At 39.9% G+C, this 1,153,433-nt stretch overlaps 10 protein-coding genes, 4 long non-coding RNA genes, 5 other non-coding genes and 1 pseudogene across 52 annotated transcripts; 10 read left to right on the forward strand and 10 right to left on the reverse strand.

Moving 5' to 3' along the window:
* The first annotated feature begins 5,872 nt into the window (after positions 1-5,872).
* On the forward strand, positions 5,873-75,839 carry ASXL3 (ASXL transcriptional regulator 3). Of its 6 annotated transcripts, none has more exons than XM_014874345.2 (10): positions 5,873-5,981; positions 7,340-7,451; positions 17,008-17,129; positions 29,543-29,660; positions 30,571-30,690; positions 35,117-35,280; positions 56,158-56,254; positions 56,730-56,835; positions 62,668-64,609; positions 66,930-75,839. In XM_014874345.2, the coding sequence occupies exons 1-10, from the start codon at positions 5,904-5,906 to the stop codon at positions 70,608-70,610; spliced, it is 6,540 nt and encodes a 2,179-aa protein (XP_014729831.2). In that variant the 5' UTR covers positions 5,873-5,903; the 3' UTR covers positions 70,611-75,839. The 6 variants fall into 6 exon arrangements, with proteins under 6 accessions (XP_014729831.2, XP_088030654.1, XP_088030634.1 ...); XM_088174528.1 differs by lacking the exon at positions 5,873-5,981 and adding an exon at positions 7,758-7,855 and having other exon boundaries at positions 7,389-7,451; XM_088174508.1 differs by lacking the exon at positions 5,873-5,981 and adding an exon at positions 21,819-25,710 and having other exon boundaries at positions 7,435-7,451.
* A 45,227-nt stretch (positions 75,840-121,066) lies between these two features.
* NOL4 (nucleolar protein 4) lies at positions 121,067-310,525 on the reverse strand. 7 transcript variants are annotated; one of them, XM_014874349.2, is made up of 12 exons: positions 309,975-310,525; positions 275,443-275,592; positions 264,931-265,042; positions 264,310-264,422; positions 259,635-259,767; positions 200,262-200,545; positions 169,119-169,298; positions 168,180-168,371; positions 155,601-155,714; positions 133,126-133,306; positions 129,155-129,235; positions 121,067-123,017 (listed from the first exon to the last, which is right to left on the reverse strand). In XM_014874349.2, the coding sequence occupies exons 1-12, from the start codon at positions 310,239-310,241 to the stop codon at positions 122,824-122,826; spliced, it is 2,001 nt and encodes a 666-aa protein (XP_014729835.1). In that variant the 5' UTR covers positions 310,242-310,525; the 3' UTR covers positions 121,067-122,823. The 7 variants fall into 7 exon arrangements, with proteins under 7 accessions (XP_014729835.1, XP_014729836.1, XP_088030777.1 ...); XM_014874350.2 differs by having other exon boundaries at positions 310,032-310,420; XM_088174651.1 differs by lacking the exon at positions 309,975-310,525 and adding an exon at positions 309,124-309,142.
* Positions 189,122-199,818, reverse strand: LOC148225420 (uncharacterized). Its single transcript, XR_015807282.1, has 2 exons — positions 189,426-199,818; positions 189,122-189,198 (listed from the first exon to the last, which is right to left on the reverse strand). It is a non-coding gene; the product is annotated as an uncharacterized LOC148225420 (long non-coding RNA).
* LOC148225421 (uncharacterized) lies at positions 309,647-375,129 on the forward strand. Of its 4 annotated transcripts, none has more exons than XR_015807277.1 (5): positions 309,654-310,181; positions 310,616-311,556; positions 314,513-314,698; positions 315,153-316,247; positions 334,784-335,866. It is a non-coding gene; the product is annotated as an uncharacterized LOC148225421 (long non-coding RNA). The 4 variants fall into 4 exon arrangements; XR_015807276.1 differs by lacking the exon at positions 334,784-335,866 and adding an exon at positions 322,654-322,718; XR_015807274.1 differs by lacking the exons at positions 315,153-316,247; positions 334,784-335,866 and adding an exon at positions 374,479-375,129 and having other exon boundaries at positions 309,647-310,181.
* Positions 314,605-390,935, reverse strand: LOC148225422 (uncharacterized). Its single transcript, XR_015807278.1, has 6 exons — positions 390,883-390,935; positions 366,028-366,142; positions 358,089-358,582; positions 333,201-333,283; positions 329,622-329,812; positions 314,605-319,452 (listed from the first exon to the last, which is right to left on the reverse strand). It is a non-coding gene; the product is annotated as an uncharacterized LOC148225422 (long non-coding RNA).
* Positions 390,711-611,905, forward strand: DTNA (dystrobrevin alpha). Of its 12 annotated transcripts, none has more exons than XM_088174556.1 (24): positions 390,765-390,889; positions 443,555-443,628; positions 515,382-515,449; positions 521,206-521,286; positions 544,387-544,600; positions 551,623-551,708; positions 553,203-553,357; positions 557,556-557,661; positions 559,607-559,773; positions 562,207-562,331; positions 566,844-566,924; positions 568,754-568,843; positions 574,322-574,399; positions 575,031-575,123; positions 581,779-581,866; positions 584,346-584,443; positions 585,794-585,907; positions 589,135-589,231; positions 594,579-594,738; positions 597,510-597,599; positions 598,100-598,268; positions 599,001-599,133; positions 602,380-602,424; positions 608,363-611,905. In XM_088174556.1, the coding sequence occupies exons 3-23, from the start codon at positions 515,383-515,385 to the stop codon at positions 602,395-602,397; spliced, it is 2,310 nt and encodes a 769-aa protein (XP_088030682.1). In that variant the 5' UTR covers positions 390,765-390,889; positions 443,555-443,628; position 515,382; the 3' UTR covers positions 602,398-602,424; positions 608,363-611,905. The 12 variants fall into 12 exon arrangements, with proteins under 12 accessions (XP_088030696.1, XP_088030682.1, XP_088030674.1 ...); XM_088174564.1 differs by lacking the exon at positions 390,765-390,889 and adding an exon at positions 432,654-432,860; XM_088174570.1 differs by lacking the exon at positions 443,555-443,628 and having other exon boundaries at positions 390,711-390,889.
* Positions 611,906-641,288: 29,383 nt separating this feature from the next.
* MAPRE2 (microtubule associated protein RP/EB family member 2) lies at positions 641,289-740,208 on the forward strand. Of its 4 annotated transcripts, none has more exons than XM_088174721.1 (8): positions 641,289-641,309; positions 668,205-668,266; positions 703,183-703,310; positions 715,006-715,151; positions 717,100-717,313; positions 728,232-728,371; positions 732,808-732,966; positions 738,068-740,208. In XM_088174721.1, the coding sequence occupies exons 3-8, from the start codon at positions 703,190-703,192 to the stop codon at positions 738,137-738,139; spliced, it is 852 nt and encodes a 283-aa protein (XP_088030847.1). In that variant the 5' UTR covers positions 641,289-641,309; positions 668,205-668,266; positions 703,183-703,189; the 3' UTR covers positions 738,140-740,208. The 4 variants fall into 4 exon arrangements, with proteins under 4 accessions (XP_088030847.1, XP_088030832.1, XP_014729814.2 ...); XM_088174706.1 differs by lacking the exons at positions 641,289-641,309; positions 668,205-668,266 and adding exons at positions 681,938-682,156; positions 682,754-682,927; XM_014874328.2 differs by lacking the exons at positions 641,289-641,309; positions 668,205-668,266 and adding exons at positions 681,938-682,156; positions 682,757-682,927.
* A 3,533-nt stretch (positions 740,209-743,741) lies between these two features.
* On the reverse strand, positions 743,742-797,954 carry LOC106851966 (ethanolaminephosphotransferase 1-like). 2 transcript variants are annotated; one of them, XM_014874337.2, is made up of 10 exons: positions 797,853-797,954; positions 784,827-784,895; positions 779,581-779,689; positions 777,447-777,521; positions 770,470-770,738; positions 761,755-761,863; positions 751,666-751,714; positions 748,838-749,018; positions 745,717-745,899; positions 743,742-744,597 (listed from the first exon to the last, which is right to left on the reverse strand). In XM_014874337.2, exons 1-10 carry the CDS (start codon positions 797,907-797,909, stop codon positions 744,532-744,534), a joined length of 1,167 nt encoding a protein of 388 aa, XP_014729823.2. In that variant the 5' UTR covers positions 797,910-797,954; the 3' UTR covers positions 743,742-744,531. The 2 variants fall into 2 exon arrangements, with proteins under 2 accessions (XP_014729823.2, XP_088030822.1); XM_088174696.1 differs by lacking the exons at positions 743,742-744,597; positions 745,717-745,899 and adding an exon at positions 745,907-746,075.
* A 6,762-nt stretch (positions 797,955-804,716) lies between these two features.
* On the forward strand, positions 804,717-998,568 carry SPIDR (scaffold protein involved in DNA repair). Of its 3 annotated transcripts, none has more exons than XR_015807293.1 (20): positions 804,717-804,760; positions 811,629-811,784; positions 812,688-812,766; positions 814,228-814,413; positions 817,069-817,226; positions 856,380-856,636; positions 865,709-865,809; positions 878,722-878,941; positions 930,363-930,573; positions 932,378-932,628; positions 971,525-971,683; positions 980,886-980,973; positions 983,329-983,472; positions 983,567-983,626; positions 986,847-987,042; positions 988,004-988,152; positions 993,485-993,578; positions 995,033-995,147; positions 995,636-995,689; positions 998,065-998,568. XR_015807293.1 is itself a non-coding variant. In XM_014874307.2 (20 exons), the coding sequence occupies exons 1-20, from the start codon at positions 804,746-804,748 to the stop codon at positions 998,194-998,196; spliced, it is 2,829 nt and encodes a 942-aa protein (XP_014729793.2). In that variant the 5' UTR covers positions 804,717-804,745; the 3' UTR covers positions 998,197-998,568. The 3 variants fall into 3 exon arrangements, 2 of the variants coding, with proteins under 2 accessions (XP_014729793.2, XP_088030884.1); XM_014874307.2 differs by having other exon boundaries at positions 988,000-988,152; XM_088174758.1 differs by lacking the exons at positions 930,363-930,573; positions 932,378-932,628 and having other exon boundaries at positions 988,000-988,152.
* Positions 993,137-997,404, reverse strand: LOC148225423 (uncharacterized). Its single transcript, XR_015807299.1, has 2 exons — positions 997,146-997,404; positions 993,137-993,732 (listed from the first exon to the last, which is right to left on the reverse strand). It is a non-coding gene; the product is annotated as an uncharacterized LOC148225423 (long non-coding RNA).
* Positions 998,569-1,000,109: 1,541 nt separating the features above from the next.
* Positions 1,000,110-1,001,896, reverse strand: CEBPD (CCAAT enhancer binding protein delta). Its single transcript, XM_014874289.2, has one exon. It carries the CDS (start codon positions 1,001,599-1,001,601, stop codon positions 1,000,570-1,000,572), a length of 1,032 nt encoding a protein of 343 aa, XP_014729775.2. The 5' UTR covers positions 1,001,602-1,001,896; the 3' UTR covers positions 1,000,110-1,000,569.
* Positions 1,001,897-1,002,010: 114 nt separating this feature from the next.
* LOC148225424 (uncharacterized) lies at positions 1,002,011-1,008,344 on the forward strand (annotated as a pseudogene).
* Positions 1,008,345-1,009,888: 1,544 nt separating this feature from the next.
* PRKDC (protein kinase, DNA-activated, catalytic subunit) lies at positions 1,009,889-1,091,036 on the reverse strand. 2 transcript variants are annotated; one of them, XM_014874316.2, is made up of 86 exons: positions 1,090,878-1,091,036; positions 1,090,343-1,090,419; positions 1,090,154-1,090,246; positions 1,089,255-1,089,329; positions 1,087,908-1,088,016; positions 1,086,626-1,086,738; positions 1,085,851-1,085,950; positions 1,085,268-1,085,323; positions 1,085,147-1,085,177; positions 1,083,990-1,084,147; positions 1,083,646-1,083,792; positions 1,081,419-1,081,583; positions 1,080,427-1,080,595; positions 1,079,336-1,079,385; positions 1,078,035-1,078,172; positions 1,077,584-1,077,733; positions 1,077,019-1,077,134; positions 1,076,198-1,076,357; positions 1,075,034-1,075,120; positions 1,074,550-1,074,669; positions 1,074,025-1,074,184; positions 1,073,486-1,073,592; positions 1,071,521-1,071,611; positions 1,070,094-1,070,257; positions 1,069,277-1,069,429; positions 1,067,973-1,068,080; positions 1,066,964-1,067,190; positions 1,066,467-1,066,561; positions 1,065,427-1,065,526; positions 1,064,372-1,064,505; positions 1,063,635-1,063,889; positions 1,062,709-1,062,935; positions 1,061,819-1,062,027; positions 1,061,564-1,061,696; positions 1,060,361-1,060,519; positions 1,059,993-1,060,196; positions 1,058,397-1,058,582; positions 1,057,455-1,057,559; positions 1,056,308-1,056,475; positions 1,055,891-1,056,018; positions 1,054,688-1,054,895; positions 1,053,527-1,053,705; positions 1,052,335-1,052,503; positions 1,051,772-1,051,837; positions 1,051,237-1,051,309; positions 1,050,867-1,051,015; positions 1,049,555-1,049,692; positions 1,049,237-1,049,356; positions 1,048,144-1,048,287; positions 1,047,766-1,047,917; positions 1,047,060-1,047,191; positions 1,046,498-1,046,609; positions 1,044,991-1,045,115; positions 1,044,748-1,044,897; positions 1,044,164-1,044,337; positions 1,043,241-1,043,339; positions 1,042,338-1,042,548; positions 1,041,590-1,041,779; positions 1,041,023-1,041,238; positions 1,039,630-1,039,742; positions 1,038,494-1,038,625; positions 1,037,138-1,037,317; positions 1,033,568-1,033,776; positions 1,032,971-1,033,109; positions 1,032,350-1,032,538; positions 1,031,676-1,031,900; positions 1,030,961-1,031,069; positions 1,030,172-1,030,283; positions 1,028,420-1,028,609; positions 1,027,163-1,027,337; positions 1,026,888-1,027,078; positions 1,024,800-1,024,980; positions 1,024,129-1,024,289; positions 1,022,559-1,022,770; positions 1,021,456-1,021,543; positions 1,020,613-1,020,756; positions 1,017,685-1,017,889; positions 1,017,040-1,017,107; positions 1,016,554-1,016,774; positions 1,016,149-1,016,241; positions 1,014,193-1,014,282; positions 1,012,902-1,012,973; positions 1,012,618-1,012,819; positions 1,011,992-1,012,180; positions 1,011,278-1,011,417; positions 1,009,889-1,010,257 (listed from the first exon to the last, which is right to left on the reverse strand). In XM_014874316.2, the coding sequence occupies exons 1-86, from the start codon at positions 1,091,017-1,091,019 to the stop codon at positions 1,010,053-1,010,055; spliced, it is 12,411 nt and encodes a 4,136-aa protein (XP_014729802.2). In that variant the 5' UTR covers positions 1,091,020-1,091,036; the 3' UTR covers positions 1,009,889-1,010,052. The 2 variants fall into 2 exon arrangements, with proteins under 2 accessions (XP_014729802.2, XP_088030871.1); XM_088174745.1 differs by having other exon boundaries at positions 1,026,888-1,027,081.
* A 971-nt stretch (positions 1,091,037-1,092,007) lies between these two features.
* Positions 1,092,008-1,102,448, forward strand: MCM4 (minichromosome maintenance complex component 4). The gene is made up of 17 exons (XM_014874343.2): positions 1,092,008-1,092,091; positions 1,092,222-1,092,322; positions 1,092,439-1,092,597; positions 1,093,300-1,093,463; positions 1,093,549-1,093,647; positions 1,093,791-1,093,886; positions 1,093,975-1,094,070; positions 1,094,482-1,094,620; positions 1,095,050-1,095,270; positions 1,095,761-1,095,881; positions 1,097,278-1,097,537; positions 1,098,470-1,098,835; positions 1,099,012-1,099,139; positions 1,100,321-1,100,528; positions 1,101,056-1,101,284; positions 1,101,403-1,101,536; positions 1,101,896-1,102,448. The coding sequence occupies exons 2-17, from the start codon at positions 1,092,253-1,092,255 to the stop codon at positions 1,101,986-1,101,988; spliced, it is 2,583 nt and encodes an 860-aa protein (XP_014729829.1). The 5' UTR covers positions 1,092,008-1,092,091; positions 1,092,222-1,092,252; the 3' UTR covers positions 1,101,989-1,102,448.
* A 2,415-nt stretch (positions 1,102,449-1,104,863) lies between these two features.
* Positions 1,104,864-1,104,936, reverse strand: TRNAA-AGC (transfer RNA alanine (anticodon AGC)). The gene has a single exon. It is a non-coding gene; the product is annotated as a tRNA-Ala (tRNA).
* Positions 1,104,937-1,105,283: 347 nt separating this feature from the next.
* On the reverse strand, positions 1,105,284-1,105,356 carry TRNAA-AGC (transfer RNA alanine (anticodon AGC)). The gene has a single exon. It is a non-coding gene; the product is annotated as a tRNA-Ala (tRNA).
* A 2,106-nt stretch (positions 1,105,357-1,107,462) lies between these two features.
* TRNAA-AGC (transfer RNA alanine (anticodon AGC)) lies at positions 1,107,463-1,107,535 on the forward strand. Its single transcript has one exon. It is a non-coding gene; the product is annotated as a tRNA-Ala (tRNA).
* A 608-nt stretch (positions 1,107,536-1,108,143) lies between these two features.
* TRNAA-AGC (transfer RNA alanine (anticodon AGC)) lies at positions 1,108,144-1,108,216 on the reverse strand. The gene has a single exon. It is a non-coding gene; the product is annotated as a tRNA-Ala (tRNA).
* An 8,898-nt stretch (positions 1,108,217-1,117,114) lies between these two features.
* On the forward strand, positions 1,117,115-1,117,187 carry TRNAA-AGC (transfer RNA alanine (anticodon AGC)). The gene has a single exon. It is a non-coding gene; the product is annotated as a tRNA-Ala (tRNA).
* Positions 1,117,188-1,122,211: 5,024 nt separating this feature from the next.
* Positions 1,122,212-1,148,805, forward strand: UBE2V2 (ubiquitin conjugating enzyme E2 V2). 2 transcript variants are annotated; one of them, XM_014874330.2, is made up of 4 exons: positions 1,122,212-1,122,333; positions 1,138,736-1,138,881; positions 1,142,192-1,142,317; positions 1,147,941-1,148,805. In XM_014874330.2, the coding sequence occupies exons 1-4, from the start codon at positions 1,122,318-1,122,320 to the stop codon at positions 1,148,085-1,148,087; spliced, it is 435 nt and encodes a 144-aa protein (XP_014729816.1). In that variant the 5' UTR covers positions 1,122,212-1,122,317; the 3' UTR covers positions 1,148,088-1,148,805. The 2 variants fall into 2 exon arrangements, with proteins under 2 accessions (XP_014729816.1, XP_088030905.1); XM_088174779.1 differs by lacking the exon at positions 1,122,212-1,122,333 and adding an exon at positions 1,136,081-1,136,193.
* Positions 1,148,806-1,153,433: the final 4,628 nt, after the last annotated feature.

A 1,153,433-nucleotide genomic window follows, 5' to 3' on the forward strand; every position in this document is an offset into this window, starting at 1 on the left:
AGCAGAGATTGCCCTGCAGCCCGTGGTGAGGACCTGAAGGACTGTGCCCCATGGAAGGGACCCACCCCAGGGCAGGGGGAGAGTGTGAGGGGTCCACACCCTAAAGGACGAGCAGCAGAGACAGTGTGTCATGAAATGACTGCAACTCCCATTCCCTGTTCCCCTATGGTGCTGGGGAGGAGATAGAGAAAACCATGACTGAAATTAAGCCCAGAAAGGAGGGAAGGGAGGAGGGAAGGAAGGTATTTTTAGGTTTGGTTTTATTTCTCATTTTCCACTGTGATTTAATTGGTAATAAACTCGATTCTTATTTCCCCAAGTTGAGTCTGTTTTGCCCGTCATTATTGCTGAGTGATCTTTCCCTGTCCTTACCTCATGAGCCTTTCCTTACATTTTCTCTCCACAGCCCAGCTGAGAAGGGGCGTGATAAAGCAGCTTTGGTGGGCAAGTGATGTCCAGCCAGGGACAACTGGTTGGTTTGTTTAGATTAATTTGATGCATTTATTGCTGAAAAAGTTGTAGATGGTTGGCAGGAAATCCTTCACTCACCAACAGCTTTGTTTTCCACCATTTACCTGTGCTCTCCGCTTCCCTCTGTGCCAAGGGAAGGATCCTGTGCCATTTGAATATATCAAAATATCTAGCTCTTTTATTCAGTCTTCAATTCACTGGGCCTCTCCTGGTCTTTCCTGAGCCCAGGCTGGTGGAATGTGCCTTGGCCCCAGCACTCACTGCTGCTGCACCACTGCCAGCTCAGCCAAGCGTGGCTGTGGGAGGAGAATGGCTCTAGAGTGGTCAGCAGCAGTTTGCCTGCCATCTTCATAAATAGCACAGCTATCTTCTCATCTTGGTATAGCTGCTTAGGTTCCTGGCGGTTTTCTGTGTCACTCCTGAGCTAGGTCACAGCCACAGTCTTGTGAGGCAGGTTGGGACATTTTGCTGACACTTGACGGCAGGACTCTGGGAACAGGGCTCCTTGAAGATTGGGGGAGAGCTTTTAAGAGGAGGGCAAAAGGCTTCATCACACCAGGCATGCAGTGCTGTGTGGAACACTTCAGCAAACAATGCATGTCTAGACATCGAGGCAGTTTTCCAGAATTTCTAGCTGCTATATATGTTGGAACAAGTATACTTGGGGCACATGATTAACCTCAGCCTTAACCAAAATTTCGATTTATTGAAGAGATAAAGAATCACAGGTTACAGTGCTGGATAGGTGTTCAAGAGATCATTCAATATAAACACTGGGACATGTTCCAGTCTGTGTATCAGCCAGGACTGGTGTGTATTGTATTCTGAAGAAGGTCATTTTGCAAACTCCCCTGCTCTCTTCTGGTGTTGATTAAAACATCAGCAGCTACATTCACACTTCTAGGCTATCCATGGACTTTCTTTTTCTTCCCCCAGTGGCCATGAAGAACATTCATCTCCATTGACTTCAACAGCTTTTTACATATTTCTGGAGAATTACAATCATGCCTTCTTTTCTGTTTACCACACAAGTGGGTTTTCTGCAGCCTTCCTTGATAAGTTTTATTTTCTTTATCCATTGTCATTCTAAAACTGGTGTAAATTATATGCATTATGAACATATTGTATTCTGTGTGTCTTCAAATCATGCCTAGAAATTAGTTCTTAAGCCTTTTGATTTTACTTTTTTTCTAGCAGTGAGAAAAAATTGTTGCTCCCTTGTGACTATATATGGATGTGTATAAAAAGAGTAGAGATGATTTCAAATAAATACTGAACAAATTTCTGACACCTAGGTGCTCCTCTCACAGCAGTCATCATTAGATTTGGGGACATGTCAGGAAGAGGAGGGCGTTACACACACACAGTGGGGCTGAAATGCTGCCTGCTGCAGGACCCAAGGTGCCTTGTCTGCAAAGTGTCAGGGAACTTTCTCTGTCTGCCACACTATATTGCCTGGACAAGGCAGCTTTAGTCAATTTATTTTCCATATTTAAGACATCTTTTTTTCTTTGCCAAGATCATAATTTTTGTCTCTTGGCAAGAAGTCTAGAAAAGACCATTAGAATTATATGTATAACCACAGAAGTTTTCTGGGTTTTTTGACAGAAACATGTGTTTAAGAAGTTTGCAATATAAAAAGAAGTAATGTTTTTACTGATTTTTTTTACAGATTTTTAATAGGGTTTTGGGAAGGGTGGCAGAAGAGGAAGTAGCTGAAATCTGTACTTCCCCTACATGTTTTAGCAGAGATTGGTGTGTGGAAAGTCTGGCATTTCTATTTAGGTAACACTGGCTGCGTGACCAGTAGAGGGAGCCCAGAATCACAAAATGTTGGAGATATTTTTGACTGGGGGAGTTTGGGGTGCAAAGTTTGATTCGATAATGTACAGGAATTTTGAAGGGCTGCACTGCGTACTACCAGCTTATAGTGATTTTGAGAAAGAGAGTTTATAAAACATTGAAATTCCTGATGTCTTTTAAATGATCAAGTTTTATTAGCAACCTTTATATTGGAAGGTTAATGAGTGTTTTGTTTTCTTTTCTTTCCTATGTTGCTGGTTGGTAACATCATAACATCACTTTTACAGAAAGTAAGTAACTTTTCATCTTTTAAACCTTTTTGAAAGTGTATGTGGGTGTAATACTGCTTGTATTTGTGTATAGATGTATATGTATATTAAAAAAACAGACAAGCAGAAAAATACCAATCTTAAAGACATACTGCTAGAGATTGTATCTTTTATATATGAATGACTTCTAGAATACCACAGTGGTTTAAAGCAGTCTCACCCAAATGATGATAAATAGTATGGAAGTTCTGCATCTGAAGACTGTAAATGGTAAACATATTTCTTGTGTGCAGACTGTGGCAATAAAACTTGCAGCATATCAATTTAAAATATATTGTGGCTCTAAAAATTCACAGATATCGAGTTACAAAGTAGAATATTATTGTATCCAATTTCATTTAACTGAATCAAAGTTGAACTTACTTGAAGTGTTTCAAGAACTTAGGTCAAGCTGTGCCATTTTTGATATTCAGTGATACTCAGCCTTATATTGGCAGGCCTTGACTGCTGTATTAATACATGCCAGGAGCTCTGTGCAGAAGGAACATGTCCTCAGGCAATAGGAGAATTTAGAAAACATGCAATAAGTAGTACAGATCCCTGAGAAAGTGCTCTGTGATTCAGACATCAGTCTGCATCATGGAATCTTTCATTGCTGGCTTTTTGAACCACAGTTCCATGTGTTGTGATAGCATGTGTTGCAAGCATTTCCAGCGTCAGTTGTGTGTAACATTTGGGATTTTTAATTCCGAGTTTTAAGGATGCCAGTGCTGACAGAAGAATAGGCAAGTCATTGGTTGACATGGGTCAAAGCAGCACTGACAAAGGACACCATGGAACTTCAGTTTGATCTGTTACCTCAAAATTAATCCCACCCTTCAGTGTTCCCAGATTATTTTGATTTGCAACTTAAGTGTGTTCTATGTGGTTTGTTTTGTGCTTCTTATGGACATACCCAACTCCAGTTTTCAAGAAGGGTGGATATGGCTCTTTGGTTGCATGCCATTAGGAGTTGCAGATATCTGTAAGAAACAAGCATAGCAGTAGTTAAAGTGCTTCTTGGCTCAGTAGCTGATAAGGGTTTCTTTCTAAGTCAGAGAGTAGTTTCTTTTGTCCACTTGCCAGTTGTCTAGACTTTGAAGATTAAGATATCTGCTGTGAGCACAGTAGTGATCATGAGATGTTGCCAAAGCCTCTATTTTGGGTTCATTCATCCTTCATCGTTTTAATTGGTTAACGATATCTAAAAATAAGTGTGGAGTCCGGAGTATCTCCATCAGAACAGGAGGAGAATACAAATTGTGCATACCTGCACACAGTTTTGTTTCTTGTTGACATACCAAGTTTGTGTTCTGCTGCAGAGTCAGCAAGTTCTTTCTGTCTTGCAGAGAAAGCCTTAATCGGTGATAATGTTTCACTAAAAAGATCCAAGTCTGAGAGAGTGAAATTGCCTCACGTTATGTATGTTAACATATGGAAGAAATTACACAACCATAACTGCTGTATTAAATGCTTTGTGCTTTTGCTTGTCAAGCATTAATACAGTAAGAAAAATGTGTAAAGAGAAGTATCCTACAAATTACAAAAGTGTTTAAGTAATCATTAAACTCAATGAACTCTCTTAATGTCTTCTGTCCCACTGCTATCAGTATCATTTTATTTCCAAATATATCAGTTTGTATTTTGTTGAAGTATTATATCAAAACCAAATGTGGAACTAGTTTTATTTGCAGGGAAGCAAAAGAAACAGCAAAAACTTGTCAGAATTTTCATATTGCGTGATCATATTTAGAATACCCATAAAATAAATGCCTATTACATATCTGATGTGCTTATCAACAAGCAGCATTTTTACCTGCAATTTTTTATTTTAGATGTAGTGATATGATACATTAGGGGACCTGTAGCAAATAAATTATAATAGACAGGACTTCCTGGCCTGAGGGCACTTTATAGTTTAATTTTTACCGGAAGAGCAATTACCACACTATCGATCTTGCCATTAAAATAATGATACATGTACAGTAAGGATGAATTTTGTTGTAACAGAGCCATGGAAATCAACAGAAAGCATAACCATATGAAATACAACAATTTCAATCCAGTTTCACATATTAAAAAAAAATCAGACGTGCAATTTTCAGCCAAGATTGGATGTTGTGTTTTAATACTGCAGAATAAAGAGGAGTAGTTTCTGATGAACTTTGAAGCTCTGTTCCTGGTTTATAGTTGAGTATATAATTAATCCTGAAATACTTCACAACACACTTAATTTAATGCGCAGGCATTGTTCCACTTAACCAAGTGGAATATATTTACGTGGCTAAAGATAAGTGTGCGTGCAGACTGGGGACCCCAGGGAAGAAGCACAGTTTCAGATTCAGTCCCCGAGTACACAGTGTACAGTAGCCAGGAAATGGGGACAAAGATGTGATAGTACATCTATAAATCTTGTACTTCAGTTTTTTAATAAAAATTAAATAAAATAATTTATGACAGCCTTCTTCCCCACCATTTTTTAGATCAACTGTTCACAACAGTATACATCTAGCTAGGGTAGAAATATTTGCTTTCTTTTTCTGATGTAAACATGTATATACTACAAAGATATCCCTGTCAAATACCCTTTTTTTTTCTTAATCTGTAGTGTTTCTTTTTAAATAATCCTTTAACATGCATTCCACAGTGGTATTAAAATTATTACCTTGAGAAGGTCAGTCTCATAATCTCTAAAACAATTCTAATTAGAAAGGGTAGTGCTTCATATAAGGCACAAATGTACTTATATTTGTGTGTAATACTGCATGCTGACCATGTTGAGCCAGAAGAAGGCTTTACTATATATCACTTTTAATTTTAAATGTGTTCTTTCTGGGCTCTTTATTATTCTTTTGTTGCCTTTCATCCTATGGGATGCAGCTGCCCTTGAACTTGGTACTGTTTTGATCATTCATGTGCAGCAGCCACATTGTCTGTAACATTTTAAAAATGAGGCTTCATGGTGTTATTTATGAAGTAATTTCACATAAATATTTGGACTTTGGTTCTTTCAGAATGTGGAGCTGTTTGCTGTATGAAGAAAAGCGTAATTATAATTCACAGACTTTTTGCCTCAAGCCTAAGGGACAGATGCATATGATTAAGTTTGAAACTGGCCTGTTATTGTAATGTAGATGTTTTCAGGGTTGAGAGAATTAAAAAAAAAGGGGGGGGGGGAGCAAAAAAAAAAAAAAAAGACGCCGGGCAAGCATGAGTTTTTAAAAAAATAGACCGAGGGAATAGTTTTACAAGAGGCACTCAATCTTAGACTGCACAATTTTATTTTTCAGTGGAACCTCTCCATTAGCTTGCCTGAATGCAATGCTTCATACTAACACTCGTGTAGGTGATGGAACATTCTTCAAAATCCCTGGGAAATCAGGACTCTATGCTCTCAAAGTAAGTTTAAATTTTGTGTATGGATTGTACATACAGCTATTAATCCATTTTATGAATGTCTCAATAGATATAAAGGTAAACAGATTAGATTCTTTGGCGAGGAAATGACCTGATAGTCCTTCTAACTGCTTTCAGATGTCTTTTAAAAGGATTTATAATGAAAGTAAACATTGAATGTTTTATCCTAGAAAGCATATATATGTTCTTGAATTTGTCACATGGTATAAAAAAACACGCAGCTTAGTTAAAATGCTGCTTTTTTGGAGTTGTTCACAGTAAGGCCTTTGTTTTATGAGTAGTGATCTCAAGAGGATCACTGACTTTCTAATTAAGTAATTGTATTAATATTTGATTTTTGAATAGTGAAAAATTATTTGCAAGTCTAACATAAATCAGCTTTTAATTCAAAGGTTGCATCATTGCTTCTGAGAAGAAATGCAGTTATAGTGTTAGAATTTTGCCTTTATTCTGTTCATATTCCTTTTTATTTTTTTTTTGTTTTTATATGAACATGATGTTTACTGTGGGTGGAAATTTTTTCTTGTGGTACATGATCAAACTTAGAGGGGTTACACGATAGAAGTGGAATAATGTGAGGCAGAGATGAGAAAAAGAAAGTGAGATTATCTGCTTGGCAGTGTAAACGTAGTCAACTAAAATTTTGGGCTGAGGGGAAGGATCTTTTGTAATTTATGACAGATGTATTTGATGTAAGGGTATAAAAATATAAAAGTCTATAGATTTGTCTGCTCCTGCTAACTAAAAATCCTGGACTTGAAGCTGAATTAATAGTTTTCAGAAGCTGTCTTTCCTAATTTACTAGAACAAATGCTGTTGTTTTTCTTTAAATCGGGAGATATTCTTGGCACAATTCCAGGAATTCACAATCACTCCCATGCTTGTGAGCTCCAGGTTGCTTCAGCTATTTGAATTCAGGAAACAGGCAAAGGCAGAAAAGAAACATTAAAGGATTTGTGTTTTGCTGCAGTGTTGTAGACACTCAACTGGAAAACTAGGATTTTTAACAGCCATACAAGTCTGTTTCTGTTAAAAAAAAAAAAAAGAAGAAAAAGTGGAAGATCTTGCATTTTATGTGACTTTTTCGGTTTTAAAAAGAGCATGTTATGACCTCACAAAACAGCTTTTTTCTTTTAGTTTGCAAGTTTTTTCAAAAAAATCTGGTTTTTATGGCTCTCTCTAGAGTAACTCACAAGCATATTTTATTTTATTCTTGTTTTTTTTTTGAAATGTAAGAATGAGAGTACACTGCAGTAATCTATTTTCGGAGATGCAGCAAGAACATGATTGATTTTTTTTTTCTTGTTAATTTTATTTTTATTTTTATTTTTTAACTGTAGAAAGAAGAATCAACATGCCCTACTGATGGAACATTGGATTTAGGATGTGAATCTGAGTTAGATGGCACTGAAATGGCTGAGACAAACAATAATAATGGAGAAGAAAATGGTGGTAGGTGATTTAATCTCAATATTAGAGGGCATATTTTGGGAAAAGAAAAAATATTATTTTCTTCACATTTTCGTGGTGTGATTTCTTAGCAGTATAAATAATATTTTGTACTCAGTGGAACTATTTTGAGTGACTCCCTCTCTTTTTGGCCTTATGAAGGAATCAGGAACACTAAGTGCCTTTATTTGACTTAGGGTTTTAAAAGACAAACAATAGTGCTGTTGGGTGTGTTTTCGGTAGGTAATTTTTTGGCTTACAATTTTTTTGTTTAGGGCCCAGAGCTAAAGAATAATTTGCCTTTACCAGGCTTCAGATTTGGCATTTGTCAGATTCAGACATCTCATTGATTTCAGTGTGGACATGCGGGGTTGGTCCCTCAGTGGAGTTCTGGGCAGAGGACAAAGGTTTGTATTTCTTTTTTTCTTTCAGGCAGAGATATTCCTGTTTGCCATTGTGGCATAATGACCTCTTGAAGTATCAAATACTGTGCTGTTTTTTTCCTCTAAGATAATGGCAAACTGAAACATTTAAATAACTTAGAAATGGCAACCTTAGAAATTTTTTTTTTCCTTTTTTTGAGAGTTAATAGTCAGTCATGGAGAGAACATAAGTCACCTAAAATGACTTTGCAAGTAACAGAAGTGAATATTATTATAACTACGCTCATGTAAAGATTGTAAAGTGAATGCTTTATTAAAAAAAACAACAAACAAACCTGACACCTGACTGTCCAGGACTTCTGAAATAAACCTTTCCTTGGCCAGTTCTCTTCTACTGCCCATTCACAACCTGTCCCACTGCTGGACTGAACCTGCTGTTCTGGCATACTTGGTATATGGTGAGAGGGTGTCCTGTTTACAACTAGGACATGAAAAGGCTCAGCTTATGTTGTTGTTCTGCTACAGACTTCCTTTTTTAACTTGAGCAACTTACTTAGTTCCCAAGCTGTACCTTTACAGGACTGATACTGCAGTTTTTGTATTGCTCTCTAGCCACACTGAAAAATCATGAAGTGTTCAGTGATAGGAGTAACAGAACTATCCAAGACACACTGTGGAGCTGTGTAGGACTGAAGTTTTGAAGCTCTGTGCAGACAAAAGTCCTGAGTTATTTAATGTCTCTCCTTCTTCATTTTCTTTGAAATATTATGTCTGTAAGTTAACAGACTCTGCACGTGCAGTGGTCTGATCCTTATGTAATTTGTGCTATGTATGTAAGTGAACTTACATGCTTGTAGTTCTTAAACAATTCCTGTTTGATGCTCAGAAAATTTGTTGATGCACAGTTCCTGAAATTGCAGGAAGTATAGAGCAGTAAAAAGCAGTGTAAATACAGTTGCAAATACAATGCAAAAGTTGATGTTAGTTGTTATAAACAAATAAAAATCATGGCAAAAAACCAGGGCAATTATTTAGGAGTGTTAGAATGTAAATAGGATGTTATAGAATGTAAATAGGATGTCATAATTCCAGAAGTAGAAAATTGCTGGGTTTTGACTAGGAGCAGACTATGTACTATTTTCACAGTAATAAAAATAATTATAGCGCTTGTGATGACATAAAAGAGAAACTACGAAAATTTAACATTTTGAAATAGAGCATTAAATTACACCTAGATTGGTTTTAAAACTGAGAATTTTCCATCATTTGTCATCTTTAACAAATCTCGGAAAACTGCAATATATTTAACATTTTGAGAACAAGACATTTTAAATTTTTTTGTCCTGCAATGAATATCAATGGATATATTAAAAAAAGTAAATGGGAGGGCAATAGTGATATTGCATATAGAAAGGCCAGTGCTGGATGTGATCAATTAAGAATTAAATGCAGCATGTGTTTCATAAATAGCGTATTAATCAGCTAATACAGAATATAATTTTGCCAAAGATGTTTCATAATAGCTTTTCTTGAGACTGCAAGTTTGTTGTTAAAGATATCATCTATATACACTTAGAATTCTGATTTCGTTTGCCATAACGAAGGCTTGGCTTAAAAATAAGGCCATGCCCAAAAAACGCATCCAGTATTTGGTGGATTGAAATTGCAAATTATTTAATCTGCAAAGGCATAGGAATCACCATCCATGGCAGGCATTTCGCTCTGGAGAGTGTGATTTGACCACTCTTCATTCAATATTTTTTTATGTCAATACTTTTTGAAAACTATGAAATCTTTAAAGCTTAAATTTACTGATAATAAATAATGATTATGAGACTTCTTTTGATTGCCTTGTAAATTATTGAGTTGAACAGCATGTATTTTTTTAGACTTTCAAGCAAAGAAAAAAGGTCATATTTATACAGCAGAAATATGTATTCAATAAATCAATATATCTTAAAAGCATTTAAAGATCACAACAGAAAATAAATTGAACATGAATGAGATGGTTTTGCTAATTAGTCCAATGCAGTTCTTAGACTATAATTCTGATAGTACTGATTAAAGAATATAGGCACAGATTTTCCTTTGGGTATAGCACTAGTTAAATGATTACCAGTGTATTGCATTCATTATAGCTGTAAGAAGGAATTAAGGTAAACAGGAATGGATTTAGAAAAGACAGACAAGAAGTCCTGAGTGAACAAATACCTCCTTTGTTCTGGGGGATTTAATAGAGATGGTCTCATTAGTTTATGAAAGGTGAGGTGGTGACTTGATCGGTTTGTAAATATTTGAGAAAATTTATTTCTGTAGAAAATATTTGGTCTAACAGACCAATTACACTTTTCACACTAAAGCTGGAGGTATTTTTTCTTTCCAGGAAACCATTCTGTGGCATGAAAGTAGCATTTAGTTCAGTGCAAAAAAGACTTCATTAAATTCTCTGACTTGTGTTTTAGAATATGTGTGATACATATGAGGATGGGCATTGCTTGCACATTGAATTCCTAATTGCCCAATTGATTGCATTTTTATTTGCTCTTTTCCACTCTGATAGAATCCAGAAGCTGCAGAAATTGTTTAGCAAGAGTTTAAAAAATGCCTCTTTAAATGTAGCTGGAAGCAAAAGGATGAAACTGTAAGCAACAGCCTCAGCCCATTTGTAGGCTTTTAGACCATAGTCTTTGGGAATAAAAAGTACCAGCTGACACTCAGACAGAGAAGAATCACATCATTCCTCAGCAGGCACATTTTTCGCAGTATAAATGCAGGCTACTGAACAATTTTATTAGCATAATAATATAAAAATTCCTAACCATTATATTCACATGGCTTGGCAAAAGCTGTTACAAAATATCAGTATTGCTAAGTGGACAAGTGGAATAGACACACCTCGGGATTTTGCAGATGCTATGGAGAATTTTTCTTTCCCCACTTTCTCCAAAGGCATATGTTAAAGAAACTCTTTATGCTACAGTTGATTTTGTTTGGAATGGGATTTCTAATAGAAGCTCTATAGCAGTCCTATATCTTTAAAATTCCATTTTCCTCAAATACAGGGGTAGCATGTAAAGATGCTGTGGGTAAAAGAATTAAAATCCCAATTACTGTTGCCTGGGAAAATGATGACTGTAATATCCTTTTGCCCATCAATAGGATGTTCAGTTCTCAAAAAGCATTTGTCCCTAGGGTTTCTGAAGCCAGGGCTAATCCATCAGCCACGGAGTGCAGTTGATTAAAAATGGTCTTCACACGAGCCAGTGGAATGCACAATGATGTAAGTGTGGAGGAGACAGCAATTCCTGCAGTGTGACTTCCCTCCCCACCTCAGCCCAAAGAGGGCTTCTGATGTGTGCCCAAATACGAGCAACGTCTGTCTCCTCTTGAGGCACTTTGGTTTTCAGCACTTTCTAGAAGCGTATGTTCTTCAACTATGAGCATGAAATGGCAGAGTTAATTCCTTAGGCAGTTTTCTTAGACATAGTTGACAAACTGATGGACAGCAGAGGATCACATTCGTGCTGAATCCTAAAATTTTGCTTTGTAGCTACTGTCTTTTTGATCACCTTGTGCTTTTTAGACTAGGAAACCCTAGGATAACTCTGTAGCAAGGAATGTTCACCACTGTTTGAAACCTGAGTCTCCATTTGGATATTCAATTCCTTTCCAGGAATGGAATTCCTGGCAATTCAGTGAAACTTGTTGCTATTAGCATCTTGTCTCTTGGGAATAATATTGGATGATTCTACTGAAAATGTTTGTGACACGTGGCAACATCTGGATGTGAGACAGACTCTTCTAAAAGCGGAAGAGCAGCAATGAAGTAGCAACTAAAATATAAAGTTTTGGGCTACACGTCGGCAAGAGGCAGTTTTTCACTTTGCTTAGATTTTTTTTGTGTGTTTTTCCTTCATCTTTCTGCAACTATAAAATAAAAATATAATACCCGGGATTGAGCTTAACTGCTTTTGTTTCAAGTGATAACTTGAAGGGAGTCATAAGAGAAGATACTATAAGGCTTGAGGATGTTTCTCATCTGTTTTTTTCCCTGTACAGTAGTTAATGAGGTCAAAGAAATTGGTGGCTTAGTGATGACAGGCTGTATATTTTGGTGGAAAATGTTGACTTGCTTTGGAATAAGAATTCACAGTTTTCTAAGCTTTGTGAAATGCTGGGCTCAAAAACATGCTGTTAATATAATGGGATTCAGTGCAAGCTAAGAAGCTGATGTGATATTTGATGTATTTTTCTAAAAAATACTATTCAATACTATTTATTAATTCACAGTGCTAGTATTGGTTTTCAGAAAGAATATTGCAGTCACTGTAGTACCCTTGATGTATACATCTGTTTTTGCTTGCTTTGGCAAACTCATACAATTAACTAACTCCCAAACTGGTTTTCATTTTCAAGAGCTGATGGCAACAGCCGAGTTCTGAATTGTTCAGTTTTGGCAAGTTGGGCTCTAGAGATCAAAGAGTGACGGAGGTGAATTAGTCGATACATCTGTGCTGGCAAAGTGCAACTATTTATGTCACTACAAGTATAGATCTGTGTCACCCAAAGAAAATATTGAATTTTATGGATATTTTAGAGAGAGAGATTGTGTGTATGTTTTCCTGAGGGAGTTCTCTCTGAAATTTCATATCTCCAGAGTGTGTGCATACATTTCATGCTTGAGATAGACTCTAGTCTTTAGCATATGGTAACAATATTAATTTATGCTTTGTAATGTCCATTAGTAAACAATCCTTCTCATCTGCTGTGGTTACTTTAATAAAAAGGGAGGTGGATTGCTGTTGATTTTGCTGGTTTGATTTTAAATCAGTATGATCTGAACAGAAATCAAAATTAATTATTCTGTTGATTTTGGGAAAATAAGCCCTTTGCTGGACAGGAATTTTTCTGTCCATCTAGTTACATAAATCTGTTTGCAGTTATTCCTAATGACTTTCAGTGGCAACTAGACAGAATAATTTTTTGTTGTATTCCTCAAAAAATTGTTTCTTTGAAGAAACACGTTTGCCGATATGTTTTACATAGGTTTCATTTCTTGGGTGGGGAAGGTAAAAGATAATAAAAAATATCAGAGATACCCTGTAAAATTTGAAATTCAAGGACAGCATTGCTGATTTTTATAAATTACAGCCTTTCATAATAATTAACAAAAATAATCTTGGAAAAATGGAAGAAAGGAAGTTATTTTAAATGGAGTTTTCTGAAAACATTTTTAACATACTCTTTTTCCTAAGTAATTCTAATTCTATCGTTCGTGTTAACAGTCTCTGAACACTCACTAAGGAGGTCTTATCTTCAGAAACCCAGCTGCTCTTCCAGCTCATAACCTAACAGTTTACAGCTTAATAGTTGCTTTTTCTTTATTCCTTCACTTGGTCCTGGCCCTTGAGGAAGCCGATTTAAAGAATGGAGCCTAATTATTCTCCACTAAATAGAAATGCCTCCTGTAGGCTTAAAACCACTCTTTTCCTTTTTCTACTGTAGCAATAATGGTGAATCCTCTTTATTTGCTACCCAAATATTTTCCCTTTATCTGTCACATTCTCTCAGGGTTGTTTTTTTTTCCCTCCCCAGCACCCAGTTTATTTTTAGCATTCTTTTCTGGTATATATTTTCAAATCAACATGAATGTGATAATATTCATGGATCTTCAGCACTTATGGAAAAAGTGGTTGCAGCTTTCCAAAGTTATATATATGTACAAAGAACACTTTAAATTGTCTTTTCTTTTACTGTGATCTTTGGTTTCCATAGGAGAAATGCCTCTTTTGTTCTTAAGGCATTGTTTTTTTCACTAGGATCATCAATGGTGACTTCACTTATATATCTTTCTGTCATATTTTTCCCTTTCTTTATGTCTGACTCATTCAGAGAAAAGCAGCTGGGCTTTATCCGTAGAAATTAAGAAATAAATAATGACAATTTTATGTGGTCGCAGGCGTTTTAATACAGTCACACTTTGGCACACATTGATTTAAATTACTAAGTAGCAGAACATGTTTTAAAGATTAAATTTATTAATGGTTACATATTTGTATTTAATTTCCTATAGAAAAGACAATTCATATTGTTTTTAAACAATATCTTGATTATCCTCTAAATTAAGCCTGTATGTCAATTTTAGTATTACTTTTGAAGTAATGAAGTGAGTAGATTGTATAAATTATTAAGCAATCATGTAATTGAACACAATGTATTTAGATTTTTAATGCTTGTGTCTTCTACTTTTCAAAAATAGGCAGTGACATCTTTTATTTACTACATGGTTGGGTTCCTACCCATGTTTTGTATCAAGCTGGTTTTAAATGGAAATGGCAGTTTGATTAAATAATAAAAAGTAACATTTAAAATAGTTTCTTATTATCTTACTGTTTTAAGCTACAAGGTATATGAAAAAAATACAATGTACGTAATAAGTTTTAGAAAGAAAGTGTCATTTGTTCTAAATAAATTGGAATGAGTTTCTCTAGTTGCAGTGTCATTTTAAATATTTTAAGCAGAAGATTTCAACCTCATGTATCTATTTCTTTAATCATGAACTACAGGAAAATTCAGAGGTTTTTTTCAAAACTCTGAACAAACTTGGTTTAGGTTGTGCTGAAGAACCAGCCGGAAATGAGGTGTTCTTTCTGTATCTGCAGGAGAGATTACAGTGATGGAAAGCTATTTATTGTTTCAGTGGGGTTCAGTTCCAATTGTTTCACCCACTAGAACAGTCCTTGTTTCTTGGTTTAACTTTGTTGTAAAAGATTCAAAGAACAGAAACAAAATAAACCAATACACTGATTATATTTTATGCAAAATTGAAGTAATGATAGAAATAAAAAGTGTGGCCTCCTATAAATTCTGTCACAACTCCAGGTTTATTGTTAAAAGAGAAAGAAATAAAAGTACAAAATTAATATAGAACTATGTTTATTTTTATTCCTGCTGTTGTCATGCTAATGGTTGTAGTGTTGAGTATCATCAGATAGCTGTCAAACCACTTCAGGATGAACTTTATCACCAAAATAAATTGGGGAGGTTCCTGGACATCAAACCTCTTCAGGATTTATCACCAGGGGAGATTCCTGGACAATATCCTAGATCACCATAATGAAAATCTGAATTTCCCATCTCAGCAAGAAGATAATAGAAGTTGCAGTCATTCTAGGGAACAGGAATAGGTTTATCATGACAGGTCATGTTGTATCTATCCTGTTTCAGAAGGGACACTTAAGTTTACCAGTTTCCATTCTTCAGGGATTTTTGAATGTGTTCTCCTTGTGTTAACGTTGGGATCTGTGTGCACATGCTATTTCTGGGTTTTTTCTTCAATTCTTTGACTCTCAAAATTTGCCGGAACACAGCAAAAATAAAGTTTCTTTGAAGGAGAAGACAAAATCTGGGCAATTTGAAATGTCATGTTTTTATTTTTGTGTAGGTGTCATTTGTCTGAGGAGCTTAGCTGTTGCAGTGATTTGGATTATATAAACCAGCTGTTGTTTGTTTTCTGCGGACACTTTGCAGTTCCTTTACATTGTCTTATTTGATAGTAATCTTTGCTCATCATGTGGAAAAGAGTGATCCAAACCAGGTGATTCTGTAAACTCAGAACCTGCTTTGTGTTGCAACTTCTTTGCATATTTTGACAAATCCTGCAAGTATACGGGGTGGGGGGGGAAGACAAAAATCAGTTACAAATCTTGTGGCAAAATAGCTTTTCTCTTACCTAGTAATGAAAAATTTTAATCTAGTATGACAGTTATCTTGGCATGACAGCCGTGCCATAGACTCTATTCTCTCTTACTGAGGTATTAATTACTTTTTCTTTCAGTGTGAAAAAAAAGTTCAATATCACATGCATCTTATGATGGAAGTAATTATTGATAGCTAAATTGTCTGTATCTTTTTTGCTTGCAAATACAAGTCAAAAAACATTACAATGTTTCATCTAAGAAGCATTAGTAAAGGCGTGGGACTCAGCTACTTTGAGTGTCTGCTCATCCCAGTGAAGGCTGGGCAGAGAAAATAGATTAACACTGGGCTACATTATTTCTGGCACATGTCTATGCACCTTCCTTGAGTGTCTTCAGACTATTCTGGTGGTGTGCAAAGTATGGCAAATCTTGGAAAACCACTTACTGCCCCAAAACATTATTAAGAAGGTATGTCAACACACAAACCAGCTTTGAACACTGCTGGAAGGCAGACTTGAATTGAGTCAGCAGAAGAGAATGAAAGAAAAGCTGCTTCATTTCTGGATCCATGCTAATGCTGGTTTAGCTGGGCAGCCTTATGTTACTAGCAATAGTAGTAGTAGTGCAAGGCATTAAGAGTGTAAAGGTTTCTACAGCCCTTTTAGTTCAGTTTGCTGACCATCAAGACTAATAGGATGATCCAGCTATTCTCACAGCTTTCATATTTATTTAATAAAGCTCATTTAAAAAAACAAAATAAATCATATTTTCATTTGTTTTTAACTAGGAGACTTTTTCTGTGTCACACAAATTTATTTCAGAGGCTGCTGAGTGCAAGTACTGTAGTATTTGTTCATTAAAGCATGTATTATTTAGAAAGCTGACAAGTATAGCAGCATGTATTACCTGAGATACCAGAATTTGTCTTGCAGGATATTCCAATTGACCCATTAAACAGCAAAGTGTGTTCTTAGCTTTACCAAGAAGTACTTGCAAAATAGGTGAGTCTGGCTCCTAAGAAGACATTACAATGTGGTATGAAGTTACATATCTATGAATCTTTCTAGATCCAGGGGTCATCAATATCTCTAGTATAAATGCTCATTTAGATATCTTATAATCCACTAAAATGTGCTGATGAGGAAGGTAGTTTTTATCTAGGTTCTACATGAAGTCTATTGTTAAACTATTTCAGTTACCTTTCAGGACCTGAAGGGCAAAATATGCAAGGCCTCCTGAACTGCACAGAAAGGGTACGATGAGGTACAAATATCTGTGAAGCAGTGCAGTTACTTAGAATATTGCTGGATTTTCAGCTGATGTGGACCTCAAGATCAGCTGAATTTTCTACAGCACGCTTTTTGGTTTGGAGGCATTTGCTTGTATTGGTTTATTTTTCCATCCTTACGACTCTTCGAGAAATAGGGAGGATAACCCCCATAACAGTATTCTGATTTTTTATTTCTTTTTATAAAGTTTGCCCAAAGCAGACATCTGAGGAAATGTCTTCCAATCGTGATTCAAGCCTTACTAGTGCACCGGTGCAAAGCAAGCTAGTATCTTCCTTCCAGCAGCACACAAAGAAAGCACTTAAACAGGTAAGCTTGTATTGACTGATCATCAGTTGGCTTCCCTTTAGCATCTCTGTCATTCCTGTGTGAATGGGATGTCAGCAGAACTTAAAGAGTCTTCTAAAGATTTTTAGTGCTGTGTTCAGTGGCGTTTTGTTGGGGGTTTTGCTATGGTTTTAGCGAGGGTGCAATCCTAATTGTTACGCGTTTAAGTGCAGTAAGCACTTAAAGTCAAGTCAATTTCAAGTAAGCAGAATTCTTTATATTATCACACCTCTGCTTTTCTTGTGTAAGAATTCGTGTTGAAAATTTTATGTGAAGTTAAAAATAAATTTAAAAAAACATTTTGAAAGAAGTGCTGCAGATAGGAAAGACTCTAGGTATACTTGTTTAGTTTTTCTTTATGATCTGTTAAATAATTTTTTGTCATACTGTATTTACTATGACAGGGTATAAAAGTGGGGTAGGGTTATTTTTATAAAAAAACAGGATTTGGATGATTTAGGTTCTATGATAAGTATTAAAGCTTGCAAAAGCAGATGATTATTCCAAGTCACCTATTAGCTGAAAACACGATAATGTGAAAATTATTTTCCGGCATTGCCAAATTAATTCAACTTGCATCCAGAAAAATGAAAAACTAAACAACTAGAATTCATAAAACTCCCTATCATTACCTCTTGTCCGTTCTGAGTTGTGATTTTTCTAAAGTGTTAGGATAATGAGATGATGTTGTAATTTTTCTCACATCTGCTCTCCTAGTTATGGTTAATGGAGATCTTGTATTTCATAGGGGAGTTTATTGCTGAGTTGTTTGTTTAGGCTTTAGTTAAGCCAAGCCTGTCCACATCTCTAAACATTTTAGTTTTTCGTGCAGGCTGAGTTTAAATCCAGTAAAATTAATAGATGTTTATCATTCACGTAAGGTTATGTTGTATTTAGAGGCTCTGAGGACTGAAAAGGATTATTATATCAAGGTTTTACATATGTTTGTTCAGGACAATTGAACAGTGGGCACAAAACAGCTCACTAACCATTAGGATAGTTGTGAAAAATTTACACTTTTTGGAAACTTTTCTATACAGATCTTTTGTGATCTGTGAACTTCCTTAGGGGTGGAGGGAGTAGGCGAAGAGAAAGGCAAAGGGGAAAGAAGGGGGAAAAAAAGAGCAAAGCCACAAATGTTTGAACTTCTGTAATTGTTTAAACTCTACCATTTGTCACTTAGTAGATATATAGCATTGCGAATAATTTTAAAGGGCAAATTAATCAGAATAGCTTAATTAATATAAAAAGTCATAACATTGATGTGAATCTTTGAAAACATTCCCTAAGGCAGTAGGCTTAAAGCAACATCAGAAAGTTAAGTAATCGATAAAAAGAAATTAGTTTTAATTAAGTTGATGGTAATTAGATCCTGTACTTCAGAGTATGAGACTAGCATTACAGCTATCAGCAAAATGTTTTCTCTGTGCACAATGTGAGACAAATGGGCATTTGTATGGTGGAATAGTAGCTTTTTGCTTTGTTTTCTCTTAAATTTTCAGGCATTGGCTATTGCCATATATACATATTGCAGATTTGATTTGTAGCAGAGGTGAATAAGCCTTAATAGTGATTTTATTTATAAAATTGCTGTTGGAAATTTATTCTTTCACTTTCCCATGTCTCAATTGCTTTTATGGACGCATAGTACCTAAAATTCATACAAAGAACCCGTCAGACCCTTGAATACAGAAGAAACCTTTAGACACACTATGCAACACTTAAAACTGATACAAACTTACTGATTCCATGCTAAAGTGACAGAGGATAAGCCATCATCATACTCTCAGCAAGTGCTGATAGTATATGAATGTATATATACTCTATATAATATATTGTAATGAGGTCTTCCTTAGCTATTGCTCTTTATCTATTGTGAAACAGTATTGAAAGAATTAAAACCTACAAGATAGTTTCCAGTTTCCTACTCAATTTATTTAAAACAGTGTGTTCTTCACATTACTTTGATCTTGTGTGTATTTGTTTTGTAACCTCTAAAAATAAAGCGAGAGGGAAGTTGATAATGTGCAATTCTCCTTGAAGATCTGAGCTGGAAATAGAAGATTTTCTCTACTGTTTATCTACTTATTAACCACTCATATGTAATTCTCTTTAAATTATTATGTGCTGGATTTACATATGATTTGCTTTTTAATGAAATTTGGAGATACATTTCTGGGTTCAGATTGCAAAGAGCAATCTCATTTTTGGCTTGTAACAGCCTGCATTTTAGGATGTTCTCATGAATCAAATTAGTTACAATGCTGCATTTCGTGAGCTCTGCACGGAGCGTGGAGGAAAGGGCATTTTTTGAGCCCTGGCTCTTGGTTTTGATTTCTCTCAGGGAGCAGTGGATTTGGGGTACTTTCCAGGGACTAAGGAGGTTTGCAGTTGCAGTGGAGTTTCATAAGGTCTGTGTCACAGATCACCCCTTATGTCTTCGCCTTTCAAAGGCTGGACTGCCATTTTGGTCTGGAGACTTTCTAGCTTCACCACCTTCCACGGTGTCCTTGTTGGGAAAGAGATTCTGAGTATTTTACCATTGAGTGTGTTTCGTGCTTCCCTTTGGTTTCTGAGGGAGTTTCAGTTTTGCTCTTGTAAAATGCTTACACTTTGCTCTGAGTGTAATGTCCCACAAACCAGTTCCTGTTCATGAGGGTATAGACAAAAGAGCCTATGGTGTAGAGCTGCCTTTCATGCTTGGCTTTCTGATGGCAGATTTTACAGATTTCTGTTTCCCTTGTGCTGTTGGAAGTGCTTGGGCATGTGCTCCCAGCTGTTGCTGATCTTGTACCTTTGAAAAGAAGGCTTGTCACACGCTGTCACACGCTGATTTCCTATCAGTACTGATCAGTTCCTTACTGGTTTACCTCATTTTCACACTCGAGAGTTTTGGCATGCAGACCCATTTAAGGACCTCTTCCTGGGAAAGTACTGAACTACACCTGCATCTGCTAGCAGTGGTACATGGTCACACTACTGTGTGCATTATTCTTGCTCTGGACAAGGCTAACTCCAGTATGGACATCAAGTCATGGCGTAGTATCCACATGCTTCTGTCTGGTCCAGTTTCTGTTCCATTGACTTGAGGTGATACTTTTTTGTGGAAGTCTTCGCTGTATACAGATTTATCTGTATCTACCAAGATGTTCTTGGAACATTTCTCAGAAGAAACAATCATACCTGCAAACTGGCCTCACATAGGTAACACTGAGAATGTGTGAATATCCAGGACATTGAGGTGGTGTTAGTGTCTATTGGACTCTGATAGCCAAGTATAAGAGCACCTTGCCCATCAGGGTACCAGGTGTTCCCTGGGTCAGTACCAAGAGAGGAGAAAGAACTCGAAGATGCGCTATAATGGTGTCTGGGATGATAGTAGACCTCCCAGACATGGAAGAAAATCCTGCCTCCCTTTTGGCACTTTGGAATCAGCATCAAGAAGGGTTCCCATAAATTTTCTGTTGGGAGAAGAGAAGGATACTCCATTCAGACTCAGGATCTGAATACAGAACCAGGACATGTCTGAGACTGTGCTGGGCATCCAGATCTCTTTGTAGAGACAGAAACTCCAGAGACAGCAGCCAAGTGGGTTTGGGAGGAGAGAAGCTCAGGAAATAAGGGAATCAACACAAGGTATGTCACTGCCATGGTTTGTTTTGTTTTCCTTAACTTTGGGCTTTATCTGCATGCTTGGTGGCTGGGTTCATATATGTGCCACTATTTGATTCATAAAGTGGGTAGATGCAGTTTTTTAATGAGAAGGAAGGCACCCATTTGTAGGATTTGTTCTTATAGTAGAAATGGCAACTCCACCCCCTTTTCTTTTTTTTTTTTTCCAGTGGATGCTGTCACACCCCAAGCAGTAATAGAGCTATGGGGAAGTTAGGGTTTAGATCATGTGTTGCTTCTGAATTGTAGGACATTAGACCTGTACAGCTCCAAATAACATTTCAGGCTGACATTTCTTTTCTACCACAACTGTAATTCCTATTAGAAACCAACCTTCAAGAGACTAAATTTCAGGATGGTTAACACTGTAATTTAGCTTTGACTTACCCAAATTCATAGAAACAGTTTCAGTTTATCAAGATCTCTTTGTTTCTTTTTTTTTTTTTTTTTTTTTTGGACACAAGTGTCCAAGTGCCTACGTTGGCACTGAAGGTAGAATCCTGATCTCCCATGATGCTGGTGTGAATTTGCTTTCCTGTCTTCAGCTCACACTGCTCAGATTTCTTTCAGAGAAGAGCAAACTCACCAGTCTTGCTCCCTCCACACTCATTCTGTTAGGACTTCTTTCCTTGACTACAGCCAGATGCAGGTTATCTTGAAGCATTTTGCTGTCCATAGGAAGTAATCCAGTGTCCAGTGTGAGTCTCTCTGTGGTATCTCTCCTTTGACTCGTTTGAGCAACTGCTCCCTCACGTGCTCTGATATAAGCCTGATATATTTGCCTGCCCTGCTTTCCCTTCCTCACCCCAAAGAAGCAAAGATGACAGATGAGATCATTATGATTTTGTCCTAATCATTTAGAATTTAAGTGCAGGGTGTCTTCCTGAAAGGCTCTGAAAATCCACTGTGAACTGAGAGGTATTTTTTGTACTGAATTCCTCGTTATAGAGAGTTTGTTGCAGTTGTCTCTGTTAACCACCTTCTTATGTTTCATTTCAGATGCAACAAATGTACCAATGCTACAACTGGAGAATTTTGGCTCCCTAGCTGAAGCATTTGATCAGATGTCTGGCAACATAAGTGATGATTCTTGACAAATTTTCCTGACAACAAATGGAAAAGAAGGAAAACATGTTGCTTTTTGACTTCTAGAGAGATGTGGGAAGGGACACGGGAGTTTACAAAATGCCTTCCGGAAAATGGAAGTTCGAAGATGATAAACTAAACTGATTTTCTGATTGCCAAGACAAGTCTAGGGAAGAGGACAGAGAAACTATGGCAGGGAGACTGCATAATGGGGAAAAGAAGCTGGGAGAGCAAGAGTTCCAGCAGAAGCTGTTCAGGGAGTGCATGCATTGCCCGAAGGCTGGCTGCACGGTACGTCCCTCTAAAGGTCCCTATGCATGGGCAGCATGTACCAGCTGCTCAACACAGTCTTTGGTAAGGTGCAAGACAATGTTTATGAGACTCTTCTCTGGGTCATCTCCGTGGTCCTCAGCCCTTACATGTGGTGGAAGGAAGGGGACAGGAATCCACACAATCCCCGCTTTCTTTTTGTACTGCTTTTTAATAACTACCTCCCAGTTGCTGGAGCATTCTGCTTGTTTCTCCTCTGGGGTTGTTTGCACAGCATGCTTTTTACAGTTGCTCCTGCATCTTTTCTGTTTTAATAAATGTATTTTGCAGAATTTCTTAGTCTGAGAAATAACTGAAGAATTTTAAAGCAATTTTAAGTGTTGAAGCACAGTTGCCCCTCTGCCTCACTGTAGGACAGTATCCTTCACTTAAAATATGTCCTAGCATGAGCGTTACCTTTATTTAAACCTACCTCTGCAACATAATGAAATCTTCTTCTCAAATATAGGTTGAAAGTGTTGTCTTTCTTCTGTTCTGTAGATGCAGTTGCTTTTTCCAAGTCTCGGGTAATCAAGCTGAAGATAGCAGCCTAGTTCTAAGCATTGCGTTTATCTGATAATGTGCTTCTTTAAATAGCCTGGGGAATTCCCTTAAGTAGCCTGGGGAACTACTTCAGGTGGATTGGTCATTGCTATTGTATTAATGTAAATATAATCACTAGAGACTGAAGTCCCAGTTAAGCTTTTCCAGTAGAGTTATGTGATTTTTCCTTATAGTGGCAGTGAACATCTAAGTGAGTATCTTCTTTTGGGCCATGTGAAAAGAACAGCTTTTGATTTGAATAGTTTGTAACATGAAATTATAACCAGGTGACAATGAATCATGCCGTGATTTTGAAGTGCATCCTAGAAATTGTTGGCCTTTTCAGGAAAAGGCAGGAATTGGAACAGCTCACAACTCTTCAGAGCTCTAGGAAGTCTCCTACAAAATCTTGAGAAGCAGTTATCTACAAATGGTGTTCCAGGAGCTGTTGGGTAGGTCCCCAGAAGGATGTGTGCTCAGGATGTGTGGGCAAGCCAGAATACCCAGGCTGAAGCAGGATGTCAGGCAGAAAGACATTACACTGCTTACTTTGGTGCAATGTAAATGTCTGAGTGGAAATATGAAAAGATTTTTTTATCTGGGAAGTCTAGCCATGAAGCCTCTGCTGCATGCTTTGGCCCCTGTGCAGAGTATTTTTGAGAATTTAACCTCATGGAAAGTGTTGATTACTGTTTTAAGATTTTGTATTGACACTGCTATCTTTATTTTAATATGTTTTTCAACTGCTTTCTACAAACTGTTTCCTTACCTATATGTGCTTTGATGTGCCAAAGAGCAGATTTCCCCATAAAACACAGCTGATGAATGTTGTTAATACTGCACAAACGATTAAAAAAACCCCAACTCTTCTCTTTGTAAAAAAGCTTTCACTGTGTTGATGCATATGCCATCATCATTCCTATTTCACATGCAAGTCAAAAAGACATTGGACACATCACATGTGTTTTTTGTCCTTTTTTCTGTAGTTGAGAAAGCACCAAAAACATTTACTTTGCAGTCTGTTGTGGTCTGCAGCAACTGTAGCTGTGACTGCATTATTGTAATCCCATAAAAAGCAGTGCTGGCTTGCAGGTGTACAGACACAGATGTGAACAGACAGATCTTGTCTCTGCCCCACAAAGGTCCAAGCACTTCAGTTCAGTGTTAGCTGGTACACAGGTAATATTCAGTATTAATGTATACTGTAGTCCTACAGAAAGACCCTGAGCCCTACTGAGACCTAAAGAAAAAACAAGCAGCAAGACATTATTTTTATTCCAAATACAGATGTAACTATCACGAGGCAGAATGATGGCATGGGACAAGAATAGATGCTTATTTGAGAAGGTATTAGCATTTGCTTGAAAATAAACCCCAGTTTTCCAAATTTCCATCCTGCTGATTCTGACACTACTCTTCATCTCCAGATGACCAGTTGTGTACACTTGCACCATACCGACATGTTTAGAGTACTAGTCTGGTTGGAAGTAAATTAATTTGCTTTGGAATTGAAACTTTGTGCTTTGTAGTTGTTTCCATAGGATATGTTTATTGTGTTTAAATCTTACGGTTGCATGCTTATAACTTAGCGCTTTGTTTATGTTTACTATAAGAATTAGTGGCATCCAGGAAATAATAATGGGTTTGCTCTTCATGATTTCTGGTGCTTACTGTTTTGGTTTAACTGCTCTGTCTATCCATGAAACAGGTTGCCACTGAGAAATTTGAATTTAACCGAGACATGGGAATTAAAGGCTCTTAACTTTACTAACAAAATGAGGGTGAGAGAGAAGACAAAGACTGAATTTTATGGTGGTGTTAAGTGAATCGGTGATAAACCATAAACCTGTTTCATCTTTGTCAGTTTGGGATCCATAACCATGATGTAGAGTTGTTATTTATTTTGTGCAAGAGACGTTGCTCAGTGTATCATAGCTTGTGTTTTCACATGGCAGAATGGAGGAATTCCATAGCTTTACATTTCTGATCCATAATGTGTGAAATTTCAAAGGTTATGTTTCATTACATGAGTTTTAGAATGTAGAGTTGACATTTATGGAACAAGTAGAAATCTGGGACGATGTTGCTTAATGCAGCCAAGTGTTACATGTCTTTGTTGATAATAACTTTAATTTTTAACATTCTCAGCATGTCACACATTTAAGCTCAAATGAAAGCGGTTTTATGCATTAATGGTTTATCTGTGTGCTCCATTTTTTCATTCTGAGTTGAAAAGATGTGGGAAAGGAAAAATAATAATAAAAATTGCCGAGCAGCAGTAAAATCAGAGTGCAGAGGCTGACATTTTGCTTCTGGTGCTCTTTTGGGGAGGTATTTTGCCCCCATCTCCAGTTACCTTTTAGTTTATATTGTTTCCTTTCATTCCTGCCTGAAAGATGATTTTATGAGTTTTTACTGAAGACAGCCAACCATTGTGTCACATGGGTGAAGAAGTCTTTCCTGTGTTAAGTTCAACTAAACATGAAATTATTATTCTTAAGAGCATATAATGGCAGTCATGAAACCTGAAAAATACTGCTATACTCCAGTAGGGATAGAAACTCCCTGAAATAAAAGAAGGAACCTTGCTCTTGTCACCTCTTTATTAAAAGAAATAAAAAGCTTGTAATTAGAAGTTCACTGTTAATTTCATGGTGTTTTTCTTTTGCCATCTATCTTCAGAGTTTATGTTTTCTTAATTCTCATATTTTTATTTTATTTTGAATTCTTTGGATAAAAATGGATTGATAGTTTACTTAAAGGTTTTGGCAATAAAAATAACTTCATTAAACCAAATAATTTTGCCAAGCACAGTATAATGACCATGGCAGTGTTATTCAACAGATGGTCACAGGTTCATTTTTATGAATGGGAATACTGGGAATTCTCCATACTCATTATGTGCGAGAGATTCACAGATGTCCTTTGCAAATCTGCTTGTGAAAGGCTGGATGTAAGTATTATATTTTGGTGGTAATTTTAAGCGAGCTTGTAATGTTTTAACTTATATATTACATGAACTTTAATTTCCTTTCATTTTTAAAATTTATTTGTTGTACAAATAGGATGATGATAGTGTCTTACAGAATACTTCAGTGATGATCAGTTCTAGGTATTTAAAACGTGCAGCTTTTTAAACTCAGGCATTTAGCATGAAGTGATTGAATACATTTGAAATGTAAACATGGAGTCTCATTAAAGAAAAATATTCTTTATGTAAGCTATCATATGCACTACATGTGTTTTTCTCTAATTTTCCATAGTGAAATTGACACCTTACCATTTGGTAAAATCATAATCTGTTTCTTGTAGTTCTGTAGAAAGTCCAGCTTGGAGGTTATATATCTCTAAATATGGGTGAGATGCAAAAGGCTGTGTCATAAAAGATGACAATGTAGTATGTGTTAGTTACTGTTTCCGTATCTACAGTGAATCTGGAACCATTTTCCGTGGAATAAGTTACAACATTTCTCATTTTCTTCAGTGCTAGTTATAAATTTGATTTATTTGGTTGTGGTGACTAGGAAAGCACTAAATTAGCTTGGCTCACTAAAAGCTCAGTATAGCAGGCATTTGGTGCATGTTTCACTTGGAGTAATCTCATTGACTTCCTAGCTAAGTAGAATTAATCTTCAGTTACAAGATTCTTGTCTTATCCTACAGTAGTCTTGTATCCTAAAATGAATATCCCTCAGGCTGGGTCTAGAGAAGTTATATATTTGTCCTCAGCAGAGACTACAGAGATTGTCCTTCATTTATACTTAACTCCTTCTGATGTTTGACTTCGCTTGTAACTGGATGTCAGTCAGCAATTTCTCCCACTGCTGGGTTGCTCCTAGTGTTGTCTTGCAAAGATTTGTCTGTCTAAAATTTCAGATCCTGCAGCTTCAAATTCAGAGGAGAATTTAACAAAAAACTGTGTTTAGTTGGGCATATCACAGCAAGAATGTCTGTGCAGAATCTCAGCTATCTCTTTACCTTGCAAATCATATGTTAAATTATTTACTTGATATCTTTGTGCCCTCTTCCCCTGTCTCATATCTTTCATTGACAAATGAAAAGACAGAGAGGCATGGGGAAAGTTATGTGTCTATTCTCTGTACACAGGGTAATTCATTGGTAATTTGTTAACTTTGTGTTAAAAGTTTTACTTAGATTTAATGTCCACATTTTTTTGGGGGGGGTGTTTTTTGGGGGGGGGGGGGGTTGGTTTGATGTTTTGGTTTGGTTTTGGTTTTTTGGTTTTTTGGTTTTTTGTTCTTCAGCCTGTCCTTCAGGTGTATGTAGCTTTACTCTCAGCTTGATTTTCACACTTAACTTGGGCCCTTTTTGGTGAAACTGTGAGACTGGAGAAGCTGGGGAAGGGGCTGGCAGTGAATCAATGTATGTTAGGGGAAAAGTAACCTTGAAAAACAAATGTTTGTCAAAGGTACATGGCGTCTTTAAGGTTTGTGCTTGGCCCTCACATATAGAGGTGCTTAGGCTGTAGCTTGAGAAGTGTGCTATGCCTTGAAGTAAATAGTTCTGGTAGCTTTGTCTGCTCCCAGCTGTATTTCCTCATCTAACTGTCCAGGGAGTGTCTTGCATTAGTGCTCCATGGGCATGAATTGGCCTGTGCTTCTTGCAAATGCCAGATCAGTTGCATAAATACATGCTTAAAGACCACAGGGGGCTTGCCAGTAACAGGAAAGAAGGTAAGTGGTGCTCCTGACAAGCACTGGGTACTGCTGCCCTCGCTCCAGCAGCAGGTGTGCCACCTGAGGTGTAGGAACACTGCGTGCCTGTCACTGGTGCTGGATACACTGCTGGTTCCTTTCTCTCCTTCTGGGAATTCAGTCTAAGCATTGAGAATCAACTGCGAGGCTCCACAAAGAATCTCCCTTTGCCACAGTGGCTGTATAAATCATTAAAATGGTATTTCCATATGGATGCTGGCAGCAAAGCTGTGGACCCTTGGCAGAGGTGGAAATTTTCTTGGAAAGTCAGGAGGAGGCTGGAGGAGAACGTGGAGCATTGTTTGGGCTCTAACCATTTGCCTTGGGTGGAGGAAATGAGGATGACATGAGGCAAATCAGGCTGTGGGGCACCATGATAAAAAGTTTGAGTTGTGTTTATATTGGTGTACTGGTAGTGCAGACATTACCAGTCTTGTCAGTTAATTTTTAGTGAACTGTTTCCCATTGTGTCTGTGGTGTTACTGTTCATTAAGGATCATCTGATTTGACACTTAGGTTTGCGGGGTCATTTTTGAAATTTTGAGGAATTTTTGAGACATGTTAATGCTTTAGAAATTTCTGTCCAGAAGTCTGGCTGTGCTTGCTCGATACCAGTATGAATTTTCTGTCTTAAAAATGTTTGCAGTGTAGGGTGTTCTTTATGGCTTTCTGGTGCTTCTTTGGTTCAGCGCAGATCTGACCAGCTTCCTCTCTTTGTTTGATTTCAAGTCTTCTAATTTGCTTTTTATTGCACAGTGCTTACGTGTCTTTTAAGAAGTACAATAAAATGGGTTAATCCATGAAATAGCTTCTATGTGGCCTGGTGTATTTTACGTTGTGTAGAGTGTTATTTAGAGGAATAGACCAATATCGATTTCTTTCTTCTCAGAGGTTTTTTTTCCTATTATTTAGCTATGTGAACAATTTGGAAAGGTATTACAGTCCATTAAAGTTACAGACTTAAACCTCATAGGGCATCAGTCATTCATGCTCATAAACCTGTAGGGATAATTCATTTCAAATATGTTCCATGTTGACATGGTATTACTTTAATAAATCCCCCAAATTCATAACACAAATCACAATTGTAAAAATAGAGTGTACAGTAAGAATGGAGAAAAATAGACAGGAGGCTAGGAGAAATCTGTATTAAGCCCAGCCTGTTCTGATTAATTCCAGAATTTTAATGCTTGCAGATGTATTAATTGGCAGGTATTCATATTTGTATGTTTTAAGACTTTTTGAATGAGATATCATTTTCCATATAAAATAGTCTGATGGGTATTTGCTATTTCTAATCTGTACATATTTTATATTACATTATCAGCCCTGTATTCAATACATTTAAGAAGCACAAAGCACTACCATATGTAGAGATTTATTCGTGTATCATTTTTCCCCAGATTTGCCAGAACACCATCATGTTCGTGTTCTGAAGGTTAATGCCCAAAGTCAAACAGACAGAAGCCAAATGCTGCAAGGTTTCCAAGATTAGGACTGATTCCCCTCACGAAAATAAATGATTCCTGCCATGTTCAGTGATTTTGTGCAGCACTACTCACGGCTGAGTGAGTGCATCAATACTGTAGTCCTTACATGCTGTACATACTGATGACACTCTGTGTTAACTTGATTGACTGAGCAGTATACTGGAGAGGATGCACCTGCGAGAGATGTGCAGACATATATATTTTTATTCTGATTTTGAAACATTTTGGGTTTACTCTTTTTTTTTTTTTGAAGTCTTAGTTTCACATTTCATGGGCTATCATGTTGTGCTGTTAAGGTAGAGCAAATAGTTACGTGTTTCTTTGTTGTCAAAACTGGATTGGAAAATGATCTAAGGTGCATCTTCTTTCTCTATTAAAAAAAAAGGAAAAAAAAGCCTGATTTTGTATTTTAAAAGAAAATGACATAAAGAGGACGAGTGTGAAGTCTGGCAAGTCAGTAGCTGTGTAAATTATGCTTATTTTAAGGGATTCATTTTAATGGTAGAGAAATGTCATGTGTAATTCACTTACAAGCATTATTTTTTTGCTACAGTTTTATGTTTTGTTATCGTTTTTGTAGGCTTTGAGACAACAGCAGAAAAGAAGAAATGGAGTCTCAATGATGGTAAACAAGACTGTTCCTCGTGTTGTTTTGACACCATTAAAGGTGTCCGATGAGCAGTCGGATTCACCTTCAGGTAAATAGCTAAAGGACCGTTTGCAAGATCAGCTCTAGTCACAGAGCCTTCCTCTGAATCAGATGTGTAGCATACAGAATTTGGAATTGCTGAAATAATATTTCCACTGGGTGGCTTTGTTTAATGTCTTTATTTCCTTATCAAGACTCATGTCTCAAGGATGGAGATTTTTCTTTAATAAAGAACTGAAGACACACAGTAAAAAGACAATTGGTAATAGCAGCAGCTTTGAAGGAATGCAAAATAACATTTTGTTTGGCTCTGGAGCTCTAATGGAGGACCACATGCTGGTATTCAATGCCATAAAAAGAGAAGGGGGGGAAGGCATGCTTCTCTGTGAATCTGAATTCGTGTCTCAGTTCTGCATTGCAATACTCAAATCCTTTTGTTAGCTTTTCTTCTTCTTATACCATGCTTATCACTGCAGCATAACCTTGACCTTTAACTATGGTGGTTAAGTTGCTTCATTTTAAGAGATTTCTGTGTCTATGTTTAACACAATTTGACAATTTTATTTCCAAACATATCTTTTCTTTAAATGTTTCTTCAAAAAGAAATTATCTTTTTTCAGCCTTAGATTGGTTTACTGCCCCATAACTTAAGGTTAAAATATTTTTTAAAATATCTCCTGGGCATTATAGAACTGTGTTATTTTTATTAGATCACTGAACATTTTTATTGACTGCAGCGTTCAGTAAACTTTAGTTTTCAGCTCTCAATTGATTTATTGAGCTTTTACTTCCAATTCCTCTGATGTATTGTGACCAGAAAAGTATATTGCCTTTCAGCAAGAAGATGTCAATTTTTAAAAAATTCTATTTTTATTTTGTTTACGGTGTAGGGGGTGCTGAGGGGATCGTTAGTAAAAGTGCAAAAGCATCATATTTGAGGGATTTTACTTTTTCCAAAGGATCGGAATCTAAAAATGGTGAAGCAGATGGTTCTGATAAAGAGATGAAACATGGGCAGAAGTCTCCAACTGGAAAGCAAACAAGCCAGCACTTAAAGAGGTTAAAAAAATCTGGTTTAGGTGAGTAGGAGTAAAATAGATATCTTATGTGTAATAGTGATATTTTTCTAAACTCCGTGTTCTCTTGAAAAGTTTTATTTTTCTGCTTACCTGTCCCTTTTTCAAACTCAGCCACTGACAATTTCTCAAGAAGATATCTGTCTACCTGGAAAATCCATGGTCAATTTTTTTTTCCATCCTCACTGATTGCTTTTTAAAGTTTGACAGACCTAAGCAACTGCAGGCAGAGAGGTGATTTAGCAATTAGATTCTGATTGTTATGTAATGATTTTCTGGTGGGTAGGGGTGGTGTGTAACAGATATTCTTTCTTCATGGTGAATTTGCTTGCCTAATGTGCATTTATTCCCAGAGATAGTAGCATATTTGCTTACATGCTTTCCCTATTAGAAGTTAACATTCTCTTTTCTTCATTTGCATTATTGCATGTCATATAGAGATTTGGCATGGAAGTTTTGGTTGGTTCTCCTTCTTTGGCTGATTTAGTTCTTCAGCTGGATGTGTAACTATTTTGCAGCTACATCTCTTGAGGTGGTAGATACAGTTTCTGGTTTTATTTTCTGGGGGCTTTTAAATGAGGTTCATGGATCATGTTCTGTAATTAACAAAGAATTTTCTCTAAAGAGATGCTAAAAGTAAATTCTCGATCTCCATGTGATAGGCAGATTTTCCTGCTCTGCATGAAATTTAATTGGAAAAATTCCCTAGGGGGCAAAAAATGTAGTGTTCACTAAGACTTTTGTCTCTGTTTAAGTGAAGTCAAATAATGACATAACTGTTTCTTTATCTTTACAAAGTACTTTTTGCATTCAGCAGAGTACTGAATCATTTAGAGAAGTATTTTGCAGTGTGGCCATGTTGAAAAGATAACAAACAAGCTTTTTGTAGTGGCTGAATCCTAGAAGTTATTTTATGTCTATATTTGTGGAGATAAGATTGTTCTTCTTTATTAATCATCCAGCCTAGTCCTATTTTTATATATAATGATCCTGTGAAATAGCTCCAAGGCACTTTACTTCCTAAAGGCCATAGGAGAGTTGTTAAATGTGCTGTTGCCTGTTCCTGGCAGTGTAAACTATAAGCCTTATTGTATCACAGCCTTCCATGAAAATGTACTTTGGTTTCATATACGATCTTTCTGCAGATTATCAATCAATCCCATGTGGATAGCTAGTTCTCTATCTTGATCCAACATCTCTATTCAAAATAGACAATACTCCTTCAGTATTACAGCTTTTGCTGTGCAAAGTAATGTTCAATGTTAGACGATTTTCTGTAACTTTTCTCTACATTTAAGACTGAGATACATAATTTCAAGATACATTCCTCCCCATCTTCAGATATGACATCAACTGTTGGCTGATGATATCAAATGAATTCATTAGGGTTTTTTTGGTGGATTTTGGAAAATAAATCTACTGGCCTTTTGGAACACCACACATGAAATGCAGGGAACTTTGTATAAGGTGTAAGGGTTTCTGCTCTTGTACCTGCTGAAATGTTTCTCTCATGACACAGCATTTCTTGGGATGCTAAATGTGCAGTTGTAGAGCGGCTTTGAGAATGTGTCCAGGGTCCTGTATAGTGCACAGTTCAGCTCCAGATACTGTTTGATTGTCTGAAACTCTGCTGATCTGCCCAACATTCCCTATATGTCATACTTGGTAGACCTTCTGAGCTCTGATTAAATATTATTACTTTTTTTCCCTTTTAGTTAAGAGATTCTGTCAGCTGTGTGATTTCTGTACTTTTTCTGTTTTCATTTTTATACCTTAATGTAGAACCATGGTGCTCCCATTTCCTTATGCTTAATTCTCTGTGTTGAAGGCTAAACTCATCTTTTCCAAGGCTGCAAGCGTGAGTTTCTCTCTTGTCTTACAGCTTCTATTTCTGATCTGGACAGTGATACCCCTGAACTATATAAGGATTCAAAATGTCTTTCTCTGTGGAAAACAACATAAAAAACATTTGAACATGCTTTGTCATAAACTCTTCTCAGAGTTATGATTAGTGATGCATAGTGTCTGACTTTCGTGCTGCTCCCAAATACTTCACTAAATCTTATTACAAACTTGGGATCTGCTATATAGATCCTAAATTAGCCATAGGTGTGCAGGAGAGAGAATTTGTTGTTCTTCTGAACAGATTTTGAGTTTTTTTTTTTTTTAAGTAGAACCGTGGTGGGTATCCACAGTTTGCTACTGGCCTAGAAGCAATACACACATTTCTTCCAGAAGATGATAAAACCTCCATAGTGTTCTGTAAGTGATAGCAGGTGAAATAAATCAGAAAATGTAGGTTTGACTCTTTGTCTAGGGCTTTTCATGCTATGAGAATATCTGCCACTGGAGGATGTTACTGATTTTGCAGTCATGCATCTTATTTCAGTTTGGATTATCTCTGTGTATATGCCTTCCCATAAGGTATGAAGAGCTAGCTGGGGAAAATGTTGCTCTAATTTGGAGTCATTTAGAAGATGTAGATATGTATTTTGTATTGATTAAAGAAGAGAATATACATACAAGCATTAAAATTCAATACATCATACAACTTGTGTTATGCTCAGGGACTGTGTTCTTTTTACATTTATATTTAGTGGGTGGAACAGATGGTGAGGATAGTTTATTGTGATGCATTCATGAAAATGGGCACTTCTTCCATGCAATTGTCCTGTATAACAGGGCATTCATTTGTTGGTAATGAACTCTTTGCTGTACTGAAATGGAGTATGTCAGAAATATGTGTTGGAAAAGGTTATCCTATGCTGAGTGCAAAGTAGTCCTTGTCTCATTCAGTTACTATTGGCTGCTGAAAAATAAAATAAAATTGCAAGAATGTTTACAGGAGGCTGTGACTGAAATAGAGCTTTTAGAATTTACAAATCTTCATTTTCTTGCATATGTGTATTTTGTAGTTACAGACTTTCAGGGAAGAGACCACTGTGGGTCCTCTAATAAATCTAAAGCATAATTGCCTTCCCTTCTATTAATGTTACTGTTAAGTAGCTTGTAGCATTTGAGACATTCCTAATAATCAGTATGCCCAAATTTTCTCATTTCTAAAACACATCTTAACATGTCAGTTTTAATTGTTGCTAAGAAATCCTATGTAAATGCCAAATGCCATCATTCATCATAGCGGTGGAATAATTTTTTAATCACTTTTTTAGAGATTCTGGTGGAGTTTGTGTTTTATATAGTTCAGGCCCCTCTTATACTATTTTTAAAATATTTTAAAGTGCAACAGACTGAAACCTGAAGAAGTTTCCTGGGAGGAGTTAGAAGCTTTTGAGTTTTTTCAGCCACGTGGACTTTGATATGTTAACATTTAGAGGAAAAAAAAAGGATTGTAGCAGTATATAAATACCTTGAAGCAGTTAGCTCTTTAAGAAGCTTTAAAAAGAGTCTTCTAAATATTGTCCTAGAAAAGCTAACAAAATCATACCAGGTAGCATCTCCAATGATCATCTAATTTGTTCATCAGTCATAGGTCAAAATCAGGTATGCATCTGTCATGATTGACAGGTATTTTCTAACATATTCTTAAAAGATTTTCACTGATGGAGACTGTAATACCTACCTATGAATCTAATCCAGCATCTCCTTGTTCTTGATGGTTGAAAGCTTTCTTTTCCCAGTATTTAACAGATATATTTCTTACTGTGCAAGAGTTTAAGCTGATATCCTTCCTGTCCACTGTGTAAAGTAAGAAGACCTTATTTTGTAGTGCTGTGCATGAGCCATATGTGTATTTCCCTTTCCCTCTGCTGAATCTTTGTCTTACTCCTGGGTTTGTATCGTTCCTCACATACCCTGTTTACTAATCTCACAATTCCTGCTGCTGCCTTCTGTGTGTTGATCATTTTAGATCATCAGTTCTAAGAAAACTTCTGAAAAATGCTTTTGTTTTTATGGTTAATGTTTTCAGACATTAACATATTAAATATTCTCATCTCTTTGATCACTCTCTATTCACTCAGGTAGTTTTAGCAGGTGCAATGGGACAAGTTGTGTAGTCCACAGGGCTCTGCTGATGGCAAAAGAGAAGCTGTCCATAATGATTGATTCACATCAGCCTCATCAAGCAGCCTTTTGCTTGAAAATAGGTGCTTATATAATTATTGTTGATGACATGACAGGATTATTTCTGCAGCTGTTGAGTTGAGCTGATCTCGAGCTGGAAGTAAGAATATGTCAGCTGTGATGTTGACTGGAACATAAGAGGTCAAGAGACAAATATAAAATATTTGTTATTATACAAATATAAAAGCTGTTAAGAAACCTTGAAAAGGCTGTGTTACCTTTCTCAGAGTACCATTTCTCTAGAGCTTATTGTATTATACAATAAAACTAAAAACTTAAACAGAAGACTTGTTCCTACTCTCTTCCTTTATTTATGTTTAAAGTTATTTCTGTTTATTTACTCCAGGACATTTGAAATGGACCAAAGCTGAGGATATTGACATAGAAACACCGGGATCTATTCTAGTGAACACTAACCTGAGGGCTTTAATAAATAAACACACCTTTGCTTCTTTACCTCAGCATTTTCAACAATACCTCCTGCTTTTGCTTCCAGAAGTAGACAGGCAGGTAAGTAGCATCATAAAATATTTCTATTTTTAATGGGACATTTTTACAGTGTGTTTGCATAGGCTGATTTGACTGACTAGGAATCGTTCCAGGAAAGAATTAGAAAATCTCCATACTTTCTTAGGTAAAACCATTAGATGTAGAATGACTGTAAAGTTTATCTATGAAAACCATCTCCTGCTTCTTTGCGTCCTCAAAACTCAGCAGCTCTCTGATTTGTCTGAATGGAAACTGGGCAGCAAATCTTTCAAACTTGCCAAATCACTTAATTAGTTTTTCTACCTATGGTGTTGAAGATACACTTCTCATTCTCAAGACTTTCTTTATTTTGAGTCTCTTTTCACCTGTGATCTTCCTTGGTGCTCTGCCAGCAATGTCCAGGTCAATATTAGCTCTATTCATTCTCCTGCTCTTCACCTTTGACACATACCTGCATATGATCTCTCTGCTCCAGTGCACTGAATCCACTCATTCACAACTTTTATAAAGAATATCTTCTCCAGAGCTTATGTCAGTGTGCTTGGATGTGTTGAGGAGAATGATTTGGACAGTAACAGGCTGGAAATAAAATTTCAGTTTCATGATTTTTTTCTACAATGTCCAGTCCTTCCTGCATTTGTTGATCAGATTGCAGAGTTTCTTAGAGTGAGGAAAAAAATCTTTCCCGCATGTCTAGGAGTTAAAATAGAAAAGAGATTTCATTTACTCACTTGTCTCACTTAGGGATTCAAACAGTCTTACCAGTTTCAATGAGGAATATTCATGAACTTAATTCAGACTCATTGACTTACCCAAATAGGGCATTATATTTTTTGCAGATGGTCAGTATCCCTCTTTTAATATAGTAACTAGAGAATGCAGATCACTTAAATGAGTAATTAAAACCTGCATCTGCAGTCAGTTTTTCATTTCAGTATTGCAGGTTTTATTTCTTAAACTGTTAGTAGTTAGTCTACCACTAAAGCAGGGCGAAGACATTGAATACAACACAAAAAGAGAAAGAAAAATTGTATTGATGTATGTTTACTCAGCCTCTTATCAAATTAGATACTGTATGTTGTGGACTGTAATTCTACATTTAATAACAGAATACTTGAGAAAGAACATCGGAACAAGATCCATAGGAGAAACAATATAAATGTATTTATTCTCAAACTCCCACAATGCAGTCAAAGTCAATATTGACAAGTTTTAAGAAAACTTTTTTCCCTGCTGCCAAACAGATTAACTCAGTGCCCAGCAAATATTTTTCTGATCGTTTTGATTTTTTGTCCTCTATCTAGTTAATCTATCAGAAAAATGTACTCAGTAAAATCATGTTTTCTCTCCAACCATCAAAGACCCAATGTTCATAAATTGCATTTCAAGTATGGGGCCTTTTTTTAGAAGATTTTACTTTCAAATTTATTTTTGGTAGTGGAGTATCTACGACTGACAAGCCACTTACCTTCTTATCAGTGTTCTTACAGCAGAGTTTTTTGGCAAGAAAATCAAGAGAATATTTGTTGAATTTAAACATGCCTCACTACTAGTTAAAAGTAGTGCATTTTTTTGAACTTGTATTTCAAAAAGCATTCACATAATGCATATAAGATGTTATTTCAGAAATAATTGGACACTGTTACTTCACAAGCAAATGTTATGATAAGACATTTGCAGGTGTCCTTCTGTCTGTCATCTTCTCACAGCATTCTGTGGGTTTGTGCAGCATACCAGGTTTTCATCTGCATTTGGAAGGCGGGAGTCACCAGTCATCTCTGGAAGTTTAATGGAAATGCTTGGCCTCTAAGTGTGAAAGTTTGAAAATTGTTTTCCAGTGGAGAGTGGAATAGACCTGAACCCTCACTTTGCAGAAATCTTAGCAGAGAAATAAATGCATCTCTCTTCTTGATATCTGAGAATATTTCCTCGGCTATGCCTGAAGTGTGCCATCCCAGATAGACTGATGAAAGCAATTGAACTGATGTTCTTTTCCTTCCTGTGGCAAGTGGAAAGGGCCCATGTAGTGCTCAAGGATTAAGTAAAAGGAGAAAGAATTTTAACCAGGGAGCTCTGGTGGGAATCTCTGCTGTTGGTCACTCTGACTGAACAAGGCAATGATATTCAGTTTTCCTCTTTTATTTCTGCTTTCTAAATCAAATGGTGCATCAGGCAAGCAAAAATGGTGCAACACTATTCTTTGAGTTAGCTGCACATCTCTGGGGGTTCCGTTTTATTGTTTTATATTGTCCTTTCTTTGATTAGTCTGAAAATTCTTATTTCTGCTCTTCTGGCTTAGAAGTGTTCCTTCCCTGTGTGCTTCTCTGCAGTTGGCTGCTGTTGTCTTCCCCAGAGAAAGCTGCATTTCAGTGTTGCCATGTGGATATAGTATGTGAAGTACTGTAATAAATGGCACTATAAAAATGTAATAGAGTTATGCTATTTGTGTATATATAGTGATCTGTGAAATAAATTGCTAATGAAGTGCAGTTTCATTTAGGCTTTATTACTGCTTCACATAGAAAACCCCATGATGAATGATTCTTTGTCATTTCTGTCATAAACACCATTTTTCTGGGTGGTATAACTCCTCCTCCTTAAATCGTACTCAGCCAAAACTTGTCATGCATGTGTCAGTTTGAATAAGCATTTTTAGAAACCATTAGTTAAAGGAGTTGAGGTTTTCTGGTTTTTATATGCAAGTGTTTATTATAAATAAATGGCTTCTCTCTCAACCTTGGTTAGTCTAATGTGTTCAAAAGAAGTTCAGGGACAAGTTAGGAGCTTGTTGGGATATGTTTTCTGATTTTTCTTTTGTTTTCAAGCTTGGTGGTTGCTACCAGGGAGCTATTGGAGTCCTTGGAACAGAAAGCCTTAAGAAAGATGTCCCAGAAGGGAAGAAGTTGAGAACAATTCTTCTGATGTTCATGTTGTCATTTTTCCTTCTTCAGTTAGATTTTTGACAAAGTGGAAGAATAGGGTCATTGCCTTTTTTCTCCCTTGGGAAAAGATAAACTGTATCATGAGTTATGATTACAATTTAAATTGATTTCAGCTTGCATATTAGTTCAAATTTTATTTCAGTAGCAATGAGACCATGTGTAATTTTCTATATCCAAAATGACTATAAAAGAAATTGGATCAAGTTGGCAGTTATGGTAGATGCATTTTATCAAGGATTTTATTTGTTTTGAATTGGGCTCAGAGGGAATAAGTATGTAGACATTGTTCAAATCACAGAAACAAAGAATGTCCTGAGTTGGAAGGGACCCATGAGGATTCATCCAGTCAGGCTTCTCACCCTGCACAGGACAGCCTCAATCACAGCGTGAGCAAAAATCAGGCTTGGTTCTGTGACCTCTTCTCGGGGGACTCTGTTCCAATGCTCAGCCACCCTCTGGGTGAAAAACCTTTTCCTAATATCCAACCTAAACCTCCCCTGACACAACTTCAGGGCATTCCCTTGGGTCCTGTCACTGGTCACCACAGAAAAGAGGTCAGTCCCAGTCATGGCTGAGAAGAACCATGAGGAAACCTCATGAGCGAAATTTGAACATCCAGATTTTCAGCTCTTCATTAATCTGTATGGATTCAAAGACTTAAAATCCTTGAAGCTCAGTTGATACAGAAGCTTATTGGGTGATTCCCTGGGAGACCTATATGACTGAGCTGGAAATATAGAAAACATGCAGGTATAGAATTGCATGGAAAGAAAAGTCTCTGCACAAGATATTTCAGTTATCACAAATTCCAGCAAAGTATTTTTCTTTGCAGCTCTAATTAGAACATTCTACAGCTAAATAGCAATGGATTTTTCATCAAATACCTACTTCTGACATTGATACCTCAAGATGACAATTACATTTAACAGAAGCCTTCTTGATCTCTCAGCAAATACTCACTTTCAAAGCAGGAAGTTTCTCTCCATATCTAGATTGCTGTATGGCATTGAGTTGTTAAATATTAATTAAACAATGTATATTGTGCAAGGATGTGCAAGAGGTCTTTACAAGAGGTTGCTGAAAATGAATGGCAGTTGGCCATGTTGTGTCTACACCAGCTTTCCTTGTTGGTGTTTCTGGGTAGTCAAATTCCTCCTCTTAACACTGGGGAATAGACAAAAGGAAGGGGAACACACCCACCTGCTTGGCTTCCAAGAAGAGAACATTATCTGAAAAGTAGCAGAAAGCTGAAGTGATTTTACTAATCCTTAGAGAGCTAAATAAAATGTTCTTTCCTGAATGCTCTGAAAAAAGTGTGTCTTTTCAGACTCTGTGACTGCTTAACACCTTCCTGATCTTTGAGAATTTCACTCCATCTTGCATTTTCTCTTCTGGTAATACTGGGCTTTTTTGAGTCTCTTGTGATTTGCAACTGCCCTGCTCTTTCACATAGATGCGAACCTCTTCCTACAAAAATACTTCAAAGCCACGTCAGATGTGTGTCAGGTAGCACTGTCATTTTATCAGACCAAATCTAGTCAGGAAGAACATTCAAAACAGTAGAGGAAATCCCAGTAGTAGTTATATCATCTTTTCTCAGCTTTACTTGTTTCATGAAAGAAATTTAGCAATTATCTATCTTTTATATACAGTTTATAGATAGTCAAGTCAGTTACTTAAATTAGAAACTTCAGTATTCCTAAAGAATTACTTGAGTTGTATAGTATTGCAGAAAGGCCTATGAATATTTCAGGTTGGTAGCAGGTCAGTTTATTAAAAAGAAAAACATGATGTACAAATCAAAAGATTCTTGAATGTGTCAAAACCCACCTTATTCTCTTTATTTTGATATCTAAATCAGCGAATCCCAAAATAATTGGTCTCTTGGGTCAGTGCTAGTATGGCTATGCAATCACGTCACAGCATCCTTTTATTTTAAGGTCAGTTCAGGTTCTGTGTATCTGTCTTGGCCTGTTCTTTTAGGTTGGTGCAGTTTGAATCTGTCACCTTGCAAAGATTCCTTCCCACCTTGCATTGAGAAAAGGCACAGGGTGATGTCAGCTAGTGATTTACTCTGTTCCGTTTAAAATAATAAGAAGTAATTTTGGGGAAGATTATCTACAGAATTCCAATTCAAACCTCTTTGTTTTCATGCAGTATGAATCAGCTTAGTATCTGTTCCTACAATCTGAGCAATGATAGCAAAAGGTAACCATTGTTTTTGATGTGCACAAATTACTCCTACTCCCAAGCACATCAGTTGGAATTCTGTGGTGGAGAGTGGGTAATGAATAATACAAAATATTCTTTTACTTGTAAAAATCAAGAAGTCAAGTCTGCTATCTGACATTCTGAACACTTAGTATTTAGTATGTATCTTACTGTATATTAGTTTTTTTTATTCGAAGACAGTAAGTGAAGCTGGATTTTCACAGTTTGTTTCTTGTAGCAATGTAACCATCTCCCTGCTTGTTTTATTAACTTCATCAGTACTCGAGGATTATATTTGCCATTGGATTTTTGCAGAATTGCTTTTATAAAAAGAATAACTGCAGAAATTAGTGCTCTGTGTATTATTTGCTTCCAGGTTTATTTTATGTTTCTCGACATGGAATTATTATGTAGTTGTAGTTAAATGGTTACCTTATCTTAGCTGCCTTTTTTGCTGATACTACAACCTTTTAGCTATGTCCTTTTCCATTCTCTATCATCAGTAGCTTTCAAATATTTATTATTATGTTCCGGTAAATGTTTGAGTTTTACACTGAAATAGTTTTAGGGTTATGACAAAAGCATTTAGTTCAGAGGAGAACATTTGCAACTGAAGGTTAAATGTAACATATGTCATCTGCACCTAAGCAGATTTAAAAAGCTGTTAAATTGGCACCCCTGTGTGTGCAGTAATTGAAGGTCATTTTATGTCACATTTCTCCCTTTAGCTGACATTTTTTCTTCGGTTTTACTGGTTGATGTGAACAGCATGGCGTTGTTATAATGTGCTTTATTTGTACAGCTTTATTAGAGTAGTTTTAATGCAGGTATCTTACAGGCTAGATATATGGAGAAATTCCAAAGATTTAATCTTTTCAATAAGATTCTGGGTCTGCCTTTTCAGTAAGATTCTGGTTCTGATTCCTGAGCTGAGCTAGCCAAGGGTTTTCAGACAGGTTAATACCCCGAGCTGGCCTTCTGTCCTTATACAGGAAGTTAATACTTATTTTACCTAACACACCTATACGGATGGTGTATGTGTGTATTTCACAGTCACGTATTAACAACAACCATCAGTTTCACTTTACGTGAGTTGAAAGCTGAAGCATTTTACTTCAAAATCCCAGTTGTCTTTAGCTGCAAGAAAGCTACTCTTTCAGAAAGCTACTCTTTCCCTAGGCAGTCCAGAAAGGCTCACTGCAATTGCATTGCAATCTGGCTGCTCTGATTGATGTGGTAATGGAATTCTTGTTTGCTTGTTTGCAGTAATCCCTGGAGGTCCTCCTCAGTATCAGTACGTCTACATATGTGAATAGGAAGCTTTACATTTTTGATTAAGTGTCAAGGCTTCATATTTCTGCAGGCTTGGTCACTGTAGTTCAGAAGTGTGAATCAATGTTTTTCACCCTGCCGCATCCATGTTGTGGAAGTTCTTTTTTGATTTCGAAAGCCTAGTTACAAGCTCTTGTCACACTTAAAACATGTCTCACCTTTAAGAACACGTTTTGCAGAGGTGTTAGCAGAACTATTGCATTTGCTTTTGTCTGTAGCAAGGCTAAACTCAGTTGGAACATCTAGTAGGACACAGCAATGGTGCTATGCCCCCTGAAAGCTAAAAATGCAAGATCCACAGCTGTCTCTGCAGCATCCTTTCCCATAACTCCTTCTGATGTGTGAGAGGCCCTTCACTCAAGGTTGTTCTTCTGATGCAGACTAGTGAAGCTTTTGTTCCCCTCTTGTTCCCTTCAAGCAAGTTTTCTAATGTACAGTGCACAGCTGTTAGTGCTTAAAAAAAGAAGACTTTGTATGCAATACAAGTTCCATTTACATTTGACAGAATTATTAGTACTTTAAAAAGAGAAGTGATAAAGCAGCTCCCTTCCAGTGGGAAAGTAAGTGCCTCACATAAGTGCCTTTTTAAAAGACTGCACTAGGAGCTGTGTTATGAGAGTATAACTAATGTGTGGACATAAGGGGTAACGTGCATGGGCACAAGAGACTGGTATGCTCCAAGTTATGTAGCTGTTAAGGATGCACTGCAGCACTGCAGTGTGTAGTGTTCAAACTGCTCCTCCCTTGCAAAGTGCTAATAATTAAGTGATATGAGTCGGTCTGCAGTGCCTCCAGTGTTGCCACTGTAGGGTCGTGCTGGAATTAGATGCAGAACAGAACATTCCTTACCGTTCTGAATCTGAGGACAGAGGGGGACTTGGAAACAGGATGTTGGATGCAGGTGCGGCAAAAGGAAGAGCAAGCAGAAGCGATCCATCCATGCTTCTGCAGCACTCTCCCCCTCTTCACCCTTATTCCCACCCTCTCTCTGCTTCTCCCCTCGCCTTTCGCTCCCCTCACCCTTTTCCAGTATATTTGTTTGGCTTAAATGCTAAAGAGAAAAAAAAGGTTGAGACTTTTTTCCTAATTATTTCAGAACATTACTATTCTTTGAATTATTTAATCTCAGATTTAGCTTGTTCTCTCTTGTGTTAAGAACATGCGGCCATTTTTTTTTGCATAGAAAGGCAGTGTTTTCTAATGCCTAGAGGAAAGGGATTAGATGCAGGATTTTTATTTTGGACAGCCATCAAAAATGACTGACTAATTTTAGATGCTTACATGTAACTTCCCCTCACCTTCTGCTTCTTGGGCTCAAAGGTATATATCTATAATTTTATTATTAAAAACTAAGTGAATAGACCCTGGTTGTTTATATCCCTTTTTCTGCACTCTCCACAAAATATGAACATTCTTGGATAATTTAATAATGTTTAACTTTCTCAGAGTCATCTTTCCTTAAACAAGTTCCATACATGCTTGCCTTGATCACAATCCATATATGTTTTTCTGCCTATTTTCCCCCCAGGCTTATGTGCCTTTTCTAGTACCTTTATAAATACTTGCTTTTTTCTATGTGTTCTGACATGCTTGGGTTCACTAATTATGTGAAATCTATGTATTAGAAAAAATGAGTTTTAATTGTTACTTCTAGAATTTGAATGCAGTTAGACAGTACTGTTTGCTGCATGTTCTATTTTTTTATTTTTTTGCATGGGTTTTGTTTCATTTTAAAACATGCTTTATCTTTTCATTTTGTCAGATTTATTACTCTCCTAAAATTCTTCATCTAATTTCTTGCATCTGAGCTCAAACAGATTGGATTCTATTGTCTTTTTTGACACTACAGTGTATTGGAATGAATATAGCTATCCCACTTGTCTTCTTGATTTAGACAAGGTCTAAATTAACAAGTCACATTTCATTTCGAAAACATATGTTTGCAATTCTTCAGTCTTACTCGGCATATTTCCCACTTTAGTGAAGATGGAAAAGGTCTTTGTTTCTTTCTCTAAAAGATGCTTCTTGCTTTTCTCCTCATGTCTGAAGCAATTATTCCTATACAGTAGTAGATAATTTCTTTTTCATCCTTTGATGTTTTACTTCTAAGTTTAATCTGGTTATTTTTTATAGGACTAAAGTAATACTCAGAATCACTTTCACCATCTGTCTTCAAAATCTGTCTTTTCATTTTGTATTTGAAGGCAGACTGTTCATGTTATGTCAGTGATCAGGTGGGAATGACAAAGAGCTTTACTTGTAAAGATTGATAACTTCATAATCAGAACTAAAGAAAATTAGCCATATTCTGGATCATGTTATCCTTTACTGTGAAAACGTGAGACCCATGGAAGAGAGCTTATACAGAGTGAACATGTACACCCAGGCTGAGGTACATCAGTATTGCTGAGAGAACCATAGGATGGATTGGTACCTGTCCATGTCACCTCTCCAGACCTGAACTTGTGGTGGCTGACTTTGTTCTGGCAGCAGCTCTTGAGTCAGACTCTGTATTTCTGTTTGCTGTATTTACATATGTATATAGTGTTGGATGTATCTCTTACCATTCATCTATTTATCAGTGTTACTGTAGGTATTTTGTAGTCACAACAGCAAAAAGGCCCTGGTAGTTGCATCTTGTCAGAAGTATTTCCTTTATATTCCTGTTTATATACTTCATACTCAGAAGCTCCTCCACTGTTGACTTTAAATACATGGTAACTGGTTTAAGAAAGGATAGATTTTTCATCAGTCATGGCACTGTGTAAATGTGTTCATTTTTCTGTTTGAGATGAGCCTCTGAGTATTCCTTATCTTCAGGCAAAGAAGCAGTTGCTATCCTCTTGTGTCTATGGGTTTTTGCAAGGCCTGTCTATTTTTTAAAAATGTTCTATGTTTTCATCTGCATTACTTCTTCCACTTTCCAACCATCTGTGTCCCCAGGACCTGAAATCATCAATGTTTTGTACTAAACTTGGTAATTACTGACTCCTTAACTATTCACTCCCCTCCTTTTTTTGCTTCTTTCCAATATTACATCTTTCTCTGCATGTTTCCCTTTCCCTTTTTTATGTGTATCAGAACTGTTGACAATCTTTTGCTTCCCTTGGAACAAAAGACAGGCAGAGAAGAAAAGGAGCAGTGATTGTTGCCCTCAAGGGGATCAGCATGTGTGTGAACCTCTTCTATAGGGTCGATTAAGTCCGGTTCAGGTTTTAGGGGTTTGGGTCAGAGAAGAGGCAGTGGCATGAATGCCATTGTGATGTGAGTTTAACAGACCATCCCATCTAACTCAGCATTTGTAAGGCCACAATTAGAGTACCTTGTCCCATTGTAGGACTTTGTCTAGGTAAGAACAGGGCCAGGGGCATTTTTACCAATGTGTATGAAAGGATGTGGGCACTGCCAGAGGCAGTAAGTACAAACCAAAAAGCAGGAGCTTTCGAAAGGACATGAAGTAAAAGTTTTTTTAGTGCAGGTGCAGGCTGTTGAGGGCACTGTTAAAGGGGTTGTGAGTTCTCCATCTTTGGACATATTAAAAACTAACTGATTTTTATTTCTAGCTGAAGTGTGCTATTATAGTTCAATAGCACAAACATGTTAATACTTTGAGTGTGCTTCTCTCAGGTCTGGGAATGAATGAAAGGCTTGTGCCTTAACTTGATAGGTTATCTATCACATGTACAGGTGTTTCCTGGGGATGGGGTTTTGTGCAACCTGGCCTAGTGGAAGGTGTCTCAGGCCATGCAGGGGGTTGGAACTAGGTGATCTTTTAAGGTCTCTTCTAACCCAAACCATTCTTTGATTTAGTGTAGGAAAGCATACACCATTTTGTACCGGAAATTATGTGGGTTATTCCATTTCTAGTTTCTAAATCAAACTTGAAAAGAAAATATGGTCATGATTATGGACCGCTCAGCAGAAACATCTGTTCAGTCAACCTTTAAGCAACAACAACACCAGGGAGGCAACACAAAACAAAATACCCTTTTCATTAAATAAATACTATTAAGTCATCATCTTCAATATTAAGTGTGGCCAGTTCAGTTCAGAAGCTGTGGAAAGAGCTCAGAGGAGAGCACTAAAGTTTGCACAAGCCATAAAAATGTCCAAAGAAAAATTACTGGACTTCAGCTTTTTAATCTACCAGAACAAAATTAAAAGTGAAGAGCATCAAATTTAATAAAATCAACTGCTGTATTTCATACAATAGACAACCAAGCCATGGAAATCTTTTGCATGCTAAAAGTTAGTATTGATTGCTGCCACAGTTCAACTGATATAAATAAAAGATGGTGGATGCATATATATGAGTAGTAGCCACAGTTATATCAAACAGACTAAAATATTTATGGACATTAAAATTCCCTTTTTCAGTCTTATGCCAGGTAAACTAAATAGAAGTAGAAAACTTTTATTTGACAGCTTTCCTAGTAATTGGCTATTATGTGATCTTTCACAAGCTTTATCTACATGATGTGTTCCTTGCAATTATCAAGGGTTAGTTCAACCTCTGCTTTGATCTGATATTGTTACCATATGGTACCACTCAGATATGACTAAATGCTGTAAAATACAGCATCTTTGCTTAGCATTGAGTTGTGTAGCAGAAACACTACCATCAGAAATGAAGCCATTGTTTAACAGAACTTACAGATTTTTTGTGACAACTACAGCTGCTTTTCCTTTTGACCCAAGTGCATTCACATTCATTCTCTATTATAGACTTGCCAACTGTTAGAGCATTATTTTAGTTTGGTCCCATTTATCACAGTCTCTTTTGAATAGTAGTTGTATAAGTGGAAAAATTACTTTTAGATAGGTAATGGTGTACTTGAATAGTCAGCAGTATTTTATAGGAAATGGAGAAACTTACTCAATTATTTTCTTACTATAAATACATGCGAGTTCACTTAAAAGTATTTTGCAGATGGATAGAAGTTAAGTTTTATAATTGCCATTATTTAACAAGAGCGCTCTAGCTGTGGATAACTCCTTGACATAATTGATTCCCAGGTCATTAGCCAAAGTAGTGAACAGGATAATGATTGTTTTGCATTATTGCAGAGAATTTAGGCTTTTATAAGTGCAAGTAGATCTTATTAATTTCTGAAGAATGTGTCGGTCACAATATGAACAGTCCAGAGACTAACAGGAGCACATATAGAAGTAAGTTCTGTTTCACTTTTTAGTACCTTGTACTACAATATCGATATGGACAAAGTGTATGGCTTTATAATACTAGTCTCTGCAGCCATTCAGTATTTCCCAGTGAGAATTTCTGTCTCTTGGGCTTAATGAGAAATCTCTTGCACGGGGTTGCCACACTCAGCCTCAAGGAAGAAAGTATCTACCTTGACTTTTAACATAGCTCAAGCTATCAACTGTGAGTACAAAAGTCATTCATGAATGAGGAAGGATCATGAAACGTAACTGGTAGCAGATACAATGGGTTTGTGTTTGAGAATGATGATTCCAGAAGCTGAGTGTAATTGAAGGTTTTAATTGCATGCAGGCAAGCTAAGGCATTATCTTATGAAATCACAGTGTTCCTGAAGGTCACACTGTCCAGATGAGGGGCTCTTTCAGATACAAATCACGAGCTGTGGTCAATTATATTTGACTGCATAGAGTGACTCCACTGGAAGGGCATTAAGAGGTTAGAAGCCTGGAAGTCATAATGCAAGGACTGACTCTTAAGCACCTTTCTTTGAAATTGGAGGTTGGCAATTGGTCAGAAGTTAAATATATGCAAGAGCACTTCTATTTTTCTTTTTAATGATGTTTTAATAGATGGAATTTTGTTATACCATGTTGACATACAAAACATGGCAAAAAAAGGAAAATTTATCTCGTCTTCTCTATACAAAGGCAAAATCAACAATGCCTGCTTTTCTTTATATTGGCTAAAACTTTTTTTTTGGCTGTTCAGTGGTGGAGAATTCACAGCCTGTCCAAAGAAATCTAGTGTTTCATTGTTTTCACCAATAGAAAGCTTTTTACTTGGGGTCTGATCTGCATATTTCTTGCTGCAATTCTGAACTGTTAATCTTTGTTCTTTTTGTCATCTACATGTAGAGTATGGAGATTGCTGTGCCCCTGTTTCTTTTTCTTGAGAAAAAGCCAATAATAATGCAGTTTTGGTAGATTTAGGACCTTAAATCTGTTCGTAGCCTCATTTATCTCCTTTGCATTTTGCATGGGTTCTGAGTTGCATCTGTCAGAATTGAATGTAAAGCTCAACTGGTAAGTAACACCAAGGAGAGCAAAACTCATTTATCTGCTTTTACACAGTAGTCTTTGTAACTTAGAGTGTTGTGCTCACCTTCTTTGCAATTGCAAGGTTGACTTACATTCAGTTTGTGAACTGTCCATCAATACAAGTACTTTTCTACAGAACCATTACATAGCCACTGTTTCCTTATTTTGCATTTCTCTAGTTTTGTATTATACAAGAGTGTCAAACTTCCCATTTGCCACTATTGCAATGCCCTGCTTTATCCCTGTTGTTTCCAAAGTAATTCACAAAACCATCAAGAGAATTCTGATGCTCTCTTTACATGCTCTCTGTCTGATAGTATTTCCAAATTACTTCCATCTTTTTATAATGTCTCTGAATACACAGACTCCCAGTTGATAATAAATAAACAATAGTTTCCTAACTAAAGAGTTCTGAGTAGTTCTTTGGCGACCTAATTGCAATTTATATATCCTGGCTTTGCTTAAGAAAATATTAAGCAACGCTGCATTGTTGTGATCAAGATACACAACTTGTGCTGCTGCTCTTCTATCACAAGGCCTTTTATGCTATCAGAGAGAAAATAGACTGATCTGACATAACCTGCTCTTGACAAATCTGTGTTGGCTGTTGCTCAACTCCTGGTTAATTTTCAGGCAGTTGTGTATGGTGTGATACCTTACATGGTTCAGAGGTGGGCTTGGCAGTGCTGGGTTAATGGTTGGACTTGATGGTATTAAAGGTTTTTTCCAACCTAAATGATCCTATGATTCAATCTTGTGCCTTAACCATTGCACATATTTTCCAGAGCATGAAGACGGGGAAGAAGCCAGATATTTAAACACTGATTTCTTGTGTCAGCTGAGAGGCTAGCACCTGACTTCTTCAAAATATTAAAGATCCCATGTAGATTCTGGGTTGTATCCGTTTAGAATGTGTCCCTACCAGTATCTTAGTACAGCCTAGAGTATCACAAAAAAGAATGGGTTGTCTATGCATAGGCCATGTAGTTCTGAAGCTGGCTAGGTCTGTAAGTCCTTAGCTGTTCCTATTCCCTTCTTTAGACACAGGTAATTCATATGTGCTATATATGTATAACCAGCATGTATAATTTTGCATTTGTGTTCATAATTTCTTCAAAATCCATCTTTTAACAGTTCTGAAATAGATTTGTATCTAAGCATTTAACAGGCTAGACTATCAAATCCAGATGATTTGAATGCATTTAAGTAATATTTGTTGAGCTGCTTGCCTATTTAAGGTCAGTCCTGACCCTTTTGCCTTTTGTTGCTGATGTTAATTGTATTAAGCACCTCAACCCAGTAGATTTGTGGTGAGGATTCATAGAAAAAAAAGAAGGAAGTTTTAACATTAGCTTTGTCTCTGTATTCCTCTAGTATTCCCCAGTGTTGCACAACAGTCTTTTTCTTTCATCATCTTCTTGCTTTTAATGTACTTACAGAATTATTTCTTCTGGAGTTTGATGTGTCCCTTTCCAACTGTGTCTAATTTTGGCCCATTATACCATGTTCTGCTGTGGTATTCTTACTTAGTAAGTTGACCTCGTTTTCATTCCCTACATGCTGTGAGATCAACAGCGAGATCCTAACTAAGACAATGTGGTCTTATTGTACAATCCCATTACTCCTTTGCAGGAGGCTTTGCACTCCATGTGGTCAGCATTGTTTATTTAAAGAACTGTGACAGTTTTTTTGACTCCTTTTTCACTAGCATTATGTTCTTCTGGATTCTTCCAACTAATTCTGCTAATTTATGAAAGTATGCCTACTTAAATCACATTTTTAAAATTCTTTTGTCTTTCTTTCTTTTCTTCTTTTTTCACAAACAAGCCTAATCTATTATATTACTATCAGTCATGAATTATCAGATCGTCATTTTGCCAGTTAAGTCAGAAATGCCGATTGTCAGCTGAATCTTCCAAGTCCTCCTACGTACCATTTGCAGTTCTTGCATTGGTGTTCAACCATCAAAGACGGAAATAAATGTACCACTTCCATCACATTATCTTCTTCTTTAACCCCTTCTTTTATAAATAAACTTATTTTGGCAGTGGATCACAGAACAGGATTTATTTGAATTTGATTTGCCCATACTATTGAGCTGTGCATATAAATACAGCATTCAAATTTTGAAGAATAAGCAAGTCTGTCTATAGAGCATGTTCCTTTTCTCCACAAGAGCTGTTTTCAATCTCTGTTTGCCTACTGCCATATCTCTAAACCTTCTTGGGGCATCACCACGTGTTGAAAATGACAAAGCCATTCTGCTATAGCATCTGTTAAACCACCACTTCATTCATTATCAGTATATGTCTATCACTGCTGATAAAAGTATCAACAGATCCCTAGGTTCCATGATGATTCCTACAGCCTCCTTGTCACTTCTGATCCACTCAGTCTCATGTCTGGCAATATTCTTAGGGTGAAGGTGGAGGGACATCATGAACAGTGAAAAAGGTAGGTTTTGCAGGTATAATACCTACCAACACCTTCCTGAGGTTCATTACACAGTCTCTGTTGTCCTCCTTACAGATGATGTAGATCAAGTCAATACTTGAGCATAAAGCTCTCTAAAGTATCTGCCTTCAGAATGTCAGTCACTAAAGTTACTGCATCTTCGGATGTTCCACCTGCACTGTACAATAATCACAGGTCAGTGGAATTCTGGTGCCCAGCGCTGGAGAATTGAATTTGTTACAAATTCATGTTACAAAACAGCAGTGGTGTCTCTCTGCACACATAAATAAAATGTAATGTTTCCTGTGTGTGATATAAATGCTCCTAAATTTTTCATTTTAATATTTTGGAAGCTTTAATGCAAAAGCATCAAAATGTATTTTCTCATCTCCTCCATCTTTTGTACATAATTTCTTTTACACACCTTTGGGAAAGTATGTGAATTATAGGATTGTTCTTCCCCCAAGATAAAATATAGAGTTACTAGCAATTTTTAGAAAAGGTATAAAAAATTAGTAGTACTGGACCCTTCATTTGGATGAATCTTCATTTCCTTTGCTGATTTTTTGATTACTTTTGTGTTTGTATTTTTTGATTGGTTGGTTTTGATTTTGTTTGGTATTTTTGTTGTAAGGCTGAGAGAATTGGGATGGCTGGGCCTTTTAAAAAAATGGGGAAAAAACTTCTTTACAGGGCCTGTTGCTGTAGGACTGAGGGGTAATGGTTTTAAACTGAAGGAGCATTGATTCAGATTAAATAGAAGGAAAAAAGGTTTTTATGAAGATGGTGATAAAACAGTGAAAGAGGTTGCCCATGGAGGTGGCAGCTGCCTCATGTTGAAAACTTTCAAGGTCAGTTTGGATGAGGATCTGAGGCACCTGATGATGAATGTGTCCCTCTGATAGTTCAGTGTATCCCTGCTCATTGCAGAAGGGTTGGTCTAGATGACCTTTAAAAGGTCCCTTCCAACTCAAACTATTCTCTGATTCTAGTCAAATGACATGATATTCACACATAAGCTTTCATGTAAGAAATACAGTATACTACACGAGAACAGTGTACAATGGATCATTAGAAATTTTATAAATACATTAGGAGAAATTTGAATTATTTGAAAGAGATATAGAAATAATAGATTGACTAATCCCTTGTCTTTCCAGATTCTAGCCAAAGTCAGATAACCTACCAGTACAGATCTATGCCGTAATTACTGTATACTTACTAAACACCAAAGTGCATCTTCAGGTTGAGCTAAAAAAATAATCCCTGCCTTATTTTCAGAAGAGAATTTTCAGTGAAACTTGGAAGAAAATAATTGAAGTAGTTGTTCTAGAAAGGTTACTCAGTTTGTTCTGATAAGAGTGTTTGATATTTGCTTTGTAATGCAAATAGATGCTGGGTTTTAAGAGATATGTTTTGGGGTTGCATGGTTTTTTGTTTGCTTCCAATAAAAAGAGGAATTTTCAAAAGCCATTGTGAATTCTGCATGGAAGTATTAATTAGAAAACATAATTCTAACATTGTGCTTAATCAGAAAAACCCAGAAATTTAAAGCCTGACAGAATAAAACATAAACTTTCCCAGAAATGTTTATTGTTCCAGCTCATTAACACACTGTCTCTGTTGGACAGCATTTTTAAATACCATAAAAATTAACAGTGTATTTAAGAACGGCTTTATTGGCATGTTTCTCCAAATTCTAATTTAAAGCTGGTGGTTAATTGTGCTGTCTCTATCATCAGAGCTTAGAGAAGTGAATACACTCCATGGCTTCAAAATTTCCACTTTAACTTGTTGATTCGGGTGAAAATGCATTCTCCAGGTGAAGTAAGAAAGTATTCCAGTAGAGATTGTTAGCTAACATTGTAGAAGGATGACCTCTTAATCCTTTGAAGTTTAACAGAGCATAAAAAATGTTAGCCTGATTTCACATGACTAGGGTATTGAGAAAAAACATAAAACATCTTTTTTAGTTTTGTTGCTTCTGATGGACTCTTTCAAAACAACTAGATGTAAAATTACTTGGGTTTTTTCTGTTCCAACTTGTTCAAACTGTTTTTCACTGTGTAGAAATGTGTAAATGGACTGAAAATGGCTAAAAGATTGAACTTCTTGTTAATTTAGTTTGAGTAGTGGTATCCACTTATTCCTTCTATAATATTTTCAGAATTTCTGTTTTATTTGCTTTGTCTCTTTGGCCATTATGACTTTCTTTAGCGTTCTTGTCCTCATCCTTTTCTTTGAGCTTTTTCTGGTTGAATAAATCCTTCCTGTTCCATTCCCAGCAAATGTTTTCTTTGATCTCAATTTCCTAAGCAAGTTGGGCGAAGTCACTGGGGCTGCACAACTCTATTTCTTCCATTTTTAACATTAGTATCCATATGTGTACCAAGTCTAGATAATGATGTCTGCTTTCATACATCCCTTTATAATGTTTAAGCCTGAAATGATTCTTTCACTAGTGTCAAAACAGATCGTTGTAAGCTTCTCCTCTAATTAATTAGTGCATTTCCACCTTCTGTATCATCAGATGCTCTTGTGTTTAGATTTTGGTTGTTCTAGGTACATAAATCTTCCATCAATTATGTGGACCCATGTACACAGGTCTCTGGAAAGGCCCTTCTCTGCTGGTTCATCAGTGGCAATGACTATCATGCAGTCAGTCAATGACTTCATATTTACTTCATTGCTCTTATATATCTTAACCTAAGCATCTTTAACATCATCTTTTCAGTCTTGTGGACTTAGTTCCCCAGTATTTGTAAACTGCTGCAGTTCATACCTAAAGTGGTCAGTGAAGTATGTATCAGTTTTTTTATGCAGTTCACAAATGGACTTCCATTGTTAATTGGCCTATACTATTTTTTCTTCTTAGGTAACCAAAATAATTCCCCCTTTTTGCTATTCTTTTGGGAGTTTGTTTCCCCTTCCTTTTATTTCTTTTACAGATACTTACTATTTGGCGTTTTTTTCTGGTCCACAAGAACTAATGTCCTTTACCCATGACCTTGCTAACATTTGCTTTCTGTTCTGAAGGTCCAGCCTGTGCTTTTTTCTCAGGTGAACTAGATCACATTTGAATTTGTTTGGACCTTTTCCTAGCATTTAGCTTGGGGTTCACAGTTTCCTTTTGAAACTTTTTTAAGAAATTAGCACCCAAAAACTTGGCACTTTTTTCTGAAGTATATTAGCCAACAAAAATAAAAGGTGCAGTAACTCTTCCTGCAAAACTTGCTTTTCTCCTGGTCCTTACAACAATGGGGCTAAAATGAAGCTAATACTGTTCTTCTTGTATTCACATGGTAATATAACTTGGCAGTCTTTATAATGCTCTTCATTTATGCAGTCTGGTGAAATAGCTCAATCACACTTGGCTGCAGTTTCAAATTATGTTTAATGCAATCTGATAGTGGATTGCTGCTGACAAGTGGCAATCTCTTTCCACCTATTGTGGTACATTCCAGCTTTGCATGAAATCTAATAGAGGTGTGACCTTAGAATAAGTTGGATAATTTTGCTCATTTAACAGAAAATTATTGTCTCCAAATCATTACTTTCTATGAGATCTTTTGATCTGGTTGGCAATATGGCTACACTGTTTGTCATCAGCTGAGCCATGGAGTTTCAGGAGGTCCATACCTTTCAGACACAGCCTGCAGTTAAATGTGGTTAAATATTATTATAATTTAATGTCTGTATGACTCTTTTTTGCAAAACACTGTCAGGCTGAGAGAAAAAATCTTGAATTGAATAAAGATTGGAGTAGAACATATGTTGGCAAGTGAGTCTTTCCATTTAATCTCCTTTTATGTTGAAACTTAGGGTAGCTTCAACACCTTTCTTAGCGGAACAAAAAGTCGTTTGTTTAGTAATTTGTGATTCTTTTCTTTGTGACTTTGCATCTGACCTTTCTGGAAAATTGTCTAAGTGCTGGTTTTGACCATATACTGGTTTGTTTGTTCAGGCACAAGAGGGGCTGGTATTTAAAAATCCCTCTTTAATGTATTAATTGTGGAATTTAAGTATTTCTGGCAAAATTCCTTTGTGCAGGAAGAAGATAATGTGTCACGGTAGTATGATTTATACAATAAGTACACGTTTGTTATCACCTGTCTCACCTCACTGGTTTTATTGTCTTGCTGCTTCTCCTGCATGTCTCACTGTTTCTTTCCAGTGTTCCTCTAGTTTCAGCATTAGTCATAGCCTACCTGTAATTAGTATGCATATGTTCCATAACCCACATCGTGAGATGTACAGAAACGTTACATATCCAACCCACTTAAATCCAACTTCTGTGACATGTTGGCAAAACAATGCCATATAGCAGGAAAGCACAGGCAGCAGTTCTGTAGGTTCATATCCTGCTGAGGAGCTCTGTACATGCACACTTTATTTTCTTACTGTAATCAAATGCCTTTAGCAATGCCTGTTTTTCAGAGTCCATGCTAATTGCTATTTCTCTGGTTACTACTTCACATCTTTCTGGTTTACTCCTCTGAGGTAGCTGTGGGACAGGATGCCAACAAGGCAACGAGTAAATTAGCAAATTTTTCTCGGAATAGGGCCTGTATTATCAGTGAAATATAGAGCTCCATGAGGTAACTACATCAGAGTATCATTCAATGTTTCTGGCATGCCTGTAACTTTCTGGCTCTTGTTTGAAACAGGCACTGAGAACTAGGGGATATTACTTAGCTAAAACATCTGTTAATATGCTGGAAAATGTGCTGGATTTTAGTGCTAGATACAAATAGTTTTGTCAAACATTTATCTCTTACTTACCTGGAAGGATGTAAAACAGTGAGAGTATTTGTTCTAGCTACATTACCTTTACTACTGTTTCCTCTCCTTTTAATTTGCTAATTTCTTTCTTTTTTTTTTACTGTCTATTTATTATGCTACAGGTGATACCCACTGCTAATTTATTTAATACAATTACATTTTTCAATTATTAGAATTCTTTTGGAAACAGAAATATCCTCAAAAACCTGAAAATATACATAAAGTTTTGTGGTAAAAGACAGCTCAATAGTTGGATTGCTTTTAAAAATTATTGTAGAAAAATACTATGATTAAGACTTTTAATGTTGTCTTAAAATTGAATATTTGACAGATGTAGAAAATACGAATAATTCTAATGTTCTTCCACAGATTTCGCTTTTGATGCCTGTAAAATTATTAGTAGAGCTGTTTTCAGTTTCAGTGCTGAGTTTACATCAGTTCTTTTGTTAAGGATGCCTGTCATCCACTCTTTGGCCAATACAGCTTATTAGCTAGTATGAGTATTAGGTTTATTTAGAAACAGCAAAGTTACTTGTCTTCATTGAATTTAATTAATTTGGTTTGTATCATATTATAGGCAGATGCACAAGTACGATAATGATCTTGATTTTTGATTGCATACAATGCCTCTAGACATAGTCTCAAGGCAGGGCTGTGATTAAAGCACATCAATCAGTTGTAAACTGTGTTATCATCAGTAACACTTCTGACTGAAGAGAGCGCATTGATGCTGGATTAGCTCACTTCCATTTACAGCAACGACTGTCATGAAAATGCTGCTTTAGTAGTAGTCATTTTGTGTTCTTCCCACTGCCTACACTTCCCCCATCTCCCCTAATTGAAACTCTGCTTTGATGTGATCTTGGCTGACGCTGTTTCTGACACTATCTTCTGCTGCCATCGCCTTATTTTCTAGATGGGGAGCGATGGAGTTTTGCGCCTCAGTAGCTCCGCTCTAAATAACGAGTTCTTCGCATATGCAGCGCAAGGGTGGAAACAGCGGCTGGCAGAAGGTAACTCTCTGCTTGCTCCCAGGTTTGCCCAAGGTTAATTGTTTTTATGAGCAATGTCTCTTTCTCTACATTTGAGGAACACTTTTCGAATAGCCACTGTAATAGACCGGTAATTCAGCAAAAGAGAAATTGCTGATTCCATTTTGAATTTAGAGTACATTTTTGCAGCTTGCTGTGACAGCTTATTTTGACAGTTAAAAAAAAAACCAACAAGTATTTTCATCACTGTCAGCCTTGGAAACATGAATGCATGCAACTAAACCGTGCCAATATACCTTTGAAATACTGATGGTATATGGTAAATTAAATCCTTCTATGTCACTCTCCCTTTTCTTTTCCATTATTTTCATTTGGCATTGTTGGATGACTGTATCAGAAATCACTGTACGTCATCATTGTATCCACAATTTATAATTACCCGTATTGAATTAATCCTTGACAACTTTTGTTCAATATGTTAGTATTTGTTTTTTAGGAGAATTTACACCAGAAATGCAGTTGCGCATCAGACAAGAGATTGAAAAGGAAAAGAAAACAGAACCTTGGAAAGAAAAATTCTTTGAAAGGTTTTATGGTGAAAAGTAAGTACTGAAGCAAATAAAAGGATTTTTTTATATTTTCGTTTAGGAGGAAATGAAAATATAATTCTATGCTTCACATAGCACAGTCCTATGCTGTAAAACTTAATAAAGCAGTTATCAAGAGCAGTCATTCCCCAATAGAAGAAGTTGTGGGTAGAATTACAGTCATGTGTCTGCACTTGCATTGCAATTGCATTTTTAAAGAGTCATAACTCATCCATAAAAATTCATTCCAAAGAGAGCTTAAGACACAAGCATATGAATATTTTTAATTATCTTTTAAAAGATAGTATTAGGGCAATTCCTCCCTCCTGCAAAATATAAATACAGCTTCTACAGACAAGAAGACAAATAACAATATTTCTGTAATATGTTTTAATTTGTTTTATTTTTGTCTAAGCTAGTTGCAAGGTTACTAAAATGAAATAGAACTTTTTATTTTTTGACTGAGATGGCCCATTCGCCTGAGAACAATATATGACATAGAACAAATATTAGCTTGAGACAAATAAAAGTGACGATGACTAACCTAATTTAGAAGTGAGATACAAAGAATAAATAAATACCTTTAACTGAGTAAAATTAAATATTGTATCACTCCAGGCGCACAACTGGGGTGAGTCAGCACAATTTCAATTTGATGATGATGATACAGAGATGGCATTCTTCAGCAGCTGAAGATTCACTGCTTATCATCATTTTTTTAAAAACAAAATTTAAGGAGACTCACATCTTAAAATCCTTGAATTTTCCTTTTAGAAATTATTTTTAAAAACTAATTCATCAGTACTTACAATTATATCTCTGTTTATAAAAATGCTAAGAATTTATTATAAAGTATAAACTAGCTATTTAAAAATTACTGATTCTTTCTTTTTATTAAAGTGTTTTTTAATTATATCACTGAACCACAGAATGGGTCAGGTTGGAAGGGACCGCAGTCGCTCATCTGGTCCAAGCTTCCTGCTCAAACAGGATCATCTTTGAGCACATGGCACAAAATTGCATTCAGGCAGTTTTCCAGTGAGGAAGACTCCACAGCCTCTCTGGGCAATCTGTTCCACTGCTCACTGCATAGAGAAGTTCTTTGTCATATTCAGGTGGGATCTCCTGTGCCTCAGTTTCTGCCCATTATCTCTTGTCCTATTGTTTGGCACCACTGAGAAGAGCCTGGCTCCATCCTCTTGACATTCTCCCTTTAGGTACTTTTTGATGAGGTCTCCTTTCAGTTGCCTCTTCTCAAGGCAGAGCAGGCCCAGCTCCCTCAGCCTGTCCTCATCAGAGATATGCTCCAGACCCTTAATCATCTTTGTTGCCCTCCACTGGACCATCTCTAGAAGCTCCATGTCTCTCTTGTACCAAGGAGCCAGAACTGGACACAGCACTCCACAGGTGGCCTCATCACCAGGGTACAGCAGAGAGGCAGGAGCATCTCCCTCAACCTGCTGGAATGCTCTTCCTACTCTTCCTAAATGCTTCCAGGATACCATTGACCATCTTGGCCACAAGGGCACTGCTGGCTCACAGACAGCTCGTTGTCCACCAGGACCCTCAGCTCCTTCTTGGCAGAGCTGCTTCCCAGCAGGTCAGCCCCCAGCCTGTGCTGGTGCCTGGAATTATTCCTCCCCAGGTGCAGGACCCTGCACTTGCCTTTGCTGAATTTCAGGCAGTTCTCTGCCCTCCTTTCCCACCTGTCAAGGTCCTTCTGAAGGGCCGCACAGGCCCTGGTGTATTGCCCACTCATCCCAGCTTTGTGTTGTCAGTGAACATTCTGAGGAGGCATCTACCCCTTCATCTGGGTCATTGATGAGTAAGTTAAACAATATTGGGCCCAGTATTGAGCCTTGGGGGACACCACTAGTGACAGGCCTCCAAATACACCCTGTGCCACTGATTACAACCATCTGGAATCTGCCATTCAGTCAGTTCTCAATCTACCTCACTGTCTACTCTATCAAATGTATGCATAATACTTAACAGAAAAACTGATCAATGGGAACAATCATTACTTAAGTTGTCTTAGTTTTGCTGTTAGTGGTTTTTCACTTAAGAAATCCAGGGCACAGAGAACCCTTCATATAACTGATTATCTTAAAGATTAACTAAAATGTTTCTATAATAACAGTACTACTTCTCACAATCCACTGCCTTTGGCTACTGGGAAATGTAGTGAAAATGAGGCAAGAAATGAACAGATCCATTTTAGTATTTTATTTTGTGCACCTTCGCTAGATGCTTTTCCCCAGTGTATTATTTTTATACAGCACCTTATCTTTACATATAACGAAAATTCTTGGCTCTTAATGTGTCAGATTTTCTTATTGTAAAGTGCTTAATTTCTTCGTAAACAGCTTTGAGACTTCAGCTTAGTCCAGGTGTTGATCCTTTCAGTATCAAAAAAATACTTGTTAGGTTTTCAGATAAAGAATATAATGGCTTCTCATTATGCAAGTCAAGAGAAGAATCAGTGACTAACCTTCCATGTAGGAAAGGGCTGTGTAAGACACTGGTGTAGGGACTTCCACAAGAAGTTTATTACCAGCAATGCAGGAGTTCTTCATTCCAGTCAGAAATGGCTGTCACAGGCACAGAGAATGATGCTCATAGTTCTGCAGAGCCAGCAGTCCTGCTGGGCTGGCTGAATGCTGGATGCCTTAGTGGTTGGCAGATGATCGCTCAGTCTGTGATGATACGTGTCATTTGGTTTCATAGGTTTCTGACATCAACATTGTTATGCAAAATGTCATATTCCACATAATTTCCATTTTGACTGAAGTATTGAATCTAGTACCCCCTGCCCTTTCCCCTGCTTGCATTGTTTCACTTACATTCTTCTGCTTGGCTGTTATATAGACAGATGTACTTTGCTGACTTTAAGTATTTTTCCTCATTGTTTACTGACTGAGTGGTAGTGTTTGCTGTAGCTTCCACCTTGTGTTGGTTCATGGGGCAGTCCTGTGCAGAGGCAGGAGTTGGACTCGGTGATCTTGTGGATCCTTTTCAACTCAGGATGTCCTGTGACTCCGTGAATCTCTTACCTTTCTTCACTTCGGTTTTTAAACTAGCTTTCAGTATGATAAGACTTTGTCTCTTTTCAGCTATGTTGATTTGACTGAACTAGCAGAATTTGTAAGCTTTCCTGAGCTGTTTCTCACATGCACTGTCTGCAAAATGAATCTGTCTTGCAGTCTAACTTGCTCACTTTACAATCAGAGTAGTATCTTTCCTCTGACTTAAGCGAATTTGATCTTCTAATATTCCTTAAGTAAATTTAAGTTTCACCTTCTACTTAGAGAAGGACTATTACTAGATGGAGAATCTCTGTAAACATTTTCATACACTCCACAGTTGATGGCAATCAAAGACTTGAGAGTGCTTTTTCCCTGTTAGCTCTAAGCATTGCATCTTGTGTTTGCTCTTATCTGTACGCAGGCTGTTTATCATGGCACTGTCAGTTGCAGTTTACTTCCATCCATTTTTGTTCTTTTTCCACTGCCTCATGTTTGTTCATTTTTCCTCTCTCTGGCTTTCTTAAAAATACAAAATCTTATTCTGCAGTCATTTATCTAGGATCTGCTGATGCATGTTGTTAGAAATCCACATTCTTCTGGCTTGTTGCCCCAAGATTGCAAGGGTTATATTATGTCAATGTATTATTTCTTTTCTCACTTTTGATAGTTACATGAAAGGATAGTACTATCAGCTAGATTAAAGCTCTAATTTTGGGTAGACCTCCTCCAAATTTTATTGCTGATTTAATAATTTTCTTACTTTGTTTTTTGTTCCTCACAGTACTACCTATCACAGTACTAGAATATCAGCATTCATATATCCTTGAGTAGCTTTTTGGGTGTTTTTATTGGATGACTGGGTCCCTTTCTTTACCAGTTGAATCCTGTCCTTAGCACTTTTATTGAAATCTGCTTTCTGCTGCACTCTTATTTTTGTGCTGTTTTGCAAACTTTGAGTGTCTTTTTCTCTAAGGGAGAAGACAGATCAGCTATTTATTTTGCAATCTGAGATTGCCTTAAACATGCTGATCTTGAGTCTTCTACTTTAGAAAGCCTTTTGCTTCAGTTTCTTCTTCAACATAGTAGTATTTCCAATATTGAAAAAAGTATTAAGATTCAGCACATGTTATACTGGCCTTAATCTGCTTTATCTTAATTCCCTTACAGTTCTTTATCTTCAATATGTTACTAGAATGTGTGTTTTTGTGTAGTGTCTGTGTGACAGTTTCATTCACCTTTATCCTGTCCTTCATTCCTTTGCTGATTTTCAATCCATAAAGATAACCATCAAGCAGTATCTTTTCATGATGTAACTCAGCTAGAGAAAATATACCATTCATTCAGTTTTCAGTAGTGGAGTGGATTTGTTTTCGCTTCTCATTTTCCCGAGATAACTTTGGCTCCTTAACACAAGGAATTTTAGAGGAAGTTACTCACCAGAATCTTGGTAAACTAAATTTTACTCACCTAAACTTATAACCTAAACTTAGACCATATGGGGGACTTTTACTCAGAAAGACACATCTCCTGAAATGCATTCAGTGTGGGAATTGTGAATTTGCTGCTCTGAATTGCTCTCTAGAGGATCCTTCCTTAGCGTATTGATGGCATAGAGAGACTTTGTTCATGATTAGTGTCTAGTAGTAGGCAATACTAATAATTAAGTGTGCTTTTTGGGATGCCGGTTCCAGGCTGGGTTGATTTGGGGTTTTTTTTTTTGTGTTTACAGCTCTCACTGTAATGCATCTGTTCAGTATTTTTAAAGTGCACAACCACAGATTTTGGTTTTTCACATGTTCTGTACGTTCATCTGAATAGGCCTTTGTATCTCTGTCCTCTGGGTACACACTGACAAGCGATTTTGCTTCTATAGCCTCTGAATATCTTTTATGCTTGCTTGTTTCCATTTTATTCTTTATTTTCTGATTAAAATGATAACAGAGATCTGTTTAGTAGATTAGAAGATCCTTAAGACCATGAAATTTCTTTTAAGGCCTCCCACCAAGCTTTTGTGTATTTTCTACTATTATGGAATTGCTGAGGCATAAAGTCTGCTTGGCAAATCTTACTAAAGATGCTGAACGTCTGTACTCCCACTGGCCTTAGAAGGACGTCAGAGCACATACACTTTTTAAAATAACCTTTTTTTTTTTTTTAATCTCCTGGCCTTAGTTTTGTTTGGGGGTTTTTTGTAGATTTTTAAATTCTGCTGAAGTAATAAAACTTTATGTAAACTAGTATTTTCGGGATGAAAGGTAAGAAAATCTTCAGGAACATGCATAGTATACATGGTTCCTTTGCACTCATCCCTGAGAATGAATGCTTAGATTGCAAATATGTATTTTTTAGCTCCTTTAGAATGTTAAACTTGTGTCATATCACTGGCTGTGTTGACCCTAAAAGCAGGCGAGGGAGGGGAAAAAGGGATTTCCTTTACAACTATTCCTGCTGGAAGAAGTTGCAGTTGTACATTTCTTCTGTAACAAATGCTGTACCGGTCTTGCAATATTGTGCTGGTATTTAAAAACAAACAAAAACAACTGAAGTAAAAATAAACAAACAAAAGCCAGGATTGTAATCAGAGAGATTACTTATATTAAAAATATTCATGGTTTTTAACACTTGTAAGAAAATCTCAGTAGTTAGGTTTCCAAAATACATAAAACTATATAAATTAGTTAGCCACCACTTAAGCAAGCCACTATTTTAAACTAGAAAATATGTGTTTTTTGGAAATAAAAGATGTGGATGAGAAAGGTTAGCCTATTCTCTTATCCTTAATGTGATGGAAATACCTATTTTAATTTCTGTTTTTCTTTAGGTTGGGAATGTCAAGAGGAGAATCAACGAAGCTCACTGCAGTGCAGAGCAATGATGAAGATGAAAGCAATTCTTTGTGTGGATCTTCTGGCACACCTGGTCCTTCTAAGCAACCCACCTTTGAGGATCAAGAGGAGAAAGGTGCTAAAGTTCCACCTTTACAAGAAAGAGATTGTAGTCCATCTCACTGTAGTATGGAACAGGTTCCTGTCAAGGATCTAACAGCAGATTCTGAGGATATACTGATACCTGAAGAATCAGTCATTCAGGAGGAAATTGCTGAAGAAGTCGAGACAAGTATTTGTGAATGCCAAGAGGAGAACCATAAGCCAGAACATGAGTTTTCTGAGGAGTCTGTAAGTCCAGCTGGCACAAATGAGGAAACAGAGGCAGTACAACTTGCAGACAGCACTGAGTCTTGTGTCATGATGAATGATATAACTGATACTGTATCTCGCATTGAAATTAAAGTAGAGTTGAAGTCAGAATGCCCTCAGGAGGAGATGTCAGTTGTGATAGATCAGCTGGAGGATTGCATATCACCAGCACAATCAGCTTCATCCACAAACTCTGTCAGCGGTACAGCTGAGAAGGATTCTGAGTCTGCAAAAGAGCTAATTGTGCCAGAAATGCAAAGTGCTGCTCTGGAAGGCTCCTTGTTCACTGGTGGAGGCATTGCAGTGGATATGGAGCTTCATAGCGACCCTGAGGAACAGTTGTCTGAGAATGCTTGTATTTCTGAAACTTCCTTTTCCTCTGGAAGTCCAGAAGTTTGTATTGCCTCTCCTGGAGGAGACACTCAGTCGACTTCAGAGGAACCCTGTACTCCAGCATCTCTTGAAACAGCTTGCTCATCTGAAGTGTCCAGTTCTGAAAACACTGAAGGTGATATTCAGCAAAAGGCCAGTGACGAAAACTTGCACACACCCTTAATGTCAGAAATCTCTCCAATGTCCACCTCACCTGTAACCTCAGAAGCATCTTTGATGTCAAATTTACCTTTAACATCAGAGGCATCACCAGCTTCTAATTTACCTTTAACATCAGAAACATCTCCAGTGTCTGACTTGCCTTTAACATCAGAGACATCTTCAGTATCTTCTGTTCTTCTAACTTCTGAAACATTTGTGACAAATAGTTTGCCTCTTCCATCAGAGATCTCTCCAGTTTCTAATTCCCCAAGCAGTGAAAGACTTACTCTGCAACAAAGGAAATCACCATGTTTGTTGGAAGACTCCCTTCCTATTCCAAAAGAAGAAATCTCTGTCATTCCTAAAGTGGTTCAAGAAGAGAATCTTGTTCAGCCAAAACAACTTCAGAGTGCCCCTGAAAATATGAAAGTTTGTCCACTAACAATTACACCTGAATCTTCAGTATTGGAAGAGTCCCAAAGCAAAAACCTCAGTCATCAGCCATGTAAGTCGCATTCTGAAATTGAGAAATCCTACATTGCATCCATCCCAGAACACACTCCTCCAGAGGTGATCAAAATTAAAAATCACAGTGTTCAGCAAAGAGGGGACAAGAAAGGTACACTCTTGCCCTCAGAGGTAACTGTCTTATCAGAAGGATCACTTGGCAAAAATATCGAATTGCTTCCATCAAAGCCACATGATAAACTATATACCTCATCTCTAGAGAAAGCTACGTTCTCTGAAGTGTGCAGAAGTAAATCTCACAAGCTAACAGGCAGCACCCAAAGTCGTCTAGAGAGTTCACATTCTTCCAAGTCTTTAGAACCCACAAAATCACCGGAAGCAAGAAATGAAAGTAGAGACCCAGAGATCCCAAAGAGGAAAACAGCAGAACAGCACGGTTTTGGAATCTGTAAAGAGAAGAGAGCTAGAATAGATGATGACCTGCCTAATCGTAATGCTTCATCAACAAGTCCATCTGATAAAGAACAGCCACCCAGAGAGGAACCCCGAGTTCCACCCCTTAAGGTAATGGATAAACAGGGTGGCTTGGAAACAAAAGGTTTATTATGTCCCTCTATGAACTGCATACAGGCACAGTGCATGGTGTATTTTTTGGGGATGTATAAGGGCTGTTAGTACTGATGGTTTTGCCTTCCTGTTACATTTCCACCATGCCAAATTACTTCTGATACAGATATATCTACAGTTGTTCAGAAGGGGTCTTTGCTAAAAAATTGAATTTGTGTGTGGGAGGGCTCTCCAGGATCCATGGCTTAATCTAATTCAAGATCTTCCCCATCAGTCTCATGCAGGACTTGTTTTTTTTAACTGTACATCTGTATTTTGTGCTTGTTCTTCTGTGGATGTCTTCTCCAGCAAGCATGACTAATAAATGTTGTCATAGGCAGTACTTAGAAAAACAGCCAGCACCTTAATCCAGCCAGAGAACCAAGAGTCACAATAGCCAAAGATCCTTTTGCAAGCCCAAGGCTTGGGGTGGGCTCAAATACAAGATTTCCCTGTAGAATTAACTGGAAACAGAGACGTATAAGGAGGAAGTGTCTTATTTATATATATAGATACCTTTGTTAATGGCAAAGCAAAAGGTAAAAAGAAATACGCCACCTAAGCAAACACTTTTATGTGTATTATTCTGCTATGTAAGAAAGTATATTTCAGTTGAAAAGGTTTTTTTTTTAATAACAGAGAGTTCTGTAGATTCAGTTATATATAGGCTCAATGTTTTGACCCTTTTAATTTCGTACTTGATGACATCAGCCAAGTTTAAGATCCAATTTACTGCATTTAAGCCATTGACTTTGCAATACTAGTTCCTGATTATTCAGAAATGCCCTTTTCTGCATTTATTTTTAACTGCTGCAGTCACTGAACATTTTTTATATGGCCAGGAGGGCAAATAGACTAACTGCTTTAATCACTAATGCAGAAGCATATTTCAGCTAATTTATTTTTAAGAGCAGTGATACAATTAGAAGTTATACCCCATTCTGAGTTTAGTGATATTCTTTCATATTTGGAAGGTGTCTATCCAGTCTAATAAATTCTAATGACTCTCTAAGCATAAAGGAAAATAGATTACTAGAGAATAAAAAAAGGTCATGACTATAATAATAATAAAAAAATAACCAAACACTTAGAGCTCTAGAAGTTCTGGTAATAAAAAGTAGAAACTGAAAAGAGTTGTTTCTGAAACCAAAAGCAGAATGTTTTGAATAATTGTGGGCAATAAATTCTAGTATGCTTTATGTGTAACAGATATTTGGCACTTGTATCATCTCACCAACAAACCCCTATCCTTTGTAATTAAAGGAAGAAAAAAGAACCACAGTTCTTCTAAGTCATTCTGCGATGTGGCTGTCACATCCCATCATATCTTATGACTACTTTTTCTACAAATACTACCTAGTTTTCCTCTCAGCTCCTTTCAGAAGATGAGTCATAGCATTAACCACTGAGTCCTATTGCTAGGGAGAGCCAGTAGACATATGTCCATTTTAAGAAATGGAATTTTTTTTTGCTAACCTTGGCGTGTGCTGAGAGAGTGTATGAGTTACAAAGTGATTCCAAGATTCTTAACCTTGAAAAGCTATATGCCTAATTGGAAACATCCTAATAATTCCAGTGATTTTACGGGTTATTATTTTGCTTAAGGTGGTAGGTATTTAAATTTTTAATATTTGTGGGTTTATTATTTATAGTCTTGAGGATTTAATTTTTGAAGAGCAGTAATGTAGAAGTTATCCAGGGATGTACTAAAGCAAGTCTCTTAAAAATGCAAGTGAGAAAAGGAAAGGCATATCCTTTAGTGACTCACTTCTTTTATACCCCTTAAATCCTCCATTGCGGAAGTTGGAAAACAACTTTATACGCAAAACACAGGCTGTTTCTGATGTCTTAATCACTGGTGACCAAGGAGAAAGGCACTACATGATCATTACTTTTGCATGTGTTTGCAGGAAGGGGTTGCTTGCAGGTTCTTGTGCTGCACAAGGCTTGCAGATCATCTCAGGTAGATGCACTGAATATAAAACAGGTCTGACAAATTGTATCTGATAAGCATCATGTTGTTGTCCAGTTCAATCTTCCTTCCTGTCAGAAGGATCAGCGTGAGTAGGCTAATACTGGTGTCAGTTATTCACACTGGAGGATGATGAAATATTGAAGCATAAATATCATTAAGTTTTAGCAGTTTTCTGTCCACCTGCATTGAACAGTAATTCCTTTCACTACCTTTCTCTGGCCCTTAAAGAGACAGCTGGTTATTTTAGCGAGTTGATGATCTCATTAAAATTTACTGGGTTTTTTTTCTTTTTTCTTTCTTTAGATTCAGCTTTCAAAAATTGGACCACCTTTTATCATCAAGAGCCAACCTGTTTCTAAACCAGAACCTCGAGTTTCCCCAAGTACATCAGTCAGCAGTGGGAGAAACACTGGGGCTAGAACTCTGGCAGATATCAAAGCAAGAGCTCAGCAAGCAAGAGCCCAAAGAGAAGCTGCAGCTGCAGCAGCCGTGGCAGCAGCTGCCAGCATCGTCTCTGGTGCAATGGGGACCCCATGCGAAGGTGGAAAGACAAGAACGCTGGCACACATCAAGGAGCAAACAAAGGCCAAGCTATTTGCAAAGCATCAAGCCAGAGCTCATTTACTCCAGACTAATAAAGAATCAAAGTCACAGTTCAGCTCAAAGGAAAGTAGTACCTCATCTTTGGAGATACCAACGACTGCTGACACAAAGATTGAAGGTTCTACTGGTGTCATTATAGTTAATCCTAACTGCAGGTCCCCTAGCAACAAGTCTTCTCATCACCGTGAGACTACCACTTTATTGCAGCAGTCCCTTAACACAGCTACATTACCAGAAACTGCTACTGAGATATCTGTGCACAGTTCTGATGAAAATATACCTGTGCCACAATTGTGTGAGAAAATTATTTCATCTACCTCTACTGAAAGTAACAGTGTGCCAGTGCTTTATAATAAAAGTTCAGTCTCTGTGTGTGTTTGCAGCACTGCTATGTCTGGAGCAATTAAAGAACTTTCTTTTGCAAGTTCTGTTGATAAATCCTCTGTGTTAATGTCTGTTGACAGCGCAAACACAGCAATTTCAGCCTGTAATATAAATATGCTGAAAACCATCCAAGGGGCTGATACTCCATGCATAACTGTTGGACCAAAATGTATTGATAACAGTAATGTACCAGTCTCCATAGACAACACAGTCTTATCAAATGCCATCGATGACAAAAGGTTGCCAGTACCCAGTAGCAATGTGAATAACGCAGTCTCCGGTCATTATGCCACTGTGCCAGCTTCATCTATTGCAAGTAACTTGCCAAATCATCTCTCTGGTAGTTCTGTACTGATTCCCCCAGTGGGGACTACCAACAGATTTCCTTCTGATAAGATAGCCATAAGTGAGCAGAGCACTGTCTCCATCCACACTACCGTCAGGTCAGCTTTAAGTTGCAGTGAGGCTCTTGCAGCAGCAGATTCTGTTGCAAGGCCACCCATTTCAATGTTTACTGGTAACATGGTGACAATAAGCTCTTACGATAACACTACTAAATTGAATGCTGATATCTTAGAAAAAAGCTCTGGAGCACGAAACCGGATGGATCTCTCTGGTAAATCTCATCCACTGAGCTTTACGCAAACTGCCATGAATAGATCTATACCTTGTAAAGTCATTGTTGACCACACTACAAACCAGAATTCCAGTCTGTCACTTTCTTCTTCTATTGAAAATGCAGAGAACAGCATTGACCTGCAGAGCAGACCTGTAAGGACAGAAGCTGCCTTACAAAGTATAGGCTGTCCTCAGGTGTCTGTCATAAGCAGGCCTGAAGTGGTCGCTAATGAAAACCTTGAGCACAGCTCCAGCTTTATCACCATTACAGCAAAGCAAGACAGTAAAAACTTGCAGGCAGGTTGTTCAAGTCTTCGAGAAGTGCCTCTTGCTCCTCAAGATAAATTAATTGAGGTGGTTACTGCCAGCCAAGGCTTTGCTGAGCAACTAAGAGGTCCTTCAGCACTGAAAAATGAAGCCAATGCTGCCTGTGCCAATCAGTACAGCACTAACAATAGAATTTGTTGGCGTGATGAGGAGGCAATGAATACAGACCAGCCAGTGGTCAGCCATCTTACCTCTGGTAAGCATAAGGAATACGCAGAGCAAAACTGCTTGAAAAATGTCAAAAGCGAACCTTCCAGTTACACACAAATGTCAGAACTGCAATCCAGGAGTCTTTTGACGAGCATTGCTGTTCCTGTTAAATCAGAAACTAATGAGTCTGACAAGTGCTTCAGGATGGACACCGAGGATTTTACAGGACCTGAAATGCCTGCCCAGACTGCAGAAATAGCCACGAGTGTGCAGCCACCGCAGACCTCCAAGACATCCATCGCAGACTCCATGGAAGACTCCCTGTCCCTGGCAACAGAAACCCTGAAGAGAGTTACGAGTGCCGGGGGCTCTAGCTGTCGCTTGTCGTCAGTGGAGGCCAACAATCCCTTAGTGACACAGTTACTGCAAGGCAATCTGCCTTTAGAAAAAGTGCTGCCGCAGCCCAGATCAGGAGCCAAACTAGAAATTAACAGGCTTCCCTTGCCTTTGCAAACTACCTCAGTATGTAAAACAGTAGTGGCTGAGAGAAATATTGTTGAACATGCTTCCAACTCTCCTAATCCAGATGGTAAAGGATTTACAGCAGGCAGCATAGCCCCGCTACAAATCAGAAAGCGTGAAAACCATCCGAAAAAGAGGATGGCCAGGACTATAGGGGAACATGCTCAAATTAAATGTGAGCCTGGGAAGGTGTCAATGGACACAGATGTTAAAGTGGCTCCTTGTGTAATTAGTTCCAGCATGAATCAGTTAGGGCATGGACAGCCATTTAAGCAGGAGTGGCTTAACAAACACGCCATTCAGAGCCGGATCGCTCACAGCCCAGAGATCAAGCAGCAGAAGAGACCGTTGCCTTCATGCAGTTTCCAGCAGAGCTTATTTCACATTGATAAAAATGGCAGCTTTCATGCAGAAGCCAGTACCTCACATAGACAGCATTTTTACCAAATGTCCATGGCTGCAAGAGGCCCCATTCCTACGGCAGCTTTGTTGCAAACTACTTCAAAAGGCCCACCTGGCTGCAACGCATTTGCTTTTAGCAGACACCTGGAACAGAAGGGTTTGGGAGACGTGAATATTTCTACAGCAGCTCACCAGCTGAGGCTAGGAAGTGTGTTTTCCCCTAATACTCAAATTAAGGAAGGTGATGACATTGCCAGTGCCTCTCAAACTCTGCAGAGTAAAACATTAGTCCATCCCCCTGCTCCCCCTCCACCCCTGCCACCTCCTCCCCCTCCTCACCCAAATGCAGAAGTCCCCTCTGATCAAAAACAACCGACAGTTACTATGGAAACCACTAAAAGACTTAGTTGGCCTCAGCCAGCAAGCATCTGTAGCAATATAAAATCTGAACCTATTTCTTTTGAGGAAGGTTTAAGCAGCAGCTGCGAACTGGGCATGAAACAAGCTTCCTATGATCAAAACGAAGTGAAAGAACAGTTAAAAGCGTTTGCATTAAAAAATGCAGATTTCTCTTCCTATTTACTTTCTGAGCCACAGAAGCCTTTTACCCAACTTGCTGCTCAGAAAATACAGACGCAGCACCCACAGCAGCAGCAGCAGCAGCAGCAGCAGCAGCAGCTCTGTGGAAATTATCCAACAATACACTTTGGTAGCACAAGTTTCAAAAGGGCAGCATCTGCAATTGAGAAATCGATTGGGATTTTAGGAAGTGGTTCAAACACTGCCACAGGCCTGTCAAACCAGAACGCGCAGATCCCGGTTCAGAAATTTGCTGACAGCAGCAACGCCGATGAGCTGGAACTGAAATGCTCCTGCAGGCTGAAAGCCATGATCGTGTGCAAGGGCTGCGGAGCCTTCTGTCATGATGACTGCATAGGGCCTTCCAAACTGTGTGTAGCTTGCCTGGTGGTGCGGTAGGAGCTGAGTCAAAGATGCAGTATCCCTTATCAGCGGGGGAGAGCAGGACAAAGGAACAGAGAAATTGGAACAGTTTAGGCCACTAATGGTTTGCAATTAGTGGATTGATTTTTTTTTTAACTGTTTTTTTGGGTTTTTTTCCTTCTACGTGGTGCTTTCAGAACTTAGTTATTCTGCCCGAGTGCCATTTTCTGGGAAGAAGAGGAAACCTGTAGAAGTAGTTTAAAAAAAAAAAAAAAGATAGCCTTGTTACTGAAGCATCTATGAGCTCTCTTGCTGTGCTAAAAAAAAAAAAAGAGAAATGCATTAATGCATGTCATTCGTAGTTTCTATTTATTTGCACAAAGTGCAGCACATTTTTTTCTCCACTGTTTGATAGTTGATACGAGCTGCAGGTTAAAGATCAGTGGAAGAATAGCACTGTAAGAAGTGGAGTAACTATGCAGAATGAATAACACACTGAATAGCAACTGGTGTGAGTGGGATAGTGGCAAGGTGCAGGGTGCCGACCATCGTAGTTTCTAAGTCAGTTTGCAGTTTTTCTGCTGACAAAATTGTTTTCTTCAATTGACTTTCACTATGTACAGCTAAAATATAGTCACTTCAGCTAACAAAAGAAATTCAAAAGAGGAATTTAGATGGTTAAAGAAGTTTCTTTATGTGCCTGCCAGGGACTGTGGAACTCAAATCTTACTCATCATCTCTTCTTTGTTGATTCCTTGAGAAGGATTTGTATATGTGATGAGTTAGCAGGACCAACACTGGAAACACATTGGCTTCAGCCAGTGAGTCTGGAGAAGGTAACTTCTCTGCTGGAGATCAGAAACCTCTTTTCTCTTCCTGTTTCTCACTCAAATGGTTTTTATTTGTATTTGTCTCTCTAATCTGTCCTCTAGGTTTGTCAGTCTCAAATATATATAAAAATAAGGTCAGACATAGGTCATTGGTCTCGAGGTTGTAGCCTTTCTGTGGCCTAAAATGATGCATTCTTCTGATGAATGAATAAGGCAAGATTTTAATTGCATATTGATTGAATGTTGGCTTATAATTTCTTTTTCCTCTTGTGTGAGTTACTCTATTTAAATAATATCTGAGAGTTTTTCCATTTAAACTAATTCTTAGAAGTACTTACAACACTGACTTTTTTTTTTCTCTCAAAGGAAGTCAGACCCCTTTTAGAAATTTGGAAGCAAAATGTATTTTTAAAAGGGATACTGCATCTTTAAAGTAACCTTGGGTAGTTATCCAGTACTGTATTTACATTCAGGACTATAGCTGCATTCCAGATGTGCTAGCCACCATAAAAGTAAAAAAGAAAAACAGTGATTTTGGAGTCCTATTCACCTAAAAGGAAAATATTATAAAGGGATAAAGCACATGCAGTTGCTGGGGAGATGAAAACACCTTGGGGTTTTTTTTACTCCCACTTCAAGAACACAACACGTGGAGTTCAAGTCATCCATCTGCCAATATGTGGTTGGGTCTGCCCAAATGTCAGCATCAAGAGAAACATTTTTTTTTACCATCGCAGTAGAACCTCACTAATCCAAGGACCATTACAGTCTGCCCAAGAAAACTGACTTTCCTTGCACAGTTTTAAGAGAGCAGTGTAGTAAGAATGTGTGAGATGTAAGACTGCTTGGTTTCATCATGCAGTGAACTGTTGCATTCTAAAGTACTAATGTGAATGATAGAGCTCCATTTAGGAAATGAAAAGTATGCTATATTTTAGAACCTACTTTTTAAAATCTGATCTTTGTTTGTGTACTTTTCATCAGCTGTAACTGGTCTCCCTGACTCGGGGGCATATTAGTGAGGTTCTGCTGAATGAAGGAACCATATTTATTTTCTTGTGGGACCATTTTCACAAACATGATAAATGCCGTTTGTTGTCTTAAAAGTGAGCTGGAATATCTACAACATACATTCCTGTCATAGGAAGCTCTATGGTGCACCTTGACGTTTTCTTTTATTGTAATTAGCAACATATCAATATTATTTTTGACACTGTGTGGTACAAAGGCCATTTGTAATAACTAACAAATTTGTTGCTGATACAATAATACATTTTTTTTTCTATACAAAAGTGCTCCTTAATATGACATGTGAACTAAGAACCGGCTTCTCAGCACTTTCAGGTCTTCTGGTAGGAAAATAAGCCAGCCAAGCAAAATCCTAAAAGTAACCAAGTGAAAATTAGCATCCACTGCTATGCCAGCAGCTGGCAAAACAGCGACTGGGCAATACTCATAAGTAAGCACGAGTGTAGTCAGTTAATGTATATCAGATTCATAGTTGAGGAGCCTTTGTTTTGGAACTGTATTGCGTTGTATTTATACTTGGTAGAGCTAGGATCGTCTATTTAAAAAAAAAAAAAAAAAAGAGAGAGCAACCAGTCTTAGACTTCTATTTACCTATGTTTATATAAGCCTGCTGGGAATCCTTATTTCTAGCTCAGGTTCTCCTGTCCACAGCACATAAGTCAATATTTGTTTGTACTTGCATCTTGAAATAGTTCTTGTATTGACTGACATAATACAGAAATAAATTCCAGCCACAACATAGTTTTCCTTTGTTCAAAGGGTAAGAGTGTGACTGATGTGATAGGCCACTCATTCATGACATTGTCATTTTTGTATCAGGATTGCAACTTGCATGTGTGAGGTCATGATAACATGTATTTAAAATGGCATTAGACTGGATGGTGCTATGTTACATTACACAACTGACCAAACTCTTCCATAGTGCAGTTCCACTCCTTTCATTTTTGAGTCATTGGAGTTGCACCAGGATTAAATTGGAGCAATTAGTTAGCAACAGTGGTGAAGTGTTGTTACAGATTACGTTTAGGGTATGAAAATACTCAAAAGCAACCGCGGTGATGTGAGAGCCTGATTGAATCCTAGCGTGACTGAAAACCTTACATGGATTTTGGTATCACACAAATGCTTAGGGGAGAGTCACCCTAGGCCTGTGGTAAGAACCCAGTCACATTTAGATGTTAATTTTGAATTACTCCTTTTGTTGTTGTTCTTTGATTGTTCAGGTTTCAGGCTCAATGTCATCGTGTTTTCTAATGACCATGCCGTTTGCACCGTGGGTTGTTAATAGTTTATGCACTGAAAAGTGGTGAAAGAATTACTTAAGAACACACTGCTCTGTGTTTGTGTGTACGTACGTATGTCTCCCAGTGTCCAGCATGTATAATTTACCTTTTCTTTTTTTTTTAATCTCCAAAATTGTCCCCCTACTCCTACCCCTGGAGCAGCACTTTTGGGTGAGAGGGAGAAACATTTTTTTCTTTCCTCCCTCTTTATTGTTTTAATTGCATACCTGTGAGATATGCAGATAACGTTAGGGCATTTGCAGTGAGTATGTTTGTATGTTTCTGTTCTGAAATAGTTTTCCAAGCAGAAACTCCCTTTGAAATAATGTTAAAAAAATAATTAAGAAATGGTGAACTGGATGCTCCCTGTTTGCATTTTATTTATCTGCTGAGATCTAGTACATGAAATAGCATTTAAAAGACAAAAATAAAGGTTGAGCCATAAAGCGAAAGGTATATTCTCTGTACTATAGACTTTCTTCTTGAGGGTGGTGCATGTTGTCAGGGTAAGCTACAGAACGTGCAGGTGGTTTTTCAGGGCCCTGCAATTCCTTGCACAGTTTTTAAGCTGGTGCATATGGTGCTTTATAATGCAATTTCTGAAGTAAAATTACCTTATGCTGCACCCCCTTCCCCTTATGAACACACGCACAATTTTCAGAATCGTTATTGTAGCCTCTGGTTTAGCAGTTTCTCCAAGGTGTGGTGAAGTACCAGGATAAACACTCGGGATGAGCTGAGAAGTGTCACCAAAAGGGATCATTTTAGCTGACGCACATGAAGGGCCCTGCTCTGAACCCTGAATGACTTCTGCAGTCTCCTGGCAGCGCCTCGTCTTCCGTAGCTCTGCGGAACACCGCGGGGGAAGCAGCGAAATATTCAGTGGCTTTATCACGGACCTGTGTAGCTAAATGTTTCTGAGTCTATGGAATCCTGTTGTCTTCGGTCATCATGCTTTGTCACTGTAAAACCAACGAAAAGAAAAAAAAAAAAAAAGCATTTTTTAGTCTAATTTAAGGAGCTGCTTCTTTTATAGCACATAATATTTCGCTTTGTACTATATTTGATAGTTAAAGAATAATTTAGTCCGTAGAATAACTTTGTTGTATTTGTACTGTTCATGAATGTTACAAGAAAAGTGCTTTACTTTGTTGCCATAATTCTCTTGTACTGCTGTAAAATATTTTTTCTGCTTTATGGAAACTTAACTTGGTTCACATTTTCAGTACAGGGTTTTTTGTGTGTATGTATTTTTTTTTTTGTCAGTATTCTGAATGTTTACATCTGTTCAACATTAGCCATTCTATGCCTTTATAGGGCAGTATTACTCCTGCAGTGTAACAGCAATGTGAAATCCACTCGTACCTAACATGCATGAGAAATACAGATTTATTGGGGAGATCCCTAACGTGCATAGATACTTTTTCTATCCGCATTCAGTGAAGTAAATACCCTCCTTCAGTCCTCTACCAAAGAAAATGTTATTCCCACAGGACAAGCTCGGAAAGTGGTTCTCTGAATTTTCAGAAGGGGGTGTAGTTGGTTTCAGCAAGATTGCTACAGTTTAATGCTGTTATGCTTTGCTTTGTTACCCCACCAGATGTGACAGGGTGAAACAAGCATTTTAGCAATTTTTTGTGTTTCAAGACAGTGTTTTGTTTAGAATTCAGGGATCATGCTTTCTTTAATGGTGCTGTTTGTTTTATTATTTTTTTTAAGAAAACAACCTTTTGTTGCCTACAGAAATGACCATTCACAAAACCATAAATTAAATAAAATAATTTGTCTTCATAATGTTTCTCCCTTTCCTTTCCCCCTTCCCTGTCCCTTGAAAATAACAACTTGGGCTTCAATATTAAAATATTCTGGAAAAAAAATAAAAGAAATAAAATAATATTTGTCATTTGTTTATTTATTTTAAGTTCAGTGCCTTAGGCAGGAGATCCTCCTTGTGCATGTCTGTTGTATGTACAGGTTGGTGAACTAGAAATGTGAGAGAAATCAGCCCTTGGTAAAGGATTTTTCAATTACTATGATGTAAGGCACAGTTTGAATGACTTCTGATGTAATTCGAGTATTAATCATCTTATACTAATAAAATAAAACTAGGTGTTGTATAATAAGTTGTTTAAGTAGAACAGTTTGTGGATGAAAGTATTTATATTACTTTGGGTATTTTATGCTGGGTGCATTTTAGTGCTTTGCACTCCCTGTCTGCAACCCCTTCCAGAACATCCTTAACAGCAACCATCCCAGCATGCACTTCCCTGATTTCCCATTCCTACAGCAGAAGAAATTAAATGTCCATGGTGCATGAAAGGCAACCAGTCCAAGCTGTATTCCTCAAAGCATTTATTTCTTGAGGTCTGGAAGGTCTTCCTGAAATGGAAATTCAATAGCCATTATATTAAAATGTAAAAAACCACACTGTTTTCATCATGTTCATCTGCAAAAAGAGCTTTGAGTACTGATGGTGATGGTGCAAAATGTTGCAGGATGAACAACAAACAGCTTTTTCACAAGATTGCTTGGAAATCTCGGAACTAAACACCATCTTTTGTCCAGCCTCCTGTCATTATTATTTCAGATGTGATACCATCTGAGGGTCTTGTTAGCAGCAGATGACAGCCCTGTCTGCCAAAATCTGTCCAAATGCAGAAAGAAGGCAATACCAACCTCTGTAATTTATAATTCAGTGACCTTTTTTTTCATATCCAATACCCATCTAGCAAACCCCCTCAACACCTACTGTCATGCAGATAATTTTTTTTTCTTAATGGGCCTGTGCCAAAGCAGGGACCAGCTCTGTTTCTGCCACTAACAGCTTTTTTAATAATTATTTTATTTTTCATCTAAGCCATGTAATGTAAATAATTTTGTTAAAGCTGCACTAGCTAAATACTAACTTCTGCCCTTTCCCTAATTCTAGACCTGTAAAATAATTTTGTGCATTTTTATTACATCTTAAAAAATAAGTATTCTGTTTTTCTGAGGGGTTTGCCTTGTAAGTGTTGCTAAGCGAAGCCTTGTGATGGTTTTTCTGTGGGTGTGCTGTCTCTGCCTGGGTGAGCCCAGCCTCATCCAGCAGATGGCATCAGGAGCAAACAGGCTGCTGTGCTCTCCAAGCATTCCTGTCCCCCGGCAAGAGTCACAGCACGGAGAAATCCAGCCTGCCACGAATACTGAGGGTTTCTGGGTTCCTGTTCCTTTCGTGCAGCGCTTTAGTTGCAGTGAAAACAAGCCTTCCTTCCCCCTCCCCAGTCCTTGGCTTTCAGTAGAAATGATGCCCTGAAGCTCACATCATCCTTTCCTGCTCTTGGCACTGTCTGAGCCGTGCAGTCTGGAATTGAAGTACTGATACACTGGAAAAAATTCTTCCCCAGGCCAGAGCCAGAGCTTTTTTTTTTTCCCCTCCCCAGTTTTCTTTGTCACTCGTGGATGGAAAGCAGCAGAACAAAGCTCTTTGTATTGAGGTGCTCCACAGAATATAATCTGAAGGTATTACCACAGCTTGGTGTGCAGAGAGTGTGATGTTACCAAGCCTGGCCTTTGTTGAATGGCAGGACTTGCAGTGGAAGGACCATCAACATGCAGTCATAAAATAGTTTAGGTTGGAAGGAATCTTAAATACCACCTAGTTCCAACCCCCCTGCCACAGGCAGGAACACCTTCCACTGGACCAGGTTGCTCAAAGTCCTATCAGCCTGACCTTGAACACTCCAAGAGCAGGGCATCCACAGCTTTTCTGGGCAATCTGGGCAACGTTCCGGTATCCCACCACCTTCACAGTAGGTAATTTCTTGTTAATATCTAATCTAAACCTACCTATCTCTAATTTAAACCTATTCAGTTAGAATACCTTGGAGCACCACCACTGGGGACAGCTTTCCATGCTAAGGAAGGTAGACAGTCACAGGATACCTGCAGTAATTGCTTGTGGAGGCAGATTACATTATTTGAACAGCTGGGTTTTTATAGGAAGTGAGCTAGACGTAGAAATAAAGCCACATTCATTGAGATAATTCAGGAACCTGGACATTGGCACTCTGCAAATACATAGGAGGCACTGATAAGAGAAGCTTGTATCTCAGTTAAATGTCAGGCACTTGCTTTTAAGTATTGAAGGTTCATGCTCAGATCTTTGGAGATGCCTCTTGATTCACCATCAGTGATGATATCAACAGTTGTTCCACATAGTCAAGGGAGCAAAATACCTGGATTGTACTTTTTGGAAGCTGATGACACTGGATAAATGTGAGTTTCTATGTGTAGCTCACCCTTCTGTTCTGTGTCTTTTGTCCTGATCTTGTACAATTTAGTTTGTCCATCAGTTTTATCTCCATGTCTTTCCAACAAAAATTGAGCTTTCTTCCCGTATCTCTGGCATCCTCATGTGTCTGCCAGCAGGGCAGAGAATAGTTTAATATCCCACATAAAAAAAACCCCAGGTTTGGAAATACACTGATTATACTGGATAGTTGGCTTTATTAATAAGAAATCATTGCTATATTGAGAAAATAAATGATTGTTGATATCAGTATAAAGGGGGAGATGTGAGGGTTTTTGTAAATATTGGTCCTTGCTGTAGTCTTACTTACTTCTGATTCCCAACTGCTCAAATCTATTCAGCAAATCATTTTTTCATTCCCCTTGATTGAGAATTCTCAGCCCAACATCTATTGTGCAGAATCTTTGCTACTGCTGTGTGCATTTCTGGCATTTAAAGGAGCAAATCTGGACAATGGTGAAGAGACGTGTGTGCAGTGCCTCGATCTTCACTCATTTACCTCTGCATTGTGCAGAATAAGATGGAGTCTTTGGGAAAAATAATAGAACTAGATGTGGAAATGCAGTAACAACAAATATTCCTTGACTTCCTTTAGATTATTGAGTGGAAAAGTCCACACTTCAGCTTTTTTAATGAGAGTGAGCAGGAACTCAGAACACACCACAGTCCTAAGTTCCATCCAGAAGTGAGCCTGTACAGTTCAGCAAGCCCAAAGTATCCTCAGATTATTAGGAAAACAGAACCAACGAAGACAAAATCATAGAAGTCTTAAGGTTAGAAAAATTCTCTAAGGTCATCCATTCTAACACTCTTAGAATGTGTGTCAGCCGAGTCTGTCACAGGAAAGAAGCATGGATAAGGAGATAGCTTGAGACTAGAGAAAAAGAATCTTAGCTGCATTTTTGGAACAAGTGATCCTGCCAATTGTTTTAATTTTTCAGTATCTGTAGAATTGCAAGCATTAAGAATATATTTTGTAGCTCTAAATTCAGAAAGAAATTGAAATATTTAAGGAACAGATCCACAGCTAGTTGATAGGATAAAATTATGAAAATTCATAGCTCATTTCTTAAAAACTGTGTTTGAAGGTATTTTTCTGGTTATAAGATTTAAGTTACTGTATGATCAACATTTTTCACATTAATGGTCTTCATTTTGATTTCCTAAAATAGGAATTTCAGAACATTAGTTTCCTGTTTATAAAATTACTTGCTTGCACTGCCACACAAGTCCTAATTATGTTCTTCATTGTATAGGACAGCTCAAAAAGTAATCCAGAAATACATTCAGTGTCACCTATTTCAGATAAATAAGTTATGTTGCCTAGAACTAACTAAGTTGGAGGGGAAATCTGCATTTGTCTTTTCAGTTCCTTCAAAATCAAGTGAAAGGGCAGTGAAGATAGCCATGAGATTCAAGGGAATTTGAGGAGTATTACTGGATTTGAGGAAGGTACCTTCTCCATTCTGCATTCTTCTAAATTTTATGAGAAATAATGTCAAGACCTTTATGAAGTGTGTAGGTGACAGCAAAGAGGAATTATATGTACAGTGGTGGCAGTGGTACTTGAATACTTAATAAAAAAGGATTTAGGAAAACTTTGGCAGAAAATGAAATAACGCTTGTGAGCAATAGAAAGAAATATGTGTTAGGTGTCAGTCACAAGGGCTCCTCTCTGGCATCTGATGCTTGTGACATGGTTACAAAAATAAAAATATTAAGGATAACAAGAGCAGAACAAAGCATTAGAAAAGTGGGCTATGATGAAGTACATTTAAATCTGGATCGGTATTACAGAATTTCTTCTGCTGCAAAAAGAAGGCTGATTTTATTCACATCATTTAGAACCTAAAAATAAGATTGCCAGAACTCCGAAGGCCAGCTTGTCTCTGGTGCTCCTCAGTAGTCACACTGCTGAGGGTGGTGCTGGTAGTGGTGGTGAAAGTTTGCTTCACCCACCCTGCATGGCCTTCAGTCATGGACACAGCTTGTTTCAGTGCTTCACTGTTCTTACAATTAGAGGGCTTATCCTAATGTTTAACCCAGATCTTCCTTGCTGCTGTTTAAGCCCATTCAGTCTTATCTACTCCTCACAGGCATGGAACATAACTTCTTCCTATACTCTTTCCAGCAGTCTATTAGATATCTAGGCTGTTCATTTTTCTCTCTTGCTTTTCCATTGTTTAATTTAAATAATCCTGATAATCAGCCTTTCTTGATAGATTATATTTTCCAAACTCCTGTAATTTTCATTGATGTTCTGTGGACTCCCTCCAGTTAGCTCAGATTCTTTCTATTTTCAGATCCCAAGAGTGAACACATTATCTCAGTCTGAAGCCAAGCAGAAAGGTGGGAATGGTCTGCATGGCCTAGAGGCTAAAATTGTACTCTGTGTCCCAGATCAGTGTTTGGTTTGTCAATGACCTTTCTGACTTGGCCCAGTAAAGCTCTGCATCCTTTACAGTAAAGCTGCTTTTAGCTGCTTCTTCCCCATATTTGAAGAATTATTTCTAAGTTAGAATATTCTGTTTATTGGTACTTAGTGGTATCATAAGCTTTTAAACCATAACTTATATTTATCCAAGTAATTTTAAAATCCAGTCCTATGTCTCAAGGAGGTTATAGTATTTCCCAGGTAGGTATTATGTGCAAATTTAGAAAAAGAGGACCATGCTGTCACAGGATAACTCCTGTTGAAGAGCCCTCAGTAAGTCATCAGGCCCAATCTTCTGCTCGGAACTTGGTATCCCATCATTCACCTCATTGACTAAAATGTTGCAAGGAACTGGAGCCAAGCCAGAACTGGCTCTGATGCAGTTGCTGCTATGACTGTGTAAGAATGGTTTTCTCCCCATTTTTGATTAATTGATTAACAGTCTTGCTTAGACCTTATTTTTCTGGTTTACCTATGAAAATGTCATGGAAACAATGACAAAATCTTTACTGAAGTTTAAATGTGAGATCTAGTGCTCTTAAGCCCACAGAGCCTGTTATTCTATCAGGGAGGGAGATTAGACTGGGTTGGCTCAACTTCTTCTTGATCAATTCATATTGACCATAGCTGGTTTATTTTTTTATCTCTGAGGGTGCTTATGTACCACTGAGTTGTGCTAACACTCTTCTAGAGAATGAAATGAAGCTGATGATACTAACTCCCTGTCACTCCCTTTGTTTTTTTAAATCTAGGTAGTTATTGTGTTCATCTTCCCCAGTTTTCCCTGCATCATCTGATTTCACAGGTTCTGCAAGGTAAGTCCTGGTGGCCCTGTGGCAGAATCAGCCCTGCTTCAAGGGCTACCCAGTGGCAGTCCTGATGCTCCCATCAGTACAAAACATAGAGCTCATAGATGTTCTCTCTAACTTATTTAAGACTGAGATGTGCCCTTGTCTCTCTGGTGCCAATTATGTTAATTATCTGATGATAATCCCTATTTTTAAGGATGGTTTTCCCTCTCCTTTAAGTAGCTGACCAGCTGGCACTTTGCTGTTTCTCTTAACTGCTGATGTCCACCAAAAATGCCCTTTTTTGTTGTTTTTTTAATGTCCTTTCCTGATCAAACATAATTTTTGGTTTAGCACTTCTGATTTCACCATTACAGGCTTGTACTATAGGTTATCAATTTTTGTGTACTATTTTCCTCAGGGAAAGAAGTGCTCCAGAAGAGGAAACGTTAAAAGTTGTCCTCTGGCTACCATTTACATTTCTCTGCAGTAAAAATTGACATACTTCTTCAAAACCTTGTTTGAACTGAAAAAGAAACACGAAAAACTTTGTGACAATCCAAATCCATCAAGTAATTTTAAGCTGAATATTAAAATACTTCCCAACCATTATTGAAAATTTCTAAAATTTAAAAGGTAAAATCGATTTCAAGGTGTTCAAGATCAATAATATACAAAACACAAGAGAGGAACTATGATGTTCAGATCACAAAGACAAACTAGGAACAAAATAGTACCTTGAAATAGCATATGTTTTTATCAAGATAAAGCTAGTCCTGGAACAAAATGAAGGGTCCATACTGAATATCAGAAAATGAACTGTAATGCTATCTACAGAAAAATGGTAAAGAAATAGTGAGCAAAATGTCTGTTTGGTATAAAACATGAGGAGCCTAAGGGCTCCCTTTTATACACTACACAAAAATAGTTTCAAAATACTAATTCACCTGTCATAAACACTAAATTAAAATTAGCTGCACTTCCTCACTTTCTTACACATTTTGCAGAATTTAGTATTTTTGACTGGTTTTCTGTGGCTGTACAGCCAGTAGTTATTTGCTCCAGTGTTAGGAAGTGTAAATGGGTACCAGCTCACTATTACAGGATTCTAAATGAACTCAATGTTCATTTTATTTGTGAATAGATCTCTGTCACTTGTCAAGAAGAAATAATCTATTTCCTCTAATATTAATATATGGTTTGGGGCCGCCTCATGCAGAAGCATTACATGTAGATGAAGTACAGACTGGTTCAAAGCATGCATACTGAAAATTAAGAAAACCACTGGCATTATTTATGTTTTGATCTTTTTTTTCCTTGGAATAGGCTGAGATTTGTTTGGAACTGGAATGCACATATAGAAGGACCCCAAAGTTGAACATCCAACCAACCAAAGTGCAGTAAAACCCCCACTGCAGCTGCCACTATCAGCCCTCTGCAGTGATGCCTCCTCTGTCACTTTGCCAAGAAGGAGTTGTTGCAGAAAATAAATAACTTCTCTATCATTTGACCAAACAGGAGAGGTCTTAGCTTTGACAGATGCAGGAGTGTGAAAAAAAATAAATGCTAATCAGACATTTAGAAAGGTAAACATTCCTTGTTAGTGCCTCAAAAATAATCTTTCTTCTGCTTGAGGCAAAATGTTATTAAAGAGTATGGGGTTCATATACACAGAATTTCTCCTATCAAAAATCGATGGCATAGAGAAGTGGGTTTATTATTTCTTAAATGATAGGGTTTTATTTAAAAAGTACTCGGTATTACACAATAACCTTACCCTATATTTCAAAATTATTATTCTTTAGTTGTCTGTCTATGCACACACTAGAACTTAGTAATGTACTTTATACTCATCCTCCTACTAAGAGTGGCACGAATTCACAGTACTCACCCTGGAGCAGCTGGCAATGAAGCAGAGTTTGGTAGCACAAGCACATAAAGTGTCCCGAAGTACATGGGTGGGGTAATCACAGTTGCTTCTTAATTACGCATGCATTTGTGTGCATCACACATGTAAGTTTCATTGTAGTTACAGAGTGTATCTGCCAAAGATTTTTTTCTGCAGAAATTATGGTCCTGGTAGGCAAGAGGACCTTGCCCTGCAGTCAGTGTGGACAGCAGGCCATACTGACTAAACTGGAATGTTTGTATCTTTGTCTGGAAATGTTTGTGAGCTCCAAGGCCAACTGGCAGAGCCGGCCCTGGGACTTTCCTGGAATGGTGCTTCTTGGCACAGGCCAGAACCTCAGCAGAAGTTCTTCCTACAGTGTATTAGTAGGCATGACTGTGTTTAAGTGCTGAAAAAAGTCCTGGACACTTCTTAATTTACAGTCATAGAAGAAGCCAAGATGTCTGCTAAGATGTACAGGGTTTATTTCGTGTACGTGAGTGGCTTAGGTCACGTCTGAAGGCACAAGCAGACGAGGAGTCTGAGATGGATCACTTTTACAGGCATACCTCAGTCATCAGGGAATGTGGGCATATCAGAACTGCTGCATATGCTCTAGAGACAGACCTTTAGCCTGAAAATTTCAGGCAGTAATATGGTAACCATAAATGGGGGCTGAGTCTGTGTAGAGAATTGTTTTAACTTTTGATGTAACTCTCCCTTCTATTGTTTGCTGCTGTGCTTTGCTGGAAAGCTGTTTAGTGTAAGATTAACGTGGTTGCAGATTTTACTCATGATCTCTTCATTGTTGTGTTTCTCAGTTTTTTCGCATCCAGTAGCTTAACAAGCTTATGTTCTCAAGAGGAAATTACAGATGTAGCTTATACTGTTGGGCTCAGCATTACACATCTATCACCTCAACTCCATTTCAGTATAATCCGGTTCTTTTCTTCTCTCTAAACATGCTGTCTTAGTCAACTGTACTTCTGAAAGCCAGAATTTACTCCACAGAAGACAGGTCTCTAATGGAGGCAAGAATTCCTTTCAGTATTTACAAGACATTTTGGAATTTTCGTTGTCCTTCGCAAAGGCTCAGTATTGCATTTTTCCTCAGGCAAGAACATTCACAATGTCAACACTCTCTGTTTTTCATGATCTCTCCTCTGCCTCAGAAATATAACCTTTCTCCAGCTCCTCTGATTGTATCTCTTCCATACCTACTTTCCTTCTCATTTTATTGTTATGACTTGTCCAGTGGTGCTGTGTCTCCAGTATCTGCTGTCTTTGCTCTAATTTTTTTAGTTTCTTGGAGTTGTACTTGTTCAACACTTGTTGGCTACCAACACTGAGACAAGCCTTCGAGGCAAGTCCTCATTTCCCAGTGATGCTTATCTACAAAGTGTAGTGGAGGTACAGTTGGATGCATTTAAGATGGAGGGTGATTCTTTTATACATCCACAAGTCCAAAGATCTTCTTGGGAGAACCCCATGGGATACAACTCTGGAGAAAACAAGGGCCAGGAGAACTGGTTGATTTTCAAGAATGATTTATCTGAACTCAAGAATGGCCCATCCCTACAAAAACATAATCAAGCAAAGCCAACAGCAGGAGGGCTGCATGAATGAATGAGGAACTCCTATCTTTGGAAATAAGGGTGGTTTTTTTTCTTTCTAATTTCATCTTTCTAAAACAAGGACTCTCCTTTTCTCTTATATTTATTTTGGACTTTTTGCCCTGTTTTGGTCTGTGAATGTAACTCCTCAGGGTATGGCAGTGTGTAAAAACCACATACCAGCTGTTGCTGAAATTTTGTGTCTCAGAGCTGTCATATGGAAAAATACTTAGAAAAATGGGGAGAAATTTCCTTCTAAAACTAAACTAAAACTTTATTATAATAAAGGAAATATTATTATCATAATTTTATAATGATAATTTTAATTATTAGTTATAATTTATATATAGTAATACTGCTAGTTATTTATTATTGTCTTGTCCTTTTTTTCACTATTATTTTTCACTATTATTATTCACTATTTTTCACTATTATTATTTTTTCACTATTTAGTTTTTGAATATCCTTCTTCTCTTTGCTTCTCAATTACAAACTAATGGGCAAAAAAACCCACAAAAACTGTTTATCCAGTCTCACAAATCCCAGCAAAACCTCTCTTAATATTGGTTTATGTGAGCTGTGTGGAAGGATGGTCTCAACCAATTTCTGCTGAAGGAGCACTCAGTGAAGAAAGGAAAAGGAAGGTTCTGTTGGTGACCATCCTGTTCATACCATCTCTGCCTTTCCTCAGAACTTTGCTATTCAGGTTACATCAGGCAATGGAGTTCCTGTCATGGGTTCTAACTGATCTATCAATCTTGATGACCAGGACTTACAACTAAATTACTGATTCCCAAAACACCTGATGAAGACATTTGGTGAGCAGAATTCCAAGGTGTGATTGGTATGCTGAAGAGGTAACTATGGGTAGAGCCCAGATGACATTTCAAGTAAAAATCATCCTTTTGAACACACTGTATACTATATTCAAGAGAAGTAGCCTGAATAATACTTGTTAAAAAAAAAAAAAGGTTTGTATAGGATTTCAAGTGTCTGCAATAATTTCTTTCTCTTTTCACTCCCTTGTCATTGTTTTGGGAGAGGTGACTGGACTCAAGGAATTTATTTAAGTGGAAGGGAACATATATAAAACATGTATAAAATAACCTTTTGTTGGGTTAATCACCCATGTTTCTGCTAAGGAATGTAACTCTGGCCTCTCAAATCTGTTAAAGCATTTAGATTTAGGATTTCAAGATAAAATAAACTTCTCAAAATCACAAGCTGGAGTTCTGACCCCATTTAGAAATATCCAAAAGGAGAAATAGTCTATCATACTATTAGATTTATGCATTCTTTTTCATTATTTTAGTGATCTATACATACCTAATATAGCTAGTTTAATTAAAAATAAAAGTAGACAGATTATTCCAGGAAAAAAATGCTAATTCTTTCCCTTTTGTTTGAAACATTTGACTAAATGTACTTTCCCATTATTTAACTTTAAATGCAAATTGCACTTCGATATGTAATTAACCTTATCTTTATTTTAGTCTTCCTAAGAACCATACTGTACTTTCAAAAATGTAATTTGACTTTCAGGAAACTATCGTTGCACCACTGTTTTTGTGCCCTTAATATGAACAGAAATCCATATTTTTCTCATGAAAATGAGCAACAGCTTATTGAATTAACACAGCAAATATTGGTCCAAGTTAAAATTCACAAAACACAGGCTGAGTTAAAAATTTCTTACTCTTACATAGATAATAATCAAATTTAATAGGCTGAGTTAACAAATTAGTATTTTTTTTTTTTTTTGCAATAGACAATCCTGATTTGATTTAAATCGGAGTGTAGAGATGGTATTAACACTTTCTTTAGCTTTTGTGCACCTGCCACTAAACTCCACCAATTCAGGTGTCCAAAACTAATGAATAACTTTGAAAACTTGGTAGGAATTTGCCAAATAGTGGTAAAAAAACAAAGGTGGGAGATGAAAGACTTGGAAGTTCCATAGTATCTAAATACTGAAGGCAATTAAAGAAGTTATTTGAACATGGATTTTTTAATAGATAACTCTATTTGTTGAAGGTGTAAAAAACATGTTGGATAGAAGCTAAACTGAGTAATTTAAAGTTATATTTTTAACAATGACAGGAAACTGATAAACCTCTGCAAAGCCAATTCTCCATCATCCATTGTGTATTTATAAGTCAAACATTTCACTAGTTCTTGTCTATTTCAACCATTAAAACTGAAAACAGATATCATGGGTGAAACAGTCTCAAATTTTTATTTGATTTAATATCAATTATCATCATCTTCTGATGTAGGTATTTGGTGGGGGGATGTCATAAATGGGAAAGTAACTCTTTCCTTCCTGTTTCCCAGGCTTAAGGCAAACATAGCATCATTACTAGCATCACCCTGCCTCGGGTTTGCTGTGGATTCCCCTCAGCCCTCCCTGTTCATTCCATGGGTGCATGGGCAGGTCCTGCACCTGGTGGTTTCTTTCTGCTGTTCCTTGCTCATTTTCCCCCTGCTCCATGGCCACAGTCCCTCAGGGATGCTCCCAGGCTGCAGTCCCTTGAGCTGTCCCCACTGTGACGTGCAGAGTGCCCCATCTCTGTGCCCCAAAATGTCTGGCTCCTTCCCTGTGGCTCCTTCCCTGTGGCTCCTTGACACATCTGTCCAAGATCCTCTCCCCATGTGTCCTGACCTTTGTGGCTGCCACCTTTTCCCAGGTGCACTGGAGCAGAAGCTCCAGCACTGAAGATTTGCAGGCTATGAGTTGCCCACCCCAGTTCCAGAGCTGGCTGGACCTGCCTGTTTCCTGCCCAGGGCAGCTCATGACCTTCTCCCATGCAGCCCCCAGGTACCCAAATGCTGCCTGTTGTGCTCAACACAGCAGCTAAGCTTTTCTTTTCCATATCTCAGTGTACCTCGGGCTCTATAATCAAAACATTGTCCAGCCTGTGCCTAAAGCCAGGCAGAGCAAATGTCATTTTCAGGGTTCCAAACCAGCTGGTGTTATGTGACTTATTTTGCCTAATATTTCCTGTTACCACAGAATAAAGTCATGTTTGGGAGTACCGTGTTCTTCTGATCTTATGAGAATTATTTTCAGCTACTTTGTCATCTTGTTCTGTAATGACAAGAAAGCATATTCCATTATGTCAAAAAAAATAGGATGTAAAAATGTGTATTTTCTCTGAAACTAAAGGCAACATTTCCATTTGCCTTCCATCATTTCCTATTTGGCCTGATTTCAGTAATTCAGGAGCTCTTTGCTCAGTCTATAAAACTTCAGCGATAAAGTCACACACTTAAAAAAGGTCCCATTTCAACAAGGCAGTTATGTCAGTATACAACTGTAAACACATGCACTTAACTCAGTCCTTTTTATCGGAAATGCCCTTTTAAATGCCTAAAAAATAAAGCAGAAATTGCGTTCTCTAAGTGCATGGAATAGGCTCTTCTTTGAAACTCAAAGGCTGCTTTTGCAATCTTTTTGCTACTCTTTTGCAATCAACACTCCCATTGAGTACCATTAGGTGTCAAGATTTCACCTTGAAACATAATCTCTCACTGGACTTTAGCAAACAAACCATGAGGGCAGACTGAACACGGGAAAATGAAACCTACCAGTGACATTTGTTACTGATGATGTGGGGCCCTGATAGATGGTTCAATTTGAGAGTGCAAATTCAATTTCTGACCCACATGTCACTATACAGAAGGTTTATGTAATTATCATTAGTGTGTTGTTATTTATCTGTGTGTAGATCCTGCTGACTTTTTATTACTTGCTGCTAATGTTGTCATTAAAAATGCATACCAATTAACATAATTTTAAAAGGCAACATGAAAAATATCTAATTTAGCCTTAAATTTCAATTATTCCCTTTATTTATTTAATATTTATTAATTTCTCTTCAGCAATTTCAAAATAAAAGTCTGGGTAGGCAATACATAGGTAAATACTGGCCAAGTTTTGTAATTCTTTTACCTCTGTAGGTAAAGATGATAAGCTTATCATTTTGTGCTAGGCAAATCACAAGCTACCACCAGTCTTTGGCCAGTCATTTCTTTTCATTTAAAAAAACCCAAACCCTAGCACAAATGTCAAATCTTGTTGCAGCATTGCAGTTCCAAGCCCTTCATGAATCACTTGAGTAGATAAAATAGCATCTGTCAATTTTATTATATTGGATTTATTGAAATCAGGAAATTAGGAGAATATAAGTATATATTAGTGTCTACTTGGCATTTTATTGCAGTACTCGGTGACCCAGGATGGCAAATTCAGATCTGTTTATTGAAACCTTCAGAAATCATTTTCTTTCTTGCTTTACTTACTGAGGAGGCTTAATGATCACAATTTTATGAGGCTCTGTTTCTTATAACAGTAAAAACCTTGACATTTCTTTTTAGATCAGCTTCTCAGAGCCTTATACAGAACACAGGTTTCACATAAGCTTCAAGATGAAGAGGAAAGTGGGGAGGGATCTTAGCAGGGAGCTAAAATCAACAATTTCAGCACAAGAAAATGATTGCTCTACTCAGGAGAAACCCATTCCCTGGAACTGCTGCCTCCTGTTCTGCCAGGAGGGCTAAGTCCCCAGGGCCTCCCAGATGTCAGAGAGAGTTAAGGACCAAATGTCAAAAATGTTGAAATGAACCTGTGGCTGGTGATTGGGTCCCTCAGGCAAGACAGTAGGTTACCTAAGTTTAAGTTTCTTGCTGAAGAGCTGTATCTACACACAGCTCTTTCAGTAATAATAGTCACTTGCACTCCACATGTATAACACTTTTAGTTTGTTATCTTCTCCATTTTGCCTTTGTTTTTGAGCAGATGGGAAATCAGAGCAAGCAAGGTCACAAAGTGTTTTTCCATCACGCACACTCTTGATTCATTAACAAGAAAATGAATTGAATTTGAAAGTAATAATCTTTATGCTCTTTCCTTCGATTTTTTTGATTATTTGTATAAACTATGGTGAGTTGGCAGGCACTCATCAGGATCATGGAGTCTGACTTTATAGTTACAATGAGTTTGAAATACCTTTTGTGATTTTCCATTTGAACAGAGCAAAACAGTGAAGACTGCTAATGCCAAAACATGCACCTTGTCACTCAGATCCAGTGCCCCACCAAAATCTAATATTTTATCTGGCCACTTGGATCTGGTAAAGTCCTGATATTTCACCTGATATTGCTGTCTGGTGAAATTGGTCAAGTTGCAGCTTTGATTACTGTTCCATCTGTCTGGTAGATAAAATACATAGTGTATTTTAGAGGAAGAGAGAGACTTGGAAGTTGGATCTTCCATCTGAAACCTATCTAGCCTTTTATTTCTTTCAGGATACATTCCAGCAGTTCCATCTGAAAAATCTTCCAGCATTTCCAGTTTCTTTCCTGGTTTCCACAGTGAATATCCCAGAACTGAAGCCATACCTATCTCTGCCCTGATGGGGAGTAAGATCCTGAAACACGAGCTCAGCCCTATGGAACAGAAGTGAAACATGATATTGATGGAGGTCACTTGTGCAATGGAGGAAGGAAAGTGCTGACACAGTGAATATTTTTTGTTTGTTTTTATTCATGCTAAGCTCTTGAATGGCTCGATAGGAAGATTTGTGGTGTATTTTAGTGCAAAAAGACACATGGTGTTGAAAATTGGCTTTTACAAATGTCACTGGAAAAAGAACATTCTGCTCATTAAGTGTATGCATAACAAGATTCTGCTCTAAGTGGAAGTTCCCATACTGTTCTGTTTTCCTGCTTTCTCCCTTTTTCTTTCTCCTTTTTTATTTTTTAACTAATATTTTTAATATGTGTTGTCCTGGCAGGACTTAGCAGATCAAGTGAGGTTTACTAGCACTAGACCAATAATGTTAGCTGAAACAAATGTATAATATCCTGCAGTACATTATCTTGTACTAGAGGTTTTAGTTCCTGTCATAGCACCATACTTGGGCCTTTGCATCATTAGTCTCCCCAGTATGAAGAATGGTGATGAGAAGGAAAGTGCTCTATTACAGCAGTATCAGAATATCCAAAGGTAGTGGTGTGTGGCTGGTGGGTTTACAGTGAGGTGTTCAGGGGAAAGGGTGTAAGAGCAGGATGCTGAGACCCTGAATCAAGAGAGAGAAACTGAAATAAGGTGAGGACTGTCAAAAGTTCAACCATTTTTAACATTCCTTTTGTGTTATTTCTCATGATGGGGATCAAGTGACTTCAAAAAGTCATATTGAGTAAAATTTATTTGGGCATATTTATCTTGGAATAAGGAGCATTTTTCAGAAATGGGAAAATTATAAGTATATACAGCAATCAATCAAATGCTAGTTATAGCTGTGTTAGCTTCCTATTTCAGAGGTCAAATATTGGGAAAAACCCTGTAACATGTATGAAACACATTCACTGATAGAAAAGTGTGTGAGTTTTAGTAGTTCATACTATGCTTTGTTTTAATTCACAATTTTAAATAAAGATCAGAAATAGCAGCTTCATAAGAGAGCTCTATGGGAGTAGCTTTACATGTTAATATACAAAATTATCCAAGAATAATTTAGAACAAACATTAGATTAGAGAAATGGCATTCCATCTTCTAATAATAAAATTAAAGAAAAATTAAGAAACAGGTAAGTTTATTTCTTGAACCAGCAAAGCAATATTTGCCTGATGGATTAGTCCTATTTAATCAGGACAATGAGCAGCTGGATAAATCCTAGCTACGAGAATATTAGGTCATTTGTTAGCCCTTCAGCCAATTACAGCTGCAGCTGCTCTGTGCTATCTTTTTCTTCTCATCACTGAGCTGATTTTTTCCTGGAAAACACTAGATGATGAGCCCTCAATAGATAAGAATGTAGGGCAGAGGATCTTACAGCATCAGGGTGCTGGTGGATAAAATATGGTTCCTCCATCACCAACACAGAGTGTCAGTGAAACTTGTTTGTGGAACTGGAGAGCTGCAGGACCAGTCTAGTCCTGACTTGGCAAGAAGACAGCTGGAGTGCCTTTTACTCTTCTACCTAAGGAACTTTTTTTTTTCCCTTTAACAAACTACTTAGTTCTTGTTTTGTTTTTTTTATTTTTTTTTATCATTTTCATTTTGGCTGTCATTGTAATGGGAATGTTTATGCTGAGCAGTTTGCTTTTGGGTTTGGGGGATTTTTAATGGGTTTTATTTTGTTAAAAAGCAAGCAAACCCAGGTGAGAAAATAGCTGAAAAGTTTTGTGAGTGCTCCTGAAATCAAGGGTAAGTGGGGTCTTCATCCCACATTACTGAAAGATATAATGATGTCATGCCAGTATAGAACCTCTCTCCATTATTTTTCAGCAGTCCCAGGAGTCTGGAGAAGTCTCATTTGCCTGGAAGCTGGCAAATGTTGCCCCAGTTTTCAAGAAGAGTAAGGAAAAAGGCCTTGGTAATTGCAGGCCTGTCCATCTCACTTCAGTGATTAGTAAAATTATGGAAAAGGTTATTCTGGGAGTTACTGAATAACACTTGAGAGACAACACAGTCCTTAGTCATGGCCAGCACAGATTCACAAGGGTAAAGTCCTGCTTAATTAATTCCCCTTTATGACAAGGTCATCTATCTCATTGACCAAATGGAGATGTGGGGGCTTGCGGTTTTAGCAAAGCTTTTGATACTGTCTCTCACAGTATCCTTCTGGATAATCTATCCAGCACACAGCTGGATAAACACAGCATGCAATTCGTGAGCAACTGGCTCACAGATCGGGCACGAGGGATTATAGTATATGAAGTCACAACAGACTTCATAGTGGCATTCCCCCAGGCTCCATTTCAGGGCCAGTGCTCTTTAGTGTTTTTATAAATGATCTGGGTACAAGCATCCAATGTACATTAAGTAAGTTTGCTGATGCTGCTGAATTAGGAGGAGCTGTGGTATAGAGGCCTTGCAAAGAGATCTGGAGAGATTCAAGAGCTGAGCAGTCACCAGCTGCATGGAATTTAACAAGAGCAAGTGCTGTATTGTCCAGCTGGGACAAGGTAACCCTGGTTACACCTACAGACTGGGGGGCAAGAAGTTAAAGAGCAGCACTGCAGAAAGGGACCTGGGGGTTCTGGTCCATGGCAAGTTGAACATGAGCCAGCAGTGCCCTGGCAGCCAGGAGGGCCAACCCTGTCCTGGGGAGCATCAGGCACAGCATCGCAAGGGAGGGGATTGTCCTGCTCTGCTCTGCACTGGGGCAGCCTCACCTCCAGTGCTGGGGGCACTGTCAGGAGCCACAATACAAAATAGACATAAAGTTGTTAGACCATGTCCAGAGAAGGGTGACCAAGATAGCAAAATGTCTTGAGGATAAGACAGAACCACAGAATCAACTAGGTTAGAAAAGACCTCAGATCTCTGAGTCCAACCTGTGAAAAAACATCACCTTGTTAACTAGACTATGGCAAAAAGTGCCACATCCAGGCTTTTCTTAAACACCTCCAGGGATGGTGACTCCACTACAGTCCACTCCACTGCCCAGGCACTCTTTCTGTGAAGAACTTCTTACTAAAAATATAATACCAGTGGCTGAGGCTTCTTGTTTTGTTCCACTTGGAGAAGGCAGAAAAGTGGCCTCCTTCTAGTCTACAACTTCTCTAAGGAGGACAGCAGAGGCAGAGGTACTGATCTGCTTTCTGGTGAGCAGCAATAGGACACAAGGAAATGGAAAAATGCATGTGGAGAAGTTCAGGTTGGACTTTATCTAAAGTTTCTTCACTGAGGGGGTGATCAGTGACTGGAACTGGCCCTCAAGGGAAGAGGTCACGGCACCCAGCCTGTCAGAGTGCAAGGAGCATGCCACTGATGCTCTTAGCCATGTGCTTTAGCTCTAGTTGGTCCTGCTTAGAGAAGGGAGCTAATGCTCCTTATGGCTCTCTTTCAACTGGAGATATTCTGTGACTCTGTGAGATATTTGGACCGTGTCACGTGAGCTAAGTTTTGGGTTTTAATCAGTTGTGCAAGGTGGGGTTCTGTTTCTTTAGTGTGCTGTAGAGGAAAGAGAGAGGTATTTTGGTAGCCAGCTTGGTCAGATGTGGTTTGTACCCTCTCTGCCTTACCTGGGGCTTGCAGGGAGCTACTGGTGGTAACACAAGACTGGACTACAGCTTTGTAGCAGCCAGCAACATTTAGAGTTCATGGGATATTCAGTGGCAAATTACACCTTGCATTTTATTGACTAGTTCCATCTCAAACATCAGCTTTGTGCTGCAGTGCACCCCCAGGTTACTCCACATGCTAATAACAGTATGTGCTCTCTCTTGTACACCTTAATTTTAAATTATATTTACACAATGCATGAATGTGAATCAATTGACGCTTGGCATTCCTATTTCAGGGTAGGAATAGCTGGTCAATATGAGCTGATACTATTGACTGGCCTGTTTATGTGTCTGTCATGCAAACTATACAGGTAATGAATATCAATATACAAGAGTCTGCTGAAATGCTTTACAGTCAAAATCGTGGAGGCTGATCGTGGAAGGCAGTCTTCCATGTTGGAAAGCAGTTGCCCGTATTTTGGTACAATAGATTCATCTGTAATCTAAAGTATACATAAAAGAAGAAATGTGAAATACTCTATCTTAAAGGGAAAACATGAACATATGTTTCACAGTACACTTCTGACATGTGGTGTCTCACACTCCAGGGAGACTTTTTTTTAACATCAGATGCAGAGCTGGTGTTACAGATACGGAGCTTCCACATGGAAGCACAGTGGAGCCTCTTTTCTAGCTAAACTCTACTGCCTTGCTATGCTACCTCCTCCAAATTTAACAGACAGACCTTCTCCTGCCTGTCCTCAGTGGCCTGAGATCCTAAGCACTTGCTCTGATTCTTGTCTTTAAATCTTGATTTAATCAGGTATGTGTTTCAAGGAGACAATTAGGATTGAATAGCAATTAGGAATGGATAATATGCCATTATTGTAAATCAGGATTACTAAGCATTTACATCATTGTAATGACAATATTTGTAGGAGAAGAGACCAAACCAATGACTAGTAAGGGAAAATTAAGATTAATCATAAGCCAATTGTTGGCTTTGTAATATGGCCCCTGCAGCAGTCATGGGTCCATCTGGGCTGTCTCAGGAGCAGAACAGGGACAGAGCTGTGACTCTGGGAGCTGTGATATGCTCTCTGGGACATGACATAGAAGGATTAGTTGATGCTTCCTGACTAACAGCAGATTGACTGTGCTGACTGGTGTGCTGCAGATGACTGCAGCACAGGCACCAAGTCGATTGTTTGTAATCTAAAAACCCTTCTGTTTCTTTTCTCTTATTTTGTTAATAGTCTGTAAATATGTCTATACTTGCCCCGAGCAGATGTGAGCTTACTTCATTGATGACAGCTAGAGCCTTACTTGAAGCTACATAACCGTGCTAATGAGTCAACAACGTATAGGAATAACAAAAAAACCTATTGGTTCTCAGCAAGGCTTGTTAGCTTGGGCCCAGCTTTATGCAGGCATGGCTGTTTAGCTTTCATTCAGAGCTCTCTTGTTCTAGCTAACTCCAAGTGTGGGCAGAATATGATAATAACAGTACACAAAATGCCATGCAGGCATATCTCAGCTCCTCATGATATTCTTTTAACACTTCAATTTGAGAGTGGGTGACAAAGTTAAAAGGAAGCAAACAGATGAATCAACTCTCCCTGTTTAGAATGGGATTCCTCCTAGAAAAGCTCTGTGGTTTGTATTTTAGGGTTCTTTATATGAGATCAGTCATCCATATGCTGTCACTTCTGTGGAACCTGGGATGGCATTTTATGGTCAAGATGAACTTCCCATTGCTTGCAAATAGAGAGGTTAATATGGTTCCAGGCACAGGGTACCATGAGACCAATTTTTATGTCTTGGTGGCAATATGGGAAGAATAATAATGAAGTGTTATATACACACTAAGCTACAAGTGGCTCTAGCACAGTTTACACTGGAAAATAAGATCTACCTCCTTGGGAATGAAAAGCTTTTGCTTCCATACACAAGGGGATAGAAACCATCCTCTGTGAAGCTTAGCTGGGGATACTGACATAAGGGCTACCAGCCTTTAATTCTGTCTCTCATAAATAAATTAAGTTAGAAATGCAGAATGGTGGTGTGAATATTTAAATTAATAGACATGAGCACTAATATTGTTCCACATTGCTTATGTTGCTTATTAATCATTTCTGGAAGATTAAGGAACAGGCATTGTGGGTTTTAATCAATGTGCTATGATGAACCTGAAGAATGTTGAAAAATATTTTGAATTCTCCTTTGGCACTATTTCATCTAACTGAATCCAAATGATTTTTTTATTTAAAATATGAACTCCACTTTCTTTTCTACTTTCAACTTGCCTCATCAATGCCATTCATTTTATGTATGCTGTGACTTTCTGGAATGATCATGTTGTACAATTACTAATTATACCTCTACCTTATCTGGCTTACCAAAAATTATTGAATGTTGAGTTTTTTATCTTTCTTGAGGAAAAAGGAATTGCTGATTTTCAAGCTGGGTAGTTTAGGGTTAAATTTGTTTGGTTTAGAGTGAGGTAGTATTCCAATTAGTGGAAGACCATTACAGTGATTAGGTACCCTGTGCCAAATACATTCCTTTGTTTACCACAACCAAATTCTTTATCTGTATGTAAAAACAAATCATCTGGAGTGATCCCATATGACAGATGCTGACAGTCGTGACAAAAACTTCCTATGGGCTCTATGCAGTTGGTCCATATTACACCCAGGATCATCTCATTAGATAGCCCACAAATATTACAGCAGTCTGGGGTATTTTCTCCTTCCAAGAGGTATCCCTATAATATTTTAGATGACATTTCATTAGAAAACAGTGCGAAGTTTTAAATCATGACCTTCTCAAAGCACCAAACCAATAAGGAAGTTGCTAGCAAAATTTTTCTAACCTTCCACCTTCTCTTCCCTCTCCTTCACCTTCTCCTTCTCCTACACCTTCTCCTTGCTCTTCTCCTTCTCTTTCTTTTTGTCACCCAAGTTTGCAAGTGACAATTTGGAAGCCTCTATTTGTGTGTTTCAAATAATTTGCCATTTGTTGTGCAGAGTGGTGTCACCCAAGAACCTAACAAGACAGAAAAAAAGGTGGCTGATGGCCTTTGGTAAAAAAGAAAATGTCAATTGCTAGGTTAAATTCAGACTTGTATGCATCAGTTATGTCACTGGCCCAACAGAAAGGAATATTCTACACAGCACTTACTCAGATGGCAGCCTATTTGGACAAAGAATCATAGTAAGTCATTCAATCTTGCCATGCATAAAGTCACAGCCACAAGGCAAATTTTAGTTTTGATCATTTGCCTTAAAAAAGATAAGAGGTATGCCACTGTACACCAATTAATGCTCCTATACTTTGCAGGCAATTCAGAGTTACAGTTGTCTAAAACCTGTATTTCCACCAGTCCCACTGCTCGGATATTCAAGGAATATGAGCTGCCTTCTTCAAACTGGCAGTTCTCCAAGAGTCAGCAGTTGGCTCTGAAGAGAAGAAACAGACTTGGATTTTTCTTGGTATACTCATGTGTTTAGCTCATCTTTGTCGTGTTTACCTCGTGCAGATTGTGGTGAAGACAGTTGCCGCTCACGTATGTGTTACTTTTTCCCCCCATGTATGCAATGTGTGCATGGGAAGAGTTTTGGAGAGCAGGTGGGGATGACACAGCCATGTGTTGCAAGTATATTCATAGATTATGGAGCCAAGAGGGAGGGCTGAGACAGTCAAATGTGACTTCTCACATCACGTTCTCCTGTACATGTGTAAAACTGAGAGGAAACATCCTATTTTGATTGAAGCATTTATTTCATTAGCTATGTTATTCAGCAGTCCTCAATAGCAAGGACCTCATTTCTCCTGAGACAATAAAACCCTTAACCCAATAAAACCTTTGTTGAAGCAAGAGGGAGGTGTTGGGGTGTTGAATCATAAAAAAATGTGCACACCACCAATGACTGGATTCCTCTCCAGGCCCATACATGTGCCCTTGAACTCTTTGTAATCTGTGCAACTGAAAGCCTTTCCTTCAAGTTTCTTGACATTTTGCTTTATTTTTTTCAGCTCTCTTGTAGCAGACCCCTTTCATTTTACTTGCTGTCACATTTTCTTTCACTCTGTGAGCTGACAATCCAGTCTTTGTTCCTCCAATGATTTGGCTTTTGCTTCTAATTTTCAGCTGCAATTCTGTTTCCTCTCTGTCTGTTCTTTGTGCCCAACCCCTATTTCACTCCCCCCCTCCAGCCTCGGTCTTGTACATCAGAGGGGTAAAAATTGTCTTCTATATTTGCACTTCTTTAAATAATTCACAACTTTGGTCATTTTCATGTGTCTCTCTTTCTCAGTGATGCAGGTGAGTCACTGTTTTCCTGCCATAATTTCTAATTATTTTTCTTTTAATTACTTTCCTTGCATTTCTAGATAATTGTTTTAGGATCCAGCTCTGCTGATAATCCTACAAGTAACATGGGCCAACAATCCAACCATATCAAGCCCATTAGGAGTATTTTGTTGAAGCAGCCATGGCTTTTCAAGTGTAACTGCTTCTGATGGAATTGGTTTTTCAGGCAGATTGTGGAAGAGATAAAAAGACCTTTGGTTAACTGCATCACTGGTGTATTCTTCCTCTACCAAGTCTGGGAAGGAGACTGCCCCATCTGACTTTGCCATTTCTCTTTCTCTCCTGCTTTCTGTTTCCCTGAATCTGCTGACCTAAGTATTTCCCCAACAAATGTGTGCTTTTCAGCAGTACCTATTTTTCTCCCACTTGCTAGGATGGAGACCATCCTGCTTCTCAGAGTCCAATCAGCAAAACTTGTCCCTGAGTTCTCCTTCAGCTCCAGTTTTTGTGATTGTTGTGCAAACGATATTTTTAATTAAATTACTTCACCTTTTATTTATTTTTTTCATTTTGTTTCTTTCTCTGGCCTTATGTGGGCGAGACAAGCCTGTCTAGCACCCCGAATTGATAAGTTTCTATTCTTTTGTCTTGCTACAGGTTGTGGAGAGCTTAAAACACATCTAAAATTTATCCTAGAAGAGACTCAAACAGTAATGTGTATAAAAAAGAAAAGTTTTCTTGATAAACTTTTTCTTGCCTCTGAAGAAATACAGAGCATGACTCATGTCTGACAGTTGTTTCTCTCCTAGAAGGAATCTAGAAAATATCCTGCACTCCTGCAGGATATATATATATATATCTATACATATATATATATGTGGAAGAGTATCCCAAAACCTTTCTGCAATAGGGAGCTGGGGCCAGCCACTAGAAGGCAACATGATCCCACAAACAGCCAAAGACAGTATTCCCTCAGAGCTACTTTAAGCCAAACCCTGCACTGCTGCTCAATGAAATCACTTTTACTACTTGTCTGTGTCATGAGTAGGGGATCTATTAAAAACACAGGGCTTTCCTTGGGCAGTGGTTGCAGCACTGCAGCAATTGAGAGGCACAGCACAAGAAGGGGCAGTGGCCACTGGTGGCACACAGGTGCTCAGTCTTGTGCTTTAACAACATTTACTGTATTTATAATCACCTGTGCTTGCAATGCAGGCTGACCACAATTTATTGGAAAAAAACCAATTACATGCCAATAATAGTCTCTTGATGACCACTGACACCTGAAGCCCTCTAGGACTGTGTGAAGGGGGTTTTGCTGTGCCAACTTGCTTTTGTGAGCTATCAGTAGGAAATAACTTGTCCCTGTCAGGGATTTAATGCTCCCAAAGCACAGTTAATATATCCCTGTGTCTGGGTGAGTATACAACTACAAAGTAGATGTGGTGCTCCTGCTTCACCTTTTCCTTTTCATCTCTCTTGTAGCTGAGAGACCTGACAGATGGTCCTTTATATGCCCGTGTGTTAAAACTGCAGTGTAAGAAATGCCAGCAAGTATTTTCTGCCTTTTAATTTTAAAGAAAACATGTAAATGGAGGAAATCTTGCTCTGCAGATCAGAATAAGAGAGCCTAATTAACTCTGGTCTTGGAGTGCTGCCCCTAACCAAGCCCCTTAAAGCTCCCGAAGGGACTATCTTGATCTTTGTCACATTTTTGAGGGTTCTGGTGACATATTTTCTTGCTTCTTTCTAGCATTCACCTGGAATTCTACTCTCTTTGCTGTAATAACTTGGTCTCTGTCAGCGGCTTTTGTCTTGTGTGTAAATAACAAGGACCTCTCTCTGCATTTACTCCTTTTTACACATTTGGGCCTCATGTGCAGCCTCCTCAGGTACCTGCCACTGGCTGGAGGCTGGAAGAGATGCTGTGGTGTCCCTCAGAGCACATCTTCTTCAACAGTATGGAGGGGAGAAAAAACACCCGAGGGGAAATATCCTTGCAGCAGGTAACTCCTTCTCCTCACTATTCCTCCTGATTTGGTAAGTTTGTGGATCCAGGCAAGTGTATTTATTGTAGAATCTAATAAGAGGCCAAGATTTAATTAAATCAGACAAGAGAGTGATCAAATGATCATGTATGGCTTTAAGAGTACCAGCTCACCTGTTACAGTCAGGATACATAGTTCTCCTATCTTTGATGTCTATACGTGACAAAAATCAGGCTATTTGCACGGCTTCACTCCTTGGAGAACAAAAAGTCCTATCTTGTGCCAAGCCTCCAGATTCCCAGAAATAACTCAGAATTCTTTTGTACTGTATCAAAGCACTCTAGAAGGCACAGGCATTTAGTTATTGTTCCACAGTACGTTTTTTCATTATCATTGATCCTGTACGTCTGTGAGGCTGTGTGTGTGTGTGTGTGTGTGTGTATGATGAGAATTATCCATAAACTAGAAATCTAATTAGGGAGATTTTCATGTCTCATGGCTCAGTAAAATACTCCCCAGACAAGGGCAGGGCAAAGCTGTGTTGCTGAAGGACAAATCAATACTGATAGAGTCTGACTAATCCCTGAGGCTGCTGTGCAGGGGGAGGGCAGGGCTCCCTGTGTGCCCACTGGCTGGCTGTGACACGGGTCAGGGTTTTGTTCAGGCAGGTGCAGAACCTGTTGTTTATTTAACAAGGTTGGCGTCAGCTGCTGCCACTGCTTCGGAGCAATTAAAGAATGTGTTGTTGGGTGTGAGGTTGCCAGGTGCTGGCTGTCCTATATGCTATGACAAGCAGGGCAAAATTTCATGTAAACACCTGCCAGCATCCCAGGCAGACCTGAACTAATGGGCTATTATGTACCTGCCATTAAGCAGTTTGTGGCTTTAGCTGACAGCAACACGTGCACACCAGCTACAGCAGCAAGGGCTTGGAGAGATAAGATATGCCCTTGTTTCCTTGCCTCCAACAGATGCCAGGCCAGGGTGTTTGAGAAACACCAACAACCACTTCAGACTTTATCCTCTTCAGTACACGGGGTGAATCTGTGCTGTGCTGGATGCTCCTGCTGACAGCAGGAGGAAGGTGTGCTGCACATTCTGGAGCTCTGACAGGCATCAAACCTACCAGCCACAGCCTGCTGTTTCAGTGTGGGGTCATTTTGCCTCATGGATCCTAGATTTAGGTGGCCTTTCCTGCCTCCAAAAACGTGGCATGGCAGGTTAGCCCCTTAGCTGATTCTCAAGCATGGATGTGATCTCTGCTCCATTAACTGAAACTGATGCAACAAGTCAGTAATCACAAATTTCCCAATGAAAAGAACAGATGCTACTACTGAAAAAAAAGAATAATGTCTGTGAAATATTTAAAAACATATCTTACAATGATTACTACACTTCTGAGAATGCATTGTGCTTCTGTTACTTCAGTGTATGAGACACCCAGGTATTCTGCTGCAGTTGTCCCCTGAGAGCATAACTCAGGAAAGGAGGCCAGAAATGGTTACAGGCTGCACCTTCTTTGAGGTGATGCAGCCAGAGATCAGGAATAGTCTCTCAGAGCTCCTCTCCAGAGTTCTGTGGCTAATGGCCCTCAAGAGACCATTGACCAGGCAGAAATGGCTGAATGACAGTAGAGATGTAGCCCCTGCCTGTTGGAACCCAGAAACCTGGGATTTTTGAGCTTTCTGTGCTTTCTGGCACTGACACCCAGGAGAACACTACTTTTTGGCCTTGAAGAAGGCTTCCAAATTTGAGTGATGGAGTTCAAGTCATTGGTGTGTAGTTAAATAGAAGTGTGAGATTTCATATGGTGGAGGGTTTTGAATTTGAAGGTTTTAGAATATAGTAATAGGTATGGGACAAGATGGAGGATTTTGGGTGTTGATTCCGTTCTGTCTTCTTCTTCCTTCTTCTTCATGATTTCAGGTAGTAGTTTCTGTGTTGCACTGCGGGTCACAGGAGTTTGGTTATTGGGTGAAAAGTATAAATAATATAGGTGTTAGTTCTTTATTGGACCATTCAGCCTTAAAAGACCTTGTTACTAGCTGGGTTCACCTCTATTTTGCTGGCTTTTAGCTGGTAGGTAGAAGTGTTGTAGAACTCTCTGTATTTTAGATAAGATTTAATAAATAACCAAGCCCGAACACAAGAAAATTCGTCTCCTTTGTGTTTTTAATCCTGACTCTGAATGAAGACAGAAGAAAATGAAGACAATCCTCTAATTAAGTGGTGCAGATACCACATTTACACCTGCCCTCCCATCCTGAGTGATGCTGGAGGAGCAGACAGGAGGGCTGGCTCTGGCACAGAAGTTTTCTATCTGGGAAGAGGGTCCTGCAGCTTACAGACTTACAAGTGATAGCAGCCATAATATGAGGAGGCAGAACCAGTAAATTTTCAATTTATTGCTATAAATTAGACCATCAAAGTTTATTTTTCCTAAGTGCTTTAGCATGAAAATGGGTGCTCTGCTTTATGAAGTTTGAGAGTCAATGGATTGCTGTTCAGAACTGTGTTTTGTTTCAAAAGGAAAAGTGAAAAAGCTTACTCAGAAACTAGTTGTGGCAACAGCTGCTAAAATCACTGACCTTGCTGAATAAATGGGTCCAGCAGCAGTGACAGAGACCTACTCCTCTTCTTGCAAACTCCATCCAACCACTCCTGTTCCTAACTCTGTTTGCACTCTGTGACCTCTTCCATGTTCAGTGAAATGGACTGTGTGCACATGGACAGGTAACTGTGCCTTTTGGACTGTTCACTGAACTACAGAAATTCACAGATTAAAAAGATAATGGTAGAGATTTCTTTTGTTTTGTAACAAGACAATCTTGATAATAGTAGTAGATTAGTGACCCAGGAGTAATTTATATGTTCTGTCCTGGGGAAGTGAATTACTCTAATCCAGACTCAGTTTCTGTGCACTGTGTATGTTTGCAACAGCAATTATTATATATGCATTTTTCTTCCTTATTAAAAGGAAAACCGGCAGTCTCTTGCCCCCTGCAGTTTTTAGTGAATACTGTACATAAATGATTTATTCTTTTCTTTTAGAGAGGGCTTTGCTCTACACGGCATCTGTCATCTGGGATTTCCCCCTCCCCCTCTTTCAGAAATGTAGCTGGAAGCTGTTTGACTCAATCTGAGAACAAATCAAAGTTGGTTGTATTAAACCCATCAAGCTTCAACTACTCTTTAACATTCTCTTTCATCTGGTGAGGACCTTCATTTATATGCACCATTTGTGATTAAGGTAGCACTTGCAGGACCATCACATGATTATGTGCAGATTACTACACATGTCCATGAAATTCTGATTTCTAGGGTATAAAAAAGAATATTTAAAACCTTCAAAAGTTTTTTTAATCACTTTTCTTAAAATTATTGATAAAGCGAAGTCATGCCTACAATTGCCCTCTAAGACATGATCTCTTCATTTGCTGTATATTGGAGAGGGGCAGTGAACAGGATTTCAGCTGAAAGATGTGTTGCCCAACACCTATACTAAGATGGATCAAGAAAGCTAACCTATGAAAGTCTCAACTTAGTGGGATGCTGGGGTCCATTTCTGGTAGCTCTTCTTCAGAGGGGAAATAAGTGTGTTACATTAGGTACCACACAGTAGTAAATGCTGTTAGCAAATGCTGTATATCATGACTTTTTATCTTTAAACAAAGTTCAAAGTAGCATTCTGAAATGGAGCTGTCAGGTGAACTCCTGTGTAAAGGCCAAGGAAATGTAGTTGCTGGCATGAGATAAAAGACAAAAATGGAACGGGTGACAGGACAGAAAACTTTGGAAGTTTTGTATCAAAGCAAATCATGACAGAGGTCGATGGGGAAGAAGATTAAAGTAGAATAGGAAAAGTAATCAAAGGATATCTTGAGTGAAAGCTGTTGGAGGGTAAACTAGATATTGCTGAGAGGGAAATGCTTGAATCAGTAAATACACCTAGTGTAGTTATCCATTTTCTGCTGGTCAAAACTGCTCCCACTGAAATGAGTTCAAAAACTCCAAGAGATGCTAAACTGAGTCTGCAAAGAGCCTCAGCAATACCACCACTGGGAATGGCATGCTGGGGCTTTCTGATCACAAAGAAGAGCTGGAAAATCTCGACCAAGATGAACAACATGCAGCTCAGCCAGGCATGGCTTATTGTAAGCCTTTTTTTCAGGCAAGCCTTTATCAGAGGACCTGGAGCTGGTTACAGGGTGTTGGGACTTCAGTGGGGAGATGAGGAGGTACCTAGGGCAGGTCATCACAGGCATGCAAAAAGCTTCATTGCACAATCATCATAGAATCATGGAGTCATAGAACAGCTGGGGCTGAAAGGGACCCCGAGGATTATCCAGCTCCAGTATCAAGGACACCTTTCAGCAGACCACATTGCTTAGAGGTCTATCCAACCTGGCTTGAACACTCCCAGGAACAGGGCATTTGAACCAAGAAACCAAGGAAGATGGAGCTCCATATGAGGAGGAGTGCCCTTGAATACAGGATTATTTATTTTTCTGTGAAAGGATAAGTCTGTCTTCACAGAATGGCCCATCTGTTCTGCTGGAAGGTGGAAGCAAGTGGTAGCTCAGAACTCCCAAGAAAGTTGAGACACAGCCTTTTTACCTGCTCAGCAGAGGTGTTACAACATGGCTGGTTAAATGAGAAATTCAAATTAAACCAAGACAATGGAGCAGTTCCAAGTTACTGCCCTGGAGTAGAAAGGAGAACAAAAAAAAAAAAGACTAAGAGGATGAGATTATCTGTAAACCACAGACAGAATTGGGGTCAAATGGGACCCTACAGTTCCATGCTGAACTACAGACCAAATGCCTGCTCCTGCACAGGGACAGGCACAGGGAGCCTGGCCTCCCTCACTGATGGTTTTTGGGCTGTGTGCTTTGTGCTCTGTGTGTGCATTGAGCTGGAGATCATCTACAGGGGCCTTGGTGGATGTTGGCTAGGAGAAAGCAGGGAAACTGAGACAGACGGGACATGAGGAGCAGGGGAAAAAAGGATGTTGAAAATTAGAGGAGAAGAAAAGGTGAGGTGGGAGCTCATGGCTGCAGCTGCACTTTTCAGACCACACGGGTCACATGGAACTGGGAATTACTTTCTCTCTCCTTAACCACAAACTCCTGCATTTCTGCAAAGTATAATTTATGGGGAAATTCCATCATTTTTCTAAAGATAGTACAATTTACATATCACATTTGCATTTTGTGACTTATTTGCATACCGATCCCACTTACTTGCTCCTCCTGCATTTAAAAATTTCAGCTATGTTACATCTATAAGCAAATATTGAACATGTAGTAACAACTACTAAAATCACCATTTAATCGTTGGAACATGTACTATTTGTTCATGGCAGGAATTTTCAGTAGCAAAGGCTTGCAGAATGTGCATAAATAATAGTGGCGTCAGGAAAAGTTTTCAGAGTGAAAACTAGGTACTATTTTTATGGTCTTCAAAAGAGTGTTTGTTGTGAGAGGAGATTGCTATGACATCTCAAGGCCCTTGGCTTCAGAAGATACTGGCTGTGGGCACTGAAGGAACAGGGAAGTAAGCAGATTTAAGGAACTGTTTTCTGCAGGAAAAGAGAGCTCTAGTTTGGAGAACTGTGGAGTGGAGTAGGGTAATGTAGACTATTTCTTCTTCTAAATATGATGGCTAGCCCAAGGAGGGGATTTCTGTGGGGGGGAGTCTTCCACTGGCCTGAGGGGAGGAAGGGCCCCCAGGGAGCTCTAGGCAAAAGGTAGGACTCCATCAAGAAGTGTGAACCACCAATTTCATATTGATGGTGGTAGAAGAACTGTGTATTTGAACTAATTTTTTAATTAAAGTCTTACAGTACTGCTGAAAGCAGTATCCACTCTTGGGGTTGCTGCCTACCTCAGAAAAGAGAGCAGGTTGTAGAATGGAAGAAACATGGTTGTCTCAGGGGGGACTGGGCAGCCCCTCCATGAACGGTGCTATTTCCCACTTGGAACTGGGGTGCATGATAGCAAAGGATGCTCTGATGAAAAATGAAAAGAGATACCTTCACTTTTTTACTTCATCGATGCACTCTCATCAACCTTCCCTTCCCCTGTCTTCTCTGGCAGTTACTCTCTCATCTGTTTCACCTCCTCTGTTGTCCCTATCTCAGGTTTCACACACAAAGCCTGAGCTTCTTCAGTACAGCAATAAGAGACCAGAGTAACAAGGGGTTTGAAGAAGAAAATACAAGCCAGAGAAAAAAATTTTCAATTGAAGAAGGAATGCCATATTGTTTGTCTTATGTAGTGTTCTTGTTCAATGAAATTATCTCTACAGTCCATAATTAATTCCTTTTTCTTGCAATTACATCAATTAGCATACAACACAGATAAATTGAAGAGGCAGCATTTTGCCTCCAGCAGCCAGCAGTGCAATGTGTTAAGCCATCGAATCATCTATGGTGCTGCAGAACATTTCTCCCTTTGAAAAAAAATTGCCCACCATTAAAGCACTAGCAAAGAAAAATGAGCCAGAAGTTTATGGCAAAGAGGCAGTGCTTCAAATGTACATTTTATGCTGCTAAAGAGAGCCAGAGTACTGTGACCAAAATCCCATTAAATGGAACACTTTCTATTTAAATCTTCCCATGACATGATTCTGGTATTACTGCACCGGGGAGGCACATAACTGCCAGGCTTAAAGGCTGCTCTTCTCTCCTTCCTTGAAAGGCTCTGCAGACTCAGGCTGTCACTTCCAGTTCAGGATCTCAGGCTAAGTGCCAAACTTCAGCTCAGAACAACACTGAGCTCACCTCTGACTGTTGCTGAGGCTCTTGGCTTGTGAACCTTACCCAGCGAGGCATCAGCAGCTTAGTACTCAGGTGAGAAAGCTCAAGACTTCTCAAGGAAAACTGTGATGTTCTAACCCCTTCCCTGGGCCATCAGCTTTGCTGTGTCCCTCATGGGATGAGCTCCATGTGTTATTTGTGGGTGCTTGTTATGGATAGAGTGATGCACTTCACTCATAAGAAAGAAGTAACTTTTTTTAATTGATATAAACCAGCAATTTAATGAAGTTTGATAGCAAATGCAACAGTGGCTTAACAAGATTTGTTGGTAAGGTACACTTGGTTATTTACTGCATGGAGGGCAGGGCCAGACAAAATTTTCAGGGAGAGCCTCTCATTGGGTCATGAGGTTCAAAAAAGACCCCCTTTTATTCTAAACTCCTTTTCATAAGGGAGTTTAGGTGCAGCTGGAGCCAGACTTAGACCTAGACTTGACCAATGGCTTATAGTTAAATTATTATATGGATTCAATCCATCCTTTATATCACTTAGCCAAGATTTAAAATTTGAGTAACCTGAGAATTACTACTGAGAATCCATTGTGGCAAGAAATCTCTCAGTCTTGAGGAGTAACCTTGAGAAGTGTCCCTGCTGAAGGGGAGATCCTGGAGTGCAGCCCACAGCTGTGCAGGAGAGCACAAGAGGTCCCTGGCTGTCCAGTTTATGGAGTAGGGTAATGACTTACAGTCCTATCTCACATCAACTACTGAAATTAGTTTCTGCCAAACCTGGCTTTGGTCAAACCTTGACCAGGTCTATGCTGAGGGAGTGGGGGTATTTTTCTCATGTTAGCCCTTGGCTATTGCATTGTTTTCCACCTGTTTTGAATCTATTAGGAGGCAGATGCAGCCATCAGGACCAGATTCATCTGTTGACACAACTGCTGGTAGTTATCCCTTGAGCTGGTGTGCAAGAAATAAAGGTCAGTTTTGGGAGATGGAGGAGCACACCCTCACAGTGCCTTGCCTGTATTTTTCCACTGGTGGATAGGCCTCTGACAGTGTTAACCTGGCCAGCACTGAATGGAGAGCAGTGACTCAAACTAGAAGTTTTGGTTGCTGGTTTTGATCCACCCTTTGGGCACTCAGGGTATGCTGTGGTTTCTGGCCTGCACAGAGAAGAGTTTCTCATCGTGAAGGGCAGCAAAGTGTGCTCTAAGTGTCTGGCATTATCTGAAATGTCACACTTAGCTTTCTGTCAAGGAGCTGGTCCCAGCATCTTGGATACATTTAATGCTGGCTTACATTAAGCACCTGTTAAAAGCTTGCAGTAATCCCAAATGCACTGTATACAGAGTAGAGTATGGGAGCTGGTTCAGAGGAAAAATATGATTAAATGAATCTTCACAGGTTGTCATCCCAAGCTCTCCAAATACTGGTGATGTTACACAATACTAGAAGAAAAAAAATAAATGCATGAAATGAATGAAATATATAAATTAAATTATAAACTAAAGTCTCAGAAACTTGCTCTGTCCACTGAAAGGCTAAAATATGCCCCCATTTTATCGTTCTGTATTGGAAGGTCAGCCTTTTTTGCTCCCAGTTGAAGAGCTTCAGTGTAGTCATAATTTCTATGAAGCAGACAGCTATAGTTATATTTTCATATTTACCTAGTTTGTAAAGCATACAGAAAACTCATCAGATTTGGGATTCCTCATAGAAACAACTAGTAATGGCCAGTAGATCAACTGGATTGTTGTTTTAGTTAGGATGTTAGGTTTGTTTTTTCATGTCTTGTCCCTAAATATTGAACTTTTTATCATCGCTTATCAGTTGCCTTAGCGTTGGTTTTCTTCCTTCATCCCAGTATATTAGCAATACTGAAACAGGGAATTGCTTCAGTGCTAACTCTTCAGTGTCTGTCTAGCTAAAATGATTTTATACCCTTCTTGCAGTTCACAGTGGGCATGGTCTCAGAAAGGACACAAAGATCTGAACATATCAGTCCTTAGCAACACTGGGCAATGCAGAAGTATGAATTAATTTTCATCTCTTCTTTGGGTCAACAGGACTCTACTATCCTTCCTAATGCTCACTATGTGAGAATTAAACTCTGCTAACCACCCCCTCAACCCCACACTGCCAAATAAGCTAAGAGAGGTAATATATTCAAAGGGGTAGGCAGGTTAAAATATGGTGTCTGTCAAGTAACTGAGCCCATACTTTGTTGCAAATATTTTAAAATCATTTTCCTGGCCACTATTGCTATTTATCAAAGCTCTCTTTTGTGTAAGTAGGGACTTACTGTCTCACAGCCTGTCTGCTTGGTCCTGCAGTGCAGCCATTTAGCTGAATGCATGACACAACAGTAATTACTGTGCCAAGCCCAACCAGCTGCTGTTTAAAAAAGAAACCTCCCGAAAATCAAAGAAACAAAACCACTGGATTGTGCCTAACAATGCAGAATTAGACAGTGAAGGAAGCTTTATTCCAGCATTAATGTTCGGCAAAGTAGCAGGGACACTGGAAATGAATGGCAGTGTAAGTGGCACGTTGAAGAAATGTCTCCTCCAAGTTTATTCCATTGTAAGACCCCTTCTCAGTGTAGGGTGTTGCCACAGTGTAAGGCACACAGAGAGCCAAACACTCACTTGGAGTGAACAAAGGCCTGTCTCCCGCTGTTGCTTAATGCTGTAACTTTTATTAGCAGCAAGTGACAGCGGTTTAGCCTCCCTTCCTTTTTCCAGATGATTACATTCTTAAGCCGATTGACTGCGGTGACTAAAGGCAGCTGTTGATCCACACTCCTTCCTCTCACACACACAATGGCACACGAAGAAAAGAAACACCAGATTTCATATGTTCAGGATAAGCTTAAGGTTTTCATTGCCTGAACAGAGGTGAAAAATTTGTTGCGGTATCAGGAGCCAGGGATCCCTAAGGGTAGTTTCCATATGCCTAGCAAAAGTGGGTGGGCATGCTCTGAGTTTGGGAGCACAGAACTGAGCCTTCTCCTAAATTCCCTTCCCTCTTGCCCCAGACACGGGGGAAAGGGTGGGAAAGGGGATCTCAGTAATAGGTCCCTTTTTATTTGGCATTTATTTGTATTTGGCTGGATTTGGGCTACTAAGTCATCAACCTGGGAAAACTCTGACAGAAAAAGGGAGAATTAATGAATCAAGTATAAATGCAGCCTACAGTCTTTACACAGAGTTAGATGTAGATGTGTACAAGTAATTAGTTTCCTTCTTTTTTTTTTCCCCCCTTCATATTTGTTTATACCTAGATTGGTTTCCATGCCTAAATCCAGGTAGGTGCTTTGCTCCATGCTCAGAAGACCTTCAGGACATCCAAAGTGGCAGCTGTCTGTTCTGTTAAGGCTGAGGAGTGCAATGCCAGTGCATGGGGGTGTGGATGGTGTTGAACGGGCAGTTCACTGAACTTGCAAGCCATCCTTTGAGGCTGTAAATAGCACTATTATAGGGGATGGTATTGGAAAAGGATTCCTCATAACCACAAAACAGCTGCTAAGCTGGCTCTTCAAGAGGTTCTGCCTTTTAACTAACTTGTCTATGTGAACTGGCACAAAATTTTACCCAGGAGAAAAGATGACAGTGGAGTGGAGTTGCAGCTATAATTAGCCAATTAAGCTTTTTTTCCAAGGAAAAACATGTCTTATATATCACCTTATCTGCTGTAAATTAATGGGAAAAAACCCAATCTCTTTCTGCAAAGATTTAGGTGACAAATTTCCTGCTTCAGCCTCTGTTGGCTGCAATGCACAGTAAATACATCAGTTACAGGTCTCAGGAGAGGTTGATCTAACAAGGCTCCTGCTGCTGTCTTATCTCAGGTGAGAGGTAATTTACTGTTTAAAGGAACATCCAAGAGCAAGGCCTCATTTGCAAAAAGAAAATACAAGTGAAGGAAGTTGTAGGTATGATTTTTCTTGTGCACAAGCTAGTGAGGCAATGCGGCTCTAGTGAAAAGGGATTTAACCAAAAAATTCAGATCTGCACTTTCTTCTCTGGTAAAGCTATGGGGTATATGCTTAAGAGCCTTTCTAGTTAATGCAAAAACACACCAAAAAATTCTTCCAAGTGAAATCCAACTAATGTGTCCAGATAAAACTGCAGCTTTTAAAGGGAGAGTAGTGTGGAAGAAAAAACACCTTAGATATGTCAAAATGAAGTTTTCAAAAACGATTAAAGCAAAAGGTACTTTTTCCACTTGGAACCCGTGCCATCTGTTTAACTGCTTTGGAAACTGCAATAGTGAAAAAGGTTCCTTTTGTGTGCTAAGAATATATAAGAAATGCTTATCCTTACTACCTTTTGCTTCTCTCTCTCTCCATATACCTAAGCTCTCATTCATATTTGAGTGACATAAAACGATTTATGAAGTATTGGCCAGACATACAGCTTGCAAACGGATGTAAAAACTTCTTGATTCTGCTTTGTGCAGTGTGAAATGGATTTATGCACAGTGGAAAAACTTAACAGGGATGACAATTTGATAAGTGACATTGTTGAGGTAATTTATTTAGAAGAGAAAACCTAGACTGGATCTCAAAAGCTTGAGTAGAGTTAGATAATAGCTCACTGGTAAACCATATCCTGAGACATGAAACTGCTGCTGTTGTGGTGTCAAATAGGTAAAATCTCTTCAATAATGAAACAGGACACACTAGGGAAGCAAGTGGTAATGGAAGTACAAGTGTGGGTCTGAGCTGAGAAGGTCACAGTCCAGTGGAGTTAGCACTGACGAGTGGAAAGATCCTGCTTTTTGTGGAAAAAGCCAGGAAGTTGCTTGGTTTAGAAACACCTTGAAAATTCTGCACCCTTTGATGGAGTGATGTGGTAAAATATGTTACTTTAATTTCAACCCACAAGTACCTGATTATAGTTCCTACAAATATGTTTTGTGTGTGAGACAGATAATATAAGGCGAGAAAGTGTGTAAGTCACAAAACCCCCTGATGATGATACCCATAGGGTTAAAAGGGTTAAAAGTGTGGTTCTACTGCTTCTCTTCACATCACCTTCATTCCATCCCTGGTGTCTTCAGAAAACTCCATCAACTGTCACATTGCCTCAAATGAAAGAAACTCAGGCTTAACTTCAGCAGCCCTTGTAGGATACAACTGTGGAAGCTGCTTGTCTGTGATGAGCTCTCCAGAGCCTTAGGCTAAATCAGCAGCTCCACCTTTCAGGTAGGGGTGGTGCCCTTTACACAATCCCTTCAGCCAAAGCTGCAATGAAGTGGCTTGTCTGGAGTGCAGGGCACAGGAGCCAAGGATGCTGCAGCTGCTCCTTGCAGTCACTGTTGTGTCTGAACACACCCCATCCTTTGCTGGCTGCAGTGATTGTCCTGCCCCTGTGCATGGACATACATCAATAATCACATCAATGGGAAACAAAAATCCCATTCTTGGCAAATGCATCTATTCCATCATTCAGAAGGGGCTGCATCTATTTATTTTGGTTATCTCTACCAGTAGGTGTCATGATACAGCAACCTGTGAAAATTCTTGCTGGAGCAGGAGATAAAGTGTTTAAATAAAAACTAATAATTACAGAATTTTATTTAAATCAGTGGATGCCAGTGGTTAAAAGGGTGGTTAATTTTGCTAGATGCTGCCACACAGACATTACTCTCCTTGTTTTGGATGGGCTGCAATTGAAAACCTCTGTCATTGCCCCCAAAAATTTCTTTCTGATGCCTATGGAATTCACCAGTTTCTCTCATGCCAAGAATGGTACCTGCCCTTCAGTGGGACACACTAATGATGGAGTGGGCAAGTGACTGACAAGTGACATTCTCTAAAGAAATTAATGATAACCTCTCCTTTGAAGAAAGAGATTCAAAACGAATGCCACACACATTTGCCATGTCTAAGAGCAGTCCACTTAGATATTTTTGTCAAACACATCAAAGGACAGCTCTCAGCCATGTCCATTTATGTGATGGCTTTGGTTTCATCCTCCCGGGGGGGGAAAGAAAAAAAAAGTCTGTCTAGTCTGGGAAATCAATTAGAAGGAACTGTGATATCCCAGATAGTCAATCAGGTGCCTGTGCTAACGAGGATCAGATCCATTCAGAACTGCTGCAAATTACAGCATGACATGAGTTCTCTCTCACCTTACCAACAGCAAGCCTGGTGCTAATGCCAGACAGGGTGCTTAGTTTTCAAGCTTTTGCCTGCACAGGCATGATGCATTTTAAGAGTAAAGTAGTAGTGTTTTAAAGTTTGATCTGATTGCTGGCCTGATGACTTCTCCTAAGCACTTCTCCTGCTCCCAATGAAGGCATCTGTTAAAAGTTTTGAGGAGTTTTTTTGTTTTGGTTTGGGTTTTTTTGGTTGGTTTGTGTTGTTTCGTTTTTTTAAAAATTTATTTATCTTAGCCCTTTAAAGGTTCCAAAAAAACCCCCAAACCCACCCCCATCACATCACATGAAAGGGCCTATTGCTATTCAGTGAGAGAATAAAATCTGAAGTTCAAAGTCTTATTAACTAAAATGTCTAAACCTTCCTTTGTCTACCTTTGCTTCATGTTCTCAGCAAAGCTCTTACTTTAAGCCTCAGGGATCAGGTAAATCTATTCTGGGTGGTTTTAATGATTTTTGCAATCCAATACTTTGAAGCTACTCTTCTGTTTTTAAAACATATATGTTTACAACTGAATTTCTAGATTCTTAAAGGGTTAATATGAAAAAATAAATGGAGGCTCATTAAAAGGATTCCTCAGCACAGATGGAAGCAAAAAATACTTAAGAATATGCACTTCATTTTAGTGAAAACTCCAACCCTGCAAATTCAGTAAAGAGGGAGTGTAAGAACAAACACAGCGTGGAGGTTAGGAAGGTACCATGGTACAGGGTTAACCACAAGGAGCCTGTGTGTGACTTCTAGTCAGGCAAGACTTGATGGAACTTTTTAGTCAGACTCACCAACACCCACAGAAAAGCCCTTCTGGACCTCTGAACCGGAGTAGCTGATCACCCAAGCCTTACTTGAGCGTTGGCTGATAAGCACTGCCATCTGCAGAACAGAACCAAAACTTCTTAATTGGTAATAGAACCTCTTTGACAAGTGTGGGTTTTACACAACACACCTCCAGCATGTCATACTGTCACTCTTGAAGGAAATGAGACGAGATCACTACATTATTTTGGTTTCTCAAAATTCTTTGGGAAGAAGTCTGGTCTCTGTTGAATTCAACAACAGTGAAATATTCATGAAGCAAAGCTACCACAGTGAGCCTGCTTGTCACAACTAGCCCACTTCAGAATGGTTTACCATTTCTTAGCATTCAAGCTGAATCTACTACTTGGCAACTGAACTTTACAAGTGAACATACCAAATTAGCTAGCAGGTTTCAGTGGATGAACACAGAGTCTGTTGCACCCAAACCAAATGCTTATGCTTTTTTGAATTGGAGGAATCTCAATCAGTAATGAATGAGCTTTTTTCCTTCATCCTAGAGCTGTCAGCCTTCTAGAAAGCAACTTATGGTCAGAGTACTTGGTGCAAGCCTCCCAGCTCAGCTGTGATTGCTGGAAGAGCTATTATAATCAAAGATGTGTTATCAGCTGTCCTGCTTTTGGCTGGGATAGTGTTTGTTTCCTTCCCAGTAGCTGGTACAGTGCTGTGGTTGGATTTAGAATGAGAACAATTTGATAACACACTGCTGTTCTAGTTGTTGCTCTGTAGTGGCGAGGGATCCTTCAGCCTCTCATCCCACCCCACCAGGGAGCAGATGAGGGGCACAAGAAGCAGGGCAGCTGACCTGAGGGGTAGCACACACCCTCTTATATAACCTGAGCTCCATGGCTCCATATATAACCTGAGGGAGGGAGAACAGGGACAGCCGTCCAGGACCACTGCTCAGGAACTTGACCAGGTGGTAAATAATTGCACCCTCTTTGTGATGTTTGTCAAATCCTGAAGCTATGACTGAGGTGAATGCTGCTCATTTTTATAAAGATTTTTAACGGTCTTAGCCTGAGATCTTCTCTCTGTTAAATGGGTTCCATCCCTTTTCCCATTCAGGAGTGGACCCCATAACTTTTATTCACAGCCTGGGAAAAGAGCTACATAATTTGTAAGTAGCTGTTTCTGATAGTTCATGAATATAAATTTAGTGAAAAAAGTGTGCACTCTCAAAACTTGTCAAGTTGAGTCTTTACTCAAGTAACTTCAGACAAACAGATCTGGGTCTGGAGAGTCCTTTCAGGGCCTGGTGCTCATCCAGGCGCCCAACACCTATTGATTTCTGTCATCATATTTTGCCATTCTTACTCTATTACCATAACAATGACATCCTCTTATTGGTGGGGAGCAAGAGAAGCCTAATAAAAAGTCAGTATCCTTGTTAGTATTCTCATTTTCCCCTACAGAAGAAAATAAAAAGTGTCCTTTTATAGTGACAAGGATGGGCAGATGGCCCTTTTTAAGCAAAGAAGATCAATTTTCACTGCTTTACATCCTAAAAATGTATTATCTTAGCATGATGTACAGAGAGACAGCTAGTAACCACATTTCTCTCTCAGTTTCTTGGCAGTGGAGTTCTCTTTCAAGTTCTAAAATATCAGCCTGAAGTCTCAGCGACTGGGACAAGCTGCAACAGGAAGAGTTTTTGAACTGCCACTGAAACATCCCCAGGCTGCCCACAATACCTTATCTATATCATTCCACAGAGATTTTCCAAAGACTTCTCAGCCCAAAAATATAAGGAATGCAGTGCCCAGCCAAAAGGCTACTGGGAATGAGAGCTTTTCTGTAGCATCATGCAGAACTCATAACAGCTCTCTCCTAGGCTAGTAATGAGCCAAGAGATTGGATCCTCTGGGATGCCATCCAGAAGGAACTTAGCAGGCTTGGAGTGGACCAAAGTGAACCTCATCATGCTTAACAGGGTCAAGTGCAATGTTCTGCACCTGGGTCAGGGCAACCCTCAATATCAATACAGACTGTAGAATGGATTACTTGGGACTGGAGAAGGACTTGGGAATACAGGTGGATGAAAAACTGGACACAAGGCAGCAATGTGTGCTTGCAGGCCAGAAAGACAGAAACATCCTTGCCTGCCTAATGAAAATTGTGGCCTCCTCTGGAGTTGCCCACACAAAGTACACAAGGATCTGCTGGAGCAGATCCAGAGGAAGGCCACAAAAATGATCAGAGGGCTGGAACTCCCCCCTTATGAGGAAATGCCAGGAGAGTTGGGTTGTTCAGCCTGGAGAAAAGAAGGCTCTGGAGCAGACAGAGTAGCCTTTTGATACCTAAGAAAGACAGAAAGTGATTTTGCACCAAGGTCTGCAGTGACAGGACAAGGGGCAATGAGGACAACGATTTTAAACTGAAATAGGGTAAATTTATATGGAATGTAAGGAAGATATTTTTTGCAATGAAGATAGTGAGGCACTGGAACAGGTTACCGTGAGAAGCTGTGGATTCCCCATCTCTGGAAATGTTCAAGGCCAAAGTTGGATAGGGCTTTGAAAGTTGTCCCTGCCCATGGAGAGAGGTGGGACTAGATGAGCTTTGAAGGTCCCCCCTCAACCCAAACCATTATTTGTTTATATGACTCTACTGGAATGCAAATGATTTAATGTTTGAACCATTAAATTTTAGTCAATAACCACATGGTAATTTTTTAATTGACCACGATTTCAAGCTCTTTATCATCATTGTTTGTAAGGCAGTAGAATGATGAATGGCAGGGAGACTAAATGGGGTATGCTGCCTTCTTGACACCCAAGTCCAAACAAGAGAGTGGATTTACACCATAGAGATCTCTCCCCAATAGCAGAAGAAATATGGACTCCATATACTATAAACAAAACATACCAATAGTAATTTTTCAAAAGGAGAAACCATGATTTTATACTTTAGCACTGAGACAAATTTTCCAACTCTATGCTAGATATTAACGATATATATTAAATCTCTAATTTTATTTCTGTTGTTATTTATACTTTAAATCAATTAATATATGGTTTAATATAGTATAATTAGATTAGACAGAGACATTAAAAAAAAATCCCATGCCTCTAATTATTAGAGAATGGCGCTGTGAGTTAAGCATGCCTTGTAGCTTGCAATTTTCAAATATCAGGTGCAGCAAATGAACATTGTTACGGCTGCCTGCTGGCTAGGGCAGCAAGAGCTTTTCTCAGCTAGAAGCTATTTCTCCACAGAGCAAATCCTTCTCTTCCTATTGCGAAATATGAGAGGAAATAAATAGGTCAAGCTCGTGGTGCTACAGCACTGTGAGCTGGGAACCACAAATAAAATTAATTCAAAGCAGTTAAACAGAGACGTTTGAAATATTAATAATACGTATTCTTCCTATTTTTCCATTTTTTCCTGCTGTTTTTCCTGCTACGAATACTTCACTGTGCTGAGAGGGAGCGTGAAAAGAAACAGCACCAAGAACTGATTAGCAACCCTACAATGACAAAACAGCAGCCTCACAGGAAAAAACAAAATATTATCTGATATTAGTTTCCATGGGAGCATTAAGAAAAACTTTAAGTTTTTTTCTTATAAACTCGAAAATTCAGTAACACTATTCCTTTTTAATTAGCTAGTGTAATTTACCTCCCTGCTGAGTCAAGAAAAGGAAGACAAATCTATCTGTGTGCTGGATCCTTTTCCCAGCTCTCCTTGCACCATAGTTGGCTAACTACAGCAAAGACGTACTTACAAAAGTTTTATATATGTAGTCACAATAATTAGAACTCTTACACTGTGTTTCCAGACATCATTAGAAAAAGGAGCAAAAAATTTTGCATAGAATATCTTTATCCAGACTCGGGGAAATTAACTGAATTATGTGGCACAACATAAAGTTTCTATTCACAAAGCAGTTAGTAATTTTTCAGCCTTTACAGCTCCTTTGTGCTCCTTTGTTCAGTGGTGAAAAAGAGATTTAAGCAGGTAATTTGAGTGGAGGTAAAAAAACATTTCTGCACCCTGTTGTAAAACATTTGATTTAGTCCTGACAATGGAAAGGGGTCAACAGACCCAGGCATTCACAGGTTGCATGGCCTCAAGCAATTAATTTCTCCTCTTGCCTGATATTTTTTAATGATATATCATGCCACATACATCATTCTTTGCCAAAAAGAAGTAAAGGGAATGGGGGGAGAGGTGGGGGGGGGGGGTACATATCCTAAGTAGCCATTGCCTGGGAATCAGCTGGGAGTCACATCTCCTGGTGGGAAGTGATGAGGGATTACCTCTGCACCCCTTTTTCCTTTTCATTCTTCACTTACTCAGCTTGACCCAGTTTTTTATCCTTGCTTTTGCTCTTTGGATTTTTTCCCTGTGCCACTGTGGGGAGGGAGTGTGAGGATGGGTGGGGACTCACCTGCCAGGCAGGGACAACCCACCACAGCCTCAAGCTGTTGTGGGCCATGGACATGCATTTAGAAATCCTTGCTATAGGCTTGCTCTATTCTTGTGGCTTGCTATATCTGGTACATCTTTATCTGTTTTGCACATTATTCAGAGACAGACTACAAGGCTGTGAACAGCTGATCTTGTCCAGCACAGACATTTTATATTCTTATATATTTAATCCAGTAACCCACCTGTATGACATTGCTTGATTTCTCTCATTATTTCACAATTCTTTTTCACATGCTGGTGTTTTTCAATAGCGGGTGAAGCCTGGACTAGATCCCGACTTCAGGATCTATCAAGATCAGCTTTTCTTTATATAGAAAAACATGTCTTCCTTATGAATGCCTCACAAGCCCTTCAAAGCCAGATTCAGACGAGCTTCAACAAATTTATGGGGAGTCTTTTAACACAGTGCTAGGCACTTCGAAGAAATGAAATTGCTCCTCATTTTCAATGGAGTTTTACCAACGAAACCTACCTCCACCTACACTGTATTCAGCAGGGACTCAGGCCATTACTGCAAGAATATCCAGTCACTTTAGTATAACTCTGCTTTCCAATTAGTTTTATAGACACAGTCACGCACATGTTCACTTGCTTTCCCTCATTCAGAAAATTTCTTCTCTGCAGAGGATGGGCAGCTTCAGAATTGTCAAATATTTGCTTACCTCTGTATACTCTTTCTGTAGCTTCTGATACCATGGCTGGTATGGTGGCGTTATCCTTCAGTGACAGGCAGCAAGGTGCCAATCTGCATAAAAACATTTGACTCCAAATCTCTTTTAGTGTGTTCTGACTCCAGTTTCCCAGCAGGCATTGAGAGCAGTAAACCAACCTGATTAGTTGATAAGCTAGCTGGATTGTCCACTCTCACAACCCAAAGTTGCATCTATTATCCACAGCTGTCCATGAAAACTACCCTGTAAATCAGGGAGAGAAGAATGGATGACTGACTTGTCCTCCCAGTGTGTATGTGAGACTAAAGAGACTCTACAGACTCAGACCATGGTCAGGTTTGGTACTTAACTCTGCAGGGAAGTTCTTGGACATTATGACATTTTCCCACCATCCCTCCCTGCCCAGCAACCCCTTGAAGACTAAAGGTCTGACAGGAACACTCACAAAGAAACTCCAGGAGAGCTGGGAAGATGTGAGGCTGTCTCAAGAAGGACCAGCACCTGCCTGTCTGCACTGATGAAGGTCTGTACTGAGACATCCACCAAACTTGAAGCACTAGTTTAACAAAGATATTGGATGTAAGGGTAATGCATTTCTGAAGGCAGCCTTAAGCAGTCATACTCAGTGGACACACACATGCTGGTAGAAACTGGCCTTATCCTAACAGCAGTATTAAAACTGAGATAATCAGGCCTTTGTTAGAGAAGATGTGGATGAGAGAAAGAAATAACCCTGAGGTTGTTGCTGGGTACCTGAGCAAGATGTTTTCCCTTGTGCTTATACTGCCTAAGAAGGTTCAAAGCAGACACAAAGTAGGTGGCTCTGAGACCTGGATTCAAGAGGACAAATTTAGTTGCAATGCTTGGATCTAGATTTGCACACAGAAAAATGGACAGAGGTTTATGGTCTCTCCTTCACAGGATGTGTCTGAATTTCAGTACCTTCTTAGAAGAGGAACTTAAAACTCCAATTGAATCTGTGATTATTCCAAAAATGGAATTAATAAACCCAGAACTTAGGGGTGGAAACAGATCTAGAACAAAAACTCTCATCTGTCTGATGGAATTGGTATAGACAAACCACTTGAGGACACAGTTACTGTTAAGTATCTGTATGAGACTTCAGAGGACATCAATTGCTCCTATGATTGAAGATGATAAATATTCCAGAGGAGGCACCCAGAAGAAGAGGATGCATGTAGAAGACATATTGTAAAAGACATGGAGAACTATCAAAGTAGGCTGGGAATGGAGCTGGAGAAAGGGGAAACTAGTCATGGGCATTACAGGTTGCATGGTGATCCCAAACTTCCCTACTTCTCCCTCAAAAGGAGTAATTGAGGGAGAAGAAAGAGGAGTCAGAGGATAGAACAACGAATTAAATTTCTTACCTCCTTGTCCTTTAACTTCTTGTCCTTACCTGGATATAGCAAAAGAGCTTGAAAAGTGGTGAGGCTGCTCAGCTGAGAAGGATTCCTGGCTGGCAAACAGCCTCTTGGACAAACTGCTGGTTGCTGCTTAGTTGGCAGTGTGAGGCACAGTGCCCTGCACAACAAGACCAAGGAAACTTGGAAACCTAGGCATACCTGCCACTGTTTGTGGCAGATGTATGCCAGAGCTTTTTTTGGGTGAGCACAACACCGTGACCTGGCACGAGGTACCTGCTTCATCCCCTCCTGGCATGTAGGAGACAGGAGCGTAGATATTTGAAAGTGGAAGAGAGGAGAAAGGCTCCTGGGTCTGAAGGGGATTTTGAATTCCTGATGAGAGAAAATCTAAAGCAACCCCACATCTAGGGCAGAGATGAGCTGCAAACTTTCAGGGGCTTGGGGAGATGATATTAGAAACAAACATACCTCCCAAGTGATGGGAAAGAACGGGTAAGGATTTGCTACAATATTCTCATATCCGAGAATAGGGGCCTCTGAAAAGGCATCCAATAATTTTTAAAGAACAAATGTAGAGTGGCAAAATGATGTTCCCTCCAGCCAACTTCAAATTATATATGCTAGTTACTCAATCCTACTGGATTACTTAGTAATATTGAGAAATTATGTTTGAGGGGCTGCATGAATTGGACTGGGAAGCCCTTTTCCATGTTTGAAGACCATAATTGTTATAGCTTTAAATGCTATTCAATTTAAATGTTATAATGTTTCACAATCATGTATTTAAACACAGAAATCTGTTTATTTACCCAAACAAAACAGAGGAAATGATTCCAGCCCTCAGGTTTTGAATTCTCATTTAAATATGTGAACATCAGTCCACAACTTAGAGATGTTTGTGTATCTATGTACCTCCAAAATACTCATATTTCATAGGCTTTTTCACATTAATATTCACCAACAGTATCACAAAAGTTCTTTTTCTTTTACATAACTGTAAGCAACAGTAATTCTAGAAACACTAGAGAAAAAAAAAGCATAGCAATGTCCACAGTTACAAGAAAAAGTGCACATTACTTGGTCACAATCACAGTCATTACTTGGAAAACTATATGTAACAAGTAGATATAAAATATCACTGATGCCTTAAACTCATCGTCAAAAACGGAATTACATAAAATTTTGTACATGAAATAAGGCAAATTTAGGAATGCACAAGAAACTTGTTATTCAACAAAAGCTAAACAACAGAACAGATAGTACAATAAGCATAAACTAAAGTACCTTTTTCTATATATTTAAAAAGAAGCCTGCCATAGTGCACAAAGAAAACACCATTAATGTGTAATCAATATTATAAAATAAGAAATAGAGGGGTTGGGAAGAGTGGGGAAGGGGAGAGAAGAGTTTTTTTATAGTTGCAGCTGCATCCACTTACAGTCTTGTACAGGTTTTAGCTAGGCCTGGGAATTATACAAATTATATCAGAAGTGTCAATAACCTTCCTTGGTAAGAATTTTGCTTAAATTAAGGAAAAAAATAAATACACACAAGAGTGCAAATTTTCAGATTGTCACTTGCAACCTCTTAACATTCATCATCTACATCCAATCACAACTAGAGGGACTTGTATAAGACAGCAGCAGTGATCATGGAGTCAGATGAGCTCACTGTAAGAAATCAAATCATCTTTTTTTTTTCTCAACGATATGTCTTTTTTAAAAAACGCTCAACTCTTTATTAATTGCTAATAAAGCTGCAATATATTACAGAATGGAGTTGAGAATGGCATGAATGCAGGAAATGCATACTTCCTTTGGAAGGTATTCCATAGATGACAATTTACAGTACACAGGGGAGGAAATTATCCAGCATCAAGAGTTACTCGTTGTAGAAAGAATATGAAGTTGGGGAGAAGGGCACAGCCAGGGATTCAAGAGAGGAAGGGGGGACTTAAAATAGCTCCTCAAAACATTTTCAGGACCAGTGAAAAAGTTTACCAAAGTAAAAATGAAAAATCTTGAATGAAAACAAAAATCTTTTGTTTCGTTTTTTATAAAAATTACATTTTTTTTTAAAATACAAGATCCTTTTCATTGCAATTGTGCCCTGTAGCAACAGGACATTTGGCAATGTTTTGCCATATACTGCAGCTTTAAGTCCAATGAGTCAGTATCACATTCCACTAATATTGCACTTGGATCTTGAACCACTTGTTTTAAAAAACCATCACAGCATCTTCTGTTTCCTCCACTTGTTAGAATGAGTTAATTTCTAGCCACTTTTTCGATATTTATGCTGACACACTAAAACAAAAGCAATAGGCTGGACACAGTAAAGTACCTCGGAAATACCAGAGGTCGAAGTTCACTTGAAGCACCTTAACACATCACTTTATGGATCAAGAACAGTGTGGCATTATGGTAATTAACTCTCCTAAAAGACTGTGCAGTAACTGAAGTGTGTGCTCTGGGAAATCAAAATGTCATTAGTGGAAATTCTGAGATAAGACCAGGCCGGTGTGAAGGTCACATGACTCAGTTCTGCTGCAAAATAAGGTTTTCCAGTTCATCTGCAGAGCGCAATAAAAACGCGGCTGATTCTCGGTACCCTGCCACAAGCTGCCTCACTGCATTTATTTCAGTCGGACTCAGCTGGGGTCTGGAGCTGGAACTACTGGAGGATCCAGAGCTGGTTGCTAACTGCCTCTTCATACTGAGATCTGTTGGACCTGCAGACAGCAAAGGGAAAGAAAAGAAGCTTCAGATCTGCTGCCAGAGACATTTCACATTGCAAATACAAATGCAGAGTAGTAGGATCTGCTCTCACATGAGTGCAAATAGCAGAAATAAACAGAAATAAACAATAAACAATAAACAATAATTGTTCTGTCGCCTTGATAGGAATCACAGCAATTTGTATTTATGTATCACAGACCCCACTTACAGAACATGAGGGGCAAGTCCACTGCCAGCAGAAAATTACCCTCCAGGGGCATATTCCAACATGTGTGAGCCCCTTGCACCCCAAACCCTGCCCTGGGATCTGACAATGGTGATCAGACAGAAGGATCATCTCCTGTGCCTCCCCCCCAGCTCCACCTGCCATCGTAGACTTCATGGCAATATGCACACTTGCAATTTCTATCACAGAAAATCCAACTTATATTCTCTAGACAGCTATTTTCACATTTTATGCTTCAATCAGCATGTGGCCAGATTGAATCCCTTGCAGACGCAGATAAATGGTCATCCACATGACTTGCCTGACGCTGTCTGATCACTTACATAAATAGCTGCTCATGAATGAGATTAGGCTGGTGACAATCTGGCTGCCACAGTGAGGAGCACACTGTCATCTGTGAGGGCTGCATACAGCTGGCAACACATTGCAAGGATCTTGTAAGGCCAGAACACTGACAAGAGATTCTGCAGCAATCACCATGCTGTTGTATTGGCAGCTCACAGCAATATGCTTAGCACTTTTCTTCAAAAAATATTCTCAGGACTGTGAACAGTTCATATAGAAGACAGCATTCCTGAGGGCAGCCTGAAGGTTACTGTGATTGGCAAAACATCTGCCATCATGAATTTTGGCTTTGTGTGGAATTTCTCTGGTTGTTTGATCAGTTATTAACCAGCTAAGACACATGGTGCTTTAATTAAGTGTTTGGAATTTCCACTCAACACATTTTTCTTCCTAGAGTGTAAACTTGAACAGGTAGAATGGGACTGAGGACTTTTTTGGATATATATAGAAGGATGCAGATGGCCACTATACCTGTTAAACAGTATATTCTGTGCAAATCTGGGACAGACTGTTCTCTCATTTTGGCAATGTAAAAAATCTATACTTTCTGCAGAAGATCAGAGTAGCCTGACCCTAATCTTAACACTCTCCTGGAAACTGGGATCAAGCTATCCAAAGCAATGTATCTTACTTTCCTATGAGAAAAATGTCACTCTTCAATTTGATCAGGACAATATATGTCAATACCAAGGTTTTCCAGCAAAGAATGGAATAATTTTAAAATTTAGCATATTCAACTGTAGAACACAGAACACACTAATTCATACTCTGGAGGTTCTCCTAAATAATCCCGCAAAATGTTTAAGATTCAAAGACACAGACTCGCAATAGTAAGTACTAATGGAAAGAGATGCCTGATTTCCAGAAGCTGAAGATCTGATCATAAATCTTATTTAATTTTTCTTTCTTATATGTCTGTGTAGAGGTACAGGTGAGACCACAAAAAATGCCATATCCCCACAAAAATTGAAGTTAACGAAAAATCTCCCCTTCAGTGAATAAAAGCAAAGTTTGGGCTATGAACAGAAACTACTCAAACTGAAAGGGTCCTATTAGATCTGATTTCCTACTACACAACTAGCACTTAGCCTCACAACTTGTATTATCTGGTTTTACACTGGTATAAATGAACTGACTCTTAAATGTCTTCCAGTGTACAAAGGATAAATTAAGCACAATTAGCTCCTCGAATTTGTTTCAGTGTGACCACACACTTCAGGAAAATTATGACTGTGAAGAAGCTCAGAGGATATTTTAAAATAAAATCTTAACCTAGCACAGGGAAGAATGGTATACCAATCATAATGCAAGTTGGGCTGAATGGTTGTAAGAAGCCATTAAAGACTTCTGTATTTATTGAGGCAATAGTGAAAACGCTGCCACTGACATATTGAAGGCATTGTGCTCCATATGAACCTACCTTAACTTTTATGTTCTCTCTTTGACTTTCATTCATGTGACTGCCAAACACACACACACACACACACACACACACACAATATCTGGCAGAATATTCTGCAGCAGAGCACCTCATTTTATGAAATGTAACTGAAGGGTTTTTCTCATTGGTAATCCAGATTTTAAGTGACAGAATAGGGTATCAGTTTATGTCACTCATAAGTAAATTATACATGGAAATGTGCTTGCTCATACCTCTCAGGTTTTCCTTGCACAAACTGATGGAACTTACACAAACTGATTTCCTTTCACTGCTCTGAAAGGAAAATTAGAAGACCAGATGTCCATCATGCACAAATCAGTGTAAGTCCTCACAAGTCTATAGGGTCACAGTTATTTACATAGTCTGAAGATCTGGCTGGCTCTGTATTCCTAGATGTCTGGATGAACTTTCACAAAGAAAGTTCTTTAATTCTTCAGAATATTTATCTTTGCATTCTAACGGTACTGGAAAAAGCTGGATGGCAGTCTGCATAAACAGGTGACAATGACATCCCAAAAATCTTGGTCTGGGAGATTTCTGTTGTGTCAGAGCTTTTGTATGCAAAGAAAATAAGATATCTCAAATTTTAACATACCCAGCTTCTTCACACTGCTTGGTGGGTTCATTTATTTTTTTTTCTATTTACTAGTAAAATGGGATTTTACTTCATTCCCCAACTCCTGCCTTGTACTAAACAAGTCACAGTGCTGTCCTCCTTCCTCCTTAAAGAAAACTCCCCTGAGGAAAAAACCAAAGGAATATACACACTGAGAAAATTTTCATAGCTGTGATTTTGGGACAGTGAGAATACCCATGCCTATTCAGGAAGGGAAGCTGGCAGAGAACTGAATAGAAAAAAACAAACAAACAAACCATGTTTCATGTGGAGGTAAAGATTTTAGCTCTTTTAATCATGTTATGTGACCCCTACATCTCACCTCTAAAGCTTACCTATGACAGCCCAAGCTTTATATCTGGGAAAACACCTCACTCCGAGATTAGTTCCAGGATGTGTTATATTGGCCTCAGCTTTTAATAGCTATGACAGACACTCACTGGCAGTAATAGAGATTCTCAAATATTGGCCAGGCTGCTAAATACTAAAATACTATAATTTATTTGTAGCTTCATCAGTCATACCTGGTCATCTGAAAACTAAGGAATAAGTGTAACCTATAAGTGCATTCTTGTACTGTAGATTTTTCCTGTGTAATTTTATGCAAATCAGCTATTGAAACATGGAAACCTAAACCTTACTCATACCTACCATATCTCTTTAATCAGAAAAATAAATCACAGCATTCTGAAGGCTGATAATTGCTGTTTAAGGACACTTCATGTACATCTGTCTCCAGAAGCCATCACTGCAGGTTACTAGATCTGGGAAAAGCTGAACAGTTCACCATCATGTCTTTTAATAACTATCATTACTATTCTTTAGTGTATTTAACATTATTTATTAAACTGCCAGTCCTCACAGGAACAAGAAAGTGTATACTTGTTTAAAGGGAAATCTGAATATTTTTGCAATGAATTTTGCAGTGTCAGGTTGCTCCAAGATGTTACTGCACATTTTAGCATACTGCTTCCTATTCTGGATTGCTTCAGGACTATTAAAAATCTTGATTGCAAACATTATCAGGTTCCACAATGTCTGTTGAGTAAGCAAAGACTAAGCATATATCACAGAGATTAAGACAGGAGACTTATTTCCAGTTTTTTCTTTCTCTTAGTGCATATTGCCATAACACAAAATTGTCACCTTACATGTTTTTATATCAGCACAACATTCTCACAAGCAGTGCATTAAACGAATTGCTGAGACAGACCCTTTCTTTTATACTCTTTCAGAAGACTAAAGTACTGCTCCTCTGCCTCTTGTTTAGGCCATCTGATCTACACTTTAAGATGGGAATATTTTTGATTTACTATCTCTGTCCAGTTACATTGACCTAATTTCCCCTGTGAGATGCAATTGTTCTTGTTGGAACCACATCAGGCTGAATATGAAAACTCTAAAAACCTGCTCTTCATGTGCTAGACAAACATTTATCAAATTAGCTGCTAGAAATGTCTGCCACTAAATACACTAAGGAACAAATGGCTTTTTCTGTAAATTACAAGACTTTATTGGAACTAGTTATTGCCTCATGCACTGCTCATTACCAATGTAATTTATATAAAATTCCAAAATATGGGTCAGATGCAGATGTGTTGATACTGATTGCTTAGACACTATCAACTGTCTCAGCAAAATTCCCTTAAGAATTGTATGTTGTCACTGGGTAGCTACCAATCTAATAATTAACAACTACTGAAAGAATAATAAATGTGTCAGTGACTCTCAGAATGATTATCACTATTGTAGATAATAATGTAAATAAAAAATAATTTTTAAAAGCTTTATGTGCTTAAGCATCTACATGTTCATTAATAGTTAAGCAACCTTTTTCATCAGTGATAATGCAAAAAGCAGGGACACTTATTTAGAGAAAAATACACTTGCCGATGCTTTGAAATCTCTTGTGTGTATTATCTTTTCTATTGCACCTATTCTCCTCTCCCATTTTTTCCTCATGAGTGGCTTTAGAAGACAGGTTGGACTACATTCTTATATACTCCAATAAAAATAAACAGAAAAAACCACATCAAGGAATGCTACCTTTTATTTCCAAATCAGATGTATTTATTGTAAAAAGAATGCTTTGTTGTGATATTATGTATCTGTCAATGCTTCTTTTTCTCCTGCCTTCAAACATAGAGCAGATGTGCCTAAAAGTATTATTTCAAGTGCCAGGAGAAATCAAGAAAACATGGACTAATGAATTGGGCCTTTTAAGCTTCTTTCTCCCTTCTACACCTCTCCCTCTGGAAGACACATCTTTGCTACTTTAGACAGCAGGAAAATATGCTGTCTTGCCTGAGGAAAGTGATATGAAAAACACAGAAATGCCTACAGCCATCATTTATTTTCAGTGATCAGGAAACAGTGGTCTGTGATTCAGTGATTATGTGAGATCCTTTCTATCCACCACAGGTGATTAATTATGTGGTATATACTGTGTTGCCTTAACAGTTGTCACCTCAGCTTTGCACAGAGGCAGGAAAGTAGGATACTGCCCAGTACATCCACAGACATTCCATTTCCATCCCTGTGGTGGGAATGGAGTAGTACTTGCCTGTGCCACATATCTGACAATCTGAAGAGGATGAGGAAGGAGGAAGAGGAATGTGGGGAAGGTCTTAACAGAAAATTCAGCCAGCATTTTTCAGCAAAAAATTCCCCTTTGCTGAAATATAGGTCAAACCATTTAACTTCTGCCAACTCCACCTTTTGGGTTTCTAAACGGGATTAAGCATACTGTCCCAGGTTCCTAACTCTATCACTCTTGATTTGTTTCTTCATGCTCCAGGCTCTGTGTTAGAGACAAACTATGTTCTCTTTCCCTTCTCTCCACTTTGATGTCATCAGGGTAGCGCTGTGAATACAAAAGACTGTGCAAGAGTAGAAGTATAAAGAACACCTGGAGGGAGGAATCACAGCAAAAACCCCATTCAACCCCTACATCCTGGCTAGCCAACCTGTGTGTAACCCACTCAGCATTTTAAAAACTAGCTACATATTGGATATTCTCATCTGCTGGGTTTTTCCCCCCAGTTTGTCACCAAGAATATCACCAAGTTTATCACCAAGTTCATCACCAAGTCTATCAATCATGCAAGTGCCAAGATTTTACAGAAGGCTATAGCTTGACCAAATTTTTGGATGGGGAAAGGAGGCACCTTCCCTGCTGCCTCATGAACAACTGGACAGGAGTGCTCAGTACTCCTCTCCCTGCTGATCATGCTGCTCCATGTCCTCTCCATGGTCCTGCTGATCCTTGGAGCACTCGCTCTGGGAGATTCCCCAGTTACTCTGCTGCCTTCAGCAGGGTTGCATCACCTGGAGGACCAGAACCAGAAGGACCAGGAAGGCTGACTGGCACATGGGTAAGAGCCTGGCTAAAGCAGGGAACAGGTGGGAGAGTATAGCGTCTGGAAGGGAGCAGCAGGGAGGGGTGAGCAGGACCAGGATTTGCCGTGGTGGGAACATGATGGGATTCAGCCCAAGAACTCACCTGAGCTGGAAGGGGACTGGACGTTCGTGGTGCCTGGGATGCAGTGCTGAGTTGTGGCTGTGGTGGAGGTAGGCTGTAGATCTGTGGAGAGAAATGGAGACACAACATTTTGTCTTACTATGACATGAGGGCATATGCTTCATGGCCGGCCCAACACTGGGTCTGAAACATTCTCTTTCTACACGCACAGTAGGAATTGATTGACATTTCTGGCTAGAAAAATCAAACAATGATGCAGAAGAAGCAGCCCCAAATCACCTCCAAGCAACCCAGCTATGGTAGAAGAAACACATTCCATAACCCTTAGAGAAAATGGACTTCAGGAAATGAAGCAGCTGTGAAGACCACGACTCCAAGGAGCCCAACATGACTTCAGAGAGTGCTGACAGTCATCAGGAGAGGCCAGACAGCAACCCACTGGACTGAAGTACACGGGGAGACAAGTCAACCCCACTCTGTCAGGAGATGCTCAGCATACATGCAGGAGCTTCAACAGCTCCTGGTGGTATGAAGAGATTTTGCTCCCAACATTATCTCCTGTCCTCACCCTCGTGCCCTCAAGCTGGACATTTTCCATGCTCAGTCCAGGAATGATAGAGCTGAAGCCTTTGTGGCTGGCTAAGAGCTGGCAGGCAAATTTGTTTACATTCATTGAGCTACTGCACCTTGGAGGTTCTCTATTCAGTTCTGTAACTGGAACTGCATTAGCCTTAAAGAAAGAGAGCTGTGGAAACCCACCCTTCTCAAAGAGTAGCTCTCCTTTACCACCTAAATGAATCAAACACAACATGACCAAAGGCTTCTCCCCAGCCCATGTACAGGCTGACAGGGACTCTGTCAACCCACAGATTGGTTGGTGGACGTTTCCAGACAAGCTGGATTGGCCTAAAAAGTTTAAAAGAAGGGAGAAAGATGCTTTGGTGCTGTAAGACCAAGCCTTTTCCTCCTGTGTTTTTTTGCCAGTCCCTAATTAAAGGAGGGGTCATTGCACAAGCTGCTACATTCTGTTTGCTCACATTGAGCTGTTTCATGAAGGCTTGCCCCATGCAGTTGTGTGAGGAGCTAATTATGGCTCTGTAATTAGCCATGTGGAAGGACAGACCTCCCCATGTGGAGGAAAGCCCTACAACAGCAGGCAGAGAGAGGTCCCTGAGCCAGAGCCACCAAACAGTTGGGCGAACAGATAGCTAAGTCTGTAAGGTCAGAGTAAGGATTAACTTTATATGGAGGAAATAGCCAAATCAAATGAGTCACAGAATACAAACTACATACATCAGCTGGACTACTAGACAGAGAGTTAATTGGGCATTAATTATTATATTACTGTGGGGGAAGGTCTAGAAATAGGTAATCAAGCAGTGAGTTTTAGATAGCTATCACAGCTACTGCAGCTTCTTTTTTTCTTTCTGTTTTAGCAGATACAAAAAAACACACCGTATTTGTTTGTACACACATTCCGACTGAGGTGCATATTTGTTTTTACACTAGGAGAACATCTGTAAACGTGACAAGAACATTTGATAGGTTTCTATGTTGAAAACAAACTGCATTTTAAAACTAGTTCTTAGCTCCTGAAAACAATTCCCAAGTAAATATCCTGTTCTCCAGAGAAGTGTCTCATTAACCATTTTAACTACCTTGCATATGTTTGGAACAAGAGCCCTTGAAGCAGGGTAATGACTGCAAACAAGGGTCCCATAAGGTCTGTCAGGAGGGCAATGGTTACCCCTGCCAACTGCAACTCCAACCACTCCTCTTGGATCATCAATGGACACATCAGCGAGGACTGACAGATCTCACTGGCCTCCGAGTCCTCCCACTTCTCCTGTGGGGAATCAGCCACCAGAGCCAGAGCAATTTATCCTTAATATCCAAGAGATAATGAGGTTGGCTCCTGGTTGGTTTTGTGTCAATGAGACTAAGGAATGGACAGAGTCACCTTTCCACAACTTTCCTAATGATTTTCCTGAAATGGCAAGTGGATCACAAATCACCAACCTAACTAGACTGTCAGCAACAACAACTGGTTTCCAATTCCTGGCATACAAAGACTTTTGGTTCCCAGAGTTATGGACTTTGGCTCGTGTAGGATCCCTACAGAGAAGGACACCTTTGCACAGCCTTCCAACTGTGCACGACCATATGGGAGAAGTGCAATGCCTTACTGGTCTTTCAGAGTAAAAAGGCATACAGACAAAATTGTCCAGTGCAAGTAGGGAAGGGCAAGGAAGAAGAAATGGTTGAGCATATGTCTGTATACAAACCTGTCTTGAGCTTTAATTGTGAAAAAAAACCACTGGAGTCCTCTATGTTAAAGGCACAAAGAAGATGTGGCTGCTAATCAGAAGGCAAGACAAATTGATGGCATTTAATTTGTACATCGTGTTTTAAAATTGCACGCTGAAGCAACCTAGAATATTTTTGCCTTAACTCCACATTTCACTGCAAAATGGGAGTTATGAAAATGTATCCTATTACAAGAGGTTTGAAGGGAAAAACAGGTACACAAAACAGTTGTGATTCCTCACAGTTTAGGATTATATAAACCAGGACAATATTGATGGCTTTTGCTGACAAATAACACATGGGGAGCTTAATCCTAGTCTTAGTTGGGTAAAAGGGCAAATGCCAACTGTTTTCAGTGAGAATGGGTTCAGCTCCTCTCTGGACATAATGTAAAAGACAATTTTAAAGTTCTTGTGCCTTTTCACAAAAAAAAACAAGATTTCCATGGCTTGTCTTACTCTTATGAAAATATTTGATCAGAGACCATATTCAGAGCTTCAGATGTGCTCTTCATGTGTATGGAAACAATTATAATCATCATTCACTCTGAGTCAAAGACTTTTGACAACTAAGGTATTATCTATTTAAAGACTTTTGAAAACTTAGCACAAACCATCCACAGACATTTGAGAATTTTACAGGCAGGGTGTGAGGAAGAAGATGTGACTGAAAGTCTCCAGCACACCACATTCCAATAACTCTTTGCAGGCTGCAGCCCTGATAGCATTTTGAAAATTGCTGAGTATGCCGAATGTAAAGGCTGTAGCTGAGCAATTATCATCCAGCCTAAATCACCTCTCTACCTCAACTGGCACTCTCGTCAGACAGAGAGGGATCAGCCAGGGTAAAACCACAGGGGTTTCTCCATCCTCTGTGACATTTCTTTAAATACAGTCCTAGGAGTCAATAAAACCTCAGGCTTCCAGAGTAATCACATTTCTCTGACAGAGAGACAATACCCTTTTTATCAGAAGGGTATTACTCTGCATTTGTAGAAAATAAATACAAGGGATATTTCCAAACAAATACTACAATTTGCTTACTTTTTTTTTGTTATAAAAGCATGCCAATGTAAAAGAAAGGAATGTTGTCTAAATAAATGACACCACTTGTTTTTTTCAGAGGGACATACAACCTCATGGTGACACATATTTACCTTATCATTTTTAGTGTAGGGTATAAATTAATATGCTGATTTCTCATTTAACACTTTGTATGCCAGATCCTTATCTGCAGTAAATTAAAGTAGCTGGTAAGAACATGTGACCAATCTATGTCAATTCATTTGTATTACGAAATATGGAGTTAAGTGTTTTGAAACTTGAGACAAAAAATATACTAATGGCCTTATTTTGTGATCAGTGTAGGAGAGGACAGTAATGATAAGGCCCTACAAAGTTATGCAAACCTACTGAATATCTAACTCGGCTTTTTTTTTCACTCAGCTTTGTTAGAGGCTTATGGTTCAGTCTTGCCCTATTGTGTGTTAGTCCCTTGATACTGAAAAGAGACTAGCATGCAGGGAACAAGTATTTTGCTCAGCAGTAGCTGCTTGCAGGATTGTGCTCCTGCTCATTATATGATAATAGCCTATGGATATTGAACCCCACAGACTGGCTTTCTATACGGCAGGGGGAAATACATCCACACGTACACACACAGGCACAGTTTGTAAGGAAACTCACCACTGCTAGAAGCATCATTGAGATTGAGCAGCCCACCTCCGAGCCCTCTGTAACTATGGTAACTGTAGGTCCCATTGCCGTTGATGTACAACACCTCCTGCGTGCTGGAAACAGCTGATGTTGAGTAAGTGACCTGGGCTGGCTCCTGTTTGCACTGCTTGTCAGCTGGAGCAGCCTCATCCTGCACAAAAACAAGAAAAGGTTTGGAATTATAGTTACATTTCACCTTGCATGTGAAAGTCTTTTCCATCATTAAGATTCTACATCTATTGTTTTCACAAACATGTTAAAGGAATGCATGTTAAACAAGCACAGAAGTTTCTGATTGACCAAATATTAGCACAAAAGAAACAATGGAAACAAGCAAGAATACAGGTTTCTTAAAAATCTGAGAATATTCATTTATTTGTGCTCCGCAAACCAACCATACTGTTTCTCAAAGGAGAACATATACCCTCTCACCCTGAAGAGCTCACAGACGTCTTCAAAACCCAACTCTGTCCAGAAATAGTGGGAAAGGATAGGAAATAGCCATTTCCTGAGTACCAGAGCGACTCTTACAAGTCAGAGAATCATATATTTCTTGATAAAATAAGCCAATACAGAATGCACCATCAACTTATTTTGATGTATCAGTCTCAGAAGTGACAGAAGGAATAGAGGAATGGAATAAAACTGCATTCCTACGTTTGGAGAAGTCTGAGTGTCCTTCCACATAAAGGCCATAAAGTAGGGATGCCTCCACAAAATACTGTTATCTGTGTAAGAGCAATGCTTGTTTGTACACCATGAGTTTTCCCCAAAGCTTCCTATTTGCCTCTTTGATGATTGTATAATATTTAACAGAATTTAGCACAACAGCCCTTCAATTTTCCCTGAAAGGAGATGTTTCAGGTGAAAGTGTATTGTTCCTCATCTGTACTTACTGTATCTACTGCTTAGAATACCTCACCTCCACTCATGATCACAGAATGCCACGGTAGCAACTGTATTAATGACAGAGATGAAATAATAAAAAGAATTAAGAGAAGATTTAATGCATTTTAGTAATTGGACACAAGGAAAACTATCAGTGTGTGACTGCTCAGCTTGCCACAGAGACCTCAGTGACACAAAATCTGATTTAGTCTGTATGTATTTGAACATTTTATTTGTTTCTTGACTTTTTAATGGGTTTGATTTTGCACTCTCATCTGATGAAAACATATATCAGTGTTTTCACATAAAATGGATCTATGGAAGTTTTGTTTTTAAATAACTTTTTCAGAGTAGTCAACTAAAAAAAGATCTGCTAAAATTACCTCCCGTTTGTGTAAGATTTTTGTCTATTTTATGCATCTCTCCTCTGCACAACCCTTTTATGGTTCAGAAATATATCAAACTTATTAAGAATTCTAGAAAATATCTGAAACCTTACCGTTTTTACCTAGAGAGATCAAATAATTCAGTGTCCAGTCTCTGTGTTGAAGTAAAAAAGGCTGTGAATCTTGCATGCATTAGGAGCAGTCAAAAAGCTGCTATCAACTTTTCTTAGATGAAGACATCTGTGTCTTGCAGGTATTTATTGGTGAAAGAGACTTCCACTGAAGCACAACTGAGATAACTCAGGAGAAGGGATATATATACTATTAACAGAAGTTTTAATATTTAATAGGGAACACTGAACCATCAGACAATTAATTCCATAAACAATAAGAATGGGGCCTCTTGGGCAGTAATACGAGCTAAGGCAAAACTACGTTTTTAAGAGAGTTGGCCAAAGTGGTCTCCTAAGCATTTTCTTAAGTAATAATAATCTTAAACAAACGGCCAGAATTGCAATGTATTTTTTGCCAGGAATTCAACTTTAATATAATTTACCTTTTATCTCCAAAAAATCATTGATGTCTCTCATGAGAGAAAATATATTATTTTCTCAGAGAATATTCATAAGCTACACAGTAAAGTTCTATCTTGGCAACACAGCTTAACTCATCGTCCAAAATTTTAACACTCTTAAGACTCAGATGTTCAGCCTCCTTATGTCTAAAACTAAATGATACTTCCTGCCATAGACTCACTCACTCAGAGCATCTTTTTTTTTCACAGAGCAGAACTTCTGCAAAACTATCAAGGACTACACTGTGTTCAAGGGGCACAGTGCAAACAGAACTAACTCTAGAGCTAAGCAGAGTGTCTCGGGATTGGTCTCCTTATCCTCGCTGTCTGGAAGGCACAGATTTGCCGTCCCTGGATTTACATGTCCTCCAGAGCCCCTCTAGTCAGGGCACGGAAGCCCTGACTGGAAGCCTCTTGCAGAGCAGATGCACTGAGCTCCTGGCAAAGCCCAGGATGCAGAGCCTGGCTGGAGGATGCAGCAGGGGTGCTCGGTGCACCTTGGTGCACACCAGCCCACGTGTTCTGGAGCGCACACCCAAAAAGTGGGAGACCAGAGTTCTGGCTACTTGTCACAGTACATGGTGAAGAGGCGGAAAAATTGGGATGCAGGGTCTCTGCTGGCTGTGGTGAGGAGGGGACCTGAACTCAGAGCTGCCATCTCCTAGCAACCAGGCTCCAAGCAAAACTGTGGTGGGAGTCGTCTCTGAAGCTGTGCCACTGTGGGGAAGGAATGTACAATTCACAGGGCTACAGAGACAGCACACGAAAAGGGAGAGTGACTCAGTTCCCTCTCAGCAGTGCTGCCCTGGGAGGCTCCTTTCCAGCTACTCCCTAATACAGGCAGCTCTGAGGTCAGAAATCCAAGTTTGGAGCTGTGCTACTGAAGGGGGATCTTTGTACAGAACTAATCATAGCCCTATAAAACAGTGTGACATGCCATGGGATGGGGCTTGATGTGGAGTCTGGGTACTCCAGTGGGGAAGGCATTCTCAGGGAGGCTACAGAAGTTGATGATGATGCTGAGACCAGGACTCCTGGTTCTGCATATGAACTCTCTTGGCCACTATGCAAAAGGAGGCTTCCTCTAAATATTATACATCTCTTTAAAGACCACACTGATCACCTGTCCCTAAATTATTAATAAGTTGCCATACAGTTCAGATATTAAATCTGATCCTTAATTGTTTACCTCAGTCTTCATGATAACTACACAGAAATAGGGCAGGATTTTTGTCAAGCTTTTTCTGAGCAGGCTCAGGTGTCAGCCCTACTGGTAGGATTATGAACCATTAGCCTGGTCCCAGGGGCTTAGATATTGCCGTTCATACATTCCCCTGGGATTTAAGCATTTTTTTGCAAATGTTTTGTACTTCAAAAGGCAAAGTTGTGCCAGTTTTCCTTGCCACCATACCAAGAATAAAGAAGCCAGTCTCTTTTTTCTTGGGAACAGAGAATATGAATATCCTATTTACTTTTGTATAACTAAGATTTATTCTTCATAGATTCATTCTCTTTATTTTTTTCACCTGAAATACCTTTGATTCGAAAGTAATGTAAAAATTAAATGTATTGTTGTTCCACTGAGAACTGAGGTCTTTGAAATATTCTTTGTTATTCAGCATCTCCTGGTTTTCCCTATATAATGTTTACATTGAAAAGGCTTATTTATTTAAAATTTTATTTTATTAAATAATTTCAAGGCAATCCCTAGCAATTAACTATTTTGTGACATGTTTGACCCAACTACCTGGAACATACACTGTTGTCATCATAACAATATCCTAAACTTCTGAAGTATTAACTAACCATTTTTTAAGTATTTATAATTTACCTTTAATAAGAAGTATGACCAAGGTCAGATAAAACATTTGTTCACCTAGAATTTGACTCATACTATCTTAATTTAGTATATGGCAAAGGAAATAAATCATCCCTCTAACAATATTTCTCTTCTTTTGGAGAGAAATTTATTTTGGAGGAGAAGCCATTTAAGTCTTGAGCACATTATCTGCAAAATGATTAAAATCAGAATAGGAAAAATACTTCTTAGGTACAAAAGCATGCTAAAATAAGAACTTATCTGTTGGCTTGAAAAGAGGGAGTATGAAGTCTCCTTACCGTGATCCTCAACTTGATATATTTATGCTTCAGTCTTATGTCAAGCAAGGTCTGTACTGGGAGAACACATTTTTTCTCCACAAAAGAGTAGATAAAAAAATTTATTTGATTTTATTTTTAATCGGGGAAGCAATTTACTAACCCTCTAAGGACAGTACATCCTAAGAAAATTTTCCATGAGCTGTTGCATAACCTGTATATTTAAGAAACCCTTCTTTGCTCTGACCGATGCTCTGAGCAGCAAATGAATGGTTTACAGAGGAATCATCATCCACAGCAAGATGAGGTTGGTGCAGATTTTCAGGACTGTGGTACAAAGAGCAAGGCTCACTGGCAGTTCCCAGCCTCTTGCTCCCCTGCCAGCAGAGGCACAGCACACACAACTCTTTTCAAACAGTCTTCATGGAAGCATCTTAGCAGTGTCACTGATCCCTTCTGTTCCCAATCTCCTTTACCACCTCCAAAATAACACAAAAAAGCAATAGTTTGTTGAAATAGAAAGCCCTGGGAAATCTGTGCTACATTGAGTTTTGATCCCTTATACACACAGTGTCAAAAATTCAGTGTGCTCCAATTAAGAGAGAGCAGTACTATTGCCTTGGCTTCTCTATTAGCAACAGGCATTGCTAACAGGCAAATGTAAATCCCGACAGATTGTGTGCAGATCAACTCACATGGCCAGTGCTAGCTCACCACAGAGCTAACAAAACTCCTGAAAAAAGAGTAGAAATGATAATGTTCCAAAGCACAAAGATGGTGACACACAGAGAGCTCCTGCTTTCAATAATGCAGTGCTTCCCAGACTGACAAATCAATGACTCTGAGAAGAACAGGTTTTAACTGCCCCTATGTCAGCGTGTTTTTTGACCCATGAATTAGAAGAGACAGAAAGGCAAACATATTTTTGCCTCATATTTCTTGATACTGCCTTTTTTAATAAGCTAAACTGAAAAATATGGTTTGATTGTTGTTCTTGTCAATAAACACTTCTTTTAGAATACCACTTTGAGGATAGGAAAACTCAAATGCAGATAAGTATTCAAACAAACAGGCAAGCCTATTTGCATAGCGTTTTCCACTTTTTCAGCATAGGAAAAAAAATTCATTCACTTGAAAAAACAAAGCAGGCTTTCAATTTTTTTTTAGGTCTCAGTAGCTTCTAATATGGCTTTAGAAGAGGCAGATAATGTTTCATATCTTTTTCTCATTTGAATCCCACTAATTTAATTCTACAATTTTTGAATCTAAAGTAAAATAAATAGAAACATATGATAAAACCACATAACACTTTTCAAAGCATACCCAATTAATCCTTACAATACTCCTGATAGATAGGACTTCTATCAGTGCTTTTCAGATGGTGAGATTCTGGTAACAAAGGCAACCTTACACTAGAGTTACCTAATACATAAAGTACTTGAGTTCTGCAGCCATAAAACATAATGAGCTTCTCTTTGTGTAAATTAATTTTTAAAAACTCTGAAGTTTTTAACTGAGAACAAACTCAGAAGTTATGCCACGAGACACCCTGCTATATCCACAGAGGATTGTGGGGCTGGGAGTTCTCTGTCCATCCCAGCTTTGGCACAGAGAAGTGGCTGCAGCCATCATCATCTGCATGGAGCAAGGTATTTAAAGGAGGATAAGTCACATGAGACCTGGGTCCCACTGAAGGGCCCAGAATCTGGCCCCTTCTTAGACACCCATCTGCTGTTGCCAGGACCAAATGGTGTACACCTTGTGCTCTGTCTTTGCAAAATCCCTAAGACTTCACCCCATCCTCTTTGCTTCTCCAGTCTCATCTTCTACCCTGCATCTCAGTTTCAATCTTCTTGCCTAGCAAATCCTAATCTCTCCTTTCCAAACAAGTCTCTTGATGCCAGATACCTGAGCAGCTTCAACAGCTCAAGACCTTTTGTTTCCATGTTTGTATTCAATCAGTGTTACACTCAGTGATGGCTCCATTTGAGATTTTTCTCTGCATGCTCAGATGCCTATTAGTATCCAAATCTCAAAAATCTTGTCCCATAGGGAGCAAAGCCAGGTTCCATAATTAGCCAAAGCAGCTCCTGGTTTCAACACACATTATTTCTCATTAGTAGTATCTGATCCTCTTTCACCACTAGTTCTTTAAGCCACCTGGCCAGTTTCCATCACATGCCAGCCTCAGCTCACTCAATTTCCTCATCCAACCCCATCTCATAATGCCACTTTCCCTTTGTCCCTTGTTTTCACTGCTCCTGTCAACCCTCACCAGGCTCCAGCCCCAACACTTTTCCCCTCCTTTCTGCACTAAGATCACAATTTAGCAACTAAAATACTTTGATTGCATATGCATGTGCATCCAGTGTCACATCCTTGGTATAAATGACATCACTATATTGCCAAGAGCAAACAGAGAGCCTTTTTTTTTTTTTCTCTAAGGAATGGTGAATATACTTAAGGATCAAACTACCCTTACAGGATAAAATTTTCCTCTCTTGAAAATGACTGTAATTATCTCTGAAAGAGTTCAACAGATGGATGACATAGAGAACAGTAAATGCAATCCCTGTGGGCTGAAGGTCATGAAGTTATCATTGAACTGCACACCTAGTATTGTAATGGGAAATGCCAGGTAATCTTAATAAGTGACGATTCTCCCAACTGCTTGGATAATACACATTGTTCTGACAGAACACTGGATCTTTTATTAGCTTTAATTACATTAAAGTAATTCTCTAGTGTTTAACCCAGCTTTTAATTTTATGACCAATATCCTGGAAGCATGGACACCTAAACATTACTTTGGCATGTCACAGTGGGCTAAATTTTCCCTTAATTCTGCAGTAAGGCTGTTGATTCAGTGTGCTTAGCAATAGTGGAAATGGTATTTCTGAAAATTATGGATGTGAGTTTTCACTTCAGTTTTGGTTTCCATTGCACATTCTTTCTCCCCTCTCCAGTTGCTAAGGTCTGTGTTGGGATTACTACTAAATAAACTACACTAAATAAAGCCTGTTCAAGACTAGTGAAGCTTGAACAAAAAGAAAATGTGCTTACATAATTCATAGTTTCACAGATCTACATAATTTCCTAAGTTTGAAATACAAATGAAGGTACACAATAGTCCTTTGCATTAACTGACCTTCATATCTAAAGAACTGAATATTTATAGTCCTGTAAAAGGACTCCTTTTAATATTGTAGGATGTGCTCTTACAGCTGTAAGTTCAGCAAGGAGGCAATGTGAGACAAGACCAGGAGAACTTCTCTGCCCAAAAGCTGATCTAAGAAAAGATATTACCTTCCCCAGAAAGCCTTATTTCTCTTACAATGGAATGAACAAAAGCCAAATTTTCAGGTAAGTCAGCAGAGTTTCAGTACTCACAATAAGAAAAGCAAAGCATTTGCTAAAGCCTCTGGATATGCACATGTGACCTATTTGCCATGTAGCATCAACCTCAAAACTATTTTGAATAAAGTTCTACAAAATTTCCAGTCCTTATGTTGAGGGATAATTAATAAAAAATTAACATCTACTTGAAATTTCAACTTGCTGTACCAGACTCGTAGCTGAAACCTGAAAAAATGAGTGCTAGAATGTCATAATCTCCTTAGGAAAATACTTGAAATATAATGCAGCAATATTTTATTTAACAGGAAGGTTCTTCTCCGCTAACCTTTCCAGACTTTTACATATATTTATATTTATCATATAATATCTCTCCATGGGTATTTCTCCACCTCTCAGACTATTCACAGTATTCCTTAAAATGATGCATCTATTGACAGTCCCACAACCTGGTGTCCAAAACCATTAGTAGAGATAGACATAAAAAAATAATTGCACCTTTAGACAATTCCTTCCCCTTTGAGCTTAGTTGTCCTCCAAAACAGCATTGCAGGAAAAGGCACTAGATTTATGGATGAGGTCTACTTACAGCCAGCAGAAAGTCCCCTGAGATTTTATCCAGAAGTACTTAATGCAAATTTGAGCAAGCTGGCTAAAATAAAACATGAAGTAAAGTTTAAATAATATCACAGAGCTCATGCCAGATATTCCTTAGACTGGAAATGTTTTGACAATTTAGGAGTGGACTTAGCAGTGAAATCAAGAGGGACGTCATTGCTGTTCTTGGGTTTGCACACTATTTCTCCTCTTGTAAGGAGCAGCTGAGGGATTGCAAAGTTGTTTTCCACTCTCTGTTATCAGATGTAGACTGTTTTTCTCTGCCACTCTCTCTGCATTATTTTCTTCACTTTTACTTACTTAAATCAAGTGTGTATAAAAAATGAGAAAGCCCATTCTTGTGTGACATACCACTCAATTTGTAGCTCAGTTGGAGCTGGGTATTCCAGCCAAGCTGAACACTCAGCTTTAACTGTGAGTCTATCATCTCATCATTACACGGAGAGCACATCAGTCTCAGAGTAGAATTTTCTGGCCTGAAAACCTGAGATTACATGAAAAAGTGCTCCTAGCCTGCAGAGACAACTGTAATGAACATGTCACTGCCAGAAGTCTAGGTATTAATGATGATTTTGCTTTGAAGTCCAGTACAAATTTTTTTTCATACTTCTGATAAAAAACTATAAATAGAATATTTTAGATGGTGGTGAAATATTGATAGAGTCTAATTGAGTTAAATTGAGTGCAATATGGAGTCCAGTTAGGCATCTAAACTGCCTAGAATGCCAATAGTGATGAGGAAAGTTGAAGAGTGCCTATCAAAATATTAAGTTAGCTGCCAGCACTTAAAGGATCTCCAAACTGTCCTCTTGACAGAGGGTACAGAGTCAAGAAAGGAAAGCCATGCTTCAGTTTCAGTTTAGAATGGCAGTAGGTTCGTTTTGCTTTCAGATTATTAACACTGAAATGAACTGTCACCATCAGCGTTGTCACCAGGCATCAAAAATGACATCAGCCAATGTTCAACAAGAAATGAAAGCCTGAGACTGACATGGAAAAAGAAGATCAAAATAAAAAGGTGTTATTGTGTAGAAGAGAAATAAATCAACCCCAGACTTCTGCATTTCTGATAGAATGACAGATGATCTATAAACTGGAATGGGTATGTTAACCTTAAATAAAAGGTTGCTGTTTTCACATTGCAGCATTTGAGTCTTGTTTTTTCACTACTGCCACATCACCTGCAATACAGAAAACATTTTTTTGGGAAAAGGTATTGTATGGCTGTTCCAAGGGGCTGTTGGAGAACCACTTTTGCTGGAGCAGTACCTAAGCAGAAGGCTCACTGTTCATAGTCTGTCAGCTTTTCAGTGCATTATCCACTGTGGTAGCAGAAGTGCAACGTGAGCTTTCAGAGGCCACCAGTGCTGATGGCTGAGCATGGATGAGCTACTCCTAAAGTTTAGTTAATTGTGATGCACAGTCTCTGAGAAAGAAAAACTGTGTTCTACTAAGAGACTGTTTCTCTGCCCTAACGGAAAGAGATAGCATTTATCTTTTCCTGTGGCCCTTAAGATAAACTTATTGTTCTTTAGTAAGATTCTGGATAGTTGATTTTTGAATGTGCTCTCCTTGGTGTGTTTTTTTGTCCTATCAGGAATAAAGGAATGTTAAAAAGCATAACTCAATGGAGAAATCCCATTTTAGGTGGATTAATAGTAGAAAGTGTCCTTGCAAGTTAATTTTCTCTATAGCTCCTGCTGTTCTTGTCTTAGGTTGCACCATAACTTGCATATCACCATTCACAAACTATTTCATAAGTTGTACTGGTCATGCTATTTATTTTTGTAGGGACTTTTAATACATGAAATAATTTAGCTAGTTAGATATTCCACCACTAGTAATTGAAAGTTGTCTCAATATACAAGACAGATGCACAGTGCAAGACTGCACAGTGCACCACAGTGTGTGCACAGCAGTGACTTCCTCAGTGCAAATTTAAATCACATGTCCAACAATGGCTGGCACCAGGTTACAAGCAGCTTCAGACATGTAAGAGGCAGGATTAGGCCTGGTTGAATATGGGAACTTTGCCAATGTCTTTGAGTTTTGGCAAAACTCCTGTGGGTGGTAGTGTATTCCACAAAAAATACATGACATTTCCTATGGAGAAAGCAGCACAAATTCAGACAAAGGTGTCATGTGAAAAACAAAAAAGTCTTCAGCAACCATTTTCTGCCTTGCAGAGGAACACAAGGGGAGAGAGGGTAGGTGGAACTTTTTTCTTCCCTGTTGTACCAGCAGAGGGACGAGATTTATTAGAGCCCAGGCTTCATACAGAATTTCTTTCTCTCAGGATAGACAGACAACAAAGACAGACTTTGACCTAAAGAACAGCTCAGCATAACCCTTGCCTTGGGCCTTATGACAAATTATCAGTTGAGGCTTTGTTTTTTAGCAGTCAGTCTTGAGAATCCCCACCTCCTCTATTTATACATCCCCACCCACTGCCAGCTCCCATTTTCATTTAAAGGAAAGGAAGTTTCCTTCAGCCTCTGACACAGAGGAAGGGACCAGAGAATATGAAGGGATCCTTTCCTTCCCTCTATCACCTCCACAGAGCTCTCAGCCTAAGATTACTCAGGACACAGGACCACGGGCACAGGTTTGCTAAATCTACTCTTTCCTAAGAGACTTCATTTGGTACACGCCTGATCCCAAAAGTGAAGCACTGCATAAAGAACTGCAGGGCCTAGGATGCCCCTGCCAGAATCAGAGCAACTAAAAATCTAAAGAAAATAAAGATAAAACTTCAGGGGAAATGAAGTAGAGGTTATGTCATGTTTATTCTTATCTTGCTACATAAACCCTCTCAAAGATTTTTTTGCAGAAGATTATAGCTACTGATCATTTTTGCTGCTTCTTTATTGACAAGCAGCACTATGGAGGAGTCTGAATATCTGACTTTTCTTCCAAAAGAGAAACAACATAAACTGCAAGAAAACAATGTCCTCTTTTGCCATCCCAAGAGTGGTTTTGCCTGCAGGTAATGGTGGTGAATGAATCAATGTATTACTGAAACTGATGCGTGATGACAGAGGCATAGCAGTACTTACTGCTGAACCAGAAATATGCAAAACAAGAGAAATTCTTCCTTTGCGGTGTATTCCTCTCATTCAGAACAAGCCATGCTATGCCTCAGGCAGCTCTGCTTTTATGATCACAATCAACTATTTTTCTCTGTACTTTTCATGCCTATGTGTACTGTCCTAAAGAAATTGTCTCAGTGAGGAACTCCTGCAGGAGTTTCTTTCCCCCCTTGCCAAAATGCCATTTTCCAGTGACTGTGATGGGCAACATTTTCAGCTGGGCTAGATCAGCATTACTCCATTCAGTGCAGAAGGACTGTAGCACCAGAGCACCAACAGAAAAATATCTTTAAACATATGAATCAAATGTTTAGGAAGTGCACAAGGAAGAGTGTGTGGGAGTACTGGAGCAAGGCTTGTGCCAGCTTTGCAGATTTATTACTACAATGTCATCATGGTCAACATAATTAAACCTCCCACTATAGGTCTCTCGTCTACTGCATAAGTGGTATCACTCCCACCACTGCCAGCCTATTTTGTTGACACAAAACAGTTTTCCATACTCCTGCAAGATCTGGGATATTGAGATGCAACCACTGAGAAAGTCTTTTTGGAAAATTATGGGGTACATTTTGGATTTTGAGTGATTCTTCCTATTTCTCTGCTGCTCCAGACTTTCTTTTAATATTACACATATTGGAGTGTGTGGCAGGTGGAATGGACCAAAGCACTTTATGTTAGATTCCAAATTAAATTCTTCTTCATTTAGAAACAGATGACAGCCAAGACATGAAGTATTTGAGGTCAGTGCTGAATTAACTTCCTCAGTTTCAACTAATTAAAAATGTCTGTTGTGTTCCACTTTGAAAAGAAAAACAAGTAAGCCTGCTGTAGATTCCATCCTTTTGCTTCCACAGGTAAATCATAGTGGAAGTTATAGATCTAAAAAAAAACTCAAAAAAGCCCCAATTTGCTTGTCTGTTAGAGAGTATGCAATTACTTTTTTGCATTCACTTAATGATTGGCTCTTCTTTTCAAAGGTAGCTTCGGATATTTTACCCTGTGTTTGATACATTTTAATGCTAATTATTTTATTTCAAATCTGCATTAAAACTTGAACAGCATGTTTGTGGAAAACAAAATTCTTTCTGTGAGTTCAATGCAGGATGTCTGTTTATGAACACTGTCTCAGGTAAACTTAACTTCTAGAGTTTAAAAAAATCTTTAAAAAATAACTGGCATTTTAAAAACCCAAACAAACCTGACCTCCACACTCTGTCTCAAACTATTTAGTAGAAAGAGAATATTTTGCTACTTAAGAAGACTTGCTCTAATTTTCTTATAGAACTTGGTACTTATCCTTTAGTACTGTGAGTGTTCTGTATTTTAAAAGATTAAGTAAATAAGAAGTGATGTTTGGGGCATGGCCTTTTGACTCCATAATCATCAAACCAAAGTAGCATATGCCATTGGTGGAAACAAAGAAATGAACTTTGACTGGCCTTTGCAGGATGCACTTACTGATTTGCTTTATTAATGGAGACAGTAAAACTGAAGCTTAATATGAAATACCATGAGTAATAAGCATGAAATATGTGTACTGCAGTGCAAATCTGTTCCCCAAATATTCTCATTTCAGGGGAGAATTCTTTTGGCACAATGCCTGGGCTGCTGGCCACAGCCTGCTTGGCTGCCTTGTCCTGTGCCTAGCCTCTTTAGCAGCTGGTGCTGCTCTCAGGCACTGCATTCAGCTCCTGTTCCCACAGCTTATTATAGGTTTAATTTTTTTCTTAGAAAAATATGTTTCTAAATTTAGTTTAGGACATCAAGCCAGTTGTTGAATCACAAACATGTTCCTGCTACCAAACATAAGCAGTCTGTGCATACACTTGTACATGTATTTTCTGTAGGCAGAACTGCATTTTCTAATTGAGGAATATTCCTGAACCCATTCTGCAACTGATTGGGATTTAGGAGTAATTTATGTCTCTCCAAAGTCTTCTAAATCTTACTAATTCAATAACCAGAACCAGAATTTGCCTCTCTTGTAAAATAAGGTTTTGCCCATGCACACTGGCTTTCCATTGATTTCATTAAACTGGCCCAAACTCTGCAAGATAATAGGGATTTACTCCCCAGAAAAATTATTCTCCGCCTGTGCTGTGGGCATTCCTGGCTTTTAAGGCTGGAGCAGGAAGAACAGAAGTCCTAACTCTAAAACCTCCATCTTCAGACCTGAATACAGAACTCTTATATCTACATTTCCACTGGCCTTTCCTTTTCTGCCTCCGTGACATAAAATGGATGTTAAAGACATCTGAAAGAAAGAGCCTGTTCCCAACACTGTTCATTTTCATTCAACTTATGGTAGGAAGGGAGATAGGGTTGCTCAAAAGTTCCTGTCCAAGAAACAACACAATAATCTGGTTTTAAGCCTTCAGGTTTATCAAACACCAGAACAGAAAACTTAGATTGACATCAAATTTACTTCACATTCAAGATCTTATTGCAGCTCAGGGTGCCTTAAAGTATATTCTGAAACCAGCAGCTTGAAATTCAACTACACATGCTCAGCACAAAGAGCCTGGAAAAACACAGCATTTTCTAATTTAATGATCTCTGTGTTAAGGTGAAAAATTAGCTGTTCACCTTGGGGCCTCACTGAAAATCTAAGGCATGAAATTATTTGCAATTGCGTGCCTTGCACATTATTCCTTTCCATTGCATGTAGCAAATTTAATGTAGGTTGGTCTGGAGTGTGGAGGGAGGGGGGCTGCCCTGTGATACTCAGCATCCTCTCCAGCTGCATCTGCTAATGACAGAGCCCTATCCAACACTGCTGAAACCAGGAATTTTGCCACTGACTTGAAAGGCAGCGGGATTTAAAATTACAATGCACACCACTTATTTTCTTCCCCTTGACAATATGGCCTGTGCATTCTGAGTAGGAAGCTAAGCTTCCCCATACTTGTACATAATTTGATCTCCTGACAATAATCCACATGCAGTTAAACGGTGCCTACATAACATTTTTTGCCTCAGTGGTTAGGGCGTATCATTTGGAACTACAAAAACAAACCAAAGACCAACCTAGAAGTAAAATAATCGCTAGCTGGGGAAATGATGGAAGTGAACAAGGCCTGAAATGCAAACTGGAGTGTGGGTATCCAAGGACACTACAGTCATCTTAGATAAAACGCAGATAAAAAAGGATAAAGTACTGAAGTACGGAAGTAGTTCTCATCCCTGTTAAATACCAAATCACAAAGAGATGTCTGAACACAAAAAGATATTATTAATAAAGCTTCTGTAGTATGAGAGGCATTGAGCTCTTTATAAGTTAAGTGACATTCGCCTCTTGTGGATTTTGGGATTCCAATTTCTATTTGTTTGGTTTATGTTAAGTGAACCATCTGCTTCCTTTTGGTCTTTTCTAAGACCCCACAAGCCTCCCATTCTGAAGCAAAAATCACTTTGAGCTGGTATTTTTCAGGTCTTTTGTAAATATATAGCAGAGGTAGGACATGGCCCTATCCCTCTGCACAGCTGCCACTCGGATGAAGTGCCTTTTTCCTTCCATCCTCTAGACCAAATTAGGCTCTGTGAAACCCGAAAGGAAGGGAACTCCTGATGCTTTCTCCTCCACCTCTTACAAGGATGTACAGTGGATGTGCTCTTCCTGCATACTGAATAGCTGTGACAAGGACTCCATCACCCTGACACAAAACCACTTCTTTGTGCTCCCTCTGCATTTGCAGCTTTCTGCCACAGCAGCACTGCCTCAGCAGGGCATCCTCCAGCATCAGCTGGGAGGTATTTTTGCATAACACCCTTTTCTGCAACCAGTGGTGTCCAAATCTGTCCTGTACAATATATTGTTCTATATTGCCACTAGAAAATATAAATAACAGAATATAGAGAATATTTTAAAACTGTACCATTTTTTTCTTCCTCCTGGGAGCTGTATTGATCACAAAAGAGAACAACATACAATCAGGGACACAAATGTATATCTTTCTTCTTTCTTTCCTGCTCTCTGAAGAGTAACATGTGAAAAAGCTCCTCAATGTCAAGATTTAGAAGCTGAGCATTAATTGCAAAATTCTTTCTGTCCTCCAAATATGAAGGTTTAAAAGTCTCTTACCCATCACTGCTGAAAGCCAGATACAGTGATCTTGCAATAGAGGTCCATGCCCTCACTGCAATTTAGATTTTTAATTAGTTTCTCCCAAAGCAGTTTCACAATTACCTGTAATTTGTCCACCAGTAATTTCCTTCCTTCTTAATCAAAACACAAACTGCTCCTGCTCTGCAACAGCCAGACATTATTTTTGTTGATAAAATGGTGCTTGAAGAGTCTTTCTTTCTGTAAACCTCCCTATTACATGCAGCAAAACAGCACCAGAAATTGTATGGAGGCAGATCAGTAATATCTCCTCACAAACCTCAATTTCTTTAAAATTTAGGAATTGGATATAAATAGAAAGAAATACCATAGCGGTGATTTCCTAGTGGCAGTACATGCTCACTTTTATTAATATTCAGATGTATTGCATTAGCACAGAACCTGTATCCAGTTCTGCAATCAGCATTTGCACCAATCTGCTCTATTCAGGTTGCTGCTATGACAACAATCCAGAGTCAAATGTTAGGTCAGCTCCCAGCATATGTGTCTAGGACATAATTAATTTGTCAGAAACCTAATAGCTACCTATTCCTACTCCTCTAAGAGATAAAAGCAATATTGTTAAATTTCCTAAATGTTACAATATCCTTAACAGCCTGTTCACTGAAAAATTTAGATTTTCCTTGCTTTTATCCCCCCCCCCAAAAAAAAATGGCTGAGAAGGTTCTGTTTAAAGTGCCTATTTGCAAATTTATCACAGAATCACAGAATAAGCTGAGTTGCAAAAGACCTATCAGGATAATTGAGTTCAGCTCCTGGTCCTGCACAGTCTCTAAGGGTCCAAGAGTCTCACCACATTCCCAGGAGCATTGTCCAAACATTTCTTTAACTCAGACAGGCTTGGTGCTTTAACCACTTCCCTGGGGAGCCTGTTCCAATGCCCAACCACCCTCTGGGTGAAGAATCTTTTTCTAATATCCAGTCTAAACATCCACTGACAAAACTTCAGGCCATTCCTTCGGGTTCTGTAGTGTCACCACAGAGAAGAAATCAGTGCCTGCCCCTCTTGTTCCTGTAAGGAGGTTGTAACTGCAATGAGGTCTCCCCTCAGTCTCTTCTTCCGGGCTGAACAGACCTCAGCTTCTCCTCATATAGTTTGGGATCATTAAAGTTTTTCTTCCTTGGGAGTTAGTTGTTATCTCTTCCTCCATCACAATTATTACTGATATTTAATTTGCCTGGTTACAAGTCACAGCATAGAAAAAAATTACAGCTCTCATCTCGATGAGAGATTTCCTTAAAAATGCATTTTGTTTATTGCAAAGAACTGCTTCACAGCATCATAGTGCATAATACTCTGTGAACATAGACCCGCCCTTGTCAACTTGAGAAGCTCAAATAAACAAAGTTTTTTTTTTTAAACTGCAGTTAGCACATCAAGTGAGCTGTATTGTGATGTCCGTACAGTGAATGTATGAGGACAACACCTTTATCAGACTATAAAGTTGTCCTGCTATTTTCATGTAATCTCTGGAATGAAAGAAAACTTTTAAACTCATATATATTTAAAAATGAAATGCAGAATAACTTTTTCTTATAATATTTAGTCTATAAAATATTGACAGACAAGCATTCTATGAAGATATTAATAATTTTAAAGAGCAGCAGCTCTGACTAAGAAATGCCTTTGTTAGGATGGGAAATATGTAAGATAAAAATAACTTTCATTTTCCTCTAAGCTTAAGTTTTTCTTGGGCTCAACTTGTCATTTGCTGTGTATCTACAATAGAATCACACATTGAATGTCCAAATATTAGGGGCACAAGGATGAAAGAAGTGTATGTGGCTCCCTCCTTTGACTGATCAAAAAATTGTGCATACTATTGCAGCCTTTCCATGACATTAGTCACTGAAGTGGAGTCAAATGGCTAAAATGACATGGATTGAATCCAGGATAGCATCCAGGCCACTGGCTTTGCAGTCATATGGGACCACTATTCTCCTATCTGCAAATATAACCATGTATTCTCAAAGGACCAGATTCCTAACTGGTACAAATCAACATGTTGTGAAGGAAGCAACATCAGTTTTCTAAATTATCTGGCTAACTATACATGACACGTCCATAAAAAGGTTCATATACTTCTATAGTGATATTACTCTATGATTCAGTTATTCTTCTGCTTTTCCATATTTATCCTCCCTCCTCATTCCCAAGTGCTGACATTTTGTCTTGATTGCCAAAAACTACTTATTTCAATTAGGAAAAATGTTCATTCATAAATTTTGCAACATGACAGCACACAAAAAGTATATATTCTACAAAAAAAAAAAAAAAAAAAATTAACAAAATGCAAAAAAACCTTGTGTCCAAATGAAGGGGAGGGCATTTTTTCCTATTATCATTCTTATGTGCTTTTCCACAGATAGATTCCACCAGTTCATCTTCTTTAGGGAAAATAAAAAGGCAGGCCCTCTCGCATACTAATGTATATAAATTACTATTTACCCTTACATCTTCCCTTGAAGAATTTTCATTATTTTTTGGTTATTTTTTATTTCAAACAGAACAGTAGCAACACTAATCCAGCTCCACTTTCTCCAGAGTCCCATTGCCCAGCCCTGATCCACACTGTTTAACATTAAGGTTTACAAAATCTACAGCACACTTATATCTGTTTGGAAGAAGCAGAGACTGACAATGGTTCAGCTCTTAGAACGAAACTTCTATTTCTGTGATCAACAGCAAATTGAACCACATGACCAAAGTCTCTGGAGTGCATAAAGAATGCATCCTTCCCCTCTGCTCACTGCCCAGGACATAATGACAGGATGACTTCTCCCAGATTATTCTCCTTATTTAACCATTCTTCTTTTGCCCAATCAAGACACAGTTTGGTTTGTAAAGTGAGGAGCATGGCAAAAGAATGGTTATATTGTTCACCATATGCAATGAATACAAGTGGATAGGGTTGTATTTTAGCTCTACTTCTTTTGTTTCATTATTCCCTTGTTCATTGTAGTTCAGAATCTCCACGTAATGCAACTGCTTCTTACTAAATATTGTTAGGGATGTAATAAGGATCTTGAAAGATTATCCCAGGAGAACATCCAAAGCAGCACAGAAAATCTTAAGTATTCAGGTAATGTCTCTTCTATCTCTAACTGAAGCAAAATCATGTAAGGTGGATTCAGTTATTGTTTCTAAATTTTTCATCAACTGTGATCAAAAAAGTCTTTAAAATTCAAAAGAGTTACTCTTTTTCTGTATTCAGACTCAACAGAGGTGATTTGAAGAGAGACACAAAATCTCTGCATTGCTTCTCTACCATCTTCCTGATCTTTACTGTGAAAGATCAACCAAATTTAGCCCAGTGTCACAAGCATTTCACTGTTCAGTAGTACTACCAGTAAACCTAGACAATTTCAACATATAAATCTATAAAAGAGAATAAATTATTTTTGGTACCAGGCAGAATTTAAAAGTGGAAGTGACAGGATTCTTCAGTTGGGTAATAGGTATCAAATATGTAACTTCTCAACGCTAAAGCTTCTGGCCAACCAAACAGTGCTTGATCTCAAGATAATGAAAATGCACTGGAGCTTGAGAGCACTTGAGTAACATTTAACATGGTCAGACAGCCAAAGCATTACAGTCTGAGCTACCAAGCCCTAGTAAATACATTTTTTTTTTTTGAGAAGTCTCACAAACTGACAATGCTTTTATTGTTGCAGTTCCCAACAACTATGGAAAATTACTAGTTTCCTGAAAGAGAAGAAAACATTCATTTTCCCATTAAGACATAAATTCCTGGCATGAAAAAGAACAATACTGAAAATAAGTCAGTGTCGCCAATGAGACCAGATTTCATTAACTCATTTTTTAAATTGGATTTTTGCTGGCAGAAATTTTCAGCTTTGAATTAGGAAATACAAAGATCATATAGGTGGAATTTAAGACATAGGTTGAAGGATGGTTTCTTTGTTACTCTGACTTAACTTTAGCACACTTAACACTGTCCCCAGAGCTATATTAACCACTGCAGCTATCAGGAATACTTGTAGAAAGTAATCAATAAGATGAAGTATTTGTGTGTGCAGAGTCACATACACATAAGGAGAGGTTTCTTCCAAAGAGAAAAAAAATGGGCACATGTGATTGTAGGTATATAAAGCCAGCCCTTCACATTTAATACTTGTGAAAGAAACAGCAAATACTCATGAGCGTGGCCAACACTGAAAAAAAAAAGGTGTTAAAAGCATCCCTAGTTTTAACTTTTAAGTTGCTTCTTTTTGCTGAGCAATAATTGAGATGGTTTTTCATCAAATCACGATAAAATTAACACTGTAGGCCAAAATCCTATTTAATTTTGAAATTCATATCATTTTAATAAACAGAGACTTCCATAAGGGACATACATGCAAGATATTCAGAATTTCCTGCTCAAGGCATGTGTTGTGTCAGGGAGAGAAAGAAAACTGGAGAAGAAAAGGATAGAGCATAAGCAAGACAAGGAGTTCAGGAGGCTGCAAAGTTTTATCTTAGCTTCAGGACTGGTCATAACGGCCACTGTGCTCTTAATTCATTTATTGTTTATGGGCAATATTCTGAAAAAGGTGGGGATGTGGATACAAATTACAGAATCACAGAACCCATGGAATCAATTAGGTTGGAAGAGCCTTCTGATACCATCAAGTCAAACCTATCACAAGAACATCACCACATCAATTACAGCATGGCACTGATGAGTGCCACATCTCACTTTGAGACAGATCTCCTGTCTGGAAGACAAAAGTCAGAACTTCACAGTACTACATGCAAGAATAAAGCAGCCTTAATGCAATGCTTCCATTCAGCTCTGAGGGGAAGTGCTGAGTGAGTGCTCTTGCCAGATCCTCTTGACAATCTACTTTCCCGGACTGTCTAATGCTTGTCTTCAATTAAAAAATATCTTTATATAATTTATGAAGTGGTAATTTTCATCATCAAAATCTTATTTATCTTATTTTCCCTTTCTCCTTCCCAAATTTTTACTGGCATCCTCAAAGTTTGAGTCTACCCAGTGATATAACATCCACTTTTGGAAAACAAGGCACTTTTTTATTTTGTTTTGTTTTGTTTTTTTTTTTTGAGTTATGAGCTGTGGAACAACAAAACAACATGATGAACTGAGCTTTTCCAACTTTTCTCTGTTAAAAAAAATATCTAATGAAAATATAACATTTTAGATATGTCTAAGAAAAATGAAGGTAATTTAATAGGAAGTTAAGAGCAAAAAATAGGAAGAGGAGCAAAATAGAACCCTCTTACCTATTAGTCACACTCTCTGGATGTGAGGATACAGATCCAGTTCCCATCTCAGCATATGAGCTGAGCATACTATTGTCCATTAAATACCACACTCAGAAATATTCTGGAATGCTGTGCGCTCAGTCTACTTTGTTCATTTCATATCCTCAGAATAAATAATAAAATTTCAGTGGAACTGGAGCTAAACACAAGGTTTTTTACTTCTCTAATAACTTGTCTATTCCACCCTGAAGGGTGAATTTCTCACTAAGTTTTATGAAGCTACCTAACACACACTGCTGTATTTTTTTCCAGCATGTTCAGCATATCCATCAGCATATCTGTCCTGAATTCACAAGTAGTTTTGCAAGCACCAAAGCTGCATCAGCTCAGCTAATTTACTGCTTGCTGAATCAAATGGCTGGTGCTATTTGCAACTCCACTGTGTTCCCATAACTCACTGGCAAAAAGGGGGAAGAGCTGAAGGAAGCAGAACCCAATACCCGTTGTTCATAGGCAGCTTTGCTACTTTAACATCACAGTTGCAATTAAGGTGCTCAGCTGGGAGATATTCTGACGACAGATTTTTAATTCTGTAATGAAAAGTAAAGAAATGCCTCTCCCCCCAAAGATGTTACCAGATTCTTCTGTGATAGTAATACTACAAATAAAAGGAAAAAAATAAAATCCTATTAATATGATTTTTTGAGTTCTGACTAGAGTTTAAATATTAATTTTTGTTTCAACAGGTCTCTGGCTCCCTGAAAAGCATTATGGGACTCTCACTTAAATCACTTGAAAACTCTGCCTCATCCTGGCTGGACCAAGGAATTGAGCCATTAGCTGTGTGCAATGAAAGTAACTGATGTTTGTGCAAGTCATTTCTAGTTTCCCTTGGGATAAGAGCCCATTGACTTTGTAGCTTTTCTTTTCATTATTACTGAAAAATCAGAGAGCAAATGAGAGAATATAAAACTTGCACAATCTGAATGAGCACTGCTTCTAAACTAAATTATATTTAATATTACAGTGCTTTGACATCCCCTGTGATTTGTAAATCTTAAGGCATATGTAGCACAATAATGAAAATACTAGCAAAAAATATCACCCCATAAAGAAATAGCAACATACACTCTCAGATCCTAAAATATCAATTTTATAAGTATAACAGTAGTAATCCTTTATACAGTTGGGGCATGACCTGAAAGAACTCAATGGACTATGCATAAAAGGAAAATGTTCTTTTAAAAACTGTTCTATTCCACAAAATAAAAGTTCATCTGCCATGACAGAAGGACATTTTGGAACACATGAGATATCACTAAGATTTTTACTTTGTTACAATCATGAAGAGAAATAAAGCATAATAGTCTTTATAATAAATGTTAGAGATTCACTGTCTCTGTGTAAATAATCAAAGCCTGGAATGAACTACCAGCTGGATTTTAAAAAAACTAAAAGAAAACATGCAATTTCCAGAAAATTAAAGGTAATAAAATTGTAGCATGCACTACAAAAGGTGAATAATCACACAAGGAAAAAAACATATGAGCTTTAAAAACTTACTAGTAAGTTATTTGACATCATTTTGCTATAGAGCACAGTAACTTCTCTGTTTCAGGCAAATAGGTATTTCAGTCACTAACACTATTTCACCATATATTTAAAATGCATACACTTTTTGAAAGATAATATATGCACAAGTAAATACACAGATTCATGGACACATGCACCAGTTCTATTATTTATGTACATTATATCCACTCTATGTTCTGCTCTTTTTAATACCAGTTTAGAGATTACACATTATGCTCTGAAAATCTACAGCCATCAAAAAGTAAATATACAGCTTTATTTAGCTGGACATTACAAATATACTAGACACCCTCACACAGCTTATGTAAATATAGACAAAGACATGCTTGTGTATTCATTAAAAAAAACTACAGCTTTTTTATTTTAATTAATCTTGGTAGCAAGAAGCTTATAAGGCACTGCACCACCCTTCTGCATGGCATCCTATGTAAATGAGTCCAGTGCATTTATAAATATGGATGTGGTAGACCCCCAAACAACACAGTACCTGCTGTCTATCCAACCGCATCCTTTTTGCAGCATTTCTGCTTTCACTCTCACAGGCGGAAGCCAGGATACTCTCTGCAACTGCTGAAGTAAGGTGTGAGGGAATAGGTCGTGACTATGAAAGAGAAAAAGAAACACAGAAATTATTCCTAGCATAATCCACAACATCCTTTTTCAAAGCACACCATACCATCACCTAGGCAGGAAAGTCCGCTCATTGAAATGCAGTTTATACCAACAAAACAGGGAAATGGAACTTGCAAAGATGAAAAATGAAACTAGTTAGATGTTAAAGCTGCAGCTGATCCACAGAGCCACGAGAAGCCCTTTCCCCCCACAGCTCTATTGTCCAGTGTGTTTAGTCTGGCTCATTAAGCTGTACTTTGAACAGACAGTGGCATATTCTCTGCGTTCCAGCAGCACCCTGGCCGTCTGATTCTTGTTAAGAAAACTGAAAGGCTTTTTATCCTGTGCAGCATGTGACAGAGATGAGTAGTGTTTTTTATAGTCATACAGAAAAAAAACAAAAAACAGAAAACCAAACCAAACAAAAAAACCCAAGTGATAGGGTTGAAACATCACTCAAAACCTAACAGATTGTCAGAACATTTCAGAGCAGCCTCAATCTGTAGTATATGAATATTTGCATTCCTTGCTGCAATATGACTGATGTGATTAAAACGACTTAAAAAAAAAATCTGTTTTTCTTTCGATAATGCCAGCCTTCCAACACTCCAGATATTTTGTGGTCCAACTAGATAAGGTTCATTTTTCTGATTCAAAACCTGTCATTACTAATTTCATAGCATTTACAATTTTAAGGTTAAAGGTGCAGTGAGCCCCCCCCAAAAAAGGAATGATAGAATCTTTTTAGTGTCGTTGTTGATTATGAACTCCAGTATGATCTTGCCTACCATTTCATTAGGAAGAATATTTATGCAGCTTTTTTTTCCCTGATTATATACAAAATAATCTTCCTCAAAGATGAACCTCATAATATTCTTCATTAATATACAAAGCCATATCAGAACTACCAAGAAAATAAACAAAGTGGGGATAACAACAGAGATACTGATGTACATATAAGCCCATTACAGAGACTGCAATTTACTGAGCCCAGTTCTGAACTTCCACAGATTTTCAGAGCTTCATTTAACTCAAATTTACATTTACCATGTAAATTTTTACCTAGTGAGGATGTAGCCACGTGTGAGGGGGTTTGGGTGTGGTTTTTTGCTTGTTGGGTGAGGGTTTTTGTTGTTGTTGTTGTTTTTTGGTTTTTAGGGGGTTTTTTTGTTTGTTTTTTTGAAGAGTTTTACTTTCTTACTTCCAAAACCGTGGATATGAACCTGCTATGAAAGGTCAGTTAATTTTGGAAGAAAATTTTGAAGATATTCCCATTCCATTCCTAGACAACAACCTTAAAACAGATTAATTACATAGGCTCAACTGATTTTATGGTTTTCATAACATTCCAGAAACTGAGGAGCCAGCCATTATCAGTATTAGACTTTTACCTTTAAAAATTAAAGTCCATCTATTGACTTTGGATATCCTCTGCAGAATGCCAATTTTTAATCTGCCATTCTTCTTTCTCTGAAGCATGGGACCAGAAGATGAACTAGCTTTGAGAAACAGATGGATTTATGGGTCTTCCTCATTAGTGCAATAGGCTTATTTCTCCCCACTTAGATGAGAACAAGCTCTCTGGCATCAGCATAGCAGCAGTGCAAGAAAGGCAAGCAGAGGCTGCAATACTGCAATAGATTATACTTGGATTAATTTGACAGAACAAACTATTGAACTTGTTTCCAGTTTGAAAAAAATTCAGTCTAAGAGATGAGGGACACTGATGCAAACCCTGGTGTCAGGACAGAAGTTAACATTTCATGCAGTACAAGCAGATGCCCTACTCAGAGCTCCAGAGGATGAAGTAAAGTTTTTGTGGAAGGTTTTCACTGACAAAGCATTATATTTAATAAACTGCCTCCCTAGAATGGTGATGTTACTCTGAATTTTTTATGCATCACACTAGATCCCTCTCTGTATTTGCTGGCCAAATACCACTGTATATGCCACTTCATATTTATATATGTTCATATTTATATATGTTCATATTTATATATGTTCAAGATGCACTTATGCTGTTGGCTGCATGGAAGTCTCATGGAAGTGATGTTCACATAATAATATTCTTGAAAAATGGTGAGCAATCACCTGTTTAATTCCTCCAGCTCAGATCTTTAGCTAAACTTGTAGCTATGCCTACACATCAGTGGATTTTTAGAAAGTGATATATGAGCCAAAAAACTTAATGTTCTGACCAAAAAGTAAATGGAACACCAGTTCTCCTAGTTTATTTGTTTATGGCAGAGAATAAGTTTATTGAAGTGTTTTATAAAACAAAAAATAAAGTGTTAGCAGTTATCTTTTCTCTGAAAAGGAGTTTAGTGGTCATGTGCTCACTGTTGAAATATTAACTCAAGTTAGCACCTGCAAAAAAGAGGAAATCTCTGGGTACTGGAGTACATTCCTCTTGAAATACATGTTAACCCATAATTTCTCCCAATCATCACTGCAGCTGGCTGTTGATAGGTTCATGTCAAGAACTACCTAGACTGAGCCTTAGGAAAAAAGGTGATGAATACATGGCCCAGTCACCTGGGAAGTAAAGTACTGTAACAAAGAAAAATCATCTGCTCAGGGTTCAGGCTTTATCAACAGAGCTCTAGTGTGGCATTGGCTGAGAAGATGAACACAGTCTCCTGTCACTAGGAGCAGAGCTGTTAAAAAGGAGATTTTCTGCTTCACAAAATTCCATATCTGTAGTGTCAAAAAGATAATTTTGAAAAGCCTTGCCTAAGAGGAAAAATTGCTTTGAAATAACCACTTCAAAAAAATTGTTTTTAAATAAACTGGATTAATATCTTCATCTTCTAAGCTCAGAAGCCCTTTCTGGTTTAACTCAGCTTCCTTTTCCTCTCTACTTCTGATTATTCATGATCTCTCTCATAACTACAGCTGTAACACCAATTCTGTAAGAAGCTCAAACATCCCTGTTGGCTTCTGAACATCTCTCAATTCCCGAGCTGAGGGTGAGATTTAAAGGCCTTGGAAAATGTGGAAAAGGGATACTGTTCAATTTTGCAGAAGGAAGCCTGCAGATCTCAGCCAAAAGGACATTTTGCAGGTTCCCAGGCTGCCCTCTGCAGAGCTGAGAGCTGAGTGCTGTTTCCTACATGTTTGGAACTACAGCAGGAAATGTGGGAGCCAAGGAGAACTTTTTCCAAGGGCCCCCAGGCCACCCCCACAATTCCGGGATCCAAACCTGCCCACTGAGCTAGCAGAAAACCAGGTTTTATTTTATTTCAAAATAGAAAACCCTTGACAAACTAACATTTCTTAAAGGGGGAAAAAAAAAAAAATTATTACAAAAAAATTCCCAACCAGTTTTAGCTGGTTTAGAATGTGCCTAGTGTTGTATGAGGCATGACTTTCATAGCCCCAGTCTAGTATTTCTCTCACTTCATAGTGATGTAAAGCAGGAAATAACTATACTGTAACTACCCATGTGTAAAACAGAAGAAAAGAAGAAATCCTGTAAGTGTATTCTACCAAAAGTAGCAAATCACAAGGCAGGATAACATTTTTGTCATTTTGAACCAAGGAGAGATAGAAAAGACCCGTGTGAAAATTGTATAGTAACTCTCAGGTGAAGAGATGAATAAAACTTAGAAGGAATCTGGTGAACAGTGTAATAGAGACCTTCTGAGCAGGCTGTATGTCCATCACACAAAAGCAGTATACAGAATTGCTTTGTATTTACTTGGAAAGATGATACTGCTCGTGACTGCACTAAAGCAGGAGTCACATTTTGAACACACATCCTGTTTTGGTTTTTACATCTCCTCAGCTGACACACAACTGACATCCAGCCTCTAACACAACATAGGTGAGGAGCATTTTGATAAATGATGTAAGGAAAGCCTGCTAGATTGCATGTGCACATGGATGCCTTTGTTTATAGCAGCTTCTGAAGTGACTGACATTTAGGAAGTGGTTGGAATTCCCTCAGTAACCCATGGGAAATGACCAACCACTTCAGTCCTCTCACATTTGAAACTATTTTGAGACCACCACAGAGCCTGTAGATGACAGCAATGACAACAAATCAGCATGCACACTTAACCACCTTATCGGATATGCACTTTTGCATACTTTTATGATAAATATTTTTTGTTCAAATTTGTTTGAACTTTTTATACACTCATCCCTTTTTCTCTTGCTGAAGAGTTTATAAATCATTGACAGATATACTTTTGCAAGCTAACAGAAAATCAGATCAGTCAACGCTTCTTTCTAGTCTAATAAGTGCTGTTTTGCCTTAAAGTACGTTAAACCTAATGAAGACCTTTTCATGACTTTGATGCTCCTTGGATCTGGGTATCAACAATCAAAGCATCTTACAACAAGCCTTTCTGGAGTTACAGAGTAGTCCTGCAAGGCTGCTGATTTTTAGTAGTTGAAATCAGAAATCCTTGGCCCAGTTCACATAAAAATTAGCTCTCTTGGTGTAATCTCTGACTCTTTAAAAAAGGAGAGACTAGCATGTTCAATATGCTTTAAAATAGGAATTTTCACTATAACAACTCTGTGCAGCATCATCAAGTCTGCTCTTTAAAGTGAGGCACTTTTGCAGTATCTTCATGTGAAACACCAAATACCTTTTCTGGTATAGTCACATAATTCCTGTATTTCTACACAGAGTCTAAAAACACTTTTATGTTTTAATTTCTTATGTACATTTTTTGCATCAATTTACCAATTATTGACATACTAGATAGCTGATTATATTTCAGTCTAAACCACTAGGAGCAGTATAGTCACTAAAAAGAATTCTGCAATTTACTGTGCAATTTACTGTCCACCCGTGGCTAGAGATCCATTGTCTCTAAAGTTACTACCTTGGCATGTTTTTTTAGATCCAGTATAAATAAAAGCCAAAGTTGTCATACAAAAGTTTGGTCTACATACTTTTATATGTTGCATCCATCTGATTCTGTTCTGAAAAAACACAGCTATCTGTTTAGTCAGTTAATGGGCTTACATGCACACCTGCTGAAATGCCAAACATCATAAGCTGACGTGTGCATAAATACTACCTTCTAGTTTAGGTAAATTAACACTAAACATTACATCTCTCAGTATAAGGCAGTTGCAAATACATAAATATGCAAGTTACTTCTTTTTGTTCATAGACACCTTAATATAAATCATAGAATCACAGAATCATTTAGGTTGGAAAAGGCCTGTAAGAACATTGAGTCCAACCATTAAAACAACATTCCCAACTCTACCACTAAACCATGTCCCCAAGTACTGTATCCACACTTCTTTTAAACATCTCCAGGGACAGTAACTCCACCACTTCCCTGGACAGTCTATACGTCATCTTTGGATGAAGATTTTTTTTTTCCCTAATAGCCAATGTAAATCTGCCCTGGCACAAGTTGAGACCATTTCCCCTACTCCTATTGCTTGCTACTTGGGACATTAATACAAATGTGAGAATGAGGAAGTATTCTAACTATTACTTAAACTTTGAAAAAAAGGGCTTAAAATTTTCCAAAGTGATTTGGCATCCAAATTTGAAGATGGATGTCTACGATGCCTCATTGACAGTAACTGAAATTTTCCAAAGTTACCACTAAAGACTTCTTTGCATATTGGGCTCGCAAAAACTAGATAGTCCCTAGTGTTCTCCTGTCAGTTTTTTCTCAGGTTTTGCAAGACCAATTAATTTCCAAAATTAAATACTACAAATATGCCACAAGTCTTTCATAATAACTTAAGATCTAACACAATGTCCTAAAATGCCCAACATATTTGTAACAGTGTGCAATATCTAAATAGCACTTTTTCATAGAAAACTTGCAAAATACATTACAAGACAGGCAATACATGATCTCCAAATAAGAATGTTTAATCAGAATAGTGCAGTGAAATGTATAACAGAATTGTCCTACACAGCACAATAGCAAAGGACTCAGAAAACGTTCTACAGAGTATTTTTGAATTTAAAGACTGAATGAAGGACATTACTGCACTATATTGGATGTACTTTTATAGTGGTTACAAACTGGGGTAGATTAGATTAGATTAGATAAAATATTGGGAAGAAATTCCTTACTGTGAGGGTGGTGAGGCACTGGATTTAGCTGCCTAGAAGAGCTGTGGATGCTCCATTCCTGGAAGTTCTCAAGGCCAGGTTGGGTGGGATTTTGAGCAACCTCGTCTAATGAAAGATGCTCCTGCCCATGGAAGAGAGGCTGGAACTGGATGAACTTTAAAGTCACTTCCAACCCAAACCATTTTGTAATTCTATGAATTGTTAGTACAGAATAGTGGAATACGAACAACAGGACTGGCATTTTGATGCCTGTAGCACTTCATTGCAGTATGGGATTTAAGATATTTTGCTCAGTCTTATAGTTTTGTGATAAATACCCAATTGTAACACCTGCTAAAGAATTCAATGAAATAACTAGAAATATTTTCTAGTAGAAAGCAGAAAGGCTTTTTGAAACATCTAGTGATGTTCAAATCACTTTTTACATTTTCAGCTTCGAAATACATTGAATTGAAACATTGTGTGTTGCATGTTGATTATGATGGCACCTAAATAAATCCATTTATATCTTAACATATCCATATTCCTGTCTAAAAGTAAAGCAAATGAGTCATTCCCATCAACCACCATGTTGCTGTTGCAGCTGCTATGCTTACATATGGGACCAAGTCCTGTTCTGTTTATTTAGGTAAGCAATTTCAGCAGAGCTAGCGGAGACTTTAAATTACTTATGTGAACAACAGCAAGAATATCTATCTGACTTTATTTACATAAAAATGAAGCATTTTTTTCTAAAGCAGTCACCTAGGGGCTTTTTTTTTTGTTTCATTGTTGACTCATGAGACAGCTGGGGATGAACCTCTCCAGACTGGTTCATTGAAGTGCTTCACTGACTGCTGAGGGAGCCAAAGTCACCTAATTTCTCTAATAAACAAGGAACAACTGTCTCTATCCAAGATTTATCTGGTATTTGGCAGTGACAGAGAACTCCAGGAATCATCATGCTGACCAAATTCCAGGTGAGGGTTGTATTGAACACTGATAGCACTTTACTAGAAAAACTCCAGTGGACTTAGGAAAACTGAGTATGATTTAACATTATTTACTCTAATTGTAAATAGTAGTTTATTATTACCTAGAATAATACACTGAATTGGTTTCCTATCCTTAAACCTTTGGCATAAGCCAGTTAATCAAGTAACATTGCAGCAAGAGCTCTCAATCTAAGTCAGAATCACAGTATCAAAAACCACTGAAATACTTACTATTTTTTTTCTGATTTCAAGCTTACAGGTAAACAGAATGAACATTCTTTTAACCTATTTTTTTTTGGTTTTTTTTAATAAAAAAGGGATTTTGTTCTACATCAGAATTTACTGCCATTTCAGAGGGGATTACTTTTATTCTAAATTCAACAAAAAATTGAAACTAATGTCAAAATTGCATTCCTATATTTTCCTCTCTTGCAGGATGTAGAAGACTAAGTCCAGGTTGGTAGGTATTTTAAACTTTTAGTTTTAATTCTTTCTCCAAATACCATACCTTTTTTAAAGCTAGCTTCTTCACATTTTACAAGGTTAATGAAAGAAGTGTTACTTCTTCCACTACTCACTTTTCCAAAATTGCCTATACTTTGAAAAGTTATTAAAAAAGCAAAAGCTTCCTCAGAGAGGAAGATTTAGGAGGAAGTTCTTAAGAATCACATGAGTACTTAATCACACTTAACTGTTCTATGGTGAAAGAAAGAAAGAACAACATATTTAAGAGCCTTGGAAAAACTGTTTCTAGAATAATTTTTCAAGACTATACGATAAAAGTCAAAGTTTATCAGAGAGTAGCTTTGGTCTTTTTCAACCAAGTTGCCCATCAGACTTAAAGAAGTTAATCACTATCAAAAAAGGGCAAGATGCTTAGAAAGTGCCCCACTGACAGAGTTTGGGGTATAATACAAAGCAACAACTCTATTAGTATTTGTAGATCTTCATGTAACTGTTCTTGTGATAATTTTCTTAATGCTTCCCAGCTTATTAATCAAATATGCATCCCTGAATCCACAGATCCTCATTTTCCTGAAAATGCTTATGACCTTTCCAGACATAAAAGCCTGGAGGACTAAAAACCCATGTGACTGTAAGGGCAGCTGGACTTTTCAGCAGTAAATTCAGTAAATATTGAAAGACTCCTCTTTCTAAAACTTAAAAGCAGAACCTAGATACCTATCCCAAGTAACCTTAATGAGGCAGATTTCAGAAAAAATCCCACTTCTGGAAACCCAATCCCAACACAGACGCATGACAAGCCATGAGACACATTCAAAACACCTTGATCAACATGAGCACAGTTGCAAATCGTGAAAACACCTTCCTCAGCCAACTGGCACAACCAAGTGACAGCAGCAGTGAAAGATACAGAGCTTAGTTATTTGTTCTTGAGGCTGGCAATAGGAATGAAGGAGCTGGGATGAACAACACTGGGACCTGAATCAGGAACTGTCTTTAGGCGCAGTGTGACTCTTCTCTAACACATCCAAACTTGTCTTTGGATAATGAAAAGCATTTAAGTTTAGCCTTTTCTCTCCAACACAGAACACTTTGCTCCTTGATACTGTTGTTTTGTATTACAGTAGTATTTAGAAGGAGGGTTTCCATTTGTTTAAAAAAAAAGGGAAGTGAACTCTTAGTGAACAAGAGTTTAAAATCTTGCTCTTGCCTTGGGATGCTCACAGAAAAAATGTCACATCTGTGAAAAAGATACTGTAAGATGCAATTTCAAGTTGAATGCAGTGAGATTGATCATAGGAGATCATGAAGATGGGAGGAAGCAGAGAGTAGTAAGAAAATGTAACTATTAAGACAATTAAATTTCATTTGATTATTTCTAGCATCTAAAGTTTTCTGGACTATAACTAAATAAATGCATACCACATATCTCCAGCATTCATCTACTAAGTCTCTTTAATTGGCAGTTCTCTATCACAGAGGCTAGGACAAGTATAAACAAAGGATTTGAAAACATTAGTGAAACAGGCGATCTGACTATTTCTGGGAGAAAATTCCTCTTGCATTGCCTATAGAGGTCACAAACCACCTAACATATATACAGGAATTCTCATTGATGTCAGTCCTTAAAAATAAGGAAGTAATTTTGTCCTTTTGTTTTTGGGCTAATGAAGAGAAAAAGAAATAATTTCTTTAAGAATATAAAAAACTTTTAGGTTCTCAAAACATAAAAGAAACACAGGCAGAAACACAGCCTAGAAATGCATTCCAAAAGCCAGTGATTTCAGTATTTGACAGACTTCTCTCCCAATGAAAGAATCTGAGCAAGATCATAGAATTTAGTAAGAGAACATTCTCGACAGTCTATTAGCAAGAGACAATGGGAGGAGAAGAACAATCTTACGATTCATGAGAAAAACTGAGAGCCTTATCGAGGCACTTGTGTCAGAATGAAAACTGCACAGCTACAAGCTGCACAGGAAAATGGGCAGAGCATTTCCAATGTAGAAAGGGAGCTGCTCAAAGGCATATTTGTAACAAGAAGCTATGCAAGCTGCCTCAGAGCCCACAGACAACTATCTGTCACAAGTAAAAGCAGAATAACTGTAAGTGATCGCTTAAACATAATAATACTAAGAATCATGTTAATTAATAATATGAACACTCATGAGACTGAGCCTTTTTTATTGCCTCAAAGCTAGAACTGGCCTGTTATGCAGTAAGAACTGTCGTTGGAATTATAGATGGCAAATAACTGACAGAATCAGGCTCCAGGCATGCTTTTTCATCTTTACCATGCAGTTTTACACTAATTTAACATAGTGTTTAGATTTTCTCTTCACTTTGCAGTATGATGCTGTAGATAGCTGCACAGTTCCACACACAGTCTGAATTGTCACATGCCACAAAAGAGAATATTCTCTTTTTCTCATACAACGACCTGCTCAAAATGTAGCATTTTGAACCTGAACAAATATTAAAAAATTGTATTTAACATGCATATAGAAAAAGACATCTCCTGTGGAAATTATGATCTAGCATTCTATTTAAAGGAACAATGGTACTGGTACTGCTGCTGAGCAGATCATTATTCTTGTTTGCTGTATTTGAGAGTAGCCCCTTATTCAAAACAACACCATCATGTCCCATCATGATTGTTTTGAATAAATGTTATTATCCAGAAAAGGTGGTTCTTCTCCACTACCAAAATGGCAAGGACATCTAAATCAAGTAGTTAAATGCCTCTGTCCATGATAGAAAATGCCTATAATCAAGAGATGATGATACAATAACTTAGGAATCAAAAAATAATTAAAAAACCCAAAGGGATACACATTAAATTTCAGAATTATGCAAGACATACACATAAAATGCTACTTATTCTCTTAGGAAGTTGATGGGAGCGCCTCCAGAGACTTTGGATAATCTTTGGCTTGTATTCCTACCTGCAAACAGGGACACAGGACAGATATCCCTTTAGGCCCAAGAGGCCTGCAGTCTTTGGCATGAATTCCAGTGCCTTGTCACTTCCATTCATGGGCAAAAAGTCAATGCTTTAGAGGGTGATTCGTTTGTTTAAAAAGAAATAAAGCCCATCATAAACTGTCATGAAACATTATAAAACCAGGAAATCTTTCTGAACTATAAAGATTGCCTATTTGGATCATATTCCTGGTAATGTCTGCTCTTTTTCCCCTCCCAGGAATAAATTTGATCCCATAACCTTTATTCATATGAAAGTAACATTTGCAAATGTGCACTGAAGTCAAGCCACCCAGCTCTTATGGGCTGTAGCCCCTTGTTCACATTGCAAAACAGTTGCACAAGTCTTTCAGAAAACAAAAACGAGCCAGTTTACATAACTGCTCATCAGCATGAACAATGATAGTAATAAAGCCATAAATTGGAACTGTGAGACTTGCTAGCATTGGCTAATTTTGTAAGTATTTTCAATTGAAAGTACAGCAAAATAAATTTTTTGGCTTCTTGAAAGCTGAACTTGATGTTGATGAATTATTGTCAGATAGAGTGCATAGATGCAATTTAATGCTACTTAGTATATTGTAGGAAATATTTATTTTCTATTTGTCCTTTTTTTTTTGTTGTTTTGGAGGGCTAAACACTCTGCCATGTACACCACCATTCAATCTTTGGTACTTCTGTCTGTGCAGATGTCCTTTATTCTACCTGTCTTTCCTCATCTGAGCTTCCATTGTTCAGAAACAGTGTTATCCCAATGTTTTGGATAATAAAACCATGCAGTTGATTAGAATCCCAAACATACACAAAAATTTAGTTTCTGTCTTTGCTTTTTGTGTCATCAAATAGTGGTCTTACCCTACAAATAAGCCTGATATTTTGTTCTTTTAACTGTCAGCTACCATGTTAAACAACATATGGTACTCATAAATATTCTGCAAAAACTGCAGGAAAGAGAAAGACAGAGAGAAAGAGAGAAACAGTAAAATGCAATCATCTCCAATAATTTTTAATGTAATCCATGGGTTTGCAGATGATCCATTAAAAAAAATGGTATGTTTAATCACTACATGATATCTATTTGTAACAATGAGGTGTTTTTGTTGTCATCTAAAGGCCAGAGATAGCTAAGACATTAAACACAAGGTGTGTAGCTATCTAGCTTCTTCTGAATTTCCTCCATTTTGGAATACAAACGATTTCTAGAGATAATGAAGCTTCCAATTAATGAGAAGACTTTATTTACCCATGTTTCTACTACTGAGTAATATTAAAATAACTGTGTCTGAAAACACTGTCAGTTGTATACCATGATAATCTTCATGAGTTTTGGTTCAATTATAAACACTAAACCATTGGGATGCTCAGGTTGTAAGTTTGATGTCTGTGTTTTACAGCCATTAAACAAGTTTTGCACACCTATATATTAACTGAAAGATTTCAAAGGAGTAACTTTCACTGATAAGTAATTGGCTAAGGCATACAAGGAAACACCCAAAGCCAAAGCCACTGCCACTATGACATTACTACACCAGGTATTTTCTTGAGTATAGCCTTTCTCTAGCAGGATCAATTTTACAGAGCTCTCTGGAATCCAGCTAGCAGAGGCATTTTAGAAAAAATCCATCCTACAGCAAGACTTTTCCAGGCAAAAATCTGTAACTGTAACTTAAAGTAAGAAATAAGTCACTATAAAGTCCATAGTTCAGTTTCCCTCCTTATGCCTTGCTTTGTTCTTCCTTTCCTATAGATCTGCATTAGTTCATTTTGTGAACTCTAATGTCTTTTTAAATCGAGGGGAATAAATTCAGGAAGAATGAAGGAGGGGAAAAAGAAATCTCTGACCTGGTATTACCAAAAAAAATTAAACAAACAAAAAAATAAAGACGCTAAGATGAAAACAAAATAGTGCCATGGATTTACATATGGGGTTTTGATGGAAACTAGGGCTGGGTTTTAAGTCAAAACTCACCATCTCAAAACCACTTCTTTTCATCCGCCTGCAGGACTTGAGGTAAGTACGTATGCGTTTTCTGGCACGCTCTTGATACTCAGGGAATTGTCGCCTGCATGAGTCAATGATAGCCTGGATCTTTTCTTTGGGCTGCTTAGAGATTGGGACCATTCGGTCCAAGTTTTCATCTACAAACAGCCTGACAAACATCTGTTGGCAAGAGGGAGACAGAGGAGATGGGTTTGGAGGGCAGCTCTCTTCTCTTCCTAGCTTCCTGGCTTGAATACTGATAGGAAGACATTTTTTTTTTTTCTATCCACTGAAGAGCTTTGTAACGGGAAGCCAGAAATATAAAGCAAACAGTTCTTTAAAGGGTTATTTGGGGTGGGGGTGGGTTGGGTTTAAAAAAATAGACAAGAAAAGAATAGTCTAGAGGATACAGAACTTGTGAGATAAACCAGAACAGACTGTGAAAATAGGGACTACTTAAGTTTCATTATTAACAATAAGCTGTGATTGCTAATCATTTTATTGAACTGACTCACATTTTTTCTTTGTTTGAACAATTGCTTGTGTTTTCATGCATAATTATATACATTGGGAAAGCAATAGAGAACAGCTGACCACCAGAATGGTCTCCTGACAAAACTAGCTACAGCCTCTATCCATTCAATGGGTGAACATGCACATCCACACAGCCACACACACAGTCACACATGCACACATACAGAACAAAGCTTTGTTTTCCTCACTGGTAAAGATGGCACTCTGCCCCAAAATTCTAAATGAAACACAGCAAATCTGTTGTCTGTTGGCAAGAGTTTAATGTGCATTAAAATAATGATGATTGAAATAAGTCCCGCAAATTAACGTGCATTTAATATTGTCAAACTTACCCACAAACAACAATGCAAAAGGAATAGAAGAAGCAAACAAGGTGAGTGCAAGAGGGCTTACGTTAAAAGCTTTCAGTCGCTCAGCTTCTACCCCATCTGATTCATTAACCTTCTCAGGATCTTCTTGCTCATCATGGTCATCCTCATCCTCATCTCCTCGATTCAGAGACAGATCTTCAGCACCTCTGCCCACACTCTCATTCTTGCCAGAGTCATAGCTTGAATAGCTATGTGCAGGGGACTGAAAATAGAGAAAAAAGAGCATGCTTGTAAAAATTCTTAGCAAAAATAAGGTCTCACTTATCAAAAATACTTGGTAAATATTTCAAGAATTCCATGAATTCTTTTTATACTTTGTTCAACATAAAGTGCTCCTAATCTTTCCAAGAGCAAACAATGCACAATTATATTAATTTCAATGCTTTAAAAACATGTGACCAACTGCAAATTCAGTAAATCTATTAACAAAATAATTACCTATGACTACAGTTAACATGAAATCTTTGCCATACAGCCTGGTGTAAGTACTACCTACAGAAGTTTCTTATAAATAATAACTTCTTTGTATTAATCAAGATGTAAATAAAGGATAGCTGATTTGAACAAAACTCCAAAGAATTAAAATTTAAACATTTCAAGGCAAGGAGGATTCAAGTAGGAAACACTGCTATTCATCCAATGAATATTAAATGTTATCAAGAGATGCAAAAATTTATTCAAAATAAGGAGATGATTATGTTCTAGTTTCACTTGCAAAACCCCAGAATGAATTAGAGATGTGTAGGTTTACATTTTGTATGCTCTCTGAGAATCATATAGTAAAACCATTTTCTCTTTGAAAATCAGCATTCAGAACTTTCCCCTAAGCAGAAATTCATTTTGTTGGATGAAACAGATGACCATCTCAGTACAGTATATCCACAATAGGACCAAAACTTTCCAATTACCAAAAGTTAATACAGTGCATTTTCCCTTGCAATATTAAGTCCTCAGTTTACTGTTCCCAGTGCATACACTTCAAACTGCAGAGCATAAAAAGGCATCAATAACAAAAAGCCTTCTACAATTCAACATTCTACAACATAAAACTTAAAGATCAAACTCGTTCCCCAGCCACACAAAAATATCAGAGAATATCTCCTCTAGTCATCAGATTCACATTTAGGTCAATCAGAGCAAAATTTTATTTCTATATCTTAATGCTGTAATATTTCACTATTTTTCTCTCTGGCTTCAAAGCATTCTGTAGTCTGAATCAGGTGCTACATGACAAATTTCACACATTTTTTTTAGTTGCCTCCTCCCTTAATGTCACCAGAAGTCAGGAGCATAATTCCTCAAACGAAAATACATTTCAAATGGCATGCTTTGTACCACATCCTGAGCTTCCTAAAATTGTCTTTACTTCAGGGTATTTCACCAGCCACAGAATGAATCTTGACAGTGAAGTAGAAAGGAAATACAAACAAAACCATTCTTTCATGAGGTATATTTTTTTGCTTTATATTTTTACTTCAGCTTCTCTTTTTTCCTTTTCCTATTTTCATTTTCATCTTACTTTGGTCTTCTATACACAATAAATTTTAGTCACTTGCCTTGCCTTAACAGCACTCATATTCCAAGCCTTCCTTTTTTATATATCCTCCCCAGACTATATTCTCACTGTACTAATCCCCTGGAGTTCCAGTTTTTAATCCCTAATGCTCCTGATATCAGAACTTGCAGTCTCTCTCATCCCCTTCCCTGAGTCTCTTCATTCTCTAGACCACTCTTCATTCCCTAGACCCTTACAGCAGATATAGGAAGAGTAAGAAAACATCAGAACAAAATAGAAGTGCCAGCCTCTGGATAAAAGCAGCTTCAACAAGTAGCAAGCTCAGCACCACCTCTTCTGGGGCAAGAAATTAGCCAGGGTTCAAGATGGCAGATGTGAGATGGCATGAGAAGATAAGGCTTGCAAGAGCAGAAAAAACAAAACTCCAGTTCTTGATACCCTGATAGCTTGTCTTATGAAGATGATGAGTATCTACATTGCTGCCCAGTCAGATAAGTTCAGGTTCCGTCCTAAAGGAGGTGATGACTGTATCTTATCAGAGTCTCTAGCATATTTAAGCAAAAGCGTTTAATCTGGCCAACAGCTGCTGCAGGGTAGCCTGTTATGAAGGAAGGAGAGATTTCCCTTCAACCTGAAGAGATTGTCAGAAGACATTTTTAAAAAAAGAAAGTTACAATGAATTAATTGCTACTTTTGTTCAGTGCTGTGCAGTAGAAGATCTGACCTATGCTGCAGGATTTGTTCTTCTGTAGTTCTTTGTTTCACCCATCACTACAGCTATATAGCATGCAGAAGGCTTTGAGATAATCAAAAAGCCATTTCATGTGCTAGGCACCACGTAAAGCATAGAAGCTGCTGCCCTAAAGAAACCTACTGACTGAAATCCTTGTTGTGCAGACACTTGATCTTGCATGTGTCATTTCATCAGACTAAATCCAATTAGACTACTCATGTGCACACAGTTAAACAGATGCAAAACTGATTTCAGTATGTACATATGTTTCGGCTGGATGCCAAGACCATAAATTATGCACCAAGGTTGAGATTTCCTTTTGTGAAGGAAACAAATTCAGGCCAAAATGGCTCAAGTATTTCTATCAAAAACGCAATAGTCAGGGTGGTTTTTTGGATTTTGGTTCTGTTCTGTTTTGTTTTGTTTTCTAAATAAAGCGTTGCATATAGAGTCTTGTCCAACATCTTCTCTATAGTTTTTATTTAAACAACAACTTTAGCATCTTAAATGGATTGTGGGAAATAGCAGTCTGAGAAAGTTGCATGGCACGAATCCATATTTATTCACTGTGAATTTGAAGACTATGTACAGTACTAGGAAAAAGAAGTGTTTTTCTCCTAGCTGTTTCATTAGCAAACTGAGGAAGAAAAAAGCTCACTTTGAGTTTGCAAAAGCTCAGTTAAGAGCAAAATTTCTACCTTTCTGTATTTCTACACAGGTGAATATTGATTCAGAGAAGGAAGACACATCTCTCACTTGTGTTGATCCTGCAGCTGTGGAAAAGCCAATAAGGATTTCCTTTTGCTACTCTATTAAGCAGCTGCAATGCTAAACAAGGGGGTGGGAGAGCAGAGGACAACTCGTACTTTGTACATGATATCCAATTTTAGGTCTTGCACTGTCCTTTCAAAAGGACACCTCCCACCTTTGACAGACAGAAACATGCTCATTCCGATTCCTGAACAGACCTTGACACATACATTTTATGTTTTATTTTTCTGCAGTAAACTAGACAGAAGAAGTGAACCTGGTTAAAATGTTTTGGTTTTGTTTGTGGATTTGTTTTTTTCCTAATATTTGCCAGTTTGCTTAAGACACGAATCAGTTCTTGGCTCCAGTTCACCACCTGAAAGCAAAAACCTTTGTGCTGACAGGAAAATATGAGCATGGAGGGGAGCATACACATCTCTGTTGATAGCAATGAAAGATTAAATCTTGGTGGAGTGGAAGCATTAGTAGATGGAAGATGTTTCACAGGTGAGTGTTTTGTGTTTAAAAACTCAGGGTTGGAGAAAAAAGTGACAGCAATGAGAAATTATTCAGTGAGAACAAATGAGGCCAAGGCTAAGGGCAAGATTATTTCCTTCCCCAAACATTTAGATGATTATCAAGCTGTCTTAAAAGTACTGAGATGCTGATATTTATATTCTGACCACTTTGTCCTTGCCCTTTCTTGAAGGTTCTGAGTTCATTATTTTAATCTCTTCCTTGCAATAATGACTAGGCAAATCCATCAAAATGAAAGTAAAGGTTCATGCCTAACAACCTGTTTTTAGGAGGTTGTGACATGAAATACCAACCTCTTTCTGAAACATTACAAGTCAGCAACAACATTCACCTGAAGTCAAATCATACAACAGAAGACCTGGGAGTTCATCACAGTATTATCTACTTTATCTTGCTGCCCCAGAACCAGGTCAGATGGTCAGTATTGACCACTGTCTTTTCGAGTTTTTATCTTAAGACTTCCAGTGACAGAGATGCCATGCATCCCTCAGACAACTCGCACCACTGTTTCATTGTCTTCAGAACTATTAAAATATTTTTAAGACCAACCTCTCACTTTCATAAATGTACTAAGCCTGTTTCTTTATCATGTATCTACCATGGATTGCAATGGAGGAAAGGTGTGGTCATCATGTCCCCTCCCCTCAATCTTCTCTTCCCAAGAAATTAATTTATGCTGTGAAACCCATGTTTTCCTGACTCCTAATAATTCTTACTGATCTGTTCTGGATGTTTTCCATCTGATTTGAAACCTTCTCAAAGAGCAACTCTCAAAACTCCAAAATGTATTTCATTTGCAGCCTTTCTACGAAAATATATTACTTTATTGTTTGATCAATTTCTAGCATGCTTACAGCAGAAAAACCTTACCCTTGTATTTGCAGAAGAATACCCCAAAAATGCAAAGGACAGCAGTGGAGAAACCCCCCAGCTGCCAACAGAAATCATGCTGTTATTTTAGGAGGACTAAAGCAGAAGTAATCCATAACATTTAAAAATATGAAGTCTACCACAGTGCTTCACTGGTGTATGGCCATCAAATAGGGTTTGGAGGACGGTGCCACATGTACTCATTGCAGGAAGCTTGGCCCAGTAGAGACTCCTGGCTGCCCCAGTGAGTGTACAAAGATGGTGCTTAATCACCCAACCAAAACTTATTCAGCGATAGAAAGCTAATTACTGAGGGTATTTGAAATGAAAAAAACTGGAAAAATCATATTTTTGTGACTATACAAATGCCAACATGGAACAAGAGACCCCACCTTTTCAGGGAAAGGTGCCTCTGATAGAAGTATGGCAATTATCTTTTTTTGAACGAAGCTTCATTTTTCACATCCACATTACATTTTACATTTACATTTAGTTAAGAGAGTTTGACATCTATTTGAGTAGTGTATGATTCTTTCAGTTGTTACATTAGACACTCATAAAACCACTGAACTCCTGTGAGCAAGAGAGATTTGAATGTTTGGAGAGCGGGCAAGACAGGAGCACAGGTCTCCATGCTGAAAGGAAAGGGGAAAGGAAAGGGAAAAGGAAAGGGAAAAGGAAAGGGAAAAGGAAAGGGAAAAGGAAAGGGAAAAGGGGTTAGGAGGCAGGCAGAGATGAAAACACTCCACTGGCTATACATGATTCTCTTCTAGAAATCTGCCTCCATGTCTTTAAAAGTTACATATTTAAATATTTTAAATGCATAAAACCATATTCTAGAGCTGACAGAATTCTGCTTGCCTCCAGTTGCACACCCAGACCTTTCTTCCTTTTCCTGCATTTCAGTATTTCCCTCTCTGCCACTGAATACACAAAAGTCTACAATTTCAGCAATTACTCTTGCAAATTATGTGCTTTTCTGTAAATTTTCCCATGTGCTATTGTGTACACATATTTTTATAGCAACTTTCCTATGACACAGAAAGCAATTAGAATATTCTGATAACAGGTTTGATTGCTTTGAAGATCCTTTTTCCCCCAAAATTATCAATTAAATTAGAACATTATTTTAATTTTTTTTCACATTTACAGTTTTAACTGACTCTACATGTGATGAAGTTTTTGAAAAATGCGTAAAAAATAGCTTTTGGTAAACTGGGATGAGTGAAAAGCATGCCTTTTATTTGACATATTAAAAAAATCTAAAAGTTAAGCCTGAAAGGTTAAGGGAAAATTCATGTCATAACTCTTTCCCTTAAAAATATATTCAAAATTAATATTGCATTTTTAGAGTTCCACTTCATTCCTGTGCAAACTGTGAGTTCTCCATATAGCAGGGAACTTGTTTACAGGAGGTAGTTGTGTTTGGCTTTGGTTTTATTTTTTCCATTAAATCTATAATACATGTAATATAAATAACACAAACAAAACATAAAATTCTTTTGGCATATGCACGCCCTTTTGTTATTGAAATACTTGAAACCATAAATAAAAACATTCCTAATTTCTTCTCCTCAATTCAAATAGAAGGCAGGAAGCATAACTGAATACTCAGGTTCAGCTATTATCCTAAGGAATTCGCTATCAGGTTTTATAGATAGAAATCCGACTCTCTATTATTTTGTATTAATAAGCCATTTTCTTTCCACAACCTCTCTTAAATCCTATGCTTTCTATCTTCCAGACTTTACTGTTATTATCCTTTTTCATGGCCCCTTTAAATCTTCATAACGTCACATGTGTGGAACTTTACTGTCCATCTCTTCTCATTACAGAGAAGACTGAATTCCCAAATACAATTCCAGCATCTCACTATTTATTTCAAGATCCAATTAACCTCATTTTTATAAACTCCTCACATATTTGTTCATCTTACCCATATCTTTGCATCTGACTATGACTAGTTTGCTCCCTTTGTTACACCATAATTGGCCTTTCCAGCTCCTTTATAAAATTTCACCCTTGATAATGGGAAGGCATCATTGTGTGCAATTCTGCTATTTGGAGCATGAGGACAACAGCATTTTTATGGGAAGAATGGAGCACTGAAAGTTAGAATTTCATAGATTTGACTCTTAAAAAGCGTTATCTAACATATTAAGTGTTAAATTTTAAAGGATTTTTTTACACAAAACTTGTATTACACTGAAATATTAAAAGATCTTTTTCGTTTGCTCTGTGTTAACGATGTGACTTCCAGAAACAAACTGTTCAGTTATTTACAACAGGAACTAAGAAATAAAAATATTTTTCTCCTGAATTATCTTTGACATGGTCTTCTCTCCAGCTTGATTGTTTTTACAGCCCTGAGAGAACACCGACTCTTTCTAATCTGCTCGTTCTTTCTCAGTAATTTTCCAATCTATGCCATATTATGTTTGCTTATAATATTCCTTTCAACAGAAGCACATTTCTTAGCCATAAGGAAAGTATAAATTACCCAGACACTTTCATTCCATTGGGTTTATCTGGATAAATAGAAGTTTGGATAATTGAAAGATAAGAAATAATTGAAAGACCCCCTGAAACACATATCTTCCTGTGCTATTTTCTCCTTTTAGCTAAAATACAGTCTGGCCTAGGTCTACCCCCACTGGTATTGATGAACATCAAAATACCCTAATAGAAATAACCTCAAAAATTAAGTAGAGAGTAAAAACAGAGAGGCAACTGAGAATTCTCAGTCAAGTAGAAGAATAAAGTATATTTATAGGCTATAGTTTAAAGAGCTTCTTTCTAATTTTTCCACAACCAATCTCTTATTACCTGATTGGGCATCTTCAGGAAAGCTCTTGCTCCTTCCCCAGCCATTCTAGAGGAGGACAATTCTTGAGGGAATCAGAATAAGTATCTCCAAATCACCCTAGTAGACCAGTATTGAGAGTACCAGAGCAGAGCTGATTTAACAGAGCAGGAGTCTTGCCTACTTCTTAGCTGCTAAATAGCTTTTTTTTTACAAAGTCGTCTTATTAATGAACTTCTAGAACTCCTGTCACTGATGTAGGAAGACAGACTTTTTCAACTAAATACTAAAAGAAATTAGTTATATAACCACCAATAACTAGTCATATTGCAAAATGTGGCTGCTGTGTCTTTGGAAAAAATACAATGTCCTTTGTGGGAGTTGAAAAGTCAAACCGAAATGGTGACAGACTCAAATAAAAGATTAAATTATTTTTGGAAATATACACTGCTACTTTAAAGCTCTAAAAGGATCTGACAGAGTTTCTGAGAATTTGAGAAACACAGGTTGCCACATAGGAAAGCTCCATCACACATTTCTGGATTTCTGCAAACTGTGTGCCAACAGAGTATTTAAACATTTTCTATAGTATACCCATAATCAAACCAGAAGATTTGAATTAATTTATACTCTTTTAGGAGCTTACATTGAAAAAAAAAGAAAAAAAAAGAAAAAAGACCTTGCTTTATTATCAAAGTTAGGACCACTTCATCAGTGAGTTTCTAAGGATAATAATAGCATATTTTGCAGGTAGTATCATAGCTCAGCAAAGCCAAGAGCCTGAGGGACCTCCACATAGTTCTTGTGCCTTTGGCAAAATCCATCAACCTAAAACTTCTAATGGAAAACTATCATTTCCAATTTTTGGTGAAATTTTGCCAAAACTCTTTACAGTTTCCACCCAGATTCTACACCCTTCCCTTTTTAAGGGTTTGGGGGCTTTCATTTTCCTTTTTAAATGAAAAAGCAGCAGTTTATATGAGGATTAGTGAATATTTTTCTTAGGGGATATATTTCAGTGATTACTAAGGTTCACATTACAGGCAGGTAATGGGTAATGAGCATTTTTAATCAGCAATTCTTTGGTTAATTGTTGGACAATTGGCTGGTAAGAGTTACAAAATATTTTGCAAAAACACTGGATTATTAATTTCTTCTCATTCTATTTAAATTGAGAATGAAACCTCTAATGCAGGCAAAACATTTCTAAGACCTGAATATCACAATGACAATTACAATGTAGGTCCCAAGACTCTCACTCCCCTCTTAGCAGCCTGTCCTTGTCTAACTGACAGAGGTTTAAGATATAAACATGTCAACAAGGATAAAACAGACGAGATCTAACTCTCCATCAAGGGAACAGCAGAATCCCTGACAAAACCCAGTCTATCCATTAAAGATCCCACTTACTGACCAACAGTGCTACCTGTACTGTTTGAAAATAATTCAAACTGCTGCCAGCTGTCAAAACAGAGGTAGCTACTGAATATTGCAATGGCCTCTGAAGTCTGACTTAGGTAAGAAGCCAATGTCAGCAAAAACCAGAAGTAAGATACAGGAGTGATATAATTTCTTGAGCAGTAGTTTAAATGTGCTAAGCTTACTGTTTTATTTCTATGATTTTAATTTATTGCGAGTATCTGTATGTAAGGAAATAATGTCATAAATACAGAAGAGCAGGGTTTCTTGTCAACACAGCTTCACTGGATGCTCTGTTTTAATCTTGAGTATATTGCTGCTGGAAAACCTAAGAAGAATCCTTTTCCTCACTTTAGCAGTGAGGAATAAAAGCAGGGAATACAGAGCACATGCAATTCACTGGTTTGGTCATAGGTGACTTGTCAGACATCTACAATTAACTAGAAAACTGGTGTAATGTTTTTTTTCCTTCTGTGCTATTCTTTATGTTCGTGCCCTTTGGTTCAGGTTCAGCCATTTTTTTCCACACTGCTTTCTCCTAAATCTTTTCATTCTTTATCTTTGACTCATCATGACTTTAGTTCTTTTTTTGCTTCAATCTCTTCTTGATTTCTTCTCTAGTCTCTGATACTATTCCCTTCATTTCTTCCTCCCTAAATTTCTCTCTCCTTCCTCTTACCATAAATTTAAGCTATGATATCAAGAGTTCAATAACCTGTTTTCTTCTTCAGTCACAAAAGGACATAGACCTATTGGAGTGAATCCAGAAGAGGGACACCAAGTTGATCACAGGATGGAGCACCTCTCATATGGAGAAAGACTGAGAAAATTGGGTTTTTTCAGCCTGGAAAAGAGAAGGCTTTGAGGTGACCCAGTTGCAACCTTCCAGTACCTGAAGGGAGCCTACAGGAAAGATTGAAATACTATTTACAAGGGCATGTAGTGGCAGGACAAGAGGGAATGGCTTCAAACTAAAAGAAAGTAGCTTTAGATTAGGTATTAAGAAAAAATTCTGTGAGGATGGTGAGGCACTGAAAAATGTTTCCCAAAGAAGTTGTGGATGCCCCATCCCTGGAAATGCTCAAGGCCAGGTACAATGGAGTTCTGACTGGTCAAGTGAAAGGTGCTCATGTCCACAGCAGGGGGGTTGAAGACCTTCAAGGTTCCTTCCAAGTCAAATCATTCCACAGTTCTACAAAACATAAGGCTATCTCCTCAAGTCCCAAAGTAAGAGCCTACACTTGGAAACTATGTGTTTATTTATAAACAACACCCCTTGAAGCTATGACTACAGGTGAAATCTTGCTATGAGAACTATGACCACAGAGAATGTAGGCTTTGTACCTGCCCCTTTAATTCACTGGTTTTTTTCTTCCTCACATTCCTTACCATGGCAGTTTTCTACTCCTTGAAAGCAACAGAGCATTCCCAGAGAGCAAACACATATGCAAATGAAAGAGTTTGAGTTATATCAGGAATCCAGAAGAAAATACTTATTTTTGGTTTTTGACATTCACCTTGTTCTCCTGTCCATCTTGTATCCTAGAAAACCTAGAGATGGAAATTACACAAGAGGCTTCCAGGTTGTACAAAGTTTCAAAAGACACTTCCAGAGACCGACAGCATTGGCAGATGCAGGAATAATAACACAAGATCATTGAAGGGTTTGTGTGCCATAAGAATAGCAAACAGCAAGGGCAGCACTTGTTTTCACTAGCTAAAGAGAAAGAAGGCAACAAAGGGTGCCTCTTTCCCCTCCTTGTTAAGACTCTGGCAAAAGAGTCCTGTTTGATGTCCAGGAGCTCAGCAACTCCCTGTAGTGTCTGTCTCAGGCCACACAGCAGCTGGACTTATTAAACACATAGTTATATGCTGAGCTGTGCACCTGTATTTTCTAATACAGAAGGAAATGCAGCATTTTGTATCCTAACTCATATGAGAAGGAAGAACATAGTAAACATAGCAAAAGTTAGAAGCAATGATTGGGATGAGAGAGGAAAATGGTTTAACAATGGGCCTTGGTGTACTCTTTCTGAATTCATCATAAGTTTTTCCCCATGCTGATTTCCTCTTCCTAGTTCATTCCTACACAACAGCATTTCATAATTTCTCACACCTTTCTCCTTTCCAGTCTGAGCATAACATAAGTACAAATAATTGGGAGGGAGATTAAAATCAATCAATGGAAGCAGTGGAAGAGGCAATTCCAACTCGTCTGTCTCCATCATTTATGAGAATTTTAGGTCCTCCTTCCTACAGTTTGTGTTGCTCACTCCTGACAGTCCTATGCCAGAATAGGTGAGAGGAGACAGTCCTATCACTGTTTCTCTCCTTACCAATCATTTACATCTTCAGAAGCACAGTTTAAAGGAAAAACAACAACAACAACAAAACCAGTAACAGTAATATACTGAGAGATGGACTCAGGAAAAAAAGCAAACCAATTGATTAATGACAGGAATGTAACCCAAAAGAATCTGCACAGTAATGAACAGCCATTTACAACTGATCATAGTAATAAGATGACATATTAAAGACTGATTTTTCTAAGGGGAAACTAGGAACACAGCAGAGCCACAATACAATTCTTTTGCACATGAGGGAGAGGAGCAGCATACTGCCTAGTGAGAAGTATAGGGTACGATTTGAGAATGCTTGTTCTTGCTTTTCCTTTTGGCCTTTTACTTCTATCTGCTTATAAGAGCAATCTTTAGAAAGCTTTAAAAACCTCACTGGAGGTAAATCAGCTGGATTGTCCCAGTAAATAGCCCTGGGAGACAGAGGTTAATGGCCCTAATTATTGCTTAAGGACCAGGTGGGAAGATTTAGAACTTGAGACCAATCAGAAAGGGACAGATGAAGACAGGGGAGGCCTGTTCCTAGTCTGTAATAGTCTGAGTAAGAGAGGAGCAGCTGAGATGTCTGTAGCTGAAACTGATGGAATAAATTACTGATTAGTTCCCTACTTATCTACCAAAAATAAATCTTAAAGAAATGTATCTCGTAAATCAAGTAAATCTTGTAAGAAATGCATCTAATTTGACCCTCTTTATTTAGGCAAGGATAAATAAAACATTTATCATAAGAGTAAGCCATAGGCATTGCTTGAGATTATCACAGGACAGAAATCATGAGAATGTTGCAGGAGAATTCCTCATAAAGGCAGTTTCTACCTATTAGTTCTCCAGTTCAATGTACCCTTAGGACTACACAAAAAGACCAGGAAGAAACAGAAACAACAAAAGAATCTTTCCATTCTAAATCTACATTGACTGTGCTTCTGTTAGACATGGTCTGACATTTTGGGGGTGGGGAATGGAGGACAATATTATGAAAAGCATTAAACCTGACTACTGAGGCAGCCAATTCTAGCAAACAACTCAGTTTTGTTGAAGAGCATTGCTCTTCCCCAGAGGAGTCAGGTCATGGTAGCTCCCTAAACTCCTACCAATATCATTAAATACCTCTATTGGGTGGTAGCTTTTATAATATCATCCTGAAGAAATCAGAAAATGTCCTTCTAAGCCATAATCTTACCTGCCCAAGATGGTACAGGACTTTCCAGCTTGTAAAAACATTAGTATATATTTGATACAAAAGTGAGCTGTTTCAGTTGGCCTGGTCATAAATGAGCCCTGAGGTTTTATATGCTGCCTGTTAAACTCTCAGGCTTGTGAGAAGAGAATCAGCTAGGTTCCTCTAGGACAGCATGGCATACTGTAAGCTCTTAGAACAGCAGCTGTTTAGAAAGGAAATTGCACTTAATGAGCTTGATTCCATGCCTCAGTACTCTCTGTGACTTCTTGTAGTTGAATAAACTTTGTTTACTGCAAAATGGTTCTGTCACTTGGTACTTGGAGCTCAGTTATAGGGAACCATACAGCCATCAAGCAGCACTGAAATTTCGAAGGTGATCTAATAGACTTGGTCTATAAAGGCTCAAACTCATTTACAATAAACAATATTTACCTTCTATTAGGAAAGATATTTTGAGTTGTAAATACTGGGACCACTTAGTTACATGCATTCACTTTAGCTAACTAAAACACTGCCCTGCAATGGAGAATTCCCCTAGCAGAGTATAAAGCTGAGTAAAAAAAATCCTATTTGGTAAAACTCCACCTTTGCCAAAGACCACATTCAATCCAACTTCTTGTAGAGGAAGAATTCTGTGAGGAAAACCAGCTAGAATTATGCCAGAAAAATTGAATAAATCAGAGCATACAGTGCATTTTCTCATATTGATATTGTAACTCAATACCTGACTATGGAGAACTATTGTTATAGTTTTATAGTTACAGCTATAGAAACTGCTTTGTATCATTCTTCAACCCAAATTATTTAATCTTCCACATCCTGCCACTAAATTCAGGGAAAAGGGATTTGATCTTAAGATTAGTCAGCTTATCACATGAAGAGAACTAGCTGAAAACTTTAAATCTGGATCTGAGCTAGACTAATATTTTATAGGTTGTTGTCAATTTCTATTTGCTTTCTTATTTTGCATGACTACTGTTGTATCCTTAGCTTCCATAGATGAAATTTAAAGAACAAAGAGGAAGCCAAAATAGAATACATTTTTAAAAATTAGAGGAACTCATCTATGTATCTCTTTTTAGAAAGTGGCCCCCCTCTCGTGGTGCAACTGCCTACACTGTGTGCTCATGAGTCTCCTATTTCAAAGAGCCCTACCTGAGCTCAGGACATGCAGTGCTGTGATCTGCGGGCTGAGATCCTTATAGAGCATGAATACAGAATGTTACTCTCACTTGTTGCATTTTACTAAGCTCAAATACAAGAGGCACAGAAGAGTTTTCTGTGAACATTCCCCCATCGCTGTCACTGGAACTGACATTGGTTCTGCTCTGTTGTGCAGCCAGGTCACGGACCAGAAAACCTGAGCAGGCTTTATAAATTTCTGAGCAGGAAGGAATTTTAAAAACTGAAAGGCAAGGATAACTTAATAAAGTTCCTTTCCCTAGTGTATACCTGTGATAGGCCTCTATTGGAGCACAAGGATGTGTTCACATGTGGCATAGGATGCTAATAGCTTTGTTTTCCATTATTAATAAGTAACACAACACAAGCAGTGGAAGAATTTAGAAACTGGTTTTCTCTGGCAAACACGACCTCTTTGGCTTTGTCAAGAAATTTTGCAACTCCAGTAGTAGTGTTTTTAGATGAATGTGATGATAGGAGTTCAAGACACTGAATTTTTCTGTGTATTATATGCTTTCAACAGTACCATAAGAAACAAACAAAATACAGAGACATGACTGATGCTGGCAGTCACAGCTTACCTCTACAAGTCCTGTAAAGGAGTAGCTTTAATACTTGCTCACTGATTCCTACACAGAGATATCCAGTATATATATAAAACAGTTTATCTTCAAAAAGTAGAACTGAAGAAACCTGACATCCTAAAGATGTATGTCCTAGATCCCCAAGTCCCTCCAGCCTGCATTCTCCATTTCACTCCACATCTCTCTCACTCTTAGAGGGCAGGAGTTTGTTGCTTGTGGCAAGCTGGGAGATCACTCATTGCCCAAGCAGTATCTGCGTCTCAAAAGTCCAATTCCCTCATGAAAACAGCAATCTGTCTTTCTACTTGAGCTAAATGCAGATTTTCACAGCTCATAGCACCTCCACATTGTCAAGATAACTACCTTGTGAAATTAGTTTCAAAGGTTATTCAGGGACAGAAAAACTGACAGAGCATAAAACACTCCCTTTGGAAAAAAAATCAAGACAACAAATAGCAACAAACACCTCACATTGATAGAATAAACTGCACCATATGGATAGCAAATCAGGACTTTTTTTGCATAAAATTTTCCTGGCAGACAAAATTTTAAAAAATATTTTTTACCTGGGACATAAGTAAAACAGGAACTGTCTGGCATAAAATCTCTAAATAACACTCTGCATCTAAATGTATTTTTATGGAAAGCTATATTTTGAAAAGATCTAACAAATTATGGCTCTAGGTAGAATGAATTTCAAAGTGGTGTGTAGGAGGTATCCATACAGAGAAGAATTCCATATTTATTAGCCACTTCCATAGCATTATGTGCTCTAATACACTATTAATTTTCTGGATATGTGTACAAATGGCATTATTAAGAAGTTCAAAGTATTGAATAAGTATGGAGATCATATTTTTTATTTATTTAACATAATTTAACCTTACAACTTGACTGAAGGCAAAAAATATAAATTGATGATTATACAAAATCTGCTAAAAGCATGAAATCACTTTCACAGAAGACTTTTGAAAAGATTATGTTCTTTAAAAGATTCAACTTTCCAAGTAGGTGCTTCTGTTTAATAAACCTATGAGAGTGATAGGTTAACTAATGTAAGAACAGAATGTCTGTGCACAGACATATTTCTTTTAATGCACTGCCTTCCAAGGCCTTGTTCTATGACATGGGTGACAAATGGACCATCCAGTAGTTTTTAATTGCTAATAAATTTGGCATTACATGTTTAATCAAAGTTCCCCATGAGTTTCAGGACAATCTTAGCTGTTATTAAAACTGCAAACCCCCACGTTTGTAAACTGAAATTAAAAAAATTTACTATTTAACATTCAGGCTTTCAAAATCCTGGGGAAAGATAAACAACCCATCAAAGGACCCAAATTTAAGCTTCTGCCTTACGTTTTTCAGAGATCACGTTTCATAGGCTTTACATAATTGGAGCTATGGAAACACTACACGTTCACTTTTGCAGACCAAAAATGGTTGGTCCTTCACTTGATCTCATTGCTGGAAACTGCACTGCCCTCAATTAACTAATTCAAGGTAAGATGTTGTCTGCTTTTTTTTTTTCCTGGTAGGATGAAAGGCTTTAGGGTAGGATTAGTGAGGCACATTAATTTTGGAAATTAAATGCTATCCTTTTCCTTACCCATATCTGCCCTTCCACCAAAGTCAAAAAAACATCTCTAGTTTGTAAGATATGCAGCTGTGGCCTGAGCACAGCCCATGGAAATTTGCCCTTGCAGAGTAAATACAAGTTCTCCCACGTGAGAGAGGAATGGGCTCTGTAATTAATAGTGCCAAGGCCACTTAAAACGCTCTTACACTTTCTGTCATTAACACATACCCTCATCAGGACCTTGCACTATTGCACTTTATTTTTCCTGACCACTTCTCCTGGGACCCCCACTTCTGTGCCCCTTCCCAGGAGCCCCATTGAAGCTGAGCTGTACCATGAGAATGTACCAGGCTGCTCCTGGCTTGCTCCCTGCCCTGAGCTGTGACCTGCACATCCCCTCTTGCTTGTCTGCTGGTCATTGGGACCTGCTGCTGCCAGCAGCCCTGCCTTGCCATTGGCTACATCAAGTCTCCATAACCTTGTATGTTTTTTTTTCCTCAGTTTCAGAATTTTTCCTCCCTCTGATACTTTATCAAAAGTAAAGCAGTGACCTGTAACGCATGCTCACAATATCAGATAGGAAATGTCTTCTACTCTTGCCAATCTCACCACTTGTTCTAGTCAATAAATTATCTTTCTGAGTGGTTTGGGGGTTTTTTCTGAAATGAGCAACTACAAGAAAAAGTCACTGAACTAAGGCGAGACCATGAACTAAGTTTTGAATGGGCAACTTTTCTGACTCCTCTGTTAGTTGTTGCTTTCATATACTGTAGCAGAGGTAACAGTAAACTTCCACCTCTGGCAGAAGTATAAGAAGAGATATTGGAAATCATGAGATCATCTGTTGGGATAATCCCGTACAAAGACAATATCACCATACAGAGTGGATCCCTTTTTGAGCTTAATTTTCTCAATAAGTAATTACATAGCAAAGCACAATACACTTGATTTGGATTAACTTGCAAGGGTGATTAAGATGGAGTTCACAATGCTACAGGAGACAGAGGTAATAATATTAAGTAATTTGTGCCAATTAGGAGGAACAGGCAGATGAAGTGGAGGCCTAAAATGGCTGCATGGCAGTGAAAATGTCATGTCCTGGTGACAAAGCCCTTTCAAAGAAGAAGGAAGGAAGGAGTCTATTGCACACTCCACCTCTGACCTGCAGCTGAAGGACTTTGCAGAGCACTGTAAGAGTCAGAGCACTAAGAAATGTTCATTTTGGCCCTCACCTCTGTATATTGCTTGCTTTTTAAAGTAAAGAGGCTCTTAATTTTTAAATCTGTGTTTTCTGTTACACATTCCAGTTAACACTTACCCAAAACACAGGGAATGGCAAACACTGTGCCCAGCTGCTGTAACACCAGCAATGGTGTGTGTATGTTACTGCAGGTTCTCTTGGTGTACACATGGCTTTGATGGGTGAAGCATATGAGTTTTAGAAATTGGGCTGCTGGAAAGAGAGCTTGTAATTTGAAGGCATTGTATTAAGGCACACTATCAAAAGCATTTGCCAGAAACACAAGAAAAGTACGCAAGTCTATTAAGTAGGACATAAATTTAGCAACCAGGAGAGCTCTCAGCAAAGCAAGCTTTATGAAGTACAGCATTGTGGAATAAAGATTGTATGGTAAGAATCAACATTTAAGGAGGAAGTGAAACAATTTGCTTTATAGAGGTACACAAATGCACAGACATACTCTTATTTCATGCAATAAATTGAAACTCCAGATTTGAAGTCCCATGCTTCAGTGATTTTAATTATTATTATTTTGACTCTTTTTTTTTCCATAATTAAAATTATTTTAAAAAAACACTAAATAGCTACAGACAATTATATTCTACCACTTCTGCAGGCTCATCCTCCTGCAGTTCTCCCACTCTGGGCTGCATACTCAGTAGTAAGTTATATCAACAAATTAATGGCTGTATCCATTAATGGCTGTATTTCAACTCTGCGAGGCCAGAATCATGTTCTGAAACACATTTAGAGAAGTTCAGAGGCTAAATGTTTGTCTTCTATCCTGAGGCATATAAAAGAAACTACAGCGTTAATGCAGGTGGAATTAACTGCAGTTTGTACCAACGTACTCCAAACTTACTCGAGTGTCGAGATCAGAGCCTGCATGAATGCACAAGGCTGCCTGAAATGGAACAAGAGGATGAGATGAAAGGCAACTGAGCCCCCTTGCCATCTTAGGATGCTCCAGGAGCACTGTACAGTACTGGCAAAGCTCACACAAGGCCAGTGTGAGACACACATCCTTCCAGAGAGGTTATGTTGAGCACAGATTACCCTGGTCTCCCTACAAGGGTACCAAATGCCATCTCTATGCAACTGAATCTCATTCTGCTGCCTAAAGCCAAGATGAATTGCCACAGCTGCCAACTTCTGTATTATATAAATGCACTATACAAGTAAGCTGTATGACTGAATCTAAGTAAAGCATTCAACTTTAGGTCAATTAAGGTTTAATCACACAAATACTAATAATGTAGTCCATAAGCTCTCTTGGGTATACATAAAAGTGTTTTCATGATGAGGCCTGGAAAGATTTATCAGGACCATCAGTGAAAATGTATTCCTCACAGTTCCAGCAAAGCCCCAGTTAAAACAACCATTTAAAAACACTGATTTGAATTTTAGCTATGCTAATAAAACCAGAGGAAAGTTTCCAATGGCTACTCAGTTGAAGTTGACTCTGCCTCTTTACCTTAACTGAACAGGAATATCTGGAGATAAGGATTCGTACTGTGATTAACGCTCAGCTATAACACACAAGAAACAAATGGCTTCTCCAGCTTTTCTGGAGAAATTGATTGATTTGCTTTGAGAAAGTAAAGGAATTATTTACTAATGTATTTACTAATCAGTAGACAGTGGTAGAACATGTTTGCCTCACAGGACCAATGTAATATTAAGCTGATTTACTTTTATTGGTATTTTCAGAATCCCAAGTGTGCTATGTAACTCCATAGAATTAAGATAAAGGAACCTCCAGCAATTCAAATATTGATGAAGGTATAAACAACTTATTCATATTGTATAAAGTTATTATGCAGAATTATCTGATTAGAGACAGAATAACCTAAAACTTGTATTACCTATATGAATTATAGATGTTAAATGACAAATGTAAAAATTAACATGGCAGTATCCTACATATTTCAAGGACAAAAACTTGAACCAGGAAAAAAATAGTAAAGAGTGGAGCAAAAGTTCAGAAAATGCTGCCATGACTGACACTGCCTACATTACATGGATAGAAAAGTACTACTATCTCACAGTGAACAGTAGACTTACACAATCTATTTTTATTTATTTGCTATTTCACATTAATAGCCCAACTATAAGTTCTAGGTACTGTAAACATCATCATAATATAAGCATTAAATATGAAAAAATCCAGTAAAATCAAAATCTAAACACAGAAATGGAGACACAGGCTAAAAGCAAAACAGCATACTCCCTGCCAATTTAATATTAAAAAAAAAAAAAAGGAATGAAGATAAAGAATCATCTCCACAGAGCTTAGATATGGTCTTAAAAACTACTTACCTCTTATACTAAATAGAATGATCTTGAATTGTCATAGTGAGTGCAGTAAAAATATTGTCCTGGAGTTTATATCTCAAACCATCTGTATGCAGGGCTAAGTACTTAAGACTGTGAAATACAGACCAGATTTCTCAAAAGCTTAGGCCAGGCAACTGGCAGTCTGAGATGCTAAAAGCCCTTTTGGCTTTTTAAGCATTCTAGACGCTTCTACCGATTCACAGAACCAGAGAACGTAACCACTCAACTTTTGAACAGAAGGGAATAGTTGTCACCATTCTCTTAAATGACACAATCATGCCTCATGTACTTTCAGATTCATTAGTATATATATTTATGAAAAGAACACCTACCTTATATAGACATTTTTGTGTAATGATTTACTAGTTTCGTATGAATGGTTTGTTACAATCATTGTAAAAAGGTTTTATCTCAGTTCCAACCTAACCCATAAAAAGAAGCTTCATCTGCTGAGTCATTTGATACATTTGCCTTCCAGAGACAGCAATCTATTAGTTGGCAATAACCACTGAGATCTGTGATGAAGTCATGGCTGCTTTATCTCCAACAAGGTAATTCCATCTTCATGCAGCAAATTTTTCTGCTCTTCAGTGTTTTGTCACTCATTTAGATCTGTTAGGAATTCCAATATCTTCTTCCAGTATTACATAAACCTGAATATTACATATTTCCTGAAGGCAGGGTGGACACTTAGCTGAATGTATAGAGGTGGATTTTATAAAGCTTCTAATGAGCCACAGAGAAGCATCTGCCTTGTGAGACTGTTGTCTTCAAGGTGCAACTGACACAAGCAGCATGCTCCAAAACATGCCTGTATGTCATTCCTTCATGCCTCCATCTCCCAGCTGAGCCAAAAGGGTGTGAGATGGCACACATACCACACATCTAACTTCTTTTCCACTAAACACAGCAATTCTTGCAAAGCAACACACTAGGGGAAACTGGAATTTTCAAAAACTTTATTTTAGTCATTTAATACAGCTTTTGAAGCAGGTCCAGACCCACGAGGCTCCATCTGCAAAAGATTTTTTAAGAGCATATGACTAACTGTACAAAGTGAGACAAAGATAAATTCATTCAGAGGGGGTCCAAAAAAACATGTATCACTGATTCAGTAAAACGGCCCAAAGAATATCCATGTGTCCTTTTGAGAGCCAATACACAGCTCACACTATAACATTGTGGACTGAGGACGGGCCATAATGGGGCCATTCATGGTAACCCCAAAGGAAATCAACTCACCTTTCCCTGGTTTTCATGCAGATTCTTTTTTTAAAGAGAGGGTGCAGTCCAGGAGCTCAGGGAGGAGGTAGAGGGAAGAAATTCTGAATAGTTCTGCAAGGGTTCTTCCTGGTGGAGTCAGACAATTCCCAAATGCCATGGGAACACAAGAGGAGGAAACACATTACTTCATGACCTCTACCAAAATATAAAATGGAGTCAGAAGCAAGATACAAGATTTCATCCCAATATTAATTAAAACCCACATGAAAAACAATCACATTCTTGTCTGCTAGAGCACCTGTACACAAAGGTTATGTTTGTATCATTTAAGGTGCCTTAACACGAGCTCTTTGTATGCTCCTGGTTCATCTGTATGATTCCATACTTTGGTTCATGGCTACTGGATATGACTGCTCTCATCAGACAAAGAGAAAAAAATATATATGTGTATATATATATATAGTGTGTGTGTATGCATGTATATGAAGAGAACAACATGTACCATTTTGCATCAGATCTGGGGGTAGCTCATGGCACATTCATGATGAGAAGAGTTAGAGAACACAGACTGAATAGGTGTGAAGGGACACTGAGAATGGCAGTCTGACCAAAGCAGCTTATGAGAAGAAGCATCGATATGGAAAATATTCAGTTGTACCACGCCAAGATCCAAGCAACAGCTGCAGTATTTCATAGAAACACTGTGAGCTCCAAGAAGCAGCAGCTTAGGGAAAACTCTAGAGATGCATATGGAATTCATCCAGTATTAAAATGTTTCATGGCATGCCACACTTACATGGGTGAAATGCAAACTCACATCAGTTACAGACTCCTACCTTTGGCTGTATATTTTTATATCCTTTCATCAGTTCCCAGTGAAACACAAATGTTGACTGTTTACACAACTCTCAAATACCAGTTTCCAGGATCTTTTTGCATTGATTGTGCAAGAATACCATTCTGTAATATTTGTAACCATCAGTGGCTTATTCCTTCATTTTTCAAAATTGTTTGATCAACTGTCTTTTGATGTTTAATAAACATAACAAACATTTCGCAACTTTCAATGCCTACCTACACCACTGTCCCCTCCCTGCCTCAATAGCTAACTGTTTTTTTAATTGTTTCTTTGAAGTATTCAAAATAAGTCACTGTCAAAGATGAAATACAAAGCAGGATGTTTTGATGAAACATATGGCAGACAAAATCTCAAGCAGACTGATAGGGATTATTGGCAGTTGTTCTTTTTCACTCCCCATTCTGCGGGGAATAAGATACTGCTAGAGACCATCTGGGAAATCCATCTAGCAAATCCCTTGTTGTTGTGGGGATCTAGGACATCAACCACGATTCCAGTTCCTCACTGTTTTCCATGGCATATTACAGCTGCACCACTGTTGTTTTCTAAAAGGTTGAAAGTTATTAACCAGAACTCTGTGGATATTGTGAATTGAACTTTTGCACATCCTCTTGCAGTAAATGTCTATCATCTAAGTTCCCCTTTACAGAGGGCTAGACTCAGTAATTAAATTAATTCCTTACAGTCCTATTTTCTTGTAAGTAATACAGTTATCTCTATCTTTTATTTTGTTCATGAAATCCAAAATTTAAGATAGGTCTTCCTATGAGTATTTAGAAGCAGATAGAGAACAGAGGAAAATTACCAGAAGAAGCTGAAGGAGCAAAAGGCAAGCAACAAAAGGAAAGATGAAAGAGAGCAAAATAGTTAAATATTTTTGAAGTTGAATTCTACTCCTCTTTCCCATATTAAAAATTTGATCTATTCACTTCTTTCACATCACCCAGCAAATCCAAATGCATGAATAAGTAAGTATCCAAAAAAAGCATTCAGGGTTTTAATGTAATTAATTATTCCCGTAAATTGCTATGGAGAGAACAGAAAAGCACAGCTTGAAGGTATATCAAGCATTCAGCAAGACATTTGACTACTGGCATTCATTCAACAAGGAAAAAAGTTCAGAAAATGAGATATCTGTAAGACAACTAATAGAAATTATATTTATTTTAAAATCTCATCATTATATTGTTATAGATGTTATTAAAGAAGCAAAACCTTTTACTTCTTTCCTCTCTTTCCTCAGGACTTGTCTTGGCATGTAGAAAAGCATGCAATACCAGAAAGAAAAAATTAGGAATAACATTCATGATTATGATCAATGTCTTGAATAACAATATAGTTTTGAAGGAGTCAAATGGGTAGAAAGTAGCCAAATAAGAAGCCATTCATCACAGATTAGTTTTTAGAATCAGCTCTTCAACGTCAGCATCTGAAAAATAAAAAAAGACAGTTCATTAAGTATAAATAACATTTAGACTAAAAACACTCACAGTAGGTAGCAATAATGCTGCCCCGTTATATCTTGCTCAATTTACCATCAAATAATGTTTAATCTTCCAAGAGCAAGATTTGCTCTCAGTCTTTTTCTAGGTGGCAGAGGAGCTCCATGTGTGATAAAGAAGAAGATAAAGGAGCTGCAAATCATTTCATTTGGTAGGACTTCAACACAAATTAAATTTCCTTCCTAATGGAAAAAAAAACCCAACAAACCACAACAAAGAAAAAAACACAAAAAAATAGTTAGTTAGAGTTAGGGATTGTAACAAGGCCCAGCCTTGAAAGTGTCTATCAGGAGCAAATCTAGGCTGAAGTGAACAAGAATTTGCCTGATGTGCTCCCAGACTCATGAGTTATAAAACGTTATAAAAATCTTTTGGCTGTAAACAAGGAGGGGAAGTAGTAATTTCAGACCTTACCTCTTTGATTGCAGAGGCACTTGATAGCTTTCTCTCTTGTCTGAACAGATGTCCAGCCACTAAAATCAAGTTGGAGAAAGTCCTACATCTCCTTCAGGTAAAAGTGCTTCTTTTTCAATATGAGTGACCAAAGACTCCAAGGGTAAAAGTAGATGAGGATAGACAGCTGGATCTGTGAGTAACACACATGCAATCTGGAATCAAAAGCACCACTTTCTGGTACTTGACCCATGTGCTCTTTCTTCTTTAAAAAAAAACTTCTGAGAAAATGCAGAAAAGGTCACATCAAAACTTATTCTCTTCCATGCCAGTTTAACATTAGTTGGGATTTCATACACATATGGAGTCAGTTCTTCAGTACAGATGTGTAAATCTGGAGTAGCATCATCAACTTCTGTTTAATTGACCTGGAGCTACCTCATTGTTATGAATGCCCTGCAGGAAATCAGTTTCACTTTCAAGAGCTTTGACTGAACATGAAAACCTGCTACTAAATGTACTTCCAATGGAAAGAATTAGATACAGAACTGATGGTACCATAGACAAAGGACTTTGATGAATGTGACTGTTAGAGAACACTACAGAATTAATATTTTCTGACAAATACAAAACTGATTTTTTTTTTTTAATGCAGCTGTAATGGCATGAAAAACATGCTCTTCAAAACAATGATGTATTTAGCTATTTATTATGGGTAACTCCCAAAATCATAAGATTCAAGTCTGGAAAAAACAGTGCTCTATAAAACCATAGTTGTTACATTTGAATAGTAATTAAACAGTGCTTATTGAACCACTAAACTAACATCAAATTTTTTTGGTACCAAAGAGCTTCTGAGTGGCCTCTAGCAACTTCCCTACAAAAGAGCAGGAAAAAAGAACATATTTTTTTCTTCATAGAACAAACGTGTTTTATCCAAGCAACAAATAATTTACTTTTAGAGTCAGAAAACTGTGATTTTCTCAGCTTGCTTGTTTTCTAAAAGTAGGGAAAAGGAAAATCAAGATGTCAGATAAAATAGTAAAATAAAACATAAAGGACTCAGACTTTATGAGAGCAACTTCTAAAACCCCTATGCATGAAGCAGGAATTCATTGGGTAAGAGAAAAAAACAGGCTAATTTGTAGGTGAGTGAGCAGAAAAAAATTAGGAAGTCACAAAACTGCTTGCATACACTTTTTGTTCTCCTTTCATTGAATACCCCATGAATAGGAGAAGAGAACAGGCTTATCTTCTATTGTAGTGTATCTATCTCCCAAGAAGAGAAAAGCACTGGCATGCCAGTTACCTTTGCACAAATTTAAGCGCATTTAAAAAGATACATACTTAACAGAACACTTGAGCCTGCCTTCATACACCAAAAATGTGAGATGCAAGACTAAAGATGTAGCCTTCTATCACCTACACATGGTGGCCAGGGTGGATTCTGCCTTCACTTCTTTTATCATCTTTACTTTTAAATCTCAGTACAAACTACTTCCATGGATTAGTGTAAAGCAGCAGTGATGGAACCATTGGGTAACAATTAAGGCAAAGCTGGAAGGTGTCACCATCCTCTCCTCAGTGCTACAATTGGAATGATGAAAGCAGAGTGGACCCTAGTGGAGCTGCAGACTCATTTTGTGCTGGTATCTTGTAGCTCCAGAGTGTTTATAGGGCTGGTTTTGCCTTCTGCCCCACTCCTGTTGTTGTTTGCCCAAAATCTAGTATGCCACTACTTGTAGTAACATGTCCTGCCTAAACCTTTCAACAGACTTTGCTTCATTCTTCATAAGTTATTTATCACAGTAGCAAACAGTATTTCATGCTAAGTCTCTTCCTGGTCCTAATAATTAAGCCATAAAATAAGGCTGTGAAACTCCTGCACTGGATACTTACAGAAAAAAACCAGCAGTCACTAAAATATGGCATTGCTTGAACACTTTCTATCTGACCATGGAAATGAAATAAAATATATCAGTTGGAACAAACAAAACCAAAAAAATCTGATTTCTTCTAATGCCATACCTAGGTAGTGAGATCCAACTTAAAGCAAGGAAGACAATGAAAAGTTCTGAGGAGAGATGAGTTGGAATCAAAAGATCCTTCCTGACAGGTTAAACTCTCAATCCAGATTAATTATCTTAACTTGGGCATTTAGCAAAATAAACGACATGGGCAAAAGGGTATTTGTACTAAAAAAGGCAACATGCAGTTTAATGTTATCCTCAAAAGAGGAGGAGACACTTCTATCTTACCCTTTCCACCTTCTCTCCTGCTTAGAGCTGAGATAACCATCTCTTATAAGTACCACATGACAATGCTCCCATTCAGTTGAAACCTGTCTATTCCACTTGAATATAAATAATCAATGATGATGAAAGAAAAAAAATTAATTATTAAGTAAAAAAGGAAAGAAAAAATAACCCAAAACACCATTGCCAACACTGTTCTTATGCAAATTCTGTCTTCTAACTCCTGCTTCAAGTAGATGCACACCTGTTTCACATTTCATTAACATTTTTTATAATAAATTACTTCCTAAATTTCTCAATAGGCCTCTATCAGTCTCTATAAAAGTGCACTGCAATTCCTAAGGATTCCACTTGCTTTAGAGAAAGCCATATGCTTCCTTATTTTCTGACCATGGCCATTTCCCCAAGGAAACCTGGAGACAGAAACACAGGCAGATGGGAACTAGACAGGCAGTGACTCCACATGCCTCAGAAACACAATGTCAGATGTGATGATGTTCACCGCATTTAAGGAATGAATTTCTACCCTTTGCTAAGAAGCAATCACATCTTTTACAAGGAAAGACAGTGAGTAAGAAATATATCAAGACTCTACCTTGCTCCTCCTAGATGGTGTCTATCTGTGGCTAAATTCATGTGCAGTTCTGGGAACCAGATGGATTCACCAGCAGATGACAACAGGATTATCAGTATAATTGCATTCACAGGTCAGGCTGCTTGGACAGTTGTGCCTGGTTTCCCTTGGTAATGATGAGCTCCAGCAAAACAGATGTTACAAGATTCTACAGCTGGACTAATCACTGAAGATAACTAAATTTTAACTAGAGTATTGTGCAGGAACTTCAAACTTGACCCAGGACCTCATATGTGTTCTGGCTTTCAGATGCCATGCAAAGTTACAGACTTTAAATACCTTCTTGGGCAGGGCCAGTGTTAAAAGCAGACAGTGTGCTAGGCTAACCTGCCATAGTATAGATACATCTATTACAACACTGTCTGAAGTTGCAATCGCTGGAAGCAAACAGCCCCTGGCAGTGGCCCATGACACTATTCTTAACACTATTCTTAACATCAGGCTGTAGAAAAAAGGTTGAGAAACACTTCAAAAGCCAGCATTAAAGGAGAGACAGAAAGATTTTCGTTTTAGAGACTACATGAAAGTTCTGCCTCGTGGCGAACAACTGTAACTATAACGACATGCACATCAGAATGCAGTATTATAATTAAATATAATTATATTATATAATGGTCAGGGTATGCAGAAATCATTATTTACCGTTCTCTCCTTTAAAACTCTGCTTTACTTTTCACACCTAAAGGAAAAATTTCTTATCTTGTGCAATTCTTCAAGAAGCCAATTACACACTTGAGCTAAACAAAATGCATATTAACTTAGTCTACCATACATCCAGAGGAACTCGAGGTGTCCAACTTTCTATCAGAAATTTCATCTGGTAGAAAGAAAGAAAACCTACTGTTTGCAATTACCAGGTATTGGGACAAAATGGGCACGTGTGTTGTCCTTGTTACCTCATTTTAGTGCATCTCCTAGGCATTTATGATCAGTAGCATATATTTCTATCTGGGAAATCCACAAAGAAGTTTTTGCATATTAGGAGTGCCCCTTGCTATACAGACATAACAAACCATTTATTAATCCAGGTAAAATAATGGCACAATGTAAGTATGACTGGTGAGCTCAAAAGCCTCTTTTCCCACACTATATTACAATAACCTTATTATCCAAATGCAGAAGAAACAAAATAATTTTAAAGGAGTAGGCTTGCTGTATTTAATGAAACAAATAATGAAGAAGAGATAAAGCTACATAATAACTTTTCAAAATAAAATATATGGTACAGGAAAGAGCAACAACAGAAAAATCAGCAATAAAAAATCCCAGTGCTACAGAGACTTCACCATGGTCATACAAAAACCCAGCAGGCTCACACATAAGTAATGATCTAAAATAATTTCTATGTGCTTGTCACTATTTGAATTCATAGAGACACATTTGCAGAGCATTTGCTGATGAATACTAAGTGGTTTGTAGTACAAAGACCAAGCCCAATTAAGTTAAACTTACGTATTATATTTTTGCATCTATGCAAAATTTCACAAACTTCAGTTTAGCCTTAAAGGGTTGTAGAAATTTCTTCTACTGTGAACAACTAGGTCTTACTGGAGGATCTGTTCCCTAATATAAGCTTAATAAAAACATATATATAAAGTATATATATATATATATATATATACATGTACATATATGCATTTAACACTATGAAAACCCATTTTTTCCTTGCACAACAAATTTTCAGTGAATAGTAAAACATTTTGTATCAGATTTTAAGGTTGTTACAATTTGGCAACTCCCTCCACTGCACTCAGCTCATGATCTTTTTGCAAAAAGAAGAGATTACCATACATACTCACTGCCTGAACTGAGGATTCAAAGTAACACTGTCCACTGAAATGTCAGGCTTGTTTAAAGAGTGCTACTAACCCCAGTTTTAAAAGTCATATTCAGAAGTAACTGAACTAAGCATTCTTTAAATAATATACTGTAGTTGTTCACAAGGTTATCTAATCGCCGGTTATTTATCACAGTCTTTTCAGGCAAGAAAATTTGACTTATTATCAAAAAAGCAAACCCTACATTTATTACAAATCACCAATTGCATCCTCTGTGTCCGTTTTAGGTCTGATTTTAGGAAAATGTTAAGGATCCCTGTTTTGACGTCCAAGATTTTTTGCAGAATGATACCAATATTTTAGCAAACTTTACCTATAGCATAAGCATATAATTGCTTCAAAAAGGTATGGGCAAGGTGAATATTCTGAAAATTTAACTTCCACAAAGACGTAACCATTTTCAAAAAAGATTTCCCGTCCTAATTCCTATTAGCTGTCTCATTTTCAAAGAAAATTTGGTGGAAAAACTACCATTTTTAAAACTACCATTTTATCTCAACAGTTTCTTCTAATCAAAATCCTGCAGCAGATACAAAATTATCTATCAGAACATGTCAGCCAAAAGATCCTCTTAGCTCCATTCCTTTGCCTCTGAGTTTCACCATCTTCCCTATCCCAAGAGAATAACAGCTTGAGCAGCTTAATTGGGACATTGTAGAAGTTGGAGGAAGCAGAATGTATTTCTTCCTCCATTACTAGCCCAATAATTGAAATATATTTCCCCTCACTTAGAAACCAGGTTTCTTTTCAGTAACTCATCTTACAAATCTCTAACAAATTTTGTTTATCCCAGGATTGTGTTCTTCCTGAAGTTTTTACTCTATATTTAATAATCTTTACTGAATATTTAATTAATCATATACTTAAATGAACTCTAAGCATCAGCATAAGTTTCACTAGGACAAAAAGAGGAGACAAATCTGCATATTGTTGGCAATATAGAGTGGGTGGGATGACAGCAAGTGTGAAAGAATGTATTGATGTGAGGGATGATTCTGGCCTCTTAAATTTGTAAAGAATGAGTTGGCTTTGATTGTCATCTCAATTCATTATAGATTTTTAACACTTTTTGATAAATTTTTTTTGCATCTGAGTTGGAACTGATTCAAATTGGAAACTGAACATCAGGCTATGTTCTTGTCTAAGCTATAAATGAGTTTCACATTAAGACTCCTCCCCATCTTTGCCAAGCTTATTTATGTATTTGCAAGAGTGATGGCAAAAGCAACAACCTACCTCAGGCAAAAGAGCCTGTGTGTCTGTCAATATTTGGGTGATGGGCCTATAAAAGGTTCATTAGAACAATCTGCCCTGAAGCAAAAGAAGATACCATTCATATCAGCCAATTGTGCAACTCAAAGTACTGAGTAAATCCAGCACTGGGGCTCATACACAGGCAGAGACTACAGGTAGTCAGAATATTTTCCATAAAATGCAAGTTTGTGAGAAAAAAAAAGTGTTCCGTACAGATAAAAAGTTTTTCATAAAGATCTCATGGAAAAGGTGTTGGGATACATGAGTTGCTTTATGGCCATGAGAAAGACTAACAATCTCCCATTTAGTCTCCCTTTGTTCTACCCACTAAAACTTAGACAAGTTACAAAAACACTACAAGTTTTATCTTTACTCCATAGGCAATGAAGATAGGAGATAAAACCTTAGCAAGATTAAATGTTGTTCTCTAGATATCAGTCATGTATTATCTTTTTCTAAGTATGCCTAAGGATTTTAGCACTCCTGTTTCAAAGCCCTGTAAAAAAATGTGCCCATTGAAAATATATCTATGCTGTCAGGCTAGTGAAAGCTAGTGACTAGCATTAATAGTCTTTGGATCCAGGACTCATATCCTGTTATTGCTGATGTAAAAGTGGTAAGCCAGTTGGTTAACATATATTTTAAAAAAAACAAACAAAAAAAAAACAACAAAAGAAAACACAAACAAAAAGAACTTGTGACTGGTAATATCAATGGGTAAATTCTATGACATATGCCCTTACTTCACCCTCCCTACTGTAGGCCCTCATGAAAAAAAAAAATCCTAGAAAGCTAGCTAAGTTAATTTATAAGATTTGTCTTTATCTACAAAATAACACCCTTGCTTCTCCTTACCCACATAACAGAAACTACAGCGAAAACCCCTCAGGGGATTACAGCTTCTTAAAGCAAACTTGTCAGTTTTAATTCAGGTTAGGTGCTCACATAACACAATCATGAAGAAACCAAATCAATTCATTACAGATGTTAATAATCCATTGGTAGGAATTTTCTTGGCCATACACACTTAACATTCATACGGATTAATTTTTGTCCAGGTTTTGGTGAGAAAGAGTTCATTTTCTTCCTAGTAGATGGTACAGTGCCGTGTTTTGGATTAAGTATGAGAATAATAGTGATATCATACTGATGTTTTAGTTGATGCTAAGCAGTGCTCACCCCAAGTTAATGATTTTTCAATTTCCCAGGCTCTGCTGGTGAGCAGGTGCACAAATGGATGGAAGGAAGCACAGCCAGGACAGCTGAACCTGAACTGGCCAAAGGGATATCCTGGACCACAGAGAATATTGCCCAATATATAAACTGGGGGGAGCTGGCCAGAAACTTCCAATCACTGCTCCGACACTTACTGGGCATTGGTCAGTGGGTGATGAGCAACTGTATTGTGCATCACTTGTGTTTCTTGGATTTAATTCCTCTTTCACTTTGTGTTGCATTCTTTTTCATTACCAATACCAATAGTAGTAACAGTAGTAGTAGTAATATACTTTATTTCAATTATTAAACTGTCATATCTCAACCCATAGGTTTTACCTTTCTTCCATTCTCTTCCTGACTCCACCAAGGCAGAGATGGGAGTGAGTGAGTGGCTGTGAGGTACTTAGTGGCCAGCTGCGTTTAAACCACAAAAATTCTACAGATACAAAATAGTTGTGATGAGATGGCCATCTGTAAATATACATATATATATATATATATATATATATATATATATATATATATATATATATATATATATGTATCATATTATATACATATTTTAATTTTTTTTAATCGGTAATGTAGACAGTTCTCAACAAATGTATTGATAAAATTTATGTTTGATGGAGAACTGCACCATTTTTTGCCTGTGTGTCAGCACAATATATTTGCCTATACATATTCACCCATGTACATCCACATACACTTAATGTACGTCTGCATTATATATGTGTAACAGAGCATACAAATCTATGTATGGCATTTAAGTAATGATCTGACAAACGTTAGACACATCACATTAAGTGCTTAGCTGGGAATAACCTTTAGTTTGGCCTCAAAAACCTTTTTCTTTTCTGAACTACATGCTTCATATCTGGACCATGTGGAAGCATCTTACCTTGCTTCCATTTTCTCTTGCCTCCCGTTCCATCTTGAGATCAGAAATTAGGAGAGTCTTGTATTTGTTCTTTCCATTACTGCTGTGATCATCTAGTCTGTATTCTGAAGTCAGCTGAGCAGAGAGGGGACTGTCACTCAGGTTCAGAGGCTGCTCATCCTGCTCCAGATTTGTTTTGCCATTACTGTTGGTTTCTGCCATCTCCCTGCAGTGTGTTCCCCCTGAAGCATTGGAACTGTGTCCCACGGTCTCATTGCCATTAAAACTCTCTGCAGCTGAATCATCTATTAAAAAAGATATATTTTCAGTCACATGCTACATAATCATCTCTGTCCAGTTTAAACATAATTTATATATTCAGAATGTTGGGGTTTTTTTCAAAACAGAATGAGAACTGTTTATATTATTAGCACCAGCACATTTCTGCAAAAAGCACATACACACTCCTCCACCTTTTCAAGTAAAAGCTTTAAGTAAATCCATAAAATATCATTAAGTAGAGGGAAATTGTCTGGGCTGACACTACAGTACTGCTGTGTACATAAAGGATAATCACAAAGGATTTTTAGGGACAAAGCGATAAAGTTTGCCTTGATCAGTCTATCTGTCCATATGCCTATGGATCTATTTAGATTCTTAAACCATGCTCATTAGTGCACTATTACCTATTTCTGAAATCAACAGAGGTGCACGTGATACTGAGAATCTGAATCTCAGGTTTTAAGTGTGCAGAACAGCACATGTCATATCCATAAATATCCTCTTGCAGAGATACAGTGTAAATACATCTGATGTGTTCACTGCTGGCAGCAGAGATTAGATTAGAAGAGCTGATTCCAGAAACAATATCTTAATTTTGTTCACGTGCCCATTTACTTCTTTCATTCATTGTGTGTCATAATATACTTTAAAATACTGAAAAACAGTGGACTAAATTATAAACCTGAAAATTCCATCCAAAAACTCTGGCTGTGTTATTGTTACCCTTAAGATTTTACAGCTGGATTGTATGATTAATGTGTGTCTTCACATCCTTATGGATTTGTGTATCCTGTTTTTGTCAGTACTGGAATCTGCCACCTGTGCTACCACACAGCCCTTCTTTACTTCTAAACAGTCTTTTGGCCAACAGGCTATCTAGTAAAACATTTTATTTTTCAAAGGATTAAATGGCAGCAGAATTTAGCACTCAATATTCCCTCTTCTTGTTCTCTAAAGCACCTCTTTTTTTGCAATTTACACAGTTTTGCTAATGGTGCAAACACCTGCCCAGGGCTCTACAAGCATTCGCTTATTGCAGACTGTGAAGCTGGAAACAAAACTGGGGAGTCAGTAGTCAAGAATGCATTCAGATTGAAACTGGAAATATTGAATGAGGCGGAGTTTTATATGTTAGCACCTTAATATACCATCTTTTTTGGGCCCTTCTGAACAACTTCCATGTTGTTTAGAAAATAAGCAAACACATTTATATACATGAAGAATTTAAAAAACCCATCAGGGCAAGTCCTTTAACAGATGTGCTCAGAAACACTCATGCTTTAACTACATGATTAATCGAATTGTTGACTCACCATCATTATTACAGTAAAAAACAACTATTCACCACTCTCAGATGAGATTTTTAAAAGAAAAGGGAATAGTGGATAAATGGGTAGTGATCTAATTCAATTAAATACTTAGAATGCCAGAGACAAGCTATCATACATCGTTCTCTTACTTGCTGCATTCAAAAGACATTTTTATGACATAAATATATACAGGACTGGGCATGCAGTAGGAGCATATTTTTAAAAATTGCTTTGTTTTGTAAATCTATTTTAAAAAATCTGATTTCATAACATTACAGACTAAGAGTAATAATTTAAATAATTTTACCTAAGGAACAATTTTGTTGTTCCTCTGCTTTGGTATGTATCACTTTTACATTACCTTTTGGGAATATCAATGTGTATACAATAAAATACATGACATTCATAGAATAAGACTTTTAAATGTCTACACCAAACAGACTTGTAACAGAGCAATGTTGCTTGAGGATTTCATCTATGTAAGTGAATAAAAAGAGCAGGATTTATCCTTAATAAACCTTCTATCATGCCCTGAGACTTATGTCTTCAAGGCCATAAAGCATAAAAAAGGCTAAAATTCTAGACATATTGTCAGAAATAAATAAGCGGTTTTACTATTCCAAAATAGAAAATTGAAGTATAATACTTTAAAAAAAAAAAAAAAGAAAATAGATATATTTCCAACTTATTTTCAAAGGTCTGAGATAACAGAAAGAAATACAGAGTTTTTTTAACAGAGACACTTTGATTGCTGTTGTATTTAGGACTCTTAACAGATAATTGGCTTCTTGATTAACAGTTTAACAAGTGACAGTTTCAAATTAATTAAATCAGTTACTGAATGGGTCACTGAGTGAGGGATGCTCTTCCCTTTGAAGGGCTCAGAAAATTCCCTGCTGTTGGCAGCAAAGACAGAAACAAGTGAGTAACCAGAGGATACAAAGAACCACCTAAAAGGTGGAGGCACTGCCCAGCAGCACACAAGTCTGGTCCCTTGGGAATTTCTGTGTGCTGGCACTCAAGTGTCCCAGCTCTTGCAGGGCAGAGCAACCACTACCAGGACAGAGACAGCTGAATGGGAATGATGAGAGCTGTGCTAGGAGCTAGATCCAGGAACAGCCAATTCTCAAGCACAGCTGTTAGTTTTGCCTAGCAATAATGCTTTAATTTCTCTTTTTGTTGCCCTGTATGACATATGGTTGACAACTAAATCTTACAAATGTGTGAGAATGTTGCAACACAGAAGAAAAAAATAATCTTATGTTTGTTCTAAAACATGACCACTCAAAAGAATTCCTATGTTGACTAATGTGATCAAGCATTATAGTATTCTGAAACAATAGAAAAGTTTTTATAAGATTTTTGCTTTTCTTAGCAAAAGCTTAGTTACTTGACAACAAATCTCGGTTTCCACTATAAAGTCAAATATCTTTTTTTACAGTCATTTAACCTTGGCTAGAGATGGGAACTTGTTTGTCAAGATAATGGTCAGGAGAATGGCTTCAATGAGTATGGTATAAATAGCACTTTTGCCAAGTAAACAGAAATATGTATTTCCATAAAAGAGATGAAGGAAAAACAGAACGTGGTTCAGCAATAGTTTCTTACAGATGTTACCAAGGTAACCAGATTACAAGGTTTAGTACATTCCTCCTCCCTGGGCAGCTGTCTATTTTTGCTAAGGATAAGGCTACTTTAAAGCAAGAGTTTCTCAGAAAGCATCATAAACACAGAACACATCAGGAATGACTGGGTTTGGGGGAAAAGGCAAGAGGGTCTCACCTAGGAGGGGAAGGTGAGGCTCATCTTTGGATACAGACAACCACAGCCCAAACACCTCCTGGCCACCCCTGGGTCTGCAGGCACTGCAAGCACTCTTGGCCATCCCATGGATGCCAAGGGGCAAGAACAGATCCATGGAGACCTGTCCCTTGGACCACGTTCTCCAATGGTGAGTGCCTCTGCCAAGGGCAGGAGGTGAGACCTTATCTCCTCACTGTGTCTGGTGCAACTGATGAGTGGGGCTGCACCTAAAGCAGAGATAGCATCAGGACCAACAGCTTGCTTGCAGTTTTCTCACCTTCATATATCACAACACCTCAGCAACAATCAACTGCTAATGCCAAAAGCCTCTTCTCTTACCAAGTGTTTTTTTCCCCTCTATCCAGCAGAGGCAGAGGCACAGTGGCTTGGGGAGAGCTTGGGGAAGAAGGGGCTTTGTCCAGCTATGGCCACTGGCCCCTGCTCCTTGTTGGGAATGCCATAGAGTTGAGGATCCCAGAGGTAAGGTCCACCCCAGCCTGGCACATGGGGCAGCAGCCATGAGCTTACTGTAGAGCTGCCCTCCCACAGGAGACTCAGGAAACCACAGCATTCCTCTCTGGGCTCACTTTGGCCCCACTGCCAGTCAGAGGGCACTCCAGCCTCCCTTCCCACAGCTGGCCAATAACTGCAGTATAAAACTCAACTCAGGCAAGGGCAGCACATTTTCACATCCTATCTCTTGTCTGAACCACCACTGCAGGGTGAATTTTATGGAAAGACCAACAGAGAAGCCTGCCACAGGCACTGGAGCTGAGAAAGGGGGGAAGCAAAGGGGCCCCATGCCCTGCATTGGGTATTGGGGCAGTCATGAAAGAAGCTGTAGGATAAGCTCACATCTTCATCATCACCCAGGACTGCTTTTATCCACAACTATCAGCAATGACAGAAAATCAACCATCAAATGCTGCTTGCTCAGGGCAGGACATGTCTTTGAGAACTGTGCTGCTGTCAAACCCTTATCCAAGAATGCTGGAAGACTGGAAGTAAATCTACAACGGGTTTTGTTATGTAAACCTGAAAAGGGAGAGTCTGTCTGCAAAATACTTATTCACTTCTGTAAACAGTGAACTGGGGCCTCCTTCACCTATGCAGAGTTCCTCTTCCAGGGATTAAAGAGCATCAACCTTCAGCAAAACACTCTAAGAGCAGAGGAAAGGTATCTTTGGGTCAGGCAGCAGCCACCTTCTTGCTGAAGCATAGGGCACTCTCTAGGCTTAGGCACGGACTTCTCACTCATGGACCAATATTTCTTAAACCTCTTGGTGCCAACACCTCCTTCTTCCACCTTGCCCACTGCTCCACACTGATCTCTTGCTCTGATCTGAACAACACCCTCTGGACACCTTTAGTCCAAGTATTCGCCATGTCAGAGGTAATCGATAGAACAAGGGATAATGGCTTTAAACTGAAGGAGTGTACGTATAAATTAGATATCAGGAAGAAATGCTTTACTGAGATACTGGAAAAAGTTGCCACGAGAAATTGCAGATGCCCCATCTCTGGAGGCGATTAAGGGCACAGTGGATGGTGTCCTGGCAGCCTGGTCTAGTGGAATCTGTTATAAAGTTCTATGATTCTAATTCTCAAAATAAGATTTACAGTAATTTTTTTACTTCAAGTTAATGTCTTATCACATCATATTACAGCTTCCAGCTCCTCCTTCCAGATCCCACTGAGACCAGCAAGATACAAAGTGACACCAGCTTTATTTTTGAACACACGACAATTCCAGATTCCTGCTGTGAACTTTCCAAGCTCATTGCAGTCATCACTGTGTTAGCTTTTCTCCCTGCTTTTGAAGGAAATTTGGAAATGGAGGAAGAAAAGACAATGCCAAAGAAAGCCCAAGAAAACTCTGAGTTTTGATGCTCGGAACTATTGCATCCTTCATTTCAATTATCTGCCACAGACAATCACATTATCATGGCCTAAATCTCTGTCCAAGCCCAATTTCCCTGTACCCCTTGGATTCTGCAAGGTCTTATCAGTGGCAGCTAGTATTTTAAGGATACTCTCATTCAGAACAGGAAACTAGGTCTTAATGTAAAGGAATTTTCTTCTACCAAGCAATGTATAGATTTATGAATGGGCAAACAACATATATAGCTAGAATTAGAGATTCTTTTGTTACAAGTTAACATGTACTTGTTCTACCCAGAAAGAGATGTCTCCAGACCAGATATGTCAAATGCTCAACGCTGTTCTCAATAAGAGTGCTTTCTTAAGGAAAGCAAGTTGAAGTGTGCACCGAATCTTTCTGGAATAACAAGTTCATCAAACACTTGTCTTCTGAGAGCACAAATGTAAGATCTGAACTCTGATATAAGTGTTGTTGAAGTACTGTGATTGCTAACCAAGGTACAAATATATACTCTCACTTGTCTCCTTGAGAGGAAAACCTCCAGATGTTCTAAAGGATCTCTTAGCTATCAATTTCATACTCTAAATCATCGAGAATTTTCATATTTCTTGCAGGTAAGTCAGGAACAAGTTAGCAAGCTATTCTATATAAAGACAAACCTCTGAATCTATCCTGACCCTCTCTCCAATTACCTCTCAGGCGAGAATGCAATTAAGATTTAGAGCATGCTTTAACAACTTATACAGCTGAGATTTCAGCTACCTGAAATATATTTTACTAGTCAGTAATGCACAGTGTTGGGCTTCAGCTCTAACAGCAGCAGTGTGGCACAGTCCTGCAATCATACAGCCACACGAAATTTCAGCTCCACTGAAAGGGCAGATATCCTACTTAGGAACCAGTCAAAAACATGGGAAAGGCAATTAACCTTACAACACCTCTGGTATTTTGAGACAGACTGACTACATGAAGGGACCCTACAAACCAAAACCACTCCTGGTAATAATAAGTCAAATTAATCACATCAAAAGAACAAGGCACTTGTTGGGGCCACTTTGTTGTTCTGCTCTGAGGAACAGAGATGGGAAAGGGCCCACAGGCAGACAGACACTGATGCCTGCAAACTCCAAGGTAGCAGGCACTCAGGTTAAATGAACATTTTGAGTGGGCTGCCTGTCGACAGAACATCTCTGAGAGCAGCAAGATGGGTAACTGTTCCTTCTAAAAGAAGGAGATTGGAAGTGAATGAGCTGAGTGGGATGAGTGAGACTGAAATTTCTTGCTGTGCAAATGCAGGCTGTCATAACACCCACACTTTGAGATTGTCTACCAAAATCCTGGATAATGAAAGTTGCTTTAATCTTGTTGGGCTGGATACCATCAGCCCAGAGCTTGAAAACACCACCTAACACCCTTAGAAATCCGATTCATTTGAACATGGTCACTTGCAAGAAGCAGTACTGCAGACCAGAGAGTAGCAGGTTCAAGACCAATTTTGAGTTACTATGCTGTTCTTCTTAACCTTTGGCTTCAATAGTGCATGCTTTATTTTCCTATGTTAAAATACAACTTTAATGAAAATAATATGCTGCATAAGCAAACGTTATAAACTAAGTTAGTTACATTCCTTCCAGAATCCACAACATGAAGGCAACCTTCCTAAGGGGGATTAATGAGAAAAACATTCTGTTGATGGCTACAGACAGCAGGTAGTTTTGGGAGATGAACACCATGAATCAGACAAAAGGTGGTGTACAATGCTGACTCACAGAAATTTCTGTAGTATAAAATATTACAGAGACTTCTCTAAATGAACTGATAAAAAGGCAAGGACACATTTCACTCCCACCACTTTTCACAAGGACTGTTTAATATTAATTTGTCACAGTTATCTATTTGGTTATGCTTCATTTACATCACAATGTTTGAAGTGTAAGTTCAGTACATAACTTAAAAGCCAGTCCAAATCAGCTCTATCTATTCATCATCTCCATTCCCTTTCACATTGTTATATAGAACTGGGGTTGAATTGATGGAGGTACAAAGGTGATCTCAGACCTTCCCATTTCATAAAGCATAAGAATGGTCATAGTTGGTCAGATAAAAAAATCCATTTAATCTAATATCCTATCTCCTAATCAGTGGTTATTAGGAGATGTTTAGAGAAGAGAATAAGGCAGGCATATACAATTCTTCCTCCTGTGGATTGCTGAGCCCTTAATAATTTTAAAAGCAATTTTCCTGAACAGGATATGGCTTCTAGTTACATGCTAATGCTCAAGATGTTTTTTCCTTCCAAGTATCCAGTCTTTCTTTGAACTTCAATGAATAAATCTCAAGCACCCTTCTCTCTGCTCCTCAAAAAAATTGCTGCCACTATTTCTGTTTCCACTGTCCAGTATCAAGGAAACAAAGAACAGGAATTAAGAGGTGGGCAAGAGCCTTTCCAGAGGACAGAGCAGGGCGGTGTGAGCTCAGTCCCTTTATTCCCAGTGAGACTGCATTTGGTCCATTACAAGAATATGTATTAATTGTCCTCTTCAGTTAACGTCAATAACAATAACAATTATTTTTCTCCTTTTGACATATATGCTTTTCTGATGGCATTGCCTTCTGTGAATTCAGCTATGGAACTCACTGCATTGAATTTAAATCTGAAATGTCCATCAGTTTCAGTGATGCTTATCAACAAATTCCTTACTGCTCTTTTCAGTGGTGGAGGAATAGGACAGGAGATACTTCATACAATCACTGACTGCATGAGTTTATGAAAAGAAAAAGGAAGAGAGCAAACTGATCCTTAGCCATGTCAACAAGAATACAGTAAATCTGACATACACATGCACATACACAATGGAATCAGCATTAGCCAGGCTGTAAATCTTATTTCAGTATCAAACAAGCATTTCAGTAATTCACAATTTTCCAAGGGTAAACATCTCTTCTTGTTGGAGGCACAAAACAGGAAGCTATTTCATTCAATTATAATGTTAAATAACAGAGCAGTGAACAACTGCCACTCCATGACATCAGTAACTATCAGAAAAATAATACTGTCCTGTCAGTCACAGCATTATAGAAGGGCTCATTTATAAAGCTTCATGAGTGACTTGCATGCTTACTTTTTTGCCTGCAGAGCTACTGTCCCTGCATATGCATGGCAAGGAGATGAAGGAACATGTCTATTAGAAGGGTAATGCACACATAAATAACCAATTTGAAAGCTCACTGGGTGCAAAGTGGGCTTATTACCACTATGTATCTAGCTCATCCCTGTTCTTTGGCATTTACACTTCAGAACACAGAGCCCTTACTGCCTCTGGGAACAAAAAATCCCTGTTTTTTCCCTTACTCTGGAGAAACCTCCAGGGTGCTTTTTATGGCAAAGGCTCTATTAAGTAGCTCTCAATGCAGAAAAAATGCAATTCTTCTAAAAGTTTTTAGGACACATATAGGATAATATTTGACAGGCAAGATGTCATCTGGCACCAAGAATGTAGCTTAGAGCTCCATCTCTGGGCAAGTACTGCAGGAACAAGTTCTCAGCCCAACAGCACATGAGTGGTGCCAGAGGTATTGTCTTGTGCTTATCCCAAAAAGGAGTCCAGACTGCAGAGCTGTTTCATTGATAAGAAGCTGGGAACTGAGGATAGCTGGGAGATAGGCAGGCAAATACGACTCTTATATTTGAGGGTCGCTAAAATTCCAACCCTGCACAGAGCACATCAGCAACAAAGATGTTTGAGATGTCTGCAATGTATTGTGAAAGGGAGAAATGTGAAGCTTTTTCTTTTAAAAAGAGGTAACCTAAGAGATTTTGCACTCTCCTCTTCCTTGTCCAGCAGAAAGAGGCTTATGCTTTAGCATAAGCAGCAGCTGCCACTGTTCCTGGCAGCATGAAGAATCTGGTGCTGTGCCAGTAACAGACAAAGAGTAATATGTAGGTGCATGTTTGGTGCCAAAACTGCAACTAAAATGGGGCTGAAAGGAATTATGTTAAACTTATCTGCCATTTGAACCTAGTGTGGGTGTGTTGTGCTGAATTTTACTTCATCGGGATCTGCCAGAAGACAAAAGCAAAGAGGAGAGATCGAGTTGGAGTAAGAAGTTCAGTGCAGACTGGATGCCCCCAAATCTGGAATTTCTAATAAAGTCCTTTAAAATATACCCCACCAGATTTAGTGTGTTGAGTGGGTTCAAACAGTGATGTCAGCCTGTATTTCTTTCTGGAAGGGTGAAGCCCTGAGCACAAGCAAAATAAGTAATTGGTTGACAGCTCTGCATCCCCTCAGCAAATTGCTGCCTAGTCTTCCATAAGAGCAGAGGTTATGGGAAGGCTCATTATACCCACTTCATCAGTAAAACTGGGAGAGAAAGGAGGAAGAAGCCATAAGAACAAACAGAAATGGCTGCTTTGAGCTTCATATGTCCTTAAAAACATTCTGACTTGGGCCCCCAAACTTTGCAGTACAAATTGCTGGATTTGCCTGTTTGCTATATTCCAAACAGATACTCTAGTAGAAGTTTCCTCTTGAAATATGAAAAATCATATGTCTTTTAATATTGTGCTTGTCATTAGATGACCACAACAGAGTAGAAATAAAGAAAAATCTTACCTACCCAAACAGAAAAAAAAGAAAAAGCAAGAGAGATTTGGGAAAATATACCAATACATTCTCAGATGTACAAAAAGTAAGAGTTCTGCTGAAGTTCAACAGATGCTATTACTGTATTTCAAGTTTTATTTTAGAACTATTTTGAAGAAGACTTGCAAGCATTCTTTATTTTAAATTTGTAGTTTATACACATTGTCAGTAGTTGCCAATTGCTATTTTAGGCACACAAAACAAAGAGCAACAGAGATAAAAGTGCCCTATCAGTACAATATCTTGAGTACTTCTATAATAATAAAAATAGTTAATTGAGTTGACAGCATAACTCTCAGTAACAATATTTCTACAAATAGTTCAGAATCATTAGACTCTTCATGATCAACTTTGTCACTCTACAGCTCAGGATTTCAAAATTGCAATCGAATTTTAATTTTTAGGGGTTTTTGCACAGAAATGTATAGTCTAAAGGCTTGTACTACTTAAATTAAAGCAATTTTATTGTTACTTACAAGTACATACTAAAAACTAGGACACGAAAACTCCTCAAAACTAGAAGTGAAAACATTTCCTATTATTTTATTCCCTGGTTTTCATTTTATAATATTGGGAAAATGAAATAGGATTTTGCAGAACATTTGTTTTTCACTCTGGAACAATTCTGTCAGATCCTTTCCACTCAGTTGTCTCAACTCACATTAACAGAGAGGCTTTCAGAAAAATTTCCTACCTCAGCAGAAAGTAAAACAAGTGCCTCTGATACTCACATACAGAAATTCAGTTTAAAAATAGGTGACAAATATATAATTGGGAAGAAGTAGAAGAAAAATATGTGGAATAGGAAGTAGGAACGTACTTTGTTCTTCTATGCAGTTCTAGTGTTATAAACATTGAATTAAAACTTCCTCAATACTTTAGGGAAGCAGATGTTAGCAAATCTGAGAAGTCAGAACTGTAAATATGCACGTGTAGGACTCCATAAGGGTTGCTCTTTCTTTATTTTGTGGCTGTGATATAATTAATGTTTTTGCTGAGACAGAGTCTCTGTGAGTCAAATATACAACTCTCTTACAGATAAACCATAAGTTTAGAAATCCAAAGAATTCCAGAGCTTGGAAAGCTGCTATTACAAATGTCAGCAAATGAGCATGTCTGCGGGATATAAATTACACATCCCGTTTCAATTCTGTTTGCTTTTGATTCTGCCACTTTGAAATGCTTATAAATGTTCATGGCAGCATGTACATTACTGCTTCCTGCTTTGAGCGTGCCATGGGTCACAACAGTAAGTGGGCTCCTCACTGCTTAAATGAAAACACAGTTCTGGTCATACAGGACAGCACTTGATAACTAACTTGGCCTTTCTTCATCTGGCAAGCAACCATTTTTGAATGGTTATACCCAATTGTGCCTTTCCTACTGTATTTTTTTTTACTGTATCAAGTGTAAGTTAAAAAAATTCAGCATCTCCAATGCTTAAGTGCCAGTCCAAACACCACCAAAAGAATGTAAAAGGTGGTGAGAGTCAGCAGTGCTAAAAAAAGTCAGCATTGCTACCTGAACACAAAAACAATGCCACTGAGGTAAAGGACACAAGCCTATTTTGAGACTCTCTAGCATACTGACTACAATTATAAGGCAGAAAAATAAGTAGTGCTGATGATTGACTTCCCTTTGATGTGAAAAATCTGTCTGAAGTAGAGAATGCCAAAACTGCCAAGTGAGATGTATAGACATTATCATACTCAAGATATCAGAATCTTCTTGGAAGTTTACAACAGTTGCCATTCCTTCCTATTAAAAAACTGTATGGCCCAAGTCAGAAGAATCCTGAAATATGTAATAAAACTTGGGTTGAAAAATGGCAGATTTGCAAACTCTATCCACAAATGTCCACGAAGTGAGGGATTTGACACCAATTGTGTGGTAAGAGAAGATAACAGATCTCCCATGAGGTATTAACACTACAGGAAGGTCTCTTCTGCCTTCCTTAAAGTCACCACTTTTAAATCCCAACTTGTCTCATAATCCTACAGATGTTGAGTTCCAATCCGACTGACAAAATTAAAACATGCCTTTTCATTGCAGAAAATATTTTCAGGAGAAAAAAACAAAAAACAATCAACCATGTTTTTCATCAAAGTCAGTAAATTTTTTTCACAATTCCCAAAATATAGGTGAGAATTTGGTTACACATTGGCTGAAAAGGGACTAGAATAAGAGGCATCTGAACACAAAAAAAAGAATGATTTTGCTAGATGGTCAATTGTGACAATATTCCTGGCAGGCCAAGTAACTATGATTCAGAGCTCAGAAACTTCACAAAGTCCAAAGGGTCTGACAGATAGTTCTGGCATATCTACTGCTAATCCTCACCAGAGCTGTGGACTTGAAATTTTCACTGCCAAGCCACCTGACAAAGCAATGCATCTCTTATTTCAAACTTTCCCTCCCAGTGCTATGCAGTGGACTCTGCTTGGGTGGGGAATAGAGCAAGTATGAGATTGTGTAATGAAGAGTGCTGGAAATGAAAGATTAAAAATTGAAAACTTCTTGCAAGTGAAAATTTCTGCATGAAGACTATAATTTTACTTTGCCTTTCTGGGAAGCTAATACCAACACTACAGATTCTTAAACTTAATTTTGTAACTTTCAAAAATTTTCTTCTTATTAAAGGCAGTCAGTTTGCCCTTAATGAATCATCACTGAGAGCTAGACTCAAAACCATATTACTCAAAAAGGCCAGAAAGTAAGGCAAACAGATTACCACCTTTCATAGAGAAACCATGAGCTCTTTTGCAGTTCCTTGCAGAATGGAGAGATTTCTTAGGAAATAAAATAACTAGTCCATGATTCAAATTCACTTAAGGGCTTCTGTTAGCCCAGGAAAATTCAGCAATGGGACAGTCCACACACAGACTACTTGTTGCATGTGCTTTTCCTGTGCTTTACTACTGATAAGGCACCATTGCCAATGACATTTAAGGATGTTTTAATAACAGCAAATCACTCCTACTCTCACTGAAATGTCAACTGTTTATGTACAAATTGTTCTTAAAGGTAAGGGCACTAAAAAGGGAAAGAATAAAACCTCGCCAAAGAGTTTAACTGTAAAACCTACTTGGCCTCCTTATGATATGAGACTGACTGAGAATAAAGGGCAGCATGGAATTGTAAAAAATTACCATTTGCTGAGCTGGCTCAACAGATCTGTGTGTGGAAACCAGCAGGCTGCTCCTGGCATACCAAGAATTCTGTCCACAGATGATTTTTTTTGTGGCAAATCTAGCTTGGACAACAAGGGGAAGCCTAGAGTAAGAACACTAACAGATATCCTTGGTGTTATTTTAAATATAGAAGTAAAGATGAAGATATTTCAAAATCTGATCAATAATTTGTTTTCCCTTTACACTCTGTAAACAAGATTATTTCACCCATGGTATGCTTTATATTTTGAAAGGATCAGCATTGTATAGCTACTTTAATCTAATTGAAATGCACATTAGAAACAGAAACAGATGTATGACAAACAGCTGTATGGCAGACCTTTTCCCAAGCTTCCAGAAAAATAAGAAAATATAGTGTTTGCAAAAAAACAATTATGAAAATGAGCAACACTTCTACTAATATTTTTTTCTGCTTAGTTAAACAGCAAATGTCCCTCAAAACAACAGAATCCTGACAAATTCTTTCAAACCGCAGATCATCACTTTGCAATTCCTAACATCCCCTTCATAAACTGATCACCTTCATTCCCAAATAATTATTACAAACTATTTCTGAGAGAACTGGATTTTTCAAAAGCTAAGTTAAAAATGTATAGAAGCAGAACATGCATCTGAAGATAGGTGTGAGAATAGATTAACCTTATTTCTTCTGGGTGGAAAGTTTTTACCACTGGATAGAGCAGAAAAGTCACGCATGCTGAAATACACTATTTCAACACTGATCATGAATAGAATGTAATTTCTAATAACTATTATGATCTTATGGGGGAGGCTTTCTCTTTTATAGCCAAAGTGCAAACATTAGGACCAACACTCAAAAGAGTGAAATGCCTAGTGTGTTCTCTTTCACAGAACACAAGCAGGTTTTTCCTTTTCTGTAACTGCAAATAACTGCCATCAGAAGAAATAATACCACCAATGCAACAACAACAAAAAAAACCCCCAACAACCTAAGGGAGAGCTGTTGATGGAAAAACTTACTGCAGTCAAATCTATTAATTACACTTCAAACACAAATTTGATTATGAAGGTTTATTGCTGATTGCACCTGGTGATTCAGGTAGGGCAGCTTGCTGAGACTGTTCAATATTCTGCATGTAGGAATCATCAGAAACTTCAGAGCTAGCTATTTAATTGGTCCCCAAATTGCAAAACTATCTGGGGGAAGCATGACTTTACTACCCCTGATTAAGTTAGTGTGACAGGCTCCAGCACACAGAAAACTATAGATACAGATGGACTGCTCAAAATACATAGATTGTCAGTTCAGGTACTTAAATTTCACCTGTCTAAGCAATGAAAGTTATCAACTTTGATTCTACAAAAAGTGAATAAAAACATTTTGGAGGACTCAAAGCACAGTTTTTCTAAAAGAAAAACCCTTTCTTTATTACCCTGTGTCAAATACAGCAGTTCCAGTACAGGAGCATTTGGGAAGTGGTCTAAGGCTATCATCTTCTTTAGAAAAGAATATCTGCAATACCTGAGAGATATTCTTGGCATTCCCCTTTATGCAAACAGATAAGTACTGATTTTCTAGTTCCTGATCCTGTCAGTCAATGTTACCTCAGGAAAAACGCTCTTGGAAGCTTTTGAAAGATTGGTCCAAAACCTTTTAGGCTCACTCAAGAAGCTTTTGAAGATGAAAATTTTCTCAGAACTGCTTTAATTTCAACATTCTCTTCTTTTGTTGAAGACAAAGCTCTAATTCGAAATATTTTCAAAAAATGCCAAAACTAGTTGAATAATGTGGTGAAAACCACTGGAAATTACTGACACTAAGCCCCTTCAATTCTCAAGTGCCCTGTTTTCCCAAGAACCCTTTATTTTTAACTTCAGCACTTCAACCTGCAATTTCTGGAGATTCCTACACTAGGAGTCCTGTGAAACTCAACACCACAGCTGATGATGCAGGAATTTAAGATAAAATATAGGGATTAGAGTCTGAGCTTTTGTGCCAGACATGAACTTATGCTGACAGCGCATTTGCCGACAGTAAAAAGGACTGATACTGTTAATGCACCAGGTGGTAACCACAATAGAAGCCGTTGAAAGCAATCTTCAGTAGTTTACATAGTAGTAAAAAGCAGAATGGAAGGACATTAGTGAATATCACAGCACTCTTGGTCTTGGACTTGAATATCCAAATGATAGTTTTGATCAGATCCCATTTAGTTTGCTGCTGACTGAAGGCATTTACAAATCACAGGTGCAATCAGTGGTTACCATCAACCTACACATACAGCACTTGTCCTCTCCTCAGCATGTTTCAGGAAACAATTTCGATCATAACAACTAGAGAAATGACAAATTCAAAATCACCAATTATTCACCTACAGAGAGACCATTAAAGTATCCACACAATAATCTATTTTCAAGAATGATTTTGCAAAGATAAAATAAAATAAACTACATGTGAAAAGATCAATCACTCATATCCTGAGCTCACATTCATCCTCCCATCCCCTGTAAAGCTTCCAGTGGACTCTTCTGGCAAGAGAACAACAGAAACATTGGATTCCTACTGTAAAACTTTCTACTGCAATTGAAATTTTTCCATTATTGGTATTGATATTTTGATAGTTCAAATCTAAAAATACCCAAAAAGTGTAGCATTGCCATTGAGGATGCATGTGTTTCTCTCATCTTTCTTATAGCCACTTGCTGTCATGACCTGATGAACAACCTCTGGAGAAGACAAAAGTACTCAGATTACTATGGATGACAGCATAAAAAATTAGAATAATGGAGCTGGAACAAAAACAATTTCACTCCTTTCAGTATTAGGGCTGCCAGATAACTGCATGTAGTGTCTCAACTACTGTTAGAAAAGAGAACTTGCCCAGGAATTCTTGGTTTCCTCCCCTTTGTGTTTGACCTGGTTAAAAATTAGCATTGCTGTTTTGCTTAGCTCTTCAGCTAATATAAAGGACCTACTTCACAGTAAGCCACAAAGCCAGCCATACAGCACTGAGAAAGCACTTTTTAATTTACTGCTAGAAAGCTGGCCAGAAGAACATCACACACTGGGCTGAAATCTGCCTTTGGATGCATACGAACTTAATCTCACTAGAATCAACAGGACCCAGCATGTACAGCCAGAGAAATAATTTAGTCCATTAAATTAATGCAATTTACACACAATCAGTGGCTTCAGAGTTTTCGATTTGAGAGGAAAAGGAAGACAAAGGAGGTTTAAAATAATCAAAACATTCCTATGTGGATGGCTATTACTGTCTCAAATTAGGACAAACTTTAAACACAAAAGATAGTTTAAAATATTTCAGATAAGTTTTAAATAACAAATTGACTGAAATATTTGAGTTCATATTTAAAGACATAAAAAACTTAATAGACGTAAAAGTCCTGTTTCAAGTGAAGATACACTTCTTTTATTGAGGTCCACTTCTGGTACCATCAAACTGACCATTTATGGTCTCTTTGGAAACATTATATATATTTTTATCTATATATATATATATATATATATATATATATATATATATATATATATATATATACTTACACATTTTCAAGGAAATGAAGAGGCAGAGATGCCTCAGGAAATAAGATGCCTTGCAACCAAGAAAAGATATGATCACTATTACTGTTTTCTTATTAAATGTGTAGGATAAATCTCTGATATGAGAGAGACAAACTTTGCATATGAAGTCTATATATAGTATAGAAGTATGATTTCTGTTATGATTTAATGAGAATATCAGCTGCAAGATCTGGGACAGAATAAAGTTTGTGGCTTTATACTCATGGATGTTAAAAGACAGCCAGGTTCTACAAAGTGCAGTACCACCCAGTAAGTGCTGAACATTTAATCTATTTTTCCCTGAATGACAATCTCAGTGAAAGAGACATTAATTCCAAATGGAGGTTGTAGGCAGATGCTGTGCTGCACAAGTTTTGGGGGCTATTTCTTCAATAGTGAGAAATGTTTTAAGGAAATAGAGTGACACATTATTGACAATGTTTTTCTGTTTGGTGCCATAACTCAAAACCTTGTTCTGATGAATCAGTACATACACTAAATTATCCTACTCACTTTTATGCATGGAAAAGACACACCAGAAAGCATTATGTTAGCCAGTTCAACAGCTGGCCAGCAGACAGCCTGAACACTGGGACACAGTGGAACAGGGAGAAGGCAGTTGAGGAAGGGTATAATACCTGTTGGGAGTGGGAATGATGGGCAGGGAAGAAATGAGGAGAAAAGCCTGGGCAGAGGATTCACCCACTGCTCTAGGAAAGCCAACAGATTTCAGAAAAAGGGAGTGCTGAAGAGCAGCCCTGGCAGAACACATAAGTTGAGGTCTTTTTAAAAGTTTAGAAACTCTGGCATTTTTTGTATACAGCAAGTAGAGTCAACTTTCCTTTTTAGTTTCTGGTAACTCAAGGAACTTCAGTTTATTTAACTGATACAGAACTTATACAGGAATTTCCTCAAGTTTGGTGGCCTGGACTCCTGAGTGTGAGCAGCCTCTACCAACTATACCTGCCTGTGTGAAATACAATCCCACTGCCACAAGGAGCATTCACATCCTTTTCCTAGAAGAGAATGTGAACACAAGCTATGGGTTTGGATGCATGCTTTGAATCCCACTACACTTCCTCACATGCAGGTAGTCCTGTTTACTCTTGTCTAGAAATGCAAATAAGAAATTCAAGTCCCTTTGGGAAAGCTCCTAATAAAACTTCGACTAGCTTCCTAAAATCACACACTTTCTAGAAGATAGAAGAAGATAATGTTTGACCAGCCAACATTACTCCATTTAGCACAAGTGAAATGCTGGAGAAAAATAAATGGAAGCAAATTATCACCTTGAGATTAAAAAAATCCAACTTTTCAGTTAATTAATTTAATAAAAGAACATACAAGGTAGAAAATCTATGCATTTAACACTCTCCGTTATTTTAAAGTCTATAAACAACCAAAAACATATCCTCACAGAGGTGATGGAAATATGCAATGAAACCTCTGGCAAATCTTTCCCAGTGCACAGAAGGGACTTTTTAATCACTGATTTAATTTTACACATATCAAGAAATAATTTCCTAGTGCTCTTTCTAATTAAAAGCATTTATTTAATGAATTTGCTCTTACCCTGATCCCCACTTTGCTCCTCACAGCATTTCTGTGGAATCCCTATCACCCATATGTCCACCACAGATTCAAGGGTCAGCCTAAATGACTTAAAGCTTCCATATCCTTTGTGTTTATTTCTATAGTCCTCCATAATAGATGTACACTGGCTACTGAGTTTGTCAACTGCAAAGAAGACACAGTTTCTTTGATTATCAATGTTCTCACTATTTGGTAAAACAGCCCAAAAAAAGAAGTCTGAAGAGAAGACTGTTCTTATACTAACCAATCTGGAGTTTATGTATGACTCTTTCTGAGCTGAGTCCTGGGAGTGAGGAGAAAAAAAACAACCACTGTCCCTTAACTACCCATGCCATGTACCCAGAACTCTGGAAAGGTAACACAGTGCTGTTTTATCATATCAGCAAGATGACTCTGCTTTTAGCTCTATAGACACACAGAGAAATATAACATGTGCTGTTTCTTTAAGCAGACTGAGTGTGTGTTTACTGGGATTTTTCAGAAATAAGCTTTTTAGATGGGAGGAAAATACCTATCCTGCAAGGTGAAAGCATGTTTTTTACTTCCTCAGTTTTATATTATCATTAATTACTTATGGGCCTCATTAAAGCAAAACCCCATTAGTCTGCCTATGTATATGCTTGTATGTATTGCAAAAAAACACACCAGCATGCATACGTTTCATACATGTAAAATACAGATGCATAATAGATCTAAGTTAGAGGGTAGGGCTATATAGAAAATAACCACCAAATAATTATAAAGGGTTTTCTTGATTAAAACCAGAAAAGGCATGCATACTAAAAATGCAAAAATAAATAGGTTGAACATATAAACTGGTGGAAAAATTAGTCTAGGAAAAGCTGACAGTAATAAAAAGCAGACAGTTAAAATCTTACTGCAAACAGTCTAGTTTAAAGCTGGGAATCTTGAGCATCTATTAAAGTGAAATGCAGGATCATATCAAAGAAAGGCAGAACATTAAAATAACCAGAAATGGAAAATCTAGAATATCCTCTGTTTAATTCTACCAGCAAGAAAACAAACACAAATTTTGCACGCTGCATCACGTCATACACCACCTTAATTCAGCTACATTAAAATGAGTTTTCCTCAAAGAAAAGCTCATATTAAGACTACACCTTTAAAAAGCTCATGTTTTCATTGTTTGGGTTTTTATATGAAGAAAAAACAAGACTGCATCAGGAGTTGTACATTTTTATGCTTAATTTGATAGTTCAGCACTTTTGCAGTTGACTTTGCAGCACACACAGACCAGTTTCCTCACGCTTTCCCGCTTATTTTTCAGCACTCAGGAATTCTTAAGCACATTGCACAGTGCATACACAATTTGTAAGGCATGCTCATCATCACTTGTTCAGCTTTACGCACCAAATGAGACACGCTTCAGGTTTCTATGTGCGCATCTCACAATGATGTTTTAAAATTTTATCACCTAGTTTCCAGGGAGCTGAGGCTTTGAATCTATATTTGAAATACCACCTGAACTGGTGAAACATATTGGTATTCCACACACAGCCTCCTGCTGTCATTCCACTGCTGGCATGGGACAGTCTTCACCAAGACTTAGAAAACCTCATTCAATATTCCTCTCTGGAGGATCTGACACTTACTGTGAATTCTGCTCTTCAACTTAAATACCAGTGTCTGTGGCAGGCCAATTCTATCATTGCAGATACAGCATCCCTCAGGCGAGGTCCAACCTTTCTCTTGCAGTGCACCCAGGGATTAGCTTGACTTCCCCTAAATTCTCTCCAGTGCACAGTACAAGCTAATCTTTCCTGTAGGAAGCAGGAGATGGGGTTGCCATGACAACAGAGCACATTCTAGCAGTGGGACCACTGAGATGAGCTGAAAAGACGACAGTGAAACATGCACTCAGCCTTCCTCCGGGGCTATGGGCTTCTTCCTCCAGGATTTAATTCCCCTGCAAGTTTACTGACAGGCTAGGAGGTTGATTAGCTATGTATTTTGCTGTGGGGAGATTACTAGTTAAGAATATGGTTGAGAGATCATAGCATTACTTAATGAAACTGCCATTCCTCCTTACATTAAATTGCTGATTTAAGCGTGGCTGCTTTAAAACCACTGCTCTTTCATACACATTTGTCCTACACTTGGTCCACACAAACATCTCACTGTAATACAGTCACAAGCCAAGTCCTGTGCTCCAGCTTCAGTTTTCCAGCATATTAGGCACGGTTTTATGCTCATACACACACATGCTCATATACACACATGCACATAAAGAGCACAGTGTAACATCTGTGTTTGGAGCTCAAAGGGTTCTGCTTGTGGGGGAGGGAGCACCAAGAAAAGCAAGGCACAGCAGCCACGTGTCTTATACAAACGACACAACAGCCACAATAAGCTTTGGGAGCCCTGTTCATCAGGCAAAAGAAAATTGAGTAATCTATACTGTAAATATCAGCTATTTTCTGCCCCAGAATAATGTCTGAATCCTACGCTTTTAAGATTTTTTTTTCTCAATGAGAATAATAGAAAGCTTTTTAAGCTCTTGCATTTCAATTATTTACATGTTTTTAATTGCTCGATCAAATTTTCATGCAGAATGTTTTTCTTTGTGTTTTAATTTCTCTTGCAAAATCACACAACACATTATTGTGGTAAATTCCTGGGGGCTGGACCATGACTGTCTCTTCTCCCATTATTTCAGAAACAAGCATGTCTCAGTGTGCTTACACCTTAAAGACACAGCAACAGAAAATTTTCAGTTTCTAATCATGTTTTTAAGTCGTTCATTTGCCCAGGATGGAATCCTGCCTCCTTTGTGCTTTCACTTTGAGCATGTAACGTGTGGCCACGCACTGAACACCCATCATCAGGCAATACCAGTCCCCTCAGTACATGTAAAAGTTTAACCTATTCACGTACAAAAGAGCTGTAGATGAGCCAAACCCACACCATCTGAATCCATTTCTCTCTCTGGAAATTTTAAAAGAAAAGAACCTCCATAAAGGTCTCTGACACAAGAAAGAGGAGGAGCCTAGGGGTTGCATTTAGCCAGAACTCCTGTAGGAAGGGAAGGAGGGGGTGGATGAAGCAGTGGGAAGATGTGCAATAGCTTTCCCTCTACAGCAAGTTATACAGGACAGTGGGCAGGTTAGCCCCACTCATCTTGGCAAACCACATAAGGCCAAGAATTTGGCTGGAGAGGGAAGGTACCATGTTGGGGAGGCACATTGATGACTGGAATGTGTAAGGAAATTTTTGGGAGGTCTGGAAGGATGGGGGCATGTGGAAGCCTGGGCCAGGATCTCTCAATGATCATTAATCAAATCACTGGTTTTATCCTGCTATACTACGCTAATTGCATTTACACTGAGAAGCCCTCTGACTAAACCCAACCAAAAAAAACCCCCCTACAATTCCTTTTCCATGGCTATGCAATATCATGCCTCCATAACCTTGAAAAGTATCTCAGTGTTACACAACCCTTTAAAGTTTAACCTTAATTTGGATTTTAGCATGTGTCAGGAATATATATACACAAAACAGTATCCCTCAGAATCTGCTGGCTCTGACTCATCCCACAGCTTGCTATGAAGATGAATTACACCACACAGTACAGCACCTGTATTTATTATCATCTAATTAGTGTTAGGTTTTACTTTTTTTTCCACTTTTCCATTCAAGTTCTATCCAACTGGAGAAATGCCAAATCATGTAAGCGACATATGGTTTTGCTTTTGAAATCATCCAGCCAGAATTCCTAAATACTGAAAAATCTGTGCCTAAATAACTTTCAGCTTGAAAGACAATATTTTACACCTTCAATTCCAGCGGGAAACACTGGTATTTGTACATATGCAAATTTTTTTGAGGAAAAGGGGCATATAATCAGATGTTGAATGATGTTATAGATTTTTCCTGTCACATGCTGTCTCTTCACAATGTGAAAAGAACAGTTAACAGCAAGATTAATACTGTGAAAGTAGCTAAACTACTATTATGCTTAATGAAAGTAAGGTTCTGTTTCTTTTTTGTTTCACAAACTGTATGACTGAAGAAACCAGTAAACATTGCCCTTAGAATGCAAATATTCATTTCTCAGTGCTCATGTGCAGATCTTCCATTTAACAATACTGTACCCTGTGTTCCTGGAAATTCAGTCTTTCAGCCAGGTACAAAACACAAGTATTATGTTTGTTTAGTTGTTGGATAAGGAAGGGATTCCCCTGTTGGCACCCTAAACAAGATGCACGCAGATACTAAATTGGGTCCAAATTATTCCTGACCATATTATTTTCATTTCTAGCAAAAACTTCTTGTGTTGTATTTCAGATGAATACCCAAATCATTCTCTCAGAAGGAACACACCCTCTTACACGGATGTAAAGTAACAAAAGTAATTTAAATGAGCTAAGTCTGGAGATCTCCTGGAACATCCAAGAGCTCACATGTATTAACACTGCATCCATAAATCCCTGAGTATATCCAGGAAAAAGCAACTGGTTTGGTGAACCTAGGTGGAACATGCCAGAACAGAGAATAAGATAAAATGAACACTGAGGACTTAAATATAAGTGATCTACTCTAAGAAACAGCACTTAAGTGTAGGAGCAAAGCCTCACACTTTTAAGGCTTGAGTGGAATAACCCACTCCAAGTCCTTAGCAGAAAATGCCCCCACCACTCTCTTAGGTCTCTCCTAGCTTTTCCAAAGGTAGAATTTATCAAGATTGGTGTCTGAATTTTGCTGTTTGTTTACCCTATTGCTTGGAAGAGGATGAGTGGCACAACAGCTCCTTTTCCTCTCAACAGGATACCCACAGCTCAAAGACAAGATGTGGAAGGTCAGAAGACACATCCTGTCCTATGTTTCTGCATGAGTTCACAGCTTTGGCCTCAAATGAGAAGTCTGACGATTTCACGTTGAAAATAAACAAGAAAAAAGACAGGAAAATAAAACTATATGTCGGTTCAACATGAAAGGTGGACATGAGAAAGTGAAGGTTATTGTTTTGATTTCTTGTCGTTTACTTTATTATGCTTAACTGTGAAATCATAAATGAATTCTCAATTTTATTATATAATTTTGATACATAGCTGTTCACAGAGTCCTTTAAAACCTGTGCATAAAAGAAAATATCATTCTTCTTTTTAAGAACTATTCATTTGAGATTAAACAGTGCTAAATGCTGAGCCCTGAACAAAAGGATTAAGCAGGTTTAAGTCTTGCTGAAATAGAGCAACAGTGCCCAGTACTTTACAGGATCTAACCTGTGATTTTGGGTTTTTAATCCCTTAATTCCCTACCCTTTCCCCTTCTCTTTTTAAATATATCTTGGAAACTGAGCTCCTGCTTTTGTCAGATGAATTGGTTCTGTGGAACAGAGTGACCTGCAGTCCTTGTGCGGTGATACATCAAGCAGCAGCCTACACCCAGTGCAAGCTGTACCACCACCTTCTGACAGAAAACACTCAGACTTCATATTCTAAGCACAGAACTAATGGCTCAGAGCTAATCACCTGCATACACCTAAATTTGTAAATGAAAAAGACGGTTTTGCTTCTTTACTTCAAGACTGCTTTCTTAAACACAATCTGGTTTATGGGGTTTTGAAAATGTGTCATAAAATTAAGCATTTCCAACCTATCATTTTATCACTGGATCATTTAGGCACAACAGAACATATTTCCAGTACCTCTCACACTTTTTTCCCTCCCTGTAGTCCTTCTCAGTTCACAGACTTTACTCAAGGTTTACAAATAGGAGTAGGTATCAGCAGAATCAGTGTTCATGAACTTTGAATCAAATTAATTTGTAAGTAATGACACTTTCCAGAAGATCCATAGGATTTTTTTAATACGTAAAATGATAAAGAGTGCTGTGATTTCATTCTATAAACCAAAGGAACTTATAGAGAAAAACTAAAACAGCCTGTACTTGTAAAATTGTAATATAATTTTATCTTCTTAAGCAAATGCTTTGCATTTTATGACTCTTGTGCAAAGGAAGTACTTGCTGAAGGGATAAAGCTACCCTGTTGTGAGACATGGACAACACTGAACAACATTAAATTATTTCTACACTGAAATTATAAATTCAAGATGAGGTCAGATGTCTCATTAAGATGTTCTTTTCTCTAGATCTTTAAGATTAGTTTATCACATTGGGAATGGTGGAGAGGCTTAAAAAAGATATAAGTGCTCTTTCAAATGTTTGTTGCTTATACAGCTTCTAAAAACTGAATTTCATAACTTTTCTAAATAGGCAGCAGGATTGGACTGAGAAATCTCCAGAGGTGCCTTCCAAATTCACCAATTCCATGATTCCTTCTGTGAGTTATATTGACTACTTTGTGGCAGTACAGTCTCTGCTGAGTGAGAGCAACAATAAGATTATACTATACTTCTATCTGATGGACATTCTTATTTAAAAAGAGGATATATAGAAAATAACAATGACTTTAAAATACATAGTATTTCCAGCAATAAGCCCTTAATACTGTCTTGCAAGAGGAAAAGCACAGATATACTCTCCCCACCCTGACACGAGCCAACAGCCACAGGCACGATGAAGAAGAGAGGGAACATGTTTCCCCAGCTTACCCTCCCACCATCCAGCTCCATTGTCACAGAATCCTGGAATCAATTAGGTTGAAAAAGATCTCTAAATCATTGAGTCTAACCTTTGACCAATCAACACCTCGTTCAAATAGACCATGGCATTTAATGTCACAATTCAGTCATTTCTTGACCTCCAGAGCCAGTGACTCCATGACCTCCCTGGACAGTCCATTCCAACATTTAAAAACCCTTTCCATGAAGAAATTCTTCACAATGTCTGGGTGTTCCAGTGCTCAAGCTTACAGACACTGACCCTTTACTGAACCACACACAGATGTACTCTACACCAGCCACAAGCTCAGAGAATTTTTCACACAGTAACACTTTTGACTCCTCACAGGTTTGAGCTCCTGCCACTTCATCAGTCCACAGTACATTGTGTTACTGTGCTCCTGCAGAGAAGCCCTGTTCTTCAGGACAGTTTTGTACCAATGTGACCAGTGAAGATCTCTGATTTTTTTTTTTATCTGCAGTTCCCTGGATACCAGCTACAGCATTGCAAGGTTCACATCTGCTATCTTCCATTTCAATACAAGATGCTTTGAAGGTCATACTATTTTTTGTCTAAAAATGTAAAATATAAGTGTGAGCATTAAACTCTACATTCCCAGTTAAGGAATTCAAGGCTCGGGTACTTAAAATATTTAAATTAAATACAATCTGGGTACAATCACAAAAAGGTTGCATTTAGCACCATGCAAATTTGGACAAATGAAAGTATTCAACCTATTCACACTCTGAGATAACAGAACTCATTTATAAATGCATGTTTTGCAAGCTCAGTGTTCTTGCTGTTGAAGTGTTGAAGTATATTCTCTGAATTTATAGCACAAAACATGCCAGAGTTCAAGGAGTGTCTGGATGACACTCTTAGTGATATAATCTAGGATTAGACAGTTCTGTCTGTTTTGAAAGTTCAAGGAGTTGGACTTGATGATCCTTATGTGTCTCTTTAAACTTGAGATATTCTATTATTCTCATATTCTTATATTTACATTTAGCACTATTAAAGAAGCTAATTGATTTGTTTATTATTATGAATTTTGCTCTACAAGCTCATGTCTTTGTGCATAAGCTGTCCAAATGGGAAAGTATCATGCAGTAGTTTTCAGACAAAAAAAAAAAAATAAGACATCCAGAGTATTTATTGTTTTATTCTTTCATTATTCAGTCACTTCAGTCAAAAAGCAGCATCTCTATGACACTCTGCAGTCTGATTTTTTCAGCTGATTCTAAAAATGCAGGAAACCTAAGTTTTTATTGTTTGAGCATTAAAGAAATTTAAATACTACCTTTAGTTAAGAAAGGAAAACTTAATCTAGATTAGCTTTATTGAAGCAACTTCTGCTTCATTACTCATATTTATGACATTATGGGAAATTATCAATATGATAAATGTTTTCTGTAGTGCTCATGGTTTCAAATGAAATTAATTTTAGAAGCTGCATTAAATTTCCTTCTTATTACTCCAAATCATGTCACTACAGTACTATGGATGACCGCTTGTGCATTTCTGTGTTTAAATGTGTTTAGGTCTGTTTTCAGTGCAACAGGAAGTCTGGTTTTCGATTATTTAATACTTGGTCTTTTTAGAAATGTACAGCTTCTTTTCCCATATATATCAATTTAGCTTACTATTGAGGAGAAAGACATTGACATTAAAGAAGTTGGAAATGGATGCAACAACACAGTAAGATGACTGAAGTTTCTGTAAACAAGCAATTTGGAAAGACCAAATATGCCTCTTTCCCCATCATGCCAGGCAAGAAGTTCTGTTTAAAGCTCCCTGAACGGCTTTCACAGAATCACAGAATCATAGAATAGCCTGGCTTGGAAGGGACCTTAAAAATCCTCTAATTCTAACCCCTCTGCCATGGGCAGGGATGCCTTCCACTAGGCCAGATAGCTGAATTCAAAGTCACCTCCAGCCTGAGGCCTTGAACACTTCCAGGGATGGGGCATCTGCAACATCTCTGGACAACCTGTCCCAGTGCCTCACCACCCTGATAGGAAAGAATTTCTTCCTAATATCTAATCTAAATGTACTCTTTTTCAACTGAAAGACATTTTCCCTTGTTCTGTCACTACATTAATTATTAATTCAGAGCAGGAGAAAACATTTTAAGTAATTTCTCTTAAAGATCATGGTAAATAACAAATTTTACATAAACCTTATTTGCTGATGAGGTTTCTCATGAAGTTGCCATTTATGACAGACACACAGAAATCAAGATCTGGTAACACGAAAAGTTAGTGGCCCAGAAAAGTGACAAAAAAGAATCCCAGTTATTTATCTTTTAAAATCTAAGGATAAATTCTTGGTATAAGACCATGAAGATCAAGATCCAAAGTGAAGCAGCTTATGCTCTATTTCTCTGCATATCTATAAAGAGGCATGAAATATATGCTATCCAATTCTGGCTTGACAAAGCATCATACTCAAGGAACACCCAATAAGGGAAGATAATTGAATATTCACATTTTCATTCTGGTTCAGTAGACATCAGGGTATTTGCAAGAAATTTACTCATGTTATCCCATGGCTGCTGAATGACAACTGAGGAAGAGAATATAGTGAAGCTAAAGAAAGTGCAAGCTGTAAAACAGATAGCTCACAAACACTAGGTACAACCTTTTAAGCACAGCTGACCTGTATCCAAATACCTGCATTGGTTCTTTGCTTTGCTATGAGGTGCACCTCTGGAAGACTTGTATGAAATGATAAAACAATAGCATTTCAAAAGGACATGAGGAAGAGTGTGAGGAAAACTTCTTGATTTTTCCACCTTGTTCCAAAGCTCTGTTAAGCTTCATCAGCAGATATAGAAAGAATAATTCTTTGGCCCTGGTAGGTGCAACAACTAAGCCAGTTTCTAGAGAGGAATTATGTAATTCTAATTTAAATTGTTATCTTACATCACCAGAAGAGAAGGCAGTTGACTGATTCAGTACAGCTGGCATTAAACTCAAAGAATGACATGAAAAAAATATTCCAAGGACATCTACCCTGAAGCTACCCACTTAGGCACTGCAGATAAGAAAGCCAAATAAAGGAAGATGAGACATGATAGCATCACCTGGGCCAAAACCTTGCCTTACTCCGTCTGCTAGCAAATGCTCACAGATAGCTATCAATGCTAAGGAATATCTAATATGGACAGAGTGGGAATAAAACTGACCTAAGAGTACTCACCATGGAGGAGGAATGGGAGGGGGAGAGGGATAACACATCCATAGTGCATCCTCTAAAACAGAAATGCCAACAAGCCTAGTGTCCCCTATGCAAGACCAAAGAGATGAGGGTAATCCTGATGACTATTGCTACCAGCCTAGTCTCATCCATGCAGTGCAGCAGTGAGATGCAGGGTGGGTTTATTGTTAGTTCCCATCCACGCATGGGTTCTGAAACTCCCACTAGTAAACACGACTCAGGAACACTGCTCCCCACCAGTGTTCACACATAAAGGCTTTCATTACATCAAAATGAGAATGGCAACATTTTCGCCCTGCATCTCAGACTTACAGATTTTCACTGACAGACTAAAGTCCCTTTGATTTTGTTTTTTATAAATTTTTGTTCACATTTCCTGCCACCAAATCACTAAAAGGTCATGGGCAGCCAGAGAATCACTTTCTAGAGCCAGTGCCCTGGGGTACTGGTTCCTCATGAGAAGGCTGGATGCGTGCTTCTGGTTTGCTCTTGCAGAGCTGGTACGCTGGTTTGACATTGCCAGTAGGCACATCTTGCAGGGCTGCCTGCAACACCTGCGTCTCCACTGAGCTCTGCCTCCAAGGCATATATGAGTGTGTCACTCTGCACAAAGAGGGGGATGAGGGTGGGCACAAGCAGCTCCAGCTGCAGCACGGAGCAGCCCCTGAGGAACACGCCTAAGCACTCCAGTGCCTGTTTGGAGGAGGCAGGCACATGCAGTTCAGGCAGTGACTCCTCACAGTTTCTTTTTTCTTTTAATGAGCATCATCAAACTGAGACAGGGTTTTTGTTGTTGTTGTTGGGGTTTTTTTTTGGGGGGGGGGGTGTTTTTGTGGTTTTTGGGGTTTTTTTAGAAAGATTGCTCTTCCCGTCTGAGAAAGGTTAAGGAAAAGAAAGTCAGCATGTCAGTGGTGTACAAGAGGGGAATAAATAGAGGAAAAAAAGGGACAGAAGTGAAGAGCCAAGAACCTGCCTATTCTTTGTCCTCAACCAGTTTTTCTTTTGGTTGATTAGTTTGGGGATTTTTTTAGGATTTCTGCTTAACATGTGTTCACATATGCCTGAATTAGCACATACGTGCACCCACTTCTACCAGGTCACTGTTATGGCAGGCATATGGCAGGTACCCCATACATGCACCCATAAAAACCCTGGCCTGAAAGCTTACCACTGAATCAAGAAGGAAAAAGAGAAAATACCTGGATTTAAAATATTATCCCTTCCATTCTCCAGACAAAAACCAAGACAAAAAAAAATCAAGACCTGACCAGGGCAAAGATTACTAGGAAGGAAATGCAAACCCTTCAAATCCCTGAATCTGCATCTCCCCCTCTCATGACCAGAGCAGGGATTGCACACTTCCATATTTATGATCACTTCCGTAATGCTATTTTTGCTGTTTAGCTATTTTTTTCTACCATATTTTTTTCTACCACACCAAAAAGGGTAAATTTTTTTCAGAGGTACATTTGTTTCTCTATGTAACTACTGGTGCATCTATTAATATGGTCTCCATTAAAAAAAAAAAAAAAAAAGAGTTGCAAATTGTAAGCAGTAAGAGACTCTAAAAAGCCTCAGGATGGTTGAATTGAGCATGTTAGCACAAAATAATCAGAACCTTTTCAGTAATGAATTCTACTTCACTGATGGCAAAAAATGTATTAAGCAACAGGGAGAGATAAATCAAAGATTTAAGTTACACTTAGTTTTTATATTAGTTCATTAGGATAATTAGGACTATGTAGACCAAAAATCAAACAGCAGGCTCACAATACAGTCTGCAATTGAACACTGCCTTTTCTTCCTGTATTGCTAAATTCTCTCTGATGTTCTGCTAGATGAAGGGAATCTCCTCACTTATTTTATCTGCAAGACTTCGTTTTCTTGATACTATGCACTGTATTCCATCAAGTATTTGACAACTAGATGTAATGTCTGGAAATCTAAAACCAAGCACAAATAACCACAGTGGGTCAAGCAAAGATTCATCTGGCCAAATATTCCAATTTTAAGCAGATGTAGGGCAAATGACCATAGGAATAGCAAAATATGATGATTTTTCTCCAACTACATCCTTGCAGTTTTCAGCAATCAATGCTTTATCATCTTCTCTGAGGGAAGTTTTTTAAAAATATATTGAATAGCCATCAGTTGATCTATGCTGACTATGTTCACTTCAGATTTTTTTGCTTCTGCAATATTCTGTGACACTAATATCTCAGCTTAGAGATTGCCTGCGTGCAAAATTGTCTTTTGACTTTTATGGTCTCACTGTCTGATCATTTTATTATGACACAATTTCTACAGTATTAGAAACAGTATAGAATAATACCATATTTACCACTACACACCACTTACAACTGTACAAATCTCTGTCATACCACTCCCTCAGGCATACTTTTCCCTAAAATGAAATGTCCAGGAGTTTATTTAATGTCTCTTAATTTCACAGCTCCTTCTATTATACACATTCTTCATAGTGTCTTCTCTAGGCCTACAGCATTTTGTGATAGCATTTGTTTTATAACATCAGTTTTCAAGGTGTGATAATGTAATTAAGTTCAAGGAAGCACACAGAATGTAACATGATAACAAATTCATATTCTGTATGCACATTTTTGCAGTGTTTAAACAGAGTTTTAAGAAGCAGAAAAGATTTTTAGCTAACATTTCTCCCTAAGTGTACAAATATGAGATCAATGTATGTATAAAAGATTTACAAGCTGCTGACTGAGAAGTCAAAATCTGCTACTCTTCCATACAAAGCTATCAAAGAACATACAAGCTTCTTCTGCAGAATATACAAGCTGTTTTTAAAGCTTCCATCAGTGGCTCTGATGAACTGGACTCACACTACAGACTGTCAGGATTCACAGATATACATTTCCAACCAAGAAATCGTACATGGGAATACAGCAAAATGCTTTCAACTCTTAAAACTCTTCCCTCTGTTTAGCACACAGCTCTAAGAAATACCAAAGAACACATCACAGATGACCTCAGCTTTTGTATGGTAAATAAAGATAACATAATTCCTTAAGAAAGCTTATTCCCAAACAAATGGAGTGTATACAAAACTGAAGTTACACGTGCAAAGAGGTAGGAAGCCAAACCTGTTCAGTCAGTAAATGATAATATACAAAAAAGAGGATGCATCCTAACTCTGTCTTCATATTATAGATTCTGCAGTTAAGGCTTTAAAATTTCACAGTATGAAAATATATTGGCAGTCATGCACTGGTTACTATTCTAGAAGATCCCCAGGAGATGGTATTTATTTCTGAGGATAGCCTCCTGGGAGATTCAGTACATCTCTTCCTGAGCTTCCCGAGGGGACAGCAGTCAGACAACCTCACTTCAGCATCCTGCAGTACAACACAAACAACATCATGCAGGACATTCACTCAGCACAAGCAGCCAGCCACTGCCAGTGTCTCATTAGGCTGTCACAGCAAGTAAAGGCTTCACACAGGGGTATTAGTATTCCAGTCACTGAATCTACGGGATATAGAAAAGTTGTCTTTTCCCTTCACATATTTATATGTGTATTACTCTATACCAGAGGGAAACCCCTTCCAAGGCTTTCTTTCACCCAACTTGCAGCACACAAAGCCAGGTCCTGTCTCTAAGCCACAGGCCTGAGGCTATTTAATTTATAGACATTCTAGCCTTAAGTGAAATACACAGTATGTCGATTCAGTCAATAAAACCAGCACCAATTATGGCTTTTTCCAGCATGGTATCTATATCCAATTCACTGTATCTCTGGCATTTAATAAACGCATTTAATGTGAACATAGCATCTAATATAAGTTGCAAAAGTTTCTGATTTCACAGATTAAATGAAAAGAACAGATTAAATGAAAAGAACTTCAGAAACCTGAATTACTTGTCCATTAGTTTCATGATATCAAGTGCCCCAAATTAGAAACCCAAGGTTCTCAAAACTACTAGAGAAATCATTTATGCTTAGGCATAAATGAATCCCCAAATCTGCATTGTTTAGCAAAATGGATTTTTGTATTTTATTTAAGCGTTTCATTGGGTCTTGCTTGAATGAGCATTTCTGCTTATGGCTCTCCTAAAAATCAACCACATTTTCTGGAGAACTGAAATTTAAAAATGAAAAAAAAACCAAACCAAAACAAAACCTAAACACAAACCCTACAAACAAACAAAACAACCAAACCAAACAAACAAATTTAGTAAAACTAATTGGCAACAAACAAGAGGAGCTGGAAGACATTGTGCAGCAGGAACAACTGGAGCTTTATGATGGTGGTGATACAGCTGAGTGGTTTTGGGTAAGAATGAGGGGCAAGGCCAGCAAGGCAGGTGTGATGGTGGGAGTCTGTTACAGACCACCCAAACAGGAAGAAGATGAAATATTCTAAAGGCATATGGGAGAAGTCTCACTATGACTATATGCTGCTCTCCTCAGGGCCTTCAGCATACCGGATGTCTGATGGAAATACAGCGCGGTGGGGAGGAGACAGTCTAGGAGGTTCCTGGAAAATGTAGAAAACTCCCTGACAGAGCTGGTGATTGAGCCAGCTAGGAAAAATGCCCAGTTGGACCTGTTGTTTATGAACAGAGAAGGTGCTGTGATGGCTGGAGGCCATCTTGGGCATAACAATCACAAAATTGGAGCTTTAATTCTTGGAGAAGTAAGGAGTGGTGTTAGCAAGAATAACAACTTGAATTCCAGAGGGCAGATTTTGGCCTGTTCAGGAGACTGGTTGACTGCCTTGGGAGGCAGTCCTGAAGGCTAAAGGAGTCCATGAAGGTTGGACATCCCTCAAGAGAGAAATCTTAAAGGCACAGGAGCAGGCCATCCTCATATGCCAAAAAATGAGCTCAGGGGGAAGAAGGCCTGCCTGACTGCAGGCAAAGAGAGCCATTTAGCTGGAACTCAGGGGGGAAAAAGGAGAGTTTATGACCTTTGGAAGAAGGGGCAGGCAACTAAGGGGGGCTACAAGTATGTCATGAGGCTATACAAGGAGAAAATTAGAAGGGTCAAAGCCAAACCACAGTCCTGGCTAATCATGGAGGTTCCAGGTGACTGGAGGTTGGCCAATGTGGCACCCATCTATGAGAAGGGCCAGAAAGAAGATCTGCGGAACTACCGACATGTCAGCCTGACCTCAGAGCCAGGGAAGGTCACAGAGCAGAAAATGACACAGAACATACAGAACAAACAAGAAATCAGGCCCAGTCAGCATGGATTAAGGAAAGGAGGTGCTGTTTGACTGACAAAATATCTTTCTACGATAATATGACGTGCTTACCTGGCTGAGGAAAAGACTGTGGATGTTGTTTACTTGGACTTCAGTAAACCTTTCAATACTGGCTCCCACAGCATTCTTGTAGAAAATCTCTCTGCTCATGGCTCGGACACAGCTCACAAGGTAAAAAACTGGCTTAATGGCCAGAGAGCCTAGAGAGTGGTGATAAGGGAGATACATCCATGGGGCAACCAGTCACCAGTGATGTTCCCAAAGGCTCAGTACTGGGGCCAGTCCTGTTTAATATTGTTATCAATGATTTGGGCAAGGGGATCACGTGCCCTGCCAGTATGTTCAGAGATGACACCAAGTTGCGTGGGATCTGCTGATCTGTTGATCTGCTGGAGGGCAGGGAGGCTCTGCAGAGGGATCTAGACAGGCTGGATCAATGGGCCAGTGACGTGAGGTTCAACAGGTGCTGGGTCCTGCACTTTGGTCACACCAACCCCAGGCAGCAGCACAGGCTGGGGAAAGAGTGGCTGGAAAGTGACCCAATGGAAAAGGACCTGGGGATGTTGGTCAGGTCAAAAGCCAACTTGACATGAGCCACTGTGCCCAGGTGGCCAAGAAGGCCAGTGGCATCCTGGCCAGTATCAGAAATAGTGTGGTCTAGCAGGACCAGGAGAGTGATCGTGCCTCTGTACTCAGCACTGAAAGGGTCACACTTCGAGTGCTTAGTTTTGTTTTGGGCATTTCACTCCCAGAAAACCATTCACGTGCTGGAGTGAGTCCAGAGAAGAACAACAGAGGTGAAGGGTCTGGAGCACAAATCCTGTAAGGAGTGGCTGAGGGAGCTGGGGTGGTTTAGCTTGGAGAAAAGGAGGCTTATCACAACTACATGAAAGGAGGTTGTAGACCCATGTGGGGGTCAATCTTTTCTTCCAGGTAACAAATGACAGGACAAGAGGAAATGGCCTCAGGTTGTGCGAGCGGAGTTACAAAGGAACAAGTTATTCACAGAAAGGGTTGTTAAGCATTCAAACAGGCTGCCCAGGGAAATGGTTGAGTCACCAGCCATAGAGGTGTTTAAAAGAAATACAGATGTGGCACTTAGGGACATGATTTAGTGGTGGACTTGGCAGTGCTAGGTTAGTGTTGGACTCAATGATCTTTTCCAACAAATTCTATGATTCTGTATCTGCCAGCCTGAGAAAGGGTTAGGTTTCTTGCAGGGAACAATATTCCTCTCATTTACTTCTAATGCCTTTGTTTCTCGCAGAGGTCCCAGCGTGAGATAGTAGTGAGCATAGCAAATGCTAATGAACTGCCATTTGACTCCTTATCCTCTTCTTGCAGGGAAAGTAAGCCAGAGGATGGAAATTTACCCCATTCTACCCAGGAGAAAAAGGATAATAAGGTGCATTTTCCTAGCCCAAATATTTATTTTTTCCCCCAAACCCATTACTTGCAGAAACAAAAATGAAACTGTGAAGGTGTTCACAATACTGCTGACATAAGCAACAGGGAATAAAGCTTTGAAGAGATTAATCACCAGCTCTAGCAAAAGAATAACTAGGAATTCAAACATCTGGAGTAAATGCCATGCTGGCTCCACCCTTTCTGCCATATAATTCCATTTAAACACTATATTTTAGAGCTAGGAAGAAAAATGTTCCTATTAGTTTTGCTACATTGAGACCCTGTAAGTAATGCCCCATTAGCCTCACATAGTTTACATCTGCTTTTACTTAAATATGAAAAACATAATAACCCATGCTCATGATATATCTTGTATCTTTTCTGTCCCTCACACTAATAATTTTTAAGTGTTTATTCCTCTCAAGTATGGGATGTTCAGGAGGAAAACCAGACAGTGACAGTCATCAGACAGTCACAGTCACGAGACAGTGCCTGCTGCCCAGCACTTTAGGAACAACTTGGGGCTGTACAGAAGCTACAGTGATCTTCACATGGACCTAGCACCAGAACAATTTCTGGGGACTATTAAGAGAGAGATAATGATGATAACACTAATAACAGTAGCAATAGTAACAACACTTAGAATTATCTGTAGTTTTCAACTTTATGAAAACATATAAATAATTTTTCATCCAGGAGCTATGGTGAATTGATGGATAATGAACAGGATAGACAAATGGCTGGGGAATGCACCCTCTTCCTCACTTTTCCCAGCTACCCTGGCTATATCTGTTTTGCTCTAACCAGCTTCACTGAAAAGACTTCTTTGGAGTCTTGAAAGCAACTTCACACTACCCTTCCCCTGAACCCCCAGAAAGGCCAGAGCAGCTCCACCACCTGCTCTCTCAGGGGAAGCCCTTTTGGGATGCTGGCTGCACACTCCTGCAGAGAGGCATCTCCTAGCACTGTCTTGAATGAATCTGCTCTTTTGCCTTTCACGCAGAGGACTTAGCCATTCTCCAACAGTCCAATGAAGAAAGCAAGGATATGCTTAAAAGAACTAATTTCACTGGTCTTTCATAAGGAAAGTATTGCCCTCTGCATGTGGCATTTCCTCTTTAAACTGAAGATGGAGAAATTAAATATTTCCATAAAGGGCAATGAGTGAGAACTATCTGGGGCATGACTTATGTACACAGTGGACATTTGCACACAGGTTTATGGAAGCCCTTAGTTAATTATTTACACTGAATTGTTCTATCCCACTAACAATTTCCTCTCCCATCAAAGAGGTGTACTCATACCAAGCACTCTGACTAGTAAGAGGCAGGTCTGGATACCTTAATAAATATTAAGGTTGACAGATCCGTCCTTCAGATTTTTTCCTATTATAATAAATACTCTGAAAAGAGAGACAGACTTTTTAGATTTTTCTTTATCTTAGCTACCAATCATAAGCTACTGACTTCACACACAGAGCTAACTGAAGTCACTACACTGTCACAGGCCTCATCCTTCAGTAAGTGAGGGAAACTATAAACAAGGTAAGAAACAGTGTTAGGCTGAGAACTGGGGGAGTACAGCAGTCATAGTACAGCCAGAATACAAACAATATTTCACTACAAGATCCAATACTCACACAACATAAAGTAAATATTTCCACTAAGATGTATCCTAGTTCAACAAAGCACCTAATACAGTTAAGTACACATCAGGAAAATTTACAAATGTTCTGAATCAATGCTTGTTTGTATCCTTTGCAGCTGCTTTTATGGCACTGCCTGTGATACTACCTTCTTTCAAAAGAAAGCAAAAAATCAAAGTATCTTCACTTGTGAGACACCAAAGAGAAAGCACCATTAGATAAGATCTGAGGAGTCTGACACTTCTTCTGAGACTCACAGGCTACTGTTCCATGACTTGTTAGGCTTTGGCAAAAAGGATGTAAAAACATTTTGCTGAGTAGGAACAGGCAGTCATGTTTAACCATTAGCTAGATCTCAAAGAGATCTTCTCATGCCCCAGTTTGAATACCTACAAACTCCAGGTAAGGAGCTCATGAATCACAGGGAACTGCAGTTTACCTATTTTCTTTCGGGTTTGGTTTTTGTGACTAAGAAATATTTGTCACCTGCTGGGGAAGTCACTGGAAAAAAGTAATTAATGTTACTTTTTATCCCTTTTGTCCCACTGAGTGCATTCCTGTTCTTGTGATGAATAACTAGGCCTAAAGGAAATGCAGTAAAATCCAGCTCCAACTTGCTGTTAGAAATTTTCAAGGTGTCATACTAAGGTCACTTAAAAGAAGGTTTGAAGATTGATTTATTTTCTGAGAAAAAAAAAACCCTCAAAGGCATATAGAATTCAATAATACCATAAGACGCCACTAATTGTCGAACAATTTCATTAAAACACTGTTTGCTTCAAGGTTAACCACTAAGAAATATATTCTATCTAGCGAATTAGATTTTAATATACTTCCTTGTGTGAACATAGTTGCCAATCTTCTAAGTCACTTTTCAGTTGTGAGTTTTACATTTCAACCCTTCCCTACTTCAGTTAAATATGAACTTAATTAAAAACATATCTAAGGGGTTAAACATTCCGATAATTTAAATTATACACCTCACAAAGCAAACTATGTTTAAGAAGAAGCATTTTCTTTTGGATGAAACATTTTTAATACTTGCAGAAATAATTGATGTTGGTGGAATTTTGATATCAGTAGACCTCTAGTGGCTATTACAGTAATTGATGTTTACATTATGTTTTTAAAATACAAATATGCTCTTCAGAAAACAAAACAGGAGAAAATCCATAGAAGAAAATCTGCAGCAAAATATTATTAGAGTTATTAACTCATAGTAAATGTCTGCATAATTTCACAACTCTTATACACTGAATAGATAGAGACGTGGTTCTCATTGATTTTTTTTAAATTACACAGCTAAATACCTTTGCAAATTTAGTCCTCAAAACCCAAATCTGAATGAGCACTGGATGTTTTAAAATTTTCTGAGATTAATACAGAAATATTTGGCAAACATTCTGAGGGACCTATTTAGAAATCGAGTTTCAAAATGGACAGGAAAGCACTTCATGGCTCCCCAGCCCCAGGGCATGAGTCCTCACTGCACACACACCCTGCTTGGAGAGACCTCAGACCTGCAAGTCAGAACTGGTCTGCAGAGGGCTTGGGACCATCCCCAGTCTGGACTGGGAGCTGTGGGACAGGAGGACATTGTCACATGGTGTAGCTAGCCATGACTCCAAGCAAGTCCTACGTAGAGCCAGACACTGTCAGTATTTAGTAAAATATCCTTTTAAATGATTTTTCATTCATTTTGGCTAAACTGTCATATTGCAGTGCCTATTGGCAAGTGTAAAATAGATAGGATCCCCTGCAGTGATTTAGTAAAGCAACCAGTAAAGGGCAAGTCTCAATGACCTTTGAAAAATCAGTCTACATTAGCTTAATGCAATCTCAAAGACATGGATTTGATGCCTGAATAAGGGATGCTCAGCTCTAAAGTTGAAGCTTTTGCTCATTTAATTTGCTTATTTAAAATTTTTGTCATGACATTACATTCCCCTACATTATCTGAAATCCAGTTCAGGAGCTTGTGTATAGATTTACAGGTTTTATCTTTCCCATACTCCTCAAAATGAAAGAGTCAGATTTTCCACAAAACCCAGAAAGGCAAAGAGGACAATCTATATGAATATATCTGAATATTAGCCATCTTATCCTTCCTGCCCATGTGACTAGCTAAAAGGCTTTTGTGATATTTAGGCCTAACAAACACTTAATGGCTTTTGCAGATGGTATTAACTATCTTCTTCTCTCAGGGAGTCAGGGGGGTTTATCTCCTAAGAAGAAATGCTAAGACTCATAAAGTATTAGTAAGAAAGCAGTATGAAAATCAAATTATCATTGCCTGAGGGCCTCCCTCTTGCTCATTTAAGAGACTCCACTTTAGTTAGTTTTCTCATACTATTTCTTTCAGATATACTTTAGATTCATAGTAGCTGTCTCCCTCACATAGCAGTACACCTTCACACTAAATCCAAAAAACTCTAAGTCAAAATTGTTCAACAGATTTCTGTGTGGTCTCCTTCATATCCTGGTTAAAAAAAAAAAATAAAAAAAAAAAATAAAAAAATAAATCATATTAATAATCTGAATAGTTGATTCTTATTTAAAAGACAATCATGCCCACCTGTGCATGAAATCTAATGACTTCTGATGGACCTCTGTGTCAAGGTACTTTCACAACTTAAAATGGTCACAAAAACATGATTTTGCACCATGTATGTAGGTTTAGAACTTAAACAGTATCTGGAAAATACCTTATATTCATAACTTTGCACATATTTGTGTACATTAAGACAGAAAAGGCAACACTGTCAAAAAGGTGAACTTTTAACATGCAATAGGGTTTTTTAAAAGAATGGAAATCCCACTTAACCAAAGGCAGATTATTTGGATGAAAGAAATAAACACTGCGGAAATGAGTCCAAAGAGATACGAACACACACAGGGAAATGCAGTGATGAAAAATATGTGTGCCAGTGCAAAAATCTCTCCCCTCAAGGAGTATCTTCCAGCATACACTCATTGAAGCTATTCTTGACTGATTATCATAGGGTGGGCTGTTCAAAAAGAACAAGTTCAAAACATTTGCAGCTAAGCATTCATATTTTCAAAGAGGTCAGCAGACAATCTCTTGGCAGTCTATGTCCAATAGTTGTCTATTCAGATAGGATGATTGTTTTTCATTATCAAATCAACTCTTTTCCTAAGGATGTTGCCTAACTTGCTAATGATAAGTTTAGCTGAGCGACCTGTGCACTGTTTATTATTCTTTAATCTCTATTAAAACAGTATGTTCCTTTCTCCTCCAAACCCAGGAAGTATATTGTGCATCAATGAGAGGTGCTTACAGCTCTGAGGATTCTTGACACATCCTGCCAAGACAAACATTGCATCAATCATTTAATCAGCTAAAATTCCTATTCTTACCCTGCTCCTCCAACCTTTGTCTCAGAGCCAGAAGCTGAGCAGAGCCAGCCTTCCTGTACAACCTTCAGCTCTGCTGTATGTTCCTGATCACAGAGCAGGAAACAGAGCAGTGAGAGCCCACAGAACAGGGAACAGCTTCATTCACCCGTGCAACCAAGCACACAGGTGCCTCTACTCAGTGTGAAGTCAATGGGAAGTGGCAAACTCAATGGAAAGAGATAAAGTTTGAGCCCCCTTCCACATATGTTTGAATTAGTTCTGAAATAGAGCAAGGGTCAGAGTGTAGCAGCTCCCATTTGAGTGATAATAATGAAAGGCTGTCTGTTTGAGGCATTTTCTGCACTCAGCTGATCCTGAGGAGACTCCAGCCCAAGGCAGACCCTGCAGCAAACTGAAAATTTAGAATCAGAGTAACTGGTGAAACCAATATTATCTCTGCTGCTAAAGTCCTCTCCATGTTGCAAGGTTCCTCAGTACTTTTCAACTCATTTAAACTCATTTTGGCTAAAGATGTGGATGTGCAAACCATAAGACCCCCAACACTGGCTAATAAAGACCTAGAGCGAAGGCTCAAGCTTAAACCACTTTTTTTAAACAGATACTTTAAAAGGGTTCATTGATGACCATATGTATAGCAAAAAACAAAGGAACTCACTGGCTTTTTTGTCTCTTCCAAAGCTTGCCTGCACCATATAGGTATAAGGAGAAACCTGAAAGCAAGGCCTCAGCCCTGTCTTCAAAACAACTCACGGCTTTCTTATGGCTTTTTATGTAATCATGTCATGCAGTCAGCAAGCTCTTACCAGAGAGGAAGCTTCTAACCTATCCTTCCTGCATAAATGTGTCACCAAAAGTGCCTGTCACACTCCAGGCTGAGCTGTAGCAGGCAGAAAAAAAGGCTCCTACTTCAGATACCTTTGGCCAATCCATATGCTCTACTCATCCTTATATTTGGCATGTTTAGGGAATCTAATTTAGAGTAGTAAAGACTATCTCACAAGATGTAGGTGGATCTTAAAATATCCTCCAGATTTCTGGCTTAGTGTAAAAGCTGTTCATCTTTAATATCAAAGAAGTGGATTTTTTGAAAGAAAAAAATATTATAAATATATTCAGTGCTGAATCAGTGTGAACATCCAGGGGAAAAAAAAAACAAAACAAATACAAACAATTTTCAGTGTTCCAACCTTTCTTTCCAAACACTGGGCGCATTTCACTAAGGTGTAGTTCAGATTTAAGGTGGAATTTTTTCCACTAATTCTACAACTTACTCTCAATAGAGCATGTAGCTGCCAAAAATCTTCCATCATCTCTCTTCACTGTCATGAAAGGAATATGACAGTAATGTCCTCCCTCTTCTTTACCCATTCACCAGAGTTCCAGGAACACATTACTTATAGGCATCAATAAATTCCAACATCACCAAATTGGAAACTCAATTTATTAAACCACATGGCTTGGACTTTTCTGTTATCTTTATTTCAGAGGATTCTGGCCTTCAGTCACACTACTTCTTCAATCATGATGCAACTTCTGATACCTCTAGTTTCTAAATAATATATATATATTGCTGTGACACAACGCAACAAGACATTCTTCATTTGTCCAAGTCCCTTCTTCAGACAGAAGACCCATCTTGTCCTGCCTCATTTCCTGGCTCCACTACCCTTCTGATGTATCTAGGGAGCTGGGAGAGTAACCTCCCTGAGCCGTGTTATCTCTGCTGGTAGCTCTAAACCTTCTGGACTAATGATTGCTCTGAGTCACTGGAAAAAGCTGTCACTCTAGTTGTATGGATTAATACATTTAACAAAGACCATAATATTCCTCCAAATGCTCCCAATTAAAAAGGCTTCCTTTAGTACTACTATGAAAAATAAAACTACTGAATCAGACCTTCAGTTTAAATGCATAGGCAAAAACTCTTCAGATTGCTTTGAAAAGATACTCCACATGCAGATGGTGGGTGGAAGAGGTGACAGAATCTCTTTTGGAATGCAGACAATGTAATAAGGCACGCCACTTATGCCATGTTACTGACTTGCTGGTATTTCAAAACAGATTTTGTCACACTGAAATCACACAGCTCTTTACCACAAACATCTATGTAGTTTCTTCACCATTTGAAGATGAAAGAGAATAGCGGGTGGACTTCAATAGGTTTGCTTTATTTCCACTGCACTTTGGACTGATATATTACGCTAATAATCAATAAAGATTTTAAGATTTTTCATTTTCATTTTTTTAAGCATTTTTCATGCTTACAAAAATGCACTGAAAACTATCAAGTGTCACAGAAATCAGCATTGTAAACAGAAAAAAATACCTCGTTTTTAGAAAGGTTAAGACCTCGTTTGCTCTAAACCAGTGTAGGCCCACTGAGAGTACAATGCAAGACATCCAAATTTGCCTGCACTGATGTTTTCCTTTTACACGCTGGCAAGTAATACTCTTTTAAACAGCTTCTTCAGGGAATAACTAGAAGAGAACTAGCAAAACTTCACTAAGAGCAGTGGTTTAAAAGGCACCAATGGCAGAAGACTTCTCCCTCTCCTGCCACCTCTCTACAGGAGTCAGAGCTCTAACTACTACTTATGCCTTAAGGCCATCACTGCCAGCTCTCTTCCTGTCCATCAGACAACTCTTTGGAAAACTGCTTTTCCTTGCTGCTAAAACTAACTTTCTCATCTCATACTCAGAATCCAAGCCAGAAAGAAGCATGAAGAAAGGTTACCATTCCATTTGCTCCACACTGGTCTATTCTCCTCAAAGGACAAGCCTTTCAAACACAGCACCCTTTCCTTTACTACCATTCTCCTCTCCCATTACATAGTTTCAGCTGGCAAATAAGAAAAGATGAAGAATTGAGAAGTATTTCAGATTTCCTTAGACTGAGAACTAAGGATTATTACTAGAAAACTGTTTCTCTCCTGCTAAAATCCACACCTTACGGACAAAAATAGCCTCAGCATTCTTCCCCAATAACTACATGAACTTGTGAAAAAAATTGTTCCTTATCACCTGACACCAGTGCACAAAGCTTTTTACTCCAGAATTCATTTCCTTCTCAAACTGTCTTGATGTTAAATGATAGCAGTGGAAAAAATCCTTTTAACAACAAAGGCAGACAAATGAAAGGTGGTAGGAGGATGGAAACACCTCCTGATCATATTCCAGTAAAAAGAATATCCAGCTTTAAATTATTCAACCCACTCTTCAATTTTGGGACCTTTCATGATGCTTCTACCTTATTGGCTGCCCAGACAGGCATGGCAGGGAAAAACATATTTCCACCTGAAATGATCCAGAAATCTCCATTCTTTTTTGACAGAGGTCTTATAAGCTGGAGTGTATGTGTTCTCTTCTTGATTAGTGCAATCAGAGAAATAAAGGGTGGTTTGACTTGGAACAGACGTTGACACCAGTCTAATTTTTCAGTTTTCTAGTTTATGCCTGCAAGAGCATAAACACCTTCAATTAGATCAGGTTCTCAAAGCTCCATCCAACCTGCCCTGAACATGTCCAGGGATGGGGCTTTCACAATCTCTCTGGACAACCTATTCCAGTGCTTCACTGTCTTCATCATAAAAATAAAGGTCTTCCTTATGTCCAATCTAAAACCTATACTCCTCCAGTTTAAAACCATTATCCCTTGTCCTGTCACTGTAGGCCTTGGAAAAAAGTCTCTCTCTTTCCTATATGCCATCTTTAAATAGAGAAAGGCTCCATTAAGATCTTTCCAGAGGCTTTTCTTCTCCAGGATGAACAACCCCCACTCTCTCATCTTGTCCTCACAGAAGAGTTGTTCTGTCTCTCTGAAAATTCTTGTGGCCCTCCTCTGGAGCAATTCTAACAAGTACTCATCTTTCTAGTACTGAGAATCCCAGAGCTGCACACAGCACTCCTGGTGGATTGTCACACAAGCCTTCTCCACTCAGTCTCTGACCTGCCCTACAAAGCACCACTGCAAATGGCTCTCAGAGGAAGCCACTAAGATTCCTCTCTCTTTGAAGGATGGACAGAGCTTCAGTATGGATTCATATTTATTTTTGCATGAATATATGTATACACATACACACACATATATATATTTATTTATTTATTTATGGACCCTACTTATACAAGAGACAACCATCAAAATTTATTTTTGTTGTTGCATCCCTAGAGGAAGAATGTGCTGCTGAACTAGCTACTGCTGTCCCTCAGATATAATCTGTAATATTCTGATAGGAGCTATAGATACTGACATCTGCTTTTTCTCACTGCTGCCTCTGTTAAATAAGGAAAAACAAGCTGGTATAGGTGGCACACACCTCATGATATGTTTGAAACACATTTAAACAAAACCTCTTCCATGCACACTAAAACAAGAAAGCAAGACGTCACCACAAGAAAGTGTTCTTCAAGTACATAAACAACAAGCAGATACAGAAGGAAAATGCTGGCCCTCTGTTAAACAGGAAAGGTGAATTAGTCACCAGTGATGCTGCAATGACTGAGGTTCTCAAGACTTTACTCACCTCTGTTTTTACCTGCACTGTTGGGCCTGGCCTTGGGAACAAAAATCCAGGTTGATGCAAACACAGTCCCCCTGACTCTAGAGGAAGATTTGGTGTGGGAACTGTTAGAGGAGATACTATTGAGAATCCACCCAAGGGTGTTTTTAGGAGACCTGGCTGACATTATTGTGAGGCCACTCTCCGTAATCTCTGAGAAGCCTCGGATATCCAGGGATGTCCCAGGAGACTGGCAGAAGACTAATTCCACTCCCACCTACAAGAAGGTCCTAAAGGAGGATTCAGGAAGTTATAGGCTCATCAGTCTTACTTCATTCCCCGGGAATGCTATGGAACAAATCCTCCTAGGGGCTATATTAAGTCAGATGAAGCATGTGATTGGGAAAAGCCAGCACGGATTCACCAAGGGCATATCATACTCGACAGATTTGATCACCTTCTACACCAAAGTAACCTGCTCACTTGATGTGGGGTGAGGTGGGCATTGTCTACCTGGATTTCTCCAAGGCTTTTGACATGTTCACCCACAGCTGGAGAGAGTGATGTGGTATGATCTAGATCTGTGCTCTGTGTGGTGGGTGGGGATCTGGCTGACAGGCTGCACCCAGAGGGAGGTGATGAACAGCTCCTTTTCAAACTGGAACCTGCCAGAAGTGGGGTCCCACAGGGATCTGTGTGAGGTCCAACGCTGTTTAATATTGTCACAAATTATTTGGAAGATAGGATCAAGTGTACACTGACAATGTTTGCCAATACTAAATTGAGTAGGAGAGTGGGCATTTCAGAAGGGAGAGCCAGACTACATGAAGACCTGGATAGGTTAGAAGAGTGAGCTAATAAGAACTTTATGAAGCTGAACAAAGACAACTGTAAAGTCTTGCACCTGGAAAAATATAATCCAGGAATGTAACACAGTACGGGATCAACTCAGGGGGTAGAGACCAGTTCTGTAGAAAAGGACCTGGGAGTTGTGGTGGACAACAAGCTCAGTATGAGTGAGCACTGTCTCTCTGCAGCAAAACAAGTCAACGGGATGCTGGGTCGTGTCAACAAGAGCAGAGATGCACTAAGTGCCTCAGTGTCAGACCACACCACGAATACTGTGTGCAGTTTTGGTTCCTGCTATACAAACAAAGATATGGAAAGGCTGGAGAAGGTACAGAGAAGGGTCACAAAGATGATAAATGACTGGGAAGCCTGCTGTGTGAGGAAAGGCTAAAAGAACTGTGTTTGTTTGATTTTGAGTAAAGAAGGTTGAGGGTAGACCTTGTTGCCATGTTCCAGTATTTAAAGGGTGGGTACAAAGAGGATAAGGACTCTTTTTTACAAGGAGTCACATGGAAAAGTTGAGGGGTAATCAGTACAAGCTACTTCTGGTGAGATTCTGATTAGATACAAGAGAAAAATTTTTCACAATGAGAACAATCAGCTATTGAAATAATTAAGATGCAGCTGGACAGGGTGCTGGGCCATGTTATATAGACCATGCTTTTGCCAAAAAAGGTTAGACCAGATGATCCTTGAAGTTCCCTTCCTACCTGATATGCTGTGACTTTACAATTGTCTGAGCTCTTCTTTATTGCCTCAGAGATTCACAAGTACTGGAATGTATACTGCTTTGGTGGGATTTAGCCTTCACAAAATTGCCTCATTAGAAATGTGGGCCCATGGTGTTTCTGAGCTCTCAGAGACCATCTCTAATTAGAGCACAACAAAATGCATGCTTAAAAACAGATTCCCATGCCATCAAACTCTACCTCTCTTCAGTGATCTGTACACTTTATTTAGAAATAGACATCTATATAAAGACATATATATGTATATTTGTGATAAGAGAAATATAGATATAAATATGGGTATAAAATAGAAAATGTTTTCATAGTAATAGGTAGTTTGTGCAAACTTGAATTAGGTTTATATTTGTTTCATATTGTGTAACAAAATATAAAACTGGGCCAATATAAAACTCAATACTAACTTTATTTTTAATAAGTGCTACTGGAAAGACAACCCTGGCAAGTTCAATCTCGGCTACTCCCTACACAGCCTTCCTAATCCTCTACTCTCTGGATTTTTCCTCAAAACTGATTTGTGTTCACATCTGTGTCTACAGACAGGGAGGAACAAATGGAAAGGCATCCAACACATACTCACATAGGAAAGTAGAATAAGTAAGAGTTTCCTGCCTTGAAGAGTGCTGAAGGGAGACAGTTTTCACTCTGAGCAGGAATAATGGAGGAGTCTAGAGAACGGTTTCTCCTCATTTTTTTTCCTTCAGGTTCAAAGTGTAGCTAATTGCAGTGTTCCCAAGAGGTAGTCAGACAGCATGGGAGACTAGATTTCTTCCTGACCCATGAGACAGAAATATCTTTAAAGAAACTCCTTATTATTAAGAGAAATTCATTGAGCAAGGCAGAAAGAGTTCAAAAATCAAAGAGTTATTTCTCTTCTATCTGCCTGCACATTAAAAGAACCACAGACACTGGTATGGCTAGCATCTGCTCTCCCCTCATATATGTTTACTGTATGATCAGTTAGGCCTGGGATCTTTCTGGCCAGTCTGCTCATGCCCAGGCATTAGCCAGATCACAAGTTACACAGGGTCCTACAACATATTTCAGCTAAGAAGCAAAGGGCCACTGTTCCATTACACATGCTCAACTGGGACATGCCAGATTTGGGACATCCCTGTTGTCCTTCTCCCCGAGACAATATTGCAGAATCCTTTTCTACTCACAGAGGCTCACATCAGCCATCTACAATAAACAGCAGATACACTAGAAAGCCTCAAAGCTAGCCTAAAGAAAAAAAAAAAAGCCATAAATTGAACAGAACTGCCACACAGACTATTGACTTGCATCTGGGCAGGGCAATCCTGGCTGGGTGTACAGACTGGGGAATGAGATGGTGGAAAGCAGTGCCACAGAAAGGGACCTGAGGGTCTTGGTCCATGGCAAGTTGAACATGAGTCAGCAGTGCCCTGGCAGCCAGGAGGGCCAACCCTGTCCTGGGGGACATCAGGCACAGCTGGGCAAGGGAGGGGATTGTCCTGCTCTGCTCTGCACTGGGGTGGCCTCACCTTGAATATTGATGTAGTTTTGGCCACCACAATATAAAAAATATGTTAAATTATTAGAGGAGAGCCATGAGGATGGTGAAGGGCATGAGGATGGTGAAGGGCCTTGAGGGGAAGCCTTATGAGGCTTATGAGCCTTATGGCTGAGGTCACTTGGTCTGCTCAGCCTGGAGGAGGCTGAGGAGATTGAAGTCTGCAACTTCCTTGTGAGGGAAAGCAGAGCAGCAAGTACCAATCTCTTCTCTCTTGTGCCCAGTGACAGGACCCAAGGCGTGAAGCCGAGTCAGCTTGGTTTAGTTTGCATATCAGGAAAAAGTTCTTCACCAAGAGGGTGGTTGGGCACTGGAACAGGCTCCCTGGGAAGAGGTCACTGCACCAAACCTGACAGAGTTCGAGAAGCACTTGGACAATGTTTCAGGCACATGATGTGGCCCTTGAAGTGTCCTGTGCAGGGGCAGGAGTTGGTCTCGATAATCCTGATGTGTCCCTTCCAACTCAGTTTATTCTATGAGTCTACAATTCTATGATTTTATGATTCTATGAATGGGATTACTCTAAACCAGACATTACACTGGAAGAGGTTTTAAGAAACAGAAGGGACAAATAGGCTGCCACTAGCTACCCAAGTAAATTATCTGTGGAGTAGAAGCTCTTCTCAAAAAACTCTGTTCTTCTGTTTCACCATGATAGCTTCAAAGTTGTGTGTAAAAGGCTAGAAGTGCACACAGTTTCCTAGGTGGCGAAAAATTGTTTCTCAGAAAAATAATAGTTTTACCACGTCTACCCTTTCCTTTGAAAAGCTGCATTTAAGCAAGATTCCCTTGAAATCAACACTTCACAATGCCAATGGAGATAATTAAGTTCAAGGATCACTATGAAACGCTCTTTCTTAAATTATTATGAAAAACTTGGTGAGGCTGCTGTTTCACTCTTTAAAAGCTACCTGTGCCACTTGCTTTTTAATGCTGTCACCACCATTTCTTCAACTTCTAGAGCAAGCAATCATTTTAGGCTCCATTTTTTCCAGGGGGTGAATGGAAGCACATTGCTCAATAGATGGTTCAGAGAAAAGAAAAATATTTGTCCTTGCTAAGAGGCTTTACAACATCTATGCCTTTAATTAAAGTAGGACATATTTGTAGAAAATACAATAATATGTACAAATGCAAATCTATGACTGCATTATTACAGGAATAACCAGGGATTATAGCCTGCTCCAGGAATCTATAATGAACAGTTCTAAGAGAGCACACATAACTAGTACAGAACTGCAGAAATGTAGCAGAAAGAAGAAATGAAGATACAGGAACAGACAGAGCTTGGCTAACTTGCTGAATTAAAGCTTATCATCACTGCATAAATTGCACTGATGGTTTAATTAAAGAGACAGTAGCAATTTCAGTGCCCACATTAACTACTTCAGAATTTATTCAGCTACAGAGTACCTATTATGAAAGCATGGAGGATGAAACTTTGTCTCCACTGGAATTCATAGAAATTCTCATTATTTATTTCAGTAAGATTTTCGTTCCATCCATGTATTTTGGAGAAAATCATGCTGAATAAAATATCTAATAAACCAAGTCACTAAAAGTCAAAGCTCTTCTCAATTTCTGATACAATCCTTGGACAATTACCTTGGAGGGATCTCTTTTAAAAGATGGAGGGATATCTTTTTAAAATTTATCAATTGTTTTTGAACAGACAGAAATCCTAGAAGATGTATGCAGACCTGTAAACTATTCAAAGACTATTTTACTAAGAATTATAGTTTCTTTATACACATGCAAGGACACTTTTAAAAAACTGATTTGAAAGCACTGGTGGCTTCCATTTACTTTCTAGCTCCCTAGACCACACTGTTGCTCTCACTATTTGTACCACCTCCTTTTGAAGAGGGCTTATTTCTTCCACTCCAAGTAAGAGTTCCACTCCATTAAGAGTTCCCACATCATGTAGTTCTGTCTTGCCATTCTCTCTTTGACAGCTTGCAGCATCAGCTCCCTTCAGAATAACCATTCATGAGACACTTAAATAGTGTAATATAACAAACTCACTGTCTGTCTTTGCCAGTTAAGTCATTAAAATTTTATTATACTTCATCTTTTGGTTCTTCTTCAACAGTAATTTTGTGTAACTGAAATGTCATCTCTCTATTTTGTTTTTGCCGAGGAAAACAAAAATAACTATTCCCAGTTTGCATCTGCTAATTTCTTTTCCTATCAAACTAGTAATAGCAATTATCACTCTTAAGATTAGTCTGTTGATATCATGGTTTTATTGTAGTTTTTCAAAGCAAAAGATCAAATTTTCTAATAAATTATTGCCCCAAAGTATCTACTACTGCTGCCTTATTTAAAAGCTACTAGTGAATCACATGCTTTTTCTCTTGTTTATGATCTTGTTTGAATCTCCTGGCCAATGTCTACACTTAGACGAAATTCAAATTTCAGAGTAAAAAAAGCTAAGCATAGAGGTTTGAACTCCACCCTGCAGTCGGAAGGAATTACTAATTTTACAAAAGTTTCACAGTTTTTAGCAGGGATATTGGATGGTTATTAACAAAGATCACTCTGCCTTCTACTTAGGGAACTCTACCCAGTAAAGCACATGGGATATCAGAACAGCTAGAAGTTCAGTAGAAGCAGTCACTAGTCCTCCAGAGATGCATTAAACTGGCTCCTTGATTTATGTCACAAGAAAGGAAGCTTGTAATACACTGAAGTTAAACTGAAGCGCTGAGGAAAGACCTAAACACAGAGATGGAACTATCGCCATAAGCAGGAACCTCTGCAGGAGAGACTGATCTCAAGGCAATCTTCCTGCTGGAAAACCACATTCTGGCTGCAAGGCCAGTGTCCTGATGAAAGTGGAGAAAAGCTTCTTGAAGCTGACTTAAGTCATCAATTTCTCTTCAGTTCTGTGTACTAAAGTCTGAAAGTTGTATATTACATAAATTTAGCTTTTATTTTATTTATTTTATTAGTAATGCCAACATTTACAACTGAGGTTCTGAACTGGTTTCTCAGCATCAGACATAGTAGAGCCAACAAAGACAATTAAACAGTGTGGTCCTCCACATCTTTTCCCAGAGTGGGTCTGGGTAGCTACTGAAGTCTGTCAGTCTGTCAGTCTGGAAGGCTGCTCCTGCCTTCAGAACTCGTCAGTGTCCACCTGGCATGCAGCAGAGGAGAGACTGCCTGAGCCTCACATACCTCCCAGCAGGCTGTTAACCAGTCACCAAGTATTGAAAAAAACTGTAAAATTAGTCAAGCTGTATTCTAATCTGTGTTGATGCTAAATTTAATTGTTCTTGTATGTGTCTCCAGTCAGCCTGCAAACCAAGTCTACTATCTTTGTCACAAACCAGGCTATCAGTGCTCAGGAATACTTAGACGACACCACTGGAGTGCAGCCTATCCTGAAACTTTCAGGATTATTGTGTCTTTTCTTCCATCCTGTTATTAAGAAGTGCCAGAGATGGCATGTCCCTCTGCCTCAGGACAACAAATATGATGACTATCTAGCAACATTAAACCAATTATTTGTAAACATCTCTTCACAAATCTCAGGAAATTATGTATAACTACTTTGTGTTTTAATATTACAAAATAATATACTACTGAAAAATACTAATTTTTTTCATGTAATCAAACTATTTGCATTTGGTTTTAAAAAATACTATATTTTTAAACATTCAGCATTACAAATATTTTAGCAAAAAATATATGCTTCAAAGAAATTTCCACTAAAAAAATCTTTCACAAGACAGCTCAATGTCCTGAGGGAGTTTCCTGTTAAAAAAAAAAAAAAAAACAGCTTCCTTAATTAAAATATAACACAGTGAAGAATCAATGGCTAAATTAAATTTCTTTAAAACACATTCTTTACATTCCTTTTCCTGAAAAAAATGCTCTATTATATTATTCTATGGTATATGTAATAGGAAAAAAATGGGAGTCAATGCCTAGCATGCATTTTAACAGTAACTATGAAAAAAGCCCTCTGCCTCTACTATAAGGAAGTAGACAAATTAAATCAAGCAATTTGTGCACATAGCCTCTACTAAAGTCAATCGGTACACATGAAAGAATAAAATGGATAAAGTGCCTTTACTGGAAAGCAAAACTAAATCTCTGTAGCAGAATGCCCCTCCTTTTATTTGATGTTAAAGAGAAATAGGAGGGAACAGCCAGAGATATGCTAAGACGGGAATAAAACAAAGAATATCGACCCAAACCAAACAACATTTTCAGAAATCCAGCTAAACTTCATTACAAGGATTTGCACACTGAAATCAAAAGCAGATTGCCTTCAGTATGTGCATTAGGAAGAGATAGCTTGATGGGTAGTAATATTGCCAAAGTGATACACCTATTGTTACAGAACATGTACAACACTAATACAAGTGTTGTGAAGATGCAAAAGGACACAGGTCTGCAGCTAGCCTTTTACATGGGGGCAGGCTTCACTTACCACTAGATTGCTGATGTAAAAATGAGTGGCTGTGAATAGAGTGAATGGTCTGCAAGCATTTTAGCATTACTTGTGAAAAGATAATTCTAATTTCTCAGCTGTTATTGGCTGCAAGTATTCCCTGATGTAATTATGGAGTAATAGCTGAGAACCTGATTGTAACCAACAGTTAGTAGTTTGTTGCTAACAAGGCAAACATGACAAACAATTTTGAGGCAATTATTGTCATTACAAGCCACACTCAATTGTTCAAGGCAAGCGTAATAGAAAGTGACAGTTGTGCAGCTGGGAGGGTGGTGCGGGAAACGAGATTGTTCTCTGGTTGCAACAGACCACTCAGACTCTAGCTGAGAGTCTGCTCAATGCATAATTCATGTTTAATAATATTTTAGTCTCTAAAGCAAATTACAGTATAAGATAAGAAACAAACAGAGACATGTAAAAAAAAAAATCCCACAAGTTATTATAAAATGGAATAAGAGACACAGAAGTAACGTGGAACAGGGGGGAGATATTCACTAAAGCCAACTCACAAGATGCTTGCAAGTAGCAAATATAAATACAGTAACTCTGCATATTCAAAGAGTCAGTTTTAAAAGCAATCCATTTGCAATGCTTCAGTGAGATGGGTGCTCATGTCCAAATCCCAGTTTGAGACCATTGTATGATTAGGTAGGTCCAGGAGGAAGGAAGGAAGGAGTGCTCTCCATTGAGAAACACTGATGATTAATTCTGAACAAATTTGAATTGTGTGTAGAGTCAAAGGAAGATTTTCGTCTCTCATACAATAGAAGTGCCTCATGTACCAGCTCAGTATTCTGATGACAATGCACACAGCAGCTGCCTCGTCAGCAGCCAGTCGATTAAAATACTTGATTTGCTGGAAATTCCACCCAGCTCTCCTTAACGATGTTAAGGGCTGAAAGTTTGTAATTCAGCTGCAGCAACATTTCAAGCTCCTGCCTAGGCCCAGCAATATTCATTGTCACTGACATTGTAGCACTGTTCAAGTGTCATTGCAGTGTCACTCGTAGTGCCTTTTGCATGATAAGGTAGCATTTCTAAAGAAGCCATTAAAACACCACTGAAACTAGATTTCCAAAACTCTCTTTCTGGTCATGTTTCACCATTTTCCTCCTCTTTCTTAAATCACAGAATCATAGAATGTTTTGGGTGGAAGGGACCTTGAAGATCATCTAGTTGCAACCCCCCATGCCATAAGCAGAGACACCTTCCACTACAATGCATTGGTTTATGCAGATAATTATCCATCAAACCAAATCTGCTGAACTAAATCATTCCAGGTGTAGCTCCAGTGAAGCAAAATAGCATCACATGCCAGTTTCTCAGGTACACTTTGACTCTGCTTACGTGAAGATGATACTGATTTTCTCAGACAGAGCAACATATTATAACTAACGCCCTGTCTAAAGAAACGTCAGAGATTTTGACATCTGTGACACAGTTCAGTGCAGCCCATAGACTTACTCAGAAACATATATGTGTGACTGCACTGTCTTTTGCTGTATTCAGTAAGAAAGCTGGTGATTGCAAAAGGTGGCCAATCAACAGCTGCAGAGACAGGAGACCTTTGCTTCTGTATGTCACATCTGTAATCCTTTTTCACTGCCACGAGACAGGCAGGTGTCTTAGATTTTCACTTTCAGAAAACGAATATTTATCATTTCACCCTGAGTGGTAAGAAGTGAGATTATTTCCCAAAGTGTTGCAAATTTCAGTGGCTTGAACAAGACTGGAAGGTCTCAATATATCACAAAATTGTCAGATCACCTGATCCTAGCTAGCTCAAATGTAATTTTAAATGGCATGCCATTTCACCAAAGGAAAAAAAAAAGTAATTTTTCTCCTATCCTCTTTATAAGATAACATTCTTAATCAGCCTAAACTCTCCCTATTAAGCAAAAATAACCTTTTTCTTCACAGTAAAATGCTTACTAATTTGCATGTCCAATATCTTGCATAAAGTATAAGATACTTACACTATATATAGTATATAAGCACTTTATATGTACTTATATATAAAGTGCTTATACTATATAAAGCATAAGCATTATAAACAACTTTAAGAGCATTTTAGCTTTGTTGATATGAATCTGCAGATTGCAAATAAAACCAGTCAAGTCACAGAAAGTCCCTAAAATGAAAAGGCTTTTCAAAAGTATATGAAGTTGGCATCTAGGAAAACTGAAAGACTGCTTTTTATTTTATTTTAAATATTTTTATTAAGGCTTTATGACTTCATATGATAATTTCAGTCAATCCTATATACCACAGAAATGTCAGGTGCTTTGTTTTGAAGTCTAAAAAAGTAAAGGTTTTTAGTAGATGTCTAAACTCTGCCAACAGTTTGGCTAACCTTTAGTGGGCTTTTACTGAAGTCAGGTGGACTTAGACCTCATACAGAACAAGGACATTTGTAAAACCTTTCAGTGCTTGAATAAAAATTAAAAGCACAGTACCTCTTGAAGTAAATTGAATTTATAAATTAATGTAAAATAACATTTCCACTGAAAATTCTTAATTACCAGCAAAAAGGTTGCTATGGATTTAATGCTGGGAATCATCTGCTCTCATGTTGGCTTTGCTGCCACTCACTTAACTCAAAATGAAGAGCAGGCCCAATACATTGTCAACAGTAGAAACAATTTACTCCATTATGCTCTTCCACCAATCTGTCTTCACTTTGGCCTGCAGCTGGTGCTTGGGGTCATATATCTTGAACTTAAATTGCTTTGAGAAGAAAGAAAAGTCAATGTTTCAAGACAGGGAGTCCAGGCTTCAGTGGAATAAAGACAAAAGCAGAAAGAAGTACAATAGTACAACAAGTTCAGAATGAGAAGATGGATTCAAGTCTTGGGTTGGACTTAGTTCAGAGAGAAAAATCAACAGCAAGTCTGCACTCTTGCATAGACAGTCAGTTTTGACAACTTAATCAGCTAATGCTGCTTATTTCAGGTGAAGCCATTGTGTAGAGATTATAGCTTTGATGCAGAAAACAGATATTTAGATGGCTGACTCCAATACTTGCATCTGTCACAAACACAAATGAGTGAAAGGAATAGTTAATGTTAACAGCCAGGTTTCCTGCACCCATATTATGTAAAACGTGGCAATTTGAACAAGCCAAGGAAAGATAACTGACACCATTCAAGTGATCACAAACTACTCGAAGACAATCCTCCATTGTATTGCAATATTATTGCTCAATTTTCTATAAATTGGAAAAAATACGACCAGGGAAAGCCTATTAATCTCTACATCTAAACTTACAGTACAACCCCCATTAAAGGTTGACTTCTGATATATTTTGTCATGGTTAGCTCCTTTAAGGTCCTATATGTCTCCACACAGTGCCTATGAGAGGCACTTGTATATATCTGTCTAAATATGTAACTAGAATTTTCTAAAAACTAGATTGAAGCGAACACAATCCATCCACCCAAATCCAGACTAATCACTGATATATTTTGGTATACGTCAGTACAGTGAGAAATACTGAAAATAAATTAATCCTGCATCTTTCACTGGGTTACAGTCAAATAGTCTCATCCCTGACTTTTACTTGATAGCTCACATAGTAAAAAACAAACAAGAAACAATGCAATGTCAAATTTATACTTAATTCTCCTCACTTCTAGGGTTGTATATGTTCTTAACTTCTTCTAATCAGAGCAACCCCCTACATATTTCATGTCTTGGTTACTAATGAACTACCACAGCGAGGAGGGAAACACATCCAGCTGCTCTGCACAGGTCTCCAGCTAACAGGCAAGGGCAACAAAAGTCCTACTTTCACTCAGGGTAGAAGCAGTTGCTGCTCCTCTGAGGGCCTATCTAGAGGACAGTTTTCACTGTGAAAATCATTTTTTTTGAACAGGTTGAACCACTAACTTAGAAAACAAAATATGCTCCTTTATTTCCAACTCTGTTCACAAACCTTGCCTGCTGTCTGTGGTCTGAGATGGGAAAAAGGGTTTGATCCAGCAACATCAGAGCCCTAAGAGCATTATTAAGAGAAAGGAGAATTAAAGACAGCTCTCAAGTGGGAGCTTTGCCTGCAGATGAGTTACACGCAGGGCTCACTCCAAAGAACCAGCTTAGGACACAGAACTGTGTCATGTCTAGGGAAGCAAGAAAACAGGGGAAGCAAGAGGCAAGCAAAAGAGAAAGGAACACATGAACAATTTTCAGCTTTATTATCCAGCTGGCTGCTAGAGAAAACACCTCTGAGGCACTGCTAAGCAGAGAGCCATACCCCATTCCCAGCTGGGGAATGAACCAATTGTAAATTAGAGCTCTTTTCCTTTTCTATCTCCCCAGGGAAGATCAGCAGCCCTTTTCCAACTCCTACTCCATCATTGCAGCAGCCCTGCAGGTGCTCAGGATACTATTTTCAGCCATTCACCAGCAGATGTGACTCAAGACCCTGTTATTTAAAAGTGTACAAAGGCTAATTTAAAGTGGGAACTGTCCTTAGTAGTATTGCAGCAACTTCAGTACCATGGATACAATTCACCAGCTCTCCACACTTTTCATTACTTCCTTAATTCCCTGTACCTTTTCCACCTAACAACCTTAGTACAAGTATTATGAAGCCTCAGTCCACTTGCAGAGCCCAGGACTTTTGTGCAGTACCAGCACCCATCTACTCTGAGCAAATACGCAGCTTCTGTCTCCATGCCCTTCCTCCTCAGCATTTTTCCCACCTTTCATTGCATTTCTGGGTGAAGAAGTCTATTGTATTCAGCTGATATGAGAGTTGCTCTCATACTTTATTCTATTTAGGTTCAAGCAACCCAACCACGAGAAACAGGACACAGTATTGGGCTGGAAGATATTGAGAAACCTCAGCTCAAATTTTCTAGTATGAGCTCTGTAGTAGACTCCCAAAGAAAAATGCCTGTCTAAATAGGATGCAAGTACAGCCCCAAGGGATGAGGCTATGAAATCATCATATTTCTTTTACATAGACGGTGTCAGCATTCTGATGCTCTGATAAACTGAACTGGAAGAGGAGCCTCCATCTACCCCTCAGCAGCATGGCCCAGTTCACTATTATATTCCTCTAGGGTACACAGACTGTTTATATTCAAGTACCAAATCAATTTAAATCCATAGGAAAAAAAACAGGGGGTGTCCCAAAATGTTCTCATGTATGTCTCATGGAAAATCAGGTAAGTAAAGTGATTAAACACATCACCTTTAGGTACACTGGAGCTGTCCTTAATCCATCCCAGGCAGCAGTTTTGCTAATGATCCCCACTAGCAAATTATCCTCCCAATGAGAGCATGCTTGAGGCAGCAGAATGTGCTGTGCCATTCCACCCCAGACACCAATTCCAACTGCATGTACACAGGCAAGCTTATGCAACAGCAAACTTTCACCTGCCAGGATGCAGCAAAACGTTCCAGATGAGGCAAATGCCAACTGTCTTTATCTATAGGCTGAATGTGGTGGCTGACATAAACTTTCATAGACATAAGGAATGTTTGAGGGAAGAGAGCAAGAATCACTTTTGACACAGATTCGTGCTTTGGTGATGATTTTGGTGTGCATGTGTTATAATTAAGGATTAAAGTTGTAAAATTTTACGATGCAGCCTGTGACAGCAAAAGGGATTGTACTGCTAAATTCATTTATGTTCCCTTTTATTTTCCCTCCTTCCTGTTCCAACTTCCTTTCCTCTACCTCTCATATTGTTTATTTTCTTCCAGTCTGCTTTTTTCTTGTCCTCTCCTCTCATTCTTCTTCCCTCCTACTTCTCTCATGTCTTTCTGCTCCTCCTTCAGCCCGTTCTCCCACATCTGAAACAGTAGTGTTGCTATAACTAGCCACACTTAGGTTTGCTACCTGACAACAGCTAGCAAAGGAAAATAATGAAGCAAGAAGAGCTGCTATTTCAAATCTCTCTATCAGCAGATGCTTTAGCCAGAAGACGCAGCAAAAAATAGGATTGCCTTAGGAAGGTGAGCAAGTACCATCTGGAAGGAAGGGAAGGAAATCTGAGAGATTTAAAGCCATACTGTAAGACTGTCTGAAGTTCAAAGACCACAGTGGATTTATTTCCTATACATTTGAAATAGCAAGTGACAGATTTGCAGCATTTTATCATTCATACTTAGGTTCTAATATGATTAGATGTGGCACATGAATATGGTTGCAGCAGGTGTTAAGATATGTATGACAGACATTTCTTCACAGGTTACTGTACTGAGTTATAATTTTTATTTCAGATATATACATGTATCCAATTATTATTAAGAAACTATATATGTGAAACTTCTACTTCATAGTATTGCAATGAAAGCCAGATACATTAAAAAAAGGCACCTTCCTGAGTATCCCTGAAACCTCTAAGTTAGCAGTATTACTATATTATCCCTGTGAAAAGTCAAACTTCAACAGGAAAGTGAACTAGCTTTTCATACATCATGTGCATCAGAACTGCTCCTTTAGTGAAGGTATGTAGACAGAAATTAAGTTAAAATTTGAAAAAATAAATGTGATAGTTTGAGGATGCTCAGACAAAAGGCAGTTCTGTTTAGAATCTGGCCTATTGAATTATCACAGACATCCTACTCCTTCCTCTGTTTGGAGAGCAACCCAGTTGAAGATCCAACCCATCACCAGGTCCTATCAGCACCCCCATTCTCACCTAAATATCTTAACAGCTAGCAAATGACTATGATGCATGAAGTGCAAAGCATCCAGCAGTAGCCATCAAATGCCATATATTTAGTGTTCAAGCACTTCTGATTTGGCACACATGATCAGGAAATTCCCAAGTAGCAAGTACAGAATTCCAATGTTGTCTCTAATGGCAGTAGAATAGACCTGCACTTTGGGTATTGTGCATTCATGTGCCACTCATGGGCCACTGTCACAGTCTGTGGCAGACAGGCTATTTGTGAGCCCTGGAATCCAGAAGAAAGTTCATTCCAAACCAGATTCATTTAATTTGCAATATAACAAAGGCTGAAACCAAAGACTACACACCTATGCACCTTCATTGCAAAGTAAGTCAGTTTTCTCTCTGACCAAAAAGTAGTTTTGTGCTGTAAACAAGAAACAATTAACATTGAAATGTGCAATGCTGCTCACTGTTTTCTAATCTTTTGCCTTTATTTCTCCATAGGAATTTCTTGTTTTCATCATTTCTTCTGAATATCACATTCCAATTTCTATCTCCCAAATAACCAGCTTTTGTGACACTACTATCCCTCCTTTTAAAAACAACTTTCTCAGCTTTCTGGGTTGCCTCAGAAAGGTTTGAGTTTCATTTTCTCTAATGTCTGTGCATGGTCACACTACAGATATATATATATATATATAGAAACAGTAAGATAATACTACTTAACATATAGTTGTCTAAACACTGGCCTGTTGCATAAGCAGCAAATTAATTAACCTGCAAAAAAAAAATCCCTAATTTATTCTTCTTCATGCTGAGATGAAGGGAACATATATTTCAAATTACCTAATGAAACACACTATGAAGAAAAGTAAATTCTTAATGAAAGCACAGAATGGGAAAAAAGACATGGCAATGCCACATTTTTCTTTATAAAATAAGAACCTTACCATCCTGCTGGCCCTGGAGGTTCTGAGGACTTTGCATTCTCTCCTCCAGATTTGAACTGAGGTCAGAGTTCACAGCTGACATTCTAGTTGAGTCACTCATATCAAACTCATCGCTTTCTATAGAACTTTCATCCTGCAAATAAAAAGAGACATGTCAGAAAACATGGTGCATTGTTCACATTATATGTGCAGCTCATTCTCTTCCCATTTGTTTCACCCACACCTGGTATGGAGTGCAATCATGCTAAATATTTTTGTATGTAAGAAAACAAGCAGACCATATCAAGAAGAGGAAGGAAAATACAGCATTTATGCGGTATGATAATCTGACAAATGTCATTTGTTCAACTATGAGGATACTATATAGTAGTTCCATAGTATATTCCAGAAAAGAATTGGTTACTAGAGATCCCATACCAAGCCCTTGTTATTCAAATGTGGCTGAAGAGACCTCTCTATATTCCCTGCCTGAATCTTTTACCTTTCCCACGTGGAAGTCAGTAACCCTGTGAATGACCACTGTCCTGGTTTGGGCTGGGATAGAGTTAATTTTCTTCTTACTAAGTGGTACAGTGCTGTGCTTGGATTTAGTATGGGAATAATGTTGATAACACACTGATGTTTTGGTTGTTGCTAAGCAGTGCTTACTCTAAGTCAGAGACTTTCCAGTTTCTCATGCCCTGCCAGCGAGCAGGTGCACAAGAAGCCAGGAGGGAGCAGGGCCAGGACAGCTGACCTGAACTGGCCAAAGGGATATTCCATACCACAGAGCATTATTCCCAGTATATAAACTGGGAGGAGTTGACCAGAGGGAGACAGGCTGGGCATCATTCAGTGAGTGGTGAGGAATTTTATTTGGCATCACATGTCTTTCTTGGGTTCTATTTCTCCTTTTCTCTCTCCCCTTTCATTACAATTAGTAGTAGAAGTAGTGGCAGTAGTAGTATATTTTACTTTGTTTAAATTATTACACTCTTCTCATCTCAACCCCTGGGTTTCTACTTTTTCTGATTTTCTCCCTCATCCCACCAGAGTGGGTAAAGGAGTGAGCAAGCCACTACATGGTTCTTAGTTGCTGGCTTGGGTTAAACCACAAAGACTCACAGGAAGATATTTCCAAATGGCAACCTGACCTAGTAAGAATCTATGATCAAATTCCCTTCACATGATGTCACACACTGTGTTTATAGAAGCATCTATGAAAGTGAGAAAGCCTATAAAAGTTATGACAGTCAGTGGCAAATAAAAGTAATATAATTACAGGAGAATCACTGCAAATTTATTCTACATTATACATCTTTAATATGATTTATCCATCAAGTCCAGTTACAGAGCATTTAACAGGGATTATAAAAAGGCAGAAACTAAAAATCCTGATCATTATCCTCATTTATAAAAAAAACAGTTTTAGACATAGTTCAGAAAATATTCAGATATATATTTGACTTCAGTTGCTTCAGTCCCACTGAAGTTCACACATCCACTTATGGATTAGAAATTAAGTATCCACAAGTCTTGCTCTGGAAATGGCTAAGGCACTGTACAAACCTAATGCAATATATTTTCAGTAACAACTTTTCTGAGATGGTTAGTCATGTTTAGAAGAAAAGCACTTGAAAGAACTCAGGGGAAAATATGACAAATATTTTTGTACATCCTGAAAATGTTTGAAACATTTTTTCAATCAATTTTTTTTACATTTTTTATCAAAATAGGACAAGATAGGATTCAGAATATTTTTCTGGGTTGTTCACCAGAACTGACCTAGAAAAATAGCGATCTCTAGAATATGATTTACTGTGTACTTGTTGTGAAGTGGATACTACAGGTATTAATATAGCTGCTTGCTTCTTTCTGAGTGTTGGACACTTAAATCAGCTCCTCCAGTGGGTGTCAACAATGTTTCCAGTTTGCGTGGACATTTCTCTTGTTTTCAGAAAGCAAGTTCCCTGCAGTAATGACTCATGTTAAATTAGGATGAAGTACTGAAAATGCCAGTCAGCAGCAAGAGTGGGACAGCACACAAAGTGAAGCTGTTCTGCACTACCACAGCAGGACAATGACAAATAAGGAAATGAACATATCTTGTTCTCAGGGATTTGTAAAAAAATCAAATGAAAGAGTGAGTGCCTCTCTAACAAGCACCTGTCTTTCTTGCCTTACATAAAGTAGAGGCACCCCAATTACAGCAGCAGCAAACACCCAAACACTGCCCTCACAGATGAACCCTGGTGCCCACCAGCCTCCTGCCCCAGACAGGGCCAAGGCACTTGCCAGATGGGTCTGAGGTTTAGGGAAAATGCACTCTGCTTGTTCAAAGAACAAGATAAGAAAACAAACTCCCCCAGACCTTCTGGATTGCTGTGTCTCTTTTAAAACTCAGGGGTATTTCTCCTTGAATCTGCAGGAACCAGCAAGCAGCAGCTTACATATTTCAGTTCTGAGGTTAGGCAGTTTGATGGGCTCACAGAAAGGGGGCTCTGGCTGACACTTTCATAGTTATAAAACAACACACATAGGCACCTCTGTTTGCCTACAGCACTGCAGAATACCTCCACCTCACTTCCCAAACTGTGTAAACCTCCATTTGATCTGCATGGACACAGGGGGCATGGGAGCAAAAACTCAGAACCACTGGAATCTTTATAGCAGCTGCAGCATAGCTCTAAATTCCCACATAGTGGTGAGTTCTCCTTTTAGATGAGACCTGTTTCCCTCTCATCAATGATCTCAGCTTAAAAATGTGGAATTGAAGATGAGAGAATTAGGAGATTTTCAGTCATTGTGCAATCTAGCAGCAGGATCCAAGTTTACTCCTGTCTCAATTCCCCACAAGAATACAGATATGACTGATTAAATCTTTCCTGCAAACCAAAGCCTGTTTTTTAAGTGCATGAAATAGTTTGAACCAGATGTCTTGCTATTTTGTACTACAACATTTTCACTGTCATTTTTTTCTCAGGGCAACAAATGTACAGCCCGGGGGAAAAAGAAAACCTTGGCAAAACTGTGCTTTGAGAAAAGACATAAGGATTATCTTGAGAACTTTCCTTGTGCCTACTCTGTCCTGGAAAAGTTATTATTACTAAAACATTCAAAAAATTACTTTCATAAATCTAGAACTTTCCCTGCACCCACTCTACCCTAAAAAAGTTATTATTACTAAAACATATAAAAAATTTATTTCATAAATCCACTGCTGCAGGCATTTCATATACAGTAACAACAGAGCTGCAAAACTGAGCAGGGCAGGGAAATACCAAGCAAAGTTAAGTCCTGCTGCCTCCATATCATTGCCACTGGCTTGTCTAGATGAAAAACTAGTTTAACAAAAATTTCAGAAGACTACACTAAAACATTCAGGCTACAGAAGCTCTGTGGCATGGGGTCCTGATCCAGCCTGAGTGCTTGATCCTGTCGTGGAAATAGTAATTCTCAAAGGGAAAAGCTGTAGAAACCAAGGAGTCCTTTAATTCCTAAGACTAGTGCAGAATAAAGCCTCTTCTCTCCTGCTACTTGAAACTCTACTTCCAGATCCTTCAAATGATCAGGAGACCCAATAGAAGGAAAATATGACCAGAGTGTATTTATGCATTAAGAACTTTGAGTTGGGGATCTCTCCCTACACCCTCTGCAATTAAAAAAAAAAGGCTAAACTGAAACAAGGATCCTGATATTTCTAGAGGAGTTGTGAAATGCCCATTTCAGAGAGTGTTGAATAATTCATGAAATCTCTACCAATAGCCCATATCTACTTATTGGGAAAACAAATCTGGCTGACTATGCACAAGTGAGAAGTCAGTCAGAGTCTTGACATAATCCAGCTGCTAAGGTTGTTTTTGAAGGCTTTCTTTATTAAAAAATATCTTGTAGTTGGACAGGAAGACAAAGAATGCACAACTGTTTATTGGTTGGCACATAGTGAGCTTCTCTTTTGCAGCTTAAATGGTAAATGAACAAACTTCTAGAAAAATGAGGTTACTACAAATATTTGGTATGTGCCTGTCAATTGATGAAGCACTTCTTAAGATCTGGGAAAACTCTGAATAAATCAGAAAAAGCAAACAATCTTTGAGAAGAAATAAATACAATTCAACCTCAAGTCTCTATGAAGAAGCATGATTCTCAGTCTACTTCTCCTCCTTTTTTCTGCCTTTTTATTCAAAATTTCAAAAGCATCTCCTACTCTTATTATTACTCTGCTTGTTTATTATTAAGCTTTTCACCCTAAAGTTCTCAATTGATGTTTCCAGGACTTTCATCACAGTACGTGTTGCATCGTGTTTGCTAGCCTTGAGAACACCATGGCAGTCATTTCAGCTGTTGATGGTATTGGTTTCTAGAAGCAGACAATGGAAGTCACTTCTGGGCACAGAACTAAGTCTCGAGTGAACATGCTGCCCACATCACCCTTTCACTGTTCCAGTGAAAGAGCACCTTCAGGCAGTTCAAAGTACAGCTCACTACACCCAATCACAGAAGGGTCATAAGTCATATTTTCTCTCAATCTGATTGCTTGAAAACGACCGTGCCTTGGCTTCAAACTGACTGTTTTAGCAATAAAATTATAAAGATGGGATCAACAATCATCTTCAGTTTCCTAGCTACCTCAAAAACAAGTACAAAAGAATGCAGGAGAACAGAAAAACCAAACTTAAAAGATTTCAGGTTTTACCTCATCTTGCTGTGAGTTTAGTAGCTGAAGCTTCATGTGTTTCATATAAGCCATAGTAATGGGCATGTTGTAATCAATCATACTGGTCACCAAAGTTGGAGGTTTTCCATTATCTGCAAAAAAATAGTTATTATGCATTATGTGTTTATTGTGGAGGCTATGTCAGCCTACTCTGTAGTCAAAGTCAGACTGTTATGTCATTTAGCTCTAACTTTTGCATTTTCAATCACCTGTAGGCTGTACAAGTGGATGTCTTCCAAAAAAAAAGGAAAACCAAGATCAAATCCTGAAAACTGATGAGATCTTCTACCCTAAATGACAGCCCATATACCCTATCTATTCCTTACACTTAAGCTCCCATACAAACATTTCCATAGCAAAATAAATTATTTCCTCCAGATAAAATCATCTTGCTATTGAGGGTGCAGATGACATTACACTCCATCCTTTACTGAAAGCAGAAGATTCACTTACCTCCCAGCTTCAGTAAATGAGATGATCTGACTTACTGAACTGTTACAGTCTACCAAATTTATGTGAACCCTCACTTAAGCTAGGAAAGTATAAATGGGTATTAGAAATAAAATTACTTTACATCCCACTACTTGGCACTAACATTACCTTTATGATCCGCTCCATCTGGGTTTAAATGCATTCTTTTCTGGCACTCTGAGCAGCTCATTAGAAATCGTGTCACCGCTTCTCTCGGTAGGAAGGCATAGGTCTCTGAAATCTGAAATTAATAACAAAATATAGGTGTTATTATGTAAGCTGATTGAGCATGATTTAACAGACCTGATCATCATATTTCCAAATACGGCACATTATCTTTTAATGCCAGGAAGTCCAATGAAAGCATGTTCTGCTTTGTACTATGTAAGATTTCAAGAAACATCTCTCCAACCTGCCTACTTATCATCTAATGGCTACTAATGGTTGGTACTGAACAAAATTCTACTTGTACCAAAAGGGGGGTTGTTTTCTGTTTACAATTCACTTCAAATTCCTTTCAACAAAAAGATTCATACTTAACACTGTCCCACTGCGGAATGATATCCCAAAAAGTTGAAGAGAGATCTTTTCTAATAGCCAATGCCAAAAAAAGAAAGTACTTTTCTCATGTGTTCTATTTATTTTTGTTGTGACAATACATGGACAGATATAGAACTTGACATATTAGCAGCAATGAAGGTTGCCTTACTATTTTTATTTTGTACTTGAACGTTTTGTGAAAATATTCTTCTAAAGCTTATGGTTTTGTATTTTGGAGTACCTACAGTACTTTTACTAATAGTTAAAGAATTTGTGAACCAGTTGATTTTAGAGACTCTGCTTTACTGGCAATATCTTGAAACAACAGATTTTAGTTGTTTCCTGGTTTCAACAAAATCACTGTTTCTAACCACATACTCACAAGCAGGCACCAGAGTGATTTTTTTTCTCTCTTTTGAAAGGGAGAGGAGGAAGCAGTTGTTACTGGTTTTAAAGATTGCATTTCCCCCACTCCAAAGGATGCATCTCTCTTTATAGACATTTTGCCTTGCTGAAAAGAACCTGGAGGTTGATGCCAAGCTGAAAATAGGCTAATAATCAGCATACTCTCTGATTACAAACTACATCTCATACTGGCTCCTTTAAGTGGATAGCCACTTTAAGTGTATAGATGAAGAAAAATTATTATCCCTCTCTACTCAGTGCTGGTAAGAAAGCATCTGGAATAATGTGCCCAGGTTTCCCCTCACAGTTCACAGCTCCCCTCCACACTTCAAGCAGGCTGCTAAGAAGTAGGAGATGGCTCTGAGCCAGACCATCATAGCAGCTGGAACCTAAAGGAAACCTTGAAGGAAAGGTTGAGGGACATAGATTCCTTTCATGTAGGTTATGAGGCCAAGAAAGATTTAATTGTAGCCCACTACTGCCTGAAAGGAAGTTTAAAATCTGTAAAGAAAAACTCTTTCTAGTCTATATGACTAGGGATAACAACAGTGGTGTCTTGGGACATTCAGACCAGACATCAGCAGAAATTGTTACACTCAGTGCACTGGAGCAGCTCTATCAGACAGGTGGAGTTTGATGAAAACATCCAAACTTGGATGTTTTCAAGCCAATAAAAGGTGACTCCATGGCTTTTCTGTGATTCTTTATATATGTTGATGCATATACACTGAACAGTGCAAGTGTTGTAATGAGTCTCCAGCCTCCTTTTCCCAAATATGGTGCCTATTTTACTATGAAGATAATCCTTAAAGAAAGACCAAGCCCCAGCAAGAGAGATTAAGAGTGTGAGTTGTTAATCTCCTTGTACTCTCCTACTGCAGGATGTGATTTCCTATCAAGCACTATGCTGGGATGCAAGTCTCAGTAGGAAGTGAAGAAGAATGGAGATGGTGTGTATGAAAATGTGGCTATAGAAAGGACAAGATCACTATATAACTGGATGTAAATGGGATTACATATTGTCCAAATCACTTCTGCCCCTCACAAGGGTGCTAAGAGGAGGAGGAATGGTCAGTTTTAACTTTCTTACACTCTTCCACTTGGCTTGTCACCTGCTTAACCTATGCTGAGTCTTACATTTCCTAAAACTCCATGGACCAAATTTATCAGTGGCAGTATTTTTGAAAATGGGTGTTTAAATTAGTGTTTGTTGACATGATGTGTGTTGCATCAATAGAAATTACATATTATAAAATGGAAATGCAAAATATACCATCATGTTTATAACATCGGTTTTTAGGCTGTTTATTGTTGTTGTTTTCTTACATAACAGAAATCTTATTGGGGAGACAGAAGAGAATTAGTATAAAAGCAAATATTGTTCTGTGATGAAAATTGGCAAAGATTTTTTTTTGGGCCTGAAACAACTTTTCAAATTAAGGCACTAAATGAAGCCACTTTTGAATGGGAGGTCCTACTAAAACCTATTTTTAGATTATTTTTTCCTGGTTTTTATACCCACAGAACAGATGCTTATTTACCTTTCTAAACATGAAAACACTGTTTATACTCATGCTTTATGGAAACTAAAAAAAGAACCTAAAATCAGCTAGAATTTAGAATTGAAAAAATTGGAAAAGTGCACATATGCAGCAACCTCTCTCTTGTAACATTTAATGTTTAGCACTGTATTGAAACTAATGGAGCTTACCAATGGATTCATTAGTCCCTTGCATTTGATAGGAACACTCCATTTATTCTAATCAAGCTTCTCTGTCAAAATTCCAGTTCTCCTGAAACAAGATGAAATTCTTCCATGGAGAGAAAGTGAGCTAAGGCCCAGATTTGATAGGTATGCTCCACTGTCTGTAAGGGAACTGGGTTTTATAACTAAATTTGTCCACAGAGCAGATGCTCATGTCTCCAACCTCCCACTGCAACACAGTTTTAAGGATATCCTTCCCTAAATAACTCCAGATTTCACCAACTTATTTCCTTGTTTATTTTATAAATTGAATCAATCCCTGACATTCCTAGACTTCAGCCTAGGTATAAATTGGCATAACACAATGGAATGGCATTAAGAGAGATACATAAGGAGTATAACTCACAACATTCCTTATTCTCGTTGCCTGAATATATAGAAAAGAAAGGTCTCTCCAACTTCCACTGCCAGAAAGTTTATGAATTGTCTCCCCCCAACAGCACAATTTCACACCCCCAGCAGTGCAGACCCTTCTTTGCCTTTCATCTCTACGTTATAAGATGCAGATAGCCACTTGCTTGCTCTGGCCAAGCTCTGAAACCAGCTGTAGCCAAGAAATGCTCAAATTAACACAAGGCTGAACACAAAATCCTCTATTTCAGCTCTCAGTAGAGTCTATCAGGTTGTGCACTGATAAATGACTGATGTCATTCATGGAGCTGGCTTGCATGGTTGTGTTTCAGAGCACAACCTGGAGGCCTATGGCACCTTCTAAATAATTATACAGAAATACCTGAGTGGTCTGATTTCATTAGGAATAATTCTATCCAAAAGAAGGACATAATGACTCAGTCCTTGCTGGTGCTCTGTCTGCTCACTGTCATCAGAGGCCCTCTTCTCAAGGCTATTAGCTAATAAAATATATAGCCAGACCATCTTTTCCAGTGATGTGTTATTAAAAAAGAATATTGGTTTATTGTAAATCCATGCCAAAAAATAATAAATTTAAAATATGAACATGCTTCTACATTTTAAGAAAAAATAAAGCCAGAAAAAAGAAGTGGGGGATATTGCATTAATTACATCCATACTCTGACAAATGAGACTGGCATATTTTTGGCATGACTTACAAGAAATTTCTCATGAACATGCACATTCCTATCAAAGATCAATGAGTGCTGATTTACCATATTGATAAAATTACTTGGATTGATTTTTTTAAAAAAATTATAAATATACTTTTCTCAAATATATAAGCTCTAGAAATATCCTTATGGGATTCCTTACTCTTACTAGTGTTTTTATTGCACATTAGTATATCTTCTGCTGCTTGTAGAGATGCATTATCTCATAACTAGATGTATTCTGTATCATGGAGAAATCAGAAAAACAGCAGATTCTAGCAGATTTGTGTATAGGTATTGTGTACTAGGTATAGTTATTGTAGCTATATGCTTTCTTACATTGTAAAGATATATGAAGAAGAAACAGAACTTCCATAGCATTAAGCAAAAACTGCAAAAATTACACAGGGTTTTAGCCTCAGAAATTATAGGATAAGAAAGCAAACATTTCCTAACAATACAGTCCCTGCACATCTACATATATTTGGTTTTAGCTCTGAATTGAGAAGAAAATTAGTTGGTTTCAGTGGCTTCAGAGTCAAAGCTTTTATTATTATCTTACTTCACCATTAACAAAAAGTCCTTGGTATATTTTGACATATATGACTGCATCCAAAACATCGTGCAGCAATGAAGACCTGTCTAGGCTTGTTTATTGGATCCCCTGAAGAGCACAACTAGTACAGGCAAGTAATCCACTACCTGAGCATGTAATCTGATTTACATTGGAGCTAAGCAATGAATGTCCTAATGGTCTGTGAGAAGTCTATTGCATTCCTACTGCATCACTACAGGCAGAGAAAACAAGAAGTTTCCTTTATGCTCTCCCATACTTAGATGATTTAAGTGCAGGATGCTGTGATGATGTAGCTTTCAGAGCTAAATTTTTGCTTGGAAAATTAACAAGTCCTAAACTGAAAGGCAGATTTTAGGACACATATGGCAGAGTAGGATAGACAAGTGTGAGGAGAGGGAGTGAAATTTTGCAAGTGAACCTATTAACCTCTAAAGAATTAACATGGAGGATGTATGTGTAGTCTGGAAGATACAATGTGTCAGAATAGAGATTTTGCATGTGTGTTTGTATTTTTTTAATTAAGGAGGGTAGAACGGGGGGAAGATGATCAAAAGAAGACTCTAGGAGGAGGAAAAGAATGATAGGGATAGACTGAAGATGGTAATCTGTCCTAGGCCCACAGCCATCAAACCAGGTGGCAGAAATTGGTATCTTGAAGACAGGAGGGTGAGCCAGCCAAGGGAAGCCCTCTCCTTTTCTCAGCAAGAGGTCAGAATAGAGGGCTGACATAGGAAATCAGATCTATCACTGCTGGGAGTTTTATCAGGAGCTTGCTATCCTGCTACACTGTGGGAAATGCTGTTCCCTCTTGTGCTAAACTTGCACTTCACAGCTCCCTTCCCTTCTCTCCCCATATAGCAGAAGCTGCTTTCTCTGAGGGAAGCAATGGGAAACACCTGCTAGTAGGACAGTTGCCAGGACACTGAACACTCATGCCTTGCAAAGAATCAGGAATAAGCTCATAGAGTAAAAGTGCACGGGGCTTGGCTGTTTTGCCATGCACACAAGAATGGTGTGGATGCAAGAATTTAAGCATGCTAAGACCCTGCACAAAGCTCAAGTTCTTCCACTTCCCCAAGGACAACATCTGTCCTGTACAGACACCAGCCAAGCCCCAAATCTACTTTAGCCCTGTTTGATCAGGAAGGAGATGATGTTATCACAAAGTGCAACCTGTCAAAAAATTATTCCCTGAGGAAAACACACTTAGTGTGATGCTTACAGGGGACTCACAAGAACATTCCCATTTTGGGAGGGAAAAAGAGTAACCTCTTCTGTTTCTCAGTCTCAGAAAGGCTTTTCTTATGCTGACAGGAGAGATGGGAAGCTACTCAAAATCTTGATCCAAAATCAAGAAACATTTATCACTGAGACAGGTAGATGAGGCACAAGACGCCAGATGTTGCTCCACATCTAAAAGACTCCTGTTAATGCCTCAGATGTTTTACATTTATGTACTACCTATCTGATGAGAGTCTTGTCTCAAGCTACTTTCCCTTGACACATTGGTATCTCCCCCCTGTTTTACAAGCTTGCTTCTTCCATTTCATCAGCCCAGTGGCTCTTTTGTCATTCATGGGTTGGGAGTCTTATTAACCAACCCATTTCACCTGCTCAGACATGACAGCCTTCACTCACAATTCAAGTTCACTGCTGTAATGTTTCAAGGCTTTGCACAGACACTCACAGGCTCAACAGGCATATATTAGATCATCCTTCATAGTTAAAATATTCAAGTAGAATATGTACATAGAATTAAAAGGTGCTTAAGGCAGCTATGAGACTTACACACAGCTCTCAGCTAGATGATGCACTTAGTTGTGGGAAAATGTCTCCAGATATAACATAGAAAGGTGAGGCAGCTCCTCAGTTGTTTAAATGAATGAAAATCTAATACCTTTTTAAGGATTTTAAAACTAAGTAAGGAAATCAAATCTATTCTGAAATATAGGGCTTAATCACTTCATCTGACCTGACAGTACTTATAGCTGGGCCTGAGAGGTAAGATAGATGTTTTAGGTCGCCAGTCTCATCACAGACCATTTGCACTTCTTGAAAAGTGTAATAAGGCTATTTTTTCCTGGTTTGCACTGAATCACAGAGCTGTCCTGACAGCTTGAGCCTGTTGCATTATGCTGCTACTGTAGCCACAACTTTTCCCAGTTACTCCCACCTCTGATATACCCCTCAGCACTTGCATTTAAGTTGTAGACACAGATGAATAGTTTAAATCGACAAATGTGGTTCTACAAGGCACAGAAAGCCTGCTATCCACTTGTTGCAGGCCTTTCCCAAGTACACCAGATGGATTCTTTTCCTGAATACTTCTCTCCCATGCATCCCCATCTCCAGCTTGATGCCACAGTCCTCCTTTCAGAGTGGGATGCCTATACAAAAATAACTCCCTGAGAACACAGACTGGAAAGCACTACCCCAAAGCAAAGCAGTTCCTCTTAAGACACTGAGCTGTGGCAGCAACTGCTAGCAGAGATACCCCTGCGACATCCCAGTACTTTCTCCTGACAACACTGCAACATCAGCACTTCACTCCAGCTCCTGTGAGGCCCAGCAGAGGACCCAGGGGAATGCAGGACAGGCATGGACCTCTTTGGGCACTGCTGCCTTCCCTTGCCCTGAGAAACATGCTCTTTTCACCTTCCGCATCTTCCCAGTCACCTGTGTCCCTGCTGAGCAACTGACTTGGCCAGGCCTTGTGTTATATCCTGCCTTTGTGAAGGAATTATCTCCAGATCAAAACCCCCAATGTTTTCCCTGTTTGTAAACTTCCCTGAGAACTGGGAAAATAGCAGAGATTAAAAGCCCCATATTAATTATTCCTTCAGTCTGCCATACTTTGGATATAATTTAAAGTTCTTGGTTTCATTTTGCATATATAAGCCACGTCTGGGTTATTTGCTGGTATAGATCTACCTAAGTTATGCTGGCAAGGAACGCAGCACATCAATCTTACCTTGTATACAAGTCAGGCACCCAAAATGAACAAAATCTGACAGTTAAACAGGATACTTCTCCTGTTTTGCATATTTTCAAACCTTGAAAACTCTCCCATATTGTACACACGTTCCCTTCTGGTCTTTTACTGTGCAGAGGAGAAGGGAATGGAACCTTATTCTAAACTTAAATATTGAAAGACAGATGCTTTCCTAATTTATCTAGAGAGTTTGTGCCAAAAATCCTAAAGTTTGAGCTTGGTACATTGCTTGGTTCTCTTTCCAATACACTGCTCTTTAAGAGGTCTCAAGTACCACATCCTATTTATCTTCCTGCACAGTGCCAGTGCAGGAAGTTCCACACAAATCAATCAGTTGTAAAAATATAATGCATTTCCATGCAGTTAACATAAACAAGGCAGTGCAGATTCCCTAACTGAGTTTGTCAAGTGCTCTGAACACATGTTTAGAGGGACATTCTAATGTATTTTAGCATTCCAGCACCCAGGGTGACTCCATCAAAAATTTAAAAGACTCTAGCTATACCAAATTTGTTACTCTATGCAAATGCAGACAGTAGTTAATTAAGTCACCTTTGACAATTTCATTACCTTTCCAATCATGCTTGAGCAGTATTCAAAACTTTGAGTGGAGCAGGTTCACTATTGAAAATGAGACTCACACATATATAAGCAAATTAATTACTTATAGCCAATATATTGCAATTCTCAAGGGCTGTGTCATTAATTTTTCAGATACACTTAGGTACTGAAAACCCATGATAGTATTTCTGAACTTCAGAAGATCGGGAATTTTTGTACCAAGATTGTGGTAATTTCTCCCCATAATTTCTCTGTTAAAAGGTTTTGGTTATCCAGTTGGAGAATAGAAGCAACGTGGCCATATCATGCCAGGGGTGAATTACAAATAGCAATTATAGAATACAGCTTGTGAACCACGTCTCCTATAAAAGTTCTTCACTCAAACCATTCGGTGAATACTTATGCATGATAAATACATGCAGAGATCTCAGGGATGATTCACTTCTGACATGTGAATAAAGAAATAAGACTAGATTAATCTTGTTCCAGATTCACTTAATGAAATTAGACCCCACCAAAGTACTTCAATTTGATTTATAAAGCTTTTAGAGTATAATGTTTTGGAAGACAGTTACCTGAGATATTACCTTTTTCATCCTTACAGTGCCACAGAGGAGGTAGACACTGCGTGGCTTCCTGGAACAGACTGGCACTACAGCTCTTAATTTTACTAAAGGCATTTTCATGGACAGGTCCAGCAAAGGAGCATGCATTTCCCTGGATGGTCTGGTAGAGTTTTATGCCTGTTTACTTAACCTAATTCTTATGTCAGAATAGAGAGCAAGAATTGGAATTTGTTTCTTCTGGAGTCTTTTATCCATTTTTTTAACCTATGGAAATCTTTCAAAATTATATATGTGAATCCTGTCACTGAGAAAGACAACCCAATGTCTTTGATAAATTAATAAACAATTGAATGAATGCACAAATATTGGAGACTGATTATGACAAAAACATTTGGGCACCCTTAAGGATGCAACAGGCTCATATCTCACTTGCAATAAAAGTTGACAAGAGATGAAACTACTATGTAAACTACTGAATCTGCACAAATAGTTTTTCTCACTGAAGATGAACTAGTCTTTCATGCTATTCACAATAAAAAAATTTCTTATCAGACCTGAAATCATGGGATTCTCATAGTAATAAATATTATACTTGGCACACATTTGTGGGATGATGACTTGAAGTATTGTATTTATAGTTGGCAGCAATCCTTATAGCTGTATATTACTCTAAGATATTTGTGACCTATATCTTTGAACAGCCTACTGAGGTAAAACAAAATAGAAAGAGAAAGATCAATGGAAAATATCACTTTTCTAATGCTTTCTGAAAAAGAAGATAAAGTATCAAAATGGCTGAGGTGCCAGATGAAAATTAATTTAGAGACTTTGCATTAGTTCACCCTGAAATAACACTCCAAGCCCTACAAAAGCACACCCAGATGAAAGATGTCTTCATATGTCTATCTTAAGGTCAATACCTCTGGGAACAAATTATAAGAAATTTTGCCAAGAGCTTATCCCACAACAAACCATCTGAAATAGCCTATAAATAAAATATCTGTGAAGGGATTCACAGATACAGAGAAAAGATTGCTATCTGGGTGAAAAAAACAGTAATGGAAAAACAGCTGTTTCTTACAGCCAAAATTGAATCAGAAACCTGGAGCTTCCTCATATTCTGGTGACCTCTGATGAAAAACAGCTCACATAACTGCAGGCCGTTTTTAAGATGAAGAGCTGTGTTCAGGGTGATAGGTCACCTCAGGGCCCTGTTCACAGCTCCCTGCCAACCTTATCCCACTGGGACCAGCGGGAGAGGTGCCTTGGATGCCCTGCAGTCTGGCCAGGGGCATGTGATTGGCCCTGGCTGGGCACCCCTACCCTGCCACCCTGGGGGAGCCGCTGGTGCTTCAGCAACTGGAAACAGCTGGGCAGGTGGGTCAGGATCAACCTCTGAGTGTGCCTGGTACTATCACAGCCCTGCACACAGAAAGCTGGTCACCCAAATCCAGGCAAGACCATGCATTGTCAGCACCTTGGGAAAGTGCAGCAAATGTTTCATTAGTTCTCCACAAGACAATGAAGTGTTATATTTGTGTCACTAATCACAAAAGCGATTTATGGCTATTTTAAGACTGTATTTATGCAATTAAAATTTTAGAAATAATATTTTCTCTCTACTCAGCCAGTTTGTGCGGGTGTGGGAGGTGTCCCTTCAACATTTTCCTTATGGCAGCTAGTAGTTTTCCAGCCCTTTGAATTTAGGACATTTACAAGTTTTCATACCATTAAACCATTAGGTATTACTTAGTCTGCAGCAATAAACTATAAGGCACCTTCTTTTATATGCTGAAATACAGCAATCCATTTAGTCAAGTTGTGACAATACCTTCTAAGTCATCTTTAACACTTCATCCATTTAATAGCAATTAATTAATACAGAGCTATTAGAAAAATTGTGAAGCCGTTACAGAAATAGCAAATTCTCTTCTTGTACCAATGAGAGAATCTCTAATGAAGTCAGTGGATGTGGCCGTTATTACATAGCAATAGTGATTTCTAAACCATATGTTTTCATGCACTAATGAAAGATCTCTGAAATAAATTTGAGAGTGAGGGTGTCAGTACTAATCTAGTTGGAAAAAAAAAAGTCCCCAAACCTCATACCATGTGACTAAACCCAAAAAACTCACATTTTTTAGAGACTCGTGTTCACTTTTTTTACTTACTGCTTTATATGTTCTCTTCTGTCCAGCATGTTTTCTGATTTGTTCTCCATTGGGCCCAGTTTCAACATGCATGGAATAGATAATGTCAAAGAAATCTTCTACGACGGCCACCCGCCGTAAAGACAGCTTCTCATCTACACCTACTCCATCCTGAAAAGGGGAAAAAAAAAAAAAAGAGAACAGAAAAAGTAAGGGAGACAAGATGAATAGACAAATTATGATAATCATGAGACACATTGTCCTGTTTTAGAAGGGAGTTAAAGACCCATTAATATCTGAAGATCACCCACCCTGAAAATAACAGACACAGTATTGTAGGAAAGCTGCGTGATCAGAAGTATCACATAGACCCTTGCAAGCAGCCCATTTTGCCAAACCAGGGCATTTGGCCTTTTGATAGCAAGTGATCTTCCACTCCAGCATTTAAAAAAACAAAACAAAAAGTTTCTGTGCTTTCTTCTCCAAATGCACAAAAATGATTCAAAGGCAGAAGCAGTCCCAAACACACAGCACAAAAATGCATTATGTGGTTGTTAATAAGGATGCAACAGCTCTTTTATTCTCTCATTCCCTTCCCAGTAAATCTGTGTCTAGCATTTCATAAAGGTGTTTAACAAAAGGTTTTAATTCAATGAGCTGACTGTAATTATGAATACGAAGGAAGTTGTTATAAACAATTTGCCCCTGCAAAAATTGAAGACATACTATATGAAAACACACCACAATATGAGGAAAAGAAAGGGATATTTTAAATATTTTCCACTTTTGCACACAGATGTCCAGTTGGAAGAAGTGGAAAAGTGAGAACACCTAGCATCTGATTTTCAAAAGTGATAGTGTCATGGTAGCTAAAGACTCTTGAAAAGAAACAGTCCCCAACATCTCTGAAATTAACCAGTGCAGTTCAGCTCCTGCCTTTTTAACAGAACCATCCACATGAGGTTTTGTGTTTTACAGCTGCCTATGGACTCAGTTCTAATGAAGGAGCAGGATATGGGACTCTTGTTTTTCCAGAATAGACATCTATAAAACTACAAGACTGTAGTTTGTAATACAACACCAGTATAGGAAGAATAAAATAAGAATGGCCAATTCACTTGTACTCCAACACTGTATTCAAATTTAGATCTTTGGAGGCAGCAGTACAACCTAACATTCACTGTGTATTTTAAGAAATAACACTGTTCCAAACAGAATATATTTTATAATATCATTACTGCTCGTTTAATTCATGCCACAACAAAACTGATTTAATGGGCACTTCTATGACAAAACACGTGCAATTATGGCTGCAGTGACCAAATAAAGACAAAGATGAGGAATTAAAAGGTAATAATTATGTATGACTCCCACTTGCTATCCCTCTGATCATAACTGCTTGCTAACCCACTCCTCTAAGTTTGCTGTATGTGGACAAACATGATTCATTTTTCTCACTCCCCCTATTTTTATTCCAGCCCACTTCCATTTTCCATCTATTTCAAAGGAAGAACCCAAATAATCCCAACAGCTCCAAAGAACCTCCAGGGTGACATAGAGGACCTCTGACACGTTCCTAGTAGCAATGGAGAAAATGTCAATGCCTTTAGAGTGTAACCCTCTAAATGTGCATTATTCCAAGTGATAGTGGGTTAGGAGGTGTTGATACACTACCAGCCAGACAGGTTATGCCCTGTCCTGCTCTGGTGTGCCCAACCTTCTTCAGAGAGATCCCTGCCCAAAGCTACGTGGTCTCTTCCATTGTGTTCTTTATCCCAAGGAGACAGCTGGACCTGGGCAGAACCCTGGCACATGTGTGATGAGAGGACTGCCACAGTTCTAATGGAAATGACTGTGTTGAGGATTCAGGGTGGAAGAACATGAGGAATTTGCAGGGGAATCTCCACCACAGGTTAAAGCCACTGGGAACAGTTGATCTGAGAAAGCTGTGCAACTCCCAGCCCATGATCAGTCACTGACCACCAGCTCAAAAACTTTGTGGCTTTGTGACAGATTTTGATTTAAGCTTCATTAACAATTTGCTAGATACTACCCACCACCATTGCCTACTATTTAAAAAAAAAATTGCTTTAGAGATGGGGCCAATATCAAATTCAGATCTTTGCAGCTTTAATCTTTAGGGGAATTCACATGTGAGTTCTGTAGGGGGGCCCATCTTCAATCATTATTTTCTCACCACCCAAACAGCACAGTGGGATCCCTGATGATTTCAAACACTCTTGTAATGACGACAGTGTTATCTCACACTGCTCTCCAAATACTCGCAAGTTTATAGTGTTGATTAACTGACAAAGATTTAATCTGTTTATTACTAATGAGTTTTGTTTTATGAAATTTCCTACGAGGGAGCTCTCTTTTTTAATTAAAAATAAATGCATTACAACAATATTAATTTAAAACCTGAGATGCCACCTCAGCAGAGCTGACACATTCCAACATTATGAATATATTTAAAGAAGAAACTCGAAAATGAAACTCATTTTGCTGCTTTTGGTGGCCACAGTGTGCAGTGTTCTCTCTAATGGTCCTCCTATCACCCTCCCCAGACATGGACACCCAAAGGTTGCCAAGTATGATCTGGGGGTGCTCTTGAAGGGGTTTCTCAGTGTATCTGACTAAACCAATAAGTATTGATAGTACTTCTAAAAATACACAGAAGAAAAGTCTGCGCAAGTTGTCTTGACTCCTAATTGAAGTGCTAGAAAATGAATACAAACTTTCCAAACACTTTCAATCAAAAAGGGTAGGAAAGAAATAATTTAAACAGAGTAGAAACTACTTCAGGAGAAGACAGGGCTATAATTCAATATTTACGTCTAGAGGAGCCTGGACATGACTAAGTTGGCTTCATCCTGCAGAAGGTGCCAAGGTGCTGTGAGTGAACTGTTCAGTTCATCCAGCAACAAGCAGTGCTGTGCAGAGCTGTAAGCCCCAGCTACAGAAGCAATACACCAGCTGAGTAATTTAAATAAGGTAACTACTTACTGACACTTTTGATATTCCATACAGACATCCCAATAGGTAAAAAGCTGGGCAAATGATAAAACCTCAAATCTCCATTTAAACCATGAAGTCTCTGAAGTGGATGCAGTTGTATCAGGCTCTCCTGAAATATGCCATTACACTATACTTTTATCACGAAATTGCTATTTTATAAAGGCATTAACAAAGCAGCTCTGCTTTATAAGCAGACTTTGGGTTAAAAATTTCACAGTGCCTAAGGGGACAGTTTTTTAGCCTCAACAAAGGCTAAAAAAAAATCTGAATGAGAGAATGCATCATAATGCTATTCCCATGACTGAAAGGCTATGAAATGTCCACAAGGGACAGGACAAGTAATAGACTTAAACCACAGCACAGGAGATTTACATCAGTCATTTGGAAAAACTTACTATTGATGTGGATAGTCAAGTACAGTAACAGTTTGCCTGGGGAGGCTGTGGGATGTCTATCATAGGAGGATTTTGAGACCAGGTTAGGCAAATATCTGTCAGGGACACTATGAGTAAATCCTGTCTTGGGTAGACTAGATATTACTTGAGTTTCTTCTTGATAACTCTAGGAAGCTTAAATACCACTTTCAAAGTGAGTCGGACAGTAACAACTCTGAAACAGCAAGGAGGATATTTATAAATCACTGAGGTATTTTTAGGACTTTTTATTCAGAATGGAAGGAGTCCAAGCCTCACTTTCAAAAATTACTTTGGAATGGAAACCTCACTGAATGCTTTACTTCAAGCATTGGACTTAGACTCTCAAATCTTTCAGGCCATTTCATCCCTCTCCTTTCAGCCATCACTGAGGTGTGCCATGCCCTGTCCTAAACCAGTTGTCCCAAATGAGTCTTTGGCCAGTAGTGTGACAGACACTGACAAACTACATTCATCCTTATAGCTGCTGGAATGCTTTCGGTCTCTGTCAGTAACATGTTACTTCATTTTACTCTTTGCATTACAGTTTTTTCTGTTTAATCTTGGTTTTATGTATATCCAGAGATCTCTCTATGCTCTTAGGATAAAAATAAAGGTTTCTTTTCATTTTTAGAACTATGAAATCCATTTGTACTCTGAGATTAAAGTTATTTCCTTGTTTGTTTGGTTTTATTTTAGATATCTAGACAAAGAATAAATTTCTGAACAGAAGTGAATTTTACAGAGAGTTGTGCACCTCCCAGAAAGTGCTAAAGATCCCTTTGAACCAGGATGGTTGGGGAGACAGGCAGTCTCTTACTGAGGTTGAATCTACAGGGCATGTCAGAGTAAAGAAAGGAAGAAAGTTTTTCAGTAAAGCGAATAGATAAATCTCTTAAGGCAGCAAAAATATCTATTAAATGAAAGGTTGTCATTTTGATAGTTACTTTGCAGAGGAGAAAAAATTTTAATACAAGCCTTTAAAATTAATGCCACTGAAACAAAAGTGCTTGTAATTCCTTGCTTGAGAATAGCTGCCCATCTCCTGTTGAAATTTCTAGGAGGAAATAGGTCTCATAAAAAACCCTCTTGCTTTGTGAATGAATATAACTATCAGCATCTTGACAGTGTTTGAAAAATATTCCTATAAAGACATGATAGACGGAAATAGAAAATAAAAGGAAAGTCTTGGTTGGTAGTTTTATAGAAAACGTTCAGGTCTATAAAAACCTCTGCTGTAAAAGCATCAAAGTCAGAAGCACCTACAAAACATTAGGAGTAGATGCAAATAACAATGCACCTAAATATTTCATTACATAATATAAATCACATATAAATCGAAGACTGCTTTGAATGCCGAAATATGATGCATAATATTTTTCTCATATAAGCAGTTCAGACAGCAGCAGAGTTAAAGCTCATTTATATCCCCACACCTCTGCTGACTCGTACCATATTTTGAATTTCCCCTAGATGAGAAGCAAAGTCTTTTGCTGACTGAAACACTGTAGCCTGAATAAACAAAAAGTTTTGCTCATAGCCCTACAGGTTGTTAGTTCATGCATAATGAGCTCCTCGCATGAATGTATGTAGATGTTTTACTTCCTCTGCGTTCAATATAGGAAAATTTTGTATGGAAAGTGTTAGGAAGAAGCAATAGTAGTTGATCCTATATATCTGTCTGTAGAAATAATTCAAAACAAATTGACAAACTGAAAATCCCATTGCACATTATTTCTTTTATCTGCTTGTTCAGTAACTGCAAAAAATATTGACACTTTAGAATAGGGCTGACTGTTTTATAATGCCTCTTAGTCCCATAGAAATGAACAAATTACTTTAGTCAGCCCATGAATTTGAACTCCCAGGTTATGAGTACATCCATTTGAATATTTGACTCATTCCTGTCAGCACAGTGAAAATCCACAAAAGAGCAAAAGTTATTAGTATTTGGTAGCTATTATTAAGTAGCATAAAATAAATAAACTGATAATTTCTATCCAGTGGAAAGTGACTATAATAGCAAAAGGGATATTTATTCTTTGAAATTTACAGTTTCTGTTCCTCATTATATCATGTTTGAACAGCAAATCTCATTTTTTACCAGCAGATGGAGACAGGAAAAATAAGAGTTATATTAAAACAGATACACACCAGAATCATTTCCAGCTGACAAGTTCTCCCTTTAGAAAAAAACATACACTACAAGAACTAAACAAATAAGCTAGGACATGGCAGCAATGAGTCAAACTAATTGTAGACATAGATCGTGAAAACAAAGAGAATAAAGTGAAGTAAAATGGCAAATTAATTTATCCTTTGAGACAAGAGACTAAAACTAAATAACAGACACAAAGTTTTGGTGTATTATGAAAGCTGAAGGTGACAAAAAGTTCTCGTACTGGACTGCTTGATAGGTGAGTTCCAAATAATCAATACACAAAATCAATACTGAGCAGAAGTCCTTTTCTCCTTTATTTCTTGAACTGTTCCAGATGCTGGAAAAGCACCAAAGCCAAATCTATGTCCATAAATAGCAAAAGGTGAGTGCTGGGTGCTCTATAAGTCTAAAATATCCCACCCAAAAGGGCTGTCCTACTGAGGCATTTCAGATGAAGCCATCATCTGGTGTGGATCACTAGATCCATTAAATTAACTTGCCAAACTGTAAAAGGAAGGTCTGTCACCTGTCTTTCCTTGAAGCATGGTAAAATAAGCCCAGAGATTATTTAATGATACATAAAATATTTTCAAAGGTGTTTTCAGAGGTTCCTTCGGCCTGAATAGGATAACAACCTGGCCAGTGGTCTCTGAGATAAATATTTAATGCTTTTTCCATATTAAAGGGCAAAAACTTTTCTTTATCATCTTTCTTCAGAAGTGTATATGGATGGCAAGAGGTAGAAACTGATGCACAGGAAGTTCCAGCTGAATATGAGGAAGAACTATTGTGCAGTGTGTTCCACACACTGGAACAGATTGCCCAGAGAGGATGTGGACTGTCCCTCACTGGAGATACTCAAGAATTGTCTGGAACAACCCTGTGCCATGTGCTTTAAGATGACCCTGCTTGAGCAGGGAGGTTGGACCAAAGGGCCACACTGGTCCCTCCCAACCAAACCCATTCTGTGACTCTGTGAAAGGGAGATCTATCATCAGAGTGCAGAAGGTATTTGAACTAAAACATGAAGTGCATGTACTGACTCTTGAGTCTCCTACCAAAAACAGAGGTAATTTCAAAAAGATGCCTGCACTCAGAAGCTTGAAGGAATGGCAGGAAACCCTGTGAGGAGCACAGGACAGACAGAGCCCTGGTTGCAGTTCACTCTTCACAGTTAAGAGTTGCTTCTTAACTGAGGTCTGAATACCCTTTTCCCTCAGCACCTGATTTTTTTTTTCCTTTGTTGTTTAAACATTTACAAAACCCTTCTGAACAAAAGCAGGTCAGAAGCTGGGTCACACTTCACTGTTTGTGAAGTCTGTAGCTGCAGGCTAACCAAACACCATGAGCTGGATCTCCATCAGCAAGCAGGAGCAGGACATCTGCAGAACAAAGCACATGATACCAAGGAGCTCATGCCACACCACAAGCATTTCAGGATATTTCTAACCTGGACCTCTGCAATGGACACAATTCTGGTCACAACCCAGTAGGTGCATGTCTATCAAATGCCAGTTTTCTTTCACTAAAAGGAATCTGTTTCTATGCTTAAAAAATATTGCACTGTGAAACAAAGCCCAGCAAGCGTGGTCATGAGCTTTGTTCCAAGGACATATTTGTTTTCCAAACTAAAATGTCAATGTAAATGCAGATATAGCTTCCTTAATAAGGCAACAAGACAGGATTTTTCACATGCACATATTGCAATGAACACTACCCAAACTGATGAGAAAGCTACATAACTATCTAGCTCAGGGACACGCATGGCCCTGGTGTGACTCAGGAGATCAGAAAGAAGCCGAACAAACACTCATTCTGAAACAGAGACCTTATTTGCCACATTACTCCTTCTACATGCTTCCCTCTCTAGCAAATTCCTGCCTACTTAGCCTGTTAAAACAGCAGATGATGCCTCCATCATTACATGTAGTCTGATAACAGCTGGCCTTTTTTCTTTTATTTTTTGACAGAGAAAGCAAATTAATGCTTTATTCTGTCTACAAATGTTTGGAGACTTGGTGTATTTAGTACATGAAAAAGTAAGCCAGGCACTACATGCATCATATTGAATGAAATGTATGTGACTATTTCAATTGAACCAAAGCTAGAACTGGACAGAGAGAGAGACAAAAAGCATATCTAATACCTGCAGGGAAATGGCAGTTTGCATTTCAAAGCTGAAAAATTATGGTCAATTTATAGTAATAATAACAATAACAAAGCAAAATCTGAAAATTGTAAAAGAAAGCAATTTCTTGAATTAAATTTTTTTGTTAATTTGAACTTAACTATAATTTACTTATGAATTCTTAATTTTGAAAAATTGTCTCAGAAATAAATTCTGATCTTAGGAAGTTTCAGAAGAGAGTTTCCTGAAGCTTATATTTTAAAAGAGAAGCAATAACTGTTTCTTTTTTTGATAACCAGATTGTGTTATTTCCTGTTCCCTGAAGGATACCGTCTCTTTTCTAATGGGTTAGTATTCTATTAGAAAGAATTAGGTTTTGACTTTGAAGTTGATTTTTTTTTAATATTCATGATAGGTCTGGAAACATTCAGCACACTTCACTTGCCCTCTTCAAACTCATTGTTCAGTAAGCAGCTGAGAGCTAATAACCTAGCTTGGCCATCAAGGGTAACTGAACGGAGAGCCAAACTAACTGAAGCTTTTTTGTTTAAGTTCACATTCATGACCAAAGTTTTAATATGTGTATTCCTTCTTCATGACTCATTAAAGGATTCATCTAGGTATAAGGACCTTCTACCAGAACTTTATGTAATACTGTGAATTCTAAGAAATTGCAGATTTTAAGCTTAAAAAGCTGTCAACATTTCAGTTCTACCACGAAACAATATGAAAATGTGTGAAAATTCATCCCATTAAAGTAGCATTTTATTCTTTTACTGAAAGCAAAATTGAACATAGAGGTAAGTATTAATACAAGATTTCTCCTAAGACACTGAATAAGTTTCAAAGAAGATATCCTGAGGCTGGAGGTAATCTTTCTGTGTACAGATTTCTTCAGCTGTTAAAAAAACTGTAAACACACCATCAGACTAAGTAAAAACACTGAAGGATAACAACTCACTGAAGTACAAGTGTCCACTAAGTGTATGAATACTGAAATGACATTGTCTTTTTCATGTCTTTCTACTCTTCATACATTTTATCTGATAATTATATCTGCCAAGCTGTGAACATTGGCTCCAGGACTTTTCCAGAGAAGACTGCAATGCCAAGCTAAATGCTTGGCAGAGGAACTGCCTTTTCAATCTCACAGCTAATCTGGAAGGGTCAGCTACTCCTGGTGAGTGTTTTAAAGGGAAGGGACTTCAGCTCCCCATTCCAACAGCTCAGCACACTGTACAGTGATTTCTATGGAACTTTATTTCCAAAAGTTAGTAGCAATTATAATACATAGAAAACTTAGTTTTACTTTAGTCTCAAGTCTCAAAGATAGTTCTTTGTATCTGCTGAGCCTGAAAAGATTTGCTTTTCCCCAATAAACGTACAAGGATAAATCAACTAATTCCCCTCAATTTTTTTTGACTGTAGGGGATTTTAAAATGAGTGGGTGTGAATACTAGTGTGAGCCTGCTTAGTATGTTCAGGGTTTTTTCCTAAATGATAAGATCAGGTATTGTCATTAGCTCAGAAAAAGAAATGGGCAAACTACTAAATAAATGTTAACTCTTAACATTTCTGTCATGCTCCAAAAATAAACAATTGTTCCATTACAATTTAAAGTGTGCTATACTTTACAGGTATTCAAGTAAGGGAATGCAATGTAGATCTATAATGCCACCTTTTTTCAGACTGATGAAATGCAACTACTGTACACCAAAAGTAACCTAACAATAAAGTGAAGCTTAAATAATAAGAACCCATTACCCCAAAGTGCTGCCTGTAAAATTATGCATATTAAATATATATATTTTAAAATTATATTCTGGACACTCATAAGCCTTGATGTAAGGTTGTTGGCAGAGGGAGCTTTTTTAATACATAATGTGAAATGCAAGTGCCAAGTGTTACATACTGCAATGAAGTGCCAAAAGCATACCACACCACAGATCAACCCTGCACAGTGACAAAATGTCTACATAAAAAATTGCTTCAAAATCCTAGTTAATTGGTAAAATATTTCAAAAAGTCAGGTAAAGATGATGAATCAGAGGACTGCTGATGGTATATAGTGTTTTTGTGTCTAGGTCTCTGGCTGCAACTCCAGCAAGGGCTTCTGTCCCTAAAGTTGCTTCCTCCTTTCACCTGCTGCCTATGGCAAGGCATAGCCTTGGGGTGGCAGGGAGATGAAACATGTGACCTAATCTCTCCCATCGATGTTTCTGCAACAGCTGTTCACTTGCTTATACAAAATAAGTTCATGGTCTCAGCACATCTCCCAGAGGACAGCTGTGTCCATCACCAAAACCATTGCTACAACAGCCCATGAGGCGTCATTAATTGTTAACCTCATTAACATCATCAGTAAAGACACTGGGGATCAGATTTTAAGCTGCATTGGTGCTGTACAGGCAGCTTAAGGTATGGTAAACATCAGTGGCTTTGCATGACCCATACAAATCCTTGCTGCTGATACTGCCCAAGCACTGTCTCAGCAGCTTCACTTGCAAGGCAAAGTGCAGAATGATGACAACTGTCCCCAGCTCCAGTGCCAAAGGGGACAGGAGTCTCCAGGGCACACATGTTCCATGCATGGCCTAGTTCTCTGACCACATTACCAACGTGTTTCCCACACAGGAAACAAAGCTGCTTGTTGCAGGGAGCAAAGGGGTACTTCCCAGTCTAAACCTTCCTAGAGTACAAATTAGCAGCCTCTAATGGAGATCCCTCTAGATTTCTGCAAGGACAAATGAGCAGAGATTATGAAGGGGCTCTCTGTAATTGCACAGGTAATGTTACCTGGCCAGGGACAGAGGCCACTGGGGACTCAGGGTCATATCAGTACAAGCAGAGTGCAGGGTCACTGACTTCCACCTGCATGAGGTCTCAGCAGCAGCCGTGTGCCAGCTCTGCTGATGTACAAATATAAGCAAATAGGAACTGTAGGGGTTAGGGTCTGTTCTCAGATGTAGCAGCACAGTACCCAGAAAAATCAGGTAAAACATTGGATACATAATCTCTCTACCAGGTTTGAAACAAAAGTAGTAAATATCATGTCAGATATTGGCAATAAGTTTTTGGTGTAGCCAGCAATGCCATAAACCAAATATCTAACCATGTTCTTCAGGAAAATTCTTCGTGGAGGGGTGTAAAAAGTTTTCCTTCCAAAAAGACAGGAAAAAAACAGAAGTTTTTTCATTTCCCCGCAGACCTGAGGCAAGTACTTTATACCCCCAAAAGTATCATCCAACTAAATTGGTAAATAATGGATATTCCTTTTTTTGTTGTTGTTAATATTTGTATGTGTGTGCACAGATCAGGTCTTAGGAAATTACCTCAGCAGGCTATGTGGGGCTCTTCAATAATTTATTTGTTGAGTTTTCTTTAATCAAATTATATTTCCCCAATTCTATCACTTTTTTCACTCCTGCAACACTTTTCTCCCATGGGTAACCTAGGCAAGAATAAGTGCCAGATGCAAAAACCTTGTGTTTCTCTGAGGAAGCACTGTTGCAGATAGATTACAGATTTACACCACTTTTTTTCCTTTTCTTCTTCCTCCCTTCCTCAACCATAAACAAAGTCTACAGCATGAAGAGGCCAATCCTTGCCAGCAGAACCAAGTTTTGAAAAACACTGCTCCACCATATGTTCAGTCCTGACCAGCGTGAATAGTTCGGAAGCTGACATCTGCAGATGGGGAGTTCATACCACCATTCAGCACAAACATGCTGCTACTGTACACTGAAGGCAACATTGGCCAGACTTTGCTTAGGAGAAATTTTCACCTTGCCAACTAATTTTTGTTACACTGATGTAAATGAAATAGATATAAAAAGAATCTCAGAGAAAAATGGTGGCGCTGATTGAAAAAGGGAGTCCTTGCAAATCATTTTGGTAATCTCCTTTAGAAAGAAAACTCCTCTGTAACAGATATTACATTGAAGCTGTTGGTGTAATAGAAAACACTTCCTAATGTTACATATGATGGACCTTCATGAAAGCCCACTACACTCTATTTGGCCTGTAGGATTATGCACTACAAGGATACAATGACCACAGACAGTCCCCTGAACTTCTCTGAAGACCCAGTTAACTCAGTTTTTCTCTGAGAAAGATATATCAAACTTGCAATAAGCACTGTATGAACCCAAGTCTTTCTTGCCTTTTTTGATGCACTTTTTAAAGCAGCAAGAATACTCAAGTAAATGTTTCTGGGAGTGACAGCGGTTCTTCTACAGAAGCACTAAGATAAAATGCATTTTCCCTGTTACTTCTACTTTTTCTCCCCCTTGCTCCTCACTCATTCCATCTGCAGCTCCTCATGCACTCCAGACACTTTTTCCAGGGCTTAAACAGATTTATGGCTAGCAATTTCCACGGGGACTGTGTGCATGTTCTCTCAGGCATGCTCAGGCACCAACACTCATCAGAGGGCTGGAAATCAAAATCTGTGTCAGTTGTGTCACTGGCAGAGAAATTCCATGCATTCATGTTTGTTGTGTCTGTCATTCAGGCCTTTACTGTATGGCAGTGCCCTTCTTCAATAGCCTGTATCTAAAGCCCCTGTGTAAATTTTCTTTAAAATGTTTTGCAGTCTTATATGCACATCTAACATTGACTATTAAATGGGAGAGGAAATGGAATAATTTTCCTTTATTATGTTGCTCTGAAACTAAAATGGACTGTAAATTCATAGTAGGAAGAGGTTAGTTGTTCAGTTACATGAATTTTACTCAGAACTTTTCCTTCTTCATCAAATTTAGAACATGCCGGAGCAGCAAACACTTCAAAACAATTGTAACTACAACACTGACTTTGTAAATTCTGTTATATTGAGTAAATTCAGCTTCCTAATTTTTACAGATATTAGCTACCTAATTTCTTTTTAGTGTAGATAAGAGGAACATCCATCCCACTTCTGATCACTAATGATGCTGCCCACCATCCCAATTCTTTTTCTAATAAAATTAAGGGAACAGCCAAATAATGAAGGGGATCATTATTACCTCAACATTACTGCAAGAACTGGTGTTTTGAATAAGTAGATAACCAGATTTGCCCAATATCTGATGCACGATGAAAGACAGGGAATCAGAGTATTTGCAAGGTGAAGACTCCCTATTAATGAGATGCTTGCAAGTGTCTGCCTTAATCCAGCCATGCCCATGAAATTACTAGCATACACTAAGCTTTGCATGAAAATATATATGATACGATATGTTATGATATTATATAATATTATATGTTGATATTATTATATGTTATTATTATATAATACATATGTAATAATATTAATATATATAATATATATCATATTATATAATATGTATATGATACAATCTAGAATATTAGTATACATATAGTACAGTTGATGAAAGAAAATATGCAGATCAGTCTGCTCTAATAAAATTCATGCTTATTCTGTCATATCTACAATGAGCAATATGCAAACTATACAAAGCTTTATAGTTAATAGTACAATACTGTGTTCAAAACATGAACCAAACACTATATTAACAATTCTCTGTGAGCATGCATCCTTACTTAAATTTTTCTCTTTATATAAAAAATAAACTTTAAGTTCCTCAGTTGTTTATAAGAACAGGAAGAAGAGTTGAAACATAGGATTAGAATTCAATTACGTTTTAAACACAGTATATTGATTATATTATTCAGAAGAATTTGGTGATCTGCCTCTCAATATCTTAATTTAAACTACTGTGTTAAAACTGTATCAAAACTGTAATTCACCAATATCAAGTGACTGGTGCATTTTCTCACTCCTCTGTATATATTGTCTGTATTAAGTTAATGTCTGTATGCCTTCAGTAATGACAATAAAATTCTCTTCCTCTCATGACATTCACATGATGTGTACAACTTGACTGATGGATGTGCCATCCAACCCACAGCAGGTTGTAATTGACAGATTAGCTTGAATTTGTCATATGGGATTTCTTGAGATGGAAAGTGCTATAGAAAATCAGGGACAGATAAAAGAAAAATCAAATGGTCATTTAGTCCACCCCTGACAGAAAGGGGACTGTCTTCTGTTGCTCACAATGTAATTTCTTGTCACCAGTTACTCATCTGAGGTAGATTTCATCACTTCCTCTGAGACACTATTTTACAGACTAGTAGAGGTAAACACAGAAATTTTGGCTGAGCCTATGCTAAGATCCTGCCACAAAAGCTTTGCAGACTGCTGTGCTGCTGTTTCTTAGTTATGTTCACTTTGAGCACAGGCACAACACCAACCCTCTCCAGAACTCATTGGAGAATAAAGTTCCTCTGTCATACTAGATCATATCTGCTAAGAAGGAGTTTGCAAGGGCCTCTTGGTGGCAGTGAGAAATAGGTGATCACCTCCCTAAGGCTTTGTCATGTCACTGTCTTGTTTCCAGCTTATCTCCCAATTCAAGTAGCCGAATTTCATCTCCTACCAAAAATACCTTCCTTTGCAAGGGGTTCAGCATATTCATTCTTCACAAATAATAGCATAATTTAAAATCCCATTGAAGAATCAGAGAATATTCTCAGTTGGAAGGCACCCACAAGGATTATCAAGTTCAACTCTTAAGTGAATGGCCTCTACAGGGATCACAACCCTGAGGATTGAAACAGCATGTTGTAATCAACATAGCTAATCTCAGGGTAACATTGATTTTAATAAACTGCCTCAATCTTCCTAATTGTCCTATTGTCTCCAAAATGATGCTTTGCATGCAAAGGACGAGGGGCACAACATCATCACTTTTCATTCCTCAGCAAATGCAGACATCACAGTTTCACATACACATCAGAGACGTCTACAGTTATAAATTTTCAAATTCATCTCACAAGGAAAGCCATCATCTGTTTTCGTCTTGCTGACAACACGAACAGCAATGTTTTTATTCTGCTGAACAAAACATTAACAAGGACCGAATTTTCAAATGCATATTTTGTTCCTCTATGCAACATTAAACTGCATTTTCTGATATACTGCTATACCTACAAGAAGCTTCAATTTGGTTATCTCAAACTTTTACCTTTATTTATGTCAGGTTTGAGTCTTCCTGGACTACATTTCCCAAGACACACTACAGGAGATCACCTGTTTTGTGAAACATTTAGTAAAACCAAAGATGTTAGTGTAGTAGAAATGCTTGTGTCACATGTATGTAAATATTTTGTACCCACTCATTTGCTCACACTTTATAGAAGTCACTCACTCTAAAATGACTTAAAAGGTTTTGATGCACTTATACCAACCAGAGTCAGCTATGAGGACTGAGTATGTACTTCATTTACATCATTTAAGCCTTGCCTGCTCTAAGAAAAATATGTTATTACTTTATTCACGAATCACATCTGCTACCCAAGCCAAATACAAAGCCAGTTGTAGATAAACTCTAAATTCAAAATTGTATGCCTACAACTGCCAAACCAGCATGGGTCACCAAGATGATTTTTTAAAAGACCATACAGGCAATCCCTGTTCTGTTCTGTGCAAATAGCCTATTAAGTGCTGTATTTTTGTGTGCTACAGACTTTAAAAGGAAACGACACGGTAATTTCCTGTCAAATCAAATAATTTCTAGCATAACTTTTCATTGGGGGTATTCTGCATGTATCCTGAAATTTGCTTTCTGGGGAGACAACAGGCACAGCTGCATGTCTGGTAAATATGTGTGCTGGTTTTCATGTGGGGATATACATGAAATTAAATTCAATTTGATTTAACAGTATTTCACTGGCATGGCAAACTGCTAAATGTAGCCTAGGAAAAATGAACAGACCCGTGAGGTAGCTGTCACCATCTGATACAATGAGTTTAGGATGGGGTTTCATTCTGTATCTGGGGTTTCATCCCATCTATCTATTCCCTACTACTGCACTTTTTCTGTCTTGTTCAGTCATTTTTAACAGTAACCTGCCATCTGAGAGGACTTCACAACACAATGCCATCATTACACTCTCCTCCAAGGGTCAGAAATACTTTTTTATTCAGTTTTGGGTGGGGGGGGGGTTGTTGGTTTGTTTTGGTTTGGTTTTTTTGACAAATACATTTTAGGATTTCTGATGATACCTCAAAAAATCTTTTTGTATTTCACTCAGATTTTGGATGTTGATGCAAAAACCATAGCTCCATTTCATTTTTTCCTACTAGATTTTCTGTTCAGATACTCCTTTTCTTCCTCCCTATACTTTTTTTTGTCTCCTTGTTTCTGCTCATAGCTTATAGACATTCCTTCTCCATTCAGTGTATGTTTCAGCCTGTATATTCACTGAAATAAAAAAAATCTATTAAGACAACAGTGTCCAGTTGAGCATCCTATTGTTCGCCTTCATCCTTCCCAGACCTCAGTTATACAGAGCATCATGAATTACAGAGACAGAATTATAGAATCACAGAATGGTTTGTGTCGGAAAGGACCTTAAAGATACACTAGTTCCAATCCCCCTTCCATAGACAGGGATACTTTCTGCCACACCTAGTTGCTCAAAACCTCATACAACCTAGCCCAGAACACTTCTGGGAATGAGACACTCACTGCCCTGGGCAACCTGTTCCAGTGCTTCATCATCCTCTTTGTAAAAAATCTCTTTCTTCTGTCCAATCTAAATCTACCAGTTTAAAAATATTGTCCCTTGTTCTGGCACAACAGACCTGGTGAAAACTCTCTGTCCATCTTTCCTGCAAGAGCCCTTCAAGTACCAAAAGGCTACAATAAGCTCTCGCTGGAGCTTTCTCTTCTCCAGACTGAACAGCACCAACTCTCTCAGCCTGCCTTTGTAGGAGAGGTGCTCCATCCCCCAAATGGTCTTCATGTCCCTTCTCTGGATCCACTCCAACAGATCCATGTCTTTTCTGTGCTGTGCACTGCAGTCCTGGACACAGCCCTCCCGGTGGGGTCTCATGAGAGCAGAGTAACCTGCTGGTCCCTCAACCTGCTGGTCAAACTGGGGGTGATGATTGTGATCACTCAACTGATGCTATGTATAACTCAAGCTGCATCAATTCTCTGAATTAATCCTTGTGAATTATTGATGCTGTAGCAACTGTTGCAATTTATTTTGCATTTTTGGTCCCAGAGAAGTCACCCTTTTACTATTGAGTAAAAAATATTATTAAAAAACAATGGCATTGCTGTTGCTTTCACATTTGGTCCTCCCATGCTGCTGTGTTGCAGCAGAAGGAATGTCTCCCAATGAGATGGGACCTGGGAAATAGGGTCATCAGCAAGTTTACTAGACTGCTCTCCTTCTCTAGATCTTGATTTATGGTGCAGCATACTCACACAGTTTTTTTCAGGTTAAGCTTTTACAATCTGATTTGTAAACTTCAGAAACTGAATCTCCTAGACTCCCCTATTATGAGGCTGAGCTTTATATAATTTAAGATGTATTCAGTGTTCCTATCTCTATAATTAAATTTGTCTGGTTTTGTTATTTTGAGCACCTTCTGAATTCTTTTCGAAGAGCTTACTAGGTATTATGTTGAAAGGATTCTGCTCAAATTATATCCTTCTTTCTCTCACTTTGTTTTAAGGATAATTACTTAACTAATATTTGAATTAATGAAATAGGGTATGGAAAATCACTAAATTGCCCTGAAAAATCTTACGACTCAGGAAAAAAATCCCTGTTTTTTTTATTTCCTGGTTTCTAAATCTACAGGGTCCACTTTGCAGAATTTAAAGCTGAAGTTCTCAAACATGAGCCTGCAAGACCATTCGTTAATAAATCACCAGTCTCTAGAACCACACTAACTACCCACACTTTATATACTCATCAATCAAAAGGCTGATTTTTAAAGAAAAAATTACAAACAACATGGGACTCACACTGAAATGGCAGGAGTTGATAAGACTCCATTTTTGAGCTACTTCAATATCTACAAAGAAAAAGAAAGCTTTCTGATCTTTTCTGACATTAACATATTTAGGATATAGATACAGTTTTGTGGTTAGTTTTTTTCATAAAGTCATTAAATTTTTATTTTCATGTATGATATTACTATTGGTCAGGTATTTTCCTAACTTTTTAGGTCCCAGAAGCATTATATTAAAGGCAGAAGGAGTCCTCCAGCTGTATTCTACGCCACACAATCCAGCTTTTAGTGAAGCTGAAAAAAAACCAGTTTTCTCTTGTTATGGCTAAAAGAGAAACTTCTTTTAGTACTTGGGTCTAAAGACATTCCTCCTATCTATCTCCTCTCCCCACTTTCTGGGCTGCCCCATCAGCTACATGGTAGAAGGGACCCACAAGTCTTCCTCAGAGGGATAAACGTGGCTTCAAAATATATCATATTAATATTTGCATACCAGGGGCCCAAGTCCATGTTTTCCTATCAGAACCATACGCAAATGTTTTTATTGCCTGTAATAGCCAGAGTAATACCTTGAGGGCCAAAAACAGAACAACACTATTTTCAGCAACAGCTGAAACTATATACTATGCCACATACCATACAGCCACCAGGGCACCAGGGCTGGTAGCAAGATATGTCTCAAGTGCTATGTTCTGGCAAAAGCAGCAAGCAACAGTGAACACCAGCAGTGACAGTGGCAGGAAGTTTTATTTCCATTCCCTGCACCTCAAGTCACACCAACCACGACACACCACTATTTACAGTAAGTACTTGTAGCTGTCGTGACGCTGCACAGCCCTGCCAGCAGGGTCTTGTACGGCATCACGGTGAATTTTCTTAGATTTCGAGCTTGTTTCCAAAGTCAAGGGCTTCCTTAAGTCAAGCTCACAGTTCCCGTGGTCTGTGCTGTCTGCAGGCTATACAGCCGTGGTGCAAGTGCCCTGCAGGTGTGCAGGACAGCCCCAATGAAATAGGTACCAGCAGTACCATTGCATACACACACCAGCACCCATCCACAGGCAACAGGGCTGGATAGCACTGAAACCCATCCATGGCTGCCCACACAGCTGCTCCTCCAACAGAGGAGGGCATCACCAGCAAGTCCAGAGGAGGGCCAGGAAGCTGATAAAAGGCCTGGAGCATCTTCCCTACAAATACAGGCTGAGAAAGCTGGGGCAGCTCAGCCTAGAGAAGAGAAGGCTGCATGAGACCTTGCAGTGCCTGAAGGGGACCTACAGGGAAGATGGAGAGGGACTCTTCAGCAGGAACTGCAGCGACAGGACAAGGAGCAATGGGTACAAATTGAAAGAGGGGAAATTCAGGTTTGGTGTAAGCAAGAAATTCTTTACTGTAAGGGTGGTGAGACAAGGGCACGGGTTGCCCAGGGAGTTTGTGGAATGCCTCAACCCTGGCAGTTTTCAAGGCCAGCCTGGATAAGGCCTCAAACAACCTGGCCTAGTGGGAAGTGTACCTGGCCATGGCAGAGGGAAAAGCCTGGCAAAAGGCCTTGAGCAACCTGATCTAGTGGGAATTGTTCCTGGTCATGGCAGGGGGTGTTTGGAGTAGATTATCTTTATATTCCCTTCCAACCCTTAACATTCCATGATTCTATCACCCATCCATCTCCTTCGTAATGCTGCACGTGCCTGCAGCAACCACTACACCAGGCAGGCACAGGACATTCAGTGCACTGAAAACACACTGGAGACGATGTTCTATTGTACCTCACAGTATTCCCCGCCCGCACTGGGTGCAGGCTGATGGCTGCGCAGGGGCTGTCTGTGCCCACCGCGGCGGCACAACCCCCCTTCCCCCCAGCCACCCGCAGCCCTTGTCCCGGAGGGCTGGCACAGCCCCTCGGCCCGGGATGCGGCAGGCGCGGGGGGAGCGGGCCGAGGGGGCGGCGGTGGCCGCACAGGTGCTGCCGCAGCCCGTCGCCATGGGAACGGCGCTGCCGAGGGCGCGGCGGCCGGGCCTGGCCGGCCCCCCCCGCCCGCGAGTGGGAGCGGTTGTGTGTGTGTGTGTGTGTGTGTATGTATGTGTGTGTATGTGTATGTGTGTGTGTATGTGTGTGTGTATGTGTGTGTGTGTCCCGGAGGTATTGCACTGTTTCCATAGGAACAGGCGGGGGGAGGCGATGGCGGCACAGCCGCACCCTCTCCCCGCTCCCCCTCCCCCGTGCCCTCAATGCCAGCCCGAGCCCTGAATCAATTAATGGAGCCGGCAGCGGGCTGGGAGAGGGGAGAGGGCTGTGTCCCTTCTCGGGGCAGCCCCCGCACCCAGCTGGCGTGGCGGCCGCGCTGCTTCCCCAGGGGGGACCCCGGGACGCGGGTCCCCGAGGGGTGGCCCCGGCAGATGGTCCCTCCGCAGCCGCCCCCGTTCCCCGGCCCGTCCCCGGCGAGGTGCGCCAGGGGAGAGGCGCTGGGGAGCCCCGGCCGCACCCCGGGGACACCCGCGGGGAGAAGGGGCGGGGGACACGCACACAACAACAACAAAACGCCGTCCCCGCACGGCTGTTTACGGCACCATATGGCCGCAGGGGGAGGGGTGAGGGACATGTCTGCCGAGCCGCCGCGCTCATTATGTCCGATGGAGTCCCGGTCACCCCGCGGGGGGACACCCCGCTGCCGGCACCCGCGGCGAGCCCCGCCGCCCAGGCACCCCCGCCAGCCCCGCTGGGGACTCCGGGGAATAAACGCACCGCGGTCTGGCTGCCCTGGTGCGGCTGGAGAGGGAAAATTCAGATCCCTTCCCCAAAGCCTATCTCTAGGTCTGTTAAGATCGATGTATATCCTCGGAGTAGAGATGAACGTATGGGATAGAGCTCTATTCTGGATCACAACGTGAAAAGGAAAATACAAAATAAAAAGGTCTCCTGGTTTGTTTTGGTTGTTGGGGGTTTTTGGGTTTTTTTTATAGGTGGGGTTTGAGACGAAAACCTGACCCACTTCGGGGCATCTCTGTCTATGGCTAGCACGTATGAAGGGCTGGAATGGAAGCTCTGGGCATCAAACGCTACCCCGAGATCCACAGCGATTAATGCTATTTTTTCTTTCCGAGCGAGGCAGCCATTCATTTCAGAGTAATCCTTGCTGCACGGCGCTGATGGAGGCACGCTCGGTGCAGCGCGTCCTGCCTCTGGAGAGCTTTCTCGGCTGGGGCAGGGGAAATGCTTTGAAATGGCTTATGTCTTTCCTGTCAATGATTCATAAGATAGGTGCTAAACCTTGCCATTATTAGAGAGATAAAATCCACAGACTATGGGGTCTGATAATAGGCAACTATACTGTTATCCATATTACCTTGTAAAATTGAAGTATTGATTTTTTTTAAAGCATGGTTTGCTACTTAGCAGACCAATCCCACTACTATTGTAGTCAGTGAGATTTTGCTATTGACTTCAATGGGAACACCTTTTTGCCTTTAAAATGGTCTATTTCACATTATTATGGTAATAGAGTTCAGAAATTCTTAAAATTTGCCTTCTTGGCCTTGGACATTTTAAAAGATTTATGCAAAAATTACTTCAGCTCAACTTCTTCACCTCATTTCTGCTCATGTTTTGTCCAAAGTTTTGTTTGGATAAACCCGACAGATAACTTGGTGTTCCAGATGGTTGTGGGTGGACTGGACCTAATAGATCCTCCAGTTATGTGTGTTTAAGTGTTTTTTGTTTTGGTTTGGCTTTTTAATTTTACAGAAGCCTAGATTTAGAAAGCCATTTGTAGATCTCCTGTTGTGTGCAGCTTTGAATGCATTTGGTTTCTCACTAAAATAGCATGCCTTCCAAAGCAAGATTAAAAATATTAAAATGCAGCCAGCACAGGGAGTGGTTCAGTTCAACTGATGCCACATAAACGGGCCAATCCTCCTGCTCATAGATAACATACATCTGAATCTTGGCACCTGCCATTGGATTGGAATTCAAAATGAGAAACAGCAGGCCTTGAGGTCTGGAAATAAAGGCAGCACGGGGGGGGCGGGGGGGGGGGGGAATGTTCTCTGCCTATTAGTAAATAATAAACTGCAGAAGTAAAGACATATGACAAGGATTGAGGAAAACACACTGTGGGCATCAGATAGATATTGGGGCTATGACAGAATGGAAAACATGTCCGGATTCAAAGTGCTAGGTGTATCCAGCACCTATATTAACTGTTTGCATATTTGTGTAACTGAAAGCTTTTTAGTATCTAGCAACATCCTGCTTAGCTACTTTTTGCTACATCATGCTGTGATACTCACTGAAATAACTGTTAACTAATAGACTATAATTTGTTATAAATGGATAAATGATTTGGAACAGACATTTATCCAAAATTCTGCTAATAACAAATTTTCTTGAGAAAATGCTTCCCCCTGTGCCTCCCCCACCAAAAAAAATTGTTTCATCTTCCACACATTTTCCAGGCAGTTTTGTTATGCAGTTAATATCTTAAGGTTGTTCTATGCTTTTAGGTAGCTACAGGTATGCCTAGATGCTTAAATAGTACTTCTGAAGATCAGAATCAGCTTTATTTCATCATCCTTATTATTATTATTAATAATAATAAAGATAATAATGTGAAATGTGTAATATGACAGGCTTATTTTACTTTCCTCAGTCTCCATCTCTTCCAAGGCTGACTTTCTTGCTTTAAGGATCAGCTCATAGGAAGCTGTTAAGCCAAAGTTTGTTTTTACTTGATTGGCTTTAACACTTCATTCCATTTGTTCTCTCATCTCACTTTCCTTCCCCTCTTATTTGAAGCAGGATTGCTCTAATGCAAATACAGTTCAAAGAGACAGGGAAAAGGGAAAGAGATCTGAATTCTCCTCATAACAGATTACTTTAAAACAAGTAAACAAACAACAGTGTAATTGAGGGTGAATTTATGTGTTGGGTGTGTTTACTTGGTAAGAGACGCTCTTTTATTTGATTTAAATATATGTATGGCTTAAAGGATTGAAATCCAGCTCATTCTCTGGTTTGGTTTATTCCTCCTTGAACGATCAGGACTTGGGGATTTCTACAACAGAGAGCTACCTGCACAGTGCATTGCATTGAGTGCACTCTGATGTTGTAGAAGATTAAAACCGAAGAGGTGGGAGCAGGGTGCCCCTGGTGTTATTTTAGAGCTGAATTTCGCCTTGCTGTTACTAAATCTTCCTAGATATTTTTACACATTTTATATAAACTTCTCTATATGCTTGTTAAGCACTGGTCTCTAGCACATTGGAATTTACCTTGGCAAAACCAGATAGCACTTACGTATGAACTATTCTTCACAAACAGAAAAAATCTTATCTAAATGTATCCTATTGAGAGTGCAGTCATTGCTACGCAGTCAACCAATACCAACTGATCGGGGCACTGAGTGCCCAGGGCATTGGTTTGTGGGTGGACTCCTCCCTCAGCCACTGACCATTGCAAAGCTCAAGCATCAGCCAGGGGCTGCATTATGTCTTCAAAACAGGGGCATAACCTTTGTGCCAAAAGTTTCTTTAAAATTATTCACAGACCTTCTGCTGGTCCTATCCCAGGAGAAGATTTCACCCAGCATGATTTAGGGTGGCAGGACGGGTCCTTCCAATCCTCACAAAAGTCACAGGATTAATTCCTTCCAACTTCCTTCAGCTACAGCTTTTCAGCTTTTTTGTAAGTCTGTTGGTTCACTCTTTGGGTCAATTAGGCAAAATACTAATTTACTTTAAAATATTGTCACTTAAGCATCTATATTGCCCTTTACTTATTTCCCTGCTTTTAAATTACAGCAAGAATGATAATGCAAATTTTTTGAGGTTTTTGAAGTTTGTTTATGTGAAATTTTTCCTGACTTTACATCCATTTAAACTAAATGTATTTAAAAAGAAATCTTGTAATTACCTATAAATTCATTAAAGTTCAATGATAAGTAGCAGAAAAAATACATAATTCATTAAAATTCTATTAATTGAAATGTTCTACTTATTAATAAAATTTGACCTGCTTTCTCCTATTTAGGAATGCTTTTTCCTACTCAGATTTTGAAAGCCATCTTTTTGGTTCCAGTTCAAAATATAAGATTCAATTAGGGATACAGGTAAAAAGTATTTTCAGTTCCACAGTTTCCTAGAAGTCTGATGTATCTTGTCAAAACTGGGGTGAAAAGAATAATACCGAAATTTGCTATATAGAGGGGCAATTTAAAAAAGAATAAAGTAGTCTTATTTTAACTAGCTTTATTCACTTCCAAAGCTAGTTTTATTTATATTGCTTTATAATCTGCTTAGATGCAAATTTAACTATTTGAAAGCTCCTTGTATGCTCAGTTCGACTCTCAGTTACACCAAAACAATGATAACGAGGACTTCTACATTAGTAAGATGTGGCAGAGGATTTGTGCAAGTTTTCCAAAAACACACAGGGTCAATGTGCAAGAACTTTACAATAAATGTCGGTTTGAGAATTCTGTCTTTTGATGCTCCATTCATACAGAATTTACTACCCTATTTCCTTGTTGGATAAGCCCAAATTGAGACAAAAAGGGATAAATAGATGAGATCTGCCTGAACTGCAGGTTTTAGATGGATGACTGGCATTCAAATATAGCACTCATTAAAAGAATGCTGACTGTTTGCTCAATACAAATGAAATACTTCAGTATTATGGCAACCATAGCCAGGGGGCTTTACTGAACTCTCAGAATATAAAAAGGTAAAGGTTATCAAAAGATATCATAAAAAAAGAACTATGACTATGTCTAGATTAAAGGAGGAAGGAAGGAACTACTTTTTTTTTTCTTTTCCACTGCCATTTCTTGAGAAATGCAATGGGATAAGTCATCTAATCATATATATGCCACACTTCCTAGTCCATTGGTCAAAAAGCAAAGCCTTTGAAGCAAAGCATTTGAGTGAGCTAATTCCTCTCATATTTGTCATTAATTCTCTAACGATTCTGCTCTTTTTCCTTTTCTTCCCACCGCAATAAGGGCTTGGTAATAGTTTCAACAAATACACTCAAAAAACTGACACGGGTAGACAGAAATACAGAGGTGAAGGCAGCACATTCCTTCTCACAACAACTGCAGTAAATTGTAAACCAGAGGTAGCTCATTGCAAACATCCTGTGTAGACCACAATAATCTCATGCACTGGTCCACATAGGGTAGTGCTGGACCTCAGAAACTTGATTGTCTCCCTCCTTCCTCCACACTAGTGATATCACCACAGCAACGAGCCACAGAAGCTGCTGCAGTCCAACTGACCAATGAACCATCTAGTACCAGCCTGCAAGAGAGTCTGCAAAAGACGTTTCAGAGCTCAGTAATTAGTAAATGAACAAAATATTGTGCCTTGTGCAATAATGACCAATTTCTTTTCCACTGCTATAGCATAGCCAACCTAAGAAGACATACCTAACACTTGCTAAGCTATTCATGAAACGAGAGCATGAAGGCTGAGACCACCAGCAGTGTTAAAATTCAGTACAAAGTGGAAGGCAATGGGAGGATGCTGGAATTTCAAGATACCCCACAAACCTTTCCTTGTGTTGAATGAATGGGCTGGAACAGGATTAATCCTGATAGAGGCTCTATGGGAGCACACTTGGGGAGATGCTGCAAGACACCAGGTGAGAGCCAGGCAGTGAGCTCATGCCAGCACACCGATGCCCTCACTCCCAGTGGCACAGAGCAGGAAGGGCATGAACATGACCTTGTCCTCACTTCTGCTCCAGCCAGCAAAGCTGAACTGACATAAAGAGCATGCTACATCCTTATGAGAGCCACAGAGCTCCTGTAAAATCCTTGGAAGAAATTTTGGATTAATCAGTCAGGGTTTCTCTAGGGACAGCAGTGCAGACTTTCCATTCCCAGCACTTGGGTTTATAAAAATGGCCTAGCTTTGAATTTATCTTCTGAGATGGTTGTTTAAAGAGCCTTAGGACATGAAATAGAATTTTAAAGGGTGGCAACTGAATTTTCTCTGCTGTTCACCACTATTTACACCACACTATTTCTCTCACTTTCTTTCTACCTCTTTACATGTTTATTTTCTGCTGTGCATTTTTTCTCTTAATGTTTATCTGGTTTGGGTGATATAACCATTTAAACTACTTCTCATAGTTTAGATGTAGTTTACCCTTTCTCTTTGATAAGCTTGGTTACCTTCCATGGACCTTTCATCTCTTGCAACCTTTTAGAGATGAGATAAACACACTGAGCATGCTATTAAAGGCAAGGACATATCATTTAATTAATAAGAATAATAAGTTTTCAATGTTATTCTCTACACTTTTCCTAATGACGATTTTTTGTTATACCTGCCACGCTCATTTTGGATAAACTTACTGATTTGTTTGAAACCATTCCTAAATATTTCCCTTGAGATATTAGACTAATTCCATACATTTTAGATATGATTGAAAAGCTTGAATTCTTCCTTTCCTCTCAAAAAGCTAATATCATGATCACATAAGATGTAAATTATCTGGCAATGGTCTGTAGGGAATTCTGCCTGCCATGATATCTCCCTATTCTCCCCCTTTGTCATGATATTTCTATTTTACCTCTCAATTCTTCTTTGACTTAACCAAATTAATTTGCATTTCCATCTGGTGTTGAAAACCCTTCACCTCCCTGAGTTTTAAGTGTATATACGTATACATAGACATATACATATATATATGTGTGTGTGTGCATACACACGTTGGACTGCATTGTACAGCTCTCAAACACTTGCTGTGGTTTCCTAGTTCTTCGTCAGTTTTAATTTGTCATCATAGCCAAAGTTGCAACCCTGCTTTAATAAAGTCTGTATCAGATGGGTTTCATTTCAGTAGGCAGCAAGAGTTTTCACCTGAAAATTTCTGAATTATTCTTGAACACAACAAATTAGAAGATCATCATTAACTGCCACAAAATCCAAACTAGTTCCACCAACCAGGTCCAGTTTATATTTATGCTGAAGATAATTTTTAATGACTCTTACCAATTTTTTTTCCTAGTGTTGACATATGGCCCACTAATATGTTATTTCTATGAGCTATCTTTACTACCCTGTTTTTTCCCTTTCTAGTACATTTTTGTCCATACTGCTGTATCATTGTCATATATATAGTATATTTTAGTAGTATTTTAGTTACTTCATTCTTAAGTTCTTTAGTGGTTTTGAAATTGTGAAGTCCTAGTGATGGGCTGCAATGTAATATCCCATCTTTTTATTTCTCTATTTCTGATCATTCTTCAATGTTATCACCTGAAAAATGTAAACCCGGGATAGATACTTCTTTATCACCCACATCAGAAAAGATACACACTGAAAAATAAATCTTTGTGAAATGTGTTTATCATCCTCATCTTTCCTGTCCACTGAAACCTCTGGCCATACCTTAGCTGTTCTTCTCTTATTGTATCTAATTACTTGTATAATGACTTGCCTGTAACCCTGTAACTCATCTTCTATCAGCTCAGGGTAATTAAGGTCAATTCCTAAATGTGATTTCCCATATACCAGCACAATGCTGCTTTACCCTACAGATAGGTCATGATTTAGTGGCAGCTACTTCAGCTCTGGATCTGCCTTGAACAAAAGTTTTCTACAAACTCCACCTGGCAGTATTAGTAGTGGTATGTGTAAGTCCAGAGGCAAAAAAAGAAAAAAAAATCACAAGTCACATTCATTTAAACGTTCTACAGTGAGTTAGATTCTTAAGTAATTTAAGTGCAAGTAATCTCACCACATAAATATTCTCTAAGTACAGTCAAAATGTTGTAGCATCCATATCTTGTATTAAAATCTCTGGGGTAACAAAATGTAGAAAAGCTTCAGACACACAGACCTTACTATCAATATAATACATAAAACCTCTCTTTTCCCTAAGGAGTTTATTATAGGCTCTCAAGTAAAAAAGGTTGAATGAGTTTCATCCTAGGCAGAAGTAGGTCATTTGATAAATGTTGTCCTTCCAAGTCTGTACAGAATATTTGTTTCTGAAAAAAGTCTCTACTTGAGGTTAAGTCTAACATAGATCAGTTTTATTAAGTAAACTGTTTGCTACAGATAGCCCCTTAAGTTGAAGAGTATCCACATATACAAGGAAATGTTTCAAACACCCCATTTCAATTTCAACAACTAGGCTGTAATCCTAGCAGATGCACACAGTAACTGTCAAGTTTTGCAGCTTGCAGAGTTATTGAATAAGCAGTTAGGAGCCTGTACAACTGTCTGCGACAAAGTTGATCATCACTACGAAAATCCATGTGCATCTGAAAAACTGCTCAATGCCCTAAACTGTGGCATGTCTTTCCTATATATTGACAATGCCTACCTGGATATTGTATGCTGATAAACCATTAAGAAATACCTTGCTAGTGGAACTGTAAAGTTTTGAGACTCATCTATTTAAAGAGAACAAAAGGGTAATTTAAGCGAGCTGCAGGATCACTTTCAGCGCTCTTACAGGACAATGGAAAAAACTCTCATTGCACCAACTAACACTGCCTGAGTTTTCTAAATTCAGAGAGGCTTCTGGCAGGTTTAAAATGACATATACAAGACAAAAACATCTTTTACATCCTGTAAAGCTCTACTAATTTTGGAGACTGCGTTGACCAGTCACCTACTCAACAAGGAACAGAAGATGCCTGTGATGCATGGGAGGCTGCAGAATCTGGTATGATCCTCCCTCCTGGAGAGTGTGTTTCCTGCCACACTGTCTCATGATCTTTCTCCACATCTAACTCATTTACACGCCCTGCTTATTTTGTTCCTCTTCTACCAACAAGCTCTCAACAGGTGTATCCTGCATAACTGGGGAAGATTGGGACCCAAATAGATTCCTTCAGACCAAACTTAACAGCTGCTAGTTGCCTCCTTTCAACAGCAGACAAACTCACAGTTCAGTGTCAGCCAATTTTAATTTATTTTTGTAGTGTAAAATGAATTTTGAATCATTAACTCCCACATTCATCCAGCACTGACACTAGCCTTCTTCTCCCAGGGGCCCGTGTTCATGGGAAGCCCTCTCTACCTGCAGTCTCTCTGTGTAGTCTCCCCAGACCATGTCTCCTTTCAGTCTAGAGTTGAACAACAGCAATGTTGAACACGCCAGAGGATAGGGAAAGAAAGTTTCTACATAAAAAGATCAGAAACAGTCCCATCATGCTATATTGTTAGGCAACAGCTCATTTTAGTCCTAACCTTCCAGCTTATTTCCCACTGATCAAATAGCTATGTAGCCACAGAAACAGCATTCGTACATCCAAAGAAAATCATGGCTGGAGCACCTGAGCAGCAGTCCCTGCATCATGACCAAATCCAGTGCAGCTTCACTGACAAGAGACTCAGGGTAAGAACAAACAAACAAGTTCACTATCACCTCAGTCTTCTCAGCAAAGGTTCACAGAAGCATGAAAATCAAACTGTGAGGTTTTATTTCTGATCACTGAAAAGATTTGGGCTTTTGAGCTGCAAGTCTGGCCTTTGCCCAGGTGGTAGCACTGAATTTGTTATCCTGTCTCTCACTACAGGATAAGAGTGTGTACATATATATGGGATGGATACATCAGTACTAGGTTTTGTTTGCACACTGCTACACCCTATTTCATGCTTCTAAAGTAAAGTCAACATTTCCTAACCTTAAAAAACTTAGTTTTTAAAAATCTGCTCACCTTGGCTCATTTTCCTTTGAAAATTCCAACTCAACATTGTTATTAAGAAATCTCAGCTCCTCCCATTCCTTTGCCTCTCTCACACACGCATGTGGAGATGGCATCTTACATATGGGAGTTTTAACATTTTTTAATTCCAGGACAGAGTTATTCTCTTTATTCATGAACACTCCCCTGAATGCCTGCATTAAGAGTTGCCAACTAAACCGGTTTTGTTCCATCTGCTGTGACCATTTTCCAGCACTCTCTCTCTCTGATTCACCAGCATCCCTCCTCACCGACTCCATCGGGAGGTCTGCAAAGAGCAGGGCAGAGGCTGCGGGTAAAGGGAGGAGACAGAGCTCTGCAGACCTGAGCGGGGGTTAAGGGAAATGTGGTGGGCAGTTAAACCAGGGCGGATATGGCAAGGTTTGAATGCCACTCCTGAGCCTGGAAGGTGCATTTAATGGCTCTGTAAAACTCCCGCAGCATCGTACCTTGGGATAAATTATAGCTCACCCTCAGCATCACCTTTCTGCAGTACTTACTGCCATTATGTGCTGGCAGTTCAGTAGGCTACAGAGCTACCAATATACATTTGTAAAACACTTTTATAATTTTTTTCTATTGATGGGCACAAAAATGGGGAGAAATTTTTAAAAAGAGATGCTTATTTTCAAATTCCTACAAAATGTCCTAAAATAATGAACAATTTTAAATGTAAGATAGCTTAAAGCAATAAATTTTGACCTATAAGCTATTTATGTTGTGATCTGTTTTTTCTATTGTTCATAAAGAAATTAATTTACATAAAAAGAAAAGGAGCATAAGCTCATGTATCTATCTACTATTCTTCATGTCCAACAGAACAAGAGGTGGGTTGGGATATAGCCTGCTCCTTAGAGCTGACTGGTCTATAATTTTAAGCCTTAAATCCTGTAATCAGGTTCAGTAGTACAACCCTGCACCTGCAGAAAGCCTTGCTGGTCTGCTAGCAGCAACCCGTGCAGTACCAGATCCTCCAGGAGGATCTAAAGATTTAAGCTAAACAAAATTTGGTTTCAGAATGAAAGTTCATTCTCTGCTTGTAGTTGGAAAATATAAAAGAAAGAGCAGGAAAATTCATACATTAGGTCTGTGATATCATTAAAGTCAATAGAGTAATTTCAAATTAGTAATAACATAAAAGTAATCTGAACTCGGCCTTTGAGATTATATTCTATTAGTTTGCTAGTACTGTGTAAATTCTATATTTGAGAGCTATACTGCAGTCATCTTGGCCCTTCTTTTTTAATGGAAAATTCTGCTTAAAGTCTGCTGATACAGCTCAGGCCATTATTTTATAACATCTTTCAAAATCAAGACTAGTTTTTAGGGTCCATATTTGTGTCCACACACAGCATCCACCCAGAGAAAGGAGAGTTGCAAGGGGAAATTTGTTTTCAAGTTGCCAATCAATAAATAGCTCCAGCTAAAGAAACTATGCAGAAAATAAATTTTAAAAATACACCTAAAAATCATGTATATAGTTAGAAAGGCTATCTTACCAGAGATACTAGTTCCATACCTCCTTATTGTTGGTGAGTACCAACTATTAAAAGTCAACAGTGTCAACCATTTGGCATATTTGTTGGCCTAACCTGTTTTGTTTATACTGTGTGTCTAAGCAAGGCATAATTTCACTGCTTTCACAAAGTGCAGCTTGGGTTTGACAAAAGAAAACCTACAGTGGTGACAATCTGAAAAGTTGCAGAAGTGAAATACTTGCTAGGTTGCATGCAGGAATACCTTAAGCATACAGGAATACCGTAGTGTGTGTTGTCCCACTCTGGACCTAAAATGGCTGTTTTGCAGGGAATGTTGTTGCCTGGTGACCAAAAGTGCATCTCCTAGGCCACAGAGGGATGTGAACATTCAGAAATTGATTTGTTCCTGTTGCTCTTGAGGAGACCATACCCGTAAAATAGATTAAGCCAGCACATAATCATCTATGCATTCTCCTTGCTGGCATGCTTAAACTTGATACTGAAGACAGGCCTGTGATTTTGAGCTACTTATCAACCAGGCAAGGGAAAAACAGATTAATACCTCGTGCACTACTGCCCACAGAATATGAAAGTAGACCAAGCCTGAGCTACTGTGAGACTGCAAGACACCCTGCTTCAATTAAGTCTGTGTTGTACATCTAGCCTGTTCCGGTGCAACCTCCCAGTTGCTATCAGGCTCTCTTTCTTTCATTAGAATCAAGTAGTTAATTAGCCCCAGCCTGTCCTCTCTCCTTCTCTCTTTCCCTTTAACGCAGCAGTAATGATGTCTAATTACCAGCAGCAGTGGATTACAGCACCATCAGGAGCAAATCTCTCTGGCTGACAGCAAAGCTGAGCAGCAAATCTTAAAGCTTCAAGGAGAGAGTAATTCCTAACAAAGTATTTGAATATTTGCTTATTTTTGACTACCTTGTGACTGCAGAGTCCAACCTGTAATTTCATCCGTCCTGTTATTGAACAGGGAGTGTTCATGCAGTGATTAATTTTTAAATTGAAATTACTTTTACCTATGGTGAGATCAAGTGATGGACAAAAAGAGGGAGAGATTCACAGTTTGGGGCTCTGCTACCATTTGGGGCTCTCTCTGAGGACTGGAGAAGTTCAAATGTATAGGATAACCATGAGAGAGGGGAGGAAAAAACCAAAAATTATCACAAATTAATAAACTCTTAAATAATAATTAAGAGTTAAAGAAATAAGGGAATGGGCTTTTAAGGCTTACCAACAATTTCTGTCTGATGAAAATCCAATTTTTTCCCCCTGTAACTTATCATTCCCATCTAGGTGAAATTCTAGACCTCTTGAAGTCTATAGGAGCTTTGCCACTGACTTTCTCTGTGTCAGGGACTGCATCCCTGTTCTGTCAAACATGTTCTTTCTGAGCCTTCAGTGCCTGGCAGGTGCTGCCCTGGCTCTGGCAGTAGCTCATACAAACCACTGCCACCCTGTGGGTCTGTTTAAATACTCCTCTACCTTTTGTGGTGGGATAGTAACATCAGATTCATGTGTTTAGGAGAGGCTGCCCTTTGTTTTTCAGAGCTGAAGGTTGCCAAGCATCCCCTTTTCCCATTTATGTTGGACAACAAATTTCTAATGGCCAACAGGAGGAAATTGCACCTACATAAAAGACCTCTTCTGGAAATGTTTATATGTCATTGCTCAGGTTATACACAGATATTCAGGAATTGCTTACAGATAGGTCATGCTAACTTTTCCCTTTTTGATTTCATTAGTAGTCCTAATTTTATTAGAATTCCTGCTTGGTTGCTGAAGTATGTAGAGGTACTCCTCTGTGAATATAAATGCATATATATGTACATACACAGACATTCACAGCCAAGGGTGTGATTCCCACAAATGTACATAAGATAAAACCTACAAGATGCTCGACCTCTCACTGAAATCTCTTGTGGAGAAAAATAAAAATAAAAATTGATTCTGTGTTCTTAAAATAGAAAACAGGATGGAAGGCGGGACTCCAGGCTTTCATGGCCTAGCAAAGGTGAGAGAAAATAAACAAGCTGATCATCACTGAGTCTTGTGTTTCAGAGGACCAGAAAAGCACTTCATTTTTAAATTCCATCATGTAAAATTAAGGTTATCCTCTTTATTTAGTAGGGTAGTCAATGTCATTTTTTAAAATACTGAATTTGCTTACAGTTTTGAACTTGCAGTGAAAAATATAGTCTTGGGAATAAACAATCTTCCCCACTGGCCTTTCAAAATAATTATTTCAGTGGGAAGGAGAGATATTTAAAAATACTAAGCTAATTGGAGACTTCTGCTTTAGGCAACCTTTTTGTTATAAACTGTATCTATGGTACTGTCTGGGCTCAGAGATGAGCAATCAATCTTGTAACAGTAAAACAGAGATCTGCCAAATCATCTGAATCTATAGACAGACCTGAAATACTTCTGTGAATAAAAACCATAAAGAAGGAAAAATCTGTCCAGAGCGTCTCTTTTACTTTAAATCTTCATATTGAAGATCTCCTTAAAATTAATTTCCCACTTCTGCCTCCTCACAGCCATGACAACGCTGATGACAAGGGGGCAAATAGAAGCCAGCCCCTGGGAATGCCCAGGTTTATGACTTCAGCAAGGCAAAGAGAGGCAGATTTCCCCAGCAGCCTACGTCACAACCCAACCCAGAATACTTTCCAAGAAGCCCCCTTTGCTGCGCCACCCAGCAACCTTCCCGTTAGGTCCGGATAAGCTGCCTCTCCAGGAAAAAAACAATAAAAAAAAAACAAAACGGAAAAAAAAAAAAAAAAAAGGAAAGAGAGAGAATATTGCTCATCCAAGCCAAATGCCCAGGCAGGAATATTTTTAATTGCCGGGTTTCCTTTCTCGGCTCCCCCTCCACACCCGCCCCACGCACAGACAAAAGAAGCTTAGCTTGCGTGACCCAGCGCATAAGAAGTAAGAATAATGATACATTAAGACAGTTCAATAGGCAAAACCTACTTGCAACCAACAGTCCCCATCTTCTTAAATAGGAAAATCTGTCGCTCCTGCCACCACCAAGCATAATAGCTCTCCGGCTGTCAGACCTGCGCCGAGCCCGTAACGCCAGCGCCTGCCGGGGATGCCACGCTACCCCAGCGCACCGAAGGAAGTGCTGAGGGGTTCCCGCGACCCCAGAAAGTGCCACAAAATACACCCTTCCCTCGGTCATGCGGAACCCCGTCCTCCCTTTGTTGAGCATCCTCTCCCTCCCGCCGCCCCTTACTAGCGCAGCCGGCGCTTCACAGCCAAGCCGGGCTCATTCGCGGCCGCTCGGCGGCGGCGCTAGGGCTGGGGGATAACAATAAAGAAAAACGGGTAAAAATAATACTAATAAAAAATAAATAAAGAAAGAAAACCCCAACAGATATCCCGGGGAACCACCGCCCGGCGCCGCGCCTGGCTTTGTGCCAGGCAGGGTACCCCCGTGCGCCATCCATCAGCCCCGCCGGCGGCGGGGGCCGCTGCCCGGGGCGGCGGGGACCGGCACAATGGCCGGAGCCGCGGCGGAACTATAGCACACCCCAACCCCGCCGCAGCGGCCCGGGGGGACGGGGGGAACGAGGAGGACGAGGAGGAAGGAGAACGACACCGACCCGGCGGGGTGCGTTGTGCGCACGATCGCTTTAAATAAAAGGACCCACAAAGACCTCGGCGGTGTATAATGTGACAGGCAAACGCAACATGGTGATGATGACTTGGGGGAAGAGGGAGGAAGGAGCCAACTGTGGCTGCGGCTCCCCCTGCGCCTCTCGCTCCCGGAGCGGGCTGCAGCGGCCGACATAGAACAAGGAAGACAATTCTCTACTAACCGTGGTTTTGACTGGCACGTACAGCACTTGCTTCCCTCCTCCAGCACCACCACTGACCTCGTCCGAGTTGCCGAGCTGGAAGCCTTTAGATTTGACCCAGAATTTGAATTTGGCATTATCCGTGGAGCTCGACTCCGAGCCGTTCAGGAGCTGGACGATCCGGTCGTATTTTTTACGGGTCACCGTCTTGGTTTTTCCTGAGTCCCCGTAAGTCCTGAGACACCAGTCCTGAAACTGGCGGTACATGTCCCGGTCGCTGCTCTCCATAATCTCCTAATACACACACACACACATGCACACGCCGGGGCGCACACACACACACACGGACACGCACACAGACACGGGCAGACACACGGACACGCACACGCCGCCCCGAAGCGGGCCGGGGTGCGGGGCCGGGCCGCCCCGCCGCACTTTGCACCTGTTCACCCAGCGCTCATGAAAAATGCATCCACCTCCGAGCCGGAGCGAAGGAGGTCCCGGTGCAGGCAGATCCCAGCGGATTTTTTTTTTTTTTTTTTTTTTTGTGGTGGTGGTGTGGTGGTTCGGGGGGGTGGGGGGTCGGGAGGGGGATGGGTGGGGGGGGCAGCAATCAATTCAGTAATGTGGCAATGTTCTCCTTCATTTTTTTTTTTTCACAGGAGGCAAAACGGATCTGGTGGAGGTTCCTCTTATCCTTCCACTGTACGTGATCAGTCTCTTTAATAATTGTGCAAGGCAGGACTATCCCACTGGCTCCAGCAGCGTCTTACCCGGAGAGGGTTCGGGTGGATAAATAATTAAAATCCTATCCCTCGGCGTAGAGAAGAAAAGAGAAAATATTGACTCGGATCCTTCTTCTTTTCCATATATCAACTGCACCCGGATTCACCCTGGATAGTGCAGATGAAGAAGGAAAAAAAAAAAAAAAAAAAAAAAAAGAACGGAAAGAAGAGAAAAAGCCCACCCTAGTCCGCCCCGACAGCCCTCGGCTGTCTTCTCCGAAGGCTTTCAGAGCTTTCTGTCTCTGTCCTGGCGGGCTGTGCCTCTCCCCAAAGCCGCCTCGCCGCGCAGGATGGAAGAAGCACTGAAGGGCACACTGGTCTCTTTGCTCCCCCTTTATTCCAAGGCTGGGCGGCTTTGCTTCAGATATCCCCGCTCCGGGCATGAAGGTACTGGAAAGAAAGAAAGTTCTTACCTGCTATTTTCTAAGCTTAATGCATCCAATCCGCGTTTAAAGTATATAATTTTTAATTTTTAAAAAATGGTCTGTGAGAATTTCACTTCCTCATATTGAGTCCCATTGAATTTTCATATGCCCTTTCAGGAATTTTCCTCTATTTATTTACATAGCAATCCCAGCCGATGGAAGAAAAAAAAAGAAAAAAAATAAAAAGGAAGGAAGAAAGAAAGAAAACCCATATATATGAGATAGGCTTGGATATTGGACCAGAGGAAAGATCAGTCCCAGGAGGATGTTGGTACAGGAAAGGAGGCGGCTCTCGTTGCTCTGCCAGTGTAATGATGGTGCTCACACATGTAGGACTCCTCGGGTGCGGGGTATCCTTTGGTCTCTGGGCTAAACTGGCTACAAGGCATTCAAGTAAGTTTGCGTGCGGATGCTGAGCATAAACCCCCTTTTTGTAAAGGGGGAAGAAGAAGAAAAAAAAATCCTGATTTTTTTTTTCCCCCTCCCTCTGCCACAGCTTCAGTTCACGCCGGAGATCTCCGCGCTCCCCCGGTCTCCCCCGCCGCGTCAGGCAGGACACCCCCTCCGCGGGGGGGGAAGGCTCCGCCGCGGCGCTTCCTCTCGTCGCCTCTCCGCGGCCGCGCCCGCCCGCGCCTCCGCCATCCAGCGCCCGGCTCCGCGCCCCCGCTCCGCAGCCGTGCGGCACCTCCGCGGCTGGGGCACGACTCCGGCCCGCGCCCGGCCGCGGGATGCGCGCCGGGGCGGCCGCTGCACCGCGCTCCGCTCCGCTCGGCTGCGCCGCTCCGCGCTGCGCTCCGCTCCGGGCTGGCGGCGGCGGCGGCGGCGCACCGGGCCGGGCCCAGCGCCGCTCCGCGCCCCCCCCGCGCCCTGATTGGCCGCCGGGACAAAAGTTTCTGTGGCGACGGCGGCGCGGCGCGGTGACGGGCAGCGCTGTCCCATGTCGGGATGCTCCCGCCTCCGCGGGCGCGGCGGGGCGCGGGGGACGGCGAGCACCCGGCCCGGGCCGGCGGGGGGTGGGGGGGATGCGGCGGGGGGGAGAGAGGCGAGGGCAGCGTTTCCATGGCGATGTCTCCGGGCTCAGCCCCCCCGCCTCCCCGCGCGCAGACGGAGCGAGGGGGATCAGCTGACACTTCATTAGCTGAGGACCTAATTATTGCTTATTGGAGCAAGAAAAGCGCGCAGGGCCGTGGCGGGGGGCTGTCGGCCTCCGCGCCCGCGGCGGGCATCCCCTCCGCCACCTCGCCCGCGCTGCCGGCGGAGCGGAGCAGGAGCGGCGGTGCCGCGCACTTTGCGCCGCACCGGCCGGCGGGGCCGCGGCGGGCCCGGTGGGATCCCTGCGGGACACGTGGCCGCCGCCGGGCCGGGCTTTCCTCGGAAACGGAGAGCCCCTCCGCCGCCTCCCCCGCGGCCCGGTCCCCGCCCGGCGGAGCGGAGGAGCTCCCCCGGGGCGCCTCCTCCAGCGCTCCCGCATCGCCCGTCGCCTCCGGGACCGTCCGCGCATCCCGGCTCCGGGGAGCGCAGCCGCGCGTTGTTCCCGCGGGGGCTCGGCCGGCCGTGCCCGCAGCATCGCGCCCCGGCTGCGGCGGGCAGCGAGCAGCAGCGGTTCGGCGCTCGCCAGGCGGGAGGGGAGCCCAAAATCCGCTGCAGCCCAAACACGTGCCGTTTTCGGCTCAGATTGCTGAAATGAAGAGGGCTACGGTGTTCCTGTGCTCTGCCTCGTGTGTCTTCTGCAGAGATGCCACCTGTGTCTGGGTATCCAGTCACTCGGGGCCTGGAAGGGCCCAGTGGAAAGGCAGCTATGTGTTTTTCCTTCCCAGACCAGGCAGTAGCGAGCACCCTTTGCTTTCACTCCCTTGTGTCCTGCAGAAAAAAGCTTCCATGGGCTGTTGTGCTGTTCACACCGAGCCTGGATTTCTAGTGCAAAAGCCGAAGGTGCTAAGAGAACCAGGAGAAGCCCTTCCTCACTCACCCCAGCCAGGACATGCTGGTCTACTGGGCTGGCCCTGAGCATGGGGACCTCAACCCGGCCTCCATCTCCCCAGCTAACCCAGCTCACATGTACCTGTCCTCTGCTCTTTCCCCCTCTTCCTTTCCCCCCTCTTTCTCCTCTCCCCCCAGTCCTGTGTTTGCTTTTCTGCTTTCTGTCTGGAAACATCACCTCAGACACAGGCAAAGCTAGGACAAGACTATTGTTTAAAAGCAGCACTCTGAAGGATGTTTGTGTTGCCGAAACCTTTCCTGCCATCTGTAAAATCTGAGAGGACAAGCTGGCACAATGGGCTGAGAAAAGTAGGAATGAGAGATAACCCAAGGAGGCTTGAAACTTTTTGTTGGCCACAGGGCCCATAAATTATGTTGGCAGCCCCATTTTAGTGTTAGAGGAGCACGGGACTCCCGTCCATCACAGGATCTAGAGGCGAGGCAGTAACAAAGGAGCTGCTGTGCAGAAGGGGAGCAGGGAGAACCTCGCTGAACTCTTACCCAGCAGGCTTTATGAGATGTAATATTGCTTTAATGTGCCATTAGATCTACATTTAGAAAAAGGGTCGTAACATGTATTGGGCTGCACTGCTAAACAATTCTGTCAGATAATTGTTCTCAGCCCAGCCTCCTGCTGAGGGTCTCAGTAACTTCCGTATCACACTGATACTGTGCTATGACTGAATCCAAAGTACGCACACAAAGCAAAGGGGATAAAGGAAGATGTGACAGAGCCAGGAGTGACGATCCAGACAGTTATAGCATGGATGAGTAAAATGCTTGAAATAAGCAGGAGTGGTTTAGTAGATCAGAAAATAATTCCATATCCAGGAGTATCACTTTGGATCATGTAAAGAGCCCTGTGCCTTCTCAGAAGAGACATATTCCTAAAATCAATGAAGTTTGGACCATGACTTTAAAACCCCAGAAATACGAATTATTTTTTCAAACTGTTTTGAGGTAGGAGAGAGAATCATATAATTCCAGAATGGTTTGGAAGGAATCCTAACAATCTTAACTAGATGACCTTAACAATCATCTGCCATGGGCAGGGACACCTTCCACTAGACCAGGTTACTCAGAACCCCATCCAACCTGGCCTTGAACTCTTCTAGATATGGGGAGCCACAAACCTCTCTGGGCAATGTGCTCCAATGCATCACCACCTTTATAGTACAGAATTTCTTTCTAATATCTAATCTAACCCTTCAGTTTAAGGCCATTCTCCCTTGTCCTACCACTACATGCCCTCAATAAACAAACAAAAACAAACAAACAAAAAGAAAACCGCCTGTGGTGTGAAGTGGGAATAGAGAGTAGACACTTGAGTAACATCTAATGCAGTTGGATTACTTTCTCTGTTTTACAGTTAAGATTTTTGATTCGTGTTGATGAAAGATATGGATGTTTCATGACTGCTTCCCGTAATCACTTGGCCAGAAATCCTGGGAGCATCCTGGAACCCCACCCATCCTGCCAGACAATGGATCAGCACAGGACACAAAAATGATGCTTACCATAAAGAACTGGTGATCTAAAGAAGGTCAATTGCATGGTACATGGCTTCACTTTCATATAAATATACATTGTAGAGTGTATTTGCATAACCTATATTCATTATAGATTATGTGTGTGTGTATAGTAACTTCAGCAGAATTTATATGGTGAATTTAGAGTGCAGATTTTTAATCTCCCGTTTTGAGATCTTCAGATACTCTGAACGTAGTACTATCAGATTATATTTAAATAAGAAAAATTACATGGGGTTAAGTTCACTGTCTGGTTTGGGGTGGGTTTTTTGTATCAGAATTAACAGAGTATAATAACACAGTCTAGAATCTCCTTGCAATGAAAAGGGCTTGCACAGACCTTCCTCCTGTCGAGAGTTCTAATGACACCCTGTTACTCAGCTGAAATTGAAACTCCCGTGGCGTCTTGGGTAGAGGGACTGTGTTGGTCCTTCTATGCCATCCGTGGCCTGAGGCTGTTCTGTGCTCTGCATTCTGCAGAATTCACTTGCCTCTGCCAGAAAGTGAAAGTTCCTCTCCTCTGGTGTGGAGACACTACCGTGCCTTGCTGGCTTGATTGCTCTGCAGCCAGCCTGAAACAATACACCACCAACAGATGTGTGAACGTTTCCATTCAGTGGAATGAAGTGTTAGTTGCAAAAGAGTTTTGGCCATTTGAATTGCCTCATGTGCATCAAGCTGTGAAAGAGGTTTAAAGTAAATCATGAATATCATAAAGACTGTGTTTTTTTGAATTACCAGCTCTAACAAGTCCACTGGTGATAGAAAGTGAAGACAGGCAGAATGGGGCCTGATGTCTCTCATTGATGTTACCAGTGTTTCTAGATGAAATTACAATCTTGCAGTGACATGGAACTGAGTCCATGGAAAAAGCAGGGAGACATTTTCAAGTTTTTTAAACTTGCTGGGAAAAAAAAGAGTAGGTTTTTCTCTTAAATCTGGCATCTGACTTCTGCCAAAGGGGAATGTTTGGAAAACATGCACCATATTTCAGCAAAGTACTTGATATGGCATTACTGGATGGCTAAGGGTAGCCTTTGAAGAGATGAATTTCCTGTCTCTTGGGTTTTTTATTCATTGACATACCGAGAAAAAATTGTCTTGACACTTCCGACTTGCCATGTCCATGAGTTACGATGGAAAGCCCGTTTCTGTGCAGGCTGAAAATCATCCATGCTGAACTGACAGAAGATGTGCTGAGGAATAAAGAAACTGCAGCTCCAAATGGTTTGCTTTGCACTATGTACCTGACAGTGCTTTTCTTCTCTTCTGGAGAGAATTTCAGTGGAAGTGAAATCCTGTTGTGTCCTTTACAGCCCAGTGATGGCAGCAACAATGAGCACTGCAAGCCCTAATGCTTGTGGAGGTAGAAGTCAGCGCTCACACACTGCATGGGCTTGACTGTGCTCTCTTCCTTTGGTCTCACACACATGACAGAATCTCCTGAGTGGCCCCATAATCAGTCACCTGGTTGCATTTGGGGAGGTAAGACTCTGCTGTGACACAGCTTCCCTGAGGAGAAAATAGTCATCATTCCACCTACTAATCCTACTGGTGAAGGACCACTCTAGAAAGGTATCCTTAATGGTAATTCCAACGTATTTGCTGCTTAGGAGGTTAGAAACTACAGGTGATTACTTGGTGGTAGTAATGTGTGAAAACTTCAAATGGATGAAGGTTGTCTGGGTTTTGATTTGTCTACCGAATGAGCAATCATGAAGCAAAGTCTAAACTATTAATTACTTTTCAATGTAATTTTTTTTTTACAAATTGTTTCCAGTTCCAATATTATTCTCTATTTTTCTTAAGTTAGCTGCTGATTTTGGAAAATCAAGAGGAGGTAGACCGAAGCAATGACTCAGAGATGGTTTATAGGAGCCTACTTGCTAAATATTTGGGGGAAAGAGGCTGTATGTTTCTAGGCTTATAAAGAAATGTGAGAATGAATTCATGAAATGTGGGAATAGTGTCATAGTTCTGGTTAGGATCTTTTTACTTAGAGTGATGTTGATGAGAATTATACTGGGATATATTCTGTCTTTATTTTTTAACAATCTTCTTTGGCGACATTTGGAATCCCTTGAGAAAATGCTCAAACTCACTTTCCCTTCATGCAGTTAGAAAAATCCACACTTGGCTTCGTTCTACAAAGCTTCTTTGCTTTAAGTAGCAGTTCTGCAAAACATAACTTCACATATTTCTTTTACTCTATGCTTTATTACTGAGAATATTTGCATGAAAACAGAGTCTTTGTTTGAAAGTTCCTGCTTCTTATTCATCACAGCTCGTTGAGTTGGAAGCAATTACGGTACCCTGTACAGAAGGCTCCGATCCCTTCGGAACAGAAAAATAGAAGCAGGAATTGACAAACTTCTAAGAATATAAGCTCTTGTTTTCATGAAAATTTCCTCATTTCCTTAGTAAAAAAAAAAAAGGAAAAGGGATGTGGCACATAATGAAAAAAAAATAAGAATATTTCAAATATCTTAAGATTTTTATATGGGCACAGAAAATTTTTTATTGTTACATTGACACCTTACATTCAACCTTGCTTGCTTTCATCCTAAAGAAGATGTACACAAAGGATTTTTTGTGTGTATGTTTGTGTGTGTGTATAGTATTTTTTATTCTTTCTACAGGTAATATATATTTTTCAGCTAAGGCAACACTAATATAAGGCAGCTACTAGAATACCACCCAGTGTTTTGTCTAAACCAAGCCAGGACTAATAAGGCAGTACTGTAAATGCTAGCTGTCTATCTCTGTTAGTGTTCTCGACTTCATTGCCATGGCGGGAGATGTGATAATTGGAAAATATTCCAGAAAATTTCAGATATGGCTCTACAACCACTGTGTCAGGCACTGCTAGACAAAGTCAACACTGGAACAGAGTGTGGCTAACCAGCTCCCATCGTCCTGCTTACAAGAGGATGGAAACTAGACAGGAAGCAAAAATGAAGAAGAGAATTTCTCAGTCTGAGATATTTGGCAAAATACAACATTAATCCCTCACTGGTATAAAATACTATCGAAATTTTACTTTTGCATTTGATCCATATATTTGCATCAGCAGCATAGGGCCCTCCTGACTTCCCAACATTAAAGACAATGATAACTAAAGACCAAAACAGAAGAAATTACTGTTGCATCTCATTGTAGGTATTACTTCCATCACTGTTTTCACAGAATCACAGAACCACTAAATAAGCTGAGTTAGATGGGACCCACAAGGATCATCAAGTCCAACTTCCTGCACAGCACCGTGCCCAAGGGTCATACCACGTGCCCGAGAGCCATGTCAACATTTCTTGAACTCAGCCAACCATTGCTTTGACCACTTCCCTGGGGAGCCTCTTTCAGTGCCCAGCCACCCTCTGGGAGAAGAACCTTTTCCTGATATCCAAACTAAACCTCCCCTGACACAATTGCACGCCATTCCCTCGAGTCCTGTCTCTGGTCACTAGAGAGATCAGTGTCTGCCATTCATCTTCCTCTCAAAAGGAAGTTTTAGACTGTGATGAGGTCTCCACTCAGTCTCTCCCATACTGAACAGACCAAGTTATCTCAGCCACTCCTCATACAGCTTCCCCTCTAGGCCCTCCATCATCTTTGTTGCTTCCTTTGGATGCTGTCCAAAGTTTAATATCTTTCTTATATTGCAGTGCCCAAAACTACCCAGTATCCAAGGTGAGGCTGCCCTAGTGCAGAGCAGAGCAGGACAATTCCCTCCCTTGCCCGGCTGGTGATGCTGTGCCTGATGCTCCCCAGGACACGCTGGTCCTCCTGGCTGCCAGGGCTCTGCTGGCTCGTGTTCAGGACCCCCAGGTCCCTGTCCATGGCACTGATTTTCAGCATTTCATTCCCCAGTCTGTGCATGCATCGGGTTGTCCCCTCCCAGCTGCTGAACACAGCACTCACCCTTTTTGAACTTCATATGATTGGTGATTGGCCAGCCCTCTGATTTGTTGAGGTCTCTCTGCAGGACCTCCCTGCCTTCAAGGCAGCAGCTCCTCCCAGTTTTGTATCATCTGTGAGCTTGTTCAGTATCTCTTCCAGTCCTGCATCCAAGTCATTGATGAAGATGTTGAGGAGCACAGGGCTGAGGATGGAGCCTTGTGGGACCCCACTAGTGACAGGTCACCAGTCTGATGTCACCCATTCACTGTAACCCTTTGTGCCCAACCCATGAGCCAGTTGTTCACCCCTCACATGATGTGTTTGTTTATCCAGCTTTGTGTTGGATGTTCTGTTCAGAAGGATACAGTGAGAGACAGTATGGAAAGCTGTACTGAAATCCAAAAAGATTACATCAACTTGCTTCCCTTGATCAACCATGTGAGTTACCTTGACAAAAAAGGGAAACCAGGTTTAATAAGTAGTTTTCTAATGACTGTGACCAATGACTGCATCATCTTTCACATGTTTTTCAATACCTCCTAGAATAATCTTCTCCATAGCTTTACCAGGCACTGAAGTGAGACTGACAGGCTTGTAGTTTCCAGGGTCCTCCTTCTTACCCTTCTTGAAAACTGGGACAGTATTTGCCATCTTCCAGTCAGCTGGGACATCTCAAGACTGCTCAAAAACCAAGAGAGGCTTTGTGATGACATCAGCCAGCTTTTTGAGAATTCTCAGATGAATCCAATCAGGCCTCATGGATTTGTAGGGATCCAGCTGGAAAAGCAGATCCCACACAATTTCAGGTTTGACTGGGAGCTGATCATTTGCACAGCCATGGTCCTCCAGCTCAGGGCACTGAGAGCCTCTTGGTCTGTCATCTCTGTTGAAGACAAAGAATGCATTAAACTCTGCAAAAAGCTCTGCCTTGTCCATGACCCCGTTCATGAGGTGACCTTCCTCATCTTCTAATGGGGAAATGTTATTTCTATTGCCATCTGCCATTTATATATTTTAAAAAACTCTTTTTATTTTCTCCCACATTTCTGGCAGCTTCAGCTCCAGTTGAGCTTTAGCTGCACTAGTTTTCTCCCTCCAGTGGCAAACAGAATCTCTGTGTTCTTTCCCTGTCAATTAACCTTGCTTCCACTGGGCATACACCATCCTTTTTAGCTTTATTTCCAAGACAAGAATCCTGTTCAGCCAAGCTGGCCTTTTGCCTAGCCTGCTTGACTTCTGACATTTGGGAATTGCCTGCTCCTGTGCACCTCAGGAGGTGATGTTTAAAAAGTGACCAGCACTGATGGACCCCAGCACCTGCAAAAACATTTTCCCAGGGAACTTTATTTACTAATTCCCTGAGCAGGCTGAAGTGTTCTCTCCTCATGTCCAGAGCTGAGGTTTTGCTGGCACTCTTCCTCCTGTCAACAGAGATTTTAAACTTGATTGCTTTGTGGTCGCTGTGGCCAAGACGGCCACCAATCTCCACTCATGAGATCCACACTGTGACAAGAAGCAGATCAAGAAGGGCATCTTTCTGAGCTGGCTCCCTTAGGACCTGTTTCACAAAGCTGTCACCCAGGTTATTTAGGAATCTTCTGGCCTGGGTTGTACCAGCTGTGTGGTTCTCCCACTTGATTTCTGGCAAATTCAAGTCCCCCATAAGGACAAGGGCAGTTGACTTGGAAGCATCCCTTAGTTCCTCATAGAATAATTTGTTGGCATCATTGTCCTGGCTAGGAAGTCTATAGTAGACTCTCACAATGATGCCCACGCTACTTTTTTGTTCCTTGATCCTTATCCAGAGGCTCTCAACTGCACCATTGCCAACTGCAAGCTCCACACATTCTAACCCTTCTATTACATACAGCGCCACCAGGTCCTTAACCTAATTGATCTTGTTTCACAGGTGAAATTTGCTCAAAGCACTTATCTTTTTTTGCCACTGTAATTTTACTATAAGCTAGCCATGGTCTTTAAGTGAGAACACCATGCACATTTTGAGGTTATATGTGTAGGGTCCCAGAATGGTCATTAGAAAACTGCCCTTTAATAAATTTGATATGGTAGTTTGTGACTTGGTAACATTTAGGCAGTGATTCAATGTCCTGCATATATTTATCCACAAAACACCAAATTAGCATTGTTAGTATCAGCTTTAAGCAGTAGAACTGTATAAATAGTATCTGGCCTCATATGACTGTTCCCTGCTAGCCAAATGCAGGTTATTACTGGAGCACACACTCCTTACACTGGTCTATCTGTTCCTGCTAAATTGCTGAATAATTTTTTACTCAGTATAACCCCACCCTGAACAACAACAAGAAAAGAAAGATCATTAATGTTAAAAAGTGAACACAAACAACCAATTCCTATCACAACTAGGAACTTGTAAATAGAAGTGGGCTGCAGATCTCCATGACCTTAAAGAACACCTTGTTCCTACCCCTCTGCCATGGTCCAGGACACCTTCCACTAGACCAGGTTGCTCAAAGCCCCATGCAACCTGGCATAGAACACTTCCATGGATGGGATATCCACGACTTCTCTGGGCAACTTTTCCAGTGTCTCACCACTCTCACAGTGAAGAATTTCTCCCTAAAATCTAATCTTAATCTGCCTTCTTTCCATTTAATGCCATTCCCCTTTGTCTCTTGCTAACATGGCCTGGTAAAAAGTCCCTCTCCTGCTCTCCTGTAGCCCCCCTTTAGATACTGGAAGGCTGCTTTAAAGTTTCCCCAGAACCTTCCTTTTTCCAGGCTGAACAACCCCAACCATCAAAGTCTATCCTCACAGGAGAACTGCTCCAGCCCTCTGATCATCTTTGTGTGGGACAGCATCAAATGCTTTGCACTAGTCCAGGTAGATGACATCAGTGATTTATATGAAGCAAAACTGGTTCATACTTAAGAAGACATTTTGGGTTGGCTTATAGGGTTCTTCTGGATGGCTGGGTTGGTTTGTTGCTTTGTTGGTCTCCTACTCTCCATGTTCTCTATCTGGCTGGGTTATCCCTCAAGAGTGAGGAGAGGATCCCTGAACAAGGATGGTTCCTGCCAACTGTAGAGCAGTGGGACACTGCCACAAGTTAGGTAGAGAAAAAAAAGCCATCAACCATCCCATTGTATAATGCTTCAAGGCTCTGCAACAAAAAAAAAAATGCTTAATGTGAAGGCTGGCATGAGTATTTCTATTTATGACCACTAGCCCATAGAGAACAGTGCTGCCTTAGCAAAGTCCTCACTCTGTTTAACATATACTGAACTTTGCAGTGTTAAGCTATATATATTTTCATACATTTCTGATTGAACTTTGGATTATGGTTTTTATAAAAGAATGTAAAACTGGAGGTCTTTGTACTTCCCACAGCTATTTTTCAAACCAGAGTTGTACTTTGTTTTCTGAAATTGATATCCTCATTCAAACAAATATGTGATAAAAAATGTGTTCATGTGTGAAAAAGCCATATGCAGTGTTGAAATTCTGGCCAACTCGTTATACAGATACTACATGCTTGAGAAATGATGACTCAGTAGGGGAATTTTACTCATCCCATAACATGCTTGACTTCATAAGCAACACCTTGCCTTCACTTCTCTTACTGCTGCCAGGGACTGGGGAGGTAGAGATGTGCATGGACATTGGCAGAGCACCTTAGAAAGATATTCTGCTGTTTCTACTGGGGGTTTAGTTTAGTTTGGTTATAAAAGGGATATAGAAAGAGATATATACTTTCTCTGTAAGATCAAATACAGCCATGGTGCTTCTCAGACTCTCATGGGAAGGAAGAGCCATTTTGGCCTTTGCCTCCAAATTTGCATGACTCCCTGCTCTGTAATCACCTACTGTGTCGTGTTTAGCATGGGCAGAAAGTTACCTGTTGGCGTATTACTGACTTTCTATTTCATGCATTCATTTTGGCAATTAGTCAGAGGAAACAGAAAAAGAACATAGGCTGTGACTTGTTCATCATACCTAAGCTATTACTGGCTGGCCCAGTTTTTCACCTTGCTTTTCTCTATCATTTTTATTTGCACATCTGGATTTGTGAAAGAAGCAGTCGTTATCCCATTCCTTGCTACAGGCCTCAGAGAATTAACTGAAATACAGTCAATGTGTCTGTGGTTGCAGTGTCCTGAGAAGGGAAGGAGAAAAGAAAGAAAGAAAAGAAAGAAAGAAAGAAAGAAAGAAAGAAAGAAAGAAAGAAAGAAAGAAAGAAAGAAAGAAAGAAAGAAAGAAAGAAAGAAAGAAAGAAAGAAAGAAAGAAAGAAAGAAAGAAAGAAAGAAAGAAAGAAAGAAAGAAAGAAAGAAAGAAAGAAAGAAAGAAAGAAAGAAAGAAAGAAAGAAAGAAAGAAAGAAAGAAAGAAAGAAAGAAAGAAAGAAAGAAAGAAAGAAAGAAAGAAAGAAAGAAAGAAAGAAAGAAAGAAAGAAAGAAAGAAAGAAAGAAAGAAAGAGAAAAGTAGTGATAAATAATTTGGCAAGTGTAAATTTTCAATCCAAGATTGTGAATCAAAGGATCAGTGCTCCATATCTGCTGCGGGATTTCTCACTGAAGCCTCTGTATGGGCAGAGCTGCAGTGGTCACTGAATTAGTGTTTGTTTCTGCTGTAAGGGTCTGGTGGCCAACAGAGTGGTTCAGAGAAGGGTGACAAGAGGGGAAGCTTTGTCTTTCAATGAGATACTTAAGTTCATCAATCTATTTAGCTTAACAGAGACAAGGTTAAGGGGAGAGTTGGATATCATTTATAAATTTCCCGTCTTCCCGTAGAAATAGAACAGAAGAGTAGAAATTTGATAATATATGGCATTTCAGTCAAGTGGAAAAAAGTCTGACAGGAACCAGTGAAATTTGAAACTCAACACATTTTAGTATGGAAGGTAATTAATTATTAGAACAATTTACCAAGGACTGTAATGGATTCTCCATCACTATGCATTTTGAAGTTGGAAATGATCGATTTTCTCAGAGAAATTGTTCCTCTTGTTCCTGTAGGAGTTAACTGGAAAAAACCTGTACCCTATGTAATACAGGGAAAACATCTATGATCCCAAATAATCTTTTAAGCTTTGGGATCTATATGTATAGTTGCCTATGTCCTGTGTTCTCCTACCATAACTTGTAACTATGATCCAAACATTTTTCCCTTTGTTTACATTTACTTGGGAAATTGTGATGGACTGTAACATAAACTTTTGATCTTTGGAGGGGACATCTTGTCTGGCATATGGATTCAAAGGTTCTAAAGCTGGGGGACCACTAATCATTTGACTTGAGTACCTCCAGCGCAGATTATCGTATTTCACCTACATTCCTCCAGCTCTTGAGGAGCTGATGTTTAATTGATGACATGAACTGGGGTGAGTGGCCAATACCCCTGAAGGCTGTGCTGCCGTTCAGCAGGACCTTGATTGGCTGGGATTTTTGGCAGAGAGAAACCTTATGAAGTTCAACAACGGCAAGTGCAGGGTCCTGCACATGGGGAGGAATAACCCCAAGTACCAGCACAGGCTGGGAGCTGACCTCCTAGAGAGCAGCTGGGAAGAAGGATTTGGGAGTCTTGGGGCTGACCATGAGCCAGCAGTGCCATGCAGCCAGAAGGGCCAATGGAATCCTGGGGTGCATTGGGAAGAGTGTGGCCAGCAGGTTGAGGGAGATGATCTTCACCCTCTGGTTGCCCTAGTGAGGCCACATCTGGAATGCTGTGCCCAGTTCTGAGCTCCTCACTGCAAGAGAGACAAGGAGCTTCTGGACAGGGTCCAGTGAGGGTCACAAAGATGATTTTGGGACTGGAGTATCTCTCTTATGAGGAGAGACTGTGGGAGCTGGATCTATTCAGTGTAGAGAAGGCTGAGAGGGAATCTCATTAATGTAGATAAATGTCTCAAAGGTGGCTATCAAGAAGATGGTGCCAGATTATCTTCAGTGTTGCCCAGTGGCAGGATGAGGAGCAATGGTCATAAACAAAAACACAAGAAGTTTTACCTCAATATGAGGAGCAACTTCTTTACTCTGAGGGTGGCAGAGCACTGGAACAGGCTGCCTAGGGTGGTCATTGAGTTTCCTTCTTTGGAGACATTCACCCACCTGGACACGTTCCAGTGTTACCTGCCCTAGGTGACCCTGCCTTGGCAGGCAGTTTGGACTAGATCATCTCCACAGGTCCCTTCCAACCCTAACTATCCTGTGATTCTGCAGCTCTGTAAACAGCAGATATTTGCAAAAGGCACGTGGGTTACAGCTTGGCATGACAGTACAGGAGAAGTGGGATGCCCCACTGTCCATCTCAATGGAATAAGAGCTCCTGATTTTTCCAGGCTCTTTTTTAAATTAATCCCAGATCAAATTTAAAGAATGAGATTCTGCTGCTGCTGAAGCTAGAAGAAACCTTGTCTTGTATTTAAGTGAATTCCACTGGACCAGCCAAAATGATGCTGCATTTGCCACAACTAAAAGGCCTAAAAATATCAATTAATAGTTCTTTGTGGATTTTTTAATGCAGAACTAAATATAAAGCAAGACAACATTGGACCTCTATGAACAGGACCTCTCTATTCCTGATAACCTTTCACTGAGGGGTATGAAATCAAAAGGAAAAAATCTACTTTAAAACAAGCAGGGAATTTTTTATTTCAGTACATGTCCAAGATCTTCCTAGCCACTGCATCCAACTGTACCGTCTGAATACAGCTGAGTGTCTGTCTCTGAGCAGTGCTCAATGCAAATGTTACCTGACCTAGAAAATTACTGCTCACAAGGAAAAGAGAACCCTTTCGACATTTTGATGGTTAGTCATGGAGACCAACTATACAGAGAACTGTAAATAAACATTACTTCAAAGTGTAGCTCTGGGCAGTTCTGTACAGTTCATCTGAAGCCATTACAACATTTGTAGCTATATAAAAGAGCTAAGCTGGATGAGGGAGTGTCATTTATTACAGCTGGAAAAAATGAATATAACAGCTTTTCTAATCAAAGAGATTAGTTACTTTTTCCTGCAAACTTTGTCTTTGAACTGCCACAGATACAACACTGCCACTCTTTCTCCACAGACAGCATTGTTAGTAGAACTGATTTTACATATAGCACTAACTACTTGAGAAATGAAACAAAAAGCAATGATATACACATGTGCAATTTAAAGCATAAGTGAAAAAAACAATTATTTTATATTCTCACTGGTTTTTTTTAACTAAATAAGATTACAAATTTGTTTGTAAAAATAAAGCCCTTTCCTTCTGGAAAAGCAGATCTGGGTAGAAATAGCAGTTAAAGGATCTACAGGTTGAACTATTCATGTCAATTACTTATTTCATAGAATAAAGTTACTTACCTCACAGGATATATTCTTTTATGAATTATGAATTTTATCCATGATCAGGTTGAGTCTATTAGCTATAATCATTCAATGCCTCTTTGTGAAGAAGGATCAACTCATAACCACTCTTTTTAACTTGATAACAAGGTATAATGAAAACAATTAAAAAAAAAAGAAATAAAAAAAACAGCCTTTCATTTTAACCAAACAAAAAGTAAGGAAAGAAGAGCTGGACAATGAGTATCACATTAGTTTTCTGCAAAAGTTAGGTGGCATAAACACTGTAAGGAAAAGCAAAACTATTCCACTCTCTCGCTTTCCTTCTGGAGCCCAAAACAATCACTCATTTACTAAATGACTGTAATGTAGAGCTACACTTGGTCTAGCATGTTAAACACCTGAATGAGGCTCAGCTTGCAGAGGGTAGGAGTGATTCAGATGTGAGTGATCTGAGTACTGCTGATGTGCATTAACAGCAGGGATTAGTCAGTCAGCTCCCCGCCAGTGTTCAGGTGGCAAAATGAGCGATAAGTGGCGATGCATCGTAAGGCATTAGAGATTTTTGGAGGATGAGGGAGAAGGAGGGAAAATTGCTGCTATCTGCAGTGCAATTTAACAGGTAATAGCAACTTGGAAGAATTGAAAAAAAAAAAAAACACTCAGAACCTCACCTATTTGCAATATTGTGTCAATTATGTGATTAGAAAGTGAGCCCAGATCAGGGTAGTAATAAGGCAGTTCCTGGTTTGACCTGACACCCTGCGTAATTTTGGTGAGGACATCCACAGTGACCTGACTTTCTTTAATTTCTCTTGCTGAATTTTTTTGATAGCAGTCACTAAACATTTAGTGAGAAATTTTGCTAATAGCAGAGAACAGCCATCCCTTTGAGAAGGGTGCTCAATGCAATGAGCATGGTGTGGACATTCAGGATAAACTCACTCAGAACCCTGCAGTTAGTGGAAAAAACCCATCATTGCAGGCCAATGTTGACAGATCTGTGCTAGGCTGGGCTCTGGCACTGGCAACATTTAAATGTTTCACACTTAACTTTTTAAAACAGCTCTTCATATGGAAATTTTGCAACTTAAAGTGACCTTAAAACACTCATCTATGACAAGTTTCTAATGTGTAGTTTCACTGTTGCTAGACAAACCCACAGTTCAGGTTTATTGGTACTGTGTGAGAAGTGTACTGGTCATAAGGGATTTGCCTATTCTGAGACCTTCGCTCTCCCATCATACCTGTTTTGAGAACTGGATTGTTGCTAGCAAATATGGGTAAAAATCATTTATTGTACAGTGAGATTTCTCAGGGGACTGAGATGCCTGGCTGCTTTGCACAGGTTCTGGAAAAGCATTTTGAAATGACACAGCAATAAGATATAAAAATCACCACATTTAGCTTGCCCTGAGTCTACACACAGGGCCAGAGCTAAGGGCGTGCTGACGAGGAGGTCCGAGAGGCACTGGGATGGCCAAAGCTACCTGCTCTTAGCAGCAGCTTCTAAGAGCCCACAATGGGATAATTGAATCTACCTCCTCCTCATGAGATTTTTGACATGATGGAACGATGTGGACATCTTTTCCAGATTTCTCAATAAATGACATCTTGCCTAAAATATTGGCATGCACTCTTCAGAGGTCTTCCTGTGAAGGAGGAAGATTTTAATGAGCAGGCAACATCAAGTCAGGCCACTTTCTTTCTCCTGGGGTTTTGTATAATTGCTGCCAGCCTCAGCCAGAGATGTGTGTAATGAACCTGGAGGTGAAGAGCTGCATGGCCTGGTCCTCTCCTGCAGCTTCCCAGTTGGCCAGGGCACAGAGACACAATGCCCCTCCTTGGAGGGGACCGGGAGGAAAGTCACACTGCCACCCACTGCAGAGTGCCCAGGCTGCAGCCACTCCTGCTCCCAAGCCCAGTGATGCTGTCATTCCCCATTCCGAGGCTGGTGAACTGTTAACATGGCATTTTCCAATCTGGAGATCAGGCTCCTGGGAGACCAGGCAAATGTGCAAAGGCACTGGACAACAGCACAGAAGATGTAGGGGGCAAGAAGAAAGCTCTCATGCAGTTCCCTGCTTTGCAGGAGCAGAGGCAGGGTTGGGGGCAAAGCAGTGGGTGGGAAGTGCTTGGCCATTTCATGCTTTGCTCTTCTTGTTCTCTTGTCCCACGGTCCTGTTTTTTTCTGTTTTTCAGTACGCTTCCATATATTTGTTTTGTGAATAACAGCAGATGCAGAGTTATTTATCTGCAGAGGTGATTACTTTAAAAACCCAAACTGAGCATTGAAAACTTAAAAAGCTTTAATTTACCCATTTGTATAGATAACATTTTTCAAATAAATTATCTCCTTGAAAGAGACGGTTTCTTTGTGCTGTCATGTAGAAAGGCACGTTTACAACTCAGACACCAGTTGAAGCATTTCTTGTACTGCTCAAACCAAAACACAATCACGGATTTTAAAAAAGGAAGAAGCCACTTTCTCCTCTAATCCATTATTCTGTGTAACGCCAGTCACACAATTTCATCTGGTTTCTTAGTATCCCAAAACACTCAAAGCATCTGCTTAGGAAGACACAAATAAAAAAAAAAAAAAAAAAACAAATCATCAGGTCACGTGGGAGATGGGGCTTTCAGATGACAGGTTTAGCCTCCACCTGTAACTAATCAGCTGCCTCCCAGCTGATGAGATAAGACTAACAAGCAGCTTACTTAATGGAGGGAGCCTGCTCTGGCTGAAGAGATTGGGTCATGTTGAGGATAAAGTCCTGTTATGCAAAACTGGGTGATTTGCTTGTTATCTAGGTGATGGTGGAGAGCTGGAAGGAGTCAGGTGGTAAGACCTGGCTTACCTATTTTACCTGGCTTTACGTTATGCTAGTGATGGATTTAGTCCCTTTGGGAAGAGTCTCAGAAAGCATTGCCTGTACTCTGTTCAGCTGGCTGGTCTGCCAGGCTGCTCAAGGGAAACAGGGGGCTGAGGAGAGAACTTGCTGAGTGGAAAATGTTCAGCTGATAAAAAGGTTACTGCAGTAATCTTTGTTGACCTATGTGAAAGATTTGATTGTTGTATGCATCCACTGGCTTTTAACAGCAATTATGTGATTTCATAGGGTATTTCTTCTGTGTTTCTGTCCTTGAACTATGCTGCAGCTGTAAATGCTAATGGGGAATGTGGAGAGTTTACCATCGTGCAGTGCAGAGCTCTGTATGGGATGGGCAATACCTAAAACTAGGCAGTGTGTTATCCTCTTCTGTGAGCATTCTAATTCACTAGTGAAAGCATCTGTACCATCAGGGACTTCAAATCTTGGTAGAGCTTCCCTTAAAGCCTTGCAGTACCAGGTGCTGCACACAAATTGGTTTGGTAGCTCCCTCCAACCAATTCTTACCATCTGTCATTGCACTGCTCAAATGGGTCTCTTAATCTGGCAGTATGAATGCTCAAATCTATAGAGAGGCTTATGCAGACACACTCCCCTCTTTGTAGTCCAGGCAAAGATCCAAAAAAGAAAACAGAGATCTGGGTACCAGGGTGTAAATCAGGCAGAACTGAAAAGGCACAAAACTGCTTTGGCATCTTTTATTTGCCATCAAAACTCTTCTGTGGTGTGTATGGGTTTAGTGTGTATGTGTTTCTCTTTCTGTTAAAGGCTAAAACATGCCTGGAGGCCACTCTGTTCCCTGTCAAGGAGTGCCTGCACTACACTAGATGGCACTGCTTAATACTCACGTTTTTCTCTTGTCTCTGCTATGCTGGTTCCCTGGATCTGGAGCATCCCGTAGCTGCCACTTCATCAGAATTTAATCAGTGCTATGTGGTTGCTGGCAATGGGATCAGCTGCACAGAGGCATTGGGAGCAGTCACATAACAAGGCAGTAGTAATGGTCATCAGAAGCACATTCAAAGTTTGTCTCTTTAGCCTAAAAAGTGGGTAAAGCAGAGTTTTTCAGATATTACACACAAGTTAAGACTATGTTCTGATGTTATCTTTGACTCTAACATACCTCATCTCCTTTTTTCTCATGACTGGAATAAACAGCAGTGGTAAAATTGCTGCAGACATCAGGCATCTTACAAAGCCAGAAATCTGAGTGATAATACAACTGTTACATACTGATCACTAAATATGGGAAGAGGACAAGCTATAGAAAAACAAATGTCTGCTCTCATCAATAGTCCATGGGTTTGGAAATAAGCAGCTCTGTTTCTGCTTTAAGAACAGTGTTCAGCTAATTCAGCAGCTTGATTCTTGCAAGGAGAGGTGGATCAAAATTTAGGAGTGCTGTTGAACAACCTTATATTGTGCCCTACACTCACTAATAAATTGCTGAATACATCTAAAATATGAAAGTGTAAATTCCCACCGGTATTTTGAGTACTTTCTGAAAAAGTCAAACAAGTGTTTGCTTACAAAAGTCAAACATCAAATGTCATGTATAGTGTATGACTTTTGCATAATTTCAAAATGTGCTGTAACAGCAATGACTAGTTGAAGAACTGATCTCCTCCAAGCAGACAGCCAAGTGCCTTAAACCTGTTAGATACTCTGAAATCAGCTGGGCCTAGAATATTAAAAATTGACTAAAAGTGCTTTAGAATACAGTGGTTACTTTTGAAGTTGGGTCAAGTTCTATAAAAGGGAAAATGGGATAGAATGGGAAAAGCAGAGGATTTTAGTCAGCATAAATTGGCCACCCTGATACCAGTTCCTAGAAAGAGCACACATAAAAAGACTGGCTAAGCAGTGGTGGGAATTACAGAGAAATAAATAACAGCCTGTGGATGTGCCTTTCCTTTCTCTGACACTGAAATGGGCCTTTTAGCTGGGGTGAAGCATCAGAGACATCCTGCTGTTTTAATGGTGTTTCATTTAGTTTTTGACTTAGATGGTAGAATTGGAAATTAAACTTGAAGGTGACTGCAGGTGGAGGGCCTGACAAGTGTTTATGAGGGTTATTTAGAATTTAAATATCTGGAAATATGGATTAAAAATACTAGGCAAGATTCAAAAAAAGATAAATAAGATGCAATGTATTGTTAGTTGATTATTCCTTCCCAACAGAGGAAGAAAAATAATTGGCTAGGTAACATTTTCTCAGAAAAGGGTCTTGGGAGTATACTAGTCATAAATCATAGCTGTGTTTTTCCAGCACTCCCCCTGAATCTCATAAGACTGGGAGATACAGAGAGAAATATAGATTGCAAAACATATGGAAAGATCATTTTTCCACCCATCATTGATCAAGCCTCAGCTGGAGCACTGTGGCTGATTTTGGATATTGTACTTTAAGAGCAATGTGGCACACTTGGAGAACATCCAGAGGAGAATAACATGTTCTCCTTAGTAGAGAACATAACCTACAAATAAAAGATTTCTAAAAAACTTTCTCAGATCAGGGATGAAAATTCCTTTTCTCCCTTTCCCAGATTTCAAGATTTCACAGTTTTCAAGAATACAGAGACTGTTTCAGAGAGGAAGTGGCTCTCTCCATATTTGGTGGATAAGAGCAATGGCTTAAATTGGTGCAAGAAATATTGGGGTTTGACATGAGAAAAATCTCATAGGTATACTTATTCCTCCCTTGAAACAGAGAGAGGGACTAAAATAGTCCCTTTCTGCCCTGCGTTTCTGTTAGAACATTTCATAGTAATTAATATTAACAGTTTTGTTTAAAGGATACAGCTGTGCCACTGCAGATCCTGGATTTGGTGAGCTGACTAGGCTGATGCCATATTTTTAGACCCTAACCTTGAATTTTATTGGTGTCCAAAGAGTGTTCTCTTTTATTTTTCTCTCTAAAGCCATGTTGAATTGCTCAATTGAAATAAAAAACATGGATGTGACTGTGCTTTCAAGACTTCCTCACTGAAATGCTACATGTACTTCTTTTTTTACACTCATAACCCAGATTACAAAATAAGATGAAAGTAAGAAAACAAAACTTCAAATGAGATGATTTATATATTGGACTTTTTTCCAGTCATTCAGTATGTAGTAGGTGTAGACTAGACCTTTTAGCATGGCTACAAAATGAGCCCTATACCAGGCTCATGATCAAAACCTAAATTAAGCTTTCTGGAATTCTCCATCCAGCTTAACAATTGGAGTCCCTCCTGGGCAATTACCTTAGGTGCAGGAGAAATTGCTGAGGAAGGAAAGGAAGGTTGGAAACCATGTGGCTTATCTCAAGAAGAATGAAAAGCAGACAAAAAATATGTTTCTTAATCATAATATGGCAAAGGAAGGAGGTAAAAGTAGGAGATAACTTTTTCTGACTTAACCCAAGGTTTCATCCTTTCATTTTCAGCAAACAAAAAGACTTTCTTGTAATACAGTCTTCTCTGATTAAGGTGTTGATTATTTTGAAACACTAGGTCTCAGTGATGTAATTAAACTAAAGAAAAATTGGACATTAGTATATCCATGTGTCTGAGGGGTTTGCAAACTAGAGCTTTAGTAAGAGGTATCAGTGAATACATTAGGAGTCTTGTGGTAAGAAATGGACTCATGTTCTGTTTGCAAATGTTACTTCAGTCACAGTTTACATGTTAAGCACAAAGTCAAATACAGCATTGGAAAGAGTACTTTTCTTGTATTTCTGTAGGCCACATTACAGAAGCCTGCTAAACCATACTTGAAGCTCAGGTACAAATAAATTTTAACTCTATGTACAAGAAGTTCTATAGGTAGATTTTAAAATGTGTGCTTCATCTGGAATTTAGTACCACTTTACACAATAAATTGAGACTTACAACTGAGTTCTATTTGAAGATAGTAGGAATGCACACATGAAGTGAAAATGCTCAAAGGATATCATGTTTCCCTAAAAAGGTAATGGTAATAATATTTTTCCCTTCATCTGTCACTGTCCTTCATTTCTGTACAAGAAGATGATTGCAGTATGTGTAACAAGGAGGATGGAGTGAGTACATCATGGGTGTTTTAGATGGGTCCTTTCTTTCCTCTGCTTACCTTGCACCTTGTTCCTTGGTCTCTAGGTCCCCTTTACACGAGTGCCCCAACCTGGTGCTCATCACATCAGGGAAGGGTTGGGCTGGATAACAGGGCAGCTGATGCTGGCCACAGCAATTGCCAAAGAGCCCTTGAACCCAAAGATTCCCTATTCTTCTCAATCCTGTTAGATGTTTACCTACTTAAATACATCTTCAAAAGCTCCCTCTAAATGACTTCCAGGTGTAAATCCCATTGGAAATCAATAGCTTTTTTTTTTTTTTCCGCTCAGTGATCAATGTACATTTAAAATCCCACTCATAGCTTTAGCATATGTACAGGAAGATAATGCTCACCTGAATTTCTTATGTCCTATATTTGCTGTTACAAGACTTCTATTTTTGCAGAGTTACTGCCGTCTCAACTCACCAAGGTAACTCTGTGAAAACAAACTTTGAGAGATTTTGCATTCTCTTTCTTGACATTAATACATTTCTAAGAAAAGGACCAATTAAAAGGATTCACCTCCTGCTTATCCAACAAAGTGCTCATTCCCGATTGCATGGAAGCCGCTATGCCTCAATAAAGCACAATCAGAATTAAAGCCCTAAATGCTGAGGTGCTGCAATTAGGCAATGGTTATTCTTCCTTGCACCTCAAATTGGTTTTGTTACAGAATCATAAAATCACGCAGGTTGGAAAAGACCTTTAAGGTCATTGAGTCCAGCTGCTGCAGACATGCATAGCAATCATACACGTGTATGCATGTAACTCAAACTGGATGTTGGAAATTTGTGATTCAAAAATCAGTTCTCCTCTGAATTGGCATAAATGATGTGAAACACTTTTCCTGAAACCAATTTTAATGAAGAAAATATTGCTTATTTTCTGTGCAAAGGTACACGTGTTTTACTTAGAACAATGCCCAAAGTTAACTAATTACTTCACTTTGCAGCTAGTAAATGATCCTGTCTCAGTAATGAGGTCTTCTTAATCCTGCGTGTTTCACATAGGCAGCAAGAATCACAAGGTCATATAGAAAAAATGTTTCAAAGGTTTTCTATTTGTATAAAAGGATAATTTTGAAAAAGCTGCTTGTATGAGAAAATTTTGTGGACTATTTCCTACATGGAGTCTTTAATGCTTTTAGCTTTCTGTGGGTTGTCTGATTTACTTGGATTTTTTTTAATACTGAAAGGTAGTGGGTTTTGGCTTTTTTGGCCTATGTGAAATACCTGTGTGAAATCAGTATGGCTTTGATTTTACCCTCAAGGTCAGTGAACAGAACAAGTTTGCTTTAAATGATAAAGCCATAGGGTAAAAAGCTAGCTACCTCTATAGGTGAGGATGCAGGGAGAGAACACTGGCCTTGTCCTGCAGACTCTACTTACATATTTTCTGAAAATTAAAAAGGAATTAAAAGTTAAAGTAGGATTTCACAACTGTCCCCTAAATGAGATAACTTTTAATGTGAAAAGGGACTTGTATCTTATTTTTTAAAAATGTAAAACCTTAGTCACCATCTGAATCTTGTTTCAGTGTTGGCTGTTAAGAGAGCATGGCAAGAGGGTAGTGGTTTTGGCTAGATACATTCACAAACCCAACTGCATGCCCTAAATTAAAACTAGGTATCACAAATGCTTCTCAGGCTCTCACTGCCCACGGCTGCACATTCCCTAAAATCCTTCCTTCAAATGTACATACAGAAAGTTGGCATGCACATGCACAACATGTCTGAGTGCAGATGGTTCTTGTGGTCTTAATGGTTTTTAATTTTTATGGCCTTTTTACTTTAATGGCTTTTCCCCTCCCCAGTTTTCTCCCTTTGTTTCTACGTGCATGTGGATGGGGAGTAGAGAGGGAGGTGGAACATGCAATGAGAGTTTCATATTTGTTAACTGTGGAAATAGCATTCTCCTTAATATTTTCTTCCTTTCAGAATGCCTTATTTGGTATTTTAAGTGTCCCAGCAGCTTGCACAGGATAGAAAACTTGACATATAGAAAAACCAAACTGGACCACACTAGATCAGCTTGAGAAGCAGATGCTGCCATGTGGGAGCCACCACCAAGCCCAGCAGTGAGGTGGCCTGAGGGACTGCTCGTCCCTAAGCCCTCTTTGCACAGCTGGCAATGCACTCCAAGCTGGCTCCTGTGCTGGGTATTTTCTTCCTAAAGGAAAGAGCAGCTTCTGTTTGTAAGAGAAAGCTTCAAACCCCAGCAACATCCCTGTCAGTGCTGATTGTGCAACAAATCCTACATAATTCCAGCGAACAGGTATTCATTGTTCTGCAAATCACTGAGACCATGTCCCAGGGAGTTTGTTACTGCTCTTTGGTGGGTGGTGGCTTGGTTTTTGTTGCAGTGTCTGTGGCTGCACACATTGCAAGCAGTTTCCTCTGAAGTGAGGAAAGCATGCATTTGTCATGGGCAAAACACAAATTAATTTAATAAAAAGCCTAATAATATGGTTTCAACTTCTAAAACGCTCATATGTTACATATAACTACAGTATCTCCAGGAAACCAGTAGAAGAGGGCAATTTGCAGAAAACTACTTTGGTGAGCAGAAGTTAATAAAGCACCACTGGCCACAGAGGTTCACTTCATGCTGCCTGGCTGCTTTCACTCTCATCACGAAATGCAGCAAGTTTATCCCAATGTGGCAATTTTGTAAGGGGAAGAGGAGGAACAGCCAAGGCTGCTGATGGATCAGACCTTCCACAGTCACAGTCTATGTTCACATAGCAAATGGCACTGAATTATTCAAACCTTTCTGGAGCTGAGCTCGCTGGGCTCCTACCGGGTATTAGCAGTACTGAAGTGGTTCCTGTTCTGTGAAATGGAGGGGGAAGGGAAGGATGCTGCCTGTAAACTGTAACACATTTTGTAAACGTTCTGTTAGCTTCCAAAATTCTAGACCTTAATTTGAATAGCAGCCTGAGAGGTCATTTTACAGGCAGGGAAATTGGTGTTATTGAAGTACTGAAGCATGAATAGAAGTAACCTCTGGTCCTTCTCCTAATCCATGGAGATTCCAAGAGCTGGAACTAGCATCCAGAGCATTCCAATTCTCAACTTGACTTTCAGCTGCAATATTCATATCTGTTTTGAAAATCTTTACATGTCTGGGGTCCTTTTGGGAACCTTGGACCAAGAATTCCCTATGGCTAGAAAAATAACAATTAAGCAAAACACTGCAGATGTGAGTCTTGGAGGTGTAAAATGTGATTAATTTAGATTTTTATGAATGTCATGAAATAGGTCAGAAAATTCATGACAACTTTTTAGTCTTTCCTAATGCAATAAAACAAAATTAGGGACCTGACCATAAAATCCAACTTCCATACCTAATGGCCAATGAGTATTTAAGGCCTTACCAGAAACCTCTTGCCTGTTGAAGTGGCCTCAGCCACGTTTCTCAGCAGCTGTCCTTTGCCTCATGCTCAGTACAAAACTCTCATTGTGCTGCACAGAAGCCTCATGAGCACACAAAACATGAGCAGTTCACTCAGCAAGCTCCAAACACCTCCAACTATCTGCTGAGATAAATCTGGGCCACTGAGAAACACCTCCCCAAGGCACCTAAACTGATGCAATAGTTATCTGCACCAAAATTATAAGGATTTCATTTTATGAAGAAAATGAAATTTAACTAATTGAAAAACAAAGAGGGTCCAACCTGTACTGTTAAGTACCATGCAATGCCTATCTGTTCGACCCAGCTTTTTTCTGGCGTCCACAGGTAAATGTGTCTGAGGAAACTCCTCCTCACAAAGCTACTACCAGCACAATTCAACACTGATATCCAGAGGCTCAAGCTTCAAGGTGGTGATTAAAGAAGCTTTTAAACACACATGACTATTAGCATGTCCACAATTTTAAACCACACATATAAAGTCAATGAGAAATTTTGTGCATCTTTTCCACTTCCTGAGTTAGTGTCAAAACAATGTGCACAGGAAAATGTAAGGGAAAAAAAAATGTTCTGCAGGGCATCTGATCATCTTGTGCCTTGTGAAGCCCAGGAAAATGACCTGGCTCACTAGCAAAGTCATTGACTGCATGCATGTAATTCTGGTTAAAAAAAAAATATATATATAGACAATATCACAATCTGCAGCCATTTCAAGGATGACTCCAGAAAAAGCTTCTTTTCATACAATAGACCAGTAACACCCTTTTTAGCATATGTCTTATCATAGAAGCCTTTTTACAAGAACTCAAAAGCAACAGCATTTGCTACAAGAATATCCTACTATGCTACATTTTCTGTGTGCTTGATTGGAGCGTAGGCAGGAACTCCTACCTGCAATAAACCAAAAGCAATAAATGTCCACCCATGAACTGTAGTCATGATTCCACCTCTCCCTGAGGAATATTCCCTCTCAATACCACGTCATCAGAGTGAGATGGAAAATACCTTCCTAGCTCTTAGCTCTTGAGTCAGCTAGGACTCAAATGAGACCAGCACTTGAGACCAGAGGAAGCAGCCAAGAATACTTCGGTGGCAAGTCTGGCACATAAAGTCTCTGCTGTGGCAATTCCCTGATGACAGATCTCGTAGTCACTGTTCTCTGAGAAACAATGGTCTCAGACAGCAGTTGTAATAGGTAACTAATGCTACATAAACTTTTTTTAGAAGGACTTTGTAAAACAGCTGCGTTGCCTAGGAATAGAGTGGTGAAAGAATAGGTTTTAGTAGTGGTTTACCCCATCCCTGTGATTATTCTTATGGATGAAAATCATTGCCTGACATACACAGATTGGGGTAGCTCTTCTCCCCATGAGTGGTAACCTTCTGATATTCTGCTTAAGTCTTCAGGGAGAAAATATTCCAGTTTTTCTTCTGCTTCACTACAGATGGAGATACACATAGATCTATATTAATGCAAATGTGAATTTTTAAAATATTTTGGCCTTTTATCCAAAGCAGAAGTATCCTTTTGGTACTTCAGCCATTTACCCAAGGATCTTAAGCTATACTAGACCTAAATATCAAGACTTGAAACTTGTGACATTATCCGCTATTTTAAAAATGGAAAACCTGGAAAAGCATAGAAGAAGAAAAAAATATTTCCTGTCATTGCTGCTCGAGACAGTCAGACATTACAAAAGCGACCTCAAACTACGAGTCTCACTTCCAATTTAAGCAACCCTTCATTTGCAACATAATGTTTAGCACCAGAAACCTGGTTTGTGTAGGCTGACCCCTGGTAGGACAGAGGACTGTTGTCCAGTGAGGCTGTACTGCACAAAATTACTGATGCTTAACTGAACCTTATCTTCTAGACAAGACTAAAGACACACAGAGATGAAGAATCAACTATGCCCCTCAGGTCTTTCTTCCAACAATTTTCTGCAACATTAAAAGCATGCCTGATTTTAGCTTTAAGTGTCTTTGGCTTCCCATGTTCTGCCAGCCTCATTCCTTCTCTTACCTTCTCAGCTAGCTTAAATCCTTTCTGATTTGTGTTCCTTCTCTGTGAAAGTACTTTTCAGTGATAACAAATTACTTCTCAGTCTTCTCTTTGCTAAGCTAAGCAGTTGGAGTTCTCCAAATCTGTCACTGCCAAGCATTTCCTCCAGGTTTCAAAATATTTGTCCAGGTTCCATCTTTGTCCTTTTCACTTCTGGACTTCTTCTGTTCGTTTCCTTCATTTTCATTTTTAAAGTACCAGCAGGAGAATGACCTGTACTGTTTCAGTAATAGTGGTCTCAATGCCCCATTTAATGGTAAAATCCCTTCTCTTTATAAGCTGGCAGTCCATACACAGAGCCCATCACCAAAGCAGGGGACTGGGAGCTCCTGTTACCTTGTCAGTTTCTTAGAACCTCCCATCTTCTTGTATGTTGCTGTTTCCTAAGATGTGACTGTCCATCCTGTAAGTGGGAACCCTATTCCTTTGCTCTGGGTATGAAATTTATTTTGACTGCATTTTAATGCATTTCAAGCACACATCAAAAGTCGAGGAAATCTCTGTAGTACTTCTAACTCAATGAAGAACATTTAAAGCCTAATTTTAAGAGCGATAGTTATTCTCCAATCTCTTGACTTTATTATCTGTAAATATCAAATAAACTTTAAAATTCTTCTTTTTTTACTTTCAGGACATTGGATTTCTATTTTTCAACTCGGTGATTAAAATCGTAGTTTTCTAACTTCACAAGTAAATTACAGAATGAAGTGTTCAGGCACCAAGCAAAAAGAGAAAAATATGCCTGAAGAGAATTAACAATATCAATAAGTGAACAACAGATGATAGAATAATTTACTGTTTCAGTACAAAAGGGTCTCTATTAGAACTAAATCCCAATGAGGAAGGAAGAGAAAAAAGGCTACATGCTGTAATCAAGAAAGTAACTAGCAGCATAATCATTGCAAGAATCTGATCTTAATAACCTACCCTTACTTGGAAAATTGTCCATATACAGAAAAGACATGACTGCAAATTAGTAAAACAATTATAGTCAAAGGCTGTTTATACTTCATGATAAAACTCAGTGAAAATCTTTGCCTTCAGTGACCCTATATATATTGAATTCCAGGTAAAATTCCCAATGCAATTGATCAAAAGACCCTTGTCTTCAGTGAATGTGATTCTGATCAGTATCTGATAAATTTGAGCTTCCAGTCAGATCAACAGTTTCCCTGGTAAAAGCCAGAAATTAAAGGAGAGCACTGCTTTCTGAGAAGGTAAAAACGCTGGGCAAAGTACAAGAGATCCCAGTTCAGATTCCTGGAAACCTGAGCAGTCCCCGTGTCTGCACAGAGCTGGCTGGAAGTCACTGCACTGCCATACTCAGACATATCTCAGGGGTCTCATCTAAACAGGATGAGGAAAAGCAGCCTGCCACACACATAAAGACTTCCAGTGAAACAGCAAGTGGAAAGAAAGAGGGGGAAAAAAAAGAGCCAGCTCCTGCAAACCTGCTCTCTCATCCACAGTTGTGAGCACATAAGCTGCCCTGCTGACTTTGTAAGGCTGGCAGCCCATCGTGCTTACTGGCAAGCCTGGAGCCTGGGAATAAACCCTCTGGGGGTGAAGGGATCCATTTGGGTTCTGCCCACAAAATGTCTCAGCATCTGGCTGAAGAGACTTGTAGAAAACCAAAAGAAATCAATTAATAACCATTCTGTTCTGTATAATAAACCTATAGGTTAAATACTGTCCCTGCCACAAGCTGCATTGTATTCTCCCTGGTCTATGTTCAGGGCAGAGGAGAGGAGAGGAGAGGAAATGACACCCCATAAAGGCTTCTTGGACAAGGGCTTGGAGCTCACTTGATCAGTCTTTTGTGTCCCAGGTTAGAGAGGAACTTCTGACTAACTTCTTCCTGTGTGAGGAAAAGGGATAAAGTAGGATACAGAGCAGTCTTTAGGGCACCCCTGCCACCCTGCACAGCCCCAGCCTGCTATAATGGATGTCAAGATTGAAGTAGCTGCACTAACCTTGGACCATCTAAATGCAAATTTCTCACTCTGAAAAAAACCACCCTCCAAGCCAATTGAAAAAACAGGAGCACCAAAAGCAGCTTTAACCTATAGGGAATCCAATCCCAGTTAAAAACAGACTCAAGTAAAGTGGCTGCTGAGTCCATCACATTTCATATTGGTAAAAGTAACTTAAATTTTTTATCCTAGCAAAGAGTCTTTATTTTATGTCTCAGCTAATTCCTTAGCCTGCAAATTCCCAGAACCAGAAATGTCCTAACAGGCTTTTCTGCCTATCATGAAATGCACTTATTACCTCTACATGGAAAAGTAATTTGGTTTTCTGATTTTCAGCAGTGATTTCTGTGTGAAGTATGGTGACTCTTATCAGAAACTGGCAGGGGTTTATATATGCTAAAAGTTAATCAGTGATTCCTTTCTTCAAGGCAGGACATATCATTCTTCTAGTTGGATTAATTTTTTTTTCTAAACAATGCAAGAAAAATAGTTTAGCATCCTTTGAAGCATAATTGTACTAACCAGAAATCTAGTCAGCCTGATTTTATGTTTGAGACATAGTCCCACATAGTGGATTGTGAATAGAAATATTGTGGGCTGGGGCCCTGCACAGTACATGAAGCAGATTCTCCAGTCTGGCCATGGTGCTCTGTGTTACAATAATGCAGAGGAACAGTGAAGTGTGTGCAGCTTATCCTATGAGGAGTTTTCAGTCCTGGACAATCACCAGGAGATGTGAGGCCATTGTTGGATTCATGCTAATCTGTAGCAACTCCCTGATGTGGAAATACAAGTATTCCCAGTTTGAACTGTGGTTGGTATCATTGGAATCATTTTAGTGTCATGGGCAGGTGGCAGCAGCTGGACAAGGGTCTGTTAAAAGGCAGAAGGTGGAGAATTGAGGAAGGTTCTGAGGGTTCAGAAAGCCCTGGCTAATGCCTCCCATACAGCTTTTTCTTGGCCATCCCAGAGTATCTGTGCAGGAAGTTAAACCATTTCAGCTACTTTTGATATTTGAAGCTGAGATCTATTTTCAGGTCAAGTTCACCTTTCACAGGTGACATGCCATTGGAGTCTTCCTTGGGCTGCCACTGGTGAACTATGGCTCCAGGGATCAGTAACATGTCCATGAAACCAGCTGCCCAAAGGCTCTGATCTAAAGCCTATTTTTCAGGTGGAACCAAGAGAAACCAGTGGAAACATTTCAACTGGAACAGAAAGCAGAAGTCTCTTTTGCTAGATGATGTTGAAAAGGAGCAGAATTGCTGGCACCCTTACAATTCCCACATCACATAGACAGGAAAAGCTCTATCAATGCAGGCCTTCTTCTGGATCAGCTTCAGGCTGTTTCCCACCCTTCCACCTGCACCGCTAACAGCAGCAGGGATTGATCCAGCCGAGCCAGCGCCGAGGCTTCGGAAGCGCGCGGGTTTGGAGCAGAGCAGCGCTGCATCCCGGCAGGAAAAGCCACGTCGGTGGCACTCATTTAATGAGGTGTTCCCAACAGCCTGCGAGCAGGATGTACTGTAATTACAGCAGGGCAGCGGGGTGGTGCGGCTGTGGCTGCCCCCGACAGCTCCGCTCCCCTGGAAGAGCAGGGCTGACAGCTCAGGAATGAGAGCAGCAGAGCTGGAGGCAGCTTTGCTGGCAGCTGGCCCGCCTTCACAGAGCTCTCACCCAGCCGTGCTGCTGCACAGCAGCTTTCTCAACAACATGAGCAAGCCCAGGGCAAGAGGCAAACAAATTTCTCTTCTCTTTGGGAGAAAACAGGACACTCTGGTAATTTAATTTGCCAGGCTCTGCTGTAGTATGATGGTGCAGATGAGAGGATGCAGACACATATTCTAGGGCAGCTTACTTTCACGTTGAACCACTGGGAGGTTTCTCATACAAACAATGGCTTTTAACAAGTGTATCTTAGTCCTGCCAAATCCAAAACATAGTAATTACGAAGTATAGTTTACAAGGTTTGGGATTTTTTATTCTTAATACTAAAAAAATCTGTTTCGGTTTTTGAAACAAATAGAAGTATCGCTTCCCTCCAGACCTGAGATAACAGAGATCTTGCTTTCTTAACTCAGAAATAATGGAGAACAAAGCATACCTGGAGCAAGCAGAAGGACTAAGAACTCTCATTTGTTTTAAAGGTTTTCAATTCAGACCACTTATGAGTGGGTCCTGCTGATCTCAGTGGAAGTTATTTGTCCATAAAAAGAAGAGCTTATAGGATAGCTCATTTTTCACAAGATTATATTCTTTAAATGCATTCCCTCAGCTTCCCAAGGAACAGAGGCAGACAGGGTCCAGGATATGCCTTTGAACTCCTGGGTATTTTATTTGGTATACACAGCCACAGAGCTGCAGGTAGTTCATTTTGGATCATGCCTACAATCACCTGGGAAATCTCCTTTTATTGTATGCTCAGCTATCATCATGATCCAAGTCCCTGGGCTGATCAGTGTGAATAGCTAGGGAATACATGTATAACCTCTCCTGATTATCATGCAGCTGTACTGTGCAGTAGCTTTCCTCCATTTACTTTCTCATTACCTGTTTAATGTTCCTCTGTCTCTCTCCTTTTTGAAAGGAAAATCTTCTTGACCTCAATCAGTGTTTCTTCAAACTCCTTCCTCCCCCGCCTGTACCAGGTCCACGCTTCTGTCAGCCCTTAATGCTCATTCACCAGGGCGGATTGTCTTTGATCACCTGCTGTCACTCTCCCACCCTGCCTTCCTATGTCAGAACATCTTCTGTGCCAACATACCAAGCTAATCTTCAATACCGACATCTTATATTCAGGCTAGCAGTGTTAAGCAAGGGCAAGTATTTGCTTTCAGAAGGCAGCCAGAGATGCCAGGATGATTACTGTCTTCTCTGACTTAATGCCATGAAGTTCTATGCTCCCTCTTGCTCTTTGACTTTTGATTTTCTGCTGTAAAAATGAATGCGTGACAAGAGGGGTGGGGGACCATTTCCAGGATGTGTCTAATCTGGAAATCTAACCGTTGGGTTTTTTTTCCCTGAGGTAGCTTTTGCTCCTTGGATCTCTGCTTCCCACAGAGAGTCATATGAACCATGATGCAGTCATAGCAGGCAACAGCAGATCCAGCCAGTGGACCTGCACTGTCATAGACCAATCAAAGGCAAAAAGAATCTCTGCATTAACATAGAGGAAAAATGTCTGTGCGTGTCTTGCACCAGCTCCATGGCAGCAAACAACAAACTTTTGAAAACCAGCTCTGCACTGCAACATGGAGGCTGCACTGTTGGTAGAGAGAACAGCTTTCCTTCTGCCACAGAGGCTTTTGGCAGCTCAAGGGAGCTGTGTGGGTTTTGGATAAGCAATCTTTATACTCCTGAAGGGTGTGTGTAATGGTGGAGAGCTTGAAAAAAAACCAATATATTTGATCCTTGCTCTGTGGCACATGCCTGGAGGGTGCTTCCATAAGTACAGGTATTGCCCTGGACACCTCCAAAAAGCAGCAAAGAAGAAATTCAAAAGGTATTAGAATATCAACCAAAAAGGGCATAGTGACACCTGGGCTCACCTTTTAACAATTTCACAGTTTCAGATCCCCACAGCTTGGAGAGGTAAAAAACTCCCCACCATAAACACACCTCAACTTTGGTGCTAAGGAGGACTTTGCCAGCATAAGAGGGAAAAGGAATGGCACTTCTGGAAGCTAGAAGTGTACATATCTGTAGAGAGCACAGATATGCATAGATGTTGTTCTCTGTGCTACTCTACAAGAGATCTTTTCCCCTTGTGGTAAAGAATTTGTCCAGGTAGTTTCTGATAAGGAAGATGAAAGAATTAAAGCCCCTATATGCGTGAGGCTACCGATAGCTAAAGTTCACTTTGGCCACAGTAACTTTAAACTTGAAAATGCGAATGAAGAACTTTCCCTCCCTGATCTCAACATATATGCTCATTTTGCCATTTGCATTTCCCCCACCCTTTTGAAAATTCATTCACTAGGCACAGAGGCAGAAGACCCAGATTCAAACAAGAAGACTGTGCTTACTGGCAGTTCCTGCTTCAGCTTTATAACCTTTTCTGTAACATTTTTCATTACAGACGAAACCGAGTTTCACCCTTTGCAATACTCCAAACTTCTCAGCATTTTACAATAGCCAAAGCTCCTAGCTACCCAGAACTGAGTTCTCTCTTTCAATGAACTTGTCATTAACCTCTTAAGTCCCCTTTTAAAGCCCACCAGGTCCCCTGCTGCTGGGCTGGTTTGCTCAGCCCACAGCCAAGGACAGCCAGGAAGGTTAATGGTATTCCTCACTTCCTTCAGCTCCCTTGCTGGCACAGTGGGATCCTCACAGCCTCCCACACCACTGATTCTCGTGCCAAAACTGCTCTTTAGCTTAACATAAATGGCCCATTTCCCTTCCTGCTACTAACTCTTCTGAATTACTTATGAAGAGCAATAATACAAGCTCTACAGTCTTCTGCAGAGCTAATTACTCTTGAGCGTATTCCCTCACAGGAGAGTGACTGCCCCCAGCCATCACCTTTGACTCTGCTCCAGGCTGGCCATGGCTTTCCTGGCTGAGAGTGACTGCTACAAGGCAGAAGGGACGAGATCTCTCCAGAGATTTCTGCAATAGCATTAATAAGCCTTGCTCTCTGTAGGAAGTACCTTGCTTAATAGATTTTGTGGTCACCCTTTTTATCTTCACAGCCAACACATCTCAATGGCTCATTGTCACCTTGTGACTAATAAAACCAAGACTTAATCCACCTCTGTCATTCACAGCTGATGAACTCAAAGACATTTCCATGATTAATACCAAAACACAGAGACTCTCCCTTTGCTGTTAGATGAATTTCCATTTCTACCCCACTGCTCCTTGTGCTCATGTATTATGCCTTCATATAATATCCCAGTCCTCACCCTGCTGGCAGGGCCTCCCAGTCTGATGTCAACACTGGGCTGCTCTACCTCCTGCCTTGCACTTCTACCAAGGCACAGCAGCGTTAAGTCTGATCCCAGAACAGCTCTATCATTAATTTCCTTCCTTGCTCACAGCTTTTCCTCCCAGAGCACACATAGCCACCCCCTGTCTGAAGCCAGAAGAACAACTGTCCCAAAAACTGTCAACCTCAGCATCATACACAGCAGCATGAACACAGCATCTTCTGCAGGTGAAAGAAATTGGCAAAGGCCACACAAGGTGCCCAGATCTTCCCAGCTGGACTCCAAGCCAGACTCTCCACTTGCCCTCTCTGGTGCTGTCAAATGGATCTGGCTCTGCCCAACACGGCCAGACGCTGTGGGCCTGCACTCCACTGCTGAGGGTGCAGCCCATGCTGTGGTTGTTTTCATCCTCCAGCTTGTCACCCCTGTGGTGGAGCCAGCAGCCCTTGTTGGGCCCTGGCTGCTCTGTCATCAGCTGGGTGAGTGTCTCTTCAGCTTTGGAATACACATGGCTCCAGGAGAGCCTGAGACCAGCTCAGTGCCAGCTTCTGCTTCACCTGCCTTCCTTCTTATTGGCAGAAGAGAAAGGTATCTCACCCCAGTATTCCCTTGGTTTAAAAGAGTGATTTTCAGTGATATGAAGAATATTTTTTAAGTAGCCACGTGAGACATCTATAGGGACATCCACATTTCTAAAGCATCAATTAAATTCGATTTTGGGAGAGAGGATAGCTTACTTGTCAGGTAGGCTTTACACTAACATTACAACTTAAAAATTTGCAGGTGTAAAGCATTGCCCCTAATTTTTTTTGCAGCTTGCTTGTATTATTCCATGCTTAATGAAAGTACAATGCACTGTTAAATATCACAGTAATTCGTGATAACTGAGTGCAAGCCTTACCTCCTCATTGTCCACAAAGCTGAAAAATATATTTCTATGCAATTTTGCATTTTGCTTCTTCTAAACACTGGTGTCTTTCCTTGCTGCATTTAAACTGCCTGGCAGTTCATTTGGGGTGGGTTTGTGTGTGTGTGTGTGTGTGTGTCCCTGCACAGTGTGTGTTATTTCAAAGTTGACATGATGACAAAAGCCTTAAGGACGGCAGCTAATAAGACATCTGCTTTCCCCTTGCTCACAAGGCAGCAGTCAGATGTGGGCTGGTAATAGGGCACATTGCCTTTACACTTCCAGGTCACTGCTTCACCTCTGATCCTTGTCAAAAGTGACCACAACTTGTTATCTGCCTGTACACCACTAACCTAGGAAAATGGCACTGATGCTCTTTCTTTAAGTCCTGCTGACGACCATCTACACCACAATTAGCCAGAGCAGCAAAGACAGCCTGCAGTGAGTGGATTTCTCAGCCCATGGCGGGTGGGAGTCCAGCAGATCAGTGCCAAGGGAGCTCTGGGCAGGATCTCTGGCTGCAGACCTCCAGAACTATATTTTGGTGCTCAGGCATGAACCATATTTTGATATAGATAAAACCAGCAGTAAAACAAAGCAAATTCACACACAGGGTGCAGCTTTTCTGCTGCTTTCTGGAGCACTGCTAATAGAAATCAGTACTCATTTAATAAAGCATATTTCATGAACGGGTCGACTAAAGAAATGAAACTGTAGGGTAAAACACAGTAATTTTCAGGGGCCTTGGAGTCACAGTGTAAAGTGATGGCTCATTGTTTGTCTGCAATGTATGTTACTCTGGGCTTTGTGCTGATTTTGGCTGGTTTGTGCTGTATCTGCACATATATCACGCCAAAAATTCCAGCCAGCTGTGCTACATTTGCAATGTAAAACACTATACATTTCATTTTTACTTTCTCTGTGTATCTTAAGATAAGGCATAGGTAAGATTTAAGCCAGGAGGAGTTTTATTATTAGCATTTCACAATTTCACTGATTAACAGCAAAAAAGCTAATAAAACAACTAACAATAAATAAATATCAGGTCATCAGCATTAGCCATTTTCACCACATATAATTATCAGTATCTTTTTCAGTTTATCACAATTACCATATTATGCATATAGATCACTGGATTTGTTTGAAATCTGTACGGATGTCAAAATGTAACCAGAATTTAATCCCAGCAAAAGGGCATACTGAAGACCTCCATTTGTGCTGATTGAATCATACATTAACCCACGAGAACAGAAGGTCTGACATCACTACCAGGTAGTTAATGATTATGCTTTCTATTGTCTCCTAATATTATCTTGAAAATGGCCATATCAGGAGGCCTAGAAATCCCTCAGAGCACCTTATGCTTTTTTATTTTCAAGTGTTCTGTTGCAGTATATTATCAGAGACAGAGAGAGAAATATGAATTAATTAAATGATCTATTAGATGTAGAAAAACATTAAGGCCAAAATCTGCATTTTTTTTAGTCAGTTCTCAGTTAGGCAAATCTCCAAATACGTCCAGGCTCAGCTGTTGCTGGAGAAATTATTTCAGAGCAAAACAGGAGCAAGCAGACCAAAATATCCCACCAGCAGTAAAAAGATGTTTATTTCAGGAAGGCATCCCATGGGCTTTGGTGGGAAGAGCACAGGAAGAGCCTCTAAGGCTTCCCTCTGGATCCCTGCCCTGGCAGGGTCACAGCAGATGCTCGGGGACAGCTACCAGCAAAGGGCAAACAAGAGCCTTTCTGCTCCTTCAGTGGTGGGCAAACAGAGGCCTCAAGGAGAAAGGCATCTGAACTCCACCAACCTACATGTGAATGGTGTTCAGTCTCACTGGTGCAGAAAGATTTTGTGGCCTTGAAATTCAGAGCTTCAGAATCAATCCATCTTCCTAAACCAGGGTAGATTTTTAGCTGATAGCACCAATACATATTTGGATTTGTGAGACTCTTTAGAGGGATTAGATGCTGGGTGCCCTGGGTGCAGCAAGTCCCTGCTGGGATGTGGGAACGTGGCAAAAAGATGCCCAGGGTGTGGAATAAAGACAGGAGAGAGGCTGGAGGGGCACAGAGCCTGGAGCAGCTGTAGTGTGATGTAGCAGAGCCAGGCAGGCACGGGCATGGCTGAGGAAGGAGAAGGCAGAGCCTTTCAGGGAAGAGAAGAGGCCAGCACATCCCAAAGGCACGTCTTTGGCTCAGCCACTTCTGCAGAATCTAAGCTGCTATTTAATTGAGGTGCTTTAAAAAATGGATTTAGTTTGATAAAGTGATGATTAATCTTCATTATACTCCTCTGTGATCATCACAGCAAAAAGCTACACTTGTATGTCTGCTTATCATCTCTTCTGAAAAATCTTACTGGTAAAGAAAGACTTGATTGATGATTAGATTTTTGTCATCAAATCTCATTTTTGTTTATTTGCAGAAAAAAATGAAAGCCTCACTTTTGAGAGAAAAGGGAAATAAAAAGAAGCACAATAGCTGGGCAGTTATCTCTGACATTCATGTAGTGCAGTGTATGTCCTTATGTGACATTTATGTGAGAGAAAAAAGAAAAGCATCGATTGAAAAAGGTTACAGGAGTTCTTCAGGCATGAAGTCATCTCCAGGCATCACAGTCACTGCAGTTTATAAACAGGTTCTGCTCACCCACTGCATTCACAGACTTAGGGCACCATTTAACACATTTGCTTGCTGACACTTCTTTAATACCCAGCTTTGATTTTCCTTTCCAACAGTAGCATTAAACCAGGAAATTAAGCCAATTGCTGATTTTAAGAAAGATGTTTGCAGCCCCTTCCCTTGCCATCCTGTCTTCCACAGAGGAAAAGGGCACTGCACTGAGGAGCTGAGCATTGGCTCGGGAAAATTTGTCTCCAGTTTGCTGAGGAAGAGCAGCTGGCACCCAGGTGGGGTCTTCTTCTCTCATCCCCAGGCACAAATTTCTGTGAAACTGGGAAGTCAGACAGATGAACACAGGATGCAGATGTAGGCAGAAATGGCAGGGTGAGTACCACCACTTCAACTCTGTACCAGTTTTAAGTTTGTTAAGAAGAAAACCCAAAGCTTCCTTTAAACGATCATTACATGAGCATCTATTTCAGTAGCAGCCACTTTACTTTTTGTTTATCTCTGGTTTCTAAGCACTGGGATTGACTCATGGCATTTCTTGAGGTTCCTTTTATTTCTACAGGCGTGGCAAATACAATATTATCTTCATTCAGCTCAGAGCATGTCACCCTACAAAAAGCTGTGCAGATATCCTCACAGTCACTAGGTTTGGCAGATCTTGCAAAGGTTTCTGAAGATTCAAGTCCATGTGCAGAGGCATAACCAAAGAGCTGTGAGAAAACTGGCAATATATTGATAGAAAATCACAGCAGTGAGGTGGAAGGCTTTCCATTTGCATACCCTTGCAGTGCTGTCTGACTTGTCTGAGGTGGCCTGGGACATCAGGAGGTCTCATTTCATGGCTTGCTGTGGAAAACAGCTGGTTTTTAGAGAACACAACACTCCTGAGTGAGGGTGGTCATGTAGCACTGCTGGAGCTGCTCCTGCAGTTTCTTGGTGTTGGATGAGTTTCCCAAGAGCACAAAAGGTAGGAGTGGAGCTGCCTCCTCTTGACTCCTAGTCATAGTCTGTGCTTGCAGATGAAATTGTCTCTGTCACAAGATATAAAAGATGCATGATAACACTAGCATTTTCCAGCTTATTTAACTGATTATGAGGCTAAAAGAAACGGTAACCATGCAAACACAGGCTTTTACATGGCACACAGGCAACATAGAGACAACTTACTCCCCCAGGCAGGTAACAATGAATGCATGAAGCATTGTGGGCTCATGCAGTTGTCTAAGTTCAAGAGGTCCTTAGTGTCTCTCCCAATATTATTTTGCAGTGTGTGATGAAGCATTACTTGACCAGAGTGACCACAGGCCTGTCTGCACATGTGGGAGCATTGCCAGCCATAACAGCTTCCATTTTAGATACATGTCTTCTGTGCAATTCTATTTCTAGAATCTGGAAAAGAAAGCTTTTTAACCCTCACATCCAAAAGGAAAAGGATATACTGTGCAATGTGTAAAGCTGTGTTCAGTGTTCAGTTGGTGTCATACAACACAGCATTTGCTACCACAGAAAGCAGCACAGGTATTTATTGCTGCATTATTTGAACTCAGATGTCTTCATAATTTTATTGAAAAATCTTATTTTTCAATAAACAGGGTGCTATTTTTTCCACAGTCTTGCAAATGCGTTCCTGTAACTCTTTCTTTCTTTCATTCCTGAATTGAGTGCATCATCTTCCACTTGCTGAAACTAAAGATGTGTAACACTTCTCCTTCACATGCCCTGGACAGCCTACTCCTGTCTTCTTTAATTCCAAGAATTCTCCTTTTTATTTTTTTTTTTTTTTAATAGAAGGAAACACCCAGGTTCCAGGGAATTCTTTGTGAAACTCGTGATTATGAGTGAGGGTGGCAGGACTGTGTCTAATGACTCACAGGTGCAAAGCTGTACAGCCATGGAAAACTGTTTAAAAGCCGCTTGTGTGCCTGTGTGAGAAAGTCTGAAGCGAAACCCTCCTCCGACCCCGCAGTTTAGAAGCTCACGGTGGAGCTCTGCGAGCCTGTCAAGAGGTGGAACAAAAGCCCAGGGGGATGTGCAGGGACCTGCTCCCTCTCCTGGTAACAAGGGCAAAGCATCGGAGCGGTGAGCCCCTTTCCCTTCCCTTCCCTTCCCTTCCCTTCCCTTCCCTTCCCTTCCCTTCCCTTCCCTTCCCTTCCCCTCCCCGCTCCCCAGGGACCCTCCTAGGGAGGGGCTGCCTGGGGAAAGGTGGAGGTGTCAAAAGCAGGGACAGAAGAACTGAGGTGTCCAGGGAAGGGCAACAAAGCTGTGGAGTCTGGAGCTCAGGTCCTGTGCCAAGGAGCTGAAGGGACTGGGGCTGTACAGCCTGGAGAAAAGGAGGCTCAGAGGGGACCCGATGACTGCCCACAACTGCCTGAAAGGAGCCAGCTGGGAGTTGTGTCATCTGCCAAATAACAAGCAGTAGGACAAGTAGGGAAAGGATAAGGGGAAATGGCTTTCAACTGAGAGAGGATAGGTTTAGATTGGGTATTATGAAGAAATTCTTTACTTCTGAATGGGGGTAGTGAGACACTGGAACAGGTTTCCCAGAAAAGTGGTGGATGCCCCATTCCTGGAAGTAGTCAAGGCCAGGTTGGATGGAGCTTTGAACAAGCTGGTCTAGTGGAAGGTGCCCATGGCAGAAGAGTTGGAACTAGGTGATCTTTTAGGCTCCTTCCAACACAAACCACTCTGCAGTTCTATGAATTCCACAAATTTGTAACCATCACAACACAACGTTCAGTCATTTCTAGAACAGCAGCTGCTTTAGTATCTAAATTTGAGGGGAGTAACTATCAATTAGACAAAGATTTATTACCACGAATGCTCTAAGGAATTATTCAGATTCCAAAATTCCAAATTCCAAAAATTGAAAATACAAAAGTAACTGCAGGAAATATTCAGCCCTGTAGCTGTAACAATGCAATGCATAACAAGATCCAAGTTATGTAAAAATGAAACCATACACTAAAAATAGTAAAAAGCAAATACCAAAAGGATCTATTTGGGGGAAGATAGATGTGGCTCTACAAACCTTCTGGACAAAGCCATAGCAGTCTGCAGGAGATTTTGTGGTGCCTCAGTGAGCTCCTGTACTCCTCAGGCATGCTCACACACTAGGACAGCTAATGGGCATCTCACATGTAATTCTGCCTGCTCCACTCATAGGCAAAACATCTGTCTGAAGTCTGTGCACCTGGCCTCTTCACTGGCTGCCTAACTCCTGCCTGAGCTTCCTTGGAGACATACAAGTGAAAGACTTCTTGGGACATAGAGGCATTGTACTTTTCATATAAAAATGGGTGTTGCTGATTTTCAGAAATACTACTCAAAGATGATTCCTATTCAGGAATTTTAGTGCAGCAGGCTGACTTCTCTCTTGGTTGTAATGTGTTAAAGATGATATGGCTGACTTGGTACTATAATAGTGTGTCAAAATATGTTATCACGGTAAGAAATAGAAAACAGTTTCTTGTTGAGACCTATGTTCAGCATTATAACTGCATTTGGCAAAGCGCTCAAATGTTTGTTTGAAATTATATTTATGTCCCACTGATTTCAGTGGGACTGAAATAAATCCCAAATGCTCCACTTAGCTGAGAATTCAGGCTTAGTTTCATAAGCATCCCTCATCACTACTGAGTTCAGTGGAAGCTCAAGGTACTTGTTGTTCAGTAGGAAAAATAATATTTTACAAGGTATTATCTTAATGAAAAAATTATGTCTCCTTTCTGTCATTGGTGAAAGAGAGAAGCACAAGGCCATAATATGTTTAGTTGAATAAAAGAGCAGCACACTGGAATGCAGGGGCATATTAGGAAAGCCTCCAAATTTTGTACTTCCCTAATACATGATGTTACCATAAGATGCAATTTCTGGAGGCTGGGAGTTGATCTGCTAAAAGAGGAAAATTAATAAATAGAGCAAAGAAAGCATGAGTGTTGGTTTGGTATGATGCATTTAGTACTAGTTGCATGCTACAAAGTAAATAAATTCAGAAATCATTCAGAAAATGAAATAAATGACATACATTTCTGAGAGCCAAGGGACTGGAAGTCCAATGCTCCTAATTTGTTCCCTGGCCTAGCAGGCTGCAGACAGCTGTATTGTGTGTGTTTGCCTCACAGGCAATCTTTTTTTAAATTTTTTTTTTAAAAAGGAGATAACCACCATTCTCATGCAGCCCTGGTCACTTCCTCCACAGATCCTGATTCTGCTGGATGGTTTTTGCACTCTGAACTAATGTCTGAAAGGAGCTCAGCTGAAACCACAGTTTTTAGTATACTGATGGCATCAGGCTGGACAGGAACCATAACACCACTGCTCGCCCTACAGCCATCCTGAGGCACTTTCTTTCTATTTTGGACTGACCTGTTATGACTATGCCTGTGCACATCCCAGTTTGGAAAGGAGAGTTCAATATGACAAGACAGTAGGAAGATATTTTGAGTGCAATCCCACCTCTAAGGATCTCTATTGGCCTGACTTGTATAATTTGGACTCTGTAGCTATGAGAAAGTGTGGACAAGAGCCTTAACTCGTGTGAAAGACACATGAAACTGAGTAAATGTTTGTTTTAGGAACAGTAACTGCTCATCGCTACAGATCATTAAGTAAAGGTAACAAACAGAAAAGAAAACAGCAAGACTGTTCTGTATATTTCCATTATTTTACCATTCTCATGCATGGCAGTTGTATGCCAGTTTATAGACAGGATACTTTTTTGTTTCCGTTCCTGTCTTTTTATAATATTAAGTAAAAGCTTTGCCTGGATTGAACATAAAAGGTGATCCTCAGACCACAGAACGAGTCAGTGTTATGAAGAAAGGGCAGCCAGGTTCAACTGGTTGCAAGTTTAGGGGAAATGAGCCATCATGTATTCAGGTCCCCAGGACTGCAGACCTACATAGCATAAAACTGCCTTCGAGACCAGTCTTTAGTGGCCAGCCTGGTTTTAGGGGTCGGATGAGCTGATGGTGGAGATATGAAGAAGGGAATGTTACAAGTTACATCTCACAAGGTGCTTTCACCTGAAACCACAGCAGGAAGCCTCAGGGCTGGCTCTCCTTTCGTGCTTTGGGCACGGTGATCATCCCTGCAGCCACCCAGCACTCCCCAGCCTAAACCCTGCCATGGGCCTGATGAGCCAGAGAAGGAGGGTGACCAAAGGGGCCTTTAGCCCATGCATTAGCACCACCTGATACAGTATATCTCCTCTGGGGCAGGGTGAGGAAGATGCCTCAGACCGTGACCATCACAGCTGTATGCAGCTGTATCCAGCTGTATCCATCCAATAAACCCCAGTGAAGAGCAGGGCCAGAGGGAAACACAAATCCTTCAACAACCTGAGCCATGCATTCTCTGTGCACAGCCACTGCATTCTTCATTCCTCAGTGCTATGGGTCACAAAAATAGCCATCCTGATTCAGAAAGCTGCCACCTCTGGCTATATATAGGCTGTTCTGTGTGTGGTTCAACACCGAGCTCTTCACGCACATTAACATCCCATTGTGTCATGCAAGGCAGTGTCAGCACTGCCCGCTGGTCAAAGAATACAGCACACAGGGGAGGGCCACAGCCTGTGAACAGCAGTCACCCTCTCTGCTGCCTTAGAATAACAGGCTTGGGAAATCAGTAGGACTTGTCATGGTTGTGTCCCCGTGTGCCTCCGTGCCTGTGGGGTGCAGGAGAGGAGCTGCCGTGCTGCACGTGGATGAAAACTGCAGTCACCACCAGAGAGGAACCAGATGAAGCTCGGATGTTCTTTTGTGAATGAAGCTTGTGCCCTGGTGACCCACCTCAAGCAGAGGGGGAAGAGAGGGGATGTTACTAAATATGCATTCTCAGAAGCGAGCAGAGTGCAAGCTCATCGCTCCCTACAGAATGCACATGCGTGGAGTGGCCCGGAAAGCACCAGACGCTGCTTGTTAAAAATTGGCATCTCTTCAACACAGCTACCAGTGATTTTTCTGTAAAACACATTAAGATTCAGTATAAATGCCTTTATGGATTTCACACCACATTAAAAGGAGTGAGTGATTGACTACATTCCCAGTAGCTTATTTTTCATCCTTTGACAGCTGTTAACCAGACAGAAGCATTATTAGTTCAATTTCTCATGCTGTAAAAATATTTGGATATAGGAATTTGGCCAAATTTTTCCTTCTTGTTTCTGGTTTCCTATGAGAGTTGGTCAGATCTTTTTGACAAATCCAAGAGTGTAGCTAGCACAGCATCTTAGCATGAATCCTGGGTTTAGAGCCAAGCCTCCAGGTTTGCTAAGCAGGTTTGAAGCTCAAGGTAAAGAGACACAAGCTCTAATTACAGCACTCCTAAGCAAAGTTTCAGGGTTATCAGGGCTTTAATATGGTTTTGCTCTTCACAAAAATAAGTGCTGCTTATGGGGTATGGGGTGTCTGGTTCAAAAGAAGGATCTCCCTGACACAGTCAGTAGAGGGCATAGGAAAAATTTATATTGAATGCTAATGCTGATGTGAATCTGTTTTTATCTTGTATAGACTGCAGACAGGAGAATGTCCTTCCTGTTCATCAATCTCAGCAGTCTTTATTAGAACTTCTTTACTAAAACTTTAAAAACTTCTGTTCTATCTGTGTGTCTTCTGAAATTTGCCGTCTCTCAAGGCAAACTCCTTTGCAATCAAGTGCTGAAGTTCTTGTAGTGTAAAGTATGGAAAGAAAAGAGTTTTCCAAATGCCTCAATACTGCTGGCAGAGTTTATAGCATCTGCTAAGGCCCCCAGGAAATTTACACTACCCAGGCATTATTCATCATTTCAAGCAAAATGACTCTGCAAAGCAAGGAGATAGCTACACAGCATCGAAGTGAATTAACTGCTCTGCATTCAATTCAGAGAAGCCAACAACAGAGCCTGAGTGTTTCCAAGACATTCAGGTGCCACAGACAATCCTACTTCTCTCCCTCAAGCACAGGGCTCCACCAGTTCTGTGACAGGAAATCAAGGGACTTGGTAAATCACAGCCGTGTCTTAAAGAATTCCTCGTGTTCTGGGAAGCAAACACTTGAACCTTTCTCAGTATGGTCATCTGAATATGAATTACACAATTTCACAGAGCATACAGAGAGAAAGTTTTGGACCGACTATAGAAGCAATTTTAACACCTACTTTACTGGAATATAGTTATTTTCAAATCAAGTCTGAATTTTGAAATGTAAATGTTACAGGTCAAAGCTAAATTACAAATTAAGTTCTGTTTCTCAAATGTTTAAATAATTTTCTTTTTAATAGGCACACCAGAGACAGGCATATTACAGGAGTGTAAAGCATTTACTAGTGAGCAGCATAAAACAGCTACTGCAACTCTGAAGTCTGCAATTTTAGCATTCTTAAACAACACTAAGTACTTGTTTCTTGTTCCAACTAAACTATTTATGATTTTATATGCAGATATATAACATTCTAAGTAAGCTAATGGCAGAGAAAATGTACGTTCAACTTCCCCTCAGTTTTGATGCAAGTTGCAGGGTTTTGCTTTCCACACCATGGGAAGAATAAAAGTGCCAGCAAGGAAACTCTTCCTTGTAGCTAAAAATCATACAGAAGCTTCATAAAGTGAGCAAACAACTGCCAACCAAGGAGAAAACAGCGCTGTCATGTCCACTTCAATCATAAAGAATATGTTCACACTGTAGAGCATTCATGTTTCCATTTGATAGATCAGGAAAGGGGTTCTGATTTTTCAGGAGTTTCAAAAAAAGCAATATCTCATACTCTTAGGTTCCCTGCTTGTCCAAAGGCTTTCTGCCACACTCCTACACTCCCAGGATAGAGCTATGTCAGGTAGGGCAGGGAAGCTGTCCCTGAATAATCACCCAACTCTTGCAAATAACAAGCAATGGGGCAGAAGAAAATGGCCTTCAGTTGTGCCAGAGGGGGTTTAGATTTAGATTGGATACAGGAAAAATTTCTTCACCAAAAGGGTTTTCAAGCCCTGGAACAGGCTGCTCAGGAAAGCCCTGGAGTCACCAGTGCTGGAAACATTTTAAAAAGTTGTACCTGTGTCACTCAGGGTCATGGTTTAGTGGTGAACAGTGTGGTGCCATGTTGGAACCCTGGTCACTGAGAATTTTAGACTTTCTGTGCTGACAGGCACTGACCCCAAGAGAACACTGCATTTGACCTGAGGCCATGGAGAAGGCCTCCAAAATTGAATAATAGAACTGGGATTATGGGTGAGTAGTTTGAATAGAAGTGTGTAATATCATATGGTGGAAAACTTAGAATTTAAGGTTTTAGAATATATATAAAGCAAGATGGAGGTTTTAGGGTAGAGGTTTCCTTCTACTTCACCATCTTCTGCATAGGTTTAGGTGATTTTGTGTAATTGGATAAAAAAGTCTGCATTGCAGGCCACGGGTGGTTGGTTATTGGGTTAAAAGCAAAAATAATTTAGGTGTCATTTCTTAATTGGACAATTTACCCTTAAAAGGCCTTGTAGAGAGAGAGATATGTCTCCATTTTTAGTTTGTTAGCTTGAAGTGCTGTAGAACTCACAGTTTGTGAAACTGTAATATAGATAAGGAATATTTAACATCTGAGTCTGAACAAGAAATACCATCTTGCACATTTAATACCAACCCTGGCAAAAAAAAGAAGATAAAACAAGAGTGTTGGGTTAATGGCTGGACTCGATGATCTTGGAGGTCTTTTCCAAACTACATGATTCTGTGACTCTGTGATTCCAATGAGTGAGCCCTGAGCACAGAGCGAGGACACACCATTTGTGCACCAAGCACAGCCTGACTGACTCATGCAAAACTGAGCAAAATAAATCCCAAAACAGTGGGATTGCTGCATGACAAAAGATTTCAGTTACATGGCAGCCCTGTGGCTGGGATCTGAGAGGGTACCTGTGTCTGTCAGAGCACTATTCTTGCACAGCTGTGGTGCCCAACACCAGGCAGGGGTCTCCTCTCCCTGCACAACTCACTTTCTTCTTCGAATCTGCCCCACCCAACAAGGGCACTATAGAGTAGTGAACAGGGTCATACAGCAAAGTGATTGCTGCCAAACACCATGTATGAGGCATTAGGTCCAGTATTCACATGAATTAAAAGAGAAACCTACTTTTATTTTCCTAGGCTTATTCATATAATTAATTAATATCTCAATCAGCCAAGAACAGGCAAAGACAGAACAGTATTTCAGTGCATTCCTTGGGGAAACACTGCACAGAGACAGCACAATTAATTTAGACAAGATCCATTTAGATAGCAAGTTAATTTTAATGGCTAGAAGTAGACAGGAGAACCTTTTTCAGAAAACACCAAGAAAGTAAAATTTCTTTTGCCTTACCTGTTGTCTGTCTCCATTTTGTTTGAAGGCAAAGACAGGCAGAAAACATAGCAAAACTTATGTTGAATTTCTGCAGATTTCTGGGGCATTCAGGCCAGGTAAGAGAGAAACTCACTGCTGCTTTACTGGGTAGGCAAATTTGTCCCCCAACTCATCTATCCATTGAAATAGTATCAAAGCCTGAAATTACACAATGTCTGGCTTAACTGCATTAAAATCAGTTCTCTTATGTATTCTCTCTCCCAGTATTAGAAATACAGCTCGCCAGAGCTAAGTCAATTAATTAATTAGATATTTTTTTGCCTGTCTTGCAGTGATCTGACCGAACATGGGGGTAAGGGGGAGGGATAGCAAATAATCCTCATTCAATTTATAAGCAAACTAGGTTACTGTAAAGTTGTCCTTGTCACGGAGTGCCAAAGTGCAGTATGCAGTTCTCGCCTCCTTGTGGGTTGCCATCTGCCATTGCAACTCCCTCTCCTTCCTCTGGCTCCCTGTTGGGGTAAAGTTGATGTCAGAGGCTTTGGCAAGCAGTGGAAAAAAAAAAAATAAATCCAACACTGTGAGTTTTCTACAGGCCAGTGCAGTCTGTTTCTAATATTGTTTCAGTCTGTGCCTTCAGGAAATAAAATTAAACAGAGCTTGTGCTGCTCTCGGGCTCAGTCTCTAAATTGCTGTAAAACAAGTGCACTGGAGAGCCTCTGTTCAGCCCAGGAGATGGGATTGTTGCAGGGAAATGTTCTGCATTTTCACACCACACTGCAACACTCAGTGACTATGCCACACTGTAGTGAAACTTTTAAAGCTTGAATAACCCATCTTTGGGCATTTAAAAATTGCTTCCAGTGTTTGAGTTCAACAACTGCATCTCTTAACAGCTCATGGGATGCTCTTTCTTGCAGTGTAAAGTTCTTCTGCCTGTGTTTGCACAGGTCATTCATTACAGTCAAGCAGAGATTAGGCTCTACTCAAGGAAAATTTCACTATGAAATCATAAGGCAAAATGGGATTTGCTGATTGCCATGAAATAACCAACAAATTGGAACTGGAGAAAGTATCTGCTTCTACCTCCCCAGTCAGCTTCCATCCAGGCTACTCTTGCAGCATGAAATAAAAGTCCTGACCAGGATCACACATTCTCTGAAAAACAAAGCAGATTTCAGTAACTGTTTGCTGCTATAGCTGACCCCATCTATGGTGTTTATAGGAAAGGAATATTAACTGACCACAAATGAAGAAGATGCCTCTGTCTGTCCAGGAAATCTCTCCTGTAGCTATCTCAAACCCACTTTTACATCCAAATGGATATTTACTTTCCTGGCTTTTTTAGAAAAAAAAGTAGGACACAGTGTAAACTTACTAGTTTATGAAGTGTTAATTATACTTTAATTTTATGCTTGTGCAAGACAGAACCTGAACTTTTTGGGCAAAATTTGTTCAGTAAAGACCTTGACATTCATGTCAAATACAAGGTCTGAATGTTGGGCAAGAGGAATGTTCAGGAGAGGCTCTTTTATATATGTGGTTCCATCATTTCATTCTCACATCACAGTGCAACAGAGGGAAATGAAGTCCAATGAGTTATTTAGGTAACTCTTGTTATAACCTATATTTTATTCTATTTTAAGTTTGTAAAAATGTAATTTTAAATGAGATAGACATGTCTGGCTCTTTGGAGCTAAGCAGGCAATTAATAGAAACCAGTGCAATCTAAGCACCCTGACTCACGTTCCCAGAGGCAAAGAGCTGCTGTGGCTTAGGATGCTCTATTTTGCAGATTAGTTTTCTCACAGCAGTGTCAGCAATAAAATGTTTGTACCTCAGCCACCGCAATGCCAGAGCAGATATATCACTGAAAATTCATCTTCATCAGAGATTTAAACAAGTACGCCTGTACCAGACCAGGAACAAAGGCTTTCTTCTTCCAGCTCCTCTACAAAAATGCTATTTCTAGGCAGTGGGGCAAGGACGACATCTGAGGATAGCAGGACTAGATTTTTCAGAGCTTCTCTCTAGGTGCTGTACAGCTGGTGGGAGCAGGACTGGGTGTCAGCACCCATGGCAAGATGTTTCCTCAGGTCCCTACTCGATATTACTGCCAGAGCAGGAATTAGCAAAGAAAGGAAAGGTTTTCCTCCAAAGTTCACTGAATGACTGTCCATTTTTCCAGACAAAAGGCAGCACTTAACGCCATCATCGCACTGAAAAGGAATATTCTTGAACAAACCCTCCCACAAAAGTGGCTTGTTTTATGTGAGGTGTAAAAAGATTTCACGCTAAAATAAATTAACAATTATTTGCCATGATGCAGCAACCCTCTCTTTTCAGAGTCATTCATGCAGCTTTACCCTGGGCAATATATATAGATCTATCTGTCCCGTGGCTATAAGTCTTCACACAAATCTGCCAGGCATTCAGCTCTAATACCCTTCACATGAGGCTACTGGTTCAGCTTGTATCTATTGCTTAATCAATGAGCAATAAAACTCCAGCCACTGCCAAACTGCTGCTTCAGCTAATAAAGGCTTGGTCTGCTTTGCCAGTGTATCCTAATTACTCATAATGAAATAATCTAAGTAGATCTGATATATTTGGAGGTTATATTTTTTTTCTTTTACCAAAATGGAAACTTAGTAAGTCTTGGAGTTTTATTCCTCACTGAATTACTTTTTAATTGGACCTGTTTGCCTCAGCTACTATTTGTAGCTGTAGCTCTCCCCTCTTCAGTATAGAGGGAAATCTTTTAACACCATCACCTACATGGCTGCAGCAGACTGTAAAATACCACCATCCATCCCTGGATGGAGACAGATTTAATATCCATCCTTTTGCCCCAGTGGTTTAGAAAAACTGACTGGTGGTGTTGCACCTTCTCTGGACTGACAAAGATAATAGCAGCAGGCTTGGTTTGTACCAGTAGCAGACTGTAAAGGGATTGGGAGCAGCCTCATAAACACAGTACCAGTAACAAATATCAATAATTTATCATGTAGTTCTGTTCCCTGTGCCTCTGTGTTACAGAGGGCACTGAGCTGAGCCTGTGCATATTGCAGAAATCTCTGGCTGGGCTGTAAAGGATCCTTGGACCTTAGCACGCAATAATAAGATCAACAAAGACAGTTTCGGGGGGAATCTGCTCTGAAACAGCTCAATTCCTATCTCCTGAGTTCCTGAAGATTAAATAGCTACTGGAGAGCCAGAAGCACTGGAGGTCTGTTGAGACAGGTAGGCATGCCTGCCCTGCAAGCAGTGGTTTGTAAATCCAGAAAGGATTCTATGAAAGAAAGGGTTCTGTGGAAACAACTGCAGTGACACGGAGGTAAAGGCTCTTATAGACTTATAGAAACCCTGCTTAGTGGCTGAGGGGAACAGATTAATCTCCCAGTCAGCCAGCAGTGAAAAATCTTATGTCTCTTTACATTTCCATGGTTTGAAAATATGCAGGTAGTTAGAATGCCTTACAACAACAATGAAAAAAAAATCCCAGAGTAACACCCTTAGTGGTTAAAGTGTAGGAAAGATGCTTGTGAGAATTTTCCTGTATTGGTGCCCATTCTGCTGTCATTTGGGGGAAGAAATCTCTCTGCAGTGAGTAAAACATGGCTTCCTTTCTAAAAGCCTGGTAAAATATTTTTAATTGGTGGATGAATTATAGCCTTTCTAATATGGTGTGCAAATGTTGGGACACTTTTAACATAATTTCCAGTCATGCTCATTGGAAATACTTTATTCAGAAATGCCTGGTTTGTTCTCTGCAGAGTTTGCAGATGTAGATGGGGTAAGTGGAGAAATAGCTGCTGCTCTCCAGTTCTGGAAAGGCCTGGATCTCAGTGCAAGGTTTGCAGGAAGTACCAGAGACAGAATAGTTAGAAAAAGTATATACATTGCATATATGGAGGCCAAGGCTGATCATCTTCCCTATTGTGATATTTTTCATAGAATCATAGCTTGGGCTGGAAGGGACCTGTCTTTCATGTGCCTTGGTATAGCTTCTGGGTGGATCTGTTCTGTGATCTTCCCAGCTGCAGAAGTGAGGATGACAGGTTGCTAATTCCCAGGGCTCTCAAGGTACAATATCTCCCTTTTTCCAGTCACCTGGGACTTCACTTGACTGCCATGACTTTTCACACATCATGGAGAGTGGCTTGGCAAGTATGTCAGCCAATTCCCTCAAAACTCTGGGATACATCTCATCAAGTCTCATAGATCCATGGATCTTCAAATTCCTCTGTGGCTTCCAAACCTGATCTTCCCTTGCAGCACCCTCCAGGGAGGGTAAGAGGTGTGGGAAGAGAGGTTGCCAGTGAAGACAGAAGCAAAAACGTTGCCTTCTCCTCATTCACTGTTACCAGCATTGTTTCTCTGTCTCTGTGTGTGTGTAACCTCCTCCAATCTTCCTTTTCTGACATACCTGTAGAAGCTCTTCTACTCTGTGTATCCCTTGTCAATTTCGGCTCCAGCTGCACCTGGGCCTTCCTAACCCCACCCCTATACAACTGAGCAACATTCCTTTACTCATTCCAGGATGCTTGTGCCTGCCTCCCCTATCTGTGCATTTTCTTCTTGCCCTTTAGCCTGACCAGCAAGTCCCAAATCAATTATGCTGGTCTCTTGTATTCCTTCCGTGATTTCTTACATCTGGGGATTGCTGGCTCTTGTGCTCTATGGGAAAGCATTTTTAAGGAGCTGCCAGCTCTGATCTGCTCCTTTTCACTGAGGGCAGTTTCCCAGGGGTACCTATTGACTAACTCCTGAAGAGCTGGACTTTTGCTTTCCTGAAGTTCAGGGTCCTGACTCTTTGTCTGATCCCTATCCGTCAGTACTGAAACTCCACCAGTTTGTGATCACTGCAGCACAGGCTGACTCCAATCTTGATGTGCCCAAGTGGTTCTCTTGTGTTGGTGACCATGAGATCCAGTATCACATCCCCTCTGGTAGGGCTGTCTATTACCTGGCTTAGGAAGTCATCCTCCCTGCATTCCAGGAGTCTGCTGGATTTCCTATAGCTTACTGTGCTTCCTTCCCACATGTTGAAATTGTTGAAGTCCCCCAGCAGGAGAAGAGCTATGAGCATGGTTCCTTGTGCAGCTGTGCAGCCTATTCCTTTATCAATAGGTTCCCCTTGAATAGTAAGAAACCAAATAAAATTTGCAGTGCAGCTCCACTGCCATAAAGTTCAAAGGTATTTTTGGTTATATATCAAAGAGGAGGATTATGTGCAAATCTTGAGTTTAGATGATTGTGCATGGCTCAGGTAGCAGCTGCACCTGGAATTATGGGCACTTCTAATCCACACAGCATAAAAGTCAGTGCACTGATAAAAATAAACAAAAAATATGGTCCAGGGCAACAAATAGGATTTTAGGCTTTAGTGCTTGTTTTGGCTGGCATACAGTTAATTTTCTTCACAGTAACTGGTATGAGCTATACTTTGGCTTTGTGCTGGAAGTGGGGTTGATAACACAGAGATATTTTAGCTGTTGCTAAGCAGGGCTTGCACAGTGTCAAGGCTTTTTCTGTTCCTCACACCACTCCACCAGTGAGCAGGCAGTTTGGAGGGGACACAGCCAGGACAGGTGACCCCAACAGACCAAAGGGATATCCCACACCATATGGCATCATGCTCAGCATATAGAGCTGGAGGAAGAAGGAAGGTGGGGACATTTGGGGTTATGGTTTTTCTCTTCCTGAGTCACTCTCACATGTGATGGAGCCCTGCTTCCCTGAGGCTGGCTGAACACCTGCCTGCCCATGGGAAGAGGTGAATTAATTCCTTGTTCTGTTTTGCTTGTGCATATGGCTTTTAAGACTTTTCTAACTTTTACCCTCCTGATTCTCCACCCCATAGTGCTGGTAGGGGACTGAGTGAGCAGCTCTGTGGGGCTGAGTTGCCAGCTGACGTTAAATCACAAGCACCCATAAAAGAAATTTGTATTACATGGAGGACGTATGAGACAAATTTTGTACTATCTAGCATAGCAAATACTCAAGAGAGAAGCAAGCAGGCTTTATAAATACTTTCAAACAGACAGCACAAATGAAAGAAGGGAATTATTCAGTCTCAGAAAATAGTAGGTCAAAAAGAAAGGCCCTCAAGCTGGGGAAAGTTTAGATTACAAAAAGCTCTTCATGGAGCAATTAGATGGTCATATGTATATACCTGAAAAGAACTGAAAAATGTGTTTTGATTGTTTAAAAGTTGCCATTAGAGTGTCAGAGCAAATCCCTATCGAAAATTGCCTGCAGTAGCACAGAATGAGACATGCTCTTGGTTTATGGAATTAATAAAGGCAGCTAACTGGGAAAGAGCTCTGGTGCCTGAGTAACCCTGTACCTGGTATTTTATATCTTCTGCAAAGTAGGCAGAAAAGTGTTAATATGTAGTCAGAATAAAAAGTCATTATTCTGGCTGCAGTGAGTTTCACACTTCTTTTACTGTGTTGTCGATTTCTACATATGTCAGTATGAAATCCACTTCTCTTGCTGTATGTATTTAAGTAAAGTTTAAAGAAAACAGAAAATGTCTTTGTCAGAAGGCCATGCTGTCCTTTAAATGCATGGAAAAGGACTGAATGATCTCAGTTGTGACACTAGTATCTACCCTTTAACATATATTATTTCCCTCACCAGTGAAGTCAATAGGAATAGTAGTTTCCCCCTTCTACACTTTTTTATGGATCACATGCCAAAAGTACATGATGTGGTTTACTTTGGAATTTTTTTCATTAATATCTGCAAAGTAATAAGTGGAGTCAATAGTACTCTAGAAATAGGGGTACAGTCTTATCTAAACTGCTTTTTTGATAACAGAATAAAGAATTAGAATGGATTCACATTTGCTAATTTGTTTTCTCCACATGGACAGCTCTTCGTGTAACAGCACTTCAGATATAAAGCATTTAAACGGTTACTGTGTTATAGCTTTTTCTGCTTTTCTGAGAAAAAGTCGTTGATGTTCTTTTCTAAAAAAGAATAAAGGTTAAATGTGATTTTATGAAGAAAAGCACATTTCTTTTCATAGCAAAATAATTTTAAGGCAGGCCAACCTTGAGTTCAAACTAATTGGTAAGATTCCTTCAAATTAGTTATGGATTGTCACTGTCAAAATCTGTTTCTTTACAGTAGCATGACATTTTCCATCCCTTAAGTTCTCACAGAAACATGCATAAATTTTGATGACAGAGCTTTCAGAAAGCCTGTAAAATACATGTCTCAAATGTGGCTATAGTCCTAAACTATTTTTAGGAATTAGAAAGGATAATACTGTAACATCAGATCATTTCAAGTTAGCAGTGACAACTGCTCAAACCAGTTCCTTAAAAGGCTCAGAACTGGGAGTGACAAAGACTGATTAAATTAATTGGCTCTGGGAAATTCCCAAAGACTTTCCCGTGTTTCTTGTGCAAAAGAGATAAAACTCACAACTATTCCAACTTTCCTACGTTCATGAAAGATAAATGCATCCAGAGTTCCTCCTGCTTTGGAAATGTTTTTGGAGAGCATGTTCTACAGATACATAAACTACTTGGCACTGTGCTTACTCCACATTTATGCTGATGTGAATAAAATCTGGAGGGTCTCCTCAGAATAAAGTCTATTTTAATACACCCAGAGCAAAGCCTTAAGATAGATAGTCTCTCCTCCCATTTAATTCACAAAGTCCATTTTCTAAAAATGTCTAGTTCATATTAGTCAGTGTATTGTTCTAATAAATAATTCCTTAATTGATTTTACAACATTATATGGAAGACTGAAAGTTTATAAATATTTCAGTCATATGGAGTTCAAAAATAAGAATATCTTAAGGACTCTGTAGGCATCCATCAGATGAGTGAAGAAAGATAAATGAGGACATGTATCATTATCCAATTAAATGCTACAACCCCATCTGTAAACTAATGAGAATTCATTACAAAGATACTAGAGAAAAGCAGATTACCTTGGATTTATGGAAAGGCAAATCTGGTTTTGCTTATTGTTTGTTTGTTGTTTTCAAAGTCCTTACAAACGAACAGCCACCACCTTCTTTATTGTGCTTTTCTAGTTTTTCCTCTCTGTGAAGTAGAAAAGATTGATATTAGAAAGCTGATTCAGATCCAGTCAAATCTGTCAATCGTCTTTGTGAAACACCTGAGCTTAAGGCAGGGCTGCTTCTTCATTTGCATTCTCACACAACCTTAGCAAGTGTCAGCTGGAGAAGACTTTCGAGTGACCACTGATGATATAGTCCCACTTCCATGTATGATTTTTCTGGAGAGATTTTGCACTGACCTGAAAATTATGAAGAAGGGCTGGAAGAGACTGTGATAGGGGACACATAAAACTGGGATAATCGGCCACAATACCCTAGAGTCACATAATCCTTTAAGGTTAGAAAAGACCTTTAGGATCATTGAATCCAACCATCAACACAGCATGGTCAAGTCCACCACTAAATTCTATCACTAAGTGCCACATCTCCATATTTTTTAGCATCTCCAAGGATGGTGACTGCACCACTTCTCTAGGCAGCCTGTTCCAATGCTCTTTCAGTGAACAAATCTTTCCCAATATCCAATCTAATATCATATCTAGGGAAAAGATGCAAACAGAAATGAGTTAGGAGACCAGTGTGAGATGGCATGCAGCACCAGCTCTTCTCAAAGCATCCAATCCCTGCACCAGCATTTCTCATTTTTTCAGGTTTAAATAAAAAAGTAACTGGGTTTGCAGTGAAAATTCTAGCTCCCCATTGGATCAGATATTGGAAAGTACAAATAAACGTGTTTTGTAAGGATACAGATGAACATGCCCCTTCAGGGCTTGCTTCTTTATGTTAATCATTATAATTAAATATGAATTCGTTTTGAGAGGGTCTTGCTGAGCTCTATGGATTGTTTTGGTGTCTCAGGCCAGGAAGAGGCGTGTGATGCCCTCTGAGGCAAGTGAAAGCTGGATGTGTTTGTATGGGAAACTGGTGGCCTACAGACAACTTTTGAAGTCAGAAAGCCTGAGCACCAACCTCTGTGCTGGTAAGACACACAGAGGTTCTGTGTTCATACAAGAGCTCCCCGTTGGACAGGAGCTCCTTACCCACCTAGATGCTGTGAGCTGTCCATCAAGGTCTGTCAGAGGAAGCCTCATTCCAGTAATCCCTGCTGACGCACAGTTAAGAACTTTAAAGCACTGATGTAAATTGCAGCAGTCTGGCAGCTGCTATAAATTGTATCCAAGTAGGGCTGGATCAATAAAATCCAAAGCCTCCTTGGATTTTGCTCTTCCTCATACCAGGAAGAGGCTCTAATTCTTGTTCTTATTCTTCTATCTTAAATAAGGGCACCATGGCACAAAGAAATAGGACAATATATATTCAAGGCAAAGCATGGAAACTGTTGGCCACGTTTCCTCAGTCAGCACGTTTCCTGCTTGATTATGATTTTAGTTGGTCCCTTCATCTCCATCCCATACTGAGGTGTCCTGTTATGAAAGAGGGCAGCTCAGCAGTTCAAGTGTTCACTTGAAATTTTGCTGCTCTCTGTCAAGGTTTGTTGTACATGAGGAACAAATTCTCTTGCCTGCAGTATTCTGGCAATGAGTACTTTTTGCAGATTGATTAAATGCTTCAGCTTTGCTCAGTCTATTAATCTCAGCCGCCATTTATTGCTTCATATACTACAGTGCATTGGGGATTATCTCTTAAGCACTGTGTGTAGAAGGCATGTAGCAGCAAGATACAAATCTTGTGTCTTGGAAATGCTTCTCTGGAAATAAAGAAAAGCAGCTGTCAGTAGAAAACAGGATGGTTTATATTGGCACTAGATGCCTCAAACTTTTGTCATCAGTACTGCAAACTCCAACGTCCTACATCACTTAAGTGATACTGACTCAGAATCTGTGGGATAGCATAATATCCTGCTGCTGCTACACCCTTTCTTGTCTGTTAATTCCCAGTGATACCTGACCCAGTGGAAAAGGGACTTGCAATGCTGGAAACTTCCTAGAACAACATGAGCAATTGCTGTTGTGTGCTGGCTGGAACATTTAGCCTCTTAATCCAGTGAACTCATACCACTTCCTTCCAATGTTGCAGGTATTGTTATTCCGCATATTAAGCATACACTTAAAGGTAATAAGTGCATCCTAGTGGACTAAGCAAATATATATCAATTATGTTATCAGGGAAGCTACCAGCATGAATAAAGCTACCAGACACTGTTACTGACTTTGAGACATCACCTGTCACTCCCTAAATCCTTTCCTTGGTTGCTTGCTTAAGTAACTGGTTACTGAATTTTCTTTCCTTTCACTAATGTAAAAACAGATTGCAGGCACATGCATCAGGATGAATTCACTCTGAGTTTACAGTATAGTTAACCAGGTTGTTTTTACATTTCTAGTTATTTGAATGGGTTCGTATAGCACTTATTTTAGAGAGCTTGATACCCACCGAGTAGTGATGCACATGCACAGAGAGAAAAGACTGTGACCAGAGTGTTCTGATGCTCCTTGCTTTCTGGCTGCTCTGTTTATCCTGCTCTAACACATTGGCATTTAGATGGTCTGTCTATTTATGCTCGTCTCTTCTCCCTTTGTGCATTCCTAAGTCCTTGACTCTTTGCCTTGCTAGCCCATAAGTGTGTTTTACCTGTCTTATCTCTTTTGATGGACACATCTTCCAGACTTCAACCCTTGACTTACTGGAAGCAATGGAATAGAAAACGGAAAGTAGTTTTGAAGCTGAACATTTAATTAGATTTACAAGGTGACTTGAAGATCTTTGAAAACAACCCAGACAAGATCAGCAATTTTTAGCACCTGGCCAGGCTACAGAGTTTCCTGACAATCTACTCTGGCAGTGACATGGAGAGAATTTAGGACATGAAGGAGACTGTGATGCCTTCTAAGAGCCCAAACAGGAATTCTTTGTGTCCCAGAACGGTGACATTATTTGCTTACACCAGCCTGGGCACTTAGCCCTGCATCTCTGCTGCCTGAGCATTCAGGTCACCAACAGCCCAGCTGAGAGTTTTGTTTCTCCCCAGCTCCTTGCCATCCTCATCTTACTGCTTCTCTCCAAGTCTTCAAAATGCTTCTTAACCACAGTCAAGCAAGTCCCCCTACTTGGTCCTATTTCCCTGTCCAAAAAACCCCCAAATGTCTATCCCATCACATGTGTACTTGCCACTCAGCTGGCTTCTTCTTTTCAACAGTGATCTTAGTTCCCCATACTTATGCTGGTCCTCATAATATTAAATTGTTTTTTGGGTTTCTTAACAAAAATTTCATCTTATCAAGAACAGCCCATGTGTGATTATCTAATGTATGATTTGATGAGGAAGGTATTAACGCCAAAAATTAGGGCTGGCTTTTTGCATCATCCTGTTAATTCTGAGTAATGTTTTGGAGGAATTTTATTGAAACAGGAACAGTCTTAGATTTTAACATCATTCATTTTCTTTTATTTTCATCCATTAGTTCATTATAACAATGGGGGGAAGCGAAATTTTGTGTGCTTTCTTCCTTGTCCCAGATTTATATTTTTTTTAAATTTGTTTTCCTTTATTTGACAACAGCAAAAAATGAATTTTGCTTGCCTTCCCCTTCTTATAGGAGCAGTGTGTTTCTAAGTGTTTGTGCCTTCACAAGTGCATTTTAAAGTTTTGTGTGGTGTTCACGTCCAAAAGAGAAGCAAGCAAAGCACTTGTGCAAGTGCAAAGCACAGACCTCCCATGATTATTCCTGAGTGCAGAGCAGCTGGAGTGGCACACCAAAGAGCAAGGGCTGCTGTGAAGTCCCTCACAGCAGGGTAGGGTCACCCTTTCTCTGTTCTCATGCCAGTGACCCAGCATGAACTTCCTCAGTTTCAGGGGTCAGAGAAGATTATCTGTATTAAGAAACCTTTAGAGAGAATCTGGACAAAGTCATATCTACAAAATTTCCTAAGATTTTGAACAGCACCATAGATCATTGATGTGGATGTATGAAAAAAAAACCAAAAACAACAACAATTAAAAAAAAAAAAAAAAAAAAAAAAAAAAAAAAAAAAAAAAAAAAAGCAAAGAAAATAAACCTGAAACCCATGAACCACCCTTTTTAGTTTTGCCAATTTAGCACCTGTAACATCCCATCCCTTCAGGGATCAGGCTTAACCATTTCACAGTTTTACGTGAACTGAAAAGTAAAAGGTGAAATAAAGTTCAGGGATCTCCTGGGAGTCTACAACCCTCTGATACATGGAGTGTTTCTCAGACTAGAGAAAGTGAAGGACAAGTGGAAGTCAAAGGCATAACAGCAAAGAGAGAAACGTATAGAAGTGATTAAAGAAAGAAAGAGGGTTTCAATCTGAGCTGGCAGCTGCCAGAAAACACCTGCAAGATAACAGAGCACAGTCTGGCCATAATAAGGGGGGCAATTAGTGGCTATGGAGAGAGTGTGACAGCACAGGGGCATTATCAATAGATCATTATTATTAAGTAGCCACTCAAAGCTTTGCCATCTCTTTGCCTCAGTCTGACAGAGACCAAACTGCTCCCAAAGGTGCTATGAATTGGATACAGACCTTCAGTACATGGAGACCCTCAATAAGAAAGACTGTTCACCAAGACCTTAAGCCAAATCACCTTAACTTGCCTCTTTTCATAGTACCAAATAGTCACCAAAATGTGTGTATGTACCTTTGGTGATATTTTTTTTATGCACATCAGGGACAACAGAATCTTATTTTGTCTACTTAGTGAAGCTACATCTGATTAAGTGTCTTCTCATCAGCTGCTTCTAAAATTCACAACATAAAAAATGAAAAGAAATAATTCTGAAAGATGAGTATGCAGTTTTAAATAGAAGAGTAAAATCTTACTGAGGGAAAAAAATCTGGACAACGCACAGGAAAACTTACTGGGCCTGTTGGTGATAGTGGAAGATAGATCATCTACTCTGTGCTACAGGTAAACAATGATCAACATTCCTGAAAGCACACACAGGCTGAAAAATGATCCCTCTGATCCATCAAACAGATCCCCTTGCACCTGGTGGGCTGGTGTGCACTATCCCGTTTAACACTCACATTGATACACAGAGCATGCAAAATGAAAGCTTTGCAACCGAAAATTTTCAAACAGTATTTTAAAAAAACTGTTGCCTCTTTGTGGCAGCTGTGCCAGGCATCTCAGATTGTGTGCTGCTGGCAACTGCTGTTCAGGAGAGAATCCTGTGGGTTGTTCAGCTGTCCTGAAAGTCTTCAAAGCTCTGTTGAGCAACTCTGAGTCACAGGGCACTAGATTATCATTCTTAAGGAGAAAACCTACAGTCCTGCTGTAGACTCTTCAACAATAGTGGCATAGGGTTGGGGTTTTTGTGTCCAAAGAAAGTTTCCTTCATGCTGCCAAACTTTTGAACGCTCTGAGTTTCCCACGTCCTTACTTCTAGAAAAATAGCCTTTGACAGTCTGAAGTCATTCAGACATCACTGGTCATCCCAATTCTGCTGCACAATCCCCATCTCTGCCTGTACAAGGTAAACCAGTAGGAACTGAGATGATGACTACATTTAACAGAAATAAAGTCAAAGTATGACACACTAGGGGAAGATTGAGGTGCTTATTATAAATGGAATTTTTGAGTTACCATTTTATTAGGGTCTTTTTAAAAGTCAGTGAGCATGTAAAAAAGAGTGATTTATTTGATACAATATACTTTGATTGCCAAAGTTTTCAGAAAGCTTCTCAAAGAAGCTAAGCCTCCTGAGAACAAAGGAGGTGTCCTAATGAACTATCTTACACACAGATCAGTTAAAAGGTGGCATTGAAAAACAGGAAGACATGGCCAGGTTTTGCAACAGAGGTTGGTTACAAGATACTACTATGGAAATCTATGTTAGGGCTTGTACAGTACCAGATGTTTAAAAGTTATGTAGCAAAAGGGTAGAGAGTGAGGTTGCAATGTCTGCAGAGCAATGTGTTCAGAGTAAGGCTGACTGTGAAGACATGCAACAAGGACTCTCCTTGTATTTTAATTGGTGAGAAAACAATGCATGAAACAATCAAATGCATACAATGTGAAGCTGGTACACGGCTTGAATATAACACTGATTAGATGAACTATAGATACATAGTGATGGGACATAAATTAGCTATTTCCACACAGGAAAGGGGATTTGGAGCAATTTTTCATGTTTGAAAAGACTGAATTGCATATTAAGCATTGTGAGAAAGAGAGCCGAGGAAAATAACAGTAAAAAAGGTCATACAGTTGGAAAAATCTATCATGCATTCCCATCTTGACTACAGCACATAATTCTGATCACTCACTTTCACAAAGAGCACAGGAAGGAAGGAGAAAGCTGTCAGAACAATAAATGCATAAAGTGGCTCCCACATGATGGCAGGCTAAATTCTATGGGAACTTTCAGCTTTGTGAAAGGTGAGCAGGGAACAGTCTTTCACTATTTTTCCCAATTCAATAGTCAAAGGGCTTCCGAGCTCTAATTTCTAATAATGAAAATGAAAGGGTTTTTTTTCCATTCAGATTTGAATGATTAACCTTAATTGCAAAGGATATTCTGCAGGTGAAAAAAGTTAAACAGTTTTAAAAAGGGATGACAAAGTTTAAAAGCAGACCTATTGATGTAATTTAAAAAAGTAGTCTGCCTACAATCTCCAGTGGAGGTGAAATTCCTTATAAGGCCTTTTTCAACATATGTGCCCTATTTCAACATCTTATATACACAGTATTGAGCTAGCCAACCCTTTGGCTTAATCTACCACAGAAGTACTTCTGGTCTTGGGAAGAGCCATACCCAATATAAAGTTTTTCAGAGATAAGTGCCAGTTCTTACTTTTTGCTTTCTTGCTCTGGTGCTGTGGAATTTTTCCTAGTGCAGGTCTCTAGAAGGCTTGAGTCAAGAATGAAATAGGACAGTTGAACCTGGGGGTAGTGGGATAATTCAAATGAACTTTGAGGTCCCTTCCAGACCTTTGATTTGGCAAGCTCCAGTGCAGATAAACTGAAAGATGCTGCTGCTCAGGAGCAGGATACCTGGGAGAATTATGTCCTGTATCTATCCACATCAATTATTTGTTTTGTCCTGAGACACAAATCCACAGTCAGACAGCAACGAGCTCTTGTGGCAAAAGACAAATCATGGTACTTTTACATTTATGTTAGAGAATACAGAAAATTTAGATTTACAGTGCCCAATAACAAAATATGCTTCTAATTCCAGTGACATAATCCCAAAATGCCCTGTGTCCCCCACTAGTCTCAAGGAACATGAAATTCTAGCTCACAGCACTGAGGGAGGACTTGGAAAGAAATCACCACTGCATTAAAACAATGACTTACAGCAAGATAAAAGTCCAGTGCTTATTTATCTCTACTTATTCCAGAGCAGATAATGTGAAGCAGTTAAAGAGAAGCATCTCATTTCAATGGAAAGCCTCCCATGTGTAAAGTCCTGAGTGTGAAACTAACCTGTGGATTTTTTTTAATTCCAAAATTTCACTTGTAAGATAGTCCCCTATGAAGCTTGAGGCCATCTAATCATTTATATTACCATCAAATAGTATAATGTTGCAGAGACAACTACATTAGAAAAAGACATCCATTAGGAAAGATATCCTCTATATAGGTGTCAGGACTGCACAAAGACAAGGCTTGTATTGTACTAAACTTGTATATTGGGAAGACAGAGTTTTTTATCCACGACAGCAAATCTATTCCAGTCTTAAAAGAGAGATGGATCATACTGCAGGAAAAAGGGTACAAAGGAGCCATCAAATTACTTTGGAGGATCTTCTAAATATTCCTCTGTTTGAATAAAGTGAATAATGGTTTTGTTATTTCTCCCTGTATCTCAGTAGATGGTTGATAACTACATTTTGTTCTCGATTAAAATTTATATTTATTTAACAGATTATTATTACTATTAGCAACCTTTGCTAAAATCTTTGCTGGGTTAAAGTGCCAGACAGCCAACATTTGGTGGGATTAATCACTCCAGAGTATTTAAAAGCATGTCCAGTATTGCCCAAAGAGGCTGTTTTGGGATAGAAAAGCAGACCACATGGAGGAAGAATTTGTGGAATCCATCTCTCTGCTGGCATTATCTGAGTTGCTCTGCTAAAAACCCAAAGAACATGGCTAAAGTTACTAACCTCCATATTGTGGTGTCCATGTCACTCAGGTGACATGATCATATATATATTCATGCAATAATGCCAACTCAGCAAACCACCAGGTATTTCTGCTTCTTACTGAAAGTACTAAAACTCCCTTATTTACCCAAGGGCTCGATTTTGTTGCCTTAAGTCAAGGCAATATAATAGCTGCTGCTTTACATTGAAGGAAATGGTTTTAAAGTGGTTAACCTGGTGAACGTGGTACAAACCTCATGCCATTGTTTACTGCACTTACAGCTGTTTAAAGGAATAGCTGATAGGAAGGCTCAGAACACTGAAGAAGAGCAGCCTGAAATTGATTTGAGCATGCACTTTTACATGGTAGGTGAGCACATTGACACAGTGTCACTACTCTATCTTGGGATGCAATACAGGATGTAACCAAAAGTATGTATTCTATCACCATCTGTTAAAAGCAGGTGGAGTATTGTTCTTTTTTTTTTCCACAACCCATCCTTCCTCCATGAGATATCTTCTGTTAATGGGCCATTGAGTCCCACTGCATGACTGATAAAATTACATCATCCCATTGGGAGATGCTGCACCCACGGGGAGGAGCCAGGCATTTCCTACCTAAATAAAATCTGAGATTTGAACATCGGAGCAACCTTTGTTCCATTGGATTTCAGAGGAAAACCAAATCTTTCTACATCATCACTGGACCTTCAGGAGAAAAGTGCACCTTTCTACAGGAACCACTGCTTCAACAGAACCACATCTGTCACTCCAGGAGGACTGCAGCCACCATTTAATGGGACTGCTATCAACACCCTGACTGACGGGGTGTCAGGTTGTATTCTGACTCTGTCAATGTTTTGGGTTTGCTCTTTGTATTACTATTTTTCTATTTTAATTTTTCCTAATAAAGAACTGTTATTCCTATTCCCATATCTTTGCCTGAGAGCTCCTTAATTTCAAAATTATAATAATTCGAGGGAGGGGGTTTACATTGTCCATTTCAAGAAAGGCTCCTGCCTTTCTTAAAAAATACCTGTCTTTCAGACCATGACATACCCCTAGGCTGAGAGCACAAGCAGTGGCACTCATCTGGCCCCAGTTGTCACCTGAAGATGCTACTGTGGCTCCCTGTTTGTAATCACCCACTGGCACAAGGGTCCTATCCAGCTCATCACCAGGTGCAGTCAAATAAATGAGCACTGCTCAATCTATTTTGGTGTAAAATCTCCAAGGTTAGCTCAGCCCAGTTTCAAGCCAGCTGCATGCAGATGCCTTTGTCTGGGTGAGGCTGAGGAGCCCTTTTGCTATCTCTGCTCCCAGGTGGGAACTTCCAACACAGAAGTAGTGGTGTCCAGGTGAAGAGAGTCATCTGCAAAGAGTGTGGCTCAGCTCTGCCTGCAGATCCTGCAGTCTCTGAAAGATGCAGCAGTAGAAGACACTGTTTTCATGTAGGGGAGGAGGTGTGTAGGAGCACGCAAGCATGACCAAAATGATACAGTGCATTAATGCATAAACTGGACAAATCCCTGAAAAGCTGTGCGTGCACAAGGAGATTCTCATAGCTTTCTGTGAGGTCTGCATTTCCTGCCAAGTCTGTCACTCTTGGATATTCATGATTTAAGTCAGCAGTGTTTATTTAATTATAAAAGATCTGGAGGTGGTAAGGAAGGGTATGCTTTGCATGAATGCTAAATGCAATCTACCTGTATTCAAGAATTATCATTCATATTTAACCAGGCTAGTCTTTAAATCAGTTTTGTTAGTCTATTTGAGTTCTGATCCTTTAAAAAGTACCTTACCTTTGTCAGCCTGTTGAAGACTCTGAGAGTTATAATTTTTTAGAGAGAGATCACAGAACAATGTGACTCAAACAATGTTCTGAAATCTATGTTCCCACGTAGCTGAACTTATCCAAGTAAACTGTGCTAAGCTTTTGTCATTCCAGTAAGAACTAAACTAATACTAAATTAAGCCAAGCATTATTAAAGCCTGTTATTTCTTTGCTTATCCTATTACCTAATTTGTAGCTACACTGGGTAGTAACCAAAGTTCCTGATGGGAAATTTTTTGAGTGGGTTTTCTTTGCAGCCCATTTGCTTTCCTATATTTGAACGAGTTGGGGCTAGATCTGCCAGACAACTTAAAAAGGCTTTTTGTAAGCATGCTATCAGCCACCACCTCGTGTTTAGAGATGTGATTGATTTGAAAAGGGCTCTTATTTCAACAGACATCTCAGTTTGTCAAACATGGAGAAGTTTACTTGTTTTCTTAAGATACAATTATCCCTATGGTTCTAGAAGTAGTAACAGTAAAAAGGCTAAATGAAGCTGAAATAATTATAATAAATACATAATAATATTGCATATTATATAATATGTATCACGTCATATATATATATATATATATATAAAATTTATATCAATTGATCAGCTGACACAGTCTTAGCCTTATTTTATCACGTTGGAGCATTGAAACTACTATACCCAAATTCTGTTATGATTTCTGGTGGGTTGTGTACTCATTTATTAAGGTTACTCAATCTTCTTCCTGTCTTGTAAGGCTCTGGTGCTGTGTTATTAATATTGGGCCACTACAGCACATGAGAGAAGAAAGCCGATTGGTATCAGGGAGGAAATTACATTTCTGCCCAGTTAGCTGGAGCACCCAACACATGATTCACACTGATGACACTTTATACTGCTTCTCTAAGTTATTCCTCATCCAGTACCAGTGCTTAAGAGGACAGTAAATACCTGATCTGGCATGCAGTCTGTGCAAACAAAGTTATCCCATCCGAACTTCTAGAACAAATCTGAAGCCATCAGTGAGTTGTCTTACTTCAGCACCTTTCATCCTCCAGCTGTGGCACTTCAATTCTCAGCTGTTAAGTACCTAAAGCCTCACATGATTTCTCTTGGAATCAAAATTTAAGACAATTAGTCCTCAAGTCTTTAAAATCCATCTGCTTTACTATTAAACTGATGAACTGTGAAGTCTTACCCTGTTGTGTATAATCTCCCTCCTTCAGAGCAGTTCAGCTGATGCATCACAGAAGCTGCCCAGCCCCAGGGTCTCCACACTTTCACTACGAAACACAAAATGTGTGCCCTCTGTGACTCACTGCCACTGGACTAGGGCTGCTATGGATCTGTGAATAATACAGGAGTTCACAAATAAGCAGGGCTTGGTAAATAACATACTGCCACTGCTGGTGATAACAACATTCTTCCAGGAGAGGCAAAACTATGTACTTCAGTTCTTGTATCTCAAGCACTACGTCTCCATGAGATGTGAAAATATCAGGAGTGTTTTATAACTTTTAGTAAACAGGCTTTAACAGCAGCTAAAAACCCGGGACTTACTTTCATATCATCACTGGGACTGGTAACAGCAGAATTCTCATTGGTGACAGTGTCTCCTAGCTGACACACCACAGATCATGGCACAGCTATAAAACTTGTTGCCAGTCATGTTTGAACTCATGGCTTAGGGAATCAACATACCTGGAGGTCGGGAACACATGATTATATCAATATCTGAAGATATCTTTCTCCTGTTGTGTGGTATTAAGTGTTCATGGTGTCTTCTCCACACAAGAGACAGCAGACCCTGTAGTACACAGCCTCACCTATTTAATCTGTCCCAAAACTGTTCAGGGACGTGAATCCTGATCTAGCTAGAAGGGGGTCAGCAGAGTTTACTCACAGCTACACAATCCCTTACCACTAAATGGGGTTTTCCCTCTATTTCTCTCCACTTTTCCTCAGTGTAAACAATGCACAGGACAATTATGGTTTAGTGTCCTGTGAATATTTGAGGGTAAAATAAAATGTATTTTTCATTGTTTCTGAAATATGCACGTTGGTGGACTGTTTTTCATCTTATATGTGTTTTTTCCTTCTATTATTGCTATTTCCCAAGGTTTTTTTGCTGACATTATTTTCTGTACTTTTTGTACTTTGTACCTGCTTCTAACACCATTACATGGCCAGAACAGGTGCTAGGACAATCCCAGGGAAGATTTTGCTGTAAATGATCTCACCGATCTGGGTACACAGATACCACAGGGTAAGACTTAACTATCTAGAAATTATTGATACTGTACATAAACCTTTCACATCTACACGTATGCTGCCAACTCACTGTGGTGTTAGGAAATTTCAGAAAACAGAAGAATCCCACCCTGTCTTTGGCTAATAACAATGGAGATAATACTGGTGCTTTCAGGCTAACCTTGACAATAGCAGGTTCAACTCAGCTGTCTAGGGAACACCTCCCTCATTTCCCATTTCCATAATAATGTACTAGCTCCCATAGCAAATGAAAGAAGCCAGCTGAGCTCTAGAACAAGGATAACCATCGTTGCACAGCTCTCCAGCAGAACAAATTAACCTGGCAGCAGCTGGTATTTTGAGGCACAAACACTTGTGTGGCTGCAGAAGATGCAGCAAGATTCTAGCAAACTTGGCTTGGCCTCAGCACCCCATAAACATGGCTATTGTCATTCCAGAAAGAAGTTGACTTTGGATGCAATGTAAAGTCAGGTGTATATTTCTCCCTGTTTTTCGACTGGTGAACTCCACAAGAACTGCAGAGAAAGAACAGAGGGGTCTTGGAATCCCTAGAGGGGTCCAGGACTTCGAAAACTGGGCAATCTAGCAAGGGAGAGTTGAGAGTTGGCAGTGGATGAAGAGCTTCAAGGTGACACATTTCAAGGGGAGTGCATTGGGTGAAAGACCAAAATTTCAGGTGTGGTTACACTGAAAAGAAAAATGTCATTTGAAAAGAAAGGGGGAAAAAATTGAATGGAAGTAAATATGTTGATCTATAAAAAAATAAAAAGAGGAGAGTGGGGAAAAAAGAACATAGGAACCTCTCTTCTATCAGTCACAGATCTCTCTGCTTGCCAGAAGATACAAAAAGGTTAAAGTGCTGTTATCAAGGAAGAAACATTTTGTGTGTTTTCTTCTCATCCTGCTCTTCTACTATCAAATATTCTATTTAATTCATTTTAATTAATTCAATAAAGTGCAATTATTATTTGACTTGATTTTACTTTGTAATTTCTGCTCAATTATCAGAAAAGTGGTCTATTACTGGCAGTTGAATGCTACACAAATTTCTGGCCCAAATTACAATCTGAGCAAAATCTGTCTTTGGGGGGAAATTCTTCCCCATAGAAAAAAAGAAAAATAATTATATTCACCATGATTTGTAACTGGACTGGTACAAAGTTCAACAAAACAAATGCACTTTACATTAAATTTTTGATCTAGTTGCTGGGTATTTCAAAAAGTAGGGATTTTATAAGAATTTTTTAAACAGAAGTCTAACATTTTTCAATTTAGCCAGCTTTTCAAAGGTATCTGTTCTGCAAAGTGAATAGCTGAACAGGAGAGTCTTGCAGATGGAAGGCACAGATATAGCTACAGAAGAGATATAAAAAATAATTTATTTGATTTATAGTCTCTACCTACTTCTTTGTGTTCCTGCAGCTTGAGAAAGACTTGGCTGAGTGAAGTTCTACAGTTCTTTATTTTGGTTTTAATAAATCAGAGTTTTCCCATTTCCTCCATAAATCAGAAATGTGAAGGAATCCTATTACTTTTCTTCCATGAACAACAAGATGATGGAGTCTCTATTGTCTGTGTTGTGACTAAAGTCAACAGAATTATCCATGAAAAAGTTGCTTTTTGAGATGCACCCAGAGGCCAGTTCTCTTCTGTACCCAAAAGGTGTGGACTCAGTGTCCCTCAGCATGAAGGAGATTGCTGCTCTGAGCCAAAGCTGTAGAGGCTGGAGGGGATATTCTCTGGGATAGTAAGACTAACCAGCTCCTGTGTGATTAGATGTTGACTTCCTTGTTAACCAGCTTGTTCCTTCTGCTGCCAGACATTGATGACACTCAACCCCTGGAGCTCCACTTTTCTGTTTCCGTCTCTGTTCTCACAAAAGGAAATGTAAAATGCTGTGCACTTCAGCTGACCTTAGCTTTGTGAGATACTGAATGCTCACTCCATTCTGTTGTAATCTTAATGCAATTTGTTAGAGAAAATAGAGCCTTCTTTCCACTATCTACCCATAATGCACACCTAGCACTAGCATTGGATGGGGAATGCTCTAACCATTTCTCAGAGCAGATGTAACTATCCAGTCTTTACCCCAGTGAACAGTTCTGTGTTGCCATCAAAAGCAATCTCTTCATAAAATTAAATCCACTTTTTTCAATGACTGAGCCGACTGCTCTCCAAAGCCAAAGAGTTGTTGCTGCTAGACTCCCACACCTTGCTGCTGTTCTCTTTCTGTTACAGAGCTGAAGATCAGATGACTTCTCTCTTATGTACTATATGACTGTAGTGGACATAAGGGACATAAGGGACATAAGGGACATAAGGACTGAAGGCAGGCCCAAGGTACCATCCTCAGGCTGATTACCACCCTTAGAATGGATTAGGGTGGTTTGCTGTGGGGGTATGAGGAGTAGAAGCCATGATGAGATCTGGGTTCCAAAAGGGCCAGCAGCTTGTTTGTCTTTTTTGCTCATGTCCTCCCAGCTCGCTCTGCCAGTTTCTGTAGTGAGAGTTACAGCAAGGGTGCAGAGCAGAGCCCAGGTTTCTGCAGAGTACCCTGTGGAGCTCACCACAGGGTTCTGCTCAGTAGGGACTGGCTGTTCCTCCTTCACAAAGCCCTAATGGCCACCTTGTCCCACTCTCAACCCACAAGGCCAGGAGAAACTCAAGCCTGCGCTCTGGGCTCTTTCCAGCCACCCTCAAAATAGTTCTTATTCAGTCAGCTTTGTCCAAAGAAGCTGGGTTCTGCTACACCTCCTGTCCCAAAGGCCAGCAACAGCCCTCCCAGAGCACAAGATTAGCTGTGCCTTAGACAATAAATTCCTCGGGAGAGAATTCCTTTTGCAGCCCTCAGCTTCTTTTGGTAGCTGCCTGCCAGCCCCACATCCACTATCACTCTGATCCTCCTCTTCTCCTCTTGCTCTAACCTGAATTCCAACTCAAACTGGCACAGCCTCTGACCAGCTTCCCCTATAGCAGGAGGTAGCTCTGTGTTTTTCCCTGACTGAACCTGGAACCTAAACCCCTAACCCTAACCCTAGAGTGACCCCTCAGCCAGGCACCCAGCCATGGCCCAGACTGCCTCAAAGGAGAATTGACCTTGCAGCTCTGAGGTTCTGTCCCTTAATTAAAGCCTTTCTCTCATTTCCTTTACTCATCCTCAAGGATAAAGGGTAAAAATTAAACTTAGGGTAAGAAGAAGGCTTCTTGCTGAAGACCTGACAGATTTGTTCCTAGCCCAATACTCTGCATAACCAACAGAGAAATAAAAATCTCTGCAGCAGTCTCCAAAGACCCCAGATGTCTCTTGGTACCTAGTCTCCAAAGCCCAAAGAGCTGGTAATGGGAGAAAAAGAGAAACCAACAAGTGAATGAATAAGCAGCAAATCGTGACATCTTGCTTGGTTTTACAGCATTTCCTGTACTCGCAAATCAAGGATTCTGGGAATAGAAGAGGAGGCAAAATACTGGAACAGAGTGTACACAGCAAAAACAAATTGGGTCCTTTCATGATGCTATTATCAGAGCTGCAAAACAGCACTCCAGAGAGGCTGAAGGTCAGATCCTCAGCTGCTGCAGCCCGAGCAGAGCAGGGCACTCCAGGGCGAGCTGCCCACGCAGCCCGCGGGCTCCCCTGGTGTGCAGGATGCAGCACGGCAACAGCTGGCACACAATGCACGGGTGCTGCAGCTGGCACACACTGCACAGGTGCTGCAGCTGGCACACACTGCACGGGTGCTGCAGCTGGCACACACTGCACATTTGCTGCAGCTGGCACACACTGCACGGGTGCTGCAGCTGGAACACACTGCACAGATTCTGCAGCTGGCACACACTGCACGGGTGCTGCAGCTGGCACACACTGCACGGGTGCTGCAGCAGCACCTGCCCACAGCACTTCCTCCCACATGTGGAATTGGATCAAGGTTTAGTTTCACATGGACTCAGTCCATGCACAAAAGTGAAAAGAAGTCAATGACACACATCCCAGGCTGATAAAGGTTTCTGTGCTGTGCACATCTTTAATATACAGAGAAGCTCAATCCTTCAATTTTATACCCATGTGAGGAGCTTTTTTTCCCCCAGAGTAAAGGTAAGATAATTGTACAAAGACTTTTATGAAGATTCTTAGGACTGAGCCCTTTAGTGGAAGGAGCTGTGCCATAACAAAATATTATGGTATATCAGATTTTTGGTCAGTACACCATCATGCAAGAGTTCAGAGTTTGCTTCACACTTCTCTGTATTGACTACACACTTTCATACTGAATTGCAGCATTAGACAATTTAGAATTATGTTGTCTCTAGTGATTGAAGGTGTTAGATGCAAATCACAGATACATAAGGTTGGAAGAAACATAATGTCCTGTCTCCATCGAGGAAGAATCAATTCTGTAGCACATTCATGAATGAAGTTTGCCTGTCTTGTTCTAAAACTTTGACAACGGGAATTTTTAAAGAAACCTCTTCAAATCCTGAAATATACTGTGAAAATGATGATCTAACATACATCTCTCCTGCTGCAAATCAATTCTCATCTTTTTGTTGGCATGGAGACGACTTGATTTTTCTCTGCAAATCTTTTACACAGGTGAAGAATGCTACCAGGTCATCTCTCATTTTCCTTTTTTTTCTAGGTTAAATAAATATCCTCTTCCTCTTGTCTAGCTAATTTCGCTTTATATTTTTTCTTATAGTATTCCAAGCAGGGCACACAACCTGAATAATTAGTGCTGAGTAGCACGGAGTAATTATCCTTATATTCACCAGAATCACATTTGTTCAGCTCATGGGACAGTGAAGTCATTTTGGGGGCGAATGTTTTTCCAGCAGCATTATACTGTTGACTCATCCTCAGTTCATGACTGACTGCAGGACCCAGAGCCTTGCCTCCAGTACCACTGCCTGGCCAGCTATTCTCCATTTCACACCTCTGCATTTGACTTCTCCCCCTAAGAGGAGTCCTTTGCATTCTTTATTGAATTTGATCTTATTGATTTCAGAGCGTTTCACTAGTGTAGCAAGATTGTTTTAAATTCTAATCCTGTTCGCCAAAGTGCTCACAAAGCCTTCCATTTCAATGTCATCCACCAATTTTACCCTCTATACAAATCATTGCTCTCATTCAAGTCATTAATGAAGGCAGTGAGTAAAACTGACCCCACACAGACCCTTGTGGGACCTCACTTACAGTGTTCCCCTGGTTTGACAGTGAATCATTGATAATTACTCTGAACAAGTGGTATTTCAACCACTAGTGCACCTACCAGACTGCAGAGTGATTTTAGCCTGGCCTCTTTTCTTTTCCTTTTTTTTTTTTTTTTTTTTAGTTCAGCATGTAACAGCGTCATGCAGGACTACATCAAGAGCTTTTAAAAAGCCTTACTCACATCTGATGCTTGCCATAAGCCAGCAGCTAGGTCAGGGATGCCCAGCGTACACAGTATATCCTTGCAGTATCCTTGCAGTTAGACTGTATCCAACTGCCAGGAATCTGCCTTACCTATGCAGGCAGCAGATTATCTTCTAACAACACACAGCAGGGTTTTTACTGACCACTTTCCCCCTGACACAGCCAAAGGGTACAGAGGGATCCAACAGAATGCAGGATCTTTGTAACACTTGTCCAGGAAATCCAGAACCCACAAAAAGGGATGAACTTGTGCAGGCATTAAGTGTTTTGTGGGGTAAAAACTTCTCAAAACAGAAGGGGGAAAGCATGGCACTGTCCTGCATGCCTCTCAGAGACATTATGTCACCATCAGCAATATGGTACTAGGTTTTTTGTCCTAAAGAAGGGCTTAGATCTATTTAATGGGATTTATTTGTCAAAAGTATTTGTTGCCTCACTGTATTCTGCATGTTTAGGAGCAAACTGTTCTTGCTTTAAAATGTTTCTTAGTGACAGTCCTGGCTTGACTCCCCTGAAAGTCACCATTTTCTTAATTTCCTCCTTTTTAAAGACAGGTACTACATTTATCCACCGAGATTTTTCTTCTAGCAGCTGTCAAAGATTATTGTCAGTGCTTTTAAAATCACTACAGTGCTTTAAATTTGCCAGCATAAAGCTCAGTGGGCCTGGCTGACTTCTACATTCCTTAAATGTCTAAAAGGTTTTCTGTCCTTGATCTTGGACTTTTCTACACACCTGTTAAGATGAAGCATGCTAAGTTTCTGGGTACCACCTTGATTATGACTGGAAACCACTGAATGTGTCAATCTTTGTGTCATCTCCTTTTTTTTCTCGTTCCCCACTAGGCAGCAGACCTTCCTTTGGCCCTCCCCCATTTCTAACATCCTTTCAGATTTGTCATTACAATTTGTCCCTTCTGACTCATTTTGTGCCTTTCTGCATCCTTTCTATTCAGGCAGCCTTTGTCCCTGTGCTCCTTTTGTGCAGTTGTTTTTGTGTGATCCCAGTGTTTACTCTGCAAGGTGAACCTATAGTGGCAGGGCTCAGCGCAGTCACAAGGGCAGAAGGGAGGCTGTTCACTCACACAGCATCTCCCTGGTACATAACACAGCATGTACACAACTGACAAAGCAGCTCTAGCTTCTTTAGAGCCAGCTGTAGATGAATTCATGGACTTGTTATCCTCTCAAGATCATACAGCTTCACATCCACGTTCTGCATGTGCTTGTCTTTGAAGTGCGGGCTACCATTGTTTCAAGTGTCCGCTCCCATAAATTACTATCTTGTAACTATTTTAGGTGGGTATGGATACACCTGCTTACTGCAAGGACAGCTCCCATTTTTCCCTTGTAGATCTTAAGGCATTTACAAGGGACGACCAGCTTTTCCTGTTGCAGGGGGAAGAACAGAAAGGAAAGAGCTGTGCCAAGGGCACACTCAGCTCAGACTGGGTTGGGAAGCCAAGCCAGTTGCCAAATCCCCATCCCACATTCTTGCATGCAGCAGCATCACAGGTGAACTACTGACTTCCCTCGGTATGCATAGAGGTCTAGGTGATACACATGTAACCTCACTTCCATTTTAAAATGCTGCATATTATTTAGCTGTTTGGCACAGACTGCAGCAAGGTGCTAATGAAATTGGAGTCTCTGTAAAGCCAAAGTATCATTATCTTTGCTTCAAAGTATTATTACAATAGCCAGCTTCCAAAATCTTAAAAGTTACACTTTTGCATTTTCAAGATATAGAACACAACAGCACAGTAATACACCATACCACTACATTAATGCAAATAACACTCATAAACTCGCTTATATCGGCTGACAATAATTGTGTAGCACAAATGTTTTCACTCTCTCGAAAGATGACTTCCAGCTCTAGAATGTATAATTTATTTAATATTAATTCCCAAAGGAGAATTAGATATTTTACTATTGTAACTGGTGATCTTTGCAGTTTTATCCTCTCAGACAACCTGAAATCCAATTGTTTGAAAGAATATTGTTTGGTGAAAAATCACTCAGCTTCCTCATAGCCTCCCATGGTATGCATTTGTCAGTCTTTCTCTGTCACACAGTCGTACTGCTCTCAGATTCCCTTCAGACCCATTATTTTTTCTGGCAGACAGGCTGGGCTCTTACAGTGAGGGTGGGAGCCCGCTGGAGCTCAGCTGAGAAGCTGTCACACCGTGGCAGCATTAAAACAACAGAAGGCAGATGTCTCCTGCTGTCCCCAGTTATCAGTAACACTCACCACTGAAAAAGTTTTAAACTCCTCTTGGAGTGGAGTAAATCATACTCTCAGAGAGTGCTTTAGAAGTGTAAGATGTGAATAGTCTCCCCATTTAGCCAGCAAATAAAGGTTTGTGGCAACATACTTCTAATACAGCGTGACATCTCTGGAACCGCCATCACATTCTGAATAAAACTCACGCAACTACAACAAAGCCACTAATTTAGAAACAGACTTAATCACAACTCTAACTTCCAGGTCATTAAGAAAGCCCAGTTAGACACATAATCTGGTGCTAAACAGTCAACACAGTTTCCTTCTTCCAAGGAGTGCATAAATAAAATTAGTAATGAAAAAAATTACAGTAAGACAGTGCATAAAGTGTTTTGTAGTTCTCTGCCTGCTAAAATCTTTAATTTCTATGTAGCAGAAATTCCATTCTTCCTTGTGACATCTCAATGTTAAGCACTGCATTTTCCCAGAGTGAAGTATGGACTTTATTCTCTGGCTGTAATGAGTCAAGGAAACCACTAATGTACAGTGTCAGTATTTTTAACATTATTATCTGCATTCTGGCATTTCCGACAAGTCAGAGATCATACTAATGATGATGTATCCAAAGGTCCAGTTCAGATAATGTACCCAATGGAACAAATTCAGTTTACTATTTGATTTCACAGGTACTTAATCATACAAAACGATGCCTAGTTGGCATGGTGATAGATGAACTGGGGACAGATTAGATTTGTTAACGTTGACATTAAGATCAGCACTGTCTAGTGTGATTCCTGCTCTCCTCACACTCTTGGATGTAGGAGGTGTGATCTCTCATTCTTCATCAGTGGGGGGATGTGAAATTAGGAACCCCAGAAGCTGACACTGAATGGTGGGAGTGCTGCTTGGTCAAAATATGTCATTATCATGTCTGTCATCTTTGTTGTTAGAGAGCCATTTATGTTATCCAAGAGGAAATCAGCTGAGCATGGAAAACCTGAGAGGACTGTTACAGATCTCATGGTTTTTAATGCCACTAAATGCAAATTGTAGGACAGTAAAAGCTTTGGAAACTCCTTCATGAATTGGTGGCTGGAAAGAAGGGTTGGTCAATGAGTGATAGGACAGCTTGTTTAGAAGTTGTAACAGAAAAAATGTTTAGGAGTGCAGGAACTATTTTGAACTTCAAACAGAATGACAGTTAGGTATACCTGAGACACTTGCCCTGTGCTGGAGTGGAACAAGATAAGCCATACAGCAGAAGTGCAAATTAGATTCCTGTTTTTTTATGGATGAGACATCTTAAAAACTCAAGGTGAAAGATAATATGGCAACTAGAAAAGAACCTGTTGTTAAATTTGCCCTAAAATTACATTTTAAGTTTAAATTACTCCCAGTCATTCCCATTTTCCAACCTTGTAATTAGAAGCTTGACCTTAAGCCTGGCTAGATTGAACCTCTAATTTGATTAATGTTTGTACTTGACTAGTGTTGATGCTCATGTGAAACTAATAAACACGAGAGTGGTATGTGAGATAATCCAAATGCATCTATATAAATGGGCATAAAGAAAGGTTTTCTGGAGGAATGGGTCCCCAGTGTATTTATAAAGCTCAGTACATGGAGTGTGCTGCTTTGCAGGTACCAAAGTTAATGGAGGGTAGGGGCTGTAGGGTGTGGACGAGAGTTTTCAGGTGTTTGATTGCAGAAAGCCGCCTGCTCTGCTGGACACTCTCTCCAATGTCTCTCTGCAGGGGACAGAGGGCTGAAATATATCTCACAGTTGCAGGAAGCACTCAGACTGCTCCTTAACAACCCTGCATTTGAATTTGTACCATCAGCATGTCTGTGAGACTGTCCAAAAAGCAGGATTTTCACTTTGCAAAGGTTTCCCCTTTTGGTTTGATTTTCATTTAGTTTTCATGAACTTCAAGCAAACCCAGAAACATTTTTTTCTCCTGCAAACTGAACATTCAAGGAAAGCTTCACTTAGGATACACTGATTTCCCACGTACTCTAAACAAAATAACCTTCCTGATGTGGTAGTAACTCTGTCAGGCAGGTACACTTGTCTGTCTCAAGACTGCTAACCACACGTAGGACATCATCAAGTCCCGAAGTCTTGTTTCTGCGGTGCTTTGACAGGAATCAAAGCATTTTTCTATGGGAATTCTGCCTTCCATGTCACAGCAGTTTGTTGAAAAGCAGCTTGCTAACTGTAGTCTCAATCCCCCTTGAAAACATTTGTTCTCCTGCCATGCACAGTCCATCCCAGTCTGGCCTGTGACCCATGGAGTAGGGAATCCATTGCTCACTCAGCCTTGGAACGGCATGTTCTAAAGAATGAAAGATTAGGATTTATTGTGGTGAAGCTGCCTATAAGTGCAAATAATTTAGCACTATGTTAAAACAGCGATTAATTTAGCCCATAATTTCAAGAAATGAAGCAACACTCCCTGAAAAAGCCTCAGAAACTATAATTTATAACAGCTTTCCCAGTTAGCAGCCTAGAAAGCTCTCCTCAGTCCTGTTAATATCTTCACTGGACTCCCTACTGAGCATCAAGGTCTTCTGGTATATTCTCCTGTGAGCTATAAACAGAGATTTTAAGGACAGGTTCTCCTGTGGTCTGAACTGTTTTACGTGTCACTCTTCCTTTACAGTAAGGTTACTGACACTTAAACGTCCCTGCTGAAACACAAGTCTTCTTTACCTCATCGTTACAGGGACAAAATCCCCGGTTGTGGCCTCATTCATTTCATCCTCTGTGGTGCTGCCTTCTCCCTGCGTTTTTCTGTTATATTGTGACAATAATAATAATCAGCTTCCATAAGTGAGCCAATCTGAATACACAAAGACTTCCCTGCTGCCTTTCCATCACCCACCACATCTCATTTCAAGCTCCCATTTCAAGCCCTGTGTCCTCCATGACTTCATTCCTTACTTCACCTGTTGTGTCACCTCTTATGCACTCCGTCCCTCCCACGTTCCCAGTGTGTCTCACCAAGCCTGAGGATACCAGCAGGCCACTCTGTCATACCAACTACACCTGAATCACATTTGCATCCTTTTCTGACCTCTCCTTCCCACTGCTCCAGCAGTGTGAGGAGACCAACACCCAGAAAGTGGTATCAGAGTGAGGAATCGAGCATTGCCTGTGCCTTTCACTTAAAACTTTTAAAATGAGGATTACTATGCTTAATGTTTGCATGAAGGAGGGTAGTGCAATGCCCTAGCTATCTAACCAGGCATGCTTGAGCCTCCAGTATGATCAAACCTCCCCCTTTCCATATTCTTGTTTGTTTGGGTTTTTTTCCCAGTCAGAAATGCAGCGTCTTCATGCTGCTTTTAGATTGGACAAAGCATCAGTCCCAATACAGGATTGATGTAGAAGTATTCCAAAAGCCTTCAGCCTTCCTGGCACCACGTGATTAGGAGCATTTAGACCCTTAAGGGTTATTCAAGCTCAAGTTTCTAAGTATATAGCTAAAGAGTTATAGGTATTGTTTCTGTTAGGTGGATAGGAAAATCTGTGAAAACTGAAGATGAAAAACCCCACCCAACTTCCACATTTTGTTGTTTTAAAGACTATGCATTGCATTTCTAATGCAGATAGCTGTGTCTCATTTAAAGGTAATACATGATGCTTGAAGATGAAAGGAAACCTGAGGCTGCTGCTCTGAAAGGTGCTGAATTTTCTTCTCAGGTACCTGTGTGTTAAGCCTACATGGTTAATCCCCATGGCTTATCTGACCAGTTAGGGAAAAATAAGTGGGTCACAGAAACCGAGCGCTGGAGATCATTCAGTTCCTCTAAATGCGCACATTTTGAGAACCGCAGGATGATCACAAGCTTTCGCAGCTCGTCACTCGCCACAGCCGGGCTACCCGATGCGCTCGGCAGGCTCCTGCACACCCACCCACACCTCTGCCAACCTCTGCCCTCGGCAGCGAGCTGTGCTGGAGCCGAGCATGTTCCCGGCCACCTGCACCTGCAGGACCCGGGGCAGGGCTGCAGCCGCGGCTCGCACCAAGGGCTCTTTCCCAGCGCGTCCCGGTGCCGGCTGTGCCGCTGCCAAACTTGCGCTCCGCTCTGCGCCCTGCGGCGGGAGCGCCGGCCGGGCTGGCGGGGCTACAGGGGATCCCTGCCCGGGGTGGGGTGCTTTTCCCCGGTGCCTGCCCCACGACCCGCTGCTGCCGCACGGAGCGATCGGCGCCCACCCCACCCCGCCCGGCGCGGCCGGGGCCGGAGCAGCGCTGGATCGGCACCGTGCGAGGCTGGCACCGTGCGAGGCTGGCACCGTGCGCATCCCCCTCCTCGCCCGCTCCTGGCGGAGCCGCGGCGTCGCGCCCACCTCCTCCCGCGGGCAGGCCCCGCCCTCCCCTGGAAAAGGGGATGACATCATCCCTCTCTCCCCGCTCGCCCCGCCGCTCCCCCGGCCCGCCCGCCGCTCCGGCAGGGATGGGGGGGTCCCGCCCGCACCCCCGTGGCGGAGCAGCGCCGTCGGGAGGCCCGGAGGGGGCTCCCGGCCCCGCCGCCCGGCCTCGCCCCTGCCCCACGCCCCACTACGTCATCCCTCCCACCGCCCCCTCTCCGCCGGTGCTGGCGGGGGAGCGTCTCTCGAGGGGAGCGCCGGGGCCGGGCAGCGGCTTCGCGGCGGCTTCAGCCGGCGAAGGGCGCCGGCGCACCATCGCGGCGCCGGCGCGGTGCGGCGGACGCGGCTGCGCATCGCGGCGGGGCGGGCGCGGCGGGCGGGCGGCGGGGCAGCTCCTGCGCTGACACCTGCAGCATGTGCCAGGAGCTGCAGCGGCAGCGGCCGCCTCTGCCTCTGCGCGGCGCGGCCGCCCCGCTCCGGCGCCGTGCGCGGCGGCGGCGGAGCAGGAGCAACTCCCGCTCCTCCCGGCGCGTCCCTCCTCCTGCCTGGCGCCGTGTGCCGGCGGCGGGTGCACGGTGACCTTACGGAGCGTGCATTACCTCACAGGTAAATATCAGCTGATCCGCCCCGGCGGCGGCGGGAGCAGGCGGCGGCAGGAGCGCACGGAGCTTTGCCGAGGTAGCGATCCCGAGCGGGGCAGCGGGTGCGAGGAGCCGGGCGGGGGGCGCAGCCGCCTGTTGCCGTGTGCCTGTGCCGGGCGGGGGGCGCCGGGGGCTCCCCGTCGGCACCGTGGTCCGGGGGTGGGGGGCGGCCTGGGGAGGGTGGGCGAGGCGGGGAAGCAGCCCCTCCTTGTCCCCCAGCCTCCCCAGGCCGCCCCGGTGGGGTCGCACGGCGCTCCCGCCTGTCCCCGGGCGCCGCTGAGGCGCTCCCGGCGTGCGAGTGTGCACAGGCATGCGGCACGGCACTCGCTCCCGGTCGCCCACCCCGCCGCTCCGTGCAGCAGGTCCCGGGGTCCCTGGAGAGCACCTGGGGACCCGGTGGGCTGTCCCCGCTCGCCTGCTGTCGCCTCTTGCAGCCGGCTGAGGTAAAAGTGACGAAAGGACGGCGCCCCGCAACGCAGCAGCGGCTGCCTTTACCTGTGCGTTCACCGGCTCGCTGGCAAACTTTGGTGTTGGGCGGTGAAAATCTCGGTCCTTGCAGCCAAACTGGCTTGTTCTACATTCCCATGCTAGAGACCAGCTACCACCCAAAGTGAAATATTGCTGGGCGACCGCTGAAGCGGGTACTTAATCACCGGATCCACTTCCCAGCATGGGTGATGTTTTAGGTAGTACTTTAGTAGTACTTTAAACGTGGGTGGGAAGCAGTGTTGTCTGGTAATCTTTGGTAGTTACTGGTGACCTAGATGTTAAAAGGAGAGATTCACCAAGTAATAAGCAGCATCACAAATTTGGTGCTCATAGGCTTTCAATATATTGTTTTATATAGTGTTTGAAGTTTTGTAACTTGCTGTTCTGTTCTGAACACTGTACCTCTGTTTCTCGCCTTGATTTTGGATGTAGAAGTAGTTTAATAATGGGGGTAAAGGCACGGATTTTATGATTTAATGGTGTCATTAGCTATGGAGCTGTTTTAATAACTTTTACGTGGATACCAGGTTGTATCTCACACCTGTGACTGCCACATGACCAGATTAATAAAATTATGGCAGCTAAAGAGTAGTAAGTGCTAGGTTTTTAAGTCACCCTGGTTTCTGGTTGTCAAAGGGTGAGCATGAGATAAGAGCCAATGCCATGTCTATTTTAAGTTCATGTCTTTATATTGCTCCTCAAAAGAGAATGATCCTACTGACACACTTTTGGGTTTCACCTTCCTGTTGCAACCAAGGTCCTGTATTTATTCAAAGTCCGTATTCATTGCAGTGGACGATTTTGTGGATTCTATTTTTTCCTTTTTCACAAGACAGATGTAAAACTCAACTGAACGCCTCAGAATAAATCTTGCGTTCCTATAGAAAAGCACACATATCATACCATCTCCTGGCTTGACCTCTCAGTGGGATGTAGGTGTAGTCAGAACGAGATGCTATTGTCTTGCAGTGGTGGTAGTAAATATAAAATTAGATACATGTACCCTCTGTGATCACAAGCAAGTGGATAGTTTATGCATGTAGTTCTCAGTATGTGTAGCTCCCTAGTGATGTGTAATCATTTCCACAAACAGTTTTCAGTGTGTTTCTGGTTGTGTGCACCAGTGCCCAGCATGGCTGAAATGTGCAGGATCAACCATTATAGATTCAACTCTCTCTGCAAAGTAGCTCAGGACCAATCCTGAAAACAAACCTGTGGCAGTGATCTCTGTGTTCTAGAGTAACCCTGTAATTCTGTGACGAAAAAAAACAGAAAAAAGCACAAGGTACATTATGGTAAATGACTGGATGCTAATCCCTTAAGGTTTAGAGCAAGGGAAAGGATGAATTGTTTTGTTTTGCTTTTGAAGGTTTCTTCCTTTATTAATTATTTCCTTGATTTCTACAGTTCTATGCTGTCAGACTGTAGAGTAGGCTTTCTCTTCTTACACATTTTGTCCAGTGTAAATCCATTCAGAATTGCCTATAAGGGTCAGAACTGATCTAACTTCCATTCCAGGCAAATAATCAGATATAATTGCACTGAAATCAATGAATATATACAGACATGAAGCTGTGAGAAGAAAATAGGCCTCATGGTGTTTTATATTTGTATAGCTGAAAGCCAAAAATAGCTGTCATAAACGCAGCGTGTCCTTTTGGGAAGAAGCAGTCAATGCCTACCTTAGAGTTGTTCAAAGTTTCCTGTGTTTCAGAAGCCTTGGGTTAGAAAAGTGAAGGCAGCAGTCTTGCAATGAGAACTGTTTCAAAGAAACTTTTTGTTCCTGTGTCTAATCTCCTTCTCCTTAATTCCATGTTGTTAATCTTAGCATGCCCATATTGACACTATTAACACTTGGAAAGGACTACTTTCTCAAACAGGGTTCCTTGAGTATGTTGCCAGGTGTAATAGGGTTAATTCCGGTGACTGTATTTTAAACTGATGTTCTTTACGTTAATTGTATATATTCCTATCTCTAGTGTTAACAACAAAAATGTAATTGGCATGGAATTTTACATTCCAATTAATTTTGCAGTGCAAATAGGGATTATAGTTAATGGGTAAGCCTGACATGTACTGCATGACTTGTCATGTTTTTCCTGGAGAGAGGGGAGTCTTGGGTCTGAGTCACCATGGAAGAACATGGAGCCCTGTAGGCATAAAACTGGTGCAGTGGAGTGATGAGTCAGATCTCTTATCTTTAAATTCGGTATTATGTGGTATTCATGCATGGGGTGCATCACATTCATTGTGCACCTAGGCAAGTAACTAACAGGCGGAAAACTCACTTAATCAGACCTCTGACTCGCCTTTTCTTTGCAGAGTTGGTCCTACTTCTGTGGAAATGAAAGGCTGCTGGTTAGGATCATGTAGGAAATCATGGTATATTAACCTGTGGAGCAAATCAGCTCTGCCAGGCTATACCCAGTCATTTCTTACATTGTTTCAAGTCCATGTAATATGACTTAATACTTAAATTTTCACTTTTTGTGTTTTAGAGTTGAACTAGCTTTTTCAGACTCCTGGAACTGGCTAAAGAATAGCAGAGGAAGAGCAGTGTTGCATCTTCATAGACCCCACTATTTGTTAAGCTAAATGACTTTTCATGAGTATTGCTGTGGAATGTCAGTATTGTTTCTTTTTCCAGAGGAAACTGATGTAACTTCTAAGCTAATGAAAATAATTGAGATTTCTTAGAAGTGGTAGCCTCAGAAATATGTTAAACAGCAAGAGTGAAGATTTGCCCACGCAGCTGTTTTCAGAAACAAAACAAAGCCTTACATCAGAGGTGTCTTCACTTAGACACTTACTGTGAACTTCCTTGAATAGCAATCATTAATAACGCTATCTTCTCAAGCTAATGGAGCATGAAGGTTCCTTGATTTATAATCATTTGGGAGCAGATGCTTGAAATTCTGTCCACTTACACAAAAAGCATAAGAATGACACTTTTGCTGAAAACTGGGGGGAGGCAGGGGGAAAATTATATATGGGACTATCAGAATGGCTTGAAGAGTGTAATTCAATGTCTGCCTCTCCAGTGTCATTACAAAAGCTACTAGAGGGACTGTGTTTGGAAAAAATTACATGAGGTTTCTATTTGAAAATCGTCACAGAAGATTATTGATCTGTGTATTTTTAATCTCCTGTATGTAGCCAGTTTGCATATCGTGATCGCCACAGATGTTAGCATTGGTTTTTGGGGTAGGGTGTGTGTGTGTTCGTGGTCTTGCAAAAAAAGCTTCTCACATTGCCTTAAATTGGAAAGCTGTTACAATGAAGACATATGGAAAACCATGCAGGAAAGATGTGCAAATTTAGGTCTAAATTGAACAAATTCCAGTTAAAGCGTAAGTGCTTCATCTGTTTTTAAGTTAGATACATCTATTCTTTAGATGTATAGATATCTAGTGTTACTTGTGGAAAAATCAGTGTAGAAATGGCTTAGTAGTCTCAGCAACTGAGATGAAATGCCAAGCCACCTGTAAGAACTTGGAAGTTTCAGTGGTCTTTGTGTGCTGGTGTGGAGATGACAATTGCCCTGACGCTGTTCACTTCAGTACAGCCAGGTTTTTGCCCTGCTGCTTAAGACAGAGAGGCCTGAAATGTATGGGACAAAATCCTTCCCTCAGTTATCATGATATAAATCCAGTCTTTGTGTATTTTCTCCATCCCATTAAAGAGAGAAGGAGGTCACAACTGTGCAACTTACCTGTGACATATCCACAACCGCTGCTAGGGAGTTTCATGCAGTGCCTTTACTATAAAATGTGTGACGTCATCTCCTCTTGGAGCCACTGTATTTGGAATGATTATGTGAGAAGTACCACTGACAGTTCCTATGCATATGCCACAAGGACCCAGAGGGAAATCCTGAGCCATACCTTTTATTGTACAGAGGCTGCATTTTTATAGGGATGCTCTCTGCATAGGCAGAACAGCCCGTAAAGGGAAACACAGCGATTTCTATAATTGTTCAAAAGAGATTACAACTTAACAGAATTCCATCCTATAACGTACAAAGTACAAAAATAAAGGCTCTTTTCAGTTAAATCTTTCACCAGATTGATGTCAAGAAGCAATGCAATATCTCAAATGATTTGGTCTTTTTTAATCTTCTTAGCTGGAAGAGATGTCAGAAGAGCCATTCAAAATTGAAGTAGAAGATACATGTGGAATTTCCTCATGTAGTGATCTGGATGTCTGCTTATTTTGCTTAAGAAGAAATTCAGACTTCAGCAGCACACTTGATTTTCTTTTCTCTTGGTGCTGACAAGCTCTGCCTTGGCTTAGTTGTCTAAAGAGGTAACAGCAATTAAAATGTCATGTGACGGTAATGTCTGTAAACTGTTTGGTGATGTAAGTATCATAATGTGCCATTTTTATGACCTGATTAAAATCAACGGGAGAAAGAATCTTTCAGCATTATCTCCAGATAATGCTTTTCAAAAGTTCAGCTGGGACTTCTTCCTGATCCCCGAGTCCTCACACAGCGGGTGTGAGTGGAGGCTCATTTAACTGGTAAATCTCCTCCATAGTGAAGTTTGACTATTTGGTCTAGATAAAAGCATGTTATAATTTTGCCCTTGGGCCTTCCTGGGGAGCAGAGGAGCTGCTGGTTTAGTACCAGAATTTGCTTGTCATACTCACGGGTGAATAGACCCATTGAACAGTGAGACTACGTTGAACTGTTCATCTTGTCTTGTTCAGGGAGGCAGAGCTGTGTTTGCATCCCACTTGACAAGAGTGAGGATGGGTGAGCTGATTCCATCCAGGAGGAATAGCCACAACAAGAGGTTCTAATGCAGGCTTCTAGTGTCCAAGTCCACTGGTGCCTGGAGGAAAAGTAGAAGATAAGCAATATTTCCTGGCATGTTATTATTCTCATTGAAAGATGACAAAAAACCCCAATGCAAACCATGACCCACCTCTGTCTTCACGCAGTACAAGTGTAAATGTAAAGGTCTGCTTTAAACAGAAATGTGAGAGGAAGCAGCATGTGCAAGATGATCCTTCTGGAAAGATTTGGGCTGAACTGAAGGTCTGATGCGTGTAGTTCTGATCTTGACTCATGGTTCCCAGCCAGCTGGAGTTACTCACCAATTCTGCATGTGCAGAAGGAGCTGCCTTTTGTAGGCCATTTGTCTCTGCCCTTAAGCCTCACCAAATATCCCTGTATAGTGGCTATTTACATCTATTGAGTCGTCTCACAATTGTCCTGTTGTACTTGATTGGTGCCAAAGTCAAAGTTAAATGATGGCTGGCCTGTGCTCAGCCACAGCAGCATTGCCCACTGTAATCACCTCCATAAAGCAGGGCTGGATCACAGTCTGAAGTACCAGTCAGCTCTCTTCTTTTCTTTCCTCTTTGAAATCTTCTTTGCTTTGGTGTGCGTGCCAATGGTCGTGCTCCCGTGGTGTGCCACAGAAACTTGAGTGGTGCTGGGAGGCTTTCATCCCTGGAGAAAGGAGGGCTCTTGGCTGCCCACCAGAGTCCATCACTGCCTGACAGTTCCGCTTTAGTGAAATGGACCGACCAACGTGTCGGTGGGCACAGTGCCAGCCTGGCAGATGGGCCTGAGTGTGGGCAGCCAGCAGAGCGCACACGTGTGTGTGGATGTAGATAATTGTATGTATGGGCATAATAAATAGGAAGCTTTGCAATTTGAAAAAAGGTGCCCAAGCGAAAGACTGAGTACCAAAGCAACGAGCCTGCAGAGAGACTTCTTTTGGACAGGGGGGATGTTAGAGTGCTCAGAGGAAGGATCTGTGCTTTCCTTGTTGCCCTCTGCTTGCAGTTTTGCAGATTATGTAATAAACAAAGGGGGCTATTTAGCCTTTGAATCTAGGCACTCTTGTAACTACAACTGGGAATGTGGAAAATGATACTTTACTGCAGTGAATTTCCTTACAAACTGCTTGGAGCTTGCTACCAGCTTAGATTCCACCAACACAGTTTCTAGTACAGCTTGAGATCAGTGGGAATTTGTGTATGCCATACTTTTTGTTTTGAATTGAGTTTTAAAGTGTGAAATACTATAGTGAACAAGAATTGTGTGGAAATCAGTTCTCAGTAAAAAACGTACCTAACTTTCTTCATAGGTCATAGCTTCCAAAATCTTTGTGTACTTAGCTAGACTCCTTAGCTAAGCCCCTTCCATGGATGGCAGTCAGCTAACACATGCATGCAGGCCATATATTATTTGATAGTTAAATATATATAATTCTTCTGAAGATGTTAACATTAGTTGTATCTCTACAGAAAGGACATAGGAAAGCTAGGTGACTTGAACTTTTCTGCACATGGATTTGGCTGCAGAAGCCCATTTCCCTTGGACCCGTTTTTCTAATTTTATAGATGTGATGCTGGAGAATCACCTGGCCTGGTCTCAGGGCATGCAGGTTTCTTGCTTGAAGGTCCAGCTCTCACTAGGAGAGAGCACTTGTGGATTGCAGGATGAAGAGCATCACATACTCAGCTGGAAATTGCCATGGGCTTCTCTTAAAATTCTGGAAGGTCTGTGGTTGCAGTTTTTTTGGCCTGGTAAGACAAACCAAGAATCTGTGATTTTTGGCAAAATCCGTAATGAGCTCTGGATACTCTTAGTGTAAAAGCAGAGATTCGGCTTTATCTTTCTAGGATCCTTAAGTTAGATTAGCTGGAATTACTGGGATAAGAAAAATCTTTTCTCAAATCCTGGAAATAAATGACATTTGCCAGATCTAATGTAATCCTTTTATGCTTAACCTGAAGACATGGCAGCTGCCTGTGTGACTCCCAAATCAGGTACTGCTGATTTCTAAGTTGCACGCAGGCCACTGAGAAATTTGGCAAGCCAGCACATTAAATGCACTGGGGCAGACCTAGGGAGTGTGTTTTGGCTTAAAGAACGAGACCAGGCTCTTGTTGGGGACTGACCTACCTGGTGAAGTGTCTAAAATGAGTGCAAGGAAAGCACTATTCTGAAGAGGAGAAATGACAAGGTAATTTCTTAGGGCATTAGGGATTTTAAAAAGTGATTAAAACTCCTACAGGTTTCAGAGGCAGGTATTTGCTCCTATAATGGAAACAATAACACCATTCCTGGTCTGAGTGTGATGTCTGACGTGTATGCACACTTTTATTAACTTACTCTTTTTTTTTTTAGGCTTCCAGACATGTTTACCATGTGACTCTGCTCCTTTTTCCCTTCTTAAATATTAACCAGAACAAGCAGTTTAATGGTGGTGTGCACTAGTTAATGGGAACTACAGAAATTTAAATCCTCTGTGTTGGAATTCTGCAAATTTTGATTCATTTAATCCCTCTCTCCTTAGCCTGCATCTACCGTTTCCCTTTGTGCAGGCTAGTATGAATAAAGCCTTTAAGTCTCAAGGGGTTTTTATCAGTTTTCTTATCACTTGCATTCAGCTGCTTCTGGTGAGACTGTTAGAAAAACACAGGTGTAGTCCTTCAAAGGACTGGGAGAGGACAAAGGGATAGAAAAACAGGAGACAGGAGGAGGAGGAGGTGGGTTGTTAAAAGGGGAAAGTGGGATGGAGAAAAATAGTGTGTGAAAGGAGAAAAAAAAAAGCAAAATGGAAGGGTAGGAAAAATACCTGAAAACAGCAGAAAGAAAAGAAGGAGGGAGAGGAAAGGAGAAAAAAAAAAAAACAACCAGATCATCTGATGAAAAGGATGTACTATGTTAATTAAAATTAGTACATGCTCCAGTTAGGTTCCTTTTCTCTTAACATGACAGAGCACGACTGATTTTGCAAAGGCTTATTTGGCAGAGTCTCATTTGACCTTACAGGACTACTTGCAGGAGGAGTTCTCTGGAGAAGACCAGTGTTAGCAGCAGCAGGGTCAGTTTGCTGGGTATTCCAAGCCCACAGACATTGGAAGCTGAACTGCTCATGCCATGCTCTGTATAACCTTCTGCAGAGAAAGGTGACACATACTGTAAATACTGCAATATTAGAGTGACTCTAAAGGTAGAGTGACTCCATTTCTCTAGACAGATACAGAAGATTTTAAAGCAGTCAGTGTTTGTGAACACTGCATTTCTTAAAAGGCACTTTGCTAATTTTTCCTTTGTGACCCCTAGTCATATGACTAATTTATCTAGTCATACCAAGACTGAAATTATTATGGACAACTGCATGAAACTTTTTTGCACAGAAAAGGTACACAATAGCTATTGTACAATGTAGTAACTTAAAATGCAACTACTTAGTACATTTCTCTGCACTAAGCATTAGCCAGTCATCCTTAAGCAAAAGAATAGGTAGAATACCTTCATGTTTTGGTGAAAGGTATGTTTCATTTGTCCCATTGTAGCGTTCTTCTGTATTTCCACAGGGTGTGCTACCTTTCTGATACCCTGGAAGCCCCATATTATCCCTGCTTTTTGTATTTACACGTAAGTGTTACCTGTCTTCATTTTAATAACAAGCTGGCAGAAAAAGATAATTATTCCTGCACAATTTGTGGCTTTTTTTTCTTTCAACATATGAAAGCACATAGTAGGGCTTATAAAACTCTCTTGATTTGTTGTAGGCAATCAGACTTTTGATGGTGCACTTGACTATCAGAACAAATGACTTCTTTACCATGAGCTCCATTCCAAATAATGAATGTAATGTTAGTGGGCTTAGTGAAGCAGTGTGTTATATTACAGTGACTGCAAAGCATGAAAACCTACTGTGTCTTTCTGTCATAAAAAGGCCCTGCCTGGGCTGTAGATCCTGTGAAGAATTTGTAGAGATACTTGAAAGGATAAAACACTGTATAAATTCCTAAAGTTCAAAGAGAAAATACCACTCAGGATAAAAAAAGGGAGCTTAGCCCAGCAGCAGCTTAACCATATATGACAGATCTAGTGCTAAGTCCTGCACCATCAATGCAAATGCTTCTGGAGTTCACCAAGTAACCAAATGGAAAGACTAGAAGAAAGGCTTTGAGGATACTGACCTGGGGAGAGGGACAGAAATAAAAGGCACGTGCTTCCGATAAATGACTCATTCTCTGGGCAGGGTGTGAACAGGAAAGGTTTAAGACATGCACAGCTAGGTTTGTGTTGCATTTCCTGTGAAAACTACTTTTAAAGGCATTAATGTGTGTTTGTCTGTATTTCTGTGCAAGTATTATGCCATAAACAAAATTGGGAACTATGAAAGTTGGGCATCCTATTAGAATAAGATAGAGAATGGTCACACCTGGCCTAAACAATGCTTTTGAGTGCTGAGAGTTAAAAAAAATCTTTTGATTGCCATATCATGGCATGAACATTTGATCAAACCTGATCACATTTAGGCCATGAAGGTAATCAAAAATGCAGTAAGAAGGCTGGTTTAGAGGTCACTCTTCTTCTAGATATTTGCCTTTGACCTTCAGTACATGTGCTGGCCCAGCTGTTTCCCCATCTTGCCAGCTCCACACAGAAACACCCCACTCTGGCCTCCCTCCTTCCCCCTGCAGCTGCTCTTGTGTGCACTTGCCCTCTACAAATCCAAGGATCCTTTCCTGTCCTGCCAGTGGCACCTGGACTGAAGCTGCTCTGTCTTAACCACTGCTGCACACTGGCTGTAGATAGGCTGTGAACATGCAAATCATCTCAATAATGAATTGCAATAACACAAACCCTGGTGGCTTTGGCAGGTTGCTGTTGCCGTAGACATGCAGGGACAGCTTGTAGGAGTGTCCGGGGAAAGGAATGACACACCAGCATTTTGGCAGCTGTGCTGGTGCCAGGTGCTGTTTCAGACCTTTTACCCAGTGCTCGCAGTCTTGTTTCAAGTAGTGAGAACCTTTGGAAGGTGGGAAGTGATGTTGTATCTGGAAGACCTTAATGTTAAATGAAATGAAATGGACACGTTTCATGCTAAATGCTGTGCTAGGAAAGTAGGTGTGAGGTTGTAGTCCCTGCTGTGAGATGAGCATGCTTGTTACAGGCCATATTGTGGCTTTCTGGCCCTTGCTGCTGACCACAGGGGTAGAAGTGGTTTATATTGCTTTTGTTTATTCATAGGAAAAGGAAGAAAGATGGAGCTGCATTTCTGTTCTGAGGTTAAAGTATAGGCTAAAGGTCTTTTTTTCCCAAGGACCTGGGGTTTTTTTAGGAGACTGCAGCAGTGTATTCTAAGCAGTCATAGGAGCTTTAATGACAGCTGTTTTGCTTGAAAGCCTGTATCTGTCAGTGTCTGTAACATGGTTTGATGTAATCCTTTGGATTTCCTCATGTTTAAAAGAGCTGCAGAGTCTTCTTTGCCTACCAAAACACATTTAACAGTTGAAATTTTAGCAGTGAATATTTCTAAAATCTGCCATTTTTCACAGACTGTGTTTGATGATCCTACTGTTTGTATATTTTTAATACATCTCTCACCTTAATCTGAATATCCAGTTAAGGATATGGTGGAAGGAAATAGGGGGGTTTGGAAGAAAAAGAAACAGAAATAAAGTAATGCTAGCAGAAACCTTAGTAGTCCCATATGTCCATGCCATTTGCTGCTCAAAACCAAGGAAAAAGATTTAAAAACAAAATTGTCTTTCAGAGCAGACCTTATGCCTGTGAGTCAATGTCATCTTACTACTCAGGTGTCGAGAAGGTTTGTCCTTGAAACCCAGATTTCCCTCACATAGACTGACGTGTTTTGGAAGACCTTGAAATTACACAACGGAAGGAGAGCTGAAAGCTGCTGCCAGAACTACAAACGGTCATGGTTATCCCATGAACCTTTCCTTCCGTCACTCTGGTGCTGCAGGTGGGAACTGTGGGGCTGCAGGCAGGTAGTTGGCACCACTGGGGTAGCTGCCCCTTTGGCCAGGTGGGGAAGTGCAGGTGTATCACTGAGGGCAGGATGCAGATGTTATCCTTCCTTTGAACATCTGCAGCTGGGAGCTGTGGCTCACCTCCCTTTCCCCCCCCCCCCCAAAATGCTGCACGTTTTCTCAAGCAGCAATGCTTGAGAGGGGATGGTATGGACTGATGTGGTGGGTTCTGTGGCTGCCTCCTCACTCAGAATGCAGAGGAGAAGGGGATATAGCATCTGACCTTAGCACTCCTGAGTTGGCTATTTAGAAACCAACCAGGGCGCTTGAATTTACTGCTATTTTTTTTTTCCCAAGAGAGTCTCTATGGCCTCTGCTTAACAGAGAGAAAAAGTGATGTTGTCCCATTGGTATTATAATTTACATCCCAGTTTGTTGAAACCAACATGCCAAGCTACAAAGAAACTTGTTTCATCAGGTCCAGTTACCCAATATTATCAGCATCTAGCTGGATGGCTCTCAAGGGGCTTTGGGATGGGGGGAATGGGTGTTTGGTTTTTCCTTTCCTTGCTTTTCTTTGTTTTAACTTCTTTCTGTTGAAATGGCAGCAAAGCTTGCATGTTGTAGTTAGTTCTGCACACATCTATTTCCATTTATGGAGTGCAAGATACTGGGACAGTCTACATATTTCTAGTTGTCTTCAAACACAGTAATCAAGAACAATGTGTTACTTTGTTTGCAAAACCCCAAACCAAAATGTTATCACTTCCTTGTCTCTGACAGTCTTATAGCAGTGGAACTTCCTGGACCTCTTGCTGTCTGCTTGACTAAGTCCAAAGAATCCCTTCTTTCATTAAAAATATATTTGCTCTTTATGCTTTACCTCAAATTGTATTATACTTGTATTTGGAAAGAGCACATTAGCAATTGGAACATAATTTAGGAAAAGTTTTTTAATGGTGTTAGGGTGTTTAAATTGAAGCTCCAGCACACACTCATACACAGTCCTTGAATTATCAAAACATTTGTTAGTGTTTGTTATGTGAGCAGTGTGACTGGAAGCTCAGACCTTGAAAAGGCCTTTACTATTTTTTTCGCAGTTTATTTTTCAGAGTTTATTCTTTTTGTTTCCTTTTATTTTTGTTTTTAAAGAAGAAGATCCTCTCCTACCTTGCAAGAGCTGAGTGATGTGACTTTGTTTTGGAAAGTGGCAACACCCACTTGCATACTGTTCAATGTCATTAGATATTAAGGTGTTTAGCTGAAATTTGAAGTGCAAGGTTCTGCTCTGTGTTGTCCATGCATCTGTATTAACTGTCTTCTTAACTCTTATGTTCTCCTACTTGGCAAGTATTCCTAGCAGCAACTCCCACAGTAGTTCCTTCTAAAACTTCAGCATTTGTAACTGTACTGTTACCATTGGGTTATTTAATATTCTATATTTAAACATGAAACAGTTATCAAGAAATGTAGCAAAAACCCTATCCTAGTTCCTAAGCCTTTTAAGCAAAATACAAAGCAGTATAGCTAATTTGTGCCTTCTCATATAAAAGGAGAGTGTAACACACAATCTAGGCAGTAAATCCTTAGCTCCAGAAATTCATACAGCTCCAGCAAAGTCACTCTTGAGGGAATCTGCTATGACTGTTCCCTCTGTGTTTCCTGTGAAGCATCCAGTGCATACAGTGGGGCGGGATCAAACTACAGCTGCACCAGAGAAGGGAAATAGGTACCTGAATATATACAAACGTGCATGTCTAAAAAGGTGAGGTAACAGGATTTCTTAGCATACTGGGGTGAGTTGGTGAGGGAGGAGCCAGTAGTAATGCAAACAACAACAGAAGAGGTAAGCAATGAACAACAGGCTTATTTGAATTACTTGTAGAGTGTTTCACAAAAACACAACTGCAAAGAGTAAGTCAACGTCCTAAGAACATGGATTGCAGTGGTCAGAGTCCCTTTCAAATGGTGTGGAGTCCTTACCTTCCTTTATCCCAGAGAGACTTGTTGTAGTAAGGGGGGATGTTTTGAAATCCAAGAATTGTTCTTTTTTTCTCAGTGACCTGACTGAGGATGAACACATTTCCCATTTGTAACTGGAGTATATTAAGTCAGCTCGTAAGTCAGCCAGTGTCTCAGTGTGGGGCTTTTAAGTTTCAAAGACATGGGAGTTCATCCATTTTTTTATTTACTAGCCATACAAATTTGTCTTTTTTGTATTTAACTACTGCATTCCCAGGTAATACTGGTCACTGCTAAAAGTAATGATTTGGTTTTGTCAGACTTAAGTATATTTAATAACACTGTCAAATAACAAATGTTTCAGTCAGTACACCTCCTTTTTAACTCTTGCAGCACAAACAGGAAGAAATGGTATCATGAAAACTTTGGGAACTGATATTAGAGCTGACTTTCTGTGGGAATTTCTGTGTGCAATCCCAGGTGGTTTAGCATGACTGAGATGCCAAGTTAGCGCCTGGGTGCAGAGGGAAGGCTTCAAGGCCGAATGATAAGAAGTTATGTCCTTCCATGTTTTGTACACTTATTTCCTCTTTTTTTCCTATCTGAGCACTTCAGATGATTAACCAGCAAACGCTTGTTTATTTTTCAAGTGGTCTTGAACTGACAAGACAAGAATTCCTTAGACCAAAGGACAGTATTTTTGAGAAGGTTGCAAATGTCTGAAAGTAGAGACGCAGAATATATTTACCTCAGCTGTGATTTTACTGCAATAATAAGATTTTTTTTGCTTTGCTGCATACACCAGGACTTTAAGATTATGCTGGCTTATGCTGAGCTAAATCCAGATACGGGATTTGGTTGTAAAATGAACAAGGAGAGGTTTGTGTCTGCAAAAAGTCCCTACAATCCCCTTTCCGTGAGAGGATATTAGCGGGTTGAAAGGAATCCATTGCACAGTGCTTCCATGCAATCCCAGCTGAATTAATTGTGACCTTGCTTTTCACACCCCTGCAAGGCTCCTGAGGAGCCAGGGGGTAACTTCACTGGGCTTCTTCCAGATGGCAGTGTTCTTTCCCTGCGGGTGTTTTGGTGTTGCTGAAGCTTGTGTTGACCAGAAGTATGTGAACGTGTCAGTGAGCGATGCTCTCCTCTGCTTTGTGCTTTGAGTGATGCTCTCCATGAGCAGGGACTGCAGGAGAGGCACCTACTGAGCCTGGACAGCCCACACCAAAGGTCTCCCACCCCAAATTCTGAGTATTCCTGTGCAAACCCTTGTGCTCCCCCTCAGTAGGAGCATCCACAATGGCTGGAGCTTAACTACTATCATTTGGTGATTCATTTGCAGTGCTTATTTTCTAAAAATTGCATAGCCTGTTCTCAAAAGCAAGGCGAAGAAAAAAAGCAGCTGTTTTGAAAAGAGAGGAAGAAAAACTCACACATACAAAAGACAGAGCTTTAAAGAACCAAACCCACATTGTTAGGGGAGGGGAAAACCTCCAAAATTTGCCATGTCTTATCTCTGAAAAAGATCAGAAATAGATTTTTGAAGTACTATTCATATTTTAGACAATTAACAGCTATACCGGTGAGTCTAATAACACACAGATTTAAAATCAGTTCTGACTTACATTCCTTACTTTTGTGGGTTTTCACATAGAATAAACCATTAGTTTTTCCCCCTTCTAAAAAGATGTGATTTAATATTTAGTACTAGTGAATTTTAGACATGTAATACTGATACTGAAATAAATACTTCTTTGTAAGTGGTCTAAGAAGCATCAGAAGAGACCAGTCGAACTTCTGTCACTGAATACAAAGAACAACTTCATTGTGCCTCTCTTTAGTCTAGCACAGCTTATATAGAATTTGATTTAAAAAGCAGAAAATTGACATGACTGAAAAAAAGAAAGAAAAAGTTAATCTTCAGTGCTATGGAATGTTTTGCTAAAAGCTTTTGCTTTCTGCGTAAATTGATCAACAAAAAACTGTAGCCAAACCCAGTACTTCCCATTCAGATATTTAAAAATGTTTCATTTAAAAGTTATCAATCCAAAGTTTTTAATGTTGCCAAACTCATTGTTTTCTTTACCTCAGTCTGAACTTGTTTTTTTTTCCTTCCTGAGCCACTGCAGCACTTCATTCTTTCTGTCTCCTACTGTGTCAGGTTTCCCAGCCTGAAGATACTTTTTTTTTCTTGGCATGTCATCACTATGCAGCTTCTGTGCCCAGTGGGGAGGTTGTATTTTGCTGTCCAAAAGCAGCTCCAGTAGTCCAGTCTACAAGACACCAAAATTAGAAATCCGTTGAGATCCTCCAGCAGCTCAGAGACACAGCTTATCCCAAAACAAAAACACTCAGCCTGTTTTGAAAGTGATGCATTTTCTCTGCATGAATTAAACTTGGCTTTTAATGAAGTACTTCATTTGATTTTGCTGATGGAAGATTTCAGTTTTCAGCTCAAGTCAAAGCACTTCCGTGCTAAAATTTCTGCTGCTTGTTTTTGTTCTCCTGACCAATTCTCTTCCAAGACCCTCAGTCTTCATTTGCATGGGTTCTAACTGGGAAATACCCATGTTGTAAATGTTTCTCTTCTTCTGAGATGCATTCCCTGTTCTTACAAGCAGGGAGCTATGGAACCAGTATTGTTTCTCAAAGTGGAAGAAACATGTCAAGGTCAGATGATAAATTTCCTTGCAGACTAATAAGTGGATTTATGTTGAAGGTCCTGACCAACTTGAAGCCCAGTGAAACAAAAATTCCTGCCTGTGTGTGTATTTAAGGAATAAGCCACAGATGAGTCATGAATGCAGCATTACTAATGACCCTACCCACACCACAGCTGCTGAACCTTTCTGCAAGGCAGGATGAGCTGCAGACCTCCCCCGGATGCCAAGAACACCTCATCAGTATCTCTGGGTCTGATGGTCTCTGACAGGCTTTCAATGCTGGCCCCCACCTTCTAGCTGAAGAGACTGTGTACAATCCTGGAAAAAAAAAAAATCTGTTCCCTGCCCCATGGATGATGTGACCCACCCACATCGTTCCCTTGGCCTCACCTCCTGGGTGATGGAATCTCCCAGCCCTCCAATAATCCTTGTAGCTCAGAATTTACCTTTAAGTCATGAAGCTGCAATAGAGTATCACTGAAGGAGTGAGTGAACGCATGCAAATACATGTAAACAGGAAAGAATGTGGTTATTTGTGCAATCTTAATATTCTGCCTATATGTCTGTTAGAATTTTCTTTGATGGACTGGGTTTCCTTTGACATACTTTTTAAAATTACCTCTCTTAAGGCATTTCATGAAAGTAAGGTAGGAATAGTTCAATGTTGTTTTAGAATAGGCTAAAATCCTTTTGTGGTTCTTCTCGTTAAACAAGCAATTTTTCTTCCAGGGCAGCACAAAATGAGTTGAAAGTAGGATGAGAGCAATTAAGATCCTAGAAGGGGTGTGTATAAATCTAGGATTAAAGAAAGCTGAAAAGCAAAATTTCAGCTGAAGAAGAAAAGACTGATAAATATATTGAAAGCTTTTGATGGCTACAAAGTGTGTAGAAGGGCAGCTCATTTAATTTCAGATTTTGTTTTAACTGTCAGTTTACTGCAACTGAAGGTTTTGTTTTCATTCTAAAGAACATTTTGGAGAATGGTATTTCTTTAGCTCCCAAATGTGATTGGCAAAATAAATTTTAAAAATTTGCCACATGAATGTGATTCCTCTCTGTTTTCATTAAATCTAGATTTAATAGATTTTTTTCCTCTTTAGAATGAGATCTATCATTCTTTTTTCTCCTTTTTAATTGCTTTTCTGGCTACTGTTGTGTCTTCTTTTGGGCCATTGCAAGCCCTTTTATTAAAAACAAGCCATTTTCATGAGAATCTTGTTGTTTCCTGGTTTGGAAGCCTGTATATGAGAGCTTCTGCCTTTTTAAGCCCTGTGCTGTCTCACAGTGGAGCCAGGAGAAAAGCTTGCAGTTGGATTGCTCCCACTCTCTCACTGCTCGAAGCTGCTCATCTCCCTGGATGGGAGGTACCTGGAGCTTTTGGAGAGTTGCTTCTCAGGGATTCTTTAGATGCTTGACCTTATGGGTGCTTCTTAGAGCTGCTCAATCTGCTGCTGTATACTTGGAGAAGGGAGAAGGTTTTTTTATGAAACTCAGTTGTTTGGATAAAATGGTGCTTTGTTGCCTTGCTGCCATGTAAATGAACAGTTTCTGGGAGAGTTTTAGTGGTGAATTGGAAATATGAATTCAGAAAATGTTGGGCTTCAGGACAAGCTCGTGAAACATTTCAGTAGTGCTATACCATAGACCTGTTTGATGTCTAGGGCTTAATAAAGTAATTTTTACCAGTTAGGAATAGGAGTTTGGATTAGAGTTGCCTATGCATTAGTATCCTTTAGTCTGAATTAATTGATTCGAAAAAGTGCAGGTCGAATGCATAAATCTACTTTATTAGCAAAGATAATGAATTTTCAGTTGAGGTGCTGGAGATACAAGCCAATTTACACCAGCATATGCTTATTAGTGTTTTTCAAACTTCTGTTGAAAATTATTGTGTGATTTTATTCCTTTCTTTCTAGTTTGTGTATCTTAAAATGGGAATCATGTTGGTTTTCCGGCAGTGTTGGTTGTTCACTGAGCATCCGAAATCAAAAAGTAATAACTGTATTTTAGAAAATAAGTGCAAAATCACTGCTAGCTCCTCCTTGTGAGTTATGTTGTGAATGGGATGGTTTGTGTCGCAGAGAGTTATGGTGTGTGTTTGAAAATTTCATTCAAGGAAGAAGAGCTGAAAACAGGTTTATTCAGCTGACAAGCTGGGTTTCATTCTGCCTTTAAATTTTGTTCCCACGGCAGGAAGAGGTATTTCTGATTAATCATGTTCTTCAATATTTGACAAAATATAAATCTGCTGTGACTTCCAGACTTTGCTGAGGATGGATTAGAAGTCAAGGAACAAGAAGAGCTACCATGCATGGTGGGAGTAGTGTGGAGAATTTTAGTGCAAACTTGACCCTCTATCATTACCAATCTATCAGCATTCACAAACATGAATTAAAAATATAACAGATACATTGACAGGTGTTCTAGTAGAGGCTTTCAATTTTCAAATAAGTTTTTTTAATTCCTTTTGGAAATACTTTTAAGAATTGATAATTATCATTGTCCTTTCAGCTATAATTTATTACAGTAATTAGAGTTCTGGACATAGATATTCAAGAACTGATGTGAATAGGACAAGCAATCTATGGCAGCAATGAGTGGTGCTCTCCTACACAGTGGAGTTTCTTGCTGTAGGCAGTTCTGTGCGTGTGTCTATCCTCACTGGCTCAAATCCTGGAATAAACACCTTGATCTTCTTTTTGGGCAGATAAAGTGGAGCTGAGAAATGTTTTCTGAGACCTTTCAGATGAAAATCTAATACTAAATTGTTTCTGCTGCGCTTCATTAGAGGTGCTTGCGACTGGATTGCTATTGATTGCCTTTTGAATGTGATTCTGCATTTTAAAAAGTTGCAAGAGAAAAATGACAGTGATAGATGTGTACCTTAATATCCCTCTGTCAGATGTGAAGGAAGCTGCAGTTCATCAATGACCTGTTAACGGCAGAAAAGCCAATGACAATTCACAACCTGAAGGCTCTGATCCTAAAACCACTTGAGAGTTGTGTGTCTTTATTAATGTAAGCAACTGCACTGAACATCTGGGATTATTCACGTCGATAAAGCAACGGGAGTTTGAATGATCCTGGAAGCAGTACCTTGGAAGCTGTTCATGTAAGAAAAGCTATGATCATATAATCAAAGTCAGAAATGTAAGTATAAGAAGGATATCAGTGCTTCTGACTCTTAAGAGTTTCCCTTTGCTTTCCAGCTCACAGTAGCAAAATATGCAAGGGTAATAATGTAGGAGTAATACACTTTGGGGTGTTAATCACTAGAACTTGCTTTGTCCCTTTAGTGACAGCTCATGTCTGAAGGCTGTCTGAGGTCAGTGGGTTATGCCACTGAGGTCAGACTGAGACTTGACTTGTTTTCACCCATTCTGTGCTGCTGCTTTGCTTTGTGCAGGCCTTTCTTTTTTTAGAGAAACATTGTTGATACATGTGACACTTCCTTATCTTCTTTAGTGTGATAATGACATCAGACAGTTACAGGAAATGCTGAGGGATCTTCAGGTCCTGCTATGGCAAAGGAATTAAAAGAGTATTTAGATCTCATAGGAATATTGTGGTCACAGATCCCCTCCCTTCCCAGATTCTTCAAGCGACTCTAAACCAAGCATTTGCAACAGGTACTCCCCATCTTGCACATGTGAAGTTGTCCTGGTGTGCTTGTGTGTGCAGCAGAAGTCCACAGTTCACCTGAAGGGGCGCCTTTAAGGACTGCAGCAGCTCCTTATCTCACTCAGCTCTTCATCTTCATCCTCCTCTTCTCCCAGCCTAACCCCATCCTGCTTTTCCCCTCATTTTCCCTTCAGGACCACCCTATGGATTTGGTCACCCGCCCAGTATCCCAAGGTCCTGGTTCCCTGTGCTGTAGGTAGATAACAAAGCACTCTCTTCAACAGTGCCAATCAACCATAACTTTCCTTCTGAGATGAAGGTTATTCAGAGAGTTTAGAAGCACTTGGGGTGATAGGACATTAAGAAATGTGTTTTGGTTTTTTGTGCCTTTCCAGATTTTTCTGTTTCATTTTGCCTCCTGTCTTCCTTTATATTAGCTTTACCCCTTCTCCATTCATAGTAGTTAAAAAAGAAGAAACACAAAGTATGTTTTGAAGGGAGATATTTTGAAAAGTGGAAAAAAATGAACAATTCATACAGCTTTCACTGAAAATATAAGTATTATCGGACAGTAATGTTTATAGTTTCATTGGCTGTGCTATGCACATGTTAGAAATGGTCCTTCAACTGCCTGTCTCCCAAGACATGTAGTTGCATCAAACCTCAATTCTCTAGTCCACGACTTTCTGTTCTAATTAGATGAAGGAACTCATTTGACTCTGGCCAGTGCCCTAAGTGAGAAGTGATTGTCTTATGGGACAAGAGGTGTTTGCTTTATAAATCTAGATTGCTGTTTGCATTGCAGTGGACTGTTATCAAAATCTTAGGTGGGTAAATATCTTTGGTGCAATACTGATTTTTGTGTTATTTCAGTTTTCCTGTGCTACTGTGAGAATGAAAGAAGGAAAAGACTATTATTTGGTTACTGTATGCTGGTATGTGTTTTCTTATGATAAAGAAAACCAGAATTTTGTACTTTATGCTATATTGCATCCACACTATTACCACTGTGTCATCTAAGCTGATTCCAATACCAAACCTGAATGTGTCATTTTCTGATCATTAAGTTGTTTGAACAGTGACACACATGCACAGCCACTCAAGGTGACTGGAAAATTATATTCCAGACAGCTTAGACTCTTTGGGAAGAGACTGCGAAGGCAAAGTAACCTGCCAGCAAAGGAAGCAGATTGTGTCCAAAGTGCAGTAAGTAGCACTTGTTGCTCCTCTTCTCCTAATTGTTAAGCTACTTTCCATCCAGACAACATGTGTGATAGTCCATTCTCAGCCTGCTCCAATGACAGGATCTTTGAATAAACGTTGATTTGTTTGTTTAATGAGTTTTCTTTTTTTTTTCAAAAATGGTGAAATACAAGATTTAGAAATATTTGAACATTTTCTCCCTACTCTTCCTAATTCCTAAACAGTTTGTCAAAAATTACTGCCTTTGTTCTCTGATACATTGTTTGCAAATTTGTAGCTGGAGGTGATCATTTAAAAAGCAGAACAGGCATCGTAGTAAGTTTCACTTTCTGTGATCCTTCATAAAAAGTGCGTAACAGTACCCTTTTTAACGGACAGTCTCACTTTAAAAAAAAAAAAATTAAGGCACATCATGTTCATACTTTTTCAAGATACAGTCCTGTATATAGCTTAAACTGTTACTTTGGCCTTTTTTTGGTTTGCAGACCACTGCTGCAGTGGTGAATGTTTAACCCCCAGTCTGTGCTCTGAGCAGCATGTCACTGTCATGGCACAACCCTTGTAAGGGCTCGAGTGGCAACAAAGCACGTGGGTCAAACAGCATGGCCTGGAAAGATTAGTTCAAATAACACTTGTCTGTCTACAGTACTTGAGAAAATATTGGAAAACAGAAGAATCAAATAAAAAGCCTGTGTTTCATTCTTTCTCTCAACTTCGATCAGGAAATACTGAACTCATACTCAACAGATCAAATGTTGTCTTAAATATGCCTTCAAACAGAGAATTAATTGAACCCAAGTAAAACATGGTGTGACCTGAGATCAAAGATTCTTACCTCTGGTTACATGTAAAACACTGAGTTCATAAAGTAGCTCCAGTAGCTATTAGCTGAGAAAGTTCTGTCCCAGCAAAATGAGTGTGCATGCAATAATGAAACTGGCATTGCTTTTGTTGTTTGGGGGACAGAGGGTGGTAAGTAAAGCATGCTTTATGAAGTCTCCGTAGAATTTAGGCAGATAGTCTAATAATGTGTATTTGTGGTTTATGGTATTTGAAGAATTGGATCCTCCAACCAGTACCAGCAAGTACTGTGTGAGAGCTACCAGTTTGCATTACCATCTGTATATAGAAACCCCAGCTTCTATACAAGCCACCACTGCACTTGTATGATTCATAGCTGTTAGAAAGAAAGACTTATTAGTCACCTACTTCATTCCCCTTCCTGTATGGAATTATTCTTTATTGTGCTGTACATTTGCTACTTTTTTGTCAGTCTAATTTTAAATTATCGAAGTAATGGAGCTCCCACTGCTTCCCTTAAGAAAATGTTCCAGAGCATTAACAGATCTGCTGTTAAGAAAGATACTAATTTCCTGATATTATTTTTTCTTTTATTAGCTTTATTTCATTTCTCTAATTACTGTCTTCTGTGCACTTTCCCATGCTCTCACTTTGAAACGTAAGCCTTGCACCCTGCAAATGTGTTTTGTTTATTTTTAGCTACTATACACATATATAAACAGGTAAAACTTAACCTATACAGGCTTGTGTTTGGTAGGCATAAGGCAATAAAACTGCTGAAATTGGTTCATTTTAGAGCAACACATCTTTGCAAGAGCTCCAGAAGTAATTACAAACAACAGCTAAAAGCTTAATGTGAGCTGAAAGTTGATTTCCTAGGCCACTTTGTAAAAATAATGGTTGCACTTACCTGAATTAAGTAGACAGAGTTAAAGTAAAACCTTGTGTAGACATCGATTTTGATTTCAGTTTTCTAGTTTATCTAGAGGATTGGTAGGATACTTCAGGTGGTTGAAGAATTTCCAGTTTCCCAATGGAAACTTGCAGTCCCATGTGAGCCTCCCCAAGCTGTTTCAGCACAAACTTTAAACCAAAGACAGTGTTGGCTTGTGCTGCCTTGCAATTCTGTCCTGAAATGGATGAAGAGCACTCATCACAAGTATGTGGTACAAGATGGTGATTTAAGGTATGCTTTTCTGCTTTGCATTCACATGATCTTTGTTACCTAAGATAAGAGACAATAGCTTAGCTCAAGTTGTATCAGAACTCATCAGACACTCATTCACCTGACTACACTTTAAACCTATTTTCAGTGGGTATCAGTTTAATGAAAAAAAAATTCTTAAGTGGAAATAACTCAAAACAGGTTTGTGTTGCTGGATTCTGCTGGATTCAGGAATAAAATCTGGCTTAAACGTGCGGCTGGCTTTACCGTACCTTCCTCTAAGTACATGTGCTAAGTGGCTCTACTCAACAGAATGCTGCACAAGTCTTGTATCCACACTTCTGCTCTGACATTTGCCATCGTTAATTTCCTTGCAAACTTTAGCTCACGTGAACAGCTTTCAGACAGCTTGCATACTTCCAGCATCCATCTCTTTTCACTCTCTCTTGGACTTGGGCTCTGTTGCACTGACCTTGTCCTAACTGCCAGCCCTTTCTCCTGAGTTTCTTATATAATTCCAGTTCACAAAACTCCATCTCCTGCTTGGGACAAAGTTTCAGCTGTGATATCTTACCCTGGATGCCAGCTGGTATAGCAGGTTAGAGAGCTTGTTCTAAAATGTTGAGTTTGTAAGTTTTATTAAGGACCTGTCATTTCCAGGAAGTGTCAATGTTTTATATTATAGTATTTCCCTAGGAAATGCTTACAGTAGAACTCAAGGATTTTGAAAAAGAAGTGTTTTCTGTAAATGAGGGCAAGAGCATAAATAGAACTTGATTTTACAGAACACGTTCTGTAGTCGTGAGTATGAAGAATGAAATAAATACCTACAATGCAGAGAGTAAGATGGCAAACACAGCTCTGCTCTTTGCTTAACAGTATGTCTCACTTCTTGGAATATTTACATCTCAAATGGCTGGCTTATCAGGCCTTTGAAGCCAGTGAGAAGACTGCAAATGACATCTCCTGTTGTTTTGGTGTATGCAGTGTTCCTGTCTAAATATCCAGGAAGACATGAGGGCAACAAGACAAAAGATGATCATACAGATAATACAGTTAATAAAATAAACTGGCCATCCTGACTTCTGTCTTTGCCAGAGTACTTATAGGTAATTGAAGGGAGACACCATGTTCTGAGATAGCAAATCCTAATGTACTTTTTTAGCTCCTTTTCAAGAGCCAGTGTGTGATTTTGTTCTGTAAAATGTAGTAAAATGAAAATCAAAACGAAATCAGTCTTCTGGGATTTGCCCCAATATTTTATCAAATTGGCATTGCTAAGGTTACTGTGGATATATTACAAGAACTGCTGTCAAATGTTGAATGTTTGAACGGGTTTTTCCATACCTTAGCTGCTCAGGCTGTCTTTACCTAGAATATGGTCTTACTGCCACTGAGTGATGAATCTGTTCCTTTTGTTAACTCAAACTGTTATTTAAAAGGTAATTTTTCTTTTTAAATTATAATTGAATCTTCAGACTTTATCTGATAAAGCTGACTGCAAAATGCATGAACCAGTGTTAGGATTATTTTATGTAGTATAACTGACCATGCATAAAATTCATGTAGTAAATTAAGAACTAACAAATAAATCCTTTGTCTCCTTTATTCTCACTGAAGTTTAGGTGAGCAGAACATATGGAAATTCCTTATATTTAGGAGTCTTATCAGGATCCATGTTGTAAAGATAAAAATACTGACTGGGTGTTTTGGGAGTATTTAGTTCTACCTTACTGTTGTCTCATTCAGATCTGTAGATTTCTTGCCAAGAGATAGGTCCAGGCTGAAAATACTGGTAGGAAGTAGCTGCTCTGCATGAAAAGCAAATATTAGTACAGAGAAATAGCACAGTCTAATAGTTTGCTGAGATGAACATCACTGTTGGGATTGTATCAACTGAGGCAAGAAGCAGGAACTGGCTTTGCAAATCAGAATGGAAGCCTTACTGTAAAAAGTAGCAAAGCAGAGAGTAGGCTTGGAATACTGCTCTACTCAGTTTACATTCAACTTCAGTCCTACTGTTTACTACTACATTTGTGGTATGTTGTGTCTTTTGCTGTGCAGGTTTAATGATCTATAAAAAGCCTTTATATGAATTTGTCTTTGGATGTCTGCTCTAAAATGGTGACTTTGCATATTATATGATGAACTCTACATTATGTTGACAGATGAATAATTCAGTAGCTCTGAGAAAACAGTAAAACATCAACAAAAGCAGAAGAAATGTCAGAAGACTGTGGAGAGCTGAGATTTCTAACCAGGAGACATAGCTGTTGTGTTCTGATGTCATGTCTTGATCCTCAGATAGATCCCATGGTGAAGCTGAGTAATAAAAATTTGTGACCTCAATGCAGTAAGAAATTAAGATACAGGACAATGACATCACTGGAGGTATGAGGGAGAGGGTCAAATTGAGAAGAGCAGTTGTGAATACATATTTATCTACAATTTAAAATACAAAATGATTCAGGAAGAAAATTGCTTATAAAGTAATTTGCTCTCTTAGTTTGCCCTCGGAAAATTTCTTAAGATATTGCAGAACAGCTCAGTGGAACAATAAAAGCATCTGCCAACCTGGATGTATAGAGAAAAGCAAACTTTTTTTACAAAGGAAGAAATAATTCTATCACATACTAATAAAATGTCATATAATTTCTTTACCTACTCATTTCCTTTCTCTAAACTTCAATGAATTTGAAAACTGTTCTGAACTCTTACTAGGAAGTTGACATGCAAGTTCTTGAGAGTTGTGTGGCAATATATAGACTACACATGCAGAATTTGGGAAGCTATTTTAGTTTGACCATTTGGTTATTTTATGTGCAAACAGCTTTTACAATTAAATGTATGCTGGTACGTCTGTCATGTCATAAATGCAATGACCCTCAACAAAAGAGGTTAATGGCTTTCGTGTCCTAATGCTGTTTGTCCAACAGAGATGTAAAACAGAGCACTAAAGGGTTGAATTTGTAGTGTTCTTTGGCTTCTTCATAAAATTTTTTTAATAAATGACAGCTGAGAAGGTTTTAGGATATAGGTACAAATAAATCTCTAATTGCCATCTTCATTATCTTTTAAGTGAAAAATACTTGTGTTCAAGTGAAAAGGACCTTTTTTAATTATATGAAAAATATTTTGAGAATAATTTAAGGGAAGGTAAATACTTGTTACTGATGCAGAATTTTAGTAAGCCACAGCAGAACATTATTTAAAAATAACTTTATATTTAGTGATTATGTTATAAGCTTAAATAGCAATAAAGGACTTTGAAAATACAGGTCTGTGACTCTCATCACAAGGTAAAGGCTGTTATATAAGAAGATGTGGAATGGGCTAAAGGGAATGCTCCGGGGACCTGGCAATTAACACATTCTGAGCACATAGCTTTCACAATAGTGCTTACTCTCTATGTGGCAGAAGCATTAGGAAAACTCGATTGTTTCATAGAGTTTTTTTCTAGTAACAAAACTCACAGTTACAAAAGTTTAATTTATGTCTGTATTAGATGGAAGAGCTCTAGGCATTTGCACATAAAACTATAGCAAGCACGTTAAACGGCTTTCCTATACATAGCATGAAATTTTCAGAGAGGGTCACCATTCCTGCATGACAAAATGTGTGCAGAGCAGTACTTGAGCAGATCACTGACCAAGGGCTAGAAGAGATTTAACACTTTGGGTTGGCTCTTCCACTGCTGTTTTCATGGTTGGAGTCAGCTGCTGCTGGGAATGCTGTGCCCAGGACTTGTGGACTGCTGGGTCCTGTGATCCAGCCTCTAGCCTGCTCCCAAATCTTCCTCTATGGCAATCTCTTTGCAGAGGGCAAACATCTCCTCCAAGTTTGAAAGGCTCCAGAGAAGTATCTCTGGGGAGCTTCTCTGTCCTTGATACTCCTTCACACATCTGTTTTCTCCTGTGAAGCCAAGGGCTTTTGTGCTGGAGTTGTGAACCCAGGGATAAACCTCCATTCACCTGTAAGTTCAGTAGTATTGATGGAAATGACACACATACATTTCTTGTAGGACTTAATGAGTGTTCTGTGGAGAAAATCCTTAAATACCAGGGGCCAAGTATATCCTTAAGTATAAAGTGTTAAATTAAAATAAACCAAAACATCAAATTCCACTACAGGTTGTTTCTATCCCTTATTTTAGCCCCAGTAACATTCATCTTAGATCTGACAGCAGTTTAAGATACGCAGATAAGTATTTTTGTGCATTTTTGAAATCCACCAGTAAGCAGAGTGTCTTGTATCTTAGGGAGCAACTGAAGAGCTTTGTTAGCTGAGTATTATTACTTGCATAATGCAGACATCTTTAGTCTCATGGGTTTTTAAAGCTCAGATTATTGTTTTCAGTTCTCCATGGACCTGACTGATGCCCAAGGATTTTGAAAAAATGTAGTTGTATCAAATGGATGTCAGCAGTACAAGCCATGTCCTGCTATTTTGTTAGCCCCTCAGTGTCCTGAGGTGCAGACTTGTAACATCTCATAGGATAGGAAAGGAATGGGCAAACTGTGGATATTGGTACCAATGTCTGCCCCTGGGAAAGTGAAAATTAAAAACTAGCGACCTGTATTAGGTTTATGGTAAAGCTCCTAGAAATTGAGAAGCTTTCGCAACAAAATGGACCCCTGTGCTGCTTGGCTGGCAGGTCTCTCTAGAAGAGCATCACCATGGAAATAGGCTGCCAGCAGGATGGAACAGCAACACAGATCATCAGCTCCTCCAACCAAATGGCCTGAGGACCAAGAGTAATACAGACATGGGTTTTGGCACTTACCCCACAGTGACCTCCCTCTCAAAAAAACTTTTCTCAGGCCAAAATCTAGTAGAAGGATCCCAGAGCTGCAACCTCTCTCCCATTAGAGGATTTGCTATAGGAGGGAAGGAGCAAGCCTGCAGCCATTATAGTTCTATTTTACTGCCCTGTTAAAAGTGGTGCCATACTGCTATTTTTAATTTAATTATTTTGTGAGAGTGGAGGCGATAAAACAAATTGTTTCTATGCTTCATTCACACACCTAATGGGAGAACAGTGCAAGGGAGCTGCAAACTGTAATCTGCATGAGGAACAGCAGCAAGGCTTTCCAAATACACATGCTTGGAGTGTGCTGAAAAGCTGTCATGTGCTGAGGAGTCCACTTTTCATCCCCTTTCTGATTGTAACCAAGTATAATTTTTACAACAGTACCTTGCATCCTGCACCCTTTGAGGTTTATTTGTGCTGTCCTGTCGCTTTCATTGTAAGCCAAAGAACACCTGACTATAAGGTGTGTATATACATGACCTTGTAAAAGGCTCTTTGCTGTTTCAGCAGAGGCAGGAGACAAACCACAAGTGAGAACAAAGATCCTTATCAGGGACTAGAAAAAGAGACCAGGGGCTGGGCAAATTGTGCCCACAGCCATCTAGATAGAAAGCTAAAGGACTAAAGATCCCCATAAGCAGAGGGCCAAAGAGCTCGAGTTGCAGGGCCACAGGGAATGATGAATAGTGTGAGAGAGATTTACTAAACCAGGCAGAGGGTTGATGGATTTTATTTCCCTCCAGATTCTTGCATTGAGAGTAGAAGGCTGCCTGGGTAATGTGAGACTCTGCTCCAAGAAAAGGAGAATGCAAATTACCAAAAGGCATAAGTGGCAGACTGTTGATAAACCTCCTGGTAGGTAGGCAGGAATTACATATGCTTGCTGTGGATGCCTGATACTCAAGATCGTTTGCAAGTGGTATCAGTGAGCCATGTGGGTGCATCCCCTTTGGTGCTTCCTTCATCACGCCACTGCTGTTTAAGAGGGAAAACTAAGGGATGGGTGATCTCTTAATGTAAATACACCTAAGACAAGAGATGGGTGATTTCTTAATGTAAATACACTTTTCTACATATTATATTGATGTTTGTTCAGGTAGCTGCTTCATGATTAGTTCTGCCAGCTCTTGGTTTCCATAGGTCTAAGGAAATGACAGTATATTCTCAGATTGACCTCTGTTTATACTAATTAACTACTAGTAAACCTGTCTACATGAAAAATAAATGATAAAATCATTTTTTCCTCAGTTCTATGTTGGACTTCTCTGCATTCCTAACTATTAAGGCTCCTTTATTTTTTATGTTCTTCTATCTTACAAAAAATTATGTAAGTTTATAGTCCTGCATAATTTAGCTGTGCACTTCTTGCATTGAACTCAAAGAGAGGAAATCATGACAAATTCTGTAGGAGGAGGATTTCCAGTTATTCAGGACCTGAAATGATTAAATTATATGGAGATTTATATTTTTATTAAGAAAAATGATGGTGTCTCCAGAACATCTCCATTGCATACAAGCTGAAGAAAAATCATTATCAAGGTCGTACCTGAATTTCTTTTAAAAAATTATTACACACAGTTGGAAAATAACATTTAGCACCATAGCACTTAATGGAGGAAAAACCTTTCCAGCTGAGCAGGCAGAGGACACCTTCCAGGGGACTGCAGGTAAAGAGCTGTGTTGTGGACAGTGGTCTATTGCCTATCTAGTGCAACTGCAAGCAGAGTTGCTTTTTCTCCAAATATATGGATTAATTCAGGGAGGGCTCCTATGTGGTCTGCAATGCCACAGAAAGTCAGGGATAAAGCGAGCAAAGAAAGGAGCCATCAGGCACTGAGATAACAGAGGGTTATGTGCCCACCTACCTTGTGCCACCGAGGCTTCCAGCTGGCTCTGGCAAAGAGAGAATAGTTTTGTGCTTAGCAACATGCCTGAAGGTAGAACACAGAGCACGTTTTGTAGGCCTGGATGCAAGGTAGAACTTAAACAGTTCTATCTGCTCAGTTTAATCTCTGAAGCAGTGATGTGGTCAAGGAAGTTTGTCATGCTATGTACCGTATGTCCTCGTTGTCCTTCATGCTTAGGAGTTGCCAAGCTCTTGGAAGAGAGTTGTATCTTATCCTGCAAAGTTGGTGGATGGTGCTGTAGAAATTAAGTGTTTGTTACTGTAGCCACGAAGGGCTTGGCATCATCACCCATTTGAGTCACTCAGTGCAAGATGTCCCTATGTGGCTTTGAGAGGAAAACACAGTGTTGGTTTTGCCTTGGGTAGGTGAAAGCTCAAAAGTACAAATCAGAATTGTGGGTAAATGTCTTTAAATACAGGGTGCATTCTAATACCCTGTTACATTCACATTTGCCTCCTTCATGGCTTTGTAGTCTTATTCCAGTAGCTCAGTTCCATTCCCAGAGGCCTGAAGTGAATAAATCCAAACATGCTCTATTTAGACTTCTACCCCATGGACAGCACACACGATATGGCATTTCAGAGACTGAGGGAAGAGAGCCACATTTGCTCCTGGAAAAAAGAAAGAACTGCAGCAATATAGTGACGTAAGGTTTACCCTGCAGGTTCACCTCGGGTTACAACCGGATCTAATTCAGCATGCTCTTGTCAGTACAGCTTAGTTCAGCTAAACCAAGAAAATACAGTTTAATTCTGCATACAGCTAACTCCCACATAGAGCATCAAAACATTTCCAAGCTAATTTTTTAATACAGGCTGGGGTTTTTTTCCCCCTTCATTGGAAGAGCTGTTGGGCCTGAATAACATCGGTTTATTTGTCTGTTTGGTACTAAATGAAAGTAATTTTATGAGTTTGATTAAAGGGCCATTTCAAGATAGTCGGGAAAATCACACATTTAAAGATGTTCCTACACATCAGATGCTAATGAGGTCACCAAAGAGAACATTATTGTTCTCTACTCGTCCCCAAAGTGCCTTTTTTCACTGGCAAAAGGTTCTGCCATACAGTCTTAATCTAGAGCATGTTTTGAAATAGCTCTTTCAGCTAGTGAAGTGCTAAACTGCTTCTTTGTTTTCATTTTAGTAGACTGAGAAAAAAAATGGCATAAATTTCACAGCAGTGAGTTTTTTTATATCTAAAATAACTTTACAGTTTGACTCTCATATCTGTGTAAGTTTGCAAGTTTAATCATCCAGAATACCCTGCAACTCCTAGAACTGCAAATGTGCCTGGTGCAGTGGCAGACCCGAAGTCAAGTTTGTGTTGAACACATCAAGCAGCTCAAAGTAGTGAAATAGTGTAACTTGACCCAGATCTAGACCAACGTGGTTTTATATACCAAACCAAGTAGAGTTGATGTATGCTTGCTGCCTTCATCTTCAAGTGCTTCTAGCTACTGGCAGTCAGAGCAAAAAATGGTTTAGAACACAAAGCTTAATGAGTACACTCACAATGCTGTCAGCTTTTTCCTTAAACAAGCGTTTGAGACAAATCATTTGACTGAACTTTAGCGTTAACCAAACATTGGTGTGTTGGATCTGGGCCAGTACATTGTTCCTGACAGTGCTCAGGAACTGGCCAGCTGACAGTTCCGGAATAATGTGACAAGAGAGGGACTTTCTTAATCCTTGGGGATTCCCCTTAAGGGTGCTGTCTTAATCCCTGTCACTTAATCATTGTTTGTGTCAGGAAGTATAAATGTTTGTCCTCTATTGCTTAAAAAAAGCAAGGTGCATTAAGGATTATATTCTTTCTTTTTAAAGCAAATGAGTTTCTAATGGGAACATGCAGGTATTCATTAACAAGTTAATGAATATTTTCTTTTATAGTCCTTTCTGGTCTCAATTATATTTTGCTGCAGACAGCTCCACAGGGCAAACTTACATTTTAAATTCCAAAAGGTAGAATAGAATTTTTCTTAATCTCTTTTAAATCTGATTGTCAGTTTTAAACTCCCTGTCTAACTTGCCTTTCATATCTCTTAATTATTTTGTCTTCTGGCTTCAATGTATTCTTTCTCCTTCATTTTGAGAAAATAAATAAGGATGTTTAATTTCCCTTCTTTTTAATATTTGTAATTTTTTATACAGCTATCTTGCATCACTCTCTCATTTGACTCTTTTCCAAACAGAAATCAGTCTTTCTCAATATAACTGCCTTTCTGAGGCCCAGAGTGATTTATGTTCATGGAGTCTGAACCCTTTCTGTGGCTGCTCTTTTTGCAGCGCTGGCTGCCTGTAAGCATTCCTCATGCCAGATTTACAGCTTTGTTTGTTTGTTTGTTTGTTTGCTTAGGTGGAGAGTGCTCCCCCCACTCCCTTGAATTTCTAGTGATTTGCTTGACATTGCCAGTGTCATCAGAAGTGGTATGAGCCGAGTTCAAACAGGTGGTACCGTCGGGCTGCTGTCACAGGGGATGAGATCATACATTCATTCTGTCTCCGTGATGGATTTGTCTAACTCTCTCCAACTCGAGCTGACTTTGATCCCATATAATGAAAAGCCTTAAAATAGAAAGTGGAAGGGAACAGAGAGGAGCTTTAATTATTTACTGGCTGGGTTGAATTCATACCTTTTGTAAAGAGACTTCTTTTGTTGTTTTTTGGTCTATGCAGTTTTCATTAAGCCAAATTTAAATCTTTATGCTGAGCATTGGTTCAGATTCTAGGGCTGATTAAAGAGGCTTTTGAAGCAAGGTGCATTCTTACTTCAACTCTATTATTTTTTCCATTCACTAAATGGAACAAAAATGTTACTTGAACGGTTTTCAGTATTTAGTCCCAGTAGTGCTAGGAGGTCAAAGGTACTCAAAGTTTTAGTTGCTGTGAGCACCTAGAAACATGATACCCACCTTAAAACCACTGAAGGATATGCAGACAAAGCAGATGAGAAGTGTTAGTGAGGAAGTAAATGTGTGAATTCCTAAATTGACAAAACATACCTGTGGCATAGCTGAGACCTGGCCAGGTCTCTACCACTGCTAGTGTGGTGTTTAACAACAAGCCCTGCCACGCTGTTCTCTGGGGTAAATGCCTGAGCAGCATAGGCATGGTGTGGTGGCCTCCTGCCTGCATTTCAGAGTGGTATTCCCAGCTTCAGATGTGAGCCCTGCCACTCTGAGCATTTTGCTAGTGTATGTGTCTTTCCCCTTCTCTGGAAACAGCAAAGATGTCATCTCCCTCGTTGAGCAGGAGGAGCTAATGCAGGGGCACGAGTACAGCTCCTTTGAGGGCATCTTGCCCTGGCAGGTTGTGCAGGAAGAGGCTGGATGCCATCCCAAACCCATCTCCTTCTCTGGAGGCTGTATGGTGCCTCATGAGGGCAGAGGAGAGGCTTTAGGTGCACTTCCTTGCATCATTACACTTGGACTAGCAACAACCTTGCAGTTACCTCTGTAGTCTCCAGCAAAAAGCTTGCTTGATTTACTTTGGAAGCTGCTGTCTTCGTGGTATGTGTGTCTGTAAAATCTGCATGCTTGAGTTGAGGCTCAAGGAACCCCAGTGCCTATCAATATCACTGCATCCACAGCTCCCTCACAAGAATAGACAGTAATGTGAAAGATAGCGATGGTACAGAGAAATGTCCTTGCTTTATCCTCACTCTCTCAGTGCCTGTGGATACGTTAGCAGACTACTGTACATAGGGGAAAACATGCCTTTAATAGTTCTGTCTCAGCTGCTGTTAATTTGATTTCCCTCAGGTAGTCAGTGTTGTCACAAAGTCCTGGAGCAAGACTTTTTGTAGCAAGAAGTACAAATAATTTACACTGGAATGTCTGAGTCTCTTGGATAAACCATGTGCTTCTCTGAACAAAGAAAAAAAAAACCCTGTACTTTCTTTTATTTGGGGATAAATATGATGAATTCAGTGAGATGGAAGGAGGGTGCTATAAAAAGGAGCAGCTTTGTGGCATCTGACCGTGAGGTTATGACCAGACCTGTGCTTGATCTCTGTGCCTCACACTTGGTATATTTGTGGCTGTTCATCATGAAACTTAACAGGACAATGTCAAAATAATCTCTAATTATTACTGGGTTACTATAGATAAAATGTTTTTCATAATCTCAGTTTTCCCTTGGAAATTGTTTGGTTTGCATTTTCAGCTCCAGTCCAGCTTCTTCTTGCCATATTACTTAGGCAGTTGGAATTAGGTACGTTGTGTCAGTCCTGAGCTCAGACTGCATTTGTTTGCATTTATGAAAATCTGGAGTGCTGCCTTTGGGAAGAATGGGCTTCATTCTGCCCCAAATTGCCATGTCCCATTCTTTTGCTGGAGCCATTCATTTACGGGTAGAATTTTTCAGCAGGACTCACTACTGCTGCAGCATTCGAATACTACTGTAGTATTGCATGGCTCATATAGCTTCATAAAAAACTAAAATTAAAGAATTTAGAGCAGAATTAGGTCATGAATTTGACCAAGTGCATTTGAAAATGCCATGCTAATTATTCACAACTTTAAAATTACTGCATGGATTTATTCCAAATTTGCTCTATTCCATAGATTCCATTGACATTTAAATATAATTCATTTTATCACCGTGCTATATCATAAAGTCCGGTTTCCCGTATTTTCATTAGCTGGTAGATGTTTGTAATATAGGAAGAAATAATACTTGGGGTATGGAGAAAAAAAGTGAATGCAGTCTCTCTGTTAACACTGCCTTTCTGGAAGTCACTGATTAATTTTTTTTTTTTAGTCTCATATTGCTATTAGGAAGGGTTGTTTTGTTTCTGGTACAAGTTTTGTAAAGTTCCTGAGATTGTCCAGAAGGTTTAAGATGAGTGCTGAATTTTCAAAGCCCTAACCTTGCACTCCAGCCTTTCATCCCCTCTTTTATTATGGAAAGTGTCCACTTTTCCTGAAGGTGCTGATTCTTCTCATCATTCCTCCCTATTCTGATGAGTGTGCACCTTCTCAGAGAAAAAGTGCTTGAGAGACATTTCTTCCTTTGAAATGGTTTCTTCTTTAGCGTGGATTTCCATAAATTAGTGCTAAGAGGAAAGTGTGGAGTAACTGAAATATTGCTATGAAGATTGCAGAAACCACATAATGTATGAATGTCTGAGAATATGTATTTTCCTTGGGGTACAAGTTTTCCCTGTGTTCAAATAAATGCTTTCATGGTAGCTGCTGATGTCTTCCATAGGTGGTATCCAGTTCTGCTAAATTCTCAGCCCTCAGAAATAAGGGTACAGGGTGGGATTATTGACTGCAGTTGTGTTCAGGTGGTTTTTGGTTAGAAACAAACATTCTCTAGAACAATCCGATTGTTAATTACTGCATGATTAATTGACTTCATTACCATAAGCCACTTTTCCCCTTTCCTTTCTCCTTTTTTTTTTTCCCCTGTGCTCCCTGTTGTTTCTGTATGGCACTGGTGTGACTCGATGACTGTTTTCCCCCTTTGCTGGCGCGTGTTGCTGCCGGCATTCCCTAATGTGGAACTTGGCTGCTGCCGCCCAAGGGAGCTTCCTGGCCTTTCCCTGGGGCTGATCCAGACACCCGCACGAATCCTAACATAAGCATGATCTAAATGGGCGTGCCAAAGAGAGGTGATCGTGCCAAGGAGAGCCTTTATTGCCCTGCACCGTTCTGGAAGCACAAGCGAAGCGCTGGCGGGTGCAGAGCCAAGGCGATTTGCTGGGTCGGGCACACGGAGATGCCGCCATGCCGTCTCCTGAGGGTGGTGGTGCTTCCTGCCTCAGCACCGGCGCCTTTCTCTCTTCCCCAAGCCTGCGCTACCTGCAGGCCGCGCTCAAAGCCGCCGTGCCTTATGGCAGCTTTCCGCGCTGACATTTGGGATTTCTCCACAGGATGGGTACAGCAGAGGGAGCAGTAGGACAAGCTTCTCCCAGGCTGTCTCCGTCACCCTGCGTGCTGCGGCCCGGCGCTGCCCCTCGGGCTGCCGAGCCCTCCGTCCTCTTGTGTCCCTGCACCCCGAGCCAGGGATCCGCGCTGCCCTGGGACCGGGACACACAGGGAGCGAAGGAAGGAAGGAAGGAAGGAGGGACAGGGCTGTGTGCCGGGACACCTCCCCCAGCCCTGCAGGGCACTGGTGCATTTCAGAGAGCAAATCAGGCGCTCCTGCCTTTTACATAACTGATCCCATGGGATTCCTGGTGTTGGCCTATATATTAATGCTCCAGCTCTCGTTAGCAGTTTCGGAGACTTCCAGGTCTCCTTCTATGTTCTTGCTGTGAATTTTTTTCTTTATGGAGGGAAAAAAAATATGTAATTTCCTTTCTTCTCCAAGTTTTTCATCTGGAGGGTGAAATAAAATTAGTTTTATTTGAGAGCAGGAGGGTTTTTTGGTGGGATGTGGGATGAATGAAAGGAGATTGTTCCTACCTTTAGCTCAACTGAACAGAGAATCTGTTTCATCGTTTATCTAGTTCTGAAAAAAGTGTGCGTGTCATTCCATCACAGCCATGTCTGCTTGCATGCACACTTCATGCAATGGCTGAATTTCCACAAAAAACTTGAGGCTGTCTGTCCAGGCAAATATAAAGAGGTAACATTTGTGGTATTTTTGTCAAAAAACTTTCTGGAAACCATTTTCAGTGCAGAATTTAGCACTGCAATGAAACCAAGGTGCTGGAGTGAGACAGGATACCAGAGCCATTTCAGTAACTAAAATATCAATACGTAATAATTTCAGAAATAAGGACTTTATTTTCAAGTGAATGTTGTGACAGGACAAGTTTTGGTGTTATGATCTTCCACAAGCATTGAACTTTTCCTCTTCAAGAACAGACTGCAATGAGCTCTGTTAATTAGCACAGTTGTCTAGCTTTTGTACATTTGGTTAGACCAGACATAAAGCCTTTAAAGCAGCAGAGGGTTCTTATCATTGAGAAGACAAAGAGCATCTCCTGCTGGAGCAAAGACTGTGTCATGAATCTTTGTAGCTGGCATGTGGGCTGTTTGTTTATTTTATTTTCAGAGTTTGGTTTCTTACGGGAACACAATCATGCTATGTTTGTTTGTCTCACACTCCTGGCCACAGCCAAAAGTTTTGAACTCACTAGACACCTTCTGCTAAATTAAACACCTAGGAAGAAATCTCAGCTGTACTGATTCTCCTTGACTCTCCTGAAGTGGAATCCAAGATACCAACCCAAAAAAGAACAGGACACGCAACATTCCCCTCCTAAAGCAGCTGCCATGTGCTGGCTGCTCAGTCTGAGCACACACATTTCTGAATCAAGCTGCACAACCTGCTTGCTGCTTTTTCCACAGGTAGGGAGAAAATACAGACGGGGAAGTGGAAGGGAGTTGGGAATACTGGTAACTGAGGGCAATATCTAGAAGAAGAACAATCATGGAGGCCTGGGGAAATGAAAAGGATAATTGTGAAGGTGGCAATGCAGGTTGGCTGCATGAAGCTGGAAATTGAGGTAGGCAGCTCTCCTATCCTGAGGGGCAGGAGTGGTCGTGAGAGCTTAGAGGAAACAGGGATTACTGTTGTTGGAAGCAATAAATAGCAAAGGATCATAAATCCTGAGGAAGGCAATCTTCATTAGGTGCAGTGCTCACCAAGCGACTTAAATTAACTATAGCTGTCACTTCAAACCTTGAAAGTTCAGCGTTTTCAGGTAGAGGACAAATAATAGATGATATTACAAAGTCTGAAAGCAGCCTTTTCATTTATCCAGGAGCACTACCAGTTTCAGAAAGAGTTCTCCAGGCCTCAGCATTTTGTTGGCTTAGGTTTACCTGTTTACCTTTTTAGAAAAATATTTTTCAGTCTGGTAAAATTATCCATTTACCTACAAAACTTCATTTTTTTAAAGTTGCTCTTCATTTTATTATATCTCAGATCCTCATTTTGTTGGTCAATTTGGGCACCTAACAAAAAGAGTAGTCTTTTTGCCGTATTTAGTGTAAAGATAAATGGAACCAGAATTGTTCTAGTTCTCCCCTTTGATATTTTTCAAGTGAGCTTGAAAATTCATCTGGTAAAGGCAAGGGCACAGAGTTTTTCAAAAGTTGCTTAACTCTTCATAATTAATGTTAAGCCTTTGTTCTTGCATACAAAAATAAATCCAAAGTCTTTATATCCTGGCTCCTGTACTTGTGACATGCTTATATATAATGATAAATACTGGTTTAAGCCATGAGTTCATACCAAAAACTCTTACCAAAAGTATAAATACAAGACATGGCAGAAGGAAAGACATGTTCAAAAGTAAATAGATTTTTCCTTTATTCAGTAAAATGGAATGACTGAAAATATGATTTGTTCCTGAAGCTTCAGTTTGTGACCATGGATGGTCACAAACTTCTTTCCCTATGGCTTGAATCACAGAAACATAGAAATCAAGAACAGAAAAGCCAGCAGAGAAAATTGTCTGATGCTGCAAAACTGGTCCCAGAGTATGTACTAAGTGCATTCTCCATTTACTTTATTATCAAGAATTTGAACAATTTGCATGTGTTTTGCAAATAGTAGAGCTCACCCATCTGAACATTTTCAGTGACTGAGCTTCCTGCCATTACACAGTGAGCCTCATGGAAATGGAAGGAATATTGTGCCCAGAGCAGTCAGACTCCACACTGGGAGACCAGGGCAGTGTTTTGCCCTGGGTGAGCCCCTGTCCATCCCTCGAGTTTCCTTCCAGGGCAGATATATCCTGCTGTGTTGGAGGCTGTGTGGTGGGGGACAGCAAGGGAGTGGGTGCTTGGGGGCTGCCACCAAGAGCCCCCTGTTCCCACTGCTGCAATAGCTGTCCCCCACCTCTTTAAGGAAAAAAAAGTGGTAGGCAGGAGAGAAAAGCAGCACGTGGATCAATACTTGGCCAAACCCCATCTGCTGGACCATTTTGGAGAGGGTTATTGGTGTAAATAGGTAGCTGAGTAGGCTTGGCTGGAGGTCGGCTGGGGCAGGTTGAGTAATACTGAATAAACAGTGCTGAATCCATTGTGACGGGCAGAAACTGCGTGCCTGTCAGTGCAATTACAGTCCCTATGCCAGAGCTCTTACTCTTGAACAAACCTGTGCTGAAATATCTGCAGAAGTTAACAAGATCATTCCAAAGAAGAAGAAATACTCTTGAGTAAGACCTAGAAGGATTGAGCCCATAGGGTAGATGTTTCTTGTCCCAGTAAGCCCAAATCTTAACACTGCCAAGACTAATGAACTGAAGACACTGACAGACAAGGGGAGACAAAGCAAATTCTGTGCACATTAAAAATAGCTAAACATGAAAGGACAGATCATGCCTCTTAGGCACTTGGCTAAATTGGGAATGGGTAGGAAGTCACATGGCTCCAAACATGTTACCTCTTTACACTTGTCACTGGTACCAAATTACTCTCCCCTCTCTGCCACTCCCTTGTCTGCTCCCATGCCAGCTCCAACTCGAGCTCCCACTCCTCCGCAAGAACTTACTATTAATATGTTTTCATAGTTCTCCAATCTAATGCCACCGAAATCCCTGATCTGTTACACTTGGTGATGGTTATAAGCAACAGATCCTGCTGAGATCGTAGCATTCCCTGTCACAGCAGTGGTGAATCTCGCAGCTGTACGCTTTGTGTTGTGCATTAGACCCTGGTATTACTGCACAGCTCTTCATCTGAGGAAACCGGACACCTGTCTTCTCCTTTGGCTTATGTGGTATTTTGGACATATGACCTCTGACTGTCTCATTCATGGGATTGGGATCATGCTGTCCATGTTGATATCCAAGGTTTCCCAGTAACTTCCAGCATCATTTTTCAAAGCTCTTCCCCTCCCCATACTCTTTGGGTTTTAAATACACTCTTAGGAGGGCACGGGAAGCAAACAGTGGCCTTGTAGAGGTTTCAAAGCCAAATCTCTTTTCCCTCTCTATCTACTAAGGGAAACACACAAGCTTAGATAAAAGTGTGAATGTGCTTCCGTGGATTTCCCTGCCATTGTTTTCCCTAACACTTAAGCACTCTCTAGAGGTAGGCAGAAGTCCTATAAACAGCTCAGTCCTAATCCTTCCTGTTCATGACTTCATTTCTGAATCACCACATTTGTCCATCGCACCTTCTTCCACGGGGAGCTTCTTTTCTTCCTTCCTTGTTGCCCTAATTAGAAAGGAGCCCTCTGCCAACAAAAGCACAAAGACTTTTCTTTGTTCTTTTGTCTCTCTGAGCATCTTAAGCACTGTGCTTTTAACAACCTAATATTAATAGTTGGTCTCTGCTTCTCGTGATTACCTGCCCTTCAAGGCTGACATCTTTACAAAGAATTGGGGGGAAAATAATTACTTGATATATGTACTGCATTATGTGAAGTTGCACCATTTGAACGGGAATTCTCTGGCTCTGATTTTCTGTGCTCTGAGGGATTAATAAACCAGCAGAGTTAGAGGTAGCTCTGTCAGAAAGCAGTGCCAGACAAGGCAGCTTTCCTGCAGTTTGCTGCAGCTCCTCAACCTGAATAATAGGCACATACCTTGAACTGTTGTATCAGGAATCCTGAGAAAAAGCAGTGAAGTGACTTTTTCCTTGTCTGGCAAGAAATCCATGGCATGTTTAGCTGGAGTTTTTCAGCTGCTCTGGAAGGCAGGTATTGAACATACTGGGGTCTGGCTTTGCTAGTAGTAACAAATGTTAGTGATTCAAAAGAAATCTTTCAATTTTTCAGGAGTTGTCAGCTGATTTGTTCTTTAATATTTCTGTGTTGCTGGCAACACTTCCAGGCCCACAAACCTGAGTTCAATCCAGGTTATGAAGAGCTCTTGTCTTTCAGTGTGTGCAGACTGACCATGAAAATTACTGTGGAGTTTTTCATCAGACTATATATGTGTTCTCAAACACACATATTTTTATGCATGTTATCAAACAGGCAGGAGATGTGGAGACTTTCTTAATATGCACTATGATGCAGCCCCTTGGCTGATTTTTTTACCCCCCCCCTCCTTGAGGCCTTTCCAAGTTTCACCAGTTTCCTTCATTAACCTGAAGTAAATGCTTGATCACTTTTACTACTTTATCAGTCCAGCCTGTCAACACTGACATTCTGAAAAGTGTAATGCCCCATTAAATGCATCGGCAAGGCATTTTCAAACCGTGTTTTCAGCCAAGGGATTCTGGGCACAACTTGGCCTTGCCCCCTCTGCCCCAACCTGTGCTCCCTGCTTGCTTGGCTGCATCCCTACAACCCCCTCTTGGCAGCAGCTGAAGACTCTAAGAAACCAGAGACATTCACCAGGTTATTCTGTTTGAATTGGTGTGACTGGCAATTGGTATTTTCCTCTTGAAAGTGTTCAATAATTCATACATTTTACATAAAGACTTGTGGCTTGTTCCGCTCCCACCCATGTCTGGCATAAGGCAGACTTGATGGCAAGCACTGTTCAGCTGAATACGCATTTGAGCATTAAAATCTGCTGTTTCAAAAGGCTGATCTTTAGATCCAGGGGTTTGTCAACACTAGCAACCTCTGGTAGGGATGCTGACTTTCGGAGTTAAGTGGAAGGAGTTTTTCCCCCACTTCAGTCACCTAGAACGCAATCATTAATTTGTAGTCTAGTTACTTCAGAGTCTAAACAACATTGCAACGCATTGTTACTGTAAGGAGCCGCGGACTAAGGGTGGAAGTTTAGAAGCTTTGGAGTCAAGATCTGGTACAAACTTTTTTTATCATATATTTTATTATGGGTTGGGGTTGGGGGAGGGTGGTTGTGGGGCTTTTGTTTGTTTTGGGTCTTTTGTTTTTGTTAAAATGCCCTTCCTCATAAAGCTCCCTGTGCTTTAGTCAGAAGTGCTGTGAGCTCGCAGATGTGAGTCTCTGCCGAGCCTTCGCCCAGCAGAATTGCTGCCTTGCCCCGGGCTTTTAGCTGGCTGTGCCCGGGATGCCCTGCGGAAGATGCGCCCCGGCGGTCCCGTTAAGGACCGCGGCTCAGTCGGTGTCCCTGGGGCTCGGGGACCCTTCCTGAGTGGGCACACAAGCCGTGATTTCAGGTCGCTGCCCCGATTTCCGAAGGCTCCGTGCGGCCCCGGTGCCCGGCAGCGCGGCGGGCGGGCGGCTCCTCAGCCGTGGGCGGGCAGCCGAGGCTGGAAGGCCGTGAAATCCTGCCAGCCAACCCCCTCCGTGTGTGTGTGTGTGTGTGCGTGTGTGTGTGAGAGAGAGAGTGAGGAGAGGTGGGGATGGGGCACATGGGGGTGGAGTGGCAGCCTGGGAGGATGGGAGAGAGGGAGGGAGGGAGGTGGAGGGATAGAGGGGGAGAGGGGGCCGGGTGCCTGCGATTGGTAAAGCTCCACGAAGGCATCTGCCAGCAGGACTTCAGAGGAATGTGAAACCAAATCATTTAGAAGTTAAAGATAGACGCAGAATACACAGCATCTTGAGCCAAGGTTTAAATTCATCCCTCTCTGCCTGGCTTCTCGCAAAGCTCTGCTTGTCAGCTTGCCTCTGTCTCCTCTAGCAGCTGCAATATTCCCTAAAAAAATAACATCATTCTGGATATTTGGGAGTTACTAAGGTGGCAAAAGAGATCATGGTGCATACGGTGGGGTAAGTAGGAAGCTTGCCTCTGCATGCATTTGCTAGGGTGGATCCTCTGGGCTTTCCTGCTGCCTTCAGAGCACTCTGGCAGTTCCTCTAGGATGAGGTGGATGCTTAAGTAGTGCTTACCCCGGGCGGTTTAGTCTCCCGTTTGCCCCATATGGAGCATTTGAACTTTATTCCTCAGTGAAGTGTTAACTCACAAGGTTACTTTTCTTGGCATACCTAGGGAGTCTAGGGCTTTGTTTTACCATTTTAGTTTGGAGTGCTGTTTTCCTAACAGATTATTTTTGTTATATACCTTTCCTCTTCGCTAATGGGACATGCTGTTTGAAATGCTGCTTATTTTTACAAAGTTGAAAAACAAGTTGTTTTCCATGTTGGAGAGGATGTAATCAAAGTTTGCTTACTTGTTTGGCCATGGTTTCACTTACAAACTATTTCCTCATCGGTGAATTTGATCATAGCACAGGGTTAATTAAATTTAACCTTCTTGTTTGTTTGTTCCCAAATAATGCTTTTACTGGGAGTTCGATTTTTTTGTTTGTTTTGTTTTGTTTTGTTGTTTTTTTCGAAAAAAAAATTGGCTATAATTTTCTTTGAACAAAGTCCTTCTAGCAGTAATTTAAAAATCTGTGCATTCCCCTGCACAGATACCATAAGTGAGGTAGTCTTCACTTAGATAGTCAATTTGTGAGTAAAAAAAGAAATTCAGGCTATGATGTTCTTTCTAGAATTTACCAGAAGTAATTTCAGTATCTAGCTGATACATTGCCTCATTAATCAATGTCTTTTTCAGGCAGCTTCTGAAACATTTCTGGTGAAGTTGTGGTGTTGCTATACCCAGAAGGATTTTAAAATACAGCAACTCATTTGGAAGTTAGATGCAGTATTTGTTATATAGCAAGAACTTGTAGTCTGAGAGTTTAATCTGAATCTGGGCTTCGAGTGTGTGTCATCTAAATGCCAGCATTGTTTTTACCATTTTTTCTGAGCATGTGTGTTTTACGCTCATAGTAGAGGAGCTCCTAACTTTGGATCTGGTGTCAGTTCACCCAAACATACTCAGAATTCCTGACGTGTTAGTACTGCCCATAATAAGCATAGGAAATAGGTGCTGTCTGCAGATAACTGAAACGCCTGACATTTTTGGTTTTAGATATCAGTGCTGAAGAGATGCGTATTATGGCAGTCTGTGTCGTGCAAAATATGTGAAAGTGGGTGAACTAAAATAGAAACAGTTCCTCTGTTTCAAGGAAAGATGATGTGTCTGGTATGTTTTGGTATCTTTCTGGCATTTGATTGAGTTCATCCTTGTTGGTCAGCCTGCCTGAATTTTGCAAAACATTCAGGTATGTTTGGGTGAGCAAATCTGCTGTGTTTTCTGTGTGATTAAGTGTAGGGGATGGAGAAGAAAGAGATAGATAACCTTTAAGGTAAATCTGGAATAAAAAACGGATGCAGGGATGAGAAATGAAATTCAAGCCAGTTCTTTTACAGTTTGTAATAGCTGGGTGTTGTTTTAAGTAGCTCAGACTAGCTCAGTGCTTGAGTCCTTTTCTAAATTCCCATGCCAACAGTTCCTTACAGGAAAGGATTTTTTTACATTACATCAAGGAATTACTGTAATATTTGTTTTGGTATTAAGTAGAAGACCTCTGAGACAAAAAATGTCAAGATGAGTAAAGCTTGCAGTGGGTCTTGGTGAAGTTGTGGTTAGTTTCTGGCTCTTGCACAGGGTCCTGTGCAAGGCAAGTTGTGTGAGCTCTCAAAGCCCCTGCAGACCAGAAGGGGTTGGTAGTGGGTGAAAATGCCTTTTTTATTCCTCTAAGTTGGGTATCTAGGTAGCAGTTCCTTGGGCTAGGCCTCACCTCTGATAAAGTTTAACACAATAGGCTTGTGTTTACAGATCCACTGTTCCCATGGCTATGGGAACTCTTCCCCAAGGAGGGAGAGAGAATCCACATATTTAGAAGTAGGGGTTTACTGCACCTTTTATAAGCTTCCTAAACTGAAAGAGAAAAATAGACTGACATTCAGAGGTGAGCAGAAAATAGAATTAATGTTCCATGGGAAATTCCTGAGTCAGTTTAAAATTTAATTGCATTTCCCTACCACAGTGTATTGCTTTACAGAAGTTATAGTTCAGGAGCATGATGTTCCCATTTCATTATCTGAGACCCTTCTCCCATAATTAAATGTCCAAGAGGCACTGGAGAGCTTTGTCACAAAGAAACATGCTTTGAATTCTGGGAAGTGAAGCTGCCTGAAAAACCTCGCTCCTGGAAGGGAATGAGCATCTCACCCCGGAACAGGATGTTCCCAGGGTAAAGAACTACATTGTGGTATTAGATTGACTTTAAAAAGTGTTCTGGTCTACCTAATTCACCTGAAATAATATTTTCCAATTGTCCTAGCAATAAATGGAATATGTTCAGTAAAGTGATATTTTCCCATAGAAAATGTACGTGTATTTGATACAAATTCTAAATTATTATAATGTTGGCATATTTACTGAAGTGGAAAATCCTTGTCCAGCTGTTAGGGTGAATTTTTCTTGGTTAGGGTGAGTGTGGTATTGGATGTGCTCAGTGATAATGGCACTACACAGCAGTGTGATACTGAGGTTTTTGGGTAAGGGTGTGGTAGCTTTATCAGGACACGACACAGGGACTGGAACCTCTTTCCTCTCCCTGCCCCATTCCCCCTCACTAGCTTTGTGCTCCTTAGGTGACTAGGATTTGTTGGGAAATGCAGAGGGAGGGAGGAAGAAGAGAGAAGCAGACATCACTTTCTTAAAGGCCTTTGTAACAAGGTGTTGCTAGGGATGGTGACACCCTCTTCTTGATCTTCTGAACTTCTTTTCTCACTGCAGCTTTCCCTTCTTTCTCGCATTTCCCAGGACCCCCAATAATCCCACGCAGGGGGAAATGGAGAAGTGCTGCTGAGACAGAGGGGATGGAATGGTGAGAGGGAGCCTGTCCCCTGGCCTTGCTTCTTGCTGCTGCAGAGAAAGGAGAGATCATGAAGGTGCTGATCTTCAGGGGGATCCAGCAAGGGTTAGATCATTGATGAAGCTGGTGCCTCCTGGTTTCGGGTACTGTATGAGTGGGTGAGGTGCTGCTCTGATGCTGGTGCAGTGGCATCACTAGCATATGCCATGCTTTCCTGCTCCAGGGAGCTGACTCTTTGGTGTCTCCTAGGGAGAAGCACTGCCTTGTCATGGCTGGTAGCATGTTTGCTTCTCAAGGAGGCTGGTCATCTCCCTCCCTTTTTGTACCATTGAGTTGTGACTATGTCATGAGAGTTCAAAAACATTGTTCTTCCTGAGGTAAAAATGGGTTTGCAGCATTTTTCCCCTTTCATGGATCCTACACCTTTTTCTTTGCAAACCGTGCTAAAACCAGTGGCAAGGATATACTTATGGATACTAAAAATCCCTCCTTGCTAGATTTTACACTTAGTGTACATGGTTCCCATTTTTTTTCTGTCATTATCTTCTTTGCCTTTGTAAAATTTCTAGCCTCATCTTCAAGCTTTTTGCAGTGGTCATTTTGCCATAAATAAGAAAATGGACGTGTCATCAGGAACTGGTTGGTAAGGAGTTTAAGGACTGTTTTCCTAAGGTTTCCTGACAGTATGCTGGTGTTTTTCTGAGCTCCAAAGAAGCAGCTTATGGTGATACAATTTCCTTTATTTTCCTTTCCTGATTTTTCTCCCAGTGATTTTTTTGGGCAGAGTATGGCAGTCTGTATGGTGCACCACACTGTAGAAAGCCTCAATTCTGTAATTTTGTAATTCTGTAAAAAAACCGAAACCCACCCAACCCCCAAACTAATGCAATTATTATGTCCTATGCAGCCATATTATCACCTCTGAGCCCACGAGTGGAAACCCAAGGAAATCGCCCGTTCAAGTAATGTCAGATCTCTTGCACTTACTATTCATTCCGGCTCCTGGTGTATTAGGGAATAAAGAACTTCCTGGCTAATGATTATTGTATGCAGTGACTTTACCTGGAAACACAGCAATATTTCCCACTAATAGGATGCTTAAAAATGCATCTAATTGCATCTGTGGTAGTTGAGAGAATGCCTAACACCTAACAGTCTTGAAAAATCATCCTTCCTGGCAGGAGGTGTTACAGGAAACTGAGTTCTACTGTCTCTTTCCTGTGTCTGAACCAATTACATGGCCTCTTGCTCTAAGAGTTGGTTTGGGGCTTACACTCTGAGTAATAAAGAGATTGGAAAGCAGTGGAAATCATGAATCTTTATTTATTAATTCATGTGCTGGCGTGGTGATAGCTGTTTGCTGAATATAACCTTCCCTGGGGCAGTGGAGGGAACAAGTCAGCTTCTGTGTCTGTGATCTTTGTCAAGCCGTGGAGGGAGAGGGTTTTCCATTCTCAGAGCAGTGATGGTGATACTTGCCTGGTTCTGTGAAGTGCTCCCGGATGATGAAAAGTAGTACCTACATGCTGTATTCTTATTTTCTTTCATGTCCATGGTAAGGATAAGACTAGTCTGGTACCTCTTTGTAAATTTGTAAGAAAATTTGCACTAAGTGGAACTTAAAAAAAAAGAATTATAAAAATGAAGCAGAGACAAAAGTCTGTCAGCAAGTAGACTTTCAAAGCAATTTGATGACAAATCAAATTGTGACTAGTTTTTTTAAACACAATGAAAGTATGCAAAGGCAAAGCACAGAGGAAGATGCTTCGAGTGAAGTTGTCCTTGAGTACTCTTTACCAAGTAACAGCTGCAGATAGAATTAGTAATCTTGGGCTTTCCTGCTACATTTTAAAAATACCTCTTGTAACGGAAGTATATGCTTTCTAGTAATTACTACCTTTTCAGTGTATTCATTCTTAATGCAACATTGTCCTTGGAAGAAGATCAGGGAACACTTTGATTCTTTCCAGATTTATAAAGGAGTGGTTATTTGGCTATCACAAGTTTCTGTCCTCTGAATTTTTTCTAATTCACAACTCATTTATGTTGGATTTAGAAACCTACTGTATCATTTGTGTGAAACGGAAATACAATCCTTTCTCTGCTTTTAGATCATTCTTTTTTTCCTATAAATTGACTTGAGAATGACTACCTTTACATCTAAAAAAAATTATGTTCAATTACAAAAGTAACACACTGATTTAATAATTTTTAAACTTCTGAGTTGATAATTCTGAAATCTTGTCACTTATTTAACATGGAATCCTATATATCTTGTATGACTGGAGCCTTTCTCACCTGCTTGAAAAATTAAAGTTAGTCTAGGAGAGCTTGCGAGCCCTTTATCTTGGTATTTGATGTACATTTTAAATTGCCGTTATGATAGAAAATACTTAACTTTTCTTCGAATATACACCAACAATCTGTTTCCAAATGGATTGAACAAATTTCCAAACAGATCTAACAAAATGCAAAGTGCTTTTTATAATTTTATTTTTGCTCTTGAAATTTCAATCAGTTTCCATATCTCATTAGGGAAAATAAGTCACATCAGCTTAATGCTGGTTGCTACAGGAATGCAGGGAGAACCCAACAAAGCTGAAAGTCGTGCTACATTCTCTGCCAGGCTATTCTGTAAACAAGTCATATTTTGTTTTTGTTTGTTTTTTTTTTAAACCCACTTCTAATAATGCTATCTACCATGTTACTACCCCTACAACTTATTCTGCATCCTGGCTTCCCATCTTTCTCTACCACCTTCTAGGCCTCTTCATCCAAAGCTGTGAGTTTTCTTTCCCCCGATTCCCACCGTAGAGTTGAGTGACCCATCAAACACAGTCACAGCAGGCTGGGCAGCACATGTAATTCAGAGCAGTCCCTGCTCCAACTCCTCTGCTTGCCTAGAGAGTCTCAGGGAGGAAATTTCTGGAGGAGACATGTTTTCAAATACAAGAGGTTCTGTGTGGCTAGTAAGGAGCCCCCGAGCATGTCTCCCATAGACCCACATCAGTTCAAAACAGAAGTTATTGGCAAAGGTGCAGACTTTCCACTGCCAGGGCAATCACTTGCACTTGTAAGCTCTAAAGCTCCCTGTGAGCGTCCTTGGGGATGAAGCATGACTTCTGTTAATAAACTCAGTGGCTGTTTGATGATAGTGACAGAAAAGTAACAGTTGTATCTGCCTGCAGAATTTTTGTGTGTGAAACAATGGTGGAATGAAGGCTTTTCAGCAAAAGAATAGTTAAAGATTTCTTTTAGCACAGGTGAAACGATTTATTTTCCATAACTTTAGCTTTGAAACTTGCTGAAAATGGGTAAATAATACAGTCAGCCTCGCTCTAATATTTGATACATAAAGTTTCAGGTCAGCCATAAAATTTAGCAAAGCAACTGAAGAAAGGTTTTATAGTAGGAAGTGGGGGTAAACAGAGGAAAATTGCTAAAATGATAATGGCAAAAAGCAATTATGTGACCCTAGGTGATAGTAAATATGATTTCAGAAGTCATACAGTTAAATAAATAAAGGAGGTAGCGAACGGTTGAAGAGAATACAAACAAATATAAGTTCTTCATCTACATTAAATCTGGTAATATATTCCTAAATAGAATTAAAAGTGTTTGAGATTAAAGACTTTTGGAAAAATAATAGTTCCAGGCTCATGTGAACTCTTTGTAGGACAGTACATTTCCATGGAAGGGAGAATAGGTGGTGGCTGAGTGTAATGTGCAGGACTTCATGGTAACTTGGACTGAATGGGCTTAATGTTTGCTGTTACTCTTTTTAATATCCACTTTTGTTGGAACAGTGTATTCACTGTGAATAAGGCATCAACTAAGAAGATAGACTGATAATTTTTCAGGCCACTCTCATTTTCAGGAAGTGGAGATAAATTCCTTGTGCACAAAGCCTGAGCTTTTGCTAAGTACTAAAATACTAAATAAGTCATCCATTGTGTTATGTCCAAGAGAAACCAAGCTTTGCCAGAAAGCAACCTCAGCCTAGCCAGGTCTGTCCATACCTGTTTCACAGGTCATTGTCCCATCCTTTTTCTGTTGTGCACCACTGTAGGTGAGTGCTTGGGCTTGTACTAGGCTTGACTACCTCTACTGACAGGCTCTATACAGAGCAAGGGCATAAAATTGGATATTTCAGCCTAGCAGGACATAGTCCTACCTGGTTTTCCACCCTTCTCCTGGTGGATAGAGCAAATAAAAAGTGGAGAAGTTTATGCAAATACTGGCCCAGTCCTTGATGGATTTCCTGTGTTTTGCACTGTACTGGTGAAAAACTACACACAACTTGGTGTCTTTTGTGAAGCAGCATTGCAAGGGCACTTTTGTTGTCTCGGGTGCACAGAGGCTGGAGTTCTGTGTTCAGTTTGGAGCACTGCTCTTGAAAAAAATGCTGACCACTTTGGATATGGAGAAGAGGGCAGGAAAAGTGACCAGAGATACATACTCCAGGGGGAACCTTGGAAGGGTTCTCTGTGCCTAAAGAAGAGCAGCCTGCTGAGGATTGAGTAGGAGAAAAGCAGATTTTCAGGCACAGACAGCGCAGTACAGGCTGTTGCAAAGACTGGGCCAGTAATCTCTTTTCTGTGCCATGGACAGAGATAAATGCATCAGAAATGAAACAAGGAAGAGGAAGTAAACCCTATGACAGTTTTATTCACAAAATACCCTGCCAGTGGATCTTGTGGAGTCTCCATCACTGAAGTGTTAGGAATGACTAATAAACATGAACAAAATATATCTGACTCTATCTCATGGTGGGAGGTGGATTACATATCTTTCCTACCATCCCTATGATTTGACAATACTGGTGATAATACTGCTCATGGCATTATTTTAATGACAGACATTCTTTCTAAATTCTGGTTGCAAAGATCTCTGCAGAGTGGAATGTGTTTTGCTGAGGTGGAGGAGGCACTTAATCATCATATAATTTCCTCATTTTTAAATGTTCCTTAGATAAGGCATAAACAGCTGGCTTTGCATTTCATCTCGAATATCATTGTCCTGAAATACTTGGGGACATCACTTTGTCAGCTGGCACTTGACAGTCCATCCTAAATCTGAAATATGTAATTGGATTCTTCGGATGAAATCTGAGTTTCCTTTGAAGTCATGGGGTTTCATAGGGTAAAAATTTCACACTGAGGACAGAGTGATGTCCAGTTGTATGTGCTTAACTTTACCGTCATAGGCAGGTCTGTTGTTTTCAGGACAAGGATACAAGGAGTGGGTTGTAAGAGCGTGTAACCTTTGCTATGACAAACATTTGGCTGCAGAAGGAGGCCTTTGGAGTTCTTTGTGTGGGTGAGTGAGAGTTTGCAACAGGCATTATATGAGGTGAATTTTTTTCTTTTTTTTTCAGATAATGTGAACAAAGCTAATTCACACCATCTGTTCTGAAATAGACGGTAGAAAAGCAACATCCTTTTTTTTATTGTTTAATATTTCTTTTGATAATACTTTCAGCACTCTGTATTCTCTTTAGTGTAATGTAATTTCTTCCCCTTTTTTCATTGAGGAGAGGGTTGTTGTCCCCGAAAAGTATTTTTATGGCCAGTGGTCTTTAGTTTGCATTCAGACAACTATAGCTGGAAGTTGAATGTTTCTCCAGCTACTGGATAATCTCTCCTGACAAAATGCACACAGAGAAGTCTCCAGTTGCTATGAATTGGAGTAGTTCCATTGGAAATATTCTGGCTTTGTTTACTCTAGTGCTCATTCAGAGCAAGTTCACTGGTCGTGGATTTAGAGGAAGTGATAGGCAGAATATCATCCTAAAAAGGAGATCACATTGATGTAGATGCTCAGTGTCAGAGCTGGGAGTTAAATTTTTGTGCCTCATAATGCACTGCGTTTCACATCCAGATTTCTTTGCAGACATTTCTTAACTGTGCCACGATGTACCATGCGTAGGAATTGCATGTGTATACCTAAGGCTGAAATAAGCCCACAAGAAAGTACAAACCCCAGACTTTAGGACCACCAATACATTAGTTGTTAATAACCTCACAGTGTTATTATGCTAACACTAGAAACATAATTAAATTGGAATGATTTGAAACTGCCATTAGGAGAAGGAAGACGGAGGAAAACAGCTTCATCCCCACAACATCATGTTTTCATTGACCTACTTAGAGTAGGGAAGAAAATGTGTCCCTTCCCATTACAGCAGAATAGGTTTGTTCAGCAGTTTTATAATGCAAACACACAAGAGAAGACTGGATTTCCTAACCACTCCAGGAGGATTTGGAAAGGAGAGTAATGTTATTTCACACACTTATGACTAAGATGTGTATGTTCCTGTCCAAGCTATAATGTTATTAATTTAATCAATTTGGCAGAAAGTGCTTACAGAAAAAAAAGGGGCGGGGGAGGGGGAAGACTTGTATTCAAAGGTGAGAGGAAAAGGGCAGTGCTTGGGCTGCAGCTGTGCTGAGGAACCTTCTATGGGCAATGACATTTCCTTTGTCTTCAGCTTCCCCGTTTCAAAGCCTGTGGTACCAAAGCTGGGCTGGAAGTGGAGGAGTCCTGAACAAGGATGCACATCCAGCACCCCTGCCCAAGTCACCGAGCAGGGAGCCATGGTTGCAGCTAAAGCAGCTCCAGAGAAAAAGTCTGTGTGCTCTTCCTCCTCCTCATCTGTGCCATGAGCAGGGAGTGAGCTGCAGGTGTTTGGGTTACTCCAGCCATGGGTCATGGCACTGCTCATGGGGTAGGCAGCATTTGGGGTTTGGGGTGCAGCCTTCCTCCTCTAGACTTGGGCATTATTGTGGTACTTAATGTTTGCCTGAGTTAATAAACTATCTTTATCTGAAAATAAACACCTGCGGGTAGTCCTTTCTAGGCTGCTCAGGTCACATTCCTCCACAAGGTGTTGTTGGTAATTTAGTATTGTCAGAGACATTAGTCACTGCCATAGTAGCTTAATAATGCATGGTAAGAGCCAGCTGGTAATTAACAAATTAGAGATACCATCTACATTTTCCTCAAATATTTCAGATGTAGCAAAAATAATTAAAAGGAGAACACTTTGGGTGTTTAAAGCTCTTACGTATATTTAAAACATCTCACCGTGTTAGGAAATTATTCATTGTTTTAAAGGTCAGCTAGGCCTCATCTTGCTGCTGTCCCAGGATTCTGTAATTCATGTCAAAGAGTTGTGAAGCAGGGGAAGGGCCAGACTCCTGTCTTTTTCCTTAACACTTTAATTCTATATCATTTAGCAAATTCATGCCAGTGCGTGACTTCTGTGCCTGTTTTTAGGAGTGGCATGACTTTGTAGGTCTCAGCTGCTCTCTTTTGCACTTAACTTTCTTTCATATGAGAAGTGTCTTGTATTGGAAGGTTTATGTGTATGTGATGGAAAGATGAAATTGCCTTGTAATTGAAGCTAAGGAGAGAAAAAGTTAACACAAATTGTATGAAACTGCAATGCTGGGACAGACACCACAGTATGAATGAAGGTGATGATGGGTTTCATTATGTAGTGTAACTAAAATATGCTGGTATGCACAAGCTTGCTTTAACTCACTTGGCATCTCCATATTTTATCACCAGATGGTGACCAGCAGTTTCAAACAGAGATGCTCTCAATTACCTATGCGTGGTGATTGAGCAATAGTATATTTTGATACCTCTCCCACCCATGCTGCTTCAGCCCAGTACTGCTTGATCCTCCTGCAGCCTCGGCTCTGAGTATCGCAAGCCTTTGACTCTGCTTTTTCTCCGGGGCAGGATCTGATCTGAGCACTCTGAGGCAGACGAAGCAGGGAACAGAGCAAGCGATCGGAGGAGCATCATTTCTACGGGTAGGGTGTGGTGTTATCTGTCTTCCTGGGGACTGCTTGGGTACTGGCAGTGGCTCGGAGAAACATGATTTATGTCTGAAAACATTCTTCTTGGAGATTAAAAAAAAGCTTTTGAAAATGTGGCTGGGTGCTCTGATTGACGGTGCGGAGTTTTTGTCAAAAAGTAACAGTTTGTGTTCAAGCTTTGAACTCACGGTACAGATGTGAGCAGCTGTACAATGTAATGAAAAGCAGAGAAGAATCTGCCCGCTAATACTTTTGCTCTTTGCTACATTTATTCACCTCCACATTGATGGAAGAGCACTGGGAAATTCAAAGCATGCGTTTCTGAAGCTTACAAAAGAAAAGGAATTCCATATGCAATTTCTGCTCAGATTTTTAGCTTCTTAGAGTCAAGCTGAGGTGTTCTGAATGCTACCTAATACCTTTTGGTACTAAAGCACAAAGTGTAGAGGTAGAAAAAGGCCGGTAAGTTATTCACACAACACTGTTAACAGTGTAGACTTGTTTTGTGCATCCTGAATTCTCTTTTGTTGTTCTGGACGGCTTTTGCTTGGGGTCTTTCTGGTAGCTTTGTACTGGCTGTTGCCTCAGCAGAAAACTTTCCCTGTCTGTACTGTACAACAGTAGATCATAAAAATGCAGGCAGCATGGAGTCACACAGCATGCAGACACGGGGAGAGGGTGATGCTGCTGGCTGCTCCCGGGCTGGGTGCGAGCTGGCACCCGAGAGGGCAGCAGGAACACAGCAACATGCAACATGTGCAGCAGCATGCCAGCCTTTACCTGCAATCCCACGGCGTGCTGAGAACCAGCCTCACATGCCCCTGCCTGGTGCCAGCAGCACAGCAGGCACATTTTGCACATTTCCTGCTCCTTCCACTGTCCACACCAAGGAGCCTTTTCTGGTTTTGTTGGTGTTCCTGGATTTCCCTCAGTGCAGTGCAAGGGCAGGGTGTAGGGGTAGTCCTCCCTGGTTCTGTCCCAGGCTGTGGGGCAGTAGCTTGGCACACACACTGGCATGGCAGGGCTCCTGGCACCCATAGCCAGACATGGCTGGGCAGTCTCAACTGCATATCTCTCCCAGTGACAGAACAGCATTTCCTAGTGCAGGAGCTGTTCCTGCAGCCAGAGCCTTGCAGTTCATCCAAGGATTACAAGGCACATCAAATTTTACTACAGTTTTCATCCCCCTGAAGCCCTTCATATACACAAACAATTACACAGACTTCATAATGATTATGGCCTGTTAAACTGCTATATAAATATCGGTACTACATTTTTGAATTATTTTTTACCCTTTGTGTTAATTCAGTTCATGACATTCACACTTCAGGTTTTAAAATGCCACTGCATTCCACAGAAGAGTGGATTGCTGTTGAGGGGAATGAAAATAGCTACCATAGGAAGTTTTATTTCTTCACTCTGATACAGTTCATGTAATCATGGAAGGTAGGTGATGTCTTTAATGCCTGTCACTCCTTTGTATTGATGCTTTCAAAATATTTGGACACAAGTCATGGAGCTTTCTGTTCACCTGGAAATGAAGAAAGACATTCAGTCTAAATGTCCTTAGTTGCTGCTTTTTTCACATTATGTTTTGGGTTAGTATTTCTGCAAAGAGGCCATACAGAAATTCCAGAGCAATTTAAGACTCTAAGATTTCTCCTTTCTGTAGTTTATTTTGACAAAATAATAGCCATATAGCTCTGTATTAATGGATTATTGTGATGCTTGGATATTGCATTCAAAACACTGCATTTCAGTACAATTGCTCAAAACCAAACTTTATATAGGTAAAATATATTATTTACTGCATTCCTTTTATTCTGAACAAATTTATGACATCTAACTGTATAATTTTCTGGGAAAAAGGCCCCTTACTTTTGATACATTTTCTTGTGTGCTCTTTTTCTCTACTGTTTAAGTCAGAATTAGGCTGTCCTCCTCGTATTTTATTTTTATTTGATATTTGGGAAGCAATAAGCTTCCCATAAAATAAACAATAAACCTATGTGTTCTGTGTTCAGTCTGGATGAGTGACTACTTCCACAGACTGCTGCTCACTGGCTGATCACTGCACTTGGAATTTACTTTTACTGTCAAAAATGCCAAATGTCACCCTGCAGCTGAGCATTTTGGTTCCAAATGCAGATGACTAAGCTGAAAACCCTTTTTTCCCCAAGTTTATGGAACTGATAAGTGAGATTCAGGAGTCCCTACCAGGGTTGTATTGGAAGCAGTAGAAGTTCTGGAGAAGCTGTGAGGAATTTTGATTGAATTTGGGGGTGATCTGCTCTTAAGAGTTGTTCAGTGTTCTACTTATTCCATGCTTATAGAAAATATTTCCTTTTATTTCTGATAGCAGAGAAAAATTTCATTCCCAGCCACTGCCTCAGTGTCTTCCCTCACTAAAACAAAACAACAGGTGACTAGATCTTGAAGTGTCATATCTGACATATTTGGCAGTTGTTTTCTGCTTCTTGATAGTGCTAGGATATGAACTTGAGGTCTTCCCAGCTGCTCTGGCCACGTCTCTGCTCACTGAAATAAAGACTGCCTGGTTTGGTCATTACTGTTTGCTGAGGCTGCTTTTACACATGCATTTACTCTGTTTAGAGGATCCTAAACTCTGCATGTGAAGGTCTGTGTTGACATCTTGCAGTTAGAGCTCCCCTGTCCGTGGGAACCCAGGCTTGTGTATGTATCTTTTTGAAATAAATGGTTGTGGTGATATGTGCAGGCTTATCTGCTCAGCCTTTTCATTTGAATGGACCCTTCCATGATGAATTGACAGGATGAAAAATTCAGTCCATCCTGTTTAGAATTACATGTGTTTATTCAGTCCTTTGTTAAAGCTGGTGCTGTTATTCATGCACGACTTTTACTTCCATGTAAGTTTTATTATTCTTTGATCTCCTGTAGCAGCCAACAAACTTTTTAAAACCACTTACCCAGAAACCATTGTTTCACTGAAATTATAAAAGAACATGTAATGAATCACAAATGAGAATATTACTCAACAAGATATTCCTAGAAACAGGAGAGCACTTACATGCAATACAATACATTAATCATTTATAAGGAGTTCAGTTATTAAAATATATTTTTTTTAATACTCTAGATGTGAGGATGTGAAAAACCTATTCACTAAGGATGTTTGTGGGCTTTTGAAACTTTCTTAAGTTTCCATCCTCACATTCTTGTCACAGATTTGGAAAGCAAAAGCTCAAATATAGTAGTTCAGGTGACTCCAGGTTAAGGTAGCTCTAGACTATGAATATGTACACATGCATGTGTACATACACATATCTAGATACATGTGTACAGATAAGTTCAACAAACTTTTGTCTTTAAGAGAAGTCCACAGTGTGCTTGGTGCTTCTTTATTTCTACAGAACTGCTCATGGTCAAAGACTTTGTCTGCTGAGACACTTTCACAGTCAAGGTCTGTGGTCATTGTAAGCAGATCTCTCCAATGAACGGAAGTGATAAATCTATCTGAGCTATCACTTCTTCACAAGGCTTTATCCTGGGGTTGGCTTTAGATATACAATGCTTATAAATAACAGGACAAGACAAGGCAGGAAAAAGAAAAAGAAAAAGAAAAAGAAAAAGAAAAAGAAAAAGAAAAAGAAAAAGAAAAAGAAAAAGAAAAAGAAAAAGAAAAGGAGAAAAGAAAAAGGAAAGGAAAGGAAAGGAAAGGAAAGGAAAGGAAAGGAAAGGAAAGGAAAGGAAAGGAAAGGAAAGGAAAGGAAAAGAAAGGAAAGGAAAGGAAAGGAAAGGAAAGGAAAGGAAAGGAAAGGAAAGGAAAGGAAAGGAAAGGAAAGGAAAGGAAAGGAAAGGAAAGGAAAGGAAAGGAAAGGAAAGGAAAGGAAAGGAAAGGAAAGGAAAGGAAAGGAAAGGAAAGGAAAGGAAAGGAAAGGAAAGGAAAGGAAAGGAAAGGAAAGGAAAGGAAAGGAAAGGAAAGGGCCTCAAGAAATCTTGTTTTGAATTGCCTGTGTGAAGATGTAGTGTCCCCACTCCCCATTCAAACACAGGACGTGTCAGCAGATAGCAACATGAGCTCCCCTCTGTCCCTTCCCCAGGCTAGTGGGATATGCTCCAATGCCAGTCACAAGCTGCAGAGCTCACTTAGCACCACACTGTGCCCAGTGATGATGCACAGCATTTTAGCGACTGCTGAAACTGAAACCAGCTCAGAGCTGCCTTGTACCTGCACAGCTCAGGGAGGAAGCAGAGGAACTGGGGTTTGTCAGTCATGGCCCATGGAGACATTTCTGGCGTGGTGCACATTTATGATGAAACCAGTAGAGTGGGAGACCTTACCAGCACAGAGTCTTATCTGACTTCTGCTTTTGGAGCAGAAATATTATCATAAAGAATTCTGTCACCACTTGGCAGAGATGCAGAGCACTCTCCCTGGCCATCTCTGCCTCTTCTCCCCTGCTTTAGAGAGGAAACAGAGCAAGGGAAAGGACCAGCTACAGACTAATTGTTTTGAAGCAGCTCTCCACTCCATTAGTAGAATGAAGGTGCAGTCTGGGTCATTTAATTTCCCATGTTGATGTAGGCAACAAATCAGATAGATGTGTTGGGGAATTATTCACTGTGTCTGATAACTCAGCTTTTAAATAAAGAGCAGGACTTTCCAAATATTGCAGGAAGTGGCAAAAGCAGCAGGAGAGAACAGATTAAACACTTCTAAACTGTCTTTTTTAAGTGCTAAAGTTTGGGCAAAAGAAACTGCAATTTTTCTAGAAAGTAAACTCTGTGTAACAAGTAAGTTGGTTCCAGCCTAAATCCATTCTACTTGTCATGCTGAAAAATGCAGCAGTTGTGATTCCTGTCACAGTATTTTAAATGACAAGCATATTTAAATGAGTTTGTCTAGTGAAACTTTTAAAACTATCACATCAGTGGGATGATACAATGAGAGAGATGATACAATGTGAGAGCTTTACAATTTAAACCAAATTTCTTTTGGCTGTGGTGCTGTCGTCAGCCCCATTGTGGTGAATACCCCGTGTGGCTCATGCTCTGTGCTTTCAGTTCATTGTGTAGTGATTCTTCCATTTCTCCCATTTTCATGATCCCTCTGTAGGGCAAAGTGCTGTAGGTGTGTGCCATTCACAGACCCTCTGCTTGAGGAGTGATGATTGTTTTCACCTGTCCAGCTGCATTCTTGAATAAACTGGGTGATGTGGTTGTGGGGCAGGGAGGGAAGATGGTCTTTGACAAAGACCAAAATGAAGATGGCTTTGTGGTTTAGCTTTTCTCATGGAATAGAATCCCAAAAGAGACCAGACTGTCTGAGTGTTAAGAAAGGAACCCCCCTTCCTTCTGACAGCTACTGCCCTCTGCCCTAATGGCTTTTTGGAAGGCACACCCATTCATTCATAAATTCATTCCTTTTTCACTCATAAATAACCCTGTTTATGCTCTAAAAGTATTGGTGGTAGGAGACAGTGCATTACATACATAAACTTTCCATGGCTTTAAATGCAATATTATTACCCTTTGTGTCTTTTTTCAGAGATGTTGAGCATCTCTGACTCTGAAGGCCATGGAAAATCTACATGACAGTCACACATCACTCTCTTTACCAGGTATTTCCTGTTCTATTTTCAAAGCCAGACCTTGGTACTCACAATTCAACTGTTTATTGAAGGTGAATTCCTTATCTTCTGTCTCCTATTTATCAAATCATGAAATTTATCCTTGTTTTATGCTGTCGTATGCATGGTCCAGAACAACAGTTCTTTTGACCCTATAAAAAAATTGATGGGTAGAGTGGCTCAAAAATAATCTGCACTGGAAATCTTATTAAAAGTAAAATTCAACTAGCTATTACAGAATTGACAGTCCGATTCATTCACCTGTCCAGGGCAGAATGGAAGGTCAACTAAAATTTGAACCCTTGGTAAGGAAATGTCACTTCATATTAGTGTAACAGGCAATCCAAAGATAGGATCACACATTACTGAAGGTAAGAAGTGCAAAAACCCACTTACAGACGTAAAAGCAACATCCTGTACAAGTATGGTTATTGAGTAGAGCACTGGTATTATAATCTCTGAAATGACAGCTTTATCTGACTGTAATTCATCATGAAGTAGAGTTTCTGGTGTGTCAGGAGTTCTCTTGACCTGAAGCAAGAACTTTACAGCTTAACTTTATGACCTCAGGAAATTAAATAGGTTATCACAATCCTAAATCTAGTCTTTCCCAGCCTGAAGATACTCAAATTCCTGTTATACCCACTACTTACTACACAATGGAAACTTAAAAATTTTAAAACTTTGTCTTTTTGGCATAGCTCACACGGACAATTGCACTGAAGTGTCTTAACATATTGCAATCTAGTTGCTTGTTGGCTTTCATTTTGGAGTTAGCAGAAGATAAGTCAAGCTCTTAAATCTTCACCAGTTGTCACTTCATTGGAGTTGTTCTGAGAACTGTAAACAGTACATTCAGAAATTAGCTCCTGGGTAGGATCTTTTGTGTCCTATGTGTGTCACTGCAGAAACATTTTAGGAGTGAATTAGGAAAGGAGACTTCAATGCTGAGTTCTCTTTGAAGTCACACAGATAGATCTGAGGTACGGTCCTGACCACACTGTCACCACATGGCTCTGAAAACACTCATTTACTGCCTCAGAAGGAGGAACTATTTTGTTTCTGTTTCTCCAGAGGTTGGTTTGTGTGAAACCCGCTCAAGTTTTCCTTATAGCATGCTGATAGGACTGCTTGTCCAGGGATCCTATTTCTTGCAGCTAATCTGAACATACATCTCAGGTTTCTTTTCAATCTGCTGAAATACGACTGTGATAATTTTATCTCGACAGCCTGTACGGCTCCACTCGTATTCAAGCGTCAGTCTGACTGGCTGTGGGTTTCAGGCACATGACCTTGGGAGAGGAGCAGACTATTCATGTTGTGAAAGCCTTCTCTATCAGGGTGATGTGCATGTGTCTGGTATAGCTTTGTAATGCCATGGCAGACACAAGAAACTCCTTTGGTGTCTCTCACTGGCCACTCTGGCCACAGAACAGTTTTATCGGGCTTGTCCAGGTTCAGCTGGCAGCTCTGCCTGCTCTCTGCTTCCCTCCTGGTTTTGTTTTACTGCCTATATTCAGGCTCACTGAAGGGTAGTTGATAGTGTAGTCCATGATAAATAAATTATGTAAATTCCTGACTATGTAATAGATTGGTAGCACCACCAATTAGAAAAGTTGTCCAGCAGTTCCTATTATAGTACCTTATAGTTTTTCAGAGTATTTGTAAAACTTTCAATGTCTGAACTGAAATTATTCTAGCCAGCTGTTTTCCTCAGCCTGAGTATTTTTGGAATATTTCAGCAAAAGTGATTCAGTAAGACTGAGAACAAGACTGGCATAAAAATAAGTTGAGTTTCTTCACATTTAAAGAAAACCTTGGGTTATTTTCTCAAGTGTGCCTTAGCGTTCTTGTACACTGGAGCAAGGATGTAAACTTCAGTAGAACACATGGCCTTTGCATGAGTAGTACTTCTCTTATTTGTCCCTGTCGAAATCTGCCCGTTTGGCCTATACAGTAGCCCTCAGGGGAAAATAAATCCACAGCACCTTGTCTATGCTAAGAACCAGCTGCAGATGAAGATCCTTGATGGAACCAGTCTCTCTACAGGTGCTGGGGAGTCTCCAAGTGTGCTCATGGCACCCAAGTTGTTCAATGGTCCTTGAGCAGTTTTCAAGGTTTCTGCTGTGTCTTCACATGGATTCGGGTGGATAGGAGTGTACTGAGAAGTCAAATGTTGTACCCCTAAGTCTTACATACACTGAGGGCAAAGCTGCAGCTTCGCAGGCAGTCTGAATTTTGACATCTCCAGTGTTTTAAGCACCGAGGCTGCTAAAGCAAACAAACACACAGCATTCTTGTTCCTGAATTCCTCAGGAATAATTCTGCATATAGTGTGGTATTGTCCTAGTTTTGTGGAGTAAAGGGGACAGAACCTCCAGGTTCTTTGTAGTAATTACACTGCTTAGCATTCAAAACCACGTTGATCAAGGATCCTGAAGCACAGTGGGCTTTCCCATCTTTCTCACATGAAGTATACATGACATCTACACTTCTCGTAGGACAGGCGGGGCGCGGGAGAGGAACTCGTTCTTGGACAGCACTGTCTCAAGGGAAGGAAAGTGACTTCCATTCTAAGTTCATTTCCATTTTAGTTAATGAAGCAAGGCTTTTCCAACCTCCTGGGTTTAGCCATACTTCCAGCCCTTAGCTGAACAGATGTCAGAAAAAGACAAACAGAAGGAAGATAAATATGTGAACATTTCAGAACTTTTGTTATGGCGCATTGGCCAGTACTGAGTAGAAAATAATCCTGCTGTCATTAGTGTATTTGATGTTAGGATTACACCTCTGTTCAGCTCTGCATTTTTTGTTGTTGCTGTTCTCTTTTAGCAATCTCCCTTTTCTTCAGAGAGAGCCTTTTGATTCAATGTCTGTTTTGTTCAGTGTGGTCAGATGAATGTTATTTCCTACTTAGTAAATGCCCCATGCTTACTGTATTTTATTCATATGAGTAGATTCACTTGAGATCAATGTGACTGTTGCATGGTGGAGTTAGCAAAGAGTTAATATTTTTTACCAAGCTGCATAATACTTCTGGATACATTTCTCTATTGATCCCCCAATCGTCTTAGGTCTGTCTAAATAAGTTCTTTATGATGGAAAATAACTTTGCAATTTATAATGCTGTGAGATCACTTTCCCCTCGAAAGATCATCTTTATATAGTCCTTCTTGCTTTTAGACTCACTGCTCCTGCTCCAGTTTTCTCTATGGTAGTAATGGTTTAAGGATAAATAATAGGCAAATTTTGCAGGAAGTTGTGTTTTTTACAAATCCAACTTGTACCTAATGAAAACATGAACGAAATTCTGGCAAGTGGGAGTCACAGCATCTTAAAGAAATGCATAAATCAGCAGGTCCTCCCCCCAGTTATCTGTAATAACAAGGCTTTGGGATTTTTTTCTGATCTCCTTCATGAGATTTTCTGCGTTTGCTTGTCATGCATTTCACTTCACTGGACCCCGTGTTTTTTGACTGTTCAGTGAGAAATGTCCTGGCCAAGGCATAAAGAGCATGGAGAGAGTTTGAGTGTTTCTCAGTGACTCCACTCTACAAACAGTTTCCAAAGTTATAAAATAATTAATCAACTGGACAACTAAAAATACCATAGTTGAGTGGTTCATTAAAGAGCCTTTCATTAATGTGAGGCAGATTTTCCCACTACAGAGGAATACATGTTTGGAAACAAGTAAAAAGAAAACATCCTACATCCCAGCAATTTATTCCAGACAAGACAAAGGTTGCCTTCCTGAAGTCTTCAGGGAAACCATCAGTTTTACATACTCTGATTTGTGTGCTGATCCATAGGCCTTGGTATAGCAATGTATTAAGGGGTTGAGAAAGCTGGACTGAACTCAGTCATTATTTCAATTTAAGTCCTACTGAATAAATGGATTAAAAGCTGCTTAGACAAAAATATTTCAATTAAGACAGCAGAGTACCTAGTAAATTCCATGGATAAACATATTTCCCACATAATAACGCAGGAAAATTGTTAAGTTCACGTTACAAAACGGAAGGGCGCTGAACAGCATGAGCTGATGTGCAGATACGAGCAACTGTGAGTTTATATTGCTGTTGCAAGTGGTTTCATGTGTTCAGAAATAACTTCTGTGCAGGCCAGGCTGGGTGCCAGAGTCATCTTCTCTGCTGGTATGGTGCTGAGGTTGCCAGCACTTACCCTAAGACTGACGTAGCTGTTGGCATAACAGAGACTCTCACAGTGTTAACTTTGAAATACAATGCAGTCTATAGGCGTCTCCTTTAGAAAAGGAGCAGCAGAGACACAAATCTTCCTGTCTGTGAGGAGAAGTGGCAGCTGGGTGTTTGCTGGAGGCCAGAGGGGAGTGGGAGAGCAGAGCACAAGCAGGATTGCTCTGTTGGTGTCCTGCTGCGTCCCAGGAGCTCTCACCACAGCATTTTGTTGGGGTGAGTCCAGAGGAGGAACACAAAGTTGGTGAGGAGACTGCAGCACCTCCCATGTGAAGACAGGCTGACAAATTTGGGACTGTTCACCCTGGAAGAGAAGGCTGCATGGAGACCTCACAGCAGCCTTTCAGTATCTGAAGGGGGCCTACAGGGAAGCTGGAAAGGGACTCTTATCGGGAACTGCAGTGACAGGACAAGGAGCAATGGGTGCAAACTGAAAGAGGAAAAAATTTAGGTTAGATATATGGAAGAAATATGGAGATGATGAAGCACTGGAACAGGTTGTCCAGAGCGGCTGTGAATCCCGTCCCTGTAAGTGTTCAAGGCCAGGTTGGATTGGGCTCTGAAAAACCTGGTGTCCCTGCTTTTGCAGGGGAGTTGGAACTAGATTGTCTTTAATGTCCCTTCCAACCCAAACCATTCTATGATTTTATGATTTTGTTAGCAAACAATTCAGGTTTCTGTCTACAAATAGGTTCAGAGAAAAAGGCTTAAAAGAAAGGAAAAAAAAAATCTTAGGTCCAAAAAGTTTAAAATCTTGGCTGTGCAACTGAAAGTAAAGCTTTGTGACAGTTACTCTCCAATCATATTAATCAAGTGGCCTTTAAACAACAAAACCATTCAGATTATAAGCTGGGAAGTGGAGTTGGGATGTCAGTTCAAGTAGACTCACTCTACTGACAATAAGCATAACTTTGGAGATGAAACTTGCCTCTGGCTGCATGATAAAGGAACTAAAACTCCTACTCTCTGATAAAGTATATAATTCTCAGGATATGTGATACCATGAGATGTGCTCCTCATCCCAGGAATTTGTGTCTTACGCAGCAGAACAGAAAAAACAATATAGGCACTCCATGAAGAAATGGGATACAGTTCATTCATAAAAAGTGCCATGGCATATGTCGTCAGTTAATACGCAGCACGGCATATACCAAAACTACTTTGAAAAATACTGTGTTGTTTGAGGTTTTTCTTTCAAGCTAAAAGTACTTTCAGTCCTTCTACACTCAGGAGGAGAAGCTAGTATTTTTTAGAGCATCCTTGTTTTCATACTCTCCTAGGATGTGTCCTACCTTATTACCACCTTAATTCCAGACAGAGGTTATCAAATGAAAATTTTACTCAAATGTAAAATACTGATTCCTAGAGAAGCTATTAAAACTGAAGTTTACCTTTTATGAGGCAAAGCAGTGAGTTCTGTTTATGCATTGCTTTGGCTTGCCAATCTCTTTTGTTTGTATATATCCCAGAGCATGGCAATTTCTTGGACAGGGGTGATTTCTGTCTTTGTTTCTTGCTCCAAGTGTATGGTCAGTGCTAGAGAAGAAGGCCAGAGTTTGCCCTAATTGGGTCAGATTCTGGCTTCTGAGAGCACCTTAGTGTTCAGCTCATGAAAAAAGAAAATAGTACAGAAACAGTGAGTATAAGGGGTATAATCTACATAAAAGTAGCTTTAGGTCTGAGCAACCTGTCAGGATTCTCACTTACGCCTATGGAGGACATGTATTAAAGACTTCAAGGAATTAGTCCATTGATTACTATTATTATTAATACTTTAGAGTGGAAAAGCTGATTTGGGAATGATTTTTTTTAAGCAACGTATCATTTATACATCATTTTGGAAAGAGCTCTGGCATCCAGATTCATGTATCTAGCTAAAGAAGTGGAGACCTCAACATACCAAATAACTCACTGACTGACACTTTATTCTAGTAAACACACCAGAGGTTTGCCTCTGGCACCAGGACAAACTGGGATGGCACAATATGTGTTCATGCTTCTGAACTCAATCTCTGGACTGGGTGCCACGAGCAGTCTGCTGGAAATGTCTCTGGACTCTGCAAACTCCCAAACTCTGCCCAGGAGCCCTCTGGAGGAAGGAGGGCTGTATATGCCCAAAACTGTGCCAGGGACACTGTAGTGTTGTAGCAGTGCAGGCAACAGCTCCAGCTCTCAGGAGCACGTCTTTGCCCAGTGTCACTTACTAATATAGACATATTCTTATCAGGGAGATAGGACCAAATAAAGAAGAAGCCATGGTTTGGTTGCAGTCACTCTCCATTGTGTTGCAAGACGTGGTTGTGAACCCTGTTGAACGCTGTAATAAGTTATTGAATAACTCTGGGCAACCTGCCCCCATAACAGCTCCGGAGTTAAGTTGGAAAAAATCTGCCCTGGGAAAAGCCTGAGCCCAGCTTGACTGTTTTCTTCTGCTGGGCAGGATTTTGCTGTCAGCAGGGTTTTTCAAGACACATTATACATTTGCTTTCAAAAGCCATGAAAATATTTGTGGGGAAATCTTGACATTTGATACAAAAAAGTTTGTCTCCTGGGTCCAGCGCTGTACTTGGTGTGCTGCAGTAAGTCACCGAAGCCCTAACTTCTGGCATTTTTTTTTCCCAAAGTCCTATACATCTGACATTCTGTTTTCTCTGTTTACAAAGAATTATTTTTATTGGTACCTGTTATTGGTACCTCCGTGTACATAACATGGTGATATTACTGTGGATTGGGTAACAACACGTAGCTTTGTTATCCCAGGGTTGCCAGATATTACCGATGCATGTATGCAAATAGCTAAACAATCCAAATGGGAACAAATTTGGTTTTGAAAGGAGTCTGAGCTTCCAGGGCTTATCAGCCTTGGTTCCAGTAGGTCCAGTAGATCAAATTGTGTCAGGATGTGCTTGCATGTGAAAGAAATCAGTCAGGAAGTAAACTGAAGGACCAGCACAGCACAACTTTCATTTCTTTTCAGAGTTTTCCTGAGTCATGGCTGTGAAGGAAACATTGGCTTGTATGCATGATACTAAGCAGACAATTCATTCTACACGGCATGTTAAATTAAGTGCCCAAAGTTTGTATCCATTTCTAACTTTAATGTGAAGATCTGTTTTCTGGTTGCCCAAATTGTTGTTTTCAAATACCATAATAATGGTCACTGTGGAAAAGCTTAAATGTAGTAGAGCTGCCTGTCCTCTTTCCACCTGTTTCACTGATGGTCACAGGGATGGAGCACCTCTCATATGAAGACAGGCTGAGAGAGTTGGTGTTGTTTTGCCCGGAGAAGACTCCAGGGAGACCTTGGAGCAGCCTTCTGGTACCTAAATGGGACCTACAAGCGAGCTGGAGAGAGTGAAACTTTTTACAAGGGCATGCAAGCATGGGACAAAGGGGAATGATTTTAAATTGAAAGAGTGTAGGTTTAGATTAGATATTACGAAGAAATTCTTTACTGTAAGGGTGCTGAAACACTGGAACAGGTTTCCCAGAGAAGTTGTGGATGCCCCATCCCTGGCAGTGTTCATATCCAGCTTGGAAGAGGCTGTGAACAACCTGGTTTGGTGGAAGCTGTCCCTGCCCATGGCCTGGGGGGTTTGAACTACATGATCTTTAAGACCCTTCCCAACACAAGCCATTCCATAGTTCTATGTTACCCACAATGTCCACAGGCTTAAGGAAAGAAAAAAATCACTGCTGCATAGGCTAGCTAAAACTGCTGAGCACTCTGCAGTTTAATCATAACAATAAACACAGTGACATTTTTAGGGGGGTAGATTTATTTCTTTTCTTAGAAATAAATTTTGTGCTGAGTAAGCAGGCTACTTCTGTAGTTTCCTTGGTATAAATCAAAAACTTGATTTGACATATATATGAGATTCATGCTTTGGGGTAAGGTTTCTAGTTTAATTTGCAAATATTTTCATTTTCCTTGGGCACAGGAATCCTTCTGCTCATCCTCCTTCAGTCTGGTGATGTGGGAGCTTTGGTTTCCAGTTCAGTGTTCATAGTTTCATGTTTCTGTAGTTAAAATGCCCATAGTGTGATCAAGTAAGTTTTTGGATAATGGTGATTCTGCATGTAATTTGCCATCATTGGGCTTTTAAAGTCTCAGGCAGAGCAGAACTGTTGTTTCCAGCCCAGGACTTGATCCACAGCCTAATATGGATGTAGAATGTCTCTGGCCTCAGCCTCTCTGAGCACGTTCAGAGCCTGCCAGGATCTCACTTTGGACTGTTTGCATGATGAATTCATCCGAAGCAGTAAACAAAATGTCGTTAATGCTCTAAAATAGACTTCCCTGTTTCCTGGGTTCTCTGTGGTTCAGCTGTTATTTAACTTCAACAACATGATTTCTTTCAAATCAGAAAATTAGCATTTCAGCTTTTGGTTGCTTCTGTGCAGGGGCATGTAGTTGAACTGTGGCACTGTGAAGCATCTGTTTTGCTTAAAAACTAAACTTTGAAGAGCATTTTAGTTCTTTAATGTTGCTATTGTTCCACCATTTACAAATTCCTTGCTTTTGAAATTTACCCTGAGAATGATGTTGTAAATGTAGTACTATCATGGTAGAAAGGACTGAGGAGTTCCTGGGTAGGACATCAGTAGTCCTGGGCAAGCAGCTCTGAGTGGCCCTTGTTTGAGCAGAGAGTGGGAGCAGATGACTTCCAGAGGTCCCTCCCAACCCCAGCCACTCCACAGTGACACAGTTCAGTTGCTGCCTCCACAAGACAGCTCATTTTCTTGTGAGAGCAGCCACCTGAACATGGATATTAACCACCTGCTTATTTTTTTCCATTGTTTATAGCTGCCAGAAAGAAGATTAAAACTCAAAATCTCTCTCTGGTGGCATTGTCTCCAAAGGAAACCTTGGATCTGCCTTCTCTGACCATGGTGTGTGGCCATATAGGTCAGCTGGTAGTGGGGGATCTGGACATTGCACAACAGCCCACCTCAGTGGTTTTAAAAAGTAGTAGTACCTGTAGGAGAAGTTCTGTGGGTCCTAGGATGTAAACCAGTGTGTTCTGATTTCTATAAAAATATAGTCCAAAAAGAAGAAAAAAGGCATTCCCTCTGGAATGTTATTTCTGGCCCTTGTTTGTTTGTGTTAAATGGAACATCTAGAGGGAAGAGACTTGTTTCTCCATTTTACCCAATGCCCTTGAATGGGAGGGATTCTCTTGCTAAGTTTTGTCTCTGCCAGCTGCAGCTGGTAATCAGTTCACCAGGTCTCCCCACTTGAGCTCCAGTCTATTGAACCCGAGAGTCATCAAAGAATTACACAAGCTGCTTTTTTTTTAATTATCTTCAAGGAATTGCTGGACCTTCCCAAATAGTAGGAAACTCTTTCACAATGTCATGTGGCTGATCTCTGACCACTGTTAATCGTGTGCATTAAGTGTTGTAGATGATTTCCTTGCTACGGAACTAGCGACCACCAAGCCCTGTTGGTGTCCTGAGCATTTCATTTGTAATGGCTTTGGAGTCATTACCCAATCCACTTAATTGCTATTAAAGCCAAATGCAAGGAGGGAATACACCCAACCACCACCCCTACTCAGAAAGTGAGAGTTCATACTGGAAAAATCTATGTATATTGTTTTGATTAAGATGGAAATTGTGTTGTTTTTGCTGCTATCCTCACCAGATTTATCCAAATTACTGTTTAGAATGTAAGGGGAGGGGTGGGTGTATGAAACTCTATCTTCTTTAGAAAAGAGTTAATCAACTCTTAAAGACTAAATTATTTGGTACTGCATTTGGTTTTCAGTTTTTTTTGAAACTTAATGGATCTTAGGTAGATCTAACTAAATCTTAGACTATTTCTCCCATCATTTCATTCTTTCCTGATGCACCTCTAGCCCCACACTAGACACCACTGAATGTACAACATTGCTAGCAGGTAAATACTTTGGAGAGAGACCTAGTTTACTGTGAAGACTGTGAGACACTGCTGAAAACTAGCAGAAAAGAAAGTATTTTTAAAAATATTTTAAAAGTATGAAAATGTATTCTTCTGTGTAGTCCTTAAAAATGGCAAAGTAGTCCTTAATTTTATCCAACCATTACTGAATTCTTCTGTAGCACGAGAGGTACCCATGGTGTTGTAGGTATTTTTCTTTTATTATTATACAAGGATCTTGTAAACACATGGGTATGTACTTTATTCTGTTCAGGTAATTAACTCTGCTAGTAAGGAAGTGCTCAAATGCCCTTCCTAAATGTCGTGTTTTGTCCTCAGTTTCCTTGAATTAGAAGATATTTATTTAGTTCCCTCATTCACTAACCAATTGGAAGTGAAAATAAATTATTTTCTAATTTTTAACATCAACTTTAAGGGGTTTTTTTCATAGGCTAGGATTTGGGGCTCTAGCCTTGTATATGCTTGAATGGTCTTACAGATTAAATGGACCAGGTCAGTTGAATATTCAGTGTGCAAAGCTAAATTTACCAGTCCCTTAAGTAATATGACATCTTTGAAAAGCACAGATAAGGTGTTTTTGTAATTCAGCTTTTTCTCTTGACAGCATACTTTTAAAGGGCAAAATAAATAGGCGATTAAGGAAAATCGTTTCTGACTGATGTTCAGCCTTGGAAAGCTTCTTACTACCCTGCCTGTGAATCAGGAGGGTACCAGGGTTTATCTGCTTGGAGCACACACACGCACCTCCGCCTCCTCATAAATCTGCTGCTCAGTAGGTCGGCGGTTCCCTGGGAGCTGGACCTGTCCTTGTGGGGCTGGCAGGGCTGCGTGGTGGGCTGGCTGTTCCTCTGAGAACCGTGCTCTGGGGTTGGTGTGGCACAGCTCTTACCTTGCCTTGACCCCCTTCTCCCCACCGCCGTGTACAGAGGAGATCTAGCTGGGAAGGATTTCAGAATGCTTTGGTCCTGGCTGGATGCTGCTGGCTTGGCAGCAGAAAGCCAGGGCAGACCCACAGCTGGCTCTCCTCGTCGCCCGGGCTCTGCAGGCAGCCAGGCAGGTGCTCCTCGCATTGATGCAGGCAATCAGGAGACTCCCCTGCAGTATTTCAGCACGAAGAATCCACACTCAGCTGCACTGGCATGCTGGAAAAGGCTTCATAACACCATTTTGCATATAAATAAGATTTCACTGCGAGGGAGAGACGTACCTGGTGCAGGCTAAGGGGCTGGTGCACAGCTCTGGACATTAAAATACCCCCTGCATTTTTTGGATGAGGGATGTGTCAGATCACCTACCAGCTCCGTGCCAGGTGTTTGTGGAGAGCAGAGTGGGCACGGTTTGGAGGGAGGGGAGCCTTGCCTGTGTTAGATGCTGGGGCACTGGCAAAGTGCGTGCCTGTGATGGGGAACTGGATGTACTCTCTGCAGCCACTCGTACAACAAGCACAGCAAGAGTTCTCTGCTGAGAGGGGCAGTATGTTCCATAGGTGGCCAATACCCACACCAGTCATTTTTTGAACTTTCTGTACAAATTGCCAAGGACTGACAGAAAATAAATTGAAGCAGAGCATGAGTTGTAGCACAAACCAGTGAAACACTGTTTCAAGTAAGTGTTTGAAGGCTTGTTTTAGCATCTTGAAAGGAAGCAGGAATTCACGTGTTTTATTTTTAGCTTGCAAGGGAAGAGTTATTTAATGTTCCTTCTCATCTCTGAAAATGTTCTTATTGAGGCAGGATCTGAAGTCCTGGAGCTGGTTAACCCAAGACTTGCCTGCCTGTGGAAATTTATTTTTACAAAGGGGAATTACTGAAATTGTTTTTCCCCTATAAAATTTTAAGTAGAGCTGAGTCCAAACTCCAAAAGTGTTGAAATACTTTCTGCTGCTAGCAGTGATTTGTGATTCACAGTATATAGTCGGGTGTGTTTTACTTTGAGGATCTATAAGCATTTTCAGATTTTTATGGCAGAGTTGCTTTTGTTGCCATTTGCTTTGATTTTGGCTCCCATTAGATTATGGGAGTTCTAATTTTTCTAAAGTAATATTTTTTATCCAAAATTTTAATAGTGTTGCTGTGACTGGGCCTTAAATCTCTAAGCAGAGATGGGATGAGCTACTCACAGCTAGTGCTGGAATAAACCTCTCTTGCATTTCCATCTCCCCTCCTCCCAGGTCTCTGAACGTCAGTACCATGGCTCATGCTTTAAGTTCCTGAAAATCAATGAAATATTTATGATACTTGGTATTCCAGCAGCTGGGTAATGAATGGGCTTGCAGGATGTTGCTGGTCAATACTTGCCCCTCTTGTCCAGTACTCCTGGGTCAACAAACATTCATCTTAACCTCCTTCTGAGACTGCTCTTATTTTCCTTGATTTTCTTTCCTGTGAAGCAGCAGAACAGTATCAGCAGCAGTGAAATGAGAGCTATCATTTCCTCGAATGGGTAAGACAATCTGCAAAGCATGTATTAAAAATAAAACAGGAAGTCAGTGATTATCAATTTTTAGCAAACACATTTCTGCTGATCTTCAGACTGATGCCTAACAATAACAAAAGGAGAAGCTCTGCATCTGGGCAGTGTAATTTGTAGTATCTTTTCCCCTCATTAGACATGGATGGTTTTTATTTTAGGGCCCAAGACCTGTAAGAATAATAACAGAGTCCTAATGCTGTTGCTTGTAAACAGCGTACGTTGAGCAGCATGTCTGGGATAAATAGGTATTGGGTTTAAAAAAAAAGGGGAGAGTCCTTTTTTTGTGCATTTACAGTTTTCTAAAGTAAAAGGCAGCATATGGCACCCCTGGCAAGGAAGAAGTCCCTCCTTTCAGAGACCCTCCCCCAGCTCAAGGAGTTACTGATTGCTTCCCACCCTGATAAAGGTTAGTGTTACTGGCATCCGTGTGTGTGTGGGTGACGGGAAATGAGGCTTCCTCCAGACCTGGCCACCTGCTTGCAGAGCAGTGATGGTGGTGGGAGGGGAATCCACCTGCCAGCAGGCTGGGAATCTTGATTGATGTCTGTTCTCACTGCCGGAGAGGAGCCAGTGCTCTGCTGCACGGGCGGCTTCTCCTTAGTGCGTCTCTTTTCCCCTTGACAAGAGTCAAGAGTGTTCATTTGGACCCCGCTGCAGAGGAGAGGGAACAACCTGCACACCTGCCAGGAAAGGGAATCCTACACAACTGCTGCTCAAAAAAGATTGGGAGCTGGGCCAAACATTTCATATGTGGGTGATTAAAATTAGACTCCTGCGTCCTTATGTACGTTCTCATTTTGAAAACACTGCCTGGCTTACTTTTCTCTCCTGCCTTTTATGTATTCCCCTAATGGGAGAATGCTTCCACCTTTCCTGCGGCTTTGACAGTGGCCCTTGCACTCACTGAAAGTACATTTATCTTTTCTGTCTGTAATCATACCTGATCATAGGCCCAGGAACACAGCTCTGTCTTTCCATTTTCCACTAATACTCCCTTGACAAGTATCTTCTTGAAAGGGAAAAAAAGAGTGATAATCACTCCTTTGGAAAAACAGCCAAGTTTTGCAGTGGACTTGGCTTTCTGCCTATCTTCCCATGCTGCTTCAGCCTGTGCAAACTGAGACCTTCCTGCAACCCACACTGGCTAATCCAGAGAAGTCCAGGTCTTGCTGGAAAGGCATCCTGAGGAGGAGGGGAAGAAGGTAGGCAGACTGGCACAGCATTCAACTCTGATGTTCTGTTCACAAACACCAAAACCACTGAAGGATAAAGGAGCAATAGGGCAGTGAGTGCATGGCTGCATGACCTCCAGTTATGAAGAATGGAGATATGCACATACTAAAACTGTTGGTGCAGGAGCACTTTGTGCAAAATTCCAGCTTTCATTATCAGACGCATAAGATCACAGAGATGCTCATCGTCATTAGACAGTGATTTATTCCTGAGAGTTCTGAACCATTCCAAGACCCCAGTACTTCCAGAAAAATATCCTTATGTTTCTAAACACTTTTGAGTATTTTTTAATGTTCTCCTCATAATGGCTCTTCATAGGAAATTGAGGAGACTTCCTGGAATTAGCAACTGCTAGGAAAACCCTATTAATGCTGCTGTTTTATAAGCAGCCAGATGTCTGCCTTCTCCTGCTTCACACTGTGTACTCACTGCAGTCTTAAGGGCTACCAGTGGGGAGAGAGCAGTAGGGATCCACATTGCCCTGGAGGCTGATTAGTTGGGTCATGTCATGCTTCAAAGACAGAATTCTTCCTTGGGTAAACTCCTCTGAGGAAGGAAGTATCAGAGCCTCCACTGTGCCATGTCTGCTTGGGAAGTGTGGGCTTGCCCATCACCCCAGTAGTTGCACCACTGTCCTGGTCCTAGCCCTTGCATGTGGACATGCGCTCCCATACAGTTCAGCAGCCACCCCTGTACCTTTCCTGGGGAAAAACCTGCTCACACAGAAATGCTAAAATATTTTCCCTGTTGGAGTACATCTTGGATGGTAAATCAAGGCTTGAATCCTCCCTACATGGTCCCAGCTGGGGCTTGGTGAGGGTGCGTGGGATCTCCTTGTGCTGGGTTTCCTTTCCTCTGGAACAGCTACAAGCTGCTGGGTGCAGGCCAAGGCAGAGGCAGAGGAGGCAGCTGATGCACACCCCATTCTTGCCCTAACATGGAGTGAGGACAAGGCTGCAGGGCACATGTAGATACAAAAGCTTTTTTTTAATATCAAGACTAAGAACAAAGCACCTTGTATAGCAAAGTGAATTTTACAGCTTTTTTCCAGCCTGGAAAAAGGCTTTTCAGAGCAGATAGTGCTGGCAATGTCTCCTAGCAAGTCTGCACGCTTTACTCAAGGTAGTTTATCTTAAGCTGTTTTTTCATTCCTGCAAATTTAAAATTGTCCTCCCAGACCCACAAAATTAAATAAAAGCAGTGACTTTAAAACAAAAGACCTCAGTATAAAAGCCCAAGTGAAATTCGTACATTTTTACAGAGCAGCTTCCAAAAGCCTGCCCATAATTGTAGTTTTAAGAGGACTTGCAATTTATGCATAGCCTCTAAACATCTCCCTCCATCAGTAAGTTTTCTGGTGCCATGTGGAGTAAGGAGTATGACTCTGCTAACACTAGAGATGCAAGTATTCACTGTGTACATGCAAGAGGACAAGGTATGTATAAAATACTTACAGAATTACATAGCAGCTATTACTTTCATAAAAGTGTTGGCAACTGAGCAGAGGGGGAAAAAGCCAAAATTTGTTCCCCAGAGAGCAAAAGAGGAGCAGGACTGAGCAGTTAGATGTTGGCTCTGGGAACTGAACCATCCTCATGTGTGTAGCCCCTGTGCATGCTGTCTCTTGCCTGGGAAAGCTGTTGCAGCCTGTCCCCCTGCAAACAAAGGTGCAAAAGCCTTTACGTTATTGAGGGGAAAGATGGAAATTTCCTACAGAGGGAGGAAGTCTTTTGAGAATCACATTTCACTGTTTCAACTGTTTAAGGAAAAGCTTGTTTATAATAGTATCCTGTCAATAGGAGGTGTCTGTGTAGGTAGGTGTATATATACACAGAATATATGTGTATGAGGAGAAAGAACTTTCACTGTGGTCTGTCTGCCTTAAGCACATTGCTTCTATGTTTCCTTAAAGCCTGCAACTTCATTAAAAAAGAAAAAAAAAAAGACATTAAGGAACTCCCAAGGTAGAGTGCATGTGAGTGTGTGTGTGAGGGAGTGTGAGTAACTTATCTTCACATTTAGCTGGAGCCTTGGTATTGTCAAAGCAGCTGAATCACTGCCTGAGAGCTGCCATCTTTGCCATGGTGATAATTTGTCAGAGTGCCAACACTGCTGCCTACTGTCTCTGAAGAGCTGACCTTGTAACAACATCAACACTCTTTCTTTGGCTTCTGCTGACATACTCTAGGCTCTGGAAACTGTTTTCAAAACAAATATATAATCGAGTGTTGTGCTTGTAAAAGCAATTGTGTTTCTGTCCGTCAGATTATTTTAGGGTGTCTCGCCTGCCAAAGGGCAAAGTAAAGGAATAGACAGAGAGGACACAACTCCACATAAAAAGTGAGGGGCTTTCCATATACAGGAATGATGGGAAGCAAAATTAACCATCACAAAATCAGAAGTCAATGGTAAAGGGGCAGCTTATGACTCCTTGTGCTGTTTTGTTTCTCAAAGCAAGGACAAGTGAGCAGAGCACTACATACAATGGGAACACACAAGGGCCAAAAGCAAGGAAAGTTCTTGATATAATGCATGCTATATAATGTCTTTCTTCACACAAACAGGAAAAAATTGCCAACTAAAATACTGATGGATACTTTGCATTTAGACATTTTATGTGGAGACATGAGAGAGGCTTAGCTTAGGAAGTAGGGTAAAAACATTGTCAGTACCTGAAAATATCAATCTTCTTGGCCCTAGGTTTATGCTACTCTGTACCAGGTAACCTGACAAGTTCAGGCATTCCCCAGTTGTGGGTGACTATCTGAACACTTTGTATTCCCACTATTCATGAATATGTACCAAACCTCTCATGCTCTCTGTGTGTCCAGTGTGTTTGCCAGGGCACAGCTGCAAAGGAAGCACAACAAGCCAGACACACGACTCACTCCACACTTGCTATGGCTTTGATTGTGAGGGCCAGCCAATGGTAATGAAATGCTGTTACTGATTTATTTTCTTCTTGCTATCTTCTACTAAACTAAATTAATACAGCACTCACTGATGTCCTAAATGACATTTCATGGAAAGATATCAGAGTATACCTATAACCGGGTAGTGGTTGTAGGACAGGCTTATCTTAAAAACTGCCATGCACCACACAAAACCCATACATATGGTTAGGTAACAGCAGTTTTAATTTTACATATGGGGTTGGAAAATGCATTTAAATTAGATATAATACTCTGTAGGTTAAGACCAGAATGAAAGATGTAGCTAACCAAAGTTTGGGGGCAACATCTTCATGAGACACCCCTGTTTTCACTCCTCCTCAGAGATCTATGTTCAGGTGTTGCCAGAAAGGAGAACACTATAATTTATACCAACATGTTTCCCCTGGAACCTTCTGAAAGTGCAATCCTTTGGCTGTGTTGAAGTCAGGTGAATATTTGATATAGAAGTTTCACTTCTGCATGTAGAACTAATAGTTACTCTTGATTTTGCATAACAGAGGATAAAAATTGTATTGTTTGTCCGTTTTTTGGGTTATTTACTTGAAAAACCTCCAATGTAAAGCACTCTGAATTCAGCTGCTTCTGACACTTAGAGGAGCTTTGAGATTTGTGGAATTTGGCCCATATGCATCAATGTATTGCTCCATCTCTGTGTGTGTATATATATTTTCATATATACATATATGGCCAGCAAAACTGCAGAAAATTGTATTTGAGAGAAACAACAAGCAAATTATATTTGACTTTGCATTGTTTTCCAGCTTGCTTGTTTTTGCAGTTTAGTGCTGGATTTTAACCTGCAAGTTTCCTGTTTGGGCTGCATTTTCTTTTCAGATTTCTTCCTGTGTAGCACTTGAATCAGTAGGCCAAAGAAACAGAATAACAATCAGGAGGAGACTGAAAGCAGGGTTTCAGTGATGTAGAAATAACTTGCCATGGGAGTTATTTTCAAACGTGTTGGCTCTTCTCGAGGCAGAGGGCTAGTCTGTTACTCCTGGGCATTGGAATGGTACAGCACTGGAATGACAGAGCATCTCAAATTCCAAAGAGTGAGTGCTTTAAGTTGCTGGGCCTGTATGTTGTCCAAATGGGATGTTCAAGTTTAGCTTTGAAAGGAGCATTTGTGCCTGAAAAAAAAGAGATTTTGTTGCCTTAACCAAAGGCATAAGTAGGAATGGAAACCTGAATGGTCTCCAAGCTATGGTGGACATGCAGTGACTAAATCTTTTTAAACATGGCCAGCCATATGCGTTCAGATTTGGGAAGGCTTAGGAACTTGTTGGGTGGGCCGTGTCTAAAATGTTTGCCTGAACCAAGCTTATAACAGAAGTTTGGTGCAGATTAGCCTCCTGATATACTCCTGAAAGCTCAGTTGTTTTTCAAATGGAAACGAATTTTTTCTGATAGTGAGAAAATTTAGTTGTTTAGTGCCTGAAATCAGCTCACAAGACACATGGGTTATAATTCATTCAACTTTATATTAAAAGCAGACACTAGGTTTTAGTGCACTATTTTCAAGCTAAATGTCAATCCCCTGTGCAGCAAAAGCCTGCTTCTTACAGGTTTAACTTCTTCAGGATGGATGGCAAGAAAGACTTTCAGAATGACTTTCCAGGGGACTGTATGCTCTTTACTGGCAGTGCATGATTTTAGCTAATGGATTTATTAGCTTATGCTATTTTTTTCCTTCCTGTGTGAGTGGGATCACACAGCAGAGACCCTCCCAGCATGCAGCCTTTAATAATAGGTAAGGAGGATTTTTCTATCAAAAGACAAATGAGAAATTGCTCCTTGTGAGAAAGCTAATTTGAGACTATCTGAGGCAGACCTGCTAGGATTTCTACCAAATAGTGTCTAAAGAATGCAAATTGCTTTTAAAAAACGAGTATTTCTTGAGTGTTTACTTCTGAAACCAGGGGAGGCGTGCATTAGCTGCTCAGTAAGCAGAGTATCAAACTGGACCATAGAAGGAGAAGAGGAAAATACCATGGAAAATAGGCCTGTAGGCTGAGCCAGATTTTTTCCTGGTTTTGTGCATAAAAAGGTCTTGTTACAGCCATATCCTTTAAGCCCTGTGGAGTCAAGATGCATTGCCAAGAAAGGCTTTTGCATCTCTGATCGCATGCTGCCTCCTCCACCAGCCTGTATTTTTCTAAAAATAATCCTGATTTCATACCTTAGCTGATGGACCTTCTAGCAGCCACAATAGATGCAGCCTCCCTGGAAAACACTCAGTAATATGTAAAAGCATTGAGGGAGGTTGTACAAAGCTTTTGAAGAGGCATCATTTGTATTTTGAGCTGTGCTTAATGTAGTAAGCTTATCCCAAGCCCTTTCTGCTTCCTTGGAACAAACAAGTCACTGCTGAATACCAAGTATCTTATTCAGCAGAACAAGAATTCCTTTTTTTTTTCTTTAAAACAAATAAAGTCACTTGGCAAGGGGCAAAGAAGGGATTTGTTTTCCTATCCATGGAGAGATTTGTCAGCAGCACAGCCTGAAGCGTCTGCTGGAGGTGTGTGACAGTCACTAACAGCCGAGAGAGCGTCCCAAGACAGGTATCACATTCTCCATTTGATAAGCAGGGAGAAAAGCTGCCCTGCACTTGGCAGCACGGCTTTCGTGGGCTCTGAGTCCATGTTGCTGCACTGTCAGTGGCAGATCCCTTCTCCCACTTGCTCTGCTCAGCCCTGTTCGTGCCACCATCCTCACAGCTGTGTCAGCACCTTTATCCATTTGGCTCCCAGGAAGCTGCTACACCAGATCTGCTGCTGGAGCAGCAGTAATGTACAGCTGTGCGTGTTGTGCGTGTAAGAGCTTGCAGGCAGCCCTGAGGTGTCATACATGTATTCATCAGGGTGCCAGAGGTAGGGAAAACATGCTGATGGTCATTCAAAATACTTTCCAGCACAGAGATGACTCTGGCTTGATAACACTCTGGGCCAGAGGTGAGGTCTCCACATTTAACAGCATTAGAATATGATGGACATGGTGGTGTGAATGTCCCAAGCCTTCATTCTCTGGGCCAAGCTTGACTGTCTGTGTTCTAAGTGGTGCTTTTCCTCTCCATTTTTTCTCTGCAGCAAAATATAAAGAAACTGGTAGAGTTTGATGTGTACCTTGTAGTCATGCTGCACCCAGGACTGTCTAGGCCTGACCAAGCAAAGCTGGGCCTTAAAATTCACTGTGGATGTATGTGTATCCATGAGGTTTCCCAGCCTATAGCCAGATGGCACCAGAGCAAACCATGCAAACACTGATACAGGAGAGCACTTCCATGTGGTGGATTGATCCTGGATTGACTCTAGGTGCCCACCAAAGCTACTCTATCACTTTCCTCCTCAGCTGGGCAGGGAATAGAAAACACTCTGAAATGGGTGAAGATAAGGACAGAGGGAGATCGCTCTGCAGTTATTGTCACAGAGTACCTGGGGAAGTGAGTTACATTCATTGTCCAGCCAAATCAAAGGAGGATAATGAGAAATAAAACCAAATTTAAAAACACTTTCCCCTTCCCTTTTTCCCAGGCTTAACTTCATTTCCGATTTTTTTGTACTTTGTCTCTCCCAGTAGCCCAAGGGGAATGGGGACTAGCAGCTGCAGTCAATTCACCACACATTGTCTCTGTTGATTCTTCCTCCTCGGAGGACTTCTCATACTCTTCCTCTGCTCCAGTGTGGAGTTCATCCCATGGGAGACAGTTCTCCATTAACTTCTCCAGCATTTGTCCTTCCCACTGGCTGCAATTCTTCATTAACTGCTCCAGCACAGGTCTCCCAGTGGGTTCACAAGTCCTGCCAGCAATCTGGCTCCCATGAGAGCTCCTTTTTCCATGGGGCCTCAAGTCTTGCTCCAGCATGTTCTTCCCATGTCACATCCTCCCTTGAGCATCCCTCTGCCTCTGGTGTGGGGTCCTCCATAGGCTGTAGGTGGATATCTGCTCCACCATGGATTTCAGTGGGCTTCAGGGGAGTCTCCTTTCATGCTGGAGCACCTCGTCCTGCTCCTTCTTCACTGACCTTGGAGTCTGTGGAGCTGTTTTTCTCACATATTCTCATTCCTTTCTCCATCTGCAGTCGTTTTTTGTGCTACCACTGTTGCTGGTAGTCTCAGACTTGGCCAGCATCTTGGAGCTGGATAGCATAGACTCCACTGGAGATGGGGGAAAAACTTCTAGTAGCTTCTCCCAGAAGCCAGCCCTGTAGCTTACCCTCTACCAAAACCTGTCCACACAAATACAATGCACAGCATCATGGAGAGTTGTCCTCTGCCATTTCAAGGGATCAAGAAACGATTTACATAAAAGCCTCAAACAGTTTCTGTCACCCAGGAACATGTACTGGATCAAGAGTAAAAATCAAAAAGCTGTAGTGCATCAAAGAAGGCAGACATCATCAATGGCATCCTTGTGCAGGTGTCGGCCAGCTTATCCCTGACTGTTGACAGTACAGGCTTTTGGCTCCTAGAAACATCTTCAGAGTATCTAACACCTAGCACTGGGAGAGGAGGTGGCAAAACGCTGATCTCTGGTTTGCAGGCTCAGAGTCACTCAAAAAGCAGCGTGATCTCCTGTGCACAGTGTCAAGCCAACATAAGCTGTGCCTTGTCTGCTGAGGCAGGTTTGACACCAATGTGCTTGTGTGACAGTCTCAGATGCAGATCAGGTTTATGCTGCTAAAGTGACCTGTCAGTCACAGGCTGCTTCAGTGGCCGTGACATCCCAGCATCAGCTCCAGTGTGGAGCGAGCAGGTTGAGCACTTCAAGTACACACAGCAGGAGGATCAAGTGGGCTTCGTGGGAAAAAAATAAACAAAATGAAAGGTTTTCCCTTCATCTTGTCCTGGGTCTTATCACCACCACAGAAATGTGTGAACTTAATTTAAACTTTTTTTTTCTCTGATGTAAGAATCTTGCTCTTTAGTATTATGCCTAATTCAGTGTGTCTTGGTGTTTTCCTGATGCTACACCGTTTTACAGTGTATCAATAGTTCATTTCTCACTCACCATCCCACATTATAAGGGGTTTCCCCTAAAATGTTAATTGCCCAGTCTAATAAGCATAGACATTTTTACTCTTACTTCACCTTTAGAAAACCATCTGAAGTTAACAGCCCTTTGGCTTAGATGTGTTGGACCAGAAACATCCACAGCAAAATGGATACCATCACCATGTTTATACTGCTGTGAATAAGGAACCAGGTCCATTTGCCTGTGGGTGTGCATTGGCACAGTAGGTCCTGCAGCCAAGTGCTCTTTGAGATTTGAAAAATCATAGTTTTGCTTTCACTCTGTGGCCAGGGTTCAGTGTAATTTTAAGGCCTTAGTGGAAATAGCAAGAACATAATAATATGTATGTGAACAGTATTTGAAACTCTGGGGGTTGGGGTAAGGGGAAACCTGGTCTGTAAAAAACATTGGCAGGTACTATTTTGTCCTGCATTTGAAGTACTGATGTGTTCAGTAGTTAGAGAAACATCCAGCATTCACAAACAAATAAAACTATTGAGAGTAAACAAAGATTTTCCCAAGGGCATTTGTAGCTGCTCAGTTTAGAAATTTAATCTGAAGGTCTCTACTTGGTGAAATGGGCTTTCGATTTGTGTCTCACCATTTCGATTTTGAGGTGATTGGATTGGAAATTGTGGTAAGATACTGGAAATTACTACAAAATCCTATAGCATTTAGAAGTCCTCTACAACAAGAAGTCTACAAAAGCCTGTACTGTTTAGAAGGGCTATACAGCAATGCCAGAGCTGCATTTATTGTTTTAGCAAATAAATTTGTCAAGCTGTCAAAATAAACAAGAAAGAGATTTCTCAAAGACACATGCATTGTATTTGGTCTTAGCGTATACCTGAGTGAATTCCTTGGGGAATCCTTTCCTTCCTCAGGAAATGGTGCCTTTCATGTCACTTGGGTGAGGATTAAGCACTATTAGGCAGGAGGATGAAAACTGGTGCAGTTGCTTTAGTGAGACAGTGGGATGTTTGGACTTTTGGCTCACGTGATTTATCGTTCAGTTATTAGACTGTGCCCTGACACTGATGTGTGAGAGACAGGGAGAGCTATACATTTCTGCCTGATTTCTATTAACAGCCTCCCAAATAACAGCCTGTGGTAACAGCTGCTTTATCCTTTTCATGTTGAGGGAAGAAATGTCTGAAAGCTTTTATACTTTGTGAGTTACAGAGAGAAAGAAGGAGCCCTCATCTCCAGCTCAACCTTTATGTGCAGTCCATTTATTTTTTCACAAAGAGCAGTGAAATCCAAGGGATGTGGTAATGCTCATTGCTATTTTCTTATCTCCTTATTTATGCAACAGTTTAGAGAGAGGCTGGCAGGTGTGTAACTGATGAACTGTTAAGGGCTGAGTGTTCAGGACACATGGTTATCACGGTTATCACGTGAGTGATGAGTGAAAATCAGCCAATCAATCAGTTTCCCTCGTGCTCTTCACAGCTAATCTTTATGTTGATCCTGGTGGAGGGAGTGATGTCTTTGGTTAAGAAGAAATGGTATTTTACTCTGTGAAGCTACTCTGAAAGGAGACTGTGTGTGTGTAATGTAAGATAATTTAACTGCGCTTCTGTGTGTTTGCATGGGAGTGAGAAATGTGAAGTATTCAGGCTGCTTGGAGGTGACGCTGCTGGTGCTGTTACAAGACACAAGGAACATAGGAACTGAAAATTCTGAGAAAATATCCATTAAGACCTGAACTGACTCCAGGCTGGGTTTACTGAACAGCTCCAGGAACTACTGATAGGTTCATATGAGCATGAATTAATGGTTGTTAATAATAGTTATGATTCATAGGCGAGGGATGTGTGCCTTGCAAGAAAGTTTCCTTTATAGCTGCTTACACCTTCCCCTCTCTATTTTCACCATCATTTGCCTCTGCTGTTTCCTTTCTCTCCCGCTCTGATCGTATCTTTCATCATGTCTTTACCTGCTACTCAGCCCATTCTTCCCTTCTCCTCCCCAATGTCTTCTGGTCTCCCAGGCCACTCTCCTGCCCAGGACCTCCCCTTTCTCCCAACTGTCTCTGTCTGATCTGGCTTGCTTGCACTCCCTCTGCTGTAACAAACACTGACCCAGGGCTCAAAGGAGCAAGGTAGTCCTTGTATTCATATCTGGCTGGCGCTAAGCCTGTTGGGTTATTGTCCAGACAGTGCTAGCAGGAATGGTCTGTCTTGGATATTTCTAAGCTTCTTGTCTTCTATGTGATCTTATTATCACACCAGGCTCATAAATGTCTGTGTCCCCAGAAAAATGCTGTGAGATAAGGTGTGCTATTAATCCTGTTTTATAGACAAGGGACTGGAATCAGAACAAACAGGGAATTAAGCCAGAATCTTCCTGAATGACAAATTAGGAGCATAATGCAATCTTTATGAATATGCTCTTTGTTTCAATTTGCCTAGATAGTTTTTAAAGTATGATTGCAAAAGAATGCAGTTATGTGGGACATGGTGAAGGCTGAGGTACTCAGCTACTTTGTTCAGTTCAATTTTTACCATCAAGTGCTCCCACCACACCACCCAAGTCACAAAAGGTAAAGGCAGGGACTGGGAGAATCAAGAACCACCCACAGAAAATCAGAAAATCAGGTTTTAGACCACCACAGAAACCTGAAGGTGCAAAAATCCATGTGACCTGATGAGGTGCATCCATGAGTCCTGAGGGAGCTGGCAAATGATGTGGCTAAGCCACTATTCATCATACTTGAGAGGCTGTGACAGTCTGATGAAGTTCCCACTGTTTGGAAGAGGGGAAGCATAATCCCCATTTTTAAAAAGGGGAAACAGAATGGATTTTATGGATGGACCATTCAGTGGATGCCATTCATTGGCTGGATGGTCACACTCAGAGTTGCATTCAGTGGCTCCATGTCCAAATGGAGAGCTGTGGCTTGGGGTACTCAGGGATTGGTACTGGGACTGGAACTGCTGCACATCTTTGCTGGCAACATGGAAAGTGGGATCGAGTGTATCCTCACCAAGTTTGCAGATGACAAACTCGTGTGGTACAGTCAGTATGCTGGAGGGACATGGACAGGCTTGAGGGTTAGGCCTGTGCAAACTTTATGAAGCTCAACAAGACCAAGTGCAAAGTGTCCTACACCTGGGTCAGGGCAGTCCCAAGTACAATATGGGCTGGGTGGAGAATGTTTTGAGAGCAGCCCAGAGGAGAAGGACTTAGGGGTGCTGGTGGGTGAGAGGGTGGACATGACCCAGCACTGTGCTCTTGCAGCCCAGAAAGCCAGTTGTGTCCTGCACAGCATCCAAAGCTGCGTGACCAGCAAGGTGGGAGAGGGGATTCTGCCCTTGTGTCCAGCTCAGCGTTTCCAGCACAGGGGCAACAGAGACCTGCTTGAGCAAGTTCAGAGGAGGCCACAAAGATGATTAGAAATCTGAAGCACCTCTCCAGTGAACACAAGCCAAGAGAGTTGAGACTGTTGAGCTTTGAGAAAAGAAAGCTCTAGAGAGTCCTTATTGCAGCCTGTCCATACCTGAAGGCAGTCTACAAGGAAGCTGGAGAGAGACTTTTTAGAAGGATTGATAGTGAAAGGATAAGGGACAATGGCTTTAAACTTTTGAATTTTTTATTATAAGGGTGTTGAAGTACTGGAACAGGTTGTCCAGAGATGTGGATGCTCCATCCCTGACAGTGTTCAATGCCAGGTTGAATGAGGTTTTAAGCATCCTAGTCTAGTAAAAGGTGTCTCTGCCCATGGCAGGGGATTGGAACTACATGGTCTTTAAAGTCCATTTCAACCCATGAATCTGTATTGGGAAAAGTCACAGCCAACTTGGCTTTTCACAGTACGTTGTGAGAAAAGGTCTCATATTTCAGGTGCAAGTTTTGACCTCTCTGAGCAATGCTGGCTGCAGTATCTGAGCAGATAAGCTGATTTCAATTATCTTTCGTTTGATTGCTTTCTATTTGTTTTCAGCACTGTCATTAGGGAAAAAGGAAAAGAAAAGAAAAAAAATCCCCAACATTTATTTAAAGGTACCAGTACTGGATTTAGCTGTAGCAAAAATTAAGTGAAGTTAATCACTGCTGGGGAGAAAGGAGGTTTAAACTGACCTCACAGGAGAATAAATCAGGAACTGAATAAAGATTTTCAGGTGCCCTCAAGGGAAGCAGAGGTTGCAGTACTGAGCTGCAAATAGTGCCAGGTGTGGGCTGACTACACACAGGAGAGAGTCCTGATTGCCCTTCTCTCAGTTGGTTCATTCTCCTTCCTGCCAACTGTACTAAGCAAGAAAAATGGACCAAGCAGAAGAACTCCTAGGCAAGCTTCCCATTTAGAAAATCAGAGCCACGTGGGTTTTCTCATGCACTGTCTGTGAGCCATTTGCTCTCTGCAGACAAGGTGAGGTGCCCGGCATATTCTCAAAAACCTTTGCGTCCTTTGTGTCTGTGTGGTGAGGATCAGGATGCTGGAAACAAGTCCTAGGTGCACCTCCCTACACATTCCTCCAGGCTCAAGGGAATCTGAGCCCAGGATCCCATGTTAGGACAGCTCAAATAAAGAATGGCAGCAGAACTGGAAAGTTCCCCCACACTCAGCTATTAATTTTAAGTATTTATTGCAAATACTTGACTATGAGTGATTTCTAACATGAGTGTCCTTCAGTAATTTTTTTCTAAAACAAATTTCTGGCTGTAAACCAAAAACAATACACCCAATTATGAATGGTGTTGCTTTACTGTATTCCTTAAGACTTTATAACTTACCTCGCATCCCTTGCTGGAACAATTCTTAAAATACAATGTTCTCGGTGATACCAAAATATAAATCATAATTTTCTGTAATTTCAAAGCTACATTTAATTTTGAAGTACTTTTGGAAAGTGTCTGGTATGTTTTACTATTAAAATATTTTCCATATGGTGAGCAACCTCACTGCTGCTGAACTGAAAAGAAACAACTGAACTGGAGAGAAACAAAAGTTTTGGTGTCAGGTGGGGCAAGTTCAGAAGAAGAATTTAAAAGGAAAAGGTAAAAGCAGAAATCCAGCAGAAATGTTTCCCTGAATATCAATAGCTTTGATTTTTAAGTAACTGGTTAAATATGGTATTTTCAAGGTAAATGTAGACAAATCCTTTAAAAAACAATTTTTAATTACGGTTTCTCTGAAAAGTTTGTCATAATTAGTCATACTAAGACCCCACTGAAGGCAAGTCAAGCAGTTCTGATGGACTAATGTTACCAGAGGACAGTCAGAATGGATGTAGTGACATTGCTTAAACTGTAGGGTGTATTTGTCCCTTCTCCTACAGTATAAAGAGATTAAAATACTGCTCTGTGTGTTTACATTTTGGGCCTTGCTTCCCCCACCCCAGAAAGCTTTCATTTTCTAGTGCAGGATTCCATATCCATTTCACTATGCATTTTTTTTTACCACAGCTGAGTGACCTGTCATGCTCATGTTGGCTGTGCTTGCTCTATGATCTGCAGATATTTCAGCAGTTTCTGTAGTGGCTGCTGCCCTGGCTGCCCAGGCCAGATGCCCAGGACACACAAACACTTTATTTGCATTCTTGCTCCCAAGTGCTGACTGGCTCGATACTAGTTAATTAAAACTGGTTTAATCATCCACAGCTGTATTCAACTTGACTCCTTCACATACAAATTCCTAGCTATCTTCCCCCAGCATTATCTGTAGATATGTTAATAACATCTGTAAAGATAGATAAGGATAATGCCAAGATTATCTGTATTTACACAAGTGCTTCATTTGGAGGTCCACAGTGTAGTGCACCAGTCATTCCCAAGGGCTTGAATTCCAGGGGGGCAGTCACCTCAGTTTCCTGGACCAGACTGCACTTAACTCTTCAGGTCAAGAGGGTTTTCTCCTGCAGTGCTTGATGTGGAGAATCATCCCTGAGAATGGACACACCTGTTAGTCACCTCATAGGCTTTGCTGTTTCTGCTTGAAGGTGACAGTATTACAGGATTTTTGTCTATCATGGACATCCTCTCCCCCTTATACAAACATCCAGTGATTCAGGTTTCCTTTTGTCCAAAATTGCTGAACAGGTGCTTTAGAAAGAAGAGTAAATTGCTTTGGGATGCAAACAGACATTGTTTTTAATATGTTCAAAGCTGGCTAAGGAGGAATGGATACAAAACTCAGGATAAGTACAGGATTTAGAGGGTCTTTTAGGGGTACTTTACACCTTCCATCACTGGTGACTAGTTGCTGAGAGAAATCTTTCCTGTCATATAAATGTGTTTTGTTGATTTACATCTGGAATAAAGGCAAGATCACGGGTTCTTTCATGAGCGTAGGAAGAAATGCCACTCTACCTTGTGCATCCATGTACCAGGAAAACAAGAGTAAAGTTGCAGGCAGGACACTAGCCTGAAGAGTGGAAACTTCTGTCTTCAGAAAGGGCTGAATCTGGAAGGGAATAGGTCTGCATGTCCTCCAGCTGCCATACACAGTTGGTGACTTCCAGTGTCTCTAAGGTGTGAGAAAGTGAGTATTGGAGTCCTGGGCTCTCTTCCCACCTTTCCAGGTACACATGAGATAAAAGATGGTTTTGCAGAGCAGAGGCAGAAGGGGAGTTTAATCAAGTTTGGTGGTGCATTCACACTGGCATGCATCTTTTTAGTAGAACTGGAGTGGGAAATTTGAGGCTGCAGGCGAAGAGAGACAAGATTAGATACAGCCCATTGATCAGGCAACTGACAGTCAGTGAAAGAAGATAGCAGCACACAATGCTAAGTTTTAGGACAGCTATAGGTGAAACGTGTCATGGCAGTGGGAGATCTGGCTTCCAAAATGTCTCGGCTGATCTTTCATATGCAATCAAATCAAAACCTTCCCTATTTTATAATTTTTGTCCTCTTTCATCTTTTGTGCTATGGATGGCATTCCTATATATTCTTCTCAGCAAAAAATTCAAAGACTTTGGGATCATGCTTGCATTTAAATGCTGAGGTTTAGTGGTCAGGGAACCAGACAAAAAGGCAAGAGGGATTAGTCATTTATCTTTTGTACTTTATCCATAACTTCAGCCAGAAATTAATTTTAGTTTGTTTTGTTTTCAGGGAAATGCATGGGCCTGAGTATTATCATAATATGTGGCATTTTATAAATTGTCAAACATTGTTTCTGAAACTATTTGATAACACTCACTTCTGTTGGGTTCACAGTTACAGATACCTTCTTGCTATGGTGATTGTCTGATACAAATACCAAATGTTGCTATTGAAAGAAAAACAGCTATACTTAAATTTAGGTAAAAATGAAGGAAATAAAATATTGCAAAAACAAAGATGATAAACTGAGAATACTTCACTTTTCAGCTGATACTAAAACTAGAGCTTAAATTAACAAGTGAAATTGCTAAAATATATTTGACCACATTCTTCAAAATAAAATTAAGACATTTCCTTGTTCAGTGAAAATTAGTTAAAACTACTCTTTTTACTTAATATGAATGCAGTTTGGGTTGGTGCTCTGTTTTTAAATGATCAGGAACCCAATCCTGAAAGTCACTTTTCCAATATGAACCTCCTGCTCAGGCTGTTTTAGTGTGGTGTTTTAAGAATTGTGTAGGTCTCCTCAGGAAGGCAGGGACTGTTTTGCCTCTTTTAATCAACATCGTTCCTTCACTTTCCCATATTGGCCTCTCTAGAGTAAAAGGCTACTTATCTGCTTAAATGGAATGGGAACTTCTTTTGGAAAAGCACAGGGAGAAGATTTTCATTTAAATGTAAGTAGGATATGAATCCAGCCTGCCAGAGCTGGAAACCAAACATTAACTCTTTACAGACTTTTCTGCCAGAATGCTTTATGCCAAAAGTCCGTATGGAATGTTTTCAAGGAAAATCAGTTGGCTAAATATCAGAAGGCAAACCAGACAGCTGGCTTCAGCAGCACTGTGCTACCCACAGCCTTGACTCTGTCCAACAATCCCAGATGGATTCTCCAGCAGCCCAGCTCAGGGGTGATACCTCTCCTGGCTACTTTAGTTCCTACTCTGTCTCACCATCTTGTCCCTCTATTTTCAAGCTGCTCTTAGCTGTGGTTGTCTTTCCACACACTGTTAAGGGGGCAGCTGCCCACAGCTTCTCCCAGCATTTCTGGGAGCCCCCTCCCCTGCAGACCCATGCACAGGGAAAAAGAGGGTGGATGCAGCAAAGGGTCTTCCAGGTGAGCCCACCACATATGGGTGGAAGCTACTTGCCCAGTTGAGATTTGGGAATAAGGTTGTTACAATAATTGTGAAGTTTGCTTCAGCTTCATGGCTGAAGATTGCAACAAACTGGTTGCAGCTGAAGCCAGGACCCTGTTTCAGCCACCTGAGTTGATGGCAGGCATCCAACCTGACTAATTTTAGCCAAGATGCTCTTCACTCTCCTGCACATTTCACACTTGAATGAGTCAAAGTGAAAGTAGGTGTGGGTGTTATGAACACGGTCCCAACTTGCATTTGGAGCTCTTTGGACCCTGGAATGTGTATTGTATGGCCAAGATGTCCCATTGCAGTGCCCTCAGCTGGATACTGGAGTGTGTTTCATGTCCTGCACAATGACCAAGTTCACTGAAACATGATGGTCAAGTTTATTTCATTCTGGCTTCTTGCATCTTTCCTTTTGTTCTCCATACAACTGTACTTCAGCACACTCCCAGCAGGAAAGTCAGGCTTGCCTTGGTAAAAGTCATGTAAAAACCTGCACTGTGGTTTGCCTACTGTTTATTCACATTTTCCTGGAAGATTTCTCTAGGAAGGCTTTTACATTCATGAAGGTTCTGTTCTTTGTACTTACCTTCCACTCTAATAGCAGATAGACACAGTTATACCTACATATTATTGTAATTGTTGATGGTGCCCTATTTAGTTCACACCATTTCTTTCTGTGTGGTAATAGATTTCCTGAATCTGTCCATTTTTGCTTTTGCTAAATTAAAAAGAAGACACATTAACATGCTTTCAAAGAGATTTAGGGAGAGGGAAACCTCTACATCCCAATGCATGAATTAAAAGAAATGCTAATAGGCCCATAAATGAAAATCAAGAGTTGTTTTTATTTCAAATAGCTGCATCTCTGTCAATGCAAAATTTATTGGTTTCCAGTCCTCCCAAGACTTAGGAACGTGCTTAGTTGGACTCATTGAATTCAAAAGCAGAGTTTCTTCCACACAGCAGAGCAGGGGTGCAGGAGCCAGCTAAGGTTCAGGAGATCCTGTGAGCCTCACTTGTGCTTTGGCTGCATGAGAGCACAGTGACCTCCAGCAGTGAGTCTGTTCAGAAATACTGGCTCTGTTAGATGTAACACAGGGCCTTCGAAGAGCCAGTTTACATCTGATTTGCCTGCTGGATATCAATCAGGTGATGGAGATGTGTTCTGCAAAATATGATCTATAAAATGGCAGAGACTTAGACTTGACCACACAGCCTTACCTTGTGCTTGGTTTGTCTGTGATACGGGTGGGGACTGCCTTGGGCCAGCACAAACAGCAAGGTGATGGACCAGGTAAGGCAGCATTGAATCTGTGTTTGTCTAAAGTCCGTGCATGAATATGGTTCTGGATCCTCTCCAGAATTCCAGGACTCTTCTCACTTACCGGGAAATGTTCTCTCAGCTAAGAGCAGTGAGGAGGTGGAAGTATCTCAGGCACGTTGCTGCTTCCTGCTGATCTCCCAGACTTATTTAGGCAAATTGCTAAAGAGGACAAGAGATGGCTGTTGGCAATGCACTGTGAGTAAAAACATTGGGGATAAGATAATAAAGCAATATGTAAAATTGCAGCAAAATCCTACTTTTTGCCTTCCTTCAACAATGTAGATAAGTGCCATGAAGTATAATCAAGTATTAAAGTAAGAGTTAAAAGTACTTTTAACTTAATACATTTCCTTTAATCTCTTGTCCGTGTTTTATTGTTACTACTCTCCTCTGCTTTTATATTAAAAAGCTATACAAATAGAAGTACAAAGTGCTGCTCAAACTATAAAGCAAACAAAAGGAAACAAAAATATACTTACTTATAGAATTTTTTTATTTGAAGTAATTTTCATACTGTGTAATAATAGTGTATTTGAAAGTTGAAGATGTGATTAGCTAAAAAGAAGTTGATTGTATTTTTAAGGACTGTTCATGTTAAATACTATGATTCTTTTTTTAGTGAGAAGCCTTGTCAAACAAAATTGTGTTGAGATTTCTGTTGCTTGAGGGCAAAATAACTTTCATAGCATTGAGGGAGGCATGCTGTTGCAGCCCCACAGCAAGAATGCTCGTGCTGCCTGGCAGCACAGGAACACAACAGCAAGCTTGAGAAGACATGTATGAATGAAAGCAGATAGTTAGGAATTTGTTCTCGTTGCCAAGGTGTTGGACACTGTTTACTTCACCTATCAGCTAAGTCTGGTTCTCTCCCTGTCTTCTGGAAACTTGCAAACCTGACCTATAGCCAGGTTCAGCTTCAGAGAGGCAGTCAGCTCCCAGTAGAATATGGACAAGAAATCTATGGATTTTTTCTTTTCTTTGAAATAAGGTTTCTGGCATTTGTGGCTGAGGAGGAAAGCTCCAGATGGTGAAGTGTGCATTATCTCTGTTCAGTGGTATTTCAGGTAGCCTAAACCCCTCCTAAGCACACAGCCAATTGGGTTAGCAGCAGGAGACCCACAGAGATGGGTGCTCTTGCTTCTGTCCCCAGGGATTGGGACTGGCAGGCAAGATAGGGGTGGTCCTGAGCTCTCATTTATCTGGTGGCCTCTTTGCCCCAGTCCCATAAGAGATGCTTAGCTGTTCTGAAATTGGTGGCAGCTTAATGTTTATCACAGCTGAGGAACTGGATGAGCACTGCACATCAGTTTCCCTCCTAGTATGTGCCAAGCTGTAAATGCAAAATGCCAGGTTGTGGTTATAAAAGCAGTCTCTCAGATATATATGGCACACTTCCCTTGATACCCTTAAACTAGGTAAAACAAAACAGGCCAGACATGCATATCCATTTTAGCTTTTCAACTACTAATGTCATGGTGCTATCTTCAGTGACTTTAGTTTTATCATGGTGCTATAACTGACAGTGAACTACTGTACTTAAAAGGTTTTTGGCATATTCTTTGTAATTTTGAAAATAAAATATCCTTGTCTCCCTCTGGCTGAGTGGTTAAATCACACTACAGTGGCCCTACTTGATAGTTTTCTCATGAAAGACTCAAATCCTAGGGTTAATTAAAGCATGGAATAAGTATCTAGGGGGGCATACATAAATGCTAACAGGATTCCTACCACATATCTACAGAGGCAAACATCACCATGTATAGTTAATGCTAAGCTGAAAAAAGAAAATCCTTAGATCTCTTACAAGGCAGAATTTTTATATTTTGTGACAGATGTAGGCAAAAAAAGAACCCTCAAACTTAACAAAACCACACAAAATTTGATAATGACAGTATGTAAATATATCCCTAATAATCATAGGGATTAAACGTTCTGGGAGACTGTATAAAGCTTTATATTTGCAGGAATCTTAATACCCGTTCCTATCAGAGGAACCTGGATCTAAGATCAGAAAGCAAGGAAGACTGCTGTGCCTGACTGAAACTGCTGAGGAAACTTTAGCAATCAGAATTATCTACTGATAGCATAATCTGGCCAGTACTGCAGGGCAGAACATTGTGGAGAACTGCATGACTCATAATGATAGGTGATCAGGAATACTGCTCAGCTCCTTGTTTAAAAGCCCTGGTTCTGAGAACATCCACTGTCACTCAACACCCACCCCTGGCACAGGCACTGACCCAGAGGGAGAGGTGGCACTTCCTGACCTCCACCCACCTCTTTGGCTGGCCTCCATTTTGCCCACAAGGTTTGTTTTTCTGTACTGGGTTGACCTTCAGTTTGTGCTGGTTAGGTGAGGTAAAGGCAAATCTGTGGGTGAAGTGACCTAGAGCTTCAGGCAGAAGCCTTCATCGTTATTCTCTCAGCAACTATAACCACTCTGGCATAAGGGGATTCTGCAAAAGGTCCCTACAGCCCCTGGATCACCTGCACTCTTGCATTCCTACACCCACAATTTATTTTGTTCATTTTAAAAGAGGTTAGTGCTTGTCTACTTAAGAGCAGAACCTTAGGAGACGTACTGATACCATCTGCTTTAAGCATCCAACTTGGATGCATTTCAGACAACAGCATTAGGAGCAGCAATTCCCAGTAGCTTCATTGTAGAGAGGCAGGTGTCTCTACATGGGTAATTCAGGTCATTCATGTTAGATGCTAAAAATAGAATATATGCAAATTCAGACTGTCTGCTGCCTTCACCTCGTCCATTGCTTATGTCTGTTTATGTCTTAAGGGTGGTTTATCATTGAACTGCTGAAAGAGACCTTGCAGTCCTTTAAAATTGTCTGCCCAATATGAAAAAAAGGGAGTCTTTGTTGGGCTATGACTGCATGTGTGCCCAGCACACTCTTCCCATCTAAGCTGCTTGGGGATGGGCCTGAGGTGCTGATGGGTGAGCATTGGTGGGAGACAAGAGAGCAGGAGGTCTGGGCAGCAGCCCCACTGCTTTTGGGCGAGTGGCTGGGCTGATTTAGCCTCAATGGTTTTTGAGGCAGCTTGAGCTAGTGCCTTTGCAGAAATCTGTTAAAATAAAAATGAAGAAATGTGCTTCGTATAAAACCATCTCTGCAGGAGTGTGGAAGCAACCGTGGTGGTAGGGAACCTAATTGCCAGTTTATTTGTAGATGTTTTTTTAAACATATCCTTTTGAGAACCATTAGAAGAGGGCTGTTTTATCAAACTGCTCCCTGGCCCCTTGTGTTTGCATGTTTGCTCTGTTGCTTTGGAAGTGCTCGAGCTGTCACTCTGTTGTGGAGTTGTAGTCCAGTCTTCAAACATTTGTTCCCCCCAGTGTTACAGTGCTGCTTCATACTGCATCCCTGGCCTTGTATTCAGTGCCATAGTGACCCTTCTCTGGAAGGGCAGCAGGACAAGACAAGGAACATGTCAAGCACCTAAAAGAGAGAGAAAAATGGGAAAGCCTGACTTGACGAAGTCTAGACACAGATGGCAACTATTTGACAATGTTTTGTGGTGGCCGGTGAATTCTCCCCAGGAAGGAGAAATACAGAAACTGTTCAGAATAATGAGCAAAAATTCTGAGTGGCCCACCAGTAGTTAACAAGGGGATTGCACAGACCAGTTCTGGAAAGAATGTGCTGCTTGTAGCAGCATGGGCAACACAGGTCAAACCCTCCAGTTCCTAGGCTGTTCACAGGCACTCTTGGGAAGAAGTAGGAATGATGAGAAATAGGCTGGAAATTATGTATATCTTGCTTGCTTGCTTGCTTCCTCTCTTTTTCTATTCCATTGCCCATGTGTCTGGATTTTCTCAGTTGTTCAGCAATCCTGTAGGAGCCAGCTGAGAAGCTGGCAGGCTGCTTGCAGGCATCCATGGAGGTGTGTGCAGGCAGGGTCACTGCACTTGCTCTCTGCCAAGGTAGGGTTCCTCGTTAGACTTGGTGTGGCAGCATACTTGGGTGGCACACCTGTCTTCCCAGCCATCCTGGGGATCCATCCCTGGTAGGCAAAAAGCAAGGCTGAGCCCAGGCTTCAAAGAGTTTTTGTTCATTCTGACCTATTTTGCTTAAAGTGCTTTATTTTGCATTCAGAGTTTAATCTCAACCAGAGGCACACACTATATGAGAAATCCACTCATCAAATAATCGAAATAATTTTTTGGGACACTGTGGTTTCTTGCACCATAGGGCTTGAGTGTTTGTTTGGCTGCCAGTGGCATGCACTGCCAGTTACCAGATGGGGGGATCCTCAGGGAGGAGGGAATAGGGGCAAGGAGGAGCTGTAAAGACTGTAGTTGTCACAACCTTTTCTCAGCTGTTGTGAGATAAGGGTGCAGTTTCATAACACGAACTCTGCCTGCCTTCAGTGCAGAGTCTCTCCCGTGCCAATCCAGGGCTGCTCTCTCCTGTGTCTTCTCTCTGCCTTCCCAGCAGTGCTGGAACTGGAACAAAATAGTTGCAGTGTTGTGAAGCGTCTCAGCCACAGAGAGGATTCTGCGCTGTATTTCCACCACTGTGGCCTGAGGCATTTTAATTTGAGAAGGGCATCCGGGTCAGCTTGGGCCCAGACAGGCTTGTTAGCACTGGTGCAGCCACAGCCCTGCCCTCTGGCTGGCCTGCCCTCCTGTGCAGAGGCTTGCATGGGGCTTTGAGGCTGTGCAGAGCCATGCTGGATCCATGCTGTTGGAGCTTGCAGAGCCCAGTTCCCCGAGGGGCGCCTGGTGGTGATGTCAAGTGACTGCAAGATTTGCCTGAGTCCAGCATGGCAGGCTGTGAGCCAGAGCTGGCACAGCATCTTGTTGACCCCTCAGGAGCCAACTGGGTGCCCTTGTGCTGTGCCCAGCAGCTCTGCTGAGACACGGAGGCTGGCTCAGCCAGGATGCATCTTGGATCGATGGGACTTAATGGTCCTGGCTCTTTGTGAAAGCGATTAAATGAGGAAAGAAGACTGGGCACTAGTCTCTGTATAAAGGAAGCCTAAAACTCTGATCATCTCTGGCTCAGAAATCTGGCAGCAAACAGACCCAACCACAGGTTGTTTACTTTCAGGATCTTGCCATCTCCTGTGTTTGCAGCCCAACCTTCAGCCCTTTGGGCAGCACTAGGGAGTCCTTTTCTGCCTGTTGACCCAAGCAGCTGCGTGGTGCCTGGGCAGGGATGCTGTGAAGGAAGTCATGCTATCTGTCGGGCAAATGGGGCAGCGAGATGTGATTCCTTGTGCTATTTCCTGCTTGGCTTTGAAAGTGCTGGAGCAGTGCCGTTACTCCATCCCTTGTGCTCACACTGCCTTTTAAAGGGAAAGTCAAGTCTTGGCAGCTGCTGCAGGCTGAGTTCATCCAGAGGGAGTCAGCACTCACAGGAGCCAGGCTTTACCTTTATTTTGTACGACTCGAGTATTGTGGGAAAGGATCAGTTATCCTATGGCAGTAGGAACAGAGCCCTCCAAAAGGTTCAGTAGCATTTCTTAAAAGAAAATATTTTGATGGGAAAGCAGCCATTCAACTTAGAAACGCACGTGTGCTTGATGCCATCTGTGTCAGGCAACCCCTCGCCAACAAGTGCTTAAAGAAAGGCAGAGTAACCTTCCTCTGAGTACATTTGACATTGGCTCCTTCTCCTGTTGCATTTCCCAGGTAGTTATTAACTGGCTGTTCCAGCACAGTGAGCACGCAATGATGCTTCAAGCCGTGCCCAGCCCTTTCCGTACAAACGTAACTGCTGTCTGCAAGCTGGTTCCCACCTTTCTTAGCACATTCCAAGTGCCTACCTGTGTTTAAAAGATACCTGAAGAGTTCAGGACTGTCTTCCATTACTGACAGGCACAATTTCTAAAACTGTCTGGATTTTCCTGCAAGTCCCCTGAAGTTTTTTACAAATCCATGGGATGAAGGAGAACTGGGTTTGGGGGGAACACAGCAGGAAAGATAAAGACTGTGAAAGCATGAAATCATGAGCAACACGGGAGGCTGCTTTTGGCCTTGAGACATCAGAGCAGACATGAATTATTGAAATTATGGCTCTGTTAATCTCTGTGTTGTCAGCCCTTCTATAAACAGTGAGCAGGTGCTGTACGACTGCAAGTCCTGTTGAGTGGGAAAGCCCTCTGGTCATGGAGTGGGACTTCTGCTGGAGCTCCAGCCTGCAGCTTCAGCTGCCTGACCTGGATCATTTGTTGTTCAAAGTGAGGGATATTGCTCCTCAAAAGCCTGTATTAATTTCTTTTCTAACAGGTGATGTTGTTTAATAGTCTATTAGACTCCCTCAGTAGGTTTGTTTTTTTACTTTTTTTTGCTCTATACAGAATCTGAGTGAAGCCACTAACAGTACTCAAGGCAGACTGTAATATTAACAGATGTGCATGGAAGGTTTGCTTGCCTTCCAACTTTTGGGGCTTTTTTGCAATTGTTTGTGGGTAAAGTACTTGACACAACAACTGTACTTGCAAACAACTGTGTAGCAATTGAAGCTCAAACGCATTATACAACTTCAGGATGTGCTTTATGGCCTGTCTGTTCTGATCGTCAGCATCAGGAGAAGAAAATTCACTGTGTATTAAAAAGAGGATGGCATTGAGGAACTATAGGAATTACTGTGAGGAGAATTCTCTTGCACCATGTGTTTTGACCCTGTATCCAGAGTGCCAGACAGAATTTTAAATGTGAATCAATAGGTAAATACCTATTTCAAGGCAAAGTAAGGTGACTCTTCCAGGAGCCTGCATTGCTGTTTTCCATCTTCAGAGGTCTCTTAGAACAGCTGCTACTTTGAGTATCTTCAAAACTGGAGATCTGTGAACTCCAAAGCCAGCTTTTGCTGACAGATACAGCAAGATGCAGATTCCACAAACAGCTTTGGCAAGTCCTGTATGAAAATAGGGTAAAAATATTATTAATTAACTTGGATAGAGTTTGACTACTTAAAAAGCAGTAAAAGAGAATTAATTAGTAATTAGGATTTTATTTTTATTTTGGACTCTCTAACTGAGTGGATTGAGGTCCATGAGAGCAGTAGCTGTTTTTTCTACATCTTTTGTTACATTCAGACAAATGGAAAACTAAATAGAAAAGTTGACTTTTTGATGATGTAGTTGCTGAACTCCATTCTGGAGCAGTAGTATCTTTCACACCTTGAACAGGCTTTTAACCCTGAAAATGAGAAATGCCTAGCACATTTTGGGGAAAGCAGGTTCCTGGGAAAACCTCATTTTAGGACCACTTCAGAAAAGCAAGGCCTGGTTCAAGTGGCTCGTATCAGGTTGCTGCCACTTAGGTTCCTGCTCTTGCAGAGGCTTTCTGCAGGGGAAAGGCTTGGCTACATTACATGTTCCATTCTTTTCTCTGCTGAAACAGCTGGAGGAAGAATATGGCCCTGCTTTGCAGGAAGAATTTGTTCTCCAAGATTCAGTTACAAGACTGGGACCTGAGCCTGGTAATTCATGTATTCTAGTACACTTCCCAAGGCAAACTTTGAATGGTGTTACTAAGATGTCTCAGTAGTGCAAGAATACCTTTGAAGCTGTAAAGCATCAATGTTTAACTCAAAAGGCTCTGCTATGGTTAGTCCTCATGCTTAATCTAGTAGGGCAGTATTAATAATGATTATTTAGCATTTTCCAGATAATTTCTGTTTCACAAGCAAAAAATTTTGTAGAAGTTTTTTTTTTTCCAGACCACAATGATGAAAGTGCATGGTTGTTTTGCTTCTGAAGGTGTAAATCTGATGTTTGTCACCTGTACTGTCTCTGCATCTGTATTACCAGTGAATTTCTGACTGCTGAGCGTGATTTTGTGATTGCAATTCCTATGGAGTTAAGGACCTAAATTTTTAAGCCAATGAATGGCAGGAGCAGAAAAATAATGATTATCTGCTTAAGGGGTGTTGATTTCATACTACTGAGTCATTTGTTTTCTTAAAAATAAACCCCAAGTTGTCCCCCAAAGCAAAACCTACAGTTTAATTGTGTCTCTCTTTTTAGACTTTGTCATTACTTAGCTCTCACAGGTGACATGAACCTATCTGGGCTAGATTTGCTGCACAAGAAAACAACCCTGACTTTTACCGGGTGGGTGGACAGGAAAAAAACCCAACTTTTTGTCAGTCTTTTGTGTTGCAGCAGCTGGATTCATTGCTGCTATAGCAACACACCACATGATGAGGTGTATTAGATTGCTCTGCGCAGAACACGAGGGGGAAAAGGAACACAGCTCTTTGCTGAAGGTAAAGGTTGCACTGGAGTTTCTGCTGGAGAGCTGGGGAAGGTCAAATGCTCCAGATTCCAGTACTTGTTGTGCACAGGGGAAGGTAGAGGCGTGTGGAGGTGTTAAACTGCAGAACCAGGTAAGGTACAGCTGCATCAATTAACCTGAGATCTTTACCCTCCTCTGTGTGGCAGCTCAACTTCCCAGAGAGTTTTCTCTTAGCTTTTCCAAGTGGTTTTTGTAAAGTTGCTTTGCTGATGTGACAATGTGAAAACATTGGCAATGGTTGGAACTGTTAGAGAGACTCTTCTACTGCAGAGACAGCAGTCCTACAGATTAGGAGGTGGTTGTCCTCAAACCAATGCAAAAAGTGCATGTAGGGGTTTTTGTTCTTTCAGCTTCATTTGAAGATGTTGAACAAGTTTTGATTTTGTTACTATCTGCACAGTGGTTCAGAACATCTCTGTTGTCAGTCAGAATTCAGGGCATTATCTACTTAGTGGTTTTTATTATCAGTACTTTTTAATGATCTGCTCTCTTTATCATTTATTAACATTTCTTCCTCTCTCTCCTTCCCAATCTGTTTCATCAGGTTGCCTGAGTCTACTTGGCAATGCATTTTCGTGTCATTTACTCCTTCAGGTTTTATGCTGCCTCCTTAAGTCTAGCAGTGTTGTTAATGCAGTTAAACTTCAGTGCACCTGTAAAGACATGAAAGTGGAAACAGTGCCACGGGTTATTGTGGTTTTTACCCTGTTAACCATTCATTCACAGAGGTAAAAAGAAATAATTAATGTCAGCCTTGAACTTAAATGTTTATTCAGACCCATGTCAAGCATAAAAAACTATTTACTCCTCCATGTTCCTTATGCACCTTTTTTTTTGCTTTTACCCATCACTAGGTTAAATTGTGACAGGCTTTCAAGTGGCATCCATTAGGTGGAGGAAGACAACAGCATTTTAGAAGGGGAAAAACTGAGGGACGAAAGCAGTAGTGGAGAAGATGGAGAGCCTTCCTGAAATTCAAGTTTGATGGTTTAGTACTTTTCCTTCTTCCCATGAAGAGTTTCCAACATTTCGAATGCTTTCTGTTATCTCCAACTCAGAAGATATTTCTTTCTTAGGACTTACCATTGCTTAAAGTTGGGCAATATAACATATCAAGGCTGTTGAAATGTGCAGTCTTTCTCCACTGCCATAAGTAAAAGATTACAGCTAACCTTTCTGTTTCTCCACATACATTTATACCCCTATTGGTCCAGTGTTCAAAGGGCTCATTGCCACTGTTGGTGGACTGGAAGCATTCCTGTGGAAACTGAGGGATGTTGTGAAGGCCAAGCCTTCCCCTCACTTACCCCTTTCAGTGGCAAGAAGGGACAGTCTGAGTGAGTGAAGAGTATAACTAACTAAGAGTAATATAAGAAGTAAGAGTGTCCTGGGGTAACTTTATGATGCTTGCATTCTCAATTATCTGTTCTGTTTGTGGTGGATATTACAACTTTAAGACTCGTTCCAATAGTGAAGGGGGAGAGAAGAGGTGCAGAGTTTGTTATCAGAGACACAAATTTCCTTGGAAATTTACCCTAAACCAGGACACTGAGCCAAGTCTGAGTGGTGGGCAGCTTTTTCATAGCACTGAGCAAGTATGCTTTGTGTGATGCTGTGGGGACTGCAGTCACAGCTCAGGTTTGAGCGAGGCTGTAATGGGGTGACTTCAACACTGCTGAAGAAGGAAGCAGCCACTCTGCCTGTCAGCTCACAGGAGAGAATTTGTGAAATAAAAAGCCATATAAACGTGCAGCCCGTTAATGATCTCTGATCCCATAATGAGACAGGTTTGCAAGAAGTTGAGTAGGGATTCTTGAAAATGAGGATTCAGAAAGGGTGGAAATCTTTGAAGGGGAAGATTAGCTGTACAAAGGAAGACTCAAGTGAAGTAGGACAGTGATTTAGCTCTGATTCCACCACTTTGAGCAGAGCAAGATCGAATTATTTAAGCAAAGGAGCTTAATCTGTTTAGATTTAGGGACCTTGTTTGATTGGGTGAACGAGGAACCTAATTCAAACACCCAAGAGCTCTTTCACTAAAACAGCCCATCCATTGTGGCCCAAAGTATCAGGCACCAGGGATGCAAATGATCCGTAGTACCACTAACACATTGTCTAACTGACTGTCACAGAGATGCACTGGGAGTGAGTTTGTCCAGGGAATTAAAAAATTAAGGAATCTAAATAAAAGGCAACAGAGCACTTTCTTACTGAGTACTACCCTGCTCTATTTGTGTTTGGAATCACAGATGTGATAGTTTGTCACATGGAAGGGAGAAAAGGAAGTGAGAGTCTTAGTTTAAACCTTCATTATTAAGCAAAGCCAGCAAAACAACATTGAAAAGTGTCCAGCTAATCATCTTTCCTAGACTAGCAAAAAGGTAAGAGATTATGGAAATATGGGTGTGGAAAATCACATTCTCAGTGAAGCCTTGTGAACAGAAGGAATATGAGAACTGTCAGTAAAACGTAGTTTCCTTCACCAAATGACATTCCATTGCATGGGGTTGTTTTTCTAGGACCATATTACACTATCCAAATATTCTTAAGAATTATAAACCTGGTCATGATTTGGTGAAGAATAATGTGTTTTCAAATACCACATTTTATTGATTTGTAGGATCCGTGAGTACATATGAACCTTCTCCCTTGGACTTTTGTTCCTCTTACTTTCTACTGTCTCATTAACCCCACTGAATCTTCTCTAAAACCTTCAAAACAATTAATACTCGGTGATAGCTGAAACCTCTGACAGGTGCAATAAAACAAACAATAATTTTTTCGTTTATTTTCTTTATACTAATATATATTAGTATATGACTAATTCTTTAGTCTTATGGTTTACAAGTTTAGCCTCTTATATGTGAACCAGCTGAGAAAGTCATGGAAGACTACTACAATGCACTACTGTGCCATGAGAATAAATTTACTGCACAGTTTTGCAATTCAGATTTTATTCAGCATTAAAACTGTAACTCATTAATAATGTCAACAGATTTGCAAGGGAGATCTCATCTGCCCACTCCTACAGATTAAATCACACAATTTATTGATATGGTAATCTTTTTACTACATTTGGATTTGTGGAAAACAGCAGAAATACCTAACTGACTTGACTGCTAAGAAAAAAATTAATCCATCGAGCTGACATGACAGTGTGTCAGCCTCTGAGAAGAAAGAAATCTGGACTCTTGATTAGTAGGAATCAAAGCAGACACAAAATCGTAAGGCTACGTGATGTGATGTGTATATGCCTTGTATACACATAGTAACGTAGGCAAAATTCCAGTATGGAACAACTTGCAGTGACTAATTGATGTAGGAATATGTGCACCAGTAGGAGCAGGCCCTCACTCAGCCATCAGATGGCTGAGATATTTTTCGAGGGATAAATATGTACATGGATGATTACAGTAGCAGATGCTAACTCTAGGAGCTTGGGCTCCATATCCAAATGTTCATCTGGCTCAATCAAAATGAACAAAAGCATTTCCAGAGGGAGGGCTAACATCTTCAGGGCCGAGTGGGCATTGGCAGCAGTCCAGAGTGTCTTCTTCGCATGCAGGACCTGTTCTCTCAGGAACACTTATTTCCAAAAGGTCCAGCCACTTAAAGTATTCAACATGGAAAATGAAAGAAAACTGTTCTCTCTGGAAAAAAGCTTGCTATGAAATCATTCTGGGAGAAGTTGATTCAGTTCTTCATAGAGCACAAGAGCTTGTGGCATCAGGATGTTCATCTCTGATATCTGTAGGGCTGGCTTCAACACATATTTCAGCTTTAAGTGTGTGCTGAAACAGGTCAAATGCATTCAACAACTTGTGGAAAGTGACGCTGTGGTCCGGGACTGCTGTAGCCACTGAGCAAGGAAAGGAGTCTTGTATATTAATGCCTGAAGGACAGATGTAAAGCTGCCATTTGGCCACATTTGTCTGTGGTCAGACTTCCTGTAATTTTTCCTCTGAAGAGCTTGCTTTCAATATTGCCAAGTGCCAAGTGCTCATAGATCACGAGTCTATGCTACAGAACAGTCATGAGATGCTAGAGCTCCCTGCTTTCAGGCTCGCTGCATGTTGTTTTCTGCAGCTGTGAACCATGGAGAACTTATTTGTTCTTTTGCAGAGCAAAAGAGTCTGTTCAGCCTCCTATTTCCAGTAGAAGGTTCTCCTAAGGAAAAACTGCCAAATGTTGTGACATCCTGAGAAGAAAATCCTCTTATCCTGTTGGAGTGGTAGAGGTACAGCCAAAAGAAAAGCTTTTTAAGGTGAGCATATAGTGCAGAGACCCTAAATTTAGAGATGCATTTGGGAATATGTGCAAATGATTATTTTCAGTAGCAAATTAACTTCCTATGAAAGAAGAAAATCAGCTCCTTTAGCCAGAAGCTCAGGGCCTCTGGTGGCTCTTAGAAAAGTTAGGTCTTTGAGCTGAAAGGGAGCACAGCTTCTTCCAACATATTTGTCACCCAATAAACCTGTGCTGGGATAGTCTGGCTGTGAACATCAAAGACTAAAGCTTCTATCCAGATGCTGAGCTAAGGAAAATCTCTCCTCTACGATTCTATCACCTCCTCCATCAACTTCATACTATACTAATTAATTAATCAATGGCAAGACATCTTCCTCCTTGCCTGCCTGTCTCATGTAGTCCAAGCATCATAGACTTGCTTTTATGTGTTTGAATATACACAAATGTGCACACAGACACACCTAAAGTAATTCATGTCTGTCACTAGACACATACTGGGTTGAATTACTTTGTTTTTCACGATTTCCAGAAAGAAAAATGACTGATGAAAAGATAAAATGTCATGTGCTCTTTTATTAAAGTGACCTAAGAAGTGCTGTCACATTGGGTGAAGGAGAGTAAAACAAGTGCTAACTGCAAGTGTCCCCTTCCTTTTGCCGGGCAGGTAGTCTGTTAATGGTGTCAGATTGTGTGCTGTTGTTATGAGATGCTGAAGCAGCTCTGGTTACTCTGAGGCCAGCCACCCCAGCCTCACTGGGAGCTGCAGCTGAGCACTGGACGGAAAGCAGCTGGATTTGCACGGGGCTGAGAGGCACTATGCCACCCACCCATCTACTGACTGTAATTAGGAATGTTCCTTCTCACACATTTATGTCACGAGGTGAGGACTAAAAGCCTGTTAGCTGTCTCTAGTTAGGGGTATTTTTGTGTGGAGTGCTTCTCAGAATGGAAAGAGGCAGAATAGACTTTCAAGCACTCTTTGACAACAGCACTGAGGCTGAGGGTGCACTGAGGAATGCTAATACCGGAAAACTAGGAACATCTTGACTGTTAATTCTGCTGAAGTTAGCAGACCAAAGCAGTAAAAAAAAAAAAAAAAGGAAGAGTTTTTTTTCATTTTCGTAACCCCTAGGCTTCATAAATGCATCACCCTTCTTTATTGTCAATTTGCTCGGAAAATTACTGCTGACATCTCACCTAAGGATTTATTATCATTCTAGTCAGGCTATCTTTCACTTATAGTGAAGATTTCTTGGATTTTTACCAGTCTTAAATTATATTGAAAGTAGGCAGATGAACATTTAAATTAAAAGGTTAATTGAAACGGAAATATTGCGCTGGCACAGTTAATTTGTTTCAGTTTAAATGTTTATTAGCTTAACTGAATATTTACAGAACCAAGACAAAAAAAGTTGTGCATCTATTTCCACAGACAGAAAAGTAAATTTACTTGTATTCAGAAGGTAAATACCCACTAATAACTCTTAAAAGCAGTAGTCTGTAAGAGCATATTTCCAAAATAAGGAATGTTTTTCTGTAGCTAAACACCAATTATTTTATGATTTCTTATCAATCACCAGTTTCTTTTACAGTTCTTTAGGATTTATGAGCACAATGAAGTCCTCAAAGGTGTCAAGAAAAAGAGCTTACAAATTGTACAAATGCTTGGGGCAGGAAACACTGGTAAGATCTTCTGCCTGACAGGAGATAATCATATGATTTTCTTGTCTTCTTTGTGAACCATTTGAGAGTGATCATCAAGGTCCTCATGAGAAAGAATTGTTAGAGAAATCTGTCTGCTTTTTCTTTTCTCTAATTGGAGAGGGGTCAGGAACTGCAGAAAAGGGAAAATGTGATCCTTTCAGGATTTCCTGGAAGGAACCGTATTTCAGTTAGTTGGCTTTCCAAGGGTGCCTAATTTATTAGCACAGTCAAACTGTGTTCCTAATCTGGGAGAAAATGCAACAGCAATACTAACACCAGAATTTAACTGATCAGAATTCATCTGTATGAATACAAATGTGGTTTTTAGACAGAGCAAGTAGTGCAATAGTTTCCAAAATAAGGACTAACACATGTTATTTGGAATACATTTAAACGTGGAAAAGTGCTTTAATTGGATTATTTTAAAGAAGTTATGTTTGAAAACATCCAAGCTTAATAAAAATGGTATTGTGTGATTCCTCAAAGAAACATTCTGGCCCTAAATAGCAACACAAATGGATTTCCCCCCCCCCAGTATCTAATAGATAGACTATATTAAATTCTACTTCATCCCCTGTATTAGTTTCCTGAGATGATTTCCATCACCAGGCTTTAGGGAATACACTTAAGCACTGAGGTCTTCAAACTATGGTAATTTTTAATCTTTAACAAGTATCCAGTTAGACCTCATTGGCTTTATGGCATTCAGACTTCACGTCTTAGTAGGTAATTTTCTGCTTATGGCATCTGTCCCAGTTATACAAGTGGATGTACTGGGACAGTATTATACCAGAATCACCAGTTTGTGACATGTGGGAAAGGGGCTTTCATCTCAATACATGATTTTGTGAATTTATACATCTTAGCAGCACCGCAGGATGGAAGACAGCTGGTAGTGTTGGGCAGTGATGTGGGTAAAAAGGTGAGCATATGCTTCCTATTTCACTGGAAGTGTGGCCATAGTGATCTCCAAAGAATATTATCCTAGCCTGTAATTAACTGCATCAGTCCTGAGCATCTTAAATGTGCCACTTCCTGTGGCTTGAGAAACAAAGCCTAGTCCTTTGCCCTCTAAGCAAAAAAGTTACTGTTTGATTATAATCACTTCCTGCCAGCCATTCATTGTTTCCTGAGCAGTGCACACACAGCTCCCACATCAGCAGCCATCCAGCAGGTGCCCAAAAGCTTCTCTGCTGCACTGTTTCAAACTGATGTGTAGTTTATCAGTAAGTTGACCAAAAATACGTGTTGTTCTTGTGTTATCCCATAAACCTGCTGTGTTTGTTCCCTGTTAGAAACGTAACTGTTGACCTCTGAAAACTCTGTATGCCAAGACAATTCACTGTCCTCACTCTGGGCTTTGAAAATATTTGTAATATTTTAATTTGAAGGGCTCTGATAGGAACCCTTTAGATTCCAGGCTGCACATTCCCTGTATTTTCCTTCTTCTCTGGGGCAGTATCCCCACTGCCTTCTCTTGTCCGTATTGTCACTCCCTTCTCTCCCATCTTATTTCTGAAGTACTCTTAAGTGCTTTTGTACTGGAGACTTGGAAATCCCTTCCCTAACTGCCAAGATAATGTGTCACAGGGGAGCAATGGTGGTCTCTGCACCTGGAACACTTTACAGTGATCTTTGGAAGGGAGAATCTGTGGGTGCATGACAGAAGGGGATGATGGGGAATTGTGAGCACAGAGACAGGGAATTGCCTGCTTGTGAAAGAGGAAACCTCATCTGACAGCTGGACCATGGGTAAGATTATGAAACCAGCTCCTGTCATGCCTTCTTTTTGTGTTGTTGCTGCATTTCAGTGCTGAGTCTCCTTTACAGGGTGTATTTATTACAGTGATGTATTAAATGCAGGAAAACGGAGTAATCCTGAACCATGATTAGAATCTAAAGAAGGAGTATGTTTTAAGCTAGCTATTAGTACGGGTTTTTTTCCTCCGGGTTGGTAATAGAAAAGTCTGTAAATCACATAAATATCCTAAAAGACTAAAAGCAGAATTAAATAATTATTCATTTTGGGTGAGGTTTTGGGTTTTAAGAGCATAAGTGTAATTATTCTGGCACAAGGGACCTTCTAATGGTTTTAAAGCAAACAGAGCTGGCTGCAACGGGAAACCTTGTGCCATCAAACCATCAAGCACACCCAGCTGGGAGAAGCAGTGAGGCAGATTCCCATGAGCTGGAGTATCACCAGCTTAGGCTTGCAGCTCAACTTCTTGGAGGTTTCAGGCCTGGGGGATCTTCCTTGCAGGAGAGATTGTAACTCCACACATGTGGACTGTGTATGGCTAACAGTGAAGCATTTTCTTTGCAGGGTTTTTTTTTCCAGCCTGCTCTCAGGTTTCTCTCAGCTAAACAAGGGATTCATCTCAGCACATTTAACTGAGCTGCATGGAGAGAGAGATGTGATTTTAAACTACTGAAATTGTAGGAGTCCTTTCTTTGTAAGGCAGAGAATGTATCAGGTAGGTACAGAAATAGCTCTTGCGGTTCAGAAATGTATTTTGAATAGCAGAACATCCCAGGCCCTTAAGTTTTGGGTGAAGTTCAAAGAAATCCTTCCAGAAAGTGAATTCAGAATGTAGCCAGGCCATTCTGTTCCTATTTGTCCTTCTAAAGCCTAGGAGATAAAAAGTTTTTTCAGTAGTCCACCAGTGCAATTAGTTCAGAATATTTTCTTTGGTTTGGGGTTTGACTTGGCAATGTAGAGAACAGCTGCAGATCTGAAAATAGTGAGGCAAGGGGCAGAAAGTGGTTTTGCTCCCTTTTACTAAGTTCACATTGCTATATTTTGAATTCTGACCAAAACCAAAAAGTTTGTAAATAGCATAAGGACAACATTGCAATGATCTCACCGGTTTGTAAAAAAATGCCCTCTCCTTATCCATAAGCCTAAACTTTAAAGTGTAAATTGTAATTTCTAACAGAAATAAAATACTCTGCATGGTGTAATTCAAATTGAGTGCTACCACATGAGAGAATACATCTTCATAATGATGTTTCTAATCTTGAATTAACTGTCAAGCCAGGGTATTTATATTGTTCAGTTGTACCTATTGGAAGGGGACAGTAAAAATCTGAAGCCCCATTCTGGTTTCTGAAACTGATCTTTTAGAGAGCTACTACCAGGGCTTTAAGTACATTCTGCCTGGGAAAATGTTAATCCATTTTCCCTTCCACTACAGCTGGTCAGATGCAAACAGAAAGGTCCCACTAATGTGCTGGAGGCAGAACAGACCATGATTGGTCCCTAGAAACACCTGCAGGCCAAGAAGAAGAGTTTTAGTTGTTATGCCCACATTTTAAAATAACTTTCCCCTCCCTTCTTTGATTTATTGCATAGGGATAGAGAAAATTTTAAACCTTTCTCTTCTGGAAGTGTCCCATGCAAACTCTGTGTCTTTTCCTCCTCTTTTTTCTGTATTTACTTTTTGCTGGTTACGGTTTTCTTGTCAATTCTGGACAGCTAAGAGAGAAATTACTTTAATTGAAATCAGTGACTGAAATTACTGCCTCTAGGTCATTAGGTTACTTTCCTATCTTTGTAAAAACAACATATTATTTTAAATAATATTTTAAAGTTATTAAAGGGGGTAAAGATGTGGAAAAATGAGCTGATTAAATGGTCTATACAGTCTCTGTTAGTGACTGTTTCACATCTGCTACTCCAGGATGAACCAGATCCTGTGGTTTGTGACAAATGCCACTTTTTTCATTGAGAACCTCACAGTGACTAAAGAGCAGAAGTGATTGTTGATCCCCACATTGCTGTCGTTCATCTCTCACCGGTTGTTATTTCTGATGTTGCTGTTCTTTTGTCTTGGCTCCTCCTTGATTTTGAATCTGATCACATTACAATTTAACCTTGCAGCATTCTAATTTTAACACTGCAACACTAAAAAATAAACAAACATACAGACAAGATTGTTTTCAAAGGATGATGTTTATTTTCATTGCCCAGCTTGATCTTTTGGGACAGAATGAGAACTCTTCTTCTGTGAAAGTTGACATCTAATGGACATCTTACAATATATCGAGAAATAGAGGTATCCAAAATCATAGGTTACTTTTGAAAACACACGATGTTATGGCTAAAATTAAACATAGGTAAAATCCTGGAAAAATTGACTTCATTGTCATTGAAGCAATTGCAAGCCTTTTCATTGATTTAAGTGGAACTGAGATTAAATTCTGTATTTCAAGAGAAGATTTTTTTTCTCTTGCAGACATGTGCACCCTTTCTATTCCCTTTTTTTTTTTCTCTAAATGTACCATGCTGGAGAAGAGCCACTCCAAAGTTCACGGCCTGAAGGAAAGCTGGCATGCCAGCAGTGGAGAAGCATCAGTCAGCACAGGCCAAGCATGGCTGCAGACATCAGCCAGTGCCTTTTGTCCACAAACAAGAGGGTATTTCACTTGACAAAGCTGCAGCAAAAAAACTCCAGGTGGCTTTTAACAGGCTTCAGTGCCGACTGTTAAGGGGAGAGATTTTAGGCATATTTACTGGGGCTTTGAATTCTGCACAAGATGTTTTCCCTAAGATGTTGTGCAGGCTGCATTTGTGAAAGGATATTGTGGTAGCAGCTTGTGTTGGAGATCAGCTCAAGGGAGTAAGCCTACAGCAAGCTAGGCAATAGCAATGCTCTCAGAGTAAATGGCTTCTGACTTTTAGAAGTGTTTATTTCTATGGAGAGATGTTAATTTTGCCCTTTGTCTCTGTGGCAGAAATTAGAGGAGCAGTGTTATGTCTGCCATGTCCCAGGCATTGATGCTGAGGGAGATTATCTGGGGGCCTGCAAGGAATAGAACAAGTACTATAGCATTTTATAGTGGACATCTTCAAGGGAGATGCAGAGGTTGTACCTCGATGACATGTTTTCAAAATAAAATTCACAGTTTTTGTTCCAGACAAGAGAAATTCACCACAATATCTTGCTCCAGGACTCATGGTAACTCTAGCTAGGAGCCATCAAATGCAAATCTAAGTGCCTGCTCTTCCATCATTTATTTAAGCAGCTTTGTCTCAGTTTCTGAAGAAACCTAAACCCTTTCTTTTAAAAAACTAACATTTACTTTCCGATACAATTACCTACCTGGAATATAAGAGGATTGTATATAAGAGGGAGGGAAGGAAAAAAAAAAAAAGCAAGGAAAAAAAGTGATTTTTCTTTTTTAAAGTCACTCTGTAAAAAGGCTGAAAAGTATATCTTAAGGTCCCTTTCTTTCCAAATCTGTACTTTTCCCCCATAAGTATTAGCATAAATTGATGCATATACTGGAGTTTGCATTTAGTGCTTTGTGGCTTCAGGAAAATGCCTTTGTACCTGGTCAAAGGTGGTCCAGTTGCTGTACTTTGCCTGGAAGGACCAAAAAATGTGTATAGAGATCTTTTTCATGCATAGAGGTAGAGAAGAAAAGATTATTCTGAGTAGATGTTGCCTGTGGGAAGCTTAAAACGTTTAATTTTAAAAGGTTTTATATCCCATATACATTCAGGTGTTAACCTGTTTTGCAGTCAGTGTTTGTAAGACTTAGAGAAGCAAATATAAAACAAACACTTTCTTTATCCTGATGTAACAAAATGCATGCAGATGTGACCACTGTTTGTTTGGTGTGCATGAGCAGAATGGGAAGATCTTTCCCATAGACATTTGAGAGACTGCTGTATTCATTGTTTTTCTAATCCTTTTCCATGTCAAGGACTGAGCAGTCAGGACTAAGATGATGTGATGTGTCACTTTGATCCTAGCAAATATAATATTCAAGTTGGATACAGTGCCAGTTTTTAAAAATATTTGTACCTGGCTTTTCTGTTGAGATTTCAGAGATGAACAGAAAGCATTCAGATGTGAAGCTCAATTGGATTTGGTACTCAATATTCTTCCTCTTCAGAGTAGCTCACCGAAAACTGTTCCAGTATCTGAGTTTTTGGCTGTGTTCAAGAATGCAGCTGATGTCACAAACTTGCTGACAGATTCAGCAACTTCCAGGGCCTTAAAAATGTTGATTCTCCAACTTTTCTTTTTTAAGTACATTAGGTTATAATTTTTATGTGTATGTATTTTTACAGTTTTATAAATATATAATCTTAAAAATTTGCATGCTTTTTGATGTTTTCTAATGTCCCCCTCAAGAGAGCAATGCTCTTTCAGTCAGAACAATTTCAGTAGAACGCTCTGAAGTGATCTGATGAATTTTAGTCATTTGTGTCTCAACCTTGAGTATGTTTCTTACATACTTAATATAATTATCAAAAAAGCAAGATCTTAGATGAAACTGAAGTGTGAAGGGATCCTGTTATTGTTTCTTTTCGCCCTCATTATTTTGACCTTATTAATGCTGCCAGTTTATTTATAGCTACGACTGCTATGCTAAAACCTTCGCGGGCTGACTGACTCTATCAGAAACTGCATTTTTGAAAGAATTCCAGGGTTTCTGCTATGTAGAGTAGGATTGTTGTCCTGGCTTGTCATGGACACTTTGGGACTTATGCTCTGGGCAGCCCTGCTTGTGTAGCCAGCTCATAGGACTGGCTACAAATAGTACCTACAGAAGTGCTACCTTATAATGCTTTTCTGTCTCTCCCAAATCTCTGTGATGCTGTGCATTAGAGGGTACAGCCTTAAATACTGAGGATAATAGTGAGGGATGACTGGCACTTGATATAAACAAACCTCCTGGTGCTGGAGATTGCCACTGGAAATCCTTTCAGTGATTCTCCTCAACTGCAGAATACAGACGTGGATGCAAGGGACTCTACCAAAAGGCCTTTGCCAAATATTTCAACACTCTGCAGCAAAGGTGTTGGTGCTCTCTAGCTGCTCTGAAAGTAGGATTCACGGGCAAAACGGTAAATAAAAAAAATAAAATTGTAAGCAACTGGGAAAAATCTGCCTCTCTGAGTCTTTCAAGTCCCCTTTTCCATTCATTTGTGTTGTAAAACACAATTTCACAGGATTGCTTAAAACCAAGCCCGCAGCTAAATATTTACCCAATGGATTTTATTAAATCTGTTTCAGTGCCTCTGGAAATGAATTCACACCTCTAATTCCTAAGTACCCTTTGCCTCTGGGCATCTGTAGTGAAATGCAGGTATTAGAAGAGCTGAAATCAGTTGAGATAACTGATAACCTGTGTCAATAAGCAATGGATTGAGAAGACAGAATGATCTTTTGTCTCTCTGGAGTTTGGAAATGGAAATTTTTGAGCTGGGAGGTGTTTATTCAGATAATGCTTGAAAAGTATTTTCCAGGCCTGTTGTCAGCCTTCCTGCATCAATTAAGTACCAGCTAATTTAGTCCAAAAATATTGCCCACGAGCACTTCTAGTAGCAGGTGAAGAGCACCTGAGGAGGCACTTGTGCCAAAAGGCTTTGCCAGCCCCCTTTTCTAAGGGAGGAGCAGCTTCCTAACAACTCTAACACTGCTCACAGTTAGCTAGTGTCTTCAATGCATTTCACTGTTGTATAGGATGTTATTGTCATCTGTCACAGGAGATGTGGGAGTTTGCCAGTTCTTCTGTATTTTTCATGTGTCAGCCTTTGGCGTCTCTTTAACACAAGGGAGATCTGAGCTCAGTGCCCAAAATCCAGCTGCATGGTTTGCTCCCTTCCTTTGCTCTCTGTTTAACACTCACAGGATTAAGGCAAGAAGCAAAGTGGGTAAGCTGTCACTGAGCACTCTGCTGCTGGACATCACAACCCCATGATCTAACTCAGGGGAACTCTGAGAAATCACAGGTCAGTAGAGGAAAACGGATGGTTTGGAAGAGAAGGGACAAAACAAAGGTAATAGTGAAGGCAGAAAGAGCAATGGGGGAGTGGGATGTGGCTGCTGAAATAGTCCATTTTGAACATTCTGTGTTTAAGAAGCTAAACTATGAAATATGTAGGAGGAAAAAAAACATATCCACAAGTGAGGAATGCAAGATGAGCCTCTGCTGATAAAACTCTACTACATGTTATTTTATACCACTGAGATTCTTGTCCAGAAATATGTCTGGAGTCTCCATTTCACCTCATTGAAAAGAGCATTGGGCCTGCAATATATGTTTCAAAAGATTTATTGGGGTAGTTTTAAAAGCCACAGACAGTAGGGCATTCACCGTATCTCCTGAGAGACTGTCTGCAGCCTCCTACATCTTTCATTTCCGTGTTCCCCTGTTGAGATCTGACGTTTTCTGTGTTTAAATATTATTCCTATTATTCCTAATTAAACCCTGTATATCACACCTTATAATTCTCTCCCCAACATGAACAGCAGATAGCTATTTTATTCCCAGCTCATCAGTATTTAACAAAACTGTATAGGTTTGATGTAACTCTCTTCCCAGAAATCAGACTCTCCGGTCTCAGTCCTCAGAGTGTTTTCCCATCTCTCTGCCTCCCGCCTTGCACTCTGTCAATGGCTTCCAGACAACTTGGTGCCTAAACTAGAATGTAATAGTTGAGTGTGGTTGAACCAGAGCCAAACAGGAGGAGGAGGTCTCTTGCTTCCTACTCTGATGTGATGCATTTGATAAGGCAGACCAAAAATACACTGCTGCTTTCTTGCCAGAATACCCAGAAGAATATTAGACATGGTCTCAGAATTAAGCAAATGACACCTGAGGTGCGAATGTACTTACTCTTGTTTGCAAATATCATTAACCAGCTTAGCTCAAATCTGCTTATTACCAACTCAAAACACCTTCAATTTCGATGCCTCTGGACCAATTTAAGGATTGTCTCCATGTATCAACGGGGTCGAACTGGGCATGGTTTTGTCCAGGCAGTGGTGTGGCACTTGTAACTCACACGGATTTCTCCTTAGAGCCAGTTTCTGTTGCCCTCTGGAGCAGGCTGGTGGTTCGGCGTGTGGCTCAGGGAATGAATGGGTGCTTGTACACAGGGCCTCTGGGGCCTCTGGGGCTGTGATTGCCCAGGCAAACTGTCCCTGTGGCGGTGAATTCAAGTCTGTTTTTCTTGTCAAAATCTAGGCCTTTAGATGTTCCTGCTCTCTGCAAGGATTCATGTAATGCTCTGGCTTTTGTGGGCTAATTGAAGTGTCCCAGCAGCAGCCACAAGTACCTGGCCATTGGGTTGCTGTGGTACCTGGCTGTGTGTGTGCTGAAAGCATCTGTCGAGTGTTATATCTACTCAGAACCAACACATTTCACATAAAAATTGGCTTGTAACAGTTTGCATTGGTATTCTCTGTCCAAGGATATATTGTGTGTTGCAAGCTGTTGGAGGCCTTAGTGCCCCATGGTTTTCTGTAGGATCTCTGTGCCTTCACATTGCCACCCCTTCCTCTTCTCCTGCCAGCTGTGGGGCTTCTTATACTTGATGGCTGATGAGTTTTGGTGACTGGTCTTTGTGAAATAACTCTTTAAATGTGGTTGATCTTGGGAATGGCACCTTTACAGCTCATACTATAGTGATTATCTCCCTGGAGTGGTTTTTTTGAGGTGGTTCTCCTAGAATTCCTTGTTGTATTAGAAGGAAAATGAGATCTTTTCAAAGGAAGGAGGTCTTGAAAAGTTAGTTTGAGGACATTTAGTCTTTGGGGGAACATGACATACAGACTTAAAGTGCTGTGTGACAGTGTCTTGCCTGTTTTGGCACCTCTTATTTCCTGTTGTTAATGATACAAATGTCATCTTTCCACAAAAGTTGATGCATTGTGTGCATCGTAGAGCAATGCTTGTGTAGGAGTGTGTCTTCTGTCTTGACTACCCTTAAATGAGTGTTTCTGAGAAGTGATCTACTTCATTTTACATGAAGAAAAATCTTTAAACAACCATTTGGGGATTTCAAAGCACATCAGGAATCTTTGCAGCCATAAGTGCCAGCCTGCTTAGATGTGCTTCTTCTGGGCTTTCATGTACTCCCCTTGGCTTTCTTCACATTCCTCTCTTGCCATGGGAGAGGTAAATTCACTGAAATTCCTCCAGACGAGAGTCTGCTTACAAGCCCATTTCTAGTAGCTGAAATGTTTATGCGGCATTGGAGGGATTTTTATAATCTAAATGTTCTTCTGCAATATTATTAATACTGTTTTATTAAAAATGTTCCTCCTCAAGCATATACAACACTAACTCGAGTTTAGCAGGGTCCAACCAGTGTTAGAGGTAATGTGCATTATCTGAGAGGAGAGACCCAGAAGAGTGAATCACATGTAGCAGCCTGTGTCTGTTGTGTCCATTTACAAGCATCACCAACCATTATCTTTGAATTCAATATTTCAAGCATTAGCTTTCTGTTCTGGCTTAATATACGAGACTATTTGCTACATAATTATATTGTATTTCATTTTCTTCTGTATGCTATTCTAATAATGATATTGCCTAATAAAATAATGTCAGATTTTAATTAGGTTAAAAGTAATTTGTTATATTAGGTTTTTTATTTGAGAAAATAAACTAGCTGATAGTGTATATCAAGCTGTCCATTTTTTTTTTGTTTGCATTTGCTTTCATTTCCTGTCATCCTTTACCTGTTGAAATAAGGGTGGGTTTTTTTCTTCAATAGCTTTTAAGTTATTACAGCCCTCCACAGCCTTAAGTCTAATATATTGAAGTTCTAGTGAGGACATAAGATGCCTAACTTTTTATTTATTAAAAGGATAGTTTTGCAAGAATTTCTGCTCCTGGTTAATAGCTGCACCTTTTTAATCACTGAAATAAATTACCTAGACTAATGTGAAAGGGTGTGATAGTGTATGAGTACTCTGACAAAGGGAGGCTTAAATTTGCTGGGAGGCAAACACAGAATACATTTGCATCAAAGACAGTTTTGGAAAAGAAAAGCTTGTGCTAAGTTGTGGGATACTTTAGGAATAACCAGTGATACAGGAACTGGCATAAAGTGTAGTTCTCTTTATAATATACATTTGTAAGAGTGTCATGAATAGCATCTCAACATACATACAAATAATGAAGATAAGGATGAAGGGGTGAAAGATTCTTCTGTTTCCTAATGCCTTTCTCTATAATTCTTTAATTCCTTTTGCTTTCAAAGTGACCTCAGTACTCTGTAAACTTCCAGATCACATGCAGAGGAGCTGTGTTCTCTGTTACGTGACTAAAGCTTATCTTTATTGGAAGATACTGACTCCTCCTTGAAGTGCCATTTCTAAGTACAGTCTCTTTTATGTAACCTACTGGTTTTAGGCTGCCCTTTTTTGTTAGACATTTATAAAGAACTAAATAGTAAACTTTTGAGCCCAGTTCAGCAGCCCATTCCTCTTCAGCCAAGTATGGTAATCACAATGGAATTCAAGCATATGCTTTGGGTTCAGTGTGTATGTAAAGGTTTTGCAGGATAAGGACAGGTTAAAGAAACCTTTTGTTGGACTGGAGCCCATCTTGGCTTTTCTATGTGTTCATCATTAAAAGACTCCGAAGTTCTTGTATTGACCTGTAATTTCTTGTCACTTAAGTTTTATACAAATTTAGACATCTCACTGCTGTATTTTTCTGCTGATCCTTCTGTTATCACATGGACTGCCAGCCTACCTGTTCTGTTTCTGCTGTGTATAATGCCTGTATTGCTGTACTGTTTGTGTGGTTATTCATGGGTATGCAGGCAGGCAGTTATGGGACAAGAATGTACAGACCCTGATTTCAATCATTATGACTTTGGCAGAGTTAGTATCTTAACTGAGTATCTTGAGGATTGAACTTTATTATAGCTAAGGTTGCCTAGTGAAATCATTTTAACAATGCACGTGAAGTTCCTTTTTCCACCACAAAATTAGAGACATAGGTGTGACCTTCAATGAGATCTGTTATTTGAAAACAAGAATAAAGTTAACAGGTTGACATCTGCTTTCAAAGCATCATCATTTGAATGCGATCAAGTTGTATCCCTGTTACCCAAGGGCCACTTACAGAAGGGATATGGCCAGGTAAAAAAGATAAAATCTTACATTCCCTAATGCCCTTAAAGCAGCTAATTGCTAAAAATGCCTTCTTCAGATATTAATTAGATCAGCCTGGAGGCTGCTCCTACTTGCATTAAGGATGTGATTTCTCTCAGTGTGAGATTAGTACAGACTCAGTAATCAAAGCTTTCTTTGTCTCAGAAGGTATATACTTAACCCAAATATGCTCCTAAATGCCTTAATTCCCATCCTAGTACCATTCTTCTGTCCTAGTGCCTGCTCTCACTGAGCTTCAAGACAAATTAACAGCTACCACTGTGAACGAGTACATGTGAACAATTTCATCAGGGCCTCATCATTCTTTCATTTGTAATTTATTTTTCTACCTTTCTGGCAAATAGATCTGGAGAGACTTGAAATTCCATGAGATTGTTTTTAAAGATTTTTTTTTAGCTGTGTTGTTTAGATATAGTTCAGACTTTCTTTTCTATAAATCTATTTGTTGTAACATTTCAGAAAATTGAAAAGTGGAAAAAACCCAAAGGCATCTATTTCAGGCATAAAGGTAAAAAAGCTTAAATACTTCTTGGTTGTCAGATGTATAAAGGAAAACTTCCTAGCTGATAAGATTTTTTTCAGCTTGTCTGGATCAGTGGCTATTGCATTAATTGTTTGGGTGCCAAAATATTTCATCAGGTGAGGTTACAAAAGCCAGTAGCTGTTCTATTAATTAATTTGTTTGACTACTGACAATACTTCATTTTAGTGAGATTTTCCCAGTACATGTGAAAGATCTCAATAATTTCAATTGCCTAGGAATGCCATTTTCTGCTGCAGCTACCATTTGGTTTATTTAGTTGGTTTTGGAATACTGAGGACATGAAAGTACCTACTGTCCTACATCAAATAATCATCAAATCTGTATTTACAAAAACTGACAACTTGTATTATTAAAATTGGCAGAAGCCAGGAAATGCTTCCTAACACAATTGTATCACTGACAGCTTACTCTCAAATGAATTTGGGTTTAATTATGGCAGCACAAGAAGAACTGAAAGATCCCTTTGACTAAGCAGGAGTTTAATTATATTTGAAATCCTGCAACCTCCTTTTTGCCTGTACAATGGCAAATAAAAAAAAAAGAGGACCAGACTACCAAAGTATCAGATTATCAATTAAATGCTTCCTGTAATAAAGTCCTTATAATTTTTATCCCTTGAGTTTCATTACAGTTTTCTCTATGAATTATGCCTTCTCTAACCAAATGAAAGAAGTAGAACTGCATATTTGAGTGTTCAAAGGTCATCAGTTCTTTATTGATCTTGGCTTTTAGAAAAATAGTTTAAAAAAAGAGATATTTTGAAAAAAAAAGCTACAATATCAGTGAAATGCAGCTCCAAAATGAGTTCATGGGAAAACTCCATAAAAATATTCACACATCAGACAAATCAGATTTGGTATTGTATATCATCAGCTTTCATGTTTGAGTTTTGGGGGCTTCTTCTTTGTAACAAAAAATAAATAACTGAAATAAATTACTGTTAGTGGAGGTTATTTCTAAGTACCCCTTAGTTGAACTAAGGCTCTGACAGGTCATATATAAAGGAAATTGGCATCTTCTTTATTGTTTTAAAATACTTAATGAAATTTAGACAAAATCCATCTTTTTAATCACATTTGAATAGAAATTTGAAATTATGCATTTAAATCTGTAGCAGTTAGCTGGAATCAACTCCTAATGTTTATCAGAAGTGATGGCAGTGAAACCCTGGAGAAAAGATTTTGGAGGTGACCAAAATTATTTTATTGAATAATCTTATGCTCTTAAAAGATGAAAGCATATCTAAGCACTGAACTTTAGTTTTCTTTCCATATTTCATGCAATAGAGTAGTTTCTTTTAGTATCAGGAAGACTCAAAAAGAGCATGGCTAGAAAAATTTATCTAAGCAATGCTGGTAAGACAGCTTTTTAAAGTTCCACATATATATTTTAAGTGTCAAGTAGTCATTAAATGTCCTTCATGTCTGGAGTAGTAAGATTCTTTAAGTTCTTCATGTTACAGAGAAAAGCTGGAAATTATACTGTACCCATGAAAAGAAAAGGATTTTGGTATATATTTAGGCCTAGTTAGGAAGATTTTGAATTCCTAAATTTGATAATGCCTAGTACACATTGAAAACAACTGATGTTTCCTTTGTCATGGTATCCTCTAGTAAAGTGCTGATTCCATACAGTATTAAATATGAAAATTTTCTGTCTCAAAATTACGCTTTTTTTTTTTTTTAATTTTATTAATCCCTTCACACTTGTTTTTTAGACCAGAGAGATAAGATTTGCATAGCATTCAAACTTCCTTGAAGACTGTGCCTTATGGAAATGAGTTGCAGTGAGTACTTTATTAGGCATTTTTGAGAGTTTTCCACTAAGGATACAACACTCCCAAAAGGGGAGCTGATGAAAAGTATGTTGGAAAATTTTTTCTTAAAAGCAAAAACACATTTCACTAAAGGAATAAATCAAGACAGAATTTCAGATTTTTTTGCTGTATTAAAATTGAAAAATACAACAAAAATTAGAAGACTCAGACTTGCTGAGACTCATGTTGGAGATGAACTTAGCAACAGCTTTTGTTTTCTTTCTTCACTGGAAAAATCTCATCTAGATAAAATACAAGCACACTTTGTAAGTGCAATGCAATTATAGCTAGCCCCAGGAAAGAGCATTGGCCAATTTTATTACAGTGCAAAGATTAGTCCTGGAATGTAAAGCTGAGAGAGGCCTATTAGGGACTGGTTTCATTAGAACACGTGGAACAAGACATTCATAAGGCAGCAATAAATCCATTAAGGGGAAGAGGGCTCTGAAATGGCCCTTCAGTATTTTTATTATTAACTACAAGGATTGCTGAGGTTGGTGATGTCAGAAATATGGTTTTAGCCAGCACTCACTGTCCCTTTTAACTCACTGTTCTCCAGTCCAAGTTCACTTTGAAATAAGCAGCCATAAGTGTTCTAGTTAGCAGAGCAGAATCTGCCTAACACCACTGAATTTGGAGAAAACAGGAGAAAATAAAAGACCAGTGGAAAATCTCATCTCTCACATTGCCACAAATCGTACATGAACAGAATCCTAGATGTTGACTACAGCTTTTAATTTCCTCATAAAGTCACTGTTAGATAGACCCTAGCAGGCTCTTTCATTTTCATAAATCTAAATTTCTGATGCTGGTAAATCCTGAAAAGAAACAGCAGTTTGTTATGTATGGAGGGCATTTTGATAAAACTGTCCCGAGCAATGGTAGACAAGAAGCCTGTGCTGCTGAAAAATGGTACTGCTGTCTGCTCAAAACTGAGCTTAAATATTGACCAGCTGCATAGAAAATAGCATCAGATTTGTCAACAGCATAAAAAATAGCCACTGAGAAACCAGAACATTTCTCTGCATCCTAATGCTTCTAATTCCCAGAGATACCAAAGCTTCCATCATTTCATGGAAGAAAAAATAGCTTCTGCATCAGGCGTTTGAGATTTCCTCACTAGGGAAATGCAGACTGCTCAGATAAAGGATGCCTGATCCTGGTTGATATTTTCTACCAAATGGTGATACTCTTTCCAAAAGTGATTTCAGGATACTCGGTGTTAGATTTACCAGTCTTGTGAGGTAAAACTTCCATCTAGTTGGGTCCCAAAATACTCCCAGGAGTTTCAGAGCCCCAGCACGCTCAGCTGGACAAGACTGGGGCAGAGAGAGGTGTTTCTCTGTTTCCTATGTGCCTGCTTTGACAGAAAAACAACTTTTATCCAGCCTGAAAGACTGTCAGAAGTGTCACTGGCCAGGATTCGGAGCCTCTTTTTTCAAACGCCCAGCTGTGTCACAACCATCACATGGGACTTGATAAATTTTTCATGCCAGAATTAATCAATTTCAGTGGGCAGTTTTCCTCACTGGCATGTATCCTGCCTCCCTGGGGCACTTCATCTGTCACAGACAAACGAGATGGGGATTTGTGGAAGTGCTAGTGGGGTGGCTCTTCTCAGACCCATCAAACTGCGTGTGCATATGTCAGGTCAGGAATTTTTGGGTCTCCCGGGATGTGTGTGGGGCTTTCCAGAGGGGAGTGCCTTCTCTGGGCACATAGGCAACTGCTTATTTTGGTGGTGTGGTGGTTTAACCCCAGCTGTAAAATAAGTCACATGCAACTGCTCGCTTATTCCACCACCAGCCCCGCCCCCGGTTGTAGGTAGAATCAGAGGAAAAAAGTTAAACTCATGGGTTGAGATACCAACAATAATTGAAACAAAACAAAATATAATAATATAATAGTGAGAGGTTATAATAATGAGACAGAGAGAGAGATAAAATCCAAGATAAGAAGTGATACCCAATGCAGTGGATCACCACCCACTGACAGAAGCATAGCCCATCTTCAAGCAGCGATTGGCACCTTCCAGATAACTGTCTCCAGTTTATGTAGTGGGCAGGATGCTCTGTGGGATGGAATATCTCCTTGGCCTGTTTGGGTCAGCTGTCCTGGCCCTGGCTCCTTTCCAGTCATTTGTGCACCTGCTCACTGGCAGAGCCTGGGAAGCTGAAAAGTCCTTGACTTAGGGTAAGCACTACTTAGCAACGACTAAAACATCAGTGTGTTATCAACATATTCTCAGGCTGAATTCAAAACACAGCACTGTACCAGCTACTGGGAATAAAACTAACTCTATTCTAGCCTAAACCAGGACAGATTGGTTTTTTGGAGCTAATGATTTAAATGTAGTGTGCATTCCTTTTATCATGAACAGACACAGCTCGAGAAGTGGAAATGTACTGGAAATATACTATTTATGAAAAGTATGACATACAGTAGGGATTAATAAAATAGATTATTTACCCTATAAATACTGAAACAAGAAAAACACTTATTTGTAAGAGAGATTATTGCAGTGCTCATAATCCAAGCAGCACAATAGGAAAGGAAATATAAATGAGGCATTTAGTTCTTGCCTTGCGCATATTATATTTCATTATATTATATTATATTCCCACACATATTTTATAAACCAGAAAAGTATATTAAAAAATAGACCAATTATGCTTCTGATACATGTAAGCATGAAGATAAAATTGTAGTCAGAATAATTCCAATCAAACTATATTCTTTGTTTATTTATTCTTTTCTTTTTAGCACTACTAATGTCAAAAGTTTCAGCTTGAAACATGGCTGATAATGAAACATTCACAGAATCTTTTTCAGAGGCTGGAAACCTCACGCTTGGAATAATTTCTGCTTTGGAATGTCTGTAATATATTGAAGCCTTAATACCATTCTAATTGGGACCTTACTAATTAGCCTGTGACTAGAATTTTAATTAGATGCACAATAGGTGTTCTCCCTACCTGCAGTGGAGGAGCTGTTTCATGGGAAGAAGAGTGAAGGGAAAAAGATAGTGAAAGGAATCCATAGAAGACAAATATAATCTAATCCCTACTATGAGAAATGTGTACATTAATTAATATTTTTCAAAATCATATCTCTGGAAATGGCTTCTGTTTGGTAAAGCACAAAAAAGTTTGCTTTGTGATTTGCTTTTCTCCCATGTAGAACAAATTGTACTTTTTTTATCTGTGACGTGGCGTGTGCTGTGAGCAAACTGAGAAATAGTGGGACATGACTGTAGTTAATTAGCTCAGGGCCAGCAGCAGGGACTGAGGTGAGCACATCAGGGGCTCAAGGCAGGAGTCTGTAATCTGAGTTGGAAGAGTAGGGCTGTGTACCTGGGTCACAGGGGACAAGGCTGAAAAGGGAGATGCCCAGCACCTTGACAATTGCATTAGTTGAACCTGGGCTGTAGCACATTCTGGAGTTAAAAATGCATGTGAAAAGCTTGGAAGGTGCAGCTGAATGAATTCCTGTCAGTGGCAACTCAGAAGTACCAATACTCTGGTAGATGAGGAAAAGATAGGAAAGAGGAAGAGAATGTATCTGTCTGAAAATACTGCCACCACTAATGTTCTCATTAGCCTAATGGCATATACTCTGTTACAGAGAATTTTAGGATTGTCATTTGGGGTGAAGGCTTTTTTAAAATCTGCAAAATATCTAGGGCAAGAAGAATCCTAAAAACATAAATATGAAGTTCCTTCCTTCTCCAAGGAAGCCTGAGTTGCGTGTTTATAAATATAAAGTTATTTGTCTGGCCTGGTAATCCCCATAAGCCCCAGCAGTGAAAAGAGTGATTCAATTTCAGAAGATAATGGGACATTCTGAAAAATTATGATCAGGTCCATGGAACATTTTTATACGAGGAGAAATAAACAGTAAAAGTAAAGTGAGGATGAATTGCAGAAAACCAGTTAAAGAATTATTATTTGTTTCCCCCACTAAAGGGAAATTTTTAGAACAGACTCTCTGAAGGGAGTGGAAAACATACTGTACAATTTGCATTATTTGAAAAATACTTTTTGTTACTTAATTTTGACTGGGAAGATTCTTCCTCATGGTGAGTAAGGTCACAGGTGAGCTACATTCCTTGCTCTTCAAGATATTTAAAAGCAATATCTAAGGAATATTTTTCTCCAGGTGGCAATATGAGACAAGTGAGAATAAAGTTGCACCCCTTATGTTTTCGATAAAATTTGTAGCAATCACTCTAAGTAATTACTTCACAGATGTTAGAGAACATTGGTGGAATGATAACAGCAAATTATTAACTGGAGAAACATCTGTAAGATTTAAATGTCAGTTGTGTCAAGAAGTGGAAGATGATGTCATCCTTGTGCCAAAATTAAATTAACCCAATCTCAGTCAAATAACACAAATAGTATGTGGTCTGAAAACAAGTTGCACATTGTTTGAGGAATAATGCTGAATATAGAAGAGAAAATTATCACCTATAACCAACTCTACAAGAAATAAGTATTAATAAAAAATTGTGTTTTTTCTGAAGTATTCACTCAACTGCTCTGCCTAGTTAGTAAAAGATGTTATCTTTTCAAAGGTCTTTATTAACCCACCTGTCCTACAAGATATGGTCATTTCCCATGTCAAATTTATTTCCTACTATGAGTTTCATTAGAAACAGAAGGGAGTGGGGAACTCAAGCCATGATTAGTGGAATTATACTGCTTTTAATCCTTTATGGGCAGAGATTTAAGGCTGGTTCATGTAAAAAACATACTACTTCTTGCTGCCTAATTAAGATGCTGGTTGGGCCTGGTGTATCTTGAGGTATCTCATTTTGCAGGGAGGTTTGAGTCTTCCCTGACACCTCCAAGCTAGGAAGACACCAACTATCTCAGATCAGAGGCTGAGTGATATATTAGCTCAGACTTAATGCCGTTCTGCGCACATCCCTATCACTCCCAGACAAATGGAAGCGTACTTGAATATGAGGTGAACTTGAATATCCCTGCAAAGAGGCTGCATCCATACCCTTTGTCCACTTCCTGGTGGGACTGCTGCTCACATCACAAAATGTCCACCATAGATAGCAGTTTAGCAGAGTCTTTATCAGTACTCTGAGAATTGAAAAGGCTCCTCGGGAAAAAAGCAATTATAATGTAGCACTACTTCATTTGAACAGTGCATTTTGAAAGGGGAAAAAAAAAAGCCACACAACAAAACACCTCATATGTGATTGCCTTTCTGTTTTGGGAAATAAAAGGAAACTGGTTTTCTGTCTTGAGTTCTTTGATGATGGTAGACTTCAGCATCCAGTACTTTTATCCTTCTTGTTGTATACATATGGAGGTTTGCTATGTGATACGGTGCAATATTTTTGATTGCAGGCTTCTACAGAACATCTCCTTTATAACCTCGGTAGTGTGATGTTATTTTACATAGTCTAGTTGACATGAGGATGTAGATTAAAATGCAGGTCAGAAGTTCTAACCAGGCTTGGCAGGCAGGAAAGGATATTGGTTCGACAGGGTAATTACCCATAGGAAGTGGTGATGCTGACACTAGTTTTAATTTTTTGAGTGCTGCTAAAGATGTTTATCTTCACTCTGAAAGCTTTAGTCTTTTATGGTTTGAATGCTGGCTGTGAGAGAAGCTGTCACTTTTCTCTCTGCTCTATCCAACAGTAGTGCTCTTCAAAATAGTCGAAAGATTTTTTCATCTGAAAGCAGAAGGAAAATATATTCTTACTTCTGAGCCTTTTTGTGAAACTCGTTTAATCAGAGATATACTGTCCTGAATTTGAATGAATATTGGGAGAGTGTTTGCTTGGGTAAATAACATGTATTATGTTACAGAGTAGAGATTTAATTGCTGTTGTTCGTAATTTTTTTTGTCTCCTCCACATAGAATTGGCTAGAACATAGTTTTCAAGACTACAAAATAATATCCGAATATTTTATGATTTCTTCTCTCTTACATAATTTAAACTGAGGATTCCTTATTTAAGAAAACCTAAAATGAATTTCAGAGCTTGTGTTATGTAAGCCAGTTAGTTACATCAAGCAGAAAAACTGAACACTGCCTTTGGGAGAGAGGGGCGGGGGGGGAAACAAATGCTTGAAAGCAGAGTCCAGAGAATGGAGGACAGTTTGGGGACCAGGTTCTCCACAAACCACACCACAGAGAGGCTGGCAAAAGGCATTGGATACACGTGGAGCACCAGTCAACCTCAAAGGTTCTTCAGGATCAATTTTGGATGCCTATGTACATATGTTCAGTCTGGGAATAATACTTAATGTTTTCATATGATTTTGTCTTCCAGAATGATTGAAGATTGTGGGAAAAGAGGAAATACCATGGCAGAAAGAAGGCAGCTGTTTGCAGAAATGCGTAAGTACTTCCTGGAAATGTTTTGCTGTGATAGACCAAGCCAGTTGCTATGCAATGTCAGTAAAATTTATGCAAGCTTTCCACCTCAAATCTCCATTGCATAAATGAGTATCATGAGACCAAAACCGCATGAAAATGGGCTGATTTGACCAAAGCAGGAAAGAGGGGTTTTCTACGTCAGATTTTTTGACTGATTTATTTAATCAGTAGTTTCTTAAGACAAAGATGATGGAATACACAGGTTGCAATGAAGAGGGATATAGTTCTCCAAAAGCTACATCTTTTCTTGGAGGTATCTGTAGTGGGTTGACTCCAGCCAGCTGCCAAACTCCCACACACTTGCTTAATCCCTAATCAGCCCCCAGTGGAATGGGAGAGAATATAGGGAGACCAAATGCAAGCAAACTCATTGCTTGAGATAAAGACTTGATTAGGGGACAGAAAGAGAGGGAAAAATTACAACAGAAACCAAGAACCAGTGATGCAAAGGTGTCTATTCCCCACTTCCTAAAAGCAGGCTACTAATGCCCAGCCAGTTACAGAACAGTGTCTGCCTTGGAAGACAAAACTCCCCACACCCATCTTTCCCTACCCCAGTTTTATTTCTGAGCATGACACTATATGGTGTGGACTAACCTTTTGGCCAGGTGGGGTCCCATCTATCCTTGCTGTGTCTCCTCCCAGCCCCTTGCCCATCCCCAGACAACCCTGGGAGGGGAAAGAGTAGGAAACAAAAAAGCCTGGGTGCTGTGCAAGCACTCTTCAGCAACAGCTGTAACACGGGTGTGTTATCAACAATTTTTAGCCACAGATCTAAAACACAGCACCACGCAGACTGCTGTAAAGAAAGTTAATTGCATCTCAGCCAGACACAGTACAGGGACTCATGTACTTCATTCCCTACTTCTGTGTAATTTTTTATAGTACCTAATGAAGGTCTGTGTTCCCTGTGTGCTAGTGTCAGGGATGTACCATGCCAGTAATGTTCCTGCAATCATCTCTGATTTCTCTTACAACCAATCCACTGTTTCTCCAGCAAATTCTGCTACATGTCAAGTTTGAGACTGTCACCCTGTTACTAGATTTACCTGGGATTTGTGTGTAATTACTAAGCTTCCTGTTGTTCGTCCCCTGCCATGTAGTGAACAATGACAGAGTATCTCCCTGACCTTTGGTGGGATACTGAGATGGGCATTACTGGGACTGGAGTTCTTGTGCATGATGAATGGCCAGGTGTGTACTGGTGAATTCAGTGTGCTCAGGACTGTTCCCTGGGAGTGAGCCCTACATCTGAGTTCTCCGAATTAAAGACTTCCCATTCAGATGGCCAACCAAGAGTTGTTTTGGCCCATTCCACAGTGTCCACTAGGTCTATTGTGCCCTGTAATTGTTTTAGTATCACATGGTGCTTGCTGTTGTAACTCATGAATATTTCTCCCTGATCTTTTCTCTGTGGTGCCCAGTGACAGGACCTGAGGAAATGGAATGAAGCTGTGTCAAGGGAGGTCTAGGTTGGATATTAGAAAAAGGTTCTTCACCCAGAGGATGGTTGGGCACTGGAACAGGCTCCCCAGGGAAGTGGTCACAGCACCAAGCCTTACAGTTCCGAAAGCATTTGGACAATACTGTCAAGCACATGGTGTGATTTTTGGGAGTATCCTGTGCAGAGCCAAGAGTTGGACTCAGTGATTCTTGTGGGTCCTTTCCAACTCAGGATGTACAGCATCTTGGACCCTTGGAGAGAGGTGGTGTACTTTAGCCAGAATCAAAAAATGTATTTGTCCATTATCAGAACATACTATAGTTTTAATTAGAATTACAGAGGGGCATTGATTTTTTATCAGCCAAAATCAGTGGCATAGGTACCATTAACTCCAATTAGTTTGAAATACTCCTAAAATATTTAGGACTTTGCTGTGAGGATTTATGGTTTGTTTCCACAGTTTTGAAGGCTGTTTTGATGTTGGATTGTTTTGGAGGAGTTAAGGAGGTGTTGGGAAAATCAGCAGTTGGAGGCAGAGGAAGGACTTTTTTCCTGTATTGTACACCAGTAGTTATAGTCTACTATTTTCTTCTTTCACATATTAGTATTTTGACATATTTACTTCAATCTGGTTTATCTCACGTGTGCTTCCCTTTTATGTTTGCCTGCCCCTGTTCCTCCACCTACTACGTATGTACACAGAGAACTGGACGTTCCAACTAGGGAAAAGGAGGGGAAAATATTAAGTCTTTGTGGAAAAACTGAATGTATTTTAGCCATATTCATAAAGCACTGAACTCTGCATTCTGAGAGCCCCTCAGATACCTCTGTGTGTGGAGAGTGTGCTTCACTGACACCGAAGTTCATCCTGGCATCACATTCAGCTGCCCCCGGCTGTGTGCAAGCCCACACCTTTAACACGTTTAACAAAAAACCGTGTGCTCCTGATGCCCTGTGTACTGTGGGCCATGTGAAGCTTCTTGACATTCTGATATGCATTACCTATGGTAATAGGTAAAGTCCACAACCTGCCAATACCAGAGGAAGAAAATTAGTAATATAAAGGCTTTTGCCAGTAGGTTCTTAGGGCCTACATCTACAAGTCTGTGATTAATACCCCACAATATTTTTATAAAGTGGGTCATGTTCCAGACTACACAAGATAAAAAAGAGGAAAAAAAGAAAAAATTAAATCCTTTTAAAAAACTTTTCAAGCCTTTTTAAGTGGAAGTTTGTCCTGAACAAGAAATAGAAGGATTTGATTCTGACTTTAGGTTTGGACCACTGAGATTTTCCCTGTATTTTGAGAGGTTCAACTTTATTTCCTTTCCTTCAGAAGAGGCATCCTTCTAGTTCCAAATTATAAACTTTTGTGCATTAATATCGTAATTGTTATCACCTTCTGTAGAGTCCCATGGTTAAAGCTTGCCTTATAACTCAAAATGCTCTGTTGGACATCAAGCTGCTAGGTATTAGTCTTACCTTAGTCTGACCTGACATGCCCATCAGAACTGATGAAGAGTTCAAAATGTACATCGCTGTTGGCACATATTATCCAGCAAGAAAACAGCAGCCAAAGTTGCAGTGTGTCCCTTTGTTATTTTTGCAAACTGCAAACAGTGTTACATGACATGAGCATATTCAAAGGAAACAAAGTGAGGCACTGCCAGGAGGCAGAAGGAAGGAGAGGCCACTGACAATCCTGTAAGGAAGTTATAAATTTGCTGTCTCATTTGTCATGCTCAGTCCTGCACATCTTTCCACTTGTTTTTCAGGACTCTCCATCATGTAAGTGATGGCATTTTTCTACAGAAGCTATTTGACAAATACATCTCTGACTGTGGCAAAATGTGAATCATGACAAAACTAAATTGTCTGTTCCAGGGTCTTACCAGCAACACCTGTTCCCCAAATAATATCAAAATAATACCATCCACTATGTGTGCAAATAGTAAAAAAGAAAAAAAAAAGCAACATTGCCTACAAATTTGTATATTTAGGATTATTACTTCCACCTCAGAAGTTCAATGAACAGACCCTCCCTTTGCTTTCAATCTTTAAATCTTGTTAAAAGGCTGAAGTTTTATAAAGGAGCACTGAAAGTTTATTGGTAGCTTTCACTAAAGTTTAGAGAGGAAAAGTTACATTCTACTTAATTTTCCTCTTAAAAAGGAAAATCTTAGTGTTGCTTTATCCTCCCTTGCACCTGTAAAGAAATTTTCCTGAAGCTGTCAGTGAGATACAAATGGAGAAGGAAAAAAATACCTGTATAATTTTAACAATAGAGGATATGATGGAAAAAACCTCACAAAATTACTTCCCATACCTGATGTTAAGTAGTCAAAGGTAATTTCTCCTAGGAGCAGATGGTGCAGCTGGAAGAAGGGAGTAGCTGGGAGCCCTGGGAAGACAGTGTGGGAGAATTTGTTCAGGGAAAGAGCAGAATCTGGGGAGAATAGAGAGTATGATTCCTATTTTCATCTCATAGGACAGAGCACATTTGAAAAGTTTGGGTCCGAAGGATGACATTGTTTAGGAAAGTGTGGGTGAGCAGTGCTGCCACAAGCAGAATGGAAGCTTCAGGCAAGATTTATCAGGGAAGGAAGCCCTCCAATTGAGTCACAAGGTGCAGAAAGGACCCCCTCACTCTGGAAACTCCTTCTCAGAGACTAGTCTGAGTAGGGCTCCATCTAGTCCTAGTCCCAGACTTGGCCAAGAGTTTATTTCTTAAGGTTGATATAGATGTAATTGATACTTTATATGACTTCATCATGCAGGATTAAGGATGGCAAACCAAATATATTTATAGGAATAATACAAATATTTAAATTATTATTATTATAACAATTAAGCTAAAATATTTTAAGCAAAATTATTTACCAGATAGTATAGATATTTGTAACTAATTATACTGGGCACTATTTATTAAATATTTTTTTTCAAAAGTAGCTTAATAATCATAAAGTATAGATTGGATTTACTAATCCATATCAACGCTTTGGGCAAATCTCTTCCACTTGGCCTCAAGAAATAACCTTGAGGGGTGTCCCCACTCCAGGGAGGAATTGCCACATACATATCTAGAAGGAGCATGTTAGAAGTCCCTGCCATTAAAAAAGGGACCTGAGCTTTTATAGTGTAAAGTCGAATGTTTCTAGGCTATGTATGCCAGCTCAGCAGCTTTAGGTAAGTTATCAGTACTATCACGTGTTGCTTCCTTTATCAGGAACTTTGTGTGCCACATCCTCACCAGTGCTGATTTTTGTCAGGCAAGACTGTTTTTCATGTCCCTAGAAGGTTTAGCTTTGGCATTGTGGGGTCAGGCTGGTCTCAGCATTCCTGAACACCTAAAGCAGCATGACCCACCTTCTCCATCCATCACTGATAACTTAGGCAAATGAGAGAAAATCTGAGCTGTTTTACCACCACTTAGACAGAGTATCCTGCTGCATATGTGGCCACTTGTTCAGCAGTTCAGCTGAGAAATCTTAGAGCATTTAGGAAGCTTGTGTAAAAGCAGGGCTGTATTTCACTCCTCTTACATCCTGACTGCACTTTGCTTGGATGAGTTTGTTGGACACTGCCAGGTTCTGCCCCCGTACTGGCCCCTGTGTACTGTCCTTGTTTGTGAGGTAGCTGCCACTTAGTTTGTTCCCATCTCTTGGACAGCTGCTTTGGAAATCTTACTGGATCTTTACATTGCAGCAGCCAGGGCCAAGCTTTGTGCAGAGCATAGAGCTGACCCTCTGAGGTCTCCACTGCAGAGAATATACATCCACAAAATGGAGAAAGGCTTTACACCCCTTGTCATTGCACCCTTCTGCGGATTGTCTTAAATCTTTATGTTTCAGCACAGTATGTTTTCTGATTTGGCTTGCTGGCAATACCTTGCTCTGGTTTGGCATGTCAGCTAAAGATATTTGTTATGAGCTTTTTTTGCTAAATATTAAAATTCTACTGAGGTTTTCCCTGCTGTTGGAGCCTGGCCAGTGTGTCTTTTAGCCTGCAGCTTGACCAGATTGTTCTTCAAAGTGACAGACACAGTGGGCTGACTATTCCTTGCCTTCCTTTATAAAATTCTTTTAACACTGTAGTTCCTGACATTCCCCTTGTTACTCCTCACTCCTCTCTACTCTCTCTGCAAAGGAAAGAGCCTTGAAAATTGTTAAATGGAGGCAGCTCATGTGTCCTCTTTGTTCTCTGTCTTCCCTGCTAGCAAAGATACTCACAGGTCATATTCCATACAAATGTCACCGTTCTTCTCTTCCACTAGGGGCTCAGGATCTGGATCGCATCCGTTTGTCCACCTACCGAACAGCGTGCAAGCTTAGATTTGTTCAGAAGAAATGCAACTGTAAGTATGCCAGCACTTCTTTCACCTACCATTTCACAAGCTTTCCACTGCACTCCCTGGTGTCCTTCACACCACTGACAAACTAGGACTGTGTGATCTGGCATTGCAAAGCACACTAATTAGAGTGCCTGCACAGACTTCAGATATTAACCTGTTTACGTGAGGAACTTGCCTCAAATATGCCAGGGATTTGGTCATAGAAGGCTGCGTCAGGATACAGGCCACAACTTTAATTAATAAGTATGTTAATTGCATTCTCCAGTGTTCTTGTGAAATAGCATTTGTGAGTGTCAGCAGGGCCCTGCAAATTAAATGCTTTTATAGCAGCTCTGTGAGAAAAATGCTGCTTGTAGTCCTCTTTCATTTAGGGTGCAGCAAAGTGCAGTGTTGGTCAGACCCCTCTATTTCCAGAAGGCCAGGTAGACACAGCTCTTCTGAGAGAGTGAAGCTGCTTGTAATCTCTGTGTATGTGTCTTACTCCCTCTAGGCTTTATTGGGAAATTTCCCACTTGATTAGTGACTTTTTTAAACTTCTCTTCTGAGATTCAGTCTTTTTCCCTTTACAGCTGCATTTTCTATTAGCACAGTCATGTGCTGTGAGCTTTAAAGGGGAAATACATATAAAATCTATAATGAAGTGTATCCTTTCTTCTCCATCCAAAATAGTATGCAAATACTTAAAAGGGAAGGTTTGGGTATATGTGCTTTACTGGACCTTTCCACACCAACTTAAATAAAAATCTTAACCAAGGGCACTCTTGTCAGCAGTAGCAGCAGGGATAGGACCAACACAGAGAAAACAAGTGGGTTTTAGTCCTCACATATAGATTAGAATGACAACCTGGCTGTGCTTGTGCTACACACAGTGGTAAGTATGTTAAAAAATGCTCACTGTAGATAGAAATTTACTGCTCTGTTAAGTTCCTAGTTTCGGGGCTACATCTGTCTGTGTTACAGAAATGTTTACTTATGCTGTCCAAACATACTGAAGAGGCCGAGTTGTGATGGAAAAATATTTTGGAGAGTATTTACTGTGTTATTAGCCATGGAGCTGATTGTTTAATGACTTTTGTAGCACACTTCTCGTATTTTTAATATGTCCTTAGCTGAAGTATGAATTGAAGGTTTGGTACCACATTATAAGCAGTCTGCCAGACACAAAACCCAGGGGGGTTTAGTACCTGCCCAGCAGCTGGCATCTCCCATTCAGGAGCAAATGTGTTGAAAGACACATTATTATGTTGTATTCGGTTGTTTATTTTTTAAAATCTTGTGTTTAGGAGGATGGCATTTTCACTTCTTTTTCATGCTGACAGAATACAGTAGTCTGAGGTGACAAAAATATCCAATTAAATGGATGGTGATAGCAAAGTATGTATGCAAGTGCATGCAAAGCAAATGAAAAAAACCTGACAGGTAACAATAGCTTCACTGCTGGGAGTGTCTGGCTGGCTGCAGATATACTGGTTGTTAATCTTAATTTTGTGCCTCTTATTTATCAACTGTGATCTGCTTTTTGTCCAACTGTTGGTTCTCTTCGTAGAGAATTAGTGCAGGTGCCCTGCAGTTTCCCAGCTTGTGCCAAGTTGCTCATGGACAGGACTTAGCTTCTGGTCTCCACTGATAACCTAGGAGTAATTTGCTGATCTTATTTAAAGATTTATACTGTAACAATATCTTCTTAAGGAAAAAAAATAAAAGGAGAAACTTAAAATGCCATCCTAAGTATTAGGTTCTGGGCAGCTTAAGGAATAAGTTGCTGCTCTGGAGCAGGGTAGATTGTGTGTCTTTTCAGCATCAAGTACAGTTTTCTTCATTATTTCGAGTAGACTGCTACTCTCCCAGATGGGTTTCTCTTATCAATGGGAAAAGAAGTAATTCATTCTCCTGACAGGTATTCAGGCAATGGCTGTCCAAGAAAGAGCTGCTAAAAGAAGCACTGAACTGAGCACTGCCCTTGAAATGGTTAATATCAGACCTCTGGCTCATGTCAGCTACTGTTTTGGGTTTGTTTTTTACCCCCTACAGATATTGTCATTATGCAGCACCCAACAGTAATGAGACAAAAAAGAAAAAGGAATCATGGGAGGGAAAAAGCCTTTCTGCTGAAACTGGTTCATATAGGGTAGAGTTTCACAAGAAAAAGCTCAGAGACAGTTCTGCTCCACTCTCAGTGCATAGCACTTCCTGTCACTCAGGCCATCCTTGTCTTCTTTCAACGATGCTCTCCTGCCCTGCCCTGGCACACTGGCCCAGACTTACTAGGGAAAAATTGCTTGGAAAGACTGTATTTGAGGGGTTCTTTTAGATTTAATTGAATAAATTGCAGAGAGCTGCTCTTGGCTACAGGCTGAAGGTGTATGAGGATGGAAGCAGAGAGCTGCTTTGAGTGCCAGAAGTGTTTGTTCCAAGGAAAGCAGAGCAGAGGCTTTATTAGCACCATCTTTTTTACCCGGAGGTGCCCATTAGCATAGGCAGTCATGGGATATCGTTTAACAGGCAGCCACACTTATCACACACAGTGCACTGTTTGTTTCTGCTGCCTTTAATGCAGACACAGGTTCATCTCCTGGCCTCCCTTTGTGAATTCTTCTCTCAGTACAAAAGCGGTTTTTTTTCTGAAACCTTCAGCAGCAGGCTGTTTTACTGGCAAAGTAGGCAGTGTGCAATGGGCAAAAATCATATTCTGAGAGCCATTCTCTCTTGCAGAATTTCTCCTGAAACTAGTTAAATTATCTGGGCAAAAATTACAGAGAAAATGACAGTTTACCACCTTTTACCAAGATACCACTACATATGTTGCACCTTGAGTACTGCCACTGTTGATCAAATAATTTGCTTTGTGGAATTTTTTCATTTTCATAAGAAGAAGATTTCTTTGCAGATATTTAGCCAGCAGTCTTCAAAATTGCAAATAAATATCTTTCTGATAATTCTGTAAAGCTTTGGAAAAATACTCTGTGTGTGGGAATTATTTCTTTTATGAAAATGCCCCTGAGCATTTTAAAGTGTCAGTTTAAATACAGTGGTCAAAATTTGAAAAATCATTATCAATCACTGCAATTATTTGTAAACAGGATGGAATTTAATCCAATCCAGCCTTGTTCTTCAGAAAAGCAAAAAATTCTTCTTAAGGACTCATAAAAAACGTAGATAAATTCGAAAAATATCTGATGTTATCTTTCAAAGAAAAATTCCTGAAAATTTAAGCATTCCTCTTTACCTAAGTTAACACTGCAAATAAATAAATAATAATAACATTTACAAATTATTGTTGCCACACCTCTGAATCTGCTAAGTGCCCAAATGTGGTATTCAATGTGTGACAAAAGTCCCAAAAGCAGGAGACATGTGGAATTCTGAATGCAGAAATCCTAAAAGCTGGGAAACCTTGTTAATTCACCATGAATATAAACTAAATTTATTCTTCTTATTTCTGCTGACAGTTTCTAAAATTGGAAATAATGAAAAGAGAAACTCTGTAGGTAATGTAGGTACTTTTGAGAATGTGGTGGGTATAAAAAGAGATAATTGCAGACTACTTGCTGATTGCTTTGCAGAATTCCTGTAGCAATAGACCTGTTGCAATAGCAATAGTCTTCCCTTAGTTATAAATACCAGCACAAGGCATAGATGCCTTTTCTGGAAAATAAAAAAAAAAGAAAAAAATCAAATAAATACTGAAGTCTTGACCAGATACTGAGATTTGGCATGAATAATGCCAAATGAATGCAAAGAGTTGTGGACAGATGGACCTTGGAGAACACATTGCTGGTGATTATGTCATCATGAAATCCCAGAATGTAAAAGTCAGGAGTGTGTGAGCTGACTGTGGCCACTTGACTGGTGGATGGTGTTGGATGTACTCTTGGAAACAGCAGCATCCTAATCATTTGAGGCTAAATTTCATTATTTGGGGTAATAAAAGCAACTAGGAAGCAGGTACAGAAACCCGATCAAACATGCTACATACTTATTCCAGTCTGTACTGTACAAAATATACCGAATAGGAATACCTGACTTTGTCATACAGATTTTCTAAATGTGCTTTAAAGGTAGTCCCAGATAGTGCACACTGCAAGAATCAAGGAGGGAGATGGAAAAACTACAGGTGAGCACTGTGAGGTCTGAAACAGCCACAGAATTTGAAAGCCCTGTGAGCCAGTGTTCTCTCACCAAGTCAAGCAGGAGAGTCTTGTCCTTGACTCGGCTGCCAGTGCATCAGAGCAGGCTTTGGAGCACCTGAGTACATTCTCAGCAAACCTAACTCCTGCTCAGAGCCCCTTACTGTCAGGAAAATACTGTCTTGGCAAGGCTGATTTGCTGCTGTTTATCCATGGCATCCAGACACAGAAGCATCTTAGGCTTTCCTAAAACAAGGATGAAAGATCAATGACAGCAGTTAGACCTATCTCTCGACATTCACCAGTATCTGGAACCACCAAACCCCACAGTTTATAATTATCCCCAGTGATCATTGTGCAGTTGATTTATTTTAATACTTCTTTCTCAGTGAATTTATTAACATGCTGAGATGAAATACCATGTTCACATGCAAATTCCCTCTGGGGTATGGTGACAACCAGAAGTAGGACATAACATATCATAATCAAAACCATTATACCATTAAATATCACTCACTAATACAGAACTGTGTGGCTGGAAAACTGCTGCTGTCCTTGATGAACTATCCTAAATGTGTTGTGAGATCATTCTGTGACTGTCTGAAAAAGCAGACTTTGCTGATTTCCCTAGATCAGAATAAATCATTGACAGTTGAAAGTGTGAATCAAAAGCAGTGCTGGTGATGGTAACATGTGGCTTAATTAATGCAGACATAAAGAGAGCTTGTTTTTCTGGCAGTATAATCTCAACACCTTAGGGTGTTGGTGTCTTTGTTTCTCCCTTTAATATTGTTTTAGTGTGAGTGATTTTTTTTTTTTATTCTTTTGGCCTATCCAGGTTGTAGTACAGCAGTTTCCACATAGGGAGCACGTCTGCCATGACTCTGATGTAAATTTTCTGTATGTCCAAGGCAGTCTCCTCCACCTTTACCTTCTCTTTGTTCTGCTTCCTCTGGGCTTGTGTACTCACAGCTGTGGCATGTAGGCATGTCAGCTTAACCTCCATACATGTTTTTGGGTACTTCCCTGATCTGATCTGCCTTTTTGTGTTTGTTTTAAGTTAGGATAATTTCTCCCCTCCTGAAATGTAATAATTTCCTAGTGAAAATGAATGATAGTTACTGTAAATACATTAATTTTAGGTGATTTTCTTAAAGCTCTTTTCTGTCTGTATACTCTTAGACATCCTGTAATGCTATAGCAAGCTGCTGAAAATGGTTTTGTCCTAGAAACTGACAGTCTAGGTATGAAATTATGAGATCAGCCTGTATGAGCTACTGGCCCCCATCATCATGGCAAGCAATTTTTTAAAAAATATTTTATTTAACCTAAATAAAATTGCTAAGGTTTGGGGTTTGACTGTACTTTTTCTATGCTGGGCTGACAAAGTATCATTTTATCCCATCCTATTCACTATGCCATTCACCACAAAATGAAAAGTCACAATATCTGGTACTTGTCATAAAAGTAAGTCTTGATTCCACGCTGGAAATGGTGCATGACCTTTGTGTTATCCAGTGGCTGAGGAAGTTGACATCCAGGTTCAGCTTTCTTCTGCATGGAAAATCTGTGCTGATATTACACATCCAAAAGAGTTCCCTAAACATAAGGCTAGAGGACACTCACAAGTGTCTGTCCTGCTGATGTTTAACCACCAAATCCTTCATCTTTCCATGTTGATTGATTTAGGACCATGTAGCTGCTTCTCTTTACTCAAATGAGGCCTCTTGCCAGCGTAGTATAAAGACATTCATCCTTTGACTCAGTGAGTATTGATTTTCTCAAATGTGAAATAGAGTGCACAACAAACGTGCAAAGGTGCAAGAATCCCATGAAGATCCCTGCCATGGCAGGAGGTACTCACTGTCACTGTCCTGCCTTTTGCATCCCAAGAACTGTATAACCCATGCAATTTTGTACTTGCCCTTCTTTTTCTTTTACTCAGGAAACTTACCATCAGAAGCAGAGCCACCAAATTATGATGATTTACAGAATTGTTTAGATAAATAATTTAATCCTTCATCACTGTAGTTTCCATGGTTAGTGCTCTGTTCTCATTGTTGGGTTTTATCCTGTTTCTCGTTTCATCTTGGAAGCAATAAAGCGCAAGATAGTTTCAGGCTGGGTCACAGAGCAATCAGACTGAATGACAAGCAGTGTTGCCTACTTGAGAAGTGCAAAAGGTCTGCTTGGCTTCAATTTGAAGCAATCTGCCTCTTGAATTTGTGATCATGGGATTCTCATATTCTTCTAAACCCTGAGTGATGAGTATTATATGAGATTTGCTTAAAATCCTATAATTTGGAAAGAAAATCACCATTTTTTACATTCTTACTTTTGTTTTTCATTGTTGGCCACCTTGGATATTCCATGATCTGCTTATTACTATTACATAAAGGTAGAGGCTGGAAATATTAGTCGTGTTCTTTGTTTTCTATTTTAATGAAAGCCGATTCTTAAAAGTTCCCTTATAGTGAGTGACATTATTCACATGGCTCCAAGAGGTACAGCTTTAAAAAAAAGCCACTCTATATTACAAGAGTCATGATACCATTGTGTAAGTTACTAATTCTGGTATCCTGCAGTATTTGAAGAATGGAAAGAGAGATGAGTTAATGATTTTAAAAACTTTTTTGTTCCTTTGTCTTCTCCAATGACTTAGAGACTAAATGCTTCTGGAATTGCTAGTACTGTTCCATATGGGTTTCCAGGCAACTATGGAAAAAGGATGCATATATTATACATTCTTCATTATGCATCAATTATTTAATCAAAAGTTCAAAAGGGCTTGATTTAGCATATTCCCTGCAGACAAATCCTTAGTCTGTAAGTGTTCGCTCAGAGCACAATATCCTGAAAATAGATTCAGATTTTCTTTTCCTTTCAACTGTAAAAGTTTATTAATATGCTTGACAATCATAATAGCTGTTAGAGAGCTGGCATATAACCTGTATATTTGGCATGTTCATTGAGGGACTGCTGTTCAGTCTTTTCTTCAGTGTTAGCGTGAAGTGTACTCTTGTTATATAAGAGGCTTGTGTTATCTCAGATGTCCCTGAGTATTTGCTCTTAAAGGCTGCCACTGCAAGTCTGTCTCATCCAAGAGTGAGACAAGAACCATTGGTTATTTGGAATTAATTTTAATGTCAAAAGAATGGAACAAGGATATGTACCTTAAAACTCTTACATTCTCAGTTGCTTAGAGATTGATTTTTCAAACATACCCATGATCCCAAGTGACTCCTGTTGAAAACAGGAGTTGCAGAAGATTGTCAGCTAATATTATTTTGTCCTTTAAAGAGGAAGATGACTGATTTGGCTTTCTTTAAGTCAGAAGTTGACAGACACGTGGCCTAGGTCACCTCACAAGTATACCTAGATGCTGCCCTCTGCTACAGAGGTGGCACATCTCTGCCTGAATCCAGACAGCTTTTGTAATTGGATCATAGCTGAAAATCTCTTCCTACTGACTTCCTGAACTCTGTGAAGACTGCCATTCACTGTGCTATTTCTGATGGCTTTCCTGATGAACATGTAAGGTTGGACAGTCTGTTCTGTTCCCTGTTCATGTCTCTGAACATCTGCTGCTGGAATAGGCATCCCTCACCTTTGTCTGACAGCCTTTGGCTTAGTTTCCCCAAGCCAGAAAGTTTTTGTATCCTATTTCACTTTGGTCCTCTTAATAAATATTTCAAACAAAAGAAATTTATTATTATTATTATTATTATTATTATTATTATTATCATCATCATCATCATCTTGGTAATCTTGTAGCCAGTCTACAAATTGCAAAATGTACGTAGACATACTGTTTAATGGAAACCAACCAATACCTTGGTGATCACAGAATCACTGTATCTTCTGATTCTTTGCATGAGAACTTTTTCTTCTTTCACCCTCATGTTTTCCCTCAATCTGTAGCTGTGTATTTAAGTCTCCTTCACTATTTCCCTGTCCCTTTTTCAGCTTCGTGTCATTACCTGTGGCATTTGCTTTATCTTTGACTTCTCTGCAACCCTCATTCGCTTGTCTGCCCTCTCTTTTCCTGTTATTGTCTTGGTTCCAAGAACCTTTTTTCAGGCAAACCCTCTCTTACACTTGAGCCTTTGTTCCCTTTCCTTGGGCTGTTCTTGTCTGTCCTGTTTGGGTCTTCTGCTGGGTCTGCCCTGATGTCACATGAGCACCTCCATAATGTGTCAGAGTGCATTAAGCAGTGTGACTTAATGCCTGTCACATATGGGTCATTCTCTCGGGGTTTTTTCTGTATGACATCCTCTTTATGTGGCAGGGGGGAAAAGAAGTAACAAGTCATCTTTGGAGCAGTTATCAGTGAGTTTGGTGATTGTGGTCCTTTGTTCCTAAGGACCTTCATCTTGACGCCCTGTGTCTCCATTCTGGACTCAAAGCAGTTATTCTTGAGGAGTCATACATGAGCTCAGCCTGTACATACATGTTTTCTGCAGAGACTAAGGGACAGTATTTATGTACTTGCAGATTCCTGACAGGATAAGCTGGACTATTTTGCCCAATACATGTGTTGTAGCATTGCATTCACAGAATCACAGAATTATTTAGGTTGGAAAAAACCACCAAGATCATCAAGTCCAACCTTTGACCCATCACTGTCTTGTCAACTACGCCAAAGCACTTAGTACCACGTCCAGACGTTTCTTGAACACCCCCAGGGGTGGTGACTCCACCAACTAAGTCCCTGGGCAGCCTGTTCCAATGCTTAACAACCCTTTCAGTAAATAAATTCCTCCTCATGTTTTGAACTCCTTCATTGCATTTGCCAAGCTGGGAATTTTGCTGAACTTTTTTTACCCTGGTTTTTAAGCCATCAGTCAGCTCAGAAGGAGAGAAGGAGAAGGAGTAGTCACTACACAGCTTTCCTCCACCTTAACCACACAGTCTGCACCATCTTCCTGCCTAAACAGTGGTCTCCATCACAACCTGACACAGAAAGTCTGATCTGTCTCCAGCCATTCCTCGTTCCTGTCTCCAGTAACTTTTACAAGTAAGCCCACTGTGAAGCCAGCCACAGCCAGTGGTGAAAGTTCTCAGTGATTATGGGATTCTTCAAGGTGATGACAGCAAACAGTCCCCAGAAGGAAAGTCAGAATGTGGGACCCGATGTCATTTTTATTATAATTCTCTCCTTCTGTAGTTCCCAAAGAGTGTCTTTTTGCATGCTCATTTTCAGTTACATCAAAAGTTTGGGTAACTCTAGTAATAGAAATCAACTTCATAACACCCAGAATATTCATAAAGAAGCTTTAACTTAGCCATTATATCATATTTTAATGCATCTAGTTTTATTTTCATTAATTCTTAGTGGAAGATTTCATACAGCAAATATCTGATATGCCAGGACAAATTGTGAAAACAGAAGATGTTGGCTCTAAAAATAATTTCCTGCTTTTATAAGTGTGAAGAGACTGCACAATATAATGTCCTCAGTGAGTATTGTTATTAATACACTTCTGGGTCTCTACACAATGAACATTCAGCTTCCTGGCATTAATGTTTGTGATATACAATGGCTTTACAGAGGCCATTTTCTTTGTGCTGAATCAAGGCATTCCTAGGCTGAATTCAGACTGAGTTGTATCTATGATACTATTTTTGACTGCAGAGGTTTTCTAGCAGGGTGTTTGGCCCTTTAACCGAGAAAAGTGTAGGCTAATTCCACAGAAGTTCTCTCTCTACTCAGCCTTTTCTTTGTCCATGTGGATGGATAGATGGATGTCTCCTTTCCTGACAGGGAGTAAATTGAAAGTAACTCTTTTGAACTCATTGACATCACTATGGCACAAAGGAAAGAATGAATCAGTCTCTCAGTGTGTATTGTTTGAGGAGGTTGAACTCAATTTCTGATAAATGAAGTTGACACTAGTATCATACTGCATCTCTTGTAAAGGTCCTGATCTTCCCCAAGCTTAATTTTCCACAGTTCATTCATCTCTATTTTGCCTTGAAACTCTTTATTTTGTCTTGGATTTGCAGGATATCTTTAAGGACTACGTGTGTAAAATAAAGGATGACAGATAAGTGGCCATGTACATTGAGACTCTTACTCCATCTAGGGGCCCTGACAACATCATTAAAGAGCTTCTGTTACACACAGGGGAAGGATAGATGTGTGAAACTTCACCTAAATCTCATTTATCTGCCATTTCACATTCTGCAGTCTTGTTGCCTTTCTCCGTGTTGCTGATTGTTGAGCTATGTTTGTATCAACTGGAGTTTTTCTCCTTGGCCTAGTCTTTACTTCCTCAAGAGATGTGAAGTTTTAGAGCATGTTATTTTAAGGGGAGACACTGCAGTTGCCTTCTGGTTTGGGAATACTGAAGGAATCGGCTGGGGAAGTGGAGCACTGACCCACTCTTGCAGAAGACACTGCTTTGAATGTGAGTAATGTCAGGAGAGAAAATCTGGAAAGATTGTGTTAACACAAAGACAGAGTTTAGTCAAATATTCTGGATAGTTTCTCTGAATAAGAGGCTGTTTACTCAAATGAAATTGATACCCCAGAAGTGGATATTCCAGATACCAGGATCTATCTTTCCCACTTTCCAAGCTGATTATAGCTCATACTGCAGAATATTTTGTGGCAAATAAATTGCATTGCTTTCGAATGTAATGCGTGATTAAATACCTATGAAAGCTGGAACCTATGACAGTAATTAGCAACTTGATTACCAATCTCAGCAAAAGGTTAAATAAGATCAGTCTGAACTGTCCTTATGACTTCAGGCATAAGATGCTTTTTCACCAAAGTCCTGTGTGTCACGTGAATGTCCTGCTTCATAGCAGTGCTCTCACTCTCAACAGCTGAAATTGATGCTGAGATTTTGTCCCAAGAACCCCCTGAACGGAACCAAACTCTTCAGAAGAGAGAAGCATATGTTGATAGTCTGTCTCTTCTGCTCTGGAGATGAAAAAGGCAGTTGTGGTATCAGACTGTTTACCCAAGCATTAAGTTCAGCTTAAGTATTTCTCTAATTATTTTAAATAGATGAAAATGTTATGGGTCAAATTCAGTCCACATTACATAAGAAAATATTTCAATTAATAGAATAAGGATCAGGTTAAGAAATTGCATATATGTAAAATATCACATATTTTATATTCAAGAAAGTGCACAATTCATCTTCCCATTAGTATTATGTACCTTGTGTTGCTATTTACAGTCTGGCCAACCCTAAATGATTTCAAAAAATAATACTACAGAAAACAAAGTAACCATGGGTCACACTGAAAAATGGGATGTATGCCAAAGAGGGCTTTTGTTTTCAAGCAGTTCTAAGTGTATAATAGGTGCTCATTCTTTTTCATTGACCTTTGTGATATGACTGAACCTTAAAGGTTGATAATGTAATCTCAACTTGTTTTCTATAGCTATTAGGTAAGAAATTGTTGTAAAGAACTGTTAAATCGCATTTTCCCTTATCATCACAAGCTATATTTTAAGGAAACAGCAGTTGATATGAGATGGGGGATAACACCCTGTATCCTTAAACCATTAACGTGCACTGCTTCAAAATTAATGAAAAACAGAAATAACCCAATTAGTTAACATTTGCATTCACTCTGTGGTTGCTTTTGGCTGGTAACAGTGCCAAGCAAACTGTAGTCCTCCTGTGGCATGGGGAGTGTTTTTGCGGGGGGGGAGTGGCGGGTGGGGGATGGATGGAGCTGGCAGCGGTTGTATCAGAGGGAAAAAGGAAATTAATGATGAAAGAAAGATGTAGTCTAAGTCAGACTTGGCATTTGAAGAAGCATTCTGCTGGAGAAGATGTTATCACTGTAATAAGGGCATCCAGCATGAAGACATTCTGCCTTTTCCACCGCCCTGGTTTGGCATTGTTTGCCTGTCAGCCGTGGTCGCCTGTACAGGGCATCCCCACAGCCGAATGTGCGCGCACGTAGCCTTGATCCGACCGAGAACAGAGACAGGGCCATTTTCGGCAGACAGCAGTGGGGATGCACCGCCTCTGATCCGGCTCTCCTGCCTGACACTGCGCCAGGAGGGAGTTAAAACGCTGGAGCGAGCGTGGCTGCGTTTAAAATACACCCAGGAGTGCCATCCTGTGGCGAGGAGCTGGCGGGAGCGGGCGCGGCGCGCCCGTGTCCCGGTGTGCCTGTGTCCCGGTGTGCCTGTGTCCCTGCGTGCCTGTGTCCCTGCGTGCCTGTGTCCCGGCGTGCCTGTGTCCCGGTGTGCCTGTGGTGTCCCTGCGTGCCTGTGTCCCGATATGCCTGTGTCCCTGCGTGCCTGTGTCCCTGCGTGCCTGTGTCCCGGTGTGCCTGTGTCCCTGCGTGCCTGTGTCCCAGTGTGCCTGTGTCCCGATATGCCTGTGTCCCTGCGTGCCTGTGTCCCGATGTGCCCGTGTCCCTGCGTGCCTGTGTCCCTACGTGCCTGTGTCCCTGCGTGCCTGTGTCCCGGCACCCAGAGCGGAGGGAGCGCACCCAGAGCGGAGGGAGCGCACCCAGAGCGGAGCGGAGCGCACCCGGCACGGAGCGCGTTCCCTCTCGCACCATCTGAGCTGCGCCGGAGGAGCAGCGCTCGCACGCGTCTTCTGGTTCTCCTCTGGAAACGTTTTTTTTTCAAGTCTCCATGATTCAGTTGTCAGATATTCGCTGTCAGGTTCACCAGATATATTTCAGAAACTGACCTGAGAACTCAAATGTAAGGCAAGCTGACCTTTTTTAAGAGAAATGAGAAAGCTGTTGTGTATCGTGCATATCTATTGACCAAGTCTTGTTACCTCATGAGTTCTTTAGCTGTTTGAAAGCTGACACTTGCCTACATCCTTTTGTAGGAACTAATAAGTCAGACTGAGGTCGGATCACACAGTGCCTCAAATAAAGCATTTTTCATTAATACAGTTCTGTAGTGGGATCACAAGAATAACAGAGACACACAGTCTAGAAATACCATTGTCTCGGGGTGGTAGAAAGTTTCTGACTATGGAATACATGTAGCAATAGTTCTGCTATTTGCACATTGGTCTTTAATTCATAAATATGTTTAACTCTTAAAATAAGAAAATTATGTGTAATCAATGGATTTAAGCCATTATTCTTGACTTAGCAACAGGCCAGAGTTTTACTTCTTTCCTAGTTGTCATCAAAATACTAAGAAACTTAGAGTTCAATTTTTTTTATTTTTCCATTTTATATATGTCATACTTTGTTCATTATTTCAAATTAATTATTTCAAAGCACATTTTAAAAAAAGGAAATACTTTGCCAGCCTCTGGGTGACAAGTAGATGACAACAGTTTCCCAGCCCAGCGCTCAGAGTGGATCAGCCACTGTTCCCTTTTGCAGAATTGACTGTCATTAGTGCTGCTCCTTGGAGAGACTGATGGCTCACCCACAGAGACCTCTTCAGTCTTAGGTTAAATATAGGTAAGGCAAGATGGTCAGGAATTGACAGCAGGGGAAGAAGGAACTTCTACTGTAAATTAAATTAATGTTTAAAATAAGAATTTTACTGGAGATCTTTACACATTCATACACCTTGGTGGATTTGTCAGGTACCATATTAAACATAAAAAGACCACATTTCAGTGTATCATTAGCCTAATGATTATTCCTCATTAGTAACACTTGATCAAAGTTCTGTAGTGATCAGAATCCCAGGAGGTTTTAGAATAACTCATTTTACCTTCTGGGCACAACATAGGTAGAGTATAATAGGATGCCAGCCCAAGCATACAGACAGGGGAACGAACCTTTAAAACTTTCCCTAAATTTTCAGTGCCTCAGTTGTACACATTGTATCCTGCAGATTTTCAAACAACCAGCAACCAGGTTGGGCACCCACTCAGGAATGTCTTCTGTGCATGCAGTGTGCAACTGGCTGGCAGATGCCCAGACAGCCGAGTTCCTGATGGCTGGGACATCGCTTGTCCCACGTGGCATCACGGGGACAGGTGATCTGTGTGAATCCGGTGACTCCAAATGCAGCTGACTTACTCCGTATGCACACTGGTTCAGGAAAAAGCTGTTTCTGTTGGCTGATCTAAATGTTTAGTTCCTAACCTGGGCACTCCTCCTCACCACTGGGATGGGCAGGTAGGAGTGGATTGCCTTATTCCAGCTTCCTGCTCAGCCAGTGCACACCACACACCTGTGCAGCACAGGCAGAAAGGTGAGGAGGAGGAGGAGGAGGAATTCGTGCTGCTGACAGGGGATTAAATGTAGCCATGGCCTCCCTCTGAAATCCCTCAGCCTTCAAAGGAAAGCTAAAGGGAATACCTGAGTACACACAGTGCCATGAAGGCCCACAGTACACCTCACACAAAACCTCTTGAGGATGTGGAGGACTCTTTCTCAAACATTCTGTGGTTTTTTATTTATTACATGTGTTAAAGAAGGGCCTTGGAGCACAGGTTACTTGAGTAATGGTTTTAGAGAAAAGCCAGTGAGGCAACACTGACTCCTTTTCAGTAAGAGTTACTGTGTTTTTGCAGTGTAGGTTCGTGATCAAACAGGGACACCACAGAATCAATGAAGTTGGCATGGACTTCTGGAGAGAACAGAGTCAGCTACAGGAGATTGCTCAGGGTTTTGTCTTGTTCAGGTTTGATTATTTTCAAGGATGGAGACTCCACAGCCTTTGTGGGCAATATTACACTGTTCAAAAATCCTCACAGGGAAAATCTTTTTCTTACATTTAAATGCTTTCCTGTATTTGTGCCTGTTTCCTTCAGTCCTTTCACTGTCCTACCCTTGAGAAGAGTGTGGCTCCATGTCCCCTACTTCCTTGCATTGGATCATGGAATCATAAAATGTCTTGGGTTGAAAGGGACTTTGAAGATCATTTAATTCTAACCCCCTTCCATGGGCAAAGATGCCTTCCTGTAGACCTGGTTGCTCAAATCCCCATCCATGGGGATGATCCATCCCCATCCTGGCCTTGAACACTTCCAGGGATGGGTCATACACAACTTCTCTGGGCAACCTGTTCCAGTGCTTCACCCCCTTCACAGTGAGGAGTTCCTTCTTAATATGAGATGCTTGGGCTATGAGTAGTCTGAGTGTGCCAGACTGTGCAGAGTGACAGCTGTCACCAGATGTACCCTGTCGAAGAGTGCCTCGTTTTAGCCCTGAGCAGAAGCAACACCCTGGTCTATTTTATTTTTCATGTAATTTGGTATCCAGAGAGTGTAAAATCTGCAAGCCTTCACTGCTGGCACTTGGATCTGCATAGTAGTGGGATGTGCAGATAAAGCTCCCAGTGATCACACTACAGCTGACTGATTTGAGGGGCAGCAGGTGTAGCTTAGAGGGAAAACATGCCTCAGTCAGCTCTCTGTTACCTGCCTGGCAGCAGGAGAGGGGGATCCAAATAGAAAATGTGAACAGCTTCCCAGGGCTTCTTAGCAATGACGATGACAAATGGCTCCAATACCCTAATTTGTGATGGGTTCATAGATTTTAATGAAAAAAAAAAAGAAGAATCATATGACATATTTTATAATATTTTTAGGATTGTTAGACAAGGAAGCATAAATCTTTCCCTTTTAATGAAATCCACCTGAAATACCTGAAATACAGTCAAGTGCCATTGATTTCAAATGATAGTACAAGTATGCTTAAAGTCAAGCATGTGTGCAAGAGCTTTGCTGGGCTAAAATCTTTATGAAATGTATAATTGTATAAAATGTATAAAAAGTAAAATTTTGGAAATATTTTAAACTAATAGTTCTTTAAAAGTTTCTTCTTGTATTCACCAACAAAGGAAAATATATCAAGGAGAATTTTGGTCCTAACTATCACTTGGACGTATCTAACTTACATTTACTTAAACCTACTATATGTTGAATAAACCTGAATTGATTGTTAAAGCCCTGATTTAGTCACTTCCTGCATTTGATTAAATGTGATCTTTTCTTGCATGTTCATGTAGCAAGAAATGGAGAGATAACTTTGTAAAGTTCATGGTTGGAGTGTAATACGAAAAAATTAATTAGAGCAGATGAGGATTCTTGTATAAGTAGATCCATTTAATGGTAAGAAAGCTTAAGCACACAGACTGTTTTTTAATTTTTAATTTTTTTTACTGCTTAGAAGATAAACTTTGCTACAGTTTTTTATTTTTTATTTTGCTCAGGGCAACATAATTTCTTGACAGCTGATGTTTGAAGTAATCTGCCTCCTTTGAGATTAGTGATATATCCAAGATTATCTATATCTCAGAGCCTTTCCATAATTATAAATTGCATGATGGAGAGAAAAATTCATCTTTCACTGCATAAGTAAATATTAATTTCTTTGCTTTGAGTTGAAAAAAAGGAATGTAGTCCATCTCTTCTCTCTCGTTTGGCCTATTAAGATATTGTATCTACAAACAGAAAACTACTTATTGCAAATAAATTAAAGTTACTAGTTACAATGAATTAAAAATACATTGGTTTTTTGAAGATGAAGAATGAAGAGCCTGGAAAATGCCTGAAGAAAATAGGGAGGATCAAGATCAGTAAAACTGACATATGTGTGTATGATAAGCAACATAAGATTGCTAAATTGTGTTTTCTATAAATGTATCCAGGGTACATCTCTTCCACAAACTGACCTGTTGACAGAGTTGTAGGTGATGGAATTCTGCACTGTAACTACTAATTGCTCACTTTCATTATAAAAATAGTAAAAAGTGAAACGAAAAGGTATTCTGAACACAGTTAAAGCCAGAAGAACAGGATGTAAAACTCGAAGGTATCTGAAAACTGCTTCGTTTGAGGAAAATAGAAACCTCCTTTCAAACTGAGCCAACCATCTTCATCCTCATTGCATCATGCAGGGAGAGGCTGATCACTTCTGTCTCAGTGCACTGGTAACAGGCACTTTCCAAATGTTACTTTAACAGCTGGAGGAGTCCATTGAAGGAAATAACATTTACAGTTGAGTCCAGGTCTCCTCAAAGAGAGCATTTTTTGGTAATGATTGTGGTGGAGTGAATGGCAGCCATCTCTAATGCTCCTCATGTGCATTGTCCCACTTCTGTCCAGACACTGAACTTTATTTACATTCACTAATCACTGTCTCTTACTGAGCATGCTCCAATATGAAACCTTCTATGATGCTGTTTAAATACTACATAATGTCGTAGAAGTTAAATTAGCAAACAGCATTTGTCATAGAAGGTGAAATAACAGACCTTTAGCTTAGCTGTGGCTTCAGAGATCACTTAACAGGAACTCTAAAGGGAAACATAGTTTAGCAATTGCTTATGGAGATTTTCTACATTTTTTTTCAGGTGTCAGGCAAATGAGTGAGATCTACACCTGGGTAGCTGTGCTGTTTACAAAGTGTGAGGCCTTTCTGAAGGGTCCATGAATGTTGGCTGGGCTTCATGATTTTTGATAGCCTTATACCACACAGGCACTAGATACAAGCAGCTTTTACTCCTACTGCATAGTGATCATCTGCTGGCACTGAAGGAACAACTGACAGATTTCTCTAGTTTTCCAAATCTGTTTCTGAAGGGGCATCTTTCACATGCTGAGGCATAATTCGCTTTTCAGTGGGAAACGTGGGCAAGGCAACAACAGCAATTAGAAGTTAAAACTTTTGGAACTTCAGTTTCTTGAGGGAATTCGAGGCAGATTTTAGGAGAGAGAAAGCTCTCCTGCATTTATATGCTGCTTTGTTACTCTGCAGACTCTTCTTGTTAGCATCATGTAGCATGTAGAAATCAGATTTGGGGTTTATTGCACTACGTGTTGTGCAAACAAAGTAAGGAGATATGCCTTCTTCAGTGAGATTAAAACAGTCTCAGGGATGGATAAATAAATAAATGAGCATAGCAGGTATTATGGAAAATGGATAGAAGAGAAGATGAGGAATGTAAGCTTATGCAAAGTTTGTAAGGTTGATATTCTGTTATTACATTGAACAGAATACAGATACCACATTAGCTGTAGGCATCAATTTCTATTAGTACAAATGAGTGGAGCTTGCAGAGTCCTGTGTTTTACTTCCCTTTTGCCAATACTGACAGTTTGACTTGGCAGCATGATATAATACATAAAAGTTTGCTTACTGTATGAGTAACCTTAAAAAATAATAGAATTCGAGGTGATCACCTGAATGTAATCTGCACAAGGTCAAGCAATGCAATGTAAAAGGTAGTGACTGTGACAGGATCTGGTAGCTGTTCATACAGATTGAAGTATTTATTATTCATATTTTATATAGAACCTGAATTATTCTAGGTCATGTCGTAGTCAGAGTAGAAAAGACATCTTTTCTTAATGTTTAAGGAGGAGGGTGTGGGATTCAACTCAATTAACCTTACCAGCTCCCAGGTTACATGTCTCGTGTAAACATGTTGCTTTAGGCTTTGTGTGTAGTCAGTGAAGAAATAAGGGCAGATTCAAAGCACTGCTCATCCCACCTGTCTCCCAACAGATGCTTTAAGGTGCTTTTTTCTTTCACTGACGTGAGAGGGAGCCTTGGTCACCAATCAACAGTAGACACTTTTTTACATTTGATACAGCTGCATGATTCTTGTCTGTAACAACTGACTTGAGTAAAGGTCAGAGACTTCAGTCATCTGTACAGCAGCCTAACAAAATGTCCTTGTGATTTTGAGCTAGACATTTGAGCAGGTATTTTCAAAATTAGTAGTTCTTGTTAAATGTCTGGCTCACGTCCATATTCAATCTCCTCCTCCAGGAAATATTACTTTCCAGCCTCTTAGATATTCGTAACATTAATAAATAAAATGCAAAATAAAATAGTGTAGTAGGATTGTTGTTTATTCAGCTTCACGTGGAACCAAAGTGTTTCTGGAGGAAAAGAAAAGCCCAAATAAAATTATTTATAGCACAAATACACAGCAGTTCCTTGAGACTAATATTTCATGGTGGGTATGGAACTCTTGCAGCTGTGTAATTTCCAATAAGTCATTTTCTTAGTCTTGTGCCCTACCTTCCTGGCATACCAATGAACATCAGAAGAGCTTATGAGGCTTTCAGGTTAGAGTTAACAATAAAACCAGTAATTTTCTCTCAGATGTGTTTAGTATACTGATGTTATTAGTCCCACGTCTGCTAGCCTCTGGACATTTTCCTTCCCAAGACCATCATCAAAACTAACTCTTGATATGACTGTGTTATGAGAAGTATAATATCAGTAGGAAAACAAAACAACAAAAACTCCCATATTACAATCTGACAGCCACATAGCGTCAGTACTAGATCATGTGAAAAATAGACACCAACCCCCATTTCAGCTGTATTGATAGTGCCAGCTCTTTTCCTCCATATTCAAGAATTTTCCACTACTAGGCTACAGCAATTAAAGTTTAATTAAAGCATGAAATTCTCACTGTTAGGGAGTCTGGATGTCTGGAGTCCTTCCTCCCTGGGTAACCTTTTATCGAGGTTAGGGAAACCATCACACTTTCCAATGGCTGCAAAAGTGAACTTGTATGGTTAAAATAATTCCTGCACAGGCTGCTTGAAAGATACCCCAGCAGTTCTAAATACATGACTTGTTACCTTCAAATTGCCCTTTTCCACACTCATGCCATACTCATCCCAGATAAACAGCCTGTCCGTGTTCATTCTTTTCCCACCAGCTCTAATGTTGCTGATTTTACATCGTTATTTATTACAAGGTTGTCCAGTAATTTTTGCTTTGGTCAGTAGTGCTGGTACCCATGTTTGTCCTGTTTCTTGGATTGCTCTCTTGTTAGTGTAGCCTCAAGTCGAGGTGAGCCATCTGCATATGGCATTACTCTTTCTTTTGCAATTTGTTATGCCTGGTAATTTCTCACATTGTTATCTTTCTGTAGTTCATGTTTATTTGCACACATAACCAGAAGCCAGCTTGGTGAAACTGCTGGTGGAAGCACCTTCTTCATCTACTTGGTCTGAATGACCAGAGACAGCCCCCATGGCCAATGATAGCCTGCATGGCCACAGACCTTGAGGGAAACATCCTGCTTCACCTTTTGCTTTCTGCCTGCCTTCCCTCTTAATAGTGCCACAAAATACATGCACATGGTCCAGCCTGTTCCTGCATCTTTTGGCATGTTGTTCGGTATTTCTGGTACTTCCCTTGGCTGCCTTGTGTGGTGGAGTGCTCATTAACCCTTCTCTCTCCTGGACCAGACAATGGCCTGCTTTCTGGTGACTTCCTCCATTCTCTGGCCTTCAAGCCATGTGGAGAAGCTTCCCAGAAAGTGTCAGTTATTACGTACCAGCTGTCTTCCTGGAGATCCTTCATCTTCCATTTATCCAGATTATCTCTGTGACAGTGTAAAGTGATTGAGTGGGAATGGGAATGACTGCATTAAAAGGATCTAAGACCAATGCCAGATTTTTTATGGGGAAGTTGCTCTTCCATCAGCCAGAAAACAAACAGAAGAGTTCAGAGATTGTGTACTCCACCTACCCAGCTGTAGTGGGTTGGCTCTGGTTGGATGCCAGACACCCACCAAAGTGTCTCTGTCACTCCCCTCTGCATCTGGTCAAGGGGGAGAAAATAAAACAAAGAGTTGAGATAAGGACAGAGAGAAATCACCCAGCAAATAGCATCACAGGCAAAACAGATTCTAATTAGAGATATGAATTGAATTTATTACTAACAAAATCAGAGCAGGATAATGAGAAGTAAAATAAGACCTTAAAAACACCTTTCCCCCACCCTTCCTCCTTCACAAGCTCTGCCTCCTCCACCTCAGTGGCACAGAGAGACAGAGAAGGGGGATTATGGCCAGTTCATTAGGGGTTGTGTCTGCTGCTGCTCAGGGAGAGGAGTCCTTCCCCTGCTCCAACCTGGGGTTCCTCCCAAAGGAGACAGTTCTCCATGAACTTCTCTATCCTATGGACAACATTTCTCCACAAACTGCTGCAGCACGGGTCACTCTTTCACAGGATGCAGTCCTTCAAGGACAGACTTCTCCAGCATGGGTCCCCCACAGTCACAAGTTCAATGAGGGCACTGCTCCATGGTTTGCAGATCCCTGCCAGGAGCCTGCTCCAGCACAGGCCTCCTCTCAGGCATCCACCTGCTCTGGTGTGGGCTCCTCCAGGGGCTTTAGGTGGATGTCTGCATCCCCCTGGACACCCATGGGTTGCAGGGGCACAGGTACATCACCATGTGCTGCACCTTGGGCTATAGCAGAATCTCAGCTCTGGTGCCTGGAACATCTCCTGTCCCTTCTCCACTGACCTTGGTGTGGACAGGGCTGATCCTCTCACGCATTCTCACCCTGCTATTCTTTGGCAGTAATTACAACTGTGCAAAACCCTTTTTTAATTCTTCCTAAATATGTTATCCCAGAGGCATTACTATTTCTGGATGGTGCAGACTTGGCCAGCAGGGTCCATCCTGGAGCTGGCTGACACTGGCTCTGCCAAACATGGGGAAACTTCTGGCAGCTTCTCACAGAAGCCACCCCTGTGGCACCCCACTACTAAAACCTGGCTGTGCAAACATCAGCTTAATTCAGGATAACATTTTGAAGGCAACCTGCCAGCATGTGAGTTTGTCTGTAGAAGTCTGCTTATAATACAAAGATAAAATAAATATTTTGGTGTCACAGTGGAACTGTATATTGTAGGTTTTCACAGTTGTTTGCTAGGGAACAGCAAGAAGAAATGGAAAAGTGACGTGTCCAGTCCCTAAAGTAGTTGCTGCTGTTGTTACCACTCATCTGTACAGTGTATCTTCCACTTTGGGCTTACACATGCACTAACAGGATGTTGGAGGCTATTTATTCCTGAGGCAAAAGAAGAGAAACCCAATCATAGGGCAGAATTCTAGACTAAGTAAAATGACTGTATCTCCTTTCATCATCCATCTACTATCAGTTTACATTTCCTTGCCATCAGACCATCATGTCACATTGCAGTCTGAGACAGCACCTGCAAACCAATCAAGCAAAAATATAATGAGAAGGATTATAATTAAGTTTCTCTATCTACAAAAACAAGGATCTCCTTCCACATACATGTGGCTTTTGGTACATCAGAAGACATATCACCATGCTGTGTAATGAGAACTGTGCAGTACTTTCTCTGGTGAAAAGAAGAGAATTTGCACCCTGAGCCTCCTGATTTGTTTTTTATTGACACTTTAGTAGGACAGAAGTTAATACTTAAGATAAAGGGATGAACCTTTGAGTTCAGGTTTGAGCTAAATCCAGTTTTTAAATTACGTAGGGGTTTCTTTATTTTTGGCACAGTGCACATCTTCTGGAAATGGCAATCCACGGCAAGCCAATCATATTGCCACAATAACAGTGCTCTGTAAACAAGATTTCTGTTTGGGTACAATATGAAGGGTGAGCAGACATTGTCCTTTAAGCTGTCCTTGTAGGTAAAAACAGGCCCTATCAAATTCAGCTTAGACCAGGATTTCATCAAAGAGAGAGATTTAACAAATCATATTTAGAAGACATAAAATATGACTTTCTGATCACTTTATTATGTGTTATTTATTTAAATGTACCCTGACTCAGTTACAATTCTGTTTCTGTAAAATATTTTGCTTTCCATACAAATTGCTGAAAAGAATTTTCAAAATATCAGTGTGTGATAAGCACTTGGTATTCGTAGGATCTTCTGAAAAGCCCATCTGCTATGCAAATTAATATCTAAGAGTAATTTCTGAATGGGGATTCATAAAGGCATGGTTCAGAAAAACAATTAGCATATGTTTACCTTTCAGTGATTTCTGTGAAATACAGACTTTTATTTGAATATTTATACAATGAGGAATGATTTCCCAAGCTGAGGTTGTACTCATTACAACTAGTAATATCAATATTTACTTATTAACGGATTTGAATTTTATTTGCTCATTCCTCCACCAGATTCAATATCCGGTGGTGGAAAATGCATTAATTTGTTCAGTTATTCACGAAGCATGTCGTACATGGTTGTGTTATTCCCCACCCAGTTGCTTTCAGGAGCACGTTTTCCCAGCTGACTCTTTCCGTCCTGTCCCCTAGTGCACCTGGTGGACATCTGGAATGTGATAGAAGCCTTGCGGGAGAACGCCCTGAACAACCTGGACCCCAGCATGGAACTGAGCGTGGCTCGCCTGGAAGCTGTGATTTCAACCATCTTCTACCAGCTCAACAAACGGATGCCAACCACCCATCAGATCAACGTGGAGCAGTCCATCAGCCTGCTCCTCAACTTCCTGCTAGCAGCCTTTGATCCGTGAGTCTGCCTTTCTGCCTCCTCTCCCAGCTGCTGAAGGGATTTTACTTCCTCCAGAAATATCTCTTGAAGTCAATTGAACAGGCTCAATTCTGTCTCAAATAATGAGCATGTGAATAGTGCTAACTAGGGAGATAACCTAAATTAAGGGCCTCTGCTTTCCTTTTTTTCAAGCCAAATTCAGCACAACTGTGTTTTCATCCAGCTACTCAGACTTGTTCCAGTTTATATCAAAGAAAAATTATCTACAGAAACAAATTCACATGCGCTTCTAATTTGGCTTGTTCTTTATTGACACACCAGTGGCTGACACCACTGCAATGCCTCTGCAGCAGTGCCATGGGTTAATAACTCATTATTTTGAAAGAGCTCATTTCCCTGCAAGTTCTTGCAGCTGTAAGCAATTTTTTTTCTGGCTCATGCCAGTGCAGCGTGATTTTGAGACCATAACAAAAATAGGATTAAAGACCTGGAGGTGATGAAATTCATGTTGTTTATTACTGCATGGGACTCATATTACAAAAAGAACAAGTTTGAGATAGAGCAAACCACTTACATTTATGAGTATTCTGTGTATACCTATTACAGTTGCTGAATACATAGTTGGCAACCTGTGGTGCAATATTTGCAGTCCTCAAAACTGAGTTATTGGAGAACAGTGGTTAAGTCTGACAGAAGCAGATGTTGTCACTTTATGGCTTATTTTTTGAAAATTCACCAGCAGAAAACACTGACCATTAAACATTAAGATAAGGATGCTTCCCCTCTCTCTTCCCAGTCCTCTCTCTTGCTGCCCTGGTACTGGGTGTCACTGAGCCCCTCTCGGTGCCAGACCAGCCCGTGGCTCAGTCACCATGGCAACGGGGAGAAAAAGTAGGTGTTCCACATGAGAAGGCTGCACTCAACCTCTCCTCATGCCCCTCTGAGAGGAAGAAAAGCCAATCCATTGTGAAATCATAGCCTTGAGGAATATTTTCCTCTCCTCAAGGGCAATAAAAGAAGGAATGGGCATTTTAATTCATACCATTGTGGCTGTGACAAGCACACTAAAGGATGCTGGAAATGATCAGATGCATTTATTGCTGCATGCCACAAATAAACTGCTTCCTGGCTGGTAAACACAGGGAAGGATCCTGGACTGTGGAAACAAGACTGTGATAATGTGCTTATTTTGTAGCTCACTGTAAAGGGGTAAAGAACTCAACTACACAACACAGCTACTTGCAGCAAAACAAAATAGAGGAATTTAGTTCCCTGGAGGGAATCTGAGAATGTTTTTAAGGGGATAGTGTTTTGCTTTCCCTGTAAACATCCCACGTGCTGTGGTTCATGATCTGTTTCTGGGCTCCCATCAGGGCCCCCCCAGGTAAGGAAGCTGTGACCCTCACTCTATTTGTCAAGCAGCAGCTCAGTCTGTTGTGCTGCCTCTGAGTGTAGTGCATGGGATGCACTTCCTAGAAGAGCAGAGACACCCCAGGAATCCCTAGGAAGAGGCTCCCAGCTCTGGGGTCAGAGATAGGGACTAGCTGCCTATCACCCCATATTTGATACACCAAACATATGAGATGAGGTTCGGGTGCAATCTGAGATACAGGTTTTGTGGAGATATGTGTCAGCTAGGTCTCTCTGTACTGTAATGGAAGTCTAGACAACTGTCACAAATAAAGGCATATCAGTTAAGCATCTGATTCTCTATGTGCCCTACACTTTAGTATGACTCATATCATTGAAGTTTTGTGTTGGATATTGCTTTAACAGCCACTAGTGGTTCAGGTTTCCTGGTTTCTGGGAAACAGAGGGAGGGAGGTGGCTCTACGTGCTACAGGGACAGCATGAGAGCTGCTGGGGTCTAACCAGAGCTGCTGTCCCTGCTTTCTGTGCTACTCCTTTCCCTTCCCTCCAGTGCAGCAGAAAGGTGGTTCTCTGCTGGAAGTTAGAAGTTGGTGGAAGGAGCAGCAAGGTCCTTTCTTGTGGTCTCATGTTCAGAGAGAAGCAATGCTTTGCATGCCATCCAGAGGGACTGGGCAGGCTGGAGAAGTGGGCCCTCATCAAGTTTAGCAAGGTCAAGTGCAAGGTGCTGCAGGTCCAGAGAAGGTGGGGCAGTTTTTCATGTCCGGTTTGGAATCCAGAGTGGAGAAACGGAGTCTACCACCTAACATACATGAAAGGACCACAAGGGACAAGTTATTTCATGTTTTAAAATCTAATAAGCCTGCCACTGTCTCATTTATTTAGTTCTAGTTAATATATATGTTGCTCTTTGTGTACTGTACTGGCTGAAGATCCTCCAAACTTTAAACAGAGCCTCTTTCTTCTTTTATAGCCTGCTGAAAACCTGGCAGGTTTCTCTGCCCTCTGGCAAGGAGTGTTTCCTTAGGCCTGCAATACAGATGTCTTCTCAGGAGCTAAAACTTGGCTAGCAAAACACAAAAGGAATCACAGTGTACTGCCATGGCATGTGGGCCAACTTGGCCACTGCCGGTGCTGAGCTTACATCCCGTTTTTTTCCTGGGTTTTTTATCGCCTTGGGCATTCATTAGGCCCACAGATAATTATATTTCTCTGCTCCTTAACCCTGAAAGAAGAAAAAGTGGGGAAAAATTTTAGTGTATAGAATTTCATGAGAGACTGAATGTGATGTTCCTTCATGCTTCTAAAAGTAAACTAAAGCACAACGTAATAAAACAGCAAGCCAACAAATTCAAAATTCACAAATGGAAATACTTATCCAATTAATTTATCATTAGTCTGTGGAAGTCAGCATCGTCTGACAGACCCTGACAGACCAAAACCAGTGAGCAGAATGAGGTGGTCAGACTTTAAAAAATCTAGACAGAAACATGCCTGATCTACATTTTGAACCACACATTAAAACTGGGCAATAGTTTTTGCTTCAAGGCCTAAGGTGATTAACTGACTTTATGAATCAATAGCACACTTCCTTCATTGGCACACCAAGTGCTATGTAAAAAGTAAAAACCTCTCCGAAAAAATCCTCCCAGGCTGGTGTCAAAGTCTAGGCAGCAAGGTGGAATGTCAGCCTCGTTCAGTCGAGTTCTCCAAAAAACTCCTTTTAAACAGAGTGTGAAATATTCTGTGCTAGATCATCTCCAGCTATTCCTGCTGCAAAGTTTAACTGATAAGAAAATAGCTGAATTTTCTCTGTTCCTTTACATATACTGTCCTGTGAATGGAATTATGGGCCCTGGGCTATGAAGTAGACTCTGCCTTGCTGGGGAGGGCTTGACTTCTGCAGAGAAGAGAGGAAATATTCATGGCCTTTGTTTAATCAAATGAACATTTGAATTGTACTGATTTCAGTACATAAAGATGATTAATATCTACTTTGGAAATACAACTCCTTGCTCATTCATCTATGCAGAGCAGTAAAGTGTTTAATTCCCTCTCTTCTCCACCTTTGCTATTCATTGAAAGCCACAGAGGCATTTACAAAGGAAGTCCAGCAAAAACGCATTTGAGATTTGGGCATTAGGCATTTTGCTCTCCTACATGAAAAAATCTTGCTAAGTGACAATGAAATTTCATCTCTAAAACCTCGTTGTGAAAATGGAAATTTGTAATTACAGCTTCTGACATTTCAGAATTGACTGCCTTGATTACGATGGGTAGTAGCCAATAACTCAAGAACTTTCGTTACTTTTGCAAAAGATACCTTAAAGTATTGGGAGGGCACCACTTAAGCCTCAGTAGTGAGAAAAATTGTATTTTCTCAATGTCCTTTTCATGGGTCACATTTGCTGTTTCTAAAGATGTGATGCTATTTCTTGATAGCTTACCCCACCATATGGCTGTCTCAGTGTGGATGTTGCTAGAGATCCTGACAAATGACAGTGTCATCTATTTGGTACCACTCTCCTTGGTGACCCAACAGGCAAAATCAGGCCCTGGAGCTGGGCTCAGCCTTGTATGGTCTGTGGATTTTGTCAGGCAGTCTGTGGGGTTTCCTTGCTCTGGGGACAGGCTGTCCCTCTCTGCAACTATGCAGTGGAAGAGGAAACCTGCTCTGCTCTGGGTCTAAAAGCATGTATAATTTTTTGTCCTTTTTTCCCCAAGCAGCAGGATATAACCTTCAACCCTGGCCATCATTCCATTTCCTAAGTACTCCATCCTGTATTGTTGTTAAGTGCACATCAGCTTCAAGGTTTGCTTTTGACATCACTTACGCCTCATGCTGAAGAGTAACCTCAGTAAGAGGGGTGCAATATAAAATCAAAATATTTGCTGTGCTCTCCTATTTCCACTAGTAAAATTTATTTCTCTTTGCATTAGCCAGTCCAAAGCTGCTTTCAGGGAGCCCTGACTTCTACTGAGATCTTCCAGCTGCTGGGAGCTGCTTCAGCATTTGCTTGTGCCCAGCAAACATTGTGAGGCCCCAGTGCTGCCAGTCCAGGGCATCTGTAGTGCTTAGACATAGCTTAGGGCAAATGATCCACATGGTATTGGCGAGTCTTAGGCCCCATTACCCTGCCTGTTCATCAGCCATATATGTTTAAATATGCATGTGTGTGCATGCACACACACACACACATTTGGAGGGCAAATTGGGTTTATACATGTGATGCTTTTAGGAATACAAATGACCAATACAAAATACAGTGTCAAAACTAATCAACTCAAATGGAGAGATTGAAGAGATAAATGATCTCTTTTTCTGTTCATCTCTTCCATGACCGTTTGAGTATGGGAAAAGCCAATGGCTCTAGGGTGGAAAGCTGAAGCCAAGTTGATATGTGTCTGCCATGCAAAAATATAATCCTATTAGTAAATGTAACTAAACCTCCTGGGAAAAATCATCTAAATCTGAAGCACTTCCACATGGGCTTTTTTTTTTTAATCTCTAAATCTTCCATTGCTTCTTAGTCATGCAACTGCTTTTTTTTATTTTATTAATATAACAATTCTTTTAAAGGCAGATGGAAGCCTCATGATGAAACAGTGCAGTAAAATTCCTAAGAGTCTAAAGGGCAGCATGCACAAAAAGAATACAAAAGGACCACATTCTCAGGCATAACAGTGCTAATTCTGCTTTACACAAATCAGAATCCAATCAACAAAGGATGGAAATACAGAAGTCTGGAAATTCCTATGCTGTGATTTTAATCTTCTGAAGCAGTCAAAGGGAACTTATATAATGAAAAAGTGTACAAAAAAGTCAGTTTTAAAAGAACATAGTAAATATTTCATTCCTAAATACTGAAATAGTGAATTTATTACTTTTTGCCTGTATTTCTAGTTGATTTTCTGGCAAAAAGAAGAATTTTAAATGAGTGGAAAAGATAATTAGAATTGATATTTAGAATTATAGGTTACACTAACATAGAACTGAATCTAATTCAATGAACTTTAAAGATTATTAGCTAGTCAAGCTTGGGGAACTGACTCATTTTCTACAGTCTGAGTGACTTAATGAACTTAGCAGTGAAGCATGTAGCATGCATCAATGTACAGATATGAGTATACCATTCATGTCTGTCTTACATGTATGTGTTACTGAATTAGTGTAGTTTGGGATTAGCAGAGAAGGAGGCACAGTCACAGCTCTGTGTCTTTCTCGAATCATTTTAGTTCTGATCAGACACAATTTTCTTACTTACAATTATGAGTGACAATAACAGAGCCATTTTAGAAATATTGATGAAGAGCTAAATTTCTATGTGCTACTATTGCCAGTGCAGTTAGACCATCCTACATAGGATATGATTTTATACATTAAACAGGAAATCCCTTATAAACTTTGTGTTCCCTGGCAGAGTAGACTGAAGATGACAGAAACTATATTCCGAAAACTTACACAGAACTTCATTATCTAGCCCTGTCATTAGTCCTGTCAGTAGAATTTAGAAGAAAACTTGGCTGCCATTTTGCTAAGCTCACAAATACTGGTTGTCTCTTTTTGAAGCATGATGGCATGTTCTCACTGATGTCGTTAATTAATACCATTAATTCATGCGGGAAGCTGTGAAGTAATGCCAAAGAGTTTGGATGATAGACAGAAGTTGCTGCAGTGCAACTCTGGATTCCTACTGCCTTACAGCAAGATTCAGAGAATTCCAAGAAAAAACACATTTCATCATTTGGATGGCAAGAAATTAACATTAAGAAGTAGATGAACTTAGGAGAGCATGTTCATTCTCACCTTTGGAAAGGGGCTGAACACTAAACTGGGATTGATAGGTGTTTTAGGGGCTAAATGTGCCATAAGGTGTATGAAGTCATGTTTTTTTCATGCAGCTCAAATAAACCAGGTTTTCTGTGATGGCAGGTGATCACTGGGGACCCTCATGGCTGTAAAAGGAGAGTGAGGATAGCAAGAGGAATAATAAAGTTAAGCCATTGCATGCTTCAAGACAGTTGGGGGAAGAGTTGGCAATGTGCCTTTTTGCCCCAAGACAAATTCTTGGGTGAATTTGGAGAAAAGTCTTTTCCATATCACAACATAAGTTCTTTGCTCATTCTGGATGCAGGCATATTCCCCATTTTTCAGCAAAGTCCTTCTCAAGATTCCTGGGGATCAGGTGTATCATTTAAAAGGCAATTGTCAGGACCTACTGACAGGTACAGATGAAGTTTGTGCAATGATGTGAGGCCTGTGTGCTTTTTCACTTTTGTTCCCAGTGCTGATTTTTTCACTTACTTGCAATCTTCTAAGTCCAAAAAATTCCCAAAGGACTTAGGATAGGGAAACCATGAGTGTGATAGGTGTTTCCCTGTGCTACTGTATCACAGATAGCAGTAGTAATCATCACTGTAGTGTATAATGAGATAAACAGTTTAATACTGAGCTTCATATACAAAATAAATCTGCTCTGAGATCTTTACAGAACAGTGTACTGATGTGTGCTCCCACAAAACAAACTTTCTTTTTAAAGGACTTGCTTCTCTGTATGTCAATCCACATATATTGTGCATTTCAGTAAGTGATGTCAGAAACACACATTTTATTTGAACAGATTCTCATAAAATGGACATATAAAATATGTCTACTTTCTACTTTTGAACAGGGAAGGACATGGTAAAATTTCCGTTTTTGCTGTCAAAATGGCCTTGGCAACTCTTTGTGGAGGAAAAATCATGGACAAATTAAGATGTAAGTAATATTTTTTACCTGTTAAAATTGTTATTGTTGGAGAAATAACAGTACAAGTAGAAAAGATGGAATTAGGATAAGCTACAGTCTCTTGGCTGGATTTGGGAGTTGCCCTATGTATATCGCCAAGTAAATCCCACTAAATGTTTGGTTGAACTTCACACTGAGGTTTTTAAAGACAAATTGCATACTTTGAGGTACTTATTGAGGTACTTATTGGTGGATTTTTTTTCCATTGGTGTTATTGAATTTGGAATACAAATAAGTGCCTCAACATCATGAAGCATCATGTAACAATTTCTTCTGATTATTTTTCATAATGTCTGTATCTTTTCACACATAGAAGAACGATATCTTGATGTACTGTTTGTATTTTCTTCCATAGAGCATTCTTATGCTGTGTATTTTGGTGAACAGATTCTCATTTCATAGGATTTATTCCCAGTTCCCCAATAGCAAAGCCATCATTTACTTGTAGCTGCAATGGGAGACTTTCTGTTTAGTGATACGATGTCTGTAGCTCAGGTCCAGAGCACCATCTTCCAGACTTTTTGACCAAAAAACCTTCAGTTTCTTCTGAGCCTTCTACCTCAGCCCAAGAAAACTGAGTTTACAAATTACTGCTGACTAGAGTGGACAAGTAGAAACCCCAGGTGCTGATTTAGTCTTCCAAATTTGGTGCCATTTTTTAATATGTTATTTCTATGTAGAAACTCAAATAAAGACTGAACTAAAGTTATAAATTATAAATTGAGTACCATTTGTTCCCTAAGCTGCTTTAAGAATAGGAACTGGGTCCATCCAGTGGAAGGCTGAAATACAATGATGATTTTTTGGGTCAGCAGTCCCAGAATCCTCTTGTCAAAATTTCCCTTCCAGGTTCCTGGAAATGAAGCAGCTGACATGACAGCCTGAAAAACAATAAATGTTCCTTAGTCAGAGATCTCCTGCTAAGCAGAGGATAATTTTAAACAAGTGGAGAAGTAAGGGCTGACAAACTGACATCACTGCAATAATGAAAGTGTGATATTTTCATACATAAAAAAGGGAGAAGAGTGAACACATTGGCAAGGCCTTCATTGCTTGTCCAAGACAATAATAACTGACTTAATGAGCCCGTTGTCAAGATTTTGATTTGGCATGGTAAGGTGGCAGTAGGCAAAAAGCTGATGTAGCGTATCTTGTCAAATTAGAGCCTTCTTATCTGAGCAAAATACTGCCTCATGCTATGCATCAGACTTCGCTTAAAAATGACCACACAGAAAGAAAAATAAATCAGAAATATTTTAGTATTAAAATCAGCTATTTCTTAATATGCAAATAATACTTGTTTTCTATTGAAAGAGGTCAGAATTAAAGATGTGGTAATAATGGAGGTTTCCATAAGCCAGACATGTTTAGTACTTCTCTTTCAAATCAGATGATACTGAACTCAGAGCAGATCTGTAGCTCATACTGAAGCTGCTGTTCTTCCCTTGTCCTTTCCCCCCTCAGATATTTTCTCCATGATTTCTGACTCCAGCGGGGTGATGGTTTATGGCAGGTACGACATGTTCCTGCGCGAGGTTCTCAAGCTGCCCACCGCCGTCTTCGAGGGGCCTTCATTTGGTTACACTGAGCAGTCAGCAAAATCTTGTTTCTCACAACAGGTAAATGAAGAGATACAGGATCTCAATCACCCCTCTGAGCAGCCAAGACTCTTCCTATCAACGCATAGCTGCATATATGCCCAGGAAACACAGGCTGGATGAGGGCAAGGTGCACTCCACTGATTGCTAGCACGTAAATTTGGTGCCTTCAACAAGAAGCTGGTTTCTATAGGCTCTCCATATAACCACAAAGAGAGAGGTTTAGTCAAAAAGTGATTCACAGGAGGATCATGACGACACATTCCTAAATTAGGGAACTTCCTAATTTAAGCACCTGTTACATATATACCTTTAAGTATTATATATATTATACCCCAAGACATGCAGTCCTCCACTCCACTTACTTGGTGTTGGTATAAGCATACACAAGACTAATTTCTCCATACAAAGGTGAAGTTCCACCAAAAAAAATCGAACTTCAGATTTTCCCAGTGATCAACAGAGAAGTTTAGGAGTGAGAAGAAAACCACCTTAAAACTTTTTTTGTAAATGGGAATCAGTATGTATTAGTAAATCCCTAGACTCTTAGCAATAACACCTGTGAGATAGGGTCAGGAAAACAATGAATTTATCCTGAAGAAAATACAAGATTTTTCTGCAACTCAGCAGACTCTGTATGTACACTGAGTACAACACGTTGGCTTTAGCTAATACATAGCACTTCAGAAGATTCCATAATTGTGGCTTTCTCCGGTGGAGAAAGAGAGAATTCCTCTGGCTCTTGCCACACATCACACTGTATAATTCCATAAATATGTAGTAAGGGAATATGCTGAAACTGGGACAGTGTTAGAAATAAAGTTGTGTTTTCCTTCTCTTTATCTTTTCGTTTGCTGACTGAATACTGTTGAACAAGTAAGTTCAATGGAGCAGGAATGGTGTCATTTTCATGCAAAATAGAGTCTCATTTTTTGTATTCTCTCAGTTTCATTACTAATCAATAGGCACTCCAGTCAACCGAAAGGAGATGTTGAAATTCATTTATTGAGTCATCTCCCAATTCATTTTAAATGGTAATGTTTGCATATGTGAAACTAGTCTCGTTTCACAGAGGGAGACTTAAAAAAGCACTTCATCTTATGCTGAAGAATTTACATGGTGAAGTGACTTCTGGTAGTTTTGTGTTAAAATAATGAAAGAGTGCTCTTGCAGGGCAACAGGGCATCCAAGCTTTGCATGTTGGACATGCTGTTATTATAGGTGAAAAAGGAATTTCTTTTCCTGAAAAAAATGTAATTCAGACCTCATTCTTTATCTTGGTAGCCATCAGAAATGGCACTTGCTTTGAGATTGCATCCAGCTGAGTGGACCAGATGCATTAAGGTACCTCTAGAAACAAAATCTTCAAGCAGACATTAGATGGTTTTGTTTACAAGCTCCACTTAGAGCTAACAAGAGTTAAGTCTCTGACTGATGTGGGTACACAGCAGGTTTACAAAGCCACTGGTTGCATATGGAGGCAGCCAAGTACTCTTGTAAATCTAGTCTGATATTTAGCTTAAATTGACTTTATGTAGTTCTCATTACATCCTCACTAGGGATGAACCAGAGTTTTTGAATGAAATTCAGATCTTTATGACACTATGATAAATGGTATTTGCAGTCTTAGTCACACACAAGTCATTCTTTCTCTCTCTTATATTGCATGTAGCATTATCAGAAGTTGATAGCTTGGAATAAGTTTGGCACTCTCACTTGTTCTCACAATGGGTCACTTTTTCTTACCAGAAGCTTTCAACCTCCTTATATATAGAGATTCTTCAATTTCAGGGAAAAAAAGAATTCTGGGAATTGTCAGGTCATGGTGTCAAATCCCTTCAGTTTACATCTGAAAGGATTTTTCCTTTTGCAGAAATGTTTTATTATTCCCAATTCTACTGGTTTACTTGATCCAACCGTGTGTTTTCCCCTGCCTGTGAACCACTGCTAGATTGAATGGCTATTCAAAGTAGAAACAACAGTGTTTCTTCATCAGCAAATTTGTGGGACAGAAATGCTGGAGCAAGTGACTTAATGTTTCAGAATACAAATCTGTGGCTCAAAAAGCAGTTTTATCATCACCACTTTGCCCCATAGATAGGATTGATGTGATGTTATACTGTATTTGTATTAAGCAGTATTGTTATTATTGTAAAAACCACTTTAAAAAAAATATCCCAAACTAAAAACATAGACACTAACTTCATTTTCTTAGCACTTGTCTAAGTGTTATTCCACAAACCTAGACTCCATCTGTATGTAGTATATATTTAGAAATCAGCTTTCAGTTTAAACTTTCCCAGCAGCTGAAATAAAATGGAGGAAAATGTATGGAAATTGCTCTGATGGTGGCCTTTTAGGGGACACTGCTTTTTTCTCCAATCTATAAAATCAGTCATCATCAGAGCAGTTTGGCCATAAAGCTGTCATTGAAGCTAAGTTGCCTTATTTGGTGCCAATCAAATTTTAAAGTTATAGCTGCTTTCAAAAACCCACTGCGTTGTGGAAAAGCTGTTCTTGTCTCCTCATCTGTTTGCTTGTTAGACTGGTTGTGTGTATCCATTCAAGAGCAGAGGGAAGATCCAAGGCTACTCAGCTCTGCAGTATGGGGCACTGGAGGTGCCTTCTTTTCCTGGATTTCCTTCCACCTTTTTTTCCCCTGTGCTCTCAGGTTTTGCTGCAGACAACACAGGCATTTGCTGGCAGCATTGGTCAGCAAAGCTGTGCCAAGCATCCACAAAAAAAAGAAAGAAAAAGAAATCCACGTCTCTAAAAGATCCCTTTCTCTGAGCTGATGCTTATAGCATGGGATGCCCATTTAGGAAGTGATTATCTTTGGGAAGACAATTCCTACAACAAGCAGATGGTAGTGTTTGACTGGACTTTCACACTGCAGTTATTGTGGGGAAAGGTAGTATTCCAGTGAGATTTAGAGCTCATATTCTGGCTATTTCTGTTCATTAAAGAATCAAGACAATTTTCGCAGTAGCCTGAGGTATTTTCTCTGAAGCACAAACATCCTTATATATTTCCAAATACCTTGCAGTATTTCATCCCTGAGTCTGGTGCATTGTGAAATGTTTTCAGTTGATCACTCAGCGTATAAGAGAAATAATGTTTTTACTTACATCTGATGGTAATTGTGTATAAATGGAGCACAGATACTCCATCTGGAAATCTCAGCTCTTAAAAGAATTCCACAACACACAGAGATGATACATGTCTCTGCATAGCTGCTACTTAGCTTCCTCATGGGGTAACCACAGTTCTTTAGCAAGTTAAAGCATATGCAGTCAGATATGAAAATTTAGCCATCCCTTTGGACATGGGGATACCACTTAAATATGTATGTCTATAAAATATATCTATATATATTCTCAGCAGGGCTCGATATTCTTGCATCTTAAATTTTATTTAAGGAAGGCTTAGTTGCTGATTGAAAAAACAAATTAACTAAGATTTCTGATTACTTTTTCCAGACACCTAAGAAGTTTAAGGCCCTAAATTGCATTTTTAAAATCAACAGGGATATCTTAGAGTTTAAATCTCTTTGAAGTTTAAAGAGGCATAGATCTCTGAGTGCTTAAAGGCATGAAGAGATTAGGAAGTTACAGTCCTTGAGCATATGCAGTCTTGACATCCCACAATCAGAGCTCACTCATAACTAGTTGCCATTGCTCCTCAGACAAGCAAAGTTTCTTAAATTATGATAACAAATTGCCTATGCTGGTCTCTCCTTATCCTATATTTCTTTCAAATTTTTACTCCCTTGCTGGTATTTTCTCTCATTTTCTATTTTGGAGTACCATCAGTGATTTTTCATTTGAAAATTGGTCATACACACTTATACCCTACATGCACTTGTACTTGTCACACAATACTCAAAACAGATGAGAACATGCAGAACTGAATACCACCCTTAACCACAAAGCATCTTCAGGCAGTGACAGTAGAAGACAGTCTGGAAGTGAGTGGGAGCTGAGTGTCTCCATCCCAGCCTGTGAGAATGACTTCTAGTCATCAGTTGTATCATTGTACCAAGTAAAAATAGTCTGGAAAAGCTTTGCTAGTATCACTTGTTCTTTTTAGTACATCAGGGCTACAAACAAACAGTGTTTGAAACTTATTCCCAAGTGTTTCTGTAGAGACTAGAAAAAATAATTGTGAGATGTCTAATTACTTTTTCTTTTTTTGCATGTTTGTTTGCTTGTTTGAGCAGAAAAAAGTCACATTAAATACTTTCTTGGATACTCTCATGTCTGATCCCCCACCACAGTGTCTAGTGTGGTTACCACTTCTGCATCGACTGGCAAATGTTGAAAATGGTAAGTAAAGAGACTCTGCCAAAACACAGTTACAAGAATAAACCTTGGTGTGACAATTTTCACACTCTGTAGATGGTTTTGTAAAAGCTACTGTACTGGTTTCATTGACTCCATGTGCTATTTTTACAGTGACTGGTAAAATATTTGAAGAAGTCTGTTGGTCATTCAGCCAGGAACATGGCTTAAATTTTGCTGTGCTCAGGAAGTTAACCTGATCATGACTCCTCCTGTTCTCTGGATAAGCAAAGAGGAATAGGACTTCATCCATTCACACACTTATATTTGGTAAACTACCAAGACCACAACTTTTATTAGCTATGACATATGGCAGCAGAGAGGGAACAGCTTGGCAGTTTCCGTTCGTGTAGTATTCCTGGCAGGAGATGTCCAGTGCAGTGCAAAACACCAGCCAAAAGGTCCTGAGGAAGGATCTACTCCTAAGTCTACGCTGCCAGACCATATCCTCTGAAAAGGAAGTTCCCTGTGGATGGTATGCATCCGTTTTTGATGATAAAAGGAAAAGGAGAAGTTGTATGTGTTCCTGTGCCAAACAAATCCCTGTTCCACTGAAAGGCACCAGGGTGGGTAAGGTGATGTTCCCAAGTCTTTTTTGGCTACAGAGCGACCTATCTATCCCACCTTCTCAAGCTCTTGTCATCCACCCCTGTCCCTCACTAGCTTCACAGTGTTTCTTAGCCTAGAACAGAAACCCTTCCTGCTGCAAAATTTTGGCAAGGAATTAAACCCCTGACACATCCAGCACAGATCCAGATTTTCCCAGACTGAACCTTATGACAGAAAGGCAGAGGGTGCCTGAGAACAAGGGGATGTTCAGTACCCCGTGGTAAATTGGGTACATGCTGTAGCGAGGAAAGAGGAACAGAAATAGCACTATTGCCCAGAAGGTGCTTCAAAACATCAGTGTCTTCAGTGACTTGCCTCCTAGTCACTGTCTGCTTCTGAACAGAGAACAGGTCCCTCCAAAGGCCAGCTTTCACATCTGGGCATCCGAAGTTACATGTTCCAACTCCATATATAGGTACCTAAATGGCACCACTTTTACAGGTGAGACAGCAGTAATTAAGAGACCATAACATGTCTAAGTACACTTTCATCCTTTCAGTAGTCATACAGCTGAGTTTGACTTTTCCTCCAAGGTGCCTCACTTCGGCTCCTTAAAGCACAACAAATCATTCAGCTTCTCCCGGTGTTGCAGCTGCAGTGGATTTTCCTACGTACAGATTTCCTCTATCATCAAATAGTTTGGGTTGAAAGGGACCTTAAAGATGATGCAATGCCAACTCCCCAGCAGGGACACCTCCCACTAGACCAGGTTGCTCAAATCCCCATCCAAACTGACCTTGAACACTTCCAGGGATGGGTCATCTACAACTTCTTCAGGCAGTGCAATCCAGTGCCTCACCAGCCTCACAGTGAAGATTTTCTTGCTAAACTCACCTTCTTTCAGTGAACCCATTCCCCCTTGTCCTATCCCTACATGCCCTTGATAGAAGTCCCTCTCCAGCTCTGTTGTAGCCCCTTTAGGTACTGGAAGGCCACTGTGAGGACTCCCTAGAGTTTTCTCCAGGCCGAACTGTCTCAGCCTGTCTTCATAAGAGACCCCTCATCTTTGTGGCTCTCCTCTGTACTCGGTCATATATTCTGTTAGACAGTGAACACCACACACAGGTTTTGCTGTTGTGAGCAGGAGGTACAGATACCAGCTCAGAAGTGAAGAAGGTTTTGGTGCCCAGTGTAGGAATCATTGCTCATGGCTTAGCACAGGTTGCTGTATTTTCACAGGTCAGAGCTGCTGGCAGCATCCAACGCTGCAGATTGCTTTAAACAAAGAAGGAAACACCCTTCAGTTTGGGGTTTGTCCGTAAACTTTTTCTGGGTGATTCTTTGTTTTGGTTTTTGGCTCACATTTCTTTCTCCTGCACAGTCTTCCACCCCGTCGAGTGTTCCTACTGCCACAGCGAGAGCATGATGGGGTTTCGCTACCGCTGCCAGCAGTGTCACAATTACCAGCTCTGTCAGGACTGCTTCTGGAGGGGCCATGCCAGCGGTTCCCACAGCAACCAGCACCAAATGAAAGAGTACACGTCATGGGTAAGGGAAGGCTCCTGCCTTGCTGCAGACTGCTTTGCCCTCCAGCCATCAGAGAAGCCCCCAGCCACAGCTCTGGGCAGCTGGGAGCCGGGCTGGCCCTTTGGATTAGTGACCCTGTCTGGGAGGCTCTGGCCTTGGGAGCCATCGGGAGAGCGTGGAGGTGGGATGGTGTTTCCTGGGTGAGGATCTGGGGCGCCTGTGACGGTGTGTGCCGCGCTGAGGGCAGCGCAGGAGGGGCTGGCAGCAGGGCTCCAGGCTCATGGCAGCTTCTCCCGTTCCCACAGGACTCACGGTAAAATCGTCATTGGCTTGCTCTGTTTGGCTACGTGTAAATGAAATGATGAATACTTAATGCTCATTCATCAATATTTTCAGTTGAGTGGCTGCAGCATATGCGTAGCATTTGGGATGATCCTGGCACTGTAGATTTGAGCGTGGTCACAGGCTTAGATCACAGTAGTGTTTACTACAGACTAAAGCTCAGATCAGGCTTTTTGTTGTTAATCAAAATAATGCAGGTTTTTTTCTTAACTGAAAGAGAAGTATCAACAGCTGCTGGAACCTTAACTTTCCCTGAAGGGTATGAGACCTGGGGACTCAGCTTTGCATGGACTGGAGCAAAGCCCCAGTAGAAACCCTTGGTTACAGAGCATCAAAACCCTTTGGGGTTCAAATTCAGCGATCAGCAAAAAAATACCTAATTAATCTCAAACATTTCAAAAGTATATTGTTAAAAAAAGGAAAATTATGCATGTGGCAAAAGCTCCCATTTGTATAGTGCTTTGTGTTTATTTTGTAACAAAGTTCTGGTGTTTAATATTTTTTAAATGTTTGGTCTTCTGTTGATGGAACAGGCAAGGGTTAAATTTCACATGGTTTGCTCTGTATGCCAGTCATACACCCCTGCTCTGTATCCCGCCAGACCTGGGTCTGTAATTGTTTTTGTGGGTCCTAATTACTGCTTGTTACATAGACACAAATGGCCAGAGTGTAGTATCTGAATAGGAAAAGCGCCCACTATGTAGCTCAGACTCCATTCTTAACAGCAATTTGTGCTATAAAATCCACTTTTTGCTGTAGCCAGGGAGCTGTAATTAGAGGTAGGAAGTAATTGGAAAACTTAAGATTCCTGCTCAGCAGAAGACAAAAATGTGACCACATGCCTAGTGCTTTCAAATGTTTCCTTGCCAGAAACAAATGTTTTGCTTCAAGTTTGAAGTTGTCTTTCTGTAACATTCATTAGCTTTTTTTCAAACCTGGATAGCGTTCTCCATAATGCATCAGTATCGAGCTCCACATGCAGACTGGAGGTGTTCATGGGTACAGTGGAAATCAACTGTTCTCAATTCAGTGTGAAATTGCATTTATAATGAAAGAGAAAGAACTTTAACTTTACACAGTTAAGTTGGATTTCTTTAATAGAAATATTTTATTAGTGACTTGGTGACAGTCATAAGTTGATGCAGGATGTGTATGCAAAAATACAAAACCCTTTCTGTCGAATTCCAGAAAGATTTTTTCCATTTCAGCTCTAGAGCTGTGTTTTGGGGAGAGGAGACAGTGTAAGGATTACTAACACTCTTTTACTGGCAGAGAACTGAATCACAGAGAGCTGAGTTGAATTCCCTGAGAATCCCTCACACAGCCTAAAAGACACTCTAGATCTCTGAGATCCCTTAGAAGGGAAGTTGAGTTTACTCTTCAACTATATAGTCTCCAAACAAAACAGAAAGCAGAAAATACTGATTTTATTTTTTTATTTTATACGCTTATGCTTCTTGCACAGACCCTCCCCATCTTTTAGGGACAGTGACAGTGTATCAGTTTCTTTTGAAGTGCTCTTGCCACATTGGGGCAATTCCTGGCAAGCCCCTGTCTCAAATTTCCATTCTCCAGTGGTCAGTGGCCACAGGAGGTGGAAGAGAAGCTTTGTAATAGCAGCTAAACACTACAGGGTACTGGAGGTGAGGAGGGAAATACTAGTGAAGGGGAAAAACCAAGCAGCCCAGTGCCTGGCCCACGTCCAGGAGGAAAATGGTGTCCCATAGAGTGAATCTGTAGGGGCAAGCACACTCAGATCCATTCTCCTTGCACTCCCAAGCTGGTGAGGTACAAGCCAGCACCAGTCCAGGCGACACAAACTGTGCTGTTCTTTGTTCAGCACTGCCTGAGTGCAGCATTGCAAAAAAGCCATGGCAACTGTCCCTATAGAGACACCCCCAGCCTGCTCTAAAGGCTGCTGAAGATAGTAATCCTTCCCCAAACAGAGCACTCTTTGCCTTACCAGACTCTTGGTGTGGGAGGGGGGCAAGGGGGATGTCAGTCCATAGGTACCTGAGCTGTTAGAGCTTCCTGTTGTTTTGTGCTTCCTATAGCAGAAACAGTGTGCACCTTACTTGTCCAGATTACCTCTACCTTCCTTGTTCCTCCCAGAAATCACCTGCTAAGAAGCTAACTAATGCACTTAGCAAGTCTTTAAGCTGTGCTTCCAGCCGTGAACCTTTGCACCCAATGTTCCCTGACCAGCCTGAAAAACCTCTAAACCTGGCTCATATTGTGTAAGTATCTGTGTGCTGTAGATGAAGTAAGCTTTGTTGTAGGAGTTGCTTGCACCAAGTGTTGATATTACAGCTCTGAACAAAGCAGGAGGCAGATGTGGCTTGTCCAGCTCAATGCATCACAAGTGCGAATTTGCTGGTAGGGATATTTCGTGTGAAAGTGTTCTTCTGGTGTGACCTCACTTGAAAAATCAACAGGATATATACATACAATCAAATGCTGGGACAGAACTTTGGAATGTCCCTATTCTCCTCAGGAGGTGTCCATGCGATTTCATGGAGTTTCAGCACTTTGGGATGTACTGATGCTGAGAACATCAGTTCTGTCATCTAGAGACTCTTAACTTCAGTGTATCACAGGTATATCTTGACACTGGAGGCAAGTGAAATCAGACCTATTTCGTATATAAAGGTGTCAGAGTTCTCACTGGCTTTAGTGGAGCCGTGGCTCCACCCAGCCTTGAAGAATTGTGTTAGTCTGCATAAAAAATGTTCCTTCAACTGCTGAGTCACTTGAAAAGAGTCTATTATCCTTATCTTTTGATACGTTGAGATGGGTGGGAAAAGTACCAATTTGGCTGGCTTTTTTTTTTCTAAATCATGTCCACTACCCATAGTGGCAGACACTCAGATTTTCTCATTTATCAGTTTGGCTTACCTTTGCTTCCTGTGTCCTTAAAAAAAGCAAAAACACAAAAAAAACAAAGGGAAAAAACCATAAAGTTTCCCATAAAATTAAGGAAAAATTAAGATATTGGTTGGAAGAAAGATACAAAGAAATCAACTTGGGAAAAATATTCCAAAAATGCTGTCTTTAAAGTATTTATCTTACTCTGGTAAATTTCTTAAGAAAATATCTTTCTTAACCATGTTCCCAGGGCTCCTGACTGAAGTATTTCAGGCAGCAGCTATGAGAATTTTATTTATATGATGCATATCTGTGTTACTGGCTGCTGGAAGTGTTCTAGTCTATAATTATTATATATATTTACCTTGGTTCATCCTGAATATTTGTATGTGGCATCTTTAAGGGCAAGTGCACACCAGCCATTGTGGGCTGTGCAACACCTGGAAAGTTCACCCAACCTGCCTGACATTTAAAGGATGAATTATGCTGATGGTCCTCCTCATGTGGTTATAGCAGAACTTCTCCAAGGTATAGGAGAGTGCTCTGGTCTTTAGAGACAAGGTGCCTCTGACAGATACATAGTGCCAGATCCCTGTCACACTTAATTGTCAGTTAAAACCCCTGCACCTCTTTATGGAAGAGTACTGGGAGGATGTTGTTCTTTGGCAGAAATGATCCAGAGTTGGATCTGCTGAGCTCCCTCACTGTTGTGCCTGGCCCTGCTGGCAAGTCAGTGATAATTTCACAGAGCAGATTTTGGCCATCCTTAAGGGAAATGGAGAGAGACAGAGAGCTTGAAACTGAAAGAGAAGCCTCTGTTTCCTGTTGGCTGGGGATCTTGAAGGCCTGGGGATATATCAGAATATAAAAGGTAGTGAAAACTGGGCTACTGTGAACAGATTAAATGCATTTAGGCACGGCAAGGGGAAGGTACCATAATTAAATAGGAACTGATCCAAGTTCTTACTGTGAAATTAACACCTCCCCTTATTCCTAAATATACAGACAATTTAGAGTGATGGGATGTGAGAACAAACCACCATCTATTCTGTTTTATGACAGTTTCTCTTTATGTATAGATTGATGGTAATACAACTTGGCAATATATATTGACTATAACGATGCATGAGTGAGAAACCTGTAAGTTGTGGAGGTTTCATGATCTACAGCATAATTGACACAAATTAACTGAGGGGAGAGGTATGCTACAGAACCTTGTCAAGAATATCTTCTCACTGATGTGATTTTTATTTTTAAACATAATGGAAGTTGAGAGAAACAGCTCTGGGCAGGAATCCAGGCAAAAAGGGGGTTTATATTTTCATTAGATGGAAGAATTTTGGCAACAAAACAGTATCCTTTTCTTAGCTTCTAGCTTAAATGGGGACAAGTGCTCCCTGCATTACTACAGAGACTTTCCTTTTGATTTTTCTTCCAACTTTCACTGGCACCAGACAAAAAGACTGCATGGTTTTTTTTGTTTTACTGGTGCCACACAAAATTTTGAATTAAGCAAGAAATACATCTAAAGCCTCATCTAGAGAAGTAGTTATCAAGGTGTCATAAACCTGATAGTAGAACTCCTCCCACTGATGGAAGGGTCATTTTTCCTCTCTGACATAAGAATAGCAACATGAAAGGAAGTCCAGACTACAGAGATGACAAATGGCATGGCCATGGAGGTATTTTTGAAATCCACTCTTCACTGGCCTGACTTAATTTCCATTTTAAGCCTGTGGGAGCATTATTTTTGACATCAGTGTAAACAGGTTAGAGCAGTCTGGAGCACTTTGGAAAATTCCTCCTATTTAATTTGGTTTATTACTGTGGATATACATTGCACCATAGCATGCTTTTATTACATAGCATATTTCAATGGCATTAAGTGTTTTCTGTCTCCTTGAGGATAGTTAATTCCGTTTCAATTGCTCACTTTCATCAGAAAGCTTAACCACTCACTTTCAGGAGTTTAAAAATAACCTCAGAAAGATAAAATCTATAGTCAATAGCTGAGTTTTCCTTTGCTTTGCAATAAAGTCTGTTGTTCTTGTCTTATCACATCACAGAACTCTATGGGTTTAAACATCCATTTGATATTCAAGTGGAACCTGAAAACTGTGACAGTGGGCATCAGCCTTTAAGAAACTTGCCTTGGGAAAGCTCCAGATTAGTTTGATGTAACTTTTTTCATTATGAGACTTGGCAAAATAATGCTAATCAGGAAACCTTAGTGAAGTCTTGGAGTTTAAAGACATTTGTACACAAGAGTAACTTTGCTTTTGTAGACAGATCAATGACCTTTTGTGCATAGAGGGTCTCATGCTTTTTGCAGAATCAGGGTCATAAGAATGGAGTATGTCCAATGTACTACTTAGACCATATACGTATTAAATTGACAGTTTAATTAATGATCTCTTTTCCATTTTATTCTGCCTGCAAAAGAGATACTTGGTGAGTATTTTTCTTCTTTAGTACACTTGTCGGAGGAAAAGCTTGGAAAAATTGTGATAATCTTGGTATTACAAAAAAATAACAACCATTAAACACTTCTCTATAAGTAAATGGAAGACAGAAGTCTGCTTCTCAAATTCATGACTGATCAGAATTGGAGTTTTTTCTGTGTTTCTGCAGATGAAGAGTTAGGTCAAAATTGTATTTTCACATAAATAACGCTCCACATCCTATCTCTTTCTTGTCACAGTTTTAAACTTCTTAAAATCAGTGTGGCATTACCATGCTGAGAATTTAATTTGAATTTTTCAAATACCCTATTTTTTGCCTGTTTTATAACAAGTTACAGGACAAAATATATAGTAATAGTTCAGTTCTATGCAGAACTTGCTTTCTTGGAAATGCTTTGGTTGACCAATTGTCTTGCACAATTGGAGCCCAGTGAATATTTTGCTGGCTACCATATTTCAAACTGCACATGTGCAGAATTCGAAAAGCAAGATAGATCTTCCACAGAGATTAAAGGGAATATTAACCAAATTCAGGTCTGAATTATATGCAGCTTCAGATTTTGCTCATATCTGATTGAAAGCCCTAATTTTAATAACATACCTTTTAGTTGTTCCTGAGCAGATAGATCTTATGCCCAATGTTCCACAAGAAGTCTGCTAAGAAGGGGAAATTTCTCTTTAATGGATACAGAAGGAGAAAATGATACACAGATTATTTTTAAGAGTAGACAGTAAAAGAAAGCAGAGGAAAATTCCTTCTTGTTTCATTTTTTGTAAAAGCAGGAAATAATCAATGTAATAATAAAATCGTCATTTCTAATGGGTCCTCTTGAACTAAATACTTTCTCTAAATTTTGGCTTGAGGGTTTGATATACTGGTTAAAAAGCATTGCCATCAAACCAGTTTAAAATTCTGCATGTATTTTATGAGATGCTGAGGGCGTGGGTACACTGTGGTCACTATGTGGATGTGGCAGCATGGAGCTTAGCACCAGGAATAATTCATGAAAAGATGCATCATTTATTGGCAGTTCCCTGCTGCAAACCTCCATGCTGCCACAGAAGACTCAGTGCCAGTGCTCATCCTGTCTGGTTGAAAGCAGGGACTGCACCTTGGACTTTTGCCTCTGGAAAGGAACAGTGGCATCATGGCTATTCTACCAAAGCAGGGAGGAAGAAGTCAAGCAGATTGCTTAAAACTCACCTCAGAACACACAAAGGCATTATTTTCCTCCAGGCCTAAGTACCAGTGTATTTTCATCAACTTCTTAAAACCACAGCATCTATAATTTGAAACTATTACTATGTAAAGCAGAAGATGCCAGTTGCAATGTTACTTCAAACAAACTCATTCTGTTCTACATAATGTTGCTGATGGAGAGGGTTTTGGTGCAGAATTAATGCAGGTATTTTGCCTTTCAGGCCCCCCCGACCTGTAACCAGCATGAACGACACACTCTTCTCCCATTCTGTTCCCTCAGGAAGTCCCTTTGCAAACAGAAGGTGAGTCCTTATCCTCATTTATATCAAACCAATATATGATAGTGGTGGAAGTTTCAATTTTCAGTTCCCTCACAGGGGTAAAAAAAAAAACAAACCCTCTCGCACAGCAAAACCAAGAAGTATGAGTAGAGAAATGCTTTGGTTAATTTGGACTGATACCCAAACATCTGAACGGAGAGCTGGAGTTAAGGCACCCCAGGCTCTCCACAGCAGAGCACTGAATTTCAGCTCTCATTTGAACCATTCTGACCCACTAAAATGTGCTCACATGCAACCCCAGGCACCCTTCCAGAGAGACCCAAAATGGGCAACTGGTGAGAAACCATTTTGTAGAAGCACTCTGGGAATAGGAACTGGGAATACTGGGAATGCCTACTGGGCATTGGATAAATAGCAAGACATCCTTTCTCCTGTGAAGCCATTCTGATTTTCATTAAAATCAGAAGGGAGAAGAAATAGTCATGGAATATGGTGACTGACCCTTCAGTAAACAAGCTAGGAAGTCTCATCAGAAACATAAATCACAAAGAGGAGGTGCTTGCAGCTGACTGTGTACATTTTGACTCAATATTTTGGCTCATGTAGTCAAAATATGTGTGTAGCATTTGCTAGCTGTGTGACCCCACCTATGTAAGCCTACAAATGTACATAGGCAAGAAGATGGCAAGAAAATACCCTACAACTTCCTGCTGTCTTAGAGAAGATGAGCAGTGTGTTTTCCTTGGGTGCATTTTATTGCTTGATTCCTGCTGTGTGGGTCAGTGCTTCAGCATTCCCAAATCAGTAAACACAATCTCTGGGTATGCACAGCTACATATTTTAACACCAAAACTGAAACCAAACCTGCAGTGTACACTGCAAAGTCAGAGTAGAGATGGTTTACTACTTTTTTGATTTGTTAATTTTGCTACCACAAGCTGTAAACTGTAAATTCTCAGTGTTATCTCAGTGTGTTTGTGACTGAGATGCTTTTTGAAAGCCAGTCCCAAAGCAGCCCCCAAGGCCAGATCTGCTGCCTATACACAGAGACTGCAAGTGCAGATTCATTTCTGTTGCTGGAATATATGGGGGTTTATATACAAGGCAGGGTAATGTATTCGTATCCTCTCCAGGAGAGGTCACTAACAGCAGCACTCTTTAGGAGTGTTGTTGATGCTTCTGTTTATTCCCAGGACATCCCTGTGCTGGATCAACAAAAGTACACTTTGCTCCTTAGGCCAGGGACCTGCAGTAACACTCACAGCAGTGTCTCCTGTGCTGCTCTTCTTTCCTTGCCTGTAAAACACACCTGATTATTTTACTTTTGTCTTTGTTAGTAACTGACTGTCTTTATCAGGTTTAAACATCCATGCTTTCTGAGCTGTTAGAATTCTTTTTTTTTCCTAGGAAACATTCCTTGATAAGAATCCTCTGAAGGCAGGTGATAGTACCATCCCCCTCAAGCATAGGTACCCAGACTTCTTTATAAGTGGATAGTGTGACATCCCTGTACAGTTAAAATTTTCCATGCAGCAGTTATTCTGGCTCTTTTAAAATTAACTGTACCCTGTATCAATTACATTGGTCGTATATTAGAAGTTTGTAACTTTTGTTTCATTGATGCAGCAGGATTTTAGGAGTTTGACAGCTTATTCTCAGTGTTTTTATTTCCACCTTTTACAAATTTAATTTGCATCCTTTTATTGGAAAGGAAAAGCACCCTACAAACAGCCTAATCAGTATTCTTCTTAAATTAATTGGATTTATTGTTACCAACCCTCTCTGAACACGCTGCTCTCTGTGTATTCTTTTTGAGGTATTAACAAGGTTTCATTGTTTGAATCATTCAGGTTACTTGGGGGTATAAATGCAGCCAGTCCTGTGGCTGATGAGCATTCTCTTATAAAGCTGTATGTAAATCAGCTTCACAACAACTCACGGTCAGTATGAGAGCACTAACCTACTAATCGCAGTAGTTCTGTAGCTCATGCACTAAATCATTAGCAATTCTGCTAAACTACTCAAAATATTCTTTAAGGAAGGCTCTGATGGGCTAGAGGGTTTCTGTGGCTCTAATTAGTCTTTTGAATAGACTTCCTGCTGGCTGTGGGCTTTGCCAACTTCTCTTGCTTCTGCGCAGCACAAGTCTTTCATTTTACCCTTTCACGTAGGATTAATATTAATGTGTCCAATGGAAGTTGGAAACATTGCTTTTGAAAACTGAGAGAACTACACCTTTATGGTTCCATCATCAGTGTATGACTTGCCTGTTGTGTTCTCGACCAAGGAATGAAAGAGGCTTGCACGAAAGCCTGGAAATGACTCCAGGTCTCACAGCCAGCCTCCTCTGCCTCAGCTCTCACTGTGGGTGGCTGCTGTTCTGCCCTAAGTGCTGCTTGCCAATAACCCTCCCCAGCCCCCTGAGCTTTGCTTTTCAAAATGACCACAGGAGAGGCAGATCTAAGTCCTACTGAAGCTAATGAAAACCTCCCATTTGCATAGTGAGCACTGGACTTGGACCCATGCCTCTCGTTGCTGCACCCTTTTTCCAGCATTCCCTCACATCTCAGTGACCTAAAGGAAGATTCTATTTCATTCTGCATTTAAAAAAATACACAATTGCATAAGAATGGTTTCTCCATCTTTTTTTATGTATAGTGTAATTTCCTTTTCTTCTTTCTTTATTAGTCCATGAGCATTAGCTATATTTCAGTAAGAATTATCGATATGAAGGTACTTTTCTGCTAAATGCCAAGGTCTTCATTCTGGGTTAGACTAGTAACTGTATCTTCATTCATTCTTTTAAGTTTTACTGTTACTATTGCCCTGGGAAAACCAGGCCTCATTAGTGGAAGCTCACCCTCTTGAACATTAGAGAAACAGACTTTGATGGCTCTGTTTGCAATTGGTCTGATTTTATATTAAATACTCTATGATTCATATTGCAATAAGAAGAGTGCAAGCTCAGAGTAGAATTTCTAGCTGGATGTAATAAACACTAAAGGCTCTATTGGCTGTGTTTTCACTGCAGATAACTTATGGTTACTTTAATTTGTGTTGCAGTCTAGTCCAAAGGTTTCAGATAGCTTTAAGGGAAGTTTTTCATATAATTTGAATGTTTATTCAAAGGAGAATTGGCAGAGAATGTCATTCATAGCATTCCCATGGTATTTATTTCAGCTACTTGTGTTCACATAAGAACATAGCCATTCTAACCATTTTCTAACCAGTGTAGCAGCAAATGCTAAATTCAGCACAGCAGCTCATTCTGCTGCTGGAAATGGATAGCATCTCCTAAGTTCAGCACACTGCCGTCTTTATTTCTGGATACATGTGTGAAAACTGGAAATTAACTGGGAAGATGGAGAATCTTGTTAGAGGAAAGATCCTTGATAATTGGTAAATGCAGTGACAAATTGCAGGAAACAGCTGAAAGGAGATGGAACATTCTATACTATTTACACTTTAATTGCATCTGAAGCACAGATTTCGGGTGGGTACACAATTACTCCAAAGCTCAAAGGAAGTTGAGTTCAGGCTTTCCCTAAGATGCTTTTTACTTCCTTCAAACTGTTTTAGAATTAAAGTCCACTTAAAATTTCTGTGCTTGTTTGTTTAGTTTGAGCCAGCAAGTCCATGAGAGAGCTTTAATGAGGAGGTTAGCAATTATAAGCACGTTTCTTCTAAATGTATACAGTGTGGAAATTGATATCAAGAGTATGCTCTGTACAGCTCAAGAAGAGCTTGAAAGTGCTTGTATTAGAAAAGAAGGAACAAAAATTCAGTGATCTTCTCCCAGATACCAAATCATGGTCATTTGCTGTGTTGGCAGCTAACATGATTAAAACCACAAGGTCTGTAATTCTTTTGCTGTAGCTGATATTCAGGGGTTTTCTCTCATTTGTTTTTGCAATTTCCTATGGCCTAGAGGGCAGCAGAACAAGGTAATATTACTGCAGAGTAGGTAATGCCCTTGCAAACCCAATGGTTTGGATAGGTTACATCAAAACAAGCAAACTTAGCTAATGCCAGAAACTTTTGTCCGATCAAGAGAAATAATTCCATACACTGAATTAATGTTTTTTTCCTTATTTGAATAATTTTGTTCCCCAGCTGCAGTCTGTCATAATAATGGGTACAATCTCCTGCTTTTTCTTTATAAATGTTTTCTTTAAGCTATTGAATTATTGAGCTTAGGTAGGATAAGATGAAACAGAATGTTTTTTCTTACATTTTTCTCAGCCCCCCCTTCACAGCTAATGCATTTATTTCTTCTAAACGGGTAATAAACTGGAATAAATGGTGTGATGCAACACATTCTGGTGAACTTGAAATGACTTGGCAATTGTGTGATAGATAGAAAGAATGAGCTATGATATCTGATACCCATAGCCAAGGAGAAATTGAGACTTACTTAATGCTGAGTCAGAATGGCTGGTGCTTTTTTGAACTCCACATAAAAGTTAAAGAAATTGGATATTCTACCTGGGCATAACAAGAGATTAGGCCTGATTTCTAGTCAACAACTAACTTGGAGCAAAACATACTGGGTGCTGCTGTTCTCTGTGTCCCTGTCTCTAAGGAGCGTGGTAGACTTCAACTGCATGTTGTCTTTGCATGTTGTTTTCAGAACAAGATGAGAAACCTTATTTCATCAGCAATATTCTACCTGGCTAAAGGAAAGGTTTATATGTTTGATTGTTTCATAGCCGGGTAGACACTAATGATGGCATAACATTTATACTAATATTGGTAGATCTATATCTTCAGAGGCGTGTGCTTTTATAGCTGGAGGGTTTGTCTCTAAATTTGGGTGGAGAAGCATTATTTGGCATCTTACAAGATGTTCTATTTTAGCAGGAATATATCTTTAAAATATCTGTTCCAGCTGGAAATTCACTGTGGCCAGAACGATCTCGGAAGTATTAGTTGTATTTTGGGGAATATGTGGAGGATGTAGAAAGATATGGAAGAACAAGAAGGGCAAATGTCAGCTCTTCCATATGAAGGAGGGTTCAAGGTGGAATCAGGGACAAAGGTGAAAGGGATTATAAAGGAGGCAGCCTAACCTTGGTATCCAAAGATACTGAAATTTTATAAAAGAGTTACTAAGCATCTGGAGGATAATAAACAAGAAATAACCACCATAGGTTTGTCAAGAACATATTATATCAACCAAACTAATTTATTTCATTGACAGGATGACTGATCCAGTGGGTAAAAAAAGAAGCAGCAGATACAATACAGGTTGACCTTAAAGGGGCTTTAAACACAGTCCCAGATGACACAGAAGTACCAAAGGAAATACAGACATAGGGAAATTAGTAAAAGAGCAACACTGAGAATGAATAATGACATTTTCAGAAGTTTGCTGTTGCTTTAGGAGAAGGACATCTGCTGGGATTCTTGAAAGCTGTCCTAAATCAGACACTGTGCACTATTTCTCACAGTGACTTAATGGAAGCAATAGAGTGAATATATCCAATTTGTAGGTGGTACAAAGGTTGAAATAGTTATGGAAATGAGTGCTTAGAGAGCAGTTTCTAAATAAAAAAGGTAGCTCAGTAGCAATGGTAGTAATTTATGTCCAAATGATCTGAAATCAATTACAGGAGATTCAGTAATTAGAAAAGAAAAGAGCTGTAGCAAGAAAGCAAATAGTCAAATAAAAGATGGGAGCATAATTGGATGGATAGAAATATTTTAACAGAGGGCCTAGCAGTTGCAGTGAAGCACAAACTAATTGAAGTCAGCATACAATTGCTAGATTGCATTTGACCCTGGAACATCATATGGAAAGCCATTAAAACCCATTCCCCAGAGGAGAAGACATCTGCCTAGAGGTTTGCATGCAGTTTAGGGCAACAGCACATTTGCTAACCAGCTATCTGGAGTCCAGAGGAGACACCCAAACATCAGAAAAACAGAAAATGTAACTCTTGAGAAAAGGTTTGAAGTTTGAAGTTTGCTTAATCAACTGAAAAGGAAAGGGGCATGGATAGAGATATGGTATCAGTTGCTCAGTGAGTAATCCTTGTTTGCCTGTCTCTCCACACTGTGTGGCTTCTGGAGCATAGGAGAGGAGAACTTGTGGTTGGTGGAGGGCACACTGTTAGAAAGCAGGGCACAGGATCTGTCCTGGGGCCTTTGGTTTCCCACTGTGGCAACATATTTATTTGTATTTTTAGAACTGAAAGGTGCATTTTTGGCTGAAATGGCACACCTTGTACCCTGTGAAGGCATTTTCCTTCTGTAACTGGGAAGAAAATGTGTGGAAAACTCAGCCTTCTAGATGGCATGGTGCATGTTTATCTGCAAGGATATTGCCCAGTGGAAATGCAAAACACATGCATAGCATGCTGATGGGCAGAGAAATGTGAAACAAGCACTCGTCTTGCTGTGGAGTACAGCATTTCATTCAGCTATCCTACTAATTTATTATAAATCAATAGGCTCGAGTTCTCAGGATAACCTTTGGTCTCATCCTCTTCAGAACCCCACTGCCAACCTTGCCCTCCCAAAAGGAGGGGAATTACACACATCTTGCCTCACTGAATTCCTTCTTTGTCTTATTATTAAATGTTTTGAAGATTACCATGTTCCACATTCGTGCAACATTATCTGCCTACACACACACATAGACCCTGGATGCACAGGTGCATCCATGCTCACACACCCATGAGGTGCCAAATCAAAAAACAGGTGAATAATTTTTAAGAAGAAAGTAAAATATAATTTTGTTTTTCTTTGTTGTTTCTTAAACCAAAAAATGCTGCAGCATGAAAAAAAATAACATTTTCCATGTTTCCCATTTTTAGCTAGTGGTAGCTTGTTAACGTGGATATTTAAATGTTGGGAAAGATGCAGTTACTGCAATCCATTAAATACTGTAATTAGGGGGAAATGTGTGTTTGGTGAACTATATATTATTTTAAATCAACAGAAGAACAGTACTTCTGAAAATTAAACTGCTGTATCCCATCACTGCATCCAAATAAATGCTTTTCCATAGATTATTGAAACCATCATAGAGTTAATGCAGAGAAAAGCAATCGAGCTGTTATGGTAAAGCTTTCCCAGCTTGAAAGCAGCATTTGAGACTGTATTTATCTCGGACTCCATCTGGAAAATACACAAGCCTTTATCTCTCCATTTGTGAGAGAAGCACATTTTGTTTGTAATTTCTGTAGTGTAGGCTTTAATAGTTTGCTTTTGGAGAACAGGAGGGAAAACTCGTAATTCACGATTTTGCATTTCCTCAAGTTTTCTAGAATTCCTTTAAAGCTTTTATTATTTTCATTCGGTCCAGGGCTCAATTCAGTCCAGAAGCTCAAATGAGCTTCTCCAAATTCTGTTCTATGATGAATTTCAGACATCACTGTTTACCCTCTTCTTAGCTTTCCTGTCTTATTAACTAGCTCTCCTTCCAAGAATACTGAAGTAGAGCAGAGCAAACTTCTGGCTAGGGCTGCTCCAGCTTTCTTGAAAGGCAAAGGGTAAGTTAAAGAGAGAGTATGTTCTTAACATGCACTAACACAGCTAAACCAAAACATTTGCCTCTATTCCTCCCATTTTTAATGTATTCTATATACATCTTTCCTGAGAAAATTGTCATAAGCAATTAACTCGGTGAGCTAAGTATGGCATGTTTAAGTATACTTATGTACTCCTGGATGCATAAGGTCTTGATCAGACACTTCCAAGTAAATTCAGCTGGTGAATTCAGTGTGTCAGTCATGTATGTTGCTTATCTGTATTACTGTTTGTGTGCAATATATAGTATATTAAAACAAATAATTCTGACTCACAGTATGCTGTATTTTGTAATGAATGCTGTATAGCTCCAGAGCTTCAGTCCCTGGCCTGATCTGGCATCTCACTGATTTCTGAGGCTGGCTCTGTCATCAAGTGGGATGCTACCATCCTAAATCACTAAATACTAAACATGTAAATTACAATAATAACAAAATAGTTTCTGCACTTGGTGTGTTATTTTGTTTTGATTTTTTTTTTCTAAGAACGTTGAATATTCGTTCCTAGACTCCCATCTCACAATGTTATTGCTCCTGCTCTCTCTGTATCCGTGTGTCTGTCTGGATCACACCGTGTCCCCCGGTCCGGTTTCAGGTTACAGTACAGCCTCGATGTTGCAGACAGGCTGGCTGATGAACATGTGCTCATCGGGGTCTATGTCAACATGCTACAGAGCAACCCCGCACGGTTAGTGCAGGTTTGGCACCTTTGGGGCACCCAGCAAAGGGACCTGGCTCAGCCAAATGCTTTCACTGTTTCCTCCTGGCCACGAGCTGGAGCAGCTCTTTCATGAGCACTAACCTGACATGAATGTGTTTGAATATGGGATATGTCCTCCCAAAGGTGGTGGATTGTGGCACTGGTTGCTGTTCTCTCAACTGAGGCTTACAAGGTATTGCCAAGTATTGCAAATAAGTGCTTAGTTAAGAATGGCTATGTAAATTGTTTGGGATACTGAGCTCTAGGCAGTGCAGGACTTGGTGGTGGTACAGAGATCTTCACACAACCATGATTAAACAAGCCCATGTTTTCAAGGTATTAATTTTTGAGATCATGTATAATTTGTAGCTTCACCTTCCTTGAAAGTTAGAAACTGTAGTAGTACATAAATAATTAAATCATGATAATAATTTTCTTACTAACCGAGTGAGAGAAATTCATTTTGATTTTTACATATGTCAGGCATTGCTTTTAAATCTACCTGATTTTTGCATTGTTTGAATCTTGTATACAAATTTTCCCTTCTCTCATTTAGACTCAGGAGTTTGAAATGGGTGTCTTGAACATAATTCACTGTTTCTGCTGGAGTGATTATAGAGCTTTATCTCCTAAACCCATCAGCTGTCCTGGCACTTGAGATGCTGGCATTGCAGCTCACCGTGCCAGGGAAGGGAAACGCTGCCTCACCTCTCCAAGTGCAACAGAATTCCATGGACTTTGCTGCCCTGTACCAGCAGAGTGGTGAGCAGTATATGGCCCTAGAAAATGTGGTGCTGAGCAGAAAACTGTAGAGTATTCCTACCAAAACTATGCTCAGAAGGTTTATTTTGCTCATAGCAAACCCTTCAGTTTCCTGTGCTGCCACTGCAGAGTATTTCCTGGGTTAGAAGGGAGTCTCCATTTACTCCAGTACGTAGGAGGCAACAAGCAGCTTCATTTAGGAGAGTGAATGCAATGGTTCTCTGCAGTCTTAAAAAAATTCACTTCTGCATGTAGCTCCTGTTTAAAATTGGAGTAATTTGTCATGCCCAGTGGATAAAAAAGTCTGCCTCCATTGTCCTGGATCTTCTTCTCTACTCTGGAGCCCAGTGGAATGTGTCAGTGGTGGAGGGTTAAAAAGGCAAACTAAGTTTTAGTGAGGAAAATGAAAGCCATTTATCCTAAACAAAAATATTTTCAAGGGGAATTTCATTCCTGAAGAAGTACTTCTAGAAATCAGGCTTACTGAGGAATATTGACACAGTGTCTGTGAAAGCAGGCTCTTGGGGGCATGTGTGTGACCAGTCTTTGCCCACCCATGGCTGAGGATAGGAATATGCTGCCTGGTGTGACAAGGAGAAGGAAATGTGGCCCTGGCTACCATGAGTGACTTACTTGATAGGGCTGTTCAGGAGGGGATTGAAGAATGGACATGATTTAGGGTAATTCTTGGTGCTAGGCTGGTTTGCCAAGCATGGCATTTTGGATGCCATGTCTAGGATTCATTTAGCTTCAGTGAGGGCTACCAGTTCCTCCCAAGACCTCTTTGTGGGTGCCTCGCCTCATCTGTACTGTTTTCATTCTCCAAATTTTAGTCTTAATATTCCAACCTGTTCCCTCAAGGCTTTGAGCCAACCTCACCAAGTCATAGCACGTTTGTTTCCAAATATGCATATACAAATCATATACCATGATTCAACATTTATGTGGTTTTGAGAAATGAATGGGAGAGTGACTGATAACAACCTTTATTGTTTAAACAACTGATGCAAAGCATAGTACATAACATCTGATTACTGACATTAAATCACTGCAGTCACAACATCCTGAATGAGAAACAATCTCAGTTATTTGTATAATTATATTTTGACAGAAACATAACCTAGAGGGACAGTAGTCTTAGTCAAGCATCAGACCATACTGCATTGCCATTTTCTGCTTGGTTGGACTGAGATTGCTAGTAGAGAGATAGAATGGTTACATTTTTGTAAAAACAAGCACAAAGTCTTGCTATCCTAAGCTCCTGTGTGAAGCCAGTTTCCAGAGGAGTAGGTGAGGTTTCTGCAGGAAGCTTTGCTTCTGCATCTCATAGTCTGGGATAGCATCTTGAGGCAAAGCTGACCTCCTCCTGCCCATGCCCCGAAGTGGCTGCATGCAGTTTGCTCAAAACCCCACACACCTGTGTCAGGATGGTGCTGAGTTCAACTTATTTCAGCCTGCATCCTAAGGAGGTTTGGTAACCTGAGTCAAGCATGCAGTTAACCAAAATGAGGCAGCTTCTGATTTAGGGGAGGCTGCAGCTGGCCAGCTCTGCTGTTCAGTCTGCCTGCAGAATACTACCTGTACCCATCCAGACATCAGATAATTCAAGTGCTTCTGGCAGCCAAAGCTGAGAAGAGGAATGGTTGTTTTTGGACCTCTATCCGCAAGAAAAAACTGAAGAGATACTCTGTGAGCATAATACATAAAATTATCTGAAGAGCTGTATACTAACATTTCAAAACAAAACAAGATTTGGGTTTTTTTTAGATACTGAGTCAGGCTAATTTATAGCAAAACATCAGTCTAATATAACTCAGCATACCTTTGTTTTTGTTTTAAGTGCAGCTAGTATTTATATTTTGGGCTTGTGGGGTAGGTTTAATTCATTTAATTAATTTTCACTGCTTATCTTTATTTTTCATTTGCAGTTATTTGATACTGCAAGTAAAAGTACAAGTTTTCCTTTCCTTCTTCCACAGGCTAATAAAATACTTAAGGGTTTTTTAGAAGCCAGTACTCCAGAGCAAATTAATAAACAAGAGGAATAATTAATTCATTATTTATAGTAAAGATATGGGTAGAAAAAATAGCCCTTAGCCAGATGTTTTGAATAGTTTAATTGTAAAGTCTTTTTTAGTATTTAAAACCAATATTTGATACTTTAGTTTAGTGTCTGATTCTTAAAAATAACTCTTAACTGCAAATAGTTTCCATTTTTATAAGTTAGAGACTTTGCCTAGCTTTGAATATTAATTCCATATATTTCAGTCTTTCTTTTCAGGTACAGAAAAAAATAAGATAAATTAAAAGAGGTTATTTTGGTTCCATAGAGAGCTGTTTTCTGGGGGTTTTATGTTATACTGCATAATACTATGTGAACCCTATTTCTGTATAAAAGTGCCATGCTATTCTAGGACATGTTTTAAAATGTTTATTAAGGGGGTGTGCGCAACTCTAGGTGGGATGGCTGCTTTAATCTTCCTTTGAAAGAGGAAAAACATTCAGAGACTAGTTGCTGCAGAGGAAATGTGTAGACATTTAGCCTTGAACTGAGTTTGTTTTTGTGATTATTCCCACGTAGCTGACTGGAATAATATTTTGGTGGTAAAATCAGGTGATTCTAAAGTAAATGGTAAATTAATAGTAGCAGAGGACTCAGATGATTTGTCTTGGCTTAAAGTATCTTAAGACCAAGCCAATTTTGAAAGTGTAGCAGTTAAACACTCCTCAGAATGCATTTGATGTGTTGCTGTTAGGCCATTTTTATATATTTTTTTTACAGCCCTTGGGCTTAGAAATCGACTCTTTAATTTGTCTGTATTTTCTATACCAAATTACTTATTTAGCAAGGGTTTCTAGAATAAGAGCATGTCATGAAGAGTGGACTGATACTTCTCTTGCAAAATTTCACAGGAGATGTTCCTAACCAGTGGTGATACAGTTGTAAAACCAGTAGGGAACATCCACATCAGCTATTGCTGGGTGCCTGCTGCAGAACAGGCTGGTCTGACACATCTGAAGCCTGAGAAGTGGCCAAGATCCTTCAGAGTCACTCCTTTGCTCATAGGTTTTTCATCCTTTGTCTGCAGTTTTGAGATCCCTTTTTTTAATGGAGCTACCTTAGACCACACAAGTCCTATTGTATAGGTGCTAATATTGGATATTCACTCTGCATCTGAATGTGATAGGTGTCAGACCAATTATTGCTAATAATTATAAGGTCTTTAAAGAACTGGTCACTAATGGAGAAGCAGTGTTTTTTAGAAAAGAAGGAACAGCATTAGGATATTTTTATGTAAAATGTCTAGTTTCTCTCAAAAGGATGCCTGAATCATTCCCCTGGGGTCCTAGATTCTGCACACACATTCATAATATTTTAAAACTTTTGCATATGATTGTCTTACTGTATCACTGTATGGTTGTCTGTGAAGTTGGTGAAGTAAAACAAAAGTGAATTATAGTAAATCTGAGAACTTGGAGACAAAAATCTTGGCAGTTGAGGCTAATGCTGCTGTGCATTCTTCTGTGCTTAATGGTCACATAAGAATAGGTATATTCCAGAAGTAAATTTCTCTCAGACATTGAAATTTAATTTTCAAAGCTTTGGGGTTAGTGATTTGTGGCATTCATAGACCAAATTTGACACATTGCTGCATCTACTTTATGACATCCACCCACATATAAATATATATCAAAGATATTAAATACAAGTAAGACTCAAAAAGCTGCAGTGGCTTGGTTCATTCAGTAAAGCAGTTGGCTTAGGTGTTAGCTCACATCTCAGAACTCTGGTGCAGATTGTGTTATGCCAACAAGTGAAACCATAATCCATTTTTCCAAGATGGATATGGCTGCACATTGCCATAAAAAGGAGAATGGATGCTGAATGCTTGCTGTTTTCACAACCATCTGTTAGGATGCAATGTTTTAGTCATTATGGTAAAATTAAAAATTAATTAAACTGTCATAAAAGTAACCTTTATTACCCAGTTTACACAATTTTATGTGTCTGCAAGAGTTGCTCACCCCTTTTTTTCTCTGGATGACATATTAGTACAGTAAGCATGAGTATGTAAGAAGCAGAACTGTGTAAATTTAGAAAAATGCCTTTAGCTTTGGTCTTTCCTGAAGGTGTATCAGTTATCCCACCAAAATCTCAGTAAACATAGAATTAAGCTGTATATGTAACAAAATAAATCTAACCAAAACCAGAAAGTCAGTGTTCATCTACCACCAAAAGTCTTACATGCAGTTTGCAGCACAAGTTTTATTTACGCAGAACCTCTCTGTGTCTCACTTTTCAGAGCTTTACTGTTTTTATAAACTTCGTGTTTGTGGTCTCACAGGTTATTATCAGAATGAGAAAAAGATGATGTTTGTCTCTTTTCTCTTGCATCAGTAAGCTGTAGGAAATCCACATGACACGCAGCTTTAGTTTCATGATCAGTGAATATCAACCACTGCTCTTATTTCAGACATAACTTTTAAATCCCAGTGGATTTAATCAGGCCAAACAGCACATGTGCATTGTAGTTCCCTGAGGGACATGGGGATATGAACTCAGTGAGAAGTTTTAGAGAAATATTCCATTTAAATATATCAGTTCTTCAAAAGCAGAGCTTTTGGCACAAGTGCCATTTTCCTCTGGAAGGCTTTTCAAGTTCAAGGTACAATTTCTGGGGAAAAAATCAGGATAAAATCCCATGCCCAGACTCTTTTAAAGCTCATTTGCCAGCAACCAGTTACATGCCCAGAAGAGCCCGTGGGCAGGGAGATTTATTCCTGATTCCCTTCAGCCAAAAACCATTATACAGTTGCCAAAGGATAAGAAAAGAGGCCGGACTTGTCTCTGTCTGTTATAGTCCACAGGTGGCCTTGTATTCCACGTGGAAATTCCACAGTCCTCTCACCTCTCCTTAGGGACTTCATTTTTTCTCACTTATATATACTAAAAGTAATGCAGTATAGGATTCTAAAGTCCAGGATTATCTGGGTCAACTAAGCCCTCTTCAGATTTCTGGCTTTCTTTGTTTATTAATTTTGATGGTTGTCTGCAGACTTCTAAATGTTTAGAAATAGTGAAGGTTCTCACTATATTACCTTTTTCCTGCCCATCTCAGTAAATAATAGCTTCAATTTAAAATAAGGACAGCTAAAAAAGCATTAACCTGAAATACTTACATTTCATATTCTTGGGGGAGAAAAAGTAATAAGATGCAGTATTTTAAAGGAATTCAGCATCTTTGCTGTTTAGTTTTTACACTTGTTGATCACAGTTGTGTAACACTGTGAAGTCTTGCTCCCAAATAGCAAGAAACCAAGAGTAAAAGAGAAAGCCTGATTATAAATTCCTAGATCAGTGGTTCCAAACAGTGATCCACGAGACCTTGGTAAGTGCCCTGCAAAACTGTCCTAAACACTGTTTTGTGGTGCAAATATGACAAAGTTTCTGAAGTTTTTCTTGACAAACACCGAGGCTCCTGCTAATCCACCATCCAAAAAGCAATCAGTCTTCCAAGTGATATGACAAACTTGAGTTGCAAAATAAATGCTGATTGATGTTCCTACCGATGGAACCACCTCTGCCTCCTTTTTGGGCAGAGTAGTCTGCAAGTTGCATCCTGTACAACTTACACTGTGGGTTGCAGACCACTGCTGTTTTCCCCCTAAGGGAAAGCACTGCCCAGGCCCTTAGAGCTGACCTTTGTAGGGAAATTGCCCTCTTCCTTCTCCCCTTTGCTTTAACATCAGCTGTTCCTAATTTGGTGAAGGTTTTCTCCTTTGTTCTGCTGTGTGGGGTGTGAGGTGGTGGCTGGCAGAGGCAGTGGGTGTTTTTGCCGTGTATAAATCTGTCTTCCCATTTCCCCCTCCCCCTGAGCAGCGTCCTTGACAGTGCAAGTCGCCTGGATGAAGAGCACAAGCTGATCGCCAGGTATGCAGCAAGGCTGGCAGCAGAAACTTCTTCATCAGTAAGTGTTTTAATTAAAGGAAGGTACTTTCCTTCTGTCGTGTTCCAGGGGCTTGGCAAGATCAGGAAAATTACATCTGACAGTCTAATGATTAATGGATTATTTTTCCCTATTCTTTTCATCAGAGGCTGTTATGCTTTAATAATAACACTTTTATGCAGTCCATTTAATCCAAAGAATCCACATACTAATACATATAATCTATATACTAATGCAGTGGTATTTTAAATAATTGCATCAAAGGGAGTCTGACATCTTGAACTCAGGAAAGACTGTAAAATATTGCCTGGACTAGCTTTGGTTAAAGGTTAATGATTTACTGCATTGGAAAAATGGGGTGGTGAATCCATTTTACTCTCTAGCTCAAATATCAAAGCCACTAGGGCCTTAAGTACTAAGGATATTAAAGAATGTTCTTCAGCAGGATGACTGTAATGACCCCCTGCATTAGCCCTGGCTCCCATTTTCATTTCAGAGCAATGATTATTCTGCTCTCTGTATCGAAAGATAGAAGGTGATGACAGGCTAAAACCTCACTAACTGCATTCAGGAACAAGAGAGAACGAAGCAGAAACCTAATCAAAGTATATAAAATCTTAAATGGTACATAAAAGGTCAGCCTAGCTACTTTTTTTCCATCTCAGACCATTTGATACAACAAGGGATCATGAATGATGGTTAAGTGAAAAGCAGCTGGTCTGGAGTGCCCAGAAACATTTTCATACTGTGAGATCAATTGAAAGGGTGAAATTAGCCACCACACATTGTGTAAAGACACTGAGTCACATTCATGCCAGATGAAGATGAATCTGCTGCCCCATGCAGATGCTGTCATGGAGATTTCACATTACCTACAGCTGCCTGGGAAGAGAGGGGTGCTCCTGTTCTGCCAGTCCAGCCCAAATCAATCCTTTCCAGACATGTGGCACAATGTTTCAAAGTTAAGGCAACGTGTAGATGTTGGTCTTATTTCTGAAAGATAGTAATTCTTCATGGGAACATGATTTCACATTAATAATGTCTCTGGTTAAAAATCAGTCGACATCAGTTCCATGTAATGTGTCCTTGATGTGGGGGAAAACAGCATAAACGGGGTTGACTTGAAAGAAAATACTGAATTTCTCGTTGCCATCCATCTTTGCTCTTTGAACAAAAGAGACAGAAGGAAAAGAGAAAGTTTCTCTAGAGAGAAATCTTTCCAAGCAAAAGAGTGACACCCAGTAGGGGCTGTGGAAATTTTTAAAGCTTTGCTGATGGTCATTCTGGATTTTAAGGAACTAAATATATTAGTACCTGGAACTAAATATATTAGTAACAGTGGGCATTCAGGATAAAGATCCTGATTCCTTCTGTATGAGTGATGACATCCACCAGTGTGTATCAGTTCTTTATGCACTGTTCTGTTTCCCTGTGGTTGATGTGTTAATGGGAAAATGTATCCATAGCAGAAAAATCACTATGTGGTTACAGGGGAAATATACTGTATTTTTCCCCACAGACAGTCCTAACCTTCGTTAAGTTTGTTAGGCTGTTGAGATGTCTCTTCATCCTTTTTGTGGGATCTCCTCCTGGCAGAGGAGATGCCTGGCATCACATAAAATAGCACTCCAGAGTTATGCTTCACATTGCTTTTTGTGGTGAGGAACCCTCATATCACAGCAGTAACTCAGCAGAGTGTTTATAAATACTTGATTCTTTCAGACTGGAATTAGAAATAAATGGGTATCTTTCATAGTTGTGAAACTTTTAGATGTCCTGCCCTGTGTTGTCATTGTTACAAGACTGAAATACAGGGCTGTGAACAAGGAAAACAATAATTGATTATTGCTGATGAACATGCAAAAAGGCATAGCCCAATGAAGTTGCAGGGAGCACTTCCTAGTTTGGTGAGAGACAAATTCTCATTTCATTTTATTGGTGGAAAAAAAGATTTTGCTGTCCCTGAAGGACTGGGGAAAGCGGTTTCCTGAAGTATCATGAGAGCGTATTGGATAACTTAGGCAAATGGGCCACACAGCCAGACTGAGAACTCAGAACTGCTTTCAAACTGAAAGTGAAACCATACTTTCAAGAGAGTGAAGCGTTGCTGCGCTGTAAACACATCCCATTCCTTCTGGAGGCAGAAAGGTTTTTGCTTCAGTGTACTCCTCTTGTCTGTGGCATCAATATCAAGAGCCACATCACAGCAACTGCCTGCAGCAGTGTCATTGCCTTTTATGATAGGTTCAGAGGAAGCCCTGTGAAAAAAATGAATGACAGGATGGTAAACACTGAGTCTTATTTACTCTAGCACTTACTCTGCTTTTACTAGCAATGGTTCCAATGCTGGTATGAGCACAACAAGAATGCTCTTTTTTTAGTGTAGGCAAGCTTGGTACTGCACTTTCTGTAAACAGATTTCACAGAACAGATCTGTGTTGAGCTCATGGTGCATGCTGGCTATTCCCCTTTCAATGCAGCCTTCTCTGTTTTACAACAGCAGCCGAGTCAGCAGAGAGGGGCATCAGATATCTCCTTCACCATTGATGCAAACAAGCAACAAAGGCAGCTGATTGCAGAGCTTGAAAATAAAAACCGGTAAGGAATCACTAACTACCTGGTTTTGCTCTGTCCCATATATTACATATATGTTTGTTTCTTAGCATTTTTTACCATCTACACCCGTACAATGTGCTTATACAGGCACATACATCTCCCCCTACAAATAAACAGAGCAGAAAAAGGTCCATACAATAGGATAAAGATTCTGAAATCCATAGCCACCCTATGCTTTTGTAAGTGTACTCTCCAATGACATGGCATAATCATGGATACTTTACTGTTTGCAGCTGCTGTTTGTAAAGAGTTCTAAAAAAAAGCCTGTCCTGTTTCAAAACTGGATTAACTTTCAGTTGGATTCTCAGTAGCACTATAACATGAAATGATAAAAGGATGTCACGCTTGTAATGTTATGCTCCCCTGCTTTTATTTGGGAAAAAGATGATTAAAGCTCTTCAGAACACAGTCTGCCTGGGAGAGGTTTGCAGGAAGATTAGCAGTAAGTTAGGCTGCTGATCAAATGAGACAGGAGGTACAGATATGACCGAGACTGAGAGAGTGTGTCCAGGAGAAATAGGCCAGCCAGCCCCAAAAAGGAGTGATGCCTGTCCCTGGGTACCAGACCGCCTGATGCCATGAAGTGTATGGCAGCAGAGCTCTGCTTTTAGTGCTGGACCATAAAACAGAGGCTAGCCCAGACCAGATGGTTTCCTATTCCAAGCTCTGCACTGCCTTCTGTCACCATATAATGAGCACCACCAGCTCATCTTGATTTGCCTTTCATAGTTCGAGGCTGCCTCCTGACCGTCTGCTTCCAGCACATTGTGGAGAAGAGACAAAATTCACAAAGGTTTCAACCTTCTGCTGTGAAGCTTTATATTAGCCTTTTGACAGCACTCCAGGGCTCACAGGCCAGTCGTAACAAGTCTTGTTAAAGTGCTTTTCTGTGAATTGTCAACTGCTCTCATATCTCTGCTTCCATTAAAAGTATTTTTAAGGGCTAAATATTTTCTCTGATACTCCATGATGTCCAGAAAGGTTACTTCCATTTTTTTTAATTTCATGAGGTGCTGGAAATGTTCATGGTGAAGAATTTAAAGGGAGCAGTTCAGTCAAGCTTAGAGCTATTTTATGTCTACCTGTGTTTTTTGGGGATTTTGAAGAATGATTTCCCTTTATGGCAAAAACCTAAGTTTATTTAGAAAATATCCAGACCCCTCTCCCATTGCTGAGGACTTCTTTGTTTGGCTGCAAACAAGTCATTTTATGTACATCTTCACTGATTAAAAGCTAAATACAGTCATACTTTTTCACCTCTTGCATTGTCCAGGAAGCTGGTTATGTCGAAAATTACTGACTTTAAGTCTTCTGCTTATTCTCCTCCCCAAGAGAAATCCTACAGGAGATCCAGAGGCTGCGACTTGAACATGAGCAAGCGTCTCAGCCCACACCAGAGAAGGCCCAACAAAATCCCACTCTCCTCGCAGAGCTCCGGCTCCTGAGGTGAGTCCACAGCAGTAAAAAATTGACAGGGGCCAGCCAGTCGTTCTCAATAAGAGAAGAAATAAAAGATAAGCCTGGCTAATGATTTTGGAGGCTTTTTCAAGTAAGTCAGCCAATGTGTATTTTTTTTATCCATTTTTGGTGCAGCCCATTGTCCTAGAAGTAATTAAGCTTATGCTTTAAACTATGTGCATGAGGAATCTCATATATTACTCCTCTACATTGAATTAAGTACGTGTATTAGTATTTGCAGAGTTAGGCCCTTAGGTCATTTGGAACAGGTCCCCACAGCCTGGTCCAAGTGCCATTAATGATATGAGGAAAAATAGTCAGAACAAATGCCTTTACAAAGATTTCTAGTTTATGCTGAAGAAAATACAGAACTACATGAAAATACTGCTAGAATTAGATGTTAATCTTTGGAAATTTCTCCCATGTGTTGAACTCTAAGGAGAGGTCAGTTCTCTTTGTGGTGCAAAACCAGGCTGCAGAATGATCCTCCTTGTCATGTGGAGGGTAGAGAGTAATGTCGTCTGCAGCTGCTGAAGATTTAGAGGATCCTTCCTCTGATTATCCCACCAAGCTAAAAACATTAATGTGGATGTGACTACATTTTAGTTATGATACTCTACATGGATTTACTAATTTCCATGTATATCACATTGAAGGAATGCAATTGTCATTGGCTCAGATCCGTAGGCTCCCAGAAAGTCATCAAGTTTGTTGTGAGAGCCAGACAGAGAAACCAGTGAAAGCTACTCAAAATGCTCTATATGAATAGAGAAGAGAGTGTAAGCACTTTCTTTCCAGTGAAACAATGCTAGATTGCTCTGTCCCCTGACTAAAGAACATCATTTGCCACTTAGCCATTCCTCACATAACTAATATTTTAGTGGTCTGATGCATATCCTAAGGAAATTACTGTATGAAATTTTTTTTCTTTACAAATACTTGATAGTTTTATTATGAAGTTTTCCACACAAAAATATTTTTCTGATTCACAAATCATTACTTCATCTTTCAAATCTAAATACAAATTAGTTTCTTCATTTCTATGAGTGATTTTAATGTGTAATTACTTTTAGACATCTACAGGCAAGTGACATTGTGTGAGGCATATAACACTGACTGTCATAAAAACATGTACACTCTAAAATATACCAGTAATGTAGCTTTTGTCCATCAAACCAAAAGTGTATTTTCAGCAGGTTTAGGAAATCAGCTTTCTATGTAGTTGACTAATAAAATTCATTATACTTTAAAAACAAAGGAATGATTGTGCAGTGTTAGCAGGCTGACTATTTAACTTCTCCCTCTTTTCAATTTTGATACAAATATTAAAGCATAATACCCTTATTTTAATTACTTGATATCTGATGCCCTTAGGGCAGTGATACTGAATACCTCAACTATACCTTCCCTGATTTAATATAAAGTGTGAGAATCAGAAAATAACTTTTAATCTGCGGGTCTGAACTGCTTTGCATTTCTTCTGAAATGTTCACCATTTGAAAGGCAAAAGTCTGACTTTGGACTTACTGGAAAATTTTAAAACCACCTCAAATTCCTAGACACTTAAGATGGCACAAGGCTGTTCTTATATGTAAAACAGCAGGACTCAGGACTGATTTATGTCTGTTACTCTGCTGATTTTTCTGTCTTGAAGCACTTAGGGCTGTAGAACAATTTTAGTGCACATTGTATTAAGAAATGCTGGAATCTGTAAATCATGTTGTGGGTACCTGTCCCAGCATCTTTCACAAGCTGCTGTAATGTGGCACTCCCTGAAACGAAGTCCTGAACACAGCATTCCTTCACATTACCACTACTGTCTTGGAGACAGGTTGGAAAACCCATTACTTCCAAGAATTTGCTCTGGAGAAAATTCTGCCTCAGAGGAGTAGTCTGTACCGTGCACACTGCTTAGATCCTCTCTCCCTGTGGAATGAATCTAAAACCCAGCAGAGCTCTCTGTATTAGGACCCGCTGCTTTGAATTACACAGACCTTATTTTTGTGAGCAGTTTCTTAAACTCTGCTGCCTTTCTACTGTTCATAGCATTTCCAACCATTACCAGTCTGTAAAAGAAAAGCCAACACAGGCATTTTGTAGCAGGAAATAGATCAATCCTTTAGAAGAGTAAATGCAACCTGGCAGTGTTACTATATGATCCTATTCTAGAGGTGAGAGATAGCAGACATGAGCAGTCCTGTAGAAATCAATGTTGACTATATCTCTAGTTGCTCACTTACAGTGAAGGCTCAAAATCAGGCTTTCATATTGCCCTAAATGCAGGAAATGTAATTAAGTCTTGTTGGTTCCAGTGCTTTTCCATTTAGGATTAAATTGTCATGTTTTGTAGGTACAAGGCTAGCGATATACTTTGTATGTTATTTGCAATGCAGTAGATTATAAAATGTACCTAATATGTATATTTTTTAATAGTAATGTTAATTAAATCATAGCTTTCAGAAGGCAACAATTTTATTTTGTTTTTAGGTGGGGTCCTCCTGCAGTTTAATGATTTAACATGTGCGAGTGCTGTTCCCCCATCCTGTGCTTGGGAGCTGTGCAGAATCAAAGCTATTCAGATTTATAGGGGCACAGAGAGACTGTCACACTTGGAGTGGCTCAGTATTCACCCTGTCATGCAACCAGCACTGGACTCTGAGTACAAAGAGCTGATTTCAAGCAGTTGTGTCTCTGCCATGGGATAGTCTTCTTCTTGCTTTTAGAAATGAAAAAAAATAGAAACAAAAGCAGATCACTGTGGTTTTTTGTCTGAATTTCTGAACTCTTAGCTTTTCTCATATCTCACTGTGTTCAGTGCCCCTGCTGTAATTTCCTGTCCTTCAGGGCATGGCTTTAATTTCTCCTGACAGCTAGTGAGGTTATTGACTATAGAGTTCCATAGCTAAAAATGCCAGGCATTTCCACAAGGGAGTCTAACACAAACTTGTCTGAACCTCATTTTCATTTTGTTGAAGGGTCTGTGTCAGCGTCTCTTTTCCCTAACCACTACTCAGTCCCACGAGGATTCCCAGTAAGAGGGAACTCCCCAGCCTTCACATAGCCACATTTCTGAGCCCTGTGTAAAATTCATAGAGTGTGTTTGCTTTCCTGTGGTCTGTAGGCATGTATCCCATAGTAGGGCTGGGAAAATGATGCAGTTAAAAGCTGCTGCTGTTGTGAGGGGTAAGCTGTGGTCATATCTGCTTGTTTCTCAGACAAAGGAAGGATGAGCTGGAACAGAGGATGTCTGCTCTCCAGGAAAGCCGAAGGGAGCTCATGGTTCAGCTAGAAGGCCTCATGAAACTGCTGAAGGTAAGGAGCTCCACCAGGAGCTACCAAGGAAAACGCAAAGTGAAGTGAGAGGAGAAGGAGGATATGTAATCTGAATTCTGAAGAACCCGTTTCTACTCACAAAATTTGGCTGTGTTTCCCTCCCTTTTCATTTTTTGCCTTGGTTTTTTAATTCAGGGGTTTCAGATGAGGGTAAGATGAGGATGTTCCTGTAGGAGCACTGCATCATCATAGTCACCTCCTGCTAAGAGGAGTAAGAAAATGAAAAGAAACCAACATGTAAAACAAGTTAACTATTGGCTGTAAGAAAAAAGCTCAGCACTGTGTACTGTTATTCACTGCAGCTGACAGTATAGAATCACTAGGCTAGTTCCTTTAACTTTGCCCTGAAGTTAAAGTTTCTTTAACTTATTCAGTTGCTGGTTCTCTCAGATGAGTCATTTGACAACCACATCTCCCTCTCTCACCTCAGAGATGCTTTCCCTACAACATATGTTTCATTTTCACGGATACAGAAGCAGGCCCTTGTTAAACAGATGAAACATGTCTCAACAAAGGATCTCAGTTAAGAACGAAGATACCAAAAAGCATGTACATTTTTAAAGACAGACTAGGGTAAGATGGAAGATGTGTTTTTATATGCAGCTCTGTTTTACCTGATGTGCTTCAGGACAGATGATTCCACAAATTTGCATTGGAAGAAAGTGCCCTGAACAGAATAGGAGTCTGTTTAGTTGTTGTCTATGGCAGATCAAATGAGTTCATGGAAATTCAGTGTAACTTGGGTCAAATATGGCTCAGATAAGAGCAGGAGGAATTCCACTGAAATCCGTTTAGCAGCATGCCTCAATTTAGATGCAACATGGATCTACTTAGATCCATTTGCATCAAAGGATGAGTTTGACACCTTATCTCACTTGCCCCTCCTTAGACACAGGCTGCTGCAGCCACAATGCACCTCAGCAGCAGAGCCCACTGAAGAGCCAGCAGATTTTTAGCAGCTGCAAGTAGGCAGGATACTTTTTGTTCTATCCATGAAATGCTGCAGTGCCACAACTAGCAGTGAAAGCTGCTTGCTGTTACTCTCCACTGCCTGGACAAAGAAAATTTGGGGTGGGAAATGACAGCAGCTTTCTGCACACTTTGCACTGTTCTGGTGTTTCAAAGTGTGCAGAGGTGGGACTTTAACCTGGTCTCATATCTTCAACTATCTTGATTGGACCTTTAACCCTGTGCTCCAAATTTGGTGGGTTTTTTTGTTCGTCACTTACTGGTTCATCTCATGTGCTGATCCTCTTTTTCTTTAGGAAGAAGAATTGAAACAGGTAGCAAGTTACCTTCTCTTTGGAGGCCTTACTAATTCCTAAATTTGATTGTGTTCCTGTGATTTGTGTTGCTTCCTTTGCTTGAGAAGTGTGTGTGTGTGTTCTTTTGACAAAAATTAATATTTTGCAGTTCTTTCCCACATTAGTGTCTTGGAGCAGTTTTCACAATGAAACATCTTAGCACTCTAGAAAGTGAGTCATGGCTACAAGGAATCTTTATCTCCTTCCTCTATGCAAGGAGTATAAACTAAATATGTAAGGTATAGAAACCACCCCTCAAATGTAGTGAAACCAACCTAGAATATGTATTAAATAGATAACACTTTGAAAACGTAATGAGAAATTTTGTACTTTCAAGGAAAACATAAATGAGCTTTAATTAGGCAAGGGCAATGAGTTTGAAAGCCCATTTTATCCAGAAAATGTCACAGCATAGTGTGCACATCTTTAAAAGTCTGCAGTGACGCTAACAGTCCCATGAGTCTTCAGGGAAATAAATGTTTTCTGCAGCCTAGATCAAAATGAGGAAGTATTTCATTAATAATAGTAAATTTTAGAAGATTTAAATCGTAAATTTAGATTTTTTTTTACTAGTAAAATTGCATTAATAGTAAATTTTAGAAGATTGATTTGTTTTGGAGCTTTTTGGTATTGTAATGGATCTTGGAAATATATTAGGCTTTTTAAAAAAGGCACTTTTCAGATAGCAGTCTGATTTATGAGTTCAATAAAAGTGTTTCATTTTAACAAAACACACTTCCTCCTGCTTTCATCAGCAGAAGTGCAGTCACAAGTCTGATGTGTTCTGTCTATGATACAGAATGCAGAGTTTGTAGATAATGCTCACCTTCATAAAACCAACATTTGGCTAATTTTTGTAGAGCATTAGTTTGTTGCACACACACACAAAAAATCTGACCAAATACCACCTCTGTGTAAGGGCTGTCTTTTTTTATTCTGAAGATTTGTTTGTGAAAAAGAAGCTTCCAGTGTGACAGGAGTTACCTTATGTGAAATGCTCACTGGACAGTGTAAGTGAAAGCACATTTTCAGGCTGCTATGAGGTATTTTTATGAGATTTTTTTATTCCAAGAGTAATAGCCTCACTGAATACCAGGTGATGATGCTAAAGAATTACTCTCACCATTTCCGTTTAATGATCCCCATTATGCTATGCCATTTCATGATCTGTTGAGAGAAACAGGATTAAATTAATTTCTGGAGGAATTCAATTGGAATGAGCAGCCTGGCAATTCATCTAATGCTTATGAATTATCTATTTCTCCCTTGCCCTTCCTTGAGAAAGGATAATGGGTTCTTCACATCCCTGCCGTTTTATGAGGCTGTGCGATTTCCCCATATGTCATCCCAGTTCAGTCCCAGCAGAGGGAGCAATGGGCTAAAACTCCTGAAAAGCCAGTTTTCATTTCAAGCGTTTTATGCTAGACATGCATGACACTTGATAGTGGGAAAATTTTCGTCTAGCAAGAGTTAACTTAAGAGCTGTAGCAATTTGACTAGAGATGGTGAATTAAATAAAATACCTGAAAATTTTCCTGGGAGGCATGAGAACACTGATAGCTGCAACCAAGTACAGCACAAAAGCTGAAGCTATCCAAATACCCATGGTGGCTGTGGTAGCTCCTCTTTCAGCATGCTTTAGTCCTTAGCTGATAGAGCTGTCAAGGTTTGGGAGCAATTCAGTGCTTGTCTTCCCTGCTGACCTTACCAAGAAGTTAAGACTGGCTGTCATAACAGATTTCAGACCATTAGGCCCAGCCTTTGAAAACCACAATTCTCCTGATAACCACTAAGCAGGAATCCAATCCTAATACCACTTCATTCCCACAAACCTGAGCTGAGGTGGATCCAGATGAGTAAATATATTAAGTTTTCATCTCTCTGAAATCAGGCATTCCCTAATATCCTCCTATTTCAACTTGCTGTTCATCAGTTCTGTCTGATACTGCCCAAATAATATAAAAAGTGAGGAGTTTTTTCCTGGACAAGGAACTCTGAATGCTTCATCTTCCTGTGCTTCCCAAACATTATGTGTTTGCTTATCATAAACACAACATTTCAATCATAGCTGCAGAGCAGACAGAGGGTAAGCACTGAGTGTGCAGCAGCTTTCACATCTCTTAAGGGAAAATTCCAGCCCAAAAGTGCTGGTGGGCATCTGTTATTTTTAGTAAAAAGAATGCCTATTCTGAAGTTCATTCCTGAATATGACTTGATGGGAAGCAAATTTTGTCCTTTTTTTTTCCTCATCTGTCTCTGAAAGTTCCCACTGTTGTTGATGTTTCCAGAACAGAGATAAAAGGCAAAGGGGACCTAAATAAAAAGGCAAGTGAAAAAGGGCACTTGTCTTTCAGAGAGCTGAGAACATTTTGCAAATGTGTTTCAGTGAGGATGAAATGTGATCTGTCAGGGCATGAAAGAAGAAAGCTGTGGGTCCTGGATGCCCTGCCTGATGTGCAGGGGTTATGACTAACAAGGACCTTGGAGCATCTCCACGTTGCTCTGGGCCCTTCCTCTGGAGGACTAAATATCTCCATTTCTGCTGGAACTGGTAGAGATGATTCTAGAAACAGGATAGCATCTGGCCTTTATATATTTGATTTGCCTTTCATCCATCATGTAAATGTTCCAAGACCGATCATTGAAATTATAAGTATTAAATCCTCCATTATTCTATCAGCAATGTGCTTATTTCTCATAAACCTAATTTACCCGTGATGGCTTTCAGGTGATAATGTCTCTTAGAAAGGGGTGATAGAATAAAAGGACAAATAGCTTAATATTCTGATACATTATTTATGGTCCAGGCCAGGAATTTATAAAAATCTCAAGGGCAATGCTGCATTCATCCTGCAATGGCCTGCTCTTGTCTTTTTTAGAACATATTCAATGAACATAATGAGAGGTGCAGTGGCAAACAACAGCAGAGTCAAAATAAATGCTTTGGAAAGAGTTAAGAAAGCCTCTTGTATTTTTAAAATAAAGCCAAGATAAGGGGGAAAAACCACCACTTTTGACTGAAAACAACCGGGAGCTTGTGTTGCAGTTCCCCTTTAAAAACACTCAGACCACCTCCATCCTTGGCATCTGCTAAACCCTGGGTTTCAAAAGCCATGTGCAGTTTGGTGTGGCTCCAGCATTAGTTTTTTTCTTTCATGGATACACATTCCCAGGACTTTGAAACAGTGGATGAGAAGAATGCTGTGTCTCTTCACTCACTCACCTAGCTGCATTAGTAAAAATTGCAATTTTGTAAAGTCTGCTTGAATTTCAGCTAAGTGATCCTAACTGTGAGGTGCTAACAGCATGACATTTATATGACTGGTGTTAAAACATTTTCACTTCCAGCAGCTGAATCCATAGCAGGAATTTATATTGCCCTATCCCCACAGTGTTTTGGGAGTGCCTGTGTATGTCCTGTGGAGCAGATAATTTAATAGTGGATTAAACAGTTCTCTAGTTCCAAATAAAAAGCAGAAATTTGTGTTATTTATTGCGAGTGTCAGACTTTATGTGAGTGAGAGGTTGCACATACCATGAACTTGTTCTGCAGGGAGGCAGAGGGCAGGTCTGTGATCAGCTCTCATGGCAGGGCTCTGCTGAAAGGGGCTGCTCTGGTCCCTTGCCCAGGCTGAAAGCCACACTGGTGCCAGCAGCTTTCCCCTTCTCACAGCCAGAATGGGTTACAGTATAGCAACATGCATGGGGGAGTGAGAGGGGAGAGGGCAGAGAGGTCTCTAGTGTGGTCTTTATTAACTTGGATTTTTTTTTAATTTAGCTGCCTGACATTTTCCCATGCTTAAAGGAAGTCAGATCTTGACTCATATTTTCCTATTTACTGTTTCTCTACACAGAAGCCTTGCTGTCAACTAACAACTGACTTTGGTTTATTTCTTCTAGCAAAATTAACATTGCCCAACTGATCTACAACCAGCACAATGCCTTTGAGCTGAGGGCTGGGTGAGCAGGACAGCAGGCAGGCTCTTGCACAGCCCCAGTTTAACCCCTGGATTGTTTTGCAGACGCAGGGGGCAGGCTCCCCACGTTCCTCACCCAGCCACACCATCAGCCGGCCGATCCCCATGCCCATCAGGTCTGCCTCTGCCTGCTCCACCCCGACCCACGCACCTCAGGACTCTCTGACCGGGGTGGGAGGAGATGTGCAGGAAGCCTTTGCACAAAGTAAGTCTCATTAATAGCTTGTTTGAGGCACCTGGAGACTGAAGAATCATTATTTCTTGTGGTTACTGACTAAATGTACTTGGGCTTCTGAGTGGCATGCAATGAAACAAAACAAAACAAAAAATATCTGTGCATTTTTGCCATTGAAAATCAACTTTGTCAGCCATCAAAGCAAGCAGGTAAACAAAAACTGGACAATGATGCCAATTAATGGAGTTTGGGGTAAGAAGGAATTTCGGTGCAAGAGGGATGAAACAGTCATCACTGCTCTTTAACCAGAAAAATTGCTATTGACCTCAGCAGGTATTGTCAGTTTGTTTGGTTTTAAATAAAGACTTTCCTAGAGGTAAATGAAAAATCATAGAATTAATTCAAGTGGAAAGGGCTTTTGTAAGTCACTTTGTCTTTCTGCCCCAAGAAGGAGGGCTTCAAAGTGAGATCAGAACATTCAGGACCTTTACCAGCTGAGTTTTGGATGGCCCCTGTCACTCATTTTCTCTGTTGCAGTGTTTCTCCATCCTTACTGTGTAAATTTCTTGTCCTTCTATCTGATTGGAGCATCCCTTGATTCAACTTGTATCTGTCATCCCTTGTCTTTTTGCTTTGGGCCTGAGAAGGGTCCAGTTAGACTAGACAGGAGTCAAGTCTGAAAGTCTAGGTGAAACCTTTCTTTGCATTTCCAGAAAACTCATCGCCTTCCCACTCTTTTTTTCAAGTAAGAATAAATTTTAAACGGTTTTGAATTTCTAAGGCCACAAATTAAATTATTATGTTGAATAACACAGAAAGTGAGTAGTCTGTGTTATCTAAATGAAGAAACATTCCTTATTTTTAATCTACACACTCTAAAATACTTACATGATTGTAATTCTATGATCTTAATAATTTTTCCCTTTTTCCCTAGCACAAATTAAATATAAGTTTAAATGTAAGCTCAGAAGTTCCTCTGCTACAGTAGAGGTGTGCTTCTTCCCAGGAACCCAGTTCAGTTCTCTCATGCACCCTTCCCCTTGATTTTCCTGTAAATTGTATCTTTGTGTATATTTTTGGACAAGGTTGAATCTGTAGTTCAATCAAGAATTTTCTCCTAAAGTGCTGGTCAGTTCAAGTATTGAACATGGGGTAATTCCTGCTCTCAACATAACGGGTTGTTGCTAATCTCATTTTCTGTGGCAAAACAAAAACATGCAAAAAGTCTTCCTTTTTTTCTGCTATGAGAAAAATTGAGAGAGGCAAAAGTAGGGAGCCCTAGCTCCTATGCCATTATGGGACAGCTTCTTCTGGAGTTAAGAGTAAGATGAATAATGTAGTGGCCACAATAAAATATCCATATACAATGCTAGGTCTGCCTCAGGCAAATGCATTTTAAGTGTAAAAATGTGTTCTGTTCAAGATCAAAAGCAATATAAGAAGTTATGTGATCACATTTTAAAACTGCTGCATTTGATAAATGCCTAGGTTTGTGTCATTATATACTTTAAGCTCTAGATGGGAAGGTCAAACCCAAAGAACCTGAAGCCAGCATTCTGTCACATCTTGACATACGACTTTGTGAGGGGGGTTGGGCTGAGATTTTATGGCTCCATTCTCTGCTGCACCAACAGAGATCTGCCTATGTATATATAGACAAGCCATGGCTAAAGGATGTTTTCGTAGTTTCTGTTTTCTCTTTCACAGAATTTGCAATAGTTCAGAGGCACAAATTTGGGAAGACTTTAGAGAGGGAGTGGTTCCCTGTGTGTATGTGTAAGGGAAAGTTTAACTACTGTAATTTACATTCCAGTAACTATTTGCTCATGGATACATTAAAAAATACCTCTTTAGGATTTGGGAAACTTTTTAAAATGTATTGGTTTGCATTCAGTGAGTTTTAAAAAATTGACAGTAGCCAATTCCTGTAAATAATTCCTTTTGGAAGACTAGGGATTCTGTGGAAGATATTGATTATTCAGCTATTCAACAATAGTATCTGTGTTTGGGATTTGAGGGAGTTAAGCACACGTTACCCACACACCCCTCCTAAGGAAGGAGTATTCCATGCAGCTCACAAGAATCTCTCATGATTGATGGTTAAGGGAATATTGCCAGATTCAGCAGGGAAACACTTCTCAGATGCATTATTAGAAAGAGTTTAAAAGCAGCCTGGGGCTGTTTAGAGAGGCAATAGTCCTCCCTTTATTAAAAAAAAACAAGGGGGGTTGGGGAGAGAGAGAGAGAGAGAGAGTAAATTATAGAATATACAAGAAAGTCCTTGAGCTGCAGGAAAGGCTGAGAGGAAGCAGAGAAGAGAAATCCGTATAGTCTCGATGAGGGATGAGGTCAAGTGTGTTTCTTCAACATTTGCCATAATTATCTGGCAAATACCTGGCAATAATAGTGTCATTAAGCAGAGCTGTGGGAACTTATAGAAAACGCTTCATTTCTTCCCTCCTCCCCCACAGGCACTGTAAATGAGTTCATGCTGGATTTAATCTTCCAGACCTGGTCTGCTGGTGTCACCACACAAATGCAAGCTTGATGGCAATGAATAATCTCCACATATCTGGCATTGTGATTAAATGAAGCATGAGGGCAGGCTTCTGCTTTTGCATACAGCATAAGTAAATGAGGCCATTCTGCAGAGAACTCTTCTGCACGTGCCCCTTGTAAGGACTTTGATACCCTGAATTATCACAGTGACAGCTTTCAGCAGGGTCAGAACTGCTTTCAACAGTGAAACATATGTCGTGTGAATAATAGTAACACTGTGCTTTGTCCACCTCTTGCTTCAGGTGCAAGACGAAACTTAAGAAATGATTTGCTGGTGGCAGCAGATTCAATCACCAACACCATGTCTTCTTTGGTAAAAGAACTAAATTCTGGTGAGTGAAGGGGAATAGTCCCCACGGTGACATTTCACATTTATATGAAAAAAAGCGGGAGGTAGGAAGATGCATATCTTCAAAGCTTTTTATGCTTTTATTTAAAAAATCTTTAAATAACAGCTTCTGGAATTCAATGGGTCTCAAAGCCATGGATGTAGAGGTGCAGCTGGATACAATGAAAACTTTGTGATTCCGCATGGAGTGGGATTTCACTCTTTAGAAATTCAATTTAGCAAAGATCATACAAGACCTGTTGTAATATGCAATCTGTATTATTACCATTAAAATATCCTACCTAATAACTGAGATAAGCAAAAGCTTCAGTATTTGGTCCCATCACAGGAAGAAAACTATAAGCTTTGCCAATATATATATAGAATAATATGTTTTTATTCACTGTGAGGAGGTGGCATTCTCGGTCGGAAAGGCAAAGAAATGCTTAAAGAAATAGGGAAGTATACTTTTGTGAAAGTTAAATGGGACTTTTTGCTTCACAGAAGTGGGCAGCGAGACAGAGAGCAATGTGGATTCTGAGTTTGGGCGGACTCATTTTGATGACCTGGTTCCCTCCCCGACGTCTGAGAAGGCTTTCCTGGCACAGATCCATGCCCGGAAGCCGGGATACATCCACAGCGCTGCTGCCACCGGCTCCATGCGCAGTGACATGTGGGTACCTGCTTGACACCCCTTCCTCATCTCATTCTCCTGCCTCTGAAAACAGTGTGCAGCACACGGCATTTCCTCTCCCTCTCAATTATCTGGGTTAAAAAAAAAAAATAAAGAGCATAAATGCAAGTGAGGAGTGCTTCATGGTTATATAGTAAGTAGTGGGCTCTGTAAACAATAAAGCCTGGAACTTAGGACTCCTTCAGGAGTCTCACATCCAGCCTGGAATGCTCAGACAGCATGGAGGCTGTGGGACAGCTGTTTTCCCAAACATGCCCTGCAGTCCTATTCACTGTTTATCCAGACTGAGGGACCTGTTAGGGCTCACTGGAAAAGGAGAAATGTGTAAATGGAAAAGACAGAATGCTTTTCATTGACCTACTCAATTGATGAACAAACAGATTGATTGATTTTTTACAACCTGATCCTTCCTTTCAGAGACAATAGGCATCTTTCTAGTTATTTTTAGTTCAGCCTCATCGTATGAAGTTACTGAGAACTTCTGTTACTCATTTCCTTAGGGGAATTCCTTCAGCAGAATATGCCCTTTGGTGTATTCATGAGAGAGGGAAATAACAGAAGTGTTCTCCACTGCCAGGCAAATACTAACCAGTGGAACATGTGGTTAGACTAAAAGTATCCCACAGTCCTCATAGATGACCATAAAGGGATGTTTTGTTGACTCTGAATGTCACTCATCTCAGGAGGCTATTTATTAATAATTGTCTTTAGGGTTACAGAAGATGGAGACCCTTATGTCAGAGCAGATGATGAGAATTACGAGAACGACTCTGTCCGCCAGCTGGAGAATGAACTGAAAATGGAGGAGTACCTGAAGCAGAAGCTGCAGGATGAGGCTTACCAGGTGGGAGGAGGACACCAACTGCACATGTTTCTTCATAAGTGAGAAAGGTTGATGGTCCTCAGGTGCCCATCTGGGCTCTGGGGTGTTATCTCTTCTGGGTTACCAGAGTAGCCACATTCCAAAAACTGCTGCCACCCTTCCACAGACACCCTTCTGTGCATCCAGCCTTCGTGCATATCCAAGAAGACCACACTGCCTGAGGCGCACACAGCAGTAGTCCATAAGGGTATCAGAGGACCAGGTGGGACAAAACTGCCTCTGAGCTTGTTATTGCCCATGCCTACCAAGTCACTTAGATCTCATTCTCCACTACCACAGGTGCTGGTTGGTGGTGTCGAGATGTCCTGCTCTTTGCATATCTTTTTTTTTCTCCAATAGCAAAAAACATTTGTAAGGGTTTCTCCAGTGAACTGAAGCTCAAGTACTGTCTGTGTGTTACTGTCATTGTCATAATCTGGAGGTACAGAAAAGGGTCTGAAACTAATTGTATCCCAGAGAACCAAGTATTCAACAAGCATCTGGTACAGAGAAGCCTGGGGATTTGTTATTAAACACCTCCCTGAGGAAGCTCCCAATGGGCATTTGTTTAAGAGTCTGAGTAAAGCAAATATGCCAGGGGGAGCTGGAATTCTGTAAATGCCCATATCTGCATCATGATCTCCACTTCTATCTAGTGTTGCACTAGTGTTGCAGATTATTGTTTTCAGTTATTCTGACTTGGAATATCTGAATTTAAAATACATTACATCTTACAAATGTGGAAATAGTGTCACTAGGAGGGAAAACCTAGTTCAGTTATTTGGGAGCAGAGCTGAAGCAAGCAAAAAAAAAAGAAGCAAATAACTTCATTCCCACATGGTGATTGGCTCAGATTTGGACCTCACCCCTAAAGAACATATTGAATGGGCTAAAGAAACCAAGTTAGACATGTTCTGAGAGACCAGATGTCTGCAAATGAGATTCAGTTTACGGGCAGGAATTCTTTAAACTGCTGATTTCTAGGAGCTAATAAAATCTAGCCCTTTTTTCTGGTAATTTTCCTCTAGTGTTCGGTGCTGGTCACTTTGGAGACAATCTGACAGGCTTGTGTTGTAATGAAGATTGGCTACTCTTATGGCCTTCTTCTCTGTGATGCTGCTAGGATATGTTAGTGTGGTAGAAGTTCATTGAACCTTATCAAAATTTGAGGTAACTTTGAGGTTGATGTGAACATCTTGTTGTTGTTGTTGATGTAGACGCTGCTGTATGGTCATGTTAGCTGGCCAAAAATCATTTCATTGCAGAGGTCTTTAAGGACATGATAAAAGGAGCAGGACTGTTACAGATCATTTACTAAGGCAACAGCAAGTGACATAGGGGCAATTGTCGTAATTTTTTATCCAAGACAGGAAATGTCAAAAATCACAGCCCTTAAACTTCTGAACAGGATGAACAGCTACTGCTGATGTAATGAAAAGTAGTTGTCAGTTTAGAGGAGGAGTGCCTAAATAGTCACAACTGCCAAACATCAAATAATAAATGTTATTCTTGCTGGTAAGAATTCCAGTTTCTTCAGAAAGGGCAACAGACCAGTTTGACAGTATTTTGATTACTGTATGGAAGTGCAATATATGGCAACAGTGTTACTTGAGTTTCACAGTTACAATGGGATTTTGTACATGCATAGAATTCAGTATGTATGTGCACTGCAAATAAGGGCAGGATAAGTTACACATGTCACTTGATGGCACTGGGTGTTACTCTTGCTTCAGTCAAAATAGTTTTTCTTCTGTTTTCCACCAACATTCCCAGAAGGGGAGGAGATCTTCTCCCTCTTAACATCATAATAAAACTCCTGAATTCAGGTGAGCCAAGACTACACAGAAGTGTGTTCCCCATTGTTTTACATTATTTGTTTCCACCAGGGGAACAAAAACAGACAAAAAACCCAACACACACACACACACACACCATCCCCTGGAAAAAAAAAAGAAAAGCTTTTTTTTGTCAAAAAATATATTCACTGAGGAAGCAGAAATCCTCATTCTAGACAAGTTCTGCTTAACAGCATTTTTTCAAAGGAAGTTTCATGATGCACTTTACTGTCTGTGAGATTGTCAGCTCCTGTCAGGCAGTGATTTGACAGTGACTTGTAAGTAGAATCTATTTTTAGTTGGTACCACAGCCCCAAAGCATGTAATAGCAATGCATGAGGAGTCCTTCCCAGTATGGGTGATGCCATTTAAATTAGGGAATGGGTTTAAAGGAAGCGAGAAAAGGTGTTAAGTTAATAGGGACTACTAAGATGATTAGGAGCTGGTTGGAGAGTGTCATATATTGATCTCGAGATGTGATTTGTGCTTTGGCATTGGTTGTTCTCTGCAATTTGCCGTTTATTTGTGGTATTTTGCTCCTCTATCCCTTTTTCTACTAATATCACTGAGTATTCTAAAAAAGCCACAGCTTCTACTTGGAAAAACAAAGGAAAATTGGAAAATTTCTGTTTAGGGTATCCTGTTGAACAGAAGCCAGGTCAACTATTCTCATTTGCATCAAACCATTGGAATTATTACAAGTTGTTTTACTGTTTGTACTCACATACACACTGCATTCATCTGGATTGCCAAAAAAAGCCAGAAGCTGTAGCTATCATAATGCAATTGTCAGCTAAAAATATCTGCAAGGAGGAACTCCTACTAAGGTTGCAGAATGGTCACCTCAGCAACAATCTGGTAACTATATTTATGTTATTAAATGTCTCACTTCGTATAAAATCAGCACATTTAGAAAAACATGTAGATGTGGTGTAGCATGAAAGATGGTTGGCCCAAACCCACTCTTGTTATTTGGTGTCACCTTATCTCCAAGAAAGATTTTTGTGCTAAACTCTAAATTAGCATTAAAAAACCAAGATACATAGGGAAGCCAGGGACATGAAACCTTAGAGTTCTGGTTTTTTTTTTTTTTTTTGGAAGCATGTTGTAAATAACAAGTATCTGTATCAGAAAAAAAACCCAAACACATTTAATGCGCAGGTGTAAATGCTAACAGCATGTATCCTCCCACATCTCTTTCCACTTTTGTTCTTGGTACAGTCTTCTGCTGATATGTTGTGTAAGACAGTTTTCCCTGTGTTTATTTTCTGGGTCCCTAATTGCTCCCTTTATTTCTAGGCTTTTGCATGGCTTTTTTCAGAATAATACACTGCCTGGCTGCTCACGGGCTTAATTTGTCATCTTCCTGTTTTCTGTCCTTTGTTATCTACAGGTCAGTTTGCAAAGTTGAGTGCAATATTCTTCTCTCTCCTCTCAAGTAAGTATTATTATAATTTGGAAGAAAGTTGGGAATTAATCCTCATAATTATACATTTCAGTTGCAATGCATCTTGTGGCACCTGAATGTGTGTGACAATGCTGTTTCTTTCTCCTTTTAACCTGTGTTGGGATGCCTTGGAATCTCTCTGAATCAGTTCTAATTTATGGATCTGTAGTCCTGATCCCAAGGATTCCTGTTAAGCCACCACCCTTTTTATATTTTTCCTTTGTTGACCATCAGAGTGACAATGTGGGCTTTTGATCCCTGAGGATGATGATAAATACATTAACCAGTAGAGAGGAACCTTATCCAGAAGATAAGGAATCAGATTACATTTCAGGAGGCCTGAGTTTAATTCCTTTCAATGCTGTAGTCTTCCTAGGATAACTGAAATAAATGATTTCTGATGAGATCAGAACATCTACTCTATTGTGTGAAACAAGACTTATGCAAACATTAAAGAAAGCAGTCCACCAGCTGCTTAACCACAGAGGTGTCCTCAGATTTGTTGTGGAAGTTTAAAATGCCCCAATCCAAGTGGAAGGTACTCAGCTACTGGATAGAAGCTGGCAGTTCAGAAATATGGCAGGATCTATCAATTCCCTGCTGTCCCATATTCAGGTCATGTTCCTTACACGTGCCAACCTCACAGTTGCAGCACTGAGATTATTGCCAGGTTCAGCAATTGTGTTTCTCCTCAGGAAGACAGACAGCATCTATTTTTATGGAGTAGCCTGTTACTCTGAGCATTTTCCCAGAGAAATGGGAGATGATACATTTCTTCTTGCCCCTTCTGAAGCCGTGGACTTTGCATTTCTGACTTTCTAGGATAGTGCAGTGCCCTGCTGTGAAGAGGGCAGTGAGACAGTGCTGTCCATCCTGCTGAGACCCTGAGCCATGGGCTAACAGGGATGGAAAGGGAGAAGAAATCAGAATAGGGATCTCATTCTGGTCTGCAGACTGACCCTCTTCCCCAAAGCCAGAACTGAAAGCAAGCAGAGGTCAACAATCAAATGGACACTGGAGCTTGGGAGCAGGGTCATGTTCAGATGAGCAAAACCAGTGAACCAGCCTGTGCCAACTCTAACAGGAACTCGTATTGTTAGATTATGTGTGTCATGTTTATGCTAGACCTCCTTATTTATATGGCAGTTTTGATGGTAAAACTTGACCCTGATTCAAAGGGTTTGTGTCTTCTGATGACAGTAAAATTTGACTATTAAAATGTGTACCTTGTAAAAGCAGCTGCTAGTGGGTATTTCCAAAGCATGTCTCAGTGTCTCTCGCAGCTGAAGCAGAATAACTGGATGTGAAAAGCAAATAAACTGCAGTACCCAGAGTACTATAAACGCCAAATAACTGCTCATAAAAATTCTTCTGACATTGCTCCTCAGGTTACATTCATTTTCTCAGTAGCCTTGTTAAAAACATGAGCCATGTAGAGTTTCCTAAACATTGACAGCCAGAAAAATAAGTTTTCTTACTCTGTTTTGGTGCAGTTGTCAGCGTTAGATCAGGTCATATGAAAAGGAAAGTAGATCTTTCAACAGCATATGTGTGTGTATAACTATGTATATAGTGGAATATATATAACTGAATATAATTACAATTTGCAACAATAAGTCAAAAAAACGCTTTTTAATTAGAATTACAAAACTCAGGCAGTTCTATTTAAGGTTTCCTTTTTTGTTGGGAAGCAGTGTTAACATAGTGAACATAGTGGGGAAACATACTGTCCTAAAGGCCTTTCTTGAAAATATGTATCCTGTCTCAAATTAGCAGGTATTTGAGACTGAGATACCATCTCGTCTCCTGGATGATTTTTGAAACCTTGTCAAAAAGAAAGATTTTCATAGTGAAATTCTTTTTAGCTCCCAGGGGAGCCCTTTAGCCAGTACCAAAGACTGTAATATTCCCAGGAGCTGTAAAAGCCCAGCCCCACAGAAGTTAGCGTCCCAAACTGATGGACTTGGCACTTCACCTATATCCACAAGAACAAAATGTGATATGGTACATTATAATAAATACATCTTCACGTGGTAAGTGAATCATCTCAAGATTCACTCTTTTGTGAACATGGAAGTCTGTCATATCTTGTGTATTTTATTTGGTACTTACATTTCACAGCACTGGAAAAATAACTTCAAAATAGTTTATACCAGTCATAGTATCCAAAAATGCTTCTGCAGTTCTGGGTTCTTGCTTGAGGCTTAGAAGCTGTGTGAAGAGTTCTTTTTTTAAGCTCAATATCAGTCAATATTGATATCAATATCAGTAAATAATTACACAAATGCAGTTGATATGGCCCTAGATGGCCATAGGAAGTAGAAAGCCAAAAGACCTTCTTATCTCACACCAGTATTACATTTGTGCTTATTAAAATTAAAAAACAAGCTAACCAAAGATGGGAGAAATGAGATCAGTTTATTATAGCTCCTTATGAGTGATATTGCTGCTGATGGCCAGCCACAGAGTTTTGTTCATTTTCTCATTCGTCTGAAGTTGATGTTATTTGATTGATGATTTTTGCAATCTGTTTGCATTTGCATCTTTAAAAGTGCTATGTATCAATTTCCAGAATTGATTTTAAATAGCATCTAGTATCACAAATTCCCAAGAGAGCAAGTGATTCTAGTAATATATAAAACATAATTTAATTATGTTTTCAATTTACTTTTTATGTTAAATATACTTGATTTATTTTAGTAATGAAACAGAGCGAATTTGAGCTTGTTTTCAAGCTCAGAGCAGGTACTAGGCAGATCTTGACACCCGGTGAATCTGCAACTTTGATGTTATTTTACCTTTACCCCTTGATAGCATTTGTTTTTTTGCCAAGGGTAGCCAATGGGAGCAGAAAGCCTGCATGTCAGAAACTGGTTGAGAAGTTGTCATTTTCAGTTAGTTGCTGTTGACTTGTGCAGTGGACATGTCTTCACAAGACCTACAATTTCCCAGATTTTTCTAAAGCTGTGCTTTTTTAGTGCTGGCACACATTTGAATTGGTCATGCCTATTTCATTTAGATGCGTTATTATAACAGGAGAGAAGAATAGAAAATAGAAATCAGACCTAAGGCACCCACTGAGAAGGGAGTACAGGGAGAAGGCTTTATTGCAGGTTTTGTTCTCAGATTTTAACTGTGATTTTCCCTATCGTGACAAAAACATAGTAATTTCAGTTAAAGATTTAGTTTCATTCCCACTCCAAACCCTTTCACTCTCTCAAAACCTTATAACATGAACTGTTGTGGAATCTGAGGCTTTGGATGTCTGTGGGAGACATTTTCCATTGCAAAAGTGACTAAATGGTTTGTATTGAAACGGTGGATTTTTTTTTTCAAAGGCAAAAATCCCAAATCCTCTCAAATTTTTGATATGAATGCATGATTAAAAAATACTATGTATTCAGCTTGACTGTTTTTCCAAGACAAGAATTCGTGTTGAGTAACGCTTTCATATTTTTCTTATCTCTTGCCATTTTTTTCAAACCTCTGTTTTCATGTTTCCCAGCAGAGATTAGGAATATCATCAGATGTCAGGTGGTAAAACCCATGGGTCAAGGGAGAGTGTGGTCAGTCTAGTCCAGTCTTTTTAGGTTTTTTTTTAGTACAAATACATGAAAGCCAGCATTATCTGGACCATTCCATTTGAAAGTAACAGGAGGATAACAGCACAGTAATTTTCAAAAATGTCTGCTATGTTCACTCAGCTGTGTTTTGGTTTTCTTTACTTTTTGGTTTATTTTTCTCCCTAAGTCCTCCTCTTCTTAGCGTGTAGGCGTAAAAAACACTGTAAAAAACTGTGACCAAGTTAACAGGGAAGAAGGAGCTTAAATTTGTGAATTCATTTCTAAAATTACACAAGTGACAGCGATGTTTTTTGGAAAATCAGTGAATGACAAGTAACAGAAAATCGTGTGGATTAAGTAACAGAAGAGGTCAAGAAGCACTTTTATGTAATGACAAATCATACGAGTCTTAACTTGAAATTCATTTTGGTATTTCCAAAACCTTGCAATTAATTTAAAGTTCTGAGGTTTATTAGTACTCGTTACTCCTTGTAATCTCTATCCCCAATGCTGGCTGTGGAACAGAGAGAAGCCTGGAGAGAATTTAGAATAACCCTTCCCACAGTCCACCAAAGAGAAGTAATTTATCCAGAAAATATGAAGCAAACCCAAATACTTAACATTACTGTCAATGCATCTTAATGCATCCCATATTTCACAAGCCACTCTTATTTTTACTCTCGTGGTTTATAATGGTACCATCACGAAACATGAGATATTCCAAAATTTTTATATATTAGGAAAAGTTTTGTCACCAAAAGGGTTGCCAAGCATTGGAACAGGCCACCGAAGGAAGTGGTTGAGTCACCATCCCTGGAGATGTTTGAAAGGCATGTGGATGTGGCACTTGGGGACATGGTTTAGTGGTGAGACTTGGCAGTGCTGGGTTAATGCTGGATTGAAAGATCTTTTCCAGCTTAAATTATTCTATTATTTACATAACCCTGAAGCTGATTCAGTAAACATCAATCTCAGGCAGCTGAAAACGGACCTCTTCCACACCTTAGATTTGTATTTTTTTGTCTGAATTGTGAAGAGCAAAACATTCCTTTGCTAAGATTACCAAATTAGTTTGCAGACTTAAGAAGTACAGGTGCATGTCTGATATTTAAAAGATATGATTTAAGATGTGCCTCAGAAATTTTTAATGAAACTCTCATTAGACTTGCAGTGCAAGTTTCCTTTGCATTTATCAACAAAATGTTAATGCTTGTCTTTTGTAACCATCTGACACAAGGAGACACTAAATTAAGATCATTGTATCATTTGGCATGCTTAGGTATTAAGGGGTGGGGTGGAAGTGTTTATGCTTGAATAATTAATATAATCAAATGGTCTCGGGAAGGAGAAGCAGCAAACTAGACTATCTGACCTTTCTTCATTCATTAGATTTAATTTAACTATTTTTGCCAGAGTAATTTGCATTTCATGTCCCATCTTTTTAGACCAGCTTTATGCCTGAAATGAGTAGAAAAGAATTCATGTGTGAGGAGTGGTATATTATACTGTGATTATTATATCTCATGCAATGCAGATTGGTTTTCTCTCTGAGGTAGTTCAAAAGAAAAAGAAAGGAGTTCCTTAACTTAGGAAGGGTGAAATGTGTAAAGTGTCTTTACAATAAATGTGCCAAAAGCAGAAGTTTGCAGCATTACCTGACTGTTGATCCTGACAGAGTTCTGAGAAGGAGCAGCAGTAACCTATCAAGCATTTTTCATTACCAGCTAAAACTTTGATGCCTCTTTTATAAGAATTATCATGCTCACTGATGCTTCAGGATACAGAGGAGCACCTGCAGAAACTGGTGCACCAGTGGACTAGGCTGTTCATGAACTGTAGCATCCAGAATCATCCTTTCAAGTACCTGCAGGCTTACTTAGGCACAGAAAAACATGCAAGACATTTACATGTGAGGGGAGGCTCATGATGGTATGTGACTGTAACTCAAGTGGCTGAACACTGCACAAGAGAGTTAAACTATGGTTTCACTTTCAATAGTCTATAGAGTGACCTGGAAGGGGAAAGTGGAAGGGAAAATGGGAACACTGCAAATTGTGTCAAGGCAGACTGAGTTACCCCAAGGTCCCACAACAGAGCAGGCAACAGTCTTCTTGCCCATGGCAAGGAAAGTTTCCAACTTCCCACATGCCCTGTAAGTTTCTGTTTACAGCTCAGAAACCTATGGCTCACCCAGGTAGAATGGCTTTCCTCCTTTTTTAACTCCTTGAGGGATAACCACAGGAATTGGCCAGCTCCCTTTTTCTCTCAATAAAACAGCAGTGGCAGGCTTTACTTGCTCTGCCTGCATGGGTGCAGCACATGAAACCAGCACTCTTTAAAAACCTTCCATAAACATTTCTCAACAGGGAAGCTGCAGTCAGACAGACAATGAAAGCTACGTAAGAACTGATGATGAGGAGAGCTGCTTTCGGACAGACGATGAAGAAAACTCAGCTGCGAACTTCACAGAAGAGTGGAACCAAGAGGTGCAGCGTCTCTTGACAAAAAAATCACATAACTAAGTTCTGAGGACTGTAGCACAGTACTTTTGTTCTAAGAGTTGTAGTTTGTAGATGTGTGTTTTTTGACAACAAGACTTTTGTTTAAAGCTAACTTATATTAGCGACATCTTCTGTAACATGGCTCATTACCGGCGAAGCAGACAGACTGACGCGCGTGCCGCTGTCACACACGGCGGCGCTGTTAATAACTCACGTGAACCCTTTGCACATGATATTGAACTTGTTCAGTTTACAATGACAATACTGTTTATAGTTAGAAATTTGATTTCTGAATACTTTGAGATTTTAGTAGATTGGTTTACTATACACTGTACATTTTTTTTCCACGGGAGAAATAAAAAGCGACAATTATGCATTTAACACTGAATGATTATACTCCTGAGTGTATATATCTAGTAGCCCAAAAAACAAAGTACCAGATTATATTTGCAATTTGTTTGCAAGTCTTTAAATTAAGGCTTATACAAAATGTACTAAAATAATAATATAATTAATAATAATAATAAACTTCTCTAATTTAGGGCTAATGTGTAACTTAGGAATGTTTCTTTCAAAATAATCTAGCAAATCAGCCATAGAAGTTAGTGTAAATATTTTTTTTCCAAATAGATATCATATACAAAAGGTGACATTCAAATGATATAGAATCTAGTTTTTAAATCAGCACAGATCTTCTTAAAACTGTGAACTATGTTTTGAAATACTCGTTGCTAAAGCTGTTTATAAACCACAGGTGCCATAAGATCCCTGAACTGACTGATGTTACGTATAATCCTCCATGGTATTGTTTCATTGATGTTTTAGCTTTAGTAAGCATGTGTTCAACAAACCAGCTCTTTCCATCTCTCTGCCCCTCCTCTTCCTCCCCACTCTCTTCTATAATGTTATTTTCGAGGCCTTCAGCTTTAAATGTACAGGCTTAAAGTGCGCTTGCAACTGTTTTCTTTTGATTTCCGAATGTGTACTGCCTTAGCCAGCCACCAGATGTTCTGCATGCCCTCTTGGAAATGTGTGGTGAGACTCTTTCAGAGCTGGATGGAGAAACAGCGATCAGTGAAAAGCACAAGAAGAGCAGTGGATTTTTTGGAAAGGACAGGCATACAGTTACAGAATTGGAGTTTCGTCCGGTTTAGTATTTTTCCAGTATCAAGGCATTTCAGGAGAAAGGGGACTGACCTGGCCATTAAGCAAGGTTAGGCAGTGAGGCTGCTGGCTAAAAAGCATTTGCTCTGCTGTGACTACAAACCTACAGATATTCCTGAGCAGGGACTGACACAAACTAGCATCAAGGTGCTCCCCAGAGCACCCTGCTCCAAAACAAAAGTAACACCTCTGTGGCATATGGCACTGCCATGCAGAGGAGCCAGAGCCAGGCCAGGGACAGCTGGAGCAGCAGCCAGGCAGGGACACCAGGAGCTGTTCCATGCTGGCTGCCCAGCCCTCCTGAGCTGTGCAGTGTTAGCTCAGGGCCAACTCTCTGCCAAGGTAACTTTACTGCCCTAATACAATATTGGGCTTCCAGTACCTGGCTGACCTGGAGTGACACTGTCTAACAGCCCTGAAAACAGTGGTGTTTCATACAGATATTTCACACCAGCACAGTTTGCCTACAGCAAGTGATGAGATACCCATCTAAAGCAGGTTAGCGTGGCTTGTCTGTCCTTGCTTTCATGGTGACGTGGATGTGTGCTGCTGTATTAACGTGAGATTGCTATGTAGCTCGACCCAGTAAGTCCACTTGTTTGCATGCATTCTCCAGGCTCGTGGCTGTTTCCCTGGGCACTATGTGTTAGGGAATGAGTATCTGTATGAAAGAGCTGCTGCCATGTTTCACTTTCATGTCATTTTATTGTGTATGCAGATCTCTGTATATCCTTGTGTACCTGGGCTTGTTCTCAGACATCCAAATGCATACTAAGGGATCCAGATATCTTCATGTAAGCTTTTTGTTTTTGCAATCACTGGTCTTTGCTCCTGGGGTATGTGCAGTCCTGGCAAGGCAAGCACCATATCCTCCACTGTCCCCTCCTCCAACCTCCTCTCAGGAATGAGTTAGCCTCCACTAGTGCCTAGCACTCCATGTTTTAAGCTACTCCAGTGAACCTGTAGACATTGCTGTCAGCTCAGGATTCCAGGCAAGCATTTCCTGAACAGGGAGAAAACAAGCTAGAACACAGCTACATGCAATGGCTGATTAATTCAACCCATGTCATGTTTAACTGTACCCAAAGTAATAGATCCCTCTCATCACCTTAATGTCTGTGTGCTCGTTATCACCACGCTTAAAATAGATGCACTAGACTAAATCCATTGCAAGAGCTTCTGAACTAGGAGTAAGAACTGAAGTTGACTAATCAAGCACCTTTCTTTTAGGCTGGTGTCAACAAGATGATCCCTTAGAGCTGGAGTTCTGGGTCCCTTATGCCCTGGCTCTCTGAGATGAAGCACCTCTTACTTAGCTCTGCAAATGTCTATTTTAAGCATTTTTCCAACTGTTAAGCTGGCTGCATTTTCACCCAGCTGGTCTTTGTCTGTTTGTTGAATATTATTTTGGCTGTGGTTTGCGGACATTAAAACAAACGCAGTTACAGAAGAGGTCCCTGGTATGGCCCTTTTCTTAACTACCAATGGCCCCACCACAGCCATCAAAACTCCGGGTGGTTTTACTGTCACTGGAGGAAAACCAGTGGTTTGGAATCAGGAGACAGGGATGTGAAGATGTATAGGGTCCTTGAATGTCCAAAGCGATGGTGGAGAATGGGTTGTCTGTAAGTAGTAATGTTAACTAAACTGCATAAAAAGGTGTGTGGCCTTTGTTGTGATATAATATGTATTTTCTTATATGCATGAGCCAAATTGTTGCATCATGATTTATCATAAGTGTGTCCGCCTTTACTTTCAATCATCATCTTCTCCCATCCTTATTGGTTCTTGGCAATTACTGTAGATAGACCTTGTAAATATTGCAACCTCGGGTTGCTGTAATCACATTGGTTCAATTCAGCAGACGGAGCTGTGAACAACGAGCACTCCACAGTGTCCTGAAAAATAAAGGGCATTTTTACCTTTGAACCAAAAAAAAAATAAGAAAAAAAAAGTATGAAGAGTTACATCTTGAGGCTACTAACTGCAACGCATTTTTAAAACTACTGTACTTGACACCACTTGAGACAGATACAGAGACACTAAAGATGTCACAATATTCATTGGTATTGTAACAGAACTGCTATTGTATGGGGTTTTTGTATTGCTGTTAAGTATTGTTTTGTGTGTGTGTGTTGGAACCTACTGGGGACATGTTATATTTTGAAGTGATTAAACTATTTAATTGTGTGTCTATATTTTGGAATGGAATTATTTCTTCATTAAAAAGATTTTTAAAAGGAATTCATGGAGCATCATGTTTGTGGCTTATTTTGGTTTTGCATGTCCTGTTCCATGGAGCCCAAACAGCATTTTTTTAAAGTAGAGAAGGAAAGTGTGTACCTGTGGAGCAGCAAGTAGTATTTGTCTCCTCCACCACTTCACGATAGAACTCCTCGTACCAGCTTCCACAGTGCTTTGAACTTGGTACCAAGCAGCACCTGCTTTCAGCAGCCCAGGCAGTTTCTTCTTTCTTCCTTTCTTAATTCTCTGTATCTAGCAGTTTCACAATCTGAAAATGAAGTTCCCCATCTGTAAAATACCTGCCCCTGTATCCACTTAATGACAATGTCCATAAGCAGAAGATATCAGGGCCTGACAAGGTGCGTGGTACAAACTTAGAAGGTGGTATGTGGTTCTCAGGAGCCTAAACTATCTGCAATAGTGTCATTTTTTCTTAACCACAGTGTTTCTCTGGCATTAGAAGGAACAAAATGTTGGAACAGGCGCATTTGGATGGCTTTACCATACACAGTCAGTCACATGTTCTTCTGTTGCAGATGAACAAAAAGTCTGCTTTTCCAATTACACTTTTAACATGTCTTTCCTTATAGTTGATGGTAATTGCAACTGGTTGCTAACCAGCATGGAGCTGCAAAGCAAGAGCTCGCACTTAAAGCAGCAAGTTTGTGTTCTGATGCAGTGCTTGGGGCTACCTCATCAGGACGTGGCAACATCTGGAGTGCCCAGTGGTGCAGCTGGGTGTGGTGGCAGCCCTTCCCAGCAGATGGACTGCAGCTGCTGTTCCAGAGTGTGTCCCTGACATCCAAAATATCCCCAGCTGTGCACACAGCATTGTTAGCTGGCCAGTGAGTTACACCAGGGAGGGGTCTGTTGGATGGAAAGCAGTAGCAGCACACCAAAAATACTCTCTATCTGCTCAGCAGATACCCCACTGTGCTGGGAGGCAGATGAAGCCCAGTCTGCTGCCTCCTTCAGCACTGACTGCTCTGGTAACCTGTAAATCATCAGGGTTTATTTGCCCTAATTCCCCTGTCTACAGGTTGACATTCTTCAATAAGGATGATCATTTTACACTGTAAATTGTTTGCCAGATCTGCTGAACTTCGCCTCCACAATCCCAGTCCAAATTCATATCCACAAGATTGTAATGTATGATGACATATAAGCTCATGAGGATAACTCTGTTTTGTCCATGCATAATCCCAAATTGCTGTGTTGCTTCCTAACCCACAATCAAGTCTATGGCCCCTGGGGAGCAAAGGAGCCAGTGAGAGCTAATTTATAGGCAAGGGGTGTTTTTCTCTTTGCCTCTTGGTTACTCTAACTGCTTTTTGCAAGGAAAATTGACTCATACAGGCGGAAATAAATTTGTTTCATTTGCAAAAGGAAATAAAATAGTAAAAATAAAATAAAATAAAATAAAATAAAATGTAGGCTTTAGATCTACGTTTGGCTTTAGATCTACAGGTTGGCTCCTTGGCTGCATCAGCATTGAGCTAGGGGACTAAAAGCATCTGGAATTTTCTGAAAGCACCTGAGAGTTTCATTCAGCAGCACACAATTCTATGGCTGCACTTCCAAAACTTGCTTAGGCCTGTTGCTCAGCAGTTGTATATTGTGCTGCAAGCAACTCTTAGGTTTGGGTGAAACTTTTAAGAGACTATTGCAGGGATATGAAGCTGAGTTTATCAGAGAAATACAATATGTTGAGTAGGAAGAGCAATCTCTATTGTTCCACAAAGAAAAAATGTATTGAAGAATTTCATATGCCTCAGGATCATCCTGTCTAATACCCCCGATAATCCCCAGATTAAGGATTCCCATTTGATTTCTCCTGAATTACTGCCACCAGTTGAGTTGCCTGTGGATTAGGACAGCTATGCCAAGCTGCCAGCACTCCACCACCAGGCCTTTGGCTGCAAAAGGCAGAGCAGCAGAATTAGGCTACACTTCTCCCAGCCTTCCCATTCCCCAGGAAACAGGTCCCAAACTGGAGTAAGTTTTTCTGAGGGCCCAAAACCCTGGAGCTTTTTAAAAAGCTGCTTTGGACTAGCAACCTCCTAGATCAAGGCTGAGGGATGTGCACAGGGTAGGAGGAGAATTGTGCAACCACATCATACAAAGATGGTTAATGCATAACTTAAGATGGTTAATGGAGATAATAAAGACCAAAGAGACAGGTGATGTGAAAGAGTAGTTGCTTTTGTGTGTTTTGGTAGGCAGTGAAGGAGGCCATGGTTTTGTCATTGGTATGTGATGCTGCAGAATGCAGTTTGCTATTTAATGCAAGATAATTTACTACTAGCAAATTAATTTCCTCATGGCTTGCATTTTTTACACAACACTCAGCAGTGGCCAGATGGCAGATGTGTCAGGCCTGCTGCTTGTTATGCTAATTGTCAGCCATAAAGGCTGCCCAGTTAACATTTCTCCCCTGCCTGCTGCAGCCGAGCATTGCTGCTGGACTCCAACATTGTCTGCAGCCATCAAGCACATTCAGAGAAGAGGCACCTCGTGTTTTGACTGATTTTCTTGTTACTGCTCTGTTCAGTCTTGGTCCCTCTTGGTACATTCCTGTCAAAAAAAAAAAAAAAAAAAAAAAAGGGTCAGACTGGTTTCCAGTGTGGGGACCTGCATTTCTCAGCTTTTGGTCTTTGCAGCGCCCAGATCTCTTGCAAGCCTTCCCTAACCCCAGGCAGGGGTTCAGAGCATCCATCCCTGCTCCTCCTCCCTCCACCACGTGCACCTCAATGCAATTTCAGGACAGGCTGCACCAACACTTCTCTTCATGTGTTTTGGTGGTGCTGTTCAGCACCTCCTCATGGAGCAAGGGCTGCTGCTCACCTGGGAAAGAGGTTTCTCACTGTTGCCTTCACGTCTCACTTCCCATGGGAGCTGCTATGGAGCCCAGACTAAGTTTTTTCCTGGACAGGATCCCTTGTTCAGGACAGAAAGTTCCTTTTTAACATCTCAAATTCTTTCCTGGTTTCACCAAACAACCAAATGTGTTTGTATTCCCGTGATCCATAGCTACCTCCCCTCCTGCACCCCTCAGTGATGTCTAGTCCAATTACACTCCTTTTTTGTTGTTGTCGTTGTTGGGTTTGTTTGTTTATTTTGCTTTATTGTTTATTCAGGCTTCTGGCAGTAGCCTTAAACCTCCTGTTTTGCACCTACACTGCTGCTATGAGTAGAGTCAGGTGCTTAACAGGTCTTTGCACTTCTTTAACATCTGCCATCATGTGAAAAAAGCAAGAGATTACAGGCTCTGTAAGAAGTGCTTTCATCCTCATATTCATTATGTAGGTGTAATTAAACTTAGAAATCCCCCCCAAGAGACCTCAGCTCTGACAAGCAACCCTATTGTCCTCTCCACAAAGTAGAAAAGTTGTATTTTAGTCCTTTCACATGGCACTGTGTGCTGTCTGGAATGTTTTCCATTTGCTACCTACAATAACTGCACCCTGGCTCTCAGCTCATTTTCCCTCACAGCCCCCGGCCCCCAGCAGATGGGGGGGCTCAAATATTGTTTGTTTCAGCTGAAAGGCTGATGCTGAAGTTAGTGCAGATGGTAATTAATACTTGAGGGAGTGCTGTTTCCAGGGAATCCTCTCATCACTCCCTCTGAGTCACACGCTTAGTGGAGGACACTTCACCAGAAACATGTTTTCTGCTACTTTTGGATCTAAGCTCCCACAAATTAATTAATTGAGCTCATGTATAAATGCAAGAAGGATGAATGCAGAACACTTTTGTAAGGTCATACTCATGAAAAATCTGTGCAGACAGACACCTGTTCACCAATTAAAAACTGGGTTTATAGAGGTTATACAAAGTCTGCACAGCTCTAGTATTGATTGTTTGTCTGGCAAAGTGATAATCAACAGAAAAATTAACTGGATTTGACTGCAAGTTGGAATTGCAGAGGCTGATGGTGCCCGGAAGCAGAAAAATTAAACTGTTTTATGTTTAGCTGGGGATGCCTCACTTAACCCAACAGGAGCAAACCCGGAGGATAAAACCAAATGAAAACCCGATCGCTGTTTGAGTAGCTGTTCAGTGGCCAGTCACTGCTTTCCTTGGGAAGCAATTCATTATTCCCCTTACATTTTGCACTGCTGGGAGTGAAGCATCTCATGTGCTCAGCCAACACTGCCGAGTGGCAGGTGGTTTTCCTGCCACAAGGACACAGCGGGCTCAGTCCTGCCATGGCTGGGCCATTAAGTACAGCTGAGGTACAGCAGGCAGAAATTTGCCCTAATAGCTCTCTTGAGTTGATAGCAGGACTGCATCTGGTCAGCCCTTTACTAAAATGCGATAAATAACCATGGAGTGTTTTCCCTGGCAGCTGAAACCTTTTCCAAGATGGAAATGATGTTCGTGTCTTTAGCCACCCTAACAGATGAAACAGAAAAAATTGTGGCCTTGTCCAGAAAGTGTGAGCCAGCCTAATTCTGGGGTGAGGTTTCCCACCAAGCTGTGTCCTGATTCAGAAAGCAAGAACCCTTGTGTCAGATCCTTCCCCTTTCCTTTGCTATAGACCGTCTCTACTAATATCTATAATTTATTGTCTCACCTCTGAATATAGAACTTGGCCAACACATTGAAAATAAACTGGGAAAGGCAAGGCTTGAGTTGTTTTGAGTGTCTGCATCATGCCCTGTTGCCTAGGTAGCTACATCTAACATTCAGGGACTTGTTTCTAGGAATTATGAGCTAGAGAGATAAATAAGCTCTTTTAAGGATGCGGAAGAGAAGAGGACTCAGATTTGGTTTGCTGTATTTACTTTGTTGTGCTCATTTAGACATTCATGGTCTGATGATGATCTAGAAACAGAGATACCCTGTGGAAGTGTTTGCCTTGTTCCCCCAGGCAGCTCTGTGTGCCCAGCCCTGTGCAATCCCTGGCGCAGGGACACACATGCACACACCCCAAGGAGATTGCTCCTGTTCTGTGGAGAAAAGAGAGCATTCCAGATTGCTCAGGATGAGTCAGATGTTGTAGGAGGTTATGCAGGGCTGCTCTCATTTCCCTGTACAAGAGGATGAGCAGCCTGCAGCAGGTAAAGATGAGAGCTGCACTGCCTGTGTCCTCATGCCAGCACTGCTGGCCATTCCCTGCCAGACATGGCACCCATCCATATCCCAAGAGCTGCCTTTTCTTGCCCCAGAACTTGGTCACCAGTTCTGCTTTTGTGAGACCCCACTGGTGCAAGGGTTCTGATTTTACTGCACATTGTCCACCAAACCTTCTGGCCTTGGTTTTGTGCCTTCAGAGCGTGCAGATGCTGTGGTGCAGTCAGGGTCTCACCGTGCCAAACACAGGCAGGTGTCTCTCCTCCTCCTCCAGAGATGCTCCAGGAGAAACACATGAAGGAAGTATAAAAGGTGGAGGTGGTGGAGATGTTCACCTGCTAACATGAAATATCAGCAGATGTAATTGGTTGGCCTCAGGCTGATTTACCTCTAAGATGCCAATAGACAGTGGCTCTTTGGAGTGTCAGCAAGGTGTTCTTGCTCATCAAGCCTTGTCTGATTGAAGCAGCCCTAGTGCACCTCCCCTGATCCAGACAGGACTTTTCTCAAAGGGCACAGTAATAATGAAAATGTTAATTCTTTATGGCCCGTGAATGCATTTCATCACCCTTTAGCGATATCACAGATGTAACCCTAGGAAAACCTAATTTCAATATACTGTATATCTGTAGAGCTATTCAAGCTTGCTCCAGAATTTCTGGTCTGACTTCTGGCAAGTTCAGCCCAACCCAGCAGTTCCTCTCATCTAATTTCCCACAGAGACATGTGGACGTGTCTTTAGCTGCATAAACCTAATTATGCTCCCACAGCCCCAAAACTGACAACTAAATTACTGTTGCAGGATACTTGCAGAACAAAGCTTAACCAGAAGCGCCTCAGTGTGATTTGTTGGACCAGCAGTCTGAAAAGAGAGATTGTTATGCAAATCTAATTTGGAAGTCATTAGCAAGAGCGATGCCATAAAACAGAATCCTTTTATTTTTTAAAGGGATTCCACCTTATTATAACCACATTCGGTTTCTGGATACATTAACATAAATAAATTACAGGAATATGAAGGGTTTTTTTGTATGGTAGATGGAAGTCTCACTCATATATTGCAGTCCTAAAGGTGGTCATAAATTCTTTAAAATTCAGCCTTTATGGTAAGTGTGATTTTTTTTTCCTTGTAAAGCTGTCAAATTGTTGCTCAGGAAGAACTCATTTCCAGCAGAAAGTTAGAAGTGTTCATAAATTAAATCACACTGAAAATTAAAGGCACCCACCCAGGCTGGTCCCAGTCCATACTTTGATCCATTCAGTGCCTTTCCTCCTGTATTTTCTGCCTGACATAAACCTACAATCCATGAAGATCTGCTGCTACACAGGGGTAATACAACATAATCCTGAAAGAAATAATCTCCACATAGTTGAAACTTCCTTCATTTGTATGTTTGTCTTTCATGGTTACAAGAACCAATATACATTCCAACTACAGAAAAATAAGTCTTGGAAACCAGGACAAGGACCTATAGGAAGATAAAGTCTTCTTTACATGTTTGAGCTATCAACAGGCATTAAGGTTTCTGTCTGAGTTGCAAGTAACATTCTTAACGCTCTACTGCCATTATTTATACTTGTTTACATGTGGCATAGCAAGGCTTGGAAAAATAAATTAATACGAGCCCAGTGCTCATAGAAGGATATTGGTCTAATCCATTACCCAGGCACGTAAAACACAAAGATCTTATTTTTGGAAGGATGGAATCAAGGCCAATATGCTGGTCTGTTGGGTTCTAGAATATGGAGAATTTTTCATCTTTTTCTTACATTTCTGAAGAATCTAGGAAGTAACATCCAACAGATAGGAAACAGGAAAAGGAGTAGTTGATTCTTACAAACTACAAACCTATAGACACAAAAATCAGAGAGAGTAAATGCATAACCCATTCAAATTATTATAGAGAACGCAGAAAGACAGGAACATGCATGTTTGTTTTTTTTTTACAGTAATCACCAACACATCTGTCTTGTAAAAAAGTCCATTGCATTTCCACTAACAGCTGTATCCTGGCTTTTTCTTGTAGTAAACCAGAAATGAAGTAGCAAAGTTGTAAAACTAGAAGATTTTTTTTTAAAAATGCAGTGGAGTAAAATCAAAAGCCTAGGGTTTATTTATTGCAGATAAGGACTTTCCCATAGAAAATAATGGTAGGAATGAAAGAGTTGTGCCACATTTTTCACGACAAACACAAAAAAAAAAAAGACAAGCACAGATTTTTGGCGTGACACCACGCTTCAAGTTTTCAACAGCCCTTTTCACTGCGTGTAGGGACAATAATCCTGGTGTGATGTGAGCCAAGCCACTGGCATGCAGCACGGTTTTCAGGCAGCCTTTCCTTCCACACCGCAGCTCCAGCTACTGTACAGCTTGGTGTGAAATCTTGGTCCTGTGATTCGTTCTGCATCCCTCCAAGTCTTCAGCAGAAACAGGGCAGTGAGGAATGAGACCAGGAAAGAATAAAAATCACTTTGGAATTATTCTAAACTCTTCCCTGAGTCTTTTACGGGCAAATAGTTCATTAGGACATTAGGGATACTTAGCACCTTGTCCTTAAGCATAAAGTCACACCTAAAACCCCACTGTTGGCTTATATTTTCAATTTATGACCAAAAAGCATATTTTTTGCTGAAATTGCTGCATTTCCTCTTCTCCTTCAATCTCTAAACTCAGAAAGTTGTTTTTTTCTTTTCCAAGGCCTTTCCCTGCTCTATGATGTCCTTCTCCAGGCCCTGGTCAATCCACATGGCCGGGATTTTGTCCAGGCTTGTCTCTCTGGTGTGACACAGTTGAGGTGAGAGCCACCTCCTCATGCCCCAGAGACAGCAACCCTGGTCTTTCCAGCAGCCAGGAGGCCTGATGGGCTGGTCTCCATGTGCTGCCTTTGGCTTGAGCATAAATATCTGCCTGGAGAGCACCACCATGAGCACTCGAGGAGGATGCTCTCCACCCTGGCTCTAGGAAACTTTGTTCTGAGCTACAACTTTCCTCCCCACAGCAGAGTCTACTGCCTTCTCCAACACACAGTTTAGCTTAAGGTTGCAGTTCAGTGAGACTCACAAGTCATGGACTGTGACCTCCAAAAGAGAGAAGAGGAATTGCTTTTCCCAATTCCCTTTGGCTCTTACTGTGGTTCAGCAAAGGCCTTTACTTCCATGGCTTTGAATGTTTTCTTCCTCGAGAGTATCTTTGTTTTCTGCATGAGACATTTACCTCTTGTCTAACCTCAAAAATTCAGGTGTCTGGAAATTTGGAGAAATTACAGCTTCAGAGAAGCCTCAAGACTAAACAATTAAGTAGGAGAGGAGCTTCCAGGCAGCCTGTAAAGTCCTGGGGCACAGACTGTAAACTTGTCCGAGTTCTGTTCATTTGTTTATTTTCTCAAATACCTGCTTTAATGCAGAGGTAAATTAACATTTTATGGTGCCTTTGTGTACATTTGTAGCCCACAGCTCTTATTATCATTACCTGTGTCAGCCAAGGTTCCCAGCTAATCAGTGGCTGCAAAAGCAGGGGAGGACAGATCCGGCTTCACCACTGCTCTGAGGTCACAGGGGAAAACTGGGAAAGACAGTTTTTGCTTTTTCAAGTAATTTGAGCTTTTAAAATTCACCAGAAGGAATGATTACAAAGATCCACAGCACCTCTTTAAAACCTTGCTGTGAATGGTCATCATTATCATCTATTTGAATGACACACATACGAACTCTGTTCAATTCTGCACACACATTTTAGTACGAAAAAATAATGGACGGTGGTTATTGTTATTATTACCGTTGGTTTTGTTATTATTATTATTAGTGCTGCTGCTGTTGTTATTACTATTCTTTTTATTAACAATAATATTAATGTTGTTGCTATTTTATTTTATGGATTTGAAATCTATTCAGATGAAAACAAGTTGTAAGAGAAAATTTCTTTTTTGAAGAGCAACACACACACACACAGAGCGAAGGAGGTAGCATCAACTCATTTGAAAATGAGAGCTTTACGGTTACTATATATACTAAATATTTTAATAAACTGCATTTGAATGCATGCAATCAGTCCAAAACTTCACAGATGTTAGACTCAGGCAGGGTGCATGTACATACATGGCTGAGGAGACAACAGGGGGACACTCGTGTGCCTTCTGCATTTCAGATTTATTTCAGCTTTAAAGAGAAAACTCTAATTAACAAAAACAAGTTGCTGTCAAATATGTTCTTTTCTGGTGGTTTCTGTTTATAATTCCCACGGGAGAGAAATTAAGCTGAAACACAAATTGCGAAATAGAAAAATCAGAATACATTAATTCTACCAGCTCTGCCTACTCCCCTGGAGAGCTCCTGTGAGAAGTAGAGCAGGTGTCTCCTCTCTCTGCCCTTCCATCCATCCTTCCTCTGGCTTCCAATTGCTTGGAAGGTAAGGTGTGGGAGCTGTACATGTGCTGTACACCACGACCCACAGCAATGTTGTTGTAAAGGTTTTCCAGTTCCTGTGGGACTGTCCAGGTCAAGCAAATGCCTAACTGATCAGTGTTGTTCTGTGAACACATTGCTGCTGGAGGAGGGGATTTTGGGAGCCTGGGAAGTGCTGGGGGCTGTTGACAGGCATGAGGTAACATGCTGACAGCATTATTCCCAATTATTAATAGCTGTTCTAGCCCTGGTGAAGCTGTTGCAGGACACTTGCTAAACCTGCTTATTTTGTTTGTGCATCCACCAAGGCTTTCAGAGGTACTTTATCCACTGTTCTGGAATAACATACCAATTGGTGAGCAAGCGACTAGGACTGTAAGTTATGCATAAGTGAATGGTTTCACGTCTGCCACGGCTCCTCTGCACAGGAGCTAATGGGCTGCTGTCACGCTTTGCAAAGCTCAGCCAAAGAGCACTGAGATCTGCTCCCTGGCCAGCTATGCCATCTTCTTACTTACTCAGCAAAATCGCTTTTATATGTCTGCCCTGGTCACATTTCTCCTTGCTTAGCTCATAAAGAAACCCAAATAAATCTCCCTTGAATCCAAATTCACAGAAACTGGTTCAGTCAGCAATATCTGTGCTCTTCTCTGCTGGGAACATGCCTGAATTATCCACTTGCCTCCTGGCTCTGCCTGCATTCTCAGAAGCCAGAATAACCCCAAAAGCTAAACCCTCAACAGCATAATCCCATTGCACTTTTCACTTAATCCTTTACTACAGATATTCCTGATCCTTTGCCCCGTGCAATGCCTTTGCATGATGCTTGTTAGAAGAAATTGCTGTAAAACGCGTTGGTGAATTAAGAACTGTGACCCTCATACCTCCAGAAGGCAATAAAAAGGCTTATTATTAACAAACTTGATTGATAGGATGGGACAGCAGTGCTAAGGAAATTTCTCGTTCATTAGTTGATTAAGAGTTCTGGGAACCACAGATCACACTGTGCTCACTGGGGCTCAGCCAAAGAATGAGACCAAGATGGTGACATTTCTAGCACAAAAAATTGATTTCACTAGTACTTAGATCATACTTTGGACAGCTGTGAAAAGGATTAAAATTTTCTAGTAAAAGATGCAAATGCATGGGGTGTTCAGGGACACCAAGATTACTAAGTGTTATCACCATACCATGAAACCAGATTTGTGTCCCACTTTGCATCGCCCTTCCCCGGAGTTGTCATGATAATCTTTCATAACACAAAGCTAATTAAATCCTTCCTTACACTTTATCACACAGATTATGATATTCTTCACTCATCCATGGGGGCAAATGCCTCTGCCTTAGGGTACCTATGCCAGGATGCACCAAACCTATTGTAAGGTCTCTCCCTTTGCCCCCTCAGACCTGGAGTACTCAGTGAGTAAGGTGACCAGAAATTCCTTCAGGCCCTTCATCAAACTGAATTTAGACAAACAGCCACAAACCCTGGTGTCTCTGTCCTCTCGATGGCCTCCTGAGGCAGATTCCCAGTATATTTTTAGCTTGGGTGGTGTGGTTGCACTACACCTACTAATCCTTTTTTGCCACCTTAGATCCTATTTCCCCAAAATAAGGAGCAACAGGTGAAATTGTTGAAGCAAAAGGCAGCCATTTGATTTTGACTATTTGAAGGGTTAGTTATTTTCCTAGCCAGCCTATAATTTTAGCTATTCAAATCAGCAATTTCTGTATTTCTTGCAGAATTACAGCAGGAATGATTTAGCCACTTGTATGCTTTGAACAGTGATTATTACCATGCGAGAGCACCATGCTCCATGTTGCTGCTGCATGAGCTGCTGTTACAACTATTTTAAGGCTTTATTCCCTTGAGGTCTCATGAAGGAGCCTGGTTACCACCTGCACCCCATGATTACAAGTCCTAGGAGATGCCCTCAACCCAAATCTCTTGCTCTGTGTTCTCGAGCTCTGTTCTCTTGATGCAGCTCTATTTATTTTCACCCTTTGCACTCAGCTGTCCCTGTGCTGGGGTGACTTGGAAGCAGAAAGGTCAGTTTTGTACAACCAAAAGTAATTAGTTAGATCAGTCTCTTGAGGCCTGTTTGGAAGGGAAAAATACCTCCTGGTACTAATCTGCTTCAGTAATATAAATGATGTGTTTCTGGCTCCTCTTCTCAGATGCTGTTTCTACTCTTTTCACACCTCTAAAAAGGGAATGTACAGTGTAGCAAACAGTCCAGGTTAGCTGTGAGCTCCTGCTGCATCATTAACCTTGGAATGAGACCTAAACTCTCACCCTTTCCTATCTACTCTAAATAATGCTCTAATTTTTGTTTAAAAGTCCACCAATGCCAGATAAAATTCCATATCATGAAGCCATTCAGGCTAGTACATATAAAACAACTGCCATATCCACAGGTCTTTTTAGATCCTCCTTCTCAGTAGATCTTTTTTAAGAAGCAGCAGTAGGGTCATGAAAGAAACAAGATACAGTTCCTGTAGAATACTGCCTGAGTTTCAATATCTTCTGATTTCTGATTATGCCTTTATATTCCCATCATTCCCCTTCTTCTGCTTTCTGTCTTTTGCTTAGCAAATGTACTTGGCTTTGAACAGTCCATTTGCAAGCTAAACTTTGTTTGAAATAGGGCAGGAACCCACAGATACTTTTTAGAGCTGATGACTTGCACCTGTTTTAAAAAAGTTAGTGAATCATTTCACTTAAAAAGAACACTTGGATTCTGGGAAAATGTTCACATTTTAACTGCTTGGTAGCTGTTCTGATCTATCACAGCTCCATGTCTACTGAGCATATTAAATGGTAAACACTTATTTGTAATCTGTGGTTCATCAAGTTCAAAATCCTACAGCAGGTGGGACATGCAGTAATACTGCAGAGCTTTGGTGTCCACCAATTCCCAACACACCAACAAAATTCAAATTCAGTTTTACATCTATAAAAAATTGTCATGCAGCTACTCTGACACAAACACCCTGGTCCCTGGCTGACTGAGCCCCACACAATTCTGTCTCCTGCATCACAGAGAGCAGAAGAGGTCGATATCAGTACCTCAAACAAATGTCAATTTATAGTAGGCGACATCCATCAGATAAAATGATTAAGAGATCAGCTTTCCAAAGCACGGCCCCAATGGCCAACAAAGATGCAGAGTGCAAGCACTGGTATGACTGCATCTGTCAGGATGTATTAGCTCTGAGAAATCGTTACCCACCCTAGGGAGGAAAATTAGCAAAGAAAACCCCCAACATTAGTCTGAACTGTGTGTAAATGGGGCCTTCAACAAGGAGGAGGGGGAAACAAAGCAGAGCTTTTCCTTATTGCTGGGCAGGCATTAACTTTCCACATCTGTTCCTGATGAAAAAATAAGCAGATCTGGGAGAATAAAGTCCGGGAATAATAGGATTCTTTTAAGATAGCTCCTTCTGGCCTCCCTTGCCTGCCTTTTGTGAGAAGTGGGTTTGGCAAGACTGGGAAGTTTCTTCTTCCTTTTATTTTTGACATCATGTTCCCTGAGTGCTGACAACCTTACACTCAGGTGATGCAAGAAACACTAATAATTCATAAACTAAGAAGGGGGTTCCCTCTTCTGGGTGTTTTTTGTTCTCTTTCTTGTTATCATTACAAGTTTAGTTTCCTACTAAAAGCACTTCTCATGCCAGAGGCTGCCTCTGGGGAAGCTAGAATTAATTTAAATGAATAGATATATATAGATATCTATTATAGATACAGACAGGTATAGATTAGTCTTCAGGAATTCTGTTACCTCTGAGCTAATCCTTGGTACTTGTTGCAGGATGTGTCCTACACAGGTGCATATGATAATCAACACAAAGTTGTCTGGGGACAGGGATGTGAGAGGAGGATGGCTTCACTCTGTGAGTCAAGGTTTGGTAATATTCTGAGTTCGTAGGAGGTGTGAAGTTTTTCTTAAAAGGGATGGAATTTTTGGTACATGAAGTTGTCAGACAAATATATATCTTGTTCTGAAATATCTTGTTAATGTTATTTTCTTTTTCTGTATTTTAAAATCAGCCCCAAAAAAATGTGCTGGTTTTGGCATGTGGGTTTTTTTTCCCAAGGGCTACATTAGAATATAAACAGTAAGGAAAAATCTATCCAGGTCACATGGTACAAAGGAGAACTCCTACTTGTTGACAGACAGACACAGGGGATGGAAACAAGCAAGGAGATGAAAGTCTTTGAAGACAAAACTTTACTTTTCCACCCCAATTGTGTACCAGGAGAAACACAGAAGAAAGGTTGACCTGAGAAGGCAAAGCATTCAAGAAAAACCTGGAGAAAACATCCTGGGGAAAATCTTAGCACTGCTGAATGAGTTTTGCTAGCGAGTTGCATAAGATAAGGCTTTTTCCAGCTTGCCCCAAGATGCACTGCTGGTTCTGCTGCTGGCCACTGGGTATCCAGGGACTTAACTGGTCAGGAGGGATGGCCCAGGACACAGGGACTTCACAGGGACTGGGGTGTTTACCTCTGGCTTGTCAAATATCTACAAGCAAATGGAGGCTCAGATAGTTATCACAAATACTAGCATAGCTCATCCTCTTTGCTTACTCTTCCTTCCACTACTAACTTACCCAATATCCTCTAAGATACTTCTATTTTTCAATAGTTTTCAGAATCTCAGCCACATTAATGGACTCTACAGCCCTGGCAATACTGATCCACAGACATATCCCCAGAGGACTGAAAAGATGTATCAAGCAAAAGTTAAAGCCATTTGGACAGGCAAAGAGTTATTCCTGCTTGATGGAGGTTTCCTGGGTGGCTCTGGGTATGTCACCAAATCTCCATGTGCACCAATTGCCCATGGCATTTTGCTTCATTTTCTCTTTTTGCAACCTAATTTAAGTATAATTAATCAATGTAGTGTCTAAAGGGCCTCTGACATCTTTCTTTTCCTCCTTCCCTCTTTTAATCTTGTTCTTTGTCCTTTTATCAACTGTCCTACACTTTATGCCATAGTGCTTAGCCTAGGTTTTAAAAACAAACTTAAAGCCTATATGATTTTTGCACATCATTACTGTGACCTCCGTTTGCACAATTTTAGAAGGGATTCTGCATTCTGCAACATAAATGCAGCTACACATGTCTAGCAGAGATATTTAAGGAAGATTCTCAGATCAAAAATGATGGGTAATGTAAAAGATCTCCTTATGCATGCATGCAGGGTACACAGGTAAAACTAAGACTGAATGAAATTTGGGGTTCAGTCACAATTTTTAATTCACAATTGAAATGTGAATTTGGGAGATTTTGATGAGAAGGCTAGCCTCTGTCGAGCTGCCCTCCATATCCCATTGGCAGCAAAGTAGAGAAGTTCACAGTACTCTAAATACAGTCACAGGCTAAGATATAACCTAGAGCATCTTTCCTTCAGAAACTAAGGATGGTTCTGCTGCTTTTATTTATAGTTCTTACAAAATTCCCAGACAACAATAGTTCTGAGAGTGTAAGGGAGCCAGTGGAAGTGCTCAGAATAAAAGCAGATCAGAAACAGGCCTGGCATTGCTTCCTTTGGCCTTGGAGAGCTCCTCTACTCATTTTTCTGAGAATGAGTAATGCTGGGCATGGGATCTCCCATTCATCACTGAGGCTGTATTGACTGTGAAAACTCAGAACTGTAGGGTAATCTGAAGCACACAGCAAACTGAATAAACACAGCAGTAGTGGCAGATACTGTGAGAACCTAAAGTGAAATTTTGAGGCAACAGAGAAAAGTTCAGACCAAGGTGACTTGGTTGCTGAGCATTTACCTTGGCCCAGCGTGCAAGTCTGTAAATAATACAGTGTATTAATACACTGGCATACTTTCAGCCATTGCTGTTTCAGCAAAAAAGCAGAAACTTACATCCTGACAGATATTCACGTGTTTGCAAAGGCCAAATGCCATGAGGTGACATCAGCCCCAGGGTCTCTCTGGACTTGGTTGACTGAAGGCAGAGGAGAATCTGCCACTGGCTTCCAGAAATGTTAGCTCAAGACCTATGGGCATGTGGAACAGAAAGCAACAAGCATCTGCCACCTCAAAGACAGGGATCTGGCAGAAGTGTCAAACAGATTCCATTAGCTGTGTACACTCAGGTGCCACATTAGCACAAATTGCTGTGGTTTAAAATTATTTGGTTTAAAAAACATGCCTTTGGGTGCTCCTGCAGCATCCTGGGACTTAAAATGTGTACTATTTCATGCCTGTTTTTCAGTGGATTTCTTCCACTGCAGTATTTTTAGCTCTTTAATCTCTCCCACTGAATTGTATATCAAGAGGAACTGACATGTCACAGCCCAAAACTGTAAATTATGGGGTGTCTGCTCTTGTAGCTGCAGTGGCTGCAAGGTAACACAGGGATCATCCCAGTGCCCCAGGCACAGCCACAGACAAGCCAGCGTGCTGTGTCTTGTTGACAGGCTCTCCTGCTCCTCGGAGGGAGGGGATAAAACACAACTCAAAAATGAAGAGAATAAGTCTACCTTTTAGTCCTTTGGTTTCTACAGGATTTTTGTTGTACAGGAACACGAAAACAAAGGGAAGGATCAGCCCAAGGGTGAGATCTTCCCACCGAATTCACCCTGACACAAAGAGAGAGCAGCTTCCTCCAGGAGCTGTACCCGCCTACTCATTGTCTGGAGGCTTCCCATCCTTCAGGATCTGTTCACAGGTTTTGCAGTGTGCTGCTTTTCTGCACTTTTGGCATCACTTTTGGGATCAGGAAACAAGAAATCTTCTGGGTTTTGGTACAGAAAACAAAAAAGCAAAATGAGCAAATGTATTCCTGCAAGTCAGAGGATGGGGTGGAGGTGGAATCACTTTGCCTTCCCGGTTGTCCATGTGCCCTCTGGCCACTGCCACTCAGGCTCAGCAACTCCGGTGCCAAGGCTGGTGGAGCCATGGGCACAGCAGTGCAGGAATGTGGCTGTCAGTGGCAGGGACACTGCTGCTGCTTCTGATTGACTTCTGCCAGGGCACGGTGTGGCTCAGGGACAGCACAGAAACAGGCTGTGCAGGCAAGGCTGGCTCTGTGCAGCAGCAGCAGCAGGAGCGGGGCTGTGGGGACACGGCTTCCTACGGTTTGTCACGCTGCTTCCAGTGGGAAGTCTGTCAGGGAAATAGTCATAGATACCAAACCACAGCAAAAAATCTGCAAGCATGTGTAGGTGCTGAAAAAGGGCGTAGCATGGAAAATGAAAATCCCTGGAGATGGCTTAGCAGTCTCAAAGGGAACAAATATTTTCCTTATAAAATATTGCACAGGAATGCCTTATGCTAACTACTCGTCATGAAAAATTTATGGTAAACATTTGACCCCTTTTCTCTCTGTGATTTCTCAACAAATAGGCTCAATTCTTTATGATTTCCCTTCTCAAAGTGGTCCATAAATGTTTTATATGAACACATTTCGGCCTAGGCATGCTCTTGGATGCTGTATGATTTTAGTCTGGCATGTTTGCTTACCCTGATTTACCCTGATCCGTGTTCCCCCATTGCTCATCTAAACAACAGAAGTTATTTTTCTTCCATACTAGACCAGTGAGCCTGCACAGATGGGAAAATCATTTGTTATTACTTTGCTGAGAGCATACAAGTGACCACGTAAGAGATCCACATTTCAGATAAGAAGGAATGCATTTATTTCCCCAACATGTTTTTATGCTGTTACAGACCCAAGAAAACCAAAGCACTCCCTGTATTAAATTAATTCTCACAGAACTCTAGTGTTCCACTAGCCATATGTTACAAGTGAGAAACATGGAAGAAAGAACTGAAGATACATTTTGCTACGAGGTCTTCTTCAGCAGGAGCGCTACTCTTCATTTTTCCAAAATGTCATCTTCTGATAATTAGTGAAAGAACACAATCATAAAGTGGGAATTTTTATCTTTCTGTTTCTGTAGTTAAATCTCTGTATGCAATTTTGAGGTAGATGAAGCAATGAACTCTTCACTTGATCCAGTGCTTACCTCACTTGATTTTCTGGAGCAAAAAATTATGTCAGTCTGTGTGTCTGTCCATCTATCTGTCCCTTTGTCCTGGCTGGTACATGCTCTTTATTTCACTTTCTTCAGAAGTAATTTCTTTGCTCATATTTTGCTAATCGAGTATGTTCTATAGATCAATTTTCATTACATTGCACTTCTGCCTCACTGATTATGAGGAACAAGCCATGAACTGTAGACCATATCTCATCCTGGCCAGGGGAGATAATCAAAGAGATGGTTAAGTCTGGGTCCTATACAGTGTAATAATACTAAGCAATAATCTCCTTTTTTTTTTTTTTTTTAATCTCTCCCTTTTCTGACCCCTCTGAATATGACTTATTAATCAGAACTTCAAATGAAAGAGGAGGGGGAAACTGAAAACTATATACAGTACCATATTGTGGCTCAAATTAACAACATTGTGATCCAAGTAATTCTCTCTTGGATTCAAAACTGGAGTAGAACAAACCACATTCTTTATATTTAATTAGAATTTTAAATATGAGTTATTTGAAGTTAACTTAATAACATAAAACCACAAATGTGATGCTTAGCAGAGGTAAGTCCTGAACAATTTGTAACAAACTGCCAAGAATCTTCAGTCGATTCTTGTTATTTTTGAAGGAAAATATGTGTGGAGAAAGGACTTCTGTTTTATACTGTTGCCAGAGACTTATCTGAAAATCAGATATCACACCAAAACAAGAATGCAATCCATTGTGTACTTCAAAATTATCAGAAAAACAGCTGTGAATATGTTTATTGTTGATGCTCACTTTTGGACTCTAGCATACAGAAGTTCAGATTTACTAAGCCTTGATACTCATGAATCTCAAGTCTCTGAAAAATCACTATATTGGTTTGATATTCATAAGATTTAAGTTCTTCTTACTAAGATCTAGGAGCTGAACATAAAGGATTCAAAGTTTAAAAGTCCTGAATACTGAAATACCCCACCTTTTTTCTCTTGCTGAAAATTAATGTAATATCACAAGAACAGATACACTGGATCAGATTCAAGGTCCAGCTAGTTCAGGATCCTGTCTCTGGCAGCAACAAATATTACCAACTTTGGGTAGAACATAGAAATAGGCACTAATATAGAAACATTCTCTTAATATAGTTACCAGCCTTTTTTGACTGCAGCTGCAGAGATGGCATCTTGCTGTTCCACTGCCTCTGTGGATTTTTTTTCAGTCAGGTATTCAATCACTTTTAACTCTTTTAGGCCTTTTAGATCATAACATCCTGTGGCATTGAGATCCACAGCCTACATACCTCTTGTGCAAACAGCACATTTGTTCTTGCATCTCTTCCCAGTCTGCCATCAAAATCTGTGTGTTTTACCCCAAATTCCTTTATTCTGGGAAAAAGTAAACAATTACTGCCAAATTATTTTTTTAGATCTGCTCAGTACTTAATAGAAGTCTTCATCATATTCCCTCACTTGCCCTTTCTCCTGACTTTAGAGAGTCTATTTGTCACTCCTTGAACAGAAGTGGTGCCACATTTTTGGTCAGGCTGGTTCCTTCTTTGTGTAGCTTTTCTTCTGTCATTACATATTTTTAACAGAGAGTGGGAGAGAGAAACTAGATCCAGATGCATTATGAATTTATATATATTATGGTATTATGATAAGTAGCATAAGAATGTTGTACACAATAAAATCAAAGAATGCTTTGGGCTGGAAAGGACCTTAAAGACCATCTAGCTCCAACCATCCCTGACATAGGCAGGGACAGTCTCTCCTAGACTAGGCATTAACCTGTTTCAGAAAATTCAAGTCTTATGGAAATGATGGAAATATTATACACTCCAGTCTGACATGACAGTTTAGGCATGGTGTGGCCCAGCTAGGGTTTCAGGCTTCAGCTCCTCAAACACTGGTAAAATTTTCAAGCTTCTACTTGAATTATTTCTATCTTGGTGTAGATTATTTCAATTCAAATGTAAGAACTTGGAAAAATACAGAACTATTTTTTGTTTTGTTTTGAACAACTTTTCAGCATATCTGTAGAACTGAAGTTCTTCCATGCCAAAAACTGAAATTTACCATGGAATAGTTCCAGTTACTGAAAAGGACTTTGAGTGTTTTGGTAGAACTGATTGTGTGACTAGTTTAAGTCAGGCATCACTGCACAGAAGTATTTGTTCTGTACAGGGGTGGCAAAGTCATACCACAGAGAGGAGTGCATTGTAGTTACACTGAAGTCATGCAGAGATACTTGACTGGGTGTCCAATAGGTGAAATGCCCTCAAATGTTATCCGGAGCTCCTTTGTAACTCATGGCTGAGGACAGACACTCCCTGAGTTATGTTTCATGTATCCAGGAGTAGCAATGAGCCCTCAGGTTACTGTGCCAGAGGTGCTCCCCATGGAGAGCAAGCTGCAAAGCCCTGAAATTGCACACAGAGTTTCCTTCTGGTTCCTCATCCCCTCGTGTTGGCTCAGGTGCCAGCTTCTCTGCAGATGGTTTTCAGTTCTCCAAAGTTTTTGTGGGATGGGTGGAGAAGAGAGAGACCCAGAGCCTGGCATTGCAGTGTGATGTGATGCAAGCTCAGGTTGCTCCCCTTTGTCCCTGTTGGATCACAGAGACAGCAAGCCAGGGCTCTGACAAGGCTTGTGACAAGGGACAGTCCTTGGGACATGGGGCCATCTGAGCAGGGACCCCATCCCACCATGGAAGAGCAGCCCACTTTTGTTTCCAGGGTCTTGGGCTGTGCCTCCTTATCCTGCAGTGCAGGGAGCAGTGATGGACACGTCCCTGACCCACACTTCTCCCTGGGCTGGTGTCTCTCTGGAACACCACACTTCTCCCTGACCCACACTTCTCCCTGGGCTGGTGTCTCTCTGGAACACCACACTTCTCCCTGACCCACACTTCTCCCTGACCCACACTTCTCCCTGACCCACACTTCTCCCTGGGCTGGTGTCTCTCTGGAGCACGGAGGGGCCCAGGGAGCAGGCTGTGTGTGTGCCAAGCACAGATAGCCTGCTCCAGCCCAAAGGCAGCAGCTCAGGCAAAGCTTATCTCCCTCCAAAAGTTACTCTGCACCTGACCAAGCTGAGACAAGCTTAGTCTTGTGGACAGCTAATTTTTGAAACATGATAATGTTGGATCGGGAAGAGTACTTGAGAGGGTTTTAGTTGCAATTCTTTTTTGTAGTTACTTGCTCCAAAGCACATGGAGTAGGAAAAAGAAATAACTATTGTTATTATGTTTCTTTCCATGGAATCTCATTAGTATCAGGGCATCTGAAGTGCAATGAAGTGTGAGTACTATTTGTTTACTAAACCACTAAAAGCAGTCACTTTTTGGACAATTTGTAACAAAATATCCGTGTATCTGAGTTCTCTCTCCCTCCCACCCACCGCTGCTACTTCTGGCTTTGCTCCCAGACAACTATCGTCTTCAATACAGAAAATGTCCTTTAGTACTACCAAAATCAACACATCCCAATAATTTAAAAATGTTTGCTATGGTCTTTTTTTTTGTTTATTTATTCCCACCTTGTTTGAGTCTACAATGTATATTCTGTGTCTATTACAATGATGCTTGCTTTCAAATTTCAAGATTAACAAATAATACCATGAAGAGTTTTATTTCTTTGTCTTCAGATAAATCATCAAAATCAGAATGATGCTTTTAAGTGACAATACTGATCTGACTTTCCTTACTATCATCATCATGAGAAACTGGAGGCTGTTTGACAATAAAAGCCAATATATTATTCATGCCAAATACTAACAAAATTCTGGAGTTACTTAGGTGGCTCCTTTGATTCTAGGACTTTGGACAACTAATTATTTTTGAACTAAGCTTAAACAAGACTTTGGGAATTAAGTTCTCGGAACTGAGATCTTGTAGAAGCTCTGCAGATGTGGAGCATGGTGAACTCCTGGGCTCACTTGAAAAGCTCTACTCACCTTTTGCTGTCGAAGGAAATTGGAAACTCCAAGCTCAGTCAGTAAAAGATGTGTTGACAAGAATATTTTGCTTCACATCAGGAGCTTTTTTTTAAAGAGACTCGCCTGGCTTTCCCCACAGAGCTGCCTTCCACACTGTGCAGCAGGTACAGAAGCCACAAAACCGATTGATTTTGTAAGAAAGTAAACCAGATAATACCATGCATTTACAAATAGAAATGCATTTAACAAACTTCAGGTGCTAAAGTCTTCAATCCACAGCACCAGCCCAGACCTTGTCCAGGATATTCCCTCTCTAGCACACGTGTGGCCCTTAGGATCACTGGCACTTCCTTCTGTGAAGTTACTGCCTGCTCCTGCAAGCAGAGCAAAAGCCATGCCAAGGATAACGCCCCTTGCTAAACAGCTGCCAAAATACTCAGCTCATTGCAAAATACAGTCCCTGACAATTTAAATGTGTTGTTGCTGGAGTTACTGAAGTGCTGTGCTGCCCACAGCACTTACTGACAGCAACATGCAGGAGAGAAAGGAGGCAATGGTGTAGGGCAAGGATACAAGATGTATTTTCTTATCATGACTGAGAGGGGAAAGCTGCTCTTTCAGCATCAGCAGGGCACTGTAAGGCCAGAACTGCAGGAGTCTGCCCTTTGTAACTCTCCAGACTTGTGCTTTTCTGCATTTATGACAGCATTTCAAAAGAACTCCATTAAATCCCATATAAACTGAGCTGCTTTCACCATCTCATACTAATCCGTCTTTCTCCAGAGTTCTCTATTACCTGTTTAAGTATAGCCACTGACATCACCAAAATCACTTTAGCTACTCTGATATGTGTGTTGTCAGTAATAATACACAAGTCTCCATTCTATAGGAACAGCATGCCTGGATCTTTGATGAAACTCTTAAGCTGTAACTCTGATCAGCAGTCATGGTACAGACCTCTAGCTCACTTCTTTCTTGTGCTATTAGGATAGCACAAATATATATATATATTTATCTAAGTGACAACCAGGGAGCTTTGTAAGTTCAACAATGATGGTATTTGCTCATGAGTCTGTTATTTCTCCCTTATTTCCTTCTAGGAGTGTTTCTCTCATATGACATTTAACTTTAAATTTTACGGTCTTTGTGGTAGAGAAAGTGACTTGTGGAGCTAGGCATTGCATATGCAAATTGATCAGGCCCATGGGAAAAGATTTTAGTCACTTGTCATTAGTTTCCCTATTAGCCAGTATAATATATTAAGATATATGTTAATATATATTTTGGAGATATCTTTTCAAAAGTAATATTTAACCAAATCTCATATTTCATGCAGCAAAATAATTTGTGAGCCACTCATAGAAAATCTACACCCTGACAGGGAAAACGTGTTCATTTTTGTTCCCTTACTGTTAGTCACTACTGTGAGACAGCCAAATGTGTGCACACGCACAGTGCACAGAATTAATTTCATCGAGAAAAAAGAAACACATGGTGGCAGCCTGAACAATGTTGGGGGCTTTCAATGCTCTGCTGACTGGGATATTCAGTCCCCTGAACTCCTCCACCATTGTTCATTTTATTCTTATAGATTCAATAAGACCTGATCCGGCTCTGTACACACAGTTCATTTACTTCTTGCATGGCTTGTTTCTATGGTAATACTAAAACAGGAGAAATCTGATTACTCATGCTTCCTTATTTAGGAAAAAAAAAATCAGTGTTAGATGCCATAAACGAAATTGTTTCAACCCATGCCACATAGGAAGTGCATAGCTTTGCATCTGGTTACAGCAGTGCACCTTGCTGCTGTGATTACCTAAAGTGACCTCAGCTTTAAAGGAAGAAAAAAAAAATTAAAAAGTGGTTTTTTTCAGATGAGATGGCTCCTCATTTTATTCCTCATATCATTGCTTCCTGACAGTCACGGAAAGAGCAACATGGCTCCCTCCAGCAGCTGTTACAGTGAGATGTGCACAGTGTTTTCAAAGAGGAATTACCCTCCAAGCTCCAAAAGAAAACCACTGTAAAGGGAAAGTGTGGTTCAACACAGAGTTTCAACTCAGCTGCCTAATTATTCCCTCAGGGAGCAGAATTTCTTCCAGTTGTAATCACGCTAATTCTGGCCCTTCAAAACAGAAGATTTCCTGAATTCTGCACAGTTTGGGGGCCACCTGTAGAGGGTGAGGAGATCTTGTATAATGGCACATTGCCATTAGCAACCGTTCCCACAGAATCATAGAGTCATAGAATGACTTGTCAGACTTTTGCTGCTTTTCCTGAGGCTGTTCAGGAACAGCCCTTCCCACGGTGCCATAGGGGTACTCTTCACACTTGGTTAGGTACTATCTGTCTCCTCTGCTGAGTGCCACAGTGTCTGCTCAGGCATCTGCTTCTGTCCCACACACACCACTATGATCCCATCTCTGAGTAGGTGAAGTTTCCAAGGAAAGAAGTTCTTCAGCCTCACTCCTTTTCACATTCTCAATGTATTTCCCCCTGATTATCATCTGGTAGGTCCCAGCAACTGGGGACTGTCCCCATGCACATTGGGGCTCCTTTTTACACTATAACCACCTTCTGAACAACGACCTCCTGCTGGTCCACTACAACTGCTGGCTAATTTTTCTCTGCTGTTGATGACAAGTATTAGATTAATATTGAGGGGCTTGCTTCTTCCCCAACTTATGTAATGACAATCCAATCCAGAAATCCTCCTGGCATCAGGGAAGCAGTCCCTAGCTTTGCAAAAATCTCTCACACTTCAGAGACCCAGAGAGATTTAACACTATGATTTCAGCAACTTGATTATCCAGGCTCTTACTGATAAAAAAACTTCTTCCATCTAATGAATGACAATCTGAAATCCTGAAACTTTAAGATCGAAGGTGAATCAGAAAAGACTGGCTAAGAAGGATTCGTGCACTCCTTAGGAAATGAGGGGTTTGGCATACATTCAAGAAAGCATCCTAGTCAGAAAAACAGATGTGGGCTTGATACGTGGTGCACACCTAGGGACTTCCCTGAAAAGGACCTTAATAGATACCATTGCATAAGTGTTTGTAAAGAACTTGAGTGTAGCATCTGTTTTGTTTGGTTTGTTTTTTTTTTTTAATGTTGCCATTTTCCTTTAAAAGAATGCCTTTATCACCACTATCTGACTATTTCAGAGATTGAAAAACTTCTCTGGAGAAAACAATTTTAAAAGGCTGTACTTGGGTCTGACCTCATAAAGGGGTCCTAACCCCTTAAATTAAATGCACTCTTAAAACTAATTCATTCATTTTAGTGAGAGGGGATATCAGGGCCATAGAGAGGTTAGAGAAGAGGGATTGCTCTCCAGGGATGCTCGTAGAGTGGGCAAATATGTAGATGCAGCTAAAAACCTAATTTCTAATTCTGGAACTGGGCTGAGACTATTACCACTTAATGCTGCCCTTCCCTTATGCAAGCAAGATGAGTGAGGACAGGACTGTGCCAAAAAGTCTTGCTTTGGCCCTACTGGAAATAATGGATTTGGATGGCAACAGAAGCAAATATGAGCTGGGAATTGCTCTATTTGAGCCTGCCTTTGAGAACAGAACACAGAAGGTGACTACCTTGAGTGAGACACTTCAGACTTAAACCCCAATAATTTCTATAAAATATTAAGACTGACAGCTGATATATCATTCCTGTTCCACACACACACCATGTAATATAGGCTGTGTGTATCCAGCCAAGCTGTTTAATAGCCCACTAATGCATTTGGGGGTTATTTTTTTGAAGGTTTTGGCAGAAAAAAGACCTCTGTAAAAATATAATTAAATGTATCTACCAGATTACCTTGTCAACACAACACAAGCCTCATTCCTTCCCCTTCCCTCCCTGTGCTCTGCCCACTGTGGCTACTGGAAAAGAGGTAGCAGAGGCACTGTGTACAGCTGAGAGCCCCTAGCCATCAATGTGCCATGCCCTGTGGGACATACAGGTGTGTGTGCAGAGCTACACCCTTGCAGCATCATGGTGCACTCCAGGTGAAGTTGACAATTTATCTTTTTTTGGTTTCAGATCAACCTTCATGGGTGCTGGGCAGAGTCACCACCTGTGGGCTGCTTAGTGCTTCCTGCCCACATGGAGGGCACTTGGGTTAGAAGGCCAAAAGTAAATAAACATCCCAACAAAGCGAGTAAGGAAACGAGCAATAGTAAGAGATGATGGTTTCCTCGGGATTTCCTCAGATGTTTCTGGATACCAAATGGTAAGGTTTGGCCAAAGGCAACGTTTTGTGGAAATGGTGTTTGGGAGGACAGTTGGTCAGGGGAGAAGAGGGAGGGAAAAAAAAGTCTGAAAAGGTTTTATTCAGGTAGAGTGGACATTTTGCATGAGGGGAAAGAAAAAAACACTTTCTTCAACAGGTTCTACAAAACAACAATATAAGTTAATTGTGATTTTTAAGAGGTGCTATTACTTATCCTAAGACAAACTTGTTTTCTATATATTCTGTAAACAAAAGCTGCTACTATGTATAGGATATGTTAATTTCAATTCTATCCATTTCTTTGAATGGGAATTATCTGTCATATTTTGGGATATTGTAAACAAAAAAGAAGTCACTAACCAGGAATAATGGAATAGCAAATGAAGAAACAGAGAAGCACCTGCAAGTGAGAATGCTGTGCTTTATATTCAGATAGATGTATTTACATGGATGTTTTAGTGTATGTCCTTGCTGGAAAACTCAGCCACGCACTTGGCTTGCACTGTGGGTTTGTGTAATGGGTCAGATCCAAATGCTGGTAGAAGAGCATCTAAATCAGTTCTGCATTAGAGAGACTAATGTCCCTTTTATTCCTCCTTTAACTGCACTCACTGATGAAGATGATGCAGAGAATTAATTACAGCTGTGAAGAATGAAAGTGAAAGGGCCATATTCCCTCCTCAGCCATGACCCTGCACTGGGTTGACATCAAGGAGGTTTCAGGGTCAAAGGAATTCAGGAAAAAGCCTTTGGTAATAAATTCTACTGAGATTATGTCCTGTAACCTAACTGCATCTCTTCAATCAGTGATTAGAGATCATGTGTAAAGAGCTCTTAAAAAACTGAAAGTCATCGTTTCTTCCTGGAAGCAGAGTGCAGTTGAAGATGGATGCACGTCCCTGAGGCTCTTACTGGGTCACAGCTGTACCTGTAGGCGCTTCTCTTGCTGTATTTGAAGGAAAACTAGAACTCAGGTGTGTTGCTTTGACCTTTCCTTTGTCAACTTGGAATCACTTCTGTTTTTTCACTTGCTGCAAAGCAGGTCTTGTTAAGAGATAGCCAGCAAACATACAGTTTAAGAGACAAATGTTAATTTTTAGAACTGTTTGGTAGGTAAAGACAGTTTGTCAGCCCACCCCAGCGCCAGCTGCTACTTCCAGCACCATTGGTGGAACACGGCACAAAACCAAACTGGCCACAAACGTATTGTTAGCCTATCCAGGATGTCTGTGATGTTAGGGAATGCGTGTGTTCCTAACACCTCTCTGCCAAGGGAAACAAAATTGACTGCAGAGGGACTACAGCAGCAAGTGACTGTTTTTGCAGCAATGATTCTTGTGCTCATGCTGGCGTTGGTATAAAACAGAAACATGGGAAGTGTCTGAGGGAAGGAAACACATGTCAGGATGTCTGCACAGACAGCAGCCTCCATGCTCTGGGACTGATAAACCTCCAGACCTTACATGGACCTCATAATGAACCTCTCTATTTTTCAAAGTTCTTGTCTCTAGCCATTCAATACCTGCAGGATGTGAGAGATGATATCCATCAGACCAGGCTGTTTTGGCATAGGAAATCACTGGTATGCAGGGTTCAGGGTGAGCCATGCTGGCCACACGGTCCTGTGATGATAAATATGGAAGCACCTGGCCATAGCTGAGACCAAAGACACCTGACAACCTCTCACCTATGATGCTGGGAGCCTCAAGCAGGAGAGAGGGACCAGTCAGCACTGACCTGCAGCTACATCTCCAGACCACAGGTTCCCTAAGTCAGCAGATCTCCCTGTGGGCACTTAGACTGCATGTGCTCATAAGTGAGGTGATTTTTAGCTTGACTCTGTCTCTCAGCTCTGCAGCCTCTCTTCTGCACAATGAAGATTACAACTCCTGAAATACTTAGGCGCATGCTGATGGTAAAATCATCCACCAGGGCCTCAAACACTGCTGTATGGAATCCCAGAGAAGACCATACAAAAATAGCATATCTTTTGATCTTCAAACTCAGTTAAATGCAGTCTGCAGATGCACTAAAATCCTCTAATTGTTCTGCAAGCACATAACTATTTCTAGTTAAACCTATGTTTTTTGTCACTGTGACACAAAGCAACAGGATTAAAAAACTGAGGTGTTTTTAGATTAAACAAACAAAAAAAAAAAAGCCAAAAAAATACATTGGTTTTGAGTGGAAGGTTTTTAAGAGGCCAATCACTCTGCATTACCTGAGAACATTTATATTTGGGATTCCCCTCTGCTCCCCAGGGGAAATCTATGACCTCATGAGTGTACTTGGCCTCCAGGCCCAGCTTCATAGTTTTAGCATCATTTCATCAGCAGCATGGCAGTGTCACTGCTCTTCTGCCATGAAAGATTTAGCTGCCATGAGCCCTACTCTGCACCCGTCAGAGCAGAGGGTCCAAGCCCACTCAGTGGTGATGAATGTCTCTGCACCTCAACTTCAGCCCTGAACTGCTCCTATTGAAGGAGGTGGTCTCTTTTTCCAGCCATAGGGTCCCTTAAACCATGCAGCAGGAGAGGTCCCATAAACATTGGAGAAGAAGCTGAATCTCAGCCCTGCTCCTTCACACAGAGCTGTTCAGAAGGGAATGGCAGAGTTTCCTCTGACACACATAATCATAGAACAGCTTGGGTTGGGAGAGACTTTCCCCCCCATTTTAAATTTCGTCTTCATGTAAATGATGTACCCTAACATAGCTCCTGGGGGAAATACCAGGTGTCATTACAAGGGCAGGAAGACTCTGCATTATTTCTCTTTTTCTCCAAGCCTTAATTGATAGCTACCCTTACAAAAATAGGAAAAATCATCCTACACAGAGATCACCTCCCCTCAGCATTTATGGCTACACGACACAGGGTTTAACAGCACAAACCACTAGACTCCATGTGGGCAGGACATGACTAACAGTCCATCTGTGGAGCAAAGAACTAAAGATAGGCCTGACAGCTTCCCTGGCTAGCTCAGTTTCCGAGAGCAGGTGGGACGATTTTGCCGCAGGGAGTGATGTCGGAGAGCCTATGGAAATTAGCATCTCCTTCTGCAGAGCTGTGCCCCTCCGGCAGGTCCGACCGTGGGGATCCAGCCGGCCAAGAGGGCGGTGCTGGAGATGCTCCCCAGCCCCAGCGCTCTCCAGGCTCCCTAGGACCAGCGGCTGGGAGGAAGCCACGGAGGCTGCACGGTGCCGGGCTGCGCTCCCCTGGGAACCGCCGGGACCCGCAGCCTAACCGCGCACCGAAGGGAGAGGAAAAGAAAAGAAAAGAAAAGAAAAGAAAAGAAAAGAAAAGAAAAGAAAAGAAAAGAAAAGAAAAGAAAAGAAAAGAAAAGAAAAGAAAAGAAAAGAAAAGAAAAGAAAAGAAAAGAAAAGAAAAGAAAAGAAAAGAAAAGAAAAAGAAGTAGATAAAACCAACGACGAAGTGATAATAATAATACTAATAGTAATAATGGTAGTGACTGCATCCAGGCGCGGGTCGGTGCAGTGGATGCCCGTGTGTGGAAGCGGCCGGGGCGGGATGCGGGATGCGGGATGCGGGATGCGGGATGCGGGATGCGGGATGCGGGATGCGGGATGCAGGGAAGGGCAGGGCTGTCCCGGGCTGCGCTGCCGTGCCCGGAGCGGCTGCCGTGGCACCTCCCGCGCTGGGCGGGGCGGAGCGGAGCGGGGCGGGCGGACAAAGCCGGGCTGTCAGCGGGGCGGGCGGGAGAAAGGAAAAGAGGCGGCTGCTGCCGGCCGGGAGCGGAGCAGGTGAGGCGAGAGCCGGGGCTGTGCCACGCTGGCACCGGGAGCGGCCGGGAGGGGCCCCGAGCCCGAGGGCGATCCCTTTGTGCGCTCCTGGCGAACGCTTCGCCCCGCCGGGAACGGGACGGGATAGGCTGGAATGGGATGGGATGGGACGGGAGCGATCACTTCACCCTCGGGCAGCTCGGGGCGGAGGGCGGTGATGGTGGCGCTCTGATTCACCCACTGCCCGTGGGGCTGAAAGTACTTTGGGAAAGCAGAGAAGAGCTCACTACTGCCTGCTCTTGAAAAGAAAAAAAAGGAAGTGAAATTTCAGCGCTGTGACGGTGCTAAAACAATCTCCTGACTCGAACCGAGTCCGCTATCCTGTTGTAGTGAAGCCGGAAAAATCCCAGGAGTATTATGCTGAGTTGCATCACTTAGAGAGTAATTAGTATTTAGCGGGCTGAAGGAGCGAGGCGCGTGTTTGTGTGTTTGTTTTGTTGCTGTGGATAGTTGGGAAGTAGAAGAGTTGTTGGCTGGCTCTGTGGTGCGCTGTGTTAATGAATTTTAAATCCTTCGGTATATAACCAGTTTGTGTGTCCCTGCTGAGCTGCAAGCATCCAAAACAGCTTCTGGTAACGGAGCTTTCCTTCAGGGTGCTGAATGGTAGGAAAGCTTTGTGATAAATAACTCCCATTCCAGGGAAAGCACTTAAAAGGCTGATGATTCAGCATGCTGCATCCACTGACCAAGGGTGACAGCTCCGGCGAGGAAGGCTGCAGCACCATGGGCAGATATAAATATTACCTGAAGCGACAAGCTTCCCGTGCAGTAGTGGCACAAGTGAGTGAGGTTGTGCAAAAAACTAAGCCCCCTCCCTCCCCCAGTTGCTACCAGTTTTTCTTTTTAAATAGCTTCTTCTGATAATTCAAATTCAATTCAAAACCCTCTGGTGCTTTCTGTGGCGACTGAGTTATACTCCTTTTTGTACTTGCTTCCCAAAGAGATGGTTGCTTTTTATCTGTGATCCCAAACTATGTAGGAAATGAATTGAGGCTAATAACTTATAGCTCATAACTTAATGTAGCAAGAAATCTAAAGCTGTAAAGAAGATGAAAACTTTTTACAAGAAATACTGTGACAATTTTACTATGTAATAAGAGAAGCTAAACGCTGAGACTGAGATGACATTTGAGAAGTGGAATAGCAGAATAGTATTTCAAACAAAGCCTCGTGCAGCTCAAAGGTTATTTTGGTAAGTTGCACTCGCTCTTCAAAAGACAATCTCTTTTAAAAGTCAAATGAACCATGTAAAGGCTTCTACAGGAACATTATTGCAGGGTGAATCTAGTCAGGCTTCTGACTGCTTCAGTGAAGAGCTAAGTATTTAGACGTATCATCTCAAGGGCATGTTGAGGTATTTATTATTCACCAGTTGTATGAGCAGCTGTACACACTGTCATGTCAGGATGCCCAGGTCACGAGCTGAATGCTCTCCAAATCCTCAGCGTACACACACTCACCAGATCTGTGTCTCTTCTCTGAGGTACAGGGACCCCTGCTTTAATCCTTGTTTATGTCTTTACTCACACAACTGGATGTGCAGGGTGGAGCTTTACCCAAAGAGTGAGAAAATACAAAGAGCACAAACTGTCTTTGTCTCACACAGGGTTTGTCAGCAACCACTGCTGAGATTGAATGGCTTCTTGTTAGTGAAGCTCTTGCAGTGAAAATCATCTCCAAAGTCGAGGACAGCAGGGTTATGACCCCTTAACTCACCTACTGCCTTATCCTGTGGGTGAAGGTTTGAGTTACAGGAAACTCTCCATCTTTCCAAAACCACTCAAGATTTATGGTACTGCTGCAATAGGGAAGTTTCATACTGTCCCTAGTTGTTGAGATGCTATAAAGTCTATTTAGATTCAACCAAGGGCTTCAGAAATGATTAGCAATTGATTAATATGACTTTTCCTGAAGGTAAGTATGGTTTCTTTCAATCTGCTTCAAACTTAGCCTACAGAATCCATGAATTCTTCAGTTGCCTAAGGAGAAAAGATCATCTTATGAAGAAAGGAACAGGTCAGGGACAGCAGCAGGTGGGGCAGTCAGTGACTTGCAGGCTTGGTGTATATGAGACACCTATGCCTTATGGAGATATTTCAAAAATATGGATATTTTTCTATGACCTCACTTTGTGAGATGTGCCATGGGAGCGAGGATGGTGTAACTTGGCCAATTGTCCTGTCAGGCTGTATCAGAACGCCTGGTGATCAGGCTCATTCTTTTGGTGATCTTCTGCTAATTTAAAACTTTTGGCATTTGGCCACTTCCCTGGTACCTGTTTGGGTGCCTGGAGCTCCTGGAGTTGATCCAGCAGAGGGCTATGAAGATGATGAAGGGTCTGGAGCATCTCTCTTATGAGGACAGACTGAGGGAGCCAGGCCTGTTCAGCCTTGAGAAGAGATGACTGAGAGGGGACCTCATCAATGTCTGTAAGTATCTCATGAAAGAGTGCCAAGAGCATGGATCCAGGCTGTTCTAAGTGGTGCCAGGCAATAGGACAAGAAGCAATGGGCAGAAACTGATGCTCACAAAGTTCCACCTGAACATGAGGAAGAACTTCTTTACTGTGCAGTGGCCACACGCTGGAACAGATTGCCCAGAGAGGGTGTGGTGTCTCCCTCACTGGAGAGACTGACTCAAGAACTGGATGCAATCCTGTGCCATGTGCTTTAGGATGACCCTGCTTGAGCAGAGAGGCTGGACCAGATGGCCGCTGTGGTGGTTTTCCAGCCTTGCCCCTCCTGTAATTTTGTGATTCTGTGATTCTTGAAGGTTAAGTCCTCCTATAGCATGCCTCTTCCTCTGAGAAGCAAAAGGGTCTCTTGTGTCATCACTATTGCTTCTCAGGCAGCAGAAGCTTCCTGTCCACAAGGGCAGCAGGCATCACTCACTTGGGAGGACATAAGGTCTGTCTAAAGTGCATTGGAAATAACCTGTGGCTGGGATAGTTATTTCAGCCTTATGATTTTGTTTGTAATGGCCTCTATTAATTTTAGTCTGATATTCTAAATCTAAAGCCCCTCTCTGATGACAGAACTCTCAAATCGGGTTTCTCTCAGTTCCTACAGGTCCAAGCATTCTCAACTATTTATTACTGTCTCTTCTGTCTATCTGGCATTTTTCTGTATTATTTTTGAACATTCTTCCAAATGCCAGTGAAACATTTGGAGGAGTTTAAAAACAAATTAAATCCCCTCCACCACACCCACCCTCCCAAATGGATAACCACAATAATTTATTGTTGTGGTTTAACCCCAGCAGGCAATTAAGTACCATGCAGCAGCTCGCTCCCTGCCCCCACAGTGGATTGGAAAGAAAAAGTAACCTTTATTAGTTAGGAACAATTTGAGACTTGAAACAAAATATAGTAATAATAACATACCACTAATATTAAATATGCTGTCCTCGCTGGATTCTTTTGTGGCTCCTTGCTTGCAGAGTAAGAGACACTGAAAAGTCCTTGGCTTAGGGTAAGCACTGCTTTGGAATAACCAACACATCCGTGTGTTATCAACATTATTCTCATACTAAATCCAAAACACAGAGCACAGTACCAGCTACTAAGAAGAAAAAGCACTCTGTCCATCCAAACTCCAAACAGGGACATTTAATAATTGAAAAACAAATTTGGGGACTTTCAAAATTGCAAAAACTTTGATTGAAACATATAACATATAATTCGAATTTACCTTAGAATAACTTTTATCCTGATCCTTTTCCCCTCAAGCCTCTTGCAACACTGAAACCTAAATACAATCAAGTTTTATTTTTTAAATAGCTTAATTCCAAAAGAGGGAGAAACATTAGACTAATGCAATTAGGTGAGTGGAATGCATTTTTCCCTCGGGCAGCTCTGGAGAGTGATACTCTATCATGTTAAAAACTGCAAGTGGTTGTGTCAGACGGAGCTGGGCTGGGCAGATGTTGGCACGAAGCATGGGAGGGAGAACTGCAGATGATGCAGAGTCCCAGGGGGAGCATGTTAACAGCATTGCTCTGAGTCACTGGGGGCCCAAAAAACAACTCTGTCATAATAGCACACATGGTGGTGTTGGGTGAAGTTTAAATGAGATCCTGAGCCTTCCAGCACCTTTATGTATATTATTTATTTTACTGCAGGTACAGGTGTGTATATAAAAGTCAGTGTTTTGGCCCAGCTCCTCTGAGCAAAGCTGCAACTGCTAATGTGAAATCCTTGCAGTTTCAGTGGGGCTTGATTTGTCACTGATGGAAAGGTGAGTGGATGTGGGCAATTCCCTGTATGGCTATTGCCACTTGGATCCTGTAGATCCTCCCTGCTGACAGCCTCCACTACATCTTTCTCTAGGAGCAGTGAACCTGAAGACTGAACTCTGGCAGAGCAATGGGTGCTCTCAGGGCAGCAAGAGAAACTGGGGTTTAGTCTGCCTGCAGGAAGGGTGAAGAAAGAGCCTCAGGCAAGGTGTTGTTTTCAAGGGGTTTGAAAAAACACTTCACTGACTGTAAGGAAGAAGCAGGGGTTTGTCTTCTGCCTTTGGGAAAGTCAGATGGCAGGAAAGGGTGCTGGCAGCTGGGTTCAGGAGCAGGGAGAGGAGAATGCAAAGCCTGAACTGCAGGGAAAGGATCTCAAAACCAAGAATGTTCTAGGAAAGGTGTCAGGGGAAGCATTTATCATATTATTATTTAGTTGGATCTCAGACAGTTGTGTTTGTCCCGGATGAGGGGGAGCACAGCCCCAGTGCGCAGTCTCAGGACAGACAGGATTAGGGCACAGACCTGTTCTGGGAGCAGTGCCCAGTGTCAGCAGCCAGCAGCAGGGCTGCCCTGTGCTATTTATATTCTGGCCATGACCAAAAAGTGTTTTGAAAGGGCCGAAGAAAAGCAATCCTGCTAACAGAGCCCCTCTAGCAAGAGAATGGCTTCAAGAGGGGCAAGTATGATCAGCTGTCTGAAGAGGGGACAGCTCTTCACAGTGGTCCAAAAAGATGCCCAATGGTAGTGATGAGGAGGAGGACATGAAGTAGAGAAGATGAAAACATGACAAAATTTGGGGAGAGAGCCTCAGTGATTTTGGTTGAATGCCTCCTCAGTCCCAGAAACTCTTCTCTATTGTGCTGAAGAGTTTTACAGTCAACCAATTTAATTCTCTCGAGCCTTTAAAAGCCTCAGATGGCAAAACTTGTCCTATTTAAAGTTCAGGAATGGTTCTCTTTGTAGGAGCTTAATCTTTAACCTGGTCTCTTCTGAGAATGGCTCACCATGTTATTTTTCCTCCTTCTGGGAAGAAGCCAGTAGCTTTTCTTCAGCAGGGCAATTTCAGATATTGAGTACACCATTTACTCGAGTTTACTATTTTGCTTAAATGATAAAATTAGTAGGGTCCTAACACTGGAAAATCTACCATACACATAAATGAAAAACTTTCAGGTTGGTCTAATTACCAATGCCAAACCACATAAATGTATCAAGTTGTCAGAAAATACAAATCCTGCATAAATTTGACAGGTGAGGAGGATGTAACAATACAAGTCTATCAGCTATAAGCTTCAGACACCTAAGTTGTTTTAATCTAGAAAATCTTGATAGAATCATTAAAGCCCACAGGAAAAATGAGTCTCTCATCTCTCTACATGGTTAATTTGTACAACATGTAATGTGAAATGGCTGAATATCTTCTCAGGCTGCTCCTTACAGGGGAGTTTTATTAAAATAGGCTTTGGTCTGGTAACCATTTTATGCCTCAATTAATCCTGAGTTGAATACAGACTAGTCACAATCTCTTCAGAGAGTTTGAATGACACTGCAAGTAAAGCATGTTACGTTTTATCACAGGAAAACGTGTTTTGTTTGACTTTACTATATTCAGACTAAGTAGAAACTCATTCTTGAAGCTTCTTTGCAATATGGCACATGAAATTAACCTTGGATCTCATAACTCGTCTCTGCTGGGAATGTGGCATCCCTTACAGTTCTGAATTCAAGAATATTTGTGAGCCAGACAAAAAAACACAGACTAAGAAGCAAAATGGAAGCAATAGATGTATAGTTGTCTCAATTTCTGTCAGAGTATGGAATTCTTCATGTCTGATATTGGTTTAGAAGACACTGTCTTGCAGGTGTACCTGCAAATGCAAATATTGTTCAGCAATGTTGAAGTCTTGTAGATTTAATGGCCAAATAAACACATTTCCGAGCACCTGCAAGTATTGTCTGCTGTGCTGTGTAAAGTTGGAAATGACTCCTTGGCAGATGGCATGAGCACATAGTTAGTATTAATAGACCCACACACAAGGAGAACAGGGGACTTCTGTTTGTAATTAAGCTAATCACAGAGGCAGCAGAGAGCTCCTGCCTTATCACTTACCACTGCTTAAATTTCAACTACCAGACTGCACCAACAGAGCAAATTGTTTCCTTGGCATTTGATGCTCCCCAGTATTGTGTGCTTTGGGGTTTCCCTGGAGTTGTAAGTAGTCAGGGTAGAATATTCCATTCATGCAGCTCTGTTCTACTTCAACAGGTTAGTCTGCAGGTCTGCTATAGAGCTAAATGATTGCCAAATAATTGGGTATTTAAATCCACCAACACAAAATGTGCAACATAAACAGACTAATACTTAAAGCTGTTAATTTAGTTCTTTTCTGCTAGCTTTTGCATCTTTTTCTTGTAGCTCAAGTTCTCAGACATTATTAACTGCAGTAACTTTTTATAGTCAGTGCTATTCCTTTCAACTCCATTAACCCTTTAATTCCCTCTTGAATGTTGGTATCAATCATAATAATGGGAAATATTAGCAAAAGAAAGCAGGAAATTGAGAGGTAAAACAGACTCAGTATTGGCAATTGGATGTGAACATCTTCATGCCTCATTAGCAAGCCCCAGAAATTTTCTAGGAATATGCATTTCTGTAGAAGGAGTTGTGAGGTGCAGCTGAAACCAGTCAGGAGAATGTCATGGGAAATCTGCATTTGGTGAAGTTTTAAACAGCAGCTCTAGGTAGGCTGTCTCTTGGAAGACTTTCGAAGTGCAGATTAAATAATTCCAGATGATGACATAAACTTTGTTAAGAAAACAAAAAATCTGGGCTTCCAGCCTTTTCAGGGTAGTTGGTTTTGTGCCTGGAAAGAACCCTGCATCCATGCACTGCTGCTCTCAGGCTGCTCCTGTGGAGTGCCCCTTTCTCTCTCATCTTACAAGATGATCTTATGAGATTTTTCACATTCTTTATCAGTGATGATCAGTCTCTTCCCCTGAGCTGCATCCTGACTTCACCACAAAATTGGCAGTAACTCTATTCTGTCAGTTTGCTTTTCAACTTCCTCTGGCCTTTGCCTGAAAAGATCCCCCATTTTTTGGAGTAACATAGAAGAGCTTGTAGGATGGTTTGGGGTGGAAAGCACCATTAAAGGCTACCTAGTTCCAAGCCCTGATCCCTAGGTGGTCTTGGACCAACAGCAAGAACACTGATTGACAGTGCCACAGAGATTCTGGCTGCTGTGCACCTGAACCCCATCTTTTTATAGGAAAAGCCTTGGTTGCTGTTTGACAACTCTCTTGTTTCCCAGCCTGGCCCTGGGTTCAGTAGGAAAGGGGTACCACAGGTTAGCCTTGGCCCAGCTGTGCAGCAGAGCCAGAAAATGCTGTGCTTGACCAAGAGGAATGAGAAGCAATCTCTGGCTTCAAAGGTTGAAAATGCTACTTTATTAAACCAAGAGCTTTTGTCCCATGGAGGGGGACCATGGAGAGGGACGGGACAGTGAAACAAATCAGGATTAAAACTCAGTCATAAGTTTTCCCCTGAACATGAAATGTCAGCAGGCAGATTAATTCTGTGCTTTAAAACATTGCTTCCTCGCTAAGCATAGGCAGATTTAGAGGAGGTCTTGTAACTCTTCTTGCTCAGGAAAGCAAATGTGTTTTTAAGGCTGACCTTTGCATGCCTGGAAGCAGCTGGCAACAGCAAGTGACATTATGAGTACAGGTACTGCTGAAGTGTCTCCCCAGTAAAGACCAACATACCAGCCCTTTACTTGCAGGTGTGTGCTCACCTCTCCTGCCTTTGGCTGCTAAAATAGGATCTGGTCAACTAAGTTTCAGCAATTTCCTCTGGTTATAATGGCAAAAAGTGTGATTGCACTTACAGCTGCATAATGCGGTGTTTGCCATTAGGACAGTAACAAAGTTGTTCTGGCAGGCAGTGCAGGTGTGCCATCGTCTTTGTAAGAGCTGCTGGTCATACTCAGAAAATAAGACTTTAGACTTTTTTTTTTCCCATGCATGGTGATTATTAGGAATGAATCCCAGGCACTGAGTATTTTATCTATTGATTTTATTTGCTAGCTGCTACAGACGAGACTATACACCATTTTACTCTTTCATGTTTCAGTACCAGGATATAGGTACTACCAGCTGAAACAGCAAGTCCTTTGGGAATTAAATCATCATTTCTGGTATCTTCCCAGTGCTGTGTTTCTAAACAGAGCATGGTTCCAATGTGGAGGTGCATCTGTGCAGTGTGAACTGCACTGAGCACAACATGCTACAACTCCTATCCTGATTTCTGGTCTTGCTCATCTCCTGTGGTATTCCTCCTCCTTTCATGCACACCTGTGGATTTCCCCATTTTGTCTGGGAACATCAATTCAAAAGAAGTGATAACTCAGCCAAGAATGTCAGAACTGTTTAGTCAGTCATTGCTAAAGTGGAAAGAGAGAAAGCTGGCCCAGAGTGAGCATCTCTGCTAGAAGACCTCATAGATAGGAAGGAAATGAGCTCGTCTCAATTTCTCACTACTCTGCATTTCAATTGAACTGCTTTCTTTTCTCTTGGATGCTATGTTTAATTTGTGAACTCACTCAAAACTTATAATTTCCTCAGAATCATCAGACTTTCTCTAAGGAGTGAAACTGTTTTATTAGCCTGGGAGGATGCTGCAGAATATTTTTATTCACATACATGAGATGACACACTTCCAGCCACAGCAAGAGACATAGTTATCTCTGTCCTTTAAATATGGATTTTAAAGTCGAAGATGCTTTGTCCTGCCTGCAGAAGAACAGAAGCAGTGAAAAGTGTAGTAGTAGTGGTAGTTTATACTGTAATAAACTGTAGTTTATTATGCAATGTTTCTTGTTGCAATAAAGGTGGCTTTCTTTCTTCATCTGACATCTGCAAGTGTCTAATATTGAAGTAGAAGTTTGACATGGATACATATTCTTTAAAGACATTTTTGGACAAGAATGGCCTGGTACTGTGAAAAGGGATGAACCTTATTCTTGTAATACTCTTTAAAGTAAAGATTTGGCCCAAGTCACTAATTCTCAAGAAAATACCTCTGCTCTTTGTATCAAGATGGAACAATCACTTCAGCTTAAATACAGGAAATGTTGGGTATAATAGTCGTTACCTGCACAGATCTTGTTAACAAGAACATAATTTCCTAATCGCTCCTTTGAAAGTAAACCCAGATGATAGAAGCATAGTTGAAGTCCTGCCAAACACCTCAAGAACTCTAATTTCACACCCAGCCTCCTTCAGGAGTGCCAGGATAACCTCACCTTTTTATTCAGTGAAAAATAAACCCCAAATTTAGGCCTTATGTTTATAGTTCCTCATACTTGTACCCTGGAGTACAAAAAACTAAGAGTTGGGATAGTACAAAAAATTAAGAGACAAAGAGTGCAGCCACCTAGATGTGTTTTTGTTACACACCAAGGCAATATAAAACTCTGTAGACAATATTGCCTTAGTGGCAACACCCTAATCCATCACCCCATCCTCCTGAATTAGGCCTTGAGAGAAAATAAAGTCAGGGAATTAAAAAATATATAGTATATATAGTATATATATATATATATATAGTATATAGTATATATATAGTATTATAGTATATAGACAAAAGAGCAGATTCTAATTTTTATTGGTGGTCCCTCAGTAGTGGAGGCACGTGTGTGATTTAGTGAGTCATGCCAAGGGCTTTGATGTTGCATCATCTTCATTCTGTAAGTGATGAAAACAAGGGCCTTCACTGGTGATGGAGGCTTGTCTTGAGGTGATGCAATAGGAAATTGCTGCATGTTCATAGATCTGCTGCTTTTCAATATAATGTGATACCAATAAACACTCAAAGCTGATAGACTTCCCTCAGGTTGTTACAACACTGCTTTTAAAAAGCAAACAACTGAGCAAGTTCACTCACCAGATGTTTGCAGACCATATTGCAGGAACTGCAAATATGGGAGACATTTAATTTTGTCTACATTTTCCCCATCAGCTTGTGAAACTGTCAACTAGTTACCTACTTAAAAAATAAAAAAAACCAAAACAGCACATGAGTAGTTGATAGAATTATTATATTCAGAGAAGTTCAGAATAATTCAGAGAAGTTTTTTCATTTTTCTTTGTAGGGCTTCTAAACAGGTTGAAAGGTGGAGCTAGTAATTTAGCCACACCCATAGTGAGGTTTATAAAGGGAGGTTATCTAAGGGAAGCTCTTTTCTACCAGTCTATGGCAAGAGGCAGTTTCATTTAACTGGTTTTACTCTTAAAAAAAATAATACTAATCCTACCATGTCAAGGCTTCTTAAAGGTTCCCGTACTGGAGATACTCCTCTAAATGAACCTTTGAGACAGCAAGGTAAGGTAAGTCATGGAGTCTGCTTTACTATTTTAATTCCTTTTTTACACCTTATATTTCTCTGTCAGAGAATGGAGTCTTACTGTCACTTCAAAGGTTGTGTTTTCTCTGCCATTTGTGATTGAAGTTTGTTCTCTGTAGCTTTGTAATCCTGTGTCACTAAGTCAAATGGAGAAAAACCTGAAAAAAGCAACCCCAAGCCTGGAGAGGTTGTTCTTTGTCGTGGGGTAGTTATGTTTTCAAGACTGATGACTTTGAGGGCTAATTTGCACCGCCCGGCCACAACACTGAGGTTAATGTGGCTATTGTAATTGTGCTGCTGTTTGTCAGTCATGCCAATACTAACTTCTCAAGCATACAAATAAAAGATATGCTATGCTTTATTGCACAATTGCTGTGGCTTAGTCACGACTATTTGATACACCCAAAAATCCTGCTATAATTTTTGGTTTCTACTGTATCACAGTTTCCTTATATATACACGCACAGGATTGCTTATGAGTTACTCTGTTCAGCAGATGCCTCGTGAGTGACAGTGGATGTCCCTCCATGAGATCAGGTGCTAGAAAAGTTTGTTTGCTCTTGAACACAGGTGTTTGTGTTGGTACAATAATTCTGAGGACAGGTCTGTATCAGTTTACAAGATGTCTGGGTTAAACCTTTCATAGTCTTCTACTGAAGTCAAATGCAGCATTAAAAAGTGATCACAACAATGCAGGGTGTAGCATGGATGTGGCAAACATAAAAAAATACCTCTCTCATTACACTGTTTACCTAACTCTGGGTTTATTGCTGGTGTTGATGGTAAAGCAGAACTGTGAGGAGCTGGAGAGAGGGGGATGAAGCTCAAAAGTACTCTTTAGGAGCTCCTTTCAGTCTTCTGGAAAACTGGAAGGAAATGTAGATGGGTTTTTTTGAGAACTTAATATGCAACCAAATACAAGTGTCTTAACTTTCTTCTCTGATTATTTTATCTGCACGTAACTAGATCAGAGAAGAGCAATAAGTTTTCTTTTATAAACCTTCAATATAGAAGAAGTCACTAATATTTTTTGTTACTAATTGCATCCAAATCATGGGAATATTTGAGGGTCACTAGTCTACCAGAGTTCTGAGAATATTCTGGAATAACTACCATGGGCTACAGAAATAACCAAAGTAATGTTTTCCACAAAACTGGTGCTCTTGATGGGTTCTTTCTTTCAAAACTGTGAATTAATGTTTTGGCAAAAGCTGACTGATGGTCTCTTGGGCAAAATGTCATGATGCAAGTTGGAGAGACTGTCACAGCATTTTGACATTGTGTGGTTAGTAGACATGAGAAAATAAATGCATCTTACATTTGAATAGACACATTTTCCCCCTTGATAATGCTGTGGCATTTCTTTGGCGCTTCTGCTGTCAATGTTAAACTTGTAGGATGCTTAACTTGAGCAGTGTGGTCATTTCTGCTGCCTACCACATGTTTTCACTGATATGTAGCAAATTGTGGCTGTGCTGGGTTGTGGTGAGAAGAGTCTTGTTTGACAGTATAGCATCTCCTGCAAGGGCAGGCCCTTGGCTTTATCCACTGCCATTCTTCCGGGAGGTTGACATGCTGCAGTTACATTGTTCATTGCTATTTTTAAGTGTTTTGCTTTTATTTTAAGTAACTTATGTTGATTAAACTGTTAAAAAATATTTCCTGGTATCTCTTGCTGTACTAGTACAGTAGATTGGGGAGACAAAGGAGAAGGAAAATACTGTCAATATTTTGGCAGAGAGTCTTAGGTGTCTCTAGTCTTGGATGCTTTTGGATGGGTTTTCTGGATCAGGGAGAAAGCTGAAGCTTTTTCAAGTGGGTAATGCAGAGTTACTTCCTTTTTGACATCGTTGCATAGCTTAATATCTTTGTAAATTTAGTCACTCCCCCAAGCAGGGATTAAAGTGACTTGGAAAGTAATAATTGAGGAATACTCATCTAGCATAATTCTGACACCTGTTATTCAACAGGAATTACTCAAGTGACACTGACTGTCTTGTGGCTGATTACTTATTTTATTTGATACATTTAGATAAATCTTCAAAAGGCTACTTTTGAGTAGCCAAACTACAAGCCTTTGGGTGCCATATTCCTTTTCTGATTGGATTTTTGGAGCCACTTATGTACTAAATGTAGGAAGATTTCTTGGTGGCAAGCTGAGTAATGAAGAGACAGATGGCCAATGGAGATCTCTTTTAACTTCCTTGTAACTTCTTTGAGGCAGTGCATGAAGACTGACACTGGCAGTGGCATTACCTTGGCATAGCATTCCATTAGTCCCTTCACATTTCAAAACTTCTGCTGTCAGAAGATTTAAGCAGAAAGTTCAGCCTGTGTAAGTGGATGCTACAACTGAGTCTGGCTCTGGATTCTCCCTCCTTAATTCATGCATGGCAGCACCAGCCTGCTCAGAGCCGAGCTGGAGGAGGGATGTGGGGCAGCACACAGGTTCTGCTGGGATGAGTGCAGGGCTGGTTGTGGAGAGGGGTCTGGTGTGGGTGGCTTGAGAGGGTCTGAAGGGAGGGCAGAGTGGAAGGGGAGACCCCTCTCACAACAGCAGCTTCCAAGTCTGGGCCCAGCCTTTAAACCTTGCTGGCCCTGAACAGTCGTCTCTTCCACTACCACCAGGAAAGGGAGTTTTCTGGCTCCTGGATGAGAATAGAAATGCATTTTCTCTACATTCCTGGGTCAACCAAAGTCTGTTTTACCTGTACTGCTGAGAAGACCCAAGCTGACCCTGCTCAGCTGGATGCCTTAATGCTTTATGGATTCCTCTGTTCAACTGTCATTTATTTGAATCGTGGGATCCTTGGATCAGAATGCTCTATGGATCTTAAAATAACTGCAATTTCTTTAACATTATTTGGTGTCCTTAAGTAATGTATTTTTTCTCAGGGCAGTGCTGTCAGAGGACAGAGACAGCTGGCTTTTGTTGCCCTAGTTTAGTTGCAGTCAAACCAACTTTCTGAGTTTAAACAGTAAATCTTGTAGAGTTGCAATTTTTCAGTTTTTGTGACAAAAACTGAAAATATATAGGCAACAATGTAGGCATATATTGCTGATGTATAGGCAACAATTTCCAGCACAAGGAAGAAGACTGAAATTCAACTCCTTTGTGTAAGCTGGGAGTTGGAAAGGATGTGGTATACTATGAAAACTCTCCTTAGATAACTGAGATTTAAATAATAAACTGAGAAAGAAATGTAGCTGCCACTCAGATGTCGCTTGGCCTGAAACAATGTTTCTGAGGTGTGTTTGCAAAAGGCTTGAAGGCCACATCAGGTAAAGGATGTGCTTGGTATCCGTGTATGACTTTAGGATGATGTATTGTCTCTGCTGCAGCAAAAATCTTTCACTGGGATGCAGGGGCTACAGGTAATATGTGATCATGGTGGAAAATCAGATAGAGAAATCCTATGATGGGCTTGTCAGATGACAGGGAGCTTATTCTGTAGCTGTGGAACAGACCAACAAGAAACATTTGTCTGACGGATGGCAGTGATATCTCTCGTCTCCCTTTGGAAAGAATGCACGGCTACTGGTACAGTTCTGTCCATTAAAACAATGTGGCACAGAGGGATTGATGGTGCTTTGTTGCAGCATTCACTGTGTGCTGCTGCAAGAAATTTGAAGTGCTGCCTTCTGATCTGTGACGGTGAAGGTCTTATTTCAGGTTTTATTGGTTTCAGTGATACATATAAATCATAAATAAAATGTGTCTGTTCTGCAGTAGCCTATCTGTACTGATTTAAACCCACTAAATGGATTGGTGGTACAGGATACAGGGTCTCTGCTTTTTCTGCATATGTCCTGCTGTACAATGAGGTGTTTATATGTGTTTTTTGCCTTGATGAAACTGTTTTAAACCTGAAATGGCAAGTAAAGATTTGTTCAGAATCATGTCTGAGATAAAACTGAAAGGCATTTCTGCTTTACTCATAGCCCTAGGCATGTGGGCTGGTCCTGGAAGGTGCTGTAGAGCCCACTCAGGAGTAAGCAGTGGGAGCTGGGTATCAGCCTGTGTGCTTGCACGGTGCTGCAGCAGGGCCTGAGCTTCATGGGGGAACCACACACTCTTTTATATGAGCTTAACTGAGGTGTTAGGGCCTTCCAGCCCACAAAACTGATTTTATTAGAACATAAAAATAAATGTGAGAAGGAAAAGCACTTACCAACAGGAGAGAAATCTGGTAGGTGAGATTAAAGCTCCTTAATAACAGGTACCTTCCATGCCCTATGTATCCAGTGCAGGAGGGTCCTTCCCTCCTATCTTTTCTAGTTGTCTAATTTTGTGACTTCTGAAGTTGAAGAAATTTTGTGCTGTCTCCAGTTTGTTTCCACTTGTTCTTGGGTTTGCCTTTTGGTTCAAGTCCCTGGCAGAAGCCCAGTACTTTTCTCAGGCATCTCCCATTGTCCACGTGTGCATCACATCGAACACGGAGGGGTTTCACTCCCAGCTCACCCCATGGAGTGCACTCACAGCACTTAAATAAATAGCTCTCTGTGTGTGTATAAACATAAAACCTCTTTGAGCTGGATTCTCTTGCCATGCTACAGGATGCCTTTCTGCTAGTATCAAACACAGACAGGGCCATTTCTTGGGGATGGGGACTGACAAAACAGTGGTCTTATTCCAGTTTTTTTTTTTTAAAAAGAGTAGAGAAGAAGCAGTAACTTGTGTTCCTGGGCTTATTGAGTTCTTAGTGTAAGAGAACTGCTACATTGGCTTGAACATCCTGTTTTCCTGCATGGAGTAGTAGGGGAAAGAACACAGCACTTCAAACAAGAAAGGTTGTAAGCCCCTCTACTGAATAGGGAAAACAGGAATGTTCCTGGGATTAAAGATGCTGCACTTCCAAGGGTAGCATCATGTCACCTGGTTAAAGTTGGGACAAGTTCAGTTGTATTTTTCTTTACATGTCTTGTTTGTCAAAATACATCGATAATTTTCATATTCTGTAAATTAAACTGCAGCATCAATTTGTCATCAAACAGAAGTAGGAAGGCTGAACCCTGACATCATGTCTTGGATTCAGCAGTTTCTCACAACCAACACGTCATGCTGAGGGAAAACAGAACAACGCAGAAGTAAAATGATGTGCTTGTGCTCTTGACAGGCAAAAGGCATTTAGTTTGATAAGGTGCCAAACAGTGTCATTTGAGAGTGCTGTAAAGACTTCCAGCTGTCTTGTGTATCCTAACTAACTATCTGGGTGACTTGGAATTTATCCCTGTGAGTATTTCACCAGAAGTGACCTTGCCTGATCCAGTGACTTCAAGTGCAGCTTGCTGCATTCTCCTAGTGATATTTTTGACCAAGGCTGCATTTCTCTGAGCATCCTGCCCATTGCTGAAGGATGGACTGTGTTTCCACAGCCAGGCTCTCCTCTCAGCTCCCTCCCTGCTTGCTGCAGGAGATGCTGCCCTGCTCTGTTGACTCATGTTGAGGTGTGGCATGTTTTGACCAGGAATGGAAGGGCGTAGGAGAGTTGCAGCAGAGTCCAGCAAACTCTGAGATAGGCCCTGCAGAGAAATCAATGTTATGGGAAAACGTAGGTTGGATCTTGGATTTTTGCTACCTGAGTTAATAAGCAACCTGACTACCAAAAAGGGAGAAAAATTGGACTTACACCATCAGCATGTATAAAACTGCTCACTGGCTTGGGAGAGTCAGACCTGTTTTCAGCTGATACTGGATGCTTCAGCTGCAGACACTATGCAGCTGCTCATTTGTTTCACAAGTTACTACCTTGATTCACCTTGGGCATGTTCAGTTCAGTAATATCTTGTTTTGGGGACTTTCAATAGCTGACTAATCTTGATGAAAACAGAAAAGCTTTGTTAAATGAGCTCATGACTGGGAAATAAGGACTGTGTTTTCACAAGTTTTATTTAGAGCCCCCAAAATACATGCTCACCTTTTGTACATATTTTTTTTATCCATCACTCTTTACTAAAGCAGTCATGCCTGAAAATATCTGATAGTTGCCATCTCAGGAGCCTTTGATGCAAAGACTGTGAGTTTATGCAAGGCAGGAGATGTGCCAATTGTTCTTTCAGGCTCAGCTGAAGGACACTGGTCATTCCAAAGAAAAGCAGCTACTGCGAGGCTGCTGCTCCAGCAAGTGCCACAGTTTGAAGAGAGCTGATCTACAACATCAACAGGGGCTGGGTTCTCAAGGGCAGATTGCATGTGCCTGAGAAGAAGCAGTAAGACTTGGTATTCAGAACAGAATCTGCTGTACTGACAGATTTATGAAAGAAGGATACAAACAAAACCAAACCCTCCCAAAACACCAAAACTGCCAGTTTTTCTAATCTAAGCTAAAAGGCTTTGTCTTCTCAATGTAAAAAACTGGCTCTTGTATAAATCTATAGTGGAAATAGTGTGCATGTAAATGACAAATCAATCCGAAGTAGCTGTTTCTCCAGTTAAATAATGACTTTTTTGATTGGTTTGGCCAGCAAACCAAACACATAAGTGTCTGGGAAAGGCAGTGAGAGAAGTATCTACACTTAAATTGTGTATACTATTTAAATTAGTTTAGAGCTCTTCCAAATCAGTGTGCTGAAAGAAAAGCTTTGCAGAGTAGAATGCTGTGGAAGTTTAAATTCAATCTGTCACTGTAAAATAACTTGAAAACTTCCTAATTAGCTTTTTTTCTAATGAGTAAGTGATGCAAGTGTTCATGTTATTGGACTGGTTCAGTGTTCTGTGGCTCTTGTCTGCAGAACAACATGAAGAAACAATAATTCATGTGAGCTTCGTACTGCAGCTCCTTGGGGGAAATACTACAGCTCAATAATGCAGCCCAAAAAATTTCTGATATGGTAGAATTCAAATGCAGACTATCCTTTCAGAACAAAGCAACAATAACTTGAGGAGTTGAGGCTTAGCAGCCCATCTTTCGAACCCCCTCCCATATGACTTGTTTTATTGTGTAGTATCATGGAGTATTTAAATAAGGTAATGAGTCTTATCTCACAGACTGGAATATTTTTCCTCAACTTGAAGTTGAAGGAAAAATCTGATCACAAGCTGTGATCAGATAGCAATGCTATTGTAGCTGAAGGAGTGAAAAGTATTTATGCAGTTTTTATACACAGCCCTGCTCTGAAGAACCCCTCCATGGCTTTTTTGAGTTTCCCTTAATGGGGAAGCTTCCAGCTCTACATACACTCTAGATCCCAAAAAATCTCAATTGGTTCTATGCTCTCTTTGTCAAATATACAGGTTTGAAGTTTTAGCTCTAATTGCTTGTGTGGGATCATTACCACAATGCAAGTGTCCTCAAACTTCAGTGTACTTAACTTGCCCATTTTGTAGGCAGGAGACCCCCTCTTTCTGACAAGCCTTTTGCAAGTGCAGGTTTCTGATCCTTACTGAGATTATAGGTACCTGTTATATTTGTCAGTGAAGTTTTTCTTCTCTTAGTGGTAAGAGGTACTACACCTGGGTGGGGTAAGCAAATCAGCACTCAGTGCTTTGAAATATGAATAAATACCAAGTTGTATTTGTCTGCCTACTCCCCCAAGAGATCCAATCTTATCAAATCTCCAGATTTTGTTACCTGTGCCAAGCACAGCAATTGCCTCCTGTTTTCAGTCAAAACGTGTGGAAGAGTGTGAAGTGTTGGTGGGCTGTTCTTCCACTTTGTAGATGAAGAAGGCTGAAGGATTGAATCAAAACATGAGATACTAAGGGTGATCTGCCCTTCAGCAGCTTGAAGAAGGCTTAAAACATGTTCCACCAGAGATTCATGATCACTGGGCTGTGACTACGTCACTGGGACCTTCTGCCCACCTTTCTCCACTGATTAGGTAGTGTAAAAGATTAGCACGGTCCCTTCAGCAGGGATGGAAACACAGGGATGATTGTCACACTATGGGTCTATGGAAAAGTGACTCTTGCATCCCACTGAGGAAAACTGGATGGTTGGGTTTGATTAGATGAAAAGGAGATACTTCTTTGGCTTTTGGTTTATGGGAGCACCTGGGATTATCTGTGCAAGACAAATGAAGTGATGCTACACTCTTCAGTGTCCCATCAGCTGTCACATGAGCACCTCTTATCTAATAAGAGGTTCACAGGACATTTCTACAAACTATGGCCTTAAAGCCTTCACAGGTTTGTACAAACATAATTGACTGCAAGTAATCCATTCTGCTCACACAAGACAGGGGTCCAAGAACTCTTCCCTGCTTCACCAGTGCTGCAAAGAGCAAAACTTTCAGGTTTAGATTTATGTATTAAGTAATTTTTATTAGAAATATATTTATATAGTATATATTTATATCTTATATAAAGAATATATTTTTATAGCATATAAAGTATATATTTATGTAGTGTATAAAGTATATATTTATATAGATTTATAGATTTATATAAATTTATATATATTTCTAAGGACTGAAATAAGAATCGAGTTACAAGACTCGAGCTGCTTTAACTATTGCCACAGATACTGGAATCTATCTTTACATCTTTGAGTCAGTCCTCTTTTTCTGTTCAGCAATTTAAGGCAGAGAAAGATACCAGAACTGTTAAAAGGGCTGAAAAGGCAGTTCATACCCTAACTAGGGCTCTCTTTCCCAGGTAAGGCAAGCAGGCAACAAGCCTTCAGTGATGATACTTCCACATGGAGTCACTGGTTGAAAGAGATAATCTTGTCCACTCCTGCTCAAAGCCATCCCAAACAGATCAAGTTGCTCAGGAACTTGTTGAGTTCTGAATACCTCGAACATTCAGATTTTCCAGCTTCACTGGACCCAATATTCAACCACTGTCATGATGAAAACACTTTTCCTAACATGTAATCAGGATTTTCCCTGTTGAAACTTGCCTGTTGCCTCTTGCTGTGTCTGTGTGCCTTTGAGAAGATCCTGGCTCCATCTTCCCTACACCCTCCCCTTAAGTAGCTGCAGTCCTACATCCCACACACACCTTAAACCTTCTCGTGTTCAGGCTGGACAAACCCAAGTGTCTCAGCCTCTCCTGTATCATACCCTCCATCTCCTCAGCTATCTTGGTATGGCAGCCTGGGCTCCAGGGCGTCTGTCACTGGTTTGTGGCTCCCCAGTACACAGGTACTGCACTTTCGAAAGCCCCAGGACAGTAATTACTGCCCTGGATCTGCAAGCCTAGCCCGGTGTAGAGTTGCCTTCCTTTTCTGCAAGCACGTTCTCCTGAGCATTTTTCAATTTGTTGTCCGCCAAGACCACTCAGGTTTTTTATTTTTTTTCTCTGAAGTTTGTCTCCAGCTAGCTGGCACTCAGCAAGGTCGTTCCTTCCCCGGGGCAAGAATTTGCATACTTGCTTTCCAGACCTGCTGTCCTCACCTCTTCCCTGGTCTGATATATGCACAGGTAGTGAATCTTGCATTGTTTTGGAGAACTTTTTTACTTTTTAAAGGAAGTTACTGAATTCTGTAACTTAGCAAAGACCACTAGTTGTTAAATTTAGACAATTTGTAGACATTATCATAGAAAAAGCACTAGGTTAAAACAAAGGGTTGGTAGGAGCATTTAACCCCCTCTGTCTAGCCACCTATAGGATTTTTGCTGAATGTTCTCTAATGTGCTCAATTTTATTCACTCACTATAAAAAGAGATCTGAAAAACTAATCCACAATAGTGGGGGATTCAGCCCATTTAATCTCAGGCACCTAAACAGATCTACTTGCATTTTTCTCAGGTATAAGTTATTTTTGAGTTAAAACATCTGTCTTTTAAACCAACTTACTCTTCTAAATGTTTTCCTGGTGCTGAAGCTGGTACATTTTATATCTCTGAAGCAATTTTGAGAGTCCCCCAGACACTGCCTAACACACTATGGAAGTTATCTTTGGGCACTTCCTACTGTGCTTGTTCAGCAGGCTTGTTTTCAAAGAATGTCAGTTTGGGTAATTCAGCATGTTATTATGCCATCAGGACTCCTCATGTTAACTTTGGGATTTGCTGTTTTAAAAGCACTTCAGAAAATGGCTCAGGTCAGAATACAAAGACAAGGTTTTTATTTTTTTTTTTTTTTGTTTGTTTGTTTTCACTTTTGAATGTATATTTTAATGCTTTTCCATTTAACCTTCTTTTTAATTCTAAGTTGATGATTATTCTATAAGATCCAGCTACAAAATGAAGCCTAAAATTGAGTATAGAAAATGATAAAGGCTGGTGGTGAGTTGACCTGGACCAGAGCAGCTGCTGCTAGCTGTCTTCCATGTGTCTCTCACTCCCTCCATATTGAACAGGGGAAAGATGATGTGTGTTCTGCCTTAGCTGTGTATCCTCTAGTCTTTAGACCATAGCTGAGGAGTCTGTGTCTGCTTTCAAAGTTTGATATTCCATCCCACTCCGTGGAGTTATTCCCTATGTTTCTGGTCAGCAATGCCAGCCAGTGAGACAGATCCTATCCTTGGACTTGTGACATCCCAAGTGTTGATGGGGCCTTGCTGTGCACTGTAAAAACCAGGAACTGTACCAGATTTATTTTTCTAAATCTGAAAAAGGAAAAAAAAAAGGGTGACTTTGAAATTAGATCCCTTTTTGCTTCTGCTTCAGAGTGGATGAGATTCAGAGTTCTGGCAAAACTGCAGAGCAGCCCAGAGACGTAAATAAAGAGCAGTTAGGGCTGGAATGCCCTTAAGGCAATATTATTGCCAAATTCCTCATGATGGGAAACCTTAGTCAGTGCTGGCTTTTCTTACCTCAGTATAAAACATGCATCATCACAGTATAACTTTGTTTATAAGGAAATATTCAAAAGAAATGTGTTAAATTATTCTAGTGCATGAAACTAAGCAGAAACCTGACCAACTCTACTTATTTTTAATCCAAGTGCTTTCAGTAAGATGATATAATGCCTACCAGAAAAAAAAAACAAAAAACAAAAGCAACAAGAAAAACAAACCATAATACGTGAGTACATGCAGAAGGGCATCAATAGCAAACTGCAGTCCAATATGTAAACTGCAGACATGCAGCACACAAAATTCGTGCTTGTGTTGGATGTAGAAGTCAACAGACACTGGCACTGCCAAGCGGGACAGACTTTCAGGTGTCTGATAGAAATCGAAATGCAGACAACAATGACTCTGAACTAAATTTTAAAGAAAATGATGCCTCAAATAATTGAAGGAAGATTGTTTTCTCCAAATGGAGTGAAGAGAATTTTTTTGAGATAAGTGAGATGTGACAGCCTGCTGCTAAATGCAAAGAATGATAAATACACAGTTTCATCTGGTCATCCTATTAGATCTGCCACTTACTGCTGGATATACTGGTTTGGCATTGCTTGTCATGCAAAAAAAAAGGGTTTGCCAAATCTGTCACACTAGCTAAGTAAAATCACTCAAACTGAGCTCTGTTACACCCTTTCCAAGTTGGAAGATAATTACTACATCTCAGTGTTTCTGAGCAGGAAGCAGTGAAGGTATTTATTAATAGGAGGAGCACATGTAGGCTGCTGCAAAAATGTAGGTGTCACACTGCAGTTGTCTGGAGCTTTGAACCCAGCAGTATCTGCAAGTCACTTCAATCATGGAAATTCCCCTTACAAGAAGTTGAGGGGGGACAGCAGAAATGACACAAATTGGTTTGCTGCTCTGTAGAAGAAAAATCTAAAGGCTTCCCAAACACAGTAGAAGTCTTCCTGCGAAAGGATGCATGCTCTTTCCTACAAAACAGCTAAATAGGACATGCTTCGATTTACTTTATATGTAAATGACAAAAAAACTTTGTTTGCTTTGTAAATGAGAGGGAGGGAACAGTCTTATAAGAAATCTCTAGGACCTTTTCGTGCCAGTAGATGACTCGAAATCAGAGCACTGGAGAGAAGCAGAACCGCTGGGACAAATCCGTGTTTGGGATGGGAAGAGCAAAAGAGGTGAGAAGTGCTCGATATCAGCATCTCACATCTTCTGGGACTGCCTTCCTTGTGAAGCACTCTGGGTCAGACCAGGTTTCTCATGATTTTGAAGCTGGAGATGGTATTAAACTCAGCTGTTTCTTGACTTCTTTGCTTTGGGTCTTTGCCTTTTTACCTTTCCTGTAGTGCCACGGAGCCGAGCCCTGAGTAGACGTAGAGGGATTACAGCATAGGGCTGGGCTGTTAGTTACCAGCAAGTCGAGAAATCAGCCAAACTGTGAAGTAGATGGGGGTTTTTGTTTTGGTTTTTGTGATTCATGCACAGCTCATAAAAACAGTCGTTCTTTCCTTTGACACTGGAAGCCGTAAAATTAATGTTTCTGTTCATCTTTTCAACAGAAAAGCATATGTAAATAGTGATATACATGGTTTTCTGATTTACACTCCGAGTTTGTCCATTCCTGTAATTTGTCAAGCTATTCTCCACTCAGTAAATGCCTGGATAGCAGCCACATGGGGTTGCTTGAATTCTTTCAGTTGCTAAAAATAAGTTGGTTTTGAAGTTTTTTTTTCTGCAACTGCTGAGGATATTTGAGGCAATAATCAGTGACTGTCAGCCTATATTACAAATTGTTTTCATGCAACATCGCATTTCCAGTCTTTGGCAGGGGGAAGAAAACAGATCTGTGCAGTATGGAAGAAAGCATCCAGTACACAGAGAGACAGTAGCAGAAGACAGGGCTCAGTGCCCACAGGGGATATACAGTTTCTGGAGACAATGAACTAGAAGGCATTTGATTGAAATCACTTTAATTACATTCTGTCCTAACTTTTCTTCCTTGGTCCTTCAAACTAACAACTATGGGTACTACTTTTCATATTTTGATTTTAGGATTTGCTTCTAGATGCTCTTTGTTTGTTTACTACAGATTCTCTGATGTACTTTCTCCTTCCATTTAGTTGCTTTGCTTTCTGCTTGTGTTCTCATATCCCTTTTTCCCAATTCTTGTTTAGTTTGGGGTGTTGTGTTTTTGTGGGGATTTTTTTAATTTGGTGCTTTTTTTGTCAATATTCATTCAAATTAAATTCAATGCTTGACAGAATTTTCAATGGATATTATTATAGAAGCCCCTTCTGCATCAGTTTGTGTCAGCAGGTTCAGCATTGTGAATGCAGGAATAGCTAGTGTGCACAGGGAGAAAAGATATATGCTGAGAGGGAGCAGGTGAAATCCTCCTGAGACCAGGTAAGCTCTGGAGAGCAGCAATCCTGCTGAATCCACTGGACACCCCAAAATCCCATAAACTCTGAACTGTAAAAGTTTGCCAAACCTGCCTGAGGCCTCCGCTAGGACTCATTAGTATCCATCAGGATGTGTAACCCAGCAGCATCTGAAAAAGTGGCAAATGTGGGCTACAGAGCCACGTACACAGCTGGTGAAGGAAGGGAAGGGACCCCTGAGGGACTCTCTGGAAGCCAGTGCTCCACTAGTCTGACCCCCCCACCTGGGTTTCACTTCTGACTGTAGCTGTAGTAGGATGAAGAAAGAAGTGGTGGGATGGGGAGACCTGAATGCACTATGTGAACAGTCATTGGCTACTAATAAAAGCTACTCAATTCTATTGATAACAGCTAAGCTCAAAAGCATTTTATGATAAACATTGGTCTATTTCCCCCCAGTGTAATTCTCTCATCAGGGAAATGGATAGTCTAATATAGGGAACTTGCAGCTATGGGTAACTTCACACATAGCTGCAAATATTTGCATTACAACAACATAGAGCAAATCATTAATTTCTGTCCTGAAATAATAAAAAAAGTGTAATCGTATTTATCTGTTTTAGTGCATAGGACTTTCTGAAACTACTCTTTAAATTGGTCTTAAATTTTTTTTCTGTATATTAAGGTCTTTTCAATTTTCCTGATCCTCTACATCTACATCCTCTTGTATTTTATCCCTTTTTCCTATGTTTTCCAGTGTGGAAGAAGGAATTTCTTTAGGTGTATTGATAGGTGAATGTTTAGGAGATTGCAACCTACTTTAAAATCAGTTCAGCCTGTGTGTCTTGTAGAGTTCTGAGGATTTGAATTTTGCTTGCTGGCTTTTGTAGAGTGGTGATGTGATGCCAGTGTCTGCAGCTGAGAGCTGTGCGTGGCCTGCCATGAAGTAAAAGGACGTGGTATCCTTTTCTCCGTGTTTTCATTGCACATTTTTATGCCTCCACCCTTTCAAAGGACACTCCAGCTCTCCATCCTTACCTTCCTCACACCCACTGACTGGGACCTCTGCTGCATTCCTTTGTCCACCTAAACTAAATTCCACCCTAATGATCCTGTGTTTCCTACCACTCCCTCTCCTGGGTGCTGCTGCGGCATCTCGAGCCAGAAGGACGGGTTGAGGTGCTGGCATGGCTCATGGAGCAGGTGGAGACCTGGCAGTGCTGCTGCACACAGCAGCAAGTGCCAATTATCTCACCTGGCCACAGAGATTGCACTGCTCCCTGCAGCTCAGGTAAGTACCTGTTTGCAGGCAAAAAGGCAGGAGCTGTTGCTGAGATGTACCTTGACCTGTGCAAGCATCAGCAGAGGCAGCTTCCAAGGTTTAGGAACCTGTGCTGTGAGGATTTTTTTATTTGAGGCAATATGAACTTCAGCGTGGTGGTGTTACTCAAATCTCTCTCAAACTGAGGTTTACACACTGAAGGCAATTAATCAGTTACCTCTGTCTTCAATATGCCATAAATATCATGCTCTTCAGAAAATATAGTATGGAAAAGATTCCATGAGTAAATTAAGTGTCATATTTCTAACGGGATCACTCTGTCTCTTCCCTGCTGCTGCCTGTTAGAAGTTCTGGTCAACACCTCCTGGTGAGAGATGTCTTCTTCTAACCATTGCCTCAACTTGTAAGGATGGGACACTCTTCTTGGAGTAGTGCTGTCAGCTTAACTTCAGAGGGGCATTACTTGGGCAAAAGTCAATATACCATGATGGATTTGCTGTTCCTTTGCCAATAGGATGCCTGAGGTTTGTCAGCTGTGCTGGAATGACTTCCCACATTAAACAAATGGAGGAAAAAAGTACATTGAAAAGCAAAGCTTAAGAGGCTTGGAAAGATTCAAAGAAATGAAACAATAACATGTTTAATAGCTAATTCCCATTCTGGTTTGGCTTTAAGGTAGCTTCAGCCTTCCAGTTCGCTAGCAGCCTTCCTAAGTTCTCTGCCAGGATGAGTCACAGCTTCTGGAGCTGGGACCCAGTCCTTTAGACAAGCAATCTTTAAAGGTCTGTTTACCTTTTCCAGATGATAGTGAATTATATATTATATTATAGTGAGAATTGCCTAATGTTTTCCTCCTCTTAAAGCAGGGGTTTTGATGAATATAAATTCACCTGTGGGAGCTTCTTACTTCCCTTGGTCCCTGATGCAGTCCGAGTACCCCTGGGATCCTATTTGGTGTAGTTTTGTGTGGTTACGCAGAGATAGATGTCTTTGGAATACTCCTCCCTTCTGGGCTGTCTCAACTAGTTGACTAGGAATGCAAAACAAGCAATAACCAGAGCTCTGGTCTGACTGTAAACCATTATTTACCTGCTAGGAATGATATTTCCTGCTGACTGAGGAGTTAGGAAACTTAGCCACGTAACCGTAGTATATAATTCAGAGCACAAACTGAAACCCATATATGGTTGCTCCATCTGATGTTTCTGTAGTCTGTAATGTACCACTTGAGACAATGGATGTGAGGACAAATTTAGCATTCATAGACAATTCCCTCCAGGAACACAGAAGGGAATAGGCCTTAATGTGGCTGCTACAAGGGGGCAGCACCATGCTTTCATTGTTAAGTGAGACACTTCAAAGGACTGCCAGCGTTTTTGTGCTATTTTGGCAAAAACACAGGCTTTCCTGGATTACAGTTACTGTTCTTTTCAATGGCAGATTTTTTTTCGCCTCTGAAAAGCTGTTCAGGCAAGTGCAGCAAGGCCCCAGTTGCATGACACAACAGTCATAACTGATTGCCTGTGCTCGGAAGAAGCCTAGTTGGATGAAGAAAGACCAGTGTGCCTGGAAATCATAAATAAACTCTAAATGCAGCACTGCATAAGGGAGCTCAGAGAACTGCTACTATATTGGGGAGCATCTGATTGTTGTGCAGATGTGTTAGACACTGAGCCATTGTGAACACAGCTGAATTAGGGCATTGTAATGAAGGATTTCTGCTCATTTCAATTTTCAGCATACGACTATTGCATCACTGCTCAACCAATGCAGACAAAGACCATCCAGTGAATCTTTTTTTTTTTTCTCCTTCTATTTGGTATTTGACTAAAGGTTTCATGTTTGCTTTTCAGTGCCAAATTGCTGCAAGGAACAATTCAAGCCGGCAACCAGTGAAAGTGTTTGGATGCTCAAAGTAAGTATGTTTGTGCATTTGCGTTTTTTTACCCAAGAACTTGTGTTTGATGTGTGTAAGGCAGTAGCTAGATAAGTTTGGTATCAATAACAAGTGATATTGCTTTCCATCATCTTTGACTATGTAATAGTCATGAAACAAAACTGATGAAAGCTGAACAAGAGGCCACAGATATTTTATAATAAATAATTTTGTAATAAATATAATAAGTAATTTTGGGGGGTTTTTTAACTGGAGTCAGAACGAAATGGTGGCAGAAAGGAACTAAAAATAATTAAAAAAAATAGAGGTGGACAATGAATCTGAATTCTCCCTTCTACTTGGGAGATCTGAGAAATTGTATCCTTCCTTCTTTTCGTTGTGTTAAATGTTAGCTCCTCTGCACTTCGTTAGTGCTGCCATCGTAATGTTAAGTGGAAAAAGAGCAACTTACATGAAGCACAACTATGGAGTTAGTAATTAATGCCACACAGAATTCACAAGGTGATGTCCCTTTTTATATCCCCAACTATGGGAGTTTAACTTCAACCATCCAGCCTCAAGCTTGGCATCTGTGAAATCTGCTCAGCAAGTCACCTGGGGAAAGAGGAGGACCAGTGACACCAGACAGGAGGCCCACAAGGTGGCAATGTTTAGAAAGCCTTCAGAAGGGATGTGCCCTGAACAGATCCGTGCTTCCTGCCATCACTTGCTGCTCTTGTACCATTTCTGCTGCAGAAAATGCCAGTGTTGCCAGAATGGAGTGTAGGATACCTGGTACTAAACCTCTTGTTTGAGCAGGTTCACCACTGGCAGTGCTCACCATACACTGCTGGATACCATTCCTGCCTTTTCCCTTGGAAGGAATGTGCTGCAGCATCAGTGGTTTGCAATAGCCTGATTTTATTTATTAGTAATAAACATATGCACGGTGCTGAAATGATGCTCAGGCTGTGTAATGAAGAACTTTCATTTTCAAAACATACTGCTGCATTTTTGCTAATACTTGCAAGGCTGTTACAATGTGTAAATAAATGCTAACTGCGAATGTAACTTTGGCAGCTTAGTTTGCAGTGATACTTTGTGCTTCACAGCTAGAAGTGAAAAGCTTGCTTTACTGTGAAACTGGAGGGTTGCTCCAGGTTATGTAATGCCTTGGGAAAAAAAAAATCAACAAACAACCCCCCCACCCCTCCCCAAAAAAAAACAAAACAAAAAACCAAACAAACGAAAATAAAAACAAAAAACAAACAAAAAACCCAAACCAAAACAAACAAAAAACCCCACACAAAACCCACAAAACAAACAGAACAAAAAACAAACAAACAAAAAAACCAAACAAAAACCTTAAATGTTTGCAGAAAGATTTCTCTATATACCTGATAGGGGTGAGAAATTATTCAGAATAAGTTCAACAATTGCTCACCAGCACAGACATAGGTGAGTAGGAGAGGGACAGTTAAACAAGGAGCTACAAAGTCCAGATTCATCAGATTGCAAGACTAACTTCAACAGCAATTGGCAATGGGGGCTCAAGTGTACTTGGAGATTCTCAGGACAATCAGCCCATAATTTAGTCAAAAGAGGCTCGTATGCCTCAAGGATGAAACAATAAATCTAGACTACAGGGGGCATGTCAGAACAAGAGCTAGGAAAATGTGTTCTCCCCATGGATGTAACCCTTCCCAGGAAGGTGCTGCAGATGGAAGTGCAGCAGGACCATGCCCTGTGCTGAGCCACAGAAGCTTTCATCTGTTGCTGTCTGCTCTGGCATGGACCAGAGGTTGCTCCTTGAAGCCAAGCTTTGTCACTGTGGTTATACTGGCATTGTCACAGGCACTTGGAAACAACAGGAAATCTAAAGATATCTGTGAGCATGGAGATAGTGCACGACCACCAAGTGGACATTTATAAAAGCAGGCTGCATCCTACCTGTCCAACAGAAACTTATCTGACGTGTGCAGATTTCCTGCAATGTGTAACCCTTTCTGCGAAACAACAGGCGCTTTTCCAGAGTATTCCCAAAGGATTGCTGCTCACTGTTCAGCCTTTCCTTTTCAAATCCTTTAGTCCTTATGGCCTATTATATATCCAAATGAAGATCTAGTTATCAGCCTTCTAATCCCAGAGATTCATTATATTGCTGCAGAATTAGCTGAGCTATTACAATTCTACATCCATGTAACATGCCATTATATACTAGTCTTTGCTCAAGAAACCTTCTGGTCAGGTTTCAGTGGCTTTGAGCCTGACAAATGCGTGCATTTTTTCATGGAGTTAAGTTACATGGACAACATGAGGAATGGATATTGGAATATTCAAGAAATTTTACAGTTCTTGTATTAGGTGCTCTCATGTGCAACATGAAGATAAGGGGCCTTTTGGCAGTAGGAATTCCTTGATTGATGCACTATCACCAACGCAATTACAATACAGCCTAACATCAAAAAGCAAGACTGGTTTCCACTGGAATATTAGCTCTGGAATTACTTGTTAGATTTCAGTTATTTTGAGATAGGGGAAGAGAAAGAAAATACATTAAGTGTGTGAATATATATATATATATATATTTACCTGTATATAAAGTATGTTTATATGATGAACTACTAATTCATTAAGTGTTCAGGGGAGATCTGAATAAAGGTCTGGATGAGCTTTTTTCTTCCCTGCAGATATAAATATTTTCTGGTTGTTCATGATACAGCATGATGTACATGTTACATGCACTTATCCAAACCAAGCAGACTAAATAATTGCTTCCTCTCATTCCTTTCTCCTTACCTTCCAGCACCAGCACTGGTGCAGAATAAACACTATTTCTAGATGAGGACACTTTGTTTCCCACTCAGTTCCCTGCTACTAGTTTCCACAATAAGACCTGACTTTCCTTAGGGATGCCTGGCAACTTCAGTCAAAAGACTGAAGAAATGTGAAATAGGTGAACTTCTGGGCTGAGCAGAGTGATTTTAAAGCATGTTCATTCTGTGGAAACACCATAAAGTCCCCCAAAATGCAGTGAAGGACATCGGCTGAGGAGTGAGTGCTGCACAGAACACAGATGCTTTATAGATCCAACATGAGAAAACCAGAGCTCTAAAGCCTGAACCTGAGGGAGCAAAGTTAACCAAATGGAATGTTTGTTTATGGCTGTGCACTCATCAGCCCGATTGCCTTCTTAACTTAGGAATTGGGTAGCTTGGATAGCCTTTTATGGTGCTGTCTGAAGATATTCTGAACTTTGGGGTGATATTTATTTTTCCAGTACCCAATACCAAAAATTATCCCACAGGAGCTCAGCAAAGCAGCTGATGATTCATCAGGAATGTAACTTTGCTTTTCAAAAAGATAACGTGTGGTTTTGTTCAGAGTTAATGAGATCCTTTCCAACACAGAAGCTGTCAACAGCTGAGTGACATTTACAGTTACAAAAACACATAGCCTTGTGGTTGGGGTTTTTATTAAATAGAAACCTCATTTTCTACTCTAACGAGGAAAAGGCACTGTTTTCTTGCAACTAGTACCTTTGGTACTCAAAGTGTTAGAAGCCTTTTATTATTATTATTATTTTATACACAATGTGGCTGTTCAGAAGTTACAAAATGGTGCCACTTAATATCAGGACTGCTGAAGTCATGATAATATAATACATATATATATATATATATAAAGATATCTTTGTTTCTAATCATCTTTTATTGCCTTCTGCATCTTGCCTATCAATGGTGCTTCATTCAAAAGCTCATTAAAGGATCATTCAAGTAATGATTTGAGTTTTGCTCCAGCAGAAAAAGAAACCATAAAATTTAGGACATGAAAAATATTAATCCTTGTCAAATATATCAAGTATTTATAGTGCATATAGATGCTATAAAAATAGCTGTGTAATTTTTCAAAGCAGTTTCTAGATTTTATAAATATAATCTTTCATGTGCCCCTGTGGTGTGGTAAGCACTGGGGAGCTTCCCTGTCCTCTCTTCCCGTGCTGCTGCTGAAGCCTGCATATGCACAGCAGGCACTGGGATACTGAGCTGAGGTGCTCAGGGACTCCAGTAGCAGAGTAAAATCCAGAAATGGACAGGCTCCAAGTATCAGAATTTTTTAATATTTCTCTGCAATCACTAGATCTGGAAACTTTTGTTTTCATTAGCTGACTGCTTGGATTCTTATACAGTTCAGTTGCTCCATGATCTGCAGCTTGCAGAAAATCACCCTATGTACTGAGTCAGAGTGAAGTGGGAGTCACTGGCAATGCATAGCACATTAATGAGGTCAGGTGGAAGCAACACATAAGTTGTTCTTACAGTAAAATTGTTCCTTATAATGATGGCTTCTTCAACCTTCTTAGGGACTTATTTAGCACTAAGTCAAGTATGAGAAGAAGTATGTTGTGGATATTGCTGTTGTGTTATAGTACAAGGTGGCAAAATTAGAGGTTTTCAGGTCTTGGGACCTAGTAATTTGTTGCACTCAAATGCGAATGTTGTAATCATCTCTAGCATCTTGCATGTTTGCTCCTACCTGAGCCTGGAGCAGGCACAGGAACAGGCGTTTGGTGGGAGGTGCAAAGGGGCACAGGGGCAGAGTCAATGACAGCTGGCTTGAGCCTTAAAAGCCTCAGCTGGAGATCTGCCACCAAAGTGTGCACAGCTTCTGTGGTAAAAATCCTCTCTGAGTCATCAGACAGGCCAGGTACATGTCATGGGTACCATTTACTGTGGGGAGCACCAGTTTTAAGCCTCCTAGTACCCATTCCTCATAGAAGGAAGCTGGCAGTGCCCCCATCTTCAGGTTTATGCAGTGGCTTCCATGAGAACTTCATCCTCTTACAGAAGGTCTGGATTTGGCACAGCACTAATGACCTGAGTGGGATGTGTGAGATAAATGCCTTCTGAGCAGCACTACAGGAAACCACCCTTACATCATGTTGTAGGTTTTTAAATAACTAATTCTTGTCTTGTGTCTATATAAAAGAACAATATTGACTGTGCTCAAGCATTTTCAGGTTTGATCTGATTTCATAGCTAGGATCGTTTTTGTGTAATGTAAGAGGCTTCACATAATCACTCTTTTAAATCTACAGCTTATGTTTGACAAGTGGGTCATTGGTTAATGGAAGCAAGTAAATCCAGCTGTTTATCTTTTCAGTAAGACCATGCACTTTCTGTATGCTCTTGTCTGCTTAGAATGGAGACATGTACATTTTTAATGGCCCTCCCTCTATTTCAGAGTAGGGGTGTGAACTTTATATTATCTTTAATTTCTTCCCTACATTCAAATAAAATAAAGTCACAGTATTACTTCTGCTGGTATCCCACCTGATCTGCAAATTTGTGGCAGCAGTTTCACTATTAATTTAATTACTACTTGAATGTGATTTTTTAAAAAGTTGTTAATTTGATTTCATGAGGAAAATTTACTGTTGTAAGTTGTTTAGAAATTTTCTTGCCCCTTTATTTCTCCTATCCAAGCCTCCAGTATTTCCATGTATTGCTTTCAAGAGATGCACCTACCACTAAAGCAGACCAGCAGTAGCTTCCTCCCAGACAGTTTTAATTCACAACATTTTTTGGGTAACTTGAAATTTCAGGTTTTCAGAAATTATATGTAAGCCTTCTGTAGGGTCCTAGCATCTAAATAAAGCACTTGCAGCCCTAAGTTAATAAAGTGCCCAAAGTATTAATGGAAACTCGGTGTAATAGGTCAAGCTCCAAAAGTCCTCTTAGGGAATGTCTGTCAGCAACATAATTTTCGTGACACAGTTTTCAAGTATTCTAATTTTTTTTCAATTCAGACTACTAATATAAGTGTAACATGATTAAAGCTGTCTATGAAAATTATTTTTCCTCTTCATGTGAAAGCTATTTTATTAATAAAGACTTAGCATAAACACTAAGATGATAATGAGCATTAACTTGCCAGGGGAAAGAGTCTGTTTTCCATCAATAAGTGAGAAAATGAAAACTTTCAGATTAGTAAGGGTATTGTGTTAAGTAGCAATTAAATTATACTCAAAGAACCCTTTCTTGCTCCCAAATGCTCTAGTACTTGCAAATAGAAACTATTACTTTAGAAGTGTGCTACAGTTCTAAATTCTTAACAGCAAGTTAAAAAGCATGTGGGTAAGAAATTCTCAGAAAGTAAAGAGCAGAATTCCTCAGATGCTTGCATTTGGCAGGGAAGGAGCCTGAAATAGCTGAAAGCAAGTCTATTTGTCTATGGGAAGACAAACTTCTGTTTAAAAGTGTTGTGTGTAATACATGTATTTGCTCTAGCCCAAAGAGGAGGCACTCCCTGATTTCTCTGTGAGCTAGAGATCACAAACAAATCCTTGGCAGCCTAGTTTTTTCAGAGGCGCTGAGGTGCCCCAGGGATTTCAGCTCTTTGGTGTGTTAATGGCAGCAATGTGTCACACGAGGTGTTCGAATGCTGGCTGTGATGCAGCCTTTAAATACAGGTGTCACTTCTTGGGGTGGCTGCGTGTGAAGGTGCATGCAGCTCAGCAGGCAGGGCTGCAGCCCATTCCTCTCGGCCAGGATGAAATGAGGCGTAATTAGCTAATGACAGTACGGTAGCTGGACAATAAGTGTGCTGGGGACTTGTCTGAGAGAAGGAAACCAATTTGACCCAGGTTCTCTGCAGGTGGCTGAGGAAGGGAAGTGGAAATTGCTACGCCTACAAAGGATTATCCCTGACAAAGGAAGAGTGAGAAAGAATGGGATAAAGAACAATGGAGAAACCTCAGGTGTGGAAAAAATCCTGAGATAAAAAGGAAGAGGCGCTCATTTAGTTGTAGCAATGGATAAGAGAGATTGCATTTGCTTAGCTGCAAAGCTGGAAGTACTGAAAAGGTTAGAAAGCCACCATGGAAGATAGGATGGAGATGCACCATAGTGGTGCTGAGGATGATGCTTGCACAGACTTGTGACAGTAAATGTTTTGAAGAAGCTGGTCATAACAGCAGGGCCTGTTTCTGTGCTCACAAAATTAAGAAAGGTGACAGAAATCAGTTTTTGTAAAATACTATGAATATCCCAGATAAAGAGCAGTTAGCAGGAGAAAGGAGAAGATTGCATACAAACAGAAAAGCACGCACCACTTTCTGTGTAACTTCTTGGCATTTGCTAATTTCACGGGCAAGGAGACACCCTGCCTCTGAAAGAGCGTGATTTAGTTCACTCTAGGTTCCTGAGGAAACTACCGAGTATTTTTCAGCAAGGCACTGGGTTTTTGGGCTGGGGTTTGCAATCACAGAAACACTCACAGACTACTGAATGACTTGGCAGTGTGATTTTCGTCCTGGTCAGGCATGAATGCGCAATGGTTGGGTTTTTTTAACATTAGCTAGAGCATGTAATACTGTTTATGTTGGCTTTTTGTTGGGTGTGGGAGGACTGACACTTAATTAACAGTTTCCTGGGACAAAGTAACCCTTTCAAATCCTAGTTTGTAAAGATCCAGTCTTTGTTAGCTGGTGAAACATTCTTGATCCAGTAAAATTTAACAGACCATCTGCTGGAAACATTACTTTCTTGTGCCAGCCTTCTCCCTTCCTCTTTAGCAGTGGTGAGCATCTTGAGCAGGTCAGACAGGTCTGTATCAATTGACTGAAATGCCTTTAAAGTGTATCACTAACATTTTCAGTGTAGAGCAGGAAGAAGGTATATCAAAGATGGAGATTGTCCACTCACATTCGATTTATCATCTTTTTACCTTTTTCCAAACGCCCCTACTGAGCCCCAAGAAAGCCAAAGTTTCCTCGAGAGCTGAAAATACGAAAATAAATGCTAGACTTAGTCTCTCCCATTTCCAAGCCCTTCCAGGCTTTTACCATTTATAACTTGTTTTACTGGTTTTGTTTAAGATACGAATGTCTGAAGCTCTGACTCTTCCTGGTGGTAACAGTCATAAACTGTACTGTGTGGAAACATGAAAATCCCAAATCTTTCTCTTCTAGAATACTAATCTCACTTTCATTTAATTCAAATTTTGTCATCCTCTGAAAAAAGTAGGAATCCAGATTACCTGAACATTTTTTTATGTTTTTATTTTGGCTTTCAATAGTCTTTACATCCGAATTCTGACAAAACAAGCCTAGAAAACTAGTTAACACCTCGGTGCTAATGGAAGTGGTAATGGTACATCTAGAACAGCTCCAGCCAAAGAATTCCGTGTAAATGCATGTGAATGAGCCATGAGTCAATCTCCAGTCTCAATTCCTTTCAACCAGTATTAAAGACACGGGAATCCTTACTCAAAATATTTATTGATCACAGCCTTCATTTCTAGGTCTTTAGATGAGAGTAGCTCCACAAGGTATGCTTTAGCCCAGTGGATATCACTGAAAACAAAGGTAACAGACACTAAAGAATTCAAAATTTTGGGTTAGTCTGGAGTTAATGGAAGTAAAAATTCCTTCTCTTTGGAACCATTCCTCACTGAAGTATTTCCTGCTCTCACGGGAGCTTTTTGTTATGTAGAAAGTGCTGGATAAAAATGTTCCGGCTATTTGGTGTGAACTTCTCATGTTTTAACTAAGGAATCCTTTGATGTATACTGAAGAATGCTTCTTTCTAAATAGGAATTTGGGGAGTTTATTCTTTAAAGCAGCTGGATTTAGCTAATTAGATTTAACAAATGTCCACTAAACCAATTTATTAATTTTAATCTAAGAATGAATACTAAAAGTACACAATTAGTCTTAAAATATCCTATTCAAGGGTTTTTGAAATCCTTTTCCTGTGAACATAAATCCTTGTTTTGTAGACAGTACTTGAATCTTGAATTAATCCCCTGATTTCTATTTGATTTCTACAGTAACTATAAAAGGTAACTGTGGTCTTTCTAAAGGAAAATACCCACAGTTTGTGGCTCTACAAGATATTTCTCTTTAGTAATCAATTCATGCACTAATGGTCAGATTGGATTTGCAGCTCATAAGACTAAATTTTCAAGTATGCTTAGCAGACAAAGACTCCAAGATTTATTTTATTCTTCCTCACAGGCACAGAACACTTTTTAAAATGTTAAATGTGAGCTCTGAAATATAAATATGTCTGTATATTTAAAAATAGACTTGAATTACCTCATAGGGATGTGGTCCATGCACAATGTGTAACCGGGACAGCCCTCTCTTTTTTTTCCCCCCTCTTTATCTGTGTCCCTCCAGGGAAGGCAAATAATCAAGACTTGGCTTAAAGTGGCAACGCTAGAATCCCCAAGGGTGGGAAGCTCATTCTTTGTCTACAGGATGTCTGGAGTGATAAGTAGCTGTTTTAATACAACTCATGCAGTGTTTCTTTGTCCTGACAAAATTATCATTTGCTGTTTGTCATAGTGAGTTTGAAAGTCCAGAAATATAAGGTATAGAATGAGGTGGCAGGATGGTGGTGGGACAATTCATTCAGTGCTGCATAAACAAAGAAAGTCCATAAAGTTACAGTTTTGAATTTTTACCCGAAGTGATTTTACGCCACTCTGTTTTCCTTTGGATTGATCAGTGCTGTTGACAGTATGTCAGCAAGATAGGAAGCACGAGTTCTGCCTAACCCAGGTCAGCTTGAAGCTTACCATGAACCTCAAGTCTGATACATGTTTGCTGAGTTAGTAACACCGCTGTTGCTGAGCCCTTTTGGATGTTTCTGTGTGATATGTCATTGTCACAGGTTAGAACTGTGCTCTAGTTTAGGCTGGCACAAGCCAGTGCTCTCTAATAGACACTCAGTTGCAGATACTCACTTGTACTTCTCACAGATAACGTGCAAATCTGGATCTCCTAAATCTTCTGTTCCTAATCTGCTAAATGCAACTTTAGAAATTAGGCTGATTCTGATGCAGCCTAATTAAGTATGCTCATGGTTATACCCATCCTATTCCTCATGCTGGGAATAAAGTATGTCAATGTACCTTAATGAATCGGGACTTTCATGAACAACCAAGGTGTGTCCAAGACTTAACAGTTAGCTCTTCCCAAACTTTCTTCTTGATTTTCTTTATTCACTTATTTTCAATTTTAAACACTGTTGGGCAACTCCTTCAGGAGAAAGAGACTGTTTCTGCATGGATTTCTTATAAACTCATGCACTTGAGTCAACTATGATTAACTGATTTTAATCTACAGTGTGTAAATCTGTGGCTTTACAGAATTCTGTTAATCTTTGTTGTGATAAAGGAACACTATGAGAATAGTTAAATTAGAAAAGCAGACTACATTGCTCAGTTCTGCTGCTTTCCAAAAGTTATTGCTACCTTCCAACCGTTTTCTGAAATCCTGTCTCAGTTTCTTTTTTCTCCAGTGGAAAAAACTGCACTTGTGACAGGAATATTCATGAAAGTCCTCAGAAAAGTGATGTACATGGCCCAAAATACTTCTATTTGCCTGATGTTTGCTGCAGTTTGTAGCTGGGCTCTATTCTGAGAAGACTGCAAGCAATATCACACTGGCTCCTTTATGAGCTTGACTATGAACAGAGATGTCAGAGATGAGGGATGCTTGCTGGCCACTCTAGGGTTAAATGTGTTTTTCTTAGTCTCACTCCCTATTCCTCCCACCACCCCAAAGTTATCCAGGCAGTGGGGAATTTCTGCTATCATTAATTGTATTTATAGTTTGGCTATGTCATGAAATACTCCCTAAAACCGTCTGTGTGGGTTTTTTTAATCCCCTCACAAATGTATCAGCAGAAGTTGCTAGCTTAGCCATCACCTCTGCTGTCAGAGGCTGTACATTGATCGCTTATCAGCATTAAAATATTTATGATTTATTTCCACATTAGCTGCCTAATATAAAATTCTGGCTCGAGTATGCCTGAGGTCTTTCTAATGCTGCATTTTGGCCTTTTAGAAGATTTTACTCTCAGGCATTATAAATTAGGTTTCATGGCCTTCCTACTGCAGTAAGGGAGGCTTAGAGCAAGTAAAGAGAGAGGAACTGAAAACAAAAGCTCTGAAGAGGAAGGAGGAACCAGATTTTAGAGAATGATGTTTAGGCCTATTCCAGCACTTGCTAGTATTCTCTCTACCTGGTTCACCACAGCAGAAATCCAAGTACTGGAATGCATGTGATGTGGTAGAATGATGCTTTTTGCATCAGCTGTATGCCTGGCACTTGTTGTGTGGCTAGTATGGCACAGGAGCAGGTGGTCTTGGGAGGACATGACATTTCCATCCTTGCAGATTTTCAAGATTGGATTGATTATGATCATGTCGCCAAATGTGACCTGATCTCATATTGGTGATGATCCTGCTCCAAGTGGGAGATTGGACTGGATGACCTCCATAGGTCCCTTTCTGCCATTGCCTCTGTGGTCTCAGTGCTGAAGATCTATTACATCAGGTTTTGTAATTCCACCCCTTGGCATTAATTGCTTTCCTGGCTCTTTGCTTTGCTTAGTCAGCACATCACTTCTGAGTGCCAGATTTTGGTACTTTCAGCATACCACAGGTGGGGCTTTTCATTAACACCAAGGCTGACCTTTTATTCTTCAGATCAATTCTCTATTTGTATGCCTAGTGCATGTAAAAATCTATAAAGGCAACACAGATGTATAGACACCTAATAACAGCAACAGGTTTCCTCTTTCTTTGAGACCTTCTAGCTCAGAATGATGGAAGTGGGAAGAAGACGCTGGTGGTTTCCAGCACACAAAGACAGGAGTTGTGCTTGTGGGCCGAAGCAGTGCCCAGAAACAGAGATGTAGGCAGAGGGAATGCTGTGCATATTGCACCCATGCAATCCACATTGCACCCAGAGCCCCCCAGGCTGTGCTTTATCAACAGAAGCACATTGAAATATGTGCTTTCTGAAAACCAGTACCAGGCTTCTTTTGCTGATGCCTGGCTCAGCCTCCATAAAGGTAAGGTACTGTGCTGAGGCAGCGTGTGTTCTGACCTTGAGTCCCAATGCAGAGGCAAGAAGATGTCTGAAGCAAGGCTGCCATGCTCTCCTCACCTGCACTACTTCTCTGTAGCTTTGTTGGTACATGTTTTAAACAGCTTTAGAGACGTCAATAAAGAAGCTTCTGTTCTTTGCCACTGGTGAAGAAATAAAAATGTTTTTACAAGTTAGGGTTGCAGAGTGTTTTACTGCTTGCTCCCTAGCAGAGCAGGTAGGGTTATGTCTGGCAGATACAGAGCTGCTATAGATTATTTTTATGTTCTATCACTACACAGCATTTCTGGCTTCTCCATGTTCTTGAGAGTTACTGAGACACTTATTGGCCTTTTCAGCAGAAAGTTTTTTGTTGCTTGTTTTGAAAAAGGCTCAAATGTAGCTTCCTCCAATTACCAGATGAAAGAAACATTTTTCAATTAAGTGTGCCAATTGCAAATATCCATAGACTGGTTACTGAAAGATCAATTTGAGTATATTTGAAAACCTGGCAGAAAGTATGATTCCCTGTCTTGATGTGCAGAGCACAGTGGCAAATTGGCAGACTAACTTGAGCTTTGTTAGAGATTGCTCTAAAATGTGTGTTAATCTATACATCTGATTTAAACCCAAGGAGATTCTCAGCAGTCCAAGTGTTGTGCACTTGGTGTTATTGATTTTACTCACCTTATAAGCTCTCTGTGAATGGTCTATATTAGGAATATAATCATGTAAACTAAGCTTTCAGTAGTGTCATTTCAGTCTGAAAGATTAGGTGAAGATTAGTTAAAATTTCATTAAGTCGCTTTCTTTATGCAGAAAAAAATCTGAGGTAGAAACCTGATCAAACTCATACTTCAGAACTTCTGAGTTAAAATATCAGCATATGTCTCTGAGAACATATTAGAAATACTCACATGGCTTTTTTTTGACCTACCACCTTAAAATTCTCTTTTAAAGAAAGTTGGATTTGCGGGTGTGTATTTTTTAAGATGTTAATAGATTGGCCCAAATATTTTGCATCTAACAGCCTTGAGGTCATACAGATCCGTTTAAAGACTGTGCCTATAGCCACCCTTGTTGGTTTCTGCTTAGAGACAACAATTTGTAAACAGCTGGACAGTAATTTTGGTCTGTGGTAGAATTGTTTCAATGCACTATTGGGACTCGAGGGTAGGTTTAGACCACAGTGAAGTTCGAGTCTGCTCCTGAGGATGACCAGCATTGATCTGTGGTAACGACAAACTTTGAAGCATGTTGCTATTTAGGCAAGGGGAGATATGCAGAAATCATAGAGCTCTGCAGAGGGAAGTGGCCTGGGGAGGATGCAAAAACTCTGCTAGAAGAAGGGGAGGAAGAGATGAGGGTTGTATGATTGGTGGTGCTAGCACCAATCTGGCACTAGTAGTGCCAGAAGTTCAGTGCTACTGCCCTGGCAGGTCTCTTCCCTTTTTTTTTTCTGATCCAAGGAAGATTTTAAAGGATGTGCCATCAAACGTTTTTTTCTGCATAAGCCTGAGAGCGGGAGGATGCTGGAAATGTGCAATGCAGCTTGTCAGGTGTTGTACTGTGCTCTCCAGCGAAGTTGTAAGCAGGGATACAGAGCTTGGTGACTTGAACATCCTGGTGCTTGGCGTGGAAATGCAGGCGGAATAGCAGACACAAGAACCTGGATAAAAGAGCATAAAATAACAAGACCTTCTTGTGCTGTTTTATTATTAGCAGTCCATGATTTTTTACATCTTGTAGTCTCACGTCACTTGATATCTATGCACTTTTTAAAAATAAAGCGTTTGCCGTATGAAACGCCAAGCCCACGCTGTGATTGCTGCGAGCTGCAGCCCGTGCGGGCGGGCTTTGTGCGGTGGGGATGGCCATAGCCCCGGCACACCCGCGCCGAGGGGAGATGCTGGGGAGAGCTGGGCGGTGTTCCCTGCTGCGGCTCGGAGCTGTGTAACCGAGCAGCCCGGCGCGGGGAATCCTTCAAGGGACGGAGCCTGAGCCCGATAGATCCTTGGCGTGGGGAAAAAGCGGACGATGCTGAGGTACCGGGGCGCGGAGGGTGATGATGAGGCATCGGGCGCCGCGGTCTCGGCCGGTCTCGCACAAGCCGGGCGCACACGCAGCGGTGCCAGGCGGCGCTGGGCAGGGGCACAGCGCGGTCCCCACGGCACAGGCGGCGTTTCTGTGCCGCCCACGGGTGCGGGCACAGGCGCGGGGGTGGCGGGACCGCCGAGCGCGGCCGGGGTGTGAGCGGCCGGGGTGGCCCGGCGCTTTGTCTGTGCCTGCGCCGAGCGGGGGCCGCCGAGCAGCGGGGGCCGCCGAGCAGCTCGGGCCGCTCCGCCGCGGGGCCCGGCGGCTGCCCCGCGCTCCCGGGGCGAGCGGCTCTTTGTGTGGGGGCGCTGGGCGGGGCGGGCCCCTCTCTCTCTCTCTCTCTCTCTCTCTCTCTGTCTCTCTCTCTCTCCCTTCCCTGCCTTCGCTGCCTTCCGTGCCCGCTGCCGTCCCCGGGCGCAGCGCGGCGCCGGCCGGTTGCCATGGCGAGGGGCGGTCACGTGTGGCGGCGGCGGCGGCGGGGCTGACGCGCGGCGGGGCGGGGCGGGCGGGCGGCAGAGTCGCGGCTGCCGCCACCTTCCGCACACCAGCAGCAGCAGCAGCAGCGGCAGCGCGGGGCTCTGCGGAGCGGCGGGAGCGCCAATGCCCGGACCGACCCAAGCCCTGTCCCCAAATGGCGAGAACAACAACGACATCATCCAGGATAACGGGACCACCATCATCCCCTTCAGGAAGCACACGGTGCGGGGGGAGCGCTCCTACAGGTACTGCGGGGGGGCTGCGGCGGCGCGGTTGCATAAGGCGGGCGGGCTGCAGCCCCCTCCTCTTCCCCCGGCCCCGCATTGTCCGGCTGCGGAGCGCTCGGGGGATAGGCGGGATGCGTGCGGGGGCTCGCCGCGCCCGGGCGGAAGAAAGGCGGTTAAAAATTATAATTAAAAAAAAAAAAAAAAAAAAAAGAGGAGGGGGGAAATCAAAAGGAAGGCAAGAACGCCCCCCGCGCAGGCAGCCAGCTCCCCTTGGAAAAAAAGCCGCAGCACCTCGCTGCGGATCTCGCAGGGAGGCGGCGCCGCGCGGGAGGCGGCGGCCGCGGATGGCGGGGCACGGGCAGCCCCTGCCCGGCCGGGGGAGCCGCACCGGGCACCGGCACCGAGCACCGGGCACCGGGCAGTGCCCGCCCCTTCACGCCGGTGTGGGGTGACAGCCGCCCCCCGCTCCTCGGCGCGGGGCTGACAGCTCCCTGTGCGCGGGGGAGGGCGGCTCCATCCCCGCCCCCCGCTCCCCGCCAGCCCCATTTTGTGTTTATTTATCGTCTCTCGTTTGGGGGGGACACCCGGCTTTTGTCGCAGTTGTAGGCATTTTTGATGAATCGTTTGGCATGCGTTGCTGGCAGCGCTTCTGCATTAACATCTCTGACAATATGTTCTGGCAGATAAGCTCATTAAAATTGTTTGCATTGTTTGATAAGGGTCGAGGCGCAGCCCGGAACGCAACTGGTTTGATGTGCTCCTTGCTGCCGACTCCAAGGGCGATAATACGGCCGGTGGCTCCTTATGTCAATATACAGTTATTTTAAATGCTGCCTGGATGACAGCAAGCAGTGCCTCTGCAGAGAACACGCCCCTTAAAGCTGATTTTCGAGCAGCAGGAAATGATGCTGCTCTCAAATATCTGACTAAAGTGGCGAGTTGTAAGCTCGAATACATGAAAACAAGCGTGGATGGCTTGGCTTGTTTGTCTGAAGAAAATCGCAGTATTTTTTCTTCTGCTGAGGAATAACAGAGCTACTACACGGCATTTGGCCATTAATAACCTTAACAGTGAATCTCATTGTTGATCACACTCTGACGGGTGAGCGTGAAATGCATCGGAGATCCCAGTGTGTGGTTAGTTTGAATTGCACAAAATTTAGTGTGTGTCTCTCTCTGAAACTGCTTTTACTTTGTGCAGTGGAGCCCCAGTGTACACATTTAGCACAAAGTAGCAAAATTGCTTTTGCAAGGACCTATTTCTACTTGTAGAAAGCCTGGAGCTCTCACTTCCTATATTGAAATTTCAGCTGAGTAGTACAAGATCCTGTTTTAGGGGAAAGCTGTATTTCCATCTTGCAGCTAAGCAGAAATATGAAATAGATTTGAAATATTATGCATCTACATTTAGTTATTCTGACGTGTCATAGGTACCACTGATTGCTAACTTGTTTCCTTCAGAAGAGTTCTTTGGAAAACCTCTGTTACATGGGGCTCTCCACTCTTTCTCAGTAGGTTTGTATGTGTTCTTCTGCAGTCATCAACAAGTCAGTTTTCATGTCCTTTTGTCTGTCATATCATACACTGAACTGTGTCTAGAAAAGACATTTTGTGAGGTTGCTGTGTTCAGCGCATGATGACAGGAATAACTATATCTTAATATAATATAACTATAACTTGCCCATTTTTCCAGAAATTGTGAAGATACTCTACATCTGAACAGCCTTTCGTCCTCTAGTGCAATACAAAGGAATACAGAACTACTGATGTAGTGTACTGATGTGTGTTCTTTTTGGGCAGTAAAAAAGTGATCCAGTTCAATATATTTCAGAAACAAACCTTTAATGCACAAACAAAAATTTCCATTGGGGAATTCTATTTAGGTTGTCGGTTTGTTTTTTTTCCTTTTGGAAACTTACCATGTTCTGCAGAGTCATAACTCCCATATCTGTTGATTTCTTCCTTTCCCCTGGAGAAAGGGAGAATGATACTTAACTTGCTTCCATCTGTAGCTAAAGTCCTTTAGGAAGTAAATGTCAGGCATAACAGAAGGGAAACGTTACAGAAAATACATGAAAACTGTGGTGAAACTTCTCCTTGATACTGGAAAAAAGGGTTTTTAACTTCCATGACAACCTTTAGTAGCTAGGCAAGTTCGATCCTTGTTCAATGTGAGTGGAAGCAGGAGATCACTGGATACAACAGATGAATTCCATCACCTTAGTGCCTGCTGCCACACTGGACAATCAGTGTCATTCCAGAATTCTGGAGCAGCTTATAGGACCTCACTATATGACACATCAGGTTGCTATGCCTCTGATTGTTGGGCTGGCTTCTTCCATCTAGGAATATGGAATAAATATGTCATTAAACACAGCCTGAAGCCTGACAGCAGATGAGCAGTTGTACAAAGCTAAAACACTTCTGCATCCTGTTTTTTTTCTCCTAAGTTAACCTGCATCTACCATGTGTGTAGAGGTTCAGTATTTGCCTTTCAATCTTCTCTCCTATAGTAACAGAAGTGCTTTCTCATTTTACAACTTCTAACATGTTCTGTTTCATAAATATTTTAAAACAGTTGTTACTGATCAGAAAATTTGTGTTCATCAGGTTAGATATTCTCAGACCTAAAAAACCCCTATGCTATATACAATACCAGGTTTTACCAAATATTTAATATCCTACTCCTGAAGCAGATTGTAAAAGAGATGCAGGTTGCACTGTTTTGCAGATTAGGAAGCTGACATGGAAGGAGCTGCTGTAAATTATCCACAGAGTTGAGGATGCAGCAAGGAATTGAGCCTATACCACGAGTCCCAGCCATGTGCTCTGTATGCAAAGCCACAAATAGTTTCCCAAGTCTTCCAAATGGCATATTATATTTTGCAGACTGGGACATACAGGCCCAAGGTGTTAAGTTTCTCATCCAGCTTTACTTAGCTGGTAAATGGAAACCAGGCACTTTGGCATAAAATTTAGTCACAGGGTGATGTTACCTTTCAGAGTTAATAACTGTAATCAATCTGTATTGCTCAAGTGAAACGCTGTTTCATGTGCTTCAGATCAGGAGACTGTTTAAAATTTGGTACTGAGGTGTCTTTTTGTTGGCCTGAAGTAGACTTGGGGTAATTTCTGAGAATGGTATTACATTTATTGATAGTTTTTCCGTGTTCAAAGATGGCTGAAATAATTCAATGAGAAAACAAATCAACAGCTGTGTGGAGAATTTTTTTTTTTAATATGACATATTTGCAGTGGGTTTTTTTGCCACACTCCAGGTATTTTGTGTGGTTTGTCAGCTCATCATATTTTTAAAAGCTAAAGTATTAAGAGTGAATACTTCTAGGTTCAAATGGCATACCTTGTCTAAACCACCCTGGTGCTAAAGAGACAAGCTGTTGTACCTTCCTTTGCAGGATATTGTGCTTAACTTCTACTTTGTCTCTCTGTGTTGCTAGAAAAATGATTTTCTGGTCCTTCATTCCGTGGCTATATTTAGTTTTATACCCAGAACTTGCATGAAGCAGAGGGGAAGGGGCCAACTTCCTGATTATTTTTCTTCAAATCACTAAGCTAAAAGGAAAGAGTATTTCTGTTTTAGCTTTTATCTATGAGTGTGTACCTTTCTAATGTTATCTGTTTTAAGTATTTGTTTATCCTAAGTGTTGTCTTCATTCTAGAAATTGTTGTGTAAGCAGAGGAGTGATGGTGCTGTGCCTAATAATGAAAGCTAGACAGCAGTGGTGACTTCCTCACCCACTGCTGGAATAAGTTGTGGGGTGTTACAGAGCATATCTGGCTGCCTTTTACAGCAGTATGAGCTGATAACTTCCATGCTGAAAGTCAAGATTTACGTTGTAGCAAAATCTGTTTTGGTCTTTGCCTTCTGAAGTCGTAGTGAATTGCCGGATGCAGGCTGGCCCTGGGCAGCAGAGAGCATCCTTCCCTCGGCAGGAGCTGCCCCTGCCTCTGGTGACTCTGTGCCTTCCACACGTGTGGCTTTACTCAGGGTTCAAAGGGAGACCTATGGCTGGGCACAAGGAATTTCTTGCTCTAAAATTAGGTTCCACTGAATATGGTAAGCAGGTAGTTACACTGAAGTAAAAAAGATCATTTGTGTGGATAAAATTAACATATATAATTGAGAACTGGAAAGATGATACAGACTAAAAGCAGTGAGTTGTCTTCTCACTTCACAGTACAGATAGGCATGACTTCTGAAACTACAAATGCCAGACAAAGCAAATGCCATTAAATATATTAGTAAGTCAGTCTTTGTTTTCAGAGGCATTTGCTCTTGACCTAGCAGTTTTATTGCGGATTATGAGAATTTTGCCCTGGATTTCATTGAAAGCAGGAAAAAGGCAATAACAAGCGTTTAAAAAAGCCATCAACAAACTAACATAAATTACACCCCATAAATTTGGCCTGTGCGTTTCTAAAATTTGTAGTTGTGATAATCCCCTAGTCTCCCAAGCATCTGGATTGCAACAAGATAGTTACTGTCAGGGAGAAGACCATCCTGATGACTTAGAGCCAGCAGCTTACTTGCCAGCATTAGAGAGGGACCATGGCAGAAATCTTTCCTTGGTTCCTGTCAGCTTAGATACCCTCTATTTTCTCTTCTTTCACTTTCATAAAGCTGTCTTCCTGTTACTGCCACTGCTGTTCTTCTTTAATCTTGTTTTCTGCTTAGGGAGTACTGTGCCTAGAGAGATTTGTTTTGGTGAGAATCTTCTGCTGGGCAGATCCCGCTCTCAGAAAGCACAAGGTGAAACTGTCTGCAGATAAGTGAGAATCACATGTGAGTGCATGTAAAAGTCTCTGAGGGTTAGGAGGATGACTCTGCTCAATACTGCATCAGTAGTTTGAAACTTAGATAGTCCCTGCCTGCATTATTGGGATTCTCTGTTGACCTGGATTTAGATCTTCTTTGAAGGAAATACCTTCATAATGCTTTGGAGGCTGGAGGTATTTGTTTAAATCAGGGGCTAAGACGGAGGTAGCTTTTTGGCAGTTGGGGAGAGAGAGGAGAAAACACTCCACAGACAGCCCAGTTTGTGTAAGGAAATTGAGGTAGTTTTCAGAGAGCACAAACTCCTCAGCTTACACCGAAGTGCTCTCACCATGAAGATCTGAGAATGCCTAAATTGCACCCAGCCTCTTTGGGTTTCAGAAACATCCTGTAGGTGGGAGGCTGTTTTATGGTTTTTGTTGTATGATGTGGGTTTTTTTTAAACGACCTTGTTGAGCTGCATAGCAACAGCAATGTGTTTTTGGCGTATTAACAGAAAAAGGAGCAAGTTTGGGATATGCGAGAACTGAACCTGATGCTGGCACTTTCAGAAACACATTTTGGCTTCTGTCTAGTGTCTTCAATGTAGTCTTCCTAGAAAACAGGCACTGAAAAATATGCTGCATGGTGAAAGAAAGGTGATTTGGAGGTGGGGCTGTGGAGCAAGAGACCTTGATTGAAGTTATTTCTTTGGCTCGTTTGAGAGAGATGCAGTTAACTCATCTGGACCACAGGAATTTTCTTCCAGGGGACATACCTAGACTAACCTTTTGTGATATAAAACTTATTTTGGGAGCCACTAAACAAAGAAAATGTGTGATAGATCTACATTTCAAGCCTTGGCATTTGAACGTGTGACTCTTTATAAATATCTTCAGAGGTTTTGGAGTTTAGTGAGGAGGTTAGTTTAACTTGACAGTCTCTTCTCCTTCCTCATGCCCAAAGCTAATTATAGCAAAGGCTCGGTAAGGAAGCAGATAAATAGTGTGCCAGCTTTTCATTTTGGAAGTGCAACTTTCAGCCTTTGTTTGATAATTGGAAACGAGTGGTCTGGCCACATCTGTTCTCAATCACGCCAACCACTGAGTGGGCTGGCACGAAGGCTGCAGTGGCGCGGTGGCAGCAGCAGCAGCAGCAGCAAGGCTTGCACTGCTCCGGGACAGCCTTTGGCTGCTTGCATCCTCCTCGCTCCCTGAATCCTGGCCTCCAGCTAGCACTGATCGCTCACTTCCAGGATCAGTGCTAGGGAATGTAAATGGAAAACATCCGTGTTTCTTCTGTGGATGGTGTTAGCTGCGCACTGCGTAGCTGCTTGGATCTTGCTCAGATCTCTGCTGCCTGACTCACTGATAAAACATCTTCTTCGTAATTAGGTGGGAGGGGAAAGGGAATATCAGCTATAAAAGTTTACTAAACATGCATTTAACTGCTGGAGTTGAAAAAAGGGTTAGTTTTTAAAGAAATATTTTTAGCACAATTCTACTGTTTTGTGCTATGAAATATTTAATTCAAGATTAAAATCTTGCCTGTGCTGTTTTGACAGAAGTTTGTCTAGTTTTCTAGTGGTGTACTAGGTTATCAAATATTTTGTAGAGAAGGCTCTGTATACTGAAAACACACCCATTAAACGTCTCAGTTTAGCCACTCTGAAATAATTTCTAGTCTCCTATAGAGCCCCACAATTAGCGAAGGGTGCTTTTGTGTTAAATCTGGTTTTTTGCTATGCTATCCAAACAGGAAGTGTAAACATTCATCAGTGAATCTAGACTTAAGGATGTAGCTTCCGTAGGAAATCCTACAACTGTGCCAAATCATTCTGTCTGGAGAAAAATATGCCATGCAGGTTGTACTGTTGATCTTCTGTCCTTGTGTTGGACCACCTTGCATTGTATTGTTTCTGAGGCTTCATTTTCAATATTATGTTTCTTGGCAATTTGGAACCCTAAGAGAGATCTCAGTGGCGGAACCCTTAGTTGAGATCTGTGCACTTCAGTTTTATCTTTTAGGAGCAACTCAAGTGAATTTTCCCCTCTGCAGCAGGATTCCTTAGTACCATACAGATTTCCTACCCAAGCAGCTGTAATTATTCAGAGATGCACATGAATGCAAATTCTTTCATGTCACTCTGGAATGCAGTGTTGATGCTCAGAAGGGCTTGCTGGCAGTATGTATTAAACAATTTTGGGGGAATGAAAATTCATTTTAGGCAAATCTTACACAGTTGTTATGCTTCGCTTCTTAAGGTTAATCTCTGTGGAGCTGGTCCAGTAATATCATGAATAGGAAGCACTGAAATATTTGAAGTAGAATACTCATTTGTTTTACTTACGGATTCAGTGTTACACAAATCATAGCTTGTTAAAATAACTATAGAATCTATGAGTAATTGTTTGTATGGAAGTGGAACACATAACCCAGTGATATGAAAGTCCCACGGGAGCTTGTGTATACAGAAAGACCATGGTGTGTAGGAGTGCTGAGAACAGGGAAGCACTGGTAATTGGTTGGATGGAAGGGATACATTTTCCCAAAAGGATAGCATTCAGTTGTAATTAGTCATTCTATTGGAAATCTTGTTATGCAGAATGATGTTTGTTATATTTTATTGAATTGAATTGTTTGGGGTCCAGATCGCTGCTTGCCCATAATAATGTTCCAAAGTTATACATGATGTAGATTCTGAATCAGGATCTAAATACACTGTTTGCAGTAAACACATTCATGTTGTGCCAATTGTCAGATTCAAGGAGGCATAAGAAATATTGTTTTAAATTTTTTTTACTTCCTTTAATATATCTGCGATGAAGACAGGCTGAGGCACCTGGAGTTACTGAGCCTGGGGAATAGAAGCTCTGGGGAGATCTTAGAACAACCTTTCAGTGCCTAAAGGGGGCTTGCAAGAGAGCTGGAGAGGGACTTTTTATAAGGGCATATTGTCATAAGACAAGGGGCAATTGCTTCAAACTGAGAATATGTTTAGATTAGGTATTAAGAATAAATTCTTTACTGTGGGGTGATGAGACACTGCAACATGTTGCTCGGAGAAGTTGTGGATGCCCCATTTCTGGAAATGTGCAGGGCCAGGTTGCATGAGGCTTTGAGCAGCCTGGTCTAATGGAAGGTGTTGCTGCCTGTGGCGGAGGGACTAGAACTATGTGATCTTTAAGGTCCCTTCCAACTCAAACCATTTCATTTTTCTGCATATTTCTGCCTGCAGAGGTTTGGCTCTCTAGTGCACATTTTCAATCTGTGGTTCCCAAGTGTGGAGTGAGTTCCGCAGCAGCAGGGATGCTGTAGAACTGCCTTGTCTCTCAAGCAGCTCTATTTTTAATATGGTGAGGTGTTTCTTTCCACTAGCACATTATGCACACCCCCTGATTGTTCCTGGAGGGTTACACGGTGTGGACCTGGTGGTGCTGGTGAACAAGATGAACATGAGTCAGCAGTGTGCTCTTGCAGGGAAGAAGGCCAAGCCCATGCTGGGCTGCATTGGCAGGCGTGTAGCCAGCAGCTCCAGGGAAGTGATTCTTCCCCTCTGGTGCTTCTGAGAGCACATCTCACACGCCTCTCCACTTTGAGAGGCGCAATGACATAGTGAAGTGAGTGTGGCAGAGGGACACCAGGATGGTCAGGGGGCTGGAGCTTGTGAGCTGTGTTTGGTCAGGAGCCAGCTCAGGAGAGGGAAAGATCTCACTGCAGTCTTATCTGTCTAGTAGGAGATTCTGTGTAAAGAAGATAGAACCAGGTTCTTCTCTAAAGAAAGAGAAACGAGGGGAGGCAATGGCTGTCAGCAGCTGCAGCAATAAAAAGTACTTTCGATATTGGGAGAAATGTTTACACAGCCAGGACGGTCAAACACCAATAGTTACCCAAAGGGGCTGTGGAATATCTGTCCTTGGAGGGACTTGAGACTGAGACAAATGGGATCATCTGCAGCCCTCTCTTCATGTTTCTGCAGTGACTAGGAGGCTGGAGCAGATCTCTCTGGAGTTTCCTGCCTACCCAAGTCAGTTTAGGATCCCATTCTGTAACTCTAATAAACATAAACAGCTCGTGACTTAAAAAACAAAATAACAAAATCACGTGCTTTAAAAATGAAAGTAGTATCATCTGGAAACAACCTTTTGTACTTCCAGGGTGGTGAAATCAACCTTGTCATCAAAGGTTTCAAATGGAAAAGAAAAATATGTGTATGCAGTCCCAGTATGACTTCATCAATATGAAATGTTTTCTAGTTTAATTCTTGCGAAAGCTATACTACTGCTGCAGCAGCATATTAATTCATATTCATATAATTTCATATTGCCTTCTCTAAATCACTGGGAGCAACTTCTGCAGTTTAGTACTCAGGGATGATCAAAAGTTTGTAGAGACACAGCAAGGCAAAGGCATAGTTTTGCTGCATCATAAAATTAATTATGTACATTGCAACTCAAGATTATGCCTTGAAGTTAACAGCTGATAAATTGCTCCCTCTGCTTTTAAGGGATTGTAGCTTTTTTCAAGCAGAAAATATTAGCGTTATTGATAAATTTAATCTGCAGAAAATGTTTTAACTATTAGCACAGTTCTTAAACTGTGTGTATGTCAGATGTCTGCTTAGTTTGACTGCTTTTACAGGGAGTGGTGCAGAGCTGTCTTGTGTGCATGGCCTACAGCAACACTGAGAGGGTCGAAGGAGCTAAATATTCACATTGCAACCCAGATTACCTTCTTAACTGCACTTACATGTAGTTGAAGGCAATTCAAGCAACAAACTTTTTTCTTCCTTGTTTATTGTGAGAATTGAGCTTGGTAATGTCACTGTTTGCCAGCTGGAAGCAATACACTTTAGGAATTGACCTCAAGATATTCCATGAAAGGAGGCCAAATCCTATTAAACAGTACATCTATGCTTCTCTTAGCTTAAGGTGCAAGGCTTTACTGGGGCTAGTAGATGAAGAGTGTTGTAACTAATTCAGTTTCTGCAACCACAGTTACATCAAAGCAGTAAGCACCTTCTAAAGAAGATTATTTAGAAAATAAAACTTTGGGGATTTCCCCCTTTAGATCGGCAAAAGATGTTAAAAGTTAACATCTGTCCAAAAGTGGCAGCTTCACAGACCTTCAAAGACCAACATGGTTGAAAAATAAGATTTTGGGGAATCTTTACTTGATGCTGGTAGACACCAATTATGTTGGTACTACAACAATGGTAAAATCAATCTGTGGTAACTGGCACACAGCAAGAGTAATATGTTACATAAATCACAGATGGCTGAGCTAGAATGTTCCTACAGGGCAATTTACTGCATGAAGGATTAGTGAATTCTAGTTTTAGTTGCTCCAAAATTATTTTAGCAGTTAAGCAATTGCACTTTGAAGTTCAGCCTGTTCTAGATAGTACTTGGTAGGACTAATTCTTAAGATACGTCATTTATGGGTAGTATATTGAGCACTAGAATAATTTAAGAGTGCTTCTTCATCATTCTTCACATTATAGTGTAAATTCATGAGAAAAAGGGAAGAGGTCAAGTTACCTTGGCATCCAAAACCAAAATTAAGTGTTGTGGCTGGTAGTCTTAACACTTGCAGTCTAAATAATATTAAAAATGGTTTGTAGGGAATTTGTACTAAGCCAATGACAGGGGTATTTATTTGGGCCTATATCAACAACATTGGAGACATCAGAACTCCAAGACTTATTATTATCCTCATTATTATTTTTAGTCTAGCTTTCACCAGTGGTTGAGGGAGAAGAGGGAGGTTGGCCTCAGATCCTAGTAAAAAGCTCTGCAGTGTGTTGGTGCCGTGGTCTGCAGAGACAGTGCTGGCAGGAGACTTTCAGCTGGTTCGTGCCACAGGTGTTCTCTGGAGCTTGGTCCTGCATTCCCAGCAGAAAGCCTGATGCTTCTCCTTTACCCTCAAATGGCAGCAGAACTGTGATAGCAGTGGGAAGCCTGGGCAACCGTATTAAAACTTAATATTTTCATTACAAAAATACACAGCCATGTTTTAGAGAGCGATGCATCAGTGAAAGCAGCTAGCATGGTTGCCTGTTGCTTCATCTGTTGTCACATACTTGTTTACAGCTTCAGGACTTAAAATAAATGTTGTCTTATACCCCTGATGAGTGTCATCACCCTCCTGCCAAATTGGCTTGCTCAGGGATGGAGTGGAGCTGGCTGCCTGGCTGATACCTCAGCAGCTCTGTCATGCACACTGTGCTCTGGCAGCTGTGCCCATGGGTCCTGGGATGGTTGCATGAATGGTTGCTGTGCTGTTTCTTGTCCCTTACTTGGTATCACTCTGGGAACTTTTGAAATGAAGGTGGCCTTAGAAGGCTGCTTTAAAAGGGCCTCATTTTCTGCAAGAGCAGCAAGTTGGACTCAATGATCCTTGGTGGGCACCTTCCAACTCATGTTACCCTGTGATTCTATCATATATGTAGTTTAAGGTTAGAATTAATGTTGCAATGCATAAATCAGTGCATATCTACACTGTTTTTTAATGTAGGAGAGAGAAGAGTTTATGCATGACAAAGTCCTTGTGCTCTTTATTGTAGTGCATCATTTGTGAGTGGGAAAGCTGTACTGCAGTCCCTCCTTAGCTAGTGCAAGAGGTTTCCAATGGGAGTGCTCTTCTCTTGGACAGCCAGGGTTTTTAAAGTGTACTGCAGTCTCTTGTTAGGAAACAGCAGCTATGTGTAAGGAGAAAGGCATTGCACTTCCCCTTGTTGAATTCTCCCGTTTTCCTTCTTCCCAGACTTGTCCTCTTCTGGAGCCTGTGAATGTTCAGTGCCTGTCTCCTGCTGACTCACTGCCTCCCTTGCCTGGCTCTGCAGGGTTGTGAGGCACTTGGAGGCTGCTCAGGCCCCCTGTCAGGAGGGCTGTATACTATTACAAAATCTCATTTGCCATTAGGTTATGCTTGGAGTAAATCAGCATGTTACTTTAGCCTTTCACCTCGGAATGTATACATGCCGGAGAGGAGGAGGGGGGGGACAGCAAAACCCCGGATAGGTCAAAACTAAATTCATTTGGTGACTTCATCTGTCTGTAGTTGGATCTCATCCCTGCTGAAACTCCCTGCCTGCCTGCAGCGTTGTCTGGACTTAAAAGGCGGAAAGGGCAGGAGCTGAGAGCTGCAGCGTGGCTGCTGTCCTGCTGGGCTCTGCCTGACACAGTGCCTCGGTGCCCTGCAATGCCAGTGCCCAGCACTGCTGGCTGCTCTTTATCTGGGGTTCTGATTGTGCCCAGCCCTTCCTAATCACGGGCAGCTGTTCCTTGGTGTAGACGCAGGTGGCTGTGCCCATGGTATTCTGCCTGGAAGTTCACAGGCTCCACTCACATGGGGCCAGTGCATTTGGGGGCAAGTTCTCCTCCATTACTATCTTCATTTTCTCCTAAATCTGACTGTATTCCTGTATCAGGAATAGTGTGGCCAGCAGGACCAGAGAGGGCATTCTCCCTCTATACTCAGCACTGGTGAGGTCACACCTTGAGTGCTGTGTCCAGTTCTGTCCCTTCAGTTTAGGAAGAGGCACTTGTCTCAGTTGAGACACTTGAGCACTTCCAGAGGAGGCAAGAAGGCTGGAGAGGGGCTTGGAACAAAAGCCCTGTGAGGAACGACTGAAGGAGCTGGGGTTGTTCAGCCTGGAGAAAAGGAGACTCAGAGGTGACCTCATCACACTCTATAACTCCCTGAAGGGTGGCTGTAGCCAGGTGAGGTTGGTCTCGTTCTCCAGGCAGCAACTGACTGAACCAGAGGACACAATCTTAAGCTGTGTCAAGGGAAAATTAGGTTGGATATTAGGAAAAAGTTTTTCACTGAAAGAGTGATAAAGTACTGGAATCGTCTGCCTGGGAAGGTGGTGGAGTCACTATCCCTGGATGTGTTTAAAAAAGATTGGATGTGGCACTTGGTGCCATTTGAGGTGTTACGGCATGGGTTGGGCTCAATGATCTTGAAGGTCTCTTCCAACCTTGTGATTCTGTGAAATTCTGTGAATTCTGTAAATCTGCATTTGCTAAAGAACTTGGAAATTTCCTCTCTGAAAGTGAAACTACTCATCCATCAACTCATGGGAGCAAAATAGTAATAGGTTCCCCTGTTATTTTCAGTACTTAGGTTTACTGAGGTTTGCTTGCATGGGCTGCCTCTCAAGGCATCCTTTCTTCAGCAGTCAGCACTGATGTTACCTTGCTTTATGGCACATTTTTAATCTCTTGGATTAAAGCAATGTTTACCCGTTTGCTTGGTAATCTGTTATTATCTGTTATTTCCCATAAGGGGAAAAATGTAAAAAAAAAGGAGAATTGAAGTTCCTGCTTGTCTGGGTGAATTGAGACTTTGTTTAACAGAAGATTAAATGTTGGTTCATTCATCAGCTTTCTAGAGGTTTTCTAGTTACAAAATGGTCATAGACATCTTTGGTTTTCTAAAATGTAGGTGTTTCTAATTGACTTGAGTTTATTGTACAAGTCTGAGAATTATTTTCCTTTGAATCGACTTTTTTTTTTTTTTTTCCTTCACAATCCCCTTGTCTATTGTGAAAGGTAGACTAGTTGCCAGCGTCTATTGTGAAAATTTGACAGGTTGAATATCTTCCTTCAGGGCATCAGAGCAGCAATTCAAGCTTAAGATCTTGGAGTTAAAAGCCTTGGCAGGGGGAAGGTAATAACTGTAAGTAAAAGCAGTGACGTTTTTTAGCATTGCAGCCTTGCTACAGTTAGGTTCCACTCGTTCAGTCTACTTCAAAGGATTTGAGTTGTCCATCATTAATAAAATGCCTTCTTAATTTGTAGTAACATTCTTTTTATACTGAAATTTGTGTGTCCTTACCCCATGTTAACTAGTTCCTGTCTGTTCAGCAGAAAACATTATTATTGCATTGTTCAACTGCTCTAAGGTGTGGTTTGAGGGTGCTGTGCACTGCTGTGGTTCATTTCTAACTAGAGTGAATAAACCTGTGTGGAAATGCTGGTGGCCACAGGCTCTGAATTGCTTCCATTTTGTGCAAGCTAGTTGATGTCTGCCTTTCTTGAACCTTTATCCTTTGCCAAGAAAGCTTTTTTGTAAGATTTACATTTGTTTCCTCATAGAAATTGATGAGGAGCCTTTCAGACTGTGCAAATACTTTCAGCCCTAATTAAGACATTGTGTAGTTAGGTGTTACTGTTGCATTGTACTTGCAATGGCGAAGGTGAACACTGAAAAAAAAAGGAATTTTGTTACTGTTTCATTGCCACAGTTTCACTGGCGGCAGGAATGAGCATGTAGTTGGAGAAACAGTCTTACTGAGGGTATGGAAATACATCTGGCAGATTTGAGTGAATGCAGGTATGACTGGCACATGTGAGTCAGTGAATGTGGCTTGTCCTTCTCAGGTGGACCTTTAGGTGCCCTGAAATCTTCAAAGCACTAAATAATTGCCCTGGAATTTCAAACTGTTATTTTCATTTTTGGGAACTACCCCAGTTTAATAACTGGTTAGTGAATAAATTTCTAACTATTTCTAAAAGCTATGCAGTATGCAGTGCAATGCATTGCTAGTTATTAGGCCATATCAGAGGGTTTGGCTAAAGTTGTGCCTATTATTGGAATACTTCTGGTTGTGATTTTCACATTTGAGGAAACTGAATATCCGAAAAAGAGTCAGCATTTTTCTGCCTCTCATATAATAAGGTTTTTTTGGGGGTGGTAAGTTTTCTAAAGCCATATGTAGCACAAAACAGAATTATGAGGAGCCTTTATAACAGGTACTCAGATTTGGGTCTAAATCAGTCCTTTAGACCCATCATAAACATCTATGTAGGTCAGAACATCTCAGCATTGGCAGGAAGCCTCTAATTAAAAAAAAAAAAAATTCCCTAATCCAATCAGAGTACATCTCTATTACTCTAATTTCACTTGCATTGACATAGGGAACTGCAATGAAAACAACAAAACATACGCAGTTGGCTGTGTTCAATGACAATCCAGCAATATTCAAGTCATAAAATGTACATGGATTGCCTCAGTTTCGTCTAGACTCTTTAGAGTACTTCACAAATCATTTTAGGTCAAATCAGATCCTTGTGGTAAATGTAAAATGACATTCAGAAGTGAGTGACATGTACAGATAATAAAAAATATTTTTAACATTTCAGGGCTATTTAGTAACATGGGAACAGTGCAAAAGAGATTTGACATGCAGCATTTAAAAACATGATTTTCTCACAGTATTATAATCACAGAATCACAGGACTTTTTTTTTTTTTTTTTTCCCCATGGCAGTGCGCCTCATTGTGATTAATCTTGATTCAGTTTCTGGCTAGATAGAGCCTTTGTGTTGCTTGCTACAAATATCACCGCAGTTGCAGCACTCTGATGCCGTGGTATTTGCTGCAGAAGTACAGCATAAGTCAAAAGGGAAAGTAAGAACAGTGTTGTCAGCACTGCATAGGAGCTTTTTGTGTTGGTTTTCTGTCCACAGGACTCCTTTCTGTAAAGACAACCTCGAGCATAACTGGCCTCTAATGACTGTGGTTACAACTGTGTGCAGTGAGTGTTAAAGAAACAGGCAAGGTCCAGCTGCAAATCAGTTCTCATTTCAGGATGGTATAAAAGGATGAATTTTCCTTGTACAGGGATTTATCCACTGAATCTGTCAGGTTTCTTCATTCAGGGATTTCTTTGTTTTTGCAGTGGCTGTAATCTAGAAAGCCTTTTCACCAGCAGCTGCAGCAGTCTCACTCAGCTTCATCTTAGCCTTTCTGCTGTTACCTCCTGCTTTAGTAATTTTTGATGTGAGATCTTTTGTTTTATTGGCAGTATCTTATCAGATGCCAGCTTCAAGAAGGTTCCTCTGCACTGTCACACAGACTTTCCACTACATTTAAAAACGTAGTATCTATTTGTCTCTTTGCTATTTAATACAAATATGTCTAATTGTACTAAATGAGAGGCAACGGGCAGAAACTGGAACACAGGAGGTTCCACCTGACCATAAGGAAGAAATTCTTTACTGTAAGGGTGACTGAGCACTGGAACAGGTTCCCTAGAGAAGTTGTAGAGTCTCCTTCTCTGGAGATAATCAAAAGCCATCTGGACACAATGCTGAGTAAAGAGCTCTAGGTGTCCCTGCTTGAGCAGGGAGGTTGGACTGCATGACCTGCAGTGGTCCCTTCCAACCTTGCCTATTCTGCCAAAGTGTGAAGGCTTTGCAGTTTCAGATGTGATGGCAAGTGTGGTGAGTTTTTACATTACAAATAGATTCACTGCTGTAATCCTTCTATTCCTGTCATTATTACTGGTTTGTTGTGATGCAACTTCTGCTGTCAACAACCGTTAGTTTATCCCTGGAAAAATAAAGTAAATGTGCTTCTTGCAAAACTGTCCTTAAGAACAGCTGCATAGTACCTTGTAACAGCTGCAGTTATCTGTAGCAAGAGCAGTGGAAAATACCCAATATCTCAATGTTCAATGCTGCATACAATGCCTTAAAAAATCAATAGACTTTTGGGTGTAATGTTTACCATCAGGTGTGCTGAGCCAGTATATTTCTAATGGGGGAAACTGCTTAAGCATGTACATGATTTTCAGCACCTGTCTGATCCTCTGAACTCATGTCTGTCGTGTGTAGTTGTGCATGTGTAAAGTGTTTTTCTGTAATGGCCTAGACTAATATGTGGAGACTCTCCTCAGGCGTGAAGTAAAATAAGGGAGAGTTCTTTGTGATTAGGCAGTATGGCAAGAGCCAGAGGTTTTTAATGTCCCCCTGTGCACTCTGACGTGGGAGGTATGATGTGCTATCTTCAGTCTGCTTTCAGTTACTGTAGAATCACCAGGCACCTCTATGGAATTCTGAGGATACCAGGTAGATACTGGTTTTCAGGCTTGTGTAAGCCTCATTGCAACTTTATGATACAGAGCCTTCAGTGTAAACAAGTGAAAGCCTAACGAGTTGAAAATGTAAATAATGTTATTGGAAAGAAGTAGTGTATTACAACATAAAATCAAGTTGTTAGCTACTTGGCTGCTCAGAATATGGCCTGTGTGTCTCTGCCTGTCCAGCTGTTCTCTTGCATCACCTTACACATGTTTATTAATGTGTTTTGAAGATGGATCACATTTTTCAAAGTACTTCGGCACTTTGGGAACTCAGTCCTGCAGAAAACCCCAGTCCAGCTGTAGATGCTGAGCACAGAGGTTCTTGACTGTTGCTGAGCATGGTAGCTGCACTACCTGCACCTGCTTGTTCTTTTCTTTTTTTCCTTCTTTTTTGTTTTGTTTAAGGTCTCTCTGTGTGGCAAACAGGAAATGTGTGTATCTGAGCACCAAATTAGAACATGCTTACTGTAAAGGAAACCTTTCCCAGCTGAGTTTATTTAGAACGTAACCAGTAGGAGGGTGGGGAACAAGAGATGCAAAGACAGGGTGAACTCTTTCAAGAGAAGCAGCTGTGGAATATTCACATATATGTCAACAAAACACTCAAAAATGAATGGCAGTGGCATGTTATTGAGTTTTTAAACAGAAATTATGATTCATTTTGCCTTTGCTTTACAATTGTACTCATAGGCCCTTGTGCATACTTGTGTACAAATCTGAAGCTATTGTCTCTAATAGCTTGGACTTGTTTCTATTAAATAGTCTGAACTACTGTTTGACCCTTAGACCATAATAATTCATTTGCAGATGCAGTGTAAGTTGTATTACAGGTATCCTTCAGGGTAGCATTGTAAAACTCAAGGTTATTCATTTACTCACAGTTTCCTGCAGTAGAATTCCCCACCCCATGCAATGCAGCAGAGGAAGTTGTTTGCTCCCCTGTGGGTTGCAGGGAGATGGGTATTTCTCTTTGCAGTTCTTTGTGGAAAAATGTGATGAAGGAAGTTCTGCTTCCTTTCTGTGTGTGTGTATTTTCTTGATCTTTTAAACAAAGTCAACTTTCCCTTTTCACTAGTGGTAACTGATGGTTTTTCTGAGCTCTTCCTGGCCTCAGAGGCCAATTAAAATGTTCTTGAAGTAGTGGCAATTACAGATCAGAGTAGCTTTATTACAAATACCCTCATCTAAATATCTCTAGTTGCTGTAGAATTCAGTGGACTCCTCTGTATTGAACTGTCAGTTTATTATTAAGCTCATTATTCTTAAATCTAAGTTAATACTAAATTCATTATTAAGCTGTATTTCTTACATACATACATTTCTTCTTTCTTCAACTGATCTTACATACAGTATTTAACATGTTAGTTTAATAGTGAGGGTGGTAGTATGTTAGTTTTTTATCTACATAAAAAGGCTAGGAATAATAAAATAAAACCCAACTGTTTCAAACTTCAGATGCCATTGGTATCAAAGGGGTTGTTTGCCTGCTCAGTGCCTTCCATCCTGATGTTGAAGCTGAACTTTTATGGTTAGCCATTATGGTGTAGTTTTAAGAGTAAAAGGGCACTCCCTGATTCTAAAACTTTGTTCCTAGCACTTGATTCAGTCCAAGCACTTAGTGCATGCCAAGAGAGCGACCTTTGCTAGCTCTTACAGTGAATACAGGGCTGTGTTCACACAACTGGCTGTGCTGCATGCAAGCCCGCGGGAAGAACAGAGCAGACTGAGCACAGGCTGATTTCTTCTCGCCAAAGAAGAAATCTTCTTCTGCTCCAGAGCTGCCTGTACAGAAGCTGGTAGGGAGGCAGCCTGGTCCCGAATTAATTTCTGGCAGTGGTTGCCTGACTATTGGGGCATGCATTTTTTGACCCTATTTTCTCTCTTTATTCTTTTATTCCTCATAAAGCAAATTTGAGGATTTTATGTCTTGAATCTTAATGTCAGTCGATGGAAACAACTTGAATAATCTTCTGTCTGTGAGATTTGTTTCCTAGAAAGTGGCCTGTATTATAAACTTCATAATATTGTATTTAAATTTATTCTCTGTGTTATGTACTTAGTTACCAAGTCAAGTTTTGTGCTGGTGGGTTTTTCCCACACATTTTACATTTTAGTCTTTGTATTCCCTGCAGAATTGTCTATCAGGCTTCAAAGGGTTACATCGCTGCAAATTCTCAATGGAAATAGTCCATGCAGACCTCAGATCCTACAGAGGAGATCCTGCTCTCTTGCATTGACTGAAAAGTTGAGGTCCAAAGCTGAGATGGCAGGACTGGCACCAAAGCTAGGCAGATAAGTGTTAGCTCCAGGGTGCCACTAGAGACGAACATGTGCAGTCCCGAGAAAACCAAGAATAATCATTCAACTTTGACTCTGTGGTCATTTCTGAGACACCTCGTACTTGGATTGCTTCTAGTGGACTTTCTGAAATCCATTACTCATGGGAGTATTAGTTACTCTCTCCATGAACTTGATTCTGCTCTTTGAAACTACTGATGAGATAAACTTGAGTGTGCTCATCTTTTCCCTTTGCAACATCTTGCAACAGAAAGATGTGACGGATGTGTGGGATAACAGGGAGCAAAGTTCAGTAGTATGTGTCTGTGGTCTGTGTACCTGGGAACATGATAAAAGCTACTACGAATTGCCAGCTTCCAGGAAGGGACCTTTGCAAACTAGAAGAATCCATCTAAGGTGAAGTAGCTGTGAAAACTTCAAGCACAGAGTGTCATTTACCAAGTCCCTGTGAAATGTTATCTGAACACTGTTTGAAACTGTCTGTTCAAGGAGGACTGCTGGCATGACCAGTCAGTGAATGTCTGACTTGATATAAGAGACTCACATTGATTTGTTTAATCTAGACTACCTGGGCAATGGGACAGACACTGAGTGCTGTGTCTAAAGCACTAGGAAATCCGTTCTGGGGAAGAAAAAGCCATTAGAGCTGGAGGATAATGTTGGCAGAAGAACAAATGGGTTTAAGCTGAGAGGAAATGTTCCTAATGTTTGAGAAGAATCGGGCTCCACGGCAGCTTTCCAACCAGACAGTTGTGGGTGCAAATCTCAGTTGCTTTCAGAATAGACATTGATAACAGAGATTATCTGATATTCACTCTGTGACTGTTCAGAACTAAATTAATGATCCAAAAGGGCCCCGTCCCAGTAAGAAATCAGCATTGCAGTAAGTAGAACAGCTACTTCATCATTTAGAAGTTATCTAAAATTAAATGTTGATTTAGGGAGCCTGATCATCCTACAGTGGCAAAAAACTGACAGATGCCAGATCACTGTATTGGTGCAGCACAATGTGACAAAATCTCAGGTCTCTGATCCTGTCTATGTATCTTTAGGTCTCATTCTGGTTTATTGGCATGAAGTAGAGTACTGTAGGTTTGTATGTTCTTTAAGTTCACAGTGACAGCCAGAGAAATATGTTCACAGATTCCAAGAAGACATTGAGGAGGTTACGTATCATCAAAGAATAAATACTACACCTCCTTTCTCAATAAATAAGAGAGGCTTTGAGTTTTCTTCTCCTGTTTTGAACAGGAAGCATGCATTCATTGTATTCAGAAAACAATTACCAAAATGTCAAAAATATTTTTGTCTCTCTTTTTTTTCCTAGTTGGGGAATGGCGGTCAACGTGTACTCTACCTCTATAACCCAGGAGACTATGAGCAGACATGACATCATTGCATGGGTTAATGATATATTAGCTTTAAACTACACAAAAGTTGAACAACTCTGTTCAGGTAAGAAAGCATACTCTACAAATGTTTATTTTAAAACCACTTTAAAAGTCTGATTTGTTGAAAATAGATAACTTTTAACTTTGACAAAAACCAGTTACTCTGAAAAAAAGAGACTAATGTATGTGCACAGGAAGCGTTTTTGCATTTGTGTTAATCATGGGAAGATAAGGTACCTTGGGAAAGCATAACAAAGGCAGAGGTGAATGAGACAAATGTAGCAGGAGATACATAGAAGTAATAAAAAGGTTGGCTAAGTAAGAAAAGAATACAGTGATAAGTTTTAGTGTTTTAAAGCCACTGGGGTGGTATCTTCAAATGGAGAGTGGGCATAACTGAGAAAGAGACAAATAGAGAACTGACACCTCAGATCAACAAAATTCTCCAGTTTCTTTTCATTCCTGATGAGGTTTCTCAAATCCCTTCTGATTTTTGCAGGAAAAAAGCACAAGTGTGACTGAAGAAAAAACATAGATTGGAGGAAATGAGCCTTTAGCTACTGTGAGGGCTTTAGAACTTTGTCAAAGTCTTCCTGTTTCTCTTTAAATCTGAGTTATTGTTGTAAATATATTTGGTAATGAGCCCTGATAAACGGGTAATTGTTTGAATACGTCAGACATTTGGTTTAATCAGGGTTGCAGCTAGAAGATAGGTGTTAAACAACAGGGTCTGTAACTGGATGGTGGCTAGAAGTGACACAGACAAATGCTGATGTTTCACTGTGAATATACATACCCTTGGGGAATGATTTCTTTCTGATTTCTTACTGTGATTTTTAAATTTGAAGATGCTTGCTGGAGGAAGAGTTTGTGGTGGAGGAAATCTAACTTAGATTGCTACTTCCAGACAACTAACATGCTGGTAATATATTATGAAGATAAGATAATATCTTGTGAAGACAGTGTTCAAAGCACATGGAAGAGGAACCACATGACCAGAATTCAGCTATTTCTTGGTCCAGACCAAATGAATAAATGGGGTCTTATATTCATATATTTGATTTTACCTACCATTCTGGGTAAATTTTATGTCTCAGAGATGTTCCCTGAAAGATACAAGTAATCTTTTGAGGTTGATAGTCTTGTAGCCTATTCTTCAAAATTTAAAAAAAGCAATTTTCAGCTGCAGAAGTAGAGTTCCATACTTGCAGCCTTGCACAACGACCATAAAAATGAGGTTGAAAAAGTGCAGGATAAAGTCAATGTAAGCAACTGATATAAACTGAACAACTAAAGACATAGACCATGGGAAATACTTTTTTAAAGTGTTATCTCTAGCTGTTGTTATATTTACATGTCAGGAAGTTAGCCTAAGTATTTTATTTTGGTATATATAAAGACAGAATTCACACAGGGAGTAGCTATAGATAGATACAGATAGATATATGCATGCACACACTGAAGAATATAGAAACATAGAAGAAAATGGACGTTTGCATCCCAAAATACCCAAAGTTTGCTATTGTTTGAAACAGGAAGCATAGTAGACAAGTTATTGACTTGTTCCTGTGTAGCTGTTTAAATGCTCATAAATAGCTGAAAGGAAGCTTTTGAACTGAGTTCTCAATCAAGTTAAATGTGTGTGGGCTTACACAAAAAAACCCACACAATCAAAAAAAACCAATGAAGACATAAAAAACTTCACCAAAACTCTTTCTGAAAAGAGGGGAGAAGTGATTTAAGAAAATGTTGACTAAGCAGAATAAAATGAGTTAAAGTTATGTAAGAAGATCAGATAGAGAGACTTCAGCTGGGTGGGGCAGGGAGAGGAAAAGCATGGGAACTGTCACAAATCCACTGTCCCATTTCATTACACAGCTTCTTATACAACTTTTTCTGTGACCTACAGTGATGATTTTGGGACACACCTCAAGGGAAGAACTGAAAAAGGGTCATCTTATTACAGCCCTTATGCCATTCTGTATAAATTTAAATCTTTTCTTCATTTAGAATTTCCTGGATTGTATTGTTATTGTTACCTGATGCTTCTACATTCTTGTCTTTTCGGTGAAAGCTGTTAATTTCGATTTCCCTATTTGGTTTGGTAGTCGAACTTGATGCTTACACATTCCTGTTTTCACATTCATGTGCTTTACAATCCAGAAGGAGCTTTAGTAGTTCCTTTTCTAAAGAAGCATTCTAGCACAGTACTTCCTGTGTTCGGGAGGACTTTACTCTCTGAACTGATGAATCTAAACATTGATAGATTATTGCAAACACTAGAACAGTAATCTTGGTCTTAAATAGGTCCTTCCCATTTGAGACTGTGTAGTCCATTTCTCATGTGCAAGGCATCCATGTGTAGGGATTGAAGACAGATGGACAAGCATGTTTGGGAATCTTTCTGCATTTAATATAATTTACTCTGTAAACTCAAAGTAATCTATTTAATGTACATTTATTAATGTACATATGTTATACATATATTAATTCTACTTAATGTACATATATTTAATTTAGCCTATTTCTGGTGTAGCTTTCAAAAGAGAAACTAGTAGTACAAATGATGAGCCAACTAGCAGGCAGAGCACCAGCAAGCAAGCATGGTATGGACTGCAGTTTGAGAATATCCAGTCTCATTCATTTTGGCATTCTTTGGCTGATATCCCTTGAACCATTGGCAGCTTTCATGCAGATTAATGCTCGTTTCCATAAAATACCAGCATTTCTCCAGGACTTCAAAGGGAAGAAATATATGGGAAACTCGTTACAGCTATGAAGCATTTCACAGCATTAATGGGGATCTGCAGAGCTTCTGTAACTGAATTTTTATAACCTACTGTGAAATTGTATGGACATTTTCTTCTTTTTTAGAAAAAAGCATTAAGATTAGTCATGCTGTTTTATGACTATTCAGTTCTTGTTCATTTTTGTTAATAAGGAGCAATCAAAATGCCAGAAAAAGCTAAATGTGGGGCCAAAAAAAGTGGGAGAGGGAAAGTGGGAGGGATGTTATATCTGAATTAAAAGCCAAAGGCGTTACTTTTAGGAGGTAGGAGCAACCTAGATATGGCATATGCTTGTGCTCAGCACCTGGCTGTGAGACCTCACGGGTGCCCACATTTTGCAGCCAACTTAGCAATAATTTTTGACGTTCAGAGCTTAAGCTAGAAGGAATAATGTGACATTCTGCCTTTACTAAAGGCTTTATCTAGAACATATCTGAAGCTTAATATGACAGTAGTTACAATGACAGAAAAAGCAATCAGACCTCCTTTTCCTCATTGCTGTGTAAAAGTAGCTTTGATAATACACATACTGTAGCAATACCAGCCTGTTTCTCAATTCCCACTTAGAGGAACAGAGCTGCTAGGATGAGGAGCAGCAAAGGAAGAGGCTGGCTTAGTCATAAAGTATTTGTATTCTTTGGGAGTCTTAGATGTGTTTTTTGTCTCTGCTAAGTAGGCCAAGCAAAGTGCAGTGTCCCCTGAGCTTTCTGAAGGCCTGCTGTGGGAATGATATGCCAAGAAAGCCAGGTTATGGATGAGTCTGGAGAGTCTTAATTCAGTCTGCAGTTCCTCTGGTAATTTAGTTTTTGACAGCTGAACAGGGAAAATCTCTCCAAGCATCTCAGCACAATTCTTTTTGCTTTAGACACGTGTCATATTGTCAGGTTTTGGACTCTGGGTTTGATTTCCTGCAAAGTTTTTTTACCTGAACATGAAGTTTATAAAGCATAGTTTTAATAGAAGGCGTAGTGCATTCCCTTTAGATTGGCCTTAGAGAGAGCATTTAGTTTGATACTTCAATGAAATATAATAGAGAACAATTGAGAGGATGTAATGTCATAGGATCCCATGTGCAAAACCCATAGTTTTGGGGAACAGGAGTTTCATATGAAGTATGGCATCAATTGTTTCTTAGGAGTCATGCTATTTTTTTCAGGAATACACAGTGGCTTCTTAGAAAGAATTCTGACTAAGCAGCTTGTAACTGAATTTTCTTTAGTAAGGCTGTTTTTCATCTCCAAGGAATACCAAATGTATTTGTTGCAGGGCTTTTAATGAATGTTAGAGTGTTACATGAGAGTATATTCAAAATAAGAGCCAGGCAGGAGACTATAGAACCTTGCATATGAATTAAAAAAAAAAACAACAACACAATGTCTACAAGCTATATAATATAAAGGAAATGGTAAATGGAGAGAAAGGAAAATGTGGCCTGGAGCCAGGTATAATTTTTGACTCAGCTGTACTTCTGTGATCCTATGAGGTTAAGGAGATACAGACTCTCCCCACTTTGTGCATTTGAAAATTCTTAGTAGAATTATAAACTTGCAAATGCAATTGCACCCCCAGTGCATACAGCTTCTGTCTTTGAGGGTTTGTATGCAAGGATCAAGGGTTGAATGCGGGGTTGTTTTTTCCCTTGCGTTTAATAAATGGCCATATTATAAAGAAAGCATGTGGTTTGGCATTTTCAAATTTTAGACTGTGATGCTTTCTCTACAGATGCCCTGGGTGTTGCCAGAGGGAATTTCTCATGTGGTGACTTCTGTACCATATCTCAGTTGGTGTTCCTGGCTGTGGAAATATGTGGTCCCCTTATATATACTTTTTGTTGGCACTCTGCTACCCTGGTGTCGAAGGAGAGCAGGCAGGTGACAATAGGGCAGATGTCATTCTTTGTTTGACTTTGTGTCACCTCTCTGGCTTGAGATTTGGAGGAAAACTTCACCACAGCCTCTGTGGGCATGGGATTTGTGTCTCCATGTCTCAGAAGGTGCATTTTGCTCAATGCCTATATTAACCTAGAACTTCCTACACGCTTATTGCTAAAACCTGCATTATAGGACCCTGTTGGAGCATTTGGTGCCAGCATTCCTCTGCAGCCCAGTGTGGCTGAGAAGCCAAAGCATATTTCCATGTTGGTGGTTTTGGTTTTTTCCCTATTTGGCAACCTTGCAGAGGCTGGGTCTCTAGCACAACTTGGGAACACGATTAAAATATGGCTTGATCCCATTTGCACTCTGTAAGTGAGGCATGTTTCAAGGAACTGGCATGTTGTCCTGAGGTCATGCAACACAGACCATACTCAGTGTCAATGACTCTCTAATGTCTTCCATATGATATTTAGGATTAGAGGGATACAATGAACGTTAATGATTGGGTTTAAATCATTTCCAAAACTTTTTGAGGAAGCTTGCAAAGCAGTATCATGAGATTCCCAGCCAATAATTTATTTCTTTAAATGTCACTCATTAAGAATTCAGGAGGAATAGAACAGAACGAGGTTTTTCCTTCTTAAAAATAATTATTTAATTACTCATAGCACTCACTTGCAGTCAGTTTCTTGATTTCCCTCTGGTTTAAAGAGCTTGTTAGATTTTGTGTGGTACTTTTTTTAGGCACGATGAGTTATGCAGCTATTTTAGGTTAAATGAGAACTATGTTTTCTGAAATTGTTCTGATCTTCCAGTTTAAAAATTAATGAATTCCAAAATAAATGATTGCCAAAAATTTAAGTATTAGAAACCCCGCTGTGTATAATTTATGAGCAGCTTAATGATTTACATATTTAAGAAAAAGAGAATACAAGTTAACATGGGGGGGAACCTCCCTCCAATATCCATTATTTAAAGAGATCAGTGGATATTCTGGATTATGTCACATGCATGCCCTATCTGTGTGGAGCAGGACTTTTGGAAGCAGATGTTATTTAAGTGATCATTGTCTCAGAGGCTGTTGGTAAGGCTGGGAGGAGGTACATAGTTGTTTTAGGCTGTTTCCTGTGCTAGCAGCACTGCTTTTGGGAGCTCCCATCTGTATGCAGGTGCTCACCCTGCCCTCTTTGAGGCAGCTGTGCCCATGCAACTGTGAGCAGGAGGGCAGGGCTGCACTCTAATCTGCATCACTTTTAGGGCTTTTTAAGTGCCCTCCCAAGACTAGTGAAGTTAGGCCAGAGTGGCTTCAATGATGCACAGCCCCATAAAAACTTGCTTCTCTACAACTAAGTAGATGGTATAAATTAATGTGCTCTTGAACATTCACTGGGAAATGGGCTGGAACTTCTTAAATCATGGTGAAGGCCTGGGGGAGGGTGTGTTGACTGGAGAAATAAAATTATGTTGACCTACATACTAAGTCATATAGGTGCTACTGGAAATGCAAATAGGAATTTGAAGACCATGGTCTCTCCAGTGGAGCATTCAAGATAAAGTGTTCTGTTTCTTAAACATGTGGCTGTGTGTAAAACAACATTACATTCACAGACATGGAGTCATAGAATGATTTATGCTGGAAAAAGATGTAAAGATCATGGAGTCCAGCTGCCAAGTCCACCACTAAACCATGTCACTGAGAGCAACATCTCTATGACTTTTAAATACCTCCAAGGCATGGTGAGTCCACCACTTCCCTGGGCAGCCTCTTCCAATGCTTGACAACCCTCTCTGGGAAGAAATTTTTTCTAATACCCTATCTAAACCTGCCCTGGCACAACCTGAGGCTGTTTCCTTTGTTCTATTGCTTGTTGCTTGGGAGAAGAGAATAACCCCCAGCTACAATCTCCTTTCAGGTAGCTGTAGACAGCAAGAAAGTTCCCCAGCAAGACTCATTTTGTCCAGGCTAAATAACCCTGGCTCCAGCAGCTGCTCCTTGTAAGAGCTGTTGCTCCAGACCCTTCACCAGCTTCATTGCCCAATTTTTAAAAAAACCCCTTTGAATGGCATAACAGAGCACCCATGTTTGAAATCTAAGTGAAAAACTATACTCTGATACCCGACTTGAAAACCTACTGCTGTGTGCTTACCTAAACATCACTGCTGAGGAAGCAATTCTAGAAAGCCTAAGTGCTGCTGTACTGTAAACAACGATTGCTGGCATTTGTGGGTTTTCCTCTCCCTTTCTTATCAAAACTATTAAGACACACGTGCTCCTTGCAAGTCAGTGCTTTTTTTTTTCCTTGTTGCTGTTGTCCCAGCAACAGAAATAAGGGGTGTGTGCAGCTTTCCATCAGTGTAAGCAGCCATAGGGAACTGAAGTACTGATGACTAATTCATACACAAATCACCCTGTATTTTCCAAATGCATGATCAGGTGGTTCTCTCTTTGGAGAGAATGAACAATTTGAAGGAGTTTCTATCTAACATGACTGGATATGTGTTTTTGTATTCTCTAAATATTTCATTAAAGCAAACTAATTTTGTTACAGAAAAAGGCACAGTCAGCCTTTTTCCCAAATGGAGTTTTTCAAAAACTGAGTGTATGAGAATCAAACTGAGGCCTGGTTAAAAGGTTTAAACTTGATTTCTATGCAGTTTTAGAGCAAAGCTAATATTAAACTTGTATACCAAATTTCTAGTGTAGAACTTAGCTCTGTTTGCTGTGGTTTGGGTATCAGAATTAAAAGAAATCTGTCCCACACCTGCCCCAGCAAGACCCTGTCTTTTCATGGGCCCTTTGTTTTCCATGTTGGCAGGTGTGGTTTTATATGGTTTTCTGGGATCTTGCTCCCACACACTGCAGGGATTCAGGGAGGAGCAGTGAGGGACAGTCTTTTGACATTAGATGTGAAAGATTGACCAAATTTGTGTAGGGCACACACACATTGGCAGTACCTGCTTATATTTATAGTGTTTCTACTAAATATTTTATTAGCATAAGAAGTTCTAACTATAATATATTAAAAGAAGTTAGTTTGAAAATGAAGTTTTCCTTTTAATTTATAAATATATTAACATCAATGCTAAAGAAAACAAAGCGTCTGGTCTTGGTTTCAGATCTCTAATCTGAAATCCAGGAAGTTTACTGAGTGGTAAAAACTGGTTGCAAACAGGAATCTCTTGTCTTCATTGTTACCTCCTTTAATTTCCTTTTGATTTAAATAGTCAGGAGCAGAAGTATTTTTGATAATCAAGAAAATAGTACTTTGCATTTGTGGATTCATCAGCCTCCAGATGGTGAAAGAGAGGAGAAAAACTGAAAATCTCTAATGATGGAGTGTGCATATGCTTCAGAGCAAGCAAAGTCAGCATGGACAGTCTGGAAAAGAAACACAGAAGCAGGGAAAGAAGACATACAGGACAGAACCTAAAATTAGTCCAGCATTGCTTAATGCAGGGGACTAGTGAATTGTCTACAGCTTGAAAATGCTGTAAGATACTCAGCTTTTATAAATTTGGTAGTAATTTTCAGGTTTACCACTGCACGTGGCAAAGTTCTTGAATTTTAATAGCTTTGAATAACCACCTTTTCAATTCTGAGTTTGTTCCCTTGTGTCTGAATTCTTCCCCTCCTCTGGCAGCTGCTTGCCCAGCCTGGTGAATTCAGTGCCCTCCCTCCCCTTGCTGCCTGCCCTGCCCCAAGCCCGGGATGCCCAGGAAACACCTGCAAAGCCCTGATGCTGCTGGGCTCTTTCTGCTCACTAATGGGGCTAAAAATAGCAGCTGCTGGGGGTGATTTCAGCACAGCCACGTTTGCAGGCTCGTTTCAGAGTCTAGCCCATGAATATCTCCTGTAACTAATGGCTGCATCAATATTCTAGATCAAAACACAAAAGGATTTTTAGCCAGTGATTCTAAATTGCTTGTTAGCTAATAAAGGATTAGAGGTTTTTAGCATTGATCCCTCTTCTCCAGTGCCACCAGCTGTACTTTTCATCTTTCATTTGAGTAGATGTCAAATTATTTCTTTCTCTGTGTGTGTTATGCATATCAAAGTTTTTCAGTCAGAAAGATAGATTTATTCTGGTAATGTGCACATTTGATAAGATTTAGTTTTGGGGTTTTTTTTGGTTGATTTTTTGCGGATGTGGGGGGATTGTTGAGGGTTTTTTGGCGGTTTTTTTTTTTCAGAAAATGTAGGGAAGTTTTTTAATACTGAATAAAATATAGCAGCATAAAAATTCTTTTGTTTGTATAAATTATGCAAGAGGTATGTTACAAGCCATAATGTCATCTCTACTGTAGTTTTCTTTGTATTCCATTAAAGATTCCTTTCTTATGCACCTACATTGAAACTTCAGTTGTGTAGTACATTGGATAGGCTAAAGTGCTGTCCCATATGCAGAGGACCATACAGATATGCTGTGGCTGTAAGGTAAAGGCATTGCAGTCTCACACCACTTAAGCAGGGCTCCCCTTTCTGCTGCCTCCAGGAAATCTCAGCCATGGGCAGTGTAGGCAGTAGTGTCCCCATTCTGTTGTGCTGGTGTTTCCCATTTAAATGTAATCTGACAAGCTTTAGGGGGTAAAATTTTAAATTATAAATCAACATCTATATAATATTAAATACATACATAACCTCAACGTTGTCTCAGTTGACTAATGATATTTTTACTTTCTGCTGTTGGTGTGGTAGACAAGTCTCTGGCTTTTTGGAGTTGGAAGAAATTGCCTCTCTTTATAGTTCAAGGTTTAATTCAATCCATGTTTGTTTATTGCCTCTGTACTTCAGGAAGGAGTATTTTAATGAACTGTATTTGCCAGTGCAATAAAATCCTGTTGGGGAGACAGCCCAGCAGCCTCTCCAGTGTTGTGTCAGAGAACAGGTCTGTGCTGCCATGTGGATGCAGTCCAGTGTTTTCTGCCCTCGAGTGCTGTGCAGACCCAGGACCACCTCCTGGCTGGCAAAGGCACAGAAACAACTGCCAGCACAGAAAACACAAGGAAATACCCTAACTAGAGAGAGACTATCTCAAGGCATGCAGAAGGAATTTGCATTACCAGCAGAAGGAGAAAAATCTCATGTGAACTCTTTGGGCTTCTAGTTTTGTAAAAGGATATAGATGAAAGGTTATGCAGTGCATTTTTAGGGCCTCCAGGCAATTACTTAAATATCAGAGTAAAGCTTATAATTGGGGTATGGGGAGGATGAAAGGACAGAGTTAGGAACAAATTCAATTTATAATATTAAATGATTGCATAATAATCCTTTTGCATTAAATTAAACAATAATAAATGTACTCAAGCTATGCATTATCTGTATATCTGTGCTTTTAACTGTAATGTATTTTTTTCCATTGCCATGTATTTATAAGTTCACTTGCTAAGGATGAATTTTGAATAAATAATTATGTTTATAAAGTTTTCTGTAAGAAGATGCAAATTTGTCATCTGATGCTTGAAACTTGCCAGAAGGCCCCTTTCCCTCTAGGGAATATTTTACTTTGATTCCTAATCATATCAAGACCATTGCAAACAGCTAAGCACAAGGTGTCCTTGGAAAATGAGGTTTTTTAGTAACCATTTTCCCCACAAAGCTAAGCAATGTGAAAAGATTCTTTCTTTAAATGACAGTGGTTTTCAGCACTAAATCTGGATCTTGGTAAGTCCCTTAGCAAAATTTGTGTTGGTATTTCAGAGAACATTTTTGGACTCTTTTCTTAAACTCTTCTTCTGTTTGGGAAGTGATGATCTTGGTAACTCTTCATCTGATGGCTGACTGGATACAGAGAATGAGAACCATCTCATGCATAAAGTTGGTCCTGTCAAAACACATGCATACCCATGGAGAAAAATTACTTAAAGTTCAAGTTATTGTTGACTCTCCAGCAAAACTGGGCAAGCCAGGTGTCTGCTTTGTTACTTTGGTTTCTCTGTGAACACTCAGAAATATTTGTGATAATAAATCGTTGTTGATAGTGCACTGAACTGTTAGGTGAGATCTGGACACTTCTTTGTCAAAGAATGTGCACTAAAAGCACAGCAGTCTTTTTTGTGGAAGTGAAATTGAGTTTGTCAGGGGTAATGGGGCAATCATTTCCTGCCCTGATGCTCAAGCCTTAGGGGCTGCACCCTCTGCACTCCTCTGTGGACGTCACTGAATCTTTGTTGAGTATAAAGCATTCTGTAGAAAAATCTTCTGAGGAAGAAAGAAAATTGCTTTTCCTCTAATTTCCTTAAGCATTTTCATATTGGTTTCTCAGCATTTGAGTGTGTCAACAGTAAAGGCTTTGCAAATGACAGTGGCATCATGCTGTAGGAGGAAGCTCCCTGCATGCAAGAAATGCTGTCTCTATTAGCTGTCCTCAGGATGCTGGTTAGAAGTTTTTCCATGTACTTTATTCTTTGTTCTGGGTTAGTTATACATACACACCCCTACCATTTATGTAACTTCAGAAGCTCTCAAAAGTTGGAGTTATGAACCTGACTGAGTGAGAAGTAAAGCTGCTAGCCCAGCTTTGAAAGCTATGGGTGGACTACGCTAAAGGCTGCTTATTTAAATGCTTTTCTCAGGAAATGAAAGTCAGTAAGGATGTTCATTGCAAATATTATTTTTTAATTATGGTTTGATATAATATAATCTTAAATAATTGCATTGGACTTGCTTGATATTTGGGCACAAGGGCCATAAGAAAGATGATCCTGGCTTGCTTGAATTCAGGGGACTGTGGGGATTGAGGAAGCTTATTAAGAGATTTCCATTTTCACTGTTATCTTCTCATTGTATGGACAGTTCTGCTGTGTATGGGGACTTTGAGAACACACATTTCACTTTGCATTAGTCGAGGTGATTCCTCAGATGCTGCACAACAGCGCATTGTGGGTCCAGACTGAGTGGGAAAGAACCACTTGAACATGTCACTGCTCAGTGTACATTAGATAAGCAGGCCTTGGGTGCATAGTGTTAGGCTGAATTACAGCAGGGACTTATTCAGCACTGTTGCTTTCTGCTCATGCTTTCTGCTAATGACATTAAACACCATTTGTTCTTAGCTGGGTGCATCTGGATTAACGTCAATGCATTCTCTTGTTGTAGGAGCAGCTTACTGCCAGTTCATGGACATGTTGTTCCCAGGGTGCATTAGCTTGAAGAAAGTAAAGTTTCAAGCAAAGCTGGAGCATGAGTACATTCACAACTTCAAACTTCTGCAGGCATCATTTAAAAGAATGAATGTGGATAAGGTAGGCATTCTGTATTTGTATTTCTATCTCTGCATGTTTCAAAAGTTACATAAATCGTGTAAAATTAATAAATAGGGGAAACAAACTTCAAAATACTTGAAAATGCACTTTTTTCAGCTTTTGGATGGAGAATTGGAATTGCAAGTGGTGTATGTTGATGTTTTTGACCTTTCATCATCTGAAAAGGGTATTTGGGCTTAAAGGAAGAAGTTTAGTATTTGGCTCCATTTAGGTACAAATTGAAAATAGAGTCCACATGTCTGCTGAGGAGTTGTGCCATCTAACTCATTACATCTTAATATCAGAAACCCTTTAAAAAAACACCATGTGTTGGAAATTCCTTGTCATCAGTGAATCTTAATTTTTTGATAAGTAAAATTATTGTTGACCTGAATTTCCAACAAAAACAACTAAAAAATGTGCTGTTCTTATAAGTATTCCATGTTTTTTGTCCAAAGCAGGGTTTGAGGAATTTAAATTATTCAAAAGCTGGAATATTTTACCCAGTGATTTAATAGATTGGGTAGCACGTGTGATCTTGTAAAGTTAAGAATGGAAGCCTCTGAGAAAATGCTTGTTCAGCCTCAAGGTATTTGGTTTATGCTTGAATGTGAGAGTTTGACAGACTCACCAATATAAATTACTGTGTTGATAAAAATGAATAATGGAAGTTATGTTATCGTGCTTATAGTTTTACACTGATGCACTACCTGTTTACCCTTTTAAGGTTCTGCCCTGGCTTTTAGTGTTGCCTTATTCTGAAATTTAAACAGTCATAACAGAGAGTCCCTTAAGACTTCTATGAAGCACTGGAAAATCCTCATTGTTTCATGAAATGTTATGGATACTTTTATTTACAGTGTGATTTACTAGTGAAACAGTGGGAAGACTTATGTAGTGAACATTGTCAATTTTCCTGTAGAGAGCAAATTTACCATGCCTTTTTAATGTAGAGTTAAGGTACAGATGGAACAACCTGAAAAGACATGCAGAATGCAATATCAATTCTTGCAGAAGTCTCACAGATTTATAAAATTCTGTACAGTTGGCTTAATCCTGAAGAAGAAATGAAAACATTTTTCCAGCTGAAAATTCATAGCATTCAAGAGGCATTAAGGTCCACCTAACTTGGCTGTTTAATCAGCAGCATGAATTAAGCAAAGCAGGGCCCCTCTTCTGCAGTTGTAGTCACTGTCTGCCCACAGTGTCTGGAAGCCTTGAATACTGTAATGTTGGCTGAAGACACCTTTTGGAGGCTTCATGTCTGTGAAAAATTTCTGAGATATTGATATGGAGACATTCTTATTGCCTTTCCTTTGTTTTGCTAGAACTTCATGAGGCATTTAAGTCAACTTCTGCATGTCCACCAACTGTTCTATGTATAGCTATATGTGGAACAGAAAATAATTACAAGGTTAAAACCTCAGGGTTGGTTCATATGATGACCATGTGCTACCAAAATGTGAGTTGGTTTGAACTTCAGCATGTCTTGGAAAAGCTGCTGTGTTTTGTAGTTCAAACAGTAGGACAGAGAGCGAGAAACATCTATCTGGAGTTTTTGAAGAATTGTTTGTAGTACATCAAACTGTACCATGTCCATTGAAACCAGAAATCCCTAGTTTGCTGAATATAGAGTTACTCCCAGACAGTGTCATTCATCATAGGATGCACCCATGGGATGTAAGAGAGTACTTCTGTGGAACAAAAGCTATAAAGGCTTGCATAAACCTACTGTATCACTACTTCAAAGGCTGGGTCTCATTGAGTTTTGTTTTCATTTTTTAAGAGCACTTGTAAATTGACCCTTTCTTTTAGGGACAAAACTATGACAGAGGTTTATTTGTTGATGCTATTAGTAGATTTCTTTTTTCAAATAAGTGTGTATATGTAATTTTTATACCTAAAAATGGCAGTGATGTAATATTGTATATTAATATATACCTTTTAGGTAATTCCTGTGGAAAAACTGGTCAAAGGGCGCTTCCAAGACAACTTAGATTTCATCCAATGGTTTAAGAAGTTCTTTGATGCTAACTATGATGGGAAGGAATATGATCCTGTGGAAGCTCGACAAGGCCAAGATGCTCTTCCTCCACCAGATCCTGGTGAACAGATCTTTAACCTGCCCAAAAAGTCTCACCATGCAAACTCTCCAACTGCAGGTATTTTGCATCTTAAAGAATTCCATTTCTCTCTCTGAAGACAATTATAAACTGTGGTTCACTTTGCTTAAATACTAGTTTAAAATTATTTTCTTGGGTGGTTGTGCCATTCTTTTTACCTCATCATAGATTTAGCATCTTGAGACAGCAGAAAGTTAACATCTTGTATGCTCTAGTTTGACCTAGCCCTATGAGCATAGGGTCTCCTCCACTGAACCCCCTCCATGTAAATGACATGGACTCTGGTAATGTTTGGTGGTGGAGACAAAGGTTTTTAACCATCTTGTTGCTGAATGTGTTATGTGCAAGTGTATTCAAGAACATTAAATGGAGTGTGTTCCTCTTTCACACCTCCACCTTTATAGGAAAATGCTTGCAGAGGCTGATACATTTTTAAATTTTTATGGTGAGTAAAATGTTTCCAAATCTTAAGGGCTGTCCAGAAGAAAAATAAATATTTTTGGTTTTATGTATGTTTATTATTTGGGTATGCTAGTCCTCCTAACTGAAAAACATATATGTTTTGCTCTTTCACAAAGATACCTCAATCTTCTAATTTTTTATTTTGTGCTTGTATTGAGTTTTGCTAGAATAGAGGTAATGCTTCAGAGGAGATTAGTGCTAAATTTTGAATTTGAAACAAACATAAGGCATGGATGTTTTAATTATTGCTAATCAGTGCTTACACAGAGTCCAGGCTTTTTCAGTTTCTCACATTGCCTTGCCAGCAAGCAGGCTGGGGGTGCCCAAGAAATTTGGAGGGGACACAGCCAGGACACAGCTGACCCCAATAGACTGAATAGATAATCCATACCACATGGCACTGTGCTTAGCCAGAAAAGCTGGGGGAATAAGGAGAAGGGTGGGGAGGGATGCTCGGAGTTACAGCATTTGTCTTGCCAAATCACCATTATGGGTGATGGAGTCTGGCTTTCCTGGAGATGGCTTAATTCCTGCCTGCCCGTGGGATGTGGTGAACGAATTGTTTGCATGGCTTTTGTTTTGCCTATTAAACTGTCTTTGTCTCAACCCATGAATTTACTCACTTTTCCCCTTTAGTTTCTCCCTCATCTCACTGCAGGGATCAGTGAGCAATCAGCTGCTGGGGTTAAACCACAGCAGTGTTTCTGGAACAGGCCAAAGGACTAAACCTGATCTTTGGTGTTTATGTAATGTGGGTATGACTAGTCACTAAGCAGATGCTGGTTTTGTTAACTGAGAATTAAGTGAACAGGAGAGCAGCTAGCATTTAAGAAAGAAATTAGTCACTAAAAAAGTGTTACTGGACATAGGTTTGTGCATATGGAAATACCCATGCACACACACCTAATTTCTTGATTGGTTTGTCCTGGGTTTATGCTAACCCATTCCTCAAGTAAGGATTAATATTCAGTTGATTTTAAATCTGTGACCTGTTCTCTCATGGTCTCGGATATGCACCAGTACTCACAAAAGTAGGGGCAGGTGTGAAGCATGAAGCACCCTCACTTTCAGGCTGCCTTGTGCTCTGGAATCCTACCCAGATTTCAGTGTTCTGCTCTGATCACTTCTGACGTCAGAGTGGAGCATACTTGGCCAGCTGCCTTCAGCTCATTAGTGCTTCCAGGAAATAGGGCACCTAATAGCAGGCCAGTGCTACTCTGGGCTTCTAAAGCTTGTTTACATCTTTGTTTTGCACCGTCTTATGCCTGAACTTCTGAATTTCAGGGTCTGGCATCCTCCAATTTCCCATGTGATGTCTTTCTGGAAACAGAAAACCCCAAGCGCTTATGTCAAAATGTTGTCCAATTCAGAAATTGGAAAAGGCACTTTTATTAAACACAGACTTTACTGTGCTTGTTAATTCTTCTTACAGATGGTCTGTTCTTCCCAAAGTCACAAATATGTCATCCAAATTAAAGCTGTGGAGGTGACAATCCTACAGAAATTGAATAGCTACTGGAGTAGAACCAGCCAGCTGATATGGAGGATAATGCAGTAATGTCTTGTGTTGTTGGTTGTGTGTGCCTTCTCAGTCTTTGGATGGGATTATACAACTGAGATAGTGTAATGAGTCTTGAGAAGATCCTGTAGCTGTGAGAGTTAACTTTTTCATGGAAAATGTCTTTCATTATTAACTTAAATATTGTCCAGAAGTATGACAGGCAGGACACTAGTTTAATTTCTGAGCTGAGGATGGTGGGGTACGGACATTACATGATGCTGGGTGCAGAACTAATTCAGTTAGGTGTCAGTCATTCCATGGTTTTCCTGAATTCTGGGTGAGCATATTGTCGTGTCACTGATCTATGATGCCTTTGTGCCTCACCTCACCCCATCACAGAACCTGCACATTGGCAGGAATGGGAACCCTTGCTAATGTTCTGGGAGGACTTCTGTATGCGTCTGCGGCTTGTGTGTGCCTCATCTGCTGTTTGGGAGTAAATTGGGATGATGCAGCAGCAAGTTCTGGGCAGCTGGGAAATTACCATGAAAGATGTGCTTCTGTACCTCTGTCTTCCACACTTAGCTGGAAGTAAAGGAGTAATCATTACAGCTGCCATAGGAGCCATAATATAGAACCCAGGATATTGTTGGCCTTCTGGGCTGCAAGAGCACATTGCTGGCTCATGCTGAGCTTCTCATCAGCCAACACCCCCAAGCCCTTCTCAGGGCTGCTCTCAATCCATTCTCCACCCAGCCTGTATTTGTGCTTGGGATTGCCCTGACCCAGGTGTAGGACTTTGCACTTGTTCGTGTTCAACTTCATGAGGTTTGCACAGACCAACTTCTCAAACCTGGCCGTGTCCCTCTGGATGGCATCCCTTCCCTGCAGCGTGCTGACCACACCACACAGCTTGGTGCCATCATTAATTTGTATGATTTGTTTTACATTAACATTGAAGTGTTGAAGTTTTAATAATGCCTAGTCAGTCCTTTAACAAAACAAAAGGAAGCACTAGTGAAAAAAAAGAAAGAACCCAAAAGATCTTTCAGCATAATCAGAAAGTTTTTAAGCAACATGCAATGTATGTATCTAAATGTACACATCTATTGTTTGGTGTCAGGAGCATGCAGATATATGGGCATTCATTCATATTTGGGGGTTTGGCAGGCTTGAAAATATGCCTATTCTAAATTGATTAGATATATGAATTTCTAAAGGAATAATTGACTTTAGCTACTGGCAGTTTCATATGCATTTCAGGTGATTCCTGTTGCTCCATGGAGTAACTTTTCCAATGCCCTTTGACTGAGTTTTGGGCTTGAGTAATTTAGGAGATGATTTTGACTATTCATAACTGCTTTATAACACTGTTCTAACAATGTATTTTCAGAGGTAGACTAAGATACATGTCCTTGAGTTAACAAGTGATCAGATCCTTAAAGGCTGCTCTGAATACTTACCCAGAAAGGTACTGGCATGAATTAAAATAATTTTTGATATTTTAATCATACTCTAAAGGTTAACTGGATGCCTGGTATCAGGTAGCTGCTAAATGGGTAATGTACCTGTAAATGGGTATTAACCTGCATCTCTATAAATCCAGAATGTGGTCTTTATTTAATTTGAAAAGTAAACACTTTTAAAACAACTCAAAACTCAAGAAATCTAAAAATGCACTGGTTTTTGTGTTAGCTGGTGAGCAGGCCAGCAGCCATAGCCCTCCCCATTCCAAAGATGATCCTACTGAGGAGTCAGTGCAGGTCATGGATAAGGCAGCTCAGAAATGGAAGCATAAATAGGTCCCTACAACTAATCTGCTGTGCCACCCTCATGTTGCCTTGTCCCTTCCTTCAGAGACAGCTGATTTGTGGCTGAGCTGATGCTGGTGCCGTGGGTGGATGGGTTTGGTAACATGCCACAGTCTGCTTCTAGAAACAGTAGGAGCAGCAAGGTTTCACCAGGTGAATGCAGCTCTCCAGTGGGGAGATGAGGGTCTTTTCCTCTTTCAAGGAGCAGCACAGACCACCACAAGTTCTCTGGCAGCAGCACCACAGCTGCTTTTAGATCTAATGCCATCTGCCAGCCCTGAGCCGACTTTCGATCTCCTCCAGCCTCCGCTCTTCTCTAATGCAGTGGTAAACAGCCTACAGATGTAGAGTCAAAACTGTGGTACAGGATTAAAATATTAGGGCACTGTTGTTTGTGCCAGTTCTAATGCTCCCTGCGGGAAATAGCGGAAAAGGCTTCATCTGATCCAAATTGAAAATAGTGATCAGGTTGTCAGGGTTTTAGCTTAGTGTCTTATGTAAGAATTCCTGTATGTCAAAGCAAATCTCCATGGAGCACTCTCTAGTGTATGGGTGTGGGGTGTCAAAAATACACGGCTATAAGACAGCTTAATAAAATTAATTATTTACATGGAAACTGAAAATGTGAGAGGTTCTTAGATCTGAAGGCTGTTAGATTTTTTTAGTTTGAAATATTCAGTGAGAGCAGGATGACTAAAGCAGAGCTGGAAAATACTGGAGGATCACATGAGGGCTAAAAATACTCACGCTATGACAGGGAAAATAACCAGGGCAGAATGAACTGTTTGTGCATGAATGCATTATATATAATGTGCTATCGAAAAACGAATTGCACGAGAGAAATACTGATTTTCTGTAGGGAAATGGTATATCCTGCTGTGACAGATGTGCTGTAAATTAATTTTGAGGGATAAAAATAGTCAGTGAGACCGGTCTTTATTTTAGGTAGCTAGTGATACAATTAGAACTCCGAGGAGACTAGAAAACTCCTAATGCTTTTTTTTTTTTTTTTTTTTGGCTTTCCACTAAGACTTGCTACCTTTTTCCCCAGTGGCTGGCAGTAGGTGTTGGCAATGGCAATCTCTGCTGGCAGTGGTGCAGTGCTCCAGGACAGTGTGGCAGAGCTAGAGATGGAAAGAGCTGCAGGGTGACAAACAGAGTGTTTTCATCCCTAGTTCATACAAGGCCAAGGAATTGTACTAACCGAGGGGAACAGCATGTGCAGTGACAGTGCCGGCTGGGAGGTAAAGCGGCTCTGCTGTGATACACACATCTCGCCTGCCAGCAGGAGGAGAATTTAATTTTTAAACCCACTGAGGTTGAGAATTTAGACCAGGAGGCAATGTGCTTGCAGTGCAGGAGCCAGGGCTTTTTTTCCAGAGAGATGATTGTGTTTGGAAAAACAGTGGTGAAAATGGCCATCTTAATTTTTAGTGTACCGTGGGTGTGGTTTGAGTGTCTGTGTTGCACAAATGTTATGCACATTCTTTCATTTTCCAACATGCAGATTTTTTTAAAGATTTTCCTTTTGAGTTTGCTTTCTCCTTATAGCTCCTTAAGCAGACAGCGAGATTTTAGAAAATATAAGTTTTTAAGAGCACTTAAAAATTTAAATTGTATTCTTCTGTTAAGCCTGTGGAATGGTTGCATCCATTGAAGATAAATGTTTTCATACTTGAATATGTTTCTAGAGTAAATAGAGGTTTCAGTTGAGAAGAAGTAGTAGTTGTTTATTATTTTAAATAATAAATATTGGTTATTTTCAGTCTAGAGTATAGTCTTCATTTATAATGGGGGAAAGGCTTTGGTTAGTTCCCTTCTATCAAATCTTGTATTAAAGACAAATGGAGACAGTCATGCCATCAGTAAAACTTTTTCATTTGACAAGTGGCCTCCATTGGAATATCTTACTTGGATGGCTCTCTTGAAATTGTGAAAGTTTCAAGTACTCATACACACTTCTCTTTGCCAGCTGTCTGGCAGAGAGGATGAATGCAGAGCTCACCAGGCTGTACTGGACCAGCAGCAGTGAAGTTTTGGGGAACTGAGAGGACAGAAGGGTCCTGCCAGCCAGGGGAAGGTAGTACCACAAAATAATTAGGACAGCTGCACCACAGTGTGCTGGGATTCAGAAAGTCAAGTCGGATTTTGTCTGAGGTCACTTAATTCCCATTAAGTATCATTTGTCATCGCTTATTTCATTAAGTGTCCCTAAATTGAGCATTTTCTTGTGTCCTGGTGTAGCTACAATAATAAGAGTGAGTGAATATTAATTAATCTACTGTTCTCACCCTCTTGGTTGAAGTGGGTGGAGAGTTTTGCTTTAGCTTGTGAAGAAATTATTGTGGCCTCTTGTTGGGTTTGGTTTTTCTCCTGTGGCATGAGTCAGGAATATTCATTTTATGAAATCCTTTAATTTGACTAAAATAGACTGTGAGTGATTCCCAAATTCCACTGAAGCAGTGGTTGCGTGGGCTCAGCCAAGTCTTGTGCTTGCCCAGGGCTTCCATTGCTCTCCACACTCTCCTCATGCACATCCACACTGTATTCATGCACGTGTTTTCTTGAAATTTTGCATAAATATTTAACAGCATACTAATTACTCATATAGCTTCAAGGAAGATTTCTCTCTAAACGTTAAGTAGGTCTCTTGTCTACAAGACTGTGCCTGTGATGTAAGGAAAACTGGAATTTGCAGCCTAGCTTTTTTGTACCCAAATCTGTACAGTGGCAACATCCACTGTTTTATGTTGCAGAAGTTTGCATCTGTTTGTAGAACTTAGGTATTTAGCAAAAAGAGTAATGAAGCTGAAATTGCACGGGATACATTTAATTATGGTGGACTGACTAGTAATTGTTTCTGGAGTACCACAGATGGAAACCTCTAATGCATTTCAAAGCTGGCTCATCCTAATTCAGTACAAGAACAGAATAATTTGTCTTTCAACTGTGAATTTACTTTTCTCATCTCTGCTAGTGTTATGTGGGCAGGTACAAAAAGTTATCCAGGTGCTAATAGAAACAGCTGCAATACTGTTTACAAAAGAATTCTAATTGGAACCCTGCATTGACCTAAAATCAGAGCATGCTGTCAGAGAAGTTCTCACAGAGCAGTGGAGGTGGGAAGACACCTCTGAGATCATCCAGTCAAATTGTTCTGCTGAGAGCAGGGTCACCTTGAGCTGGTTGCCCAGGACAATCCAGTCCTGACATATCCAGTCACACTTTGAGTATCTCCAAGGCTGGAAACCCCTCAACCTCTCTGGACAGTTTGTTCCAGTATTTGATAACCCTCAGAGTAAAGTTTTTACTTATGTTTAAATGGAATTTCTTGTGTTTCATTTTGAGCCCATTGCCTCCCATCCTTTGAGGATCACTGAAAGGAGCCTGTTTCCTACCTTCTTTGCACCTTCTCTTGAGGTGTGGGTAAGATCCCCCCTGAAGCCTCTCTTCTCCAGGCTGAACACACATAGCTTTCTGACGTGGCTTGGATGTGAGGTGCTCCATTCCCTTAGACTTTGTGGCCCTTTGTTGGGCTCTCTTCGGTTCATCCATGTCTGTCCCATCCTGGGAAGCCCTGAACTGAACCAGGCATTCCTCATGTGCCTCACCAGTGCTGACTAGAGGGGGACAACCACCTCCCTCAGCCTGCTCATGATGCTCTTCCCAGGGAGGCTGCTGGCCTTCCTTGCTGGAAGGGTGCTTTGCTGACTCATGCTCAACTCAGTGTCCACCAGGACCCCCAAATCCTTTTCTGCCACAGTGCTTTCCAGTCTTTTGGCTGGCAGCATGTTTTGGGGCATGGGGATGATCCTTTCCAGGGAAGGACCCTGCATTTCTTTTTGAACATCAGCAGTAAGCTTGAAGAAGAATCAATAATGGCAAACAGTTATGTTGCTGATTACAATGCAATTCTCTCACTGATCAGGGAAAAGGGATGACTGTTGGATACTTTTTACATAAAGCACCTGTATAAAATTTTGTGCTTTCTCAGAATGTGTAAATGGATTATGCATAAATATTTTCATGGAAAATGTGATGTTGGAAAGAATTTAAACTGCTTGGATTATGTAGTCCCTCTGAGCAGTACATTAGGAGTTATTTCATTATTGCACTAATTGACTGCAAAACCGTTCCTCAACATCAAGTCATTGAGTCTATCAAGATCTTTTGTCTCTGTTTCGATATCTGGCTGTTTCAAGTACTTTGCATTACTCTCCTGACCAACATCCTTTAATTATTTTATGAAATTAAGCTTCTGCTAGAATGGAAGCCTACTTCTGAACTGATTATAAAACTGATGCCTTAGAATAAATGTGCGGTAAAGCTTTATTTTTTTTTCCTCCAGGAAATTTTAAAATAGAAATCCCTAAGCATTATCTGTTGCAATTAAGTTCTGTCCAGCTGTTGCTGATACCTCCTAGTAACTAGATAGCTGTTTTTTATCTATGTTACTGAAATTGGAATCTTTTGGTCATTTAAGAGCTGATCCTGAGCAGTGGAGCAAAAGTTGATTTCTTTTGATTTGTCTGGACTTTATAAAGCTTAGTGGCACTTTGCAGTAGAAATTCAAAAGGCTTTATTGTATTCAAAGGAGGGCAGAATATAATGCCATGTATCAGTCCTGCAGGCACTGGGGATGAGGCTTGCTCAGCACACTCTGGGAGGGCACCTCACTGCAAATTAGAGAGAATACCTGGGGATCAAATGTTTGTGCCTGCTCTTTCCTTAGTTCTCTCTGTGCCAGATTTAAACATTTCAGTTGATACCCTGAACCTGCATCTTGTAGTTGTAGAATACAATAAGAAGTAAATGCTGATTCTTTGGTCATTAAATAACTTGAGACCCAACTAGAATGCTAGAGTCAAAGTGATTTTATTTCATGTATGTGTTCTTGTTGCATATTTTAACACTAGTATACTTCTGTTTATCTGCTAATCCAAATGAAAATTATTTTCTTGGCTTTGAGAACATTTTAGCAATCTTGCTCTAAAGCAGCTGGTTTTTAGTTAGTCAAAATATGGCTGAACCTAAAAAGTATTGAAGGCAGAATGCTAAAGTTTAGGCAATTTCATAAAGAAAAAGAGCAGCAAAAGACCTTGGTATTTTTAACGTTTTTCAAAAAATTATTTATTCTTTGCTGATCTAAGTATGATGTGAAAAAAGTTTCATTCAGACATATACACAACACTGAATCTTCCTAACTTTAGCAAGCCTGTGTACTATATCTGAAATCTGCTAGAGAAGAGTTTGTGTATGCAATAGACATGGAAGTTATTGGAGTCACCAGTTTCTAAAAGAAACAAAACCAAAACAAAAAATACCAAACAAAATTTTTTAAAAACCACAAAACCACAAAAACCCCCACCAGTATGCTTTTTCCCCCCTTATCTGTCTTATAATAAAGAGCAAAGAAAAGGAGGATGGCTATCTTGCACAGAAATGCTTACACATGCTAAGTGAATTATCAAGTTGTTTGTTTGTGTTCTGTTGGCTTTAGGTGACCCAGTTAATGCAGAGTTATCCATAGGGGTGGGAGGGAATGCTTGCTGCAGAGGGAAGCTTGTGACTAAATCAGGAAAGCTTAAGCTTGATTAAATAACCCATTGCTGCTCTCCTTTCCCATCACCTTCCAGCTCCTCCAGTGAACCACTGTGAGCCACTGTCACAGTTCTAGGTCAGCAAGACTCTGTGAGCCCCATAGTCTGGGCATATGGACAGCCCCACAGGCTATCTCTTCCTCTCCCTGCCTCCATCCAGTTCCTTCCTAGAAATGGCTTTTTTTTAATACATTGATTTTACAAAGAATTGCATTATTAAAGCATTGTCTGACACTGGGGATGCATTGTGGAAATGACAACTTAGAACAATGTGTGGTGTGCCATAAATCAAGTAATCCTGTGGGAGGAGCAGCTGGGAGGTGTGGGGTAGAAGGTGGCTGCTGAGAAAGCCAGGGCAAAATCCCTCTGGAACTGGTGAACAGCAAGCTCAGAGCTGAGCTGGGAGCTGGGTGCCTGCTGGATGAGGGCTGACTCCTGTGTGGCTCAGGCACACAGCATTTGGTGGTGGAGGATGGCATGGAGCCTGTCAGCACATTTGGACAGTGGTGGTTTGCTCTTCGTAGGAAACAGTGATGGACATGGGTGCAGCTGAGCAGGACCTCTGATTCACATTCCTGCTTTAATAAAGCAAATCAAATAGGCCAGACAGAGGCTAGGTTTCTGTTCTGTCTTCTTAACCAAACCAGTTTCTATATCAAATGTCTGTCGAGTGCATCTCAGATTTATCCCTTGTTGGAGGGAATAAGGAAAAGGCTGAGTGGGAATGCAGTGCTCGTGGGAGCTGGGGCAGGGGGAGAGCCGTGAGCCAGGCACTCTGTATGGGCTGAGTGACTCTATCAAACAGCCAGCACCAAGAGATGAAAGATGGAGAGGCAGAGCAAGGTGTGGGGAGCTGGCTGGGAGGTTCCTGTGAGGGCACTGCAAACCCTTTCACACAACTGTTATTCTGCTTGAGTGTTTATGTACCAAGTCACTGTGGAAAAAGAGTATCTGTATGCACTCATTGCTTGCCATTTTTGCTGGTGAAGATGTTGCTCTATATCCTGGCAGATTCACAGCATGGGTAATTTAAAAGAAATAGGAAAATCTAAGGAGATTAAAACACATCTTCTGCTCACTGTGGCCAACTGTGAGTTTGCCAAGGGATTTAATTCTGCTCTGAGTTTCACTACCTTTGTCTCAGGGGTGGTTTACATTTGAAAATGAAAAAAGCACAGAGGCAGTTTAGTTGAGTTTGTTTCAGCTCTGTCTTTCTCCAGAGAAATTGGGGGATACGTATGTATGTTAAGTAATGGTCTAGGGGAATGCTCTCTTAATGGCATATTTTTTTTAAGCTGAAAGCTGCTCAGATCTAAGAGAACGTTTTATTCCTGGTTTGATGTTGTTTATTTTGGCTTTAGAGTTACCTCACTCTCAGTAGCAAACTCAGATTGGTAGGAAATGTAGTTTTTCCTTTCCCAAGGCATAACAGCAGTGGAATTTCCTCTACTGTCACCTTGAAGTAAGAGAGAGGATGGATGACTGTAAAATCAATACATGTGTTTCAGTACCAGATTAATAGGAACGCATTTATTACAGAGCTCCATCTTGTTTAGTGTTTACTTATTTGTTGTGTTTTTCAGGTGCTGCTAAATCCAGCCCAGCTTCTAAACCAGGATCAACACCTTCTCGCCCATCTTCAGCAAAAAAAGCTGCACCAAGCAGCTCGGCATCCAAATCAGATAAAGATTTGGAAACTCAAGTCATACAGCTCAGTGAACAGGTAAATTTGCTTTGGGCACAAAAGTAGATGCATTCGTTGTCACAGGCAGGCATGAAATCTAATATTGTCTTCTGATGAATGATGCTCTCCAGAATTACGAAGGGACAAAAGTCGAAATAGTTCAGCTGAAAAGGGAAAAAGAAAAAAAAAGAGAGAGAGATTTATTGTAAAAAATAATGTCTGGCAGGGATGACTGATTTTTGCCAGTATTTTTAAATTATGATCTTAGGAGTGACAGGTAAGTCTTGCTGAAGCATGGTAATTTTATTAGGTGTTGAAATATATCTTCTATTTCACCTGGATAGAAAAAAATCCAAATAGTGTCTGTGCTTTTGTGTATTACTAATTTGAAATAAATCATTTAAAGTGCTGCTGTGGAGAAAATAAGCCTGTTTGTCATACCAACCTGTTAAGAGATTTGCAGTTAAAGTGAGACTAGAATATTGTGCTCTGCTTTCTGGAAGGAAGGTGTCAAAGAAGCTAACATACCATTTGAATTTCAAAATGTGATCTACCTTTCTGAGAATTCTTAGTTACATTATAAATAATGTTCTGCAATGTAATTTAAAAGTTTCAGAATTTCTGTATGTTAGGAATGAAAGGGCTTCATTTTCATTTATGCTCTAGAGCTTTACACCATTCTCTCGTTTCTAAATTGCAAGAGTGTCTGCATTGGACAAGAATAAATACCTGCATCTGGCTTAAGACTGTGCTGTCAGAATGGTGTAGATACTACACCATATACTACTGTATATGAGGCGTGATCCCTGTATTTGTCCTTGGTGAGAGAAAATTGAAAGGAAAAAATTCATATTTTAGAGCTCCTGGGAGCTTCATTTAGGAAGCAGTCATTATTCTAGATCAAGTATAATTTTCCACAGTTAAGGGCATTTCAGTTGCAGACTTTCATTGACCTGAACAGCAAATATTTCAGTTTGTGGGGGCACTGTTTGCAAGTTTTGATGAGCTGTACACTGAAAGTTGGTGGATGGATAGCCACATCCCAGACATGGCATTCTGCAGATTCAGGGTATCATTCTGAGCAGCAGAGAGCACAATGGGGTCCACCAGCTTTCCAAATAGGCTCTAGATTGTTGCTGTAACAGAAAAGTTTTTAAATGTTGCACAAGGAGTGGATGTATATATTTTTTATGGATTTTTTTTTTTTAATCAATGTCGAGCAGAGTTCAAACGTCAGCTTAATGCAACTGAAACCGTGACATTTGTACTCAGAAGTCAGTATATGTTTGCTTCAGGAGGAAGAGTTGGTTGGCATCTGAGTAACATAAAAATATTTGATCTTTACTGAAATAGACAGTCACTATCACATCCACTGCTAACATATTCCTAGCACGTTCCATGTGTGAAAACCTCAAGCTTTATTTACAAATAACCCTGAAGGAAAACTGATTATTTCCCCCATCACTAAAGAGGAGAAGAAATTTTGAGGATTTGAAAAATTAATTCTTTAATAGCTAGTTTTTAAGAGACATCATCTAGCTAGAATGGTCTGGAAGGCTTTTTTTCTTAATGCTGACAGCATTTGGTATCTCATTTCCCACTAATGGATACTTGAAAACCATGGCCATATTACACGAGCCAAAAAAGCTATGCTGCAAGCAGCTCTGAGCCAGGTTTTCCTGACCCTCAGTGTGAACATGCTGCAAGAGCCAAACTGCCTGGTTTTTACCACTCTGCAGCAGTTGTGGAGATGAGGGCAGCAGCCACTGTTACTGTGTTGATTATAAGTAAGAAGTGCTGAATTGTGCCTTGGATATCAAGGTCCTATGCTGCTCTAATAGTTGTTTCATTCCTTTCATGGATAGCAACTGAGGGTGATGGAAACATCTGAATTTCCATGCAATTTGTAGCAGAGAAGTTTAATTAGTGGGGATGTCTGTACACTATGTTTTGCCATAGTGTAGCTTAATGAGCTATTTGCAATAATTGTAAGCCGTCCCTAACATTTGCCAGTTAATGGCTCCCCACAATTTTAAAGTTTCTCTTAAAATCATCTTTGAACTGTGCCAGTAAATTAAACTCCAAAATTAAATTCCAAGGAGATTCGCTCTGCGTTAGAACTTGATTACCCATAGCATTAAAATAACAAAGTGGTCCCTGTTGTGTCTTTGGTCTGTGCCAACTAACTCTGTCCCCAAGAGTGTCTGAGTGCAGCTGAGGTGACAACACAAACCAGGGGCTATTGCATACAGAGAAGGGACTTTTACATATGAAGAATGTAAAAGGAACTATTAGCTGTGTGCTGATATACATGTAGTTTCTGAAAACAGCATCACTGCAGCTTTTTGCCTACAGTTGGGCCTAATCTGCAGCCTTGTGAGTATTCATGCTACCAGTAAGTGCCATCAAAGAAAAGACTAATCAGTAAGAACTGCTGCCTTTGCACCCATTAATTGGGTAGCAGAGGGGTACTTCTGCTCCAGAAGTAGAGCATGGGAGTTGATGTGGGCTGTTCCTCAAGTGTCAGCCTTTTGGCATGCTCATGGAAGGAAAAACTAGGAGGCAGATGTGCAAAGTATCTGAAGAAATAAGGATTCACATGGCACAGATAGGTAGTTGGAACTGAAGGAAAGCATATCTGGTTTGGTTATAACAATGTTTATACAGTAGTTAATTAACTCCGTGCATATGTACACAGTTTAATGATTTTGTTTCTTTAAACAGCATGAATGTGAGAGAATGAAAACAGGAGAATATCTTCATAGTAAATAGGTCAGAAGGGGAGATAGTCTCAGCTATTAGCTGCCAATTTTTCATCTGAAGTTCATTGTTTTCCCAAGCTCTAGCAGGCACAGAGCAAGAGATCTGGAAGCAGTTACATTCTTATTCTGGCTGCATTCAGGCATTGCTCTCAAGCAATGTGCTGTGGCAGTTCCTAAGTATAAGGTCTTCATCTATAGAACAGAATATTATAACCTTTTGATTCATTTTGCTATTCCTACTTTTGTAAAAGAATAGTTAATTTTAAGGTGACTGGTCATTATATCCATAATGGATTCAAACTGTCAAGGGAAGACTTGAGTGTCACACTCAGGCAGCTGGTCAGAAATGAATTCATGCATAAATGAGATGCCCTGAGATTCTGCTCTGGTAACAGGTTAGTTCTGCTGCTTGACACTTTTGAAACTGCAACCAAAGGTCAGAAAAAGGCATCCCCAGCTCAGCAGTCATGGAAAAACAAACTGAAAGGATTTACTAGGCTATCAAAGCATTGTTTGAACTCTGCTGGTATTTTTACTAGTGAAGGGAATAAATTAACTTGCAGTAGAACTGGCAGCACAGAAGTTTCTATTAAATCATATCAGTTCACTGAAATGTAGTCTGATATGATTTAATTTATTTAGCATGTTTTATTTAGAAAATCATTTGTATAATTGCAGTCTCTAAAATGTGAATGCTAATTTGGTTGTAACTGGATGTGATTGGGGTCAGTATGTTTACTGTAGACTGCTTTATCTGTGATTATTTCTGTTGGTTTTTACTCTTCTGTCCTCCAAATTTCTGAGCCACTTAGATGTTATCCTGATTATGTATACCCCATTAGACAGAAGTTTATATGTTATGCTCCCACAAAACTGTTCTTTTAAAATATATATGTATAAAAATATATTGCAACATCTGTCATGATTTATCCAAAGCCTAATCATTAACAGCTACATTGCCCATGAATTATTTGCAGCAGTCCTAGTGGTGAAATTGAGGCTGGCAGCATAGCTTGAAGACTCTTGTGAACCAGGTTGCAAGGAGAAAGGTACTTGGCTTTTGAGAGAATTTGTTGGTAGAAGCAGCACATCAGTCAGAGCAGGTAGCCCGTGGTGTACCAGTCATGCAGCAGAGTGCTGAAACACAGGTTTGTAAAATGTGGTAAGTGAGGAGGCAGAACAGGAGAGGTGGAAAACCAGCACAGCAATACCACGTTTGTAACTAGAGGACCTTTTAATTTCCTAACTAGACTATTTCCCTCCTCTGCTAGTTCAGTGTATTTTTAGGCAAGGAGATATTGTAGGTTTCCCAAAAGCTACACATTTATCTAGGCAAAATAATGCAAGTACTGAGCTGAAAGTTTTATTAGTTACCACTACATGACATTTCTGGCAGCCCTGTTAGGAGACATGGCTTAGGTAGCCCTGATTTCTGAACTGCTGCTTTGAGCTTCAGCATAAAAGAGCACTGAGAAAATTGACCTTTAAGGATCAAGGTTAGGATGTATCCAGGGGGAGTAGTGAGGGAGCCTGATTTACTGTTCTCTGTGGTGTAAGTTTCAATTTAGCACTGCAGAAAGAAAACTGGAGTTCATTTTAAGCTATAAAATCAAATACGTATTTAAGATTGTTTAGCATACAAAATTTTAGACTGTGTTCTTTTGTCTGGAGTGCACCTCAAAACTGATGTGTCATCGCTTGATTTATATGCAGGTACATTCATTAAAACTTGCACTTGAAGGCGTGGAGAAGGAAAGGGATTTCTACTTTGGCAAATTAAGGGAGATTGAACTTCTCTGCCAAGAACACGGGGGAGAGAATAATGACCTTGTCAATCGGCTAATGGAAGTCCTTTATGCTTCAGATGAACACGTAAGTTAAAGCTTAATGGTTTTTATTTCAACAAAAAAAGCTTAATTGCATAAAATTTTATTGGTACCGTATTGGGTCATATCCAATATATATCCTTATCTTTAGGCCAGCAGAACTGTAGCAGCTAGGATTCCTGTGACTCCTCCCCTAAAAGGAGATTTGCAATTGCAAACAACAGACTTTTTAGCTTGGGGGAAGGATTCAGGAGGTTTGTTGCTTTTCATTGCTTCAGTGTAGGTTTTGTATTCTGAGTTTGCCTGAGCTTTATCTAAAAGGGGAGGGTCTGTGTCACAATTTTAAATTGATTTCATATGGTTCTGAGCCTTAGTTTTGTTTTTTTCATCCTCCCCCTATGTGCATGAAGTCTTTTACTCGTGTTCTTTAATGTGTTGCAAATCACAAAAATTCTGGCAGAGGTGCTGTTCGCTGTCTACAGCTGTGAACCTTCCCTGGCCCGTGTGGCAGTGTTGGAATATGTATGGTGCAGGTTGCCAAATACATAATTATATCTACAAAGATAATGCTCTTTAGCATTTTTTATCCTGTTGCTATAGGCAAAATTCTTCCTTGTGCAAACCAAATAATCCTCTATTAGCAAAATTTCAGAAGTGTATTGTCTGCAAGATTAAGCAAGAATCTCATTGCATCTTAGACTTAATGTTGTAGACATTGAACAAAGCAAGAAGCTGCAAAGGGTGCTGGTTAAATTCCTGAGACATTCAGGGATAATGATTCAGTGGAGATTTAGCTGAACTACTCCCATTCATGTTAACTAAATTCCTGTATGGATTGTGCTGATAATTGACCCTTCAGTCTCCAGTGGAGGAAGGCTTTGGCTCCAGAGTGTACAGGCATCAACTTAATCCCATGGCAGCACTGTGGTACCATAGGCTGTCTTACATCTGCTCCCAGAAAACTGTGGCAGCAGTAGTCAGCTGACTTAGTTTATATCAAAACTAGTGCTGAAGGAACTGCTAATTCAACAGACTTTTTCTAAAAGAGGCTAATGTAGGGCCTAAATGTTTGAAAGTTAGGTGCAAGAGAACCACAGCTTTGAAGCTAACAGGTGCCACTGCTCAGATGAGAGGTGACAAGAGAAAGAGGATTTGTTCAGGAGTGCAGAACGAGTGCTAGAGAGGAAAAGGAGGAGGAAACCATTATTTTCACAGGAATAAACAATAAGACAAATTTTCCAGGCATGTGATAACAGGATAAAAGTGTTATATATATATAGTGGTCAGAGAAAATGTCTTCTGGATTCAAGAGCAGTGATTTATTTATAAAGCAAAGCCAGAAAAATCCCTCTTCTCCCCATACCCCTACCACATCTATCTGTCTGTTGGCTTAAATAGCAGAGTGGTTCTGCACCAAGGAATGCATTTGTTGCTTTTCCTTCTGCAGTTTTCCTTGCTGGCAGAACACATTACAAAATGTTCTACGTCAGTCCATTTCCCAGCGTTTTATCTGCTTCTTCCCTCCAAGCCTTTCTCTGTTGAAATCATTATCCATGCCTGCATGTGAATTACATAAAACAACTGTGCTTTCATCTAAAATGTGGTTGCTGTTGGAGACTGGGTGTGTCACTGCAGCAGGAGAGCACTGCTCCTTCAGAGAGGAATACAGAGGCAATTCCTTACACAATTTTTTTTGTTCCTTTTGGTGATCTCCTCAGCTTAACAGATGGACTGTGACTTGCTAAGGAAAGACCCAAATGTGTTAGCACTAAATCAAACACACTAGCTTAGTGCTGATTCAGATCCTGCCTACTTTTTGGTTTTGGATTTTATTCTCTTACTGCCCTGCTTTGCCCTTCGGATCTGGGTTTTTTTTCTCTCTATCTGTAAAGAATTTGTCCCAAGTTATATTCTTTATCTTGTATTTTGCAGATTAATCCCTTGGTAACAGCAGTTTGGCTTTCCTAGTCAGGCCATGAGGCTATTAGGTGAATTGTGTGTAGAATGATTCAAAATGCAAGTGTAGAGTTTAGTCCTCAAAGAATCATTCCCCAGGTGTTTGATTATTGTAGTATTGCATTGAAGAGATTTTGATCAGGTTCATGTCCTGGAGTAGGGAGTGGGGTAATTATTTTTCTTAGAATTTCAGTTTACAGTGTAGTTTCAGATATGTCACCTCCTATGCTTCTGTTTTGCTTAATTCAGTAAGAACTAATTTTTTAAGACTGAACAATTTTTTTTTTCTTTTTAAAATTTTTTTCTCTCATTTTGCTTGATTTTGGTGAGTTTGAGCAGCAAAAATATCAATCCAGTTCGAACCTTCTCTTTAGAGCCTTCCTTTTCCCTGTTCTGGTTCTGCTTAAACCTCATCATTATGCCTCTGCTTCAGCAAGAGGGATATCATATCTTCTACTGTCATCTAACATTTGGTTGATCAGCCTGTAGACCTTGGTAATTTTTAATCACAAATTGGTCATTTGTAATCCTATTTCTTGATCAAAATCATCCAGAGTTACCAGAGAACAATGCTCAAAAGGCTACATGTGAGTGGTGGAGAGCTGTAGCCCCTAGCTCTCAGTGTGTAAAGCACTTGGTCATGTGGTATTACACTGGAGAGCTTCAGAGTGATGGACGAGAAGAGGCTCTGTGTCTGGTTATGAAGCCCAGAGCTGTTTAGGTCTTTGCAAAAAGCAGAAATGTAGGAAAGCTTTTGTTTTCAAAACAGCAGGCTGTTGTGGTTCAGTTCATGTAGAAGTTGGGAGAATTACTCATGTTGAGTATCTCAGTTGCTCTACTCAAGTTCCCAGAGCAATTGCTCAAAATGCAGCTGGTTTGATAACTTTCTGCTCTAGCAGCTTCTATATCTGCTGCTACTTCTGGAAATGGCCCCCACCCTCCCCAACACCTCAACAGGTTTTCAATGGCCCCCCAACTTCCCCAACAGGTTTTCACAGTCTAACTCTTCAGTCTACAGGCACACCTGAATAGTTTGAGGCAGAGGGATCTAAGGGTCAAAAGAGACCATCTCTCAATGTGGGAGACAGAGATGGCCATGGTCATGTGGCTCAAGCCAGAAATAAATGCTCTAAATAGATCTCCCACTACTTTCCTTATTAGGGGATGCTGTTCAATGAGATTCCACAGTCCCAAAGTTATTGGACTCTAATGGTTCCCATTTCGTGTATTTATACAGGCTGTACATACTAAAAAACGTGTCCCAGGTCTCAGAACAACTTCTGAGGTAGTTACATTATACGATTCACTATTTCCATCAAAGATAAACCTGGCAAAATAGGGGCCACCACTCCTCTTCAGAGCAGTGGAGGTCTCACTCCCTGTGCTTCGAGGGGAGAGGAATGAGAGAATGAGAGGGAAGCACATACATGACCCATAAAGTCTGCACAAGTGCACTTTCTAATAGTGTATCTCATAAAATTGTGATACCTGTGGAACATGTGCATTCCAGAGCAGGTCACCTCAGCACAGAAGGCTCAGGACAGATGGGGTTAAGGCAGCATTGCTCACTGCAGCTAAAGAAGCTTCGGTTTTCTCACCCCGCCAGGCAGGGTCACATTCTCCCAGCTGTCAGCTCCTCCCTGTGAACCTCCTGTTCTCTGCACATCCTGCACCCTTGCAGCCCATCACAGGAGCTGCACTTTTTAGGCAGTGCTCACAAAGCTGTTTTGACATGATGTACCTACTGTATGTAATATGGGGCATCATTTCTCCCAGGAGGCCAAAACGTGCCTAACTTCAGCTGCCCTGACTGACATGTGACTTCTACCCGAAAATGGCACTGAGTGATAGAAAGCTTGCTTTCAACTGAAATTGGGCTGTTTCTATAGGTGGTAATGGCTCTTTCCATTGTATCAGCAAATGTTAGGAGCCTTATTCTGCTTTTGCCCTTTAGATAAATATTTTAAGGGAATTTGCCTGTTTCATGAGCTGCTCTGGACTATTGTGGGGAAATTAAAATGATGTCCTTCGTTTTCTTTTGATTTTTGCCTCAAATTTGAAAACTTAGCAGTAGCAATCTGTTAAAGTTTGCTGTTCAAGCCACTTGCTTCTAACAAAAGTTAGGGAGCCAGGCAAGTTCTGCAGAGGTAGCCCACTGGGGATGTTGGATTTTGAATGGCAGCTCAGTGTCTTGGAAAAGTGTTTTCCTTTGGAGCTGCCTACAGCAGAGCGGTGCTAATGCAGGGCAGAGCGTACGCAAGAGGGATCTCTTCAGTGAACCGTGCTGTGGAAAGATGGAAAGCACTTGAGAGGAAAGCTGTAAATGCAGCTGTGCTTAATGGCAGTCCAGAAGGGATGCTCTAAAAGTCAGCCAGACTTTTTTGAGCTCAGATAACATTGAGGTCAACTCAGGATACTAGGCCTGTTGCCTCGAATTTGAAAGTTGTTCAGAGCTGGTGTCATCTGCAGTGAAGATACAGCCCTTCCTTGTGTCAGGAATTCATCTTCCAGTGGGAATGTATATTCAGAGAGACAGCTTTGGATAATAATATGCATAAAAATAATGGGAAGTGATTACTTAGTAATTAGTGCTTTTTACAGTAGCTCTATAAGTCAGTGAATATGGGGCTCTTCCCCCAAGCCTCCCCAAGAAAATGTGTTTGCAAGTCTGTGGGAATTAGTGTGAGTGTATTATTTTATTATTATGCCTGACCTCAAAAAGGAGGCTGTGTTGAATTTTAAAAGCAGGTGATAGTAAAAGTGTCTTGTCCATTTAGGGATCTAGACCTTGAGAGGAGATTGTGTGAAAACTACAGCAGACAGGTTTAGAAAACCTTGGACAAGCTGAAAATGGGCAGACATCAGGATGCTGTGGTACAGCATCTAACTGTTGGCATACCACTGTCTGAGTATTCAAAATGTTCACTCACCAGAAGAGATAGTGATGTTGAAAGCTGACATTTTTTCTAGGGAAATACCAGTACTGCATATGCCTCACTTAGAAGTAAAGTAAGTACTTTTTAAATTTGAATGTAATATTATGAGATGCTATTTTCCTCAGGTAACAGCTCATTTTGTACTTTCTTCCATGAAAATTGTTAAGTTTTATGCTACAGTGAGCACCATGGGGCAAAATTACATGAGGAATGCTTTCTCCTGAAGAGTATTTTGAGATCTTTTTCTCCCTACAGGAGAGCCACACGGATGAGCATGAAGGTGAAGAGCAAGTCCATGAACAGCCCCAGCAGCAGGATGAGTACTGACTCACGCAGCATCTCTGACAATTTTCGTTTTGTGTGAGAACTTTCTTCTGGAGAATGGAACATGTGCGGCCTCAAACTTGAAATCAGTTCACTCCCAGTCTGCCATTAACATTTATGTACCATAGTGAGTGCCAGCCAACCACTGCATTCTGTACCAATACTTTGCCAAGATGCATTTGCAGACGTCTTCTTTCAGTGTATCTTCCCAAGAGGTTGTAGGGCTACATCACCTACTGTACATCACTGCAACGTCACCACTTGGCTGCTTGAGATTTGTTCTGCTCTTTAAAGATATATATATTTATTTTTTTTTCTTTTTCGTCTTAAGTATGATACACTTGTAACTTGTTCTAACATATTTATATTGGCATTTTGTGTGGCAAGGAGTTCTGTACCACTAGCTGTGTCTCTCACTTTGTGGTGCTTTTGCATTTCCTAGTACATCTGCCTTGGGGCATTAATTTGGCCAAACAGTTGAAATCAAGGGATACAGTGGAAGTCATACTCAAACCATAATGATGAGGTTGTATTGTGGAGGAAAACGCTTGTGTTGCTGACATTTATTCCTTTCCTGCCTTCACAAATGGAAGGCAGAGCATCTGTTTCACTGGGAGATTTAAACCCCTGTGTTAGGAAGCTTGTTAGAAAGCTGCATGGTATGTTTTTTGGCTGATTTCTGGAGGAACAGACATCCACTTAAACTGGAAGGGTTTTCAAAAAGCTTCCTAAGAAGTCAATAGACATTTCCCACCTTTTCTTCCTTTCTGAGGAATCCAGTCCCAGCCTCCAGCTGCAGCTCTACCTCCGCAGAGCTCGGTGATGAGGGAGGAGAGAAATCTCCTTGACACAAGTGTAGCTGCAGGACACAGTCCCTACCATCATCCTTGGCTTCCTGCCTCTCAGAAAAGAAGAAAGTAGGCCAGCCATTTCTTTCCACTTTCCTTCCCCCTTCCACTGCCCCAGCCATGCAAGTATAGAAGACAGAAATGTTGTCACTAGTGCAAAGTACGGGGGCAAACAGCAATAGCACTGGCCCCAAACCATACCCCAAACTCCCCTGTAAGTGGACACTTCACAGGATTAATGCTGCTTCCAAAGCACAGAGAGGCAGTGAGGAGTCCTCCTGGAGACAGGGCACATATCAGAAGGGAACCATCTGACTGAGGGCACAGAGCTGGTTCTGCTCTTGGCTGACCTTCCTCCTTCGAGGCCAGTGTGGTGCAGAACCATGTGTGCGCTGGAGAGGTCTGCAGTGGGAGTGTTCCCTTCCAGTCTGCTCCCATGGCCCTGTTCTAAATGATGGTAATTTATAACAGAGGTATTTTGAAGTATAAAAAGCTTTCCTTGTTCTTCTCCTACCACTGTGCATTGTAATCTCTCTGGTTATTTAATGCCTGGTATTCTTGGTCTCTCACTTCATTTTCTGAATTCTGGTTTGTTGTGCTGATTTAGCAGGTACGTGGAAGTCCCATCCCAATTGGTATTTACTGAAAAACTCCACAGCCTATTGAACAGCTAAATCATTTTAGGTGTTCATAGGCTCCTAAAGTGTTAGGTCCCCAGCTTATGCTTCCATGGAAAGGTTTCCAGTGAATCAGCCCCCAGGCACACACACATGCACATGCAGTTTTCCATTCCTAATCAATCTTCTGCAGCTAAGTGGCTTTTAGTTAAATGTGAGAACCCTGCTGTTGTGCTGCACCACTGACAATATATAAAATGCAGTTGAGCACCAGAACAGGTATTTCCAGTTCCTTGATCCTCCCCCTGCACAGCAGAAGAGTTTCTGGACCCTGCAGGCTGAAGTTTCCCCAGCCATGCACCCAGTATTGACCTTACATTCTACCCAGTGATGAAATCAATCTACTGCAACCTGCAGGCCAGCGCTTTCCTCTCTCATTTCAATTGGTTACAAATAAGGTCTGGTTTATAAAATTGTGCTTTTTCCAAAATAATTATTTCCAGGAATCACCACAAATGGGGGAATTGTCATTTTTGTTGTATTTGTGTTTATTAGAACATATGTACTTATTACAATTGTCATTGTAATAAACAGTAGTTCTTCATAATACTGTTGAAGAGCAGTTACTAATTTTTTTTCCAGACTCCAGAATGTCCTTTAACGTTTATGGGATCTCTGAATGGGGCAAGGAGTTTGGGATCAGGCTATAAACTTAATTTCATCAGCACGTCTCTGCTTACTGGAGTTCATCCTTCTGCCAATACTTGAGCAGGTGCATGGAGAGCACTTCAAGGGAAAACATTATTCTGAAGGTGCAAATGGTTGGGGTTGCTGAGCTCCCCAGACAGTTAATAGCCAGGCTGTTGTGCCTCTCTTCTTTTCTCTCTTTTGAAGCACATATGAAAAAAAGAAATTTAAAAAGCTGAACTTTGTTTCCTGAAAATTCCATGTATCCTGTTTCTGATCTGAGGACCATAGCCCTCTGACTGCTTGTATCAAGGGGGGAGTGACTGATGTAGGGCACCAGGGCAGTGAAATTCTTTGGGGGCACCCAGAAATGTGGCTGTGCTGAGGGGAGAGCAGTGTTCTGAAAGGGGAAAGAGTTGTCCTTCCCCCCGCCCCCTGTGAGTAACCCATTCTTCTGTTATGGTTTTAATATGCATTTGTAATTACCTTTACTAAATAGCACACCATAAAGCTTTGGTTATATATTAAATGTAAACTGAAAGGAATGTAAACATATGTATTGTTAATTATAAATAGATAAGTAATGGCATAATAGATACAAAAAAAAGTCTTATTCAGATGTATCAGTCATTTTACATTATCCACAAACTGTCGCATGATAGAGTAGATTTTTGTCTGAATATGTGAATAACTTGACTTGCGTTTATCTTTTTACATATTTAATAAAAAAATATATGTTAAAATCTGTCCAGCTCTAGAGACTATTCAGAACATTCTAAAATAATAATTTTCTGGATTAAATGCATATTTTTTGATTCATCAGGGGCTGCATATGGGAGCAGGAAGAAAAAGGCAGCTGCTTTAAAAACTCAGAAGTTCACTTATCCTGTGTGTATGGATAACATCTGTTTCCCCAAGAGCTCAGCAACTGTATTCCCTTTTATAAATCAAAACAGAAAATGCATGTATGTGCATGTATGTGCATGTAAACAGCACATTTTTCTTTATGGTAAATGCTTTAAGATTTTGGAGTGCCAACTCCCTTGGATATCAGTGCAAAGCAAAACTGGCAGCAGCCAGGAGGCTAAGAGAGGTAAATAGAAAGGTACCAAAGCTCCCAGTGGGCTTCCTCGCAGTGGCCAGGTATTCAGGGATGAATCTTCAATGCAGTACCTAAAAGCTGCCTAGATTTGAGATTAAAGTATAAGGTTTTGTTGGGAGAGAAGGGGGAAAATTCATTGTAGTTCTCACAGCTCTGGTCTCTTGTAGCTGCAGTAGTTGCTGGTCAAGCACAGGAGTTCTGAGCCTTGGGTCAGGACCCTTTTCTTCTGTGTTGAAGTGACCCTGTTGTGAGCCACCAGTCTGCACCCCACTGCTCCAGGTATCCCTGGGCCTCTTGACACAGGAGGGGAGGATGGAGCAGGCACCAGAGGAGTCCGTTTCCAACCCAAGCATTCAAACCTGGGAGAGCAGTTCTCATTTAGTTGCTTTTCATAAGACCGGGAGGAAGGCATGCCCTTGGGTTAGTGCAAAGGCTCTAAAGCATTAAAAAAAATATGTTTTCCAGTTCAGATTGTTGAAAACTTTCTGCCATAATGTTGTGACCAAAAAAAATTTATTGTTAGACTGTTAGGTCATCTACATACCTGACTTTGCAAAATAAATCTGTGACCATACAGCCCTATGAACACAAGCATTTTTCTGCCTATTCATTGAACCAGTTGCCATCTACAATAGCTAATAATTCAATATATACACTGTGCAATACATGATCTCTTTTTATACTTTTCTTTACACAGATTGTAGTGACAAATTGCTTTAAAGAGGAAAAAGGAAGTTATTTGCCGTGATTCATATAGGAGGTGAAAAAACTGGCCAGAGATTCATGTCCTTTAAAAGTGATACTCGGTTTCTCTTTAGAAAGGTACAAGTGCAGGCAGGTTGTTCAAGTTTTATAATTTCATTTAATTAATATTTCAAAATACTCCGTTCCAGTGCATCAAATTGCACTGCTTCTGTGACCCTTATTTCCAGCCGTTTCCTAAATAAGTGCAAGACAGATGGAAAAGGAAGCCTGTGCACAGAGTTTCTCCAGTGTGACCACATTCAATTCAGAGTTATTTTTGTTTATTGTATCCTAATTCTTTTCTCACCAGAATTTCCTCAATAGTTGTAATGGAAAGGTGAAAAAAAACTGCCTTTATAAAGCAGGTGAGACTTCTGTGGGAGTGCATCAGGTATTGGATGTAGTCTTTTAACTTCATCAAACGTTGAGACTGCTGGGTGCCTACAGCAACATCAAACTCATCACTCCCCTTCAAATACAGTCAGAACCGCCCTTTTTGGCAAACCTCATCAAATAAAGAGCCTTGAGACTTACTCCAGGGGAGTCCTTGGGTAGTTAGGAGTGCCTCTGTGGAGACCCCATGGTCCCTGAGCGTCCCACAGGGTAAGGGCATGGCTGCCACACCAGCGGGGAGGAAGGCTGGGAGATGCCTCTTGTAGCTGGACCACAGTGGTGCCAAGAGCATCCTCCCTTCCCTGCACGGCTCTTGGCAAAACCTTTGCCTCAGCATTACAGCATAACCTGTCCCCTCTGCCTAACTCACACCTGGAGCTGCTTGGACTGTGACTCATCTGATGTTTGTTTGGGGGAGGACCCTCAATGCGCTTGTTTGGTAGGTGGAACATGGATTCTTTCAAACCTGAAGGAATGTTCTGATATTTCCGCTTTGTGAAGAAGGGAAGATGATGTGCAGGCTTGTCCCCTGATGTCTGTGGTAAGGGCTACCTGGGGAAATCAGCCCTGCTGGTGTTGTGGTAGGGTAACTGCTGTAACAGGCAGTACCAGCTTAAGCTGAAGCTGCTCATACAACTTGCCAGCACTCAGGTGAAAATATTAATAGGAGCTGCTGATGTAAGGGTAAATTAACTGGGGGGCAAACAATCAGGCTAGTGATAAACCCACAGAAAAGGTTTAAGCACTGAAAAATATGAACTTCATATTCAGCTCAGCAGCTCAAAAACTGCACTTCCACCTGGCTTCTGGCAAGTGAGATGGTTAAATAGTAAAAAGAATGTGCCAGGCTGTCAATCACATCCCTCTGTGCTTACCTTGGGGAAGTGGACAGATTGTTTAATTAGTGCGTCAAGGCCACAAAGGCCCTCTGGCTAGGGCAGTGTATGAAAAGAGATGAAACTCAAATTCTTCTCCCTCCTCCAAGGCACGTAGAAAACCCACGTGTATTATAGATGAAGGGAGCAGTTTACATCTGCATGCAAACATGTAATGTTTAAAAAAAAAAATCTTTCTTTTTTCTTTCTTCTATGACATTTTCTAAAACCACAAGAATTTGCTTCAAGCACACAGGCAAAAAATGACTTGTTTAGCATTTCGCACTGGTAGATGATGTTGGACTGAAACTAGTTTTGAAGAGAAATATGCGAATCTTCAAAGGTTTGCAGGCCAAATTTATTTTCAGCTGTTTACCTTTGTAGGCTATATTGTTTGTTGCTACTGAAATATAAACAAAGTGCTTGTTACTGCCTAAAAAATAAATAGAAGGGCCAGCTGCTGCTGTATTAAGCCTGCATTTCTGACAGGTCAGCTGAGACTCATCTTAATGCTGAGAATGGGGAAAAAAGCCTTACATTTCAAAAACACTTTACTGCACCCATAGCTTTCTGAGCTCATTCCCTTGTCTTCACACATTCATAAGAGGTGAGGAAAAGACTGAATGTGCATAAGCCTTTCAGGAGGTTGTGTGGAAGAAATGAGTTGTGAGAAAATAAATACAGCAAATGAAGCAGGCACAGATGTCTGAGTGGGAAGGACGTGCAGGTGGGGTTTGCATTGCTGGGGTCCCACTGGTGACTAGGCTGGGCAAAACTAGTGCTGGTTATAAACCACCAAAGATCTTGTATATTCCAGCGTGGATTTATCCAGGACTTTGGGCATAGTGGTAAGGAGGAGGAAGACAAAGTGGTAAAGAGGAGAGGTGAGTAACACAGCTTGGTAAAAAGAATAAATACCGACAGAAGAACTGGGTAAAGTTCTCTGCTGGACAGGCATCTTCCTCTGAGATGAAGCATCTAGCTGCATAGCTCATTGTCGCAGTGGTTCAGATATCTGTACTATTCTATTCTTTGGTTATTTTAATCAGATTCATTCCAACTATTTATCACATCAGAAGAGCTGCAAATCTCCATGTCAAGTGTTACAGTCTGATCCTAGTGCAGGTGTTCACTCTTGGACACGTTTCTTCAGGGAAAAGATGTAAATGTTCAAGTGCTCACTCAGCTGCCTACCCTGAAGAGAAATCACAGAGATTAGCAACCTGTTTTGTATGTACTTCACAATTCACTGCCTCTCCTTTCCCAGTAAGAGAGGGGAGGACCCAACCACAGTCCTCACGTACTGGAGGATCTGTGAGTACACAGGGACCTGTAAGTGTTTGAACAAGAGAGCTGTTTTCCTTACATTCCTCTTGAAACACACTGCTGGGAAGTTACACGGCTACAGACCAGATTCACGGGTGATATAAGCTGTGATGGAGCTGGGCCCCTCAGTCAATTGTGAATTTTGACCAGGTATTTCCATTCTGACCCCCACCAGCAGGTCCATGTTGATGCTCAAGCAGACTCTACTATGTCACCAATGTCTGCTGACAAGAGGCTGCTTTCAAAGAAAAATCCTTACATTCCAATGGTGTGGCTCAAATAAAAGAATGCTGACCAGCTCCCTCTGAAATGGGACCTTTGCAACGCAAGGTGTTTTATCTAAAAGCTAAAGCCATTTAAACAGTTGCTAAAGGATCATTTGACAATTTATTAAAGTGGCCATCAACAAAGTAAAACTTAATTTAAGCAGTAGTTCAGAAGACAAAGACAAGACTGAAATCTAGCAGAAAAAATATGTGCTGGTAGGATTGAATGAACTGGAAAACTATTCATGTCACCAGCTTGAGAGATGCTAGCAAAGGGCCAAGAAAAAATTGGGACATCTACTTTGCCTGGAGATTCAAAGCAAAGTTGACCTTATTTTATTGTTTCTATTTATGTCACTTTGCATTTTACCTTCCTATTTTTTCAGTCAACTGACCTTAGGAAGAAGAAAGGCAAAAAAGAGGGGTGGAAGCATTCATGCCGCATGGGTCGACTGCTACATAAAACCAGTCCATAAATATTCTGATTCTAATGGGTTTAAAGCTGAAACCAGTTGGCTACACTGGAATAATTCAAGTCACTGAAGTTGCTGCACGTGCAAAAAGGCATTGCCTGCAATAAACTGATTTCTTTTTTCTTAACTTGAGACTAAATAAAACACCACCCAGGACTAAAAAAAAAATCCCAAAAAACCCAAACCATAAACATTCAGACTCCCAGACAACGCCCCGACCAGAACCTGTTTCCAGACCCCCCTGCTCACCACGCAGACCCCGTAGTGCACGTGGGCAGCCGTGAGCAGGGCAGTGAAGACACCAAGAACCGCTTCTTCCATGGAGCCCAGCAGCCCGGAGGTGGCCGCGTACACCACCAGCGCCAGCGGGAACAGGAACCAGTGGAACAGCTCCGGCCGCGTGCTGCTCATCTGGCACATGATCACCTTGCACTGGTGGAGCAAAAGGGGCCGGGTGAGAAGCGCTGGGCCAGCCCCGAGGCTCTAAGGAAAAGCATTTCCATTTTCTCCGCGGGTTGCTTTGGGTGAAACAAGGCTACAGCTCAAAATGGGGCTTGTTTCTGGTGAGAAGGCTGCTGCAGGTACACGCCTTTCTGCCTCACTGGGTCCTAGAGGACATGATTACAATTTAAAATGCACCTTTACACTTGATAAGTGAAAGCACATCTTCACAAAAGGGGAATTTGTTTGCCACCTTATGTTTTCACAGAGGCTCCCAAAGTTGTGATCCCAAATCAAATGTGCCACCACTTAATCACTGGGAGAGTGTGCTGGTATTTTAATCATGGGGCCTGACAGAAGTATCTTCTGGTTCATTGTATAGAAGAGAGGGAAGACAATATATGACATATTCACATCCTGTTTTTCTTTCCTAGCACTCCTTTATGTACTAAAACACCAATTTCTTGGCTTGATCATGGCAGTGGGCTCCCTGGAGATGCAGCTGGGGGCCCAGAGAAAGGGATCCCACTCAGAATGGCAGAAAAAATGAATATGTGGTGCATGGTTTAACTGAAGGCAATTAGCTTAATTCTACTGAGTTCTGGAAACATAATGAGATTAATTCACTTGCAATTCAGTATTTTAAAAGCAATTAAGCAAACACAAAGTGTTTTGTCTGGTTTAGGCTCCTTAAGAAATGTGTCTCATATATACCATGCCGTTACAAAAAAGAAAAGGAATTTAGGCACATCTGAAATATTTTATTGATTTAAGTTTCACTCAAAATTGAAATGTGGTTAAAAATAGATTTTATGTATCCTGAAAGCAGCAGAAGAATGAAAAACTCATTCCCTGTGCAGTGCCTGAAATCTTATGACAGCAGCAGTAGGAGTCTGACCATAGGAAAGAAATACTGCCTTTACTGCCTGTGCTGTGGAAGCTGAAGAATGCAAAAATAAACCATGAAAAAATAATTAACTTTGAATAGTGGAAGAACTAAGCCTTTGTACCTAATGTTAATATTTTCACTTACATACTCAGTATTGATTGTGAATTTTTTTTAATAACATTGGTTTTATGAGTCCTTTGGGAATCATTCCAGAGAGTATCAGAAATTGCTAAAGCAATCTATAAGCTATAATTTTTCTGGCTGCATAACTGAACCTGACCATAGGTTGGGTTTCACATTGTATTAAACCATTATTATACTTATATATATACATGGTAACGGCATGAGAAGTTCCAGACACTGGAACTGGAATGGCAGGTAGAGAACCATGGTTTGCAGTTTGTGGTCTGCAGAACAGGTAATGGAAACCCAATGTGTCAGGCTATCATGGAGAAGAGAAGTATTGCCATGACAAGCCTTCCTCTGATGCTGGAGGAAACGTCTAAGGGACCAGAAGAGGTGAAAGAAAATGCAAGCTTGATTTTCAACTTTAGAATGTTACAAATTCCAACTAACACCTATACATTTTTAATGCTTGCTTTTAAAATGTTTAAAATTTTCAGCTAGCATGCATACATTTTTAATTCACACGAGCCTCCAACACTGCAATGTATGTTTTGGGAAAAGAAAAAACAAAGCCTGAAGAGTACGTATTGCACCCAGTGTCTGATAAACTGCAGCCTGTAAAGAAACTTCTGGTTTGCCTTACTATTTTCCTTCTGTAAGCATCCTGCCACAATCACTCTTGGTTGGTTAAGATGTATGTGCAGAATATGCCATCTGCCAAACTCTGAAAGCATTTTCCCTAATGGCATGAAGCAATTGTATTTCTCGTTTTGGAATCTCCGGTATTCTCTTAAGAAAAAGGGATAGATTAGGTAATGGATAATGCAATAAATAATACAATAAAACTTACATATCTGAAAATCAACTCATTTTTGTGAGATTAAGTCCTTAAGATGGAACTTTTTGACTTGTGACCCACAGAAATGTACATTTATAAGATACATCTAACAAACATCACAATTATAACTTTTTTTCCATTCCTGAATTTAGATTTCTAAAGGGGCTACACTTTCTCTTTTAAAACCTCACATTTTTTTAAGATGTCTCATAGCACAAGCCTTTCACTTTTTAAACTGCATGTAGCATTGCTCAATGGCAAGATTTTAGTTGGTGTTGGAGACTATTTTCCTAAGATGACACTAGTCACTATCCCCTAGGGCATTTTTGCTTAAATGCAAGAACACCTTTCTGCTTGGCTGCTCTCCTGGCTTCCCCCAGAGAAGAAAGCCCTGGGTTACCTGCAGGGCTCAGCACCACTGTCTGGCTGCCCGTGCTGGAACTGCACAGAGGTTTGTGCTGTCCCTTGGGAACTAAAGGGGGGAAACTGGTCACCATGTGGTACAGGAGAAACTAATCTGTGAGCAGAGAGCCATCATGAGGCCCCTACAGCTCTGCACATCCTTCCCTAAAACACGCTGTCAGTGGCATGGTCTTTTTTGGAATGGTGAAGGGAAAATGTAGGATCAGCTGAACTGCAGGATACAGGAATGGATGTACCACAGTCATGGACACAAGAGCAAGGGAAAGCTACATGCCCTCCACTCGTGCTAGTAAATCTGTGCCAGTGTTGATGTTTCTTTGACAAGTCCCCAGTTCTGCCCGTATGTTGGGGAGTATTTGCTATATTTCAGGGCATCCCTAGGGTTTTCATAAACCCTCAGAAAACAAACCAGAACCCTCACAAAAGTGTTACACTGTGGCAGAGAAGGTATTTCAGTACTGTAAGTGTCCTAAGTCCAGACACGTGTTGTGATGTATTTTTTATGAGACGGAGTGTAACATAGAGGTAGAAGAGCTGTGTGATTCTGATGATTGTAGCTACATTTTCTGCTCCCTTCTGCTTACTCACAGAAAAATAGAAAGCTGTCTCTAAATAATACCACCTAAATATACTAAATATATAAATATACTTACAATAACATTTGAGAAAGCAACCCCAACCATCCACAAAAACAGTCTGGGTTGCTTTGCTAATATGTTGTTTGGAGATAAAACCACCCAGACTGTAAGAAGAATAAACAGCAACACAGGTGACACAAGAGGTAGCAGTCCTTCATACAGAGAATCATTCTTCAGGGTTTTCTTTAAATGTGCTCTGGAAAAAAAATACAATCATTTTGTAGAGAAACTAAGTTTATCCATTCTATTTCTACACAGTAACTTCAAACTCTAGACCAAACTCAGCCCAAGAATACATCTTGCAACCAGTACAAATGTACTAGATACCAGATATTTTACAAGAAATTGTAGTATACCCAAGTAGCATTTATTTCTGGGGTTAACTTATACTGATTTATTCACATAGTTCCTGATCAGCTTCACTTGCTCACCATTTGCCATGGACCAGTAAACTCACACAAAGTGAGCTGCAGTACTCTCAAGGATGCAGACATGCTGTGAGAATTCAAAATGCACCTGTCCTGGGGTACAATGCAAAAATGTGTATTCTATCACCATCTGTTAAAATGTGGGAGGGGTGGTGATCCTTATCTCTGTGGGAGATATCCTCTGCTGATGTGCCATCTGATAAGATGGGGGGATGATCATCGTTATCTATTCACAACCCATCCCTCCTCCAGAAGATATATTCTGTTAATGGGCCATTAAGTCCTATTGTGTGACTGATAAGATTACATCACCCCATTGGGAGATGCCCCAACCAGGGGCAGGAGCCAAGCCTTTCCTACCTAGATAAAAAACTGGGGTTTGGGACCCGAGGGCAGACCTTTCTACTGGATCCCAGAGGAAAGTCGGACCTTTTTCCACATCATCGCTGGATCTTCGGAGGAAAACTGCACCTTCTACAGGAGCACTGCTTCAACAGAACCACATCTGTCATCCAGGAGGACTGCAGCCACCATTTATACGGACTGCTACCAACACCCTGACTGACAGGGTGTCAGGTTGTATTTCTGACTGTGTTGGTGGTTGTTTCTTTTATATTATTGCATGTATTTTATTTTTTTCTCTTTTCTCCTATTAAATTGTATTACTGACTTGGAGTCTCGCACTGGTTTTACTTTCAAACCAACACAGCACCTTTTAGAGAATGAAGCTTCTAACATGAGACATGAGCTTGTTTCAGCCAATACACCCCACGTTTTCAGTAGCAGCAGAGTCAAGAACATGGCTGGCAGGTATTGCTGTTGTTTAGGTCTGGAGGTGATGCTGCTTGGCAATCCTGTATATTAGGATTTAGGTACTTTAGTCCAAGTACAGCCTAAAGGGGAGGTTTTTGGCTAACTGGAGTACAGGAAAATTAATGATGCATTGTGTTTTCTTGGGTATTTTCAGCTGTTTTTTAAAGGTAGTAAACTATTGCATTTTCTGTCAGCTAGGGAAATGGTAACTCAAAGTTCACTACCACTAAACCATGCCTTCATACAGCTAGCTCAGAAGAGCAGTTCTGTGTTTGAAATGTACTGGGAAATGTCCTGTTTAAAATCTCTGAACATATATATTTATAGAAACAGCTAGACAAAAATCCAAGAAATATCTTTCTCATGCCAAAAAAAATATCTATTCCTAAAATAACAACTGAGAACAGGCATCAGGAAGAAGACAGAGAGGAGTTGATTGGAAAACTTAAATCCTTCATCATCAAAGAGCTTGTGGGTGCATCATTCAAGCTAACCTGACTGGTAGTTTAAAATTTTTGTGCTCTTCCCTTCAGAGGAATGACAAACCCAGAGGAGGCTTGAGAGGAACTATGTCAAGTGATGACTTGAAAAGGAAAACACTAAACAAAAGTCCTGACAGGAAAGGAAGGAAACCAAACCCTCAGTGTTCACTGGGGTAAAGGCTGCCACTGCCAAGGGCTGACATGCACAAGGTGCTTCCCTCCTCCTCTCAGTCATCCCCAAACCAGACTTCCTTGCTCCCAGCCCCCTGCCCCACAGCCCAGCCCTTCTGCAGGTCCTCAGCCTTTCCTGCCCACATCTCCCATCTCTGCACACTTCCTGCCCCAAACACAGGGCTGTGCGAGCTTTTGGTAGCTACACGGAGCACCATCACACAAAAAGGGCTGTGTAGGAGAGATGGGACATTGTCTTCTAGTCTCTCATGTGAATATTAGTCTCCACTAATTCCTGAAGACAAGCAGTGACAGTCCCTCCTCCAGGACACTTAGGACCTGAAAGACCTGAAGTGACAGATGAGTGAAATGAGCTAGCAAATACTAGTGGAAGGCAGGCAGCATTAATAAAAATAGGCCATTGGAGTACAAACTAACGGTGTATAAAATTCCTGGGTGCAGCAGGCCAGTTCTTAGATGTAATCACAGCTTGCCACCTGCCTAGCTTACATCTGATAGCAATTATCTGCAGACTTCATACAGAGGAGTTTCACAGAAGGACCAGGAAGACAATTAAGTACTTCACAGAGTGCAGGATGGTCAGCTACAGAATTCCACCCAGCACAGGCAGAAGTTACAAATCACATTTGATTGCAAATATAATGCGGTGTTTTTTACTACAGAGCCTTTATCGGTTTACTGTGCTGGACCACTGTAAGACTGCGTGGAGAACAGCAAGTGAAAGGAAAAGGAGAAAGTTGTAAACATGAAAAAGAAAAGAGATTCTGAAAACTCACCAGAAAAACCTTTTACTACATTATCAGGACAGCATCTGGATGAAAGAAGCTAGGCTGCTTCAAGCATTACATTTATTCGTAAATGAGGAAACCATTAAATATATAGAATTAAATAGGAGGTGATAGAACTTATTTAATGTTAATTAACTTACCTGTGAATGTTGTATAGTGTTTGTGGAAATGATAGAAACAAACTGAAGCCTGGAAGAGAAAAAAAATTCATACGTAATTTGACACTGATGACCCCAGAGTTTTTCATATGATAACAGACTTAAGGTTCTATTCTAAAAATGATTCAGTGCTCCTGTACTCATTACAGGATATGAACTGAGTTTGGGGACTTCAGACAATAATAAAACTGTCCTCTTTTTACCCAAAGAAAGAGCTGCTAGAAATAGTTGCTGATACAGAATTTCCTGTGTAACGAGTGACAAGACCAGAATTTAAAAAAAAATTCTGATGTAGCTAATAGTTAGGATCAATTATTTTTCATACAGGTTTCTCTGCTGGACCCAGAACAGCCCTACTTTTCATGAACTGCTGTTTATCTAGAAAAATGCAAGTCTAACACCAAAAGCCTTTGAGTGGAATATAGAGAGACAATAAACCTCAAGCTGGGCTGTTCACATTAATGGAGAAATCAGTTTATAGTTCAAAATATTAAGGGTCAACTAATCATCTGCTTTAATAACACAATAGCTGAAGTTAATTCTTTTTTATGACATGTCCATCATTTGAACAAGTGAGAGTTTTTTACTTCTTTTTTAGCACAGCTGTGGTGTTTCTGGAGCTCAGCTTTAACCCACAGAGCACGAGGGTTTCACCTTTGCTAACGCTGTGTTTCTCTGCACTGCTGCTGGTATTATCAACACAGCTGCCAGCAGCCCCGGAGCTGCCTGAAGACCCAGCTGTACCCCCTCTAACACCCACATCCAAAATATGCTGGTCCCCCCAAGAATCAAAGAAGAATTTCAGCAACAAGTGGAAGTTTGACATTTAAACAAAAAACAAAACAAAACAAAACAAAAGCCACTGTATGGGTCAGCCTTAACTAGGTGAAAATATATATGACTTTATTAATCTATGTCATTCCCTCTAGAGCTCTTTGGTTTGTACTCTTTCCCCCACTTTCTATGTATTGAGGACTTTTCCCTGGTCAGCTTGCTGCTTGGAGATTGCTCTGGGTAGCACATTTCTGCACAGCTTTTTTATTACAGGGCACGAGACTTGGGTGAGGTGAACTGAATTAATACATAATTCCTATTTTATTATGGGCAAAAAAAGCACTCTGATGTGTTAAACTTTCTGGTTTTGACCTAAAACATCTCATTCAAGAAGCACTGTGCTGCCAGTACAGAAAAGTAGAAAACTTTAATCTTGTTATTAGCAATATGGGGGGGGAAAATGAATAAAGAGATGATTTCAGATGACTTTGTTCTGGGGCTAATGTGACATAGCAGTATCTTGAGAAATGTCAGTGTTTACCCTTCAGTCCTCAACAAGGACATACCCAAGTGTTTAGCATGCCCTGGCCTCTGTGGCAACTCAAGAGAAGGAAAACTAAACATGAAAGAATAGTGGAGATCAGGACTGTTGGAAATGAGAGGAAATAAAAAGGGATGCAATGGATGATCTATCTCTTCAGTCTTTCTGGTTATCTTCTAAAGGGAAGGAAACAAAGAATTGAAAAAAAAAATGAAAAGCCAGCCTGTAAATAATTTCAGGTATTGCATTTTTTTCAAGTTTACTTTTTGGATTTGCCTTTTAAAACAATTAAGAGCTCTGCTTCTTTACCATAGCAGAAACTCGCTATCAAACAGCTGAAGGATGTGCAAATGAAGTAATATCCCAAGTATTTTGTCAATATATTTCTAAAATTCACAGGCTTAGTGCCTTCAGAGTGATCTGTGTTTAATGTGCACTGCAGTTAGCTATGTTTTCTATTAGGCAGGGAGCGCTAGTTCAATAAAATCTTGAGTTACGTACAGCAGTTCCAACATCTGTATCACATTAGAGCAGACATGAGACAAAACATTGACTCTTGAGGTTAAATCTAAATTTCCTGCTGCAATCCTGAAGTTTGATTTGTTAGGAGAAAAGCAACCGAGAGGAACAGAAATAGAGACTAGAACTAGAAATAGAATTCAAAGAGCAATGGTTGCCAACAATTTGTTATTTTTATGAAGTGCCATTTTAGTTAGAAATAACACACTGACCACAAACAGTCCCCCAGCTAGCAAAAGCCACTTTCCAAACGGGGCAGTTCCACCAGTTACTCCCCTGTATTTTTACACGGCTTTGCTTTTAGCACAGCGAATGAGCTGAGGATGCAGCAGGGAAAGCAAAGGGTGTTCCCCCGTTTCTTATGGGATTTTCAGAATTCCATCATTTCCTACAACATGTTGCTTTCCCATCTTTTTTTAGCTAAAGAGGCCTGGCTTGGGGGCTGCTTTTGGTACTCATTAAGTCTGCTTTTTAATTGGCATTAAGGATCCCTTTGTGCCCAGGAGCTAAACTGCTGCATCCGCATTGCTGCCATTCCCTGCTGCTCTGAAGAACAAAAGGTGCAGCCTGGAAAGCAAACCCACTGCTGGCTCTGTGGAGCTCAGCCACCCAGGCACTGCCCATGTGATGATCATGGAGCTTTTTTTTTGTTTGTTTTTAATGTCCTAAAAGTACATATTTTATTTTAAAATATTTTTTTAAATCCGATTTCAGCGCATTAGATGTTTTTAACACATATGGGAAAATAGAACTCCTCAAGTGTTCTTAGAAGTAGTATACTGCTCTTTTGGGGTTTTTTAGTTTCTTCTTTAGTATTTTCCCGTTCTTCAGCTGATTTAAAATCTGAGACCCAACTGTAAGAACACAGGCCTATTTTAAAAGCAGAAATACCAAAGCACAGATGGGTGGCACAGATACACAGGGAATTCTTGTGTCACGCTAGGCTGAAAGTATCAAGCCCAAATCCTCGGATTTAGGTACAATCCTATCGTCAGTCCTCTGTGTTGCACAATGTAGACTCTCTTTTCAGAGAAATAAACATTTTTAAAGCTCTTTATCGGGAATTATTTTGTCCATATTAAAAAATGCCAAACATAAGCATAAACAAACAAACAAATCCCAATGCATTCAGAAATTTAGGATTAAAGACATAGCAAAAGTGAAGAAATGAAGGCATTATCTTGTTTCCCAAATATGTATATGTATAAAAGCACACAGATACATACACAGACGTGCATATAAATATGTGTGCACATATATGTATGTGTATGTATGTGTATATGTATATGTCTATGTCGATGTATATGTGTATAAAAGAGATCAAAAGGTAATTCCCATCAGTCTTAAGGACAACTTTAGATTTCATTTAGTGCTTTCAAATTCAATTCCAAACCAATAAGATGTGTGATACAATAAATTAATAATAAGTATAATTTTAAAAAGCTAGCACACAATGGATACCATGGTGCCTTGTTGCTCATGTTATTTGGACTAACAGTAATATATTTTAATTATGTGAGGGCATTTTAAATGCTTCTAGAAGCTTCAGTAGATCTAGAGGCAGACAGGTTGTTTTCATGACATGCTGCAGTTACTGCGGCTGCTGTATCCGATTTGATTCAGGTATTTCTGCAAAATACAGACTAGGTCATTGCAGAGAAAGTGAGGGTATGGCCAGAAACAAACTGCTGACACTACTGTCAGTTCCAGAAAAAGCTATTTCAGTACCCAACAGCCCCATGCTGGCACTCAGACAAAGCAAGCAGCCTGATGCAGGTAGCCACGTTTCTGAAAACACAAAACCTCACAGGCTGTAAACACTGCTAAATAAAGAAGTGACTCCAAGACACCTAAACCACTAAACAAGTTATAGTGCTTCAAAGGAAGGACAACCTTCGCTATTTATCTTCTCTACACCTTTGCTATCCTAAATCCCCTTTGATGATAAGCTCCTGACAAATGAATCATCCTTAAACTGTCCTAAGAAAAGCACTGAAATTTTATTTGTTAAGAACCAGCTTTCCTGATTGCTAAAACTTCAAAAACTCAAAAATGAGACAGTGCGATACAGGGATGGAATTTTAGGTGAACATTGCACTGGAAATTGTGCGAATTTGTTCAGGGAATACCATCCCTCCCAAAAAATACTCTCCAGAGCATTCATCCCATTTGGGACACAGGAAAGAAGTCTGTGCAGACCTTCTGGGCATATGACAGAAGTTGACCAACTCTCTAACAGAAGGAAGTTTTACTTGCATTTCAGCTTACAAATCAAATACTATCACGCTCCTCTCTCATTCTTCAATTGCCCACACCTCTGCATGGCCTTCTTCAGTACACTGCTTGGCCTTTCCATCTCTAGGTTAATAATCCATCATACTCCATGTTTGCTATAAAGAAATGGGATGTTATCATTTACCTTTCTTAGCCACCAGACGAGAAAAATTAGATTCAAAACACCCAGGCCTCAATATCAGCTTGAGAAAATATTCAAACACTTTTTCCATGGTGTTTTTTCCAAATTCCTTGCACATTTAGAGCAGCTAGACACATGAAAATATCTTGACACACTGAATGTTTAGCACACTGATCAGTGCCTGGAAGCAAGCTTCATCAAAAGGTGAACATTTTAGAAGCACTTGTTACTGGAACAGAAACTTTTTATGGAACAGTGTGACCATCTCAGGTATGTCTTGAGCAGATAACTCTTAATTGGTTGTGCAAACACATAATTGCATTTTGAGCTGTCCACCAAAAAATCCATTATATTTCATTAGTATGTAAAATGGTAAACTTAAAACCACTTAGTAGTTGGGGGGGGACCTTGGAAAACAAATACATTGTTTGCAGACTTAATTGAGCCTGTAAAGTTTGAATACATTAGGGTGAAAAATACACCCAAAATCCACAGTATGAAATTATTTGACAGCGATTAAAGGAAATAAAGTAAACATAAATACTGTCTTTGTGCATAGAGTTGATGTAGGTTTTGGATGTTTAGCATCTAAGATGTTTCTTGAGTATAAAGTCTGTATAGAGATGCATTTATCATGTTTGTTGAAAAGAGATGTGTTTATCATGCTTGCTGATTTTATACCTCATTTTCAGTGTCTAAGGAAGTACACATGGCATTTATCTCAAACTAAGATAACCATTAGCATTCAGAGGGATTTAACACAGACTGAAGAATTAGTTTACGGATGTAGCTGCTTCTTTGATGTAGTTCTGTTCACACATCCTTCTGTTTCTGGGCACAGCAAGAATTGAGCACCAGAGAAACAGTGCCTTTATTTGAAAAGCCCAGGCTGGCTTCCAGAAGGACTCTGCCAGGCGAGCTCCCTTGTCTGACCTTCTCCTGGGGCTCTCAGAGCCCCTGAAATGACTCCTCACATCTTAACACACCAAACTCATTCCCACCTGTAATCAGCATCCCGTGACACTGCTCTGCCTCCAGCCTTGAACACTCTGCTTTCCTGAGTTATTGTTCTGACTGGTTCAGATGAGTTACTCCAAACATGAACTCAGTGGCTTCTTAAAAATATATCTCAAGTGACAGGTGAGTATTTCACACCCTTTACTTTAACAGAGCCTCATACAATCTGTCACAACAATGCCTTAATAAATGTTAAATTGGTGACAGACACGTAGAAGCCAACTCATGTTAACCACACTTCTCAAACAAGACTGGTCAAAGCCTGTTGGAGCAATAACATTGCTATGTTTGAAAACATAGCACTTGATGTTTAATCATTCAGCAAGTCATCACTAGGTCAGAACCATCAGCCACTTCACAATGGGAACTATAAGAAATCACTACAGAATGACTTGTCATTCCATAGGGGTCAGAAATAATTCATAATTTGACCATGGGCTCCTAAAGAGTTTCTGACACTGAAAAAGAGGCAGGCTGCTGTATGAACACCCATGGCAAGGACTTGTGTGTCTTCATTTGATACACAGGATGTAGCACAGTGTAAGTACAAGACACTGTTTTACAGGGGTAACTGCTTTCCCACTATGATGGAATTCAACTAATTGGCATGTTTTAATGTTACAGCTCGGCCTCGTTGTTAGTTTTTTGCTGCTATAATCTGTTCATTTATGTTTTCACTCCTCGTTTTATATACTTTAGTAGCTCAGGGAAGAGTGACCTCAAGGAAAACACTCAGTAGAAGTCAGCATAGAACACAAACCCATGCATATCATAGGAAAAAATTTTGAATGTTTTGGCCCCATCTCTAAAACAAAGTTCAAGTTTCAGATCTCTGACAGATGTTAGTACTCAATTCACATTTCATGTTCAAACCTGCACTTTGAAAACTTGTTTCAGCTTTGCCACAGGCAAACCTGGGAAAAGGAAGTAGCTAGATCTGGGCACTGTTGACCACATAGAGTGGACTCAAACATGACACCATGTCTGCATTACAGAATAGTCTGCCCCATGTGCCACACAGTGATGAAGTATAACATATCCACTCCATGCTTAAATGATCATTTTCCCACAAAGTCTGTTCTTGTGGTTGCAATTAATACTGAGAAGGAGCAGGAAACTCTGTGCATCCAGGCATCATTTTTCCAACTTGCCTTCCTAAGGAATGAAGCTGATGTGCTAGCTCTGCTTGTTTGCGTACATCTCACCACAACTTCCAAGTCCTCAGTCAATTCTGAACAAAAGAATATACCAAAAGAAATTTCCAGTAAGATGCATGTCTCCAGTCAGGATTGTAGCCTGAACTCAAATTTTATTAGACATTATAAAATCTTCATGACGTGAGAAATGCTTCATGCAGAGCATGCTTATTTAATAGCAACGTGAGACAGCAACCATCATCAATTAGTAATGCTGCTCCTTGAACTACAGATGCCTACCTGTCAGTGAAAATCTTCTTACAAAGTCTACAGCATCATTTGTGGTACTAGAATTTATGTGCAGAACTGACTGCTTTAAAAATGCTTATTGTAAATAATTTATATTGCTCTCAACCTGATAGCACACAGTGACAGGGAATCTTAGGCATTTGGGATGCCCTGGAGGGGTGAAAATAAATGATAGCTCTCACCCCAGTGCTGCCCTTTGAAGGGACCCTAGTTAGCCAGACACTGCTATGGGACAATTGTGTTTAAGTCCCAAGAGAGCTTTTGGAGTGTCATCCACAGGAGCCCTGATGAGTGCAGAAGTAATTAGTTCCAGATGAGCACACAGGCATATAACTTTAAAAGGGTCTGTCTGCTCCCATGCTGGGAGAGAAAAGGCATCTCTGCCTACAGCCAGGTCAACATGCTCTGGAAACTGGAGAAGGACCTTCCTCATTGATTCAGGGTCCAGCTAAGTGTGTGTTTTGGAGCTGAAGGATGGAATTGCATTCACTGCCGGTGAAAGTTACAGGATCATGTTTGTTGGGTAGCTGACAAATTCCCATAAAATACTATGCTGAAGTTTCTCTGTTTCACAGGGTAGTCCTCTGAGGTCACTGCTCAGCAGCTTAAGACTTGGCTTTCCTACAGGTGTTCACAGTGTGCCAGACAGTTCCCAGGAACATACATAAAGCTCTCTTTCCTAAAACATCTAATCTAAACACCAGTATTGCTGCACTTTTATGTATATCTTTGTGTGTTCTGGCACCTGATAAAAGCTCCATTATTTTCAACAAGTGAGTGTCACCTGGTGATACCACAGCTTCCTCTGAGGAGGTGCTTTCTCAGGGTTCATCCTTAGGTTATACATGGGTTATTTTTTTCCCCCAGAAAACTCCAGGAAAGACATCTGAAAAACAGTCCTGTGCATCTCGTTTGGATTTCTTCCCACCACAGAAGGTACGAGCTAAAGCCCAGCTGCTCTCGGAGAAGCGACTCAGAGCTGAACTCCTGTTGTTCCTGTTGTGTACAGAACAGTAAAAGCACCAAACAAATGCCAAGTATTGATGGAGCAGCTACAGGTTCCTTGTTAGAAGGACCACTAGTGACTACTAAATGCCATCAGATGGTTAAGCACAGCCATTTATTTTTAATGGCTCCTCTCAGGATCCTGGGAAACTAGCTTGTAAAAAGCATCAGAGGCCCACTTTGTTTTTAACTAGCCACAAAGGCATTTAACTGAGCAACTCAGAGGGGGCTCTCTGATACAAATGCTTCTGGCTAAACAAGACACACTTGCTGCAGTCTCTCTAAGGAAAAGAATAATTGAATCGTCCTGGCTGCTTGGCCATAGGTGTAGGTTAGGTACTGCAGCCACAGTGGGGTTCTGCAATTTACCACAAGCTTCTAAAAACCTGACATATCTCTAGGCACTGCACACAGGCTACCCAATGATAACCACCGTACAGATGAGCTGAGATTCCAATGTGAAACGGCAGTGCTTTTTGGACCAGCATGACCCTTAGTGGAAGGATTCTACTTTTTTTATATTCAAACTTAGTGTCTGTTTCTAAGAGATTTACTAAGCAGTATGATGATTCTGTAATATAAAGTCAACCAAAACTATTATTTTGCATACTTTAAACCCATATTTAACTTCAACTGATTTGCAAAACTTGTAATTGTGGATAGTGTGCTAGAAACAAGGTTTTTGGAGAAACCTTTTGGCTCCTACTTAAGCCTACTCTGTTTGGGACAATGATGGAAGAAATACTATTCTGTGTTCAAAAATCCTTTCATAGAAGCATACCACAGAAGACAGAAGCAGTACTTCTTTCTAGTGTTAATGGAACAGTCCATCAAACATTGCTTTGCAGCTGGTTCTAGCAAAGTATGAAAAAGGATGCTCACCCCTGCACATCTGACAATGCTGAAATGCTTCCCCTTCCACAAACATTCCTATTATGTTGAACAGTTTGAATTAAACCTTCATCCATGGCTTCCCAAGTGCAAGGGAAGCCATCAGAGTACTCCCTGAATGGGCTGTCATGTGTCTTAGTGACAGGAACCAAGCACTGATGTGTGTAGCACAGAACAAGCATGTTCAGTGGGCTAACCTGCCCTGGGCTTGCAGTGCTGCTTCAAGAGCACAAATCACTCCCTGTCTACAGCTACACCTCTGCCTGAGTGAATAATCCACTGACTATTGAAAAGGCATGATGTCTTTTCATCCTTCTTTTTTTCTTCTCCTCAGAGTGCCTAAATCAGGTCTGACGAGAAAAAGATTCAATAGTCTTGGTCACACTGTTGGATTTATACTCAGGGTAAAGCACAAAACCATGTCCTTGCACACGCTGCTCATTAGGAAGCACAGCCTGAACACAGGGTCTTTTCTAATCTGGGAATTGTGGGAAACAGTGCTGGGGCAGGAGGTGGAACCTGCTGACAGCCTTGCCATGGGGAGAGGGTGGTGAGAGCACACATCAGTGCAAAATGCTCAAATGGCTCCTATCGAGTTGACATGGGGTAAGCACCTAAACCAAGTCCTCCATTTAGCTCAAGGGCACAAGACATTTCTTGGGATGCAAGCCTAGAGTGTTTGTGTCACTCAGTATTTTGGTGCCCTCTTCTCACCACTTGTATGCTCATATAAAAATCTCCAAAGTGCATATGCTAATTTCTTCACTTTCCAAGCAACACATCAAAGCCATTTTGCTCACACAGATTTTCAGCTAAGACTTCTGTATTTTTAACTCATTAAAATGTAACTGCTCTTGTTCTCAGTCCTGATATAGAAGTCAAAAAACATTCAGTGCTCATTTCAAACTACACTGACAGTATGAAATAATGATCAAGTAGGCTATTGCTGTGTATGAAAACTAAACCTCTTCTCTTTGCAAAGGAATTCTAAGGAAGAGCTTAGAAACCACCTGGCCTTTATTCATGTTTACAGTTGTGCATCTAAGGTTATTTAAATAATGTCTCATTCCCTCTGTTCATAATATTTTGGAACATAGTGTGCTCCAGGCCAAAACATTAAACTTAGAATATACATAAATGTAAGTGACATTTTACCTGAGTGACATGAAGAGTTTCTGAGATTTTGGGAGCCCAACCAGCCAGCACACTGCACTGAACTGCACATGCAGATAAGGAATATTTTCTATATTATTTGTGTGCAGTATATAGTAATTCAGCAAGGAAAAAATTTTCCAAAATTATCTACTTTTAAAAAATTTTCCAGCATTAACCCTTTTAATCATCTCTATTCATGTATTTTTGGACTACCAAACACACACACACAAAAAAGGAGGGAAATATTAAAAATATCAAATCAAAATAATTTAAAAGTAGCATACTTTTGCATAGGTCTGGACACTTACCTATAAGCAGGATAACTAATACATCTGTAATATAATAACCAAACAGCAAAGGCTTCTGCCAGACCTCCACACCAACAGTACCGGTGAGCAGATATGCTGCTATTAACACCTACAGAAAAAAAAATAACTTATTTTCAATTCTTTACATCTAAAGGTAGAGAATTTCACTTATCATCTTAATACAAGTGCAAAAGTGAAAAAAAAATCTGTTAGCTGCCTCCTGTCCCTACTTTACCTTTTGCTGCTATGGCAAAACAATTACTTCTAAGCAGTGAAGCAACTTGCAGGGTCACCAACAGAATTATTCAAAATGTATGAAATATGGCAAGCAAGCAACTTCCCTGCTAATGTGTGCATCTGTTTGTATGTGGCAAGTATTACTGACTTACCTTTTCAAAATGCCTAAATCCACTTTTAATGCCAGGTCTCCCCAGTGCACATGCACTTCCCTGTTTTTACATACAGACTTCAGAATTAGCAACGTGGTTATTTTTGCAGCTCTGCCCCTTGAACTGATCATATCAGAATATCTGGGGCGGGGGGAGGAACCCTAAGCTCACCTGAAAGAATAATAAAAAATAATAAAAACATTCAATGGAATGTGAAGATATAAAAAGAATGGGAAAGAGATGAAGTCTTCCCTGATTTTTAGTTTGTTTGACAGATAGCACTAGAGAACACAAAAAGGATCACATAGAGGTCATTAGGAGTGAAAGGACACACACACAAGACTCAGGAGCACCCAGCTGGAGGGACTGCTGCCCTTCTCTTTCTCTAGCCTGCTTTGTTCTCAGCTGGTTAGTTTTGCCATAGGACCCATAAGGGGCTGTATGTTTCATGCTACACCAGCTCTAAATTAAATTGACAATGTTAATTACAATGCCATTTAGAAAACTGCATATTCATCTATTTATTCCCAGGTAATATTCAGTAACCTTTTTATTTTCCACTCAATGCAGCTTCTTACTCTGGGACAAAAACGATTTCCAGCTTTACTTGTGTTTCAGATTTTACTACTTCTTATTTAGGTTTTTTAATAGTAATTTTTTCTGTTATGTGTTTTCTCCTTTTGAACTTCAACAAGCACATTTCTAGCCTTCTATTAAATTCTAACTCAAAGATACACTGCAAATCTCTTTGTTAATTAACAGGCTTTTTTTTTAATCTCACAGATTAAAAGCAGAATGCTGATGTCACTTAAACTTCCATTACACGTAGTTAATACTACATTTGGTTTCACTCACTTCTCTGTATCTGAAATCAAGATTCTTGCCCTGTCAGTATGTAGATCTTTAAGAAGATTTGCTTGGATTTTGCACTGTGGAACAGGGTGTTTGAATTGCCTCTGCAAGAACAAGCAGTACAACAGATCTGCAGCAAGCAGGAGCAGGCACTAGTGAGTGCCATTGTCTTGGGCCACTGAAGACAGTGAGTCAAATTTTGGTCTAAGTGAAGGACATGTATAATGGATTTTGCAATCCCACTGCGTCAGAGCTAACATTTGGCTTCCTGCAGAAATTGTATCATATTACCCATAAGACATGACGGATGGAATCCTGACCCCATCAAAGTTGATGGCAAAACTCCAACTGGCTCTGATGGAGTCTGAATTTACCCTCACACGTTGAATCCTGAACAGACTTTTTTGGCAAGTGATAAAAGAGGAATTTTAGTATTAACCACTATTACAGTCAGTACTTTTGGCAGGGCAGTCATGAGCATCACTGTCAGATGTCAGTGCATGTCTAGGAACAGGAGTGTGGATGCAATGGGATCTCACAGGGAATGCCCTGCCCTGGGATTTGGTGATGCAAGACTCTTAGATTGAGACTGCCCCTTAACAGACGTAGAATATGAAAAAAACCCCACTCCTTGGCTTCAAAATTTGGGTATATTGTTTTTAAGGACTCATCACTTTGATTACACTGAAGCAGTCTTCTGCTTTAGAAAGCACGCCTCCATTAGAAAGCTGGAAGGATGAGAAAATGGCTGTGTCCCTTGAGCTATACTAGCAAAAAACTGAAGATTGTCAAAATTATTAGCAAAGCCTAAGTCTGTTAATGAGTTATATAAACTGTTTTAAAAGGCACTTCTGGTGAAGAAAAAAAGCAAAGCATGTTCCAAAGTGCAACTGAATAATTCTACTTAAGAAAAGATGGCCAACCATCAATCAGCTTTAGTACTTTTCAGATATAAATGTAGTCTTTAGAAAGTAAAAAAAATTGCAGCCTTTTGTAAAATGAGAAGTCCAAATTAAATAGCTGTATTTGATTTTTGTGGCCAGTTTTTGGTAGTGGAGGGCTACAAGGGTGGCTTCTTTTCCCATGTACAGCAGAGCCAACACCAGCTGGCTCCAGGATGGACCCACCACTGGCCAAAGCTACACCAACCAGAAATGGTGACAATGCCTCTGGGAAAACATATTTTAAAAGGAAAGAAAACTTATTGTGCAGTTGTAATTGCTGCCAGAGAAGAAAGGAATGAGAATATGGGAGAGGAACAGCCCTGCACACAAGGTCAGTGGAGAAGAAGGGACAGGAGGTGTCCCAGGCCCTGGAGCTGATATCCCCTGCAGCCCATGGTGCAGCCCATGGTGATGCAGCTGTGCCCCTGCAGCCCTTGGATGTCCAGGGGGATGCAGAGATCCCCTGCAGCCCATGGATGTCCAGGGGGATGCAGAGATCCCCTGCAGCCCATGGATGTCCAGGGGGATGCAGAGATTCCCTGCAGCCCATGGAGGAGCCCACACCAGGGCAGGTGGGCCCCTGAGAGGAATCTGTGAAGCTGCAGGATGCCTGTGCTGGAGCAGGGTCCTGACAGGGATCTGCAGAGATGTGGAGAGAGGAGCCCATGCTGGAGCAGGTCTCCTGGCAGGACTGGTGATCCTGTGGGGGACTCACACTGGAGCAGGCTGTGCCTGAATGACTGCACCCCATGGAAAAAGTGACCCATGGTGCAGCAGTTCACGAAGAACTGTAGCCCATGGGATGGACTCACACTGGAGAAGTTCGCAGAGAACTGCCTCCCATGGGAAGAACCCCACTCTGGAGCAGAGGGAGGATTCCTCTCCATGAGCAGCAGCAGAAACAATTTGTAATGAACTAATCATAATCCCCATTCCCTGTCTCCCTGTGCCAGTAAGGGAGTGGAGGTAGAACCCAGGAAGAAGGGAGAGGTGGGGGAAAGGTGTTCTTAAGATTTGTCCTCCTTCTCATTATCCTGCTTTGATTTTGATTCATAAGAAGTTCAGTTAATATCCCTGAGCTGAATCTGTTTTGCCCATGATAGTAGCTGGTGAGTGATCTCTCCCTGTCCTCCTCTCAACTCATGAGCCTTTCATTATATTTTCTCTCCCCTGTCCAGCTGCAGAGCAGAGTGACAGAGCAGCTTTGGTGGGTGCCTGGCATCCACCCACCACAGTAACACAAGTGAGAACTATAGCAAGGTAATGCAGATGGGCACAATCCTGGATTCCAACTCTTGGCAGCATCTGATCAGGAATATTTTTGGCTTTCCAAGACCTCCTCTGTGAGGATGAGGAATACTGATGCTGAGAAAAATGTGGAAATACAAGGTGTTAATTTGTAGGCTCTTTGATATAGCTGACAGCAGGACATCTGGATTCTGAGCAGGGGTTCCCTATCTTGCCACAATTTTGTAAATAGCAGCAACATAGTCACATTTGTTCCTGTGTGAAATCAGAATAATTCTTTGATGTAGCATTGGGAAAATTCTATATAAACATAAGGCAGTAAAACCCCTCAAAGTCTTCTACCTTCTAGCCTCTTAACTGCTCTCTAAAATACTTGATATTTTTAGATTGTATGTATATACATTTTTTTTTCTTACCCCTGATTTACCATTTCTGTTTTACACACAGGCACATTTAGTATGCTCTGTGATATTCTGCATGATGAAAAAAAATTCAAATATTTTGTCATCTTTAAAAAAAACATGGATATGCTTCTAAATTCTTTATGATTCCACAAAAACCTGACATTAATTTTACAGTAATATTCAATTTCACTAGCATATTGCTATAGTATTAATTGCTCATATGTTGAAATATTTTCCATTAACTCAATGTTCAAAATAAACATCTAGAAAGCAAAGTCATTTAAAATACAAGGCTACTATTCTTCTGATAATAAATGTGACATTGCCTAAAAGAGTAAGAATTATTTTCTACAAGCTATTTCAATAGGAATTTAGCTTTAATGTAATGTGCAATTTTTCCACTTAATTTTTTCCTCCATTCTTTTTCTTTCAATAAATGTTCAATAAAGGTTGCAAATCTTACACTTCGAAAAATTTTACCAAAAATGATCACTTTGCATTTAGACATTATAGACAAATAGTTAAAGGCATGTGGGAGATTAATTAATCAAGAAAAGCTTGTGGAGAATCATAATCAAATGGTTAAGAATGAAGCAGTCTGCTGCAGAAAAAAGCCTGTGCACAGCAGGTTCTTCTGTTCAGATTTCACATGGATACACCATGGGGTTTCCCTCAGCTAACTGAGTATTGAGATCAGTTTCCAGCTGTGTCCAGAGGCAGTTAAAGCAGACACCATGGTCTGGCCAGCACTGCTTCCCCTCTGCTATCACTTCTCTTACTTCAACAATTCCATTGTGCTCCAACTTTAGAACTAAATAATAATATTTTTTCTTCACAAGAAAGATTATGCTTTCCATAGACATTTCAAATCACAAAAGCTCTGAAAGTGAATATCCTTTCAACTGAAATTCAGTTGTGAATTCCAATAATGTGACCAAAGAACAACATCTTTATTTTGTTTTTTAATAGGAAAGGTTTTTTTGCCCCTCAGACGAGGTAGAAATTTTTTCAAGATGTGATATGCACTTGCATTGTTTGGGATTTCTCTGCCAGCTCCCAAAACACCGGCTGCCACAGTACATCCCTGAAAAAGGTCACACGGAACATATTTCAGGATGGGTTTTGTAAATAAGCTTGCCAAAAGAAAACCTGGTATATGGCACCCACGAAAGAAACCTTCCCCAGCTTTGACTGAGAGGAAGGAGAAAAGGAAGTTCTACAATGTTCCAGTTGCTAGGAGCATCGTCTACTTCCATTTATTCAGAGTTCTAAGGCAGGCAGAGGGTTCTCCCAGAGGCTCTAGGTGGTATTGTCCAAAGCCATCAGGCAGGAGCAGCTGGGAAAGCACCTTAGACTGAAACCCTGGGGCTCATGGACCAAAAACCCATCCCTTCAGGCACTACTCTCTCTGTATGTGGATTTCTGATCATTCTCTTCCTGCAGGGCAAGGGCTGGGCCAGGCAGAGCTGCCTGCTGCCTTTGGGATTTTGGTGCTTGTGCTTCTTCTGAGCTTGCCTCTCTTAGCTGGGGAGAGGGAAAGGAAGGAGAGTGGAATTGTCTAGGTCACTGCAGCTCTCACAGCTCTTCACTTTTAATTAAGAATATAAAGGGTATCTCCTGTTACACTTAAGGCAGCACCAATGGAGCAGAGGTATCATTACATCATATTAAGGAAAAATTAGTACTTTGTTCCCCTGCTGTGAACTCAACTGCAATGGCTTATGAAAAGCAACAGCAGGATTAGGCGAGTATTTTATTTGGATGATATTAAATTCTTCAGAAAGAAAACAGATTTTTTTTAAAAAACAAAACAAGATGATGTCTGTGAAAATTAATATATGGCAAGAAGCCAGAAATTTTAATTTCTCAGGAAAGCTTTGTCTTATTTTTTTTTCTCCAAGAAATTTAATTAGCTTTCTTTGGTTGGTCTTGTGACAAAAATAAAAGTCTTTGTTTTCACAAGCTGTATTCACGGGAAATTCTCACAGATCATAGCAGAGGTTTATTTTTTAGCCTTTTCTTCAGACTTTCGGGGTTTCCAATAGGTGTGCTTACTCAAAAGTGTACGAAAATTGTCTAGATGCTATGGTACAGAGGCTCCTGTCCCTGCACCTTTTCCTGCTACTCAGGAATCAGCACAGGATAGATCCTTGTGCAGGAGGGAGGAGAGACAGGAATAACTTTCCCTACTGCATTTGCTGCCACCTTGATTCTGGATCCACAAATGTAACAGCCTTCTGACCAAGCATCTCTCAGACACATTACAGCCATTTTTCAAGTTTACAAACCACAGCTTCCTGCAAATGATTGTCTGCTGTAATCAAAGCTAATTGGAGTGCCAATTACAGCCCAGCTAGCCTAATTGAGTTACCAGTTCTGATGAGTCATCAAGTCACAGAAAAACGTGATGTGCATAAGTCCCACAGACTGCTCTGTCTATAATAAGGTATTTTTTCATGAGGAACAGCAGCTCTTTCTCTGCCACAGCTGAGGCAGAGCCCGTGAGCAGGCTGTGCTCATGTACAGCAGGGCTGACTCAGCAGCCGTGTCCTGGGAGCCACATGCCAGTTAAGCGCTCATTAAGGTCATCAGTCCTCTCTTTGCACACTGACAGTAACTATTGTTTTTCTTGAGTTCTCTGGTGATAACAAAGCCCAAGGTTCCTGGCTACCAACAAGCTTAAAAGCAGAAGCAGGGGACTAGACCACCCGAGTGTCTGGCATGCCACTGCAACGGCATCAAGTTGTAGGTGAAATTACTGAAGACAGGACAGAGAGGCACATTCCTGCAGCAATCCAGCTAGGAATAGGAGGAAATACTGAACTAAACATTGTGAATCAGTCTGGAAGCACCTGGTGTGCTTTCACACTCTTTGCCTCTAAATGTGACTGTGGGAATACCTTGCGGAGAAGCAATGGGAAAAAAAAAAAAGCAAGAGGAACATTATTTTTCTTACTCATCATCAGCCATTTGCTATTGTCCCCAGTATCCTCCAAGTTACTGGAGATGAAGAGCTGTCTTTAATAGTGCACATATCATATAAATTTGCTGAATGGGTTTACAAAACAAAACAAATTTTTAGGGAATTAAGATCTTTTACTAGACTAGTCAGTAGAACTGGAAAAATATATTATGTACTTTCTGGTCTACATGTAATGTATTTTGGACTAATGGAAAAATACCACCTTGAGCTGCAAATCCTGCCTTCTCTTTGTTCATAGGCAATCACAACTGCAACAGCTATTTTTTTACAGATAGGAAAACTGACATAGCTCAATAGTTCAGTCTTCCACCACTGCTGATGACTGATACGTAGCATCAAAAAATCCTCACATTTACAAGCTTATCACTTTGATTGTAACCAAGTCATCACAAAAAAGCAAGTGAGCAGGACAGCAGTTCAGAATCAGAGGAGAACAGGAAACAGCACTTGTTAGCACCTTGCATCCCAGTTAATCAAAGCAGTTTACAATCTTTGCTGATACTCAGCCTTGCCACAAATCTGTCAGGCAGGGAAATATTGCTACCATTATTTCCCAGATGAGAAAACAGGGCCACAGGCACAGGTCACTAACAGGCACTGACAGAGTTAACAGTACTGCTCTGCTAGTTGATACCCATTAACCATGAATGCATGCTGTAGTGATCCAGCAGAGCTTTCTAAACATTCACACGTACAGTGACCATCTGAGCAACAAGTGAAATAGGCTTGAACACAGCTATGCCTCTCCTGCTGGAAAAATGTCACAGAGAAGCCTTATACAGACATGGCTGAAACTTGGAGACCAGCTGGCTGCCTAATGTCTTAGTCCTGAGCCAACTTCTTCTCCCAAAACCTATTTTCTAGGGGACAACACAGATGCACCACAGCTGGACCACCATCTCTGAGTTGTTCTCAAACCACTGGATTCTGATTATGTTTACAGCACTACATCTGCAGCCATTAATCTGAATACTGTACTTCCATTAAAACACATATTTGAGTATTTGTCAAATTTCTTTCCAATTATTTGGCTGTACCTTTCATCTCGTGTCTGTAACAGGAAGCTCAGAAGACTGACTGTGCTCTTCAGGCTGCAAGGCTGTGGCTATCTGAGACACAGATAAGCCAGCCCACAGAAATCCCATTGCTGGGCCCTTGGAAGTGCATTGAGCTTGTTAATACTGCTACTCATCTGTGAACTGAGGACACCATTCACTGTGGTGCCCTGGGCATGTTTTCTGAAGAGGTCCACATCAAGACAGGGATGTAAACCAGACAAGAACTCAACTGGTGCTGATTGTGGGCTGATAAGTAATTCATTTTACTGAGTGTCTATGACTTTTTGACATCCATGATGACTGACCTTTTTTTTTCAAAGGTAGACTTGACAACAGTTACTGCACTCTGCATAGGTACAACGCTATTTCCATTACCACATTTGTTGTAAAATGGATTAGAATTCAGAAGGTCTGGTAGTGTATAACTGTGTAATTACTGTTAATAGATACTACTTGGACTAACTCACATCATGCCTCACAACCTGGTATTGGGGGGGAAATTGCTTGTGGCTTCAGATAGCATAGTAATTTTTGTTAATACCACAAATCAAATGCAGTTAAATTACATTCTCATGGGCACTGTCTAGCTGCTAGGCTTGCTGCAAGCTTTTTTTCTCCTGCACAGCAATCAATCTCTGATGCTGACAATTTGCTGAAGAGCAGCTGTTTATTGCAAATGCAGAAAATATTTCTGAATTACTTTCAGAGTTTTGTAATTTCACATATTTCAATATCTCATCCAAATATATTTGCCTTGAACTCTATTTTTCTATTGCTTTAATATTATGAAAACAATTACACAGTTAAAAAACCAAAATGTAGATGATAAATACTTACCACTTGGCTTATATCATATCCCCAAGGCAGAAAAAGAACTCCTGTGTTATATTTCTCCCAGTGTGAACACATGAAGTTAAACAAGACAATGCTTAAATATATATACATTGTATATACAGAAACTCCAGTCTTCCCATTGTCACGGGAACAGACAGAAAAAAAAGAAAGCACAAAGATGGAGGTAGCCCAGCTATCCAGCCCATGGTCAAAGAGTTCTCCCAGAGGACTACTGGACTGAGTCCTTCGAGCATGTTTCCCATCTATGGAGTCTAGAAGGATTGAGAAAGGAAAAGAAACAAAGAATTAGAGCACAACAAAAGGAGTAGCTTTCTTCACATACCATTCACTAGTGTCATGTATAACATACAGGAAAATTACACTGATGACAGCAAACTGAAGCACAACAGCTCCCTCAATACCAACAGGTTAGAACTGCTCATAAAATAATTGCTCCTGATATCATGTAATTTTTCTCTCCTTACCTCAGCTCTGAAACGAAATGCCATCTTCCTCATGAGTTTTAGAAAGATACTCATAATTATTTGCCCCCAGTGGTCTAGAAACATTTTTACATCAGTCCCTGCAATTAGCTTCAAGTGCTGAAAAGTATCCAAAGGGCTTCTTGCCCTATCCACTGGTATTGTGGACCCTCTGAGCCTTCAGACCACTATTTTGGTAGATTCATTATGGCATTTAAGTTGCTTAATGCTCAGTACCTCAATGACTAACAGCTACATGGCAGCTTCAAGGAGCAAATTTCACAAAATTTATTTATATTTGTGCCTACATATATTTTCAAGTGTTTTTCAGTTTTCATATAAGAGTGTGCCCATGTGGCCAAGAAGGCCAATGGCATCTTGGCCTGCATCAGCAACAGTGAGGCCAGCAGGACCAGGGCAGGGATTGTCCCCTTGTACTCAGCACTGATGAGGTCACACCATGAGTGCCATGTTCAGTTCTGGGCTTCTCACTACAAGAAAGACATTGAGGGGCTCGGGTGTGTCCAGAAAAGGGCAATTTTGCTGGTGGAGGGTCTGGAGCACAGATCTTATGAGGAGCATCTGAGAGACTTGGGGTGGTTTAGCCTGGAGAAAAGAAGGCTCAGGAGTGACCTTATCATTCTCTACAACCACCTGAAAAAGAGGTTTTAGTGAGATGGGGGTCAGTCTCTTCTCCCAGGTACAAGAAGAAACGGTCCCAGGTCACACCAGGGGAGGTTACATTGGACATTAAGAAAAATTTCTACAGCAAGGCAGTTGTCAAGCATTGGAATAGGCTGCTCAGGTAAGTGGTGGAGTCACCATCGCTGGAGGTGTTTAAAAGATGTGCAGATATGGCACTTGGGGACATGGTTTTGTGGTGGACTTGGCAGTGCTGGGTTAATGTTTGGGCCTGATGACCTTAAAGGTCTTTTCCAACGTGTACGATTATATGATTCTAAGAACACATTATAGTTAAGGTGCATTTTATGTTGATCACTTTTAGTACTTGAGTGCTTACAAAATGATCCAGCACTGTACAGGACCTTACTCTGAGGATGTAGATGGACAATATGGTTAAAGTTGTTCACTGCTGTCGAACAGGGGGACCTGCAGCCTGTTCAGCTGGTGGAAAGACAGCAAACATTATGTTTTCCTCTGAGTCACTGAATTGGTTCTGTGAATGGTACAAAATGCAAGGGAGATGGCACAAGGGAGGGATTGTGAATGCAGGCAGGAGAAAGGTGGTCTAGCAGCTGTAACGTTTCTTAGCTGTAATGTCAAACCATACCCTTAGTCTCTTCTGAGACTGTGCAGGTGAAAAATAGAACTATTTTCCTCTTAACTTTAAGTGTAAACATGCAGGATGAACCTCTTAGGAAAAAGTACACAGAACAAATCCTACAGATTACTTGGTTTTGTCTTGAATCTCAAAATAAAATGGAGATGCTTTTCTTTTTGATATTACTTGGAAGGTGCTATAGCTAACAATTATTAGCTATTGATAGCATTAACCAAAATTGACTGGGAACACAACTCAGCAGAGTGAGACCAAAGATGCCACAGCTGCTGTAGATCACATGCTACTTACTTCTCTGGATTATTTGGCAGTACTATGAGCTTTGTTTAATGTAAATATACTTCAGGGACCTAAACCAGGAAAACACAGGATTTCATTTTGTACAGATTTTAGACTATATCTCTATTGTAATACCTAAACAGCTGTGATATATCCTCTGCTCAAACACAAATCTCTTGAGACAGTTCTCAGAACTCTAAAACTTAGATATCTCATAGAGGATTTCAAATATAGCTTGCCTCCTTCATTCTCCTCTATCAACATTTCCACTGAATTTTCAGCATCTTACTGAAATGTGCAGAAAGCAAACTGTATAAGCTTGAGGTTACTTGAAAGGTATTGCAATAAAATTAGGCATTCTTCCATCCATTAAACAATATCCCTGAAACCTAACCAGCAAATAAAGATATAAGCACTCCTAAAGAGTGTATGATGTTTTATATTTCAATAACACCTATCCCAAATCAGACAGGATTCAGTTACACAGGTGTTACTACTTAAAAATAAGAATGATAGAAGATTTGTCTGTTCATAAATTTTAGGTTGTCACACAAGTATATAGATACTAAAATATGTACCTCACAGGGAAACAGTGGTTTTCATTTTGCAAGAACTTTGTTTTTTCTAAGAAGAAGCTTATAATGTTGTCCTAAAATACAGCACTTCTAATTATAACGGTCATGGAGAAAAATACAGGAACTATATGACACATACATCAACTGGATTTTCAGAAATCCTTAACCACATTTTCCATGTAGTTTCATTGGCTTTTTAAAAGACTGAAAATATTTTCTGGTTTAGGTTTCAATTTGAAATCATTCACGCCAACAATGCTGTGTGTTCAATAGCTAGCATACACTGTCCTGCACTTCCATTGCTTTAGAATTCTTATATTCTGGTTTTGTCTTACCAAGATTCATAAATACTCAGTTTTATAAAGTTTATATAACTTTTAAAGAGTGAAATTCAAAGTAACTGCTAAAAGCACTCCATTTATGGAAAGGAAATGATACCAAACCACCTTAAAAAAGCAGGGGGGATGGAGAGCAGCACGTTAGGGAATTTGGAGAGAGTAACTGTGTCATTAAAATAAGCTGAGAAAGATTACAGTTGCGTATTTAGTTAGTTATTATGGTTCTTTGCAGTCTTCCAGAGGGAAACCTTTGGCCATGCAAAATTAAATCTGTGACTAAATATTTCATGAAGTGGCTTGGACAGCAGACATAAAAATCTACATTGATATTAGTTCATTATAACTTTGACTATCAGCATCATATTCCTTGTCTTCCAAGTATTAGGAACTACAGGCTTCACAGGCAAATACCATCGACATTAAAAATCTCAGAAGCTGAACTTCCCATGAGCCTTCTGGGGTGCCACACAGTAACAGTTCCAATATGTAATTCCAATTTATGAAACAATAGTCAATTCATTAAATTACATACAGTGACATAAAAAATGTTTTTCACAGAAGAAACTACTGCTTCTGAGTACAGAGAGCTGCTAGAGAAATCTGTCTAGTAGTTAGCTTCAAGGGATGGTTGTCCCATTGCTTTTTATGGTACAAATACAAAGAAATTCTGAACAGAAAGATTTTGGCACAATTTCACCAACTGAATAGAAATGCCAAGGTTTGTACAGTGCAGAGGAAGGTGTCTGCTCAAGGGGATACCCCAGGTCAATCAAGATGGCTCTACATGCATGGGTCTGGCTCCAGAAGTGGTCAGCCCCTCTGCACAGCTCTGCAGCCTACACATATAACACATCTGTATGTAGCCTGAGGATCTCAAATATGGCACACGAACGTATGGCTGCCCTGCAATGGCCTTACCAGAAACAGCTCCAAGGAGAAGGTACATTTCAAATCAAAGAACAGACTCATTAAGGCTGGAAAAGACCTCCAAGATCATTGAGTTCCATCTCTGACTGAACATCCCTATGTCAACTAAATCATAATGCTAAGTGCCATGTCCAGTTGTTTCTTGAACACTTCCCAGGGACGGTGATTCCACTACCCTTTGGGGAAGCCCATCCCAAGGCTTAACCACTGTTTCACAGAAAAATTTCTTCCTGATGTCACACAGGCACCTCCACTGGCAAAGCTTGAGGTTATTTCCTCTTGTCCTGTTGATTGTTGTCTGGGAGAAGAGACCAACCCCCACCTGGCTACAGCCTCCTTTCAGGTGGTTGTAGAGAGCAATAACATCATCCCAGAGCCTCCTTTTCTCCAGGATAAACACTCCCAGCTCCCTCAGCTGCTCCTCATCACACTTGTGCTCCAGACCCTTCCCCAGCTCCATTTCCCTTCTCTGGACATGGTCCAGCCCCTCAGTGTAGTGAGGGGCCCAGCACTGAACACGGGATTCAAGGTGTGACCTCATCAGTGCTGAGTACAGAGGGACCATCACTGTCCTGATCCTGCTGGCCACACTATTTCTGATACAGGCCAGGATGCCATTGGCCGTTTTTGGCCACCTGGGCACACACTGGCTCATGTCAGCCACTGTCAAGCAGCACCCTCAGGTCCTTTTCCATTGGGTCACTTTCCAGCCACTCTTCCCCAGCCTGTGCTGCTGCCCGGGGTTGGTGTGACCAAAGTGCAGGACCCAGCACCCGGCCTTGTTGAACCTCACATCACTGGCCCATTGATCCAGCCTGTCCAGATCCCTCTGCAGAGCCTCCCTGCCCTCCAGCAGATCAACACTCCCACCCAACTTGGTGTCAACTGCAAACTCACTGAGGGAGCACTCAATCCCCTTGTCCAAATAATTTATAAAGATATTAAACAGGTCTGATCCCCTGGCTGTCCTGCATGTGCTGCACAATGACACTAAAGATGATCTGTTACATAACCTTCCCAGAACTGAGGCTGACAGGATTGTAGCTCCCCAGATCCTCCTTCCAACCCTTCTTGCAGGTGGGCATCCCACTGGCCAGCCTCCAGCTCTCTGGGTCCCCATGGTTAACCAGGACTGGTGACAAATGCTGGAGAGTGGCCTGGCTCTTCCCTCAGTACCCTGGTGTGGATCCCACCTGGCCCCACAGCCTGGTGGGTGTCAATGGCACAGCAGGGACTGACTGCTCCCTCCCGGACCACAGGAGTCTCTTCTGCTCCCTCCCGGACCACAGGAGTCTCTTCTGCTTCCCCCTGAACCACAGGAGTCTCTTCTGCTCCCTCCTGGACCACAGGAGTCTCTTCTGCTCCCTGTCCCTGCCCACAAACCCAGCAGACTGGCTGCCTGGAGGATGTCAGGTCTTTCTGTTGAAGACTGAGCAAAGAAGGCATCAAGCACCTCAGCCTTTTCCTCATCTTTGCTTACAGCATTCCCCTCTGCATCCAATAAAGGATGGAGATTTTCCTTGGCCCTCTTTTTGTTGTTAATGTATTTATAAAAACACTTTGTATAATCTTTCACAGCAATGATCACATGGAGTTCTAGCTGAGCTTTCACCAATCCAGTTTTCTCTCTACAAGTCCTAATGACATCCTTGGACTCTTCTTGAGTTGTCTGCCCCTATTTCCCAAGGTCATAAACTCTTTTTTTTCTCCCCAAGTTCCAGCAAAAGCTCCCTGTTCAGCCAGGCCAGTCTTCTTCCCTGATGGCTCATCTTTTGGCACCTAGGGATAGCCTGCTCCTGTGCCTATAAGATTTCCTTCTTTAAATATATCCAGCCTTCCTGGACCGTTATTACACAGAACTATGCACTCCCTTTAAATATACTACCTTGAGTCTCCCAAAAAAATAATTCTGTTGTACTGTGTTGGGGAAAGACTAGTTTGGAATGAGAGAGCTTTGGAAGAGAAAGCAAAAAAGCCATGCTAGCATGGATTTCACTCTCAGGTCAGCATAATTTCACGTCTGTGTCTTCACACCACTGCACAGCAAGGTACAACATACCTAAAAATACACTCATGGCACAGTATAAAGTAGTAAAAATGGAATATGAAACTGCGGTGTAGGTGTTATGGGAGAAAAACAGCAAGAGGGAAGAAAAAAAAAGATACTTATTTCTGTAAGAAGCTCAGGCCTGTCATCACATCTGTCATCATCACCTCTCCTGAAACACTCCTTAAGCACTGAAGTGCCTAACAATTTCCTTTTTTCTGCTTTGTCCTTTATTTTTTCCTATCTTTGAAAGCATCCTCTGCTAATTCTGGTATCTGAACTTCTCTGAATGTCATCATCAAGAAACAAAGATTTTTATGAAACCAAACAGCAGTGACTCTCCTATGAAGAAGGCTGAGAGAGTTGGGGTTGTTCAGCCTGGAGAAGAGAAAGCTCCAGGGTGTCCTTAGAGCAGCCTTCCAGTACCTAAAGGGGCTACAGGAAAGCTGGAGAAGGACTTTTTTCAAGGGCAGGTAGGGATAGGACAAGGGGGAATTAATTCCCTGAAAGAAGGTAGGTTTAGATTAGGTATTAGCAAGAAAATCTTTGAGGATGATGAGGATGATGATGGATTGGGTTGCCTGGAGAAGCTGGGAATGTTCCATCCCTGGAAGTGTTTAAGGCCAGGCTGGATGGGGCTCTGAGCAACCGGATCTAGTGGAAGTTGTGCCTGCCCATGGCAGGGGTATTGGAGTTAGACTGCTGCTATATAATGATTTGCATTGTTCCTCTAAAATAATTTGAACTTTCAAGAGGGATAAGAGTTACTGTAATAGAATCTCTAATATATTACTTAATATGCTGTTTGGGGTTTAAGTCTTATGAACTTATTTTTTTGCGTGTTGTGGTTTGGGGTTTTTTGGTTCTGGTTTTTTGTTTTGTTTTGTTTTGTTTTTAATCTAAGAGAACTGTTTTGGAAAGAGATCAGCAATTTATCCACAATGCCTCTTTATCTCAGAAACATCACTAGTGAATTTGAAGATAAAATTATATGAAAATGTCAGATATGCAAATTATTTCACTGTACGTTACCTAAAGCATAAGCACAAAAGGTGGTAAAAGCACTGAACAGCCACACCCAGGTGGGAACAAGTCCAGGACTGGTACCTGAAAAAAAAGGGGTAGTGAGTCAGTGCAACAGGGGTTAACATCAAAGAAATCCACCAAGACACGCATGTACATACAAACTAGCTGCCACTGATTAACCCACTGCATCAAAGAGATTGAAATATTTGAGTCTGACCTTCAGGCATCGGTGAGCTCTATCAAAGAAGCACTGAGCAAGCTTGAATGTGCTTACAGTGTAAAGGACAAAAGGTAACAGAGAGGTTTGTTGGTCCTGAAATGACTGTAGTATTGCACAAAACAAGATAGTATCTAGGCAAAAGTATTCACAGGTTGTGGGAAGACTATCCATTGAAAAACTAGTTAATGTTCATGTAGTATATAGAAAAAAAAGTTTTCAAGCATGATTATCACTGCCAGTCTGGGGTTTGTGTACTTTTACCACACAGATCTGAAGGGGAAGTTTTTGTCCTTAGGCTAGCAGAAATATTAGCACCCTTTCTTTTTTCCTTGAGAAAAAGGAAAAGACAGTTGAATTGGACAGAGCCCAAGGTTCTGTTCTTGATCTGCTGATAGCATTAATCCAAGGTTATTGTTGCTCTTCTAAAGAAATTGATCCTTTTTCCAAAGAGAGTTCTATTTAACTTAAACATCACCCAATACCATGTCAACAGTAAACAACTGTAAATGCAACATCCTCTCAGGTTTCTGCCATTTGGCACCAAACACAGGGAATTTCTGCATACAGAGGTGTGTCCTTCCCTGAATGATGCCAGGAGATGCCAGCACCTAAAGCACTGCCCTGACTACCTTTCTCTCAGTACCTCATCTTGCCATTCTGAAAGAAAATATGACAATTCCTGACTCCTAGCTGCAAATCTGCAAACTGTACCATGAAAACCAACTGTGCAGCAAATTTGGTCTTTTATTTCTGATCCGAGGTATAGCATTGGTATATGATATTCCAAAGGCCTTTTAGGTTGCATGAAAGTTTTCCATCAACTGAGAAATGATGGATAAGTTCTCATGAGGACTCAGGAAGAGCTTGCAAACTACACATACAGGTCTCAACTCTAACAGACTTAATCACCATTTCAAATGTCTTCAAGTTCCATGTATATTTACTGAGACTGTGTAAAGATAACATCATCCCGTTAAAACGATCTGTTCTGGATGTTCTTTAATTACAAGACTGAGTAAATATCGTCTGCATTGATAAAAGAGCACCAGGTGTTCAAGAACAAGGTCAGACAACTATATAACAAGCTGGTCCTGAAAATGCAACTTTTGAACCAAAACTGCTAATGCATGTCCCTGCCTCTAGCATTGCTATTAAATGTACAACAGCCCCCACCAAAGATTATCTCCTGAAGCCAACCACAGGCATAAAAAAATAAAGGCAGCTAAATGTACTGGTTTCACAAAATAAAAGCACTATCTTCACTAAATTCTCTAGTTTTTTAAAAAATCAAAGCCTTATATATATTTTACATATTAATCACCTGCAAGATTCTTACTACTTTCCGTGGGCTCCAACATCTGGTCTGAGAAGCCCAAAGCATACATGCCCTACACTCAGGAGCAATCAGGTCCAAAAAATTTCTGACTTGGTCTACAATGAGCAGCAAACATGGACTCAGACTCTGAAATTCATAATTTGAAGAGACATTTATTTAGAAACTATGTTTTTCTCCAGAAGCAGTTTTGAATAGGGAGTGTGAATATGTGGAGAAATGAAAGGGAAGTTAACTCCTTCGGGCATCAGTTTAGGTATTAGGAAATGTGAAACCAATGAAAATGTTATGAAAAATATTCAGGTGGATTTTGGCTGCATATTTAAACCCATTTAAATATAATGAGATCTTATCAGAGACTTCAAGCAGCATATGCTGAAACCCATTTTAGGGATAAAATTAAATAAGATTTTTCAATAAAATTCTCTAAATTGATAATGCTATGTGGAGGTAGATTCTCCTATCTGTGCATATAGGAGCCTCATAAAGGAATAAATGGAAGATCCAAGTGTCTGATACCTCCCTGTAACATTCCAAAGTACAAGCAGTTCAGTAATTCTGAAAAAATGCAACGTGAACATATTTACCTGAGGCAGTGTAGTCCCAGTCATAAAAAGATATTAAAAAATAATTAAATAAAATCATGACAAATCCAGAGAAAGTTAACAGGTTGGGAGCAATCCACAAAGGCACTATCTGTTAAAACATGAAAGGAAAAAAAATCAGAAAAATTGTATTTCAAATTGTACATCTTATTTGAATAAAATATTTTATATCAGGAAAGAAGCTTTTATATGACATCAGCATTTTTCAGCTTTGTGTGTATTTCCTCATTTTCAAATTAAAATATAGCTTTAATTTCTGAAATTTATTTTCAAATGCAATCCTTTTGCCTGATTTTTGTGACTGCAGTAAGAATGACATTTTTAAAACGTTGTACTCCCTTTAAAATGTTGTACCTTATCCTCATTTACCCAGCTTCCAAGGAAAGCCTTTTGTGATCAGCTGTATCAGAACTGAAAGAAGACTGCAGCACCCCAGTGTGGTAATTCAGCAACCACGTGGCAGGTTTTTTAAGCATTGTATTCCCACACTATAACAAGGAAAACTCTTCTTCCAAAGTATGTGACTAATTTCTTACTCAAAACATCAACAAAATCAGATCCTGAGCACATTACACTTTTAGATTCAGAAGACCTCCCCGTTAACAAGCATCTCCCTACTCTCTAGGCAATAACTTTCTGACAGGATCTCCCTCTTTACTCATCAATTATAAACACTCCATTAATTCATTTTACTTTGGAGGATGTTGAAAAGGACTCTGTGCCTTCACCTGAACCTCTTTGTCCCAGTAACTATTCTCAGCCATTTGCACCCTGTAAGCAAATGTGTAAGGTGCTCCTTACACTGCACCAGGAATCCCTTTGAAAACACTCTTCCCAAGTAGCACAGTTTCTCCAGAATATTTGGAGAAATAGCCTACACAGCTTTCTACATGACTTTTAGACGGAACATATTTGCAGAAATACTGTATCAACCATTACCATCACTCAAACACATTATCAATATATTTAAAACACAAAAATACTGGAGGTTTATAATTATCTGGAGTGTCTAAGGACTCAAAATTTATATAAAGTGCTTCAACGCTATAAAATAGTACAAGAAAATATTAAAGAAAATCAAGTCAAATAATTCCTGATACTAACAGGAATAGTATATTAGATTACAATAATATACTATAACTATACTAACAATAGTTTTGAAATAAAATGTTTTGTTAATATCTCTGGACTAGGTAGCTGAACAGACAAAATACATATTAATTTCTTCTATCCTACTACTACATTTACTTAAATTAACTTTTAAAATCTGAATGCTTTGACTGATTAACTATCCTGACTAGATTCTCTTTCTCAACTGTACAGCAATTTGTAATATTCAGAAGAAATTGTGAAGACTAAGTCCACAATTCCAAAAACCAGATTAGAGTTCTTAAACACTTTTCCATTGTTTCTTACACGTTTTTTATAATAACATTGGGAAAACTATTATATCTGATATTTGATTCCTTATCAAAGGATAAGGACTTTATCACTGATTTTAAAACACTGTATGTCAGCTCTCACGGTATTTAAAATACACCATGGAATGCATACAGCAACAATTTCAAAAATGTAACGCATCTATCATTTTGAGTGTTCAAAAGGGCAAATCTAAACCTCTAAGAAAAGGGACAGCAAATGTCCCCTGAAGTTCCTTTTGGAGAGCATCTAAGGAGGAACCCTTCACTGCACAGTCTCCTTTTCTTACACTGACTGCATGCTCGGCATGCAGCGACAGCCACACATCTCCCACTTCTGCTACCTGAGGATGCAGAAGATGAATCTCCTGCTGGGGATTTATCTGGTATCTATGACCTTCCATGAAATAAGAAGCACAGACACTGAAAAAAAATCTAGATTTGTCTCTTTTAATCTAAATCATTGATCAAAAGAGTGCTTTAAGATACTATGGATGAAATGTTTACATGGATAAACTGACTGCTTTTTTTCTGTATGATTCATAAGAATTGTTGACTATTAAATTAAGTGGGGCACCACAAACGTCTGCTTTTTAATTAGGCTCATCATTCTAAACAATCACAGTGTAATTTTAAAGTTATTACAGGAAATAATTTATGCTTCCATGGTGCAAACATGAAGAAGTTATATATAACCCATCTTCTTGCTAACAGTGTGTATTTTAAGAAGGAAATCTTCAAAGGATGTTGTTATAGTTACAATCTCTTTGGCTAACAGACACACCATGAAAAACAGTTGCAGGAGCTCTGTCCTCAGGAAAACAGACTCTCCTGCAGTTAAACCCTTAAGCATGTTCTTTTGATCCTTACTGAACTTAATCTGTCTAGGTATTTGGAAAGTATTCCAGTTGCAAAATCCCTTTTGTTATATTTAACGCCTCTTATCCTTTTGGTTGTTGTTACACTACCATCACCCTATTTCATAATTAGAAAATCACAAGATTAACTTCTTACACACCTTGGAAAAAGAGAGCCTGAATGTATTAGTATTCCATAGAAGGATGAGCTGCAACCTTTATTATCTAATTAACAGACAGTAGAGGTCTAATACATCAATGTGCTACATGATTAATAAAACTGGAGGTGCCATGGGGAGAATCACATCTGCTCTCTGGAAAAACCCTTGTGTGCCTGAACCTTTTAAAAAACTCTTAGTTCCACGAACTATTAACTGATTTCTGTTTCTCTGGGTCTACAGCCATTAATTCTAAAAGACTTAATGAAAACAGCAAATGCTTTAATACAGCAACTATTTGGATAATAAATGGTAAAGTACACATTTTTATAAAGCTCTGTTCAAACTTCACTAGGTCACTTGAGACCACTAAAATGCTACTTTTGCCCAATTCTGGTGATAAAATCAAAATTCATAAGCAGATTTCAGTGATGTTGGCATACATCTGTGTATTCCAGTGGGATTTCCTCCTTTTCCTCTCATTGTCCAGCATCTCCACCAGAGATAAATGAGCTGGGTTATGACAATATGTTTTCAGCTCACAAATTCACAGATGTTTAATATCAGGCTCTTCTCAATTTCTTGTAACATAGGAAGTACATTTTACAATAAATATTAATGTCTTATAACATAGGAAACAAATCTTCCAATGAATTCTGTGTTATGGAGTACAGAGAAACTTGTGTTGCCATTAGGATGAAACAGGCATATGAAAGGCAAGACCCATATCCCAAGCTACTGTTCTCAAGGTTTGTTTTGGGTTTTTTGGGGTTTTTTTGCTTGGCTCAGTGAATTTAAGGTCGCTTTTTTTTAAACTCCTCTAGAACCTAGTAAAAACAGTCCATTGGAATTTTTATTGTCACCAGTTTAGAAACTAAAAGATAATTAATTCATATCTGAAAATGGATGCATCAGGATGTCTAAACTGAGTGAAGGAACTTCTCCCAGTCATCAAGATGCACACTTGTACTGCCCAATTTTGAATGAACATACTAGATGCAAAACACTCTTCAAAAAATCTTTTAAAATTATCCCGATTTCCCTACTGCAATGCACTGTTCAGGAACAAAACCATTACAGCAATTTGCATTCCTACTGATATTTTACAGTTATATTGTGGACAATAATTTCGGTGCTCTCACAATTCTCACTTCTATCTCTAGGAGCAACATGGACTCTATTGCCATCTCAGTTACACACTGCTTTTCCCCTGTGCATTGCCAGCTCCTCTGCAGGACTCTGATTCTACATAGCAGTATCCTTTAACGTTAGAATGACTACTTCTGCAAAAGCTGAGAGCAATATAATTTCCCTTTAAATCCTTGTGACACATCACTGAGAAGGATTCTGTAAACCTCTTGTACCAGAAGGCAAAGTGGAATATTCATTGCTGTATCTTCAGAATTCCAACCAAACCAAATAGTACTGTACACACAGCACCCACTTCAGTCTTTGTTTCTGTACTCAGATTGTTGAAATAGGTTTTAAGTTCTTTGCTCTGGTTTGAGTTCTCCTCCAGCATAAAGTAAATTAAATCATGCTCACCTAAAATTCCATGAAATTTTTAAAACATCTAAAGAGGTCACATTTTTTATAGGACCTATCACCCTAAGCTACACGGAGACATTTAATAATGTTGCTTTTCTTCTGGTAAAATACTGCACCCATTAGAAGAACTTATCTCCAAAGGAAGTTTTGCATTGACAACACTCCCCCTTCAATCTGATAGCAAATGAATACCCACCATCTCTTAAACCAAAAGGCCCATGCACAATAAAGCCTCTACACATCTCCCATGCCAGTGTGCTGGAGGTGTGTTTCTGCCCATTGTTTTTCCTCAATATTACGATGGGAATAAAAATAAAGTCTCTGAATTTAATTACTGAAGTCACTGTCACATTTTTGAATTGCTTTTTCTCATTCCATGTTCAGGTTGTTTTTTAATTCTTCAGTTGGGTCATATTACAGAACACTTTTCATGAAATTACTTTGAGCTTATGAATTAGAAATTATGATTTTCCTGCCATATCAAGAATAAGCAACACCTGAATCATAGAATCCAAAGATGGCAGATCCAACAGCACTCTGACCACATATATCTTTTTGTTTGTACAAAGGTTTATTTTCAAGTCTGCTCCAATATAAACATTTCCTGAAATGAGGCAGTTCATAATTATTTCAGGTACTGCCTTTTTTTTTCCTTTTTTTTTTTTTTTACCTCAACAACAGAATAAGCTATTGTGAGTGGTTTATATTTAAAAACTGCAGATTGCAATGCATTAAAGAGATGGCATCTTCCAATCGTTATGGTGATCATGGTAACCACTCTCATTTTCAGCTTCTGAGAGGAATGCCTGGCTGCCTCAAGCAAGTCCCCTTGGGAGAAAATGAGACAGTGCTTGCATAAAATCATATGCACAGCACAGAGAGAAAGCCATGCTGTTGTTGGGCAGCATATGCTGCACAAAAATAATCTGTACTAAGTAAAACCATCAATGTCTGAAAAGCTGTTTAATGAAAGATGCAATAATGAAAGATGTAGAAAAGAAATGGATGCCTTTTCTACAGCAAACAGAAAAAAAAGAAACAAGCCCTTTCTTTCTACAAAAAAATCATCTCAAAAGAACGTCCTCACCTTAAACACAGCTATATATTCTGCAACCTTTGTTTTCTTTTATCAGATGTCTTCATTTCAGCTTTATTGATCACTATGTATTTTTAAATGAAAATGCATGCTATATTTAGAGCAAATTCTTACATTAACATGTTATGCTTTTATTAAATGAAATTCTTACCTTAATAATTTTATTCCAGATGGGTTGCATAATATACACAGATAAAGGATTTGTATCCACAGCACTGTACTGTGAGGAAAAAGCAAGTATGTTAAACAAAGCACTGAACAATGGCTATTTTTCCAGGACATATCCTTCAGCATCTAAGAGCACTCAGTGAGACTGCTGTAAATTTATTTTATTCTGATTTGTACAGGTTTTACTTCATTTAAAAGCACTGGCCTGGTTTTCAATTACCTTTTTAGGCTTGTGAAATGGCAAACAGCTCTGCAGTCACATCTTACTTTTAAATTCTTATTAATTTTACAACACTATAAGATTCTGCATTTCTACCGTATTTTGGATTTAACACCTTTATTTGCACTACGAGTAATGCACAGTCTGAGCACCAGTTCATTGCTAGTATGTAGGGTAGATAGTGAATATGGAATGTGTTTGTAGGTGGAATATTATCTTGCAGAGATACACAGCCTTTGTCATAGTAACACAGTTGCATTTGCACTATGCTAATTCACGTAAGGCAATGTTATGACAAAAATGAGCTCTAAAATAGCACAGTGAATTACCACAATAAAATTTCTCTATTGGATAGACTTGTAAATACATATGTTTTATAAATTCCAGTAAGTACATATCTATATCTTTTGTAAACAAAATATTTCAGAAATCCAAGGCCACCCTGAATTGCTGTTGTCTCCTTTTTCCTCAGAAGACAGTATCAGTTTTATCCTGCCTTGACACTGCAGAACACAGAATAATCGTAGGAAGAACAATCTTAACTGATCATACCACTCAAAACCATGTACTTGAGCCCTGGCAGGCAGGCATTGGAAGAAGTTATCCATCACTAGGGTGGTACACGCAATTATTTCAGAAATTCTTGGACTTTGAAAGTGCATATATGGCTTAACATTGCTAGGATGATATGACTCACATAGATTCAGATATATCTAAATATAGCACTGTCCAAACATTGTGTGCAGAAAATGGGAGTAAGAGAGGGATGTGTTAGACAGTTTGACAAAGCTGTTCATTTGCAGAAGAGTTAATGACAAAGTGTCTTTCCACACAACTTCAGCTAACAATTAATTATCTTTCCATATATATAGTTAATTTATTGACCTCTTTTAGCCAGCTACTCTTCAGAGGAGACTGCACTGTGGAAGTACCTGTTCAAGTCATTAATTAATTATCAAAGCAACTGAGGCACTTTTCTTAAACTCAGGTACCTACATATGAAAAGCTTAGGAACTCTTCCACACATTTCCTTTTCCTATCTGAATACAAAGCATATGTTTAAATTACCTTCTGGACAAAACAAAGTATTCACATAGTAATTTTGTGTGTTCAAGTTTACATCACAGATTATAAACATGGCATCTAATAAAATTATTATAACACATCTGCAATTACATATCAAAATAAATATCAAAAAAATCATCTAGTAGTAACTGTCAGACCAGGCTGCCTAAATTTCCAAAGGGAATAAATTTTTTAGTTCAATGAAGTGTACATCACTGATTTTAATTTTTCTAAAAATCCTGTAAGTGCTCACTTTGATGTGTCATTTTTCTCTGCAACTGCCACCCATATTACTTAATATACAATGCAATTTTGTCATCAACAGATTTTCCATCAGAATACATATTAGAAGTCTTAAATACATGACCTTAGAAAGAAATTAATTTGCAGGTTAAACTTAAGTTTTCATTATTCTGTATGTATTTGCAGATCCAGGTACTGTATTTATCTTTCAAACACTGATTATTACAACTGTTGGAACTTTTGATAGTCCAGCTTGCATGTGAATACCAAAATCTGTGGGCTTTGCTTAAGTTTATGCCAAAATTAACAATAAGCTATACAATACCTATGGCAACAGACCAGTCAGCTAGTACTTAATTCACATAGGAACTATGGAAATCCTCTGAAAATGAAGAAAATTCAAAGTATCCATTAGCACTTTTGAGGTTCCAGGTAATCAGGAGTCTGCTCAAAGTTTCACTGTGGCTACTGCCCATTTCCTTACCCCAGCTGGTATTCAAAGACTGTGTGAGACATGGGACAATTTGCTGACTAGTAGATGAATACAAAATCCATGAATACAGACATACCTGGATAAGAATGTGCAAAACAAGTGAGTTTTACCCTTGCTTCTTGCTTCTTCTTTGGCATTCTCTTTCACCCCTCACCCCCAAGTCAAAGTCATTAATAAAATCAACAGCAGTAAAATGAGGCTTTCCATCCAAGATATTCACTGGCTGTTCAGAACTATTATTTTCTCTTAGAAGACAAAAAAAAGGAAAATCAGTCTTATTTCTTTAAAATTGTTTTCTTATAGAGAAAATATAAGAGACTATAAGATAGTAAATGATTTTTGTATTTTCTTTAATGGAAAATATAAGAGATTAGGTAGCTTTCCAACATAGCTCTATATAAGACACAAACAAAAGATACAGTCAGCTTTTTGTTAGCCTCCCAGTTTCCAAAGTCAAGCACCAAAAATCAAAACAGACCTTATTGGAAAAAAAAAAAAAGTAGAATTACAGCCAGCTTTTGTCACCTAAAGACATTTCAAGACACACCACACTTCATCCTGTTAATTCCTATGTCTGTGGCTGAACTGTTGGTCTTCTGGGTGGGGAAGGAACATTCAGCAGATGTGCAGAAGAATGGAAATTTGCTCTTCCCTCCACAATAATTTGTTTTAGTCAGACCAAAGGAAACACCCATGGAAAAATAGTTTTCAGTCATGGCAAAAAATAAAACTTGACAAATAAAGTCTGCTATACAGTTTTATACTCTGCTTTGTTCTGCTCCCAAGAAGCTACTAACCTCAAGGCCATGAAATCCTCAGGAGTTTAATGTCCATGTCTGCTCAGAAAAGCAAAGTACTGAGTAACATGCTCACATTATGAGCAATGAACATGAATGCAAGAGTCCATTGAACCTGATGTAAAAAAAGCACTGCCATTTGCCATTGCATAATTCTGTCATTTTCAGGGCACTTATACTAAAAGACAAAAGTGGAGAGGATAAGCCTGCTGGAGGTTTTTAAGTAAAAGGTTCATACAAGTACTAAGCACTTCCCTGCAAAAACACTTTCTGCCCTGGAAAAGGGATTGATTGTCCTTATCCAAAGACTAAGGGCTTGGAATAATCAGAAAGCTTCTCCAAATTATTTTTAAATGAAGTTGTAACAATTGGGAGGGAACAGCAGTAGTGAGGGAATAGGAAAAACGGCATTGACTTCATCTTATTCCCAAATTTAAAAATGCTTCTTCTGGTTTTATTTAATAGCTGATATCTCCTTGAAAGCCATCTGCTTTCTCTCTCAGTGTTAATAGCTTCTAGCAGAGCTAGAAATGAGAATACAGACACCAGACATGCACACACATACATAGTGACTCGGGCAGCACCCATGAAATGTGCTTTTACTTGGTGTTCCTGCACCTTAATTTCCATCCAGGGGATCTGGCACAGCATCGAGTTTGTGCTGGTCACCTGTGTTAAAGGGGAAAGGAAAGATCAAGGAGGAGGGGGGGAAAAAAGGGATAAACAATTAAGAAAAAATAACAGAAAAAACAGGAGAAAATAAAATGAGCAAAGTCCAATGTTTGGCTACACAGAAGAAAGACAACTGTTCTGCAGTGACAGAGCAGAGCCAAACACTGAGGGGCAAAAGCACCCACAGTGATCAAGGTCTGCTCTGCTAAATAGAAGGCAAATGGTACCTTCTGGCTCACATTCACACAGCTTAGAAATATTTCCCATTATTGCAAACTGGTCACATCAGCACCACACATCAGCATCTGCTGGAGGGGTGCTGGGCCTCATCATCTGGCCCCACACACCCAACACATCATTAGCATTCAGTATGTTCAAGTTCAAAGTATCTGAAACAATCTGGAGACTACACTGCAACCCAGCAATAGGACACTTTCAGAGCATGAAAGTGAGCCCTGTCTGCTGTGCATGTTCAAAAACCCAAATGCCCATGTTGGAAGAGTGATGAAGGATGGTGAAACCAAAAAAATTATGTACACTACCTCCAGAAGAGACTATTTCCAAACCAAAAGCCTAGCTGTTGCCTTGGAGAGACTGTAGAAAAAACAAACACACAAAACCCAAACAGGGAGTGAGCTAACCATTAATGAGAGCAGACACTGGATCTTCACTGGACTCCCTAAGCCCCTCCAGCTTTCCACTGTGGAGGCATCACAAGAACAAAATTTTGGAATTACTACAATTAAGAGAAAAATACAAAGCATGTCTACACATATTTCAGAGTCAGAAGAGAAAGCAAGCTGAAAGAAATGTAGTTGCATAACTATATTATATCGTTATTTCAATTTCAGCTGCTCTTTATACGAAGAGAGTACTCCTTTCCTGTATTGAAATCATCTTGTCCCAGGCAGCACCGTATTGTCCCATTAAGTCATTTACATTCACAACACCTGTGTTTTGTAAATGATGGACAAAGGGATGGCAGGCATGACAATGGATTATCTTTTGCACAAGATAAGGGGTTTTTGTGGTTTTGAAAGCTGAAAAATGACCCTCCCAATCCAGGGCATGAACCAGTCGCTATTTAAGAGACCTCAGTGGGAAATTACCCTTCTGGACAACTCTTATGCAACATGTACTTGGCTTCTGTGATACCTTACACTTCAGCAACCACACAAAAATTAAAGAAAATATCTGGTAACAATTTTCCATCAATCTTTCCAATTCCTAGAATACATTAAATGTGGGGTTTAATTCTACTTTATATATGTTTCTACAGGTTTGTAGTTACAATGGGACACAGTCTTGGATTTCAACAAAAGCTTCACAAAGGGAAGCAAGAGAAGCATGCTATAAACAACAGAGCTCCACAACACTGTGGCTGCCAAATATGTTCAGCAGTTTAAGTGCTGATGTAGTCCAAAACAGGGTCTTGTTATTTCTTATAATAGAATTGCTTCACTTTATATCATCAGTTAGTTAATTATCCATAAATAATAGCCTGGCTTTTCTATCTCCCACTGCTTAAATAATTTGGTGTATCCTGCATTTCCTCCCACGCACATATATATATGTATATCTTTATTAGGTCACCAATACCTAAGTACAGGAGTTATAAGTCTGTCCTAGCGTGGATGCAGATGCACCGTGAAGGAAGAGGCTGCCCAAGCTGGGCTCCTGAGCTCATCTCTCGCCTCTCACTTTGCCCCCTTCAGTTCCATTAGCCTGTGCACACTACAGCTAGGAAATATGGTTAGATTTTCCTCCCAGTAGATACTATTCCTAGTAAATACTAGAATGTCATGGCTTGTGCAATTCAACAATTCTGATGGGTATTACTAAGTCCTCAGGAAGTTGTTATTACACAAACTGCTGTCCTGGGGATGTTTTGTTGCAAAGGTGTATTTATCATTCACCTTCTCATTTTCAGGAATCCTGACACACTCATTGAGCGACGTGCCACATCCTTTCCCTTAATGAAGTATGTATGGACTCATGTCCATGAAGTCATGGGCACATCTAGCTGTGGGTCAGGACAGGCTACTCGCAGGGACTCATGCCTGTCAGTGTCACATCCCCTTGCTTGCAGAGCAATGTCAAGGCCTTAAGGTCACAGAACCGTGGGTTTGGATCATAGGATCATTCAGGGCAGAAGGAACCTCAGCATGTCTTCTCCTTCTCAATATAGGCTCAACCAGGAGCTCAAAAACAAGGAGAGGTGGACAGTCAGTGGGACTGGAAGTCAGCAATCATTTTTCAATTAACAGTAGTTATATTATGGATGCTGCCTAATTTCTCTTCAGGAAAAGGCTTTGTTTAGTGGGACACGCTCAAACACTCAACAAAGCCAAAATAATTAAAACTAACAGAAAAACATGATTAAATATTGAGCAAGGGGTAATAGAAGACAGCTGCATGTGTGTTGGTGTAAAGAGACAAATGTAGAGGCTGGCCCAGATTGGTAAAAATATAAATCCTGCTAAAACCGAAACCTGCACACTCTCAAGGAACTGCACAACTGATCCTTAACTCACTATTCAAAGAAGCTCTAATATAGCAAGGAAGTTGATTTCTATGGGGGTTTTTTTGTGTAGATTTGTCTTCCACACTTGATAAAAGGAAACAACAGCAGGATTTTGTGCTACACCTACTTCTGTGCATGTACAAACATGTGTGTGCCAGCAGCCCTCTAAAGATCAAACAGCAGACCAAGTACCCATCCAGCTGGAGCTCTGCCAGAGGGTGTACTTAAATACATGGGGAACCCAAAATGGGGAAACCACTCCAGGCCCAAAAGGGAAGACAGATTAAAAGCATGTTGTAGTTTCCATAAGAGATGCTAAACAGTGGTTCTGCAGCACTGAACCCTTGTGTTATCCAGTATCCTGATGCACAAGAGAGGGGACACTTCACAGAAAGATTCCTCCCTCTATAAAACAACTCTTAGAAAAAGGGTTCCCTTAGATTTATAACAATCAACATCCATATTCACAGATACATCTTTGCAATTAGTCTTCTAGTGAAACACAGATGAATAAACAAAAAATACGTATGTATACATGCATATTCTACACATAAAAATCCAAAACGCATTTCAGAATGCTAACATCTATTGATGAAGCAATAAAATGAAACTATGCAGCCTGTAATTGCACTTTTATGAGATTCAACAAGGCATACAACTCTTTATATTGAGCGTATTTGTCCCAAAAGTTATCTAATGAACCTTTGTAAATTCATGGGTGTAATATTGCACTCAAAACCATGTACAATTTGCCATCATTGGGAAAAAAGTCCTACAGCAAGTAATATCAGATGCAGCATCTCTGTAATGAGATTTCATTAAGTTGTTGGTTCATTAGCATACGATACATAGAAGGAAGATAATGATTACAGAACTCATGAAATGATACATTATGTCAGCTACAATTACAACAGGATGAGGAAAAAGAGGTAATGTGTGCATGAAGATTGTCTTTCAGAATGACATATTCAGTTGGCTCATGGCTCTTTGACATGAGATACATGAATGCAGTGACAGATAATGTAAGAGTAGTGAGTTATTCGGTTAATTTCACATGCTATTCAAAAACATTTAATTACAACCCTAGTCTTCCATCAAAGTAACATGAAGAAGACTGCAAGATTTTATTTGTAGAACAGTGGGCTGTTGACTCATGGTTTTATTGAATTGTTATTATCATACTCATTGTTATTGAAGCTGGACAATGTTAATTTTCACTGCCTCAGATATTCAAGGACTTTATTAAACTGTAGTGGTTTGAAAAATCTAACTACAGCTGACACAACTGATAAGTGCTTTCAGATAATATTTGGAATTAAATATTAGTGAAAAAACCTAAAACTACTACGTGGAAAAACACTATATAATGAACATGTCAAGAAAATACTCAACATACATAAAATTGTCCACGTGTAGTGAGCATTATTGCATGAGCATTATTAACTGTCTCCTAAGAAGTTCCAGATAAGCACATAAATGAAAGTCTCCCATCCTAAATTTTCAAAATCACATAAACTCCTTGTGTTATTGGAATAGAAAGCAAAATTACTGTTCAATTAAGGTGAGCAGAACCCATGATTTTTCTAAATCTCATAGTTACACTTGTAGCGTTGGAAAAGCATAGACTTCATAGAAATCCAATCTTGTATATGGGTGAATCCTGAACTTCCAGACACTAATCCACTAGATTATAGTCAACACACTGCTCTTCTGGTATCAGTCACTATAAGAGAAAGAGTCAGACCTTGAAACGTGATCATCATACATCTGATCCTGTTTCTCTAACCCTCCAAAATGAGGGGTGGGATGAAATTTGAGAGATCTCCTAGTCCAGAGTGTTCACCTAATGCAGGATCACATTCAGAATACATTAAGAATGCAGGTCAAGTTTCCATGAGGTGATGACCCCATTGCTTGCAAGATGCAACCATGTCAGCACACTAAAAGAAAACACATTACCCAAAAATTTATTAACAAGGTGTCAGCAACTGTTTATTAATACTCAACACTAGATTGTTGATCTTGCCTCAGAGAAATAAAGCCATTTTAAAAGACTGATGAAATGATTGCCCAATCCCCTTCAATACCTGTTCCAGCAGGCCTTATCAACACAAGACTGACATAGCAGACGCCTTAAATTTCTCTTTGTGCAGCCAAAACTCCCATACTGTCTTTCTTTAAAAGGGCACTCTTGAAGACCAAATGGCTGCTAGGCTCTTACTCCCACTTTACTCGACTGTTTCACACAGTACATCATTTCTAAGCCTCTTGGTATTTGTAATGTCTTTCTGAGGACTGTAAACTGTGGGCCAAAGCAGGCAGGACACATTATTCCAGTTGATACCTGATCAGTACAACAGCTAGAGGAGTAAACCCTTTGACATATTTATTACACTTCCAGCTTAAGAACTTTTCTCTCTTTATTATAACAGCCACAATGCTGTTGACACTCTGATCCCCTGGCATCTTTCCTGCAGTCTGTTGTCTCTTATTTTATGTTCTAAATGTTGATTTTCTTTCCCCTAAGCACTGTACATTGTTTACTGAATTTCTTCATATTGATTTTTGGCAATTATATCCCTTTTCCAAGTATATTTTAAATCATAAACCTATTCTTCAGAATTCTTTAACACAGTGGAAACTTTACAACATTCCCCGTTCTGTTACTTAATGAAAGTATTGAACAGCAATGGGGTTGGGACAGAGAGACAGCTGTGTAGGTAGAATCCCACTTGATAGAACCTCCTACTTTAAAGAAAACTTTAAGTGTTTACATTCTCTTTAAAGATGCTTCCATTCTCTTTGAAGAAATATTTTAAATTCTTTAAAATGTTTCTATTTTACAACGATTTCATCTTAGTTACCTCTACCTACTTTACTTACAAGAACATGGACAGTAGCACACCCCTCACTGAAATGAAACCACTCATACCTCATTTACTCCCCCCTCCTCACCACACCCCTTATCCACACAGAGTTACCTGCAAAAAAATGACTTAGAGGATAGAAACAGTGTGGACAAAACAAGATGAAAATATGGAACCTTAGATGTTAATTTTTAGTGTTGTATCTGATTTTTTAAACCATCTTTTCCAAGGCCTATTGTTTGAGTCAAGCCTCTATAGTTTGTTCTTAGTTTTCTTTTATTCTGAAACAGGATAAAACACCAAAGTTTTCTGGCCTGAAAAATCTCTGTGCACAGGTACTGTAAAAAAAGGTGACTCAAGGCAAATATGCAAGGGGAATCCTAAGAAGGAAGTAATGAGAAGAGGCAATGGCAACACGAGCTCACCACTGACATTACTGCATTCTGGTGAGAAAGATAAAAATAAAGAACCGAATTCTGCTTTTATCTGTACGCATCACCTGGTGGTTACAGAACAGCTTGTTTCCAACAGAAACCCAAGCAGGCAGAAAAAAAGGTAGTAGGGTAATTCCACGGGTGCTCTTCTAGAACTACAAAATGCTGATAAAACATAAAAGTAGGAACGACATGATCCAAGCCCTACAATTCCAGTTGGTTATAGCTTTTCAGCTGTTTTGCTCCACGTCCTAGAGAACAGCACACAAATCAAGGATAAGAATCTTCTGTGATACAGTTGCAGCCAATCACCTGAGCATGCAACTGTCCTGAAATCAGCACCTGCCCCACAGGCAAGAAGAGGGCAGAAATATTACAGCAGAAATACTCAAGGTTACGTCTGAACTGTCTCATCATCACATCTCCACCTGTTCTTGATGTGCTTATAAGCAGAAAAAGGAAAATTGAATCTCTAAAACCCTATTAACAGGCAGAATGAATGGGAATAGATTTGTAAAGTGAAATAGCTAGCCCTGAGGAGCCAATGCCCTCAATGCCAATGCCAAACTGGTTCCATTATAATACTATGGACTGGGTGCACTGGGTGTACTTGTGTGTTTGTTCCCAGTACAGCTGCTTTAGGTTCATCCTAAAGGAATGCATTTTTCTGCTCTGAAGTCACTCTGTGATGTAAGCCAAAGCTTGGTAATTGGGGAAAACTTGCTTCAAAAGCATAATACACATGGACCTAACATGTCAAAGGGTGCTGAAGTCTTTGCATTCATTAGAGGTCTGTCATTCCCCTTGCAAAGAACTGTGACGGTTTTGTTGCCAAGGCCCTCCTCCAACTGCAAACAGGAGACAGACAGTGCCTGAGACATACAATTGGAGCATTCATGGCAGAGAAATTAATTCAAGTCTGTGAAAATTTTGAAAATTGAGCAGCATTTTTTTCAGGCCATATTTACCTTTACAAAAAGAGTTGATTACACAAATTATTTTTTTTAAGCTGTGTTATGCTCAGAAGATAAATTGTGCAAAATATGGAGTATGTTAAGCCACTGATGCTACTGTGAGTACAATGCTGCAGTGTAATGTACAACAGAGAGATGGATGCCACTAAATCTAATGTTTTCTGTGCACGCTTCAAGTCCGGAAACAATACAGTGTTTTAGCTCAATACTGAATGTATGTTCACAGATCCTTTCAGAGATTATCTAGCTCTTCACAGGGCCAATGCATATATCCTTCCACACTACCCCAGAACTGGGTTCACCAGGAAACACAGTGCAGAAATAGCCAGGAGGTTGTAAGAAGAGATAACCCATGCGTGCTGGGCACAGTGATCAGAGCTTAGCACCTGTTGAGTAGGCAGCAAAGGAAGCAGCAATCTCCTCCCAGGGGCTGGGAAGCTGGAGGAGCAGGATGCAGTACGGCTGAAGGGGAGGAGATGGCAGCCAGAGGGTAACAGGAGGTTGAAGAACATGTGTCAGGCCTGGGAGGTGGTGACAGCAAAGCCGTGGTTGTGGCAGCAGCCCTGGGTATGGGAGGGTGAGGGACAAGAGATTGTGGTAATGATTAGTCTCCTTGCTTCACCCCTTTTGTATTTTTGGAGTACTTTAAATTACTGTGAACAGCATTTAGGAATAGGGAGAGCTGCCATCACCTGCCAGGTCCTCCTGCAACCTGCCAGGTCCTCCTGCAACCTGGAGCATCAGGAAAATGGTGCAGATACCTGACCAGCTCAGCACCACCAACATGTACATCATGTAGCTGTACTTCTCTGTGTGAAACCCGTGCTATTTGGATTTATTTATTTCCAAGATATCCTAGTCCCAAGTCACCTCAGATAACAGAAAACTATTTCATTTCATCTTTCTAAAGCCTGCACTTACTAGGATTTTTTTTCAGAACACAGAAGAACAGATCCTTAAGTATCTGCATTGGCTGATTCTTATAGTTAAGAAAATTGCCCTACATAGTTTCTTTGCAATACCCTTGAGAAACCAATACATTAAAATGAAATTATTTGATATGTGATTCTGTCTTTTGGTAGTTATTTACCCTGTAAATCCTAAGTATGCTAAGATGTATCCTAAGCACAAAGATTACAGGTTTTTAAAAGAACGTTGTTTTGATTCTTTCTCATTTGCACTTGTTTGAAGATATTTTCATTCAAGTGATAAGAAAGAATGTAATACAAGCGTTCCCTGTATTAGTACTATGAACTCAAATAATTCAGGAAAGTTACTTAAATAACAACATCCATTTATGCTAAAAATAGCTTTTTATTTTTCCTCCTCCTGATCTCAGGAAAGACTACGGCTTCACCATTCAAGCACAGGCCTGTGCAACTCATGCCCTGTGGCCAGAAGCAGCTTGCAGAATGTTTTTTCCCACTCACACTGGAGCCACAAAACAGGTTGGTACATTTTAACGAGCTGCTGTGCATAACAAGTTCCTAGGGAGCAACAAGGAGAACACTCTCAAAGCCACAGTTCCTCCACCTTCATTCCTGCTGAGTTGAACAGGCAGAGCTGCTGGCCCAGGAAAGGGAAGGGCTTGATAGGAACCAGGAAAAGCTGAACACCCTGTTTGGAGCCCAGCCTGGGAAGGCACATGGTAAGAGCAAGAAGGAAAGAATCTTGAGGAGCACGGTGTAGGGGGCTGCTGTGGGAAACTGAAGATAAAATAAAAGGCTGGGTGTTGTGCTGGCATGATCCCCCTGCCTTTCACAGGGAATGGGGTGAAAGTGTGTGAACAGGGAGGCATGGCCCATTTCAGACACCTGCATCTCAGCTGGAGCAAACCTGGATGGTCTCCCCGCAACTCCTAAGTCCGTGACATAACACCGGTAAATTCAAATACCTAATGATTCACATTTATTGGGATTTTGCTTTCTGGCTATTTGCAAACATGAGGTTTACTTCAAATTATTTCAAGCAAGTTTTTCTTTCCTCCCCCGGCTTTCTTATTTATTTCTCAATGCCAGAGCATTCCTGTGTCCAAAGGTTTTGCAGCCAGCCAGCCAAGCAGCGGCAATGCGTGTTTTCCTACACCGGATGCCTCCAAAACCACGCTGCTCTAAAACGGGCAGAGCTTTCATAGACTCACTAAAAACCCAGTTAATTCCGTCTCCACCTAGCCCTGCCGCCCCGCGAACACCCACCTCCTGCCCAGGGCACGCACTCGATCAGAGCCGGGCCGGGTGCGGGCGGGTACAGGTGGAGGTGCGGGACATCCATCCCCCTGCGGGTACAGATGGAGGTGCGGGACATCCCTCCGTGGGCACAGATGGAGGTGCGGGACATCCATCTCCCCGGGGGCACAGATGGAGGTGCGGGACATCCATCCCCCTGCGGGTACAGGCAGAGGTGCGGGACATCTCCCCGGGGGCACAGATGGAGGTGCGGGACATCCCCCCGTGGGCACAGGTGGAGGTGCGGGACATCCATCCCCCCGCGGGCACAGGCAGAGGTGCGGGACATCCATCCCCCCGCGGGCACAGGTGGAGGTGCGGGACATCGCCGTGCGGGCACAGGTGGAGCCCTGCGGACCCTCCGGCGGCGGAGGGATGGCCCGGCCGGCCGGGGCCGCACTAACAGCGGGGCTGGGGTCCAGCCGCGCAGAGCCGCGACCCGGGGAGCACCGTCCGCCGCCCGCCCGCTCTCCTGGCGCCGGGGCTGCCCTTTACCTTGTAGTGTCGGAAGCCGTGCAGCTGCCGGCCGCTCACATACCGCCACCGCCACATCGCCGCCCTGCGCCGCACCGCACCGAGGCACGGAGGGATGGGAGCGATGGGAGGGAGGACGGAGGAGGGAGGAGGGAGGGAGGTGGCGGGGCCGGGGGCGGGCGGAGGGCGGCTCCCCGGCCGCGCCCCACGGGCTGGACCTGCCCCCGGCTCCGGGCATCCGCGCCGGGGCTGCCGGCGGGGCTGGATCCCGGGCGCATCCCGGGCGGGTCCCGTGGGAGCGGGCAGATCCCCGCGGCCCCAGGACCCCGGTGTTCGCCTGCCGACAGCCAGTATTACACGCCCGAAATTACCTCGCCGAACCCGGGCACGCCGCAGGAATCACCTCCAAACTGTTCTTCTGGCTATTAAAGATGCCGTATTTACAGCGTACGGGAAGACGCGCCCGTGAGGTCGCTAAACAAAACAATGCTGAGTATGACAAATGCAAAACATGCCAAGTAACACTACACAAACAATGTTAAGTAACGTGTTTCAGAAAGAGGTGACACTGAGGATTAAGGTTTATATTTGCATTCCAGCAATAATGTGAGTCTTGCATCTTATTATTGCACCTGCACTGGAGCATGCCACACCACATCAGTCAGCAGTGCACTCTGTGTCTCCTGATTTCTAGGGAAGTGAGGCGTGAGGCACTGGTAATAGGCAAAATAAATAAATAAATAAATAAATAAATAAATAAATAAATACTGGAAAACATCAGGAGTAACGTTTCAGCTGCAAAAGCATTTAAGCATATGGCATAACACCTTGTGTTACCTTCACTCTACGCAACTGACAGAGAGATTTGAAATCATACACTTCAGGGTCTGAGATTTTATGGACCAAATGGAATCTATCCAGAAAGCAAATCAATTAAAATCCATTACTTGCACCCCACGAGGCATCTTAAGTATTGTGAGAGTCAGTGTTATTTTACAAACTGTGCAGGTTTGACAGGAATGATATGCAAGTTATGATCGTTAAGTGCAAACTGTATACAATGGTTCATGTTCTGTATTATTAATTACACATTAATCAATCGAGATGTGCTTACACCTGCATTCTGCTTCCAGCAGCAGCAGCTGCTCAACTTCTGCTCTTGAAAACAACCCAGAACTTTAACACTTAGCTTCAGGTTACTGAGTTAAAAGCTTGATACCAGTTAAGAAAGCTAATGTGTTTGGATCTTATATTTTCCATGAGGCAACTCTAATTTTAATTGGCGTTCATATCCTGACTTTTGATTGAGGATCCCCTTCCTTGCTATTATCATGTTTTAAAATTGTGTTATGCTATTGGATTAATTTACAAGGGTATATAAGAAAATATTCATGACCAGTACTGTACTCACTGCAGTTTTTTTGTGCAAGCAAGTTACTAAAACAGGCCAAAGCATTTTAGAATTATTACTTTCACTTCTTAACTCTAACCTTAGAAGCCTCAAACATGAAAGCAGAAATTTGTCTGAACAACTATTACGAGTATGATGGAAAGTAGTAGAATAGGTGCTTGCTTTTCTGAAAGGTAGAAAGTAGGCCAAAAAAGGGTTTTTTCTCTTTGCAGACTTCTAGATTTATGTCAAAAATATATAGATACAGAAGATACATAGATATAGTGGACAGAGAATACAAGTTTTATTTTCTTTTCTCTCAAAACTATTACAGTGATAAATGAAACACAAAAAAACTCTCAAACCCTGATAATACTACACTAAACAGGGAATGTCGAAGACTACTTATATGTAAAAATGCAATTGCTTGAACTCGCACTTCAGCATGTTCTGTGTCTGCTAATGAGCACATCAAAGGATGCAGCAGAAGTTATACTAAAGAGCAGGAAACAGACTGGTGAATGAATATGGAATATCACAGAGCAAGCTGTAACATGGGGTAACATGGAGTTTGAGACTACTGTGGAAATTATACTGATGCTAGCTGTGCTAGCTGTTGATTTAAGGAACTGCCTTGATTTAGGCATCATGGTTCATAGGAATAGTTGGCCCTTAAAACCACACATACAGACTAGCCAAGCCCAGGTGCAACCCAAGCTCAAGCCATGTGCTTTACTGCTACACCTCATGTTGTCACTGTCTCCCTATACACACCCACGTATGTGTTTAGAGTTTATTCTATGGTTATATTTTTCAATCTGATGTGATTTAGAGTTCTTTTATGGACCAATGTTTGAGCTGTGATCCAAGATGTTTGTCCTACATGCAGGACTCTGGGAAGAGGAGTGAAAGCAGCCTTAATGCTGCAGCACATTTCCTTGATTTTTTTCTGGAAGAGTAATAAGTCGTAGCCCGAGTAAGGAGGAGTTCTAACTGGTACATGAGTATTATTATCTGGTTCCATTTCATGAGTTTGAGTGTGGATGAGATGAGCATTCAGACAAAAGGCCAGATCAGAGCACGGTTAACTTCCATTATAGAAAAAGTTCAAGTCTTTGCTCAGCTGTGGCTGGAGCATCTGCAACAGGTCAGACTTTATTAAGAGAATGATCCAAACGGCTTTCTGCAGCTAGGGGAAATAATTCAAGGCCAGATTTGAATTCAGTGAAATCAGCAAGGGAATTCCCAGGTCTTCAGTGCTATTTGTTAATTACATGTAGTACTGAGAAGAAAACAATTATTTATTATTTTGAAAGAGTGGACCTATTGTACCACTGAGACATGCATGAAAAGGTTTCAAAAGTTGCTGTTCAAATGGTAATTATTTGAAAAACAGAAATCAAACATGAAGACAAATTGTATTCTTTATGGACTAGAATGGCAGACAAATAGATGAGGGCTCAGGATGGCCTAGAATAAACAATAAATAAATAATTTTTATATATATTATATATATATATATATCATTTTATATAGTATATATATATTTACTATATATATAGTAAATAATAAATAAATAACCCAATAAATCCTTCTTCTTATTTATTATAAGTTATAATAATAAATTAATAATGATGGAGCTTCTTGGATAGGGAAGACTGCCTAGTATGGCAACTTTGACTTTTAATAATTTATTGTGTCTTGTTTATTCCCCACCTTAAAGCTGTGTGCTATGCAATAGCCTTTATCTAGAAGACATCTAATAGCACATTCCTGCCTACTTCAAGGAGTGAAAAAAAAAGCAGAAAGAAATCATGTAGAGACCAAACCCAAAATGATCAGCTGCCAAAGCAGTAGAAGAAGGGATTAATGTATTAACCTATCCACTTTTTTAACATACTATTCTCCCTTGGGCAAGGCATTTTTCAGGAACAGTGTTTGTAGTCTTCAACACAAGGGTACACCATAGTCATGATTAGGCTAAAGTTGTATTAGTACTAGACCTAAAAGAGGAAATTCAATACCCAGAGTTACTAACATTTATAAAGTTCTATGTTATTGGCCCCTCAGTAATTTTGAAATCTTGTTGAATTAAAATAAGAGGAAAAACTTTCATGGGAGTAAACTGGTCTAATGATTGAAGTTTAAAATATGTCACTTTTTTCCAGCTTTGAATATGTGTCAGCATTTTTTCTTACCAGCTAGAGCCAAAAGAGAGTACTTTATGATTGCTGTTCAGTTTCAGCTTGGAAAATATTATTTTATTTGCACTTACCTCATTAAACTACAGAGGCATCTCATAAAAAGTAGGCAAATATGTTTCCCAAATGTTAGTGTCTGACAGAAAGTTATGTACTCATATTCCTTTTATAGTACTGACCCAGAGAAACAGCAGGAGAAGACAAAAATGTCAGCCACTGCAAGATGCCATGGGGAGCCCTTGGAGCTGGGATGCTGGGATGAGCTGGCTTAGGCTCAGTGTGCAGCCACTCTGTGCCAGTGGGCAGCCAGGACACTCCAGAGGCTGGAGCCCCTCACGTCCTTACAACCCAGGGGCAAGGGCTGGTAAAGTGATGCTTCCTGGGTATGCTGATTCATTTAAAACCTTTTTTTTTTTTTTGCTTTTGATTCTTAAACGATCAGCTATTAATTTTTAATTTGTGTGAATGTTAGAACTTGACTCTTTGATTCACTGCAATCTGGCATCCCCGAGGGGTTTTGTGTTTTTTTTTTCCCCATTTCTTCCACAGTTTACAGCTTGCCTCAGCATAGTGATGCACTGTACTGTGAAACAGTACAATTTAATTTAAAGTGGAACTGACATTGTAGCTTAAGGATTAAAAAGATTTAAGTGTTTCATGTTGTTTCCTAAAAAAAAACCCTAGAAAGCCTGGAATGATAAAACTGCAACACAGTCTGCAGAAGAAAATGTTATTTTGGATCTAGACTGTGATTTCTCTGGTATCTAGCCTAGGCCTTTGGATCACCTTTTGCCTGACAAACTCATAAAAACCTATCTGACCGTGAAAGACAGACTAAAATATTTGATGAGTTTTTCCTCACCTACTTCATCCCAGTTCAATGTCTGGGATACTTGTGACTTTCAAAACTTTGCTGAAGAAATGACTCAAACGAAAAAACTTTCTGTGTTTGAACTTGACATTGTCTGTACCAGACTTTGTACACTGGAAAGCTTTTAAAGCTCTAACTTAATGCTCTGTAAGAGGAAATGAATCCATAAACCCATATTAGAATGAAGGACGGGCACATTCAATCAATAGAAACAAGTGCGCCAAGCTTCAGTAATTTAAGCTTCCTTATCGTTAACTCATCCGTATAAAATATATTTTGTTTCTTTGAAAGAGTTCTTTCTACATGCAGATTAAGGAACATTGGTGCAATCAACAGCACCAGCCACAAATAAGTTACCTTTTTTTGGATTTCACTAAAAATCACATTTTTATTGCTAACAGAAATTTTATAGTTTTCATAGAATTTTGATGCAACAGAAATACAAAAAAGTACACCATTACTTAATGTTCCTTGAGCAGCAGTAGATTTGATCTCAAGTGCAAATACAGTCAATCAGTATATCAGATAAAATAGTGGACTCAAACTATTATATAAGACTGTGAAAAGATAGATATGCTTGTATATGTAGTTGAAAAACCAGTTCTTCAAAAAATAACCAATTGTGTTAATTATTACTTCCAAAATATAATGCACAGAAACTTTTAAAACTTGAAGAATAATCTAGTGGTATTATGAAATTTAAGCTTTTGTCAAGAAGCTTAGCTTTTATTATTCTTTCTTCACTATTTCTAATTATTATTATTATTCTAATAATGAAACAGAGACATTATTTTTTTAAAAGTTGCAGCTCTGTTTTAGTTCCTAATATATACGGTGGTTTTCTCCATGTACTTCCATGTAATTTCAATACTTGTTTGTGAAGAACATGAAAACAAATAAAAGGAATCTGTAGATTGGGTCACCTTCTTGGGATTCTATAGAAGTAAGTTCCTCCCAGGTGTGAGCACCTTGGAATCCTTGGAATCAGTTTATGCACAGAAAAAAATACACTCACTAAAGCAGACGAGACTTCCACTGGTCCATTTCTCTGTGGTTTAGCTCTAACATAAGATTATTTAGCTAAGCACTGCAATAACATACATTTTCAAAGGAAACCACCTTGAGGATGTATAATAGAATTAATTTGTCAGTCTGGTAATTTCAGAAGAAATACTGCAAATTTTTGGAAGGATGAGAACCCAGTGCTTTTAATTCTGTTTTGAATATAAAAATCAAAGGCAATTTGGATGATGATGTTTCTGTCTCTTCTGTTTGCAAAATCCACTTTAATTAGTGGCAGTTTTATAAAGGGAATGCCAGGCGGGTATTTGCCATAGGGTGCTTTGGGAAAAATACAAACTGAACCATAGACGGATATATATAATTAGGGTTCAACAGTAAAAATGCAGTCATGAAGTACCTTCTAACAAAATGTAAGTATTTTATAAATTCTAATTAAGCTATGAGATACAACTACCTTATTTTACGAAGATTTATTACTTGTGTTTAACAGCAGCACTGGCAGCCAAGGTGACCTTGTCCAGAATATACAATAAGCAATATAAAAATAACCTATCTGTCCCTTTTCTGCCAATGTTTCCACTTGCACCAGTAAAACATTTCCAAAGGTGATCAGCCTTTTATCCTTCTATTAGCTGCAACTTATCATTTTAAGGAAGAGAACGCTCGTGCAAAGCAGTTTCAATTCCAAGTCTACATCTTGGCACTGACATTACCCTTTTTGCCGGTAAATTTATCAGCTTTTTGTTTAGGAAGTTTTAAAAAAATCTTATTTTAATGGTGTAACAGCAAATGTACTTTTCAAGTGCCTTGTGTTTAGACATTACTTGCTTAGGTATCTAGCCAGTGTTTCCATCCCTGTGCTATCTTCCCTTGTGGTGTTAAACATTAATTTGAGATTTACTTCTGAGTGAACCCGGGTATCACCAAGGATGCAGGAGTGAACTTGGCTATCATGAAGGATGCAGAGGCAAAACCCACGCTGAAAATCTCCTCAGAGAAGAACAGAGCTCAGACATCGCTTTGCACATCTCCTCAAAAATCAGCGCTGCCAACTCAGCCCCGGCTCTGGGCAGGCCCAGTTCGCGGCAGCCCCAGCTCCGCCTCTCTCCAGCCGGGGCAGCTCGGCACGGAGGGCAGGAGGGATGCGGTGCCGGCAGCGGCGTTTCCCGCTGGGAAATCCCCGGTGCGGATCAGATCCGCTCCCGCGCCCCCCGGGACACCGGCCCGCCCCCGGCGCGCGCGCACCGAGCACCCCCTGCCCGGGAGCCCCGCCCAGCCCCTCTACGTCACCCGCGCTCCGCCCAATCAGAAGCCGCGGCTCCGGCGGCGCCAAAGCTGCAAAGGGCGGGCGCGGGCTGGGGGTTCCCTCGGCCCCGCCCCCGGTGCTCCCCCGCCACGTGACCGGGGACGCGGCGCCGCGCCGGGGGCGATGCCCGGCGGGAAGGTACCGACGGCGGGACGGGAGGACAAGGGGCTCGGCCGGGCCGCGGAATGCCGCCCTGCGGAGCCGAGCCGTGCCGCTCCCCGTGGCGATCCCCGCGCTCTTCGCGGCGGCCTTGCCGTGTGCCCTGGCCGCCGGCCAGCCGCGCCTCCCGGCCCCATGCGGGGGCGCGGGGGTGGGTGGTGGTAGCAGCGGCGACAGAGCGGCAGCGGCGACAGAGCGGCAGCCGCCGCGCTGTTCCCTCGCTGTGCCCTCGCTGCCCTTTGATACCCGGCTGCAAGGCGATCCTTGTGTTGGGAACCCGCCACGCTGGAGCGCGGGGCGGGAACATGGGCCCTTCCCCGCGTTCCTGGTCGTGCGCGCGGTTGCGCAACACGGACAGTGAAAAATCCATCGTGGCACGGCTGCTCCGAGAGGAGCGGGGAGCTCGGCCTGCTTACATGGCAGTCGGGGAAAGTTCAGGGAGAGTAAAACTTGAGAGGAAAAGAGAATTGTGGGAGTTGGCCGGGATTGACACTGTTTCGAGCAGCTTCGCTTCCCGGTCTGCGAGCGCAGGGAGGAGAAGCGCCCCGTGCTGTTTTTCTGTCCTTTTCCTTTGCTAATTTTCTTGGTGCATTGGATGTTCCCCGCAGAGGGGCAGTTAGGATGTGCTGGCTCTGATTAGCCGTGCTTAGGCTAATATTGAGGTACTGCTGAAAGAGGGGCTACAAGTGTTGTTTGATACATAGCGCTGACAAATAGAGTTGACAGATGGCAGATGTGGTTCTTGGAGAATTTTGTCTATACTGGTGTGCATGTTCAACTGCTTTTAAAATATAAGCACATTTAAAGTAAATTTCAATGGGAGAAAACGTCAACAGCAAGCTTAGAAATAAACTACTATACTTCACATAAATTAACCCGTAATATTGTCACTATACATGTTTTCCTCTGAAAGGTTTTAAGTTCTTAGCTGGTGAAAAAATGCTCGCTGAGCTGTCTTAACCAAGTCTTGTTGCAATGTGATAACAGCTTGTGAAAATAGTAACTCCTTTTGCTGACAAAGATAATGTTCCTTGATGAATGAAAGCTTACGCTGATCAAGGGAAAATAGAGCAGTGCTCCCCATTGCTTGACTATTAATTAAACTGGTTAAAAACTCATGCCAACCTGAGACATAACAAAGATGTGTGATGCTGTTATTATATCCTAAACATTTCGGATAACTTAATTTTGTGTAAGCTTTTATAAAATACTTCTGTTTTAACTGCTTTCATAGATTGCAGACTTCTCTCTAACAACTTGGCACTAATTGTTAATGCAAAGTATACTTCAATAGTATTCTATGAGAGTTGGGGTTTTTTTCAATGTAAGCATATAATAATTTATGCTCTTGCTTAGAGGATGTGTACATTAAAAATCCTGACATTCAAATGGTAATCTTATATACGTCAGTGTAAATCATTGAGAATAGTCTTTCATTTAGTGTCATAAAAATCATGAGCACAAAGAAAGGTTTTGAAAGAGTGATTTTAAAATTTTGGTCTCATATCAATAGCAATGGGAAATTTATTTTAAGTTTTTAATTTGGTTTTAATATTTCTTTACCACGAGAGTAGAAGGAGGTATGGTATGGCAGATTATCATTGCTGTGATTGACTGTCATACAGTATAGATATTTTTTAAAATCAATGATTACAAATTGATGAGGACCTTTCTACAGACTGTGTTCCTGTGAATCATCTTTGGAAAATATGCATACTGATTTTCATAGGAGTAAAAAATTAATCTTTGCTGGAAAAAAATTCAGACCATGACGTTAAGTCTGCAACCTTTATTTGAATCTTCACTTAAGAGTTTAAAATGCAAGGATGTTTTCATATTAAATTAGAACTTCACTTTTAATCTAGGCACTAAAAACAGTAGTTACAATTTTAGGAACTCAGTATCACGAATACAGTGTTTTGCTGAAAATGAGATACCTGTTGTCAAATTCGGTTTCGTGCTATCTTGGCATTGGACTTTTGAAGGCCAGCACAAGCTAAAGTGTTTTAGTTGGAGTACTTTCCTGTGAAACTGATGAGAACAAAGGCAGAAGATGAGGATGGCTGTTGGTCACTGTTTGATATTTGCATACTTTTATGTGATTGCTCCCTTCAGATTTTTTTTTTTAATGTGAAAGGTCTCTGGCAACTAGAGCTGTGATTTTTAATAGTTTTTCATTCTGTTCAGGAAGAAAGTAACAGTTGTATTTGAATACTTCTGAGTGATGTTTAAATGATGTGACTAATTTTTGGATTTGAAAGCCAGTAGCAGGAGGAGTTCATGTGGTGAAGTGTTTTATCACTAGTTTTCTCCTTTGGCTTATGTTGCTTCTTGTGTTAGAGAAGGTAATGTGTCAAAGAAATGCCACTTGCATGTGAGGCAGATAATGTATTGGGTCATGTACTCCTGGGGGCTCTTCCCATGGTTTTTGGAGTAGCTCCAGAGAAGTGGGGTTGTCTGGAGTGTAAAGAGCGTGTAGTGAGTGGCCTTTGAGCATATCATCCCAGTGACTTTATTTGGGGTGTTTCTGGGTACCAAGTCCTGGGCATGAGTAACCACACAGATTGGTTGAGTGGAGATGTTCTCTATAGCAGCATCTGTTTAAAAGTCAAATCCAACACCCCAGCCCCATACTTGCAGTAGTCTGTTGTATAGTCACTATACATTTTCTTTGTTTTTTTTTCAGAATGCCTTCCTTTTCCTCTCACCTGCATCTATTTAGGTTTACTTACCTTTATGTTACTGGAAATCTAAAGGAGTAATGGGTTAAAGTTGCTTGCCATGCCCTTTATGAGGAGGGCTTGGTCCTAATTCCACTAATGCCAGCAGAAGTAACTCAGTTTTTTTTCACTCATTTAGAAGGAACTGCTTCAGAGACAAAAATGCAATGCTTTTGTGAACAGAGGTCAAGGCAATTTCTATATGACATAGCCATCCTAGCTTTCCCCTTTTTAACTCAAAATTTCAGAGGTCATATTTTGGCTTCTGACACCTTACGCAATTTATAAGGTTCTTTGTCTGACTGTTTTTGTGATAAATCTTGATTTTGTGATGTATCGCAGGTCTACATGCTGTTGCTCTTTTGAGCCTGATTCAGTGATTTTTTTTTTTAAGTCCAATACCTTGTTTCTAGATACTGCATGCATTCCTTCAGTAAATTAGACAAGCTTTTTTTTGTGTGCCCCATTTTTATTTCAGATTAAAAGAAAAAGATTATTAACCTTGTGACTCGATATTAAAAGAACTCGCAGTTGTTGCTGCATTTCTTTGGGAACAACACAGACTTCAGATTAGCTTAATTATAAATATTTATTCCTGAGAATTAAGTTTCTTAAAATGTTAATTTCTCTACTGCCTTGAAGCAGGCTGGAGCAGAAGCAAGAACCTTTAAAACTTGCTGTCTCTGCATGCCAGCAGATGCATTCCTGTGACAGAAGTCTTTGGACACCAACCCTCTGTGCCAAGGTGGCTTTGCAGGGGAAGGGTGACAGTGCTGTCCCTAACACTGGCACTGTTCCCACCGTGTCTGAAGGCAAAGAGCCAGGGAGGCCCTGCAGGCTGCTATCAGCTCCCTGGCACCTGCTCCCAGGCCCTCTCAGTAGCTGTGGATTGAAGCTGTAGGTCCAATTTCTTGAATTCACATCAGATATTTATATAGAGAGATTTAAATTAACAAGGAATTTGGGATGAGGTAATTGTCTTGAGGATTTTTTTTTCAGTTTTTTAAGGTAGTCTAGAATGTGGGAAATTGTGGAAAGATATTAATGTTAGAAACATGGAACTCAAAGCCACTGCTGTCAATATCAACAATCCTAAGTCCTTCTCTTTTGCTTCCTTCCAAGTGGAGTCTGCCAGAATTTGCCATACTTGAGGAATATCTCATGTAAAGGGTGTATCTTGGGTCGGGACTTTGGGGACTGTTTTCAGGTTTTCTCAGTGACTGTAGTGGCTATACATTTCTGTGTGGTGGTAGCAGAAACACTCAAGATTTTCTTGAATCAGGGGAGCAGGATGTATGATAAAACAAAGAGCTAATTAACCGGATCTGTCAGCAGTACTGATGGTTCTTCAGGTTGTAATTAAGCTGACATGGTGTCAAGCAGCTGCTGGAGTGGTCCCAGTGACCCTTGTATCTTTCTCGTGCTGCTGCACCAGCTGTAGATAACAAGTGCTTCTTCCCAAAGAAGTTTTCTTACAGTTTGGTTCATCATTGCTGTGTCTGCACATAGTCTGGCAAGTGCTAAGTGCTTGGAAGGAAGAAGGGGAAGAGTGGACTCCAGTTGTTTCTGGTTTGTCATGGAACCACCTGCCCTGAGACAGCTCTGTAGTGCTGCTCTGAAAACCTGAGCAGTCCTGCCTTTAATCTGGCTAAGGAAGTGCAGGGTTAAATAAAACTCTTCTGCTGTTAAGTCATTAATTATGAAAAGTCATTTTTCCTGTCACACCCGTGACTGTCTAGTACTCTGAATTTCGGTTGTTTAAAACCCACTTCCAGTGAAACTTTACATTGCACTCTAAATAGAAGTGTAACCATCTAAACATAAACCCAGCTATTTGTTCTACTCAGTCTGCTTTTTTAACCGTGTTGCCTGTAAGCATATCCTTCCTATTTGCACCTTAACCCTTCTTACGTAGGAAGAGGGAGTTACATGTAGCCTTTATTCTGCTGATTTTTGTATGGTACTCCTTTCCCAAATCGTGGCAGTTGTGCAGCAGTGGCCATGTCTCAGCTGCCACATTCTGCCTCTTATGTCACACTCTTTCTTTCCTCCATTGATATTGCACAGCACAGAGACATTGAGGTTTGCTGTGAGGAAATGTCATGGTTTTAATAACAACATGAATGGGAGACTTAACAGAGAGGAACTCCCTAGTTCTATGTTCATTAAGCTTGCTAACAATAGAAGTATATTACAAAGTCTGTGTCATGCAGCGCTTTGTGCATGCAATGACGTCCCTTTCTTTTTCACTTACTTGCAACCATTTCTGCTTTTAACTGACCATCAGAAGTGATGTCATGTAAACCAGCTTGCAAACTATTATGCTGCTGTTGGCACAGACATGTGTTCCTCGAAACTGGAGTGTCCCATTCAAGAAATAAGCTTAGGTGAATTGCATTTGATACTGTAAGTCTACATCTACAAAATGTACCTCGCAAAATCTTCTAGAAGCTACAAAACCAGGCATGTAAGCAAGACTCCCAGCACTAACTAAGGTTAAGAGCCATCAGAAGCGCTTGACAAGAGGAAAGCCCAATGTAGAGGTTCCTGTCTAAGCAGTCTGAAAATTGAGGCTTAGGCCAGCATCTTCACTAGAAGGGAAGCAGGGTTTAAATTCTTTGTGTCATAATGTTACCTTTCTTGTTAAACTGTTGTAGTCTCCTTATCTGACATCATGTCCTTACCAAAGTGCTGTTGATTCCGGATTTAACATCATGCCAGATTCAAGATTGTAGCTTTTGTGAATCTGTGGGAGTAGTTATGGGAGCAGTTTGACTTTGGTGATAATGAGTAGGTGCTTTGAGGTGTATATACCTCTGGCAATTTTAGCAGAGGCTCTTAGCAGGGTCAGTTATCATCAGTGGAAACTGCAAAGCGCGTTTGTTTTGCTCTGTCTGCTTACCTTGCACAGCAGGACTGTGTGACTGGAGGGGTGCAGTAAGATGCTGCTCACTATATGCTTTTGGAAACTGCTTGTTTCATTCTCAAGAGCACTGAAAAAAATCTGTGGAAAGCAAACATGCATTGCAATTTACAAAATGGACAAAAAGTGCTAAATGTTTGTGCTCTTAGGCACATGGTGTGATTCTTGAGTCTGTGCAGGGCCAGGAGCTGGGCTTCCGTGATGCTTGTGAGTCCCTTCCAACTCAGAATATTTCTTCTCTGATTCTACTTTCTGGTTTTTTGTTGTGCATATGCTTGACATGTATGTTACAGTCCTGATTGAGCAGCCTGGCAGAAAATGTGTGTGCTGAGTAACTTAACTTTGGAGTTATAATTATTTATAGGTAGGAACTATAGTTGCTTGAGAGAAGGCATATCAGAAGAAGACAGACATATTTGGATAATACAGTTAGCATTTTCTAAGATAAGTTTCAGTAGCACAGTAAGATAAGATGTTTATCGTGCTCAAGTTCAATTTCTATGTGTGAATTGGTGTTGAATCTGTGAGATGACTTTGGATGTGATAACAGGCAATTCTCTCATCTTCAGCTATTTTCAGATGTTACAAGCTCTTGCTTGAAATTAGCACCGGATGCTGATCAGCGTCCTGTTTCATGATTTATCTAATAATCTGAATGACTTTGGCATCCCATATAAGGGGAAGGCAACATTTTTGGTGTGGAAATAGTTGTGAAAATAAGTGTAATTCTTACCTCTGAAAGAGCCTGGGGTGGTTTTTTTTTTTTGGTTGATTGGTTATTTTTAATGGTGAACTGTTTAGTGATACCTAGTCCGACCTCCTGCATAAACAAAATTAAAGCAGATTAAATATGACTTTGAAGGCATTATTTAGTTAAAGTATATTTGACTGAACAGTTCCTGTGTAACATAATATTTTTAGCTTCACTGAGCAGCTGTCAGGTACTATGAGATGTAACTTAGACCAACAGAAAGTGTACTTACCAAAAATTTAATTTACCTATGACATTGGTGGTGGTGTTTTTATTTAGTGCTGCATAAAGGATGCTTGCAAATGTTTGAGACTTTTTAATGAGCTCAGGAAAATTGGAATTTGTTTCTTAACATTCAGATAATACTAGGGACAATCTAGAACAAGTAAATTTAACTTGAAATTGATTATGTCTACACAGTGTTTTTAATGGGTTTGTTTTTCCTTTCTCTAGCGGAAGAGACTTTGGAATGCAGAATGCACACCATTCCCAGATGAGACACCCCTACGTCTGAAAAAATCAAATGTCAGGACATCAGTGTCTGCTACTTCGATTTCCAATGCGTGGCTTAGGTGTGGAGATGGTTTTCAGAGCACTTCAATGAAGGAGGTAAAATGCTGCCTTAGTGGTGTAACAAAGAGATGCAAACTGACAGTGAATTTCCATGCTTGAGCGAATAATAAGATGTTGCCTTTTCTTTTGGTGTTGTTTCCTAACTAACTGCATATTGTTGCAACTGTCAAAATAGACAGAAAATGGAAAGCACAGTTACATAAGGACATTGTCTTAACTTGTTAGTGTAACTTGCTGAGCATATGTTAGTACATTGTGTTCTAGATAGTACTTATCACTTAGAAAATTTCAATAACACACTGAAAAATGCAAAAGAAATTTGACATTTGGGATGGAATACTACATTTCCCAAAAAATATGGAACAAAAATGCTATAGTTTGCATCTGAAGATTTTTTTGCTAGACCTAAATAATGTGTTTGCAATAGTGAATTAAGTGTAGAAAATCCTGCTCAATCAGCCAGCTCTGAATGAAGAGTATTTTGTGCTGACCCAAACTGCTTTTCTATTTCTTCTTCTGGTACTGAGCGGTCACAGTGTCACATATGTTGTGGGATATAGTAAAATCAGACACAGGGAAACCAAGTAATTGTTTGTGTAACTTTTCAATAGGACACATGCTTTGTCAAGAATGTTGTTACTGCCCACTTTTGACATTTTAGTGCTGAATATACTGGCTCTTGTTCTTCTCAAGGTCATGTGTGATTTCTGTCATAGCCACAAAAAGCTGTATTTTCCAGAACTATGGTAATTCAGATTTTATGTTACTGTTCTTATACTTTAATACGTCATTATATTAGAGTATTGTAGAAGATTTTAAAATTAATTTGAAATTGTTCTGCAGAGCTTTGGTGGGTAACAACAGCTTTGAATATATTGATACATGTTAAAATTATTTTTAATGTCTCAGTGATTAAATCTCTGTCTCTTTTTAATATAGTCCCAGAGGCCTTCTAATAAGAAATCCAGGATTAAGAAACGTCTTGGACCACTGTTAACATCTGCTGAAAGTGCATTTAGTATGTTTTGATTATTTTATGTTAACATTGTCAGAATATTGTTACTTTATTTTGTCCTGTATTGGGGTAGAAGTTGGCTCAAAATACTGGTTTCTTTCTTTTTCTGTTACTGTAATTAGAAGCTAATTTTGATAAGACATAGTCTCTCGCTAGTGTGGTGGGGCTCATCTATTCATCCATAGTGCCAGAAATTTATTCTGCAAAGCTGCAGGCATTCAGCTATTGCTTTTGAAAAGGTGAAAGAATTATCACTAATGCTGTATGTGGTGTTTATTATAACTAAGATGGGATATTGAAATCCTTCACATTGTTATTAGGAGGGAATGAAAAATAGCCCTTAGCTGTATAGATTGAAAGTGGAATTATTCTCTCTTCTTCTAGACAGACAAGCAGGCATGAGAGAGCACATATTTTGTAAATATGGGCAATAGAAAAACAGAGTTTTGTCAACCTCCTGCTTTTACAGTCTTCTGTATGCCCCCAAGTTGGTTAATATTGTCATTTTAAAAAAGAACTCTAGGCAGAATAAAGAGGAGGAGGACTTACTGACTCTTTCTAGTTCTTTTTTTTTGAGCCCAGAGGAAAGGAAAGAAAGAAGGGATGATATTTTTCAGTCTGCTTTTCTGCTTGCTTCAGCAGCTGTGCTGCTTCTGTTGGCTTTAAGTAGGTGACCTACTGGGCACTTTTATTTTTTACCTCTTGAGGTTCTAGCTTTTCTAGATTTCTAAGAAGAACCTCTCTGTGTTGCAGGAGGAGATGTGGTTGTGTTTTTCTTTTCCAGGCCCTTCTGCCTAATTCCAAACCCCCAATAATAGTCTAAATTCCCATTTACTTATAATGTTTTAGTAGTGGTATGAAGTGGAAAATTCTGCCTTCCAAGTTCTGTATGCTCTGGGCTAAACATGAATCCCTTTCTCTTTGCCTTTATGATTAAAAATTATGCAGAAAAGTATTTTGAATTAAAATGTTTTACTTCAAAACCTCGCCAGCTTTTATTTGCAACACCTGAGGAGTTTCCTGTCTCGAGAGAGGAAAACTGAAGGGTAATCTTTACTGCTGGAATACTTTTATTCCTTTGTTACCCATTGGATAAAGTCAGAGAGCTCCTAAACCCAGAATTCTAAGGACAGTCTTTCTTTAAACCACTCAGCATTTTACAAGGGTACATGTGTGGGAGTGGAGGAGTGTTAGGACTGTGTGTAGGGGGACTAAATGTCAGACACTCAGACTTGTTCTCACACTGCTGAAGGACACAGTGCTATCATTTATTGTGGAGAACTAAACTGAAAATAATTCATGTAAGAAAAACATATGAGTTAATGCTTCAGTATTAATCTCTGCCTAGTAACAGAATTTATAGTTTTGCCTATTAAAAATAGTACAGTTTAATTCTTAATACTTTTAAATTTAACAAAACTGCATTTCTGTATCAATCTAACACTTTACAATACTTTTTCATAGGAGCTGCTGCTGCTGAAAGCTCTAAGGAAGCTGTGGACATAGTATGGACCTCTAGTGGCAGTGATCGTTCAGATGATGAAAATAAAACATTGACTCCAAGGTTGCACAGCAAAAAATGTGACACTTCCAAAACACAGGAATCACCTAACAGACATGATTTATTGTTAGAGGACAGAAGTAGTGAAGGTAAGTTCAAATGCAAGATTTAACAAGAAACTTTCTGTCAATTTCAGATGCTGTAATGAAAATATCCTGAGGTCATTCTAACAGAATGACATGATCCATTCCTCTTTTGGTTAGATCAATTGGAGGTTGTTTATTTTCATAAATTTCGTCTGAGTATAGAGTAAACTCCTAGTATAAATTATGTGCAAAAGATTTAAACCTTGGAGTAAAAGAACACAGTATCCTGTATCTACTGACTAGATATGGCAGACTTTGCAGATGCAGATAGCATCATCTGTGCCATGCATTTTCATTTTGGACCATGGTATTTCTTCCCTTGTCAGCTACCCTATGTGAACAGCCATGACTTCAGTTCTTAGAACTTGCTTTCTGATTCGTGGACCAGGAAATGACAGAGGGGAGAGAAATGGATTTAAAAGTGCAGCTGAAGACAAATCTTTGCTTGTATGCTCTATTACAAAATTGTTAATTGAGATGATGTACAAGTTGCATTAGAACTTGTTAAGAAGTCTTTACAACGTAAAAATAAGTCAGGTTAGCTTTCTAATACTTTAGCTAGATCTGAAATATTATAGTTAGACTGGATCCTGGATGTCTGGCAAAGCTTTCAAATACTGCTGTAAGCTGAACAAATAGATTGATTGATTGATGACATTTTGTTTCATGTGTGACACTGGTTAAATATTCTCCTTAGGTTTAAAACAAAAACTCAAAATCTTCCTCCTTTCATCCATATTTTTACCATCTATATAACACTGTCATTGACACATCTGATAGTTATCTTTTGTAATTCCTAGTCATTTTCATCTTTTTGAAAAGGAAGGACTGTTCATTTTCTAAACTGCAATCTGTTGCTGAGCAGGATTTTTCTAACCTACCATTAATATCAATCATTTGTCTGTCCCCTGCAAGTATATCCTGCAGGCTTTAATCTTCCTTTTTTTTTTTTTAAGAGACAATACACAGACATATTTTTTGCTTGTAAGATAGCAAAATTTGGTTTCTCTTTGTAATTGAAGAAACCCTGATGTGTTATGTATCTGCTTGAAGGTTACTGAGAAAATCCAATAATTGTCATGTTTTTCTTCTAAACCCAAAAACACATTGAAAGCAGTGGGGAGTAAAAGAACTGTAATTTCCCCTTTTTTTTTTTTTTTTTAAGTAACCATCATATACACTAACTTTAGCATTGTACCCAGTGTGCCTGTGTGTATGTGTGTGCATATATAGTTGTAAGTGTGGTGACAGTAGGGAAAAAGTATTTTTTAAAGAGATGTTCCCTTTCATGTGAAGTTCACTTCGAATGTCAGTACTTCAGTGTGACAAGATAAAACAAATTGTCTTGTATTTCATCAAGGAATTTATACCGTTGTCACAAGTGGCATGTAACTTGTCCCACAGCTTCAAGAGAAATCTTTGTGCTACCTGGTTGCTGATGTCTGTGTTTAAAATTTCTGATGAAGCTTCCTCATAGTCAGAAACGGAAATGCATTTGTGTGTGTAAAAGGAGGCAACACTATAGCTGTGTGTTTGTCTAGGTGACTTCAGAGTTGGAAAGGTCAATGTAGAAACCAGTAATTTAGATTACAGTAGCACTGCCAAGTACAGAAGGTACTGCCACAGTTCCATGGATATGTACAGATGCCTGGAGCATTGTGCAGGTGCCTTCTTTCTCTGCTGCCTCTCCCCTGTATGTGACTACTCCAGGTTTAGAAAAATGACATCTACAAAAGCAAAAAAAGCAACCCCCTCAAAAGCTTTCATCCCTTCCCCTTTGAATATGATTATTTATGCAAAGCACGTTGAAATTCTCTCTCAGTACCTTGTGGCATTTGGACCTAAAGTATTGTGGGGGTGCTACTGCACCTCAAGTTTCCATGCCCATCAGTAGATACTTGGAGTTACAAATGGACTTTTGGAGTTCCTTTAAATACTACAGGTCGTGAGGTTGGTGGAAAAAAAATTGTGTATTTCTGTCTGCATGTCTTTGTTTATTGCCCTTGCATTGTGGGTTTGTTTGGGGCTTTTTTATTTGTTGTTTTTTTACCTTTGTATTTTCTTATTCCTGTTTCTACTAATTTGTCCTCAACAATTCTCTTTGATGTGCTTAGAGATTTGATTTGCAGACCTGTGTATTTTGGCATGGTGTTCTAGGAGGTGACCATTTCAACTAGCTTTTTCTTCCCTCTGTGAGGGTTACCACTAATAGCAGATGTTAGTTAACACTGTTGAAGGCATTTGCTTAGAGCAGTTAATTCTGAACAAGTACACGTAGAAAATCAAACGTAGCTGGGCAAAAAAGCCCCCTAACTAAACTATGGAAAAATTAATAATAACTAATCTAAACTGAACAAATAAACTAAACTAAAAAGAACACCCTACTTACCTATGCAGTTAAATGTACTCCCTCCTTGCAGACAGTACTTTGAAATCTTTTTCATATGTATGTAATTTTTATCCTTCCTCACAGAACATTTTCGGCTAGTAGGATTTAGCTTTTATGAGACAGAAAATACTTAAACATAAAAATCAGTTGGACGTAGGTAAAAAATATTGTTGCAATTCTTCCCGAGTTCAGGATAGCTGTGGTATTACTCTGACTTTGTGCTTATAATAGATGGTGATTAAGAACTTTTTACCAATGTTCTGTTTTAGATGAATTGAAACTCATTGACTGGGAGAAGGATACTGATTCCACTGATGAGTGTGATGGGTCAGAAAAAGAGGACACCTCACTAGAGATATCAGACTCGGACTCTTGCACAAATACTAATTCTCTGCCTGTCAAAGAGGAGAACGATGAGCTTTGTAAGGTGAGAAACTGTTCTGAGTTTAAGAAAAAAAGCTGTTGTTACAATTATGGAATGTATTCGTATTTGTTTGCATTTGAATTGGGGCAGTGTGAGGATTTTGCTTTCCTTATCTTTTCAGAAGGAATTCTATACACAAGAATTTCACGGCATTTTCTTTGACTGCCAAAACCTTAAAACCAAGCAGTGCCCTCACACAAAGCTTGGTAGTGTGGTCACTGAATCGCAGGATGACTGAGGTGGAAAGGCACCTCTGGAGAGTGCCTAGTCAAACCCCTCTACTCACATCTGGGCAGCTGAAGATGGCTGTTGAGGGCTGTGTCAGGTTGTGTTTTGAGTATTTCCAAGAGCAGAGACTCCACAACTTCTCTGAGCAGCATGTGCCAGTGCTTGGTCACCTTTGCAGTAAAAGTTGTTCTTATATAAAAAATTAATTTCTTGTATTTCAATGTGTGTGCAAAAAGTCATCGGGTGGGTTTCTCACCAGAGATGATCATCTAGACTGTCTACAGTCCCTGGCTGCTTGTGACAAGTTGGTGCCCAAATTTCCTGTAGTGTGGTGGGTGAGAGACCATTTCCTATTCCTCTTTAGTACTTTGAGACTGTGACTATCTAAAAATCCAGGTAATGGGAGTAGAGCATGATGAGGTAAAGGAGTACACGCAGGACTCTGTTTTTAGTGATGAGGATTGCAGAGCTTCAGAAAGGGAAAGCAGTAAGAACTGAATCTTACCGGCTAAGATACGGCAGCTAGTTTTTTATTTTTACTGCAGAAATGTAAGTTGATTTGTAAAGAAGCATTCTGTGCCAATTATAGATCTTTATTTAGTATCTTACGGCGAACTGACCTGTGTGAAAAGACTTGATGTGATGTGAAAGTAACTTTTGGACTGGGCTGCACAGGATCACTGTCCCTGCAGGTGTTCAGACAAAGACTGGAAGTGGCGCTTGGTGCCGTGGTCTGGTTGTGGTGGGGATGTTTGTTCAGAGGTTGGATTCGATGATCTGAGAGGTCTTTTCCAGCCTTGCTGACTCTGTGATTCTGTGATTTACCCTCTCTCCGGTGCTGGGGGCTGGTGCCGCAGCAGGGAGCCCCGGCCGGCTGCGCTCCTCGCACTGTGGCGGAGAGTCCCCAGCCGGGCCGGGCACAGCGGAGCCGAGGGGCCGGGCTGTGACCCCCGAGGAGCAGCCGGGGGCGAGGGGCAGGGCTGGCCTGGCAGCCGGCAAGCACCGGCCGGAGGAGGTGCGGCTGTGGGAGCGCCGGGAGCAGCGGAGGATCCGTGCTGGAGCAGCCCGGCAGAGGGCACTGCAGGCCCGGCTACCTGAGCCGGCGGGGGCCCCGGGCAAGGCTGTTAGCGAAGCGGATTAAAGCCTTGCTGAAACTCGTCAGTGTATCGATTCTGTATTAAAATACTCGCGAGTGAGCGCGACAGGGAGTCCTGCTCACACAGGAGGGAGGGCAGCCTCCAGTTTGCCAGGAATCAGCCCCGTCGCAGGGTGCTGCTGCCCTGCGGGGGCCGGAGCTGGGACGGTGGCTCTGTCCCTGGCCCCTCACCACAAGGAGGACATGGAGGGGCTGGAGCGAGTCCAGGGAAGGACAGCGGAGCTGGGGAGGGGTCGAGCACAGGTGTAATGAGGAGCAGCTGAGAGAGCAGGGAATGTTTAGTCTGGAGAAAAGGAGGCTCGGGGAGACCTCATCACTCTCCAGAACTGCCTGAAAGGAGACTGTAGTGGGGTCCGACTCTTCTCTGGGGGACAAAAGAAATTAGTCTCAAGCGGTGCCAGGAGAGGCTCAGGTTGGACATCAGGAAGAATTTATACACAGAGTGATCAGACATTGGAAGGGGCTGCCCAGGAAGGTGGTGGAGTCCCCATCCCTGAAGGTGTTAAAGGCAAAACTGGATGTGGCACTTTGTGCTATGGTCTAGTTGAACAGTTTGGACTCGATCTTCGAGTCTTTTCCAACCTAATTGATTCTGTGGAACAGTTGATCTGGCTGTGGCAACATATGTGACCTGGCACTTGTCAGTCTCACTCTAGCATCTGTAGCTCAGAGTTCAGCAAGGGTTAGTCAAGTGTTTTCAAGTTTTGAAGAACTTATTTTATATAGCCCAAGTCCCGGGTTGCAGCATCAGAAGAGGCGGCATGGTCTGCATAAAGCTGTGAAAACAGAATTGAGATTTATGCAAGTGGTAACAGTTGTCCTGTTTTTATTACACCAGCATGACTTATCCCAGTGTACATGGAAAGTTGGATAAGTGTTATGAGACACGTTCATTTTAGTAAATGATGCTCATGAGAGGGTTTTTTGGGATGCAGCCATACTGTAATAAAAAGTTTTTTAAATCTAACCAGAATAGTTATGCTAGTACAAAAGATGTGGGTGCACTGGGAAATTGAGGTTGTCCCTACAGATTTCCTCTTCCCCCATCCCAGCTGGAGTGCCACACTGTGGGAATTTAGCTGGGTGGTCACCCTCACCAGAAAACTTTCTTCTGGGAATTCAGTGTACGCAGGAGGGTAAATCCCCAGTGATTGCTCTGTCTGCTGCAGTCTTTGTTTTGCTTTACTTGGGATATGCTGTTTTCTAAGGAAAAAACTGCAGGCAAGCTGAGAGGTTTCCAAGAGAGAATAGAAAAGCACTGTTCACTATAGGAGGTCATTTGCTGTATGAGTATTCTTTAAAAAGGGCTGTTAATTTTGTGGCCTAGTTCATGGTGAAGGAAGGGGAAAAAAAGCCAAATGTTGATATATCATCATTTTTGTGGTATTTACTAAATATCTAGATTCTAATGGAGTATGCGGATAATCAAAAGACCATGAAATTTATTTTACGCCACTTCAAAATATGCCAGATACCAAGAGGTTCTGGAGGTTTAGGATTTCTGCCAAAATATCTTTATGGTAGTATTTACTCTTGGTGAGTGTATTAGGTTCCTACTGGGAAATGTCTTCTTGCTCCCTTATATACTAATATATCTAATTTAAAAATTTCTTCTATTTGGTGATAATTAACTGCATAGAAAAGCTTCATGTGTTGTTTTGGTTGGAAGATAAGACTCTTGCTTATCTGTAGGCTGTAAAGCTGCAGTCATGACTCAGTTTATGTTCCAAGTCCCTGTGCTGTGTCTTTCCTATCAACTATCCACTTCTGATGTGTAAAGCTGCTTGATAGAGGATAATGAGGAAGGCAAGTTGAAGCCGGCCTTGTCGTAGCATCTAATTTTTGTCTTCAGAATTTTTGAAGGAAGCATATGCAAGCTATGACAGGACCATGCTTTACTTTCCTTTAGCTATTTTTAGGGGATGAGAGACTTGTTTTATGCTAGCTTTCATTTAACCTATAAGTGGTTGAATTTTTGCTTAAAATGATGCAGGACAAAGATCTGACAAGGTGATTCCAGACGGTTCTATTCTTACAGTTCTTTGACTTCCAGTTACCAGTGGTGGATACCTAGGGGAACTTTTTTCTTGGAGAACTAAAATAAAGATTAACCATTAATGTTAGTTTTTCACCATATATGTTTTCCAAAAGAGCACTATGTAATCACTTCAAAATTGAAAAACTCCATAATTTATGCACCGGTAGTGACTACTTTTTGCCAAACTTTTGTAGAGACTTTTTGTCTCATGAGCTGAAGTTGTATATTTTGTAAGAACTGCTTATCTATGAATTATTTTAAACGTATAAATATTTAAATGCTAGGAATTAAATGAAAATGTGTGCTCCTATAGGTAAATTCCTCTCTCCTTCCATACTACCTCTGAAACTGGGAACTTTCTCTGGCCCTGTGCACTGAGTAGCATCATCTTCCCTACTTGAACCCTTCCTCAAAACACTTAATCCCTTAAAGTAGGCCAGCATTTGTATGGAGTATATAATTTTGGTATCTTGCAAGAGTCTGGTCTTTTCTTTGTGCCCTCTCTGGTAAGTCCACTTTATCAGTTTCTGATGGGTAGCCAGATGTGCTTGCTTTACATGGGGACCAAGTGAGGTTATGCCAGAATGGTGTGAGGAATTAGTCTTGGGTGTTTGCTGTGTAGTATGAATAAATCTTAACTGGTTACAGCAGATCCTCTTTATTGCACAGCACACTAATAAGTGCAGTAGACACTTGTCTGCTGATCTTCTGGTTTGGGTGAAAATTCATCAGAAAGTCACATGGTTAAGAGCTTGTTCCCTTTGAATATTAGAACCATAGAATGGTTTGGCTTGGAAGGAAAATTAAAGATCATCCAGTTCCAGACCCTGACATGGGCATCACCTTTCACTAGACCAGGTTGCTCAAAGCTCCATCCAACCTGGCCTTGGATAGTTCCAGAGGTGGTGCATCCACAACTTCTCTAGGAAACTTTCTCCAGTGTCTCACCACCCTCAGAGTAAAGATTTTCTCCCTAATATCTAATCTAGAGGTGCCCTGATTCAATTTAAAGCCATTCCCCCTTGCCCTATTGCTACAAGACTTTCTAAGAAGTCCCTTTCCAGCTCTCTCAGAGGCACCTGGTAGGGACTGGAATATATATAGTGTGGCATTATCCCCAAATTATTATACCGAATGAAGACAGACAACTGAAAAAGAGATTTGCCATGTGTTATGTGTTTCAAAACTCTTTAAGAAATCCCTACCACATTCTCAGCTCTCTATTGTGCTGCACTCTATGTGCCCTGACAGTGGGCGATCTGATGTGATACTGAATAATGTGCAAAAATTATTTTAATATTGTGCAAAAGGTTTTTTTTTTTTGGGTTTTCCCGGAGTGAAGAACACACTATTTTAGAAGTCCTTCCTGCGTGGATATATGTAGGTCCATGTCTTTTACCCGAGGCCTTCTCATCTTTCAAATTTAGGTTCATTCTGTTGTTAGTCCATGAATTTATTACTGTCTTAACCTGGCTCTTAAAAAATAAAAAAGCCCTCGAAACAAATTTTGTCCTTCTGTGGCATTACACGGAGGGGTATTCAACATACTTCATGAAAGTCTAAAGAGGTCACTTAAAAGATAAGCAGGCCAAGATTTGCTGTTATTTCTGGACTTACTTTTGTGTCCTGGCTTTCTTGATCCATTATACTGGTAATTATAACTAACATTGACTTGGTAATTAGAATTGAGTCTAGAACTATTGTTGTGTAACAGAATTTAAAACAGGTTATCTCAAGGTAGGGAATCATTATTATGGCAAATGGAATTTGTGTCATCCTGTCAGACTGATGACTTACCGTGGATAAAGGGTGATGATATAACTGTGTTATTGCAAGCACTTACTTTTGTCAGCTCATTATTGAGGGAAGTGTATTAGAATATATAAAAAATACCCACAAGCTTACATTTTTTTCTAAATATGTAATTTATTGAATAATTCAGATTAGAAACAATTTCCAGATTTGTACAGTTCAACCTGCACAAGACAATCTCAGATACAAGGTCAGACAAGGTTACTTAGGGCTTTATCTAGTTGGATCCTGGAAAACTTGAAGGATGAAGACAGCATAACCTGTCTGGGCATTATCCTTCTCCCTTCCCTGTCTCTCTCTTCCTTGTCTTTTCAAAAACAGGAACACTACTTTTCTGGATAGGATTGGGCTCTTCAGCTGGGCCTTTTAGGCAAGACTTGCAGGTCACCAGATTGCAAGTCCGAGTGGTACAGAAACAGACACCTTTTGCATTCAAGCCTGCAAGGTGAAAGAATTTTTATACCTGAATGACCAGACAAAATTGAACCTGTGCTCTATCTGCTTTCTGCTGCATCCTGGCTGCAGGCATGTCTCTACATCTGCTGATACAGGAATCAAGCCTTGAAGCTTTTTTCCTTAGTCACAGACAATATTTCCCCTCTCAACTTTGTTTCCATTATTTGGTCGGATTATCAGAATAGGAAACAGGATGTTTCTGGGTGTGCTGTAGCTCTTTATAACTAACTCTTTTTTCAGTCATAATTAAGCAATGGCCCCATTAAGTTTAAAACAGGACTGATGACACTAGTTCAGCTAATACCTAAGTGGCTCAGATATTCCTTGCTTTGATAGTTTAAATTATCTTGGGAGTATTTTTCTTTGTAATTCCAGGACACAGAGGTCCAAATGTCAGTGTGGCTGAACCCTCCTCAAGGACACAGTTATATGTGCATCTTGATACATGTTATGTGTATTTTTGGTGGTGTATTAATGCCTAAAGTCCATGATACCCATTTTGAAGGAAGTATCTTTGATCACAGTTTTCATACATATAGGTGCTTTTGTAGGTGATCTACAGTGTCACTGAGGTAGCTGTGCTTTGTGCCTAGTTTGTGAAATTCCTAGATGACTTTTTAACTAAGTTCAGCAGAGACTCTGGTGTACCGCATTCTGGATGTATGAAATCTGATGGATCACAGCACCTATGACTGTGACATAAACAGACTTTAGACCTTGCTGCCTTGAGCTGTCATTCCCAGAGTGTATTTTTATGTTGTTTGAAGCACCAGGCTGTGTGTGAATGCTAATCCAACCCTTCTGATTTGTTTAACTTAAGGCTTCAGCTGAGCCCCATATTCTTTCTTACACAGCTCTGGAGAGCAACAACTTTAAGTGCAGCTGACAGCATTGCTGTCTTGGCATCCATGTATTGAATGCCCCTCTCTTTGTGGTCTTCCCACATCCTCCCTAAGTCTGCCTGGTGTTTTAAACAAGATTCAGGAGGCCTGTGTTAGCTTTCCTGCAGCTGCATGCCACGCAAGGCATCTGCATTTCCTCAGGTCTGGCACCTCTCTGGAGCATGGCTCTTGACAGTACCACAGAGGATCTTCAGGAGTAACAGGGAGCAGCAAAGCAGTATATGTTTTGCCCTGTCAGGGCCCTGACCTCCATCTAAAGACATGAAGCAAAGAAAGAGGGTCTCCTCTGTCTCCTGTTGTAGCTTGCCTGCTGCTGCAGCAGAGGAGGCTACAGGGATGAGCAGACCATGCACTGCTGGGAGTCCAGTGCTCTCCTTTGAAAGGAGAGAGAGGATAAAACCAGAGGAATGAACAACATTAATAAGAAGTTTTAAAGGCTTTTGTCTTGCTGGTTTACTCACCTCTGATGAGGCTTTCTGTTGTTTGCTATTATGTGGATAATTTGCTAAAAGTTTTGCACTCTGCAAAGAGTTGTGAGCGTAGTGAAAAAGCTGCTGAGTTTTGATTTGTCTGACTTTATATTCCAAACTGTGTCAGGAGTGTTCAGGATTAATTGGAGGAGAGATTGATTTGAATTTGTTGGAAATTCTTTTTGAAGAAATGGTAGAAGAGAACTTCAGTGGGATACGTAGGACCAGTCTTAATAATTTCTCTTTCTTATAAATGTGCTTTCTAAATACTGTAGTTCTGGAAGGAGACCTGAACAGAGTAGATTGGCTAATGGCTTGAATTCTCTAAAAGCCTTTGGTTCAGTCTTTCTTGTGGGTTATCATGGTGTTTTAAAAATAATTTTATGGTCTTTTAATGGCTGCTTCTGTCACCCATTTTGTTAGTTTGTAGTGTCAGGAGAGTGACCTAATTTATTGGGGAAAGTGAAATTCTCTTTTACTATCAAGGATGTTTGTTGCAATCAGTTGTGGAAAGAATAAAGCATTGCATGTCATTTCAAGGTTCCTAGTGCAGTTTCAGCTTCCAACTTTTCACAAATGAATCTTAGCTGGTGTTGAGGTTTGTGGCAGCAGCATAAGAAAGGCATGCATATGTCTGTCTCAAAAGAAATGCATGTGTAAGACTGCCTATAAAATGGCTTTTAAGCAAAAATAAGACACCTAAATGCACAAGGTCATCCAGTTCTTAGTAGAACAAGTAAAGCATGAAGTGTACCAAAATCATCCAACTATCCTTGTATTTAGGCTTCCTCTTCTAATGAGTTCTTTGTCAATTTTCACCAAAACATACAAGTTCCTTTTGTAGTAAGGGTTCGTGTGTAGCAGCTCTTAGTAGAATCTACTGCATTGTGAAGATCTATAAGTAAATTTAGAATATCTTGGAAAACACAGGAACATCAAAGTTTTGAAAGAATTCTAAACTAACCTTAGGGTTATTAAAACCCCCTGAGGTTTTTCCAGTGTATTTTTCTTTAATGGATGAAGCTCCCTCCATATCTATATATAGAAGAAGGCAGTTATGTGGGGTTTTGTTTTGTGGTTGATTTGGTGGGGGAGGTTTGAGTCGTGGCACTGTATCTTTAGCTTGTAAAGAATGCAGTTCGATGGTAAGGTATGGGGAACAGGACTTTTGTTCCTGGCTCCCATTGCAGTGTGGAAGTGTGTTGGATAGATAAAAGAGGAATAAAGGGGGGCAGAACAAATGCAATAAAACTGAGAATAGGTATAATAGAATTTGAGAAATCTGGAGGTATGGAATGTTGTTGGGTGAGGGGTTGACTTTCTTGGGAACAATAAGAAGGGACTAGGATGGTATGAAAATGTAATGCTTCTCATATCCAGTTTGTCAGGGTCTGTGTCATGTTCTGTGATAAGCAGTTTCTATACAAACGTCTGAATCATCTGTAGATGACAATTCAGATTTACAGTTCTTTTGTTATCAGGACACTCATGTTCCAGACTAACAACCCTGGTGACTGATTAACCCTTTCTGTGGAGATGATCTCTAACTCCATAACTGTAATATGTTAAAGTATGTCTAGGAGGATTTTGCCTGTTCTGTGGGAATCTGTTAGCACATTCTTGTGTACAGGCCTGCTGCTCCATCCCTTTTTATTCCCTTTAGGATAATGTTACTTGCCTTCAGACGGGGCAACAGCCTTGACTACCTGCCGGTTTTATCTTTGTCCTCAATCTCTCTGGAAATATGCTATGAAATTGTTACTTCATAGGATATCTTTCCCACTACTCACAACTTCAGCTGAGCTTTGTTATTCCAGCTTCCTGGACACATGGAGAAGCTGTTGCACATGGCTGTTGATTCACTGCTCAGTCCCAGCACAGTGGCATTCTTTTTTACTCAGTCCCAGTCGTTCTCCTCCCACTCTGTCTCCTCAGCACAGTTACTATTTCATTCTCTTGTCCCCATTCACCTTCACCTGGCCATTGTTTGGTGTCAGTTCATTGGCTCTGTCTTGCCTAATACAATATCATAGTCCTGTACCACCAAGTACTCTCATCTGGTTGCAACTCTTTAGAAACACTGATTGCGGCAAACTTGTTGCTGTTTTGCAGACACCTTGATACCTTCCTGTGCATGGGAAAGAGAATGTTAAATCTAAAAGTAAGAAAACCAGACTAGAACTGTCTGCTTGTGAAGGCAGGCATGATGGGCAGAGCAGCTTAATACTGACCTAAATTGTTGTGTATGAGAGAGGTTGAGGATTGTTCTGGGTTTTAAACACTCTGAAAGGCTGCTAAAAACACCACAACTTGAAGAATCCCTTAAGCTCACACACACACACTGTGCTTATGGATAGTAGTTTTGGCCTTTCCATTCATAAGGAAAAAGGTGCAGTGGAACTCAAAGCTTCGAGCAAGTTGGTAGGATCAAAAAGTTCTAGAGAATAGAAATCTTCAACCTTATAAAGAGGTTGCTGTGGAGAGGGAATGCCTCATAAATAGATAAGAAGTAAACCAAGTGACTGAGTACTGTCTTGTGCTAGGAGGCATCAAGTGAAACTAGCAGGTTGATTCAACATTAAAACAGAGTTGATTCATCCCACCGTATGAGCTGCTGAACTCCTTGTCACAGAATGACACAGATGCTGAAAGATTACATGGGTTCAAGACTAACTGGACAAACTCAAAGAAGACAAGACAAATCTATTAAGAATTAAATACAAAGATCTTGCCTCTAGTTGTAGCCACAAACTGGAATCAGGAAGATTCTTCTGTGGCAGTACTGCTGCATGCTTGTCCTGTTTTAAACTCTTCCCTAAACATCTGATATTAATCATAGTTGGAGACAAAAGTAAGGGGGTAGCATGATCTTTGGTAGACTCCCCTACTGCTATTCCCATATTTGTGTGCTGTGGGCTTTTCAGCGTGTATGAATTTTGTCCTTTTTACCATCACCACCCTCAGTGCTTCCTTTGCAGAGCAACTGAGATGTCACATACCAAAAGACAATGTTGCAAATAAGTCTCCACTTGGTCAGTGCAGTGGATACCCTTTGTAGCTGTAGCTCTCTACCACCTGCTGCTCTGTGTGGCTTCTGCAGGGTGTTCTTTCACATAGCCTAGTTTATGCTTACCTCATGTTTTTAATAAAGCTTTCTGTACAGACATAGGGAAGGAGAGAAGCTTTTGAGACAGCATAGATTTTTGTAGAGGGGGATGGCTCCAGCCAGACTTGTCTAGAGAAGAGTTTAGCTTCCCTGGAGTAAGCTTCACAGACTTAAATGTCTTTGATTTGCTTGATTAGGTGTGGGAGAAGTGCAAAGGTAAGTCTGGACATTTTTATGTGGGTTTTTTGTTGTTGTTGTTTTAAATTTAGATCTTTAAATTTTATTACTAACTGGAAAAGCTCTATGTTGGGTTTTTTTTAAAGATAAGCATTTGTTGATGTACGTTGAGGCATAATGAAAGTAAAAAAAAATAATTGGTTTTGCCAAGTGGTGAATCTGGTTATGTTCCAATAATAATGTGATTTGTCTGTAATATGAAGCACTTCAGAATCTTTTAGAATTGGAAAGCAGTGTAACTACTTGTATAAAAAGAATAAATAAATAAATACCCCAGTCTAATAATGCATTATCTGTTTAAAGGTAGAATATGAAAAAAGACCTTTTTGTTTGTGACAGATAAAGCATCATATTGCCTTTTGGCAAGTTCTTTGCAGACTTGTACAGAGAAAATAATTGATATTATGGGCAGTAATGTAACAGTTTTACATAGCTTCTTGTAAAAACAGATTATATGGCTGTATACCAGGACACTTTACAGAAGCTTTGACTTACTCGTTCCTCCTTTATGGAACTCAACAGATTAATCCTTATAATGTGAGATATTTGTGGTGTGTTGGAAGGATGTAAGAGTTTTTGTATGGTGTTTGCTGAAGCACCTTTTCGGACTAAGAAGCTGTCATCAGCCTCAGTCTGTAGTAATTGGAGAAGAAGAAGAGAAAGAGAGATTTTCTCTTGAATGGTTTATGGGTGGAATGATTGATTAAAAGACATCAGGTTAAGTAGACTTTTTGAAGGGTACAAATTTAGGACGAGGAGATAAAATAGGACATAATTGCTGTTCTCGTGGCTAAAAAGCAATGAGCCGGACAATAGATACGACTGTCAGTTTGAACAACAATGAAACCAATGTTTTTACATGAAACAAGTCTGAAACAAGTGCTAGGAGGGTGACTATTCCCCTCTACTTTGTAACCTTTATATGCACTTGAGTCTCGTTTTCCTATGCAAACAGTAGAGCTAGGCTTGTTCCTTACATTATTTTTGACTTGTGACTTACATTACTTGCGATTTAAAGATTCTGTGATGCTTTTCTCATCTGAAAAAAACATTTCATTGTTAAAAACTTTCCACTAACAACAGCAGTTGTGGAGGGAAAAGGTAGTTAAGCGGGCATCGGAACAGGGCAGAGAATTCTTTTCTTTCTTTCTGAATGGCTTTATAATTTTAGATAAATGATATCCATACATATTGATGACTTCTCTAATCAACTCAGAGGAAAAATCTATGGTAAAACCTCTGGTTTGGTTTCTTCAGTGTTAAAACAAAAAAAGAAGAAAGAACCTGAATGTATCACTCTTGTTGATGATGAAGATGCTGAGTTGATTCACCACTTTAACAACTCTAACTTAAAAATATTTCACATATCTCCTTAGTGGATCATCCTTGTGGATGCCGAGTATAAATTTTTAAGTTATCATAGTTCATTTTGTTGGGAGGTAAGTGTAAGAAATAATAATTTGGGACATAATGAAAGTAAATAATGGAAATATAATGGAAAGGAAAACTAGGATATAATTTTATATAGGATTGGAAGGCAACTTCTATGCCACACTTCCGTGGTACAGCTCACTTTTTGAAGGCAAGAATGACAATAACATTTGAGGGGGAGGAGTTGCACTAGGTTATTATAAAGTACCGAACATAATTTTTTGTTGTGTGTATTACTTTGCAGTTACTTTGATCATTTCTGCACTTTTAATGCAGAAGTTGCTTGTGACTTCAAAAATTTGTTTGTGAAGGACCAAAACTTTTTACATCATCTGCATGTGAGTTGCAGAGATTTCAAATACTAGTTAGCTGTTAATTGTCATCAATTAATTTTTAAATATTTTGGAAAGTAGTGGTGGAAGTTTTCCCTCTGCCTTGCATGCTCCAGACACTCTGAACAGTCAGAAGCAATAATGTAGATAATAATCATTCGCCTTTGACACAGTCATGATCCTTGTCGTCATCACAGAGCCGAAAAAATAAGACTGCTGGTGATATAATGTGTGATGGTTTATTTTTACATTTTGAGCAGGGTGGGATGATTTAAGAGACCACTGAATGCTAATTTCTGTTGCTTTGTTACCATGCATTTTGAATGGAAGAACAGCAAATGGATTTAATTTTTGTAAGACTTGCAGGCAGTAATTGTAAGAATTCTCCATCTGCTTATGAGCAGCACTAGCTCTGTTTTTGAAAAGAAGGAAGATTCTTGTGTTTTCCTGATCTGGAATGAACTGGAATGAATGAATGAAATGTTATGAAGGAGATCCCCGAGTGTTGGTAGTATTGTAAGGTTGAACTGCAAGAAAAATATCTTTCAATGTATTTTTTTGATCAGCACTGTGACTCTTTAAAAATACACTTCATTACTTAGGCTCATTATCTGCCACAAATTCATTGAACAGAGGTTGCCACTTCCTTTTGTACATTTTGGTACAGTTCTCAGCATAACATTCATTATCTTTTCTGAGACTTCTTTAGATGTTGCAGCAATAATAAACCACAATGACTTAATCAGAAATCTATGGCTGGTGACCCACCTGCAGTCCATTCCAGTAACTTTCTTTGCTGACATTAAAAACGCTAAATAAAATCTAAGAAATTATATAATATTACCAGAGTTCTGCGGAATTTGGTTTAAAAGCGTTTGGACTTTTTTTCTGGAGAAAATTCTAATTACCCACTAATTCAAGTGTTGCTCCCTTGGGAAGTTCTGGAGTTGCAGGTCACCTCACTCCTCAGGAGTGTATCAGGGAAGCATTCACTTGCTTTGTTCTTCTTTGCTTTTTGCACTTCACATGGGCCACTGTCTCAGATAGGATGCTGAGTTCAACAAGTCTCTGGCCTGACTTGTTCTTGCTGTTCTCACTTGGTTTCCTTCATCTCCACAATTTTTTAATTGCTGCTTTATTGTGTTTAAGTCCTCAGCTTCCAGAGCCTTGTTAACATGTTATCTTATGTGGCATTATGCCAGTGTTGATGGGATTAAAGCAAAAGGAAGCCCTGGTTTGCTGCTTGCATCTAAAATGAGCAGCAAATCTGATCAGTTATTTCTCTTTAGTGAAACTGATGCTTTGTACCTGGTGCTTCAGTCTCTCTGGCAGGCGTTAGTTCCAGTTTCTGCAGTTTCTAGCAAGAATAGTGTTTTAATTTCTGCTACGTGAAACTAGACTAATTGCATGTGTAGAAATCTAAATAAACAATGCTGGAAAAAGTTACAAAGGAATTCTTTTGTTTGTCTTTATGAGCTTAACTATGTAGTGTTGGAAAGAGAGGAAACTGTATTGTGGAAAATCAATACTTGCTAAAACTCTGAAAGACCACACAGAGGGCAAACTAAGGCAAACTAGTCCATAATGAAGCAGAATCATAAGATTAAAGTGAAGGAGGTGATAATTATGGAGATAAATTAAATGTTAAGTTGATGTCCTCAGTCTTAATTTCATCCTTACAAATTGTTAATTCTTTAAGTAAAATGTGAGTACAAATCTGTTTTAATACTGTGAAACTCTGTAGAATCCAGAAGCCTGATGGGTTGTATCACATTATTTCTGTGGTTAAAATGTGGTCACTACTCCAGGTGTGTATGTTTTTAGAAAAATACCTCAACCTGCACTAGCTTTTGAAAAAGAAAACACACACATACACCCATCAGCCATAAGCTGTAATTGGTAAAAATATAAACAAGCGTCTAGAAATATGTTGCCATATGTAGCTGGCAAGGAGCATCACCTCCTTTCCTGGAAACAGTAATTACTTCTATTTAATAAATTGAAAGGTCTTGAGTTTTGTATGCATAGTCGGGTGCAATTTGTTTGTCTCTGTCTGTATTTATTGTAACCACAGATCACAAAAGTCCTGGTGTGTTGCCCTGTAGGTACTTGACATTTTTTCTTTTCATTCATTTTCTGTGCATTTAATCTGGTAATAAGTCGTTTCCAGACGAAAGTGTTGTGAGGACTGACAGATTGGGTGTTGTAAAAAAGCAATAAAAATAAAATGCTTTGAGTTTAAATGCAGAAGCTGAAATGCAACACCAGCCTAATTGTGGCATTATCCTGGGTTTACTCACCTATGGATTTGATTGTAATCTGTCATGTGCTGCTGCACTTCCTGCTGCTCTGAAGTCATATTTTTGTGTTGCTTCTGCACTTAACGACTCACTCTTCTAATGGATATGTCCTAGATTCTTTTCTCTGACCCTCCAAATGGGTATTTTAGCTATGTTTAAAAAGGGGTGAAGAGAAAGTAGGCAAACGTGTTAGATTGTCAGGTTCTGCAACATTACAGACAATAAGTGCACTTTGCTTTATTAGCAAATGACCCAACTCTCAAATTAGTAACTTGGCACGCTAACGGAGCTACATGATATTTCTGTACTTTTTCAGTATCTGAGTCTTACTTACACTTGTTTTTAAGGAGGATAAAGCATCTGATAAAGCTGTCCATCATTTAAAATTACAGTGTTGTATTTAAGAAAATGAAAGTATCCCTCTTGCCTGCATTTTTTTCCTACCTGGGAGGTATATAACTAGCTGTAGTTGTGTGCACTTGTGGTTGCTTTCATATGTACATAGTTGAATGTGGTTAGAGATGGCTCGGGATTCAGCTGTGCTTTGAAAATGGGATTTTACCATTAAACTTGTGGATAGGTGGGGTTTTCTTTTGTACGTTAAATAAGAACATAACATGCTTCAGTTGAAAGTTTTAATTCAAACAGCATATACTAAAGTCAGGGAATACATTTTGGTCCTGGTGCAACTAATTGCATGCAATCACTTGAGATTCCCTAAACTGCAAATGAAAATATGACAGAACTTCATGTTCCAGAGAGATGAGGTGGTTTAGGAGAGAGAGAGAGGGGCAATGGATGGCCTTGCTGGCTTTTGTAGTCAGCTACAAAACATGAGGACTTGTTGCTTTATCTTTTAATTGTTAGAGATCCCCAACATTTTTTTTTCTTATCCCATTCACAGATTTGAAGGGTGTAAGAACAAATGATTTTATTGAATACACACTTTAATAATACAGTAAAAAAATTAATCTCACCCTTTTTGAGTGAACAATCTTGCTCATTTGCTTAGAGGCTTTAAACCACACTGGGTGTCAGGAAGACAAGTAGCCTGCGTGATTGCGGTAAGTGTGTCACATCCTGCCCTCAACTTTGCCCTCCTTGGAGGCTCTGGCAGTCTCTCTGTGGTTTGCCCACTAGCCAGATGGGAGTGGCTCAAGAAAACTTCTCTAACCTGTGGATCTGGTTCTCGAGCAAACTTTCAGACTTAACAGTATCTTGGTGCTCCTTGCCAAACCCAATTAGGAGAGAGGCGAGGGTACTGGGGCAGGCTTTCAAAGTTTCACGGAAGACTCATCTGTAATTTTGTGACAAATGTAATTGTGTGTATTCAAAGCATGTAGTATGAGGATTGCTCCGAGGCTTTTTCCTCCTTGACAACCCAGTCAACTCCTTTGTAAACATGAGACTACCAAAGAGCTTCCCTCTTCTGTTAAAATCTTACCCCATCTCAGCTGCGGGAGTTGTATTTCTGGCTGTTTGGAGGGGAATGGGCGGGCAGCTGCTTTGACATTAGAAATGTACAATGTGAATGCCAGCACATCCTTGTTAAATAAATATGAACTGCTCCTTCCATAGGGATTCTTAAAGATAACTATCAAGTCAAGGCATGTCACTGGAAATTTGCGTGTCGTTTTAATTCCCTGTCATTTTTGTCATCAGCAATCTTTGTATTTCTTACTTGAATGCCGTTTCTTCCTGTAACTTGCCAACCTCTGAATTCACTTTCTCTGGTGCTTGTGCCTTCTTGGATCTGGAGTCTGACCATAAAAAGACAATATTAGAAACAGAGTCCACTGTTTTTTCTTTTGCTCTGTGAAAATTTTCACTTATACATGGCTGTCTCTAAGGATTGTAGATTGTTTATAGGATGCTTATAAGTTACTCATTCTTCAAGTAGCTCCATTCTCTGCTTTGTCCTGATTGGCACATGTGAATGAGCTCTTGGTATATCTGACAATAAGGCAGAAGAAAATGGTGTAGGAATTATCATTTTTTTTCTCTTTCTAGACTTTTTTTTATTTTGGGATGCAGTTACTCAGAAAATGCCATTTTGAGCATCAGGAAATTATATACACAAAACATAAACACTTGAGGTCTTCATGAATTCTTTTCCCTACTGTTATGGTATTGAAGTTAATACTATTTTAATTGAAAGGCATAAGCAGAGTTCTGGTTGGAAGAAAAGGCATTTTGAAGCAGTTTTCTGTGATACTGAACGGAGACTCTTCACAGAGGGCCTAATTGCTTCCTATGCAAGTTTTACTGTTTCTTTGGATAGCAAATGGTCTATTTCTATAGTTGTAAGCGTGTAATAGTCAAGGTGAAAAATAATCAGTGCAACTTTCACATACAGCACAGGCTCAGGATATTGTAAGAACTGGCCAGAGATGTGGATTGTCTGCTAGATGCATGTCTTCTTAGAGAATCTATAACTAGACAAAAATGTTGTCATCTCTCAGCTGATGGATAAAGGGTGGTGGAACACTGGATAAGATATTAACTGATGAAGCTTTTCAGATTTGCACTGAAGTGGTGGAAGCAGCAGAGGCTGTGCATGTAAGTGAGAAATTTTGTCTTGCCATCTCCATTTATGTTCCTCTAATGGTATGGACTGGGTGCTAGGCTGAGAATGTGTGTGCAGAAGGTAATGAGGATGAAATTGGATCCGTGTTCCTGTTGTCATGAGTGATGGCCTGGCTACAAAGCATTAATGGAGGTCTGTGCCATCAGGATGCTGGTGTGTTTGCTGGTGGCACGTACAGGCCCTGAAGAGGTGACTATGGAGAGTCTCCTCAGCAGGTGTGTGTGAGCTGGTTTTGATCCTGCACCAACGTGTGTCAAGTGTTCTGATCAGTCATTGAAGAGGAGGATAGAGTGTCAGTGAGATAAGGGGTGACTGGTGAGAAGAAGGAAGGGACTTGAGGCCTGGCTTTGCAGAGAAAGAGGGGTAGTCTGGGGGGGAGAAATGCAGAAAAGGGAAGTAATAGCAATATGGTGTGTGGAGGAAGCACATAGAGTTCATGGTTCCTTAAGTTTATTTTGCCTGTCCTCCTTCTACTTGTGTGCTTGTCATCTCGTGACAAGGTGTTAGCACAATCCATTGGTGAGTGACATAACTGTGTCACCCATCATCCCCCATAGGCTTGGGGTGCCTGCTGTGCTGCCTCTGGGTGAGGGCTGGGCGAGGGGGTGAGTCAGGGGCAGCCCTGGCAAGGCAGCCGCTGTCTGCCCTCGCTGCCTGGCTGAGTGCTGCACTGGAATTTTCCAGGTAGGGCACAGATAGAGGTGAGAAGGAGAGCGCGTGGGACGGGATTTGGATAGAGAAGGGCTCGTCATGGAGAGAACTGCCCGTATGCTGAGCTTCTGGTACATAAGGGAACACCAGTAATAAATAAACTAATAAATCAGGGGGAAAATGCGGCAGAGATACATTTAAAAACATCTGATGTTGCCTTTGTGCTTCATTACCTTTTCATTACCATTTTCCTTTATTAATTTGAAACATGCACTGACTTTTTTTTTTTTTTTTTTTTTTTTTTTTTTTTTCTCCTCTCCCTCTCCAGCATGGATTTCAACACATACTTGTGCGGGTGCCAAGAACACAGTGTTCTGTTAAGTCACGGGGTGACGTCGGGCGCTGGCCGCCCGCCAACCTGGGTCAAGTTCATTCAAATAAGTTTCAGCGGCGGCCCTTGCTGCCCCAGCCCCGACAGTCCTGCCTTTGCATGGTAGATGGCTCTCTTGCGTTAGTTTTCTGGAGAGCTTGGGATTTCAGGGCTTTAAATTTTACAGGCTTTTGGGTTTTCTGTAATGTTTGCAGAAGGATTAGCAAAAAAAAAAAAAAAAAAATAGCCTGACCGCGCATGAATCTGTGAGGGGAGAAAAGGAGATGGCCATGGGTTTACTGAGCAGAACAAGGTCTGCAAGTTGGAGCATGTGTTCCTCTGCCCACTGATTTTTATTGTTTTGGGGAGTTTTTTTACTCCTGTCCTTGGATGGCCTTTAATCATGATGTAAAGACTTTGTTTCTTTAAAGCAAGAGCGACTCCTGAGTTTCCAGTGACAATCCTGTTTATGACAGAAATAGATGAAATGGCACAAAGTGTGTAAAAGCGGCAATGGCTGTGTTAGATTAATCACTTCCCTTTCCTACAAGATTTTGTATTTTGCTCTCTTAGCTCTGGAACTTTGGACTGCTCTTACAAATGCATTAAGCAAAGAAATATCTTGGTCGGGGTGAGGTTCCCATGTACAAAATTATCCCATGTCATGGTGTTAAAAAATCAGACCAGTTTTCTTGGTCTCTTTATTCCAGCTTCCCTTTCAGGGGACTGTGTTGTTGCTACTTTGCATAGCAGCATACTTTTCCTTCCTGTAACCCTACCAGAAATCACACTAGATCCCCTCCCCTTCACTTCCAGTAACTGCTCTGTGAGCAATAATTTTGGAACTACTGGCAAAATAAGAGTCTTTGACAAGCTTCTAACATCCTTACAACAGGACAGCGTTTGTAACACCAGAGACATCACTAACTGGTCTCTAAGTCAGCTGTTGATACTTTAGTATTTAATGAGAAACCCATTCTTCCTGTTTCCTTCTGGGTTATATATTTTTAATTAAAAATGAGGTCTCTGGGAAAACTTGGTGTTTCCAGAGAGAGCTGATTGGTTTTGAAGAGGATAGAGAAGTGAATTTGCAGGTCATGATTTAGATCTGTTTTCACCATCTCTAGTTTGGACAGATTAGCCATTTTATTTTTCTTCTTTTTAGCTGTGCACCAAGTTTCTAGGTCTTGGCTCACTTGATATTTGGCTTTTAAGGGAGAGAAACATAGTAGTGTCAGGTTCCCATGATTCAACACCCACTCTTGAAACACCCACTCCTGAGTTACCTGTTGGTGCTTGCTGGCTTATCTTTTCTGTGTGGGAGAATGGAGGATGATCAGATTTTTGTTCATCACTAGGTGTCACTCACTTGCAATTACTTAAAGTACGTTTCAGGGCAAAATTAAAAGAAACAAGAGACTCTCTTGCTTCCTACCTCACCCAGTTTGGGTGTGTGGTGGGGAAGAAAATGGTGTGAAATCTGGAAAATAATGTTTTCTCATCCTTCTTTCCCATAAAACTATTGTATGTGGTGTTTTGTAATTTTCTTGCTTTAAGTGTGTCTTAGTCTGTTGGGTTTTTTTCTTGTATAGTTCTGTTGATGCAAGATAATGTTTTATTGTATATTTTCAATTCTTTTCTGCTCCCTTATCAAGTGTGTAAAAACTTGAAGAATAGCAGATAGCATGTAAAAGATATGGAAATCTAACTCAAGGGAGGTGTAGTGATCTAACTACAGGATCGTTTGAGAGAATGCTTGGAAAAAAATGAGATGGCAGGACTCAAAATTGTTCCTGGAACTTGACCGCTTAGCTGTGTTGGGCAAAGGGTGCCGATTAAAAACTCTGCACATAAAAAGATGATTTATCTTCGTGTTATTTAACAAATTATGTGGAATGTGATGCCTCAGCTGGGTCCTGGTCAGCCTTCTCTTTCATCAAACGATTAGTGTGGGGAATGTATGTTCAGTTGTTGAAATATAGACTATTTCAAGATTCTAACACCAGTGCTGAATAAATAAAAGTGAGGGAGAGGAGGAAACAGTGAAACTCAATAGATTTGTTCAGCACACACCAAATGCTCTAAGTATTTTATTCCAGAGGAAGATTTTTTCAGAGAGTGTACAAGTGTCCATGTAGATAGCTGGAAACTTTATTGGCAAGGATGACAAATTTCTTTTGCTGTATCTCTCACCCTTCCCCTGTATTTTTCCCTTGAAATGGGACATGTGTTTTATCCAGCTTGGTTCTGTCATTTGGTTTGAGGGCTGGGACTGCTGTGAATTAGTGTTTTGTGGACTGTGCCTTCCCTCCTTTGTGTCCAAGTGAGCTAGGTCTGGGTTGTGTCTGTCTCCTTGGGAAATTGAATCTCATGGAGGGTCTTGAGGCAGTAGTTGCTGGGCAGGGTTCTCTAAATGGTTTCAGTGGTGTTAAATATGGACTTGGAGTGTCAGTAAAAAAACGGTGAAAAACCAGAGCTTGTCTGTTGTGCATTTCCTTTTCATTCTTTCTCCTGTGTAATCAGAAACATTAGTTGAAAAGGTATAACTATATACAGAAATTACCTTCCCCCACCCTATCTTATACTAGAATAGTAGAGGCTATTTGAGATTACCTGCTTCTCTGAGAAAGGTGACCCAAGCCAAGGAAACCCCTTCTAGACAAAAGTCATTATTCCTGCAAACCTGCAATGATGATTTGCTGAAAGTGACAATAATAGAGCAAATATGCTGTGTGGATATCCATAGAAGCTACGTGCTGACTCTATAAACACATAAATCTCTTAAGCTCTGTGTCAGACCCTGTGTTTATAATGTCTTTGCTCATATTTAGGTCCTAAAACCAGCATGAATTTCTTATGACAGCTGAGAAGAAAACACGCAGCCTCCACTGATACCTGCACAGATATGACAGAACTCTTAATCATAAGATTTAGTTTCCCTTTGCGAAGATTATAGGTTGAGATTCATCTCCTTGTTCTATCTTGGATTACTAAGTGTTTGTGGCTGTGTGTCACTGTATTTATCTAGTCCACATGCTGTATTTGAATTTAACTGAGAGTGTGTTTGAATGAATAAAGTAGCATAATTCCCTTCCCTTCCCCTGAAGGAGAGGTGGGTTTCTTTTAAAGTATGGCAGCTATTATGACTAACTATATAATTACACCTTTAATCAGACTAAACTATTTTAGATACACAGTAGCCCGATTTGGCCCCTCAGTGTTGAACTGAAAACCCTCTAAAGATGCATAGTATGGCATATAGTCATCATCACCTTTAATCACTCACCATATTAAAGCCACTGTACACGAGTGTACATGGCTATGTGATTTACTTTTGGGGGTGCTGGTGGGGACAGGGAAGAGACACATGTTACTGAAAATTCCTTTTTTAATTCTGAATCTGCGAGGACACTATTGGATGTCTCTTCTTACTGCCTCTGATAATTTTTCCAGCATCCAAAATAGATTTCTTCTACTGTTTTTTTGTGTTTGAAGGTGAATGTGGCTCTGATGACATGGAGAGAAGTTTTTAGTCTCTCTGGGCTCTCGAAGCCACTGATGGGTGTGGAAAGCAAATGGTTCAATGCACAGTTCATAGGCATGGCCTCCAGAAAGCCTGTCTTTGTCTGAACGATGAGCGAGGTGTCCTTGTCCTCACAGCTCTTCAAAGACACAGCAGGGCTGCTGAGTGTTCCACTTCGTGCAAGCTGAATGCGGGTCTCTAATTTCTGACACATTGGGATTCATCCTTAATATAAGAAAATGTACTGCCACCACTAACATATCAGTATTTTAGTTCACACATTTTCACCTCTGGTGTTAATTCTGTTACTTTAATAAAGCCTAATAAGGGCTATTTCTTGCTGACCTTAATTATACTAGCAGCCATTTTTAAAATAAGTCTTTTGCTCTAATTGCAAGACAGTTGTTTCCAATATTTACTTCAGTTGTGTTTAATGTTTTGTCTGATGTGATTTTGTTTGTTTTTTCTGTAAAAAGGAAGAATAGAGGAGGAAAGGGAGGGGCAGATACCACTAGAAAGACAGTTGTTTCAAATGCAGCCAGATGCATGGATTGTACAAGGTGGCACACATGGTTTATTTTTGTTGTCATTTCTGAAACTAACATAAGCTAGTTTCAGGCTAAAATGTTAGATATTGTTGGGAGAAGGTTTAAAAATGGCTGATTAATGCTATTTAAGAAGGTTAAAAAGAGCTTAGGGTTGTGCTGTGATCTCACATGGAGAGCCTCAGAGTTCAGAAGTGAGCAGACCGATGGCTTCAAGACACACAGGAACCTGGCAGAGTTCTTGATCTTAATTATGCACAATCTATTTTACTTCACCATGAGTGAAAAATTCTGAGCATCATGTTTGCAAAATGGATCATGACAAGGCTAGAGTTTGTTGCCTGTTACTGCATGTTTTCACAGCTTACTGGGTATACACGAATATTGCTTAGAGATGTTGGTACACCACTAAGATAAGGGCAACAAATTAAAGCAAACATAAGAATTGGGAGAGCCTTTGTAAAAATGTGCAGACAGCTCGTTCAGCACAAGTGTTGATGGCTTGGCCTTGAGCTCAGTTGGTGGAGCTGCTGCTGCCTGGCTGCCAAGATGATGTGTGTGATGTAATTGTGCCAAGCCCATACTATCACGGTATTACAGCAAAACTGTCTGTGAACTGGGCACATTCCCAGTTACATTCAGGTACAGTAACAAGGTAAATGGAAAGGCTTTGCCGGTACAGTATGTATGTAGAGTTACAGCTTGAAGTTGGTGTTTTGGGGCAAAAAGGACAAAGTGTCTTTTGCTGGGCAGGTAGAGAACAGTGCTCGGTGCCAATATTTATCTCTTTTACTGGATGACCCTACAAGGATGCTGCTCTCCCTGGCTGCAAAGGAGCACTGCAAGCTGCAGAGGAAAGATGTAAGAATGACTACATAAGACAGATTAAGAACCCATCTAGCTCATTGCCCTGTCTGTGCTTGTGGTCAGATGCTCACAATGTGGACACTGGGTATAAGCATAAGTTAAGCTGAAAGGATTAGCTGGCCAAATAAGAATACCAGTTGCTTTATTGCTGGCTGAATATGAAATAATCCCTGATCTTCAGTGAAAACTAGATATTTGAATGCTAGAAAGTTCTGAGTGTTTTTTGTTCTCTTGGGTTTTTTTCTTTTTTTTTTTGCTTGGAGACATATTCTTAAGACACTTATATAGCCCTAAGCTGAGCTTGTTTATGTGGTTGCGTGCAATTTTTTTATGCAACCTTCACAAGCCCTTCCTGCTTTCTGAAGTTTTTGGAACAGTTAGTTAATTCTAACTCTCCATCTTCCTCTTTGACTGAAATTTGCAATTTCCTTTCGAGAAACAACTTCCTATTGAGTTCTAACTTATCTGACCACTTTGATGTATTTGAAGTATTTTTTTGAAGTCTTGAAGCCATTGCAAAATCCAGTGTTGTCTTCACAGCTTGAATTTCTACACTGTCTGAATTGAGGAAGTGCAGAAATGGATAGGAGCTCATCTAGCTAACAAATGAAAATACAATTAAATTGTGCTTGATCATGCAGTGTCATTGTAAAATTCCAAACTGTGGTAATTGAAACCTGCTTGGGCAGCTCAAGAGAACTGAATTGTCACGTTTTTGCTGTAATCAGCATTGGCTTTGGGTGACTTGGAAGTTGTGTGGATTTCCAAAAAATGCTGCAGCATATTTGGAGGCAGATGCAGAAATGGACTGATTTTTGCAGTGCAGCCCATCATCATGACAGAGCTACAGGAATCTAAGTCCTGGCCTGCAAAATAGCCATTAAACTTAGATTTAGATGCCTGTGTTCTATGTACAATAAACAGATGAGCTTAAGTGCTAAATACCAGGATTCCCAGCTACTGTCTTTCTGACTAAGGAACACTTAAGCTCCCTGGTGTTCCTGCACTTTATCTAATGCCTTTTTGATGTGGAGCAGGGACTGAAGCTCTTCAAGACCCTTTGAATCTTGTGGGGTTTTTTTTCTGCAGAGACACTGTCTTCAAGGGAGAGGTAGAAATTATCTCCTCATTGCTTTGTTTGGTGGGTTGAGTGCTTTACTGAGGGGGAAGGGATTTAAATTCTCTTAATATAGAGGTTGTCTTGTTAGAGTTTGGGCTTCTCCGTTGCTTAGGCTGAAATGCCTGGAGTGTTACAGAAGTGTGTTTACTGTTGTGGATGTGCTTTCCAATGCAAGCAATGCATGTACAGCATGCTGTGAGTGGAAATCCCTGCAGAGCATTAACTCACACCTACTGAATCAAGCCCCTAAACAGGCTTAGGTACAGAAGTACCAACTTTGTACTCATAGGCTTATATGTGACATAAACCACGAGTCTGCAGAGTTGCCCTGCATCTGGTTATGTCCAAAACTCTTGGACTTTGATGTCTAAATGCCATCAAAACTCCTCTCGAAGCCTGAGTCTTAGCTTTTATAGCTGAAGATAATCTTACATATTTGCATGCATAGAACATTTTTAATGTTTTCTTTAATTGTCATCTCCCTGAAGTTATCCAAGTGATTGCCAGTCTGCTGTTTTGAAGAGTTAACCAATTAGGTGAGGACTTTCAAAGGTCCTTTAAATTTGAACGTGCGCTTACACTGATTTTAGATATAAATGCTTTGCAGTTCTGCTTCCCTCACTGCTGGATGCTAACAGTGCTCGGTGTTTTTATATGGGAGTTGGTGTCTAGCACCTGTGCAAAATATATTTCAGAACAAAGTTGCCAGATACAGTTGAGAATCACTTGTGAAAAATTTGCCTTAAAGAAAATGTCCCCAAACCACACGATTGAGTCTTAAACATCAGGCTTTCTGACTCAGTCCTGTGCTTACACCACACCACTAGATGATGACATTTTATTATGAAGGTTCACCAGTTCAGGCAGTACATCATAAACATCATCTGCTTTTTAAAGTAGATCCTTGGCTTTCTATTACAGCTATTGTTTCCTCTTCTGTATCTGAAACAGGGAATTCCCCAAATTTCTCCCAGAAGCTTTTTTTTTTTTTTTTTTTTGTAATTCTGGGTTGAATTCCCTCCCTGGAAATCTGGTTTAATTTTATTTCATCAGTTACAAGCAGTCTTATGATGGTGGTTGCCATCTACAGAAAATTATTTCCTCTGCTTCCACCAATATGGTTTTATATGTTCCTGTCAGACTACTTTAGATGTGCTCTATGTTTCTTTGTGCCATGATTGTATCCATAAAGAGGTCAGCTTGTGCACCTTCATAGTCTTGACCATGATATGTGGTAGTAGTATAAGAGCTAGAAAACCCATGAGCATATATCCAGTGGCGTTGCTATCACAGCAAACCTGATTTATATGCTTTCTGGATCCTCTCCCTACACTGTGATTTTTAAGTGGTTGTCAAATGAAGTAGAGGAGCTTTTCTGTACTTGCTGTTCAGGACATGAATAAAGTATTGCTTTAATGCTGTCCAAATTCCAGTTTTTTCAGTATAATATTACTTGTAACCACAGAACCAATTGTGATACTGACCTTAAGTTTAGAGATTTTGAGTATAAGAAAGCATTGCTGCTTTTGCTTCCTATGTTTGTGCAATATGCTTCTGTAATACTTCAGATGTAAAGATAGCTGTCATGAAAGTCCTGCAAATATTTTTTAGATATTTGGAATCAATTTCTAGAGGATGCATCTGTGTGTAGTGGATTGTGAAGTGATGTGGAGTTCAGTTTTAGGGCAAGGAGAAGTGGATATGTAGATGCATGCATCTGCTTTCAACATATGGTCATGTTTCCTTTTCTGTTTAGTAAATTTATCTTGTATTATTGCAGCCTGACATAGAAGAAGTTAATGAAGATAACTGATACTTCTATTCTGCAAAAAGTAGAGTGAATTAAGGAACCCCTTTATAGCCAGACTACTTATTAGGCAGAATAAGCCAACAATTAACATTAGGTGCATAGAAGTACACAAAGAGAATCCTAAAACTGAGGCCAAAAGTATGTGACATTTCCTAAATGGAAAATGACAGGCTTATTTAAATATAAACAAACAAATGTAAATGCTTGTGTGTAGGATGTAGTGAAGTGTGTGCATATATGCAATTTTTTTCACTCTGCTGTTGGAGAGTGTGGGTGACTTCTTAAACTGAGTTTTCAATTTCTTAAATGCTTTCTCCTTAAGAAATTATTGTCTCATTAGGTAGTCTGAATGTAATTGTACACTTTTGCTATTTTACATAGGGTAGGCTTTCTGTTCCTTCAGTAAGTGCATTCCAGGGACAATACTACTTCTACTTGGCTGTAGTAATGCAATTTTGAAGGACTTTTGTTAATAGTAAAATGAAAAGAAAAAAATAAAATCTCTTGTCTGATGCTACTCTTGGAAAATGACACAGATGGTCTACTTTTGATCTGGAAACTCAGTTCTTCCACTCTTCTAAGTAATTAGTCCATAACAGAATCAGTTGGCTTTTGGCAGTTTGGAGGGAAAATACATTTAAGATGTCTTAGGTTTCCAAGTGTAATTTGGCTGTAGCAGATGCCAATAAACATGTCAAAAGGATTTTTATCCTGAAGACTTGGTATGTGTGAAAGTTACATCAGTGGTCCGAATTGTAGTAGCTGTGGAAAACTGTAAGTCAGCACTTTGAATATCAAGGGTTTAATTGATGCATTTGTAATTGTATTTTCACATTATTTTGACTTGAGTATAAAACTGAGAAGAAATCTTTGCTCCAAGAACTTTCAAATACTTGTCTGAATCCTGAAAATAGATTCCCCTTTATGCCTAGACTAAATAATCTTGCACCATTATATGACACAGCTGTTTGTTCTTATTCTCAATTTTCTTAACTAAATTTTTTGCTTTATTTTAGAAATATAATTAGTGTGTGGTTTGCTTTTAATGAATTGATAACTGTAGAATACACTGTGATACCTACCTTTCTCTGATATCTAAAAACTTGTTTTAACTTTGACTCTCCATATTTGAGAAGAGTTATAATGCATTGATCGATTTGTGTACTTACTGTCCTAGTACTGAAAGGAAAATACTGCATGAGTTGTAGTCTAAATCATTAGAACATCAATATAGATCAACTGATCAGGCTTTTGGCAAGTAGCAAGCAAGGTCTTGCTCCACTGCAGTTCTGCCATATTTTGTACCCTGAAAAATGACCCTTAGATGTGAAGTTTTTGAGATTTTAAAAGACAGATTCTTCTGTTATTGTTATTATCATTATTATTGTTTTTATTCAAGCCACGTCTGCTGCAATGTCTCACCCATTTTTTCTGACCAAAATGAAATTACTGTTGTTGTGAGCTGGGGAATGCAGATCATCCAGGCAGCAATTTAGTTTACTCTATGCACGAGTATATCTTTGGTGATTGGGAGTGGGAAATACAAAATGATGCAGTGTGTCAGTTACCATAGACCCTGATGACCATTTGTTGCTACTGAAGTAATATGAGTGCCTGCTGTGTTGTTCTCTAGACTAGGAAAAGAACTTCTCATGAAAATAGTTGCCAGTAAGACAAGCACAAAATTGATACAGTGGGTGCCAAAATTTGCACTTCTGCATTTAGGAAATAAAACTACCTGTCACACAATTCCTAAAAATGGTGCAGCCGGGTGCCCAGAACTGCCTGAGCACTTCTTCATAGCTCCTGTGACTGTCCCTCTCCTTTCTCAACTTGGCTTTTTTCGCTTCCCCTGTCCCAAATTTTCAGTGCTCAGCACAGCTCCCAGAGCTTGCTGGTGTTTGAGAGTTAACCGCTGTTTTAATTAAAAGATTTTTTCTTTTTTTTACTTTTAGTATAAACTTTGGGCTTGGCTTTGTGGCCCCAAACATTTCATGAAATTGCAGCTTGTATGATATCTCTAGTTGCTTCATGCTTCAAACATTGCAAGTTTTTGATCAGAATGCTAATAGGTCATGCTTCCAAGTTCAGGAGAAAAAGATTTGCAACACTTTTTAAAAATCCTGCTAGCTGCAGAGTTCAGTCTGAAGGACAAATATCCCATAAGCATTTTTACTTTGGGAAGAGGAAAATTAGGAGAATATGTTTAAGAGTATCGTGAAGGACAAAATTTCTAAATGCTCTTCTGAGATTTTGAATTAGCTTCTATCATTTTAGCATTATCTTGTCAGCTTTCAGCTTCCTTTATATTATAAAAAAAGGGGGCACACACATCCCAGACTCAGATTTTGCGTTTTCCACCTGTAAATAGACATTGACATGTGCTAACAGAATAGAAAAGAAAATGACAATTTTCCATTATTGTTCCCCTCCCCTTCTGAGGCGCTGCTTTAAGAATGGAGGTAAAATTGAACCATCATAATCTGTCAGTCTGATTTGAGATAGTGGAGGCATGAAGCCAAAAGCTATTGGTGACTGCTGTGGAAACGAGGCAACTGTTGCTTTTTCAAGTATGTTAAAGTATGCAGACGTGCACTGAGGCTCTTTTTCTCTTTGCCTGTAATTGAGAAGAATTACCTTAATTCTTCTTAACAATACTACTTTATGCAAGCTTTATAATCCTCATAAGGAAATGCTTAATACAAATTATGAATGTTTGCATTTTAGGGCTCCTTTTTTTTACAAGTTCTCCATGTCAGCTGTTAGCCCATTCTTAGAGAATTACAGTCCATTGAGTTTAGTTGTGTAAGGATTGTATTTGATTACTGGGACATTTCGTGTGTATCTTCCTGGTAAGTCTGTGTGTGTGCTTATTTTCTACAAAAGTTTTAAATATCTGTGATTGTCTCCATGGGTCCTGCAATGTATGTTATACCCATATTCTGGCAGGTATGTCAGTGAATGTAATGTAACACACCTATATTACAGCACACACATTTTTATTCTAATCTACATCTCAAAGGAGTTTTAAAGTCTGTATTTTGAAATCTTTTTATGTACTGTGAACAATCAGCACAGCTGAATGTGTCAAACTTAAGACAGTATTGCAGCAGTTAGCACTTTTGACTCTCTCTATAAAGTGTGTATTTGCAGCAACATTACAATTTTCATTTGCAGTGCCTTACCCAATTGATGGTTACTTTATTTTCCTTCTGTTCCCCCAAAGTTTAGGCACATGATCTGAAAGACAATCTGTAAACTTCGTGTTGGGCTTCATTTTCTTTGTTCTTTATCCAAACAGAGCTAACTTTAGCTGACTACATTTAATGTATTTTTCAAAGTAGTTTCATTGTTTGGTGTTCTCTGGCTTACTTGGAAAAGCAATTAAATGAGTCTTCTGTTTCTTTAGCCTGCATATAGGTGCTCTCATCAATGGTAGAAATCAGTTTAGATTAAGGTGATGCTTCTGTGTGCATGCACATGCTGTCATCACTGACACAGTATTTCAGACGTGGTAAGACATTTCCTGCCCTGAAATGTTTGCTGTTCAAAATAGTTTTAACTGTGCAAAACCGCAAAATGATCTAGAAAAGGTAGGCTGTGGAAGGGCTTCTGGAGAGGAGGGAAAGGGTTGGAGGAAGCTGGAAATGAAGAGGAGGGAAGAAATGAAGGGACTATTTTAGGCTTTGGGGGCAGTTCCTCAGGAGCTGTGAAGCAATAAATGGGGCAAAGGGAAGCACAGTCAAGTGAGAAGAATGTGGAGTGAGTGGGAGTAGAAGAAAATGAATGTAATGTGCTGCACTGCCTGGCAGCCTGGTGTCTCCTTAAGCTGCCAGTGCTGCAGCCATGAATGCTGGCACTGCTGCAGCTGGAAGTGCAGAATCTCAGTTTCAAGATGTTTCTGTGTGTCCCTGTGGATATTGTTAACAAAATTTTTTCCACTAAGTGCTGAGCATTATTGCAGAAATGATGCCTGTATTGCTTTTGTGTTATACAACACTCTGCCACTTGTGTTTCCATTCTCTCTCATTTTCTTTTTTCTTTCCTTTTATGATAAGTGCTTTTCTAGGGGTTTTCACAGGAAACAGCAGATCAACCAAAGAGGAGAAATCGTTGTGAATAATTTGTACTTTACTGAATATCTGTGTGCAATCCCTCATTTAGTTAATTATTCTGGAATTGCTTCCTTTAATCTCAAACATGCTTGCAGTTATCATCTACTTTTAGAAAGAGAACACATAATATGAAAGATTTGAAAGTCTTTGACTGTTCCCTGATCTATCTATACAGTGACATTACTGTGAGAAGCATTTTCTTTTTTAGAAACAACTTTTTGAAAAGCTTGCAAGATGGTTATACAGTTCGTAACTGTAATGGCTAAAGATGAGAGAAGCAATTTTATAACGAAAAATTTAAGTTGTTTAGACCAAGTGATCAGTTTGGAGGAAAAAAACACCAAACTTTTGAGACCTATTGAAGGGCTTAGTGCTAAATGCTTGTCTGCTTTCCCACTGTTATATGTTTGTCTAGTAAAAGATATTACTTCCTATTGCAAGTATTTGTTCTCTCTGAAGGTTTGGATTTGAACTAAACAGTTGCTTGAAGATGGAAATGTATTTCCTCCTTTAACACTACCTACTGAATCTTGCAGGTATTTAGTCTAGGTGCTTTAGGATTTAGTTCATAAATAATAATTTGGCTTTTAATCATGCCTTTCAGTTGAGTCCTCTTGTTACATCCAAGCTTTAACCGGGATGATTACCATAGCATCACCTAAACCAGAGACAATAAAACTGAGGTTTCATGGCATGGATCCACTAACTTTAATAAATGAAACTGAGTGAATAAGTATAAACAAAGAATGTGAAAGTAGGTTATCAAACCATGTGATAACATCTGTTCCTTGGAAACATGAAAGTAACTATTTCTGTGTCAAGAACGAAACCCTGTTTAAGTGGTATTATAAGCTGACTGCAATTTTCCTGTGTGCCCAAACTTCAGTGTATAATGTTGAGGCTCCTGTGCAAAATGATGTAATTATCTGCATGCCCTATCAGAGTCAGGTATTTATATTTGAAAGCCTGGGTGTCTGTCATCTGGAGGATCCTTATCAAGATGAGAGCTCAACTGCGTGGGATAATATGCAGTTGCATGAGAGGAGACCTGGTTCTGTCCCTGAATAGTTTGCAAGATGCAACACGTGAAGTGGCGTCTCCCCCTTCCCCTCTTTTTTTATAAGAAGGGAATGGAGAGCAAGGGTTACGGTAATTCACTTGAATGTAACGTTGGCTAACAGTATGCATAAATTGTCCAAATTGTCTTTAACAGCCAGTCATTTTCCCTGAGAGAAAATGAAGATGTCCTTGTATGACGGAAAAAAAACATTAGACAAAGCAGGAAGAGCACTTGTTGGCTGTCCATGTTAACATTTTTCAGCATTATTTGGTCTGTTAGAATTTGGCTATGACTCTGATTACAGACATGTTGAGATCAGTGGTAGTGAGATAATACTAGGAAGTGATAGATTGAATTCTTAATGCTAAAGTCAACTAAACTGCTAAAACAATGCTTTTAAGAAATGCAGTTGCAGTGCAAATGCTACAGATGCCAAGATTGCAGCAGGGTCTATACTCCGTAGAGTACAAGTACATAGTTAGTGTCCCCTAACTGATGCTGAGTAATCTTGTTTTGTGCTCATTTTGCGCTTTAGCAGCTCACTGTCCCCTACAATACTTTCCTGTCCTTGTGCACAGCAGACAACAGTTTTGTTCAGTCTTACCTTTGGGATCACTATTTAATCCTACAGAGTACCATTGGAAATAAATAGTGCTTTTTGCTTTCCAAACCGATTTTGTGTAAAAAGGCACTTGGGCTGAGACGGGAGCCTCACCTGTTTCGGTCGGCTGATCCATGCCTCAGAACAACCTGTTCTGGGAGAGGCAGGCTGGAACAGCTTGTGGATGTATTTCCAGAGGTATAGCCTGCTTAACCTGTTTGCCTTGTGAAAGCTGAGGTTTCTGCTCAGGATTAGAAGTTACGGCTTCAATTTCATCTTCCTTACCACTTGTTCATTCTTTACCTGGGCTTAAAAAAAAAAGTCAGTAAATACCATCTTTGCAATAGGTCTATAAAAAATCTGGTTTGTTGTAATTTTAATTAACTCTCCTCCCAAAGTTCTTCTTTTGAAGATCAGATTTTCATGTTGATTTCTGTGTGTCTCTGCAAAATCTTATTATAATGTTATTTTTTTGGTTCTTGTTTTTTACAGTGATTAGTGCTACATGCAGGATACTGCCTGCCAGTGGTGTATGTGTAAAGGATTGTGTGTGAGAGAGCTCAAACCAAACAAAAACACACACCTCTCCCCTGACAAAAAAGAATGCACAGCCAAACATACTGCATGCAATCATAATCATCACCTCATTTTCCACTTCAAGGCAGTATGATCTAAACAAGATATGGGAACTGATAAATGATGATACAAGTTATTTATTTTGTTAATTATTATTTCATGTGTGATATAAACCACCATTTTGTGGGCTTGTGTACTGTGTTTCAACTTCCTTGCTCTGTGAAGTGTAAGAGGGAGTTTTCCTGTCCCTCCACAACTTTTCTTGGTTTCAAAAACAGTGCAGGAAGCCCAACATCAGATAATTGGCTCTTGGATCTGACAGCAGCCATACCATTCCATTAATTTCTGCAGAGTTCCAGGAAAGCCCTTTCAACTCCTTCAGTGCATGAAAACATCTCTGAAACTGTCCCACTTGCTTTTCTTTTGATTACAGCTACTGGTATTTTCCTTTGGATTGAATCCTACTTTTGGGGTTACCTTTTAAGACAGTAGCTAATGCAGCTGTATTTTGACAGGACTTGCAGAATAAATGGTGTCAGACCTGGGTAAGACTTCCCCAAGAGCTCTTCAAAGGGAAGCTCAGCAATTTAAGCAGTGGTGTGTAGGGTTTGGTAGCTGGCCTGCTTCCTCCAGAGATAATCATGAATCAATTTCCTTTACGATAGGAAGCTCTGGGTGCTGGATGCAATGAATCCTTTTTGATTAGTCATAGAAGAGAAGTCCTAACCACTTGTTTAAAGGTCTCAAAACACCATTAAAGAGGAGATGAGGGTGCAGTCTGTGACCAAATTCTGCTTTGAATAATTATAGTGTTGCTGCCTACACTTCTCCTCCATATTCAAGTAGATACCACATTCTTCTTTGCTACTTGGCATAAATGATTTTGTGTGCTAATAACTACTGCATTCCAGCCCTGGGGTGGTGGCAGCTGGGAGACAGCAGAAATTCATTCCCATGTCTGTGTGAAGGGAGAATTGTCACTGAAGTTTAGTGGTGGCCGAGCAGGGATAAAGAAGCTCGGTGGGACTTGCTCCTGAAGAATCCCAGAGAAGTGCTCGAGGTGGCCGTCCTGGTGCTTGAGGAGCACACGGCTCTGTTTCCTGTAATGGCAACCACAAAGGGCTTGTGTGTGTGGAGCAGGACATGTCATTTCCTAGTGCACTGAACCAACACCACTGATAAATATTTAGGACAGATCAGATGGTCTGAGTGCGTGTGCTGGGGAGGAATGCTGTACTTGGCTAAACAACCAGGCATTATCTGAGATCCATTTTAAATATGTGCTGTCTCTATAATAGCAATAGGTGGTTGTTCCAGATAGAAAATTTCAGTTAATCTACTGTGTCAGTTTGGGCTTGCATGTCCAAAAATACCTTATTAGTGATTTATGTCTTTCATTGTGGTTCTTTTTTTCATACGATTCTCTCTGCCCACGCACTGCTACCTAATCTTGTATTTTTGCGTGCTGTTCCTGTGGTTCTTGCATGAGAAAAAGGCTTGGTGTCACCTACAGAGCAACACATGCCTAACTTTGCACTTCAATATAAAGTTTCTTTTATGAAGGAATATTTGAATTTTATCTCTCTAGAGTAAAAGTAGCTAGCTTACCAAGAACCAAATTATTTCTCTAGCTACTAGGAAAGTACATTTGGCATAGACTTCAGTGCTTCAGTTAAACCTTCAGAAAACACAGAGCTTTGAAGAGAGCTGCAAGCTTTAAATCCTTTGTATCTTTAATTATCTTTATAGGGCTGAATAATATCCTGTACTATCTGTGTGCACAATGCTTGAATTAATTTTGTGTTGATTAACTAGGGGAAAACTTCTTTTCTTTTACCTTTCCCCTACTCCCTGTAATCCTGCAAGCCAGCTTCTGGTGGAGTTAGCTTCGAGCATTCATTAGCATAGCCTGGGCCTTTGACATACTGCATTGGTGATTTATGCTTGTGAATATTCATTGTGCTAAATCCAGTGGCTTTTCTGCTCACTCTTGTTTTTTTTAGAGTGTTCCATGCAAGATACAAAATCTCCTGGCAACCTATAACCAGCTGCCTGGGGTAGAAGTTGGCTGCATTTGAATCCCTTTGCATACACAAACAGCAAAGTACCTGCAGCACAAATGCAGGGAATACTGGATAAAAGAAGAGGCAGTGGGATTGTCACCGGAGTTCACTGCGTGTGTTTGTTAATACTGGTCAGCTTCCAGCCATCCTGAGAGCTGTCATGAGAGGGCAGGCAGGGGATCAGTTCTGAAAAACATGAGGGAGTCACAAAAGGGAAAAAGATAGTCCATGAAAGACGAGGCGGGGAGTAATAGAAAATGCTTCAGAACCAGAGGCAAAGATACGTGAATGAACAAGTAGGAAAGGAGATGCCACAAGATTAATTTTACTCTGTATGTGCAGTGATCAGAGTCTGACACTCTGAAATACTGTTTCTGACATAACTTGGCTCTGTGACTTTGAGAAAGCCTGGCTCCCTAAGGGTGCTCTGAGAAACCCTGTTAGTTCTGTCGTTTGAGCTAGGCTGCAGTAGCATAATAGGAGGGAAGAAACTTATATTGTTTAGGGAAGGAAATGACAAACTAAGTGACCTCCATCTGCAAAAAGTTATATCAATGCCTATATAGAATTTGATACCTATTTTTTGTCTCCAAGACATACTGAAGCATGCTGAAGTATCTTATTTTCAGGTGATGAACTTGTTCATAGTATCTATGAACTTATATTTAGCATCTTATCTGCAAAGTATCATCGTATCTACTGGGAAAGATTTACAATATTATCTGAATGTATTACAACTGAACAAATGAAAGTATTAAATGAATACGAAGGTAAAGTGTGGATACTGATGTTTTTCTGTGGAAATCACTGAGTGATGTATCTTGGGAGGAAAGATAAGGGGATGAGAAACCAGCACAACTGCTCATCACCTCGCCTCTTATTAGCAATCACTGTCTGAGAGCCTTTTTAAAAAAATACAGGTTTATTATTTATTTTAATAGGGTTGATCTATTAGCTTTCTTTTTGTACAAAAAGCTTTTCTGCTTTCTTTGTTGAAGCTGGAAATTTCAAATGGAAATGTAACACAAGAAGTGTTAACTGACTGCTATTTTATTGATAAGAAATATCAAGTGTTTATTAAACTCATTAAATACAGATGTTGCTTGTTTCCATCACTATTGAAGTGAAAAAGTAGTTTTTTCAGACCTCTTAGAAGCAAACACTGTGCAGATTGCTGAGGTACTGCCAGAGAACTCATGAGATGCTCAAGGTGAAGCAAGAGGTAGCTGAAGAAAGTCTCTTGAGGATGAAGGAGGGAGTGCTTGGTCACAGAAGTAACAGCATGGTATCTTCTGTGCTGCATGTGTGCAAAATCTGTGTGCTTATGGAATGCCATCTTCATTCCACTCAAGTCAAGAGTTATGTCTTTGAATAATTTGGGCTAGTGTTTTACAATTTCTGTGGTTGGTTTTTTTGATATTTTTTCATTCTTAGTGAATGCAAATTGACATGGATAAACATACATTCTTTAGCAATCTTAGCTGCTTAGTTGGGAGGGTATTTGCTGCTTATCATTTTGGATTCTATTTTTACATGTGTACCATCCTCTATATTAACTAGTGCCTGTGAGTGCTGTCAAAAATACATCATTAATAAATTAATCTTGAGAGTGCCTTCCTTTTTGATGCATTTTGATTAAAAATGCTTAACCTTAATATATTGGGTTCTAGATGCTCCAATAGAGTACTCAATGAATTCTTTGTTTTCCTGTAGTCAAACCTTGACAGAAAAAAATGGCAATAGTCTCTCCATTTATATTTGTCATTTTTCCTTAAACGAAAGAGCCATAAAGGGGGAGCATTTATAGCTTTTCAGATGACACCAGTCACAGAGAAAATAGACTTATTTTAAAATCAAACAAAATTAACTATGTTTATTGTTTTAGTGATAGATTGAAGTCAGCTCCTGAATTTTTTTCAGTCAGCCCCTGGGTGAGGATAACTGGCTAGCATGATATAAAAGAGGGTGTTGTGGAAAGGCCATAATTGGAAATATAGATATATCTTAGTGGGATATATAGGAGACAGTCATGAAAATCCCCAGGATTGTAGATGATTAATTACATTGGGATCAGGGGTCAGAGGAAGGAATTGAGGTGGGGAAACTGAGCCTGTGTGTAGTGGGAAGCATTGTATTTTCAGCCACTGTAACCAACATTACTATATTTCAAAATAATAAGTCGTGTGGAGAAACCATTTTAATTTGATAATTCTTTGTGCTTAACTGTGGTGCTCTTCTGAAACTAATGATATTACTGGGGATATTAAGAAAAACTCCAACAAAATAACAACAAAACTCTTGGAAATTCTTCTTCATGATGTTCAAGATACTGATAAAAATGACCAATTTCTTCACTGTTTTTCAGTGATTGTTTTAAAGTGAATCAAAGAAATTATTTTTTTGCCACCTTTTCCCCACCATATTGTTGATAGACTTGCCAGCTCATTTACTGGATACTTGAAAAATCACATTTGTTGCATGTTTTGAAAATATTTTTCTCTTTAGACTAGAATTCTGATGATGACTACAGTTAAAAAATGTACAGAATCGGGAGGCTAAGTTTTTATTCCTTGTTTTTCTTCTCCATTTTTAGAGTTCCCTCTTTTAAGAAAAATTTCCAACTGACCAATTAAAAAACCATCAACAACAAAAACCCACTAACAAGCAAACAAAACAAAAGCCCCAAAGTACGGTTTCCTAGGGGAAGTTCAGTCTAAACAAGTATACAGTAATATTAGCAGGAATAATTTATTAGACAATCTTTAGTTAGGAAAGCTTCTTAACTCTTAAACAGTCAGTGGGATTAAAGCATGCTTAATTTAAAGCACTTCCCCAGGGCTTTTTTCATATGCATTTCACTTGCTCAGAGAACTTCAGGTTCCCATCCATTTTTTAGGTGCAGTGGATATCATAGTTATTTGAGAAAAATTAATGCATTCCTAAAGCAAGAGAGTGCATCGGAATGGTGTTTTAAGAATGAAGTGCTTGCTTACTGCCTTCAGAGTCTTTGAAATCTTTTATTTCTGGCTCATTTCCAATATGGAAGGAGTTTGTTTTCAGAGAAATATTGTTGCCGAGGGACAGATGTTGACTGTGTTGTGTTTAAAGCAGACTGATATTAATTACATTCTTTCAGCTATTCTACTTCTCTGGATAACTTAAAAAGGTCTTTCCAATTTCCAGAATACTTAGGTAAGCTCTCGGAACATGAGCACAGTGTCTCGGCATTTACGTGAAAAATGTATTAGAGAACTGGCAAGAGCTGAGCTTATTTTTTCTGCACAGTTGAGAAACACTGTTTTCAGATGATTACACTAATTAATAACATAGAACAGCTTTAGCAAATTTAGTGAATGCTGTGATTTCCCTCCCTTTCCTCTTTAGTCTTTCAAGTCTTTATCTGAGCTAGTTGTCAAACAACCTGTGTGGAGCACTACTTACTGCATTTTACCAGAGAAATGGGCTAATTTTTTTCAGGACCTATTTTGTGATTGAGGCAGCATGATGTAGAGCAACGTCAGCCTTTGGGGTTTTCCAGTTTCCCACTGATAATGCAAAGTTAATGTTTTGAATTTGGGGCTTTGGTTCTTTCAAGGATCAGTCTGAGTTACTTAACTTGCCTCTTCTATAGTTTTATGCCAGTTTACTTCAGCTGGCCTAGTGCTGGTGGTCCCAGTGACAGGACTGCCACTGCTCACCCCTCCAGAACTTGCAGACAGTGTTGGTTTGGTTTGTTTTGGGTTTTTTTCAACTAGCTCCTGAAGACTGAGACCAGCTCATGTTTTTTAGTCCTCTGCCTATTTTAGTGGTTTAGATCATTTTGTTCTGTACTTGGTAAAATATCACTTTCCAAGTATTTTTGCTTAATACTCAGTACTTTAAGAAACACTGGGTCAAGAGAACATAATGCATGTAACAGCTGTGCAGAGCTCACCTTAGGGACCCAACCCAGCAGCCTTAACCTGCTTCTGCAGGAGCCCTAGAGGAGAGTAAAATAAGCTCAGCCAAAGCAGGTGAATTTTCCCTCCTAGCCCTCTTCTCAGCCGTCTGTGTCTCTGCAGAGTTTTTTCTGCCTTCTTATCCTCTTATCTTCTTATCCCTCCCTCAGTGGGATGAATTCAGTGTGTCCAGAGAGTTTCTGGGAGAAGAGCTCCAGCAAGGTTCTGTGGGGCTGAACTCCAGCCCTGCTGGCTCCCAGCCCTGACTGCTGACCAGTGATCCATCCTCCTTTGAGCTACCTGGAGACAGCCCAACAGCTTATGCTCAACTTTTGAAACCTTCCTGGGAAGCTGGAGGCCTGCTGGACATGGATGAAGGCCTGCTTTAGTGTTCAAAATTGTGCTTTAACAAAAGGTTACATACTTGTTGCCAGCTACAAGCTGTCAATAGAGGCATGTGTTTCTTCCTTCCATTCAGGCTGTGGAAGCTGACCCTCCTGTTTGCTTGAATCCCAATATAACAGCTCTTTCTTTCAGCTGCCAGTCATGATCCCTGTCACTCATTAGCCTCTCTCTGCTTTCCTCAAAACTTGCCTTAGATAAAAGCATTAGCTTAATTCTCCAGTTATTTAAAAACCTAAATGCTACTCATCTCAGTTGTCCCTCAAGAGATGATCCTTATATTCAGGGGTTGATGTTGACTGACAAAAGATTCATGTGCATTTATGGTGAAGCTGCCCAAGTTATGTTAATAAATTGGCATTCCATTTGTGGATTACTGGGCAACATAAAACTGCCTACATAAAGCTATACTATCTCATTGGCATTCTGTTCAAATAGCTTTTTACCTTTGCTTGTTTAGGCAGTTTCAACAGAAATATCCGAGTACTCATCCGATAGCGACAGCGTGGGAGGAGCAGAGGTGACCCTGGCGACCACTCCTGCAGGATCCAGCAAGGGATTACAGCCGAGGTCGGGAGGGGACACGGGGGATGTCACAGCACGACCGGCCAGCGAGTGGCTGAGGTCAGCACAGGCGCTTCTCCGCAGCCCCGGGAAGCAGCAGGCAAGGACCCCCAGAGCCCCTGCTGAGTCTGCCAAGAAGAGGAAGCTGCTGAGGTAAAGGAACTGTCCACCTTAAGGCATTCTTCTTGGTTGTTCTTTTCTTAAATTATAAGTAAGACTATACTTGCCAAAGTGTTGGAGTGTGTTTCAAGGGTAAGTATTTTAGTGATGCAAATACAAAAAAAACCTTAAAGAATGTCATTTATCTATAAACAAACAAAAAAGGCAAGAAAGAACTATACTTAAAATCTCTGGTGAAAACACTCAGTCTTGAACTCCTGTTCAAATTGATTGTTTCTTCATTTCTGATACTGCCTTACAGACGTGTGAGTGGACATACTTCTGTTCTAGCTTCTAACTGTTTCATTGCTTTGTACCTCTCAAGAAAGCCTGCAAAAAATGTTGTACCTCAGGTTTTAGGATTTTTTTTTTATCCTCTCCAGATTTGTCAGGGCAAAATTATCCAAAATACTGTAGGAAAGGAGTGGATGAGCAATAGTTCTGAAGAGTGTACGACAGAACATTATGTCATATGACATATTCTTAAGGTGAAATTTAAATGCCTGTGACTAAGTTAAATACATTAGGAAAATATGTAACTGCTGAAAGAAGGTAGCCTGAGATGGAGCAGTTGAAGCCTGATGTTCTAGCTAATTCCAGTGCAGAAATGGTCACTTCCTATATTGAATTAATGAAAGTTATGTTAACTTAAATGGTATATGTGAAGATATGCCTCAAGCTGTGGAGACCACAATTGCAAATGATGCTGCTATACATCCCTATTTTTGTTTTAACAATGTGTTTCTCTTACTTTTACAGCTGAATCTATGTACAGTAATCAGTTACTTACAAAGTAAATCTTTAGTTAATAGGTATACCTTATTTTTCTCTGAAATACTCTTGGCTATTTCAAAATGCTGTCTGAGGAAACAGGTTTGGAAGTCCTAATTACTGAGGATCTCTATACGTAAAAGTGCTTTGCTTGTGCAATCAAGCTTTATTTCTTGTTACTTTAGAAAACATGCATACATAGCTGTACTAGGTCAGACCAAAGCTGTAACCCCCAAAAATGCCTTTTAGTGGCCAAAAGCAAGAATATGTGAATGTAATATAAACAGGACAAGTGTACAGTGGTATTTTGCCCAGATGCTCTTTCAGCTTTAAACAGTTTCCAAGCTGTTCGTTACCATTAGTGGGTTTGTCTTTTTCTAAATTCCAGCTTCATTTGATACCTTTACTATCAACAGTCTAAATGCAAAAATATTTTATAGCAAAGATACTCTGACACAAGTGTATAAGAGAATAGATTGCTTTAAAAGCAAACAAAACAACAAGACCAAACCCTACACAATTATATAGAATGTAATCTGTCTGGAGTGGCCAGAGGAACAGAGATTACAGGGTTTTTTACCTTCCATCCTGTGGTTCCACTTTGGGTTCCTTTGGGTACAGGGAAGCAGGCAGGAAATTCCTTAGTTATGAGTATTGTTTATCTAGTTATTTTGCTCATCCAGGTAATTGTCATCTTTTCACTCTTCCTGTTAAGGGCATTAATTCCATGTGTCTCTCCCATCCTTCATTTTACTGCTGACAGAACATTTTCATTGGTGTGATAACAGTGGATATAAGTATGTGTCCTGAATAGGAGAACACAGGTTTTCAGTGCTGTGGATTGAAGGCCAGTTTGGAGAAAGGTTTGTCAGCTCTCAAGTGACAGTCTTTGTAGTTAAATAGCCAAAAGCTGCAAAGCAGTTGTGGGCTTGTCATTTCTCCTTCCTTCCTACCTCTGCTGCAGATCAAGGCCACACAGAAAAAGCAGTGAGCAGGGGAATCATCCTGAAGCTGGATCTGGCCCACGAGCTCCCACTCAGATGGACCATTTGGAACTGCTCAGAGGGTGGAAGAGAGCTGGGCTCTCTTTCTCCAGGCCTGTGCCTAGGGAAGCATGTGCTGAGCAGGTGGTAGAGCTGCCATCTTCCTATGTGAATTCCTGTGCAGTAGGTTCAACTTCAAATCCAGACTGTACTGTATATGCTTATTTCATGGAGGAGTCTTGATTTAGGTAGAGTAGGTCTCCTCCCATTTTGTTTCCCTTTTAAAGAAAATAGAAAATATTTTTATTTTCATATCTCTTAGATTTACACAAGTCAAACAGCAATCTTCAAAAGCAGAGATAATATTTTCAAGAAATTTTAGCTTATATTTTCTATAGATATCTTACAGTCATGCTGAAATCTGCATTTATATTTGCATTGCCTGCTTGCAGCTATGCCTGTGTTACATCAGTAGGTATGTTTTTCTGTACAACTTCAAAGAAACTCCCCTAAAATATCCTCCCTAAACCCCCAAATCCCAAGCAAAATCAAACAAAGCAAAGAAAAAAGCCATCACAATCACTGGAGAAATTCAGATAAATTCCTTTCTACTGTCCTCTCTTCCTGGAAACCTCCTGGTGTTAAAATAGAAATGGTATTGCCTGGATGGGACTAAAGAGTATTGTTTGTTTGACCCTATTACAGATGCAATTGTCATACACTAAAAAAATTGAGATGCAAGCAAAGCTACAGAAATATTCAGAAGTAAGCTAACTATGGGTGGTTAAATTATTTTTTGTGACCCTAGTGTTGGAAATTTCACAATTTGTTGGAAATTCAACACCTTTGAATGTAAATAAAATGAGAAGCCCATCTATGTCTCCAAATCAACATGCACAATATACAGTAGTGCTCCTGTTGAGCCAGATTTGAAGGGGAATATTGCAATTCTGTTAGGGGTTAAGTGGGGTTTTGGAAAACAATTGGTGTCTGAAGACAAGCACGATGAGGTGGAAGCAACTTCTCCCCCTCCACATCTACTGCCAAATTCTCAAATGTTTTATTGTCCCCTGTAATGTTGGTTTTTGTTTTCAAAAGTGTCCTAAGTAACGATTATTCTTCTTTCTACCATGGTCCCTGGGGCAGAGCAGGTGGTGTGTATGGTGGGGTTTGTCCTTCAGGGCTGTTGGTGGCTCTGAAGAGCTGTGCTGTGGGAGATGCCAGTTTGTCACACTGGAGGCAAAGCAGATCATCTCCCACTCACAGCCATCAGTGCCACTGCTGGGGACATCCTCCCCTTAATCCTGGTATTCTGTAGTTGTGTAGTTGCCCTCCTCTGTTTAAACAAGACTGTTGATGGGTGCAGTGGGAATATATAATTTTCCCAGGTGCACTGCCAGATCCATGGCCTTGAACTGCCTCAGTACCCTGTGAGGTACTAAGTGAGTTGAGAATTAGGTGCTACCAGTGGCACTTGGTACTGAGATGAATTGCCATGGTGATCAGGTCAAGAGGTGTTGGGTTTACATGCTCCTGCCCTTTTATTCCATCCCGAAGCTTCAGTTTCTCAGCTTGAGTCAGCACTTCATGGGAAAATTATGCAAATTATTTGTAAACCTGAGAGGAGAGAGTATATATTGCAAAGAACAGTTTTCAGGAAAGCTCTTCTTGTTACATTTAAAATTCTTGTTAATGCTATGGGGTGAAATGTCTAAACTGTATTAGTTCCAATTCTTTCAAAGTTTCTATGTGAAAGAATGGAGAAATGTAGAGTATTGCAAGTTTTAATATTTATTACATAGATTAAATAATTAACTGGATTAATTCAGTATTTGTAGAGAAGAAAACTCAAAATGCATGTGCTCAGCTTCTCTTGTCTGCAAGTAAACCTTTCTTAAAGATTTTATGAATTGTTTACTTTTTCCATTAGGATTTTATTTCCATTGGAAAAAAAAATCTGAAGTACATTGTAGGAAATAAATATCCTAAGTTATAAAATAACTCTGTGTCTAAATCTGTCATATTGCAAGAGCTTATAGTTGTGAAGAATAAGCTTTAGGGTTTTTTTTGTTTTTTAATGCTTGAGTGACTGTTTATAGTTCCAGAGAAACAGGATTTCCCAAGATTTTATTTTAAATTATCTTATATCTACTTGTATGTGGACCACATACAAATCTGATCAACTAAAATTAACTTTTGTTATCAAAAGAAGAGAAAATTACAGAATGTCCTGGTACTGTATGCAGTAAAATGAAATCCAGTTGTCACGAGGCCAACTGAGGTCCTGAAAATAAAGGAAATTGCCAAGGGAAGAGGGAGCTGGCACAAATGAAGCAGACTTTTACTCTAAAATTGAGACTGTTCTTTCTTACATGCATCCACGAGTGGCATGAGGGTGTAACAACAGGCTAGCCCTTTAGATGGTCATGTTTTTATGCTAATTTTAACTATTTCTATAACTATTTAACTTTTCATTGCTAGTGAATTTCTTGTTGGATTAGAAAAATATAAATGAAGAACATCAAGGCTACAGTACAGATATACCACTTGTCATCACTGGCAGGGTACACAGTAAAATTATTTTGCACTTGGAGAATGTTAAAATGCATTTTCTCTTTTAGAAAGTGTGGATGGTTTCACTGGGCCAAATATTTTGTGCTAATGGGGAAAAAAGCACCAGGTTTGTCATTGGTCACAGCCAGCACAGCTTCAGAAGTCCTGCTTGTAAACCCTTCTGTGACAGGGTAGCCCACCTGGTTGATCTAGGTAAGCCAGTAGATGGGATCTTTTGGGACTTTTGGACAAAGCAAAGCTTGTGATACTGTCTCTCACAGCACCTTCCAGCCCAAGTGTCCAGCACACAGCTGGATAACCATGCTGAGTGATGGGTGAGCAGCTGGCTCACAGGCCAGGCACACAGGGTTACAGTGAATGGGGTGACATCAGGCTGGGGTCTGGGCACTAGTGGGGTTCTGCAGGGCTCCATCCTTGGCCCAGTTCCCTTCAACATCTTCATTAACCACTGGGATTCAGGACTCCAAGGGACACAAAGTTTGCCAAAGATAGTAAATTGGGAGAAACTTTTGACTCCCTCTAGAGCAGAGAGGCCCTGCAGAGAGACCTGACAAATTAGAGGACTGGGACATCACCAACTGCATGAAGCTTAACAAGGGCAAGTGCCAGATTCTGCACCTGGGACAGGACAATCCTGCTTGTGTGTACAGACTGGGGAATGAGATGCTGGAAGGCAGGGCTGCAGAAAGGGACCTGGGGGTCCTGGTCACTGGCAATTTGAACGTGAATCAGCAGTGCCTTTTTTTGTGTCTTTAGCAAGTGCCCCATGAAGTGGAAAGGGACAGCTGAGTGTCAGTTACTTCACCAGTTAATGTGAAAGTAGGAGAGAAGATTTCTCTTTACTTTGAAATCAGAGAAGGTGGAAATTGCCCAGTCTTGAGATGGAGATATATATTTGTTTTGAAGTATATGAAGTCCTGTGTATACTATGTATGAGGAGACAACTCAGTAAAGAGTGTTGACTTCAAATTGAAGTCTGTAAAGGAGTAAACTTGGATGAATAGGGGGTTATTTTTGGTAAGTACCCTGCCCTACTTAATAAAAATCATAATAAATAAACACAAAGATCTCCAGCACTTCAGAAAGATTGAAAATTACTTTTCAAAACACAGCAGATTCACTAATGCTCTTTTTTTGTTGCTTTCTATTAGCCTCATTGGAGTTGGGAGATAGGAACCAGCCTGGAAGTCACAGATCAGGCTTGGTTTTACCTTTTGGTGATAGCTGTCACAAAACTCTTCAGTCTTACTGTTAAGGTTTGTGGGAAGGGCAACTACCAGAACCTGAGCTGTTGTCCAGGATGCTGAGCTTTCTTATGGTCATCAAAGTTGTCTGTCATGTGGATATTGTTGAACATGGACAGTAAAGACAATGTGTTGTTTTAAATAAGGTATTTCAACAAGCTCAGATTTCGTATGGCAATAGAACATAAATTGCTGCTTTTAAATCTGTCTGCCTTCATGGAATTAAAGGAACAAAATAGTTGTACTGGAAGTTTTGTGATTAAAAATAAAAAGGTTGTGGGCTGTGGAGATTGTATCTGAGCAGCTTGACTTTGCCAAACAGTCTTTGCATTAACAATTTGCCAAATCTGTTCAATTTGCTCATATTGAAACATTCTGGGGGCAAGCTTGAAGTGCTGGTCAGGAAAGCATACATCCTAAACTAGTTCTTATTGTTTCAATAAAATAGTTTGTAAGTTCCTTTGATTACAGAATTGATGCATTAGTAATCAAAATATATTTGCCAGTTTTATACATGTACCCCCTCAGATGTTGGCTTACATCTTACTGCACAGCCAGGAGTGACTCTGACTCTGTACAGTTCACAGTATCTCACAGTACATGCACAAGTGTTTTACAGTATGGGCACCTGTACTGTTTTGGAAGAAATGAGTAGTTTTCAAATGCTGTTGTCAGCAAATCTGTTAGCTTTTGAAACAGAAATCACCTTTTCCTGTGTTTTATGTGTTTGAGCTAAAAAGGGTGTTGATTCTCCTGGGTTGCAGTGGTGTTTAAACGCCTTTGTTTCTACCTTTTTAAAAGAAACAAACCATAAAGTACCGACTGTTGCTCTGGCCATACAAATTCTTTTTGTGCACCGCATGTCCTTGAACTGTGTTTTCTAATTTCATGAGCTATGAAACAGAATAAAACCAACATTTCTGATGACCAGCTGAGAACCTCTCATAAATGCATTCTTAGTTATATTTTATGTTCTGCGACCAAGCAGATGCAAATTGCTTTATGTTTTCCGTTTAAACTAATTTTAACCACATTTGGAATGTGAATGGAAGGATGATGATTAATGAATATCGGTGTATTTAGCACAGAGGGCTGCTAAGGAAAGTCAGAGTTTTACTTTTCATGGACCTTTGTGATAACTGGTATCCTAATACAGATGTGGTCAGCAAATTACTAATGAAATTGTGAGCATCAGTGGGACCCTTCTGGTTGTCATATCAGGCCTGAAATAGGAATGATGTATTGCTGTTGTGTGCAGCAGCCACAGAACCAGAAACTTGCTTTCTTTCCTTCATGCTGCAGGGTGTTCCTGCCATAAGTGTAACAGCAGTGGGCTTCCAGAAGAGTAGGAACTGATTGGCTGGACACAACCATAGCCCTGTTCAGGAAAAAAGGGGGAAATTAGGGTGTAAGCCAATAATAGCTGCTCTCTTCTGCAGGTAATTTAAGGCTTTCTTGCATTGTTTGAACAAATAAAATACATTTCTCTGACTGGTGACTGTGTAGGGAATGAAGTAGGAGAACACTTATGTTGAACAGTTTTCTTTCAGCAAAACAGGTTTTTGAGCTACTGACTGTACAGTGCATTGCTACAGTCCGACCACAGAGGTCACATGCCGACTCATGCGTGAAAGACTTTTAAACAAGCAATCTGAAAATGCATTTTCCTGCTGCATTTTTAAGCCTAGCTGAGCTGGCATCTACCAGTTCCAGCATGGCTCATGCAGGCCACCCAGCCAGACTGAATTACAACTGCATCTGAGAATGGTTCCCTAGTAAGAAGAGAAACTGGGTGGAGAGTTTGTTGGAGTCTGTAGAACTGTTTGCCCACAAGTGTTGTGGTGTGGTAATATTTCAGTGCTCAATTTTGGGCAAAAGCTTCCATTGCATTTCTGTATTAATTGTCTCTGTCTTAAAGTCCTGGTTGAAACCAGGATTAAACAAGGTTGTTAAGCTTGCCTGGAACTTCACTGGAGCCCAATATTTTCCAAACATTTTTGTTTGTTTTCCTCCTTAATATAGCAGGGTTCATAGGTTGTTAAGTGTGAATTCATGGCTTGTTAAGTCTGGGCTCTTTATTTTGAGGCTTTGGGAATTTTCTTTTTCCTCTGAGTCTGAGTTTCTTTCCTCTCTGCCTCCCACCAGCCATAGAAATGTAGCAACATAAACTGCAAAACTTCTATAGGTCATTTTAGCTTAAATGGGGCTCTTGTATTTCAGAGTTCATTCTGTGATTTGCTGCTTAGATGTTTAGCCATTCTATCTGATAATTCATGTGATAATTATAATTTTGCAAAGGATATAGTTGTTCATTAAAAATTCTGCTGACACTGCTAACTACTTTTTATATAATGTGTTGACTTGTCTGTAGACAAAATTGCTTAATAACTGGTAACCGAAGAGAGATTTTTTTGCAACTCACCTGAAGTCCTGCTTAGCCTTTTTAGCTCCTTCTCAGGTTCTACAGGTGTATCTTCCCAGTTTCACGTTTACGATGTGAGCTTTACCAAGCTATTTGCCTTTAACTAAGCCAAAAAATTTTCTTGATGTGCACAAATAGTCATAAGGTGGTTGTATGCTATCTCTGTTGATTCCTGATCCAGTTTAACTCAAGGACACATTTCCCCTTAGTAGAAATCTTTATTAATATATTCAGTAGTACTTGTGGAGAAACTGTACACTGCAACAAAAGAATGAAGGAGATCTTTATGCAAATAACTTCTTTGAAGCCAAAGAAAAATGCTCAAGCACTCCCACAGTAGTCCAAAGCTCTTTGTAGTAGCCCAAAGACAGCTTCCAACACATACATCTCTTGTTCTTAAAAGTGAGAAATTATGTCTTCTGGCTTTGAATCCAAGGGTAGGAGTTACTTTAGTGTTACCTTAAGTGTATTTGTGCTAGATGCCACTCCTCTGCTCCTCACCTTGGGAATGCTAAATTAATTTCATCTTGGAGAGTGTTCAGACCACTGAAACTGCACACTTGACCCAGCTTGTGTAATGAATCATAGGGTCAAGTATGGGTAAAAGAATATTTTTGTGATCACTCCTTGCCAACAGACAAACAAATCTGTGAGGGAAAAGAAAACCCAACCTGTTATAACTAGTGGTTACACTGGTTTGTTTTGAATTTTCAACTGTCTAATAGGATCTGTTCATAAGTGCAAGGGAAAGTTAGGAACCTTTTTTTACGTTCCTCATACTGGAGATAGGACTGAAAACAATATTTTGGACACCCGGATACTGAAAATGTTTTGTTGCATGTAATTCCCCAAGTGTTACACCCTAGATGTATGTTTTGTTGGGAGTAACTCCATTGGAAAACTCAAAATTAGGAGAACTCATCTACAAAATGTAATTTTGCAGTATGATTCCGTCTCTGAGGGTCAAAGCATACATGCATAGACATACATATACATCTGTCCTGTGGCTTGTCACTTGGCAAAACCAAATACTGGTTCCTGGCAAAACTGAACATTGCTTTATTCTCTGCAGGGGCGGGCTGGCTGAGAGGTTGTGTCGGCTCCAGAACAGAGAGAGATCTGCCATTAGCTTTTGGAGGCATCAGTGTATTTCAGATGATAAAATCCCCTCAGGTAAGGAGCATTACACAATACCATTGTGAAAGTGTTATACCTACATTTATCTATCTATGTCCTATATAGGGGTAAAAGTGAAGTTTGTATTATTTGCTGGTCTTTCCTGACTTGGGTTTAATGCTATTTTGATTGTCTTCTGAGCTAATAATTGCATTGCTGGTAAATATGAAGGTTTTTAACAACTCAGTCATCATTTGAATGTATAAGCTAAAGGATATATTTTTAAGTAGCCTCCATCTAAGTTCTTCACAGCTCCTTGATTTCCAGCATCACATGGGAATTTAGTGTTTTCAGCAGGTTGTAGGACAATTCAAGTTTTAATTTATGGTTGTTCAGATTTTTTTGTGTTTTCTTTTCTTTCTTTATAATTAACCTTTCCTCTTGTTGTTTTTGCTTTTGATCGCTTCTTGCCAACAAAAAAACATGGACAAAAATCCATGGATAAGTGCTGAAATTGTGAATGGCACCAAGAGTGAACAAATAGAGCACAACTATGAAATCTGTGTGAAGCATAACTACAGTGTGCATATTACTTAAAAAGAAACAGTGGGAGTCATGCAAATTAGTTCCTGGTGACTGATAGCACCACCTTTCAGTAGTGTTTCTTGAGAGGTAATGGATTCATGGAGTTTAAGTATAAAGAAGTAGTTAAGTTTTTTAATCAACTTCTGTATGTGTGACTATAGTCTACAAAACGTCAAGCATTTATTCTGTATTAAGCTGACTGCTTGTTTTTGAGCATATATTAACTTGCACTTATTTTTCAGGAAGTCCTCTGGTCTTAATTTGAAAGCACACAGATAAGTGAATTACCTTGAGAGTTTGTCACCAGTTCTACTCCCAAATTTTAAAAGGCAGTTTTTCTTCCAAATTTGAATTTGTCTGGCTTCCATTCTCCTCTTTTGTTTCTTCTTTCTCCCTTTAGTTAATGTGGCATTTTCCCTTTCTGGCACTTGCATAGTAAAACCTCTGCTGCCTCACAATTTTCATAAGCTAAACAGACTGAGCTCTTTGAAGCATTTTTTATCAGTGTTCAAGTGACTTTTGTGGCTTTTTACTGTACCCTCTTGAACTTTTCAGAAGGGGCTTAAGAACAGGGATAGCAATTCTGTGTGTTCTTCCAGTTTTAGTCTCATTAAAATCATTGGCCAGGTCCAGATCACTTCTCAGCCTCCTGGATATTTGAGGCTTGTGATAAGTGTTTGAGTCTGGGTTGGCTTTGGCCGTAGCATGGTGCTAGGACTTCACCTTGAATTGATTATCCAGTATGATTTTGTAACCTCTACAGCTATTTTTTTCTGAGATGTGGCTTCCCACTTTCCAGCTACTCTTTCTGTTTCTTCTGCCTAAACACAGGAAAGTATTTTCGCTGTATCCTGCCTGATTTTACTTAAGTAGTCCAGCTAACCATGCAGTTCAAATCACTGTGTAGCCCAAGCCTGTCTTCTTTTAGTCACAGATTTGCCCGAGTTTGTGGTATTCACACCATTTCTTTATGTCACTGATGAAACCATTTAATAGCATGAGTGTTTACTTGCAAGTCCTGCTGGAGCTGCTGTTACTCAGTTGTAATCCTCCACTGGTAAAAAGCTGTAACTGCAATTCACAACATTAACTGTCAGAATTTTAGCTTTTTGTTTTTGCATTCCACTCAAAGATTATGTTATTCATAGTGGAAATGGTTGATTTTTCTTAAGAAGGTTGTATGTTTTAAAGTTACATCCAAGCTGTTGGCTAAAGCTTGATCTCAGTTTCCCACTGGAGCTTTAGAGGGCTTACATCCCTTGGCCATTTGCATGCTGTGTGTTCAAAATGCCACCCATGAGGAATAGCATGTTGTATTTCTGACCTTAATTCCTTACTTATTTTTCCAGCCACTTTGCCAGGCTAGTTGGTCTCCAGTTATTGTAAGATGCTTTGTTCACCCTTCCTGAACAGTAGCACAGTATCATCATCCTTTCAATCTTATGAAATTTCACCAGTATCTGAATACACTCTAGAAGGTGGCATCAGGGAACCAGAGATGTCTTTAGCCAGCTCCCTTCAGGCATGCTTACTTAAAACTTTGGGAGGTTCCTTCATCATTCTTATGTGGTGTGAGGACATCCTCTTGCTGCTTCTCAAAAATGGAACAGAAATAGATATTGAATAGGCTTGCCTTTTTAATAAAATGAAAAATTTTAATGCACTCTGTAGTAACAGACCTGCAACACTGCTAATATGCTAATATTCTTTTTGTCCTAGTTTCACATGTGTCATTACAAAACCTTGCGTTTGGCTGCTCACCATTTTGTTAGACCAACTTCTAGGCTGAAATATTCCATGCTAAACATCTGCCCCTGGCTGAATTCCTTTCTTTGATTATTTTTCTTTCTTTCAGAAAATGAGTCAGAATTCGTTAGCATTTTATGAGAAAAAGGCTATGGGAAAATACCTTGCTCTATTCTTAAGTACATTTAAAAAATTCTGATGAGTGTCTGTAAGATGATTTAGTTTTGGCAGAAGATGAACTATTTCTGGGATATGCCTTTTCCATCATAACAAAAAATGTACAAGAAGTCTTTAGGACAAACTAGTGTTTCATTTATCCTGTAAGCATTTGCTACAATTTCTGAAAAATGCTGACTGTGCCATAAATTTAGGAATACATTTCAACTTCATAGCTTCAATTTTGCTTCCAATTCTCAATCTTTATTCCAAATAATCATTAAAATAGCTGTGATAATATTTTGGGGATACTTTTTCATCTGGAGCAAAATTTTTGACAGTTGTATTGTTAGAACGACCGTAATGTTTTGTGTCACCAAAATGAAATTGGTTTTTGGAGAACATCGGTTGGAATGGTTGAAATTTTAGTAATGTAACTAGATAACCTTCTCTTTGCTTCTAGTCAGGAATGTGAAGTGTCAGCACAGCAAATGCATGCCACTTTCAGCTTTCATCTCTTTAGGTTCAAGTTAAGACTGTCTCACTCATCTTAAGAATCTTCTTGAATTTTGTTTCCCCTTTGTTTTGCCCAGTAATATTTCTAAGCCACACTGTTTCCAGGGCTGTTTCTGACTTCGGCACAGAATTAAAGGAAAGAACTTTTCAAATGACAAACTCATTTGAGTCACTGAAGAATCCTGAAGATTAATGTGGAGGATTGAAGTAACTTAGTTGCTGGGAGAGCTGTCACGTCATTTTGGATATCCCATAGACATGTAGACCAGAAGTTCATTGCTAAAGCAGCGGGGAGCAATTTCAAATGAGATTGGTTTAAAGTCCTCCTTACGTATGAGAATTAAGGAAAAATGTTTCCAGAAGTTCCAGCTGTCACCCCCATTAGACGTTTCATATTGCAGAATTTTATGCCTTTATTTTGCTGTTACTTACTTTTAGGTTATATCCATGTCCATATTACTCAAAACCGCCAAGTTTTCAGCTTTATTTTTTAAAAAAATTCCTGTCTGTTACCTCCCTGACCCCTTTCTGTAAGTAACCATTGTGGTTTGGCTGCCTCTTGGTCACTGGGATGAATCACTGCCCAGAAGAGAGCACCTCCTTTCAGCACGCACGTTCTGGTGTTTATGCAGCACACAGGGTCTCGCTTTGGCTGACTCATTCTGCAGGCTAGAAGAAACCTTTCTGCTTTCTCAGATTTTGACAATTTTGGGGCAGAGTCACATTCTACAGCTGGTGCCTGTGTTGGGATAGGCACTCACTAAGGATATGGGTTTCTGCAAGGTGAATCCCATTTCTGTAAATCAACGTAACCATTCCAGGCAGAGGCCTGAAGGGAGTTTGCAGAGTTTGCCCGTGCTACACTGCATTGGTTGGATGCTTTCTGTGGCTCACTTCTAGCAGAGGCAAATGTCAGGCTCTGCCACAAATCCAAAATTTTCTGTTCCTCACAAGATGTAAGAGGGAGGCTGAGGTGCAGGCCACATAACAGCAAGTCTCTGATCAGCCAAGCTGATGGTTTGAGGGTACTCTGTGCAGGGGCTTGTAGACCATTTGCAGGCGTTTTTCTGTATGCAGTGCTGCAACTTCCCCATGAAGTTTCCTGTTTGGGCAAAGAGGAGATCTGGACAGCTGAAAGAGAGAAAAAAAAACCAAACCAAACCCACAACAAAAACCCAAACCTTTTTCCTGTCAACATGTGCTGGGAGAAAAAGTGTTTTTCTGAGTTGCATTCAGAGAACCTTCCTGTCTATAGGAAGGGACACTAATAATATTAAAAGCAAATTCATGTAGATTGCTACTGTAACTTCTGAAATTCTGCTTTCTATACATCTTGCCTCCTATTGGTTTTGTTTGTCTTGCAGCTATCATCAAAACAGTTTTTTTACCTTAAATGCAGAAACATTCTATTCTCTAGCATTTGTAATCTGATGCAAGATTTGCTGTTTGTTGATCCAAGGTTAAGATTCATTATTGTGTTACAACTGAATTTGAGTAGTGAACTGACAATAAAGCAAAACCATTGATCTTTCCTTCCAAACTTCAACTTCCTTTCAGGGAAAAGTGACCTTCAAAGGACAACAAATTTTGAGTTTGCTGAGGCAGGTGGAACACATACATGAGGGGAGGAGGATGAAGCCCTGGAGATGAGGACAGGGTTTCACATGTAACACATTTTCAGGAAGGCTGAAAGGCTAGAGAAGAGGATATAAACAAGCAAGCACTCCTCCTCTTCCAGTTTCAGTGACTAGTTAGGATGATGGGAAGAAAGAGTTTTAGCATCTTGAGTGCCATGAAATTTGTACATGATGAGAAAACATGGGTAGCTCTTAACATAGTTTCCTTTACTATGTAAAATTCTTCTAAAAAGACAGAAATCTGAAATTTGCTAGTTGTTGCTTATTTTCTTAGTTCTTGATAGTTTATTACTTAAGAGTTAATACTATAAATTAGAAACATGGCAATATTTTTTTCCTAGCCAATTTGTTGAATTTGTTACAGCATTGGAAAGGAAAAAGTCAAATGTAAACTTGTCTTTCTCAAACAAGAATTCTTTGTATTGTTTTCGTAGGAGAAACAATAATGACATGCATAGTCTCTTTAAATAGCTTTCATATATTCTTATAAGGAATGTGTAGTGTTTAAAGTACAGCAGACTTTTAAAAGTTTATATAAATGTGGCAAGAAGCCATCATGCCTATGAGAGACTTGGTGTGTTTCTGAGAAAAATATTCTTGAATGGCTTCAGAAGTTACCAGCCCAGGAAGAATAACAAGATGTATAGATCAGAATAGCAGCCAGATGGTTTTGTACTGGCTGTGAAAACCTTGTAATCCAGACCTGGTTTTCAGCATTGACTTTGAATTACGAGGGTCTGCTTGGTATCTACCTGCTTGCTGAGTTTGTTAAGGCTGCACCTGCAAGTTATACATGAGGGAGAAGGAAGAACAATATTTGGATGCCAAGGAAAAGAATATTTTTGTTTTGATTTATGCCTGTAATTTGACATTTTATACTTTTTACGCATAAGAATGAAAGTAAAACTTTGTGGCTTAAACCAGAAAGCAGTTGGCTATTCTTCCACTGCAGATAGTATGTGATGTCCCAGGAGGGTGTCTACTAACTGCAGTTTTGGAACCACATTTGACTATTAGAAGTTAAATGATGTTGGGATGAAATAATGCCTTTAAAAGAATAACTGAGACAAATTTAGAAGAGTGTTGCTAGTTTACTTTATTAAACAAGGCATAAAGTGGAATTTTCCTTGTTTCCTTTATAATTCCATAATATATATGACCTATTCAGCTGAACCAGAGGCAGAAAGTGACTTTCATTCTTTGTGCTGTGAGTACTATTCCCAACGTCAATTGCCTACAATTCTTTGTACTTTCCATGGGAAAGTTTATTTTATAAAAGCTTTTACCTAGGATTAGTAGAAATTTGACTTGAGTGTAACACCTGTATTTTGCATACTGCATATTTCTAAAGAATATCCCAGTTAAGAGAAAGTATAACTTAACTTCTCAACCTTTTTTTTAGAAAAGTCAACTAGTTATGTCAAGTGCAGTACGAATTTGCTTCTAAACTGCAGTTCATGTATACTATTTGTTTGATAGTTCTTTGAGCAAAACTAATGGTAATTTGTTTTCCTTAAAAGTATCTGACCTTTCCCCATATTCAGGTATCACTAACATAAAGAATTGTGACTGTTTAGTGGGTAAGAACAAGTTGTCCTCACTATTTTTGCACAAAGCATCTATTTGTTAGCAGTTTTTCAAATATTAGTGTGGCTTCAAGCAAGCTCGTCTTCCTCCCTTATGTCTTCTTATGAGTTTGTCATGGCTTTATTCAGAAAGCTCTACTTGCATAAGAGTAATTTTTTAAATTGATTTAAAAGGAAGGTGGTGAAATAGTCTTCCTTTTGCCTCTTGTCATGCTTTTGCTTGCTCTCTTTTATCCATGTGACTTGTGAGGTAAGTCTTGTGGCTGAGGAGTTTTATTTTGGCAGTCTTGCTTTCCATGATAGTTCACATGTATACTTGTAGGTAGGTGTATGGTCCTTATTATTGTAGACTTTTCATTATCACAATAGTAATGATTTCCATTCTCCGTCATGCTTGGATATGAGTTGGGATTTTTTCTGGAATGCTCAGTGGAGCAGAGCCATTCACTGCTTGGCATTTTCCTAAGCTCCAGTTTTCTTTTATGTTTCTAAGATGTGGTCTGTGTTGTTGTAGTTCACTGTTTTCTGCATTGGTACTATGGCCTTTGTTAACTTATTTCTGCCTTATGTCATGCAATGGTTACATTTAGTTATATTCAAATGGGCACGTGGCATCCTTCAGCCCAGTGGGTGAGATGCGTTCTTGCAACATGGCAAGATTTTTAAATTTTCAGGAAGAATGGAAAATTGAAAAATTCAGGTGTACTTGCTGTCCTAGACTAAATTTTGCTTTGTTTTGCTCTTGTTGATGTGGTGGTGTTACTGTTACTTCTGCAGGTGTGATCTTCATGGAGGTGCACTGGCTATCCCAGCTGACACGTTCAAACCATGCAGAATTTAGTTTGCTGTCCTGAAACACTTTGTCTCACTCTGTAGGTCTTATAGAGATTGCTCTGCTGCTGGGGTTCTATTGACTAGCTCTAAAGAGAGTTTGTTCCCTTTGAGAACTTCCCATTTAAGGCTACAGGTGCTCTTTTGGAACACTTGAACAGTAGCATTTTAGCAAAATTCACTGGAGTGAGGTGAAACTGCATGTGGTCTTACTGATACTGACATTTGATGCATTTCCATACATCAAGCACATGGATTGTCTCCTTGCAGTGTGTTCAGCTTCTTGTCACTGTGTCACTAGAGAAACATAAAATATGTGGTTCCCAAGAGATCATAATTTCTATATTTTCCTCCTCATTTGTCTTCCTTATTGGTAGTTACAGAGTTATTAAAACAAACTTTAGAGTTGTATTTCAGGCACTGAAGCCAGAATGTCTGAACATTTGTTTTTTTTAAATTCTGCTCCTCAATGTTTTTTTACTTCTCTTGTCTCCAAACTGCTTTTTGGTTGTTGAGAGTCAAAATAGGCTGGCTTTCTTCTTAGCCTCATTCCTAGGCTGCCCTTGGCATGGCCAGTGCATCATCTGTGACCATGTACATACAGCGTTGATGTGGCTTAAATCTATGTGTCTGCTGTGAAGCCACTGTGTTAGGTCTGAAGATTAAGGACATTCAGTCTGCCAGAGACTGTAGAGTCATCTGAAGTCTTCAAAGGGCTCAAGACCTCAGAGTCTGTGAGATCCAAAGGAATGGGGAGCTTTTTTTCCCCTTTTTTATTTTTTCTCCCCTCTTTTTTTTCTTCTTTTTGTTTCTTTTAAACCCTCCTGGAATTCAGAGTAAATGCAGAACATCTGCAAAGTACTGCGTCAACATATATTTTGATGTCATGGTATATGACTGAAGGGCAGCATCACCCTGTGTACTAAAGTAATAAGCAAAAATTAAAATAAGTACCCGAAGAAACTGATGCATTCAGTGTGAAATTTGTTTGTTCATCTCCCAGGCACTGGAATTATCTTTGTTTGGGCTGCGTCATGTCTGGGCTGCATACTGGAGTGAGAAGCCAACATCCCAGAGGACACCTAGAATTAAATAATTAACTATATATGTCAGAGCAGTTCTTTTAGGTGGTTAAACCAAAATGCCTCCAGCTTAGGATCCTGTTTCTGGCAGTGACAAGAGCTACCAAAATGCCTAGAAAAAATGATAACAGGGCTCATGCTTGATGATATTTTCCCAAAGTATTCTCCCAAATACCTCCCGCAGATCTCTGATTTGCGGACTTTCTAAACCAGAATTACTGTCTGTGTTCTTAGTAGCTCTAAATAAGTTTTTCTCCTACCAAAAAGTTACTGGTTGTTTTTGTGAACCCATGCATACAAGATAGACCTGTTTTGATCACATAATTATGATCATCAGGCTTGTTTGGAAATGATGCCCGAGGTGATTGCCAGGTTTGTTCCATTACTACTGTTGCCAAAAAGACCTTTCCCTGTGATTTCAAAGGTTCTGCTAATAGTAGCAGTGAGAGGTTGATGTTTCATTTGCTAGGTTTGGATCAGGATTTCTTCGTCTTTGTCAGAGTTTCTTGTTTCTTCTCTGGGAGGTGAGGGAGGTTCTTGCCAATCACAGCAAGGCTTCACCGAAGAAGCTTCCCTGCTTAAATGGCTTGTTCCTCCCACCAGTCAGTCTCTCTTATGGATTTCGCTCCTTCTGGACCACTTGCAAAGTGTGGATGAACTAATTTGTTTGATCATGTCCATCTAGCGATGATTTCTGTCTGCTGCTTTTCAGAGGGTGGCATTTATCACAGTGGTGTTCTGCAAAGGGTCATGTAACCCATCTAGCTCCTAACTGGTACCTGATTTTTCTTGTACACTGTCCTTTCTGTGACCAATATGTTGATTCAGTAGTAGCCAGCGTGTTACTGCATGTCTTTGTGAAGATTTATCTTCTTATGGAAAATTCTGTGAGAAGTAAGGGAGCATTACAGGCCTCGGTGGCTGATCTCCTCCTTTCAGATGGTGTTCTTTAGAAGACACATGTTGTACATCTCAAATACCTGTGCAAAATTCATACTCAGCCAGATTTATCACTACCTTTCTGGCTTTCTTTGTAGCACCTTAAGGCTTGTGTATCAGCTGGGATGCCCCTGGGATGAATAAACCCTCTGTTTATACTCAGGGGACCAGATATTTCAAGTGATCCTTGATCCTGTGTCAGTGCATGTTTTCTCTGACTTCCCAGCTGACTCTGTGAAGGCTATGGACACATGCTGGAAGGGACAACTGTATGTGCTGGGCTGTGTTCCAGGACCAGAGAGCTGCAGCAGCTCTCTGTCACCTGAGCTCAGAGCACCCAGGACTTTGCTGAGAAATGCACCTGTGTCTCACTGATCAGGCTGCTCTGGCTTTCCATCTTTATCTCCCTCAAACATTTCACTTTGCAGAGGCATCTGGAACCAGATTGAATATTTGGAGAAGGTCCTTCACTGAAAGCATGGTCGATCACTAGAACAGGTTCCCCACAGCACCAAGCCTGTCATTTCAAGGAACATCTGTTATATGATTTAGTGTTGGGTGATCCTGTGAGGAACAGCGAGTTGGTCTTGAGGATCCTTATGGGTCTCTTTCAACTTGAGATCTTCTATAATTCTATAAGAGTTTTGTTAAGCAGTCCTCAAATTGCTGATTGCTGCTTAATGGAAGATTTCTAAATGCATCCAGGGAGCTCACTCTCAGCAAGTGTGCATGTGTACTTGTCTTTCAAAGGGAAAATAAAGGTTACCTTGAAGTAAGTAAACTGAAGCAGCTTTGCAGTTAGCTGAATTAACGCATTAATTTTCCTAGAAACTAACCCTGAAGAAATCCATGAGTATTCTGGGCAGCAGAATGAGAAATGAAGAAATTTGTAGTGTAGGAATGGGCATAATTGCAGCACAGTTATTGATTGCACCTTTTAAAATGCATACAATTGTAAGGTATTCTTCCTTATTTAAAATTACTAGGTATTGCCATGAAACATGCACATCTCTGTTCTTTAATTTCTTGGGTTGTAATTCCGCTTTGCAAATGAAAGTAGGTGAATGATAACTACAGCAAACAAGTGGGAATTTATAGAAGTTATCTGAGGGTGAAGGAGAAGACTGCAAAACTCTAAAGTGAGCTTTTCACATGGAAGAACAAACAAGTAAACTCTGGAAACCGTAGAATGTGCAGTGATCCAGCTTGTCTCCTCACCCACAAATTTGCCCTTCAGTGTGCAGCCACATATGTTTGATTTATTTTTGATTGACATAACAATACAAGAGCCAAATGTATTAAAACCGAAGCTACATTCTGAACTTTGGTGTTTCATCATGTGCCAGCAATCCAAAGTGCTTTTCCATGTTGTTCAAGAGAGCACTATCATCAGCAGTAATAATAATTTCAGAGTAATTAAACTAAACTATCTCTGTGCATCTAAATAAACAAATAGATTGTGGTTCTGTAGAATGTGCATGTGTATGCCAAGTGTGAGACTTGACTACTTGTCGAAATTGAGATGCTTTTAGTGTAGAAGCATTCTGTTTCATTTAGTATCAGCTCCCAGTGTTTCCACCAACTTCAGGCTTACAAGAGACTCTGGTGTCTTGGTAGGATATTTTTTACTCCAATGTCTTTTAGAAACTTTCATACAGATATAATTCTTGATTTACCTGATATTTTTAACTGTTTTACAGTCAGAGGTATTTAAAAGAAAAATGTTATTCATTGTCTTCAATCTCCTGTATCAGATGAGTAACATATAAGCTGCTGACAAGTAAGAATTGTCATAAAATTCTGCACATAAGAAATTAATAGTTCAGAAGTGATGAGCAGTCTCTCTCACAAGCTGTCTTAATACTTTTTTTTTTAATAAACCATTGGTGCATTTGAAAATTGAAACTGACTTTTTCTGTGACTTGGTTTTTAAAGTGGATGTAAATGCAAATTGTGCTGTATGTCTAGAGGGAAGAGGTAAATGCTTAGTTACTTTAAAGGATGAGAATTTTTGTGGTTAGCAGAATTTGTTTATGCGTGCCAAATGACTTGGGGTTGACAGAGGACCACAACTGCAGCTAGTCAGGCAAAACAGAATTCAAGTGTGAATATTCTAAGCCCTTCCCTTCAGGCATAGAAAACTAGTCAGTGCTCAGCCTTGTCAGAATTTTCACATAAGCAAACATTAACACAGTGTAGTGAGTATCTACAGTGATGAGTAGTGGCACTGTGATGTTACAGCTTTCTCTGAGAAGGTGGCAGCAGCAGGGACAACCATCTCTCTCTTCATCAGTCAGTTTCAAAGGACTAGGCAGAAAAGGTTGATTCTCCTACTTCTCAGACCTGGAAAAGGAGGTCAAGCTGTAATGGCTTGGACAGAAGTGGCTTATGTACATCTTGTGTCAGACTGTCTGGTGGAACCCTTCATACAGCTGGAAAATAACAGTTTAGGGGAAGCACAATGCTTTGCAGGAGCATGTTGCATGTGATGAAAAATGGGTTCACATGAAAGTGGTTTTGAGAACAAGTTAGTTTTATATTTCCAAATTGCTTTATTTCAGTTTCAGTATGAAATTTAATAAAGTCAGAGACAGAATTTTTTGTTTTATTTTTGTAGAATTCAACTTTATTGAATAAATTTGAAAGGTTTTAGGGCCTGGTTTCTTTGGTTTGGGTTTCTTGAGGGTTGGGTTAATTTTTTTTGAAGTTTCTCATAAACTCAAACTAAAATATTTTGATTTATTTTCCAGAGGAAAAACATTCACAGTTGTGAAATGAGCCTTAAAATAAACAAACAAATAACTAGTACAGCTCTGCTGTTAAGTTCCAGTATCACGTTCACTGTTCCTCCCCTGTTTCTTCTTTGCTGTGGGAAGACAATAATTTATATCAGCTGTTTTTCTTGGGATGTTGTGTTTTTCCCAATGCAACTTGTAAATCAAAAGGGGTAGAGCTGGGGCTCTGCTGCCCTTGTCCTCTGGGACCCTTTTCTGCCCCACTGAATGCTTGTAGCATTCAGCAGGGTAACAACTATTCTCCCCTCAGTGATCAGAGTGCAGATCTGAGTAAGGCTAGGTGAGAATGAGAATAGATCCTACAAAATCTCACAGCTCAGATCAAGTCTGTCTGAGTAGCTGTTGCCCTGTGCAGAGTGCAAAGGGACCTAGAAGTAATTTCATTTCAGTGCAAAGTTGTTTCTTGTTCAGCAGAGATGAAAGTGCTAAGAATTGATCTGTGTAGATGTTTGTATCTGACCATGTTTCTTTAAAACAAGGGCCGTCTGACTATCTTGACTGCCTACTGATAAAATGCACGACCAGTTTTGCAATAACTATTTTTAGGCAGTGCATCTTACTCCTTCTTTCTCCACATTTGTCCCTCAGTGTGAATCATCAGCTTTTAGATGCCTTATGCTCTTTCTAACTTGGTTCCTGACAGCTGCTGCTTTGAGAAAGGTCAAGGAGGGCAAACACAACTTTAACACTTTTAATACAGTATTTGATTATTCTGTTTTTAAATAAATGCTTTTTTGCAGTATCTAGTAAAAAAGACTGAACAAAGTCAATGAGTTGCACGGTTTAAAATTCAGGTCTGGTGGGAGAGTGCTTCTTGTAGGGAGTTTGTGATTTCATTGGTGTTTGGAAGAAGTGCAAGTGCGATTTTTTTTTTTTTTCTTTACAATTAATAGTATTTATAGAGAAAACAAAAATTACTGCACAAGCTTAATGTAGGTCTTTTGATAAGGCTGTGTATTCTACTCATATGTGGATTTATCACGGTCAGACAGATGTGAGAGCAGAAAGGGATGCACATCTTTAGGGTGCCAGAACTTCTTTCTTTCTCCTCATCCAGGCTTTGCATTTTTATTTTTCATTTTCACTTTCTTTCCAGATAAATCTGGTGTTTTAATTGTGAAGATCTTAGAAATATTTGAGGAGTGCACAATACAAGTTGCCATCTGCCAGCAGCTGGAACAGTCTCCTGTTACACTTTCACCCGAGGATGCTCTCATCAATGCAGAGGAGCCAATACTCAAAGTCCTCTTCACGAGAGAGACAGCAGCTCACCTGAAGAGCAGGCCACAGGATGTCATCCACATCTATCCCCCATGGTGAGTGAGAAGAAGGGGCCACGCTTGCTGTAGCACTGCAGGGCAAAGTGGAGTCGGTAGAGTGCTGGCTGCACTGTTGTAGGAAAAACCTTGGGGGGTAAAGGGGGAGCAGGGCATTCTCGTGGTCATCTGTCTCTGGCAGATTGAGAGACTTTGACAGATACCTTCAGGACAGCTCAGATAACAACTAAATGTGTATCATGATGCCTCTAGTGTTGCTCAGGGCTTCAGTTGTGTTTTCACTTAATATTTTCATGTTTAGAGCACCAGAAAGGCCTGAGCAATGTCTTATCAATGATAAGGCCAATAAAGTGCATACTTTCTGGTAGCAAAGCAGTTCAGGAATGCTCATCTGTTGTTGTGAGCATGGGTATAATATTTCAGTGGAAAAGTCTCTATTAACTGTATAGCATTCAGTCTTCAGTTCCCTGAGTTCCTCTGCAGGCAGCCCTTTCTGAAATTCTTCAACATGTTTGGTCGAGGCTTGGGATTATTTTCTGAATTGGATTATTTATCTGAATTTTAAGGGGTAGCAAAAAATGATGAAAGTTCTAGCAAAGCAGCTGTTTGGTAGCAGCTAGAGTTTGGAAGGACTAATCTTCATAAAAACTTAGGGGAACTTGGAAATGGGAATATTACTTCTTTCTTTACTACCCTCCACCCAAATTATAAAAGAGGAAATATTTTTCATCTGTATTTTAGCGTTCATTACCTGAGTTTTAGCCTCCAGCTGCCTCTCATGTTTGACCATATCCTTTTGCAAAATACTTTTTTCCTGTTTTGCAAAGGTCTGTATCTGGTTTTTGTCTTCATTGATAGCTGCAAATCTTTTCTGCGTTCCCCAATTTGTAATCTCTTGCTTCTGAAATGTATTTAACTCTTTTTGGAAGCAATTAAAAAACTAAGGGAGATATTTTATTTAGGGTTTATTATGGCTATAGATACAACTATTGATAGTTTAGATATGAATAGATCGGTAGCAAAGGGAAAATGAAGTTCGGTATTAATGAAGTTCTAGTCTGATATGATTCTGATTCACTGCCTTTTTTTGCTCTCATTTATCTTTTGCTTCATAAGCTTTTCTTCATGCTTTACGTTTTGTTTTATTTGCCTGTTTTCTTCTTGTTTCTCTCACCTACAGACTTAGCTCTGTTTTTCTCTTCAGGTTTCCTCTGTCATTTTTAAACCACGAGATTTTGCATTTATGCAACTGTATCCTTCTGTGTAGACGTTAACCTACATGAAGATTTTTGTACTAGAAAAACTGTTTCAATTAGGGTGTGATTCAACTTTCCTCTTTTTTTTTCCTCCTTCTCTCTTTTCCTGAGCTGTTACTGTAGAATGCTTAGCATGTGTAAGTCTCAGTCTGCTGCAGCTTTTTTCACGTCTGCTCTGGAAAGATGTAAATCTGCACTGATACGATCCTTTCCAGACTACAGACATCTGCAACTGTACTAGTGTAGTCTTCTCATTTGTTTAAATTTTAAGATGTTCTGGACACAAAGTTCATTCCTGTATGTATTCAAACTGAGATTTCTTTAGAATGCTTCATAGCTAGCTGTCTGTCTTCCCAGAAAGTCTGCCTTTTATTTGCTTTTTTAATATATGTGTTTGGTTTTTTTGTTGGTTTTTTTTTTTTTAGTAGGATGTGGTTTTCATGTAGGCAAAAGGTTATTTCATTAAACCATAATGTTTAGACAGAGGATACATCTGCATTGTCACAGTTGCTTTCCTTGCCTATATGTCTCTCAAGGCACTTCATAAATACATCCGTTAATTGTAGCAAAACTGCATTATACCTCATGTCTAGTCCTATTTGCTCTCTTTTTGAAATTTTCTTACTGTCAGTTGTCTCTTTGTTTACTCAACCAACTTCAAAAAACTTGGGCTGGATAGTGTTAAACTACTGGAGGCAGGGAGGGGAGAAAATGAGGGATGTTTTTGTTTTGAATTATAATTTGGCACTTTTAGTTTACATTAATTGGAAGTTGGACTTGTATACTTAGTGGAAGTTTCCTCTATCACAGTTCCAAGCTTCTATTCTCTTGAACTCTTACTTGAGAGCTCTGAATGCTGAAATACAGTTCTTGTTACTCTGCATCGAATTTGTACTTCTGTTGTTAAAAACAAATGCTGTTTCTGTTAAAATGCTTGTCTGTCAATTGAAATGTGTGACTAGTGAAAAAACAAATTAAGTAAATCTAATCCTGACATGGTGAAATAAGCATATTTATGTATCTTATTAACATCTTATGTATCTTATTAATATCAGTCAGAAGCAGAAGGGACCAAAAGAAAAGTAGATGCAAGGGAAAGCAATCCTTAAATTACCTATGTGGTTTTGGGCTACATAACACATTGTTGTCCTGTATTTTGAGACAGTTGTATGGCAAGACAGAATGGGATGAGATGGGATGTTTTGTAAGTGGTCTGCTTCTGGTGCTGTAGTGTCCTGAGAGCAAGATTTCCCATTACCTTTAAAACAAAACTCCGGAATGACATTCTGACTTTGGTTTTTGCTCTCTGACCAGGCAACCAAATAAGTAAGATGTAGACACACAGGCTGCTGGCTCCTGGAGGTGATTATTCATGTCAAAAATTGAACACATCATTTTGGAGCCTTTGTAAAATTAGACTTTGTTTTTGTAACTGTACTTACATGTGCTGTGAACTCAATGCATAACTTGGTATGTGAAACATCTCCAGCAGTAGACTTGCATTAAGTACTTCAGGAAACAGTGTTTAGAGAAGTGCTGATATGCTTGTTGGTATTTGTTTGCATACAGAATCCCATGAAACTTCTGCACTGCAGTATAAGCAATTTAATTTCAAAAATAAAATATTGACAGGAGGCTGGTTGTAAGACTTACCACTGGACATTGGACATTGCTCAGGAGATCGGTCCCATTGGATTTCAGAGGAGCTTTGTGTCAGGGCAAGAATTACCAGGACTGAACCCAGATTTCTTTGTAACTAGATACTAATTTATTCGAGTCCAATGTCTTAAGGTACATATTTACAATCTTGAAAGCAAGGGATTTAATGTGAGAATTACCACTTGCTATTGGGAAAGCAACCTGCATAAACTGATTAAAGCTTTCAAGCCGGCGTATGTGGTGGAGGACAGAGCTCAGCTGCCTGGCCACTGAGACATCTGACAGGAGCCTGCTCTGATCTTGTGGCTATATGGAAGTATTATTGCAGTGTTGTATCTAAATAAGGCCTATTAGCTTGGACACATCACATGAAAACGATTGTATGTTTTGGGCTGGAGCTGGTTTCTGTCTGGCCAGCCAGGAACAAAACAGCCAAAAGAGCTCAGCCCTGCCTGCCCCTGCCTGTGTAGGCTTGCCTTTGGTTTTCTCTGCAGTATCTGAGCAATTTCTTGGATTAAGATTTTAAATGAACACCTCATAATTTTTTGCAAACTGAATCTGAATCATTAAGTGTTTTTAACACCTGGAAAAGAAAAAAGTTTATTACTGAGTTTAATTAAATTGATTACTAAGCTTTATTCACTTTGCAGAAATACATATGCAGCATAAAGTAGATTGCCTGCAAAAACATGAGAGAGTGGAAGGAAAGGAAACACTCTTCCACTGGTGGTGATTTTATGGCTTCAACTTACCTGGTTTTTTTTTCCTGTTTGTTTCGTTGTAAAAATTATATAAATAATTTACCATACCTAACAGAAAGTAATAAGAGTTAGTATTTTTAGAAGTTCTAGGATTCATTTGACTGCTGACACTGCAAGGCTTGGGGATAGACAGTTTGCCTTAGATACTCCTGTCTTCTGCTTATAGATATGCCTACTAGTTAATATTCAAGACAAACTGACCTGAGGAAAATGGTGCTGATTAGAATTCTTTCCCTTGCCAGTAACTTTAACGACTTTGAAATGTTTTTCATGTATTTCTGAAATTAAACTACTAGAAGTATGAGATATTAATAGAGTTCTTGGCAATAGCAGTATAAACCACAGATCACGTTTTGATTTGGACAGGCTCAGAGATCGATCCATACCTATTGAATGTGAATGTCTGGTATGAAGCCTCTAGTTCAGGAGGTTCATGTGGTGCTCATTACTGGGGGCAGGGACAGTATGAAGGGGATATAACTACTCTGTTCTGTTCTTACACTGCCTGAAAACACTGCAGAAAACAAGATCCTTGGCTGGATAGCCATTATTCCCCATGCAACTTCTCTGAGACAGTTTATTTTAGGAACTTGGTATGGCAAGTACATAAAACACTTAAATCTGTGACATCAACAAGCAACTTCAAAGTTGTTCTTTAGTTTCTCTTAACCTGTGAAACCACGGGGAGTCATAATTACTCAACTTTGAGTGTTCCAGTGCCTGGAGAAAGTGTTTAATGTGGACTTCTCATTTCTGTTTGCATAACGCTAAATTCAGTCTCTCCTCAGTGAAGGAGTTTTAAAAGACTTAGAATTATTTACTGCCAAGAAGAATAACTCATTCAAAACATTGCTGCAGATCAACTGATGTACAGGGATGAAATCTTGTATCTTAAGTCCTTTACTGTAGGCCAAATGGTGGAAGTTGCTTTAGAAATATGCAGGCAAGCTCTGAAGAAATTTATGTACAAGAAGAAATCTGGTTTTGTGCATTCAGGTAGTATTCTACTTTAGAATTATCCTGGGTAATGCTGTAGGCTGTTTTATTGACTCAACAACAGCATTTATGATAAATGGGTATGTTACTGTGATTTTTGCATTGTCTTACCTAACATAGTCTTACATCATCTGGGTGAGAAACAACAGGAGCAGCACAGGGAGCTAACATGAAATAAATGGGTGTTTTGAGCTAGCATGGCTCGTGCTAAAGAGCATTTGGCTTCCATTTGATGGAGACTTTTATCACTGCTGCTCTCACCAGGCAAGGAAGCATTTAAGAACATTTACAGAGTACCTCCCTATCACAAGAAAGATCATGTGAAAGCAGGATCTAGGCTTCACATATTAATGAAATGCAGAAACAATCTCCTGCTGCTCTGTAAAGAAAGCAAGCATCTATATCCTAAATTTTCTCAAATTAAGGAAAGACACTTATAGAACATCTTTTATATACATTAATTTTCTCTGGTTACTCCACAGAGAGGCAACTTCTTTGAATGCTTGATAGATCAGTTTTTTCCAACTGAACAATGTTCACCATCTTCCTCTGATGAAATCTGGACACTTATATATACACATATAAATATTCAGACGGATGGAAAAGGGGGAGGGGGGGAAGATCACCAGTCAGATCCCTCTCATTGGAAGGATGTTGGCTCTGCCTTAACATCTTCAAAGAAAGAATGTAACAATAGCAGAGTGGGGGAACCCTGATAAGAGGGACTAGGCTCACTCAGAAGATAAAATTCTACAAAACTTGAGAGCTGTAAAGCCAGTGTGGGCACTATTTCTAAAGTACATATGGGAATGGCCTTGGAGCCAAAGATCAGATCATATCATCTGCTTGGAATTGCTTCTCAGAGATCATCCAGTTGTGAAAATTGAAGTTCCTTTCAGAACTCTTTGCTATCAGAAGCAGTTGAAACAGCAGCAGGTTTTTTGCAAGAATTTATTTTTTTGTTAAGGTATACTTTTCCTAGTGCAACCACTTCAAAAGAGGTGATTTGTCTTTTGAGAATAGAAATACACTTACTTTCTGTGAACTGAAAGTGGTCCCTAGCAAGCTTTTAATATCATTTCTTCAATATTTTTTTGCTTTGTCTTTTCTTGGCAGAGTAGTCCTTAGGATTTTTCTCCTTTTTTTTCTTTTTAAAAAATAAAATATTTCCATCCTCTCATGGAAAGGGAGAAAATTTTACCTGTGGAGATGCTCAGGTATTTGCTATTTTATATCTCTACAAGTGAAGAGATTAAGCAATTAATATTATTTGAGTTTGTTTACTTTGCATGTAGAAAATCAAAGCAACACAATTTCTTAGTAATCTAATCAGTGAATAGTTGTGTTCCTTCATAGGTGAATGACATAATTGGAAAAATGCAGAATTGCACAGCTTTGATTCCAAGAGGAGAATAAGTATTTTATGTAGTTTCTGTGATCTGCCACAACCACCTGAAGCAACAGATATCTGGTATTTCGGATGTGGGCTATGTCTAATAAACACAGTAACACGATCACACTTTTACAGTGAGACAGGCAAGCTTATTTTTATAAGTGTGGCACGGATAGACGTGTTATACAAATGCCATATAGAAAATACGAGTACTTGAAAAACAAAGATGAAAAACTTGCTCTCTATAAAAGGGGTTTCCATGGAGAAAAGAATGGAAACACAGGAAGACAGGAGCCTCAAGATAGCAGATACAGAGTTCTGTAGATTAAAACTGGATTTTTAAACACGACTGCCTGTCTCTGGACTAATAGCTGATGGTATCTTGGCATGCTGAAAAAGGGGAATTTCCACTGCATTGTACCAATGAGGTGCGGGGGTTTGCTGACACATTTGTTTGCTTTCGGCCAAATGAGAGGGGTCAGAAGCGAGCGGTGTGTTTGCAAAGCAGCAGCTTGGTTTTCAGATCAAGGTTGAAATGCGTTGTTGCCAGCACAGGAGCCTCCATCGGGGCAGAATCCCTCTGGTCTCCCTGAGCAGATGTGTGTCTGAACTGGGCACATCCAGTCAGTTGTTGTGCTCCTCCCTCACACCCCTGCAGCCTGCACAGAGCTCACCCCAAAGGAGCACTCGCGTTGTTCTCGGGATGTCATTCTGTGCTCTGGAGGGAGTCTCCACCAGGATGGCGTTTTCCAATATGGGCTTGTAAGAATAAAGGAGTCATAGAAAAGAGGCAGGAGATATGAACAGCCTGGTTTATGCTTGGGGTGTTTTTCTACATTTTTCCTAAATAATACATACCATCCAACTTAGATCCTACTGGAATAACTGTGGTGTCCAGTTGACAGGAAAAATCTGAATCGCCTCGCTGTGGTGCTTCCATGTTGAGGCATTAGCTTACATTTGAGTCCACAGCTTTTTAGCAACAGAATAGGAAAATTGTTTTTAAACATCCATTCCTTACAGTGATGTTGTTTATGTCTGAAAAATTACTGGAAAAAATACTCAGTGAGAATAAAAATGTCTTCTCCTAATATTCACAAAATAGTCTTATCCTGAAAAATCTAATAATGTTTTGTTTTGTTTTGCTTTTTAATGAAAGTTCTGTACTTGAAACTTTCCAGCTTTTATAAGTGAGGAAATTCCAAGCATTTTGTAGTGACAGATACTGTTAGTGGGTAGTTGTCCACTGACGTCAAAAACAGAGGATGGTGAACAGCTTTGTTCAAGTCAACGAAAAATGTACGGTCTTGGATAAACTCTGTGTTAGCAACGGAGCTATCAATGATATATGAGCAGCTTCACATGAGTTCCCATGTGTATTCAATCCAATGCTAAATTCCAGATCTTGTTTAATGAGCAACTGGTGGAGCCAAGACCTGGCACTGCAGTCTGCTTTATCCAGTCATGAAGGAAAAACAAGCTAAATAAGTTCAGATGAACAAGTTCAGAATTACTGCAGGGTTATTAAAAAGTTGTGATTTGTATTCCTCTGCTAATGTTTATGACTAACAGATTTGGGACGTGTAAAACAATACTTAATTTGTAAAAAGACCATGTGCCAAAATTCCTTCAGTAGTTTAACCACTGAAGAGCAAGTTTTGACTTTGTGAATGGATTTCTCTAAATGTTTAAGATTATCAGTAAGCAGTTAAATTTTTTTTTTACACTTTGAAAAATTACAGTTTCTGCTTGTTGGATTGCTGTTCAGCACTTTCACTTCATGAAATAAAATATATTTCCATAGCTCACTGTGGAAAGGCAATTTTCAAGACAAGTGCCATTCTCTTTATCTATCAGGTGTGATTTGCTACTGTAATGGTAGGTGTGTATTTAGAGTGAGATTTTTTTCCATGCAGTTATGTTGGAGTTTCAATATGCTGGATATTTTCTGGGTATACGCTGGGTTTTTGAGCTAAGGATGCTTGTGTCCTTGGGCAATTTTGTGTGGGCAAAGAGATAGATAAGGTGGGAGTTTGCCAAATTATCCTGTGTAGTCATTCCCTACAATATCAAGGTATGCTTTGTCAGATTCCTCCTCTTGAATGTCATATTTAAGTGTAGGTAAGCAACAGTTAATTACTAGCAGAAATAGTAACTAAAGCCCCAAGTATTTCAAAAGGGGAATGTTGCTTTCAAATATTTGAAAGATTTGGAATGTTGCTTCCCAAAATACAGTATTTAAAACATCTCAGCTATCCTGGGGGACGGGAGCACGGGAAGGCAAGGGAGAGTGCAAACTTTACTGTTACTTCCACCAGGCAGATTACTTCTCTTTCAGTAAAAGCTCGTGCAAAAAATACCCGTGGTTTTATGTATTTTTGGCAGAAGAATGTGCTTTGGTATATGAAAGAGTTCAGCTGTGAAACTTTCGGTATTGCCTTTTGTGTGTTTGATGAAGCTTCTCTTCCTACCAGTTTTCCAAGTCAACATTCACTGTGCAGATTTCAATGCATTTCTTCTCCCTGACTGATGCATTACTTCTCCCTGACTGGTAGGCTTCTTTGACAGTGTCCTGAGATGTCTTTAAAGAGTACTTCTCTAGTTACTGCCCCAGTACAGCCTTCTGGAACACCAAGTTTCTCCAATCAGAATTGTTGGAACAATATTTAGAGCACTAGAAGTCCTGTACAACCACTAATTTTACCTTTGGGGGATTTGTGTTTGGAAAGCCAAATCACTGATGTGGCTCCAAAAAAAAAAAAAATCATTACTTGGCAGTATGTGGGAAGAGGGGTTGTTATGTGTATGGGGGGTTTTTGTTTGTTTTGGTGGGTTTTTTCTCTTTGTTTAACCTCTTTGGACTTCTGAAACATTACCTTTTTTCTCTCTCCTTGGTGAAAGAGTTAAAGAAATAGTTAAAAATAAAGAAGCCTAGTGAACATTTCTGTGGATGCTTTTTGTTTTCATGGTTATGTTCCCCTTTTCAGAGTCTTGTATTTTTTTTTTAATAAGCAGCTTATGTTTGCTGTTGAGCAGATCACGATGGTAGACTTCTGCATGGTCTTCCTGAGAGTCACTGTCCATAGTTAGTCCAAGGTCCTTGGCTGTCATAAAAAACAAGACTGCTTGTCCACCTTGACACTGCTGCTGTTCACAGCACATCTGTTAGTGCAAACCCAAGTCACTCAGCAGCTCCAGCTAATTCCTTGTAACATCAGCTGAGACTGTGAAGAAATATCCTGAGGTATTCTGAAGTATTGTTGAGACAGACACTGAGGATCATAAGTACTTAACTACTCTCCAAAAAAACCTGGCAGAGTATTTACAGTGCTGCATGAAAGCACTGAACTTGAGAACACTTAAGATTCAGTATAAAACCATAAATTACGTTGATTATATTTGTGGTTTCATTTATCTTCCCAGCATGGCACGGCATGTCTGTCTTTTGGGTTTCCCAAAAACAAATTTCTCCTCCAAGCTGAGGTTCATTTTTGAGGGGCAATGCTACTATGTGAGATTTGTACATTACATTGGTGCCTTAGCAAAGCAAATACTGCTTGTCTTCTGGTTCACTGAGCTTGTCATAAATATTAATTTAATAGGGCTGGTACTGTTTTATGCACTGTGAATGTACAGATTGAAGAAGAGAAATTTTATTGATATGGGCTGTCCCTGGAACTTAAAGGGTTTGTAGGCTTAAAGGAGCTCAGATTTACAGTATATATATATATATAATAATCATTCTTCAAATTATTTGAAGTCATTTTATACAACAAAGAACAATATAGTTAAAAGAACAATATTGTTCTCTATTATATTCCCATATATTTCTTACCTTCCAGCTCTCACTCAAAACCAAATAAGTTGCCCAGTATTTTCTTTGTCTTTTTGCAACCTCATGTGGTTTACAGTTTGAGAAGTTCTGCATGAGGTGATTGTCTAATTTTGCTGGGAGAGATTTGACCCTAGGAGTTTGCTTTTGAATCTTACTGTATAGCAGGGACCTGTTTTCTAGCTGAACTCAAAAGCAAACCCTTTTTAAAAACAAACTTCAACATACCACATGATCAGCTTCTAGAACAGTCCACCTAAGTCTTGAAAACTGCCTGTGGTTGTAGATCACTTCAGATAAAACTGCAGTTTCTTGATTTTTGAGGACTGATGCTTACTTAGGAAAGAATGGAATCCTATTAGGTTTACTGGTTACTCTGAAACTGTCCTAAGCACAGCTAGAGGAGAAAACAAGGGGGAGAAGTTATTTCTACAACCCAAATATAAATACGTTTCTGTTCGGGGGAGGGAGCAACTTTCATGTCTATTGATTTTTTAGATTAGACTACATATAAAAGTATTCTTTTCCTGTGTGTTCCACTTAATTGGCTGTGATTCTTTACCTTTGATCATGAATCTTGTTCTTTGGCAAAGCCTTACAAATTGAAGACTGCCTTCTTAGAAGAGGTCTGAGATTTGGAAATACATGTAGTCTTGCATGCAAAGCCCTTCTCTACTTACTAAACTCTGAACACCCATTTTCTAAATTAATATAGGTATTACTTGGGTTGCTGTGCTGATTTTTTTTTTTTAAGCTTTTCATGGAAAGTACTTTCTTATCCCGCATTAACAGCTCCATTTGATGTATTTTGACTATGTCTAAGTAAAGCCATTTTCCATCCAGAAAGTGCACTAAATGTATTGGTTAATATATTGGATTTGTTATTAGTTGTATTTTAACTTCTAAATTAGCAGTTAATTAGCTGCATTATCATAATGCTACCGCTTTATTAACTATAAATGACCTGAGGATGATTTGGAGGAAAATACTTCCCTGCAAGCTAGCCAGGCAAAATACAGCCTTTTAACGTGTAACCTCATCGGATGTTACAACTTCTACAAAATGGATATATTGGCATTATAAGCATGTAGAAGCCAGGGTAGCAGATGTGTTTTGTTGCCCCTTTCACTGAAACTGGGCACGACGGCAATCCAGTGCGTGCGGGCTGGAGTCTGGGATGAGATGCCCTCAGGTCCGGGCATGGAGACAGTGACATTTGCCTTCCTTTAACTTCTGCTTTGACTCTCCTCAGCTTCCCCAGCTGTTCTGGAAGTGACAGAGCAGTCACTGTGCTGTACGTGTGGTGCAGAACGCGTTCCCTTGGCCGCGTTTCCCGTCCCGTGTGCGCTCGGCGGTACCGCGCCCGTTCTGTGCTGCGCTCTGCTTCGATTCCATCGCAGGCTTCGGAAATGAGTTATTCTCAGTTATCGCGGTGGTTGCAAAGGGCAGTGCTGGGAAAGCGTCTTCCTAAACAGCATCTCCACGGCGATTCCCGGGGCGGCGGGCGGCTGCCCGAGCCCCCCGGCCGCAGCTCCGTGCCCTTCCCGGCGGCTGCGGAAGGTGGCAATGTTGTCAGCAGGAGCCCGGGAAAAGCTGATCTCACCGAGACAGCCCAGCCGCTGCTCGGTGCCCACAGCTTTCTCTGGCGTCAAAGCTGCACGTCCGTGAAACAGGAGCCCGCAGCCGGGGCGTTTGTTGGGGTTTGTGCGCCATCGCTTCTGCACAGCTGGTGATAACTGGGAGCGCTCTCCGTGCTGGATGTGGGGATGCGCATGAGGCAGGCACCTCACACAGCTCTGGTCCTGGGGCTTCTCCGTGCTGGCTGCCTCTGAACGTGCAGACCGACACCCTTCCTCCACCCGGGAGAGCGAAACTGAGCTCTCTAAGTGAAGTTTCATTACTGCAAAACACTTGTAAATGCTTCTGAAACCCGGTGTCGTTTTCTGCTCACTCCCCCGGGATGTTTACAAACTTTTCTTTGAATTGAACTTACCAGGGGAGAAACTGAGAACTTCCCTGCGTGCCACAGTCGTGTTAAGAGCTACCTCCTGGCTATGACAGGCTTTTAACCTGTTGAAAGCCTCACAGACTTGTTCCCGGCTTTGGTGGGGATTTTTCTCTTCTCTTCTCTTCTCTTCTCTTCTCTTCTCTTCTCTTCTCTTCTCTTCTCTTCTCTTCTCTTCTCTTCTCTTCTCTTCTCTTCTCTTCTCTTCTCTTCTCTTCTCTTCTCTTCTCTTCTCTTCTCTTCCTCAACTAACTCAGTGAATCTTTTTAACTTCTTCGATCGATTTTCTCTAAGACTTTTGTGCCTTGTGATTTTTAACATTTTTCCCGTCTAACGATTATTCTTGACTATTGAGGGAAAGTACGAGAAAGTTCTTGATTTATGTTATCCCATTCCTTTCCTCTTGACTGTCTTGATGCTGCACTGGTAAATAGATCATCAGTTTTAAATTATCATGGAGCCTTTCAACATATTTAATTACTGGGTTCACCTCTCATTCTGTGTTCCTTACCATGCCTTTCTGACAAGATGTAATAGACTTAAACCATTTAGGAGTTCAAATGGGGGAAAAAAATTAAGTATTCTTGATGTACTTTATGGTAAGCAGAGAGCAAATAGGATGACAATTACCTCGTAATCCCCCACCTTCCTCCTTAACTTTATTTGCAACACAGATGACAATTTTTGTTGGACTTTGTGTCTAGTTACTTCTTTTTCATAAGATGGGAAGGTAGAGCTATGGTAACTAATGCTGTACAGCTTGCAAGACTGTGAAGTTGTGTGTGTGTATCTCCTTCCTGACTCATGTATTGGACATGCTAGTACATGCATTAAATAGACACTGGAGGTTTCTAGAACTGCTTTGGTCTCTGCTATGCAAAGATTGTTTGCTGGGTATCAAAATCTGTTGCTGTACGGATACTTTGCCTACCACCACTCTTCACTTGTACAAATGGCCCAGCAGTTGTCCAGGACAACCATGGATAATGACCCCTTAGTTGTAAAAAAAAATGTAAAGGAAGACTTTGAGAAACCAGTTGGGATTTTGAGCAGTTAATTTGGCAGAAGCTGCTATATTCTGTCTCTCTGAATCAAATGACAAGCCAGCGAAAGCTTTCTGTTTTGCTGTGCTATGTGGGAGAATTTTCCATTTCAAAATTGAAACTGGAAAAAATAATCTCCAATTCTAAACAAGAGAGTTTACAATACGGTGGGTTGTTACCACTGTAATTTTTGTAATTATTTCTTTTTGTAGGAGTAGTCTTATTGCTTTAAGAATAAAGTAAAATATTTCACCTTGGGACTTTCTTTAAACACCGCTGAGTAATGCAGTCTCATGCTGTTGTAATAATAATTTGGCTGAGGAAGAGGCTTTGTGATCCTAAAATTTTCATGTTAAAGGAAGTAGATGCTAGACACAATATAAAGCATGGAAATGAAGAATTTTGTTTTCTCCTTTCAACCAAAGGGAAAAAAATACTTTCCTGCGATTTCAGAGTATTTTTAACAAGCCCTCATAGCTATTAGGAGCCTAAAATGGTAAGCAGCTTAGTAATAAAATTATATTAATAAAACTAGCATCAAAATGACTCAAAGTTATGTACATATGGTTCCATTTTACATGGCAAAAGAAGCTTTCTGAAGTCCATTTGCCTAAAACAAAGGTTTTAATGGAACAGTGTAGTGATTTGGCCTCATCTCTGCTTATCCTTTTTTTTGAATGTAAATATGAATGCCAAGACAATTAACTGGGTAATTTACCCAGGCAGACAGAGCTGAAGTTCTGTAGGTAAGCCCTGCTTTAAGGGCAAGTTGGCATGCTGTCTCCTGCTCAAGTGCATATCGACCTTCAAAGTGTCTTAGCGCTAGGGATAGTTCACCCCCAGGAAGTTTAGTTTAGATAAGCATCTGGATTTTTTTGGGTACCGAAATCTGGAATGCAGCAGCAAAATCTGATGAGCACAGGCTCTCATATCTGAGTCAGCAACGGGGCTGGATCCACTCCTGTTGTTCAGCACTTCCACTGCCAGGCCCAGCCAGAAGCAGAAAACAGAGATGCGTGAGAAGAAAAACCAGGGAGAAGTGCAGGGAGCATACCTCAAAAAAGTACGAGCAGGCTTCAAAACAGAGTTTGTGTAAGTTGTGTGTGAAAGTGAGGAGCTGGGAAAAAACTCACACCTTCTCCCAGTTCTTCCAGAACCTCAGGGTGAGTTTGGTTCTCAGGAAGCTCTTGGCTTAGCCCTCTGTAGGCAGGGCTGTGCATCATTAGCACCTGGAGTCTGGGCTGTTTCACTTGCCGGATGTAAAAGTGAACCTGTGAAATTAAGGTGGGGTTTTTTTTCCCCCCTGCTTCTGATGCATCTCAGGTATCACAGGACACACTGATACCAGTTGAAATTTTAGACTTGGAGAAAAAACTATCCACTCGACTGGCAATCTAAGCAAGAAAGATATAGTAACCAGGAAAGAGAGTTAATGTATTTTTCTTGGTGATCTCTGGGTATTACTCAATTTTCTGATCTTTTTTCCTCTGCACCCATTGTTTTCTCAACTTTGTTATTCATGAATGAAAACTTGTTCTGTAAGTTAACGAAAGTGGTTTCTGTCTCTAGAACTCAAGTGAACTGCTGTGGTTCTGCCACAGCAAATATCTGCCACTTTATGTAGGTTTTTTGCTGAAAACGAATCTTTAAAGTATTTGTTGTCTTCTGAGGCTGAATTTCCAATCTCGTGCCCATTTCATCTGCAGACATCAAAGCACTTGCCAGATTTTGACAGGAGAAAGTTACCATGACTGAATGGCAGTGCGTGCTTGGGACAAGGCTTGTGAATCACAGGTTTGTGAAGCAGCCTCCTGAAAAGACGTCTGAAGCTTAATTCCGTGTACCATGCATAGAAGGAAGTGACTGTCACTGTGATTTCATTCATGCTTTTGGCATCCCAATGTTATTTTTGGTGATAAAAGAATAATAGAATGAATAAGCAGCTAAAACACAACAGAAGAGGATGAATTTAATCTTCAGGGAAGGTGAGAACACACCCCAGTTCTCATCACTTCTGTATGCTAATCTCCATCCAAACTTCAATACTAGGGATTACATTGTCAATCATTTTTAAAAGTTCATCTTTCAGAAATTCTAAAGTCTAAATTTCAGAAGTGACCTGGTATTGATTTGCATGAATTTGCATTTTGATAAGATGAAATAAAAAAAATTTTGAAGGAAAAAAGGGAAAATTTAAAAATCCCTAATATATAGCTGAAAAAAACCTCTATGTATATTTAGGTTTATATGTAGTATGAAATAAAAAATAGAAAATGGAGAAAAATGTCAAGCACCACAAAGTGTATAGTATTCTTCAATGGTTACAGGCCACCTTAGCTTAGCTTAATTTCAGAAAGTACTAAGGACATATTTCATTTCTTTGCTATTAAGCTTAGGAAATTGACCAGTTCCACTGAACCACTACTTTCTTTTAGGTAATATGATATTTTTGTTACATTTCTTCTTATTTCTGTTTTTTAGTGATAATCTTGTACTTTTTTCTCACTTTGTTGCAAAACACACCTAAAAAAGGTATTATTTTAAATAGTCACGTATACTGACGGCTGGCTGTTGACATCAGTGAACTTCAGTTAAAAATTTTAAATGCATATATTAAAGTACAGATCAGCTGATTTTTTTCAGCTGACTGATGATTTTTCAGCTTTATGAAATAAAATTAATGAGCCCCGTTGTCAACTTTCTGAACAATACCGATTTGTTGGTCACTGGAATACTCATGACCTCTGGAGAAGAGTGCAAAAAAGATGGGTTTGGTTTTTCTAGCTGGTCAGATGTGGCCAGCTGGTATGACAAAGGTAAGAACGCTTGGAGGATGTCCTTACCAGGAAAGTGGTGTGTTTACTTAGCCCGTGGTTCTTCACAGACCAGGCTTCTCTAAAAAAGTTGTAGGTGGCATGAGGTTGGTCAGAGGGCAGACACTTGTTTGACCTTTTAGTAACAAGTCCTTACACTAGAAGAAAACCCAAACATGTTTCTATTTTTTAAATTGCCATAAATGGAACTAGAAGCTGAGGAACTGGGACTGAGATGGCCTGCAAGTTTTGGACTCATCTGGATCTTCATGTGTAGAACTTCAGCTGCATAGACAGTGTAAACCTAACAGCTGATTAATTATGATTAATATTAAAAGTAATGCAGCTGTCTTGCTTAGTGTTTCCAGATCTTTATTTTTTCATTGTGGTCAGTCAGCATTGAGAAATTTGTATTTGTTATGTAAATATTTGGGGGAAAGTGATATATGTGAATACTTTACTACCACCAGTCATATGCCTTAGCTATTCAGGATGAGTTTTGGCTTCCTTTGTATTCCCTGGAAAATCATGATTAAACTAACATCTGCACATTAGGATTTTGTTGGTTTTGGAGTGGTAAAATGATGTATTTTACACTTGTTAGCAATTAAAGATGTGAAATGGAAAGGTGTCTATTGAAGAGCTCTTTCTTTGCATCCTCTAGAAATGAAGGTATTTCCATACTTCCCCCTGCCCAAATTTCCTAGCCCATCATCCTATCCTACTCTCTTGGCATAGTGGAATTAGGATACCCTCAGTTTTATCATAGATCTGGTAGCAACTACAGGATTATTTTTTTACACTGTCTTTGATACAGTGGTTGACCAAAATATACGGAGATTCTTTTTTTACAGGCAAAACATTTAATAGAATTTTTAAAATATATGTCCCAGAAATATCAGACTAAGTGGACTAATATTAAAAGGAGTAAACTCAACTGAAAGGCTGCAACTCAATCTAGAATCTCTTTTGTGTAGTTTTAGCTACCAGTTAGTTCAAGAGTAGAATAAAACAATGCCATTTAGGAATGTATTCTCATAACTGAAATTAGAGAGGCGAAGGATTGAAATCCCACTCTGTGATGTGTTAGAGGGCAGATACTGAATGAAGGAAGAAGGAAACGAAAAAGATCCGTGTTGGATACAGTCCGCCTGCCTTGCTATCATGTCATGTCTCTCATGAATGTCTTCGGAGTGAAAAAACAACCCACCCTGCAGCAGCGTGTCCCTGTTTTCCTTGGCACACTTCTGCCGCCTGCCTTCGAGTGAAGAAATCAGAAGGGAAAGAATCGCCAAAGTCAGCGCCTCAGCTGATCTAAGCCTGAAGTTTATCCGAAGCACAGACTCCTGTGTTTGGGGAAGGGGTACAGGGATACGTGGCTATGGAGCGGCTCTGGTGCAGCCCCATCCCGGGTTTGTTGAGGCTCAGGGTTTGTGGGGAGAGCAGGAAAACCCCGGGAGCGGGGCACGGGCCGGCAGCGGGACCAGCCCTGGACTTTCCAAGCCTGGCCGTGGCTGGAGCAGGAGGAGGAGGAGGAGGAGGAGGAGGAATGCTGCTGCCCTGACGTCAGGAGCTGCTCCTGGGAATGTTTTGCATTCCTCTTCCTGGCAGTGGTCAGGTGGCTTCCAGCAAGAAGGAAGGAACAGCCGCTTCCAACAAGAAAAAAAAAAAATTAAAAAAAAAAAAAAAAATAGTGGGGGGGCATTGAGAGCACGCGGAGGAAAAGAACACTTTATAATAAAAGTATTGTGGGGGAGGCACTTTTATTAAAAGCCAGATTGGGAATTGGAACCAGATGTTCTGCATTCGAAAGCTGCACGAATGTTAAACGCGTTTATTAATGACTGTGATGGCTGAGGTATTTGGCTGTCTGCCTCGCTTTAATCTCATTGCTCCGTATTAAAAAACAGTTGAGAAAAACATATTTTTTTTTGTACCCAACTTTAGGCAGCTTCCTTTATACAAATGTTCATTAAAAAAAATTTAAAAGACAGGATTTTTATGGGAGTATAGCCACATATATGAAATCAAGAAACAAGCAGGGAAATGTCAACATTTGTCTTGTTCTGTTAGTTTTGACGTATATGTTATGCTGAAAATTATTGTCTTGAAATTTGGTTTCCTTCTTGATTTGTGATTGTTGGATTATGTGCGTGATGTAAGCTGGAGAGGTCAGAACATGCAATTATTGCCGTTCACAAAGTACTTCCTATTCCCTTAACTCTCCCTCTTTAAAGTCCCTGTCAAAGCCTATGTTTAAAGCAAAACAAGAGTAGAAACTCAGTCCGAAATGAGTGAAGTAGGAATTGTATTCACCACAGGCAGTGCTTGTTGAATAGCTGCTTTATATCCTTAGATGGACCCAAGTGGATGTTATATCTCCATTTCAAGAGCAGCATCTCCCCCTTGGTAGTGCTGCACATTTGGGAGCACCACGAGCTTCCATGGGGACTTCTGCTTTGTGTCTCAGTGGGGATGAGATACGTGACACCATCACAGCCTGTACAGGCACAGGCAGATTTGGGGTATCCCCCAGACAGGCATGGATCCTCCTCCCATCCCTGGGCTCTGTTGTATGCAGATCATAAGATTTTCTGTGTGAAGCAAGGGCTGTTGGAGGGAGAGGCAGAGCTATGCCATGTGTCCCTTCGATTCACAGGTGTGGCAATGTCCTGCAGCTGTGCCTTCTTTATCCATTTGAAAGGGGAAAGAATCGTTTTCTCTGTAATCACGAGGAACCCGCTCTTTATGTGGTGGGGCATGGCTGTTTTGTATGAATTCAAACATCCTCAGGCAGGGCACAGATCCTGTCTAGGGCTGGTGGAGCTGAGCTGCCTCTGGATTCAGGCTGGGAGAGCCCATACCAATAAAATCGCCCTTGTCCAGCATGATCGTTTTTTTCTTAATTCACCCTATATTTTCCTTTTCACTGACAGTGCACGAGGTTGTGTTTGGGTGGTTTACCAAGCTGATTCGCAGGCAGTGTGTTTGGTGGTGTTGCAGGAAGCTGGTGGGAAGGGGAATGTTTGGTAGTTTTGGGGAAGTTTCCTTGAGCTGTGTGCCCGGGTCAGGTGAGGCCCAGGAGCACCCATCCATTTCCTGGTACTGACTGAAGTGCACAGCAGCTTCCTGCTACAGGGTGGATGCTCTGCTGAGGAATTTCCAGAAATGCTGAGAAGTGCTGACTCATAGCTTACAGCCTGTCTGGGCTGAGGGGAGGTTTTCAAATCCTTGGCTGAAGCCAGCAAAAAATGTTGCTGTAATGTACTGTTTTATTTTTAGCAGGGGGGGGAGGCTGTGTTGCTTAGGATGAAATAAATGCTTGTGAGTGGTTTCAAAATGACAGACACTTTTAATTTTTTTTCTTTTCTATTTTTAGAACTTGGAAAACAGGTTGTTTTGCTAAAATACAGACACTTCTCTGTTTCCCTAGTAAATGGGTTGTTGTAAAGGAGCCTTAAGGATTTAATGCAGGAAGACTTTTACCACCACTGCAGTTCAAAATGTCCTTCAGGGTAGGAAATACTGAAGTATTTGAGACTGAATCTCAGTTGGCACTTAGTTGCATGTATTTTTCACTTCTGCCGAGGTGGGACTGCAACTCCAATCGTTGGAACTGAAACATAGCCAGATACTTGCTGCTATTACAGGATCATTGTAAAAGCTTGGTGCTTGTGTTTCATCCTCCCTTGTTTTTAGCAGTCACTTCACAAGTAATGTGCTGTGCCTCTTCTTTTTTTCTTTCTGAACAGAAATGCCCTATAGTGTTTTCTGCTGACTACTGCCTGGGAACAGATTGAGGGAGGAGTCCTTTCAGGCTGTACCACCACTCAAAATTTTGGTTATTAGATTGTAAGGGCAAAATTATTCTCTTCTCCCCCCTCCACCCCCAGCCCCTCCCCCAGTCAGTACATTTTTTTAACATATTCTTGGGGGTGTATATTGTTTTTCTGTTGAACAAGCAGTAGTACTTTGGGATGATCTCCAATGTATGCAGTGTCCAAGAGAGTATCATAAATACAAGTTTGTATAAACTCTTTTGCTTCTAATTTCTAAAATTTGCTGTCAGCTGTTCTTCATTCACAGCTCTGTACTTCTTGTCTATAGAGCTGTTTGCAGCCCTTTTTTACACCTTAATAGAGAACTGTGATTCTACAAATGATCTGCAGACTGCTTCTAACCACAGTGCTAAAATTTTTTTAACCTGTAGCATAAAACAGAACATTTTGCAAATATGAAGGCAAGAAAACCAACGAACCCACATCTCTTACAGCCACCTTGCAGTGTCTGGCTTGAGAATAACTGGTGCACAGCTTCCCTGAAGTTGTTAGTGGACAGTGTTTAACTGCTCTCCTTAGTTTTTGCCCTGGGACTGAGTGATATTACCTGTCCAGCAGGGTTCTCATCTGGTAACAACAAAAAGGAAAAGGATGATTCTATGCAGGAAGTACAGGAACATAGGACAAGACTGTTTCCATGATGTGCTCATTTGTTAGCTCATCGCTGTGCAAAAGTCCCAGTCTTAGTCATTTTAAAGTAAATACAGTGTGTGCATGTGAGCTGCTGGTGACTTTTGTGGACAGAAAGAATTGTAGGCTGCACATCTATCACAAAATTTCACAATCAAATCCACTTTTACTAACGACTCTAGCTTTGCCAGGTACCCACCTCTAAGAGAAGGCTTCTTTTCCTACCTAAATCTGCCAGTTCCTTCCAAACTTTTATAGCAGCTGCATAATCTCTTAAAAGAGAGTTGTGCCCTGGCACCCGCCACTATACTGGGAAAATAATATATTACTTCTAGCCACCTGTCAGTGAATTCAGGACAAGAGCCATGAACTAGCAGCCTTGCATGTGCCCCCTTTTAGATTGATGTGTCATCCGACCTGGGTAGACATGCCTCAACTGGATTGACTTCAGATAACCTGTTCTACAATTCTCAGCTGCTTGACCCCATTCTAGTTTGGATGAGGCACAGAACGTACCTTTTTGTGAAGATTCTGTCCCTAAACTTATTTAAAAAAAAATAATTATGCATGAATGTTGTCCAGCTTTCCAGGGAACATCTTGGTACAACATGTATCAGTGTAGTGAGAACATCTCATTTTACAGTCAGCTTTTTGTAATTGAATCTGCCCTACTCCTTTCTAGTAATACTATGCTACACAGTCTGGTTCCTGTCTCTAATACAGACATGTCCTGCAAAGAGCTTTCTGCTTGTGGCAGTGTAAGCTTGTGCTTTCTCACATATCTTTGTCTCCTAATGCTCCCTAATGTTCTTGCATAGCTTTCTGATCTCTCCACTATTTGCTGCTAGCTGTACTACAGTCTTGGTAGCTGCGTGAAATCTGACCAATTCATGTCTATGTTTCAGTTGCCATACTACTTTTTGTTACTGTGTCATTGTCTTAAATAATTCTTACTTTTGATCTTGCGGAATTTCTCTTACACCCTTCTTGTAACTTCACTTAGGGTCACCATGACTACATATTTCTTTTTCTAGATTATAGTGGGTGCCGAAAAAGAACAAAAAAGACAGGTTAATGGTAAATCTTGAGTAGTCAACTGCTTTATCATTATAATCACTTATGTGGTTGCATTAGCATTAATTGCCTTTTGCACTGTTTGTCCATTAGTCTCTGTTGGTGTCCAGAACAATTCAGTTCAAGAAATGCACTGTGTAGTACTTTACTGTTTGCTGGGTAGGGTGGGTCATACATTGATTTCTATATAAAGACGAGATTCCAGCGGTAAAAAATAAGACTTTCTAAAATTTGGTAGTCAGAATTTGAGTATCTTAAGAAGTGCAATTGAGTGAATCCAGTTGTTTTGGTAAAAGTTAGAGGAACCCTTTGTGAGAAATGTTAAAGAATACACACAGTAGATGTGTGTGTATGTCTGAATATGTGAATGATAAATTTTGAGAATGTAGACTGATACTTATAAATGGTTTGAAGCAGTGGGTAGAAATAACTCACAGTTTGTTTGAACCAGTAAATAGTCCAGGGAGACGGAGGATAGAAAGAAGGAAGAAATGGTTAAGGAAAAATGGCTTACCATTTTTTTATGAGGGTCTGCAGGTCTCTCAGCCTCATCTCAACTACTACTAAGCCTCTTTAGTCATCTTTTCCAGTTCTCCTGTTTTTTGCATCTTGTCTTTGAATCTTAATCTTTTTCTGGTATTTACTATTGATTACCGTAATGATTCCATGTTGTAATCTAAATTAGAAGCTGTGCCACAAACTATCAGTTAAAACTTAAACTAAATCAAGGTTTGCCTCTTGCAAAGCAGCAATCAAATGTGGCATCTTCTATATGTGACACATCCCCAGTAATCAATGTGTCAAAAAATTAGTATATCTGCAGCTGCCAAGAAGACCTGTGCCAACACTGCAGGTTGTAGGCTTCGTTATTAACTTATTTACATACATTCACATCAGGAGTATTGTTGGGTGTGGAGCCTCAGTGCATCCCAAAATCTGATCATCCCTGCGCCTGCCACTGCTGTGTACTGTGAACAGCATCGTTTGGTGATTTCCTTCTTGTGCCATTGATTCCTCAGTCTGGAGAATCAAATTTTCAAAATGTCTGTGCTGCTGTACAGCTGGGAAAATTTGTCTATCTTTCTGCTTTTGTGGCCTTCCACAGTAATATGTCTGTCTGAAATGAAGCTATCAAAGGATGTAGGTAGGATTGTGCATATAGAAGACAAACTTTCCAAGGAACAGGAACATTGTTTTTGACAGACATGTCTGTACTAGCAAATAATGTGGTAGGAGCAGCTTTGTGGAGCAGAAGCTGGTGTGGGAGATTTGGTCCTGCTGTAGGCATTGTGGGCCTTTATTCCAGACAGGTTGTGATCTGGCCACGTGGCCCCAATGCCTTTTAGCAGTTGGATCACATCTTCAGGTTTAGTTTCATATGAAAAGAATCCATCATGTGAGCGCAGAAGGCTGCTCCACAATCCAAAGCTCAGGGAAGATGGAGAGATTTGCCACAGAAACACACCACTGATCTGAACCACAGGACTGGTGTGGACACACCCATGAGTGAACAGACATCAGACAATCCATCTTTCTCAGTTTGGCTTGCTCTGAGAATTCCTATTGTCATACACATACGCAGATGCACAGTTGTAAACAGAAAAATCCAGACAATAAGCTGCTTTTTAAACACTAAGGAGAAGAAAGAAAAAAAAGGTGGATGTTCAGCTTCTAAATACCTGGGTGTTGCTCCATCTGGCATTGGTGACTGTGTAGCCATTGTTGCATCTGTCAAAGTTCTAGACCTTGTCTAATTGCACCCTTTCTCTTGTAGAGTCTTTAAAACCATGCTAAAATACTGACATTGTTTCCTTGTAGCTGGTATGTATTAATTTGAAAAGAGATATGTTTTCATTCCCTTGGCTACTCTGGAAAGATCTGACAGCTTTTGCCATACCATATTACCTGATGGTACAGCAAACAGATACTTGGAATGATAAGTTGGAAAACCAGTCTTAAGCACTGTAACTTTATACAGAGGAACAAGTTCAGAGTTTACCATGACATGGACACCTAGAAAACACTTGTATTTGTGAGCTACAGAATGTGAGATGGTGGTCCTTTACCCCATTGTCCTAAATGGATATTTCATGGCTCTTTCAGGCTTTATTTTGGGAAAGTGATAGAATGGAGTTATCCCCTGGATAGAAGAAAGTACCCACACCACAGCAATTGCAGACTCTTGATTTCCCAGGTATAGCTTGAGGTTTGTTTCCAGGAGAAATGAGCAGGTTCATGTGGACTTTTACCTTGCTCCCTTACATGGCCAGGTTAGAGCCAGGCAATGTAAGCAGAGCAGAGCAACAGGTCAGTGAGACCCAGTCAGGTGCCTTTGAGTACACTGTTTACAGCTTGCTCTTTTGAATAGAAGCTGCAAATGGCCAACCTGCAAGTAGCAGATTTTTAACAAATATTTATTGTATACGAGGGAAAAACTGACTTGTCAGTATGTATTTCAATATATAATTTCCCAGAAACATGGTTGCAGTAAGATTCAATATTAAAAACCAAGCTGAGAAATCAATTGGTGTAGCATACAGAACAGAGGGTTGCTTTACAGATTTTTCCCTTTCTTATTTTCCTCCTTCCGTAGAAAATATACATTGCATTGAGGACAGAGAAGCAGAAAGTCTTGGCAACTTCTAGTGTGCCAGAGACTTTGTCCTGCTCAGTGAGGAGGGGTGCAGTTCCCAAGAAAGATGTCAAATGAAGTAATTAATGTTCTTCCTTCATATGATGGATACCATCTGTATTTAGAAACATCTGAGCTTGTGCTTCTATAGAAGTCACGTATCATTTTTACTGGTATAGTGTAGAACTTGAGTGGTTTTATTCATGATACTTGAGGCTTTGCTCCCAGACATAGTTTACAAATGCGTGACATTCCTTTTACGTTTCGAAGTGAAAAGTGAGCCAGGGTAAGCAGGAAGGACATTCTGTAGCTCAGTGAATCTTAGCAGTTTTTCATTGTGTCATATTTGTTTTTATAGAAGCAACTTCAAACTAGGGCAATATGAGTAGCAAATGAGTTTTTGCCTCATATGAAAACAAACATGATCAGAATCATCTTGTCTGTAAGTTATTCATAGAGTCCATTAGTGTCAGGATATACAACTTTCCTCTTTTGACAGCCTTTCCTCAGACTTGTCAAAATATAGTATCTTCTAAACAAACAATGTTTTTAGTTTTTACTTCCTTCTTTGCTTCCCCTGTTGCCCTAACAATGAAACACTAGTAACCTCATTTGAAGTAATCTGTGTTTGTATCTGTGCCTCTTACGGCTGGGATGTGGCTCCAATAATTCCGCGATGTAGCAACTTACTTCCCATCTTTGTCATGTAATTTATCTTCTTGGGTTATTATTCCCCTTTGTTTCAGAATATAAACATCAGCAAATATTATCTTGATTAATCCTCTCCTTTCCTTCCATCTCCTCTTTCTCCTCTCCCTGTTTTGAGAAGCCCTAAGAAAATGCCAGTTTATTCCTTGCCAGCAAAGGGCTGCTAGTTTCTATAGGGAAGAATGTCCCTTTGGTCTTAAATATGATTATTTTGTTTTATTTTCTGAGCTTGTAAAAAAGAGTTAGTGGCCTGGAACAAAGATTTTAGGTGATAGCCTCACATTTCTCAACAACTGTTGTTGTTGTACTGTTGCAAATGGACAATTCCATGGTCTAGCAAATATTTTTAAAATTTTTTAATATATTATGGATCTGGTTTTGAGGTCAAGAAAGAAGATGCCAGCTAGCCTGGATACCTAACTGTGACAGCATGGAGCCAGAATGTTTTCTTTAGGCATACCTATATTTATGACAGTGCATGAGACCTCAACTCTGCCAAAGCTCTCCTGGTTTCACAGTTTGTCCAGGGACAGAGGAGGATCATATGCTGTGACCTCATATTGTGCCACTGTAGTCCATGTCCCAGAGCTGGCTGTATGCCAGTCACATGGTCAAAATCTCATCCCTTTCTCTGCCGACTCTTGACACATGCTCAGATGTCTTGTAGTGTACGGCAGAATCATAATCAAAGGCTACTAGATGAGGAAAAACAGACTGTGATTTCAAAATATTATTTACATTCCTGATGTTATTTGGCTTATGCCACAGGCTTTCCATAAAATTTTCAGCAAGATATCTGTTGTGAGTCTTGATCTGGCATATTAAAAAAAAAAAAAAGAAAATAACAGTGATTCTCAGTTTTATTGGAATATTAGTAAATCAAATTAATGCTAATTAAACACTGACCTGAGCTTGAGGGAAGGACAGAAAAGGAGGGGCTGGGGAGAGTCGAAGTCTGCTTTTCTTAAGGCCCTTGACTGAGCTATATCAGAATCTGCTGTAGTTCCCAAGAGCAGCAAAACATTGACAGAGACTTAAAGATGCTTCTGGCTCCTCCTTCTTGAGTTCTGAATCTTGTGCTTCTTCTCTCTAAAGGCATGTGCAGTCTTGTCCTAAGGATGTATTTGTTCATATGGAATGTGAGAACTTAGAACACATCTAAATTTATTTTTTGCCAACTAGTTAGAGAAATTTGTTTTGGATGTGAGAGGGAAGAGGAGAACTTCAGATTGTACCAAGTAATTTGTCTGTGTTGTAAACAGCTAAAGAGAGACTAATTAAGGAACGTGTAGGTGGAACATAAAGAAAATTGGAATTAAGCATGTACCGTCTGTGTCAGTGGGATCCATTTTCAGGCAGAAAATGAATACTCCGTGAACTTTGAGATATTTCAGTATATATACTTATGTTTTACTGACTAATGCTATGTTCATTTTATTCCTTTAATATTTTCTGAGAATGTACAGGTTTTTTTACCAAAATCTTCAGCATAAGAAACCCAGTATTAAAGACCAATAAGCATGATGTAATATTCAGAATATTACAGAATTAAATTATCATAACAAACCAAAGCAAATTGCTCTTAAGCAATTTCGGAAGCTTCTCTAACAGGGAAACCTTTCTTGTGGGGGAATAGCTCCAATAGCCAGGTGTGAAAAGTGAATGAGGGGATAACCCACCCTTGGTTTTGAGCTGGGTTTCCTGTTAAAGTGGCAGTGGAAAGCGTCCTTCCCGGACGAGGATGTGTGCAGTTGTGCTGTGTTGGCCTGAAACTGCTGAATCCAGGCATTGTGCCTGTGTTTTGGCTTCCTTCCCACTGTGAAAGTACAGCGCAATCTCCTGCCTGCTCCCTCTGAGCTGGATATCCTCATTAAACATCAGGGAAAAGAAAGGGGAAAACCCGAAGAGATCAATGAGTTCATTTACATACCATGCCAGGGCTGGCACATGGTTCAACACGTGGTACAGGAGAGAACTTTTTTTCCTGAGCTTGCTACAGCCACTAAGAGATATTTCAAACTGCAGAGATAGAAGGCAGCACTTTTGTATCCAGAAGCAAGAGTGAAAGTGCCTCATAACTCAATTACATAACATAAATAACATGTTTTGCATTTAGTCAGAGAGCTGTGACAATATTCGACTTTTATTGATGTTTGTTGTTTTGTTTCTGTTTCTTGTTATTATTATTCATGCTTGAAGTATTTGATACTTATTATCATTCCTGTCTTCATGACCTGTGTTCCTAGGAGTCTACAGTCTAGCTGGTGACTTAGTGAGGTGGAAAGACCAATGAGAAGCACCTAAAATGATCGACGTTGATGTTCATCTTAGGCTGTGACATTTGCTTGGACACTTTTTTTTTTTTTTCCGATTGAAACTGGATTCTTTTATGGTGCTGTTTAGCTCCATTCCTGAGCAAAAGCCCTGGCTGCTGCCTGGAGGGTGGGGTGTGTGTCCTTGCCATTTTGCCTGTCCCATCTCCAGCACACATCACACCCTTTTGGGAGCAGTTTCCTTTCACCAGCTCTGCATTGTTAATTCCCTGGGTTAGCAAACTGAACCAGCTCACACACTAGCAGGGAGCAGGTCTGGGCCCCCCTCCTCTTTTTTGCGTTAACCAGCACATAGATCTATTTAGCTGAATCACATAGCCTTCTGATTTTGTCTGAGAAATTTTTTTTTTTGTGGATGCAGAAAGGGATTCAAGATAGCATTTGTATCTTGTTTTGTGAATTTACCTACATCCATTGGACTGAAAATTGCCTGTAATGTGTTACAGCTTAGTGACACACAGGTAGAGTGTTAACCTCTTAACATCAGCCAAGCCAAGGAAGAAGGCCTCCTTGTTACAAAATATGTTTAGCAGCATAGCAGACTCACACTTACGAAGACTGTAGCTTGTAGTACACCCTGATTAAGAATAAATCCATGCCTGCTTGCATGGATGTAACTATGTCTGTATAGTGAAATATAATGTTGGTTACTGAACTGGTAAAGATGAAGTGCAAGTTCACGTAGACAGATAAAATGTTGAAAGGCATGTGTGAACACAGGCTTGTATACAGAACATATTGGCCCTCATTGTAGCACTCCCATTATGGAAGGTCCATAGTGGGTTTGAGGGACTTCTGGAGAAAAAGTTTAGTTTTGTTTGGGTGGAGGGAAAATGTAGCTGAGAGGAAAAAATGAGGAGTATGACACACAATGGGAAGAAGTTCCCATTTACAAGTTTGTGAAGCAAGGTGTGTCTAAGTCTTCTGTCCTCATAATTTTCTATGTCCCAAGAATACCTTCATGGGACACACATCGCTAAAATGACTGTTTCTAGGTAAGAAATCTCTATAATTTCCCAAGCAAAAATAGAATTAGCATTAGGTCTTGTGTGGCAGCACATAACTATTGTACTGTCTAGTCTACTCTATACTCAGGTTGTTTTGTGTGTTTTTCACGATTATTCACATGCGTAGTTGATTTTCAGTATTAGTTATTTTCTAACTTAGAGCATATATGAGAGGGGAAAGAGTGCAAATTCAAAGTAAATTGCATCAGTTCTCTGTTCTCTAGCATCTCTTTTCTCTAACATGTCTGTTCTCTAATGTGTTTTTAGTTACTGTGAACACTAATCAATTTTATGTGTGCGTTAAGAAACTGCATCTCCTGAGGCTTTTCAAGGAGCTGTGAGACTTCTCTTTACTTGGACTCAGCTGAAAATACGAGACGTGTTTATTATGATCTCAGTTGTTCCTTAAAGGTCAGAGCACCAGTTTAATTTATGACTCAGCACTCTAGTTACTAGAGTCTAGGTAAAGTGGAGACTGTAAATAATTTTCCCCACTGTTTCTTAATTTAGAAATGTGTTTCTTTTTCACACAAAAAAACTCCCTGCTTTTCTTTCGAAGTGTTACAATCAATGAAGAAGTTACACATTTCTCTGCTTAGTAATGACTAAGTGAAGAAGGGAGACCTTCAGTCTTGCTTGGGGTTTCTTTGTGGCCATGTACTTTTAAGTAAGTGTTTTAGGAGGTTGCATTACAAAATAAAGATTTTGTTTCTGGTTGTTAGAAAGCTAAATTTTTATCTTATGTTTGGGAAACTGTATCTGAGTTAAAGTAGAAATAAAAGCACATTGCAAAGATCAAGATTTAGAGGGAAAGGTTTAATCACAAAACAGTAAAATACTGTTTGTGATTTTAAAACGGAGTCTGCATAGGCTGATCATAGAATCTTGGAATTTTTGTTTGTTTTATGGTTACCATTAAAGCAAAGCATCATCACATTTCTCGGAATCTTCCGTGATCAAGGATTATAACATTGAGACCGTGTTTATATTCATTTTTCATGGACATTTTTTAAGTGAATACTTATCAGTTAGATGATTAAAGTTCCTGTTGCCTGCTACCATCCAAGCACATACTTGAAAATTTTTGCTCTTACTGGATTTTTCACTGTTATTGTGAAAGGTGCTCCTTCCTTAGTATCTTTGCTTTAAACAAGGAAATTCAAAACTGGTGGCTGGATGACAGTGAAATGGAGAAATAGCTTTAAGCCATTGTAGTTGACCCAATTCCAAGTAAAGATAAACCTTTCTGATTTACAAGCTGTTGCATTTTAGCTTGGTCTGCTCTCTCAGGAGTTATGTCTGAAAAAAATAAAATGTGAAGTCTATGCTCAGCTCGGTTTCAAACAGAAAAGCTCAGAAGAGGCACTTGTCAAAACTCATTTTGGCCTAGGCAAATAAGCTTTCTGCTGAAGGGGAGAAAAGAAACTGAAAGCCTGACTAGCTGTAGCAATCCTAATAGGAGCTAATACGTGCCAGCCTCAGCGGTGTCAAGGCTGCTTGCTCAGAAAGAGGTCGGGGTTTGCCCAGTACTGATGCTTCGGGCTGATGGTTTTGGGAAACCAGCTCTTTGTTTCCAGGACAGAAGCCCCTCCTACTCTCCCTTGAAAACTTGAGCTCTGTGATAGAGTCCTGCTGTGTTGCTTGTGAGGTTTACAATGCTGTGGTTTGATCCTTCACCTCAAAGGTAACTTGAAAAAAATCTGTCCTGGTATATTTTCTCCAAGGCTTAAGCATCATTTCATTTAGTAAGTCCTTCTGCTAGGAAGTTGATGGAAGGGTTTGTACAATAAAATGTCAATAGCCCAAACTGAAACATTTGCCATATGAAGCTACTTGAATAATTTCACTGTACTTTTTTTTTTCCTCATGCTACTGAGGGAGGAATTTTTTTGGAGTTTTTTCAGCATTTACTGAACACTTGGCTTCAAAGGGGCACCAAATACTACTAGATGAGCAAATTAGATTCCACTGATAGCTATAAGCTCTCAGACCTTTAACAAATCTTAAAAATAAGGAATTTTTTGGTCCAAATAATTTGTAGTTGTCTCACTGGAGCTTGACGCATTGTGTTATTATGACTTACTGTGTTATACCTTTGCATGAAAACTTAGAAGGATACCACTACTTCCCTGTTTCCACTGGAATTGAGTGGTAGGTTTTCTTTTGCCTGCACTTGATCACTGGTTTGAGGAGCAGTCTGAAGCTTCCTTTGTTTTCCATGCAATTTCTCCCTTGGGCTGCCACATCCCTTTGTGTTTTATTTATTATCAATTTGTTTGATTAGATTAAGGAAGGATTAAAGGATCCAGAACCCTTGACAAAAGGCAACCCATCACTTATAAATGTGTAAACATAATGTAATTACTTCTTAATTCCTTGTGTTAAATAAAAAAGGGGATTCTTCAGCAGATAAACCCTGAGAGGTTTTTTGAAAATCAAATGAAGGCAATTTGCTGACTCAAAGGTGTGTATGCCAAAGATGAGGAGTTATCACGCACAAAGCTCAGGTTTTAGTTGATAGGAAGAGTTTCAGGTACTTTGATCTCCCTGTGATCCAGATAATACACCTTGTCAGTCCACACTGATTTCTAACCATTTCTGAATTGCTATAGTGAAAGGAGGTTTTGTCTCTGCTTGGGCAGTTTAGGATTTGCCATTAATTTGTAGTTCGGTGCTCTTTAGGTTAGCACTGCTAAGGGTTACAGTAAGAGGAGGATTCATCTTTTATTCAAAAAATTAATGTCTAAAGGCCCTAACACTCATTTTTAAAACTTTTATCTCTACCATTAGCAGAGCTGTACTAGTGGTGATTCTGAGGGTGAAGAACCCTCATAAAAGCTTATTTAAAAAGAAAGGAAAGGTAACTCCTGCCTTTAGGCTGAGTTGGCCTTCTTGCACTTGGGGTTTTTCAGTTTCACAGATTAAAAAAATAGTAAAACAGAAGAGCAAGTGTGATTCAGTTGGACATTGAGAGGACATACTGTGTGCAGTCTGTCCTGAAGGCAGTTTAAGAGAGCGTCTCAATGAAGAGCAGAAGAACCCTCTTGTGCAAGTCCAGTCAGTTTCATTTTTATAATCTTCTACTATTTGAAACTCAGCATCTTGATCTCTAGATTTCTTGCAAGATATTTTTGCTGCCTCTCCTGTGAAAAAGAAGTTGAGAAACTGTTCTCTGGACAGGACCATCCTCTGACACTTTCATAAACCATTAGCAGTAGAATGTTTCACCTTCTTTATTCTTTCATGTTTTGGCATGTGTTTTCTTCTTTCTTTGGCTTTGTTGCCTATACTGCATATTATGATCAGAACTGTTTATTTGTATTATTATATCTCACAGGTTTGTAACTGGCTAGTTCTGAGCTGGCTACCTGCAAGAAGCTGTCTGTGCAAACAGCAAACAGCAGGGCTTTGCTTATGCGTCTCTGCCAGGCTGGTGTCAAAACACTGCTATCAGAAATGATACCAGTTCAAAGGTAAATTCAAAGAGGCAAAGGTCTCTGTTGTCTCTTTTATTTTTTTAACCAAAGACCCTGAACATGGACTGTTAAGAAGCCATGGAGGTTTTGCCATGATCACTCATGTTTTCCCTGCAGAATAAATAGCTACAGCGTCTCTGTTGGCCGCAAGACAGTTGAAAGGAGTTGAAAATTCTGCTTACTGCTTTGGGTGTAAAAATGAGCTTCCTTGTAATGAGCACTGCTTTAGGGAACAGAGAGCGTCAATCCTTGCTGTAAAAGACCTGAAATTAACTCTGGATAAATTGTGAATGGCATATGCTGACATGAGATTATGCAGAACAGTTGGAGGAAAGCATTTAGATTGCAATGTTACTGCTTGTGCTATCTTACTTTGCCTCTTGCTGGCTTGGGATTGGGACTGTTTGTGCTTCAGTTTTGACAGGGACTATGTTCCATTAGAAAAGCGATGGGAGCAGCTTTGCATACACAGGCAGTTCCTGACTGTCTATTGCACTGCAAAGGAACAAGTTGCAATTAGCACAAGCCTTGAAGAGCGTTTTTCCTTTGGAAGTTGCCTTTTGCAGGTGTCCTTTAGTGCAGGGAGTTTTAGGGTATGAGGTAGAGGATGATATATTAGAGGATTTCCCTGGAACCAAGCACTGACACCTCAGGCCGAGATCTGTGCTACATCCTTGCCTCAGCTATTCTGGCCTCCTCCAGCTGTTCCACTTGACCCTGCTCCTGCTCCCTGGCACACCTTGTTTCTGCCAGCCTAACAGTGACTGGGCACTGCTGGGACCTGACCAAGAGGAGTGCTCCAGCTGTAAGCTGGTGGGTTTTTTTGGTTTTGTTTTTCTTTTTTTGAAGGGAGAGGTTTTTGTTTCTGTTTTTCCAAGCTGGATGAGTCCTTGACCTGGTCTGCAGCACAAGCCACAGACTTGTCAGCCTAAATGAGGGTTGGGGGTAAACCATGGGTTGAGGTTATTGTGAACCTAGAGATTCCTTTAATGTGTTCCTTTAGACAAGTTACCATCCTCTTTATCTTCTATTTTTATTTCATGAGGTAAAGGAAAGAACACTTTAATTAAAGCAGGAGTTGTAAGATGCCTGTTAATTAATACTACTGTGTGAACTTTTAAAGTTCTTCAAATCTTCAAGGAAAAGGCACTGTTAAAGAACTAGACATTATTTTCAGGTAGCTTACCACCTGCATCTTTGGATGTTGATGTAGTAACAATTTTAATTTTATGAAATATCTTGTTCAGTACAGGAGACATCCTGCACTCTTAGACACAGCACTACATTTGCTGGGTTTCCACTTGTTGTGCTACCAACTTCATCTTGTTCCAAGGCTAAGTGCCCTGAAAACGATTTAGTTGGTTCAGCAAATCTGTCTGTTTAGCAGAGAGGTTCAGAGAATTCACTGATGTTCTCCTTTCTGTTTTGAATGTGCACTAAGCATGATTGCCCTCTAAAATCTGCAGGACTAGCTTAAAACAATTTCTTATTTTTAGAATTTCTGTGGCATATCAGCAACAGTGAAGCAGTGAGTAACAGGTGAGCAAAAAGAAATTGTTTATTAGCATGAGATACAAGTTTTCAGAGTTAAATTAACCATTACGTTTTCAGAATATTGTAAAGTGAATGGTTGCAGTACAAGATTATTGTGCTTTGGAAACTCAGTATAAATCTGTAGTTCATGAAATCTGAAACTTTCTGCTTAACACTTGACAACTAATATCTCTAGTGTGTGTTTCAGTACACTTCTGTTGAAAATACGCATTTTAGATTTGTGTGGTTGGTTTCAACAGAGAGAAAAGAGTTGGCAGAGTGTCTGGGCAATTAAGACTCTTGCTGTGTGAATAATACATAGCAGAGGTAATAGTTTGATAAAGGTGGAGTTCGAGTTCTCCTTAGGCTGTATACTGGGCTCTTAAATACTGAAATATGGCTTACTTTATACTCATAGTAACTTTCCCTTTGATGTATCTAGCTGAATAATTAGACTTAACCCTGTCTTTCAGACTCTGCCTCCTCGTTATGTTGAGCAGGCTCAAGAGAGAGCACTGCCAAGAGCACAGGCAGGCCATGGGAAAAGCACTGTGTTCTGATTTGTTCCTGCAAATCTTTCTCAAGAAATACTGCTGGGAAAGCTGCAATTGCAAAGATTTCTGAACAAATATTCTCAACTGGTTTTCTTCTTTGTTGTGTTGTAAAGACATGAGCCTAAATAATTCCCCCTTAGATCAAGAAATAGCCACCCTTGTGTTGAACAGCCATGGAAAATCTGGAGCCATCCCCTAGACGAAACAGGCAATTGATACTTTGTTCTGAGTTTCAGTCATACAAATATAGTAGGATCAAAGATTTAGAGAATTTGCAGAATCAATCATAATGCAAATTCTGAACTTCTGATTTTTGTCAGATGAAAATGTAAAGAAACCTCTAGTTCACCGTATTCAACAGCACTCCTGAAAACAGCCAAGGGAAAACCATGTAACTAAATGAGGACAAAATTGCAATATACCAAGCACTCTTCTATTTACCATCAGCTGGTACAAGGCTTACCTGTATTAAAAACTTGGAGTTCTACTTTGCATTGGAGCAGCTGTATTCTATATAGCTGCACTAGTTTCAAAAACAGTAGGGAGCTGTGACTCTAAACTTATATTTTATTGCATTATATTAATTTTGTCCTGTGAAGTAGTAATTTCATGCCTGATCTACATTTTGTTTATAAAGTAAAAATAAATTATTTTGATTATATTTCTTAGGCACCAAATAGCTCAAGCCTAAATCTTGCCAGCATAACTGATTAACCTTGTAATAGCATCTTTGAGATATTAATGTACGCACTACCTTATCTTGTGCTTTATCTGACCTTTATCTGTTGATTTTAATATCCTTTGTGGTTGCTAGTGACGTGTTTTTGTTGTAGACAGGGAGAGATTTTGGCTCCTGTTTATTTCTCTGCTTTATCCTCATTCACTCTGTTCTGTTCTCTCAAAAAAATAACTACATTAAGCAGAAAAAAACAAGATAATAGACTGTAGCCCAGGAGCACAATAGGAGCCACGTCTGCTTGAAGTGTTCAGAGAGCATTCTGCAAGCAGCAAGTTACCGGTCTAATGTTGATTGACAGTGAAAAAAAGGAATTGATTGTCCTGAACAAATATAGGAGAATTTATATCCCTTTGCAGCATAATTTGCAGCATAATTTATTTCAGTGACTTACATAAAGTGTTTATATAGGGCAAAGTTTGTCCATTGCATATGCTTGAAGCATTGTATCATCTTGTAGTGCTTGGGTGCTGGTGATCTATATCACTAAACTAGAAAGTGAATCAGAAAATAAATTTTTAAAAGATGAAGAGGGAGAAGGAGTATGACTTTTTCACTGATTGAATTGGTTCAGCAGGATCAAGCATATCCCAGGGCAGCAGAGAGCAAAGGCAGAGAGGAAGTGCAGCGGGTCTATCTGCTGAGTGAATTGCCACTGGTGCTGCTGGCTCTGCTGCCTGCTCGCTCCTGATGTCTTGCTGAGCACCATTGCCCCATGCCAGCAGAGAGTGGAGATGAATGTGTGAAAGTCCTTCATGCATATTAGTGTGAAATCTGAGAGCTGAGTGGGAGCTGATGATTTAAGTCAGTTCATGATAACCTGGCTGCCTTTGCACTGGAAGGATTAGAGCTCTGCCATGGGGATGGTAAGGTGCTGGCAGTACTTGATGCTGTGCAGCTGAGAGGGGCAGCCATCCTGTTCAGCCACGGCAGCTGGGTCTGGAGGAGAATGAACCATGTGCTCCTGGGTGTGTTACATTTCTTGGCTCTATGGCCGTGCTGTACCCTCACTACATCTGCTGTGCTCTTCGCTTCCTTGGAAAGCTCAGTTGCACTTTTTCTGCATGGGGCTGTGCTGAACACCAGTGTTATTCCCATTTGTACAGCTGTTCGTCAGTTTATCTCATAGAGTTTGGACATATTTAGGAGAACATGGAGTGCACTTCTTTGGTGCAGTACTGTGCTAGTTTTTAAGTGGGCATTTTCCTTGATACATGACATCTGATTTGGTGAGACATGGAAAAAACTGTGAGCGATTTAGTTCAATTTTCATGCAATTCTACAACAGTGTTTTCATGTTTGAAAAGTGAAAAAAAAAACAGAAATGAGGATGAAGTTCCATTCCCTTAGCTCATCTCTATCCATAAAAGTAGATCACGAGAAGACCTCACTCTTCCTAGCATCAAGGAGACAGAGATGGGGAAGATCTCCCTCTTGGGCAAGAGGTACATTTAATTACAGGAGGCAGGGAGCAGTTTGTAGTAAGATTTCATTATGATTTTTCATAACACAGTGAAGCCTCCCATGATGTGATGATGGAGCTTGCAGTGCTGAGAGCAGCTGATGCTGTGAGAACCAGAGCAGAGCTCGTCTCCCCTGTTTTGGCAAGGGGATTGCTGGGTTACTGGTTGCCTCTGTGCTGTGCTGGCCCTGTCTGAGCAGCCTGGCAGGCAGCATTCAACTCAAGGCACCTGTGGTACAGCTGTGCAAGTATGGGCCTGCTATCCTTTTGTAGGAATCAAGGAGAAGGAAGTTGGCATTTCTGAAGTGTGTCTCCTCTCGTCTTAAGGACATCAAATGAACCTCATTCTGAAGTTTGTTTTTGCTAGACTTGGTAAAGACAGTCTAGGGGATCAGTTGATAAAGTTAGCTAGGTAAATCCCATTCTTGAGTGCCTGATAAGTGTTTCGTCTTTGAACATCTCCATCTATTTACTGTTGTCTTTGTAATACTAATGTAGTAGATTACATTTCCCTGCAGACTCTACCATGCTACCCACCCACCTGACATAGTATATCTTAAGCATTTACTATTATGAGTATACTGTAGCTGAAATGAGCAGCAGACATTCTTAGTCTGTACCCAGTACATGTGCTGTATTTTATTTTAGATACACAAATAATTTGCTATTTTTATGAGCAACCATTTTCTCTATTGGTGCAAATTATTTGGGCGAATAAGGTTTCTGAGATTTGGAAAACTGCTTTGCTTATATTACCTCCTTCTGTTAGAGGTGTGCTCAGATTTAAAATATTGTAGTTAGAGTGCAAGAAAAGGCTAATTGTAATCCAAAAAGCTCAATAGGACAACTGTCATCTTGTCCTGCTGACATGTAGTAGATGTGCTGCAGATCACTTTATCTTATGAATGTGTGGTTAGCAAATTTTCCTTAGTACCCAGCCTGAAGAGTTGGCAAACTATAGAACAAACTTATTAATGTAAGCATTTTTTGTTTGGATGCAATGATTATAATTTGTTCTCTTGAAGAATCACATTCATGTTACATCCTGCTCTTAGCAGAGCTCATGGCAGTTGCAATTTGTCAAAATTTGCCTTCTTTATGAACTTTGGTTTTGCTGACAAATTAAATTCTAAATTAAAACAAAGAATTGAGTTTACACTCTTTTGCTGCCAGGATCCTTCCCCAAAGATGGTTAGCCTCAGCATAAAGTCAAGAAAGACTCATATCCTCTTTCTTTTATAAGAGGTGTTTTAATGAGCTACCTGAAGGCAAGGAGTAAGCAAAATTGCTTCCTTTTTTCCATCAGGATTATCACTTAGGGCAAGTATTTTCAAACAAACATTAGAAGTCTCCTGCTATGTTTACAGTTTGGAAGGAGGGCATTCATAGGTTTTCCATGTGTAACTTTTATACCCAGTTTCTGTGAAAAGCATAGAGATATTTCCATGGCATAAAACAAACACATATGTATATGCCAGTAGATATAATTGCTTTAATCAAATACTGTGTGCCCCATAGCAACCTTAATCTGGCAGTGAGGAGCACTGGAAATAAAGCTAGCTGACTTGCTTTTCGAGATAAGTAGATGAGGTTAAGGGATGTAACTAGGGAATTTATTTCTTTTATTTGCTTAACTTGTAAGTTATACTGGTGTAAGTGGTAATAATTATTTTGAAAAACTATTTGAAGAATGTGCCAGCCTGTGGAATATTTTCCATACTGAGCATGAGAACACCATGGCTACACATACCTGTGGTCCTTATCCCACTGGCCTTCATCTGACCTGTATTTTCCATGTATAGGTTTCCCGTGCACGTATCAGCGTAGAACTGAATTATGTTTTTTCACTGGGGAACCAGACAATGCTCGTAAGTCTCAATGTCGAAATTCTTTTTGTCATCCAAGGGTGACTGTTCTTTCTGGAAGTGCCATCCCTTTCCTGGCTCTGGAGGGAAGAGGGTGAAAATTTCAGCGCTCAGGGGCATCTTGAGTGGGGCCATGAGCTCTCAGCCACAGAGTCTGGTTTTGTGGCTGTGTCTCTTCAGCTGGCACTTAATCATAATGCTGTTAATCTTCATTCTGCCTTTGAGATGCTGCACCACATGGTGATATTTGGTTGTTGATGGAATACTGAGAGACAGCAAAACAGCTGGCAAGAAAGAAAAACCAGCAAGAACAAAACAGAAAATGAAGGCAGTGGGTCTGTGTTTAGATGGATTTTTAATTTTTTTAATCTTCCCAGCTGCAGTGTTCTCTGTAAGGCAGAGTCTCTCATGGCAGTGAAAAGCTATTATTACCCTTTCAGAAGGTGTAGCTTTCTTGATACAGTCCAAGACTAGGTACAGTGGAAACATGGTAAAGGCTCACCCTCAGAGAAGATAATAGAAGTGAGCACAGAGGCAAAGTGTTTGCTTAAAATTTTGTCAACCATTCATTCTGCTGCTTGAATTACTAACTTTCAATATTCTTTTGCTATGTTTCCTGGTTAGCATAGTCTTTTTTCCTATCCATGCCTACTCGAAATTTTAGTTACTTGTGCTTTCCATGTGGACCCGTTAACATTACGATTTTATTAAAACGCAACAGGAATTTGTATGCAGCTGTATTATCTAAACAGAAGTAAGCTAACAAAATCGCGTAAGTACATCTTTTGTAATGGATATGTGATTTTACCACACTTTAAAAATTGTTTGGTAGCCATTAGACTGGGTTTTCAGTGATTTAAGAACCTGAAAAAGGTAGCTTGGAAAAGTGACTGCTAAGCTGCCACAGTTGTGTTTATTGTGTGTCCTTAAGCCAGATGCCCTCTGACAGCACAGAAGAGAAACTCCCAGGATGACTTTAAGAGGCTTTCTAATCTAATGTGTGCTCACCTGATCAGACATAGCCAGAAATTCGGGGTGCCCTGGAAGGGCTACCTGCCTTCTGAAATGAGAGGAGGAGGAGCACGTGGGTTACAGAGTGGATGATATACATTTTTTTGCTCTCTATTGGGTAACTGCTCTTGGGCTTACTAGGGCCTTGCATTTCTTCAAAGCTTTTTTTTTTTTCTTTTTTTTTTTTTTAACCTTTACAGAGTAGACTTAAATAAAAACAGCAGTCCCAGAAAAAAGTTAAGGATAAAAAAGGTGAAATCTGCTTGCATCTCAAGCTTTTCACGTGTTCTGTGACCAGTTTATAAAACTGGGGAGCTGTATACTCATACATCAAACTCATGTTCATTAGTGTCATTACACAATCAGTTATGGTCATGGTCTATGGCAGCAGGAGGTATTAGACAGACCACTGTCATGACAGGATGAGCCTGAGACAAAGAAAAATGTACATGATGCTTTTGACAATCAGCTTTTCTGTTAGCTTATGTCCTTACTGGTGTGGAGGCAAACAGTGGTGGGTGTGATGAACAGATCAGCCCTATCAGGTGAAATAGTAGTTCTGCTCATCAGGGTGCCCCATCTCCAGGAGTGCATGTTGGGTTGGAGAACAGAAGGGCTGAACAAACACGGACTGATCCTGGCCTGAATTAACCTGGCAGCCTTCAGCAAACTTTAATTCAAGGACTTCCAAGGTCAGAAACTGCATTTCTGCACTTGGCAAAATTTCTTTTAAAATGCACTTAAGCAATTTTTTATAGGAAAGGCAGTAATTTAGATTCACTTTAAAATGAGTGCTTCAGTAGTAGAAACAGGCTTTGAAACAAGATTCTGTAATGCTGCTTGGCTCTGCATAGTTCATTGCCCAAACAGTATCTGGATGATGAAGCTGTGTTTAAATAAGATTCTTTAAAAGATTTTCAGCCCACATGGACATGTAACCACAATGTAGAAAACAGATATGAATGTTTTGGTAGATGCTGAAAGAGGGTGGTGGTGTAGGAATTAGGAGGTCAACAATGATAAAGAAGAAATGGAAAGACAAGTGATCTGGGGATTAGTTCTCTAAAAAAAATAGCAATACTCTTTCTTGGTTTTGTTGTGTATATCAGCAACACAGGTGTAGGGCTGTGCAAGCCAAGTCCCCTGTGTGTGCCATTCAGCTCCTCAGTAGTGACCAGAGGGACTGCTAACAGTGTTAGCCGACGGCTGGGGGATCTGACCCTCCCCTCTGGGACAGCAGCTCTGTTCCCTGGCAAGCATCCCAGGGGTGCTGGAAGGCAACACGGTCTGCACAATCTCTCTGCCTCTTGACCAGAGACAGTCAGGGTCATAGACGTGAATATTATCTTTGTGACGCTTCAAGCAAGCAAACAGATAATTTTTTTTTTTTAAAAAGGAATGTTGCATGCAGTCAGTTGAATGTAAAAATGTCATATCAGATCTTTCAAGAGCTTGTTCCCTTGAGGGGATGTTGCGCCAGCTCACCCACCCCGCCAGGGCAGAGGCAAGGCAGGATAGGGAGCGCACACGCATGTTCCTGCACTTCTGTGTGCATGTGCACGCATAGATGAGAGTCATGAACTGGCCTCTTTTCCCTGGATGAGTCCCTGTGTCTTCCTTCTGGTGTTAACTAAGCCAGGGAACTCCTCTTTTTTCCTGTACCGTACTCTGGGAATCATGCCCTGGACATTTTTTCAGCTGAGCACATTAACATACAGGAAATCAGCCCAGAGACTCTTCTTTGAACAGTATTTGTACTAGACAGTTTTGCAGTGGTTTCAGGTATGCTTCTTTTTTTTAAACAACTGATAGAGAGGAGAGTAAAGAACACAAGTAACTTTGTTTTAAAAACATGTATAAATACATATCAAAATACAATATCCTAAATATATATACTTGTAGAACTTAAAGCAAGACTGATCTAGTATCATTGCATTCATATATGTTTTTTTCCATGTCCTGCTTAGTGATGCAGTTCAGCAAGAGAATAATTTTTATTTAGGTCCATCTTGAATTGCAGATGAATGAGAGTATGAAGCAGAGCACCAGCATCAGGAGGAGCAGTGCAGGAAGGGCAGGGCAGCTGCAGACCAGGATGCACTTCTTGGAAAGGAGATGTAAGAGAAGCTGGCCCTTGGCCTGGATGAACAAGAAGAGGAAACTCCTGAATAAAAGACTGAATAATGCATAAGCAATCGGGGACAGTCTTGCCACCACAGAGGGAAAAAATGAAGAATTTCAGCTTATATCAGGGTCATTATCTGCTGGCACGAGCTTGTTTCTTTTGGAGTGTAGAAGATGATTTCTTACCACTAGTGCTTCAGCTGTAGAGAGAGAAAAGACGAGTCTTTTTGCTGGAACTTGATAATTATGTCTTTTTTTTTCTTCTCTCCTGGTTTTGCCTATGATAGCCTATGACTCGACTTGAATCCAGAGGCCATTCAGATCCTGTGTATGTCATGTAAAGCCTGGGATATTGTACAGTAAAACTGTGTTTGCTGTTATTCTAGTGAAGGTACATAGAGAATGGAACATATTGAAAAGAAAAACGAAATGCATGATGATTCCTTTATAAGAAATCAGTCAGCATTCCTTCTTTAGGTTAATATTTCTCAGATTTTCAAATCTGGCTGCAAAACTTGATATGCAGCTTCCAAGCCTGGGAATAGGGATGCCATGCTTTGTTAAACACTATGGGATATATTTAAGCCCTCGATTAACTTACAGTTGTTTGCTTAGGAAATATGTGTGTAGTGGACTTGTTTCACCCTTTATTGCATAAACATTTTTCTGGACTGGCAAATTTTGCTATTGTTTTTGGAATGTCATTCTCACTTTAAACTTCAGGGTTTTTGCCAGGGCCAAGATGTCTGTGATGGCACACCTTCCACCTTATGTCTCTCACACCAGTTTTCTCCAAAAGCTGTATGTTTTCACAGGTGTTTTCCCACAACTTCAAAGACTTTGTTTCAGCTTTTTTGGCGGGGAGGATGGGGTGCAATAGTGAGAGATACCCATGCTCCAAAATGCTCCTCTCTTTTGGAAGTGGGTTGCTTCTGCAGAGAGCTTTAGCTGAAGTGGTTTGTCAGAAAACTGTCCCTTGTGTGATAATAAGTCACATTGCTGCAAGGACTCCTTCCAGTTTTCAGAGGTTATTGATGGTCCTTTTTTTTTGGCAGGTGTGTTTGTATCAGCGTTGTAGAGGTTTTACTATGATAGTGCTTCAAGTAATGACTTGAGTTGCAATACTGTTTTCTTAGATCCTCTAAAAAAATGCAGATCTCTTTCTTGTTCTGAAAAAGTTGTTCTTAGGTTTTATTTTTGTAATCATATGTCTGGTATTTTCCTACTTCTTTCAGCTTGGCTTGTAATTAGTTTTGATTTATTAGTTTTAAGGAGTTGTGTTCATATGACTGTGCAACATATAGAATTGTGATAGGTAAACTTGGCTTACTGGGTTGGTAGATGTTGAAATATTTTAAATATAACAAACAGAGGCAGAGCTGTGTGGTTTTTGGTTTTTTTAAAATAATAATAATAAGGGCTTTAATCTTTCCACTATACCTCTAACATTTTTCTCTCTGAAGCATAAAAGACTGTTTCTTTCTAAAAATAAATATTCTTTGAAATGGAAAAGTAAACCTAGAACATGCTGGAGCTGTGTAGACTCTGAAGTCTAATGGAATCACAAGGGTTCATCCATCTCATTGCATTATTGATTCTACTCTGCTGAGTCATCAGCCCTCTTACATGAATCTGGAAAAGAAATTTGGGCATATTAGAATAGTGTGATGCAGTATGAAAAGTCTCCCAAATCTGCTGTGATCTGTTTGCTAAGTGTCATTGCAACTATTCAGTGAAATAAAACAAGCCAAGTTAGCAGTGACCTGTAGACCATATAAGGTTTCAAGATAAAAATTGAAATTTTTTCCGTGTTCTGCACAATTATGTCTTTAAAGCAATGCAGGAATACTAAGATTGCCCTGGGAGAAGGGAAGGGAAGGGAAGACGTTATGGAGAATGTTGAATTAAAATGTTATTTCTCAGAGTGTTTGAACTGATTCTATGCCATAGAATCCACCTATGGTGATTTAATGAAGATATGTGGTATTGCAGAGAAGCAAAATGAAGCTCTGAAAGTTATTCTTGTGAGTGATAACTTCAAAGTACACACACTATTGAGGGCTGTTTCTAACCTAGAAAGAAGAAAGGTATTTTGTTTATCACATAGGATCAGTGTTTCTGTGGCAGGCTGAGATGCTGAACTTCTTCCCTCGAACTGAAGGTTTCACTTAGGCAGTGTCTACGCCAGGATGTTTCGGGCAGAGAAGTTTCCACTCTGGTTCACCAGCATTGGTGTCTTTTCACTGATGGTTGTTGTGAGTGGATTACTGCAGAAGGGACTTTGCCTAAAAGAGGCTTCTGTGCTACCTGGCTTATCCACCCCACCTTTACCTTTGTTACACATTTGTCAGTAGTGGCAGCAAATATAGTGAAACAAAGGATTTTTCTCAGCTCAGTAAAGCTGAAGTGGATCACAGTGGAGGTAAACTTGGCCTATAACATGCCTAAAGACCTGTGGAGCTTTCTGTTCCAGTGGTTCAGTCACTTCCCCTTGCCTGATGCTGTCCATTGAGACCTCCAGGCTGCTTGAAGCAGAGTTTGACCAGCTAAGGAGTGTTCTGCTTTGCTTTTGTGCTCTGTGGCTCAGAGCAAGCTCTCACTACCTTTTGAGATTCTCAGCTGTGGTACCAGAGAACCTAGAGCTACTGCTGCTTTCAGCTACTCTTCCTGTGCTGATAGCACTGGATTTGTCCTCATAAAAAGTGAGCTCACCAGAAGAGAGCAGAATTTGGTCTTGCTTCATGACCTGGCAAAGAAACAATAGGAAATGCCCAGAAATGAGTACCATAACAAGGTAGGAATATAAGAACAAGTCTCATGGAAGACTTTTGGTTGTTTAGAAGTTGTGCTGCATTTTTTTTAATACTAGATTTCATAATAAAATATTTAGGTAAAATCAAGCATATGTGTATATTGATCTGTCTTTCTAAAGTTCACTCAGGGATTGTTATTTGTTCTTGCTACTGTGCATGCAAGTGAGCGTGAATGCAAGACTGGACTCGTAAAGAGTCTTTGCCAATAGCAAATGCCAAGTGTCTATGGAAGAGAAGGATACTGTTCTTAATAATCTCTGCAAAACATTGAACAATGCATTTTAAAATGGCCTTTGCCTGTTAAAGTTTCTCCAGTAATCCTCCAAAGCTGAACCAACCAACCAAGTAGCCTGACACTCCATACCTTGGAGTTTCTTGGTCAGAAATTCTTGAGTTCAAGTTCTTCACTCTAACACATGGCCCTCAGCTGCTTGGGTGGATATTGCAGAATTCTTCTGATGTGAGAAGCAGCTTCTCCTGATATCTCAGGAGTGGTGACATTGTGTGTAATGGTGGCAGAGTGGCAGCAGTCCTCACCTTCCATCCAGTGGCAGAGGAGTAGCTGGTGTAACCTGTTGCCTCAAATACCCATGGTATCACAATGAAGAAAATAGAGAATTGGACACCTTCTGTACAACAGAACACTAGGCAAGTTTCCTTTCTATTCAATGGTGTGCTGTCACCCTCACAATCCTATGGACAGCGGAATGTGTTCATACTCTTAGTGTACTCTTGTATAGAGCTAGGGCTGGAGGAGAGACTTAGGCTCTCCTACTAGGAAATTGTAGGTAAATGTGAAGTGCACATATGAAATGGTGGATTCTGGATTGTTGGTATCCAGGAAGGTCTTTTTAATGTTCCAATAGCTTCATTAATATGTCAGCTTAGTCTTCATTTAATGATCAGAAAACTACATAAAGAGTAAGACTTGACTTGAAATGGAGTCAAAACTGTCTTGATGTCACTGTAGAAATTCGTGGTGCATTTCTACATTAGGATTTCAGTCTTCCAAATCAAAGATACGTAGCAGAAGTGGAAAAATATCAGAGAAGAGCAACAAGAGGAGATGTATGGAGCAGCTTCCCTGTGAGAAATGACTAGGATAACTAGGGCTCTTCACCTTGAGAAAGCAGTGGCTGGGAGAGGATGTGATAAAGGTCTGTATTAGGAAGTGCATCAGGAAGGATGATTGTTCACTGCCTCTTAAAAACAAGAAGTGGGGGGCAGCAGTGTAACCGCTAGGTGACAGATCAAAAAAAAAATCAAAGGAAGTGGTTTCTCAGATGCGTGTAATTCGACTGTAGAGCATGGTGGATGCTGCAGGATGTTATGGATGCCGTCAATGTACAAGTGGTCAAAAAGCAGGCACATAAGTTCCTGGAAGAAAAGGTTACCAAAGACTGTTAGATACAGAGATATTACTTCTGCCTTAGGAAGTCCCTAAGCTGAAAGTTTTTAGAAGTTATCAGAGAGTGTTCTGGAGAACTTTCACTAGATGCTTGCTTTTAGTTTCATCGTCTTCAAATATTTGCTGTTAGTTGCTCTGAGGTAGAGTGTGGGGTAGGTGGGCCTCTGACCTCACACCAGGACAGCCATTTTTGTTCTCTCTAACACTCACAACTTTTAACATGATGTCACTTTGCAGTTTGCTTGCTTGCTTCCTTTTTTTCCTACCTTTCAGAATCCCTCCGGTATGTCCCTGGACTTTTGGTGGCTCCCTCAGCCACCTCAAACCCTACGTGCAGTTTAGCACTGAGAACAGAGGGAAGAAGTCATCTGAATAATGAGCTCATGGCTAGTCAGACACAAGTTGATATATGGGGTAAACACACAGATTGGAATTCTTTCATAACATCTTGATTATGAAAAGATAACCATGATATTTATATCTCCCTAGTCACTTGTAACACCCTCATACCATTGTTTTTGTTCTGTTTTTAAAGCAGCATTCCCATTTAATGCTTCATTGTGTGCAGTTTTTTTTAATACCAATTGTTTTGTGTCTGACTCAGGTGTTAAAAGAGTTTCAGCATCCCAGCTGGAGTAGATTTTTAGTGAATTCTCTCAGAAGTATAACTCCAGTAAGCTCAAGAGATCATTTCCATGCCAGTTTGTACGTAAGCACAGTCTGTGAGTGGAATTTTATGTTTTGGTGGTGCCAAGGGTTAATCCTTATCATGATGAATTTGGGTCCAGAATGCTAGCAATTTCAGGTGCTTTCTTCATAGCCAAAATAAGTGGCTGGAGAGCTCTGAGAAACTTCCCTACTTTCCAGTCTTGGTAAAGCCTGGTATTACAGTAATTTCCTGGAGGTGGATGAGATTTGCTTTGATATCCATCTGTGCTTTCCTACTTGAGAAGACCTGTACATCCCCTTCAGTTAGCACACAGTGCAGCTCCCTGCAGAGGTGAGAGCACTGGGTGTGTGGTATAATAATGCTTAATGTTAACCACAAGCTTTTTATAGCAGAGCTCTTCTTAAATGTGAACATTTCCATACAACTTTTTTTCATGCTACAGGGTGTCAGATTTCAAAAGGCAGCACTATGGCAAGCCAGTGGTTAGTTTATATGATTATTCTGAAATTAGCAAAATGATATAGTGATAAAAATGTTGGCTTTGTGTACTGTAATTTCTTCCTGGAGTGATTTCTTAGGTTTACAAGTAATTTTGTTGAAAAGTAAAATAGTATTTTGCAGCAAAAACATACACTACAATATAAAAGATTTATTATCATTACTTGTGTTGTTTTACTGATTTTCTAAGTTTGCTTTGTACTTAAGGTTCAGTGACAAATTATAACACATTGGGCTATAACAAATTACATATTTAACTTTATATATATGTTCTTTTCTTTGTGTCTTGTATTAATGGAATGAGTCCTCAGACAAAATATTTTCTAGGAGGGGACAAAACAAGTATCTAGCTATTCTATTCACAAATAAAATGCATCATACTTTAAAAAGTAGAAATTTTAGCTTTTTATTGTTACATCTTCTGCAGACTTGCTATTTTGAGGTGTCAAAGCCACATTTCTTCGGAAACCTGACACAGCTGAGAATTGTGTATTTACCATACGTGACTCTGGAATTGATCCAGTTGGTTACTGCTACTTTTCCATAGTGAAAAGAGTACAGTCAGCCTTGGGAACTTGTACCACAATAATCCATTGCTTTGAAGAAGATAATTTCAAAGACAGAGATACCAGCTGATTTTTGTTTTCTGTCTTGGACGTTGGGGCATGGGAAAAAGTTTTGTACTGTGAAAGTGTGAACTCAGAACTGCAGTGTCCATGTAGTGTCACAGCTGCAGTAAATGACGCTGATGGAGGCTCACACACAAGTGGTAAGATTACTCACTCATGCATGAAAATTCTGTGTTTTGGCAATCTCTAAGCCCAAATCTGCCATCTAGGCATGGCAGAAAGCAGGTCTGTCCCAAATGGCTTGTTGATTTGGGATGTATACTGAGAGGATAGTTTCTGTCCCTGGGTGATAGGTGGGCTGAGATTTGTCTGAACTTCTTAAGTTTTTTGGGGTTTTGGGAGGATTTCTTTCCTAATTGTTATCATTAGCTCAATACTCAGGCATTTCTTGGACATTTCACAGATAAAGCACTGCAAATGCCACACAACCCTAAGCAAGAGGCAGCTTCCTCTACACTGGATAAAACAAGCAATTCCTAGGAAGTCAGGGATGGGCCCTGTATGCCGTTCCTATGGGGAATGATTCCTCATACTTCTGGGCAACAGCGTGAGGCTCTCTGGCACACACTTGTTCTACATGTACTACTGCTGTGCTACTTGGTGGATGTTAAACCTGCTTTATGCAGAAATCATTGTTCTGAGACTTGAGAACAGCCTGTTTCATAATTACAGTGCATGTTGTAGGTCACTGAAATGTTAAGAGTGTTCATTTAATGCAGTGTACTCTTAAAAAAAAACACTCTTGGCATTTTACACTTTGTAAAGGAAAAGAAAAAAAACCAACAAAAGTCAAAAGCCCAGTAAAATACCCAGGGAGCATGTATAAAAAAATATGTTCTCTAATTTAAAGTGATCTGGAGTCTTCTCGAGTTCATGAACCAGCAGCGCTGTTTGATGTCAGCAGAACTGAGCGGAAGCGTGTGGTTTGTGAGCTCGCTGCTGCCGTGGAGTCACAACTCCTCTCTGGCTGTGGATGGGCTGTGCAGGGCAGACCACAGTGCAAACCTGCTGATTGTGGCCCCAGGATTGAGACCCTGCCTCAAATGGAAACGTCAGCTCCTTTACCCGGTGCCATGCTGTACGTTCTGCAGCGTTTTGTGTCTCGGATGGAGACAGACCATGATTAACGTAGCAGTGGGCAAGAACGTCTCCTGCCTTCTTGGCCAGATAGCCTCCATCGTAGGAGGGAGGAAGAGAAAAAGCAAGCTACGTTCTTGGACAGAGAAGCAAGCTGCTGCTGGAAAAGAAAAAAATAAACCCCAGCATTATTGCCTCATGTCCCTTTAGCATGTGACCAGTTACGGCAATTGCTGATTGTCTACATACCAGGAAAAAAACTGCCCTGTAGTATAAAAAGTTCCCACTCTCTACTTCAGGTCATTACAAAGGTCTAAAGGCAGTTACTAAGGAAGTCAATCCAACTTTTAAATAATACTTTGCCGAGCAAGAAAAAATGAGAGAGGACAAGAGATTGTTTCAGAGGAGTTTATAATCTGTATTGAGCTTTGGTTTTTTTCATCATATTTGGATTAGCTGAATGAGATGATGTCTCTCATTCTTTGAAAACCAGCTTTTAAACTACAATGAAGCAGATAGGAAAGAAGCAATCTAAGAGAGGTCACAGAAGATTTGCAATGCCCATTTAATACTTTATGTCCAAGAGGATGCTGCAGAGTGTATTTTGTATTCTAAAATAAGGCTGCTTCTGCATATAGAGAATCTGGTGCTGGAACTGAAACTTAAAGTTGTGGTGATCAGCTATGGTGTCTCAGGCACAGGGTCAAGACGTGCAAGGATTGCTTGAGGAAGTGATTTTTCTTTTCCCAACTCTTCCAGCATGATAGGCTTTCTTTGCCCAGGTTTGTACCTTTCAAACAGACAAAAAGAATTTAAGGTATATGTGTGTCTCTGAGGTAATTGCCTTTGTTGCAAAGAGAACAGTACGAACGTTATACAGATGCAGAGATTTCTGCCATGATGACAGTCAAAGTTCCCATTCCACAGAGCTTGCTTTTGCTGAGCAGTAACAGAAAGAATTTCTGGGAAGAGTTTTCATCAATTGATTGATATTATTTTAATAATTCTATTCTCATATTGAAGAACATATATAAAACTTGATAATAATGTAAACAGACAATAAAATTATTCTATATAGTGTAATATATATTACATTTTCTATATGTACATATATGTATAAAATATTTCCATTTATCTGTCTACCTGTATACAAAATAGTGAGCTTATTACAAACTTCTTTCTTATTTCTTTCATTTCCGTTGGGATTTATTTTTATTTATTCCTTGTTCATTTCATTGTGAGGTATCTGTCCACTGAGAAATAAATTACTGCTAAGTCTGTGCACATCTGTGCAGGTCTAAAACAAACAATTTCTTCAGGAGGGTGAAGTTTTTAGTGAACTAATTGCATTTAAGAAATGAGAGGCTTCTCCTGAAAGCACATATATATATATATGCCCATTTTTGCTTTGTGGAAATACCAAGTAGCCATTAGTTCCTGCATTACCCATGTAAAGATCTGATGGAATCATGAGTACTTCACTGGGAAAGCTCTTGGTGATTATAAAGGTACTCAAGACATGGAATGCATAAGCATAGCAAAACCAAGGTACACGTCATTTGGGTATCGGTAAAACCTACCTGCCTTTAAAAAAAAAAAAAAACAAAAAACCTGATCACATATCTGCTCAGGAAAATAAAAATAAAACCATAAACCTCAAAGTTTCTGCAAATGATTTGCTACTAACGTCAGTGGTTTTTTTTAGAGAATGAGATGTTTTAGATCAAGCAAACATTCTTCTGACATTAGTGATGTAATGGTCTCGTGTTCAGAAAGATTTCCTGTTTACTTTGGGTCTGAACACAGACATCTCAGGAAAGAAGGTGCTAAAATTTTCATTACACATCTGCATATAAAGACAGCCCAGATCTGTAGTAAATTTTATATACAATTCTGTTCTCTAGAAAAAAGTGGGTAAGTAACAGTTGAAAAATCTCATAAAATCAGAGAGACTCCGTTTGCTGACCAAGCTAATTCCTCAGTTTTAACCCTGTAATGCAGAAAATTATCAGGCAATGTCAGTTAGGCAGTCTTGTGAGCTATTTTCATGCTCTAAACTGGGAGCTTTGTTAGCAAATTCATCTGAAGTCGGGACTAGGTGTCCCTTAGAGATGACTTGCTACTCCCCCTACATCTGGAGAGCTCACAGATGGCAATAAGGTTTCTTCATGGGGAAGTTGAGGACTTAGTTTTATGCTGTAACTTTTCATGAATTTTCTGTTTCAAATCATAACTTCTGTGAGTATTCACAGTAGAAGCAACACATCTTGTTCATAATTTTCCTAAAAGGCAGAGATCATCTGGCCGTTGTTTTATTTTCCTAATTATAAAATAACAGGGATTATATTTAAAGCTTGCTGCAACTCTTCCTATGCCTTTGAAAATATTAATACATCAATCTCCCTTTAGCTATCTGCTCTCTAAAGAATGAAGGAGTCTGTTGTAAAACAGACCATGGTGAAGCTCTTGTATGGACTGAGATCAGAAATAAGTATTTTTGAGTGTTTCATTTTGCTTTTTAACTCTGTATGGTTGTATTTTGAGAAAAAATGTCACAGATGTGGAAATTTGCTTCTTCTCCATAAGACAACTGCTGAACAGTCTAGAGGCTGAAGTTCTGTACTCAGGTCAGCACAGCTTTGCTACCAAGGCAGGAGGCCTTGTCTGATGCCTAGGTGATAAAAATCTAATAGTAGAAAAATACAGACTGTGGTAAAGTCACCAAGTGGATTTTGGTCTGTTTTGGTGGTCTGTAGGAAATGAGATTACTGATGGGCTTTGTTAGCTGACTTCATTAGGTGTGTGTCCTGTGAGTATAAAAAGCGTACCTCTAAATGTGCGATTGTGATACCAGCGTAAGAAAAAACCCAACATCAGCACATGCTTTGGCATGAAATTATTGTGTGTTTAGAGATTCTGCAAACATTCCCTTAATCTGGTGGGTAAGAAATTGCTGCTTGTGGAGCTGTTTGGAAATTTACATTGGCACTAGAAGCCAAAGCTGTATCTAGGAGAGCGCATTTATGACAGTGACAAACACACAGTCAAGACAATATACAGCGTATTGTAAGAAAAACATAGGATTTTACTTTTAAAAAAATAGAAGAGGAAGGAGCAGCTTGCTGCCAGCTGCATGAGAATAGATTTGGGTTGGTGGGAAGCACTCACCAGAGGGGAATGTCCTGCAAGAGTCAGGCTGGGTCCAGTGGACCACTGGTCTGAATTAACATGGAGCAGGTTTAATAGTCTTTCACTGATGGCTTTTACCTCACTTACTCTATGCAGAGGGTCCTGGTTCTGTGCTGACAGCACGGAGACACCAGGTAGCATTTGTGTGAAGCCACATGGGGCTCATGGGGCTTGGCAGCCCAGGTGTAACTTGTCCCTGGATGCAGTGGATCTCCAATCACCCAGGGCTATGCCTGAGCTAAGACAGCTGATCCAAGCCGACTCTGTCTGTGGGCTGGGTAATTTGCAATTTGGATAACACACCTCTGGAATGTTTTAGTGGTAACTATAGAAAAAAAGGGGAGAGAAATGCAGTGCAAGACACATTTTAAAATAGTGCTTATCCGTAGTTTAGCTTGTAATGGATTTGATGCCACTTACATTATTTTTTCCAGGCAAAAACTGCTTCTCCAAAATGCAGATGTTCCTGTTATCATGAACACCTACTTTAGTCAGAAGGTGCTACTCAGTGAACATTCAGAAGCCAGGGAGAAGACATATGGTCCTACAAAGATGCTTATCAGGAAGAATATTATATCTTTGGCACAGACCTTCAGACTTGATGACCTTGATGATAATTTACACCAGGAATCTTCAGATAATCAGGTATAGTCCATTTGGTTCACAATCAAGCACTTGGTAAGAAGTTGGTGAGCAGATGTTTGGAAGTCATAAGAAAAACAAAAATTCTAAATTACTGACTTGTTTGGTTTCCCCTTTCATTTAGTCAAGGCTGAATAATATGCAGTGTTTACTTTAATAATATTTTCTTAGTGAAGGCTTTTGGTCCATCCAAATGCTGAACTGCTGTGAGGTTATTTTGCTGAACTCTCACTACTGTACTAAATAGTAATTATAACTTGGTTTTTCATTGATTTTCCTCTTATTCTTTATAGCTGAATAGTTAAAAAAATAGCTGTTTTCTTCTAACTCACTCAAGATACTATTTAAAATAAAAATTCATTTTTCCTATTTCTATGTCTTAACTCATTTGCTTCTCGAGCCTATACTTTCTTTAAAGCATCAATTGATAACATCACCCCCCATTCCTACCCTTCAGTTTGTTTTCCTATTTTGATTTTATTTGTATTAAAATGACTACTGACTCTGCATTTCTGTAGTTGTGGTTGTACAAGCTGAGGTATTTTAAGTGATTTGTTTTCTTCACAGTGTGTGCCAACACTTTCTGAAAGTAAGGCTCTTGTAAAAGCTTTACATTGGCTACCTAAATGATTCTTAATATTTGAGAAGTTTGGCCCTTCAAGTTTGAAGAACCATGAGTGTCAACATTTTGTGTTTGCCTTATATATAATTCCCATTATAGGCCTGGGAATTAAAAAGTTACATAAATCAAATCCTAATCGCCTTTCTTGCTTCAACTCTAACTTGTAAAAAGCTTCTACTGTGGTATTTGAAAACCAGAACAATTTTGTTCCCCTCATGGCTCCTAACAAACAAACCACTTCATTTAAAACTTGGTAGACAAGTTTTATTGCAACCACTTTGTAGACAAAGGGTAGTGTCGGACCACAATTTTGTTTTAAATACTTCAAATTCTACTTCTTTATTGGTGTGTAATACTTATGGCACAGACAGTGATACTCTGAAAACCTTTATTGGCACACAGCTTTTTATAAAAACAGGTTTCATTGTGAAAGTAGACATTTGGCTCATGCTCCAAAGGGACCTATATATATTGACCATGTTAGTCTATGCTTTCATACAATCTTTATCAAGAGAGATTTATTTTAAAAATAAGATAAATTGCATTACTCATTTAGATAAAAGTAAACTGTAGTATTCATGAAATTTATTTTGCAAGTTTGGAAGGTTTTATTAATAAAATATGTTTTGGAAGTAGTGAAAAAATAAAGTTTTAGTATTTTTCATTAATCATCTAATTATTTTACATTGAAATATTTTCCATTGAAATGTTTAAGTTTGAGGACTAGCTTACTAGTCTATAAAACTAGATACATGTTCATTTCCAACTTTGTTTGAAAGTCTGGAAACATTCAAGTTTAATTTTACCCTTTTTTTTTAGAAGAGGAAGGAACATAACATCAAAGAAGTAAAAATAAAACTCCATTCAAGGGGAAGAATCATAAAGGCTAATATCAGTTCTGTTTTCCTGCTGGTGTCACCTTCATCTCTCAGGGGTTGAGTTAGCTCAGTCCAGAGTACCAGTTAAATACAGGAGCACACCATGTGTGCAACTCTCTTGAGTGTTTATTGAAAATTCTCAATAAATAACTGGCCTCTAGTCTGTAAGCTACTTTAGGAGCAGTAAATATTTCAAAACTGGTTTTGCACTTGCAACTTGATATTTCGTGATGGCATTTTTCGCTCTAGCTCTACATAATTTCAAGGTTCTCTGGAGTGTTTCTCTTAATGTGTTTTCCTTCACTAGGTTGTTTGTGCTCCACAAACCCATAACAACAGGGATTCAAAACGACATCCCTTAGCACTGAGTGCTGTTAATGATTCTCTGCTTGAAATGGTGGAAAGCCAGGGAGCAGTGGGATGGAGAGACGTGCAGGTACGAGTCGTTATCCAAAGGGTGTATTGTTTGCCTGCAAGAGAAGGGTACAGAAGCCACACTCAAGGAAACAAGCCTCTTTGTACAGCACCCGTCACGAATTCAGATCCACCAAATGTTAGGTGAGTAATAAGATGTGTGGGAAATTTTTTTGTTGAGGCTGTGATATATGAGAAACCAAAGAGGAGTGAGTTCAGAAATGCCATTCTTAGCTGTCAGCTCATGGGGAATAAGCACACTCAGCAAGGAAGGCATGGGGCTGTTGATGGGTGTGGTGTAGTTCTTTAATTAGGTATAGTGTGACACAGAAGTAGTCCTGCCCAGAGAAGGGAAGGATCTGTCTATAATTTATGTTGCCAACAGATGACAGGAACACCGAAAATGAATTAATGAGAAGTTAATTGAGAACATCATATACTGTTCCTTGAGATTCACAGAATAATTGTTACATCCCATTTGCCTATTTCAGTCTCTGGTGTGCTCTGCTAGTAAGTTATGCTCATGCAATGGTCTTTTGAAACAAGAAAGAAATACATAGAGACAGAGAAATTAAACACTTTCCTATAATGAGGATTTTGCACAGATGCTGTTAGAAAAACATAGGTGTATGCTTCCATTGTGAAGTCACTGGAAAAAAATGCTGTTGACTTCTGGAAATCTGGAGGCCACAGCAGTTAAGATTCCTCTGCAGTAAAAAGTGTTGTGGTGTCAAAACATAACCAGCAGTGCAGAAACATTACACGCAAACCCCGTAGAACACACAGCTTTCAACCAGTTGTTTTAGCCTCTTATGTTTTAGTCTTTGGATCTTAAAACTGTTCTGTTTACAGTGGAGGAAATCAAGGATTGTTTTCTTAAATACAAAAGACATGGCAGTTTTCCTTTCTGACCAATACTGAACTGAATACTGAATACTCAATTCTTCTCCTTTTGTGATCCTCAAGGTTTGAGACCAAAGACTGATTTCAGTCTTTCTCAACAGCCCTGGGTCCGAGATAGCTGTGTCTATTACTACATTTTCTTCCTTTGGTTTTGCACTAATTTTTGGTTCATATTGGCTTAAAATTTTGAAAGGTAACATGTATCAGATTTTTTTTTTCACTCAGGAAGATCATTAAAGTGAGTTATAGTGGAAGAGCTTGTATTAAGGTTCGAAGTTCAGCCTTTCAGCATAAGGAAATATTTCTTCCTGCAGAGTTTGGGACTTGAATGGAGATGTGCAATTAGTTCAACAGGTCCTATTGAGAGCTCTCCAGATGTCATTTACAATAGGCTTTGAAAGGCTTCTTCAAAGTTTTGAAGAATTTGAGTTCCTCTAAGCCACCCTGCAGGTGGATAGTGGTGTCCTCAATAGTCCTTCTTCTTGAGCTTTTGAAATACTAGAATTCTTTCAATTCTTGCTACCTTGTAAGCCTCTGGGTAATTTACAGCACTCATTGATCAATAAAATTCCACCAGAAGAAACTTAGGAAGTTTATTCTTTCCTAAAATACAACCTCAGTCATCATCCACAGGAAAGTAATTATCAACAGTCTTGTCCCCAACATTTTTAGGAGCTCTTTTACAAATAATACTTACATTGAACATTATTTTTTAAAAAGTAATTGATGCATCTTGTTGTCTGGACTCTTTGCTTTATATGTAATTCATTCTTTATATAACATATATATTTTTTAAAAAGTAAGAGGAAAAGTACTTTACCAGCTCACATCAATATGTGGTTTTGAGGACAGTACTCCTCCGTGTAGGTTTTCTTCCGGAGGGCTACATTTGATCAAATATCAGGGCAGCTGACAGACTGTTATTCAGCCTGATTTTTTAATTTCCAACTCTTAATCAAAACTACACTCAACTTGCAGTCTCACCATTTGAGGTAGTTAACCTGCCTGAGCCCACACCCTTGACAGGAATGGGGTGAAAGAAAACAGAAATCTCAGATTGCACTTCTAATGTCAAACATGAAATAAAAATAAAATAAAAATGAGAGCTTGGTGCTTCTGCGTATATGCTGTAGCTAGGTGTTCTCATGTGCAGTTGTTAAACTGGTCTCTTAAAAGTTCCTCAAATTTCATAGATGTCTCTGCTCAGAAAACAGCTTGTGTGTTGTTGTTCACAGTTATCAGACTGTGTTTTGGATCCTGAATCAAAAAAAACAATCCACTTCTCGTTTGCAAAGGGGAAAATGAACACTTCTTTTACAAACTGAGAAATGAAAAACACCTCTTGCTGCTTTATCAGCTGCTATTTCCATGGCTGATAAACATCCACATGAGACTTCTCCTCTACTAGAAATGTCTGTGTCTGTCACCTGATAGTGAGCAAAAGGGTCCAACGCCCTCTGGCAGTCCTTTGAACCCACTGATGACTTATTATTTTGTAACTAAAAAACCTTACATTTTCTTTTTTAAACTTCTTTCTGTAAAGTAAAACTGCCAGGAAAACAAGGTTTGTATTTTATGAGGTAAGATGAATTCGATTATTCATTGTTTTATAAATTAAGTATCAAGGTAGATTAATACCTAATTTATTAGTATTTTAAACAGGCCGTTCTATTGCGTATCTACTTTTGTAGCACTCCAAAATAATAACCTAGATGCTGTTGTCACAGGGGAGCATAAAAACCACCACAATAAGCTGAAAAGAAGCATGAAATTAAACGTGGAGTAGGGGAGGTGATGCATTTGCTTCAAGGCACCCAGTTTCTAGTAAGATTGTGACAAATTGTGGGAGAAACTTCTATTTTGATTGTAAGGAAATTGATTAATTTGATTAAAACTAACACTTGTAAAACATATAAACTACGAGGTTGCCTATATGCATGTAGCATTTATTGTTCATAAATACATGTGTGGAATATGACCTTCTACTGATAGGCAAAGGGATATGTTCGAAGGGTTGAAGTTTGCTCAGCTGAAATGTTCGACGCATTTTCCAAGGATGCTGAGAAATCTTTGCAGAGACTGAGGAGTTCTCCGGCTTCTATTCTCCATAAATTGGATCCACATTCCCTGTATTACTGTTGAAATGTTTGCCTTTCCCCCCATAACTAACTGCTCTTGCAAATGGACTTTTCATGCTGAAGGAGTTTCTTGGGGGAAGAAAAAAACCCTTAGAAAATATGACTCGCTGTGACTGTCTGCCCATTTCCAGCATTCCTGGCATACTTTTTTGCTGCCTTTTCCCCGCTGATGGGAGAGAGATACTTTTGTTAATGACACAACACATGTTTGTCTGAACCCAATTGTTTTGATTCTTTTCTGAAAATGTCCTGGCTTACAAGCACGAGGATCCCAAAGAGACTCCTGTCAACCTGAGGAGCTCACTGGCGCAGAGGTGTCTGACTCACTGCGTCGGCCTTGTACTTTGTGTTCCTGGGATAAAGCAGTGTATAATTTGGATTTTGCTCCTGCCAGTATCTGTTTGTTTTGAGCAGGCCACGTGAGTTTAGTAAAAAATAGAGCTGGTCAGTTCTGTGCCTTAAAGGACAGGGCTGGTTGTGTGGTTGTCAGTGTAACTAAAATAGATTCATTTTTAGGACTATTAGGCAGTTAAACTGGTCAGAGCACTCAGAGGATTTGTGTGAGGAGGCTGCACAGAAAAGGGTGTTGTCATGAAGGAAGAACTAACCACTGCTGATAGAAAACAATGCTAGCTATAGCTGAGATTCCACACTTTAAAATCTGTGGATGACTAGACAAATTTTCCATTCACTTCTCTTGGCATGTTTCAACCTATTTCCTACCTGAACAAAGCCTGCTATAGCTTTCTATTCCAAGAACAAAAGAAAGACCCTACATTTACTTTAAAAGTTAGTGTGGTCTGCATCCCTACAATAGTCATCTGTAGTTTTTTCAGTTTTGCTCTTTATTTGATTTCCCATTTGCCAGTTATACAGCAGTGGAAAGATCTGCCACCATGCAAGCAGGACCCTCGGGGAGCAAAATATTTAGAAGAAATGGGGATTTGTTTGAGTGGCTGGAAGAAATAGAAGTGAGGAAAATCACATTTCTCTTTTTGAGCAGGCCCAAAGAAACACGATAGTCAGTTGTTGTAATTCATTATGTTCTAGCAAGTTGTTGCAAGTCTTTGACTAGTCTGTTCATATGTAATTCTTAGTAAAACAGTTTTATTGGCAAGTGATAATCCTGTAGAACTAATTAATTTCTTAGTTGGATTTCCTTTTCCCCCCCCCTTTTTCTTCATCCAGTGATCTTTGCTGTTTATCTTAACACAAATCTAGTCAATGGGTTAACCTGTCTGGCAACATGCACCACTAAAAGTGGAGTGTCAGATGCTGCAGCTAGCATTCCAAAGAGATGGATTAATAAAGTTGTCCCTCTGGTATGGAAAACCTACCTTAAGTTCTATAAAGCATATTGAAATCAACAACATTAAAAACTCTGGAGGTATTCTTATTTGAAAAGAGCCCAGATTGGAAAGGACTGTCGTGAAAGATCCATGTTCACAGATGCTAACATCTGTCAGAATGTTTTTTGTGGCTGACTTAAATCTGTTTACAGCATTCCATTTCTTTTTTGTGTTTTTTTCAACAAAACATTTTAAATGGAATGGTCATAAATGCAAGTTTTAAAAAATTACATTATGTTTCTGGGATGTGATTATTCAAGTGGAAAATAAACAGGAAATAAGTAACTGAAATGCAGTAGAGAGTACTCCATAAACTAAAAGGTTTCTCTATTTTTCCGCTTTTCAATTCCTTCTCCAAAGTGAAGATACGTGCTCTTAATATTCTTCCAAAGTAGTCTAATTGCTACTTGACAGACTTATAATAGTTCTCCTAATAGCTGTGGTTCAAGCTCTAGTAACTGGTTTCTGCTTTGAACTCTCTCTCTCTCTCTTTTTTTTTTTTCCCCTTTTTTTTTTCACAGTAAAGACTCCCTGACACTTGGATTATTCCATTTTGCCTCCACCCTGCTCTATTTGTAATTCTCAAACTGGAGCCACCAAAACAGAGAGTAAGGACAAAAGACTGTTGGAAAAACAGCTTTAGTATCACACTGTCCAACTAATACTTTAAATTGTCTTATACGGTTAACACTGTAGCTTCCCCAGGCTGTTGTCTGGATAGCCCTGAAAGTCTGTTTTCCCTGCTGATGCTGCAGACAACTAGATGGAACTTGGGCTACTTCCAGTGCCACCGTAGTACAACAATTTGTTAATTTGACATTGCTGTTTATTTTTCAGTGCTAAATATTTACATAATCTTATTCTGTCCAAGGGCAAGGTGAAAGCACTGTTATCTGATATACTCTGTACAAATTTAAAAAAAAGGGACCCCTCAATGTACACCAGCGTTTTTCGTCCCTGTGCTGGGAATAGGCAATTAAACAATTTGCTGTTGTTCTAAGATATGTCAGGGCAGTGATAAAAAATGCTGGTACAGAAAAGAGGCTCAAGAAGACAATAGCCAGCACAGACCACAAGTGTGACAGGAATTCAGTCTCCTTGGAAAGCAAATGGACAGGAATAGAAACCAGCTATTAGATGGCCTGTACTGTGTATGGAGGCTCCTGTATGCATCTAGCAAAAAAGGAAACACTGGTTGCTTTATTTCCTCCATACTCAAGTGCTTAGACTGATCAGTAAGGCACTCATGATCTGGCAGAAGACTGACACACCCCAAGCCTTTTTTCTGGTCAAGGAGGAGTAGCTCTACTAACTGATGTATTCCCCACGACAGAGAAATTGTAGAGTAGCACAGAGAGACAGGTAAGTGTTGTAGAAGCATCATTATGTAGAGCTGTGCGTTCCCCACCACTTACCTTGCAACCATACCATTTCACACCTCCCACCTCTGATCATCACATGCAGGGCTTTAGGAAGCTGGGGAAGCTTTATTGCACCTGAACATTTCATTTCCCACTGCCCTTTGCTTCATGGCTGTATGCACCTAACGGGTTGTTTTTGAGGGACTGTGTAAATGGTGAGAATGGGAAGAGTAATGTGGTCCCTGTACATTGTCCTACAGTAGAGACCAGTCTAGGGAGAAAAAAACAACCAATTTGAAAATATAATTTGCCAGCCCTAGAGACACAAAGTATGTGCTGTTGTACATTGGTTGGTTTCAAACAGGAATAGTAATTTTCCAGCACCTGTTATTTGTCAAGAATTATTATAAGATAGCCTACATAAAAGGTATGGAATCTTACCCTTGGCTTTGACCTTCCCCCTGAATTTTTGTATCTCTGTAAATTACGTGGTTGATGGAACTGAGAGCAGAAATCTTCCATGTGTGTTTTACACCTCTACATTTCACTTCCTGGAGGAAGTGTTAAAGCTGTGCTCAAGCTCTCAGAAACCTTTGTGAAAGTCAGATTGTGTCTCTGGAATTTGTTGTCCTTCTACCATCCTACCCAAAGGCAAGAACCTTGAGCAGTGATAAATGTTATAAATGCCTGGATGGAGGTGAGCTAGCAGTTGGGAGAGAAATTTAACCACCTGAATACTGCACGGAATTTCTTTGCCAGTTGGGCAGATAAACAGCCTTTGTATGCATAGGCTTAAGTATCTGCAGAGGTAGTGCACAAGCAGAAAAAACATCAGCACAGATTTTATGTAATAGCAATTTTGCAAAATAGAAGATTCTAAGAAATAACTTTCTATCATCAGCTTTGTAAAAACGTCTGTTGGATATAACAGATCAATACTCCTTGGAAAAGTATTACAAACATACTCTTTTGGGGAAAAGGAGGTCTTGAGTCTCAAAGAGTCAGGAATACACAATTGTCTGCAGATTATGGGCACGCTCTATTAATTAAGACAGACTTTGAAAGGGACAATATTGCTGAAACATAGGCCTGGGCATCTGTATCTTAAGCTTTTCTACACTTTCTTTTATACAATGCAAAAGATGAAGACACAGCAAACAATGCAAATAAAACAAAGCTCCTCAGAGAAGACAATTAGTTCTTTCAGTAAGCATTGTGGTTTTAAATTGGCATCTAAGTTATAAATGTAACAAGGTTATCTTATGTTCACATGCCAGTCCTGACTGGTGGCTGCTGGTTTTTTTCCATTTCTCCCAGCCAAAGGCAGTCAGCAGCATCACACTGAGTAGGGATCTGCTGTGCTGAAATCCTCAAACTCATTTCAGTTAATGCTTCAACTCTCTCTTTGACTAAAGGGCACTTCACAGGGTTTGGAGAAGAGCTTGTTCCTCAAATGGGAAAAGTGATGAGCAAAGGGCTGGGATGAACTTGCTGTACACTACAGTTCACAGTGTAAGGGTTTGAGTGTGTTGGCAGTTAAGAGAGATTATTTTTTAATTTTAGTCCTTCAGTGAGGGAAAAAAATGATTATTTAACTGGTACATACTGCCTGATATATGTTCAAAATGGTTTTGTAACATGCTGAATTTAGATACTTGATTGGAGATGTGTGTTGGACCGCAGTGTGGACTCCTCTCGACAGCATGCTTTACATGAGCCTGAGGCTAGGAGTGAATGCAAAGTGTACTTCAGAGGTGTTTCACATCTGACAGGCTGAGTGAGTTGGGGCTGTTCAGCCCGGAGAAGAGAAAGCTCCAGGGAAGAGCTTAGAACAGCCTTCCAGGATATAAAGAGGCCTTGCAGCAAGGCTGAAGAGGGACTTTTTACAAGGGCGTGTAGTGATAGGACAAGGGAGAATGACCTTAAACTGAAGAAGCGTGGGTTTAGATTAGATATTAGGAAAAAAAATCTTTACTGTAAGAGTGCTGAGACACTGAAACAGGTTGCCCGGAAAGATTGTGGATGATCCCTCCCTGGAAGTGCTCAGAACTGGGTTGGATGGAGCTGTGAATAACCTGTTCTGCTGGAAGCTGTGATTTCCTCTCTGAGGCAGCAGCTTTCCCCACTATTGAATTCAAATATGATCTAGTCATGACAACTGCAGATGTTCTTGTCTTTGTCCTATAACAATGGGATTATGCATTTTCCACTGCCTCTGAACAAATGCCAAAATTTGTAAATTCTGTTTGACATGAGGAAAAATGTGCAAGGAAATTAATTTGATTGGAACAAGTTATGTCACATCTTCAATATGGAGCTATAAATTAACTGGCTGTATTAACATAATGTAAGTGGGAAGTGGAAGACAATGTTAGCAAAGACACTTGGTGCCTAATCTTTCCAAAAGTGTTTTTAATTTCTTTATTTCTATTTAATTTAATGGTAAGTGGATATTTCCTTTCCAAGGGAGCTGAAAACTGCCAAAGCTTTCTTGCTGCAGCTTGGGCTGTTTAGTCATGATTAAAAATATCTGGGTTAGGAGCTCATCTATACCTTGGTGCTTCTGTGTATCTGAGTCATCATTTTTAATTGTACTGCCAGGGTTTGAGGGAGAATTCATAGCAATAACATCCTGAGAAAACAGGTATTTGAAGTGGATGCATGAACAGTTAGGAAAGGCAGTGTCTCTCAGGCTGTTTATGTCTCAAAAGTGCAAGTGGGAAGGGACTCTACTAAGGTTGTGGATTTTTAAAAAATTAGTTGGAAATCAGCTTACATGTGCAAGGAGAAGGGGGAAGAATTCAGAGCAAAAAGAGGTGTCACATCTGGTTTAGAGGCTGCAACTTCAGCAAATCAACGAATTGCAATCGGGTAATTTCTTTTTAAATGCTTGCAAGGGCTGCACTTCGTAAGATAACACCTGTGTGCTACATTTGGGAAACTCCTTCATAGTAGACGAATGGGTTGCATTCTGTGATTTGTTTGATCCCTGCTGAATACACAAAAGCTGCGTTTGGGGGTGATCTGCCTGATTGCAGTTGCTATTTGGGTCCTGCGAATCAGAATAAATTAAAAAATCATGCACTGAACAAAATCATGAGAAAGAAGAATCATGATATTTGGAAATAAGATCCTTCTTTTTTTTTTTTTTAAAGATAAATGTACTTTTGGATATTCCTAAACTTGTTCGATTAAGAACCCCAAATTTCCTGATCAACCTCATGTATAAATGGTTTTCCATTACAAAAATGAAAATAAAAGCTAGGTGCGATTCTTACTTATTGATTCAGGCTTGTGGTTAGCATAGCATGTTGAATAGCAAGCCAACATGCCTGGCTTGAAGGGTTTGTCTCTCTCTGAGATCACCTGCTGAAATCCATAGAAGCAGATGGTGGCAAAGTAACTGCTTTCACGAGAAAACCATTTTAACGGAGCAGATAAACAGTCCCGTAGTCAAATAATAATGAAGATTTTGTGTGTGCACAGTGTGGATTGATAAACATTGCTGATTGTTGTAGCACTCCAGTATCCTGATGTTTTGGTCTCAATTTCACAGAGTAGAAATACGCGCTCTTTTCCCTTTTCTCTATATATCCTGAATAAACCTATCTTTTTTTTTCGTGCGATTCAGTTTTGTGTTTGCCACAATAAAAATGTTATCGCAGTAAGTTTTGCGAGCGTGCAGAGCTCAGGTTCTCAGGTACGAAGCGTTGTTCCCCAGCTCCGTGTGTGTCACCGCCTGCGCTGTCTGTGTTAACTGAGCCCGCGACAGCGCGGCCAGGCGATATCGCAGCAAAAACACAGGGATGTACGGCGAAGCCCAGCCGTGTGCCGAGTGACACTTTCCTGTCCGCCGTGAGCAGATACTCCCTGCCTCGATCCAGGCCTTCCCTGGAAGCGCAGGGTTGCGGGAGGGCACGGGCAGGCGGTGTGTCCGTCCCCCTGCATCCCCCGGCGCCACTCTGCACACGCTGTTCGGTAAACAAGCGCCGGGAGCCGGAGCGAGCTGGTTCAGAGCAGCCCGTTCATTCACACGGACCTCTTGGAAAGCGGGGCCCTTGCGCAGCCCTGACGTACGGGCTGAGGGAAGCGGAGAAGTCAGTATTTATGTTTTCATTAATGCTTTTTATAGCTGCGAGCCAGCTGCAGCTAGTTAGCATTAGCCTAGGACATCTATTAGCGTGCAGCCCTCTTACGCAGGATAAAGGGCTTCTGATGGAAACAGACTTGTTACTCATGGTACTCCCGGCTGCGTGTTTACATGAAGGCTGCTGGTGCTGACATAGGATATATATATTAGAACAGCATGCACCTTTCTAGTAAGAAAGTTTTCCAGGATTCAGGAGGCTTTTGTATAAAAAGCTTTCAGTGTAGCAAATGCTGAGATTTGCATCTTTAAATGGTGTGTTGTTTAAGACCTATTTTATTTAAATAATGCTCTGCAGCTATGCAGATGCATAAATCATTTTGTGTTTAGCTTTTAGGATATATTGTGAATAAGCACTATTCCTGCGAGTCTTGAACACACCAGTTTGGACTGTTAAAGTTTTTGCTATGAATGATGTAAGTGGCTGGCAGTAGCACAGGGTGAATTGGACCTTAGGGTTTGGTCTACAGAAATTGATGGCTCAGCTATTCTTCTCTGGTTTCTCCCGGTTTTTGCTTTTACGATTTTTTCCCCCCTCTTCTTCTGGAAGCTAGTTAGTCAGGAGGGTATTTAAAAGTAAATAACAAAAACAACTGCAAAACAGAGAGTGAGGAAGGCACGAGAAGTTTTGTTTTTAGAGCTCCAATATGACAAGCACCATGGTCTCTGGTATTTGCATCAATATGACAATTTCCTTTCCTGGTCAGTGAGTATTTTCCTTACAATTCTGACACTTTCATTCATCCAGGCAACCACAGAGATACCTAAAGAAAAATAGAAAATTTTGTCTATACTCTGCTTTGCGTTTCTTTAGAAAGTGTGGAATGAACTTTCTCACAGATAATTTAGTCCTTCTAATAGCTGAAGCTTTGGAATGGAAAGTTTCAGCACTGACTTCCCTCTCGAGTAGTTTTCTTCTTCCAAAAGTAGATTGTACTGAAGACCATCATCTCGATTCCTCTTCTTCCCAGGTCTTTTGCCGCTACTTGCAGTGTGTTTTACACAGAGAAAAGATTCCTTCGCCAATGTAAAACGATCTCAGCATGAATTTCCCCTCCTCTTATCTCTGTCACAGTCATACCAGTTGTCAGTGATGAACTCTCTTCAGTCAAGAGGAATTCAAAAAGTTAATTGTAAAAAGCTTCGTTTGCCCCTTTGAGCCTAACCTCATGAAAGTGTTGATTACATCAGTCATCATCATGTCAGAATTATACCTTTATGGTTCACAAAAAGAAGCTTTATAGTGCTTTTCTTTTTCATCTGCACAACAGAATCTGTGCGTGAAACTGCTGAGTAGCCCCACATACCGGTGTCAACTCACATGGTTGAACTATTGTCTTACCAAGACAAAAAGTCGGGTTATCTCCCAAAATTGAATCACTTCTAATCTTCTGCTCAGATAAATTTCCTCCACCCATCCATTTAGGTACACTACCCTTAATGATCCACTTGAGAAGAATGTGACAGGCTCTTGAAAGCCCTGTGAGGCTGTGGAAGCCCAGCTCATGAATTATGCGTGTTCAGTGCCTACAGCCTTAACCTCAAAATGCAGGTGGGAAAACTTCTGTCGGCAGTACCTAGACATCCCTACAGATCGTGTCTGTGATTTGGTTCTCTTTTGCCTTTACAAATGTGGTCAAGGCTCGTTCTAATTTCAAAGTCAGCTGGTCTTTTTAGGACCGGAAGAATAATTTCTTACTCGGCAAATTCAAGCTTTGATGTGCTCACATTTTTCCTTGTAATGCAAACCAGCAAAATTGTGCTGGAATGTTTTGCACCATTCGTTAAATCTGCTGGAAACTTGTTTGGTGTGATCTGATAGAAAACATTTTTGTTAATTTTTACTGTTCTACTAAATGCTTCCTAAGCGTTAGGGTTTTCTTTATGCAGAAGGAAATGACCTATGCGGTGTCATCACATGCTGGCCTTGGGCTTGTTTTGGGTTTACTGTTCAGCCATTCAGGGTCCTTGCTCATTTGTTCCTCATGCTCTTGTGACTGAAACAAAAACCTCTGAGCAAGAACTGAGTTGGAGGAATGTGGATAATTGGGAAAAGCAGTTTTACCCAACCAAGTCTTCCCACAAAGATGGCTGGGACAACCAGCACCGTGCTGCTAGCTTGGGGTGTTGTGGTCACACATCATTGTACTAGATACTATAGAGACCATGTAGCCTAAAAAGCAACATCTTTCTCCTCCAAGCATTTGGCAAAGGTCTTTCTAGTGCTTTCTCAAAGTTCATACTTCTGTGTCATCTAACACAACACAGCCAAATTTAACATAGCTAGATTCTGACTGCCCAGTTCTTTCCCTGAATTAATTGCCAGTTGTCTTTAAATTTTGGTTTTAATATATGGCTAGTTTTTACAACATGCAAAGAACATGTGTTTGAGGTCAAGGAGGCATTTTTACCATGGAAAGGCACCTGGTTACAGCATGGATTTTCCCATTCCTCAAATGCTGTGATAGGTCCTGTAACAAAGTGAAATCATTTCTGCTAAATCTGGCAGGAGATTTTTCACTTATTTTTTGGATGGATTTTTCTGATTGCTTGAGGATGGTCTTTTTCTTGTGTGTTCTGTCCATAGGATCCTAATGAGGCACATGATATGTGGGAGGCATGGATAAGAGAGAGATAAAGCTGTAATTTCTGTCATCAGGCAGTACTGGGTTGACAACTACTAATTTTATCTAATCTATTCACCATATACCTTACTCCCTATGCCGAGTAATTGCCAGAAACTCCCTTCTTTGGCCCCCTTGCAAAACATTTAATGCATATTTTCTCTGTGTGTATGTGTCTGTATTATGTTAGTGTATTTAATATCTGAGAAATAATTGTTTTGCCTGCTTGAAAAAAAGAAATTCGTGTCTTGGGGTTTGGATGTACAAATAGAATGGATGCTGAAAAAGAGGGAGCTTTAAAGAGGTATTGGAATTGGAGACCTTGTTTGTGTGCTTTGGAAATCCATCCATACACAGTACAACTCACTATGGTAAAGATAAGACAACAGAAAAAAATAACAGTGATTTCTGTAGATTATCTACATGACCTATTGTTCTTCACGCGCACACACACACACACACACACACACATTTGTTCCATCCATCTGCTGAAATTTGCTAAAAGCATGTGAGCAGTCTAAGCAAACTGCTGCATATCTCATGTACTCAGTGTGATGGGGCATGAACCTGGTTAAGGTTTCTAGACATTCTGTAGTAATTGGTATATGTGCCTTATGGAAAAATAGTTAAAAATATTATTCATATGGTGCTTTTTACTAATAACAATTTTTAATTTCTGTTTTTGTTTGGAAGTGCTGAGTTAGGATCTCAGATTAGTCTGAATTGATGGTCTCTGCTAAGATTAAAGTTACAGTGTCTATAAACCAGTTGTTACTTTATGGTTGAATAGGGGAAAACTGTCAAATAGAAACGTTTTATATACCAATGACAGACAATGTCTGAACTACTCCCTTGGCCCCCCACCCCCCAGTTATCAGTGACCTCTAACTACCAGTTTCCTTCACCAGTTAAGTCCCATTTTCTCAATCACCCGCATTTAAAATCTAAAAACTCAGATGTTTTGTTCTCAGCAGTACTTCTAGTTTGAGTCTCCTCTTGCAATTAGTCAGACTCACAGGTTTTCTTCACCCTATTGTGAAGAAAATGTTGGCCGACCAGTCTTATCCAAGTGAGGAAGGAGGAGGGAAGGCAAGACTGGAGGAGCATTTCCATACTGGGAACTTTAGGTCAATCATGAGTGTATAGAAAGGTGTTGAAATCTTGGGAGAAGCTGTAGGCAGTAAGTGAGAGTGATGGTCTTGTTGGGCAGCTTCCCATGGGAGTTGGTTGGAGGGTGATTTGTGAAAGATGTGTAGGGTCAATTCTTTTAATGAGCAAGCGCTGGACTCTTCCACTAACTGGCTCTCCTGGCTTATGTCTGCTAAACTATCCAGTAAGGAAGTGGGAAAATTAAAAAGTAATCCAAAGCAAGCCCTTTTAATTATGAAATTATGACAACTTTCATTTTCAACATAATTAGTTCTGAAAATTCATAACCTTCAACCCATGCCCGCCACTCCCTTCCTCCACTGCCCCAGCAATGCAGAAAAATGCAGATAATCACAGTTTGCTGAGGCTTACCTGTATGCAGAATTCTGGAGGAGATTAATGCCAAATACGTGGGGTGGACTCTGGTAATTTCCCACAGTAAAACTATTTTGTTATGCTCATCTGAAGGACTTTTAGTTTAGCTAGGGATTAGTAACAGAAAGTTGTTCAATGATATCTTGTCCAGTATTTTTCCCACCAAATGATTTCTTGAATTGCCTTTCATTTTCTGCGCTTGGTCTAGGGACTAAAATTCTCTTCATCTTCTTAGCAGCAGCATTCAGTGGGTATCACACATTTCCTGACAAATCCCTCTGCTTCTGAGAGATGGGAGAGAGGGAAGACCACCAGAGTGTGCTTGTGGAGAAGGCAGGAATGCCAGTGCTGTAGGGGAGTGGAGCAGGGGGATATTTGGGTGGGGGCCAGGGTGGCCATGGGGAAACGTGACCCCATGGGAGAGTGCTGTGCTGGCAGGGCTGAGCGTGTGTGCAGGCACAGAGCAGGAGCCCAGAGAACATGTGGCTCCTGCTGTTGCTGAGCCCCATGCTGCCAAATCTCCATGGAGGCCTCTAGTGTGGCTTCAGTAGCTTCTGGCAGCCAGGGGCTCTCTGCACTGCTCATTTGTCCTTTGGCTAGAGCTTGCAAAGCACAGCTCCATCAACAGCTTATCACATGCTCTGCTCCTCTCCCTGAAGCTCTCCAGTAGCACATGCCCTTTCTCCTTTCCCCTACTTTGTGCACTGCTTGGTGTGTGACCTGCTATTTCAGAGCACCCTACAGTTTGCTTGGCTTCTTACAGCATGTATGTAAATGCACTGCCTTCCCAAAGAACTAAAAATCTCTTATTTTTACGACCTGACAATTAAGGTGATTACAAAATAGGTTGAGGGAGAATGAATTCAAGTTACATCACTGGGACCATGCAAAGTCTCAGCAAAGACTAGTTCAGCTCCCAGGGAAGTGTGTTTGAAAGCATGTGTAGTGTTTGTGAGCTGGAAGCAACCCCTGCCTGTAGGTAGCCTGATATTTTCCACTATGAAAAATTCTTGTGACCTTTTATTTGCAGAGCTGTTTCAACTCCATTGTTTGCTGTAGACTTTTGATGTTCAGAGGGGAATGCCCTCGAGGTGGGAAAATGCCTTGTTTTCTTTGGCAGAGGCTACAGCTGGTTCTACCGTGGAAACAGTTGGGGTTGGAAAAGGAGGAGGGGGAGACAGATAAAGGATAGACTTTCCTCCTCCAGCCTGAGAGGTTCATACCACCCCAAGCAGGAAATATTTCAAGGTGCAGGACAGAGAGCTGAAGTAAAGTTTTTCCCAGGCCATCTTCCCAATCAGGGCATGAACCACCCTGTTCCAGCTCCCTCTGTGAGGGCATCACATGATACTTTCCATATGTGTGAAGCAACAGGTGGGTGGCACTTACCTGTAGCCTGACCCGAGGCTGACAGAATTCCTCTTTCTTACCCAGCAGTGGGACTCAAATGTCCCCTGATTCAAGCAGTACTGGTCTGCTCAAGCTGTGGGCCTGCAAATACAAATAGACATTCTTTAACCATATGTTGAGAGGCACAGGTGCAAAATACTCAGAAGAGATGTAATACCAGATTTCTGCAGAATATATGTACTGAAAACTGAATGTGTCATCTGTTGATTTCAGGGTGCTTAACCTCATCACCTTCGGATTCTAAACAGGAAGGTTTTGTAAGTTGTATCTATATCTGATCGTGAATTATTAAAAAAAACAACAATCCACAAGAACACAACTTAGGATGTGTGTGGGCTTATGTATATATTTATATGAATGAATGATACATATAAATTCTGTGTTTACTCTTTCTAGGCCCATGTTTTTTTCACAGAGCAGCACAGCCTGTTGCACTTTTGATTTTTTTGGATCAGGCTGTTCTTTCCATTTTCTGCTCTTTTATCAGCCATGAATTTCTGTTTTCACAGCACAAACTTGACATCTCTACACCAGTTTGCAGTCACTATATATTTATTAATGAACTTTAAAGTCTTACCTTTCTCTGTCTCTCTCCCCTGCTCGGTGTTATACAATAGAAAGAGATGAATATTGCTAAATAGTTACTATTTGTTTGCAGAATTGATGTGGCATGTAAAGCAAATAATTACACATACAAATAGTACTGGTACTCACAGCTATTTCTCCTGCATACGCACATAAGGGATTTACACGCTTGTAAGGTCATATTTTGCTTACATAAACGATCTTATCTTCTTGCACCCTGTGCTGTGTGGTATTCCAAACATTGAGGGGAACATGAAAAATGTCAATAGTATATGCAAATCATTTTGGCATATGGCATACTGTATAGGCCAGTTGCAGAGCATGTGGAATAGGGCAGAACAGTGATTAGAATTTTATTCAGGAATTTGTATTTCTTTTGATTGTTTCACAATCAAATGATTTGTTCATTCAGGGTGAATAAAAGTTTTCTCTGAACAATTGAAGTGAGATGGGCTAAAGAAGTACTTCTCTGAAAGGAGCTGAGAAATTTGAAAGAACCCCAAAAATTAGCATTGAAGGAGGGAAGAGAGTCAAGGGATGTGGGGCAACGTGGGACTATGTTTTAAAGAGTTCTGTTAGAACTGCATCACTGCAGGAGTCACTGGCACTCACCCCAAGGTGAGACCAAGGGGTGGACTTGGGACCAGCATCTCCTATTCACCCTGTGGGGAAAATATAGAGAGAACACTCTAGTTCTTGGATCTCATACAGGAAAATAAATCCCAGAATGTGTTAATCTGGGGGGAGTGGGAAAGGGAGGATAGGAAGGAGATGTGGGAAAAGAAGAGGAGGAGATGGAACATTCATCTTATTTATTGTGGTTGTGAAGGTGTGCCTAGGATTGGTTGATGGAGATTGGATTAGGTGGCAATTGAGTAACAATTAATTAATCAGATAATCATTAATTCTGACCAGATAATGAGGGAGGGTTGGAGAAACTGTGTGTTTAAACAAAGGTGGTTTTAATTGAGTGCAACTATCTACTACTTAAAAGGTCTGGAGTGAGGGGGCAGCTGGACATTGCCATCTTTGTCAAGAAATCCTTCCAACATCGATTTAGCCATTTTTTTCATAGTGGATTGATCCAAGATTTGTCCCTGCTTCCTTTTTGTCCCATCATCTACTCTCTTAGAGGTTGTATGCACCTTCATTGCTCAAGCCTGTGGGTTTCTGGGATTTTCCCTCTTTAAAAACCCATCTCTCCATGTTACTGTCTCTTAAGTTGATACAAACCACTGGCAAAGAGTAAGTAATTCTTAATAAATAAGTGAATCCTCTCTTGAATAAAAGAACATTTTAAGCTTATCTAGGTATGCCACAAGCGAAGGGGAGAAGTGAGCCCCAAGTGAAGATACTTTTATTAAAAAAAATCCAAGAAACAAACTCTTTAACAACTAGGGGTTTTAAAGTCTTGGTTGTATTATCAGGGTCTTTTTACTTTCTTCATATTTTTGCTTCTTGTAATTCTGCTGTAAAATCTTGATGTTACTGATAGAAAGAATGACAAAACACAGGAACTAAGTTAGTTGCATTAAGGGAATGCTGAAAAAAATCCTGATAATTCAGTTTCTCCTGCTTTAAAGACTTACGGATAGCTTCTTACTCTAAGTTACCATAATATAATAATATTAAGCATTTCTGATGGTATTTAAAACTGTCTGGTGAATGTTTTAAACATGTTGAGAAAAAATTTCCATTAGCTTATTGGCATAGTCTTAGGTTGCCTTTATAAAAGAGATTAGGTAAGAAACTGAGGAAAGTTACTGCCATTTGAATACTTGAAGTAATGATTCATTTAATGCTTTAAACAAATATGGGATTTTTGACTAGCGTATGTTTATTTAGGTCCAGGTTATTATTTATGACTTGCTTGACATTCCAAAAACCAGGGAACAAAAGACTCCTTATACATAATTTTAAAAGGTGTAGCAATCAAGGTAGGATTATCTCTTTTACCATGTCATCATATCTTGATGCTTTGTTAGGGCATTTTACCTTTTTATTGTTTCATAGAAAAAATATGGTCAGCCACATGCAAATAATCTTTTCGTTTTTTAAAAATTACTTTATTTGACTATATTTTTGATATATTAGGCCGCAGTTATCATAGTCCTGAAATTTTCAATAAACTGAAGTGGAATGCAGCGTTTTATCCCTCAGGAGTAAGAAACTGCAATTATGACACCAACTTTTTTAACAAATCTGATTAATGTTTGAAGTCACATGACTAATAATATCAGCTGATAAATACTCCCAGTTTCACTGACAGGCAGCAGGTTAACAGTCAAAGAAGTATGATATTGGAGGCTTTTCAAGAAGGATTAGTTATTTAGCATAGCTCGGTTCCCAGGAAAAAGTAGTTTATTCTCCTCCTGTCAGTCCTGTTTTTCAATGATTTTCTTTCTCTCGTCAAAGGCCAAGCTCTATGACATCTTTAAGCATAACTGTGGGGACACACGGTGCTGTGAAACAAATTCTGCTAAATATCTGTTGCCTGTTCCTTTGGAAGGTTGAATCTTTGGTGTATTGTTCCATTGGACATCTGAGAAGCAAAATTTGCTTTGTTGTTACTGACTGTTCCTTTTCTGGTGTGACAATGTTACGGTAGTACCACAAGGAGAACTCTTCCAGGTGTTTGCATGACATTTCAGGAAAACATGCACCCGAGGTTCTGTTATACTGATGGTGCCCCAGATTGTTTCTGAGCTGCATTGGGGAGTTTATAGGAAATTGCATCAAATACTGGAAGTACTAATAAAACCTTGGCCCTACCACAATTGTGATAAAATTTTGAAAATCAGCCTCATCTTTACACACTGACTGGAAGGAGATTGCTCTCAAAGATTTGCCCATTTAGTGCAAACACTTTGCTTTGGTCTTGACAATTAGTGAGGGATCAGGAGAACACCTTTCCTAAGAAGCCAGGAGCCACACATCATTTTATAGATACAAGGAAGAGGAGGCAATCTTCTGTATTTTCAGTAGCTAAAAATCACATGAAGTTTAAGGTGCAGCAGGGGTGGTGTGTGTGCTGTTGAATTTTCTCTAGAGAAAGTTTTTATCTTGCTTGGTTGGAGGAGGAAGACAGCTTTTATATCCCTGGTCCATGTACAGTCAGGCCAGCATGTTCCTGCTTGTAGAGTTAGAATAAGGTTCAGCTGCCTGTGCACTCTGATCAAAACACATCTGATACATGTTCCTAGGTGTTCCTGTGCATTTGTCAGGCTTAGATAAATGAGTCGTAGTGCCGAGGGCTAAAGCCAGCAGAAATTGCAGTGTCCACTCAAGCCTCAGACCCCTCTACAGGATGTCTTCGTTCACTGGGGTGAATAAACTGTGTTTTATATTTGTTTAAAATTCTGAAATCTTCTGCAAGCAGAACATGTTTCATATTTAGAAAGAAAATATTCAGACATCTTCATCATTCCAAGAGTTCTTTGGAATAAGAACATTTAAAATATTGTCTCATAAACTGAACTGCAGTTCAGCTCTCAAAGGCTACTGGAGTTCAGTGAGAGGTTTGGGAAGTGACCAGTAGTTATGTGTTACATCAGGTGTTGTAATAATTGCCATTCTCTTGTAAGTATTTTCACTTCTATAATGCTAAATCTAGGTGCAAGTGTACATAAATGACTGCTTCCTCCATAGATGGGATGGACTATTTGGATATCCATTTCACGTATGGATAATACTATTCCAATCTGAAAATAAATGTAGAAGGGGCTTGTGAACGGTAAATGGTAGAAGGAAGATTGATCTCTCAAGAGTAAAAGCCCCAAGTGCCTATCAGAAAGGAGCATAGATACCTCATTTGCTTTGCTGAATTTTGGTAGTTAAAGACCACCGTTAGCATTTTGTGCAGGAGTTGTTTTTATTTTTATTTTGCCTGCTACCTTTGTGAAAGGAAATATTTAATAATTTTTTCCCATAAATGTTTACCCGTAGCTCTCTCAAATTAAGAATGTCTCACTCTACAGGAATGTGAACTAAAAACCAAATAAAGCTTGTAGGCTTCACAACACAGTCATCTGTGCCAATGCTCTGGCCTGTGCTTAATGATGACCCAGAGTCTGACAGTTTATATCCTTTTAGTTCTTTAAAAACAGCAAGCATGATTTCTTTTCTTTCTTTTCCCCCTCTCCCTTTATATCAGAAGGAAAATTTACTGGGTTTGTCACTATCTCCTTAAATAGGTACTATTTTGGTCCTTATGAAATAGAAGAATTAATTTTAGTTCCTGCAAGTATGAAGTGATAAACCAAAGGGAACAATGCTCATAGCAGTCTAATGTACCAGCTGATCTGCCTCAGTCCAAGGAAATGCTAAAGTGAATATGTTCATTTGAACATAATAATTTTTCACTCCAGTGTATTTCAAGTGTTGCAGATGTGACTGAAGGGTCTTTAAACAATTTTTTAAATAAAACTAATTTACAAGTAAAATAGAAAATCACTACAGCAGACCACTAAATGGCATCCATGTTTGAACCTTTAGATAAGTTGAATAAATTCAGTAAACTACAGAAGGTACATGAGAAGAAATATGAGTCAGAAGTGTAGTTGGCAGTTGGATACAGATTGAAATTTGAGTTTGAAAGCCTGAACTTCACTTTTGAAGAGTGTTTTACATATTCAGTGTTAGTGAACTGATTCTGCTGGGGAAATCAGATTATGTGTTTGTGTGTTTTTGTACTGTGCAGTCATAAATGCACATTGGCAAACTGAGAAGTCTAAATGGACTTTAAAATATGCAAAAAAAGTAAACTTTTTATAGGGTTTTAAACATGTTTTCCATTAGACTGGCTTTCAGTGATTTTGAAGTATTTCTGCTGGTCCTGCTAGGTTAAACTTACATTTTTAAATTTGCCTGTCTCTTCTGCAGTTATGAAATTAAAATGCAATATTGTTTCTAATGTTACATTGTGCGCTATCATTTGTGTAAATATTTTGTGTAAAAATTATTTTTTCAAGTGTTATTCTTGCAAGAACAACAATTCCTCCAATCTGTGGGGATTCAGACCAATATTTCCATCAAAACCAAGCCAAAAGACAAATGCTTGAGGCAGGATTGTGATGGACCTTCAACCAGTGGCAAAAAGCCCGTTTGTTTTTATGCTTCATCTTGGGTGTCATAAAGCTGTGATCTCTCATTGGGAAATCCATGCTAAATTATTCTTTCTCTCTCTCTAATCTGCTTTGAAATTAATCTGACTCTATCTCCCCAGATTTCCTCACCCCAGTGAGCTGTCTTTTTGCCACTACATGCCAGGGTGCCCATTCAGATGAGCTGGGACAGATGTTTGTGATGCTAAGTCAGCAAACTAATACCAAAAAAACTCCAGAATCATAAAATGGTTTGGATTGAAGAGACCTTTAAAGGCCATCTAGTCCAACCACCCTGCCTTGACCAAGGATATATTCAACTAGATAAGATGTTTCAGAACCTCATCCAACCTGATCTGGAATTTTTCCAGGGATGTGGCATCTACCACTTGTATGGAAAACTTGTTACAGTTTTTTACCACCCTCATTGTAAAAAAAATTAAATTCTTCCATATGTCTGGCCTGAATTTACCCTCTTTTAATTTAAAACCATTACCCCTTTTCCTATCACAACAAAACCAATTGAAAAATGTGTCCCCATCTTTCTTATAAGCCCCTTTTAAATATTAAAAGGCAATAAGGTCTTCCCAGAGTCTTCTCTTCCCCAGGCTGATCAATCCCAATTGTCTCAGCAGCCTGTGTCCATAGGAGAGGTGCTCCAGCCCTCTGGTCGTTTTTGTAGCCCTCCTATGGAGCTGCTCCAACAGGTCCCATGTCTTTCTGCTGAAAACTCCACAGCTGGATGTAGTACTGCAGGTAAATAACTTCATTTTTGCATCTGAAATTTGTTTGTTGAGGCAAATCAATTCCCTGATCTGATTTATTGTGCTGTCTCTGCTTGGTTTTTCCATCACAGTTATGAGGGGACAGCTTAAAACTGTGGTATCAGTGGGGTAGGGCAGAAGAGCCTTCATCTGGTTTCTCTCCTTTCTGACGTGAAACTGGTTTTTAGTTTTTGGACGCTAAATCTGTGGAATTTTGAGTTTGTGGATGCTAACCTCATTGTTGATACTATCTGGAAAATAGTGATTTCAAGTCTGAAAGTTCAGTTTTTATGTGTATATATTTTTTTTACTCCATGGATGTTTATATGCATCTACATTTGCATAAGGAAAACATTTAGTTTAAAATTTTGCTGTTCCTGTTGTACATCATGAAAAACGCAGAATTTTATGATTTTACAGAAAAATCCTTCAGTGGACATAATTTCAAGTTGCAGAAGACAAAAATGATTTTGAACTCTACAGAGCACTCAAATGCATGCCATGAGAAGTTGGATATTTTCTTAGCTGAATCTGGTCATTAAAAAGTTTAGTTTGTGGGGAAGTGTAGGTGGAGATGTTAATATTTCTTTCATTACTCAACTAGAAATTTGAAAACAATGTGAAAAGTTTCCTGTGTCCTGAGATTGCCTATGTTAAATTTCAGTCTTTTAATACAACTGTCTTACACAAAGCAAGTAGAACATGGAAGTTCATTTTGTCTATTCCTAAGCAGACCAAGTGTTCTGACCCTGAGTATTTCGAAGTCTGATTTCTGGGTTTTTTGAGCAGTTGTACTTAGATTAATACAGCCTTAAGTCATCAGAGATAATACATGTTGCTCTTTCTTTTCACATAGCATTCTTCTGTGTCTTACCCCATTCTGCAAACTGACCTCATCACAGATCATTGTGATTTGATTGGATTAAACATAGGTGTTGGGAAGGACTTGGAAAGACAAAGGAAGAGCATTCCTTGGCTTCTCCTTTTGTCAGAGTTGTATTTCAGGAAAACTTCTAACTAGAGCCTGTTGAGGTGCAAAGCTTGTGTGGAAGTTTCTTACTGTACATGAAAATGCTGCTGCAGTGTGAAAAATAATATTCTTGCTTTCTGGGAGCATCACTTTGTGTGCAGCTGTGATAAGATTCCAAGCTATTTTTGTATGTTGTGTAAATACCTGGTATTTTATTTCTGCCCAGTGTAGGCTTCAGATAACTTACTTTGAAAATACTGATTATTTCGTTGTTTTTTAATTTAATGCTACTCAAATCATCCTGCAGGTAAGAAAATTAGGAAGCATTTAATATCCAAAGGATGCATTCCCCCCTTATTCCGTTTCACCCACTGTGTTCTGAAATGGTGCAACCCATTCTGCAACTGCAAATACCCTAAGTTTGTACTGCTGCTTAACTCCTAAGCAGTGGTTGCAGTTAGGCAATCTTTTCTGGCAGCTTTAGTGAACTGAGGCGGAAGAAGAAGAGGATCGTTGTGGTAATTATCATCATGTAGCAGTTATAACAGTAGTTTCCATTTGTGTGCTTCTAAACCCGAATAAATAACACCTTGTAGGTGCTGTTGAAGTGGACTAATTGTCCCTGTTGTTCTTCAGGTAGGCAAAAATAAAGGTGGTGAGGACGGTGCTTTTCCCAAGAGTGTGTCCTTCCAGGCCAGCACCAGCACCCTCTATCTAGTTGTTGCAGTAGTTGTTTGGAAATGATGACTTGTTCTTATGACCTCATTTTGGAATAATTTCAGTGTTTCCCTCTGGCACCTGGTGACTGCTTGGTTTCTTACTAAGGTTTATAAGCGCTGACGCTGGAGAAGTTACCCGAGTTCCCAAGACAAATCTGCATCCATGCCTTGAGATTTCTGCTCCTCTGTTGTTGACTTGTGCATGTGAAACAGAAAGAACTTCTGTTCACTCTCTTTTCCTACCCTGCTCACCACATTCTTTTGTTAACTGGTCTTTTTTAGCGAGAAAACAGTATTGGCGACTAAGGAACTGTTAGTGACTTCTACAAAACATTCTTGCCACTTCATCAGTTGAATGTTGTTCACATAGCTGTATTTACAAAGTTAATTAGTCCCAGCTCCTACCACTTAATAATAACAATTCAATAATAATTCAAAATTATAATATAAAATATACAAAAACACACTGTTTATATAAGGGCTTTAATACACTAATACACCAGCTGTAGGATTAAAGCTAGTGTCCACATGTGGAATGAAAAAAATGTGGAATACTGGGAATCTTTCACTGATACCTCATACTGAAGTTTGGGTTCAGTAGGTATACAAAGGTCAGTATATGCAGTAGTGAAAAGCACATGTAATATGGTAGACTGGGGAGAAGGGGGAAATAAATGGGGAAAGACAGAATTATGAATTCAAATTAAACCACTGTAGGATGAAATTAAATGTGCTTTTGGTGTTTCATCCCAAATCAGATGACACCACATTTTTTTGTCATGCAAGAACATAAATTTTTGTGTGTGCTATAGATAAATAACTTTTTGGTCAAGAAAGGAATGTTTGTGGTGAATTAAACTTCCATACAAATTGAAAAAAATTCAAAATCTAGTTCTGTGTGTGGAACATTTTGTATTTTGTGGGACTGCTATTAAAGGAACCTATTAACCAGCTTAAAAATACCAGTGAAATATGGTTCATGCCTGTTGCAATTTTGAAATTAAAATTAGTGATAATGATACATCCCAATCGGCTTAGGTACAGATTGTCTTTGGTCTTTTCTCCAAGAAAATTCTCATGAGTGTTTCTCCCCCTTTTCACTGGAAATGCACGTTAACCACTTCTGGAAACCATAGGTGCAGTTACACTGTAAAATCCAGATCAGATCCTGCAGCTGCTGTTGGGAGTCAGCACTGCCTCAAGCCTAGCAGAATCCAGGCAAGAAAAGGTAATGGAGGAGGTTGGAATAAGCCCCTTTTCTTAGTGAGTTTCACAATCCTCACTGGGCTTCTCCACTGACTTCCTTCAGATACCCAGTGGTGTCCAGGCAGGCTGCTGTTCCCATACCCAGCCCAGCACCTTTGTTTCAGGTGCATGGAAAGGCACAATCCAGTTCTCATGTTACCTTGTTCAGGATCAGGGCCTGAACCCCACCCTGGTAGCCCCCCAAGAGGACAGCTATAGCCATGATCAATCTCCAGGAATGGCACCAGCAGTCTCAATGTCTTGATTTTTTTGTAAAGAACTCAGGCTTTTTTGGGTTTTCTTTCTAAAGTTAAAGATTACCTTTTTTCCCCACTAGGTTTCTACTTTTTCTAAGCTTTATCAGGCTTTTTTTTAACAATTAGGAAGAGATGTAAACTCAGAAATTTGCTTTTGTTTTGTGGAAGTTCCAAAATTTAAAATCAACATGCAAGAGAGGCTTGCAGCTTTTTTTACAGCTTTCCCTAGAGCTTTTCTTCTGAAGTTATGTGTTGTCAGGGTTTAATCCCAGATAGCAACTGACCCCCACACAGTTGTTCATTCCATCCTCAACAGTGGGATGGGGGAGAGAATTGGAAGAGTAAAAGTGAGAAAACTCATGGTTTGAGATGAAAACACTCTAACAGGTAAAGCAAAAGCTGCTTATGCAAGCAGAGGAAAACTGGGAATACATTCACACCTTCCCACTGGCAGGCAGTTGTTCAGCCATCACCAGGAAAACTGGGCTACAGCGTGGGTAATGTTGACTTGGGAAGACAAATTCTGAGTGTTCTCCCCTCTTTCTCCTTCTTAGCAGGATGCTGTATGATCTGGGATATTCCTTTGGTCAGTTGGGGTCATCTATCCTCTCCCAGCTCCTTGTGCACCCCCAGCCTCCTCAGTGGTGGGATGGGGTGGGGAGCAGAAAAGGCCTTGACTGTGCAAGCCCTGCTCATCAATAACTAAAACATCCCAGTGTTATCAACACTGTTTCCAGCACAAATCCAAACCACAGACTCATACCAGCTATTCTGAATAAAATTAACTTTACCCGAGCCAAACCCAGCACATATGTTCAAATGTATTTCTACAGCTATTGTTAGAGAAGAAGGGGAAATAAATCTTTATATTGCATTTCTGTCTCTCACTGTTTAGCATTGCTTCTGCTCACAGGCATACTGGATAATTATCCTTTGGTGTGCTGAATAAATACGTTTTGTTAAAACAAAGCCTTGATAGTTAATGAACAGTTACTGCATTAGAGGTTTGAAAAATATTTCTAGGAAAAATGGTTGGGAATTTTTCAAAGAAATAATTTTCTGTCAAATCAACTTGTAAAATAATGGAAACTTCTTATGAAAAGCTTGTACAAGCAAATGAAAAGTTGTGAAATTGCTGAAATGCTATGTTTTGAAACAATGCCATTTTCCTACTCTGAAACCACTTGTTTAGAAATTCCACTTTGGTTAGGTTTTTTTAACTTAGTTCTTTTTAAGTTGGTAGAGCAAAATGCTTAAATTGATCCAAGTGGGATTCACTTACAGTGTTTTTATTAGTTGTGTTCTTGTCTTCTTGATATTTTCACACTTCTTGCAGCAGTGGAGTTTAGGAAACATGTTTTAAAAGTGGTTGATCAGAAAGCACATTTTTAAAAAATGTAGGCATTTTGTCTCCTATTTTTGAGAATGTCGTTTGAAGGCTTTGTCAATTTTGTTTTAGCATATTTCGATATTAATATTTAGAGTCTTTTTATGCTTCACCTTAGGAGTACATGAGTTCCATAGTGTCACAGTGATCCAAAACCACAGCTTTCTCACATTACCTGGCAGTGGAGAGAGAGAACACCATGGACAGCGTGTCTCATGACAACGGCCTATGTTTATTTAAATTTTGTCATTTTCATATGCTGGTGGCTCTCTGCATCCTATAATCACATGTCCAGTAAGAAGGAGTCCCCTTAAAGCAACCTTCAGACCTCCCTCTAATAGTTCCTGAATGCTTTGCTCTGGGGATGAGGGTGAAGCCAGCGTGGAAGAGCAGCCTCACAGCCTGATTTGACACCCTTCTGCACAAAGACATCCTGCTCAAGGGGAGAGCCTGAAAGGCAAAAATGCAACTGCTAAGTTGCTGGCAGTACTCAGAAAATACAAATACCAGCCCTTATTGCGTGTGGTTTAGAAGGGTAAGCAGCGGCGACTGATGATTAAACAGCTACAGCAAAGCTTTGATCTGCTTTTGTGACCCTGATGCTCCAGTGAAGATCAGGGCGTGTACCCTCATCTCAGGTGCTCTGCCGGCACAGAGGAGTCCCTGTCCTAATGTTTCCTCCCTGCAGTACCCTGAAGACTTAATTAGAGAAGGAATGTGTGACAGGAAAAAGGGGACAAGACAGCAAATGTGACAATACAGAACAGTATCAACAGGAAACTGCATGTTTTAAAGACAAAAGTTATCTTGTTATCTTGGCTGTGATGTTGTATCTCCTGCTGGCCTGCAGTGGGTGACAGCTCAGGAAAATCCAAATGTTCAGCAGTGTCTGTCCCTTCAAGTCTGTGCTGAATCACATCAGAGGCTGTAACACCACCAGCACGGTAGTAGGAGAACAATGTGTTATTGTTAATAGTCTTTTGGATAACACACAAACCCAGAATCGTAACCACAGAATATTAAATCACCTCTTTTGGCATGAATAGATAGGTTTACTAAGGGCCCTAATCCAGTTCTAATTTACGTTATTATCTTTTGTGTCTCTAAACACTTCCTGTAGTTTTGATTAGATTTGGTGCTGTCTTCTTTTCCTTGGAATATAAATGATGAGAACAAACTATGATGTACTGATATTTGAACAGGTTCTTATTTTCAAGACTGGTTTGGGTTTTTTTGCATTGGGAAGTGAAAAAAGGAATCAACTATACCATGCACATAGTTTCTCAGAATTTGATCAGGGTTATTATATCAAATCCAGTGTAATTACTGATTATGCCATTACAATTAAATAGTATTCCACATGCATGAGATATAAAATATAGACTATCATCTGTACAAGGTGATTGAGATTAAGATGCTCTAGCACAGAGACTTCTTATTTTAGGACACTTCCCACTAGCCCACATAACATTTGAAATCTTGCACATCTGAAGATAACCAAAGTACTGAAGGAAATGAGAGGTTCTCTGTGCCTGTTTTAAGATTACCCAATTAAACACCACCAAAAAACAATCAAACAAACAAACAAAAAAAACCAAACAGACAAACAAAGAGGAGAGAATATGGCAAATTTAAGATTTTATTTATGTACTGTGTGCTGTACTCCAAGTTCTGATCCTGCTAAAATTGATTCCTTGAAATTACATCAGAATTTACATGTGGTGCTTATAAAATTGCTTCAGTGTTTGCTCCTTGACTGGTGTTCAATTTAGATGTTTTAAAAGAGGAGTACAAAATTTGTATGAATGATTAAATGAATTCAAGGTGAAGGAGTGTAACTGATGCTGCCTAGATATATTTCTCTGCCTGCTATACAGCATGAAATAAAGCTCATTGAAATCAATGGAAAGGTGCTAATTTGAGTGAGCTTTAGATAATGGCCCAAACCTACTCGTATTCAAAAATAATTTGGAAAGCTTTGCTTGACCTGCAACTGAAAATGGGATTTCTCTTTTTGCAAAGTTCAAATAAAAGCTTAAAAAGGCAAATAAACTTTATTTTTAATTTTCAAATTAGAAGAACTGTTGCCATCTGCATCTCTGTTTCAGCAGAGTTTGTTGTGTCCATAATTTCTTATGTAAAAAATCCCAGTGTACATGGGGAAAGTGCTCCTTCGGTAATACTTGTGGGTTGTCCATGGGATAATGTTAGTGTTACCACAGACTGGCAATTCCTCCCCTAATCCTGACTAAAAGAGATATGGAGAACAGCAGGGTGTAAGAAAGGAAGTGGAAAAGAGGTGATGCTAGAGAACATTTCCTCCTCATCTTTGTCTCCTTCACCTTCCACATTTTCTTCCTGCTGTTGTGTCATCTCCTAAAGATCTGCAGTTGATTCACCTCTGGTCCGCATTCCTCTTGGATGATCCATTCCCTCCTGAAGGAATGTGTGGCAGTGGTCAACGCCACGGGGTCAAACACGAGGGTCTTTTTTGTACATGGATTACAACTGCACCCTAAATGATTTAGGTTTATTGCTTTCTTCTCCTACACCCAAGAGTTTCCCAAAAAGTAGAGACTGTACGACTGCCACATTCTTCTGTGGCCTCCCAAGAGAGAGGTTTTCCCAAAGTCTGTTGCCTCTTCCCTGCAGTCCTGCAGCCACTACCCACCCCACTCAGAGCTGCAGCACCTTGGTGCAAGCTGGATCCTTCACAGATAGGGCTCTGGATTGTCCATCAATCTGGGGACAAACATGGCAAAAAGCCACGATCCTGAGAGGGCAACCACGCTTTTCTTGTGCAGGTGCAGCACTGGAAGGGTGGGGGTTAATGACAGGGTGCACCTGGAGCAAGATGAAATGTTCTGTCCCACCAATACTGGCTCTTCCAGTCTTGCCTGGAGGCCATGGTGGGCTAAGAGGTGGATTGAGGGAATAGTCCTGAGGCTGCTCCTCTGGGATTCTGACACTGATAGCTGCTTCCCGAGCCTGCCTCCCTTCTGCAGTGGGAATAGCTCTGCCTTTTTCCTGCTCTGTCACATTAGAGCTCACCAGAGTAAATTCAGCAACTGCTGCAAAAGATTTAAAAATAAATGCAAACTAAAATAAGATCTCAAGGGGGAAAGAAAAAAAACCACGAAAAATATAAAAATTCTGCATGTAAAATATTTTTTTAAAAATCTGAAAATCAGTCTTTCTCTCTTGTGAATTTACATTTTTGCACTTTCATGACATCATTTGCACAGGATACACAGAATCTCAGAGCTTGCAAAATGAGTAAAAATAAAACAGGGAAATATTTTTCTTCTCCTCTTACAGTTTTTCAAATCATGTATTTTTTTGATTATAAATAGCTAAATCAACAAACTTTACTGACCAGGGATATTAAGCACATTTTTGTTGTTGACTTTCAGAACTATTTAAACTCCTGAGTGCTAAAAATTAAAATTCCCTGTGGGAAAGCTTGTAGCTTTCAGTGGACTGGGTTGAAGTCCCTAATAAGAAGTAGTTAATAGGTAGACTGTGGTGACTCCAGCAAAACAACATAATCAATTCCATCTGCTTTTCTGATTAATCACCCTTATTATTGGAAGTCAGAGACACCATGAATTTGCACAGTAAGCATATATTTTGAAAAAGAGGATGACAGTTTGTTATCTTAGTTGCAGTCAATTAGTCTGACTCCTCTTTTTTCACCTCTCAGAGAAAACCTGAGACCAGCCACCCCCCTGCTCAGTAGCTGATTTCTACTACCCAGGCACCCTGTGCTCCAGTGGCAAGGACAACAAATATCCTGATTTTTTTTTTTCTTGGTTTACCAGTTGTGCTTGTTCTTTTCAGAAACTGAATAGTTAAAGAGTATGAATAGAACATTCTGTTTGGGACTTCAGTTTTCCAAAATAAAATATGTAAGTGAGGGAAAGGTTTCATTCAGTTTTGGCATCGCTTTGTTAAGCCAGTTTAAGCCAAGAAAGATTGTTGTTCCACACTGTTTGCTGATAGTAGAAAGTTTACATATCAAACTGCCTTTTTATTTTTTTTTTCTAGGGAAAAGAAAAAAATCTGTATGAATTTAAGGGACTGATCTCTTATTTGCTTTGCAGAAGAGATTGTTCTGTTAACAACTCATCAAGAAAGAAAAAAAAAATATAAACAGGATTAACTGTTTACTTTAAGTGAGCTGAAGTCGGGTTGTTTTTCCGAAGAAGAACACAATGTACTGTTGTATCTGGTTTCCAGAGTGGTGTTTATCATAATTCCTCCTGCAGTGGTTGGTAGAGTGCTGGGAAGGCTCTCCGCCCACTCGCAGCTCGCTCCCTCTCGCTCTCCCATTGAGGCCTCCGGCCAGGACTGCGAGATGGAGAGGGCTGTCCTGTGTGATCTTTACTGCCTGACATGAGCTGACATTGACCGAGAATAAAATAACAGGGCCCGTTTCCTAGAACTCTCGGTGGACTGCTGAGAACTGCTACCATGACTCTTGTAAACACAGGGCGCGCACACAAACACGCTCCCGCTCCCTCATTTAGAAACACACCTAGCACAGGCAGCCACTAACACGGGCTGAGGAAAACAGCAAGAGTGAAAAACACAACCGGCAGGCCCTGCGAGAGAGTGGAAAATTGCCTTTCTGCTGGGTAGGGAGCCCTGGCAAGATTGCTCTTCTGCTTTTCTTCTTGGCTCTTTGCTCTGCCCTTGATTTTTGATGAATGTTAGACTTTTCTGCTAGTTCAGTGGGATGATGTGGCACTGACGCAGCAGAGTGTCTTATGGAATACAGCCACAGCTGTGTAACAAATCCTGCGGGGTTGCTGGATTTCCTTTACCTTTCACATGCCATAGGAAGTGCATGAGCAGTGCTGTAGTATCGAGAACGCGATTTAGGATGATCTGTGCCTGCTGAAATGGGCAGGGGTTTTTTAATACTCACTGCATGTTGATGTTTTGTTTTTAAAATAAAATCTTCTCTGTGGTTCAGAAGTAAATCTGGTGAATCCACAAACAATATAGTCTTGAAAGATAAGGGACCCCAGTACCGCTGCTACAGAGTTCTTGCTTCATTCCAGATGCTGTAAAGCCCTCACTGTGGGTTTTGCAGGGCAAGTTGAGCGTTCTCTGAGTCTTGTAGTGTGAAAGAAATTAGTTGATACTGCAAGGAAGCCCGTCCTCTCTAGATATACACATACATATATATAGCCTCCTCCCCTAACTCAAATGGGATCTAGCACACATAATAGACTTTGTGGACCAGCCCTCCCAGATACAATCGTGTTATTCAGCTATTGCTTTCAGATCACCCTTTGAAGGCAGGACTTTTATTCTGATTTTTACGTATAAGGAACTGAGGCGTGGAGGAAACACAGCGTAACAAAAATGATGTGAAACCCTGCCAGAAGCAGCAACTGAATGCTGATTTTCTTGGAAAGGAGGGTGCTGAGCACCTTGCAAGGAAAGATCTTTTTGGCAGCACCCCACCAACTGTTGGAATTCTTGGATGCCAAAACAATAATTACAAAGTCTTGAGATTAAAAAAATAAACAAAGAACCCCTCCTCAGATTCATAGATAAGTACTTGAAATGACTGGGTGGTAATTACATGTTATATTTGGAACATAATTTTTCTATTGGCCATCATCCATAAGAAAGACTTGCAGTTTTCAACTGAGCCTGTGAGTTTCTTAAAATATACATTTTTACTCTTGATTAGTAAATCGTGACATGCAGGAAAATAATATTTTCTCTGAATTGTATACTGAAATAACCAAGGGGTTGTGATGGGATTCCAAGCTGAAGTAATGGTACACTGAAGAACCTGAGGAGTGTGTGCATCATTATTTTTCTTACCAACTGCAATTAACAGCGCAGTGAGTGAAACAAGCTGGGTGATCTGATGTGCTTGCTTTTTTGTTACCACTCAAAATTGGTTTCATTTGCATAACAACCTGTATGGGAATGGATCTTAGCAGAAGGACCATAAATTATGTCCCATGGGGCGTTGAGATGCCAGGGGGATCTGGAGGGAGGAAGGCCTTACTGCTATGTTATGGCCTAGCCTTTATACAAACTTTTATGCAATACTTAGGAAGTTATTTTTTCCTTAACTCCCTGTGTCTTCCAAAGTAGCTATCGCTATAAAAATTGACTTGCATGGCATAATTACTTTGGATATAAACTATGAATGTAGAACAACTTCAGTATTCATTTTTGAATCTGACATAAGCGAAGCTTATGTATGATACCGAAAATATTTTTCAAATACAGCTCTGTAACTGTTTGAAATTACAGCTTAGGCTCTATATCGTGTTTGAGTGGATGTCAGGAATGTCTTTTTATGGTTTTAAGTGTCTTGTTTACTTTTGAGAGAAATTCCATGTACAAATAAAACACCCACATCAGCAGTTTCATTCAAAAGTGCACTCAGTGTCAGATGGAGAGTTTAAAAAGTTCATGTGGTGTCACGTGAAAACTTCATATAAGAAATGGTTTTGGCAGAAAAAAATAGTCACATGTGAAGCCGTGGTTGTCATGGCAAGTACAAAAAGCTGGCCTTCGTGCTACACCAATTCCTGACAAGTTGTGTGTAGCTCCCACCAGGCAGGTGGTGTTCCATGTTTTGAGTGGGAACATTTGCAGTGCTGTGCAGCCCTGTTCTGTACGAGCACATTCTGCATTAAGAAGGTAGCTCTGCTGACACGCTTGGCTCATGCAGGTCTCTTCCTACGCACAAAAGCTGTTTCCCACAGAAGTGCTGCTTCTTCAGGCCACAGGCAGAAAATAGTAGGTGGAAGGATTAACATGAATGAAGAAATGGAAAAAGCAATCAGCAGGCAGGGAATCATGAAAGACCTTGTGGAAGTGGTATTTGATTTTCCAGTTTGTGTTGAACTATGTGATGATTCAAGGAAGTGAATAAAATTAAGCAGGAGTTATCTTATAACTATTATCACTCAATTTTTTAACATATGTATGAAAATTGTAATGAAAAGCAAGGAAAATCCAAAATGAGGGACTTGGTGTAGATACTGTAGTGAGTATTTGCAAGTGTGTTACAGAAACGTTCTATTAGGAGGTGTCTGCAAAACTAAAAGTTTCCTTTCCTGAGACCAGAGAGGCCTCTGCTACATATTTTCTATTTGAGATGCTGAGATAAGACTAGGTCATTTCCCTAGCGATACTCCAATCGCATGTGCAGTTTCCACCAATACTTCTGCCAGGTCCAGCACTCCAGAACTGCCTTTTTCTTTCTTTCCTTCTGGGCCTTTCCATGTTGCCAAAGGAAAACATACATGATCACAAACTATACTTTTCAGTGATTTTAAACCTCCAGTTTTCAAAGCAAATTATCGCCATTTTGTTCATGTCAGTGCTTCAAACCACCAGGTTCAAGAGCACCAGGCTGGGTGCTAGAAATGTCTGTACTTGGACCAGGATTCTTCTTCCAGCTTGACATTCCCCTGCTAAACTGGGAACGATGGTGCTTGTGTTTTCCTCTCTCCCTGTGTGCCTCTGAAACCTGTGCAGAGAAGGAGATAGTTACCATCATCATTAATTTGTATTTGTAGCAATCGGTAGTTGTGTTCTGTACAGCTTCACTCACTTTCTATTGACAGCAAATGGTATGGATTTTAAGCAGAAAACTCTAAATCTTGTACCTCCCCAAAGAAGGCTACAGTGGTTGCATTCTTTTCAAAAGGGAGCGTGAAGGAGCTTATTATATGCTTTTAATAGAGAAATCCTGCTAGTGTTAAAAGGCGGAAGATGCACAGTTGTCCCTGTGCTCTGAGTTTGAGTTTTCAGTTACTATATGGGTATGGTGAATGCAAGGAGTTCATGAGGTAGGGATATATTAAACCCAGGTAGGGTGGTGTCCTGCAGGTTACAATTTGAATCTGAGCCATATTAGCAGGAGTTAATCAGCTCCACCTTGAGACTTGACCAGACAAGTTGCTGGATTGGAGTTGTGTAGGTAGTGTTGTGCCTCTGGTGATGAAGGGAGAGGGGGTTTTGTTTGTGTGTGTTTATGTACGTGTGCTTTATGCCTCTGCTAGGACCGCACCTCACAGAGATAAGCAGTCCTTCTGACAAACAAAACAGCAGCAGCTGTCTCATGGATGGTTAAGATAAAGAACGAGCGAATATCGGAGTTAATACAAGTCAATTAGTTTTCAGGCATTTTCCCATTCCCCTCTTTCACTCCTTTCCAAAGAAAGAGCAGCTAATGAGGTCTGTGGTGCAGAGTGCTGCAAAGGTGGTGGTGTCTGCTGGGCTATCCTGCTCCTCATGCTGTACTGCACAGCTTAGCTGTGCGTGGAGAAGAGCTGCCCTGGGCCACAGTTGTCCTCCTACCCAAGGCTAAAACAATTACTTGTTGGTTAAGATCTGTTCATGACAAATTTCTGCTATTTGTTTTCCCAAGACTCAGTAAAGGCAGCGTCTGTGTAATCAGTCCGTTCTGGCCTCCCTGGGCTCTCATCTCCGCTGCAGGCAGATCTTTCTTTTCTTATTCTTTTCCACTAGCTGCTGAGGAGGCTGGAGGTGACCAAAAATGGAGAATGTTTTCATCGCCCTTACCTCTCCAGAAAGTCAGCTGCTTGAGAAAAGGCAGCAGTATGGAGAGAGATGATTTTTCATGCATAAAAACATATTAGCAAAAGAAGGGCTTACCCTTTACCCATGAAGAGTGACTAACTGGGAGAAGGGCATGGCATTAATCCTGTAATCCTCTCCAGATTTCTACCGGGAGACATGTTGTCCTTAAGATCAGCACAGTCATAGAAATAATGCAGAGTAATCAGTCTCATCTTCCTCCAGCCCCCATCCTTGCTTCTGGCTATTAGCAAATTAACAAAATCTTCCCAAGCTTTTGCATGAGACTTACTGTGTCATTCCATTAAAAAAACCAAAAGTTAAACTCCGCCTCACTTCTTATCATTCCCTATCTTCGCCCCCTTTGCTATTACCAATGTGTCATACTTCACCTTTTCCTTAGGCTGCATCTCCAACATTTGTTTCTCTACTGGCTTTCCTGCTACCCCTCTCTCCAGAAGTGAATTCTCTACTATTTTACTTGAGACATTTCAGTTTCCAAACCCATATTTTAAGTTGACAGTCTTACACAGGGCTACCTCCTGTTGTCCCAAAAATAAAGATGGCTTTTATTTCCTCCCTGCACAAGCACCACTGATTAAATTTGAGATGTTGCCTGTCTTTTTTTTAACAGTTCAGTACTATTCATGCTGACAAGCCATTGATAAAAGTATGTTTAACCTTATTAACTAATACAAATCCAGATTTTATGAAAAAAAGGTATTTCCTATAGATGTGCACAAAACATAAATGCTGAATTCCTGGGTGGCAGATACTCATTTTGTCTTTGCAACTTGTCTCACAATTTTGATGTGGGTTTTTATTGTGGTAGTGAGGTTCAAAGGGGGGGAAAATTATGGGACAAGCTGTTGGCTTTAATCAGTTAGACTGCCTGCTAAAAATTAATTTGTGAGAACATTTGCTGTAATATGAGAGCAACAGTGTTACATGGAAAAATAATCCAAATGCACTGTTCTTGGAATAAAGTGAAATCAAGGGAAAAAAGAGTACTGGTAAGGAAGTTAAGGTAAGGGATCAATAGGTTCTGAATGCAGCTGAACTACTGCCAGTGGTGCTGACAGCATGTACAAAATCCATAAGAACATAAACAGTTCCAAAGAACAAGAGGGTATTTCTCCAAGTGCATGGCTAAGTCTGTTGTGGGATACAGCTGATTTCATGATAGTCATTAAGTGGGAAAATCAGTTGTCCCTCAAACACCTATAGCATTTCAAGGTTTTGCCATCATTCATTGATGGCGTTTTAAAGGTGTGGCGAAGCAGGGAGAATGTGTTTGTGAATGTCTCTTCGTGGTGTTGATCTGGGATACTTCTCTCTTAGCCTGAAATTGGGCATCTGGAGGGTTATTCGTGAAATTCTGACTTCCAAATGAGTGTATGCACATTTCATTTTAAATGCATGTTGCAGAGGAACTGTGACTACCTTTTGGACACTGTTAAGGGCAAGTGTAGTAAATACAGTGTCTGTCTGCTCTTGTGTACAAACCTGAGAGAGCAAAGGTGCTTGGAATCTGCTCCCCTGAGTTCCTTCATGATGCCAATAATCATGAATGTATTCCCAGTGTGAATGGGAACATTACTGGTAGAAGCCTCAAATGCCACAGTTCTTCTCTGCGTTGAGCATGGTCATAAGATGACCATTCTCCCATCATATGACCTGAGATTCCTGTATGTGCTGCATGCACTGGACAGCTGGAGTGGGAGCTTCAAGGAAAATACATCCTTGCCTAGAGGCAATACTCCATGCAGGAGGAGTTTACTTTTACAGAGTTGATTTTCAAAGGACCCAGATGCTGCTGCTGCTGATGATGATGATTTGGCTGCAGTATTTTTTGGTCAGATCAGTTTCCTGTCCTAGTCATTTATGTGCCACCACAAAGGAATGGAAATCTATGGCCAGGGATGCGGAGAATTGAGATTCCCATGTCTGACAGAAACCATCTCTTTGCTTAACTTAAAAGGACTTGGAAAATGCTCTTTTAGTGACTGATGTCTTCAGAACCAACCAAGCTAGTTTTATTTGGGCAATTAACATGTCCCAGAGGACTTAATATGACCCTGGTGCCAGCTAGTCTGAGATTTACTTGTGTTCAGTTATGTCTCACCAAAGATATGAGAAATTCCAGTGATCAGTTAAGAGACTGCTGAACTGATCTGATCTGAGACACTAACTCAGTTAGCCTTCTTGCTCCAAGATACAGAGGCCTAATTTTTCACAATTAACAGTCAACATTTTGTTAACATAGGCAAAACTGTTTGCTTTGTTTTTCTGGTTCCCCTCAATCTGATTTTCAGAAATGTTCAGAAAATATGAACTCTGGTTTTCCAAACATAACAATATCACAGGCAGTTTCAGTCAAATCAGTTAAAACTCAGGGGAGTTCTTAACTGATTGCAAAGTCTTAACATGGAAAGCAGTAGGCAAACATAATTCTTCTGGTTTGTTTTGGGTTTTTTTCTGATGGTGACTCGGTTTTCATGGGACCTTTGTAGCTAGAGATATGGGGAAAATATGGGAGTCTTTATTTGTACCCAGTCCTATCCCTCCCTGTTCCTTACAACTAGCAACAGAATTTGAAAAAATGAGGATTCTTTGCACAATTGCTGATGTCAGAAAGCCTTTGGGGTTGTGTCTTATATCAAATGCAGCCTTCTTGAGGGTCTAAGCCTAAGTTAGCCAGTTTATAATGAACAAGGAAAGTGTGATTTGGGCTTATCCATGTGCCTACTTTTCCATGTGAAGAAAATACATGGATTTCTTCAGTGTAGGAGCTCATTTATATTTTATAAAACATAATGACTGCTGTTGAATGCTTTCAGGGTGCATGTGTGTTATAGGATGTGTTCCAAAAGCAGTTGGAGTTGACTTGCTGGGAACAATGGTGCTGTTCTGGGGAGGGTAGTTTCGGTATGTACCTTTGAAATGAACTGAATTCTGCTGCCTGGTGCACCCTTGAGTTTTACTGGAAAAAAAGATGTGTGTGCTACCCTCAAAGGTAATTTTTTTTCCCCCTTTGAAAAGTTTCCATGCTTAACTGTCTCTTTCTGAGGCAATTAAAACAAATCTTGTAGACAGGGGCCTCCTTCCTCCAGCCCTGCATGATTCATGCTATCGTGACTGCTCATCTCAGGTGCAGAATCTTGTGAAATGTGCTTTTGACTATCTAAATGTATGACATCCACTGATTTTGCCTTATCTGTTATGACAGTACTATCTTCTCAAAATGCCATCAAGTTGGTTAAGCAATACTTCCCAGCCCTACAGCCCCTACTTCCATAGATTTTTATCAAATTGTTTGTTTAGCAGGTTCTTTAATTACCTTCTTAAAATAGTTCCTCTGGGCTTCATACCCAATTCTGAATATACCAATCTCCAGTTTTATGTTGTTTTGTTTAGTTTTGTTCTTCTTTAAAGAAAAATTGATGTTTCACTCTTTTTTGCATCCTGGAGACTCTTTTTTAAAAGAAGTGTGAGAAAATGTAATGGTTGCTTTGCCAGTCTCAGTGATTATTACTTGTGAAATATGTTGCTTTGCTTACATCTAAGCAGAATTTTTATATTTATAAACACACACATATTCATGTTTCTATTGTTATTCTGTCTCTATTGTAGAATTCACCTCAAGTAAGGCCAAAACTCAACTTTCTTTGTTTTCAAGTACACAAGCCATATAGTGCATAGCAGTTAATTAATCTAATCCCTGGTGCAAGCCCTGTACTCTTTTTTTCAGTGATGCTTCTCTCCTGCATGGCCCTGTTATGTCCTGAAAATGTACATGAGAAAACCCTTAATGATGTTGGGTTTGTTTATTGATACATACTCGATAGGAATTCTGCAGATACTGCAGAGGATAAGCCCTGTCCTGAAGTTTGTAATATGGTTTTCAGAACTTTGCTCACTGGTTTGTTATGAACAGATGCCAGTGAGTAATGGAGGAATGTTTTGCAGGTTATGCCTCCTTGTCCAGGATGCCTATGGCATGTTCAGTGAAGTGCAGCTGCAGTCCCTGAGTTCCACAGATGACATTGAGCAGTACTGCAGGAGGTGGGAAGGAAAATCTTGCTGCTTAGCTGGAATGAAGATTTTGCAGAGAACTACAAGAGGAAGGTGAGAACAATTAATGGAAGAACATATTGCTTGTTGTGGCAAGCAAAGATGATGTGCCTTTTTATTTATTTCTGTGACCAACATTCTTTGGAACAACTGAACTTGGCTTTGTTCAATGAAATGTCCTCATTGCCACCTTTGGGGCATCCAACTGTGCCTGAGCCAACAATTCTCCAAAACGAGCATATAAGTAAGTTAATGCACAAATACACACTTAACAGAGTAAGGAATTACTGTGTACAGTATTTCATAAAATATGAATGTTTTCTTCCTCTTCAGTAGATTCAGAGGTTTAAAAACATTAGTTCATTTCCCTTTCATTGAGGATTTTTTTACTACACATTTTCTCCAGTGCTGCCCAGTATGGCTTGAAGTTTCTAGCACAGACTTTCCTTTAGTATATGAGGGTTTAATTCTGTTAAGTCCGTATGGTTTTAGAACCACAGTTTAAGTTTCTTAAAACAAAACAAAAATAATCTTGTAAATCTTAAAGCCATTCTTATTTTGGAATAAGAATGTCAATAGCTTTATAGAAAAATTCCCCCAGGTAAGTAACAAATTTACTTATAGTATATCTCAGATTTTGCTTATTCTGTGATTCCTGTTATTTTCTTCAAATAAAATATCTTTAGTCAAGGGAAAAAATTAAATAGATTGATTATCTTACAGAGTATCTTTCTAAGGAGAATGATACAATGTTCTCATGGGGACCTATATAAATATAATTAGATTGGTTCAGTTCTCAACATAATTTATTCGTCCAAGCATCCGATCTAGATAAGCCTTTGCTATTAGAATGGCTATGGTATTTCTGCTGACACTTTTTTTCCTGTTGAAAAATGCTGTTTCATCAAAACCAGAATGTTTCATGGAAACATTATCTATTTTGGAGACAGATTTGTTGGGAAGATTTTTTTCAGGTCCAGAGGGAGTGAATATTCTTTCTCTCATTCTCATTTCATGAAAACTTTGAGAAAGTCTCATTTTTGTTTCATATTGGAACAAAAACAAATTTCAAAGCTTTGAAATGTTTAGCAAAATGGAATTGTTGTTTTCGAGCCAGCTCTATTCAGTATGCTTTTCTTTTTATGTACTTGCAGTGTTAATTTTCAGAGCCTTTGGATTTTGAGCCTCCTTGCATTTTTATGGATCTTTAATAACAAACACGTCTTCTTATTTAATTATTTTGTTGGCTTTTTTTTTCAAGTTACATTTTTTCCAAACAAATTAAATAATGGCTTTGGAATTCTGGATACAAATGAAGTTTTACAACTGGCTGCTGGTGCTTCCAGTACTCTGCCTAACTAATAAGAGACAGACTTTTTCTAATGTAAATTCTGTTTCAAAGCAGCAGTGACTTACTTCTGGCTATTCTGAGGACGTTCTGAAGACACACTGCTGAAAATGCTGGTGGCTCAGCTGGAGCTGTGCTGGTGGTAACCCTGCTAGGGAACATTAAAAGAAAATGAGTATAGTGTAGCTTCGGGGACAGTGCAGCGGTTAAAACGTGATTTCATTGTACAAGATGGGTGGGTGGGGGAATTGTTCAGGGGGTTATTTTTTTCTTAATTGTTTTAGCCTAAGTTCTGCTTTATAGCTTTTTATTACTTTTAAGTGTTTGGGACACATTCTAGGTGTGATGGAAACCACAGTAAAGCCATAGCTGAAATGAATACTTAGAGAGTACTTACTCTGAGAGAGCATAATTAAGCTGTAGAACTCATTGCCACTGGATAAATGGATTTCCAGAGCCACTGGTGTATCCAAGCACATGATGGCTTATGCCTGTGAGCACCCAACCTTGGCTTGCAGCACATGAGTGAGTAAGAACTATGTGGTCTGCCCTGCAAGAAAGACTGCTGCCCTTTTTTTTTTTTTTGAGAATGCCAATTACTTTTTGGAAGGAGATGGCTTTGAAACTGTTTATTCCCTGGAGTCTGACAGTGGCTTTTAAAGTGGCTAAAACGGAAGAAAATGTAGGAAATACGAGGGAAAAGTAATGACTTTTCCTGTGTGTGCCTTTGAAGCCCATGATCTAGAGAAAGCCAGGAGTGGCTAATAAGATCCCATATGTTCATGTTGTCCCACAGTCACATGGACTGTAATCAGAGTGTTTCCTCAGTCCCTCTGTGAGATAGAGGAGATTTGCTAATAGATACAAGAGCTTCTCAAGAGTTTTGCATCAATGAACCACTGTTATTGTTCAAAAAATTTCCAGGCCATCATCCATCCTCATCATCAAATATTTATTTCAAGTGCTATTTGACATCATTCCGGTAAATGCAATTTAAAAATCACTGTTGTAAGCTGAAATTTCATTTCAAGGGCTAAAAACCAATAAGCCTGTGATAAAGGGTATTTTACACCCAGGGGAAAACCCAGCTGAACACGTTACTTGATCTTTGGAACAGACCTATACTGTTAAGGAGTGCTAAAGAAACTAAACACATTTCTTCCCTGATAAGAAAACACTTGTGTTCCAAGAGAAAAGTGGGATAAGAACTTACACAACCATGTCCTGTCTTGACGAAGATCAGCTCTGTAAAAAAATTGGAGTGATAGTAACCTTACATTGAGAGAAGCACTTTTAATGTTGAATATTGTTTTTCAATATGCTTTGACAAAGTAGCAGGGTCTCGCATACATTGTTTGAAAGTCTTTTACTGATTTAGGTGGTTTTCAGAGCCAGGCCTATACCCCACATAAAGCATGCTCCCCTAAACCATCCCTGCAAGAAATCCTTCCCTTTGCAGTCCAGCAAAGGAAATGTTGTTTCCCTTTGCAGTCCAGTTTCTGGCAATCCTGTAAGACAGAGGGACATGGCTGAATCATGGCAGAGTTTCCATGGCTTGTTCAGTGCCTGGTTTCCAGCAGTTCTTTGTTTGTGAGGCTGTTGGCTAAAGTAGGAAGCAGTAGTGTGGCAACTGACTGAACTTGTGTGGTTCAGTATCTGTTTCCTGACAGCCTTTCTCTTCAGCCTCTCAGTCATACTTGTCACCTAGCCTTTCCTACAGCTATTCCCTGGACTACGTGCTTAGTATCAGCAAAAAAGAAGAAAAAAAGTACAGTGGTTTAAAGGGAGAAGACTGAAAAATATTAATTGAAAGTCTGCTGGTGGTGTTGACTCCTTAGAGGCTCATGTTCTCACCCTCACCCTCCCACTGCCTCCTGTGTCAGTCTTAAATTCAGCCCCTTGAGAAAGAGGAAGTGAGATTTTGGGGCTGTGCTGCTAGAGGCAGGAATGCTGGTTAAGAATCCATATGCAGCACATGCAGCCCCCCTGTTTTAATAGGTCCCAGGCATGTTTCAGGTATGTCAGGTATAACCAGAAACTAAATGAATGCAATTAGATGCAGGGGCTGAGCACTAAAATGCCTCAGGAGTAAATAACCTATAAATTGTCATGGTTCCTGCTTCCTACCAGAAATTAATTTCAATGATCTGAGATAATCTTTGGAGTTAGAGACCTGTCTTTATCAACAAAAAATACTGATTTTTTTAGCCCTGCCTGGAGTTCCACACAGAGTAATAATCTGGATTTTGACAATTTGGGTCTTTTCACCTGATTTTCCTACCATTGGGTTGTCTTACTGCTGAGTGTAGCAGATATACCTGCTTCTTCTCTTTATGCTTTCTTATATGTTAGAAATATGAAGAGTTTCTCTGCAGCAGAACAGAAAGATGACAGCAATTTAAAAATGGAGAGGGGAGGAAGAACACAGGATGTCAGTACAAATTTTGTCCCTAAATTGAAAAAATGGTTAATAATCTTCAAAAGAGGAGGCAACTGCTGCATGTAGAGTGCTAAAATCCACACTTGTGTTGGATAGGCTAAAATACTTTGAAGAATGCATCAACTCATAAGCTTTGGCTTTTTGAGCCAACATTTAATTCATGGCAGGCTGTATTATCTGTTGCATTTTCCTCTACAGTAAACAGGCTCTGAATATTGAGTTCATCAACCAGTGTCATGTCTTTCTGAGAAATTTCTGCATTTTCAAATAAAGTTGGCTTCTGTTGTTTGTCATTTTAAACTTTCAAATGTTAGGCACTGAAATGTGAAATCTCCCTGTATGTTTGTAGTGGTCACTATTGTGCTTGAGGGTTTTCATAATTTTCTACTTTTTTTCTCTTTTTATTTGAGTCACATACTTCTCTGGCCTCAATTTCTCTAATTTTTCCCCTTTACCCTTCACTGTATACTTTCTCTTCATATTATTTTGCCCTCAGAAGATAGGACCACTGCTAACTGCTGCACAAATAAGTGTTTCAACTGCTAGACATTGACAGGAAATGTAATAGTAAGAACTTTCCACAGAGCAAGGAGGTCATTACTTCCTTCCTTTGGTTTTCCCTCCTCCAAGAAGACTGCCATCTAAAAGATCCACCCATATCTCTGGGTTTTGAGGTCCTGAAACACTTCAGTAATTTCTGTGGTTGAATGTTGAGCTTCATTTAAAGCATAATTTCAGAAATTACATTGAAGTTTTGAATATTGGCATTATTTTTATATTCATTTTTACAGCTCCTTTTGTATCAGAAATGAAGTTTTTTATTTCCTGAATTTTCTATTCTTTAGCAAACATGGACTGCTGCTTAAATCTTAGTGCTTGTGTCATTAATCTCTTTAGTAATCAGCATTGGAGAATAACATAGGCATAGCCATATTGAATCAAAAGTACTTTTGTGTTATAATTTCAGAGGTTTAATGTAGTATGTGTAATTTCTAATATACTATAGAAAATTGAATTACTAAAGTATGTAAATCATTCAACTATATTATTGCATATATCTAAAGAAAAATTGGGAAAAAAGAGGCCAGCAGTCCTTCCTCCCTCTTTGCGTTTTGACAAAGATGCTGTTTTAGTAGGCTCAGATTTTTGATTTGTGATTTTGTTGCTTTTATTACTCAAGACTGAGAAAATGTGGTGTTGCATAGTTTGTGCACTGCAAGATCTTAGTAGGTCAATTAAAGGAAGAGAGAGAGAGAGAGAGCCTACAGTATCAGTTTTATATTTGGATTGCTTGTCCCTTGACAGTTGAAGCTTATGCAGTCCAGGTGATTATTAAGGAATTTATTAGTTTTGCACAGAGGGCTAAGAATTGCTTTATTTTTGAGTCCTCAAAAATTGAGACTGACAGTGCCAAAGAAAACTGCTTTGCTTTAGACAAAAAGTTTAAGAAGTAGGAGAGGAGGAAGCAGAGAAGTTCCAAGTCCCGAGTCCTCAGAGCAAAGCTGTGGAAGATGCTGGAAGAGAATCCTAGCTAACATCTTTCTGCTCCTTGCTGTAAACCTTACACAGTGTTCCTTTTTTCCCAGTTTATGTGCCTTCTTTTTTCTCTGATATTTCTGGTGTTTTCTCCCTCTAGTGATTTTTCCCCTGAGCCTTTTATGATTATTAAAATTGAAAACTCCCCCCAAACCATAAGCCATATGTTAAAAGTTGGATCAGGTATGGCACACAGAAAGTTCTTGGACCAGAACTGTAGCTGAAACTTCATGCTTTTGAGGGAAATAAACAAAATCTTCTTATTAGGTTATAAAATAAGTTGTCAGGTCAGAATCAGTGAAATGCAGTTTTGAAAAATCAGAGTTGTTTGACTTTTGAAACAGATTGTAGTATGAAATAAATGGAATTTGCACAGGATCAGAGATGTTCTGATAGTAAGTACTGGTTTCTCAGTCATGTATTTAGCCTGCTTAACAGTATTTAAAAATTTAAAATCCTTTTTTAATTCTTTGCCTGATGTCTGGGTACACAGCAGGCAGTTTGCATTTATGGATACAGGGAAAAGATATACTGAAGTTTAGCACAGAAGGGTTAAGAGAGATGTCTTTTGAGGATCTTGGATAATAAAAATAATTAAGGACACAAAAAAACCCGATTTTGCTTATTATATGTATGTACACACATACATATATAAAATCTCATTATATATAAGCATAGCTTGAAGATGTGGGTTTATAGAAAAGAGACATGTCTACCTGTCATAAGTCCAAATTTCTGTGGAAATCAATTTTTACTGTAACACTCCTTTGGGGTTACTGGTAGTCTTATTGTGTTGGTGTTAGGCACTGGAAATATACATATTTAGGATGGGATAAAATTTGTTTTACCAAAAACAGAGTTAGGCCTGGCATGGAAAGTAGAGAGTTGAGTGTGTCATTTAGAATCTTGTAGATTATTTTTGTCCTTCTCCTGCTGTAGATTTAGTCTTTTTTTTTCCTTTTTCTTTGCAAAGTTATAGAATACTACAATAGAGCCCTGGTCTCTGAAGTAAAAGAAAAAAAAAAGTTATTCAAAATACTTTACATGTTCATTTTTCTTTTTGAATCCTTGAGCCTATTTCTTCTCACTTCTTATTTTGGTTTTCCTTTCTTAGAAGTCTGTTCTTTTGTGATTTTTTTTTCCAAAGTAACTAGTAATTACACACACAGAGCAAAATTTTAATGTTTTTATTTTGTCTTGTGTATCCAGAGAGGCTCCATATGCACATGGGAGCTAACTATGCCCCTTCACTGTAGCACAGAGCCAGCTGTTCATCTCTTGTCCTGCCTCTATAGCTGAAGAAGGCTACACATGTTGAATAAACTGCACCCATTGTTCAAATCAGATTGAACTGGAGTTTGAGTGTTACTTGGCCAGTGAAGGGAATTAATTTTATTCTTTCTGTGAGAATAACGACCTTCTGCAGAGGAGGACACAATGTCTTTGTCATTTCTCCACTGTCAGTGCCCTCACTTCATTCTCCCTTCTGCTAAGTTGAAGCCCGTAAGTGTAAAGAGAGAGTTAACTTTCCTGGAGGTGTGTAAGTGTGTGGAGCAACCAGGGAGCTCCCCACCAGGGACACTGACTGATGGAGTGAGAGCTCCAGGAGAGAGCATCCCAGCTCATAGACAAGGATCACAGCAGGATGTGATTTGGAACTTGCTAATCCTTTGGTTTGTCTCTGCCCTTGGCCTGACTGGTGTCAAAGAAATGATGGGCCCAAGATGTTCAGGAGACTTACCCCACCCAGCACTGATCCTCTGCCTGCTTGCAAACAAATACTGTCATCTACAATTAATTAAGTGCTCCTAGTTCAAGCAGTAGATGGCCTTCTCCAAAAGGGCACAAAGAATGGAAGAAAGTGTACCATATGTCTTAGATATTCTGACACAGGACAACAAGTTAGAAGCGAGCTAAAGAAGAAAGGACGACTTCATGTCCTTTGTGAACACTTAAAAATGCATGTGAGGGATCAATCTGTGTGAAGATGTGAGCATGCAACAAACAACATGGCTTAGTTGCTCTAAGTTGATCAATGTGCATTCTCAGTGCACACAGTTTGTGGTAAGTTCGTATCTGTGCTCCGACCTTGTGCTGTGGGTCGTGTGATGGAGGCTTCTTATGCAACTGCTTACAGCAGGCTCTGCTCTTGTTTTGTAGCTCTCCTTTTTATCTCCCACTTAGCAAGACCCATTAGTTCCTCTAGGCATTGGCCTTCCTTGTGTCAGATATCATTCTGTACTATACAAACCAGAAAATCTTGCCCGGGTCAAGGATTCAAGTGGTCAAGTTTGCTGGAAAGTAGCTTTAATACCTAGGGAATATTGCTTTGTGTGTTGTAATGTCATGACTGTTAAAAAACAAAGAAACGAACAAAAAACCCAAACTAAAATTAAAAAAACCCTCCAAACATCAAAACTACCCCAGTCTCTCTCCTTCTACAGACTTGGGGATGATGCTTTGTAAGTCAGGAAGTCCATTTTTGTGAAAGAGTAGCACTTTTGTGTCTCTAGTCTGTTTATTCATGTGGAGAACACAGCTACAGGTAGCAACAATGTCTTTTGAGTCTGCCAGCTTGTTACCTGAATTGTGAGCCCGAAGTTGTATTCCCCGAGATCTCCTCTGAGATTTACACATAAAACTTCTTGCAGAGCTGGTCCAAAGGCATCACTATTAACACTGAATCACAGGCAGTGAAAAAACATGCTGAGAAGCTCACTGTAGACACCCAAAGTCTAAGGATCCAGAGAAGGACTAAGGAAATGCAGAAATAAATGAGCTTAAGCAGAAGTGAGCTAAAAGCAGAACTTTAAAAGGAAAGTTTCCATGACCCCTTGAAGAGAAGCAGCATATTGCAACGTGCTTCAGCCCTGTAAACAGGGTATGTGGTTTCCTTCTAAACAGTTGGGTTTAGAAGCTAGTATTACTTTTAACAAGTTTTGGACTTCATTTTTTAGAGTTGTTTCAGAAATCGTGGTTTTCTTAATTGGAGGAACAGACAACTTGGAGGCAATGTGGGGTTAAAATCCAGATCTCTGTGTTTCGACTGCATAGAACAGAGAACTGGGATAAGACAGCTGAGAGCTTTAACTCAAAAATGCAGTCTCTTCAAGTTGGTTTTCTGTAGCTATTTCCCCTCCCTCAGCTGCTCCTGCCTGTCCAGCAGAGACAGTTCCATCAACTCCCAAGGCAGCCACTGAACTTCTGCAAAGTATGGCTTCGTTTGCTAAAGACTGGTCAACACCTTACCTTAGTGTGATGGACTGTTAATTTTATATTTGTTTTTTAAATAAAAAATGTGAAACTTGCAAACTTAATAAATACAAACCATAACTGAGTGAGCAGCTGTGTGGGAAGGAAGGAGATCGTTCTCTGCTTGTACTCGTTCTCTCATGTACTTAACAAAATCTTGCCTGTTGTTTCTCTGTATCTGATAATTGCTGATTTTCCTGAAAGCAGTTACAATCAGCTGTCAACAACAACTAAAAACCCAGCAAAAAGCACACACAAACAACGCCCCCCCCAAAACAACCCAGTAGAAATGAAATGTTAGAAGTAAAACTTTTAAATAGTTAAATAGCTAAAAGCTACTTTTTAAAAAAAGTTGTGCTGATATCTGTGTCCTTCCCAAGCTACCATTTACCCCAGTTCCCCTGAATTGTATCGTGTAGCAAGTTGTTTGTGGCAAAGGATTAAATATGACTTGCTTGTCACTGCATGTGATACATCCCTTCCCTCCCTCTCCACCCAGCAGCAGAAGCGATGGAGATTTAACTAGACCAAATCAAAACCAGCTTCCAGAAAACAAATATGATTTTAAATTGTTTTCATAATCATGCAATGGTTTAGATTACATTTCTTAATGAATCTTTTTAATATAATGTGTAACACTGGAAAACATTTTGAACCTGATTTTATTGGTCTCTTTGAAGGGCGTTAGGACTGTTTAGTCTGATAGACAGTCTGTGGCCTCCAGTAGTGCCTGTAAAAGTTCCTGGACAAAGTCAAGACTCTGAAATGGTAAGTTTTGTTACTATGGATATGATTTTTTTCACTCACAGCTAGTATTTTTGATGGTGGTATAATCATGTTTAGACTCTCTCCCTCTTTTTACCTACCAAGTTTTGTTTTACTGAGTCTAACAACCACCCATGCTAATCTGAAGCCCTCTGGATCAGCAGCATCTTTCCAAAATTATGCAATTACCCCCTTATTAATCCTCTAGAGCTAGAATGATAAGATGTCCAGACAAATTCTTCCTCTCTTCTCCTTGCAGGAGTAAGGAGATACTAGGTATCATGGAGGCTGCTGAGAAATCTATATACAAGGATATTAACTTATTTGTTAAAAGCGCTTTGCAGCCATAGGTTTGAAAGCACTTTTCTGAAGATTAACTTCTGTGAAGAAGAGTGACTGCTGGAATCAGATCTCTTACTAGTTAGGATGACTTTGACTGATACTTGTTTCATGTGAAGTCAGAAGGATGAACATAAAAGTAATTATTAAAGATTCATGAATGTTTCTGTGATTTTAGGGGGTGGGAAAATATAGAAATTGATTTAAAGTATGTTACTATATATTCACAAAACTGAAATCACATTTGTAATTTTACTTCAGTTAGCTTTTGTCTTTGAAAAGGTGTTCTGTCACATCAAATCATTTTGGTAATACGACACCATTTGAGGAACTTCTGGGCTGCCAAGTGCTTGGGCTGTCTTGATGTTCTTGTATGGAGTGTTCTTTGGGAAGAAGTTAGTGGTATTAAAAATTGGTTTTAGACCAAAGGAGTCAATATAGGAAACAGAAGGGAAAGCTGGAAATAAACAAGTTTCAAAACCAGAGAATATTGAAGATGGATATGGCTAGTTATTTCTAAAGTCCAAGAATCTTTCCTCTGCAATGTAGAGTGTTCTTTGCATTGTCCAAGGGTTTATATTAAAGAACAAAAAGACCTCAGTTAATAATAAAATCAAGACTGAAACTGAGTGAAATAGCTGTGCTCTCTTTGATTCTCCCTTTCATCGAAATGTTTTGGAAGTCTCAGAGGAATGGATGGGTTTGTGCATTAAAATAATGTGGGCAACAGAATGGGAATATCTATGGCTGAGGCAAAGCTCTTAAATGTCATTTAGTGTTGTTATGACTCTTGTTATTTCTTCTTTTTTTCTATTTTATTAACAACCTAAAAGTGGAGGAAACGTGCTGTAATCATGTAATTTACACCTCTGTCGTGGGTTTGAAATAGAAACTAATTCCACAAAGAACCACAGCTTGCAGTCTTATGCTACATGTTTTTGGCTGGGTGGAGTTCTTTCAATTGAGATACATTTTTCTTGATACAAACAGTATCGTTTTATGCACAGTTTTATGGAAGCAGTTTTATACATCAATGCATAAATAATATTGCCAGCATGATGATAATGTTGTTGGGAAGTGTCTGTGGAAGGGATTTCTTTTGAGCTGTATGTACATTTAAATACCTTCTTTAATGCTGTCAGAGGCAAACAGAGTTTGGGTATCAGCTTCCTTTGCTTTTGTTTTTCTTTAAGCAGATTCTTTTTAATGGGTGGGCAACTGTCTTTAATATATTCATACTTCTTATATTAAATTAAATGTTTTATTAACAACAAACGTTGTTAAAAGAGTATATTACCATATTTGCAATAAAAATTATCTTCTAGCATTGTCTTTTCTTTTCTGAGAAGTCTTTCCAGCTTGGGACTTCTCTAAGTGGTGATTGATAAATTTGTTACGTCATGGTACTTTTTAAGGGGAAAAGAAAAATCTGGCATACCACAAAGAGAGCAGTTCTTGCAGCTCTTGCATTCCTGTTCTTCATTATCTCCTTGTGCTGTCCTGGATTTAATTTGGCAGCTTTAAAAGTTCGGCAGCTGTTTACTATCACAAAAACCCACCCACATGCAAAAGTCCCCAAATCTCCCAAATCTCAGAAAAGCTATGGATGTCAAAAAAAAAACCCAAATACAACCAAACAAAAAAAACACCAACAAAAAAAACACCTAATAGATGCACTCCTACCATGTGACAAAAATACGCCAAACAACAAAAAACACCTTGAAATAGTCACTGTGTTTGCCAAGTGTGCTAAGTTATGAGTTGTTTTTGTGATGAGGATCAATGTTAGATTGTGGAAAGTATGATACACACAAGCTGATTTCACTTATAACTGGTGACTGTTGGTTTATTAACTCAACTTCTACATCAGAGTCCTTGTTATTTACCATATAATTTTGTTTCCCCATTTATCTTAAAATGTAAATAGTTTTGTTCATTTGGCCTATTATTGTAAAACTTGACTGACTAAATTAAAGTGCCTTTTCTATGGTCACATTTCTTTTTCTTATTTTTTAATAGATGACAACTAATCTTCCTCCTCCCAGCTTCTGTTACATTCTTACTGTTCAGTCTGGTGAAATACATGTGGAAGTGGATGAGGAAGAACAGATTTCTAATTTGTACCAGCCACCAGCTGTTCATGGTCTAAAGGAAATTCTTCGGGTAATCTGCTTTACAAATCAGATAACACATACTTTTTACCACTGGATTTCTGGTATCACAGTTGTCTCATTCCCTATTTTTGTGTCATTTTCAGATCAATGGTTGTAATGAGCGGTGTAGCTTCTGGGCCCAAGTGCTCTATCAAAGGCTGCAGGTAATCTTTTTGCTTATCAGAGAATTCGACATAAAATAAATGTAATGTTTATGTGAAGAAGATTCATCTTGTTTAGGGGTAAACCAAATGCCAGGATTATCTTCAAGAGTTGTATGGGCAGAATTATCACCATGTCTAAAATGCTTGTGAAAGGTAAAATGAACTGCATCACTGGTTTCAATGCCATTCAATGCCATTCAATCTAGAAAGTGAATTATTCCTGAATAAATTGCTATCTAACCAGACATAATATTGCACTCTGGAGAGGGAGCTCACAGGAAGTTAGTTGAGGCTCGATTTATAGCTGAATGCTGTCCTTAGGAACTTAGCAAGAAGCTCCCAGTCAACTGGGTTTTGGGGGATAGAGTGGAACAGATGATGATTATATAAAAATACAGTTTTGCTCTTTTCATGCAAGTGTGTGGGTGATTTCCATTAACTTCCATAGAAGCCCCTCAAGCAAATTTGGCTTTTATGGTCCACTAAGTAGTAAAAGGGAGGAACTCTTAGGTAAATACATCTGCCTTCCATACTGTGCCGGAAAGCTTACAATTATGTTTTATTTGTTTCTGAACGATGCTACGATGTTCTTTCATAATGCTGTTAGCTCTCTTAGTAGTTAAAGGAATTTTTTTGTTGCTGATTTATTTATTTTTTCCTGGCGACTGTATCCTCAGTACAGCCAGCACTAAATTCTAGCAGAGAATAATTTGCAATTGTCCATCAGCTCCACAAGGAACAAAGTGTGAATCAAAGCATATGAACCAAAGACAAAGAAATTCCAGAACGGCCAGCAAAATAGCTGGAGATGCTTCCCACAAGTTTGAGACATAAATTTAATTTAGGTCTTGCCCTTTTGCTTCAAAAGCCAATGAATTATGATTTAATTTTTAGGCAGGGAGTACTTTTAACTGCTGAGATGAGGGGTATCTCTTGTGTTTTCTCCATGCTAATTGAGAATGTAACAGACTATTTGCAAACATGGAATTAGGACTAGCTGGATGGGATCTTTAGTGTTCCAGCAGAAAGATGGACACATACATGCATAAATTCCTATTTCCAAGAAATCTCTTCTAGTGAAAAATGAAATAAAATTGCAGTCTGAGGGCATCCTAGCCAAACATTTTTGAATTCAGGAATGTCTACATCTGAAATTCCGATGTGAGTTATCAGTATTCTTGCGTACAAGCACTTCATCACTGAATTAGAGAAAAGATGAAGCATGCAGGAACAGATGTGATTTTTGAAGAATGGAATATTGAGTAGCAGAAAAAAAGTTCTATGATTTTTTTTCTTGCTCCTGGGAGGTTTATTAGTTCTTTTTTTAATGGTTATTCACTTGCTGAACTGTAATTTTTATAAGTGAACAACATGAGTGCTCATAATTTTTTGAAAGTAATGATGGAAAAGCAATAGAAGATATTCTTGTGATGTTTAACTTTCTGGATAACTGCTCTAGGAATGTAAAAGTATTTACCTGGTGCTAGTTTATCACTTGCCTAGTCCTCCCAGAAGATCACAAACAGCAGCTTGTTTCCTGCAACTGCCTTTGCCAAGAGAATACCATCCACATGCAAAATTACCATGTTGTAATAAGTGAGGAAGGGACAATGATTTGGTTTGTTTTGCAGATTTATTATTAAATAATCTGCTATGTGAGCTAATTCAGATGTACCTTAAAAAATAGTTTTTACTCTCTGTAGCTACAGTATTAAGTATTTAAATTAATATTACTTAATTTGTGTGAAGAAGGAATGGAAATATGCTTTTTTATTAGTCAGAATCTGAACTGTGGTTGAAAAGGAATATGAGGAAATATATTCCATCTGTGGTTAAGGAGCTGTCCTTCCTTATAACTCAATCCTGCTGCTATTTGTCTGTTGTGTCCTCTCTGTTCAGAACAAATTGTCACACATAGCAAGATGATGATTTTATACTAACTTGTGATTTTTTGCTCTTATTATTATTTACTTTTTGGATGATTTTCCTGAAAGACAGCTTTTAATGTGTTAGTAATTCTCAAGGGACAGATGTAAAAATCATTTCTCTGAAGCTAATGTCCTAATGTTATCTATGCAGAGGAGGTGCCCAAATGTATGTAGTTACTAGGCAAAACAACAACATCAGTAGTGCAATAGGCAGCATATGCTGCATTAAGGCATAACTGTGATGTCTGAGCTGTGAATTTTTCCAGTCACTATTTACAATTATCTCATTTGCTCTAAGAGCTGCGAGCATGAGCAGAAAGCCAAGTTTAGTGTGGCTGATGGTTTCAAAGTTAGAATTCAGCCAAAGACAAAGTACTGGGGATTTTGTTGTATTACCTTCTGCTACAGACATGCAGCTCTGAGAATAAAATGCTGCGTGTCTTTCCAGGCATTACAATATTTAATTTTTAGTTAAATGCTTTAAGCATTAATTTTTGATCATCAGACTAATTAAAAAGAGTAACAAAACTATTTTAAATTAATGAAGTTATTTAATCTTAGGTATTTTTAAATATTAGAATCTGAAAATTTGCAAGTTCCTTGCACTGGTAAATATTAAATATGTTTTGATATTATATTTTTATACCTGTCTGGGGCAGAAAACTTGCACTGTCATTCAGACTCATATATCTCTTACTTAGGAGTTATCTACTTCCTTAACTTTATGCATGATTGGAATATTTAGGGATATTTGTTCAACTGAAAGAAAAAGCTTCACTTCCAACTTGATTATGCTCGGGAATCTGATAACAGTACCTAGAAAATGTGCCCACAGAGGAACAATATTAGTAGTAGAAATGCTCTTTCCTTTTTTTTTTAAGAATAAAATTATGTAAGTCTTAATAAAACCATCTAATTATCTTTTTATGTATACCATATATATAGTATAAATATATAATACATATTGTTTTGGAAAATATATTTTCAAATCTCATGTGCAGTCCAAGAAAATTATGATAAAATTGTGACTGAGGTAAAGCAAAGAGTCCAGAGAGTCAACCTCAGAAATTTAATTTAAGGTAGAGATTTTAAGGTTTGTATCTGAAGTAAGGAATATCAAAAAATTCTAGTAAACCTTTAACTCATTATCCTGTACAAGCCCTAACTGTAATAATTTCTGTCAGTTTTATGAGTTACTTAAATATGAAGATATTTAGTCTTTCCTTCTACTGAAAAAATTAACAATTGCATTCCAAATTTGTATCTTCTTTTTTTTTTTCCCCGAATCACAGACAAAGCACAATGTTCCTATAGATCAAAGAGAAATGTTGTTGTTTGTGACTGACTCCTCACTGCAAAATGTGGCTCATGGGATTCCAAAAGTTGTTGCTGTGTCAGTCACTGCGTCGTGTGTTCTCAGTATGGAAACCATAGAAGCCCTCAGTCATGGCTCTCACCTCTTCTTCAAGGATGCTCTGTGGGGAAATGGTAAGCTTTGCACGTGGTTTGGAGTCCCACAGAAACAGCACCCTTATCTCTGACAGTATGTGACCTCCAGAGAGGTCATTTTCACTATCAGATGAAGATGAGACTTTGCAAGTTTGAGATGAGAAATTTGAAAGGGGCTGTAATTCAAACTTTCTTGTAAGGTTTCTTTTTCTGTATTTTTGGCTTGATCTCAAAAGTGAAGGAGAAATTCAGTGTTGTATGTCCACCAGTATTACTGGCGGTCTTCTCTGATGACTGTTGAATCTGATGTCCATCAAATTTGTGAGCTGACAGAAGGCTCAAAAATATTAAGAAATTTGCATGTCCTTAGACAGAGAAATTTTACAAGCTCTCCTAAACCACCTTAGCTGCGAGCCTTCGTTCCCATATAGATCATGAAATTATGGTAGTTCACTTTACTTTCATTTTTAGTCACTCTTTCTGAGGTTCAAGTTTGGTTCTGTATGGTGACTGCAGGGCTGGTTCACACCTTCAGTCACTTCCAGAATGTAAGTGAACTAGCATACAAAGCTGTGCAACAGGCTGTGTGTCCTGAAGCACAAATCTTTGCTCTGGGGAATAAAGCATTTCATGCACCTACTCTTTGTAATCGTTGAAGCAAAGTAGGACCACCTGAAGGGGTGCCCATGCTTACCACCAAGAGAGCGAGATGTGGTGCATTCTGGGTGGCATCAGACTCTCTTCTGGCACGTTCTAACTTTTAAATTTCTTCTTCTTCAAATTCCGATTTCTTTTCCTGCCTGGGAGTTGCAAAGTGTAACAAGAGCGTGGTGCATGTATCGCTGAAAGCAAAATATTTTGTCATTGAGAAAACCTGATGGAGTCTATTCATCTGTTTGGTAGCTGGCAGAGATTGTTGTCTTTATTGGCTGTGACAATTAACGTGGTCACCTTTTTCCTTGTTACTGTACTGAGTTGAAATGTCTTTTTTGGCAGGTAGGATTATTTGTGTTGAACGTACTGTTCTCTTATTACAAAAGCCTCTTTTGTGCTCGGCTGCCGGTGCTGACCTCAGTGAGCTGACTGGCCCTGTCAGACTCGATGAGCTGGATTCTACCACACAGGCCAGCTCCGTTTGTGCTCTGAGAGGTTTGTATGGCCTTGCCTGAAATGAATGCAGTTAATTATTTGTGCTCACTTTAATCTTTTGTGTCTTTATATTGATTTCTTGCACAAACAGCGTGGAGGGATAAAAAAGCATGGCATTGCTGTGGGTCATTAGGATATTTAAGATTTTATGCTTCTTTGTGGGCTCTGTTTGCCTTTTGCTGGCCAAGCTCTGCTCCCACTCACTCATACCCCAGAATAAATGTTTAATGCACAATCTGTTTCATTATATTCCTTCCTTCACTGTCTTCTTTCAGGAGCCTTCTGTTCACACCAGCCTTGTTGATGTTGGCAACAATGAGTTATATCAATATTTTTTGGGCAGATGGGTAAGATATGTTACCCAGATCTTGAATGGTAGGGGTTAGTGACTGATTTCCCTGGAGCTTTGCTGCAGTAGGACAATTTATTATTTTACCATAGTAATTTAGCATGATGTGGCCAGTATTTGTTCACCAACCACTTTGGATCATAGCTGTGTCTAATATCTTGGTCTTACCACTAACCATGCAGAAACATTTCTTACTACAGATTTTCTAGTGCTTCCAAATCATGCAGTGTATTTCCTAATGCTTTGTCGAGACAGCTTCTTAAACCTCCCACTTGTACAGTACCTATGAGAAAAAGTCCTTAAAAGCTGAACAACTCTTCAAGGCTATTTCCTTCCTTAATTTAACTTCCATTATTCCAGTAGCCTTTGTAGAAGATTCTTTATACACTTTTGCATTTACACCTTCACTGGAGCGTTTAAAATTAATTTCAAAATTACAACAAATGGTTTTCAAATTAAATCTTCAGCTATAATATGATAGACTGAGAAGACAGTTTGAAACCAAGCAAAGCCTTTACTAAACATACCTGCTGCTATGGTAGAACCACAACTTAGCAATGCCTCTGTGATTAATTGCTGAGGTCCTTGCAGTGACAAATGTTGAACAGTGCATAATGAAAACCAAGCACAGCTAGAGGCGCTTCACTCAAAGCCTTGGTTGTTATGTAAGTCTTGCATTGATATAGCTGCTTGAAAGGTATTTCTGTTACTGAGGGTGAAGTACTTTTTTACTTTTTTTTAACCTCTCCAGTAGTTATGTTAAGAATTGTCACTTGTCTGCTGTTAATTTTGTGATTATGAGAAGTGGCTGTCTTCTCTTGTTGACAGAGTTCATAGTAGGATAAAGGAAACATCTCTCTGTCCTTTCTTTTTCCAGCAGAGCAAAGAAAGTACACCTTTGTGATCTGTTGTGTAAACAAGTACTTACCTTACACACATGGGAGATGTCATGCTTTGCCTGTCCTATATTACAGATAGAAGAATGACAAAAGGAGAAATTAATCCTACAACCTTGTCTTGTGTCATCTGAAATTTGTGCAGGGTAGCTGTTATCAGTATGTTTTCACACCTGAATACCAACATAGAATATAAAATATCTTCTTTATACTTATGCTGCTGCAATATATAGATGAAAACCCTCACTTTTGTGTGAAATAATTTAATAGCATTCGAGAGATATATTCACTGGTTTGTGCCTGCGTCTTTCTGCTGAACTAATGAAACTAATAGCATTGACCCTGCTTTTTTGGTGAGAGAATATACTTTTGGTGGAGTAACGCATGAAAGGAGCTGCATCATCTCTAAAATTCAATGTCTCTTACCTCCTAAGTCAGAGAGTTGTTAGTCTGGATTTCAATGAGAGCCAGTTATTACCTCATTCGTTCTTCTTCTTTGTGCATCCTCTCATTACTTGTACTTTTGCTCACCTGTGTGTGTTGCACACTGGCATCCTCCCAGCTAGCAAAGAGGCTGCAAAGGCTTTCTCTACCCCTTCTTGAAGGAGTGTGCCTTCCTGCTCCTTTGGAAGGAGCATCCGAAGTTCTGCCAGTCCAAGCTCCTGCTTAAAGCTGGGCCCTGAGCAGCTTGGTACAACTCTGGACTGGGTGCTCTTCAGAGGTTCCTTCCCCACAGAAATAGAATATGTTCCAGTTCAAGCACATGCAATGAGTTTGTCAGAAATCCTTCTTTCAGGGAGGTCCAGTCATACCAGCTCTGGAATAATGGAGTGTGTTGCTCTTCAACAAATGAGTGAAAACCTGTGATTTCTTTCTAATGAAAAATTTATTCTTCACTGAAAGACGAATCTATGGTTCTCGCCTGTGATCTTAGGGTTAATAGGTTTATTTTCTTATTTTCTTATCACTATGCATCACATAACCTCTTTTTGCTGTATAGTAGCAGTCAGGATGATTTACGTGTTGGCAGCTCATATGGAACGGAACTGTTTTTCCTCTTAATCATGCTTAGAGCAAATTCTATTTAGTCTATATCACATATGATATGTGGGAATATTACTTGATTAATGCTATTTGCCTAGTATATGACTCACCAACAGTGATTGAATTTTGACGTCAGATATTTTCATATTTAAGCCTTTACTCAGGCGTGTGGGGTTTTTTCAGTTTTCCGCTTAATAGTGGGACTAAAATGGGGTCAGTCAGTTTACCTAGGTTTCCTTTCTTGATTGAATTTTTGTCTTTCCTGTCCCATTAATCAGGATAAATGATTGGGGGAAAAAAATCTAAAGCAACACCTCCATGCTTTAATTGTTTCAACCAAAGTGTTCCTTGGCATTCCACGTGGCAGACCTGCTTTTCCAGGTATTGTCCTATCGTCAGTCTCTTCTTAATGGTGCCAGCCACAACCCTTAAAAATAGACTAGAGGTAAAAATCGAATTTTGGCTCTGGGCATTTTCATTTAAAAGAAGGACCTTGGGGAAATATACAAAAGGTTTGTGTATGTCAAGCAAATTGTAGTCTTGAAAAAGATGTGCAGCAGTTCAGCATCCCAAACTTGAGAAATCACTTTGTGTATTAGGGTGCACAAGACTGTCACTAGCTACTGTTACTACCCCTATTCTGCTTTGGGTTAGTCTGACTTCAGTGATGTCTGGTGGTTTTCTCAAGGGAACTCTGCATTATCATCAAAATAATCTTCTCCACTAGACATAATCTCATCAGTATGATCCTGATTGATTTTCTTCAAATGTACTTGAACTGACTGGCATCTTGCTGTTGGAATATGGCACACAACTGGGAGAAAATGAAAAGGCTTAGAGAGAAAGGGGATTTGTTTTGGTTTTAAAGTGATTTTTTAAAGAGAAGAAAACATACTCAGCCAACTAATTGGTAGCTTTTCTATGAACAAGAATCATAAAATCATAGAATCATAGAATCATTTAGGTTGAAAGGAATCTTTAAGATCATTAAGTTCAACCATTAACCCAGCACTGCCAAGTCCACTGCTAAACCATGTTCCCAAGTGCTATATCTGTGTGTCCTTTAAATACCTCCAGGGTTGGGGACTCCACCACTTTCCTGGCAGCTTGACCAACCTTTCAGTGAAGAAAGTCTTCCTAATATCTGATATAAACCTCTCTTGGCATAACTTTAGGCCATTTCCTCTCATGCTGACACTTGTGACCTGGGAGAAGAGGTCAACCCCTGCCAGGTCACAAACTCCTTTCAGGCAGTCGTAGAGACCAAGAAGGTTCCCCCTGAGCCTCCTATTCTCCAGGTTAAAGAGCCCCAGCTCCCCTTTATCTGCTCTGTTGCCCTTCTCTGGGCTCACTCCAGCACCTCAATGTCTTTCTTGCAGTGAGGGGCCCAGACCTGGACTCGAGGTGCAGCCCCACCAGTGCTGAGTACAGAGCGATGATCCCTTCCTTAGTCCTGCTGGCCACACTATTCCTGATACAGGCCAGGATGCCACCGGCCTTCTTGGCCACCTGGGCACAGCTGGCTCATGTTCAGCTGCTATTGACCAGCACCCTCAGGTCCTTTTCCATTGGGTCACTTTCCAGCCACTCTTCCCCAGCCTGTGCTGCTGCCCGGGGTTGGTGTGACCAAAGTGCAGGACCCAGCACCCGGCCTTGTTGAACCTCACATCACTGGCCCATTGATCCAGCCTGTCCAGATCCCTCTGCAGAGCCTCCCTGCCCTCCAGCAGATCAACACTCCCACCCAACTTGGTGTCATCTGCAAACTCTCTGAAGATGGACTTGATTCATATTATTGATTAAAATGTTAAACAGTACTGGCCCCAACACTGAGCCTTAGGGAACACCACTGGTGACTGGCCACCAAGTGGATTTAACTCCATTCAGCATTCACATCATTCAAAGAGAAACATACCCATGGAAACTCCCAGTTTATCATGAACACTGAAGAATCAAAATGATTCCTCTAAGAGGCCAAGTGGTTAAATAGAATATCATATTCTGTCAGAGAAATGGCTGATGTTTTGTTGTACAGTTAGAAATTGGGTCATAAAAGTTGCATTTGAGAAGCAATTTTCCAGATCTTAAGACTTGCTGTCCTTTGAATTCCCAAAGAAAATTATGATTTTGTGTTTAGGTGTAACTCCCTCCTTGTCCCAGGAGAACCAGAAAAGCAAGGGATTAACACCCTGTCTTACAGTCCAGACACTGTAAATGCTCCATAGTCTCCAAGGCTTTCTTCTACTGAATGGGGAATAGAACCATGAGGTTCTTGCTCAACAGAGGCAGGATTTTTAAGTCTATAGTTCTGTTGTACTAGTGAGGTTTTATTTTAGTGTAATTTTGTTCTTACAGGTGAATATTTTTCTCTATAAATAATGCTCATAATTTCAGCATATTGTTACCATAAAATATAATACACTCTTTATTGGCTTCTCATAAAATTCTGAATATATTTTTTCTTGCCAAAACTAGCGAGGCCCTTTTTATTAGTCCAAAGTATCTTTGGCATCCCCTTCCTTACGCACACACTTAAGACTGTGAGCCAGATCTAATCTCTCTTAAATCTGTATAAATGAAGAATAACTCCATTGTTAGTGGAATTTAATCTGCATTGTTGTTTTCAGAAGGGATTGGGGCTTCTTATTGGTTTGTATTTTCTAAATATCAATATCAAGCTATTCGATCTGATGATTTTTATAGCTGTTTATTGCCAAGAAAACATCAGGAACCAGAAAGAAAGCAAACAAGCAAAAACAAATCAGAAAAGCAGTAAAATCCAAACCAAAAGAACAGAGCCTGTTTGGAAAGTTAATTATCAATTATCTACTTTCTGGTATTTTTAGAATGTAACACTCTGCTGTACTTTCATCCCTTGTTGGAGGTACAAAGGAGAAAGGGAGTGAGATTGTTGGAAGAGCTGATTCTTGCTCTGACAAGCCTTAAGCTGTGGGTCAGAAGGGCTCAAACTTGCTGTGAAGCCAAGAGTGACTGTGTTTGCTGGCTGAATATTAGCATTTTGTAAGAATTCCATGTTCTGCAGGTACTGTTGTTGGAGTTAATGAGAGCACTGCTTTCTCCTGGCCTACATGCAACAGATGTGGCAATGGAAAGTTGGAAGTGTGTCCCCAGGACAGGTGAGAGTCAGCATGCTCCAGAGCACTCCAGGTGTTTTGTAGATGTAGCCATAACAGCAGTAGGTGATGCAATGATTCCTGCAGGCACAGGCTGCACTTTGCTCCTTCCTAGAGCTAAGACGTAGTATTTTTATTGCTGATGAACTGATAGAACCTGCAAGGTTACATTAATATATTAAGAAAGATACAAGTAGATATGAAATGGTTTGATTTTGCAGTTGCTACTTTTTTTTAAGCCAATCTTGCTTATAAAGGTTTCATAGCCCACTGCATTATAGTATTACTTTAATAAATATGTCCATAAACCACAAGTCTGATTTTAAGTTCCTTTAGAAGTAGGTACATGTGTTTGTGTGTCTTGCCTTGTTAATCTGTTTATCCCCAGATCACCTCATTTTTATACTGGACTATGGTCTCTGCTACAATTTATCTAAGTGTGAGAGAGTTCCATTTCAGACCTATTAAATTAGTCACCTTTCTAAAAAGGATGTTGAATAATCCTGGCAGTATGTCTGTCCTGAATGTGAAGACTGAGCCTACAGGACCTGTTGCCACCTGAAATGGTGAACCTGTGTCACACTGACATAATTTTGGAAAGCCTCCCCTGCAGCTGCCTAGCCAGCTTGTGCTTGCAGAGTGTGAGATACCTGGCGGAATAAAAGCCCAAGGGATAAGAGCAGTCAGAGTGTGGAAGGAAGGCAAGAAGCAAGGAAGTAAGGAGTTCTTTCTACTGAAAAAGCTTACAAAAAGCATAAGGAGATGTTAAGTTGATCTTACTTATTGAATAGATAATATTTTCCTGAAGATGAGAAGATTCACCCTTTATGCTTTGTTGTACAAAAAAAGCTGAAAATCAAAACCAGGTGTTCTGTCATGCAAAAATGAGGATGTGTCTATGTTCACAGAGTAGTGTAGTCCAATTAAAAAAGTATCTCACCTGTGAAGGACACTTTTGCTTCATTTGGAGAACAAATGAAGTATCAATATTTGTTTAAGAAGTGCTTCCAACAAGCACTTATAGCTGAGCTTAATTTCGTGCATGACTTAAGTGTGCACTGAAAACATTGAACGTTTGCTGAATGAGGGCCTAAGTCAATAATTCACTTCGGCCAAATCTATACTAAAATTTTCTTTTGCCATAACTTTTAGGAGGTTATGAGATTAATATTTGCTTAAGTGAGGTGACTATAAATAGCAACCTCTCTCCATGCTGCCAGAAATTGTAAGAGGAAGATCCTTTTGCCAAAAGAGTTTAGGTCTTCCAAGAGAGTTACTGCCAACAGAAGAGTTCTATTTGCTGTTATCAGCTGAATCTGTACCAGGGCTTTGCTACTAAAAGTGTACCAGCAAAATATTTTAGAGAATACACTAAGCGAGGTTTTACTTATTTTGATTTATGGCTGATAGCTTGTTCATTTCTCTATGATTTTCCATCATTATTTTGTGTGTTTCAGAGAATTGCTATATTGCAACCAGTGTTCTGAAGTTGTCACAACACCAGTTTTGAAAATGCAGCTGGAAGTCTTCTTGAGTTGTCCATCCCGATCTCAAAGTACAGTAAAAGTAAAGGTATGGCATGAAATAAGCCATATTGCAGTGCAGGGAGACTAGATGTGTAAACACGTAGGTGTTCTAAGCCACACGTCTATGAACAGTTGCCAGAAGACAAATTAAAATATGTAAGGCTATCCCATAATTTAATCTAATCCTAAACTTGTGTTTCATTGGGCTAAGAACCCAGTTCCCAGATCTTGCTCAAATAATGCAGTCATTGAGTTCACCCTGAGGCTTGCAAACTGTTCTATGGCCCAGATTAAGGGATTTGTTAGGTTGGGCCTTTGGAAGCCTCAGTCTACACAGTCTAAAAGGAATGTGTATTTTTAGATTTCCATTCTGAACATCTTTTGTGTCACCTCTCCTCTGCTTTCTTGGCCAAGAGAAACAAAACTGTTTGATATTAAAATGATAAATCTTTGTTCTGTGTGACTGTAAACAGAACGTCTTTGCACACTTAAGATTTTTGTCATGAATAAAACCTGTGAATTTTCTCATTCCAGCTGTTGCAAAGGACAATCTCTTCTCTCCTGATGTCCTCGGCCAGTGAGGATGGGGTAGGTATAATGAATGCTGATCAAAGAAAGTTAAACTACAGAACTTAATGTAGAGGCAGAGTACCAATGTGTTGGCAGGTCAGCCGTGACTTTTGGTGGCAGGGCCTTGAAAATCCCCAGTGATGGAGATTCTGACTTTCCAGGCAGTTCACTTCAGAACTGCACTAAGAGATTTTACTACAAGTGAATTTTTTTTCCCATGTCCAGGCTGTGATTTGAGTGGGCCGTGCCGTTTGGCAATCCCACCTTGCAGCTGCTGATGCACTGCCATCTCATCAGACTCACACTCTCCTTTTCAGAAGGGGGATGGAGGCAGATGGGCTGTGTAGCTTCAGCTCAGCTGTGATCTGCAGAGCTACCTGCAGACAGAGCTCAGAGCTGCCACAGGCAGCACTGGACTTGTTCTCTGTTCTCTTGTTCTCTGCCTGAGGATCCAAAGACAGCAAAGATACCCTGCAAGCATCCCACCTTTTGGGTCTGGTCTCCTAAATCCTGTAAACCACAACCACTTTGTAACAGCACAACACTGAGAGTACTGGCAGGTGGAAATAGTAGAAGAATTTGCAAAATGCATGCAAGATATTCCTTCCTAACTGTATGAATGAAACGCACATGAGCCATGGAGATCCGTGGGCTAAAGTACAGTTTATGTAATCGTGAAGTAGTTATTCCTTTAATCTGAGATATCAGAAGAACCCTGACACTTGGCATAGTGACCCAGATTTATCATGGGTGAGGGAGGCACCTGGGTAGGTGCCTGGCTGGCATTGGCTGCTGGATGGTCGGCAGCCTTTAGAGAGTCATTAAGTCCAATTAGGATTCCAAGATTTTCCCTCTCCCTTGCACGTGAATGGGAGCAAAGGTCCGTTTGTTGTCTTGTTTAATCATCCCAGTTAAATATCTTCAGTTAGGTGATATGTACTGGGGTCAGTTTGCTTTCCCTGTCTTACAAGTTTTCCAGCATTTTCCTATTACATGCCCCACGTTTTCAGTGGGATTTGTGGGTAATATTTAAAGTAGAAAGTTACTCTGAAATAATAAATTATTTTTCTTATGCTGGAGGAGGATGTATATTTCATTTAAGTAAAGAGATACAAGAAATTTCCAAAATGTGTTTGATCCTTAAATGGCAGTCAAGTCTTGCTGAGTTTTACAGGATGTGTCTGGTTTGGTTACAGACTGGCAAAACATAGGTCTTTTTCGAGTTATTAGAATTCAAACAACCTCTTTTTCATGTTTCAGTGTGGATAATGCCAGTATTTAGAAGTCCAGCAACTCAGATTTTTTTATTCCCTGGCTGAAACACAGGGATAAAGATTAATCACAAGAAATACCACTTGAGGTGGCATTTTTTTGCCAGTGCTACTAAAGTTTCCAAGGGTGTAGCTTTGTAATCAATTCTTTTGGCAGGGAAGTTGGTTTTAGCCGTCACCGGCCCTGGCCACTTTTTCCTCACCTTGTGGCAGCCCTTCTGTTACACCAGTAGAGCTGTTTGTGCAGCTGCACAGTGAACTGGACTGCAGAACCGGTCTGGGGTAAAAATAATCTAGGCAAAAAAAAAGAAAAAAGATTGTTGATACCTTGAGCCAGGCAACGCCATGGGTATCACATACCTGTACAGAAGCACAGTGCAGATGAAGGCAGGGGCACAGTCAGAGGCTGGCTGTAGGCAACTCTTGTTAAGGAAAGAAATGGATGTAAACCTGGCACCTGAGATACTCTCTCAAGTGAAATATCAACAATGAGTGTTACCAGTTCTTGTGTTAACGTGGTGTCTCCTCTTAGTGCAGCCGTGCCAGACTTGCATCCCTCTCCTGCACACAGAACATAGCCTCTGCAAATTCACTCGGGCAAACGCGGGGGTGAAATGCCGGTCGGATCATTAAACAGGAGGGACTGTTGGTGCTGGTGGTGGTGATGCATGAACCACGAAAAATTGAAAGGGAGGAGAGTAAGAAGGGTTACAAAATGTTTTTTCCTTTAGTGGATCAGTTAGCACAGGTAATCAATGTATAGTATGTATATATACATTGCCAGCGTGCATGAGGTCCTGCAAGTGTCAGAAAGGAAGATAAAGGGAACATGTGTAGGTTACACTTCAGCAAAACTCAGTTCCAAGTCACAGTAACTTTTTTCTTTTTTAAACAGCTCATTTTTAAAGCCTGGTAGGGCAGCAACTGAGACAGGAGTGTGTTCTAATTATTGAAAATCTAATACATTCATTCTTTCCATTAGTTCTAATGCACTTTTTGAATCCTTTAAAAAAATTGCCTGTTGGAAGAGGAACTTGCATGCTGCATCTTCCCAGCTGAATGCTGCCTAGAACAGAACGTCCAGCACTGTTTGTTTTACTCACCATGCTTTTACTCCTGCAGACTTATGAGGTGCAGAGCGTGCTGGGAAAGGAGGTGGGGTTATTGAACTGCTATGTCCACTCCGTAACCAGTCACCCCAACTGCATATCACTGGAGGAAATCGTTCTGGAAGCTGCAGCAAGACAGAGTTGAACTCTAGTCAGCTATTATAGTATCTGTGGACTTTGTAATGTGATTATCTGTTAACTAGTGCCACAGATAATGTATAATGCAAGTGTGATAAGCATTAAGATAGTTTATTAAAACTGTGATTTATAAAGCACATTGTGCTAACACATAAAAAATTAATATATTGTTCAACTTTCTGAACTCTTTTTTTTCCTGATCAGTGCAGAATCTAAGAATACAGTTCTTTGTCATGTTTGCTGTTATGTAATGTAAAATACCTTTTTCTGGAAGTTTTGAATGGTTGTGATTTTTTTTAATAATATCGTATTTATTATGTGTCAGTGGAAAATATTTTACTGATATTTTTGAAATAAATACCTTTCTATGGGCGGAGAATGTTGGTTTAAGCTGAGTTTTATCAGTGTATTCCAGACTTGCTGCAAAACGCTGCGTGGTGCGTGAATTCTGAATTATCACTTTGCAATAGTTGTTAACAAGACAGAGATTTGAACACATATAAAGTTAATGTTTTACAGCTAATTGGTCTCTCAGCATAGAAGTTGTGTGTTATCTGTAGCTTCCCACGAAGCAAGTGTTTCATTATAGTTTTTTTATGGGTAAGGAGCAAACTGCCTTGCAGGCCACACAACTACCCCCACCCAGACTGTGGAGACTACAGATCCGATAAATGCCAAAATCTTCCTCTGTGTGCGTTGCAAGAATTAATATAAGAATTAGAGACTGCATGGTTTTTTCCCCCCTTACTCTTTCAGTGTTTAAAAGCCCCTTACAGGTCAGAGGAGGAGGAACGAGTGATTTTGTGCAGGTCCCGTATGTGACTGACCAGCAGAAAAGGAACAGCAAACTTGCCACACGGGTCATTTCTGTGGCTCAGGCCAATAGTGAAAAGTCTTATGAATGTCACAATTACTAACGGGATGATCCAGCTTTTGAATTTCCCTTTTTTCCCCACCTCCTCCAAGCATTTCAGTCTCTCACCTGCCTCCGTGTAAGAAAGAAGGAGATGACAGCCCATTCCCGTGTAGATGTCTGTATGGGAGACTGGGGCTGCCCCTTCAAAACCATTTAAGACTGGAGTCTCTGGGAAAGCTGGAGGTGCTTGTTGTGTCAGGCCGTTTTTCTGCCAGTGCCCTACAGATGCTGTAGGTGCTCTAACACTGCACTATTGAAATTTAGACAAGTTGCCCGATCTTCTGTGATCTGTTCACTCAGCGATGAGCAACCGCGCTGCTGCTTTGTCCCTAGCAGGGATCAGTGAAAGTCTTTGTGACCACTGACTCTGTGATGAGCAGCAGTTGCCCACTCTCACTTTCACTAGCCAGGATCAATGAAAGTGTCCAGCTCCTGCAGTGGGCTGAAGCCTGAGGGTATCAACACCTCTGGGACTCACTACAGCCGGACCCAGCTCTGGAACGTGTTAGTGTAGGTGCAGCTTTGCATTATCTGGAATGGAAACCCCTTGGAAGTTTTTTTTAACAGGAATTTTAACTAGTGGTATACTTTTCTTGGTGTCCTTGTAGTCCTATGCGCTTTTTGTTGTTTTTAGTATATAGAATACGGTATTTCTGGCAAAGTCCTGGTCACAGAGCAGCCTCTCTTGTGCAGCTGCTCGGTCCCACCAGCGCCACGGCAACCCCTGACTCAGCACTCCGGCTCAGCGATGCGGCTCCGGGGGGAGCGAACTTCGCAACCACCGCGGCCGAGGGGTCCCACGCTTGTTCCCACCCCTGCATCGCTCTCTGGATGCTTTGGGGAGTAACGCAGCTCCCTCGCCCCGCACTTGCCCTTACCTCCCCTCTCGGCCCCTGGGACCCCCTCGCCGTATTCCCCGCCCGTGTTCAGCCCCGTCCCGGGCAGCGCAGCTTTCCCCGCCGCCAGCCCGCTGCTGTCACGACACAGAGCAAACGAGAGCAGGGTTGATTTAAAATGCTTTTCTTTATTCTTAGAAATGCTGTAAAAATTGATATAAAAGGTTGAGCATGCTCAGTCTTTTTTTTTTCCATCCTACTGTCTAAATACATGGGATTTTGAATCATTTTAACAGATGTACCATAGCTGCATCGGTATGAGTAAAATGTAGAAAAGACGAAAACTACCATTACAAAAATAATTTAAGGGGAGAGAAGAAAAAAAAATATTTAGCTTTTTTTCCCTTTTTCGCAAGTTTCGTGGTGAAAGACCCGGGCGTCGCCCCACGTCGCTGCCGCATTCCGAGCGCGGCCGCGGGCCGGCAGGTCCCGCCGCGGCTCCGCGCCTCCTGCCGCGCCCGGCCCGGCCCGGGGCGCCGCGGCACGGCCCGGCCAGGCTCGGCACGGCCCTCTGAGGTATTTATCCACCGTCTCCCGGAGTCCGTCTCTCCGTCCCGCTCCCCCCCGGTTACCGGCAGTCGGTGCCCGATCCGGGCTGCAGGAAGGAGGCGCTGGGCAGCTGCTTGAAGAAGTGCCGGAGGCTGGTCAAGTCCCGGGTGAGCTGCTCGATCTTCTTGTGCAGCTTCTCGTTCTCGGCCGAAAGCTCCAGCAGCTTCTGCTGCATCTCCTGGTTGCGCCGCTTCGCCTTGTCGCGGCTCTTGCGCACGGCGATGTTGTTGCGCTCCCGGCGCTGCCGGTACTCGGGGCTAAACCTGTCCACGCACTTCTTGCCGCCGCGCTCCTTGCCCCCGGCGGCGGCGGCGGCCGGCGGGACGCCCTGCGCCGGCCCGGGCACGGCGGCGGCGGCGGGGCCCGGCGAGCGGGTGCTGCAGCTGGACGGGGAGCTGCTGCCCGGCGGCTCGGGGGACGTGGGCGGCGTGGGCTGCCCGCTCAGGTTCATGATGGTCTGCGCGCAGGTGGCGATTTGCGAGGGCAGCAGCGAGGAGGAGAGGTCGCTGTCGCTCCAGTCCGGCTCCTGCTTCAGAGCGCCGCGGGAGGAGAAGGAGGAGGAGGAAGAGGAGGAGGAGGAGGAGGAGGCGGTGCGGGGCTCGGAGCCCAGCAGGGTGGTCATGGCAGCGCCGAGGTCCTTGGCGGGGTCGCGGCCGGCGCCGCCGCCCGGTGGCAAGTACTCGCCGTATTCCCCGCCCCGCTCGGGCTTGTGGTTGCTGTTGAAGAGGTCGGCGAAGAGCTCGTCGTTGCAGAGCTCCAGGTTGGGCACGGCAGACATGGAGTCAATGTAGGAGCTGAAGTCGATGGCGCTCTCGTCCTCGTACATGGCCGGGGCGGCGGCGCTCAGCTCCGCCAGGTTGGTGCCGCTGCCCCCCAGGCCGCCCCCCTGCTCCTCGCCGCTCATCCCGCAGCCGCCGCGGGCCCCCGGCTTGCAGGCGGGACCCGGCCCGCCGCCGCTGCCCACCTTGGCGTCGTAGAAGTTGGCGGGCTCCAGGCACCAGTTCTTATAACATGCCGGGGAGTCCAGGCTGTAGAGAGCGGCGGCGCTCATGGGCGAGCGGGACGCGGCGCCGCACGGCCGCGACGCGGGGGCTCCGGAGCGCGGGCACCAAACGCCGCTCCGCGACGGTCTCAGCTCCAGCCTCTGTCACGGGCAGGTGGGAGCGGGGCTGCTGCCGCTGTTGCTGGTGCTCACACCGCTGCTGCTGCCGCTGCTACTGCTCGGTGACACCGGCGCTGCCGCTGTAGCCCCGCCGTAGCCTCCCCGAGGGGGCCGATCCGGGCTCGGGTCACGCCGTGAGCAGCGCTAGGAGGCGGGGATGGGACAAGGCGTCTCACGACCTGGGAGTGAAACGCCCGCTCGGTCCCTTCTTATACGGCGCGGGCCCCGCCTCCTGCCCCAATGACGGGGAACGACTGTTCCCGGCACCCCCGGGGACCCGGGGGCGGGAGCGGGTGGGGTGCGCGGCCGCCGAGGCCGGGCTGCCGCCGCAGCGAGCTGCCACCTCCCGGCCGACGGTGGCCGCCGTCCGAGGTGCCCCCACCGTGGGGCATGGGACGGTGCGGGTGCCTTTCGGGCTCCTGCCGCCCTCCTCGCACCGTCCCGTCCCCGGGGGAGCGCTGCCCCGATGTCGCTACCGGCATCCCGTGCCTCCGGCTGAGCGTTAATTTACCTTTTTCCACGAGGGCCGGCGGAAAAGCAGGCTGAAAAAGCTGATTTTACCCCAGCACCACGCTGCATCCCCCCACGCGCTTCCCCAGCGGCGCCTGGGATGGAGCGCTACGGGAAGATGCTGCCTGCCCCACGCGTGTCTCTGTGTATCACCCGAGCGCCCTCCGGAGGCTCAGCTCCCTTCGCTGCAGCACGGGCAGCTTCGACCCAGGGAGGATGTAAATCCCCCGCTCCGAGAGAGGGAGGCCGCTTGGATTTCCTATGGCAGGACATTCTGGTGGGACAGGGTCTCTGAGGTATCTTTAGCTGCCTCACGCTGTCTGCATGAAGTTATGCCTCTTGAAACCTTACATTAAGCTATTATGCATGTTGTTGACCCCTGCCCCCCTTGCATCCCACAAACTACTACTCTTAAATTGGCAAGTGTCAGAGAACTGAAAATACTTTCGGCTAAAAGATAAGTTTTCTAGTTACATAAGAGTATCTAAAACCTGGCTTCACCCCCAGGTGCTCCACCGACTGAATTACTAAAGAAACACACAACAAAATCCCTTACATTTACTTAGAAAAAAAAATTTACTTATTTATTTATCGTCCAGAAGACCCTTCTATATTTAAGATGGGACTATCCCAGGCTCTGACTTTCCAGCCCAGCACTCAGCTGACGCTGCTGGCATGGAGCTGTGCCCTGCGGAGCGCGGCGCCACTGGCCCGGAGGTGGCTTTCTGGGGACCGCGGGTACATGCCGTCGTGCCGTGCCTGCTGCCCCTCTCCGGGCAGGGCTCCATCTACCGCCACCGCAGCTGTTGCAGGACCGCAGCTGTTTATCACAGGGGTGTGTGTACTTTAACATAAGTAGCTGGGAACAAGACTGGTACATGCTCTCCCTTTGGATGTAAGCTCCTCGTGGGAAGGCTTGTGGGATCAGGATAAGTGTGCAGTGCCTGGCAGGTGGGATTTTACATCTGGCAGGTAAGGTTTCACTTGGCGAGGCTTTGCTTTTAACTCTAGCACTGCCAGATGTATTATGTCTAAATAAACTTGATTTCCTTTCTCATCAGAGTATTGATAACACAACCTCTATCTACACTAGCATTAACCACTGAGCTTGACAGTGGCACAAGAAATGCTTGCTTTTGTTTTTTCCACGTTGTCAAAGAAATAATATGCCCCAAACTATTTTACGTGTTATTCGTTGCCTTCTATATGCCCCAGACCTTCTCTGGGGTCTCTTCATGAGACACAACTCTGCACCTCCTGCTCCTGGCCTGGCTCTCCAGCAGGGAACGTGGTGTTCCTGGACCCTTTTTCTCTGTATGAAGTGTAGAGGAGTGCATGCATGAGGCATGGGAAGGTAGCTCAGAAATGAGATGCAGTCTGATATCTGCTCTCTCTCCCCTTGCTCTGCTGGAAGGGGTTAGATCTCACCCATTGTGGTCATAAAATTATGATTTGTCTTGGAAAGCACTCATTTAACTGTTCGCATGCAGAACCGTGTTACACTTCCAGCTCACCAAAGTCCTTGCCTCGAAGGTCAGCCAGCGTTGGCATGCCACTGTGCCAGCCTGAACATGCCTATTTAATGCCCATCATGTGTTACTCCAAAAGAGACACCCAATTCCCAGCCAGGACACCCGACCCCCGCTGGGCACCTTGCCTCCTTGGCAATTACGTTCTCAAAATCCCTCAGCAGAAGGCACAGAGCTGCTGTGTAAACCTCAGTATAAGCCACTTGTGTCACATCTAAGCCCCACCACGGAGGGTGCAGCATTGCCTACAGGGTGTTCAGGACCTGGAGGTGTGTTCAGAACTCGTGGCTGGACCTGTCAGTGCCCGTCCCACAAAACCAAGCAGCAGGAGTCACCCCCTGGAGGTGAGTTGGTTGTGTTTGTTGCTGAGGATGAGATGTGTGATTTCAGGAGAATGTTTGAGGGGGCTCTCCCACGTGCCATGCAGGGTGTGAAGCCCTGGGGTGCTGCAACACCTGCAGCGAAGCACCCAGGAGAATGTGAGCAAGTGACACCTGGCACTTAGCAAGGCAGTGCACTGAAGGCAGGATGACATCCACGCTCTGCTGTTTCTTGGGCTAGATTTGTCTGGCATCTCAGCAGCTGAATCTGTTCCCATCTGCATATGTAATTTCATGAGCAGTGAAGCACAGGCAAGCTCTTGATTTCCCTCATCTGTCCTGCTGAGTTCCTGACCCACCGAGTATCCAGTATTTTAAACAGCAGTAAGAAGCAGGTGATCATCTGAATTTCAGAATAAGTTCTTTAAAACTTGCTTGAGGTTCATGCTCCAAATCAAGTTAAGTATTTAAAACTGGCAAGAAAGGACAAGAAACCTTTCTCTAAGTAGCAGAAAAAAAGACAAAACTTTAACTTACTCTGGACTGCTGGCTGTGAATCTCAGAGAAACACCAGGACGCTGACCCCTTCAGAGATGGCAGTTAAATCACACTGTTTTCTGACTAGTTCTTCCTCATAAATTGGGAATAGGCCATAAATTGGGAACTCAGGGAAGGTAAGAAAATAGGGTAGTGCCTCAGCATGCTCATCTTCAGCAACCCAGCCTGGAATGCAGGACTTTTTGGGACAGTGGGACTAGGAGCGTGGTGAGGCTGTGCTAGTCCCTGGGAGCCTAAGGAGCCCTTCTCTGCTCTTGATATTATGGGCTTGAGACAGCACCACAGGACATCAGGTCCTGGGGGATTAATGGGTAAAGACCAAGCTGACAGGGGAAAAGATGGAGGACAGGTTTGCTGCATTTTTCCTCCCTGCAAGAAGCAGCAGGAATGCAAGTATCCTTTCATCAGCTGGAATCCAGCAATGGCACCTGGGGACTGACAAGGGAATGGGACACATAAATGAGGAGGTACACGCTGTCCAGGGAGAGTCAAAAACCTGCCTGCACACTGCTAGGGAGGCACAGTACTTGCCTGAAGTTGGTGTTGGCTCTTGTCAGCCACGACAGTGAGTGCTGGACAATCCCTTGCTGCCTGCTTGTGTCACCTCTGCCAGGGCTTGTGCCTCTCCCTTGTCCTGAAGCACTGTCACAGTATTTTGCTTGTCACTTGTACATCATTGCACTCATCCTGTCTGTGGCCTCCCTACACTTAGCAGCTGAAGAACTTGATGGTAATTGAAAGGATATTTCCTTTTAGCTCACTTAATTGAAACTCTGTGCTTTGTCTCACTGCAGGAATTTAAGCCCAGGCGGTGTCAACCCAGGCTGGGTTTGTCCAGCTGCACCTGTGGCTGCTGAGCTGCTGAGTAAGATCCTCCACATACCCAGGCTCCCAAAAGGCCAAGTGCTACTGCAGCAAAATGCCTCAGAACCTGTGCTCCTTGTTTTCTTACACTCTCTGGTGGATACTCAGAACTTTTCCTGATACAGGTTTTGCATGAATATCCATTCATGCGATCAAATTGACAGCTACATCTTCTGTGTAATCAAATGAAATTTTGTGTGGTATAATTTACTGTGAGTGTAATGGACAAATAGAGTCAATGTTACCCTCTTCTATCCCATCGAAAAAGATGAAGAAAAACTCCACCCTGTAAATAATGTGGAAACTGTAACCAAAACTTTTCCATTCCCTTATGGCCACTCCTTCATGTTATCATGTTAAAGATCATGTAGTTCCAACTCTCCTGCCATGGACAACTTCCACTAGATCAAGTTGCTCAGAGTCCCATCCAACCTGGCCTTGAACACTTCCAGGGATGGAGCATCCACACCTTTTCACTCTTCCTGTGTCTCATCACTTTCACAGTGAAAAATTTCCTCCTAATATCTAATATAAATCCAACCACTTTCAGTTTAAAACCATTAGTCCTTGTCCTGTCACTACAGACCTTGATAAAAAGTCCCTCTCCATCTTTCCTGCAAGCTCCCTTTAGGTATTGAAAGGCCACAATAGAGTCTCCCCAGAACCTTCTCTTCTCTAGGCTGAACAACCTCTCAGCCTGCCTTCACTGGAGAGGTGCTTCAGATCTCTGATCATCTCTATTCCCAGCCTTTTAAACACCCTATTCTGGGCACATCTTCGTTTGGCATAAGGTGTGGCTCTTTTGTAGTTTTGCTACAAGACCAGTGACACCATTTGGTGCTGGGGGTGTCTGCCAGGGTGTGAGCTTTCTGGGTAGGTGCCATTTCTTACAGGCAGCGTAACTTAAAAATGAAAATTTTAAAGCCCGTGTAATTTCCAAATGAGGCACAGTATTAATAAAGTGACTCAACAGTCTCTCAGCCTCGGGGGGAAAAAAAGAGTTTTAAAGCAGAGGTAATAAATCCTTATCCTTGATTTTGAAAAACACGAATTTTGGGGAGAAGTGTCTCTATATATAGATGCTTACTTTTGGAAGCAGTTGACCAAACCTGTAAGTCTGAGAGCAGAAGAGCTATAGAAAATTCCTTATTCCATGTCTGAATACGAGCCAAATTAATTGGTTTTGTGGAAAACTCATAGGCTCCTTCGTGTGCCCAAATGTGTGCTGGTGGTCTATTATCTCTCAGCCACAGAGACCTCAAGATAACATTTAATCTGAGGGGCAGTGGTGGGGACTAAGGGGGAAAATCCTGAGCACAAGAAGCAGCACGCAGGAACCTCTCTATCAGCTGGGAAAGGAGACAGTAGGCGGCAGTTCCAGAGTTTTCCTCTGGATTCAGCAGTACTGTTATTCTTGGCTAGAGGGAAATTATAAGATTGGCAGGGATGGTAAGGATTAACTTAAACACTTCATTCTATATTCTAAGAAAAACCTAGTGAGAATGTATGCTAATGTTTTACATAACTCTTTAGATACAACTAATGGATTTCCAGATATAGTGCCCATCCATCTGGTTATTTAATCTGAGAAGGAAATACTCTGCTGTACTCGTGAATAGCTCCCAAGTTTTGTTTTGTATCATGAGACCTGATGCAGTCTCTGACTCTGATCTTCACATCATCTTAACTCTTTTCTGGGAGCCAAATAAACCCACCCTGTAAAGCATCGAGCCCAGCAACGTGAGGTTTGCATTGTGTCAGTGCCTTCCTTGCTACTTCACAGGCTGGCTCCAGCCTTTCCATTTAGCTGCTACATCTTACTGGGAGCAGCCAGGCCTGGGGACAGCAGCTGCCATTCACATGTGTTGAAGGTTATTTCCAGGACCATTCAGCTTCATGGTGAAAGCTCCCTAAAGAAAGTTAGGGGAACTCCACTTGCTGTGCACAGGATGTGTGTCTGTGCTGGAGACCCAGCAGCCTCGTGCTTTGTGCCTCAGCTGACACAGGAGCTTGACAAACACATGACTAATAGGGGCTGATGTAGCTGAGGCTTCCCACTATTGCACTTATTCCAGGCCCAAAACGGAGCTTTTAACTATTTAAATTGTCCTGAACACGTTCTCAGCCCGTGTCACTTTTGGCTGTCTCACAGGTTTTCACCCCCAGCCGGAGCTGGTTCACCATGGATCTCAGGGAGCAGCGAACACGGGGTGGTGACCCCCAGCCCCCTCCCCCAGGAAGGGCCAGGCTGCACTAACTCCCCTTCCCAAAGGCCAAGGAGGGAGGCCTGCTGTGCACAAACATCTGCTGTTGCTGAGGATATCAAAAGTCCTACGAGAAGAGCCTCGTTAAAGTATAAACCTAAACTTTGTCCTCTGCAGTGCAGGTCAAAGTACCCAATAACTATCTGAGGTATGTACCAGAAGTGCCATTAAACACCTCGTACACCCAGCCACTTAATTTCTAAATGCCCCCTGCCTTTTCATGTTGCCTTTTTTATTGTGCTTTAAACTTTCTTATATTTGTATAGTGACAGCATGAAAGCCAGGGTACCTCACCTGACCAAGTTTTAGTCATAAGATTGCAGTCCTAATTGTTAGCAGAGATCAAAAGAACAAAACACCATGACATCTTATATTGTGTATATAAAAACAGACTGTATCAAACTTTTTTTTATTTTAAAAAAACCCACCTTACTGTCCACTAATTATAATCTCTATAAATGGGCAAATGTGGAAGCTTTTTGTGATTAAAGTGCCTTAAATTAACTTTTGAAACGAGGTATAGAGCTGAAAGTTTATTTTTAAATATTTCCTCTAAAAAATACATCTGAACAATATTTTTAATTAATAAAATGATAAAAATGTTTTGAATTTCTTGATTTAACAAACCACTGAGTATGTTTAGTAAGAAGAAAGGTAACAAGAATTGTTGCTGGAAACTATCTGAAGCAGAAAAGCTCCGTCCCTGTTCTTTAGGCCTCAGCAATCTTCCTCATTTTGAGTTTTTCATGGAGTTGCATCCAGAAGGCAGATTTCTTTACTCTCCAGCTGAGAGATTCATTTGAGACTGGTGCCAGCAGCAGACGTGGCCCTCAGTGAGACCAGAACTGCCCCACTGCCACAGAAGCAGGAGGGAAATCTTGTAGGCAGTGAAAGGGCAAAGACTAATTTTTATTATACCCTTTATGATAATTATTAAAAGCCTCAATTAAATCTATACCCGAGAGTAAATCTGGGTAATGAGGAACAGTAGAATTTGAGAGAATTCTCTTTCTCCCCTACTGCCCATGCTGCAGTTTAACCTCAGCTGAGAGCTCAGCCCTACAGAGCTGCTCCTCAATCCCCCCAGAGCAAACCAGAAAGTGAGAAAACTCGGAGGCTGAGATCAAGATGGATAATAGGTTAAAGCAAAAGCTGTGCACACAAGCAAAGCAAAACAAGGAATTCATTCACTGCTTCCCGTGGGCAGGCTGGTGGTCAGCCCTCCCCAGGAAAGCTGGGATGACAATGACTTGGGAAGACAAACATCATCACTGAACATCTCCCCCCTCTTCCTCCTTCTTCCCCCTCTACTTGCTAAGCATGACACTCCATGGTATGTGATAGCCCCTGGGCCAGCTGGAGTCAGCTCTCCTGGCTGTGCAGCCCTGGACTCCTCACGGTGTGAGCAAGCCTTGCTCAGCAAAAATGGAACTTCCCTGCGTTATCAACAGTTGCCAGCACAAATCCAAAGAAAACCAACTCAATCCCAGCCAAACCCAGCACACCTGAGAACTGGCTGCTGGAGACCTCCACAGTTTGGAATATGCAGTAGACATTCCTGTGCTGTGCTGCAGTTATGGCAAGAAGCTTACCGTGCTCAGCTCTGCCAGCTTCTGGCTTGGGCCAAACAATAGTTTGGAAATAAAACAGCGTGAGCAGTGCAGACTTCCAAAGGACAAAGATAACAGGGTATAACCTCTAATTGCTAAAAACAGTCTCATCATTACTATCTCATTACCCAGAAAAGAAAGAGCTGTTCAGATACTTTAGGTGTTATCTAGAGCTAAGAGCCATTTTCTGCTTAATTTCACCATGTGGTCAACTGATACTACTGATATGAAAATCTTCAAGTTTTAACTACAAATAATATGTGGCTGTAGAATGGTTTCAGCTGATTGTCATCAAGACCTCTGTAAAAGAAATGCACAGATTCACTACATCACTACACAAGTTGGCAGGGTATGAATTTGTGCTTTCCACTGAGGGATTACAGTGCTTTTCAAATAAATCTTTAAGCTCTAGAGCCTCTCCAGTTCTTTCTATATTGATTTTAACACAAAGACAATAAAGCTGCTTTGTTACAGAATCCCACACAAGAATAAAAAAAAAAACCCCAAAATCACTGTTTGAATACAGCTTTAATACAAAAGTTTATTTTCTCTGCTAGTCAAGTTAACTGGTAATAAAAATAGTTAAGAGGTTTTTTTTCCTTTTTGGCCTTAAAATTCTGATCTGGTTGCAGCTGTGTTTTAGGGTACAGGTCCCTTGGCAGACAGGGTTGTAGACAGCAGTTCCTCACATCCAGGGTTCCCATCCTTCCCAGACTCTGCCAAGAATATTGGGGTCTGTTGCTTGATCGATGAGGCATCTCACTTGGGTCTCCTCTGAAAGTCCATCCTCTGGCTCTTTGGCTCTGATATCATGATTAGGGTTACCACGAGCCACAGCTGCAAAATCATTATAAGCAGGTGACCTCTCATGGCCCAGGCGCAGCTCATCACTGAAATTGAGAACACAAAAATAAGCTCTTACTAAAAGAAATAAGCAAAAAAATCTGAGATGGATTTTTAAATACGAGACAGCACTTGAAAAATAAAGCTTGAATTGAGATCAAGATGTGGAGGCTGCTCAAGAGCTGTAGAAGGCTTGGGCAGTGAAGACTGCTGGTTTCAGGGGTTCTTTAGTAGTGGATATTCACCATGAATATGCCAATTTTGTCAAAGGTCTCCAGCTGAAAGAAGGATGCAGCAGTTCACATCCAAGCTGCTGATCTCTTTACCTGCTCTCCTGATTTGTGCCTGTAACAAGTATTTTGTTGCCTTTTCCAGTTCAGCCTTGACCGCAAAAGGGACTCCTCCCAAGACCTGCACTTTTCAATATTTGTATGGTTTTAAAACAGGCTTGCTTTCTTTGCTTTTCTGTCTTTCCCCTGATTAATCCAAAATGACTTTTTAAGAGAGGATGGAAGGGATTAATTGTACTTTTAACTGAACTTAAAAGACATTCTGGTTTGAGCCAGACTTGACTAGACTGACATAAATAACCTGAAAATGCCACCAGATTTGAATTTGATGTTTCTTGTAAGCAGCTTTCCTCCGTGCCTCCCCTAAAGCTAGTATAGGTTCCATTTCAAGCAATCCTCCACCAGAAGCATATATTAATTTAAATATTATCCCTGCCCTAAAAGCAGTGGAGATAAACAAAGAACAGTGAGACTGAGGATGAGATTAAGCAGCCTGACAGGGAGGGGAGGCATGTGTTGCCAGGAGCAGTAAAACTGCTCAGAAGGCCTGAGCTGGAGCAAGCAAACTCACAAGGAGATATCTGGTGTTTTGGCTGGCAGAGTGATTCAGAGAGCTTGTACGTGGACCAAAATGGTTCTGACAGAAGGTTTGCTGAAATTTTGCCCTGTCTCTTCTCTTTTCCTAGCTGTCATTCTATCCAAAGGGAGCAAAATCTGACACAGGAGCCTTCCTAAGCTCTTAGTGGAGCAGTGTAAAGCAAAAGGAGAGCATCTTACCAAGTGATTATTGCTGGATTGGCACCTGTAAGCTTTCTTCTGACATAGCTGACCTTTTGCAAAGGGTACCAGTTTACTTCAGATGTGTTTATTTCCTTAATCCATGTGCCTCCTTTTTTCAGCTGTCTTTGTTCAAAGTTCTAAAGAGAAAACATATTTGTTGCACTTATTATAAATCACACACTTGAAAATGTTTTTCTAGCTGCAGATCATAGCAAGTCAAGCCAGTATCTTAACTGCAGATGCAGTGGAAGACAAAGCAGTGAGATAATATCTAACTTGCCTATGACTTTAATTTACAGCTGAAGTTACTGAAGTACAACTAGTTTCAGATTTTTTTCTCTGTAACTATTAGTTTGATAAATACAGTGCTGTTATGTAAATTCAAGACGCTGAATGCAAGAAGTTGAAAATATTTATGCTGGTGTCATAAGTGACATAAGATGATCAAGAGTTATCTACATCTTTAAGATTATCATGAAAGATAAAGGACAGTACACTGATAACGCAGATATATGCTACTGGTTTTTGTGCATCAATACAGAATTCTGTAATTTAAAATACTTTAGAGTTCAATTTCTCTGAGAACTTAAAGAAAGATAAAAGGAGTACTGAGAGTGAGCCTCAAGGAATACTTCCTTTTTCATCAGTTTTATTCTTATTATAGTTTAAGAATTTTCACATGAAGAAAAACGAAAGAGGACAAAACGCCACCTTCCAGTCCAAAGAAGGCTCTTTTACAAACACATCCATGGTGCTGATGAGGAGGTCTGGATCTGAACGATAAGCCCTCAGGGCATGCACCATCACGCTGTAAATGAGTCCCCACTCTTTCACTGGCATCATCAGATTAACAAACTGGCGAGTCAGGCGGAAGGGCATCAACTCTGGCACACCCAAGAACTAGCCAAGGGGAAGGACAGTCAAAAGAAAACAAGAAGTAAGAAGCCTTGGAACTTAAGGATTAAATGGGAATATTTTATTCTTCTTTAGATTTGAAACCCCCTTTGTCACTTCACTGAAAATAACACACAAAAGTAGAACTGAACCAAGTTGTGACATCAAAGCTCTAGTCATGAGTATTCAGTGATAGTGGTTGAAACCACGGTTGAACTATGTAAAATAGCACCATATTGACTCTGTGGACTTCCATAGCTCAACGCTTGTCTGAGAATATCTGGACTCAGTTATTTTATTCAATTAACTAGAAATAACTTGTAAAGGCTATTTTGCACTAGAACAACGGCAACCTGAAGAGCACCAAATTTAGTCCTGAGAACACATGTGTAATCACACATACCAAATGCAAAAGCTGAAACAAATTAGTTGAAAACAAATACCTGTGTGGCTGCACCAAAAGCGTATCCAAAGTCTATTCCCACCATGCCACCCGTCTCCTTGTTGATCATGAAGTTGGACAGATGCCTGTCTCCAATCCCAAGTATCCAGTGGCTGATGCACATCAGTGCGTGGGAGCTGGCAAAATGGGAGCGCAGGGCCAGGAAGGCCTCGGGAGATGTGCTCATTTTCACAAAGGCTCGCCTTAATAAAACAGAACTCGCTCGTTGAACGCAGAGAAACACCAACATTTGTTTCACAATGTGCGGCCATCAGCAGCACTTACCGCAGCAGGTCTTCTGGAACGCTGCTCTCCCTGCTTTTGAAGGATGTGACTGCTTCTGTACGGCTGGCATTCCTGCAAAGTAGCGGAGAAATAAAGGTGGCTGCTGCAATAACAGCCCGCTGGATGTAGAAAGTCAAGATACGCTCGTGGCCGCAGCAGCCTGCGGTGCCTACTCCAGTGAAGAGTACAGCAAGCCACAAAGGTTCACCCCCCAAACCTTCTCTGATATTAGAAGTGCCCCATCCTCCCTCTTTCTCCCAACAGTTATTTCCAAGACTATTATTTCTAAATCCAAAAGAGTATATGGTTTTGGGTATCTTTCTCCAAATTAAGTTGATGGGTTAAGTTTTATGAAAGCAATGCAGTCGTGTTCTTTCTAGCTGAACAGTCTCTTCCAAGCAGAGGAATTAAGGCCCCAGTTACATCTCTCAGCATCAGGCTGAGGCTATACTGACACTAGAAAGTAGTGCAGCAGAGGGGAAGCAACAAAACTAGAGAACTGGTGCTGAGGGCACTCATGCCATGCAGATTTGGGGAAGGAAGCTTTGTCGTAGCCCATATCCAGTTTTGAATGCTTGTGAGAGCTGAAATGTGCCAGGTGCTTTCCTTCCAGTCTACTTCCCTCTGAAAGGAGCAGAGTTGAGAAACAGAGGACAGCTCTTTGATGCAGCAGACTGAAGATCAGTGGGAGTGATTGGGAATTACTACAAAAGCATACTCTGGATCTGAATACAAGTATTAATCCAGTTAAATGAGACAAAGTTTCCCTTTAAAAAGCAAGACACTTGCTTAAGTGGGTTATAAGAAATACTCTGGACACTTCACTTTACCACCCACAGTGCTAGATCTTGGTAGATGTGGAAATTCCTCTGAGAGGATGCTCAAGCTGGGAACCTAAACCATCAAATATCCTTCAGTTCTCAGTGAATCATGGTGATTTTCTCTGTCCAACTCCAGCAGATGCTCAGGCTCTGAGGCAGCCTACCTAACTGCATAATCAGGAACAAGACGCCTAGAAAGTAAAGTTGAAGAGCAGCATCTGCTTCTAGACACTTTCTAAAGGAAGTGAGCAAGCTTCTGGAAGCATTCCTGTACTCTGGTAGGATTTTTGGCTAGACGAATTTTGCAAAGCATCTCCAGGAAGTAGAATGAGCAGTAAAATGAGCAAAAATCACATCTAAACATCATATTATAATGCAGAGTATACTTTTTTCCCCCTGGAATTTCTACATCTGTGTTTGTGCACACTCTAGCTTCTATATTTCACATACAGTTCTCTTTTGAAACCTACCTGTACATAGCATGGTATCGAGAGATGCCCTGTGCTTTCCCACCCATCCTGGACAGCCACTCAGAATAGGTAGCACGAGGTCCTCTTGGGCTAGGGATAAAAAAAAGAAGAAAAGTACTGATGATTTCCCTGTATCTCACCACTCTCTATCTGATTATCCAAAGGCTGTGTGCTGCTCTGACCCATGAAATTTTTATGCAAAGAAGTCAGGAAGCTACAGCCTACATTAATTTTAGCCTCGCTATGGAAATGAAGTTTATGCAGAGTACAGGCTGATCCATTCATCTTCTTCACCCCAGCTTTGAACACACTTCAGTCATATCTGACAGAAGATTAGACATCTCAAAGGTGTTAATTTCTCAATAGGTATTGTGAGTACCTCCAGAAGAAAGAGCCAAAATAATTTCTCCAGGGAGGGAAAGGGAAATTTTTGATAGTCTTGTAGTCTTTGAGAAGCATTATGCAGTCCACCATAGTGCATGCTGCCCTCTGTCTTTCCAAATGAGCAGGGAATGCAAGAAGGCAGTTTGCCATCTCCTCAGCATGCACAAGAGAGGAGAAATGAGTGCTTGAACTTAGGGTATTAATCATAAGAAGCCATTATTCTTTAGTTGCACTGCTTATGAAATAATTTCATCTTTTTCTCCCATCTTAACTAAATACATCAGACCTTAAACTTCTGATTCAGAGAGGCAGCAACTTAGCAGAGCAGCCACCTTCTCTCTTCCTTCCAAAGCATGTTTTGAGAATGCCATTCCCATTTAAGAAGCATTTATCAGTTACAGTCCATCACTTTGGGATAAAGAAAATAATTTCAAAAATTCAGAAAGCTGCTCCCTCCCACCCCAACCAAAATTTTCCTTTGTGAGTGCTGTCACTTAATCACAGCTCAATATAAAATGCTTTAACTGTCTTGACTGAATAACATATGGGAAAATATTGAAGTCTATATACACAATAAAGCAAAGGGTTTTTTTTTTTTAATAAATTATGACCTGCTTTTAGAAAGATACTGATCTTCTACATTGAGCATATTATAAGTTTTCTCCCTTCACGAGATGGTTCCATGTGAGTCTTCCTTCACTTTCCCACTCAGTGAATTGAGATCAACATAATACCACTGCTGTTCACAACAGTGAATCAGACAGCAGTAATGCAGGAACTCTAGCAGCTCCTAAACTGCTCACAAATCAAATAAGCATAGAAATAAAGACTCTTTGGAGTCCAACCTCCATGCTGGAGTTTCCTCCAACCTGCCCCATAAACGTTACCTAGTAAAAAGAAATGATGACAACAACACTCAGACAAACCCAAACAGAGATTATGTAACTAAGAACCACATTTGTAAATTAAACCACATTTCTAAATTCCAGGACAGAAATTGGCTGAAATGCCAGAATTAAATAAATTTTACAAATATTCAACCTGCAATTACAATCACGGGAAAGCAATATAATTTGTTCAAACCCAGCATTTGTATCAAATCATAGAGTGCTCTGTTACAGTTGTGTTCTGTGCATTTGCTGCCAATTTCCATCCCCTGTCACTAACTCACTGCTGAACCCAGGTTCTGAATAGCTCTGTCTCTACTCCCTTCCCCTGCCCCCACTGACCTAAGTCCATTTCCTGCCTGATCAAATCAAGAGATCAAAATCCTCTGCTTGTAAAATCAATCTGCTGATAAGGAAATGGTGATGATAATGACGTCACACATGATTATAATTATAAGCCTCCTGTTTAAACAAGCTGGGTGGAGGATATTCCAGCTACAATGGCACTCGTTAAACAAACAGTTGCCAATTAGTAATTTGGGTCAGGAAGTACAAACTGCCTCCTTACTTATAAGTGCTTTTCTTTTATTCTTTAATTAAAAAAGAACTGCCACAAGACTGTCAGTTATCCAAAAACCCATTAGTAGAGGTCTCTATTAGAGCAGACAGCTAAACCAAGCATCACCTGTAATAGCTGGTATCTTCCTCTTCAGACATGCTATTTTTAAGGAATTCTTTTAAGGTACAAGTATTTTCCAGCCACTTGATGAGTCCAAGTCTGGAACAAAGTAAGTCAGAAATAACAAGTAGCTCAGAACTGAACTTTAGAGGAACACCACAAATGGGAAGCAACACATTCTAGGGCATGTTAAAAGAAGGTTAAAAGCTACCAATTTAAATATACTTTGAAAAGCAGTTTCCAGACAAAGCAATTTCAGTGTTGCTTAAAAGGAAAAGGAAAAAAGTAAATTAAACAAAGGCATAAAACACTCTCAATCTGAATCTGGCACACAAAATTCCCACTTTCCAGCATGTCAAAAGTAATAGATGTTAACATAAGGATTTCTGTCCCTTCAAGGTAAATGCCTACCTTGATGTCATGGGGATGACCTGGTAAGTTTTTAACTGCATATTTCTTTGGCTACACGTAGCATCTTGGGAAAGGATAATGTTCATGACATCAAAGAGCTGCTCAATGCGTTGGTCTTGTCGCAGGTCCTCACCACCTTTGACAAGAAAAGGATACTCCTGCTCATCACTACCTCGGATGGTTATACGTTTTGGCTTCCTCAAGGATTCCATCACACTTATCTTGGAAAAAGACAGGAAAAAGAAAAATATTTGTGACAGAAGACTTGGTCTTACAGAATCATCACTGGAATTCAGCACATCTGTCATTCCTAGACGACATAATCAAGCTGCTCAATTAGAAAAACAAATGCCCACTTGCAGCCCTTCCTTTGTATGCTGCAAGATGTGTAAACAAGCAATGACCCTGCTACTACCAAATTCTTCAAATGGTATATGGACACAGATTTATATCACACAGGATTTTGACTCAATCTTAAAAACATACCCGTTCATCAAATCCAGAGATTTTTGCGTGGTACTCTGGCAGTGGTTTCCCTTTTCCATCGTACTGACCTGAAGTGGTAGTGGGAAAAAATATTAGTACATAGTCTGATGTTATTTTAAAGTGTGTTTAACACCAGAACACACATCCAAATGTTTTGTCAAATTGGTAGAATGACAACTATGAAGAAAATACTTTTAAAAGTGTAAGAAAGATCCAACATACACATAGTATGATTTTATCTGTGAATTACTGATACCCTTTCCTTGTTTAGCTGTTAGAATCAAATTCTTGGTGGTTTCAGAAGACAAACTTTTTTGAATTGGATTTAAAGATGTATTAGATTTATATATCAGATTTCCTAGAGTCAGGCCTTTAGAAAATTATAGATCAGATTTCCTGGAGATAGGCCTTTAGAAAAATACTAAACTCTTAGGTAAAAGATACAAGTTTAGATACAATTTTAGAAATCAGGACTACAGCTTAAGAACGGATTCAAGAGATAAGGAGTGAACAGAATTATTTCAAGTAAGGCCAGATAAGGCTTAAGGCTGGAAAGAAGGGTCATGTAGCCAATATAAGAAATAAAGCCCAAGAGCAACTTTCTTGTAAGGGACAATTAATTATTGACACTGAAGGGGAACTTACCAGGAACTTCCAGTTCATTCCTCAAGAACTCAGCTTTGAATTCACTCATCCATGGTGAACATTCTTTGAGGTTCCCAGGTTCTTTATAGGTTTTGTTCATTTTTGAGTAGAGAGAAGCTGCAATTGCATCAAAGTCACTAGTCTTCATATCCAACAGTTCTGAACCACCTCTGCCAAAATGATGATCCAGGTCCTTCCCAAAAGCCTAATGATCATTTATAGAAAAGAATCCTATTTACACAGTGGTAGAAACTACCCAAGGCACCAAAAGGGTACCTTCCTATCTATACATATGGCTTGTTTAGATATTAGGAAGAAATTCTTAATAAAAACCAGAACTGGTTGCCCAGAGAAGCTGTGGATGCCCCATCCCTGGAAGTGTTCAAGGCCAAGCTGGATGGGGCCCTGAGCAACCTGATCTAGTGGGAAGTGCCCCTGCTCATGGCAGGGGTGCTGGAACCAGATATCTTTAAGGTCCCTTCCTGTGAGTCTATGAAATGTTTTATATGTTTTATTTACTACTGGGTTTATTATTCCTGGATTTATTACTGCCTAGCAATAATTTTGGACATAAAATATATAAAACCATATTTCAAAGTATCTTAAATAACCTGATAAAAGAAAAGAGCAAAGTTTTGGATATGGATCCATTTAATGAACAAAGTAAGTATTATCTACAAATAGTTAACTGAGTTGACTTCCTGTGTTCATAATTCAAGGTTCTAGAAAAACCAAATGTTCCTTCTTGGACCATTTATTAATGGCTTGGAAAGATGTTTTTTCTAATGCCTGATCATTTTTGTACCAAGCTATGAAGACACAGCTATTTCACTGAAATAAATGAAAATGCAAAAAGCATTACCCTTTTATGGAGACTGCTACAGCCAACAACATCTTTATCACTAAATCTATTTCCAGATTACGAGCCTGAAGTACTCCATATAGTAGAGCCATTTAATGTGTCAGTCAAGAGCACAACTTGTTTTTTCCCCAGCAAGGACACTAGAAACGATACAGTTATTCTCACAGCACACTTTGTTTCTTCTTAATAATGCATCGTGCAAGCAAAGAACTCAGAGCCTGTGCACCATCACCTTGACTCTCCTCTGCAGCTACTCCCTGTTCTCTCTCTTCCCTTTAAAAGAGGAGAACAACCCTGACATCCCTCTCCAGCATCTCTCTTGCTCTTCTCCCTGAATCCTCTAATACTGCACATTTCAGCGTTTTAAAGAGCCATGGATTTTTTTTTTGTGTGGGCACACAATCCAAACAGCCTTTGTGCTTGTGCCTGCTATGTCCCTTGTTGTGCATGTACCCTGTACAGCTGCTCCCCTCTCCCTACCCCCACCCCGACACCGGCACATCCTGCACATTCTTATCCCCCACTCTGAAGTTTAGAGTCATTATCATCAAAGACCCATCTTATCTCACATCAACACATTCAGAGGGCTAGTGTGCCCCTAAACTCCCAATTACCCTTTCTGCTTCATTCATTATCACCTCACCTCCTCTGACTCCACCTTACTCTCATCCTCCACCTTTCCAACTCATGGGGAAGGAATCTCCCTACAGACACCCAGGTTAGTTTATCTAATGCTAATGTGACAGAAGGATGGCCACAATGGGAGAGAGCTGGATGCACCCCGCCCTGGCCACGGGGCTATGCACATAAAATACAAGCATACAGGCAGGATGTTCCTTCTACAGGACTAGCACTCTCCTGGCCTCAGCAATTTGCAGCTCAGGAATTTCTGGACCCAGAAGTGTGCATTTGTATGTAAAAGCTCTCAAAGCATTGGCCCCTCTCTGTATTATTACCTGCTTGCTGTTTGAACCCATAAAAGTATCTAATACCCTGCAGCAGGAGTTCAGCACCGATGTGTGCACTGAATGAGGAAAAACTTCTCACTGATCTGAACCTGCCACTTCCACAGAGCATTTACTTCATGTTCGGCACTCCTGGTAGAATCAGAGAATTGCTAGGGTTGGAAAATACCTTTCGTTAGGTTCACCAAGTCCAACCATGGGACTGATGTTGAGAGTTCTATTGTATCTGGCATCATTGCATCTTTTCCAGCTGGAGGAATGCTGAAACTGCTTGTGCAGTGGTTACTCTGTACCTCTGAAGATTCTTGCCATTTTAAACCTCATTCAATTTTACTGTATCTGTGCTGAGAACACTGCAGAAGACTATACGGTTCAAGAAGCAAGAGTCAGAGAAGGCTGCTAGGCCAATGTACAAATCCATGTTTAGTCCTCTATTCTTAATAATGATGAACATTCGCTTTTCTTTCTTGACTGCCCGTGACTTTTCACAGCTGATGTTTTCAAAGAACCATCACAAACCAAGACTTTGCTCTTGAACTGCAACAGTTAGCTAAAATACACAGAATTTCTATATGATACTAGAGTAATTACATTTTCTTGCCACATACGTCACTTCATTTTCTATGCTGATTTTCACCACGTTGGAATTCAGGCAGTTTTGTAAAGTCTTTTCTTTAATTCTTCATAGTTGCAACTCTTCTGTATAAGTAATTTCATATTGGCAGCAAATCTGAGTAGTGTAATACAGCAAAACTCCCTAAGGTGCTCATAAATCCTTGGCAGCAGGGAACAAAAAACAAGGCCAGATTCCCATGGATGATTAGAGGCTCAGGTCCTATAAACCTGGCAACATGCAGGACAGGGGAGGTAGAAGCTGTGTAAGACAGAACATTTATCCCTGCAGGGCAGTTAGAAGTGGAAAGGGAACTATGTTAAGTCCATGGCTTCTAGCAAAGAAATCCCAGTCCTGTACTCCTGACTGGATCAAGTCTCATCAAGTCCTGCAGCACCTGTAAAACCTGTGATCTCTCTCTCTCTTTTGACTTTCTATTGCCTTCTAGAAAAGCTATGACACCAACACTACTCAGTAACTATATATACCTGAATAAACCTTTTCCTCATCAATCCAAGGCCAGGAGCCTCCAAATTTCCCAAATTCTTGTACATTCCTTCATACATTTCCTTAAGCTTCTTTTTGTTTCTCTGAGGTTTTGACAACTCATTTTTGACATCCTCAGCCCAATCCTGCAAAGAGAAGAAAACAGATGAGTACTGAGAAAAGATTTATTGACTCTTGCTGTTCAGCAGGCCACTCAGATTGCACTGGGGTTACTGTATTTACTAACAGTCAACTATTATGTTGACTATATTATGTGTCTTTTGACAAAAAAAAGAGCAACCAAAAGATTACAGAAACATTTTCCTTTCATTTTATGTCTTGATAAAATGTTTCTAATTTAGTATGATAATTAATAATGGTTTAATACAATAATAGTGTTTAGTGCTAAGAAAGCCTGTGTGGGGTCAGGATTGGCACCAAACACATGACAACAATCCTTGGGACAAACAAATCAGAACATAGACAGGGATGCCCAGCAGGGAAAGGGTATAAGAACACAAGTAGTCCAAAATTATAAAGATGGCAATAAATGGTAATTCTGTAAGAGTTTCAGAATGATTAAGGAAGACTGACTGTGGGGCAGGGCAAAGACCCTGAAGGGGAAAGGGGAAAAGGGCTGGAGCAGGACATCCAGCTGGCACAACGGAGGGAGTCCATCACCAGTGAAAGCTGAAAGCTGACAGCACTTCGACATCATCATGAGCTGGTGCTGGGCTGAACCACATCCTGTGGCTGTGGTGTCAACTGAAGTGTGTCATGCTCTGCCCAGCACTTGCTCTTCTGAACAGAGGAAGAGGAATGGAGAGGAAAAAAATACACTTTACCTTGAAAATCATTACAGGACTAGAGAGCTGCTCCAGGGAGCGAATAAAATCTTGAAATACACCTCCTCTATCCAACTTATTCTTGATCCTTTAGAAGAAGAGAAAAATGCATCACAATGCAACAGGAACTACCATCATTACCTCGCCTGCAGATAAGCAATGATCTAGACTGTCTGCTATGTACAAGAATCTGGTAAAATAATTCAGGTGTAGGTAGGTAAGACTCCCTCGGAATTCCCTCTTGGGCTGCATGACTGTTTATATGTTGATTACACAGCTCCCAGATTTTTAAATTATATGTCCCACTATGAAAATAGGAACTTGGTGGGTGAGTGGAAAGCATGCTTGAAACAGACACAGGCATTGACCAGACCATGCACCCTGTCACGACAGTTACTGAAGGGTGATACTGTCTGTGAAACACATGACTTCCTATTTTTATTTTCAGCAAAAATTTATCCAGAAAATGTATTAAATTTGAGAAAAAGGGAAAGAGACACCCAAAATTTTAAGAGTGGTTCTACAGCATTGTGTGACAGAAACTGATTTTTGCCTGGAGATTAACTCAAGAGTTACTGTATGCCAAAAGGGACTTGGGAGGACTTGTAAGAGAAGCTGCATGTTGCACACTGAATAAGCAGAGAACACCACAGCCAAGAGCTGTCATTCCCAAGATAACATGCATCCATCCATTTCACTGCCCTCTCTGAAATCTGATATGAGCACCTATTCTATTTAAACACAGCTGCTTCCTTTTGGTATTAGAAAGATGATAAATGTTCAATACCACAAAATTACAAGGAAAAAGGGGTTGCCTCTCTGTGGTCTTTTTGTTTTATCTTGGGAAGACTCTTTAACTTTCAACAGCCTGGGGACTATATGTACTCAAAACTTAATGAAATTTCATGCCACCAATCTGAGTATGTCTGACACTGACAGAGCTGATGTATTGCATTTCTGTGCCTTTAAATGAAAACTCCAGACTATCCTCTAATATTTCTCATGCTCACTAAACAAGAGAGTTTGAGTAAGAAAAATAAATGAATCTGACCATTCCTGAATAAAAAAAATATACTCAAGAGCTACTCCAATTGCAAATTCACCTTTCTACAAACTCCTTGTTCTTGCAGCCAGCTGCAGTGTCTTTGAAGCAGTAGCTTTCACTGCTGATCATGAAAGGGTAGATGAGTGCCTGGGGATAGGTATTTGCAATCTCTTCAACAGTATGTTGTACAGCTACTGCTTCATCCTTGTCAAGTAGTGCCATCATCTGGCTAATCCAACCAATGAACTGCCAACAGGGAACTGAAGAAAGCTGCAAAAACACAGACACTGCTTTCATCTTTGGTCCTCCTCAAAAATACCAGACATAGAAAACAAAGAAAACTGCTCCGTGGTGCAGCCTGAGAGAGAAACGTGAAAAGGAAACCGAGAATGTCAACTAGGTGTGCAAAACATCCCCCAATGAAGCACAGATTTAATTATTACTATCACTACTACTATCACCAGCAGCACTGCTGCTTTCCATTTTAAAGATTTGCAGACTGTTGATCAATATGAAGCTTTACACTCAAACTTGTGGCTTTTGACCCTGGATGCAATACAAAAATTTTTGATCATCATATACAAACAACTCAAAATCTGAAGGAATTCAGTTCCAACACCATCGGTGGAAGTCTTGATTTGAGTAAAAAAATGCCAGGAACAAGAACACAAGCTGTGACAGTTTTGTCCTTTGTTAATCTTTAAGCACTTCTAATAGAATTTAAGATCAGATTGCCAGTATTTATCTCACAGAAAGACAGAGGATAGGATAAATAAATGCCTGGTGAACTCCCTTCCAGGGTGAGATTTGTCAGCTAGTGTCAGGTTCTGTTTGAACTATTGGTGTTTCTCTGGCCACACCTTGTGCACCTCAGCCATTTCTGCTATCTTCTCAGTTCCTTGGGATAACTAACCCTAGTTTCTGCCACACTTGAGTTCCTTCTCAGAAAGGGCTGTTGCTCTGGGAGCAGCAGCACAATGACATGGGCTTGAAAAGGCAGGCAGGCCAAGACAGGAACAGGCATGAGTCACAGAGAAGGTCTCAGCTTATCTGTTCCACAGCAGCAGGGAATGCTCGTGGTATCCTGCCATGGAATGCCAATGGTTGTAGAAGGAAGGAAGGAAGTGGGAAATACAAAGGAAGACAAAGCTGTAGTAACCTCTGAAGTGAAGAAGGACATGGAAAGGTGGGTGACATGGAATGAGTCTGGAAAAGCTACTGGCTTCCTGCATACAGGAAATTCAGTCTACAGGAATAAGATACATACCTCACCCTAACGCTAACCACCTTTGTCAGCCCACTTAGATTGCTCTGAAGGGAAAAAAAAAAAAAAAAAAAAGGACGAGGCATACCACAGTTGTTCTCCACCAGCTCTCAAAAAAAAACCATTTGGAATCACAATAATGAAAAAAAAGTTAAATTTCTGAGAAAAATCTTCTGTCCACCTGAATTAGACTCAGTAAGTTACAGAAAAGACAAGGAACAATGATGGGATAAAATTTATCTGATCTCCCTGAAGCAAAACTTACCAGTCTAACCTCTTTATGTATCCAACCTCCACCTCCACCCCCACCTTTAAAATTTGATTTACAGCAGCATTTGCTGCCAGAAAAATTGAAGCAACTAACCTCTCGTGTCACTAGACCCAATGTCTCTGCTGGATATCTTTCAATTATTTGGAGCAGTCTAGGAAATCTCAGCCTGGCTTCTCTGGAATTCAGTTTTAAAGCTTTTATCATTTTCTCCACCACAATAGCTGGGAACTGCTGCAGATCCACAGTGTTAATTTCTGCCAAGAGACATTAAACAAGAATTATCAGAAACACCATCACTTGTTCCATGTCTTTGATCATCTGCAACATTCATCTTTACAATTTGGTATTTTTTTTTCAAGTGTATTTTGTATTTTTACTTTGTTCTCCTTCCCATCTGTTTGAACTGCACACATCTGCAACACATGTACTTGGGGACTGTAAGGATTAGCTTTATCAGGAAGCTGTATCACTGCTGGTATCTTGCCTGCTTTAAATAAAGGCTGCTGTGGTCTGGGAAGGAACAAGGGAAGCATCTGCTGGATATGATATATTTCTCACAAGTATGTGTGAGACTACAAGTGATCCACTAGTACCAAAGCTAGCAGTAACAGCGGAGGTGAAAACAGGCATGCAAATAATGCTGAACTGGAGGTCAAACTGCTCCATTTAAATTCAAGCTGTGCTGCTCACAGAGATCTCCTGGGCAAAAGCTCATGGATCACAGATTAATAGACCTCACAAGTTTAGGAGAAATCCTGACTAACCAAGCAAGCCTTCCTCTTCCCTGCGCAGATACTGGTCACAGAAGCTGATCAAAGTCATATAGGCATCGACAACTCCCACCACATCCATGTGGTCCATGGAGTGGGACTGCACCTCCTCTTCAGACTTCCTCACAGCACAGCTGAAACACTGAAAAGCCTTCTTGTTCAGACCTGCCAGCACCTGAAATCCAACCATAAGAGGAAAAAAACACACATTAGCAAGTAGCATTGAACAATCCTGTCTGAAACTGGAGCTTCGTCGCAGGTCTTGAGTAGATAAAACTTTAACTGTTTTAAGAAGTTTTGAGCAGCTGATATAAAGGAAAGAATTTGGGATGTTATTTCTAGAACTTTAATTTCCACAATTTTCAATGGAAATATATAAACTTAGATTAGTCTTTGGATATGTTAAGTGGAATTTTTGTCACTACAAAAAAGTTAATGTTACTGGAGCTTTTGGAAACAGTTAACAGAAAATATAATAAAACTTTCAGGGATTTCTCCTATTAAGGCATATCTACAACATCTGCATAACAGTTATACTCGGAATTTGTGTTAAAAAAAGCAAGCATCAAACTACTTTGAATCTGATGCCTTTTTTCCCATTATAAATATAGTGATATTCATCATTCATTTCTAATGCAGCTTATACAATGGGTGACTTGACAGATTCTTTACAGAGCCACAGAAGCATGAAGGTTGATAGAGACCTTCAAGATCATCTGTCCAATTGCCAACCCAGCACTACCACAATTACCCCTAAACTATATCCAAAAGTTCCACATTCAGATGCCTCTTGAACACTTCCAGAGATGGTTGACTCCACCACTGCCTTGGACAACTTACTCAAATGCCTGACCACTCTTTACTAAAAAAAAAATTTCTAATACGCAATCTGAACCTAACTGGCACAACTTAAGGCCATTTCATCTCACCCTCTCACTTGGGATATGTCAGAAGAGAACAACCCTCACCTCACTACAAACTCCTTTGAGATAGTTGTAGAGAGCAACGAGGTCTTTCCTGAGCCTCCTTTTCTCCAGGATAAAAAATCCCAGTTCCCTCAGCTGACACAGAAGAATTTATACGCTCATCCTTCAGACTGCCTAAAGAAGAATGCTCTTAAAAATTAGCTGATAAATGAAGCTCAAGCTTTTGCTTAATTTAAATCCCTTTTTTGCAGGAATTTCTTCTTGATCTGCTTTACTTTTAACAACCATAAAACACAAATTAAAACCTTTTAATTTTTCTTTTGTTTTATGTTAATATGATTATAGTCCCTGAAGCAATCCTGCAAGAAACATGGAGAGGGACGTTCTACAAGAGCATGTAGTGACAGGACAACGAGCAATTGCTTCAAACTGAAAGACAGTAGGTTTTGATTGGATATTAGGAGGAAGCTCTTTGCTGTGAGGGTGGTGAGCCACTGGAACAGCTCAGAGGAGTTGTGAATATGTAATTATATATATAAATATAAATATATATATAAATTTAATTTTAGTTGCAGCACAGTCTGGTACTGTATTCTTCAAATGCACACCTATCCAAAACAGGCAAAGATGACCTGCATGTGCTCTGCCTCAAAAATCCCTCTTCTCTCTTCCATTACAATTACTTAGATAAAGTAAGTGCATCAGTATTATAAACCTCTTTATCAAAGAGAATAGTCTGGGAGCATGAAGCAGATCACATTTGCCCAGCTGAAATCAAGGCATTCTTTGAGGATTCCAAGCCTTGTCTAGCCACTGTGCATGCAGATGCTGTGACTATGTCTTCCCCCTCCACTCAAAATGCAGCTACAGATAAACACGGGAACATTCTCTTATTTAGAAAGGTTAAGAGTGATGCAGAACTCCAGGAGAGCAAAAGAGCAAAACCTTGAAGAAATAGCAACCACAGCCTGCTTTTTTCTTTTGCTTTCCCCCCCCCCCTTTCTTTCTCTATCTGGTGTTGCTGGACAAATCACTGCTAATAGCAGTCAAGTTTCACATGCTCTGTATCTATCCATAGTCATCACTACCTACTGAACTAGTAATGGGTAGTAATAACGACACTGAAATTACTAAAAGATCTTCCCCTTTTGTTTACCTTTTTAGGGTTCTCAAGGCTTTCTCCTGATATTAGTGATATCTTTACAGCCTTTTCTTTCTCAATTTGCTCAAGACATCTTGGATCCTGACTAAGAGCATTGGCCATGATGTGATATGTAGTACCCAGAAGAAGATTCTGGTTTCGGAAGGCCATTATGTTCTTGCTGAGATAGTCAGACTTGGTATCTTCTGTTGAAATTCAAAAAACAAAAGTTGGTAACTGGACAACAAAGCAACTTTGTAAAACAAACAAGGTGAAGCAAAGGCTGTTACCAAGCAGAGAGATGGTTTTCAACACTGAGAGCAGGCGTTCAGGACAGCTCAGGTTGCTGCTGCTACTGTGAGTGAAGCGGCAATAGGCGTAATTCCACCTCACCAGCCACTCCTCCCTTGTTTTGGCTTCTTTGCGCAAGTCTTTCAGGAGCTTCTTGGCCACTGCAAAGCTGTTCTGTATTCAGATTAAGAGAATTTTCAGACCATATATCTGAAGAGGAACTAAAGCCTGCCCACAGCCAAATTAGGGATGAGAAGCTGTAACACAAGTAAATTCAGAGCAAGGCAAAGAGATGTTCACTGCTTGCCGAGTCTCATATTCAGAACCACATTTGTGCTAATGGAAAAGTTTGAATACCAAATGAGAAGAACAGAGGTCTAAACAACTGAGAAAATAATTCCAGCTGCATGGAGCATTTAACTACTTTGTAGTACAAACACATATGGGAAATGCAACTTAAGATATCATTAAGAAAATCACTTATGTTTGTGTTTCGATGAGAAGTTTCATACAAGTAACATTAAAGGAAATCTTATTTTTCACTTACTCCTTCAAGAGTATATAGTCAACAAAGCAATAGTGCTTATCAGATTGCTTAAAATAAACTCTTGTTAATGCCTGCAGATTTCTGCAGCATCTCAGAACATGGGAGACCTTGACTTAATTATTCATCTTGTCTCAAGCTTAAAACACCAAAGGCCCATTATCAAAAAGGCTGTTTCAGTCATTTCAGCAGCCAAATTCAACCCAAAATTTCTAAGTCACTTAACTTCAGTTCTTGTTTAGTGTTAACTAACAGCAGTAATGAAAACCGTGAAAAAAAATTCAACATTGCTGATTGAAGCAAATTATAGTAATTAAATCAGAATTCGATTTGTTTTCTTGTACAGAAGAAATTATTTGGAAATAAGAAGCATAATGCTTGATCACAAGCATCCCTTCCATTAAACACTGAAACATTTCAGATACTTTATCTGCCCTTTAGAATGTCCAAAACCATCTGTGGATCAAAGGGGACTTCAGGCACATTTCCAGTAATGACAAATTATCATCAACTTCATAATTAACATTTATCCTTTTGTTTTCTTTCATTGTGGAACTGACTTTCTTGAGCTTTCAAAATGTCCTGGACAGCAGGGTCCAAGAGAGACAAGGTTTGCCCTGGTAAAAGGGTACCGAAGACCACTTAAAAGGCTTTTCCAGCTTATTCTATGTATTTTCTCAGCAAACTGGAAGTTATCAGACAGCACATTCACCTGTTTCCTGGCACTTTCTATCATCTTCATTTTCATATTAAATTTGCAGCTTTTAATCACTGAGTGAATGCTTTCACTCTCTTGATCCACTTCCATTTGGTCACCAGTACTGTATTCTCCATCCACCTCCATACTGTCATTGGCCTGATCAGAGGGAAGCCTCTCCTGCAGTTTGTCAAGAAAGAAACACCTGCACAACAATAACAATAGGGGTATAAATCACTCTGGCATATACATTCAAGGAAATAATGTTCAGGAGTGTTGATCTGCCTAACAGCAAACAAAGCTAATAAAAAAGTCAAACTACAACAATCACCTTTAGCAGGGCTAAACACCAGCCTCAGAGTCTGAACCCTCCTAACAGGAGTCAGGTTGACCTTGAGAGCATTCAGGATCTTGAACTGACAAGATTAGTATTAGAAAGCGTCCATTATAGAATGGGAATTTTTATTAGTTAGTTCCTTTGTGCAAGCTACAGTCCCTAAGTACACCAAGTAACTTGCATTCCAGCTTCAAGACGTGCAAAGAGGAGTCTCAATTATTTAGTGTGAGTGCCAAGCTGTATTTTATGTCAACCTGCTATTCAAATGTTTATCACATCAACACATGTCAACGTCAAAATCTGTGTTGCAGAACAGATCAGCAACCACACTCACCATTTGAAAGGGAATTGCCATGAATCACTGCTGAATCCTGTTAATCCACAACTAGTCCTATCTAATTTAATAGCACATCTCATTATGTAGACTGTTACTCAAAGCAGAGGACAGCACTACACTCTGAAGTGACACTTGGCACATCCTTCGTTACTAATTTGAGACAAAGGTTTTCTAAAAGTACATGAAGTGTTGAAAACCCAGACAACCCTTCAAATCATAAATGTTTTGAGACTTTTTTCAAAAGCAAGCCATGCCATGTATCCTGCCTAATATTGAACTGGAATACGCTCTTCTGTAGCCATGTTTTCCTGGCACCAAGAGATAACAAAATAAATCACAGAGCACAGTATGTATTAGCAGAGCTACTGAAGAAGTTACCACACAGGAAAATGGGACTAATCTAGATTTTCACCAGAATGAATTGGGAGGAATACAGACTATGGCAAAGACAGAAAACTTTCAAATTTCAAAAAGCATTCCAGTTTCTTCAGAGCTAATCCAAAGGAGTCTCCAGAGAGCCTTTGTTCTTTCTAGCAACAGCTGCACAACAGAAGTCTCCAATTAAAGCACTGGTCATTAACTTTCCCATAAACAGGTGAAGCACTGAGTGTGACAGGACTGGGCTTGTTTTGTATGCTCCCTCATTTTGGAACTGCCTACAAAGCAGCCAAGTATTTTTATTTGTAACTGACTGGTCTTTGGGTGGTGTTTCACTGAGCTAAATGCAGCTGATCTACTCAATTACAAGTGAGTATGTTTAAGGGCTGCTGCAAGGGGCCAGCTTACACAGTGCATATAGTCACTGATGCAAGAAAATGATTAAACTAACATCTAACTAACTAACATATGTTTCCCCATCAAAATACAATTTATCCCCTGGCCATTTCTCAACCTCCTTTTGCTCCAGAAGTTAGTCACACAAACTCCCCAGTTATACAGAAAGCTACTACCACAGTTAAAAAAGAAAAAAAAAAAAAAAAGTCATATATTGGATCAAAATCCTCCCAGACAAAAACAAGCAGCATTAGAAAAAGCACTTCCTGGAACTCAACATGCAGACAGAACTTAAGCTAACCCAAGAATGCAATTTTACCGATTTGTAATGATATCATCCCAGATGTTCATAGGATCCATTTTAGCATCTGGATATCTGCTTGTCCAAGTTCTGAGAAGTCTCTTAAGGGAAGCCTCTGAAGCTAAGTTACCTAGAAATCAATGAAGAACATTTTAAATGCATCTGAAGCCAAACAGCATGAAAACGGGCTAAAGAAAATATAATCTAACATTCAAACCAGAAAACTGCAATTAAGCAACCCACTTGCATTTCTGGGCTTGCACTAAAAATGCTACTTAGTGATCATCACATTACTTTCGTTTATTGCTGAAGCACAAGGGATTCCATATGGACATCTGTGTCAACTGCCACTGGGGATCACCACCAGGTAGTTTCCTTTCCTTATATGAACATGCTGGAATATAGTGGAACTGTGAACTAAATTTAATATCTAATTTGGTTTATGCACATAAATGTGTACTTCAGGTCTATGTCAGTATATACCACATCCATGTTTTCATCTCTGCTAACTGCTATTTACTACTCAAAGTTAATCCAATGAGAAAGGTCAACTTAAAACTTTAACCGAAACTTTCAAAAGAGATGCTTAACTCTTTTCACAAGAGTTATGCTAATTAAACATTGCAATAGAACACAAAGTTACGTTCAGTCCTATCTTACAAAACTGTAATAGGACTGACTGTCAAGAAGACAGCAAGAAGTAATTCCAGATTTATGCTTCTTCAAACAGCAGTTCAGAAATTCAAAGTTCATGAAACCACAATTACTGAATACAAAAGGAATATTGCTGAGAAAAAAAATCTTTACTTCTCTTGGTCATAAAATTGATGAAATCCTGTATTTCTGTCAAAGCTTGTACAGACTGCAGTTTGGTCATTCGACTTTGATATAACAAGGAATCAATACTGGAGTAGCTCTGAAAAGAAAGGGAGAGAATCAAGGACAGAATTTAAAGCATGGTTCTGTTCAGTGCTCTGCAAATTATTGATCTGATGCTGCTGCATGTTATGCTTTAGAACCCAACATCTTACAAGTAATTTAATAGCTGATAATCAGAGAGAACTCTGCTTTAGACAAGCACAGAGGCATATTCTAGCTGTAATTCCTATCTTAGGTTTTAGCAAAGTCGTACAGTCTAATCAAAACTTGGTAATGAATGGAATTTGTAACTTCTCAATGCAACACTCTTTGCAAGCTTGTTCTGGGGACAGGAGACCCCTGAAAAGATGAACAAAATAAAATTTTTATTGTCTGCACACATAATTACTCTGAAAAGTGTATAGACGATTAAATCAACAAAAACTAAAACAGGAGGATGCACTCCACTGGCTCACTCACCTTTAATCATTACAAGCAGTGAATTTAGAAGTTTTGTCACATGACATGGAAGGCAACTAAATTTCACTGCATTTGAGTGAGTGCTTCTCCTGAGAGTATAATCTAGCAGCAGTAATAGCAACAGCAGTTTCATTGTTCCAGTTTACACGAAAAACACATACCAGAGACAGAAGACGTTATTTACCTGCATGAAGATCTGCATGCCATTGCTAATGTAGTATTTGGCTCTGTCAAAATCATCTTGCAGGATGTACAGGAGACTAAGTTCTTGGCTGTAGTGCATTTCTATAATGGCTTTCTTCTGTTCTGTCTTCATTGCCTCATCAATAAAGGTTAGCAAAGTCTGGTCATTCTCCCCACTGAGCAGTAACTTCAACTTACTGCGTATTATATAGGGTAGATAGGTCTCCTACAAAGTGAGAACATAGTCTTTATTTCTAGAAATGGAATATTAGATGATGAAATCTTTTGTTATCAGTGGCAAACCAAATAAATGCAAAAACATTTTGAATTTTTAAAAATATATTCTACCAGTTTCAAACTCCATGGTTTGGTGACTCTTAAAATAGGAAACAAATGTAAGTGAGAAAAGCAACAAAAAAGACTTGCAAAAGGAAGAAGGAGATGATAAAGCTGGTCCTATGGGATCTGTCATAGAATTAAGGTAAAAATTAAACATCAAAAAGAACAAGCAGAAGTAATTGTTTCAATTTTTTTTTTTTTATATACCGGACTCTCCACTAATTTCCATAATAAAGTAGCCCAAACAATGCAATTGATTTTCACCCATAATCTCAATACTGTAGGACATCCCAGAGATAAAAATGGTACAGTATCAATGAAATAATTTCTAAAAACCTGAAAAAATGGATCATTCCATGTCTTGCTTAGGTCTGGAGGTTTTCCACTATCAATATTAACAGTAGCACAATACTCCAGAGACTTCCACATTGTGAGGTGGTCATAGCATTCCAGAGATGCAAGTTCCCAGAAGTCCTTCTCTGCTTCTGTTGGCTCTCCATCTTGCCAGTCTTCTTGGGAGAGTGCCTAGGGAATGAATTTGGAGGGGAGAATAGTGGCAGATTCCAGCTAAGAACCCGTTTCAATTCTAAGTCATCCGCAACCTAACTGTAATTCACTGTCTCATAAAAATATCTATCCATTTACCAGAGTGTGACAGCAACATTAAATGCAGAAAAATCAAGCTTGGCAGTATTTATACATAAATTAATTTCAGGTGGCTGTCTTCAGTAAACCCTCATTTTTGAAGAGTGAACATTTTAAAAGAAAGTTAGAGATCTGTCTTCAATTTTACCCACTGCAACTCATGCCATGAGCACATGCAATTTGCTCTCTCAGGGTTGCAGTGTGCCCACGTGTTTTTATTTTTCAGCCTAGATAATTGCACTTTTTCCTAATTTGATTAGTTTTAAGTCATGAGAGATTTATGAAACAAAAATTATCTTGTTGTTGTTTTACCTTATCATAATACTGAGCTGCTTCAGCATAATCATTCCTTGCTTCTGCCAACAAAGCTTTCTGTGTAATTTCCTTAGTCCCGATCTTACCACTGAAAATACCACGAAGGGCATCATAATCACCAAGGGATCTGTAGAGCCTAGTAAAATTGAAAAGAGAAATCTTTTAAATAGCTCAGCAGATGTATATCAATGCAAACAGAAGCTATCTAAATAAAAAATTCAATAAGCAGTAATACTATCAGATTGAAATAGTAAATTTTTAGGAAGTATTTCTTATGTAAGATCAGAAATACATAGTTAACTACACAAACTTCATCTTGCAGGGTAAGAGCTGAACTGTGGAAACTCCTGCAGTTGAAAAGCTATGAACAAGATGTTTTTCAGCAGTCTGACTTCTTATGAGTCTTTTCAGCACCACAGAGTTCAGTTTTAAAGTCTAACTGCTCTCAATGACAGTATTAACTGAGAAGAAATTAAAAGCATATCTAATTCTAAAAGACAGAAAGACTAAAAAAGAAATCCCAGAAGCCGTAAAAGCAGAGTTCTTCACAAGGCAAGCCTAAGTGGGAGTAAATTGCCTCAAACTAGAATTTACTTAGCAAGTTCAATCCATCTGATCACGTCTGGGGGCAGCTCTGTCCTCCCACGCATCCTTTTGGACGGGGGCTCCTCTGCAGGGGACAGAGCCATCAGGGCATGCTCCAGGAGAAGGATGCCCACCGGCTGCTGCAAACTGGCAAGGCAGCTTGTGCTCACATTGGCTGAGTCCAGTTCCAGTAGCTCTCTGTGCTGGTAACTCATCTCCTGTAAAATAAAACAACAGGTGTGTCTGCTTGGTGTAAAACTATACAGATCACTTTTTTGGTATCCTTTTTCTTATAGTGCAAACTTTGGAAACAAGCTATTAGGCCTCTAGAAGTTCCCAGCTCGGGGAAAACTGGAATCTTTTCCTTCTGTGCTGTTGCTCTTTGGACAGAGAACAGTACAGAGTAACCCCATATACTTTGGCTCGATGACACAGGACAACTCTCTGGACAGAATCACAAGGAAAGTGGGGGAGAGGTAGATGGACACATTGACAGCCTGAACTTTTCCTTCTGTTTGTTGGCAGGATTTTGCCTGCTACACAGCAGCTGTTCTCCAGTTAGCCTATTCAGTGGTGCATTCCTGCCATAAGCCAAAGGCACGATTTACTACGAAGTCTTCTCTGACTGGAGGTTATCTATCCACACACTCAGCCAGTTTTAGCACATCACAGCTTCCTGTTAGACTCCTCTAGTACTGTACTCATCTACTGCCCAATTTAAAGACATGACAATATTTCTCATTTTACCATATTTAACAGTATATTATAATTTAAATAATAATTAACATTATATTAAATAATTTAAATAACAACTAATTATTTAGTCCAGCTACAGACTAATCTCTTCTTCTGGGATAAACATGCTTGTTTAGCTGAAGTTGTTGTTTTGTTTATTTTTAAATACTTAAATCTAAATACAGGTAAATAAATCAAGAAAGCAGCATGTTTATTAAATCCAGTGTTAGGTTTTTCCTTTGTTTTCTTTTCCACTGAAGAAAAGTCGCAATATTATCTTAAATAAACAAAAGAAAAAAATTCACAACACAGAAGAGGTGAACCATAGCTTTCATTACAAGAAACAGTACCACATTTTAGAACAAAAATGAAAATCAGATTCTTGCAACACAGCATTTTCAAGAATACTGTGTGAAAAAAACCACTGTTTGGAAATTGAACAGGAGACTGAGAATAAGCAAGTTACACTTGTTTGATAAATGACAGTCACCACGAAAACCACAGAGGAGAGACACCTGGCGTAAGCAAACTCAAGACACAATTTGTAGAGTTGGGACTCTCACACTAATAAATTTGTGCACAATAAAGAAAGAGGGAGGGAAAACCACAGTCTCTTGTAGCTTCCTGAGTTACAGACCAGGCAGATCCCAGTGAGGGGTTAGCATACATATTTCAACGACTATTAAGGCAATTTCAATTAGCTGCACACGCCCCTTGCCTGCCAGCTTTTAGGGGTTACATCAGGAACACAGTGACAACTGCACAATGTAAAACCTTAAGAACAACTTTGCTAAGGCAAGACCAAAAGCCCTCTCTCATAACATAGGAAAAAGTGTAAGAACTGTTCAAATGTAATGGTATGTCCTAATAATGAATATCCTCCCAAACATAAAATTTACAGGCATCATCTCACATCAAAGGAGGTCTCTTTCTATTCAGTGCATTTTGGTGACTATTTGATCACTTATCTTCTCAAAGCAGAGGGGATGTTCCCTGCTCCATATGCAATGAGCACTGTCTACTTAAACCATATGTTCAAAGATTAGGGAGAATGGCATCCAAGCTGGCCTGGCAGCTGAAATATTTCTAAGGCAATTATATATTCTTCAGAGGCCAAGAATCTCTTTGGAGGCTATGTAAATTTTTGTCACGGGGTTAACCTCTTCTAGTATTCCAGCTGGTTCTTAATCTGCCCTGAAAGTGACTCCCAGAGCTTCATAGTCAATTTTAACATTATAGTCAATTTTAACATTATATGTGGTAAAAAACAGTTCTTTTAACCCACCAAGCTACTCTCCTCATGGGATGTGAACCTGTAGAAGATTAAAAAGCCAAACTACCATAAGGAAACAGCAGTAAAGTAGGAAGCCATTCTGAAACCAGCCAGTATTTATTATGCTGTTGGTATACAGGAAAGAAAAGATGTACTTCCAAATGGCCAAGGCACTAGGACAGTCTTTGTGAGCCAAATGAAAACCTTGACACTGCTGTGCTCTTGCTCACTCTCACAGCTTGCTCTCTTGAACAATGTGAACTCAATTCCCTACTGGGAAAAAACTTCCCCTCACTGCTTGCAGGCTGCTTGGACTTCATGATATTGGACTTTTGTTATTGATGAGGATGGCAAGGAGATGCTCTTATTGCTCTTACAAAATCTGCATTTTTGAGGAAATTGAACTTACCAACTTCTTGATTCTTCATTTTATGTCTATTCGGAAAAAAAAGTGTCTAATGCAACAGTGTTATTAGCAGGGTCTAGACAGCATAATTCAACACAAATAATGTCATCAAGACAGAGAACCAACAAATGCAATGCAATGTCAAGAGGGAATATTAACAGATAGCTATTGTGAGAAGCTGGCTCAAAAAATAGCGAGACAGCCCAGAAAAATCCCCATAGTATTTGACCTTTTATGCAGCTGCACAGAAAAAAGTAAACAAGCAATTGCATTTTTTCAGATGTGTAATTACAAGTACTAAGAAGCAAAGTTTCTCTCTGTTTACAAAGCTAGTTCAAACTCGATGGTTCTCCCGTATTTGGAATGACACCTACTGTCACAGAGTATTTAAATTTCCATGACAAAAGAAGAAATCATTAGCTGCTGCTGAAAAAAAGATTCTTCTGAGAACTAGGAATCCAACAGCAATACAGCTGATAAGAATCATTAAATACAGTGACAATGGGTATGTAGCAGATGCTGGGCCAAGGTTTTTTTATCTCCTTGAAAGTTGTGAATTTCATCTTTTAAGCCAATCTATTCCAGGTCAGTATATTCTCATAACAGCAGGGCTTGTGTTTCCTTTCCAGTGAAACAACTGTGGTGCACCCACTCATCCTCTGGTGAGCCCTTCCTTCATTACTGAAAATCCCCAGACAACTACTTCAGGGGACTAATTTGAAAAAAATAAACAAGAGAGGCTAACAACAAACCGTCTGACAGCTACTGATATCCTCAAAACATCAAAGAATTCCTCAGTAAGCACTTCCCAGAAACAAGAAGATAAGCAGGACACCACATAACCCTTTCAATTGTTCTCAATTCCCACTTCAATTGAAATAGCTTTCATTTGTAATCAAACCTCTTCTTGTTACTGATGCAATTAAAACATTAAAAGGTGACTCAAACTCTAGAGATCAGAAATCACAGAAACCTTGAAAAATCAGTTCAGAGGTATGAACTACCTTGTTCACCTCAAGTGTCACTTTAAACGCCCATTTGGTTAACAATTCCCCTTCCATCTCTGTCTAAACTTCAGTGACAGTATTTCACCTTCACTACCACTTATCACACATTCAGGCAGACATTAAATCCAGTTACTTTCATGCCATATATCAGGATTTACCTGGATGCACGCAATGAACGGTGGAAAGTATGACAGGCTCATACTGAGGAAATTATTGAAGTCGTTCAGCAGCTTCTGGACAATGGCGTTTTTCTCAGAAGGGTTTTTAGATTTTTTTACCTCATGAAAAATTCCACTAAACAAACTGCTGAAAAGTTGCTTGGCAAATGTTGGATCTTTCTGTAAATTACAACAAAAACAGTAAGGTCACTGAATTTTGCTGTAACACAATAGACTATTAAATAAAATTAAAATATATGACCCACCCTGAACCTAATCCTTCGACACTCTTTGGGAGTGAACTATTTAGTCTGGCATTCATCTCACCTGTGCTGGGAACTACTGTACTACCCATTCAAATCCCATTTTAATTCTTCTATTTAAAGAAACCCCAAGGCAATACAGGTTTTCAGGCCAGAGTGTCAGTGGAGAGGGTGGAATTTGCAATTTTCACATACTCACAACTCCCATTACAGGAACCAGACACCCAATATCATGTTAGGGACACCACAGTCCATGAAGTGAATTTCAGGAAAAAAAGAAAACATCAATGTGTTAGGAGACCTGGTCCTAAAAACTGAGTCAGCTAACAGAGAGACAGACTGTCTGTAAGACAGACAATTTCATTTGAGACTTAAAGGCATTTTTTCAATCCATAAACACATTTGTGTGTGTAACATAATCCTATGCATCTTGGTCTATTGTGGATCTGGAATTTGGTGTAACTCTTTATCTAAGGCTATTCAGAGAACTCCTGAGTGTGCTACTTCCATCCTTTACAGAGAGATAAGGGACTATCAAAAGCAATGAAATACAAAGATAATCAGGAAGATTGTGACTTCCCAAAGACTGTAAAATGGGATTCAGACTACTGCTCAGTTCAGTCTATAGTTTCTACCACTCACATGTAGGAAAAGGAATATTACATCAGCTTTACTGACCAGTCTGAGTCCAGTCTTAGTCACACTAAGTTCATTTGTATTTTTACAAGTCTATTACAGACATATAATAGAAGAAAAATGGCTGTTTTGTTTCTGAACAGTGAGAGGTCCTTTGCAATAATGTCTGCAGATACCACCATCTGTTTCTCAAGCAGAGGAACCTGCAGGAAATGGACAACAGCTGATATATCCAGTCCTCAACTGCTCAGGTGAGGCAAGCAACAAAGCCTCTTCTCTGAACACTGCACCAGCACAGGGGTAGGAGAAACACTCCCTCAAAACAGTCTTTAAATGTGTATCACAGTGGTTGACTGCAAAACTACAAATCAATTTTCAAAGGAGTTGCCCAGCTACATGACACTTTCCCCTACAGGAGCAGAAAACTTCACAAGTGACATTTGAAAAGCAGACAGACCTGGGCAAGGCCCTGCAGAGGGGCAATGAGACTGCAGTATTCAATCTGGATGTCAGGAAGGTCTCCCACTCGGTAACTTCTGTACAAAGTAACCTGGGCATCATACTTCATCTTCAGCTCAGATTTCATCTCCTGAAATGCATTAATCGTGTTAAAAATAGTTAGGAAATGGTCTCAAGCTGTACTAGGAGAGGTTTAAATTAAGATATTATTAAAAAGTTTTTACTGAAGGAGTGGTCAGGCTTTGAAACAAGCCTCCCACAGAAGTGGGGGAAACACCACCACTGAAGTGTTTGAAAGACAAGTTGGACTGCCATACAGAGCACATTTACAGGTCCTCTTTTGTAGGGAGGAAATGGCAGCTTTAGCCTGCAAGTAAAAATAAATGGGCTAAAATAGGTGCTTGTGTGGTTCTTCCAGACCTAAGTTCTGTTTACACAGTTGTCTGCATCTGCAGAGTATTACAGGAGTGTCTCAACCTGGTAGCTCTGAAACCTGGGTTCCTTTGCTCTTCGGACTAAATGCTATCATTTTTCAACAATAAGGTGTGTTATTTTTAGTAACAGAAACCTCTGAAAAACTGCTAGAGAGCTTAAAACCACTTGGATTTATTGTAAGTACACAACACAACCAAGAAACCCACAAAGTAGAAAGTTTCTGGGCTTGATAAACACTGAGCAAATGGTTATGACTGACATTCCTTCAGGTTAAAAGTTCAAGCCAATTCTGGTTAGTCCATCAGCTGTACCACATTTGAGTTCACCTTCAGACACTGGATAATCTTCTCCAACTATTTTTGCAGTGTAGTGTAGCTTTAAGGCTCCTAGTTTCCAGACTGACAACTGTAAAGGGCTTTCCAATAGCTGTTAAGGACTCCCATCACATAAAATCACTTCGTGCACTTTGAGTGGCAGACCGGAAGTGTTGTCATCCAGATCTTTTCTCACCCATGCTAAGTAACATCATTTAGCTTTAAGGCCATAAATAATATTATTTCCAAATTAAACCTTCTGAAGCTCTTAAATTAGCAACCAGTACCTTACACCTACCCTTTCTTCACGAAGTTACTACAAGAGATGAAAAGACTGCAAATAGCATTGAGACTTGAAGTTTTAAACCCATTTGGATTGACAAACCTTTTCTCTTTTCTGTTCAGCCAGACTTTTTCTGGCATAAATCAGACTGAGTCTGTCCTGGTCCTTCAAGAAACGTCTCCGCAGTCTTAGAATTTCTGCTCGTTCTTCTATACCTAGGGAACATATCATCATGTCCACAGCTTTTCCTTTCAGATTTAAGGCAAAAGCATAATATAAAAACAAACATCATCTTTGTATTTACTAGCTTACCAACCAGTCTCCTTAATTTCCCACCAAACAACTCAATGCAAGGCCTTTCAACAAGGTAGCCAATGTTAACAAATTACGTTGCTCTTAGGAGAAGAGGTAATAAGCATTTATATAGAGACTTCAAGCATATGGATGAGATATAAAGATCAAACTATTGTACAGGGAAAGAACTCATGAACAAATCTGCCCCGTATGCCAGATTTATTTTAAGCTCTCAAAGGCGTGTATGGCATTTGCACTGTATTCCAGAAAGTATATAATTCCCTAAATAAAAGAGGTGCTAAAAGATATTAAAATATTGTGCAGTAAGAATATTGCACTGCGTTTTTTAAGGTACGATTACAGAACTGCCCCTGGATTTACTCCTGCTCAGGACAGTCATGGGAAAAGGCCACTTAACTGACTGTCAATCCAGTCTACTTCCTAGAAAAGGAGAGTGAGGAAACAAAAACATACCACTGTAACTGGCATTTTCCTGGGTAGAACACCAGGGACTAAATGGTAGGCTGACCTCTCTATTTCTGTAGCTCTGCATGAACTACAGTACATTATTCATCACTGCCCTGAAACACTTCTCAGGTACTGAAAAGGTTGATCTTTATAGCTCTATGCCAGCACTCCTCATGTCATCATTTTGGTCAAAATTTTAATTACAACGTAGTCAAGGGTTAAAGAGAGAGAAGGATCCTAAGTCACTTCAGAGCAGTACAGATACTTTTCACTTATTGACTGGGTGGAAGAATGAGCATTCTCAGAAAAAAGCAAGGACTTCTAATGACAGATTGCAAAATGTTGGAGATCATGTCAGCACAGCTGAAATAGTTCAGAAAATACATTTAAAGAGATCTCTGTAAAGAGCTGCATTTAAAAAAGAAGGGTTAGAACTGTCTGGCATTCATGCTGTGATACTCTTAGGAAGAGGAAGGAATGCAGAGATCACACCGACTGGTTTCTCATCCAGTCAGTTCTTTCAACCAGCAACATATAATTTTACAATTGCTAGCACAATCCTAGCTTTTTGTGACATTCTATGTATTATCACACACTCTTGGAAACAAAATCTTTCAAGGTGAACCTCAGTTGGACTGTCTCAAAGATAATGGACTGCCAGTCAAATAACTGACAAGGATGGTTTATAAAAGTGTACTAATTGCACAGAAATTGCACAGTAAGGCTTACAGACCTTTAGTTTTGCTGTCCACTTCATCTCCAGGCAAACCCAACCTTTTTTTCCCAAAATCTGGCCCCAGTGGTTTAAAGGTTGCTTGTTTAAATTTTTCACTCCGTTTGCTAACCAACAGCATGGATGAAGACAAGGATTCAGAGGATGAAGGAAGTGCATACTCTGCCAATGTGTCAATGCTACTTCCAGTCAGCCAATTAAAAGAACTTCTACCACCTGTAAAAAGAAATTGACAAATACTCAGATATAAAGAAAGAAAAAACATCTGTGACGCAGGTAATTTTTTCCCTCCCAAAAATATAATTTCCTAGTGTTTAAGGGCAGAACAGATTTCAAGCTGCTAGGTAAGACAGTGTTTCTTTTACATGAGGCAGAACACAAAACATGTATGAGACTAATAAAAATGTGGATTTTTTTCTCATACCACACACACAAAAACAAAGCCCTTGAAAACAAAATACTACATATATTTACACTTTTACATTAAAAAAAAAATCATATGCAACAGAAATTACATAATTCCTATAGCAAAAAAGAATATTTCAGAAAATACTGGTCTGGACTTACTGCCATGCTGTGTAGGTGTAAATTCATATTGCCTTTGGGTAGCCCTCACTTGCCCACCAAGTGACCCAGAAGGAGAGAGGGATCTTTCCTGGGACAAATTCCTGTGGATACTTGGAGAAGCCTGAGTCTCCACAAACATTGGTGTGAGCACAGTACTTCGGTAACGCCAGCTGGAATCAACCACGAAGTCCTATGAACAAAGAGAGACTTTAAGTAAAACAATAAAGATGGAGGCTTTTGGCATTTCTTCATTGAGCAGGACAGCAGAAATTACAGTCCAGAAATCAAAACATCCTCCCAGGTATAGGGGCAGAACTTGACTATATATTAAAAAAAACCCAACAAAACAAACATCTTCACAGCTCAGTAAAAAAAGGTCACTAATTTAGACTGGTCAGCTGAGGACTGATTTGCAGCTCTTGCACCAATATTCCTGTTTCTTGACAGTATTTCTCCAGTTAATGGTGCTTCTCTCTGCTACCCTCTTTTTTAGTATTTCAGTACTCTACAAGTCAGCTATATTTTAATTAAATATTTATTTTTTTAAAAGAAAGTACAATTATTGCCCCCACAAAATCATCAAACTTCTGATACTGTGCACAACTTGTAACTGCTGCACCTGCTAACTTTGGAGCACAAAACCCTTTGAAAAATCTCCTTCATTATGCCATTCTTTTCTAAGTAATAACTACATTAAGAAGTAGAATTTGTCACATAGTTGCATACAGGACAACACATTACAATTCACCTGAAATTTGCATTCAGACAGTGGATGCTCAAATATTTTTCTGGAATAGTCTGGGCTCTTGCTAGTCATTTCAAGCAGAAAATTTGTGATTAGACTCAAGTACTGTGTTTCAATCTTGGTGGAATAAAAAGAACTTAACAGTGACAGCATGCGGTCAAGAGTATTCGTGGGCAACCTTGTCTCATGACTCCAAAAATTCCTAACAATTAATCTGTAAAGGCAAAGAATAAAGTTATTCTTGGTTATCTTCAAACAGAACCCCACTTCTAAAAAAGCCAAGTTAAAAAGGGAAAAAAAATCCCCAAACCCACCAGCAAAAAACTCCAAAACAATAAGTTGTTAAAGCCTTAAACTAACACTTCCATGCCATTAATCTTCAACTGAATTACACCAAATTCCTCATTCATCTGCCATGTTCTGTGCCTCATATAAAAGGTTTACTCTAAAAAAATTATTTCTATCAAGTATTTTCCTCTTGAGAAGGACTATGGATAGAGAAGCACTATGGATAGAGAAGCACCAAGATCTCCTTTTTATCTTTTGCTTCACCAAAAGAAATTCTAAAATCCAACATTTAATCTATTGTTGTGAGTTTGTGCACAGCAGGGTCCTCCTTGTTCAAACACTCTAGAACCTTAATGCAGAATTAGGTTTAACATAGTGAAACAACCTCCCCACAGCTTACAATTTCGTTCAAATGCTTCACTTAGACTTGGTGTAACACCATGGGATACAATTTTATAAATTAACTTATTGGAAGAAAAGGAAATGGTATTATCTCAGTGTTACTCTTTTATATTTAAATACTTTAAAAAACTCTAAGGATCAACTCTTTTGCTAGAAACAAAGTAAGAGAAATGGAGTTATTTTAATTTCAGATAGTTATCATAACACTTTACTCACTGCAGTTCAGCATTCTCATCGATCAGTCCTTGAAGCAGCATTTCTTTTGCCACTCTGAGTATCTCCTGAGAATCATCATCTGCTTGACTTTCTGGATCACTGATGGTAGGAGAAAAATCTCTTAATGACTTCTTTCAAACAATTCATAGCAAAACAAAAGGATGAGGATGGTGGGACAAAAAGAAGGAATATGTCCTCTGATAAAAGTCTCAACTTGGCATGAAAATAACATGAGGTCTTCCTTGCATCTCCACTACTTATAAAATGAATTATCTAATAAGCTAATTAACATGTTAGGTACTTATTATGAAGTTTGCAAGGTTGAATCTCAAAAAACAGGCAGAGAATGCTTTTCACAACTGATGCCAGAGTAAAAAAATGACTAATTTTTTTTTCACAATAACTGTCCATTCAAAGAGTTATCTCGGGAAAAAGCACATAAAACCCAGCTAAGTTAGATAATTCAACAGCAACCCACTTGTCAAACTGAGTATTTGCCTGTTCCCTATTCTAAGGGGTCAAACAGCAAGTCCACCTTTATACTACCAGATGGAAGCAATCCAGATCATGCCCATGTGCCTTAATGTATCTTCTACCTAAAAGCAAATTTCTTTAATGTGTAATTTTCACTAGTTACAAATTCCAGCAACAAGAAAAAAAGCTGGACCATCAAAGTTAAGACCTCTTATGGCATCCTGCTGTGGTGATGCAACATCCTAGTTCTGCTCCAAGTATTTATCCCTTACTGGAAGTGATAAAACTGTCACCAAAGGCCAGAGCCAGCTAGGCAAATCACAGACTCTGTTCTTCTGACAAGTGGAAAAATCCCTCACAGAGGGACATGAAGTTGGAAGACTGTTACAAACACTTTCACTCTGCCTGGGACAAAGCACTGAAAGACAACATCTGCAGTGAACACACACCTGTAATTATCATAAATCCACATCAGGATATCATACATGCGCTGTCGACATATCACAGAAGGGTGAGAAATGAACCCTGTCACTCCAGGCAGAAGTTCTTTAAGTTCAAGTGGTTTTAATTTAGACAGCATCTTGTACACTATATCCAAACAAACCCTTTGTCTTTCATCATCCCTAAAAGAAGGAGGAAAAGAAACTACAGTTACATTGCTTTTCTCATCACTCCTACACACAGAACCAGAAGATCAGTTTACGTTTTAGCAACAATATTTGGTTTTGCATAAGGGGCTTAGGTAAATACTTTTGGACTCAATCTAAGAGTAAGAATATAAGTAAACTAATACAAACTACAGAGACTGACATCCCACTGGTGTTTCACCCTAAGGCTGTTCTAGGGGTGTTTGTTTATTTTTCACAATGAACTAACCATCTTAACTCCCAGATTACATTAGCTCAAATTAGAGGACTAATGACCAAAAAGTGAAGGTGAATTACAAATGTTGCTGAATGTAAAAATGTTGCGGGCAGCACAGAAAATGTTATCAAGAAACTTAACTATCCATCATAATCACACGACTACTTACCTATGATTCATGATCTGGATAAAGTCTTTACTCCTTAACTGCAAGTGGAGATCAGGAACTTCTTCAGCCCGGCACAATATTACTTCCAGACAAAAGGTTTTCATCACACCATGAAGTTTGGGTATCAAAAAGAATACTGCATTTATAAACCTTAACATAACCAGAAGCCCACAAAGAAAAGCAAGTTATTCCTTATTATTCCTCTAGATTTACAGTCAACATAGCACATAAATCATGACATACCTGTCAGCCAGAGGTGGAAAATTCTTAACAACTTTATTCAAGCACTGAATAAACCTATCATGTTGTGTGTTCTGGTGATGCTTTAATTGTTTTATAACACAATCATAAACTGGATCTTCAAGTACCTGAAAATGAGAAAGACAGTAAGACAAGGATACTCATGAAAATCATAAGCACCTAATGAAACATGGTTTTGCTGCTTTACTGTTTGATTCTTGTGCATTTGACTAGGCAAGATCCAGCCAACTCATCTTTACCTTTAGGGCGCTTCATGGGTCCTGTACAGCTCTGACAAGGCAAAACACATGACTGCTGCTTAAAAAATATATTTGTGAGATTCCTTTGATTGGTTTGGAACCAATATCTTATTTTGTAATACAAGCTGCTTAGTGTGCTTACAGAGATAATAAGCAGCTTCTCATTCAGTATACAAGACTTCCAACCAATGAATGTCAAAAAATTAGACATTATTAGTAAAAAGGTGAAAAACAACCAGCAACCTGTAACTAACATCAAAGGAATAAGCCTTGATCAGGATAAAATTTACACCATCTTTGCTCATTTATTCAAAATACTGCTTATAATAGAACTTGAAACACTGAGAGAGACTTAATGAAGACTTATGAAATATGTTCTACAAACTGTGAAAGAACAACCAGAATGCAATAAGTGGAGAAAGAAGCAAGGATAATACGGAGAGAAAGAAGAATAATCTACAAGGGCAGGCTAACAGCTTTGTATTTTTGTCTTGAATAGCAGTTACAGAATTATATTTAGGGGGAACACATGATCCTGTCTGCATTTCGTCCTCTTTTTCTCTTATAACAACCCAACACACATTTGTCATTAGATTAAGGATCTTTGAGTGTACATTGCTGTCTCTTGTATTTAAAACCTGCTCATGACTTTTTTTGCGCATTAATTTACCTAATTTCCCTTTTAACCTGCTGATCTGCTTACCCTAGAACTTCTGGCACCAAACTCCAGAAGCCCCTGAACTATTGTGCAAAGAATTACTTCTAGCATATGTCTCAAACTCACTTCTGTGATCCTCAAGCACAATCCCTCAGTTCTTGCACTGCAGGATTTGGTGAGCAACAGTTTTGCATTCACCTTATCCACTACCTATAAAATAACTGGATTCAGATACAGTTACCCAAAGGTAGTTTTTTTACTCCAAACCTCCCAGCTTGCTTTTCTTTTCCTCTTAAACCACCCTCCCAACTTCAAAACATACCGTGCTAGTGTTGCTGGCTGGCAAAAGCTGAATAGTGTCAGAAAGATTGTTCACTGTCAGCTCCAAAAGAGCAAGGCAAAAATTCTGCACTTAGTGTGCCCTCAAATCCTTTTCCTGTTGAGTTAGTAGTTTAAATCTTTAATTAATCTGTTGGATAAAGACTGCTGATTTTTAAATAAATTCATTTTTGGATTTGAATTGAGTAATCATATAAAAGAGGAATATAAAATTAAGAGAGGAATGGTCAAATACAAAATACAGTTCACTTACATTTTCTCTCTCAGCAATGTATCGAAGAGCAAGTCCCAAAACTTCTGCTGCAGCTGCATAAACTTCTCTATATTTTAGTAAGCCCATGTTGCTGGTCAAAGCTTGAAAATACCTAGCAAAAAAGATAGATCTGCTGTAAGCCACTACTCCAGCACACCAATTTAAATTGAAGCAAAAAATAAACCTGAGGTGTCTAGAATAATAGTGACTGCTTTCAGAAGAGCTGAATCCAGTACAACATGCATTTTCTACTTGCAGTGTCTCAAATCTTTGCTTCAGCAATCCTGACTCTATGAATTTCCACAAAACCACAACCCTGGTTGTAAAGAAGCGTACATCACTATAAAAAAGTATACAATCTTCTAGATACCTCCCAAAATAAATGTGATCTGTAATTTGTAGCTAGGAAAGTAGTATCTGTCATCTGACAGATGACAGCAACAGGATGATGGGACAAAGGATTCCAAAGAACAAGCTCCCATACTTCCTGCTGACAAATTAAACTTGTTCTCTTTGGCTTGAGATTTTTTCAAGATCACTCACAACAAACTGCATTTCTCACCTGACACGATCGATTTCACATTTTGGGTCAAAAGGTGGCAAATTGTTAGCAAGAACAATTCCCAGCAACTGAATTCCCACTGAATTATCCTTTGTATCAGGGTCTCCACTAGAAAACTTTTCAAATATCAAACTGTTGGATAAAAACACAAAAGGAATGATACACATGAAAACCTCAAAATAGGCACACTGTAAATCACTCACTGTCTTTGTATCCAGCGATGTATACGTACATGTACAAGCCATCAAAGGGATATTATTAAAAAGCAGGAGATATTTAGCTTCCATGAAGAAGTCTTTGCAAAGAAACCCACATCAAATCAACTGAAGAGAGATTATAAGTCCACACAAATGCTTGCCATGTTCACAAGCATGGCAGATAGCACAAGTCTTAATAAGAGTGCACCAATATTCAGTAACAAAAATAATGAAAACTTCAGATAAAAAATGTCTTTGCAGAGATTACTCCTGCTACTCTTGCTGCTCCTATAATCCTTTAAATGTCTGCCCATCTCTCTCTCTCTCTCTCCTTGTTATTTTTCAAATTAATTTATAATCTTTGGAGAGTTTGGTTCCGAAGTTCTACTGTTCACTGTAGGGACAAAAAGTTTACTGTCTCTGGTGAATTTACCTTCCTGTATCCCTTGATACCCTTCACTTATATTTTTGAAATATTGATAAAAGAAAGCAATTGTCCAAATGTTTACCTGTAAGGTATGGAGAGACAGTTCTTCCAACACTCTATAACTGTCTTTATGATTTCCAGATTGTGTCTGAACACAACTCTTTTTGGGTGAAATGCATTCTTCATCAAGAATTCAAGCAATCTGTTAGCCAAAATTTCATCTTTAATATTCCCCTACAAAAACCAGGATCAAAAATAAACATAGTGACTCCAAGAAGACATATATTGTTTCATAAAAGCAAGTAAGTAAACAAGTTATGTTTGAAATTAATATGTAAAAGAATTGTAAAATGCAAAAGTGGACTGATGTACAAAATTATTTAAGAGCATAAAAACAAACTCAGTCATTCTTTACCGAACAGTCACAATAACAATAAAAAATAATTTAGTATTTCCTTACTTTGGGAGTGGCTACACTTGTCCAGGAAAGGATTGTAACTACTATTTCCACTACCATGTAATGAATCCCTTCACCTCCATTATTTCCAGAAACAACAAGTTGCAGCAATGGACCAAGCCAGTGCTTTGCATAAGGCCGGAATACCTGCAAAGAATCAATGATAAAGTACAAATTACCCAACTATTTATCAACTGCTGCTCAATAAACATTACTGGAAAGTCTGCTAAACCAACCTCTTTAGCACTTTGCTCAACCCCTGAGGGAACAACCATAACAATTTTAAAATAAAAAGTATTCCTAACTACATTTGTCACTTTTGCTTAGAAACCTTTAACCACAGAAAGTGTCTGTAGAGCACAGACAGTATGGACCTCAACTAGAAAATCTGTCTGTAAAGGATTTGAAAGAGTATGCCAATCATCTACCCTTCCATTTCAGACAGCTTTATTAAGAAAGTAGCATTAAATGGATATAAAGGTTCTTGAATTAATTCTGAAATCCAGCATTTTTGGATTTGGAATATTCCAGACAGAACCATTATAGTTTAAAATCATTGTAGGAAGCAGGTTGAGAATGTTTTACCCAAGAATGAAAGTTAGAAAACGTTGCTTCTCAAGCAAACACGTTATGATACCTCAGTATCTTTCTGCAACACGAACACCATTTAGCTCAAAGTGTTTCTATAAGACTCATCTGTGTCCACTGTATTTACCATGTGAAGATGGAAAGTAAAACCAGCCCCACCTCTTGCCTAGTATCCATGAATACATTACTTGTGGCTTCCAGAAGACACACACTGTAGACACCCTCTACTTATAGAAGTAGAATATGGGAGAAAAAGTATTAATATAATTTTATATGTTATATAATATATAATAAATATATATTTTATATATTTTATATAAAATGTATTTTATATATTATATAATATAATGCATCCAAAATACTTGCATTAACTGGAATTTTGGGCCATAAATGCACTCACTTTAATCACAGCAAACGACTCAATCTGAATGCCCCAAAGGTCTCAGCTGAAGAAATACTTTACCCTGCAAGAGTTACACATTTGATATTATGAATAAAAATTACTCACATCCTCAGTATTAACAATAAGTTTTGCTATGAAGAGGCGAATATTTAATGGTACTGATGGGTTTCCTAATTTGCCATGAAGAAATTTCATCCAAAGAGGAAGATCTACTGGAACTGTCCCCTGAAATTTAGAAAAGACGAGCCAAAATCAAATCACTTCTTGCACCCAACAGGCTTACCAAGCCAAAAAGCCCCAAGCTCAAACCACACAGGTTTCACTATAATAAAACCAAGAAAATTAATAAACAGATGGTTCAATCAATCAATCCCTCTTTTCTTGGTAGCATTAATGGAAAAATGATAACTATTTAATACTGGCCTCCTCCACTTTGGGTGTGATCTGGTTCCTCTGCATATGTTTAATCAGAGTGGTCATAGGAGCCATACATTCATGTTGGTTGAATTCATCCATTTCCAGTTCCATCTCATCGTTTAAAACCTTGTATTCTGTGGGCTCCTGAAAAAAAAAACAAACAAGCGTTACTATGGTTAATAACAACAGTGTATTTTCTTTTATATCCCAATCATGCCATGAGTCATTCTGATCTTATCTGTGCTCAGATTTGACTACACACTCAGTGTGTGCAACTGGGAATACATCCAATGTGTTGTTCAAACAGATGCCTCCCAAATGCATGCACCAGATCTGCACATTCTTTACTTTTTGTGCCAACAGATGCCAACTTTATGTTACTCTAACCTTACTACCTGCCAGGACAAGTGTGGCAAATGCTGAAAGTAGGAGGAGTTAAACTGAACCGCAAAGAAATTACCTCATTTCATAGCTCAAAGAATATATTAACACCTCTATTTTTATGGATGTGTTGCTTCACACTGACCAGCATCTGCAGCAGTCCTCTTTTGCTACACAGAGTAAATCACAAAAGAGTATAGTTTAGTTAGAAATTACAACATTACTAGGCAAACTAGAAGCGTCCTATCTTGCTTAACTTCACTGCAGCTAAAACACCTCCTTGCTCCAAAACATGGAAAGCTTATCTTCACAGTTTTGACAGATTCTGTCTTCAGTCTATGTGTCTATAATACTTCTACAAGCTTTCTGTTTCATAGCAGGTATCTATTCTATGAGCATTACTGCTGGTGAGACATCTCGATTGCAGAAGGAACATAACTTTAAGCCTTTGCTGAAAGAACAGCATTCAATGTCTCCCAAGAACAACAGTTAAATACAAAGTGTCACAACAGAAAAACAAAAATAATTGTTTGATTATTTATTCTATCCATTTGATACAGCCCATTCTATCACAGACCAAAAGTAGAGGGAAATGAGGAAACCAGATACCTAACAGCAAAACATAACCATCAGAGGATGTGCCTGAGTGCAGTCACAAGCCATCTTTTTACAGCTCAGGCTGGACTTCACTCATATTCCTCAGCTTTAGAAACACAATAGGGCATTACTTTTTTCAACTGTAGACAGTGGAGAGAGGAAAAGAGAAAAGTGACAGAAAACAGCTCAAGTCCACTCCCTCATCTTCTGGAGGAAACCATTCTCAGGTAGAACAAATATAGAAGACGAGAAATTTCTCTTTCTCAACCCCAATAAATGTGAGCAATTCCTCAAAAGCATAAAACTTTTCTTTCTCACAGCACACAAGTCACTAAATTACCTTTCTCCTGAAACGAGTGCTGCTAGCTGTAACATCTTGGGAGCTATAAGAAAAGCCTTGGACTCCAGTAGAAAAATCAAACTGACTCATTTCCTCACTCAAACTGCTATCCATCATGTATGATGAAGAAGCTAAATACTTGGGTTCATCTAGACAGGAAAGAAAAGTCCATTAATCAAGGTAATTACAAGAAACAAGCCTTTACTGCCCACTAAAATTTGAGGGTAGGTGGGAATTGATTGTTAAATGAAATACATTGAATGCTTTTTATTTGTTCCTGCTACTGTAGAAGCCAATGAAGAACACATCAAGAAACAGTGTATGACAGATAAGCAAGCATTTTTTTCATCACCATAAATTACTTTCATACCCTGGCTGCTATTCCCTGCATCCCTGGCCTCCTTCCTAATAGCAATGTACCGTTTCTTCCTTTCCAGAGGCACCTAAACAGCAAGAAATAGTTATAAATACTTAATTTTTAAAAAATAATTCATTATTTTAAAATTTACAGATTATTTACACTTACTTATAGAGATACCAAAAAATTATTAAAACCATTTGACATGAACGGCAAGCTCATGTTGTAAATTATTATTATTAATGCTACAGAAAAACAACTGAATTTTTTATTCCTACAGCCATTTATTACTTACAAAACTAAGTACACTAAAAAGTATGTTAAAAGCTGTATGCATTATAAGTCCATTCTAAATTTCAGGTTTGGATTTCTCTCAGAAAAATGTATTTTAAATCATCAGAGGAATATTCCATTTTTGTATCCACTACTCCATTTTTTGTATCTTCTTTCTCCATATGTGAGAATTGACCTGGTCTTCAGTAACTACATTGTTAAAGTCATACCCTTTTTCTACTTAGAAACACTAAAGGCCAGAAATTTCACTCACCTCAATTTCAATAGGAAACGTATACTGACGCTTCAGGTCTATCAAATTTTCAAAAATCAGCAAGTTCTGCAAACCAAAGCATGTTTGGAAATAGCAAAATTATAATGCTGTGCACAATAACAATTGTTTTGAACGTATTTTATTTCTTTAAAAAAATTCAACAGATCAATGTACAACATAGAAAGTGTGTAGCTTTCTACATCAGTACTTGGAAAAAAAAAGTTTTGCTACTTAACTACTCAAGAATTCACAGCACAGAATGTGCTCTGTAAAAAGGTCTCATTCAAGTATATTCCAAGCACTGGAGAAGTTAAACAATAGGGGCTTTTCCCTCCTATTTTAGAAAATTGATCAAGAGTAGAAAAGAGAATCACTACTTCACCCATTCCCAAACAGTTGGTAAAACTTTCATCAGCTACCACTCCTTCTATTGCCTCACTGGGTACTTTGTTAGTATAATTGCATGTCATTCAGGTTTCGTTCTTTGATTTATTGCCACCAGGTAGAATCACTTTGTGTCTCATGCTCTGGAAGCCTTCTAAGAGCAACAAAAAGCTACTCACTTTTTCTGATTTTTCTGAAAAAAGAAAGCCCTGATAAAATTTGCTTTCAGTGAAGACACAACTGATGACAGCGACAGCACAGTTATATGCTGCACAGTGATACTGTCTCCTCTTCTCCAGTAGCTGACTCTCTCCTGCCATGTTTTCTGTAAATGCATCATAGCACGACCTTAAATACAAACAGGCAAGAAAACACCATCAGAAGTCTTTTATTAAGCAGTAAAAGAAGAATTCCAATCAGAGGCAAGTGAATTAACAGAATTTCAAGGAAGCAGTATCCATTAAACCACCTCAGACTTGTTCAAGTATCCTGCAGGTAAATGGAACCAAAATGGAACCGTTCAGCAATGACAAAGAAAACTTCCCCAAGTATTTACACAGGAATCCTTAAAGTCTGAAATGTGATGACAGGTAATGTTCAGATAAGATGAATATTTGTTTTGATGCATACATAAATTTCTTTCATGGTCCTTTGCCAAAAATTATGAATGGACATGCTGAAGTATTTTATGGATTAGGTGATGAAAATAGTTGAGATGCGATTTTTAAATGCCTTTGGTACAAAGCCAATTACAGATCTGCAAATCATAGCCAAGAAATTCTTTGAAGTCCCCACAGGTCATAATATTGTAAAACAAAAATCAAAGCAAACAGAAGTTCAGGCATCTTATTTTTTACTCTGAATATTAAACAAACTGAACAATACAAATTAACATATATATTCAGTATTTCTCTTTTGTCCCCCTTTGCAGTGATGATCAAGCCAATTACTCCTACTGGGTGTGCTGCTGAATCATGAAATGTAAATGAAAATCCATCCCATCTTCTCATCAATCATATAAATACCAATTTTGCAATACAGAGCTGTACTCTACATGGAAGTGTGAGTATACTGAAACTGAAGTTGCGAAAACACAAATTAAAAGGCCAAGAATCATACTGGAAATGTAAAATAAATTAGAAAAGCAGGAAGCAAAGGTTATCCTAACACAGAACTGTAGTTTGCACTATAGATAATTCTTTCAATGCAAACTCACTACTGTTTATTTCATTTAAAATCAAGAGCTATGTAAGATATTATATTTGCCCTTGTACAAATCTATCTTTTGCTTCATGTGGCCTACTTAAAAAAGCATATGTGGTCAAAACCTAATCAGAAATATAAAGTAAATTAAATAAACAATGGTCTTACTTTATTAGTGCCTTGGTAAGTTCATTTCCTTCTACACTCATGGAGCCACGGTAAGCTTGGTTAATTTTAGAGTCCTTGGAGTAAACGTCCTCTTTTGAAAGACGCACATACATCACCTCTAGCAGCTTGTAATACCCCATTTTCTTGGTGACTTGTGTATCAAAAGTATATTCATGGGACTAGAAACAAGTAAGCAGAATTTCAGAAGGAAATTTCCTGACTCTTGTCCTTTCTAAATAGTTACACAGTTACTTTAAATTTCTTAGACAGCCTTCAGCGTACCTCTACCTTCTAAAACAGAGAAAAGAGATGATGATAATAAGACTGACAGATTCTAAGTTCCTGTGTAGTACAGCTATTAAACTGCTTGTCTGGTGAGCTCTCTTAACTACAATTGGCCTAAATTATTATAAGGATACTGGAGGAAAATAAGCAGAGTACTGAGTGACAGCTCAGCCTCATGACACATGTAAGCAAAACACACGCCTGTCATCATCCTTGGTGTCATTCACAAGTTTCTTTATGCACCTCCTTTTGGTGCCAAAATTTACAGCAACAGGAACATGGTGTGGGTGACTCTACATAGATCTTAGTTTTAGCATTTTGTTTCAATAACTATTACTAAACTTCAGTGATTTCAGCATATTGCTTGTGAACATCTGTACCAGTGAAATCATGGGACTGAAGAACTATAGCAAGAACAGAGACCTCCACTGGCAACAAGACCACTGCATACAACAATACCCTTAAATTGGAAGACAGGCTGTAAGTAGAGAAAGGAAGATCTGTGCTTCTAATCCCTTGCTGAAGAACCTTTGCAATGATTACAGGCATACTTCTTTCTCTGGAAGTAATGTACCCAGTTTCAGAGCTTTCATTCCAACTTCAATTTTCAAACACAGTATAAAGTAGATAAGCAAATATGCCTTAAGTCCAAAGGAACAGTGTGTTGGGGAATAAAGAAAAGTTTATCAGTAATAATCAAATTATATAACTGGCACACGCTTCTGTTCCATGAAAAAAACATCTTCCAAGAAATCAAACTGTTTTTATCAGTATTTCATTCAAAGTTAAGCAAAATGTACACACCAACATCAACATTTTCTCAGACCTTCCCTAACCCTAAATTAAAAAAAAAAAAAAAAAAAAAGTAATTCTTACCTTTGTAAACCTGGAATTAAGTGTATCCATAGCCTCTACTATAATCTTGCCAAAGAATACTCTCAGTGCATCCAAGCTGCAGTGCCACAAGAGAGTGAGGAGGGACCGATCCACAAATGCTTGGCGAGCAGTGTTTGAAAGAAGCTCTTCACTTTGGAACATTCTGTGAACCGTGTCCAGCAGTACCACTTGTTTGTCAGTGGTGCTCCTAAACAAGATGGAAATATCAAGATGAAAACTCTTTTACCAGACTTCACTTATGTCTCACATCCTTAGAATATTAAATTTTTTACTGACTGCATTCATGCCCTCTTGGGTTCTCCTACAAAACATGCAAGATCAGGTTGAACTACCAAGTATTATGCAGCTCTCAAAAAAACCCACCTCAGTTTCTTAGTATGATGCAAAAGATGGTAAACTTGTTTGTGTATCTTTAGTAATTTAATCCTAAAGCAAACATTAACTTTCTCAGTTCTTTTTCACTGAAAAACCTACCAAAAAAAATTATCCAGTATATGTGAAGTATGTAGGCAAACCACAGGAAAAAAAAGAGCTGTGGCTATCAAATGGTCCACTACTAGATGATCTGCTATTCTGAATAATTTTATTAAAGTTAAAATTTCAAAAATGGGATTTGGGCACAAGGTAAATGACTTTGTCCGGGAAATTAAATGCTCCACAATAGTCACTACTCAACAGCCCATCAAAAATTGGAATGTTGGTTTTGGAAGAGATATTGAATACCTCTTCTGTGGACAGAGCATGTTTAAGTCTACAATTTACGACCCAGGAATTACTCAATTAAATAAGTGCATTGTTTTAGTTTCTAAGAGGTTTAACAAATTAATTCCCTGTCAATTTAAGTATTATCAACTTAGGTGATCATGTAGTTATACAAGAATAGCAAATATATAACAAACAAGTACTATTGTCAACTCGATTCTCTCAGAACAAGCTTATTTACAGAGGGCTTTCCAAATCTGCACAGGCACTGGAAATGTAATCTGGAAACAGATGTCACTTGTACATACTTGGGAAATACTTCGAAAATGTGAAGACAAAAGCAAAATCTGAATTAAAACTATTACATAAAACGTTACAGTGTAAATCATCACTATTATAAGGATAATAAAATGCAGGAAGACATTTGCTTCAGCAAAAATTCAATGAGAACAAGCACAAAATCCAGAGGATTAAACCCACCTTCTGGAAATTCTCTTGAAGCTGGCTTGAAATAAGTCCTCCATGAAATGCCTGTGGTCCCTACAGAGGATTTCTGTCATCAGTTGCAACAACATTGGACTTTGAGACAATTCTAATGCATCTAAAAACTGAAGAAGAAGCAACACGGAACATGAAAAGCCAACTGGATCAAATCACTTCAATCTAAAGATGTAGTTATTTATTAATACTGATCAGAAGGAGATGCACAGAAGTGTGTGCTTATTTAATATACTTCTGTAGATTCAATTTCTGGATAAAAACATAACCCAGAAACATGAAAGCTGAGCTCCTCATGTGAACCAAGAATCTCTCTCTTTAATTCCAGATCCTGTGAAACACTGCTTCTAGACACGGTTCAGTTCGGCTTCTAATTATGTATTTGTTAAAAATACTGACCTTCTTAGTGCAATCTACATAGTTATTATGCTTCAAGGTTCCTTTGGGAAACTCATCAGACCTCATGGGAAAGTTGAAAGCTACAAGCTGATCCAGAGCATTCTTAAGGTCATTAAGCTTTTCTCCTGTCAAATTAGTGAAGAACGGGAGAATTATCACTGCTTGGCCCTGAAGAAAAAAACAAAAACAAACAAACATAAAAAAGATACAGTTTCACACTAAAAACCAAGTTATTCCCTAACTATGAAGGCAGCTGAAAGCTGAATAGGGCCACAAAACAGCAGCAGTGACTATTCTTACTGATTCAGTGGCTCAGTGTACTAATAAAAATACGTCATGTAGCTGATCTTCTTTACAGCTGCTGGATGAGAAAACAGCTTTTCACTCTCACTGCTGAGTGAGAGTTAAAGCTAATTAATATCTCATGGGTGACATGGCTATGAATAATATCTCATTGTTCTTTTAAGTAAGCATTAATTCTCACACAAGTCACTGATTTAATGAATCACCTTGTAGCTAAAGCAAAATCCCAAACTTTATGTATTTTGAACTCATAGGGAAGTACAAAACTCTGCTTAATTAAAGGCAGGCTGACGGAGAAGCTACTACACAAAACTTTCGTAAGTACAACATTTCTTATTACTCTCGTCCAATCAAGGTCTTTTATCCCACTTTCAGTCCGCAGTACTTTATCTCCCTCTCCCGACCAAGCTGCATATAGCAACTACTCCATTAGTTCTGGTCTCAGACTTGCAGACATGGATGTTAAAATCATGACAAATGTTCTTACTGGACCTGTAGGAAATACCACTCCTTGCTAAAAGCCTGATTAGCTGTCATTTCTCAAATGAACGCTTGGGAATTCAACTCAACTTGTAACTGAGGCTGATTTTTTTTTCATAACAAGTACATTCCTTTCTTCTGAGCAAGGGAAAAAAAAGAGCACCTTAAACCAAAGCATAGCATCTGTGATAATGCCTTCTGTCTGAAGCACAAAAAGGATGATTTACAAGTTTTAGGTTGTTGAACAGAAGAATAAAGACCCAGAAGTCCGTGACAAAAATTAAGCCGAAGAACAGAGAATACCATGAATACCTAACATTTTCATTTGGGGAGGGTAGGGAATCTGTTGAAGTGAGCAATTTACCTTAAGATTTAAGCCTAAATCCTGATCAGTAAGTAGACTGGTATAGGTATTAAAAACAGCTGTAAATGCTTCATGATTGGTATTGAAAGAAACTGAAGAGTCTATCTGGAAAGACAGAAGAAATAAAAAAATTAGTAGGGGTTTTTTTTTAACTAGTTAAAGAGATTTGTATTAAAGAATAATAAAAAGCCCTTGAGCTATAGAATTATTTATTTCCAAAAACGCACTGAATTAATAGAAAGCACATACTGAGTGATTTCGGTTTTAAAATAACAACTATAAAAGCTTCTACACAGTGCAAACAAAATCATAATGTTGGGTATTTTTCAATTCAAAAAAATATTAATCTCCTTTTGAAAGCCAAATTTCCTACTGGTCATTTCAGTGCCAGCTAAATACAGCAATACAATTACATTCTGTGTCCTAACACACACCTTTAAAACAAATCAAATTTACAACAATTTAAAAACAAAAATTGTCTTCAACAGTTGATCTTTGAGTACATTTGTGTACAGCTACTTTTTACAAATTCCTACAAAAATCCCAAAGGATAAGTCGATAATTATGCTTTCAAAATACAGAAAAAAAAAACCAGACCAAAATCTCAATGTCACAGAAATTGTTTAAATCAAAGATAACTCTGCAGTTTGTTAATATGGGTAGAACTCCTCCACTATGACTCTGCTTTAAAAAAACCAAGAAATTACAAAAATAAAAGGTGGTGGGGGGAAGAAGATCTATATCCAGTAATTTCCACCTGCCCCATTTTTTTTTTTGTAGTTTGCTAACAAAACCACCCAGATTCTAACATTGCCCAATTTGATCCTTTTTATCTTTTTTCCCCAAACATAAAACATTTGACTTGAACAGCATTTCTTGAAATCACAATTCAATCCCTATAGAACTAGAAAGGTTACCTGAACTTTATAAAGCAGTACATACCTGCAGAACTTTTGCCAGCAGGGTCAAGACTGCCATTTTGCTCTCAGCAGATGAGCCTTTGGCCCACCAGCCATCCAGTTTCTCCCAGTTTCTCAGCACAGCTGTCACCAGTTTTGCTCCTTGCTGCTTGCGCACAGCACGGTCCCTAAAGCTCTGATCTAACATGCCATTCAAGATGCTCCCAACCTGGGAGGAAAAGCAACAGGTAAGATCATTGCATCCCAAATGAAAGGACGACAGAATCACTTCAGTGATATGGACAGTCACAAAAAAGAAGCATCACAAAGCAATGCTAGATTTAAATCTCAAAAGGAAGCAGAATGGAAGTCTCTGCAGGAAATTAAAAACACACCTCTCTCAAAAAAAAGACATCTCTCCGATTTATTCCTGTTTCAGAGTACAATGCAACAATTAGTTCCAATACCTTTTGTGCATATATGGAGAAATAAATGATAATTCAAAATAAAGATCAATACTTGACAATTTTAGTTAGTATGAAGTTGAAAAACAGCACCCAGGCTAACACAGTCACATCCATTTTGAAAAGAAAAATAATCCTTGCATAGGAGGTATGAACTAAGTATGCTTGAAATCTCTTTTCTTCAAAAACGAACAGTCACTATCATCTATCAGATACACTTAAAAGAATTAATGTATTGCAGCATGCTCAGCACAGGAAACACTAGAAACAGAAACACTATCACCAGAAACAGCCTACTAAAACATACACATTCCTCTACAGTCTAAATAAACAATTTCTGGTATCACCAAAAACAATGCTGCAAGTCTGTTAAACTACTACTTGGATGCAGCATGTCTAAGCAAAACATTTTGGATTATAAAAGAGCCAATTATTTTTAAAGGATTATTCTACTTTGCTGAGCGTCTTTTTAATCAAAAGTTAAAGCAGACTTTTGATCTTTTTGATCCTTCTGTTTGTCAGAAGCCCTGAAGGAAGACTTTTCAGTTCTAAGTTTCCTTCATGGCACTGAGTTCTCTGAGTGCTGTAGGCAAACAGGAAGAAGTCCGCTGAGCCAAATAAGCAGTGCTGAGACTGAGTACATTACAAAGTATCCCATATTTATCTCAGCTCAGGAGGGTTGTGTGTGTGTCCATCTCTCTTTTTAATATTCTGATCTAGCTCTACTCTAGCTCTGTGGACTAAATGCCCATTAGTAGTTGGAATTTGTTTTTCAGTTTCATTTTATCCAGAACAAATCCAAGGCACATGCTCTAGGACCATTCTGCAATGAAAAGCAAAGCACAGTAAATGGGTCCCTCCTTTGAAAGGATATTTTTGATCTGAAGTACTATCCAAAGAGATCCTGAAATTTCAAGATTAAGGTAAGCACTTTCCACTCAGTTTGATCTGAGAACAGAGTAATGTCAGGCTGCCAGAGATCATGATGTTAGCAGCAGTAGGTCAAGACAAAAAAATCCCAAAATTCAACCCAAAAACTATCAATGCACTGCTGTCTGAAATTCAACCCAATGTACTTTCCCCACTACTACACATTCCATCTCTAAAAACAATAATAAAATTGTTACTTCTAATATTCCCTTTTGACTTTGTCCTTTAAAGAGTAAGTCCAGTACCATTTGAGGATTGCTGACAGATGATTCCATAAGACGGACAATAATCACATCCAGGTTTTTCAGTAGCTGTTGATTGATGGTTTCTGAGAACAGGCTGTAGAAATATTGACCATGAGAGAAATTCATCAGGTTGTTCTGGGATGCTCCTGATAGTGGCACAGAAAACACTACTGTGTTCAACAGCAGACTTACTAGCTCCTCACACTGAAAATCAAGGTATAGAGATAAGAGTTATTTCAAGGACATCACATTTCACTTAGAAATTTCTTAGAAAAGCACATGATTTTTCTTTTTTCAAGCTCCCATCCCAAACTTTTTTCCTTTGTTTATTTTATTTTAAGGATTTTAACCGGAGAACCACATCATACCTGGTCATCAATAGCAAAGGCCAGCTGCAGAAGACTATCAGCTAATTGCTTACTGCTGATGTCCAAGGATGGAAGAGAGATCCTTTCACCCCTAGGTGCAATGGCTTTATAAACAACTGAAAGAAGCTTGGAGCCAACTGAGAAATGAGACCCTTCATCCTATAGAAACCAACAAAGAAACGACAGTCAATAAAAGCTGAAAAAAGGCTTCCAATCCATCTGTATAGTTAAATAAAACACTTGAACTCCAGATTATTTCCTTATAAAGCAATGCAAATATGCCATGACAAGACACCCTTCTAACTCAGGGATGAGATTTTAAATGAGACAACCCTATTGCATACAAAGTTCAGAACAAACTAAAAGTAACTTGAAAATGTTCCAAATATTCTGATCCTCCTCCACCTTTTTCAGTTTTACTTGCCTACAGAAGTAAAATGAACAGCTAAGCCAGGATGGGTGGGACACAAATGCAGCTCATCTGATTATCAATATACTGTAACCACAGGTCTAGATTTTATTGATACAGAGAATGGATAGCACACAGAAATTAAAAATTTTGTTACTTCTTAGCTTTGCTCAACCTTGTTACAGCCTCATTCACAAATTCTCAGTCTTTGTGGCTGTTGCATAACCTGTTCCTTCAATTGCCCTTCAAAGTAGAGATTTACTACAATCAGAAACTTAGTGGAAGGAATTTGAGTAATATAGTCTACATCCTCACACTTCAGAGGTCTCTATCCTGTTTTCCTGCAACTCAGACCCACTATATTGCTTCTGATCAGTCAGGAAATACTCCTTTTGTAATTTCCCTCATTACTTTGAATGGTCTCTGTGTAAAAGTTGTTAAAAAATGCCTCCTTTATAGGATAGCTGATCCTGATTTTTTGAGCTTTCAGTCTAGAAAAGCTCATTTAAAAGAAGCTAGAGAACCTACATTCCGACTTCCAGTGTCTGGAGGCAACCAGAGAAAGATTAACACAATTATAAAGGTTGTTCAGGCCTCAGTATTGTGCTACACAGATTTGTAGAATAACCATAAAACATGTATTTTTGATCCCATTCAACACTAGCTCTTCACTGTTGATCTCATTTTAAACAACTTCATCTGATCTGTTCTCTGTTTTCATCCTGGTGTTTTACATAGGAAAAGCTCTTTACAATGTACAAATGTTCACTATTATTTTCTGTATTAACAATTACCTTATTATGAAGAACAGAATGAAGCAGGCCAGATTTCTGGAGTTGCTTGCATGCAGAAAGGACAGCACTAAACCTAACTTGATCCAAACGTGCCTCTGAATTAAAAAGATCAACAGAACAAAGGTCCTCAAGGCTAGAGAGGAAAGAGAAGCAATAATGTCACATTAGTGCATCCATAGACAACATTATTGACTTTCTGTTTCTCATGCTAAGGGTTTGTTCTGGACTCATGCTTAACAAAAAGCCCCTACTTACCTCTGTGGTGTGATTCTTTTTTTCAAGCACTGTTTCAAAGACTCCTGATAGGGAGATTTCATCAGAGCTTTCATGAGTCTTACTGAGATATCTGGGAGGTTTTTCATGACTTGCACATCAGCTGTGTTAAAGCCTATATGTGATGGATCACACACTGTCATCACCACAAGCTCTATAAAGCTTGCATTTAGCAGTTCCTTCTCAAGCACCTAGAAAGAAAAAAATTTAAACATAAAAACTTGAAAAATTCATTCAGATTTCTCTATTTAATTCTTCATAACTTACCATTAATCCTAAGTCAAATGAAACCAAACATGAAACAGTACCAATTTTCACTGATTTTCTCTATTGAAATGTCTGACTTTCAATCATTTATGCTAATGCACAGAAATTAGGTATCTATAAACACAGACATAGGATATATGATATCCCACCAAACTGCAAGTTAGATCTCCTAAACTACATAGGCCTGTTTCAGTCTTGACTATATACCTGCAAATCCTGATGTACATCTCTGTACAAACTATCACAGATTTGCTGATGACACAATCACAATCTCAGAACTAAACTTGGCAGTGTAAATTTCCTAAGAGATTCATAAGTATTATACTTTATGCAGTTAAATATGGCTTATATTGCATCAAATAGAGAGACGAATAGAGAGACAATTAAGAGAAAGGCAAACAGAAATCTGAATATCTATGCTGAATTCAAGAAAGGCAGATTGTGTCAATTCTTCCTGCCTTTTAAGCAGCTACCACCTCCACACATTTAATGCCATCAGGAATCATACAGGAAATACTCACTGCAAGCACTCCATATACAGAACACGTATATTTAACTACATATAAAATTTGTGTCTTTTATCCACTACAGATTTCAGAGCCCACCTTCCAGAAATCCTGCTGGCACATTTCCAGGATGACGGTGACAAACTCCATGATCCGGACTACAATGGTACACTTGCTGTAGTTGTACATGTCCCTTTCCTGAGGGCTGAACATGCTGCCTTTGGAGCTGCAATCAAAGCACTGCTCTGCTGCGTGGATATCATGCAAAGCAATGCTGCCAAGGAAGAACCGCACAGCTTCCAAGAACACGGAACTTTTATTTACACCTAGAAAGAATTACACTAAGTTAAAATCACAGAATGACTAGGTTGGAAGAGACCTTCAACACCATCGAGTCCAGCCCCTGCCCTAACATCTCAACTAAGCCATGGCACCAAGTGCCACATCCAATCTTTTTTAAACGCATCCAGGGATAGTGACTCCACTACCTCTCCAGGCAGACCATTCTAGTACTTTATCACTCTTTCCATAAAAAAAACTTTTTTGTAATATCCAATCTATATTTCCCTTGGTACAGCCTAAGACTGTGTCCTCTCACTCTGTCAGTTGCTGCCTGGAGAAAAAGACCAACCTCCACCTGACTAAAATCACTTTCAGGGAGTTGTAGAGAGTGATGAGGTCACCTCTGAGTCTCCTTTTCTCCAGGCTAAACAACCCCAGCTCCTTCAGTCGTTCCTCACAGTTTGTGTTCCAAGCCCCTCACCAGCCTTGTGGCCTCCTCTGGAAGTGCTCAAGTGTCTCAAGGTCCTTCCTAAACTCAGGGGACAGAACTGGACACAGCACTCAAGTGCCATGTACAGGGGAAGAATGACCTCCCTGATCCTATTCCTGTGCTGTCATTGGAAAATAGAGTTTGCAAAACCATCGATTTGAGATAAGAGCTTAAATTCCAAGTTAAGAACTCATCTTAGGTGGGCTTTGTGTAACACACATGAATCAACCTAATGCAACAGTTAATCACTCACCCAGTACTTCACACGGTTTGATCATCTGCAGCTCAAAGAATGTATTGTAGCAATCCAGCGCTGCTAAGAACATGTCCATCCACTGCATGACAACCTGTAAACTGAAGGGCTCCTGCATGCCACGAAGCGTTGGCTGAGAAAGGATCCCAGATGGAATTTCGGCATCGGTGCCACCTCCTTCAAATTTGTTAATGAGGAAAGAAACACCTCTGCTTTTTAGAGTATCAGCCAGCCAAGAAGATTGAGACTTGTTTCCTGACAGAAATATAAACAGAAATATAAATTTTCTAGGAAAAACTAGCAAGGAACTAGAGGAAGAGGAACTAACAACTTCGTGATTTAAACTGCATCTTCTAGCAGAGAAGTCTGTTCTAGCCTTGGCTATATTCCTAGAATTCCCACATTTCTCTTCCTTCCATAAGGAAGAGGCCAATTTTTAAGACAGTCACAGTTCCTCATCAACAAATTTTGCTTTTTTTAGCTGGATACACAACAGCAGTTTTGGGCCTTGAAGTAAGACTGCAATAAAAGCCTCTTCTGTGCACAAAAACATCCCTCAGACTCCGAGGTTCTCACAGTACTCGATTTGCAATATAAGCAACAACTCAGTTTCTATTTTATAATGCTGAGTGAACAGATAGTTACATGTAATTACTACCTTGCATAGAAAACACAGAGGGAAGGCATGCACAGAATATGGAAAGCAAAGATAAATAGCGAACTGTGACTTAAAATACCTGGTAATAAAGGAACAAATTCATAGAAGAGCTCCATGGCTTTATGCCGGCACTCTGTCTGAGGTCGTCCACACTGCACTAAAAGCCACATGACAATGTCCTGAAGACACACGGATTTAGTGGCTGGGAATCCCCTGCACAAAAATATTAGGGATTAAGTCCTCTTGACATCTGCCAAGAAGCAATAGTCTTCCAGTTGAAAAAAATCAAAATGTTCCATGGGCACTATGAATCCCTTTTATCTATTTAACCACAGCTCATCTGCACTACAAGAAGGAGTTCTTCCACCATCATGTCTGGCACTGCTTTCCCTTCTCCTCGCTCTACTTGGGATCCCCAAAGCATAGTCCTTTTGGAAAACAATTTTAAATGCAGAAGCAGGCATGTCAACTCAAAGAGAAAAAGTTGAGATTAAAGTTTAAATAAGCCTGTACAGTTTTACTCCATCCCCATAATCATCCAGTGTCATAACTTAGCAAATGCCACATCAGTAACCCAAATCTAAACTTCACTTGCCAGTTTCTTTAAGATCACACGATAATTTGGGTAAAAAGGGAACTAAGGAAGTCTCTAGTCCAACCTCCAGATCAAATCAGGGTCAGCTGGGTGACTCAGAGCTTCATCCATCCTGATCCTGAATTCATTTTTACTTCTTTTATCTTTTTTGCTTCCCTTCTTTAACTGTTGATCATTCTGTTGCAGCTTGTCCTGCTTCTGGTGACATTTAACAATGTAAGAAAGGCTTTGGAGGAGTTTCCTCCGTGTGCTTGCTTTGTAGCTAATGTTATTATATACATTACTGTGAGGGGAACATGCTCTTCTGCCTCTTCTTGCTCAACTAAATCAAGTTCACCATGCTGGAATAAAGAATCATGCTCCTCTCATATTATGTCCAGTGTTTTCCCACCAGTAGTTCAACAGACACATCAGGAGGTCTGTATCAGCAATTGTTATTGGATGAAGTCCTCATTCAGAATCTCAAGCATTAAATGGAACTGCTACTAGTAGAGGATGTTTATTAAAATGCAATGCAAAGATAAATGCAAATAGCTGACCGTGGTACACGCCGTTTTCCTTCCTTGTTCAGAGAAGGTGCTTTATGCTTGATTATGCGCTTCAGGTGATTAATGGCATCACAGCACTGTTGGGCAGTACCTGTTGGAGAGAGAGAATTGATAATTCTGGAAAAATGCCAGTAATTTGGTTAAATAAATTGAGGTAGCACAGTAGATGTCTTATACAGATGACAATGTCTACCAGCTCCACTACTCTGTGCCTCTACAGTAGATTGCTCAAAGGTGCAGAACAAAATCATAAACACCAGACAGGCCAGGTTGGCCTGAGCCAAGCCTGAGGCCTCTGATATAAACTGTGCATTCTACTTTCTGTGATGACTCTTAGAGAAACTGTAAAATTTTCCCATGTGAGTAATTCTTCTGGGGACACTTCTACCATATCCTCTGAAGGAAATGAAGTTTTGCTACATCAACTTTTGGCTTTATGATCTAATTACTATTAATAGATGAAAGAGCATGAAAAAAAAAAAAGAGAGAAAAGTGGATTTACTGAAGAATCATTAGTACTGTGAAAGAGGTCACACATTCTTCACACAACTACATACTGTTGTAAAGAATGACAAGACAATGAGAAAAAGGTATCACAAAATAGTGGAAATATTCCACAAAATATATCAAAATGACAATTTGTGAAGCCTTTGTTTGTTATATAAGAATAGACTGATTCTCATCAAGCTACATTTTTTACACCATATAACTGCAAGACCACAACTCAAATCTAAAGCACCACCAGCATTTTTAGTGCTATTTCAAAACTGTAAATCATTGTAAATATGACAAGGTTTTTTTCTCCTGGGCTCAAAATATTCCACCTTTGTACACTGCAAGGAGTTGATTTAAAGAGCTCCCAACTAGATATCAAATGACCTCTCTACTGATAATGAAAAATAATTCTTCCTTTGTTGCAAAAGTAAGCAAATTTACTTTTCTTATGGTTGAAGTTTTTTTCAAATCTTATAGCCCGAGAATCAACAAAGTAGCTTTTTTCTTCATTCCACAGTTAATTAACAATAGCTCACCTAATGACTTCTCATCTGTATGGGCTAAAGCCAAGCTTTCCAGAAAAATAACCAGTGCTTCAAATACGAACTGCTCCACCAGAGAATTTTCTTCCCTTTAAAAAACAGGAAAAAATTTCATAAGAAACATGAGTAGAAGAAGCACTAAATGTAAAATCCTAATTAAAAACCACCAAATGAAATACTGTGGAGATAGACTGCAAAAGACGTTTGCACTAAAAAAGTACATCTAAATCCACTTAAAAATAGCACTGAAATTTGCTGAGCATCTTGAAAAGGCATAAAAAACTTCTTAAAAACTTGTGATGAAAATTAATTTTTATACATTTCACACAGACAGAAAGCCCAAATAACAAAATTATTACTAAAAATAAGCTGAGTAACTGAATTTTACAGCTATCATATACATTAATAGAGAAAGTGTCAGTGGATGACAATTTGAGTCTCATTGAACATTTAGACCAAGTTAGTTACTGTTTCAAGCTCTGCTTGCTCACCTAAATTCTCTGTAGATACTGTTAAAAGCAAGGGCTGCACCCAGCCTCTTGAAAGCACTGGGGTGAAGAGCAAGACTGTACAACCGTTTAAAAAGAGACTTGGTGTTTGCTGGGCTTTCCTCCTGCTGTCTTGGCGTTGTCTGCTTGATAGACCATTTCAAAAATTCTCGTATGCACTGGCCACAGAAATCTCTCAAAGTGCTGTCAACTGGATCCACTATGCCACTCTGGAATTACACAAGGTTATTTGATCTCACGAATGAGAAAAAGCCCTGCCATTGTCTCCGTGCAGTATTATAGCAGCTTATCTACGTTGCATTATTTGGAAATTAAAAAAACTGTACTGTACTCACAGTTTACCAGAAATGAGCAAACTTCAAAATTGCTACTGTTGAAGGGAAGGGCAGAACTTTCAGCCCTCACAGTGCTGAATTACAGCTTGAAGATCTGGATTTCTATTCCTGTCTCAGCTATCAGTGTAGGAGTCTCGTCTAAGTCACTTCATTTTCTGATGGCTGTGCTTCCTCTGCCTAAGAAGTAGTGTGACAACACTGACTTTCATTAAATAAAGTATTCCAATCCTCTTGACATACCTTGCCTCCAACCATTTCTGTTCAGTGCAAAATCTGGTTTTAAATGCAAAACTTTTGCACCTGGTGAAGGCAAAGATACTTAGAGAAAAATTAAGCACACAAAGGCATTCAAGGGGGATGAATGGTGAACATGCTTCAGTTGTTCCTAGCTCCTACTGATGATAAAGAAAGCTTCATTTATCTGAAGATGATATAATTGTGTTTTGAGAATGCCAAAGAAAGAAATCCATCATCAAAATAGCAGTTAAGTAATATTAGGAAATAAATAAAAATAAATTAACAAACCAACCATTTTCTTTCTTTCAAACAGTTAAGGGGCCATTCTATCTGTTCAAGTGTTCCTGGTTGCTTCAGCAGTAAAATGATGCTAAAAAGTCACATGGCACAGAGAAAGAGAGGATATACTTATGACCTACCAGGATAGCTTCCAGGAATGTCACTGTATCTTGACTCTCAAATTTTTTGTTGTTGGTAAACCAGTGAATGAGTTGCATGACTAAAGGCTCATACAATTGTCTTGCCACCTGAAAACAGCAAACGTTAACTGGGTTTCTAGGATTTATACATTTCTATGCTACTTTGCTATTAATATATAAGAATAAAAACCAGTACACTTTGAAAAAGGGTCTATAAAATGAATAACTCATTTCATATTATATTCCCATATCAAGGATCAAAAAACCTTAGACAATTAAAATGTGTTAGATGCTTTTTATTCAGCTAGTCTCAATGACCTACAAGCTTACTTTCAGTAATATCTTTTGAGACAAAGAACACTGCATGCTACAGCCCGATGTGCCAATATACAGTAAGAGAAACAGGGATGTTTGTTTCTTAATCTATATTTAGATCTAAAAATCTGTCTTCACCATTAATCTAACTTCTGGATTTCAACAATTCTACCTGTAAATCAACCTGACTGAGTACTGTCATATTATAGCATGAAGGAAGGAAACACTAAATACACTTATTTATGCATATACACATACTTCAAGTGCAGTTCCTGTGGCTTGGACCAGTCCAGACATCATTTACCTATGGTTAATGTTCAGCCACACAGCAGCAAAAGAGGTTTCACCTAACCTGGTAACACAGCTTCCTGTCTATTTTAACAGAACACAAAATTCCTTTGATCTAAAAACAGATATGGATGCCAGGGTCCATAACAGCAGTCTCAAAAGGCACAAAAACCTGTAATTTCAGTGGAGATGAACCTATGGGTCTGTTCTGTTTTGTGCAAAGGAGAAGAAATATCAAGATCAAATGTTTAAATGAAATATATCACCTGTAGGTATCTAAGAGGTAGCTACAAATTCTCTCCCAAATGCTTTTCCTATGATTGTAGCTTTGCACACATGCAATATCAAAACAGTCAACTTCACCTCCAATTAACTTATTACTGAAAGACTACAGAAATTAAATATGGTGATAAAGAGGTTACTGCCACTAACTCCCTGAGTGAACCATGAAACCTGAACCTCTCTTGTAGGTTTATCTAAGGTACTCTGAACTACACTGCATAACAGAAGTATTTGAAAAGGTTTTGACTCCACTCCCAAAATTCCAACAATACATCCCTAGAATAGAATTTCAGTCTAGAAAATACTCTTCATTTAGGAAAAAAAAACCCCAAACTAGCAAGTTAGAAAAACTTCTAAATTAGTTCCCACATTTAAACATATTTGAACAAGCTGAAATTCATATAAATAAATCTGCTTACCTGGTCTATGTCACAAGCAAGACGAAGCAGTACTGGAAATACTCGCTTGTGTAAATGGTACATAGGTGGGGGACCCTGACGTCCTTCTGGCATCTGAGAGGCTTTCCCCAACATATATGTGACTATGCCATGTAGTAGCTCACATGCTGCAACCTGAAATTTAAAAATCTCTTTGGTTATGCATCCATTACTTTTACAGAGAAGACAAAAATGTGGGCAGGAGAGAACAAGTCACCCGAAAGAGTGTATTTGAGAAATCACACCTGTGCTAAATCACCGTTCCAAGAACAGATCATGACCACTGGAATTATTCACACACATTCTAACTGGCCTTTTTCCTAATGTTTTATTCTCTGTCATGGGCAGTCACGTATCAGCTGGAGAAAGTTCATCATCAGATACAGGTAAGTCACCCACACTGTTTTCAAGGATACTTCCAGTCTGGACTCTCTTTGGGTAGCAACATTCCAATCTAGCTCAGCCCCAAAATATTTTCTTAAATGCTCTGCTGGACTGAGCCCATAAGTTCATACGCTGGGCATGAGAAGGAACTCAAGCAACACTAGTTTAAAAAGATCCACTAGTTTAAAAGATTAATTTTTATGTTAAATCAAGCACAATGCTATCTGATAGAGCTTACAGCAACTTTTGCTCTTTAGCTTCTAAATATTCAGAATAGTGTAATCATGAAAGGGCACCAAAAAAGCACATTGCTACCTATGAATTAATTAAAACAGGTCTATAGTAACAAGGAAGATATTATTTTATGCAATTTTATCGTTTAGCATAAAACAAGATGGAGGAAAAAAATCAATACTTTTGTTTGCCTGTCACTTGCAGAAAGAGCCAGTTCAGTCAGATGAGGCAAAAATAAGTCCAAGTAGATGACAGGCTTCATATCTGCAAATGGTACAGCAAAGCTCAGGCGCTTCTCAGTGTCCCAGGATACACATTTCTTCATCATCTCTTCTGCAGAGGTAGCTAATGCATTTGAAAGATGAAAACAAACTTAATACAATATACACAGAGCAAGTATTTCCTTAGTTCAGTCAAAAAAATCTGTAACCTTCCAACTTCAGTTAGATCACCATGCAATGTTTTATAAATTACAATGCTTTATAAATTACTGAAAAAATTGCAGCCAATGTTTCAGCTGAGAGTTGCAGCAGTCTCCAGTTTCAATACAAGTTAAGTTTGGAGACAAATAAATCCAGAAGACATTGAATCACATTCGATTTAAAATCCTTCTGTAAGACATCCAGTATAATGCATTTGTCTTCTAACGTTACAGAAAATTCTTGAAGGTCAATCAGACATACTGACTCCTGTAATTGCACAGAAAATGAATACATTTCCAGCCACTTAGAGCTATCTCCTCCAAGGAAAACTGGCATACTTACTCCTTCCTCTCCCTGTATTCCCATATTTGCAAATTTGGTAAAAAAAAAAAATCTGACCACACTTTGTGTTTAATTTCCAGAGAATAAGGCTACTTCCCTCAGTACTTTTCAGTAAGAGAAGCACTTGGCAGAGTGAAAATTGATTGCAAAGACAGAAAAAACAAACATAAGCATGCAAAGAAAGGAAAAAAAATGCAAAATATTGAATTAATTTTTAGATTAACTAAATTCTGTGCTGAATTTATCCCTTGAATCTCATGATCAGTTACTTACACCATTGTTTTCCATTTTCACTAGACTGAATGATAATTAATATTTCAATTATAAAGCTTCTCAGACTGTCTGTTCACAGACTGGACAGAGAAAGGGAGAAAGTGTCTTTTTTTTTGAGGAGCACCCAAATGGAACTCTACTACCCACACATACTAAAGGCATGATGTACCCTAAACTCACACGTGAAAGGTAAACTTGGTGAGATTTACACAATTCATGACTGCAGTTCTTAAATACTGAGGACTGTAGTAGAGGCAGAAATAAGTACTAAGGACAAATTGGGGCACAGTTTTAAAATGGCTTTGCAGTCAGAGGGGAAGGGTGGAATAAATACAACCAAATACTCAGATGCATAGTTTTTTTCCTTTGAACTGTATTTTCCTAAACACTTTCCTTAAACCATATTAAGTGAATACTTTTGCTTTACTAAACTCCAGAATTGAACAAAAGCAATTCTGTTTAAATGAGAGCAACAAAGAACAGGTATGTTAAAGTGATGTTGAAGCCTTAATGAAATCTATTTTCAGGAGAGACAGCAGAGGCATGTAAATATTTTCAACAGCATATTCACCTGTAATTAAGTTGTGGTTAATCTGCCCTCCCAAAGATCCAAGAAGGCGTGCCACTCTAGTCCTTACTGCTTCCAAGGAGGGACTATTATCCTAAATAATTCAACAGATGAATAATATTAGTGAAAGAACAGTTACTTCTATATAGAAGTAATTTGGTTTAGAGAGTAAATGAAGGTCTTATGGCTTATTAAATATAGATGAAGGTGGTAAAATGAAACATGAGAAGAATTGCATCAAAGAAGACAAGAGCTTTGGTTTAGTAAACAAAAAGAGAGCAAGACTGGAAAGCATTTTCATTGCATTTTGTAAGCTTTCAATTACCATTTCTAAATTAAAATTTTATTATCACAGATAACACGTACCTACAGAATAACATAACAGTGTAAAAAGCAGAAACAAATCTGAAGCAAAAATTGCTCTTTTCATTTGCTTCAATTCCAGAACTTAAAGTTTAGATCCTGTACCTATATAGAATCACAGGATCATTTAGATTAGGAAAGACCTCTAAAGTCATTAAGTCCAACCATTAACCCAGCACTGCCACACTCATCACTAAACCATGTCCTCAAGTGCCACACCCACATGTTTTGGAACACTTCAGGGATGGTGATTCTACCGCTTATCTGTGTAGCCTGTTCCAAATGCCTGAAAATCTCTTTCATGAAGATATTTTTCCAAATATCCAATCTAAACCTCCTCTGGGAGACCGACCCCTACGTGGCTACAGCCTCCTTTCAGACAGTTGTAAAGAGCATCTGGCACAACCTCAGGCTACTTATTCTTGTCCTGTCACTTGTTACCTGGGAAACTGACCCCCACCTGGCTACAGCCTCCTTTCACATAGTTGTAAAGAGCAATAAGGTCTCCCCTGAGCCTCCTTTCTCCAGACTAAACACTGCCTCTCTTAGGCAGCCTGTACAGGATATAAAATTAACTCATTTTGTTTCACACAATCACAGAGGTTGGAAGGGGCCACTGCAGGTCATCTGGTCCAACCTCCTTTCTCAAGCAGGGTCATCTTAGAGCACCAGCACAGGACTGCATCCAGACAGTTCTGGAATATCTCCAATGAGGGAGACTCCGTAACTTCTCTGAGAAAGCTGTTCCAGTGCTCAGTCACTGCACAGTAAAGAAGTTCTTCCTCACATTCAGGTGGAACTTCCTGAGCATTAGTTTCTGCCCATTACCTCTTGTCCTATTGCTTGGCATCACTGAGAAGAGCCTGGCTCCATCCTCTTGGCACCCTCCCTTCAGATACTGATAGACATTGATGAGGTCTCCTCTCACTCTGCACTTCTCCAGGTTAAACAGGCTGAGATCCCTTAGCCTTTCCTCATAAGAGATGCTCCAGTCGTCTAATCATCTTTGTAGCTCTCCACTGGACTCACTCCAGGACTATCATGTTTAAAGACAACCAGATTGGAAAAAGAGTTCTACGTACAGGAGTAACTAATAGTGTCATACCTAAAAAGTGGTTTATTCCAAGTTACTTTGTGTACTGGAATATACAAATAAAACTACACTTATATTTGAGAGGTCACTGGACAAAGTAATACATATGTTTGCCTCTAGACTGTAAGCCTATCCACAAGACAATTAAAAATCCCTCAAAAACTTAAGCATTAAACTGTATTGCATACTGCAAAGCTGCTAAACTGGGACCTGATTTTGGGTGTTGAGAGTTAAATTTTTGTTGCCATAATGCATCACACTAGCAGTGATACTGACTTACAGGATTTCTTGGGTCCCCTTTTCCTGCTTAATTCCCATCCTCACCCTGGAATATAACATCTTTCCAGCTATGCTGATATAATAGCTCCTTGAACCACACTGTAAAATAGAATTCATTAAACTCAAAGGTCAAATTAGCCCTCATTAAAAAAAAAGTATGCATGCAAGAAAGCAAAAGAAGCAGTGGGAAGAAAGGATTAACATTTAACTCTAAAAAGAAAGAGGGCTCTTACCACTGAAAATGTCTTTGCTTTTCTTATACGCTGTATCACAACTTTATTACGTCCTTTCTGGGCTGCTTGAGAAAGTTTCCTTACTTCCCAGTCATTCTGGGATTCAACTGATGAACAAAAAAACCAGCATATCAACACCAGTTTATTGTACCAGCATCTCATGCACCTACTCATACTCTCATTAAAAAAACCTCACTTTTGTTTTGCCCATTTTTATTTTTAAAACGTGACAATTATTCTTTCATTTAAAATCTTTATTAAGAAAAGTAAGTCTCTTACTAAAACTAGGCAAATTTAAGCAAAAAAAAAGGACATAACACACCGAAGTAATAAACAGAATGGCAATGATTACTGATTGTTGAGCAGAAGTAAGTAAATCCTAGTTTAAGAAAAAAGGTGCATTTTGGGGTGCAAGGGAAGTTATGTTGCTCCAAACACAGAAAGTGCACAATATAAATAAAGGTATGGCATATCCACATCTTAACAAAAAAAATTATTTTCTTCTTCCTTAAGAGATGCAATTTTTTGCATGTATATACCTGTAGATGTAGAGCTTTTCAAATAACCATCAAGAAGAGGCAGGACATCCTTGTAATAGGGTTGCATCATATGTCTGGGGATGTGAGTTGACCAGTCTTCCAAAGCATCCAGGCCCAGATCAGCCATTGGGGTACAGCTAAGGCCCAGCTTAAATGCATTCTAAGTGTCAAATACAAAACTATCAGCCTTTCACATTTATTGACTAGTGTTATTTCATGGTAAAAGAGACAAATTTAAAAGCATTTAGTGTACATCTCCCTTTGCAATAACTTTTCTCTGTTTAGCATCTCACTCAAGATCAGCACAGGAAACAAGTTTATATTGCAACACAGGCACTAAGAGAGTCTGTTCAGTGCAAAAGCAAATTCTAACAATTTACTTTTTATTGAAAGAGTCGTCATTTGGATTCGATCTTACTGAAGACTGCAGAGAATTTAACAGTTACCTAAACACCGACTTTGCTACAGAATGTTTGTACATACCTTATGGAAAAAAAAGTGTTAGTATACATCACTTTGACTCACCTGCAGTGCAGGAATATATGCTTTGATATCAAGCATGATGATGTCATGTGGTAAAGAGAGCAAAAAAATCAGACAAGATGCCAACAACTCATCTTTATACTGTTTCATTTTTGCTGCAACCTAAAATTCAGATAAATAGATCGAGAACAAACATAAACCTTTTGAAATCTTGACTTAACTGTATCAATACCCATTTAAAATAAACAAGCCAAAACCAATACTGGAATGTCATTCATTTGCAGACAGTTACCAGAAGTATTTATACTGTTATTTCTCCGTTGTATATGAACTGGTGACCAATACAACTCTTCTGATATTAAGTAAAAAACAGACAGAAAAAGATCTTAAAACGCCACTATGTTGCACAGCTCAGAAAGGAAGAATACTTCTACTGTATATGTAAGATTCCTCAGAAGATAAAATTTTGATTGAATCAGATATGTTTATATTCAGACTAAGAAAGTTAGAGAGCAAAACTCCTTACCTCTTTTCCAAACTTTACAAAGAGTGCAAAGCAAGAGCTCTTTTCTGGGTCTTCAGGACATCTTCTGAGGCTCCTTGGACTGACACCCTACCAAACAGAAACCACAAGTCAATACTATTAAAAAGCACATAGTACATATATGAACCACAAGTTCAACTCAGAATACAAACATCATACTGTCCAATATGAAACTGGTGTCAGTGAACACTTCAAATGAATCTTTGATCTTTAGAAATTAACATCAATATGGGTTCACTGAGGGTCCATTTTTTTGAATATATTAAATATTATGCAAATAAACAATAGATATTGACTGCAAAGTAACTTTTCAATGGTTTAATTTTCTCTGCTCATGCAACAAATCATAAAAACCCAAACTTCCCTAACAGTGGACATCCATGTGGCAAGAATGCTGGTATAGTAAGAAAACAGTTCACAACAGTGTCCACAGTACAAGCAACTACACCAATGTGTTTCCAAACGTGCTTCACTTGGTGCCACCAGCACCAGTGGCAGACACAGCTCTGGGCTCTGTGTTGGGCTACACACCCACATGTTTTAGTCCAATAGCTTCCAAACCACAGCTGGTGCATCCACCAATGGGGCATTTTTTCCTTGTGGAAATCAGTGAGTGGAATAGGAGTACACCACAGAAGTTGAGTAATTAACCCATACGTGACTCAGCTGTTCTGGTTAGATTGTTTCTATCCAAAATATCTTTTATATCACTTACATTGCATCCCATCTCTGTTCACCCAGCTCAGGATTTTGGAAAGAGCATGGAAGGTGGAAGAGCACTGGAACATGCTGTTCAGGGAGGTTGTATTCTCCCTCTCTGAAGATATTCCAAACCCACCTTGACGAGTTGCTGTGCCACCTACTCTGGGTGACACTATCTTGGCAGAGTGATTTGACTGGATGAATTCCAGAGGTCCCTTCCAACATTAGTAATTCTATGGTTACACATGGATATTGTCTCTTCAGAAACTGGGCTTCTAGTCTAAATTTTGACTTTAAATGCACTTCTAATTATGGAAGCTATAAACATTTGAAACAATCCAGTAACAGTTTCAATGAACTATTTTCCATAGGGAATAAAATACTATACATAAAGACTGACACAGTCACTAATACGTTACCCCTCCACTGGGTAAAAGATCTCACCTCGAAGTATTTTATCCTCTTGGCAATTTTCATTGTAACTGAGAGCAGCTTGTAGAATCCACTAATAAGAGGCAGTCTTGTTGAATGTATAATAAGCTCATAACCAAAGGAATATACCCAAGGGTGAAAGTATTCCACATGTTTCTCCAGAAGTATCTCTCTAAAACCAATGCACAGAAAAAACAGGAGAAAAAAAAGAGAAAAAAGTAATCACATACAATGTTTTATTTTTGAGAAACTTTCCTCTCAGCACATGAAAGAAATATTGCTGCAACAGAGCAGCTCCAAAGACAGAATAAATGCATGCTGCCTTCTGAGTCAAGCACAGGAAGATTTTCATTTTGCTTTAGAAGGCAAAGCCATTTATGCCTTATTATATGTCATTATTGAATTTATACAAACACACATCCTCATATATCACATTTCATTACTGGACCTCCACAGACAACTAATGCTGTACCTTTCACTTAATGGCTCTTACTAGTCTATGAATCTCTTGTCTCTTAAGTACTTATGATACATGGTCAGGATAACACTAAAAGTTACAACATATAATGAAAGACAACTACACCCAAATAATGCTAATGAATGCTAATGAATGTCTCTTGTACTCTTTAAACAAAACTCAGCTGATGAGCTTTAATGTGTTTACCTATAGCCCAGGTATCTGAATAACCCTCACTGTCTCCCTTCTAATCATCTTGTGCATTTAAGTATGATCTATCAAACTAACTTAGAAAAAAAGCATCTTAAACGCATTTCACCTCAAACTTCTTCCAACCACTTTGTAACTTTCAAATTACATAAAAACATATCAATACCTGCAGAATTCCACAAGATTTATAAAGGCAATAAAATCGATTGGCTTTGTTGGCTGAAGGTTTGAAGCAGGGTCAGAAGAAGGCCCAACCAAAGCACTGTCACCTGCATTTTCATCCTGAAAATAAATATTGAAGAAAGAACACTGAATCTGTGACAACACAGAAAACTTTTACACTTTTTTTTGCCACATTAACAGTCTGTCTTTTTGCTGTTACTAGGTACTCTGACAGATGAAGGACTAATAGTTGACACATCAGTGATAAAAAGGAAATATAAGAGATGCCTGCTTCTAAGGAGAAAGCCAGTTGGAAAATGAAAAACAGTAGATTCCAGAGTAGAAAATCTAATGGAACAGATTCTGTGAACTTCTATTGATTCTGATGTTTCCATCTCCTAACACTGCAATGCAAAATGCAGAAATATTACGCAAAACATTTTATCTAGGATAGACGTTACTTCAAGGACACTAAGGGTGCTATCTAGGCATAATGTAAACAAAACAAGGGTTATGATTTTGGTTCCCCTACAACAGCAGGAGCTAATGGATAGGTCTTCAGGTCTCACCTGTTCGCTCACATCCAGTTTCTGAAGAGTCAGGTCCAATTTCTCAATAATCTTCAAAATAGATTTTATAAATTCATTATACAGGATGCGACTCAGGGATTGCAGCTGTGCATTTTCAGCAAGAAAGTCTGCATCTTCAAAAACACATTCCTTTGTAGGACAAAAAAAATGTTCGTATTTCAAAACACAAACGAAAATTATTTCTTTAATTTACAAACTAACATTTAAATGATCCAGAAAATCCAATTTTAGGTGTTTCTCAGCTATGAAAGCATAAATTAATCCCTATTTAATTAATTTATCAGCCATAAAATCGAACTAAAACCAGAAAACAGTCCCCCTACAGCATGACATTTGGAAAAAATCCGAGATTAGAAAAGCAGCTATAAGAGGACAGGATCATGTTTCACTTTCAGTTTCATTTTCTATTTCCATGTTAACTATGCTTTACCTTTATTGTGTCACAGCCCAGTAGACTTCTAAAGAGGTACAGATAGTCCTTATAAGTTGGTACTTTTGATCTTCGTGTCCCAGCTTCTCCAGCTTCAAAGGCTTCTTCTGATCCGGAAGTTTCTTTTCCAAAAAGATCCTGAAGGGACACAATATTTGTCAGACACATTGCTCGGGTGGTTTGATCCTGGGTGCATGGCAGGTACCCACCAGGCCGTTCTACCACTCTCCTCCTCACCAGGAAGGGGAAAATAAGATGGAAAAAAATTCATGCGTCAAGATAAAAGCAGTTTGGTAGCAAAGGATACCAAAAGCTTTATTCTCTACTTCCCATCAGCAGGCAATGTCCAGCCACTTTCTAGGAAGCAGGGTTTTAGTACGTGGAACAGAAGTTCCAGAAGACAAACACCTTAATCAATGCCACCCACCTCCTCCCCTCTGCCAGCTTTTATTGCTGGCCAGACACCACATGGCATGGAATAACCCTTGGGTCAGTTTGGGTCAGCTGTCCTGGCTCTGTCCCCTCCCAAGATCTTGCCCCTCCAGCCTATTGGTGAGGGGAAAATTCTGGAGAACCAGCCTTGATGCTGCGCCAGCGCTGCTCAGCAGTAGCCAAAATACTGGCGTGTTATCAACACATTTCCAGTTACAAATACAAGCACAGCTCCATGAGTGCTGCTATAGGAAAAATTAACTCCATCTCAGTCAAATCCCAGGACAACTGCCTGTGGAACTACCTGACCATGCAACACAATATAACATTACTGATGCAGGAAGAAACATTTAATGTTTAGCTTTCTCCATCAATTTGAAAAGAGCACAAAACAACCACTTCCTTTCAGAAAAACAAAAACCTTTAAGGTTGTTCTCCTAGTGCTCAGTTGTTTGAGAAATTCTATAGTTATTCTGCTGCACAGGACTAAAAAGCTTTAATATCCTTGTTTAACACAAGCATTCAGTAATGTTTAAAATGCCCAAAATTTAACCTGGAAGAAAGCTAGATGACTTTAATTACAACCTATTTTATAACAGACAACCTGACCAAGTCTAAGTCTATTTCCTATCATTTTCTTTGTTCAGCATAAGAGGCATATCCACACTGTGCTGAGCAGAGGTGGGGACGAGAGACTAAGAGCAAATGAGCCAATAACTTATAACATTAATGGACTAAACAAAATGGATAGTACTATTTGTGCTTCTTTGGGCCTTCCCTTGTTTGCCAGGTTAGGTTGTCAAGACCTGGAATGGAAGGTGCACTCTAGGAATCTAAATGAAACAAATATGTTTAAATAGTTATTTTACCTTTGAAAATGTGATTGGCTTGGAGAAAATTCTGATTAATCCCTGATGCACTGAAAGAAACAAAAAACCAAATTGCCTGAATAGATTTAAAAAGCACGGCATTCATATCGCTCATTACATTAACAATGAAACAAATCAGTTTTCTACATTCTGTCATGGTAAGAGAGGCAAAAGAACACAGATATTTTCCTTTAAGGACAAAATAGCCCAAATCCAAACCTTGACTCCAGGATGTTCCACAGGTAACTGATACTGAACTTGCTTCTTACTACTTTTTCTCAGTACTGCTTTGACTTTTTCCTGATTATGAATGACGACCAAGGCATCACCCATAATGTCCTTACTGAAAAGGCAACAACCCTCAATGATTTTCATGGACTTAGGACCAACATGGTACTTGGGTGTATCACTTCCTAACTCAGGAACATGGGAAACAATGAAAATGCCCCAGCAACAGAGAAAAGCCACGATAAAAAGTTGAAAGAAATAAAAAATAATTTATGAAAATCATTGAAAAGAAATGTCAGCGTGCTTGAGACTACTAGAACTGCCAGTTACCAATGCTGACACATTCAGTATTACATTCACAGAAGTATACCTGACTAACTTCATATTTGGAATTTTACTATGTAAAAGTTTCAGAGCATAAAAAAAATTGCATTTCTAATGGAGATAACACTTACCCTTATTTTCTCTACTATTTTGTAGGGGTAACTGAAAGGACATTGAACAGATTTTTGTACACTTCTATGACATCCCTTTCTTCCCATAATTCTTCAGACCAGGAATGCAAGTCTTATCACAAACATGTATTGTCCTGGCCTAAATCATACCCGCTTTATTATCCAAAATGATTGTTAAATGTATTCCTGAAGTTATTGAACAGTGGATATTGAAAAAATACCACCATGAAAACACTCAACCTCCATTATCAGAGAACAGAACAAGCTTCGTTTTTGATCCTGAATGGCTATTCCACATTCCTCTCCTAGAATCAGTTAAGCAATATGGGAGAAAAAAAAACAAAAAACAAAGATTAAAAAACACCACAATCCCAAAAAACTCCAATGAAGCTAATATCACAGACTCACCCACAGTGCTAATAAAGCTCCAGAGAACAGGACCTTTTCCTGAGAGAGACAGAAACACCTTTATTATAGATCTGCAACAGACCGGCTGCATTTTCTCACTGTACTGTGGAAAGTTGCTGATCTGCAGCACAACGAGATGTTCAAGAACTGGCGTGTATACCTCAGGAATCTAGAATAAAGAAAAACAAAACATCCATTATGCAAACTATGTAAAATTATTTCAGCATGTTACTTTGTTACAAGAGCTTCTATCATGATCTGCTCTGCGAACAAGAAGAGACTTAGCAAGTGAATTCATCCTAGACATACAAAAACCCCGAAGAAACAAACAGAAAGCAACAACAGCAACAAAATCCTCCCCAGATAAAACTAAACAAACAGAGTAAGAAAGTTTCCTGGACCACATTATGGAAAGCAGCTCCTGAACAGATTAGTGCTTCAGTCAATATAGTTTTAAGCTTATTAGAAAAGTACCAATTTAATTAAACAACAGTAATACCATGATAATCTGTTTATCCATAACCATCAGAAAACAAAATGTATGCCCCAATCTTACATCACAGCTCCAGATAAGACTCAGAAAGCCCTCATTTAAACAGACAGCATAACATCATAGCAGAATCAAAGTATCTCAGAGAACATGCTAACTATCAAAAGACAAAGCAGCAGCCGAGTGGTATAAACACAAAAAGGTTATGACTAATTCCAAATAAACAACATAAAATAAATAAAAACATATTCGCATTTGCCTCTCATGGTTTCCATTTCAATGCACTGTAGCATCCTATTTAGCATATTCAGTGCATTTTCTTTATTCAAATAAAATTCATTAGAGCATTTTCCTTATATTCTTCCCATCCCCTAGGGGCTAGATGTCATCACATTTCAATTAAACAAACACCTTTTACTACAGGTAGGTTCACAGCTATTATCTCCTCACACATCTACAACTGCATAAAAGTATTGGATGGTACTTTAAATACTCCACTTACTGTATCTATATGGAATATCACGCTTGCAATGGACTGGAGGAAACTTGGTAGCTGATACAGATGGTCATCTATTGTTTCTGCTTCTGTGAGGAACATTTGCTTACAACGCTGAAGGAGTTCCACATACATGTTATCCACATCCTCAGAATGTATAGCTTTACAGGGCTTACAGAGAGAAAATAAAAACCTGGTTTGGCAATTTTGTAGAGCTGAGCAAATAAATGCATGCTGCAGCACTAAAACCCAGCCACATCTTCACTGAACCATAACAAGAATAATATCTTAAGTTTTTCCAGAAACTCAATACATCTGAACAAGTGAACTCCAAGTACTCACTCCACGCATGAGAAACACAATACCTGACATGGACTATAAGAATAGTTCACTAATGCAGTGTAACTTACTGTAAAAGTACTTGAACTTTCAGTGACATGAATTCATATTCAGCCTGAAAAACATGGGAGTTTGCCTGTAACTATCTTAAATATGGCATTATGGATTATGGCTTAGATTCACTTATATTTTGAATTAGCTGCATTAAAGTAATAAGTGGATTGCCTTAATGTAGCTTAACTGATTATCACTGACAGGTTACTACTATTAAACACTTAATCAAGCAGTCCAAATTCTGAACTTTTATTGTTATAGGTCCTGTACAAACAGAGCCTATAAAGACTATCCCTAAACTAATAGACAAGTGGAAACTATCCCAAAGAGTAACAGAAGGTTTGTAACAAAGCTTACAAATATCTATAGAATTATTTGTAAATCACAGCATGAACTAGGTCAAAAACCAGTCTTTGTGGACAGGAATCAGGTCAAGGGAAGAACTGTGGTAGGGAACTGACCATGGAGAATAATGGACTGATCTATATAACAGTGAAATATGGCTGTTAGCCTAAAGGTTGAATATAGTCTGTCTAAAAACATGCTGGCAAAATTAAGACTATCCATTTATCACTTGCAGAACTTCCAAGTATTATTTTAAGATTATATCAGCAATTAAAGAAATATCCTGCCTTGAAACTGAACTAAGCATGAACACAAGTTCAGTGCTACAGTCACAACTTGCAGCAGCATCAAGACTCTTACTTCCTCACAATCCAGTATGCCTGGCCAAGATTTAACTTAAACACAGTAACAACTATTAATGCGTCTTAAAATATTAGCAATTTATAAGTACTGGAGCATTAAACTTGTTAAAATTTGCAGTATTATCCTATCTCTGTATTCACATTATGCAATTTTAGGTTCTTGTGTTCCATAACAGATGTTTTTAATAGGGTTCTTTCAACTGTGTAATTTGAAACACTTAATTTTTTCTGCAACCAATGCCTTGAACTCAATTCCTTTCTACCTCATTTCACAGAAGAGGAAGACTAGGTTTGAACAAAGAACATGGAAAATTCTAGAAACAAATGCACTCTACTCAAAAGGTAACAAGAAGAGGATTCAGCTAATAACCAGCTATTCTGTTGCAATTCCTAAAAACTTCTTTAAATAATCTCTGAGATCATTTAACCTAATTTTTGCTTTGAGAGTCAAAAAAAAATAACCAGTCTAGAACTTTAATATATAAAAGTTGTGGGCAAATATATAAATACCACCCTTTCTTTATTGAACTTCAACTTCATTGTTATACTCTCACTCTAATTGATGGCTGACAGAAATCGGAAGTTTGTTCCTAATGGTGCTTCCTGACAAACATACCTGCCATCCACACTGGTATGTAAGCATTTGTTGTTTCTTGTTGTATTTTACTTTGTGGTTTTTTCACAAATCACCTCCTACTGTCCTGCAATCAGCTGTTTGAGTGAGCTCTGTAAGAATCTCTGAACTACTTTGAGAGTGAAGCCTGGATTCTACCATTTAAATGCTGAGGGAGATAACAAGGTATTGCCTGTACCTAAGCAATTAAGCACATCCTGAAGTTTTGTGACAGCTGTATATGAAGCTCCTGTTTTTCCACTTCAGAACTTGTGCACAAGAAGTAACAAAAACTACAACCCAATTATGCAAGAGCACCCACTAAATTCAGTATATATTTTTAAAATTTTCATCCAAAAGGTATTTTACAGTGTTATTAATTAAATCAAACACTTAGTCCAGAAACGGGAGCATTCCCTATTAAAAGAGCTGTGTAAAATTGTAAAATGTATGGTATGTGAATCCCAGCTTTACATGCTTTCAGGAAGCTCCTTCATCAGAATAACTCCTTTGCACCTACTGCTGCAAAAAGCCCGTATCCGCGAATGGCGATGGACAATTCTTTGCTGGTCGAATCCATCCTCCTGATGATTCCATAGAACTGCTCCATGAAGAACTGCAACTTGCTCTTGTGTAGCTCTGCATCTTTAGCCACCATTAAAGAAATCTGTAAAACAGATATAAACATTCCAGCATTCACAAAAAACTAGTTAGTCTTAGAAGATACACAGCTTGTAATACAAAGCACTTCAAACTATGTAATTATTAATTAGATTCATTGAATTTCCAAGCATCAAATATTCCCACTGTTTCAAGAAATTTAATTTTGCTTTAGATTTTGAGATTCCAGTGAAGTTACCACACCTGCTTGATGAATGAATCTAGTGCAGAATAACTGGCTTTCTTCAGCTCCTGATGTGTGTGGCCACACCATTTGCAAAACACTTCATAGAGGTACACATAGTTGTCCATGAGCAAGGCTCCAAACTGAGCAGAGTGCCACATGAACAACTGTAACCCAGCTGCAATTTAAAAACAATTCTCATTAAAAATTAGACTTACATAACATTTTACACAACCAGCCCAGACTGGGAAAGTACACTTTAGGACTTTAGGTAGGCAGACCCACCATGACTGGAGACTATAAAATGTATTCCTCTAACCTCTGCTGATACTCTATAGTATCAGCATCCAGATATTAAGAACTTAAGGATAAAAACAACCTTCCAAAATCCTCTTCTTAAATGTACAATATTATGGAATGCACAACTGTGTTCAGATGTAATTTACATTAATATTGACAAAAAAGGGGTCTTCAGTGGTTATAAATAAAAATACTTGATTGCACAATTCAGAAGGATCTGGTTTCTGTTGTCAGGACACATGCACAAGTCCCCTCCTCTGCCAAACTGTGATGCAGACAAATACAGAATTCAGATTATAGATAATTTCACTATTCCAGGTAAGCATAAATAGAATTTCAAGATCCCTAATGAATTAACTGGGGGGAGGGTAGACTATCTATAAAGAGGGTTTTATCCCTCACAGTTACCATGAGCCTAATACTCAAACCTTGCATTTTTGCAATTTCTGCATAAGCCACTCACATTTCACAGGCCAATTTCTCACCTTCTGATCTTCCCCCCATTCTTTTTCTCCTTCTTCCAGTGAGACTTCACTCCTTGTTTTTTCTTTTAACTCAATCCACTGTCACCCCTTTTCCCCTAATTAACTACACTCCTCTTATTTCTATCATTCCTTTCTCACATTAGTTTTGTACTACTCCAGAGGGATAAATGGCATCAAGTACAATGCTGCTATTTGTGAGGTTATTAGATCTAGACTAGTTTAACCAAATACACATTAAACTCTATATTCCAATTTGAAGTACAGCAGCTTTCCTCCAACCAGCTTAGAATATTAAAGACTAGAGACATCTGAACACATTCAGTAAAGAATAAACAATTCCAGACAAAGGACAGTATCCACTTCAGCATGAATGGAAATAGTTTACATCTTACCTAGAGGTACTGCATATCGTTTCTGATCAATCTGTAATACCAGAAAAGGTTTGTCACTGTGATTTACTCTTTGCCAGGGCTAATTTGTTTATGCAGAACAATTAACATGCAGCAGATTTACCTGTGGGTTGATTGCCTTCATTGCAAAATCAAAAATCTCCTTTGCAGTCTGAGGATCTGTGAAACCATCCAATAGTGAGTATTTCACTACTCATACAGGAGGCAGAGTGAAGACTAAGATATTTTTATCAAAGCTTGGTATGAAGAAGTGGTATTGGAAAGCCTTATATATCTCACTTTAAGAGACTTAAGAGATTTCCTATAATACTCTTAAATTTGAAAAAAAATGTACATCTATATTAGCTGATTTTTTCTGAATACCCGTGTTGACTCTTAAGAGAAACACAACTCCATACAAACTGCATTCAAGCTTCAACGTGGCCCTCACAGTTGCCCAATATGTAGTCAGAAAATTGCACTTCCAAGATTTACATATAGAAAAACACTGATGAAGCCATTTCACACCTAGACAGATTACAAGGACTGTGTATTTTGCAAAAACCATCTACTAACAGGGAAATTTTAATTTTGAGTTTACACACAGAAATGGTGCTACTTTTTGGCTGTGTAATAATTAAATGTGCAACTGGCTGTAAAACTGTATCAAAATGTGTCACTGCCTTTCACAAAGAAAAAGAACATACCTTCATTCACGGACTTGGTGAAGTTGTACATGAGTGCAACCAGTCCCCTCAGACATCCTGCTACAAGAGGTAGCTTGGGTCCCCTTGTAGCAGATGTCATCTGAAAAGAATAAAATACCCTCAAGCTAAGATAAACTTACACCAAGGCTTCCCAGTTCCTAGAAGTGTAGGTAAATAACTTATTTCAACTTAATAGTTATATCAGCACCCAACTCTATGAAACAACTCCACAGAAACATCTTTACTCCAAGTGCCACATCATTTCGAGGGAAGCACAAGAGATCATTTGAAAAGCATGGAAATATTTCACCAAGACCAACCATACCAAGACTTAGATAAAATACACTAATGTATTAAAAGTACTTAAAAATTCAGAATATATGAAAGTTCAGCACAAATGTGATGTTTACCACACATGCAAGAACTATGCAGCCATTAGAGAACAAATCAGAAACTACCAGTGCATGACAAGTTAACATTTCTCGGGGAATGATCATCACACACCATCTTTTCACACAGTGAAATGGTTAATTTGCTGTTATTGATGGCCTTGAATTTTCACTTTGAAAGCTCCTCAGAGCCAGAGAACATGAACAGTCCTTCAGGAAGCATTTATGATTGTCCAGTTAGATCCCTACAAATTGTACTAGCTACAGTAGTATTCCAAAAGCCATCGCTATACGCTTCAAAGGAAAAATAAAACAACCCAAAAAACAAAGCAATACAAAAAAGTCAAAATAAAAAACCAAAGGATGCAAAGAGATTCCAATCATACCTGTGTTCTAAGCTCTCCCAGATAAGCTCGGAACAGCTTTTCAGAGTTGTTAATCATGTCACTAGGCTGGACTTCTCCCAAAACTCCCAAAAGCTCATAAATCTTTTCCAATACTAGAAAGCAATGTTTAATATTGTTAAACCTTAATTACTGAAATCATTACTTCAACATTTCCAGTGCAATTCCTATTAACTTGCAACCATGAGAAAATCAACCCTGATGATATAATTGCTGGCTAAAGTGTGGAGCAAACATCTTTATATGTATCTACACACACACACATATATAGATTTATATACTACAATGTGAGATACATCCTCTTCTCACATCAGTAAGTTAAACACATTTACTATTTTTAAACAGGGCTCAGAAAACTAATTTAAAGGCCACACTGAGGAAGCACTTGTTAAGGCCAACATCTAGCTGAAATTTCTAGGCTTGAATTCAGACTGAAGGATTCCATGCAGGCATAAGTTTTATGAAGGGTATACCTGTAAAGCCAAGATTTCAGCAGTAACTAGCTGAACTAACTAATTAGCAGTAACTAATGACCAAACCGGAGCTCACAGTAATATGCCATAAATAATACAATCAGGCGAGGCAGAATGGATGAGCTCACATTAGAGGCCACCAATGCAGGAACCATCACAATAAAACTGCAGCTTTGAGGACAACACTAGCCAGGGTTAGAATAAAATTACAAAGAGCTTTAGAATCATAGAATCGTTTAGGTTGGAACAGACCTTTAAGATTATCAAGTTCAACCATTAGCCCAACACTGTCAAGTCTCACCACTGAACCATGTCCCCCGGTGCCACATTTACACATCTTGTAAACATGTCCAGCAATGTGACTCCATCACTTCCCTGGAAGCCTTTTCCAATGACTGACAGCCCTCTCCATGAAGAAATTGTTCCTAATATCCACTCTAAACCTCCCCTGGTGCAACTTGAAGTCATTTCCTCTTGTCCTGTCACTTGTTACCTGGGAGAAGAGACCAACCCCCACCTGGCTACAGCCTCCTTTCAGGTGGTTGTAGAAAGCAGTAAGGTCTTCCCTGAGCCTCCTTTTCTCCAGGCTGAACACCCCCAGCTCCTTCAGCTGCTCCTCATCACACTTGTGCTCCAGACCCTTCCCCAGCTCTGCTGCCCTTCTCTGGACTCTCTCCAGCCCCTCTATGTCCTTCTTGTAGTGAGGGGTTCAGAACTGAACACAGGATTCGAGGTGCAGTCTCACCAGTGCTGAGTACAGGTGGACAATGGAAGAAAAACCTAAGGCCTACCTGTATCAGGAATTTTACTTTTTGCAGCAAGTTCCCCATAAAATTTATTAAATATCTCTCTAACTTTCATTTCTTCCATCAGACAGGAACGTTGTAAACTGTGAAGCAACTAAGATGGATTAAAAAAAAAAAAAAGGAAAAACATTAAGATAAATACCCCAATACTAAATAAAACCACAGTTTATACATGTAAGTTCAGCTTAAGTAAGCAAGTATGCTATTCAATGAAAGAGATTTAAGGTGACTTGTCCAAAGAAGAGTAATAGCATGCAATCTACTTTAACAACAAACTACTTTCCTATATATGCATAAATACAAAATCTACCATTTTTACTTTATAATATACATATTATATATAAATTATCCACATGAAACCTGTACACACTATGATTTATATATATGTACATATAAACCCCACTAGAGCCCACTAGACTTAGCAAGTCTGCAGTAGCTTTTATCATACTGTATTTCTCTCCCTGCTAGCATAAAGCCAATTCAATTCACAAAGCTGACTAAGAATAACTCAGAAGGGAGTTTTGTTTCTCATAAACATACCTAAGTAGGCATAAAAGCATTTACAAAAGAAGGGTCTAAATGCATTCAAAAGAACTACTGTCTCACACAGCAACTACATTTCTGGGGGAAAAGTGCTCCTCCTCCACACCCTTCAAATACTTTACCTTGTATTATAATAACGTATATAATACATAGTATTTTAAAGCAAGAATATAATTGGACAGCAAAAATTCTCTTTAAATAACTATAATAAACAGAGAGAGAGATCTGCAACTGCACCCGAAACAATTGTGTCTTGCACTAACAGGTGAAGGAATGACATGCCCACATCTGAACAACCTGCTGGAGAATACTGAAGACAAACTGTTTTCAAAATATTTTTTTAACATCTCAATATTAGCTATCGCTGCTCTCTTCCTACTGCAGACTACAACTTCCTTGTGAGGGGAAGAGGAGGGGGAGACACTGATCTCTTCTCTCTGGTGCCCTGTAACAGGACCCAAGGGAATGGCCTGAAGCTGTGTCAGTTCTCCACCCAAAGGGCGGCTAGGCACTGGAACAGGCTCCCCAGGGAGATGGTGACAGCACCACACCTGATAACGGTTCAGGATATGTTTGGACAATGCTCTCAGGTATGTGGTGTGACTTCTGGGGATGGTCCTGCACAGGGCCAGGAGTCGGACTTGATGATCCTTGTGGATCCCTTCCAACTCAGCTTATTCTGCCACTCTGTGATACAGATTTTCTGCATGATGTAGTGTAACTATAGTAATACAGCAGATTTTCTACTTCTTTTCTAGAAACAAGGGGTATTTATAAAATGCATTTTACCTTAATCAGAAGTTCCAGTGCTGAGATTTTACATTTTGCTGCTCTATCTTTTGTGTAGACACTAAGACAAGTTTGCTACACAGAAAACAAAATTAAGATAACAATACTATTAAGTAGAGATGGAAATTCAAAGATAACATATTCTTCTACCTCTTTAAAGTATCTGTTCCTTACAAGCTTAAGGTTTTTTAAAAAGACTAAAACAATATCTAGTCCTGGAAATGGCTTCACTGCCAATACTGCAGCACTGTCTGACATAATTACAAACCCCAGCTCAAGCAAAGAAATTGCAGATTCTTCAGTAAAAGGCACACAGAGCAAATTTTCTATCTCAGTACTATCAGTCCTTACAATAAGTAGCTACTAATTTATGATCAGAAACTTCAGTGGTGCAGTCAAGCATTTCTATGCAAAGCAGCATAGATGTTCAGCCATCCAGACTCCAGTAACCTCAGGTATTGTAATTACCACCAATTTCTGTATATATTGCAAAAGCAACAACTTCTCAGGTGAATTTTTTAAAATGGTAATTAAAATTAATCCTATAGAAACATTTAAATTTTGCATTTATATGGCAACTTTAGTTTGTATAAATTAGAAGTTACAACTACTATTTCCAATGAAAATAACTAATTTTCAGAATCAATACCTACTATGTTCTATAAAGAAAAGTTAATAAAATTAAGTCTACAGCTAGACAAACAATTCCACACTGCTCTGTGATATGAATTACAGTTTATGTCATTCAACTTCAAATTATTTCAGCTCTAACAAGAACACTAGAGATGGGGAAGGCTGACTGGGAGGGGTGAATTACAGCTATGAATGTTATGACATGACATCCACCAGATTAGTTTCAACTATCTGGCAAAAACACTTTTAGGAAATAATTTTCCTACCTTAATATTACAGGCATAAGGATGAATTTTGTCACCAACTTTTTCCATAAAGACATAGAGAAACTTCAGCGCTTCTTCCCTGCAATCGCGAAACTAAAAAGTTAAAAAAAAATAAAAATTTTAAAAAAATTGAGTGTGTAACATGTTGTTTACATAGCACTACCTAAACACTAGGGTTTGCCAACTCACCTCCTCGACGGAGAGGGATCTGTGGATAAAGACGAGTAAGCCATGCTCCTGGGAAAACACCAGGGACAGGTGCAGGGCTGCAGGGAGGCAAAAGAGCCATCAGGTGCTCGGCTTCGAGCGCACCACCCAGCCCATCCCCGCTGCAAAAGGGGCACCCGACGCCTTGGGCACGACTGACGCTTGTCGCCAGAAAAACCACAACAAAACGTGGGTGCTACTGACCTGCCCCATGGCCTCGGGGCCCGTGCCCTCGCACCGGAGCCTGCCCCTGCCAGGGCCGAGGGAAAGCCAGCCTAGGGGCAGCTCAGCACAGAGAGGCCCGCACCCGAGCGCTTTACCCCGGTGAATGGCTCTCTGGGGATAACCCAGATATCCCAGACCCCCCTCCCTCGGCATCACCAGTGACACAAAGCATGGAGCGGAGCACGGACGGAGCCGCCCCGCAGAAGCAGCGGCCCGGTGCCTGTGTCCCGCCCCACCGAGCCCTCCCCGGGCCCCGCTCAGCTCCCCCCGCCCGGCCGGCCCGCGGGCGCACCCTGCTCGCTGCCGGCCGTGCTGGTCACGCACGTCTCGGCCAGGCTGCGGAGCAGGCTGTATGCGTGCAGGGCGCTGCCGGCGGCATCGCCGGGCTGCAGGCAGCGGTGCAGCTGGAGCAGGCACTGCTGCGCCCCAGCCATGCTGGCCCGGACACGGGAACGGGAAGGGCCCGCCTCCCGCCGCATCCAACGGCAGCCGGGGGGACGCGGGCCAGTGAGCGCGGGCTGGAGGAGCTCCGCCAGACCATTCCCAGCGGAATGAGGGCCGCCAGCAGGGAAGAAGCTGACGGGCGCTTTTATATCTCTCGTCTCAGGATGGGCTCAGGATATGCACGCATAGCATGACAGAATGGAGCAGGTTGGAAAGGACCACAGTGGGTGATCTGCTCCAGCCTCCCTGCTCACGCAGTGCTTCAGTATCTCCAGTAAGAGAGATTTCACAGCCTCTCCGGGCAAACTGTTCCAGTACTCGGTCAGTGCACAGTAAAGAAGTTCTTCTTCATATTCAGGTGGAACTTCCTGTGCATCAGTTTCTGCCTGTCCCCTCTTGTCCTATTGCTTGGCATCACTGACAAGAGCCTGGCTCCATCCTCTTGGAACCTTCGCTATAGATACTGATAGGACATTGATGGGGTCTCCTCCCAGTCGTCTCTTCTCGAGACTGTATAGTCCCAGCTCCCTCAGCCTTCCCTCATCAGAGAGATGCTCCAGCCCCTTAATCATCTTTATTGCCCTTCGCTGGACCCGCCCCAAGTCTCTGTTGTACCAAGGAGCCCAGAATCGAACAGCAATGCTGGCTGCAGTGGGGGTTCCCCCCTCCTCAGAGAATGGGCTGCTCCAACCTCCCCACGCCTCCCTGCGGCCCTACTTTTGCCGCGAAATTCGGTAAGGTGCGGGCGGCTCCACGCTAGGTTGCGGGGGGGGACGTGTTTTGCTATTACTGAGGGCAGCCTCTATCTTGTACCACAAGTAGTAACCTGCATTATAATTCTTTCTCTGTTGTAGCAGGTAGAGCGGGGCGCGACCCTCACTTCGGGGATCCAGAGGATCCATCTTCTTCCTCCTTTCCCTCTCGGTTCCGCATCCCCCCATTCTGCTTTCGTTGGGCGCTCCCGTTACGATCGCGCCTCGCCATTGGCCAGAAAGCCCGGGAGAGCGCGCGCACGCCGCGGGTTTTGGCGCGGAGCTTGGCGGTGTTTGTGGGGCTGTACAGGTGGGTGGGGGCAGCGGGCGGGGGTCGCGGCTGTCGAGGGGCAGAGAGGGACGGAAACCCGCCCGTCGGGGCTCGGCCGGTGCCGGAGCGCCAGCCGCGCTCATTCTTCTCGCCCACCCTCTACACCCAGGTAGGACCGCCGGTGGAGCCGCAGCAGCGCCATGTCGTCACCAGCCTCCACTCCCAGCCGCCGACGGGGCAAGCGCGGCCGGGGCAGCAACCCCCCGACTCGTAAGTGCTGCGGCGGGAAGGGGCCAGCGGGGGGGCCCTGGGGGTGTTATCCCAGCCCCCGCCTCGGCCCGCCTGGTATTGTAACGCCGGCTCCGGGTCCGCTTGTGTCTTTGCAGCACAAGATGCTCGCTCTCCTCCTTCCCAGAAGCGTCGGACAGACGACTCCACTTCCACCGGGGACCTGCAGCCCATGCCCACGTCCCCTCCCGCCGACGTGCAGAGCCCCGGCGCCGCCGATGCGCTGTTCTCCAGCCCGCCGCAGTTCCGGCACTCCGGTACGCTGGGGCTGGGGCGGCTCCGTGGCTGTGCGGGCCCTGGGGGTGCAGCCAGCCTTGGGACAGATCCGGCTGAAAAACGCTGGAGGAAAAAAATGAGAGTTGTCCTATATCTCTCATTTGAATTTGATATAGTGAGCTCTACAGCAGTGCAGTGTATATCTAGGGTGCAGATCTCTGCCGTAGCTTCCAGTTAGCATGGGAATATGTATCAGGAAATATACACTACTTTTTAAAATTTACTTACAGAAAGAATAATAAAACTACTAACACAGAAGGAACTAGGTTGTTTGCCATAGAAAGCTTCCCTTTTATATATGTCGGGTTGTTTTTAATTATAGTAGCTGTTACTTGTGTCACTTGCTCTACCACCCCCAAAATACTAAAAAAGTGTTTCCTAAAATTGCATGTTCTTACGCTTGAACTCTAGTGTAGTTCTAAAATGCGGTACTGCTGTAAAGTTTTCTAGGGAAGCTTTATTCAAACTTGGGATCTTTGAGAAGTGCTGTTAATACAAAGAAAAGTTCTAGGGAGACTGGCAACGTCTTTATTGTGTGCTTTGACAAAACACTGGGTTTGACTGATACTACTCATTTTATGATAAGAGTTGAAGGAACGATGAGACAAATGCAGAGGCTGAATTTTAGTCTGCTCTAGATGTAAAATGTCTCAATAATCATTACAAAACATTTCCTTTTACAGCCATTCCTCTTGACTTTGACATCAGTTCACCTCTGACTTATGGCACACCCAGCTCCAGGGTAGAGGGTACCCCACGAAGTGGTGTACGAGGAACTCCAGTCAGGCAGAGGCCAGATCTCGGGTCTGTCCGTAAAGCCAGACAAGTGGATTTACACTCAGATGGGGTAGGTGGATGTCTTGTCTCTTGTATCTTACAGCATCTTTTTAAACATATAAATATTTGTATATGCTTAATTTGTTTCCATGCAGCTGGCTGAGGATATAGTAGCAACCGAGCAATCTCTTGGACAAAAGCTTGTTATTTGGGGAACAGATGTTAATGTGGCATCATGCAAAGAAAAATTCCAGGTGGGTTTTGTTTCTTTCTTTTCTTTTTAATGAAAAGTTAGTTTGATTTAAACAAATACTGGTTGAATCTGATACAAAGGAGGTGTTTTTAATGCTAAACTCTGCTCATTTTCCCTGTCTTTTCTTTTACCTCTAACATTCAGAGATTTCTCCAGCGCTTTATTGATCCACTGGATAAAGAGGATGAAGACATTGGCCTGGATCTTAATGAGCCACGCTATATGCAACGACTTCAAGAGGTACCTGTAATGCAGTAATTTGCAATTCAGCTTTTCTTTTTTCCGTCTTCCATGCTATTGAGTTAAAGATTTCCTAACTCCCTTGCAGATTAATGTGGTTGGGGAGCCGTTCCTGAACGTAAATTGTGACCATCTAAGATCATTTGATGAAAATCTCTACAGGCAACTAATCTGCTATCCTCAGGTGAAGTAGTGCACTTTTTTTCTGACTTTCAGGTGGCTCTTCCATATATTTCTGGGTTTTAAAATGCTTGTTTAAATGCAGTGCATACTGGGCATACTGTGTGTGTTTGGTGCAATCTCAGTGGCTACTTTATTTTACTGAATATAAAATGTCCTGTTTCATAGTAGATGATCATAGAAACAGTGCATGCAAAGTCAGCTGCAGTGTCCAGAGTTTTGTACTTCCACCCCTTGCAATATTCAAGTGAATGAATAAATCTGATCTGAATAGCAGGTTTTGTGTTATGTAGGAAAATGTATAGATGGTGTGACTTTTAGTCATTACTGGCTGGTCAGCAGCACATAAAATGCTTAATACATAATTACTTCATTCTGTGTAACTTTGCTAACTTGTAAGCTGTTTCTAATACAGGAAGTTATCCCAACATTTGACATGGCTGCCAATGAGATCTTTTTTGATCGTTACCCTGATTCAATACTAGAGCATCAAATTCAAGTAAGGCCATATAATGCATTGAAGACCAGGAACATGAGAAATCTAAATCCTGAAGGTAAACTTTTTGCTTACTACGTTAGAAAAAAATCTTAAAGATTTTCATAACTTAGTGAATATTAACATAGGACTACGTTGACTATATAAAACTGTACTTGTGGCACATCCAGACCAATGTCTTCCATTCATGTCTGTTTCAGAATCAAATGCTTTAGAGCCTAAATGCAGAATAATCTATCCATAAAGGAAATGTCTCCTATCATCAACTACTCATGTTCTTAGTTCCACAAGTGCAAAGGATTCTTTCTTTTGTATACCTACTCCTGTAAATTTGTATTTGTATTACACATTTATGATTCCTTTTGCTTAAACAGAATAGTAATAACCTGTCTACCTTCTGCCTAAAAACTATTGTGGCATGAAATTTTGAAGTTTATTTATATTTGAAGAGTATGAGGTCATGACACGAGTCTCTGTTCTTTTGTAGACATTGATCAACTCATCACCATCAGTGGAATGGTCATCAGAAGCTCCCAGTTAATTCCTGAGATGCAGGAAGCGTTCTTTAGATGCCAGGTTTGCGCTTTCACCACCAGAGTGGAAATTGACCGTGGCAGGATTGCTGAACCAGCAGTGTGCAAGAACTGTAACACAACGCACAGTATGGCGCTGATTCACAATAGATCCATGTTCTCTGACAAACAGATGGTATGTTGGCTTAAAAAGTGGCTAAAATGAAAGAGTTGCTAGTTTTTGCTCCCCCACCCTCCTAAAATCATCAACAGCATAGTTATGTATCTTGAGATTGAATGCTTTGAAAAGAAAGAAGTGTTTTGGAGCATGGAAAAGGGTGAAATAACTTAGTGAAACAGGAAGTCTACTTCGGAGAAGAAATGCACTAGGAGGATGAAATGAAGTGTGTGCATGTCTTAATGTTTCTGTATGGAAGCCCCTTTATATACACTTCTGTCTGATCTAGGTGAGCCTTGTTTGTAGCAGCATTTTATCCATGCCAGTAGCAATCAGCAGAGTTCTCATTTTCATAATCTCTTTTAATTAGTTTTGCTGATTTGGGTAGGGATGTTTTGTTCCTGATTCAACATGATGCTGAAGACTGTGTTAATACAAAATCCTGTTGTATGCTCTATGGAAAAGCTCTGCTTTTCTGCAACTGAAAGTTAAATGGTGTTTTTGTTAGATCAAACTGCAGGAGTCTCCTGAAGATATGCCAGCTGGACAGACCCCACATACGGTGGCACTCTTTGCTCACAATGACCTTGTTGATAAAGTTCAGCCAGGTGACAGAATTAATGTCACAGGTAAAATTTGGTTTGAGTATTTCCGTTTTTCTTTTTCATTGATCTCTGTGTAAAGGGACCTGATGGGATGCACTTCCAAGTGCTGAGGGAGCTGGACATTTTCTTTGCAAGGCCATTCAGTTATCTTTGAAAAGTCATGGTGACTGGCTAAAATACTAGGAAAAAAGCCAATGGCACTCCCTGCAGTGAGGAGGAGACATGGGGAACTGCAGGCCAGTCAGCTTCATCTTGAGTACTGGTGAAGGTGATAGAGCCAATAATACTAGAAACATTTTCTGATTGGGACAGTGTTCTACACCCTCAGCAAACTTAGAGAGGAAAACAAAACTGGAAGGAAGCAGTGCCTGAGAGACCATGACTGTGGTGCTAACATTCTCCTGGGCTGTATTAGGAGTGTTGCCAGCAGGTTGAGGGAGTACTGGGTCCAGTTGTGGGGTCTCCCAGGGCAAGGGAGACATGAACATACAGGAGTGAATTCAGCAAATGGCTATGACCATAACAGAAGCCTTGGTCATATACAGAAAGGCTGAGAAAGCTGTGATTGCTCAGCCTGGAGAATAGAAGGCTAACAATCTGAGCAGTGTGTTTACAAACACCTGATTTAGTGTGGGTGGAGGGGTGGTAGTGTCAAGAAGACAAAGCCAGACTCTTCTTGATGATACCCAGTGGCACACAGACGGCACAAGCTGAAATGCAGGCAATTCTGGTTAAAAACAAGAACTTTTTTGCTGTTTGTGTGGTCGAACCTCATGATAGGTTGACTGGCAAGGCTATGTGAAGTCTTTGTCCTTAGAGATACTCAAAAGCTGATGGGACACAGGCTTTAGCAAGCAGTGGACTCCAGCTCACTCCAGTTTGACCCCATGATTGGGACTAGACATCCTCAGGCTGTCTGACCTTGATTCCTTCATTCTGAAGCTATAGCTGAAGAGATGGTATCTTAAATAGTGTCTGCTGTCAGGAGAGTGATAATGTAGAGTAAGTCTTGTGATACTGCAGCAACATATTATAAACCACTTTGCTTTAAAACAACTGCTGTAAAAATCCCAAGCTGCTTGAAATGCATAAAAAAGCTGTTATTAAACATGGCACTTAAAAAGAGGGGGAAAGGCTGACTGGAGTGGGAATTTCAAAAGCATCAAGCCTTAGATTTTTTTTTTTTCAAAAATGCTTTCATTGTTGAGAACACTTAGTATGAATGTTAAACATACATGTCTGTCTGCAAAAATGGGTCTAGGTGACTTAAGTGTGACTTCTACATGACTTACAGTGAGAAATTACATGACAGTAGATGGCTGTTTAGAAGAGCTCTGTTCCTGGGAACTGGTAAAATTTTTAGGGTTTGGAATTAGTGTGTTTCTCCGTATCTCATGCTGTGATTGAAATTTGCATTTAGGTATCTACAGGGCAGTCCCCATTCGAGTTAATCCCCGGGTCAGCAGTGTAAAATCCGTGTATAAGACCCACATTGACGTCATACACTATCGCAAGACAGACTCCAAACGCCTGCACGGTGTTGATGAGGAAACTGAGCAGAAGAGGTTTACAGAGGAACGTGTGGAAATGCTCAAAGAGCTTTCTAAAAAAGCAGACATATATGAGAGGCTTGCTTTAGCATTGGCTCCAAGCATCTATGAGCACGAAGATATCAAAAAGGTAAAATGTTCTTGTAAGACATGTATTTTTGTGTGTATATATGTGTAGTTACTGTTTACTGTTGATGTATCTTGAAACTTAAAAAATCAAAAAGCTGTTACCGTGAGCAGTCTTAAAATGTCATGATCTTTGTCAGGGTGGTGTTGGTTGTAAGTGCATTATAATTCTTTTCAAGCTATTAAGGAGTGTTAATTAGAGGGAAGATAACTGAAAAGGTATGAAGGTAGCAGAACTGGAAAAACTTAATTGCAGGATGAATCTTGGACATTTCTTGGAAGTTCAGATTACTGATTATCAAAGGAAAGTAAGTACCTGTAACATAGTAACTGTTTGCTGAGAAGAGGCATCCACAAAAGAAGAGTAGCTTCAAAATAACATTCGGTTGACTCTGAATTATGGAGTATCAAAACTTTTACTTGGATGTATCCAAGAAGATACTCTTCCAATAAAATGTCAACTGAGGTACTAGAACATTGTGAAAACTGCAATCAGTAGCAGGTCTCAAGGTATTGTTAGACATCAAACACTCCTCTTCAAGTATGTTCCCTTGAGATTTTTAATATATTTATATATTATTATAGTTTATAGGTTCCTGAAAGTGTAATTCAAAACCATACAATGATTTACTTATGAAATGGGAACAAAGCAATGACAGTTCCTTTTGCTGTTACCTTCTCAACATGTTAATAAAGGCACATCAAGTCTAGGGGGTGGAGTTGAGGAAAACTAAGGACCTTTCATCAGAAGAGATTCTTCAGGTTCCAACCAAAATCTGGTGACAATGACATACAAAATTTTTGTCTTTAATGCCTGAAACCCAGATACATTGAGTTGTGTTAATTTTAGCAGTGTTTGTTCTTCAGATGTTTCATTTGATCAGTTGGATTTGCTCTCTTGCATCTATACAAGAAGTTATATTTTTGTTTTTATAGGGTATTCTGCTTCAGCTTTTTGGCGGATCAAGAAAGGATTTTACTCATACAGGAAGAGGGAATTTTCGTGCAGAGATCAACATTCTTCTCTGTGGTGATCCTGGTACTAGCAAATCCCAGCTGCTCCAGTATGTGTACAACCTGGTTCCTCGAGGCCAGTATACTTCTGGCAAAGGCTCAAGTGCAGTTGGTCTTACTGCATACGTGATGAAGGATCCAGAAACACGGCAGCTGGTTCTTCAGACAGGAGCTCTGGTACTTAGTGACAATGGCATTTGCTGCATTGACGAGTTTGATAAAATGAATGAAAGCACCAGGTCAGTTCTGCATGAAGTAATGGAACAACAGACACTCTCCATTGCAAAGGTACAGGACACTGAAGTTATTCCTAGATTCTTTTTCTCTTGCCTTACTCAGAGGCTTTCACAATGCAGTTTTTGATTACAGAATCGATCTAATGACATTGGTGATCTCATGAAATTGGAGGGAGGTTTTGGTGGCACAGCTGCAGCTGGTTTCAGAGACGTTTTTCCTTTTGACAGGCTGGAATTATTTGCCAATTGAATGCTCGTACATCTATCCTAGCAGCAGCTAATCCTATAGAATCACAGTGGAATCCAAAAAAGACTACTATTGAAAACATTCAGCTTCCTCATACACTGCTGTCAAGGTACTGAACTGCACTGCATTTGTCATTTTTAAGGGATGTTACACTTCCTCTTCTGAAAATGACTACATATAGTAGAATAGAACCACTGTTGTTCACAGCCTAATGGAAAACTTTTATAGCACATACTTTTAAATGCTGTCCTTACAATATCTCTGTGAGCACAGAAGTGCCTTTTAATATTTACACGTTGACATTGAAGAGCAGGTGTGATAAGATCTGTAGAATCTCTTTTATTTAATTCTATGTTGTTTCATAATCATCTCCTAGGAAAGAGCTGTTCTGAAACTTTGGGTATTGATAACTTTAACAAAAATTTAGGATGCTTTTTTTTAGCTCCATAAAGCTTTTAAAGTGAAACACTGATGATCAGGGAACTTGGTGGTAGAGGTAGTAGAATCCTAAGATCTGTGCCTGCTTCATGCTGCTTTGTAAAATTCAACTGAGGAGACAGCTGTGCTGGTCAGTCATTTGGGCAATAACTGTTAGAGCCACATTTAGTGCTTGCTGACAGAAAATTAAACTATGTGCTGGAGTTGCATCTCATTAAGAATTTCCACAGTAACTGGCAATTTGGAGTACACTGATGGTACATCAGATATCCTGAGAACACTTATGGTTTAAATTCCAGTGAAGAGCTGCTGTGTTTGAGCAGCATCTCAATTCCACCATTTACTGGATTTAAGCCTACAAAAAATAAATCATTGGCTGCCTAAAAACGCATTATCCGTGTCTGCTTATAGTTGAGACTAGTTGAATACATTGTTTGTAAAACTATAAACCACTTTCTTCAGGATTAAACTGCAAGTACTTTTAAAATTATTTGTAATTTATTTAGTTACTTTTTTCCCTGTTGTATTTCAGGGCAGTATCTTTAGCAGCAAGTTCTGTGCATTTGTTATGTGTGTGGGATCTTTTGTTTGTGGCAATTGCAACTTTCTTTTGGGAGTGTGTAGGGTGTGGATTTTTCTAAGGAAACAAAATATGTCAGCCTTGAACACGGAATCTGAAAGAATGTACCTTGCTTTCAAAATTTCAAGTTCACAGGGTGTAGGCAGTTCCTACTGAGTAGGAAATAACAGTCTAGTAACTCCTACCTGTTCTTACTATGTCAAATGCTTATAAGCCAAGTACCTGAATGACAAGCAAGTATGCACACTAATTCTGGATCATATCCCATTCAGGTTTGACTTGATATTTTTGATGTTGGATCCACGTGATGAAGCTTATGACCGACGCCTCGCTCGCCATTTGGTTTCACTGTACTACCAAAGTGAAGAAAAGATGGAGGAGGAATACATGGATATGGCAGTATTGAGGGATTACATTGCATATGCTCGTAGTTATGTAAATCCCAGATTAGGTGAAGAAGCAGGCCAAGCCCTTATTGAGGTAAAGGAATTGCTGCTGAGAATGTTCAGAGTCTTTCCTGACTTGTCAGAAGTGGTGAAATTCCCTTGTATGTACATTCTCTATCTACATAAAAACCCTTCCGTAAGATCCTTGGGAAAAAAAAGGTCTCTAATGGAAAGAGGGATCAGAGTAGTCATTCTGCATTTTAATGATTATCTTTCAGATATGTTGGTTTGGTTCCATCACATAAAACACATTAAAGTCTACCAAAGCAAAATGTGCCATCATAGACACAAGAACTGCTATATAAGACTAATGCAGAATTCTAAAGGGATTCAAAACTTGATTCATTACCATGGTTTAATTGCTTTATAACAACAAAAAAAAAAATTTTTGATGTGGTTATTCATCACTGCAGACAAACTGTGAAGGTGTGTGAACAGAAATGCAGTATTTGGAATCACTTGCCAGAATTGCTCATATTCTGAAATAAGAGGTGGGGGAATGCAGGGGGCTGAAAAGGAATGAATATGCAGTGAAACATGTAACGAGCGTGTCCCTTTCAGGCCTACGTAGACATGAGGAAGATTGGCAGTGGCAGGGGAATGGTTTCCGCCTACCCCCGGCAGCTGGAGTCTCTGATCCGGCTGGCAGAGGCGCACGCCAAGGTGCGCTTCTCTGACAAGGTGGAAACCATTGATGTGGAGGAAGCAAAACGCCTCCATCGGGAAGCGCTGAAACAATCTGCTACTGATCCAAGGACTGGAATTGTGGACATATCCATTCTCACGACAGGTTTGTGCTTCCGTAGCATTAAAGCTGCGCTGCTGTTGGGACTTTGTGAGTTTTAAAATGTAACTTAACCTGTCCTCCTTAGCTGATTGCTAAAAGGTATTTTCTTTGCTTTTATAAGGAATGAGCTCAACAGCTCGTAAGCGGAAAGAGGAATTGGCTCAGGCCTTACGGAAGCTCATCCAATCGAAGGGTAAAGCACCATCTCTGAAGTACCAACAGCTTTTGGATGATCTTCGAGCACAGTCTGATATAGTAAGTTTCTTGGTTTGTTTTTACATTTCCATTAGTGTTCAAAAGCATTTTTTTCCAAATGAACATTCTTGTCCTCAAATCACATGGTGGAAGGAAATGGAAACATGAATAATTTGTTGGCATGACTAGAAAGCCAGTTCTGTTACAGACAAATGACTTGAATCTGTTATACCTTAGTTTATTTTTATTCTGGTTCTGGAATTAGCAAATTCAGCTTCAGGGTTCCAGGCCAGGCTTCGACTTCCACACAGAATGACAACTTCAAATAAAAATATTAGAACATTGATAGAAAGTATAGCATTTTTACTATGTTTGAAGTATTTTCCCCATCTTTATTTGATTTGCTCCTTTTCTTCAAGGCTGTCACGAAGGAAATGTTTGAAGAAGCACTTCGTGCCTTGGCTGATGAGGACTTCCTGACTGTGACTGGAAAGACTGTGAGGCTGCTGTGAGATACCCTGTGCTTGAGAGCCTGCTGTCACGACTTGTACTTCGCCTTACTCCAGATAGTGTCAGTCTGCAAGATCTTGGAGATTTGGGACTATCATCTGCTGTGACAAGCATAGCCTTTCCCTGCCAACTGTCATGGCTTCACTTTGCCTTACTGTATTGCCCCTGCAAGATTTTCACGGCTTGGGCTATTGTTTGCTATGACAAGGGTAGTCATGATTAAGTGGCATCACTGTCATTACAAGATACTATGAAAATCCTCATGTCAATGATGCTAAATTTAGCTAAATGTAATTACTAATATGGCAAGGGCTTTGTGGTTTTTATGATGCTTTTTAAAGCACAGTAACAATATTGCCTGTATTTCCATTTGAATTGTAAAAACTCAAATGACTTTTTAGTAAATGCAATTTTTACTGTTAGTATTGCAGTAAGCTGAAATAAAATTAATTGACTTAAAAAGGACTCTCTTGTTTTCATTTCAATCTTAAGCTGAGCATTTTTCCATCTAGAATTCTGCAATTTTTTGGTAAGTTCTTACTGAGAGCATGAAAGGAGATTTGTGTTTTGGGGTTTGTTTGACCTGAATGTACTGTAGACATAACCTCAGTGTAAAAAAGATAAGATAGATTCTACTTGAAACTACATTTCTTTACTTCAATTTTAAGTCTGACTAACGAAGATACCTATCTTTGGTGTAGTGACATATAATCAGTCTTGAAAGAAGAAGGTCTCGTAGCTTGTTTTCAGTAATATTCCAAAGAGCCAGGTATGGATGATTTTTTAATATAAAAATACAATTCTATAAGACCTTCCTCAGTTGCACAAAGCAGCATGATTGCTTTATATGGTCTTTTTTATTTAAATGCAATATGCGGGTAAGAATCCTTGCAAAACTATTTCAGCTAAACTTGAAATTGGATGTTACTGAGAAATACTCCAAACTATACTCTACCTTCATAAAGAGGGAATAAATAATCCGTCTATTTACTTGAAGTGATCTTGGGTAATACTGTGTTCATCCTAAAAGAAGATGAGTCTTTCTTTAATCATTAGACATTCCTGAGACAGATGTCTATGTTATTGTTGTCCACACTGCTTGCAACTGATGAGATAAAAAATTACATATCAAAGATCATGATCAGAAATAGGTTTTTATAAAACAGTTTTACCACAGAATGTTACAGGGAGAAGAACCCAGTGGTAGCACATTGTGAACTGAGAAAAACTTTGCTGAAAATAAGTGCCTACACAGCAGCCATAAGGGTGCCCTAGACTTTACAGAACAATGGGATTTAGTATGACCTTTCTAGACATCTTCTATCTACTGATCATAATGAAAGTAGTCACATTTGGGTATGCTATGAATTTTCAGGTATGCCTGAGTGTTCAAGGGGAAGGTTAAGTTTTTGGCCTCCAGCGACACACCAAGAAATGGAATAAATTTTTCTGATTCCACACACATTTTCTCCCTCATCCATGAACAGACTGAAGATGTGAGGAAATAAGGCCTTTTTGCACACTGAGGTGCTCAGTTAACATTAAAGACAACGAATTTAGCATAACTGGTGACAGATCTAAAAAGCTGCACTTGCTGTGCCGCTCCTGGCAGGGTCAGGGGAAAGTGCATTACAATGAAACACACAAAGTCTGGAGAAGGACCTGAAGAAATGAATAAAATGTTGGGGGAAGTCAGTGAATCACATGGTCAAGGTTATCTCTGAAGCTCTAACACAAGTGTGCTTTCAGATATGTCAGAGACATCAGCATCTTACAGGCACCTCTGCAGAATGGAAGAAGGAGAGAAGTCTCTGAGGAGCTGCCTGCACACAGGCCATGGTTAAAAGGCATGGATGCTGTAGCGTGCTTTCCAGGACAGAGGAAAGAGGTGACAGCTTTTAGCTGTAAACTTAAATTGACTGATCCAGCTTCATAAAGATCAGTAATGAAAGAAGATCCTATATATCTGGGCAGGGATCACAACGGGCAGTTGGGGAAGAACAAGCATTCCTAAACTATTTCCACTGTGTGATAAGACACATTAATTCAGGTCTCTAACCATCATTCGTCCATTGTGTGCTGATTTTGGATGCTGTAGAGTTAATTTTCTTCACAGTGGCTGTTGTGGGGCTCTATTTTTAATTTGTGCTGAACACAGGGTTGATAATACAGAGATGCGTTTGTTGTTGCTGAGCAGGGCTTACACAGAGCCAAGGCCTTTTCTGCTTCTCATATTGCCATGTTGGCATGGGAGGTAGGGAGGAGGTGGCCAGGACAGGTGACTCCAACTGACCAAAGGGATATTCCTGACCAATTGACAACATGCCGAGTATATAACGTGGGGAAAGACGGAGGAAGGGGGGGACATTTGAAGTGATGTAATTTGTCTTCCCAAGTAACCATTACATGTGATGGGGCCCTGCTCTCCTGGGGATGGCTGGACCATCCCCATTCCCATGGCCTGCCCATGGGAAGCATGAGTTAATTCCTTGTTTTGCTTTGCTTGTGTGCATGGCTTTTGCTTTCCCTGTTAAATTGCCTTTTTTTAAACCACTGAGCTCTCCAGCTTTTACACTTCTAATTGTCTCCCTACTAGTGGGAGAGTGAGTGGGCAATTGTGTGGGGCCTGGTGACTAAGCATGAAAAAAATGTCGTACTGCAGAATCTTCTTCTTGCTCAATGTAACTTATACTGTCTAGGAGGTCAGCTGTTACAACAGAGGATTGAACTATACAGTTATATAAGCCTGACTTAGGTAGTAAGGGCGGAGGAAGAGAAAAAAGCAGTTTTACTCCAATTAAAACAAAGCTAACATGCTACCGAAATAATTACACCTTTTGTTTGATAGTGTGGGTCAATTCCTGTCCGGCAAAACACTGGAGAATGCGGGCATCGATCCCGCTACCTCTCGCATGCTAAGCGAGCGCTCTACCATTTGAGCTAATTCCCCCCCACGGGGCGGTGGCTGGGATCACAGAACTCTGATCCTCTCCCAGCTTCACAAGCGGAATGTAGTTTTTCTCTCTTGTTCTGGCCTCTCTGCTCACAAATGAAAACACGTTCCACTTTGATTCCAAAATCATACACTTGTAGCATTTCATTGTGCATTTCCAAATCAAGCAGCAAGAAACAAGGCAAACTGGAACAGACGTTTTCCAGCTGTGTGTATGAAATAATAAAAAGTAACCCGTTTGTTAGTTGGCTGTTCGTTTTCTAGCTATAAGCGTCAAGTTACGTTTAAATATTCTTTTAAATACAGTGAAATATTTTTACTTCCAAGAGCGGCAAAATTGAGAGTGGAGAATGCGGGCATCGATCCCGCTACCTCTCGCATGCTAAGCGAGCGCTCTACCATTTGAGCTAATTCCCCTGTGCCCAAAGGCGGCATCCTGTGAGTTTAGACCTCACTAGCCATAAATACAAACTGCGTTTTTTGCCTTTATTCTCCTTTTTCACCAGTAACCCCAGGTCAGCCGTTCGGAACATTTAATTACCGCCTGACCCGGAGCCGCCTATGGTTTTGCCCAAGACGACAAAAAAACCTAAGGCAGAGTCACGCGATAAGGCACTTCACTTAACCTGCACAACAAACTCGTGCCCTGCAGCCTTTCAGTGCCACCTGCCACACGCTACATTTGTCCTTCTCCTACACTCGGGGAAATCACATCACAAACAACACAGTGGAGCAGCTTGAGGATAATACAAAACTCTCATTTGCCCTGATGTCCCCTCAGGAGACCATCCAGAAAGCAAAACTCAAGCCCGATTAAATTAACTTGTATCAGTTTCCATTAGTATTGACAAGAAGATGCATTGAAGTGATCTGTGTTAAATTAAAGTATGCAGACACAAAGCCTTCAAAACTGAAACACCCTATTTTTTTTTTGATGGAACTAAGAAGGTCGAGCTATTTTTCAGACATAGGTAAGGAAGTTTTCCCAACCAGGTTAAGAAATTAGAACATTTTACTTGCCATTTTACATGAAAACTTAGCAACATTCACAACAAATTCATTATCACAAAACAATGCTGTCAATTATATAAAATACACGTTTTAATAATTGAAAATAGTGCAGAGATCTTTCCTCACCCTTATCTGGCTTGGGCATTAAATAAATTGTTTTTCTGTGAGCTGAATCTTTAGGCCTTTTCAGTGGCAACAGAGTGAGATGTGGTGGTGAAAAAGAGGGAGAGGTAATCTGCTTTTTACATAATGTCTCGAGCTGCACAGGGTCGATAAAGAAAACTGTTCATAGAGCTGAACCTCGTGGAACGTGATATGGGAGAGATCCTGGCCAGAGGCGTGCAGGGGGCCGTCAGTGAGCCTAAGATACACATATGCCTCTGAGAAGGACCGAAACTGCTTTTACATTATTTGCTTTCCTCCTCAAGTCTACTCAAGTGAGGTAGATAAAATCATCTCCAATATAATGCAAGAAGCGTTAAGGATAAATTTTAGGGTTTTTTTATTGGGCAGAGACTGAAGCTAGGCAGGAGAATATTTGAATTTTAAGAGAATGTTTGCAGCAACACTGTGGTTGTAGTCCCACAACTCAACCTAAATCGAGATTGTAACAGATTTGGAGTACTGCCTTACCTAGGACAAGTTGTAACTTGCTGATACTCAGTTTTGAAATTTATTTGGTTTTGACTGGTTGCTGCCATCCAGTGAGTTAAATCCTTCAGAGAAAACCACCAGTACATGTATTGTTGGATTACTGCACACACTTTCGTTTACTAGCAGGACTTACTCCTCTGCATTTAAAAAGAGCATATCAGTGTATCCACTCTCTCTGTGAATTTCAAGAAGAAATCATTCAGAAAGCATTCTTTAACAGCCTGTGAATAGAGGTTTTGCAATGTGCTTCTTACTGCAAACTCAGCTAGTATGACTACAGGTGAATTTTTCTATTTAAGAAATGTGCTTAGTAACCCCATCTATTTAAGATGCAATACTATTTGGACAGAATTATCAAAGTCAATAAATAAAGGTAGAAATACAAATAATTTCTAGAATGTAACATAAAAATATATGAATGAATGATTTTTCCTCTCCAGAAACTAAACATGAACTTTTAAACCATTGTATTTATCGTTTTTGCATGTTTAATTAGAAAATAAAGTTGGAAAAGAAACTAAAGACTTGGAAAAAAAAAGAAAAATCTCAATGTGCTTGAATGACTTCTAAGAGTAGTCTTTCTAGATTTACAAGCCTTTTTGTATTGGCACTGTATGAGATGTAAAAAATTAAATAAACGCTAGAGGATGCACTGCTCAGGAAAATGACTTGTTTTATCCAAGGAACTCAGCATAAAATGCTCCTCACAGGTCAAGCGTGTAGCCAGGCTGGCTTTTCGGCCATGGGGTTCTGCACGTATATTCGGAGGTGACTCAGCGCTGTTAAGCAGAACGACTCAACACAGGAATTGGGGCGGCAGAGGTGATTCAGTACGAGTGCAATCCACCCCCGAGGCAAGGGGAATTAGCTCAAATGGTAGAGCGCTCGCTTAGCATGCGAGAGGTAGCGGGATCGATGCCCGCATTCTCCAGTGTTTTGATCGGCTGCGGCGCCGCGGTGGGAAAGATTTTCTTCCACGAACTACCCCGGGTTTGCGGTAGAAAATCCACAGCAGGTAATGCAGAGCGACTCACGTGGCAAATAAATGGGGAGAAGAATTGTTAATTGTGAAGATCACACTTGCGTATTCTCTGACAATTTCTTCACAAACTCACCTAAAATAACACTCTCTGACACAGGAAAAAATAACAGCCACTTCCATCCGTTACCACTGCACAGAATGTGAGCATTCACGATTACTTTTTAATGATGCGGAAAGTTACTGAAATTGTCCCTGCGAGGATGTAAAAGTTTGTAGTTGCCTATATAAATCATCAGCTCACCACAGAATTAGTGTCTCTCCAGCTATCTTGCACCCGCTGTAGGACGGGCAGGGCACGCTTGTTCCTGAGTTTCAAGAGATATTCGGTCTCCCACAGTATCATTTAATGTCCTCTAGCCACGAGAAGAAAATAATTTGCATTTAAAGAAAAAATTCAGCTCAGCTCTGATCAACGTTAAAAACTTAGATACTTCATACTATGTAAACGAAACTGCTGCGAGAAAACGCATCCGAATTCAAAACAGCGGCACAGCAAATGGAGAATGCGGGCATCGATCCCGCTACCTCTCGCATGCTAAGCGAGCGCTCTACCATTTGAGCTAATTCCCCCCGCGGGCTCCCACCCCCCTTTAGCCATCATTCCTGCTTTTACTGCCTCACTGAAGGAGGCACCGCACAATGCGTTCAAATGTGACTTTCTGCCTCCAACACAAACAAAACTTCCTCCCCCAAGTCCCGGTAGCCGGGCAGTGCGAGCCCTTCTAATCCCCCCGCCAAGTCTCGGCTAGGGAGTAACAGCGCACAGCCCTCCAGTGAAACGCAGAAACAATTAGATGTTCCTGCAAGCGCGCTGCTTTTGACAGCCGTAGTGGGAATTTTGCCTAATATGATATCTGGACTCCTCGAGGCAATAGCAGGCGCTTTGTTCAGCGGAGCTGCATCTGGGTAACATCCGGGCTTGTGTTTCCAGGCAATTGAAGACTTATGTTCACACCAAACAATTATTACTGCGTAAGAGAAATCTGGATATGTTTAAATACTGTATTTTTCTAAAACAGATTTTTCCTATTTGTAATCCCTAGGTGGAAGACAATCGGCTAAATGACTTTATCCTTCTGCACATTTTACAATATAAAATATATATGACTGAATAGGTAGAGTTCTTCTAGTTCTTTCTCTCGAGGCAATAGAGGCTGGGTTCATGTCATTAAAAAGGGGTAAAAAAAATGACCCATGGAACAAGGGCTCTTGGAAACAAAGAGAAAACCGCCAAATGGAACACCAGGAAACAAAGTAATAGCTCAAATTATTTACTTACATCTCTCAGGGATTTTTAAGTTGTGATGCTGTCAGCAAACAGACAAGCACACTCACACAGACAAACACATATAAAAATCATAAAAATATACAACTAAAATGTAAAAAATATGTAAATTTTTACTATAACGAAACAGCAGTGAAAATTTTGTTTAGTAGTTTCACAAATAGCAAGAGAGAGTTGTGAATTTTTATTGCACTTGCAATATTAAACAATCTGCCTTTCTGAAAAAAAAAAAGGAGTATCTGAAATGAAATGTATTGAATAACTACACAAACGGCTCTTGATTTCCCCAAGATGCTTTAAGACACATGAATCACACTGACATATACAGATCTTTCAAACCTCTCCTCTTCAATGACTTTGTGATTTCAGAAAACAAAATAACAAAATTTCAGTCTTTGGTTTAGCCCTAAAGCTGTATACCAAAAGTCCCATGTACATTCTTCCATTAACAAAATTCCAGTGTCTTGCCACCTACTCCCTCCTCACTCTGATTCAAACACCTGGCTTTGGCAAAAAAAATGTTTCTCCCTCTCATATTTAATCATTGTTGAAAGAAGCATCTGAAATAAAATTGCAGGAGGTAATTAAGTTTTTACTGCTGGAATTATGCTGCAGACACCACTGACATTTAAACAACTTGCTGACTGAAAGCTCCACAGGTCAGCGTGCCTGGCAAAGTAAGGAAGCTTGCTGCTCTTTCTATTCTGGGATGTTTCACATTTTTCTTAGTATTCCTTCTGAACAAAAAACATTTAAGTCTCAAGAACGCCTGTGCTATGAAACAAACAAGCAAGCAAACAGAACCCTTCTAGTTCTGTCTATATCAGGCTTGTAAGAACACAAGAACAGGCAAGACCAGGGTTTCATGCCAGATTTTGAAAGGTAAATCACATCTACTTGGTTTAATTAAGGGAATCCCCAAGCAGGCTTACAACTGCATCGAACTGAAAGTTTCAATTTGTGACTAGGCGCTGACAGTCTTAAGGCATTAACTCAACAGGTAGGGTAAAATTTAATTAAAATCAAGCAAAACTCAGAATGAACTATAAATTAAGCAATGACAAAATGACAGATATAGTATATTCAGTTCATTCTGTTAAACAGCCTAACCTTCAAGTTCATAGATACAGCATTAAAATGAAACAAGTATATCTCCAGTTCTGTATCCAGTATTTATCCCATATTTAAAGCATTGAAGGAAAAGCTGTATTTAAAGCATTGAAGGAAATGTGTTTTGTACCTCAGAGATAATTTTACTGAAGAGTATTATCAAAATATGGAATTGGACAGCAAAATTCACATCATCCTCTGGAGGGAAAAACCCACGAACAAAAAATCTCAAACTCCAACAGACAGCACCCCACCAACCAAATGCACTGTAAATCACATAAAAAGCAACACAAGAGACATGCCATGACTCAGAAAAAACCTCCCTTCTGTTTTCAATGGCCACAATGAGAACAACACTTCATTTATTGACAAAGATCTTATTGCTTGTTCATAAATTTTTGCCTGTTTTACCATTGTTCATTGATTCATACCCAAAGCACAAGACATAAACATGCTAAAGAAATCAAAAAACATAAGAACCAATCAAAAAGGGAAAAAAAACCACACCAACCAAAAACCCCACCAAACTCACTGTGGTTACCACATTTGGGGAAAAAGAGTATTGTCCATCTGGGAGGTTATGCACTAGGACAAAATTCTGTAATACTGGTCAAAGAACCAGCTTAACCAGGCATCTTAAGTAACTTCAGTTACCATTAGCAGTCACAACAGACACTTGCAAAAGCCAACATAATTAATATTAAATATACAGCTTTTGTAAGAAGTTTGATACCAAAATGTTCTTTGTACATATTTATCAGATTAGCATTTAGGTTAACATGGTGCTCTCTGTGCACTAATTAAGAAGACGGTGATCTCAGAGCATAGCTCTGAGCAAGATCATTTTATGCTACACTGTCATCTCCCTGGGGACCAACACAAAAATCATCCTCATTATTTCAACCGGTAAAATCTCTATCTGAGAGTTGAAATACCAAGAAAAGATAAAAGGTACCATTCTCTTTCTCTAAAAGGATCCATGGATTTTTGATTTCCACCTAGGTTATCACATGGATTCCAGATTGGCAAAGATTTCATTCTGTTTTCAGATGGGGAAACATGAAGTCATACATTAACATGATTATGCATTTAGGTTTTTTTCCTAGGAAAATGGCTAGACTCACATCACAACTTACTCCCAATTTTTCTGGAAGACCTTGTGTCCCTACTAACTTCATGAGTGTTTAAAAAAGTTTGAACATCATGCTACATGCACAATGCTCTCCTTGAAGTAAACAGGATGACAACACAGAAGAACTGTGTCACTTTTTTACATACAAAACAAACTGTTTAATAGTTTATAGCAATAAGCAAAGTTGTTACAAAAGCAGTGAGATTAACTATGCCTGAATCCTATTGGATCTTTGTCTTCTAAATCACCACCATAATCTAAATATTCTCTACATTCCCTATAATTCCACGTAGCAGAGAATGTGGGCTAGCTCTGCCTAGGTCACCTGGCTAATCAGCTATCACTTAACAGCACATATTATATTTTCCTCATGTTCATTTAGTGTCTTTTACAAGCCATTAATTTCTACTGAATAGTAAACAATTCCTTTATATTTTCAATTTTAATCCACCTTTCACTTTTTGTGCCAAAATTAACAGGGGTGAGAATGAAGATTTTTCTTAGCTTAGAAGACTTAAGATTCAGATCCCTATATCCTGTGGCTTTTACTAAGAAACAGAACTATGTGCTCACTAAATGAGATTTTTTTCTAGAATAATAGTTTTAAGAACAATAATCTCATCCAAATAAATAAACCAACCATTTATAAAAAGCCCTAAGGAACTGGTTACACGGAATGAACTGAAAAATGTATTTGGCTGCAATGTTCAAAGACTAGAGGGTTAAGATACACAGAACTCACTGAAGTTCAGCTTATATTTAACATCTGATTACTTAGGTCCATATGAAAATCTGAGAGCTTTCCTTTTTAAAATTTATACACCACCATGATACACAATAATTTTCCACTAGAACAGGGGAACCAGAGTTATCATCAGAGGAGCTGCATACACTGATGAGGCTACCTGCTTACAGTGTATTCAAAATACCACAATCATGCTGAATTAAGACCACAAAAAAGTTTAGGATAGCAGCCACTTCAAAACGTTCTTCAACACAAGTTATCCTCTGATTTGAGTCTTCCACTTCTCTCCTGGGCTCAATTTTACACGTTAAGCGAACTCTGGAGGAGCAGTATCAGAAGTAAAGAAAACGCAGCTATTAAAATTTACTAATGCAGTGTAGGATTAGTGTGGTTGTAGGTGTTGAGAACAATTGAAGGAGGGCTGGAGCCTGAGTCATGGCAGAGCAGCACAGGAATGGGAAGCACAGGAATGGGAAGCACAGGAATAGGAACCCCATGAGAACCCACAAAACCACCCGCTGTGCTGAGGAGCTGCACTGCCCACTGCACCTCCTCCTTCAAACAAGCACCCCCATGACTCCAAAACTAGGTTTTTTGCGACCCACTAAGAAAAGCACCATGACCAGAAAGCCCCTGGGTAAAAGGCTGTGCACAAACCTCCTCCGCCTGCTTTGCTTTTCCGTGGTCTCAGCCTGGACTCAAATGCAGACGCAGCTCCCCTGCCTGCATGTTCCCACCTTCCTGACCTCTCAGGACGGGGCCTCTGCTCCACCCTTCCCAGGCACTAAGTGTGCCCTGCCCCGTGCCAGAACCTTCCACCCACCCCAATGGCAACTGTCTCCTCCAGGGCAGCTGCTGCCCTCCTTTTATTCCTTTATGGATGGAGTGGTAAACAGGCGGTGCTGGGAGGTTTGTCATCGTGTCAACAGGGAAATCCTGGAGCTGCGTCTCCTCCTGATGCATGAGGCAGCTGTTGGGATGGCAGGTAAGTGTTGTAGAGAAAAGCCACCAACCTACCTGTTGGTCAGCTCTTCTGTCCTCCTGAAGTGGCCTTCTGTATCACCGGGGGGAAAGGTAATGCTGGAAAGAGCAAATTTTATCCTAGTTTTTCCAATGCAGTGGCTGAAAGTACAGGAATATCATCTGAGTGTGTACACCTTCAAATGGAGCTAAATATTTTTTCATAATGTAAATTCATAATTAGGTTTATGTTCATGCATTTTCCTAAGCATTGTTTTGAGGGGGAGGTTGAAAAACAATTTTTTAAAAATGTACATCAATTTGCGTTTAAGGAGGACAGAATTTCCATTTTCCAACCACATTCCTGATAGTTTCTAACAGCTAAGAACACAACTTCTGAATAATCTGGATATGCAATGTATCTTTCTCTGTCACTTTCTGGTTTTTTTTTAAAGGAGATTATAGAACATAAGGGTTATTTGCAACTGTAAAAGCTGTTCCTGTTTTGCAAACAATCTCAGCTTCTGCACCTTTGACACCAAACATCAGGTTAACTGTTAGCAAGAAAAGGCAGTTTTAGCAGTAAATGGTAAATAATATTTTGGCAATAACCCATCTCCTGTTTATAACCTTGTTATTTTTGTGTAGTGCTCGATATGTTTCCTGAAAAAAAGTAAAATAAAGAAAAAACAGAAATTCATTGACTTCTTTCAGCAAGAGCTGAGCTATTTTTATGCAGCTCTTGCGTTTTTCTTTTGCTTAATATTGTTAGTAAAATTACAGCTACTTCAACACTTCTCAAATAACTAAAAGGCTGTGAAAAAATGTTAATGGTGTTAGACAACTTGAAACAAGATCAATGCAGAATCTTGAGTTGTTTACCAGTCCTTTAGGATCATAGCAGCATTTGAATTGTTAGCAGCCATCTCTAAACAACTTCTTGTGAAGAAAGCTTTATTTTCTCTGAAGATAAAAACAAAAATAAGGTGATTTTTTTTTAACCCAAAGACTTGACCAGGAAGTTACTCAGGAGTGCCTGGTCTAAATATGTTCCTTGTCATCACTGCTAAATAATGGAATAATGGGTGTTGGTTAGCTAATTCACTCTAAATTCCTAGAGATGATCAAGTAAGCAGGTGCTTTTAGGCCCAGATGAGCATCCAAGGTGGGTCATGTTGCAGAAACAATATCATGTGAAAAAAAAGTGCCTTACATCAGCTGAATTTTGTATCACAGTTTTCCACCTAGTGTTTTCAATTGAAAACCTGCTCAAGTGCCTGTGCATGTTCTAGCAGCCGCCATAGAAAATTGAATTATTTACATGGCAAAGATCTCTCCTTACTTCACAAGTATTACATCATTTTCACACTGCTTTTAATTTTTTTAACATTCTACAAATACTGAAAAACTATACACAATCAATCACCCTCTCCTCCCCTTCAAAAATCTTGTGTTTAACTCTGACAGGATTAGCTTTAGTATTTTAAAAAAACAACCAAAAAACAACCAACCAAAAAAAATCAGGTATAGCTTAAACATACAGCTGGCCATAAATCCAGAGCAACTTTATACCTGATTATTACTCTCACTTGTACTATTAGTGCTCTTAGAACTGACAGCTATATTTTTTTCTGAATACCATTATTCTTTCTTCCCCTTCTTATTTTCTTGTGGTTGGCACTGTCAAAAAATTGTAGCAAATCAATGCTGAAGCTTGTCAAGCACCAAGTGAATACAAAAAGACAGTGGCTTAGTTTCAGTTATTCCTAGTCTGCCTTGCCTCCTGCCAAAGAATCCAGCTCCAGGAACAGCTGGATGTGCATGTACAGTATCTCCAAGCCATTCATCACATGTCAAGGCTAAGGTACATAAGATGATTCAGCATCACCAGAAGCCAGTAAATGATGTAAAAACAAGCCAGGCCGGTTAGAAACCAGTCAGGTGGTGATCTTACCTCCACTCACGCTCTGCTTTGATTTCTTCTTGGCCTGTTTTAAACTTGATGGATGAGTAACTTCTCTCATTCTGCTGTGGAGTGAGAAATGCAGCCTGGCTTAGCAAGGAGCCGTTGTCTGGTTTAGTGCTGACATAATGCAGGAACAAACTCCTCTCTAAATGAAGACATTCAAGAAACAGTCAGAAAGTCATTGGGTGGCAGATTACGGGCTGTATAATTTGTCTGTATGTGCAAGAGCAGAGGGAGCTTATGGAGAAGAGCAGAAGTGAACACTGCCATGACAAATCAGGTGGAGTTCATAAATTCTTCCCACCCTACAGAGAACCAGAGCCAAACACAGCTCTCTTGCTTGGTATATCACTTTATGTTTCAAAGAGATACCTGAGAGGCCTCTGTGGTTAAAATAAGTAGGGGAAAGATGTAAAGTGCAGCTCAGCCACTTTGGTTTGGTTCAGCTCAAAAAACCTGAGTTGATCAAGATATGTGTACGTGAAAGCTGTTACAGGTGTGTCCACATGATTTTTGTGTCAGCAACAGTGAGGCCAGCAGGACCAGGGCAGGGATTGTCAGCCTGTACTCAGCACTGGTGAGGCCTCACCTTGAGTGCCATGTTCTGGGTCCCTCACTTCAAGAAGGACATTGAGAGGCTGGACAGCATCCAGAGGAGGACAATGGAGCTGGGGAGGGGTCTGGAACACATGTCCTGTTGAGGAGTGGCTGAGGGAGCTGCAGTTGTTTATTATGGAAAAAAGGAGGCTCAGGGGAAACCTTATCACTGTCCAGAACCACCTGAAAGGAGGCTGTAGCCAGATGAGGGTCAGCCTCTTCTATGCATCCAGGGACAGGACAAGAGGACATAGTCGTAAGATACACCGGGGGAGGTTTAGCTTGGGCATCATAAAGAATTTCTTCACAGGAGGGGTGATTAGACATTGGAAAGGGCTACCCAGGGAGGTAGTGGAGTCACTGTCCCTGCGGGCGTTTAAGGAAAGACTGGATGTGACACTTAATGCCATGGTCTAGTTAACATGGGGGTGGTGGTCAGGCAGAAGTTAAACTCGATGATCTCTGAGGTCTTTTCCAGCCTAATTGATCCTGTGATTCTGTGAAGCAGAAGCGAGGGGGCTGGGGAAAGGAGGGGACGGGAGAACACGGAGCGGGTGGCAGGAGATTGTGGAACGCGGAGGGAAAGGGTTTGTGGAAGGAGAGAAAGCTGTCCCGAGGAAGAGGGGGAGCAAAGTCGAGGAGCCGAGGCCCAGGGGCGGGCCCGTGAGGGAGCGCAGCTGCGGGGGCCATGACGGGAGCTGCGGGAGCAGCGCGGAGCGGCCCCTGCAGCCGGGACAGCGCCGCTCCCGGGCGGGACAGGGGCCGGGCCCCGGGGCTTGGGTGCTGTTCGCGGGGAGCCCAGCTCCGGGTGCAGTCTGGGGGCTGGGGTAAGGACCGGTCCCCAGGAGCTGTGCGGGCAGTTTGGCGAGGGGCCGTACATCATCATCACCTTCCCGGCCTCGATACAAGCTTTACGGAGCGTGTCAAGTCACGTGGGCACCTGTGCGTTCATTTTTCAAAAAGTCGGTGTTTTAAGGCTGTTAAAAGTAACGTATTAATTATAGGCAAGTGCATTTGGTGAGGTAATGAATAAGAAAAACACAGATCTGCTTTATTTTCACTTGACTCTGTCAACTCAGAGAAGCCAGACACCTTCCAAAATGATGTATGTGTGCATATATACATATTTATATGACAGGATGTGTGTGTCTATATATATATATATATATATATATATGCACACACTCATATGTGTGACTCTAAAACTCCGTTTCATTCAAGCATATATAACATTTTTTTCCTTCAGTAAACGTTTCCTGAACCTTTACACAAGTCTTTACACGTGCACTGAAAATTACAAGGAACATGGATTTCCTTGTTGAATTTGGAACAGTTGTTCAATAAAAGTAGGGTTTTTTTTAAATTATTATTTTTTTCCTAAAAACACACATTTGGTTCCTTTTAAGTAACTTGATCTTTTGGAGAGCTTCTTATATGAAACCAGCCAAATAGCAAAGACTCGTGTTATAAAAGGACGAGTAAGATTATGCTGGTAGTGTACACGCTGAAGGACGCGTCCCGCGATTGCAGCTGTGGGCTGCAGTCCGTTGTTGGTGAGTGGAAAGAATGACTCAGCAAGAAACAACGAATTTATAATCGGATGTAGTGGTGTTGTGGGGCTCTGTAAGTTTAGAGTCTGTATATTCAAGTTTTGAATTTTTTTTTTTCCAGGTGGGGAATTAGCTCAAATGGTAGAGCGCTCGCTTAGCATGCGAGAGGTAGCGGGATCGATGCCCGCATTCTCCAGTGTTTTCAGTGTGCGTGTCATAAAACCACACGGCAGCGTTTAAAATTATTTTCCTATTTATGCCTAATTTTTCTTGTAAAACGTATAATTTCAGAAACCTAAAATGACTGTATTTTTTTTTAAAGCGTATTGATTTAACTACTGCATTTTTAAATTTCAAAATCACATGTTAGCTCTTTTGCATAGAGGAAGTAAAAATATAATCTGTATGAAAGAATCAAATTTGCTGACATCTTAATGCAATAAGAAATGACATGTAAAATTTTTTGAGAAAAGTAACTGAGGAATTTTTTGATTGGTCCTTAAGTATTTTGTTAATTATTTAATTCATTTGTTAACTTTACATTTGATATTATAGTTTAGTGTGTAGTGAACAAAATTTTGTATTGATGCTCTGAGTAAGACTCATTGTTTCTGCTCTATTTTGGTTGTATAGGCTGTTCATTAGAAAGAGTGGGCTAGGACATTCTATAGTTCTTTTGCATCTGATAGCAAGATTGTGCCTTTTTGTGAATTTTCACATCTCTGAAATACCTTGGAAATTTTCTCTCTAAATCTATGCTTGCACATTTTAGGGCTTCATGAGGGTATTTTTTTTTTTGTTGGTTTGTTTAGTGGTTTGTTGTTTTGTTTTAAATTCTGATTTGTTTTTCTTACTTGCTCATTCAGATATTTAATTGCTTCTACTTCCAGTTTGAGATAGCGTGAGGAAACGAGCAGAATGTGCCTCTTACACATACAGTGAATTTGTGCAATTAGGAACTTGGGAGTGCACATATTACAACAAACAGAAATGAGAAACAAAAGTTATTAATTAGGCTTCATGTTAAGGGAGGAGAAACCTTGCTGCATGGATTTACAAGTAGCACCTGTGAAGAAAATCAGGGACATCCTCCCGTGACCATGACAAGAATGCAATTAACTTCTAGATGGAATAGGATAGAAATTGCATTTGCTTATTTCTCTTGTATTCTCTAAGTACTGGAGAGAAAAGAGCAATTGTGACTGTAAGGCTGCTTGATGCCTCTTAAAATGAAATCTAATGGAGAGAAAAGTATTATGGTCTTGTCATGAGTCCCTCTTGGACCCAGGTAATAATTTAAATGTCTGTTTGCGTGGAATGAGACTCTTCAGTAGTCTGTGGGATTATTCTTGCCTCTGTGTTTTCTGTGTTTTTGTTACTACATAATACCTGACACTTTCTGTGCTTTTAAAGGGAATGAGTTATATTGCTCTTCTTGGCCGATGAAATGCAAGTTGTGCACTGATGGCAGTGAGAGAATTTGGTGGGGCTCTGTTGAGGTGCAGTCTGCAATCACTTGAAAGCCTGAAAGCTCTTAGGACTAATGACTTTTCATTACATTTATGCCCAGCTTCCTGCATTGGGGCACTTCTGTCTTTTAGGGCTTGTAAACTGAAAAGTTTAGTTCTAATTCTTTTGGTGTGAATATGAGTAGAAGTAAGAGGCTTTTGCTCATCCCAAATGGTGTTTTATGTCTTTATTTTTTAGGTGAACTATCCTGTGAAGAATTTATAGGATTGAGAGACACAAGTGTCCTGGCTCTCAAAAGAACTACTACCTGTGGAAGTATACTACTTGTTAATGGGTACATTACCCAGAACCCCATGTCAAAGGAGTGACCACTCTGGGTCTGTCTGTGCTTTCCGAGTCAGACACTGCACAGAGATATGTAAAGAACCATGAGGGAATTCAGTTTTATTTGATTTTTTTATTATTCTTACTAGTATTACCCCTCATACTTTACACTACAGTCCTCTTTAATATCATGCTTAAATCAGTTTCACAAGGTAGTTACTCATTCTGAAGAATAATTTGTATTAAACTTGCTGGAAGATACTGCTATGTCTTTCTTTGTTGTAGTCTGCAAATAGGAAATAATTATTCCTTAGTTGTCTTTTATTAATCTCTTCTTCCAAATATTACTTAGAAAATCTTTCAGGCTGAGATGGAGCTTGGGGACCATCATAGGGCAACTCTGGAGACAGTGTTGTACAACATGAGGGCCATCTGTAGAATCTGCATTCAAAAATCTCAAGTCTGTGAAACTCTTCTTTTAAATAAAATTATTTCACAACATGATTGTCGAATATTTATTTTCTGAGCTGAGCACACTGCAGAGTTCTGATTTTTCTCTTGATGGGTACTGTGTGATATTTGATAATAAAGTTTATGAATTTTTTTCTGAAATGGCTACCAATACCCTATTTTGACCAAGTTGGAAGCAGAAGTTGTATTTTGAACTCTTTTTGAAGAGAGTGAGAGGTGGGTTCACTACCATGTGTAAGCACTTAGAATCCTAGAACCATAGAATGGTTCGTGTTGGACAGGACCTTGAAGATCATATTGTTCCAGCCCTTCTGTCATGGGCGGGGACACATTCTTCTAAAGGAGGTTGCTCTGAGCACCATCCAGCCTAGCTTTGAACACTGTCACAGCTTCTCTGGGCAACCTGTTCCACTGCCTCACCACCCTCAACAGTAAAGAATTTCTTACTAATACCTAACTTAAACCTACCCTGTCTCAGTTTAAGGCTCTACCCCCTTGTGCTATCACTGCATGCCCTTGTGAAAGTCACTCTCCAGCTTTCTTCTAGGCCCTTTTTAGGTAATGGGAAGCTGCTTTTGCTGGGGCCACCTCTCCTGTAGGCTGAAAAACCCCAACTCTCTCAGCCTACTTGAAAAAGTTACACCCTTAAAATGTGTTCAGCTTCTAGTTGTCAGATATTCTTCCTCTCAAATTCAATGTTGAAAAAAATTACATTTTTTCCCAGTAAACTTCGCCCAATATAAGAAGAGTGAAATGAAATAGTTTTTAGAGTCATTTAGCAGAGGTTTCCTCACCTAGGCCAGCGACCTTACACCTTTTTTCCATTTTGGCCCATTTTAAAAATTTCCTGTGGTTGCAATTAGTATTGCAGTAACTTGTTGCTGCTAAATGTAAGCCTTGACATCTAATGGATGGTTCTGGACACAGATGGACTGTGGAGTCTGCTGTGTGCTTTCAGAGACTCATGGAATACAAGTGGGCTTTGGTTTGCTGAGCCTATGGCTCTATTTCTGTCATGTCTCAAGACATGCAGGTGTGCTATTCATTGTTAGCATAGAATCACCTAAAAAAGAAGGATTAATCTTAAAAAAAAAAAAAATGCACAGCATTGCGTGGCCATTGTGCTTCTTTGTAACCTTGGAGCTGAGCAGGTTTTATCTTAATGCAAGTAAGAGCACAGCCTGGCTACATTATGGATGGACCACAGTGGACAAGGCTTGTGTAGTGGTCTCTAATAGCCCTCTTGCACCTGCTCGATTCCAAAAAACACAAGGACAACTCTCTTATTTCTGTTCGAGGACACAATATTTTCTACAGTGATGTTATAATAGGGGAGAACTTTTCAAAATACTCTTTTTTTCTCCCAGTATTGTTACTACTTCCATGAAAATACTGAAATAGGCTACACAAGAGAATCCCTACAATCAGCTTGTTTAGACAACAGAAAGCTCCACGGATCATTGAAATGCAGCTTAAGGAACAGTTTTACTGCACTGGAAAAGCTGACTCCTAATTATTTTGATGTAAATATTGAAACTCCTTATTTCTGTTGTTGCAAAAATCTGGTCAAAACTAGTTACTTGATAAAATAGAAATCAATGGAAGAACTAAAAACTACTGGAGATTTATCACTTTTATGTATGCAGAGATAGCAAAAACAGTATTGGGCTAAAATGAACAAAGGATAAATGCAGGGAGGCAGAGCATTTTATGTATGATGGTGGGGATGGTGCTGTGCAGGTTTGGGAGTTGGTCTCTGAGGTCCTTGTGGTTCCCTTCCAATTCAACATATTCTGTGATTGGAGTCCTCGCTGGGGAAGAGGTTTCAGGTAAGCTGGAAGAAAAACATCTTGTATTGTTGCTCTTTCTGATTGCTACCAGAAGTCTGTGAATGAGTTTAACTCTCTCTTTGTAAGTATAAAGGAAATACTGAGTGTTATTTATAAAGTAGGATGTCAAGATCAGCATGTGGGTGTTGTCACTGGTTAGAGAGGTGCGTGTGACAGTCTTTTTTGTTACAGACTGCTGCTAGCAGCACCCTTGTGCTCAGGCTGCAAGTCCTCCTGGGAATCCCTCCTTGCAGTGACCCCGGCACAGGTTTTGGGATGTGTCCCCTTTCAAGTGTGTTCGCCTGCAGGTTGCTTTGGTGTGCTTTTCCCTCACATCCACGTGAATGCTGGCAGGGCCCTTTTGGATTGTTCTGAGCCTGCTGCCCTTCACCAGCACTCTGCAAGGGGAGCTGCCTTCTCCCACCTGCCTGCGGGTCCCCATCAGGTGGGATGTGCAAGGAGCTACCGCAGCAGCCGCCTGCAGCTGAGCTCGGCACTGGCTCCCGGGAAAGGGTCTGGAACTTCAGTTTTGTAATGACTTCTGCAGGTGAAGAAACATTTGGCATCATGGTTAGACATTTGTGGAATTAATTTTCCACAGTTCTTACGCCACTGAATGTCAAGTATTTTGGCCTTTGAAATTGTCACATCATTCTGAGGAGCTAACTGTAATTAGCACCTCTTTCTTCTGGCATTTCTGTGGCTTTTAAATATTTTATCTGCATTCTTTTCTGCCTTTGGCACTTCTTAATTTTTTTTTTCTCTCCAAAGATCCTTCTGAGTCTGAGTATCTTGTTTGAAGCCAAGCTGAAAAACAAAAATTAAGTGACGTTTCATCGACTTCCTTATTACTGGAGGTTGGGGTGCGGGCTGAGCGGGGTGGCAGGGATGCAGTCACGGGAATTTGCTTCCCAGGTGTAACAGCCAATAGCCCGCACGGGAACGGACGTAGCGGGTGCCTGGAGAGGGGCTGGCAAGAAAGATACCAAGAGCGGAGAGCACGGCGGGGAGGATCGCTGCCGACAGGAGCAGACTCCGGCCGGCTCCCAGGACGGGGGCGCGCCTCGGGAACCGGCCCCGCCCCCTGGCCACGCCACGCCCCGCCCCGCCCCGCCCCGCGCGCTCCAGGGATGCGCCTCGTCCTTCCTGGCGGGAAGTGACGGAGCCGCTCCGAGGGGAAGTGACGCGCGTGGCGTGCGGGCCCGGAGCGGTGTGGGGGGGGCTCGGACAAGATGGCCGGATCCACAGGTCTGTGAGGGGGGGCTCGGTGGGCCCGGGAGAGCGGGAGAGCGGCTCGTGCTGGGGAGGCGCCCCCGCAAGGGCCCGGGGCGGGTCTCCTTTCTCCGGGATGGGGGGGCGAGCTGCCTCCGGCGGGAGAGACCCGAGTGGGGAGGAGTTGGCTTCTGACAGGGGGGAAAGGGAAGCTGCAGGGGCGCCGGGACAGGTTATCACAGAATCCCAGGTTCACTTAGGTTGGAAGAGACCTCTGAGATCATCGAGTCCAACCTATGACCGAGCACCACCTTGGTCAATTAGAGCACAGCACCGAGTGCCACGTCCAGTCTTTCATGAAGTACCTCCACGACGGTGACTCCACCACCTCCCTTGGCAGCCCCTTCCAATGTCTAATGTGAAGAAATTGCTCCTAATTCACTTATGCCGCGGGCCAGATCCCTTCCGTCCGTGGGGCAGCGACATCCTTGTGAGAGCCCGGCCTGGGGGTGCGTGGTGGGAAACAAGGCTCCGAGTGCCGGAGGAGGGAAGGATTGGCCTGCCAGGAGGCAGCAATGGATGGATAGGTGTACGTGAGGAAGGGGGGAGATGTTGTTAGCCTAGTAAAAATGCTGCAGGAAAGAAAGATTTGTACTGAAGATTTGTCCCAGTATACCACCGGGTGAACAGAGAAGATGTGGTATAGTCGTATCTAAAATAAAGGTTTGTCTTTGTCCCCTGTTTATTTGGGAGAGAAGGGCTTTGGCCTGTGTTATGTTTTGGGACAAAGGTACTTCACGTTGGTGGTGACTGTAGCATAGTGGGAAGGAGTGAAGCTGTCTTCCCTATGGCATCCATTGGAGTCAGCGGTTCTCTCTCATAGGCAAATTTAAGGGCAAAGAGCTGCCAGTCATCGCAGGAAGCCCATCTCAGTAACCAGCAAGCGTTGGTGTGGCAGAATGTTGTGGAAAGCCGTGGCAAAGAAAGGGGCAGGAATATTGCTTCAGGTGCTAAATGTAGAAGCACAATTAGGTTGTCTCAGTTTCATTTCATGAGAGGCTTGAAATACACAAAGACCTTTCCACCAGTGCTAAAACCTGAAATCTTCAGGGGCTTGTTTCCTCTTCTCTCACCTCTGGGACTTTATAAGTGGATTGATGGACCTCAGGGTAGGGGAATGAACTGACTTCAGCAGCTAGTCTAGGTGAATGTTGGTCACTAAGTTATTTCTACTGCCAATCCACTGGATCATTGCAGGATTGAGACTATAACAAAACATAAGAAACATCTGTACACTTAAACTGGTCTTAGTACCTTGCTGTTGATTCTGTGAGAGCTTGGGCAGGTTTTGGGGGGTTTTTTGGAGAAAGGAGAGTCATTTCCAGTAGGTTCTATGTTTGGGGATGTGGGATTTCCAGAGCAGGATTTGATAAAGTTGCAACAAACTGGGTTGTGAAGTAGTTTTTGCAACTATGTGGAAGAGCAATCCAAAAGATAGCTATTGCCTATGATAAACCGAGCTAGAATTGATATATTTAGAGAAACCTAAGTATTTGCTCATCTGCGAATTACTGTATTTTATTTTGTTAGGATTCTTTTTTACTTTTTTTCCTGTTGTCTAAATTTAAGAGTTTTATTATAGAGCAACACTGAAAGACTTCGGCTTATGTCTAGGCTCTCACTGGAGATTTCCTGTAATATAATAGGAAGCAAAGTTAGTTTAGGTTGTGTATTGAGTACTGGCATTTGGCATTCAACCATGTTCTATAGTGTAGAATATCAGTTCTACTAAAAATTTTTGTAGTGAGAAAAGCTCTTTTCTTCCTACTTCAACCTTATAAGAATAAATATTTTCTGACTGAATTTTGATGGTTGCACTGCTGTAAGCGTTCTTTCCAGTCTTACAAGAGTTATTTTAAAATCTCTTATATACAGTTATTCAGAGGGATTGTTTTTGACTCAGAAATACAGCCACACTTGAAGTTCATACAAAACAGGAGATGTAGGAAACTCTCAATACTGTGTGACTGTTCCAAACAACGTAAAGAGCCAGTACTGCATGTACGTTTTGTTGAAGAAATTAAATTAAACTAATTTGTTGTAGTAAAATGCAGCAAGCAGGCTGAATCATCCACAAAACTGCTGGGAAAATTAGTCAGGGTTTCTAAAACAACATATTCTTGTGGAGAAAATACTGCGACTTTTTATTGGTACACACATGGTGTGGGGGGTGGGGGATGTTTGTTTTGTCCTTTCCACGTAGTATGCAAAAATTCAGACTTCACGCAGAACTGCTCTTGTCAGGAAGCTGTGTTATAATCATTTGTGGAGGAAGGAAGGGAATGATTTGCTATAGACTTAACTTTGTTGTAGATTTAAGATTTAAATCTACCTAGCTCTATGACTTTAATTTACTCTTGCTGTAAAGTTCAACTTCATCATTATTTATTTCAAAGGAAAAAAAATAAATTTGATTGCATGAAGTCTAGGAATGCAATTCTAGCCCCAAGGAAGTCAACAGCAAAACTTTTACTAAGGTCAACTCTCTTACTTTCATCCCAGAAATTCCTTTCCTGGACTTACTAATTCTATGAGCAGTCATGTAACAAATGATGTGCGTTTAACAGCAGAGACTTTAGTTTGAAAATAGCTGTTCTTTAATGTGTGCCAAAAAAATTGTATATGTCAGTGTTACGTTGCTGTTTACCTGCTTGTTAAAATCACCTGTAATGAGTAAATTTTACATCTAGATACTGCATGTGCTAGAAATGGATATTTGTAAGCTGCAGTTTGATCTGATATTGCAACTACTTCTGCTTGAAGCTTGATCTAGGTTATTTGTACTGCTGGGGGTCTGGGGTTAAACAAGTCAATTTTTTTAGAGAAGAGAGCGGTTTTTTATAATATATAGTCATCCAGTTTCATATTGCTTAGCTGGAGATTCACTAAGGCATACCATTTAAACATCTCTTGTGTATCTCAAGAAAAAAAAGCAAATAGAAAACATCATTATAAGGAATTAATTCAGGAGTTAATTTCTGCATTTTGATAATTTGGGTTTCACTTAATGTAAGTTTCACTTATGCGTAAGGTTATACATATCTATATGTATATATATGTATATTTATTTAAAATGTGAATGTTCCCTAAAGGCGGTGATAGTGTCACTAAGTGGTTAGAATTTATGTGGGAAAATAGGGGAATTAATGCAGTAGTGTGAAATACAGGGCTGCTAATGCTTTTGCCTCCTTCCTCTTCAACTGAGAGCTTCAATAGCTTGGGGGAGGGTGGATAAGGCTGAATTAATGAAAATTCCCCTTGGTCTGCTGAAACTGAGTGCTCAGGGAAGAGAAATTGACTGATCTACAGTCAAAGTTATATGAGATTCCTGATTTACTTCTAGTACGTAGTCTTGAGCAACCTTTTTTGAAAGTATATTTGAAGGTACGTGGCTAGATCCCTGTGAAATACTTTTTCTGTAAAATCCATACTTTTAATTTCCAATTATTCTACTCTATAAGGATGAAACGACTTCATTGTGTAACATGAGTTGCTCATGCAAAATGTCCTTCCCTTTGATTTTATAGTTGATTAATTCTGTGAGTAGAAATGGCACAATGCATGTCAGTGATTTATTTTCAAAACTTTGTTTTTTACTTCTATTTGCCAACATTTGGTGGTTGTGGAAGCAGTTCTAAGCATGCATGACTACAGCATGAGGAAGCTGGTATTAAAAGTGAAGGGCTGGAAGTGGTCTTGAGTATGTTCTAGACTCTCTGAGCTGTGAGGCAAGGACTGAGTGTGCCATTCCTAATGGTTGGGGCTTTTGTTGTTGTTGGTTTTGGTTTATTTTGCTTTGAAAGTTGGGGTTTTTTTCTTCCTCTCTTAAAATCCTCAGTTGCAAGATATAATATAATGTGAGATATTTTGCAATGCTTTCTCTTGAATGCCTTGACTCTCTTTCCTTCTTCATTCCAAATCAAGCTGATGTCTGTCTGTTCTGTGCTTAGCCATAGGGTAAAGATTTATACCCTGTGTAGGAGACATCTGTGTTAAGAGCCATTCAGAGGAGTAATACGGGGATATATTCATAAGTGGGCTGTAGAAGCAATGATTTAAAGACCATTTTTTCCATGTGGGAGATGTGATATAATTTAAACTTTGTGTCTAGAAAACTCTGCACAGGTAGGCTTCTCTTGTCCTCTGACCTGTTGAGTGTTTGTTTCCTTCCTCTTTTTTCTCCTTGTCGAGGAAATAGTTGTCTGTTTTCTATGCACTGCGTTTTACCTTGAAGGATGTACTAGTCCCTCTTTTATTTTCTCTTTTATGCCTCCACTACATTGTTCATTTATCCAGAACTGGTCCAAGAAGTCAGTTTAAGAGCTTTTTAGAACTTTACGGTTTCAAAGTTTGTTCTGTGGGTTTACAGTGTTAGCTCTGTAAGCACAGACTTCTTGAAGCTGCAAGTAATCAAACAAAACAAAGGAAGTAAAATACTATGTTCCATGAGGCAGCAAGTACTCTGTATGGAGCAATTTTCCATCCTATCCTATGCACAAGGAATTGCAACTGTGATTGTTCTGCCTGCTTAAAAACATCTTCACAAACCACAAATAATTTCGGCTGGATTGAGACAAGTTTAGATTACAAATTAGTTTTAAACTATGTATAGATCATCAGTTCTTTCCAACTTTGGGGCATATATAAGAAAGATACTCTGTTTCTTCTCAGAGTTTTGCCTGTATAGTTTTCCTGGTTTTGTTCCATTGTTTTATAACTCTGTCTTTAAATACAAACCTACTTATGTCTTTCTGCCACAATAGCTGTGTAAGAGTGTTCTTGCAGCAAAGCAACTTACCTCTGCAATAAAAAAGTGGCCTACTTTGTAACCTTCTGTTTCTTTAAGAGTTTGTTTGAAATTCAGGGGTGTTATCAGACCTAGCATTGAAGCCCATTATCTAAACTATTCTGTACAATCCTGGAAAATTTCAGCCTGGATAAAGGTACACAGAGTTTCAGGAAGATATGCCTTTCAGCCTTTGGAGGCAGATGGTCCATACTATAAACCTAAGCATGCATGAGAAGGCTTTTCATGTAAGAATTAGATTTCCAAGTTTTATGAGTAGTTGTGGAATTGAATTACATATGTATTTGTTAGTGTTTGTGTTTTGCCTTATGGAAGAATTTTCCAGAGACAGTGTTAAATGCATGCTGTGAAACTGTTCAGCTTCTTTTTGTTAAGACCTTTTCTCTCTCTTGCCTCTTCTCCTTTTATCTACTATTATCTCTTCTATTTATTATCTTTTATTATTATCTGCACTATTTACTTCTTTTATCTACACTGTAGCTCACATTTCATCTTGACTGAAACCTAATGTAAAGTACTACATTAGCTTCAGCTACTCCTGTTAGGTTTTGTTGCCTTGTTGTCTCAGTTATCCTGTGGGAACCTCAGCACAGACCATAGAAAGACAAGAAAGTGCTGTGGGGAAAGCATTCAAAGTAGCCTTGATTTAAGTATTTGGAAAGGTTTTGCTATATGCTGTCCTCCCCAAAGAATGTTTTTCTTTGTATTTGTCATTTGGAATACACTAACTAGATATAATTCAAGCAATATTTTGAATTGAATCAGTGCAGAAACTTACGACTGTGAAGCTGTCAGACTGATTCTGAATAACATGAGCTTCTGGTTTACAGCATATTCAAAAATGTGTGATGATTTAAGTCTGTGACTCTAAACCATTTCTAGTTAGCATTTTGGAAAGAGTGGAATCTTCAACACTTAGAACTTCAGAGCTTTACAGTCTTTATTTCAGAAGGATGAGGTGCTTCACCTAGATTTTAAAAATAGTCAGAAAATTATAGATTCAGTATGCTCTTTTCAGTATGCGCTAGACTTATTTAACAGCATAAAGAAAAAAAAATCACCTCCCTCCATTGTATTCGTGACTATTCATAAACTGGATAGTTAAGTGTGTTTGTAATTTGCTTGAGTAAATCAAAACATTTTGCTCAGTACATATAAAAGGAATGTCCTTTATTCAGTATATTTGCAGTAAAATGTTTTATTCATATAACTTAGAACTTTCCCAGAGAAGGAATTGTACATTTTCTTTCTTCACACAAATGGAATGTGCAATCAGGTAAATATTAAATAATCTGAACTTTTGAGTACACAGCATGTAGAAAATAGCAGGCTGAAGTATGACCCACAAAAATAATGTAGGAAAATAATTTAATGACTGTTCTTTTTATTAAATATGTAGTGATTGTTGCATTTGCTAATTATATTCATAAGTGTGTACTTACATGTATAACTAAAAGAATAACATTATTTGTTTTACATAGATAAAGGATCTTTATATTTTGGACTGTGGATACGTGCTGAGTCATGTTGGCAAAGACCTTCATGCAAATCTTAGAACAACTGTTTGCTAATCAATGACTTGTAACCCGTTTAAGACAGCTTTACAGCTTTGCTAGACTAAATCCTTGATGCTACTCATGTTATCTGGGTCACATATTGTATTCTTAACTTTTAAAGCAGACCCTGGGAAAGCTGTTTCATGAGGAGATACTGGGCTCTGCTGGGTTCCTGTAGTCTCCTGCTCCTCCTGTCCCTTTTTCTAGGGAAAAAAAAAGTTTCTATGTCATTGTAATTTAAAAGGTAACTTAAAAAGTATGTGTTTCAAATAATTTTTTGTTTCTGCCAACACAGTCAGGCCTAAAAATGAAACTTTAAAAAATGAGCCATTTTAACTTTCATTAATTTTTTTTCTGCTGTTATTTAGCTTTGTGCTTTTAATAATGGGGTAATTTGTACTAAACAAGTCTGGGGGTTAGTTTTTAACTTCTGAGGATAGAAACTGGAAAAATTTCTTTGCCTGGTAAAATCTCGATTCCTTAGACTATTAAATCACAGTTAATATTGCTGGTGGTTTTTGAAGTGACAGATATCTTTTATACCTCCTGTTTGCTGGCTTCCTGCCTTACATTGTTTCATACAAAATTGAAATAGTAATTCTCAATTTGCTAAGCATCACAGTGTGTCACTTTTCACTGTCTGTCATTTCATACACTAAAGCATATGGGAAGGTGGTTGAATTATTTTTTATCTCATGTGTTTCATCAGTGGTTGCCTATAAAGAGTTAAGTTTTAAACCTGTAGTCAGCTTGTGCATTTCCACCCTTCACAGAAACAGCCCGGATGTCAATTGATGAGTTATTTAGTGACTTAACTGTTTAGTACCTGTATGGTTTTTCTTATAGTGTGAGGCACCACTGGTCATGCAGTGTCTGAGTTAGCAGTGGACTTATTTATAACAAAAAAATGCTCTTAGGTATAATGTAGACTGATAAAGAAATGCCACTAATATTGATGCAAATTTGTAAAATTATTTTTAAGTAATTTGCACGAGTTTTCATCTGGGATTGCAATCCAGTTTAGTGGGTTTTACACTATAGTTTTTTGTTGTTGTGGTAACTTTTAAAAAAAAGTTTGTTTGGATGAGGTATTTTAATTACTTAAAACATTTGTGGGAATTTCTGAAGGTTGGGTTTGGTTTTTTTCCTTTATTTTTTTCCCTCTTGCTTATACCTTCTCTATTATGTAGTCTTACCAACATTTGTAGTGAAGCAAGCTTCTTCATTAGTGCAGTTTTTATGAGCACCATTAGTCATTCCATGACAGCAGCAGTACTCAAGATGTTCCTGTTTGGAATTGTAAAGACAGGGCAGTGTTGCTGCATCCTTGCTTTCATAGCTGAGTTCAGCTGGAGTTGCTCTCAGGTCTGGACTATATTCTGTGTATGCATATGTTCAGTCTTGATTACTCTGTGCTTCTCACTGATGTGCATATGATGACTCTTATTTACTCTTGTACCTTGTGCAGCTTTAGGACGTGTAGGATATTGTTGTTCCATAAAGAATCAGAGGAGGGCATTTGGGAGTTGGGCTGCAGGAGTTTAGGAATGGTGGTTTTCAGTGAGGCATGAACTTTGGTATGGAGAGATGGTGGAGAATGGGAAAAACTTGATGGAATTTTTGAGAGATTAACTCCTCCATAGGTGCTAGTCAGGGGTTGGAGCAACTCTGATGAATCAGGTAGTTAATGGCACCTGCACCTCCATCTGCTGCTCCTCTGAAAAAGATGCATAAGGGGAAAGGAGTGGCACTGGGGAAACTGGAAAAGAGCGGAGAGAGGAGTGGCCATGAGCATGGTTAGAAATGAATAAAAACTAAACAGATATGATGCGTTTTCCTGGGGGATACTGACCATGACAGGGAGAGTCGTGTGCACAGGCCTGCCTTCAGTAAATAATCCAATGGATTATGTAACAGAATTGATAGAATTCAAAGTTACTAGAAGGAGTAAACTCACTTCCTTCTGGTTACTGAGGAGGCAAGATAAAAGAAAGGGAGACATAGGTGATGCCTTGGTAAGGTAGCTATTTGTTTTGCTAGTAATTTCTCACACTTTAGAACATAATTAATAAAACCTCAAATTGTGCAAACTTTTCCCTAAGAAATTTTGTATTTGGAATGTACACTCTGCTGGAGAAATCAAGTTTGAGGTCTCATCATTCTTAGTGTGAAACCATTAGCAACTGAAACATATTGAATAAATTGATGTTGCTTTTGCAGTTTTGATATGCTGAGATCTCTTATTCCAGCATCAAGATTTGTGGTTTAAACCATTTTAACGTGTTTGTAAATCAGGTATGTGTCTGCCAATCCAGCTACTAATTGTCTAGCTGTCTAGAAATTAATTTCTTCCCCTCCCAGTCAAACTAAAACTAGCACTGAAAATGTTATTCTGTGTAGAATTTTTCATTTTCAATTATTATCGCTAATAGGTAGTCGATAGTGTCTTACTGTTTTGAGTATGCATATGAAATGGAAAGCCAGGTGAAAAAAACCTGCTTCTGTAAATCTACAATGTCTTTATTTTTTGGTTTTTTTTTGAACTAGTGCTAGTGCTCTGCCCTAAAGAAATAAATACCTCTTTACCTGTCCAGCCCTTTCCCCCTCCACCAAAATCTGAATGCTGAGTTGCAGTAAATGACCGAGACTTCTGCTGTATTAACAGTTTCTCATTAGCTGCCTTCTTAATTAAACCATATTTAAATGTTTATGGCTGTGGCTGGATTCAAATGTAAAGGAAATTCCTATGAAAGTTATTTTCATGCAGCCTAACTTAAGTTCTGGACTGCATCTATTAAGATACTAGCAAATGTAGGATTTTACTTAGGTGAAATATATAGAAAATTTCACCAATATAATTCTGAAAACAAATACTACTTTACTTAGCTTTAACCAAAAATTAGGTTTTAAAATAAAGAGTTATAGCTTTCACCCTGCTGTGGCTCTTTATTGGCTCATGCTGAGAAATGTTCCTCAGCAAGTGACATATCTTTATATGAAAAAAACAAAACTCAAAACGTGATGAAATGCATACTTCAGTGTGGTGCCTAGAATTGCACCTCTTAATTGAAGTCTTCCAAACTGTGTTGTACCTTTCAACGTATTTAATTTCAAATATTATAAAAGGGAAAGAGGTTTACCAGTTCCAGGGCTCCTATATAATGTTTTATATAAATATATGCAAATATATATATATGTGTATATATATATATACACACATATGTCTATGTGTTTATATATATATAGTTTTATTCCTGCAAAGAAGTGCAATAACCCATTGAGTTCTTACCACTTCATGCCTGTTCAGTATTGTAGCAAAACTGGCTCTGATTTACAGTGAACAAATGGCCATTTGCTCTATAGTAGTCATTGGTGTACATCTGCTTACTTGAGCTGTGGAGTCTTACCTTCTACTCATCTCTTATTAATTCTTCAAGGTAGTTGTCTTGTTTCTTTCTTTTGAAATTAATAATTTTTTCCTATGTGGAAATGAATTTTTATCTGATTTTCTTCCTGAACTTCAATTCCTAGAAAATTTCCATAGGTAAGCATAGTTAGATCTGCAAAATCATTAAGACTAATCTAAAATGGTATTACTCACAGCTCTGTGAGGTGCAGACTTGATTAGTGCCTTATTCCTCACCATGATCAATGTGCAGGGGCCACCTATGGCTGCTAAATACCTTGTTTTCACCATTTAAGTTAACATAGTATAGGACTTTGCCAATTTAAACGCAAAACTGTTAATGCAGAATATTCTGTTGCTCACGTTTTGTTGCTTTGGGATTTACTTGCTGGAGGAAAGAGAAAAATAGCATAGAATAAATGCAACTATTTATGAATATGTCCGATATAATGAATTATTAATTTGAACTTTCCTGGAAAACAGCTGGAAATGTCAACTTACCTTGAATAAGAATCATGTTGTCTTGGTTATTGGAAACAGTGATTTTACTGTGTGTGTAGTAACATGATTTTAAAACAAGAGCAACAAGTATAACAAAGTCCATTATTGAATTACTGCATTCCACTACTAATGCCAGCAATGGAGTTCTATTGTAGACAGAACTGTCATGTCCAGCTTGGTTGTTGTAGTAACTAGACAAGTTACTAGAAATATTTCAGGGTTTTGGAGCCTGGTTACTGTGATCGACCTCAGATAATGCAATATCATTACAGTACACCTGGTAATACTTCCTGGTAGTAGGTTCCTGATTGTAAGGCTTTTCTTATGTGTATTTTCAGAGTATTTACTAGGCTAAAGAGTATCTGATGTTAGCAGGGTAACTTAGCAAACAAGAATGCTCGTGAAGATTTACAAAAAAAAGCTTTTTTCAGAGGAATATCTTCTGCAGCTGGAATAGAATATGTTAGTATTTCACAAGCCCTGTCCCTCTTTCCTCTCTCTTTGTCCTTAATTTGTTTGTTTGTTTTGTTTTTAATGTATTGGCCATTTCAAGGTCTGTTTAAGGCTTTGGTTGTTTTATGTACTTTTTGTGGATGTGTGGACTGTGTTATTAGTACAGCATTTCAGGTTTTTACTTCATTTTGTCCCGAGCAAGATAAATTGTTCAGGGACCGAAAGGAGCAAGTTGTTTTCTCTGTTTTTCTATGTATCTTTTTTCTTCTTCTCCCTGCCGCAGGAGAAATTGTATTATGGCTTGAAATTTGCAAGACTGACGTCCTTCCCCCCTTTCCCTGTCCTTAGGAAATACTTACTTTGCTGCAAGCCTGAAGCTGAAAAATGGGGTTTGAGAGGTTTTTCTTTGTTACCAAGCTGAACATACTTTTCAATTTGTGTTTTGCTGGAAGTCAGTGGGCAAGAGCTAACTCATATTTTCAAAATTGTTCATACGACAGACTCCCTGCCATAGCTATCTCAATCAGGAAGAATAGCATCCCTGACAGTGTCTGACTGTGTTAATGTAGGATTTTTTGATTTAGCTTGTTACTGAGTGCGTATTAGGGTTTGTTTCTAGAGCTGCCTTTTGGAGTGTTGGTAGTATGGGGTGTGCTGATTTAACTGTGGTAAAATGGTCCCGATCCTAATGTGAATTTCAGGAGTGATTGAAGTCAAGAACTTCAGAGAAACCGAATGTTGATATGGATATCGTTATGCACAATTATTCTAAAAAATATAGTTTTGGGTCCAACAGAAAACTATACAATTTAGGCTCTGAGCCAGTCTGTTAAAAATTTGGGTTATAGCTCGCTTATGTAACCTGCAGGGACAAGAGCAGAGTGTAGGTTATCCCACTCTTGCCTGTTATACAGCAAAGAATCATTTGATGTGTGAGGAGCTTGGAGTGCCAACTCTAATTGCAGGAGTGTGTCTGTGAATTGTTTAAAAATGCGATGTAATGTATCCAGTGAGCTCTGTCAAATCTGACCTAAGTGCACGTAAGTGTGATTGTGTGTTCTGTCTTAATGCTGCTGATTAAAGCACTGTATCACTGAGTGATTTGACATTACCAACTGTGGAACTCTGGCTAGGAAGAACTGGTCCATCCAGGCAATTCTCATTTGTTACTCTAGTGAAAGTTGTTGGTGCTGTTAATGGACACTGAAGATTCCTTTTTATATTCTTTCCTTATTTTTTTTTTTCCTCAGGTTATATAGATTCTGGATAAAAGCATAGCTATAATTTTTTTCCTGACTCGTCCTTTGTGGTAGTGTGTTCTTTATTTCTATTAACTTAGTGATTTAGAATGTAATGTCTGAAGTAGCTCCATATATATGAAAGTAGACCTTCATACTTAAATTGTGAGCTTTATTTACTGAGTCTTCTTTCATTCTCTTCTAGTTCCAGGGTATTAAATTCACCAATAATTTCATGGATTTCTGTAGTCCAGTTTTATGATTAAATTTTTAAATTAAAAACTATTGCCATATGTAGGCATGAATGATGTTTTGTTTGTTTATTTAAGTTAAATATATTTAGTTCATCTGTTTTTTAGAATTTGGTAGAAGTTGTTTGGCAGTTCCTGTGACAGTTTTTGGGCAGGGTTGTCAGTAAAATCTATAGTGAGGCGATCTTTGCAGATAAAGTGAAGAGAGTTTAGGTGGGGAGTGTTGCTTTTGCTCTTTGTCGTCTTAATCTGGATGAACTCATCTATGTTTGCACATGCAGAGCCTTAGTCCCTCATTGCAAAGAGCTGTGCTGGATGCAGTGTTGTATTGAGCTGTAAATCACAGCCTGATGAGGGGAATTAACCATGCCTGTAGCTCTGCCAGTGTTAAAATCGACAGCTTTAATCCCCTTCACTTGGAAGTTCGAGGTTTTAGCTGAGGAGTGCCTGTTACAGAGTAAAACCAACCTGCCTGTACCTGTCTGAAGCTGCTTAGTGGTCACATCAGCAAGTAGCTTTGGGGAGAGCACCTGAGGTCTGGTTGTCAGCTGAAGAATGGTGCTGGTTTCTATAATTTCATACTGCTAACGAGCTGCACTTTAGAACAGAAAGATATTGTTTCATTGTCCAAATTCTGTAAATAAAATAATGATTCTTACTCAAATTCAGTCAGGGATATTTCAGTTTTTAGCAAATACTTGATGAATTGCACTGTCTGGGTTAGAGATAAAACTGCAAGTTATATATGCAGTATTAACATGCTGTTTAGAGTGTGCCTTTTGAAATAGCGAGAAGAATTTTTTTACTTTCTGTTTAAACTAGGAACAAACAATTTCTGGAGAATCCTTGACTGGACTTCTAGACAGAAGTTCTTGTTTTTACTGGGAAGCTGGCATAATCTTGTACATGTGTTCTTTTCTTCAAGCTAGGTAAATTTGTTTTGTGTTAGGGTTATAGCACGATCAAAGCAAGCATGTAGAATGCAATAGTGAGCACAAGGGCAGGAGTGAATGCTCAAGACAGTATTTAATTCCAGTTAGTTTTTCTGGAAGTTTCTAAGTCTGTAATTATAAATTATAGTAAGGGGTTGTTTTTTGTTGGGTTGTTTGTTTATTTGGTTTTTTGTTTGTTTTTAAAATCCATTGTGTTAATTTTTAAGGTATTTTGTGTCACTTTCAGAAATTTAGCAATAATAATTTTCTATTAAAATATTTAGTAATTAATTGACGTTAGAAATATTGATGATAAAACATTAATCATATATGGCAGGGACATAGAAGCAGTTTAATGAGTTTTGGGGAGGAAAGTTTTGTTGTTCTTGACAGGGTTTTGTGTGCGTGTGTGTTGGCTTTTTTGTTGGGGTTATTGTGTACTTTTTTTTTTAACAGATGTGTGTTTACTCTTATTTTTTACTTCAGAACAGTGTTTTGCTACTTAGTTCTAGCAGTGATAAGAATGTTAGTGTGGGGAGCCTGGCACTTGCTCTTAGATGTTTTTGTCTCTTTTCAGAGCGGATCTAAATTATTTTCTGGAGATGTTTCCCAAGTCCTTCACTGCTCCCCTAGGGCAGTTATGGGAACCAATGAGCACAGATAATATGGTGGAAAAAATGTGATGAACACAGGTCAGTTCATCATAAGGGGTTATCATTTTCTAGTAAGTGTCATCTCCCACAGTTCAATGTGTTGGGTACAATTTTATGATACAGCTGAGTCAGTGCAGTGGCTTTTTGTCATAAAAAGCTCCTTTATCCTCACACCCATGGTTTTGCAAAGGAAGGCACTGAGAGACACAGCAGTCAGCTCTGGCATTTGTTGTTCTTTTTCCTGAGTCAATTCAGTTGATTAACTGGTTGGATTTGATTTTTGCCTGAAGGAAAAACAGCTTTTTTGCTAAATTAGTGTGACAATTAGGCTAATAGAGGAGCCTGGTTGGTGCAAGAGCAACAGAGTTCTGGGAGAAGGCATGGAACATCAGGACAGTGAGCAGTTGGGTGATCTCAGCTGTGTTGAAAGGTGATAGCACGTAATGAGAAATAAATGTAAGTCCTGTTTGGTACCATCTTTTATGTTCTTTTTGAAGAGCTAAGCTGTGACTCAGAAGTTCTGCAGTCAGAGCAGGGGTTCTGAGAAATGGTGGATTTAAGCTACTGGGGAAACCTAAAATAATATGTGAATGCTAAAGTACATGAGGTTTGTGGCTGGAGGTTGTTTTTGGTTTATTTTTTTTTTTTTATTTGAGACTACACATACCAATCACAATCTATTCAGTCATGTGATGCAAAGTAGAAAAGTTTATCGTTCTGGTTTGGCAGACTCAACTCTAGAACATGCATGAATGTGGAGTAAAAACTTTGTGGTTGAAGTGTGATTGTCGGTTCTCATCTCAAGTCAGAATTAAATACGTAAATGTACAGACTTAATGTTTATCACAAATCAGAATGGGACCAGAGGAATGGGAAAATGCATTTCAGTGGCGGTTTTTAAAAGGCTCTATGTCAAAAAATTGAGATGTGATCTGCTTCTTGATGTACTCTGCTGGTGCTTTCAGTACATGTGCAGGCTGAGCTGATTTGTTAAGCTGTGGGAAAAAGACTGGTCAAAATGTGTAATTTTCTGCTCAGTTAGCAATCTGAAGTAGCTCATTACAGGCTCAGATGAGTGGCAATACCAAGACAGGGCAGAAGGTGAGGCCATACATGAATGACTTAATTTCCTTCCACCGTCCTGGGACTATACCCATAATGCTTTTCCCTGGGAATTTGGAGAACTTGGACACAATAGTTTCTGCAATTTTTAGAAGCCTCTCCCTAGTCTGTGTTACTAAAAAAAAAGAAAAAGTTTTAAATGCTGTTAAGAGAAGTTATAGTTCTGCAAGATAAACTATTTGAAGAGTTGCTAAAAGGTATGTGTGTCTATACTGTTCCATATATCTGCATCTATTAACTGACTAAATAATAATATAGTTTATTCAAACTTTTTGTTTCTTGCATAGAGACTGCTTGGAGTACAGACTAGGGTAATGTAAAACTTGAAATCACAGTGATGTGCAATCCTGAATAACTGATACACAAAACAGTTTTCTTTGACCTTCATATTTTTCAAATTTGCTAATAACATCGTGTGTGTCCAGTCTTAATTTCTAGTTTTATGGAACACCTGGATTCTTACAGTATGGGAAAGGATCTCTAGTGAAAATAGTGGGTAATACTGTAGTTATAAGAAGTTATAAGAAAAAATAAGTAACTATAAGTAAGTGGAAGTTTTATGGTATTATAATATTATTACTATATTATTGTGCATATTTTATTTGAAAATAAAAGCATTCCATGATTGCATGCACAAGTGTTAATTACCTTTGTTCCCTCAGTGCTGAAGTACCATTGTAGCTTTGATGCTATAAAGCAATTGAGCATCCAGTTGTTTAATATCTATCAATATCTGCCTTTTTTTCATTAATAATAATAAAAAGCCTGTAATTATAGTTTGGTTAGTGACTATTAGTTGGTGCTCTCTAAAGGCAGTTAAACAGTATTCTGTTGTGAATATGTCTTTATCTCTCTTTAACATTTCAATCAATGCTTCTGTGCATATTTTTTTCTCCTCGGGCAAGTGTGGCAGTATTAATTACAGATTAGATTAAAAAGACTTGATTTTTAGTTTGTTTTCATATATTAGTCCTTCGTTGTTGTTTTTTTTTTAAAACAAGTGAAATCAAGTGAAAATATTTCAATCTTACAGTTGACATTTATTAGGATAATCTGTGTTAAGTGTTACATTCTTTAGTTATGTTTTGGAGTAAATTTGCCATATTGATTTTATGTGGATTCTGGTTGATTAGAACTTGACAGGCAGTCGATTTTGAAAAGTACTGGATCTATACAGTGTTGTGCTTGGGAAAGAGAATGTTAACTAAGCCATCATAGACTAAAAAGAGCTCTCCTGTTTTCTTTTTTATGGCTTGTATTGGTATTACTTGGGAGTAATTAACTTCTAGTGAAGCAGTTAATTGCTTCAAAGCAATTAGAGTGCTAAATAAATTTGTGCAGGCAATATTTGTTTGACGTGGAAAATATCTTCAGCAGTGTGTAATATATAAAAGCAATGAAGTTTTTTGCCTTGTCCTTAATGTGAGCAGTATTAATTACATTATTCCGTTTTCTCTAGTTAAAGTACCTCGTAATTTTCGCTTGTTGGAAGAACTTGAAGAAGGGCAGAAGGGAGTAGGTGATGGTACAGTAAGCTGGGGCCTTGAAGATGATGAAGATATGACACTCACCAGATGGACAGGAATGATTATTGGGCCACCAAGGGTAAGTGTGATGAAATAAAACGTTTTTATTAAATTTTTAGGCAATACAATGGGCAAAAAAATGTTAGTGTTCTATGGTATAAAGGAATTAGTTAAAATTCAATGTATGAAATTGTAGAAATAGTGTATAATCCTCACTTTCTGGCATGTCAGTGTTTCAGGCTAGCGTCCCCTTTTTCTGCAGCTGTCTGTAAAAGCCAGTTGTGATTTGAGACCTATTTTACTGAGTTATGAGTATATTAATTCTGTATTTCCACTGTTACTGAACATAAGTGTACACTGATAGTACAATAAATAGGTAACTGTCTTTCCCCATTTTGTCATATGTGCCTGGTAATTTCAACTTTGTAGTAAACTGGCAATATGTTTTCAACTTCCACAAGTTTTATCAAAGTCTTTCGGTATAACAGTGTTAGAATTTCAGTTGAATCATACCTAAAGACTAGCAGCTTTTAATTACCTCTAATCCTTCTGACCTTTGAAGTTCTGTAGAATGTAATTTATACTGATACAACTTGCAAGAGAAGTAATCGCCTCCTGTGTATCAGCCACATCAGATATGAGTGGGGACATCTTTACCTGACTTACTGCACGCTTTCTCATAAATTACAATATGATGCAAAAGATCAATGTGTAACCAAGACTTTTAAATAACCTTTAATAAATAAGTAGCCCTAAGTTAGCACGTCTTTCACTGCTAGAATGAGAGCTATCTTGTGTATCCCTTGGTGCTGCAGGGTTCATGGAATGAACTGTCCAAGACAAATCAGAACTCTGCCTCAGTGAAAATAATGTCTCCCAAAGTAGCAGAGTTCCAGAGACAGATTCAGTGTAATTCAAGTTTCTTCTGGAACTCCGTTGCCACTTGCAGTAGGCTGCTTTGAACACCTGAATGACTTTGCTGAGCTCCTAAGATTTGGGTGCAGTTGAGAGAGGGCAGGTTTAAAATACAATGACTGCATGCTTTGGATATTAGCTTTTGTGGGATCAGTGTGTGAGTACATTTTGAAGGAAGTTTGTAGTCTAATGTGTTGGGATAAAAACCTTGAAAATTTGACCTAGCTGTCACAGGGTCTCTCTGGCTCTCCAGAAACCCTCCAGAGCTGCCTGTGACTGCTTTCTTGTTCAACCTAAGGTAGACTACTATGCATCTTTGAAAAGAGATTATGATGTGTATAAAACTATACTTATAATACTGTTATGTAAGGTCCCATGTGTTTTAAAAAAATCATAAAAGTACTCAACCCAGCTTGGCATACACTTTTAGTCCTGGTCAATTTGTAGTTCTGTGATTTTATTTTCTTTATGATGAAGAGTGCATGCAAATAATATATCTTGTGCCATTTCCAGGACATGCAGCCTTGCAGGTAGAATGACTTTCAGTATGTAGTGACTGTAGAAAGTGGAAGCCACCAGCTCCCAAACCAGTGACAGCACCTTGAGAAGAATTCCATATCTAGTTTCAGGATCTGTAGAAGATGAGTGTTTTTTGGACTTGACTGAGTTAAGTAGATGGTACAGTTAGGCAAGACACAGAGAAAGTTGCTAATATTGCATGTGAAGCTCTTCTCATATATGACTTCTCTACAGTTGGGCAAAAGAATTGCTTATCAGTTTTTTTCCTTGCATAATTTGAAAGGTGACCCAACAGCAAGAGAGGAGGGCAAGATTTGTTTTGGATTAACAGAAACATTTTTCTGACTTTGAGAAAATGGGATTTAAGTTTTTTTGGGAAGTTGGCCAGGGATGCCTGGCTTGCAGTAAAACAATGACTTGATAAATTGAGCAAAATTGAGAAGCCGACTGGATAGGAATAAGGGAATGAGAATGAGTGCTTTTCTTGGGATTTTCCAGAGTTGTGAGCAGAGTTATATACATTTTAGCCTATTTTCACTATAACTGACAGCATCTCTCTCTGGGGAAGCAAATTGTTTTGGCTGAATGAATAATGAGAATTTTAGTTACTGTGTTTTCTTGCTGTGGTACCAGCTATGTTAGCTGTAGCAGGACAAGATGACTTTCATATGGCCTTTAGCTTTTAATCATAGAGTAAGAATGTTAAGGGTTGGAAGGGACCTGCCATAGGCAGGGACACTTCTTACTAGGCCAGGTTACTCAAGACCTCATCTAATCTGGCCTTGAACACTGCCAGGGTTGAAGCATCCACAACCTCCCTGGGCAACCTTGTCCAGTGCCTAATTACACTCACAGTAATGGGAAAGAACACCTTTTGTTTTGCATTGTTTCTTTCTGACCCGCTTGCTGTTCAGTCTCTGTGCTTGCTCAAAAATTATGGTACACAGTTAGAGTGCTTCAGTAGTCCTATTTTCAATCTGCATTTTAATTAATCACAGACTAGACTGTTGTTTGATAACTTGAATATGTGGTTGATACTTCTGCTTGGAAAGTGACAGCTGACAGATGCAGAACAGGTTAAAGATGCTACTTCTGGCAAGTTGAGAGGCATGTTACTGCTTTTTTGTTCGTGTTGGCTCTATCTGTTGTGCCAGTGCAAAGGCAGGTGTAGAAATGAAGTTCATCTTCCTTCTGGAACACAGAGGCATGTGTATCAGTGACCAGCAAAGCACTGATCTTTGGCATGGCCTACTTGACAAGATTAAAAAAAATAGAACCATATCTAATTCTAATGTGGCTTTCTCAAAGTATACTTGCACTTAGAATTATCTGTTCTGTGCTCACTTTGGAATGACATCTGCAAACTAGCAGTTGCTTTAACTGTCCAAGGTCATAAATCTTCCAGTAAACCAAGTAATTCTCAGCTGCAGAAATTGGAGATATTTTCTGTAGTGCTAATTACTTCCAGGATATGTTTCTTTTGCAGGTTATGTTTTTATTTTGTTGGTCGTATCTTAACTGTTGAGTTATTGGCATCTCCGTCTTTCTCCATTTCCAATTTTTTTACAGTGTTAGGTATTTCTTTATGGGGGAAGGTGGTAATTTTCCTAAATTTAATTGATTTATCTTAGTCCTGTACTGTGCCACTGTTGTTTTGAGGATGCAGGTGGATAGAAAGGATGAGAGAAAATGTGAATTAAAACCAGAATTGTATTAAAATTTGTGTATGGTGTAGTCAATAAGCAGTGTAATTTATGCATAATAATGAAATAATCAATATAGCCAAAACAGTGGAAATCAGTCAGTAATCCAAGACCTTCCATTTGTACACAATATTATCAAATTTATATTTATTTCATATTTGTTGTTATTCCTCTTGCCTTTTCTCCGTTTTAAAAATTGTTTTCATACTTAACTTTCAGTAAAATGCATTAGTCTGTCTTTTTGCTTTCTAGACAAACTATGAAAACAGAATATACAGTCTGAAAGTAGAGTGTGGACCTAAATACCCAGAAGCACCTCCTACAGTTAGATTTGTAACTAAAATTAATATGAATGGAATAAATAATTCCAATGGAATGGTAAGTTGAAATGGTAAGATCAACCATGTTGTTAATTTATACTAAAAAGATATTTCTGTGAAAATCAGGTGAGGAGTTGGCATGTTGGACAGAGCTTTTGTATTTAATTTGTATAATATAAATACAGAATTAAATTTAATTTTGGTACTTCAAATCTTCATGGCTTACCAATGAGATGAGCATTATTTATAATATTGAGACAGTTGTTTCTTTTAAATGAAGATGAAGGTTTTAGTTTTGAACAGAAAAAGAGTCAGTGTTTAAGCTATGTGTAGGTATTTCCCTCATAATACTCTTATAAAAGGGGATTAGTTTCGTATTGTAGCAGGAATATTGCAAACTCTGTCTGATGTTTCCACTAATTGAAAATGGAGGTTATTCCTGATGAGACTCACTCTGGATGTATTAACTCACCTACAATGAACAGGTGTATTTATACTCTTGTTTCCTTTATACTGGATTTATTAAAATCCAAGGTGATTCTGAACTTTGATCTTAAGACCTTTTGATATAGCTGGTAATCACTTGCATTTTAAATATCAATTTGCAGTAAGTTGCCTTTCATTGATCCTGCAGTTAGAGTGAGATGAGTTCAGACATAAGCTGTTGCAGCAGCTCAAGCAAGTTTGTTACTCTGTTCCTCACCAGCTACTTAAATAACTGTGAGCAAGCGAGGTGCCCCTTTGCTCAAAGAGAGGAGGTGTGAACTGCCTTGCATTTACAGTGCTGTATACATTTACAGCGGTGTAAATCAGCAGGAAGCACAATCACATTTGTGTATACACTTCTCTTTAGCGAATGCAGAGTAATTGGGTTAAGGTAATACCTAAAGGCACCTTAGCATCTTTGGATTTTAAATAATTTGTAAGATTTAAAAGAAAGATGGACTTGCATTTCTGTAATTAACAGTACTGAACTGTGAAGCTCAAGTGTCTCACTGACTGTAGCAGAGGAAGAGGTTCTCAGGGTGTCTTTTGAGCTGTTGTAGGTTGTAGAGGAGTATTCTGGTTGGTCATCCAAAACTAGTGCACTAATGCTTCAGAATAATCAAAAATTATTCTGAAAATGCTTTTATGTAGCTAACAATCTTACTCTACCTGAAGATCCTGTTATAATTTCTGTCTGCAAATTGGCTCACGCCCTTAATCACAGCTGTGGCTTGTTGTCTAAGGGTGTGTGTTTATTGAGACGTTGTGAGAAGCAAAACCTGCTTATAGTACGTTTGGAAGATGATTTTCATACCTCTTCCTGGTACCATAGGAACATGTATTGTGACTCAGTGAAGAAGTATGCTCTCATGGCTTCGTCTCTACATACCTCAAGGGATAGGTGTTGCTTTTCAGAAGCACGACCTTAGACTAGCAGAGCCTGAAGGCTCATGTTTACTGAAGCCAGTAAGTTTGAGTTTTTGTTTGGAATAGTCTACACTTGCTCAGCTTGCTGAGGAACAGGGTGACTACTGCGACAGGAAATCTGCCTGGTCGTTTTAAAAGCACTGTTCAAATTGAGTCATTGCTACAGGAAAAATTGATTTTAATAAGTTAACCTTACATCAAACTGTTAATAATCTTTCCCCCAAAAGAGAAACTTGTGTATCTTACAAAGGATTTGCTATGCAAATGCATAACTTCTTTTTTAATGGATTTAAATAGGAATAAATAGTATTTTTAATGAAAATAATTTTCATAATTAATGAACTTAAAACACATTTAGTATGTAATTTTTAATGTGCCCATTGTCTTTCATTTTATTTTATTTTGTCTTTGTGATCATTAGAGAAACCATGAAATACACAGTGGGGGTATGTTCAGCATCCTGGGGCAGTTAATATTGCTGCTTCCTGATAGTTCCTTCATATATCTTCCAAGCTGTTCTCCCAGTTTATGGTCATCTTTCATTTAATAGATCATAAGTGGTTTGCTGCATTCTTTGAATTAATGGCAGGGTTTCATCTGCAGACTTCGTCTACTACCGTGCTTCTGCAGGCACCCTGGGTTTTGACATGTGGCCAGCTTTTGTTCACATTGCTTATAGATATCAGGAAGAAGTTGTGACTTGCCATAAAGAGACCTGAGACAAACAGCAGCTGAAATTGTTTTATTTTAGCACATTATACTCGGAACATTTGCAGTGTTGTTAAGGTAGGCTTGTGTGCCAGTTAACATCTGTGGAAAAATAGGGCCCACACTGGAAGTTTTAGAGGGTGATAATTTCTGTTGAGTTAGAGTGTGTGTAGTGGAGGGGAAAGATGGGTAAGTGCAGTTACTAGGGATCTGAGGAAACTATTCTCAAACTGTGCTGTGGGCAGTGATTCACAACTTTCTTGACTTAAAAATCCCTTTACACTTCATGTGAAAAGGGCATGTGTGTAATGAATTTATCAATACTGAGCAGGTACAATTTTACTGACTTTTTGTTTGATTATTCTGTGAGAGAGGAATTTGTAAGTAACTTTTCTGCCAGCAGCTTATCTTCAGGAATCACTGTTTCATAAATGTAGTGCAGGAAAGGAGGGAACTAGTTCAGGAATATTTTATCTCAAAAGACTTAAGTTCTCTGAGGCACCCTGTTAAATTGTCTTTCTTTTCTTATCTGGAAGTTAGTTTTTTGTGGGATTTTTCTTTTTAATTTACCTGCTGTATTTGTATACTGAATTAGATTACTAAGGTCAAAAAATCTAGTCCAAGTACTTGTGTAGAGCTGGACAAAATGCTTTTATGTGCTAATGGCATCACTGTTGTTAAACTGTAGATTATCATTCCTAATGCTACAGAGTGTTTTCTCTTGGAGACTTACGTATCCCATATTCATAAAACACAGGCTGCATTCTAATGTCCTGTTTGTTTTCCCATTTTCTTTTGAGGTTGTCTGATTTTTGCATCAGATGTGCATTTTGATAGTGCTCCTCAGCAGTCTATCTTGCAGGACTTGCAATCACTTCTGTTCATTTAGATACCATTTATGGCTGGAAATACTTGTTTCCTTTTAAATCACTTGGGACTCTCAGCTGTAAATCTGTAAGCTGTCCAGTTACTGCTTTTAGTATGTTTGCTGTAGACATTTGCTATTTGTTGAAGTTACTTGGAACATTATAAACACTGAATACTTTGCATTATTGTGTAAAATAATTTGTTTTATTTTCAACTGTTTAGAAGAAAATAATGCATTTTTTATATTGCTTCTCTTCCTATTGTTCAAGGTTCCACAGTGGTGTATATCTCCCAAAAAATAGTCTAAATAAAATAGTCTTCAGATTGCAGTTTGCAGTTTTATTAACTTTTATTTGACCTTGAGATGTCTCCCTCTGTGTTCCAGGGTGTGCATTTGAATATTACCTAATGTGTTTGTGTGATTTGAACATAGTTTGTGTCGCTCTTAAATGTCTTTAAATGTCCTATCATTGTTCTTCATAAAGTGAGTTTATTATGCACTAACTTGGAAATCAATTCTGCAAGACAGAAAACCGAACCTGAGCCAAAGTCTTTCCTGCTGCAAGATGTTATGAAAGAAGTTGGTGATTTGCAGAAAAGAGACTTGAGATAAACAAGCAACAAAAATGTCATGTTGCAGCCGTCTTTAGTCAGAAAACATTCATAGCAGAGTTTGCAGTCTGTGCTGTTTTTTTGATGCAAATTCCCAGCATAAAAGAAAACCAGGAGGAGCTTACTCTTAAGTGATCAGCTCTCATGTTCCAGTCTTTGTAGAACTGCATTATTTGAACAGCAGTGGTGTCTGGCTGCTGTGTGCTGTAATTGAGGCAAACATCTCATCCAGACCTGAGTGAGCTGACAAAGGCAAAATTGAGGAGAAGGAGGATGGTGTGTAAGCAGAATTTTCAGACTGAGGATAGATGTTCATTTCTGGAGTTCCAGAGCAACTTCCTTTCCAGCCATTTTGCCTATCTGCCACGTTAATCTAGATCTCCCTTTAAAAAGGTAGTAATAGTACAGGAATTACAGTGATGATTTCACCAGTGCTAGCTTTCAAAACCTTTTTGTATTAGCTCATATTTTAAACTGGCATGATATTGCTGCATAATAGAGCTTTTCTTTTGATGCTGTTTTTTTTTAATCAAATATTTGCACTAATTAGTAAGTAATCTTACTGCCATTTGTTCTGTAGCTTGATGATACACTGTTGTTGGCAATTCCACTGACTTTAAGAAGTTCCCAACTCTGAGTAAACATTGTGTGAAAATAAATGCTTGTAAGTGCTGAGCTGTAAATAAGGTCAAGGAATCCTGCTTAGGGACTTCTTTGCAAGGTGGTGTTTTAAACTGGGTAGGTTCTATCAGTTCAGTTCAGAAGCTATTTCCCTGTACATGGTTTACCTGAGCTGATAGGCAGTAGCACTGTTAAAGGAACTAGAAAGGGAACAGAAGTTTCTTGAGATAGTATTGCTGCCCAAGCCAGCATGTTGTTAAACCTTGGCCTCAGTTTCCTCCTACAAAAACGTTGTCTCATCTGGTGTTCTGAAAATAGCTTCTGAAAAGTCTCACTTCAAATAATCTAGAATTAAAACATCTGTGTTAACATTTTTATTTCTGATTCCAGGTTTTTTTTTTCTTTCAGCTTGCCCTAATTAAGATGGGATAAGAAACTTCTTGATGTTTTATGCTGCCTAAATCATAAAACAGTGCTTTCTAGCACTCTTGTAGCTGTGTGGGCTGCAAGTCCACCAAAGGAATCCAGTAGCATGCAATAGCCCTATTCCTGCCCCAGGGCCTGCTTTGCAGTTGCACAGCTTTAGGCCCCTCTGTGTTCTTAATCTCCTCCATGCAGGGGCTGGGACTTAACCTGCTGCCAAAACAATTCCCAGGATGACTTTCAATTGCTGACTTTCCTATGGAAACCTCCCCATTATAATATAATTGTGTAAATTGTCCCACAGGTTTTATAAACGCATAGGAGAAGTCCCATGTCCTTTCCTTTCAGTTCATATTCCAGTTGGTAAGTGATGCACAGTAATCTTCACGGCTCCGTAAGATGACTTACTGTGAGAAGGATGCAGAGAACTAAGAAATGTCCGAGCATTACCAATCAGTTACCTCAGTGTTTCAGGACATTTCTTAATACCTGTAGTGGCGCTAGATGTATCAGAAGCACCGTGTAGTATCAGTGTGAAAGAAGTCACTAACAATACTTGTTGCAAGCAAACAGTAAGGGAAATGTTCCTTTAGAAAGGTATTTTTTGGACTCTTGTGTGGCAGGTTCTTTTAAAGAACTGAGGAACACCGAGGTGCATATATTAGCATAGTGAAGGTGATGACTTGTTTCTTTTTTGGGGGTAATTTGAAAACTATAAATTTTGCTAGATAGCAGCTTCAGTTTTGCAGTGAACAGTTTGCTGATGTCCTCCTCCCCTCCTCCTTTTCTTCTCACTAATATAAGTAGCACTGCAGATGGAAGGGTCCACTTGCATGGATTTTATTGCAGAATCTGTATCTGTGTGTAAGTATATGATGGTTTTCATTAAAATATTTTAGGAACACAGGGACTTTATGCCACAGAGAAGGTGTCAGGCAATGCCTAGGCTGTTTCTTAGAGCAATTAGGTTGATAAGAGTTATTTATGTAGAGATTTTGTGTTCCATCATAAATTAGATTTCTCTCTTCTTTTTCCAGGTGGATGCACGGAGCATACCAGTGTTAGCAAAATGGCAAAATTCATATAGCATTAAAGTTGTACTTCAAGAGCTAAGACGTCTAATGATGTCCAAAGAAAATATGAAGCTTCCACAACCTCCAGAGGGACAAACTTACAATAATTAATTTTAGCTGATTCTCAAACTTCTGTCTTAAAACAACAACCTTCTACTCATGTAATGTCTTGATTAAATCTCACAATGCAAACACCCACACATTAAAGAATTCCAGCTGGTATACATGACCTGGACATTTGTAAGAATATATATAATATATGTATGCCCAATATGTTTTCAGGCACTATGAGAGAAAAAGGCAGCACAATTTTTTTTTTCTCTTATTGAGGCACTGTCATTTAAGCATAAGCCTGAAATAGCCTATAATTGGAATTCAGGTTTTACAAGATGAAAGCATGACAGAAAGTGTCAGATTGCTGTGGAATAATATATGTTACTGAAAATAATTTCTGGAGAAGGCAAAATATAAATGGCATGCTTTATCCATCTTGCTTAGTAAAAGAGCTGCAGTTAAATTTGTTTTAAGGTAGCAGGTACAGTGAATACCGTTGCTCATCTTGTTTAATTTTGCAAGGGTGTGGGTGCCGACTACTAGTAGTGTCACAAAGTATGTTCAGGATTGTTTTGATACCTGTATTTATAAAATGGGGGGATTAATTTCTGTTAAGCAGCTCCTGTGTTACATGTATTGGACATGGCAAATATTTGTTTACAGTCTTTGTTCTAATAAACCATGCATTTAAGTTTTAGTGAAACAAAGGAAATGTATGGATATGTGATTGAGATTAAAGTTAGTCTTAAAATGTAAATAAAATGTGGAAAGTGTCTGAGGCTGTGCCATTTCTATAATAGTCATGTAATATATGTACAGTAACTGGCAGAAGTAGTGGAAAGCCAAACAATATTGCTGCTGGTGTTACGTGCACCTTTTGTTCTTATCACTTTTGTATGCTTAGTTTACTTGAGAGGTCAAGATATTCCATATGTTGCAGGGGAGTAAGTTCTGTCATCTGTAGTATCACTTCTTTAGGCAAACTTGAGCTCTGTGTGTGTGTGTGTATATAAATATATCTAAAAAAATCCCCAAACACCAAACTAATCCCAAAATAAAAACAAACAAAACCCCTTGCCTGCCCATCTTCCCTTTAGTTCCCCTCCAGATTCTTTCAAGAAATGAGCATTACTTTCACATTGCTTATTTGACCGCTAAGCAGTTTTCAGATCACATTGCTGAGTCTGTCCTACTTATCAGTCCTTTATCTTGCTTTCTTGCATCTTTTCCTCTTTTATGTTGTCTTTTTTTCTTGTCTGTTCCACTTTTGCCTTTTCTGAAACACACAAAAAAGAAACTTCAGGAAGCTTTACTAAAAACCACACTTGTGCTACAGTTCATCCTATTTCCATCTGCTTAACGTGAATCATTTGCTGTGATGCCACTGTGTTTGTACCTAGAGACTTTCTGCCTTTCCTGCAGTCCTTAGTCTGTTTTTTCAATGTATTCTGTCTGGTGGGAACACTGATTTTATTTCTTTTATTAATTTCTCATAAGCAAGTAGTTAATGCTGTTCTTTTGGATATTACACCTTCTTTTCCTGCCTCTCACCTTGGAGAATGCAAGCCTTTGTTCATTTTGGTGAGAATATGTAACACTGGGAGTGAGTCAGCTGCTTGCATTCAGTTTTATTTAGTGGTTCTTTTGAAAAAGTGGATATAATCAAAAGCCATCATCAGCTAGGTAACTTTCTTTGATAAGCCTTTGCCTGTTTCTGATGTAAACAATGAAAAGCAATAAACTAGGGGTTTTTTTAATGGAAAGGTTTGATTGATATTTATCAATTTATGTTTTTTAGACAAATTGGGCACTTCCAGAATTGGTGGATTTATAGCTGCCAGCTACCTCGTGTCTGTATTTATATAACATATCATTTGTGATGGTTTGGCTGAAGTGCATTGCAACACTTTTTTTTTCTTGTTTTAATTTGAATGATTTTGATGCCATTCAATCTTTCTTACACTAGCACTGCTAATCTATATTTAATCAATTAAAATAATGGAACTGTACGGTTCTGAGATGTGAATTTTTGGGAAGGTTACAACATAAACTATTGAGAGAATGCTTGTAGACTATTTGGTTAGCAGCATAATTTAAGAGACTGGCTTATTCACAGAGCATCAAGAGGAGGCTGTTGTTCTCACGGTTGTGTGTGGTGCAAGGTGATCCAGTAATAGTGCATCCATTTGTATCAGTGAGAATCAGCATATCCAGCTCTAAACAGATATGTTTTCAGAAGGAAAAATCTGTTCTGGAGGGAGTTGAGCTAATCTCTGACACTGGAGTATGTAATACATGGATGACTATAAAAGTATTCCTTGCAGTGATCTTAGGTGTATTGGTTTTCCATTTTGCTCACACTGGGACACTGAAATGTTATTAATTATGAACTTTTAAAATGTCTTCAACTACTGCATAAAGTTCAGAGCCTCTCAGAACTATTCTACTACCTGAAGAAGATTTTGAAGCACTGTGCTTACTCTTCTCCAGAAAAGTTATGTTTTGCAAGTGTCTGTGTCTGATCAGTGCTTACTTCAAACTTGCTTTCTCATACTCTTATGGTCTCCTTAGGTAGCCTACTTAGATGACAGAATTTAAATTTTCCTCTCACAAGTATTTATTTGTGTTATATTCTTTTGGCAAGATTTTAATTCGCCATTGTTACCAAATGTGCAATTTTTTTTTCTTTTCAAACCTATATTTGAAGCAAATTGAGTGAGGAACAAAGTGGAAAAGCTCTAAATACATAATTCTTTTAGTGTTGGTGGTCATTGGCTGGGACTTAAACTAGCTCTGTGCTCTGAAGCATTGCCAAATTTCTTATGTTTTGGTTGCTTGAGGTAGGGATACGTTTTCTATGAAGCAAAGAAAAAAAGCCAAAGATGGTATGATTCATACTTTGTTAAACCTTAAGATACAATGATCAAGCCTATGGAAATAGCCACATTACAAATGATGTGCCTTAACTCATAGATAATAAAGTGCAGAAAACGTTGCAAGGTGTGAAGCTACCAATGGCCTTGATTGCTCTCCTCTTCCTGAATGCAAGCTGAGAATACTTTTCACCAAGCAAGACAGAGTCAGCAGTGCATCCCTCAACTATTATCCAATAAATGCATAATGCACATTTCTCCTAAATGTTTGTTACTGTATAGGGGATACTAAAGAAAAAATCTAGTGCATATTACAGCAGTTGATCATCTATAATGGTAACAACTGTATAATTTGGACAAGTATTTATGTTTTACATGGTTACTTATATGGTGAGTTTGTAGCTATTTAGTAGCTTTTGGGACAATAACTCAAGGCCTAAAAATATTTGTTACACTTAAGCTCTCTTTTGATGCAGAAGGCACACTTAGTAGGCCACCAGATAATTGTCCTGTGGCAGAGGCAGGATGTCTGACTACTACTTGCTTTAATTCTGGCCTCTAGTTTATGAAAACTCAGCCAGATTGCCCTGGTGTGGCCAATTTTCAACTGCTAGAGGAGGAGCAAACTGGTACTAAACAAGTCTGAATGTGCATTACTGTACCAAAGAAAGATGACTTAAAACTCCTGTTGGTCTTTTATGTGAGTAAAATTCCAGATAGACGTGGAGCAGTGCGACAAAATGTTTCTCGTCAATGTTTCCAAATAATGTGTTCAGAACTCTTTTGTGAAGCTTGGAAGATTTATGAGGTGGGGAGGTATTGGAGGAACATGACTGTCTGTAGTCTTTATTTAATAATAATGATGATAATAAATTTTAAAAATCTTTAAAACTTGTTAATCCATCTGTTTTAACTCTCTCTGTTGAAACAATTGTGGAGAAGTTTTTTGTTTCTTTTTCTGCTGATTGCCTTATTCCCTGAATCAATGTGCTGTACATATTCTGTTGATGGGCTAAAGTATGAAGGATGTAATGCTGGAAGTATAAAAATAACATACTTGACACTGTAAAAAACTCCCCACAAAATAACTTCTTACATTACCGTAGTGTTGCTATCATAGTGGTCATAGTGGTTTATAATGTTCTTATTTTCTGTTCTACTAAATGGATGTATACTTTCAACTCAATTTGTAAAGAGCTGTAAGTTTATGTACAGTCAATTCTGTTCTTTAAAATACGCATACACCAACTGTCAAGTAGCATTTCCATATTCAAGCAGTTCTAGAAAGTTTTTTAGTGTTTACCATTTTAAAATAGCGATAAATATTTTAAAAATTTTTGTATAAGCAACGAACTGTATAAATGGATAACTTAATGGAAGATGTTGAGATAATGCACATATAGCCAGTGTTCTGGATCTCTTGATAAAATTTGTGTTTTCTATACTAATTTATGACTTTTCACGATTTCTTAACAGCAGCATCCCAACCTTCTGCTTTTAATATAAGCAGTATGGATTAAATGTAAACATGGTTTTATGATCTATAATACATAAACTATGTAGTTTGGGTTTAGAAAACTCCAAACTGTATATTTGTTAAATCAGAAATACTGAAGGAATGGCTGTGCAGTCATACTATGAAGATTCTCCTAAGCTGGTCTGTGCTTGTTCCCACTGTGCTTCCTGCTGATTGTTACAGATGTGTAGGTATGCTGATTTAACACATTGGCTATTTCAATTTTAGTATTACTGTTATTATATCCTATTATTATTTTTAAGCATACGGGAGTGACAAGGGAAGGGTTGAAGAGTTTGATTTCCCTCTGCAATTTCTACTAAAAATTATCAAGGAAGGAAGAAACCTCATAGAGGCAAATACATCTCTTACTGACTTGACTTGAAAATAGCACATGAAGAATTTTCTGTATTTTTCCAATTGTCATAGAAATAAGAGCTGTTTCAATTAGAATGAGAGCAGCTCAAAGAGTAGAGCTGTGAAGTTGTCATGAAAATAGCAGATCTTTCTAGCAGATCTTCCAGCATCATGAAAATTGGGTTAATATGGGAGTGAGGGTTCAACTTCACAGAATGGCTTTGGAAAATAATGTAGTGTTTGGAACTCCTTAAGCGTCACAGGACTTAACCCAATTCTCTTCATCTCTTTCATTTTTTAAAGATAGAATATTCCTGCATACAGTTGTTAAAACATTGTGGTGAAGTATGGCAGGTTGAGATGACTTTGTTTCTCTTGAGTTTTGGCAAAACTTGCTGCAATGGGGAGCTGTGTAAACCAAAAGCGTGAAAGTGTGTGGTGGTGGCAGCTGGCTCTTTAGTTTCCACATTCATCTAAGTGCTTGGTAAGCAGCAGTTTTGGGTTTAAATATGTATGTGTAGTTAAGAGAGTAAATAGTATTCCAAAAAGTCTATGCTATTACCGAAAAAAGTGTACTAAAAGCTCTGCTTTTGTAATGGTATTGGGCAAATTGCCAACAGCCCTGACCTTTTCTGGCTAACAGACTCCTCCAGTGTT

The sequence above is a fragment of the Sturnus vulgaris genome, chromosome 1 (assembly GCF_052056855.1).
Source record: "Sturnus vulgaris isolate bStuVul1 chromosome 1, bStuVul1.hap1, whole genome shotgun sequence".
NCBI lineage: Eukaryota > Metazoa > Chordata > Aves > Passeriformes > Sturnidae > Sturnus > Sturnus vulgaris.

Excerpts from the sequence above, each read along its gene's own strand:
- ASXL3 (XM_014874345.2), top strand. The coding sequence starts at position 5,904 with ATGCTTCATACTAACACTCGTGTAGGTGATGGAACATTCTTCAAAATC. Across the intron at positions 7,452-17,007 it reads TAATGGAGAAGAAAATGGTG|TTTGCCCAAAGCAGACATCT; the intron begins GTAGGTGATTTA and ends CTTTTTATAAAG. Across the intron at positions 35,281-56,157 it reads TTCCAGAAGTAGACAGGCAG|ATGGGGAGCGATGGAGTTTT; the intron begins GTAAGTAGCATC and ends CTTATTTTCTAG.
- NOL4 (XM_014874349.2), bottom strand. The coding sequence starts at position 310,241 with ATGGAGAGCAGCGACCGGGACATGTACCGCCAGTTTCAGGACTGGTGT. Across the intron at positions 169,299-200,261 it reads CAAGAGAAAATGGAAGCAAG|TCCCCTGCACATAGCTATTC; the intron begins GTAAGATGCTTC and ends CTCTATTTTCAG. Across the intron at positions 129,236-133,125 it reads CAATGATGCTTCTAGCAGTG|ATCTACAGCCTACCTCCACC; the intron begins GTGAGTTTCCTT and ends TTCTCTCCACAG.
- DTNA (XM_088174548.1), top strand. Across the intron at positions 562,332-566,843 it reads CTAAACCTGGCTCATATTGT|GCCCCCCCGACCTGTAACCA; the intron begins GTAAGTATCTGT and ends TTTGCCTTTCAG. Across the intron at positions 597,600-598,099 it reads GGTAAAAGAACTAAATTCTG|AAGTGGGCAGCGAGACAGAG; the intron begins GTGAGTGAAGGG and ends TTTGCTTCACAG.
- MAPRE2 (XM_088174706.1), top strand. Across the intron at positions 682,928-703,182 it reads CGGGGGGAGCGCTCCTACAG|TTGGGGAATGGCGGTCAACG; the intron begins GTACTGCGGGGG and ends TTTTTTTCCTAG. Across the intron at positions 728,372-732,807 it reads TCATACAGCTCAGTGAACAG|GTACATTCATTAAAACTTGC; the intron begins GTAAATTTGCTT and ends ATTTATATGCAG.
- LOC106851966 (XM_014874337.2), bottom strand. The coding sequence starts at position 797,909 with ATGTGGCGGTGGCGGTATGTGAGCGGCCGGCAGCTGCACGGCTTCCGA. Across the intron at positions 751,715-761,754 it reads ATTAGTTATCCTGCTTATAG|GCTTCAGTTTGTTTCTATCA; the intron begins GTAAGTGTCCAG and ends TTTCTCTTCCAG. Across the intron at positions 749,019-751,665 it reads ACACTATACAACATTCACAG|AGCACATTTAAAGAAAACCC; the intron begins GTAAGTTAATTA and ends TTTTTTTTCCAG.
- SPIDR (XM_014874307.2), top strand. Across the intron at positions 814,414-817,068 it reads AGAGGACAGAAGTAGTGAAG|ATGAATTGAAACTCATTGAC; the intron begins GTAAGTTCAAAT and ends GTTCTGTTTTAG. Across the intron at positions 980,974-983,328 it reads AAAGTCAAGACTCTGAAATG|ATGACAACTAATCTTCCTCC; the intron begins GTAAGTTTTGTT and ends ATTTTTTAATAG.
- CEBPD (XM_014874289.2), bottom strand. The coding sequence starts at position 1,001,601 with ATGAGCGCCGCCGCTCTCTACAGCCTGGACTCCCCGGCATGTTATAAG.
- PRKDC (XM_088174745.1), bottom strand. The coding sequence starts at position 1,091,019 with ATGGCTGGGGCGCAGCAGTGCCTGCTCCAGCTGCACCGCTGCCTGCAG. Across the intron at positions 1,086,739-1,087,907 it reads AAGTAAAATTCCTGATACAG|TATTGGAAAAGATTTATGAG; the intron begins GTAGGCCTTAGG and ends ATTGCTTTCTAG. Across the intron at positions 1,028,610-1,030,171 it reads GATGATATCATTACAAATCG|GTGTTTCTTTCTTGACAAAC; the intron begins GTAAAATTGCAT and ends ATTGTTGTGCAG.
- MCM4 (XM_014874343.2), top strand. The coding sequence starts at position 1,092,253 with ATGTCGTCACCAGCCTCCACTCCCAGCCGCCGACGGGGCAAGCGCGGC. Across the intron at positions 1,093,464-1,093,548 it reads TGGATTTACACTCAGATGGG|CTGGCTGAGGATATAGTAGC; the intron begins GTAGGTGGATGT and ends GTTTCCATGCAG. Across the intron at positions 1,094,071-1,094,481 it reads AACTAATCTGCTATCCTCAG|GAAGTTATCCCAACATTTGA; the intron begins GTGAAGTAGTGC and ends TTTCTAATACAG.
- UBE2V2 (XM_014874330.2), top strand. Across the intron at positions 1,138,882-1,142,191 it reads TGATTATTGGGCCACCAAGG|ACAAACTATGAAAACAGAAT; the intron begins GTAAGTGTGATG and ends TTTGCTTTCTAG. Across the intron at positions 1,142,318-1,147,940 it reads TAAATAATTCCAATGGAATG|GTGGATGCACGGAGCATACC; the intron begins GTAAGTTGAAAT and ends TTCTTTTTCCAG.